Below are 1143170 nucleotides of genomic sequence, written 5' to 3' on the forward strand. Positions count from 1 at the left end.
GCCGTATGGTGTGGCCCACTTTGACTCAATGCGTCCAAATTTTACCTCCGCTGTTTGCAACTTAAGAATCTCACATTTCGCCCCTGACCCACCTCCACCGTATTTCTGTTGCTTCTAATTTAAGAATCTTATAAGCCAAGACAGTCTGTTGGTCCCACACGATTTGCATGCTCAAATCTCAAGACGGTCCATGAGGACGTTTTATTTTTTTTATTTTTCTAACAAATACCCTTTTAAGGTATTATTTTTTTTAATGTTTATTTATTTATTTTGAGAGGGGGCAGAGACAGAGCGAAGGAGAGACAGAGAGAGAGAAAGGGGGAGAGAGGGAATCCCAAGTAGGCTCTGCGCTGTCACTGTAGAGCCCCATGTGGGGCTCGAACTCACAACCCCATGAGCTCATGACCTAAGCTGAAATCTCCGGATCTGGAGAACCCGGAGGCCTGCAGGGTTGGGTTTTTTTTTTCTGTTGTTTGCCTGATTTTCTGTTTGTTTGGTTTTCACTCGTGCCGAAGGCACCACCAAGAACACGAGAACGTAAATCTTTAATTCTTATCTAAGTCCGTAGGATTGCTATGTAATTTTCTGCGAATGTGTACCTTGTTTGAAAACAACAGTGAGACCATAGTCTGTGAGTTCGAGCCCTGCGTCGGGCTCTGTGCCGACAGCTCGGAGCCTGGAGCCAGCTTCGGATTCTGTGTCTCCCTCTCTCTCTGCTCCTCCCTGTTCATGCTCTGTCTCTCTCTGTCTCAAAAATAAATAAAAACATTTAAAAAAAATTTTTTTTAAATAAAACAACAGTGAGACCAGACCGTGGAAGTACAATCCCTCCCTCCTGTGGTCCTTCTTGCCATCCACGATCAGGGTCAAGGTCGCAGAGGGGAGAGGAGCAAGGCCTCTCCTCTAGGAGGGCCAGCAGAGGCAGACTGTGTGGCACAGAGAACCCCTACCTTCCATGACGGAGATCACCTTTCTCAGGAGGCCAGCTTTTCAGGAGGCGTTGATGCGGGTCCGGGAAAAGTAACAGGAATGGCATTCTGTGCTCAGAGGCGTCACCAGGCACTCTTGAGGCTGATGAGACTGCTGCTGCCGGTTCAGCCCAGCATCCGCCCTCTCTGTCAGCATTAATGGGAGCCGAAGATGGGAGGAAAAGAGAGACGCAAAGGAAGCCGGGGGGGGGGGGGGGGGGAGGCGATGGAAGACTGGAGGGGAGGGGGGCAAGAAGACAGAAGGGGGGTGGAGGGAGGCCTACACTGCCCACCAGGCTCTTTGCACACCCAAGGAGGTGCTAGCCTCTCCCTGGAGCCTGGGGAGCAAAGCCAATGTCTCTCCCTCCTTCCGTCCTTCCTTTCTTTCCATCCTTCCTTCCTTTCCTGCCTCTTCCCTTCCCCACACTCTTCCTCCGTGTCTCCCCCCTCCTCTCTCTTTCCCTCCTCCCTTTGTCCTTCCTTCCTTCCTTCTTCCTTCCTTCCTTCCTCCCTCCCTTCCTTCTTTCCTCCATCCCTTCTTCCTTCCTTCTTCCCTTCCTCCTTCCTTCCTCCTATCCTTCCTTCCTTCCTTCCTCCTTTCCTTTCCTTTCTCTTTGTTCTTCCTTCTTTCCTCCTTCCTTCCTCCCTCCCTCCCTCCTTTCCTTTCCCTTCCTTCTTCCTTCCATCCTTTTTCCTTTCCTTTCCTTCCTTCCTCCTTCCTCCCTCCTTTCTTTCCTTCCTTCCTCCTTCCTCCCTCCCTCCCTCCCTTCCTTCTTCCTCCCTTCCTTTCCTTCCTTTCCTTTCCTTTACCTTTCTTTCTCCTCCCTCCTTCCCTTTCTTCCTTCTCCTTTCCTTTCTTCTTCCTTCCTTCCTCTTTCCTTTTCTCTTTCCTTTCCTTCCTTCCGCCCTCCCTTCCTTTTTTCCTTCCTTCCTCCTATCCTTCCTTCCTTCCTTCCTTTCCTTTCCCTTCTTTCTTCCTTCCTCCCTTTTTTCCTTCCTTCTTCCTCCCTCCCTCCCTTCCTTCCTTTTCTTTCCTTTCCCTTCCTTCCTCCTTCCTTTTCTTTCCTTTCCTTTTCCTTCCTTCCTTCCTTCCTTCCTTGCAATTTTTCTTTCTTCAGAGCCTCAAGGGAGAGTTGGTAATTCTTCATCCTTAAGGAATTATGACAAGGTTTTAGGAGCTCTCGGAATGTGCCACGTCTCAGAAGCACAAATAATTTATTTTCTATTTTCCAAACAAAGCAATAATTAGATCACTCCAGATAACTAATATCATGTTTTCGGAAGCCCTGAGTAGATGTTAAGCTAATATTTGTACAGTTGACCTTAAAAATGTGACAGTTAAGAAGCTCTTGGAGGGATGCCCAGAAAGCCACCGATTACTGCAGGATTTAGCAACACCGTGTGAAAAAAAAACTTTCACAATTCTTTTAAAAATACATTTACGGTGTCGTAAGCCACTACGCTAGAGTAACTGGGGAATTATTGTTTGACAGCATAATTACATTTTAATTGTACAGCAATTATGTGTTCAATAGGAATGGAGGGGAAATCCTGCCGCTGCCATGAAACACAGACTTCATGGTTCATACACGCGAGGTGGCCATTCGCGTCCTTTCGTTGGGTCCCAGCTTTTACAAAGATGGCGAGGATTCTCTCAAAGACATTTGGGCACGCACATTTCCCAAAGAAACAGCCAGTGTCTGTCGAAAACCCAGCTAGAGGCTATTTGACAAAATGTCCCAAGACCTATTTAGGAAAATATTCCCAGTTGTGCAATCAGCTTCCAGGGGACAATGAAGGCCACAGAGAAAAAAAAGGAGCATTTTGCAGGGGGCTGGGGCGGGCGCAGGAGCCCCATCCAAGAATCTCCTCGGAAGGTCCCATTTGGAACTGGCCTGGTCTCCTTTCTTTCTGCTCTGAATGGGAAGCAGTTCAGGCTAGAAGACCACAACCAGCACTAACGAGCAGCGAAGTGGCCCTTAATCCCGAAGATCTGTGTGTTATTCCCCCCCCCCCCCCCCGCCACCCCCGGCCCCCCCACCCCACCCCTCCCGCCTCCCGCCTCCCGCCTCCTGCCTCCCGCCTCCCGCCTCCCTCACTTAACAGATCTGCTGTCTGGGCTCTGAGGACGGGAAAACTACATATCTCCCTCGCTGTAAATCATTTCCCCAAACACCAGCTTCCTAGAACACTAGGTTTGTCCCCATTGTCATCTGTAACCGTTTAGTGATGCACACTGTGTCTAAAAAGGTAGTTGCGGCACTTGAACAACTTGGCAGTTACCTGGAAAACCGAGTCTGTTTGAAAACGGATCTGGGTAGGAGCGCCTGGGGGGCTCAGCCGGTTAAGCGTTGTTGGCCTTCGGCTCAGGTCATGATCTCACGGTTCGTGGGTTCAAGCCCTGCGTCGGGCTCTGTGCCGACAGCTCAGAGCCTGGAGCCCGCTTGGGATTCTGTGTCTCCCTCTCTCTCTCTCTCTCTCTCTCTGCCCCTCCGCTGCTTGGGTGCTCTGTCTCTCTCAAAAATAAATAACTGAAGAAAAAAGAAATTGCATGTGGGCAGTTCTATGACACATTCAGTACTCACCGATCTATTATCTTGAAGGGCGGAGAAGGAAGTCATTCTGGACCTGAAGGCAGGGCCAAACTGAACCGGCTCAAGGAGAGGCAAGGGAGAGGAAAGGACTCAGCAGAGCGGGACGTAGGTGAACTTGACCTGGTGATTGCAGGAAGCCCGGAAAGGCAGACGGGAAAGACCTTCCTAGCGGAGCGCTGGAAAAAGCTTAATAAACCAGCTGCCTGGGGGAAAAGGTTTGCCAACCTCTGTGGCATCCATCCCCCACCGTGGCCGACTGCAAGCCCTCGGCGGGACTGAATTCACGCTTGCGAAGAATGCACAGCGCCTGCATTCTCAACCCTCCTTCCCTCTGTCTCTTCTTCTCGGTCTCTCTCTCTCTCTCCCTCTCTGCTGGATCGTTTGAAAGTTAAAGACTTTATGTCCCCCTGAACATTTCGGATCACGCTGGGTGATAGGTTTTAAAGATGCTCATCAAGCGGAGTAAAGACTGGCCATTCCTTTGTGGCGTCCCAGAATCTAACACCTGCACCCGCATTTCAGGAACGGAGCGCTCAGCGCATCCTGGGCGCAAGCAGAACCGGAAGTGCCGGTGCTTCACCGGAAATGCCTGTTCTTCTCATCCCCAGCGCTCCTCGCATCCTCTCTTTCCCAGCATTCCTCGCAGTAGGGTGTGATCATGTGACCAGGCTCCACCAATGGGGCCTACGGCCCATCCGTGGACTCGGAAGTTGGGAGTTGGTGAGGCCGGAAGCAGCGCTGCGGACCCTCGATGTGGGGGTGGACCCAGCTGCCTCGCGGGCCCAGGTTGGCCGTGGCCATCTGCCGTGTGGGGTCCTCAGCAGCGGTGGCGGCTGTGGTCTCCGAGCCGTCGGGCGTCTCTGCGCCCCGTTTCCCATTCCGGTTCTGGGGGACGCCCCATTCCCTGTCCCCGGACGCTTTTCTGCTCAGTAGCCAGAGCTGCCCCACAGCCCCGACCCCGGATCTGCAGAGATCTCACGCCCACCACACTCTGAGCAATGCGGGGCCGCTTACGGCGAAAGCGAAGTTGGGGCTGGAACCTTCTCTTCATCCCCACTTAGTGGAAAATGGGGTCTGGACATCATGTGGGGGCGGGGAGGGCAAAGCTGTCTCTAGAGGCAGGCAGCTCGGCCCCCTTATCCTACTGGAGCTGCGGGACCGGAGGGTGCCCCTCACGCTGGGCCTCGGTTTCTGTGGGTCTAGTGGGTCTCGTGCACCGGATCGTCGTGGAAAGAGGAGGTGGTGGCGGAAGCTGGAGCGCAGCGAGGCTCAGCAGCTGGGGCCCCTGTTCTTCGGATGTTCCTGCTGTTCCTGCTGTTCCTGCTTTTCCTGCTGTTCCTGCTGTTCCTGCGCGTCCTGCTTTATAGGCACAGTAGCCTCGCCATCACTCAACCTTGTTGGGAGACCATCAGTATTTTTATCCTCTAACACGACCGTATTTTACAAAGGCAGTTTTCGAGATTTTGTGATCTTCAAGGACCCCCCCCAAAAGTCTGCTCATGTTCTCCCGGTGTCTGTGGGACCCAGTGAGGAGCACCGTCTTCAGAGTTAACCAGACCTGCTGTGGAGGCTGAGAGGCTATCACCAGACGTATCTTAAACCTTCCTTCCGCCTGCCCTTCGCCGGGGATGGAAACAACTGTGTGTGTGTGTGTATGTGTGTGGTCAATTGTGCCCATCGTGAGGATAAAGCTCTGAGGCTCTGAGTGGTTACGTGACCAGCGGCTTTTACGCGGCAGAGCCAGAGTTGATCCTGGACCTTGGGGCTCCCTGGTTTGGAACTTGGTGCCATTTTGCCGATGGCAGCAAACTATTAGGACATACCCAGACCCTGTGTGTAGGAGCTGGGGAGGGGCCGTGGGGGAAGGGGGCTTCCTCACGCACAGAGAATGGGGATCGTAAACTGGTGCATTTTTTTGAAAAGTGATTAGGTAATATGCCGGTGGCACCTTGAGAATATTCCCAATCTTTGTCTAATTCCGCTTCCAGGAATCTGTCAAGGGGACTCCCATCAGACATGCACTAAAGGCTTCAAACTCAAGGTTGTTTATTTCAGCTTTATCTATAAAAGCAGAAGTGGGAAACATAAATAAGTCAAAGGGTGGAAATGATTGAGAAATGATAACTCATCCCTTTATGCGGTCATCAAAATCTGTTTCCAGGGGCACGTGAAATTGCTCATGAGGGCAATGTTAAGTGAGAAAAAAAGGCATAGAAGTATAGTCAGCCTATCAATTATGTGTATTTGTATATTTATGTTTAATACATATTTATAATTATATACATATGTATGATTAACACAAAGATGTTAGAATGATTCTATATGGCCAGAGAGATCATTGCTGATTTATAGTATTTTCCAATAACTCGACAATGAGGTTTTGTCAGAGGATCGACGGAATGCTGCAGTGTGTTTTATTTTACATGTGTATTTTTATTTTCCCCCCGCTTTGTTGAGATACAGTTGACAGACATACGGCATTGTATATGCATGCGGTGCATAACGTGATGATTTGATACACGAACTGGAAAATGATTGCCACAGAAGCTTTGTGAACACCTACATCACCTCACATAACTACTATTTTTGGGGGGGGGGTGGTCATGAGAACACTGAAGATCCAGTCTCGTAGCAACTTCAAGTACATATCCGGGATCGTGAACTGCAGCCAGCACGCCGCACCTGTGAGCCCAGAACTTACCTTCTAACTGGAAGTTTATACCCTTTGACCGGTGTCTTCCCCACCCCCACCCCCCAGGACCTGGAGATCTGCATTCTGCTCCATTCTAGGGCTCGTTTGTGTAGGAAAATAAGAACGTGTATAGCAATGGACCTGGCTCCCCATATTAAAAAGGAGAGGTTCCGGTAAGATTAGATTAAGAGCCAAAAAACAAACAGCCGACAGACCCACGAGAAGATGACGAGAGGTGATGAGAGGGAGACAGCGGGAAAGCAAAGCGAAGGCAGACGTCTAATATTGACATAAAGTGGAGATCTATTAAGAAAGTGCATTGTGGAAAAGCTCGTCATTTTTAATGAGTGCAGGGGAGTATGGGGGCTCCAGTCTCTCTTTGCACCATTTTCTTTGTACTTAATGGCAGAAGTACCACCAGCAACCCCAGGGGGTAGCCGTGGAATGGATAGACTATACGTGAAAGCACTCATGCGATAATGTGCCTTGGGAGTTGCTCAGTAAATTTCCCTTTTATTGCATGTGCTGAACAGCGTGGCAACCAAATATGCAAAGGGAAATTTATTAGATGTTCAAGGGAGTAGACAGAAGTGCAGCTATCAGATGAGACGGTAACTCACCGTTGTCCAAATTGAGACAATAGCGACCACCTCGGAGGGTTGTCGGGGGATCACGAGAGATACTGAAGGGTTTCGTAACCTGTAAAGCAGCATAACAGTATTAGTTGTTTTCAAGATGCAAAATAATATTTACGGGAAATGATTGCATTTTTCCCAAGGTCATAAAGAAATTCTCAATAAATTTTGAAGTGGAAATCTTGCAGTCCACGTTTATGACCCCAATATAATATCTAATATTGGCCATTTGTATTTAAACCAGAGAAACTCCATTCCCTCCAACGTATTTAAGTGTTCTCCTGATTAATACTTATGTATCAAAAATGAAATAAAGTTAATAGTAACTGAGTTGGAAAATAAAACACTATGTATTGAAATCAAATTATAGATTATAATAATAAATCAAACCATGCCTTAAAAAGGGTAACGTAATATTAGATTTTGAATGCAGGATTAACTTACGAACTCGGATGTAATTTTTAAAATCACAAAACAGACATTCCAAAAGTTTAGTAATAAAAAAAAATGCTTAAATTATATAAATGAGGGCAGGTTGAGATAAGAATATTCCCAGAAAATATCTAAACTCCATAAAGAGGTCATGAAAATTAAATAAAAACAATTAAAGGTCTGGGGCACCTGGGTGGCTCAGTCGGTTAAGCATCTGACTTCAGCTCAGGTCATGAGCTCACGATTTGTGGGTTCGAGCCCCACGTCGGGCTCTGTGCTGACAGCTCAGAGCCTGGAGCCTGCTTCGGATTCTGTGTCTCCCTCTCCGCCTCTCCCCTGTTCACCCTCTGTCTCTCAAAAATAAATATTAAAAAAAATATTTACTGTTTAAGAACTCAAAGGTCCAACAGGCAAGCAGACAAAGGGCTTTAACCCGCAGTGCATCCTTCATTATGAGCTTGGTATAATAGATGGAAAGGTAAATAAGAACACGTAATTAAGTACCAATCTATTTTTCCAAGATGCTGGGCGTATTTCTAAGCACTGACCTACTAATTCTCGTCAATCACAGCAACCCTCTGCGGTAGATAGTGCCGTTCTCATTTCACAGATGGGGAAATGAATCCCAGGGAGATGGAATGATTCACCCACAGTCACTCCACCGGGATGTGGCAAAGTCAAGATTCAAGCCCAGGTGGGGGGGTTCTCTCCCTCGGTCGCGGTACTACATCACCAAGGTCAAGGCCACAGAAGGTGTGTGGGTGAAGATTTGGATGCAGCAAGATTTATCGTGTGGTTGGAACGCAGGAGCCACCAACGAGGCGGCAGGGCTGAAATCCGTTATAGCCACCGAGGAACTGACACCGTCCTTAAATTTGTAATTAAACCAACTGAGAGCAGCCTGAAAGATGGGATCAATGACAAGAACTTCAACTGGTCGGCTGTGTTTGCAGTGATGGGGAAAACCGTGTGCCCGTAAGCCAGCATGGGGAGGGGGCCTGGAGGGTGAAAACAGAGGACACAGCTGTAAATTGTCACACGACGTCAGGCAACAGCATTAATTAGAGGGGAAATTTCACCAGCATCCGAGAACCCATTGTCTTGCCCGGATACAGTGTCGTCTCTTCCTGGGGCACAGCAGGTCCCTTCTGCTCCTGGCGGCTGCCTGCACTCCACCCTTCCGTCTTCCCACCTCCTTTGGGGGGCCTTCCCAGACCCAACCTGACTCTGGGAGTCCTGGGTCTCCACCGCAGCCTGCTTCTCCCCACTTTGCGAGGCCAGCTCCTCTCCCTGCCTGCAGCCCCCAGACCCTTGAGGGTGCGGCCAGGTAGCCCCAGCTTCCGCTGCCGAGCCTGGCCCCGGGGATACCTGCCGAAGAACTCAGATATCTGGGTACTGTGGAGGAAGCTCTAACAGCTTCATCAGAAAGTGCAAATTTTCCCTCCGAGAACGCTTTGAAATAAGAAATTTGACCCAGAATTTCATATTGTGAGTTAGGCATTCCGGGGCCCCATCAGTGGGAGGGGTGCTAGGTGATCCTGCACCCTGAAAGGGAATGTGGGACCATACATGCTGCTAAGCTGAGACGTCAGATAATTAGTCTTTAAGTCCAAGAGCCCACTGTAATAACACATCTTTTAAAACTTGCGCATTTTTCTTTTTTTTTTTCCTTGCAAACTTGCATGTTTTGCCAAATAGTGATTCTCAGTGCAAAACGCTTTGATGAGAATTTGTGCCATCTTTAAAATGGGCCTGGGCGGGGGGGGGGGGGGGGGGGGCTTAGTGGCTCCAGTCGGTTAAGCGTCCAACTTTAATCAGGTCATAATCCCAGGGTCTTGGGATCGTGCCCCACAGGTGGCTCTGCAAGGACGGTGCATGGAGCATGCTTGGGATTCTCTCTCCCTCTCTCTCTGTCCCTCCCCTGCTCGTTCTCTCCCTTCCTCTCTCTCTCAGTAAGTAAACTTAAAAAAAAAGAAAGAAAAGAAAAAACGGGCCTGGGAAGTAAGGTCATTATTTGTCCCATTTACCTATGCAGGGTGGATTTACTGCAGCGGGTGATGTATTTTCCCACAGTTTTCTAGCCAAAAAAGGCCACCTCTGGAGGACACACTGAACTACATGTAGGAAAAGCATTTAAAAGTGAATTCATGGGGCGCCTGGGTGGCTCAGTCGGTTAAGCGTCCGACCGGCTCAGGTCGTGATCTCACGGTCTGTGAGTTCGAGCCCCGCGTCAGGCTCTGTGCTGACAGCTCAGAGCCTGGAGCCTGCTTCGGATTCTGTGCCTCCCTCTCTCTGCCTCTCCCCTGCTCATACTCTGTCTCTCTCTGTCTCTCAAAAATAAATAATGTAAAAACAAAAATTTTTTTAAGTGGATTAAGTGCCTACTGAGATTGCTGCAGCTTTTCTGCAGTAATAACAGAATCAGCAGTGGCTCACACTTGCAGGGGCACAGTGTCAATTGCAAAGCTTTGTAGGTTTCAGCTCAGTTTCTACACCCTCCCTGTGAAGTTTCTAGGGTTGCATCGGCCTCACTTGACCGGGCTGGGCTGTACAGAAGCTGAGAGGTTGAGAGAGTCCACTAACAGCAGGGAGCCTTCTGCGGGTCCCCTGCGACCTCCCTCCTCCCCTCTCCCAGTGGCACCTTCAGAGGGGCGCGTGCGTTGAGATGCTAATTGTATATACACAGGAAATAAAGCTGAGGGAATTTAAGTAACACTATGAAGATTGCACAGCCAGTGAAGGGAAAAACCGGGGCTTGGACGCAGCAGTTCTGGTTCTGAACCCACAACCAGGGTGGTCCCCAGTTCAGCAGCGACAGCAGCCCTGAGGAACTTGTCGGAGATGCGGATGCCTGGTGGATTCTGCATTTGAACCCCTGGGGTGGAGTCCAGCAATCTGTGTTTTTGCCAGCCCTGGGCGCATATGCATACACATACACATACCTGGGCACGTGCACACACACATGCACACACACACACACACACGCACACGTGTGTGCACGTACATGCACACAGCTGCTGACTGCTGGGGCGGGGGCTCAAATCCGGGTGTTCTGACCCCTAATCCCTACCCTACCAGCTGTTGTCAGTCCCTCCCCAACACTGAATCATTTGGAGGGCTTAAAAGCAACTCATTCACAACAGAAACAAAGAGAAGATGGAGAAACAAACGAAACACACTGTGTGGACCCCACCCCAGAGCCACGAGATCGGGCCCTGGGGGTGGTGCCAGGCACCGCCTTCATCTGAAATTCCCCAGATGCCACACAGCTGTTTCCACAGGCTCTCTGATCATCTTTGGCAATCGGTTGATATCCCAGAGCCAGGCCCTGAAAAGTGGGTTGGGAAAGTCTGTGTGGGTGGGAGACGGGCGGGGATGCTCTTGGTGTCGGGGTCCCACAGGGTGAGCCTTCACCGTCGGGGGACCGCCTGGGCCGTATCTTTGGGGAAACTCCGCGTTTGTGTTGGAGCCCTAACCTGAGCGGTAAGAGTTCCTCTCCGGCTGCTCTGGGCAAAGAGTAATTTCTCCTGATGTCCTCTGGGGAGGTGGCCGGGGTCACGTGGGTGGCCAGCCTGGAGTCTGAGCGCCCTGCAGGAAAACCGTGCCGCGGGGCCTTTGGGGCTGTAGGGGAAGCAGGATTGCCTCCCTCGTGTCCCTGGCACAGGTTCCCCTGCTCCCCTCCCTTCTTTCATGCTGTCTTTGTGGGTCTATATCCTTTTGTTCATGTTTATTTGAAAGAGAGAGAGAGAGAGGTTGAGCAGGGGAGGGCCAGAGAGAGAGGGAGACACAGAATGTGAAGCAGGCTCCAGGCTCTGAGCTGTCAGCACAGAGCCGGACGCGGGGCTTGAACTCACAAACTGTGAGATCATGACCTGAGCCGAAGTCAGACGTTGAAACGACTGAGCCACCCAGGTGCCCCAAGCCTGCCACTTCTAACCGGAAGCCTGTACAGAATTCCCAGCGGGGTCCTCCTTTATCCCAGGTGGGTGTGCAGACACACTACCCCCACCCCCACTCTAAAAAAATAGCCAACTCTCATCGTTATATACTTACTGGCTTCTCCCCTCCCACCGGGCCTTTGCACATGCTCCTCCCACTGCCAGAAATACCCTTCCCTTTGCCTTCTGCCTGCTAAATCTTTTCTTCCCTCCATAGTTCAGTCCACGCACTGTCCCCAGACTGGAGACTTCCCTGCAGCACGTGGCCTGTGTCTGCAGCGTGTTGTAGTGTAGTGAACGTCTGTCGTCGCAAGGCCAGAAGACTTTCTCGTTGTGCGCACTGTCGCATCTATCCCTTCCACTCGATAAGTATTTTCCGAAAGAACCAATGAATGAGTGGACGCGTGGAAGCTCGAAAGCATTGAAATGTTGGCAATAGCACGAGCCTGATGTGAACTGGCCTCACAGGCTGGTGACGCGGGAATATGTCACAACTCCTGCCCTGACCCACAGTCCAAACCCGAAGGCAAACTAAACCAGGCTTTTACTAAGAATGGCTCTAAGACCAGAAACACCCAGGTAATTAACACCGCCCCCTTACACACCCCTTATTACTACCTTTCAGCTTCCAATGTTCAGAGTCCCATGCAAAGCAGAGACTTCGGTCACCTGCATCTGGTTCTTTCTTTCTTTCTTTCTTTCTTTCTTTCTTTCTTTCTCTCTTTCTTTCTTTCTTTTGATGTCTGTTTATTTTTGAGAGAGAGAGACGGACAGGCAGGCAGAGCATGAGCGAGGGAGGGGCAGAGAGAGAGAGAGGGAGACACAGGATCCGAAGCAGACTCCAGGCTCCGAGCTGTCAGCACAGAGCCCGACGCGGGGCTCGAACTCACCAACTGCAATTTTATGACCCGAGCCCATGTCAGACGCCCAACCGACTGAGCCGCCCCGGTGCCCCCATGGTTCTTTCTTATACTTCTCCACAATAATCTGCTTGCATAACATGTTAGGGTCACAGGAAAAAGGAAACCAAATCCATGGGGTGTGGGAGAGTGGATTTTTGTGGAAGCATTAGGAACATTCAGTAAAATCCATAAAAAAAAAAACAAAAAACAAAAAACAAAGCTGCAGATATCCCGGACGGAAAAAGACTGCCACTGGCAGCGATGGGTCTTTGGGTGGTTGAACACGGTCTCTGAGCTGAATTCCCTTGAACCAGCAGCCTGTCTAGGAAGAGTGGATGCAGTCGATGGCGGTGGCCTGTCCTGTAACACAGCTGTTCAGGCTTCCTCCAGCTGACATGATGTCAAGCGAGCACAGCTCGGGACAAGACCCATACTGCCAGTCTCCCTCCAGGCTGCTGCCCCTGCCTAAGCCCCCACATGGGCTTTCAAATCAGGACCTCGTCCTGACAAAGGCTCCCTCTTCTACTTGGCAACTGAAAGCAGGCTGCACCAGAATCCAGAAACCGGGCATTTCATACCAGCACAACCACTAGTTTGCGGGATGGGAAAAATCCATTCGTGTCTCTTTACACGATGATGAAAAAGTGGGACTGGAGGAACGTTAATTCCTTCTAATTCTGATCTTCTGTGCTTCTCTTATGCGTTCTGAACCTCAGTGTCCTTTCTTCACATAGGATGACCTCATGGCTCGTTTGATCACGAGTCACAGGGGGGGAGGTGCCCGGGAGAGAAGAGAGAAGCGGAAGAGCCAGCTGTCCCCTGAATCACATGACATATTGATGGAGATTAGAGAAACAGAACACCGTAGATTTTAGAGGGGGGAAATCTATCTAGAACACGTTGATAGGAAAATCGAGAGGCTATAAGGAATGTGTATAGGCCACATACTGCTGCATAACAAATGACCCCAAAGCTTAGTGGTTTGAGACGCTTCCCTTCTCCTGGTTTCTGTAGGTCGGAAATCTGAGCCCGGCCATGTGGGGTCTTCCTGCCTTCTGCTCAGGGTGCCTGACGGGCAGGAATCCAGGCACCGGCCAGGTGTTAGCAGCTACCAGCAGACTGGGGAAGGGTCAGCTTCCAAGAGCACGTGGTTGTTGGAAGGATTCAGGTCCTCTCTGGCTGTCCCTGGGGGGTGGCCCTCAGTTCCCACTGCACCTCTGCAACGTGACAGCATGCGTCATCAGCGTGTGCAGCCTGGAGAGGGCTGGAGGGTCCACCAGCAGAATGGAGGTCACCGTTTCACGTAACCTAATTATGAAGGTGCCATCCCCCTGCCCTGGGCCACGTGCTGTTGGTCAGAAGCAAGTCTCCAGATGCCGCCCTCTAAGGGGGTGGAAGATGCCATTCCTCTGCCCTTCTGGGAATGGAGTCTCCCGGGGACTGGCAGGCCTGGCCAGGGGCCAGCACAGGCATCAAGAGGCCACTAGTGCTGTGTTAGTGTCCAGGGGCCCCCCTAACAAAGCACCACGAGCTGAGTGGCTTCACAACAGGAATTTAGCGTCGCACAGTTCCGAGCCCCGAAGTCCAAGATCACGGTGTTGACGGGGCTGGTTCTTTCTGAGGCTGTGAGGGGGCATCTGGTCCAAGCCCCTCATGGCCTCGGGTATCCTTGACTTGTAGACACATCCTCCCCGTGTCTTCAGGTCAGCTGCCCTTTGTACGCATCTGTCTCCGGGTCCACATTCCCCCTTTTTATAAGGACACCAGCCACCATTAGAGCCCATCCCAATGACCTCGTCTTAACTTAATCATCCGCAAAGCCCCTATTTCCAAATAAGCTCATAGTGCTGGGGGCTCAAGGTGCTGGGGGCTGGGCTTCAACATCTACTTCGGGGACACGATTCAACAGAAGGCAAGTCCTAAGACAAATATTATCTTTCTCACATGAGCCATACTTGGCTAGGGCTTTGGCTTTTGAAAACTAGGCTATGGTTTTGTTTTGTTTTTCCCCAAACACGGAATCGTTTTTACTAAGCTGGAGTGAAATTTCACACAACGCAGAATTAACCATTTAATCATTCGGTGAGATCGAGTACCTTCACCGTCTTGTGAGACCACCACCTCGATCGAGTTCCGACACGTTTCATCACCCCAAAAGGGATTAAATAACCGTTTAAATAACGATTAAATAATCGTTCCCAGTTCCCCTTGCCCCCAGCCCCCGGCAACCGCCAATCTGGGCTTTAGCTCTCTGCGGGTTATTTTAACTGGCCCGTCACTGTACTCTTTCCCCGAGTGTCCCAGACAGACTCACAGCACTGTCACAGGCACTGTTGTAGTCACAGAATCCTCCATATAAATAGAACCAACAGGAGGTATATATATGGTGGGGGGAGGGGAGAGGGAGAGGGAATTTTATTTTAAAGAATTGCTTCCCATGATTGTGGAATCGTGGTGAGTCTCAAATCTGATGGGTCTCTGATGGTTCCAGCAGACAAACTCACAGAAGCACTACCGTTCAGGTCCAAAGGCCACCTACTGGCAGAATCAGTCTTTGTCCTACTAAGGCCTTCAACTGATTGGATGAGGCCCACCCACGTTTATGGAGGGCAATCTGTTTTATTCAAAGCCCATCAACTTAAACGTAAACCTCATCCAAAAACACACCCACACAGAAGCAAGCAGAATACTGTGTGACCAACTCTCTGGGCATCATGGCCCAGCCAGGCTGACACATAAAATTCACCGCCATGACTATGACTCATCGCTTCCTTTTTAAAAGTGAGGAGACTGAGTCACGGAGAAGTTATGTCACCAGCCCCTGGGGAGATGGGGTGCTGTGTGAGCCCGGACAGTCTGGCTCCGTGGTCCACACTCCACCCCGTGCCCCACCGCCTGTCCCACACCTGACTTAAGTTCACCACAGAGATGTGCTTCTGCTGAGACCACAGAGCCCTCCCTGCACCAGCAGGGATGCACTGGTGAAGGTGACAGCCTCCCTGTGGGTCCCTCCACCCTCCACCCTCCTGCTCTCTCTCCCCACCCCTCCCTTCCCCTTGGCCCCCTGCTTGTCTCCAGGCTGCTGGGAGGCAGGGAGCTTGTAGGAACTCCTCCGGAAGTAGCTCAACGTCTCCATCAAGGACGTTTCTGGATTTTACCCGCCCTAACAGTTATTTCTTACAAGGGCACTGTAGTCACCTCCTTCCCTGCCTTTCTGGTGTCGTTCCGCCTCCTCCCGTCCCCCGTGCTCCACACTTTACCACAGGGCCCCCGTGGCTCACACGCTCCCCTGCCTATCTCTGCACTTACTAGCCTCAGAATTTGCCATGGGATTTGCTAATCTAAACCTGCGTTAATCTTCTGGGCTTCTGCAAATTGCCGTGAGAGAAGCAGATTGCAGGCCACACATTCAGGTGTGCAGGAAAATGGCTTTCACTTCCTGAGGGTGACAGCACTGGGGCCATGCCAGGGGCCTGAGGACCGCGGCCCTGGGGCAAGCCGACGTCCTATCGGTCATCCTCACTGTGCCCTGTACCTGTCCGGGCCTCGGGTGTCCTCTCTGCCAAACTCTGGCTCAGCACCCTTGCGCCCTGTGCACCCTAACGGCCCGCCCTCTGAAGTCGGCCAGGTCTGGGCCACCAACGCGAGCCCAGCCCCACCTCCCAGCTAGCTAGCGGCCCGGAGACCTCCACATCCCTTCTCTCCAGGCTCCTGGAATGGTCCCTGGTCAGGACGGTCCTCTCCCCACACTTCCCCAGAGGCACACGGTGCCACTTCACGTGAGGACGCCTACCCTCAACTTCCAGAACTGCCGAGGGGTCTGGAAACCAGAGCCTTGCCCCAAACCTGGTCTGAGGTCCTGAGGCCACACGGCTGCCTCCGCCTGGAAGGGACAAGTGGGGAGGGAGGAGGGGCAGGGAGAACAGCCTCAGTTTCCATCTCTAAAAGTTGTTCTGCCACATTGAAGAATGCTCTTCCAGAACTTTCTCGGGATCACCTCAGAATGGCCTCTCGGGAGAAGGATTTACATGGGACGCACTGCTGTGACATGAATCCGGTTTCCCAAAGCCCCGGCTTCTCCCTTTGGGAGTGACCACGAGGTGCCTGTCACGGGCAGTGGGTGCGGGCCACGGGCCTCCTCTGTGGGCCGGTGGGTCCCACACCTGGCAAACTATCAGCAGGATGAAGGAAAGAAGCTGAACCTGGATTTCACTGAATCCAGCTTCCTGTTATGGATGAAGTCAAGGGCCTCGAGAACGAAATGATGTGTCCAGGCCAGCGGGTCCCTGAAGGGCTCTCGGTGGCCGGTGCCCGACCCCCTTCCAAAGCCACCGGGACCCACGGAGCTGTGTGCACGCCCACCGGTGATAAGCAGCCGCAGGGAAATCATGCCGAAGGAACGAACTGTCACTTTTCCGGGCGCCTGACCGCAGAAGTTCCAGAAGGATCTTTCCAGACGTGGCTCTAAGCATTTCACAACACACAGTGCTTTTCAAAGATAGATTTCACACACTGCCAGTCCTTGAGGAGATCATCGTGGGTTTTCAGAGCAAGAGGAAAGGGGATGGCTGAACATTTCTGCCGTCTTTGAAAAAAAACCACAAAAACCACAGCAGGAACAAATGTGACAGAAGAAGGCTTCCCGCCAGACATGGGGTTGGGGGGGGGGACGAGACCCCCTCCTTCCACAACTGAGCCGGAGACCGGCCCTCCACCGGAAGTGAAGGATGCCTCTCAGGAGGACAGGCCGTTCCCACGGTCACAAAGCACGCTCATTTTCCAAGAGACAAATGGGGTGACCCTCTAGCCTTCAGCCTGCGTAATAATGCAACTGGGTATTTATGAGATGTTGCGACAAAGGATAATTAAAAATGGGAACACAGTTAAATACAATGGCTTCTTAAGAGCCGGACGCTTGGCTTTGACAACAGGCCCATGACAACAAGAAATGGCATTGATGTACTGAACACTGGACAGAGAGTTTGTGTCTTTGCGTTGCTTTTTAGATTACATTTCGTCTTGTAGGAGACCTAAAACATCTCAGAAGCCACCAATTGACTTCTAGCTCCTTCTCGGGCTGGTTTCAGGGGGGCAGCCACCCCATCCCAGCTGAGATTTTAGCTGCTGTGAAGAGAGACCCCACCTCACAATCCTGGTGGCCGTGCAGCACCAGCCAGGGTGTTTTTGAGAAATGGTTTGCAAAGCAGGTTCAGAGAAACTAGAAATAAGCACAAAGATTCACTTTAGGAGCCACATCTTTTGGACGTAGCGCCATGACCAAGAGAGGCTGAGGGGACACTTTGCATGGACACTCCTAATTATTTCCTTCTTTCCTTTTTCTCATATCAGTGGCAAGTATAATTGCTAAAAGGCTCTGGGATATAAAGATAAGGGTTCAGGTTTGTTGTTGTTGTTTTTTTTTTAATTTACATCCAAGTTAGTCTTCATACAGTGCAACAATGATTTCAGGAATAGATTTCTTAATGGCCCTCACCCGTTTCGCCCATGCCCCTCCCACAACCCCTCTAGTAACCCTCTGTTTGTCCTCCGTATTGAAAAGTCTCTTAGGTTTTGTCCCCCTCCCTGTTTTTATAGTATTTTGGCTTCCCTTCCCTTATGTTCTTCTGTATTGTATCTTAAATTCTTCATAGGAGTGAAGTCATCTGATTTTTGTCTTTCTCTGACTGACTAGTTTCACTTAGCATAATACCCTCCGGTTCCATCCACGTAGTTGCCAATGGCAAGATTTCATTCTTCTTGATTGCCGAATAATACTCCATTGTGTATATATACCACACCGTCTTTATCCATTCATCCATCGATGGACATTTGGGCTCTTTCCCTGCTTTGACTATTGTTGATAGTGCAGCTATAAATATGGGGGTGCATGTGTCCCTTCGAAACAGCACACCTGTATCCCATGGATAAATGCCTAGTAGTGCAATTGCTGGGTCGTAGGGTAGTTCTATTTTCAACTTTTTGAGGAAGCTCCATACTGTTTTCCAGAGTGGCAAGGGTGCATCTTTAAAAAAAAAAAAAAAAAAAAGACCGTCGTGGAGCTCCTGGGTGGCTCAGACAGTCAGACAGCATCCAATTTCGGCTCAGGCCATGATCTCGCAGTTTATGGGTTCAAGCCCTACCTTGGGCTCTGTACTGACAGCTCAGAGCCTGGAACCTGCTTCGGATTCCGTGTCTCCCTCTCTCTCCGCCCTTCCCCTGCTCACATTCTGCCTGTCTCTCTCTCTCAAAAATAAATAAACATTACTTATCGCCCACTGGGGGCCCGACAGGAACGTAGAACAGTAACAGCATAAATGACCGTTGTTAAGACAATTTCAAGAGCATTTTTTCCAGATCGGACTATAAACCCATCCTAAAGACCCCCCTTCCGAGCATGGGCTTAATGCTGCCACCCTGGAAAAGAATAAAATAAAATGAGTTTAGATGGTTCACCCAATTGCACGTCTGAGTCTCTGCTGAAGGAAAAATGCCACCCAACTCAGCCATTCAACGTAGCTGGAGAATCAGCTTCCGACAGCAACGTAGAACGGTAACAGATTAAAGAAGGAAATGCCTTCTTGGTAGCCTTCGTGGTTATCTCAACTGACAGAGAAAAAGTATTTTGTCCTACTCAGTAGCTAATAATGAAAAAAAAAAAGTCCCTAGCAAACTGAGGGAAGAGGTGGGCTTCCGTCTTGTGACAGAGTTTTATACCAACCACCTGCAATCAATGCTCCGTGACTGGTGGAGAAGCTTTACTGTTTAGAGCAGCAGACAGACGGGGGCATTCGAAAGTGAATGCCCCCTGATGGAGAGACTTTAGACACATTCCTTTTAAGATTAGTGACAAGATAAGAAGGCCCATTATTGCTGGGAATGCTCACGGTACTGTCGGAAGTCCTGGCCACTGGTGAAAGGAAAGAAAATTAATAAAGGGAATAAGAAGTAAGAGGAAGAGATAAAACCATCGTCATTTACAGAGGGGACAATGATTTACCTGGAAAAGCTGATCGGCTCCACAAAATAGTAAAGCTAAAAACTATTATTCATCAAGTTTGAGGTCCTGAGATCAATCTCTGGCAGTATTTCTTGGGCGCCTGGGTGGCTCAGTTGGCTAAGCGACCGGCTTCGGCTCGGGTCATGATCTCACGGTTCATGAGTTCGAGCCCCGCGTCGGGCTCTGCATTGGCAGTGCTGAGCCTGCTTTGGATCTTCTGCTTCCTCTCTCTCTCTCTGCCCCTCTCCAGCTCCCTCTCTGTCTCCCAAAAATAAATAAACATTTAAAAAAATAGCATTTCTCTGCATCAGCAATAACAACAAAATGTGTCATTAAAGTAATTACCCTCCCACAAGAGCAACACTTTCTTAAGTAGTTAGAAATTTAGAAATTAGCTTAATTTAATTTTTTATTATTTTTTTTAGTTTATTTACTTAGTTTGAGAGAGAGAAAGAGAGCAGTCTCCACACTATCAACGTGGAGCCCCGATGCGGGGCTCAAATTCACGAACTCTGAGATCATGATCTGAGCCAAAATCAAGAGTTGGACATTCACCCAACTGAGCCACACAGGCGCCTCGAGAAATTAGCTTAATTTAGAAATGAGCTTAACGAGTAACATAGAAGATTTCTGTCGTGGAGCCTCTGAATCATGATGAACGTCCTAGATGAGCTGAATACATGCAGAAGCCACACATTAAGGGAGAGATGGTTGAATATTATGAAGATGCCAGTTATCACTTAGCTATTACATAAATGCAATACAACCCCAATCAAAACTTCAGTCCAATCCAATTTTTTTAGAAACTCGGAAACTTACTAAAAATTCTGTGAAGACATAAAAGGCCACCAACATGTAAGTCAACCTTACAAACAAAGAAACAGAGGATTTCCCTCACCAGATATTAAGACATACTTCAAGGTCACAGGAAAGCAGCATCAGCCCAAGAATAGTCAAACACAGAAGAGACAAGAGAGAGCTCAGGAAACAGCCCCTTGTGGGAATTTAAAGCTCATTAATGCACATGTCCGAGAAGAAAGAGCAAATCAGTTAACAGACTTCTTGGGAAAACTGGCTCACTCTATGAACAAGAATCAGATTGGATGCCTACACCAAACCACATCTGAAAGTGGACTCTCCTTGGGTTGAAAACCAACTGTGACAGGTAAAATTATAAAGTAACTAGAAGAAGATGTAGTAGAATGTTTTTGGGACTTGGGTTAGGAGAGCATCTGTGAAACAAAACTCCAGAGGGGAAGTTACATGGCAAAGGTAATAAATTTCTGGGCACTAAACGTAAAGATTTCTGTGCGAGGAAGGATACAACGGACGAAGTTATTAGATCACAGAATTGTAGTGTCTAAAACTGACAAGGGCTGGACATTTACAAATTCTTACAAATCTACCAGGAAAACAGGGCCATAAACAACAGAACGGCAAAAGGATATGAACAAATTGCTTTCTTTTTTTTAATGTTTATGTTTTATTTTCGAGAGAGAAAGCACGCAAGCAGGGGAGGGGCAGAGAGAGAGGGCGACAGAGGATCCCAAGCAGGCTCCGTGCTGTCAGCATAGAGCCCATCATGGGGCTCGAACTCACAAACCATGAGATCATGACGGGAGCCGAAGTCGGACGCTCAACCAACTGAGCCACCCAGGCGCCCCTCAAAAACACTTCTTAGTGAAAACTAAGAAGCACAATGAAATATATATGAGCTACACATCATATTTACTATCTCACTTGTGACATTTTATATTAGAATTTACACATATTAAAGTTACATAGATTACCTATCATTTACGTACGTTTAAACAAATTAAAACACACTCCCAGAGTTTATTTTCTGCCATGTTTTGATTAGATTGTTTTAGGCCAAGCATCCCATTTAGTAAGACTAACAACGTTGAGCAAAACATAGAAAATATTTGTGTGAGGGAGGATCCAGAGAAAGAACGTCACCAAAGAGGGACCCCAGCATTCAGGTTACATTTGCTTTTTTCCAAAAGGATAGACTGAGGGACCCCCCCCTTTTTCAGTAAGAGCTCTCAGTGGTCTCTCCTGCCTTTGTCTGGAGGGTAAAATGGGTGTGTGGACACAGCAACAGGGAGGGGCTTTTATGAACACACCAAGCTTTCATGGGGCGCTGAAGACCGCATCCCAGCGAGAAAGGTGAACAGGAAACAGACCAGCCCACACGAGGACTGACAGCCAGCAACGCGCTCCAACCAGCAGAGGTGACAGGTGACCAAGTGACCTGAAGCCCAGCGAACTTCCAGAAGCAACAAACAAACAAACAAAACATCCTCTCCGTTGGGAGACCAAACCCTTCACATCATTAACAGCTTAAGGATACCAGTTACCTTTCCCTGAGTACAAGTCCGCCTACCATCTTCTCTCCCAGAGCTCGTTAATCTGAAAATATCTTTTTTTTTTTTTTTTGTCTTTGCTCTTTGGGGTTATTTATCGTATGTGAACAGAGTACACTTACACTGTTACACCGTGTCCTTTGGGTTTCTTAAAACGCTTTTTCATATTTTCGATCACTTATTATCTGTGTGCTAATTCCCTCCTCACGGTATCTAATCTGCCCGTAAACTGTGTGCGTAGAATTCCGGGTTGCTCATTATCACATCTCAGTGCTTTCAAGATTATCCATTGTCGTCTAGGTCATTTCTGTTGAGAAGTGGACAGTCTTACTTTTGCTTTATGTCACTTTATTTTTAAAAATGTTTTCAAAGTATATTTATTTATTTTGAAAGAGGGAGAGAGAGAGAGAGACCACACAATCGGGGGAGGGTAGAGAGAGAGGGAGAGAGAGAATCCAAAGCAGGCTCCACACTGTCAGGGCAGAAACTCGCTAATCAAGAGATCATGACCTGAGCCAAAGTCGGACACTTAACCGACTAAACCACCCAGGTGCACCTATTTTAAAATTTTGAAAGAAACTGAAATTTGTAGACAGAGAAAAAAACTATCCCCAAAACAGATGATACAGTTATAGTTAATAGTCAATAGTTCTCTAGTCCAACCACAAAGAAAACTTATTCTCAGATGGTGCCACCAGTGAATCCTCCCAAACATTTAAAGGAAGAAATAATACTGCTCTTTCACAGAAACTTCCAGAAAATAGGAAAATTCATTTATGGTTCCAGCATAAGCTTGATATTAAAGCCCAACAAGGACATGATGAAGGATGAACATTACAGGTCGGTCCCACTCAAGCACACAGATAGAAAAATACTTTATAAAAATCTTTTATTTTCAAACCAAATCTGGTGGTTTTCAAAAGGATAATAATCGTGACCAAGTTAAGTGTAGTCCAGGAATGTATTTTAAACACATCACGGCATCTTTCTGCATAAACAGAATAAAAGAGCATCATCACCAGATGATCATCTTGAAAGAGGCAGCAGGAATGTTTGACAAAATTCAACACTCCTGATGTTAAAAGTTGGCATCAACCTGACGGTAAAGGGAACCACCTTAATTTGATAATGACTACACACAAAAGAAGAAAAGAAGAGAAAGGAAAGGAAAGGAAAGGAAAGGAAAGGAAAGGAAAGGAAAGGAAAGAAACCCTTCTCAGCCTCAGGGTTAAAGGTAAAGTACTGAAACCTTCTCCTTTGGACCAGGAACCAGACAAGGAAGCCAGCTAGCATGCCTTCTGCTCACATCACACTGGTGGTCCCAAGCAGGGCAGTTAATCAAGGGGACAAAAAGACATAAGGATTGGAAAGGAAGATAAAAAACTGTCATTGCTTGCTGACAACATGACGTCATTTGGAAAAGCTAGGTTAAACATCACAATAAGCAAATATATCAAAGTCACAGAGAAAAGGTCAGCACTTATCAACCAGTTTTATTTCTTCATATCAACAATTAGAAACTTAAATCTAAACGCCTTTTTCAGTAACATCGAAAATTATCAAATACCTTATCAAAGATGTGTAAGGCCTTTAAAAAACAAGCTCTTAATATTGATGAGAAAAATTGAATGAAACCTGAATTAATGGAGAGATATACCATGTTCCTGTATTAAAAGGCTCAATGTTATAATGATGCTGGTTTAATTCAAACTGATCTCTAGATTCAACACCATCATACTTGTGTGTTGTGTGTGTGTGTGTGTGTGTGTGTGTGTGTGTGTAAACTGGCAAGTGTATTCTTAGATATATATGTAGATATGAAGGGCAGAATAGGCAAGATAATCTTGAAGACTAAGGACAAACTTGGAGGAAGACGCTACTAACCAATATGGAGTCAAAGATACCTAGAAAAATGGAGCCAAATAGACTCCAAAAACAAACACATTAAAAAGTCGATTTATGGCAAAGAGCACTACAGAGCAATAGGGAAATGGCGGTCTCTCACTAAATGTGCTGGGTCAGTTAGCTATTCATCGAGAGCATAATGAATCTATTCCTGCTCCACCCCTTTAATCTCAAGGACTGGAATTCTACATGTTAACGATAAGCAATAAAATTTCCAGAAGAAAACACATAGACTATCTTCACGATCTTGCGATTGCAAAGATGTATTAAACAGGAACCAAGAACTATTGATCATAAAGGCAAAAGTCGATAAATTATGCTGTGTTTTAATCAGGAGCTTCTGCTCAACACATGACATCATTATGAGGTTCAAAACAGAAACCTCCGAGTGCCATAGAATATTTGTGAGACACACAACTGACAAAGGGTTTGTATCCAGAAAATAGAAAGTGTTCCTACAAATTCATAAGAAAAAGACAAGCCAAAAGAAAGAAGGCAAGAATTTTAACAAGCCCTGAACAAAACCCCTCCAAATGACCAATAAGCCTAAATAAGTTTTTATCCTCGTTAGTCATCTGGGAAAAGGCAGTGAAAGCCACAGTGAGCCATCACTGGACACCCAGCAGAACAAGAAAAATTAAAAATATTGACAAAACTAGAGGTGCCTGGGTGGCTCAGTCGGTTAAGCGTCCGACTTCTGTTCAGGTCATGATCTGTCGGTTCATGAGTTCAAGCCCCGCGTCCGGCTTTGTGCTGATGGCTCAGAGCCTGGAGCCTGCTTCCGACTCTGTATCTCCCTCTGTCTCTGCCCCTCCCCTGCTTGTGCTCTCTCTCTCTCTCTCTCCCTCAAAGGTAAATAAGCATTAAAAAAATTTTTTTAATAAAAAAAAAACAGGCAAACTAATCTTACGGTTTTGAAAATCAAGATGCAGTTACCTTTGGGAACCAAGAAGAGAACAGCGTTTGAGGGGACCCACATAAAGGAGCTCTGGGGCCAGAAAATGTTCTTATTGACCTGGTACGCATCACGTGAGTGTTTACTTCATAAGCATTCGTTGACATGAGCTCACTTATATGTGGGATTTGAAACAGTCAAATTCACAGAGGCAAAGAGTGAAATGGCGGTTTCCAGGGACTAGAGGGTGGGCGATGGGGGGCGGGCGGGGGGGGGGGGCAGATGTTGGTCAAAGGGTACAAAGTCTTGGTTATGCAGGATGAACAAGGTTCAGAGATCTATGTGCAGCATAGTGATATTAAGTAACAATAATGTATTGTGTACTTGAAAGTTGCTAAGACAAAAAAACTCTTAAATGTTCTCACCTCCACCCCACCCAAAAAAGGTAACTTACGGGACATGATAGGCCTGTTAATTGACTTGGTTGTGGTGACTTTTTTCCACAATGCATAGACATGTCAAAACATCACGTTGTACGTCTTAAATATATACAATTTTTAAACGTTTATTTACTTGTTTTTGAGACAGAGAGAGCGCGAGGAAGGAGCAGAGAGAAGGAGAGAGAATCCCGAGCGGGCTCTGTGCTGTCAGTGCAGAGCCCAACTCAGGGCTCGAACTCACAAACCCTGAGATCATGCCCTGAGCCTAAACCAAGAGCTGGGCACTTAGCCGACTGAGCCACCCAGGCGCCCCAATTTTATTTGTCGATTATACCTCAATAAAAATGGGGGGATTCATTGAGCTACACACTCATGATGTTTGCAACAGGCTGCAAGAAGATAACAGCAGGCTACATTCAGACAGTGAAGCAGCATCCAGATTTAAAATAGCTTCAACAAATCAATTTGAAAGAAAGATCCACAACTCAGGAGCAAAAAGGAATAGAGACAGAAACACATATCCTGGGAGAAAAAAGCAACAGCAACAACACAATAACATACAAGACTATAAAAACATGAAAAGATGCCCAACTTTACTTTTAAAAAATGCACCCAAAGCAAAAATAGACTTTTGTCGGCGATTCACGTTGTTATGGGTGGAACTGTGTTTCCCCAAAATCCGCGTCGCGGAATCCTGACCCCTACTACCTCAGAATGTGATCGACTGTGGAGACAGGGTCTTTAAGAAGGTAATTGAGTTAAAAATGAGGTCATCGGGGTGGGCCTCGATCCAATCCATGTTGCGCCCTCGTAAGAAGAGGAGATTAGAACACAGACACGTATGGGAGGAAGACCGTATGAGGACTGAGTGAGGAGACCGGCATCCCCACACGAAGGAGAGAGGCCTCAGAAGACACCAGCCCAGCCAAACCCCGATCCCAGACCCTGGCCTCCAGAACCGGGAGAACATACATCTATCTGTGTGGTTACAGCCCCCGGGTCTGCGGTCCCTTGTCGGGACAGCGCAAGAGGCCTGATGTACAGGTGAACAAGGAAAGGGACACTAAATACATCAGAATTGTTGAGTGTGGGAGGACAGAAAGGGAGGACCCAGAATGGGTTCCCAGGAACCACAGAAGCACCTTGCGCGGGTCCCTCGCAATTGTGCGGGTCCCTCGCCAAAGTGTGCCTTGAACTGAGAAGGCGCTATTGACTCACCCTCTTACCCTGAGGTCGGAAACCAAAAAGAAAAGAAGTGACGAACCAGAGCCTTGCTGGTACTGACACAATCTGAGCATCCAGCCAGATTCTTCGGCTGTCTGTATGTACGTTTTCACCTCTACCATGTCCCGCGGGAGGGTGTTTTTTCCTTCCTTTGGGGTTCCCAAGGCCCCGGCCATGCCCTCCCTCGGGAAGGCGGTGCCTCGCCTGTCCCGAGTTTTCCTCTTCCTAAAAAGAAATCAAAGTGATTTACAGGCCACTCAGGGTGCAAAAACTAAGACCAAATATTTGAGGAAGTTAGAACTTTCAGAAAATGCGTACAGGAAGATGATACAGATTATTGCACATTTCCTAGCGGGTTGGCAAAGGCGGTCACTGATGGAGCTCTGAGGATTTAAAAAAATTTTTTTTATTATGTTTTTAACGTTTATTTATTTTTGAGAGAGACAGACGGAGGGCAAGCAGGGGAGGGGCAGAGGGAGAGGGAGACACAGAATCCGAAGCAGGTTCTGGGTTCTGAGTTGTCAGCACAGAGCCCGACGCGGGGCTCGAACCCACGAACCGCGAGACCGTGACCTGAGCCAAAGTCGGACGCTTCACCGACTGAGCCACCCAGGCTCCCCTGCCTTTGTTTTTTAATACAATTTATTTTCTTGTGAATTTGTGCAATTTAAGTTTTAATCATGGCTGTGTTTAACAACGGGCTCCGAAATTTCAAGATTCCTGATGATCTATGTCACTGCCATTCTCACCTGCCGATGCAGCCGGCTCTGGGACTCCACCCACCAAGCAACTGAAAAAGACACGCGTAGCGGGGCTAACCATTCCCAGAGTCCCTCCCGTAGGCACTGTGGTCACGTCCACAGCCCTGCTCCCAGGAGGCTGGGGGACCATCCTGCTGCTCTGTGACTGCCCAGGCCAGAGCTGGTTGGGTCAGACTGAATACACGTGACCCGAGAAGATAGACTGAGTCGGGTTCTCTGTTTCCCAGGACGAGAACGGAGACCCAGAGAAAGTGGCCAGCAGCTAGAAGGAGAGAAAAGAGACATACAGAGCGATGGAGCCTGTCGACCACGAAATGCCAGCGTTGGAATAAAGCATCATCAACTCTTTGCTGAGGTCGTGAAGCTGCCTTCCTTCCTGAACCCTGATTCTTCAGACTCCCCCGTTTTTACTCACCTGGTTTTTCTCATCGTTACGCTACCTCCGTCTGCCTGCCCCACCTTTGAGCTAGGAACAGACCAAATCTATGACAGCTGTCACATCATTCACTTGAACCTCGTGTTGCCTGCACACAGACATGCACAGGGGCACAGTCCTGACAGAAACAACCATCAGCGGGCTCGGGTATGGGTCGTACGTAGGGCGCGACCGTGTACTCTAGGGAAACGGATGCAGCTCAAGGATAAGGTCAAGGACGAGTCAGCAACGGGACCGCAGAGCTCTCGATGAAACGTTAGTGAGATGTCACGAACAGGCCCACGAAGATTCATTTCAGTGCTGAAACCTGGGGCCAGATCGATCAGGTCGGCCACGTTCTTTTATTCTATAGCAGAAAGCACGCAGCGTGCTTTTGCAAGCCTCCTGATTCCCTCTGTTGAGTTAGTAATTAAAATACTCAACACTTCACATATTCACCCTTTTTTTGCTAAGAATATTTAAGTTCAGGGGCGCCTGGGTGGTTCAGTCAGTTAAGCATCCGACTTCAGCTCAGGTCATGATCTCATGGTTCATGTGTTCGAGCCCCGTGTCGGGCTCTGTGCCGACAGCTCGGAGCCTGGAGCCTGCTTCGGATTCTGTGTCTCCCTCTCTCTCTACCCCTCCCCTGCTTGAGCTCTGTCGCTCCCTCTCCAAAATAAATAAAACATTAAAAAAAAAAAAAAAAAGATGATCTAAGGGGCGCCCAGTGGTTCAGTCGGTTAAGCGTCCGACTTCGGCTCAGGTCATGATCTCGTGGTCCGTGAGTTCGAGCCCCTCGTCGGGCTCTGTACTGACAGCTCGGAGCCTGGAGGTTGCTTCAGATTCTGTGTCTCCCTCTCTCTCTGCCCCTCCTCCACTCACTCTCTGTCTGTCTCTCTGTCTGTCTCTCTGTCTGTCTCTCTCCCTCTCTCTCTCTCTCAAAAATAAATAAATGTTAAAAAATTCTTTTAAATAATATAATTGAAATAAAATTTCAATTATACCAGACAGTGTTATCAACTATAGTCACCATGTTATTATGTATTTTTTTAAATGTTCAGAAGCAGATTTTTTTCTTTAATTCCTTAAAACTGGAGCTAGAACTTCGGGGCTGCCTCCTCAAGGAAGCCATCCCTGACTTCCTAGGGATGAAGCCTATCAAGGCTCTCATCTCGCACTGTACTTGCCGAGTGTTCTGGAATGTTCTTAGAGGTGATCCCTGCACCATGTGGGCATGGCACGGGCCTGGGGAGTGGGTGTGTGATGCTGGGGCTGCAGTGGTCTTGGGGGTGATGAACAGGCTGGTGTCGGGGCGCCAACCCCGAGGAGGGGGCGGCACCAGGAAGACGGCTCCTCTCTGGGCTCCCAGCAGGCGTGTGGACGGGAGTCCGAGCAGAAGCCCAAGCAGAGAGGGAAGGCAGAGGCCAGCAGAAGAGGCAGGAGTTGCCGACATTCTCGGACAGATTCCCCAAAAGAAAGCCAAGCATACTTATTCCTCATGTTTAAAGTAACGTCTGCATATTTTACAAAAGTTCGACAAGGCAGAAAAACATAAAGGAAAGAGACATCACCCGTGTCGCCAGCCAACGGTGCTGGCAACAGGCTTTCTCCAGCCTTACATCTGCACCATGGCGCGTGGGGGACCCTGGAGGCTCTTCTACGACCCTGCTCTTGAACCCTTAAAACAGCAACATCAGCATTTTTCCAAACGCTTGTCATTCTGAGAGCGTCACAGCAGAAAACCAAGATTTGCTTTGGAAGGAAGAGGCTGATGAATTGAACCGGACGTTTGCTCCAGACCTGCAAGCGTCTTCAATGGAGGCAGCTGTGAAATCTCAGAAGGACAAACCCAACAGCAACCCCAGCGAAGGCTGTTGGACATTTCGCGGACGCAAACAGGAAACTGCAAATATATGCACTCAACCACTGGATAATGCCGAGGCTGTAAGACCTTTTACAATCCTAGGTTTTCCATTCATGCATATTCAAATCTTCCAGAACTCCTTGAGAATACAAAGCCAATGAACTTTTATTTAAAAAAAAAAAAAAATTGAAGTTTGAAAATAAAAGCGGATGATTTTCTCAGCATCAAGAACGAAGTGCAGTTCATAAACGCACTTGTCCAGGGGCGCCAGGGTGGCTCAGTCGGTTAAGCATCCAACTTCGGCTCAGGCCGTGATCTCATGGTTCACAAGTTCGAGCCCCACATCCAGCTCTGTGCTGACAGCTCGGAGCCTGGAGCCTGTTCGGATTCTGTGTCTCCCTCTCTCTGCCCTTCCCCTGCTCATGCTCTGTCTCCTTCAAAAAAAATAAACATAAAAAAAATGTTTTTAATAAATAAATGAAATAATTGCACTTGTCCACATCAAGCATTGTAACCAATGCAGTTTCTGTAATGTCCCTACACAGGCTTGAGTTTACTAATCAGCTCTTATCCAAGGATAAGCTCGAACGACAGGAAAGGTCCTAGCCTCTCTTATGAAGCAGACTCAGAGATTTATTTCTAAAGAGAGAGAACAGTTGTATATTTAGCTTACATTTGATGGCTTGTATTTATATTCTCTCACCTCCCTCATTGTCTAGATTGGGCGGGGCTGCTCACCGAAGGCGTCACATTCTCGAAAGCATTCTTATAAACGTGTCATGAGGCACTTCCCCCTAAGTTCTGCTGAAGTTTGTGTTTGGTTCACGCAACTTTTAGACAAGGGCCGATTATCGTATTTGGGGCTAAGGAGAGTCTCATCCCACACACAAGTCTGATGCTCACGGTCAAGGCCATTGGAAGTGTTTGGGGCGACAAACTCAGCATGGCTGTGGAGAGCCTTTGAACCTCTTAGCAACTTGGCTCACTCAACTTCTCTGTTTCCCTCTCTTTCCCCTCAGACGTTCTCATATCTTTGCTTTCTTTTCTCCTCTTTGTCTCCCCCTCCCCCATCCCCCTTTCTTTCCCCCCTCTGTATTTAGGTCCCCACATTGCACATGGCGGAACAAGAAGACAGTGGACTGGCTCATGTGGTGACTCTCCGGGGCCTGGAGGGATTCCAGTCAGTCCTCATTCTTCATAGTGGTTACGGTCTATAAAATCACCAAATCATAGCTCCTGGGGAAACGCAGGGTGAGGTTCCCCCTGGCTTCTGGTCATGTTTTCCAACACGTTCATCAACCAATCAACACATGCCCTGGATTATATGGATTTATGTTTAAGATGTGTGTGTGTGTGTGTGTGTGTGTGTGTGTGTATACACAATGGAATATTGCTCGACAAAGAAAAAGAATGAAATCTTGCCATTTACAACAATGTGGATGGAACTAGAGGGCATTACGTTAAGGAAAGAAGTCAGTCAGAGAAAGATATCATAGGGTTTCACTCATGTGGAATTTAAGAAACAAAACAGATGAACATAAGGGAAGGGAAGGAAAAATAAGATAAAAACAGAGAGGGAGGTGAACCATAAGAGACTCTGAAATACAGAGAACCAACTGAGGCTTGCTGGAGGGGAGGTGGGTGGGGGGATGGGCTAAGTGGGTGACGGGCAGTAAGGAGGGCACCTGTTGGGATGAACTCACTGGGTTCTACTCCTGAAGCCAAGACTGCAATGCATGCTAACTTGAATTTAAATTAAAAAAAAAATAAAAGAAAGAAAGACACCTTAGTTAATATATATGTATGGCTTCATTACCATTGAGATCACAGCCAACAGCACCGTGACCACACTGAGCTAACACTCCTGTTTTCCCCACGAGGCACGCCACACCCTCCTTGCACTTAGCGGCACGAGACCGCACTCAGCACGGCGTCCGGGGACCACTTTCAGCAGCAAAAACACCAACAGGGAGCACAACAAACGTGAACAACGTGGCACTCAGCGGCCCATGCAAGGGACGCTCGTCCACAGCCTGAGCGACGAAGCAAGAAGCCAGCGTTTCCCCCCACCCCCGTTCCACCTGCTTCGGAGGGACTCCCGACTTTTCGAGGCTCTGCTCGTGTCTGCGAGTGACCACAAGAGTCCCGGGAGTACTGATTCGGGGGTTTCAGGTTTCAAATGAATTTGAGCAGGTAGGAAAATGTGCCTATCGTCATCTTCAAGTGATGAGGATTGGCTGTATTTTGTGTCTCCCCTTCGGTCCCGGTTTTCTTATTCGCAAAATGTATTGGGGGAGGAGGTAGCGGAAGGGGGGTGTTGGGTGGTTTTCACAATGCGCCCTGGGGATCCTAGGGAACGGGGGGCTGAGCCTCAGAGCCGGGTGCGGGGAAGCCAGTGCCTTCGCTGCGTTTCTTCCCGTGGCAACCGCTCTTTTGATCTCAGACCCGCTTCTGCCTCCCTTCACTGCACGTTTCTACTGAGCACAGATTTGCGGCACAAGCCACCAGCCCAGGGCAGGGGCATCGGACCCCTTGGGGCTCATCGAGGCCCTGGCCTCCCTCTCCCGCCTCGGTAATCAGCCCAGGGGGGCAGAGTCCTCTGGAGCACAAGAGGGACCCTGGAAGGAAAGCCACTCTTGTCCTGTCTGGACACTAGTGCAAGAACAGCGAGGGCCCAGTGTCACTATCGGCCACCTCCTGCCTGCGAATGACGCCGTCACCAAGGACAACGGAGCCAAGAGATGGGAGAGGGAGGAGAGAGGAAACCAGCCCAGCCTGACAGCAGGACTGAGCCTCTGACACAGCCGTGCCTGAAGTCAGCTGACTTTCAGACTCCCCAGGAAATGCACTTGAAAGAATATGTTTCTTAAGTAAATTCAAGCTGGATTTCTGCCATTCGAGAAAAAGCAAAGCGCCCTCCTTTGCGCACGGAGCCTGGACCAGTTAGAACTCACTGGCCTAGGTGGTTTTTATGATCCTTTCTTCTTATTTTTTTATATTTCCTCTCCTCCCTCCCCTGTGTCGCCTCCCCCGTTTTGCCCATCGCAGCATCGGGCTGCGGAATTCAATCCATTACATGTTACGTGTTTCCCAGCCACATTTCATGGCTATTTTTCCTGTTCTTTTAAAAAATCTCTTGATGTTCATTTCATTTTGAGAGAGAGAGGGACGGAGCACGAGTAGGGGTGGGTCAGAGGGGGAGACACAAAATCCAAAGCAGGCTCCAGGCTGCCAGCACAGAGCCCGACGCGGGGCTTGAACCCACGAACGCAAGATTGTGACCTGAGCCAAAGTCAGACATTCAACCGACTGAGCCACGGAAGACGCAAGCAATGGGTCCCGTCTCCTCTTTCCCTTTGGATTCTCCCACCTGCTTCTCAGCAAAGTAGAATGGCGGCTGCTGGCTGAGTTCGAGCCGCCGTGTGGCATCTTAAATACACTCATTCACTCGGTTATCACAAAACCCAGAAGGAGTAGGTATGTTCTTGTACTTTACGGACGAAGGCTCCGCAACTCAGAGAGACGAAGTGACTTGCCCAGGGCCACCCAGCTCAGAGATGACCGGGCCGCGATGGGAATCCAGCCCCAGCAGACTCCAGAGCACGCGGGGCTGCCATCACCACTCCGGTGGCCCCTGCATGGGGGACAGGGAGAGTGGTGGTCCCTCCGCATTGAGGGAAGTGTCCCCGTTTGCACCCTGGCTCAGCTGCTTGGATCAATGTTCCAGGGAAGCCAAGGTTGCAGCTCCAAGTTCTCAAATAGGTCGGCCTTCGTTTGGTTTTGTGCAGGGGGCGGGGACTAGGGACTTTGGGGAAGGAGCCCCGCTTGAGGGCAGCCTACGCAGGAGGGGAAAACGAGCACCGGACACGAGTTAGCAGGTGGAGTGTAGACCTGGGTTGTCTAGCCAGTGACCACTCGCTGCCCGGGGCTGCCGAGCACGTGGCGAGCAGTGAGCCCAAGCCGAGCTGTGCTGTCTGCGTAACACGCACAGCAGGTTTCAGAGACGGGGAACGACATGGAAGAGGCCAAACATCTCGTCGACACAACCTTCTTATTGGCCATATGCTGAAATGACAGTACGCGGGATACACCGGGTGCAATAGAATATGTTTTAATATTAATTCCACCTGCTTCTTTAACAGTTTAAATGTGGCTACCAATAAATTTTAAGCCACGTATGTGGCCCCCATTTAAAAAATTTTTTTTAACATTTATTGATTTTTGAGAAAGAGAGAGGGAGAGAGCACAAGCAGGGGAGAAGGAAAGAGACAGGGAGACACAGAATCCGAAGCAGGTTCCAGGCTCCGAGCTGTCAGCGCAGAGCCCGACGCGGGGCTCGAACTCACGGACCACGAGATTGTGACCTGAGCGGGAGTGGGATGCATAACCGACTGAGCCACCCAGGTGCTCCATATGTGGCCCCCATTTGAGGCTCGGATCCCATTTCTACTGGATGGACTGGACTAGACACGTAGATGCACTGAAGCAAGTTAGTATCACGGCTACCAGAACCTTCTGAGGCTTGGAAGCTTACACGCCAGAGCAAGAGAACAGCTCAGAAGGAGGAACCTTCAGGGTAGAATGGATGCTTTGATGAAATTCTTAAATATCCAGACAGGGTGTTGAATTTCCAATGCCCACGCAGCGATGATTAAGAACCTGTGGCAATAGAATGAAATGCATGATTAACGTCAGAAGCCAATTAAAGCCATGAAATAATGGGATCGGTGGTGTGGCCTTGAAGCACGCGCTGGCACTCTCTGATGGCCCTGCGGGCCCAGCCCTGTCTCTGCCCTGCACTGTCATCCTTCAGGCAGAACGGGCTGGGCCCCCAGGGGCCGGTGGGTTTGGCCAACTCGAGGCACTGGCAGGAGTCAAAGGGCAAGCGTGGAGAGAGGCCATCGCCTCGGCCACACCTTGCTGGGCTGTGGCTCGTGTGGCTGTAACTGCCTTGCCAAGACCACAGCTCCTTCCAGATGGCCACTCCACAGCCACTGCCAGTGTTCAGGACCAGTCTGCCCCCCAGCCCCCGGGAGCTCCACCACACCTTGTCGCTTTCCCAGAATGCCTCCCGCTCCTTGTAAACACCCCTTCACCGTGCTCTCTTTGCTGATCGCTTTTGAGCCCACCAGCCAGTCCCCACCCCACCACCCGGGGGTGCAGAGCACAGAACGAATGAATGACAAAGGGCACCTGGGGGTGATCCCGGCCGAGCCCCAAACGGCTGGGAGAGAAACGAGGCAAAGGCAAACCATGACGCCAACAAGAACGAGCTTCAGGGCCACCGGGAGGCCCCTGTGCAGAGTTCAGGAGGGGACGGGGCGCAGAAGGGCGTGGAAGGGAGAGAGGAGGAGAGCCGGCTTTGCAGCCCAGCATCCGGGGCCTCGGTGGCCCTCTGCCGGGGCCACCTGTGTGACCGCACGTTTCCTGACCACCTGAGCCCCATTTTCTTCGTGTGTAAGATGACAATGTCCATCGGGCATGAACGGTCAGTGCAGCGCAGGCCTGGCCTGGGGACGGGGGCTGCCGGTTCCTGGCTTAGGGGCTTGCTTGTGGGCAGATAAGAGAACCCCTGGGGGACACGGGCCCTTGCATCAGCCGTGAGTCAGGAGAAGCAGCTGGGACCGGCTCCCTTGTCTTCAGCGGCCTCGCCTCCTCCGGCCCCCCCACTCTGGAGCAGGGCGAGCCGTTGGGAACCGTCCCCGGACTTCCTCAACCTGGGGCCTTGGGGAGAGGGCAAGAAAGAGAAGTCGTGCACCTGAGCCCGGGGAGGCTGGGTGCCTCCTCGGACCCCCCTCCCCGCCCCCCGTCGCGGGGCAGGGGCGCTTCGGGCTAATTCGCACTCAGGGAGCACTCTGAGTCTCCTCTTCCCACCCCACCTGCCCATTCCACACTCGAGCCCGTGATGTCCCATGGTTTCTTGCCATCGCTGGACCCCGGTACTTTTCATCTGTTCAGGCTGCCCTGCCCCCCATGCCCTCTGCAGCCTGCCCTGCAAGACCACTCTTCACCTGCTCGTCAGCGTGGTCGCGCAGCGCTGTCCTTGACGGGCCGTTCTCCCTGCCGGAGGTCACCGTCCCCGGCAACCGCACCAAGGGCTGGCAGTCGATGGCTCAGCAACCCCTTCTGTCCGGGGTGAGACCTGGTTTGCACCCCCTTCACTTGGACGGACATGGCTGGACCGCGTCCCTCCTGCTTCCGCGAGGTCGGCCTCACGAGCCCCTGTGCTGTGCCAGATGGGGGACCAGCGGCGACACGGCCCAGAATCGGGTGGAGAGCATCGAAGCCTTAGCCCTCATTTCCCGTTGCCACTGTGGCCGGGTTAACCTGGACCTTGACTTCCTGACCTGCCATCCTCCTGTCTCCTTGTGCCCAGCTGGTCTCCGGCTCTTCACAGAGCCCAGTACCTCCTGTTGCGCACAGACCCCCCTCCAGCTCCACTGTCTCCCCCTCTCCCTCCCTCCCTCCCTCCTTCCTTCTTCCCCTTCCTTCCTCCCTTCCTTCCTTTCTTCCCTCCTCCCTTCTTTCCTTCCTTCCCTCCTCCCTTCTTTCCTTCCTTCCCTCCTTCCTTCTTTCCTTCTCTCCTTCCTTCCCTCCTTCCTTCCTTCCCTCCCTCCCTCCTTCCCTCCCTCCTTCTCTCCCTCCTTCCTTCCCTCCATCCTTCCCTCCTTCCTTCCTTCCCTCCTTCCTTCCTTCCTTCCCTCCCTCCTTCTCTCCCTCCTTCCTTCCCTCCATCCTTCCCTCCTTCCTTCCTTCCTTCCCTCCTTCCTTCCTTCCTTCCCTCCCTCCTTCTCTCCTCCCTTCCCTCCTCCCTTCTTTCCTTCTCTCCTTCCTTCCTCCCTTCCCTCCCTCCTCCCTTCTCTCCTTCTTTCCCTCCTCCCTTCTCTTCTTCCTTCCCTCCTCCCTTCTTTCCTTCTCTCTTTCCTTCCTTCCTTCCTTCCTTCCTTCCTTCCTTCCTTCCTTCCCTCCTTCCTACCCCCAATACTGCACAAAAGCCTTCACCAGAGGAACTTTCCCATAACCAGGCCCTGTTGTGTTGTTGGGGTGAACTTCTTCCCTGACCCTCTTCTCTCCTGTATTCCAGGCCACTCCTTCCCTGAACCCCAGTTTCCCCAAACGCAGATCATTTTCACCCTCTTTGGTCCATGCCCGTCACATGGAGGCCAAGCCAAGGGACCCTCACCTTTCGTGGCCACTGTGGCTCTTTGCCGAAACAAAGAGCAATTTTCTCCAAAGAGGAATCCTGCAGCCTCTCTGAATCATAGCTCTGTCACCTACAGACAGATTTCGCAACTGTCGGTGCCCCTTCACGTCCCTTGTCACTGTCTCCTTTGCACTCCTGCTTTCCGCTGAAGCCCCAGCCCAGGCCACAGCGGCTCACACAGTAGACGATCTGTTTGTATTTGCTTAGTAAGTGAATGGAGGCTTTAAGACAAATCGGTATAACCTGCCACAATTATTAGAGAAGAACCCCCAAGCCCATGGCTGTGGGGTGATAGACCGTCCGCCAAGGCCGAGGAGAGGCTGGAGTCCGTGTGGCTGAATCCCCCCGGCGTCAATCAGTGTCACCTGCTCTCATTTCTTTTGAAACTCATGGGCTCTGAACAGCCTCGCTTAATCTCATTTTAAATCGGGGTGCAGTCTTCTTAAAAACGGAGGCCTAGCATTTATAAAATGCGTAATTCTTCTCTAGTCTGGTCTTGGTGTAACGCCTCGAGACAGAATCCACTCTCCAATGTTGACATTCCCATCTGCAAAGCACACCCCCCCATCCCTCCCTCAGAGCACGTTCAACCCTCGTCACTGGTGGCAAGGACAGAGAGAGCTGTCAGGGTTCCCTGTGTTTCCTCCGGGCCTGGGGTCCCTCATGCAGCAAAGGCAAAGCCGGACAGGTGTATCCATGCTGGTTCCATCCCATTGGTGGGAAAATGGTGGAGGGAAGGCATGGTGGCCGAAGGTCTGTCTGTCCCCGACCGCCCCCTTCTGTCGCTCCCTCTCACGATCAAAACCACACAGTCGCCTTCCCTTCATCGTCTCAGTGTGTCTGAATACCATCGCGCCGAACGCACGTGTTTGCTAATCCGGGCGGATTCTCCTTATTCCGTGAGATCAGTGTATTTTATTTCAACCAACAGATCTTACCTTTAAAAATATTTCCAGCTTTGCATGAACACATTCCAACTCCCAGAACCTTGAGGTAACCTAACTTATTTCCTACAGCACATTCACCTGGGGATAAGAGGCCGTGGTTGAAGCTAGGTGTGGGGTGGGGTGGGGAGGGGGCCATCTTGACGTGCCCGGCCACCCTCTAGCCCTGGGACAGCCCCTGATCTCTGCAGATGTGTGTACTTCATGGGGCACTGACTGGATACCATTTGCGGGACATTTTCAACCAACAGGAACCTGGAACCTGGAAGAAATACCTGTTGGTGACGTTTTTTTATGTCAGGTAATGTATGAGTTTGCTGGGTCTGAAACCACAGACATCTATGTCCTCATAGTTCTGGAAGCTGGAGGTCCGAGGTCAAGGTGCTGCAGGGTGATACTGTCTCCTGAAGCCTCTCTCCTGGGTGTGCAGATGGGGACCTTCTCGCCATGTCCCCACACAGCCTTCCGTCTGGGTGTGTGCAGCCCCATGTTTCTCCGTGTGTCCCCATGTCCCCTTCTTTTAAGGACACCAGTCAGATTGGATCGGGACCCTCTCTAATGGCCTCATTGTAACTTAACTGGCCCCTGAAAGACCCCGTCTCCAAACACTGTCACGTTGTGAGATATTGGGGTCAGGACACCAACATATGAATTTGGGGAGGACATAATTCAGTCTATCACAGATATGGTATCATTCTCTACATGGCTTCAAATGCTGGTCTGCCACGTTCAAATTGCACAGCCAGGGGCAAATATCTTAACCTCCCTGAATCCCAAATACCCCATCTTCCAAACGTAGGTGATGATCACCGTACCTCAGGATGTAGGTGAGGATTCGATGAGATAGTGCCGGCGAAGGTTCGGCACAGCGAGTGGCCCGTACTACGTGCTCGAGTAATGGAAAGGAATTCGATCCTTTCCTCCCCTTCTCTGTATCTGCCGACAGGAGTCCTGCTTGCACTTTCACAAAGAGGAGTGAGTGGCCATCGTCACGACGATGATGACAGTCGGCATGGCACCTTCCCGGTGGCCCCTGACGGTCGGACCCCATCAGCTTCGAGGAGCTTCTGGGCCGGGACTGCAGAAGCTCAAGAGGAAAGTGGCTACACTTCATTGCGGTAGGAAACCTGTGTTTACATTCTGGGCCCAAAGAGAAAACAGAAGCATTCTTTTAACGTCTGGTCACAAAATGCTTCATGCTGTACCTTCTTGCCTACCCGGAAGTCCCTGGAGGGTTACACACGCGGCTTCCTGTCAAGTTTTGCTTTTCCATGTCCACCTACTATTTTTAAGGTGACTTTTCCATGTTTTCAGCTTTCTTCTTCTCTTGGCTAAACGTATTTCCCTAATTGATATATTTTCACTTCACAGATTTGTATTTATCATCATTACTGATGCCCATCTCCCCTTCCACTTTTCTAAACTGAGAAATGAGATTTTATTTCAGCCGGTTAAACATTGCTTTGACCCTTCTTCTCAACCATACATTTTCCCCCTTTTCCCCCTATTTTCTCCCTCCTTCGGCTTTGTTTCCCTTTTACTTTAAATGGACAGAGCACTCTGGGCGTCTGGGTGGCTCAGTCGGTTGAGTGTCCGACTTCGGCTCAGGTCATGATCTCGCGGTCTGTGAGCGTCGGGCTCTGTGCTGACAGCTCGGAGCCTGGAGCCTGCTTCAGATTCTGTGTCTCCCTCTCTCTCTGCTCCTCCCTCACTCATGCTCTGTGTCTCTCTCTCTCTCAAAAATAAATAAACATGAAAAAAAATTTAAATGGACAGAGCCCTTTGAGAAAAACTAAAATATCGTGTGACAAATAATTTCTCCTTCCACCCGTAAGCAATGAATGGGCCTATTATATGAAGTTTGTCCACTTCTCAGAATCAGAATTATCCATTTCATGTATGTAATCTTATTGCCACCGTGTAATATACCCATTCTTCCTGGGTTCATAGAGTTTCATTCATTCAGTACATTTCTGTTTAACAACAGATGAACTTAAGAGAAGGGAAAGAAAAATCAGATAAAAATGGAGAGGGAGGCAAACCATAAGAGACTCTTAAATGCAGAGAACAAACTGAGGGTTGCTGGAGGGGAGGTGGGTGTGGGGAAGGGTTAAATGGGGGATGGGCACTAAGGAGGTGCTTGTTGGGATGAGCACTGGGTATCGTATGGAAGGGATGAATCACTGGGTTCTAGTCCTGAAACCAACGCTACACTGTCTGTGAGCTAACTTGGATTTAAATAAATAAATTTTTAAAAATACATTTCTGTTTCAAGGTCCTACACGGAAGGGCCGCAGCCCTCCTCTCTTGCGTACGCGAATCCAGCTTTGGCGATTGCTAAATGGACGTACCCGCTAAATGGCCACTTGGTTTCTCCAATGGCATTCACAAAAGACTCACCTTTAAGATGGTGTAAAAGGGTTGGGGCACCTGGATGGCTCACCCGGTTAAGCATCCAGCTTTGGCTCTGACCGTGATCTCACCGTTCGTAGGTTCCAGCCCCTTGTCGGGCTCTGTGCTGACAGCTCGGAGCCCAGAGTTTGCTTCAGGTTCTGTGTCTCCCTCTCTCTCTGCCCCTCCCCTGCTCACGCTCTCTCTGTCTCTGTCTCTGTCTCTCAAAAATAAATAAACATTAAAAAATATTTAAGATGGTGTAAAAGGGAATGGCAGTCCATGCCTCCCGTGGAATTTTGAGCAAGAGGACACCCAAGCCAAGCCCCGTCAAGCCTGTGGTTCTAATAGTTTGCAAGACGCCTCGTGCCCCAGATACACTGATGTCTTTCTTTGCTGTGAAGTCCGTACATAATCGACTCTGGTCAAATACTGTCAACTTTGTAAGGAACATGGCACCTTGCTTTTCCTTCGTAAAGAGCACAAAAACAACATTAAACGAACCAAGGAAAAACTCAGCGTGGAAACGGAAATCTCTCAGTAGGGCCGGGCGAAATCAGCAAGGCGAAACAAGAGCCCTGAAAATTAGGCCCCTGGGAGTTTTGTTCAGGACTTGAATCGTTTTGTGTCCGCTGCTGAAATGGAACTTGGCGGATATGGTACCAAGCTCATAAACAGGTTACCTTGTGCTACCGGGCACAGCGGGAGCATGCCTTCACAACGTCCAGCGTAGGTCTACACGTGCACGTCAATGACTTGTCATCCAGTCTGGACGGTCAGAAAGTATTACCATCAGAAAGTGAGTGAATGAATGAACGGCCTGGTAGAACAAGAATGATTATATTCCTCTATAGATGGAAGCCAGGACCTTCATTTTACAGAATCCTAACGTCTATCGTTTCTCACTCTGGAAAAAAGGAGAAACTGAGGCCCAAAGAGATTAGACGACGTGGCTGATATCCCACTGGAGTGAGACTATTCCTGACCTCTGGTTTTCTGCTTCCTCCACTCTGTTCTCTCCCGAGTTGCCTTGCATGGTGGAGAGAACTCCAAGCAGAACACGTGCACCTGGCTTCCGTACAAAGTGAGTTACCTGGGGCAGAGACGCGTCCTCCATCTATATGGACCCTTTCCTCATTCTGACAATGAGAACAGGATAGCTGTGCCACCTACCTCCCTAGAGATGCAGAAGAGACATCCTCAGACGAGACTGTGGGTAGGATTAGAAAAAGCAAACCAACATTAAATACCAGTGACGAACCTTATTTTACTAGCATTGTCACTGAATGCTACTTAAGGTCATATTTGTTCCGTAACTTTGGTACAACTGGACATTTATTAGGTAAACGTCCTCCTGGAGGTCTCTGAATTCTTTGGTTCATGTTTAAAATCCTGGAAAGAATGTGGGTTGACCAGAGAGTATTAAATTCTGCAGGTATCGTGCCATACTGCAACCCCAACACAACCTCAGTGGCCAGCCACAGAAACACAAGGAATCTTGGGGGAAGTTACATCCTGGTCACAGGCCACCACAAGGAACTTGCTATCGCCAGTTGCCATATGGTTGTAATGCATCTACTAAGAAGCAGACTTTCTTTGGGTCTGTGAGTCATTGTCCGAAATCATTGTTCTCCTTTGAGTGTATGTGAAATCAGATGATCTATTTATGCATTTTTCTGAAAATTGCACAAGAATGGAGCACACGACAGGCATTTTCTTTCCTTCGTTCCCAAGCCTTTGGAATTCTTTGGTCTTAGCTCATTGCTGCCGGCTTGTTGTTGAGAAAGCCTGAATTCTTCCGTGAGAATTCTAAGTGCCCCCAGTGATCAAAGTTGAAACAATGTGAACAATAAAATGTAGTAATATTGGATTATAACCCAATATCAAATAAATATCCATGGGCCCATACTAGTGTAAAAAATGAGTCAATAAATAAATGAATGGGGGAAGGACAGACAAATCTCCCGTGGAGAAGAAATCCAAATAGCTGTGTAAATACTCTGTCCTCAAGGAGGAGGTGGGAGGGTGTGCGTAAGACCCCTGCTCTGTGAATATGGGCCACCCATGTAACCCCTCACCAATACTCCTCAAAACCTCCAAGAGAGAAGGACGGGGGTGGGGGTTCTCTTGCTCACAGTAAACGTCTGAGACCAAGCTGGTAGTTGCGAGGGAGAGATGGATAGAACAACCATCATTTGGCAAACGTCTTGGTGAGGACGGGATCAGAAAAGAATCCACAAAGGATACACAAACCTGTGACGAGGAGCAAATCCACAGGGTGGGTAGGGACAGGCAGGTCCCAAAGTGAATACAGCAATTCAGAAGACGCAGAGTAGCCAGGACACTAGTGAAGAAGAAGAAGAAAGTTGCAGGGCTGACATCACCTGACCTCAAAATGTGCTGTGAAGCCACAGTGATGAAGACAGGGTGACGTCGGTGAAAGAAAAGGCAGATGGACCACGGGAGCAGAATGGAACACCCAGGAGAAGACCCACGTACGCGCCACCCACTGGTCTCAGACGAAAAGGCAAAAGCAATCCAGTGGCGAAAAGGGTCGTCTTTCCAACCAACGGCACCGGAACAACTGGACATCGCAGGCAAAATCGTGAATCTAGACCCGGACCTTGCCCCCAAAAGGGATCATAGACCTAGATGGAAGATGCAAAACCATACGGCGGGAGGTAATCTGCGCGGTCATAATGTGCATTTATTAATTTACAGTGATGAATAGTTGTTCAATTGAATGGTGTCGTAAATCATGAACCACACATCAGGAGCGTTTTCTCTTCCTAGGCAGATCTGCACAATAAATGAACTGGAACAGGAAGGAACAGAGGAAGGAAGGAAGGAAGGAAAGTAGGAAGGGGTGCTGGGTGGAGGAAGGCACGCAGGGAGGCAGGAGGTGGGGGTGGGGCTCGGGAAAACCCCCTCGTCTCTCTGCAGTCTTGACAAGCCATGCCCAGGCCAGTCTGTAGCTGTGGAGCCCAAACCTAATGCACAAAACAAAGCCCAGTGACGTGAAGGGGCACACGCTTCTAGGTCTTATGGTAAACCCACGAGCCTAACAGATCCACCCGAGAGAGGGGGTATGGGCCAGGAGCAAGACTAATTTCCCTAACTTAGGGCTTTCTTGCTCTGAAGTTCACAGTGACCAAGTACATGTTAAAAAAAAAAATCATTGCAAAACATGGGCCCGTGTGAGTGCCCCTTGGTCTGGGGACAGTGTGTGTGGCTCCCTTCAGATTTTCACAGGGGTTCTGGACACACCCACCTTTGCCTCTATTTCCTTCTTGGACTGGAAGACAAATGATGCAATCCCCTCCTCGTAGACCATTCTATAATGACAAGAGCCCATGGGAACTGCATCGTGAGCCAGAGCATTTAATGGAATCACAGGAAGGGGTCAATATTCTTAGATGGAGCCCCTCATTGGGCTCTGTGCTGACAGCATGGAGCCTGCTTGGGATTCTCTCTCTCCCTCTCTCTCTCTCTGCTCCTCCCCCGCTCTCTCTCTCTCTCTCAAAATAAGTAAATAAATAAACATTCACACACACACACACACACACACACACACACACACACAGTTTCTCAGTGAGGCATATCACAGCCTTTCAGAAAAAAAAGACACAAGAACGAAACTTTGTCACCTTTTCTCATTTTTTAATTGCTGCTAAGAATGAAACCTTTTGAGATGACAGTTCTGATGTTGAAATCAAGTTATTTTTGGAAACTGGGTTACAGATTTTTTTTTTTTTTTTAATCTGGGATGCTTCACGACAATGGTCGTGGTTTAACATCTTTAAAAGATCTTTGGGAAGCCATGCTTTTCTGAGAAGTGTACGCATTTCAGAAAAGGGAGGAACCATTTTCTAGGCAAAGGTACACTTGGACTAAAACCACGGCCCAGAACTGTCCAGACACCGCGAGCCTCTTTCCCTTGTTTGGAGATCTTAAAGGGTCTGGCTTGCTTTACTGCTTCAGCTTTGCTAACAAACACTCACTCACTGTACTGCCTCTGAACACACTTGGCCCGCGGAGAAGGCTTCCTCTCTTGGTGGAACACCTGCCAGGCTTGGCTGATTAACGGAGTCTTCGCAGGATTCACTCCTGATCATAGTTTGCATTTTCTCCTAGCACACCGGTATGATAACAAAGACATTTGCCCTGAATACTTATTTATATAGCCAATGATTAACCCTACGTGGTATTTTAAAAGTGTTTTCTGCCGTCAGGGGTGGCCTCACGATTTTAAGTGGAAGCTGTCTGGTGATCTTCTCCCAACGTATTTAGGGAGCTCAGGAGTTGGATGCTCTTGGTCAACAGTGGACTAAACCCCTCTATTGGTTGTCTGTTACTGTGTAACAAATAGTCATGCATTTAGCAGCCTAGTATCGTATACGTTTACTAGCTCACGGTTTCTGTGGGTAAGGAGTCTGGGCATGGCTTAGCTGCGTCTCCCGCATCAGGTCTAACAAGACAGCTACGGTGTGAGTCGGGGCTGCGCTCTCATCAGAAGGCTCCAATAGGGAAGGATCCCCTTCTATGTTCACGTGATCAGTTGGCGGGAATCAATTCCTCGCAGGTTGTTGGACTGAGGGTCTCGGTATCCGGAGCCCTCCCTCCCCGCCATCAACAGCTTCAATGAGAGAGCCCCAGAGGGAGACGTGTCCTCCTCGTGCCGTGGCAACCTTGGGTGCCTCTCTGTCCCAGGTGAAGTGACTGTACCAGGCTCATTTATCTTCAGGTACATGATCTCCACTGGGTCAAGAAGAGATAAAGGGCCGGTCTGGAGGAACTGGCATCCCGGCCAGGAGTCGGGGAGGACTCTGGCCAAAGGACACGTCCGAATTCCTGTGTCACTGATGCGAGTCCAGGAGCGCTAGACCTGACCTCAAGATAAAAGCCCCTGAGTAGCCACATCAGGGACAGTGGAGCCTTGGCATGGCCTTTGGGGTTCCACAATAAGGGGGACTTTGTAGAAGTACTTGGGCTGTAGACTCCAGTTCCAACCTCTGTCTCGGCTTCAGTCCAGATGGGACTTTCAGACTAAGCATCTAAAGACACCCGACTTGAGGTCCCGGGTGGCTCAGTCAGTGGAGCGCCCGACTCTTGATTTTGGCTCAGGACATGATCTCGTGGTTCGTGAGTTCGAGCCCCGCATCTGGCTCAGAACTGAGAGTGTGGAACCTGCTTGGGATTCCCTCTCTCTCTCTCTCTCTGCCCCTCCTCCATTCATGTGTTCTCCCTCCCTCTCTCTTTCTCAAAATAAATAAACATTTAAAATAAACAAATAAGGGTTGGGGCGCCTGGGTGGCTCAGTCGGTTAAGCGTCCGACTTCAGCTCAGGTCACGATCTCGTGGTCCGTGAGTTCGAGCCCCGCGTCGGGCTCTGGGCTGATGGCTCAGAGCCTGGAGCCTGCTTCCGATTCTGTGTCTCCCTCTCTCTCTGCCCCTTCCCTGTTCATGCTGTGTCTCTCTCTGTCTCAAAAATAAATAAAACATTAAAAAAAAAATTTTTTTTTTTAAATAAACAAATAAGGGTGCCCAACTTGACCCTTTTCGCAACTGTGCCATCAAAAGTACTGTTTTCAGCCCAACCCCAAATTAAAACAAACAAGAGTTGCTAATAAGTTCCAAGTGTAAGCAACTTGATAAACAAATTCTATTCATCTATTACAAAACAACAGGGGAGAGAAAAACCCTTCTAATGAGGCTTGTGAGGCATCAGCCCTTTTGTGTTGATTTTACTTACAAGGAATATTAAGTTACCTTACAAAACCCCAGTGATCATTCTGAATACGTTTATTCAGTCATTCAACAAACAGTTGCCAGGTACTGGGGATACAATGGCAGGAAAAGAAACAGGAAGAACAAAAAATCCTAGAATCCTGGAATCACAAGATATTTTAATATTTAATATTTTCCTTAAAAATTGTTTTCAGATCTGGGGCGCCTGGGTGGCTCTGTCGGTTAAGTGTCTGACTCTTGGTTTTAGCTCAGGTCATGATCTTGTGGTTCGTGGGTTCGAGCCCTGCGTCGGGCTCTGTGCTAACAGCTTGGAGCCTGGAGCCTCCTTCGGATTCTGTGTCTCCTTCTCTCTCTGCCCCTCCCCCACTCGTGCTCTGCCTCTCTGTCTCTCTCTCTCTCTCTCAAAAATAAGTAAACATTAAAAATTTGTTTTAAATTGTTTGTAGATCAGCAGTAATACATTTTGGATGCTGCAAGAGTCTTCCAAATATGACAGAGGTAGGAAGGGCCTGTTACGCTCACATTCATGTTTCCTGTTAAATATTCTAGGCAAAATTCTCTTCCATGTACCGCTCAGTCGTGTTTCCAAATAAAACACGTAGGGCCAGAAATATCGGGATGGCATTAAGGAATTGCTAACACTGAGTTGGCACCAGTCAGGGCACTCTGCGGCTTGCTATGCTGATGACAATTCAGAGCGACAGGCTGCCTTTCGCATACAACGAGGTGGGAGACTATAGGTCAGCTCACCCGATGTCTGTTCCCGCCTCCTTCTCCCCTACCTGCCTCTGCTACAGAGGCCGCAAGCAGAACTGACTTCTTGAGCCTGTGATCACACAGGGACGTGCCCCTCAGAAGGGGCCCCTCCGTGGAGTTGAAGTCTCTGTGGCTGATGTCTTAAAATTCTTAACAGTTTTCTCTTTGAGTTTGCATTTGAGTGAAGTACCATGGGACCAGAGGACATGCCCTGGGGTCCTAGAGCCTTGCCTCACCTCCTACTTTCTCCTCCACCACGAACCCGTTCTCAGCCACCTCCTCCACAGACCCAGCACCTGCAACTGGGGACCTGGGCACAGGTATGGGGGAGGGTCAGCAGGTGCACTGAGTCTGGGGGCAGGGCCTGGACACCAGGGAGCGTCTGTCTGCACTTCGTGACCATCCGCATCTCTGACATGAAATAGCGAATAAAAACCACCATGGTAGATGGAGAGGAAAACCACAAAAGAAAGGAGAACTTTTCCCTTACTCTTTAATTGAATTTATTTTTTTTAAATCTTTATTTATTTTTGAGAGAGACAGAGTGTGAGCAGGTGAGGAATAGAGAGAGAGAGAGAGAGGGAGGGAGAAACACAGAATCCAAAGCAGGCTCCAGGCTCTGAACTGTCAGCACAGAGCGCGACGCGGGGCTCAAACTCACAAACCACGAGATCATGGTCTGAGCCAAAGTCGGACACTTAACCAACTGAGCCACCAGGTGCCCCACTTTTCCCTTACTTTTTGAGCTGAGGTCTGTTTGGCATGGGATCCTGAAAATTATGTAGCCCAGCCCTGCCTGTTAGCACCTCAAATTCTATTTCCTAGCCTCCCTCACGGCTTAGAGGTGACCAGCCCCAGGAAACAGATCTGGCCAGCCCAGCCCACTTGCTGAATGTAATTGCTTGAGAATGAGAAACGTTTGTCTTAGTCATTGCTAATTTCCTAATACAGAACAAAAAAGCAGGTGTTCAGCAAAGTCTGATAGAATCAACTAATTAAAACACATTGTGTATTTGTGCGCTTGCTAATTATTGCTGATGTATTACTCAGGTCTCGCGTTGTTTTTTTCTGTTGATCTGTTGAATCGGGAGAGTGATATGCTGTCCTCCAGGAGAGCTTCTGTCCAGTTTTCCTTTTGACTCTCATCCCTTTCCTGTGTTAGATGGCTGTGTTCAGTACCTAAAGGTCTCTATGACAATTGCTTGTGGATTAAAGCTTTTGTTCATGTAATCATTTCTTTCTACGGGAGGCTATTATTCAGCCTTTAAAAAGAAGGAAATCCTTGGTTAAACAAAGTGAACGAAGTGACAGTTATGTAAGATGAGTCCATCTAGAGATGTAATATACAGTGTCTGACCGAAGTTGCGAATACTGTATTGGAAATTTGCTAAGAGTAGATTTCAGATCGTCCCACCATACACAGAAAATCAGCGGTCACGGGCGGGGAGATGATATGTTAATTAGCTTGACATCAGTTAAGTGTTTCACTCTGTACATGTATACCAAATCATGTTACACTTCAAATGTAAACAATTTTTTTAATGTTTATTTATTTTTGAGAGAGAGAGAGCATGAGTGAGGGAGGAGCAGAGAGAGAGGGAGACACAGAATCCAAAGCAGGTGCTCCAGGCTCTGAGCGGTCAGCACAGAGTCCGACGCGGGGCTCGAACCCACAAGGCATGAAATCACGACCCGAGCGGAAGTCGGACGCTTAACCGACTGAGCCCCCCAGGCGCCCCTCAAATGTAAACAATTTTTATTAAAATCACAAAATAAGAAAGTCCTGGCATTTGCAGCAACGTGGATGAACATTTTGCTAAGTGAAATTAGCAAACCCTTTCCAAACCGCCTTCCGGCAAACTGATCGCTGCTGGTGCTTGAAACAAACGCGTTGTGCGCACGTGGAAGGTACAGATGGGTATGTTTACCTGCCCGGCACCCTTCGCTCAGCCCGAACTTTCAGATGCTGCCTCTTCCAGAGTCAACGGTAGGGAGATTGACACTTCCAGGAAAGAGGCTGGTTAGGAAACGGCCCTTGTGGCCCACGCAGCGTCTCTGGGCGCAACGTCTGACCCTGCCTCTTTGTTGCCGCCCCAACTGGGAGCCTCCGATCCCCACAGTGCCAGCTTGCAGCTGCCGGGCTCCGCTGACACCGCTTGCCTTGCAGCTCTTCAGGGATCCTGAGACCACAGCTACCTGACATCCAAATAACCCATCTGCTTCAAGACATAATAAGCAAAACCACTGTAAACAAAACAGCTGCTTGAGCGACTGTGTTTCCCGCCCCCCCCCCCTTAACTGCTTGTTTTATCCGCTGACAACTCTAGAAAAAGCCTTCGCAAAAAAGGATAGATTGTGCGTGTGTGTGTGTGTGTGTGTGTGTGCTTGGAATGACATCCTGGGTAAGGGTGATTGACACCTCCATGGGTCTTGGATGGACAAGGATGTAATTAAGAAGCCAACCGATGCCGGCTGCCAACCCTCCTCTCACTTTAGAACCCTGATGCGTGGAACACATTTCATTCTTGACGTTTAAACCAGCCTCCGAATTAACCATTCCTTTCATTTGCCCTCTTTTGCAGCCTCCACTTTTTCGTTGCGTTATAAAAAAAAATCTTTTTCAATGGTTATTTGTTTTTGAGAGAGAGATGGGGGGAGGGGCAGAGAGAGAGGGAGACACAGAATCTGAAGCGGGCTCCAGGCTCCGAGCCGTCAGCGCAGAGCCCGATGCGGGGCCAGAACTCACACACCGCGAGATCATGACCTGCGCCAAACTTGGACGCTTAACCGACTGAGCCACCCAGGCAACTCTCGGTTGCGTTTTTTGACATTGGTTCCAACGGTCTGACATTCAGACCGTAATGGGTTGTCTATGAAGGGTTTATCTATGACCGTTATTAATCTATTTGGGAATTTATGTCATTGATTGATTTGTTGTTTAACAAAATAAAACCTGCCCTTGGTTCCAATAAGTGAAATCATCCAGGAAGAGTGTTGGTGACAGGGAGCAAACCCCATGACCGTTATTAATCTGTTTGCTCCCCGACTCTACTCGTTTCTCATCAGCTCTTGTTCCAAAGGCAGCACCGTGCAACTTTCTGTTCTTCTCTCCTGATGGTTCTTCCATATGTCTAAACACTACGTGTCTAACATTCAGTTCTGAGTTAGCAACCTGTAATCTGCCGTTGGCGTTCTGTCATGGTCTATCTCGTTATATCCACACCCCGCTTCCCTGCGTCCAACAGCGTTGGGACTCCCCACCTTCAGCCACCTACACAGACATTGTCCCCTGCAATCTTTTTTTTTAATATGTAATTTATTGTCGAGTGGTTTCCACACAACACTCAGCGCCCATCCCAACAGGTGCCTCAATGCCCATCACCCACTTTCCCCTCCCACCCACCCCCCATCAACCCTCAGTTTATTCTCAGTTTTTAAGAGTCTCTTATGGTTTGGCTCCCTCCCTCTCTAACTTTTTGTCCCCGCAATCTTGCACTCCTAATCTGTCTCCGTGTCTGCTTCCCAAGGAGCCAGAAATTCACACAGTGGTCCCCAAGGTATCTGAGAAAACAGCTGAAAGACAGGGTTGGAGTAGGTAATTCAATCCCAAGATCTCCGTTCTCTCCCCGTTAATTTATGAATTCGTCCAAGTTCCAATCCAAATACCAGCAAGTAGTTTTGTGAAGCTGGAAAAGTTGACGCTGATGTCCGTGTGAAAATGAAACATGAAAGAACAGCTAAAGAGACATAGGAGGGAAAGGTATGATGGGGTCCAGCTCTTCCAGGCATGAGAACATCCTATAAGGCCTCTGGCAGTAAAACAGTGAATCAATAGAGAGGTGGAACAGAATTTTAAAAATCCAGAGATAGACCCAAGTGCATATGGAAACTTAGTATATGGTAAAGATAGTATTTCAAGCCACCAGAGCAGAAACAAATGTTTTCATAAATGGCACTAGGCCAACCAGGTACCCATTAGGGAAAAGATAAAATTAGATTCATGCCTCCCACCATATGGGACAATCACGTCCAAGTGGACCAGGGGCATGAATGTGGAAACATGAAGACATGTCCACACCATGCAAACAGGGGTGAATTCTCTTTAACCTGAGTGTAGAGAAAGGCTTGTAGCTATGATCCCAAAAGGAAAAACAATGAATGTTAAGGAGTGATAAACTTGACTTCATAACTACATATGTGTGTGTGTGTATAGACATACAGATATATACATGTATATGTACATATAGATATATACAGACTATATATAGACGATAGATGATAGATAGATAGATAGATAGATAGATATAGTGTATATGTGGTTTATATATATCTATCTATATATCTATATAGACTATATACTCTATAGACTCTATATATAGACTATATACATAGACTATATATATAGTCTATGTATATAGTCTATGTATAGAGTCTATATATAGAGTCTATAGAGTATATAGTCTATATAGATATATAGATAGATATATATCTATGTATAGAGTCTATGTATATAGACTATATATATAGTCTATGTATATAGACTATATATAGAAAGTATATATGTATAGACTATATATAGTCTATATAGAGAGAGTAAATATATATAGTCTATATATGGAGACTATATATATATATAGTGTGTATATATATATATATATATAGTACTATTATACAGAAAAAAAATATCGTAAGTAAAGCTAAAAGGCAATGACACTTGGGGGATATATTCACAACATTTATCATGGCTAAAGGGTGATATCTCCAATATAAAGAATCGTTTAAAATGGAGAGGAAAATGACCAAAAACCTGACAGAAAAATGGGCAAAGGGCACAATTCACAAAAAGATATAAAGTCGTGAGGACACATGAAAATGTTTTCCATCTCCCTCAGAAGAAGGGAAAGGTAAATTAAAACCAGAGAGCGATTTCATTTGTTGCCTATCACATTGGCAAAAATGCGCAAGTATGACAACGCGTCCTACTGGTGACCCTGTGAGGAAACCTGCTCTCTCCTGCGTTGCTGGCGAGAACAGAATTAATACAACCCTTTTGGAGAGGAATTTGGCAACACCTGGTGGAGCTACATATGTGTTGTCCATGTGCTGTAGCAATCTGACCTATGAAGACAAGGGTATTCACTGCAGCAACGGTCATAATCGGAGGCAACCTAGTCGCCCGTACCTAGGACAGCGGGTGAATAAACCATGGTGCGTCCACGTGCACATCGAGTACCTCGCAGCTGACTGGACGACGTCAAAGTTCAGTGATATGGAGGGATTTCCAGGAGACAGTAAGTTAAAAACAAACAAGCAAAATGCAGAAGAGGTCTAGGGTACGCCAGCTCCCGTGTAAGAAACAGGGAAGAGTAAGAAAATAAACGCGTGTATTTCTGCTCTTTCCTGCAGAAAGATAAGCCGGAAGCTGATGGCGTTGGTTAACCTCAAGAAAATGGCGTGAAAGAACGAGGAGGGGCGGGCACCTGTGAGTCTAGCTCTGACATTTGGAACCACATTAATGTCTCTTTTACTTAAAATCAATAAGGATGAGAACAGAACTAACAGTGAAGGGCACACAGAACTTAACGTACAAATGAGCTTCATTATGTGACTTCAAATCAATAACATGACCACACGGAAGGACGAGGAAGGTGAACAAACCCAAATAACGTTTCAGAGCAATATTTGGACCCTGCATCTTTGGGCCAGAGGCGGAGAGAACAGCAAACAAATACTGGACTGTCTGTACGGTGGGTTTTTTCTCAGCAGCATAGGTTAGCGTTTCTGAAACTAGTCTCTGCGTTCTAGCTTTGAGGAAGTAAGTAAATGTATTGTGGATCGTGGGAGCCGGATTTCTCATTATGCGAAAAGGAAATTAAAATGTTGGAAGAAAAAAGTTAGAGTGACCTCTAAGGGAGGTATTGTAGGTCATCGTATGAACATGTGGCTTTAAAGATAGGAATACAGGGAGGAGGGACGAGGGAGAGAGGGAAGGAAGGAGATAGGTAGATAGACAGATAGATACATAGACACATATATACATAGATAATGAATGGATAGGTAGATGATAGATAGATAGATAGACAGATAATTGATAGATAATGGATGGATAGATGATAGGTAGGTAGATAGATAGATAGATAGATGATAGATTTAGCCAGGAGCTATCAGTCAGACTGGTAGAATCGCTTCGTTGCTATAAGCTTCCATCCACGGCAAGGTGACGGGGAGGAAGGTGGTGTTCTTCTGAAAGCCAGTGGGTTGGCTGGCTTCCGCAGTCTCCAGACCATTCTCTCCCTTGGAAATGGCCTCTCGGATCGTTAGCACCAACAGCCTCGCCTCTTCCAAGCACGAAGTCACGAGTCTCAAATCGCAGGCTCTGAGTCCCTGCGCGCAGAGAGGGTCTCCTGTGACGTGCAGCATTTTTATGACGTTGGATGTTCCTTGTCATCGTTCAAACCGCACATATCAAGACGGTCCTGGGGTGGGCACCATATGGCTATCCTCCCCCGTCTCTGAGTGACACTAAGGAGGATAATGACATTCTTTCAGATCTGACTCGGTCATTTTAATCACGTAACCCTTGAGCACCCCCACTGCTAGTCCCAGCTCTGGGCTTCCTGAAGTCAGTCTGGTAGGGAATTCGATTAATGAGCCGCCCTTGCGGAATAGCTCTCTCCCGTCATTATGACTGGGAAAACAGATTTGCGGCAGAGAGAAATGGAAATTGTAGGTTCTGCTCAACCCCTTTGTGTCTCACGACCCCAGGAGCCGTCCCTGCATATGGAAGGACGGGGGTTTCATTTTGGTGCAATTATCAAACCAAAATTTCTACTTTCTCATCTGTTCGCTGGTTACTATCTGTTTAGCTAAAGGGCTATGAAGATCCTGATCCCATGTCTAGTTTTTTGCAGTGTTGACGTGCCTGCTTCCCCATCCAGAGTTTTCTCCTCATGCTGTCTTAGAAGAGAGGGAAACCCACACATGTGTGTGCGTGATAGCAGTGCTTTCTTTCTGGACCATGGAAAGTAGTCAAAATTTAAATTTTGTGTTCTTTAATTTAAAACAATTTTTTTAACGTTTTATTTATTTTTGAAAGAGAGAGAGAGAGAGAGACAGAGTGTGAGCAGGGAGGGGCAGAAAGACAGAGAGACACAGAATCCGAAGCAGGCTCCAGGCTCCGAGCCGTCCGCACAGAGCCCGACGCGGGGCTCGAACTCACAAACTGAGATCATGACCTGAGCCGAAGTCGGATGCTCAACAGACTGAGCCACCCAAGTGTCCCAGATTTTGTGTTCTTTAATTTAATGGTAATATAGTTTAGAGGTGGTATCCAAACAGATTTTCTTTCATTTAATGTTCTGAAGTCCTTTATCTCAAGACTTCGTTAAACTGCCAGGTTTATGAGTGTTATTTATCTTAGAAAAGGAAAAAAAAAATGCTGTGTTTTACTTCTCTCTTTTTAAGATGAATATATATGCTTCTTGGAAGCATCACATTGGAGAGAACACAGAAAATATAAAATATTATCCATAGCCCCAGCGTCAGAAAATAAATGTTTGGTGTTTGTTGGAACTATTTGTCCCCGGCCTGTTTGCCAGTTTATTTTCACATTTTTAAAATTTTTTTTCAATGTTTATTTATTTTTGAGACAGAGAGAGAGAGAGAGACTGAGCGGAAGCAGAGGAGGGGCAGAGACAGAGGGAGACACAGAATCGGAAGCAGGCTTCAGGCTCTGAACTGTCGGCACAGAGCCCGAAGCAGGGCTCAAACTCACGGACCGTGAGAACAGGACCTGAGCCGAAGTTGCACGCTTAACCGACTGAGCCACCCAGGCACCCCAAGTTTTGCATTTTTGTTGCATTCACAAGCTTCCGTTTTTATTTATCCACATGCTGATTGCTTTTATCGCTTTTAAGTTTAGAAAGTTATTTCTTCTCAGGGCGCCTGGGTGGCGCAGTCGGTTAAGTGTCTGACTTCAGCCAGGTCACGATCTCGCGGTCCGTGAGTTCGAGCCCCGTGTCAGACTCTGGGCTGATGGCTCAGAGCCTGGAGCCTGTTTCCGATTCTGTGTCTCCCTCTCTCTCTGCCCCTCCCCTGTTCATGCTCTGTCTCTCTCTGTCCCCCCCCCCCAAAAAAAATAAATAAATAAACAAACGTTGAAAAAAAAGAAAGTTATTTCTTCTCTCCAGTCGTCGATTTTAATTTCTTACCTTTTTTTTATATCTGACTTTTTAAACTCTTGAATCCATGTAGAAGTTACTTCGGTGAAAGAGGAGATGTTTTTTCCTGCAAGGAAACACCAAGACATGTCTCGGCGAATCACCGGGGTTCCACACGCGCCCTTCCCCTGCCCTTTTGTGTAATGCAGAACCCACCACCCCGTATGTCCAGGGTGATGACTTCTGCCAAGATAAAGACTCCTCTGGTTTGCTGACCTGTGGACGCAAGGAGCTCGGAGCAGCCCTGACAGCGTGCGGTTCAATGGAGCCCTTGCTGTGTCCCCTGGCAGAGCCCATCCCATCCAGGAGCCAAAACAGCTTATCCTGCAGGGTTTGGAATTGTAGGGATGGGGATCACCAAGTCCCCCTTGGGTCCCTGGAAATCAGGGTGAGGGAGGGCATCCCTGCTTTGCCCAAAGGTTCTAGGACGCAGTCTGTCTACTACGGGAGCACAGTCTGATTCAGGGTGCCTCGTGTGCTCTGGGGGGTGGCACCCATTGTCAGAGCGCCCTCCCCGTTGTGCCTCGGCCGGCCACCTCCGCGCTTTGTCAGCCCGGCAGCTTCTGGATGACGTGATCTCCGGAGATCTAGTGCTCATGGGCTCACTCCCACCTTCCTTGTACCCTTCCGGGCAAATGCTATGTTGTGTGAGATTCCAGGCTTGTGGATCAGGAACCTGTAAAGCTCCCAGGGAGTGGAGATTACAGAGGTAGCGGAAGTCCCTGGACTGCTCTGGGGCCCCTCAAAGGTGGCAGCCTTCCACGTCACCTGGCAAACAACCCAAAGCGATGTTTTTAGGCGTGGAGCATGCTGCCTCCAGAACCAAAAGAAGCTTACCAGGCACATTCTTGCTTTTTTTCTTTTTTTTTTTTAAAGGATGCAAGAGGGGGGTGCCTAGGTGGCTCAGTCGGTTAAGCATCCAACTTCGGCTCAGGTTATGATCTCACAGTTCGTGGGTTCGAGCCCCACGTCAGGCTCTGGGCTGACAGCTCAGAGCCTGGAGCCTGCTTCGGATTCTGCATCTCCCTCTCTCTCTCTGCCCCGCCCCTACTCATTCTCTCTCTCTCTCTCTCTCTCTCTCTTAAAAATAAACAAACATTAAAAAAAAAATTTGATGAAAAAAAAGAAGGATGCAAGATGAAGTGATTTGCTTTCTGTTTTGGAGGACATTCGGAATGTGCCCTTGACCCTAAACCCTGCACCAAGGTAACGGGTCCCTGGACCTTCAGAGCGTTTACCGGCCACCCTGTAGCCCAGGCGTCTTGCCAAGGCCTCCGGCATACCGGCCACCTCTTGCTTACCGGTCGAACCCGCGAGCTGTGAGATCATGACCTGAGCCGGAGTCGGTCACTTAACCGACTGAGCCCCCCAGGCGCCCCTGCATAAGCTGTAATCCTATTTTTTATTTGGTGGAGGGAGCAGTTTCAGGGGCTTCCACTTGACCCCCCGCCCCACACTACGATAGCTCTCATTTATTTCATGACCCAATGAACCAAGATGGGGGTTCTTCAAACTATGAAGTATACTGATTCTAACTATATAATGGGGAACTAAGGAAATGACCACCAGATGGGATTCACCAAACCGCTGGCACATTCTAAGGTGTACTTTGACAGGGTACCACTTATTATCCGGTCGCCAGATGCCCTCATCCAACAGGGGACCAGGATGACACTTTGGGTCTCTGAGTAACAATGTCAACACAGAGTCTTTTACTACTAGTCCTCACAAAGTCGTGGTACTTTTCTTTCCACAGTGCGTAGGAGCTTGAGTAAATGGCCATAGTCCAATGGGGAGACACTGGGGGTATTGCCACAGTATACAGTTAGGACAATGTTGGGGGCCTTGGCTTCTGGGAACCTGGGGAGCTCTTCAATCGATGGGTTTCGAGTATGAAACCTAGGACCTGGGCAATAGTTTGTGACTTTTTCTTGGAATGACTGCCCTCAGTCTCCTGCTCACACATTCCGACTTCCTTCTGAATTCATATATGAAACGCCACTTGTTGGAGGCTCATCCATTTCCCCCCTGGGATACCATATTTTGTTAAATTATCACCACCATTCATGCCCCTCGTTGCCACTCCAATTTTGCGGGTTCTTTTGATAACTGTGACCATCTGGCTTCTGGTGGTTAGGTGCTAGTCCCCGGGTGTCCACTGCTTTAGGGACTCCAATGTCCCTAAAAGTCACTATCAACGAGCCAGACTCTGTGCCCATCTCTCCTACTATCAGTCCGGCCCAGGGCAACTCCAAGGAGAAACCAACAGCTCACAGGGAACAGAGAGGAGATGCCTGAATTGTCATGGCAGATGGTGGAAGAAAGGACTGGAAGGCCCAGAGGGATGGGCGTACTGGAGTGAGGCGAATGGGAGACCCTTCTTTAAACTTCTTGGCGATGCTGGTGCCCCTCTTACCAGCATACTCCTGATGGCCTTGGCCCCAGGCCTTCCAGTGAAACATGGAAAACCACACTCTAGAGAGTTTTCTGGCCTCTGCCAACCAAGCAGGGAGCTCCGGCATGAAGACTTCCCATAACAAGAGTCTTATCGAGTAGGAATTACCAGGTTTTGGTATTCTGACCGGGCTCTATCATTAGCAAGGAGCTGCTCAGCAAGGGAAGGGCCTCTTCTCCATTGCTGAGGCAGGTCCAAAGGGCACTAACCACTGGAGGCCAGCAGCTAACTACGCTTCTCGTAGCTGAATGGCAAGTTCTTTCTGGAAGGCAAATGGAAGCAATTCGCTGCAGGGTTGCTAAATCTCTGATGTGATTACAGGTGACTTCATAACTATCTGTCTCCTTTTCATATTTTTCATATGCGTTCAAAGAACTGCGTTATATTTATATTCGCAAAAAGAAAACCCCACAAAGGTATTTTGTAAAAAGTAGTTGATCAGTGTGTCACTTTTCCCATGATACCGTGTGGTCATTGGTGACCTTGGAAAAGGCAGAATTGCAAGAATGGATGACAGATGAAAGGAAATAAGGGAATAGTCGGGTACCGATTCCCCGATCAGTAACGTGGCTGTTAAATTATTGCATCGGAGAGGCTTCACGACTGCCCATCAGACACCCTGCACTGGCTTCCAGTGCCATGATGGACATGTGGTCAGTTTGTAGCTGTCGTGGCGTTCGGGCGCCAGAACAGGGGAGACCTGGGAGTCATCTCAGTGAGAGGTCATCTGCCGTGACAAGGTATGAAGCTAAAAGGGCGGACACATCAGTGGAGCTGAGTTCATGAGGAACTGAGGTTAGGTGAAGGACAATGTCTGCAGGAGACTCTGAAAGATGGAAACAATATGAGCCGCTGAAAACAATCATTCCAACCTTCCCACTTGCCTTCACCTCTCTGGGGGGCTCGTCTGCATGGTGTCGGGCTGGCGATGCCTCTTCAAGTATCATCACGGTCATGACCTGAGCCAAAGTCAGTCGTGTAACTGATGAACCACACAGGCGCCCTGGAGATGTATTAATTCTCAAGTAAAAAAGAAAAAAATCCTACCTTATGGAGCCAATATGAAGACTAATAAGCTAATATTTACACAGAACTTTGAGAACACTGGTGGGTATTATTGTTTTAATACAACGTTATAACCAGAAGCATTATAATAACCTCTTACATTCCGGATGCTGGAGAGCTCTTATTTCCTCATTAATTCCCAGTTAAGGAAAGCATGGCTTACAGCTGGCACATTTCTTTGAAGCAAAGTAAGTGTCCTTAGGAACCGAGAATGGATTCTTTGCAAAGCACAATAATGGGGGGAAAGCCATCATCTACCCACAGGACCATCGCCAAGCCCACTGCTCCCTGGGCTTCCATGTCTTCATCCGGAACAATTGGGTTGAATGGTGGATCTTAACCAGTTTGGGGCCACGAGCCCTAGGGCAACGTGATGAAAGCTATGGACCTTCCCCCAAGAAAAAATGTAACATACACCATTTATGTACAACCTCAGAGGGGTGTGGAACAAGGGAAACCCACTCCAGAGTCCTCACTGAAGAACCCTGGATGACCTCTCAGTTCTCGCCAAGATTACAAATTTTATACTCCCGAGATGAAGGTGCCCCTTCGGAAGAGGGGACAGATGGGGATGTGCAAAGCTGCCAGCCTCCCCTGAAGAGCAGCCTGTCCCTGCCACACCTCTTCTGGGTCTCATCCAAATAAACTTGTGGGAAAGAAAGTTTATGATGCCAGTAGAAAAAAGACCATGGGGTACGGCCAGACGCTGGGCATGCTTTGCATTTTTTTGAGACCACAAATATTTCCATGCTTTGAAATTACTTTTTTCTTTTTTCCTGATGTGAGCTTGAATTTGTCCCTATAACTGATGCCCCCTTTAACATTCTTATCACCTTAATTTTCATAGCTAAGGCTGTTGGGTGATCATCAACTCTGGTTCCATTATCGAGTCGTTAACTAACTCCATGAATCCAAAAGGCGCTCATTGAAAAAATTTTAGCCTGTGGTTTTACATCCATTCTTTATGTACAGCGATGTGATTCGTCATATGTAGATCACGCAAGGACATCTTGATACACAAAGGGAATGTGTCTAATCAGACACTCTTATACACTCCAAACACTGGGATCTGAGGGCTACACTGGACTGAAGCTCCTCTCACTGGAAAGACTCCTGAGACAGGATTTCCTAACCCCCTTTCTAGGCAAGATGGCAGACCCATTCCTCTTTGCATCCTCAGTGGGACATTTCATCTCCACTTTTCCTGTCCTGCCTTCAATGATTCAGAGGCCTGACCCTCTACCGTGTGCCCTGATGGAGCAGGATTCCCCTCAGTTGGGCTAAGGTTGGGCCTTGGACAGACTCTGCCTCTCAATCTCTTGAGATTTCAGCATGGAGAGAATTCCAAGGGTTGCAAATCACAGAAACCCAACTCAAAGTAGCATAAGCAAAAAGAAGGGGTATATTTTAATGATCCTGGGTTGTCTCAAGAACTCAATCGTAAGAATCCATCCAGACTTGAGAAGCCAATGAATCTGGGGTGGGGGTTGCAGTCTCGGGGGGCTCTCATCCTGCCCAACTTCCTTTGCTCCTTTAGCCCACATGGCAGAAACCACCACTGCAGGTCTCAACTTTGGGCCCCTGAAGGAGGCTGGCTTCCCTTTCTCAGTTCGAAGTCCAAGACCCCACAACGCACGCTTGCCCATGTGGAGTCAGGTGCACACTTAAGACCCAGCCCACTGCAGCCAGCAGGTGGGTAACAGAGCACTGTCATGGCAGCTCCCATGGGGACCAAGAAAAAGAATGGAAGACAGATGAGCAAATTTCCCCAAAGGGGGCAGGGGTTATGCTAGGTGGATAGACTCCTGTCTCCTTTCCCTCTCCTCCTCCTCCGGTCCTATAACCACCAACCCGAGTTCCTCCAACCCCTTATCTATGAGTAGTTGTATTATTATAACTACCTTAAAAGAAGCTTAGTTCTCCCAAAACTTCTCTTACTAGGGCGTCCCTGGACAAACTCTGTAACAGGCACTACCTGGAAAGTTGAGGCTTAAATACCTCTTGAAAATAATACCTTCACTGTGAGTGACAACTAGAGGGCCCCAAGGTGCGGGCTTTACCACAAGGGCCCTTTCCCCTTCCCCCGACTCTCCACTTCCACCTGGAAACAGAGATCTTGCACAGGTCGTGAGTGACGGAATGGAGGAGTTCACAAAGTCAGTGAAAGGAACAGCTTCAAAGGACACACTCAGAAATTGGTACCCGTAGGGCACACTTGGCACTTTTCCACACTAAGCAGACCACGTGGTTCACGATGTCCCGGGGACCGCCCCCACGCGCACACTCACCTACATCCATGCTGCACCTCTGACGTCCATCACCGTCCCTGGGTGGGCAGCCAAGTGGTACATCCCCAAAGTGGAAAAACATGTTCAACGCTACTCTGACCTCTGCTCTAGAAAAGGAAATTGCTTCAAGCTTCCCACCGTTTATGATTTATCTTCTGGGCACCCTTGGGAGCTCTGACCCAGAGGCTTTCCACACACAGCCCTGCTGCTATCTCGACCGTCTAGGGCAGGAGTTGTTAATCTGAATCTTTGGCTCCCAGGAGACTTCAGGATGGTGATCCAGGGAACCAAGATGCTGCTCATATTATGGATAAATTTCTCTAGGAAGTTCTTAGCTTTCATCAGGTTCTCAGCATGACCCGTAAGCCGAGAGAGATTTCAAATGGCTATCTTCTGGAAAGAGCTAAAACTGATTTTACCTTGGATTTCACCCCATCCACTGATACTTTCTTCAGCAAACTGGGGCCAGAGGAAGGGGACTCGGTGAAAACACAGCCTGTGGAGGCAGCCCACCCCAGGTCACAGCGCCAAGAGTTGGGAAGGGTAGACCAGGAGCACGAGAAACTTTGGAACGTTTTTCCTCCCTTGGGGTTCGCATTAACTCCGGCAGACTCAGCCACGGCCTCCAGCTAGATGGGTCTGAAGCCTGGATCCCCACCTCCCAGGCTGCCTGACCTGCACTTAAACTTGGGTGGTCAGTAGCTACCTCAAACTCAGTGTGAGGTGGGGTAGAGCTGAAACACTGGGGGCTCGAGAGATGAGCCCGCACTATTGGAAGCCCGGCCGTATCACCTACTCACCAAGAAGCTTGGGCAGCTCCGGATCTCTCCGGGCCTCATTCCTGGCACTGCAGTGGGGGTGATGAGCCCTTCCCTGCTGGCTTGGGAGAACCTTAAAGACCAAGGCCAACGCTTTGTTCAAGATTGAAATCAGTGTCTTTCCCTTTAAACTAGACTCCATCCAGTGTCCTGCTGTGCTGTGATGCCTGCTGAGTGCCCGGCCCCAGCTCTGTGCCTTGCACATGGCAGTCGCGGCCTGCCCTGGAGGAGCTTCCACTGCATCGCGAAAGAAAGACCGAGAACGAGGAAACAGACTCACAAATGAAATCATACAAGTGGGGTGAAGAGTTTTGAAGGAAACGCAGGGCTAATGTGGGGGGTTACAGGAAGCACCTGTGCAGGAAGGCTGGCCGGGAAGTCTGTCGGAGGGAATAGCATTTAGGTTGAGACCCGGAGGGCGGGAGGTAGGCCGCCATTGGGGGCGCAAAGCAAAGAACATTCTAGAAGAAACAGCACAGATTATCAGAGGGGCGTGTTTCAGGAGTGGAGAAAAGGCCCTGTGACTGCAGCAAAGTGTCGTGAGATGAGGCCAGAGGCCAGAATGGACCTCCCACCTGCAGCGGGAAAGCCCTCAGAGGGGAAGTGATGTTGGGGGACGGTCCCTTGGGTTTCCAGCTCCCTCTGAGCTCTGCGTGCAAGAGAGTCGCAACAGGTGAGCCTGGCAGCCGGGGACACGTCACACCCCCTGCAGGGGTCCAGTAGCAGGTCTCATCCAGGAGTGAGGTTGGACGGAAAGCCAGGCCTCTGTCTGCTCTCCTTCTGACACCCCATCACTTTTCCTCTAAAATGTATCTTTCCCTGACACCTCCCTGTCCCACACCTGCTGAGGGGGTCGGGGGAGGAAGGGACAGAGAGCACTTGGGGAGCAAATCTGGTTTCAGAGAATCAGTCCCATCACACCAGGCTGTCCTGCGTGCACGGCCACCGGCAGCCCACTGCACACACTGCCAAGCACCCTTCCCCCAAGATGACCCATCCACCCCAAGGGGCACCTTTGTTTCCCGAACCTGCAGTGACCCTCAGTCTCTCTCATCTCTGTCCCCATAGGCCGCCCCACCTCCCACCCCACCCGTCCACCCCGTCTCCCTCACACATACATGTGAGGGCAAACTGGAGAGCTTTTTAAGAGAAGATTTTAATTGTTTTTTGACCTGTCTCTGGCAGGTTCCATTTGTTAGAGATAATTGATAAGGCAGCCCACGTATGCAAGAGGGACAGTGCTTTTAAAGAAGGTTTTATGCATCTAAAAATCAACTTAAAAATAGATCAATTTAAGGGAGATCCCAAGCTGTATTTGCATACGATGTCCTTTATCGGTGGGTCATTTGCTGTCACCTCTGGGGATTTTGTAGATAAGAGGATTTCTTTCCTTCGCATTATTGTACTATATTATTTTGTTCCGGTCTGAAGCACGGAGATATATCATAGATTGAAAAAAAAAATAAATGAACAGGACTGCTGCCTCGTTCCTAGTGCAGAAACCTGCTAATAAAACCATAATCCTTCAGCTCTGCGGTAGTCAACAACGGGGAAAGTGAGCTTTATTGGCTGAGATCCTTCCCCAGCCCGGAATTGGGAACTACGGAGCTTCGAGAGATTTCTGCGTGATGCTGAGCTCTTCCCGCAGGCCACAGAAACACACCATACCCTCTGACCCATCGGTTTCACGTGCCCGAGAAATACTGTCTTGTCCTGCAAATACGTTGGTTAACAGCCAACAGAATGCCATGCTCTTTAATCATAACCCTTTCCTGGTTAAATCTCCGAAAATAATTCCTCCCATTATCCTAAACGCAGGTCTTTTTAAAATATCTCCCAATCTAGTTTTCCCCCTCAGCTTACATTTTCCTAGAGTTCCGACAAACCCTGGATTTAGACAGTCAACTAACTCGAATATCACTAGTCAACTAGTTTAACTAAAATACCCTGAAGTTAAAATTAGGTTGCAGGGGACATTTTCCAGAATTTGAATTTCCTGTCTTTTGGAGAACAAAAGCCCGTCCTCACTCGTAGATGGACAATTGTCTTCAGCTCCCTTTGCTGCCCGCCCTCCGAGCGCTGGACTGGAAGCCGTGCCCCAACACTAACTTGGCTTCTGTGAAAGAAGCGAAAGGTGAGCCCTGGAGAGTGCATGTGTGCTTACCAAACTCCTGCGCCGTCGGTAAACTGAGGCTCGTGCACTTCCTTCAGGGCGTGCTCACCCACCTGGAGAGCCGGGGGCTGTGTCACGTCCATGGGTAAATGCAGAACAATCCACATGACAGACTTCCCTTCTGGCCCCCTGAGGGTCGTCCCCGTGGCCGTGACTTCTGCACCGCCGCCTTTGGTGGTCAGAGACGGCCGTCGCCCCAGCTTTCATGGTCTCCCCTGCCTTGGTTTTCAGAGCTGGTGAGGGTCTGTGCGGCTGCGAGGTTCTGGCTCCCTCGACGGCGGGGTGTGCGTCAGCCTCTGTTTTCCTGGGGTCCCCGCAGGGCTGGTACTGTTCCAGGCTGTTGAGGCTGCCGACAGGGTTTGCAAACTTGGCTTTGAACTCCAGGGGTCCGGGAGAGGAGAGGCGAGGTTGGAGTCAGTGGCTGAGAAGATAAGACCACGAAATTCCGTCTCCTGGGAAAGAGGGGGATTTCTGCGTGAACACGGGCATGACATCAGGGTGAGTCGTGGGCCAGGATGGTGGCGAAAGGGCCGGGATGGTGGTGAAAGCCTATGGGAGGCGTGCTGAGTGGTGGGTGTGGCCACTGCAGCTTTCTGAGCCCCCCTCCCAAGCCCTCAAGCCTCCTCCCTGTAATGAAGGCCTGCTGGCCTCCCCCACCCCCAGCAGCGACATGGCTTTGCCGGAGGCCTTTCTGCTGAGAATTAAAGCCCCCGGGGAGGAACCCTCGACACCAGGCTGACAGGTGGCACGTAAATACCCCAGCATCCGCGATAGGATGACTGAGGGGCATCCGCGTGGTCACCCAAAGTTCCCTAGCATTTTACAGGCCAGGGTCCCACTTGGTCATTGGCTTAACAAGGCGCTCTTCGTTGGATCTCCTTCCCAACCTGGCTCATTTTCCATTTGCCCCCCGTGCTTGCAAGGATTAGGTCCCAAGTCAACCCCGGGGGCAGGAGTCCTTGCCCCACCTGCAGCCTGCAGCCAGGGGAGATGGGAGAAGACAGCCCTCGCTTTCACTGTCCCGGGCTCTCCGATGACCGCTCATTTGCGCAACCTGCTCTCATCAAGGAAGCCTGCGCCGAGACTACAGGTTCCAGCCGGGACGTTCTTCCTGCACTTGAACCTGGAGCAGACACGGTGACATATGGCTTGTAATGAAACCCAACGGGGGCTCCATCCCACGTGGGAGTCCTTAACCGGTTCTCATTAGGGATCTAGGAACTGAGTAGAGAATGGCTGGTGGACTTTTTCATTTAAGCTTTACTACGGAAATTTTCGGGGCGCCTGGGTGGCTCCGTCAGTGAAGCATCCAACTTGATTTCGGCTCGGGTCATGATCTCACTGTTTGCGAGATCAAGCCCCGCATCGGGCTCTGCACTGACAGTGTGGCACCTGCTTGGATCCTCTCTCTCCCTCTCTTTCTCTACCCCTGCCCCACTCAGGCACGTGCACATTCTCTCTCCCTCTCTCTCTTTCTCTCAAAATAAATAAACATTAAAAGAATGAATTTTCAAGTAGACATAAAGCAGAAAACTGATAGATGCCACTATATTGTGAGGAGACGAAGGTCACCCTGTGGGTGACGGGCCCCCAGGGGCCTAGTGTAGCTGGGACACGGGACAGAGGTGAAAGACTGTCTGGTACATCAAATGGGCTCACTCCCACGTCCCGTGTGAATGAAACGCAGTGACTGTATCAGTCAGAATCTGGCAGGAGGCAGAATCCAACTCCCATGGTCAAGAGCCATGTGCCATTAAGGAAGAGCCAATTGGCAGAGCTGTGGGTGGGGTGTTGCAGACACAGGAGGGTGTCCAGGCGCCCAGGGCCCAGCAGCGGTGGGCGTTACCACTGCCATTACCACACCGGGTCACAGGGACCTGGCCCGAAATGGCCTGAAAGTGGAAATGGCCCAAGAGGAGCCCAGCAAGGGTCGGAAGCCAGGAAGCTAGGGCAGCCTGGGAGGAACCAGAATCACGCAGGAACACGGCCCATGGCAGAGAAAGGCAGCCCAGAGCGGGGAAGGACAAAGAACTATCCGGATCCCTCTCTCTGCTCCCACTGTAGCTACCGCCTCCCAAATGCCAAAGCCAGTGGGAAGCCTGATAGAGAGCACAGACCTCAGGAGCAGAGCAGAGAAGGGTGTGGGATGGATGGATGGATGGATGGGTGTAGAAACTAACCCTACAGTGCTCACTAACATTAAATCAAGAAAGTGCCATTCCTGTGGGACAGGTTTTCTCTACCGTGGCCCTATTAACATTTGGGGCCAGATCACTCTCTGTTGTGGGGCTGTCCTCAGCATCCTGGGATGTTTTAGCGACATCCCGGGTCTCTACCCACTAGAGGCCAGTAGCAGCTGCCCAGTCATGGCACCAGAAACAGTCAACAGACACTCCCAGTTGTCATCAGGGGCAACTCATCCCCAGCCGAGAACCACTGCTGTTGGGAAAAAATACGTCATCGCAACGAGATGATAAGGTCAAAGCTTCAGACATCACAGTGTCACCAATGAGCAGACACCTTAAGCTCCACACCACGTCTAAGGCTCCCAGAGAGAGATGAGGGTGGGAAGTCAACGAAAGGCACTTTTGTTTCTCAGAAGATAGCTGACAGAGAGGATGCGAAAGCCTCCGACTAGAAGCGCGGGGAACGTGTGATAAAATGAAAAATGATCACGCGTAGCTAGGCCAGGCATCGCTGCTTGGACCGCCCTGCACAGCCCTGCAGCCGGAGTGGGTGTAGCACAAACCTGAGCAGAGGACAAGCTTTGGAAAATCTTTACAGGAGTAAAATGGAAACTGAGGTCCAGGCATAAATCAGGGCTCTTAATGTGGGGGACGAGGAAAAATCTGCCAGCCAGTGGGAGGACAGGACGAGGAACTGATGGCTTGTTAGACTCTGGGTGGGGAGAAATGTCTCCCTTTGCCGCCCGCTGGTTTGATGTTTGATTTCAAAGTTCTAGGAATCTCCAGGCTGTGAAGTTAGTGGAAAAACCCTAAAACATCATAGACATTGTAAAAACAAAACAAAAACAAAAACAAAAACATTGTAACACAGCACAGGCACTGGTGACTTAAATGGAAAACCTCTGGGGGCGCCTGGGTGGCGCAGTCGGTTAAGCGTCCGACTTCAGCTCAGGCCACGATCTCGTGGTCCGTGAGTTCGAGCCCCGCGTCGGGCTCTGTGCTGACAGCTCCGAGCCTGGAGCCTGCTTCGGATTCTGTGTCTCCCTCTCTCTCTGCCCCTCCCCTGCTCGTGCTCTATCTCTCTCTGTCTCTCAAAAATAAATAAATGTTAAAAAAAAAAAATTTGAAGTCATAGCCACTGAAAAATCAAAACTCCACGGAAGAGTTACAAAGAGATTCAAACCAGCCGAGGAGTTTTATTTCTAAGCCAATGTAACAAGTCAAAGTTAAGAGCCACCTGACCTTCTCATTGAAATAATTTTACAGTATCCAGAGGATTCCTTCCTGTGGGGCCAATGACAACAATGTAATGTAGAAATAAACCCTTCTTCCACATTTGAGAAGCTGTAAATTGCATACTGCCCCTGCCCAGTAGAAAGCTCTCTCAAGAAAAATACGGATCGGTTATTTCGCACAATAGGGCAATTAATTGTATAAAGTTGTGCATGGTGTGATTTCTTAACAAGGTCCCACTACAAATTTATTCCCCTGCATTCCCGTCCTACTTCCTTCTGGAGTAAGCCACACCGTTATGGGATCAGACAGGTGTTGAGGGCTTGGCTGCCCTTGAATCAACGTCATTTGATGGTTTCTAAGAAACTCACCATTTATTGGTGAAACTCACCAACTCACTCAGCATTTATTCACTCCACAGGTACTTACTGAGTACCTGCCATATACCGTCCACTCTTCCAAGCACTTAGGATAAATCCAACAGAGGAAAATCCATGGCCTTAAGGAGCTTGCATTTACGATAATGGAAGAAGAAGAAGTAAATGACACTCTGTACTGAAAAGAAATAGCTGACCTTCACCTGCCCTACTTGTTGGCACAGGCAAGCGTTACCTCCCCTTTCTTATGACAGATTTCCCTGAAACAAACGTACGTTTTCCCATAGCTTTCCTTGTTGAGTTTCATGTCTGCAAAGCTATCGGTGATCTGTCCTGTCATCCGTGATGTCAATGATAACCTGGACGTAAGGTCATCTCTCTTGTCGCTGTTTCTGTCACGCATACAGAGATGACCCAGAGGTGAACAGCTCAGCCTCTGCTGGCCACCCTCAGGAAGGCAGTGGGGAAGAGGCCCTCCATCAGGCTGACCAGGTGACCCTACGGCTGGGCCTTCCCGGGCTCCCTACTGATCAACCATCCCAGGCAACCACTGGCAGCAACGTCGCCCAGAAATGGATTGAAAGCCCAGTTGCCGCTCCCCAGCTGGGCGGACCCCTGGATCTCTGGAAGGCTGACTGCTGGGGAAAAGGATTTCACATCCTAGGAAGCCAGGGGATGGCCCAGAGTACGTCTCCGGGGAGAGTGGAAGGACACCGCTGTCGTTTCTGTGCAATCACCCAGACCCTCTCCCCTCCCTCCACCAGGAAAAGTCTAATCAGGATGGGAGGCACAGAAAGGAAAACAAAAGAGGAGAGAAGACTGACCGCATAGCGTGGCTGAATTTTAGCGTGACAGCAGAAGCAGGGGTGTGATGACACTGCTGCTGGAAGGTGGCCAGGGGCTAGAAAAGGCAAAGAAAGGCTCCCATCCTTCAGGATCACGAACGTCTTGAAATATGACGGGGGGCAGAGGGAGAGTCCCTAGAGAGTCTAGGGAACCTGCCAAATAGGTGTGACAGGAGGGCCAGAGGGACATGGAAGGGGCCCTCGGGGTCCAGGCAAGCCGAAGACTGCCGGGCGGAGCCGGAAGCCCAGCTGTGCCCAGGGCCTAGACAAGGGGCCCACGTGTGCTGGGGAGAAGGGAGCCGGTCTCACAGAGTCACAGTGTACTTCTGCTGTGTGTATGGTGGTGAATATACTTTCCCACGCACACTGACGCACCAAGTCTATCGGACTCAAACACCCACACGTCTGATTAATTCGAGCTTTATCTAAACTGCGCTATGCAGTAAAAAAAAAAAGTGTGCTCCGAAAATTCCACTTCTAGGAACTCTTTTTTAAAGCTTATGTGTTTATTTTGAGAGAGAGAGAGAGAGAGCAAGCACACACGAGTGTGTGTGAGCAGGGGTGGGGCAGAGAGAGAGGGAGAGAGAGAATCCCAAGCAGGCTCTCAGCGCAGAGACGACATGGGGCTCGATCTTGCTAACGTGAGCTCATGACCTGAGCCAAAGTCAAGAGTTGGATGCTCAACTGACTGAGCCACCCAGGTGCCCCCTTCACTTCTAGGAATTTTGTCCAAGTGGTAGGCACCTACCAACAACCTATAAAGACACTCATTGTATCATTTCTAGAGCGGCAAAGAAATAGAAACACAAAATTCACAGATGCATAAAATAACTTATAGGACATTATTACATAGTCCTTAAAATGTGCATTAGAAGAAAAATTACGATAGTTGGAATTTATTAAGCATGGCCTTGTAATTTCCTCAAAGAAACATCTAGTGTGCTGTATCGGCTCGTTAAATTCCCACAACAGCCTTATGAGGTATACACTACTATTCTTTTCTTTCCAGATGAGAGAATAAGGCACAGAGATATCAAGCAACTTCCCTAAGGACACATTGCTACTAATTCTGAGAGGCGGTAAGCAAACAAGAGAAATGTATTGCTTGGCGTACTGCCCTTGGCATCAAATTCCAGACGGGCAACTCTAGACAAAAGTGCTTAACGGGTGTGAAGGGAGAAAGGAGGAAACGCTCATTCTTAGAGGAAGACCCCAATTTTCTTTCCCTCAGTGAAACCCGCAGCCCTCTGAGGTTTAACGGAGTCACTATGACTTCCTCCCTGGTCTGTTCATTGAAGTTCCCATCTGAGAATGTCAGCCCTGGAAAAAGGTCTTGGAGGGCATCTCCTCCAGCCCACACATCCTGCAGAGATTCTAGAACAGTGCTCTCTTTCCATGGTGGCATTTTCCTTCCGTGGGAAGAGATATGCCTCAGACCCAGCCAATTATGTCATTCAAGTTCTGTCATTTGTAGAGATAAAAACAAAGTCCCCCTCCGTTGGGTGTCTGTGGTAAATCAAAATGACCACAAATTCTTGGGGCGCCTGTGTGGCTCAGTCGGTTAGGCATCCGACTTCGGCTCAGGTCATGATCTCACAGTTATGAGTTCGAGCCCCGCGTCGGGCTCTGTGCCGATGGCTCGGAGCCTGGAGCCTGCTTTGGCTTCCGTGTCTCCCTCTCTCTCTGCCCCTCCTCCACTCACGCTTTGTCTCACTGTCTCTGAAAAATGAATAAACTTAAAAAAATTTAAAAAAAAAAGATGATCACAAATTCTTGACATGTATCCCATGGGGAAGGAGCTCAAGGAGGGGATCCACATTCCCTCCCTTGAATGCAGGCAGCTCTGTAACTCCTTGACCAATAGATCATGACAGAAATAGTGATGTGTCCCTTTCCGGACTCAGATCTTAAGAGCCTGGCAGCCTCCACTTCCTGTCTCTTACAACACTTGCGAATGGATTCCAGCCACCTGGCTATGGGAAGCCTGAGCCACAGGGAGAGGCCACATACAGACGCTCTGGTGGCGAACCCCAGCTGAGCTTCCAGTGGACAATCGCCATCCAGAACAGCCATGTGAGTGTACCATCTTGGACGTCCCATACAGCTGAGATTTTAAAGGATTCCAGCTCCTGCCATGCAGACCGCCACTGCGTGAGAGCCTGCCTGAGAACTGCCCGACTGAGCCCGGTCAACCCACAGAACCACAGTAGGCAATCATGAGTTGGTGTTTAAGCCACTAAATGTTGGGCTGCTTTGTTATGCAGAAACAGGAACCGGGGCCAGTTTGCACAGCCTCCATTCTGGGATGACAATACTCAAGAAAGTCTTAGAAGTCATCACTTCATTCAACAAATATTTACTGACTATTTTCTGGGAGCCAAGAGACATTCCAGGCACTCAAGATTCAGCAATGAACAGAATAAGCAAAGTCCCTGTGCTCATGGAGCAGAAGGGGAGAGAAAATACCAGGTAGTGACAAATGTCAAACAGAGAATTAAAAGAGAGACGTGAATGTAACCTTAAATTGTATATGTATATTCTTATATTAATACTGCTACTTTCTAGCTATAAGCACGGGCTTTCTTTCTGTTAATATTTCTCTGGTACATCTTTTTCTACCTCTTTCATTTTAATCTTTCTGTGTCGGTTCATGTTTTACCTTTGTAAACAATGTATATTTGAATTATGCATTTTTAAAAATAAATGTGTATTCAATTTGGAGAGAGTGTGTGAGCGGGGAAGGGCGGAGAGAGAGGGAACAAAGGACCCGCAACGGGCTCCAGGCTCTGAGCCATCAGCACAGAGCCCGATGCAGGGCTCCAACTCACGAACCGTGAGATCATGACCTGAAGTCAGACACTCAACCCACTGACCCAACCAGGCGCCCCTGAACTATGCATCTCTTAATGGTTGCACTCACACATTCCCGTTTGTTTTTATTGTTGTTGTATTTTGGATGTATTTCATTTCCAACCTGATGTATATGTTAGTGAATATAAAATTCCCTTTAACTGCCACCCAGTGGTCTTCCTGCTGTATCCAAACAGAATGAGTCCCATCCATCTCGGACCTGCCGCACTGCAAATCTCTGACATGTATGGCACACTCTTCCCTTCCGGAGTCTTCTCTCTGTCACACCCTCGTTCCTTCACCCTTGCCCCCGGGACCCAGTTTGAAGAACCGTTATTCTATTTTGCTATCACCCCTTTACTGTGTGGTGCCCACATCGGAAAGAATGAACATGACAGAAATCTTATCAGTCCCGAGAAAAATGACACTGTCACCTCCCTCCTTTGGACCAAGCATTAGCCCTGCGGGCTTGGCTTGCGCTGGCTCTCGGGGGCTGACCCACAGTTGGTTCACAGCAAACTCACCACCAACCAGAGTCCCAGCGTCACCTCCTTGCCACCAACCCACATCCCCCCCATGCCTGTTTTGCACTGAACCTTCCTAATGCAAGTTCCAGACTGCACAATTATCCCCAATCAGACTTAATCTTGTTAGAGTCAGACTGTGGCTCCAGGCTGTCAAGTATTTTTGGATTTCTCCCAGTACAGTCACCCACAGAAGTGGATGTTTTCTTCGTTCAGATTTTTCTCTCTGTCATTTCCATGGCCCTTGTCCAGTCACTCTTTACGTCCCTTGGTTTATTTTCTGGAAATATAATCGTATCTGTTGGCAGTTTGGGGAGGGTGGTTGAGGGAACGGACGGGAAGCTACCTCCAAAGAACTTGCACATAAACGCTCTCTCCAAGCTCAAGGAGGAAAGCTTCCACATGGTGGGCATGATTAAACGTCTGCGGGAATGAAGTGAGAAGTTGCTAATGCGTGACGGAAAAGTTTGAACGCATCCAAAAGACCAACCAAGAGAAATCTCAGGAAGGCAGGATTATGTCGTGACCGGCATGTAACAAGCAGAAATATACTAATTTGTATCACAGCTCGTTTGTATCAAGAAAAGGTGGGCCAGCAGTGGCAATATTAAAAAACAAAAAAAAGCAAAAACAGAGACTCTTAGAAGCAAACGTTATTGGCATCCTACATTGGACCATGTTACAGGCTCAAATGTGTCCCGTCAAAATTCGTATGCTGAAGGCCTAACACCCAGTATCTCAGAATGTGACTGTATGTAGAGACAGCATCTTTACAGAGGTAATTAAGCTAAAATAAGGTCATTAGGGTGGCTCTTAAGCCCATACGACTGGTGTCCTCGTGAGGAGTGGACATTAGGACACAGACACACACAGAGGGGCGACCATGTGAAGATACAGGGAAAAGATGGCTGTCTCCACGTCAAGAAGAGAGGCCTCAGAAGGAACTGACCCTGCAGACCCCTTGACCTCAGACTTCTGGCCTCCAGAACCGTGAGAATAAATTTCTGTTGTCTAAGCCACCTGGCCTGTGGTCCTTTGTGACGGTAGCTGGAGAAAGCTTGCACTAGGTCAAATCATAATGACTTGTCTGGCAAGGTCACCCCTGAGTGGCAGTGACTCAGGCCACCTTCCTGAGATCAACCAGCTTCCTTTGTGTTGACTCTGCACTCCGAGGAAACCATATTCCCTTGACGTCCGTCTTCTCAAGCATTTACTCCACGGGAACATCTCTCCCGAAAGAGGACAGACTGGGAAGTGGCTTGACACCTGCAGGCGTGTGTACATGGACACATCTGCAGCCCATGGTCATAGCTGCGGGTAGACCCAGGCACCAGCCTTGGGGAGACGGGTGGATCTGTGGCCTAGGGAAACCTCAGCCTCGGTGCCCTGGCAAGATAGGGTTTTTGAAGATGCAAAATTGAAAACCAGACCCTGGACTTTAGAGAATGGGCCAAGAGTCTGCCACTTTATGGGGCTGTCCAGGCAGCCAGTTGGCCTTGCTCTGTCTTACCACTCTTGCTCTATCTTGGAAATGCAACACCACCACTGCAACCTAGAGATTTTGTTTGTTTGCTTTGCAAACGCGGAAAGAGGGAATGAATTAAAAATTCAGTCAGGTCTACAGGAAGCTGGTAGAGAGGGGCTGTGGTGTGTGGCCTGTGAGGGGTTAGGTCAGCCTTGACATCTGGGTTCATACTGAGTCCTGCCTAGGACTGCACAAAATTGGCTCACCCTGAGAATCTCCTAGTCTCAACAGTTCTGGAGATGGGGACAGAGAGGGTCTCAGACCTTTGGTGGTCTTTGTTCTACACAGTGAGTTATTGACACATTTGAGACCAGAATGGAGGTGTGGCTTCCCACTGGCTTCTCTTGGCCTCTGAGCGCTGGCAAGGAAGGTCATGCGACTGGGTGCCACCTCCAGCACAGGCCACGGGGTCTTGGGGCCTTCAAGGAATTGAAGGGACGCTCCAAACTATCAGCGTCCCTACCTTAGCTCCTTCCTCCCGCTGACCCCTCCTGGCAAAATGCAAACGGAACCCTATCAATCTCACTGCCCACCATCCCCATGGAGACTCACCCAAGACCACTCAAAACCATTCTCTTTGGTCTCTAGCGTCCTCCACCACGTGGCCCTGACACAGCCCCCACCTCACCTTATCGTGCCGACTTCCAGGCCCAGCCTCACGGCCTCCACTCCGCCATGGGCTCTCTCCCGACGGAGCCTTACAGGTGGTTCCCAGTGTCACCCCAGCCTTCTTTTCGGGGAAATTCCTGCTTCCCTATGGAAGCCCTCCAGGTGAAGTCAGGCTCCTCACTGACGTGCTTAGATGCTCAGGTCAGATCCGGTCTCCATACTGTCAGAGACTACTCCAGAGTGTGCATTCAAACACCCGGGGCGCGGTAAGTGGCCGGCCCCCACGAGGCAGTGAGAACAGAGACAAAAGCAGAGTGTCTCTCCATCAATACTGGCCGAATGAGAGAATCAGCAAATCAGCCCTCACCGTGGGCCCTGGAATCAAGGAACTGGAAGCAGTTATTTCACACTTACTTTGGACACAGTTCCCATAGGACTGTTTTCTTTTTTCTTGGGAGATCAAATTAGCCCTCTAACAGAAGGATTAGGACATTCAGAGGTGAGTATAAATGGCGGTTCAAGAAGCAATGCTAATAGCCTGACAATAAGGAAAAAAAAAAAAGATTAAAACAAGTGATAAAAAACAAAAGACAAGCTGATTCTCATGACGGCTTAATATTATCATTGGAAACACAGCACCTATGATGCCCTCAGGACTCTGGGTGCGGTCAAGACGCCCATCGCTACACGGAATGGCCAGTGGCTGCCATTTTTCTTGAAAGTCAAATTGTTGCCCATCTTAAAGACAAAGACAACATATACAGTGCATTCTGGGCAGGTTTCCACCTCAAAGCATCACAATGTTTCGGTGGTTCAGTAATCGAGGATAGGGATTGGCAGACTTTTTATGTGTGTTAAACAATCTCTACAGCAATCGTAATCTCCATCAACAGCACTAAGCAAATGGGTATGGCTGTGTTCCAATAAAACTTTATTTATAAAACCTGGTAGCAAGCCAGATTCGGCTCCCGGCTGTAGTTTTCCAACTGCCATCGAAAGCACTCATATTGTGGGGCCCCTCACTTACCACCCATGTCAGATGAGAAAATAGAGAGACCTCTAAGTCTTAAATAGCCTAGATGTCATCTCACCAAGTCTGCGGGCTGGTTCCTTTCCCTCTGCACTCTGTTGGAGCTGGGCGGAGTTTTCCCAGAAAGAGAAAACTCTCTTTCTGCTCCGGATCTAGACCCCTGGTCTAGCGCTACCAGGCCATTGAGGGGTCTCCACGAGCCCTACAGATGAGAATGCGTGCACCAAGAAGTCCCCACCCACCCCTGGAGGAAGCCCTAGAACGATAATGGTGTTACTTGTGGGTCTTGCTGTCTAATGAAGAACACTACTTGGCTCTAATAATGCTGCTAATTAAAGCCAGGACCCTCAGTCAAACAAAATAAGCTTATTTTGCCACTTTATTCTAACTGTGGGCATGAATTTAAATGATCCATCCGTGAGGTGCCTGGGTGGCCCAGTCAGTTGAACATTCAACTCTTGAGTTCGGCTCAGGTCATGATCCCCGAGTCATGGGATCCAGCCCCCCATTGGGCTCGGTGCTGAGCATGGAGCCTGCTTAAGATTCCCTCTCTCTCTTTCTCTCTCTCTCTCTCTCTCTCTCTCTCTTCCTCCTTCTGCCCCTTGCCCCTGCTCTCTCTCTCTTTCTCAAATAGAAATAAATAAATAAACAAATAAATAAAACAATCATCCTAGTACTGAAGTAGTGATATAAAATACTACGTGAATTCTCCATATTTACATTTTACGAGTCTTTTAGTTGTATTTTTACCGTTTGCCTGGGTAAGCCCTCCTCCTCTTCCTTTTTTTTTTTCCTCTCTCTCTCTCTGTCTCTCTCTCTCTCTCTTTAAATTTCAAGGGTCATTGCCGAGACTCAGCTTCACACCAGAGTTAATAAGCCATAAGTTAATTGCCACCCCAAATAGTCAGTTCTGGAAATGACTCCGGTGGCCATTAAATTCAGACTTCGGTGATGCTCCTTGAAGGCCCTGTTTATGGGAGGATCAGAGGATCTGAGATGACCATGAACCCACGAGACTGCTTGGGCGGGGTCCCCCTCCCGCACTCCCAGTTTGAAGATGCAGTGAGGTAATCCGTGCTGTAACAACAGAAAAAAAATATCACACGGAGAATATTGCAAGGAGAAGCAGCTCTCTTGAAAAGAACATGAACCATAGCTTTGGAATTCCAGAAGGGCTAGGTCAACGAGGCCTCACTGCCTTGTGATTTCTGGGTACTTAATTTTGCTCTAGGTTTCCCTGAATATCTGTATTTCCAGGGCATATTTAGAAAAGAAAAGCAGGACCATTTTGTATGATATGGGGAATAGCAGGAAGGAGGACGATTTCAAATATTTGTTAATCAGATCTCGTCACAATGAGGCAATAAAATAGGTCAAGCCTATGGGTTTAAAGGAAATGTCAGGTTATCCTAAGGCCTTTAATTATAAGGTTAAGCGTGCTATGGATTTAAAAATTAAAATTAAATTCAATCTTTGGGGCCGCTTGTCACAGAGACTCAGAGGGCCTGCAAAACTAAAGCGGCTTCTGGAAGCTCCATTAGCCCCGAGCATCAAATCTGGGAAGAAATCGAGGTTTTTCTCAGAAACATTAAGAGGGAAATCCCAAAGGAAGACTAGAGCTGAATAGAGAAAAAGGAAGCGGTGTTCTGCTTCCATCTGGGGTGTAGAAAGTTGGAAAACAGCATTACTCCTACCCTAACGACGAGAGAACACAGGGTAAATCACAAAATCACAACGTGTTTTGACCTACCAGAGACCTGAAATTGCAGGGCAACCAAGTATCCCAAAATCCAAAGAAACGAAGGTCGATCTAAGGCAGGGTGTCATCACCTGTTTGTCTGTAGCACAGCATGAGAGGATATGCTGAGACCTATATGCAGACAAGACAAAGACAGCTACAATTCTAAGGAAATGCAAAAGATTGAACATGGGCTTGCATGACAGTATAGAACCTCAGCAGACACAAGGGGAGTTTGTACCCACTGGCAGGCTCGTTTCCCCAGACTTGTGGCAAATGTTTGGTCAGGGATGGACATAGCCACGGCAACAGGAAAACCCAATCCCGGCTCAGTTCCTGACCAGAGTGACTCACGCTAACAGGGTAGGAGAAAAGTTGTGCCCACTTCCGGCATGATGCCATTTACATCAATCTCTACTCTTTTCTACACGATGTCCGGTTAACACAAAAGTTCTGAGACAAAAAAAAAAAAAAAAGCAAGAAGCATCAAGCTTATTCCAAAAGTCAAAGAAATCAACAAAACCAGACTCAAAAATGACCCAGATACACTATTATCAGACAGCCGATTTCAACTAAATATGATAAGTCAAAACTCTAGCAGAAAAGGTGGGTGTCATGTATTGAACAGACGGAGAATTTCCATGGAAAAGCAAAAACTGTAAAAGCCAAAAGAAAATGTTAGAAACAGGAGGGAAAAGGCTATGGTAACAGAGAAGAAGAAAGCCTTCATCAAGCTGATCGGTAGACCTAACTTGGCTGAGGTCTACTAAGACCTTATTAATAATAAGGCTAAGGAAAGGATCAGTAAATCTGAAGATAGACCGATAGGAAATACCCAGCTGATACACAGAGGTGGGGGGAAGTGAGAAAATAAAACCAACAGACCACTAAAGAAGGACATGATGTACAACGTATGGACGAAGACCAGGCTCAAAAATGTGAAGCCGGAAGGTCTGCAACTCTTACTGGGAATATTAAGTAAGCCTTTTGATAAAACACGTAAAAACATGGGAAATTCAAGTGTCGAAGACATTATGCTTTAAACCAGTAAGGGCTGGGTCAAAACTCTGGAAAAAGCTCCCATCAGCATATCATGAAACGTTTTTTCATTCAACAAGTTATTTTCTGTATTGTTTCTGTCTCAGGGTTTAATAAGTTGTCTTTGTCAATAATCTTCCTACTTCATCTAAATCTGCCAAATTTAGTATTTATAAAATCCATAAAAATATAGTATCATAGGGGCGCCTGGGTGGCGCAGTCGGTTAAGCGTCCGACTTCAGCCAGGTCACGATCTCGCGGTCCGTGAGTTCGAGCCCCGCGTCAGGCTCTGGGCTGATGGCTCAGAGCCTGGAGCCTGTTTCCGATTCTGTGTCTCCCTCTCTCTCTGCCCCTCCCCTGTTCATGCTCTGTCTCTCTCTGTCCCAAAAATAAATAAACATTGAAAAAAAAATTAAAAAAAATATAGTATCATATCTTACTATCCATTCAATGTCAGGTTCAGTACTAATTTTTCCTTTCCATTCCTAATCCTGATAATTGTGTTTTTGCTTTCTTTTCATGCTCAATCTTGCCACGAGTATATCAATTTATGAATATTTCCAAAGATCTGACATTTGACTTGTTTTCTCCACTACAAGTCTGTCTTCCCTTTCCCTGACTTCTATCTTTACTCTTACTATTTCCTTTAATCTTTCTTTGGTTTCAATATGCTCCTACTTCTAAACTTTCTGGAGACGAGTGCTTAAAAATTGATTTTTAAACTCCTTTTTCCTTACATTTAAGATTATAAATACTTCTCTATTTCATCCCAAACATTTTGAGACGTTGTATTTACATTATTATTCATTGGAAAATGACTGTTTTTAATCTCCATGATAATTTATTTTTTGTAACCTCTAGCATATTGATGTGTTTCCAAATATTTAGGAGAATCTTAGTTATTTAGTAGCTAGTTAAATTCCATTTTTACCAGAGAACATATTCTATCCTACTCCCGTCCTTAAATATTTATGGAGACCTCCTTTGTGGCTTAAGTGTATGGTGTATTTCGGTGAGGGTTGCATCTGTGTTTGAAAAAAATGATGATTCTGTAGCTGTTGAAGGTGGCGGTATGCTGTAAATGTCAACCAGGTCAGGTTGGTTAACACAGTTGTTTCAATCTTTTATATCCATAATGATTTTTTTCTGCTTCTTCCATCAGTTACTGAGAGTGGTGTTTTAACGTCTTTAACTGTAACTGAAGTTTTTTCTATGTTTCCTTAAAGTTATGTCCATTTTGTGTCTCATGTATTTTGTAGCTGTTATTGAGTAAACACACATTGTTATTCGTATGTCCTTCCAATAAACTGTCCCTTCTATCATTATGTATTGTTCTTTATTTCTAGTGATACTCATCTTGAAATTGACTTTATTCAATATCAATGTAGTCACTCTAGCTTTCTTATGCTTAATGATTACACGGTACATCTTTTTCCACTCTATTTTTCAGTGTATCTCTGTCCGTACCATACCTAATGTGTGCATCTGTATCTTGTTTACAAATATATTGGGGATGCCTGGGTGGCTCAGTTGGTTAAGCATCCAACTCTTGGTTTTGGCTCAGGTCATGAGCTCGTGGTCATGGGATCAAGTCCTGCATTAGGCTCCACATTGGGCGTGGACCCTGCTTAAGATTCTCTCTCTCCCTCTCCCTCTGCTCCTCCCCTGCTCACTCTTACACACTCTCTCTCAATATATATATATATATATATATATATATATATATATATATATTATACGCAACTCTTGACCTCAGCTCTTGATCTCAGGGTTGTGAGTTCAAGCCCCGCATTGGGCTCCATGCTGGGCATGGAGGCTACTTAAAAAATAGAGAGAGAAGGATCTTGACTTTGCTTCAATCTGACCACCTCCATCTTTCATTTGGATTGTTTAATTTATATATACTGAATACAAGTATGGATGTGATTGGGTTCAAGTTTTTCATCTTGTTTTCTATTTGTCCCATCTATCCCACCCCTTTGTTTCTTTTTTCCTGTACTCTTTTGGGTTACTCAAGAATTTTTTCAAAACTTTTCCACCTTCTCTCCCCTCTTCGGGGGGCATTGTGGTGTTGTTCCTCCTCCCCACCCCCACCCCCCATCCCCTGCTTAACGGCCCATCCCTTTCGATTTCTGCAGACCATGCGCTCAGCAACCCCACGAGAGATAACACGTGGGCAAAGAGAATTAGCCTGCTGATCTGGGTCTTCTGCTGATTCCCATCCGTGTGTCCAGCCCACATGGTCATTAAAATGCCTCTGATTTCTTCTTAGCCCAGATCAGGTTTTCAGTCTGCTCTTGACCAGGCTTGTCAATTTCCCTCAGAAAGAAAAGTGTCTGCTGATCTCACTTCTGAGGAGCCACTTGTTTCTGTCTCGAATCTTGTTCCTTTGGATTTCTTTGCATCACAGCTTTTTGGTGGCTTTTTATTTTTATTTATTTATTTATTGTAATTTAATTGAGTGTTTTTATTTATTTTCTGCATTTGAATTCTTTTTTTTAATATGCAATTTTATTGTCAAATTGGTTTCCATACAACACCCAGTGCTCATCCCAAAAGGTGCCCTCCTCTATACCCATCACCCACCCTCCCCTCCTTCCCACCCCCCATCAACCCTCAGTCCATTCTCCGTTTTAAGAGTCTCTTATGCTTTGGCTCTCTCCCTCTCTAACCTCTTTTTTTTTCTTCCCCTCCCCCATGGACTTCTGTTAAGTTTCTCAGGATCCACATAAGAGTGAAAATATATGGTATCTGTCTTTCTCCGTATGACTTATTTCACTTAGCATAATACTCTCCAGTTTGGTGGCTCTTCAAAATATGCTGTTTTTCTATTTCATTGAGTGTTTTCTTGTTGGTTTTTTTTTAATGTTTTTTTTTATTTATTTTTAAGACAGAGAGAGACAGAGCACGAGCGGGGGAGGGGCAGAGAGAGAGGGAGACATAGAATCCGAAGCAGGCTCCAGGCTCCGAGCACTCAGCACAGAGCCCGATGCGGGGCTCAAACTCACGGACCATGAGATCATGACCTGAGCCGAAGTCGGATGCTCAACCGACTGAGCCACCTGGGTGCCCCTTCTTGTTGTTTTATGGTGCAAGTGATGGCCCATTGCGATCTTTGCATTCTAACCTGAGAAGGCAACTCCCGTGTAACAAATATCCGTTGATAAATTATTCTGTACCTGTCCCCCTGGTCATTGCTCGGGATAAAGTGGCGAATGTGTTCAGAACTCTGGACCAGAACATTAGAATGCCACCCTAGTGTTTCCAGAAGAGTGGAAAACAGTGAGTAGGAAGAGTTGCCACTTCCCAGGACAAGCTTTTATGACTCCAAAGAACCCAGTTTGTACTCGAAGCGAGTAATTTTTTCAACACGATGTCTATGTCATTTTTAATGTTTCTCTTCTGATCACTTTTTGTTCTTCAACTTTAATCTCGCCACCTGTACAAGTGTGTAAAACGTCGCACACCTCTTTTTTTTTCTTTTCTCTTTTTCTTTGGAATCCACTGTGTTCAGTTAAGGTATCGGAACATGACAAAAACGAGCCCATGAGAAAAAAGAGGGATCATTAACTCCAAATGAGGTGTGTGAATGTAGGTTTTGTGTAAATCTGGGGGAAAGAAAAGTAAGGGTATCAGAACTCTTTCCCAGAACAGAGATGCCCATCCTAGGTTTTGTAATGACAATCAAAGGCTCTCAACATGGCTTTCCAACGTTGAATAAATGAACTGGGTAAAGTTACAGGCTTGAAACGAATATGTTAAGGCAACGACAGATATAATAAAGGATGAAAACAATAAGGAAAAGAAAATAAAGTGCATACTTCTTCCCTTTACCTCCTTTGCCCTTAAGAAGCACAATGAAAGCAGCCCAACAATCTCGCTCTCCGTAAATACAGGCAGCTATTGAAAAGAACAGATATTAAACATGTAAAAATATTACCAATAAACCCCTTTCCCTCTGTAAGCCTATCACTCCACTGGTTTTTCAGTTCTTTACTGTTAAATAAAACAGATCAACGGACAGTGAAGGCTGACATCACTGCCACTAAATAATTTGTGAGAATATACAAATGCCAGGTGGCCGCGTGTTGTGTAAAACCCGTCACGGCTGTGCCTACAGGATGCCAAGCAAGCAGCTGTAAATTGAAATTTTCAGTCTGTTTGCTTTGTTGGACCAAACTATGCAAATGCTTTGACGGGTTCCTCAGGATCAATTGAATGTTCCGTCATGATCAATTAGGCAGGAAACCCTCCCCGGCCAGTGGTAGTCAATACCACCTTCAGGGTTCCCGCAGAGCCAGGAGGAAAACGAAGCACTCCATTGGGAATTACAAACCTACTTTTCACCTAGGCCTGCCATTAATGAGCCATATGTCCTGGGCAGGTTACTTCCCCTCGCCCGGGCTCCAATTCCTCATCTGTAAAATGAGGAGGTTGGACTAAACATCCCAGTACCTGCCATCTGTCACATTTTCCCTTCTTGGTAATTGGTCATTAGTTGTCTTGGAAATATGCATGTCGGTTCTGGGTTAGCTCAAGAACAGGTAAGGGAACAGGAGAGCCTGGCTTTGGCTTTGAGCTTTGTGCTTCAGTGACTCCCCCGGTCTCCCCTTAGAACTTCTTTCTCCCTCTGTCCCACCATAACCTCCACCAGATCATGTGCACCAAGGGTAAAGCGCTGGCAATAAATAAAAGCTTTACCCGACCTCACGCTTGGAAAAGAAAGAAGAGGAGACCACTGAGTAGCGTGAGTGGGGCTGGGAAAGTTGGGTTGGCATCTGCTTCTTCCAGCGTTGTGTCTCAGGAAAACCCCACACGCATCGTACTTCTTTCCTATGATCGTTACGAGGATTCAATGACAAAAATGTGTACAAAGGCTGCAGAACTATGTTCCACATTTAATAAGGACTCAACCAATGTTAAATGTTGTGACTGCTATCTCAGAAGGCAATGATCAAAAATTTAAGGTAATAGAATTAAGTTATTAGGGAGTTTGAATTGCTATTCAGAAAATGTTCCTTCTTTCCCCTTCCCCTCACACTGTGGGTGGAATATACCACCCTGCCTCACTGAGGCTGAGTTCGGCCAAGGGAATTTTAATGGATGTGATACAAACAGACCATTTAAAAGTGCTTTCCCAGCCTGGAATGGTCTATAGAAGCTTCTGATCTCTACCAACAGGAGAACATCCTGGGTAGCCAATGCCCATTCAGCTTGGGAGCCAGAACGAAACATGTAGAATAGATCTGAGTCTGAGACCCGGCCGCACTGCAGCAAACCCATGAGCGTAAGAGTAAATGATTGTTGTTTGCTTTATTACACAGCGTAATTACGGAAATAGCTGACTGATACATGTTGCGATGATGTTATTGTGGGCCAAAGCCTGGGTATAAGGGAAGCCTCTCAGGTTGAATCATGTTTTCTGCCCTGCTTTGTTTCCTTGCATCTGCTTTCTTTTAAGTATTATGTGTTTGGTGGGGGCAGGGGCGGGGGCAAGTGTGGTTTCCTGCCAGAAAACCTTCATCGAATACCTCTCTGCCAGGTTCTAGGAATATAAGATAACCAAAACATCATCCTTACCCTCTTATTATCTAATAGGAACCATGGATAAGTTAACAAGAAACAACAACTCTGTTGGTTAGAGACTGCGATAGAAAAACATCGGTCCACTATGGGACTGAACGGAAGGGACACCTGACCCAGGTAATGGGGCAAGAGAAGGCATAAGGCGGGACCTAAAGACTGAGCTGGCACAACTAGGCAAAGAGCGAGAGGGAACCTCTCACCCCGAGAGCAAAGAAACAAGGCACGAGCCAACAAAAGCCCATCTTTCAAGATGGAGTTCCTGCCCCAGATCCCTGGTTGCCTCCCCCACCCCCACCCCCGGTGATCTGGGTTCAACCACAGTGAAGCCTCAAGACAGATTAATGCTTGTCTCATGCTCCCTTGGGGAGCTGCTTGGAAATACCCATGCTGGGGCCCACTTCTGGAAATTCTGAGTTAGCACATCTTGGAAATGGCTCAGGCAATCTGCTGGGTTAAAAAGCTCTCCGATGATGCTAATGCTTACCCTCCTCCCCACCCCACCCCCAACTTTCCTTTCTCCTACTACCACCCTGCTCCTGCGAGCCAGGATGCCTGGAGGAGGCACCCCAAAAGCCTGTCACACCAGTTCAGCTCCAGGGGCAGAAAAAGCCATGGCGTGTGGGTGGTAACATTTCTGCTCTTCCCACTGAAAACTCCCAGCAGCAGCGACTGGACGTTCCCACAGTTGCCAGATGCCCGTGTCCACAGGGACGATTTATAGCTGGAGCTTTGCGACTCCCGCACAGAACAGAGCAGAGTCGGAACAGGAGAGACCCTGGATTGGCCTGGAGGATGCAGGAAGGTTCTCAATCTGGAAATTTGGTATCAGGCTGCTGCTTAGCCTTTCAACCCAGATTTCCAAAGGGAACGCGGATTGAAGCAATTTACTCATGCGGGTCCCTGGAAAGCAGAGTTTAACTGGATCATTTATGAAGCTGGCTCTCCTCAGCTCTGCTCCCACACACGTGATTCCTGCCTCTCCCCACCCCCGCCATCCGGCTACACATTCGCACACGAACACACATTCACACACTCACCGCTGCAGACCCGAGGAAGAAAGAGAAGGTCAAGCCAGCCCCGAGCTTCAGCGAATACAGCCTCAGCTCACCCATTTGTGTTTTGGTCCTGGCATGATGGGTCACCTGGTTAGGGTGCACAGGGACAACTGCCGGGGTCTGAGCGGTGGCCAGCTCATCCAGCCTCCTCTGTGACCATCGCTTCTCTACAAGAGAAGGTCATCCAACTTGGGGCGCCTGGCTGGCTCTACCGGTTAAGCGTCCAACTTGGGCTCAGGTCACGATCTCGCGGTCCGTGAGTTCGAGCCCCGCGTCGGGCTCTGTGCTGACAGCTCGGAGCCTGGAGCCTGCTTCGGATTCTGTGTCTCCCTCTCTCTCCGCCCCTTCCCCGCTCACGCTCTGTCTCTCTCTGTCTCCGAAATAAATAATAAAAAAAAGAAAGTTAAAGAAAGTCATTCAGCTCTATATTGAAAATCTAATTTCCTGTCAGGCAGTCTGACTTAAGGGAGAGATGGTTGTAGTAAGCAGGGTGCAGTGTGTGTGCGTGATGTGTATGTATTGTGGAGCGCGTGGCCATGTGATGTGGCGTGTGTGTGTGTGTGTGTGCGCCATGTGCAGCGTGATCTGTGTGTGTGCGATTACGTGCACACGCACGAAGAGAGCATCCTGAGAAGCAGTGTAGTGACGGGGAAGGAAATGTCTCCCTAAAGCCCTATTTTCCAGGTTTTCCCTTTTTTTTCTCAAGTTTTCTTTCTGAATGTCATTTTCCCAGGTTGGACCTAACTCAGAGGTGACTTTCTTCTCCGGAAATAGAAATTGTCTAATCAATACACTTCTGAGTAACATCAGCAAATGCGATGTAAGGGCAGATTAAAGTTCAAACTTTGTCGTCAATTTTCTAGAAACACATTAGATTTTGAAATAGCAAAACAGCTCCTTCCCCCGCGAGAAGCCCGTTGTTTCCGGGGAGGAGGGAATTTCCTCATTGGACCATGCGAGGCAAGCCGCGAGCACCCACGCTCTCCCCGCTGCAGCCCTTCCATCGCGCGGGTCACTCGGCCCAATCCTTCTCCCAAACAAGCTTCGGGTTTCCTGCCCGTTGAGACTTTTGAGGCTCACGTTCGCATCTCCCTTTGCAAAGGCGAGTCCAGAAATGGAGACGAGAAATGGATGAGCTTGATATCCTGGGGCCATTAGGCCCTTCACCAGCTTTGCAGATGGTGGAGGATGGAAGGCCACGCCTTGGGTCCACAGAGCCACCAACACTCACTTCTGAGAGTCGCCTGGCACCAGCTCCCCTCCGGGCAGAGGGCGTCGGAGTGGAGGCAGGTGCAAGCAGAGCTGAGGGCAGTGTGTTCATCCGGGGCTCTTCTGAGAAGGACGAGGTAGAGCTGTCCCTGAGCAGAACACCCAAGGAGGTGGCCCAGGATGGTTGGAGACGGCCTCACAGCACAGCCAATGGGTCCTCAACCAGCTGAGCCCCAGGGTGCTCCCCCGTCCGTCCTTCCCCTTTTGTTGCCCCACTCTCGGCCCCAGGAGGCTGGCTGGCACGGGCTTCTGGATTCCAGAGGGCTTGGCCAATGGGGAGCCCAGTCAGGAGCTGGGAAGGAGGAACATGGTGAGGGCGACTCCATCCGAAGGCTGGCGGTCCACCTCACCGGACGACCTAAGATTTGAGCTCATGGAAGGGCTCCAGTGCTACTCCTGTCCTCTGTCCCTCCAGCCTGGGAGTGACAACAGCGCCCCATACGACACCTGTCCCAGGATGGTGTGCCATCTCCTGGCGCTCTCCCTGTGTCCTTCTCACACCTTTGTAAATGGCTCTTGGCCAAACGCCCCTTGAATGACCCAACCTGCATGGACACCTGTCTCGCCAGGACCCCACTGATACACCCGGGTCTTATGTTTCTCCACCTTTACATCTCCATTCCATCCAAGCTCCGGGAAAGCATGCTTAGAGCACCAATCATGGCTGCACCTCACTGCTCAAGGCAGCCTGTGTGTCACACATCCTGGCCTAGCAGCCACCCCAATGCCAGCATCTCCAGCCAACTCTGCCCCGAGCCCCGAGCCCCGAGCCCCGAGCCTTTCTGCTCTGTCCTTACTCCCTCAACCTTCCTCCTCCTTTAGGACCTTATTGCTCTGCCTTCCAGAACTTTCATTCCTTTGAAAACATATACCTAACCCCACCACACCCTTCCAGAATGTTCCTACCACCTCCTGGCTCCCCACCAAGGACGCTTCTTTGGTGGTAACCCTCTCCAGGGTGTTCCTCATGCCCCAGAACCCCCAGCTGAGGCGGGAGAGTGGGTCTCCCAGATGCCCAGAAGCATCCGCTTCCCCAGCCCTGCATCTCCGTGTGTGGACAGAACTCATCAGAAGCAACCCCCACCCCGACCTGCATACCGAGACCCAAGTCTAAGCATGACCCCGCTTTCCCAGTGTTCCCCCGCTGAAGGCGTGCCTCCGCCTTCTAGCACTTTCCCTAATCCTAGTCTTTATCACCAAGCTTCAACCTCTCTCTGACAAATTGTCACTTGTCCCTTCGCTTGTTAGAAAACTTGACCAAGCTGTGTTCTCATAGGTGATGAGTCCCTGCTCCTTCAAACCTCACCAAGTCCTGTGACTCAGAAACCCCAGCCAGGGGGCCCCAAAACGACTGTCACCCAGCCTCGGGAGGGCCCCCTGAGACGTTGCATGAAGTACAAATAAGACGAGAGTCTCGCATCAGTGCGTTCTGGGCACTATCGGATGCATCGCAGTTTGAGAGACAGATCGTCACGGCACCTATTAGCGTTTTACTGATTCCAGTCATGATGAGTCCGATTTACAGCGAATGCCTTTCTTTTCACTAGGGACGGTGCCGCGTTGAAGAACATCTAAAAATAAGCTCAAAAGAACAATAGTTTCTGGCTTTATTGCCGTGACCACAGCCTGGTAAGACTTATGATCATACCGTTGAGAGATCAATGCCTTGTCTTCGGAGAGCAGATTTTCTTCGTTTGCACGGAAAGGGAACAAAACGCCTGGGACGACAGCGTTGCCCTGTGGTCGCACGCAGACGACAAAGTCCCCGGGGCTGGCCTGGGCCCCTGACTACGTGGAGTAGGTCGTCAGAAGACCCCTGAACGGACGAGAGAAGATAACGGAGCTTGCAATCCCATCAGGTGTCTTAGTGGCTCCCGGCGGGGCTCTCAGAGAGCAGAATGGGTGATGGGGCCGGTCTGCTCCCCACTGAGATGCTTCTGCCTGGGCCCAGCCTGCCCTGAGTTACCCTCCTCTACCTCAGACACTCCTGAGGGGCTCCGCAGGTCCCGGCCGTGTGAGTCAGTGTCCACTCGGGCAAGGACGGGACACCCAGGCGAGCCTGTGCGGGCGGCGGGGGTGGAGGGTCCCCTGGCCAGTGAGAGAACCTGGCGGGCTGGCTGGAGCCGGCCTCTCAGCTGCACTTCACCTCTGCTCGCCCCTGGCTGTGTGTCTGAGGGGTCAGTCGCCTGGGACTGTGTTTGTGTCTGGAAGGAGGTAAAAAATTGGTAACACTCGTACTTAGCATTCGCAGAGCACTTGCTACGTGTCAGGTGCTGGGCTGAGCACCTTCATGCCTCGGCTCACAAAATCCCTACGAGGCAGGGGCTAGTTTTCAGGAGCTGATGCTCAGAGAGGTTGAGTAACTCTTACAAGATCACACAGCTAGTGACACAGCTGGTATACGAGTCCAGCTGTAAAACCGACGTTCTTAGTTCTTAACTACTCCTGGCTCTCGAGACACGATCCCCACGAACGTCAAGGGTGCGCTGCCCCAGTTACTTGGTCGCCATTCATTGGACACATCTTCCTGCCAGCCCTGTGCCGTGCGATGCGTCGTGCGTGTGAGTACGGTGAACGAAGCCGCCGTCTCTGGGGCAAAAGGGCGTGTGCATCAACACCTGAACGAGGGCGGCTTGTGCTAAGCGTGCGGGTTAAGAAGTCGTGGGTGAATCGAGAAGCCGCACGGACCGTTGCAGCGGGAGAGCAGGGAAGGGGGACGGAGGAGGCAGGAGGGACACGTGTGAAGTCAGGACGCCAGGCACCCCAGACAGAGGGGACACAGAACAACAGTGGGGATGTGCCGGGTGCTTCCCGGAGCCACGAAGCTCCCGGCTGGGTGGGAGGCATTTACGTGGAACAGAACACCCCAAGTGGACTTGGAAGGAGCAAACCCCCATCAGATCCCCAGCAAACTAGGGAATGTGAGTTTCATTTCACTGCCAAGAAGGTTTTAAGCAGAGGTCATATCACGATCTGAGCTCCCCTGAGACGCGGACTCCGGTGACGCGCGCAGCCCCCGGAGCAGGTGAGATCACACACACGAGTGAGAGGCGGGTGGAAAAGCGTGGAGGGGGCGCCTGGGGGGCTCAGTCGGTCAAGCCTCCGACTTCAGATCAGGTCATGATCTCGCCGTAAGCGAGTTCGAGCCCCACGTCAGGTTCTGTGCTGCCAGCTCAGAGCCTGGAGCCTGCTTCGATTCTGTGTCTCCCTCTCTCTGTCCCTCCCCCACTCATGCTCTGTCTCTGCCTCTGTCTCTGTCTGTCTCTCAACAATAAATAAACATTAAAAAAAAAAAAAGGAAGATCATAGAGAGTGCTCTGGGGGGTGGGGGGAGGCACCCCGGGGCCACAAACGTTCAGGAAACATGAGACAGGAGACGGATCCAGAGGTGGGGAAGAAGAAGGCTTGCAAATTGTTCCCAGGAGGAAAAAGACGAGAGGGTGTCCAGGAAAGGGGCCAGGACACTGAGTCAGGTGCTACGGAAGGAGCGAGGCATGGGCTGCCAGCGTCAGTGGCTTTTGTTTTCCGTGCTGATCAGGTTGTGGCTCTCCTGAGTGCAGGGACCACGTGTGGCTCTTCTTGGTGCCCTGCGATGCACAGAGCACAACTCACAGGGTGAGGGAGGAAGGATGGCAGGACACGGTGATCCAGCCCCCTTCCTTAACCTGGGGGACCGGAAGCACCCACCCCCAGCCCCCACCTGCTCCCCTGGGCTGGGAGAGGCGGGATGGCACCCAGAGGAGACTGCAGGCCCCCCGGCAACCAGGACGGGGCACCGCCCCTCTCTCCACAGCCCTGCCCCTTCCTTAGAAAAAAACAGAAGCTGTTTAAACAGTCAAGGAGACATACAATCGGTCTAAACGTTTCCTTTTCCCTCTCGGCGGTGACTAACAGGTGCCAGCAGTGACCTGACCGGCTGCTGGGGGAGCCCTCTCTCAGCCCCTGATCCCGAACAAGCATCAACGGGGAGAAAACGGATTACCGAGCACATGAAAAGATTTGCCGGTTCCAGAGGGAAGATCGAGTCGATCAAACTTAAGCCCAGGGAAAGAGTTACTGCAGGTCAAAGCCCAAACATTTTTAAACTCTACCATTTTCTCAGTGCGACGCCAAAGGACTTTCCATCCTTAGAACCAAAGCAGGCTGTCTTAAAGGAAGAAAAAAAAATCTCAAATCAGAAAGAGACCTACGTGGAGAATAGGATGACCGAATACTTTCACTTCATAGTGGTAGGAAAGAGTTGTGTTGCTGCAGAGAGCAAACGGTCCCTAACAGAACAGATGGGGAAATGCTTCCAGAACTATCGGGGAAACGATAAGCTGGGAACTGAGAACGGAGAAACGAGAGATTAATTCAGTCATATACATCCATGTAACAGACACTTAGGGAGCACCTGTTGGGCTCAGTGCTGGGATGCGTCAGGGAGCAAAAGGAAGGAAGATCCCTGCCTTTGAGGGTCTCACACGCTAGCAGATGCCAGACCTCAAACAGAAGCCGCAACAAGTTAGGAGACATCAAACGCTCCAGAATAGGGGGAAGGGGCGACAGGGACGGGGACCGAGAATCCCTGGGGTTCAGCAGTCCCTGAACGCAGGCTCAGGCGTCAACAGGGTGGCCATCGTGGGCCCTATTGGGAAGACGTTATCCCAAGACTGGCAGGGTGAGTCTTGGCATGGGGTTACTGGGGCAGGAGCATCTCAGGCTGAGGGAATGAGGACAGAGACCCCAGGGTGAGAAGCCCAGGCTTGGCCGAGGAACAGTAGGCACCCAGGGTGGCTGTTAGTGACACGAGGAGGGGGGCTGGAAAGGCCAGGAGGTAATGGGTGGGTCTTAGAGGCCACAGTGAGAGTTTGGGCTTCTCTTCTAACCAGATGGGAAACCATCCTTGGGAGGTTGCTTTTGAGCAGAGGAGTGACCTGATCGTATTTCATTTTAAAAGGATCACTCTGGGGTGCCTGGGGGGCTCAGTCGGTTAAGCCTCTGACTTAGGCTCAGGCCATGATCTCACGGTTCGTGAGTTCTAGCCCCGCGTCGGGCTGTGTGCTGACAGCTCGGAGCCTGGAGCCTGCTTCAGATTCTGTGTCTCCCTCTCTCTCTGCCCCTCCCCTGCTCTCTCTCTCTCTCTCTCTCTCTCTCAAAAATAAATAATAAACATTTAAAACTTTAACAAAAAAAAAAAAGGATCACTGTCTACTGCATCAAGCAAAGATTAGGGGACAGGGAGGAGATAGGGACACAGGGATGGGACTGAGGAGACCAGCCCAGCAATAGAGGAGCAAGAAAACAATAGCATAAATAAAGGTAGTAGCAGAGGGGGGTGTTGGAAGGTGGTCAGTTTCCGCACGAATTCTAAAGCCAACCCGGTGCCAATGGGATTTCCTCATGCCTTGATGTGGGAGCATCAGAAAGAGAGAAGGGATGGTTTCCCAGGCTTCTGCAGGGCCGCGGGGAATCTGGAGTGGCCATGAGCTGAGACAGGGAGGAGCTGATGAAGTGCATCCAGAAGTCAGTTTTATAATTTTTGTAATGTTTCTTTGTTTTTGAGAGGGGTGTGAGGGGCAGTGAGAGAGGGAGACGCAGAATCCAAAGCGGGTTCTAGGCTCCAAGCTGTCAGCACAGAGCCTGACGCGGGGCTCGAACTCATCAACAGTGAGATCATGACCCGAGCTGAAGTCGGACGCTTAGCCGACTGAGCCACCCAGGCGTCCCCAGAAGTCAGTTTTAAACATAAGAGATTGGAGATGCCTGCTGGACATTCTGTTGTCGAGTCTGAAGGCTGGAACTCGGGAGAGCAGTCAACACTGGAGATGTACCCGTAGAGTCTCGGCACCTGGCCCGGATCAAGAACTCTGCATCCTGGGCTGTGTTGTGTGACTGGGTTCTATTAATCCACAACATAGTACACACTCGGTATACACAAACGTGTCGTTTGCACCACATCCTGGGAATTTCATCTGCAGTCTCCTTTGAATGGGATATTACCACATATTTGTAAAAAATAATTCAGTGCTGTGGGCAGTGCTTTAAACGCCATAGCATCACCTCACTGCAAGTGACAGCTGCAGTCCACCGCCTGACCTCGCGTCCCCGATCGATGTTCAGAGCTGTGGCACCACAAGGAGAAGGGCCCGGTGGTCGGTACTCGGCAGTGTCCTGGGAACAACTGAGTTCTTCATTTCAGCCAGCCAGCCAGCCGTCGGACCAGCCAGCCAGCCGTCATACCCAGCCACCAGGCAGTCAGGGATTACCAACAAAAGAAGGATGGAAATATCAGTAAGTGGGAAGGCAGGTAGCAAGAAAGGAACATTTTTATCAAGTTATGCAAAAGACGTGATACTTGCTGGGTGATTTTGACCCAAGGTCTCGAGTCCCCTCTGCTCACCATGAGGATGGACGCCACCGTGAGTGGTCAGGGGAGACGTCGTTGCTGCTGCGTGGGGAAGGCTTCTAGATGGAGCTTACGCAAATTTCACTCAAGCTCGGTGGATGGGCCGATCACTGAGCACCTGCCGTGTGCCGGAAACTGTGGGGGTGCTACAGACATGAAATAAAACATGGCCGCCTTTATCCCCTTTCCACCCCTCACCTGAGACTCCTGGTTTCAACCTGACCTCATAGCCCTGGAAGACGGAGAACAAGCTTCACAGAGAAGAGTCCTGCCTTGCCTGTTCTAACCGGGGAGAAAAGGGGAAAGGAGATTTATACCTTCTGCTACCCTGGGTCCTTCCTCCCCACTTCTCCCATGAAAATCCTGCCAAAAGGGAGCCATTGAATTAACCTACTCACCTTGGATCCCACTTTCTCCCGGGGGAGGGTAAAGGAGGGTGTCCTCCAAGAGCACACAAGCCATGACTGTCCAAAGCAGTAGCTCACGACTCCCTTCCCCTGGCTGGGGACATCCAGCAATATCTGGGACACTTTCAACGATCTCAGCTGGGGGTGGGGTCTGCTACGAATGGAGGCACCCGGGGGTAGATGCTGGGGATTCTGCTAAGCCTCCTATAATGCACAGGACAGCCTTACTCCAAGGAATGACTCAGCCCAAAATGTCAACAGTGCCGAGGGAGAGAGACTTCGATCCAAAGAGAAGAAGCCAGATAACATGGAGGACCAAAAGCAAACCCATCACTCTCCTGAGGAAACATTCTAACAAAGGCCCTACCAGTGCGTGATCGGCAGCATGACTTGGGCATCCTTTATCCGTTTCTACCTTGACGCTGTGACACTGACAAAGCCGAGGTAAGTGTGAGGAGAAAAATGAGGGGCCGGCAAACTGTAAGTAGATTTCTTTTAACCTCACCGCACGGCTGCCCACAATTTTTGTACAGACCTTCTGCCTCATCGGCTTCCCTATCATCTCATCTCACGCTGGAACCAGAGACGATTCTGCCACCAGAACACAAACACTTCCCGAGATTGGTACCTTGAGGGAATTGGAAGGAAAAAGACAATGGCAGCTGGCCAATGAAATCCTCTGAAGCGTTGGTAAAATGGAGACTCCTGTTTTACAGAGAGTGATGGGTAAAGACATTGACTGGACATTCTAATCAGATGTCAAGCTTGGTTTTTTTGAGTGTTTTATTACCTCCATAATAAATGGAAGCCTAAATGGAAATAGATATAAAGTCAGAGTTGATGTTTACGTTAACATTGCCTCCCATGGTGAAAGGACAGCTCTCCGGGAAGGCTCCTGCCTCCCGCAACTGCAAATAATGTGGTAAAATATGAAGACAGTTTCTGACCATAAAAAATTGTTTCTCTTTGTTCATCTTGCTGCCATCACAGCGGCTCAGTCTTATTGTCTGGACTCTGAGGGTTGTACTCCACATCTGGTGATTTTTTAGATTTGTGGGTCACGTGTGGTCGCTTTTTGTCTTTTGATTATGTCAACCACGGGAAGTAACATGAATAGAGACACGAAAGAAATGATTTCCTTTGGCATCGTTGGCAGGAGTGTCACACATCCAGTGAGCTTTGTTTGGTTAACTTGGTTAACGTGGCCTCGGTTCCACCAAAGGGTACCGTCTCTCTCTCACAAAGAGCTGTAACGAGGTCCCCTTTAACAACATTCAGGTGGGTGTAACACCAACCAAGAGACAGAGTGGAAAGGTGTTTGCAAGAAAGAGACATCCCACCGAGATAATGCATACAGCCGGAGAAGCTTCGAAGCTTCATATGCTCCTTCACGGAGACTCGTGTGGCTGAGTCATGGAGTGATTCGCATCTTTCCACTTCACCTTGAGTCAGGAAATAGCAAGGCATCCGAACGGTGACCCTGCCCCTCCCCACCCCCAACCACCCTGCGGGGTGTGCATGGTCAGCAAATTGTGCTCAGGAGGCTCAGAGGGGTTGGCCACCTGCACAGTCGGAGCATAACGTGGTGGGGACAAGAGCCGGCCCCAGGAAGACCTTTCCACAGCTCATTCTGTGTTGTTTGCGACTTTCCAAAAACAAGTGTCCAAGTCCGGGAGGAGACGAATGCGTGCCTACTGGCCCCGTCTCCCATTGGTTGGATTCCCCCAAGGGGCGTCACCTTCCCCGCGTGTCCTGTCGCACTTGTGTGGGCCTAAGTGGCCTGTGGCACATCTCAGCCACGATGGGGAAGCAGGGAGAAAGGCCAGCACTTGACTGGCCAGCGGTGCGAAGGACCCGGAACAGCCACCACAGCAGGCCCAGCAGTGGCAGGGACCTCGCTCCAAGATGGCAGCCTGGCTGCACCATGGCTGAGGCTCTGAAGCAGCACGAGAACTGAGTCCTGGCCGAGTGGTGCCTCCGCGTGGCACCTTCTACTGTCCTACGTGTATTGTATGTCTCAGGAAATGGACAGCTTCTAGCCTTGTCTCTCCATGTATGGGTTCAGGGACTAGAAACATAGCGATAGGATGCTTTGAACAGCCCACTGTGAGCTCACTTGGATTCTGCAGAAGGGCATACGTCCCCCTTGTAGCAGCAGATGCCCGATTTCTCCTACCGGCTTCCAAAGGCTACCCTAAGAGTGGCCACAAGCTGGGTGGCTCGAAAGAACGCAAATCTCTTCTCTCACAGCTGTAGAGGCTGGAAGTCCAAAGTCAGGATGTCGACAGGGCCATGCTCCCTCTGAAGGCTCTAGGGAGGAATCCTTCTTTGTCCCTTCCAATTCCTAGTGGTTATTTGCAGCCCCTGGTTGTAGCTGAGTCCCTCCAATCTCTGCCTCGGTCATCACATGGCCTTCGGCCCTGTGAGTGTATCTCCCGTGAGTCTCTGGTCCAAATCACTACCTCTTAGGAGGACAGCGGTCATTGGATTTGGGGTGCCCCCAATTCAGTATGGCCTCATCTCAACTCGACTAGATCTACACAGACTTTATTTCCAAATAAGGTCACATTCACGGGTGACCGTACAGGGACTTCTACATATCTTTCTGGGGGACACAAGTCTACCCGCAACATTTTATCGCAGAAATCAAGCAACACCCTGCTAGGGACCTCCCAGGTCCAGTGGGGTCTCACGCCTCAGTGGCAACAGGAGAGCCAGGGGTGGGGTGGGAGCAGCTGGCGGCACAAACACGGGGGAGGAGCTGTCAGACCACGGCTCCCATCGCCTGAGGGACCAGGGGAACTGTCATTACAGGTGCTTCTTACCAGCGGGCTCCCATCCAGAGCCAGTGCTGGGCCCTCTGGCCAGAAAGCAAGGCAGAAACATGGACCCAAGGGGCTCCCAGACTGAGTAGGGTGGGAAGGCACTGACTCGTCCCCATAACCCTCTGCAGGGGTATGTTTTGTGCAAGGAGAGTGAGGCACGGGGAGGTCTGGCAACTTGCCCCGGGTCACCAGGGTCCGCACCGGTTCGACTCGTGGCCATACCAGCTTGCTTCTGCAGGACGGCCCGCCTGGCTCACCGGCGCCCGCTGGCAGAGAAGCAGAGGCAGGCACCGAAGCTTCAAGCGAAGTTAAAGTAGAGAAATGCTTACAATGGGAAGAGTATGGCCCACTGACGTCATGCCCTTGGAAAAGCGGGAAGAGACTCCCACTAATTTCCTTCTGCCGCAGCAGCCCTCGGCCCAGCTCGGAAGCAAAGCTGGAGAACTCGTTTCCCTGGCACTCCGTATTTGTCAGGAGAGCTGGGGCGCCCAGGGGATCCTCCCCACGGGGACAGAACACTGTCCCTTGACCAGGGGAGGTCAAGCTGAGGGCATTAGCTACTTCCAGCCCCCTTGCCTCCAACATAAGGGATTAAACAAGACACGTCAGGAAGGTCCCTCTCGTGTTATACCAGGTTATACAGCATGGTGGTTAATTTTATGTGTCAACTTGGCTGGGCCACCGGGTACCCAAATATGCAGTCAAACATTACTCCGGACGTTTCCATGAAAGGTTGCGGGGTGAGATTTACGTTTAATCGATGGACTTCAAGCCACACAGACTGCCCTCCATTGCATGGCCTCATGCAATCCGCAGAAGGACCAATCTTTTGAACAGCAAAAGACTGACCCCACCCCACCCCACCCCCCGGAACAAGAGGGAGTTCTGCATGAGACCGTCTTCTGGCCTTGAACTTCAACATCAGCTCTCCAGAGCCTTCAGCCTGACAGCCCACCCTGAAGAGTTTGGACTTGTCAGGCTCCATAATCACATGAGCCAATTACTTAAAATAAATCTCTCTACAACCAGCCTACTGGTTCTGTTTCCCTGGAAAACTCTAATACATACGGTTTGGGACAATGCAAACCTAGGAGCCCTTCCAATATTGCAGGCTCCGCTTAGTTGGGAACTTCGGCCCCACCACCGAGCTTCGTAGAGCCAGAACCTCCGACCTGAAAGACTTTGGCTTGCTGTTAACCTGTTCTGCCCCACTCACTGTCCTTCGAGAACATAACGCTGCCAGCCAGAAGATTCCACAAAATTGGTTCCGAACAGGGAGCGGTCCACAGAAAAACGGGCCGTCCTGGGCTGGCCGGTCCTTCGGCTTCTCCATCTCGGACTTTGGGAGCCACATGCTGCACTGAACACGTTCGCAGCTACGAAAGTCTGGGTTTCTTTCTTCTAATGCTTGAAGGATTCGCTCTTGAAATCTGTGCCTCTGAAACAGAGACTCATTTAGAGGCAGCAAGACTGTCTCCATTGTTCCCTGTTTCCTTCCGCATCAGGATCCCTACTACCCATTTCCTTATTCATAAGTCACCCTGGCGACGATTTCTACCCTTAGCCGTGCACGCACTCAGCTGACCATCCTTCTCGCTTAGCTCACCCACAAAACACACACACACACACACGCCAAACAAAGCTGCTCCTTTTAAGCTTGGGGTTCCGAGGACTAGCCGACAGGAAGGCCCAGACTCCCCGAAGTTGCCTTGTTTCCGCACAGGCAGCAAAGGGATTTATTCTAAAGCAAGAGGACCAATCTGCATCGCAGAACCGGGTAAGTCAGCTACTCAGGATTTGGAATCCTGATAAAAGCGCTTTCTTTCCTTCCTCTCCTCCTCCAAGGCAATGCTGCGGATACCCATCTCTGCCCCTTGAAATCCTTCGTTGTTAAGTAGGATTTAGGAATTCTTTGCTTGTTTGTTTGTTTGAGGTCTTTAAGGGGGGGGGGGTGGCTATTTGTTTGGTTTGGGTTCGCTTTATTTAGTCTCGTGAGCACGTAGTGGCAAAAAGCAAATGCCAGATCCTATGAAATGAAAAGGTCACATTCCCAACTCACCCGCCTCTGGTCCTTGCAGGAATCAGACCTTCATTCTCCTGGCCTGTGGCTCGCGGCCCGCCTCTCCTGGAAATGATTTCCTGGTGTCTCTCAAGCTTCTCCAAGCCCTAAGCTGGTAGGGCGCTGTCCTCATATGTCAATGTGCCTCAGAATCGCCTAGAACAAGCCACGTCGGTGGCTTTAAATTTTCTCGAAACCACTCTAAAAAAAGTAAGAGGAAGCAGGTAAAATGAAGTTTAATAGTATATTTTAGATAGCTCAATGTATCAAAAATATTATTGTTTCAACATGTAACCAGTATAAAAAGATGTAATGCAGTATTTGACGTGCATTTTTCATACGAGGTCGCGAAGTCCAGTGCGTCTTCCCAGCCACCTCAGAAGCCACAGCAAGGCCAGCGGCCCCCACACGGGACAGCGCAGGCTTGGAAGGCTTGTTCACACACACGTTCCTGGTGCCAGACCCAGAGTTGCCGGGTTGCTGGGTCTGGATGGCACCTGAGAACCTGAATATACACCGAGCTCGCAGGTGCTGCTGATGCTGCCGTCTGGGGACGTACTCAGAGAAATGTCACAGGCAACAAATGGGGGCGCTGGGGTGGCTCAGTCGGTTAAGCATCTGACTTCGGCTCAGGTCACGGTCTCACGGTTCTTGAGTTCAAGCCCCGCATCGGGCTCTGGGCTGTCATTGCAGAGACCTCTTCAGATCTTTTGTCTCCCTTTCTCTCTGCTCCTCCCCTGCCTGTGCGCGCTCTCTCTCTCTCCCTCTCCCTCCCCACCCCCTCTCAAAAATAAGCATTAAAACATTTTTAAAAATAGGGGCACCTGGGTGGCTCAGTCCGACTCTTGGTTTCGGCTCAGGTCATGATCTCATGGTTCATGGGTTCAAGCCCTGCATGGCACTCTGTGCTGAAAGTGCTGAGCCTGCTTGGAGCCTCTCTCCCTCTCTCTCTCTCTGTTCCTCCCCCACTTGCACTCTCCCTCACTCGAAAATAAATAAACTTTAAAAAATAAGTAAACAGTAAAATAAAAAGGCGACAAGTGAGGAGACATAATTATGTCAAAGCAGCACGTTAACTATCACTATTTCTAGGTGAGATGAGGTTCCTGGTGTTGCAAAGCCTCAGCTGCCTGGACAGAGGTCAGGTGCACGGGTCTGGTGATGCACCTGTCGGTGCCCAGCCCCCCCCCCCCCCCCGCCAGCTGAGGACACAGGCAACCCACCCTGGTGCCCTCTGCTGTGCCTGGCTGGCACATGGCTGGCACATGGAGTTATTCTGATGACTCGAAGCCCGGGCTCCAGTGTGAGACCCTTTTACAGACACAAGATGGCCGTTTCTGTGCATTTTGTGTCCAGACGCACGTGCTTTGGAGAGTCGTGGGTCCTCAGCCGGCTCAGGCAGAGAACCAGCATCCAGCCCCGCTTCTGGGCACCTGCTCTCGACGCACACGCTTCCGTCTGGGTGACAGCACGGCGGCCCTTGGGCCAGGAATGAGAGGTGTGCCCACCGCGTGGAGGAAAGGGGCCGCCAGGCAAGCCTTAGCGCCAGGCACAGGGGCCGCTGGGGTCCATTTTAAAGACATTATGAGTAGGTGAGGTCAGTTGCCAGCAACCCGTTCTCCAGTCCTTTCCTCTCCCCCAGTGAAGAGCAGACAGCTTCCAAGCATAAGCAGAGCCACAGGAAAGACCTGAGAGTGGGGCGCAAACACTCAAGGATTGTCTTTTGCAAGAGGCCACAGCCCTGACCCGTGTGTCCCCGAGGCTGAGATAAGACAGCGGGGAGTGGGAGGGGAGAGTGTCTCGGTGAGGCGTCCGTCCAGTCAGACGACCGGGACTGAGACTTCCCCAGCCCCAGCTGTCTGCCGGCCACGACCCGGGTCTCGGAGTCTTTGCGACTTTATCTGCGACTTCGTCATCTCAGATCTCCGCTGCAGACCACATGCACGAGACGGTTCCCGCTGGCTGTTCGGCTCCCTGCCGGGCAGGGAAGACAAGATGAACTGAGGCAGCTGCACATGGAGACCACTCGGGGTCAGTAAGGGCTGAAGGTTCAGTAGAACAAGGTGACCTGAGAGGTACATGTTGTGACCCCAGGTTCTGTTCCAGCCTCCTCGGAGGGGTGTGTCGGGCATCAGAAGCAAACACAGAAGAGATGGAGGGGCCAGACAGGTCAGAGGGCGGGACACCCCCAGGATCACAGACCCAGGAGAGAGCCTCCTGGTGGGTGAAGGGAAAAGGGAAAGGATGGTGATGGCCCCTTCCACTCTCTGCCCCCACTCCCTCCCGAGTGGGACTGTGGAGGGCGGGCGGAAACCATAGGGGAACCTTTGTCAGGAGGGAGAAGAGGGGACAAGGGGCCAGGGGGACTGCCAAGGGTTGGAGGTTCCAGGCTCCAGACCCCAATGTCAAGGGGGCATTACAGTGAGGTTTCCTTCTGGCTTGTCGGACCGCCCACCCCATCTAGAACGGGACATGAGATTCTAGGCAGAAACCTGCTCCAAAACATGCCCACACATGCTCACACACACACATATCCAGCACCAGCAATCTTGCGGCTGATTCTCCAGATCCTAGTAGAACATGAGGCAGATGGGTGAGGGGTGTGCCAAAGACCAATGCAGTATGAACCCCTTTTGGCAAGAAGCCCCATCACTGTACTTCTAAAGGGGTCTCACTGAGTGTGTGTGGCCTCTACACATGTCACATGGGGTGTGGAACCTGCACTGGGCAGAGACTGGAATAGAGCCACACTGTCCAATATGGCAGCTACCAGCCCCATGGGGCTGCTGAGCCTTTGAAAGGTGGCTAGTCTAAGCTGTACCGCAGGAGTCAAGTGCCTATCAGATTTTAATGACGTGGTAGAAAGAAAATCCAAACATCAATACTTTCATATTGACTACATCTTGAAATGATAATATTTTTGATATGAGTTACGTAGGTCATATATAATTGTACATGTATTCCTCATTTATACCTAAGGATTTATATATTTTTATACATAATTTTATATTATATGACACATAATATATTATTAAAATTAATTTCACCTGTTGGGTGCCTGGGTGGGTCAGTCGGTGGAGCGTCCAAGTTCGGATCGGGTCATGATCTAGTTCATGGGTTCGTGCCCCGCGTCGGGCTCCATGCTGACAGCTCAGAGCCTGGAGCCTGATTTACATTCTGTGTCTCCTTCTTTCTCTGCTCCTCCCCTGCTTGCGCTCTGTCTCTCAAGAATAAATAAATGGTAAAAAAAAAAAAAAAAAAAAATTTTTGATTAATTTCACCTGTTTACTTTTATTTTCTTAACACGACTATTGGGAAACTCAAATCTCAACCGTGGCTTGCCTTGGTGGCTCCCATTATGTTGCTGTTGGGCAGTGCTGGCCTGGGAGATCACAAAGACTTGATCATTTCCTTTGAGAGCAACAATTCCCAAAATATGGACCTGAGCATAAGAGACCCAGAGTGGGTTCTACACCAAAAGATTTCCTTGCCTCAGGAAAGGAAGTTTGAGAAGTGCCCTTGACGCCTCCCTCCTTCGAAGACGCACACTTGTGCAAAGGACCCGACGTAGTCGTGTAACGAGAAGACCTGTCTAGCCCAACATTCCCCAAATAATTGTATTTTTCCATCCTGTCCTTGTACAACCCACGGAACGAGAGTCCCACGGGACCGACGCTGAGATTACTTCACCAACCCACCACGGGGAGAATGAGCCTTTAGCAGCGAAAGAAGCTGAAGACATGGCACGAATGCCACATGCAGAATTATGAGGCTCCGTGGGAAAGCAGCAGAGGAAGATGCGATGTCCCTGTTCCGGGTCAGTAGCGCTCAAGATCAGAACTAATGGCTGCAGAAGGACTGATGCCCAAGCTCATCAGTCAGCGACAAGATCATCCTAATATCTTAATCACAACCTGTTTTTCATGGGCAAGACAATTACTTGGGGAGGGAGTGAGAATAATAAGCTTTAAACACTCTGTGCTCTCCACCTATGTGGTTCCCAGGCTAACAATCATGACTATTTCCACTAATTCAGCAACCGTTTGCCCTCGGAGGGTCTGTGACTTAAACGGTGTGTCTGTCAAACTGTCAACCGACTGTAGGAAGTTAGCGATATTCCTCTCTCCACCGTCTTTCCAGAGGGGTCCTGGTTGGGGGAGGGGGCTTGAAATGACCAGCAAGAGGACTGCCGTTAACCCCAACAGCTGCTTCTCTGAACTGGGGACAGCAGCCACCTCGGTCGCCTGGAGTGACTTCTGTGTCCTAGAAGAATCACTTGAGTGTCTTCTCCTACGCCATTAACTGAGCCATGGCCTTGGGGAAGCGACAGCAGGACCCTCTTTGGTGTCTCAAAAGGTCCCGAGACCTAGGCTCCCTTCCGACAAAGCTGACACGTTGGATCTGCCTGACCAGGCACTGCCTCCTCTCGGGGACCCCCCGTCACATCGTTGGTGCTGCTTTCAGTGAAACAGACCTTTCTCGACATCATGGACGGAAACCAGTAAAAGGATTTTCTCCGCCCGCCATCCCCTATCAAGGGCGACTTCATGCTCTGTCCGGAAGCTGCCATACCACCCCAACCTCTGCCCAAAGATAGGGAGCTTCGATGCTGGGAGAAGCTTGAGACCCAGAGAGTCTCAGAGTAACAGAGGCTGTCACTCCGTGACAGAGAATGGATGAGCCAGGGCCTCATCTGTGACCCCCTGTGGACCCTGTGAGGACCACCAGGGTCCCTTCCAGTACATGCATGCAGAGCTTCCGAAGCTTTCTATCCTTACCCTGAAACAAAAGCGACAAGGCCATGGTAAAAGTCTGAGTTCAACTTCCTTCTTCCCCCTTTGGGATGAAAAAGATAAGTTTCTTCATAATCTGTCCATAGAGATATCCATAGAAGAGGAAGGAAGAAAAGTGGGTAGAGTGGGAAAGAGGAAAGGAAGAAAGAATGGAGGGAGAGATGGAGGGAGGGAGGGAAGTAGGATGTGTGATGATTTTTCCCGCTTGAAACACTTCATTTCTGGGATGACCTTATTTGACCTTGGTTGGGATCTACAGCATAAAGCCTGAAAAAGCATAGCAAACTTGACATTACTTGCTTAACAATGATGTTCTTGGGGTGCCTGGGTAGCTCAGTTGGTTAAGCATCTGACGTTAGATCTTAGCTCTTTTTTTTTAAACTTTTAATGTTTATTTATTTTTAGAGAGAGAGAGAATGGGGGAGGGGCAGAGAGAGAGGGAGACACAGAATCCGAAGCGGGCTCCAGGCCCCGAGCTGTCGACACAGAGCCCGACGCGGGGCTCGAACCCACGAACAGTGAGATCATGACCTGAGCCGAAGTCGGACGCTTCACCGACTGAGCCACCCAGGTGCCCCTCAACTCTTTTTTCTTTTTAATGTTTACTTTTTTATTTTGAGAGAGAGAGAGAAAAAAAAACACATACACACGTGAGCAGGGGAGGGGCAGAGAGAGAGGGAGAGAGAATCACAAGCAGGCTCCACGCTGTCAGCACAGAGCCCATTGTGGGGCTTGATCCCATGAACCGTGAGATCATGACCTGAACCTAAATCAAGAGTCCGATGGGGGGGTGTGGGCGGGGGGGCACCTGGGCGGCTCCCTCGGTTAAGCGTCCAATCTCGGCTCAGGTCATCTCATGATTTGTGAGTTCGAGCTCCACATCGGGCTCTCTGCTGTCAGCACGGAGCCTGCTTCAGATCCTCTGCCCCTACCCCACTCTCTCTCTCTCAAAAATATATAAACATTAAAAAAACGAAGAGTCAGATGCTCAACTGACTGAGCCACCCCGGTGCTCCTCAGCTCAGGTCTGGATCTCAGGGTTCTGAGTTCAAGCCCCGTGTTGGGCTCTGTGCTGGGCAAGGAGCTTACTTAAAACAAAGAAAAGAAAAAGAATGATGTTCTTGATAAAAGTCTCCCCTGCCTTTAGAAGGTGGAATCATATACTCCAGGGGTCTCCTAAGGCTTCCCTCCACCACCCCCTGAGGCTCCCCGGCAGGAAAGGTTCCAAGGGCCCTTGGAGAGAAGTCAACATGGGGAAGGGGCTCTAGGCCAGCAGGCCAGCTTTCAAGGGAAGGGCTACCTGGCAGGGAAGAACAGCTTCTGGAAGATGCCCCCACCCCAGGCCCAAGAGCAGAGCGTGAACATATACGATAAAGCAAGCTGGAGCCAGCAAGTGGGGGAGGTGATCTGGGACGCTCACGGGCGCCCTTACAGCAGGGCCAGACTCCTGAGACGAGGAGGCCCCCTCCTCCAGCTGCACGGGCAACAGCACCGGCCGCCAAACCCGGGCTCTGCTCCTAGAGCAGAAGGTCTCCGCTTCCCTCTCCAAGAAGCTTCTGGAGCAGAACTGGCCTCTTGGCAAAGGAGCCCCATGGCTCACAGACAACACGGGGAGTGGCAGAGGCCCTTTCCACCTGCAGCAGGAGGTTTTCTCAACTCTATCTTCAAGGCAAGTAGGACTGTCGTTATTCGCCATGAACAAGGAACCCGGGAAGATTATAAGAGTGAAGTTCTCCTCTGCGCAGAGAAGACTTCTCCCAGAAGGACGCTTGTCTTCCACAAACGTCCTCTTCTCTTGCCATCCATTGGCCATTGAGCCATTGGCCATTGGCCGTCCGGTGAGGGCAGTGAGCTCTTGGCCAACGGGAAGCAGTGACATTTGCCTGTTGAACCACAGCCCTGTGGCCCGAGCTACGGAGGATGACAAAGTCCAGAGGGGCGTGGTGGTCAGGAAAACAGGCACCGAGCAGGTGGGCCAGGTGCCCCTTGCCCTTCCCAGCTGGGACACGGGGAAACCACGCAAAAACGTCCTTTACGACGCTTTGCTTTAAAACTAAAGAATGAATACATGGATGTCGAAAACCGGCACCCAAGCTCTCCCCTCGGTCTTATTAGGAAGTGCTGTTAGCTGGGGTGGAAGGCACTGGAGCGGGGCGAGAATCTGCAAAGCTCGCTCACACCCCGGTCTTCCATGGCAAATCCACCCGCTCCCCTCCCCCCCATCCACACACACACACTGAACGAATCTTCCAGATTGCTCATCCGCTCCAACCGTGTGCCGGGCTCTAGCTCCTGCAACCGTCTGCACCCAGGACGTTGAAGCACCTTCTTGCCACCCGCCCCACTCCCCCGCGTGAGGACGACTTCCTGCCCGCCCAGCCGGAAGCAGAACAGCAAAAGGGACCATTCTGTGGCCTGAGAAGGCATCAGCAGTCGGGAATGGAAGGCTGGGACCTGGCCTTGCCAACCCAGGGCTCTGTACGTCCTCTGCGTGTTCCCAGGTCTCAGTGTTTCCTCACCTTGGTGCTTGCCTCACGAGGGAGGAGATACGTAAATCCATCATCAAGGCCACATTAAGGATGAGCTCATTCACTGGCAAAGACCTGGGTGAGGGTTCTGCAGTGTTGTTATTTTCAGTCGGGGGTTGGGAGTTGTGATGTGAGGCATCATTGCAGTCGGCTATGTCAGCTTTAATGAGGTACCCATTTAAGCCCAAGGACGCACACTGACTCCCGTCCTAGGTCAGGCCCCCATGGGCACAAGCCATTACGGGTCATTGGAGGAAACTGGCAGGGGGCTGGGCAGGGTCAGGAGCTAAGATGTTAGAAATCGTCCCAACACGCCCAATGGCCTCTCAACCACACTGCCGCCCCAACTGCATTTTCCTGCTCTTTGCAGCAAAGCCCTTGGAAGGAGCTGTCCATACACGTGTCTCCAGGTCCTTACCCAACATGCTCTCTGCCCCCCATACCACTGGCATACGCTCCCTGCCCCTCCATCCTAACCACCCTGGTCAAGGTCACTGATGACCTCCCGTTGCCGATTCCAATGGCCAACTGGCTCCTCTGTGTGTTTGTCCTGCCCCTGGCTTTCCTTCCACGCATACCCAACGGCCTCCTCCTCATCTCCACATGGATGTCTCATAAGCAACTCAAGCTCACCTGTCCAGACAGATCTCTCATTTTAGTGCCTCACACCCGCTGCTCCGTCATGAGGGGTGAACCATCCACCAGTCGGATCGGGCCAAAGCAACAGCCTCCTTCTCAAGTCCTCTATCCTCTCCCCCCTCTACTCATCCCATCCAGCGGCAGATCGTGTCGGCCCACCTCCAAATATAACTGGAACGTGAGTAATCGTCACCCTACCTCTCACACGCCAGTCAGAAACGCCCTCACCTACCCCAGACCCTCAGTACCTCCGTGCCTGTGTGGCATCCAACCAACAGTGTCAGGGGAACGTGGGCAGCAGGGGACATCACAGAAGGACCTGAAGATTTCTAAGTCTCAGATTGGCCTGCGGGTCATAGCAACCAGGACAAGCATGGAAGCATGTGGGTTCTCATCCTTAGAAAAGCCACCAAGGGGTCCCAGCAAGGACACGGTAAGGGAGACCAGCAGGCCCACCAAGGGCCATCCTCCTCTTTGGGCACCCGCTGGAAAGTGAGGCACCAAGAGAGTCAATGTGTTCATAATGGAATTCTTACGCATTCATCATTTACAAGGTGATTTGGGATGAGGAAAGTGCCTAAGGAAAAAGCGCTTTATCACACGGCAGAGAAAATCTAGATAACACCACAAGGAAAAGCATCTGTCAGTATCTACGGCTAGGGAAGAAAATCCTGTTCCGGTTTTTGGAGCTCTACCACAGATGCGTTTTTCAGGGTTCACCATCAGTTGTAGGCTTTCGTTTTCACAAAGAAAAGGAGCAGCAGACTCAGTCTGTACGAATTTGCATCGAAGCCGGAGGAAACGAAATTCACTAATGTAGGTTCTTGCTCATTTCACGTGCAACGAAGAGCGTGTTACCGTGAAGAGCTGGAAAGTCACAGTTTAAACACATCCTGAGCTCAAAACGTGGGCTCTGAGCAAAGCAAAGTATCACATTTTCAAGAGTCATCACCAGTGGGAAGGAGAGGGAAGTGGATACGTGTGTGAGTAGTTAAGAATGAGCAATTTGCCGCTCTGCTCAAAAGTTTATAAATAAAACAAGGGAAAGAACTTCTAGCTGTGTCCTTTCCCATGTAGGCAGTGCTCGGGAGACTATGACTTGGAGGATATGACATTTGGATTGGGTCGTGAATGCCAGAGACGAGGAGGGGCTCCCGAGAAGCCAGGCCAGCACGCGCAAAGGCCAGGGGTAGAAAAGCACACCTAGGGGAACGGTGGCTATGTGGCCTGGCTGCTGGGGTCATGCGAGGTGCAGAGCGAGACAGAGAAGGGGAAGGAGGTCTAGAGCAAGGCCAGGCCGGGGCAGAGGAGGCCTTGAATGGCATACCACTAGAATTGGAGCTCGATTCAGAGTTTACAGGCCTCATTCTGGTGGAGACTGCTCTCCAAGCATCACAGAGCTGCTCTCCCCAGGGAGCGAGACCCAGAGGCCCCAGCCAACCCCACCTTCTGGCAAGGGTGTCACTGTCACATTTCTGGGTTCACCCTGACGCCCAACTCAGGGGCATGGAGTGGGTTCTTTGGCGAGACTCGGAACGAGCAGAAATCAGCCTCTCTCCTCCAAAGACTATAAGTCACGGTGTTTCGAGGCTTTCGCCACCTCCTGTGACCTTTATGTATCTAAGGGTCAGACTCAAATGAAAGCCACGGTGGGCCCTCACTGTCCCCAGCCACTGCACACCCTCACGGAAGCACGGGCCCAGTCGTGGGCGTCCCGTGCTACTCCTAATACCCCGGGCCACTGGGTTGTGCCCCACCTTCCCTGCCCCTCGGATGGGAGCAGACGCTCCCATCGGCGGCCGCAAACTATTGGATCGCACTGGACCGACCTGGGATACCAGCTCAAATTTGTCAAGCAAAGCACAAATGATCTCTCGGGGATTATGTGGCAACCGCAACTCCTGTACCTAGAATTGTCACTTAAATGAAGCCCACAGGCCACTCCACAGCACGCCCCGTGAGGCACGGCGGTCGCCGCGAGGTGCGAGGCGGGCTGTGTGACGCAAGCGCCACCAGGCAGATCTTCTATTGTCCTGCCTCTGGGTGCCGTCTGCCAAACTTGCTGACGAGCCAGTTTTCCTCTGGTCTCCCTCCTGCTCGTTCATGAGGATGGACGGACAGACGCCCCTATCAACGTCCCAGCTCCGGCAGAAATCCCACCTGGAGGCCACCGTCCTGCCTCTTTGGAAATCTCCCTCCTAGAGGTAGGATAGAGCAGCCCCAGGTCAGAACTTCCCAGAAGCTCGCCTGTGCCACCCCCCCCACCCCCACCGCCCGCAGACTCTAAGCGGGCACTCCGTGCCCCCGCCATCGCTTGCTTCGGCCCCCTCCTCCAGCCAGCTCAGCTCGGCACCTGCTCTGCCCACCTGCCACAGCACGGCTCACACCCGCGAGAGGAGCCTAAAATGCAGATTTCCAGGCCCCTCCTTTGTATGCGGTGGAGCCTGGGAAGCACCACAACTGATCCTGACCTGGAGTCAAGCCGGTGAATGCCCTCCATCCTGTGCGTCCTGGCGTCCAGGTTCTGTGCCCTCGGGCATTGCTGCAAAACCACAGCCTGCCCTCCTTCCTCGTGTCGTCAACACAGACGTCCTGAGTACCTTCCACGGTCAGGGGCTATGCTGGGTGCAAGGGGCAGGGGTTAATTATGAGACAGTAAGACACGAACTCTGCGACGAGAAAGCTTAGCGTCAACGACAAATAACAGAAATACGAGTAAATCGTCGCCGTCCACAGTGAACACGTCTCCGTTAAAATGACTATCCAGGGGCGCCCGGGGGGCTCAGTTGGCTAAGTGTCCGCCTCTTGATTTCGGCTCAGGTCAGGATTTCACGGTTCACGAGATCAAGCCCCGAGTTGGGCTCTGCGTTGACAACATGGAGCCTGCTTAGGATTCTTACTCCCTCTCTCTGCCCCTCCCCCACCACTGAATAAATAAACATTTAAAAATAAAATAGAATAAAATAAAATGATTACCCAAGCTCCTTCAGAGAAAGGAGAAGCTAATCCTTCCTGAAAGCCAAAGGTGGCTGCCCAGGACTGCCTCTTGCAGGACAAACGGACCAAACAGATAAGAAGAGGGGTCACTCCAGGCACCTGGGTTCAGTTGGGAAAGCAGTTAAGCGTCCGACTTCGGCTCAGGTCATGATCTCACGGTTTGTGGGTTCGAGCCCCACATTGGGCTCTGTGCTGACAGCTCGGAGCCTGGAGCCTGCTTCCGATTCTGTGTCTCCCTCTCTCTGCCCTTTTCCCGCTCACTCTCTCTCTCTCAAAAAAAATAAATAAAAATTAAAAAAAAAAAAAGCTTTTAAAAGAGGGTCACTCACCACCCCAACCCATTCTCTTCTATACCTTTGTTTTCCGGGATTACGAGGATAGCCATTTTAAGACTGCCCCATAATTTATAAAATCAGTCTCCCTTTATTGCACATAGAGTTTGCTTCTAATTCTTTTCTATTATAAATATACTACAGCCCTGAAGAATTAAAAATAACACTTCCCTCAGGAAAATTCCACAACATACAACTCCCCTTTCAGAATACTGAGTTTTAACATTAAAAAAAAAAAAAAAAGTCTGTGTAGGGGCGCCTCGGTGGCTCAGTCAGTGAAGCGTCCGACTTTAGCTCAGATCATGATCTCATGGTTCATGGGTTCAAGCCCCACATCGAGATCTGTGCTGACAGCTCGGAGCCAGGAGCCTGCTTTGGGTTCTGTGTCTCTCCCTCTCTCTCTGCCCCTCCCCTGTCTCTCTCTCTCTCTCTCTCTCTCTCTCTCTCTCAAAAATAAATAAGCATTAGAAAAAAAACTATACAAGAATTTGTGTCAATTTTTAAAAGTGAAAATTTGATGATTACTTTGATTTCTATCCCTAAGAATATGAATAAAAGTATTTAAAAACTATTTATTGGTAATTTTTAATTCTCCACTTGAGAATTTTTTTGTCTTTTGTCTATTTTAGTTGGTCTTTTTTTTTTTTTACTGGTTTCGAAGAATTTTTTAATCCTGTAAAAACATTGACCCTTTATTACATATATGAAATATATATTTTGAAATTCTCTTAATTTGTCGTTCATGTCTTATTTTTGAACATGATGTGTTTGGGGATACTAAAGTCTTCATTTGCATAGTGAAAACTACTAATAATATTTTGCTTTATGATTTCTGCTTTGGTTGGTAGTATCTCATTGCTAAATTACACTTTTTAACTGTCGTGTATTTAATAGCTTCTTCCAAGTTGTCCTATATTTTATGTTCCATCAGGCAGGTCCAATCAAATGTCCCTTCCAGGGGCGCCCGGGCGGCTCGGTAGGTTAAGTGTCCAGCTCTCGATCTCGGCTCAGGCCATGATCTCATGGTTTATGGGATCGAGCCCCGCTACGGGCTCTGCGCTGACATCGCGGAGCCTGCTTGGGATTCTGTCTCTCCCTTTCTCTGCCCCTCCCCAGCACACGCGAGTGCTCCCTCTCTCAAAATAAATAAATAAACTTTAAAGAAATATCCCTTCCAACAGCTATAATTGTCATGAACAGCACACGTCTAGACCAGTCTAACAGAATCTCTGTCCTTCTCTAGTGATGCCTTTGCAAAAGTTCTGTCCCTGTTCAGTTTCAAGTCAAGAAAATGCCGTGAAGTAGAGAGTCCCTGCTCCCTCTCTAACCTCCTGCCCCTGTCATCAGACCAGCCTCTCCTCTATAACGAGAACTAGCCTCTCCCCACTCTTAATTCCCAAACCACTAAACCAAGTCCCCAGTGGCCAGATTTAGCAAGCACGTCCCTGCCCCATCAGTCAGAGTATTTAACTCTGCTATCCTGTCCCATTTCCTTGAGGCCTTTCTCCACTTGGCTTTTGGGACCTGCCCTCTCCGGTTCACCCTCACCCCTTCCATCCTTCTTTGAAGGCTCTCTCCATCCACTTTCCTTTTTTTCTAAGAATCCCAAACTCAGCCTCCTTTGATCTACCTCAGCTGTTCCCGAAGTGTGGCCCCTGGACCAAAGGCATCAACTGGGAGCCCTCTAGAAATGCAGATTCTCAGGCCCCACCCCAGACTGACCGAGTCAGAAATTCTGAGGGTGGCGCCCACAGAGGCTAACGTTTGGGAACCCTCGCTTTGCATAATCTCATTAAAATGTTCCAATCATTTTCTCCAGGCCAAACATTGCTCGTCAGCCCTACGCCGACACACTAACCCCTCCACAGGACATCCCCTGTTCTGAGGTCTAACACGGATGACTCCACATGTGACAATGTCACCCTCGTATCCCTCCAGCCCCTCCTCTGTCCCCTCTCTCCCTGAATAGCACCCCTGCCTCGCACTTGCTTCCAGGCTCTGGGTGAAGCCTCACCTTCCCATGTTCCCAAAATTGCCACCTGCCACCCACCCCCTCCCCCAACCCTCCTTCCCCTGGCGATCTTTTTCCCCATAGCACTTACCACCTTCCACATAGTAACTATTTGCTGTGCTTACTGTTTACTGTCTGTCTGGAACGGAACATCCACACGCCCTTCAGGAGGGATCTTTGTTTTGTTCACTCCAGACCCCGAGCGTCCAGAATAACGCCTGGCGCATGGGAAGCATTCGTTAAATATTTAAATGAAAGAATGAATCCTTCTGATTCAGTCCACACCCCCCCCAACATTTTTATGGTGTTAAGTCAGACTTACAAAGATGAGCAAGCCATGACTTCATGAGTTTCACAATCTACCGCTGAGTGGAAAAGTAGATTGTAGGGCACAGGCTTGGTACGATTCCATCTGCAGTGTGTGTGCAGAGATGCGACACGTACATGGCCCTAGAGCAACGTCCAAGAGGAAAGTCACCAAAACGTCTGAATTAGTTATTCGTCCCTGGTGACCTCATTCACGCCTCTGCCTCACGCACGCAGGTTTCAGACTCCACCGCGCCACGGGTCACACAAGAGTGCCCACCTGTCCCGACCCCGATGAAAGGCGACGTCCAGAAGCTTGGCTGCTTGGTCGTTTCCTCCTTTGGGGAACTTGCTCTCCACACCCTTGTTTCCTGTGGCATTTTTCCTTCCTGGTTCTCTTCCTTTCCCCCGACACTTCCTCCTTGGCCCCCCACCCCCACCCTTCCCTCTCCACCTGCTCGCCCTCCTCACCTCCCTCTCGCCTGCACTGGCCTCCAATACCAGCCTTTCCTGGGGCCTCAACCCACTCCTAAGGTCCCTCCTGGAAAAGCCCACCGTGTCTGTTCTTGCTGGTTTGTTCTTCCCAATGAACTTTAAAATCGGCTAGTTTAATTCCAGTAAAAGAAACAAACAAACAAGAAACAACTGTGGGAATTTGTGCTGGAATTCTGTTACAGATGTAAATTAATATCTAAAATCTCTTCTATTCAAGCACATGTGTGTCTTTCTGTGTGCTTACGCTTTGCTTCTGTTTCAGAAGAATTTCACAGCTTCCTCTGGGCAGGTTGTAGGCATTTCTTAAGTGCATTCCAGCTGTTTGATTTTCTTCCTTGACTGTCATGTTGGATTTTCTCTCCTGCTGTATCGTTTGTCTTGTTTGTATATAAAGGGATGGATATGTATACATTCGTTTCGTGAGTGCTACTTTATAAGTTCTCTTTTTTATGGCTTTCCATCAGTTGTTTCGTGTTTTCCAGATATATAGGCATGTCATTTACAAATAGAGATGCTTTCGGCTTTTCCTTCCAGCACTAATGCCTTTTGTTGCTTTCCCTTGTCAAAAGGCATGGACTGGAATTCCAGGGTCTTTAATAATGATGAAAATAGAGGACATACTTGTCTTATTGTTCCCTTTAATGGAAAACCCTCGAGTGTTTTCTGATTAAGTAAGATGCTAGTTTGGGGGCCAAGCCGTATATATTTTTGATGTATTAAGAAAGTAGTCATCAAGTCCTAATTTATTGACTGGGTATTACCCTTTGTTAAATGCTTTGGCTTATGACATCTTTGGAGATGAGTTTTAAATTTTTATCCTTATTTCTATTACTATAATGGAGTCTATTAATGGATTTCTTAATATTGATTCAACCTCACTGTGTTAGTTACCCATTGCTGATAACAGATCATCCCAAAACTTAATGGCTTAAAATAACAATGACCATTTATTTTCTTATACTTTCTGAGGGCCAGGGATTTGGGAGCAAGTTATCTGTGTTAACTAGACATTAATCATCAACAGCTGTTAACATCACACACACACACACACACACACACACACACACACAGTTGGGTATTATGCAACCGCTGATGGAAGATTATATCATCACTGTTAAAAAATTGAACTCAAATTAATTGATCAATTAATTTACAGGGAATATAGAAGACAGGAAAACATGTAAAAGACATCATAGGGAAACAGCAAAAGCCAGGCCACAGGAGATAACTATGTGACAAATTATCTGATTTTCCAAAATGTAAATTGTAAAGAAAAGAGAGACAGACATACAGAGAGGGGGAGAAAGATGTAGGGAACATCTGTAGATAAAAACAGATTCAAGGGGCACCTGGGTGGCACAGTAAGTTGGGCATCCAACTTCGGTTCAGGTCATGATCTCACAGTGTGTGAGTTCGAGCCCCGCGTCGGGCTCTGTGCTGACCACTCAGAGCCTGGAGCCTGCTTCGGATTCTGGGTCTCCCTCTCTCTCTGCCCCTCCCCTGCTCACACTCTCTCTCTCTCAAAGATAAATAAACATTTTTTAAAAATTTTTTAATTAAAAAAAAACAGATTTGAAAGACACACAGTATTCAACCACAATGTATGGATCTTATGTGGATCCTGACTCAGAGAAAGCACAAGAAAACAGAAATTTGATCACTAGCTGACTATGTGATCGTATTCAGGAATCATTGTTAATTTTTTGTTGTCATATTCATATTTTGAACTTTTTAAATTTCTCATCTTTTAGAGAGATTTCCTGAACTGTTCATGGATGAATGAGATACGATGTCTGGGATTTATTTCGAAATAATATGGACGACGAAGGCACAGAAAACCTATATTGGCCGTGACTGGTCATTGTTGAAATTGGGTAATGCGCACACAGGCTTTCATTACTCTCCTCTGTGTGCTTTTGTATGTGTGTGACGTTTTACCATACCCAAGCTTTTTAAGCATCTTAACATCTTCTTGTGTCCTGAGCTGCTCTTTTTCTGGAAAGTCCTAGTTCAGTTATGATATCACCTTCCACCCAGGTACCTGCACCAGAAAGCTCGCAGACAGCCACCCTCCCTCGTCTCCCCCGCTTCCCAGAGTCCATCGAATCCTGCGTCCTGAGGTTTTCTATCTCGCACACATTTTCACAGAGGTGAAATTCACATGACCATTCTGATGCGGACGATTGGGGGGCGTTTAGCACACTCGTGCCCGTGTGCAGTCGTCACCTCTCTCTCCTTCTAAATTTTTCATCACGCCAGGGAAACACTCTGTACCCATTAAGTAATCACTCCCCGCTGCCCCCTCCTCCCAGCCCCTGGTAACGGCTAATTGGCTTCCCGTCTCCATGGATCCGCTTGCTCTGGACGTGCCCCATCAAAAGAATCATGCGCCCATGGCCTTGTGTCCGGCTTCTTTAACTTAGCCTCATGTTTTCAAGGTTTATCCAAATTATAGCAGGATTGTCCTAAATTTTTATGAATTGTTCCATTTCTCTCCATCCCTACCACCCTTGCTTGACTTCAGGGCTTTAACCTCTCTTCCCCGGGCTGGCTGAACAGCCTCTGAAGTGGCCTCCCTGCCTCCCCAGCCTGGTGTCCCCACGGCAGCCAAAGCGGTCGTATATTTCCCCAACACGTCCTGCTCCCCACATGAGCCAACCGCCCTCCCTCCAGGCTTCACCCCTCGGTCCCCTTAAATCCAAACACCTCCTGCGTTGTCCTTTCTTCTCTCGGTCCTTGATCACGTCCGTTCGTATCATTCTAAATTGGAAACGCTCCTCGTCACGGTCACGCTTTCGTTAGCCAAACACCAGGGCCAACCTAAAAGCCCATCCGTGGAGGGAGGATTGGAGTCATGATGTGGCAGCCATGGGGTCAAATGTCATTGTCATGCAGCTGTTAAGAGGACGCTGAGGTGACCCTGGACCGGCCGCTGAATCAGAAAACTACACTGCATGTACGGGCGTGATTGGGGCCGCTGGTGGAATCTGAATGTGGACTGGACATTAGGGAGTGGTGTTCTACGGATGTTTAGGATTTGTTTTGTAAACTATCGTCACGTCGTATCTGCTGGCGTGACGGTCTACTTATCTGACCCTTGGTAGAGTGTTTGGGAAGAGTTTGTTAGTGCCTCACTTTTATTTTAGCCAGGGCTATGGTGCACCTGATGGGATTTACCCCTACGGCCATCCTTTGCGTGGTCTCCCGTTACAGTGCGGGTCTCTGAGAGCTCCGGGAATCAGGTCACGCAAACTCCAGGGCCGACAGAGCCGCGCCCGCACCCCTCACTACCTGACTCGGCCCAGCCTGCCGTTTTCTGTGTCAGCCTCTCCCGTGGGGAGGCGCGAAGGGAAACCGGCCCCCGGCCCAGCTGACTCCCGCACACAGGGCGTCTTTGTGCCCCCCGCCGAGGCAGCACATGACCAGAGTGGCAATGAGGGCTCCCGACGTGCAGCTCACCCTCTCCCACCGAATTCTCTTGCCTAATCTGCTCCAGAGGCCCGCTGGTGCTTCTTTCCTGCTTTCCCAGCCATTATGCCAGGCCTGGCGGAAGAGAGGCTCCCCCGATGCTTCCCGTGGTCCCGGAATGTATAATGAAGTCACCAGCCTGCAAAAGAAAAGGCCTCTGTTTCTATGGGTGACAGAGCTCCGTTCCGGGATGTGCATTATGCAACTCGATCTTCAAAAAATAAAGTGGTGACTGTTAGGGGCATGTCGTGTGGCCTGGCAGCTTTGAGAGGAGACCTTTTTATTTTTTTTAATTTTTTTTTAACATTTATTTATTTTTGAGACAGAGAGAGACAGAGCATGAACGGGAGGGGGGCAGAAAGAGAGGGAGACACAGAATCCGAAACAGGCTCCAGGCTCCGTCCGAGCCGTCAGCACAGAGCCCAACGCGGGGCTCACGGACCGCGAGATCATGACCTGAGCCGAAGTCGGTCGCCCAACAGACTGAGCCACCCAGGCGCCCGAGAGGGGACCTTTCATTTCTTGCTCTGTGAGTTCCCTGACACCCTCGGATTGCTCTGTGGCCTTAAAACCAAATGCTGGCCCCTTGCTTTTCTGCCAGGATGGTGTGCACTACCCACAGGGAGGAGCCCTGGTCTGCACTTTCCCCCAGGCCATGCAAGCCACAGAGGGCAGGTGTCCACTGTGAGCAGAGAGGCACCTGGAGGCTGTCTGGGCCCTTAGTGGCTCTTAATCCAGGCCCAGATAACATGGCCTCACCCTCAGTGAAGACAAGAGGCATCGCCCTGCCGGAGCCAAGAGGCCACAGAGGCTGTGAACGCTAAGTTGGGATCGTGGCCGTAATGAAACCAGCGGGGCAAATGGCAGGGGCTAATGCCACGTCCGCCGGACAAAGCCGGAGTCAGGGCCAGGCCCCCCATCAGGCAGCACAAAGCGGACCGCAGATGCCCGCCGAACAAGAGCGGCTGAGAATCCGCAGGCCAAACCAAAGCCAAACCCCGCAGCTGTGGTCAGGGAAAGGAAGGGTCCGAACCTGGAGCATGAGGTATGTCTCGCTCAGTTTCTCAGACTGACCAAGGGCCAGAGTGAACCCGTTAATTCACAATCCTGGTTCTCACCCCAAACCAGCCGAAAAAGAAGCTCCAAGGCTCTAGAAACCGCATTGTGAGAAGAGCTCCAGGGAAACCCCGTGAACTTCTGCAATCAGAGCCTGAGCAAGGATGTCAGAGCAGGTGCACCTATTGCTTTTCCAGGGGAGGAGGGAGAGCAGAACCTTACTGGCTATTTTTAGGATCATCTCCTCTCATCGTACTTGTTTTGTCCCCTCCCACCCCTATTTCAACCACCCCATCAAGCAACCATGCCGGTGGGTTCCTGTGCATCTTTTCCTTTAAATGTATCCTTAACGAGGGCACCTTTCGTGCCTTGTGCCCCTAGTGTGACTTCTACAAACAAGGTTGCCTCGAATAGCTGCTTCTTATGTTTTTCATACCACACTGAGTGTTTAACACACATCCTTGCTGCTAAGTGGGCTTGTCCATCGTTTTCATGTCCTGCTCAGAGCTTCATGGTGTGGGTGTGTGCGTGTGTGTGTGTCCATCACACCCTACCTCTCCACCCTCCATGGGGTGAGTGCCCCAGGTGGCCTCATCCCCTCACCAGCCACACATACACATGCATACACGCATGTACACACACATATACGTATACACAAACATGCATGCATACACAGACACATGCACACACACATACACACATGTACACACACATACACATATACAAACATGCATGTACACATGCACACGCATACACATATGTATACACATACATATATACAGGTACACATGCATATATACACATACACACATACATATACACATATTCACAGGCACACACACATACACTTACATGCACATGTACACATATACACACATACATATACACATGCATACACACATACACATGTATGCATATATACATACATACACATGTGCATACACATATACATACACACTTACACACATACATATACACATGCACACATATCCATACACATATATACATGTGCACCCATATATATACATGCACACATATACATATACATGCACACGTATCTGTACACATATGTACATGTACACACACACACACAAACACATGCATACATGCACACACACATGCCCACAAGCACACACATATACACATACAGAACATTTTCTTCTTGATGGGTGTGTGTGTGTGCATGTGTGTGTACCCAGAAGCAGCACTCCGTGGTCATACTGGAAATGACCCAGGCTCATCAATTGATGAACCCAGAGCTGATGACGGAGCTGGAGTCCGTCAGTTGAACTCTACCAGATTGTCCGCCAAGGATCTGTCCATCCGCTCTCCCACCACCCATGTACACAGGACCCCACCCCCTGTATTCCAGCATTAATGCCATCCAGCTTCTATTTTCTTGATTTTTGCCAGGCTACTAGGTTTGCAGTGAGGCCTCACTGTGGTTTTAATTTGCATTTGTCTTTTTACAAAGGAGTCAGAGTGTCTCTTCATATGACCGCTATTCTTTGAGTTTTCTCTTCTGTAAATTGCCGGTTCGTACCCTTTTCTTGTTAATTTGCAGCATTTCCTTACATGTTCTAAATATTACTTCCTCTTTAGTTTTAGACATTACAAACTTTTTATCTCACTTTTACATATTTTTTCTCACTTTCTGGGGTACTTTTTAATGATGTATTTTGAAATATTTTCATTGAGTTACAATTGATATAGAACATTGATTTCAGGTGTATAACAGAGATTCGATATCTGTGTACATTGCAAAGTGATCGCCATGGTAAGTCTAGCTAATATCCATCACTGTACATGGTTATAAAAAACTTCTTTCTTGGGGCACCTGGGTGGCTCAGTCGGTTGGGCGTCCGACTTCAGCTCAGGTCACGGTCTCACGGTCCGTGAGTTCGAGCCCCGCGTCAGGCTCTGGGCTGATAGCTCAGAGCCTGGAGCCTGTTTCTGATTCTGTGTCTCCCTCTCTCTCTGCCCCTCCCCTGTTCATGCTCTGTCTCTCTCTGTCCCAAAAGTAAATAAACGTAAAAAAAAACAAAACAAAACTTCTTTCTTTGTGATGAGAACTTTCAAGATCTACTCTCTGAGCAACTTTCTTTTTTTTTTTCTTTTCAATGTTTATTTACTTTTGAGAGAAAGAGAGAGAGAGAGAGAGAGAGAGAGACAGAGTGAGAGCAGAGGAGAGACAGAGAGAGAGGGAGACCCAGAATCTGAAGCAGGCTCCAGGCTCTGAGCTGTCAGCACAGATCCCGATGCGGGGCTCGAACCCACAACGTATGAGGTCATGACCTGAGCCGAAGTCAGACGCTTAACCCACTGAGCCACCCAGGTGCCCTCCTCTGAGCAACTTTCAAAGTTACAATGTATCTCATGACATACTTACTTTATAACTGGAAGTCGGTGCCTCTTGACCACGCATTCTGCCCACTTTCACCCCTGCCTCTGGCAACCACCGATCTGTTCTCCACGGCGTGCTTTTTTTTAACTATTTAATTGAGATATAAATCACATGCTGTACAATTCACCCAATTAAAGTGTACAATTCAGTGGTTTTTAGTGTATTCACAGAGCTGTGCAACCGTTACCACAATCAATTTTAATAACATTTCCATCATCCCCCAAAGAAGCCGTATATCCATTAGTGGTCTCTTCCCATGACCCACCCCCTCTCCCCCCTCCTCCCCGCCAAGCACACCAGCCCTTCAGCAACCACTAATATCCTTTCTGTCTCAATAGATTTGCCCACTCTGGACATTCCATGTAAATGGAATCATACAACATGTGGTCTTTTTTGTCTGGTTTCTTTCACTGAGCATCGAGTTTTCAAGGGTCATTTGTCGTATAACGCGTGTCAGTACTCGGTTGTCTATTACCAAATAATAGGTATAGATACACCACATTTTTGTTCATCCATTCACCAGGTGATGGACAACTCTGGGTTGGTTCCAGTTATTGGCTGCTGTGGCCTTTCATGTATACAAAATTTTGTGTGGACACATGTCTTTCTTTCTCTTAGGTAAATACCTAAGGGTGGAATCGTATGAAGGTTCCATGTCTAGCATTTCCAGAAACTGCAAAGCTGTTTTCCACAGTAGCTGCACCCTTTTACATTCCCACCAGCGACGTATGAAAGTCCGCGTTTCTTCACCTTCTCACCCACTCTTGTTACCCCTGTCTTTCCGGGTGGGTGGGGCGTGGTATCTCCACTCATGATGCCGAGCAACTTTCCATGTGCTGTTGGCCACGTGTGTATCTTTGCGTTGGAGAAATGTCTATTCAGATCTATTGTCCATGGTCAAGTTGGGTTAGTTATCTTTTTACTATCGAGTGGTACTCATTCAGTACGCTTTCTGAACAAAAAAGATAGACCCTTAATTTGATGTAATCACCTCAGGTTGGTTTTGTGTTTGCCTTGTATATGGTTTGTGATCTGTTTGTGATCTGATCCCTGGGAAGTTCCTTCTGTTCTCTGTCTGTGCCTCTATAATTATTCGCTTTAGAGTTCCTGTAGGACTTGGATTATTTCGGTGCCCTCCAGTTTTCTAGGTTCCCCATAACAGAGCCAAGGAGAAACTGCTGTGACTTTATGTCTAATGCTGTCTTAACAAGAGCCCTTTTGACTGGGCCAATCATTTTTTTTAAGTTTATTTATCTATTTTGAGACAGAGAGAGACAGCTGAGTGGGGGAGGGGTAGAGACAGAGGGAGAAAGAGAGAATCCCAAGCAGGCTCCACACAGCAGTGCAGAGCCCGACGCGGGGCTCAAACTCACGAAACCGTGAGATCATGACCTGAGCCAAAACTGAGAGTCGGACGCTTAACCAACTGAGCCCTCCCCCCTCCCCCCCGGTGCTCCTTGACTGGGTCAGTCATTTAAATTAGCCAAATCTGTCTTCAAATAGCCAGGTTCCTAAGTCATTTTTTAGGGAATTCTGTAAAGCATGACTCTATAACGACTAGTGCCTCAAGATGACAAGTCTGGTTTCATTGTCACAAAGGTTCATGGCCTCCTCCAACAAGACTGACACCACACTCTTCCTGGGGGTCCTGAGTGTCCCCACCTGGTGTGGATACCAAAGGAACAATGCTACACACACAGGGTCTAGATAGCGATGGGTCCCCGTGTGGTCTAACATCCTCTGTCTTTTTATGGATGAGGTATTCAGGTGCTAGGACATCCCTGGTGACATCCCGGACAGCACCCAAGCCTCCAGATTCTGAAAATACCACACTTTACAACTGTGTAACACTGTACAATTTTAAGAGAACATCTCCTCATTCCACTAGACACTCAAAGCCCCATCTTGTTAGCTCCATTTTAAAGGTGGGGAAACTGAGGTGCAGAGGAGATACGGGATCGTCCACGATCCCACAGCTCATGAGAGATGGACAGAGCTTGGGAGAGACCTCAGCTTTTCTGACCCACATTACACAACTGTATGAGTCTGCTAGGGCCACCAGGGCCAAACGCCCCAGTCCAGGGGGTGGGTTCAGACAACAGTCATGTATTTCCAAGTCCAAGAGCAAGGTCCTGCAGAGTTTGGTTTCCGGCGAGAGCCCTCTTTCTGACCCGCAGACAGTTGCTTTGTGCTCACATGGTCTTTCCTCTGAAGGTGCGTGTAGGGGAGCGAGGGTGGGGGAGAGAGGGAAAGACTGACTGTGCTGGTGTCTGTTTTATAAGGACACATCCTATCGGCTCAGGGCCCCTCCTCTATGACCTCATTTAACCCAAATTACTCCCTAAAAATTCCGTCTCCAAATACAGTCACGTTGGAGGTCTTACTCGTTAGCATATGAATTTGGGGGGAACACAGTTCTGTCCACGGCACCACTGTAACAAATTGCCACAAACTTGGTGGCTCAAACAACACAGTGGTACTGTGTCACAGCTCTGGAGGGCCAAAGTCAAGGCTTCACCGGGTTTCGGCACAGCTGCATTCCTGCGGGAGGCTTCCGGGTAGAAGCCCTCTCTTCGCCTCTTCCAGCTCCCGGGGGCCACCTGTGCTCCTCGGCTCACAGCCCTTCCTCGCGTCGCCCCAGCCACCTGCTCTGTCCTCACATCTGCTCCTCCTGACTCTGATTCCCTGCTTCCCTTCACGATGGGACCTCATGATAACGTTGAGCCCACTCAGATAAACCAGGAGAATATTACCGTCCCGAGATGCTTCACTCAGTCCCGTCTGAGGAATGTCTTTTGCCGGTTGAGGTGACGCTCTCAGGTTCCAGGGATTAAGATGTGGACCTTTCTGGGGGGAATTATTCACCCCCATGTTCACGTAACCCCTCTAGAACACGGAGGTCTCCTCTGTAAAGTGAGAGAGTAGAACAAGAAGATTTCTAAGACCCTCACAGACTCTCTCTGGCTGTGGCTTGTGGTTAAGCCTGCCCGGAAGTGTAAGTTCTGATTGTTTTGCGCGTACGTTTCATCCACCAGCCATGCTTCTCTAGCTCGGAGCGCCAGTGAGGTTATGTATCTGTTAGCGTTTCCCCTTCCATGGCTTCTTTCCCTTCTTGGAACACTTCTGTGTCAACGCTTTGGCTCATCAACATTATTTTTCAGTTTTAGGATAACCAAAATGAATACTTTTTGCTCAAGTCTTCTTCGACACTGCACTTCTCAGAATTTCTCATTTTTTCCGCACACATTACAACGCATACACATTCACTAACTCATTCCATAATGTTGCACACGTGCCTGCAAGTCCATGTGCGGAAGTAAGAAAAAACTCAATGGGGATTTGGGACACCTGCTTCCTGTTACCTGGATGCCTCATCTATAAAAAGACCGATGATGATGATGATGATGATAGTCAATCGCTTAAGGACCTATCACTATCTGGGACACCTTCAGTCCTGAAGATGGCAGGAAACGCAGCTCAGAGACCCCAGTGAAAGGACCCGTGCCTTGCCCAGAGGTGTGGACAGGACTAGGGGACCACCCGTGGGTTGGTGGGGATCCCAGAGCCTTGCCACAGTGGGCAGTGCTGTCCTCCCCAGGGTCACGGGGACAAGGGAGACAGGTGAGAAATGGAAGCCTGGGTGAGGGAGCTGTCATCACAAAAGGTCAGAGCGACTATCAGAGACAAGATGTCAAAACAGACAGTGGGTAGGTGATGAGCCCTACGGGCCCCAGCCCCTCCTTGTCCTGCCCACCCGTCTTACACCAGTGCCTCCCAGTGGTCAAACCCAGCCAGATGGGATCCCAGGAGATGCAGCTATTGGGGGTTCGTCTCTTGGTGGCACAGAGAAGACAGAGAAAAGCAGAGAACGGACCCTGCTGGGGTGAATGGAGGGAGAGAACCAAGAAGGGCCAGCTCTCTGGCCCTGTCACCAAGTGACTTTGCCTCCTTAGGCAAGTGACTCCCTCGCTCTAGGCTTTTGGTTTTTTTCACCTGAAAATGAACCAGAGGGGCGCCTGGGCGGCTCAGCCGGTTGAGCGTCTGACTTCGGCTCAGGTCATGATCTCACGGTTTTTGAGTGTGAGATCACATCCGACTCTGTGCTGACAGCTCAGAGCCTGGAGCCTGCTTCACATTCTGTGTCTCCCTCTCTTTCTGCCCCTCCCCCACTTGCGCTCTGTGTCTCTCTGTCTCTCAAAAATGAATAAATGTTTAAAAAAAAAGTTTTTTTTTAAGTGAACCAGAGAATTAGAGTCCACTAGTTAAAGGATGATCGCTCCCGTTTATTTCAATTTTAATAATCTCTGGTTCGAGATACAGACATAAAGTCGAAATACAGAGATATGATATATGTTCAACACACCGCCAAGCCATATGTTTGTTTTCTGTAAATATATAAAATACTGTGAAGATGTGGCTTTTGAGGCAGCACTATGTGTAAATATATCAACTGGGTTTCCCTCAGTGCTCATAATTCATAACTGACTCGCACAGAGGTAAGAGGCAAGCCAACAAACAAATGCATATTCTAGCATTTGGTCTGGCCTGATGGGGGGTGGGTGGGTGGGTGTTCAAACTCCCTCGGGATTTTAATCGATACATGAGCAGCTGTCATGCAGATAAATGAAGCTTGGGAGCACAATGCATCCTTCACGGTGGCCTTCTCTCCTTACGAGCCATAAACCCAAAGATGGGACAGTTGACCGCGTGCACGGGGGGCAGGATTCTGCAAAGAGCCAGGGCCTCTCCGAGGCAAGGGAGGGAGATGAAACCTCTCAGCCCGGGCCCCAGCTATGGCGATGGCAGCTGACAGTGGCCTAGCACAGAGCTCTTTCAACCTGGCTGAGAGTCTGATGACACCTTTGAACAGAAAGAGACGCCCCCGGCAACAACAGAAAATACGGTGATGTATTCAGAGAGGGCAGCGGAAGCCGGCCTTCTGCTGTGTGCATTCTGCTACTGACCCGCCGGCCCTTAGCTCGGGGCTGCGGCTCTTGCTAGAGCTCGTCCCCTGCCCTGGTTCCATTGGGAACCAGGTTTCTTTCTTCGTCCTCACAGTGGAGACGCCTCCGACCCTCTCCTGGTGCCGAGACCCAGTGACAAGAGGAAAATCACAACTGACCGAAAGGGGCTGGTTGTTACTTCAACACTGAACACATGCAAGGAAATTTCTGGAAGAGCACACAGGCAACAGGGGATCCCCTGGGAAATAACAGGGATTCCCTCTGGGAAAGAGAATTGAGGTTTTGGGGTAGGAGGAAGAATTCTGTATCTTCGCTACATGTCCCTTGCGCCCGTCTAAACCTTTGACTTACGCATGTATATCTTTTTTCATTTAAAAAAAAATTCTCCTGAGGCACCCCACCATTGCCAGCCCTGGTGCTCGGTTTTCCGATGAGAAGTTATTTATCACAGAATGGTTTGCAGAGAATCTGTGATGTATTCGCGCGTATCACACGACCCTGGGGAAGGCGTGAGGAATGGGTTTGCTTCGAATTCATAGAGTCCAAGCAAATAAAACCAAAAGGCCATAAAACATCTGAAGAAGGGCCATCTCTGCGCGCACTGACAGGCACTAGGCACGCTTAGCTCACAGCGGTGACAGATGCCATCCAAACGGGGTGGAGGGTCCTGCGATCAGCGGACCAGGAGAACGGACGTTTCTCTTTGAAGGAGAGGGTGTTGCTGGCGACAGCGTGGCCACCACCAGCTCTTCCTCTTTACGGGAAATCGCCACTGGTACATTCCTTTTGGCTTCCATCTTTTTGGACTTTCGTCTGACTTTTCCCCCCAAAAGTGGAAAGAGAGCAGAGACAACCTCTGTGAGCTCGCACTGGCCTGGGATTTGGATGTGGTCAGGTCTCCACCACCTTATGACTCAAGGCTGCTGCCCATGGGGCAGAACTTGATGTCTCCAAGAGCCATGATTCTGTACATACTCCACCTTGACCATTTGACCTTCGGACCCCAGCCTGTGATAGATAACCTGTGCTCCGGTACTCTTGATCTCTACTGTTAGGTCTCAGTAGCCCCTTCGGTGCTTTGTTTCCAATCCAGCGTTCCAACCCCATCCTCTTTTCCAAGCTCTGGAACTTGTCTTGTCCCCAGCTTCAGGTGCAACCATCCCTTGGAGTGAAAGGTCTAGAGCACTTGTGTTTCCCAGCTCCAGCAAATCTGGCCAAGAGGAATTCACTGGAAGTGAGTTTGAGATGTTAACTAAATTGAATGAGGAAAGAAATCTGGGGAAAATGAACCAAAACACTGCTGCAAAACCGTCTTTGTGGTGCACAAAATTACCAATACTCAAAACATCATGGGCTCTCATTATCAACAAAACTGCTGTCTCAACCAAATGGTTGCGTTGACCAATTTGCTTTCTATCAAACTGCTTTCATGCAAATAATTTTCAGCTTTGTCATTTGTTGCCCTGGCCCCCAGCCAGCTCTCCACCCAACCTGGTCATGCCACACTGTCACCCAGAACACCGCCTCCCCACCCAGCATCCACTCCCACACCTTCCCTGCCATGAGGCACCGTCATGAGGTCAGACATGACCCAGTAATTGGGGAAACTACATTCCTTTAGGATCACCTGAGAGCCACTTGATAAAGAAAGGGTCAAAGACATTAATAACCTTTTGGCCAATGAACACTACCAGCTAGAGGACCATATGAGCAAAATTCCTAGAATGGCTCCCCTCTTGCCCCATCTACATCTACCCTGCCTCAAGGTGGGGTAAGACATCTGAATCCATTCCTTCCCATGGTCTCGTGCCCCTGCTCCCTTCTTCTAGCCACTTAATAAAAGCTCTGCTTGCCCTCCGCTGAGCTCCCCTATAACAAACCCATCCTACCCCTCTGTCCCGTGTCTTGCTTGATGTCTCATTTTGACCCTTTCCAGCCCTACAACTCGGAAGATGGCCGTCAAGGTGCTGCCCCACCTGGGCCAAATCCTCACTCGCAGTGTCCTACGTGGAACATCTTGATCCTACAGAAGTTTCCTCGACGTGGGGGAAGAATCCCAGGATGAGAATTTTCTCAAGTCGCATTCAGGGCAGCCCGGTAGGTCACCATCATCTGACACAGCCTCCTTCTCCTTCTGGTTCATGATGTTTATATATGTTTGGAATTGCTTTTTATGAATCGGAAGCCAGGGTGTAAAATTTGGAGAGAAAGGGAGACAGAAAACAACATTGTAGGAATATATTTGTCATAGAAGTTCAGACACATAAATGACCTGAGATATCACCGTCCAACTGCTGCTGGACGTCTGGGTTAGCTCTGCGTCAGCCTGTACTTGAACATGGGGCATGGCAGGGGTTCGTTCACCGGAGCCAACACGAACACTGCGTCTGGTTTGATTCTTCGTGTCTTCCTTATTCCTTTGGTTTTTTTTCTTTTCTGAGAGAGAGAGAGAAAGAGAGAGAGAGCATCCGTGGGGCAAGAGCAGAGAGAGAATCCCAACCAGACTCCATGCTGTCGGTGAAGTGCCCAACGCAGGGCTCGACCCCATGAACCATTGAGATCATGACCTGAGCTGAAACCAAGAGTTGGACGCTCAACCCGCTGAACCACCCAGTCACCCCCTCTGTCTTCTTTTTTCTTTTCTTTTTCATACTCAAAATGCCTCCTCACTTGATTGGTGCCCCAGTCAGGCAAGCTTAGTCCTCCCACAAAATGAAGTAATAAATGGGCTTTGATGCAGATACTGGCCACTGAAACCATCAGATGTATCGAAGAAAAGTTTCCCCAAGTTCAAAACACTCCACCTTTTTCTTCGTCCCCAACAATGATTGAAAATATAAAAACGTCTCATGTTAATTTGGTATGCTTATCAGTATTCTGAAACTGTCATGAACCAATTCCAACCCTATTATGTAGACACATGGATTAAAATATATCTCTGTGATTTACAACAGTTAATCTTTTCCTGAATCCAATGCTCCGAGGCTCACCCTGGCTTGGTGACATCAGAACCAATTAATGACAAAAAGCTTATGCTGGCTGAGTATGAATATTTCTGTTCCTTTCTGCATCTGCCCCCTTTGCCTTTGTCTTTATCAGACACCATCCCCCAACAATTTTCCATTTTGGCGGTGAGATTGGAGACACGTGAGTGTCTGCCTTGCACCAAGCTCTGCTGTGTGTGTGTTTCCATACGAGTTCTGGTTTATTTCCCACCTCCGTTGGCACTAACCCCTCTCACTGGCTTTCCAAAGGACGAAGTAGACATTCTCTCCTGGTAGAGTAACTGAGAACTTTGCCCGGGCCACTTCCAATCGGAAGGAAAGAATGTTCTCCTACCCATGAAAAGAAGTGTGGCATTTGCTTCTACCCATGGATCGCTGCTCAGTAGATTTATATTAGAAACTTGACATTCCTTAGCAACGCCCTAGCAACAAAAGCTCACCTGAAATTTCATAAAGCTTTCCAGAAATTGTTTTCTGAAAGGACTCATTCCCTCCCAACATTTTTACCCTCGAGGAAATAATTTCTCTTTATTGCTTTTCCTGATCACAAAAGTAATACAGACTTGCTTTAGAAAATTCAAGCAATAGACAGATATGAAAGTAAAAACTCCTGGCTGGCACCACTCCTGTCCCCGCCCCCCCCCCCCCCAGGAAAATCTCCAACAAACGTTATTTAAACAGCTTGGTTGGTTGTTGTTTTTAAACAGAGTTTAAGTTCCTCTCGTGGGCAGGAAATAACAAAACTATGTTTGGGTGTCAAAAATACAAAGTGACTTTCCTTTCTTTTTAAGAAAGTTACCACCATTTCTGCCCGATTTCGTTACTGTTTCCCTTTCTTTCCTGAACAAAGTTCCCTTTATCCTGAATTTCAGCTTTCTATCCACCTTATTGAATGAGAATAAAACCAGATTGAGTTGATGTAAGCATAGACTCCGTTGAAAGAGTGAGTTCACCCAATCCAACAAACCGGGTCATGGTACGAGGTATAGACGCTGAAATAATTAATGTAAAGGACAAAAGATGATATGGTTACTCAGCGGCTATCACACCATTAAGATGAGCCGGAAACTTCTGTGCCTGAAAATAACCAAGGTGCTTTTTAAAAGCTGGGCGAGCATCTGACCTCATGCAATTGAAATTGGAAGAGAAAATCCATGATCTCAGCCTCACATACGTCCTAAAACAATCCAGAGTTGTTCTTCTCCTAACTGTGGGAAGTCTCGGCTGACACTGAGAAAATTTCATATTAGCCGGCACTGAGAAAATGTGCATGATATATTAAGGTCTGGTCTCTGTCCTTAGAAAAGCTTAGCATCTTAATTCCAATTTTCTGTATCCAAAGTAAGTCGATGTCCTAAAATAAGGTCATCTATCCTATATGGTATAGACAAGATTAAAGTAATGCTCAAGTCATCACGGATTTCTCAGGAGAAAGAAAAAGCCTGTGTTCTGACAGTCATTTATTCATTCAAGAAATATTATTAAGTATAAATTTTTTGTGTCAAACCTCCCACCCAGACGTGTGAGAATAATGTGTTCATGAATCTTGCAAAATGAAAGAAAGAATAAATTCTTGACCAGACCCGTTGCTAGGCTTTGAAGAGGCCAAAATTCATAAGAAGAGACGAGGAAACAAATATTAATACCACAAAATGCACGCTACAGTCATTGAGAGCATCTACAAGGGCGGTGAGTATATCCCAAAAGGAAGCCTGTCCCTAAGACAATGTGAAGCCTCGAGGAGCCTGGTGGCTCAGCCTGTTAAGTGTCGGACTTCAGCTCAGGTCACGATCTCGCAGTTTGTGAGTTCGAGCCCCGTGTTGAGCTCTGTGCTGACAGCTCAGAACCTGGAGCCTGCTTTGGATTCTGTGTGTGTGTGTGTGTGTGTGTGTGTGTGTGTGTGTGCATCTGCCCCTCCCCTGCTCTGTCTCTCTCTGTCTCTGTCTCTCTCAAAAATACATAAATATTAAAAAAAAATTTAAGACAATGTGAACCTCAAATATGTCAAGGAACATCTTCTCTCTAGAAACAGCTACGAGTCCTTCTTCAAATTACCCACATGGCAATTTTTCACTTAAAAAAAAAAAAAAAAAAAGGCTTGACATGTGTTAGTTCTCCAGAACTTCTGTGACAAATGACCACACACTGAGTGACTTAAAACAACAGGAATGTGTGGTTTCCCAGCTCAGGAGGGCAGAAACCCAAAGTCAAGGTGTCAGCAGGGCCACACCTTCTCCAAAGGCTCTGGGGGGAGGGTCCTTCCTCTCCTCTTCCGGTTTCCGGTGGTGCTGGCAGCCCCAGTGATCCTTGGCTTACAGAGGTGTCACTTCAAAATGGCTCTGTCCCCACACGGCTTTCCCTCCTGTTTGTCTCATGTCCAAATGCCCCTACTCTTTTTTTTTCTAAAGTTGATTTATTTATTTCGAGAGAGAGAGCAAGCATGAGCGGGGGAGGGGCAGGGAGCGAGGGAGAGAGAAAGGATCCCAAAGGCTCTGAGAGCACAGAGCCCAACGCGGGGCTTGAACTCACAAACCACGAGATGGTGACCTGGGCCGACGTCAAGAGTTGGACGCTTAACTGACCGAGCCACCCACATGCCCCAAAATGTCCCTGCTCTTAAAAGGACAACACTCATTGGATCTGGGGCCCACACTCATCCAGTATAACTTCATCTTAGCTCAATTTCATCTGCAAAGACTATTTCCAAATAAAGTCACACGCACAGTTTCCAGCGGACCTTAATTTGGGGGGAACGCTAGGCTACCCAGTACAATTTGTGACTGCTAGAAGGGAGCACTTGTTGGAAATTGCCATCTGAACTTCATCGTCAAGCAAACTTGAGATCTATTTTTGGTCAGTTTTCCGCTTAATTTGAAACATTTCTCACACACATAAAGACTTCCAGAGTAAAGAGCAATGTGACCAACTTAAAGTCATTTAAAGTCAGCTAACTCTCAGAAGGAACCCGGGCCCTGATACAGAGGGTCTCAGAAGGGAGCCATGTTTCTGTTCACAGGTTGAGCAACCACACCCACTTGCCTGGCACTTTCTAGTTTCAGTACTGAAAGTCCTGCATCCCGGGAACCCCTCACCACCAGGCCGCCTGGGACAGCTGGTCACCGCACCACGCCTACAGACGAGCTACACAGCTTTGAGAAAATCTGGACGTCACCAGAAGGTGAGCACACTCTGGGAAAGCCACCCTAGAGATCTGTTTTTAAAGTGTGCTTCTACTCAAACAACAGATTAAAAGGTGGATTGGAATCTTGGTATGAGCACCAACACATGGTCTGCCCTTAACGAATATGTCTTAGCTGGGGCCCCCCGGGTGGCTCAGTCGGTTGAGCGTCCGACATCAGCTCAGGTCATGATCTCCTGGTTCGTGGGTTCGAGCCCTGCGTTGGGTTCTGTGCTGGGAGCCAGGAGCCGGGAGCCTGCTTCAAATTCTGTGTCTTCTTTCCTCTCTCTCTGCCCCTCCTCTTCTCTCTCTCTCTCTCTCTCTCAAAAATAAATAAACCTTTAAAAAGAAAAAGAGTCAGATGCTCAACTACCAAAACACCCCTTTCCTTTGGATCTTAAAGACAAAGTTCAAAACTCTCATCAGTGCAAACGCCCTCAGAAGGAGGAAACCCTCCAGCCATAAACTGTATTCACCGAAGAGTTGTCCAGGCCTCAACACCTAGCAAGTCCCCGAGGGAACCGGGCAGAGGCGAGTGGAAGACCGACAGCCTGAGACACAAAGTATTTAGACCAAGTCTTCTGGTACAGATGCTGATATAGGAAGCACATAAAACAGCCCTGCCCTTGTGGAAACAGGCAGGTGAGTTTGTAAATCCCTGGTACGGTGGGGAATAAGTGGGATTTTTATCTCGAATCCTGGCTCCGACACTTATCTTGTATCCAGTTGTATTGCTCAACTGCAAAAAGAGGAAAATAATCTGTGCCTCCCGAAGTCACAGGGCTGGTGTGACACGTGTTAGGGACTGTCCGTCTCGAAAGCACAATTTCAATATAACATACGGTGAGGAGAACAGCAGAGGAAACGAGGCTTGTGGGGCAGCCTGCCCACAGGACTGGCGTAAAGGGATGTCAGCTCGTGACTTCAGCAATTCAATTCCACTGCCTCCAGCCGGAATGTTCGTTCTGAGATTGTAGATTCCTTGTCTGGATGAAAATAATCCTCACTATACCTGTATCACGTGTAAGACGTTATTCACAGGCGGTTTCGTATTAACAATAAAAAAGAAATACGCTTATCGTAAAAAAAATTGGGGGGAGGCTAGAATACAGGTTAACATGAACCAAGATGAGAAATATTTTCCAGCACTTATCCCGTACCCACCCCAAATTGTGTCATGACTCTTAGCCACCCGATGGTTCCCGCCCACTCTAAAATGTGTAAGGTCATGTACAGAGGTCCTTCTCCGAGGGACCGGGGCTGCCCCACGGCCTTTCCTGTTTACCCTCACGTGCAAGGGGCAGTGGAGTTCGGACACGAAATCACACCGCCTTGTACAACCTGCCTGTGTTTCGCTGCCTTTTTTGCAAGTCGTGGCAGAGCCAGGTGGAGGGACTCTCGGCCGGGGCCCTCCAGGTGACCGGTGACAGGATGGGTTGGTGACTCATTATCCTCTCGGGGGCCGAGCCGGGGAGGCTGTGTCCCCCCCGCCACCACCCCTGGGCCCTAAACACACACGTGCGTCTCTGCTGAAATTGCGTGAAAACCAGTGTTTGACGTCCTAAACATGCGAAGGCGATCCTTCTAGAGAAGGAATATCCTGGCTGAGAGAGTTGAAGCCTTGCACAAGGACTTTATCCCAGCCTCCAGAAGGAAAAAACAGCATCCCCAAGTTGAGCAGAACCCAGAGTCCCCATAACACGGTCCCAAATCACCTCTCTCCTAGCTGGACCCCCAGCACTGACCAAGAGTGACGGCTTCCGTACATTGCTTTTCAGTGTGTCCCCCCCTCTCCCTCCCCCCCACCCTCCTCTTCCCTTCCCCCTCCTTCCCCTCCCTTTCCCTTCATCCCCCTCCTCCCCTCCCCTCCCCTCCCCCATCCCCCTCTGCTTCCTTCCTTCCCTCCTTTCTCCCTCTTCCCCCTCCTTTCCCTCCTCTCCTCCTCCTTCTTCCTCTTCTTCTCTCTCTCTCTCTCTCTCTCTCTCTGTCTCCCCCTTTTCCTTCCTTCCTTTCAAACCAGTGCAACACTTTCTTTAAACGAAATCTTATGTGGGAGCCCCTCACGAGCTTTTCCTTCCCAATCCCCCTTTCTGGACAAATCTCCTTCTTTAAGACCAGAAATCTTGTTGGCCCAAGTCACTAATTTCAAGTTATGCTCTGAGAGCTGGCCAATAATCGTCAGGAAAGGGCTCCTTTGCCCTGGTGATAGGACCTAAAGGACCTGAGGGCTCCTCCAAGCACCCACGAGCCCTGAAGGACAGAACACAGATGCCGCGGGAACACAGGGAAGGGAACCGGGAAGGGAAGGCAGAGAGGCGTGGTGCAGAGAGCAGGAGGGGTGCCCTCTCGCTTCCTGGGTGTTGGCGGGGTTGGTGTGAGCCCTGAGCCCAGGGGGAGTCCCAGCCTCCACTCTCAGTCTCCCCACCGGTGCCCGTGGGCAGCTTGCCCCTGGGTTTCTTTCTCGTGATGAACTAACCCTGCGTGCGTCTCCAGATTTCGGCCCCAACCAGAGGGTTACAGGCGAAAACTGAGACCTGAGAAGCCGGGCTGCTCTGGTCGCCACGGAAGGAACACAGGTATCAAGCCACTGACTAACGCCTCCAGACCCCAAGTCCCCAGCCGCTCCCGACACCGGAGGCCGGAGCACTGAGGATCAGGACCAAAGTCCCACAGAAACTGCTCTCAGGGACTCCTGCGAAGGATAGGAGGGAGGACACGAGGCCAGGGAGCACTGAGGAGCAGGGCCGTGAGGGAGGTCTCGGGGGACGGGGGAGCCATGGGGCACTTCATCAGGAGTCCCTTTCCCAGACTTGCCCTCCAGCCCAAGCAGGCAGGCCGAATGGCCCCCTCCCAGCCTCCCAACCAGGAAGAGACCCTGTAGGCGGCACCATCCATAAAGCCCTTGGAGGAACATAATGCCTGCCCTTTGGGCCCACGGCCAGTGCTCTGAAAACAACTCTGTGGGTGTTGAATTCCTTGAACTTTGAGTAGGAGAAATGACTCTTCTGAGTTTGAGAATGTTGCCCAGGGCCTGGAGTCCAGACGATCATTTCAGAATAAAAGCTCCCACGGCATCCTTTGAAATTCACCTACCTGCTTCTCCATATTCTTACCTTGAGAAGGAATAAAAGCAAAAAACAACCCAATTTAAAACAGGCAATGTCTTGAGTCGACATTTCACCAAAGATATACTAATGGCCAGCAGGCACACAAAAAGATACTGGACGTCCCCAACCATGAGGGAAAACGCAAATCAAAACCACAAGGAGATACCACCTCATTCCCACCGGGAAGGCTGCCGTCAAAGAAAAGCGTAAAATAACAAATATTGGCGAGGATGTGGAGACATTAGAATCCGTCCGCATGGTCAGTGGGAATGTGAAATGGTAGAGTCACTCCAGAAAATACATGATGTTTCCCTAAAACATTCAACATAGAACTACCATGTGATCGCACTTCTGGGTGTCTGCCCAAAAGGCTGAGAAAGCAGGGTCTCCAAGGGCTATTTGCACCCGCGTTCACAGAAGCAGTATTCACGACAAGCAAAATGTAGAAGCAACCCAAGGGTCCACCGACCACGAATGGATCAACACCGCAGTCTATCCATAGGACGCAATATTATCCCATCCTTAAGAGGAAGGAAACCCGATCCCACGCCACAACACGGATGAACCTGGAAGACGTTACGTAAGTGAAATAAACCCGGTCACAGAGCAGACAAATACGGTATGATGTCACTGATTTGAAGAATCTAGAGGAGTCGAATTCTAGAGGCATTCTAGTCTAGGATTTGAGAGGCAGGACATAGAACGGCGGTTGCAGGGGCTGGGGGAGGCGGAATGGAGCGTTGTTCGTCACGGGGACGGAGTTTCAGTCTGGGGAGGTGAAGAGATCCGGAGACGTGTTGCGCAGTGTGAATCTACTTAGCACCATTGGACTACACCTCAAGATAGCGCATTTATTTATTTATTTATTTATTTATTTATTTATGTTTTATGTTTTATTTATTTATCTTAAGAAAACCCAAAAATAGGGGCGCCTGGGTGGCTCAGTCGGTTCAGCCTCCGACTCCGGCTCAAGTCATGATCTCACGGTTCGTGAGCTCGAGCCCCGCATCGGGCTCTGTGCTGATGGCTCAGAGCCTGGGGCCTGCTTCCCATTCTGTGTCTCCTTCTCTCTCTGCCCCTCCCCAGCTCATGCTCTGTCTCCCTCTCCCTCAAAATAAATAGGAACATTTTTTTTAAATTTAATAAAAAGTAAAAAGGAAAGGAAACCCAAAAATATCTAATTACTACATCTTTTGTTAATGTGGTGTAGCCTGATAGGACGCGACCAACGCCAAACAAACATACTCTACTCAGCCAGGAAGTCTAATTGCCTAAAGAAATTGACCTTTTAGATGCCAGCTGGGCCTTTAACCCAAGAGGGCCTGCTTTCAAGCAGACTGAAAGTACCCATTCACTTACTACTTCTAAAGTCATTTAAAGCACTTAAATTCTTTTTATTTTTAACTATTGCATATTGGTCTTCCATTAAGCCACAGAATTGGGCATTATGTTTTAAAATTTTTATCTCTGCTCACGCATTCAGAAAATTTCCATTCTTTCAAAATTTAGGAAAATGAAGATAGCACATTTAATGTTATGTATATGTTACTACAATTAAAACTCTTTAAATTTTTTTTTAAACTTTTTTTTTTTTAACGTTTATTTTTGAGACAGAGAGAGACAGAGCATGAACGGGGGAGGGGCAGAGAGAGAGGGAGACACAGAATCGGAAGCAGGCTCCAGGCTCTGAGCCATCAGCCCAGAGCCCGACGCGGGGCTCGAACTCACGGACCGTGAGATCGTGACCTGAGCTGAAGTCGGACGCTTAACTGACTGAGCCACCCAGGCACCCCAAAACTCTTTAAATTTTTTAAAAAATTTTTAAAGTTTTTGAGAGAGAGAGAGAGCACGAGATGGAGAGAGAGAGAGAGAAGAGAGGGAGAGAATCCCAAGCAGGCTCTGTGCTCAGCACAGAGCCCGATGAGGGGCTCGATCCCACAAACCGTGAGATCATGGAGCCGAAATCAAAAGTTAGACGCTTGAGTCACCCACGCACCCCAAATTCTTTAAATAATAATATTTTGAAAAGAAAGCTGAAGTCTAATCACATAAAGATAAATAAAGGCACAGCGATTTACAGTAAAAGAGAATATGAGTCATCAACAGTTGGTCCTACTTAATAAAGAAGGAAAATGTGGGAAAATGAGAGGCTAAGTGATGCTTAATGATGAAGAACAGAGGGAATAAATATGAACCAAAGCAAAAAAAAACAAAACAAAACAAAACAAAAAAAACAAAGGAGAGGGGGAGAAAAACAGACCATGGAGAGTTTCTTTGTTAGTTTTTGAAAGATCAAAATACTGCACGCCAGATAGTCGTTCTTGTTTAGATAACGCCTTGTTTGGGGGACATCTTGGGGGGTAAGGAATAGGATTGGGCTTGAGGAGTTTTGAAGTCCCCGAATTCCTCAGGGTAGTCTCAGCTCTGCTTCAATAATGAGTAGACCCTCAGGAAAGGTTGATTTCTCGCAATGCAGATTGGGCAGCCCACCTACTTCGGCGACTTCCTAGGTTGTTAGGGCAGAGGAAGAGAGGCAAGTGGAGAATCCAGGGGAATGTTCTGAGAGGCGGGCTTGCGGGTGGCTCCCATAACTTCTGCCCACACCCCGCGTCCCACGAGCCGGAACCCTGCCACAACCTACTTCAAGGGAGACCGGGAAAGGCAGAGAAGAGGACTGGCGTGCAATCAGTGACGGCCACAGCCTGGGCACCCTAATGTGTATCGTGACACCTGTACCTGCCGACGTCCCTGTGATGTAAAAAGGGAAGGCGCGTTTCTCCTTTTATAAGACAGCGAGATGAATGGTTTGTTCGGCATCACAGAGAAGCCAAAGGCCAGGGCGTTAGCGCTGATCATGCGTGCACCGTGTGCCAAGTGCTCTGTGCCAGGGGCTTGACGTAAGTGACCTCGAGTCTCACAAGGAGTTAGTGTTTTTCCCATTTGATGGGCGAGGAAGCATGCTCCGAGGTGGGCCGCTCCTCCAGATCAGAGAGTGCCGAGGAAAGAGCTGTCCGGAGAGCCCAGGTCTCCAGCCCCTGCAGCCAAGTGCTGTCTGCCGTCCCGAGGGGCCAGCCAGCCCCCCGCGGACCCTCCACCTCTCTCTCTTCCTCCACCATAATCATCTTAGAAGCCACAGAAGCGGGAAGGCTGCTGCACCTGCCACCAGCTTGGCTTCCCCCTGCGCCCCCATCTCTGAGCCAGTCCTGGTGGGGACCAATCCAGCCCCGGCCCTGCCAGGAGGAGGGGGCCAGCACCGTTGTCACTCTCCCAGGACACCCTGCCCCGCACGTGCACCCCGGTCTCCCGATTAGAACTCTGAATCCCATCTGGCCTCAGAGTCTGAAAGCCTGTAAAGAGCTGCCGATCTACACCCTGCCGGCCCCCCAGCCCCTGACCATCCTCTCTGGACAAGTTGAAGACCGAGCCCTGGACTCCCTGGCCCAGCCCTCCTACAGCCTCTGGCTCCAGAGGCCCACATCCTACCTCCTCAGATGGCCTCACAGGAGAGCAGGGTTCCTGGTCCCTCGTGGGTGTGGTCTATACCTCATGACCCTCTGAGCCCAGGATTCCAGAAAACCAGCCCCGGACATCGAAGCAATCAATTGTCTGCCCGTCTCCTCGTCCTGTCTTACTGACCGGGTATCCCACCCAACTCCTGATTGCATCAACCAGCGTGCAAAATGCAGGCCTTTGGATGTTGTCAGGAGTTCTGAGGGCTTCAAGCCCCTCCCTCGTTCCTGGACCCTGCCCCCTGTGTCCCACCACTAGCTGGAGCCCTGCCCCCTCCCCCTCAGCGTCTCAGTGGAACCTCCACTGTTCCGAGAGTTACCTATTAAATCTTCCATGTTGGAGCACCTGGGTGGCTCAGTCAGTTAAGCGTCCAGCTCTTGATTTCGGCACAGGTCGTGATCTCGAGGTCCGTGGGATCGAGCCCCGCATGGGGGCAGAGCCTGTCTGGGATTCTCTCTCTCTCTCTCTCTCTCAAAATAAATACATAAACCTAAAAAGTAAATTAAATAGTCCATATTGCAACGTAAGGATCTATAAATTGCTAGGGAAACAAAGCACCTTTTTTAAGGAAACAGAGCTGAGTGGAAAAGAGTTTAGAAAAACGGCACTATGGCTGTGGGAGGTGCTGTGAAGGCTGCTGATCAGGGGCTGGAGCCCTGAACCCTGTCCCCTTCCTTCTGCTGGGACTGTCCACCGTGGCCACGTGACCCATCTCCGTGAGCCCCTGCAAGCACCCAGGCTCACATAACAACGGCCACGGGAAGCTTACCCAAGGCTAAAGAGCGCTCTGTGGGGGGAAGAAGCCCCTGAAATCCCGATAGTGTTGAACAGTGTTGAACAGGGTGCTTTTAATTCAAAACTTACCAAGATTAAGTCTAACGTATACCTGATCGGGAAGTGAGGCTTTCCGCGTCAGCCTGACGGCTTGTCTTCGGAACTGAGGTCAACACGGGAGCTGCTGGGGTGCCATTTTGAATTCTGTCGAGATGGGCCTTCCACAACAGAGGAAGGACTGACGCAGAAACCCAGGGAAGGGGAAACCGGAGTCCCTGGGAGTGGTCTCCTTGAGGGTCCCATCAAGCTCCAGGGCCTGACTACTTTCCATCCTGAAACCAGTAGCCTCCAGGCCTTGGGTTCTTAGAGGCCCCTACACCTTTCAGATGAATTTCCCTTTGTTACTTCAGCAGCTCACATGACTCTCTGGGCTCTGCAACCCAAATTCCTCAGTAACACAAGGTGTAATTGAGAAAGACCAGCATTAATCGATTAGCAATCCGAATTTCCCATCAATACTCTCAAGAACTTTTACAGAACGCATCTAAAGTGCGAACAAATTGATTTGGCAGCCAGGCGACAGATGTTTAGCTTCCTTGAAATTATTTACTGTTCTGACCAAACCTTCCCAGCATCGGCAAATTGCGAAACTAAATCTATTTTGTTTATTGTCCACAAGCCAAAATTCACCGGCAGCACAAGGCAGGTTGCTATTTTTAAGGTAATTGCCTTTGGCTTTTTGGCATTCAGAATCTCTAGCAGGATCTGCCCGTCCTTCTCAGCCCTGGGTGGCCGGGTGGCCAGCTCCCTACATTCCAAACCTGGTTTCTGTTTTGTTTGTTTTGTTTTGTTTGTTTCTTCACCCACAATAGGAACGTTCATACCTGACCACTTGTCCCGAATTTAACGGGAAGGAGGAAACTGGCTAAAAAGAAGTTCAGTGAATTCCGCTCGTGTTTGTGTGGGCACGCACAGTGCCACCCCACACGCATGTACCTTGTCCCTGCTGTCTGCCAGGCCTGTGCCAGCTGCCGGGTACTCAGAGATAAAGGGGACAGTGTCTCAGCCCGTCAGGGGCCTCACAGGGTCATCAGGAAGACAGACAGGTGGCCAGGAACCATGATGCTGTGTGACAGGTCCAAGAGGCACACAGTCTTTGGGGACAGAGAACAGAGTGAGACCACCTGCCAGGCCGATCCAGGAAAACCACAGAGAAGTGCGGGCGTTGGGGGGGCAGGGCCCTGGTGGTGGACTGGCTGGTCTGTGGGCAGTCAGGAATGGAAAGAGCATTCCGGGAGGGAGACAAGGACGGACAGAAGCATGGTGTTGAGGAGCCATTCGGAGGTCTCGAGACACTGCTTGTAGGCCAGTTCCCTGAACCCAGGGAACCCATCCGTGCCCTATGAGTACAGGAAGTAGAAATGCCTTTGCGTCTTTATTTCTTCTTCTTTCTTTTTGTTTTTGTTTGATAACAGATATATGTATATTTCACATACAATTCGCCCGTCCAAGGGTACGATTCAATGGTTTTTAGTACACGCACCATGTTATACAGACATCTCCACCACGTGATTTCAAAACAGCCCATCGCCTGGGCCGCCTGGGTGGCTTAGTCGGTTAAGCACCCGCCTCTTGATTTCGGCTGAGGTCACCATCTCACGGTTCGTGGGATGGAACCCTGACCGGACCTCTGTGCACTGACAGCACAGAGCCTGCTTGGGATGCTCTCCCCCCACCGCCCCTCTGCTCCTCCCCAACTTGTGCTCCCTCTTTCTCTCTTTCCATAAAAATTAAAAAAAAAAAAAAAACTTTAAAAAATATATCCCATCACCTGAAAAAGACATTCTGTACTCAGCAGTCACTTCCCCTCCCCCAGCCCCTGGAAACCCCGATCTAGTTCCTGTCTCTACAGATTTGCATACTGGACAGTTCATATAAACGGCACAACGCAGTACGTGAGCTGTGACCAACTTGTTCCGCTGAGAATCACGTTTTCCAAGTTTACCCAGGTGACCGCACGGATCAGCACTCCGCTCTCTTTTACTGTCAAATAACTTTCCAGGGTATGGATAGACCACATTCTGTTAGTCCACTGATGGACACTTGGTCTCTTTCCACCTTTTGGCTGTTCTGAATTCCATTTCGGTGAACATTCACCCGCAAGTTTTGTGTGGACGTACGTTTTTATTTCCCGTGGGTACGCACCAGAGCGGAATGGCCGGGTCCTTTGGTGACTGTACGTTTAACGTTTTGAGCAACCACCAGGATGCTTTCTGGTAGCTGCGCTATTTCACATTCCTACCCGCTGTGCGTGGAGGTTCTCATGTCTGCGTACATTTGCTAACACTTCTTATTTTCTGTGCTTCTGAGCAAAGCCATCCTAACAGGTGTGATATGATGTCTCATTGTGGTTTTGTTTTGTATTTCCCTGATGACTAAAGAGATTGATGATCTCTTCCTGTGATCTTTCTTTTTATTTTGTTTTTGAGAGAGAAAGAGAGAGAGCGCAAGGGAGGGGCAGAGAGAGAGAGAATCCCAAGCAGTCTCCATGCTCAGCATGGAGCCTGACATGGGGCTCGATCTCGCAACTGTGAGATCATGACCTGAGCTGAAATCAAGAGTCAGACGCTTAACCCACGGAGCCATCCAGGCACCCCTCTTTCTTCTTGAAAGTTCTTTCTTAAGGCCCAATAAATAACCGATGTCTGGACTTAAAAAGTGACTCGAAGGAGCCAAGGGACATCACTTCAGACTGGGTAGGTAAAGGACTGCCAGTCCCAGATTTAACTGGGCGGCTTTGGGCAATTTACCTAATCTCCAGGAGGCTCAACTTCCTCATCTGTAATACGGGAAAACAGATACCTAATTCATAGGCTTCTGGAAAGTAAATAATATATGGAAAGAACCTGTTGCTTGATGGTCAATAAATGTTGGTTTCTTTCTCTTTCTTCTAATAGCTGACTGGGGACAGCTGTGTAGTAACACATTGTCAAGAATTTCATAACTGCTAATGTTTCACAGCAGTAAAATGCCCCTGAGGGTGGGAAAGGACTTTCCGACTGTATTTGCTCGGTTGTTTGGCAAAGGCCGAGACCTGGGGCCTGAAGCAGACAGCAAACCCGGCCACGCCTCCCCTAACCAGGCCATCCACAGCTGAGGAGGCTCAAAGAAGGATCTGCTGGTATCTTCCCCCGGCCTTAAAGACCCCAAAGTCTCCGTGTGGACGGCACAAGGACTTGGCAAGGTGGTCCAGATGGTACAGAGAATATGTGCTATGCGTGCTCAGTCGAGAGATTCCTGGAAGCCTGAGTTTCCGGGGAAGGTCATGGCGATGTTGGTCTCTGAGCCGAAGAGGGGGAAGAGGGAAGAGGGGGAAGAATTGGATGGTTAAAGAGGAGGGCCATTTCTTCCCCTCCAAAGGGAACCTGATATGTGAGCCGGGCCTAGGCTTGCAAAGTATCTGGGGGTTGGAAGGAAGCGAGTAAAGCTTTGGTTGACTGGAATTCGTGTGGAAGGGAGCAAGAAATCCAGCAGCGAGAAACGGCCTCTCCGAATTCCTACCATGCCACCATCTATGGCTTCGGTTGCTTATGTGTGACTGTCAGGGCTCTCCCAGATGGCTGCCGTGGGTGTTGCCCAGTGGCTGTCTCGTGATCTGTGCTCTCATCCATAGTCAACTCATGGACAAACAGAAAGAGCGTCGTCTTGCTCCTACCATCGACCCTCTCCCACACCAGGTGTACTGAGCAGGTGCCCCCAAGAGCTGGTCGGGGAGCCGGTGCCTGGCAATACCCATGACCAGGCCAGGGCAGGCTCCCTGCTGGGATCTTTCCCTTCTGTTGCGCTCAGTTCCTGTCTGGCCGCCCCCCTGGCCCTGGCCGGGCGTTCCTGACTTTCCCGGCTGCTGGCTTTCAAGGCAACTGTCTAAAGAGGGACATCTTTTGGGTCAATATATATATATATATATATATATATATATATATATATATGAAAGTCTGTATATTTACACTCTATATGTACAAAATTATGTCATGGACTGAATGCTTTGGTCCCCCTCCCAAATTCACATGTTGAAGCCCTACTCCTCAATGGGACAGTGTTTGGACAAGGGGTTAGATGAAGTCATGAGGGTGGGGGCCCCATGATGCAATGACAGAGACCAGAGTTCTGATCTCTCCTCACTCTTTCACAGAGGTCACATGAACACACAGCGAGCTGGTAGCTCTCCAGAAGCCAAGAGAAGAGGAAGAGAAGCTTCAGATTGCAACCTGCTTTGCCGGCACCTTGACCTGGGAGGTGCAGCCTCCAGAACTGTGAGAAATGAATTTCTGTGGTTTAAAGCTACCTTGTCTGTGGTGTTCCATTATGGCGGCCCAGGCTAAGACAACATCTATACAAACATATTTGCTGCCTGGCAAAACTCTCGACCCCCACTGCAGTTGTACAAAAACACCTGTTTCTCCTTATTGTTTATCGGCTTTTAAAGCGATGGTGAATTTTTCTAAGTTGTTCTCGAAGAACCCTGTGTACCTCGTGGCAAAGACCTCCCCTGTGCCTATGGCACTCAAGGAAGCGATTTCATATTACCAGGATAGCGCCCTGCTCCTGGCTCGAGTCCTCTGGGTCCTTCTAAGTTGTTAGAGAACATACATGCCTGAGAACATTTTTCTGAAGTTCTTACTCTGTGAAACATCGCGTTTGTCTTTATTCCCGTGTAAGAATGCATCAACAGTGAGTAGATTTCGTTTTATCATTTTTCAACTTCAAACTAACATCCCAAACACCTATAGTGATTTTATAGTTTGGGACACGCATTTTTCCAAAGAGCATATTTTTTGTGAGTGGCTTAAAAAGACACGGTCCCCTGGTGAGTCTGTTTGCTGCCCAGCAGGTCTGAGGGATGTTGAGCTGGAGACCAGGTTAGCTCGCCCCTTGTGGGGAAAATTGGAACATCAGGTGGGACAGAGGCGCAGTGGAAACAGGTGTCCCCTGTGAAGCTGTATTGACGCAGAAATATTTTCCTACAGGCCTTGCATATTATCTGAGTGTGAATAATGTTGATTTGCCTACCTTGAACACACCTAATCTTTGGCTCCATTCTGATATCGAACCAATTCATCAGGCCACGGTCAAGTTCACATGTTACCATTCCAAGGCACGATGGCTTTTGGAAGATGCGCTTGTATGGGAGACGTACCAGGCCGAAACTTAACAGAAAAGTCTTTGGCCTAGTTGCTCACGCCTTAGGTAATTTTCGTAAATGTCTTCAATAACTGCGTTGTTGAACAACTGGAAAAACTCTAGCATGAACCACCCCGACGGCTTGACCACTTGAGAAGGCAGGGGGCGGGTCAGACCTCCGTTTGCGCGTCTGCGCTGTGCCCAAACAGCTTCAGTAGCGCCCGCCTGACCTCAGCCTTGGCCCAGCCTCCGCCAGCTATGCCGAGCTCCGGAGTCTGTGTCCTGTTCCTCCCTGCGCCGCCTCTGAAGCCGAGAACGTTCGAACCCGGAGGACATCACAGATCCAAAATGTCTGCGATGAAAGGGACCCCCGGGGTCACCCATCCAACCCTTCCGTGGATGAAGATATTGAATTGCAGAGATGCAAGGTGATCTGCCAAGGGCATTCGGCGCGTCACAGGCCGAACACGGGCTGCCTCCTGGGCTCCTGACTTCCGGGCCCTTCCCCCGCCTCGAGTGGTGGCAGGCAGGTGCCCTCAGCATCGGGTACTCGTGCTCCTGCTGTGTTCAGCCTGCAGCCGGTCCCCTGGGGCCGTTTCGCCAGTATTGTTAGTCACCTAATTAAATGGGAAGCCGCAGCCACCACCCTGCCCTTAATTATTTCGAGGCATCCTGTTCCCTTGGAGTTTTAACACCTCCCCCCTCCCCCTGCTCCACCCAACGCCCACACCCACCTCTGCAGCAAGGAATTATTGTACAAATTTGAGCTGTTTTCCCAGTAAGAAGGCAAGTTTCAAAATAGGAGGTGCAGCCAAGAAGAGGAAGGGGAAGGGGAAAGGGAAGGGGAAGGAGAAGGAGAAGCTCGGTTGCGCTTCAAGAGGAGCCAGAGCTGACAAAGACCTGTGAGTCGTGTGGACACGGTGGTGTCGTCCTTGAAGGAGATTCCAAAAGAGAACAGAATAGCAACAGAGAACATTTCGCTTTGGCCTTCCGGTTCTGTTCAACGGCTGAACTCGGTTGCACCTGCTGTGCCCAGGCCCCTGGCTCTGTGGGGAACGAAGATAAAGTGCCGCACCTCTGGCCTCAGAGAGCGATACAGTTTCCAGGGGGAAGAAAAGGTGTATCCAAATAAAGCATGTTTATTAGTGGAAGGCAGGAAGGGTTCTCAGGCAAGACAGGGGCAGCGCCTGCTGTTTTGGGTGCAGGGCGGAGCTCTGTGTCCGCGGAGAGTGGCTCAAGGCCCCGAGGTGCTGGAACACACAGAAGCCCCACGCCAGCGCCGGCCCGTGTGCAGCGCCCTTGGCCAAACCCGCAGTCACAGTTCGGGTATCACTTGGGGCTCTCCTTGGGGGTCAGATTTAGGGACCACGGGATATCCTGGAGCCCCGGTTGCACGGGAGGCTCTAAATGCCATGAAGGGGGCCCTTAAGGAGGATTTGGAGCTCAGGTTAGATGGCCCGCATTGAGGTTAAGATGCTCCAAGTCTAAACAGGCAGCAGGGGGAGATGGGCCTAGGCCATCTGTGCTGACAGCTTGGAGCCTGGAGCCGCTTGGGAGTCTGTGTCTGCCTCTCGCTCCGCCCCTCCCCCGCTCATGCTCTCTGTCTCAAAAATAAATAAACATACAAAAATTGTTTTTAAAAAATAAAAAAAACCAAGTTATTTAACTACCACAAACTCATGAATACTTACAGAGTATTATTACATCTGGCTTAGCAACGGGGGTAGGGACAATTCACATTCGTTGCAGTGCATGCGTGTTTAAAATTGTTGGAAAACTCAAAAGAATAAGTGAGGAAATGCATGCCAGTGCCCAGAGAGAACAAAGAGCCCACAACTTTCTACATGCATTAGCAGAAAGCTCAAATATTGCAATGTACAATTGAAAAGTGAAAAGAGGGGCGCCTGGGTGGCTCAGTCGGTTAAGCGTCCAACTTCGGCTCAGGTCACGATCTCGGGGTTTGTGAGTTCGAGCCCCGCGTCAGGCTCTGCGCTGACAGCTCGGAGCCTGGAGCCTGCTTTGGATTCTGTGTCTCCCTCTCTCTCTGCCCCTCCCCTGCTCATGCTCTATCTCTCTCTGTCTCAAAAATAAATAAAAACATTAAAAAAAAATTTTTTTAAATAAAAAAGAAAGGGTAAGTTGATAAGTGCAACGGCCCGGATGCATATCCCAGGTATTAAGCTGAGCACAAGAGGAGGACTCAGCAGAGTACATCCTGGATGGTGTCATTTATATGAAATCCAGAGAAGCTCAAACTAACCAGGGCGGATGGACATCACATCAGTGGTTACCTGGAGGTATGGGGGTTGGGGCGGAGATCGACTGCAGAGGGATATAGTGGAACTTTCTGGAGTGACGGAAATACCTTATATTGCGATTGGGATGGTGGTTGTATGAATAATACACGTATCGAAATTCATCAATATCGCCATTAAAAAACATGCATTTTGTTGTATGTAAATCAGGCCTTCGAGATGCTTCTTTAAAAAAAAAAAATAGCTAAGGGGCACCTGGGTGGCTCAGTCGGTTAAGCGCCCGACTTTGGCTCAGGTCACAATCTCCCAGCTTGTGAATCTGAGCCCCGCGTCGGGCTCTGTGCTGACAGCCGGGAGCCTGGAACCTGCTTTGGATTCTGTGTCTCCCTCTCTCTCTTCCCTTCCCCTGCCTGTACTCTGTCTCTCTCTCAAAAATAAACATTTTTAAAAAATGGCTAAAGTTAGTCACTGTGCTCCGTTGAAGGTCACACGGAAAATGTACTGGGAAGAACATGTTAAGAAGAAAACAGAACAGCTGCCCCCAAAATAAGAATCCTGATAATCCTCATGTACACAGGCTTGCTAGAAACGTCTAACACCCGCAGCAGCCAGTTTTCCTAGAAGCCAAGAAAAGGCATCTCAGCACATGCTAGTAACCTTCAGTTCCAGTTGCAAAATACTCATCGCAGAAGCGGCTCGCATCCCATGAGTAAGAGCGCACGGTCGTAAATCAAACACGAGTCCTTGGGTGTGTTCCCTAGCCCACCAGGCACCAACGGTAACTTGCCCGTGGGGACCCGTCTGAGGTCCACTGGTTGCATCTTGCTCAACATCCAGCGTTCACAAAACACATTTGGGGATCCCTGTGGTACCCACGCCTCCCGCCGCATCAGGAACCGGAGGACGGCACGCCAGGCTACTCACACATCTGGCGGCGTTGGTCGTGCGTGACAAACCGTGGTCTCTCCCTGCACCTCGCCTGTCTCCCGCCCAGCAGAGCGACAAACAGACGGTTTGCTGTGAGCTCTGTCCTTGATGCCCATTACCCGGCTGTGACCGCCCCCGTGGAACCTGGCAGGCACCCAGTCTGTCTCAAGGAAGGCTGTCTGCTGGGCCCCACGTGCCCCATAGCACGGGGACCAGCTTTCCAGCGGGACGTTCTCTCCCGGGCAGGCTCCGCCCTCCCATCACCACCCCCCGCCCCAGAAAAGTGCAGCCCGGCCCACAGACAACCACAGGCCCCTTGCCCTGTCTTCTCTGTCTGCACGTAACAGCCCCTGGATCACAGCGAAGGCTTGGGTTGGGGGCCCCAAGTCTGTGCAGTCGGATGGAATGCAGGGGGAAACAGGCATCTGTGAATGCAGCCCCCACCTTAATTCTGTGGCCACACAGAGAGGCGGAGGGCCACGGCCCGCAGGTCTAAATGCTGACAAGTTATACATGAAGCTGCATTTACAATCTGGCCCTCTCCTTGTCCCCCCGGGACCTTCAACTCTCACCCCAGAATCATCCTCGTGACCCGGAAGCTAACCCAGCGACCATGGATCAGCTGTGCCAAACCCAGGACTCCCGGGAGATGACTGGCCTGGTCAGCTCCCCCAGAGCCCAGGACCGACCCACAGATGCGCTCCCCTAGTGTCCCTGGGCTTCCTGGCACTGGGGGTGGGGGAAAGTACAGCCATCAGGGGGCCAGGCCTGCCTAGACCCCACTTAAGGTGGCTGGTGGAGAAGCCAGGTTGGTACAAAAGCAGCTCCACTTTGGGGGGGGGGGGCGGGATGTGTGGAGCGCATCGGGCAGCACGGCGGGGCAGGGGTGGGATCAGGCGGCCGGCTGAGCTTGGGCCACGGGAACGTGCAGAGCCACTGGGAGTGACCTTCCTCCGGCTGTGTGCAGCCTCCCAGATGCAGGAGGAGAGGGGTACCTGGGTGGCTCAGTCAGTTAAACCAGATGCAGGAGGAGAGGAGCGGCCCACGGATCCTGAGCGAAGGGACCATTTCTTACCCTTGTTTACAGACCCGAGAGTAATTTTCACAAGGACATAACTCAAGTAGTGCTTTCTATGTTTGCTCTTGTCGTCATTGTTAAGCAGGTCCTGTCTGGTGCCTTCAATATTGGCATGAACCAACTCTCCGAAAAGAGAAACAAAACTTAGCTCTGAAAGACTAAGTCTGAAAGACGTCTGAAAGACGTTCACGGAAATTATGATTTCGATGCACTTGAAAGCAATGCATTTTATTCTTTATTTTTTCATTTTTTTGACGTTTATTTTTGAGAGAGAGAGAGAGACAGAGCGTGAGTGGGGGGGGGGGGTGGGGGCAGAGAGAGAGGGAGACACGGAATCCGAAGCAGGCTCCGGGCTCCAAGCTGTCGGCACAGAGCCCGATGTGGGGCTCGAACCCACGAATCATGAGATCGTGACTTGAGCCCAAGTCGGATGCTTAATTGACTGAGCCACCTGCGTGCCCTGAAGAAAGTGCATTTTAAAACAATGAATGTAGGGGCGCCTGGGTGGCGCAGTCGGTTAAGCGTCCGACTTCAGCCAGGTCACGATCTCGCGGTCCATGAGTTCAAGCCCCGCGTCAGGCTCTGGGCTGATGGCTCGGAGCCTGGAGCCTGTTTCCGATTCTGTGTCTCCCTCTCTCTCTGCCCCTCCCCCGTTCATGCTCTGTCTCTCTCTGTCCCAAAAATAAATAAACGTTGAAAAAAAATTAAAAAAGAAAAAAAAACAGGGGCGCCTGGGTGGCGCAGTCGGTTGAGCGTCCGACTTCAGCCAGGTCACGATCTCGCGGTCCGTGAGTTCGAGCCCCGCATCAGGCTCTGGGCTGATGGCTCAGAGTCTGGAGCCTGTTTCCGATTCTGTGTCTCCCTCTCTCTCTGCCCCTCCCCCGTTCATGCTCTGTCTCTCTCTGTCCCAAAAATAAATAAACGTTGAAAAAAAAAATTAAAAAAAAAAAAAAAAAACAATGAAAGCAGAGGGGGTGACGGTTCATGCTTTGTCCCCTGATGCAAGGACCCCATCTGTCCCCGGTAAGAAAGTAGACCCTGGGGAAAGGGAAGACGGAATGGGCACATGCCCAGCTACACCTCACTGGAGTGGCCACATCCCGGCCAGAGACGGGGGACACATAACCTCAGTGCAACACATGTGACTAAGTACTCTCCTGACATGAAAAGGGAGGGAGAGAAGCTGTGTACATCAGCGAAAGAAAAGTTTACTATGCCGTGCTCAATGGAAATTAAGAAATGCAAGTTTTAGGGGCGCCTGGGTGGCTCAGTCGGTTGAGCGTCCGACTTCGGCTCTGGTCATGATCTCACAGTCTGTGAGTTTGAGCCCCGCGTCGGGCTCTGCACTGACAGCTCAGAGCCTGGAGCCCGTTTAGGACTCTGTGTCTCCCTCTCTCTCTGCCCCTCCCCTGCTCATGCTCTGTCTCTCTCTGTCTCAAAAATAAATAAAAACATTAAAAAAATTTTTTTTAAGAAATGCAAGTTTTAAAACACACAGGATAATACATAATGTTTCCCCAAATTGCATATACAAAGATCTAGAGAATAGATCAGAAGGACACACATGAATTACTCAAAAGTAGGATCTATGAAGGGGCAATGGAATGAACCTTGGGTTGGAATGAATAAGGGAATAAAATAAGACAAGATTTCTCTAATGGGCTAATGAAGACAGGGCACCCTGAGCTGGCGATCAAGTGCAATCCAACTCTGTGCTCCTAAGATCCAAAACGAGCAAGAAACCGATGAACTTGGGCGGCCATTGCACAGGAATAGCTGTGAAAGGCTAGAAGCTACTTAGTTATTCAAGAATTAAGGGGCCAATCAAATAAATTATGGTACATCCATATGATGAAATAATATGCAGCCATTAAAAATTACACTGCCCTGCGATATTGTGATTTATGAGATGTACACACTTGGTCTTCATCCAATTCCTGGCACAAAACACCTAAAACCCTTGGAATTTCTTCTAAAGAGAGCAGCAAAGATGTCTTTTGTTATGTTAATGAGGCGGCTTTTGGGGAGCACCTTTGGAGGGGGCTGGTTGCCAAGGAGACCAACCTTGTAATTAAAGGCTTGCAACATTTAGTACCCCCTCCCCACTCAGGGGAGGAAAGAGGGCTTGAGATTGAGTTCAATCACCAGTGGCCTTGATTTAATCAATCGTGCCCGTGTAAGGATGCCTCCTTGTAAAGGATGGGGTTAGGACAGCTTCTGGGTTGGGGAGCTCTCAGAGACGAGGGGAGAACGTCACACTCAGAGCAGGGAAGTTCAATGCCCCTTCCTGTTCACCTGGCCCCGTGCATCTCCTGTTTTGAGTTGTATCCCCTGATAATAACCCAGTAACCTAGTGAGTGAGACGCTTCCCTGAGTTCCGGGAGCTGCTCTAGCTAATCCGTTGAACCTCTATCCGTGACCAGTCCATCGGAAGCACAGATAACAGCTTGGACTCATGATTGGCATCGGAAGAGGGGTGGGGAGGCAGCCAGTCTGTGGGACTGATCCATTAACCTGTGGAATCTGAGATCTGAAGCTGCCTCCAGGTAGTGTCAGGGTTGGGTTAAACTGTAGGACACCGGCTGGTGTCCGAGAATTGCTTGGCTACATAGAGGAAAAACTCCACACGTTGGAACCGGAATCAGAATCGTAGTGGCATCAATAAATTCATTAACGTGGAAAGTTACTCATGATGCATCGAGAAGTTAAAAAGCAGATTATAAAATAGGATGCATGACTGGGGCGCCTGGGTGGCTCAGCTGGTTAAGCGTCCGACTTCGGCCTAGGCCTAGGCCTAGGTCACGATCTCACCATTCCTGAGTTCGAGCCCCGCTGTGCTGTGCTGACAGCTCAGAGCCTGGAGCCTGCTTCAGATTCTCTGTCTCCCTGTCTCTCCTCCCTTCTCCCTTGCTTGTGCGCTCTCTCGTTCTCTCTCGCGCGAGAGAGAATAAATAAACAAATATACAAATAAATAAACAAAAATAAACAAATAACATGTTAAAAATTTTTAAAAATAGTATGTATGATTGATTCATACATAACATAGAGACCACTGCGTAAGAATGTATACAGCAAAGGCTTGAATGTGGTTACTACTGAGATAACAAGTACCTCTCCCACTTTTTCTCCTGGTTTCCCTGTGTCTTCCCATAGTTCAGCAGTAACATATATTGCTTACATGATAAAGAAATACAACATTTTCGAAAGGGGCTTTAATGCAGTAGGAAATAACGTGCTAACGTGCCAATTCGCACGTGCGACTCCTCTCTCCGCCTTTAGCGTATTGTAGAGATTGCGAGTGTCCAACTATCTTTGTGCCGTTCGGGCATATCAGCCCCTAGAGGTGTTGATTTCTGGAGGAAAAAGAGATCAGCACCTTGAGGTAGAGCAGGAATATGACCTGCAGGTGTTTCCCGCGATGAAGGAAGAGCCTAAATATAGAAAATTCAACTCTGGGAATGAACTCATGCTGTTCCATGATGTGAACCTAGCAAGTTTTCTTCCTGTGCCATTCTTCAAGTGCATGTGGAGGGGAGCCGTTTGGGCGGCTGTCAGGATATAAGGTAGTTTTCCGCTCTCTCCTCCGCTCGCCGCCTGTTTCTGGGTCATTTGGCACCCGTATGCCCACACCATCCTGTTGGAAGGGGCCCAAGGGAAAGACCATGGTGGTTAAGGGCACAAAATCTGGACTTTGCCAAGAACAACACTCAGGCCACTTGGGCTTCACAGGGTAGGACTCCATCCAAAGAGGCGGGCTCTTCCTGCCCGCCCCCCCCGCGCCCCCCCCCCCCCACCCCCGGTAGAGAGCACAGCTGAGAAAAGTAGAATTTGCCCAGGACTTGCTAAGACTTTCCTGGAACTTACAAAAGTAACTTCCAAAGTTAGAAGGGACATTACTTCAACTGTGTGCCCTACTCCCAACTGAAAATCAAACCACAGCCCGGAACATAATTTCCACTGTGACTTTGAAGGGCTTCCTCGTATGTGCGTGGCCTTTTTGCAGGTTTAAATGTTTATAGGGGAAATAATTGTGTCATTGTCAGAAAAGGTTTTAGGGTCAGCCCTAAATAGTCCACCAACATAGTCATTGAGAATTCTCATTTTCCAACCCCACGGGAGTCGTTCTAAGCGTGCTTCAAACCCCGTTAGCTAACTTAGGCAGGATTTGGAGGCCCCAGGTGTGCCTATAAAGAAACAGAAACTGATTTGGGGAAGGAAGGAGGGAGAGAAAAGATTGATTCCAGGCACCAGAAACGCCTGGAACAAACATCCTAAACGGGAGGGAGTGTGGCCTTTCAGAAGACGGGTACAATTCCATCCCCCCAAGTCATCCAACATCAAAAATGTGTTACAAAAACCAAATGTGGTGTGGAATATATGAAGGAGATTGGTGTCCCCTGGACACTGAAAGGAGTGTTGAAGGCAGAGCCCCTGAAAATGCTAGTTTTCGCAACAAGTTCACTGCCAAAGTAACTAAGGCTGTAAGAAGAACTGACATGCTCCTTATAGGCTAAGCAACAAGGAAGAGCCGATGTGTGCTGTGGACATGTGAGAACTTGGGAGACAGGCCATCTTGGTGTTCATGATTGCCAAGAAGGGGTTTCTGTGCCAAGCCAGTTCCATGGCTGATCTAAGCTACAGAACGGTAGCTAGGACCAAGTCCCTGAAGAGGACAACCTCCCTGCAAATGAGAAAGGGACTTCTGAAAACCCTTTTTAGATTAAAAAAAAAAATTAATGTTTATTTATTTTGAGGGGAGGAGGGGCAGAGAGATGAAGAGAGAGAATCCCAAGCAGGCTCCACACTGTCAGTGCAGAGGCCAACGTGGGGACTGAGCCCACGAACCCGTGAGATCATAGGTGGGCTACTGTTAGAGACGTGAGTTTCTGAACATATCATGAGAGCTGACCTCCAGGAGATATGCCCTGTGGCGGACAGACTGTAAGATGGCTCCCGTGACTCACCTCCTGGAGCTGGCTGTGCAGTTTCTTCCCCTGGAGTATGGACAGAATTTGTGACTTGCTTCTAATGAACAGAACATGGCAAAGATGTTGGGGTGTCACTCCATGTCTATGCTCCATTATGTGAGACTCCATCTAAGCAGACCAACACTAGCGACTCTCGCTGATAAAACAAGGGGCCGCACTGGGAAAGCCCACGTTGCAGGGAACATCAGGTGGTCTCTGGGAGCTGAGCACAGCCTCTAGCTGACAGTCAGCAAGAAGCCACGGCCCTCAGTCCCACAACCACAAGACGGTTAATTCTACCAACTACCCAAATGTGCTTAGAAGTGGATTCTTCACCATTCAAGCCTTCAGATGAGAACACAGCCCGGCTGACATCTTGATTACATCCTCGTGAGATCCTAGGCAGGGGGCCCACTAAGTGGTGACTGAATTCCTGATTTGAAGACACCGTGAGAGGATAAACATGGCAGGGGCGGGGGGTTAGGCCACTAGGTGTGTGATAATTGGTATGAAGCAACGGACAGCTAATACACACGCCTGGCTAATGTAGGAGGGTGGCAGATAAAGTCTGGTGAAGTTGTCGTCCTTCTGTTGGAACATCAGGGCTAGAAAAGCCTCGATATACCACCTTAGTCTACACACACACACACACACACACATACACACACCCAGCTGTAAATCATTCCTTTTGTCATGGCAGGAAGGGGGACAATAACCAAAGACCTAGTGCTGTGGCATTTTCTGCAGGCTGCTCACGGAATTGGAACAAATGCTTCAAGAAGCCCAAATAGAATAAATCAACTCCTTGAGCGCGGTGTTTGCACCAGAAACCAGAAGATCTGCTTTGACCTTATTATATCGGGAATGTTAATCTTTCTTAAGTTTATCTTTAAAGTAAATTAACTAACTAATAGATAGATAATCTATTATCTAACTTACCTAAGATAAATTAGTTAACTAATAGATAACACCCGTTGTTCTCTCTTATGGGATAATTTTGAATCTCTAATCATGCAACAAACGTGTCCTTAGACCTATGTCACCACCAGTGTCCAACTTTGAGTTTTAAAATCAACACCACGAGTGGCACCTGGGTGGCTCACTCGGTTAAGCATCTGACTTCAGCTCAGGTCACAATCTCACAGTTGTGAGTTCGAGCCCTGTGCCAAATTTGAGCTGTGCTGACAGCTCAGAGCCTGGAGCCTGCTTCAGATTCTGTGTCTCCCTCTCTCTCCATCCCTCCCCTGCTTGTGCTCTCTCTCTCTCTCTCTCTCTCTCTCTCCCTTGAAAAATAAATAAATAAACATTTAAAATCACCTCCATGACTACAGAATGGATAAACGTGACCTTGCAACAGTTCATGGTGCAGAAGTTGACCACAAGTTCAAGGGCAGGGCCGTCATGTGTCCAAATACCATCCTGGGCTGCAACGATTAGAGAGCCGCATCCACGTCCGGGCAGGTAAGATGTTTGCTGTGTTAAAGCACATTCATTCCCTGGGGTCAGTCCTAGGAAACCGGTTGAAAGGAGACAATGGGAGGGACCAGCAGTGTTTAAGGGAAGCACGATCTGACAGGTGAAGTCTCGTTCAATCGTGGAAGCTTGTAAGAAACCAGGAAAGGACAGGTAACTCTCTTTCAATACCTGCAGGGCTGTTCTCAAAGACAGAATTCTAATCCGTGACAAGCGGTACCCCTCACCCACCCAGGCACCTGCCCCACCATCGCACCAACTCTTTCCTTCGCCTGAAAGTGCTTTTCCAGGAAAGTGGACAACCCCTTCCTCTCCTCTTTTGCATCTCTGCTCAATGCAACCTCCCAGTACAGCCTGTCCTGACCACCCCAAACCTCACAGCCTCCCGACCTGGAACTCCCATCCCTGCTTCACTTTCCTCCATGATTCCTGGCACCTGACATACTAGTGTTTTACTTACTTGTTTGTTTGCTGTCTGTGTCTCCCCTGGAGTGCACGTTCCGTGAGGACAGGCAGTTGGCTCACTGCCATTTCCCCAGTGCCTCCATTTGTTGAGTACACAGAGTGGGCACTCAATAAATATTCAATTATTAGGTTAATTAATTGCTTAATCAGTCTTATTCATATTATTCTGCTCTTTATGGAGACATTTGTCATATCCTTCGTCTCTAGATTATAGCTTCTTAAGGGCAGAGACTCTAAGGGAAACATTTGGATTCCCTAAGTACTTAGCACATTGATGAATGAATGAATGAATGAATGAACCAACCAAGGAACAGACCATCTAAGGCCTAAAGGGCAAATGACACATTAGAAGAGGACAGGGAGCCACCAGGAAGCCTTTGAACAGAGGTTTGGAATTTCTTCTTGTAGCAGAAGTCAGGCTTCTGTTTACAGTACTTGCAAAAGAGTAAGCCCAGTGTTCAATTTATTTTTTATTTATTCAATATGATTCAGAGTTTTTCAAACCAAACAGGAATTAAAAAAAAATTTTTTTAATGTTTATTTATTTTTGAGAGAGAGAGAGACAGAGCATGAGTAGGGGAGGGGCAGAGAGAGGGGGAGACACAGAATCCGAAGCAGGCTCCAGGCTCCGAGCTGTCAGCACAGAGCCTGATGCGGGGCTGGAACCCATGAATCGTGAGATCACGACCTGACTGAAGTCGGACACTCAACCGACTGAGCCACCCAGGTGCCCCCAAATGGGGATTTTTAAAGAAAATTCTTCCTAGAGTCAAATAAGTTTGGAAAATTCTACATCTCACAATGTTGAACACACTTCTTTATGGCAAAGCTTATTTACAGATGCTTTTAAAATGCTAATATCCATTCAGAATAATTCACCAACATTCCCAATATTTTTTTTTCCAATTTTGTTTTGTTACTGTTTCACCACAGGGCACTCTGCCCATGGAATGGCCATGAACACCCTCCAGTGTTTCACAGCACAGTATCTGGGAAATGTCACTTCAATATATAGGTTCAAAATTAACCCTGGAACCTCTGTCCGCTACGGGCTTATTTAACTGGAAAACTCGGCGTTCACTCCTCTGTTTGCAGAAGATCTGACGTGTAAAAGTAAAGATAATAAGACCCAGAAGAGCTGAGCAGGACCTCTCTGTCTGTCAGGTGGTCAGAAAGGATCCAGCACTGTTTTTAAATAATAATAATAGTAAACTTTTAAAAAGTCTGCAGGTGGCAAGGTAAGGACACATGAGGAGGGGAGAGAAAGCTCGACCCCCAGGAGGGAGAAAGACACCCCTGTTTCCTTTGAGGGCAGAGCGTGTCTCGTACGTTGGGGAACGTCTTGCCCTCTCTCGGTCTTCTTCACGCTCAAGCGACAGCTAAGGCGGAGGCGAGCTCCGTGCCCAGTGGACCAGGGCTGTGCTGCAAACCTCTAGCGACAGCCCTCAGAGCCACCCAGCTCACCTCCAACTCTGTGTGGCTTCCAGGATGTGGGTGGCCAAGCCCCGACTCACAAGATGATGGCAGACGGGCAAGTGAAAGAACACCTCCAAAAAGCTCTTTTCTTTCCTTCATCAAACAAGCAAGCACGAAGGTTCAATGCCACCGGACGTCTTTTCTCGTTTCCACAAAGAGAGTGTGTTTGCAGAAAGCTGTTTCCCGTCCAGCGCGTGCCCCCCGGCTTCTTCCCAAGGGTTTGAAATATCAGAGTCTGTCACTTCCCTTCTTGTTGGCAGAGGAGACTTGGCTGGGCTTTCCTACCCAAAGCTTTACTCAAAGTAGCACATTCACGTTACATAAGCACGTCTGTGTCATATATGAGCGATGCTGACGCCTGGGGGGGGACTGTAAACCCAGACGCTTGCCATATGCTGGTGGAGGGTCTAAACCCTGGGGGTGGAGGGGGCTGGTGACGGGCATCCCTCCCTGCGCCCGGACTCCAAAACCCCCAGGCAGCCGGACAGCGTTCCCCAGGGTTGCTGTCCCACCCCCGTGGCAGGCTTTCCGTGACGGTGTGCCTCCGAGGTGTGGAGACATGTGTCTCTCTTTTTTCCTGCCCCTCTCCCAGCGAGGACTGTGTGGTTAGCGGTACTTCTGAGCCGGGGAGGGAGAGGCCTTGTTCTGGATTGTGCTTTTTCATTCTCAATGCCAGACAGGCCCTGGCTCCCTGGGTCCTGGGGGGACAGCCTTCTCCATGATCCGGCCTATTTTCCCCTGCAGATTTCTTATGTCCGGGAGTAGAGGGCTTTTGTTGTTTTGTTTTGGTTTGTTTTGTTTTGTTTTGTTTTGTTTCCTGTCCCTTCCTCCAAACCCAGTGGGTCTTGACCTGCACCCTTGGGGACCACGGTTTGCTACCCCTACCCAAACAGCTTCAGGTTTCCCACGTGAGCAGGTCCTGGGTGGGCCTCTAGAGGCAACTGCTCCTGTCCCCAGACCTATACCGTCAGGGAGCATTCCTCCCGTGTCCGTCCCCACCCTGGTCTTTCCCATGAGCCATGCACTGGTGAGGTCCATGGAGAAGAGCCAGGGGCCGGCACCAATTTCCCCAGCGTCTGCCGCTCCCAGGGATTCTAACCTCTCAGAAGAGCCCACATTCAGCCTCGACAATTAGTTAAAACTCTGGATGGAGACTTCTGGCTGCTTGTGTGCCGGCCCCATCCTTCCCGCGCCGTGCTCTGTATCAGCTGGCACCCCCGTCCAGCTCCTCGTGGGGACATGAGTCTCCCCTCCGGATCTCAGGCTGGTGGCTGCCCGTCTCACTGTTAGGGTGCATCACCCTTCCCTCCACCTTCCTACCTCCTCGGCAGAGTCTGGAAGTCCCCTCCCCGCCCCCACCTCTTTCTGAAAAGAATAAAAAGGTTTGAAAGGGATTCAATTTCTTTTGAGCCGATTTTGTTTTTGTTTTGATTTTGATCAACGTAACAACCCGGGGGCGGGTGGAGCGCTTTGTTTTTTTGTGTGACCTTTCACATACAGCAAACAAAACCCTTGGAATTTCTGCGTGCTGTTTTTACAATTTACAATAGGCATTCTCTTGAGTGCATTACCTAATGATCTTCTCGCAGTAACCCGATTCTCATTCTCGCGCCGTGTCCGCACTCACACGCCCGCAACGCCAAGGCCTTAACCCCCGCTCCCGGGGCCAAGTCTATGATTATTCTCTCTATGACATGCTTATCCTTGTAACAGTTGTGCTCATGTCATTTTAATTAAAAAGAAGCTTCGTTTTCAAGCAATTAGGGCCCTTGCTCAGAGAACAGAACTGAGCCTTTCAGGGCAAGGCTGGCTCTTGAACCCCACTCTTCAATCAATAATGATGTACTGTGTGCCCCGGGCCAGCTGTTGTATCAGATTCAGGATTAGTATTCACCGAGACCCAGCCTTCGGTGGGGCACAGGCTCGACTCGTTCGCTGCCATCCATTTAATTCTTAAGCCAGTGCCATGAGATCGAGACCATTATGTCCACTTAAAACATCGTTTTGTCGTTTTTTTAATCTCTCAAGTAGTACTCGTAGTTTTTTGCTTTTTGTTTTTGCTTTTAAATCCAACTTTGCAGAAGTATATGAAGTAGGGGCGGCTCAGTGGGTTAAGCGTCCAACGTCGGCTCAGGTCACGATCTCAGGGTCCATGAGTTCGAGCCCCGTGTTGGGCTCTGTGCTGATAGCTCGGAGCCTGAGGCCTGCTTCGAATTCTGTCTCTCTCTCCCTCTCTTTCTCTCTCGCTCCACCCCTCCCCAGCTCTCTCTCTCTCTCTCTCAAAAATAAACACACATTAAAAAAAAGTATATGCAGTAAAAAATAAGGCAAACCTCCTCCATCCCAACACCTAGGCTCCGAAGTAACCACAAGTAGGCTCATGTCTTGTGGAGGTTCCTTATATCTCCTTCCAGATAATATTTGTCCACACAGAATCAGACTGAGACATGATACATTTATAATACATACTTTTTCTGTCTATGTGGGCTGACTCTTTGCTACACTTTGCTACTTGACTTTTTGCACCATATATGTGTGTGTACTGTGTATTTATAGATAGTATACATATCTATATAGAGATATATAGGTATCTATCTACAGGGATGTGTTTATCTTAAACATCTTTCCTTATCAGTAGGTAAATAAGCATCTACGTTAATCTTCCCAAGCAGCTGTTCGGTATTGCGCTGAAGAGCTGTTCTAAAGTTTCTTTGCCAGTTCCCTCATTGAGAGCTATGTAAGTTGTGTCTGGATGTCAGTGACTCTGTAATAAATTAGCTGGGTGTTTTGTGGGCAAGGTAATTAATCTCTATCTCAATATTCTCATCTGTGTAATGGAAATAAAAATAGTGCCTCCCAATAGGCTATTGTAAAGATAAAATGGGAACATAATATAAAGCACTTAGAAGAGCATTTGGCATGTTGTAAACATTCAGCAACGGTTGGATGTTATTATTATAATAAATTTCTGTGTTCTTTTGCGAGAATAAACAACGCATTTCTGTAAGTAAAATTCATGTGTAAAAGAGTGCAGACACTTAAGAGTTTTGGGAAGCCCAGCCAAATTGCCTTCCTAGACATTTACTCTAAAAGCTTCAACCTCACAAAGAAAAGCAAGTCAAAGCAACAATGTAATTCCATGTCTCACCTACTTAATTACCCAAGACTGAGCAGTTGGAAGGGAACCCGTATTGGTGAGGCTTTGGGGAAAGGTGTCTTCAGACTGACCCGAATCATGTTTAAGAAACTCTCTTGCTGGGGCACCTGGGTGGCTCAGTTGGTTAAATGTCCGACTTCGGCTCAGGTCATGATCTCACAGCTCATGAGTTCAAGCCCCGCATCAGGCTTCCAGAGCCTGCTTGGGATTCTCTCCCTCCTTCTCTCTCTGCCCCTCTCCCACTTACATTTTCTGTCTCTCTCTCTCTCTGTCTCTCAAAAATAGACAAATAAACATTTTTTTAAAAAAAAGAATCTCTCTTGCTAATTTTGCCAGGCACCCTTGGAATATCTACAGGTTGTGTGTGTGTGTGTGTGTGTGTGTGTGTGTGTTTAACAATTATGCAAAGTCTAGGTTGGCCTTCAAGGACCCTGAGGCTGAGGGGTGGTGGGTAGTGTCCCTCTGGTAAGAAATCCCCTCCGGGTGCCATGAGTCCACTCCTGGGCCCAGATGGTTACCACTGAGCGGCTCTCGTTGTATTTCAGCTCCCTAAGTCACGGGGTTAGCTCTTCGGCCGCTCATAGGTCCATATGCAGCTCCCAAAGGAATAAAATAAATGATGTAGGAGGAGGGGACACTTCATTTAAAGTCTCTGAGGCCAGTGGTGAAGAGAGCAAACAGACTTCTGCCTCTGCCACCTTCCACTGTGTGAGCTGAAGCAAATTACTTGAGCCCTCGCCACCTCTCTCTTCAGTAAATGAATGTCAGTATCAGTCCCTATCTCCAGGGCTGGTCTCCATGGCAATTGGCCCAAGGAAGACCATAGGATCCACAGAATGCTGAACTGCTCCTGTTTCAGTGGGTGAAGAGCCACTGTCCTCAGCAACGCGCCTGACTCTGCAGGTCAACTCTTCCTTCCCATTCTCCCACAGCTAAAGGGTTCACGTCACGCCTGGCGCGGCAGTGGGCCTCCCCATTTTATCGCTGGAGCCGAATCCATTCCCGATCGAGCACCGCTCTTGCCCTGACGAAGCTGGATCATTCGACTGTCACTCTGGCCTGTTCGTGGAGTCACTGGGGATATTTGAGTGCACAGGAATCGCCCGGCCCCCGGTTCAAGCTCACCATCAATAATAAATTATGACCACAGTTGAAATTAAACTCTTAGTGCGGAACAAAGACAAGCAATCCTGTCACAAGGTCCCACTCAATCTTCTCCCTGTCTCTAGCTTCTCCGGGGAAGGGATTCTTGTTGGCAGTGTCTTGAAGAGGAGAACAAAGACGGCCAGAGAGCAGAAGGTGGTCCTCATAGCGTGGGACTAGCAAAGGGAAAGGTGGGAACCAGCCAGAAAAGGCTTGCTGGCCAAAGGTCTGGGAGGGCCTGGCTGGGGAATGAAGAACTGAAGGTGGGAGAAAGCCACAATCTCAGTTGAGGGGGACGGTCAGAGGCTGAGTCAGCTGAAGGGGTCTATGCTTTGGGGCCACTGGTTTGCGGGGGCCCCTTCCAAGACCCTGGGAGGGGCCGAGTGATGTATTGACATGGCCGTACATGTTTCTGAAAACTTTGCAGAAGATATTTTAACCACAGTTACTTATGATCTCTCTCTGCCTCTATCTCTCCTTCCCTTCTGTCAACTTCTCCTCGTGTCGCTGGTATTAGAGTGAAGTTGCCTTGATGATATATTTAGTTGGGGCTTAATGGGCATATTTATCTGGTTTGTGGTTATCTTTGTGCATAACTGTGGTCATTCTAGCCAACCCAGCATAGGAACAGTGGCTGCCGGGAATAACCCTATCACCCTCCCTGGTACTCCCCTGATGTACGGCCCTGGGAGCCACCTCGCTACATGAAGGTACCCCGTTACGTTCCCAGCATCGCAAGGATGTATATAACAGAGCAAAACTGAGTTTAAAATAAGAAGCAGGAGCCAGACTGTGAAATATCCTTCCAACACTAGGTGTAAAATTACAAGCTGAGAATTCAGTGCTCATAGATGCCTTGCTAACACGGAAGCCCTCTCCTTCCCATCAGGGACGTTATCTATGATGCTGCATGGACGGCTGTGAATGGACCGTCTTTTTTTCCTTCTTTACCGCGGAATTGCATAAATAGAATTATCAGAGTCTCTATGTAACTGCAGCAGTGGGAGAAACGGTAGGCACATCTGGGTATAAAGATACATAAATCTTAATGCACCCCAGCTCTTGGATCCTGTTTTCGCGTGCCTGACGCATCATATCCTTGCAACGTCCGATGGTTCTAGGCGAAATGACGTGCGAAGTTGCTGCCCACACAGCAAAACAGCCTAAGCAAAGAGGGTTCTCTTCGAAAACAGTACTTTTCTAGAAGTCTGCATTTGTGGGGCGAGTGCAGTTCAATTACGAAATTATGTGTAATCAAAAACCTATTGCACTTTCTTTACTCTTTATAAACACTCACTTCTGTGCCTAATTTTATATTCATAGTTTTGTACGCTCCTTCCTAATGAGGCCCTCCAAAGTTGTAGAAGCTTCAGACTCCACAAAATCTGGGTCTGCCCCTGCATAAACTCACAGGGGGAGAGAAAATGTGTTCCTTCGAACTCACTGAGTTCGTTTCAGATTTAAAACAAAATCGTCAAAGTAGGACACCCTGTTTCCAGCTTCTGCCACCCCAACCAGAGTTCAATCAAGAACAGGAAATTAGGGGCGGCTGGGTGGCTACAGTTAAGCGTCCAACTCTTGATTTCGGCTCAGGTCACGATCTCGTGATCGTGAGATCGAGCCCCACACGGGGCTCCGAGCTGGGCATGAAACCTGGTGCACCTGCACACCCACCCACGAAAAGAACAGGAAATGAACTAAACTGCAGACCTTATTAGAATCTCACTGATTTTTTCCTCCAATATCTCTTTTCTGTTCCGAGGTCCCATCCAGGATTCCACACAGCACTTAACTGTTATCTTCTGGTTAGTCTCTGTGGTCTGGGTCAGTTCCTTAGTTTTCTACCTCCCGCAACTCTGACGCTTGGGGTGAACGCTGACTGGTTATTTTGAACAATGTTCCTCAGTTAAGGCCAATGTTTCCTCAAGACTGGAGCAAGGTGATACATATTCAGCAGGAATATGACAAAACGGACGTGATATTCTTTCGGTGCGTCTCCTCAAGGAGTTCATGACGCTGGTGTGTGTTCTTAATTATGACGTTCCTCTTGATCATTTTGGTTCAGTTGGTGTCTGCTGGGTTTCTCCATTATAAATTTACTCTTTTCCTCCTTGGTAGTAGATAAGAATCTCGGGGGAGATGCTTTGGGACTATGGAAACCCTACTTCTCAAACTTCCTCCCTCTAACCTTAGTATCAGGGCTCTTGTCTGCAAACGTTATCACTGAGGTGTGTGCATCACGGTGATTCTTTATTTCCCTCTTTTTGTCTCTATTCAGCATTTGAAATTCTTTTTCAAGGAAGAGATGTCTCTCCTCCCCCATTTGCTTACTTATCGTTCAATTCTTTATGTACCCCAGTAGGAAGCCATGATGGCTTTGTATTTTATTCTATATATTATTCAATACGGTCATCATCTATTTTGGAGCTCAACTGTTTCAACTTTGGCCACTTTGGGGTTCCCTTAGGTTGACTCCTGTGTCTGTTGACAGGCTCTCATCTCTTCTTGAGCTTTCCCTTACTTTTCGGCATCACAAGATGTTCTAGGCTCATCTTGTGTTTTCCCTTTCCCAGTACTGGCACCAACCACTTCCTTTTATTGGAGACTAAGATATGGGCAACAGGTGTGCTCACGGTACCTGGAATGTCACTGCTTCCAGGCTCTCGCAGAGGACCCAGCTAAGAAATATATGGAAGTATAGTCATGCTTGTGCATACCCACATCTGTATCTATCTATCTATCTACCTATCTATCTATCATCTATCTATCTCTACCTATCTCTATAAAATAACGAGCTTCTCCTAGTACCTCTTATCCCAGTCCAACACCTTTTTAGGTAAACAGATGGCGGAGGCTACCAGTGTCACAGAAATAACAGCAAAACCCATCCTCCAGAAACCCCCAGTCCATCCCACAGCCCTGGGGTCTCACAGATACTCCTCAAGGGTACCCATTATTTGAGCTCCCTCTGTAGTGTCCAGATGTAAGGGCTCAGCTTCCACTGGGAATAAGTCAATCACCTTGTCCTTCTTAAAACCAAGGACACAAAACAAAATGAAAATGATCGGATTCCAATTGTTGGTCCTCCAAATGTTATGACTGGCAAAGACTCAGATATATTAAGATGCATGGATTATGCCAGATTGCATCTTTAAAATTATGCTTTGTTGACATTGGAGCTCTGCCAGTCCTCAGCACCCAACTGGATCGAAGGTAAAAGAGCTTCATATAATCTGAGTTAACACTTCAACCGGGGTGACTGAAATCACAGGGCTTAGGTGCTCATGTGTGCGGTGCCTTCTGTGTTATGCAAGTCAACACAACACTTTATCAGCAACGACCCCAGAGCAGTGCTAATGCTCCCAGAGGCAGCCAATTTCTCCTCATTAATAATGTAACAGTAATAGCATTTAGAAGCTTTTCCCTCGCTACACTGGTTTCCACAAGAGGAATTTCCCCTAAACACTCTGGTTCCTGTCCTACCTTCCATTTTTTCCAAGAGAGCTGGGGTCAGTGAGCAGATCGGGAAGTCAGGAAAAGAGAGCAGGCGTGCACAGCCGGCCCGTCCTCCTCCTCCTGAGAGCAAAGAGGAGACACTCTGGTCTGCTCCTCGCAGCCCCAAGGGCTCCAGGACCACAGCCACGTATGTGGAGGGTTATGGTGTCTTGTCTCTGCCTGCGGTTGAGCAGGGAGGTCTAAGCCCGATGCTCCTGTACATGCTAAGCCATGATCTGGTCCGGGAGTACCTTTTGAAAAATTTTTAAATGTTTATTTATTTTTGAGAAGAGAGAGAGAGAGACAGAACACGAGCGGGGAGGGGCAGAGAGAGAGGGAGACACAGAATCCGAAGCAGGCTCCAGGCTCCGAGCTGTCGGCGCAGAGCCCGACGCGGGGCTCGAACTCACGAACTGACAGATCATGACCTGAGCCGAAGTCGGACGCTTAACCGACTGAGCCACCCAGAAGCCCCCCAGGAGTACCTTTTGGACTGCAAAAGACACAGGTCAATCAACGCTGTAGTGAGGACAGGTCTTGCAGATTTTTGAATATTGACAGTTTTAAGCTGATTTAAGATCGTCCAAGTGAGATTTGATCTTGGTGCGTCACTGCTTTGGACAGTTTTGTTTCTCAATTCTGTTTTTTGTTCCTTCAAAAAGGAAGGACAGCAGGACCTGACCTTGAGCAAGCACAAGCTACCCACACCTTAGCAAATGCTCCTACCCTTAGCAAACTCAGGTGGGTGGTAGAAGGCCACAGAGCCCCGGCCTTAGCCAAGGCGGGTGCTACTGGGACCAAGTAGGTGCATTAGCCAAACATGAGCTGTGTGTGGGCGGCCGCGGTATGCCAGCTGCTACAACTTGACCTTGAGCTATGCAGGCACAGCTGACATTTAAACATGCACACCAGTATCACAGGTGAGGCTAAAGCTGAAGGAGAGCCTCCTCGACCTTGACCTTGACTTCGGTAGGCAGAACATTTTCTGCTTTTAAACTAAGAGGCAGCTGAGTTCTGCAGGGAGTTCTGTCTAGCTTTTATGTGGGTGACAGGCGTGGGGAGATGGGCAGTGATGCACTGGCCGCCCAATCCCATTCTGTAAGCACACCCGAGGAGGAGGCTGGAGGGACAAAGCTTTAATCATGTGGTTCCCCACAGGGCCCTGCGTTGGCTGTACATATGTCCATTACAAAACCTCTGCTCCCGGCTTTAGACTTCAGAGACCTGAACTGAGTCACCTGCACGAGGTGGTGGGTTTTCGTAATAAACAAATAAAAGGAAACGGGAGTCTCTGAAGAAACAAAAGCTGTCATTTTGGATTAAGGTAGAGAAACAGCTCCCCAGAACTGTTGCAAACCTGAAAGCTACAAATGCCTGTGCCTCTAAGAATCACATTTGCTCAGAAAATCAAGGAGAAACCAGAGTGACATTAAAAAAAAAAAATCTTTAGGCTTATAGTCAGCACAGTAGCCCTGGAAAAGTAAAAATAAAATAAAGCAGACTGGGAGGATTGAACTGGAGAGAGAGAGAGATTTCTTAAAGAGGCAGCAGAAAGGGCAGGATTTTAGCAGACATCCGAAAGAGTGGTGAAGGAGGAAGTATTGACATCTAAGGCCAGGAAAGACAGATATAAATGGGAAAAATCTAGCTCTAACAGGGAAATGGTGATCTTGGTTGTTCACAGATCAGAAACAGTGATGGAGTCCGATGAAATCTGGCAAATCTGCCCTCTTAGGAGCTATGCCAGGAGGGCTTCCTGGAGGAGGTAAGGAAGAAGAAGGTAAGGAAGAAGCCTCAGAGTCAATGGTAAAAGCAACTGGGAAATCGCCATTAGTGGTCGGGCAGACGTTCCAAGTAGTCAGAGAAAATCTGAACAGATTCGAGCGAAGGCCACGCAGACCAGTGTGAAATGCTCAAAGTGGCATCCTCGGGTGGATTTCAGAGTGACCTGGTCGATGTGGCACCAGTGTGTCCTACCCTGTGAGGACAAGCCTCAGGAATAAGCACTCTGAGAAAGGACAGCCAAAACGCTTTGAGGCAGGAGGACAGTGAGAGATAGGTCAGGTCCAGACCTTTCTGAGATACCCATCCGATGGCAGAATGTCCTCTGGCGGAATGATCCGGCTCAGGAAGGGAGTTGTAGGGGCACGGGCAGTGTGGATGGTTGCCACAGACCTAGAACATTTTTTTTCCTTTTTCCTTACTATGACAGCCTCGCAATCTGGAGGGATTGTATGGAGGGATACGTTTGAAAAACAAAAGCCACAAGGAAATAGAAGGAGAAAAGGCACTCAGACGAGGCAAACGGTCCTAACCCAACATGCTTGAGACAAGGAGAGGGAGCCATTCGGCAAGTGGCTTAAGCTGCTGGAAACTCAAAGGGCCCTCTGAAGAGGGGGACGCAGAGAGAAGCCCACGCATCACGATCAGACCCTGGAAAGGGAGCACTCCCAGCAGAGCAGCACAGAGCATGGGCTCAAAGTGCCCAAACCAGAGGTTTCCTTATGGGGAATGGAGATAAGCGTCCAACAAAACTGGGGGTGGGTCTCAGACCACAAATGTCTAAGCTCTGCTAGAGGGCAGCAGTGTTGGGTCGCATGTTAGCAGGTGGATTCTTCCCGGATGAGATGAGCCCAGCTCTGTAATAGTATCTCAACACTATATTTCTCCCGACTGAGTTTAACTCAGAGGTCAAAGACTTGAGCCAACTGACATAGCCTGATGGGCACCTGTGGGGGAGGGGGTGAAAGCAAGATTATCTCCATGCACACCTTTTGTTCATAGGCCCAGGTCACTGCAAGGCTGGGCACTGGCTTGCCTCACTAGGGCCGTGAGCGTGGCATGGGTGCCCTGTGATTCCTGTCCTCTTAACTCTTGGATTATTTAAAAGAGGCACACACGAGAGACTCAGGCACCCTCCTGCATGTTGGAATCACCTGAGAAGCTCTGGGAAAGTCCTGATGCCTGGGTCTCACCCCAGAGATTCTGAATTAACAGGTGTGGGAGTTATATATGGTCCCCAGGTATAGTAGGACACCCAGAACTCAGCATGTTACCTTATTTGGAAATGGGGTCTTTGCAGATGTAATCAGTTAAAAGTCAAGGTCAGAGCACACTGGATTAGGATGTGCCCTAAATCCAATGAGAGCGCTCTTATAATAGAACAGACACACAGAGACCCAGAGAAGTCAATATGAAGACAGAGGCAGAGACAGGATGGCAAGACGAACCAAGGAACACCAAGGATTTCCAGCACCACCAGAAGCTGGCATGGGCTGGTTGCTCCCTCCAAGCTTCCAGCCTCAAAAGCTGTGAGCAAATGGATTTCTGTTGTTTTAAGCCCCTCAACTTGTGACACTTCGTTACAGCAGCCCCGGGAGCTAATGCACCAGTGGACTGTCCCATGTGGCCGGGTTGCCAACCCCTGCCCTTTCCAATAGAAGAGAAGCCGGATGCACGAAGAACCTTCTATCCACTGGGCATCCCATCAAGAATGTGTCTGGCTGAGCCAGAGAGGAATTAGAAACGGGAGCTGGATTTCTGGTCTTTAACTTCTTTGACTTTTAACTCACAAGGGAAAACAAAAATTAATTCCAAACGCTATTCTTTTGGATTCCCACTTCTTTGAAGTTTCCCTTGCAAGGGGACCTAGTCTGGTTTTATTTCATCCCCAGCAACTTCCTAATGAAGAGAGAGTTTGTATTCAAATTGAGGAATCTTATCACTGCCTCAATTTTTGGAGAACCTTTTCGGATGTCACTTGATCATACTTGTCGCTTGATCATTGCCGACAGGCAATGTCAACAACGTGGCTGGATAGAATTGGAAAGGGCGAACAGAAGACAGAGTGAGTGTGCGGCCTTGGGGAAAAAGTGACCCTGAGCTGATATAACTCGTGCAGTGTTCCCACTGATTCCCGAGCTCTCTGGGAGCCGAGTATGTTGCCTCCGAGTCCCTAAGGGAATCTATAATCGAGCAGTGCCCGGCTAGGTGCCAGCATCATGGGAAGATGGGGCGGGTCTGTCCTGACAAACTGCTCATCTCCTCCGAGGAGATGGAGGGCTTGGGCGGCCCTTGCCCCAGTAGGCAAGTCCTATGGGTAACAGAGACAGTCAGTTGGGAGTGGGGAAGCCACCCCTCTGGCCATTGGAGGAGGGGTTTCCCCAGAAGACCCCAGGCCTCCAGGCCTACCCGACTTCAGTAGAGCAAGATTTCCATGGCCTTCATTTCTGGGCCCCATGAAAAAAACCTATGGAAAGTTTGTGGCCCTGACAGTCTGTCTTTCCCCCTCTCTCCCACCCAGACCCGGGCAAGGTAGAAGAGGATAAAGCGTGTCAACTGGGTGCAGGCTCCATCTCTCCCCTTTGTAGCCTGTGCCAAATCTCACGTGCAGGCCGGGAGCTAGCAGGCCATATCTTGAACCTGGCCTTACCAGTGATAAAGGTGCCTGCTGATTGTCTTCGTTTACCATTAGTCAGAAATCGGGAGGGAGGGGAATGCCATTTGCTGACCCTGAAAGCAAACGCCACTGGCCCCTACTGAGGACGGGCCGGATGCTGGGCTGTATGCCAGGACCCTACAGGAATATCGCAATATTGCTCTTTTGGGTTTCGCTGCTGCTCTAGAAGGCAATCTATCATCCCATTGCACAGAGGAGTACACCGAGGCACAGATAGTCTGAGTAATATTACAGAGACCGGGAGTGAAGCCATGTACTCTGATCCCCAAATGCCAAAGTTAGTGAAAGAAAAGCAGACCTAGGTAGTACCAAAACTTTTTCTGGCAAGACATAATATATAATATATAATACACATAGGTGTATATATAATACATATAGGTATAATACATTTGGGTATAATATGTATGAATATATATACATATACACTCAAGTAAGAGCTGAGTATATATGTGAGCATATGTAGACTTACTTTTTTGATACATACATATCTTATATAGTAAATCTATGTATGTGTATCCAGTAATTTCTCTTACAAGAATTTATTCTAAGAGTCGAAAAGCTGTATAAACGTATATGTACAAGACTGTCCAACATTTGTAATGAAAAAATGGAAATTATTTGAATATCCAAAATGAAGTTGATTCATTAGGGGTGCCTGGGTGGCTCAGTTGGTTAAGCATCTGACTTTGGCTCAGGTCATGATCTCATGGTTTGTGAGTTCGAGCCCCCCGTCAGGCTCTGTGCTGACAGCTCAGAGACTGGAGCCTGCTTCAGATTTTGTGTCTCCCTCTCTCTCTGCCCCTACCCCACTCATGCTCTCTCTCTTTCTCTCAAAAATAAACATTAAAAAATTTAATTTAAAAAAGTTGATTAATTAAATATATCACAATAGAGTCATGCAACAGCAGAAGGATTTTTTTTAAGATTTTTTTTTTCTTTATTTTAGGGGATCCTGGGTGGCTCAGTCGGTTGAACATCTGACTCTTACTTCCAACTCAGGTCGTGATCTCACGGTTCTCGGGTTCAAGCCCCGCATTAGGCTTCGCACGGAGAGCACAGAGCCTGCTTGGGATTCTCCCTCTCTCTGCCCCTCCCCCCTCCCTTTCTCGCTCTCAGAATAAATTGTTAAAAAAGAGTCTTAAAATTTTATTTTAAGTAATCTCTACACCCAATGTGGGGCTCAGACTTACAACCCTGAGAGCAAGGGTCATGTGCTTTACCGACTGAGCCAGCCCCGCACCCCAGGAAGGATATTTTAAAGGCATACAAGTACCACAAGCGGAAGCCTAACCAATAGAGGGAAGGTTGAGAATCGGGGAAGCCGACCAAAGAGTGGCAATGACCTAGCAGGGTTGAGACACCTTAAGCAGGATAGGCGAGCTAAGAGCCAAGGAGCAGAGTCCCCAGAAAGTCCAGAAACTGGGGCACCAGGTGCATTTAGTAGTGGGGTGAGTGGGGGTGGCCCAGAGCTACAGCAACAGGAAGCGGGTGAGAAAATGCCTCTTCTCAACCCCTGCAGAGACTGAAAGCGGACCCTCTGGAGGGAGTGAGCCCCATGACCTCTAGGCTGGCTGCCCCAAGCTTCCTGGAGGGCAGGGCCACCTCTGATGACAGGGAAGCTACGGTGTTTGCCTTCCGGATGCCGAGACCCCAGGCCCTTTCCTCCGACAGCTCCCGGGCACAGGGTCCGGGACCTCAGCTTCGGGCAGGATGCTAGCAACGTCTCTGGAAAAGGCCTGAAGATTTCAACATCAGGAATTTCCAACGAAACGTCCAGCCATTGGAAGAGATTGAAGAGGCGAAGATCGGGATCTGGTTGTGCAAACGGGAGAAAGGGGTAACCCTGGAGGGAAGGCTACTGGCCCGCGTGTGCCTCTTGGGTGACCAGCACGATGGCCCAGTGTGAGGTTTCCAAACTGAACACAGTGAGAGCCAGATGGAGGAGACAGGATCGACGGAACGTTCCATAAACACTGGTGGAAATTACACCGTATCTGGGGACACGGCCCAGAGTCGTGCTGCCAGGGAGAGAAGATGAGAGCAAAGCCGTGGGGCTGCCAGCACAGGAAACAGCATGGGTGTTGTGGACAAAGCACCAGAATTAAAGTGCCCAGAATTCAAAAGAAATTCGTTTCAGATCTCAGAAGGAAATCAATGCACCCGGGGTACAAGCATTGTAATTCAACTAGACCAAAGGCCAGTGGTGAGAAAAATTTGCCACGTGTGGCTAAGAGGTGAAATAGATGAGAGCAGTTCATTTCCTAACCGTGACCTTCTGCCTTTGTTTTTTATGCATCGGTTTGGGGGTTTTGTGACCAAATGAAAACCACTCATTACAACTGTTGGTCTGCCATGAGCCCTTCAAGAGCGCTGGGGAAGGTGCGGTTGTGCACAGGCCAGCGGGATGTCACCAGGAAGACAGGCTGAGCCACGCTCCGGCACCAGAGATCTCCCTCCCGACACCCACAGTCAACAGCAAACCGTGGAAGCCAGGGTTCGAGGGTGTGGAGGGTTGAATCGTGTGCCCCTCCAACCACCACCACAAAAGATCACTTCTGGCACCTGTGAATGTGCCTTTATGTGCAAACAGGCTCTTCGCAGGTGTAACTAAAGACATAAGTTAAGTAACGGTCATACTGGAGTGGGGTAGATCCTTTATGCAATGACTAATGTCCTTACGAGAGGAAGACAAGAGACACGGAGACACGGGCAAGTCGTGTGTCCCCAGGCGCACAGACGGGAGTGGTATCTCCACAAACACGGGAACGCCAAGAACGGCTGGCAGAGCCGGAGAGGGGCACGGAGGACTTGACCTTGGAGCCTCCAGAAGGGACGCCCTTGATTTTTGGACCTCTGGCTTCCACCCATGAGAGACTGAATTTCTACTGCCTTGGGCCACCCAGTTTGCGGGCTTTGTCTCAGCAGCCCGAGGGAACCAAGACAAGGAGGTGTGCCCAGAACCAGCATCAGAAGCCACATCTCCCCACGCGCTTCCCCCACCTGCCTCGACTCAAGTGGGAGCCCCTTACAGACACTCCTCCAGGGGCTTGCGGCAGTCGAGACGATCGTCCCCCCCACCCCGAGAGAGGAGGCGGAAACACACAAGTGCAGAGAACGGAGTACAAATGGAGTCCTGTCCAGGCGGTCCAGCAGCCCCAAAGGCGGCGGCCCGGCTCTGGTTATGGATTTGTATCTCGGGTAACTTAAATACAAGCCTAAAAGCCCTCCAACCTGGATTTCAAACTCCAATATTGGCAGAGAGGTAAACAAGCCTTTGTTTTCCATTGGCGAGGAAAGCTTCTCTGTCCACAAGCCATTGAGGAAAACGAATGTGGAAACAGACGACACCTGTCTCCCCAAAGCCAGTTTTCTGCCTCTTGACCGCGCTCCACTGTTTTTCAATAAAGGACAATTAGGCCCATTATGGCTGTGTGGTCCCTCAATAGCCGCAGGTCTGTGGAGCCTGTGCACCGTGGAGCACAAATCGGTCCTCTTTAAATTCTTATTAATTAGATACCTCTTATCTGAACGCAGCATAATCTCTGCCTGCTCCCCCAGGGAGACCCTATAGCTGCGCTGAGCGTGGAACTGTGTGCCGCCCGCACCCGCCCCGCGCACCTGCACTCCCCGCACCACCAGCCAAGGAGGCTCCTGCCTGGGGAGCTGGGGTGCTTGGTGTGAGGTCGGCTTCTGCCTCCCCAGCAGCGCCCGGCACAGAAAGAACTGCACAGCCGGTCGTAGTATCTGCCAACGTTCTAAAATTCCCCGCCCCCCCAACCGTGGTCCTTGTACTTTGCTATAAAAGAATCTGAGAAGGGGTGCTGGGTGGCCCAGTCAGTTAAGTGTCCAAGTCTCACGGTCATGAGATCGAGCCCTGCATCGGGCTCCAAGCTTGAGCGCAGAAGGAACCTGCCTAGGATTTTCTCTCCTTCTCTCTGCCCCCACCCTGTTTGTATGCTCTCTCTCTCTCTCTGTCTCTCAAAAAAAAAAAAAAAAAAAGAATCTGAGAAGCTCTGAGAAAAGAGCTAGGAGATGTTGAAAAGAAGAGAGGGAGGAGGGGAAGGAAATCAGGGAAGATGTAAAAACCGAGGAGAAAGGTGTTAACGTGCCATCATATTTGTTTCTTCTCTCTAAGAATTTCAGAGAAGATCCCATTCCTGAGGGCAATAGGTAACAAGTAACCTCGGGCTCTAACGTAGACCTTCAAGACACATGCCTGGGGGAGTTATCTTCAGTTGACCATGTGGGCTCTGCTCTTCAAACCTACTACCATAAGCAGGCTCTCCAGGCAAAGACTAGAGCATAGTGGAGATAATTGTAGGAACAGAGAATGGTCACGCTGCGGTGGGGGGGAGGGGCGGGGGGTGGTTAGGTATTTCACATGACTCCCACCTCCAACCCCCAAAAGCTCCAAGACTCAGGGTTGTCTGTCTCCCTCCTGGATGAGGACTGAGATGCAGAAACCTGTGGCCATCCTGCTGCCCTGGGCTGGAGGGTAGATGAGTGGGCTTGGGAGAACCATAGCCTGGTCCCCGCTGGAGGGCCCTGACGTGGGGTGCTGACCGGAACACCTATAATGGCAGGGCCGGGAGAGAGGGTACCATGCAGTTGCACAGACGCCCAACATTTGGTGTAGCGGCTTTCTTTGGGCCAAGTGGATGCAGAAAAGGTAGCCTGGCAGAACCAACTTTACGGGGACCCACCCAAGAAGGCAGCGTTTGAGGGCAGTAAGAGGCTGGGGGTGGACCCCTGGGCGGGAGCTCAGTCAGGGTGCAATTGTCAGCCAGAGAGCCGGCCCTCAAAAGGGCTGATGCCTTCAGAGCTACAAGAGAGCCAGCATTTGGACACCTGTCATAACCAAGAGCTTTGGGAGTGGATCAAGACGGGCGGGGAATCTCTACTCTGTTTGGAGTGGGAGGGCCCACAGATGTACAGCTGAATCCTCTACCCATCACCATGTGCCTTGAGCTGGGTCCCCATAACACTTCGGGGCCCCGTGGGGGTGTGTGTGTGCGCTTGTGTATACATCCATATATGCATTTTACTTCTTAAAATGGCACCTCCGTGCTTGAACTCTGTTGCTATAACATCACGGTTAGTGTAGATATCAGATGTTAATCTCTGCCATCACTAAGATATTAGTGCCATCATTAAGATATTAGATGTTAAATATTAAGGTGAAAACAGATGGAAATGAGATAGAGAAGTGTAGGAAATACCAAGGAACGGATGGCCATCTGCTGTGCTAAGGCTGGTGCAGAGATGCTTCTGTTGAGCGAGCCTACTGTTCTGAGCTGCTGTAACTAGAGAAGCTCTTAGTTCTTTGCAGATACAGAGGTTCGGTATAATCAATGGAGCCAAGCAGAGGGTCCAAAAATAGACTCCGATGCACATAGGAATTGAGCGTATGATAATGGCGACATTTCAAATCACGGAGGAAAGGTAAGTTCAGTAGATGATATTGGGACAACCCGGTTGGGCATTTAGGGGGAGAGAGGAAGCAATCCTTACTGCAATCTTAACACCAAAGTAAATCCTAGATGTATGTTTATAGGACAGTAGCCACTAGCCACGTGTGGCTATTTAAATCTAAATTAACTAGAATTATATAAAAGTAAATACTAGTTTATTTAATCACATTAGCCGCATTTCTGGTGGTCAAGAGCCACAGGGGGCTAGTGACCGCCAGACTGGACAGCACAGAACATACCTGTCATTGCAGAAAGTTCTATTGAACAAGACTGTTAGAGGGTTCAAATGTTCAGATGTTACAACTTACCTTATTAAAGCACTAGAAGAAAAATAAACCCAACTTTTTAAAATATTAGAATGAAGAAGTGTCTACAAATGATTCAAAAACATAGATACCAGGGGGTTGCCTGGGTGGCTCCATTGGTTAAGCGTCCGACTATTGATTTTGGTCCAGGTCATGATCTCATGACTAGTGAGTTCGAGCCCCCAGTCGGGCTCTGGGCTGACAGTGCAGTCTGCTTGGGATTCTCTGTCTCCCTCTCTCTCTGCCCCTCCCTCCCTCACACTCTCTCTCTGTCTCAAAAATAAATAAATACACACTTTAAAAGAACGTAGACACCAGATAAAAGTGATTCAACTCGGTAAGTAAAATTTAACCTTTTCTCTGTATGAAAAATAACCTCATAATCTAAGTTTCACAAAGTGAAAAACCAGGGGAAGATTTACAATCCACAAGCAGATAAAGAGCTAATTTCCTTAATAAAAGAGTAAGAAAAATGCCAACAGAAAAACGTGCCAGGGGCCAGGCATTTCATAGAACCAAAGCTATAAATGGCCAACAGATATATGAAAACCTCACATGTAGTTAAGGAAATGCAAATTAAGTAATGATACCATCATTCAATAATGGAAGAGACCACTTTTTAAGTATCATTGATAAAAATTTTAAAGTTCACTTAACCACAACATCACAATGGCTATTATCAAAAACACAAGACTTAACAGGTGTTGGCGGGGATGTAGTGAACAAGGAATCACTTGTACTATTGGTGGAAATGCACACTGGTGCAGCCACTCTGGAGAACAGTATGGGGGTTGCTCCAAAAACTAAAAATAGAACTACCCGATGATCCAGCAACCCCACTTCTGGGACTATACCCGAAGGAAATGAAAACACTGACTTGGAAAGATATCTGCACCCCCCGTGTTCGCTGCAGCGTGATTTACAACAGCCAAGACATCGAAACAACCTAAGTGTCCGTTGATGGATGAGTGGATAAAGAAGCTATGCTATTGAAAGACAAATATCATATGATTTCACTCATATGTGGAATTTAAGAAACAGAACAGATGAATATGGAGGAAGGGAAGGAAAAACAAGATGGAAACAGAAAGGGAGACAAACCATGAGAGACTCTTAAACGCAGAGAACAAACTGAAGGTTCCTGGAGGTGGAGGTGGGCGGGGGGAATGAATTCGATGGGGGATGGGCATTAAGGAAGCCATGTGTTGGGATGAGCACTGGGTGTCATATGTGAGTGATGAATCACTGGGTCTGACTCCTGAAACCAATACTACACTGTATGTTAACTAACTTGGATTTAAATTTTTAAAAGAGCAAAATAGTGAACATTAGAAGAAGAAGGAGGAAGAGGAGGAGGAGGAAGAGGGAAGGGGAGGAGGAGACGGAGAAGTAGGAGGAGGAGGAGGGGGAGGAGGAGGGGGAGGAGGAGGAGGAGAAGAGAAGAGAGGGAGGAGGAGGGGGGAGGGGGAGGAGGGGGAGGAGGGGAATAGGTGCAGGGGGAGAAGGAGGAGAAGGAGGAGGAGGAGAAGAGGAGGAGGGAGAGGGGAGGATGAGAAGGGGGAGGAGTAGGAGGAGGAGAAGGGAGAGGAGGAGGGGAGGGGGAGAAGGGGAGGGGAGGGGGAGGAGGGGGAGGAGGAGGAGAGGGAGGAGGAGGAGGAGGAGGGGGAGGGGAAGAGAAGGGGGAGGAGGAGGAGGGGGAGGGGAGGAGGGGGAGGGGAGGAGGGGGAGGAGGAGGAGGGGGAGTAGGTGGATGGGGAGGGGGAGGAGGGGGAGGAGGAGAAGAGGAGGAGGGGGAGGGGGAGGGGAAACAGCAGCAGCAGCTATGATGTTATCAGCCACGACACACAAGGAAATCCAGCCATTGGTGACAACACGGATGGACCTCAATGGCAGTATGCGAAGTGAGAGAAGTCAGAGAAAAACAAGTACCATATGATCTCACTCATGTGTGGAACCTAAAAAGACAAGAGCCAAACTCATAGGAAAAGAGGTCATATTTGCGGTTACCAGGGCAGGGGAGGGAGGAAGGGGGGACAGAAGGAAGGGGGGCAGAAGGTGCACGCTTCCAGAGACAAAATAAGTGAGCACTGGGAACGGAGTGCACGGCACAACGGCGGCACGGGGGACGGGGCGCACGGCCCAACGGCCGCAGCTAACACCACTGGCTGGTAGACGGGGACGTTGCTGAGAGTAGATCCTAAGAGCTCTCATCAAAAGGAGAAGTTTTCCTTTCGGCTCTTCTGGCTTATTGTATCTATATGAGATGATGCACGTTAACATCATCTCATGATACGTGTGATTCAAACCATCATGCTGTGCACATTAGTGGGTCCATTACATCTCCATACAGATAGAACATTTTTAAGAAGTTTGCGTGCATCATGAGCTACAATGTGGAAAATCTGGTGAGGTCATACAGGGGTCACACAGAATAAACTAGAGCATCCTCTTGGGAGGCAGTTCGTCCGCAGAAATCTAAATTTCAAATGCACGTTACCTTTGACCCAGTAATCCCATCGTGAACTTAACCCTACAAATTAACTTGGAAATGTGTACACAGTGGTGTGCACGAAATGGTCACTTGCAGCGTTACCTATTCAGCAAAAACAAAACAAAACAAGACCCTGGATGCCTATTAAACGGTCTATCTCAATAAATCATGCCACAGTCATGTAGGGAGCTATCATGCACCCATTAAAAATATATGTGCTGGGGCGCCTGGGTGGCTCAGTCGGTTGAGCGTCCGACTTCGGCTCAGGTCATGATCTCGCGGTCCGTGAGTTCGAGCCCTGCGTCGGGCTCTGTGCTGACAGCTCGGAGCCTGGAGCCCGCTTCGGATTCTGTGTCTCCTCTCTCTCTCTGCCCCTCCCCTGCTCCTGCTCTGTCTCTCTCTCTCCCAAAAATAAAAAAACATTAAAAATTTTTTTCAATAAAAAAAACATATATGTGCCGGTATGTTAAGATCCCCGAGATACATGAGTGAAAAATGTAAGGCAAGAACAGTGCGTGGTGCGATCCTAACTTGGTTTTAAGATGTACAAAATATACATACAGATGCTTCATACATGCCAATAGGCACAGACATTAGGGTACATGAGAGCCTGCTAACAACTGCTCCCCAACAATAGAACTGGGGTGGGGAAAGGGGACGTAGGTTTATTTTTCTCTTTAGACCTTTTTGTGCTTTGGAGGTTGTTTTTCTGTGGTTTGATTGTTTTTAGCATATACGTTCATTTGTTTGTATCAGAAAGGCATTAGTTTCAAAGAAGGATAAAGGCATGGCATCAATGGAAAACAGCCATCACCTCTTACCTACATTTAAATAAAACATTTTTTTTATGTTTATTTTAGTTTTGGGAGCGAGAGAGAGTGTGAGTGGGGGAAGGGCAGAGAGAGAGGGAGACACAGAATCCGAAACAGGCTCCAGGCTCCACGCTGTCAGCACAGAGCCCGACGCGGGGCTCGAACTCACAGACCGAGAGATGAAGTTGGAACGCTCAACCGACTGAGCCGCCCAGGTGCCCCAACCTCTCACCTAAATTTAACTCCAAAAGGGTGGTATGCCCCCAATAATGTAGACAAAGGGACGAAGATAAGTTGGGAGGTTCTGAGCTCAAATTGCCCAGCACACGCCAAGCTCGGGCCGTAAGCCAGTCACCAAGGAAGCAAAAGCGCCCCGTTCCTGACGTCTCAATGTCAAAATGCCAGGCAGGTGTCACCTAACTCCGGCTACCGGATACTCAGGGAGAGCATCCAGCTCTGACTCAGAGAAGGATCTAGTTCCAGGGAATTTTGTCTCCAAGAGCCAATCATGCGATAAGCCAGTAAGAGAAACAGCCAGCCAGCGTAAAGCCATGGAACGCTGAAGTTGGTGCTGGCTCCAGGCTTCACGGAGGGTTTTCTATTAACCAGAGGTGAACTCGGGTGCCAGGTTAATGCAAAGGGCGGAGCCAGCTGTCGGGGACGGCTGTGACGGTTTACACTGCTGTAGAGCACACGTCTCTGCAGCAAGTGGATGTTCTATTATCCCCCAGCACCCCTGGGACCGAGGCTCAGAGGGCCTCTTGTGGGTCTGGAAACAGCCTGGAGGAGACAGGCTGGCGAGAGGCACCGCTGAGGATGTAAGCTGACAAGTATAAGCCTTGTTTTGTTCTCTGTAGAAACAATGGAGCTTCCATGATAAGGGAAAACGTTTAAATTTTTCACATTCCCTAACATCCCACCGCCCGGAGTTAACTCCTTTAGCTTGGACGTAGTCTCTTCCTATCTTCCTTCACATGGGTACATGTTTTGCACATTTCTAATCAGAACATACCCCAAAAAAATAGCATCTGGCCATTTTAAACCATGTAACATTAAATGTATTGTCCACACCTCTGCACGGAAGTCCTACGTACCGTTTCAATGGGCTACAAGTCCATTACTTGACCAAGCGGACACGCTGTTCCTGTTTTGGGTAGTTCTATGTTGCCGGACGCTTCTGATTTGGTAACCTGGAAGATGACGTTCCCATGAGCCTCTTCAATGCATACAGATTTTTTTCCTCCTATTGAATTACTTCCTAAAAATACTCAGGACTGAAATCACAAGACCAAAGCCGTAAGCATTTTTTTTTTTTTTTTTTTTTTTTTTTTGGCAACATGTCGCCATATTGCTTTCCAGGCAGGTTATGACGGTATTTGGTGATCTGACAAGGATTCAGCCACAAAGCCAGGACGGCCTTAGCTGTCCTAGTCAGCTGGGCTGCTACAACAACATGCCATAGATGGGTGGCTTAGAAAAACGGGAATTCGTTTCTGACAGTTCTGGAGACTGGAAGGCTGAGACGAGAACGGTGGTGTGGTTGGGTGTTGGTGACAGCTGTCTTCTTGGCTCATGGATGGCCACCTTCTCGTTGTGTCCTCACATGGCAGAGAGAGAGAGGGAGAGGACTCTTTCCCTCTTCTCATAAGGCCACCAATCTTATTGCAGTAGGACCCCATCCTTATGCCCTCATGGAACCTTAATTGCCTCCGAAAAACTTTATTTCCAAATACAGTCACACTGGCAGTGAGGGCTTCAACATATGAACTTAGGGAGAACACAATTCCGTCTGTAGCAGCAGCCTTGCCCCCAGGGAAGCTCCTGGACCATCTGAGCCCAGCCCCATCCATGGATACATGATCACACCGCCACTTCTCTGGAACAAAGCCAGAGTGTGGTGTGTGGAAGAGGGACATGAGCTCTGACCTTAAAAGAAAGAGTTCAGGGTAAAGTCAACAAAACAGGGGAGTGGGGAAGGCTTTACAATTTCCATACGGAGACCTGGAAACTCATTCCAACCTGGTTTGTTTATAATCAATGATAACCATCGAATGTGAGGTCAGCCAAAGTGAATCGGGAACGAGGCTGTTACATTCTAGACCTATACCTGCTCTCAGGTGCTCCCACCGCCAACCTTTTTGGACCTTGCCTTGACCTGATACCACCACCAGGACCTCCCCAGCCTCTCTGGCATCCCGGGGTAGCTTCACGAAGACAGGCTTCGAGAATCTCTAACAGCATTTTTGGCCTCCTGACATCGCCAGGCAGTACATGAGCTCCGGCTGAGCTCAAGGGAGTCAGCGTCACAAAGATGAGTCCACATCGCATCACCTTCCCCAAGCCCCGCCCAGTTCAGTCCCCATCCTCTCCCGTCCCCCTGATAAATCATTCCACACAAGCGAGCCTGTTCCTTTCAAGACAAGACGGAAGAGCATGCCTGCAATGCACTCCCTTGCCACACTTGTCCTCTGCTGGACCTCTGGTATGTCCTGGGCAGTCAGCACCGGACAGCCCCACAGGGATCAACACTTGGGCCGTAGGGATTTTCTTGAAAGCACATACGGTGACCCCAAGACCACAGCTGGTGGCTGAGGCTGCGGAATCAGCCTGGCAAGACTCAGAAGCCCTGCTCTTACCCAACCACATCCTGTACCCGTGGGAGAACCCTGGAGTGTGGCTGCGCTCTCCCCACCCAGACTCATCGCTCCTTCCATCCAAAATGAAAGCTCCATATCTGGGTCCAACACATGTGCAAGTAATGTCGATTTTACTGATTTTCCATGGAAAGAAAAGAATGCCATATAGTTTAAAAAAAAAAAATCACATGTCTCATCATAAAATTTAACAAGGCTTCCTTGTGAGTCATGCTGTTTCTCTCTCTAGGTTTTTGACCACAGGTTGCCCGTCACCGGGTCTCTCCCTGTCCCCACGTCTTGCCACAGAACCTCAAAAATTACCTTTTAGCCTCTGAGGCTTTTCAACTCTATTCTTGTGCAGACCTTTGGTCTCTTTCTCTTCAAAACAAGCAATCCTGTCATTTGATAAAACTTGACCGGACTCTGCTCAAGCCCATCCCTGGAGCTTCAGCTCACCTTGGCCCTTAAGGCCAAGGTCAAAGGAAAGTTGAGGTGCTACAGGGTAATAAAAGCACATGAACCTGGGAGAAAGGAAAGCAGAAATCTGGCCCAACCATCAGGCCAGATCCTGAAGCAGATACAAAGTGTAACTTACCTCATGTTCACTGGAACACACACTTGAAATGAGCTAAGTGGCCATGAGAAAGTATTCACTCACCTTTGACCACCTGGACGGCTCTGAGAAGGAAGTGACCATTTGTCACGGTGTCCTAAATCTGGGGCACGCTGCCTCACAGAGTCCGTGCTCAATACACGTTTGTTGACTGGCTGACTAGCGCCATTTTAATATATATATATTTTTAATGTTTATTTATTTTTGAGAGACAGAGCATGAGTGGGAGAGGGGCAGAGAGAGAGGGAGACGCAGAATCCGAAGCAGGCTCCGGGCTCCGAGCGGTCAGCACAGAGCCCGACATGGAGCTCGAACTCACAAATGGTGAGATCGTGACCCGAGCCGAAGTCGGATGCCCAACTGACTGAGCCACCCAGGTACCCCAGACTGGCACCACTTCAATGCTACCCAACCTAGTCTATGCAGGTGTATATACTGAAAACTAAAATAAAATTGCCGAGGGCGTATTTAACCTAAGCTCAGTTAGATACGCTTTGAGTTTGAGAATATAAAAAGGCATTCAATGTTGTCGTAACATGTGATTAAATTAGTAACTGATGTTACTGATCAGATTGCAGGTGACGTCAGTTCCTAGAAACATAATCCTAATACTGTATATAGCAGGCATTTTAGTAGCTCCATTTTACAGATGAGGGGACAAGGCCTGAAGATCACAATAAATTCACCCAAGTCACACAGTAACCATGGCAGAGACGGAATTTGAACCAAGGGGCCTGGCAGATCCAAGCTTGTTTGTGGTGAGTTTCGGGGTTCTCTGGAGAGGTCCTGGACTAGACATTTTGTCCTACGGCTGCCTCTGCCGTTGACCTTTGGGTGACCTTTGGGAGGCTAGCTTTAAGCCACTGTTTTCTCATCCGTAAGTAAGAGCCATCTGGAGGTGCTGTGCACAAGTCTGGCACGCTGACATCGTAAGTGCAAGGCCAGCGGAATCCATTACCACTTCCAGGAAGAGCAGTTTGGCCGAGAGTGAGTCTGGCCGTGGCCCGGTCTGCTGGCTAGGTGGAGGCAGGTGACCTGCCCAGGGCCAAAATTGCTGCCAGAAGGACCACAAAGTTCTACTCCACCTCTAGGCAGGGGGGGCACGGGGGAAAGAATTGACTAGAACACCAACCTCACCCCAATTAGGACATTATACCCTATAAACCTGGGAGTGATTCTGTGCTTTTAATAACCAAGCAGGTGGTATGGGGTAATGGCACAGGCAGGACCTTTGGAATCTCAGAGAAATGCACAGGGGTTGCGTTCATTTCTAAGAACTCCTAGAAATTGCTTTGGTTTTCAAAAATACCATGATTTTCCTGAAACAGAGCTGTGGTCTGAAACATTTTAGAAATTGAAGGGCAAGGATTAGCATAGCAACAACCAATATGTTTCCACTAACAGCTGTGTAAGTTGTAGGACCCCCCCCCCCCCATTCCCCTGCGACCTGGTTAACCAGAGATTTTTGGTGGACAGGTGCACTACAGCCTGGCTATTCAACATGAGAGGGGCAGACGAGACCAATGGCTTCACCTGGAATCTGCTCGAAGTGCAGAATCTCGGGCCTTAGTGAGGCCTACTGAACCGGAAGCTGCGATGTTAGTGAGGCTCGGGTAATCTGTGAGCACATTAAAGCCTGAGAAGCGCTGGCCTGCAAGTCCTCTGGGCCATCCTGTGATTTTCAAGTTGGGAGACAGAAGCCCAGGTGAGGAAGTCATTTACTCCGGGGACAGGGAGTTGGTGGCTATGCCGGGGGAGCCCCCACACACCCGGTCCCTGACAGAGGCGGGATTGCTACCGCTTCCTGGGCCCCAGCCCCTCCTCCCCACTTGTGACACTGTCTTCCCCTTCCTGCAGCCCCAGAGATGAATGGAGTTGGGACCAGCTGGGTGGCCTCCGAGAGCATCAGACTGCAAGGGACACAAAACACTTCTGCAAACGAACCAAGATGGGGGCTGGGCACATCCCAGAATCCTCACACGGTGTGTGGAGAGGGGGGTGGAGATCATGAAGGGTGCCTCCCTGCACCCTAGGCTCACTGCCCAAACTCATGGATGGATTTTCCCCGTGGGAACTCAAGGGATGTCTGTGATCATGTCAGGGAACCAACACCTCCGAGAACAGCCCTCAACCAGTGGATCAGTGAATAGATATCTCAGCGTCCTCCCTTTTGGGGTGACACATTTGCACTCTCCTAGAGGACCCTGGGGGACTGAGCCCCAGTCGCCTCTAGAAGCACCCTTCCCAGAAGCACACCCTACACTGGCTTCCTCCCTTTCCTTCTCCCTTCCCAGCATCCCTTCTGGGGCTTCCTGGGATCACCTCTCAGGTCAACTCCCAGCGCTCAAATCCTCGTCTCCAGGTCTACTCCTTGAGTCCAAATGGACTGCAGCGAGAAGCCCGAAGACGGACAGCGGCCAGGCTGCCTTCTACAGATGGTGATTCTGGGTGATGCTCCTACCAGAGCCGGATGTTCTCCTGAATGGGTGATGCAGGTTTGGGGCAGAGCTGAACAGCTGTGAATGGAGACGAGGGCTGGTGCGTGATATCCCCCAAGTCCTTCCTCTTTAGCCTCCTGAGATGCAGCTTTGCAACTGCATACGTTAACTATTTAGTGAATGTTGGTGTGGATGGCCCCCCACCAAGCTCCGTCCAGCTTTGCGTGATGCTGTTGGTTACACAACTGCTTCAAAGAGCAGATTGGTACAGCAAAACCAGTGACATTTAGGAATGGGCTGCCAAAGGTCGGTGTATGCTATTGGCATATTCATATACTTCCCGTTCCCTCAGTCCCACAGCATCAAGATAAAAGCTCTGTACTGACCTGGTTACCCTCTTCCTTATGGATCCATAGGTTCCCCCACGGGACGGCTAAAACTACAGGGGGGTGCCGATGACTGACTCCTTGACCTTCATCCCAGACCCTTCCCATGATTTCCTGTGTTCTGTTACCACTAGAGATCTGCCTCTAAAACCAGGCAGCACCTTCTAAAAGTAACATAAGGATCAGCAAAACCTCTATGGAGAGGGCCCACCAGGAAATAGTGTAGGCTTGGCAGGTCTTATGGTCTCTGTCATAGCTACTCAACCCTGTAGTATGAAAGTAGCCATAGGCAGCATGCAAATGAATGGACCTGGATGTGTTCTAATAAAACTTTATTCAGATGCTGAAATGGAAATTTTATGTAACTTCCCTGTGTTGTGAAATAGTCTTCTTTTGGCCCTTTAAAAACCATTAAAATGTAAAGATGAGGGGCACCTGGGTGGCTCAGTTGGTTAAGCGTCCGACTTCGGCTCAGGTCATGATCTCACGGTTCGTGGGTCCGAGCCCCGTGTACGGCTCTGTGCTGACAGCTCGGAGCCTGGAGCCTGTTTCGGATTCCGTGTCTCCCTCTCTCTCTGCCCCTTGCCCACTCACGCTCTGTCTCTCTCCGTCTCTCAAAAAGGAATAGACATTAAAACAAATTAAAAATAAAATAAAATGTAAAGATGATTCTTACCTGATAGGCCATAGAGAAACAGGCTGTGGGTGGGATCTAGTCTGCAGGCTGTGCCGTCGTCCAACCCACAACCCAGTGTTCTGTTAGCCCCTCTCTGCTGTCAGTGGAGGGAATGATGGAAGGAAAACAGAATCCGAGGGTGGTGTGAAAAAGAAAAGCAAAGACTAATCTTCATCGGTTCCCCCTCTGCCCACATCATCCCTTTGCCCTCTCCTTTGATGGGTGGGCAGAGCAAAAACGCCCCAAGCCGATAATGCCCACAGATGATACTAAACACTTAGAAAGCATTTTGATGCCCTGTGCTGGTGCTTGGTGCTTCTCAACTTTCCCCAAACGTGAATCCAGTGGGCAACCTCATATATTAAGATAAAGTGGAGGCTTTGATGTAGAGAGAACCAAAACACTGGGGAGCAGGGGAGGTGGGAGAACCCAGCGGACTCAGGCCCTCCTCACCCACCGCCGCTGGACTTCCTCGGGGGTTCCCAGGAACACGGTTTGACAACTGCCGGTCCCGGAAAAGGAGGAGGGGCGTCCAAACAAATGGCTGCTGTTCTTTTCCAAAGGCAGCCCCGTGTTCTCGGCACACGTGCGGAAAGCTGGCGGCTCGGCCCCCTCGGCAGTGCTCGCTCACACTCTGGGCAGCGTGACGGAGGGCGCGGTGGGAAGGGATCCTTGCAGCCAGTGCGCCAAGCCGGGTGGGTCCCAGCTTAGCAGAGCGTCAGCTCCTGGTCCCAAAACGTGCCTGGTGCAAAGACGAGGGAACAGGGTTAGGGCAAGAAAACGCTCTTTGGTTTCACAGGAAACAACACTCGATCCAGATCTATTTTGTAACAGGCCCGTCTTCCATGTCACAGAAAATGTCTCTGCCATCAGGCTCATGAAAATTCTGCCGTGTTTTTTAACATCAGGAGGGATGCTGCGGTGAGGAAGGAAGGCACAGGGGCTTACACTCAGAAAACAGAAAGCTGGGCTTTCATCGTGGGTGCGTGTGTCTCTTCCGGCAGTGGCTTGGGGTAAGTCACCGCCCCCCGACCCAGCCCGCAAAGGTCTGAGAAAGGTTAAACGAGATAACTTTGGAAGACGCCAAGGACTCAGTGGCGATTCGATAAATATTTAAACTGAACCTATATTTGGAAACCAAATGAAAATTGGAGAACAGAAAAGCACTCCTTGGTGGTCGGTGTCGTTTTGCATACATTCAGAAGGTACGCCGCGAGGAACGGATTACCAGACGTACAAAATCCTAAAGTGGAACGAAGCCCCCAAAGAGACTGCAGCAGGCAATCTAGAAAACAAAAAGCGTGGAGGGGCTTTCAAAACTACGTGACAAATGTGATGAGAGATGGGCGGTTGGTAAACATCACAGAAACCGTCCTTTTAGCTGCCTCGGTAGATTCATTCTAAATCATTACTTGGCTTTCACATGATCTGGGAGACGATTATATAATTTCAGAAGTGTCTGTAAACGACTCATTTGCATCTGATTTCTCAATGTCTCATTTGTTCATCAGCCCAAGCCCTGTGTATCAAACCAGCTCCTTAATCTGCACACAGAGTGTGTATAGGCAAATTAATCTTGCGTTTTATGAGAGGAAAATCCATGCACTCAGAATTATCACGCGTTTTGCACCTGATACGCAGAAGTGATTTGCACAATTGTGTGAGCACGTGTCTCCAGCGACGCCTGCCTCTGAAACCGCTGCAAATCTAAGGTCAGCGTGCAAATTATGGATGCGTTTTTCACACTCCCGTAGCTGACACGAACACTCCCCAGTGTTTTCGTGGCATGCGGGGAATGGCTTGAGGGGGTGGCTAGGAGAGCGAGGCATCTTTGGCTTTTACCTTCGTTCGGGAGAGGGGAGAAGTAACGGCAGCTGGGCCCGCGGCAACCTGCCAGGGAGACAGTCGCGGTGTGGCTGTATGGCCACCGGGAAGGGGCAGGGGCATTTCCACTGAGCAGTGCGTTTCTGCCCTGGGGCTGGCACTTCCTCCGCTCTGGGCACCCTCACACCACCAGCCTGCTGGGTCTGCAGCCGTGTGCGGTGTCCCCACCCCTGTGTCCCCACGTGGGGACCTGGTGGCCCTCACAGGCTCAGCACCGCTGCTGGGTCTGTTTCTAACAAGCGCTGCAGGTTGGGGAAGTGACTTCATCCGTGGGGCCTCAGTTTTCTCATCAGTGTGGGAAAGGGACTTCGAGGTCCCTTCCGCAGCAATGATTCCATGGCACGCTCAGACTGCAGCCTTCCAGTGCCTTCTGTCCGGCCCGAATCTGAGGAGCTGCAACCCCGCCCTGAAAGCAGACTGAGTTTCGCTTTGACATGCGGTTACGAGGACTTGGCTTGTCCAGCAATCCCTCCTCTGGATAAACACCCCCAAAGGCAATGAAGGCAGGGTCTCCAGGAAGTATTTACACACCCGTGTTCGTAGAGTCCTCGTTCGCAATAGTCAAAAGATGGAAACAACCCAAGTGTCCGTTGATGGATGAGTAGGTAAACAAATGCGATATGAACATTATGTATCATTTATATACATATAACAGAAGGTTACGTAGCCTTCAAAAGGAAGCAAGTTCTGGAGGCCATCACGCTCACTGGAAGAAGCCAGTCACGGAAGTCACGGAAAGGCAGATCCTGCATGATCCCACTTAGAGGAGTCAAATCCATACAGACAGAAAGTAGAATAGTGGTCTCCAGGGGCTGGGGGAGCAAGAATGGGAATTGTATTTAATGGGGATGTTATTTCAGTTTTACAAGATGGAAAAGCTCTGCAGATGGGAGGCACAGCTATGTGAATGTACTTAATGTCACGGAACTATATACTTAGAATGCAGTATTTGCCTTTCTGTGACTGATTCTTTCAGCGAGCATGATGTCCTCAAAGTGTATATATATATATATATATATATATATATATATATACACATATATATATACATATACATATATACATATACATATATATGTATACATATACATATACATACATATACATATATATATGTATATATATATATATATACATATATATATATAGAACATGACTGTTTAAAAATGTTTTTAGGGGCGCCTGGGTGGCTCAGTCGGTTGAGCATCCGACTTCAGCTCAGGTCACGATCTCACAGTCTGTGAGTCGGAGCCTCGTGTCGGGCTCTGTGCTGACAGCTCAGAGCCTGGAACCTGCTTCGGATTCTGTGTCTCCCTCTCTCTCTGCCCCTCCCCCACTCATGATCCGTCTCTCTCTGTCTCTCTTAAAAATAAACACTAAAAACATTTTTAAAATTTATGTTTATTTATTTCTGAGACTGAGAGAGACGGAGCATGAGTGGGGGAAGGGCAGAGAGAGAGGGAGACACAGAATCCCAAGTGGCTCCAGGCTCCGAGCTGTCGGCACAGAGCCCAGCGCAGGGCTCGAACCCACGAACCGGGAGGTCATGACCTGAGCTGAAGTTGGATGCTTAGCCGACTGAGCCACCCAGGTGCCCCATGACTGTTTATATCACATTTGTTTCTACTGCATTTACAGCATCAGAGGTAAGAGGAATAAAGGCCCCAAAGATGTCCACACCCCATACCGGGAACCTGTGAAAAGTCTATCTTGCGTGACAGAAGGGATTTTGCAGGTGTGGTTAAATTAAGGCTCCTGAACTGGGGCGATTATCCTGGATCACCCCGGTGGGCCCCATGTAACCACACACGCCTTCTAAGCGGGAGGCAGGAGAGTGAGAGGGAGGTGAGAAGATTGGACACACGGCTGGCTTTGAAGAGGGAGGAAGGCCGGGCAGGCGGAGTCAGTGGCTCAGCCATTGAGCAGCCGGCCGATTCTCTAGCTTGGCTGAGGTCATGATCTCGCGGTTCTTGAGTTCAAGTCCCAAGTCGAGCTCTGTGATGACAGTGAGGGGCCTGCTTTGGGTTCTTTCTGCCCCTCCCCTGATCATGCTCTCTCTCCCTCTCAAAATAAATAAATAAACTTAAAAAAGAAGTGAAGAGGGAGGAAGGGGCCATGAGCCAGGGAACACAGGAAGCCTTTTGCAGCTGGAAAAGGCAAGGAAACAGGGGCACCTGGGTGGCTCAGTCTCTAAACTTCCATCTTTGGCTCAGGTCATGATCTCGCGGTTCGTGGGTTCGAGCCCCACGCTGGGCTCTGTGCCGACAGCTCAGAGCCTGGAGCCCGCTTGGGATTCTGTGTCTCCCTCTCTCTCTGCCCCTCCCCCGCTTACCCTCTGTCTCTCTCCCTCTCAAAAATAAATAAAACGTTAAAAAAATTGTACAAAAAATTCTCGGAACAAAAAGAAGAAAGGAAGAAAAGGCAAGGAAAGAGATTCTCCCCTGGAGCCTCCAAACACTTTGATGTCAACCCAGTGACACCTATTTCAGAAAGGTAAGACATTAAAGGCGTGTTGCTCTATACCGCTGAATTTGTGGTAATTTGTTACAACAGCCATAGAAGCTGATACAACATGGGGACTCCGGAAGAGTTATGCTGAGCAAAGACATCCAGGTGGAAGGCAGGGTGGGCATTGTGCTTACATGCTTGTCCTCTGAGAGACAGTACTTACTCTCTGCGTTACTGAGTCACAGAAGTTCACGAAGTAATCGTTCCCTCTATAAATAGTACTCACCCCTACCGCCTCTGATGCACTGATATTCTGTTGTGTTGTGCTCTATTCTGTTCTATTCCATTCCATTCCATTCCATTCCACCCCATTCCATTCCGTTCCATTCCACCCTATTCTATTCTATTCCTTCTATTTTATTCTATTCTATTCCATTCTATTCTATTCTATTCTATTCTATTCTACCCCTTTCTGCCCTATTATATCCTATTCTTCACTGATAGAATTAATCTTTCAACCTATTGAAGAATCATGACCCATAGAAATCATCTCTGAGTGACAATTACTCCTTAATTCAGAGGAATATAGCGATGGACCTTTTTTTTGGCCCCCTTGGTCTTTATCCAAAGAGGCAAAGTGAGTACCACACAGTATCGTGGTTTGGGGCAAATTCCTTCCTGGCAATTCAAGATGGGCGAGGAGAGGAGCATGGCCCCAAGAGAAGGGAGGGGCCTGAGTGGAAAGATCAAAGGTGAGGGATCCCAATGGCCGTGACCAAGGAACTTCTGAGAAAAGTAACATCCAGCGTTCAGTTTTAATTTGCCCTATCCCTTTGAACTCTGATTTACCCTTGCCCTGTGTCTGTTATCCCTAAAACTTTCTAAGAGCCTTTAACAACCACACCCTCATTTTCATGACACGTGGAGGGGTAAAACTTGGATTTCAAGTAGGAACCATTTGCCTTGCTGGTGGGATTTTGGAAATGTAGATAAAAGCCATACATCATTCATTAAATTCATTTTAAGGCTATCTATTACATGCGAAATCTTTTTAAAAGGACCTTACGCAAAATAGTGCTACTGCTCATTTTGTTTACTTTTCATAAGAGGAAGATATTCTTCTAACCCTACAAATAACCACTCACTGACCTAAATATGCCAGCATAAAAGACAGAAAGGCATGAGCCTTTAAAAGCCGTGTTCGTCTGTATTTCTGTTTTCCTTCACCTTGGGTTGGGGGCCACGGGGTCCTGTGTGGGGTCCTGAACATGTTGGTGGCAGGTGACTTACCAGGTTACACAGATCTCATGAATCCCAAATAGCTACCTGGCAATTGAGTGTTGTGAGTGGGTCCAAGGCTGATTGTGGCAACCTAGCATTTCCTCTGAAAACTCTTCTGGTTACTCATGGGTTTCAATGCAACTATTACCTGTGACAACACCAAATAGTCAACAACAGTATTAGATATTGCCTATTGGACAATGGCAGAGTTTATTACTGTGATACCGACAGAATAATGTAACCCCTCCCCAAAGATGTCCGTGTCCTAATGCCCAGAACCCTTGGAGATGTTACCATACATGTCAGAGAGGAACAAAGATTGCAGGTGGAACTAAGGTTCCAAATAAGATGACCTTGAGAGGGGGAAATTATCCTGGATTATCCATGTGGGGTCAATGTAATCAGAGGTGTTCCAAAAAGCAAGAGCCAGCAACAAAGGAGAGGGTCAGGGTGATGTGATGTGAGGAAAACTCCACTCATCCTCGCTGGCTGTGACATCGATGGAGGAAGGGGCCACAAGCCAGGGAGCGAGGACAGCCTGAAGAGGTTGGGAGGCAAGAAGGAAACAGATCCTACCCAGAGCCTGTGGAAATGAACGTGGCCATTGACACCTTGATTGCAGTCTGGGGAGACCCAGGGAAGTCTTCTAGAAGGAGAGAAGAGCACACTTGTGTGGTTGAAGCCATTAAGTTTGGGTAGCAATAGAGAACAGAGAATACTGCTCTGGATGAGGATGAGGCATGGCCCTCAGATAAGGGCCGCCTGGAGCTGAGAAGCAGAACTGGTGGGGAAAGAGGGCTCTCTCTCAAGGCGTCCCTGGTTCGGGGTAAAGGCTCAATGAACGATGACTCAAGAACGAAAACGTCTTACACACGTCCTCTCCCACACGCGCCACGATTCTCAGACATTTTCACAGGGTTCAAGGATTGTCTATCGGCATCTATTACTATGGCACAAACTACTCCAAAATGTAGCGGCTTGAAACGGAAAGAAGCATTTATTATGTCTCCGAGTTTCTGTGAGTCAGGGATTCAGACAAGGCACAGAGGGGACGACAGGTTTCTCCCCCTCTCGCAGCTGGGGCCTCAGCAGCAGGGCTGGAATCATCTGAACGATGTCTTATCCACATGTGGCATCTTCATGTGGCTCAGATTCTTCACAACGTGGTGGCCAAGGGCAAGCGGAAGGGGCCAGAAGCGCGGGGAAGAGGAGGAAAAGACAAGCAGAAGTGGCCCTGCTGTACACGAGCCCCTCTCAGACATCCTGCGCCACTGTCCCTGCTGCATTCGACGGTTGGGAGGTCACGCATAGAGAAAAGGTGCACAACGTCCCTCCATGATTCCCTTAGGGAAGTGGAGTCAAACAGGTCCGGACTCAGTCACCTATAATAGCTATGTGAACTTGGGAAAGCTGTGTTTAAATTTTTTTCAATGTTTTACGTTTTGAGGGCCGGGAGGGGCAGTGAGAGAGGGAGACAGAGGATCCGAAGCAGGCTCCGTGCTGACAGCACAGAGCCCGACATGGGGCTCGAACCCACAAACCATGAGATCGTGACCTGAGCTGAAGTCAGATGTCTAACTGACTGAGCCACCCAGGGGCCCCGAAAGCTGTGTTTTAGGTATTGTTATCATCTATCTTTTACAGCTAGGAAAACTGAGGCTCACGGAAACGCTTACTCCCTTGCAAAGCACCTGACATATAAATCATTTCATGCTCATGACCACCTGTGACATGTCACTGCTTTCCTCCCTGGGCCAAATGACTGACCGATGAACACAATGTCAACAGAATCACGGGGTTGCATGGCCAAGGATGGCACGAGAGACCAGGCTAGGAGCCGACTCTGTGCTGCCTCCCAGTAGCGGGATTATTCATTCACACCTGCCCAGTCACTTCGCAGGGCCATCCCACTGGGAGTGGGCCATGCTTCCTTCCCCTTACTCTGGGCTCAGCTTTGTGACTTGCTTACGGATGTTTGAAATACGCTTGCCCGTTGGGGCTTGTTCTCTTGAACTTCCGCTGTTACTAACAGATGTACCTGCCTGGTCTAGCCCATGGTGCCAGGGGGAGAATGAGAGCTACGTGGGGTAGAAGCGAATGGCCCTGCACAGCGCAGCCAAGATCAGCCGAGTGCCCAAACTACAAACACTATGGGTGTGTTCTGATCTCCATCCCAGAGTCATTTCCCCAGAGGCAAAAATCTGTCCTGGGGGAAATGCAAGATGAGGAAGTGTAATGTGGGCACTTTCTGAATCCCCCCTCCTCCTGGTCCCTGCTCTTCTCTCCTACCTCTATACGACTCTTCCCCACCTTCCCCAGGAGCCCAAAGCCTTTATGGGACACTGATTCTCCAAAGCTCCCCACTGCCCTCTGCAGATGACCCCATGAGATGAGTTGACCTCTGTCATATTACAGCCCACACACATGCCAAATCAAAATCCCGCAGCCCTTCAACCATATGTACAAAATAATCCGACGAAATCAAATCAAGCTTGGGCAAATGGGTCAAGCCCACAAAAAATCCAAAGACGCATAATACATCATGAATTTTCTAAAACACTTCTTAGAGATGATTTAGGTGGAATAGCTGGGTATAAGGGCAGCTCTGTGGGTTGGGGGATGGGGAGCATTTTGATGTTTAAGGTTATGGCTGTAAAATTATTCCTATGGACCACCCAACCTGCACTGCTGTAATGTGAGAGAACGTGTAGGTCTATGGCCGGTCACCCGCAGAATTGCCCTGATTTCCCACTTTTCATTAGACATTACCAGAATTATTCACCCAACTCTAACTCAGCCACGGGATGTGTTTGTGTGTGAACTCAGTGTTCGTGTGTGTGTGTGTGTGGAGGGTCTTCATGGATGCCTTCATCCACAGCTGTCCTCACTTACTCTCTGGTCATGATCTTGGACTTGGATTCACATGCTGAACCCTGAAAGCAGTGCCTCTTCTACGGATAGTCTCCTGGAATGTGAGCTCATGAAAGGCAGGTATCATCTTTTTTATCTTTGTGTTCCTAGAACGTGGCACCCTGACCAGGATTAGTAGGTAAATGAACAAAGATTGGTTGAATGAGGAAATGAGAGAATGAATGAATGAATGAATGAATGGGATGGTTGTTAGCGTTTTCCTGGATTCTTCTGGTCACAGGAGAAATTCATTATGGTGAGGGCCAGCTTGGTCTCATAGTGAGGTTTTCACTCATAAATAGAAGTCCTTGGAAGGACTATCATATCAAAAATGGCCAGAATTCTTGGCTGTATTTGCATACGATGAATCTAAAGTAACCTTCTGGTGAATGCCACTGGGTCTCGTGTTGCTGGGGAAACTAACTTTCATTTCAATTTGGCTAACATTTGTTGAATACCTGCTACGTGCGTGGCAAGAGGAGAGTCTTACTTTTTGAGAGATGTTTGCTCTTTCATTAATTTATTGACTATTTATTGCTCCTGCAATGACCAAGCAACTGTGCAAATGAGAGATGGTCCTGTCTTCATGGAAGTTACAGTTTAATGGGGAAGCCATTCGTTTGACAAGCATTTACTGGGCACCTACTACATAGGGCACTTCTTATAGGTGCTGAGGATCAAATAGGGAACAAAACACAAAAATCCTGGCCTTTGTGGAGCTTGTATTTTAGAGGCGGACACAGACTCTACCTAAGATAAATAAGTAAAGTACGTATTGTCTCAGACAGGGAAGTGCTAAGAAAAAAATAAAACAAGTATATTAGTTTCCTATCTGCTGCTGAAACAAATGACCACAAACTTAATGGTGTAAATACACATTTACTACCTCATAGTTCTGGAAGTTACACGCCACAAGTGTGTCAATAAGGCTGTGTTCCTTCTGGATCCTCTAGAAAAAGATCTGTTGTGCTGGCTTTCCGGCTTCTAGAAGCTGCGTACGTTCCTTGGCTCATGGCTCCTTCCTCCATCTCAAAGCCAGCACTATGTAGCATCTTCCAACCTCTCTCTCTCTCTTACCCCCACATCTGTACTCCCATCTCCTTCTCTGACACTGACCCTCTTGCTTCCTCATAGACCCTTGTGATTACACTGGACCCACACACATGGTCCAGGAAAATGTCCCCATCTGAGCATCCTTAAGTTGATCACATCTGCAAAGCCCTTTGCCATAAAAGGTAACATATTTACAGGTTTCAGGGATTAGGATGTGGGCATCTTCTTTTTGCCGCAGTGAGGAAGTGAGACATGAAGTATTGGTGAAGAGGGACGCCATTTTAGACAGGGTGTCTGGCCAAGCCTTCCTGAGAAGGTGGATTTGGAACAAATACGTGAAGTAAGTGGAGGAACCACATGGTTGCTGAGGAAGCATATTCCCGACAGAGGAAACACCGAGTGCAACACCTGAGGCGGGGATGTGCCTGGTGTACTTAAGGAAAGCAAGGAGGTCCACAGTGTGGCTAAAGAGGACAGACCATCCCTCATTGGTCTCTCATCCTTCTGCCCATCTGCGGGCAGAGACACGGACTGTCTTTGCTCTGAAACACCTCTTCAAGATCCTTTGCAGGGCAAACAGCCTTGGCAGATGGGGTTAGTGTTTCCTGTTCACAGTTAAGGGCAGACACGCTTAGTTTCCATATAAAAGGTTCTCTAAACTCAGAGTTGCCTCTAGGGCAACCCACTCAGTGTGCCTCTGGACCTCGTGGCCCTGTGGGAAGGGGGCTCGGTGAAATGGCGCATGAAAGTGCTGATAATCTAGCTGCTGCTATTGCTGGGAATGATAAAGTCCTTTGTTTCTGACCCAGGAGTCTCTTGTCTTCTGCAGGCATCCATGACATTGCAGCACGCTAACTTGTTAGCTTACCAGTAGGGGAAATGCTCAGACCCTGCATAGCTTTTGACAGGCACTGGTGCCTATAAGGCTTCGGAGGCAAGAGTGAGAGCTAGATTTCACTCTGAGTGGGATGGGAGTCATGGGAGGGTTTTGAGCAGGGGTGTCACATGACCTAACTTAGGTTTTAAAAGGTTCATCAGAGAATAGACTGCTATTGAGAATAGACTGTAAGGGCACAAGGTAAGAAGCAGGGAGATGGATGGTTAGATCAATCACCTAGCAATAACCCAGAGGCGAGATGATGAGGACACAGCAGTGGTGACAGGGTGTGGTGAGGAGCAGTGGGATTCTGGATCTTTTGGAGTATAGCTGACACCATCTGGGCCATGAGAGGAGAGGCATCCAGGATGGCACCAAGTTGTTACCCTGAGCAAACAGAAGAGAGAAGTTGCCCATAAATGGGATGGGGACGATTTCAGGAGGAGCAGGGGGAAGGGATAGCAAGAGTTCAGCCTGAGATGTTGGATTTAAACTGCCAGTGGGCGTCCCAGTGATGTAGAGGCAGTTGGATACGCATTTGTTATTCAGGGGTGAGGTCTGGGCTGGAGAGATGAATCTGAGGTTCATGAACCTGTACTGTGTGTGATATTCAAAGCCAAATGACAGAGATCACTGCGTACAGAAAAGAGAAGAGGCCCAGGGACAAGCCCCACCTCCCTCCATATTTCAGAGGTTAGGGAAGCAAGCAGGAATCACAAAAGGGGCTGAGAAGCCAGGGAAGTAGTAGGAAAGCCTGATGAGCACGTTATCTCAGCAGCCAGGAGAAGAAGGGGTTTCCAGGAGAGGGAGTGACCAACGCCTGCTGATAGGTTAAGTAAAATGAGGCCACATGCCGGCATCCCGGTTATTAGTTACTTTCAATAAGTGTAAAGCCAGAGGCATATCACAGATGGAGCAGTGAACTCTAAGTATGTCAGGAACCCTGACGGGACTTGGGGACCGGGAGGAGGGCAGGAGCAAAGGCTCAGAATGCCGAAGATGATGGGCACATTTGTCTGGGGGGGGGGGGGGGCTTGTGAGCCCGGCGAGGCTGGATATCAGGGTGCAGGCGAACCTGGGGAAGGCTCAGCCGGCTTTGCTCAGGGATGGCTGGGCGGCGTTGTTCGGTTTCCAAAGGACCACTGGGGTGGGTGGGGAGCAGGGACTTGCCTAGGGCGCACAAACCGGGCCCCGTGGGGCCGCCGATTGGCCCTGGTGTTCCGCACGTCTGCAACGACCCCGTTTGTTTGCGGGGAGAGCCCTCTGCGCGCCGAGGCCGCTGCTGCAGTGCGGTCCGGCTCCGCGGGGTCCCGGGGCTGGGCTTACGCGGGGGTTGCGGTGGGGGTTCACAGGCAAGGGACTGGGGACCCACTCGGAGCCGGCGGCGTACGAGCCGTAGAATCCATACCTCTCAGCCCTTTTGTCTAAGGGGAAAGGATGCCTAGGAAGCCTCCGTGGTACATCATCCCCTCTCGCACCCACGTTTAAACTTCAGTTCACCCGTGGAGTGTGAACTCCACGCCCCCCCCCGGGTAAGGCGGTTTCTCGCCTTCGCGAAGAAATTTCCCTCATTAAGGGGAAGCACTCAGGTCACTTTCTGAAGAGGCAAAAAGTTAAAAAATGCGGGTGGGGGGCAAGCCAACCCGGCCCGGCCGTGGGACACCGGTGGGTCGCAGCGCCTTCCGGAGCCAGCCGCTGGGAAAGGAAAACGCGGGGGTGCGGAGGCGGGGGGGGGGGGGGGATTCGCGCCCCGCCTTCCGGTCCCGAGGGCACCGGGGCAGCGCAGGGGCCCGCGGGGAGGGCCGTGCGCCCCGCGGGACCGCCCCGCGCCCCCCGCCCGCCCCCGGCCCCGGCCCCGGCCGCGCGCCCCCTGCCTACCCGCGGTCCCGGCCAGGAGGGACGCGGCGCGGCGCGGCGCGGCGCGGACTACAAGTCCCAGGAAGCCCAGAGGCGGGCGCGGGGCGGAGCCTGGCGCAATTCCCCGGGATCCGGCGCGCTGGGAAGCGCCGCGGAGGACGCAGCGGCGGCGGCCGGAGGGCGGCGAGCGCGCGGGCGGGCGGGGCGCGCGCGGGCGGAGGCGGGGCCGACGTGGGCCGGAGCCCTGCGTGCCAGGGAGGGGGCCGGCCGGGCAGGCGGCGGGCGGCGCTCGGAGCGGGCTCCGCGGCTTGCGCGGCGCCTGCGGCTCGGTCCCGGCTCGGCGGGCGGCGCACGGCGGGCACGGCGCGGGGGGCCCCGGCGCGGCGGGCGGCGCAGCACGCAGCGCGCGGACCCACGCCGCGGCCGGGCGCCCGGAGCGGCGCGGCCACTGTCCGGGGAGGGGGGCGGCCCTCGGCCCCGGCGCTCGGAGCGCGGCGGCTGCCTGGCTTTAATGGCTGCTCGGCGGGGCAGCGCCTAGGGGTGGAAGGCGGCTGCGGCGCAGGAAGGCGCCCGAGCGAGCCTCCTCCGGGGCCGGCCGCGCCCGCCGCGGCGCGCTCCATGGGGGCCCGCTGACCCGGGGCGCCGGGGCCCCGCTCGCTCGCCGGCCGCGCGTCCCGGCCATGAACTGAGTCCGCGGGCCGGCCCCGCGCCTGCTCCGCCCGCTCCTTTCTTCTCGCGCCTCCTCCGCCCGCCGCCGGCGGGCCCGGCTCCCCGGGGGCTGCGGCGCCCCGGGCTCGGCGGCCCGCGGGCCCCGGGGCGCGGAGCGGCGGCGGCGGCGGGGGGCGCGCGGCTCCGGGCGCGGCGCCTGCACCATGAACTACCAGCAGCAGCTGGCCAACTCGGCTGCCATCCGGGCCGAGATCCAGCGCTTCGAGTCGGTCCACCCCAACATCTACTCCATCTACGAGCTGCTGGAGCGCGTGGAGGAGCCGGTGCTGCAGAACCAGATCCGGGAGCACGTCATCGCCATCGAAGGTGAGGGCCGGGCCGCCGCGGGGCTTCTGGAGAGCGCGGGGGAGCGGGCGCCCCCGGCGCGGCGGGGTGCGCGCGCGCGCGTGTGTGCGTGCGTGTGTACACACGCGCCGGGCCGTGGCACGCGGCTGCCCCTGCTTCCTGTCCTGCAAGGCCGGGAGACGGCCGGGGGGGAGGCCGAGGGCGCCGCCAGCTCGGCCGGGGAGGCTGGACCGGCGGCGTTCATTTGATAATGGGCAGCGGAGTCTCTCCTGTGTGAACGTGGCTCGGTGCTGCCGCGTCCTGGGCCGCCCTAGTGACCCGACCGATGCCGGGGCGGGGGGTGGGGGTGGGGGAAGGCAGCCGGAGGGGTTGGTGCCACCGGACCCGTGGCAGGTTACCGGGCCAGGGCCGAGCGTCTTTGCTAGACGCTGGAGACGTTTTTAAAGTGCTGCTGGGCTGGGGGTTCTGGCCCGCGTGTTTAGTTGGGGCCAGGCCGCCCCCTTCCTGTCTTTGCCCCACTCAGGGGCCCTGTGCAGGCCGTCAAATGGAGCCCTTGCAGACAGCCAGCCCGGGTGGCAGGCTGTGTCACATCCAGGAGCGTGTCCACCTGCCTCTGTGCAAAGGCTGGTCTCCATAGAGTGTTTTCTCCCAAAAGTCTTGGGTCGTATTAGAAGAGGAGCCCTACCAGAAGCACAGGGGGGGTCCCTCAGTCTCTGGGTTTCACTTTCACATGTCCGGAAGGCCCTTTACTCTTCCCGCTGGTCGAGGGTGGCTACAGGAGAGGTGCGGAGCTCTGCCTCTCCTGGGCCTGTGTTCTCTGGGGATTAGGGATGGCTTTTATTTCTCCGATACTAGGCTTCAGGATTGTCTCCTTGCCCTGTCCGTTTTGGTCTGGCCGAGATCCACCTGGGGGACGAGGTGGGCAGTCAGTGTGGAGTTCTGCCCCAGCCACGCTCAGTCAGCATGATTTCCCCCTCCGTTGGCCAGAGATGGTACAAGGCCTGCAGGGTGGGCAGCGGTACTGACTGTCGTAACCAAAGGCCACTGGGGCCGCTGTTGAGGAACACTGAGAATGTTCCAAGGCCTGGCAGGAGATTGTCCAAAAGCCTGGCTGCAGGCAGTCACCCAGCTCCCCTCCATCTGTGAGGGCATCGACCACAGGAAGGCTTTGCTTTGGCATCGTGCATTCTGTGCAACTGGCCCCAGAGTGTCTTGCTTTGACGCTTGGCCAGTTAGATGGGGAGGGTGGATGTGGTGCTGACCTTCTTGGCATTTGGCAGCCCCACGGACTTGAACAGTGCCCCGGCCGGGCTGCTGATTGGCCAGCTATGTCCGTAGGGGACTCCGTAATTCACTGGGAGGATCTGAGCAGTGCTCCAGCCTTGTGTGGGACCTGGCTGTCAGACCACACGGCCGCCTTGTTGGCGATGTAAGTAAGATGTTTCCAGATTCCTCGAGAGGTAGACTCTCCAGTGTGCCTCCGACAGGATTTGTGGGTGGCCGTGGGACCCGCATGCACCTGCCGATGGCCTGGGTGATACTGCATGAAGGTTCCTCTAGAGCCGGAGCCCTGGCTCTGTGGTGGTCAAAGTGAGAGAGGCACTCACTGGGCCTGTTTCCCCGGTTTCTCTGCAGCTCTCTGGCTGCATCCACAGAAGTCTGATGAAACATGATGAAAGCTCGAGACAAGGATTGAATGCACCTGACCGAGAGCACCTAGTGGCTGTGCAGAGACCTCTAGCTGAGTGATTCATGACGCCTCGTTTTCATTTCTCATTCTTGAAGCCAAGCTCTGGGGTCTCAAGCACTCCCAGCAAAGCATCCTGACTTTCTAGCAAGAGGATGTGGTTACATTTTTCTTTTCGCTTCTTTCTCTCTTAAAAAAAAAAAAAAAAAATCACGTGGTTCCTAGATGGTGGTTTTTGGTAGCTTGCTTTGGTACCATTACCAGGTGACAAGTTAAGCCCCTTCTTGGCTGGAATCTTTGTCATTTCTAATAAGGTTCAGAATCAGTGAACGAATCCTAGTTGGGGCTTTGATGTTGCTGTTATTTTTCTGTTAGAAAAAGGAATGTCTGTTTTGCATTTGGCTGTGAACGGAGCTTAGGAACCATTCAAATGCTCTTCTGTTCTTTGCCTTGTTATCAGCAATGATACCACCTTTCATTTGTATAGAACTTTAGCAGAAATACTCTTGCATTTGTAATCTCATTGTGCGGCCCCGCAGCAACCCCGTGAGAATGTGGGGCAGCTTCATTATCTTCCTGTGGTAAAGGATGGCCGTTCAAGGAGGGATAATTTGACTGAGGTCATTCAGTCTGGTCTGAACCAAAGGATCATTTGAATGGAGAGCCTTGGTCTATAGCCTCCCAAAGCACCTTCCACTGCCCCTTCTCACGGAAGGCCAGTCCGTTTGCGATAATGGCACGGTCTCCTGCTCTGTGCCAGTTTTAAGGTACGGTTGTGATTTATGTCTGTGCTCTTAGTGTTTTGGAAGTGGAGGGGATTGCTCAATTCTGGCAGGGCGACATTTTTTGCTATGCAAAGAACACTGTGCAGAAACACTTTTGTGTAGTTGTGCAGGGCTTGGGTTACTCGCTCTTACTGAAACCAAGAGCACTGCCACGGGGCCCAGAGACAACAGCTGTTTGCAGGAGCCCCGTGCTGTAAGGGAGCAGGTGCCTGGAGCGGCGGAGTTAACTCAGAACATACACGGATCTGCCCTGCCTGAGAGCCTTGCGGGTTAGGGTGATACAGTGGCAAAGTGTACATGTCTTTCTGAATTTTAAAATAGAGCCACTTCCCATCAGGAAAGTATGTGTACATCATAGCAGATAGTTTAAAAATCGTTTGTCCCGCCAAACGGAAAACAGTCTGCATCTCAGAGACCATCCAGCTAGGCCTACCCCCACCCCAACCCCTGTGTGTACGTACACAACATTGGATTCATAATGTCAGAGCTTCCTGGTGAACGTATTGGGAGCACTTTCCACTGTTACGAGAAACTTTGGAGAGACAGTTTCTTGGAGTGATAATCCAGCACTTGGCTGTGCCATCATTTATTTAAAAATTTCCTGCTTTTTTTTTTTCTTTTCTTTTTGGCGTTTTCAGGAATTTTTGCTGTTGGCGTGAGGACTGGCCTTGTCAAAGGGAATGATGTGTAGCTAATGTCCATTCAAAGCTCATTTCAAAGTGATCGTAAGTGGGTCTGGATTGGAAAAGTGTCTCAGTGATGGGCTGAATTGCACGATCTCATTTGAAAGAGCTCACCAAGATTCCCCAATAAGAATGTGTCTGTGACCCTGTTTGTGGGCATGGGAAATGTGATTCTGTTTTTGTTTTAAAATATTACCTTGTCCAGAAAAAAAAGTATTTTTTTCCAATTTTCACTTCAGACTCAGATTTATTTTTTCTCCCAGATCTCTGGCTTTTAGGGAAGCATGGCTGTTTTTCACATTTACCGGATCAGATCTGCGGGGTTCCCCACAGGGGTGTGGCGTGCTCTGAAACGCGGCTTGTAGCCTGGGTATTCTCCACACCCGGAAATGAGTCCGGAACTGCTCCTTCCAGGGTGGACAACCTGTTGGGTTCCCGCCTCGGGTTCTCCTTTAGAAAGTGTGTTGGGTTGACAGGGCCGAGGTAAATGAGCCAGCTGCCTTCCTTGTTAAATAAAACTTGTCCTTCTCTTAGGGATAATGCGTCTTTCAGCATCGCACGTTGTGATTCAGCCTGCCAGCGGCCGAGCTGTGGTGGGGAATGACAACACACAGGCTCATTGAGCTGGGCCAGCGCTTGGGCCCCCCACCACCCTTACCAGGTGGCAGATTAGGGGGAACCAGGCTCCCCACTGGCCCTGCCGCTGGTTTGTGTGGCTTCCTCTTGAAGGCTTCGGAGAGGCACAGTGGCCTGGTCCTTACCCGCAGAGCTCTGCTCCGGTGAGGGCGCTTTGACAGAAGGCTTCAAGGCCCGAGCCCCAGCAAGGGGGGGACCTGAGAAGTTGGGGCGAGGGACCACTTAATCCCATGGCCCAGCGGCATTGCCGAGCATCTGTGCACAGCAGAGTGCGACGTGCTTCCCCCATATCATCTCCCATCATGCTGTTGGTGATCCCATGATGCCACCCCTGAGGTCCCGAAAGGGTCGGAAGCTTGCCCCAGAGAGTTGACCTGGGTTGGTGTGACCTCCGCTGGCTCCGTAGCGCCTTGTGAGTTGGAGATAGAGGTCCTGGTTCTTGATGGTTTCTGCGGGCTGTATGTGCAAACCGTCCCACGTCCGTGTTCCCTTCGCCCAAGACGAGAAGGGTTTGAGATGCTGCACGTGGCTGCAAGTATTACGTTCTCTGCAGCCTTGCTTACCTCGGCAGAACTTGTAAGAGTTGCTTTCCATGCAGAAGATTATTTAATCTGGTTGTTGCATACTTACGTGGCTGCGGAACAAATACCTTCTTCCTGCCTTGGATGAGTGTAATTTTTCTCTGCCAGTATGGACTGTATTCAAAATGTTTCAAGTTTAATCAAAGGGTGCAGGTATGGGGCCTTTTAGTTATTGATACAAATGTTGCGGTTTCTTCCTTAAAAATAGTTCTCCCTCCACAGGCTGGCGGTTCTGGCTTCCAGGTTAAATTTCCTACCTTACCAGCATCTAAGTCCTCCCCAATCCAGGCATCCCTCCCGACCTCTCCCAGGCAGAACTCAGGCCCCCTGCTTCGTGTCCCCGGCTTCCTTTGGCTCAGCTCCAGCCCGAAGGACTGGGAGCGTTTCGAGGGCAGAAATAAGGTCCTGTTCATTTTTTTTTTTTTTTTTTTTTTTTTTAAATCTCCTCAGTGATTCAGGATGCCCAGGGGTTGCTTGCCAGAGGGGCTAACATTGTCTCTGGAGTTTGGGTCTTTTTGCCCGTCATTGGTTGTATGAATGGCACTTATCCTCTGGCAGAAGTGGAAGGTGTTTGGAAACCTGCTGCAGGAGTACAGATGTTAGGGCCGGGCACCTTTTGGATCCGACGGGGTTTGGCTTGGGTGGAAATGAGTCCAGCTACATGTGGTGTCTGGGGGCGGAAGTGAGCTTTCCTCAGTGTGCGGAGGGAAAGGGAAGGATCTGCTTGCTGAATCCTAACACTTTTTCAGCCAGGCTCTCCAGAAAACGGTGGTGTTTCTTTACGTTGGGTGTGAGCGAAGGTCAGACGTAGGCAGCTGACTTACAACGTAGCGTCTTCATTATAACACGGAGAGCCGCCTGGTTCTCCAAGCCGAACGTGTGAATTACATGGAGGGCTTGGGAAAGCAGATTGCTGGCCCCCAGCCCCTGAGTTTCTAATTCTCTAGGTCTGGAGTGGGGCCCAGCGAGTTTCCAGAGGCTGCCCGTGCTGCTGGTGCAGGGACCGCACTTTGAGAAGCGTCACTGTGGATGGAAAAGCTCCAGCGGAAGGGGCATGTTCTTTGGGCCCTGCTCTCCAAGGCTCGTCTTTGCAGGCTGCAGGTGAGGGGAGGGCCAGCTGCCGGGAGTTGCTTAGGGCCACAGAACTTAAACCTAGTGGAGGGAGGAGGGATGTAAAGCCGGTTCCGAATGAATTGACGTCGATGTCCGCACTACCTCCTCGATGAGGACTGAGCGCCCTGTGAAGGGAGTGGTTGGATGGGTGGGATGGACGTCATCAAGGGGATCCTGCAGGGAGTTAGGACCACGGATGTCCCATGTCCTTTAAGTCCTAGTCTGCTGTTCTGTGGACCTTCCTTCCTGTCTTCTCGGAGATTGTTGATATTTAGCGTGCGTGCCCTCCGGTGTGTGATGTATTTAGAGGGGTTCCTCATTATTCCCTTGTTCTGATAATTTGGCAGATGATGCGTTTTGGTGTCGCTGGTTTGGAGCTACAAGAACATTTCAGGGACAGAGGAGAGCTGTGTGTTATTAGCAGCTTGCGGCGGGGGGCGGGGGGGGGGGGAGGGCTGTCAGGGAGCCTGAAGGAAGTGACTCAGAAGCAAGAAGCAGCCCCAGTGGCTGCAGGAACCTTTGCAACAGAACGCGTGGCCCTGTTACGACCACTGTGTTTTTTTGTCCCAAAGCAGGCTCTTTATTTTCTTAAGACTAAAATCCCTTAGTTTGCATCCTTTTTTCCTGTGTCCCCCGCAGGTGTTTATAGTTTGCGAGTCTCGCTCTGGCTTGTTTTAACTACTGATTTGATCTTGTCTCGTGTTTCTCAACATTCAAACAAACCCGCGTCCCCCAGCCCCCTTCTCCCGACACCGCAGATCCTTTGAATCCTTTGCTCTAAGTGATTGAGTTTGGCAAAGCGGATCAGGCTTAGTTATTTTTAAAATCCAGGGTTCGGGGGTTCTGATCTGGTGCTTAGCTGCATAATTCCTTCCCTTTGTTAAGTACCTTTCTCTGAGACGCAAAATGCACTGTGCAGATATTAATCTCCAATCTGTGCAGCATCTGTTATTTTTGTGCAGGGTATGGGGGCAAGGCTCTGCATGTGCAGTGGCGCTGGACCCCCTTCTTCTGGGAGCTCCGTGCCCCTGAGGGGCTGACGGGGATTTTTGGTTCTTCTAACAGTGCGGGAAGCCTGCTTGCAGGGCTGTGTGTGGAGTGACTTACCCAAGATACAGCGATGACCCATCCAGAGACAGGGCAGTTTGGGCCCAGTCCCTCCACCTCCCTGGGCTCCTGCTCACAGCTGATCAAGGCCAGAAGGGGGTGTTTTGGTTGCCTCTGGGGCTTGTGCGGGAGGGAGAGCAAATCCCCCCCCCCTCCCCCACCCCCAGCCAGAAGAGGTTGTTAATGGACCCTTTGAATAACCAGCCCAAGAGCTTGTCTGTGTGCGAGGTCAGAACATTTTCCATGAAGAGCAGACTAAATATAGGCTCGAGGGTGGGGACCAGGGCCCAAGAGGGGGCTGTCATTGCTTAGATATTGTTTCTTCCACTGGTAATCAGAACTTGCCACCAGCCCGGAACAGGTGGCCACCCTAAGCTGTCTGGGAACAGATTGGTGTTTTTGTTTAACCAGGGGCTCATTTGCAAATTTCACACTTCTCCCGCTGTTTGATGGGGATTGTCTTTTTTTGGGCTGCAGTGTTGGAGTATTTGTACAGTGTTTCTACACAAGCAACTGTCTCCTCTTTAAAACTGCTCATGCCGTCTGGTTGTCATTAGCATCGTGGTTAGAAGCTGCTTTTTATTTTTCATTTTTTAAGGGTGGGAAACACTTTTCATGGTTCTGGGAGAAGAATTCCAAATAATTACCGGCCATGTTCACAAGCGATTTATGTTTGGTCTTAGAAATGTCAACATTCAGCAGGCTTTCGCAAATAGAACCATATTGATTTCCAGCTTAGGACACAGCCTCACCAAAGCTACCATTACCTTATTCTCAGATAATAGTCTTCAAGGGAGAGTAGCATCTTTAGGAAGTAAGTTTAGTTGAAATTCAATGAGTTTCACTTGAAAAGGGACGTACCAACAGTATCGGGGAAAGGAAGAAGTTAGTTAGAAAGTTTTGTTTTGTTTTTTTTAATCAGTGCCTTCAACCAAATAAGACCCAACTTAGCTTCCTAACGGGCTTTTTACTCCTGAAATACAAGCCCAGAAGCATGCTGTCTGTGTGAGGGTGGTCGGTGGTCCTCAGCAAGATTTGGTAATGTAGGTAAGCTAGTTACTTGCTAGCTTTTGTACTGAAACATAAATTGATTTGGAGACAGCCGATGGCCCTGAGGTTCAGCTGTTTGTGTTTCCAGTTGTCCTTTTCTGTGGGGGAGAGCTGGCGTATTTTCCAGGGAGGGCACTTCCGTAAGCCTGCCTGCCCACCCTTTGTTGTTGTTTTTAAGGATCTGGGGTGCTGCTGTGAGCCGTGATTCCGTCTCCTGTTCTAACAAGGCCCCTGGTAGCTCAGGCTGGTGAACCTGATTTCAGACAAACAAACAAGAGCATTGTTTTAATTTCGGCATCAACAGGCAAGTCTGGGGCTCTGATTTCCCACGTGCTATTATTATTTCAAGTTTGGGATTGCCGGGATTGAGACCACTTCAAACTCCCTAATTTTTTTGAACTCTTTATTTTATTTTTTTACATAGCACGTAAATACAGAAAGACGCCCGAGTCATAAGGGAGGAAGTTTTCACAAACTGACCATATGTGTGTAACCCGCATTCAGATCAAGAACCAGAAGGTGGTCGGCAAGGCAAGACCTATCTGTGTTGCGTGTAGTTAAAGGTCGCCTTTGTTTTTTTAGTCTGTTCTACCATTGATAGGCATTTGCGTAGTTTCCTACTTTCTGCTGGTACAACAGTGCCTCTGTGCACATTCTCGTGCCTGACTTTTGGTTCCTGTCAGGTGCCTGGGAGTGGAGAGCTGTGTCGTGTTACCTGCTCTCTCTGGTTGGACACAGCCAATCATGAAACCACTCTATCTGGTGGGCAGCCCCTATCTGGAGAGACCTTTCATTGCTGTTCAGAGTTCATTACATGACACTCAGGTGGCTTAGGTGCTGCATTCGTCCTTTGATTTTTGTTCTTTCCATTGTTTGTTCATAAACAAATGTTTAAGTGGCTAGTAAATTTCCGGCACTGTCTTAGACTTCCGGATTTTCTACGAACTGTTAAATCCTTGTGAGTTGAATAATTACAGCTCTGTAAATGGGGAGCTGCCTGAGTGAAATCCTTCACCAGGAAGTACTTTTCTTTAAAACGTGAATGGTACAACTCCCCTGAGACCAGAACGGGCCCCTTTCAGCTCTCGCTGGCTCTCGGCAAATTAGTAATCAGTTGGGGTACTCTATCCCGCCGATCCCAGATCCCAGCCTGGCCAGCACTGGTCTCCCCACATCCATCCTGGGTTTTAGATAACCCTTGGATCTGTGGTGGCATTTGAAAGGAAACTCATTTTCTACTCTGGGCCTGAACTGTTCTGTGGTCTTATAGTTACGTATTAGCACTACTCAGTTTCTGTTGTTTGTAGCAATTATGTGCAAGGCAGGAAACAAACAAAAGCTAAGTGTTGCCAACGGTGCTACTCTCAAGGGGTTATTTGTTCATTCTGCTGCGTCCTGGAACTGCCCATCTCCCTCCACAGAGGCCCGCTGAGGCCATACCTGGTAGCTCATAAGCGTGGAAGTGTGTGAGCTTCTCCAGTGGCCTCACAGAGCAAATGTTTACTTTGAGGGATGGGGGTGGGAGGGCTCTGTTTATCTTCCCTGTTTAGCGTGGGAAGTGGCTAGTGTGAGAAACAGTAGGCACAAGATTTTATTGAGCACCTACACGGTGGCAAAGGGGAATTTTTTAATTTCAGGTGTGCAGATGTGTGGGACCTGAGCCTTCTCCCGGCACACGCCAGATCTCGCTCAGGAGGCCACAGGGATGCAACCTGAGATCACGGGCAGCTGTGGGCAGCGTCGGGGAAGGGAGGGCTGCCTCCCAGGGGATGGGATTAAACCCAACCTGGAAGCCGGGTAGGAATCAGGCACCGGAGGGCTTTCCGGCCGGTGGGTAAGAGGACTGAGACATCTGCACTGAATCCTCAGCCTCCAGAGAATCGAGGAGGCCAGGATGAGGGAGAAGAGCCTTACAAGCCCCAGAGAGCAGGTCGAGAGCACTTTGGGCAGTGGGAGACCACCGGTGATGGATTTCTGCGTGGGGAGGGCAGTGCTGTGACGCTCAGCGGCGGCCGTGCAGCCTGGAAGCTGTGTTGGCCGCTGCAGTCGCTGCGGTCGTGGGGAATGGCAGGGAGGGCTCGAGACTGGGAACCGCCTCCCGGCCCTTGTGGCGGAGGGTGGGGGTCTGGGCGGGAAGGTGGGGACACGGAGACCAGGTCCGTGGGATGCTTATGGAGGTGCAGGCCCGAAGCCGTGTGGGAGCCTCAGGATGGGGGGAGGGGGGGGCGAGAGACTGGGATTCGATCCTGGGAACGTGTGGTGGGGATTCCATCTTTCGATGTCCTGAGGTTTGGGCGGGGGAGGTGCTTGGCCACGCGTGGCAGGTACCCAGGGTTTGTGGAAGAGGACCCTGTCCCTGTGGGGTTGGTCTGCATATGTCGGTCAGGAATCGCCCCGCCTGTGGGTCGGGCCCAGAGGCGGGCATCCGGGGTGCATCCCGGCCCCTCCCTCCTCCGCAGACTCTTGGATGGGGGTCCGAGGCACCTGCACGTGAGCCCCCTGGGAGCGTGGCTGTTGTGCCTCTCTGTCCAGGAGCTGAACCGGTGCACACGGGGACTTCTGTGATCGAGCTGTGGCTCACAGAGCCTGGACTGTGGTGGCCCTTGAGGCCCTGCTCGTCCCGCCGGTGGCCTCCTGGCCGGCGGTGCCTTTCTCAGAGTGGATACTTGAGTGATGCTTGAGGGATGTGTCCGCCCGTAGCTACGTCTGACTATTTGTTCATGCGCATACCAAGCGTATGTCTGTGTCTATCTGTTGGGTGTCGGTGAGTTTCACTCAATGGCTTGAATCCATAGACCCGTGGAGCCGGGTGCCAGGACTACAGAGGGGAATGGGCCATTTGCCGTGCGTAGACCGGGCAGGCGTGTGCTTTGGCCCGGGTGCGTAGTGGGCTAGGCGACCTAAAGGGGGCGCCGTGAAGAGGCCTAGGGGCTCCCAGAGGGTGCCCTGCTGGAGCCCCAGAAGGTGGGAAGCTGATGACATGAGGGAGGGGGTCGTTGACAGACACGCGTCATCTCGTGTCAGCAGGAGGCCTTGGAAAACTCTCATCTTTGCCGGAAGGAATCTCACGGTCTTGCCACAGAAGAGTCAGGTTCCAATTTTTTCACTTAGGAAATTTGAGTTTTGAGGGGCCTGGGTGGCTTAGCTTAAGCGTCTGATTCTTGATTGCAGCCCGGAGATTCATGATCTCACGGTTCCTGGGTTTGAGCCCCACGTCGGGCTCCGTGCCGACAGTGTGGAGCCTACTTGGGATTCTCTCTCTCCCTCTCGCGCTCTGCCCCTTCCCTGCCCACATGCTCGCTCTCTCTCCCTCCCCTCCCCCACTTTCTCCCTCTAAATAAATCTTTAAAAGAAATGTTTAAGAAGTCATTAAAAAAAGGGAAAATTTCAGTTTTACCAATGTTTCTCAATTTGTGTTTGTCCTCATGCTGGGGGGTAAAATGAAAAGGTTACTTAATCTCATTTTGCCCATCATCTAAATCTAGGGTTTTTTTCCCTGCTTCAGACTCCCCAGGCCCCACACTGTTTCCCTAGACCCCCAGCTTGCCTGGAGAGGCTTGGGTGCTGCTGAAATCCTGGCCAGGTGTGTTTTGTGCATCTCCCCACAAGTCTCTGGGGCCCCACCTGGAGGCCAGGTGAGGTCCGGATGTGCTGGCAGTGCAGCTCCTCTTGAAAGTGGTTCAGAATTCCAGACTCAGACGTGAGAACCCGTGTTCTAGCATCCCACCGTCTGCTCCTGATGGCATGTCGGCTGTGGGGCACCCAGATTTTTCATTTCACAGACTGCCTGCTTGGGATGAAAGAATCCCAGAGTGCTGTGGTCTTCCTCGTCTGGGGAGATCGGCACCCCCCGACTTGTTGAGATTAATTTCAGGGCTCTTTGTGTTGAGCTGCTCGTGGAGTTGACAGACCATCACCCCAGACGCACCCTCTTCTGGGGTCTGCTTAGGGAGGGGGATATGCCACTAGCCTAGGGTCTGGGATTCATACGAACAAGGCGTTTTGCTACTAAGAGATGAAATTTGTGGCTTAACCACAGCCCTGGGAGGCTCTCTTTTCCCCACTGTTTTGTGATGAACAGTTGGAAATGCACAGAAGAGTTGAAGGAACGTGTAGAGGGAGCTGCTCTGTTCTCACTGCCCTGCTTCTCTGCTCTGAAGTGTTGTATCTCTCTCTATCCATCCAGAGGGTTGCTGTCTAGCTCTTTCTATAGAATGCAGAGTTTTCCAAGGCTGGGCCGACTAGGGCTAGGAATCCAAAGGATTTGTAGAAACAGTGCCAGGCAGGGTGTCGTGGTGTCAGGTTCCAGGCTTAGTGTCGGCACAGTGGGGTCAAGGCCCTTACTAAGTGTGGGTCCCACATACGGGGTGGTCTCATTCTGCAGGGGAAGTCAGTTTCACTTGTGCTTTGGAAGGACAGCTTTTTGTTGTGTTAATCTTGATTCAGTTTATTTCTTTAAGGTTATGTGTGTGTGTGTGAGAGAGAGAGAGAGAGAGAGAGAGAGAGAGAGAGAGAGAGGAGGAGAGAGAGAATCCCAAGCAGGCTGCATGCTGTCAACACGGAGCCTGATGTGGGGCTCGAACTCACGATCTGTGAGATCATGACCTGAGCCGAAACCGAGTCAGATACTTACCCAACTGAGCCACCCGGGCACCCCAGTCTTGACTCAGTTTAGATGTGAACCCAAAAGGAGACTTTGAATTGAACTCTGAGTTGAGTTCTGCAGCTCGATGTGTGTGTTCGGGAGGGCAGCCCCTCCTCCGGCCTCAGTGGTTTTGCAGGGGTGGGAGGGTGGCTCAAAGGACTGTGGTTTTCGACGTGGCCGATGTATTGATGTGCAAGACAGGCGTTTTCTTGCTTAACTGGTTTATACTGCGGCCACTTCCCTGGAAATCGAATGATGTCATAGCGGATCACAGCCATGGTGACTGTGGCCTGTAAGGCCTGGGGATCTAAGGCCCCCACCTCAGTGACTTGCCATGGAATTCTTGGCAAATACGCGTCCCTTTGGGCCTGAGTTTCAGAATCCATACGATTGAACTTTGATCTCAGGCTTCCTCCTGTCTCTGGAGTGGCTGCTGAGGCCTCATCCGTGACTCATCGTCCCCCAAAATGACCGGGTCTGGTGGAGGGGGGAGGTGGGGATGAAGGGTGGGGAGGAGATGGTCCGACGAGGCCAGCCTGCCCTAGGGCCTTGTGTTGAATGGTCTCATCCGAGTATCCCTCCTCCAGCAAACTCCCAGTGAGATTCCACTCAGGAGAGTAATACCCAGCAAAGGGAAGGAAACACACTGTGGTGTGTGTGTGGAACCCATGGAGCACATGGAGGGACAAGCACTAGTGTGCCTCGTGTAACAGGGGTACGTCTGCTGAAGGCTTCTGACACCTAGGCGCGTGCCAGGGTGAGCGGATGGAACCTCACGGGTACTGACTCCAGTGTTCCGAGGTCCCCTGGTCCCCATACTTAGGGTAGAAAGCAGGTGTGCGGCCGTCTGACCTGGTGATAGTACGTCAAGGTCGTCACGAGCACATGGTAAATGTTGCAGGTGCGATGAATGAGTCTATTACGTGCCCGACTTACATGGCAGGTTTTCAGGCACATCCGAGAAGTCTAATTAAGCCCTCCATCACCTCCCTGGCTCATGAGTTTCAGGGAGCAGCCTCCAGAATTGGAGTCATCCTGGCCCTGAGTTGGGAGCTGAATTACAGTGTGATCCCTGTCTTTGCCATGTTAATTGCAGTTTTCGTTACAGAACCTGATTGGCCCCAAATTCCTGTTCTCCAGAGTGGACGCCAACGGGGCGTGTCTTCTGAGTTGTCCGCAAGCCGTGACCTCACAGGGGCTGATAGTCGGTGGCTTCCTCCTCATCTGCCCCCTGCAGTGCTGTCCACATCCTGCCCAGAGCTGGCCCAGACCCCGCGGCCTTGGACCCTGCGGCCGTGGACCCCGCGGCCTTGGGGGTGTTGAGTCAGCAGATTCCTTCCAGATCCTCTTGCAAGGCTCCATCACAGCCCTCTGCTGCCGCGTGCGTGTCGCCGAGTCCCCTCGGGGCCGGCCCGGCTTCTGCCGGCCGGTCGGACTCCACTCTCCTCTTCTCAGGACTTCAGCATCCCTGCTCACAGCCCCTGCCTTGGTTTCCACGCCAGATTTCTGTTCGAATGGGCCCCTGCGTCCAAAATCTCTAGCCGGACCCTGGCTTCGGTTTCCATTTTTGTCACAGTCATGTGTTTAGCGCGAGCAGGCTTTGAGCTGAGGGGGATTTATGGCAGACCCTGTCTAGGTTGTCACCTCTTTGTCACTCAATGAGGGGAGGGTCGAGTTTCTGAAGAAAGGGTGGTGGCTCTGAGTGCCCCTCCCTCTCTCACAATTACCCCCTGGCCCCCCGCAGTGGGAAAAGCTTGACTTTTGAATGTGTCCTCTGCTGTGAGCCAGGGAAACTTGGGTTCTTCCGGTTCAGTTTGTGAAAGAACGTTCTAGTCTCATTCGTGGGTTTTCATGGTGGAAGACGTTTCCAGAAGACTTGCCTCGTCCGTTTCATCGGGTAGTTTCCTAACGGGCAGCCCAGATTCTCCTTACTGCTTGCTCCCCTCCTGGTACCAAAAAGCCTCTTGTTTCTGAGGCTTTATCTTAAAGGCCACTTTGCAGGGATGAAGGGACGTCTGCCTTTTCCACCCATGTGTAGACAGACCCCCTGTTCATCCCTCCCTCTTCTCCTTTGTGTGGTGTGTGTGTGTGTGTGAATGCATGAGGGAGTCTTCCCCCGTTTTATCCTGAGAACAACCTTGGCCACCTCACCAGTGGCTTGTTCGCAGGAAGGGTGGGCGGTGGAGAAGTGTGTGGACGGTCTACACTGGGGTGTACGTCTCCTCCCACTAGAGCACAGTTCCCCACCCTGTTGCAACCACATGTTGCTCCTGAAAACAGTCCCTGCCTGAGAATTCTTTAGGAAGATACCACGTAAAGCTAATTGCGGTGAACTTTTCCAGAAACTTGTGTTTGGAAGGTCCGTTTTCCATGGTTACTGTTGCCTTGGCTCTTGTTACATAAGTCCTGTTAGATCCTGGGGTTTCTGGAGCTTGGGTTCCAGTATTTAAAAAACATGACTTAAACCTTAGCGATCATGATACTGCCTTTTTGGGGCTTTCTGGACATAAAAACAGGAATCGTAATCAGAAACCTGAGTTTATTTTGACCAAGAGTTTCTCTGTTGGTTTGAAAACATGCCCCTGGGAACACTCCTCAGTGGAAGCTGTCAGGGGCTGCGTCCACGTGAGCAGGGCCACCGAGCCTCGAGGCCACCGACGCAAGCCGGGCACTTAGACTTGTTTTCCCCAACCCAGATCCACGCTGGCCAGTTCCCCCCCACGCTCCACGGAGATGGGGAGCCAGGGGCTGCTGGGCAGGGGGTTGCACGGACAGGACGTTAGACTGAGGCCCCAGCCGGCCGCCGATGGAATCTGCTAGAGTGTGTTTTCCTGGTATTTGCTCTACGAGCGTTCTGATCTCGGGTAGGTTCTGTCTAGGCTTTTCCCTGAGCTCGAGGGAACCCTCGGCTGCAACAGCCTCTTGCTGATTCTTTGTCCCTAGAGCCCCAGGCAGCCAGGTCCTACTGGGCTGGGCCAACTCTTGGAGCCGGGCTCTTCCCCAGAACTTCCTGCTCTCTCGTCCGGGGATCAGCTGGCGGTCACTCGTGGCCGGTTTCCACGCCGAGCTTGTGTACCTGGGAGGCCCCAAGCGAAGCGAGCAGCTGCTGGGAATCGGGCAGGCGGTCGGTTGACGGCCGGTCACGAGCCGTGCGGTGTGCCAGGCCGGGCACCGGTGCCGACTGGCCGAGCAGCCTCTGCACCCTCCTCCCCTGGCGGTTCCGTTCCAGACGTCAGCTCCCGTTCGTTTTTAGGAAGAGGAGACCTGAACGGCCGTTTACCGCCGGGGGGAGGCTCGCACGGCCGAGGCCGCTGCGGGGGTCCGGGTCTCCCCGCAACCTGGGCACAGCTCTGCGCCGGCAGCCAGGCGGGCGGCTCATGGGTTTGCCTTGTAAATGACACCGTTGCCTGGAGGCGTCTCTGACAGCTGCTCCCGCTCCGGATTCCAGAAATTTCTATGAAGCATTTCACGACCGCTCTCCCAGCTCCTTCCTCTTCTTCACTTAATAAAACCCGCAATAATAGCTCCAGCTGTTTAGTGAACGTGAGCCGTGCCCGGGACCCTGTGATCAGCGTTTAAACCTGCTTTGTGTCATTTTATCCAGGTCCCCCTGGGGACAGAGGTGGTAGAACCCCCATTTTACAGGTCAAGAGCCTGAGGCCTTGAGTGTAAAGCCAGGCCCAAATGCACCCACGCCCTGGAGCTGGCCGACTTAGGATTTGAACTCGCGAGTCACGGTCGTGGTGTGCTGATGAAACAGAGCGGAAACCTCTCAGATCAGCCCCACCCAGGTCTGCAGGGGCACAGGGGGCCTCCCCCTTCGTGGACCGTCTTGCAGGTTCCAGTTTGTGATTCGAAGCTCACATTCCCACCTCGCCTTTTAATCACTACTGAGGTGGTGAAGAAGGGAGCAGGCGCTGGGTCACTTCTACTCCCTTGCTGAGGTTTGGGGGTGCCCGGGCACTGGCTGGCCGTTTTGATTGCTGGAGGAGGAGCACGATGGCAGAGCTGGCTGCCTGCAGTGACAGGTTCGCCGCCTGGGACAGGGACGATTTCCAGATGGCGTCCGTTGACACTTCACCCGAGCTCAGAAAATCTGCAGCACCTTTAATCTGGGTGGGTTGGAAGTAACGGCTCTTAAATGTAAGCCACTCGAATTAGGTGACATTTTAATAATGGAGATGCTAGCACGCAGTTAATTTTTAACATGTATAAATAGAAGCTGCTTTTCCTCTGGGCTATAATTAGCATAATAGGCAGAATTGATACCCTGAGAATCCAAGGGATTTGCTTGAGGTCACACAGAGTTAGGTGGCTGAGCTGGCGGGACCGAACCCAGCGGGACCGTTTTCACGGGGCAGCAGAGCTGGGCACGGGATTTGCTTTCCACCACAGGTGTGGGTCCGGTGGGTCAGACGGCCCCACCTCTCTTCCACATCGGGGCCCGGGCTGCAGAGCGAGCAGGGACTCACCCGGGTCGTGCGGTGGGTGGGTGGGTGGGTGGTTGACTTTCCAGGATGGTGTCCTCCGATTGCCGTCCGGGGCTGGCGATGGTCTGGATTCTTGCCATGATCCGGGCCTGACTCCCCGCACCGTCCGTGCAGGGAGCCGACCGCAGTGTCCTGCCCGGGCCGCGGGCTCCTGAGGGGCGGTGGGGACTCGCGCCGGGTGATTGGGAAGTCCGGGCCCCCCCTGTCCTTTCCGGCCCAGCAGCAGTGCAGTTTCCTGAGGGTACCCCCCCCCCCCCCCACCCCGGCCGGACGGTCCGCACGAGCTGAGGCAGGACGCCTGCCCTCACGTGATGGAACGTTTCCCGCACTTTCTGTCAAAACCGCACAGCAGTGCTCTTTCTGCACACGTTTCCGTCAGCAATTTCAGAGACTTAAGATTTACGTGAGAGACACCGCACGAATCTGAAGTTGACAGTTTTGACGAGTTTTGACAGACACACCCGCGAAACCACAATCAGGATATTGAACACGTGCGTCACCCCACTTAATTGCCTGTTCCCCTTCGCGACCCGTCCCTTTCTCTGCCCCCGTCTGCTTGCACCGGAGTGCTTTCTGGCCTTCTGGGTGAGTTCGCGTTTTCTGGAATTTAAGAGAAATGAAATCACGTGGTAACAGACCCCTTCTGTGCTGACTGCATTCACACACGGTGGTGATTTTGAGATTTGATCGGCTTGCTGGGAGCGTCAGAAGTGTGTTCCTTTTCATTGCTGACTAGGATTCCGTTATGTGGGTTTCCTGCAGTTCATCTTCTGATGGACGCTGATTGTGGTGGTTGCAGGGTTTGGCTTTTGCAGATACAGCGCCGTGAACATCCGCGTTCAGTTCATGTGCGCACATGTTTTCGTGTCCCTTGGTCAGTACCTGGGACTGGCGTGGTAGGTGTATATGTAAATTTGTTCTTTATTAGGAAAAAAATTTTTAAGTTTGTTTTGAGCCAAGACAGCACGAGTGGGGGAGGGGCAGAGGGAGAGGGAGGGAGAGAGTCCCAAGCAGGCTCCGTGCTGCCAGCACAGAGCCTGACTCCGGGCTTGAACTCATGAAACCTCCAGATCATGACCTGAGCTGAAACCGGGAATCATACGCTCAACCAGCTGAGTGGCCCGGGTGCTCCGGGTGTATATCTGACTTCTAAAGAACCAGCCGACTTTTCCAAATCTGTTGTTTAATCTCATGCTCCCACCCACAGGGTGGGGGTCCCCACTTAGGGTGTAGGCTCAGCAGGCTCCTGGCAGTGACTGCTTGGGGGTAGCACCTGTCCTTCAGGGGGAGGATGCGTCGTCTGCGTGTCGTGGGCGTGTCTTGTACTAACGCCAGATGTGGGGGTGAGGCCGAGGTGGGGAAGAGGCAGAGTGGGAAACGGGAGGACGCCCCACGGAGAGGAACTGTGACCATACTCGTTTCATGTTCGTAAAAATCAGACCCATCTGGGTGCTTATAGGAGATTAAAAATTAAAAGCATCTGGGCAGAGTCCACGAGCTGGCTTGTAGGTGCCTCCATAGCACACACGAGGCACAGGCGATGGGGTGAGGCGGGCGGAAGGCTCGGGCAGACATCGACGGTCCGGTCCCCACCCTCTGCATCACGCTGAGAGCCCCCGGCCTCAGTTTCCCTGCTTGGTTCCCGGTGCTTCTTAGGAAGGGGGCAACTTTGCAATGTTTGGGGAAGTTTTGAATTGTCACAACTTTGGAGAAGAGTGTTAGTGGCATCTGGTGGGTGGCGACCAGGGATGCAGCACAGTGCCCAGGGCGGCCCTGCCTCCCAGCCTCTCATCTGCATGCAGAGCTCTGAGCTGGCCCGGTCCCCCACCTAGCATACACCGCAGGTGTGTGTACCTGTGTGCACCCTGGGACCCAGTACTTCTCCACGAGGAAGGAAGACGGGAGGGCGAGGTGAGGGGTTGTGCAAGCCTCTGTCTGCTCCTTGTCCCCAACGTTTTCTAGGAAACTGTCCCCCCCCCCCCCCCCCCCCCCGTGGGGATGTGACTTTCTCTCCCCTCCCAAAAATGCCACCCAGCTCTTTATGACTAACTGCCTGGCAGCCTGAGCTCAGGGTCAGGACAAGTTAACGAACTTCTTTGTTGATTAACCTTTGCTTGGCTCAGGGAAATTACTCACTTGTTCTCTGGCCAAAGAGTAAACCTGGAAACTTCTGTCTGTAAGTCTTTTTCGACAGCTCCACATTCTGGAGAGTTTCTTTCTTTTATTTATAGGAGGGGAGAGAACCCTGTGTGACTTCCTCCTGTAGTAGATTTTGCTCCTACAGAGGTTTTTTTTCACCAAAGTGCTCGTGGTGGGGTTCGGTGTAGGGGTGGGAGATGACGGTCAGTGTCCCTGTCGCTTCCTGCCCTGATGCCACATCAGCAGGACGCTGGAGAGCCACCTTTTATCTTGGTGTGTGGGGAGTTTGGGCATGTTTACCTTTTCGGGGGAGGATATACCAAGGATGAGGGGTGATTTCCTGGACGTGGCAATGAGAAAATAGCACGTGCAGGCCAGACCTCTGGGCCGGACATACGCCCTGGCTCACCGCGGCCCCGCGTGCTCAGCAGCTCCCGTGTCCCCTGAGAGCTGTGGGCTTCTGTGCCAGCCGGGGAACCTGCCCCTTGCCTCCGCTTCCAGGAATTAAGATGCCTGAGTGCAGATGTCATTCTCTCAGGTGCCTCTGGAGGTTACGAGGAAAGCGTGCCATCCTGGCTGGCCGGGGCCCCCCGTGCTGGCTTGTGGGTTGTCGAGGTGGGCGTGCCTTGGCCTGCATGGGGCGCTCCTCGGGGTGAACTTCACTTCTCTCCAGGTCTCGTCTGTAGTTGATGGGCCTCGCGGTGCTTCTCTGGCTCAGGTGTGGCTTCCCTACGGGCTTCTCTCGACACCACGGTGTCTTAAAGGTTCGAGATCGTGAGTTTGGAAGACGTCTTCACGTCCCCGCGTTCCCTTCGGTGCGTCCGAGGGCGCCATGTGCTGCCGCCTGCCAGCTCGTGAGGCTGGCCCCGTGTCCGCCCCCGCACACCCGTGCCGCCAGGGAGGCCGTTTTTAGTTAAAAAGCCAGAAGGTGCCACCACATACAGCCCTCTCCCGCCCTGCACGTCAGACCTTCTAGAGGACTGTTGAGCTCTTCCAAATAAATACTGATTTTCTAGGGGTGCCTGGGTGGCTGAGTCGGTTGAGCATCCGACTTCGGCTTAGGTCGTGATCTCAGGTTCATGAGTTCAAGCCCCTGTGTCGGGCTCTGTGCTGAAAGCTCAAAGCCTAGAGCCTGCTTCAGATTCTGTGTCTCCCTGCCTCTCTCTCTCTTCCCCTCCCTGCTCACACTCTGTTTCTCTTAAACATTAAAATAAAAAAATCACTTTAAATAAAACAACGATTCTGTAGCCTTTCAGGGTTTAACAGTGTGAAGACCCCCAGGATTCTCTCGAGACGCTTTATGCTCAGCCTTACATGTTGTGCGTGGTCCCCTGCATTGTGTGTGCGTGTGTGTGCATGCGTGAGATGAGCGTGTTTGTATTTACAGGATCCAGCACAGGCCATCCCGTTGGGACATGGGGTCCGGCACAGGCCATCCCGTCAGGTCACGGGGTCCGTCACAGGCCATCCCGTCAGGTCACGGGGTCCGTCACAGGCCATCCTGTCGGGACACGGGGTCCGGCACAGGCCATCCCGTCAGGTCTCACCTCCTGTGCCAGCACGTCTGCTCAGCGGGCTCAGATGTCCCAGGATGTTGATGGGTAATTCGTGTTGCATAGCTTGGCTCTCCCGTAAATAGATTCCAAAACACATCCGGCCAGGCCTTGCCCTGCTCAAAGCCTCTAATGGCTCAAGGAAGTCGGAATTCCTTGACCTCACCCCTCACCCTCTGAGAACAAGTCATGGGGTAAATAAAGACAACGGAGTTACTTTGTTTAGCACCCGGGGCCCTTTGCCTGGGCCTGCCTGGTCTTGCCCGTCCCTGGGGGCACGTCACTTCCAGCTGTCCCTCGGGGCCCCGTCGTCCACCTCGGGTTCCAGATGATCCACATCCTGGCTCCAGGCATTCTTCTCTTCTCCTGACCCGGCTGACACCTGCACTGCCCAGGTCAAGTGCCACTGCTCCCCGAGGTCATTCAGGAGGCTCCCGACACCAGTGCCAGGCGTGTGGCCTGTGCACCTGGTCTAATCGTGGGGTGACCCGTCCTTCCCCAGCAAGGGCTCAGAGAGCTCTGGGACTGTGGTCTTGGGACTGGGCCCCAGGGTCTCATCCAGGGCCTGCGGTGCGGGTGGTGAGAGCTCCTTGGAGCCTGACCGCCTGAGAGCAGAAGGACCGCGAAGGCCTTGTCCCTTGGCTGAGTCCACGGATGGCAACGAGGAGCATGCCTGATGTGTGGCGCACATATTCTCGTACTCAGATGTCCCAGAGGAGGGGCCGCCCACGGTCATAGTGATGAGTCGGCGAGCCTGTTTGTCCGTAGCTGCCATTTTGGGAATTGTCTTCAGATTGAAGGCGCTAAAAAAAGTTCCTAAATGTAGGCAGTGTTTGCCCTAAGCGGATAGTCTTTGCTGTTTAAGAACGGAATTTGCTTCCTCTTTATGCTGGAGGGCACGGCAAGTTGGTCTGTTTGGGTCCTTGGTTGAAAACGTCAGAACCCCATTCTGGCTAATGCAAGCCGATGTGGAATTTACCAGAAGGGTGTGGGGGGTGAGCCAGCATGGGAGGCCAGCCTGGGAAGCAGGCCTGGGGATGGACTGGGCCCGGATCCACTGGCGGGGTCCAGGGAGCAGGCACAAGTCGCTGCGTCTGGGACGCCACACTTGTCTTCCTGTTCCTGGACAGAATCAGCCACCTCTTGGCCACCTTGATTGACAGCCCCACCGGGATGGGAGCAGAGGGGCCGGGCAGGCCCACAGACGCCGCCGTTGGAGAAGCTGTGTCCAGAAGCCGGCGTGGATCCTGAGCAGGCGGGGACCGCGCCCACGCCGTCCTGTCAGCAGGGAGATGCTCGCCGGGGGTCGCCGGCGTGATTTCAGGCATCTGCTCAAGTCCACCACTTCCTCGTGATTCCATGTGGAAAATTCCGTGGAGCCGAACACTTTGTGCTTTTCAAAGAGAATGGGAGGGGCTCCTGGGTGGCTTTTGACACGGATGCTGATCTTTAACATGCACGTACATCACAGGCCAACTCACTGGTGGCTTCAAACATTTTGAATGATTGCTTGCAAATAGGACAGAAATTAAACCTACAGGGAGCTGGGACAATGCCGGAGGACAGGGTGGCCTTTTAAGCCTTCGTGCAAGTGAGGTACTTCGTAGAGCGGGGGTGGCCTGGTGATACCAGGTGTGGGGAGACATGTGGACCGGTCGTCCTGTGGGCCGTGACAGGTGGCTGGGGCCGCTGCTCACGCCGACCGGGCGGCTCCCGCGGGCGCGCACTTGGCCGCGCTTCCTTCCTCTCCAGACCTCGTGGCTCTAGCCTCTGGTCTTCCCTGCCCTAGGGGACACCCACTTACGTGCGCGCTGCGCAGGGCTGGGTGCCCTGTGGAAGGAGCGCCTTTCCCGAGTGTTCTCTGCTCCCGGATCTGGAAACAAAAGAGGGATGCTGTGTGCTTTTCATCTCTCAACCTCGGGAATCTTCTGTATGAACCTTCCCTGTGGCAGTTCTGCGTCTCCACCGTAGATACTACTGGTCGAGGGACAGCGCAGGTCTCCTGGTGCTGCTTTCTAACTGTGTGCCTCGGGGAGGTCTCTGGACTTCTGAGCCTCAGTGTCATCCTGCTTTCCTCGGGGGACATGAGTATACGTGCGTGGCACCCGGGGTGTCTGGTCCGTGCTGCCACTCTTCCTGGCTGACCTCCCTCCACCTGGCCTCTCCTCACACCCGCGGACACTCGGACAGTTGTCTGTCTGGTGGGTGCACATTCATTTGGCTCCCCTGGGAGACTTGAGGTCATGTCCCTAGCATGGGGGTCAGTGGTGTGGATGCCTGGCTTGGGGATGCGTGCTGTGTAGGGCTGTCCTCCTCCCGCGGGGTCGCCACGGTGGGATCCACCCTCATCATGTGATTGACCCAGAAGTTAGCCATGAGACTGCTGTTGATGGATAGGATCCTGCAGGGTCAGATCTGAGTGTCTGGGGACGCTGTGGGGGATGGGAAGGGCTCAGTGTCTGTGTCAGTCTGCAGGGCTTTCCCGACAAACTGTCACAGCCTGGCAGGCTTAAGCAGCAGACGTTTACTGTCTCAGGGTTTAGAGGCTGGAAGGCTGAGTTCAAGGTGTCCCCTAGTGTGGTTTCTCCTGAGGCCTCTCTCCTTGGCTTATGGATGGACACCTTCTCCCTGTGTCCTCGCGTGGCCTTCTCTGTGTGTGTGCGTCCCTCGTGTCTCTGTTGTCTTAGAAGGGCACCAGTCTTCTCGGACGAGAGCCTCACCCTTATGACCTCATTTAACCTGAGTCGCCTCCTTAAAGGCCATGCCTGCAGGTACAGCCACATGGGCAGTTTGGGCTTCAACATGGAATTGGGGGAGCGTAGTTTAGTCCCTAACAGTGTCTGCCCCTGCCCCTGCCTTTCCTGTATCACTTGGTGATACAGCGTGACGGGTGCTTCATTATTCACTCTGATCGGGGCTTTGATTTCAGCCCTGTCGGATCCTTTCAGTGCGGGTGTAGGTCAGCCATGGGCTTCCAAAGTGAACAGAAGCAAGGAGCAGCGAATTTCCAGATGCAAACGGAACTATTTACTTCCTGTCTTTATTATAATTTATTCTTATAATATTTATACTTATTTTATTATTTATTTACTTATAAATGTTTATTTTTGAGAGAGAGCACGAGAGAGGGAGAGACAGAGAATCCCAAGCAGGTTCCCAGCTGTCAGCACGGAGCCCAACTTGGGCCTCGAACTCCCGAACTGTGAGATCATGACCTGAGCCGAAATTAAGAGTCCGACACTTAACCAACTGAGCCACCCGGGTGCCCCAGTAATATCTTTATTTATTTTATATATTTAATTGTGTTTATGTGATATGTATATTTTGATATCTTTGTTATTTTAATTGAGGTTGTTTTTACTGGGACAATGTAAGAGCCATTAGGTTATTATGTTATGAAGATTTGAAAGAATGTGTGTTTAGATCAGAGCAATGTTTAAAGGTATAAAACAGATTGTGAAAAAAATTATAAAATGTGGCTAATGACACATGGGGTGAGGCCTCAGTTAGGACTGCCTCTGGCTGTGCCCACAGAGCCTCCTTGCCCCAGCAGGGAGGGGAGGAGTGGCCGACTCAGTCAGGGCTCTAACCCTGCAGTCCCCTGGCCTTGAGCTTGGCCCAGAAGGAATGTCCAGGCAGAGGGAAGGGGGTGGACCATCTTCCTCTCGCCTGAAGACCGCAGTGTGGCCACACTCTGTTTTGCAGCTGTGTTCTGTAATCCAAGTAGGAGCTGGGAAATGTGTTTTAGCAGTTGACTGATTAACTGATCCCATCACGAGTCTCTACAGCTTTTGGGCAGAGGGGCGTTGAGTCGTCTTCCTCTGCTGACAGGATCTTTGAGTGCTTTTCAGAAAGGGGGTTTGATGAAGAGCTTTAAAGATGACAGAAATAAAACTGGCTACCAGCCCGGATCCCAAGCCCCTTCAGTTAACCTTCTGAAGACTTCCTGTGATCATGGGCTCCCCGCCCCCCTCCAGCTCCCTAGCATGGACTTTGATCTCCTTGTTTTAGGGTCAGCCTGTGTCAGCTGCAGACCAGCCTTTGAGGGGGGGGGGGGGCGCGAAGCTTCCAGAACGGCTCTTAGGCTGGCGTTTTCTGCTGTTGTGCAAAGAGAAGAACGACACGTAAACTTTTGAGTGTTGACTAGGAAAACAACCTTCAACCCACACCACGCCAAGAAAAAGAGGAGTGATCTTTCCCACCCTCTTAAAAAAGTGAGTGATTATTCACTTTTGAAATCGTCAAAATAATACCACTTCTGTATCCTGATGGACAGTGGCATAGCTGTCGGTGACCATCATCCTGAAGTTAACTTTGTTTCCAGGCTGCTGCCTCTGATAGCCCTTCTTTGTGCCTGTTGGTCCTGTAGCTGAAGGGTCCTCTTGGGTCTTGTCCTGGTGGCCGGCCATGGCCACAGGGGCCAAGAGGGGACCGTGGCCGGGGGGGCCCCCGCCCTGTTCAGGGCAGCAGAATTGTCAGAGCCAAAAACCTTGACACTTGTGAAACTGGCACTGGCAGTGATAATAATTTGCAGATTATGTGACATGAATCATGTTAATCAGCTTACACGTATTAATTGGCTTAATCCTCTAGCAACTCAAAGACATAGATTTAATTGCCAATTTATAGGTGTGGAAACTTGAGACCAAGGATATTGAATGATAATTCATCTCTCCCCTTCCCCAAAGGTGTAATGACATGCATAGAAAATACAGAATTCTGTGTATCAGTGTGTATGTGTGTTCATGTGTATGTATGTTGTAAACTTAAAAAAAAATGTTTATTTATTTTGAGAGAGAGAGAGCGCGTGTGTACAAGCAGAGGAGGGGCAGAGAGAGAGGAGAGAGAGAGAGAGAGAGAGAGAGAGAGAGAGAGAGAGAGAGAGAGAGAGAGAATCCCAAGCAGGCTCCATGCTGTCAGAGCAGAGCCTGACATGGGACTCAATCCCACGACCCTGGGATCATGACCTGGGCTGAAGTCGGATGCTTCAGCGACTGAGCTACCCAGTTGCCCGTTTAAAACCTGCCTCCTTTGAAACTTGAGATATCCACGTGATTGTAAGCAAATAGCAGGACGGAGAAGGCTGGTTTATGAAGTGGGGGACCGAGTGAAGGCTGCATCCAGATTTCTGTGTTTCAGATGAATCCAGGCACATTTGGGCTCTTGCAGCTGATACACCACCTGCGGGCCGGCCACAACAAGCGTCCCCAGGGCAGCCGTGCGGAAGGCGCTTGGTGTAGCTCCGATGCCAGGGCCTGCCTCCTTCCAGGGAAGGCTTGGACCTGGCTGCCGCCTTTGCTGAGAATTCATCTCTGCTTCCTTGGAGACTGTGAATTAGATTTTTATTTCTGCAGCCAGAAAATCATTCGAAAATATAGAAGATCTGTCTTGTAATCCTGTTACATAAAAAGGTTTACATTAAAAAAAAAATCTCTTGTGGATGAGTGAGGGTAACAAGCAATGAATTATTTAGAGAAAAAACGCCCCCCACCAAAAAAAAAAAAAAAAAAAGACTCAGAGGCAGTAGGAGCCTTATGAGATCGTTGTGCATAAATTAAAATGGGAAGAAGGTGCTGGTGAGGATGTGCACGCTCAGAGTGGTGTGTAAAAGGCCATCGCCACCACGAGATTGGAAATCTGAGGCACGTGTTGCTTCTCTAGGTTGAGAATAGTTTGGATGCATCATGAGCCTGAAAGTTAAAGGAGTCCTGTTTTCCTGTCACATCCTAAGTGTTTGTGGGTGAGGTTTGGTAGCGTTCGTCCACAAAATAAATAAATACACAGGCAAACTTCCGCCGAGATGCCATAGCAGCTCCTTGGGAGGCATTTCTCTACACGCTTTGGGGAGGGGGACGGTCCGGTCTTGTTTTTCTCCTGGAATGGAAGTATTGTCACGTTTGGAGCCTTCCCGAAACCGTATCCAGCGAAAGTGAAACGGCGATCCTTCTGCGTCAGCTTCGTATTTTGTTCCGCATGCCACAGACGAGCAGGGACAGGTAGGAGCCGAGAGGTTGCACAATCCCCGAGAAGCAGCACGCGGTGGGTAGCTTGTGGCCACCGGAGGGGGGACCCAGGCTGCCTAGCGAGCCGCTGGCCAGGTAGCAGTGGAGCTGTGGTTTGAAGGGACCTCCGTTAAGACATTAATAAGTGGGAAAATGCCCGAAAAATAGCCATCCTGTTATTTTCAAACTGTTACTTTGAACATTTATGATTTGTGTTCATTGTAGAATTATTCAAAGTAGAGATGGAAAAAAAAAAAAAAAAAAACAACCACAACCCCAGACCTAGCATTTCAAGATGCCGTGTGTAGGTCTGGCCCACGTTACGTGCCGTTTGGTCCCGTCTGCACACGTCTCGGGACAGAGGCTCTTGGGAGGTTTTCACACGCAGCGGGTTCGAGTGGAGCCTCTTCGCTGAATTCCACCTGTCGTCTTTTCCGGTGTGTGGATGTTTCGTAGTTGGCCGCTTTGTTCAGTATCCTAAACCGTGTGCTAAAGTGTGCGGCCGAGGGCGTTTTCATCGTAACTGTGCTGACCTCTCGGTGACGTTGTCCTAGGTGGGTCATTGTTGTGCCAAGATTTTCTTCAATATAAACGGTGTGTTGTTGCATTGACTCCAGAAAGTTTGTACCGATCTACCCTCCGCTGAGGAGAAGGCCCTCCCCCCCCACCAGGCATTGGGTCGGAAGAGGGGTGGTGGTTTCAGGAGGAGTTAGTGCTTCCACCCTGCAAGCCCCATGGCGCGGGCAGGGGCAGGTGGCCCCACACACTCAGATTCCCCCCTCCACCGGAGCCTTCTGTTTCTTAGGTTTCATTAGAATGTTGATTATGGACTTCGGGCTGACTTCAGGTCTGGAATTTGAGAGTGACACAGGGACATGCCCCGAGCCCCAGGGAAGGTCAGAGCCAGGTGTTGGGGGGAGGAGGCAGAGGGGAGAAGCTGGAGACGGTCGGTTCAGCTGGTCCGAGAAAGAAGATGGGCTTCTCAGCAAATCCCGTCTGCCCAGCTTCCTCCACGCGGGAACTTGGGAAAGATGCGCGCCTCCCGCCTTCCCTCGTGAGCCTGGGTGTGTGCAGGCACCCTCGGGTTCCTTCTCGTTCCTTCCTTGTCTGCAGGGCCGATTGTAGCCGAGGGCTGCACCTCGTTCTCTTGCTTCGGAATCTTAACTCTGCGTGCGGCGAGTGGCTCCACGCCAGCCCTCTGCTGCGGGGAGGGGGGAGTTCCAGCTGCGCTGCAAGAAAGCCTGCGTGTCGCCCTGTCACAGAGCACTGAGCCTTTGTTGTGGGAAGTGGTTAAGTCCTCTCCAGGGAACGAGCATTTCTGCAGCGGGTGCCAGGGGTTGCTCTGTGCCGCTGATCGCAGCGGCTGAAATTTAGCGGGCACCTACTGTGCGCCAAGAATTCGGTGTACGTTGGCCGCCTCTTCTAATGATCCACCAGATCCGTGTCATTGTGTCATGGTGGGGATTCAGAAGCTCAGGGGATGTGAGCCTCACGGGAGGTTCTCCAGGTGGGGATTGGAGAAACCAGGTCTGGTATCCAGGCTGCCCGACCCCAGAGCCCGTGGGCGGAGATAGAACTGGCAAGAGCTTGCAGGTGGTTTGTGTCAGGTGCCCCCAAGACCAGGGAGGGCGGTGCACAGCCAGCTTTAGGCTGCACAGCTCTGGGGAGAGAAGACGGGGGGGGGGGGGGGGTGGGGGGTTGGGCCAGGAGAGTTCAGCTCCCGTGCTGCAGAGTCCGGGAGCTGGAGGGACAGCGGGCACCTGGTTGTTTCTGATCCTGTGTTAATCTGTCCCCAGCCGGCTGATCCCCTAAGTGAGGTGCACACATTCGCATGAGAAGCCTTTGGGACCATCGTGCATTTCACCCCCCGCAGGCTGACCTGTGACTCAGGGCTGTTGGCAGCATCTGGAGCAGAGGTGGAGAGGAAGAAGCAGGACAGGCACAGATCCCGCCTGGGCCTGCCCGGCCGCAAGCCTCAGCCTCAGGGTGGGGTGGGGGGAGGGCGGCACGCAGCTGTGACAGCACCGCCTCTGGGGAGAGGCTGTGCGCGCCTCCCAGGGCGATGGGGACGGCTGGAGAATCCTTGCCCTCCGGGGCTTGGAAAGTGGCGGTAAGGCACATCAGTGTGGCTTTGGGATCCTAGGGCTGGGGAGGCAAGGATCAGCACCCGGGCTTCGGGGAAGCCCAGGGCAGCCCGCCGCCCCACGCCTCTCCTCTGTGCGGAGACGTTTAAAACAGAAGCCGACGTGCCCGGGGTCGGAAGTTTCTTTGGAAGAAGGGGCGGTAAGTAGAAGTGAGTTATAAAGTACCCGGGAAGGTGAACCGCACCATAGTGCTGGATGGGGCCTGCAAGGGGCAGTTACATAAAACACGGGTCGGGGGGGTGGGGGGTGGGCACCTGGGTGGCTCAGTCGGTTGGGCTTCCGACTTCAGCTTTGGATCATGATCTCACGGTCTGTGGGTTCGAGCCCCATCTCGGGCTCTGTACCGACAACGCGGAACCTGGAGCCGCTTCGGGTTCTGTGTCTCCCTCTCTCCCTGCCCCTGCCCTGCTCATGCTCTGTCTTTGTCTCTCTCTCTCTCTCTCAAAAAAATAAAAACATTAAAAAAAATTTGAAAACAACAACGACAAAAAACACGGGTCAGATTATTGCCGGGTCGCTGAGCTGGCTGAGCCACTGCTGCCCATTCGCGGTCTTGGTGGGTCAGAGTCGCCGAGCGGGGGTGTCCTCGCACTGCTGGTCCGGGCCCTGCTGAGTGTGATGTCCCGTTAGACTGTGCTTGTACCTCCTTAGCGAGGGGCTACACGGTCGTGCTCGGGCTCCCTAGTGATCTTGCTGTTAGTTTCCTGTTATCCCAGCTTCGTGGTGCATACTTGTCCTCTTGTGGTTCTGGAGGGAGCACGTCCTAAAGTTAAGCTGTTGCCAGCAGACCTGTGCTCCTTCAGAGGCACCACGGGGGGTGGGGGTGGGGTCATCCCCTTGCCTTTTCCTCCCGTCTCTGGCGGTCTCTGGCACACGGCTCTTCTCTGTCCGCAAGGGCAGCGGGGGTAGCTTCCTCCAGGCCCTGCCCGGCCTCTGCTTCCCTCCTCACATTCCCCTCTGTCTCCCGCTTCCCCTTCCCAAACTCTCAGGACCCTCACGGTTACATGGGCCCATGTGGACAATCCAGAACGAGACCCTTAACCTCCTCACACCTGCAAAGCCCCCTTGTGGTGTAAGGTAAGGTCACAGGATCTGGGGGTTCGGTGTGTGCACATCGGGTGTGGGGGGCACACTTCTCTGCCTGTCATGACAGCCCCCTTTCTCTGTGTTTCTGAAGGTCCTGTAGGTGATTCATCTCCCGGACTGCAGAGTCGGGGACACGCCTGTCGTCACTGGGGCTCAGCCGTCTACTCAGGGTGGGGACGGGGTGTGGGCCCTGCTGGGCGTCAGGTATCTGGTGCGTCTGCTAGCTTACAGCACAGTTTAGGAAGTACAGTTAGGAGATGAGTAGCAGATAGTGATTTGTGGCCGTTGGCACAGGCCTGCTAATGTGTGTGTGCCCCACGTCTAGTCGCGTGGGGAGGCTGAGTTTGGAATCCCAGCTTCTTGTCCTGGTCCAGACCGATGCGTGTGGGCATCCTTCTCGGCAGGGATCCCCTCCCCCTGTGCAGCCAGCCTCCCCCCTGCTCATCGTCAGCACTGAGGAGGCCTCCTTACTCTGCCCTGCACAGCTTTCCCAGCCGCCCACTGCCCTGTCCCCTCCTGCATGCCACTGGGGACACTACCTGCCTTTTGGCCCTGGTACACCCTGTCCGCATCTCCCAGACACTGTTTTTGAGTCCCATCCCTTGTGAGTGGCCCTCTCCCATGTCACCTGCCACTCTCTGCCTACTACAGATGCAGTAATGATTTGTGCCTTGTTCACATGGTGTCTCTGGGGGGTGTTGGGTGACCATGGTTCTCTGTCCACGTTCGCCCCTGGAGGAGCCCCAGCTTTGCAGGGAGGGAGGACGCCTCCACTGACCCGGACACCTGGACACTGGCCGACGCTTGTCTGTGCTTGGGATTTTTATTTTTCTTTATTTTTTTATTTTTATTTATTCATTTATTTTTTAACATTTATTTATTTTTGAGACAGAGAGAGACAGCATGAATGGGGGAGGGGCAGAGAGAGAGGGAGACACAGAATCGGAAGCAGGCTCCAGGCTCTGAGCCATCAGCCCAGAGCCCGATGCGGGGCTTGAACTCACCGCGAGATCGTGACCTGAGCTGAAGTCGGATGCTCAACCGACTGAGCCACCCAGGCGCCCCTAAGCTTGGGATTTTTAAATGGGAAACAGGGAAGACAGGAGAAGAGGTAGTATTGAGCCCCAAAAGCAGAATTTGCAGGGAATAAATTCAGCTCTTGTTCTGGTTGCTAATCTGTTACCTGCTCAATACAGAAAATGTGGGACACGAAAAGAAGGGAAAAAATCGCCCATTATCACTCCATGGGCAGGCAACCACGGTTACTTTGAGGGGGCGTGTGTTTTCCCCACCGTTCTGTTTGTTGAGGGGTCCTGGGTATCACGTGCACAACGGCGTGTCCAGTTTCTTCCTACTTAATCTTTGCCAGAGTGACGTTTTCCTGTGCCCACCTTCCCACCGACACGGTTTCGGATGGCTGTGTGGTATTTAATCGTGGACGGATTGGAATGGACCCGTCCCAAACCAGATCTCTTCGTAAAGCTTTTTGAGTGCTTCAAAGAAAAAACAAAATGGCAGAAACTGATGTTATAAAGCAGGTAAAACCAAGCACCCCCACCTCAGTTCACCCCTTGTCTCCTGCCCGCCTGCGGCGAGTGGTGGCCGTGGTGTCCCTTCCGCTCGGAGCCTCCTGTGTGTTGGCCGACACATGGTTTGCCGTCCTTGGTTTATGTCCTCAGTGCCTCGTACTGGCATAATGGTGTTTGAAGTAAACAAAAACGTGGATTGCTTTGCTACTGAGCCTAGAAAGAGAAAAACCCCAGGGAATGTGGGCGGCTCACCCGGTTGGGCGTCCGACTGTTGAGTTTGGCTCAGGTCGTCATCTCATGGCTCGTGGGTTTGAGTCCTGCGTCAGGCTCCATGCCGATGGGGTGGAGTCTGCTTGGGTTCTCTCCCTCTCTCCGCCCCTCCCCCTGCTTGCTTGCTCGCTCTCTCTAAATAAATAAACGTTTTAAAAAAAGGCGGGGGGGGATCTCCCCAAAACCATTAATGGTTCACACTTAAGTGTGAAGGCTGCAGAGCAAACCACGACCAGGTTAGTGAGCATCAGAGCCGGGTAGGGTCATGGGCCGTGCTGTGGATGCTGTGTTCCAGACGAGTTACTTTTCAATCTACAGGTAGTCCATTAAAAATCAAACACGGTTAAGTTCGTTAGCAACCACAGTCAGCCACCTTCTGATGAAAGAGGTTTTGACTCTTTTCTTTATAAAATAAATGAAGATCCAGATGTTTGCGGCAGGCAGGAAATCAAGTGGATTTTAGTAGGAAATTATGTAAGGAAGCTTAATGATTATTAATGTTTCTGGATCAGACAAGTGTTGAACGGTCTTAGGGAAACGTGTACATCTCTTACTTACGAGTTTACTATCTTATAATTAAAATTGTATAGGAGCATGTCAGATAATTAGAAACTGGGTGGCATTTTGTGCTGAGGATGAAAACAAAGATTTTACTGGGAATGCTGAGCAAAATTACACTCTGGCTGAGATTAAACACATGGCAGGCGTCCTACTCCAGTGTTTAAAATCATCAGCCAGACTTTATTATAATTTTGGGGGGGCTTTGTTCTTTTGTCTTTTGCTCTAATGAAAAGGAATGCTCAGAAAATGGCATTGGGAGGCCAGCGTGGAATCAGTGTTGGGGTTTTTCTCACGGCTGGGAACTATCAGATCTGTCTGTCTGCTGCTCCCCCTGGACCACCCCTCCGCCCCTCACTGGGCTGTTTTTGTCTCTATAACCCAAGTGAGCATCGAGGCCGTTTACCTTTTTGGATAAATGTTTGACAAGTTATCAAATCAGAAGTGTACTTATGCACATGCATTCATGTATACATTCTCGAGTTCACCATAATATATGCCCGCAGCGGCTTGTTTCTGTAAAACTCAGGGCTGCCCTGTGCCTCAGTTTCCCGGTGCAGTGACGCTGGGATGGTGGTAGTGCCTCCTCTGAGCAGTGTGGGGGGTGTAAGCACGGTGACCCCTGGAAACCCGCCTGTGCCCAGGAATAGTGGCAGCTTCCCGTCCCTCCCTCCCTCCCTCCCTCCCTCCCTCCCTCCCTCCCTCCCTCTCCCTCCCTCCCTCCCTCCCTCCCTCTCTCTCTCTCTCCCTCCCTCCCTCCCTCCCTCTCTCTCTCTCTCCCTCCCTCCCTCCCCCCCCCCCTTACTCATTGTTGGGCATTTGGTTTCAACCTCACTCTGCCCTGTTCAGGGCTCCTTGGATGAGTCATCAGTTGCAGCATTGACTTTTCCCACAAAGTAGTGCAGAGAAACTGGGCAAATAACGGTAGGAAGCAAACGCCAGCCTTAAGGGAGCGACTGACCCGGGGGTGCTTCTTTCCTGCAGATGCTTCTGTGCGCTACCCCCCACCCCCCGAGTTCTGCTGGTGTGTCTGCAGGTGGGGAAGGATCCACGGCTGGTGAACACCACCACCTCCCAGGGCTGAGCCCCCCCATCCCCCCAACAGCCTGGGTCCCTGCAGGAGTGCCCTGCGGAGGGGGCGGGTGGCGACCGCAGTACTGCTGCCTGTCCCCAGGGCTCCCTTGTGACCTTTCAGGGAGACGTGCGGTCTGGAAGAGGCAAGACTATGTGTGAGTGGGGGTCCCAGGTGCCCGGCCTCGCTGTAGGCGGTCACTGCAAGTGCATTCAGAGCTCGGCAGCTCTCCGCGTGGCCCAGCCACGGAGCGGTCCTGGGGGGCCCTGGGGGAAGACTGAGGCCTCATCAAAGGCTACTCTCTCTGGGGCCTGAACGTCTGCAGCCTTCAGCAGAAATGGTGTTTCTGCCCAGTTGGTGAGTTTGTGCGCATAGTGAGCTGTGACGGTCCAGTGCGAGGTTGGACTGGTGGGAGGGTGTTGGCTTCGCCTGCCCTTGCGTGCCCCCTGCAGGCAGCGGTCTGCTTTCCAGAACTTTCTCTGAGCGGAGGCATGTGTGTTTGGAACTCAGGGCCCCAGCTGTCTGGCCTTGGGAGAGCCCTCCAGAGTCTGACCACAGAGGCCTTTCTGGTTTATCCTGAGGAGTTAGTTAGGCCTTTGCTTCTAACCCTGTAACTGGCTTATCCCCGAAAATGTCTCATCTTTTAAACTTCTGTTGCGTTGCATTTCCCTTTGCTCTTGATTTTTTTTTTTTTTTGATATTTATTTTTGAGAGAGAGAGAGAGAGAGAGACAGTGTGAGTGGGGGAGGGGCAGAGAGAGAGGGAGACACAGAATCCAAAGCAGGTTCCCGGCTCGGAGCTGTCAGCACAGAGCCCCACGCGGGGCTCGAACTCACGAGCTGTGAGGTCAGATCATGACCTGAGCCGAAGTCAGACGCTCAACCGACTGAGCCACACAGGCGCCCCTGATGGTGTTTTTCGTCAAGAAGAAATAATTTCCGTATCCATTAGTGGAAGTCCTAATCGTTCAAGGACAGCTCAATGGATCTAAACGTCCAGTTTTCCATGAAAACTCTCTCGCTCCCCATGGGAGTAGGTGCCCACCTTCTTAGTGGCTCTTTCTTTAGCACGATCGAATGGAACCCAGTGTGTGTGTGCGTGTGTAAACGCGAGGGTATGGATGTGGGTGCGTGGCTGTGTGTGCCGCAGTTACTGGCGCTGTCCGGTCCCCTCTGGCCCCCTGCACCGTGTACCTTGGTGCTTTATGGGCGGCTGCAGGAAATGCACGTGCCAGGAGCACCACGGACGGAGGGAGCACTGTGGGCGGAGCTCCGTCCGGGAGGAGAGCCCACCCCAGCTTCGCGGAGAAACGATTTGAACTGTGTGCCCGGCTCAGACAGCGTGTCTGCTTCTCTTAGGTCTCCATGGCTCTGTGTTCCTCCCTCGTTCTGGTTCTTCGCTGCCCCTCCCTGAGCCTCCCGACGTGACAGACTCCGAGCCCCTTGCTTTTCTGGCCGTTGGGCAGGTGTGGGAGCCCCGTGGCTCCTTTGTGTGTTCATGTATTCACTCGCTCAACCGCAGGGTCGCGGGTCCCGGGGGAGCGGCTCCCACGTGCCGGCCCCCGGGCCAGGCTGGGGACTCAGCAGTGAAGGAACCTGGCACAAACCGGCCTTTCTGTAGCCAAGCCCGCGGTGGGGCGGGAGGGATCAGCGAGAGGCTGAATTCGGTACAGCACACGGCACAGAGGCGGGGAACGCGGGATAAGGAACGGGGCACAGCGGGGGGGGGGCGGGGGGGGCTGTGCGTGTGCAGGTGGGGGCGTGAGAACGTGGCACAGTCACGGCAGGAGGCGTGGCTGAGAGGGGACGTCTGGCCGCAGGGCTGGAGGAAGGGGGCCTGGAAGGACGGAGACGTCTGGATGGGGTGGTAGGAACTCTTCGCGGAGCCCCCGATGGCGGGGGGGGGCTTGGGGTGTCATAGGAACATCTTGGGAGCCGGGCGGGGCAGGGGCAGCCGTGACGCTCATAGGAGCAATGCACCCGCATAGGGCGAAGGAGCAGCAGGCAGTGGTGGGCGGGTGGCTGCAGGGAGACAGTGCAGTTACAGCACCCGCGAGTTTGCATCTCAGGTCTCCGCCGGCCCCACCGTGTCGAATAGTGGCAGTCTCAGGGGCTCGCAGCTCTTTGAATGAAAACCGTCACTTGGATTCCAGTGATCACTTCCAGTATTGCTGTTGCTGAACCTGTAGGAGTTTTCAAGTTCAAATGCTTGAACTCTGGACCCTGTCCAATAGTTACCTCAACACTTGGAATACCTTGGCTGTGGATCATGGATGTTTTGAGGCCCGAGTCACTGAGTGACTTAAGGGGACTCACGCTGGAAGTCACTTGCATCCCCCCCCCCCCCCGTCCTGTTTTTCCTGCACAGCATTAAGTCCATCACATTTTAAATTCTGTGCCTTGTCACCAGTAAACCCGGCATGCTTTCCCCTAAGTAGCAGGCTTGAAGACTCGTTTCTTCAAGAGGTGAGTGGCTGTATTTTGTAACAGCCACACTAAGTGACTTCATGTTACCCTTCATTCCTGTTTTCTGCAGCCCCTGATACGCCTGCTGTGGTCACAGTTGTTGCACATTCCAGATAAATGCTGAATCTCTGCTTATGCCCTGCTTTCCTCAGGATAACCTCTGAGAACCACTGTGAAGTCTCATCCATATTTGTCATGTTGAAAAGAAAATAGGGTTAGAGGCTTATTTGGAGCCTTTGAGTGTTTACGGTGGTACAGACGGGTGTTAACTGATTTATAATGTAAAGTCTTGAACTCGCGAGGCAGCAGCCAGGTCTGTTTTCGGCCGAGGTGTGCTGTGCCAGTGCTGGTGCTGTCGAAGAAAAAGGAGGCTCTTACGTGAGTAGCGTTATTGGGTCCCAGGGTCCATCAGATTATGCCCTGGCCTCACCCCCGGGCTTAGGAGGAAACCTCGGCCACTGCGTGTGTGCGCATGCACGTTCCTGCACACAGAGCATGGGGGTGCCCCTGACCCCAGGGGCCGTGTTCTCTGGGAAGTTCTCTGTGCACAGGTCTCGTCTGCTTTGCTTCTCCTTGTTGGGTGCACGGAGCAGGATGTCACTGGCGGCCCCTCCCCCGCAGCGACCGTCCCTGCTTCTGGGTCCACAGTGCCTTTTCCTTTTGGGGACGCTTTGAAGTGTGCCATCCCACATGGGATTTAGTATTCCAGAGGAGGACCTGGAACACCCTGGGGAACCAGAGGAAGGGTGTTTTTTAAATTTGTTGTGAGTTTATTATGGTGTTTTAACGCCATTAAAATAAACGGACGACTATCACTGTTACTTCCTTCTAGCATTTAAAACCAGTTTTTCCTGGTGGAAGCCAGAAAGAAAACTTTGTGTGTCTCATCAACTACTTTTGAAAGTTCTTTCTTTTTTTAAGTTTATTTATTTGAGAGAACGTGTGAGCTTGAGAGAGAGCAGGAGGGTCGGGGGGGAGGGGAGAGAGAGGGAGAGAGAGAGAGAGAGAGAGAGGGAGGGAGAATCCCAAGCAGGCTCCGTGCTGTCAGCCCAGAGCCCGACGCGGGGCTCGAGCTCATGAGCCGTGAGATCATGACCTGAGCTGAAATCAAGAGTCACCCAGGCGCCCCTCATCACCACTTTTTAAAGTACAAGTTTTAAATGGTTTATTTTTTCACAGCAAAGCATCACCTGTGTTTTACATGCAAACTTCCAGCTCCCGTAAGAGGGAGCAGCAGGCTGGTGCGCCTGGCAGACGGTGGTGATGTCCGTGGGTCTGGAAGGATGCCTACAGCAGGGCAGCCGTTGGCGTGACTCGCTCTGTGTGCGCCTTCTGCTGGGATTAGGAATGTTACCGTCTGTGGCCGAAACTGGGGATACGTTGGGAGGTCAGTGTTTAAGAGATGGCAGGAAGGGCATGGAGCAGGAACGGGGCTTTGGAATCTTGAGCTGTGCCAGGCGCTGCTTTTTAGGGAGTTTTAAATTGAACCCCGTGCTATCTCTCGAGATACAGGGATGGTGACGGGTCTTGTCCCTGAAGGATGCCGGTCTCTCTGGCCTCCCGTCCGTGGTCCTTTTTAGGGATGCTGTGGCTGCCACGGGTGCTTGTTTCCACATTGCACCTGCTTTTTGTTAAGTTTTCTCTGTAGCTCCTTCCTGCATTTTCCCCCGTGGAGTGAGAGGAAGGAGCCCTAGGGGTGAGGCGGCACGGGTCACCGCAGTAGCCCCCAGAGGGCCCACGCTGGGGACAGAGGCAGTGGCAGTAGGTTTGCATCCTCATTCTCCTGAGGACACTAGTCATTCATTTCTGAGAAGAGAATCTTAAGCTTGAAGGAGGGGTTGTGTGGGGCCGCTGAGGGCAAACGTGTTAGCTCTGGGGCCCTCCTTGGGGATAGGAGAGACGGTGGGTGTGGATGGAAAGGAGGAGCCACTGGGGGACACCTGGCTGGCTCACTGGCTCAGTGAGCCAACCTGGCTCACTCTTGATCTCAGGGTGGTGAGTTCGAGCCCCACGTTGGGCGCAGAGCCTGCTTCTAAAGAATAAAAAAAAAAAAAGTTTTACAAAATGAAGAGCCAGAGAGGAACATAGATTTCCTTCCCTCCAGGGATTTGGGCGTTGGACACGAAGCCCTTTTTTGGTCCGGGGCAAGGAAGTTCCTGACGCCTCCGTCTTGGCCCTCCTGGGTCTGCGTTCAGCTCCCGCTTCCTCCCGAAGCTTGGGGAACGGGCACAGGCAGGATGAGTGGCAGCTGTTGGGGACGCTCCGGTTCTGATTGTCCCCCTCAGCCCTTGTCCATATCCTTGTTGAGGACAGAACAAATCATTCTCATTTAACAAGACTGAAAAGAGGGAAGAGCCTGGTTATCAGGAACACAAATGATGTTGTTCACGACTCCACACGGCTGCTGCTTATTCTCCTGGGAGAAGACCAGACTCGAGAAAATCTCCACAGAATCTTCTTCAGGAGCCTAAGAGAGTAGCTGAGGCGCAAATCCTCGACGCGTTCCCGGTGGGGGGGGGGGGGGGGGGGATGCAGAGACCATTACGAAGGGATTAAAGGTACAGGAGGAATGGGAACTGTCCCTGGAGACAGGGCGTTTCTCCCTTCTCATCTGGGAGCCTTTCGGAGTGAAAAGGAGGAGGCGATTCAGGCTGGCGCGGAAACTTCACGGAGGAATCAACGACTACTGCTTTTGGTGCCATGGAATAAAATAGTTGCAGATCCGGAGAGATGTCTGCAGCCTCATTTTAAACCCAACATCGTTCTTTACGCGATCAGTTCCTTGAACTGCGTGCGTCTAGATAGACGCAGCTTTGGAGAGCATTTATTTAAAAAAAAACCAAAGTAATATACGGTCAGGGTTTTTATTTTTGTTTTTGTTCTTTTTTTTTTGTTTGTTTTTTTTGGTTTTTTTTTGCTTTTAAGGAGTATAAATACCAAAAGTAATTACAGTTAATTTTCTCTGGAATATTCTGGAAATTTTTGTCCTTATACGCATGGACCTCTTCCTCAAACAGTTAAAAAAACAGTTATTCTGTTTAGCAGTCACAGTGGGACAGGGTCCTGCATCAGGACACGTATTGACTTCACACAAACAAGCATTCACACGACAAACACATGCCGCTTGAGGGACAGTAAAATGAATGCCTGCGTGTCCCCATGCCCTTGGAGACACACACAGGAGGGGCCCCGGCGGCTCCGTTGGTTGAGCATCCGACTTCAGTTCAGGTCACCATCTCACAGTTCGTGGGTTCGAGTCCCGCGTCGGGCTCTGTGCTGACGGCTCGGAGCCTGGAGCCTGCTTCGGATTCTCTGTCTCCCTCTCTCTCTGCCCCTCCCCTGCTTATGCTGTCTGTCTGTCTCTCTCTCTGCCAAAAATAAATAAACATTAAAAAAAAATAAGCATTAAAAAAAAGGAACACACAGGAACAGGTGATGTTCTGTGAGTACCTCCCCTCCGTGGACTTCTCATCTTCCCTCGTCCCCGGGTAACTACTGTCCTACATTTTCTCCTCGTTAGTCCCTTTCGTTCCTTTGCAGTTGGACCATTTAATCGATGTATCCTCACATAACGTATTGCTCGGTTTTGTCTGTTTTTTTTTTTTTTTTTTTGGTGAGCTTTGCATAAGTGTCATTTATGTGTTTGTGGTTCTGTGACCTGCTTCTTTGGCTGACCGTTATTTTTGTTAGCGAGCTGTGGTTAGTGCACGCAGCTGTGGTTCCTTCGTCCTTGCCCCTGTCGCGCATTCCATTTTGTGGATGAAACCGCGTGACCGCCACCGGGCTTCTGTCTTGCTCTTCCTAATGGATGCATTGTTTTTGTTTCTTGGTTTTTTTTTTTTTTTTTTCCTGCTGACGCTGGCTGGTATCTGGCATTTTAAATGGATAAAGGGCCCAGATGGTGAGCGATCATTCTGTGCCAGGAAGGAAGTTGCTGTTCTCTCTGACGGTGGGGTTGCTTTACCGCTCTTCAGGCTTCGGGACTATTCGTATGCCCTGCGTCTTTCGCTTTCAGACATAGCTAGTGTGTGGAGCTCAGGTCCAGCCAGGGAGCAGAGTGCAGTTCAAACAGCGGGGCCTGTGGGCCACCGTCAGGGATCCTGAGGTCAGGTGTTTGAAGGCAGAGAGCAGGGACCCATCCTGAGCACAAGGGCCAGCGCCAGGCCTGGGTCGTGGCCTTGGCCTTCAGGGAGCCTTCCTTGTGTGGACATGTGCAGCCGAAGTGAGTCCCTAGATGAAAAGGAAGCAATCCGTGCAGATGACTTCCTCCTGTGGTTTCGGGCAGCTTCTCTGTCAGATCAGAAGAGCTTATCGGTCCCCAGCCTCCATCACTGAAAAGTATAGTCTCCTCGCCCTTCTGGTAATTCCCTGTTTGCTGTGGAAAACAAACAACCGCGCAAAGCCAGGAAAGACCCGAATCCTTAAATCCTCCTCTCCTGCCTGATACTAACACATGCCTTTAATGTGTCCTTTTATATTTCTAAAAATGATTATAAAACCATGTACGTTATACGTGAGATGATCTTAAAAAGAAAGTTGATCTTCTTACAGGCTGTTATTTATTTTTAAGGTTTATTTATTTTGAGAGAGACAGACAGTGGTGAGTGGGGGAGGGGCAGAGAGAGAGACAGTGGTGAGTAGGGGAGGGGCAGAGAAAGACAGTGGTGACTGGGGGAGGGGCAGAGAGAGACAGTGGTGAGTGGGGGAGGGGCAGAGAGAGAAAGACAGTGGTGAGCGTGGGAGGGGCAGAGACAGTGGTGAGTGGGGGAGGGGCAGAGAGAGCAAGACAGTGGTGAGTAGGGGAGGGGCAGAGAAAGACAGTGGTGAGTGGGGGAGGGGCAGAGACACAGTGGTGAGTGTGGGGGGGGCAGAGAGACAGTGGTGAGTGGGGGAAGGGCAGAGAGGGAGAGAGAGAATCTCCAGCAGGCTCTGCACTGTCAGCACAGGGCCTGACACTGGGCTCCATCCCATGGACCGTGGGATCCTGGCCTGAGCTGAAACCGAAAGTTGGATGCTTAACCGACTGAGCACCCCCCCCCCCCCCCCCCCCCGCCCCTTCGTTCAGGCTTTTAAAAAGCATTTTGCAGCATTTGCCTCACATGTCTGCGTCTATGTAAATAGACGTGTGTTTTCTTTACTGAACCATTTGAGGACAAGGACGCCTTGCAGGCATCAGGACACTTCACCAAATACTCCACATGTGGGTCCTGAGAAAGGAGGAAATAATTCTCAGTAACCACCAACCACGGAACGTTAGTAATCCAGTGCCACCCTCGTCTTTGGTGGCCGTATTTACAGCTTCCAGTTGTCCACTAATGGCCCGGTGCCTTTTTGAAAGTCTCTGAATTTTATTTTTACCGCTGGGAGCCGGACCGCTGGGATAGGGGGCACCAAACTGCAGTTGGGATTTTGTCGTCCATTTTCGGGATTTGGGGCCGTTCACCTGTTGGCTGAGGGCTGGCTTTCCTTGGGACCTGTTGGGTAAGTTGAGGCACTGTCATTTCGTGGGCATTGTCTGGCCCCCTGCCACATGAAATCAGCCTGTGGCAGGTCCTGGGGCCGGGCTGGCCTGTCAGGACCGCTGAAGGGGCTCCGTGTCACCTGCAGGTTTGGAGTGGGGAGGTGAGCAGGCTGGCGTAATTACGATGTAGCCGTTTTCTCCAATAAGAAGTATCTTCTTCAAGGCTATTAAGTTTCCACTCCTGTGAGCATGCTCTGTGGGAGACTGTTAACTCCATCCTGGCCTTGTGGGTGGATATTCCCTGTCCGCCAGCATTGGGAGAATTATTGGCTGGGAGTGAAGGGCCCTCAGAGTGTTCAGGTGAGAAGTTGGAGGAAGGTTGTTGGACTGAGCTTCAGGACCGGGGTTGTGGCTCCCTGGGGTAGTTTTTGGGGCCTCCCCTGGGCCTGGAGCTGTGCCCTGGGGTCTGGCAGCTTGAAGGCATGAGGCTTCTGTCCCTACAGGGCCCTTTGTGCCTGCCAGGGCCCCGGCAGGCTGGGAGTCTGGGATGAACCACACCCTGTCAGCTGGAAGCTTCTCGGGGGCTGGCCTGGCTCTGCGCGCCCACCCCCCCCCCCCCCCCCCCAAGCGTTGGTTTCCCTTTAACATTTACCCTCTGTCCTGTCCTTCAAGTCTGAAGTGCCTCCCTGGAGGCTGCCTGGAGCATCCCTGCTTGGAAAGGTCATTTTTCCTGCTTTAGAAACAAAGTATATCTCTTAACTACTAGCTCCAGAGGGTGCAGACCATGTTACAGCAGAGAAGGGCACAGATCTCGGCCACCCTGGAGTGAGGCAGTGCTGGCCACTGCCCCGGGTCGGGGTTCTGGGGGCACCCCCACTCCTGCCATACCTCCTCCCTTGGACATTACCCCCTCCCCCTCCTCAGGGGTGTGGCTTCCTCCTGGGGAGGGTCAGTTGGTACAATTTGCCATTTTGTTTCCAAATAGATGGAGGAAGAGAAGATAGGCTCCCCATTTGTGTATCTTTCTCTAGGAGTTTCTTGAGGACTGTTCAGCAGGACGGGATGCCCCTGGGAAGAGAAAGAACTCTCCTGTGAAGGCAGGAAGTATTTTCCTGACCAGATCCTATTAGGCTCCCCCCGTTGCTTTTCCAGCTCCTGTGAATTTCTTTAGCTGCTCGACACCCCTGGCAGAAGAGTCGCGGGTGTGACCTCAGCCGGGTGCACCTGCGGTGAGCTCAGGTCTCACTCGAGCCTTTGCCTTTGCGGGAGTCGCGTGGGAGCTGGGAAGTGCCACGCTGAGCCCTCCCCTGTGCTAAGCAGGTGTGCTCTGGGACGTGTGGTGGTGGCCTGTGTGCTCCGAAATAGGCTCAGGAAGATGATCACAGGACGGATGGAGAGGACTCCCCACCAAGGGCGTGGCATCTGCTCTCTGTTGCCACAGATGTGACAGTTCATCTGTCTGCCTCCTGGCTCTGGTCACGCGCCTCTCCTCGTGTCCAGGCTGCTCCGTGGCCCTCCCTTCCCCCATTCAAGGAAGCGTGTTTGAATGCACAGTGACGGGGGCATCTTTTTATGAGGCTAATCTTGACTGCTCAGTGCTTACTGAACAGTTAGCCTCGAATGGCCTTCTGAGTGTTTGCTCAGATGTGGGTTCCACTGGTTCCGGGATGGGAATGAGCGGCAGAGGTCCCCAGTCCAGGTGGCCACTCAGTGGCCCATCAGGCACTGTGGCAGGACAGAACAAAGCTGGCAGATGGACATAGGAAGCTGCCTTTTGCTTTTGTGAAGAATGTGCCCGAACCAGCGAGGCCCATGTGCCACTCTGCGATGCTTACAAGGTCCTGGTTCCACAGGGACTGTTTCCCCTCTAGACGGGCCCCTGTTTAGTTTCTATTATATAAGCTTTAGAAGGAAAGGATGCTCTTTGGGTTTTGACCAGCCTCCATGGGGTAGAGATAGGATCCTTCCCAGAGTCACTGTGGCTGGAAATAGGCTTTGTTCACCGCAAGCCAAGTTCTCGAAGTACGGAGGCTGAGCTCGTGAGCACTTTGCCTTAGTTCCGACCGCCGCCCATGAGGGTGGGACAGCGTGTGCCTGGCCTGGTGAAGATGGGAGGCCCCTCTGAACCCCACCTCCACTGGAGATGCCTGGAGCTCCTTACCACACGAAGCCCTTCGCTTCAGGCCCTCCCTTGCTGTAACCATCAAACTCGAATTTCCAGTTGATGAAACGGGGAAATCTGTCTTCCCATTGGAAGGTTGACTTTATGAACCTTTTTTCTCGGGTTTCAGAATTGCTTGCTTTCTGTGGGTGAGACTGAAGACAAGCCAGGGTCACATTACCACCTTCTCAATGGCCCTGTATTCTGTGGGTGGAAGGTCTTAATAGTTTAGCTTTTACATTTTGGCTTGAGTTAAACAATATTCTGATGAGACAAGCAGTGGTTTCCACACACGGATGGATCTGTTGCAGCCCGTGGAGTAGAATCAGGTAGAATCAGGCCCTTTCCTTCCTCAACTTTCCCTCTCTGCCCTGGGTTACTGCCTTTTTGTTGTGCGGATCACAGCCCGTTAGGGGCACAGGACTCTGTGCTCTCATTCATGTGGGCACTTCTGAAGCCAACCCCAGCGACCTGCCTGGGTTCAGAGGGCTTGTTAATAACAGTGCTGCTGGTTAAAGTCATTTTGACTCTCTCTTCTTTCCCATGTCGAAAATAGTGTACGCGTTCGAGAATGGCGTCCATGAACACAGCTTCGTTTGACCACACGGCCGAGTCTGAGCACTGTGCTTGTGAAAGGAAGGGACGCTTATTAGATAAGTTCAAGAGAAACACTGCCTCCTTCCTGTGACAGTTCTGCAGGGCCAGACCCTGCCTCCTTCCTAGGGACGGTTCTTCAGGACCAGGGTATGAAACCTGAGCTAGAGGTTTATTGAGAGGAAATCGGAGACCCAGCTGAAACCTGGTCCGGGTCTCTTGGAACTGCAGGTAAGGAAGCAGGAAAACGGTAGATGGGATGTTTTGCTCCCAGCGCCTGGTCAGATTTAGTCCGACTCGGGAACCATTCCTGAAGCTGTTTGCTCCTGAACACGGAGGGCTTTTGGGCTGTGGTGAGGTGCGTGTCACTGTTGTTAGTGGGAGTTCGTCCCCTACAACCGCCCCTGCGGACTCTGCTTGGGGAGAGCAGCGTGTACCCGCTCCAGGGCCCCTCTGGGAAGCTGGCCCCGTTGCTCCTGCCGTCCTGTGCTTCTACTCTGGCCCTGTTGGATTCAGCGTTGGGATGGACGGACCTGAACTGTTTCTGCTCTGCTGACGTTGAAAGCGCTTGAGGCCTGGGACCATCTTTCCCACGCCCCGTTATCCGCCAAAGCGCCGGGCACTGGTTGGCTCTCGCCGAGTCCTTGTTGGACACAGAGCACAAGGTGGGGGCAGGTGCGGCCCGGGAGACACGGACTGGCCTTGGGCCTTGGAGGACAGGGTGGGCTGCCGTGGGCAGGCATCCACCAGCTGGCAGAGCGAGCCCCGTGCTTGCTGGCTTCAGCAGTCGAAGCTGCTTGTAATCCCTTTATACCGTGTGCTCTCAACGGGGGTGAAAATCGGTTTGAGAGGTGAAAGAATCCCAAATGCTACGATGGTTTGTGGCTCTCAAAGGCCATAGGACACAAACAGATGTGCAGTATATCTCGCTGTTAGGGAAAAAAAATCTGAAAAGGAATTCTGTAAAACAGATGAGAAGTAGGTTCAGAAGCACTGCTTTGTACTAAACGCAGTCCTTTCCTTCAGGCCTTGGTTCCTGGGGGGGTCCTGTGTGCCTGGATGTCCGTCCCCACCCCAGGGTCATGGCTGGACCCTTCTCATTCCTCAAGATACAGCCTTGGCTTCACTTTGTCTAAGTGGTGATTTCTGTACTGGCTGTAATGGTTCTTGACAGGGGGGTCAGAGGGCAGAAATCCAGGGACATGGGGACAGCTGTCGCCAAAGCAGGCCAGACCGATCTGGGCTGACCCCTGTACCTCAGTTGACTTCTTGCCGTCATACATGAAAGTCCCTCTGAGCCAAGAGTGGGGCCACAGGAATACCGAGGGCACACCCCCCGCCCACTCTGATGAGAGCCGTCCCGCTTCCTTAGGGCTCGATTATCCTGCAAAAAAGACAGTAAGAAGCTTAAAACTCTTTTTTCAGGGACACAGGGGACGAGAAGAGTGGAGGCTGGAGTCTGGAAATAGCCTGCTCTTGAATTAGCCAGGTTGGACTCCTTGTGGTTCCTGGCATCCTATCAAAAGAAGGAATTATGGTTCCAGAAGCATGCCTGGGATCTGTGCATCTGTCCCAGACCTCTGTCGGGAAACGGGGCTGGGGTCCTTCCAAGATGACTTTGGTTTCTGTCCAAGATTCAGGTTATTTAGCAGGGGATGGCAGTGATGGGAGTGGGAGCTTCTGGGGAGATTAGGGGGTGATCATCGGGGGGGTGACAGTGACGGCTTGCCTTCTTACCACCGGTCCTGGGGTCCCGCGTATCGAGAGAGCCCTTGTGGGTGCGGGGGTGGGGCGGCGGAACGAGGACCTGCTGGCCAGAGACCTCTCAGTCAGTGTCTTCCTCCTTGCCTGGAAGCTTGCTCTGCCTTTGTGCTCTTCAGTTTCTTTGACAGAATAGAAGGTTTTATTTGGATGCTGCTGTGAATCTTGAAACAGATTAAAGAAGGTTCTGGAATATCCTACTGGTAAAAGAAAACCAAGCAGTTTGAAGCAGAGTGAGCAGGTGGGCACAAGTGTGGTCATCAACTCATGATGCTCACGGACCTGCTGAGTTAGCCACGCGGCTGTGCAGAGGTGAGCCACCGAAGGAAAAGACACTTGGTGTCTAGGAGCCTTTGACTGTCTCATGGGAAGCACACAGTTTTAGGATTGTGGTGTAAGATGCCACCAGGGAGGGATGTTCCCTACCCTCAGCAGAGAGCAGAGTCAGACCCCACGTCGCCAGTCCCAGCAGCTAGCTTAGCCATTTGGTACCCATGTACTTTCACTTCTGATTCTAGAAGGCTTTAAGGACTCTCTGAGCAAATCTTTGCCACATATCTGTCCCCCCCCCCCCCCCCCCCCCCCCAGCTTCCAGTACTTGAATAAAACTCCAGGGACTAATATGCTGCTTTTATGGACTTTTTGAACGTTTTCCCAAACTCTTGGAAACTCAAGAGAATGAGCTTGGGGCTGTCCGCAAGCCTCCTGGTCCCAGTTATGTGAACATTGCTTTGCTGCCTGGAATATCTGTAATAGAATAAGAGAAATGAATCACATTCTTCCAGCATTTTCCGCCAGCCACCCTAGGAAAACTAAATACTGATGAGTGAGACCACAGACTTGTGGGGCCAAATTTCTAGCCTGGCACAGGCAAAAAACCTGTGGGTGCCGTGAAATCCGTTAGCTCAAAGATTAGCGAACCCTAGGCATGCATCTGATTGAAGGAGAGTGGGCCTTCGGTGTTCTTGTCTGGTGGGGTGCCCTCTGCCTGCATTGTTACGATTTCTCGACTCTGCCTCCCACGCCCGCCTTCCCAGCAGGGCATGTCTAGTGTGCGGACTGTTTGAAGTGATGCTATGGAGAGCGTGTATCTTCTGTGCTCGATTTGGAAAGGCATCTGCTTCTGCTAGAAAATACTCAAATCCCTATGAGGCCAAGGTCCCAGATAAACCTCAGCTTGTGTGAGTCTCTTCAGCCGTGGGGATGGGCTTATTCTGCTTTGTTCCCCTGAGAAGCTGAATTTGTGGCTGGGGGGGCGAACTTGGGAGTGGAAGCAACCGACAGATGCTTTGGGAGGGGGTCTGTGCACCAGAAAGAAAAGACCCCAGTAAAATTCTCTGCTGGTCTGCGTGTAACAACCTGTTCCTGAAACCGTCTTACGACAATGCATATACACTGGCAACACGTGTGATACGTGCCTGTTAGCGGGACTTGGGGAGGTTAGTCTCTTGTGGCCATTTCTGCCCAAATGTCATGAGAAATAGTTATGTCCATTTAAAAAAAATTTTTTTAATGTTTATTTTTTGACAGACAGAGAGTGTGAGCGGGGGAGGGGCAGGGGAGAGAGGGAGACAGAATCTGGAGCAGCTCCAGACTCTGAGCTGTCAGCACAAAGCCCGACGCGGGGCTCGAACCTGCTGACTGTGAGATCATGACCTGAGCCGAAGTCGGACGCTTAACCGACTGATCCACCCAGGCGCCCCGAGTTATGTCCGTTTTAGAGCGAGAAAACAAACGGTGATTGCTAGGAGGTTCCTGTTAATTCTGGAGCAGAGAGCAAAGTCCAGTGCTTTGGGCACAGCTTTAGTACTCAGACAACTGACTTCTGTGTCCCCAGTTATCGTAGTGGTGACCCTGTCCTGGGGCGCCTGGGTCCAGAGGCACTCACCTGCTCCACATCTGTCTCCGTGTTCCAGTCGTGCAATTCAGGTGGTGAAACACACTTGCAAGGCCGCCCTTAGTGGGCGTGTCTCAAGATTTCTCTCTCCTCCCCCCACAACTTACTTTCAGAAACCCTGGGGGGTGTGTAGAGGCCAGCAGCCCCTTATCTGGAGTTCAGAAATCTAGAAGCTCCTACGTTTGCAGCAAAGCCTGGGCTGTTCAGCCGGGAGACTAGTTCTGGTCTTCACGTGCTCGTGCATACGAAAGTGCACACATTCCACACTCCGGTTTTCTGTGTGTTTGGTTTAAGGCTGCTCTGGAGCCGAGGTCAGCAAACTACGTCCCTCAGACCGAACCCGGCCCTCCACCCCTGTTTGTGTAAATAAAGCTTTATTGAAACGGACACACACCTCTGCTCATGCCTTCCCTCCGGCTGCTTTTGCATCTGGCCTCCTGCGGAAACAGTGCCTTGACCCTTGCCCTAGAGACAGACCGGGGGCTTGCAAGGTGGTGGTGGTTCAGTTCTGCTGGAAAGCACCGCGTTTTGGGGCTTGGGCCCCTAGGTAAGTGGAGCTCACCCAGGTGGCTAAGCGTCCCCCTGGTGTTGTATGTACTTCACCGTTTTGGAGGAAGTTATGCTAAGTAAATGAACTTTTCCAGGCCTTTCGTGTTTAAGGAACGTGGTCTGGAAGAGGCCCCTGGAGGAGTCCAGCGGGCAGGGCCGGGGAGGACCAAGACAGGTGGGGAAAATCCGTGAGTGCAGGCCGACGGGGGGCCTACTAGCTCTCTACCTCCTTCTGGAAGGACAGCGTCCAGGTGTCCAGACCGCATAAGCCTCCGGCCCTCCGAGGACTCCTGAGAACGCCCCCCGCCCCAGCCGCCTGTTGGGAGGGCGGCCGTGGCGGCTTAGAGGAGCTGCAGAATATTCGCCAGCCCGCATGACGCCCTCTGTTCAGCCTCTATTTTTAGCTCTGCCAGCCTGCCCTAGCTTTCCTGGTGCAAGTGGAGTTTGCCCGTTAATTTTCTGCAGGCCTTGTGGGCAGCCTTTGTTCCTTTAAATTAGTTTTCTTGTTGTTAGAGCCCCTTTCCACAGTCTAATTTTTAAAACCGAGCGTAATGCTGTTTACCTTTTAGCGCCTGGGGAATCACATCAACAGTACGGATATATCCGAGCACTCCTGCGAGTCTATTTTATGAGCGCCCTTAGCAGTTTGTTCTGTACAGGAGCCCCCTTTCATCCACCCGGAATTGTTAATTTGGGAAGCGGGGGTGCATCTCACAGTGTGACTGGAAGACCAGTGTCCCCTGGGAGCATGCTGGAAATGCAGGCTGCGTGACTGAATCACAAGCGCATTTGGGTCCCCACGTGATTGGCGGACACGTCGTGGTTTGAGAGGCTCCGGGTCGCTCCGTGAACCCCTCACCCTTACATTTTGTGCATGGCCCCCCCCTGTGTGGAGGGAGGAGGGAAAGGAAACAGTGGCAGCTTCGTTATTCTCTCTGGTCCGTGGTGCACCTGCAGGGTGTCCCCTGTGGCAGAGGCAAGGAAGGGCACCGTCCTGCACAGCATCCCTAGGTCAGGCTGGGTCTATGAGGGGGAGTCCCCTCTGCGGGCCCGGGAACAGGCAGCTCCTTTTCTCCTGCTCCTTTTCCCCGAGACCCTCCCTTAGGCCGGGCTGCCTCGTCAGAGGGATTCCTGATGGCACTCTGGGCCACCACAGCTACAGGGACCGTCATGTTCCCCGGGGAAGCCTGTGGTCAGGCCTGGGCCTGTGCTGGGGCCGCTTCATGCAGCTTTTATGCAGAGTAGTCTGCAGACCTTTATGTAGCCCATTTGTGATGAGTTTAGTCGTTACAGAGTCACCTGCATCTGGCGGCACTTGCATTGTCCCCTCTCGTGAGCTAGCCCTGAGGCTCCCGAGTAGCAGGCTGCCGAGTCGCTGGCTCCCGAGTCCCCTGCTCCCTGGGGAGTTCCCTGTGGCTGGCTGGGCTGGGCTAGGTCAGCTCCCCCTTGCCCGTCAGAGGGAGGGGTGAAGACCGCTGCTGGACCCAGTGGGAAGGCATCGTCCGGGTGCAGGGCCACGAGGGGCTGTGACCAGAGGTGATGTGTTTGCACCTCCATGATGCAGGGGCATTGGCCCTCGGCTGGGGTGGACTCTCGTGGACTCAGCTCATGCTTCCGTTTGTTCTCACGGTGTCGGGTGAACTTTTAGGGGCGTCTCGGGGGCGGGGTGGTGCTTTAGCGGTCGGGTGCACGTCCACGTCTGGGTGGAAGTAGGACAGAGCTTGGTTTTCCAGGCGTGCCGGCCGCGAGTGGGCAGGGCAGGGCAGGGCCCGCTGGCCCCCAGCCCACGCCCGCCGCCGGCTGCGGAGAGCGGAGCGTTGGCCCAAGGCTGTAACCCTCACTGCTCTGTTGGGCCGGCCCGTCCCCACGTCCGTGCCCGAAGCTGGAGTCTCCTGTGTGCTTCTTTTCCCCCCTTTCCCCTTTGAACCCTTCGCTGCTGGCGGCTTCCCACCAGTCATTCATTCTGCAGAGCTCAGCCGAGAGGAAGTGGCTCCCCAGTGTGTCACCAGGCTCTGCCTCCGCATCCCAAATGCCGCTGGCAGCAGCGGTGGGAGCTGCCGGGATGGGGTTCCCGGGCCCCGCTCCACGGCCGCTGGCTCAGGAAGCTGGTGATGCCGGGCCGCCGCAGGCCCACGCCGGAGAAGCCGGGGCTGTAGGCAGGATGCTGGAATGGGATGGAGAACCTGGATCCTTCTGGCTAAAGAGTGCACTCTTTGAGTCTGCTGGTAAAATAGTGTTTCTTAACGGGGAGCGCACGCTGGGGGGAAGTGGCAGGCCTGGGGGCACTCGTCACCCGGTGTGAGTGTGTCTGTCTCTCAGGGGCCTGTTTGCTGCTTTTCCTTCCTTCTTCTGGGAATGAAATCTCCAGGCTTTCCGTCTCCCCCGCTGATTCTGAGCAGGTGAAGGAAGGCAGAGGAGCCAGACAGGTTCTCGGCCCCCTGGTGAGACTCATTCCAAGGAGTTTCTTTCCTGGGCGCATTCTTGGAGGGCATTTGCCGAGGGTTCCTGAGTGGGGCGCCTGTTCTGGGGCTCCTGCCCCCTTCCCGCAGCTCTGAGGGAAGGAGGAGGAAGAACTCTCGTTCCTGGTTTATTTCCCGCTGCTTCAGAAAGGTACAGGAAGTTTGCAAAGCTTCCGGAAGAACTCTAGTGTGGAGTTAGAGTATGAGCGGTGGACATCTGGCCCCTGGTGCCCACTTGAAGAGGACTTTGGAGAAGCCTCCCTCGGATGAGTTTGAGAAGTGTCTGAACGGCTGTTACCCGGCCCTCTGGCCACGTGCTTCTGGACGGTCCCGCTTAGATCTGCTTTAACTTGTGCATGTTGCTGGCGTTGAGAAACGCGGTTACTGCAGGGAGCAGAGAAAAGTTGGCACCAAGAGATCTCTCAAGGGACCTTTTATAACTGGAAATAGTTCAGGAAACCAAGCTTGGAAGGCTTCCCTGGGGCACTTGTAACGCCACTGGGACTTCGTTGTGTGTTTAATGCTTGCTGTTGCAGGAAGCCAGGAAGGCCAGTGGAGTCGTTTGGTCCGGGAGAACCGTTGGTTCTTTGGATGCGGTGCGGAACCCTGGGGAACGGACCTTCTGGGCAGTGTGGAGTCCTTCCGTCACCGCTCCGTCCCCTCAGCCATTCACTCACCACGCACGTTAGAGGAGCGGTGCCCTTTTGCCAGGCAGTGGGGACGTGGGGGGTGGGAGCAGCTCCCTCGCCTGCAGGGGTGATGGGCGGGTGCAGACACCTGTCTGAGGTCTGGAGACAGGTGTGACGGGGGTAGGCGGAGCTTATGTGGGTGTGAGTGTGGCAGCCCCCCCCACCCCCAGATCTAGTGCCGTTTCTCTGAGCCTCCGTTTTATCAACAGGTAGCGTTGATACCTGTCTTGCAGTGTCCTTAGGATAAGTTAAGAAAAACAAGTGATCCCAGAACACTGGCACGCGGTCAGTACCTCCCAGATGATTCCTGCCGTCCCAGTTACCGTCGTCGTTCTTGTCGTCCTTGGTATTAAAAGGAGTCTTGGCGTGTGAGCACGTCCCTCTGCCCTGTTCGTTGACGTTTGGTGGCATTGGGATCTGTGTGTGAAAATGGAGTCTGGTTCCTGGAGTTACTGGCTAGCCATTTCTATCTGGAGCCACAGTCGGACCCTTGGTTGGGTGAAGACCTCCCAGGGCTTTGGACTTGGAGTCAGCAAAGGGCAGGTGTGGGTGGTTCTGGAGGAGCCAGCCGTTCAGGGCACCCGTGAGCATGTCTGATGTTGCTAAGTAGATCTCTGCAGCGGAAGTAGCATGTTTTCCTGAAAACGGCTCAAATGAGGTCTCTTGGTGGGTATAGGAGCTCAGCGAGCCACCACCCATGCCACACCCCGACCCCGGTTGCCCCGAGCCAAGGCCAGACCCCTGGTGCCCGTTACTGGGTGGACAGAGGCTTTTCTCTTGAGTCACCTGTGGCCACAAACTCGGGGAAGCATATTTATAGCTCCAGGGAAAGTGATTCTCACAAGTGCAGAGGTGTATTTGAAGGTAGGCTTTGGGGAGGAAGAGGTGGGGGCCTGAAAGACAGCCCATTAATCTGGCAGGTAATTAGGAACCCTGATCTCGAGCACCACGTTTTACTTAGCACGGGTCTGCCTGTGTGTTTATGCCGGAGCCGAGTGTGGCCTGCTTCGCGGCCCTTCCTGATTTGTTTGGATTTCTTATGTGGGAAGTCTGCTTGTGACTGGGGCTCTTGATTACATGCCCTGGGGTGGGAGTGGGGCAGCATCTCGGGTGGGGGGGGGGGGGCCCTGGGGGGCGCTTGGACCTTCCCGGTAGGGAAAGCAAACCAGGACCAGGCTGCCGTATCACAGCCCTTTCACCAGAAACGCCTCGCTACCCTGGGGCTGCTGTTCGGGTGCCTCTCTCCGGAGACCACCAGGGAGGCCTGCAGCTTCGGGGCAGGACGAAGGAGTGTTCCGCTTACACGCCTGTGGTTGGAGGTTCCCGGGGCCTCATAAACGTCTTGATGCCCATTTGGAACTGTTTTGTCGAGTCTGCCAAACAAACTTTCTCTCCAGCCAATAAAACCGTAGGGAGGTCTGGAGAGGCGGTTTCCCACGTGTGAGCCCTGGTGTCTTAGCATTTCGGAGCCCCGCAGGGGGGGGGGAGGGTGCCGGGAGAGGTGTGGCGGCTTGGAGTGGCCCAGGGCCCTGGTGCCCCTAGGCAGAGCCCTGTGGGCCCTTTCTCCACGTGGATCCTTTCCTCGGAACCTGGCTCAGTGAGGAAAGTATTTCTCCTCTAAGCAGCCAGCGGCTTGCCTGCTTTGTAATGGGATTCTCCCATCTGTCCCCATCCCTCTGAGGCCGAGTGCCTGCTGTCCTGCTCTGTGGGCCTCCCGAGAGGCCTGTCGGGTCTGCTCAGCCGGGAACCAGCGCTGACACAGCCCCGAGGAACGGCTGGCTGTCCGCTTGTGCCGGCCGGTCCGCGCTTCCAGTCTCTGAAGAAAGGCACCGCTTGAATGTCCGAAGCCGGGCTGCACGCTCGGGCGGATGTTCGTGGTGTCCTGGGTTTGCCAAGGGAGTGTGCGCGTCTCCGGGCGGCCCACTCCCCGGGTGCATCCCGGGCCGGGTGGGGGCCAGAGAGCTGGCCTCTGCAAGCCCCCAGCGCCCCCCGGCTGTACGGCAGGAGGACCGGCCGTGTTCGGAGCCTGGGCTGTGCACCGGCAGCTCTGGCCCGCGGTCTTTCTGGCAGGATGGGAGGTGACTCGGGGCAGCGTGTGAGCCTCTGCTTTGGTCTCGGCCGCCTGGCTCCCGAATGAAGCCACAGTTGGCTGGGGGAGAGAACTGGGAGGTCTCAGACCACCTTTCTCTGAGTACCTGAGGTTAAAAGCCGCTGGGCAGGTGGCACGCAAGGCGTCTGAGGCTGTGGCCGGTGGCCCACGCCACTGCAGTTTGGGCCAGGACATTTGATCGGTTGCATGGCTGATTGGTTGTTGAGTACTTGGGCCCCGACTCTGTGTGATGTGCTGTGTGAGCAAGGCCACAGAGACCGATGAGCAGGCCGCCCAGGCCTCGCCTTCCTTTGTCCTGGAGTTTGGTTGTGGGCCCGGTGGGAGCTGCCGGTGGGAGGAGCTGCAAGGGGGGTGGTGGTGGGTGAGGGGCTGCAGCCCCCCCCCCCCCCCCCACTGGAGAGGAGAGAAGGGGGGTGGTGTGTCCATGGTGAGTGGGGGCGGCACCTGTCCACCTCCACCTGGGAGGTTGCTGTCACAGGTATCCCTTCCTAACCACCGGCCCCCCTCTCCGAGAGCAGGCCTGTGATGCCCTGGGTCCCTTTGTCTTGGGCCTCCACCTGCCTTGTGCATTCGAGGACTTGGCCGCTGCTCCAGTGGCCCCAGATGAGATGTGAGGGGTGCTGCCCCCACAGCGCAGGCCAGGCTGGGCCCCGCTGCCCCCACCTGGGCCTCACAGGATGGAATGTGGCCCGGGTGGCAGCCCCCGCCCCCTCCTGTGAAGTCCCGGGTGTCATGACCCCAGGAAAGGCTTCAGTAGAGAGGCCACCAGGGCCCAGACTTGCACCTTTCCCCTCTCAGGCTGCCCCTGGGTGCCTGGGCCCCGAGCAACCCCTGCCTGGGTGGGGTCCTGATTTGGCCCAGCCCTCCGAGGCCCCGACTGCTTCCTCAGGAGTCACAGGCGCCTGTTCCTCCAGGAGGCTGTCCGGGGTGGGGATCTTCTCCTGGGGCTGCAAAGCCTTAGGGAAGGCGGGGTCGGAGCACAGCACAGCACAGAGGTGCTGGCAGGGACATGGGGCCGTTCTGATTCGGTGAAAGGAGCAGCGTCTGGTCTCATCCCAGAGGTTCTGACTTTGGGGAACTAATGAAAACGGGAACCAAGACGCGATGGAGCGGATGCTGGTGTCAGGGAACATTTGTTGGCCTTCTCTGTGCCGGGAACTCTAAGCGCTGTCCCAAAGGAGCCCCCTGCTCCCCCACTGCCCCATGCCAGAATGTTCCCTGCTGTCCAGATGAGACTGAGGCTTCTCCAACTCACCAGGGACCACGGTACCATTAGGGAGATTGGAGTCCGCTGCTGGTGCAGCGCTGAGCGGCCTGCTGCGGCTGGTGTGCACCGAGTGCCAGGGCCGCGGGGTGGGCGTGCCCAGCTCAGCGCCATCCCAGGCAGTCGTGATCCGCATTTAACCACTGATGCCACAGTGAGGGTCGAGGTCTGCGCTGGCCCTTCCGCGGGCCCTGCCTCGTTCAAACGAGGTTTTGGTCGTGAGCTGGTTGTCTCACCTGTTCGCAAGGTGACAGGTGGGGTGATGGCCGGGCGCCTCTGCGGAGGCAGGACTGAGTCCCCGCTGTGGAGGCAGGCCTGCCACCGAATCTCCGCTCCGCCCGTGTGTGTGACGGTGGGCCGGGTGCCCCGCCTGCCCAGGCCTCAGCCCCATTGTCGAGGGGAGCAGAAGGCGTGCCCTCCGGGGGCTGCTTTGTGGCGGTGAGGCCTGCCCGGCACACGAAGGGTGTGGCTCTGTCCAAGGAGGACACACGCTCAACGTGCAGCTGTAGGCTCGTTCAGGTCCTGGGAGGTCGTGGGCCCCGTGTGTCTGTGTGTGTGTATGTGAGAGTGACTGTGTGCGCCTGTGGGTGTGGGTGAGCCAGTGTGTGAGAATCTGTGTCTGTGTGTGTGTGCATCTGCGAGTGTGAGAGAGCCTGTGTGTGTGTGCCAGTCCGTGTCTCTGAGAACCTCTGTCTGTGTGTGAGACTGTGTGTCTGAGCCTGTGTGTGTGTGTGAACCTTTGTGTATCTGAGAGCTTGTGTGTGTGTGGGGGGGGGGGCGATGCCCCTGGAGATGCCCGACTGCCCCTCCCACGCTGTTGCCCCCTCAGTGGCTCCTCTAAACACGCGTAGCCTTATTCCCCGTTTCTTGACTTCTCTGTGACGTCGTTCTGTGTTACCCTTGCTGCAAATCTGTAGCCAATGACCTCAGCCACTTCTTTTCTCCTTATTTCAAACCGCTTTTCCTCCCTGAAAATCCTTTCTATCAACTCTTCCTTGTTACCCATGAAAACACGTCTGCTGTTTGTCCCTGACGGGATTTTGTTCTCTGTGGGCCTCTGTGTGTTTCTCTCCGCCTCAGTTTCCCTCTCCTGGTACTTGTAGTTCATGTGATGGATTCTAGGAATGACGTCCGCCCAGGAAAATCGCGTGTGTTGAAATGCAGCCTCTCGAGCCCTTGAAAATACTCAGAGTTCTTCCAGAATGTTCTCACGTCTCCATCCACTTCCTTTCTCTTTCTGGTCTAACCCAGCTGCCCTCCAGCCTCTGCCTTCAGGAGAAACGAGCACCCCCCGAGACTCCAGCCCACTCTCCCTCACACTGAGTTCCGGGAAGCCTCGGCTGGTTTTCCCACGGGAACAATGTGATGATGGGATTGGGGCCACGTTCCTCACAGAGACGCCGCCTCGGAAGGTCTGATTGGAAAGACGCACCAGCTCGCCACGGCCGTCATTCATGATAGGACGTTCGTGCTCTCGGCTGTGAATACGTTGTACGCGTTGAGGTCTGGAGGAGCCCCGAGGTCGGGTGGGTAGAAGTTGAACGTCTTGCACAGATGGGCTCTGGGAAATCGTGACCATCGCCTCTGACGGGTCCGTCTGTGATTAGGAAAAAGAAGCTTATCGCACATTTCGCTGAAGGTTTTTGTAATTATTCACCACCTTAGGATTCATGAGAATATGACTGTGGGGGTGTCGTGAGCGTCCTGAGACCTTCTGAAAGGTGACCAGGGAGGTGAGCGCCTCACTGTGCTTCTCGGTGGCGCACAAAGAGGGCCTCGCAGCGAGCACGACTTGGGCCGCTGGGTGCGAGCTCGCCTTGCGTGGGCGGGTGGCGGGGGCACTGCCGGGGTCTCATTCTGAGTACTGCCCTCTGGGAAGATTTTAAATCCGTTCTCCATCCTGGGACTATTGTGGACTCACTGCAGAAAAAAACCAGGTGGCATGGGAGATAGAACGTTAAAGAACCGCCCTCACCCAGATCCCCAGAGGGAACCACTGTTGCATTTCTTGGAGATCGTTCCAGAAATTTTCTCCGCCCGTGGAATCTGATACATAATTTTTTATAACTTTTAGAAAACAGCAGCTCTGTTGAAATATGATTTGCATGCCATAAAGTTGAGCTCCTTAAAGCATACTTTTCAGTGATTTTTAGTGTATTCACAGGGTTGTGCCTATTCATAGATGGTTTCAGCACCACTGTCTGATTCCAGAACGTTTTTGTCCCATCTCCCCCCACCAAAGAGAACTCTGTACCCATTAGCAGATACTCTCAGTTTCTCCCTCCTCTCAGGCCCTGGCAAACTTTAATTTCTGTCTCTCCGGAGTTGCTTATTCTGGACGCTTTGTAGAAATGGAATCATCGAATACGTGGTCTTTTGTGGCTCGCTTCTTTCCCTGAGCGCAGTGCTTTCAAGGTTCATCCACGTTGTGGCGTATGTCAGTCCCTTTTTAGGACTAAATTCATAGAGAATGGGGGAGAAGGTGGGAGAGCTCGCATTTGCTAAGACATTCATTCATGAACGGACACATTGTGGCTCTTGTGAACCACTTGTCACCAGCAACGCACAAGGGGTCACACTTCTCCAACATCCTCGCTAATGCTTGTCATTGTCGCTAACGCTTGTCATTGTCACTAATGCTTGTCATTGTCGCTAATGCTTGTCATTGTCCGTCTTTCTGATTATAGCTGTCTTAAGGGGTATGAAGTGTGCTGTCTCATGGTGGTTTTGATTTGCAGTTCCCTAATGATCACTGCTGTTGAGCACTTTTTCATGTATTTATTGGCCATTTGTATCCCTTCTTAGGACAAGGGCCTGTTCAGATCTTCTGCCCGTATTTTAATTGGGTCATTTGTCTTTTTTTTTTTGAGTTGTAATAATTCTTGGTATATTGTGGGTCACTACAGTCTTATCAGATATATGATTTGCAAATATATTCTCCCATTTTATAGGTTGTCTTTTTATAGTGTTCTTGGATGTACAGAAGTTTTTAAGGAAGTCTGATTTAGTTATTTTTTATTTGGTTGTGTGGGCTCTTGGCGTCCTGTTGAAGAAATCACTGCCTAATCTAAAGTCCTGGAGATTGACTCCTATGTTTTCCTGTAAGTTTAGTGGCTCTGCCTGTTACATTTAGGTCTGTTTTGAGTTAATTGGTGTGAGGGAGGGGTAATTCTTCACTTTTTCCCTTCCCAGTGTGTTTGGATGTCCCTGCACCTCGGGATGTACAGATCTCTTTCTTTTTTAAGGGATGTATGTCACGTATGGCTGTGCCATCACCTGTTTACCTGGACTTCTGTTCAGTGCTGCTTGGCCTGGTCCCCATTTTCCCTTCGTAAACGGTGCTGTAGGGACCATCCCAGAGCCTATGTTGAGATGCGTTTTTAAACATTAGGGTTAGTCGGCCTCATCTTTCCCTATTGGGGTGGGCAGAATAACGTCCCCCAAAGACGTGTGTTCTCTAATCCCCAGCACCTGCAATTATGTTACCTTGTATGGCACAAGGGACTTTGTAGGTGTGATTATGGTTAAGAACCTTGAATAGCGGGGATTATCCTGGATTATCACATGGGCCCGGTATAATCACGAGGCTCCTTAAACGTAGAAGAGGAAGAGTCTGAGAGGGAGGTGTAACTTGGGAAGAATGATCGTATCAGATGTGATGCTGCTGGCTTTGATGTTGGGGGAAGGGGCTGTGTGGCCTCTAAAAGCTGTTGGAAAAGGCAGGGGATGGGTTGTCCCCTGGAGCCTTCAGATAGGAGCGTAGCCCCACGACACCCATGTCTGACTTAGGACCTCCAGAACCGCAGCGTCGTTTTAAGCCTCCGAGTCTATGGGAGTTTGCTACAGCAGCCGTAGGGAGAGAGGACATGTAGCTTTCCAGATGCTGCAAACTTCAGGGGTGACGTTTTCTACGAGACCAGGTGATGCTCCAGGAAGTCTCCGGTCCCTGGTGGACACTCTGCCCTCTGTCAGAGTCCCTCGTGTTTTGATGAAAAGTTATTAGAAAAGGTTGGCCGTGCCGTCAGCGCAGCCAAAGGGCTCAAGTGCGCCCTGAAGTGTGTGTGCCGTGGGGACGTTGGGGCCACGTGGAGAAGGAGGGCAGGACGAGTCACCCTGGGAAGAGGGTGCCGAGATCGGAGCTGCAGGACGCCTGGGTCCCTCCTCAGGGCCCTCGCGTTGTGGATTTGCTGGCGTGCCATGGCACGGCTTCCTGAGGTCTGTCTTCTTCCAGGAGCGGAGTGTATCCGCTTTGTCGTGAGCCGGAGAGGCCTCGGGGCTGGCCGTGGACCTAGCCACCATTCCCAGTGTCCATTCTCTGTGTCCTGAATTCTGAACTGCCCTCAAACCAGCGACCCGTGGGAACCCTGCAGATTGAGGGCCTCCAGGGTATGTGGGGGACGAGGGGGACTGTTCACAAAGGTCTGCTGCTGCTTTGGGGGCGGGGGGTGTGGTGGGTCGCTAGAGAGTTTCCCTAACACGTTGGAATTTTCCTGAATCTCCGCCAGCGGGTTCAGTGTGTAGCCAGGTGCCTCCTTTATCTTGGGCTTCCTCTGGCTGCCCACCTGGGGCGGGGTGGGGGTGGGATTATGATACCGAGGGCCTGCCTGGCCCCGCCCTGGTGACCAGGGACCCTCGTCATGGCCCCAGGCCAGCCTCTTTGAGGCTCCAACCGTCTGCCTCTGTGGTGGAGATGTAGAGAGGATTAAGCAGCTAATTCAGTATTTGGAAAAAATATCTGTGAGTTTAAATAAAGGCTCATTAAATACCTTTTTCGGATTAGAACTGTAATTGACTTAGTGTTTGAGGCAGAAATGGAGGCCTTTGATTTAAAAACTGTTGACAGATTTGAGCCTGAGCTGCTTCTGTTTGCAGAGGAAAGCCGCTGACTTCCAGTCAGGTTGAAACATAACTTCCTTTACGCCCGCCTGAGTTTGACTTTTGTCATATTTTATAAAACACAAGGGTTTTAATTTTAGCTCACATTTATGGCGCTTCTACGAGCTCCCTTAAGGTCCCCCCCCCCCCCCCCCGCCCCAACTAGCTAATACCGTGACATTGTTGAAATGAGTGGACACACAAAACACTCAACAAAAGATGACAAAATACATGAGCTTAGAGATTGGGGGTACGTGTGGTAGTAAATGTTTGCACGTAAAAGATGATCTCAAGTGATCTTCCTGAAGGAAATGGGTGTTTAACTTTTACAGCTGTTCCCCACGATTGAAAGGGATTCCTTTCTTCGTCTGTGACATTAGCTGTAATTGAAACGATTCGTTTATGTTCTCATACCATAATAAGCAGCGTAGTCGAATCATAACATATTGTGGCCTGTAATCAAGTGGTTATAGCGTATGAGTGTGTTTTTTTTTTTTTTGCCTCCGCGGGGCTCAGGAAGGAGGAAGGGATTGTAGGTCCTTTGTTAATGCTGCCGATCGCTAACCGTGGCAGGGGTGGTCGAAGCTGCCTCTTTGCGTGCGTTCTGGAGCAGAGCGCGCGGTTCCCGATCGCCGTGGACCCCACACACCCTGGCACCCCCAGCACGGCGGGCGTCTGCTTCTCTTCGTCACCTGGGTCTCCAGCCTTACCCCACCCCCCAAGCCCACCTTGCAGCTCCCAGCCTGTGCCTGGAGCTCTCCCTTCTCATGGTCAGACCTGGAGGCTGCCTTTCAGTCCGTTTTCCTCGAAACCGTCGTCTCCTGTTGCTTCTGTTGGGGAAATCCTCCGTCCTTACTAAGAGCAAGACCTCTGGAGCCAAACTGCTTGGGTTCCAGTCCTGGCTCTGCTCCTTTGCAGCCAGGAGACCTTGGGCAAGTCAGGGTGCCTCCGCATGCCCATCTGTAAAATGGGTATGGCAGCAGCACACGTACTTAGGGGTTGCTGTGGGGCTACGTAGGTGAACGTAGGTGCAGTGCCCGGGCGTGTCTCCAGTGTATGATGGAGCTTTGCGGGCCTCCTCTGAGCTTCTGTCCTCACTGTCCCAGCACTTCAGGACGGTGACCCCTGTCCTGCCCCTCGCCTTCTGCGTTGGGTTCTGTTGCCTCACCCTGAGCACCCTCGCCAGTCTGCCTCGGTGCCCTCATCTGTGCGGCTGTGGCTCCAGTCCACACTGGCTTTTAACTCTGGCCCAGACAACTGCTGTGCCCCCCGCCCCCACACCCTGCATCCTGAGCCCTCCTAATCAGGCCCGATTTCCTCCCCGTGGCCACAAGCTAAGATGCGCTGGCTCCTTCTGTGGAGGAAATTAGTACATTAGTTGGATCCAGGGTCTTTGACAAACGCTGCCCTTCTATTTTTACAGTTGGACAGGAAGTGGTGGTTTTATAAGTCTCTCTGTAGAGATTATAACCCTAGGGACTTGGAACGTTATAGTAAAACCATCCTGTTTTTGGTAGGGTGATTGTTTGATTTCTGGGTAAATTCCAGGCATCCGTCATATTCTCTTAATTCTAATTAACTTTGCTGTGGGTAAGGGGCCCTGCATGGAGAGAGAGAGGAGGGTAGCGTTGAGTGTTTGGGGTGTGTTAGGCACTGTGCCAGCTGCTTCCAAGTGTCGTTTCATTGAAACCTTGCTACGACCCCCGTGGGGTAGGTGCTGGTGTCGCGCTCCCAGATGAGGAAACTGAGGCTGGGGCCAGTTGAGAAGCTTGCTTAGGTCACTTGGCTATAAAGAGAAGCTGGGTGATCCGCCCAGGTTGCTGGCTTTCAAACCCACGCCTCTTCCTGAGAGCCTGTGTGTTGCTGCTGGTATGCAGGTCCCTCCTTAGGGGAAATGATCTCCGGAGAAGTCAGTAGGGCTTCCTCTTGGCAATTACCTTTCATCCTGCACGCTGTTTTCAGCCCACACAACCTTTTAAAATCTGTTTATGATCTTGACCCTGGCCTCTATTCATTGACTCTTAAAGTGGTCCAGCTACTACTAATGACCGAGATGTGACATCATATGACGCTTTCCTTGGACCGATGAACCGGGTTTAAATTACAGCCTTGCTTTTGAGCAGTCAGACTCTGGGGGGATGCTGTTACTATTACAGAGCGTTATTTTGTACAGAGATTGACCTTGTCTGATATACAGGAGGCCAGGGAGGCTTCTTGGTTCCTCCGTTGGGGAAGGGGTGGGGCGGGGGAGGGGGGGGGAGATTTTATTCCATTTGCACAGGGCAAATACCCGAGACCGGCTTTCTTCAACTTCTGTGGAAGTTTCGGTACTTCTGAGAATGCCTTCAAGTGCCCCTTCTGAACTTAGGTTCTCGTGTTGCACACGCACGTTACACGTCGAGGGCCTGCCTGCTGTGAGCTGACTCAGGAGCAGGCTCCGCTCAGATCATCACCAGGGCCTGGCACCACCCCCTGCCGACACTTTAAACCAAGATAGAGGAGTCCCGCTGAACTTTGTGGTATTTGGTTTAAGGGAATTAAGGGGATCCTTTTAAAAGGTTCATCTTTTTACCCTGTTCCAACGCCGTGACCGTGGCGGGGGCGTCCTGCCCAGCACCCTGGGCGCCGTGACCGTGGAGGGGGCTTCATGGGAGGAACTAACCGGCATTTGTGTATTCGGATGTTATCATGAAGACGCACGTTTCTTAGTTATTCGCGATGAAAATGTTCTTATGAGGCCATTGTGAAGCATCAATACCCAAGCTCTTCATGTTGTTGATATTTACAAACTTTCAAAGGATATTATACGAGTGAGCTATTTATTGCCGTGTTTTAGTATTAAAATTTTCAAACACAGAAATGGAAAGGATTTTACGGTGAGTGCTTGTGCACCTGCGACCTGGATTCTACTGACTGTGGACATCTAACTGCCTGCATGTATGTCCCCCCCCCCCCCCCATTATTTTCTTTCTTTCTTCCTTCCTTCCTTCCTTCCTTCCTTCCTTCCTTCCTTCCTTCCTTTCTTTTTTTCTTTCTTCTTTCTTTCATTTCCTTCCTTCCTTCCTTCCTCCCTCCCTCCCTCCCTCCCTCCCTCCCTTCCTTGTCTTTCTTTGTCTTTCTTTGTCTTTCTTTTTTTGATGCATTTCAGAGTCCACTGCAGACTCAGTCCACAGCCCTCTGAGTACTGTGGTGAGCGTATCACCTGTTACTGACTTGAGTTGCACGCTGGTTACCAGGTGTTTTTCCTTTTGAGAGAAGCGTTTGTAAACAGCAAGATGCAGAGGTTGTAGGTGTGCCGTTTGATGAGTTTTGACACCCGTTTTATGGTACGAAACAGAGGGCCGGGTTGTCAGCGATGTGGAGCGGGGGTGTTTCATCTCCGTGTCTCAGGTTTCTGTCGGGGAGACTCTGCTGGAAGAAGCCGCACGTGGACGGAGACCCAGGCAGGAAGCGGTTCGCGTCGGACATGAGTGGGCCTAGAATTCCCTGCCCACAGGGCCCCCCGCCTTAGTCTCCTGGGGCTTCCATAATAAACTACCATAAACTCGGCTGAGAAAAACCCGGAAATTTATTCTCTCTTAATTCCGGGGGGCCAGGAGCCAAAAATCGAGGTGTCGGCAGGGCTCCGCTCCCCGCAGAGGCCTGCCTTGCCTCTTGTGGCTTCTGGCGTCTTGTTGGCGGTCCGTGGTGCCCCCGTGGCTGGGAACTGCATCGCCCCAGTCTCGGCTCCATCATCCCGTGGCCTCCTTCCCTGGGCATCTGTCAGGTGGAGGGGAATTTTGGGGGGACGTTGTCCAGCCCCGTATGGCCCGAGCCCCGTCTCAGGGGCTGCGTAGCTGTGTGGCCTGCCCCCCGACCCAGGCCCGCAGGCAGCTGCTGGCGGAGGGTGTAAGAGCGTGGGTGTGTGGGCTGGGGTCTTTGTCTCTCTTCTTCACTGTCACAGTTGAGTCAGAAGGATGTTTAGAAATGAAGATCCTGGAAAAAGGTAGAGAAACTGATGAGAGAGGGCCTGCCTTGCCAGGAGCCCCTTGGTCCCAAAGGAAACCCGCACCGGGGCCTCTCTCCGTGAGGTTATTTCCCTTCTCAAGGCCCTGTGGCTCCCTCCCTCGCCTGGGAGGCGGGCACCGGGCACCATTCAGTTTGGGCGGCTGCCTCTTTGTCTTCCTGTGTATCTCCGGGCCCCGGCCCTCCGCACCCTCCGGTCACCTGTCCCCGTCCCCGTCCCCACACTCCCACGCATCTGGGGCCTTTGCTCCTGTTGTGCTCTCCTCCTGCCCCCCTTCCCCGCCGGGCCTTCTCTGCTGTCCGGGACCTTGCCCGCTCTGTACCTGGGCTGTGTGTCTGCGGGTTGGAGGTCATCTGCCAGCAGACACCGGGGGGCTCTCTGCACCACGTTTGCAAAGATCGTGCCCGCAGCCTGCTTGCCAGGCCATCCCATTTTGTGGGACTGTTAGACAAACTAAATTCTCAACCGGAGATCCAGGGTGGGGAGCCCGAGCGGAGAAATTTCCGGAAGGTAGCTTTGGAGCCAGCACGCTTGCTGGTGTCCGAGAAGGGCTGGGAGGACGCCCTCTGGGAGTTTGTCCCGAGTTGTACTGAGGGACGGGGTGGATGACATCGTTGGTGCCCTTTGTTCTCTGGTGCTCTGACTCCGGGAACTTCCATACGGACCTTGTGATGGCTCCAGTGCCACCACGGCCCCAGGTGGCATCCTGAGATGGTTGTCTGCAGGCACCAAGGTCAGGTCGAGGCCCCTGTGGGTCTTTGTCAAGTTGGAGGGCAGGGCGGTGGTGACCAACCCACGTGCATTTCCACCCGTGTGGAATCGGAGCCTCTGTGTATTAGCTGCCCGCCCTCTGCCAGCGCTGTGCTGGGCACTCACACCCATTCTCTTGTTCCGTTGACCCAGGAACCCATCAGAGTGGCGCTCTCCCTGTTGTAGTTGGGAAGGAGGCTGAGGTTCACGGGCAAGGGTAAGACGTGTCCCAAAGCCACTAGCACTTAGCGCGTGATGGGCACCGGTGGGTACGCGTCGGACGAGCGTTGAGCCGGAGCGGCAGAGCCATGTCTTGGACACAGGAAAGAGACATCCTGTGTGTGTACTGGGAGAGAGGATGTGGGTCACCCCCATCACCGAGCATTGTGCCCGCGTTTCCTGTGGCTGCCGTAACCAGTCATGGTGCATAGGAGTTCTTGAGGTCCGAGGTCCTTAAATGTCCACTAGGCTGCGTTCCTTCTAGAGGGTCTAGGGGGGAGCCTGTTTACTTGTCTTTTCCAGGAAGTTTCTGGAGGCCAGCATTCCTTGGCCCTGGGCCCCCCTCCTTCTTCAGAGCCAGCCTCGTGGCATCCCCCAGGCTGTCTTTGTCCTTCTGTCACATTGCCCTCCCTCTGACCCGGACTCTACTGTTCCCTTGTGATTACAGTGGGCCCACCTGGATCGCCCAGATTGGCTTCAAGGTACTTAATCCCACCCGTGATACCCTTTGCCACGTGAGGCGACCTGTCCACAGGTTCCGGGGACTTGGAAGTGGGCGTCTCGGGGGCCCGTTACTCAGTCCACCTCACGCCGTGACAAAGGCTCTTAGAGCAGCGACACTCAGGCCAGGCATCCCTGTTCGTATGTTCTCATTTACTCTGCCTGGCAAGCCTTCCAAAGTAGGCTTGTTAATTCAGTTTTACGGACGGGGAGACTGAGGCTCGACTCTCGGGGGCCCCGTGCAGTAAGGGCAGAGTGGAAAGAGAACCTGGCGTCCCATGCTTCTGAACCCAGAGTTCTGAAACAGCCCGGGAGCAGCGCTTGTGTGCAGATTCAGGGTCTCAGAGGAGGGATGTCGCTGGAGGGTTGTACCTGCGTACCGGGTGCGTCATGCACAGCCTCCCCACCTGAGCGAGGCTCCTGGCGGCTTCTTGGTCACCTGGTTTCCTCCTGGATCCTGTTGGTGCAGAGACGGAGTCGTGCGCATATTTACTGCCCGGGCTGCCTGCGTCCAGAGTCCCCATTGCTAATCAGGACCCCAGAGTGGATGCTCTCATCTTCCAGATTGGTGCTCTCTCGTCACCCCCTTAATCAAGTAAGTGTAAGGTGCTCGTAGGATCAGACATTAAAGCTGGAACTGTACGTGTAAGGGAGCGACTCACCCGTGACTAGAGATCTGTGGGGAACCAAGTCTTCTTTCCTTTGCCTCTGTCAGTTCTCTGTCCCTTTCCTTCCTTATCTCTGTTTCTTTGAAGGGTTTTGCTTTTTGAAGAGGAAGCCAGTGGGGAACTACTTTTCATTTTGTCCAGAACCGAGTCTGCAGACTTCCCTTCCATTGAGCCTTTGCTTTATTGCTGGGCTGAGCCTGATTAGAAGAGTTTGTGATAATTGTGTTCTTCCCGGAGCTGTTTGTTTCAGTGTTCTTCTTGGGGCAGCGATCAGCGCTGTCTGTCCGGTGTCTGTCCTGGGGCAGCCATCGACGCTGTCTGTTTCAGCGTCTGTCCTGGGGCAGCCATCATCGGCGCTGTCTGTCCCGTTGTCCGTCCTGGGGCAGCAATTGGTGCCGTCTGTCCTGGTGGGGAAGGTATATCAGACTCGCAGGCAGCCGTCTTGCTTGTCTGTCCCCACCGCACTGGAAGGCATCTGTGTCGGGCCTGGGTGGGGAGGGACGTTTGTCCCAAAGCAGCTTCATTAAGGCTGGTCTTCGTCTTGTTGGCTGAGAGGAATGTCAGAGCCAGACCTTCATCTTACAGCGCCTGAGAAACCCCTTCTTGCGAAGGATGATGACCTCGCACACAAACAAACTTGGGTCCTTTTCAACATAGCGCATCGTATGTCAGCACACCTTTCATTCTTGCCTTGCAAAGATGTAGAGAGAGAAGGGACTCGTTACTTGAAGATTCTTTTGATTCTTTTCCAGGTGAGTTTGGAGTGGTTTTGCGGCTGCTGAATATTCAGTGCTGATCTTTGGCCATTATGTTAGAGACGAGTTTTCAAAATTAATGTTGTTAGGGTGTCCCATGATTCTCCTGTGCCCAAAGAGTGCTTGGATTCCAGCTTCACTGAACCTCAGTTTCTTCTTCTGTAAAGTGGGAATAAGGGCAATCCTCTGGTAACTTTCTTATGAGGATTGAGCGAGATGATGCATGTAGGTGGTTAGGACAGTGCCTGGTAAAATAGTATTACTCAGGAAGTCTTACTATTTATGGTAAAATATTTTAAACTATGTTTTCTATATTAAGCCTTGCATCCACCACTATGGTAGCCATTAGCCACACGGAACAATTTAAATTCAAATTAAAGGACAAATTCAGTTCCTTAGTGGCACTAGCCACGTTGACTGTCCAGTGGCCGCGTCTTTCTAGTGGCTACCACGTTGGACAGTGCAGATAAGAACCATTGCCAGGATTGCAGAGCTCCGTTGCCCAGTGCTGGTCTGGTGAAGGTTGAAGTATTAGCCACCCGAACTTCTTTGTCTGTACACGAATTTCCTCTCTTCTCCAGTATTTATTTTACTTGGCAAACTCTTTTGTGTTACAGGGGAGTTGTGAATCTTTGTTTGAAAGACAGGTTTGGTGTTTTTTTTTTTTAGAAGACAGAAGGATGGATTGGCTTTAAGAGGCCAACAGGGCCCTATGGTGATGTCAGTAAAGGATGTTGGTAAAGGAAAAGTGACCTCCCTGAGGCCTGGCGGGCTGGAGGTCCGCTCCTCCAACACTGCTCTGGGCTCAGCCTCAGTTTGTGTTTGAACGTCCCCGTACTTTGCTCGGCAGCTGCAGTGAAAGGCGTTAACCACAGAGCATCGCTGAGAACCGTCAGTGGGGCGGGGAGAGCTCGCCCTTGGGTGCTCCTTCGCTTTCCCTGTGGGCACAGGCTCTGCCTCCCCCTGGCATCGCCTGGCCCATCTTCACGGCCGCCCACACCTGTGTGCACGCTGCACGGCCCCCCTGCTCGTAGTCCCATCATTCCAGGGACGGCGTTCGGGACGACCTCTGTAAGTTGCCGTTGGCTTAGCATCTCCAGGTGTGTGCCCCCCGACAGGGCTGTCCGGGAGCTCCTCTGGGGTCTGCGGCTGCCACCCCTGCAGGTGTCCTGGCCTCTCTCCACAGTGCCACCTGTGTGGCCTTGTGAACCCAGGACCCGGTCCTACCTGCTGTGTGTGGGCTGGGGTACTTCTCTAGGAGATCGGGGGGATGCCCGTCAGCTGGGTTCTGCTGCTCACCCCTTCCTGCCCTCCGGACTTCCCGCACTTGCACCGTTTGCCCCACGGTCCCCGACACCCCAGCACGTGCTGCTGCGTTCCCTCCTGTGGGTGCCACCTGGTCGCGGCCAGATCTCCTCTCTGGGGAAACAGTGACTTCCTTCCCCATCCCCTTGGCCAGAAGTCGCCTCTCAGCCTTTGAAATGCTACCTCGGCCGCCTCTCCAGAGCCAGATTATTACATGTGTCACGTTGTTGACATCAGCCCTGCTCACAAGGACCTACTGTGTGCCGAATATGTGCGGGGGTGGGGGGGGCGGGCAGACCGAAGCCTGGCCCTGCGGGGGCCCCCAGACGTGGCTGTGCCGGCCGCGAGCACATGTTCTGCGTGACCTTTTGGACCAGGAACAGATAGATACGCGCGAATCAATAAGGAGCCACGCGACGGCTGCCAACAGGCCTTTGCTTTCTCCTCCCGTCCTTCAGGTTGTCCGTGTACTTACTTTTTTTTTTTTTTTAAAGCATTTTGTCTTCATCAAGTCTTTCCCAAAACATTTAACTTAATTTTCAAAGGAAAAAGTCCTCTTCAATTCTTATTTAATCAATGTGTGTAATGTTTAACCAAATGATGTAATTATAGATACTCTTATTAAAACTTCCATTGAATCGATGTGTGTAGCAGTTAATTAAGTGATGTAATTACAGTTACAAGCACAGTGGGGATACGGAGGTTTGGAAACAACGGCGAGGGTCTTGAGGACCACGTTCTCCGCTGGTGGGTCTGAAAGGGTGTGGGAAGCTCAGCCACCAGCCCTCGGCGTGGGTGGGCTTGGCAGGTATGTCTTAAGAGGAAAGGGCCCCTGTGAATCAGCCGTTAACCACATGGCATATGAGTTTCTGAAATCCCGTTCTTCCTGTGCCTTGTCGCTGCGACGGGCCAGCTCAGAGGCTGGGGTCTGTGTGGAGCCCCCCTGCCGAAGCAGCTCCAGGCAGGAGCACCTGGCCAGTGGGTACTCTGTTCAGCTTGACCGCACTCCTGGCGTGACCTCTCCTTCTAGCCCGACCCTTCCTGTGCTGGCCAGGAGCCCCTGGCTTTGCCGAGTCCCTGGTGTTGGCTTCTCATGAAGATGGCCTGAGCAGCTTGGGGCCCTGTTCACCGTTTCGTATGCGGAGCTGGGCCTGGGCTCGGAGGTCCGGCGTCTGCTTGGATATCACTTAGGAACTGTAATCTGCTTAGTAGCGCTCAGAATCATTTTTAACTTTTTTTTAACATTCATTGTAGAGACAGAGTGTGAGTGGGGGAGGGGCAGAGAGAGAGGGAGACACAGAATCTGAAATAGGCTCCAGGCTCTGAGCCGTCAGCACAGAGCCCGGCACGGGGCTTGAACTCCTGGGCTGTCAGATCATGACCTGAGCTGAAATCTGACACTTAACCGACTGAGCCACCCAGGTGCCCCCCTCTTTTTTTAAAAAAATTTGTTTTAATGTTTATTTGCTTTTAAGAGAGAGAGAGGGAGAGCACAAGTAGGGGGAGGGGCAGAGAGAGAGAGACAGACAGAACCCAAAGTGGTCTTGTTATCAGCGAAGAGCCTGACGTGGGACTTGAACCCAAGAACCGTGAGATCATGACCTGAGCTGAAGTCAGATGCTCAACTGACTGAGCTACAGAGGGGCCCCTAGAATTATTATTTTTTTTAATGTATATTTATTTTTGAGAGAGAGCAAGAGCAGAGTAGGGGCAGAGGGAGAAGGGGACAGAAGATCTGAAGCAGGCTCTGCTCCGTGCTGACAGCAGAGAGCCCTATGTGGGGCTTGAACTCATGAACCGTGAGATCATGGGCTGAGCCGAAGTTGGACACTTAACCGACTGAGCCACCCAGGCGCCCCGGTAGTGCTCGGTCCATGCTGGGTGTTGAGTATTCGCATGAATGCATTCTGGAACCTGAAGGGTTTGGGGCTGGATGGACTGTTTCCTGTTCTTCTTAAGCGTGACTGAGGAGTCTGTCATTCTAAAAACACCTCTTTAATCTCCACCCTCTGCCATGGGCATTCAGATCTAATGAACTGAGACACCAAGCGTGTTCCTCTACCTTCACGGAAAGACATAATGGATTGATTTAATTGTATGTGTTGTGCAGTTTTGTTTTTTTGCTTTGCTGAACGCATAAACTGTTTCTCGAAATGTAATTAGTTATGATGCACGATCTGATAGGGATAACAAATTACAGCCACCCGTGGAGAACCTTTTATGACAGTATAGCCTCTCTTTTAATAGTGGCTCTCAGGTTATGCCTTTAGATCTTTATAGACACTTCCCACCACTGAAGACTTAGGTGTCCTTGACTGGACAGTTCTCATTGGACTCTTGGGAAAATGGAGAATTCTGTTTTCAGGTCCATTTTGGTGTGACAATGGTGAATATCCCGTGCACGTGACTCAGGTAAGGGAAGGTCTTGTGCTTTCTGAAGAGACTGTGTCAAGAGCCGTGGCGAGCCCAGGCAACCAGGAGGGAAAGAACAACCAGAAGGAAAGAAATGAACCCAAACGAGGCCAAGTGACTAATTTTGAATGTTTTCCGAGATCACCGGATTAGGATCTGAACTTTTGAGCAGTGACTTAGAGAACGAAGAGGCTGTTGGAATCGTGCTTTCCCACCGGTTCAGTCGTTATTGAATAAAATGTAGCGAGGTGTAACGGTTCCCTAAACCGGGGTTGGGTGCGGTGTTCGCTGATGACTTGCGTTTGTATTTTAACGCACGTTAGAAAGAAAAGCTTGGGGGGCGCCTGGGTGGCTCAGTCGGTTGAGCAGCCGACTTCAGCTCGGGTCGTGATCTCGCAGTCCGTGAGTTCGAGCCCCACGTCGGGCACTGTGCTGACAGCTCAGAGCCTGGAGCCCGTTTCAGATTCTGTGTCTCCCTCTCTCTGACCCTCCCCCGTTCATGCTCTGTCTCTCTCTGTCTCAAAAATAAATAAACATTAAAAAAGAAAAGAAAGAAAAGCTTGGGTTCCTAAGCAACCATACTTAGGGTACATCTCAGATGTGGAAAGTTTGCGGTTGGCTGAAAGGGTGGGTAGCACGGCTGGCATTTGACATGAAGGTGGGTTGTGATGCTGGGTGTTTGGGAACAGATCCCAGGAAGCGTGATTAAGGCTGAGCCTTTTAAGGACCAATTTTGATTCTAAGCCGCAGGAGAAAATATCGGTGAACGCCCACCTCGCGTTGTCCCTGTCACTTCTCTGGTTTGGTGACCGGCACACTCCTCGCAGGTGCAGTGACATCAAGGCGCTTGACCGAGGTGATCCTTGGACATGCTCGTTCCATGCCTCGGCCCTGTCCCTCTAACCCGCGAGATACAGCTGCCTTTGGGAGAGGTGGAAATGCACAGGCTGGCATGTTTACTATTAGGGAAGTTTTGTTTTTTCTTTTTTCTTCTCTCCCTTCCTTCCTTCTTTGTTGTTTATTTCAGAGAGAGAGAGAGAGAGAGAGAGAGAGAGAGAGAGAGAGAGGCTGAGCATGAGTGGGGAGGGGCAGGGGGAGACACAAAATCCGAAGCGGGCTCCAGGCTCCGAGCTGTCAGCACAGAGCCCAGCGTGGGGCTCGAACCCACAAACTGCGAGATTATGACCTGAGCCGAAGTCGGACGCTTAACTGACGGAGCCACCCAGGCGCCCGTATTATGGAAGTGTTCTTTATTGAAAAGGTTATTTTCAGCTCTTTCTTTCCACGTGGACGATAATCGTAACCGTCTTGTGTTTCTGGTGCCCTTTTTCTTCCTATTACACAACAGCTACCTCATTCCTGAGATTGCGGAGGGAAGTCTGTCTCCTTTGAATGATCTGTTGATATTAGATAAAGCATGCCCTTCTTTCTGTTCTCTTTTCAAGGAAGAAGCTGGGGGAAAGCGTCTTTTATCAGGAGGCACGCTGTGCCCTCACGTGGCTTGTCGGGTGCCCTTCCTCTGTCCTAGGGACCCAGACTCCCTGGTTGTTACTGCCAGTCTGTGAAAGCCCCTGGGTGGCAGAGATTTGCAGTAGATGCGGTGTCCCCCCAGGGCTTTGGGGGGGACCCGGCTTCCCAGCTGTTGCCTTGGGCTGTGGCGCTTACTGATGGGTGATGCTTCCCTCGTGTGCCGGCACAGGGCGGGGGGCTGGGGGGGGCTGGCCAGGCAGGCACAGTCCTGGGGATCCACAGTGTGAGTGTGCCGGCCGACCCTGGCAGCGAGCTGTGGCTCAGGGAAGAGGTTTAGGAGGGGCTCAGCCGGGGTGGGGCTGCGGGCCACTCTGGGGTCTGGCCGAGTGCTAGTGCGAAATGGTTTAGGACAAAGACGGCATAAAGCAAAACACGTGGGAAAACCGGCAAAGGCCAGGACGCTTGCTGGTTCGTATGGTGTGCCATCTGGGAGCTGGTAGCCCACCCCTGACGGGTCCGCAGGATGTGGGAGACGTGAGGTTAGCTGAGGTGGTGAGTGGGGCCCACGCACACCCCACTCCCAGCTCGCCGCAAGGGCAGGTGCCGTCAGTGGGGAAGGAAGGACACGAACCTCCCATCCTTTTCTGTTTTTTCAATCTCTTGGAGATGTCTAGGGGAGGACGTGCGAGGTCACGTTGAGGGGTACCCCGGCCCCCGTTCCTTCAGCCTTCCCTATAGAGACGTGCTGTTGGCTCCTGCTGCCATGAGTCAGACGGTGATACTGTGACTTCTAAGAAACGTGTGTGTGGTCATTCAGACGACCGAAAGTATATAAGTATATTTCTCATTCGTGCACAGTTCCCCAAACCCTTGGGATTTCCAAGGTTTTCTTGGAAGTGTGGAGTTGATGCCTTTGTTGCCTTAATGAAGTGCCCCCTCCCTGTAGGATGGGCTCCCTGCGGGGGGGGAGGGGGGACCAGGTAAGACTAGAGGGTTGGAACTTGCAGTCCTACTGCCCCCACCTCTTGAGAGGGGATGCGGTTGGAGGTTGGATCAATCAGTCATGCTTATGTAAGGGACCCTCCATAAAGTCCCAGCAGTGTGGGGTTCCCAGAGCTTTCGGGCTTGTGAATGTGTACACACTGGGAGGGTGACACCTCCCTCCCCCCCCCCCCCCGCCAACTCCACTAGGACAGAAGCGCCTGTGCCCCAGACCCCCCTCCCCCACCACCAAGAACTTGCCTTGTATGTCTGTTCATCCATGTCCCTTGTCACAACTGTTAATAGGCTGGTAAATGTGTGTCCCTGAGTTCTGTTAGCCACTCTAGCAAATTAGTCAAAGCTGGGGCGGGGATGGTGGCAGCCTCTGATCTGTAGCTGGTTGGCCAGGAGCACAGGTGACAACATGGGCTCACTGCTGGCATCTGAGGAGTGTGTGTGTGTGTGTGTGTGTGTGTGTGTGTGTGTCTGGGGGGACTGAGCCCCTAATGTGGGATCTGACACTGTCTCCAGGTAGACAGGTCAGAGTTGAGTTAAACCATAGACACTCAGCTGACGTCGCAGAGAATTGCTTGGTGTAGGGAAAAACGTCCCCATGTTTGCGGACTGGAAGTCGGGATTGAAGTGTTCTCTGTGAAGGGAAAGGAGACACACAGGGTAGGAAGATGTAGTGGGGAAGAACTGTGTTATTTCCTCCACAGAAGGAGGGGAACATTGAGCTTTTCCCATGTTCCTGGGCTTCCTTCAGATGAGCCGCACCTAAGTGGCCTTCTGGTCCCCCCTCTGCTGCACACATGCACCACTGAGGCACGAGGCCCTTTGCCATTCCGGCCATCCTGGATGGTGCCCACGGGTGCGCTCGCTCCAGTGCTCCCGGTGCCTGGGCCCCTCCCTCCTATTAGTCCTGCGTCCACTGCCAGCCTCCTGCCGGCCTCATCTCCCGTCCCTGGCCTAAATGCATCTTCCTCAAGGAAAGAATTTATATTGTTGTCAAATTTGGGACTTTTTTGATATCGCGTAGCGCATGTGTCCAGTGGAAACAGATTGTGAACCACACGAGGCCTTTAAAATTCTCCAGTAGCCACATAAAAAATGTGAAAGAGACAGGCGAGATTAGTTTGACTAATACATTCTGTTTAATCCGGCATATCTGCCGTATTATCTTTCTGACCTGCAATTATACGGAACTTAGTAAGGAGGCATGTTCATTCTTTTTTGGCGTTGAGGGCACATCCTGGTTTGGACCAGCCACGTTTCAACGGCTCAGAAGCCACGTGTGGCTGGTGGCCCCCGTATCGCACAGCGTGGTCTCGGAGTTTTGGTTCAGTTGCATTCTTGTGACCCTCTGCCCAGAGCCTCTGCCCGAAAGGACACTACCTCTTGGCGAGTGCCCTCGTGGACCAGACTCGTGTATTTGTACGGAAGTCGTCTGTAGCTCCCGCATCCCTTGCCGGGCTCGGTGGTGGCCCCGGTCCTTGCCGCCCAGGGCACGGCGGTGTGGCCCGTGGGCAGGCAAGCGGTTTGCCGCCCCCGTGCCCCCACCCCGTTAATTTTGTGTGGCCGGTTAACTCGGAGCATTCTGCACGTTCGCCAAGTGGGGAGTATGTGCTGGCACCCCGTGATGGCTCGGCTAATTGAGCCGTAAACAAAAAGTGCATTCAGCACAGACGTGTCGGCTGCCTCCTCCAGGAGAGAGAGTAGGTTGGCTATTCCTGAAATGTAATCCCTCTTTCAGCCCTGCACAAAAGCCTCATGTCTGCGGGCTTGGGACCTGATAGATTGCCTTTGTACTGATGGAAAAAACCCAAACCGGGGCCTGGTGTGAATAGGGTTGTTTAGGGGAGGCCCCTGCTGCAGAGGCGGGCGGCATGGCTGGGTGCCTGGCCTGCACCTGAGCCCATCCCAGGTGTTCCATGGTGGGGACTTCAGGCTGGTGGTCCCCGCTGTCTGACTGGAGCTCTGGGAGCCCCAGCATGAGGAAGCCTTTGTCCTGGGAGCCACCCTGCCTGCATCCTGAGACCCGGGAACACTAACACTAGGGCCTGCCGTCCTTGCTACTCCTGGGGTTTGGTGAGGAGTCAGGGACGAGATCGAGACCTTTAAAGTGATAGCGAGCACACAACATGTGAATGTACTTCGTGCGTCTGATCTGTGCGCTTAAAAGTGGGTAGAATGGAGGGGGCTGCATGGCTCACTCGGTTAAGTGTCTGACTCTTGATTTTGGCTCAGGTCATGATCTCAGGATTTGTGAGATTGAGCCTCTGTGTCAAGCTCTGTGCTGACGTCGCAGAGCCCGCTTGGGATTCTTCTCTCCCCCTCCCTCTCCCCCTCCCTCTCCCCCTCCCTCTCCCCCTCCCTCTCCCCCTCCCTCTCCCCCTCCCCCTCCCCCTCCCCCTCCCTCTCCCCCTCCCCCTCCCCCTCCCTGTCTCCCCGCTCTGTCCCTTTGCCCTTCCCTGCTTGCACTCTCTTTCTCTCTCTCTCAAAATAAGAAGACATTTTAAAAAAATGGGTAGGGGTGCCTGGGTGGTTCAGTCATTTAAGCTTCCGACTTCAGCTTGGATCATGATCTCCTGGTCCGTGAGTTCAAGCCCCACATCGGGCTCTGTTTCGACAGCTCGGAGCCTGGAGCCTGCTTTGGATTCTGTGTCTTCCTCTCTCTCTGACCCTCTCCCGCTCACACTCTGTCTCTATCTCTTTCTGTCACACTCTGTCTCTCAAAAATAAATAAACATTAATAAAATAATAATAATAAATGGATAGAATGGTAAAATTAATGTTATGTATATTTTTGCCACAGTTTAAAAGATTACCATATTTTAAAAACGTCTATGTTGAAGCCCAGTAGTTTTTCAGTGCTTAAGGTCAAAATTATACACCTGTCGTGTATTTGTATCTGCCTCTCTAACAGAAATTTCAACTCTGCATCTACGTGTAGGGACAGATCTGTAAGTTACTTCTGTTTCCTCTGATAGAGTATGAGAAGTGTTTTAGTGTTACTGGCCAAAGTGAACAGGTACTCAGTTTAATAATCTTGGAGAGAGAATCAGGAAACAAAATTACCATCATGAAACAGCTTTCCTCATCACTTGTCACAGCGATGTGTTTATTTGCCTGGCTTGTTCACTAGAATAAAACCTTAGTGTCGGGGCACACTGTGTCAGCCTGCCCAGCGAGGCCTTCAGGAACGAAGGGTTTCCTCTGTTACGACCAGCGGCTTCTGGCGAGCTGGGCTCTGCTTTCTCCTTGCCAGAAGCATCGAAGGCCTTACCGGGAGGTCAGACAAGGAGTGTTTGGGGGCGGTCAGGCCACCGTCCTGAAAGCAGCCATTGTCGGCCCGTGAAGGTTTGCTTATTGGCAGGTGCTTCCTGGTTAAGATGACCCTTCACCCCGGCGCCCCCGTGGCCACAGACCTCTTCCTTCTAAACGCCTTCTTGGGCCCGGCACTCTTGCGACAAGAGTATCCAGCTTTAGGTCACGCCCCCTCCCCAGCGGGTGAAGTGGCACTTTTGTTATTGCCATTTTTTGTTTTTTAATTATTGAGGTAAAATTCACACCCCATAAAATTGACCATTTTATTTTATTTATTTATTTAAAAAAATTTTTTTTTTTAACGTTTATTTATTTTTGAGACAGAGAGAGACAGAGCATGAACAGGGGAGGGGCAGAGAGAGGGAGACACAGAATCCGAAACAGGCTCCAGGCTCCGAGCGGTCAGCACAGAGCCCGACGCGGGGCTCGAACCCACAGACCGTGAGGTCATGACCTGAGCCATAGTCAGATGCTCAACCGACTGAGCCACACAGGCGCCCCTAAAATTAACCATTTTACAGGGAGCATTTCAGTGGCATTTTGTGCATTCACGGTGTTGTGCCATCACCATCACCTCTGTCTACTTCCACGGCAATTCCGTCTCCCCCAAGAGAAGCCCGTACCCATTAGCATCACCCCCGGCCCTCGGTGGCCACCTTTATCCATCCTGGACGTGTCAGGTTGATGGCACCGTGCACCATGCGAACTCTTGTCCCTGCCTTCTTTCACGTAGCGTGGTGTTTCTGAGCTTCCTCCGTGGTGTTCCTTTTTATGGCCGAGGACGACTGTACGTGGTCGGCGTATCCACGGATCCGCCGCTGGACGTTTGCGTTGTTCCCACCTTTGGCTGTCAGGAGTGGTGCCGCCCTGTGTATGCGTGTGTGTATATGTTTGTCTGAGCTACTTGTTTTCATTTCTTTAGGGTGTATTAATAGCTGAGTCATCGGCCCTGTGGGAATTCTACGTTTAACATTTTGAGGAACCACTGCTGACTTTTCCCATTGTTTTTAATAAGGTATTAAAGCAATTTTTTTAATGTTTGTTTATTTTTGAGAGCTGTGAGCGGGGGAGGGGCAGAGAGAGAGGGAGACGCAGAATCCCAAGCAAGCTCCAGGCTCCGAGCTGCCGGCACAGAGCCCGACGTGGGGCTCGAACTCACGGACCGCGAGATCATGACCTGAGGCAAAGTTGGATGCTCAACTGACTGAGCCACCCAGATACGTCATTGTAAAGTGTGTTTTTAAGTTTATTTATTTATTTTGAGAGAGAGAGGGAGTAAGAGCAGAGGAGGGGCAGAGAGAGGGAGAGACAGAGAATCCAAACAGACTCTGAGCTGTCAGCACAGACCCTGATGCAGGGCTCGATCCCGGGAACCGGGAGATCATGACCTGAGCGGAAACTGGGTCAGACCCTTAACCGATTGAGCCACCCAGGCACCCTCGTTGTTTCTTTTTTTATTAATGGTAAGAATATAGAAATAATGGCCACTTGCCTGTTGTAAGGTCGATCTGCTTCCTTATTTTCTCTCTCTGCCACAGTGGCAGTGGCTTCTGTAGGTACTGCCCGGAGGCACTGGGCGCGCTTTCTCTCTCCAAGGGTCACAGTGTGGCAGTGCCGAATCACCGTCTTGTACACCTAAAACTGAAATAAGCGTGTTAACTCTACTGGGATTAGAATATAAACTAAAGAAACAAAAATCTGGGTGTGCTGTCACTCTTAGAATACGTGACATTCGTTTTATAAAGAAGGAGGTACTCGTGTGGCCGTGTTGAAGGGCGTCCTCGAGGACAGGAGTCGTTTGGGTGAGTTGTCCATCTAGGATTGCCTTCGTAATCGATAGTTGTCTTTTCTCTTTGTGTTGAGTCCTTTTGGGCGTCTTTGGCCTCTAGTATTTTGCTGGTGGTGCTTCAGTGATTGCCAACAATGCCAATAATGAGTGAAAGCAGACCGCTCACCTGTTGGGGTACAAGCTAAAAAAAAAATCAAGAGAGAACCTTTGAACAGGGGTCCGTGTGCGAGGTGATCTCTCTTTTTCCGAACAGTGAGTCCTTTGCTCTAGGTGGTATCTAAGCCCTCGTGCCGTTGCCAGGGTGAATAACCGGCACTAACTGCCGTGTTGACAAACGTGCCTTTCCAGTTGACTCAGCACATTCGCGTCTGTTGATCCTGATAATAACCCTGGGAGAGGTGGGGTGAGGTTTTCTTATCAGGAAGCTGGCGCCCAGCGAGATTGGGACTTTGAGCGCATCCAGGCCCTGAGATGTAAAACTTGCGCTGTGACCCCAGATTGACGTAGGATCGGACCATGAAGGACGGGGATGGTCTGTGTTTTCAAAGGCTCGAGTGTGAAACTCCCAGAAACACATTCATGGTAGTAGGTAGGTCTGGAGGAGGGACCTGAAAAGATCCCACAGAAATGCGAGCCCGTGTTTGCTAAATCTATTTTTCCCTTTCTGGAAACTCGGAGTTAAAAGCAGCAGTTGTGTTCAAGGCTGCCATACACACAGCTTTCATCCTTTGGCGTCCCCCGCCGGCTGGGCTTCTGCTGCGGAGTCAGCTCACGCTTTTGTGTGCACCCCAAAACAAAGCCAGTGCCCCGCGTTCTGCTTACTTGGAGGGTGTCTCGAGATGTTTCCTTGGAGGGTGGCTCGAGGTGTTTCCTTGGAGGGTGGCTCGAGATGTTTCCTTGGAGGTTGTCGTGAGATGTTTCCTTGGAGGGTGGCTCGGGATGTTTCCTTGGAGGGTGGCTCGAGGTGTTTCCTTGGAGGGTGGCTCGAGGTGTTTCCTTGGAGGGTGGCTCGAGGTGTTTCCTTGGAGGGTGGCTCGAGGTGTTTCCTTGGAGGGTGGCTCGAGGTGTTTCCTTGGAGGGTGGCTCGAGGTGTTTCCTTGGAGGGTGGCTCGAGGTGTTTCCTTGGAGGGTGGCTCGAGGTGTTTCCTTGGAGGGTGGCTCGAGGTGTTTCCTTGGAGGTTGTCGCGAGCTGTTTCCTTGGAGGTTGTCTCGAGGTGTTTCTTTGGAGGGTGGCTCGAGATGTTTCCTTGGAGGGTGTCGCGAGATGCTTCCTTGGAGGGTGTCGCGAGATGCTTCCTTGGAGGGTGTCGCGAGATGCTTCCTTGGAGGGTGTCGCGAGATGCTTCCTTGGAGGGTGTCGCGAGATGCTTCCTTGGAGGGTGGCTCGAGGTGTTTCCTTGGAGGGTGGCTCGAGGTGTTTCCTTGGAGGTGGCTCGATGTTTCCTTGGAGGGTGTCGCGAGATGCTTCCTTGGAGGGTGTCGCGAGATGCTTCCTTGGAGGGTGGCTCGAGGTGTTTCCTTGGAGGGTGGCTCGAGGTGTTTCCTTGGAGGGTGTCTCGAGATGCTTCCTTGGAGGGTGGCTCGAGATTGCAGGCTGCAGCCACTTGCGGCCCCGGGGATGGTGCACGCCGGACCTGTACGGTGGGGTCTGTTAAATCCTGGGCTCATCAGAAGGCAGCTGGCGCTGAGGAGCGCATCTGGGCAGGTTCTGAGGACGGATTGGATGTGAAACTGGGGTGCAGGGAGGCTTAGGGTCTTAGCGCATCTAATCGGCTAGTCACACACCTGTCAGGGAAGTGGTGGCTCAAGAGAAAGAAACACCTGGAAAACAGGAGGTGGAAGGGTTCTTCTGGACTTCAGGCTCAGTATGAGTCAGCACCTCGGTGTGGGTGCGAGAGCTGGGGTGGGGCGAGCCCTCAGGCCGCCTTTATGGGCGTGTTACCTGGAAGAGGGACGGAAGCTCTTCGCACTCACCACCGCCACCCACGTTGATCTCTGCAGATTGCTTCCGGAAGCGCAGGCCTGCCATGGGCCCGGTGGGTGTGGCAGAGGGTGAGGAGGGATGGTGAGCCTGGAGGAGAGGCTGTGTGGGGGGGGGCAGGGACCTGGGGCCCCGGGCACGGAGAGCACAGAGAGCAGCACGGATGAGTTGCGGTGCCCCACGCCCAGGCCCCGGGCCCTTCCGGGCTGAGGCCTCTCGGTGAGGATCCGCGTGCCATCCGAGCCCCAGCTCCGCTGCCCGTAGGGTTTTGTCAGTCTGAGGACCTCCGTGCGACGTCTTCACTGCTCTGCAGAGTTTGGTTTTGATACGCGAACAAAACAGACCGCTAGGAGATGCCACCGACTTGTCCTTCCCGCGTCCTGTAGGGGGGGTGCTTGCCCAGGGGGGACGGGCATCCTGCGGTTTGCTGGGGTGCGTGCCCCATTGGCGTGTAGTTCACGTCCAGCGCGTGGTGCAGCCTCGTGAGGCTGGGAGAACTCACGCGTGTGGCTGGCAACGGGTCAAGACGAGAAAGTTACCGGGGTGGCGGCTGGGGGGTTAGTCCTGTGAAAGCAGACACCTTACTCTGGTTACGTCCCTCATTAGTTAATTCCCGCGCGGTTGAGTGAGGAAACGCCCGCTGCATTCTTTTGTGAAGGGATGGATGAGTCAGTGGCTGGAATTGGAAAATTTTTGAGCGGTTTGGAGGGAGAAGGTTCCTACCCGAGGAGAAACTTGGCGGTGATGACAGAATACCTTTTTCACTTGCCAAGTGAGCAGACACCTCTCACCTCCTCCTCACGGATCCACGAGGCACCAGCAGGTGGAAAAGGAGGAAAGCGTGTCTTGTCTCTTGAAGCAGGTGGAGCTGCCGTGAGCCGGAGGGGACGGAAATCAGGGACCGCGGCTTTCTTTCCCTTCTGCCTCCTCCTTAGAGAGATCATAGGTGTCAACACAGTTGGGGTTCTGAGCTCGCCACTGCCCGAGGCTCTTCTAAGGACGGCGACACTGACTCACCGAAGAGGGTCCTGGAGGTCCCCGTGGTGGGGGACCTGCCCAAGGCCGCTGCGGCCCCAGGGGAGCCGCCCAAGGACATCAGGTCCTGACGATGCTCCTCCCACAGCTGCCCAGCAACCGAGTCCAGTCTTCTGCCTGGAGGGTTTTGTTCTACTCTGTCAAATGCAAATTATTATGGTGGTGGGGGGGGGGGGTCGTTCTCAGAATTCCTTATGGGTGAAATACAGAACGACGGGAAAACCTAGGATTTCTTTCCCTAAGATCGCTTCTCTGCGATGCAGCCCCCTCCCGCCTTTATTTAATGCCCTCCCACCCCTCACCTGGCACCTTCCCAACCCTCGATGCTGCGAAGCAGGAACTTCGGCCTCTTTAGAACCCGTGGCTCACTCCCGCCCACACACCTGCTCATGCCCGGCCTCCGACACTTAGCCCTCCGTGTCGTGAAATCCTGGTGAAAAGAATCACAGGCTTTTAGTAGAGCTACTAACAGTCCTGAGCAACCAGGTCAGGAGTTTTACTCTATTCATTCAAATACCTGAGTTTTTTTCTTGGGAAAATTTCTGAATTTTCTTAAATTCACAGAGTGACATAGTTGTCATTTTTCTGTTTTTTTTTTTTAATTCTAGATTTTATTTTTTATTTTAATTCAGGTAGTTGATATACAGTACAATAATGATTTCAGGAATAGAATTTAGTGATTCATCACTTACGTATGCCACCCAGTGCTCATTCCAACAAGTGCCCTCCTTAAGGCCCCTCATCCCTTTGGCCCATCCCCCCCCCACCAGCAACCCTCAGTTTGTTCTCTGTATTTCAGAGTCTCTTATGGTTTGCCTCCCTCTCTGTTTTTATCTTATTTTTGCTTCCCTTCCCCTATATTTATCTGTTTTGTTTCTTAAATTCCACGTGTGAGTGAAATCATGATATTTGTGTTTCTCTGACTTATTTCGCTTAGCATAGTACCCTCTAGTTCCCTCCACGTTGTTGCAAATGGCAAGATTTCATTCTTTGTGGTCACTGAGTAATATTCCATTGTGTACATGTACCACATTGTCTTTATTCATCAGGTGGACATTTGGGCCCTTTCCATAGTTTAGCTATTTAAAAAAAATTTTTTTTTTAAACGTTTATTTATTATTAAGAGACAGAGCATGAGCAGGGGATGGGCAGAGACAGGAGGAGACACAGAATCCGAAGCAGGCTCCGGGCTCTAAGCTGTCAGCACAGAGCCCGACGCGGGGCTCGAACTCACAAACCATGAGATCATGACCTGAGCTGAAGTTGGACGCTTAACCGACTGAGCCACCCAGGTGCCCCCATAGTTTGGATATTGTCAATAGCGCTGCTATAAACATTGGGGTACATGTGCCCCCTTCGAATCAGCATGTTTGTATCCTTTGGATAAATACCCAGTAGTACAGTTGCCGGGTCGTAGGATAGTTTTATTTTTAATTTTCTGAGGAACCTCCAGACTGTTCTCTAGAGTGACTGCACTAGTTTGCATTCCCATCAGCAGTGCAGAAGGGTTCACCTCTCTCTACATCCTCGCCAACATCTGTCATTTCCTGAGTTGTTAATTTTAGCCATTCTGACAGGTGTGAGGTGGTATCTCATCGTGGTTTTGATTTGTATTTCCCTGATGATGAGTGAGGTCTATTTCTTTTTTAATCCGCCTTTTTCTTGGAGATTATTAGTGTAAATTATAGATCAAGCCTACTGTAAGCGTCTTTACTAAGTAGGTTTATTGATAGACTTCTGTGAATCCACCTGGGCTCCCGGTACAGAGCATGTCGGGGATTGTTATTACCGATGGGACCTTTGAAAGAATCTTCCAGCAGGAGGGTCCTCTGTGGCTTGTTTGCCTAGCTTATTTCAGAATTATAACTAGCCCCTAGGTGATCAGCTGTTTGGATGTCATGCTGTTTTTCAGTGAAATATGGCCGTGTTTCCTTTACCTTGAATATGTCGGTCTCAGCTGGCTAGGGTTGCTGTGACAAACATAACCACAGGCTGGGTGGCTCACAGAACATTTCTCACACTTCCGGGGTTTGAGATGAAGGCACCAGCAGATGTGGGGTCTGGTGAGGGTCTGCTTCATGGCTTACAGATGGCTGCTTTCTCACTGTGTCCTCACATGGCACAAGGGGCTGGGAGCTATCTGGGGTCTCTAATCCACTCACAGTGGCTCCCTGCTTGTGACCTGATCACCCCCTGAAGGCCTCACCTCCTAACATCATTGGCACGGGGTTTGGTTGCAACATAGGAGTTTCGTGGGGACACAGTTGGTTAAGCATCCGACTTCTGTCATGATCTCGCGGTTTGGGAGTTTGAGTCCTGTGTCGGGCTCTGTGCTGGCAGCTCAGAACCTGGAGCCTGCTTTGGATTCTGTGTCTTCCTTTCTCTCTGCCCCTCCCCTCCTCTCTCTCTCTCTCTCTCTCTCTCTCCCTCTGTCTCAAATATAAACAAAGATTAAACTAAAACAAACATAAAGCAACCATAATCTCTCCATAAGAGAGATATTATTAACCCAACGGTGCCTAGCCAGTACGCTTTCGTGAATGGTGCTTCCCGGGCATTTGCACATCCTGATGATGAGGAAGAAGCCCTGTGTCCCCAGCCTGCGGGTTGGGTGCTAAAGCTGGTGATGAGCGACCGTGGGCAGGACAGGCATGAGGCTACCTGCACAAAGACACGCTGATGAGCAAGGAAGGAGAGGAGCCTGGCCAAGGAGCCAAAAGTGGTTTTAGGGGAAAAAAATGTATCTGCTGTTTCAGGATGGGATGCAAAGCGGGCAGACCCCCTGCATGGGGCTGCATGGGTGATGGAGGCAGCAGAGGCCCCCCCAAGGGCTTTCGGGTCCCCTTGGGCCAGCGGGGAGGCGGTGCTGGAGAGGCCTGAGCACAGGGCTTCCCCCCAAGTCACCAGCCAAGCTCCATATCTGCCCTTGGGCACAGCCTGCCCAGGGGACTCCTTTCTTGTAGGATCAGAGACATTTTTGTAGAATTCCACAAACAGAGACAGGAAGAATGGGCTTTGAGATGGAATTGGGTAGGGAAGAAGGCATCATCCTGGCTTTGGGTTTAGATAGAACCCAGCAGCCCTGGCGGGACCTGTCATAAAGGCTGACGGGCTTGGGCTCAGAGAGTCACTCTTTTTCTTAGTGGATGTGGTTCCAGAGGAGCAGTGTGCCCCATTTGCTGTGCTGTGTCTGGGGTGGGAGTAGATGAAACCTCTTGGGTTCTGAGGGGTCCAGGCCAAGCAGGACAGGGAGCGGTATCCAGGCAGGGTCACTGAGGTGGCCACAAGCTGTATGTGTCATCCCTGCCCTGGAACGAAGGAGCGAGTGTTCGGCCTGCTCGGCTCTGACCGCTGGCATGTGGCATTTAATCCGGACACCCCACTCCTGAAGGAGAAGGAGCCAAACTGTAACTTCCAGAATGAGCACGATGGCGAAGGGGCCTTTGCTTTGGAGAAGACTCTGCCTTCCGGTGGCTCCAGAAGCGGCTGGTTCTAGGCCGATAGTTTCAGAACGAGGACGGTGGTGGGCTTATGACCGGTGGGCGGCCTCGAAGAGAGCTCTCCCGAAGGAATCTGTGCGAGGCTCTCCACCCTGTCGGGTGTGTGGGATTCCCAGCAGGCCTCGGTAGTTTACCGGTGTTTTGTGTCCCGGAGGGATGCGGTCATCCCTGCAGAGCTGACGCAAGGAATGCGACCCTCAGCGCCCGTCTGTGCTGTCGAGCCACACAGGAACATGGAGTCTGGTTTGGGTGTTGGTCGAGAAGGCTGAATTTGGCTGAGGTTGTTCAGGGAGGCAGTGGCAGGAATGCCCTGGCCTCTCAGGGCTGAAGGTACTGGGTAGGCTGTTTGCCTGGAGGAGACCAGGTGGGAAATAGAAGATAGGGGCGTGACTCCTGCCTGACCCCTGGCGGTGCTGGGTTCCCAGGAAGGCACGCGGTGACGCAGTCTAAGGAGAGGCAGCCTGTGTGTGCCAGTCAGTGATGAGCAGATGAGTGGGTCTCGGGACTGTGGACTGGAGGGTGCCCTCAAGGGCCGCCGAGCTTCTAGAAGAAGCCTACGGCACATCTTCACCTGTCCAGGTGTGTGACGGCTGGGAGGTGATGGGGGTGCACAGTGTGGGTCTGTGAGTTCTGTACTGATGTCAGCCATCCTCACTGTGGGTGAATCGGTGTTAAGCTGTGGCTTGGTCCAGGCCAGCTGTGTCCGTAGAGCCTTCCAGAAGATTCTGTTTGCCACTGATGGGAGCATTGGATGGGTGAGCATGGGCCCTCCTTGTGCAGGGATGGATGGTCCTCCCCGCAAGTTTCTCCAAAGACAGAGGCCCTGACACAAGACTGACCACAGTCAGAGAAGCAGCTCGATTTCAAAATTTGTTTAAGGGTTAGTTTCAGAATGAAGTAGAGTGAGATTATTAACTTTCCCTGGGGGGTAGGGGGAGAAGTTATGTTTGTTTTAGATCACATGTTTCCTGCTTGGTTTACATTTTATTTTTATTCTTATTTTTATTTTTATTTTATTATTTTATTGTATTTTATTGTATTTTATGTTATGTTACGTTATTTTATTATATTTTGTTTTATTTTTTTTAACGGGTTATTTATTTTTTGAGAGAGAGAAAGGGTGAGCCATTCTCTAGATTAATTTATGTCATAGATTTAGATGTCATGTTAATTACAAACTTACTTTAATTGCAGGTTCACCTGCAATAAGAAATATTCTTAAGCGATGTGAAGGAAGTGGCCCCTGAGATACTTAAATGTAACTTGGTACATTTTCAGTTCGCCAATGGACTTTCAGTATCCGGGCTTCTTGCTGAGAGACAGGATGGTGTTTCCATGGTCTTGAAGATGCTGCCCCCTTCTGGTGACGAAACTTAGTGTGCTACCAGCTCTTTGTAGCGAATTTGCGTTCTGATTTTTGCTCCTATTTAAATAATATTCTTATTATTAAATCTGGAAAAGACAACTGGAATCAGCCGTGGTCTGTCCCTCTCCTGCTCCATGAGACACGGGAATAACTTTCTAGCCTTTCTACCAACCCGACTTGGAAAACGTTTGTAATTTTCCGTCTAGGGTACTTCTCTTTCCACTGGCCGACACGTGGAACGTGTGTATTTACGTGCCAGGAGCCATGATCGGCATCTCATGAGATACTGCACTTTTGTTTTTGCAAAGAATTGGGAATATGGTGTGTAGTTTTCCAGATCATTATTTTTTATGATACAAACACATGGCAAGAGCATTAAAATACTTATTTTTATTCTTTGTTTTAGAGAGCGAGCAGGAGCATGTGACAGGGCAGAGGGGCAGAGAGAGAGACTCTTAAGCTGACTTCACGCTCAGCACAGAACCTGACATGGGGCTTGATCCCACGACCCTGGAATCATGACCTGAGCGGAAATAGAGTCGGACGCTTAACTGACTGAGCCACCCAGGCGCTCCGAGCATTAAAATAATTTTAAAGTTTATTTATTTTAAGAGAGAGAGAGGGAGAGAGAGGGAGAGAGAGAGAGAGAGAGAGAGGGAGAGAGAGAGTGAGTCCTAAGCAGGTTCTGCACCATCAGCGTGGAGCCCGATACAGGGCTTAGTCTCACAAACCGTGAGATCTTGACCTGAAATCAAGAGTCGGATGCTTAACCGGCTGAGCCACCTAGATTCCCCAGAAATAATTTTAAAGGAATTTGGTCTCTCTATCCAGAGGAAGCGGCTGGAAGCAGGACCCCGGCTTTGAGCACTGACGAGGAGACAGAGGCATACCTGTTGAGACTCTTGGGATATGGGGGCAGCCCCGGGGAGATGGGTGTGGGGCCCAGAGGAGCCTTTCAGGCCTGAAGGGCCCCCTTGGATTTCCCCAGGAAAGGGCTCTCAGAGAATGAGGGGCAGCCTTGAAGCAGTGCCTGGAAGAGGGGCGGAAGGATCACCCAGGGGAAGAGGCTGGGAATCCATGGATTTGTAGGGGGGCCGCCCAGCGTGGTGACGGGCTCAACACCAGCTCTTAGAGCTGACACTTCCCTGGGGAAGCGTGCCCTCTGGGGGGGGGGCGGGGGCGGGAGCAGTGATACTGACCCACGGTGTCCCATGCCCAACGTGGATGCCGAAATACCTTCTCAGACCCCATTACCCGGGTCTAGAATTCGGCTCATTCTTCCACACTGGACCCGCTGTTGCCTTAATTTGCCGCTCACATGGTTTTAGTTTTGTGAAACGTGTACAGCCCTTCAGAGCGCGCTGCCGTTTATAACTGAGCAAGGAGTGCTCTGGAGACTTGTCAGTGGGCTTTTTGGGGACTCATTTTCAGCAGCCACCGGTAGATGGAGGGAGTGAGACGTGGAAACAGGAGAGAGCCCTTCCTGCTTGGAGACGGTGTAAACCCGTCGCGGAAACTCACTCGCTGATAAATCCCCCCGCAGACGTGGCAGAGGCACTTGTAGCGGACGATGTATGTGAAATTGACAAAAACAAGCTGTTGAGGGCAACGGGAGGTGGCAAGGTCTGTTTTAGAAGGTTTCTGGTTTTTTTTTTTTTTTTTTAAGTTCAGAAAAATCGATCCTTTTATTTGCCTTGCTGAGAGCCGTTTAAGAATCCGTCCACAGAAACTGGGGTGGGTTATTAAGATACACGGGGCCAAAATGTTTTTCAGAAGGAAGCAATGGCGTGCTGGTTTGCATGCATCGTGCACTGGGGTCAGGCATTGCTCACACTTGAGAGGTTGTGTTCTCGGAGGCGGTCGTAGAGGTGCAGTGGTTTGCCCCGATGGGTGTTGCGCCCTTGACAGGGGCGGTCATGCCGTGGTTCCGTGGAAATTACCCATGAGAACAGCCTTTACGCTGATCTCAACTGCACGTGGCAGTACTGTGCGTGAACCCTGTGAACTCTGTACCAACCCCACCTCTGTACTGGGGTTTGGGCAGGAAGTCAGCACCCAGGGTAGGTGCTCAAACGGGACGGGGTCCAGATGGCCGCGGGGCTGTGGCGTCTTGAAGTAGACCCTCTTGTGAGTCCCGGGAGTGGATCTGTGTCTCTGACTGCAAGCCAAGGGACCTGGGCAGGGGCATCAGGCAGGCCTGGCGTGTGGCTGCTCTGATGGGATTGTAGAAGTAGCTATTAACCGTTGAATCGATTTTTAGAGCCGTAGAATTTTAGATCTCGGGGAGCCCTTGGGGACCGGCTCTTCCCACCCCACACCCACCCTAGAGATAGGAAAGCCAGTGACGTCACCCGAGGTTCTGCTGTGCACTGAATTGGATGCACACAAATTCACACATGCAAGCCGTAACCCCCACTGCGATGGCATCAGGTCACGAGCAGAAGAGGTGTCAGAGGCCTCGCTCTCCCCTCACTCCTCCACGTGAGGACGCAGCGAGCAGGTGGCCGCCTGCAGGCCACGAAGGAGCTCTCCCACGGAACAGAAGCGGTGATACCTGGGTCTTGGACTCCCAGACTCCAGAAGTGTGATAAATGGATTTCTGTTGTCCAGGTAGCCCTGCCTGGGGGACTTTGGATTTTGGTGCAGTGGCCTGAGCTGAGTGGCACAGCAGATTGGGGGGATGGGGAGGGAAGAAAGTCAGGGTTCCGGACTCCAGGGGCAGAGGTCTTCCCTTTGGAATGATGCCTCTCCCGACACCATGCCTCACGGGCAGGGATCCTCTCCTGGTCATCATCGTGCCCCTCTGCCAGCCCAGTGGGGGGATACAGTGTGGCTCTGTGTCTACCCTCTTGGAGCACACGTGCATCCTGGGGCCTGTGGAGCTCTTTGTCCACGTGACCCTGGCACCACCCTAAGAACCATCCACACCTGAGGGAGCCTCCTGGCTGGGCTCCCTGGCCACGTAGCGGGCCCTCCTCAGTTTGCTGCTCTTTTGGTCCTTCCTCCTCCCCTACTTGTAGGGTGATTACTCCGTCTCCTGGGATGAGAGCCCTGAACCCCAGAACGGTCGGTTCCAAGCAGTGCCCACAGCACTGCATCATGTAAGGAAAGCTTGCAGAGGAAATGCTCCTGTGCCCCTTGGCACGCTCCTGGCTGGTGCCGTTGTTGTGTGGTTACCTGATGTATTGCGCAAAGCTAGGTTTGCCTTCTTATGCTCATTGCTCTCGGATAATCCAACTCTGAATTCAGAATTACTAAACTAAATGCAGTAACACAAGGAACCACTTTATTTTAAATGTGACAGATGATGTGCTTTTGCTATAGCTAAGCCACCTTCTGGGGGTGACCCGTTGTCCAGGGGGGCCCCGGGCCCTGTGTGATGGGGGTGTCATAGATCCCCAGATGCCTCTGCTGCATTTGTAGCAGTCTTTAGTTCCTGGAGATATTGAATCACAATGAAAACCCCCATCACCCCTGAAGGTTTCTGAGGCTGAGTCTGCTGCGGGCCTTTTAGGGAACCCTGTTCAGTCGCTTCTTAGCAAGTAACGCTCAGTCTTTACTTCCTGTGCGTCGCCCATTAAGATCAAGGAACACATTTAAAACGTAGAGTTCTAGGGAGCTTGGATTCGGCTGCCAAGGACCTTACTTTTGAGCAGAGAGAACCTCATGCAACCGAGTCCACCCACCAGTAAAGATATTGGAGGCATGCTCCTGGGAATTACATTCTGAGGCCCAGGCCGATAACGGCAGCTTTGGGAGGGTGTCACCTCTGCAGCCTTGAGATCAGAGCCCACTGCCTCCCCTGGAATTACGTGATGCTTAAGGCGTGTGGGTCTGGTCGTCCAGGGTGTATGCGAGAGACCCACCAGAGGACGCTCAGGGTCCCTAGAGAGTTGTTCCTCCCTTGCGAGCCCCAGATCCCTGGGGAGAGGGGGTGATTGGGTTATTTCTCATTTACAGGCAGAGGGGTGAGCTAGGGCCCAATTCTCCTCTCACTTGCGGTGTGCACCAGATTGAGTGCCTTTATTTTAAAAGCACGCGAGTAAATGAGTCCTTGGTTCGCTGATCTAAACATTTGGGGCTGTGGATGGGTTCAGCTGCTTTAAATACTTGGCCGGTGCAGTGATCCGGGAGCCTGTCTTCCTTTTGTCGATCTTCCCTGGTGTGGTAGATGATGCACAGATGAGCTCATTGTTTTCCTCTGAGCAGGTAAAAATGCATTTATTTTGGTGCCTTTGTATACTCGCACTAAATCAGTTTGAAATGCTTCCTCTGTTTTTATTTGTGGAAAACTTGCTTGAAGCCAAAATGTAAACTTGTAGCTGTTTCTAGAAGACATCCTGGTTTACTGCAGCTGATTCCTTCCCCATATGCTGACAGAGCCCCTGCAGGTATATATTTTTAGCTGCTGAAGGTGTGTGGGCTGGAGTAAGTTACACTTTAGTGTGTGTGTGTGTGTGTGTGTGTGTGTGTGTGTGTGTGTGTGTGTGTGTTGTGTCTTCCTGGCCCAGTTTTGTAGTTGGTGAGGCTACTATGGAAACCAGTGTGGAGGTTCCTCAAAAAATTAAAAAACAGAACTGCTATATGATCCAGCAATCCCACTTCTGGGTATATAACTAAAACAAATGAAAACAGTATCTTGAAGAGAGATCTGTATCCCCACATTCACAGCAGCCTTGTTAGCCACAGTAGCCAACATGTGGAAACAGCCTAAGTGTCCATGGGTGGACGGAGGGGTAAGGGAGATGGGGGTGTTCGTATACATACAGTGGAATATTATTCAGCCACAAAAAATAAGGAAATCCTGCCTCGTGTGAACACATGGATGGCCTTTGAGGGCATTGTGCTAAGTGAAATAAGAGAAGACAAATACTGATCTCAATCACTTGTGGAATCAAAAGCTGCACTTGCAGAGAAAAGAAATTAGTGGTTTCTGGGGAGGAGGAACGGGGAGATGTTGATCAAACGGTACAGGCTTTCAGTTATTAGGGGAGTCAGCTCTGGGGGGTCTAACGGGCAGCATGGTGACTGTCACCAGCACTGTATTGTGTGCTTGGAAGTTGTGAAGAGTGCAGCTCTGAAATGTTCTCAGCACGGGACAGAAGATACTCGCGGGATGGGTGGAGGTGTTACCTAACCCGTAGCGGGGTGTGTGTGCACGATCACCAGGCTGTGAACTGCCAACTGGCTTGTGTTCCGTGTTAGTTGGGTCTCGGTGAGGCTGGACGACACTCCTAGGCTGCTCCTTTGTGGATCCCCCTTGTTGCGCTCGGGCCAGAACACTCGTGAGCTGTGCCTCTCCGTGAAAGGGGACCAGTCTTGAGGATGCTCCAGACAGAGAGAGTTCCTGCCCTGTGACTGACGGAGCCCAAGCGCCCACACCGCTCGGGCTCAGGGCTGAGGCAGCCCCCACACCCGGCACACGGAGGCCGCAGAGGCCACGGTCATTCCGCGTAATCGACTCCAGGAAGCTCCTGCTTCCGGGTGGAGGTTAAGTGGTCCTGCGGAAATAGCTAATTTCACGTTAAGGACGAATAGGGATTAGGTTCACACTGCAGCTGCTGTAACCACCCTTCAGGGACCCCCCCCCCCCCGCGTTTGTAGTCACTCATTTGGCTGAGGTAGGGTCAAGTCCCTTGTCCCATGTGCAAAATGCAGTGAGAATGGGAGTAGTCTGTAACTCATCTGGACATGGTCGTCTGTGGCCTCCGTTCCTCCCGCTGGGGTGAGGTGCTTCCTGTGGTGCACCAGGTTAACTTTCTCCAGTCCTTTTTTTTTTTTTTTTATAAGAAACTCTTTTCTTTTTTTAAGTTTATGTTTATTTTGAGAGAGAGAGCACTCGAGCAGGGGAGGGGCAGAGAGAGAGAGAGAGAGAGGGAGAGAGAATCCCAAGCAGGTTCCACGCTGTCAGCGCAGAGTCCTACATAGGGCTCGAACCCGTGAACTGTGAGATTGTGACCTGAGCTGAAACCGAGGGTTGGACTCTTAACCGACTCAGCCACCCAGGCACACCCCCCCCCCCCCCCCGGCTTTGTTCAGTCTTAATGCGGCGCTGCCCGTGGTGGTCACCACACCAGCAATGCCAGCTGAGTACGCCCCGCCTAGAGCCCGAGTCCCCACCCGCCCTCCCTCAGCCTTTCCTGGCTCGGCTGGCAGCCGCCGCGTTTTTCCACTTAGGCCCCAAACCTAACACTGAGACATTCTTACTGCCTCTCTTTGTGTCACTACCCCACGTGTCCAGTCAAGCTGGGACCCTGGCTCTACTCTCGGGACATGAAGAATCCTGCTGTCTGTCACCTCCACCTGGGTGGCCACTGTCCCATTCCGGGATCACCGCAGTGGCCTGTTAGTCATTCTCAGAAAGCTTCTAGGTGACTCTTAAATTCCAGCTCTGGTCATGTTACTCCTGGCCTTGCCCCCACAGTGACCTCTGTGGCACCTTACAGCGACCCTCGAGGCCCCCAAGCGGGGAAGGGCAAACTGTGGCCCTCCAGCCAAATCCTTCTGCTGCCTGGTTTGCATGGGTCTTGAGTTAAGAATGGCTTTTTTAGCCGTGAGCGGTGGGATGGATATCTTGTGATGTGTGAAAGTGATGAAATGGAAGTGTCAGGTTCCGTAGATAACACTGCTGGGTCCCAGCCACAGCCGGTGGCTTATGTACCACCTGTGATTGCTGTCAGGTGACATCCGCAGAGGTGAGTAGTTGGGGACAGAAACCACGGGGTCCCCTTGGTGTTGTGTCTTTTGATTCCCCAGACCTAAACTCTGGCCTTTGGCAGAAGTTGGCGGGCCCTGCCCCAGCCTCCTCCCCTCCCTGACCTCCTCGCCTGCCCTGTTCCCTCCCTGCCTCCAGGCTGCCCTCTTGGCTGTTCCTGCAGCATGCTGGCCTCAGGCCTTTGCCCTCGGTGCCCTTCCTCCCTGGTTTTCACTTCCTTCAAGTCCTGCTTGGCCGGGCCGCCTGGTTGAGAGCCATGTGTCTTCCCTCCTGCCCCACCGCCCCTTCTCCCCTTCCTCCCCCGCTGCCCCTTCCCCTCTTCCTCCCCCACCCTCCCTTCTCCTCTGCACACGCTGCCTCTTACTACACTGTTTCTGAGCTGTCCTCCGTCACAGGGCCATACGCTCCCGAGCACGGGGTCTTTGTCTCTTTGGGCCCCGATGTGTACCCAGCACAGCTTCGTGGTGCTCAGTCTGTGTGTCGAGTAGCTTAACGTAGGGAAAACGTCAAGCAGTTTAGGTGCTTGGGTTGGTGTGGAAGTCACAGATTGGATGCTCGCAGTCTCCATAGTAGACGCCAGAGAAGGCAGTTTTTGGCCCATGCCTCCTCTCGGGTGTATGGAGAACACGTTAGATTCTGTGCGTATGAAACTTTCATTTTTTCTTTTGAAGAAGTCAAAAAGTTGGGGCACCTGGTGGCTCGGTCGGTTGGGCCCGCTGACTCTCGGTTTCGGCTCAGGTCGTGACCTCATGGTTCGTGTGTTCGAGCCCCACGTTGGGCTCTGTGCTGACGGCGTGGAGCCTGCTTGGGACTCTCTCTTTCCCTCTCTCTCTGCCCCTCCCCTGCTCATGCTCGCTCTCTCTCTCTCTCAAAATAAGTAAATAAAACTTACAGAGTATCTTCTCTCCCCACAGTGTCTCCGCGTGTCTCTGCATGCGTGTGACCCGTTTTCCCGTATCTGCAAAGTCTGTCTGTAGGCGCTGTGGCTGTGAAACAGTTCACGGGGGATCTGAGCACTAGGCTCCTTGCTAGGGAGCAAATCAGTTTAGGCTCATCTTACTTTGTCGGGAAGGGACGCGCTGGGCTGGTTCCCCTTCTCTCAGTGAGACGCGGCTGCGCGTGGCCGCTGCACCCACACCATCCATCGGCAGACCACGCGTGGTGCCCTCTTGCTTCCTCTGGCAGTCGTGAGGCCAAGGCCCTCGTCCAGGGCTGGTGCCCCATCTTGATTTCTCTGTCGCTTTTGGGAAGCTTACTATTAATACGTCCCTTATCTAACAATGTAGATTATAAAACCGTTGCCTGGCAGGCAGTTCTTGTTAAAAGCTCTGTAGCCATGCAGTTCGCTCGTTCAGTTCTTTCTCTTTTAAGAGAAAACAGTCATTGCCCTCACAATGGAGGCAGCCTCCGTGTGTATAACTTGGCATCAGGAACGGAATGAAGATTTTTTTGTTCAGCTTTGGCATGGCTTCCCTAGGTGTGTACGTCGAAGGAGTATTACTTGTCGCTCGATTCTTCAGGCTGATTTTTTTTGTTCCAGGTTGCACATTCCTATTTCCTCTGACAAATAACATTTAACTAAAGCTATGATACTCATCATAGAAGTCAACAGGCGGGGCCGGCATCGGGTGCTTTCCCTGGTCCGTGCTGTGCATTTCATGTTCAGTTCTTACCAGACTCGTCACGTAGCCCTACATCCCTGGGCATCCTATCATTCTTATCCCCGTCGCTGTTTTCTCCTTGCCGCATCACCAAGCAAAGTGGGGGCACCTGACCGGAGAAAGTGGACACCCTCGGGGAGGACGTAAGGAAAGCGGCGTTTAAGAAATGGAAGCACATTTACAGAAATCTCCAAACTCTACGTCAGAGATTGGGAGTCTCGGAAGACGCTGCTTTCCAAACACTGCCAGTTCTGCCCGCTCGGCACATTTTTGTTGTGCAACATTTCTTCCCAACCAGCAATTAGTTGATGCCTCTAGAATTTCTGCCACGGGTCTGAAGAGCGTTAGCGGAAGTGGTGCACACCCTCTGTGCCTCGCGTTGCCACGGTAACGGGCACGCACATCGTCTTACTTCTGCGGCTCCGGGTCGGCCCATCCAGAGCTCCACACGAAGCCGTGTTGGCCTCCTGGAATCCGATGTTTTTTTTTTTTTTTTTTTTCCTTCCCCCTACTTTTGAGAATTCTCTAGACTTTAACAAGCATGTGTTTTACGATGAAAACAAAACAAGGAAATACGTTTACATGTCTGCAGAGACTTCTTTGGACACTAGTAACTATTGATGAGTGATCACCAAGATTGGCTGTTTTCTAAGCCTCGCAAGGTGCAAAATGAGCTTTCTGCTGTGGCCACGTGTTGACTTGCCGACTGTTGGCGTCCTTGTTTGCACTTGGTCTGCCAGTGGCCTTTCTCAGCCTCTTGGTGAACGTGGTGCAGGAAGAGGGGAGAGCAGGCTGCTGTTTTCTACCACAGCCCGCGTGAGAGGCTGAGAACTCAGTCGTGTGTTAGGTTTTTTCATTTTAGTTTTTTAGAGAGAGAGAGAGAGAGAGAACATGGCGGGGGGGGGGGGACGGAGGGAGAAGGGCAGAGGGGAAGAGAGACAAAAATCTCAAGCAGGCTCCACACTCAGCACGGAGCCCCTAATGTGGGGCTCCATCCCACGACCCCAGGATCATGACCCGAGCTGAAATCAGACGCCCCACCGACTGAGCCCCCCAGGTGCCTGCTAGCGTGTCAGTGTTTATTGAAAGCAAAATTGGTTCTCCTGAGATGAGCACCATTCACCCCATAGCTGTCCATCCTCTCAGGGATATTGTGTGTGTGTGTGGGGGGGGGGCTTTCAGCAGTTCGGAGACCAAGACCTGCTTTGAGCCGTCAGCCGTTTCCAGAGTGAGCTGTTTAAAGAACCAAATGGTAACTGGGCATCACTGTGAGCCCTGCATGTCACCAGAGGAGCCGTGAGCCGTCCTCGGGGAATAGTGGCAGAATGAGTCACTGGGGCCACGGAGCTTGGACACAGGGAGCAGCACTTTTTACCGTAAGTTATAGCTGTTTACAAACCCGTTATCATTTCACACCCGTTATCTCCTTAGCCCATTGAGGCCGGGAGGAAGGAAGAGAAGGTATTAAATTCTGTTTATGTCCTGTGGATGAGAACGAGGGTCAGGTGGGTGAGGGGCTTTCCCAGGTTCCTGTGGAGCAGAGTTGGCACCAGAGTGAGTTCCCATGTCTCCAGGCCCGGTCCCTGCTGTCCTCAGACCATGGGGGGGGGGGGGTCCTAGGTGGGAAGCGAGAGACTTGGTGGAAGGACCAGAGCGTGATGCAGCCCTTCGATACTCGGCTTACGGTTATTCCGGCACATCCTGGGCACAGTGTGCTTGTCAACTTCGCCTTGTCACTCACGCCGTCTGGCCAGCCACGCACAGTTGTCTCTGTTCCTTCAGTGCTCCCGCGGGGACAGCGACACCAGCACCCTGGGCTGGAGGAAGGCCTTCTGGGCATGGGGAGGCCTTCCCACTGGCTGGGAGCCCGCAGGCCGGGGAGGGGTGAGGGTGGGGGCCCCCAGCCTTTGCTCCACCTGACCCCTCCCTCCCCCGAGCACTGGGCTCCAAGGCCTCCTTCAGCCGGCACACGGTCGGGGTCTGTTTGGGTCCCTCCAGGACTCTGAAGATCCAGCCCCAGGGCGTCCTCCTGGAGCTGGGGGCGCAGCGGGGAGAGGAGGCGGGCGCGCTGCTGGAGGTTTGTGTCCCCAAGTCCCCTGGCACTGCTGGGAACGTTCTCTGAGGATTTATTGGTATTTTAGAGTTTTAAGAAGGATAGATGGTATCTAGATGTTGTGTTCCACGAAAACCAATATTGATCTTTTAAAAATATGTTAGACCAAGGGGCGCCTGGGTGGCTCAGTCCATTAGGGGTCCGACTTTGGCTCAGGTCACGATCTCACGGTTCGTGGGTTCGAGCCCCGTGTCGGGCTCTGTGCTGACGGCTCGGAGCCTGGTGCCTGCTTCGGATTCTGTGTCTCCCTCTCTCTCTGCCCCTTCCCCCCTCAAAAATAAGTAAACATTAAAACTCTGTTCAACCAAAAGTGCACCCTCATCTCCTTGCAAGGCAGAAATGCCTCGTGTGAACGCCCGCGGTGTCCCAGACGCAGGGGAGCCCAGGGGAGCTGGGCCTCTGCTCTGAGGGACGCCCGAGCCTGCAGGGTGGGCCGCTGGGGTCGGGGTTACACTCTGTCTCCTGCATGTGGATCATTAGCTCTTAGTTTTCTCCTTGTACTTTCGACATCACAGCTGCCTTCTCTGGGGCGTCCCCTTGCTGACTCCCAGTGTTAGTCTTCTGCCCGGTACACGTCTGAGCTCCTCATAGGGAAGGAGCGCTGGCCAGCCGTGTCACAGACCTTCGGAATCCGAGCTAGCTGGCGGTATTCTGTAAAATTCCATGGTGTATGTTTTTCCCCCTTGTCATCTGGCTCTGGGAACAGAACTGCCAGCTGAGAGGGCTTGGCCAGGACTGCACTGGGTGTGGTCCCAGAAGGTGGAGCTGTCCCAGGCTGGCCCGGGGGGGGGGGGGGGGGGGGGGCTCGGGGAGGGGGTGGCCAGGCCCCGGATCCCTGGGCTGCAGCCGGCCCTCCCGCGGCCATGGGGCCTTCCGCTGCCCTCCCCCGGTGTGGCCGGCCCTGCCGTCTGAGTGGGGAGGACATGGGGGGGGCACCGTGTTCAGAGAGGTTACACGGTCAGATGGGTCCTCCAAGGTCACGGACCAAGAGCGATTTCCCGGGACATGCAACTGGTCAGTCTGTCGGAGGCCTGGAGGAAGCCAGGGACAAGAGTGAAGGCAGCGTTGCTTGGGATGGAAGGGACTCTTGAGATTTCACCAGAGACGTTTCCTGTTTAACAAATCAAACCTTTTAACGAGTCGGGGTGTCAGCTGCCAAGTTTTGGAAGGAGTCAAAATTACACCTGTTATAAGGTGGTGATCTGGGGTTTTGTTCTGGCCAGTACTTACAAGAATCTGATTTCTCATTTCCCAGGGAGATTCTGGGCTCCCGCAAAGTACAGCAATCATCATAGGGAAAGAATTAGCAAGAAGATCCCTTGCTCCAGAATTGTACCGTATTCGCCTTAGGTGGGTTTGCCCCCTCCTTTTGCACTTGGATTGAACACACTTTTCGTGTGTGTGTTTCCAGAAAACAGAAGTGAATATTAATGTTTTTAAAAGTACTTTTTTTTATTAAAGGCTATTTATATTATAGAAACTCGTTAATGTTTATTTTTTATTTACAAAAAAAAAAAAAAAGGAGGAGGAAGACAGAGCTAGGAAGTAAGGGGAGGTTTGCTCTGGCAGAACGCGCTCTGGGGCGTCCCGTCCCGTCTTCCAGCTTTCTCTTCACTTTCCAGGTAACCCCCTGGCTCCTCCTAGAGTGCTACTGGCAGTAATAGTAACAGAATAAGAGAAATAGGAGGACAGCTTCAAGAGACCACAGAGAAGGGAAGCAGCCTGGGTCCCGTGGGGTCCAGGACGCCGCTGAGAGCTTTGTCATTTTGGAGGAATGTCTGTCTGTTGATGACAGAAGGTCTCCTTTCCTTCTTTCCGGTCTTCTTTATGGGTGGTTTTCTTTTCTTGATGTGCGGGGGTGGGTGGCGGGTCCGAAGCCAGGAGTTACCACGCCTGGGTGGATAACTGGGGTGCTCAGGCCTGGGGTACGGGTCAGGTGCGGTCAGAGAACCTGCGTCTGTGTGTGTTTTCTGGACGGTAGCCCAGGGCTCGTCGGGTCTCCTCGCCGGTGAGCAGGAGACGGAACCAGCCGTACAGACATCACAGACTAAAAAATACAATCTTGGGTTTCCGCTAAAATGGAGATTTGGTGTGACTGTCTTTGTTTCTTTAAAGGGCGTTCATCGATTATAAATGTGATTCGAATCTCATACCTTTGTGGGGTTTTCACCTGGGTATGTTTACATGGTAGACAAAGAAACCCTTCCTTCTTCTGCCCCGGTTTTAGAACACGTGGTGGCCGCGTGTTCACGGGTGCGTCCTTGAGGGGCCGAACCGCATCTGAGGCCCGCAGGTCAGAGCCCCGGGCAGCGGGGGGCCTCGCCTGCAAGAAGGGCTCTGTCCGTGTTGATGTTGATAATTACGTAAAATTATTCTGGTCTGCAGCCTACAGACTCACTGGAGAACGATCAGACATGCTTGACTTTCTAATTATGATCATAATCCGAGCGCAATTTCAGGATTTTGTTTCCCAAATTGCTTATTGTTTCCTACTTCGCCTTAGCTCAGCGAAGCCCCTCGTCTGCTGCTGGGAGGGAGGGAGGGTTGGAGGATTTCAGCCCGGCCTCCCCGCTTCTCCTCTCCCTGGGGCCCCCGCCGGCCTGTTAATTGATCGCACCTTTCCCCGCTCTCCGAGCCGGTGCCCCTGGACGGTAGCCTGTTTCAAGCGGGGCCCAGATGCACCTTCTTGCGGACGACACGTGTGCGGAATCAAAGGACGAGGGCGGCAGTAAATAACTCATGTCAGCTGGGGCTCTTGCCGTTGGTAATGAGATCTCAGGGGCGATGCCTCCAGTGCCCAGACCCCTCCAGATGATCTATGAATCGGTTTCTGCCTTTGTGTTCATTCAGACTGACAAATACACACTTAACCAGCTAATCACATTCAGGTGCTAAGGGAACGGAGCATGACTTTGGGTGGGTGGGTGGGTCTCCCTCTGACTCTTGAGAACCCACGAGGCCATGGAGCCAGGGTAAGAAGAGTTGTGGCTCAGACGGCCACAGTTTGGGAGTTCCCAGCCGGTGGGTCCGGGGCCACGTGGCGGTTGGGTGGGACCCCGGCCAGGGAGCCTGGCTCAGTGGTTCTCCCCGGATGGACGTAACAGCAGCACGTACCGGCTGCTTCCCGGGGCTGGTCCTGACAGCCAGCTCTGTGCTCCTGGGGCCGCGTAAACCACGGTCCCTAGAGTCCAAACTAACACCTCCGTGTGAGGCTGTGACAGGGCTTTGCGGTGCCTTTCATCTTTCAGATGTTCGCCTCCCTCATCATCGTGGCTGGGGGTGCTCTTGTCGTTGGGCAGTGGTGTGGAGGTGACCCTGTTTCCCAAGGTGAGGTGAGCAGATAAGTTAGAAGTTGTATTGAAATAGTTTTACCTTTACTCTTTATATGAGATGCCGAGGCACACAGTCAGGAATACAAGGGCCTTAATAATTTGGCAACTTTAGAAGAAAATGGGTCCCACCTTGTAATCTAAAGTTGTTTACATTTTTTTTAAAGTCTTTCAATTTATTTTGAGAGAGGGGGAGAGAAAAAGAATCCCAAGCAGGCTCTGCACTGTCAGAACCCGACACGGGGCTCAAACGAGATCACAACCTGAGCCGAAATCGAGAGTCGGACGCGTAAACAACGGAGCCCCCCGGGCGCCCGTAAACTTGTTTACATTTAATGTGCTTGTCGGAAGCCCTGTCCCCCGAACCTTTATGCTTCCTTTATTGAGAAGTATTACATCTATTTGAGGAGAAGCTGGGGATTCAGAAATTACCACCACCATGTTCCTCCGAGGAAGAAAAAGGTCAGGGCAAGAATTCTTAGCTAAATTTTTGCCTATGGCCGTTCCTTTGTCTCCTGCTCTCCCTTGAAAACTACTAGCCGTTGTAAGGAAAAGGAAACATGAAAATATATCACAGGTAAATGGAACCACTTTATTGCTTATCACTCCAGGTGACCTCCCGATAAATTAAAAGAAGTATTTAAAATAAACTGGCAATCATTTAAAGATACTCCTTTGTGAGCGAGCCTAATTGGCACAGCCCTCCCCACGGAACAGGCTCTTCGAGGGCATTTCTGAGGAGAGGCTGTAATTAACAGCAAATTAGCATATCGCAACACGGTGCGGTCCACGGGTGTCCTTCCCCATCTGCTGTGTCAGGAACTGAGGGGACACCTGGCCAGCAGTGGCCCGTAAGAGTTCTTTGTCATTTAGGAATGTGCGGATGAATCAAAATCTTTGCTGTGATTTTCTTCCTACGTTAAAAAAAAATACATATGTAGGTATATATCCTAACATGCACATGTATATGTTCTGGCCAGATGATCGTGAAAACCCCTAAATTTTCTCTGTTGGTGTCTGTTGATGTACTGAACGCCTGCAAAGGTGCTAGGCACCCACCCCATCGGTGCTGGTGAGTGAGCAAACGAGGTCTTTGGTCTCGGGGTCCTTGGAGTCTAGAAGGGAAGGCAGTGTTGGCCATAGGCCCCCTACTAACCATAAAGTTAACAGTGTGGTCAGTGCTGCTTGGTGGGGAGGCGGCTGCTGCAGGGCATAGATGCCAGAAGTGGGATCGGGATGGGCGTCTGTGGAGACAGGAGCCCAGGAGTCCGTAGCAAGCTGCTGTCCTCCTCTGACGTCTCAGTAGAGGGAGGGGTGTGGGTCATCCCAGAAGGGGCAGTGCGCGCAAAGGCCCTGCAGTGGGAGGGATGGATTTGAGGACGTGGAAAGAGGCTGTTGTTGCAGGTGCTCTGGGGACGGAGAACGCGGGAGCCATGGAGTGGGGGTCAGGGGCTTTGTTCCTTATACGGCCTGTGAGCAGGGAGACGTCATTGTCACTGAAGGCTTTCCGGTGTTGGATGTTCCATCAGCCTCGCCTTGGGAGCACGGAGGGTCTCTGTAGGAGCCTGGGTCCGGTTCCCCCGCCCTCCCCCACCCCCAACCCTTTGTAACCTGGCAGGGGATTTAGGATGTACCAGGCACAGGGGCACACACCAGCATCCACGTGGTTGGGGAAGAGGCTGGATTTGCTGCCTCTGTATTCACCATGAGTCCTTTTGTGCAAAACACAACAAAACATCGGGTACCACGAGGTGCTGTCTTTCTCCATTTTCTCTGCCTCTTGGGAATACATTTGATTCTGTGGCTGTTCATTGTTCAGCTGAGATGTTTGCTCCACTTAGAGCACGTGCCATATGTGATATTCTTACAACACATTCAGTTCCCTCGGCCTCCGTAATCCTAGGGCCAGCTTCCCAACAACCAAGGCCAACTCCGAGTCTGCCTGTGGGTGCTGTGCGCAAAGAAAGAATTCTGTGCGAGGCGAGCGGTTTATCTGTGGGTAGTTTTTCTGGTAAAACGCAAATGACTGTGTGAAGAGGGTGACAAGGAGCGTCTGGTGGTTCACTTGGTCGGAGGGGGTGTGGCCACTGGCTGGCCCAGCTGTGGGGAGTGGCGGCCAGGCTTCCTCCGCTGGTCCAGGGCCACGTGACTGGGTGTCAGAGAACCAGTCTCCATAGGGCATCTGAGCACAGCATCGGTCCTCTGCCTTGCGCTGTCTCTTAGCCTAGCCCACTGGGGAGCCCGCCAGGATTGTGAGAATTGCAGTGATCTAAAATGACCTAAAATTGGAGGGATCCCATTCTTTACTCGCAGCCCAAGATTAGTTTTTCAAAGTGTTATCTCTCTAGTGTTTCTAGGCACTGACTTTATTACATTTTGCCTAAATTTATCCATAAACATGGATCAGATGTACAGTTGGCACGACTCTCTTCTCCGAGCCATTGTAGCCCTATTTCTTATGCCAAGAGAAAGTATTTTAAGGCAGCAAGGGTCGGCTGTGCTCTGGTCCCCTGACTTCACAGGATAACTATGCATTCTGCCTCTCTTGGGGAGCTGGGTTATTGTGAAACTAGGTCAAGTGATTGTTTTTCTCTTTTTGCCTATAGCCGTTCAAAAGACAGAATCATTTCCTCAAAAACAAACCTTCTTGAAAGTCATATAGTCTTGGAATGGCCATCACAGGCAGAAAACAAAAGAAGTTTGCCTTGACAACATCTGAACAACTGAATGACTTTTGAGCACGATAGACACTTTAGCCAAAGTTAAAGGCAAATAAAAAACAAAATAGTTACGACCTATGGCAAAGGGCTGTCTTTTATATACAAAGAGCTCTTATGAAGCAATAAGTAATTCCCCAACAGAAGGAATGGGCACAGACTCATCAAAAGAAATAATGGGGCAGATAGTGTGTACATATATTTAGCTTTACTAAGGACCAGTTGAAGTGATGAGGTGACTTTTTCTTAAACCCATTGAAGTACAGGGGCGCCTGGGTGGTTCACTTGGTTAAGCGCCTGACTCTTGATTTCGGCTCAGGTCATGATCGCAGGGTGGTGAGATCGAGCCCCATATCTGGCTCCTCACTGAGTATGGAGCCTGCTTAAGACTGACTCTCTCTCTCTCTGTCTCTGTCTCTGTCTCTGTCTCTCTCTCTCTCTTCCCCCACCCCCCACCCCTCTTGCCTTCTCCCTTGTGTGTTTTCTCTCTCTCTCTCTCTCTCTCTCAAGTAAGTAAACATTAAAAAGAAAAGCCTAGTTAAGTACAATCTTAAAACAAGAAGAGACCCTGTGTTGGCAAAGGCGTATGGAAATCGGTCCCTGTCTGGTCTGTTTCGGCTGCTGTGACAAAACACAGGTGGGTGGTTGAAAAACCACAGAAATTCAGATCTCACAGTTGTGGAGGCTGGAAGCGGAGATCATGGTGCCCGCGTGGTCGGGTGAAGGCCATCTCCCAGGTAGCAGACTTCTGGTCGTGTCTCACATGGCAGAAGGAGGTGAGGGGGTGCCCATGGACCTGTCTTAAGGGTATTAACCCTGCTCACGAGGCTCGTGATAGCACCTAATAGGTTAGATTTCAACCTACAGATTCGGGGGAGACACGTGCAGGTCATGGCATTACCCTTTTGCATTAGTGGAAAGAATGTCGATCAGGATAGCCTCTTGAGGGGGGGGGGGATGGACAAAGTGCAATAAAAGCCTTAAAAAAAACGTATGTAGCCTTTGAGCACTTGTACCTGTGCCTGCCAACCCTTAACCCTGGTCAATCCAACCCATTAAATACAAACACATACGTCCGGTGCACAGACACCGCATACGTTTATGGCTTCCTGCCCCACGTGGCACCTCTGCCTCCCCAGCTGTGGTCCGTGTGACCTCACTCCGTGCCTAACATGGGGTGGCCCTCCGCTGAATGTTTTTGCCCTGAACAGATTTTTTTTTTTTTTGGTCAAGATTAATGGTAAAGAAAACATTTTTTTTTTTTTGAACACACAATTTAAAAAACCACTTTGCAGTTTAACAAAAGCTTGGGAAAGATGCCCTTTTTGTTGCGTCTTTGAAGCCAGGGGGGACGTATTGTGTAATTTTTAAATGCCTTTAACTTCCCTAGAGATGCTTATAAAATGAGCAAATGTGGATCTTCAGTTTTTGTTTTTTTTTTTTTTAAACTTCGAATGAATTAGAAAGTCAGAGTCACAGATTCTCCGGGGATTGGGCAGGGCCCACATTTTATGAATTTGCAGGGAAGAAGGGAAACATTTGCTTTCATTTTTGGCACGCTGGGGCGGCCTTACCAGGGGATTGTGACTTTAAGGATTCATTATAATGTGGGGGAGAAAAAATGTTTTAAAAGCCAGAACAGATATGTGCAAATTAGTGAGCGACGGTAATAAAAGTAACGATTTTTAAAAACGAGGTTCACACGTCCAGAGAAGCGGATTTTGTTCCGTGTGTCTGAAGCGCAGAAAGTTTCTCTTTGTGCAATGTTGAAACGCCGGAGTTTCAGAGGAAGGTAAATGGTGGTTGAAATAATTAAGCCCAAATCGGCAGCAGGCCGCTGCTGCTGCTGCTGCTGCCTTGTGAAGAACGTTGGCTCGTGAGTGGTCACCTCTGATCTGTGATGTGGCTAAAGGTTTGGGTAGAAACAGATTTTACCTGTAAGACATGTGCTTCTTTAAAAAAATCCTCTGAAATCAGCTTCCTTTTATTGTGGAAGCGAATGCAGTGGCTACTTTTAGCAAGTGCATGAACTTACTTTTGAATCCAAGTCCTAAGACAGTGAATCTGGAAGCCTGGGTCTCTGGTGGGGGTGTGGGCTGGGGGTGGGAGGGAGTCCAGGTCCGTGGGTTAAGTAACACTTCACGGAGCATCCACCAAGTGTGACTTGTCTAATTTTGAGAACACCAGCATTCAGGAGGCTCACGTCTTTATTTGACTGCACATGTGTGTTTGGAAGGGTTGTACAAATTTTTTTTTTTTTTAATGTGTATTTCCTTTTGAGAGAGGGGGAGAGAGAGACAGAACACGAGTGGGGGGAGGGGCAAAGAGAGAGCGAGACACAGAATCCGAAGCAGGCTCCGGGCTCCGAGCTGTCAGCACAGAGCCCGAAGTGGGATTCAAACCTACAAACCGTGAGCTCGTGACCTGAGCCGAAGTCCGATGCTTAACCTACGGAGCCACCCACGTGCCCCGAAGTGTTGTATAAATTCAGTCTAACGGATGCACAAAATTTTTCCTCCTTTTTTTTTTTTTTTCCTGTTAACTGCAGTTTTGATTTGTAAACTTCTGTCCCTTAGTGTGACTTCTGATTGTGTTCTCGTTGGAACCCAGAGCTCCAAATTCATGGGATACTCATGATTTCTGTGTGGTCGTTACTGAACCACAAGGGCTGAAAAATTCCAGTAGGTTTTTGTGGGTGATTTGGGAGAGCAGTGGCTTTTGTGGCCCCCACCCCTGCTCTGCCGAGCCATACATCATTTTTGGGCACCTGGTCTGTTCTTGGCAGTTTACGCCCTGATCTATCCAGTTTAATTGGCTTCCTGCAGCACGTTTTCTTTTCTAACTGAATTTCCTGTAGACCCATTTTACATCGATGCAGAAATTTTGGGGCACAGTTCAGGCACAAATTAACAAGGTTCACGGTAAGGATTTACAGACTACAGGGGCTTTAATTATTTTTTCCTTGTTTCCATGAATAAGATCGATTATTAAGCTCGTATTTAGACAATGTTCCCTAAGTTGGAAGACTTAATTTTAATCGTGCCTATTATTAATAAGCTCTGGATAGTAGTATTTAAATTTTATCAAGCTGTGGTTAAATGGCTTGTATAATGTCACTTAATATTCACCAAAAACAAAAACATAACCTGGGGGGAGGGGTGTGGTGAATATATTAGAACAATGAATGGCTCCCAAGGACACCACATCCTAATCCTGCGAGTATGTGACCTCAATCCTGTAAAAAGGATTTTGTAGATGTAGTTAAATTAAGGCTGTTTGGAGGGAGGTTAGCCTGCGGTATCCCGGTGGGCCCACTGTCATCACAGGGGTCTTTGTAAGAGGGAGGCCTGAGGGTCAGGGTCCCCGGAGGAGATGTGGGCGGAGTCAGGAGCCAAGGAATAGGGGCTCCTTCTCTAGGAGCTGGAGAAGATGAGGAAGTTGATTCTCCCCCAGAACCTCCAGAAGGAACACAGTCCCGTGGAGACCTTGATATTAGCCACATCTGATTTTAGGTGTGAGATATGAAGGCTCTGCGTTCCAAGCATTTCGTAGGTGGTAATTTCTTTACAGCAGCAGCAGGAAACTGACGGGGTGCAGGGACTTACCACCAGGCATGTTGCTCACTGTCACCTTAGCTCATGTCCCTTGTCAGCGTTCAGATGTGGGCGATTCCTTCTGCTCTGCGTCACCCTGTGCCGCTTTGTCCGGGACGCGTGCCCTTGGTGCTGGTCTCGGTGCCCTCCGGGCCCTTCTGATGCGGGCTGGCCGCCTGTGCCGTCTCCAGCAGAAAAGTGTTGTCCCCCCCGTGGGGGGCGCTGCCTTCTTGGGGCCTCTGCAGCGCCCGCCCTTGGCTCCTGGAGCCCTCCTCCATCACACCCGCTGCCCTGCCCTCCCTGTGCCCAGATTCCTCACCTCCTTAGGCACCAGCTCTCTCGCCCTGGCCCTGGGCAGCATCACTGCCCGGTGGGTCACTGCTGGTCTTCTGGCCACTGCTCCTGCCCTCCCTGACGTTTGGCTTCGCGCAGCAGCCAGGGGAGCCCTCGAAGCCCAAGTCAAGGCGTGACCCCCTCCGACCAGAACCTCCCCCTGGCTTTCCAGGCCCGATACAGCCCTCTGGCTCCCCTGGTGCTCGCCTCCTGTCCCTTCCACGCGCCACAGTAGCTCTTCTGCCCATCAGTGTCTTGGTCTGCTTCCTCTTCCCGGACGGCCTTCCCCCAGTGTCCTTGGGGCGCAGCCCCCACTTTTTTCAGCCTTCACTCAGGTGTCAGTGGAGAAACGTCCTGGGCGACTACCCCCACCAAAGCCCCCCTCCCTTCCCCTGCCTCACGCTTCACCATGGAACACAGCCCCAGGCACACAGTGCTTCTTTCTTTCCCTGCTGTGGATGGAGTATGAGATCGGGAGGGCTGGTCAGTGCCCAGTGTGTCCCCAGCACTAAGGTGGGGGTCCAGCCCCTAGCAGGTGCCGTATCCGTGGTTGTCCCCAGCACGAAGGGGGGGGGTCCTCCCAGCAGGTGCCGTATCGGTTTGTTCCCAGCATGGAGGTGGGGGTCCAGCCCCTAGCAGGTGCCGTCTCCGTGTTTGCTAGGGATGCGGGTGAGTGAATCTTGCACAGCTCCGTTTTCCTCTCAGTTGTGGTGGACGGACCTTGAGCCACAGCACCTGTACTTTTGTTGGTGACGGGGGTTGGCACCCCCTCCTCACTGCTGGGAAGGTGATGAAGTCTGGGGGTCGTTGTGACTTCTGGAGCCAGGGAGCCCCGTTTGGATCTTGGCTCTGCTCCCAGATTGGCTGGGTGACTCTCAGTCTCCTCATCTGCTAGTAACACTGGCATGTTATAGTCCCGCCTTCTCAGAGCAGGTGTGCTGGTTAAGTGACATGGGCGCGTAGAGCAGTGGGTGCAAACCACCACTGTGGTCTTTCTCGCCATCCTTACCTTGGGCAGCCCCCAAGTTCTTGCGTCTGCATCAAGGGATGCCGTCCAGCTCCTCAGGGATCCGTCACGTCTCTGGTGTGGTTCCCCTGGAAATGGGGAAAGATCCCCTACCCTTTGTGCTTTGGAGGCTTCTCTGACTTAATGTCAGTGACCCCACTGGTCGCTCCGATAGGAGGATGAGTCATTCCCCGTGTCCGTGCTTATTTCCTGTGTTAGAAATTGGATGGCCTGCTCTTGGCACGGGTTTATATCCCGAGTATTTGAAGACAGAGGAACTGTAGCTGCTACTTTTGATGTGTTCCCAGTGCAGTAGGAGGGATTATGTCCCCGATTATGTCCCCGGGGGCAGCTGTTGATGTCTGGGCTCCATGTGGGACAGGGTGCTGCTCAGGTGGCCATCCACGCCTAGGAATGGTGGCCTACTTTCTGGACATTTCCTGTTGCCTCTTATGGACTCGGCCCCTTTTCTTGCAGCAGAAATGCAAATACGCATTCTATCTAGTGTTTGGCCTGCTGCTGTCCGTCGTTAAATCCTGTTTACTGGTTCAGAATGCCTCGACCTTCCCTTGATGTGTGGCGAATAGGTTACACGGAGACAGCTGTCCAATGGGATGACACATTCTTGGTTGCTTTGGTTTGGTTTTTTTGGCTGCCCCAAAATAAGTTTTAGTAAAATAGTTCAGGTTAACAGCTGATGGTTCTCTTCGTGTTCTTCCCAGCTTTGAGAAAAGAACTTTCCAGAATGGTCAGTGCCTGCTGGCCACCCTAGCTCTCCTGCTGGCTTTATAGAGTGTGGTTGTGGTTCCGGAACGAGCTAATGAACTCTCTCTTACGCTGTCCGGCCAGTCAGTGGCCGGTGGTATCTTCTTCCTCCAGAGTCACCTTAGTTTCGCGAGACAGGCACTGCCCTGTCATCTGTGTGCCCACACGTGCCTGGGGTGGCGAACGGAGACTAGACCTTGTCCCTGGACTCGCTCCACAGAGCCAGGTAAGCATGATCTAAAGATAGGTGTTGGAGAGGACAGCGTTGGCCTTGCTGTGCTTTTTCTATAACTGAATTCTGGTAGGTCTCGTTGCTCCTGTTCAGGGACTCACCAAAGTCAACCCCTCGGTCAGTGTCCGTTTTGAAAACCAGACCTCTAACCCTGGGAACCCGGCTGGGACAGAAGCAGGTGGTTCTGTGGCCACTCACACCGGTCTTGGGAGTCAGTTGGACCATAATGTTTATTGAGCACTTAGGGGCCAGTCTGTTCTTCCCACTCAGTCACGTACCCCACCCCTGTCGCACGGCAAGATTTCGGGAAATGCGTGTCTCTCGCACGTCATGCACACCGGACAGTCGTTGTAGGAAGTAAATCGCGATGCTTGTGGTCTCCCCTGCCGGTCAGCACTGCTTCAGGGGGTATGGGACGTGGGAAGGTGCGGGTCTTGGTGGGCTGGGACCCACGCTCCCGGCCTTCCCTGCCCGCACCCTGGAGGGAAGTGAGGGGGAGTAGGGAGGCAACAGTAAGGCCCTCAGTTATTTGAGCGTATTCTAGGGTTGTGCTCATTTTCCGTTGATTGCCCTGCGTTCAGAGGCCGCCATGGCTGATATTTTTACCTACCTGGGCCTTTCTTTTCCTTTGGGACTTGTGACAGAGCTGCAGAAACAGTGCATCCAAACTGAGGGACCGCTCAGGGGACGGATGCACGTTCTGTGGGCTGTGCACAGACAGATCTGCGGGTGGCAGCCTGTGGAGCAAGATTTGCTTTGCCTCATGCCAACTGGTGTCCACACTAGCAAAACATGTTTTGGGGACAGAAAATGAGCTAATTTGGAAATGGTGGGTTATTAGACTCCATTGGCTCTGCACATGGCAGCTTTGAAAGTCGCTGCTGCAAGTTTTCAGGGTGTGGTGAGCTGTCCTGGGTGGAGACCTGTGTCTTAGCCCCTTCCTCAGTGCCCTTTCTGTCCCCATCCCTGTGCCACTGGCCTCCACACTGGTGCCCATGGGCCCCCTGCAGGTATGTGGGCCTTCCAGCAAGGCTGGGCACGAATGGAAGGCTAGGCTGCCGTGTTGTAGGCCTCTGAACTTACACTTCTGGAAGTCTCCCAATGACACATTTGGGATGTATTTCTTGACTTTTGGCTTTTTAACCCCCCCCCCCCCCCCAACTTGAGACATTTTCTCTGAATGAATGACACATCTCTGCTTTCTGCCACCCTAGGTCATTCCTTCCTATGCCAGGTTTTTTTCTTTTTTTGAGTATTGTAGTGTTTTTTAATATCCGTGAAACGCTTAGTATTTGTAATATGGCAAAAGGTCGTATTTAATAAGGTATAGCCCCCAAGAGGAAAATTTTGTTTCCGTTTTGAAGATGATTCCAAAGCAGGCTGCCTCATGGATAAGTTAGATCACACCGAGTGTGTCCATAAGCAGGGCCTTGGGGGAAATCTCTCACCACTAATTACTAACAGAAGAACCCCGAAATAGGGCCAGCCCACTCCAGAGAGTGTGGCCAAACATTAGCTCTGCAGCCTGCGTCCCGAGTGACATTTTGCTGAGAGGAAACTTTAACTGAGCGAGCTTTATATCCTAACTTTTGGAAGCGTTGAATGATTCCAGTACTCAAGTCCAGAGAGGAGACCAGGATGGGTGTTACCATGCAGCTCCCTGATTTAAAAGTTTGCCTTGTTTGCTTTCTCTGTAGAGGGTATGTGCGTGTTTATGCTTTTTTTTTTTTTTCCTTAGGTTATTTATTTTGAGAGAGGAAGAGAGAGAGCACGAGCAGGGGAGGGGCAGAGAGAGAGGGAGGGGGAGAGAGAGAATCCCAAGCGGACGCTGCACTTTTGGCCCAGAGCCCAGTGCGGGGCTCGAACTCATGAACTGTGAGATCATGACCTGCGCCGAGATCAAGGGTCGGTTCCTCAACTGACTGAGCCACCAGGCACCCCTGTGTTTATGTTTCTGAAAGAAAGAGCCGTGAACCCACTGGGGGGCCCATCCCTGCTCCCCTTCGCCATTGAAGATGGCCGTGCCTTTACCACCATCTGTGTCTCTCTAAACCGTGACGTGTGTGTTCTCACACGGTATCTGGCATTCTGTGTGTACCAGGGGCAAGAACCTGCATGCTGAAGATACCCTTGTGCAGTTTGAATGGAAAACGGCGTGTTTCCCATTTTACCTGCTATAGAATATTCCATTTAGAATTTTACTTATTTCATAGTTCAATGTATCTCTTTAAAGACTCACGAAATTTTATTTTCCGTGTTTAAAAACCTTTTCCTGCCGCGTATGCGTCTGCCTGCGTTAGACTTGTGCTAAGTGTTTGCGTACGTGTGCGGGGGGGGGGGGGGCCGAGGGGGACCCACGTCCTGCCCAGGGATGAGTTTGTAGCCTCTCAGACCGTGTGGGTGTGTTTGATGGGAGGGCCCTCAGGATGGCTCCAGCCTCTGGGTAAGGGACTTGGGGTGCCGCTGTCTTCCTCCTCCCTAACCTTGAGGTCTCCGAATGTAGCAGGAAAGCGCACAGACCTGGGCTGCTTCCGGACGCCATCCAGACAGCCCAGTCGCGGGCTCTGGGATCGAAGCCTTCCTAGCAGCAGGGAGCGTAGGTGCTTGTGTGGCGATCTGAGTGCCCTGGGCGGTTGACAGCCTGGCGGGGGCAGCTGGAGGCAACCTGCAGGGGTCCCGGGCAGCTGGGGTCAGGGCTGGCTCTGCCTGGCTGGGAGAGAGGGTTATTCCTACCTGTGGGGGGATAATCGTAGGCCTGATTGTCCAAAAGAGAGCGAAACTGTGCTGTGAAAAGGCACTGTGAGCAACCCAGCAAAATAGCAATTTTCACGTTTACGAGTCACCAGGTTTTTAATTCGTTGAAAACATCACCTCGGAAGGGAATTACGGGATGACGGCGTAAATACGGGCGCGTGAGCGTTCACACCGTCTTCGTGCCCCTTTCCAAATGCGCCGTTGGCTGTGACACTTTGTGCCAGGAGTGAGATGTGTGATCTGAAAGGTGATTTAGGACACTGTCACTGTTGGTAGGAGTGTGCACTGGCCGACCCGTCTGGAGGGGCACGTGACAACCTGTGAGCACTGTTTCAGAAATGTTCACACGTTTGATGTAGAAACTCCACATGGAGAAAGGCATAAAGCGAGGTCGAAGGTCAGCAGAGAGGGTGTCAGAAGAATGCACGGGGGTTAGTTGCTGCATCTTATGAGTGAAAACCTGGGACAACGTAGATATTATCCCGGTTTCTGTCTTCGCTGAGCGGTGGGTGGAAATCACCGAATACAGGGTGCATGCGCTCCCTGGGACGTTTGTTTGGTGGCTTAATGGGGAGACCCCAGGTGGGGCCTGCAGCATCCCGGCTGGCACTTGGTGAGTGTGTGGCACGTGGGTTAATGCCATTATTTTTAAAAAGCACATTCTGCGTAGAGATCGCGAAGGACGTCCACCAGCCCGTGACTGGAGGTCACGGTAGGTTTTATGGATCATTTTTTCCCCTTTCACTTTTCTTTTTTGAGAGAGAGAAGGCATAAGTGAATGAGGGGCAGAGGGAGAGAGAGAGGGGACCCCACGAGTGGCAGAGAGGGAGAGAAGTGGGGCTCACCCAAAGTGGGGCTCGAGCTCACCCAGTGTGGGACTCGAACTCACGAACTGTGACATCATGACCTGAGCCGAAGTCTGATGCTTAACCACCGAGCAAGCCCTTGTGGCCCTTAATGTTTTTCTTAAGTATATATTGCTTTCCTCAGTGACCTTGTATTACGTATATAAATGAAGTTATTTACTTAGTACTTAGCGTGCACAAGCAGGGGAGGGGCAGAGAGAGGGAGAGAGAGAGAATCCCGACCCGGCCCCCCACTGTCAGCGCAGACCCTGACTCGGGGCTCAGACCCGTGAGCTGTGAGATCATGACCTGAGCTGAAACCAGTAGTCGGACGCTTGACCGGCTGAGCCACCTGGGCACCCCACGATTGAGGCTACTTAAAAAGAAGTAACGAGAGGCGCCTGGTGGGCTTGGCCCGGGAGGCCTGGGACTCTCGATCTCGGGGTCGCGAGAGCTCAAGCTCCACCCGCGGCAGAGTTAAGAAGGAGTTACTTGAATGGCACTCACAGCGTCTTCTCAAGGGGGCAAAGCGCAGTGAGGCAACAGGTGCTGGCTCAGAGGGCAACAAGCACTGTCTGGACGGGACCTGGCCTCTCGGGCCGTGACGTCCTGTCCCACGCAGCCTCTGAGCTGCTGTTGTAGCGGGAAGTACGTCAACACGTGGGCGCAGCCGCGTCTCAGTAAAGCCTTATTTACAGAAACACACGGTGGGTGGGATTTGGCCCCGGGGCCCTCGTTTTTGACCTGTGTCCTGACAGATTTAGTATTCGAAATCCAGCAAGACCTGTAGGTGTGTTGATTTGTCTTCGGTGTCCTCATAAAGCAAAACTTGAAACTGCGTATGCTGAAAAGAGGCCACGTGTGTTGTTATTTACATCGATGCTATAGAAGCCCCTTTTTAGGAAGAGTATCCCGTCTCTCCTGTAAGGGGACCGGTCTTCCTTCTGATGTGTGGACAGCGGCCACTGGGCTGTTTGGGGTTCGTGGGTCGGGTGTGCTGATCTCGGTAGCGTCGGGGGCTCTCCGTCACGGGACCAAGTCCGGTTCTGCCTGTACACATTTTGGGGCACCCTCTGATGATTCCAGGACGGTCACAGTAGAATGCTCTGTCTCTGAGCTGTTCGCCACGCGTGTTGTGAGGGGACTCCGTAGTGGGGTTCGCGTTTATTGCTGAGGGTGGATCCCCCCACCCGCCCCCCGATTACTCTCAGTGGTTTGAATGTTATTCTTGAGTCCTGGCCAACAGGAGAGAGGGATGAAGTCAGAATAGAAAGATATGTCCCGGAACCTCCTCGAGCGGAGGAGGAAGAGAGTCACTGGTAGTGAACTTGGGAAGAGAACGGCACACTGGACAAGAAGGGGGTGAGCTGGGTGGGTATACCTCTCGCGGCCAAGCCCCCACTCACCTGCGGGTGAGTCTCCTCCGGTACCTGGGGGGCTATATCTGGTGGGAGGAGAGGGGAGCACAGGAGCCTTGTAGTGAGTCGGGCCCCCCCTCCCCACCGTGCCGGGTGAGTTCTTTGGGGCGGAGGGAAGAAAGCACACAGGGAGGAGCCCCCTCCCGGGGGCTGGGCTGGGCCCGGAAAGAAGGAGCTCTGGGCCTGGACTCCTGGATGGACCTGGCAGAAGGGAAGGGCCCAGCGGCCTCCAAGGGCCGAGGGCCGGACGTCTGAGGGAAGAAGAAAGGAAGCACCGGGGGACGGGCTCTCGGGGGAGGCGCAGCGGGACCGGACTTGGGGAGCCGGGGGGACACAGGCTGCCGTGGCCATGGCCAGACCCTCTAGACCAGGAGGAGGAGAATGGGGCAGACATGCAGGAGGGGCGTCTCCAGCGTGGGGCCAGGGGTCCAGCATGGTGACCTCTGTTAATAAGAACGTGAGTGGACTTCATGGACAGCAGCAAAAGACCATCACTTGGAGGCTCGATTGTACTGACACTTTATTAATCACCGTGTCGTCTTCTGAAGCAGATATACCCCGTTTCGTCGCGTTACATGGAACAATTCATTGCACTTTCTTTGTCCCGTTAGGGTAGTGATATGTTAATATGGAACTTTAAATAGGGACCTGTGGAAAGGTTTTGTGGCGATTAAAACACATATTGAAAGAAAAGTTGGTGGAATTTCTCCTGACAATTTTTTTCTGTATATTATTATTATTAAAAAAAATTTTTTTTTCATGTTTAGTTATTTTTGAAGGAGAGAGAGACAGAGTGTGAGAAGGGAGGAGAGAGAGAGGGAGACACAGAATGTGAAGCAGGCTCCGGGCTCCGAGCTGTCAGCACAGAGCCCGATGGGGGGCTCGAACCCACAAACTGAGAGATCATGACCTGAGCCGAAGTCGGACGCTCAACTGAGCCACCCAGGCACCCCTGTCATTATTATTATTGCTTTAAATTTTTATTTTTATTTTTGAGAGAGAGAGCGAGCGAGCATGAACAGGGGAGGGGCAGAGAGCGAGGGGAACAGAGGATCCGAAGCTGGCTCTGTGCTGACATCAGCAAGCCCGACGCGGGGCTCGAACTCATGAGCCGCGGGATTGTGACCTGAGCCCAAGTCGGACGCTCAACCGACTGAGCCACCCGGGTGCCCCTGCACATTATGCTTTTTTGAAGATGTTTGAGAGCGGGTTTGGAGCCTGCCGGCACAGGTACTTTCCCCGTCATGTGGGGTGCCGCACATCCAAGCTCTCCGCACCCTGGATTTGGTGAGGAGCCAGTGGGACGCATTGTGCTTCAGTTTCCACCTGAAGACCCCGCAGCGGTGCCTCTGGGCTCAGCCCCGGCCTGGGTCGGGGCGCATCTGTCTTCCATCCCAAGGCGACCACCTTCCCCTGCCGCCTCCATGGCAACGCCCTGCCCCGCCGCCTCCATCTCGTCACTCCCCCTAATTATGTGACAGTGAGGCCCCCGCTCGGTGCCCGGGCCTGCATAATGCATGAATCCCCGCGACAGCCCGCGCAGCCTGAGCAAAACAAAGAGCCCGCCTCAGAGAGATGGGCAGATTGCGGAAACATATTGTGAACACATTCGCTGCTAACTGAGGATCGTGTCATAAAACGCGTCTCTGGCCTGTCAAAAAATATTTTGACAGGGCCTCCCGTCTAGCTCCTTCGTATGCAAATGTGCAGGCAGTGCCTGGATACCGGGGCCACGCTCCGGGCGCAATCCACAGAGGGGGCGACCCACGTCGTCAGGGTTCACGCTCCTGCAGATAAACACGCCCAGACCCTCTGCGTGTTTTCCTTCTGATGTGTGAGCAGCCAGCTTGATGATTCTAATGCTGTCGGATCCTGGGGCCGCAAGGGGGTTCCCTGAAGATTTGAAGGGTTGCTTCAGGGGAGTTTAACTCGGCAACGCACGCCTGGAGCCTGGCATGAGCGGGAGGGAGGGTGGACTGGGCAGGCTGCGGGAAACAGCCAGATGGAAGCTGGCTGGGGGGCTGCCCCACCAGGGCGCTGTCGGTCGAGAGGGGGCCTGTGCCCAAGGACCAAGCCACGGGGTCCTGGTTGTTCCTGCCGTGGCTGGCTGGCGCTGCCTGCCAAAGGCCCGTGGGCTCAGAGGGCATCCTTCCTCGGGGTCGAGTCTCCCCCATGCTGCTTCCTCCAGGCAGTAATCCCGGGTTTACGATAATCCAGTGCCAGCCTCCCTGAGCTGGCTTCTGTAGGAGCCTGGCCAAGGGACTTAACCCCTCTGCCATGGTGTCCTCAGCTGGACAAGGGGGGCATCCATGAAATACGGTTGTGGAGAAAATTCAGCGAGCGAGGCCTGGAAAAATGCTTGGACACACATGTGGTGCATGGAGACGCTGACAAAGTACAGGTTGTTGTTAGAACCAGCCCTGAGCTGGGTCTAGAATAGATCTTCTCCTGCTGTTACCTGTGGCCGCTCCCTGGAGACCCCACTGGAGGTACTACCTGGCAGCTTCTGGTAAATCTCAATACAAAAGAAAGGGTGGGGCCCTTTGCCCTATCCTTCCCCTTATTGGGCCCAGGCAGTGACAGTCACATCGGAATTGGGACGGGTCTGGGTTTTTGGAGCCTCCTGCCCACCTGGAGACTTCACTGATGGGAGAGAGAAATATTTGCCTCTTGTGAAGCCGCTGTTGTTTTGGGGTTTTCAGTCATGTGTGGCTAAATCCAGTTAATCTGCAAGCCGAGAATGTGTTCTCTGCAGGACCCGAGAGGTGAGCTGCCCCTGCAGGTAAATTAACAAACCGGCTCTTGGTGGATCTTACCTCTGGAGCAGCGTTCCCAGGGGCGTTCCCAGGGGCGTGCCCAGCGGCTGGCCAGGCTAGGGGGAATTGTCAGGGCAGAGCCTGGGGGGGAATCTGGAGCCCCCAGGCTTCCCCCTGCCTATGCACGGAGCCCCCACTTTGTCTCAGTGCCCGCCACAGCCGTGTGAACTCCGCGTGCGCTCCCGGCTTTGGTGAGCGGGCCGGTCTGAAACCCACCTGGGGCTGGCCAGGACCATCTGCCCATGGCCACGGTTCGCACGGCTTGCTTTCTGAGCTGGGATCGGGCAGGCACATACAGGTGGTGGCTGCAAGCGAGAACCTTCGGATGCTTCGGTTGTCTTGTTGAGCCTGCCTTCTCCCCAGGGATCCAGGCTCTGTTGTCTCTCCTCGGTTTAGGTGGTCGTGTTTGTCCTCCGAAACCACGCCAGCCAATGTCATCAGGAGACGTGCAAGCAGGCTGACCATCTGCTGTCTTCCTTTTGCGCTTGCCCGATGGCATGTTGGCGCGTGGAATATAAAACGTGCCCTATAAGTCACCTTGATGTTCCTGTTTATTTATTTATTAAAATTGTTTTTAAATGTTTATTTTATTTTTGAGAGAGAGAGAAAGAGAGACAGAGCATGAGTGGGGGAGGGGCAGAGAGAGAGGGAGACACAGAATCGGAAGCAGGCTCCGGGCTCCGAGCCGTCAGCCCAGAGCCCGACGCGGGGCTCGAACCCACGGACCGTGAGATCGTGACCTGAGCCGAAGTCGGCTGCTCAACCGTCTGAGCCCCCCAGGCACCCCTTGATGTTCCTCTTTAGATCGATAGTTGTTTTAGCAGAAGGTTCAGGTGCTTAGTGGCTGCAAAACGGAGGGAGCCACGTGGGAAGACCTGGCTGGCCCTGCCTGTGCCGGAGGGCGTCTCTGTTTCTTTGAGAACCGGAAGCCTCGTGCGAAGTCTTAGCCTCTCACTCTGGATGAGCTCCGCGGCCTTGAGTTCTGCTTTGCTTGAGCCCTTCCCCCAGAGGCTGCAGCCCCGTGCCCAGATTTTCCCAAATCTGTGAGTGGGCACACCCTTGCACTTGGCTGGACTCTGACGGAAAGAAGCCGCTGTGGCTTTAAGACAGGTGGTGGGGCTTTCCCGCCAGTCATGTATCTCTGGATTTTCTTCTTTCAGTTCTGGTAATAATTTATCATGCGTTTTTGGAAATACTTGCTTGAGCTTGCATCGGTGCACTGCTCGATGCCAGTCCTGCTTTTGAGAGCTCTGTGTAGGGACAGGGTAACCATTTGTGTTCGATGCCCTGTCACCTCCGCCTCCTTAGGAGCCTTGACCACAGCAGTGGCAATATCACCGCCGTGATTAATTATACAGCCCGCGTGCGGTTCTGTTCAGAGCAGTAGAGAGCCCAGACGTTGGAAGGTCCCCTTACTTGGGACTGGGTCTCACTGGAGACCGTGCCTGTGGAGCTTCTCACGGGAGCCGGAGCCTGGACATTGTCCATCGGAGAGTTGGTGGCCCAGGCTGTGAACTCACCCACCCCTGATCCATTCTACCGCCTGGTGCCATGACGAGCCGTGTGCAAGGCACTGTGGGTCGCCAGAGGCCGCACCCTCCGGGGGGCTCGGGGAATCTTTCTGGAATGTTTGCACACGTCAGCCAGCCCTTCCTTAGCGCCCCCATTCCGAGTGGGGCTTTTCTCCCAGATTTCTCCACGTTCCCACTGTAGTCGTGCGACTGAGAACAAGACTGCCGGGTTTTTATGTTGGTCACAATAATACCATCTTTTCGTGGTGTCGAGATGGTCTGAATTGTCACCGATGGGGGCCACCTGGTATGACCTCAAATCCGCGTGGGTTTCCCGTGACGCTTCCTCAGCTCCAGAACCAACTCTCCCTCGGAGGTGGGAACGTTTCTTCCCTGCCAGGGAATCTTCTCCAACCTTCAGGTGGTCAGCGCCTGACGTATAAGTAACAGGTGTCCCGAGTTTGAGTCTTGACGTTGTAGCCCAATCTTACGGCAGTAGTTGAGTCGTGAAACCTTTCTGAGCCTCTCCCTCGTCTGCAAAGGGAATGAGAATAAGTACCCCTAAACTCCTACCCCAAGTAACTTTAGGAAGGAAGTGGTATACTTCCGTGAACACACCGTGTTCACCACCAAGCTCCCCATACATGCAGGCAGTATTTCTTTGCTGTTTCCCTTTCTCTTTTACTCTGCTTGATGGGATTTGCCTTTCATCATGCTTGGTAATAGACCCGCCTAGAAAAAAAGGTTGCCCTGTGTATTTGGTCGTCCTCAGGTGTGTAAGGTGGATTAACTCTTTCATCCATCATTCAGAAGATTCCATCAACTAGATCAGTGACTCTCCTGGTGCAAGCAGCCACGGGGCCCTTTCTGGACTCTGCCATTCCTTCCACGAAAGCTGTGCTGCTGGAGCCACTATCCCCGGAGGATGTAGACTTTGGTGGGGACAGCTGAAGAATGTCCTTCAGGGCGGGACGGTCTTCCTTTCTGTGCTCTAAGAGCTCACGTTCCGGAGAACGGGCTTCTGAAGAATAAGGTTGGTCCTGAAATTGTCACCCACCTCAGCTGTAGTTTTCTTTCCTTCAGTGAGTGCGTTGAATCTTTGGGGCGTCTTTCTAGGACTTTGGCCTCATGGAGAGGAGGGGGTAGTGTCCCATGCACTGTGCTTTTGGCGGTGACCATACTAAAGGATAAACACCCCTCCCCCTGAGTTTTGTTGGGGTCACTGGGCTCAGAGAAGGAGTGGGAAGGGAAAGCTCGTTGATTGTGGATGTGGTCATGGCTGTGGGACGGGAAGTGGATGTCCAGTTGCGAGTCTGTGTAATGTTGGAGACGTAAGAGGGCTTGTCTAGAACCCTGCCGGCTCAGCGGTGGGTCAGCCTGACCGAATCCTCGTGTCGCCACTCGTTACGGGCTGAGTTGTGTCCCCGCAAACTCCATGTTTTGAAGCCCTGACCCCCGCTGCCTCAGAGTGTGATCTTGTTTGGAAGAGGCTTCGTGGCAGATGTAGTTAGTGAAGATGAGGCCTTACTGGAGTTGGGTGGGTCCTGAGAAAGGTGCTCTTACAGAAAGGTTGGAGATTTGGAGACAAACACGCAACCCCACCCCTCGGCCCCCCACTCCCTGTGTGATTCAGCCCCTTGTATGCGGCCGTTGTTTGGATATCAGCTCCTTTATCTGCACAGCGAGCATTAGTCTTGCTGATAGGGTTGTAGGGTACCCAGCACCTCGTCGCATCTCAGGACGTCTCTCTTTTTAAGAGGAACGTGAAGGTAGGTGCTCTGGGTCAGAAGGCAGAACTTTCAGGCCTTTCCACACGGGAAGGTGAAGCAGTGCCACGTTATAGAGGCGTGGCCACGAAAGGTAGGTGGTAGGTGGTTGTGTGGCCACGAAAGGTAGGTGGTAACTGGCCACGTCCCATACTAGCCGTATGGCCTGGCTGTGTGCCTCCTGTTTCCTTGGGCCACAGTGTCCTTGGCTGGAAGATAGGAAGTTGGACTAGATGGCCACATTCAGCCCTGAGATACCAAGACCACGGGAAGGTGAATGTGGTGGTGTGGCTGCGGCCCTAGGAATGGAAGCCTGGAGGTGCCTGTCTGAGTCTTGTCAGACTACGTGCTGCACTGCACGTGGTAGGTGTTCCACGCACAGCGGCTCAAACAGCGGAGGAGATCGGAGCGAGCTCCCAGAAGAAGTTGTGAAGAGTGTAAAGATAAACATCAGGGATGCTAATGTCTCTTTATTAAATTGAAACAAATTGCAAAACAGGTTGGTCTCTCAATTTTGTTAGTGAAATTAAAAATTAGGAAAAATCTTGGGGCACCTGGGTGGCTCAGTCGGTTACGCATCCACCTGTTTATCAGGTCGCGATCCCGGGTCCGTGGGTTCGAGCCCCGTGTCAGGCTCTGTGCTGACAGTGCTAAGCCTGCTTGGGATTCTCTCTCCCCCTCTCTCTCTGCCCCTCCCTCACCCCCACCCTCAAAATAAATAAATAAACCTTAAAAAATAAAAAGCTTTGTACATACCCAGATAAAGGATCGAACAGAAAAACCTCACAGCATTAATAGTAGCCATCAATGAGTGGGGAGATTACAAGTCACTGGCGTTGCTTTCCAGGATTGGGGGAAGAATAAACCGCGTGATCATGTGTCTGGGAGTCAGATGAGTACCCTGGCTCCCCTATAGAGAACAGTCTGGGCGAAAGCGGAGACAGGAAGGGGGGGGGCGGGGAGACCAGTCGGGAGGTTTGTAATAATCCGGCAGAGGGAGGAAGTTGGCCTAAAACATGGTTTCTCAGCTTGGGCACGGGAGGCAGTTTGAACTGGATGATTTTTTTGTTTGTTTGGGGGGCTGACCTGCGTTCCCGAGGATGTTAGCAGGATCGCTGTCCTCTGGATCCAGCAGATGCGGGCAGCAGCCCCTTCACAGTTGTGACAGCCAACAGCATCTCCAGGGTCCCCTGTGGAGCAAAATGGCTTGTTGGGAACCACCGTCCTAAGATAGTAACAGTGGAGGTGAAGGAAGGGGGCCAGTCTGGAGAGATTTGAGAGGGAGGTTGGAGGACCAGCACCCTCGCTCCTGGCCTGGGGCCACAGCGGTCGGCTGGGTTTGGCACAGGGAACAAAAGGGGGAAGTGAGGCTCGGGGCTAGACGGGGAACCGTGGCTCTCGGGTTCGGGGAGGGTCCGGTACGTGTTCTGCTGTGGCCATGCCATTGCTGAGTAGGAAGTCCCCGTGGGGGCGGCTGAGTGGGGGTTGTTTGGAAGACTGTTTGGCCGGGCGCCCCCCCCAAAGCTCAGATCTGAGCCAGAGCATTTGAAGGTTGTCTAGAGATCGAGAACAAGCCTTGGGGGTGGATGAACTCATCCAGGGTGATTGTGTAGCATGAGAAGTGGGCCTGAGACAGAACCCTGGAGAATCCCAGCATTTCCAGGGCGGGCAGGGGACGGGGAGGCTGAGGCGGGAATCTGTTTCTCCGGCCAGAAGTGTTGCTCAGCGACCAGACCGCTGGACGGGGAGGCTGAGGCCCCCGGACAGACGTGAACGCGTGGCGAGGTGACGTCATGTGTGGTGGGACCTGCCCCCCCCCCCCCCCCGCCCCGCATCCTCTCAGTACTCGCCGGCCTTGCGTTTCTGGGTCTGTAGGAGGTGTGTTTTTTTGTTTGCAGAAGCAGCACACAGAATCTCTCTCACTGTTGGGAAATAGAGTCTGGCCCGCGACGGCTCCGTCTGGAAAACCAAACGTCGTGTCTGTGCTCCCTGCTGCTGGGCCATTCGTTGTGGCTTCTCAGAGCTGTGGAAAACACCTGAAGGGCAGGTTCCACTGTCCCAGGACTTTCTTTTGGGATGGTGGGGTGTTGACCTATTCAGGAACTGGTAACGTTGTCAGGAATGGACCGTTTCCCTTTTGGGAAATCGGCACGTTTGCCACTGTGGTTCGTCCGTTACGAACGAGGTTCGGGGGCCCACCATTGCTCAAAAAGCACTCACGGTGTTCCTGGACGTGAGGGTCTCCTCCGGTGTTTGTTGTCCCCTTAGGGGAGGGGATATCAGCCTCCAGAGCAACCTAATTCCGTTTCCCTGTCGGCAGACGCCCCAGCTCTCCTCCCCCCACCCCCGAGGCATGCCCACACCATCACTCACTGGTGCCATCGGCCCCTGGCGAAAGTGGCCGGTTGTGCACAGCCGTGTCGGGCTGGGATCCACTTGGCCGTCTTTGCCGGGTTCCCGGGTCACACATGGACGTTGCTGTGCCAGCCTGAGATGCTAACGTTTCCTGCCCTCTGCTTGATTCGGGCTGGCCCATCTCCCACGATCCTGGCTGCTTTATTGTGCAGTTACACAAGAGAAACGATTCCTAATGGCCATTATGGCTGCTGGCCAGAAGGGAAGTGCTGTTCCTCCCCCCCTCCCGGAGTTCAGGGGTCGGGAGAGGCTGGCCCGACACAGGCAGAAGGATTATCTTCCAGAAAAGGGACCAACTGTGTGTTACCTCCCAGATCACGAGTCCCCGTCTCAAAACCCAGAAGCAAGGAAATCCTAAAACTCCAAAGTACCATTTTCCCCACCCGTGTGGCCTGACAGGCTCAGCTTAATTAGAGGCCAGTAAGGAGTTGCCCTTCCTGGTCGGCTGCTGGCTGTTCTAGTCCATAAACAGCGAGGGTCTGTAATTAAGCTGTCTAATTGGGGGCCATCGTGGGGGAAGCCGGGAGCCGGGCAGGCTCTGTTACCTGCCACTCTTTCTATCCCTTCGGCACCTTACGGGAATGTCTTGGGAGAAAATTCTGAAGACCTTGGCAGGCCGAGTCTTTGAACTTCCCTTTGGTAGTAAGCCCGCCTGAGAGGGTGAGGCAACCGTCCAGAGTTCGGTGCATTGGGGAAGAAAAGTCCTCGTCTGTGTAGCTGGGGGTTGAGGCAGGTTATGGAGTGGCCCAGTCTACCCCTGCGTGTTCTCTGGCCTAATAACAATGTGTCCAGCCTGGCATTTTTGTAATGACCAGCCTGATGCCCGTGCCTACAATAGTGCTTTTTTCCGCTGGGATCTTAATTCAGGTTCTGATGGGAGGGTATTTCCCATAAATCAGCCGAAGCACATGTCCCTGCCCACCAGCCAATTACAGAAATGCAGTCGGGCAGACCTACACATTACCCGAAACAATGTATAATGGCACTTTTGAACTTTAAAAAAATGCTCTCTAATCTTACAGTCAGGCGCAGGCAAATCAAACCATACACAAGCGTGTGCGTGTCCCCAAAACGTGGAGTTTTTTTTCTCTAGATGTGCCCTGGTTGTATTTTAGGGAAACTTGTAACTAGAAGAGAAATGGGGCGTGTGTGTGCAGAACGCCTGCCTTCTCATTGCAAAGCAGTCGTGCAGGCGGCACCTTGGCAAATGTCAGAAGGTTGGAGCTACCAAGCTGGCCGCGCCCGCGTTTCCGGGGGTGCGTCGTGCCAGTCCTTGTCCCCCACCGGGCTGCCTGCCGCTTAGTGGCCCCCCGAGAACTCCCTGTGCTCTATCTGACCAAAGGCTTTGCTGTCCTCCCTCCTCCTTTGAGTGACGTCGTCTTCTAAACGCAAAAAGTGCACATTTTCTTTTGCACACGGTGTTATTGCTGCCCTGTTACCACACTACAGGAAACGATCAGCGAAGAAGATTCTCCCCAGCCTGATTTACCTGTGCTCCTCTCCCCACGCCGTCCTCCAGCCTGGTTCCTCTGCGTGCGGACGTGACCTTAGCGTGGCCCCGCTTGGCCGTGCCGACAGGTGTTCTGCTGCACAACCGAGCCTTCAGGATCATCCCCTTCATGTGGCCCCGGGGTCCCCTGGACCGTGCCTCTGCCCCCGCTTCTGTCTCCCTCTCCTTGCCACGAGCCTTAGGCTGTTCCCTACTGACCGGCCGTTTCTGTGCTGTGTTCTCACTCAGCATGCGGTCCCGAAGTGGGTCCCGGGGGGTCTGCGTGCTCCTGTGTTCCGCGTTGCTTCCCCGAGGGTCCCAGAGCATCCCTGTTCGTGGTCTCAGCAAGTCAGCTCAGCCGCCCCCGCACCAGGGAACCCTCTCCTAAGACCTGCTGGCCCCTGGCAGGTGGGGGGTGGGGGGGCGGGTTTCCCTCAGGTGTGCGTTTCTTTCTTCCCTGCAGTTTGGGGGCATTTGGTGGGGGAGGATTTACCAAGAACCATGTGGCTGGGGCCTTCTGCCTTCCGCACGCACCCTCCCGGGGCGGCGACCACGGACATTGGTGGGAAGAGAGTTTTCCTGACCGAGGAAAGCCTGGCCTGCAGGTAGTGAGAGCCTTTTGCGTTTATCTGGAGGCAGCAAGCCAAGTCCTCCGGGAGAGCCTTCCCACAGCGGGGCATGCGCCTGGGGATTCGGGCTTGGGTCAGCCAGGATTTAGTGCACCGTCGTGCTTGAACTTGTCCTTCCTGCCCTCCGTGTGTCCCAGCGGCTGTCGGCAAAGGCATCCACGGGGGCCAGCTGTCCCAAGACAGGCCCACCCGTGACCTCCGCTTGGCTGATGCGCCGGGAGGTGCATCATTGGGGCTCCCGCAGCCAAGGTCCTTTGGCCTCAGGAAGTCACAGGGGGTGGAGGGCCGTGTTTGTGAGGAAGCACAGACGGAACGCTTGGTTTTCAAAGGAAGAAAATGCGACTCGAGGAGCAGTTTGGCTTTGCAGCAGATTCCCTCAGGAGGGCTGGGAAAGTTCTCCGTGACCGTCTTCTTCCTGTGCCTTCACGCTGCTGGGGAGGAAACCGAGGCCCAGGGAGAGGGTGCCCGTGACTCCGGGGTTCTTAGAGAGCGTAAAGGACGTTAATGCTTTCCTCTGAATGGTCTTTTTCTTTTTTTTTTCTTTTCTCATGCTTATTTATTTTGAGAGAGAGGGAGAGAGAGAGTGTATGCACACTAGCAGGGGAGAGGTGGAGAGACAGAATCCCAGGCAGACTTCTCGCTGTCAGCACAGAGTCCCAACGTGGGGCTTGATCCCACGAAGCGTGAGATCATGGCCTGAGCCAAAACGAGAGTCAGATGCTCAGCTGACCGAGCCACCCAGGCGCTCCTCCCTAATTGTCTTCTAAATTGTGTTTCGTCCTTCAAGAGTGATCATAGTGCCATGGAAGAAAGGGAAGAAACTAACTTTTGGATGTAAGGGAAATCTGCCTGTTCGGTGTTACAAGCACGTCTTCACTGGGGAGTCCCTAGGGATTTACCTTGCCCGTCTGCAGGGGCCCTGGGGGTCAGGTTATCTACCTTGTGGGTCATTGTGAGTGTGATCCTATTTCCCTGACTTTGGATGGCAAGCCTGGGACTGGGAAGCGTGCCGTTGGAACGTAATTTAGAGACAGACTTACCTTCCCATCATACTGTCTCTTGAAGCGGATCCCCGATGTCTGAGCCAACAGGCACATTTGGCTCTTCTGAGCCCTGTGATCATCCACTGCGGGAAAACATTATCGAACCAAAGGAAGCGGACGACAGAGCCCCGCGGTGTGCTTGCCCTCGCTTTGTGCCTGTGCTAGAGGAGAGCTGGAAAGGCTGGAGGGGTGGCGCCCCCAGCCACAAAGTGGGGGTGCTCTCCCGCAGAGCAGGGTTCACGTTTTGGAAATGGGGAGTTTTAGAAGCCATGGAAAGTCAGCCTCGCAGATGTCACAGGGCTCTTTGAGCTGCTTCCGCCGCAGGTGGCTGGGAGGTGCTGGATGGAGTCCTTGGAGGCGAGATGATAGGATGGGAAGAAATCCTGGAGCGCAGCCAGATTTCTTCCAGATCAGATAATAGCGAGGAGGAGTGGGAAGGAGGAAACAGCACATTGCCAGTGCATTCTCTTTCCCATCTCCCGCTCATGTGGCAAGTCCACTGATAGGTCTGTCTCCATGGGGACTTCTCCTGAGAGTTTGTTGTTAATGTTTGTCTGTTGGACGTGCTGGTCCTTACACAGGCGTTTCCAAGGAGTCCATGCTTTGCAGCCCCGGAGGAGCGCCCCCGTTTATATGAGAGGCTCTTCATCGTTCTCGGCTCTGGAATAAACAGTCTGCTCACAGTGTCTTACTCCCCCTGAACGGGAGATCAACTGTGGTCCCTCCACTGGGAGGGAATCATTCAGATGTCCACGTTGAAGAAGCACGAGGCAAAGCCACATCAGGCATTCGGTCCACAAGGTGATCTGTGAGAAGTTGGCTAAAAGGGCTCTGGGGTTTGACATAGTGGACCGTGGTGGGGAGGTCCTGCCAGGTGGCATCGCATCCATTGGTATACCATGACCTGTTGATTGATATATTTAATTAATTAACTTTGTTTAATGTTTACTTATTCTTGAGAGAGAGAGAGAGAGAGCGTGCGCGAGTGAGTGGGAGAGGGGCAAGGAGAGAGGGAGACACAGAATCCGAAGCAGGCTCCAGGCTCTGAGCTGTCAGCACAGAGCCCGACACGGGGCTCGAACCTGGGACCCGCGAGATCATAACCTGAGCTGAAGTTGGTTTAACCAACTGAACCACCCAGGCGCCCCAAGATTTTTTTTTAATGTTTATTGTTTTATTTTTGAGAGAGATCTGGAGAGGGGCAGAGAGAGAGGGGGGACAGAGGATCCAAAAAGGGCTCTACGGTAACAGCAGAGGGCCCGATGTGGGGCTCGAACTCACAAACTACGAGATTGGACGCTCGACCGACTGAGCCACTCAGGGTGCCCCTCAGTTGGGATTTCTGATAGATTGACCTACATAGAAATATTAAAAAAAATTTTTTTTTTATTTTTGAGAGAGAGAGAGAGAAAGAGAAAGTGGGGGAGGGGCAGAGAGCAAGGGAGGCAGAATCCGAAGCAGGCTGCAGGCTCTGAGCTGTCAACAGAGAGCCTGATGCGGGCGGGGCTCGAACCCACGAACCGCGAGATCATGGCCTGAGCCAAAGCCAGACGCTTAACCAACTGAGCTATCCGGGTGCCCCATAGAAGTATTTTTTTGATAGTCATCGTGTCTGTCTTTCAAGAGTGACTTTCTGCAGAGCACGTTCAAGCATAAGGGGGCGCCGCTGACGGGGGTAAGGGCTCCAGATCTTACACCCCAGTGCCTCAAGGCCAGCAGAGTAGAATCAAGGTTGAACTGTCACTGGCTGTATGTGAAGTGAAAGGTGGGTTCACCAAACTGTGCCGAGTTGCTGACCCAGACAGACGTCGCCAACGTAAAAGGAGGTTAGGGGGGCGAGTTCATCCTGACCTGGAAGGGCCGCGTGGGGTTGGTGTCCTGACCGTGACGGTAGCCCAGCAACACAAAGGGCAGCCTCGTTGGCTTTCTGAAGCGCCAGCTAGTTGGTCACAAGTGCGTGGAAATGAGTCCTGTAATTACCAGGTTGACGACCCATCGCAGTCTGTCCGCCGTGAAAGCATTTAAGTGATTTGCTGAGCAGGGAGAAGATACTTACCTGAGGGCACCTGAGTAATGTGAAAGTCCCCGCTGTGCCAGGAGGCCTGTGAGCCTGCGTTACGGAGGTTTTCAGTTGAGGAATCGCACTGCGGTCGCTGACCAAACAAATCCTGGTATTGACGGGGTGGGTGGGGCCTCCACATCTGGGATGAACTTCTGCCACGGTGTAGCCTGATCTCATCGTCGTCGTCACTTTTTTTTAAGTTTCTTTATTTGTTTTGGGAGAGGGAGAGAGAGATTGAGAATGAGCAGAGATGGGGGGAGAGAGAGTCCCAAGCAGGCTCCGAGCTGCCAGTGCAGAGCTGACGCGGGGCTCGAACTCACAAACTGGGAGATCGTGACCCAAGTTGAAATCAAGAGTCGGACCCTCAACCCACTGAGCCACCCAGGGGTCCCTGATCTCATCGTTATTTTATCGTCCAAGACGTGATGGTGTGGTGCGGGCACTGCTCCCCCCGCCCTATGCCCTGCGGGCACCTACCCCCCATCATGGACCACGTCCCCCATCACAGCAGGTTGTTGCCGCTTCTGAAGAACTAAATCCTTCGGTTAATGCCCCCCCCCCCCCGCCGACACACACACAAAATCTAATCAAAGAGGGTTGGAAAGTACCGGGGTGACTGAGGTGAGCACGGATGACCTCTTACCTTGAGGACACCCCCACTCCCAGTGTTCTTCGACAGCCACACACTGCTGTGGGCTGGTGCCGAGAAGGCTTCGTCTGGGAGCGTGTTTGTTGTGTCTGCACCAGGCCACCTCCGCCTACCGCTGTCTTCTTGCAACGTCCAGGTCCCCCCCAGGCCTGCCCCTCTCCGTCCTCTGCCTCCGCAGGCAGTGATCTTCAGACTCTTATCTTTCCCTTTGCCCTGTTCTTGTTTGGGCTGTGTCCTGAGACTGTGACAGTGTCCCCCCGTCCCTGTAGCGGGGCCAGGGATGGGCCATCGGTGGGCCAGCCCGGGCCCACGTAGTAAGGTCCCGTGAAGAGTCTGCACGTGGCATTTTCAGAGTTGCCTGAAGTAGATGCCTGAAGTCGGGCTCCAAAGGCTCCGTGGGCGAGGTTCCGCTGTGCAAACAGCGTTTTCCATTCCCCTCGTGAACTCAGCCTCAGCCCCAGGAACACGCCCTCCCCGCACCCGTGCCAAAGCCACGTTCAGGGAGGGCTGCGGTGGTTGGCCTGTGCCCGGCGGCCCTGCTCAGAACATCCTCCCCTCCTGAGCGTTTTCCGGCTCTTACATCAGGAGCTGGCGTCTTGGAGCCAGCCTGACTCGAGTTCAGACGGCTCTGCCCTCCCTTCCCGCTCTGCTGTGCAGCTCGAGTGACTCTACGCCCCTGGCCTGTTGTGGGAAAAAGTTGGCGGGTAGTGGTACCTGCTCGGGGAGTTGCTGGGGACCAAGTGCCACCGTGTGGGACATGCACGCGCCCTGGCGCCTGCGATGCTCTGAGCGCCTGATCTGCGTTAGCTTTCCGTAGTGGTGTTGTTGGTCCCACCTGTCGTCGCCCTGCTGATCCCTGACCAGTACCGTGCCTCCTCCGATTGGATCTTGGAGGACACAGGACGGTGTGACTTTTGTGACAGTCCCAAAGGAGGATGGTTAAACATTTTTAAAAGGTTTCTTTTAAACCCCTGTGCTGGATATGCATTGGAACTTAGTTGTATTGCTGTTTAGGGAGACGGGCAGAGGGCTCCCTGGAGGAGGTGTCCCCCCCCCGATGGGGAGGTGAGTGTGGTCACTGGGCAGAGAGTTCCTGGAGGACTTTGTGGGGCGGAGGGGAACGTCAGTTTTTCCTAAACCACGGAGTGAGTCTAGCCGAGAGGTTTATTTTTCTATGACAGAGTAAGTTCTGGTGACCTTTTTGGGTGCAGCTCTGTCTCTACTTCCAAAGATTTTAATTTTTCCATTATTCCATCATTGCCTTTGTCATACTTTAAAAGCCTCTCACGCTTGTGTATGTCTTTTAAAAATGTGTTACTTTAATGATCCTTTCAATGATGTACCATTCTTCCAAAACTGAGGGGAAGGGGAGGGAGGGTGGGGAAAAAGAGAACATTTGGCTTTTTACTAAATCAGTCATTTTAAGACATTTAGTCAGTTGTTTATCTAAAACGTAATCTGTTACATTTGAAATGTCACAGAAGATATCAACACTCTGTGCCCGGGAGCGGTGCTTTGCACACTTTTGTGGAGATGCATGAGAAGAATCTAGGGGCTTCTTGAAACAGAGCCCGGGGTCCTGCCCCCCGAGATTCTGATTCTGGGAGCGTGGGCCGGGGCCCAAGACTCTGCATTTGTAACACCCATGCCATGTTCTCTGCAGATTCCGCTGGTCCAGGGACCACATGCCAAGGAGCAGTGCCTAGAAGCTCCACGATTTCAAATGGCACTGCTCAGGATCACTGCCTGATGTGTCACTGATGTAGGGACCTGGGGGGTGTGCCTACGCGTCATGGGGTTGACGAAATGGAAATCAATTAGAAATACTTCAGTGCTTCCGTTAGATCATAGGCTAGCTTCTCTTGTTATTTATTCTGGAGTGCCTCTTGTATCAAAGTAGAGGCTTTGTCATTTCTAGCTTGGGTTAATTTATGGAGTTTCCGAAGCAACAGAATTCAGTAAGTCAAACTAGATGACTGACCAGGCTGGTGGGCGATCAGAAAAATTTCTTTTTGATTGGAACATAATCTTTGGATGGAGACGATGAAAATATGCATAGAGCAGACCTGAGAGGAGGGAGCCCTTTGCTGCTCTGGGAGCTGGGTGGGTTTATGGGTTCATTCACCCCCTCATCCCCCCCTCCCTTACGCTCCCCTTCCTCTGTTTCCCCATGTCCCATTACCTCATCCGTCTGTTCGTCCATCCATCTGTCCATCCATCTGTCTGTTCGTCCATCCATCCGTCCATCCATCTGTCTGTTCGTCCATCCATCCGTCCATCCGTCTGTTCGTCCATCCATCTGTCCATCCATCTGTCTGTTCGTCCATCCATCCGTCCATCCATCTGTCCGTCCATCCATCCGTCCGTCCATCTGTCCGTCCATCCATCCATCCGTCCATCCATCCATCCAATGTTAGTTGTTCTCCATGGCAGTTCCAGGCACTGGGGATACAGCAGGCAGAGAAGAAAGAACATGAACTCTGCACACTCCTGTATGGCATGCAGTGTCTTCTGAGGTCCTGGGGCTGCTTGCACACAAGCTCGCCCTCTACCCCTCCCACCCTGCTGCTCTGAAGTACCTGGCAAATAGCACACAGAAAGCTCAACATGAAAACAAGTGCCAGTTTTCAGAGTAGAAAAAAAGTGTGGTTTCTGCAAATTACAAACCTGTGAGCTTAGCTGCAGTGGCAGTTAGAAGTCTAGAAAAACTATATTCTAGCCTGTGCCCCAGGCTCTGCGACTCTTGGCTTCATTCAGAGTCAGCCAACACAAGATGGGGACCACTGGATGCGTAATGCCAGCGGGAGAGAGACTTGTATTGCCGAGAGAAGTGCCCCGAATAGTCACATCAGCAGCATTCTTCATATTCTTTATTTTTGATGTACGCTGATCCCCATTTTGACACGGTAAGGAAAACATACTTGCAGCGAATGTCACAGACGGAATGGACAAAAAACAGTTAATCTGAGATACGATTTGAGCAAATAAGCAGACATTAAAACCACTGATGACAGTGACATAGAAACCCCCTCTTCTATGGCCTTGCTGTGGGGGTAGGAAGAAGCTGGTGTGTTGGTGGGTGAGGGTGTGCGTGGGCAGCCCTGAACGCCCTCCTCTCCCGCCCTCGTAATCATGGAGTTGAAATCGTTTACCTTTTCTAGAAAGCTGTTTGGAAATGTGAATTGATAAAAGGTTTGTACGCTGTGACCCTGGAACTATGCTTCTAGGAACCTAAGCTAAAGGAATAGAGATTTTCACGGTGCTTGATAGGTCGATTTATATTTTTTACCCTGTCTTGTTTGAGAAAGGATATAAAACAGCCTACAGGGATGGGCGGGTATTTAAAGGCAAGATACCATCTCTGAATATGTCTTCTCTTGATGAAAATTAGTCTTACATCACACCAGGTGTCTTCTGAAATGCTTAAGGTTTAAAGCACCCTGTTTGTTTTTTACACTTGATTTTTTAATCGTTATTTAATTGGGAGAGAACTACAGAGTGATAGTGACTGTTCAGCATACCAAAGGGGTTCAGCTGACCTTCATTTTACAAAGTACCTTGACTGAGCAAGAGACTCTCTGACCTGCCTCCCAGAAGGCAGAGGAAAGGGTCTCAGTGAGTGCCCCTGTGGACAAGCTCGCCCCCTGGGAGCAGCCCGCCTGACCCCCCCCTGGGGCCGGGCCCTGTTTCCATGTTTATCAGGGATGCCACCTGGGCCATCTGGTCACTCTCCAGCCTCTGTGTACTGCAGGCTGCGATTCTGTCCTTCCAGCCCAAGGCCCTCCCTGGGGCCCCTGTTTCCCCAAGACTCCCTGTCTTCTACCTTCTCCCCGTTGGGTCACCCAACCTCAAGGCACTGCCTTAAGCAAGTGAGCCGGTCACACGTCTGGAAGGTGACAACCCAATCACACCCAAAGAGAACAGCGCTCTACTGGGGGGCTGGGGAGGGGCACACATGGGAAAGCCAGAGATCCCCCATTGTCCTTTCATAGACTTTGCTGAACCCTCAGGGAAGAGGGCTCAGCTCCCGGCATGAACAAGAGTGGAAGCAAATACCAGTTCCCCCATTGACAAGTGTGGGATGGCAGTTTAGCCCCGAGAGGGAACAGAGCCTCGCTTCGGGGGCAGCTGACCTGGCTCCACATCCCTCACCATCCACGTGTTAGCTCGCTGGCCCTGGGCAAGTCCTTGACCTCTCAGAGCCCCTTCCTCCTCTGCAAAGAGGGAATCGTGCCCAGCTGCTGTGTGGGGCACCCTCTTGCTTTGTTACTTAAGGAAAAGGGGTGTCGATTGACTGGTTTCTTCTCTGTGATTTGTCCCAACTTAGCATATTGTGGGGGGATGAAGTAGCAAAGGGGGAACTTTCCAAGAAGGATTTCTAGGTAGTCAGCACGAGTAGAACACAGGGGGGTAGATGGAAAGATGCTTGGTTTTTTAAATCAGTTAGGGGCGCCTGGGTGGCTCAGTCGGTTGAGCGTCCGACTTCGGCTCAGGTCGTGATCTCACGGCTGGTGGGTTCAGGTCCCGTGTCGGGCTCTGTACTGACGGCTCGGAACCCGGAGCCGGCTTCGGATTCCGTGTCTCCGGCTCTCTCTGCCCCTCCCCCGCTCATGCGCTCGCTCTCCCTCTCTCAAAAACAAATAAACTTAAAAAAAATCATTTATATTTTGTTCAGAGCATAAACAGACTTGTTGAAAAGCCAGCCTACGTCTAAGCTGAAAAATTAAAAATAACCTTTCTCTTAAAAAACAATACAACTCAGGTTTAGAAAGTACGAAGAACCAGAAGAGAAGTCTTCAGAGTTCCTGGGAGGAGATTATAATGAATGTTCTCTCGCTGGGTATTTCGGTCTGGACCAGGGGAAGTGATAGATGCAGAGAAGGGGTTTTATTCATAACGTGTATTTAATGTCATGTGGGCTCTTTTTCCTTCTTCTTCTTGTTCCCTGGGCCTCTCTGTGCAGCATGTGAAATCGTTGACAGGAACCCCAATTGATTCTTCTCTGCCCAATAATGTGTTCATTGCGGTGGTATTTCCTGGACAGCTGGGGTTGCTTAACTGCGTAGCTACGATGGTAAGGAAACAGATTTTCCAATTGAATATCTTAACACATGACAGATTGAAAAGGGTCACAGTAAACCACATCATCACGTACGCTGCAGACCGTGTGAGGGGCAGAAAGATATTAATAGGTTCATCACTGTCGCGCGGTGGAGGCCGGAATAAAGAGTGGGGTCACCCAGCCAAGGGTCATCTTCAGACGTCCCTGCGTGGGTTTAGTGGAGATGAAGTGATCTCGGGACAGTGACACATTACAAGTGACGTGAACTGGGTATTGGTGGTCAGTAGTGCCCCCGGGCCAGTCCTGAAGTTGACATTGGTCCAGTCTTAACCCACAGGGCTTTCTGAGGATCTTCTCTTTTCTTGCCTTCCCGCAGGATAGGCTTGAGGATGACTTCCTCTGAAGAGTCCCCGTCAGAGATCTCTGCTGTATTTCTGGGGAGGCAAATGGTCTCAAGAAAATTAGAATAAAAATATCCAACATATTCTATCCGAGTCTCTGAGCTGCTTCTCACAGCTAGATGGGGAGCAAATTTAAACATTTATTAAGGAGTAAGCAGTGCATTTTCAATCCTTATGTTGTGTTTTTGTCACTGTGATTTGCATTCATATAGGAAGCCCAGCAAACTGGGAAAGAGAATGACTTTCTGATTGAATCCTATAATTTCAAACAAAGCAATTTCATGAATAAGGGATATTAATTACCGAGCCCAGAGTGATCCCCAGTTTTTTCATTTTGTTTTGTGTTTAGCTTTGTGTTAACAGAAACATTTGCGCGTTCCACACAAGGTCAGCAGAGATTTAAAAGCAGACATATGCTTTGAAAATTTATTCATGCTGGAACCGAGAACATGGAATTAATGAAGTGTACAGAAGCCGGAAGATAGAAGAAGGGGCACTGCCTCTATTTTTGTTCCGTGAAGCACTTTATTTCCACTGGGAGGTCATCCTTGGCTGTCGAGTGTATGCAGTCTTCCTGCTGCGTATTAATAACCTGGGTGGGCGGACGCCGTGACAGATACAGAACTGGGAAGTGATGTGTCTCGAATCTGTTTCTAGGAATGGTAATCCTAACGATGCCCGGGGATCTCTTTGGGAGTCCCAGTATCCTAGATCTGCACAGCCCCATCTGTCCCAGCCTTGATGGCCTCACTTCTCTGTGAGTCTCTTGTGTCCCCGTCCCTTTAGTTCACCACTATTGTACTCCCCACCCCCAGTTTCCAAAGGGAAAGCTTTTACCTGATCGCCCAGGAATAATTAAAGTGTATCTCCGGCCAGGCTGTGGCTGAGTCTGGTCCCCAGTGCAGGGCAGCTGCATTTGACAAGAGCAGGTGGCTTCCCTGTGTTCCCCTGGCCTCCCCGGAGCAGGATTCCTGACTTTGTGGGCAAGTAAGCTGCAGTGTCTTATACATATTTGTAATGACGTTTCAGAAAGTGTGATTTATTCATGCTTCAATTTGTTCACTGGAGATTTCCAAGCTCCTCTTTTCCATCCCCAGTGAGGCTCTGTCTGTCCTGCATGCCATGGGGGACTCTGTTGGAAAAAGGTCCTGGTCTTTGATCCTGACCTGTAAGGAAGAGGGAGGGGCCGGTGCAGAGTGAGGCTAGGCCCTTGGAGCTTTGACTCTTCCAGGAAGCGGCTGGCAGGGCGGCACAAACTTTGCTGGGCATCATGTACCCAGAAGGCGGTGCCTGGCATGTCTTTTCCTTCCCTGCACAGATGTACAGGTCGTCCTTTACGACTCCAGTAATACCCAAGGGGTGCCTGGGTGGCTCAGTCGGTGAAGCATCCGATTTTGGCTCAGGTCATGATCTCACGGTTTGTGGGTTCGAGCCCCGCGTCGGGCTCTGTGCCGACAGCTCGGAGCCTGGAGCCTGTTTTGGATTCAGCGTCTCCCTCTCTCTCTCTGCTGCTCCCCTGCTCATACTCTGCCTGTCTCTGTCCCTCAAAAATAATGTGTTAAAATTTTTTTTAAAAATACACCAATTCTTTAAAAAAAAAAAAGAAGACTCCAGTAAGACCCAAGACTCCAACCCCCGTTTTCCTACTGGCCCAAGCCTGCTGATGATTGCTAATGAGGCAGGAGAGAATATTGCTGTCATTTATCTTGGGGCCTTATTTCCACCTTGGAGGCAGATATGCTGGTCTGAAAGAGACGCCTTCTTTGCGACAGGGTCATTGGTCATCGTATCCCTGTTTTTAGAGCTACATTCAAAACAAAACAAAACAAAACCAACGGGGCTCCTGGGTGGCTCAGTCAGTGATGCTTCCAACTCTTGATTTCGGCTCAGGCCATGCTCCAGCCTGCTGGGGATTCTCCCTGTCCCTGTCTCTGCTCCTCCCCTGCTCACGCTCTCTCTGTCTCTCTGAACACAAATAAAATAAACTTAAAAAAAAAAAAAAAAAAAGAACCAAGAGCTTCAAGCCTAAAGTCTTGATTTGTGTATGTTAATAACGCAGTTTAACAAAATGGCATAAAAGAAACCGGAGCATTGCATTCGGCCTTGTGCTGGGGGTCTTCAGCGGACGTTGCCGACCGTGTACATGGATCGTGGTTTAATATGTGAGCGACACATGCTTGCTTTTAGATGAATCCAGTAAAGTGTTCCAGGGAAAGGCAGAAACCCAAACCGATCCCAACTCTCACGTGTGTGGTTGATTTTCCCGGTTTCTGTGAGAGGATGGCAGGGAGACTGAATGGGGGGGGAGCCCCCGGGGGGGGGTGTCCCCTGCTTCTTCCAGGTGGAGCAGGCTGTACTGGGTCATCATGTAGGGGGAGCCGGGCTTCTTGCCTGACTAGTAACTGTTATTCCAGCGGGAGCACTGGGCAGCCCGGGAGCTGAGCTGTGCCTTGAAGGGCCTATTGATGGTGGGGTTGCTTTGCGATCTTACTGGGGGAGGCAAAGAAAAGTGTTTTGTAAATCCAAATGTTATACACCAAATGCTCCCCTTACTTTAAGAATCGTAACTGTCAGGAGCTGAATTGTTTCGAATGTTAAAGCTCTAGGCCCCCTGCCCCCCCCCCCCCCCCCCCCCCCCCCGCCATCCCCCAGTATGTCAGGATATGACTATTTGGAGAAGGGTCTTTAATTTTTTTTTAAGTGTTTGTTTGTTTTTGAAAGCGAGTGCACGAGTGGGGGAGGGGCAGAGAGAGAGAGAGGGAGACACAGAATCCCAAGCAGGCTCCAGGCTCCGAGGTGTCGGCGCAGAGCCCGACGTGGGGCTCGAACTCACAACCGTGAGATCATGGACTGAGCTGAAGTCGGAGGCTTAACTGACAGAGCCATCCAGGTGCCTTTGGAGAGAGGTCTTTAAAGAAGTCATTAAGTGAAAATTGAAGTCACGAGGATGGGCCCTAATCTGTGACTGGCATCCTCATAAGAGGAGATTAGGACACAGGCAGGCACAGAGGGACCACCACGTGAGGACACAGTGGGGGACACCATCTACCAGCCAAAGAGAGAGGCCTCAGAAGAAACCAGCCCTGCTGACACCCTGAACTTGGAGAAAATAAACTCGGGTTGCTTAACCCCCTCTCACCCCCCCGCAGTCTGTCATACCCTGTTGTAGCAGCCAGAGCAGACTATGAGCAGACAAATTGAAAAACTTGTCTCGATGGTTAAGGTTATTAAAACCTTGGTGGCCAATGAAACATCTATGGAAATTTTTCCTTCACACTTTCACCCCGATCTTAAAGCGTTTTTGCTCCTTTGTGCGCACTTTTTCATTAGCAGAATGTCTTTGTTACTAGAAGTGAGGAGGTTTTGCTTTAAACATTTTTTCGTGGTTATTTTTGAGAGAGAGAGAGAGAGAGAGAGTGTGAGTGGGGGCTCTAGGTTCCCAGCTGTCAGCACAGAACCCGACGTGGGGCTCAAACTCACTGACCCTGAGTAAGATCGTGACCCGAGCCGAAGTCAGACAAAGCCAGACGTTCAACTGACTGAGCCACCCAGGTGCCCCAGGATGTTTTGCTCTAGAAATAATGCTGCTAACGCTCCCTTTGGAGGGACTGAGTTGACAGACCTCAGAAGGTCTCCGTGTTTTCTGCGAAGCGCTCCGTTTTCCAAAAGCCCAGGCCTTTGTACTGATCTCTTTATATCCGGAATGTGTCTGATGGTGAGAATTTATGGCTTATTTATAAGTGAGTATTTCTGCTTTAAGGAAGGGAGGTCCTCCGCAATTGGCCGACTTTCCTGTGGCCTTCCAGGGTCAAGGTCAAGGGCGAGAACGAGGAGGGAGAGGCCACTGGGTTGGGATCTCAGGCAGAGAGAGGTGGGGCCGGCAGATGGGCTGGGCAGTGGATTTAGTGAATGGGGGCCACTTTGGTTTTCCTGCAAGGCCACCCTGGAGTCCTGGGTGGAAGCAGAGGCCAGCTTGAAGCCAGTGCAGGGCTTGGGCCGGGGGGGGCGGGGGGTGGTCAGGGTAGCAGAGGGTTTACTCAGTCTTTCCAGGAGCTCTAGAAGGAAAGCAGAGTCCTGAAGGGGAATTTGGGGATAATATTAATCTCAGGACTGGGACCTGTCCTTGAGATACAGATCAGAAAAGCAGCCTCTTTTACCCCAGCCTGCCTTGGGCTTTCAGTGTCCCATCCCTGGGAAGTAGGGCGGTAGGGTGAGGGGCTTGTGTGTGTGTGTGTGTGTGTGTGTGTGTATTTTAACCACCATCTCTGTTTGCTCCCAAAGTCATTTCCACTTTGCACTCCTCCTTTCCCCTCCCCTTTGTCTCCCTCCCTCTCCTCTCCACCCTCACCTTCCGAGCAGAGCAGAAGGACTAGCTCCAGCAAAGCCCTTCAGGATTTTATTGGAGGCACCTTGACTGCCTTTGCTGCCTCCCTTTGCGGACCCGCTGGGCTCTCCCTAGAGGCAGGGCCACGTGGGGTGGGGGGCACGTGTCATCCTTACTTCTTGGGTGGAGTTGGTGCTTTTCCTGAGAGTCTGGGGGTCAGGGCTGGGCTCCAGTCCAGCTCCACCCCTAACCCTGAGATCCAGGGCCCCCTTTCCCACCGGTGACTACAACTTTCTCTGTGTTAGAAGAGGGATAATAATAGTCCTTATGACATAGGAGCATTTGGGGGAATAAGCTGGATTCGCCGAATTAATATCTCTCAAGTGCCTCCGGCTGAGCCTGGCCTTGGCTAAGATTGGAAGGGGCAGCTGAGAGTTGGTCTGGCTGAGCCTTGAGGCCCATCGAGTGGCCCTGGGCTGCAGAGGGAGGGTCAGGGTGAGCAGGCTCCTGCAGTGTAGGCAGAAGGGCTAGAAGGTCTGGCTTGGGGTGGGCCAGCTGACGCCTGGTGCCTTTAAACCCAGGCTACCCCTTTCTGGTAGGTGGTATAGCCCCATACACGTAGGCTTTTTTGGGCCTGGGAATCTCCAGTCAATGTAAAACACATGTTTTTGTATCTCCCCTGAAGCCAGGAGGTGCACGGAAGGTGTGCGTCTCGTGGCCACACCGCGGCTGGACGTTGTTTCTCAGGAACGAGGCTGCCGCCGGCCAGGTTGGCAGAGTGTGGACCCAGGCAACCTGCGTGGTGCCCAAGTGGTGTGAGCGGGCTGGAGGCCCCACGTTTTTTGTGTTTTTTTTTGTTTTTTTGTTTTTTTTTTCAACGTTTATTTATTTTTGGGACAGAGAGAGACAGAGCATGAACGGGGGAGGGGCAGAGAGAGAGGGAGACACAGCATCGGAAACAGGCTCCAGGCTCTGAGCCGTCAGCCCAGAGCCCGACGTGGGGCTCGAACTCCCGGACCGCGAGATCGTGACCTGGCTGAAGTCGGACGCTTAACCGACTGCGCCACCCAGGTGCCCCCCCGCTTTTTTTTTCCAACGTTTATTTATTTTTGGGACAGAGAGAGAGCATGGAGGCCCCACGTTTATCCCCTCGCCTTGGCATTTGATGGCGTCCTGTGAATGCTGGAATGTGCCGAAGCAGCGGTGGGGAGTCTGGGTAGCCTGCTTGGGTAAATGGCTATCTTGGGTGTTAGATTTCCTTGCATGTCGACTCCTAATTCCCTGGAGTTCTTCCAGGGAAAAAGACCTTTTGTGCGAACGTCCCGTTGTACATGCCCAGAAACGCCCGGCGCCCTCTGATGCTTCTCTGGAAATTCTTTGACGGTACGGTGGGGGGTGGCGTTTGCATACACACACGTGCAGCCCTCTTCACGGGGCACTTCTCAGCGTGCAGTCCCCCTCGCAGCTCCCGACAGCTTTCCGGAATGTGCCATTTGAAAAACGAAAACCCATCATTTTGAGCACTTCTGAAGTGCCAGGTGCCAAGGCCCCGGGCCGTTAGATCCTTGCGTTAACTGTGGGTTCACTCGTCATTACCCTCTCCGTAGATGGTTCTAAGTTATTTCAGGTGTTCTAGGTCTTAGTGAGGATCCCGAACTCCAGGATCGATGGCTTGCATTTCCTTCTATCTCGGTGAAGGCCCAGGGCCCGCAGGCAGCCCTTGCTAGCTGAATCGTGGCCAACCAGCTGACCCGCTCTCGCCCTGGCTGTTTCCTCTGCATAGTGAGCGTGGCCCAGGCTGGATGGGCGGGCCAGGAAGGAGCCGCCCACCAGGGGATCCCCCCTCCTTGGAGTGCTTACTTGAGGCTCCAGACCCTGCCCCCTGCCCCCCTCAATTCTGGCCAGCTGCCGGGCAGGCTTTCCCCCCAGGCAGTCACACTCTGGAAACTCCCCACCCCCAAGCATGGCTTCGTGTGGTCCATGAAGGAGGGTCACGTTTTCTCAGGGGCGGCCACCCAAGATCAGCTGCGGTGGAGGTGGTTTGTGGCCACGGGAAGAAGTGAATCACCCTCCCCTCCACGCCTTTCCCTCACCGCTGGAGACCTCGAAGATAAACTCGTGGGGGTTGGGGGCTGCCGGGTGGTGTAGCAGTGTAAACGGGCATCAGCCGACCTCTGCTGTTACCTGCAACATGACCGAGGCACCACTTTCCCTTCCAGAATTGATCTTGAATCAGCCGCCTGGACTGGTAAAAGTTAACCCCCGACACCATTTATCAAGCAGAACACTGATAGGGCCTGGGGTTTAGAGAGAAAGTTGCTGCTCCTGTCTCAAGGACCCAGGTCTTCTCGGGGAGGTGGTTATGTAAAGGGCAAGTGTGAGGTCAGACAGGGGATTGACACTGAGAAGGGGTGGCCAGGCCCCAGCAACGAGGTGGACTTGGCTGATCCTGCCAGCCCTAGCAGATGACCGTGGAGAGACCGGGTGTGGCATGGTCAGGACTAGAAAGGAGTTGGAAAGGCCTGGGAAGGAATGAAGGATCTTGGGAGGCAGCAGGCAGCACACATTTGTTCTAAGCACTGGGACAGATGCTTCATACACATTTCATTGTCACATCTCCCCTGTCTTCACGGCCTTCCTGCCAAATGAAACTGGGCCCGGAGACTCAAGGTCACTTTCCTGAAGTCACACAGGGCTTGCTTTGCATCATTCTGGCCTAAGAGCTCAGCCCCTTAGCCACTCTGCCCAGCAGGGGCGGCAGGGGGCTGTCCCAGGCCCGGAATGCCAGGTTAAGGAGTGGCCACTTCCTTCTGCAGGTGACAGGGCGTCTCTGAGCGGAATTGTGGCCTGGGCTCCCATCGCTGCTGAAGGGCTGGGCCGGGCTGTCCGCTCGTTCTGGAAATCCAGTGAAGGGTGAAGAGGAAGGAAGCACAGTGCACCCTCGAGGAGGTGGGAGGCGTCTGGGAGGGGGCCAGAGGGCACACGGAGGGGAGGCCTCTGTTTGGTTTTTATTCTGTGGGAGATCACTGAGTGTTTTCAGCGCTGGCTGAGGGAGAGGAGGTGATCGTGGTTGACGGAACGTGGTCCGGTGGCCAGCTCTGAGCAGGAGAGGCGAGTGTGGTTGGGGGGCCCGGAGGACAGCAGCTCCGGGCTGTGGCACCCCGTGTTTTCAGGGCAGCCTACGGGTTTGCATCGTCGGAATGGGATCGTGGGGGACCAGGGCTGCGGGGCCCCCTCACTGTGTGGGCAGCTGCGGTGGGGCCCCGTGCTCCCGCTCTTGTCTGCTTCGCGGACGCAGTTTGTGGTGCCCTGGTCCCGCGGGCTGGAGTTCGGATGGACCCACCCGAGTCCACAGTGGGGTCTCGGGCGTCAGGGACCGGCACTAGACAAGGGACGTGCCGTGGCCTCGGCGGGACAGAGGAGGGTCTGCAGGGTTGGGGAAGGACACATGTGTCAGCCGAGTCTCCTGAAGCAGGAGTATGAGAGAGAAGACGGATGTTGTGGACGGTTGTGGCCAGGAGGGGAGGGTGGACAGGCACAGTCCTGGGTGGTTCAGGGCGTGACCTTGGGAGGAGGCCTTAGGAAACAGCGAAGGGCAAGACCTGAGTGCAGGAGGCAGTGTGCTCTGGCTGTCCGCATGGGTGCCGTGCTCCCTAGGCGCCTCCCTTGGGGTGTCTGCCAGGCAGTGACAGGAGGAAAGGGGACCTGGGGCACAGCATGAGCACCCACTCACTGCCAGGCCACCTGGTGATCCCCCGACAGTAGTGTCCTGAGCTTGATGGCCCAGGGGCCACGAACGTCCTTGTCCGGATTTGAGGACTTCTGTGTTGGTACCAAACCAGCCACGCCGCTGTCTTCAGCACCTCTCCTAGGGACAGAGGTGGCGCTACAGGGGAGGGTCAGGAAAGACGTCAGCGCCCCACAAATTGTTGGGCCACGGCACTTCTGTCTATCATCCCTCCCCTTCCCCTCATGGAAGGTTCTGGAGCTGGTGGTGATTTTTTTTTCCCCCCAAGGAGGCGAGCTTAGCACAACATACATCAAGGCGCAGGGAGGAGGCTCCGGGGCTGCCGCGGCTGTTTGGCCCCCCCCCCTCCCCCCAGAGCAGCGTCTTCCCACCGCAGGGACGCCTCCCCCCTGCTCTGTGCCCGCAGGTTGCTGATGAGCCGTGCGTGGCAGGAAGATGAGACGGCACGGATGTTTTATTTCATCTTATTGTGTCAGAACTGGTCCCCGTGACCCATTTCTCCTCTTTCTCAGGAGCTTTTATGCAAATCGTAAGGAGCAAGGGGGTGGCGGCTGCTACCAGCTTGCGTTTATCCTCTGCCCCCCCCCCCCCCCCCGGGGAGTGCGGGAGCTGGTGACACATTGGCTAATAAAGGCAGCAGGGTGGTCACGTGTCTCCCACTGCCGACTGTGGTGGGGGTGGGGGGTCTGGGCTCTGAACCCACTTCTTAGTCATGTTGTTTTCCACATTTAGAGAGAAATATATCAAACCTTCAGGTCCCCTGGGCACAGATAAAAGATTTCCAGATATCTCAGCAGCCAAATCCCAAAAGAGGTGCAGAAGTGATAACTGCCCAAATAGGCTTTTCTCGAGCTTTGTAATGGTACGGACAGAAATTCCCAGGGTGTTATTTGTGGCCTGGGTGTTTTTTATTTTCGTAGAAGTCCCCGACTTCACAAATCTTGGGCGGGGCGGGGGTGGGGTGGGGTGGTCAGCGGGTCTGAAAACAAACTTGGTAAGCATCCAGAAGTTGTCAAAGCATATTTAAGTGGCTGTTTGACAGCTCATGGTATTTGCTTCCACTCCTGGAGGCTATTCGGGGGCGTCTCTGACCCAATCAGACCCTCCTCGTGTTTTAATTGTAACGTCTGTAGGAAGATGATTGTGCAGATGGTATTATTAGAAGACTCTCTTCCGGCGGATCCTGCAGAGGAAGTTTCGCGACCCAACAGGCCCGGTCCCGTGTGCTCTTGAAGACGGGGCAGATTAGGTAATCGGTAGGAATTTCTTGGTCTTTCTCCACACAAATTCCAGAGCTTCTTTGCAGCTGTTCGGGGGACAGGTGCACAGCTGAGTGTTACCCTTGATTAAATCCTCCTGATTCCTCAGCTGTGTGTCCCCAGAGCGCCGAAGACTGGAGAGAAAAGCTGAGCATCCTGGGGGAAGCTCTGGCCGCAGCCAGTGCCCGGCACCTCAAGAGTGACCATCCGCGGGGGACCCTGTGGTTGTGACGCAAACCACAGAGTGTGGTGTGTGTATTCGTTTCACCAAAGTGACGCTTAACATGTGTGCTTTGAATTTCATCTTGAGTCCCCTTTGTCTGGCGTTTAGCAAGAAGGACCACTAAGAAATTTCTGCCGTTTTCCTTTGTTTGGGGAGTGCGAAGCTACTCATGAGGGACTCTTTGGGGAATATTTTTAAAGCCAAGGCTTTTCCCCCGTGGCCTACGGAAGCGCGGGTGAGCTTTCAGCTTGGTTTTCTCTGCTTCCTCTTGGCTCCCTGCACCAGATTGTGTGGAGGAATCTGCCGTATCTGTAAAATGGGCTGGATTAAGGTTGCTTCTAGCCCTCGCTTGCTGTAAGTGGAGGATGCCAGCCTGGCCTCGTGCGGGAGTAACCGGGAGGGGACAGTGGGTCAAGGCAGCTCCAGACCCGGGGTACGCTGGCCGGAGCAGCCCCGCGCACAGGTCCCGGCAGAGGCTCATTGTGGGAGCTCCCTGGAGGGCGAGCCAGCGAGCTTACCTGCAGTCACAGGTGTTCATGCGCTCCGTCGACCCCTTGTACGTGCTGGCCCGTCTCCCCCACAGGCGGCTCCTGGCCCAGAGTGTTCACGTGTCATGCTAGGGTGTTTTCTGATTAAGAACGACACAACGATGCTTTGGATTTTAAATCGCTCATTTTTGGCAGAACTTCGTTTTATTTCCTTTCCTGCATTGTCATCATGTCCATGATACTTACTGATTTAAACTAATGGTAATTGAGGACTCCTCGGTCACCGAGCGAGGGCTCCTGGTGGCCTTGTCTGTCACTCTTGCTCTTCTCCCTATTTGGGGAAGGGTTACTGGAAATAATTGCTTCTTTTCTTACAGAGGGACCGTCTAGAGCTTTCCCGTATCATATACAGAGGCAAGAGAGGATGGCTGCATCGATAAAATAATAAAATGAGAACTCGGAGACACACGGGAACCACCCCTTCCCTTTTCACGCAAGTGTGCCTTGCCTGTCCCTTGGGAGCCGTGGTTCTCCCCTGGTGACATCTGGCAATATTTGCACACAGTTTTAGCCGCCGTGGCTTGGGGGAGGGGTGTATTGGCATGAGTAGGGGGAGGCCAGGGGTTCTGCTCAGAACCCTACGATCCCCAGGATGGGCCCTTGGCAACAAAGGACCCAAGTCCCGAGCGTCCGTGGCGCTGAGGTTGACCACCCTGTCTGGGTGAACACCAAATACCGCTCCCTCTTGAAGCTGTTCTTGAATGTTCCAGCAGGAAACAACCGTTTTCTGCCTTCTTCTTACCTGCCTCCTTCCTGTCCTTTGTAACACTTCCTTCTGGATAGTGGTTACTTAGGACACTTGGGTGTCCCCTCACCTCCCAGCTACCCCATCAGCGAGCAGAGTGCTCTGGGCACAGTCCGTGTGTTCTACACCATCGTCTGGCTGCTGGGGAGCAGAACGTGTGCGGGCAGGTGGCCTCGTGCTGTCAGGTTGGGGGGGGGGGGTGTCACAGACCGCTGGGGTCGCCGGTTCTGATTCGCCTTGCAGAATCTTCCGTGAGCAAAGTGCACCCGCGCAGGTGTCCTGCCGAGTGTCAGCATCTCGTCGTGTTCACCTGGCGCCCAGAACCAGGGGAAGGCTGCCCAGAGAAGCCCTTCGTTCAAGGGCCACCGAGCTGAACTTGGGGTGCCGCAGACCAGGGCTTGGTTGGGGGGTCTCTCACTCCCCCTCTGCCCCACCCCTCCCACAGGGGCACCCAACTCTGGGCCTCGTATAAAACAGCCTGATTCTCTGATCTCCGGATGCCTTCCGACGGGAAGTGGACTGGAAAAGCCCTCTCCCCGTGAAGTCAACCCAAATTCGGTTTTGATTAAAGTAGTTGCTGACCTGTTGTTCTGGCTCCTTCCATCAGGAGCGTGGTTGGTGCTGCCCATTGAGGTGACACCGTGGGGCCTCCAGTTAAAAGTGAAAAGAGGGGCGCCTGGGTGGCTCAGTCGGTTGGGCGGCTGACTTCGGCTCAGGTCATGATCTCGCGGTCCGTGAGTTCGAGCCCCGCGTCGGGGTCTGTGCTGACCACTCAGAGCCTGGAGCCTGTTTCAGATTCTGTGTCTTCCTCTGACCCTCCCCCGTTCATGCTCTGTTTCTCTCTGTCTCAAAAATAAACTTAAAAAAAAAAAAAGTGAAAAGAGCGTGGAGCCCAGGCACAGCCTCCCGGGGTCTTCGTGTTCATATGTGTGGGACCGTCCAAGGTTGGGGTGGCCGTGGCTGCATTATTGTTGGCCCCCGAGGACAAATGTAGGTAGGACGTAAGTGCTGAGACCTCTTCTCGCTAGACCAGAATGTCCTGGCCTCAGGGACCGAGCCCACAGGCCCCTCCGTGATTTGTCAGGTTCTTACCTCTTTTGTGTTTGTTTTAACCCCCAGCTTATAAAAGGAGAAAAGTGGGGCCCCTAATGAGTCCAGTCCAGGCAGGGTTGACCGCAGGGTCGTCCGTCGCAGAAGCCGAGCAACACAGTAGATCTGAGAGCGGAAAGAAAGCCTTCCTTCCCCCCGGGGTGATCTGACTTGAGTCTCATGCCAGAAGGTGAATTGGGAAATTGTGGGTTGAGCACAAATGCCTTTCCTTTTGCTTCTTCTGTATCTTTCAGTCAACCTGCTGCCAGAAACCGGTCTGGAGAGTGCCCCGTGAACTGGGGGAGGGGCTTTGTTGCTGCTGGGGTGGGAGTGCAGAGCCGGGCAAGGTCAGTGGTTGGCTGGTTGCTGTGGCCCACACACGTGGTTCTGCTGTGATGCTGTAAATGTGAGTACTAGCTGGCAAGTTCTGTGACTTGGAAAGTCAGCTCCAGGAGCAGACGGCTCTGCTGACTACCAGAGATTCCCTTTAACTAAGGCTTATCAGCTCTAGTAACTCTTGCGAAATAATACTCTCATGGAGGATGTTTAATTTATAGATAGCTAGAAATGGCCCAGGCGGGGGGAAGTCGTGGGAAGGTGGCCAAAAGATCCCATAAACCCGGAATAGGAGTGCAGAGCCGGCTGCTGGGGGGGGGGGGGGGAACGACGATGGAATCGGGGTGTACGTAGGGCCGCTCCCCATTCCTAGGTCCCTCTGCACTTCTTCCCTATAAGGAGCCCCTGCAGCGTTGAGGATTTGCCTGCCTTCGATTTGGTTTTGATTGTGTATTGATAACACCTACAGACTTTTTTTTTTTTTTTAAATAAGCCAAAATGGTGATCTGTTCTAAGGCACAGAAAAATTTAAGAAATGATTGTCTAGATGGGTCAGTTTAAAAAGCAACAGAAAAAGAAAGCATAGTGCCACCTGAACATACATAGCATGACCGTTTCTATTTTTAAAAGACAGGTCTGGCTGCATTAAAAGGGGATTTAGATTTTGGAGTGGCAAAATCTGTCTGAGCCTCTGATTCTTTGCATCGGGCGAGCCCATGTATCCAGGGCAGTAGGGAGAGGTGATTCTCCCGGGCTGTTTCAGCCTAGACAGTCAGGCCTGGTGCGGGATCATTGTGCTTGGTGTGGAAAATAAATGCTTTCCTGTGAGGCGAAAGCAGTGTGAGTCAGTGGGCGTCCCGGGCCGTGGCTGAAAGAGGTCCCCTCATTTAGCACCATCCCAGAGATTCCTGGTCATGTAAGGTGGATCAAATGGAACCTTCTACTCTGCGGACTGAGTCCTCCCACAGCAACGTGCAAACCCTGGGCTGGATTCAGGATAACCCTGCCGGCATCGTGCAAGACCCCAGCAGTTCCCTAGTGGAGTGCTCTAGGAACGGGGTTTTACTTTTTACGTTTGGCTCTACGAATACCTCGGATGACAAGCAGGATCTGTGTCTTGACAATGGGCTAATTTCATAGGAAAACCTATCTCCAAACTTGAAAGTTGCCTTGGTCTTAAAAAGTGAGAATAGGTCCCAGGGGAAGTTAGGAGCCCTGGGTTCTGATTCCCCATGAGTCCCCCTCCCCCTGCGCACGCAGAGGCCCCTGCCTCTCTGCAGGTGAGGTTTGAGAAGCCACTTAAAGCCGGCCTGACCTTTCTGTCCACACAGCTACAGCCTTGAGAGGGTAGACCCCACCCAGTGTTATTAGCGCTCACCCCGGAGACAGACCGGCAGGGCTCTGCTCTGTCTCCCATCCTTGTGCCTCCCCCACACTGGCTTTGTGTGAAACCACGTGGCCTTGAAAACACCATTTTTTCCGACAACTTTGTGAGTTCTTTGAGGACAGAGGCCCTGCCTTCTCACTGTGTAGCGTTGCGGTCAGTGTCCAACATGCATTTGATGAATAAATGAGCAAACACAAAAGTGAATGAGTACATGGAAGCTTGCTAGATGTTGGTATTATTTACATCTGATTAGCATCAAGCTCAGCCTTACACATTTCTCTCTCTCTGCTGTTAACAAAGCAAACGGCGATGCTCGCAAGGACCAAAAAAAATGCCACAGTGGCAAGGGGGATGGGCACAGGTAGTGCGACCCCCCAAAAAGACCCCGGGTTCCGCGCTCAGCAGTGAGCTAGCTGTGTAGCCTCGGGGAAAGCACCCACCCTCTCTGAGCCCCCTCTGCATCCACCTAAGCTGATGGACTCTAGAAACCTCATTCTGAGAGCTGGTCAGGGTCTGTGTGCCGCTCTGGAAGTTGCTGGTTCCTGGGTCTTATCAGAGAGGGCTTTTCATTGAAACTCTGAAGGTAAGCCAGATCTGTTCTGGGGTTCCCTAACTTTGCACTCGAGGAATGTTAGAGGCACTGCCCTTGAACCCTTGAGCGCCAAGAGTAGGTGGACAGAGCTTGCGACGATTCTGTGATTGTGGCACTCGTGTCCAGGTACAGCTACCGGGGGTGGTCAGAATTGTTTTAAACTTTTGTTTTAATGGATTTTATCTTTCAGAGCAGTTTTTGGTTAACAGCAGTTTTGAACAGAAGGTGCAGAGAGTTCCCGTGTACCCCCTGCCCCGACCCATGCATAGCCTCCCCGCACTATCCACATTCCCTCCAGAGTGGTACGTTTGGTATAATCGATGAACTGATGTTGGCACCTTATTTTCACTCAGAGCCTATAGTTTACCTTGGGATTCACTCTTGGGGCCTTGTATTCTTTGTGTTTGGACAAATGTGTAACGACACATGCCTACGCTTATGTGGTATCATATATTTTCCCCACTCTAAAAATCCTCTGTTCTAAAGTATCTTCTTAAAAGGAAATACAGTCAACCAGCAGTCTCTCTGATCTGTGCCACTAAATCCGCATATTTAATTTCACTCTGAGTAAAATCCAGATTTCCTCAGCTATAACTTCTTTCCTAAGAGGCCTCGTCGTGCATCTTTGTGTCCTTTTCAGTGCTCTGGGCACGGTGTTTGGTGATAGGCAAGGAGGGGAGGCCAGGACCAGCAGCCACAGAATCCCAGAATGGTGGTGGCCTGCCAAGGAGCTCTCTCCCTCAGAAAGAGCGTCTCCTGTGTCTTTTGCATTTCCAGGCCTCGAGAAGCCTGTGTAAGCATCCAGTTTGATTAGCGGACCCTTCGTGACATTTTCCTTCTGACACTTGGAAGAAGCCAATGGAAAGCCCTACATTCGAGACCTCAGGAAGAACTAATAGGTTGATCTGCATAAGAATATTGTTCTGCATCAGGTCATATCAAGGACCAGGATCTATGTAGCCAGGAGGGAGCAGGCAGGGGAATCTGATGGAAGAGAAACCCAGCAGGCAGCGTTAAGCACTCCCACGCACTGCCTGGCACACAGCACCTTCGCTGATTCAGTCCTCACAAGACCGCAGAGAGTTTAGTTCCGATGTTCTTCCTCCCCACCTTACAGGTGAAATAGGAGAGGGTGAGGTGGCGGACAGGCTTGGACACGCACATTTGCAACACTGTGTTCTCCTGCCTCTTAAACCGGCAGGGGCATTTCCCACACATTGGGGAACTTACTCCTAAAACAGTATTTCAGGAGTGAAACTGCATGGTCCTTCACTTGGAGGGCAGTGGCCTGAACTGCACCATCACAGGAAGCAAGAAGGTCCCTCCCTTGCTCCCTCCTTCCAGGCCATGCACTTGCTCCTTCCAAGTACAAGTATGCAAGTACACTTGGGAGGGGTAACAAGCACCTGAGATCTCTCGCTTTTTAAATAAGTCGTCGTTGGAGTTGCATCCTCCACAGAGCTCTACGGGGAGGACAGATGCTTCAAATAAACTGGTGAGACCCGGCCCATGTTTTCTTTTTGCGGGCCACGCCCTGGAGTGTAGGGTTAGTGTAGGGTGAGGGTTCAGGCCCGGTGCCAGGCCTGCCCCCCGGAGGCTCCGGTCCGCGCGGCGGCGATCCAGCCCGGTGCTTCTGCCTTGCCCGCGGGGCCGCGCTCCCGCCGCCGCCGCGCTCCCGGGACTCGGCCGCCGGGCTGGGCGCGCGGCCCGCGGTCGCTGCACGTCGGCCCCCGCCCGCCCCGCCCCGGCGCGCATTTCCATTTTAAACCGCCGCCCGCCCGCCCCTCGGCCGCGGCAGGCGCAGCTGCCCGCGCGGCCCATTTCGGGGAGTGGCGGAGGCTGCGGAGCCGCGAACTGTGCAGAAAAGGCCTGGAGATGCGAGCGGGCCCCGCGCCGTAGACAATGAAGCCGCGGGCGCCGCCGCCCGCCCCGGGCCCCGCGCGCCGCGGCCGCACCTGCCGGCGAGACCGTCCTCGCGCCTGACCGCCCGCCCGCCGCTCCGCCCACCGGCCCCGCCGGCCCATGGCTGGGCGCCCCGGGCCCGGACCCCCGCACTCGGGCCGCGCGGCGCACGGGCCGGCGGGCGCCAGGGGTGCCGTCCCCGCAGCCTGAGCGCAGCCCTCGAGGCGAGCGGGGGGGGGGGGGGGAGCGTGGGCCCACCCCGGGCGCGCCCGCTCTCCCCGCCTCGCCCCGCGACCGCCCGACCGCGCGTCCCGGCCCGCGGCGCGCTGGATGCGGCGGGGCCCCGGCGGGCGGCGCGGCGGCCACGGCCCCGGGCGACATGTACCTGCTGGACGGCAGCGGCGAGCCCGCGTCTCCGCCCGCGGACACGATGCCGCGCGGGACGCCCCCCCGGAAGACCGTCTACCGCATCTCCGTGACCATGGTCAGGAAGGACCAGCTGGCTGCGCCGGGCCCCGGCGGCCCCGACCCGCGCCCCGCTCGGAGGCCCCGGCCCGCGCGCTCCCCGGACGCGCCCGGGCGGCTGGTGGAGGAGGCCGAGGAGGAGGCGGCGGCGGCGGCGGCGGCGGCGGGCGCTGAGGACCCCGAGGAACGCCGGCCGCGCGCCTGGGACTTCCGCACCTTCCGCACCCGCAGCACCGGGCAGCTGGAGCTCGGGCGGCTCCGGCCTTGCGCACGCGGCCCCGAGTCCGCGGACCTGGCCGGCAGCCCCCCGGCCGTGGAGGAGGGGCCCGGCTCGCCCGCGCCCGGCAGCCCCGACGTGGAGGGGGTCCGAGCCGCGCCCCTGCGGCGGAGCCTCAGCTTCAGGCACTGGAGCGGGCCCGAGGCGCCGCGGAGTCGGGCGCTGGGCCGCGGGAGGCGCCACAGCAGCTCCGGGAGCCTGGCTTGGGCGCCGCGCGGCGAGGCCGCGGCCGACCCCGGGGCCGCCCCGGAGCCCGCGGAGGCCCCCGCGCCGCCGGCCTCGGAGAAGCGCAACACCCTGGACGTGGGCGAGGTGCTCAGCAAGAACGACGCGCTCTCGGACCTGGAGCGCTGGGAGCGCAGCAAGAGCAAGAACCGCACGCTGGACAACAGCGACCTGCAGCGGCTGGAGCGCGCGCGGGCGGCGGCCGCGGGCCCTGGCGGCGCCTCGGAGCACCGGCTGCTGCGCTTCTTCAGCGGCATCTTCGCGCGCAGGGATGGCGGCGCGCCCGGCGGTCCCTCTCCCCGGAGCGGCGCCTCGCGGTCCCGCGGCTACTTCAGCCTGCGCAGGGCCCCAGCCGACGCGCACTCGTCCAGCGCCGAGAGCATCGACGGGTCCCCGCGCAGAGGTGGGCAGCGCGGCCGGGGAGGTGAGGGCAGTGGTGGGAACTGGCCTGGTTCCGCAGCGGCCTGCTCGGAGGACGCTGGGACTCGGGAGCGGCTAAGGGAGCCGCCGTCTCTGGCCGCCGGCTGGCGGGTGGCCACGCCGGGTGGGAGCTCGCGCGCTGCGGGGTTTTCCCCGGTAACGCTGCTGCGGTCGGGAAGGTCTTGGCTTCCCCTGCCTCCGGCCGTGTCTGGTGGTGCCTTTCAGGGTCTGTGTCCTCCTGGGGAGAGATCACCTCGCCAGGCGGTGTGTTTCTAGGGCAGGCGTTGGCACCGCCTTCTTTAAGCGGGGCCATGAGCTCCGTGGGCTCCCTGGCTGTGGTACCTGTGGGCTGCCTGGGACTTGGCCTGGAAGCAGCCGCACAGGTGTGCGCCCGGCCTCCGGCAGCCGCATTCCTCTTGGTTAATTTTTTCCTCCACCCTCAAGCCTAGTCTCCCTGTAGGCGCTACAGTCTGAGTGCGGGTGGTGTGGCCCCCACTGATTGGACGGCGCTCACCTATTGCGATACCGGTGAAGATTGTTCACCCAGGCGGTCAGGGATACAGGCCTCTCCCCACAGCCTCTGGTGTTTTAGCGGGAGAGCGAGTCTGGGACAGGATTCCATTTGCTAGTAATGTATTCTATGCGGGTAGGATAATCACAGCCCGGCAGCCTGTTCTGAAATTTCAGTTCCCTTTCGCCTTAGGCCCTCCAACAGGGGCCTCGCAGGGAAGGTTTTGAAGGCAGATGTGACAATACTCTCTTGGAAAAATTAGGTAAGCTTGATAGCATTTGGGAGTCAGAATCGTCCAGAAGTCGCAACACACAGATCCCCTTCTCTCCACGTGCGCGGGGTCAATCACCCTGAAGGGAGGAGGCTGGGGATGGGTGGAGGGGCTGGGTTGTTAACCCCCTGCTGATGTTGGGGGTGGAGGGGAGACTTAAAGGTATGGTCCCCATGCATTTCGCCGCCGAGAAATCCGTGTGCTGATCACCTAACCCTGCTGTTGGTGGAGATGAGGGGTAGTTGAGACCCTGCGGTGTGTGCTTTTAATTAGAGGTTTTCAGCTGGTAACTCACCGCCCCGGGAGTGCGGAGTCCTCCCCGGTGGACCTCATGAGGCAGCTGGCTGCCCAGGGTCTGTCTCAAAACCACCAGCACAGAGAAATCACTGCCCTCGCTGAACTAGTTTGAAGGTAAACTGGAGCTAAACCTTGTCACGTTCTAATGTGCTTCTAATGATTCTCGGAACGTGTTAGGGAATATTTGGAATTAAGCACTTGAGCCTGCAGTAGAGTTTAAGTCTGATTTTTTTTTTTTTTTTTTTTTAAAAAGGTGAGGCCGTAATACAAAGTCACTTGTTGCAGGCTTTCTCTAGTTTAACTTGCTGCCCGTACCTTGTGGCGGAACGTGCCTTGGGATATTGGAGAAGGGGCTGTGTTCGACTCCAGCCATTACCCACCCCTCCCTGGATGCTCTTGAGATACTCAGAAATGATGGGCGTTACTTTGTTGAAGTCGGTTTGTGTAAAGTTGCTCCTGCCGTCGTTTGCGTTCCTTGGGTGGAAGTTCAAATCCACAGGACCACAGGCCTACGATAGCAGGCCTGCGTCTTTGCTCTGGGTTTGGCGAAAATAGTGATTAGCTGCCTGGGTTCCGGACAAGCACCCGTGGAGGGGAGGGAGGGCACACGCACGGTTTAGAAAGAATGCGTTTCTTCGTGGTCCCTAGCGATACAAGTTAGAAGTATTGGGGTTTGGGTATTTGGGCGCCGGTCAGGTGGATTGATAACAGATTTGGAAAGTAGAGGCGTAAGGCGTGTTGGAATTTTTCCCTCTAGGGTGGCGTAAGATTATAATAGTAATAATCAAGGTAACACTCGCTTTGTTTGTTTCTTGTGGCCAACCCCTCTCGGTGGAATTGCTTTGGTCTGAGACATAACATTAGCTAGCATTGTGGGTTGAGTAGAAAAACTGAATGTCTCTGAGCTGGGTTATGGCACACACAGTTTGAATTCCAGGATCTCACTTTATTCTGAAGTTCTAGGTAATCACACAAAAAAAGGCCACGTCCCTCACTTGCCTTTGGCTAAAAGGCCTGAAGTGTCCCTACTCTTCGGGTTATTTATTGTAAAGTCAGTGTCTGTCGCAGGTTAAGATGCAGTCCCCACAGCTTTCAGGCCTTTTCATGTTATTACACTTTCCTACTTTTTGTAGATTTGCTTCCTCGGATACACAGTGTTCAGATTCAGGTGCTATTTAAGTGAAGCTCTGAATTCAAGGTAAAATACTGTAAGGTAACGTTCAGACACTGCAGAACCCGGGCTCACTTTCCCCGTAAACGTCCATAGAGCAGAAGTCCACAAAGTACAAAGTCTTGCCTAAACCAGGTTTGGACAGGTGGGTTTACAAGACCTAGAGAATTTTGCTTTTAGGAAGGTGAGGTGCTGTGTGTTACAGAACGTAGCCAAGTCTGCGGCACTCCCATCCGGAATGAGAAATAGTTTTGCCACTGAGAGTCCGCGAAACGTTGCAGCCCCTTTCTGATTTCAGCACTGCGGCTAAACCGTCGTGGAACCGAAATGCAGCATACGGAACGAACAGCGCCTCTAGCTTTCTTTAAGTCTTGGCCACACGGTATTACACTTTGAAGTTCTTGGGGTGGCCCGGTGAGTTGAGCTTCTGACTCTCAATCTCGGCTCAGGTCATAATCTCACGGTTCGTGGGCCCCAACCCTGCGTCGGGCTTTGCGCTGACAGCACGGAGCCTGCTTGGGATTCTCTCTCTCCCCCGTCCCCCCTCTCTCAAGATAAATAAACAAACATGAAAAAAAAATTCGAAGTTCTTTCAAGTCTAAGGGGAATTAGAGGACATTTGTCACCGGGGACAGGTTCTCCTTTTGTTGGACTCTTTTTCAGCCCTTGTGAATTGGCCACGGGGAAAAAAACTTTAAGAGACAAAGTAACTGTTACATTAAATAGTTTACGTGACTTCTTGGAATTACAAGCTTCATCTTAGACGAGGTACCTATATGCCAGTAGTAGGGAAGGAAGAGGGTTAATCTTATTTTAAAACACAGGTTCACACATCACGTGCATGTGGTTTTTCTGTATGTTTTAAAAAATTTTTACATTAGAGAAAGAGCAGAGGAGAGGAGCAGACAAGGGGAAGAGAGAGGGAGGGAGGGGGAGAGACATTCTTGAGCGGGCTCCCTGCTGAACACAACCTGGTATCATGACGTGAGCCGAAATCAAGAGTTGGACGCTCAACCTCCTGAGCCACCCAGGCGCCTCTCTCTCCCCTGTATTCTTCAGGCTTTAGGGTGAAAGGATGGGAGCACCCACCTTTGTAGGGTGACTTTCTTGTACTTCTTCATCCCCGTCATGCTCACCTATTTAGGCTTTTCCTCTTCCTCGTTACACATCCGCCTCCCAGAGACCCCTGGCAGGCTTCTCTGTCAGGTTCATTATCATCTGGATCCCTAGAACGTTTCAGAGGGGCTCTGCGTCAGATCAAGGGCAGTTTCCTATTACCTGATGCACATGTACCGGGGCAGAGTCTGTTGACACAAGTATAATTTAATGCAAAAAAAGATCAAATAATAAATGATGAATTACCCTGCACGGCGTCACCTCCCATTGCGTGCTCTCTGCACCCCTCCTGTTTGCCAGGGCGGCAGGTGTCTGTAGGGTGTTCTGATGCTGTCCAGGAGGATTGATTACCACAATAAAGTGATTCATTGATAGCCCCGACTGAGGTTAGTTAGCTTTTTAAATTAGTAATTTGCAGCTGATGTGACAGCACATTTTTAGGAGTGGCTTCGTTCTTTAATTTCTGCCTCCCCCGATTTGTACCTTTCAGCTCGCGCAGCTTGATGGACTGTCTTATGGTTAAAAATAAATAAATAAATAAATAAAATTAAAAAAAATTGAAGCACAGCACCTTCGTGGAGAAAGAGAGGAGGCAGCAATTAAGTGAAATAAAATTGCTGAAAAAACTTGGTACCTTTTTATTTGTTAACTTGCTCTGTTATTGGGAAGGGCGTGCATGGTTTTAAAGAAACAACATAATTCAGTGTCTCATGCGAAGCATTTAAAACGAATTAGGTGCTCCGTATTTGGGAGATCGCATGCTTTTCATAAATGACTCTAGAGAGTAATTTAGGAAAACCTTCGTTGTTTTTGTCGTGAGGTCGGATTGCTTTCCTGGAGAACAGAGCAGCCCCTGAAGGTCAGCCAGGGACGCCCTAAGCAGGCACCGGAGGCTCGGACTGTGTCTTGACGCGTTAATTTTCTCCACGTGGAGCCCGTCGTATCGGCATAGTCACCTGTTGGCGCCAGCCGGGAAGATCGTGCCGGCCAAGGCACGTTCAGAAGTCCACCTGCCAAGGACATCTTCCGGTGTCACGTCAGCCCATTGCAGCAGTCTGGCTGGTCATACAGTTCACAGACCGAGGACTCAGCTATGAGGCAGTGGTAGTGCTTAACCCTTTTGTTAGTTGCTTGTTTTCCTGTTGCATCAACAAATATTTGTTGCGTTTCCGTGGCATGTTCTGAGCGGGAGCAGAGGGCTAGAGCTCCTGTCTTCAGAGGCCCGACAGCCTGCTGGGGGAGGGAGAGGTTCCTATGAAGCTTCACAGGATACTTAGGGGAAGGCTCGACTGCATTTCTCTGCACCGCATTCCTCCGTTAGAGCACTACTAATCCCAGCGTATGATAATAACCTCGTCCGCATACCTGCCAATTCTGACCCTGAGCCCCTCCTGGGCAGGAAACGAAGCCTGTGTTCTTCCTGTCTGTACGGCAGAGTTAAGGGTACTATGGTTCCACTTGGACTCTTACTAAGCGTTTGTGGCAGGAATTAATGAAAGGGCTGGCGGAAAGAAAAAAGGGAGCAAGGGTCCGTGAGCAAGAGAAGGAGTTATTAGTGAAGACCTCACCGAGGGGTAAAAGGATTTGGGTCTTGTCGGATCACTAGGAGTTGAGCAACTGGAAATGAGGAGTTTCTCCGTCAGCAAGTTGGCTGGGATTTCTGGAGTTAACCTGTAAGAAATCATTCCTCTTCGCCAACATCAGGCATAAAAGCGGATGTTATGGTTTCCACAGTGAGTTGTTTTGCTTTTTTAGCATAAGGTGTTTGTTTTTCATAGGAAATCTCTTTCAGGCTGTTTCTTTTTCTTTTTTCCTCTGCGATGATTTGGAACAATAGTTCATCAAACTGATGTCACAGTAGGGGCGCCTGGGTAGCTCAGTCGGTTGAGCGTCCAACTTCAGCCCAGGTCATGATCTCATGGTCTGTGGGTTTGAGCCCCGCGTCAGGCTCTGTGATGACGGCTCAGAGCCCGGAGCCTGCTTCGGATCGTGTGTCTCCCTCTCTCTCTGTTCCTCCCCTCGCCCACGCTCTGTCTCACTCTCAAAAATAAAGATTAAAAAATTAAAAAAAAATGATGTCAAAGTGAGTAAGATAATGAAGGAAAGTAAAGCTTTTATTAAGGACAGTGACTGAGATAAAGCATGTACAGCTGCCGTTATATCCCCAGGTGGTGAACAGAACTGGTATTAAGGTCAGCAGATTAGCAAAAAAGAAGGGAGATTATTGTCTTTGCATCATTTTGAGAGAAGAACCATCTGCCCGCCATGGTTTTGCTCTAGGTTTTGTTCCGCCCAGATTAGAGTCTGCTAGGGTGTTGATGTTTACTTGTTTGTAGGCGACGGCCTTTAAAATTCTGTTTCTTGTGATGTTTTTCAGTTGACAGAGGCATTCCTGTTAGTTGTCTAGTCTCTTGTTAATTAAGAATTAATGTAGACGCCTCTGTAATTCAGAATATGTTAACAGCCCACGTCTGGCTGGTTTTCTCCTAATCTCTCGTTATCCTCTTTTCTTATACAGTCCCGTTATTTCTGTTTCCAGGGTTGGTTTTCAGTTCTAACATCACTCCTGGGCCTAAAGACTCAGAGCTTGGGGAGAGATCTGCTCTCCTGGGTTGGGAAGTGGACTTTTCTCCCTCATTCAGTGCCGGGGGGGGTGGGGGGGTGGGGGGGTGGGGTGGGTGGCACACACCAGCGGGAGGCTTGCAAAGGGCTCATTTGGCCTCTCTGTATCTAACAAATGCAGATAATCTTAAGAGGTGCATTTTTAGTTGGCAGGAGGGAGAGGGAAAACGAGGGTCACTTTCCTCCATAGTCCTCTGTTGGGGACCTTACCAAGGGCGGAATGTATTTCTGGTGCGATAGCAGGTCCAGGACTTGGCAGGAGGTAGCATGCCACTTGTGCTGGTGAGGACACGGGGCCGCCCCGCCCCCTTTGTTCAGTGGATTGTCTGTGGGTGCCAGTGGAACGCGAGCTCATTCGAGTGGATGTCAGAGGGAGTCTTGTGTTCCCCTGTGCCTGTCATCGCACGGGCTCCTTTCGCTGGTCCTGCGGACGGACCCTTGAGAGCGGAGGCCGTGAACAATGCCTCCGGCCTTTCTGGTGCAGCCCCTACCCTCTCCAGTTCTTAGCCCAGGTCAGAGTCCCTCCGACGGCCACTTCTTCCGTTGATGGGGATGGGGAGCCGGGGCCGTTCATCCGCTTTGTGCTTTTCTGTTCACGTAGCAAGGGCTTTAGAACAAGCAGACACCGGGTGGTCTGTGAAGCACCGGAAACAGGATCCTGACTTAGGGATGCACACCTTTGATTGCTTTCCTGCAACTTACATGCTGTTACCTTAGCACCGGGCAGGTGTGGGAGACCTGAGCAGGGCTGGTTCTGTCTCCTTTGGTGCCACACAGGTAGCTCATCGATAGCTCCCAGATACTTAGAGCCCTTCCTCTTCTGCCTCCTCCTTTAAAAAAAAAAAAAAAAAAAAAACAACTTTTTTTTAATGTTTGTTTACTTTTGAGAGAGAGAGAAAGGGTGAGCATGAGCAGAGGAGGGGCAGAGAGCGAGGGAGACACAGACTCCGAAGCAGGCCCCAGGCTCTGAGCTGTCAGCACAGAGCCCGACTTGGGGCTCGAACCCATGAACCGTGACATCATGTCCTGAGCTGAAACCATGAGTCGGACTCGCAACCGACTGAGCCACCCAGATTCCCCTGGAGCTTATTCTTCTGATTATTTTCATTCTCAAACTGGAATCCCAGCCTTCTGAGAGTCTGATATCTCTTGCATTCAGTAGTAGGTGCCTAATCCGCTTTCCTGATCTGGTTCATGGAAGGTTCTGGGAGCCAAGTACGTTGGAGACACTGGAGATTTTTACTTTGAAAGAGACGCCCGGGAGTGTGGAGACTTGTCTCCCGCTATTTGAGAAGCGGACATAAGAGGGACCCAGTGGAAAAGGATCCTGCCTCACAACGAGGCAGTCTCTTGTCACAAGCCCTCGCGGTTTGGAACAGGCCACCTTCCTGTGTGCAGAGTTCGCCGTCTCTGGAGGCTTCCACGCCTGGTCCAGTCAGGGAATGTTGGAAGGGGTGCTGTGTTCGCTGTCTAGGGGTTGCAGTTGCTCGTTAGGCCTCATCCCAGTTTTCAGGTCAAGAGCCCCTTCAGGATCGAGGATTTTGATGGTTTTGCACCTGGTGTTCTCCTAGGAACTGGCTTTCTCCCAAACTTAAAGGGAGGTTTGTCCATAATTTCTTGGTCTTCTTCCCTGCCCCTGCCTGACTCCCCCTGTGGCTCCCGCTTTGTTCTGCTGGCTAATCTGCCTGCCAGTCAGAAATTGTCTGCCCCCAACTCCACTGTCTCCCCAGCGGCTCCCCGCCCCCACCCCCCTCGGCCCCAGCTAACTCTTCCTGGGCTCCTGTTCGGCCATTGATCCCCTGGAGGTACGGACACCGTTAGTCCCTTGGGCCCCAGGGTGCCGGGGGACGTCTGAGCGTGACATTGTGGCTTTTTGCTTCTTGCTCGCTTTCCTGGGTGCCTTCGCTGGTACGTGGGGGATGCCACGATGATGGCGGGAAGAAGTGTCCTGTGCATCCTGGGAGATGGGAAGTTGCCACGTGGAGGAAGCAGGCTTAGGTGGGGGTGGGTTTAGTCTCGGCTACAGCTCTTCGGCTAGCAGATGCTCAGACGGGTCCTGTACCCAACTGCCCTGCGCCCCATCTGCCTCATCCATTTAAGTAAGGGGTTCACCCCGCACCTGGCTGGCGCTCTGGACGACCAGGAGAGAATGTGAGAGCAGGCGCTAACCACGTGGTTCAACGGCATCGTCTTTGATTTACAGGGGTTGCCTCTGTGAAGTTTGCAGGAGACTCCGAGGCGGAAAATCCCAAACGCGTGGCTGTGCTTGGATTTGTACGTGCCGCGGAGAAGGCTGATGGCCTTCCTCACGCTACAGCAAGGATACACTGACCCCGGGTTTTGTTTTTAGTCTGTCACCCTGTATTTTCCCTCGAGGCTCAGTGTAACTGCAGCTTTTTAAATTATTGGCCATCGTACCTGAAAATTATCAGGCGGGAGAAGACAGTCATCTTTCTTCTTTGGCTTAATCGTCCCCCCTCTTTCTTCATTCACGTCACTAGAAGATTATTGCTTTGCAGCACGTGGGTTCGTGTCATCCCCGACCCAGGCCAAGGGCGTGTGCATCTCAGAAAGCTGGTTTCCCGCAGTGCTCTCGCTTCCTCCCGGAGGGCCGGTGGCCAGACTGCGCTGCCCGGCGGACAGAGGACCCCGCCTCCTACCTGAAGGACGACGCCCCTTTCCGTGGCAGTGAGTGGTGACGGATCGTCCTCTTGCCAGTGACGTGTAACCTTCAACGTGATAAGCGCTGGTATTTACCCAGTGTGTTCGGCGGAGTATTTGGTAACAAATGTCGTTTGGAGCGCTCCACGTCATCTGGAAATCCTTTGGTTTGCCAACGTAATGGTACAGAGATGGTGTCACTGGACCTGTGTTGCTCTGGGGCCGACGTTCTCACTCTTCACAAGGAGATCCTCCTGGGCTCAGCCACGGGGTGCGGGGCCGGTAAACCCATTGTAATTGGAAGCATCCTAAGTGGAAAACGCACGTAAGATGCTGAACTGAACTGGGCATCCTAGCTGGGCCCGGCCCACCTGAAGTGAGCCCAGAACGCTCACGTCAGCCTGCGGTCGGGCAGAGTCGTCTGACCCAAAGCCTACTTCGTGGTAGAGTGCTTATGCTTATGCTTGTAACGTGTTGAATACCATACCGGGAGTGACAGAACGTCCGTGTGGACGCAGAGCGGTGGGCCGCGTATTGGTTGCTGACCTGGGGGGGCCGCTGCCGGCCCACATCTCGGGACCCGGGTGGCCTCTTCAAGTCCCCAGACAGGCGCTGCGGGCGGAAGTCTGGCCTCCCCTAGGCCTTGTCTCCGTGTGGCAGCAGGTGACATGCCTCGTGACTGGTACTGGCGTGTGCCCTGTGCCTTCTCGTGGCGCCCTGGCACCTGTGCTTGACGCCCAGGCTTCACCGGGTCGGCATGCTTGTTCTGCCAGTTCTTACCGTCGGAGTGTCCCCTTCGGGTCTCGTGGGAAGAGTGGCCGCGGGCCCCAGAGGCTCTGCTCCGTGGCTTGTGTGGTCCCCGCAGGTGCACTGCTGGTCCGAACGCCGGGCTGTCTTAGGGCCGTGGCGCCGGGTCAGGTGGCCAGCGCCCATGGCTGTACTTGAAGACTCGGTGGCCACAGGCTTCTCTCCTCCTCCTTTCCCCCGGTCTGTCTGCTGCCTCTCGAGAGCTTCTACTCCTCTCGCGCTCCCCACGGCCCTTCCCCGGGTCTCCCCGCGGGTGGAGTGAGCCCTGGGAGAGGGGGCTTTTGAATCCAGCGCTCCGGTCCTGAGCCCCACTCCGCTGGAGTTAACTGCCTTGCCCGCTCCCTTCCCCCGAGACAGACACACGGACCCTTGGGAGGGCGTTTGGCTCTTCCCAGACCTGTTCACGTTTGAAGACTTCGCCTACCCTGTGCTGGAGCTAAGATCTCAAGTTTCTGCCCCAAGAGCGAAAGTCAGATGCAGTAGAACCTGACAGCCTAACGCGGTTGCCTCGAATTTGTGTCTGCCACCTGCCTGGACCGGCGCCCACGGGCCGGCGTGCCTGCGGCACCGTCGGGTTATTGGCTTGTGACGGTAGAGAGAGGCACAGGTGCAGAAGGACGGTCCTGTGGGTCTCCCATCCTCTGCGCACGTAGAGGGGCGGGGGGACCTCCGGAGGGTCGGACCTGGTTTGCGTGTGTTGCCCTGTGGCGATGCTCTGCTGCGTTTCGTTCGCGTGTTCCCACAGAGGAGGAGCGATAAATGTGCCGTGACATCCTTTCAGGCTGGTCCTAGGGCCCGAGCGGCTCCCCGGCGGAGGAGGGCATCTCGAGCCGGATGTCTGTCCTTGACATTTTCCGGAATGAGTGTCTTTGAGCAAACTATTTACTCTCTCTGTGCCTCAGTTTTCTCGTTTGGAAAATGAGTATGGATAATGACGCTTGCCCTCCTGGGCTAGTAGTAGGGGGATCAGGGATATGTGTGGGTGTGTGACTCAGGGCACTGCGGGGTGTACGTGTTTTGTCCCCATTATCTGCTCTGGCCCCCTCAGTGGTGACCCCCCCCGCCCCCCCGCCTCCAACAACAGGGAACAATATGGAAGGAACTGCTACCACCCTGGCCAGCTCAGAAAGTGAGGTTCTGCATGTGTGAGCTCTTCTATCCACGAAAAATAAAAAATAATTTCTTCCCCTTGAGATGGAATGGGTAAAAATGATCCTGTGGTGCCTGGGAGGCTCAGTCGGTTAAGCCTCTGACTTCAGCTCGGGTCGTGATCTCACAGGTCATGAGTTTGAGCCCCACGTCAGGCTCTCTGCTGTCAGCACAGAGCCCGCTTCAGATCCTCTGCCTCCCTCTCTCTGCCTCCTCCTCACTTGTGCTCTCTCTCTCAAGAATAAACAAACATTAAAAACCAAAAAAATCCCTCAGGAGTAACAGTCAGATCCATTGACTTTTGTATTTTTAAATGCACTTGTCTTTATTTTTATATATATTTAGGATTTTATTACAACTTACTGTTTTCTATAATGTTTATGTTATATAAATACAAAAACTTGTACGTTATAAAGTAGTTTAGTGTAATTGAAATCAGTAACTTTTAAATTTTATGACTACCTTAATAGGCAAAGTAGCCCTGAGCTGAAAAGTTAAGGGTCTCGAGGCCACGGTGCTGTCCCTTTGGGAAGAACACTTAAATGTTCACGGTGCTTGTTGGGGCATCTGGGTGGCTCAGTCAGTTGAGCATCTGACTTCCGCTCAGGTCATGATCTCTCAGTCCTTGAGTTCAAGCCCCACGTCAGGCTGACAGCTCAGAGCCTGGAGCCTGCTTCAGACTCTGTGAGTCTCCCTCTCTCTCTGCCCCTCCCCTGCTCACTCTCTCTCTCTCAAAAATAAGTAAACATTAAAAAAATAAGAAAAAATATTTACGATATTCGCAGGCAGTTTGGATACAACCACTTTCAAATTCTTGTTCCCAGGAAGGCATTTTGAATAACCGTGTTCCTGTTTCCCCCCTCGGCCCAGATCCTGAGGACTCCCCAAGGCCTTGTTACTTACGTGTTCCTTCACCTGACATTCCGTTGATGTGCAGGGTTGAAGGTCAGGTGGGTGCGGCTGACAGCATCCCTTGGCCTCTGTGTCCAGAGACATGATTCTCAACAGAAGGTTCTAGGGGTTTGCCCTCAAACAAATCCACATTCCCGAGGCAGTTAATTTTCCACGCTGCAGGAGATTTTTGTGGCATTTCCTTAAAGTCTTGAGGTAGCTATTGATCCCTCGGCGGGAGGTTAAATTGTCACGTTCCTTCGGGCCACAGTTTGGGCTCAGCATTCCTGGGTGGGACCCGCCCACCTGAACCTTTTATTCTCCAGAATTCCATCCCTGTGTCGGCCTTTGAAACCCCCCCCTCGTTTGTAGGACAGGCGCCTTTGCGGGGACAGGGAGGTTTGTGTAGAGAATGCCACGCAAATCCCAGAAAGGTCGTTCGCCCTTGACGCCAAGGCTCTGCAGGCGGTTGAGGTGCCCACGTTGCGGGTCCCGCTTCCGTGTGCCTGTGGGGTCCCGTGTGTGTTTGTGAAGCACGGTCCTGTCCTGGGAGTCGGCGAGGATCTCGTCCGCTCAGATGCCTTTCAGGTTGCAGCCCCTCTGTTTCAGACACGTTTCTGGAGCCTTCTGCCTCCCCCAGGTCTTCAGTGTGCCCAGCCCGCCAGCCCGCTCTCAGGAACATGTCGTCCCACCTCGCCACTCCCCAGGCTTGCTGTGAGCATTTCCCGGGTCGGGTGGGGGTAGCCGCGGGGACTGGAATTTCCCCCTTCTGTTGAAGTTTCTGTCGTGACCGTGCCTGGGCTGGCTGGTGCCCACGCGGCCGGCACAGGGAGTTGCCACTGAAGGGAAAACTGTCCTCCCCCTGTTTGAGTGGACGCGGCCCTCCAGGGTGCCCGGCGGGAAGCCACCGTGTGTGGAGGTGCAGGGAATGACCTCTGGGTTGCTCAGGCGACGGCTCGGGAGCAGAGCCTGTGGGCCGCAGGGCCAGGCGTGGGCCCTGTGCTCCGCCCTGCAGTACGGTCCTCCTGCCACCAAACTGCCACTTGAAGGACAGATCTGGTTGCTGGTTCTAGACCGTTTTTGCTGCTCTGTGTCGGTAAAACGACGACCGCACAGTGGTGGCGGCGACCCCCTCTGAGCGTGTGCGGGCTGGGCGCGAGTCCTTGATTCCAGCGACAACCTCGCGAAGCGAATTATTATCCCGTAGGTCAGTGGGGCTAGCGGGTCATCTGTGGAGAGATGCACGGGTGAACCCAGGGCCCCGGGCACTGGGGCTGCAGGGACACTTGGGAAGGGTGAGCGGCCGCATCCCTCCCGCCCCATCGGATGGCCCCACGTGAACGTGCTGCCCTTCTTAGGCTCTCCGGATCTCTGATGCAGAATTGGCGCCTTTCGAGGGAATTTAAAGCAAAAATGGACTCCTGGGACCTCATGAAGATAAAAAGCTTCCGCACTGCAAAGGAAACAGTCAACAAAAGTAAAAGGCGACCGACGGAATAGGAAAAGATATTTGTAAATGACCAATCGGATAAAGGGCTAGTATGCAATATCTATAAAGAGCTCACCAAACTCCACACCCAAAAAACAAACAATCCAGTGAAGAAATGCGCAGAAGACAAGAATAGACACTTCTCCAAAGAGGACGTCCAGATGGCCGACAGACACATGAAAAGATGCTCCACATCGCTCATCATGAGGGAAACACAAATCAAAGCCACACTGAGATACCACCTCACACCAGTCAGAGTGGCTAAAATTAACTCAGGAAACAACAGATGCTGGCGAGGATGTGGAGAGACGGAAACCCTCTCGCACTGTTGGTGGGAATGCAAACTGGCGCAGCCGCTCTGGAAAACAGTGTGGAGGTTCCTGAGAAAATTAAAAATAGACCTACCCTATGACCCAGCAATAGCACTGCTGGGAATTTCCCCAAGGGATACAGGAGTGCTGGTGCACAGGGGCACATGTACCCCAGTGTTTAGAGCAGCACTCTCAACAGTAGCCAAATTGTGGAAAGAGCCTAAATGTCCACCAACTGACGAACGGATAAAGACGATGTGGTTTATATATGCAGTGGAATACTACTTGGCAATGAGAAAGAATGAAATCATGCCGTTTGCAGCGACGTGGATGGAACCGGAAGGTGTTATGCTGAGTGAAACAAGTCAGTCAGAGAAAGACAGATACTGTATGCTTTCACTCATGCGGATCTTGAGAAACTTAACAGAAGACGATGGGGGAGGGGGAGGGAAAAATAGTTACAAACAGAGAGGGAGGGAGGCAAACCATAAGAGACTCTTAAATGCAGAGAACAAACTGAGGGTGGATGGGGGGTGGGGGAGAGGGGAAAAGCGGGTGATGGGCATCGAGGAGGGCACCTGTTGGGAGGAGCACTGGGTGTTGTCTGGAAGCCAATCTGACAAATTATATTAAAAAAAAAAAGAATTATTGGTGCCTTTGTTAATGTGCAGAAATGAGCAGACCGCAGGATGTCTCCATGTAGCCCCAGAACCTAACATTTTTGGACCTCAGAAAGGGAGTCTCGTGCAAGAGAATGGGGGGAGTGTTCGCGAGCCACAGGGAGCTTACAGCGTGGTGCTGGTGGTCTTGTCCTGTGCAGGTTTGGAAGGTCTCAGGTCTGTTTCTTCCCTGCCCCCTCCCCTGCCCCCACTGATTTCATTTCAGGCAAATATTTTTTTTTCTTTCTAATTTTTTTTTAAATGCTGCTTTATTTTGGAGAGACCGAGCGTGTGTGGGGGAAGGGCAGAGAGACAGGGAGACACAGAACCCGAAGCAGGCTCCAGGCGCCGAGCTGCCAGCACAGGGGCTGACGCGGGGCTCGAACTCACCAGCCGCGACATCATGACCTGAGCCGAAGTCAGACGCTCAACCGACTGAGCCCCCCAGGCGCCCCGTCAGACAAATATTTTCTGATGGGCCTCATACTGGCAGGCTGCAACAGGGGTCTTCCCCATCCCGCCTCCTGCATCTCAGACCCAGTAAGAGATTGGTAACATTTCCACTGCTTTTCAGAGCAGGCCTGGAACTCCTAAAGGGTGTTGGTAGAATCTTCTGCAGGCCTGTGGGCACCTGTGGAGACTTGGCTGGCAGGGCCGGGGCTGCTGTCTGAGCACTTGGGCAGTGAGCTGGAGTTTTATCCTCCCTGCCTGGGAGGCTTTAAAGAGCCGAGGCGTCAGGCTGGATACTTTGTTTTCTGGACTGTCTGGGGCACTTAAGGACATTGAGTGGTATTTACAATGTTTTGGTTAAAAAAATTCTTTTTGAATGTTTGTTTATTTCTTTGGAGAGAGAGAGAGAGAGGCACAAAGAGAGACAGAATGCCAAGTAGGCTCTGTGCTGTGAGCACAGGGCCTGATGCGGGACTCGGTCTAACGATCTGCAAGATCACGGCCTGAGCTGAAACCAGGAGTTGGATGCTTAAGTGACTGAGCCACCCAGGCGCCCCTGCCCCCTGGTTGTTACAAGTTTTTGTTGAAGCGTGGTCGACACACAGTGTCGTATTAGTTGCAGGCGTACCGCACGGTGATTGGTCAAGTCTATACATTACTCAGGCACTCGGCACGATGCTGCCGGGGAGTGGTTACCGTAGTTACCGTGTCACCATACAACGTCATTACCGTGTGACCGACCGCTCCCGGTCCTGTACTTTTCATTCCTGCGCCTTACTTATCTTATAACGGGAAACTTGTACGTCTTAACCCCCTTCGCGTATTTCGTCCATCCCACTAGCTCCCCACCTCTGGCAATCAGCAGTTTGCTGTTTTGGTGAGTCTGTTTTTGTTTTTTAGATTCCACACATAAGTGAAATGCAGTCTATGTGTTTCTCAGACTTCTTTAAACATAGTACCTTCTAGGTCCATCCATATTGTGGCAAATGGCAATATCTCACTTCTTTTTTTAATGGTCGAGTAATATTCCATTGTGTTTACGTGTGCGTCTTTATCCATTCACGTATCTGTGGATTCAGGCCACATCCATATCTTGGCTATTGTAAGTAAGGCTGCAGTAAACATAGGGGTGCATGTATCTTTTTGAATTAGTGTTTTCGTTTTCTTTGGGGAAATACCCAGCAGTGGGATTACTGGATTATATGATAGGTCTATTTTTAATTTTTTTCCTCTTTTTAAGAGAGAACACAAGTGGGGAGAGCGGGACGAAGGGAGAGAGAGAAAGACTCTCAAGCAGGCCCTGTGCTCAGGGTGGAGTCTGATGCGGGGCTTGATCCCACAACCCTGGGATCATGATCTGCGCTGAAATCAAGAGTCGGACGCTCACCTGACAGAGCCACCCAGGCGCCCCTATTTCTCATCTTTTTGAGAACCTCCGTATTGTTTCCACAGTGACTGCACCAGTTTACATTTCCTCTGTCAACGCATAAAGGTTGCTTCTCCGCATCCTTGTCAACACTTGTTGTTTCTTGTGTTTGTGATTTTCGCCTTTCTGACAGGCGTGAGGTGGGATCACATTGTGGTTTTGGTTTGCATTTCGCTGATGATGAGCGACGCCGAGCATCTTTTCGTGTGCCTGTTGGCCATCTGGATGTCTTCGTTGGAGAAATGTTTATTCAGGTCCTCTGCTCATTTTTAATCAGATTATTTCTTTTTTCTGGTGTTAAGTTGTATTAAGTTCTTCCTATGTTCTGGATACTAACCCATTATCAGATATGTTGTTTGCAAATGTCTTCTCCCATTCAGTACGTTGCCTTTTTATTTTGTTGATGGTTTCCTTCACTGTGCAAAAAAATTTTTTATATCGGTATAGTCACAGTTGTTTATTTTGGCTTGTGTTTCTCTTTCCTCAGGAGAGCTATCCATAAATACCTTGCTAAGGTCGATGACCAAGGGATTACTGCCCGTGTTTTCTTTTAGGATTCTTCGGCTTCAGGTCTCCCATTAAGGTCTTACGTCCATTTTGAGTTTATTTTTGTGTGTGGTGTAAAAAAGTAGCCTGGCTTCATTCTTTTGCACGTAGCTGTCCAGCGCCATTTACTGAAGACTGTCTTTTCCCCGTTGGATATTCCTGTCTTCTGTGTCGTAGGTTCATTCCCTGTACAGACATGCGTTTATTTCTCTGCTCTCTCTTCTGTTCCACTGACAAGTGTGTCTGCTTCCATCCTGTTTTGATTACTGCAGCTTTGTAGTGTACCTTGAACTTGAGGATTGCGATACTTTCAGCTTTGTTCTTCGTTCTGAAGATTGCTTTGGCCGTTTGGCTTTTTTGTTGTGGTTCCATATACGTTTTAGGGCTATTCTCTTTCTTTGAAAAATACTGTTGGTGACAGCTCAGAGCCTGGAGACAGTTTCCGATTCTGTGTCTGCCCCTCTCTCTGACCCTCCCCTGTTCATGCTCTGTCTCTCTCTGTCTCAAAAATAAATAAACGTTAAAAAAAAAAAAAGAAAAATGCTGTTGGTATTTTGATAGGACGGCATTAAATCTGTAGCTTACTGTGGTCGCGTGGACATTTTAACACTATTGATTCTTCCAGTCCATGAGCACGGAATGTCTTTGCATTTATTTGTTTGGTTTCTTTCATCAGCGTCTTACCGATTTCATCTCCCTGGTAATAAGTTTGTTTTCAGGTATTTTGTTTGGTGTACTGTGTTTTCTCAAGTGCTTCTTTCTGCCGGTTTTCCTCGGACCACGTTGCTGTGATGTGACATCCAAGGATCTAATGCTTGGCAGGTGCTCGATGAGTCCGATGCGATTGTAAATGCGTGGGTGACCGGAAGCCCCTCGGTCCTCACTGGCTTTCAGGCTGTACTGACACGTGTCCCTTCTCCTCGTCCCTGATGGTCCCAAAGGCTTCTCTTATCTCGTCCTTGGGTGAGGAGGCATCTTGCTGCCCCGACCCACACCTGCGGCCAATGCTGCGTGGTAGCACTCGGAGGACTTCGGGACACGTTTCTAAAAGATGGCCTGGGAAGTTAGAGCTAGAAGGGACCTTGACCCCCACCTCCCAGCCTTGATCCCTCCCCTTTTGAAGGTAAAAGCAGCACCTGGTCGGGGTGGGCTCCTGAGGCTGCCGGCAGGTGCAGGCGGCACACCCTACGCCCCTCACCTCCCTCCCTCTTGGCCTGCAGGCTTGTGTTCTGTTCCAGAAGCAGAGCCATAATTGGAGCATTTGATACTCTACGTCCGGGACATTTAGGTGCAGGTTGAGTTTTAAATAAAGGTGATAACCAAGAAGCGAAGCGCGGTGTATTCTTAGCTCCTGACTGGAGCCCTTCCCTTCTGTCCAGCAGCGAGATCGGTTTTGAGAATAAACCACTGGTTTTATTTTCAGAGTTCTAAATCCAGCCGTGTAAACACTTGGAGTCTGAGCCTGAGGCTTTGGTATGGAGTCGTGGCTGCTATTTTAAATATGCCCGAAGCCTTCTTGGAAATCACTCGCTGCTGGTTTTCCTCTGATGAGGCTGTGAGCTTGGGATCTCAGAGGGAGATCAGAGAGAGCTGGAGCACTGGGGTAGGGCTTGTTTCGTAGAACATTCTTTCCCTCCCTCTAGATCCCATTCCCAGGCCAGGCAGGGCCTGGAGCGGGGTGGGGGGGGGGGGGCGGTGTCCCCTTACTGAGGGGCCCGGGCTGTGGGGTACTCTGCTGCCCTGTGGGGAGAAGGCCAGTGTCTTCTGCTCAGCCAGGGAGGGGACACGTGGGCCTTTCCAGAGGCTGTGCTAGCCGGTGACAGAGTCTCCTAGGCAGGAATTTCCACACACTTCCATTACAGTAAACAAAAGTAAACTGAACACATCTTGAAAATCTGGTTGCAGCCTCAAGTTAAAGAGAATCATTCGAGGGGCGCCTGGCTGGCTCAATCAGTAGAGCATGCGACTCTTGGTCTCAGGGTCACGAGTTCAAGCCCCACATTGGGTATGGAGCCTACTTAAAAACGAAAAAAACCGAGAATCATTTGAGACGTGCCAGCATCCTGTTAAGGCCTCCGGGGGTCTGTGACTGGCTGTGATTCGCCTCTTTCTCCTCCCTGACCCACCATACAGCAGCACTGGGTCTAAAATGGTTAGATAACCACGGTCCGTTGTTGGTGCTGCACGGTGGATGCCACTGGGGACTCCCTAAGAAAATCACCTGTTGTTCTGGGTGCCCCTCTGCACAGGCCCCTTCCCTCCCCTCCCCTCCCCTCCCCTTCTCAGTGTGGCCTCCCTCACGTGGCCCCTTCTCCACCCTGCCCCCGATCCACCCTCGGAAATGAAGCACTCACCCGGCTTGGGGACAGTGGCTGATGACCTCCAGGGAGCTTGAGGCAAGTTGGGATGCGAAGTTAAGTCTCCTGGCGCAAACAAACGTGCAGTGTATCGAGAAACTTTTCAGACACCATCGTGATAGCGAGTTGCAAGGTAGACCACGTGACCAAGAGTCGTGAAACTTTCTTCAGAGGATGTGAATCAGTTAGAGTAAGTTCAGACACCAGATACGCATATCGGGTTTGATTTTGCACGTCCGTCCGAGGGGCTTTTGTATCCTAAGCCAGAAAGTGAGGGGGCTTCGTTGGCGGGCTCCATGGGAACCAGCCCCTCCGTGGTCAGTGATCATCATGGGCAGGTGTGGACACCTCTGCATAGGTCCCCGCCCGCCCCAGCCCTGTGCTTCTAGCCTCTACCCGTATCGGAGCTCGGGGTCCACCTTCCCTGTGCTCTGTCAGCTGGACACCTGGCCTGCTCCTGCATCAGGTCCCCAACAGCTCTGTGGGTGCAGCCCTCCCCCCTCCCCCCTTCTCTTCGGCCCCCCACTCCTCTCCCGTCTACTTTCCTCCTTCCGTACCTCTACTACCTGGGTCTGCAGGAGGAGAAGGGGCCTTCCAGCCTGCCCTCCACAGTCAGCCCTCACACATCAGCCAGAACAGAAGGCACGACTCGGGTCGTCTTCCCACCATAAAAGCCACCAGGTGGCTTCCACTGCCATCGTGATAAAATCCACTCTCCGCTCCAACAACCTCATGTCAGGCCACACTTGATCCTGCTCCCCTCCGCCCCCCTGCTCACTGCCCTCCTGAGTGGGCACTGCCCCTCTCCCTCTTCCCCATGCCAGCACCTCAGAGAAGCCTTCCTGGCTAGCCTTCCCCTAGCCCGCGTCCCCCTTACCAGGGTCCCTTGTGTTCCCGCCTAGCGTCATGTGGTCTTTTCTACGGGTCTCTCTGGGCTTGTTGGTCATCTGCTGTAAATTGGTGCTTCCCAAGGGCGGCATCAGGTAGGAGTCGGTCACGGGTATCGCTCTCGTTCTTGGCCTGGGGCCTGGCTGCAGGAGCTCCGGGTGAATGAATGAGTCAGTAAGTGCACGGGACACGGCCGTGGGCGGCAACGACAGGACGCTGACCCGGTGCCGTGAGCGGGCAGGGTGCTGTTCTCTGTGTCACCTGTATCAGATTCACATGCCCCCTGGGTGTGGCTGTGTGGTGCGAGAACCTCCCCGGTGGGCAGCATTTCCCATCAGGTCCGGCCATTGTGGGAGGTCAGCTCCTTAGGAAGCAGGTTCTGGAAGGAGAGCACCATGCAGGACTTTCCCCGAGGCCTGCTCTCGGGAGGAGGGTGGTGTGGGGCTGCGGTGCGGTCACCAGAGGACTTCAGGCACCCTGAGAAGGTGGGCAAAGCAGGACTTTGGAAGTGGACACTTCTCAGAGTTGTCCCAAGTTAGGTAAGGGGCTGGGCCCTTACACCCATGACCAATCTGTGTGCCCTCCGGGGGTCATGTCCTTGGATCACACCACTGTCTTCATTCCCAGGGCAGTGACTGGAGGGGTCTCAGCTTGGAGTGGTCAGCCACCAGCGCTCCGCAGGCAGGCACGGAGGGCTGGAGGGAAGGACGGGGCCGTGCCCATATGATCACGTGCAGGTATTTCTAGAAACCCCTTAAAAGCCCATCAGTAGCGGTACTCGCCATCCTACTGTGTTAACGGAAAATCGACTTTAATTAGCTTTTTTTTTACTCACACGTAGAAAATCATCTATCTGCTAGAAATATTTTCGGTTCCTCTGCAGTAAGAGTGGTCTTACGAGTTGCTCCCTAGCAGGAGGTAATTAATGGCTTTTCCAGTTGGAAAACCTAGCCGTTTGGACGTCTTACTAGTTTTGCAAAACCTACCGTGAACGTTTTATAAAAGGTGAGAGAAATTGCTCTCTGGTACCGGAAGGCGTATAGGCAACCGTCCTGTAAGGTTAAGGTTTGGCTTTAAGGTTAGTAGTGTAAAGAATGAAGAATACCCAGATTAGGTGCACCTGCTTGGTTCCTGGTGTCACTAGAAGGTCAGCACGCCTCACACTCAGGACATGTTACTAGGAGTGAGTAGGCACCAGGAGGCGTGGGGACTCAGGTTTCTTCTTCCCGGCTCAACCTGGTTTTGCGTGCGTGGGGTTAACGGGATGCCCGTCAGGGCCTCCCCCAGGCGGCCTGGTTCCTCACGTGGCTGTGAGCTGTGCCAGGTGGGCAGAGAGTGTTCATGGCGGGCAGGAGATGGTGACACAGGCCCGAGAATTGGGGAGTAGATGTAGCAAGAGAGCTCGTAGCTATTACCTTCCACGGACCTCGTAACTTCGTAACCAGGTAAGAATCTCCGACAGTCACAGTCTGAGGAGTAAGGAGCGCAGAGATGATGGAGACCTTCTCCTTGTGTTTCCTTCTTTGTTACGCTTTGTGGTGCCTGGACGCTGAGCCTGACCTTTGAAGGCGCCACGGGATGCCTCCTTGATCACCACGAGGATGGGCCATCTGACACTATGGTCCTTTTTTCCTTTTTTAAAATCCCCTCCCCCCCCCCCCCCAAGAGAGAGTGCGTGTCTGCGTGCATCAGCTGGGGAGGTACAGTGGGAGAGGGAGGGAGAGAATCCCAAGCGGGCTCCGTGCTGAGCACTAACGCCAGGCTCGATCCCACCCACTGTGAGATCACGACCTGAGCCGAAATCGAGAGTCGGGGGCTTAACTGACTTAGCCACCCAGGCCCCCTGACGCTGTGGTTCTCGGAGGCGTACAAAGAGAAAGTGTTACTGCCTTTTCTTATTACAGAAATAATACGTGCCCGTGGCAGAGAATTAAAGCAGGACCCAATCGTTAATGGAGATAAACCGCCCCCCCCCGCTGTGAGATCGGTTGGACAAAACTCCAGACCACCTTCTCGGTTGTTGGATGCTATCAAACCAATCAGTTACCCGGTGTGTGACCCTGGGCCCAGGGGACGTGTTCTGTCACTCTGTTTGGATGCCCGGCGTATTATGCTGCATCTGCCATGGGGCTTCTCCATGCACAGCTGGGGTTGGTTGAGGGTGTGGTAGTTTGTCAGGGGAAAGGGGGGGGAGGTCTGCATCCGTGCCGTCGCAGCAGCGACTGTTGAGCCGAGCAGGGCGCGGGGGCAGGTGCACTGGGGGAACCGTGCTGGAGGAAAGAGGTTAGAGGTGGGGCGTGAGTCACACGCCACAGGTGGCACCGAGAGAGCGCTGACGTGCATAGGGCGCCATGAGCCCTGAACCCAGGTATCAAGGAGATGGGCAGGGTAGTGACCGTCCTTCCTAGGGGGCCTCCTGAGCGGACTGAGGTGGCCATTTGTAGACCCTGCACGGCATCGTTAGGCAGAGGTGCCTGCCACTGATGCCCGTGACCGCTGCCAGCCCCTTTCTGCGTAATTCTTTTGTGCGGAGAACAGAGGACGGTGGAGAAGGGAGCGTGCTGGCGTTGGGGGGGGGGGGGGGCACATGACGGGCAGTGCAGGGTGGGGAGGGAGTTGGCGTGCTTGTTTTCCAGTGTCTTTTTTTAAGTGTTTATTTTTGAGAGACAGAGCATGAGCAGGGGAGGGGCAGAGAGAGAGGGAGACACAGAATCCTTAGCAGGTTCCGGGCTCTGAGCCGACAGCACAGAGCCCGGTGTGGGGCTCAAACTCCTGAACCGCAAGATCATAACGTGAGCTGAAGTCAGACGCCCAACCGACTGAGCTCCCCTGGTGCACCTCGTTTTCTAGTTTTTAATTCTTGCCCACGACCAGTAGTGACTCTGAATGTCAGCGGCAGAGGGGAACCCAGGCGTCACATGGGGTCCTGGAGTGCACGGCAGGCATTTACATATTGATGACGGAGATGACCCTGTGGCTTCTGGACTTTGCAGCTGCCGGTGGAGTCTTGGATGTGAGGCGGGGACCAAGCCCACAGAGAGGCGGATCCGTGTTTGTTGGCCAGCACAGCAGACCAGATTAGATTTGCTGGGCATCGCAGGCTAATGGGCAGCGTGTTAATCCTGTAACACAGCCACAGAATCAGCAGTGGTGCCGTGAAATCACTGCCCATTTCCTGTTGATGGGCTGCAGGGGTGTGTGGGGGGTGGGGGGGGAGCATTCAGGGTAACTCTCAAGATGAGCCTGTTTCCATCCTATAAAGAGAATTTCCCTTTTTTTTAAAGTTTGTTTTGGTTTGAGTTTTATTGACATTAAGTAGAGGATTATTTTATTTTATTTATTTATTAACATTTATTCATTTTTGACAGACAGAACAGAGTGTGAGCGGGGGAGGGGCAGAGAGAGAGAGGAGACACAGAATCCAAAACAGGCTCCAGGCTCCGAGCCGTCAGCACAGAGCCCGATGCAGGGCTGGAACTCACGAACTGTGAGATCGTGACCTGAGCTGAAGTCGGACACTGAACCGATTGAGCCACCCAGGTGCCCCTAAATAGAGGATAATTTTAGCTGAAGACTGTTGCGAGGCCACGTGAAGGATCCGGGGTCTCAGCAGCCTCCCTGGTGGTCAGGGTGGGCTCGTTGAGGTGAGAGGGGTTGGGACCACCCCAGGCGCCAGCAGCTGTGGGTCTGCACGGAAGGCTGTTCTAGAAGAGAAGATTCCAGGTTGTGAGAGTCAGAAAGGACCCCCTGCAGCCCTCTCATTTTACAGACGATGGGACTGAGGCCCAAAGAGCCTAAATGACTTGGCTGAAAGTCGCACGTCTGCTGGGTGCGGAGCGCAGATTTGAAGCAAGCTTCCCACCTGTCCCGTCAGCTCACCTGTCCCGTGTTTCCAGGAGTCCGTCCCCATGAAGCTCCTGCAGAAGTGGTTGACCCCACGGGACTCCTCGCAGTTCCAGAGGGGTGACATTTCTCTATAGGTGGTGGTGACAGATGAGCGGCCTCTCTGTGCCCTTCTCCCTGCCGTGGGGCACAGGTGACCCTGGCCCCCTGGCTGGGGCTGTAGGGACCCGGTAAATTCTGATTGCTGGCCCCCTATCACCTTTGGATCCGTTGTCATCTGTCGTCCGCCCGTCTCTTATCATAAACATTAATCGCACCGTGAATTTAAAAATGTCACTGACTGTGTCCAATTTTTTGTGGAATTAAAATTGCCTGGCCGCGTTCTCTCCAGCACAGGACTGACTGAAATTCTGCATGCGAATTGCAAATATCTGGGCCTTCTCTCCTGTTTCCTTAGCATTTAATTTAACCAGGGAAATGTTTGCTTATTTCAGCTTTGTCATAATGCCCACAAATGCAGCGGTTGTTGCCTACCTGGGGCATCCAAACCGCGTGGCAGAAATTCCCTTGCAATCCGTGTGTCCACTCAGACCTCAGTAAGAAAATCAGTTGTAAGCCATCTCGGAAAAATGGCTGTGAATTTAACCTCCTACCAATTTTGTTTTCTCTCGTAATGTCTTACTCCTACCTTTTCCTAAATTGTCCTTATTTCAACGTTTTCCTTTTCAGGGATCTGCCGCTTCATATTAGGCATTAACCTGTTTTCAGGAATCCTAACAGTTCTGTTTACAATTTTAAGTCTCGTAGAACGTGGGATTCTGACCGGTCTGAGCAACAATGTTCCCCGGCTTCTTGGCCGTGCCGGGAGCCGCTGGCAGGAGGCTCTGTGTCCTTGGCTGTGAGGGCAGGCGTGTTTGTGGTGGGGCGTGCTGCCAGGGTCACTGTGTCGGAGACACTTCACTGCAGCCCTTGTGTCGTGGGCATCAGTAATGTGTCCTAACTGTTGATCGCACCGGCCATACAAGTTAAAGTCCTTGCTAACCTACCCACGTTATGGAAGCTGTGACCCAAGGCCCCGACCTGAGTCCTGAAGGACAGTGTGGAGCCTACTCTGTGCTCAGAGCCTGGGATGGCAGTGTCCTGGCGGTAGAGCGGAGTAGGGCGGAGGGCCTGTCCCTCTGACTGGTCTGGGGGCCGCGCGGTGGCCATTGGTGGCCTGGACCACCATGGGCATCCGATAGGCTCTGACCCCCGGCTCATGTGGGCACGAAAGAAGGAAAGAGCTGGGGTAGGTGAGGTGTCACAGAGACCCCACGCCTGGACCCGTGCTCTCCTTGCCCCACAGTTTTCCTTACTCTGCGAGGCGGGAGGGCGGGGGTCAGGTGTTACTGCCTGCGAGTGGGACAGGCTGTGTCCGCCTGGTTTGTGGCCAGGACCAGGGAGACCTCAGGCAGTATCTCCGGTTTGGGATTGTGGTGATGTAGAGGATAAGGTTTTTGGGTGGCAGTAGCTGGATTAGCTTCTCTTTCAGGGCAGGTTGGGGCTGACTTCTCGTAACACGGTAGTTCGCCACCCAGATACCTATTTGATCGTGGGAATGTCCTTTTTCTCCTGAAAGTTTTGCGGCCCCTTTGAATTCCCGCAGGTCAAGTGGGGTTCCCCAGCCCCCGGTTGAGTCGGTCCCTCTTTCCAAAACCTCTGGAGCGTTGCACGGCCAGAATCCACGCTTTACAGCCGTGAGATACGCTCCGAGAAGTGAGCGGCCGCGTCCAGATTGCATCCTGCTGCCATAAGGCTAGCATAGCTCAAAACCCACATTTGGAGACGGTTTTTGTTTTATTGTTGGTGCCTTAACCGCATTCTTTCTGCACGAGGCTTTGTGGGCCCTGCTTTTCCTGCAACATCTCACTCCCAGTGACGGTGTCTAAACTCGTCCCTGAGCTGTCAGGGTTTGGGAGTGAAAACTAGGATGCGACCCGACTGGAGTAAGGAGGTGCAGGTGTGGCGTTGCGCAGAAGTGCCGGGGGAACGAGCTGCTTCTGGGGACCTCCGTGCTGAGACAGGCACCGGTTTGAGCTTGCAGACAGGCCTGTCACCTGTGTATGTTGAATTGCTTGTGCTCTGTCTCAGGTTCGCAAGAGGTGGCACAGAGGGCTATCCGGCCTGGGGAGCCAAAGCCACCCCCAGAAGACGTTTGCTGCTGGAACTGTTCCCACCCTGGTTTTGCAACAGTGGGCTGGGAATCAGGGGGAATCAGGGCCCAGGCTTTTAGTTTAGTTCTTGCTTATGACTCAACTATCTGAAGCAGCATCAGCAGTAAAATGCGTGTCCTTCTGAAGGAAACAGAGAACTTAGAAAGGCCCAGAGCTGCACAGAGGACCCCCCCTCCCCCCCCTTCCTGCCTGGCTCTCCTGTCCTCCTTGAGGCTGTTGATGGGCATCTGTTTTCATGTTTGAAGAGAGAAAGGAGACTTCTTCCTCTGTGTTCTCTTTCCCAGGTCCTCATACCCTCTACTTTTCTTATCCTCAGACACATCTTCCAAGCTGGTCTTTGCACACCAGGGACAACAGTGGTGTTCTCAGGGTTTTGGAACAAGGTGCACTGTGATACACTTAGGAACCCTGCTGGGGACAGTGTAGGGAAGGGGAGTCATGATCCTCTGAAAAGTTAAAAACTTGGCACATTCCCTGGAGTTCATCTGGGCAGGCACCATTTTGCTTTGGGGGCCCTTTAGGAGAGAAGAAAGGGTCCCACTAATCGTGACTAGCGCCGCGAAGGGTTTCGGGTCACATCAGGGCTCAGGGGAAGGTACTTGGGTTGCCTTGCAGGCTGAGTCTGGTGGTGGGATGGGGGTGTCTTGGTGGCCCCACTGGTCACCCTGCTTTGGGAGGGGCTTATGAAGGGGCAGCACCTTGGCAGGGAACGGGGGTGTGGGAAACTGTCTTGTTTGTGAATCGTTGAGGCCACTGAAGAAAGCAACCTGAACTTCCGGGGAACCTTAATACAAACCTGGCATCCCAGTGGTTTACGCTTTATCCCATTTACTATAGAGATTCGGAGATTTTCAAATAAGAAATTAAATCCTACTATGGCAAACGGTGCCAGTGAGCTTCTGTTAAGTCCTCCATTTGCGAGACATCAGTGTATTATGTATTAGCCAGTTTGCGGCGTGGCTCTTTCCTGCTGCACTGAAATGGAGTTCTTTATTTTATTAAGGACGTGCATGTCCTTCCTCAGCACAGAAATGATGCCACAGTGGGAGCCACGGCCTCCGCCCGCGCTCCTGTCCCGTGTGGATGTGCATGCTGTTTCCCATTGTTCCGGTTTATATTTTGGGATTACGAATGCTTTAAAGTAAAAATAAATGCTCCTTCACTTTTCTGTTGCTCAAAAGATTTTTTCTTTTTAATGAAATCCTTGTGAAATATAAGGTTTTTAAATAAGCATCTCAGTCCCTGAGGTAATGCGTTATTTGTAAAATTTCACCCGCAGTTTCAGGTTCCTTTTTTTTTTTTTTAACCCTTTGTGTATCATTTCACAAGTTTTGCTGGGAACCTGTATTTGTAGTCACTGGAGCCAGATGGGATCGCAGGGGGAAGGAGAGACCCATCAAGTCGTTCTGATTGTGGCCACATGCGGTGCTTCTGGTTGATCATTTGGAAGAAGAAATGAGAGTCCATAGCTCCGCTGGGGATTGAGCCCACCAGCCAAATGATGGCGAGTTTAATGTAGGGAAATGAGGTTTCTTCTCTGTTGTCCAATGAAGGTCACTGGCGAGCCTTTAGCTGCAGGCTCTGAGCCCCGAGGAAGGGCTCAGGGCCAGGAGAGGAGCTGGAGCCTAAGTGGGAGCTGAGCTCGTCTCTTTGGTTCTTGGGTAGGCAGGCCGGTTCTCATGGGCTGGGGGGCGGGGCTCGGGGGGGCGGGGCTTAGGGGCGGGACTTTATCTCCGCTCAAGTCCCTTGGAAGAGCTCTTTCTTCAGCTTATTAGTGCTCCTGCCCTATTGCTCTGAATGTAGGTATTTTCTGGATTTTAGAATTTGGCAGCATTTCCCCTATATGTCAGTAATTACGCCACACGGATATGATTTTTGCCTGTGCATTCGTGGTCTATAGGCTGAGCCACGTGAAGTTGTCACTTGTCAACCCCTTTCAACCCCAGTTACACCTGGTTCAGTGTCATGGCAATTGGGCTGGGGTCAAAAACTAACCGACAATGCCTTTTAGCTGGTTTTACTCACGTTAGACTTTCAGGTTGCTTTGTGCTGTGAGAGCTTGGCCAGTGCTTTTTGAGCCACGCGTGATTTCGGGCTCCCCCACGGCTCACTGTCACCTGTGGCCCCAACACAGCTAGCGTGCGTCCACCCCCAGTGGCTGCGGCACTCCCGGAAATGGGGCACCTGAAGCCTTGTCCTTCATCCCACGCCCAGAGGCAGCAGGAGGGCTTCCCCTGTGGGTAGTCAGACCCTGTGCTGGACACAGGCCACATCATCTCTTAGGTCATTGTGGAATTCACAGGGGGGAAATGCCTGCATTTTACCAGTGAGGAAACTGAGGGTCCGACTCAGAAGGTCACCTAGTTTGAGGACACCGCCAACCGGGACTCCTGTCTCTGAGGCTCTGGCACGGAGTTCCCTCTGCCCTGGGACCCTGGACGTCGGGATGACAGCCAGGTGGGAGAAGCCGGGCTCCCCACCCCCGCCACGGTCTGAATTCCCAACGTTGCAATTTTACGTTTGCGACAACTGCCGAGCAGATTCTGAAAAGCTGAAGAACTGGGGTAGCGGAGCAGGGAAGTCCTGCGGGGAGCTTGTTGGAAATGCAGATTCCGAAGTTCGTTCTTCTTTTGTTGAAGTGTATCGTTGCCACACGATGTCACACTAATGTCAGATGTACAGCCTCGTGATTCGGCAGGCCTGTGTGTTACTGGCTGCTCTCCGGGCTAAGTGTGGTCCCCATCTGTCCCCTTACTACAGTGTTATTGACTTATCCCGTGCTGTGCGTCTCAACCCCTCCTCCCCGTGACTTGTTTATTTTGTAACTGGAAGTTTGTACCTCTTTGTCCCCTTTGCCTGTCTCACCCATCCCCCACCGCCATCCCCTCTGGCAACCAGCAGCTTATTCTCTGTACTGGTAGTGATCCTTGTTTCTGTCTTTTTGTTTTCTTTTTTTTTTTTCATTCCACGTATGAGTGACATTGTATGGTATTTGTCTTTCGCGGACTGATGTAGCATCAAACTTCCAGGTCTGTCTGTGTTGCTGCAAGTGGCAATGTCTCGTTCACGCTCACGGTGGCGCAATATTCCCCTGTGTATACATAGCACATCTTCATTCACTCGTTCGCCTGTCTGCGGACACTCAGGTTGCGTCTACGTCTCGGCTGTTGTAAATAATGCTGCAGTAAACACGGGGGTGCAGATACCCTTCTGAATTAGTGTTTGCATTTCCTTTGGGGGGAAATACCCAGTAGTGGAATTACCGGCTCACCTGGTATTTACGTTTTTAATTTTTTGAGGAACCTCCACACTGTTTTCCACGGTGGCTGCACCGGCTTCCCACCGACGGCGCACATCCCGCCAACCCGTATTTCCTGTCAAGACCCTGAAGTTCTGAGCTGGAGTCTGAGGCAGAGCGGGTGGGGGGTAGACTTTGAGGAACACCGAAGGTAAAGAGGGAGGGAGTTGAGATCTGCCACCGCTGATCTGACCCTTGCGCGGAGCAGCCGGGAGGAGGGAGAACCTACTCTCGGCCTCCTGTGCTGTTTCATGAGCCTGGATCATCGCAGGTGCTCAGGAGATGGTCATCAGTATCACATGTTCAGTCGTAAAACACGAGCGAAATGCTGTATTTTGTTTTCTCTGTGTGCTTCGTTCAGTATGGATGTACAGGGTTGATGGGCAGTGGGAAAGTCACGTGTACTCTGGGCAATGTTCTTCTAAGTTTCTGTTTTTTTTTTTTTTTAATGTTTGTTTATTTTTGAGAGAGATAGACAGAACATGAGCAGGTGAGGGACAGAGAGAGGGAGACGCAGAATCCAAAGCAGGCTCCAGGCTCTGATCTGTCAGCACAGAGCCCGACGCAGGGCTGGAACTCTCGAACTGTGAGATCGTGACCTGAGCCAAAGTCGGATGCTTAACCAACTGAGCCACCCAGGTGTCCCAGTTTTTTTGTTTGTTTGTTTGTTTGCTTTTTTTTTAAATGAGTGAAATCATTTGTCTCAAACCAAATTAGTTGTGATGGAAAAATTGCATTGTTTGCCTGTATCACAAAGAAATGTAATTGCATTTTGTAAAGAAGACGGGCATTTACTCATTTCTGCGCTCCTCAGAAGTCTTTCCCAACGGTGTCACGGGCGAGACAGAATATTCTGTGTCAGTGGGAGAGGTGGAGGCAGGAAGTCCAGCAGAAACTAAAGCGTGTCCCTTTTTTATTTTGGCTTTAGTTCCCCCCCCCCCGCCTGATATGCTAATAAGATTGTTCTTTACTATTTTAAATGAAATTTACTGTTACTCCAGTAGATTCGTGTGTTTATTCCTACAGAGTGCTCGTTTTCAGCATGCAGGAAGTCACGTTACAGCTTGATGTTTTTCTGATGTCCAAGTGTAACTGCTTGGTCCAGGCTCAGCAAAAATAGGACAAACGAAGGGGTAATTTCACTGGTAGATTTTACCCCCAGCATTCCTGGTTATTGCCGGAACTGAAAGGTTAATGTGGTCTGTGGCCATCTTCACTCATGCCCCGCATTTAAATTAACTCGGAGGTGTCAGAGGAAAGTGCTGAAGGACAAGGTGCAATATCTTAGCCAGTTTGCAAAATTCTGTCCGTTTCAGGACCTGAATTTTTGCCTTTAAACGTCAAGAGCGTGGAAGAGTCTGGAAGGGTTGGTGCCGCAGTGGTACCAAATACAATGGGGGGAACACGGGTTTTCTGAAGTCTAATACGGAATTATCATGCTTCGGTCTGCTTGCTGGGTCCTTTCTTCACGTGCGTTCCTACCATTAGGAGTTAGATGATCAATCTGGGAGCCCTGATGGGCAGCAGGGAGCTGATGAAGCCGTTGGGACGCAGGCACGTGACCCCACAGCTCCACCCGCGCCCCATTGTGCGTGTTCTTTGGTGCACAGGGGGGTTTCCAAAAAGGAATGTTTCTGGCTTTCAAGTTGGAACATATATTTTTGGTGTAGTATAATGAGGGCCTTAAAATTCCCAGTTAAATTGGTGGTTCTGCATATGAATATTTTTGAGGGCAGACCTAAAGCCGTGTTCCTCGGTTACTGTTAGTAGCAAGCAGAGAATAAAGGGAGTTTAGTAGTCAGGACGAATTTCAAGAAAATCTGGGCAAGGGGGACCTCACCATTCTTCCTGGAGTAAAAATATAAATGAACGACCGGGTGGTTTCTTCCTGTGGCTCCCTGTTCCAGATGCTCTTAGGGCTGTCCCCTTACCTGTCAGCGTCTGTGGATGTTTGCATTCCTCGGGGTCCAGAGTCTTGTCTAGGAGTGTGGCTGGACAGGGGAGGTTCTGGAAAGACAGGCTGTCTGCCCCTTGGCTTTTCTCTAGTGCTTTTCTTAGAAAAGCAGCTTGGGGGAGGGGGTGCGCCTGGTGGCTCAGTCGGTTGGGTGACCGACTTCAGCTCAGGTCATGATCTCACGGTTCATGACTTCGAGCCCCGCGCCCAGCTCTGTGCTGACAGCTCGGAGCCTGGAGTCTGCTTTGGATTCTGTGTCTCCCCCTCTCTCTGCCCCTCCCCCACTCGTGCTCTGTCCCTCAAAAATAAATAAATGTAAAAAAAAAATTTTTTTTTCAATATATGAAATTTATTGTCAAATTGGTTTCCATACAACACCCAGTGCTCGTCCCCAAAGTGCCCTCCTCAATACCCATCACGCACCCTCCCCTCCCTCCCACCCCCCATCAACCCTCAGTTTGTTCTCAGTTTTTAAGAGTCTCTTATGCTAAAGAAAAGCAGCTTGGACTCTGGGGAGAGGAGCTTTTCTCTGAGATCAGCTGCGCGTCTTCCGTAGCGGGGTCTCTTAAGGAACAAGGCAGGACTTTGGGATGTCTGGGGGCACGCGCGGAAGATGCTTTCCTGAGACCCACCGAGGGTCCCGGTCTGTGTGTGTGTGTCCTCTGCAGAGGGTCCAGTCTGTGTGTTTCAGAGCCTAGCAGGACGCAGGCGGTTGTGTCGTGCAGGGGTGTGGCGAGGGGCGTGGAGGCAGGCGGGTAGTGGAGCCAGCCGAGCAGGGCAGCTCCCACCTGGAGGCTCCTTTCTCTGGCACGTGGATGCAGGCTGCTGTTTGCGTTTCCAAGTTGTCCGAGCTGTTCTTGGACTCGTGGGAAGGCCCTCGTCTTGCTCGCGGCCTGCAGATCAGACCCGGTCAGCCGGCCCTGCACCTCGGGAGGAGAAAGCCAGATGGACGCCCGTGCGGGGATGCCTTGGACCTCTGCGCCCCTTCCTGAGAGGGGGGAGACCTCCCTGGAGGACAGGGGGCAGGGCCTTTCCCCTCCGTGTTTGTGTGACCGCGTTCCTCCGCACCACCGGCAGCATGGGCTCAGTGCTAGGAAGTCCCGAGTCACGCTCACCCCTCAGGGGGAAGGAAAGGAGCTTAGGGGGTGCTGAGCAGGGCTGGCGGCGGCCTGGTGGCCCCTGTGCAGGTGCCGAGCGGTCCTTCTCTGTGTGGCACCTGCTGGAAGCAGACGGTGAATGTACCTATTATTAGCAGGAGTGCGGGCAGCCTTTCCGCTCTGACCCTGAAGCCGCCCTCCATCGGTGTCTCGTCCACGTCCGTGCCATGTGTGTGAGTGCCTGTCCCCTCGGGCGTGCGGGGGACCCGGACGGGAATAAAGCACTGTAGTATAAATACGCTCCTGTCTCAGGCCGCCTCGCCCAATGTGGAATGACAGTCCCGGCTCAGACCTTGCATATTTAAAAAGATGATTAAAATGAAGGAAAGTCGACTGTAAAAAATACACGTAAGCCAAAGCCACAAAAAAAACCTGCTAAAGATACCCTGAAATTGACCAGGTACTTTGAATCGCACCTTTCTCGTGAGCGCGAATTCTCCGAACCTCCGGGACCTCACCTTCGGCAGTGCTGCTGGGGCGGCCTCTCCGCTCGGCATCGTGGTGATGACCCTGACCCCGTGTATTCCTGTGGTTACCAAGCATCCTCACAGTCTGAGGTGTATCAGACTTGCTATGTCTTAACACGAAGTTAAGTTGGGAAGGAACTCTGCTGGCATGCACCTGTAGTTGTTTAGAACTTTCTGGAACACCAAAACAGTAATCCGCCATGGGTATGGCCTGGGGGATCTGTGCCACTTTGACAGCGGGCATTTGGGGTGTTTTCCTTCAGTTTCACATATTTTGGTTATCAACTCAGAATTTCTGTTTAATTGAAAACATCGTTTCCCCCTGATGTTGAGAAACTGGTTGTCTGCCTCTTCATGTAACTACCGACCCCACCCCTGTGACTGCATTAACCATCCCCCTCTAGGGCTGTGTCCTCGTATGTCTGCCTTCAGAATTCTGTTCCAGAGAAGCTAACAGTGTTTTACTCCAAATAAAAGTTCCTTATTACTTCATGGTCCCTAATCTTGGAGTTTTTTGAGAGTTTTCTTTTTAATATTATGACTTAAATTTAAGTCCCGTAATTTGAAGTGGTGCCTTGTTAATGGGAAGAAATGCTTTCATGTCTTCTTTTCCTTCAGTTCTTCGACTGTGTTGGGATCCCCCACGGCACCAAACAGCTGGGGCCTTTCTGCCCCATAGAGACGGTGGCTGAGGGAGCCCCAGTGTTGCCCACAGGCTGAGAGCCGTCCATCGGGGGTGACCGCTGTGCTTTCTTTTAAATTCAAATTGCGTAGCATTTAAGCCGGCGTGTGAGAATGCATTTTCTTAGTCCTGTCTATCCAAGAGGGGGGAATTGAGTGGGGCTCTCTCTCTCTCTCTCTCTCTCTCTCTCTCTCTCTCTTGTGCCCCCAGTGCATGTTCATTCTTCTAGTGTCACTGCCCTGGGAACTTGAAATTGGGCAGCCGGCCTGGTCTTGGCCCGCTCACCATGAGATGGACCAGCTCCCCCAGGCAGGGGCCACAGCCTCCAGCCCTCAGAAAGGTCTCGACGGAGGAGAAGGATAAAGGCTTCTCCTGGGATGTCCATCTCTGAAATCTTTGCTTATTTTTCATTTAGCCTTGCCTGAGGCAGCGTTCTGTTCTGACCAGCGATCAGGGTTTTTTGTTTTTCGTTTTCTTTTGGGTTTGTTTTTAAGTTTGTTTCTTTTGAGAGGGAGAGAGAATGAGCCAGGGAGAGGCAGAGAGAGAGGGAGAGGGAGAATCCCAAGTAGCTTCCACACTGCCGGCACAGAGCCCAACTTGGGGCTTGAACTCCCGAACCGCGCAATCAGGACCTGAGCCGAAATCAAGAGTTGGACGCTTAAGCAGCCGAGCCACCCAGGCACCCCCGTCCAATGCCTATTTAATATTTGTTGTGATGAGCACAGTCTTAGGTGGTGGCTGATTTAGAATCAGCAGTTTGTTCGTGAATCACGCTCCTTTCAATTCTCATTTTGTGCCTGGTGCTTCATGGTTGTGGTTCGTATTAAAAACTACGTTGTATGTATCTTTTACATGCCAGATGGGATAAAGTTTAACAGGGTTCTGAGAGGTAACAGTGAAAAGACTCTCCTCATTGCCCCTGCCCCCAAGCCACCCGGTCCCCAAACCTTCAGTCAGGAACTGTTGACCGCAAATATTCTCGAACAAGCCTGTGTATGTGTTTTCCACGTGTAGTATCCCCTGACGCTGGGAACGGTTGCATTTCTGCGTGTTGACGCTTCGTTTTCCCAGCCACTTAGTATTCCATTATGTGGATATATCTAAATCTACCTAAGCCAGCTTTGGGTTTGTTACAAGTGACAGGGACAGGGGGACTCGCTGGGACGCTCTTTGAGTGTGCGGTTCATGTTGGGAGCGTCACTGTCATTGACTCCCCTGGATCATTGGGGTCACCCTGTAGATCTGTAAGGCCACATCCCCATTTTTTTCAAAAAGAGCAGTCGGTGACAGAAAAGACGTGTTCTGCAACTTGATAAGCAATGCTGTTCGCTCGTGAGGGTGTTAGTTACCATTCGCCCAGTGCCTACCCAGGGTCATCTCCATGCTGGCTCCATCATTGTTTATCTGTTTGCAGGCTGTGTTTTCTCTGGGGGCTGCTGGGCTCACCAAAGAGTGGGTGTTCAGGTGCACCCCCAGTACTTAGCCCCCAGTGTGCTGGCCCCATTGGGGGAGTGGTCAGAAGCAGCTCTCGGTCTTCGTTCTCACGAACGTCTTTCCTTCTGAGTTCCTGCCGATGTACTTCTGTCCATCGCTCTGCCTGCCGGCCAGGCACTCGGGTCCCCAGGGGTCCAGTGTCTCCGGTGTTGAACACCGGTCACTTCCAGCTTCCAGCTGAGGATTCGAGGCACATGCATCAGCCTCGCATCCCCATCTGCTTGTGGCCGCCCGTCTTCTCCACGGACCCGTCCTTTCCTGAGCACAGGGTCCTTTGTGATGGGTCGTCCCACCTCCTAAGCGTCTTTGCAGGGCCAGCGGAGGCTGGTTTCTTGGGCGGCCACCCGCCTCGTTTTCGTGTCACTGTGGATCGGGTTCACCTTGCTCCCTTCAGACACATTTCTCGACCTTCTCCATGATACCCCCCAGCAGCACTGCACGCTTATGCCCTCTGCTTCTATCCCGGCATCCGGTTTATTTGAAACTGGTGGCATTGCTTGACTTTTAGGTATTTTGTGAATCGCGTTACTATTTCTTGGACGTAACGGAGTGATGAACGTTTCTGAGTTTGCGGAAAATACATAGAAAGTGAGAGGTGTTTGCCCTCAGCTGGTCGTAGTGGGAACGGCTGTCACCTCCTTGTGACTCACTCTGTCTGTTGACGAGGGCATAGTGTGCGTGGTGGTGTGGGGTCTTGTCCACAAGAGATGGTGAGCGGGAGGCGTGGGGAATCCGGTCCTTTGTGTCCTCTGTTGTGGGTGGGCGCACCTGACCTGCACCCGTGATGGCCGCCCCGGTGTTCTGGCCAGGGTGGGACTGGCTCTGTGGAGTCCCCACGGCGGCTGGGGACCCCTCGTCTCTCGGACGTATCGTACAGTTTTGACTGGATCTCCGCTGTGTCCTGTGTTTGGGAGGACCAAAACCCCAGCACGGTCTTCCGAACTGTCAATGGCTGTTGTATTGTGCACATGGGGATTTTCCAAGCCCAGTCATTCTCTGCATGACTTTGTTGGTGGGCTTTCAGACAAGACTACCTTAGCGAAAAACAGACCAGAAGTTCACTGACAGCTATCGGGGCAGTTCTGGGAAAGCCTGGGACCTCCTCAGTCTTCCTGATGACAAATGAGCAGGATCAGAGGGTCTCAACTCACCCCCGGACAGTGTGGTCCTGTGGGGCTCGGGCAACGGGGACATTCGAGGTGGGGAGGGACCAAGTTCTAGAAGCTCCTTGGGGTTGGATGGAGCGTGCGTTATGGTTTAGGAGACACAGACTTGGGAGCAGCAACGGGGCGGGAGTAGCATGAGAACCTGGTCTGCACCATCCTCGGTGTTGTTCTGGCTGGGGAAATGGCACGTTGGGGGCATTTTGACTCCGCGCTGAAGTGAGTTGTGGCACCTGACTTTGCTTTATCTCCTGTTTTACAGATGCCTTTGTGAATAGCCAGGAATGGACATTGAGTCGATCGGTCCCGGAGCTCAAAGTGGTGAGTGGTCCTTCCGGCCTCAGTGGCTGTCCTTCCTTCCTCACCTCCTCACCCCGCAGGAGAGCGGGGCTCTGTAAGAGGCAGGACGTGATGTGCGAGCACACTCGGCCTGCATCCCGAGGGGGCCTGCTAGTCCCCGGAGCCCAGATGGGGGGGGGGGGGGCACGCTTCTGGGTATGTCCCTGGGAAGGGCCAGGTGTAGCTGACCATTGGGGACCGGAGCCCCGAGGGTGCCTGGGATGGCCACACCCGTCCGTCCATCATTCTGTCTGTCCTGCCCTTGTGCACACGCGTGTGAGAGAGCGTGTCACACACGCATGCACAAGTAGGGCTTTATTTGTCCTCTGCCGGGATGTCATGGGCGGTTTCTGTGATGAGCCGTCAAGCTTCAGAATTCATCGCTTAAACCACGCGACTGGTCGTTCACCGTGTTACAGAGGAATGACATAAGATCAAAAGAAGAGTTTGTGTATTAAGAACTTTATTCTTTCAGTGAGATTATTTAAAGCTTCAAATTGCCTTCTGTAAAAAGTGACTTGGTTCTTTGCAACCACACCTTGGAGCACCTGTAGTCTACACATTCCCCGTGTTAGGATGGAGGGAAGGGACCAGTATAACTTTTAAATAATCATGTTCTTTGTCACGTAAGCAGCATTTGGGAGAAGTATCTGTGTGTGTGTGTGTGTGTGTGTGTGTGTGTGCGCGCGCGCGTACACGTATGTGTGTGTGCGTATGTTCGTGTGTTTATAGGTCTGTGCAAGTATACATACCTGTATACACATGTATATACCTTTGTGTATGTGCACGTATTTTTGTGTGTGTGCGTGTGTGTATGTCTGTATACACAGATGTGTGTGTATTTGCCTGGGGTATTTATATGCGTGTGTGTGTGTATGTAGACACGTATATGCATATGCGTGTGTAGGTGTGTGCTGTGCGTGTGTCTGTATGTTTATATGCAGACACGTGTAGTTGTGTGGTATACGTATATGTTTGCACCTGGGTGTGGCGTGGGCGTCCACTTCGAGCCACTCCAGCGTCGGGCCCTGATGATAGCACGCGGGCAGGCAGGCCCTTCTCGTTCACTCGCAGCAGTGACGGGTGGCTCGGGCACAGGCCCACTCGGTTCTCCCTGCCCCTCGCGCTCAGCCTTTCCCTTCCTGTGCCCTCTGTCCCGAGTTCCGTGTTGCTTTTAGCAGCTCCAGCCTGTGTGCCAGCGACCCCCCCGGAGGCCCTTGGACGCCTTCTCCCCCTGGGCCCCAACCTCAGTGGTGCTTTGTGGGTGACCCAGGGCAGGGGCACGACCCTTCGGGTGTCTCACTCCTGAGATGAAGAGACGGAGCCAACAAGGAACATTCTGGACCTGGAACAGAGGATATGTAACTTTTGTCACCAGGAAAAACACGTTTTTAAACCGAAGAAACAAAGGATGACGCGGGAAGGCATGCTGAGATCTGTCCGCACGGTCTCCGTGCCCTCCTGTCCCCTCCTACGTGCCTGTCCCTGCTGCCACCGCTGGGTGTCCTGGTCGGGGGACATCTTGTCCCCGCCGGAGCTCTGACCTTTCTCTGCAGCACCTGCCAGCGGGTTTCCTTCCTGGTGGGAGACCTAAGATCTGTCGGTCCCACCCCCTTCCCGAAGCCGGGCTTCTGCCTTGAAACGGCCACCTCTTTCTGCTTCGCGTTTTGTAACCACGGTACCTGGCACAGGAGTGGTCCCACCGGGCGCCTTCAGGAGACGCCCGTCGAATGAAGTTTGTCGGCGGCACTGTTGCTGGGAGGTTTGGGGGAAGATGGAGCAGTTGCAGATACGCCCCCACTCCCGTGAAACCGCCAAGAGCGCCTGCATGGTCCACGATCAGAGCGCCGGGACGGGGCGATGCTGGGGTGACGGTGACGCGGGCCGCGCCAGGAGGCGCTTGCTCTGCGCAGGGCATGTTGTGAGGGCGTCACACGAGCGTCTCGCGCTCACCCGCCTGCTGCCCACGACTCGGGTACCGTCGTTACCCCTGTTTCAAGATGAGGAAACGCCCTCCGAATCCTGAGAGTCTCCCCACGAGCCGCACACAGTCAGCAGGTGGCGGACCTGGGATTTGAACGCGGTTTGCGCTTCTGCACCAGCGGGAACCTCCTCCGTCTTGCTGCCCAGGCTGCTGGCCCCACGTGGCCACTGGGCGCTTGCAGGGTGGCCCGTGCGACTGACGAGCTGAGTTCAAACTTTTCGTTGACGTTCAGTCAAGTTAAATCGAAGGAGCCGAATGAGGCCGGCGGCTCCCCTTGTGACGGTGTTACGGTCTGACTGTGATCCTTGAGTATCGAGCTGTCTGATTTGGGGAGTTTGGGGGGGTTCTGCCGGAGCCCCCATGTTCGTGCCGGGCTGTAATTGAGAATGGTCACTCCTAAAAGCTGGTTTTCTGCTGGTGTTTCAGAAGCATGTAATTTCCTGGAGTGAATGTCTAGAGGTGTAGGAAGGGTTATGTTCGGAGGCAGCATGGATCCGTGCTCCTGAAGGGTGACTGTTTCGAGGCTTGCTAGAACGTGCCAGAGGTTGACTACGTCCCGTGGATGAGGAACCAGGACTCTGCCTTCATGCGGAGGAAGTTCTCTTTGTCCTGCCCTGTGTGTGGATGGCCAGACCCCGGCGGGACAGCCCTGCTCCGGTCAGGGAGCCCTCCCGCCGCGCAAGGGCAGCTGCCTGTCCTCAGCAGGTCCCTTCTGTGCCGAGGAGTTCTCCGCGTCTCCAGAAAGTGCTCCTTTGTTCAGAGGCAGCCCCCCGTGCATCCACAGGGCCGCCGTTGTTCCGCGCCCTCGCACGACATCCCCCGAGACAGGTGGCCCCTTAGGTCAGCGCCTCCGGGATCCCTGATTCTGTGTCACAGACGCAGCAATTAAATGACATAATCGCAAGCCTCAAGTGGACTCTTTATGTGATATTTTGCAATCAATCTTCTGGAATCTGTCAGAGAAGAGAATCTCAGTGTTTGCTTTCTTTTCAAGCGTGGTGGTACCATGCCTCATGTTTTCTCAAGTTGTGTTCTGCTTGGGTAATCAATGATCAGTTGCTCTTGGATCCGAACGCGGGTCACCGTCCTCGGGCGGCAGGCAGTGGGTGCTCCCTGCTCACATCTGGGCAGAAGCAGGAAATACGCCCTCGACGTCTCGCCCGCAGATGTGGGCTTTCTTTGGATTCCCAGCTGGGATTTTTATTGACGGCCTTGATTTTCTTTTCAACAAACTGCACTAAGTTTAGCAGGTAAGTGGTGAGGTTTAGGATGACAGAAAAATCAGTCTGAACAGAGACGGTGCTCTTTCCCTCTTGTCACTGGAGAACATGGAGCAGTGGCCCTGACAGTCGGGGCTCCTCCCCAGGGTGCAGGGCCCGTGGCACCGTGACGGCGTCTGTCTGCCGTCGTGTCATTTTCCGGACGCCCCACCTGTGCTCCTGAGCGGCTGCGTATGAAGCCCGTAGGCGAGGGTGAGCTCTCCTCCTTTTATCCAGAAGCGGTCGTGGAACCCGGAGGAGCTTCACCGCCTAAAAAGCGTTTCGTCCCTTTCTATTTCCTCCTCACAGCCGGCTCGTTGTTTCTGCCAGCGGTTCCAATTAACACAAGGCCCATGGGTGCCAGTCTCCGGGGCAGCCTTCCCCCTGCCACCCCCAAGACTCATTGACTTTTCTCCTGAAGGGGAAGCTCATTCTCTGCAGAGCACCGTTGCGTGAGGAGGAAGGAATATGCCACACGCAGGAAGCACAGACCGAGCAGTGTTTGATTTTGAGCATTTTCCTCCTCGGGAAAGAGAAAGTCTAATCTTAATTAAAAATTTAATTTTGCGGCACGCTGGTTTGGGTGTTCTCAGCCTGAGCTGACAAACAGCAGGTGCCCTTGAGCAAAAGAATAATTAATAGGTAGAGATCCTCGGCTTATAGAGGCCCCAGGTAAAAAGAAGACAGGAGTCCCGTCGGAAAGGGACACATCTCTATTTCGGGTCTGCCCGCGTCACCTGGCTTTGTGCCCCGGTAACAAAGCATCTCTGTTTGTCCTGGTGCTGGAGCCGCTCACTCGTTTGCTCATTTACGCAGCGGGTGCCGTTGGGAGACTCCCGGGCCGGGTGCAGCACTGGAGCACTGGGACCCAGGGGACAGAGACCCAGACCCTGCCCTTCGGAAATTGTCAGCATCTCCGACAGACCCGCATAGTGATGCTGGTAACACAGAGGTCACGAGACGGCGTTGTGAGGAGGGCACTAAGGGGGCTTTGAGGAGAGGTTCCCGGTTGAGGCTGTGCTTTAGGAAGGCTTCTCGGAGGAGGTGACCTCTGAGCCGCTTGCTGAGCAGTGAGCAGGAGTAGTATTTCAGGAAGTGATTGATGAGGAAAGGTCCAGGTGTCTGGAGACAGATAGCAAGTCCTGTCAGGGCGAGGCAGTTTCCAGGAGTCTCTCTGCTATTCCTGGGGTGAAGGGGGGAGCCTGTAGACAGACCAGCTAGCATCTGCCCCGTGACCCAGTATGACTGGGAAAGTGCTTAGGAGCACCAGGGCTCCACGGGAATCTGGGATGGTTTCCACGTTTCCGGTTTGAGAAGCCTGGTGAGGTGTGGCCATAGAGGGCGACGAGCAAACCGGGGCGAGAACGCACGATCTGGGCGTGCTGGGGTTCGAGCACCAGCTTGGGTGGCGTGGGGTGCATGCGGACGACTGATGGGGGGGCTGGAGAACGAGATTTGGGAACAGCAGGTCGGCCCGGGAGGGCGGGACGTGGCCAGGCGCACCGGGGCCCGAGAGTCGAGACTCTGGAAGAAACCAGGAGACCTGGAGAGTGCTCACGTGGGCTTAGCAGGAACTCCAGGAGGATGCTCGGGCAGGAAGTTTGGAGAAAGCGCGTCTGGTCTGTGGCTTCCAGTGATGGGCTGGGTCAGGAACAAGAGGGAGGCTAGCGCTTTTAGGAATGAGGTCATCTCTGACCTCAGGGCCAGCGTCCCTGTGGCTCTTGGATCAGCACTTGACATTGTGAGGGTCAAGGGCGGGACCAGGAGGGTGGGAGTGAGCTGTGAGCCTGGCCCTGGTGGGAAAGGGGAGGCAGGCTCGTAGGAGGCCACCTGTGTCCAGAGGCAGGGCTCTGGTTTTGTGTTTCTGAAAGAATTGATTTGGGCGTGCTTAAACGCAGAGAGGAGAGATCTGGTGGGGAAGGTACAGTACAGGAGGGGGGGTCGCTGATGGGCTGCTTGCAGAGAAGGCAGAGGGCGTGAGGTCCCCAGCACAGGCGAAGGGAAGCCTTCCCAAGGGGCCGGCTGCCCTCAAGTCCATGTCTTGTCTGGCAAGCCTGCTGCCTTGCCAGAGCAGTGGCCCTCCTGACTCTCGATGGGCATTTTTAACCCAGTCTGGACCCCTCTGCTGCCTTGACCATGGGCCGAGCCCCTGCAGCCCCTCCCCCACACCGTCCTCTCTTGATGTTTCTCAGCTGGCCTGGCTCCAGAACCACCCCCCCCCCGAGTCTGGTGGAATGTACCAGAATACCCTTCTCACTCCCATTTTACTCTGTCCTGGACCGCGCCCTGTTCGACACAGCAAACCCCGCCCGGGACGGTGAGGGTGCGCAGTCCATGTCGACGGGCCGACTCAGCCTACGCTCTCCCAATAGACCCGCGGCACGCGGTGTCGGAAGAAGGCCGCTGTCTGTGGGTTCACACGGCGTTGACGCCCTCTGAGCCGGCAAGGCTGATGAGAGCAGGAGGTGCAAACGGAGGGCACGGGAATCTCTTCCACTTGCGGAGGAGAATTTAATGAGCCGGGTTCGGGCCCTCCAGCCGCTGCTTGCCTATGGTCACGCTCAGACTTACGTTTTCCCCTCCCCCTGTTTGCAGATCGACGAGCAGAGTGATGTAATGATACTGAACGGTCGTCCGATTCTTTGTTTCAGGGAATCGTGGGTAACCTGGCCAGCGGAAAGTCGGCCCTGGTGCACCGGTATCTGACCGGCACATACGTCCAGGAGGAGTCTCCCGAAGGTACGCTGGGTGGCAGGCCACGTGAAGCTCAGGAGTGTTTAGCTTACGAAAGTTTTCTGTAGCGTATTCTAAACCGTTACTATGATGCATCACGCTTTTTGAGAAAGAATAAAATACCAGGCAGTGAAAGTCCTTAGGTATGTTGTTTCTTTTGTAGTATTTTTAGCTAACTGATGATATTCTCTTTGGCATTTGGAGCCGTAGAGTAGAGCCTTGAAATGCTGTTGAGTTTATTTCTTATCTAGCAGTCCTGGTGTTTCAAATGTTAATCCAGGGTCACCCCTTTAAACGTGACTCGGACATTTGCCTGTTCCGGATACTAAGTTTGTACATAATCTGCACGTACTGTTACCTAGTGGTAGATAGGAGCCTCTCAGGTTACCACCACCGTATGTTTGAGTATGTTTCCCCCATATATTGTATTCTGAACATTTAAGAATCATTTTGCATGAGAGTGAGAGATTTCTTTTGCCATTAGGCTTTTGCTTCTTCAGTTAACATGTTCACATTTTATTTTTTGCTTTAAGTAGAGTTAAGGCAGTGACAGGAAGCCACGTAATCCCTGTGTCCTTTAATCCACGTAGAGTTCACAGGAATTTTTCTGAGTTATATTTTCTCTCCGTGTAACCTTTTAAAATCCAACTCTGAGACACTGAATTTCTGGTTCCTTCTTTTTCTTACTGGCTGTTCCATTCTTTGCAGATATGGACGCAGGTAACTATACATTTTCTTCATGGCAGAACTTGTCTTGTTGGAAGAGAGAGGAGAGACACAACTTCGCACTGTAGTGTTCCCTTGCCTCCTCGTTCTGTGTATCATCCGATTTTGTTTCATTTCATCCTTTTATTTCAGTTAAACATTTCACCCTGTTTTGTCCCTTAGATGTCTTCTTAGCAGTAGTCCTGAGTAGCTTCCCATGTTTCCTGTAACACCTGTTCTAGCATTTAACTCTTGTCCTGGATCCCGTGTAACCATTCAGAAGAGTCTGGAAGGCTGGCGTTCTGGGGCCCTTCAGGGCTCTGCCGTCACTGTGCAGAATTTTGCAACCCTGTCATCACGGCCTCGTGGTGGTCACCTCAGGGAAAGGCCCGCTTTTCCGTTACCCGTGTGGAGAGGGGGGTTTAGGGAGATGGGTCGTGGAGGCTCCTGGGCGGGTATCGAAGGGAAGCAGGGTGTCTATCCAATGGAAAACGTATATACCTGCTAGAAAATGGCATGGTTTGGAGACAGGGGTCGGGGCGGGGGCGGGGGGGGCGTGCAGGGAGGAGAGAAGGTTCCAGGTCTTTCTGACGTCTTTCCTGGGACCTGTGCCTGAGTCGTGCTTGTGTTGGATTTGTTCCTTGGTATCCGAGCGTGGAATGTAGCCATGGTCGTTTTGATTCCACCTGGAGAGACAGAGCATTTTTCTCGGGCTTTCTACTCACTCGTTGGGGTTAGGCGTTGTATAGGTCGGTGACCCCAGATGCCGAGGGACTGGCTGACCTGACCTCAGATGATCCCCTCCTCCAGTAAATCCACTCGCGCTCTCCTCAGATGCTCTGATTTCCACCAGGGGCCGCCGGTGATGTGGTGTGGGCCCCTGGTTTTGCTGCCAGCGCTCTGGCGTTGGGACACCAGTCCCCGAGCTGTGGATGCCGTTCTCGTCCCCACGTGGTGCTGTTTTGTCATTATTATAGCTTCTGCTGTTTTCCCACTTGCTATTTTCGGTCTGTTCCATCACATTTGGGCCTGTGGTTTCTTTGCTGGGGGCCCTTATATTTTGACGAGCATGAAGGCATTTTTTTCTTGAACGTTCATACTTCAAAAGTAAAATTTGTACCCAGTGGGGTGACTTAAACCGTGGTCTCTAATGAACCCACTTCCTTGACACCTTTTACTCTACTAAAATTTCATGGCATCGCATACAGTTATAAAAGTACGTTATTTTAAAGGAGAGCGTGTGACTACACCAAAGGCCGTCCCTGTCCTCGTCGGCAAAGTCTCATCCCCCCTCCCCTCCTCCAGTGGCGCCTGTGCCCAGGGCCCCCCCGGACCAGGGGAAGGACTGTCAGTGGTCTTTTCTCAAGGGCTCAGCCCACCTGTCTTCTCATGTGACCCCAGGTCATGGGTGGGGCTGCCAGGTGGGCCCTAGTGGACCTGTGTCAGGGTCTCTGGCTGCAGAAAGCACTGGGGCAGGTGCCCCCCTGTGCCTGGAAACCCCATAAGCCCCAGTGAATCTTTGTTTCCCCGGAGCTGTCTGCATGTGCCTTCGTGGAACCAGGCATGTGGCCATGTCCTTGCCTCTCGTGCAGGGGCACCAGGGAGCCGCCCCCCACTTCCTGTCCACTTGCCTGGGTGAGTTTCAGAGCTGCAGGAGAATCCGGTTGTTTCTGAAAGGACACAAACAAGGAAAGCCTGGGTCTCTCGCTGTCTGGCCACACTGAAGTTTTCTCACCACCAGGGAGTCTGTACCTGGGAAGTAATTATAGTTCTTGTCGGATGTGTTAACATCGACCGAGTGCCTGTGCCCGCCTCATTGAGAAGCTTTACACTCAGAACGTTCTGGAGTCGGGACGTACCAGAGTCGTTGCCCAGGTTTACGGAGCACGTCCGAGCAACGGAATCCCGTCCCACGAGTGTGGACGGCAGGTGAAGCCGATTAGAGCTCAGCCCCACCTGCCACAGCTCACAGAGGCCAGAGGTCAGGCTCGAGGGCAGCTAGCTGCTGACGGGCATCTCCATCGCCACGCTGGGGGTGGTGCCCTTCAGGTGAGCTGCAAGGCCTGTCCACTGCTTCTGGCTTGTCCTCCTTTTCCTCTCGCAGCTGCCGGGGGACCAGCTGCCTCTGGCCGCACGCGGGCAGTGACTTCAGGCACGAGGATTGTTGCTGCCGGGACTGTGAGGTCTGCTTGCACACCTGGCGCCCTCCTGGAACTCTTCTGTTCCCACCTGCTTTGATTTAATTAGCGTGCAGTGTCCTTTAGCGTCACTCTGACCTGTCACAGGATCTGTAGGTTGCTGGCTGTGTGAGGTGGCGAAGGCCTGCTGTTTTCAGACGAGTGTGCTCTCCGTAGAAAACTCTGGCATGGGATGACCCCAGACGTTTGCCGGAACGTACTTTGCATCAGACTGGTTGTAGCTGGGTTTCCGAGGATAACAGCTGTTGTGTTTCAGTCGTGTGATTCCTTCTCGCTGGTATTTTATCCTCGTAGTAGAGAGAGTTGAGCAACACGATGTCGGTAATTTTAAAGATGCAGTTTAAATGAGGGACGGATTTAAATATTTTGTGTATTTTTTTTTTAATTAGTAAATTAGCAATGCAAAAGTGGGCACCTCAGCAGGGAGCCAGTGATTCCATCAGAGGAATCCAAGGAGTAACATTTTGTGCAGGCGGATATCCGTTCAGCCGTGCATGTGCATGTGTGTGCGTGTGTGTGTCTGAGTCCTAAGGTCGCCCTGACAAATTACTACAAACCAAGTGGCTTAAATCAGCAGAACTTCACTGTCACGGCTGTGCAGACCAGAAGCCTGAGATGAAGGTGTTGATGAGGTTGGTTCTTTCTGGAAGGCTCTGAGCGGGAGTCTCTTCTGTGCCTGGCTGCTGACAACCTTCGGCTCCTTGGCTCATAGACCCATCACTGCAATCTCTGTCCCTTTCATGCGACGACATTCTTCCGGTGCCCTTGTCTCCGTGTCCAGATTTCCCTCTTCTCGTGGGAATGGCAGTCACTGGGTGTAGGGTCCCCCCTCATCCCCCCGTTCTCTAGTCTGACCTCATTTTCATCACATCTGCCAAGACCCTCTTTCCAGATGAGGCCACGTCACAGGTGTCGGGGGCCAGGACTCGAATATCTCTCTTGGGGGCTGGACTCCAACCCACGAATGACCCTCCGTGTTTTGCGCACACGGTGTGTAAGCAGAAGCTGCAGTCAGCGCTGTGAAGTTGCCCTGTTCCCTCCCGGGGCAGGAGGAGCGAGGGGCGACCCCCGCTCTTCCCGGAGCCTCATGGACACGAGATGAGCGTGTGTGTGTGTGACCTTCACACCTCTGATGGGAATTTCACGGCTGCCGTTCCCCTGCAATAGAGACAAGATGAAAATGACCCCTTTGCTCTCAGCGCCCTATTAATGGCTGCGAATTAGAATTGTGAATGATGTTTTGGGCATGGAATTAGAGTCTCCACGTCGTGTAGGTGCTTAATATTCACGGTGCATCCCTCCTTCCCCACCGCAGACCTCCGTGACCGCCATTCGGCGTTTAACTCTCTCCCCTCAAAACTGAGAAAAGGAAAACAGGAGAGGAAACCAGGCTCTCCAGGGTTAGTGGGAATTTGATGGACACTGTGGACCTGCCCCGAGCCACTTGACCCCGGGCGGGCTGGAAGATTGTGGGTTGTGGCGTCCCGGAGACACTTGGAGCTTTGGAACGCAGTCGTTCCCCTGAGACCCTGTCTCCGTGACATCCCTGCGTTCTTCTCCCTCATGCCGTGGGCCCTGCCGAGCTGTGCAGATGGCTCGTGCCGAAGCATCTGGAGCCCGGGGACCTCACACCCAGAGCCGCCTTTGTGTTCCTGGGGTAGGGGACGGGCCCAGAGCTAAGATGAGACTCAGCTGTCTGGTGGATCGAGTGGGAGATTATAAGGTTGGTGGAGACAGGCTTAAGAATGTCCGTGGACCCTCCTTCCTGGGATAATAAGATTAACTGCTCTTCGCTAATTTTTCAAGAAAGTACCAGAACTAAACAGGGCAGAAGGTGCCAGGGTGTCCGTCCCTAGTTGTGGGTGTCACGTGCAGCTGGACAGTTCTCTGGTCACTGCCCCCTGCAGCAAGGGCTTGCTGGCGGTAAGGTCCCCGCGAGCTGGCCATCCCTCCCCCGTTCCTGCCCGCAGGACTCTGTCCGCAATCGGTCTCTGGGCAGCAGATAGGTTCTCAGGAGCACATGTATCCGAAATCGTTTTTTAATGAATGTTTACTTAGTTGCTTAGAAACAAACCATGCGGTAAACACTTAGCCATATTTTCTGGGACACATGAAATGTGTTTAGGCTGTCTGCCCCCAAAATCCTTTCCAAATCAAATAAACGTGAAAAAAAAAATTTTTTTTTGTCCGCTACCACTGCTCAGCAGATGTTAGGGCTTATTTCTAAACACGTCCTTTTGTGCTGTTTAACGTTCCAATGAAAAAATCTGTAAACTCTAATAAAAGTTGAGTTGTTTTGAAGCCCAGCCATTTAAATGTTTGCAACATAATTTTACCATGTTACTCGTAACCAAGTGATTATGTGTACATGATAATTTTTTAACGAGGATTATCTGTAAACCTTAAGATGACGAGCTGCCTGCCAGCAGGTTGGTTTAACAGATCGAGCAGAAGTCCGGTCTTTCACATTCCCTAACTATTTCAAAGCAGCCTCTGACCGTGGAAGTTTCACTGAGCTCTCCTTCCTTCCGTCCATAGAACAGTCCGTTAACTCTGTCCTCTCCCAGCTAGGCCATAGGGAGGCTTAGGTGATGTTGTCCAGAGTAGGTGAAGGCTACTAAAATTCTTAGTAGAGCCACCAAGAAACAATAAAAGAGAGGCATATTCTCTATGGAAAAGAAAGCTGTAAACTAAGAATAAGGAGGGCGGTGCCTGGGGGGCTCAGTCGGTTGAGCGTCCTGCTTCGGCTCAGGTCGTGATCTCGCGGTTCGTGGGTTCGAGCCCCGTGTCGGGCTCTGTGCTGATGGCTCGGAAACAAGAAACTGCGGGGCTACTGAGAGTCGCTACCTTCTAGATGGAGAGCAGAAGAGCCTCCTGGGTAAACAGCTCTACTTCACGGCAGCGACCGCTGCGTGGCCGGGTGAGTCTCTGAGCACCCAGAAGGGGGCGTGCCGGCTTGTGCCACGGGACTCGGAGCCCCCATGCGGTCCAGTGCATGCTGTCCGCACAGCCTCTGCCTTGCTGAGACCCCTCTTGACGTCACACGTTGTTGTCACCACACCGTTTCCTTACTAGGAAAGAGGAGAGGAGGACTCGTTTCACTGTTGCAATTACAGACGATTTTTTCCCACGGAGAGGTTAGCACCAAAGGTGTTTTTTTAGGGCTTTAAACGCGTGACCTTTGCACTGCAAAGGAGAAAACAGTCACTGGGTCTGTCAAAGCTGAACCCCCCTCCCGGCCACTTAGGTGCCCTCGCCCTCGACCTTTGCCACATCTGTCCCCGTCTTGGGCCCAGATTCTCGTCATCTTGGCAATTGACGCCCATCCCAGGGAATCCGAATGGCAGTGGGACCGTCTGCCACTGGCCCGGGTGGCGCCTGCCCTGGTCTGGCAGCCATGGGGTCCGTGTGTGTTGTATTAGCCTAGACCCTCGAGCGGAAGGGACGCACTAGATGAGCAAGTTCAGTGCGCCTAAGTAGAGCAGAGATTGATTTACTTGAGGACCGGGAGCAGCGGAGGGCATGGGTTTAGCTCTGGAAAGTCCCTGCTGATCCACGTAAGCTCGTGAGGAACCGCCTCTCCCACTTCTTGCCCCCGTGGGCTTCGTGCTCAGCTAGGTCTCCCCCCTTGGTGGCAGGCAGTTCGTGGGTGGCCTCGTGGCCCCGTGATCCTTAGTGTTCACAGCAGATGGGGGAGGGTTGATTGTTTCTCTCCGTGGCTGCAGCAGCCGGTCAGACGCGGCCCCGGCTGCCTTGCTGGAGCCCCGTGCTTCTCCTGTGTTGTAACCACTGGGGGGCTCGTAGCTCTTCCCCCCTGACTCACGGGTCGGGCGTCTCTGTTTGCACTGTGACAACCAGGCGCCCTGGAAATGCCGCGGGCACGGTTGAACTCACCCCAGTGCTGCCCCCGGCGGATCTCTCCCTGTGACTCCAGTGTCCCTTTGGCTGCGGACCTGGGGCTTTTCGGGCATTGCTTTTCCTTCTTGGTTTTCAGGGGCCCAGAACTTTGGAATGTTAGGCATTTGTTTGGATCCTAAGGTAGCAGCTCTCGGAACCGATTTCCTGCACCCCCCTCCGCACTGTCCTCTTAACTCACCACCTCTCCTTCCCCCTCGCTCTGTTGCATGGGTCCTGGGAAATGGGAGAGATCACGTACCTGTGACCATTCCTCAGCTAGGGCGATCTGACCATCGGGGCGGAGAGGTTTTCTGTGGAAGGCAGTGCAGAAAGGGAGAGATCCCGGGCCGAGGCCAGCCTTGGGGCGAACAGAGAAGAGGGTGAGGGACGCACCGTGCCCGGGGCAGAGAGGAGGGTGCGGGAGAGGGAGGCGGGGGTTGGGAGAAGCTCCCTGCGTGGTCGTGGGTCAGGGTGGAGAGGAGGCTGGGAGTGAACTTGAAAGTACGGAGCTGACCTTTCAGTCGTGGCCGATTAGAGGTGGAGCTGTCGGCGTCGTCGGCAGAAAACGTTGCATCCCGCGAGACCGCACTCGCTTGACCTCACGGCTGTGAGCGCGAGCTCCCCTCTGGGGTCGTGGCCAGCTCCAGGGGCAGGACTCGGCGAGAGGGACGTAGAAGTCAGCAGCCGTGAAATAGGCCAGGTGCTAGGAAGAATCCCTAGGGGAGTCTGTGGTATCCCGAAAGTACCCTTGAACTCGCCTCTGGGTCCTGTGCTCCTGCAGGAGTCAGGCGTCTCCGGCCTGAGGGCAGGGCATCCGCAGGAACCGGCCGTGTGCTCTGGGAAGGACCGGGGCCGGTCGTGTGTGTGCACACGCGTGCACACGTGCACAGCTACCAGTGGCTAAAGGTCACAATTTTGTATGGTTCACGTGAGTTCGCAGACGACCGACCCAGGCCAGAAGTGAAAACCAGATTCTACTTCAGCGTCGTGTTTTATCCATCCTGGCCGGCTTCCTGGAGGTGGTGTGTTGGGAGACTCTGAGGCAGGACCTAGTTCAGGGAGAGTATGAAGCGTGATGAGGAGGTGATGCCTGTCCTGGGTCTGGAAGCTGCTTGTGTTCTGTTCCCGTGGCCCCGGGGAGCACCGGGTACGGCCGGCACTCGTTACCCTTTTCTGAGCCCCGCCCCTCCATTTTTCTTAAAAGTGTTTTATTTTAAGCCATAACGTCACAAACAAAAGAAGAAAACAGCTCTTGCTCTTTGAGGGCCACTTGAGTCTGTTGATGGTGTGGAGAGTGTGGAACCCCTGGGCTTGTGGACAGACCGTCTCTCTTCGTACTGCAGGACGAGGGGAGCGGGTCCGGGCTGCACCGAGCAGGGGGTCAGCGCCCGGCCCAGCACGGGGGGTGGGGGGGTGGGGAGGGGAGGGCCTGTCAGAGTGCGGGGGCGGGGGATCCCTGCATCGCCCGACAGTGGGTCAGGGCAGTTGCTCTGTGAGTCTGGGGGCCCTCGTGAGAAATGGCTGATGTAGGAGCCTTCTGGAGGCAGTCGGGGAGGCCTGAAGGGCCATTGCTGGAGCCTGGCTCTGGAGCGGGGTGTGGGGACGAGCTCTGGAGGCTGGAGCTGACGGACGGATGGATGGAAGGAGCTGCAGGCACCATACGTCTAGGCCCCCCATGGCCCCGTCAGGGGTGCTGGCTGCTCATGGTTCGTCCGGGGCCCTGTGCCCTGGCACGCTCTCCGGCCTGGGCCGGCGCCCGACTGTGCCCCAGTGGCCGCTGCAAGCTAATCTCGTTCCAGGATGTTCCAGACGCAGATTCCTGGGCCTTGCAAGGTCAGCTTTGGCCTCAGAGGCAGTGACACACAGGGACCCCCCCCCCCACCCCAATCAGTGAGGGCGCCCGGGGCAGTCCTGTCTCCTGCCAGGCCTTGGTGCAGCCCCGCCCACGCTCCGTGCTGGCCACCTCAGGTGTTCTTGGGGACGAAAGCCTCCCTCTATCAAGGATGGAGACAGGCCTGGACGCAGAACCTCCTGGACTCCTTCCATTTAAGTAAATACACTGTTTCCATGGGACTGTAACAGTTGCAGAGAGAAGCTGGAAAACAGCCGTCTGAATCATAAGGTGGACAATGTGCAGGCGTCGGCATCAGCATCAGAAATGGCAGAGGTGAGACAGACTCTCCAGCAGGGCTCCCTCACCCCTGCTCCGGCTGTTACGCCCATGAGCTGAAAGACTTGTTGCTTTTTTAAAGCTTTGTAAAAATAAGCCAGTAAACACCCAACAGGAAAGAATACGGCCCACGGCGCCCGATACGCTTATTACCTGGCCCTTTACAGAGACAGTTTGCTGACCCCTCACTCTGCAGAGCATAGAAATGACGTCAGTTCGTTGAAACATATAGGATTTCTTGGTTTCTCCGTAGGGTCCCATCTAACAGCAGCCTTTTTTGATTTCTTGAAGCAGATACCTGGCTGATGATCAAAGAATGGTGAGGGAGCATTCCTTAAAGATACTACTTTTACGTATTCGGTTCTAGGATCACGTATTTTAAAATAGAGTTTACGTGACGACAGCTTATGTCTTTAAGGGGAGGTTATTTTCACACGGGTAACACTAGCTGAGAACAAGGAGTCTGAGGGACTGAGAGGCCATCAGCCAGCGCGCCGGGAGCTGTGTTTCCCCGCTCGCTGTCGCTCACGTCCTGACCCTCCAGCCCTCGACATGCACGTCAGGCCCCGGGGGTGTCGCCGGTCCAGGAAGCCTTGTTTAAATATTCCGGGCGGGGAGTTTGTGCCCAAATCTGCAGTGCTCTCTGTACCTTAACCTTTTCTCAATGCTTAAAATAAATGTGCAAAATATTAAAAATAAAGCAACCACCAGTATATTTTACCCCAAAGAAACAAACGTGCAAGACTAAATATACTTTGTTAGGTGTCACCACACAAGCTATTTCAGGGGCAGCAGTGGATGCTGGAATGTTCAGGCATGACCACAGCGGTGGGTACTGGAACATTTGTAATAAACAGTTTACTGATTTGCTCATAAATCAGCAGGGCCCGTCATTACGTGACTGCTCTCTCTAGACGGCAGATTCGGGACCGGGCTCCCCAGCCCCGGCCCCATCCGCTCTGGGTTCTGGGGGCAGGCTCTGCACCTGCTCATGGTGCCCATCCCCCTCCCCCGCCCATCCCCCACCAAGCCTGGCCCTTCTTCCCCGCTTCCTGTCCTGCCCGCTGTCCTTGACAGTAAGTCCATGAGGGCACAGGTTCTGTCTTGTTCCCTCGCTCCCCGGCACCGACGCTGTGCGTGGCCCCCGGTGGGGCTTGCTCAGTGCTAGTGGTGGTTCAGGCCAGGGTTCGGTCCACCCGGTGCCAGGAGGAAACGCAGAATTGGCCAGGAAGCAAGTCCCAAGTGGAGCTGAAGGAGAGGATCACACGTGGCGACACCCGCGACTCGCCTGCTGCTAGCGAGAACCAGAGTGTCATCGGAGTGCAAATCGGATGCGTTCTATCCCTTTGTTCCCTTATCACTTGCTCACGTGGAAGCCTGGCCTGAGATTAGAAACACAGCCTTATGCTTAGGTGAGAGTGTCTTCTGTTGGGAGAGACTTGGAGCATCTTCTCTGTCGCGCATTTGGAGAAACGCTGTAGAGGACTTGCTGTTTCGTGAGCTGTTTCGACTTTTGTTCTCCCGGGTCTTCTCGAACGCGTGGAGTTAGGACCACGTACGGAGCACCGTCTGCGGCCGTCTGGTTGCCGCTGCCTTGGTGCCCCCTGGTTCCACCGAGTTTGCAGGGTGAGCCCCTCTGAGTGTGAGTTTGCCTTTGGAAACCACAGAGCTGTCATTGTGACGTAGCGTAGCGGTTCCTAGCTGATGTGTGCGAGGCCCCTGTGACGTTTGAGGACCCTGACGGGCAGCTGGCGTGACCCAGCTGGTGCCCCCTCCCCATGGCCGCAGGGGCTGCCATTACCTGAGTTTCCACAGGAACCACTCAAGGTGGGGGCCCGGGGTTGGCCGCGGTGGCGGCTGTGCGTCTGTTCCCCTTTGTTGCCGGAAGCACCCACACCCAACCTCACGACTTTGCAGATCGCCGGCTGGGCTCAGGGCGCTCGGAAGGAGCCGGGGTCCCTGCGTGGGCTGAGCTCTGCCGTCCACTGCAGGTGCCTGACCCCTGGCACTGAGTCACTGGGGAAAATACCGAGTTCATGGGAGGAGTGCAAGTGAGCTCTGGGCTTTGGGTCCTAGTTTCTCCAAACAGGAAAATCCCGAGTGTGTGGTGCCAGGGCAGACTGAGTAGGTCCGGTGGGGGGGTAGGAGGGGCGGGCTCTGAGCCCAAGGGCCAGTCGAGTGCCGGAGGAGGTCTGGCTCGTGACGCCAGGGCTGGAAACACAGGCCGGACCACAGGCTAGAGGCCCGGGTGGTCGGCATTATGCCTGGAGCGTGCGGTGAGGGCAGGCGGGCGGGAAGTCATTCGCACGCACGGTGTTCCCCGCGTCTCAAAGCGGACCCCGGACACCTGCAGAAGGAGACCAGGTGCCTTGGGCTCTGTGGCCCCCCTGCCTTCTGGAGTTGATGACAGCCCAGAGCTGACCTTCTGGTGCTCTTATCACAGAGGACTTTGGGGGGGGGGTGGGGGGGAGGGATAGTACTATCGTATTCTAGAGAGTGCTTTTGTGGGGTAGGGGGAACCCATAAAATTTAATGAGAATGCTGCCGGGTCTGTCACTAGATCTTGAAAATGGGAGACTGGCCGGGGCCACCCACCCCACACACCTGCCCGGAGTTGCTAGGTTTATTTTAGCCTTAAAAACGACATCAGCTGGGGGAGAGAACTCTCCCGTAGGTTTCATATATTACACTGCTGGTGTGCATACTCCTCAGAGCCCTTGGAAGCTAAGAGTGAGGAAACGAGAACTTTGGAGTAGCAAAACCGCTTCCACAGACGTTTAATTTTCCACCTTCTGCTCGAGCAGCAGCCGCGGATTTCCACGGAGCCCCTGAGTGGGGCCCGTGGCACATCGCGGGGGTCCAACCGGTCACACTGCTCGTCAGGGGCGGCAGAGGAGCTCTGTGCACACGAAAGAGCACCTCAGCTTCTCCGGTTGCAGCGTCCTGTCTGCCTTTCCGGCCGGTTAATTTTGCTTTCACCTTTGGCGTGAGGTCAAGAAAACCTGAGCTGCCCGAGTGACACTTCAAAGAAGTACCTTAGCGACCTGTGTGCTCTTTCAGGGTGCCCTTCCAGTGACTAGATCCCGGAGTGTTGAAGGAAAAGGAATGGCTGTGCTTTCACAGCCCCCACCTTGCGGTAACGAAAGCGAGTGCTCTCCTTGCGCAGAATCGTCCAGACGGGGCCCCCTACGTCACGGCCAGCACTAAACGCACCGTGACCTACCCCCGAGTCAGCCGGTGAACTGTTTTCAAGTGACTTCTGTCTCACGGAAGGCTGTCACCACACCTGTGCCCGGCGTGTCGGTCATGAGAAAGCGGGACGTGTCCCGTAGCGTAGCAAGGCGCTCGTCCGCATAGATTTTAGGCGCAGACACGTGCAGGACAAGGTTTCTAAAAGGCCAGTCTGAAGCCACCGCTCTCCTGACATTCCAGAAGGTGGGTGTCTGAGTTTACATCGGAGTTTGCTGGACACAGATCTGTGTGCACCACGTACTTGATCTGTCGTGAACTGTGATACAGTTCCAGAACCAGTTGTGCGTATATGAAAATGCTCACTGAATCGACCGTGTAACAAACACTTGTTTTTAACGTTTGTTTATTTTTGAGAGCGAGAGAGACAGAGCGCGAGCAGGGGAGGGGCAGAAAGAGAGGGGGACACAGAGTCCGAAGCAGGAGGCTCCAGGCTCTGAGCTGTCAGCACAGAGCCCGACGCGGGCCTCGAACCCACGAACCGTGAGATCACGACCTGAGCTGAGGTCAGACATCCAACCGACTGAGCCACCCCGGCGCCCCAAATTGACCATTTTTAAAAAGCCTGGCAGCCTCTCTGGACAGAAGGCCTCTTGAGTAGCTTTGAAACCCTGCTGCTTGCTGAGAAACCCCACCCTTGCCGGCTGGGGCAGTGTTTTGTCAGGGCCCCTGTTTTCTTACTTTGTTTTTTGTTTTTAATGTTCGCTTATTTTTGAGAGAGAGCACATTTGCATAAGCTAGGGAGGGGCAGAGAAAGAGAGGGAGAGAGAGAATCCCAAGCAGGCTCTGAGCTGTCCGTACAGAGCCCAACACAGGGCTCGAACTCACAAACCATGAGATCATGGCCTGAGCTGAAACCAAGAGTTGGATGCTTAATGGACTGAGCCACCCAGGCGCCCCTGTTGTCTCATCTTTAAAGTGAGGTGGAGGGTCTGTGTCACTTTTTCCTGGAACATCCTATGGTCTCTTGATCAGCAGATTCAGATCTTTTCTGCATTTGTGGAAAATTCCTTTGCATTTTATCTCTGAAGGGTCTCGTAGTTCTTTCTGGAGGAATTTGTTGTTAGCGGCCATATTTATCCTTTTGTCAGACTGGTCTGCCTTCCTGTCTGCTCACTTGTGCCCAAGGACTTTATCTCCAGCTTGCTGATCTCACCAGCTGTTTTATTTCAAGCTGTCTCTGTCAGAAACTCAGCTTTGAGCAGTGTCTCTTCTGTTCCGTATGTTTTTCAAATCTTACTCATTTGTTCCAAAATGTTACGCTGGTTCTCAGTTCTAGAGGTTTCCATTTCATCTCCTATTGGAAATTCTCACCCCTGGCATTCGTGTCGTGTGGAAAGCCTATTCTTGAGCTGTGTTAGAGAGGGAAGCACTCGTGATGGGTTTCCTTCTGCTTTTTGAGTTTTGTTTTCATCTGCATTGGCTCTTGTGTTTTGCGTGCTTCCTTCCTGTCTCCCTTGTCGCCTCCTCCCGTGTTTCCCCCCAGTAGTGTCTTGCATGATGTCCTTACCATTTCTCCAGCCACCTGCTCCTTGGGCGTCTGCCCACACCTTCTCTCTGCTGAGACTAGTGCTGTCCTGGCTCTGCTCTGGGGTCCCCGCAGGGTCCCCAACACTGGCTGGGGCCACCAAGGAGGCTTCTCTCATTCCAAGTCAGGTTTGGGGTGTGGAGAGCCCCTGACCATCTGGTTTCCTGTGGTGGGAGTCACCCCCCGTCTGAGTGTCCTGCACCAGAGGGCTGGACCGCTCTGCCCACATTGCCACCAACCAGACCTCGGTCCTGCACGCAGATCCCCTGCAGGGAGGTGCTTCGGCCACCTCCCTGAGGCTGGATGTTATTTTCCTGGAGAATACAGTATAAATGCATCATCCTGCCCTTCCCATCCCTTTCCTCTCCTCTCTCGGGGAACCACCTCCAAACCACGGTCACAGATGGGCTCTGCTTTTCCTGTGAATGTGCCAATGTCCTGATCCGGGCTCTCTGCACTCGTGGGGTGGTGGGGGTGGGGGGAGAGATGGAATGACAATATGTATTCTTTTCGCCTCCAGAGAGCCTTAGGGCCGTTCACATCTGTGGTTGTGCTGCCACATTTCTTCCTCTGCCTTTTGGGGGGGCTGTTGTTGACCCCTGGGCTGGAGAGGGGGTGGGAATTAGGAGCCCTGTCCTGCCCAGCCCTGGAGTCTTCCTTCTCATCTTAGGGCCACTGTTTTCGAGGTTTTATGATGAAGCTACACCTCTTTTCTCAGTGGACAGTGAATGTTCTTCCTCCTACTGCTTAGTTTCTTCCCTTCGTTTTATTAGGAATAAAGAAAAGGAAATCCAGTGCTAGCGAAGTTCAGATCTGCCCTCTTAATCTAGAACTTTGACTTCTTTCCTGATCTTCCTTTGTTATTTTACTTAGATCTGGGTGAAATGAAGTCATGAGAGACCACGGCCTGCCCAAGGAAATACCATGTCCATGTTTAACCCCTCTTTTTCCTGGAGTCATGACCCTGAGCGTTTACCCAGGGAAGTATTTAGCAACCACCGCATTCATCCGCTGGTCCGTTTGGTCCGTTGCCGCTGGTCCGTTTCTGTAGTTGCTACTTTTTTTTTTTTTTTTTGGTAAACAATGTAGGTTTTAAAAAAAATTGGCAGAGGCAATGAAATCTGACTCTGTTAAATTTTGTAAACTAATACATTACCAATGGAACTTTTTTCCTAGCATAAAAATAAATACACGGTCCAAACAAAATTCCTTTTAAATGTCACAGTACAAAACCTCTGTAAAACCTCCATGTTAATAAGTTGCTGACTTTGGTATCTTCATCACACTTAAAAAGACAAAGTCAACTTTAAAAAATTTCTGGCATGTTCATGATGAATTTTTTTAATGTTCTCCCAGGGAGAAAGAAAATCCTAGTCTTTTTCAAAGTGTCCCTCTCATTCCACTTGTCTTAAATAATTAGGAAACAATAAAATTTGCAGATACTCGTTCTGTTGGGGCCATGCGGAGAAGAACACTTCAGGCGAACGTTAGGAAGGTTTTCATGGCCGAGAATGTCTACGTGGTGAGCGCAGGGGGCTCAGTCCCTGATGTGTGTCCCAGCCCGAGCCACAGCCCGTGATTGCTGACCAGCCCCGAGGCCAGCTTGTGCCTCCGGGAAGCCTCGGATCCCAGCCACGTCCTTATCAGAGGCGAGGACGATGCCCCTCCCCTTTCCCTTGGAAAAGGGAAATGATATATTCTACAGATGCAGATTGAAAGTCAAAAATCATTTTCTTCCTTTGCCAAAGCATGAAAAAGTGAAGATTAAAATCCACGGGAGAAAAACAAACAAACAAACACGGTGAGCAGTTTTCTGCTTCATGCTCTCAGTACAGGGCTGATCTTGGAGCTGTGGGCAGAGCAAGGACAGGGCCATCCCCCGTGTTCCCAGGTGGCCCCTGGGTGCTGGGAGATTGCGCAAAGGCTGCGAGGCTCATCTGTGGCCTGGGTGGTGTCACGTGCACCCTGTCTGAGCAGAATCTCACGTGGGAGAGAGGAGTGCAGGGATCTCTGGGCACATCTGGGTTTGGGTTTCCTTCCTGCCACGCGCTGGCGTGGGGGCTTGGTCAGCGTCTGACCTTTTCCTCCCCAAGGACACGAGGATGTCAGTAGTGATGTTTGTGTCCTCGGCAACAGCGGAGACCACGTGGGAAGAAGAGTGCTTTGTGATCTATCGCGTGTTCTAGGTCTCTGTTATTAGCATTGCTTTCTCTTGCTCAGAGAACTGTTAACGACACATTAATAGCTTTCAGCCCCATCAGACAAAATGATAGAAACAGAAATGTCAAATATCTGTTGGCAGTGATCACTCCCAAGACAGCTTCTTTTTAATAGGAAAATTTAGTTTGCTTTTTTCCCCCCCTTAAAGCAGAATGACCGCACAGATGATCACTTAGACCTCTCTGTGTAAATCGCCCTCCACTGTCGATCGATCCCACCTACCGTGAATTAAATATTAGAAGGAACCCAGGTCCTGCTCAGGACCAGTTGTTTTACTCACCCTCAGCATCCCAAATTTAAAACTGGTTCCCAGGAATGAGAGCGGGACTCCGTTTCAACCTTGAGACCTTTAGAGTAATTGATCACGTTGGATCGTAAGAGACTTCCTCGAGTCTTTTTGAAAGACGTGTAGAATTGCCATATTCCTGGTGTGCTGTTCACAACACACGTACATCCGCGTCCCTGTTCTTGGGAGGTACGGTCCGGTCCGCCTCTTACCCGTTTTGGGAAGAAATGAAGGGGACTCGCTTAAGAACGCAAGCCCAAGGGCACACAGAGGTAAACAGGGAAGTTTTCTGGGAAGCCTGAAAACCTGCCTTTGGGTGAACCAGAGAAATCACTAAATCGCACGTGAGGTTGAGTTCGGACAAGAAGAGCCGCACATCTCTGCCGGGTGCTTAACGTGGTGCCGTTTCCCCCTGGTGGTCTCACTACATCTTTGGAAGGAATGGACATAAGGGACGAGGGGCATCAGTTTTCTGTTCTCGTGGAGATGTCCTCATGGGAACGGGGCCCTGGTGCCACAGTAGGGCCGACAGATCAGCAGCTGTGTATGGGCTCTGTGGCCCCCGGGGTCGGCTCTCCCCTGCCCCCCCGCGCCCTCTGCACCTGTAGACAGGTGTGCCGGGCCAGACATCTGTTGATGGTTTCCACTACGAGGTCAGGTTGGGGGACACTTTGGAAAAGTAACAGTAATTTGATGTTACATCATGATATCCGGCAGCCCCAGAAAGCTGAGCGGCATCCGCATAATAAATGCAGATTATCGTGTTGGCTGCGGGGAAGACTGGGCACTGAGTGCTAGGAACACAGAATTGGGTCGCGTAGACCTGCAGGAAAGTAATTGGAAATTGGAATATAAAATAGGCATCAACACATCTACATGAAAAGCGAAGTAGGTTGTGGTGTTGGTGGTGACCTCTAAGATTTGGGGAGGAAAAGATCTGATGCCTGGGACCAGGTGGTGTGTTCGAATTTAAGTAGCAAGAGTGGTGGCCTCTGCTGAATGCGGGCCAGTGCGGAGCAACACGGTTTCCTCCTGAGGCTTTGCCCGTTTGTTTCTAAAGTAAACGGTAGAGGGGTGCCCGGCCAGCTCAGTCGCTACAGCTTAGGACTCTTGATCTCAGGGTTGTGAGTTCAAGCCCCACATTGGGTGTAGAGATTACTTTAAAAAAATAAGATAAAATCTTAAAAAAAAAAAATCCGTAGAAAATGAGCTTTATATCCATGCCAGACCACGTCTCCCCAGTACACAGTGGCCCCATGCTAGTCGAGTCTGCTGATGATCAGTGGTAGGAGCTTATTTATCTATCACTTTTACTGACCCCATTCTTAATGCTTAAGCACCTGGCTGAATTTTATCTAATTGTTAAATCTTCAGGTTCATGGCAAATGCATAGGAGTATTTAATCTCTTTTCCTGAGGTATGTATAGATAGTACAGGGTAAAATAACATAAGCCAATCACAGGAAGCTAATATCTATAGTTGTAAAGTATTGAAAAGACATACTAATTATATATCCGGGGAGGGGAGGGGGGAGATGTAAAGTGATTTTAGAATTGAGAGGGGTCTTTCCGGGTGGAAGAAAGGATCACCCCTCCTTTTAGAAGGTCTAGAATCCTTTGCTGAGGTTACAAAGACAGAGATTATGGAGGAACAAACAGAGGGGTCGGTGCAAACCCTTCTTGACTTGGATACGATGATTGAACCACCTGGAAGCATCATTTGTGAACAAGGCTCCACAAACGCACATGAAGAGAACGAAAGAGTTGGTGTGAAATTCACCCCGCAGGTGTCACGGAGCAGGGCATCCAAGGGGGAGGTCCTCAGTCAGCCCCACGCCGTTCCGGGAGGACTGGGTGCTGACGCCCAGCGGGTTCTTGCTCCCTGGAGAGGTTGGGGGGGGGGGGCAGCTGGGCGGCGGAGGGATGCTGGGACTTGGGGAGCGGGTGTGGTCCCAGGGACAGGCTCCGCTGCTCCCTTCCTGCCCGGAGACGACCCGGACTAGTGAGGAATCGGATGTGTGTGGCCAGGATGCCCAGGGCAGGCCTCTATGCACTTGGGTGCTGGGGGCTCAGGGCCTGCTGGCGGGGAGGCAGGGTCCCAGGGCGAGCGTGGGCTCGGGGCCAGCTCTGTGGCGTTGTGCGGTTCCCTCAGGTTGTGGGGTGCTGTGGGGTGGGCCTGAGGCTGAGAGCAGGTGTGAGGCAGGCAGGAAACTCGTGCGGAAACCTAGCTGAGAAGCCTGGGTGATTTCAATGAATATGGACAGTTGGGATGGAGAGAACAAAGGGGGTTTTGAAATGCTCTAGGGATAAGCTGGGTGGAGAGAGAGAGTGTGCGAACTCATTCTGGGGGATGGCGGACCACCAGGACAGAAACTTGGCATCAGAGCATATTTTAGCTTGCCAGGGCGGCTGTAACAATGGGCCACGAACTGGGGCGCTCGGCACAACGTAGATTTGTTCTCCCACCACACTGGAAGCCAGAAGTCCGAGCTCACGAGACAGACCTGTTCCAGGCCGGTCTCCTGGCTTCTCGTGGTTTGGGGGCATCTTTGGTGTTTCTTGGCTTACAAAGCCCCTGCCTCAATCTTCACCAAAATTTCCCCTTTCCTAAAGGCACCAGTCATTGGTTAAGGGGCCCATCCTGTGCTACTATGAGCTCATCTTAACGCCTCACATGTGCAGTGGATTTATTTGCAACTAAGATCACATTCTGAGGCACTGGGCGTTAGGACTTCAGCGTGTGAATTTGGGGGTGCACAGCTCCACCCATAATAGCAGTAATGCACTGCATGAAATTGATGTGGCTCTTTTAGGACGTGAAAATTAGCCACTTGCAGATTGCGGGATGCTTGATGATCACCGGGGTTTTTAAAATACCCGCTGGGACACCAAGGGTGCCATGCTGCTCGGCTCCTGTGCCCACCAAGAAACCACTGGTCTCCGTTTCCCTGAGCACAGGCAGAACTCTGTGGCCGAAAGGACATGCAAGGTGCCGCCCAGACCAGTCCCTCCCAGCAGAGGGCCCCGCTGATGTGACATCACATGACCTGCCTTGAAACCACTCAGCTGCGAGCACAAGTATTTTCCTGTGATGTGAGGGCTTTAAAAACGTGCGTCAGATCTTCTCTCGGTAGACTTGGTCTGAAGTGCACTGTTAGCTCGGGCAGGTTCGCGGTGACTGTCACCCTCATTCAGGAGCCTGGATTGAGGCACCAGGAACCAGAGGAGAGATTTTTGAATTTGTAAACAAATACCTGTTGGTTTTCCCGTGTCGCTCTCAGTATGACTTGTCAGACCTCTGGCAACAAGAGGGGAAGAAAAAGGCTTTTCCCCCAGTACAGATTTCGCATCTAACATTGTGTTTTCACGAAAGGCTGAATTCAGTTCATCTCGCCAAGAAATAGCGGGTTCTTTTAAGTTGTAGAAAATACAGAAGTGATATTGATTACTATTGCAACTTGGGCTAACTTTTCTATTACAAGTAGGTTTATTGAACGTTAAGTGTGTCTTTTATAAAAGCACGTGATGACCTTTGGCAGAAACTTTGAATATCGCTAGTAATAATTGCCAATGGCACTGCCCTTCAGGTGGGCGCCTGCCCGCAGGATGAGGTGGTCCCGTTTTACAGCTGGGGACACTGAGGTAGAGAGAGAGGTGAATAAGGGAGGCCGGGTCCCCCAGCATTGCAGTCTTGTGGCCGTGTCGCACCGGGGGGGTCGGGGGCTTCTGTGCCACACGTTTCCTGGCTCACTTTATAGTCACGACAGCTCGGCTGGGAAAAGGGTGCCATACTCGTTTACCTACAAGGAGTCTGTGATTTGGGGACCAGAAGTCATCGGCTAGTCTTCCGACAGGCGCAGACACGCCTGTTCCCTTCTCTGTCCTCTGTCCTCTTTCTTCAGTGTCGTGTCCACGCAGGGGATCAGAATGGGAGTTTATGTGTTTGATCTGAATGTTGGAAAGTTTTCTTCGGTTTTTCTTATGGGAGCAGACTGAACACCAGATAAAGCAGGTGTGTTTTACGTGTTACATCGGTGCCCAGAAGGGAGTGGGTGTGTGTGTCTGTGTGCATGTGCGTCTGTGTGTGCGCACATCTGTCTGTGCACACACGTGTGCTCGCTTTGGAAGATGAGCCCACCCGGAGTCGATGCGACCCCTGGAGGCGGAGGGTGGACACATAGCCTCTGGGCCGGGGAAGCTCTGCCCCCCTGGTTCTCCAGGGGGTGGTCATTTGGGGGTGTAGGTGGCGTTTCTGGAAGGTGTCTGTGCCAAGGCCTGAAAATGAGAGCAGGCAGTGATGATGTGTTCCTCTCTCAAAAACAAGAAATCAGCATCCCGCTGATTATTAGCTAGAGTGGATTCAGAGCCCGGAATCTCGGAAGGTAGTTTGTCCTTGGAGACGGCAGAGGGACCCCGAGGTGCGCGCACTTCCCTCATCCACCAGAGGCCTGGTGGTTCTCTTGTCCACCCGGGGTGCTGCGAGGAGCTGCACGGGACCCTGACCTGTCTCGCCCCACCTGGGTGTGTGCGGGGCCGAGATGTGGAGGGCCAGCCCCCGCCCCACCTCTGTATACGCACGGCGCCCCGGCAGGGTCCCTGGTGGTTTCCCGCTAACAGCGCGCTCTCTAACCCCACCCCCCTCCGCCAGCCAGCTGCCCCGCTCTGTCTCGACCCGTGGGGAGATACCATCCAGTAGTTGTGTCTAACACGTGTGTAGTATTGAGCATCCTTCCCTTACTTGTGCCCCGTGAATACGGAAACACCATTCCCATGTTCTGTGTTTTCCTTTCAAAAACTGGGTTTCTCTTGAGGAGAATACAGGTTCTCAGCCCTTGAATTTATCAAAATCTTGTACACTAGGCACCTGCTCAGCATGAAAAATTCTTTCCCGTTTTGCAAAACCCAACAAGAGAATGATCATTTCAATGCTCTCTGTTTCTGAACTCTGTGCATCGTGTTCCCAGTGAGAGAGAATTCCCGAATTTACAAACAAAGCCTACGTTAAAATTCTTCTCTTCTCGGCCACGGGTGATCCTGGCATTGCACGGGAGGCTGTGCACTCTAATCAGAAGCGAACACGGGTCCTTAAAGACAAACACTTAAATCTGAGTTCAGTAGTTGTTTTAAAATCCAGTGGTTGCTGGTCCTAAATACTGAGAGATGCCTCCAGGGCGACAGCCAAGGGTGTATTTTTCCACAAGCGAAGCCCACGTCTATTTGCCCTCCTCACTCCCGGTCTTTCTTGTATAACGACATTTTTTGTGTGTGGCAGGTGGCAGATTCAAGAAAGAAATCGTTGTTGACGGACAGAGCTATCTGCTGCTGATTAGAGATGAAGGGGGCCCCCCAGAGGCACAGGTAAGTATTACAAGCAAGCGGTAAGCAGCCTTTTCTTTGACGTTTGCTTCAGCTTTGAGGTTCCCATTCAACAGAAATGGCTCTGGAAATCAGGTGTGCTCAAGAAAGGTGATGCAGAAGCCCCACGAACCTGTTTTCTCTGAGAAACGAATTCTGTGGTTCCTTCAGACAAAATCCTAGAGCGAAGTTGCGTCTGCGTGGCTGGTTTTCACTTTGTGTTTTTTTTTTTTTTTTTTAATTTTTTTTTTCAACGTTTTTTATTTATTTTGGGACAGAGAGAGACAGAGCATGAACGGGGGAGGGGCAGAGAGAGAGGGAGACACAGAATCGGAAACAGGCTCCAGGCTCCCAGCCATCAGCCCAGAGCCCGACGCGGGGCTCGAACTCACGGACCGCAAGATCGTGACCTGGCTGAAGTCGGACGCTTAACCGACTGCGCCACCCAGGCGCCCCTCACTTTGTGTTTTTAAGAAGGAAGGAAAGACACAATTTGCGCTCATTTGTCAACTCCGTTGATTTGACTTCTGGAAAGACCCATAGTCCTCTCCCGTTCCCTGTAAGCGGTTTGCTCCCTAGAGCAGCAGGAGCATTGAGAAAGTGGCTGGTCCGAAATCGGGAAATCCGATGTTGGGGGTGGGGGATTCTGCTCACTGGGCTTCTTGGCACAAGTGCGCCTCCTCTGAACACCGGCGTGCAGCCCAGTGTGGTGTCTCCGGAAGTTCCCTGAAGGCTGGGCATCCTGGAAATCCAAAAGCACAGGTGGCGGTTTACCTGCTCTCCAGTGCCTTATTTTACTTGCATAATAATTTACTGGCCAAGCGCATACTGGGAGCTGAATCCAGGAACGGTGGACGAATGCCTGCCCCGTGTGGGTCGGCTCATGTCATCCTCGAGACGACCCTGCGGGACGATGTGCTGAGGAGTCCCGTCTCCACCGCGGACGCCGAGGCCGGGACTTCTTGCCCAAGGATGGACGTGGTGAAGGGGCACAGACTCCGGGGCTCTGCCTGTGAATGGCACCAACCTGGGGGTAGAACCATGACTCCCCCCGCCACTGGAGTCTCAGTCTTGGCGTCTTGCCGTGAGAACACGTTTACTCGGTTAACTGACGACCAGTCCTTTATTCCGGATGTACTGTGTTCAGGGCCGTCATTTAGCCCAGCGGCTTCCCCTCATTAAAGATTTCTACCATGGGGGGCTGTCAGTATGGAGCCTTTTACAGCTGACCGACAGGATTTTGTACACAATTAGGCAGAGCGTGCTTGAATATTCAAGGGGGAGAGAGTCCTGTTTTTAAGTTACCATTCCCAGGCACGTGGAGGCATGATCTTTGTTTTCATTGTTTCCAAATATTTCCTGGAGCTTACCTGAGCATAATGGCTTCACGAATGAAGTCGTAGGACTTTTTTGTGGCTACCAGTGTCATCCTAGGGTTGTGTAAAAACTCTGCCAATCAACTGGCTTTTGTGTGTGGCAGTTGCCGGGGGAGCCACGGGGGTGCGTTGGGGGGATTTACGGAGTGCTCACCACCTGCTAGGCGCTGGGCAGTGAGCGCCCCCTTGGGAGGATGAGGTGTGGCGTGCACTTGCCAGCCTCGGTCTGGTCCCCGGGTCCACGATTGCTCTTCATATGCGTGGGGACACCTCACCTCGCTGCTCGGAGGAGAAAGGAAAAACATACCTCCAGATAGAGAGAGGGCAAGGTAGGTGCCCCGTGTCAGCCTGGGTCCTGGGTGCTCTGCTGGGGCGGCGGGCCTGTCCCGGGATCCGTTCTTCCCAAGATTTTGATCTCATCTCAGTTTTTCATTTGGACTTCACGTATATTTACGTTTTTATCACGTAGAATTTCAACATATAAGCGAATACGCTTTTTAGTTAACACATGAAGTCAGAGCTTAACCCCCCCCCCCCCCCCAAATTCCCCCACGTATATCCGAGCTGGTACCCTGGCTGTAGAAACTTACTTAGGAGCTGTGGCTTCTCAGAGAAAGGAAACAGGATTAACGTTACTATTACTGATTTTTCCATTTTCCCTTGGAAAGTGGAGGATCTCTGGTGCCGGCCTGACCGGCTCGTGATTCTGCTGTTGCAGTCACGTGCGACCCTAGGAGGCCACTGAGGTTCCAGGACCTTCCGTCCCGTCTGCTCCGGCCTTACTAGGCGGTCATGCGCACTGAACAGGCTCGTCCGCGCCTGGCAGCGCAGTTGTTTGCCCCGAGGCACATTTGCTGTAGCTTCCCCTGGATGCGTGGAAAACAAGAACAAAGTGGCCCAGAGTCAGGTGGTTGTGGAGTTGGAGAGGCTCTGCTACGAGGCTGGGTTTGCCTCACATTTGTGGGACCGCCATTGGCTGGATCAGGACGGAGGGTAGAGGGTCCCACGGGGAGGCATGTCTGGTTTGCATTCCTTGGAGACGGGGTGGCCTGGGTGGGAAGGGGGTGAGGGTCCCGTTCCAGGCTGTTACGAGAAGCACGGCAGTGACGCCACAGCAACGTGTTACAGCCAAAGTCCGGCCTCAGACTCGGCCTGACGGAGGGGTCTGCCGGCCACGTGTCCTCTGCTCACGAAGATGCTGTTCCCACCCTTTTGCTCCCCAAGCCTCGTCACTCAGTTCCTTCTTCCCTCCTCCCCTTCTTCTCTCCCCAGTTTGCCATGTGGGTGGACGCTGTTATATTTGTCTTCAGCTTAGAGGATGAGATCAGCTTCCAGACTGTTTACCACTACTACAGTCGGATGGCCACCTACCGGAACACGAGCGAGATCCCTCTGGTTCTCGTGGGGACCCAGGGTGAGTGCCATCTGCACGCAGGTTGAGTTTAAAGGATTCCCACACTTGAGCAGTGAGTGGAGTTGTGGCCTCTGTTTTTGGTGTGGAGGAATCTGAAAATGCTTCGAAGAAGAAATAGTTTCCTCCTGAAGGCTTTTTCCAGTGAGAATCCACGAAACTGAAATTGTCACATTTCCTGAATTGATTCTGTGGAGAAATCACTTGGTCAGCAGCCTCGAAATAAACCCCCCCCCCCCCCCCCCCGCAGTACTCTAAGGAAAATAAAATCTGTTTTCTGTCGTTTTCTGTAGGAGGGGTATCTTAATTCTTTTGGTTACATAAACCAATTAATAAGCAATTAAAAGGTTTATTTTACCTTTGAGTGCATCTTTAAAATTCTACCAATTTCTTATATACAGCAGAGTTTTGTTTTATTTTGCTCCGTCTGTTATGTGTTATGGTCTGTAGCTAATTTTTTTTTTCACCTAACAGGCCCCTCAGAATCTAGAATTAACCCTGTATGAGTACGTTTCTTCTTTTCTTCTAGGTCACTTAAAACTTGGCCTCTTAGCAGAGCCACAGCCCTTAAGTGTCCTTGTTCTCAGATTCACTGACGTACCGGTGTCTGCATCTGGGTCTTCAGTAAGAGGCCACATAGAATGTCTTTAAGAACCAGATGGCAGGTTGACTTTAAAAACTGCTTTGTCAGCAACGGGGGCAACTTAAAACATAATCGTGTCAAGAAAACTTGGATTATACCTTCGTTTTTGTTGTTGTTATTCATACACTGTTTTTGTTAGAACGTCCACATCTGGTCTCCCTTTCTCCAAGCCCGGATGTGACACTTTTGTAAACAGGCACTCGGCTGTGTTGAAGAAGCTGTTTGTGTGCTACCGGCTCTAGTATGAGGAGAGTGAGCTCAGGCAGATGAGCCCCGGGCGTGGGGCGGGTGTGTGTGTTGCAAGAATGGAAGTAGCAAGGAACCAACTGAAAGCATCATCTGTGTGCTAGATATGAAATGTTAGAGTCAGGGTTTCATAGGGAGCGCCCTCCCCCACCCGCCCGCCCTCTTGCAGCCGATGCTGCAAGTGGTCTCAGCCCTGAAGCCTTGAGAGCAGGTGGATTCCACCCGCAGCCCGATGGGAAAGACGTTCTTTATGCCCGAGCGCCCCCTAGTGGTCCCTGGGAAACAAGGGCGCGCCAGTACGGAGTTGGCATGTTTGAGGTGGCATCCTGAAAATTCTTAGTAGTGTTTTATAGTGGGTGGCCCGTCTAGAGCAGATCCTGCTTTAAAGCTTCCCTGAAGATGCAGCGACTCCTTCCCAACAAGCACCACTCCGGCAGCCCAGCCCAGGGTAATTTCTGAGCAAAATCGGAGACCGGGTGTGGGCATCTCCTTAGTGCCTGCCCGAGTTAAGGGGTTTTTGTTTACGACTCAGAATGTCTTTTTTTCTGGGGACTCGCTGTGAGAGGGAGCAGGGACTTGTTCAGCCCAGGCCAGAAGGCTGTATGTGATCATTTGTTGTCGTCTTAACACAGCCAGGTTTTGGGTAGTGGAGAGTGGAGCGGAGTGTCCTGTCCCTGGGTGTTGGGGCCACGCAGTCCTGGCATCGGGGTATCCTGGCTGTGTGACCTTGACTGCCACCTCCTGTGGCCAGGTTTAAGTGGGGGAACTTCTGTAAGGCACCGGAAACATCCGTGGGCACATACGCGTAAGATAAGTGGCTGCTGTTATAATTGTTACAGCTCAGTAATCAGCTTTAGTGAGGTCCTGGTTGGGACGCCAGAAGCACGTCTCTCTCTCTCTTCCCTTCCTTGGGGATGAGCGGGGCTGTCTGTGTCCCACCTCAGCCGAAGGAGGGCATATCCATGTCCCCCACCAGGATGGTCCATGTGTTTGTAGAGGAGGCTGACGGAAGGCTCCGTAGAGGCTCTGGGGAGGCCCTAACGTGGTCCCTGACTACAAGGACCTACCCCTTTTTATTCCTGCTGGCGGTAGAAGCATCTGTTGAGTGAGCGCATTTTGTCTGAAGAGGCCCCGGGTGAGTGAGCACCTGAGCCAGGGAGCCCGGGTGGAGGAGGGATTCCTGGCAGTCTCCTCACACTCGTTTGTGAGACGTCGTTCATACTTCAGCATAGCCCCGTCCCAAACGAACGGGACATGAGTGAGTATTAGCAATTAGGCAAGTTTCTCTTGGTCCTTAATCAGACCTTTCATTTCCAGAGTGCCCCAGACGCCCCCCAGTGGCGAGATGGTGGAGTGAGTGTGGGCTTTCTGGAAGGTTCCACTCCCAGGTACTTTTTACTGCTCACAGACTTGCTTTCTGTGAAGCCTGCCCGTTTGTTGTGCTTTTGCACAGGTTTTGTGGGATGCTGGAGATACAAGGTGGGTCAGGTTATAGATGAGGGACTCTGAGCTTCTCTCCCTCGTGTTTGGGGTTGGCCTGGAGGTAGGAGGTTCTGGAATGGGAAAGATGAACAATTATGTTCATTCTTTAAGGACGCCTGGCATGTGGCGCCGCCTCATCCACAGGCGGGAGGAGGGGCTCTGTGGGAATACGTGTCCACTCGTGGAGCCAGGGAGCCTGTGTGAAGGTCCCGTCAGGGCACAAGACATTTCCGAATGAGGCGGCTGTGTAATGTTTGACGAGCAGGTTCTATTTTAAATGCCTGCAGATTCAATTTATTTGAGAGAAAGGCACGAGCCCTGAAAGGATACAGAGTTAGGATGGAACGAAAAACAAGGCTTGTGTCGCCCTGACTGAAACGAGGTGCAGATACGACACGGCCACACCCGTGACGTGTCGCTGTACCTGGGAAGATGAGACGGGACGGAAGCGGGGTGGGCATCCCACTGAGGAAAGGGGGCCGTGGAAGTGTCCGGGACTCCAGGTGGCGATAAATCATCAGCCGGATTGACAGATTTCAAGCTTTTTTCCCTCCTGTTTCCTTAGAAGATGTTTACACCTTTAAAAAAAATACATCTTTTTCTTAAGTGTTGCGAAATTTAAGCCAAATTTGTTAACGTGTAAGGCAAGACAGGGCAAGATAGATGTTCTTTGAACAAATCCCTGTAACAGACCTTGCCAGGGAATGTTCTGGAACATCTCTCGAGATGGCGCAGGTCTTTCTCCCCAAAAGAGGTATGAATCGGAGTTAGTCTTGATTTCTCTGAGGGAAACTGTCAGGTCAGGCCTGTTCCATAGGGCTGAAGGTAAGATAGGAAGCAAAGTAAGAAAAAAGAGAAAGAGAGGGAAAAAATGAATAAATTCTTCCCTTAAGATGCCCCTTTTTTATGCACTTCCTGCCCCCAAGTAAACAAAACATATAAGGTTGTGGCTGCCTCGTAGGTCTTCTCTTGTGCTGCACCTCCTCTGGGTAGTAGGGAAAATCCCACCAGTGGATTTTTGTTTAAAGAGCAGCTGGGCGTTTCCTGTAGCTCGGGAGCCTTTATGCCGCTGAGAAAGCTTCACGGCAGGAAAAGTCCCTGAAAAGTGCCTGCTGTCTCACACCTAGCTCTGTAGCCTTAACATCTTGGCCTTCCTGCGTTGGTGTGTGCCAGGCACGAGGCTGGCACTTAGCAACTCCCTGGGAACTCATGATAGGACGCATCTGGGACACTGAGCTAATAAGGGCTGAGTATTCCTTTTTTCGGGGACTGGTGGCAGGTGCCTGACACGTCTGCTTTGCCGCTCAGACGTCCCCATCTGTACATAGATCCTGTAGGAAGTGGGTCTGCCCAGGAGCGGCTTTGTTGGAACTAACACCCCCCGACTGCCCCACCTCCCTTCCCACTCCTGCCTCAGTCTCCCTTAAACACACCAGGCGCTCTCCCCCGCAGGTAGTGGCTGGTTGGCCCTGCCGCCTTCCTGTAGATGGGGCTGCCCTGAAAATCACACTGAGCACACGGACCTTCGACCTCCTTCCCTGCCTGACGTGGCTCTGGTGGCCACACTGTATGGTTCAAGGTTGCTCCCCATCTGCGCCCCGTTCTCTGCCTCCCTCCCCAGCTGACCCCTCTCTCCCCGGCCCACCTCTCCCTCCCTGGCTGACCTGGTAGCCCCTCCGTGAAGCACAGATTTTTGTGTGTTCACTGGGGTAGCCCTGTGCCTGGAACAGGACCAGACACCTAAGGGCGGCTCTGTGGACACGCACCGAACGGGTGAATGGCTGCACCTGTAGGAATTCTGCTCATAGAACGCATTTCGCAGGATGCTTCTTGGCACCGAAAGTCACCTGCAAATACCGAGTGTGGGGTGTCTTTTTCCCTTTTATTTTCCTCCGGAGCCACATTTAACTCTCACGCCTTCCTTCTGGTCTTCCTAGGCGTTCTTTTGTCCCAAATTTCAGAAGCAGGATCCTCTGAAACGGATTTTTACAAAGGATGACTCTAATAAAATGTTTGAGATTATTACTTGGAGGGTAAGCTAGGTTTTAAAAACCCCAGGTCCTTAAGTTGCGGGAAGCACCCGAGCTACTCGTGGTCACCCTGTCTTTGCTCCTCTGTTCCAGATGCCATAAGTTCCACGAACCCGCGGGTCATCGACGACGCTAGGGCGCGGAAGCTGTCCAGCGACCTGAAGAGGTGCACGTACTACGAGACGTGCGCCACGTACGGGCTGAACGTGGAGCGCGTCTTCCAGGACGGTAAGCGCCCCCCGCGGCCGGCGCAGCACCGACTCCCCGGTGGGCGGGGCCCGTCCACGTGACCGCTGGCCCCGCTCCCGTCCAGAGGGGGCTTTCGGCTGCCTGTGCGCATGTTCAAAAGCCGCAGGCCGCTCCCCCGCCCCAGCCCCTTCGCAGGCGCTCCGTGACCTTGGCGTTCAGGGTCAGACATTTGCAGGTTTCTGCGCGCAGTGTGTCGGACTTGACGCGTTTGCCGTCTCTTCTCCGCCGTGGCTACTGGTTCTTAATTCAGGCTTGTTCCTAAAAATGGTCTACATATCGCATGTTGGGCTTTGAGGAGGATAAACAGAGAGAGTAAAGAGAGCCAAGCGTGGACCGAAAAAACCCAAAACAGAACAAAAGCCCAATCGCACATCGTTCCGACCCGCGGCTGGGAGCCAGCGCCACGGGGCAGGAATTGTTTCTTTGTGACTGAGTTCATTAGTGACCCCCCTGCTAATCCCGGAACCCCGGGACAGGGGGCGTCAGACAGGAGGCTCTCCAGGAGCAGCGCAGGGTTCCATAATGGGGGGGGGGGGGGGGCAGCACCACAGGCACAGACTCCGATGCCAGGTATGGGCTGGGAAGGGGGTGGGGTGGATGGAGACTTGGCTTCTCTGGTCTAGGGGGGAGGGGGGTGTCGGGAAGGTCTGGGGGAAAGCCGCTTCCTCTGTAGGGTCCCGCTTCTGGTCGTGGTCGTGGGGACTAAATCCCGGGTCACCCCCCTGCTCGGGCTCACATCCGTGGCGGCAGAGCAGACCGCCCGAGCCGCCGGGTCACCCCGGCCTTGCCGGGCACCAGTGCGAGTCGTAGTGACAGGCCTGCGCTTGTGGGACAACGTGCGAACGCTCGTCTAAATGTCCGGATTCGTTTTCAGTCGGGGCTGTAGGAATTGCACACTGTGACCTGTTTCATTACATCGCAAAGGTGACCATTTCCACACAGCACGTTTTCTTCCCCTTTCCTTAAGCACCGCCATGCTCTAGGCTTTCGGCCTCTTTTCTTCGTGCAGTGGCCCATCCTCCCCCCTTCTCACAACGTGTCTTACAGAGACCTTTGTACCTGTGGTCTTCACTGTCTCCCCAGGGCCCGTTCGGAAGTCGCAGCATCCCGCTGAGGGTCCTGGGGTCTCCCGGCCCTTCCTCCTGCCCCGCACATTTGGGGGCCCCCTCGGGCTGTACCCATCCCTGCTGGGTGGTGGGGCCCCCCGTGGCGCCCGTGCAGGCCCGTGTTTGCAGCACCTTGAAGGGTCGCCCGTGAAGAGCCCCGCAGGAAGCGTGTGGGGTCCCGGGAGGGTGTCCCGCGGGGCAGGCTCGCCGTCTTCCACCAAGCAGCCCAAACCCTGTGCGACCAAACTGTCACACGTGAAGGTCCCCAAGCTTGAGCCCACGACCAAATCTGGCCAACAGCCTGTTTCTGTAAGTAGTGGTTTCGGTGGCCCCGGCTGGGCCGCTTTTGTTACCACTGCTCAGTTCAGTGGTGGCAACTAAGATGTCAGGGCCCCACGAAGCTTGAAACGGGGACCCTCTGGCCCTTGGTGGAAAGCGCGTCGGTCCCTGATGGGGATGTTCAGAATTTCCTTGTATGGGTGAGCTTATTCTCCGCAATGATTGCCTTACTTGTGCATTTATCGCAAACATGAACTTCCCGTAAGTAAGTGAACGCATACATCATAATCCTAAGAATTAGTAAATAGTAGGGGAGGCCAAGATTGTTATGCGTCCCTGCCCTGCCTCCAGAGTGTGTGCAGAAGCACTTTGTTGTCTGTAAGTTGGGATGCCAGCAAGGGGAGGGGAAGGGCCTTTCCAAACATCATCATCTCACGTAATATTAAGGTGTTGCTGTTGTTGGGATTTGAATGGTGAAGCACGTTATGCTCTTGGGAGTTTTCCCAGGCTTAGGAGATTTTCAATACGTTCGTTTTGTTACTTCTACTTTTAGAAATAATGCCTTCCCGTTAAACATTTGGATTGTACAGAGTCAGAAAAGGAAATAAGGCTCACGATCTGACAGCTTGTGACTGTTGTGATTTTGTCCTTAAAATATCTTTATATGAAGATAAATTTGAAAAATAAAATTAGAGTCGGGGCACCTGGGTGGCTGCGTCGATTAAACAACTGACTCTTCGTTTTGGCTCAGGTCATGATCTCGCGGTTTGTGGGTTTGAGCCCCGCGTTGGGCAGAGTCTGCTTGGGATTCTCTCTTTCTCTCTCTCTCTTAAAATAGGTAAATAAAACTTAAAAAAAAAAATAAGGGTTTACTCTTATTTTGTAGGGTAATTATGTGGTATATCTTTTTATTGGGTCATACATAAACTCCTTAATTGTTACCGATAAAAGTTCTTGACTGAGTGGAGATTGCGCTTGGTACTTGGAAATCGTGAACGTGGGGCGCCTGGGTGGCGCAGTCGGTTAAGCGTCCGACTTCAGCCAGGTCACGATCTCGCGCTCCGTGAGTTCGAGCCCCGTGTCAGGCTCTGGGCTGATGGCTCGGAGCCTGGAGCCTGTTTCCGATTCTGTGTCTCCCTCTCTCTCTGCCCGTCCCCCGTTCATGCTCTGTCTTTCTCTGTCCCAAAAATAAATAAACGTTGGAAAAAAAAAAAAAAAAGAAATCGTGAACGTTAAGAATCTGTATTAATCTTTAAGGAAAAAACACCCCGTAGGGTTCAGAGTTCAAGAAATCAAGGCTCAGAAAAATGATGTAGCTGGACCAAAAGCTTTGGGCCTGGATTGGACGCCTGTCTTGGGACCACGAGCCCAGAGCCTTAACCATCCTGTCATTACACAGCAGGGACCTGGGTCCTGCCCACTCACCTGGGGGAAGGCTGGGCAGAGTGGCTTCAGGGACGCAGGTTCACTGCCCACTCACAGACACTGTTCATGTGGATTTGTCTTTCAGTTTTCTGGCAAGCCTTAGGACTTGTTTTTATTTACGCACTCTTTACCGTTGCATTGTAGAAGGAGAAAGAAGGGGCACGTGGTTTCTTTGTAAGGTTTAGCTTATTGCTGGAGAAAAAAACAGAGGCCGGACTGTTACCCCAGCAAGACCTTATTTGTACCTGCCCCTGCCGGCCAAGCATTCTAGTCCCCTGGCTCCCCAGGTTTCTTCTTTAAGATACCTGGGACTTTTAGTCTTTGCTTCTTTAACTTTGTCTTCTTAGTGTCCTAAAACTGAAGACAGAATGTTTGCTTTTCTCTCCGTGGTGTCGTTTTCAAATGGCTCTCGGAAAGTAATTCAGGAGGGAGCATCCTTACGAGCCCCAGCGGTGTCAGGAGGCAGGGAGGTAGATGGATCCATTTGTTCATTTGTTTATTCTTTGAGTCCCTCACCTGAGCACCAGCCTTGCCTGCACCGTGCCTCTGGTTTGGGGTAGAGAACAGGGAGGGCCTTGGCGAGGTGAAAATTCAAGTACCCAGAGACCTAAGCTTGCACCTTGCCCTAGGGTGGAGGGGGCGAGTGACAGACAAGGTTGCTTTTTGTCACCTGCTCGCAGAGGTTCGGGATCACCCTTGACCCGACTCCTGCTGAGTGTGTGTGGCTCGCATGGCAGAACTATCTGGGCTCCACAGGGGGTCTTATAAGTAAGATTCACCTTCTGAGAATGCACGTGCTCACCGGTTTTGCATCTGGGCTGCTGGGTCTCATGGGGTCGTGGTTACCCATCTGTTTGGAGAGCCCTACGGGAGCCCTGGGCCACCAAAGTCTGGACCAGAGGGGATTGAGGCAACCTGGGGCTGCACGTGCCCACCCCCCCACCCCCCATGTCTCTCAGTCTGTCTAATTCTGTGCAGTTCTGTTTGCCCCCGGTCGTGTCTGGGAGATCAGCTACAAGCTTTTGTATTTTTAACATTATAATGGTGATTTCTGGGTCAGCATTAGATTTTTCAGAAGCCCCTGGTTGTCTGTTCTCTCAGGGCCTGGAGACATGAAGATACAGGATTACAGGAGAATAAAGTTCATTCTCTGTAGACGTCATTCCTCTGATGTTAGGATTCTTACTGAAGAAGGGTTTCCCTCACTTCCTAAGGCAACGAGCTGAGTGGGAGAAGGCCTTGCAGTGGCACATCTTTTGTGCCATGTTAGATGAGTCTCCGGCTAGGGGTGGTGGCAGTTTTCAACCTAGATGTTCAGGGACAACCTACGATGCTTAGGACTTAGTGACAAAAATAGATTCCTCCCCTCGAAGGCCGAACGGTGCCGAAAGGTAAACACTCATGTGTGTAAGCGGTCGAAGGGCCCCTTAGACCATCAACGTGCGCCATCTTGGGAGGAAGAAAGTGGACCCTGCCGCCTTATCTTCATGACGGAGCATTGGGGATTTTCGTTCCCTCAAAGTGGGTTTTTGGAAATGGTGAATTATGTTCTCTTTTTGAAATTTCCTATCCTACGTTGAATGTCCTCGCTTATAGTTTGTTTTGCTTCGACGACGGTGCTTGTGTGATGGCTGTGTGTCGGGTGTAGTGAAATGCCACAGCGTAGTTCCCTCATTCCAACTAAGCAGGAGGTAGAATCAGTTTGTTGTTTGTTTTGACATTTTTTGGCATAGAGCCAATAGAATCCCTACTTTTTTTGGGGGGGGGGAGTATATCTTATAATTTTTTAATGATGGGATCTGACTGGTATATGGTGTTTTAAAGATCCCTGATGTCTAAAGAAAAGTGGTTTCCCTTTCGTACAGAATGAGTAGAACTTTGGTGGTAGTACAAAAGAATTTAGTTTGTCCTTACCCAAGCCCTTTTATGCCCTTGCCCTCTCTCCCTCGCTCCCTCTCCTAAAATGAGCTGATAGATTTGTCTGTATTGTAAAGCAGTATCGTTTTCTATGTGGGTTTCCTGTAATGCATCTGGACACTGGCTGTTTTGTATACCGAATTCAGTATTCTGAGCACATATATTCTGAAGTTGTAGTCATTTGTTAAATCCCACCGAAAGCATCCTATTAGACATCAAAGCACACTCCCCTGGAAAGCTTAAACTCCCTACCTTCTTCAGCTTGTATTCGTAGGACAATAGGAAAGCCTGTCTGCAACCTATTCTGCTCTGACAGTAATTGTCAGACCCGGTCAAGATCCGTACTGACCAAGATCTGGATAAATTACAAATTACCATCTGTCAGCTTGACTCTCCCCAGGGCTGCCGAGTTTCGTCACCGTGTCATCCAGTTACGAACTGGACACTGTCCAGTTCGGCGATCCCACGTGGAAGACCGTTCACTCTAGAACAGATGATCTGCGTTGCATTCATAAGAAACGGTTCGGTTTTAGGTGCGTGTGGGTGGAGAGGCTGGGCGACGGCATTAGAGGGCTCTGTCTGCCCATTGCTGGTGCTGCCATAACCCGGGCTTGCGCTCGGGCTTCCGGGAGTTACACGCCGACGTGCACTGTCCTGTGGACGGGCCTCTGTCTGACGGCGTGGTCCCGTTCTGGGAGGACCCACATCAGGCTCCCAGCACCGTCACGCCAGCTCTTTACAACCGTGTTGCGGTTCACGCTCTGGACAGCACTTTCGTAAGAAGCTGTTCCCTGGGTGCCCCCCGGCCTGCGGATGGCTCACCTGGGCGCGGGGACCCCCGTGCTACGGGCTGAGCCGGGAGGGGCTGTGTGACTGGCCCAGGGGTTTTCAGGAAGTCAGGGAGCCTCCCTTTGCTTTCTGGCCTTCGCTCCCAAAGACGGAAATCCTGATGTGCACAGAATCCCATTTCCCATGAATTGTATGCGGCTGCCTGGTCCTCATTACGGGAGCGTCCAGCATGGGAGTAGCTGTGTTCACGAGCCCGGTTTGTACAACCTAATTGCATGTATTAGAGCATCATTAAGTGGGAGCAGTCTTCGGGGACTTTGCTCCGAGTGCCGCGTGGTGTTTTGCTGACGCCGCCGCCGTCTTTTGTTTGTGCCGCTAAAGGATGTGTCAATTAGGCCCATTCCATGCTTTCTTGGAACCAGCGTAATTTCCATTGTGGGGGTGGCCTCTTTTATTATTTGTGTTGTGGCTGCTGTTTTTCTCTTTATTGTGTTGAGATTAGATTGGAGTCCATTTATTTTTATGTTTGGTAAATTTCTTTTTCCAGAGGAGTGCTTTCAGAAGTAAGATTTTTCACGTTTAAAGGCAAGCCGTATGTCTGTGTACATTGGCATTTAATAATACATACGGAAAAGGTGAACTGAGTCCTGAAGTGTCTGTTTGTTTGTATTTTTTTTTGTCATTTGTAATAATGACTGATATTTATGTCACACACTCCAAGGACTTGATGTCAAATAGTAGATCTTAATAGGCCCTGTTTACTGCCGACGTCAGCCTGCGTGTCCTTTTCTGACCATGGCTTTGTCTGTGCCTCTGTGCCCATCACTGGCCCCGTGTCCCCATGCCCCGCACCCCCCCCCCGCCCTTGGAGCATGCTCACTGCCCCCCCACTGCACCGAAAAGTTGTACATTCAAGACTTCCCGGGACAGATGGGTAGTTAGTTAGTTTGTATTATGACAGGGTAAATTTCAGCTGCTTAAATTACACTTTATTCAGGGGCGTTCATATTGAAATTTGTTTTTTAATGTTTATTTATTTATCTTGAGGGAGAGAAACAGAGAGCAGAGGGCAGGCAGAGAGAGAGGGAGAGAGAGAATCCCAAGCAGTCCCAGTGCAGAGCCTGACACGGAGCTCGTACCCACGAACCGTGAGATCATGACCTGAGCCGAAATCAAGAGTCGGACGCTTAACCACCTCAGCCACCCAGGCACCCCTAGGGGGTTGGTATTTTAGAAGTTCCTAAGAACAAGGGTGAGAGTTACGTACATATGGCCCAAATGGGAGAAAGGAAGAGAAGGAAAACACTCAACAGTTTCCTCTACAGGGAATTGGTTGAGTCCAGTGCCACGGGCGTGGCCCCAGTTTGGCCGTCGTTCTGCTGTCATCATTAACCACAAGCGTCATTGCCTGTCGCTGCCTGGTGGCTTCTAATGTGGTCGGATCCCATGGAAGTTAGAACCTGCAAGTTGATTCCAAAAGAGCCATGTCTGGCCCGTTGTTTATAACCTCTCATTAAATGGAAGAGATACCTAGCTGGTGTTAACACAAAGTAGACTTTGGGTCGAGGCTGTGGGTGGGAAGCGTATATGCGCGGTGAGGAAGAATCTGTGGCTTTGGGTGGGTCTTTCTGTTTCTGCCGTAGCCCTCGGTTATGTTTGGATGGGAAAGCGCGTGAATGATTTACACTGATTCGTTGTATGAAGCGTGACGTTGTCAGTACCCTTTATATACGTGCATTTTTTTAATGTTTATTTCTGAGAGAGAGACAGTGCATGAGCGGGGGAGGGTGGAGAGAGAGGGAGACACAGAATCCGAAGCAGGCTCCAGGCTCCGAGCTGTCAGCACAGAGCCCGACGCGGGGCTTGAACTCACGGACCACGAGATCATGACCTCAGCCGAAGTTGGACACCTAACCGACCGAGCCACCCAGGCGCCCCCGTATGTGCATTTTTTTTTAATGTTTATTATTTATTTTCAGAGAGGGGAAGAGCATGAGTTGGGAAGGGTCAGAGAGAGAGAGGGAGAGAATGAATCCCAAGCAGGCTCCACGCTGCCAATACAGACCCCAATGCAGGGCTTGATCGCACGAACTGTGAGATCATGACCTGAGCTGAAATCGACAGTCGCATGCTTAACCGACTGAGGCACCCAGGCGCCCCTGTATGCTACAGCACTTTTAAATTTGGTTTATTTCTTACAGAGATGCTTTCTCTATAACGAGGTTAAATCACAAAATGAAATAATACCAAAGCTAAAATAATCAGCATTAGCTGTAGTAAGTCATATTTTCAGGGGCTAAAAAAAAGCAAAAGCAAAACCAAGAGAATAACAAAAGAAGTTTTGAATTAGTATTTTCAGGGGAAAAAAGTTTGAGTTAAAAAGTTCTTGGAGTTGAGAAGCTGTGAACATACGTGTTATGGACGAGCCAGACATCTGGCACTTGATCTGCCTGACAAACGGGGAATTTGTTAAGTTAAGCTGAGACTAGTGACCGGGTGACAGGGAGCACTGTCAGGGCTCATTTGAGAACTTGTTGAAGGTGATGACCTTGGAATAATCTGAGTGTTTTAAGATACTGTTTTGAATTGGACACAAGTATGATATCAACTTGTTTCTTGTTTGGAGTCTCTTTGTCCAGAAACTCTGTTTTGAGAGTTTCTCTCTCACCCGTTGAACTGATCAGTGGACCCAGAGGCTGGACTTTTCAAGAGGGATTATGTCCTTTGAATATCAGTTGATTCGCCTAAAATCATATATCCAAAGGGAAAATGTTTAGGTGGGGGCAATATCTCAATTATGGGTATGATTCACCGACTGTAGCTGCTGGCCCTAACGATACAGAGTTATGTGTGAAACTCGATAATTTAAAAAAAAAATTTTTTTTTAACATTTATTCATTTTTGAGACAGGGAGAGACAGAGCATGAACAGGGGAGGGTCAGAGAGAGAGGGAGACACAGAATCTGAAACAGGCTCCAGGCTCCAAGCTGTCAGCACAGAGCCCGACACGGGGCTCGAACTCACGGACCACGAGATCGTGACCTGAGCTGAAGTCGGACGCTTCACCGACTGAGCCACCCAGGTGCCCTGAAAGTCGGTAATTCTTAAACTCATCTATGGTGGGGTAGAGGGGAGCATTACAAGGAAAAAGGCGTTTTGATTCTTTCAAAAATAACATCCAAAGAAGTCCTCTTAAAGTCTCGATACCAAGATTGATGTTATTACAAACAACAAGAGACCATAAATAATCTTCTGTTTCACAGTTTTGTGGACTTACCGTGTTACTAGAAGCTTTGCTCCACCCTGGTGGTTTCTTACCCTAAGTCGGGAACATTTTGTGCTGTGTTTCCCTTACCGGCAGCGTCGTGCGGGCACCAGTCCCCACACGTGTGCATATAGACGCCTGCTTTTAACTCACACACTGCCAACGCTCCTAGTACGTGTGCTTTATCCTGATTTTCACGTTAAGACCCCTATCTTTTGCTCCTGGAATTAATTTTATCAATGACACAGAAAATGGTTGTGTTAATACTTGCCTGCGCTGTGGCCTCGGAGCTGGGATGTGCCCCAGGATTCTGATAACGGCTTGAGCCAGCTTGAATTAGCTTGGTGTATCATTAATGCATACAAATGGCTTTTATTTTTGTTCATAATCTGTTCACGATGCCACGGGATTCTGCTCTTCCTAATGTTTTTAAAATGACGAAACGGTGATGTACTTTTTGACCTATTTAACCCTCTGCCGCCTCTGATCAAAAGAATACAAAAATATTACTTAAAAAGCATAGTCGGAAATTGTTCTGCTTCGTAGCTGGTGTTTCCAACTTATTTTGAAGTCTTCTGTTAATTTTTTTTCTTCTTTCTTTCTTTCTATGTTTTTACTTCACATCGAAGCTAGTTAGCGTGTAGTGCAATAAAGATTTCAGGAGTAGTAGATACCAGTGACTCATCCCCTTGTATGACACCCAGTGCTCATCCCAACAAGTGTCTTCCTTGATGCCCCGCCCCCATTTGGCCCACCCCCCCACCCCCAACCCCTCCAGCAACCCTCAGTTTGTTCTCTGTATTTGAGTCTCTTAGGTTTTGTCCCCCTCCCTCTTTTTATATTATTTTTGCTCCCCTTCCCTTATGTTCTTCTTCTGTTTTGTCTCTTAAAATCCACATGTGAGTGAAGTCATATGATATTTGTTTTTCTCTGACTGTGGAGTCTGGTTTATTTTACAACATTATTTCCCCCTAGAGAATACGGACATAGCCAGATTCTGAGTAGCCTCCATTCACTGAGGAATTGTCCGCTAATGACTGGATTAGCAGCCCCAATATGTTGTGTTCATGAGAGAGAAGGAAGAGGAATCCTCCAGGGAGGAAAGTTGTGAAAGTCTTTGACACTGGAAGGCGTAGCTTTACTCCATGGGCGCTGATACCTGTGCATACTCCTGAGCTGGGCGGGGGAGGGTGCTGGTCAGTGTCACCTCCAAGAGTGCCCGGGGGTCCAACTCGGAGCAGGTGCCGGGCCTCCCCCGAGGCAGGCCTGGGGTCTGCGGTTGGCCCGTGTGGTTCACGCAGCGTCACTGCAGACTTTGTGAAGAGAAGAGGGCACACCGGCAGGTGTATGGAATCTCCCGGGCTTCAGGGAGAAGTCCGCCGTGCGGAGCGGGTTGAAGCCGTGTTTGTGTGAAGAAAAATAGGCTAAAAGCTTTGATGACTAAGTTGGATTTGTGCGATTTGCTAAAGACGAGGTTTTTAAAGAATATGCGATACGGAAGTAAAGACCGCCCCCAACGCCACCGCCCGGGGGCTGTCGTTGTTACGGGGTGGGGTGTGTGGCCGCGTGCATGCCCGAGTGTTCTGAGAAAGTGGGTTATCGGGCCTCGCGACGTTGGAGAACCTGCTTGATTACATCCGTACTTTTTCTACAGTAGTTTTCTCATTATTCCATTGCATTCCATTAAGTGAATACAACTACTTTTTTGGTCCAATCGCCTGGTAGGTATTTGGTTGTCCCCCCTCCCCATTTATGTATTTGATTCAGGTTTAGGGCCTCGGTGGAGGGCTCTCTGTTTAAGTCTTTGTCTCCATCCTTAATCCTTTCTTTAAGAGACCGCTCTGGAGGGGAGACTGCCGGCTCAGTGGCCCGCGTGGCCTTATGGCTTTCGGTCCTCACTGTCCCCAAATCGTCCAGGGAGTCGTCCCCGCTCAGGCCTCCTTTTTCTGTACCCTGGCCACACTGGGTATTTTCTGTTTAGAAACGTTCATCATTTATAGATAGAAAAGAATCATAGTGGTATTTTTTTTTTTTTTTTTTATTCTTCAAAATACTGTTTTTACTAGGTTTGTCTCTCAGTGTAAAAAGCAGCTCCTTTTTGGCAGGCAGGAGTTTGGTCAAGAGATGGGGCTCGGAGGTCTGGCGTGGCAGGTGACACGTGGGAGCAGATGGGCCTCGCTGCTCTTGAAGACGTGGCCTCGGTGCTTCCGGGGGGTTCTCTGCGGCTGGAGCGGCGCAGAGACCTCCCCCGATTCCGTGTGTGGCCGCGATGTCGGAGCTGGGGTTCCCTCCCCCGTCCGGCCCTTCTGGCCCCGCAGTGTTACCTGTGCGCTGCCGCGTGTCCCCTCCGAGACAGACGCCCGCAGCGGGGTGCCTTCTGAGGGAAGTGGAGAAAACCCTTCCCGGAGCTTCGTGTCGTGTCAGTGCCCCGGGGGGTTTGAGGGGCCCCGGAAACCCAGCCTCGTTTCCACCCAGGACAGTTCCCGAGAAGGGCCACGCCCGCCCCGGTCCCGGGACAGGTCCGCCGTGCCTGCAGCCGGAGCGCGGGTGCACTGCCCCCGGGGGTCGTCCTTCTGCAGTGGCGGCCGGGGACCCCCTCTGGACCAGTTCCCCGAACCCTTGAAGCACATGTCCCCGCTGGCGAACCTGAAGATCTTACCTCATCGTTTTACGTTAGATGTGTCAAAATCTGGGAAGAAGACCATTTCATCCTTGCACTTTCTGCAAACGAAAGCAGAAACGTGCATCCTTTTTCCTCCGTCACATCCTGAGTCGGCTCGCCGGCACCGGCGTCAGTAACTCGAGCACGTGGTGGTGGCCTTACCTTTCAAGGCTGCCGTTCAGATGCCACCCACTTTCAGCCACCATCGTACGCTGGTCCCTGCCTTGGGCCCGCGAGCAAACAGCAGCCCCATCTGACAGAAAAGGGAGCCGTCTGGGGGATCGTCTGGCCAGCTGTCGCATGGTCAGGCCTGGCGCCGTGAGGAGAGCTGGGCGATGGCACCTTGAGCTTCTCTGTCCCAGTCCCCGCACCGTCAGGTGGCGCCCCCCTGAGGCGCTCTGCAGTTCTTTCCCTCGTACACGTGCCTGCCTGCAGGGGGCGCTGTGTTCCGTCTTCCCACAGCTGTCCTCCTGCAGTCCAAGGGTTTTTTTGGTCTGAGTTTTGGAATTTCAGGAAGCTCCCTCACATTTTACTTCGTGTGTAAGCCGTAAGAAAAAAATACTCAACACTGACACGGTCATCTGGATGCTAGAAATACTCCTGTACCTGGGCCAAAATTTTGTTATCAAATGCAGCACCAAGGCGCCTTTTGCATTTAAATTCATCTCTTGCCTGAACTGCACACTGGTAGGGTATCATGTCTGGAAGGACGTGAGAGCCTGGCTAGCCTGGCCCTTCACTTTGCAGATGAGCAGGCAGGGCCCGCGAGGCCATCCTGCCAGAGAGCACCGTCAGAAACTAGAGACTAGGTGTGTCTGTCTCAGCCACGTGGTCTTACCTTTGTTCTGGAAATGTTAAAGGCCACAGATTACATTTTTTTAAGGTTTATTTATTTTGAGAGAGAGTGAGTGAGTGGGGAGAGGCAGGAAGAGAGAGAGAGAGAGAGAGAGAGAGAGAGAGAGAGAGAGAATCCCAAACCAACTCTGCCCTGTCAGAGGAGAGCCTGACATGGGGCTCAATCCCACGAACCATGAGATCATGACCCGAACTTAAACCAAGAGTCAGACACTTAAACGACTGAGCCACCCAGGTGCCCCCGCAGATTACATTTTAAAACCTGGAAGTGAATGAAGACGCTCCTTTAGTTATTTTAAATAAAATTGAGCCACATCCCCACTGGGGAATTTGGGGTTACATGTGCCACTGTAATCAACATATGAATTATTTGCGATAAGCTGTGTGATAAAAGTTCATCTGCACATACTGTCTTCACGTAATAGAATATGTGGGTAATAGAACGTTGGATCTATAAAGAGGTCTCTGAGACTCAATGAAAATATGGCAGAAAGGAAATGTTTGCTTTCAAGTACTTGATTTTGTAATTTAGTGACATGCCACCAGGGGGCATCAAAAGAGCTCGTAAGGATGGTTCTCGCTGGCATATTTTTCCCCTTTGCTGTCACTGTGGAGAATACAGACATAATAAAACTAACACAGTGGTTTAAGAGATCATTTAGGCCTGTAATAAGATACAGTCCATAAAGCGTGTGAAGTTACTGGATCAGCAGTACAGGAATACAGAAGTAAAGTTTCATTCATTGGGATGGGGAGGAGGACAAAATAAAGATGAAATGATATATTCTGTGGTTAAAGGGACCCAAATCCCTTCTTGGTTTTTTGTTTTTGGATTTTTTTTTTTTTGCCTTGTATGTAACTTAAGACTTCGAAGAAAATTTGTCAAAAGATGTGTACTTTTTTTTACTAGAGTATAATAAACATTTATTATTTAGTCTGTCATATTATTTTTTAAATGTTTTTATTTATTTATTTTTGAGACAGAGACAGAGCATGAGCAGGGGAGGGACAGAGAGAGAGGGAGACACAGAATCCGAAGCAGGCTCCAGGCTCCGAGCTGTCAGCACAGAGCCCGACGCGGGGCTTGAACTCACGAGCTGCGAGATCATGACCTGAGCCAAAGTCGGTCGCCTAGCCGACTGAGCCACCCAGGCGCCCCTGGTCTGTCATACTCTTAATGGAACTCCCCAAGAGTTCTTTTGGCCTGATGGCAGCCCGGATGTCCCACTCTAGGGTCTGCGTCCTTTGTCCAACACCAGGTCTGAGCAGGTGGCCATGCAGGTCTGGGGTGAGGCCACTGCCCTCGGTCTCTCCGCTCGGCTCTTGCCTCCCCCCTGCGTGGGACGCCGTGGGTTCTCCATGGGCCGGTATTCCTGGACAGGGGGAAGGGAGTCAATCGGTTTTGGGAAATGTAGATACTCGTGTGGAAGTGAGGCGAGGTGTGGTGAGGAGTGGCTATGATCCCTGAAGGAGTTGAGGGCCCTTCAGAGAGCTCCCACTTGCTGCTTCTCCGTGCGCCCTGCAGTGGGCTGGGCACGTAGAAGAGCCTCACTTTTGGGGTTCAGGGTTTTCTTCTTTCCTTCCTCTACTTTCCCAAGGTCGAGGGCTTCTCACTGCTGTTTTCCTCTCGTTTACTTTTTTTGGCTTTTACCCTTTATTTTCTCCCACTACATAAATTCCATTAGAAATTGTAGCAGCTCAGCTCATGACTTTTTTTTCAAAGATTTTTAAAAAACATTTAAGAGGGGGAGGGCAGAGAGAGAGGGAGAGAGAGAACCCCAAGCAGGTGCCGTGCTGTCAGCACAGAGCCCCATGTGGGGTTCGATCTCATGAACCAAGAGATCACGACCTGAGCCAAAATCGGGAGTCGGACACTTAACTGCCTGAGCCACCCAGGTGCCCCTTTAGATTTTATTTACGTAATCGCTGTGCCCCACGTGGGGCTCCAACTCACAACTCGTAGATCAAGAGTCCCGCACTACCATCTGAGCCTCAGCTCATGACATTTTCAATTTCTTTACGTGGTCAGTGGGACTTCCTCCCCTTTTTGCTACGTCAGATGAGAAACCTGTCAAATCACAGGCTATTCTATACAGATGGCGTCTTTTATCAGATTACTTACGAACTGAGTGTTTAGAATTTATAAGGAAGTAAATATAACTCCCAGAGCTCTACAGGCCAGTCCCCGGCGTGGGGTAAACACAGCCGGACACTGAGCAACAGGAGAAGTAAGATAGCACAGGGAAATTTCTGCTGTGGGACAGCAGGTTTCACAGTCTAGTCTTTCAGCGCCGTGGAAGGGTGTTGTACCAGCCCCTGAAAGACGAGAATTTGGGGGAAGGGGCTGTGTAGGCGGAGCCCTGGCCCAGGCTCTAGATGCTTCTTCCGCTGCATTTAGTAAAGTCTGCATTCATCCATTTGCAAGGCACTGAGGCGGGTGCCCGGGACCCGCAGGAAATGAGCACGGCTCTGAAGCCAGACGCTTGTTGGGGTGGGATCGTTCTTCACCAGAGCTGCGTGATGGAGTTTTTTAGGGAGCAAGGAAATCCTGCTGCAGAAGTACATTGAGCTCCTAAACAATCCCTGATGATAGACCTCCGCACGTAGCCCAGCCAGTGCGGCCACTGAGAAGAGCCGTGAGTGCAAATCCCCGTCACATCCTAAACGGACAACCCCGGATCTTTTCCCGGGGGCTCCCCTTCCTCGGGTTCTTTGTCCTGCGTGCGTGCCGTCAGCCTGTGCCTGAGGGCTGGCGTTAGGGGCCTGGTGGCGGGCATGACGCCTGCTTTTGTTTGCTACTCTCTGTCCTCGACAGGCTCTGCCCCCCAAAGATTCTTAAAGAAATGCAAACAGGTAGTCCGTCCAGCTCACACTGTTGTGCAGTCTGAAGACGATCGGGAAGCCCTTGGAGACGTGAAGTGATGTGCAGAGGGAATCTTCTGGGTAACCCGCAGCTAACTTAATTGCTATGAAATACGATGGCTCACGTAAGGAGGGACCGTTGGAAAAAGGCCATCAAATGCATAAGGACCGCGAGGACCGCTCCATGTGCCACTGCCGTGTGTTCCTGCTCAGGTAACGGTGTGGAAGCCGAAGCTCACTGCTAGCACTTTCTGTGGCTTGAGTGAGTCTGCCCCGTGAGGCAGGAGGCAGGACCCTCGGCTGCTAAAATAGCATCACATCCTGTGTATGGGTTTTGCTTTTCAGAGTTACGTTTTCAGGTCCGTTTCTGTTAAAATACACAGTTGTGAGTGTTTTATATATTATCTGTTTACATCTATTTAAACGTTTTAGTATTTCTCGCTAGAATAAGAGCCGTTTATAACAATACAGGAAACTGTAAAGGAGCCAGTTAAAATTGCCTGTGATCCCACCACCTAGTAAGAAACATCTTATTGAATGCCCGTTGAGTCGATTTTCAGTACTTTCAAAACAAAATTGGGACCTTATTCTATATTCTTTTAAATAACCTGCTTTAAAAAGACCCGAAAATAGTTACTCTGTGTTGTTTCATTTCTTCTAAAGTCTGTGTTTTCTGATATGACACCACAGCATTCCTCCCTCAACTTGTGTGTTACCAGCATGGATTTTCCAATCCAGAGACAGAAGGCTGGTCTTGAGACCCACCTTCCAAGACCTGTTCCGTAAAGAATTCTTGGGTGCCTGCCGGCTGGCAGAAATGCCCACTTGCGGCTGAGAACGTCTTCGACTCTTACCTTTTAGATCCCGGGTGCGGTCAGCTGTGACGTCCTGCCCGGAGCACCGGGTGCAGAGGGACGCGCTCCCGCATAGGCGTCTGTATCTCCCCGCTGTGTGTGCACGGGGCCCCCTCTCCCGCGTCCTGGGTCATTGCCCTGCGGCCACAAACCGGCCTCCAGATAGTCGTTGCCACCAGAAGTCACTGGCCCGAAAACCTGGGAGTCTCTCTCTTTGCACCGTATATTTCTTATGGGAAATAAAGGAACTGGTATCGTTAAATATACATGAGACAAAAATTACAAAGGACCGGATAGGCCCTTTTTGTCCCCCTCCACTTTCTGGCAAATCAACAGAACTAGGACAGATTCTGCAAAGATCCATTTCTAAATCTCATGTATCCATGTAGCCAAATATAAACTCAAAAGATTCAAATAAAACAGAGGCTCAAATTGAAGGGCAAGTCTTAGAACACTCAGCATCGTTTCGTAATTTTGTTAAAACTGCTCAGAGGGGCTCCTGGGTGGCTCGGTCAGTTAAGCGTTTTGGCTCAGGTCATGATCTCAGCAGTTCGTGGGTTCAAGCCCCACATTGGGCTCTGCGCTCTCAGCTTGGGATCTCTCTCTCTTTCTCTGCCCCTCCCCGGCTTGCTCGCGTGCTTGCTCTCAAAAGAAAAAAACAAAAAATACATATAGACTAAAAAAACAAACAAAAAAACTACTTAGGAAAGCTGGTAGATTTGAGTAAAAAACAAAACAAAACAGAATGGCTTTGGTGGGTCATTGGTCCACGTGAGGGTACTAAGTGTCGAAGTCACAGACTCCAGGGCCCAAGGGTATCTGAGCCACGGCCTGAGACGTGTGGTGGTGAGCCCCTGCTGGTCCCCCCCCAGACAGCCACAGCCTCACCCCTGCAGCCCGTGAACAGTGCCTTATGGCAGAATCAAGGCATTTGCAGATGTGGTTAAAGATCTTCAGACGAGGGGCCGGGCCCTGAGCCACAACCACGTGGCTGGTAAGAGGGAGCAGAGTCGTGGCCGCACACGGGGAGAGGACAACACCCGGGTAGAGACGTGAAGGTTGGGGCGACGCGGCCACACGCCAGGGCTCGCCGGCGACCCCCAGAACCTGGGTGAGGCAGGCGGCGGATTGTCCCCTGGAGCTTCCGGGGCCAGCACGGCCCTGCCGGCACCTGGCTCAGCCAGTGATACAGATTGGGACTCAGCCCCCAGAACCGGGCCAGGCCATTTCTGCTGTGTTGTGCCCCGGTCTGTGGGACCTTGTTAGGGAGGCCCCGGGAAGCTGCTGCAGATGGGGTACCATCATCTAGTTCCCACCCCTCGTGAGAGCGGAGAGCTCTGTGATTCCTGCTCCCCACTCCTCCCCTCTCCCCCCACATCTCACCCTCCTCGTCAGCGACCCTTCTTCCTGGATCCGGGAGCCACAGTCAGTCCTCATCCTGCCCTCCCCTGGCGGCCTTGACCCACACGCACCCTTTCGTCCTGTCACACCGGCTCCCCATCCCTGTTCTTGTGTTGTAACTCCCAGGGCAGCCGCGCTCTCTCCTCTGTGGGTTTTTGTTTTTTTTTTTTTTCTTCTGCACAGCCTTTCAGTGATGAACCTCACAGAGACCTGGTCCCAGGCCACCACGTGTCTGTCCACACTGGTCACCGAATCCAGATCCGTTTCCGTGACATGTTATGGGCAAGAAACTATGGCAGGTGCTTCTGCCGTGCAGCAGCGAGAAACTGGGGGGTCAGGCTGACCGCCCCCAGCAGGGATTTGCTGGGTGCCGTGTGTGGATGTGAGCCTGCTCGTACGAGACGCTGGAGCCCTGTCCGGTGCCCAGAGGTGCTGAGGTGCGTAACCTCAGGTCCGCACGGCCCCGACCAGCTGGAGCGGAGACTGGCCGTACCCTGCCCGTCGGCCTCACCAGCGCCCAGCAGCTGGGTCTCTGCCCCAACTAGTCTTTCCAGAACAGAGAAAAACATGTCGACAGGAATGCTGCTGCTGTGGGAGGCTGTGGGGACCGTTAGGAAAACACCTGAGTGGGAGTCTGAACACTTTCTCCTTTTTGCTTTGTTGTGTTTTTTGTTTTGCCGTTCCGGCCTTTTCTGTTCCGAAACGAGCACCAGAGAAAATGAAACCTGTATCCGAGGTTTCAAAGACAAACCACAAAGCTCGGATGGAAGTATTCAGCCGTTGTGTTTGGAACTCGGTCGAAGTAAATGAAGATGCTGAAACCCAGATGTTTCCGGTAACTTTGCCAATAACCAGAGAGGCCGAGCCGGTGCTGATGACGTGACACGCTGAGAAACTTCAGCTTCTGTTGACAAACTTCCTGTTTAATTCCGTAAAGACAGCTGCTACGGAATATCCGCTCGCCCACAGGCGTGTGAATTCAGATTATTGAGTCACAATCTCGTTTTCTTGCCGAGTCAGTCACCAAGGAAGCGTCACTCCCGGATGCCCACGGATAAACGCAGGGCAGCAGGCCGAGCTGGGCTCCGTCTTTATCTTCTCGGTCTGCACGATGATTCAGCTGCTCCCCTCAGTTTACCCAGCTGTGAAATGGGTAGGTCTTCCGTTTATTACTTCTTGGGATGCCTGTAACAACCGAAACACAGCTGTCACGTGCTTGGAGGGCTCGGAAGGAAAACACCCGCCTATTATGAAGTAACGGAAAGCCTGGAAAGGTGGCGTGATTCTGAGCAAAAGCACACGTTCACCGTAGGATCCATCCACTCTACGTAGACTCCTTCCCGAGGGAGGCCAGTCTGGCTCGGCCCTAAGGGAGAGTGCCCTTCTGGGCCTTTCCCTCCTCACCTGTCCAGATGTAGGGCAAAACACTGAACTTTTTTGTAACCAGCTCTTCCCCTTGTGTTCTGGAAGCAGGTTAACAGCATAAGCTCTCACCCTTCTAAGTAAGATGGACTGACGCCTTCAAAACTGTTATCCGGACCTGCTCTCCCCTAGCCGTGTTCCTCGAGATGGTCGGTTACTCATTAACTGAGCAGTGACGCTGGTTTCCTTTCTTGTTTTGGCACCTAAAAAATGTCTCTCTTGACAAAATTACCAAAATTCATCAGAGAGGGATTCCCCCCCCCCCCCGCCCCTGCTTAAAGGTAAATACCTTCTTACCTGCTGTCACTTCCACCCAGTTCTTTTCCTGGGGTCCTTTGCACAAATACCCGGCATTGACAACACTTACAAGTTACCACTGAACAAAAGCTAAATTCTTTAGTCTTGCTCACACTGATAGATGGTCAGATGGTCCTGCAATTAAATATCCAGACCCATGAACTTACTGTATTTTTTAAAAATTTTTTTCAGCGTTTATTTTTGAGAGAGAGAGAGAATGCAAGCCAGGGAGGGGCAGAGAGAGAGAGAGAGAGAGAGACACGGAATCCGAAGCAGGCTTCAGGCTCTGAGCTGTCAGCCCAGAGCCTGAGGAGGGGCTCGAACTCCTACGCCATGAGATCATCACCTGAGCCGAAGTCGGACGTTTAACGGACTGAGCCACCCAGGTGCCCCCACGAACCTAGTATATTAAGGCTTGAAAAGAAAATTCAAATAATAGGTAGCTTTTCTCTGGGAAGGACACACGTTTCCCCCCACCCCCACCCCAGCCCCAGAATGTGGGATCCACCTGATTTAGGAACCCCCGTCTGGCAAGTGCAGAGAACAGAAACGACCTTGCTAGGAATCTGGTGTTTGTTATCTCCCTTCTCTGGGTGAGGGGACAGGAGTGTCTACGGAGGATGGGCCGGGCCTAGACGGCGCACCTGGGGCTGCCGAGACGTGGGCGCTGCCCCTCCGGCCACTCCAGCACCCCCGTCCAGTCCGCGCGCAGCCTCGGGCGTCCCACGTAGGCCAGTGGGAACACAAGAATAAAAACTCGGAACCTTCGAGTGTGCGGCCTAAGAACTGCTGATAGGGAAGCGATCACTGATTGAGAAATGAAGCGTTTAAAATGGAAATAACGCCAGGGCTCTGAAGTAGGGCCCGGTTTAAGTGCAGTAATTACAATAGTTGCTAGGCGGCTCCCACTTACCGCCGCCACAGCAGGCCGCCTTTATCTTTATGGCGGGGCTTTGATTCCAATCAGAGCTTTCGAATGAGCGGATTCTGGTGTTTTCAGTCAAGTTGCAGAGTAGGAAACAGATGCAGCCCTATAGTAATTAGAACCGTTTCTCATCCCGGGAAAGGGAATGAGAATGAGAAAGAGAGATGTGCACGCCGTGGGGGGGGGACGTGCCAGCCAGGTGACCCGAGTGGTGGCATCATCCCGCTGTATCCTTTCACCCGTGTCTCCTGGCCGGTGTCTGGGCCACAGCACCCCGAGGAGGCCGCAGTTTACGTGTGACGGTGTCAACCTGGGAAAATTCGGAGCCGCCTCCTTCTGAGAGCCCAGTTTGTTTTCTTGTGGAAGGGGTTCCCTCGGCTAAAAGTCTGGGGAAGGTTGAGGGGCGGTTCGAGTAGCCGTGGTCTTGGGTTAGTGCTGGTGGTGGTGGAGGACGGACCGGCGATGCACGGTGACCCCGCGCAAATCTGCCCGGTCCCAGCTGTCTTCGCCCACCGCCGGGCACAGAGCTGTTACCTGGAGGGTCACCCTCCGTGGGAGGAGACCTGCATTGATATCACCCTCATCTGGCGTCCTGACGGCTGAAATTGACGGTCATGAAAGCATTTTAAGCCAACAAAGACACAGTTCTGTTGAGAGAAGGTTGAAGACTGTTCTCTGCAAATCGTGGATGTACTCACATTCTTTCCATCAGAACAAGAAAACCAACGGCTTCAGGATCGATCTTGTCGCAGGACAGGACGGGTCACCACAGAAAGCTCAGCAAAATGGTACTTCCTCGGCCGTCACCACCTGGGTTTTCCGTCCTCCGAGAGGTTCCCGACGCCTTCGCTTCCTCACCCTCCTCCCGGAGACCAGGGTTCAGAGCCGGTCTACTCTGCTCGCTGTCCGACCCCCTGGCTGCCCTGTGCTGGTCCAGGTTTTCCCTGGGGACCTCAGAGGATGGAAGAGCCATGCCTTTGGCCGAAATTGTACACCTGTGTGATCAATCCAAAATTCAATCTCCTGGAAGTATTCCAAGGACAGAGAAATGTTGGAAACAAATTTTAGGAATTCGGGGCATTTTTTTTTCCTAACGTGGCACTGTCCTGTGCCATATAGACGTACAACCTAATTTAAAGAGTGCCCGTTGATTCCTTTTGAACTTTTAAATTTCCTGGTGCCTCAGGTTACTGTATGTGTCTGCTAAGTCTAGTCCTTAAGTGGTCCTTCTGTGGTAATCCTTCGGTGCCTTGGAAAAGTATGGACGAGGGGCGCCTGGGTGGCTCAGTGGGTCATGATCTCAAGGTTCCTGGGTTCCAGCCCTGCGTTGGACTCTGTGCTGACAGCACAGAGCCTGGAGCCTGTTTCAGACTCTTGGTCTCCCTTTCTCTCTGCCCCTCCCCTGCTCTCTCGAGCTCTCTCTGTCAAAAAAAAAAAAACAAAAAAAAAAACACACATTAAAAAATTTTTTTAAGAAGTATGGACATGGGGCATTGGACAGCTAAGGAGAGTGCGTTTTGTTTTGAGGATGTACTGGACGTGAGATCCTCTTTAGAGATGATTTTACTTGAATAAGCTCTACGAGAGCAGGAAGTGGGTCAGTTTCAAAATTTTGGTCACGGGGTCTGGCACGGTGTTGTGGCCGTGATGGTCTCGCATCCAGCCCACCTTCCTGATCCAGACATGTGATCCTGCTCCTCATCTCTCTGGGGCCTAGATTGCAGCTCAGGGATGAGTCTGTCCTGCTCATGAGTCTCGGCCACTTCCTGGCACCCACCACCTCCACGGTCTTCACACTTGCTTGTGACCGTGAGCCACTCTCTGGGAAGGTTTCCTCGATTGAAGAGCAGTATGCAGAGTTGATGGCAGGGATGGGAGCCTAAGTTCCTGACTGCGACAGCCTCCACCCCTGCAGGCTTCATGCACTTGTCCCACAGCTCTGCATGGATGGCAGAGCGCCTCCAGGGAGCCGTCCTGTTCCCCTGGGGGCAGCTCGTCGGGAGCGAGAAGCTGAGGGTCCTCCCTGCCCGTCCCCTCCTCTGCACACCTGTGCTCCTGGCGCATCGGGCTGCCTTACGGGGAAGGCGGCTCTACCTGGGAGTAAGTAAGGAGCGCCTCACTTGGTGAGTTCTCAGCACGTTTTATCCTGCATGTCCACTCTCTGGAGAGGATGTGTAGACAGAAGGGATTTCCTGAGCTGTTGGTCCTGGAGAGAGCAGAGAGGGGACAAACAAGAGTAGAAAACCAGTTGCGACAAGCCCTCACGGGGTTGAGCTCTCCCCTCCCTCGTCCTCATCAGCGGATACCCTTGCTCTTTGGGGACAAACGGAAGCCACTGTTGCAGATGAGAAGCTCCCAGGTCTCCTCCCCCAGCTGGTGGTGCCCCCAGAACTGGACAGAACCCGCCTGTGACTGTTCCCAGCACGTCACCTAGCGGGCAGGAGCCTCTCCCACGCACAGGTATGGACACTTCCAAGTCGCCAATGGTGTAGTGGCTGTGTTGGCAAATGTCCTTATTTTGAGAAGGAACGTGTTGGAGTAAATATTTAGGGAAATAACATCTGTGACTCAGTTCATTCGGGTAACAAAAAAGCCAAACACGGGAAAGTATTTGCTTTTGTCGGAAGTGAGTGGTGGGTTCCTCGCTGTTCTTTGTACTATTGGTTAAATTTTACCGTAGGCTTAAACACATTCCTGATAAAATGGGGGCTAGGGGGCAGGGCTTCCTGCGGCCCCTCCTGGCTCCATGCGGGGCTGGCATCCCTCCTTCTCTTTCCTCTCCGAGCCAGGCAGCATCGTGTGGCCTTGAACCAAGGCTTCCGGGTCCCTGTCGGCTAAGAGCTTCTCGGAGCTTGAGACAGTCATCAGCTGTCTCCTTGGCATCTCTTGGGCATCTTAGAGGCACTTCCTGCTGAGCACATGCCCCTTCCGTGCCAGGGTCCCTGTGCACCTACCCCGATACTCAGGCTGGACGGCTGGGGCACATTCTGACTCCTCTCTCTGCCTTCCTGCCCACTCACCGAGGTGTGTTGGTTTGACCACGTGGCTGTCTGGTCACGTGTCTCGTGTGGCCACCAACCCCCGTGCCCTGGCTGGAGCCACCGCCTGTCGACCAGGTTTGCTTGTACTTTGTACGCTTGGTAGGTGTCCTTCCCCTAGTCCTTTCCCAGTGTGGCCGGAGGAGCTTTTTAAATTCACGTGTTATCAGGGGCAGCTGGGGGGCTCAGTCGGTTAAGTGTCTGACTTCGGCTCGGGTCATGATCTCACAGTTCCCGAGTTCGAGCCCCGAGTCGGGCTCTGTGCTGACAGCTCAGAGCCTGGAGCCTGCTTGGGATTCTGTCTCCTGCTCTCTCTGCCCCTCCCCCAGTCACACTGTCTATCTCTCTCAAATTAAACAAACGTTTAAAAAAAGTTAAAGAAGTTTAAAAAAAATAATACATTCACATATAATCAGAGGGTGCCCCCTGATGTCTTTTCAGCCTCCTGGCTTTGCTGGGACATAGACGCCTCCCCCCGCCCCAATCAGTGACTGGTGTCTGCATCTGGGCTCCTGTGTTCCAGGCTCCTCCCCTTCCCCATTCCAGGCTCCTCCCCACCCCCACCCCCCCCCCCCCCAGCCTTCCTTTCCTTTTGTCCTGGAGGCCAACACTCTGGTGCCACTTTCTCAGGAAAGTTGGGTCCTTGGATGGGAACCCCGAGCGCAGGCACCTGGGCAAGGTGCCAGTTTCCTCAGCTGGTAAACGGGGGTGACACAGAGCACCTGTGAGTTAGTCATGGCAGAATGCCCAGAGCAGATCCTGACAACGGAACCAGGGTCTCGGCAAGCCCGGTGCCGAGGATGATCTGTGCGACGTACCTACTGAGACCCCGTGAGAACAGGGTCCGTGTTCGGACTCGAACCCGTGTGCCCAGTGCCACGCCGTCTTCCTTGGCACCATGGTGATCCTTCTGCCTATGGCACATACAGATAAGAGAGGCCGAGTCACCGAATGGCTAGATCGCCCGCCATGGGTCCAGGGCCTCAGTTGCCGAGCTGAGATGGACACCCGGATGTCTGGCTCGGAAGCCCATGCTCTCTCCTGTGGCACTTACCACCTTCGTTAGGGATCAGTAATTACTTGCCAAGAGTGCGATCGGAGTACGTTACCAAAGAATCATCGGGGGCCTCATAAACGGTCTGTGCGGCACTTAGGAAAGGAAATCCTTCCAGAAACGTTAGGGATTGAGTTTCTCCCTCCCTCCCTTCTTTCCTTCCTTCCTTCCTCAAGTCACAGCTTTACTGAAACGTAAGTCACCTACCATCAGAGTTACCCGCTTGTGTCTGGTTTGGAGGTTGGTTTTTGGCTTTCCTTTTCTGTCCCATCTTCTCTTGGGGTGTCTGTAATCTGAAAACGCTTGGCGATTAATACAGTGTGCTCTCCGTCTCTTCATACCGCATGAAGTCGATGCGTCTCGTCCTAGCTTCTTGGCCTGAGGTTCTTTCAGTAGCATCATCGGCTGCCCCGGAACAGGTCAGAACTCAGCGGCTTTCTGCGGGTCTCCAAGGTTTGTGGGCCCAGAGCCCAGGCGGCTCAGGGCACCGCTAGGTGGCAGCAGTGTCCCGGCTAGAGACGCCCGCCCCGGGCTTCCTGCAGGTGAAGTGATCCACCCGTGGGCTGTGCAGGCCCAAGGTGGGAAGTTAACGCACCACATCCATTTTAACTTGAAAGGTACGATTAATTAGATCAGGCCTAAAGTGGACGTGATAGGGAACCGGGACCTGGTGGCAGAAGCTTGGTCAGCTGCTGGACGTTCCGACTCCTCGCCTCGGGCCAAATACGAACTCTGCTCCGAGTGTTACGGAAAAGCACTCCCGTAGCCTGTGTTTCGTGACAGGTTTGGACTACGCCATCTCGTTAGAGACTGCTTGACAGGGCAGCTCACGTAAGGCTCAGGGTAAAGGTGTTGACACGCCAGCCTGACAAATAGAAGCTGGTGGGTCCCACGCGGTAGGGGGCGGGAGGTGTCCCTCCCAACCCCCATGTCTGCCATCTCCCGATACAGTCGTGCCCAATTTTATGTCAAGATTTTTTTTTTAAAACAGCCTTCAAAGTAAGTTGAAGAATTTAGGCCTAAAAAAATTAATAGCCACAGGTAACCGCGCAGGATATTATTGGCAGGTACAGCGAAAAATATATTTCCACGGAAAATTGGATTTTGCACATAAAACTTAGTAATACTAATAAAGACAGGTCATTACCGGTTTTAAGCCAAATAAGCAAACTCAAAGGGACCCGCTGTCAGTGTGAATCTCGGTGGTTTTTTATTTTTTTTGGAGACGTGTAAATCAGCTTTAGTATAGCAAGTGCACCACGGATTTGCTGAAATCATTCCCACCCCTTCTGACGGTGGGTAGAGTCGCGCTTGCCGAATAATTTACAGTCCCGTGGCAAGGTATGTTTATATTTAAGCCGTGCAACGGTGTAGTTAATGAGAAAGATAAGAAATTTATAGTCCTTGGTGATTGATAGGATTACTGCCTCGGCATTAATTGAAATCTGAGGGATCACAGCTGTGGGCTTAAGTTAGGGGGAAAAATTACTTCAAGTAAAGGAAAACTTTTAGATTTGCTTCTGAACGTTTTAAAGATAATTTGCCTGCTGACAGTGTGGTTGGTGGTAGAAACGGGCGCTCCTTGCCAGGGCGTGGGTAATTACACAGAGATAATTACAGCATTTCCTCTGTGACCTCCCTATGGTGGGTGGTTATGAGTGTGGAAACAAAAATTAAATACTGTGGGGTGTTTTAAATGGCTTTAAAATTTTACACGTGTAATAATAAAATTCTCTCTGGCTACCCTTTGCTAAATATTCTCTGAAATATTTAAGATGTTAGGGGGAGAAAAAAAAAACCCATACTAATGACGGTAGAGGCAAGTCTGCGATCTGAGTCGTCGCCTTAAAATTTCCTCTGATTGTATTTAATCTGGGTATGTCCAAAGTAATCTCGAAGAACCCTTCCCGCCTGCCTGCCATTTTTAAATGCACCATTCTTGTTTAAGCTCAGTCTTGTGAAAATGTCTAAATTTTCCCATTAAGTGCTTAAAAAGTAATAAAACTAAAGTCATTAGCCTTCACTCATCAGAGCTATATCAGGAGAAATATTCTTTGGTGCAATAAATCTGACCAAGGGTTCGACATTCATATCCCTTGGATTCGTTCCCTGGAAATGGACGTTTGAAGGTAAATTGCTTAAGTAGGGCAGTTTAAATTTTTAATACAATCTTATTGTAACTGTTAGCAAATGATTGAAGTGCAAAGGGGCCTTATATGTTCTGTAAGATTTATAATAAATGCTCTATGATGCCTTTTCTGGGCTGAATTTATAGATGTTATGGCAGCTAAACGCTTATAAAGGCCAGAAAGTCTCCAATGCAGAGTTGAGTCTTTATAGGAGACTAAATCATGCTTTCCGAATGCAGACATCTTTCCCGTGGACACTTGTTAATCCCAGTGCTAATGGGCTTCAGGCACCTGAAAGCTGTCTCACGAAGGGTAGCATCCAGTGCTCCCGAGCCCGCCGCACGGCGGTTTTCAAAAATACAAACATAGCAAATTACGGCTCCCATCACCAGTTTGCTTTTGAGATGTAAATTAATCTCATCAGATGTCTTTTTCTCTGATGGAATGCCTTTGATTTAGGACAAGCTCTGGCCTTCCTTTCCTAGGATCAAGGAGGCTCGTATTCGTGATCATGGCCGCTGTGATACTCTCCTTGCCTTCTAGACCCAGGGATACAATGAGATTCCTTTGGCTGTCTGCCGGCCAGCTGTTGTCGGGCGTGGATTTGTCGTTGGAAGGCGTGTGACTGGATGGCGGGACTGGCTCCTCCCGGAGGGTCTAGTTGCAGCCCTGGAGAGCCACAGGGGGTGAGTGGGGTGCCCCCGTGGACAGAGTCCCCAGTGCAAGGTACAGGGCACAGTGTCATCCTCTGCCTCCTGTGCATCTGGTTCAAAGCCTCTGTCAGGTGCCTCTTTAATACGTTTGAAGGATAGAGCTCCCTGCTGTACGCTTTATATTTTTCCTCATCTTTTTGGTGTGTTTTTGCCCATCAGAAAGAAATCTGGGGGCGCCTGGGTGGGTCAGTCACTTAAAGTGTCCAACTTCAGCTCAGGTCATGATCTCCCGGTTCGTGGGTTCGAGCCCCGCGTCGGGCTCTGTGCCGACAGCTCGGAGCCTGGAGCCTGCTTTGCATTCTGTGTCTCCCTCTCTCTCTGCCCCTCCCCTGCTCATGCTCTGTCTCGCTGTGTCTCCCTCAAAAATACATATTAAAGAAAAAGAGAGAAATCTGTTTTTTAAAGACGAAAGACAATACTGTTATCTTTTCTCATTTATATTGTAGTTTTTTGGAGGAAGGAAATAAGTACCCAGATTTTCTAAACTTTCTTTGACAGCGTTACCATTTAGTGTTTTTAAATTTCCTGGGCTGGAATTTGCCTCCTGCTTACATCTCTCGTTCACAGATGTACTTTGAGGGTCTTTGGTGAAGAGAGGATATTCCTTTTAAATTGAGTTCTCTAATTCTGGAGGTAGATATTAATGATTTGAGTTATTAACCAGTATACACTTGAGTTCTTTTTATCTATCCGTGTTGGGTTTTTTTTCCCTCTTAAAATGAATTCCCAAAAGCTTCACTAGAAAAGCTTATCTGTGAACATACCTGTTGTTAATAGATATGATGTGATGTGTACCAGTATCAGTGGAGGGACCTCAGACCCCAGGGGTAAAGTCTGCCTTCTTTGAATAAAGAAGTCACCATTACTTTCTTTCTATTTGTTTTTTAAAGTGTTTTTATTTACTTAGAATGGGGAGCGGGGCAGAGAGAGGGAGTGAGAGAAAAAAACCAAGCAGGCTCCACACTGTCAGCACAGAGCCCGACGCGGGGCTCGAACTCACCAACCGTGAGATCACGACCTGAGCCGAAATCCAGAGTCTGAATGCTTACCTGACTGAGCCACCCAGGCGCCCGCCATCACTTCCTTTCTCTTTAAATACTGCCCCTGAATGGTGCTGAAGCAGCAATATTGTGGATTTAATTTTCATAATTTTTTTGAGCCTAAGATAAACCTGGGAATGTGTTGAAGTTTAGGTGTGCCTTTTGCTTGTGTTCTTAAGCGTAGGCTCTGTGCATCCCGAAACAGTACTGTAGGTATCGGACAGGAGGTGGCTGTCTCAGCTGTAAGTGCCATCGCCGTGTGGACTTCCTTTGAGTTTTTAACCTCTTAAACTGTTGGGATCCAACTGATAACTTCTTGTGACCTGCTGGTTGCCGTATGAGAATTGAGTCTGTGATTCTGTGACTTGGGTCCAATGTGTCCACCATGCGTTTTCCTGGCGCCATTTTTCTTGGTGAGTTTGATCCATGAGGACATCAAGGACGGCATTCCTTAGTTTCGTGTTAGTGAAGGATATGTTCTTAGGGTGGGGTGACACAATACTTTTGAGTCAAGGAGAAAGGGTGTCGAACTTAGGACCTGAAGGGTCATTTTATAAACTTTACAGCTAACACGTATCCCCCAGGTCAGATAAATTTAGAAATAGGTTTATTGTTCTAAAAACCTAGGTACTTTTAGTCCCTTTCTCCTCCTAGCTGGCCCAGAGAAGTCGATGATAATCAGGTGTCATTTGTGGTAGGAGATCACCATCTTCTCTAGGCACCTGTTTAAGAAGGGAGTGAAGGACTTGTGTCTCTCTGGGACTCTCTCAGGACTCCAGTATGTTGGTACAACGGTGATGAAGTTAGTTGGAAAACTTGTGAGTGTGGATGGATCCACAGAACGTGAAGAGCCGCCAAGTGGATGATTGCATTTATATCAAGTTCCACAAAAGGCAAAACTCCTCTCTGACCAAAAAACTCAGAAGGATGGCTTTGGGGAAGTGAGAGTAAAGGACTGCTTTGGGTGGAGGTGCAAGGGAACCCCCTCCCCCCCCCAGGGGATAGAAGCCTCTGAATCTTCATGGTGATTTGAGTTCTATGACATTTGTCAAAACTCAAGGAATGGAACAACTAAGGTTTCTGCATTTTTACGGTACATGTGTTTCATCTCAAAAAAAAAAAAGGGAACCCTAACCAGTTAATGAGTGAGTTAATTATGAGCATGCTGAAATGCATCGGGGTGAAGTGAACTGATGTCTGCAACGGATTAGAAATGCATCAAAAACTAAGATGGATGGCTCGGTGGGTGGGTATGTAATAAAGCCGCGGTAGCAACATGTTACAGTTAGAGAATCCAGGCGGTGTGTGGATGGGCGTTCAGTCATTCTTTTCAACTTTTGGGGCAGGTTTAAAAATCCGCATTAGAAAAATTTAGGAGGAAAAAATCAAAACACGGTTTGTTCCATTTAAAATATTATTGCAGGGGGACACCTGGGTGGCTCAGTCGGTCAAGCGTCCCAACTTCGGCTCAGGACGTGATCTCCCAGTTCGTGAGTTCGAGCCCCGTGCCAGGCTCTGTGCTGACAGCTCCGAGCCTGGAGCCTGCTTCGGATTCTGTGTCTCCCTCTCTCTCTCTCTGCCCCAGCCCCACTCACACTCTGTCTCTCTCTCTCAAAAAATAAACATTAAAAAAATACCTAAAATATTATTGAAGGTATTTTACGTTAAGATGGGTGCAAAGAAACTAAACTTCATGTGACGTACTTTCCCACCCACAGATGGAGGTGTGCAATGTCATTGTGAGCTCTCTCTCTCTTTTTTAAGATGAATTAAATGGGTTTTTTAGTCTGGAATTAAAATGCATGTATGATTCTTTGAAGAATTTCAATAATTCATAGAAACTGGCGGTAACGGAGAGGGATAGTGTAACTTCCTCAACGGTCACTAAATCACAGCAGATTACAAATTCAAAATCAATCCGTATTCTCCGCTGGACTCTAATTAACGCTTAAACGTTATTAGTCACAAACATGAAATCTTGATCGGCGATGACCTCAGGTATTCTAAATGTAAATAAAATTAGATTTAGATCCTTTTTAATTACCTGAGGTGCTGTGAGTAATTACAATGGCAATTGATAAACTTAATTTCTCATTGGAGAAAAACAAACAAAAAAAAAACTTACACAGAAAGTGTCTCTACGTGATACGCTTAACTCTTCAGTAGCCATGATCTGTGGGAAAGAATTCTCCAGAATTCTCTGCTAATTAAATAAAACTGTCATATCATTTCTTTGTTTGGGCCCTCGAAGGCATGTAACTGAAATGCCTAATACTGCTGTGGTATCACAAAAGGCAAGACTTGCCGGAAGGAAGGAATCTTGCACATTTGAAAGGGTGGGTTTCCTGGGTGGTGGTCCTAGTTACATAATAATAATTGATGGGCGGCAGGGAAAACGTTACAATGACTTAATGCACGAAGCCCCGTTGAAGACCAAGTGGAAATCCGTTTTGTCACATCATCCTTCTTCCTAATTGCATCACACTACATTGTATAATTCAGCCTGTGTGTCACTGTCACTTGTTTGAAGGCCTCTTGTGCTGGGCCCACCACCGCTGGCTCGTTATTAACGGAGCCGGGGGAGAGGAATAATTTTCTCCGGCTCCAGCCAAGACATCTCCTCTCCCACTTTAAGAGGGAAATGTCTTTTTTATGGAGATTGTGGTAAGGATAATTATTTCTGGAAATAGGAAAACAGATTCACTTGTGATAGAGAAGTCCATTTTTCTTGAAAGTTAAAAGCTCTCCGATGGGGAACGTGCTTGTGGCAAACCGGGAGATTAGAGAGATGTCTAAGCTCCTTTTTCTTTCTTCCTTAAACCTGTATCTCCAAATAGGAAGCAAATTAGACCCGATAAATTGGGCGAGGCCAATATTAATCAAACTCTGTTCACTTCGGGAAAAGAAACCCGGTGGCGGTAGTTCGTCTCAGGTTCCCTGGTTGCAGCGTCCACACGTGGCCTGGATGTCTTACGCATCCTCTCGTTTGGGGCCCTTTCTGTCTGGTCCTCGTTGCCCCTCCCCTCCTCTCCTCTTCTTTAAACTGTGCTTCAGTTTCTTGGGCCTGAGTAACAGCACGATCAGTTTCATGCTTTTCTCATTTTTTGGGTGGTGTCTTCCCCATGTCCGTGTTTTAAAAACCCGTCCTGCGGTCTCTGTCCTCCTCTGTCAGTCCTGCGTGGGACGCTGCCTCCTCGGGTGTCCCTGCTTTACCCGCTTTGGCCCTGAGGCTGTCATGAGCACGCGAACCGTGTTCGGTCTGTCTCGTGGCCCATCATTTGGTTTAAAAGGGGGTGGGTCTGAACGGTGAGTCCCGCCACCGTCCCCGGTGCCGCAAGAGAGGCGCGAGGCTCGCCGGGGCCGGGGGAAGAATCCCAGGGTGAGCGTTCACCTGCAGGGGGTGTCAGAGCCATTTCTGTTCCGGAATCATCAACTTTCTCTGCAAGACAGCTTGATGAGTTGAGAAGAAGTGACAGGCTCATTTTTCCCCCCTTTGTTTAAGCCATTTATCTTGGAGGCCCTTGCCTGCCATCTAAATTGTATTGCCAATTTATTGGGATATTCACTGGCCTCGTCTTGAAAGACGCTGATTCGCATCCAACGTGAGGGTAAGTGAGAGAGAAAGTTAATCATCTCTTGGCCTTTTGAACGGATTTGCACCAGCTCTAATTGTAGCATTTGGAATGTTTTCTAATCAGAGTCTGTGTTCGGCGCTGTGTGGACCGAGGTTCCGGGGGGGGAATATCCTAGTGACCCAGTCCAGAAAGCCTCCCTTTTTGAAAGGTCTCTAGTTTATGCTTTTGGCTCCTCTGTTCTGTGTTTCAGGTTAACCTAACCTACATTAGCTACTTTCTGGCCCTGCTGACTTCTATTAATGATCAGGTATTCGATTAAGTGGAATAATAATAATACCGAATGCTAGATGGACGCTGACTGAAATGCTGCTCAGCCTTGTAGTCTTAGGGCCCCACGATAGCACAAGAGCACAGTGCTCTTGTGAGCTGGCAAGGTCCTGAAGGAGAAGGCCCTCTGTCCACAAGGTCCAGGTGACCGGCTGGCATCCCAGCCCCCCTGCCCGAGTCTCCACACCTGCTGGAGGGACCAGCTCCGGCCACCTAGCATCTCACCTAGCGATGTTCAGAGAGCAGCCCTGGGACGCGTGGCCAGCAGCGGCCCCCTCGCCTCTCATGGCTGTGGCTCGTCGGCACCCAGTCTCTCCACCTCCTCCTGGCTGAGTGCCCAGCCAGCGGCCCCACACCGTCCCCATGTCTGTTGGAAGGCGGGCTCGTCCCATGCTTCTGACTGCCCGCCCCGCGGGTGCGATGCTTCTAGTGGTTTGTGCCTTCTTGGCCATCTTCTCCAGATTCTTCCTGCTTTTAAGGATTCTTCGGTGTTCCTGCAGGATCTGTAATTTCTCAGGATTTCCCTTCTGAGAATTATCCCGACGTTGTTTCCACTCTGATCATGGGCCTTCCTTCAAAACTGTTCGTGCTCCCACAGCTGTCAGGGATCTGACCCTCGGGTGCCCGGAGCGCCATGCCGAATTCTGGAACAGGGATTAGGAGGGGGGCTTTCAGGGGTCCAAGGCCAAGACCTTCGAGCTCTGCTTCTTGACCCCTTAGTGAAACGTCCTGGAAAGTTGCCTGAACGGTCTCTCCGCCGGGGGTGCTCTGACAGGGAGGGCACAGGCCGTGCTCGGTCACCGCTGTCGTTGGTGGGGCCAGCGGGTGGCACGGCCTCCCCCGCCCCGCAGGCGGCCTGGCACATACTAGTTGCTCTGTGACGTAACGAAGGAATAAACAGAGAGTGAGCAGGGATGCCGTAGAGCCTGGTGGGGACGCCTCCCCAACCCCCCAGAGTGAACATGGCATGGTCAGTGCTCGGGCATCAGCGGGGGTGTTTGGGGGCCCTCCTGGGTCACTGGTGTCCATGCCACACCCTCCGGGTCACACGTGCCTCTCGGGTTTCACCCCATCCTCACCTGTGCCCTGAGGGGTGGGGCTCACCCCCCCAAGCGTGAGTGATTGGCAGAGGGGGTGGCAGAGGGCAGTGGGGGGACGGGCAGAACTGGGATGCCTCCTTCCTCCCTTTGCTCCTCCTGAGTGACCCCTGGGGTCCTTGGTGCTCATTCCCGTTGGGGGACCCTGGGGGCCCCGAGGAGCTAAGCAGCGCAAGTTACTCTGTGTGGCCGGTGCTTTGGGGGGCGCACGGCCATCCCAGCCTGGTGCCCTGCTTCTCTGGGCATTCGCCGAGCACCACGTTCATGCCAGATGCCGGGGGTGGTGGTGTCCCTTCTAAACCCCCTGTGCTGGCCCGCCGGCCGGAGACACAGGAGAGCGCCCTCCCGCTGGAGATGGGCTCGGATGAACACCCTCCCGTATCCCTGAGCACAATGCGGACCTGGGGAAGCTCTAAAGTGGGCAGGTGCGTGGAGAGGAGAACCAGCCAGCCGCCTGCACAGGGACTAGGGATGATGTGGTGAAGGTCTCAGACCAGGCTGCTGGAGGGGCCCGTCAGCTGGAGAGAGCGTGGCTGCGAGCGTGGGGCTGACAGAAGACCGGACGGCACGTGGCGAGGGGAGGACAGAGCGGCTGGGGGATCCCCCAGAATGTCCACAACTAACCGTCCTGTTCTCTTGGCACAGGGGGCAGGCCAGAGCCTGAGGTGCGGTCTTGGGTGCGGGGGGATCTCCAGGCAGTGCTGTTTGGAATGCCCTCCTTTCTCCTGGGGCCAGATGTCGATGGGAGCACATTTGAGCCCCGGAAGCCCCATGCTCAGACTGCCTGAAGCCAACACCAGCTGGAAGACATTTGACGATACGGTGTTGGGATAGATCAACACTTCTTTCTCAGAGAAGTGAGTGCGGTCCGTGGGGCTGGACACGGGGGCCCTGAGTCCTTCGGAGCCTAGAACCCAGCAGGCGGTCAGCATCGTGGTTCCCGCTGCCCGCCGGCCCGGTGTCCACGGCCCCCGTGGGGCTCACGTCCCCAGTGTGCGCGGCCGCTGTGGGACTCACATTCGCGTTGGCAGGTGCACATTGGGACTCGCCTTTTAGTGGACAGTTGTGTTGTGAAGAGATGCGTAAAAGAGAGGCGTGTTTCCTGCGGGAGGATTTGATGTCCCCCTGGCCACAGCTGACAACTCTATATGGGAATTACATAGGTGTATAAAAAACATTGAATGGACCACGTTTATTTCAGCATGAGCTTCTCTTAATCTGTCCTTTCACTTCCGGTGAAATGAGAAAGGCAATCCAGCTGCCCTGGACACGGTAGAAATTTCCCCCCTCGTTCTGAAATTCTGAATTAATGTCGGCAGCCATGACTTTGCTCCGTCCTGAAGGTAACTGTTTATTACAGTCGGCGTTTAAATCCCCCTGTTAATAGGAGCAATTAAACAATAGCTTCATTTCCAGCAAATTAACAAGCCTAATAGGTAATTGCGACATAAATGAAGATAAATTTGTTTTAATACAACGAGATAAAAAGAATACAGACAAGAACTGAATCTCAGATTAAGAATTCAGAGTTCATTACTTCATGGAAAACTTGAGAGCTTCACCAGAAGAAACAAAAGTGAGCTTGGCTTTTTAGGGGCTCAGTCGGGCGCCCGACTTCGGCTCAGGTCATGATCTCACAGCTCGTGAGTTCGAGCCCCGCGTCGGGCTCTGTGCCGACAGCTCGGAGCCTGGAGCCGGCTTCGGAATCTGTGTCTCCCTTTCTCTCTGCCCCTCCCCCGCTCATGCTCGCTCGCTCTCTTTTTCAAAAATAAACATTCCAAAAAAAATTGCAAAAGCGACCTCGGCTTTTTAAACCACGGCCTGTTTTGGATTTGCAGTGTTTCTTCAATGTAATAGAGATGTGGTCATGCTTTGTGCCGAGGAACACATAAAGTAAGTCATAAAGGATCCCCCCCCAACACACACCCACACCCTTTCTCCTGATGACTCACTTAGGGCACAGCTGCCAGCAGGTGATTCTTGTCCAGAGCCTGTCCTGTTGTCACTGACAAGGAAACAAAACAGGCGTGTAGAAGGGCACGTACTTTGCACGCACCCCTAAGTTACTTTTGTGACCTGCTCAGTTACAGGGTACCTCTCCTTCCTTATTTGTTACGGTTAGAAAGCTCTCCTGGTGGTTTGTGGTTTGTTTTGGTGGAACGTGGAAACCATCAGGCCTGTTTACGGAATGACAGGTGTAGTGTCGGTGCAGACGGCGGGTGGCATGGGACACATCAGCCTCCGAGAGAGCAGTGGGGGGGTCTTGCAGGTAGAGGCAGAAAAGGTGAAAGCCTCGCTAGGTTGAGGATAACCAGTTCCTCTGTGGGTCACCCGTGCCACCGGGAAGATCTAACGTATGTCAGAAAACAGGAACAGGGTCCAGGCTGTCTTTCTAATTTTTTTCTATGTTTGTTTCTTTGTGAGATACAGAGAGAGACAGAGCACAAGCAGGGAAGGGGCAGAGAGAGAGGGAGACACAGAATCCCAAGCAGGCTCCAGGCTCCAGACACAGGGCTCGAACTCACCAACCATGAGATCATGACCTGAGCCAGAGTCGGGCGCTTAACTGGCTGAGCCACCTAGGCGCCCCCAGGCTGTCTTTCTACAGGGAACAACATACTCACGTTTCAGGAACCGTAACTTAGAGTAGTTCCAGTGTCCCCAGCTGCTTTGAAAGTTTTTAAACCGTGGAGGTTTCCCTAAATCCTATCTCTGAGCTTAGATGCCCTTAGGAGAGCTCCTTCTGGTAGCTTTGAATCACGATAGGATGCACGGCCAGCCTAGAGTTCCGTACACTGTGAGAGTGTTAACCAGGTATAAGGAGAGCGACAGCAGCTTCGGAGAGGAGTCTCAAACCAGAAGGTCCACATGCCGCTCCAAGCCTCGGGAGCCAGGCCCTTGCGTCCTGGCCGCAGCAACTCTGGCACAGCCCCTCGCCCACCGCACAGCCCCACGCTCCCTTGGTCACGTCCAGACCGACAGGACCCGAGACTTCCGTTCCGCACCAGTTGTCCTTCAAACACAGATCCCATCACCGCTCCTTGAGTGTTTTGCTGGCCCCTGTTGCCTCAGGGATAAAGTCCACACTGCTCCCTCCTCTTTGCGTACGAGACCCTTAAAAATGTGCATCCGGTTGCCCCTTTGAGCTTTGCCCCCACTGTCTTCTAACATTCTCACCCGCCATGAGAGTCGTCTGCTCGCTCCTTGACCCGCTTGGCCGGTGCTTGTCGAGTGTCGGGGACACCTTGGCCCTAGGAAGGTGAATGGAGCTTGGTATCCAGCATTTCCGGAATAGTTTGGAGCCCTGTGGAATTGATCCACTGTCTTAGAAGGTCTCCACAGGTGTGCTGGTACCAGGCCAGGCCGTGGTTCTTGCTGGTTCGCTAACGTCATCGAGCATCCGACAACCCAAGAGGCCTTCAAGAGCTCACGTCTCCCTCACTGCCCTCCTCCCTGTCCCCCTCTCTCTCTTATTATACTTGTTTTTCTGGCATAGCTTCACCTCTACTCGAACTCAGATAACGTGAAAACAAATCTAAGAGTTGGGAACAGGGACACCAACAAAACGGAATACACACCTCCAGTAACATTCACCAACTTGGAGACCTTCACAGTGAGAAAAATCCCACCCCCGATTTCTTTTCATTCCCGACGAAGTCACAAATTCAGAACTACATAGGTAATTTGGTAATTAGTTTCTTCTTAATTAATAAGATAGTTTAATGATCACTGAACTGTAATTTAACACTGAGTTGAGACATTAGAGGATCTTTTATTTGTTCCTGGAAGATTTACGGTCCCTGGTGGTTTCCATTATTTATGGGGGTTCTCCTCACGGTTCCAGAGGAACAGCCGTGAACGGTACGGCGGACATTGCCTTGGGGTGGTAGCACCAGAGGCCAAGACGAAGCCCCATCCTCACACGGTGCTTTTAAAATACTTCTCCTGGAGTAGAATTAGAACCTCGTGCTCGTTGATTTTTTTATTTATGTGTTTAGAGCACAAGGGGTAAGGGCAAAGAGAGGGAGGGAGAAAGAGACTCCCAAGCAGGCTCCACACTGTCAGCACAGAGCCCCGCGCGGGGCTCGAACTCCAGAACCGTGAGATCGTGACCTGAGCTGAAATCAAGAGTTGGACACTTGACTGACTGAGCCACCCGGCCGCCCTGCTAGTTAATTTTTGTAAGTGTGTCTGTTGTAGACGTTTTAAAGACTATTCTTATGAAATGCATCGTGCGTACTTCAATTCCCGTCTCACATTGCGTCCTCAAATTTGGCTCAGTTTCTACCAAATATCCACGTGGCATCTCACTGTGGCTCTTCAGTGTCGTCAGATCAACGTGCTTTCAAGGTGCCATCCTTGGCTACAGCCCCCAGTGCTCCCCACTCCCTGCTCCCCAACATAGCCCGAGTGCGTGGGGCCCACCCCAGAGCCCCGCTTACTCCAGATTGACGGCACTCAGGTAGCAGAAGCGATGTCGCGAAGGACGTAATAACGTAGATTTAAGAGCAGAGCTTTGTGAAATCAGTTGGCTGGTTGCTCACCTAGCAATCGGGGTGAGGGGAGGTGAAGGGACGCCACCACCTTGGGGCCTGGTCACTCAGGACCTCTGCTGGGGGTCTGAGCGGATCACGAGTCAAGAAGGGACCAGGGACAAGGCTGTCCTCAGTGGCCCTATCTCTGGTGGGAGACGAGGTTCCTGGAGTGGGGAGCTCGCTGAGGCGAGGGGCCAGATCGTCCTCCTCTCCCCCTGCCTCAGTCCCTAACTTTGCTGGCCTGTAGGTGCTGCCTGAAGAGTTCCCGTTCATTGATCAATTCAAGCAAATCATCTAAACGGGGGAGATATTTCAGTGATTAAATTTACTAACATGTATTGGACTATGCCAAAAATGTCATAATCATCAATGAAACAAAAAAGCTTAATTTAGGTGCTTAATTGTGGATGTTGCAGAAGCCAGGCGGTGCCGTGCAGGGAGCTCATGGGCAGCCCCTGGCCCCCAGAATCTCTCTGCAAGTGGAGAGCAGGGGGCCAGACTTCGCTGCGGAGCATCACACGCCTAGTTCGGGTTTGCTTATTACACGGTCGTCTGTTGACAATCCTGTAGGCCAGGCGTAGGGATCCAGGGGTATAGAAAGTAGGGCCGCAGCCCTTTAACTCAGCCCTGACCGCGTTCACGCGAGTTGTGTGCGTGTGCGTACGTGTGCATGCTGCTGCGCGCTCAGCGGTGCTCACTCACGGCGTGGGGACCCTCCCAGGAGCCACCCGGGCACTGGAGCGTATCGGGGGTGCAGGCCTCCACTGACCATCTGGATGGTCGGAAGAGGCAGGCTCCCTGGGGGAGGGGGAAGGTGTGGCTTCTGAGAAGGAGTTGGAGGAGGAGGGGAGCCATGCCCGGGACGGTGGCGACAACTCGTGCAGCGGCCTTCCAAGCCCCCAGCGCCTTGTGACCTCTGTGGCGAGCCCTGCGTGGCTTGGCCATGAGGCTGGGGAGGTGGCAGCATTGGGTTTTGAAGGGATCCTTGTCCTCCCTCGGGTTCTGAACCAACGATGAAGAAGGTTAAGTTGCTACCTTTTACTGGTAAAGCTGTCCTGGGAAAATGAGGCTCGTCTTTCTGTGGAAACCGGAAACAGACTGTGTTACCCGGCAGGTTCCATGCCGCACGGGAGCCCCACACCCCTCCCCCGAGCCCCAGGCCCACAGGCCCCCAGATTGGAGGGGGGAGAAGGGACAGCTTGCTGCCAGGAGTCGGGCGTCTGTACAGGGGGGCCCGTTCAGAGGCCAGGAGTGTTCGGGCAGTGGGAATCTGTCTTTGTGGGAGGAAATAACTTGGAGTGGAGAGTCCTCTCCTCAGAGACCCCAAACAGTCCCATTTTGCTAAGGAATTTCGGTTATAATGTGCGTCCTCCGGGAGCTCTCGAAGAACCATAAACAGAGCAAGGCCAGGGTGAGATTTGCCTTTGGAACAGACGCCGTGTAGTGTGTTGTGGGGGAGGGAGGGGAGGCTGCAGTGAACAAGACTGTTGGGGAAGCTGTTTCAGTAACCGGCCACGGAAAAGCGAGGTCTTGGACCAAGGCAGTGGCTATGAAGAGTGGGAGATTGCGGTGGTAGAGTCCGTAATCTGCCGTGTCCCCTGCGGTGGCGGTACAGTCGTGGAGTTTGGTGGGAGGAGCGTGAGGCTCAGGTTGGGCCACGCGGACTCTCCTGGGGAGAGGTGCAGTTGGTAATTGGATACGCCGTTCTAGAAAGCAACGGGGGTTCAGACTGGGGAGCCTTTGGCATTGAGGTGGAGGAGACTGCCCCGGCGCAGGGCACGGAGGTCAAAGAAAGCTAAGGAAGGCCGTCTGGAGGCACCCACGTTTAAAGAGCCAGAGAGGGAGGCTAAGAAACAGAAGTTCCAGCTGGAGGAGGACAACTGGAAGCCAGTGTCCTGGGAGGACGCAAATGACTCAGGAAAGAAGGGAACCTTCAGCACTGCCGGATGCTGCCCGGAGGTCAAGTGAGACGGCGGCCTCTGGTCGGCCAGTCACCGGTGGTCTTGGCAGGGGGGCAGGCTCAGCCCCAGGGGTGGAGACAGGAGCCAGGTTGCAGGGTTCAGAGAGCAGAGGGACAGTCCAGAGAGCTCCCTGCTGGGGGAGGACTGACTGGAAATGGAGCTTGGCCAACAGCGCGATGAACCAGCCTCGGCCAAGCAGCTCCTGGGTGCCGGTCACCACGCTGGCTCTCTTTTATCTGCCATCCAAACAAAAAGCGGAAGTTGTGGAGAAAGTGAGGACGCAAAGTGAAAGGATGCATAGACTCTGTCCTGGGAGAGGTGGAGTCTCGTGGGGATGCTGGCGGGTAACGCGTTCCGTCGCCAGGCGGCATTGCCACCCGCCGTGACACGGCCACACTCGCTGCACTGGAACCCTAGCTCTGCCACCGGCTCAGCCCCGTCTGCTTTATTGACCTCATCTGGGAACCAGGGCCTGTGGGCATTGAGTGAGCTCTCGGAGGGGACTGCCCGGTGCATCGTCCAGATGGAAGCCGCCACGGAAAGGAGGACACGCGGGGTGAGGGGCAGGACCGACTCCCACGGTGACCAGACATTCGTCTCCTCGTTCAGTGCAAATGATTGAAAAAATAAAGTCAAAGCAGAAATGGGGCATCGTGCCAGGATTTAATGAAGTCTTATTTGGGAACTATCGGAGAGTTTTATTTTTATCGCTAATTAGAGGGTGCCCTTTATCATTTTCCAATGAGAAATTTTAAATTTGTGGAGAAAGTTAATGTGTCACTCACTTTTCTTGTTCCTTAAGTTTTTTTTTTTTTTTTAAGTTTATTTATTTTGAGAGAGAGGGAGGAGGGAGGGCGGGAGGAACAGAGAGAGGGAGAGAGAATCCCAAACAGGCTTCGCACTGTCCGTGCAGAACCCGACACAGGGCTCCGACTCACGAACCATGAGATTATAACCTGAGTTGAAGTTGGACGCTAACCACCTGAGCCACCCAGGTGCCCTGACCGTTGCTGAAGTTCTTCAATAAACATCTTTTTATACTGAAGAACGGAAATACCTGTATGAGTGTCTGCGTAAGAGTGTGGTTTAAAAAGTGATCTCTGGGTGGTCACTCAACATCGAGCAAGAGCCACTACCAGCCCCCGGGAACTCCTTGCGCCCTGATTACGGGTACCCTAGTTAAGGGATATCTGTGTCATCCAAATAAAATTTCCGAGTGATGGCAGAAGTGACTTTTTTTTTTTTAACGTTTTATTCATCTTTGAGACAGAGAGAGACAGAGCATGAACGGGGGAGGGGCAGAGAGAGAGGGAGACACAGAATTGGAAGCAGGCTCCAGGCTCTGAGCCATCAGCCCAGAGCCCGACGCGGGGCTCGAACTCACGGACCGCGAGATCGTGACCTGAGCCGAAGTCGGCCGCCCAACTGACTGAGCCACCCAGGCGCCCCGGCAGAAGTGACTTTTAAAACAACATGGAGCCTTGGTACTGAAGGATCAAGTGGTTAAGGAACTTGGTTAGCAGCGTCTGGTGAGAGAACGAATGTTTCACTACATAGTGGTGACGCTGGTTAGGACTCAGGTGTAGCTCATGTCACCAAGGTTGATAACGTATGTCACCGAAATTGTGGAAGCATCACCTCCCAGTGATAAGGAGTCCGGATTCATAGCTCAAGTGATTGGTTTATCCTTTCATTCACACCCACGTATTTATTTATTTATTTATTATTAAAAAAAAAAATTAGGGGTACCTGGGTGGCTCAGTCGGTTAAGTGGCCGACTTCGGCTCAGGTCATGATCTCACGGTCCGTGAGTTCGAGCCCCGCATCAGGCTCTGTGCTGACAGCTCAGAACCTGCAGCCTGTTTCAGATTCTGTGTCTCCCTCTCTCTCTGCCCCTCCCTTGTTCATGCTCTGTCTCTCTCTGTCTCAAAAATAAATAAATGTTAAAAAAAATTAAAAAAAAAATTAACGTTTATTTCTGAGAGAGAGAGAGAGAGAACATGAGAGGGGGAGAGACAGAGAGAGAGGGAGACACAGCATCCGAAGCAGGCACCACACTCCAAGCCGTCAGCACAGAGCCCGACGCGGGGCTCGAACCCACAAACCCATGAGATCATGACCTGAGCCGAAGTCGGACGCTTCACCGACTGAGCCACCCAGGCGTCCCCCCATCCACGTATTTATTTAAAACATGTAAGATACTCCATGTGTTGAATAAGCACATGTAGACAAAAACTCAGTTCAAAATTGCCCAGCCACTGTCATCTGGGGTGATACTCATGTTTTAAATCTGTTAACACTTCAGTGTGGTGAGCATCACGAGTAGTTAATGACGGCAGTTCAGGATAGTGCTGCCTCACCCCGGCTGGTATTCCGTTGCCTTCGGGAGGAGGGCTCATCCACTCAGACGGTCCATCCCGGCTACCCTGGGGGTAGCTCTTGTGAATTCACCCTGACTTTGGCAAGGTGATCCGAGGGATGGACCGTCTCACTGTCTTAGCAGACAGTGGTCACTCTAGCTTTTGCACAGCTGGACGATTCACCTGGCAAAGTATTGAAGCGAGGCACACAGGGACATTACCCCTCGGGTCGCATCCTTGGGACATTCAGCAAGTAACCGTAGGAGCAGTTAACCGTAGGGTAGATTTTGCTTTTCAGTATGGAGGGGGAGGATGGCCGCACCTTACGGGACCGTCACTGCACCTTCCCCTTTCCCTCTTGGTGTTCTTCTGAGTCACCTGCTTTCATTGTTCAGCATTCAGTTTCCGCCCTGTTTTTTATGGGTTATCCTAGGCTCTGAAGCAGTCTGTATACTTCAGAACAAGATATTTGTCAACCATTTCCTTTTGCCGTTTGTTTACGGAGGCAGGAAGGCCACAAAAATTATGGGGAAATTGAACAAACGTGAATAAAAGTTCTAGTAAAGAAAAAACAAAGGTGCTACAGTTCTTAGAAGTCGTAGCTTCAGTTTATGGAATTAATGTGGTAGAACCACAATTAAATGGACAGAAGAATTTTAGTTCCTAATGTGTGGCTTTGGCCTTGTACAGCCATCCGGCACTGGGGGAGAAGCCTCACTGTAGAAATGTTCTTTTTGGCCACGAGCTCTCTCCCTCCAGCCTCCAACCGGAAGAGGTAGAACACTCATTTGCACTTGGATTTTCACAAAATGAAGATTTTGTAACATACTTGACTTGTCTTAGAGAGTTTCTCAACTCTCCTCTTAGCATAGAAATCATCTAGAGAAAATGTCTACAGAGCTCTTCAAAGAGCTTAGCCCTTAGCCCAAAGAGCCCTTAGACCTTTTGTGGTCATCCAGCTGAACAGCAGCTCTGAGGCCGGGAAGAAGACAAAAGCGCGTCATCGTTGATAATCATTCCCCCCCCCCCCCCACCTTTTGCTTCCTCCCCTCAAAAAAAGAAGGACATTAGCAATCACCCAAACAATCATGATTTTAAGTCTGCTTACTTTTGGTCTTTGGAAGTTTATTTCACCCAAATGACACATGTTTTGCAGCTGTTGGAATATGAGCTTAGATTTTATTTTTGAGTTCACGTAATGATTTTTAAAATGTTCTAATATATGTCTTCAAAGACCCCCAGATCAATACGCCAATGGTTTTGAAATGACAGAATGCTGCGATATTCCTCTGTAATTTAAACATGATTAGCTGATGAAGGTTATGATCAATACACTGCGGGAAGATAAATTAATTGATATCATCCTTTCAGGATAGGAGGCCTCTTGGAGGTGGGGTGTAACTAATGAAGCTGCGGCTTCGTCTCCAAGAGCCATTTTTTATATCCTGCACTTTGACGTAATCATATTTACACGATCGTTCATTTCCACGAGAGCCATGAGCGGTGGGCAAACCAGTTCCTTATTAAAATTTTGTTCACTCGGAAAAGAAACTGTCTGTGGCCACTCCGTGTGCTCCTTCAGTGTTAGAACCCACCCCTAGGGACGAGGGCTGTGTTCCTTTGCACGGGTGGCTTTCAAAATAGCCACCCTCCGGCCCAAGACAAGGATTGAATACCATTGAACTTCATTACAGCCAGTCCCCAAAGACACCCATCTATTCAAACAAAGGCTATAGTTATTCTGTACTGACACCTATTGGTGTGGGAAGAGTTTTCTTATTGTTGACTTCCTTTCCAATTAAATCCGGCATGCTTTATCAGCGAGCCTATTTGCCAAGAGAGGCTATGGCTGGTTGAATTTAGATTTGTATTGATTAAGATAAACTCCCAATGTGTGAGGTGATGTATTTAAATAAAGTCTTTGATATAATTACATGTCCTCGGAAGTAATTCTGTGCAGTAGCTTATAAAGTTAAGAGTAATTCTTTAGGCTGTGCAAAAAAGACCCCACAAAACCCAGTTTTTTGATTCTCCAGGTGGGAGGGGGTTCATTACATGATCCTCTTACTTAGCATCACTTTTGCTGCAAGTAACTGGAAGAAATCACGTTAGAATAACTTGAACGGGACAGGTGCGTATTTTTGTTGGTTTCGTTGTAACGAGGTGGTCTGGGCAGGGCTGTTGAGGCCTTTGGTGTAGCCAAGGGGCCAGCTTCTCTTGATATCACAGCTTCTGTCCCCAACGTGGCTGCAGGGGCTACAGCTCACACATGTGCATTTTAAGCAGCAAGAAGGGAAAAGATGTAAGGAAGAAATGGGCCAAGGGCAGCCCTCTGAGGGAAGACTCTTGGAAGCTGCCCCATGCCCCTCCAGCTGTCACCCCACCGGCCAGCGCTGGCTGCGACGGCCGCCCTTAGTCAGGGGGCGGCAGGACAGAGTGGAGGAGGCTCTGGGAAATGTGCGGTCGCCGCTGCCAGCCGCGGCCCGGAGCCAGGGGCCTGGCTGCTGCGGAGGAAGGGAGCGGCGGGCCACAGGGACAGCTTGCGGTCTCTGCCACATCCCCCGTATTTGGAAGCCGGCCTCACGCTGATCTCTTGTGTCTCCCATCCACTAGTTGCCCAGAAGATTGTGGCCACAAGGAAGAAGCAGCAGCTGTCCATAGGGCCCTGCAAGTCGCTGCCCAACTCCCCAAGCCACTCGTCTGTCTGTTCCGCACAGGTGTCCGCCGTGCACATAAGCCAGGTACGCTGGGGGGGTGGGGGGGCAGGCAAGTCCAAACCGAGGGGTGCGTGGCGGTCCCTAGAGCGCTCTCAGCCCGTTCTGAGGTGGATTTCTTTCTTCCTCTTTTTTTTTTCCTTTTCCACTTCATGAGTAACAGCATGTTGGTAATTGACGGAATGTCTCCTTCGGAAAGTGCCGTGGTCAAGTGGGTTTTATGGGCATCATTCTTTACCGTTGCCTGTCTTCACGCTGCCTGTGTTATGAGGCCTGCTGGCTTGGCCAGAGACCCGAGGTGTCCAGGGCGCCCCGCGGTCTTTGCTGGTGATCTAAATTACCCTGCGTGCGTCCTGCCCCCAGTCCGCTTCTGGGTTGAACGGTTGTGGGTGAACCTCAGCGGCTGACCCCACTACGTGCTCGAATGTGGTAGCCGCCCTCCATTCTGATTGCCGTCGCCCTTGGGCCCTCCAGACACCGCTGTCTCTCCATAGTGACCTTTCGGCAAATCGTTTACTTGGAAGCAAACGAAATAACGGTCACTTAAGAACCAGCCCCACCGCCTGCTCAGGATCCTGTGGACCCGGGTTTGCCTGCGTTACGTGTCTTCGATGAATGTTTCTTGGGCAGGCGTGGCGTTGGCACGGGCTGCAGCGGGAGGGTCTGGTAGGACGCTTTCGGGTTCCTTGGGAAATCAGGAGGTAATTGCGTTTACAGTAGGGGCCTATGGAGTCACAGATGTTGATGGCCCCACCGTAGGCCTCTGTCATTTTCTGCGCCTCTTTAAACGTCCTCCCCCAAGCGTTCACATTTTCAGAGTGCGCATTGGGTTCTGTGGCACAAAACCACGCTCTTTCAGCATCTGATCTATGAGGGAACCATAGGGCCCATTGTTTCAGCCACGCCCTTCATTTTTCAGAGGAAGTAGAAAATAATTACATTTTCACTCCCCCCCCGCCCCGCTCCCCGCCATTTTTAAAGCAAATGACAGAGACTTCTCTTTCTTAAGTCACTTTTCTTAGGAAAAAACGACTTCACGAGAAGATAGGGATGTTCTAGAGTTAGGCCGTGTTCTACGTGATGCTAATCAACGTGCCACGTCTGAGAAGCTATCTGACCTGTCACGCGGGCGTCTCTTCGGCGTGACGTGCTGACCTGTCGCTTATGACCCCACCGAGGTGGCGGCGTTGGGCTCCTGGAGCGTGCCGTTAGTAAAACCCTGGTGTTTCATTGTTGCAGACGAGTAACGGAGGCGGGAGCTTAAGCGACTATTCCTCCTCCGTCCCGTCGACGCCGAGCACCAGCCAGAAGGAGCTTCGAATCGACGTCCCTCCCACGGCCAACACGCCCACACCCGTCCGGAAGCAGTCCAAGCGCCGGTCCAACCTTTTCACCGTGAGTGTCGTCCCCGGGAGGAGGCTGGAGGGTGACTCCCCACAACTTCAGTTCCCGTCCACCTGTTAGTTGTAGAATCCACACTAAGCATTTGTAGAATCCACACTAAGTTAAGGAGCGGAGCACTGATTTCTGTGGAAGCCTAGGAAAATGATGAGAGGCAGAGGCTGGAGTACTGAGTAAAACGTGCATGTCGCGGGGCGCGGGGCATTCGGGTGCGGGTGTCCCAGTGAAAAGTGAGGACTTGTGGACAGTATTTATGACCTCGTGATCGTCTCCGTCTCCAGAGAAAGACTGGTCACATTGGCTACGAGGAGGTGACAAAACTGTGCCAGAATTCCCAGACGTGTGCCTGTAACCTGCATGTGAGACACAGAAGCCATTTCGATGCACAGATCCCCCTCCTTCTTCTCAGGCTGTAGCGCCTGAGAATCTACCACTGGGGGTGGCTCTCGGCACCAGGAGCCTTCAGTGTTTTTAGAGGCTCGTGGACGTGAGGCTCTCCTCTTGGACTCTTCTTCAGAGTCACTTACCGAGCCTTTTAGAAACTGTAAATCAGCTCTCTGGGCTTAGATTTATGAACTTAGGGCCTGTATGTGGGCCCCAGGCATGTGTAGTTTTTAGAAGCTCCCTGGACGATTGGGAGGCAGAGAACCCCTGAACTAGGGGGGAGGCAAAGGTGCTACTACTGAATCCCTTCCCGTACACACGGCAGACATTACCAATCAATCGTGAAAGGCTCTGCAGTTGAGCCCAGAACTCCAGGCAGAACAAATGTCCTGTGACTGGAGTTGTTTGACTTGAGAAGAACATTTTTCTTTCTCGGGACCAGGTCTGTGCCTTAAAAATACATGCTTTTGTTTTGTTTTATTTATTTTATTTTATGACTATTTTTGAGAGAGACCGAGTGCGAGCAGGGGAGGGGCAGAGAGAGAGGGAGACACAGAATCCGAAGCAGGCTCCAGGCTCTAGCTGTCAGCACAGAGCCCGACACGGGGCTCGAACCCACGAACTGTGAGATCATGACCTGAGTTGAAGTCGGATGCTTAACTGACTGAGCCACCAGGTGCCCAAGTATATGCTTTTAACATAGTGGTTGTCAACCAGGGTGTTTTTGCTTCCTGGGGATATTTGGCAGTTTCTGGAGAAACTGTGAGTTGTGACAACTGGGAGCCGGTCAGGTCATGGGTAGCACCCGGGGTTGCTGCTAAATATCCTACAAGTACCAGCCAGCCCTACACCAGAGTCACCCGGCCCCTAATGTCAGTTGGTGCCCCGTGTTAACCCACTGGGCTTGTCCTTTTGGTGGATTGCTGCTGACCGAGGTGTGGATAAGCCCAGTGTTTCCTGTCTTGACCTAAAGGGGGGCTCTGCAGGGCTGGCTGGGCGCCCTGCTCACCTGCTGCCCTTATTTAGAGATGGCGTTCTGGTGACCTGTGTGGCTGCCGAGCACGGTAACACCCCCCGCACCTTTCCTACCAAGTTCGAGGCCACTTTCCCACTGGATGGTCATAACCGCCAAGGTCGGCTGCCAACGGGCCCGCCCCTTTTCTGTGCCGTACCGCGTCGGTTCTGGCAGATGCTGCTGCTGCGGGAGGCACAGAGCGAGGACCAGACAGACCAGGCTCAGACCCCAGCCTCCACTGCTGGCCGCTGGTCCCCCTCGGCGAGCTGCTTAGCCTCTCTGAGCTGCAAACTGCAGCATTCTCTGTGGACAGTGCTGCTGGAGGAATCCTCCGTGGGGGCAAAGGGCCTTCGTGGCCTGGCCTTTGTTTTTCTCTCCGTGCTGTTGCAGTCAGAAAAAGGATTTCGGACGGCACAAAGCAAAAGCAGGTGCAGGACCACGTGACAGCCTGGGAGGGAGGGGAGGCGGGCGTCCGGTTTGCTTAAATTCGTTCACGGCTTCAGAGGCCGCGTAGTGAAATTACACACCCAAGGGTGATAGCAGTCCCCACCTTGGCCCGACACTGGGAGCCCTGTGCACCCCAGGCCAGGGTCTTTGGCTGCGGAGATGTCACCCACAGACAGGCTGTGTGCTCACTTGGGACTCGTGGACTCGGGACACCAAGTCCCGAAGGCGCGGGGAGGGTCGGCGGTGAGCAGGATGCCCCCCGGGCGTGAGTGAGGGAGCAGTGAGGGCTTCGAACACAGACCAGGAAGTTCTCTGTATCCTTGCCACACCTGTTAGGGCCCAGCAGGAAGAAAGGACACTCAGGCTCACCGTCATTTCCCAGGGTCACATTTACCGGTCACTGGCTTTGGTCTCTATTCCAAGGAAAGAGGTGAGAAGCCAGGGAATATCATTAAAAAGGGGGCTATCGATGAAGAGAGCGGTGGCCCATCCCCATTCCTGCCCCTTACGAGGCTGGCTCTGGAGTTGGAACGTGCCAGAAAATCTTATCCCTGGCCCTGCCCACTAGGTGACCATGACAACCCCGGTCGCTTACAAAGGAGAAAACTTTAAGGCAGGAAGAATGCAAGTAATAATAACTCAGTTAATACATACTTCCTTGCTGTCTGCAGAGACTGGTTTTCCTATCTGTCAGGAGTAGTTCTTGCCAGAGTCAACCCACGTTCAAGGGAAAGTGTTGTGGCGAGAAGAAGGGGCGAGAGAGAGCAGAGAGGTGAGGATATGGTCTTTTTGCTGCTGCTTTGGGCCGTGCGTGCGTCCAAGAGGAGGCCGGACCCCCAGCTGTCCCGGCCAGGCGAGGCAAGTGCCAGAGCCAGCAAAGTGCCCCCTGAGGGCTACTGAAAACCCCCTTTTGTCATGCCAGGAGCAGCGTATCTGATAATGCAGAAGCCTGCCCGTGAACCTGTTACTCCTGCCCACTCTCTCTTTAAATGTTGGAAAACAGTCTGAGAGTAAACCGTTTCAGAAATTGAGTCCAGCTGCGTTGCTGTTCTTGGCGGGAACAGAAACTTGGGGTCACGAAAGAAGCCAACGCCATGGTGGGTTTGCCTCATGGTGTTTAAGGAGAAAGGCTGCGATCCCAGGCGGGAGCCAGATGTGGGCCATTACTGGGTTTGACGTCGAACGAATCCGTGGCGGTGGCGGTGGTGATGGTGACGTGTGTGTATCTTTAAGGTGAAGAGCTTAGAAATATTAACTCCACTAGATGTCAGTGTCATCCAAGGAATGAAAAGCGGCAAATTAATTTTGAAATTGTAGCAATTAGGGAACTAGATTCTCATTACTAGTAGCGTGCACCTATTTTTAAATACGTAAAATTCACAGGCTCTTCATACTTGGCAATCGTTGGTAATTATGGGCTCAAATTGGCAAAACGTGTATTTATCTAAAAGCGTCTAGTAGGAGGACAGATGTGCCTTGTGGCGAACATCTTAGTAAAGATCCCTACAGCCTGGAACTGTAACACCCGGGTGAAGGGGCGCTGTCCACCTTATTTATTAGACCGTCATAAAGAGGCCAGAGTTAATTAAGTAGTACACACATCATTTTTCAAATACCGTGCTTGTAAATTTCACAGAATAGACCTGTAACGTACCCACCACTCCGGGCTCACGTTTTGCAGTCGCAGATGTTTGTTTGCATATACGTGCGTTTTTAGACAGAAATCACATGCACTCTAGAATAAACTGGGATAAACACACAAGCTAGAATAAACTTAAAATCGCTCCTGTGGTAGCCAGTTCGTGTTACATTTGCAGTAGGGATCCATCAGAAGCTAAATAATACCTTAACTTTGCTTTTTGCTTTGGAGAAAAAAACCACGGTTTTGAGAAAAAGAAGTATTAAAAGGCTCCGTCCATTCAGTGTTTGGTTTTCTAATATGGGTTCTTAGGACAGTTAATTCCGTGTCGTTGCACTAAAGTACATGTGGTTAAGATGTTGTACGAGAAAATATTTTCATACAGAGGAGTAAAAAACACGTGCACATACTTACCACCCAGCTCATCAAACACAAGCATTTTGCTGCCGCTGCTGCTCCTACTAAAGAAATAACACGTCTTGGGTAAAAGTTGAAGCCCTCCAGGTGTGCGTCCTGAATACAGCCCCCACCCCCCCCACCCCCACCCCTGCAACGTGTCTGAGGATCAGCATGACCTTGAGTTTGGTGTTTATCGTCTGTATCCGTGTCTGCAACTAAGGCATGTGTCTGTGACTGCGCGCTGCCTTGCCTTGCCTCTTTTCAGATGTTAAAATAACAGTGTCATTGACACGATCCTTTCAAAACCTCACCCTGTCACGCCGATCCCATTAGAACAGAGCCAGGCGTACCCAGTGACCACGTTGTGAAAAGACTCCAAGAAACTCTCCGTAAAAACAGGCAGCGAGGTTCATGGTGTGAATAGACGCGTTTGTGTTTTGTGTGTCAAAGAGGAGAGTGTGGGTCCTGTCACCGTGTGGCCCGGCAGCCTTTGACTGGCGATGGCTTGCAGGGGAAAAGCAGGCTTCTGTCCGGCAGTGAGGGCTCTTCAGCGATGCTTCCTGTCCCCGTGCGCAGCTGGCGACGGGGGTCCCCTCCATGGCTTCTTGCATCACGTGGGGAAAGGTAAACATTTTTGCAAAGATGGAGGTGGCGACGGGGCTGTCTCTCTCTTCCTGGCCCCCGTGTTCGGTGTCGGCGAGGGTGGAGGTCTCTCTCCGGGCCGCTGCCGACCCCCTTGCGGAGTGTGATCAGCCCTTGTTGGGCGCCAGCTGTGTGCACCTGGCCGGTCGCGTCGCGCGGTGACTCCTGACGCGCGCAGCTGGCGCCCGCAGCCGCTCTGTACCGGAGGCTGTCACGGAGCCATTTCAGCACGAGCACAAGGATGCGCTGCGGCTGGTGTCGTCTCAGGGCTGGCGGATGGCTCAGGGGATCTTACTGCAGATACGTGCGTCGCGGTGCTTATGTCCGGCGGGTTTGTCTCCGTGTGGCCCTTGGGTCTCTGTCCTGTTGGCGGGTACTGCAGCCTGCTGGGGGACAGCAGTCGTGGGACTGAGGATCGCGGTCCCTGAGACGTCCGTGTCCTGGCCGTCTCCACCAGAACCTTAGAGCCGTCCGGGAGCCTCTGGGGCATTTTGGCGGTGGAGTCTTACTAACTTTCAAGGTCATTCACCTCCCAGTGCGTGATCAGACACTGAGTTTGGTTCTCCAGAACCTCCTTCCGCAGGATCTGGAAGTCTCCTGCTCAGAGACAGGGGGACTGTGGGGACAGATGTGCTGCCTTGAGGAAGATGTTAATTTTTTGTTTGTTTTGTTAATTATTCTGGTTAATAGAGAATAACGAAGGTGGATTTTTCAAATTGGGAAATTTGGAATTAACCAGATTTCAGAAGTATCATTAATGATCTCTGTTGATTTAAAAAAAAAAAAAAGTTTGTTTTTTTTTTTTAAATATTATCACTGGGAGCTTTGAATCTTACTTTACAAATAGAAACCTCGAGTTCCGACTTGCCTGAGCACGTTAGGATATGGCAAAAGGAGAATTTAGGGCTATTTCATGGCTGTAACTGTACGTTATTAATTAAAGAATTAATTAGAAGAGTGAGCCCCTACCCTGTGGCTAAAATTCACGGCAAAGAATGGGCTCCCTTTTAGCCCAAATGGACAAACTTTCTTCTACATTTTTCTTCAACTTTCTCTTTGCTGCTGGTTTTATGTCCTGTTACCCCATGCCAGGCTTCTAGCCTCCTAAAGAGAAAAGGTGCACAGTGTCTGGCACGTAGTAGGTGTTCAGTGAACGTTGGCTCTTACACCAGCAATGTGGCATGTTCCCTAACGAGCACACATGCTCTTTGAAGCGCCACATCTGAGTTTATCGCGGGGACTTTCCTCTCTCACCCCGTGACGTCGCCGCTTTTAATATTTAAAAAAACTCAGCTGCCCTGTCTGACACCCCTCGGAAACTGGATTTCATTAGCTTTTCATTGCAGCACTGGACACCGCAAAGTCTATTCATTTCATATATCATCTCCGATTTGAAAAGCACATGAAAATGTTTCTCCATTTTCAATATTGCGTGAGTAATGTTCCCATTGAAAAGTAATGGAGTGAAGTTGTCACTTGTCAGCACAGTTATTAAGGAGGACGAGTTTCAGATCTTTCTCTCATAATAAAATAAATCTGTCAGAAAATCATTGTGCTCACTCTCTCTCTCATGCCATCGAGAGACGGAGACTGAGCCGCGGCGCGCCTTCCACTTGCCGAAGTCACGGCGTGCGCGGGGTTGCGTCTTCCCCGGGCAGCACGCGGCCACCCTCCCCGCCGGTCGCCCGTGCCCGGGGCCGTTCACGGAACGTGGACAACTCCACCAACAAGGCTGTTCGACCGACCTGGCCGACCAAGCTGCTCGTTTTCTCCCAAGCGCTGATATTTTGCCAGAAGAGATACTTTCAACTTTTTTCTCCTCTGTTATGTTTTGCGGTGTGGCAGGCCAGTTGGATGTGGAGGGTGTTGCTTTCTAACCATCCAAAAGCAACACTAAAAAAATTTAAAAAATAAAAAACATTAACGGCACCTAGCTACGAATGAAGGGTGTTCTGTTCAATCGCCCAGCTCCGTCGTTAGCAGAATTTAGAAATCCTTCAGACGTTCGTTAAATATATACGCTTACGTGGTCGGTTTCTCAACCAAGCTGCAAGGAAGGAGGCCTCTGCTCCTTGGCTGTATTAACTGCAGGCCCAGAACGTGTTTTCCTGTTGGGTGTTGCTTCGCTATATGGTCCATTGGTTTCCAGTAATTGAATTTTGAACTCTTTAAAAAAAAAAAAGAATTAAAAGGTAATTCTGCGGTACAAAAAAAGTAGGGAGAAAAGTTGAGAAAAGCCTGTGTAAAATGACAGATCAGTGGAAATTCAAAGTACTCAACGGTCTGCTTCTCGGACGTGCGTGCATACACGCGCACGCCGTCCGTGGCTTCTCCGTATGGGTGTGCAGAAACTATTCAAATAAGGGCAGACCTGCACATCCGTGAACCGCAGCCCTCACCCAAATGCTAACTTTATTTTTGCTTTGCAGTCTCGGAAAGGGAGTGACCCAGACAAAGAGAAGAAAGGCCTGGAGGGCCGAGCAGACAGCATCGGGAGCGGTCGAGCCATCCCAATTAAACAGGTACGCCGTTTCCCCCTTTCTTCCCTTCCTGGCGCTGGAGGCACACCTCGGGTCTCTCCTTGCTATGATGCTGGCTCGTGCACCAAGGTTTGTTTGATGTGCTCTGTTGATGAATGTAGAAGTCACTCACTTGACATCAATTAGAAGAGGTTCCTGTGTGTATTAAAATAGGATCATTAGAATAAGAAGAGGGAAAATGTGACAACAGATCTAATGAAGTACAGTCTGCCCGCTGCATATGGAGAGTGTTTCGAGGCTGAGCTGGCTTCAAAGGCCGCCTTTGTAGCTCGGCTTTGATTGGGCCGCTGGCCGCCAGTCGACAGGGGTAAATCAGATCGCTGTACAAGAGCCCCTTGTGATCACAGGAATAGCCCGATGTGGCCCTAATTTGCTCTCGCAGACGGACATCTGAACACTGTTTCAGGCTGGTTTGTAACAACGAGGCAATTAGTTGTGATAATCATAGCCGGTGTGTCAGCTGCGCGCTCTTGTTTGTAATTTGCTAATGAAGGAATTGTAACTTTGATTAGGTTCAGTTTCATTTAGACCTTATTATATAAAGGAACATTTACAGCTGTAACGTGGGGCCTTAATTAAACTTCCTCATTACACAACAGGACTTGAATTCAAGCATTTGTTTTGGCCTGTGTTGCTAGCCTGGAATAGGTTTTCATTAGCCCAGAAACCGGGAACCAAATGACTTTGTGTCTCAAGTAAAGTGGGAATTCACGTGACGTATTTTGCTGTTACGTTCCCAAGGAAAATAAAAATAAAGACTTCGACCCAACGCTGTGGCTCCTGGAAATAGCGTCTTTTACTTTGTGAAAGTATTTGCGAAGTCCAATTGATTGAGAGTGCATTCTGCTTGAGAGAGAGAGGAGGGGGAAAAAAAAATCTGTGGGCAGAATAATAACTCTGCCTCCTGAGAACACGGCTGTGACCAGTTTGTCCCTCTGGGTGATGGCTCTCTGTCAGCTTCTACTGCGGGCACCTAGGCTGTTTCCCAAACCCTTCGGCAGCCCGGCTCGGCCCCGGCCGCCCTCACAAAGGGCCAGAGTCTGGCGCACACACACCTTTGCGCCATCAGGAATGCAGCCGCAGGGGCCGGGCAGGTTCGGTGTGGCCGTACCGGAACAGGTTGGCTAGAGCCCTGGCATCCCGGGTGAGGCCCGAGCAGGCACTCCACGGGGTGTTTTCACAAGAGACGTTCAGTTACTTTTTCTTTCTTTGTGTGCCTTCATTTATAAATGGAGCCGTCTAATAAGGCGATTTCAACGTGTGATTTTTCTGCCACCGACGCCGTTTCAACCAGAATTATGAAAACCGTTTAACTCATTTTTCTCTCATTTAAAACATCGGTCCTGGGACCTTTCCTTTTGGGAATATTAAAACTTAATTCCAGACTGTTTCCTTAATTCACGCCTATTGCCGAGGAGGGGGGTGCTGTCCTCTGCGCGAGCCGGGCAGGCCCCCGGTGTAATTGGAACCTTCACTCAATCTCTACCCGGCTCGTCTGCAGCGGGCGGGGGGTGGGGGTGCTTTACGGGCCGGGTTTTCAGTACGTGTGCCGATTGGAGTTGACCATCAAGCGTAAAATGAGTATTATCCAGTCCTTGGAAGCCTTTCAATTGTGAATGTTCAAAATAATCACGTCAAAGTCTAAATCATGGTCTGATTTCCCGAGGAATCGTAGTTGGGGAGCACGTGCAGTTAGTTCTCTGTCCCCCGTAGCTGCCCCCACATGCAGCCACGGGTGGACCCCTCCCCGGAAGTGCACACCTGTCAGAGCCCCCCGCTGCGGCAGAATGTTCCAGGCCTCAGATTCCTCATCTGTTAAATGGGCTCTGCATGATACCGGCGTCCCCCGTAACGCCGGGATGCAGACATTCCAGAGAGAATATTTTTTAATTCCAGCAACACTGGATTTTCAAATCAGTCCTGCTCGGGGTTCTTTCGTTGGAGCCTTTCTGTGGGTCACCGGGATTGATGTGGGTCCAGAGACGGTCATACAGATTTGTCTCCCACGCCCGTGTGTGCCGTGTTTATAAAGGAGCTGAGATCATTAGAGATGGTCTGAATTTCTAACCCTCCCAGCGTCGTGACTCCAGCCAGAGGAAATGAGGAGCTGGGGCTGCGGAGGAAGGAGCCAGTGGCCGGCATGTTCTAGGAGCTCGCCAGACCCGTTGTCGAGGAAACAGTATAAAAGACACTTACGGTTTACGCGCTTTTCCCTTCGTGTCCCCTTGAACCCTCCACGTTGCCGCGTTGAGGTGGCCGTGTCGCCCTCACTTTGTGTCTAAACCCAGACCGGGCGGCTTAGGGAAGCGAGGGGGCCAGGGTTCGGAGCCCAGCGCCTCTGCTCCTTGCACGGCCTGTGGGTGAAAAACCTTCAGAAAGCTTAGAAAGCAAAGTGATGTGTTTTAAATGAAACACGTGAGCCCTGACCTCAGACAAAAATGCCTTCTGCCCAGGGGCACCCGGGCGGCTCAGCCAGTTAAGCGTCCGACTCTTGATGTGGCTCGTGTCCCAGTCTCACGGTTTGTGAGATCAAGCCCGACATGGGGCTCTGCGCCGAGAGCACGGAGCCTGCTTGAGACTCTCCCTCTCTCTCTCCTCCCCCCGCCCCGCACCTCCTCTCTGTCTCAAAAGAATAAACAGACCTTAAAACAAAAAAACAAAAACCTTCTGCCTACGAAGAAGAAACGTCTGAGACTTCCAGAGGCCACAACACGTCTCTCCGGGGACGACGCGGCCACGCTCGCGCTCCGGGCTTGGGCTTGGGAGGACTCACTCCCCTCCCCCCTCCGCCCCGCCCCCCCCCCCAACCCCGGTGGTGGCCTGTGCAAGTCCTCCCTTCTCCAGGCACTTGGTCCTCATGCACAGCCGTGTTCAAGACTCGCTCTGCCCAGGGGAGCTCGTGGGCCCTGTGCCCAGCGGCAGAGAGATGGCCCCGGAGCCTCCGTGATCCGATCCGCCCCCCCCCCCCCCGCTCCGGGGCCGGTGAGGCTGGTGGGTGTCGCTCCGGCCGGTGTGTTTGATTGAGGCAGGCTCCTTCCTGCCCCTCCTCCTGGGGATCCAGGAAGGCCCAAGCCAAGGCGGTCTTCAGCCCGCGCTGCAGCCCGACTCATGTTCCTGTGGAACGCTCACGTTCCAGTGGATTATTTTCACCATGTTCTGCTCACGTTTTACAGCTCGTTCATTGTGGGAACAGCGGCTCCTTCCCCCAGCGTGGGATAGCTAGCTGGATCGTGACAGGCGAGGATCCCTTCACTTCCCCTTTTTTGCAGTTAAAGATTCCTCATCAAGAACATAACTGATTTTTCTGCAAAGTAATTTCGTTTCTCGAGGACCCGGGCCCACCTTTCCTTTTTTTGTCCTTTCTGGGGCCTTAGAGGAGAATTGGTTCAGAGAGTTCTGTTTTTCCTTTTTTTTATTCCTCTCTCTCTCTCTCTCTCTTTTTTTTAACTAATAAGATAAAGTCTGTTGGAATAAAAATTAAAAAGCAAAGCAAGAAAAAAAAAAAAAAAAAAAAGCCAGAGGCCCGGCTCAGCGGCGAGTGGGCTTGTCACGTATTAATTTTTCATTGCTGTGGAGAGTTGTACATACATAATCACTTGATTGCAGTGGGAGTTAGGGAGCTCCTATGGTGTCATTTGCATAAATCTTGTTAAGTCAATGGCAGTTAATGAAGTACAAATGAGCCCGGAGAAGGTGACATGGAAATCGTGGGTGGCAGATGGGAGGTCTGTTTGGGGGACGGCAGCTGTGTGCTCTCCTTTCTTTCTTTCCCTTTGGCATTTTTTAATCTCTATATTACGGTACACATACACAGCCTCGGCCCTGGCCTCTCCCCTTCCCGGCCGGAGCCGGGCCTCACCTCGCCTCCCGCCCAGTAACGGGCACTGTGGTTTGTTTCAACATCCCCGACCTTGGGCCGCTTGTCTTGTGCTTCTTACACAATTGAAAGACATACACGTGTTTTATCTGGTGGGACACACGAGCCCCTCGCTGAATACTTTGAGAGTATGTTTTTCTCCTGCAAGACCTCGAAGAATCACAAAGAGTAAAAACTGTCTTTGCTTCATTATGCGTCTGTGTGGAGTCTGGTCTCCCTCCCCCCCCCCCCCCCCCCTTTGAGGCAGGCCACCAGTGTTTCTCTGGCGTTAGTCTCCCGCCCGAAGCGGGGTAGGTATTCCCTGGGATGCCCGTTCTCCGTCAGGAGCGAGAGGTCCTGGAAGTAGGGGGCCATCCAAGTCAGGCTGCGGCAGAGACCCCTCTCTGTCAGTGCAGACCCCTCCCGCGGGCCCCCGCAGGCCTGTCTCCGTCATCACGAGGGTGTCCTTGGCCCGCTGGTTTGTTTTTCAAAGCTGCAGGTGCCTGCAGGCCTCATCAGGGACTTTTAGATTCGTGGGCAAAACACAGCGTCTGCTTCCTGCTCGAAGAAGCTTTTTTTTTTCCTTTTTTTTTTTTTTTTTTTTAAATCTGTTTCATCAACTGGTTGATATTTTGAGAGGAACTGGTCTCTGTGGCTTTTGAAGAAAGGCAAGCAGAGAGGTGTCTGTGGGCAGGGTGCGTGGGGTGGCCGCTGTGGCAGTCACATGGGAGTCACCGGGCCGTGGGCTCTTGGTCTGCGAATCCGGCTGAGGCCCTTTCCGGGTTTCGGGGGCCTGAGGGGTACCGCTGCGGGCCGAGGTCAGCACACTTCAGTTTGTGATGCCCCACGGATACACCAAAGGCATGAAGTGTCCTCAGAACACCTGCTTTTAAGTCTTAATGTTGACCTTGAACCTGGTTGTCACGGTCCCCTCCGGAGCGGACAGTCAGCCGGGGAGAGTGGGCACTTGTCAACGGCCGCCCGGAGCCGCCAGAAAACCCTTCCCGAGCCTTGAGTGGAAGCGCTGACCGGCTTGGAACTTTCCGGTAGCACTCCGCCGACGGGCATAGGAACTGTTTGAAGCAGTGCGCAGTTTTGATTCTCAGCTGAGTAGAAAGAAGCAATTGTCGATGGAGTGAAAGGCGCCTCTGGAGTTAATCCCCTCGGCCAGCCTGCCGCAGGCCGCTGACCCGTGTTGTCTGGTACCCGGGATCAGCACGAGGGGGTGGAATGTGTGGGGCTGACGGAATAAAAGCCCCCTGATGACGCTCACTTTCACCTCTCAGAGTTGGACACTGCTCGCGGCCGGTTGGTCGACTGCCAGCCGGTGCGTCGGCAGAGGGAACACGCTGGAGACCAGGCTGAGACTTTGGGGAGATTGAGGGAGAGGAGGGGACGCCGTGTTCTTCCTCCCAGGAGCGCAGGATAGAGGCCGGATCTGGGGGCCTGCGCCGCCCTCTCCACAGCATCTGCAAGGTGTCCGCGCGATGGCTCACGGCGGTCAGGCCTGACCACAGAGGAGCCAAGGTGAGCAAAAGGCGCCCTGAGAATACGTTGTTCACCCATGTGGCAAATCAGATCTGCGCGGGCATCAGGGGCCCGGTTAGTTCCCCAGAAGCAGATAATTTACTGACGTGGACCCCAGTGCCCTGAAAGCTAATTTACCTCACTCGGGTGAACAACTCCCTGAGAGCATTGCATCTGGCCTGGTTCGCGACAGACTCAGCCAATTACGATTATTAATTTAATGGGTCAGGTGGGTGCGTCACATGCTTTTAATTTGATTCCTCAAATATCACACCGTCGTTGGAAAAACAGTGCAGAATGTCTGGATGCCTCGGCAGGAAGTTACAGTCGTCTGTCTTTGACTAAATGGGACACGCTTCCCCCCACCCCCAGACCCCTTTGTGATAATGTAGGGGGACGATAATACGGTCTGTACAAAATGCTTGAAAAAATTACATTAACCGAAATGCCGAACCCATCATTTAAATATAAATCTGCGAGGCAGTTTCAAACGATACCTCCCCGGTCTTGCTGGCTGGGCTGCAGGAGGGTAGGTAATACAAAGCCGTGTGTGCCTAAGTGCTTTGTACATTGTAAACTGCCGTGCAGACATAATGTTCTTTCCAGGAAGACTCAATGTGTCCTCTGTGTATCCATAATCCAGGAGCTGGGATAATATCTGACTAAGTGATTCATTTCAGCAAAATGTTGTTTACTTTCTCTAAAAGTTCAACAGTGATGGTGAAACCCAATTCCCAACGAGCTCAGAAACATAAGCTCACACACGAGAAGAGGAACGTTCCCCAAAGCGGATGTTGGCAGGCATTGCCAGAATTTGGTTTTGTCGGGTTGAATCAGTAATATTTGTTCTGGGCATTGGTTCTTATCAGGCACAGTCAGCCTATAGCAGTCACGTGCTCTCCTGTGTAGACATGCACTGGGTTCCGTACTGGGGAAGATGTCCACGACCCAGGCTGGGCTCAGATGCACGGTGAAGACCGCAGACCTATGTGGAAGGGACGCTGGGAGCCCCAGGAGCTAAGGAATGATGGATTCTACTGAGCCAGAAAGGTGGGGAGGAGGAGGGGGAGGAGGGTAGAGGGTAGGGGATGGGGAGGCAGCCACCAGAGGCAGGAGGGGGACAAAATGAGCAGAGTGGCGGGAAGGAGGGGTGCCGGAAGAGGATGTGAGGAGGGGAGTCTGGAAGGGCTGGGGATGTCCTGTGGCCAAAGGCCTTGGCTGGCCTTAATGGGATGTTGGGAGGGGTGCTGGTTTCCCCGTGTCCGCTGCGGAGCGTCCTGCCGTGTTTCCGCACAGTGGTAGGGTGGGGGTGGGAGACTTAGGACGGCATAGAGCTCGGGGCTCCAGGCTCCCCATAAGGGGACTGCACCTGCAGGCAGTGTCCCCGAGGGCCAACCTCTGCAGAGCCATCATGGCCACTGTGCTTCCTAATACGAGGGTCTCCTCCCTCTTGCTACTTTATCCCGTAGGGTTTATGATGCCAGGTACTTAAAATCTGTAAGAGTATCGGCAGTAGCCAACGCTGACTATTTCTGAGAGCCAGAAACTGTCTCCATTCGACAGATGAGAAAAGGAAGGCCCGAGAAAAAAGTAACTTGCCCAGCATCACACAGTGAGTTAGCCTGCGAGGGCTGTGAGGGCCGGGATGACAGAGACCCCCTCGACGAGGGGATTCAACAACAGACGTTGGCTTCTAGAGACTGGAAGGCCGCAATCAAGGGGATGGCAGGATTGGTTTCCGGTGTGGCCTCTCTTCCCAGCTTGCATGTGGCTGCCTTCCTGCTCTGTCCTCACACGGCTTGTCCTCTGTGCAGCTACTCCTGGGCTCTGTTCCTCTGCCGCAAAGGCCACCAGTCATACTGGAGTAGGGCCCCACCCTTGGGGCCTGAGTTAACCTCCATTACCCCTCTGAGGTTCCCTGTCTCCAAGTATGGTCCCACTGGGAGTTAGAGCTTCAACATCTGGATTTGGGGGGCACATAAATCAGCCCATAATGTGGGGCCGATCATAGCAGAGCTGGGACAGGAGCTCAGGTGGGCGTGACCACAGGGCCACCTGCAACGGTCTTTATGATATTCTTCTGCCTTAGGCCTTCCAGATGTTACGAGGTAAGGCCACCATATTCCTGTCCGTATGTTGGAGAATCGAAAGAGCCCACTTTGTGGGGCTCCGTGTCCTGGTCAACAAACACAATATTCAGAACTTCCTGGCTTCAGAGTTTCAGCATAAATCCTCTTAAGTTTCAGTAAACGGCGGTCGCTTGAAATAAGACGTAGGGGAACGCGTGCTGTCACCAAGCATGTAGCTCCCTCTGTGTGCGGCACATCTCATAATCGCTAAGGCAGTGGAGACCCTTCAGATGGCTTTTCAAAAGAGACACTGAAATAGTCCGTGGTTTCGGTTTCGGTGGGTGCTTTCCCGGGCAAAGGTAGCTCCTCGGGACGATGAGCAGATGTCAGGCCTGTGGCTGGGGGTGGCCAGGAAACGCTGGTTGAGTCCGCGAGTGCCTATGGTTCTGGGGTTTCTCTTCCAGCTCCCCTGCTGGCCTTCCAGACACACACGATCAGTTGTGTCCCAAGTCACCTGACCTGTCCCTTTGGTAGAGGCCACAGTGCTGTGTGTTAGTGCATCCCAGGTAGAGGGGAGGCCCAGAGAGACCTACATCTCATTCTTGAAAGGGGTGGCAGGACGCCAGGACCTCACCGTGAAGGTTCAGATCCCGACGCATGATGCGTGGCTGCGGACCCTTCACCACAGTCCGCACGTTTGCAAACGCCGCGTGGAAACAGAGGGTTTGCGACGACGCCTGAGGAAGTCCTAGCATCACAGTCTGACTTCATTTCTGTTCCGTTGAGCAGCTGTGAGTGGAAGATGCGGGGTCTCTGCATGTGAGAACCTCGACCACAGACAGGGACTCCTCCCAAGCTGGCTTTTGTCCTTTGTGAATAGAACGTGGACACCTGTCCTCCAGAGGAGTCACACCGGCTATCAAAATCGCACATTTTGTGTAAAAAACAGCGAGAGCGGAACCCCGTGGGCGTTTGGCTGCTGGACTGGACACTTTCCCCCCAAAATGGGGGCGGGGCCCAGGCCTTACCTGCTGGTACCCCAGGCGTCCTGGGGCCACCGTGGCCCCAACGCGCGCTCTGGGCCCACGGCGGGCTCCTGCTTGGTGCTGGCTCCAGAGCCTCTCGCCCCGAGTTCTAGAGAAGGGGTCCCCTTCTCAGGAAAGACAGCAGGCAGTGACATTTTCACCAGGTAGTTTTGAGTAGCAAAAGCACCCTCTCCTTTCCCGCATCTCGCCAAGGGGACCTCTTTCCAGCTGACTTGGCGATGACCAGGTTTTCAGAGCCTTAGTACCAAAGCTGGCAGCTGTAATTAAACAAGTAGGTATTTGACGAAATAGTATAAAACAAGCACGGAAGGGTTTAGGCACGGGAAGTGTATTTGTACGTAGACATCTTTTATGAAGTGCCAAATAATACGGTTATGTTTCTAGACAGGCAAAACAGATACAGTGAACATCTCAGGGCCTCCCCAGACCTAGTCTTCCCCGATTCCGTGAGACCTGCACCCCGCTGTATTTACCTGCTCCCATTTCCACCTGCTTAGGAAGTCCGCACAGTTAGACAGGTTATTGCTGTGTTGGGTTTAGAACAGCAGCGCAGGCCTCCTTCTCCGGGTGCGTGTTGCGCATCAGTTACTGTACTAGAGGCCGTAATGAGAGGAGCTCATTTAATTCCCCGCCGACCTAGGGTGGCACTCCTGCCGGCAGCAGACGAGGAGTCCAAGGCTTTGGGAGGTCAGGTCATGCCGTAGACGAGGTCTCCGCACTAACAGCCGTCAGAGCTGGGATTCAAATCCAGGAGTTCTCTTGAGTTTCTTTCTAGAAAAGTCTTCCCTGCCCCATTCCCACTGACTGAAAGCGTCCTCACAGCGACCGTCTTTTCTAAACCGGATCAAAATTCAAGTAGATGGCAGCCTTGCCTTGTGGGGTTCCATGTTTCACACGGGGCCATCCTTGAAAGCGAGTGCTGTCTGGCACTTAGACCGACCCTGGTACCCATGTGGCAGCATGACCCAGGGTCACCTTCAGGCCCCGAGGTTGACCGATTGATCAGGGCTGGCTCGTGAGAGATTTTCACCCGTCTAGGCACACGGGGTCACTTGGGACTCCCTCCCTTCCCTCGTTGAACATGTATGGCTTTGGTTGCTACTGGTCCCTTTTATCTTCCTGTCTTTGGGGCCCAAGTGGAATGCCTTCTGTTCCACAAAAACCTACCTTGTCCTCAAGGAGAGGTAATGTCTCTTCGCCCTCCTCCTTCCAATGACACTTCATCAGGCCTTGGGATCCTGGCCGCCATCTTGTCTGATGAATCTGCTGGTGTGCTTCACGCATCTGCTCCCCTGCCTGCTCACACGCTTACGCAGGGGTGCTGGCTGGCGGAGCTCCTCTCCTGCAGTGGTGAGTAGGGGGAGAGTAGAAGTAGTAGACGAGTAGGCTGCTATTGTAAACTTTGACGTTTGTTGTGAAGAGTGTGTTCCATTGGAGAGGTTGTACTCAGTGTTGGTCTATATTTGAAAAATTGCATAAATTTTAATTCAGTGTTCTTTATGTTTGATTCTTGCATGTACCTAGAATACTATATTTAGGTGTGACACGAGAGGTACATTTTTAAAAATTTTTCTTTTAATGTTTGTTTATTTACTTTTGAGAGAGAGAGAGCACAAGTGGGAGAGGGACAGAAAGAGGGGGAGACACAGAATCCAAAGCAGGCTCCAGGCTCTGAACTGTCAGCAGAGAGCCTGACACGGGGCTTGAACTCACGAACTGTGAGATCATAACCTGAGCCGAATTTGGGCACTTAACTGGCTGAGCTCCCAGGTGCCCCAAGAGGTACATTTTTTAACCTTCAAAGAAGCAAACCGTTGTCAGTGACCAAAATGATTTTCAAAAACTTTTTTTCTAGAACCTCTCTACTACTTTTTATCATTCATACAGAAGAAATCCCATCTAAGTATCTTCATTATGTGACTTGGTTTGTAAGAATTTTTTTATGTCAAACCTGCAAATTTTCATAACACTGGAGTGTTCTGTAATTGCCAGATTTTTACCCCATTTTTACCCCAGATTTTACCTCACTCTACATCAACTACAGGCTTCATGATTGTAATTTGTGCTAAAACAAGAATATGTTTATCCTCACAGTGTTATTCTGTAGGGAAATAATTCATATTATTTTTAATGTGCATTAAATTTTATGGAGATACATAAATATATCTGTTGTACAGACATACCACTGTGGCTATAAGTAACCCTCAGGAGACAATTCAGAAATGAAAAGCCACAAGAAGCAAATAACATGGATGGATATTTGGCCTTTCTTTGCTAATACGCAAAGTATTGGAAATTTAAAACAATGAGAAGTAATTTTATGCTTTGTTTTATAACAAAGCATGATAAAACTCTACTCTTAGCAAAAGTTAGTTTAACAAGAATGTTTAGGGGCGCCTGGGTGGCTCAGTCGGTTAAGCGTCCAACTTCAGCTCAGGTCACGATCGCACGGTCCGTGGGTTCAAGCCCCGTGTCGGGCTCTGTGCTGACAGCTCAGAGCCTGGAGCCTGCTTCACATTCTGTGTCTCCTTCTCTCTCTGCCTGTACCCTGCTCACGCTCTGTCTCTCTCTCTCTCTCAAAAATAGACATTTAAAAAAAGAATGTTTTAGAAACGCATTGCTGTGTTACTGAACATTGGATGATGTAGCAGTACATAAAGGATGTAAAAAATCCTATTCACTTTGTCCTATTAATCTCTCTGCTAGAAATTTATCCCAAAGGAATGAATGATTCACCAAGAGAAAGGGACAGAATCTTAGATGTACAAAAGTGTTCATAGCAGGGTTATTTATAATATCAAAACCCTGGGAACTACAGATGTCCCACAACGAGGACTTAATTAGTGATGGTCAGCTAATAGTGCTAGGTAGACAGCGTCTGGAACTTTCAGAGACCATTTAGAGGTGTGACAAGTGTTTGTGAAATAATCACGGAGAGCGTAAAGCTGTGTATTTATAATAGATCACCAAATGTATATACTTGGTTTAAAGTTGGGTGAATAGGAAGACAATGAGAAACAAAGAAGGCCTTTAATATTTTCAGCTTCTGGTTGTGAAATAATTTTGCAAAAGCTGCAGCAACAGCGTCCCCCAAGCCCTGCACCCAGCGCCCCCTCAGGCCGGCAGGTGCACACAACCCCAGCGCAGCGATCACCGCCAGGCACAGACGGCGGCACTGTGCGCTGAGCTCCTTCGCAGACCTCGTTCTGACTCCATACCTGGCTGCAACCCGGGGTCCCCACGTGCATGGGGTCGCTTCACCCCCTTGGCCACCTCCACCCCGAGAGTGTTCCGTGGTCTTCCGTACCTTCCGGAGCTTGCTGCCGTCTTAGAAATGCCGATCGGGGGTATGTCGAGTGCCCTTCAGCATGCCCTGCCTGGAGTGACTGGACTGAGGCTGTGCCTCTTGGGCTGGGGTACCGCACAGCGTCGTGTCCTGGGTGCCCTCAATAGGGGGCACGTGAGAGCCACGCAGCTTCCTGTCGGTGGCGTTGACCTTGGCCATTTGGCTAGGGTGGGCTCTGTCAGGGTTCCCTATAGGAAGTGATTATTTTTCCCTTTGCTGACAACGAATTGATGAATATCTTGGGGAAATACTTTGAGACCACGGTGGTAGTCTGTAAAAACGTTTTTAACGATAGAAGTTGCATTCAATAAGTAGGTTTTAAAAAATGAAGACAGTTTCCTTCTGATTAATGTGCATTGTCTTGAATAAAATGCCCTGGGTGCCGTGTGTGTGTGTGTGTGTGTGTGTGTGTGTGTGTGTGTAAGTAGAGCAAAGCTAAATTTCCCCTCCTTCACACGGAATGAGCTAGAAGTCTAAATACCACGAAATGCCTCTTCCAATCAAGGAAATTTCAACGTCAGTAGTTACATATACACTAGTACTTTTAAATACTTACTGGCCTTTTAGTAATATGCACCATGCAAAATTATTTCACAGCCCAAAAGGACAGCTAAGGGGAGCCCCAGGGTGAGGAAGAGCCTGGAGGGGGTGGGGGAGGTGAGGAGGAGCCCCAAGTGGGTGGGAGGAACCCCCAGGGCAAGTAGGTGCTATCAGCATTGGGAGTGTGAGCGGACCAGGTGAGACTGGAGAGGCAGTTTGCAAACTTACAGGGAGCCAGAGGCTGTGGGCCTTGAAGGGTGAGCACACAGTAGGTTCTCAGCGGATCCTAAGAGCGAGTAAAGCTTTGAGCACCACTCCGGCCCAGGTGCGATGCCAGGTTGGTGTAATGCAGGAAACTTCATGGAGGTCCTTCTGCCAACCAACATGTGTTGGGTTTCATCTCAGATCTTTTTTTTTTTTTTTTTTTGCATGAAAATTGAAGTTCTATTTGAGATTTCTCCTATTTTTTTTAAGTAATTCCTTACGTATTCATATATCTGTGTATTTTTGTAATATATTAATAGAAACAAATGCTGTGTATTAACCGTAAGAGGTTTTTTTCCCCTCCTGATCATTCCATTTTTACCCAAACAATCATGTGCTCTGCTGGTGTTCATACTGGACTTACAGTGGCCTCGCGTAACAAGCATGCTGTTTCCAAAGCCGGACGAGGTCCACGGTTTACACGTGGGGAAACTGAATCCCCGGGAAGGTTCTGTGACTTGCCCAGGGTTCCACCTCATTATGTGACAGGATCCAGGACCCGTCTCTTCAGACGCTCACTCTAGCGCTCTTTCCACTATTAACGCAGACATCCTGGGCATTTTCTTCTCCCTTGGGCTTAAAAATAGGTAGAAATAACAAATAATGTTTGCACATACCCTGATTATATTGCGACTGGCCACTTTTTTCCTAAGTTGCGTCCTAAAGCCCCCTACTGTTTGATCTCACTATTGTGAAAACGAGGAAGAGAATAACTAAAAATGATCACGTTTGCAAGGAGCTGGTTCCTGTGCCATTTATTTATCCAGCAGGCTCGCCGATGCCCCCGCCGCAACCCAGTGAGACTCGGGGGTGCTTTTCTTTACGTCTTACAGATGATCAAGGTGAGGCTTCGCTCGCACGATGTCCTAAAGCCTGTAGGAGGCAAAGACGGGATTCAAACCCACGTCTGCCTCTTTCCAAAGCTCCCCCGCCCCCGGTCTTCACAGTTAACGGCCTCATCTCCGGCTGAGCTTGCCGTGTGACTCCCTCGGTTACAGTAAACATACATCCAGGCACCGGGTAACCCAGAGGCCGCTGCAGCCGCGTCTCCTAAATGACGCCGGCACGGCGGGGCCTTCGGCTGGGGGCACCCGCGCTCCACGGTACAGCCAGACCTTCCGCGACAACTCCTTCCCACCCCCCACCCCCCGCCCCCGTTCCAGAAACCCTCTAAGTATATTCCGCAGCGGTTGTTTGTAATTGGAGTATCTGGAATTCACTGTGGTTTTAATTAGTTGATTACTAGTTCTTTAAAATGTACTGTACTCACTGTGGGTCTTGCAAATTGGTAACTGGTAGCTACCAGTATAATTAAATATTTCAGAGCACTTGGCTACAGCGGCATTGAACTGTGAAGAAATAATATTGTGTAGCCAATCAAAAAGAGATCCTTGTAAACTCATTTACGACAGCAGTGTGTGTTAGGGCCATCATAGACATGCTTACTGTAGGAGAAATTAAAGATACAATTTTGTGCTAAGAGGCAATATAGAAATTAGTTCCTGAATTACTTGTTAATTGATTTGGTAATTCCCTTGGGTCTGTATGCTCTTCTCCCCCCCCCCCCCTTTTTTGTTGTTGTATTCAGTTAACGGTGACTGTTCCCAGAGCAGTAAAAATATTTTTCACACTTAGATTAGCTACGTCCTTCCATCAGACTGCTCGCATTCGTATTTGCAGAACCAAAAAAAATACCTGCCTTAACTACAACCAGCATATTGTTGTTTTATGTGTTCTCATCAAGGTAACCAGCGCGTGCATTTGTGGGACTGGATAATTTCAGCAAAAAGGAAGCGCATTTTTATGTCTCGTGTGTGAGGAGGTTTCTCTGATTTTTCCCCCCCTTTTCCTAATGGAAGCCCTCATTTTATTATCAACAGTGGAAGAGATTTGGCAGACTTGATTTATGGAAGTCTTATTGTTTGCAATTCAGCAAGAATAACCATACAAAAAAGGCCATTTGTAGGAAAGTGCAGATTGCTCCTAGAAACGATACTGGGAGAGGATGAGGCCTGTTTCTCCTGTGGCGATTGAGGGTGGGTCAGAGGAGAGCACTGTGCCCCACAGGCTGGCAGGGGGAGCGCCTGGGGCCCGGCTCCCTGCCTCGGGGCTACGCCTTCCCCTCCAGCCGGCTGACGGGGACAGGAAACGACGTTGGGCTTCGTGTACGAATTTATGCTGCTCTGTGCGGGAGGCAGCGACTGTCGTCCTTCGGGACTTTTGAGACCAGACACGGTGGCCTCATACACATTTCTCGTACCTTTTGGCTGTACTTGGGGCCCAAAAGGGGATATAGAAGACTCCTTACCAAATAGGGTTACCTTAATCTGAGGCCAGTCGGTTATATTTTCTGTTGCCCTCCCCCCCCATCACCGACATGTCTAAGCATCGTTATGCTTTGGCTAAATTCAGGGCAGCGGATGTGCATTTCAGCGTCTGCTCTTAAAAACCTGTGATGATGATTTATATTCAGTTGGGCAAAGCAGACCGTGTTTGCATTCAGCCCTGTCTCTGTTAAAAAGTACGAAGGTACGGCAGTAGAAGGTAACGTTGATTCTGAAATGTGACAGCCCTCCCAGTTTTAAGAGGCGTCCTCCGTTGGGCTACTGTTGAGCATGCCCTTTGGCGAAAGAGCCGCCTGGCCGGTCGTTGGCTTTGGTGGGCAGACAGGGAATACTTGTGTGTGCCCTGTGCTCGAGAGGGAGTCCTTCTCGCTGCCCACAAATGGGGTGGCTGCTGTTCCCCTCGTTTTCGTGGTTCTTTTGGGGCCCATAAGGCAAAATGCAGCCTCTGCCAGGAGGTAACTGTTTGGGCACACCTGGCACCTGACTAAGGCTAACAGGTGTGTGCCCAGCCTCACCATCGTGCACTGTGGTTCTGTTTATTTCTAACTCCATCTAAGTCCATCCACTCCCCTTACCCCCCGTCTTCAATCTTTTCTCGCACGGCCAGCCACCTTGAAAGTTCTTTGTGCAGGTTCCTCGGGAACTTGACCTTTTATCCCTTTCCTCCGCTGATTATTTCAAAATGGCCCGAATTTAGCTTCGCAACCCCGGAAACGGTGGTTTCATAGCCCCCTCCCCAATGCCTGTGACCTTGCTGGAGTTAGAAACCTGCTTTCAGTTTTCACGTGGCAAGGATGGTGGCGCCCTTGTTAGAGAACTTAGCACCAGGTCCCATCACTGACCCTGAAGTGGGGTGGGGGCAGTTCACAAGCCTGGGCAGTTTCGTAGCCTTGAATTGTGCCTCTCTCTCCACACTGCAGAGAAGAAATCCGTCCCCTCGAGGGATTAGAAGGACACAGCTCTAAACGCTGTATTTTTTAAATACATGTGACTTTTATCTCCAGCTTCATAAGTGGATCTGACACTTGAGTATGTTTTCTGCGGTTAAATTGCTGATTGTCTCCAAATGTTTGAGTGAAGTTCATGCCCCACTAAAGCTCACCTTGCTTATTTACCAGGGCCCTGACCTGAGCTCCCCAGGGTTTACCGGGGCCCTGACCTGAGCACCCCAGGTACGGATCATAGGCACATCTCCTGCCATGCAAAGACTGAGAGATTTGGAGCAGGAAGTGAGGGCTGGCAGTGAATCTCCAAGGTGATGAATATTTCTCCATGATATTTCTCATGATATTTCTGCACTTTAATGACTATTCCTACTAATACTTGTACTACTAATTTTTAATGGTCCACACTGAGTAGGTGACATTTTGATACATTAATGAACCTTATCAATGACTTTTAAAAGTTCTCTGGCCTGCCAAGAGGCCTTGCCCCGGCCCCCCAAAGGAAGGGTGAGAGTGGAGCGTCCAGAGTCACGGGCTCTCTGTGAGCTGTAAATAGTGGGTGCCACACCAGACACCGGCTTTGAGAGTCAAGTCCGTCACCACCTTGGGTCAGAGGCGCTGAGTCCCGCTTCCAAGGTCTGTCGCAGAGGATCTCCCTTCAGAATCATCTGCTTGCACTGAAATCTGTCAGAATACTTGAGAAGCCTGAGCCTCATGAGCGGAAGGGCGTTGCACAGCGGTGGCTGTGTCTGGCTGGGAGGCAGAGGGCCCACGGGGGGCCTGCGGGTCAGGAGAAGCTTCAGGAATTGGAAATGCTGGAGATTTGGACCAGGAGGCTCAGGGACACTCCCGCTGTGGGTGCACGAGGCCTCCCGGGGACCGAAGCTTGCCTGGGCCACCGTGGGTCCCAATGATGGGGTGTGTTTGCGCTAGAAGGTGGGGGCGATTGGACAGGATCATGACAGATGTCCCAAAGAGAGGACAGTGCAGATAATCGTAGTGACTTTGCTTTTTGGGGGACGAGGGTTTTCTGGTTTGTTCTTGGGTTTCCGGGAAGTAACTAACGGACATGACTCTGGTACCTTCTTGGGCGCAAGATTTGCCACAAGAGGAAACCTGTTGAAAACAATGAAGTAAGAGCCAACTGATGCTGTGACCCGTGCCAGGCCCTGGGGCTGACCCATCCGCGTGTCAGCCTGCTCGAACACACACACAAGGTTTGTTTGGGTTTTTTTTGTTTTTGTTTTTTTACCTTTTTGGCAGCTGGTGTATCCCAAGCCTCTAGAACAGTAGGCTCTCAATAAATAGTTATGGAATGGAAAAAACCCTCAGTGGTCACAACCACCTTATGTGGGTAATAGCCTACTTCCCATTTTCCACACCGAGCGAGCGCTCGGAGAAATCAAGTCGCTCACTCAGTGTCACACAGCCTGGAAATGGTATCGCCGAGGCTCGGCTATTATGTGACTTCCCAGGAGTCGCGTTTGTTCTGGAAGGACCCGGGGAGGCTCGGCGAGGACCCGCCCGGCGGAGGGTGCCTTAGCTGATAAACTTCTGGAGCTGGAGGGCTGGAGGATGGGCCAAGGTAGGATTCAGGCTCGAGTGTCCCTGGACAACGAGTTGACCTCAGAGTGGAAGGTGGAGAGAGTTCTGGGAGCTTTCGCTCATCTGGGCAGTGTCCCAAGTGCACTCGAAGACTGCAGAGTCCGCGTGTCACGTGCATGTGACGTGCGTGTCACTGGGTGGCGCACGGCTGAGCACGGGCTGGGCCGCGCCAGGGTAACGGGTACCTTCTCCCGGGGCTCACGGCACCTTTACCGCTCTTCCCCCTGCGAGTGCCTCCGAGAAAGGGCGGAGCTCGTGTCCTCATTTGCAGGACACCTCACTTGGGGCTCAGTCCTCAGTCTTGGAGAATCAGGTGTTACCGTTCGGAGCTGTCGTTCGACGGGCTGATGGGAAGAGGTCGGTCTCGGGGTCTGGGACGGCGTGGACCGGGAGGGTGGCGTCAGGACATTCCCTACAGCCCGCGTGTCTCGACGGTTCGCCACGCTGCGGGCTTGCAGTGGAACCTGGCCGTCCTCGGCCAGCATTGTCCTGGGGCCTGCAGAGGACCGCCTTCTGCTGCCCCCGTTCCTAGCGGGTTCTGACGGTGCGGGGGGAGCCGGGCCACTCGTGACCTTTGTCACAATTCCATTTTATTGGTCACGGATTAATTTCCTTCGTGTCCTTTATAGCACGGGGCAGCCTCCGCACCGTGTCACCTTGATTTCCGAAGGCGGAGGTCTTTTCAGGACGGACACCCTGTGCCGTGTTAACCAGGTTCTGACTGGCTGAGAACTCTGAGCAAGAAAGGGCCGCGGCTGGGTGTCTGAGTCCGCGTTGGCCAAATAGGCGCTGACTGCCGCAGGGAATTCATTCACGTTGCAGGGGTCTGGTAGTGTTCCTTCCCTTCTGCGGGGAAAATCGTTGGCTTTTTATACATCGTAAAGAGGTTTCTTTCTAACGTTGACGATAAATGCTTTTTAGTTTTGCAGACCACATACCTAATTTCTCCATCTGTGTCTTTGTGGGAAATCCCACGCACGTGGGAGCGTTTGGTGTCCAAGCACGACCGTGGCTTCCGTCCTTGCAGTGCTGGGTTGTGGCTTTGTGCTGGGCTGTGCGGCAGGCGCAGGACGGACAGCAGGCTCCCTCGGGCCAGTGCCGGGGACAGGAAGACCTCAGCGTGGGGGCGTGTGACCCAGAGCTGGGGCACACTCTCCCGGGGGGGGGGGGGAAGGGCAGCGTGAACAGCGTGCCGTGGGCAGTGGGTGCGTGGTGGGGGGCAGGAGAAGGGGCTGCGGGAAATGACAAGTTTATGGTGACAGACAGACCTGCAAATGGACGTTCTGCAAATGGCAGAAAGCGTCAGGAATGGGTGATGCAGGGCTTGGATGGCGGGGGGAGCGCCACCTCTGGAGACAGTGAGACCTGAGGCGGGAGCTTCCACAGACGTGTGATGACCCCACCCACGAAAGAGGTGGGAGAACCGAGTGGGGACGCCCTCGGAAGGCGTGGACGGGAGCCGCCTCGGCTCTGTGAGTTGTCGTGATGATGTCAGGTGGCTGGCGCTGGCCTTGGCTATTTTGGTGGCCATGGCGGGTTGGTTGGCTTCGCAAAGTAGTTGTGTTTCACCAGGCCACTTAGTTACGTGGGAGCTTGTGTTTCTCTCTGCACTTCGGTGATGTCGGCGAGCGAATGTGTGCTCTCAGGCACCAGAGGGAATCTATGCCGTCAGGCTCGGGCAGAACCAGCCACCGAGTCTCCTCTGGTTGTGAGGCCATTGAAGCAGGAGACACGTTCGTTGGTTTTCTCTCAAAGGATTCCTTTCCGTGAACGTCCAGTGATTCAGAAAACCCCCGCTAAGCATCCTGGCCTCAGGGGAGTGTAGGTCGGGAAGCTTACCGTTCAGAAAGACGAAGGTTCTTCTTCACAAGATGCTTTGCAGGCCGGGGGGGATTCAGGCTTCCTTTTCGGAGAGCCGGCCGGGGCTGGGGGCAGTCCTCAGGCAGTCCCCGAGGGTCTCCAGGCCCCGGGGGTGTCCCCCCGCGTTAACAAGCTGCCCACACCACCCGGCTCACAGCAGGTTGTGAAGGTGTTTACAGATCACTTCTTCCGTGGCAGTTTTCGCTTGTCTTCCATCGGATGCTGAGAACGGTCACGTCCTTCTCAGATGCACCTGTCAGTGAGTCCAGCGGGCAGCTCTTAAACATCGGTCATTAGTTGTCCACGACCAGAAAGGGGCGGGGACTCGGGAGATGTCAGTGGGGAGTGAATTGTCGCCATGCGTCCCCAGTAGGTGAGTTAAGGCATTTGTGTGAGGCTGGCACGGCATACATTTACAGGACGTCTTGTGGCCGGGAGCGGGCACAGGACTCATGCTGATGCTGGCACCTCTCGGACACTCTTCGCGGTGATGAGAGCTGTTGGTGGCTCTCTCCTCCTCCCTCTCCTCTTCCCCCCTCCCTCGCTGTCTCTCTCCCTACCTCTGCTCCCTCTCTCCCCCCTCCCTCTCTCCCCCCTCTCTCCCCCTCCTCCCTCTCTCCCCCACCTCCCTCTCTCCCCCTCCTCCCTCTCTCCCCCGCCTCCCTGTCTCCCCTGCCTCCCTTTCCCCCCTCCCTCTCTCCCCCTCCTCCCTCTCTCCCCCTCCTCCCTCTCTCCCCTCCTCCCTCTCTTCCCCTCCCTCTCTCCCCTCCCTCTCTCCCCCTCTCTCCCCCCCTCCCTCTCTCCCCCCCTCTCCCCCTCCTCCCTCTCTCCCCCGCCTCCCTGCCTCCCTTTCCCACCTCCCTCTCTCCCCCTCCTCCCTCTCTCCCCTCCTCCCCCTCTCCCCCGCCTCCCCCTCTCCCCCTCCTCCCCCTCTCCCCCTCTCTCCCCTCCTCCCTCTCTCCCCCTCCTCCCTCTCTCCCCCCTCTTTCCCCCTCCTCCCTCTCTCCCCCTCCTCCCTCTCTCCCCCTCCTCCCTCTCCACTTCCTCTTTTTCCTCTTCCCTCTCCTCCGTTTCCTCCATCTTCTCCCTCCTCCACCTCTTCCTCTTTTTCCTCTTCTTTCTACTCATCAGCACCAATAGATTTTCATTTTTAGGACAGTTTTAGATGCACAGCACAATCAAGCAGAAGAGACAGAAAGTTCCCCCAACCCCCCTCCCCAAACACACCCAGCCCCCTCCACCGCCAGCACCCAAACCACAGCAGCACCTGCCTGCATTGACACAGCAGTGTCACCCAGAGTTCACAGTGTCCCTCGATGTGTACGTTCTGTGGGTTTGCACGTACGTACGTACGGTGACATGTCCCATCGTTACAGTGGGTTTCACTGCCCTGAAAATGCTCCATGCTCCCCCTGCTCATCCCTCCTCCCCCACCGCTGCAAACCGCTGACCTTTTTATTGTGACCGTACTGTTGCTTTTTCCAGAACTGCATGTCGCACAGTTGGAATCATAAAGCATGTTGCTTTTTCAGAGTTGCTGCTTTCACTTAGTAACACGCATTTAAGGTTCCTCCACGCCTCTTTATGGCTTGATAGCTCCTTTCTTTTTAGTGCTGGATACCATTGCGTTGCCTGGCATAACACCGTTTGTGTATCCGTTCACCTACTGAAGGACACATCTTGGTTGCTCCCGAGCTTTGGCATTTTGAGTAAAGCTGCTCTCACAGACATTTGCGTGCGGGTTTTGGTATGGATGTAAGTTTCCATTCATTTGTGCAAATACCGAGGAGTGTGGTTGCTAGATTGCACGGTAGGAACATTTTTAGTTTGGTGAGAAGCGACCAGACAGTCTTCCCGAGCGCCCCCCCCCCCCCCCAGCAGTGAATGAGCACTTCTGTTGATCGACGTCCACGCCAGTGCTCCGTGTCGTCACTGCTCAGGACGCGGGCCGTTCTCACAGGTGTGAAGGGCTATCTCGCCGTCCTCATCCGCAATTCCGTAGTGACCTGTGACGCTGAGCGTCCTCGCTCAGCTTGCTTGTCATGGGTGCGTCTCTCTAGGTGAGGTTTCTGTCCCGATCTTCTCACTTCCCAGCCGAAGCGGGTTGTTTTCCTCCTGTCGATTTTTAAGAGTTCTTTGTACGTTTCGGCCAGCGCTCCTTTATCAGAGGTGTCTGTGGCAGCCTGTGGCTTGCCTTCGCGTTCTCTGATCTCCCCTGCTTTCCCTTCTAATAATCATCCTTCTGTGCTCCCCACCATCAGTGTCAGTGTGCCCCTTTCCCGGTGATGTTGGGCTGGTTCGGTTTGCCTGTAGTGTTTCATCAGGTGTTTTCTTTAGAGGTTAATGGAATGCTTGCATGCATTTCAGCCACTCTACATGGTATGGAAATGCGTCCTCAGAATCCTCAACTCTTCTGTTACATAATTGGTCAGAAGCCTGTGCAATTCGTCCAGGTACTTTATTACACATTGTGCCATGTTTAGAACGGGTGAAATACCTTATAAGCAATATCTTACAGGCGTTCTGAACTTAATTCTAATTAATAAGCATTCAGGAATGTGCAGAAGTTCTTATGAATAATAACTCTCTCTGTCCCATGTCGCTGGCAACATCTGTAATTAACAGCTGGGGGAGTAACCCGTTGGCCTGTTTGCTTCTGTGTTTATTGGCTAGAGTAACCCTGTGCGAGGGGGAACGTACCCACCCCCAGATAAGAAGACACGTAAGCCCCAGCACACAATGCAGATCAGTATCCGGGGGAAGGCTGGCTGGCTCTCCCCACTTTTTCACAGGCATATTATGGGAAGCCGCACCTCCCCAAAAGGCAGGATCGCCTTTGGCTGAGACCCCATCACATCTGATTCTCAAGGCATGGACCTAGTCGCAGGTAGTGAGGCTTAGGAGTGCCGATGGGCTGGGGATCTAAGCAGAAGGGGACAAGGCAGCTTAGAGCAGGTGTCTTTGCAGAGAGGGAGGAAGGATTGCTGCATTCAGCAGGCAGGCAGGCTGCCGGGTGCAGGGATTCTCAACCCGGGCAGCACTGCAGAAGGACCCTTGGCCTGCAGCCAGGGTGAGGGCGTCAGCAGGAGCACCTTGCGAGCCTCGGAGACTGGAGGAAGGCCAGGAAATGTGGGGGGTTGTTTGGCAGGGCTTGGAGCTGGGGTAGGGAGAAGAGACTCCCTTGAGGGTGGAGAGGAGCCACAGACCGCCAGGATGGGGGAGCGCGGGAGGGCTGGGTTTAATTGTTGCAAACTACAAAAAGCCCGCAAGTAATACGGGCTCATTGTATCAAAATTAGAAAACACACATGGTGAGAAAGAAGAAAAGTCATCCGTGTTGCTAACCCCTGAGCTGACAGTGGTTACCACTTTTTCAGACACCTGTTGGAGTTTCCTGTCCCCTGCACCTGTGCAGACTCGCCCCTGTCTCCTGGCCCCCACAGAACATCCGTGTCACCCGGGTTGGTCCCCTCTGCTCTGGGCTCCTTTCTTTTATGAGCAATATTTCTACATACGTCTACATTTGGGTATTTTGTGTGTGTGTGTTTTCATCCAAATGGGTTTCTAAGAATTGTTTAGTATTACATTTTCCTGTGTGAAAAAGACAAGCTTCCTTTATTATCCATTTTAAAAATTATTGTCATTGGCTCCCTTTATTTTATGTGTGTGAAGTACATGTCTGACTGTCGGCTCATTTTTCCACTGGTGTTCTCATCATTGGCCTGTTAACTCACTATTTGTAGCCGTTTCAGCCACTTGTGTGTGTGTATGTGTGTGTGTGTGCGCGTGTGTGTGTGTTTAATATTTATTTTTGAGACAGCGCGAGTCGGGGGAGGAGCAGAGAGGGGCGGACAGAGGATCCCAAGCAGGCTCTGTGCTGACAGCTGGGGCCCGATGAGGGGCTCGAACTCACGAACCGTTGGAGATCACGACCTGAGCCACAGTCGGTCACGCAACCGACTGAGCCACCCGGGTGCCCCAGCCGTTTGCTCTTACATACTTTTCACAATTTCTTCATTTACCTTTTGGCTTCCACTTTATTTGTGGTAATTTTTGGCATTGTCCAGTTTTTCCAGAATCTTGGAGTCAAGTCTTCTTAAGACTGTGTTTCCTCCTTTATTACGCTTTAAAGGTCTTCTCTTCTCCCAAGTCCTTCTAGAACTTCATCCTTTTCCCGCTGACCTCTTTGCTTCCTTCAGCTAGTTAACCTTCTGTCGATGGGGAACATTATCCACTTTCTGCTCGTCCGAATGCTGCCTTGATCACATTCCTTAAGCTCTCAGAGTCTTGGGAACTCTGTCTCTGTTCCGTTGGTGGGGTCCACGCTGTACTCCATCAAGTACAGGTTTTGAACTAAGCCTTAAAATCTGTAGGAGAGGGGCTTTTATAGAAGGGTGGGGAGGAATGGTTTGTAGGTGACCTTGAGAGGGGAGCCAGTGCTGTCCCACCCCTTCCTTCTGTCCCCACAGAATTGGTGCTAGTTATCAGGAAGGCCGTCGGTTTGCAAGGGGGTCAAACGAAGAGAAGGTTAGGTTGCGAACGTGAGACAAATTGAGAAGTAACACTCATCACCGGTTCAGAGGGCGTGCTGTAGGCCGGGTGCTGGTATCAGTTTGCTTCCGTTGTGTGGCCTTGCAGAGTTCCAAGGCACCTCTACGAGGTGGTATCACTTGCCCAAGGTCCCCCAGCTCATAAGCGCTGGGGTCGGGGACCCCCAGGCCAGCATTGTAAACTCATGCTGTGCAAAACAGCCAAGGTGGCAGGGATGTGTGAAGCTGGGGTCTTCCGGGTCCCTCTGGGGTTGTGGTCTGGACACAGTCCCTGTGGCCTTGGTCTTCCAGTGACATCACACCTGGGCTGAAATGCTATTTGGGCAGAGGCCCCAGAAACCTGGGCTCTAGGAGTCTGGTGGCTGAACACTAGGGGGTACCTAGGCAGAGGGGAGGAGTGGCCTTGTGGAGGGAGGTGACTGCCTGGGCCCTAAGGTCCCACGAAGCCCTCGCTCCCCAGGGCCCGCGGTGCTGAGAGCTGCCCGGTCTCCAGAGGCAGTGCAACAGCCCTGAGGCCCAAGTGCCTCTGTGGGCCTCTGCCGCTTCTCCTGCTGGAGGCCGACTGACGGCCAAGCTTCCCGAAGAGTCAACTGCCGGAGGAGCTGGGGAAGGAGCCCCGCGGGCACCGCAGGCCGAGACTTCGGGAGCGCCTGGTGTTTAATCACATCCCTTTGCTTTTTCTTTCTCTTTTTTTTTTTAAATTTTCTTTTTTTGAACGTTTATTTATTTTTGGGACAGAGAGAGACAGAGCATGAACGGGGGAGGGGCAGAGAGAGAGGGAGACACAGAATCGGAAACAGGCTCCAGGCTCCGAGCCATCAGCCCAGAGCCTGACGCGGGGCTGGAACTCACGGACCGCGAGATCGTGACCTGGCTGAAGTCGGACGCTTAACCGACTGCGCCACCCAGGCGCCCCCCCTTTGCTTTTTCAAGTGAGTTCCCTCTCCGGGACCTCAGTGGCTTGACTCTCGCATTGCATTTTCATGTGCGTTCCACATTCCAGAATATAATTAGAGCAAGGAACCGTACGAGCTCATTTTGGCCATACTCATATGCCGTGATGGTTACAAAAGTCACCACAAAGCCAGCTCTCTTTGACACTTTTACCCGGTGCTTCAGAGTTTGTTTAACACAAAAATCAAGAGTCGAACACTTAACCGACTGAGCCTCCAGGCTCCCCATTTCTGTCCTGTTTTTTATTTTTTTATTTAATTTAATTTTCTATAATTTTTTAATTTTTAATTTTTTATTTTTTAATATGAAATTTATTGTCAAATCAGTTTCTATACTTCTTTTTAATGCTTATTTAGTTTTGAGAGAGAGCACATGAGTGGGGAGGGGCAGAGAGAGGGAGACACAGAATCGGAAGCAGGCTCCAGGCTCTGAGCTGTCAGCACAGAGCCTGATGTGGGGCTCAAACTCACAAACCGCAAGATCGTGACCTGAGTCAAAGTCGGACACTTAACCAACTGAGCCACCCAGGCGCCCCTAATTTATTTTTGAAAGAGCATGCACAAGCAGGGGAGGGGCAGAGAGAGGGGGAGACACAGAATCGGAAGCAGGCTCTGAGCTGTCCGCACGGAGCCCGACGTGGGCCTTGAACCCACGAACTGTGAGATCACGACCTGAGCTGAAGTTGGTCGTTAAACCCACTGAGCCGCCCAGGCGCCCCCGCCCTGCTTTTTAAACAGTGCTGCTTACGGCTCCTGGTGGTGGTTCCGTGGCCTGCTCTTGGCATGAGTCACGTTTTTTGCAAACACCGTCCTGATGGCATTGGCTCCAGGGCCCGTGTTTGCCCTCCCAGCGTGCACGGTCCCGTCTTTCAGTGGAGTCACCCCTCACGTTGACTTCTGACCCGCCCCACTGGCCCAGCAGAGGGGCGCCTTGGCGGATGAGTGCCGGGGGACGGAGCCCTCCCGTTACCCCAGGGCTGCACCCCCACCACCACCTTTAATTCCATGCCCGCCTTATGTAGAGCGTCAGTTTTGGGGGGCAGTGTCTGCTGGAGCTGGGATGGACTTTCACCGGTTACTCGGCAGACGGTCCTGAAGGAGGTCTCCACGAGAGGACAGGAAAAGGCCGCCGAGAAGGAAACGCTCTGAACTCAGGCAGCTGGCGAGAAGGCTGGTGAGGGAGGCTGCTCTGTGGGGGGCTTGGCGGGACGCCGAGGTCCTGCCACGGGACCGAGGGCGCAGCGTCTCTCTCTGGAGCCCCGTGGGAGTCCCTGTGAGCAAGCAGGGCAGACTCCAGGGCAGGACACTTTTATTTTTATTTTATTGTGTAACGTTACTTATTTGTTTAAAGAGAGCTCGAGCGCGTGCATACGGGCGGGGGATGGGCAGAGAGAGAGGGAGACCGAGAGTCCCAAGCAGGCTCTGTGCTGATGCGGGCTAGAACCCACAACCCTGGGATTGTGACCTAAGCCGAAACCAAGTGGGACGCTTGACTGAGCCCCCCAGGCGCCCCTAAGTACAACAAAGGCCACATGGGAGCCTTTGATTCGTTAATTGTGGCGAAACTTTTGAGAAGCTCCATGGAGAAGGGACTTGCTTAAGACCTTGGTGTCACCGCGCCCCCACCCCCACCCCAGCCAGCCGTGACCTTGCTTCACGCCTCACCAGGGAATGCCTCCCCACCTTCTCCCGTCTTGCGAGACAGACTCCCTGGAGGGACGGCCCGTCCCCCACGTTCCCCCTGCACCGGAGTCCCACGCCGGGGCCAGAGATTGCTCTCAGAAAATGCCAGTTTGATTCTGTCACCACTTCGCTTCGGGTCTTCAGCGTCTCCTCACTTCGTGCACCAAGGGGTCCGGAGCCCTCCTCCACCGGGCAGCCCTGATCTGGTTTCAGGCAGCCTCCCCACCGTTTCCGGTTTCTTAACACCCTGTGCGTCTGGAGCCTCCCCGCCTTCCGCAGAGAGTCTCGTGAGCCTGGAGCGTGCGGCCTCCTTCATCCTCACCCCTCACCTAAACACATCTGTAAGATGCTGCCCGTGCAGCCCCCCTCCTTTGAAACCTTCCGTATTTATGGATGTCCCCACCCCCGCTGTCCCTCTTCGCACTTTGTGCCTTCATTAAGTCACCTGGCACATTGGGCTAACTTTTCCCTGGGGACACCATTGGGGGGTTACATGTCTGGCTCCCCGAGGGACAGGGTGTTCCTGGGGGGCTCTGGGTCCTTGACTTCAACCGCGGCTAGCACGTCGAAATGCAGAAAGTTTGCTCCACATAACACATCGCCTGTGTGGTTTACCAACCCGTGTGTGTAGACGTTGAAGGCAGAAAGGAACGACTCAGCCACCACATCTCAGCGGGACAAAAGGACGTGCGGCTGAGAAGAGCCAGCCGGTGACTGGAGAGTCCTTGGCTGTCACCGCCATTATTAATACATTGTAAAGACGTTTTGGGGATCCCGCCATATTTTGTATGGTTGCCAACAAAACGTTGACAGTTGTATTGTGGTTAATAAATTCATTGAGATTTATAAGCATTGTTTACAGAACCTGTTCGCCTGCTGAAACTCTAGCAGCATCTGTTCCTTCTTACTAATTAACTGCTAATTACGAATGAGCTTTGTGTGTTTGTCAGTATAACTGGCTCATGCATTTTGTAAGGAACATTAACAAATTGATTTACATAGTCGCAAAGCAATCAAAAAAGTAAACTGAACAGCAAGCCTCTGAAGCCCTTTAGCCGGTTTCTGAACGAAGCAAACTTTTGATGCTATGTGTATTGTAAATTTCCTGTTACCTTAATTCTTCGCTGAAGGTGCGGCGATCGGAAGCAGTACTCGCCGAGTTATAGTCGAATTAGAGCCCCGCAGCAGGTGACGGCGACCCCCGGGGGGGCATCTGGTGGGGATGCCACGGGGGAGAGGTCCTACAGAAGCGGCCCCGTGGGAGGCGGGTTCCGCTCCCTCGAAATCCTCGCATCGGAATTCTGCCGCTTGATAATGCTTCGCGTCAAAGAAGCAAAGTAAATGTTGAGCCCACGTGCAGCAAGGCGGCTGGCCGGAAATTTGAAACCTGCTGTTCGTCACACTCTTTTGCTTCTCTCGGATCCTCCCAATTTCAGACCGCGTAGAAGCACAGCATGCTTTTAAGAGCAGGCATTTAAAATTCACCAGTTTAGATGGCTGATTCCAGCAGTTCTGGGCTCATCGACTTTAAGTCCCCTGCCTCGCTGGTGCGACGGGCATGTCTGCATCCTGACAGCTCCAGAAGAATCCAGCCCCTTGGGGTTTTCTCTGCAGTCGCCTCCTTGCTTAGAGCTAAGGGACAGAAAAATAGAACCGAGAGGCAAGGGAGACGTGAGCACAAAAAGAAGGGAAGAAATGTGTTGCACCAGTGACCATTATTTTCACGGCTGCCTCTCCAGATTCTTTAGAATGTTGGTATAAAACTGGAGAGCACGAACCAGGCAGACAGACGGATAGTGGGGTCAAGGGTTTGCAGACTAGCTCAGGTTAGATATGATCACAGCGTTACGTTAAAAAAGGAAGCAGCACTGGTAAGTGTTTACTGAGATGGAATGTTCGGTATAAAGGATCAAAGTAGACAGTGCTGGTGTGAGCCCCCCCCCCCCCCCAAACCCGAGTCACCTCCTGTGTAGAATAGGAATGACAGAACGGTCCCCTTGCAGGGTCATTGGGTGGATTAAGAAGAGAATAGGTAAGCTCTATAAGGCAGGTGGCGGAGAGTAACCGATCAGGAAACACTAGTCCTCCTCCTCCTCTTGGCGTTCGTACAAAAGCAAATGTACGTAAGCACCATATATTCAACTTTATCAGATCATAGTCATTACCTGCGGGAGGAGATCCTTCTTTCTCAGCAATAAATTTATTGCTTTTAATTTCAGATAAATGAAAAAAGTTTAAGCGAGCATAAAAATGGAAGATGAGGAATACAGGCTCCAAGGTTGTGTTAGGGTGGACTGGCAGAGTTATTGTACAAAGCCGTAAACATGTTTGACGGCCGACACAGCCGATGGATGCCTTCAGATGGCACCACGGAGGAAGATAGGTCTGTGCCTTCAAAGTCATTCTGTTAAAAGTGAGGAAGAAATTACGCGACGCAACATTTCACATACTAGAAGGAAGGACAGAAGCCGTGCTTTCCAAAGCATTCATTCTTGCGTTTTTTTCCCACGTATAAGTTAAGTTTAGAAAATGGAATTCCAAATAGCCTGCTCCAAAGTATCACGAACGAACTCACAACCTGGCAAGAAAGCCAGGCTTTTGTCAGCATCTGCAGTATGCGTCAGACTCTACCAGGCGCTACGACAGAAAGGGCCGGGGGAGCCCAGAAGGGAGCATTCACTCTGGCTCTGCATTTTATACGGGCTGTCCTTAGCGTTTGAGTGTTTACCACAGATGAAGTTTCATGAACAGAAAGCCTTTTCTCTTGGAACTTAATTGGTTGAAGACTTCTTTTAAAGCATAAATTAAAATGTAAAGCTTTTCTTTTTTTTTTTTGGATTTATAGTAGAAATCCAGTTTCTAAGACTTTCTGGTTAAATGTTGCCTCTCAGGAGTTTAAGTTGGAAACATAAAGCCATCTTTAAGCCGCCTGTAACGAACATGGGATTGGTTCAGGAGAGACACTGTGGATGTTTCAGTATTTAACAAATTAACCGTGCTGGGTATTTAATGTGACACAGGTCTGGAGGCCACAAGACATGCACGTGGGTATTTTTCTCTCTCTCCCCCGGGACCTTAATCTGTGCTCAGCGTGAAGCAATCTTTTGTGTAAAAAGCTTAAGAACGATAGGATGAGTTTGGAATACAGTGTCTGAGAACATCGGGTAGTTCTTTTCCATTTAAATATTGCACAGGGGACTCGGAAGAGCCTTTGGGCCAATCGTTTTCTATCTTGGAGACGTATCTGCTCCCATCTCTGTGCACACATGCAGAATCACACGCTCCATCAACATAACGTTGGGGGAGCCAGGCGGGCTTTGGAAGTGGACTTGTGGGGTGGGGGGTTGGTTGGTCACCAGTTTTCATAGCCACCCTACCCCGTTGAGATCTCCCTCTTTAGGGGAATCCTAGGCAGCGACGAGGAGGCTGCCTCATGCCTCCTATCAGAGACTCCTAGGAGGAGGGGTATTTCTGTTTTCGCACGTGAAATCGTTCCTTAGTTACAGATTATCATCGTTTGAAAGACATTTTTGTAGCTTGATTGCCACTCAGAAATAGATGTCACCAACACAGGATGAGAGAAACTTATAAAGAATTACGAACTTCTTTTTAAAATGAGAAAGTCAGTGAAGAGAGGCAGCATAACCAGAAAGGGGGAAAATTAAAATCTGAAATAATTTATGAGCAAGATAATTCTCCAGCTAAGAGTATATTAGCTGTTTACTCAAAATGTTTGAGAGGAATGTTTGTAATCAGACCGTATTGTGGCCTTTGGGGGATTCACGATATCCCCCTGCAGTCCGCGGGTTTGGTTTCTTCTTCGTGAACTTACAGGCAGGCGGGCATCAGGCAGGCTCCCCGGGGTGACACATCTGTGGATGGCCAGTCTTTCACGACGGTAAGCCGCCAGCCACCAGCAGCCCTTCTGGAGGCTTCCGCCATTGTGAAGAAATGGTTGAAAAACAGTTTAAGGAAAGAAATGGCTTAGTGGCGTTTATGTAGGGAGAGAGAAGACACTCCTCATCCCCTGCCCTGTTTTCCCCTTTGCCCTGAAGTTTCTGGAGACACCCCCTCTGTCTTCTGGCCTCCTTCTCCGCTCCTTTTCTGACTCCTTCCTTTGGAAGCCTTGCAAATGAGGGGTCCAGGCTCAGCATTCGTTGGCCCAGGTCTTCCTGGCATAGTAGCAGTATTCAGACGTGATGTACTTCAGCGTTGCCCTTCTGGCTGCAGGATGAGGCTGGACCGGAGGGAACAGGAGCCCGGTGAGGAGGGAGGCAGAGCCGCGGTCCAAGTGAGAGAAGCTGGCGCAGCCTGGGGAGGGCTCGCGAAGGCCGTGCTGCAGGAGTAGAGGGAAGGGGGCACATCTGGGAGTTTTTGCAGCAGCGGCTGATAGATGTGCAGGATGAGGGAGAAGGAGGAAGAAGGATGCCACTGAGGTCTCTGGCTCAGTGAGCGTCGTAGAAGATGGTCCAGTCGCGGGATGAGAGAAGACGGGGGTGGGGAGGGGAGAATGGGTCCCAGAAGAAGCAGCATCACGTGGTTTAGACATCCCACGTTTGAGGAGCCCCTGGAACAGCCAAGCAAGCCCATCTGGTGGATGTTTTGCAGCTGGGGGAGACCTGGGCTGAAGTGTGTGTTTGGGGACCGCACGTATGGACGGGGCAGTCGTAGACCTAAAAGGATACGACGTGCGGACTCACACAGACTGAGCACAGAGGGCTGGGGCGGCGTCTCAGGAACACGAGCACGCTAAGAACAGGCCGACTGGGAAACAGGACCAGAGAGGTAGGAGAAAGCCTCCGAGATTGTGTCATCATAGGGAAGACAGAACGTGGCTTTTGCAGACAGAAACTAGGAAGAGGACTGGAAGGTATCGGTTGGCTGGGGGGTAACGAGGTCTCCATCAGTGATGCCATCAGTGACTTCAGTGGCACCATGGAGAGGCTGTTGAATGACGAGCAGCAGGGAAGACGCCGGACAGCGAGTGTGGACGACCTTACAAGCAGCCTGATCCGTGAAACAGAGAAAAATAGGTCTCGGAGTTACCGCTTAGCGCGTGGTGATAACGTGGTAACAAACTGCTCTCGGCAGCCTCACTCATTCAGAAACCCTTGAGTAGAAATACATGTATTTTTAAATAGTTATTCGCTTATCATTTAGCAACATACGAATAATCGCCAGTGTTTACGAAGCACCGACCACGTGCGAGGCGTCGTGGTTTGGCTTCTCGTTTCCGGATCCAGGGGCTTTCCTCCACAGGCCCGTCTCTCCCCGACAGCTGTGACTTCCTGGCGTCTCCTGTCGGTGCTGAAAGAATCCATGATTTCAAGCGTGCATCCCTCCTCGCAGCCTCGTCCTCGTCATCCCTCGTGATTTCCCGTGACCTGACCCACCGGCCGCTACCCTCTTCCTTCCCCCAAAGCTCCAGGCGCCGCTTTTCTCCCCTGTTATTTGTGGCCTCACCTACGCCCTCACCAGTGAGTAGAAGGCCTTTGAGCACCGTGTTGGGAAGCATCTGCATCCTGAAAAGACACCTCGTGGTCACCAGTCCACGATGATGGCGGATAATCCACGCCTACTCCCGCAAGGTGCCACTGGAGGGGAGGAGGTCCTCTCTCCGGAAGCAGGAGCTCAGCCGGTGGTCGGCCCTCCCCGACGTTCTCCTGGCGCTGGCCGCCCTCCTGTTCTTCACGTTCAAGAGCACAGCCCACACGGCTACAGCAAGGAAGGCATGCCAGCTCCCGAGCCAGAGTCCCTAACGAGCGCTCTGCAGAGACCTGAGGGATCTGAGAACACGGATGGGGGTGGGGGGGCGTTCATCTCTATGCCTCCCAACCTCTAGGGACATTAGCATTTCCTCCCGAATGTAGGCAGCAACCCGCAGTAGCGATAACACAGCCTGTGACCTCGTCACCCACAGAAATCGCGAACATTTTCCCTTCACGTGGTCATTGTCACGGATAGTTTGATTGGGTCCCTTACACGCTCACCGTGTGGAAGAATGGCCAGGCTGCTGCTAGGTCTTACTTGAAGTGTCAGTAAAGGGGTGCGCTGTTTACCTGCCGCCGATCAGTGTTAAGTTTGGATTACTGTATTCAGGTCGAGTTGGTTCTTTCGTGTTCCCGTGAATTTGAAGATGGTGTTCTTGCAAGGGGGCTTCTGGGAAGTACCTCCCAAGACTCCACCGGCTGGGAGCAAGGCTGCCGGTGGATCGAGCTTTCCTGTCAATTCTGTAAACTGAAAACATTTTCATCTCCTACATAAAGTTTCGTGTAAGACGAGGGGTATGGTGTTCAAAACTCAACAGAGATGTTTGTTGTCCTGTGATGCCCCTTCTCAGTTTTGCCCCGTGGAGCCCTTCAAAGCCAGAGGAATCATTCGGTCAGGGTCCCACTCCGTGGCTCAGGCACCTGCCCACCCCTCCTGGCGTCTCGCTGCCCTGTGTCTCCCTTCCCGCCCCACACCGTCTCTCCCGTCCTTTCCTCGTGGACCTTTCAGAATTGTTGCTTGTGCCCCACTCTCCCGGTGGAACTATGCTTGCTGGGGCCAGTGGGTGACAGTCCCGTTTCCAGAAAAGCAATGCCCCTTCCTCCTGCAGCCTGACGTCTGGAGCATGTGACGGTGACATCAGATCTCCTTCCCGCGTGACTTTCCTCCCTGGGGTTGCTACACCTCCCCTTCCCGACCTTCTCAGCCTCTGTGGCAACCTTCCCCTGCCCCGTCTTACCGGGTGCCCTCCATCGTCTCTGGGCTCCCAGCCCTTGGTGCCTCGGTGCCCTGAATCAGAGACCTCTGTTTTAAGCCTGTCCACTCCAGGATCCATAGCCCTTGGAGATCTTCCCCATCCCCTGAGTACTGTTTCCACCACCGCCTTTCCACCTGACCCCAGGATACCAGCGGACAGCTTGGACTTGGGTTATCTGTGGCCAAATGAATAAAAATATTTAACGCAGGAGTTGTAAGCATAATGCATTATAGGGGCCAGACAGATGCACCTTTAAAGAGCACGTTCGGAGGGTGGAGCTTAAGCATTTGGCTCACGGGCAGGGCATCTCCTACCTACGGCAGCCGTAGTCACCCCCACACTCCTTATTCTGCGGCCCGTGTTCCCAGATGGGCCTGTTTTGTTTTTTGGTTTTTTTTTTTTTTTATGTTTATCTATTTTTGAGAAAGAGAGCCAGCAGGGGAGGGGCAGAGAGAGAGAGAGAGAGAGAGAGAATCCAAAGCAAGCTACGCACTGTGAGCTCAGAGCCCGACGTGGGGCTCGAACTCCCAACTCACGAGATCATGACTCGAGCTGAAGTCAGACGTTTAACCGACTGAGCCACCCAGGCGCCCCAGATGGCCCAAGTCTTTAAAGGAAGCCAGGAGTCTGGGTTTGCGAATCAAATGTTGCCATTTTTCAGCGTTGCCAACTGATGGCACAACGCGGGAAGCGCTCGTAAGGGCTAATGGAAGCACATCAGTAGACTGGAAGCAGCCCCTGAGCTCCCGGGGCCGGATCTCAGCGCCAGGCCCTCCCCACCGTCCGGAGGATGTCCTGCATCTAACTCGGCATCGGGCCGGCTTGCCCTGTCTCTGCCCTCCAGCTCCAGCCCAGCTGCTGCGGCCCAGCCGCGCCACTGCCCGCATCCGGGCCCGCATGCTGCGTCCCGGCTGACCACCACTCGTCCACCTGGCCCGGGCCTGCATCCTCTTCAGAAGCCTTCCTGGCTTTCCTCTCCACGGCCCAAGGAGATGCCCTTTTGTGCGCGTTGCCCTATCCCTTTATTCCCTAAATGACCCTCTGCACACAAACACCATTGCGCTTGTCACGCTGTGTAATGACAAGTAACGATCTTTTCTGCCTCCCCCATTGGACTGCCCTTCTCATTTGGGCCCCAATTATAGCTTACTGTTTGGGGTGTCCCCAGGACCTCGTGGGGACCGGGCAGCCGGGCTCTGTTGTCGAACAGGCAGCGGGGAGCTTTCGAGCCGTGGGCTCTGCTTTGTGCCAGGCAGGTTACCTGACCAGGGATGGACACGTGTACCAGGCTGGAGCTTTCTCCCAGGAACCAGGCATGTTGGGGAGTCGCGGGGGCAGTTAAAGCCAGGCCATCGCAGGATCTCAGGAAAGGGGCCGGCAGAGAGTACGGGGGTGGCTACCACATCCTGAGTCAGACCAGGCCATGAGGCTAATTCTGTGATGCGTGCAGCTCAGACCACATCTGGGATGTGTTCACCTGGAGCCGAAACGACTTGGTGCCCACATCTATGAATGCAGGTACTTAACGGACAGGGGCGCAGAAAATCATGCTGTGCCCAACGCTTCCTAACAGGAAAATGGTCTGCGGGGGAAGGTCGGGGAGCTGGGCAAGCCCTTTGCCCAAGGACACTGTTCTTAGCCATGGCTCACCTCTGGCCCTGCTGATCTCCGTGGACCTTTTCTTCTCACCCCTCTGTTCCCAAGCCCCTAGCTCTCCTTGTCTTTGCATCTCTGTCGTGACATTCTTGGAGTCACCGGGTCAGGAACCAAGGACTGCCCCTGTTCTTGTATATTGTCCTTCCCTACTCGTTCCTGGACATTGACCATGTCCTGCCCACTGGTCGACCCGGCTGTTACCCTTGGGAAAGCCTGCTTGGGAGGTGGCCCTTGGCTGGCGTCTGGGAGCTTTGGGGGCTTCCCAGCATCCCCAGGACTGACGAGAGTGGCCGGCTGTGCCCACACTGTGTGCAAACAGCACGGTCGAGGCCCAGCGCTCGCTCTCCTCCTGGGGGGCTGGAGTTCAGGTATGTGCCAGGCAGAGGGTGCCTACAGGACCAGCCCCCTCCCCCCCCGTGAGGTCCCCGGCGCCGGGCATCTAATGAGCGTCCCCGCAGACAGATGTCACACGCATCAGCACAGCCTGTGGCTGGAGGAACGAGGGGTGTCCCGGGACTCCTAGAAGCCTCTGCCTGGTTCCCCTGGTTCTCCCTTTGCCGACCACTCCACCTCTTGGCACTGAAATAAACCACAGATGCACGCACGGCTGCAGGCAGTTCCTGCGGCCCTCGCAGCGAGTGCGCGACCCCAAGGACAGTCTTTTGGGACCCCCCAGCACAAAAACTCTCAAGCCTAGATTTCACCACCTCCTTTCTGGAAACCTTCGTTCCGCGATATGCTCAAACTTCCTTTTCCTCACGCTTAACCATTTCTTATCAAGAAAAAATATAAAAAGGTGAGCTTCTGTCTGGAGGCTGGTGAGTTTAAAGAGGCATCTTGTGAAACACTTTACTGCCTGTTTGGAAATTTGCATCAAGGACTCAGAGGAAAAAAGATTTTGAAGAAAGCCATTTGTAGGCTCTTTCCCTGAAGTTCACAGACCCCCTGAAACCCAGGTGGAGTGTAAGAGTAGGTGTCTCTCTTCTCAGAAGGAATCCTGCTGCTGCTGCCCAGCAGGCAGGAACCTGAGAGCCACAGACCGGTGGGCATTCCCCAGGCTGACCATGTTGAGCCACATGAGGGGAGGAATGTTCCCGAGACGGCTGACCTGCACACACTCCAGAACTCCGTGGCGTCGTGAATCTTGTGTCGAAATAAGGAGCATCTCGTGAGACCAGGTGCCCGTAAGGATGACCGTTCTATTTGCAAAATTGGAACCTGAGGAAGAAGAGACCATTCAGATAGTTTCTTGGGCTTCTGGTTTGGGCGAAGATCAAATGAAAAAGATGGGTCCGTTCAGAAAAAAAAAATCACTGCTCTTGAAAGGAAGCCGGGACCAAAAAACACGCGATCATCTTTTGTTTTCCTGCAGGCACAGCCGTTCAGACTTTTATACAATCCCCAAATCCAGAGCCCTCTTTCCATTCATGTGACTTATGCTTGCAACTTGGTCCGAAAGGAAAACGGCTCCCTGTGGAAAGGCTTCGGGGCACTGTGTACATAGGCTGTATTAAATTCATAAGCAGTGTGAACCCCTTCATAAATTATTTAGCTTGAAGTTCATTCTCTGTAGGAAATTACGCCTTTGAAAAGATACGACGGGGTTAAACTGAATCAGATCTACCATAAAACTCTTCTAAGCATAGTAATTCGATCTGTCGTTTTATCAAATAAGAAGCATTTCCATGCTTTTGGATACTCATAACTTAAGTCGTAGTGCTAGCCCAGTAAAGGGATCATATCCACCACTGCAGGCATGTTTCCAGTGCTCTTCCGGGTTTGCTGGACAAGACCATGACCCTCACATATGACGCCTGACCCGTGGCGTCTCGTCCATGGGGACCAGCCTGAGCTTTTTGCGTCTTTTACCGAGTAGGGCAAGATTCCACAGAGTTGCTTGGTTTGTGACATACGTTTTAAACGGTCAGTATGAGAAGTTGGACTTCACCAGGTGCCTTTAAACTCCGTTCCCATCCCAGGGTTAGAAGGTCTTCTAGTTTCACAGGATGGTCAGTACAATGAGGCGGGGGGGAGTGGGCAGCATTAAAACCTTTAACATAAAACAGTTTCTGGTCAATCCTGCACAATCTGCACATGTGTGTTCACCTACCAGAGTGGCTCACAGGTTGAGGGAATGGCCGTGTCTCCACCGCCTCCCCCAGCTCAGCCCCTGGGGCAGAGTCTGCACTTGGTAAGCGCATGGCGGGCAAAGTCATGCTCATGGGCCGGTAGTTGGGTTCTTACGCTGGTGTCTATGCCATCTCAGAGCGTGGTTAAGGAAAGGAGGGAAATAATCACCGTCTCAACAAAGATTTGGATTTAACGAAGGACAAAACAGTTCACGGTGAAAATAATAGTCCGTTGCCCGTCATGGCCATGATGAGATCATTGCCCACGAGCATACGGATAACGTCCACTTGTAAGGTGCTGTTCTCAGAGCTCTTTTCCACTCCCCGCATCCCCCCCCCCCCCCCCGCCGCGTTTGTGCATCGACAAGTGCACGCCCCGCACACAAAGTTTTTCTGGTCTTCCAACAGAACTCACCGCTGCGTCTTACTAACTTCTTCAACTTTTTGCCCCTTGTAAATATTTGGAGGCGTTTCTCTCATTTGGGCTCTTCGTGCTTTTGCAGTATCGGAGGGGGTTTTGAGTTGCGTCCGTGGCTGAGGTCTTCTCGCCTGCCGCCTGCCCCTCAGGGCCTGGGGTCTTCGGTGGATGGAACCCGCCGTTCACGTGTGTGTTTTAGGGTTATGCTGGCCATGTTGCTCCCCAAAGCTCTAAGTAAAAACGACTTTGTTCCATGGCGCTATGTTAAATTGGCTGGTTAATTCTGGTGTTATTTACCCTGTAATTCATTAGTTTCACCCCACCATTGGCAGCTGACAGGCTGTAATTTCACGCCTTGCAATAAAAGATGTCTCATAATCTGCTTCATTTAGCAGCAAGAGAATTTAATGAAATTAACTGCAGTCCTAATTATGCCAGTGAATACTAAAGACTGCCATCAAGTTTTCTCAGAAAAAGGACGAGGCCCACCTCGTGAAGGATTTAGAATATAATTTCCTGGGAAAAGTTGCAAATGTCTCCCTGCTATTGGCCAACAAGGGCCAATTATGACCACGCATATGACTATAATTAACTGGTTTTTCTCTGAATGCCTCTCCAAGTATTCATCGTTTCCAATCAAATTTAAGAGTGATTCCTCTACGGGAGCGGTGTTGATGATGTAAACATACTGACGTTCCATTTAGCATGCGTGATCTTTCCTCCTGTGGTATAGGCTTCCAGAAAGTCATCGTTGGGCAACAGGTTTTCACTCTGTGACCCTGAGAGCTCTCCTGAATACACCATTAGCTCTGCCCATGCCAGGCGCTGGAGGGTGGGGACCGCCCACTGCAGGTGGCTACCTGTGGGGCTTGGAGGTTCCATCTGACCTGCTCCCTCGCCCCGCCCTTCTCCAGGACACCTGGAGACGCCCTTCTTCCTGCCTCACCTGCCAGCCCACTCCCTGCCCTCCAGGTGGGGGGAGATGTGTTCTTGGCACCTGACGTCCCCAGTACTCTCGCACCTGGAAGTGCTCTGCCTGCTCGCGCACACCTTTCCTGCCCTGCCCTCACTCCTACGGTCTCCTTCGCTGGCTCTCCCCCTTCAGTGGAGGACTAGGAGGAGAAAGGAAGGAAGACCAGAGAAAGCTCCCCTGCCACCCCAGCCCTGGCCCACAGGGGCCCCTGTCCCCGCCCTGGGGCTGCGTCCCTCAGCCGCGCCTCCTTGGGGCACAGAGAGAACACAAGCATGACGTGAGTTAGTACAGTGACCACGAAGGACATGCAGATTGGGACACAGGAGCCAGAGGAGTGGAGACGCACGGAGGAAGGGCCGCCCCTTCTCACCTGCACGGAGAGCGATTCAAACGTGTATGTGAGAAATTCTGTTTTATTTAAGTACGATGGAAACATCAATAGCCACGAGTTATTCACCGCTGCCTGTCTTGTAATCACACTTACAAATGAGTGACATTTCTCATGTTCTAAAAGTAATCACCTGCCTGGGGGCGTCACCTGCTCCTGTGGGACCCCGCACCTGTGCGTAGTGGGCTCTGCGTGGAACTATCTGCGTCACACGTCAGCACGCTGGCAGGGTAGTCCTTGTAGGCGGCTTTAGTTTCGGAGGCCGCGTTTGAAAAATGATGGTGAGGCTTTTCTTTACCTGGGGCTGCTGGTGGGCGGGGGCGGCGCTTTGTGGAGAACCCCCCGGGGGCACCTCGGAATCACCGCTGTGTGTGCGCGATCACCCTGATCTCGCTGTCCCTGCCCAGCGGGCCCTATGCCAGCACGCAGGCTCAAAGACAGCGATTGTGCTGCAAAGTGAGGCCCGCCCCGGCCAGTCCTGTCCAGTCCAGTCCTGAAGGTCTGCGTCCACTTGGGGGCCCCGGGCGGTGGGGGGGGCGGGGGGGAACCTGCCCAGGGGCATTTAGCAGGTCAGTGGCGGTGCTAGGCCCTGACCCAGGGCCTTCTGCCCCCCATGGCCTCCTTCACTGGCCACCGTGTCCCTCTCCTCTCCGACCGCGGGGATGCCGGGCAGCGTCCCCCGGGTTGGAGCTGGCGCTCCACGCGGGGGACTCTGAGCCCACAAGGTCCGCAGCGCGGCCCATGCCCAAAGCCACCTGCAAGGCCACCGGAGAGGGGCAGGTGCAGGGGCACGTGGCCAGAGGAGGGCGGGCGTGGGAGGCGCGTCCCGGGAGCCCCAGAAAAATAAGCGCGCGGAGATGCCTCCACCTCCGCCCCCGCCGCCGGGGGTCCCGGCGGCCTCCCATCCGGGAAGGAGGGGAACCGGCTGTTTGGACGCGCCACGAGCACGTCTCGTCTGCAGCGCGCCAGCGGCAGTTTTGGCGACAAGCAGCAAGGAAACCTGAAGTATTTCTCTCGCGGACCCTCCCAGCTTATTAAAAGAACTTATAGACATGAAAATACATTAAAGGGGGCAAAGCGGAGAGGGTGAAAGAGATTAACAACCCTCGCTGAATAGAGCCTATTGATGAGACAGGCCTGTGGGCTGCCGCCGGCTCTGAAACAAGGTGTTAGGAGCTGAAAAAGGAGGTCAGGCCTGTCCAGAATCTCGAGGGGAAGCGGGAATTTAGATTTGAAAATCTTACCCGCCTGCGAGCGTGCCGCTTCCCCCCCTGCACCCCCACCTCCTGCTTGGGAGCTGCCCTCCGGAGGAGGAAGCCCCGCGACCCGGTTTTCGCTCCCACGCTCAAAGACCCGCTCCAAGCGCAGCCCAGCCGGGAGGGCCCGCGGGAAGGGGCGCGCGTGTCGGGTCCGTCGTCTGGCGACCCGACCGGGCGCCGCGGTTTCCTGCCGGGCGTGGCGTGGGGGTGGGGGCTCCCCCCGGCCGGGATCGGGGGACCCCGCGTCGGGCCGCCCAGCGCCGGCAGGCTGTGGGCGCCCCCGGAGGGGTTTGCAGGGGAAGCGGGCGCCGGCGAGGGTGCGCGGACGGGAGCCCGCCGTGCGCATCTGCGTGCGGGGAGAAAGTTAGCCGTCAGTCAAGTTTTATCTCTTAATGAATAGAGACTGCTGAAGTAAGGGTTAGGTAATTGAGTTTATAATTAATTAGCCATAACCCTCATCAGATAAAGCAGTTGTGAGGAATCTTTTTTTTTTATCTCCTCTCTCTCCCCAGGGCCTGCCCTTCTTTGTCCTTGCGCTGACAGCCCGCACTTATCTCGGGCCGCCGAGGCCCCGCGCCGCCCGCCCTCCCCCGGCCGGGGCCCAGGGTGGTCAGCCGGCCCGCATTGTGCTGGAAGGGCCCTAATCAGCCCAGCTGTCCGGGCCGTGATGAATTAGCGGCGGGAGTCGCACAGAGGTGGACTCCAGATCGGCCCGATAGCCCGCAGATTGCCGCGCGCCGTCCTGACTTGGGCGCGTCTCTGATAGACCTTTGACACCTTCCAACAAAGAGGTTAAAGAAGGTAGAGGCGGAGAAGCCGAGTGCTCTCCCAGAAAGTTGGGCAACTTACAAAAGACCCCTTAATTTCTATAGCCCGGCAATTCACGGCACAAAGGGAGGAAATCAAAGAGCGTTTGCCCTCTCCCTTTGAGGAGCCCTTTAAAAAAAAAAATCCCATTTATCGGAGCTTTGCGTGTTTGGGGTCCCAGCGGCGGTGAGCACGTAAGGCATTAACATCCGAGACTGTGCAAGGGGATCGGTCTTCGCTGCATGTCGCACGCTGAGCGGGGCAGTGTCCTCCTGCCTTCCCTGCTGGAAGATTAGAAATCTTGCGTTCAGGCAGGTTAAGTGAGGAATTCTTTACAGGACAAGGCCGTGGCCCTCTTGCTGCTGAGGATACTGAATTAGAAAAACTCTGGGCTCATAATGCCACTTCCTGGTGATTTTAGGTGTTTCTGGTTCACCCCCGGGCAGGCACAGGTAAGCCCCCCAGCACCCCAGGGGGTGCGGCAGGTCAGCAGGTGTCCTCCTCCTTGCCGTCTGTGGCCGCTGTCCATCGTAGTCCGGGCGAGAGCTACGGGTACGGAACCGGGTACCAGCTCTTATTTGGGGACTCGCAAGCCAGAATGTTTGAGCAGACGATACGACTGAGTAATGATTTTGAATGTTAATGAAAATTTAATCAGACGGAATATATTATTCAACCTCATTTAGGAAGTAAAGTATGATAAGTGCGTTTACAAGTGCTGAAATTTATAGAACAAACGAGTTCACTTTTGTGGGGAGGAAGGCAGGAGACCCACACACTGACGCGCGGTCATTCAGGACGGTAGCTGGTGGTTCGTGTTGGGTTTGGTTACAAATACAGACGGTCCTCAGAAGTCACTTGGCCAGTGCCGTTCTTGGCAAACATTCCTGGTAAATGCAGACTCAAACGGTATACACGTGCTGGATGCTACCGTTGAGCCACATGGAGCGACTCATTTTTAAAGGAAGCGAATATGGTAAATGCATCACTTCGTGTTCTGTGGAAGGAGCAAAAACAGTCAGATGCACAGGCTCCGGGGACAGTTTGCCACCAAGATGCAGAATCACTCAGCTACAGCAAGTGGCACTGCCTTGCTGACCAGAGTACTTGGGATCACCTCCAGCACACCCAGTGTGGAAGCCAGTGATCAGGCCCCATCAGCTGCTGTCCCAGCTGGGATAGCGTAATCCCGGCTCCTTGGTCCAGTCCTGCTGACGGAGGGCACCGCGTACGGGAGCCCACGTTCCTTCTCTGCCTGCAGTTGAATCGTGCGTCACGGCCCCATGCGAACCACAGGCGCAAAGCGGATGGCTCTCACACGTCCCGCCCCTCTCCCGTCCCTTTGGTGGTATGTGAGGTTCTCAGTGGGGTCCGATGGGCCGCCCCGTGGATTTCACTTCCCAGCTGGCTGCTCTGCCCTTCCTCACGGAGACGGGCCAACCGACTCATGGCTCTGCCTTCAGCCGCTGGGTTGTCGATGCACATTGACAGCCTCCTCGACCTCAATTGGGATGCTTCCGGGGGCTGGGAGACTGGCGGGAACAAGGGGTCTTGAACCCCCCCCCCCCGCCAGCCTGGCACCCAGTCCCTGCCGCTTCTGCGTGTCAGCCGTGATTTAGGGAAGCGTCTCAGCCCATCTGAGTTTCACCTGCATCGTGTGTTGAACTAGTGGAATTGTAGGCGGTCTCATGGCAGCGTCTCAAAAATGGCTGGTTCTGCCCTGTCTTTCCCTCTCACCACTTTTGTTGTTGTTCTTTCCCGTCAAGAAGTTTATGGGACAAATTTCAAGAAACAGTTCTTTAGACGCCCTTAGTTTTGGAGCCAGTGTTCTGTGAAGCATCCTTGACAGTCCAGGTCACTTCCAGGGCCGAAGTCCCGCTGGGCAGTGGGCAGCCCTCCCCTCGGGCCGCGCTCAGTGGGATCGAGTCACTCGAAGGAGGTCCTGCCTTTCAGTCCTGCTTTCCAGGGATGTCACCTGAGTCCTCAGCCTTCCTTATTGTATTGTATTTTAGAAGTTTGTTTATTTTGAGAGAGTGGGGTAGGGGTAGAGAGAGGGAGACCGAGAATCCCAAGCAGGCTCCTCACTGTCAGCTCAGAGCCCGACATGGGGCTCGAACTCACGGACCGTGATGTCATGACCAGAGCCAAAATCAAGAGCCAGGCACTTCAGCCACTGAGCCACCCAGGCACCCCTCAACCTCCCTCATTTTAAACTGGGATCACTAGTGAACCCTTTCCAACTGTGTGAAGGACAAGCAGAAAAGGTTTAAAGGAAGAAATGACGAAGGTAGTCCTTTGGGATGTTCTCAGGCTGGGCGTGTAGAAAGTCAGCATTGCTGACACCAGTTCCTCTGTTCCTTGGGGGGAGCGGCACAAGGGGGAGTGGGAACGGGGGTCTGAGCATCTCAGGGATAGCGGTGAAAGTCCACGTGCAAAATGGGTGCTTGGAGGTGCAAGGAATTAATGGTAGCATGGCAGGCATTTCCAATTCAGTCAGCAATATGTTTGATTCAGAAGTCGACATCACCTGAAATTCTAAATTCCCTTTGCTGTCCTTTGTTTAAATAGCGTCACTGTTTTTTAGACGTAGTTATTAAACCCGTAGTTATTTCGGGTTTATCATTTTTTGGACCTGATTGTAAGCTCATCTCATCTTAGGTGTATTTTTGAAACTTTAAAGTTGGGCTACACTAAATCAAAAACAGAGTGATTCCAGGTTTAGATATAAATAGAGTCTCAGTCCTGCTTTCCTTTAGATTCGTTGCCCTGAGCTTTTGGTTCTCATAGCGTAAGTACATGTTTACTCAGACCTCATCCTCTTGCCCCCGCAATGCTGGCAACACCAGGAGACCCGAGCTGCCTCTCTTAGTTCAAGCCTGGGGATGCCCAGTTGAGCTGGACGAGTCGTGTTGATGGCAAATGGACGATCAGGCCTCCGGGTGGAGAGGAGAATTCCTTGACCATCGTGTAGAGACATGGGGTTCTTTACCTTTTGAGGGTCTTTCCGTGCTTAGAGGCGGCCGCGTTTCTAGGAAGCCAACCTCGTCTCAGGAATACCAAAGACATTTACGTTTTTCACCTTAAGTTAGCCTTTCTGAGGCTGTCGCTCCTGGTCTTAGATGTGTTCAGGGCCCCGTTGGCTCACCCAGCATTACCTGGGTGGTGTGTGTGTGAGAAAATGCACCTTTCCCGGTGTCCGCGAGGAAGGGTTTGTTGGCTCACTGAGGTGGAAGGGTGACCCCAAATAAGGGCAGCGGGAGGCACCCGTTGGCTCTGATCTTTGTGGGTTTGGGCCCTGCACATTCTTGTGCTCCGTGTGCTGAAACCCAGGCACGTGTGGTTCTCGTACCCTTTGCACGTCTGAGCCGGTAGTAGACTCCCAACAGAAGTCCCAGAAATGGTTTTCTCTAGTTGTGGGCATCCCCGTGTGGACCCGCCTGCAGTCTAATACTGAACTAGTCCCTGTGAATTCGGGCATGAAATGTGCAGCGGCCAGGCAACGACCTTGAAGTAAGACCTCATGTTGGCCCAGAGTACACAGGCCAGGATGGGAAAAGGCCGAGTTCCCGTGCAAAGTCAGATACCTGCAGCCACGTGAATTCGGGGTAGGATGTAGGACAACCACCAAAACACCATCCCCTGCCCAGAGCTACCATTAAAACTTCAAAACATCGGGTAGTGCTCCCTGCTTGAGGCTGAACCCGGAAGACCTTTTGCTGAGCGTCAACTCGTGCCATGAGCTCTGGTATGTGGCAGGCTACTTGGTTTCTGTGGTCTGGTTGGGCGTCGTAAGTGTGCGAGCAGTGCCTGAGAGGACATGGCTGTGGGTGAGCAGAGAGGTACACAGACACCATTGCTCCTTATTCAATGGGCCCGGGTTTGTTTATGTGGCAGCCAGGCGTTCCCGGTGACACGCCCCCATTGGAGTCCCCTAGATTCTGGCTCGGCAGTCAGTAGCTCAGGGGGGAGGCGCTCCATCCGTGGGACGCAGCTCTCTTTGGAGCCTTCGCGAGCATCCCAAGGAGGCCTCAGACACGGTGTCCTTCCACCCTTCTGTCCCCCACCCTCCTAGGTTGCCCAGAGCACGTCCATCGAGGAGCGTGCACCCTTCTTGCAGACATTTCTCTTAAAACAGAAGCAACGAGAGTGGATACACACAAAACTTGACCGTGTGACACATCGCACACAGACCTTCTTGGGTTTCTCCCCATGTGCACCGTGCACGAAGGACACAGAGGAGCCTACCTGCTTGTAGATAGTAGCAAACATGAGGCCAGTTCGTGATAAGGAAAGACGAATAGACAAGCATTTTCTATGTGTGTCTGTAACTGATTTCCAGGAATTCAGCACAGAAGTCATTTGGGAATCAATTGAGTACAGAGAAAGGTTTTCCAGTTAAAAGCACCGAAGAAGCCAAGTCTGCTGAAGTTCCTCCTGAAATACGCCTTTTGATCTGTGCTGCCGTGCATGTTTTTTGTTAGACCATTTGTAATGCATTAGGTGAGCATAGCTGCAGTTGGCCGTGGTGCCTGGTTGATCGCAAGGAATTTTCACCGACAGGGCACCGTGGCTGTACGGGCATTTAATTTAGCATTGCCCTTGTGGGAAAGTATGTCTCTTAATTGCTAAGACCTTTAACTTTGTATAAATTCACACCGAACATAATTCAGGCTGTATGGCGATCCTTAACAAATTCCATCGTCAACATGACTACAGGAAGGGAGCCTAAGTAGGGCATGAAAGATTATAATTCATTAATTTTGTCTTTGGCTGGTAAGCCCATGACTGCTCACTGCTCTAACGCATGTTACCCAGCATTTTGGTAGAGTTCAAAAATGAAAAGGTGCTTCTGTAGAGTATGAATGTAACGTTTTTGGAGAAACATATGTATCTAACTTTATAGCTGCAGAGTTCTAGAGGGCTTTTTAGCAACAAAAAGTGTTTTTCCTTAAAAAAGACAAAGTTTATTCTTTCTTTTTCAAAAGACGTTGAGCCTTCAAGTTGGTGAATTGATGCTCAGAACATATCCGTCTACTTGAATTAAGATACAGTGATTTAGCAGGAAATTATTTTAAAACTATGTAAGACTTAGAAAGCAGACCTTTTAAGGAGTTCCTAAGACTCTTACCCCAGAGATGGTAAAAAGTAATGAATAGGAATTATTTCACGATGAATTATATTTTGTGTGCACAATTATACGTACTCATTACTTGGTGTGTACTTCCCCTTTGTCAAACGTTATAACGTATCCATCTACCATGAAAGGTCCATATAACATGAAAGGTGGTTTCCTTCCGTGCCTGTGAAATTGATGAACTGATGAGCCGGGAAAGACTTACTCATATTTTAACGCCAGCAGTAACAGTCCTCACACCCAGAGAACAGGGGCATCAAAGTTGGTGGTAGCAGGGAGTATTTGCTGCTGTAATTGACAAATAATACCCCTCATAAATACTGCCAGTCTTTTCAATTAGTTTTCATCTAAAATTCGGGCTACAAAATGATGGCCTGTCAACTGACAATGAATGGCAAAAATTAATAAATTGTCTTCTAAATAGAATGGACACTTAAGAAAAATTGGGCAGCCAATTTAGCACAGCATGAAGCGAGGGGAACCTTTTGTAGGGATGCCGGGCACTACGGTCGTCTCCGTCTTTATTAATGGTGCTCGGCGGCTGCTGACAGTTTTGTTGCTACTGGCAACTTTCTTCATTAAAATTAAAGCCAGCATCAAATTCCATTAGCCGTACTCTGGGCACCTTGCATTTTCTTATACACATTGTTTCTTTTATTAACTCCCTGTCCACCCATGAGAAGTTTTAAAGGAAGTTAAATGGAAGGAATTCTTTGCCAAGGCCAGAGAACCATTGTCTGTTCTTGGGGGAGGAATGACTGTTACCTGTCCGATTAGAGGCTGCACCCTAAAATCTATAAACCCCTCGTTTTTGTTCCCTCTGCTTTCAAAAATGGGAGCACATTACCTCTAAATACAAACTTTTAGGGATCTTTCAAGCTTTCAGAGAGGAACAGCCTATTCTAGTTTCTGATATTTTTTTTCTGAGCCTTTTTTTTTTTTTTTAACTTCTGGCTTCCCGTTTCTAACTGTATTTCCATAGCAGACTGTACCCTGACACAATAGTGGGTTGATGCTTGGAGACACTTGCATTTGTCACAGATGCCTTAAGAGTTATTTTCCCCAAAGGCATTACTTTTATCTGTAGAACAAATTTCAACCTTTGAAGGAAAAAAAAAAACCCAAGCTTTGCTGAACAAGTTCTCAACTATTGTCTGAAAAGCTGTTGCCTGCCCAGCACTGCAAGCAGTTCAAAAGCATGAAATGCCTCCGCCCTGGAGCGTAGCCTCTTTGGGCAGCAAGAAGTCACAAACAGCTCCGATTCTAGGACAGCTCGGGTCTTGCCTGTGCATGGACGCCCGTCCACCACCCCCGAGCAGAGGCCGTGTGTCTGCTGGGGTCGGCTCTCAGGAAGGCACGAGGCTGGGATCACCCACCACTCAGGTCAGCTTCCCTTCTCGAACCAGCCTCCTAATTGCTTTCTCATGCCCTGAGTCACGGTAAGCTGAGGGGCTAACCCTGTCTCTCCATTGTTTTTCTTCCCCTCTTCCTTCTTTCAACTCCTACCTTACACCGAAAGAAACCCAGATACTCATTAAAACAATGGAGAGTTAGGTGCCGGGCTACGAAGGAAAAGGCAAAGGCATTATGCCGGAAAACCTGCACTCTGAAACACAGCCGGCGTGTGAGCATCCGGGCACTGGAGGCAAAAAGGAAACCGTTGGCCTGAGCTCTGCTGGAAGGGATTGCTACATACGAGCCTGTAACCTTGTGTTAACCGACTTGTAACCATAGGTTACAGTTACTTCCCCCGCCCCCGTACCTCAAGGAGAAATACAAAAGAGTTAGCGTTCTCTGATTGCACAGTGTCCCGTCACCACCCTCTCCTTGTACCTTCTCCTTTCCCATCATACATAAATAAAACACTATCTAGGGTAGCGTTAAATAAAAGAGAATCCCAACAGGTGAAACATGTCCTGTCTTATTCTCTATTTTGGGTTTCGTTTTTTAATGTAAGAAGTACTGAGATTCCAGAGTGTACGTGCTTTTGCTTTGCAGACAGGTGGTAGCTATTGCAATCTGTTGTTTCTAGGAAGTATTTCTGACGTTTTATTTATTTTTATTTTTTTAAATATTTTTGAAAATTTATTTATTTTGAGAGACAGGCCCAGAGCGTGAGTGGAGGAAGGATAGAGGGAGAGGGAGACACAGAATCGGAAGCAGGCTCCAGGCTCTGAGCTGTCAGGACAGAGCCCGACACGGGGCTCGAACTCATGAACCATGACATCACGACCTGAGCCGAAGTCGGACGCTCAACCGACAGAGCCACCCAGGCGCCCCTATTTCTAACATTTTAACGGTGAAGTGAATCAGTCAAATAATTGCAGGAAGGCTCTGCTACCCAGTCTTCTTTTTGAGTAATTTTAAATAATTAAATGAAGAGCAACGTGTCCAATAGTATTTCAGTTAGCTGCGTCTTAAAAAAAATGAGTATTCACCAAGATTGTGTTATTTGCTGAAATGTAGACATGCAATCATTTAATAGTGTTGCGAGGCCTCTAAAATGAGCAGGACCGAATCTCTGTACCCGCGGATAGCCATCTGCAACTCCAAGGGCTATTCTTCCACTGGAGACCCCCCCCCCTCCCCAGTATCTGCACCCACTAATATGTTACAGCAAATGGGGCATGAAATACAACACTTTATATATAGTATGTACTAAGTGATTCTTATATCGAAACAACGAGGCCATTTTTAACATGCTGACACAATGTTTGCAGTGTTTCATCATTGGATTGTCCTGATTAACAGTCAACTTCTCTAGTGGGACCCCTGGAGTAATTTCTTTTTGAACGCGATGAATCCGATTTGTTGGACGCTGCTTCGTCCCGTCACGTATTTTAAATTGTGACCTCTGAGGACTTGGGAGTGGAGTAAGCAGCTCCAGTGTGCTCTGTGGGCTCACTTCCCTTGCTGCATTTTTGGCCAGTGCTGAGAAGTTGGGTTCAGGCGTTTTCTCTTGGTAAGCTGTCACAGGCACCGTTTGATTTTGCTGCCTGGTTGGGGCAGGTCTCCCTTGTCTGTGGCAGCAGCAGCAGTCTGCCTTTGTCGTGGCCTCGGAGCTGGCACAGAGGCAACGCTCGCGGCGGACATTTGGTAGAGGGGAAGCACATCCGGGCCGCCCACGTTCCGCGTCGCCTCTGTCACCCCGATACACTACGTACATTCGGCAGGGCAGCCCCTGCCTGTGGCTGGGGGGGGAGGCGGCCCCTGCCTGTGGCCTGGGGGCGGGGTGTGTGGCCCCCGCCTGTGGCCCGGGGGGCACGGCCCCCGCCTGTGTCGGGGCGGGGCGGGGGGGGGGGGCGGCCCCCGCCTGTGGCTCGGGGGGTGCGTGCCAACACCTGTCTCCCCTCTCCTTGGCTGCAGAGGCGTGCAGACAGGCCGGCTGGGTTTGTTGTCTGTGAAAAGACCCACCGGGGTCCCTGGTGGGCAGCTGGTGGTCTGGCAGCAACACTCGTTCTTACTCAGCGAGAGAATGACTCTGGGGATGACCCTTTACCTTCTCCACCCGTGTCTGTGTAGGTCCGTGTTCGTGAGCACAGACGTGCGTGCCCATTTTATCACGATTTCCGTCAGCCTGTCATCTCCTCAAGTGGAAGGGGTGGGGAAGACCCTGGAATCTGTAGAAAAGTTCTCCCTGACACCTGTGCCGTTAGCACAACTTAAAACGGACCTTCTGGGGGAACAGAACCATTTTGAACCCTGCCCTATTCCTTGCTCGAACTTACTCCTTTAGGCAGAACATCAGGAGCACGGGTGCCCCCTCCAGCTGGGACATCCTGGGGACCGAGCACCTGGCGGGGGGCGGTCTCAAAGAGGAAACCAGCCTCGTAGCATGTTTGGACCACCAGGGACCCTGCTGTCCTGGGTGTTCGGCGATAGCTCCATGGACAGACAGCCCCAGGGCAGGACACTGACTGGATTTGTTTTTCCAGACGCACAACCTTTTTTTTAAAGAATTTCCAGTGCGTTGGTGATAGCATTGACTCTCCCAGAAACTAAGTAGCCGCAGCAGTGGGGGTCATCATCTCGTTGTTGTGATCGGACTGGCCGCAGAAGGAAATGTTTGTGCTACTCATACGCCCACGGGAGTTTCTGCAGGTTGGGGCTTGGCGTTCTCAGGGACCGCCGTGGGACTCGTGGTCCGTGCCAGTGGGGGCAGACAGTAGAGGCCACCGGGAGCACTGCGTTGACAGCTTCTGAGGCTCCTCATGACAAGTGCCTTGTGCCGTCAGTCCAGGCGAGGGAAGTGGGAGCCCGTATGCCAAGGGGACGCCATCCCTGGGTAAGGACTGGCCTGAAATCGAAACACGGCTGTTGGCACAAACCTCGCTCTTGTCCTTGACCAGGAGGAAAAACGAATCCTTCCCTCCTCTGGTTTCTGCAGTAGAAATTCCGTCCTAGGCTTGAACTGCCTTCCACTCCCTACGGCCACATCTTAATTTCCATAAGGGAAGAATCCTGAGGGCCACACCCTGGGTAGTGTTTCTCGGCAAGCCTCCCCATGTGCAAAGTCGTGGTTTACACTTAGGGTGTGGGCAGTAAGACTGTTTGTATTGCTTTGGTCTCTGATGAGATCGTTGATGAGAGTGTCCCTTCCGACCCGTTTCCCCACGCAGTGCAGGGCATATGCGCATGGCGACAACAGGTGTGCAGGTGGAGCCCCACGGACAACGTGGATTCGGAGTCGGGCTTTGCCGCTCCCTGGTCATGTTGCCTTGCACAGTTATCTAATCTCCACGGAACCTTTCCTCGCTCGTGCTAATGGCTCTACCCCTTCAGCTACTTTTGCGTTCATTCAGCGGGCATATCTTGATCACTTGCTGTATTTGCCAGGTGACAGGAAACAAATGGGCAAGACGAGAGTGGCCCCTGCGGTTGCTCCGCGAGCGAGGCAGAAACGAATGGCTGGCACTGTCTGCACAGCATTGCCCGACAGAAACAGAATGTGAACCACGTGCCCCGTTTCAATTTTAGTTTTCTTTCGGCAGCCACGTTAGAAAGAGCAAAAACAAAGGGCACCTGGGTGACTCAGCCCATTAAGCGCCCTACTCTTGATCTCGGCTCAGGTCATGATCTCACAGTTTGTGAGTTGGAGCCCCACGTCCGTCTCCACGCTGATGGTGCGGAGCCTGCTTGGGATGCTCTCTCTCCCTCTCTCTCTCTGCCCTTCCCCTACTCGTGCACGCTCTCTCTCCCTCTCAAGATAAATAAATAAACTTTAAGAGTAAAAAAAAAAAAAAGTGAAGTTTTAATGTGTTATTATAAGCAAACGTATCCAAAATTGATTCAACGTGTAATCAACATAAAAGTAATCAACATAGCTTTCTCTTACTAAGCTTTCGGGAGTGGGTATGTCGGTCAGAACTGACCACGGGTGGAATCTGGTTGTCACGTGGGGCTCGCGGTGGCCCTCAGAATGGAGCTGGTCCAGAGTGAGGGGTCGCTGACGCGGACAGGGAGGCACCAGCCGAGGAGGAGGAGGGCGTTCTGGGCTCCCGTCTGCACAGGCTGAGATCGCACTGGCTGTGGGACACCAGGTCGTGCTGTGGGCAGCCATGGTGAGGCTTTGCAGGGCAACAGTGTAACCGGTCGAGAGAATTAAGCTCCGAGCGTGGCAGCCGTTGAGAGTCAGGTGGCTGAGTAAGTGGCAGAAACACAGGAGAGAAACTTGGAGCAGGAACAGGTGCGTTCCCAGGAAGAACATAGTATCCACAGTCGTTGGTGGACGGATCTCCCGTGCAGAGGACTTCCAAATAGCTTCTGCGGACGTGAAGTCTTCTCCACAGCTCGCCTGATATGTCGGCTTTCGACTCTCGTTCCGCCCAACTTCAGCACACAAGCCTGGCCCTCGGATGGACGTTAACGGACAGTTGCCAGAGCCTGTGCAGCGTGTGTGGAGACGATGGCTCAGGGATCGTTGGCTCGAACAAAGAAGCAGCTGCAGGCTTTACGGGAGTCCCTCTCTGTGGTGCCCCTGTGTCCCCATGCAGGTGTGCACACCGGGTTTTGTGAAATGCCCACCGTGGCCGGAACGCATCGGCCCCCTCCATCCCTAGCCTCGCTGGGACTGCCTTGAGGGGGCGGGTGCCCCGGCTTCCTGGGCAGGTGATGGAGTTCAGCTTCTTCTCTTCTCTTTTCTTTTCTTTTTTTTTTTTTTTTTTTTTTTTTTTTAGCTAAAACAGAACCCCCCTGGCTGCAGAGAGCACTCGCAGGCAGTGGCGTGCTGGCCCCCGGGGCCCATCGGGGTGGGAGGAGGAGAGGCCGCCGCCCAGGGGGTCGAGTGGCTGTGCCCCGTGGAGCCCCAGGGAGCCCCCCACACTCCGGCCGGTGTCGGGGATGTCCCCCCGCAGCCATTAAGTGCAGATACCGTCATCCCTGCTGCTGAAAACCTGGTGACAGGAAGGGGCCGGTTTGAAAGGCAAGAAAAACGAGGTGATCAAGAGATAATATTAACTGGAAAAATCAAGAAGGGATCTGTCAGTCCCGGTGCAAACACGTTCCTTTCTTAGCGGCCTCTCCTTTTCTGTGGCCGAGGGAGGTGTTTTGTGATGGTGGTGGTCGCGGGGGACCCAACACGGGCGGCTTCGGCGGGTTTTTCCCCCGCCCACGTTGAGAATCCATTTGGTTCTCTCTTTGGGACTTAAGAATTCCAGCCAGAGCCAACGTGAGGCGGAAATCTCCGCGGCCTCACGGCCGACGCGGGGCCCAAAAGGGGAGAAACCCAACAAACTTTTTTCCCCGCTTTGCCGTTTTGTTACTCCGTGGACACGGTATTAAATCGGATTCCGTGTCCATCATTATTAAAATGTGAAGTGTGTCGGTCACAAAGCATCCATTTCGGGGCAGTTAGCTGAATAATTCCTTTCTTTATTATCCCAAATTACTGCTGAGCTCTGGAGAGGGGATCGGTTTAGCCAATTATTGCCATTTGAGCTGGATTTGTGGGTGATTAGCTCCTGGTCGAATCCAGTCCGGGCCGGCGCTTTGAAGCCCGCGCCGTGTGATTTTCTCAGCAGTGAGGTAGGAATAGACGCGGCTAATGACAGCAAGGTCGCGCGGGTGAGCTGACCTGTGTGTGGCGCAGGCTTGGGTTTCACAAATAGGGCATCCACAATAACAAGTGTGGCACTAACCCTGCCGTGCATAATCGGGGCTTTCTAGGATTGTCGGAGATGCTGACAGCTCAATTACAGGGTAACCCTTTGTACCCTACAGCCTGGCAGGATAGCGGGAATATTACTAACCAGCGAGGGGAGGGGGTCACCAGGGAGCTGGTTAGAGATCCAGAACCGGCTCCTCCGCCCCCTCCCCCACGCCTTCCCGGCAAGAACAAGCTGGGAGAAAAGCCTCCATTTGTGGGATAATAGATCCTCGAGGAGAGAAAGGGGCACAAATATTACGAAAAAAGCAAACAAAAATTCAGTTGGGGGGGGCGGGAGGGGGGATCCTTCCTGTTGTTTCTCTGGAAACACTTGAAACTGGGAAGAAAGTGAAGATGGTCTAATTGTGGCCGAGCTCCCCTGTGCTGGCCAGATTGGTCCGTCTCCTCCTGCCCAGGCTCTCATCCAGGCATCGTGTCTGTGGATTTGCTGCAAGTTTTCCATTTGAGGAGAATCTGGGGAGACCGGTTAATTGGGAGTATTTTCCTGCATGCGGTGAATGATTATGTTACCGATTTCCTGCTGTCACCCAAGATCAGCGTTTTCTACACCTTGAACGACAAGCTGTTCTGACCCGTGGCGTGTCTGGCGTCTTGTCGTCATTTTTGCCACGCTCGCTTTTTTTCTCTTAAACCCTCTTCTCACTCGTCCAGGTTGAACTTGACAGCGTTTTAATTGAATGGCAAAGATGTTACTCTTTCCCCACGTTTTAATGTTTGGTTTTTAACTGCTTGCATGTTTGGGGACACTTTAGATTTTTGGAGGCGCCCTAAAACTAGGGCTGGCTTGTAAATTCGGCTAAGTATTATGGGGACTGACCATACACGGGTACTGAGAAGGGAATCTGGGAGCCCACGCCTGCACGGACGGCCCAGCCCCCCGTAGAACTCCCAGGCACTGGAGGGACCTGACCCAGGTGTCCCATCTGTTTGGGGACCAGAGGTTAGAGGCACCTCATAGACCCTCGGGGAAGGACATCCTGTTGGGACTGAAAAGCAAGGCTCCCGTGGGAGCTGTAGGGACTCCCCCCTTCTTCTCCTGAGGACACTAACCATACTGGATTAGGGCCCGTCCTCACGGCCCCATTTAACCTTAGTTACCTCTTTAAAGACGCTGTCTCCACACGCGGTCATATCATGAAGCATGGTGGGCATGGAAGGACTTCCACACGTGAAGTTCAGCTCATAACAGCCAGCATCTAAGGGTCTGGGTGATGCTGGTTTCAGTAGAGGTTATGAAGCCCGGGACCCAGGACCCGCGCCTCGGGGCTGAAGGGTGGGGCGTGTTCACCTGGACGGTAAGGGAGGAAGGGGACGAAGCAAGGAGGGCGTTTCAGGGAGCAGAGAATTTGCAGTTGTAATTCCAAGTGACCCCCGTTGGCTGCTTTCGCAGTTTCGTGTCCTGGGGCTGGGCTGCACACCCTTTTTCTGTCAAGGACCAGAGAGCAAGTACTTGGGGCTTTTCTGCAAGCCCTGAGCTTGGCCAGGTGAAGGCAGCCACACCTGCGAGTGGAGGTAGCCTTGTTCCCATTAGAGCTCATTTGCAAAAAGAGGCAGAAGGGTAGATGTGGCCCATAGGCCAGACTTTGCAAGCCCCGGGTCCTGTGGGATTCCCAGCACCAACAGCCCATGTTCAAGTGCCCTGGACTGGGAGATCCTGTCGAACAGCAGTGCACAGAGGGCTCAGGGTCCCCCATCACGACGCAGACTTTGCGGCCATCAGCGCTAGGCCTGTGTGTCGGTGATGGGGGGCCGCGGGGGTGAGGCCTGGGGAGACTTTACCATCACATCAGGTGCTACGTGTGTGACTTTCCACTCGTCTGGGTCCAGGCACGCTCTCAGACAGTGTGCATTTGCTGTTGCGAGGGACAGCTTAGCAAAGGGGAGAGCGGGGGCAGGACAGGTAAGGTTTCATTCTGGAAGAGTAGCTAGGTATTAGGAGGGACAGCAGGGAGCCTTTGACGTGGAGGAAGAATGTCCCTGCTCCTGGTTATCACCCCTGTGCTTTCCTCGGTCTAAAGATGAAATTCCGTCCACCTTCCACCCACCCAGATACAGTTTTCTAGGTGGTTCGATGTTTAGTGAGCTCTGTGCCCAGTGTGGGGCTCGAACTCACAACCCTGAGGTCAAGAGTCGCGTGCTCCACCGGCTGAGCCAGCCAGGAGCCCTTCTAGGTGTTTTGTTGTTGTTAAGTCAGTTATCTTAAATAAGCCACAAGTTTAATGCATGTTACAGGGAAAAAAGAATCTCAACTAGAATCAAAGTAAAAAACACAAATGTGAAGACTGAGCGATTGGCGTTCACACTCAGTGGGTCTCCGTTACACCAGCGTTTCTCTGCAGCGTTTCAGAAGTACGTTGAAAGCTTTACCTGCTATAATGTGAATTTGTTCAGCCCTGTTAAGAAGGTGAATCATAAAACACGGAGGAACCGTAACAGGTGTTCGTTACAGAACCAAAGAAGTACTCGAACGTCACTGTTTTTTTTTTTTTTTTTTTTTTTTGGAAGTATAGAAACATTGAACCTTTCTGAACGCGGGTGGAAAAACTTGCGTTTTTAAACTTGGTAATTTAGGAAGCTGTCGGGACCCCCCTCAGTGCAGCAGGATAATTCCATGCATGTCACTGCGAGGTCAGGCATACGCTCCCCTCCATGTTCAGTCACAGATGCGTGCGTGGCCTCCAGCCGCTGTTCACACGGGTAGAGAAATGCCACCTCGGGAGAAAACGTGGTCTGATCTTCCCACGGAGCAGCCCGCAGCCGGCTAATGCCCCCTTGCCATGTGGGACCCCGGCCATTAAATGTCCCCCCGTGTCATGATGAACTCTGTGCTAACAGACCCCAGCGCCACCCGGTCCCTCGGTCTCGAAACAAAGACCGATTTGCCTGGCTAAGACCCCCAGTCTCTAATGCAGTCAGTAAATCTTTGTTGGTAAATAATTGCAATCGAGCAGAGTTTTAATATAAATTTACGAGTGGTGTCTTATCCCAGCTCGGGCCTGCGGCAAACACGAGGGATGGATTCCAGACAGCACTTGCGTTCATTACGTTAACTTTGTAGGTTATTTAAAGCTCGTACACTTAACGTTGCTTTTGGCTTTCAGTGACCTCTTGGGACGCGGCAGACAATACACGTGACTAATAAAGAGATTGCGGCCAAAAGACAATTCTACCCTTTGCCCCACCACAGGAAAAGTTCCTTGAGCAAAAAAAAAAAAAAAAAAGCAGGAAGTGCCTGCCCGGGATCCTGGTGTTCTGGCTGTAGATCGTCAAAACCACAGTCTTTCTGATGCGCCAGCAAATTAATTAGGTGGTGGCAATTAGATCAACACGTGACATTTCCACATAAGATGACAGGAACGTCTGAGCGGTCACGAAGCCCTTCCGTTGCTTACTATGCAAACAAGTAAAAGAGATCCAAGCTTTAAAATCGGTCCGGGAGGGCAGAGTGATTCACAGACAGGCAGCCTGGCGTTGGGGTCACAGGTATAGACCACTGCTCCTGGCTCTTCCTACCATGCTGGTCCCCTACTCGGGCAATTAACCCAAATCATAGCGGTTTGTTTAAAACCATAACCATTTTATTATTTCTCAGGCTCCTGTGGGTCAGGAATTTGTGCCAGGCATAAAGGGCACGTCCCTGCCCCACGGGTGCTTTCGGCCAAGATCGTTTCTTCGCTGACGTCTTTGGTGCCTCACCAAACGTGGCTCAGAGGCCTGGGCACGGAGCCAACAGCTCAGGGGCAGTCTTGCAGCTGGGACCTCGGCTTTTCCTCCCCGTAGCCCCAAGGTCTCCCTCTTGCCAGCCTCCCCGGCAGGATAGTCTGAATGCTTACCAGGCCAACCCGGGGCTCCCTAGCAAGTAAAAACAGGAGCTGCCAGATTTTCTGAAGACTTTGGCCGGAACGGGCCCAGAATAATTTGCACCACATTCTGCTGGTTGAATTGAGTCAGAAGGCCCGGGGACCACACAGCAGCAGATTCCCCACTACCCCCAGGTTCATCAGAACCAGTAACACAGTGGGCACGTTCTGCTCGGAAATGTCCTCTCCCGGCTCCGTGCGCCCCAGGCACCTCGGCTGTGCTCCGCGTTCCTGCAGGGAGCAGGTCTGCTGTTGGCTCGTCCAGTGCCCAGCTTGGGCACCCTTTGCAGTGCCTTGTCATTCGTCGTCCGATCGAGCCTCTGATTACAAAGCCTCGCCTTGCAGCCTCCTTGGCTGCTCATCGGAGAGCGCGTGTCTCTTGGCGCCTCTTAGGATGGGCCCTTGCTGACAGTCGCAGACAGGTGGGGTGCAGCTACCAGCCCCTCCAGTGTTCTGGCTAAACGTGGAGGCTCACACAGTCCAGGGCTGGCGGGCCCTAACTTGGGGGCAGCGGGGCGGCCGGGCGGCTTTGTCGCCACAGAAATCCCAGGGGGCCGGGCAGTGAACCCAGCTGGGGCCCAGACCGGAGGACAGAGGCACGGCTCCTCGGACGCCGGGGTGTTCTTCAGCCCTGCTGACTCCTGCAGCACTTGAACCGTAGGCAGAGAGGATTACCCTGCAAGGTGGGCCGTAGAATTTATTAAAGATTGTCGAGACGTGCGTTTTCTAGCTTTCCCAGCCCCAAGATCAGTCCACCTGGGGTAGTTCCCTGACGATGTCATCTCTTCTCGTCACCTCCTGGTTGGACTATTTCCCTTTACCCCCTTAGGAGGAAGTCCCGACAGCCCTCACTGGGGAGAGGATAATCGTGCATGTAGGATCTGCTCACGAAAGTACCACAAGCTGGCCAGGAGCGGTGAGGTCCGTGTGCATGGAGCCCCGGGGACGGGGTGCCTCTCTGTCTTTGTCTGCGTGGGGCGGGCCAGAGCTCGCTGAAGCCCAGAACCCCTCTCAGCTACCAGTGACACCGAGGTGACCCCTGTGCCTGATATTAGAATTACATCTCAAACGGGCATTGGGAAAATGTGGGCCCACAGGAGAGCCTCTGTGAAGTTCTGTTGAGCTAAGTTTAAAAATCTGAGAAATCCGCCGGAGAGGGAAATTTAATGATTTTAAGTGATGGCTTGTTGACCTTCGAATCACCAATAGTGACTTGCCCTCTGCCTGGTGCTCACTGTGCAGTGGGACCTGAATCGCCCTGGTTTGTCACCAGCATCCGGCTTCTGTTTGCTGATCCCCGTGCCATATTTGGATTAGGTTGGTTTTTCGTAGGGCCTAAGAAATCAAGGTACGTTGAGCTTTGCCTTGTGTTTTCTTCAGATAAGAAGAACCCGCAAAGAAATGACCTTCCAGCAAGGTTCCCTTGTGCGTTTCTTCAACCTTAGGAGTACTTTCCTCCAGAAACGACATTTAACCGGTGTCCGGACTCCCCAGCTGGCTCAGCATCCATCACGGTGGTGAAATTTCAGAGACAAAGCAGTATTGTCACAGTATCAGGAATTATTTGGAGCTCGAACCTAATTATCGCCTAGAAGTGCTTACGTGATAGTTTCTTGGATTTTTTCTTGCGCTGTGGCTCTGGGGGGATAGCGGCGTCAGTTAGGAGGCCGGAGGAAGCAGGTCCCAGTTCCCCAGGAGACTCAGGGGCGTCTGCTTCTAGGAGACTCCATTTCATACCGAGATCCGGCCTTGGGCCTTGGTCTGGGTGAATTAACTCGCACCATGCTTGAGCCTTCTCAGTCGTGGTTTCCATCCCGTGAGTTCCAAAGTGGACTTGGGGAGGAAGAGCAAGCCGGGAGACTCTCCAGTCTTCCTTGTTCCACGAGGTCAGGAGCCGAACGGTCCCAATGCAGAAGCTCGAGTCGAGATAGTCCGACCCGGGAGGGCGTGAAGCCCCACCAGGGAGGGAAAGCGCAAAGTCAAGGCCGAGCTCAGCGCTGGCCACCAGTTTTCAACCCAGAGAGGCCAAGAGAAGACGTGGGAGGTTTGCGGGGAACTGAGCATTCAAGCAGGAGGGAGCTCCTTCAGTCGTCCAGGGAGCCTTCGTTAAACATGCTTCAGAGCGCAAGGGCATCAAATTCCTAATGGTTTTCAGGAAGCCCTAACATGATTTCATTAAAGGCAGATTGATTATACACGATTGTTCTATTAAATCCTGCCACTAAATTTACAGGTGGAATTTTGTTTTTAGTAAGTTAGAAATCCGAAATGAAAAACTATAAAACAAAATGTTCTTATTTGGGGGAGCCTGGGTGGCTCAGTGGGTTAAGTGTCCAACTTGGGCTCAGGTCATGATCTTGCGTTCGTGGGTTCAAGCCCCGTGTTGGGCTCTGTGCTGACAGCTCAGAGCCTGGAGCCTGCTTTGGATTCTGTGTCTCCCTCTCTCTCTGCCCCTCCTCCACTTATGATATCTCTCTCTCTCTCTCTCTCTCTCTCTCTCTCTCTCTCTCTCTGATAAATAAACATTAAAAAAATTTTTTAGATGTGCTTATTTGTAGATATCATAAGTTTCAGAATTCAGTTAATGTGTTATTTTTAGAAAAAGGAACTTAGGTTTCCTTTTTTAAAACATACCTTGGGGCGCCTGAGTGGCTCAGTCGGTTAAGCGTCCGACTTTGGCTCAGGTCATGATCTCACGGTCCATGAGTTTGAACCCCACGTCGGGCTCTGTGCTGACAGCTTGGAGCCTGGAGCCTGCTTCAGATTCTGTGTCTCCCTCTCTCTCTGACCCTCCCCCGTTCATGCTCTGTCTCTGTCTCAAAAATAAATAAAACCGTTTAAAAATTTTTTAAATAAATGAATAAATAAATAAAACATACCTTTAGTTCCAAATGCGCTTAGTTATGGGAAGGGTGTGGGGCACATGCATCACGGTGGCTTCATGGCGGTTGGTATCGTATTTGTTGAACAAACGGTCCCCTCTGCAGCACTCATGAGATTCCCAAAGTGAAGTTCTACACGCACACACACAAACTGGTTGAACATATGTCCTGTGCGTCAAGGAGAGGAGAAAAGCCAAATTGCCAAGTGAAAAATAAGTGTAAAGTTTCCATTTTAAGATGACAAGAGAAATGAATGTTTCAGATTGTTAACGTTATCTGTCTGCTTTTTAAGAAAACTCACACAAGACTTTGTGAATTTATATTTGGCTCCTTTTGCTTCAGGGCATGCTGCTGAAGCGAAGCGGCAAATCTTTGAACAAGGAGTGGAAGAAGAAATACGTCACCCTGTGTGACAACGGCGTGCTGACCTATCACCCAAGTTTACATGTGAGTATGGCCCCTTGGCTCAGTCAGGCCCAGAACTCAGCTCACACGCTGGGCGTGTGTGTGTGTGTGTGTGTGTGTGTGTGTGTGTGTGTGTGTGTGTTGGGGGCTGGGGGTCCCCACAGCGTCAGGCCTCTGGCCCCCATTTGAAGTTAAAGTAGCATTGGGTCTCCTACTCCATCACGAGATAAATAAAATGCCCCTCGCTCTCTCCATCAGACCACATGTCTCTCTCTTCCCCTTCCTAACAGCCGATCTCTGGCTCTCTGAGTCTGCGAGGAGTTACAATAAAAGGGACAGGTGAAGTGAAATTTTAAATGGAAGTAAAAAGACAAGAGCAGGTAGCAAAAGAGACAAGAGAGCTTATATCTGCAAATCTAGAATAAAGGAAATGATTGCACTGGAACCCAGGAATCGGCTCTGAGCAGCTGAGAAAAACAGTAAGTTAAGCGCAGTTCGTGACTCAGTTTTTATTGTCAGACAAGAGCACATATTGTAAGGTAAGAGCCCCCTTTCTACATGTGTTCATGTAAAGTGCACTATGTTGGCGATTTCTAGAAGATGGATTAAAAAGCAGAATCAATGTCACTTTGGGGGGAAAGTGCAAGGCTTTAGAAAGCTTTGATAAAATCTGAAGATGGGGCGCTAATGATACTTCTATAACAACACATGCCATGAATCTTGCATGATTATCTGTCTTGAGGTAGGTCAGTGTGGAGATTAGACTATATAGCTCATTTGGTTATATCACTGTGTTAAGCTTTGCATTGAAAAATTACAGTTATGAACCAGAAGTTAGACATAAGGGCATTGAAGAAGATTTAGAATCATTCCCAGAGGGCCACCTGGGGAACATGACTGCTAGCATTTGGGGTATACACTCCCAGCCATTTCTATGCGTATGTGCTTTTTCCTCCCACAACCACGCAGTCACCCTGTGTTCGCTGTCTGGGGTCCACCTTCCTAGATGATGACAGATCACGTGCACGTCCCCATGTCAGCAAATACACTCGTGTGCCACCATTGTTGACGGTTACGTGACATCCGTCGTGGGGATGTGCCCTCATCAGTCTAACAGTGTCTCCAAAACGGGCATGTTTACTTTGAATTACTTTTAATGTTTTGAGTAACTCTAATCAGTGTCCTCTGTTGACATCTCTTTGCCTTTACCTGTGTTCCCCCTGATGCCCAGCAATCGGCGTCCTTAGTTGAAGAGTCTCGCCCGCTCATGGCTTTCGGGCATATGTTGCCGGACTCCTGGAAAGAGTTATCAGTTTTTCTCCTCTGACAGGAAACCAGAGGGCTTTTACCCTGCACGCGGGTGAACGTTTACCTTCACAGCAATGTATCTATGATATTCCACTAGGATAAGTAACGAGTGGCATCCTTATTGTTTAATTTGCTTCCTGGGGTGAATTCCTTTCTTCTCCTTTGTGTCCCACAGCTCTGCCTTTACCTTTCAGGAGCGTGTTGAAAAACGGGTGTTTCGTTAGGCATCTCTGACTTATCTCTGATGTTGATGGGGACGCCTCCCATGCTTTAACCATTCCAAAGACTCCAGAGCTATAAGTTCTTCATTGTACTGAGGGGATTCCCTTGTGCTTGCCTTATTTTGGCTTATTTGGGAATAGATTCAGGTTGCTTCTCTGGGTGGCCTCCCAACCAGAGGGACTTCGTGCCAGTCCCAGGAGGCCTGCCTGTGACCATTCCCGCGTCTCCTGCAGCCCGCTGCCCGCCTGCATGGGAGCACCAGGATAGTGCTGGGTCTGCCCCTCTCTCCCCAGCACGGCCCCATCCGCTGGGGAGCTGCCCTCTACCTGGCTCCCTTCTTCTGGAGACCCTGCCAGGGAGCACAGGAGGTCTGACTGTTGCCCCAGTTGCTTTATGTTAGTCAGAGAGAGAAGAGTAATCCAAATATCCTTCTTGCCGCAGACTCACCGACCAGTAAAAAGTGGGGTCTGACCGATGAGCATTTCAGGCCACCTTACGCTCGCCAGCCAAGCTCAGGCTTGGTCAGAGGGACGTTTGCTCCTTCTTGCCAAGGGGGAAACGTGTCACAACGGTATGTCCCTGCCCATCCCAGCCTCTCCGTAAATGTCATCACCATTCGGTCTTCGAAAATATTCCCACATGGGCTGCTTCTTGTGGTGCCCCTCCGTGTTTGCCAGTTCCTTTTCTTTCTTCAATACGTGTGTATGCGTGGATGTTGTCGGAGTACGGAAGAGGAGCTCAGCAGGGCTTTGTTTTATAATTACATGGCAAGCGAGAGCCAATCATTTTAAAGTGCAATTCCATTAATGCCGGTCTCCCGGGAACTGAAATTATTGATGCAAATACACACGCCCCACCACCCCCCAAGGGGGCAGGGTCACCAAGGGATGGACTTGAATTACTAGAGCAGGGAGAGAGGGCACGGCCTTCATTGTAACCCTCCTCTGATATTGTCACAACCAAGCTTTGGAAATTTGGAGAGGAAGTGAGTTCCGGGTAGGTGTTCTCTTCCAAGTTGCTAGAGAGCTGCAGATCCCTCACGGTGGAGTGAGTCTGGCATTCTTTGGCTCACGACGGGAAGACCCATCAAGGGAACACCCACGGGCAGAGGCCAGACTTTTTCTCGAAAGACATTGGGGAGCACGCAGGGTGTGTCGCAAAATCAAGTCTTAAAATTGTAGGCCGTATAGAACGTCCCCATTATTTTAGTGTAGGAAACGCCAAAGGTGCTAGAAGGCAGTGATACCAGTTAAACTGATCACGCTGTAACACCCGCTTTCTCAGTTGCCCCCGGGCTGTACTATGGCTGGAACCCACGAAGGATGCGTCTGCTGCCAGTGGGTGAAATATTGGAGAAATCTGCCCAGATTGGTGGCTTTGGGTTTCATTACCGTTGACCATCACCCCTATTACTGGTCCCCAGCAGGGCGTCCGCACTGAGCTGAAATAGCATAGCCTACAGCCCGCGTCTCTCCAGGGAGCAAAGGAAAAGAACCCGGCTAAACCATCTGGTGTATTTAGATAGAGTTTTCTAAAAGATTCAGTGTTTCTCAGCAGTGGAGTCACCGGGCCAGCTGCTGGCGTGTACCCCTGACTTTCGATGGTTAGGTAATTTATTTACCAAAAAGGAACCTGGCATGTTTTTCTGCGCATGGGATTCTAATGAGGTGATGCTTCCATAATGGGGTGAGCTGTGGGGGTTTGAGAGCACCGGGCTTGAGGATGCACGAAACATGGGGAATTCAGACAGCTACCGGGCGGGGCCGCACAGCGGCCCCTTCGCAACCCACGTGTCGCCCTGTGGCTCTCGTCACTGGCACAGACGTGTGCTTACAGTGCGCGTGTCTGCTGCTCACGCTCCCCTCAGGCTGGACCCGGACTCCAGCAGCAGCCACCTTCAACTTGGTGATCGTGGTAAACCCAGGGAGCCCGATGGGGGTCTTGCACCCAGAGAAGATTGGAGCAGAGTAAGGGACCGAATCGAGTTCAAAGGGAAGTAGGTCAGCATGGTGAGGGCCCTAATCATTTCATTAGAAGTTCAGATTGTGAGCCCCTGCGGGGCTCAGTTGGTTGAGCGCCTGACTCGTGACCTCCGCTCGGGTCGTGATCTCGCGGTTCGTGGGTTCGGGCCCCACGTCGGGCTCTGCGCTGACAGCTTGGAGCCTGGAGCCTGCTCTGGACTCTGTGTCTCCCTCTTCCCTCTGCCCCTCCCCTGCTCATTCTCTCTCTCTCCCTCTCTCAAAAAAAAAAAAAAAAAGATCTGCCAGAAGAAGTGAGTTATGATCCTTAAAGACGCCGATGCCATCCGCTTAGGACACCGCTGTCCGTGGAAGTGTTTACGTAGAAGATCGTCCATCAGACACGAACCCCGGGTTTGAGCCCCAAGGAGGGGTCCTGTGCACGCTGGTGTGGTGGAAAACGAAGGCAGCCCCTCAACAGAACACACCGTCAGTGCGTGGTCCCCAGCTGTGGGCCGAGCTTACGGGATCCCGGTGGAAAGACGAGCTTTTTGAAACCGTGGCTTAGGACACGGGCTGCGCGTCATGAGTTGGGGGCCCCTGGCCCCGCAGCCCTCGGTGGGGTTGGCGTGAGGCCGACGGGCTCGCCCTGTGCCTGGAACGGGCCAGCTACTGGGGAAGCTCCTGGAAGCCGGTCTCTGAGGACTGCCTGCCGATCTCGGTGCTCGGGCAGGTTCTACAGGCACAGGGACATTAAGCAGGGACCTCTGTGGGGTGGGGCCCCCAGGGTGTCATTTCCCACCGGTCTCAAGGCTTCACATTCCTCTTCCTTCCCTCCCATCCTTTTCCCAGTCAGCTCTTCTTCCAGGCCTTCATTCTTCCCAGGGTTGTGGCATCATCCCTAGAAGGGTCTGTCCGTCCCGAGCCCCAGGCTCAGCCCCGGTGCCCTGACACACAGCATGGCCTCACTCCGTCATTCCTATGGCGCGGGCTTTCTCTGTGCTGGAGGTGGGAGTCATTGAGAGGAAGCCTCTCGCCCCGGCCCTGTTTCCTGCCCTTGGGAACCTTGAACAAGAGACCCTCTTGTCCAGAAGCAGAGGGTGGAGTTGCGTGTGCGTGGCCAGACCGTAGGAGGCGACGGTCGCTCTGGAGATCAGGCGCAAACAGGGAAAGGACTGACCCAACCCAGACTGAGAAAGTGTCCCGGAAGTCGACCGCAGCAGTATCTCCAGGCCCCGGACTTGCTCGCTCTGCACTCTGTGAAGTGTGGACCCACCTCACCCGCTGCCACACCTCCTCTCCTGTTCGGGCTCGTCCCCAGAGGCTCAGGAGCCGTCAGCTGGACTGCCTCCCGCCCATGGGTCCCTACACCGCCTGCGTCACGGGGAGCCGTGGGAGGTGCGGCACAGGCGACGGGAGTGACCGGGAGTCTCGGCTGTTCCTCAGGACGGGTGGTTCCCGCACCGGCTGCCCTCAGCCGTCACAGGTGCGGTGACGGGGGCCAGCTAGCCGAGGAGGCGCTCTGGCCAGCGTGGGGACGGCCGCAGGTGCGGAGCGACGGCTCCACGCCTGAGCGTGGCCACAGCTGCTCGACGGTGGGCCTGGGCCACCCGCCTCTGCACAGGTTGGAACCTGCCCCCGGACCTTCTGAGCCCACGTCCGTGTTCTTCGGCATTCCTTCCGGGCCGTGCCTGTTACCGTGGACATCGAGGACCCGGCCGGCCGGTGTCCACCCTGGAAATCTGGAAGAAGAATCCCCTGGGTGGAAAGTTGGGTGACAGTGTCTTCCAAGGTCACTTCCGATTCCAGAGGCACCCCCTCCCCCCCCCCCCCCCCCCCCCGCCAAACCTCAGCAAACTGAGGCCGATGGAGTCAGCTGGACTCCCGAGGGCGGAGCTGCTGAGTGAGATCAGGGAGTCACGTGGGCAGGTGTGAAGCCCGGGGCCCAGGAAAACCCAGTTCACTTGATTCATCCTTCTCAAGATGCTGCCTGTCGTTAAACGAAACCTACAGCTCGGTGTAGATAACAGGCGGAAAGCTCAACCAAAATAATGACGCTGCTCTGGGTTTGTGGATGCTCCCTCGGGGTGATCAGCCGCACAGGTTAGCCCAGGCCGCAGGACTGTCCCTGCTGAGACCTGGCGGAGGTCCAGGCCCCCTGGGACTAGTGGCCACCCTCCCTGCGGAACTGACCACCTTAGCTCCCCCTCCACCTCCACTGGGCACTCTGCAGACAGCCCCGAACTCGTAAGATTAAACTGTGCGGGGGCAGGCTTCTCAGGCTGCTCGGTGGTCGGTGTTTTCAGGTCTCTGAAAATCGGTACACCTCCAAACCTTTAAAAAGCCCTCCCTGCCTAACTTTCTCGGGGGAGATAGGGTGCGTGTGTCTGGTGTGTGACACTTGGCCGGATCACGGTCAGGCTGGGCGAAGGGCGGCCTGTTGTGTGGACTTAAATAGGAGCCTTAGGGAGCACCTTGATAGAAAAACGGAGGGGATAATGAGATAGAACTCAGACCTCGGGGCTCCACATCTCAGCATCGCTGCCTATTCATCTTCCGTGTCGAGAGAGCAGCCGTCGAGGGCACGGCTGACAGAGGTGCACGCGCCGGGATTCCGAAGAGTGAGCTCGTGGCCACGCGGTCAGGCCAAGGACTTCATGGGGCCCCGCCCGGGAAGGCTGCCCGGGCTTCCTCTGAAGGCACGGGGTGGCTGGAGGAGCCCTCCTGGCTGACATGGGCTCAAATTGCTCACACTTTGGAGAACCTTCTCCTGGGATTCCTTTCTCACTCTGCACGGGGCCCGAGTTGGAAGCAGCCGTGTTTCTGTCCGCTCTCCCTGACGCACAGAACTGGACTTGCCCTTCTCACGGCAACACCGCCCCCTGAGCGGCTTAGGCCCTCCCGCTGCGCAACACCTCTGATTCTGAATGCTGTTGACGTTTGTTTGTTTTTTCCGTGTTGGGGAGAGTCAGACTTGGACTCTTGGGTTATCATCAGAATGCTGATTTCCGCACATCTTCAGGTTCTGATCAGGTGGAAAATCCACCTCTTGGCTGATGCAAAAGAGACGAAAAGATCCGGGGTGATTTCCTAAGTGGGTATTTATCTCAAAAGAAATAACACGAGAGAAAAAGGAAGATATTTACGTTGTGAGAACAGCAGCTCTTGCCTGTGCCCACTGCTGGTGATCACCATTTAAGATACACACAACCTTCACATCGAAGAAGGACATTTTCCTGGAGCACTGAGGAATCGCTACGAATCTGTGATCAGCCCCTTCAGCTAGCTTTGCACAGCTGCTCAGGTAGACCTCAGATTTCCCAAGGCTGTGAACACTGAGTCACGGTCAGGAGAAACTCTTCATTGGCTTCCCCAAGACATTGCAGAAGTCAGACTAGCCTGAATCCAGATGGTGAGGCAGATCAGTTCAAAGCCCAAATTTCTAGATGCGCAACGTCTTGAGCGATAGGATGACTGATGATCTTGAGGACAGTGTCCCCCGTCCTTTCCCGAGAACAGCAGCGCCAGACGCGCCCCGCCCGTGACACGCGACTCCACGAAGCGTGATTCCTTCTGTGACGAACAGCTACTTGGTCTTGCTTCCCCTTTATAAAAAGCCGCAGTGCCGCAAGCTGTCTTCCGGTCTGTGTGTGCTCTTCCAGCCTGGCTTCTTCTGGTTCCAGTGTGCTGTCCATCCTGCGGGGTCGGGGGGGAGGGGGGGGGGCCTTCCTGCCCTTCCTCCACAAGAAGTCCTCCCTGATTGCCCGGCAGACCAGCTGTTCTGGTGTCTTCCAGCATCTGAACTGCCCCTGTCTAGCCTAGTCTAATTGAAGGCAAGGACTGTGCCCTGCTCCCCACTGTCGGCCCAGGGCTAGTGTGGGTGGCATAGAGTCAAGTCACGTGACCCCTGCGATGTCTTTGCTCCTATACGGCCTGGGCTGAGAGCCTCACGGGTGACGATCGTGGCTCTGCTTTGAAAATCACAGCGAGACTGGGGCGGAGAAGATGAACCGGGTTGCACAGCCGTACCTCCCTGGGTGTAGATTAGCTTAGGGCAGGTGGGGGCAGGGGGACACACACTCTCGGGATTATATACAAAAGCCATGAAATCTTTAACCAGTGCTGGAATCCCCCCTCCCCCAAACAGGCCATTTTAAAGTGGATTAGGAGAATAGGTAGTTACTGAGGAGCAGCGATCTGGAATTCTGGCTGCAGGTGAGCCTTTCTGTTCTGGTCTGACCGCCAGCAAACGGCGATGGGTTTGCAAACTGGGTGGAAGTTTCTAGAGTGGCTGGAGTCAGCCCTGGGGAAGCAGAAAAACCCCAAGTTTGTTGTGATGAGGGTAAAGGGATACCCCCTAGGGGGATACGGTGCGGCTTTGTTGAGGGTAAGGTAGAAGTTGGGAGTGTTCTCTGCCTCCCCCGGGAATAACCACTGTCGGGTTGTCCTATGTGAGTGGTTTCACGGGCAGACCTGGCCCTCCAAGCCCGAGGTGGGAACGTCACCTCGAGGAGTTCCATGTATAGGTTTTGTTCGCTTCAAATCGCACTTAATGCTTTGCCTCTTTCCAAGAAAGGCTTTCAGGCAGCTTAGGACAGACAGTTGACGGGAAAGTAAATTAGCATACATCTGCGGGGGCGCCCGGGTGGCTCAGTTGAGCGTCCAACTTAGGCTCAGGTCATGATCTCACGGTTTGTGGGTTTGAGCCCTGCGTAGGGCTCTGTGCTGACAATGCAGAGCCTGCTTGGGATTCTCTCTCTCGCCTCTCTCTCTCTCTCTCTCTCTCTCTCTCGCTCTCTCAAAAGTAAACATTAAAAAACCCACCACACATAGTCACTTAAGAACACAGGCCATACTTGTACACACAGAACTTCGTTTGAATTTGTTTTACGTAGAGAAAGAAGTCATGATACGATGGGTCTCTGGCCTTCAGAACACCATTACCTCCATTCATCTTAAAATTCCTTCCTTCCTTGATTTCCTTCCTTCCTTCCTTGATTTCCTCCCTTCCTTCCTTGATTTCCTCCCTTCCTTGAGGGGTTCCTTCAGTTTCCTGTGCGGATTCCTTCTGATGCACAGGTGGAACCCGCACTTGTGATTTCCACACCGCGATGGCCTGGATGTAGCCCCGAGGAGCACCAGGACTTGGCGGCCCTCTTTGGGAACCCCCAGGCCCCTCATTCGAGGTCCAGGACTCTGGTTACTCCACCATCACATGGATCTCTGCCTTCCCTGCTCCCTGGGAACTCACCTGGGAGGACCTCTGCCTGCAGTCCCGCTGACAGGTGGTTTCCGAAACCCCACGTCTCCCAGACTTTCAGACCTGCGTGTCTGCTCCATTTGGCCAGCGTGGTGTCCTGCCCACCCGGGTTTCCAGAACTCCGCCACTGTCAGCTACGCAGGGAAGGGCAGTTTTCCCTGTGATTTTGTCCACATCACCTTGTGCTTTTCATCATACTGTTACTTCCTTCCCTCTACTTGATTCTGTTAAGTGTTTCCATGGTGGAGAAGATCCCCACTGTGCTTAGGATGCAGGCCTCACCCCTTATTGAGACCTCCCCAGGCCTCGCCTGGTCCCCCCTGCCGTGTTCTCTGGCCTCCCGACCCTAACAAATACAGCCGCTTGTGCCAGAAATGCCCGTTCCTGCCCCTCCCCTTTGCCAGACAAACTCTGCTCATCGGTCCAGACTTGAAAGTCACTTCTCTGGAGTTCTCTCCACCGGGCGTGTTGGGGCGCACCTGCTGTGCGTGCCCTCCCCTTGCTGTGTTCCGTCGTTTCTCTGTTCTCTTGGCTCATCTCGCTGCCCGATTCTCCCACAAGACTGGGAGCCCCTTGGAGCAGAGACCTCTGGGGTCCTGTTGCCTGCATCTCCTTCACATCGGCGCTGTCTTGTCGAACGAAGAAGGCGGCACGAGTGGCCACACGCCTGGGCTGTCCTCACACCTGCGGGCCTGCGGTTCCTGGAATCAGAAGCAGAGGAAGCCGCCGCCTGATGCTTTCAAGCCACAGAAATAAGGCACAGCCGTATCCAGCCTCCAGCTGCTGCAAATAGAAGAAAAGGTCCCCACGGTGGCAGAAGAGCTTAAGGTTTTTGTCGTGTCTTGTTTTTTAATTGTAAAATACACCTCGCATGAAATTTACCATCTCCACCAGTTTCCAGCGTGTAGTTCAGCGTTCAGTGTATCCTCCTTGTGCAGCCAGTCTCCAGAACCTCTTCATCTTGCAGCACCTGAGCCCGTGTGCTTTTCACGCCAAATCCCCGTTTCTCTCCCCGCACCCCCGTTTACTGTCGGTCTCTGTGAATTCGTTCTACTCTTTGGTTACCTCGCGTGCGTGGAATCGCACGGTATTTGTCGTTCTGTGACTGACGCATTTTCATTAGCATAAAATCCTTGAAGGAGCAGGGGCCAGGGCTTCCCTCCTTCCTAAGGCTGAATAATATTCTCTTCTGTGTACAGAGAACATTTCGTTTTATCCGTTCATCTGTGGAGGGATGTTTGGGTGTCTCCCTCCTCCGGGCCGTTGTGAATAGTGCTGCTGTGCACGTGGGTGTGCGAGTGCCTCTTGAGGTTTCGTTGTCTGAACCACAACACGCAAAAACTATAGAGGATGACTGAATTTTGTAGACGTCCAGCCTTCTCCAGGGCCTGCGGTGGAATATGCTGGGTGCGGTCCTGAACAGAGTGAACTGGGGAGGGGTCCCTGGGGTATGAAAGCAGCAGCCCGGCCCTAGTCATATGGGTTTGTCAGGAGCCCTCTGAGCGTTGGGGACGCGGTCCCCTCTGTGCCTCCGATGACCTGGGAACAATCCCTGGCATTCACCCATCAGTTTCAGATGGGGTGAGGAACTGTTTTTCCCAGGTGGCAGTGCTTTCAGACACGTGCAATGATACTGCCGAGGTATTCTGAGTATTTTCAGGGAATATCGACAACTTTTGTTAAAAAGAATGACTGCAGGGGCGCCTGGATGGCTCAGATGGTTAAGCGTCCGACTTCGGCTCAGGTCATGATCTCACAGTTCATGAGTTTGAGCCCTGTGCCAGGTTCTGTGCTGACAGCTCGGAGCCTGGAGCCTGCTTTGGATTCTGTGTCTCCCCTCTCTCTCTGGCCCTCCCGGCTCACACTGTCTCTCTCTGTCTCTCAAAGGTATATAAACCTGAAAAAATTATTTTAAACAACAAATTTATTTTTTAAAAAAATGACTACACTCCTACCTTTTGCATATAAACAAAAAAGTTAGATTCTTTATCAAAGTCTTATTTCTGCCTAACTAGTTTCTTATTTATTTTATAGAGCCCTGAGGGTTTGCAAAGTGTTTAGATTTCCAAATAAAATGGCCAAAATGCATGCTCGCTATGGAACAGGTTCCTCGTGTTGATCACACAGTGTGTAGGGCGTGACCAGACAAAAAAAAAAAAAGTCCTCTTTCTCTATAAAAATTAAACCACCAAATATCCTAGATCCTACCTAACCTATTTTCTTCAACATTGAAAAATCCTTCTGCCTTCTTTTCTTAAAAAAAAAAAAAAAAAAAAAAGTATATGTGTGTTTCTGTAAATACACAGATTTAAACGTAGCCTGTGGATTGGAGTCTTGAAAGCTTCTAGTAGAGCCGATGGGACATTGTCCTATCATACACAGCATGATATTTCATCATTTGAGCCCAATCTGTATCGTTTTGTTTTCCATCTTTGGTCTTTTTAGTACTCTTAACCATAGCCAGAATTCTCGCGAAAAGGTAAATAAATCAAAACCATTGGTTTTCTTCAACTGACAGTAAGTCACAGCCGAGGACTCTGCGGGAGAGGACGGACGTGGGGGGTAGTGAGGAAATCTTTCACTTCTCCTAAGAAATGGAATCCCATTATTACATTTTATAAATATTTTCTTCTGCGGCTCGTAACCCAATTGCCGGCTTGTCGCTAAGGTCTTGCAAGGAGGAGAGGGGTGGAGGTGGAGGCCCGCCGCTTCTCAGGTGTGCCTGTGGCCCCAAATGGAAACCAATCAAGGTGCGATTTATGTTCATTAAGTGCTTGTCAAAACTGAAAAATTTTCTAATCAACAGCAATCTAGCCGCGGCCCCCTCAATGGCTGGGAGTGCTACCTCCGCGGCGTCGGCTGTTTGCCTGTTACAACTCTAGGCTAAAATCCGCTGATGATTACATTAGGCTAAGCTGCGGAGTAAATGAACCGTATCTTATTTAGGTGGCACTAGCTTCAGTGTAGTCCTGCCCCGCAGGGCACTTGATAGCGTTTTATGGCTTTAAAATTAGTGTAGCTTCCCATTTGCTGCAGGGCGCTGCATGTTATGCCTTTGAACTCAATAAGCAAGGGGAAGGGGGCCTTTTGTCTTCCCCCGGATTTTTCTCCCTTGCATTTTAGGCAATTTTGTTTTGCATCTTTTCCAGACGGCATTTTGCAATAAAAATGTCTGCTACCGTATACAAGCCTCCCCCACCAAAAAAAAAAAAGAAAGAAGGAAAGAAAAAGAAAAGAAGGAAGGAAGAAGGGTGGGGAGAAAAAGAAGAGAAAGTAGAAACCGTCTTGCGTTTGCAGAGGCCAATTATTTTTTTTTCCTATGCTGGGAAGTGAAAAGTCACTTTGAGGGTCACCCCCAATGACTTCTTATGTCAGAATTGCTACCCGAAGTGGGAACAACACCTTTTTAAAAAAAAAAATTTTTAATGTTTATTTTTTGAGAGAGAGAGAGAGAGAGAGTGTGTGAGCAGGGGAGAGGGGCAGAGAGAAAGGGAGACGGAATCCGGAACAGGCTCCAGGCTCTGAGCTGTCAGCACAGAGCCCGACGTGGGGTTCGAACCCACAAACTGTGAGATCATGACCTGAGCCATAGTCGGACGCTCAACCGACTGAGCCACCCAGGCGCCCCTGGAACAACACCTTTGACTCAGGAAATGCTCACATAAAATCAGAGGGCAAATATTCCAGAATTATTTACAGGACACAGTAGGCAGAGCCGTCATTCGCTGAGGGCTTTGACCCTCTCGCAGACACTTCGCACATTATTTCAGGTGATCCTCGCACATGAGGTAAGAACTGTTCATCCCCCTATTTTTAAAGATGTGGAAATGGGGACCAAGCATGATTAAGTAGCAGGTCTGAGGACACAACTCCAAGGTTGGATCCTGGGCTTGGTCCCCAAGGCCATCCTCTGGCCAGAAGGAGGCTGACTTTGTCCTCGGCAGACGTGTTTAGTTTAGGAAATCAGAATGTCTCAAGAGTCAATGAACTGACTGCTCCTCATTGGAGATGAATCTGATCGAATCACTGTAAACCACCATGGCAGCAGTAACATCAGGGAAATGGATGAACTCCTGTTAAAGCAAGGCATCAGGAGGAAAGAAGCGATGAGACTTCCGTACGGGTGTGGTGAATGTTTCAAAGCTAGAAGAAGTCCTGGGGCACCTGGGGGGCTCAGTCGATTAAGCGTCCGACTTCAGCTCAGGTCATGATCTCAACGGTTCATGGGTTCGAGCCCCACGTCGGGCTCTGTGCTGACGGCTCAGAGCCTGGAGCCTGCTTCGGATTCTGTGTCTTCCTCTCTCTGTGCCCCTCCCCTGCTTGCTCTGTCTCTTAAGTATGAATAAATTTTTAAAAATCAAAAAAAAAAAGTCCTTAAATTTTGTGGTGGGCAACAACGGATATGGGAGATTTCTGTCCTACTTTGGGTCAACTGGTAGAAGAAAAAGCATAGCGATCATTAGTGCCCCCCGCCCCCCGAGGACAGACCATGTCCTTAAAAATCTGCTTCTTTAAGAGCTGAGTATTCTGGCAAATTCATCGTGAGAAATCTGGAATCTTAAAGAGCTTCAGATCTGATACCGTTATGACGAGCATTCCTATCTCATTCTAAACTTCCCAGATCTAACTGCCGGTCCAGTTGTTTCAAGCCATAATTAATTATTAAAGTACTCATATAGCCAAGGAAAGGCGCTAGCTCCTTCGAGTTCATCGTCATGAAATTTCACTCATGCTTGCCTTTCGAAGAGGCCTACAGTGACTGGGAAGACAGGAAGCCATTTCCATACCGACACATTCATTTTGTACGGGCTGGGTTTGAGCACGCATGGGTTACAACTGGGTAATATTCAATTTAACCTAAAATGAGGAAAATCTTTCTTGCAGTGGAAAGCTCAATCGACTAGGTCAATCAAGACAGATACAATCAGGGAGCAAAAGGTATATTCATTATTCAATTTAGAGTTTTCTGCTGTTTTGATTTCTATTAAAATAACCCAGCCCCCTGGGCTAACGTTGGACTTTAGCCCACACGTGTTGGAGGCTAGCCACCAGACTGGAGAGGTGGGCCCTTGGCATGTTTGGAGCTGTCCATGGTGCGCAAAGTGCACCGCCACCGATGCCCCATGATGCTTCACCAGCCTGCCCTTCTACCCAGTCTTATGTCACTACCTGGCCCTGATCCCTCATGATGTTTCACCAGCCTTCCTTCCTACCCGGTCTTATGTGACTCCCTGGCCCTGTAAAGCCTTTATTAACTAAAGAATTGGATGTCATAACCGTGGGCTTTCGTCTCCGTCACCGGTAGACATCCACTTCACCAGGTACCTTCTTCCTGTGGTGGCCACACGTCACGTTGACGTGCGCTCACAAGCTTTGGTCGAGTGGTCTTCACAAAGGCAGTTCCGAAAGCGAAACCCTGCAATTCTGTTGGCTGTCTGGGGAAACAAAAATCATTGCTCATAGGGTGTTTCGCTTTGAAGCTGCCTCCTACCTCGCTATTGTGACTGGTCCTTTGGAGAGAAGGAGAAATTGTCTTCTTTGAGTTATGTGATCTGAAAGGACACGGCCAGAAGATTTCTCATAGTTTTACGATATTTCCATAGTATTTTTAGGGTGTCGGTTTCCTCTGTGCCCATGACTATAGATGAGGCTATTGTTTATTATACAGAAATGTTGGACTTGAACATTTGCTTAGTCTCTTTGAATGGAAGGTATTATGTGTGTCTTTATAGATTAGTTTCCTTTGAAAAGAGTATTAAATGGAGTTGGGAATAGCAGTGCATCTAACAATGGGCTCTCTTACATACTTTTTTTTTTGAGCGCAGAAGTAAGGATTTTTAAAAATAGAACTTATACAAACTACAGTTCCTCTTTGAACCTGGACATTCATGAAGTGCAGTGAAAATCAGGAGAATGAGTCAATCCTTTCCTCCAGGAAAAGACAAACAACCTGAGGAACATCTCTAATGTCTCTGTGTAGATCTATGTTGTGCGCATAAAGTCACGTGTGCGTAGCCGTTGGCCATTTTGCAAACATTGAACTGGACGAGTGGTTCTTGAGCCTTGTGGCCTCAGGACCCCTTTGCCTTCTTAAAAAATAACTGAGGAATCCAAAAGTGCTTTAGGTTGTATCTAATTGATACTTAGCACATTACAAGTCAAAACTAAGGAAATTTGTAAATATTCACATAACTCATTTAAAATCATAAACCACCTGGAGCGCCTGGATGGCTCAGTCAGTTAAGCATCTGACTCTTGATTTCAGCTCAGGCCATGATCTCGTGGTTCTTGAGTTCAAGCCCCACAATGGGCTCTGCACTGGCAGGCAGAGCCTGCTTGGGGTTCTCGGTCTCCCTGTCTCTCTGCCTCTCTCTCTCAAAAATAAAGGAACATTTAAAAAAATAATAATAAATTGCCCTTTTGTAATATGATTACATAAATCACATTTTTATGAAACACGCCTTTTCCAAAATGAAAGAAAATCTTGACAAGAGAAGATTGTTTTCTTCCCGAAACTCATTGATGTCTGGCTTAATAAGAGAGAGCTGGGTTGTCATACCGTCATCTGCCATCAGTTCGCTATGTTATGTCGTTTTGGTGCGTAAGGACCCTCACCTGGTACAGACATTTTGCTGGAAAAGGGAAGAGTATTCCAGTAGACATTTCTGATCATTGTGGGTGTTCTGTTTGGTCACTACACCAAAATGCAACGTGACAGTTTGTCAAAACTTAGGAACGCAGCACAGAATCTAAACAGTTACCACTAAATCTTTCCTCTCTGCTCCCTTAAAATTCATTCAGCCTCACATGTGACACCGTGCATGTGTCATTTCAAAAATATTGTTTAACTGAGGCATGCAGCTTTCCAAATGGTGACACTTTTCATCAGATGATATCCAGAAGCTGCATTCATTTATATCACTGCCCATCTTACCAGCAAAGGCCTTAAGTATTTGGAAAGTGTCAGGCACATGGTGAGAGATACAAGTCTCCAAGGTTCTCATGCTCACTGGAAGCTCAAATTATATTCTATACGCTGGATGCGGATGCTGTGTGCTATTTTTCTTGCATTGTTCATTTTCAAGAAAATGCCTGCCAAAGACCCAAGACCGAATAAGCCTGGTTCATGTGTGACATGGTCATTCTTGCAAGTAAAAGTGTGTCCCAGCCAAAAAACTGGCCAGTTCAGCTTGCCAACTCCAAGCAATCGCAGAAGTGCATTTCTGCAGGACACTGTCCAGCTTGTGTGTGTGGCACAGACACTCATAGGTACTTACCGTGTCCTTACGCAGAAAATTAAAAAGACATGTGTGTACTCAGGGTTGAAATATTGATGAATCTGTAGCTTTTTGGTTGGTTTGGTTTTTTTGCTTCTTGTTTTTTGGGGGTTGGTTGGTTGGTTTATTAAGAGCATTCTTAAGTGCAACTTTTTTTTGTTTTTATTCAGAGAGCATGGCAATGAATCTTATAACAGCAACAGGGACTAATACAATTTGGTGCCCCAGCCTTGGTTTGTGCTCTGGGCCAGCACTTTTAGCCACCATTAAAGCAAATTCCAACACAGTGAAAGAGGCAAAAAGTGCCTTGGAACGTTTTGAAAACAGTACTGAACCTGTGAACCCCTTGATCGGGTATCAGGGACCACGCTTTGAGGACTAACAAGCTAGCTTATCCAGAGAGGAAAAATCCGATCCAATGACCGTGGCCAGTCATCGGTCTGTCCTAACAATTATTTACCCTAGAGAAAGTATTACATGTTAACATAAAATATTAAATCTCTGAGCATTTGTGTGTAGTTAGAAACCAGAACTTATTGGGAAAACCTAATTGGAACAAAAATTTCTGTGATTCTTTTTGCATCACTTAATTATGGAAATGAGGAGTCTCCATACTTTAAAAAAACAAAAACAAAAACAACCCAGTGTGTAAAAGCAGAGTGGTGTCGATTGCATCATCTCTGCAAAGAGAGTACGGTTTCAAAGCCATGGGTTTTTATTCAGATGCTCTCATTCTGAGATGCCAATCATACCGTTTCTGCATTTTGGGTTAGCTTTCAGATCTTGTTAACTGCTTTTGGTACCCCCGTGAACACACAGGGCAAACCCATCTTTCAGCAGACAGCCAAAGGTGACGTCGGGATGGGAGGCAGGGAGAATCAATACAGTAAGGGTATTTTTAGGGACTCTTGATGGATTGCTGTATTTTGAGCTTAACTTCGAGTGCCAGATGCCCCAGAGCTGAGTAAGATGAACTCACCATTTGCTGAGAACCGTGGGGCCGTCGTGCACGCAGAGGGCTCTGAGGTCACCAAGACAAGACGCACCTTCTTCCCCGCCCCGTGCAGTTTTGGGGAGAACCCCTGGATCATTCTAGCAGCCTCTCGTGGCGTTTGGGTGAGGGTTTACTCTCCTTGCAGGAGCACAGCATCACCGAGCTGATGACCTCCAGGTCCTGGTAACGCGTAGCTGTGAGCTTTCAGGACAGGATCGTATGGCGGCAGATCAAATGAATCCTGCGTACCGGGTACCGGGAGCGATCGGAGGCACCGCGGCGCTAATGACTCCGCGGCCCTCCCTGAAGGCGGCCCCCCAGAAGGTGGGAGCCGTGTTAAGCTGTGCTTCCGTCAGCAGGCTGAAAGCAGTCGCTCGCAGGTTTCTCTCATTGCACCTCATTTGCATCTGGGACATCAATTAGCATGTTTGTTGAGGCTAATTGAATGAAACTCAATCATAGCTCTTAATTGCTTGACTATGTGAAAAGAAATCACATTAATGCAGCTAATTAAGTGTACGGCAATAGATGCAACATAATTAGGAGCGAGAGGTAAAAAACAAGGGTTGGCAAAGGTGTGGGAGCCGGGTTGCGGGGGGACCCGGCGCACAGTCACCAAGGCTATCCACACGTTCAGGAACGGGTCCCTGTGCTCCCGCGCCTGCTTGGAAAAAAGAATCCTCGCGACAAGAGCGCGGACAACTTGAGAAGAAAAATGCAAATAGGTTGGCAATTACTACTTTTTCAAGCTGTTGTGGGGCGGGAGATGGCGCCTCAGAGGGGCCTGGCTCTTGAGTGGGCCCCGGGGACTTGTTACGTGCTGTTTAAAAGTACTTGGCTTTGAATTACCCTCATGCCTCGTTAAAGGGTTTTTCCCCCTTTTATCATCGATCAGCATTTTCTACGAGGAGCACAAGAAGGGTAGTATCTGTAGCATTTGCATATCAAAATCAAGCTTGCTGGCTTTATTTTACCCGGCGAGGTCCCTCCCTCGGGCCCCGCAGGCCGCAAGTCCCGCTTCTGAGGAGGCCACGGTCGTATACCGGTTCTGGCTTTAATTCCTCAACTGCCAAGCTGGGGAGACATGAAAAGGGATGGATTCTTTCAAACACGGGAAACTCAGCATCGTTTCTCTTGGGGGAACCCAGAAGCCACATACTCAGGCCTCCTTGCCTTCCACTGTTTCTGAAGCACCACCTCCAAGGGCTTTTCGTGGATTAGGAAATGCATCTTGTAAGGTCTGTGTAAAAAAAAAAAAAAAAAAAAACCACAGTGGCTTGCAACGCAAGAATCGCCAAGTTCATATTCTGGGGTTTTTTTTTTTTTTTTTTTTTTTTAGATCTAGTTCCTCTGAAGTTTCGACGCCTAACTCAAGCGAGGAAACAGATTCCCTGGCCCATGCTGAGCCAAAGATAAATGTGTTCCCTTGCCGCGTTCACATCCAAAGAGCAGACTCTTGGTACATTTCTATAATAATTTTAAATAAAATATCCTGGTTATTGTATGTTAAAACATGCCTATTAAAAGAGCCCATGCTGAGGCTTAGTCACTATCTGATTAGCCTCATTTTAGAGCCCATAAGCAATAAATGCTCAATTACACTCCTGTTATTGTATTTTAATTTGTTAAGAATTGGCATTAAAGAAGAAAGTTATAGCAAGTTGATATTTTTGAAAGAGCAAGTGTGGGAGAATGAAGTCATTCTGTACAAGCCTTGACTTTGGTTCTGAAGCTTGGGTTTGCCCATTTTCTTTGGATATTAATGGAAGTACGTTGAAGATGTCTAAGAACGACCTTTGTTTTTTCTTTAATGACCTTGACACTTTGCCCTCCACTAAGCAAGGATGGCTTCCTTGGTGCTTTTTGTTCACATCCCCAGAACCGTGAGCTCAGTCATGAGTCTTCCCGTATTCCTTCCCGTCTGGGTCTGTTTGCTCCTTTACTCTGATTTCGTAACCACCGTCTTTCTGTCTTTGGTCCATATCCTTCCAAAACCACAGCTCTTTCACGGTTCATTATATTCTGGGGTGTTGCCCAAGCGTCTTGACTTCCACGTGGAGTCTTCAGTCTTGCGGCGACGGCGGAGACTGACTCCAGGCAGCGCGTCCTGCGGGGTCAGCATGCCTCGGGACCTCTGCTCCTGGCCTCCATGGCTCACGGGAGGCTTGTGGATGCCACTGCCGCTCTCCGGACGGTTGGTTTTATAAGTGCTGATGAAGGCCCAGCCTCCCCACTGCCTCTGAAGAGCTGGTCTGTATCTGCCCCACTTTGGTGCACCTCCGATCCTTTCTCTGGCCGTCTTCAGTCCCAGATTCCTCCTGGCTCTGGCCTTGCTTGGCCTTGTGAGGGTGTGTTTGCCACCAAGAGCTGGCCGTTTGAGTTGTATCCTTAGGAAGTCATTAGGGACCCTGTGGCATCTTTTCCTTCTGGGTTGGTGCTTTTCAAACCTTCTAGAGTTCTGTGTTTGCTCCATCAGAACGTCTCCCCCCCCCCCCCCCCCCACCGTGGCCAGGCCTTCCCATTCTGGGCTTTTTCTTCCTGCCCTTCCTCCTCTGCTGAGAATTCCCACGCCCTCTTTCCTGAGTCTGGGTCGGCTCCCGCGTGCCCCCCTCTAAGTGCTCTCTCTCTCTCTCTCTCTCTCTCTCTTTTTTTTTTAAACAATTCTCATTTTTTTTTAAAGCGTGGCAGAATAGGGATTTTTGTTTATTTTGTCTTATTTTAATGTTTATTTTTGAGAGAGTGCAAGTGAGCGAGCAGCAGAGAGGGGGGACAGAGGATCTGAAGCGGGCTCCATGCTGGTGGACTGACACCAGCAAGCCCAGTGTGGGGCTTGAACCCACAAACCGTGAGAGCATGACCTGAGCCAAAGTCGGACACTCAACCAACTGAGCCACCCAGGTGCCCCTCCTCCCTACCTTTTTTCTAAGTTTATTTATTTACTTTGAGAGAGAGATTGAGAGAGCGCAGGGGAGGAGCAGAGAGAGAGAATCCCAAGCAGACCCTGTGCTGCTAGCACGGAGCCCGACGTGGGGCTCGATCTCACGAACCATGAGATCATGACCTGAGCCGAAGTCAGGAGTCAGATACTGAACCGACTAAGCCACCCAGGTGCCCCGTAAGTGCTTGTGTTGTGGGGTGAGGTCTCTGCTTTTAACACTCGAGGCCGACCCTCCCTCCAGCAGACTGCGGAGGGACGATGCCTCTTCTCGTGCTGTCTGTCCTGAGGAGCCGCGTGTGGGTTCCTTCCCCTGTGTTGGAATCTTGTGCTTCTGGTTCCTTTTTTGTGTCGTTGCTTCTGTCCGCAACCGTCCTGCTGTTTGATGACCCAGTGACTGCTTCTCAGCCCCTTCACCTGCTGGCACGTGAACTTAAAGGCTCCGCAGCCTGCTTTCCAGAAGCGGGGGATCCTTGCCTCGGCTTCCCTGCTGCTCTCCAGGCCCCCTTTGCCTCCCTTGATAGACTTTGGCTGACTTTCCTCATCCCACAGCCTGGGTCTCTGTCCCTTGTGCTGTGCTTCTAGGACTTTATCTGGTTCTCTCTGCGTCACTTGACCCTACAGGTTAGCAATTACAACTCACTTTTCCAGCCTCCCTGGGTCCCTGGCGGCCCACACCCTGGTTTATTTGGCGGTTCTTCTGAAATTACATTGACAAGAACTTCATTGTTCATCCTAACTACAGATTTATTGGCTTTTCCCCTTTATATTCTGAAAGGAATTCTACCAAGAGTCTGCCAAGGAAGGAATGCGTTTGTTGCATTTCATGCTTAGCCTTAAAACACTTGACGTGCTATTTGCCCAAGAATGTTTTAGAATATGCCCTTTCTTAATGCGTGAGCTCGATTTAACATGTCTACATGTTTGGCCAGGGGGCACTTTGCCAAAAAAAATGCATTTTGAAGGGTCAGTAATTCCTAACTCCCCAGTCGGCCCCTCACCCTGACTCTCAGCTGCTTCTCCTCTCCCCCCACCCGACAACCAACTCTTAGATAATGTTTTACTCTGCACGGAATTGTCCAGCGACCCCCACAGAGACCATCCCTGTCTACCTAGACATCCCTGTGGCTCCCTGTTAACTGGGTCATCCACCTCCAGCATGAAGAGAACACAAAGATGCTTTCTCTGGGCACGGTGAGCCGCTCGGAGAAACACAATGTTTGAGCACCAAAGAACGTTCTTTCTTCTTCCACATCACATCCGGACATTACACACCCATCCGCGAGCTCCACGTTTTCTCAACACCGTACCACCGACGCCCTCAGACATTTTCCTGGTCCTTATTAGTAAAATGCTTGGCCTTTTATTTCAGGAGTTTCTTACCTGAGTTCCCAACAGACCGCTTCATTCTTATCTAGAGGCTTCGTGGTGTTGCCACCCAAGGCAGAACAGTTGTTATAAAATAGCTCCCTACTCCCTGGAACTTTACCTGAAACTTACAGGAAGACCCCAGGGTCCTAGTGCACCTTCTATAAGCAGCAGTTTATAAAATACGATTTCACGTGGACACTTGTTTTCTCCAGCTGGTTTCTAATCCCCCTGATGGAAGCATTTCCTGTGTCTGCTTGGATTTGAGGGACCTGGGTTAGTTCAGGACAAAGAGACTGTGGTTTCAATATAACGATGATGCCACCATAGTAGACAGATCAAAACCTCATTATTTTTAAAGTGCTTGCCACAGTGGAAGGGTCATAGGATTACAACTCGTGGTATCTGATAGAACCTTGTGTCCTAGATTGTGAAAGGTCTTCTTTTTAATATCTCTTGGATGTTTAACATTTTGAACAGGATTACATGCAGAATGTTCATGGTAAAGAGATTGATCTTCTGAGAACCACTGTGAAAGTCCCAGGGAAGAGGCCACCCCGAGCCACGTCGGCCTGTGCGCCCATCTCCAGCCCTAAAACCAATGGCCTGTCCAAGGACATGAGCAGTTTACACATCTCCCCAAATTCAGGTAAGCTCGCAGCGGACGTGCTGAAGAATCCAGCGTGACGACGGCAGTAGATGTCGCTGGTTGCAGGAGAGTGTGGAGCCCTTGCGGTCAAGTGAGATTTTAACCATTAACATTGTACGTTAAGGCTTAGAAACCTCTTCGCTTCTGTGGGTGGTTCTGTGACTGCCAGCCAGCACCTGGTGCCATTTTGAGTCATGGCCGCCCAGACCAAACCACAAGGTCCTCCCCTAGTTGTGTAGTTGAAAGTCGAGGCTCACATATGATCGAGGATTCGGGGGCCTTGTAAAATACGTAAATTAATCGTGCAGATATCAAGGGTTGGTATTCATTTGTGGCAACCCAAGTGGATAAAAGAAGGAGAGCTATTTGGAGCAAGATTTCAAGGAAACTGTTGGACCTATCTAAGATTTCCGTTCTCGCGGTTTCGTATGGTAACTGTCGGGTCATTCTTTAACACAACTGTAATTTTTCCTGTTCTCTTTTAAAGGAGCATTTGCTTTTTAATTCGGGATCAGAGAGCGTGTTTTCTCAAATTTAGACGTGTTTAGAGATTCCTGGCCTTTGTGTGCAATTGCAAGCCATTCAAAATGTCATGGGTTGCTTTTGTTTAAGAATCTTTGCAAATGACTTGCCCCCGGCTTTAACCTTCTGGTGATTATTATCAGAGAAAAGGCTGGAGTCCTCCTTCTGACACGCTTCAACACATGGATTTGTTTTCCCCAGCAAAAAGTCCCTTTCTCCTCTCTAACCTACATCCAGTCTTCTCAAAATAAATTATGGTTATGCGGCACTTTCCAGCATATGTCTTTGCTTCTTAAAAATGCTGCATTTTCCCCTTTCTGAGATGTTAAGTGCTTTTAAAGAGGGATGATGCTAACCCCACGGTTCTGTGGCATAAATATGGCATTGGTTGGTGAAAGCAGGGTAGGAGAAAGGGGCCAGAATTCGGGGCCATAGCTTGGGCTTTACTTCAGGATGCCAAGTGGTGTTGGACAGCTCACTCAGCCAGGTTTTACCACCACATCAAGTCGATCTTGCCTGGCCTGCCTACCTCACAGAGATGTGATGGCAGGTAAGATAACACATACGACAGTTTTGGGAAACTCATAAAGTACGATACAAGCAGCAGCCGTTATCACCAATCAAAACAAAACTGGGCTGGGCTTGCCATCAAAGGAGACATCAGTTCATTCCAGAGTGGTGACAAGGTCTCTCAGGACCTGCTGACCTTCCTTCCGAGACATATATGAAGTTTCCCTCTTCAGGGTGGTGTGCTAATGCTGGGATTAGAAGAGAGAAAAGAACCACCCAAGGGAAAACAAAAATTCAGTATTGAATGAAAAGCTAACGTCTTCACCACTTTGTATTTATTAATTTACTCAAGACATATTTACTGACCACCTGTTCTGTGCCAGGAATGGTGTGTGCTGTGGATACAGGGTCCCTGATCCGCAGAACTTCTGCAAGAGGCGGGCCTCTTCAAACCAGCTAATTTTCCACTTCCCCTTGTAAGCCATCGTGTCAGATCCACGCGTTTATTTCTTCAAGTCAACAAACGTGTATGGCATTTCTGACGTATGCCAGGCCTGGTCCTGGGCCCTGGGGACGCAGAAGGTTAAGACGTCATCTCTACTCTCCAGAATCTCACCCTCTGGTGGGGAAGACAGACGAGCAGACAAGTAAACGCAGTGCCACATAGCAGGCCACGGCAGGAGTACGTACGGGGCCTGCAGGCCCAGGGGTGATGTGTTCAGCGCTACCCTAGGAGACGGGGCAAGGCCTCAGGGCTGGGGCACCACCTGTGCTGAGTGTAAACAAAGGAAGGGAATTTGCCAGGCATTAGGGTGGGAGAGGAGCCTCCGAGGTGGAGAAGTTGTGGATACGTAAGGTTTGCTGTTTAAATTCCTTAATCTTGAGACTTGCATCCCATGGTGCCACTGCTCATTTTCCTAAGGAAAAATGTGACATTTGGTAAACAGAAAGTACAGAATGCCACTTAACCATGTCCTGTCCCATGCAGTAGGTTATGTATGGCCTGGGCCTGGGTTAAAGGAGTGTTTTTCAGTGCCCCCATTTCTTTTTAACGCCCCTGCCTTGGGTGGACGGGAGGACGCGGGGAAATGCCGAAACCCCTTTTCCCACGCTCACAAGCCCAGTTGGTTACAGCGCATTCTTTCAGCCCTAAGCCAAGTTAATTCCTCTTTTTTTTTTTTTTTTTTTTTTTAATTTTCTTAATGTTTATTTATTTGTCTAGAGCAGGAAGGGGAGAAAAGCACATGAGTCAGGGAGGACAGAGATAGGGGGAGAGAGAATCCCAAGCAGCCTCCACAGTCAGCACAGAGCCCGAAGTGAGGCTCAGACTCACAAACCACGAGATCATGACCTGAGCCAAAATCAAGAGTCGGACACTTAACGGACTGAGCCACCCAGGCGCCCCGCTAAATTAAGCTTTCTTAAAGGGAGCCTGCTTGGTTTTTCCTCTCCTTTGCATCACAAGTGGGGACGAGGAAATGGGGGTGTGACATCTGCAGGATCACAGTGCCCCTTTGGGGGAAGAAAGGGTCTCGTGGTCATGGCACGCTGAGACAAGGTGACGTCATCGGCGGGCGGCCCTCCATTCCCTGCTTCCCAGGCGCTCTCTCACCTGAACACAGCAAATTTACCTGGCAGTGAATTGGCGTTACACTTACGGGGTGGACCACTGGCTAAAAATAGGTTTTATTGTAACTGTTTTAGAGCTCTTTGCCAAAGAACTTCCCATGTGCTTAACAGTATCCTTCTTTACAACTCCTTTGAGTTTTGCTGTTTTGTTCTAGAGCTCCGAGTTAACTGGTCATGGTTGCTTCTTTTTATGCTGTTCCTTTTTATTTGTTTTCTTGCCTCGGTGCTGTTGGAGTAGATAAGTGTCTTGTGCGCCTTCCCTTCTAGTAACTTTTTCATTTTGCACAGACGTGACACTCGCGTGTCCCTAAATCCTTGTGCATAACACTTCTTGTCTTAGAATAAAGGTCCATAAGTGAAGCGATTCAGCCAGTGAATATAAACACTCATGAGATTCTTGATATACATTCCAAATTAATTTCTGGAAAGGTTTTGTTGTACAAATACCCTACCACCTATAAAGTGAGTTCCCATTTCACCCACACACACTTGTGGCGTTGCTATTATTGTTTTTAGAATCTGTAGTAATCTGATAAGCAATAAAAATATCTCCTGCTTTATTTGGATTTCTTCAGTTAGGACTAAGGTTGGCCATCTCACGTTTATTGTCACAGGTATTTCTTACATTGAATTGTTTAGATGTCGTCTTTTCCCTTTTTTGTACTAGGTGTTTGTCTTTTTTATTGATCTGTAAGAACTCTTTATATATTGAGGATATTAGCGCTTTATAATACATTCTGCAGATAGTTCCCCAGTTTATTATTTGCTTTTTTTTTAATTTTATGGTCTTATCTGCAGGTAGAGGTTTTCCCCGTTTTTAATATATGATCAAAATACATACGCAGAATCAAATCAGAAGTCCTTTACTCCTGTGGTTTCTACTTTAGATATTTAGAAGGCCTCTTGAAATCCTGAAAACAGTTAACAATTCACATACGTATTTCTGAGTTTCATAATTTTATTGCCTGCTTTTGAAAAATATTTAGCCTTTAATCCATCTTTAATCTGTTTGGGTCAATTATGTGCAAGAATAAATCTAATCAAACTTTTTATTCAAATAGATAACTAATTGTCCTTTCTGTGTTGAATTGTTTTCTTATAACTGTATGCATCACCTTTATTGTACAACTAATTTAATCAAACTCACCGTGTTTCTGGCCTTGAGACTCTATTCAGTTGACCTCCTGTCTCCACATGATGTTATCATGTATGGGTTTACCACAGTGTCTCAGATTCATGACTCAGTCTGTTATCTGGTAGCAATATTACTCGTTCATTTTATTGTCGTTCTTGACTGTTGCCACTCGTTTATTTTTTCCAGTAAACTTCAGAGTAACTTGAGACCTTCCCCTTCCCCCCAAAAAAGAATCCCACGGTGGCTCTAACTGGCATTGCTTCTAACCTGTCAGTTAACTGGAGCAACTGACGACTATGTTTGCGTTTCTTGTCGTGGAACACAGGTCTCGCCCAACTTACTCAAACTTAATATACACCCCTCAGTAAAGTTCCAGGACTTCGTTTAGACGTATCGTGCGGATCCGTTCTGTTCATTTTTGGTGACGTGTGAAGCTGATCTTTTTGGGGGGTGGGGGAGGAGAGTGAAGGGGGCTGTCTATTCTATCACCTACTTGGCAAGAAATAAGAAAGCTCCTAGTCCTTATACTTTTTATCTCCAGCCGTCTTCCTGAACTCTTGTTAGTTGGAGTGTTTATTCAGATGTCTGTCTTCATTTTCTGGTATACGGTCATAATGCATCTCGCATTTCAGATATTACAGTGCCTCATTGTACGTCAGTTTGGCTTTTAGCCTTTACGTCCAATGTCATGATTTGGGTACTTTACTGCTTCGCTTCCTGTTTCCTGTACGCTTCATCTTCCGTCGTTGTTGGGCCTGCCGTGTGTATGCCCAGTCCTGATGAGTGGTCTGGAGACTTGGGGGCAGTACAACGCCTTTCCTCCAGGGGCCTTGTACTCCACAGTGGTGGCCCAGGAGACAGAAGAAACAAACACATGAGGCCATTGAAGTTGGCGATCCATGCTCAAAGGACAAAGGAGGCAAGGGGCTAGATCACTGGGGGGGCAGGGAGGTCCTATGTTATCCCTGGTGTTGGGAAATGCTTTGCCAGTCTTGGAATGTTGACCACATTGCATACACGAGAATGCTGGAAACGTGATGATCTTGATGTAAGGTTTTGCCCTGGGCTCGGGAAAGAGGAGAGAAACATGTCGAAGCAGCTCCCTTGCGTACTAATAACTGAGCTCACCAGTTGAGCAGAGTAAGTGAGCCTTCATGAAGGTGGGGTGGCCCCACGCTCCTGTCGGGCAGCTGTGGAATGCAGGCATGGCGGGCTCAGGGACGCATTCCGGAAGAGCCGACCCTGGGCATCCCCACCTCCAACCTGATGTGGATGCTGATGCTTGAAAGAGAAGGGAGCAGCTTGGGAAACTCAGAGCTCTGCACAGTCACAGAAAAATGTAAATAAATGGCAAGGAATGTCCGCTCTGACCGTGAGGGACATAACTGAAGGGCACCAGCCTGCCCGTGAACCCTGTGCTGTCGATCTGGACTGAATCTACCCATCAGCGTGTGCCACACCCGTGTCCAGAGGCCGCAGGGAAACCCCTGCATCGGCCTGATCGACCCTCAGGCTCTGACTCATAAATACGAGCACAGACAACCAAGAGGTCTGTGGAATCCAGCAGTAAAAGCAAACAGGGACCGAGAGAAACAAATGGACTAGTGATCCTAGAATAAAGGGAGTGATACTGAGGGAGAAGGAAGGAAGAGATTAATTACTGTTTTCATAAAATGCAACAAACTAAAGATTATATGAAAAACCTGGGGGGAAAGACTTCTTGCAAATTAAAGGAAAAAGATGACAAAAATCAAAAATTCCATAGATAGGTTAAATACTATAAAGAACATGGCCAAGGATACCATTGGTGACGTAGGTGTGCAGAAGAAGATATATATGTTGGCGTCTTCTTGTCCAAAGAGCCTGGTATGAAGCTGGAGGGGACAGGAGGCTCTGAAAGCTCAGAGAAAATCCCAGAAAGCATCCCAGGTAGGAGGAGAGAGCGAGGTTACCTGCCAAGAGACAGAACTCTTCTGGCCTGTCGCCTTCTCAGCGCAAACACCGCGTGCTAAAAAGTAACGGAAGAATTCCTTTCTGAGGACCAATCACTTAGGGGTGGCTGGGTGGCTCAGTTGGCTAAGCGTCCAACTCTTGATCTTGGCTCAAGTCACGATCTTGCGGTTTGTGGGTTCAAGCCCCGCATCGGGTTCTGCACTGACAACAGGGAGCCTGCTTGGGATTCTGTCTCCCTCTGTCTCTGCCTCTCCCCCACTTTCTCTCTCTCAAAATTAAATAAAAATAAACTTAAAGCAATTAAAACACTAAGGGCCAATCATTTTGAACCTAGAAGTCTATATGCAGGGCCAAACTACTATCAATCAAGTATGAAGATAGAAAAGAATTGTTTTAGATGACATATGGGAATATAGAAGCCAAGTGACTTTTTGAAAAATCCGCTTAAGCATCTACTCCAGCAAAAAAGAAGAGGAGGAAGAAGAAAAAGAAGAATCCAGAAGATACTTATTCAGGCCTGGTTAAGTCTCCCCCTCCCCAGGGAACCCTCCCCCTCCTCCAAGGTCACTCACGCAGGATGTCTGTGGCGTCATCTGTCTTTTCCATTGCTTTGGCTTGGAACCCACTTGGCCGTTCTAATCCCAGGCCACGTTTTTGAGAATCCACCCAATTGTAATTGCAGATATGCTTCCAGAGAAGACCGTCAGATGTCCGGAACTGAGTTATTGGCCAGGCTGGTGTGGTAGAATGGTATCCACCGATGATGGAATGCAGACTCCAATCAGGTCCTTAAGTTCCTCTGACATTGAAGTAGACAACAGGACAATGTAATGGCCAGCGGTCAGGCCCGGGGAGGCAGAAACACTAACTTGAGTCCCACCTTCACCATCTCGGGACCTTGAACAGGTGTCTCTGCGAACGTCAGCTTCTTCCTCATCGTTACGGTGGAAAACGGGCCCACCTCCGCTCTTGTGAGGGTAACACGCCGCGTGCTGCCTTTCCAAAGCGTGGCCCAGGGCGAGTCTCCAGAAGTGTCTCAGGAATCCGTCATTACAGCTGTGCTTGTCCCCCGTGAAGAAAAGGAAGAAACTGCGGAATTAATTTTTCCTACATTTTTTTAACATTTTTTTTAAATTTTTTTTAAGGTTTTTTTTTTTAACGTTTATTTACTTTTTGAGACAGAGAGAGACAGAGCATGAATGGGGGAGGGTCAGAGAGAGAGAGAGGGAGACACAGAATCCGAAGCAGGCTCCAGGCTCTGAGCTGTCAGCACAGAGCCCGACGCGGGGCTCGAACTCACGGACCGCGAGATCGTGACCTGAGCCGAAGTCGGACGCTTAACCGACGGAGCCACCCAGGCGCCCCTAACATTTATTTATTTTTGAGAGACAGAGCATGAGCAGGGGAGGGGCAGAGAAAGAGGGAGACACAGGATCTGAAGCAGGCTCCAGGCTCTGAGCCGTCCGCACAGAGCCCGACGCGGGGCTCGAACTCACGGACCGCGAGATCGTGACCTGGCTGAAGTCGGACGCTTAACCGACGGAGCCCCCCAGGCGCCCCTGGAATTCATCTGTTTTCATGCCACGCACTGTTGTTTCTGTAGCCTCTGTGTAGTCGTTGCGGGTCCAACACCGTAAACCCGTGCCCCCTGCAGTGGCAGAGCGGTGGTCAGAGAGGCGCTCTGCGGGGCTTTCCGGGATCTCCGAGGGCCCTGGGCTCGCGGGCCGTGGCCCAGCGTCTCTTTTTTCCTGCCACATTTGGTTCTGAGCTGCCACATACCTCCCTGTCCTGAAAGGGTGTCTTTGTTGAGTATTCGGGACCACGACTGTGCTTTACCGCACCGGGGCGACGCGTGGGCCTTCGTAGCGGGGGAGACCTTGCCCCCTTGCCTCCCTCCCTCCGCTCCTGGCCCCCGGCGGTTTCAAAATACGAAAGAAAGCCGTCGGGAGGGTTGAGGCTGCTTTTCCGGGGTGGGGGGCGGGGATCTGGATGTGTTTTGAGTATCGAGCCGCCGTTGACATCTAAAGTCTCCGCCATGCTGTTTTCCTCCACACTTCAGTAATCAGGACATCCAGCAAACCCATAAAAAACCAAACTAATAGCATGAATATTCAGTGACCTAGAATACTAATTATTGTCATGAATATTAATGCGATCGGACTTGCTTTTGCCTCTCCTCTTTCTCTCCCGTCCTCTTTCTCCCTCTCTCCCTCTCTCTTTTTTTCCACTTAGCCGGCTCTAAAGATGGGTCATAATGAGAGCATTTAAGAGGGAGCGCGCTCTCCGCCGTGACAGGGACTGGGGTAATAAGGAGAGCTTGATTAACGCGGTGCACTTGGGGGAGAGATGAGAGGCTTCACGTGGGCCTGTTCGGGGGAGGCAATGAGACACCGGCGGCTCTGTTACTGCTCCCGGAGATTAATGAGGCCTAAGAGTGCATTAGGAACAGTGACAAAGGTTTGATCTAATGGGCTCAGTCATTTTTCCTTTGAGTGACAGACGCACAGAAGTAATTGGCTGTGCAGAATGGCAGCTCATTGGCGGTACTTAAGGATACATTATCCCCGTTGTGTGGCCCACAGAGGCTGTTTATCAAAACTGCTCACACCGCAGACGCCGAGCCGCTAAGCTGCTGTTACGGCGGTAATAGCTATTACCAAAAAAAAAAAAAATAATAATAACGCAACATCAAAACCCGATCCGTTGTTGTCTCATAGAAGCAAAGTTTTTCTTTGTTTAGTTTCACATGGTCCGGTGCCGGTCACGTGCGTCTCCCGGTCTGTCGGGCCGCCCCTCGTCAGCACCCCGGGGCTCGCTTCTCACCGCGTGCCGGCCTCCGTCACCCCTTCCTGTCGCACACTTTGGACTTTGTTTACAACGTTCATCCTCTGATACATAAATCGGGCGCCGCCGCTAAACCCCCTCCTAGCCCCTTGGTAGAACACTTACTTGCCTGATTGGCTGAGAATTATTTCTCGAAAAAAAAAAAAAAATCCGAACAGCAGCATCCCGTGATCTCTGCATCCGTGCACTGGGGTTTACCGGGAATGGGTTTTGATGGCTATTTAACAACCCGTTATTTTTAGGAAAAGGAAGAAACGTTTTGTGGGGTTTCTGTTAGCTACATCTATAACTAAAAGACGGGAAAGTTATTATTTTATCCTTTAGAAGAGCCCGGACATCTGCAGCTTCTATGAGACATGCATTCTTATTGCTAGCTGTTTCTGTGTTTATACGTTTCTCCCACTGAGGTTTAGGCAAATATCCGTTTTGTTGCTTCTGTCATTCTTCCAGGCGTGCACCGTTAATTCTCTGTTATCCCCTCCCAGTTTCGTGAGTTCACAAATTGTGTTTTTGTTGAGTCCACACTAGTGCCCGTCACCCGCCAGGCGACATCTAGGAGGTAACCATTGAGGATGAGCACTGTTTGGTTTCCCCCACCCAGCACCCTGTGGGCAGGACCACTGGGGACAAGTTCAGGTGTAAATCAGGAGCCTGCCTTCCATTTTTTGGAAGCCGTCTTCAATTATTTGAACTCTAAGTGGGATGTTCTTTTCTGTAAGGACTGCCAAAAGCACCTCGATCGTGATGATTTCAGTTAAAAACCCTGGAAACGCTGAGCTGTCCGCCACTCTGGGGACAGACACACCTATAAGTAAAAGAACAGGTTTGGAAACTTTTTCTCCCTTTCAAAAGTGTGTGTGTTTGGTGACGAATAGTGTTTCAAGCTGGACCAGCAAATGGTCGGCATTTGAGAGAGGCCGGGGGGGGGGGGGGGGGGGGGGGGTGGGGCCAGGAAGGACCTCAGCCATCAAGAAGGCGGCTGAGTGCCGGCCTGGGCCTCGGGAAGGAGCCGTTCTGGGATAGAGGGGAGCCCATGATTGGCCCCCTTACTACGTCCCCATCCCCACACTGGCAGAGGAGGATCTTCAGGGAAGTCATGACGCTTGCCATCTCCCAACCTTGTGGCCCAGTGTTTCATGGCTTCCGCTCATATGGAGAACATTTGCCTTTCTGGAGTATTTCTGGGGGGTGATAAGACCCAAGGACATCCACAGCCAAGCAGTTCACCTCCACGCCACTGACGTGGTTTCTCTGTGAGCACCGACTTCACGAGGACTGGAAGGGAGAGGGAAGGGGGCACTTTGAAAGTAGACCCACATGACCACCTCGGCCTCCTCCCTGAAAGGGAGAATAAATGTAGCGATAGCCAGAGAAATTGGCTCTCAGAACGGTGCTGGCGAGTCAAAATGGATTTTGTGTAAAGCACATACCGTATTTACCAAAGAAAGAAGAAAGAACATCTCAAAGACGGAACCGTTATCCATCGCCAAGGAAGAAAGTGAACGGTTGAATGTAGTGGTTGGGAGTATGGAGGGCAAGATACGGACGTCTCAGGCGTTCTGTTTCACAGAACCCTATTATATGAATGCTGTCATCATATTTTGTCGCTTAAAAGAAAACCTTAGTTTTGTTTTCCTCCTTTTGGTGGCGCCATTCCTCGTTACCGCTGCATCGCACGTGAACTTGGCCGTGTCACCCATAGGAGTAACGGGTCGTAGCCAAACAAGCACGAGGTGCACGTTGTGTAAGCCAACGCAAGGAAGCATGGTGACGCAGGTCTCCATCAACACCTAGGAGTCTGTAGCAGCAGGTGTTCTGAAGCAGAGAAAATCGGGCAAGATGCAAAGAGTGTTTTTGCAGCGACGAGCGTGGTGCCTGACGACTGGGATAGACAGACTTTGCCTTTGGAAAAAAAAAAATTTAAACCTATTTCTAAGTACAGTCACTTAAGTGAGAACTGACCTTCTGGTGTGCTTAATATCTTGGTCTTGAATTGTCCCAGACAGCAATTGGGACATCCCCCGGGGTGCAGCGCTAGCCCGGAAGCAGGGGGTGAGCAGGCCCGCGGGTTCCCTGGCTCCCCTTTCTTCACCGTCAGGTTACACCAGCATCCACACGGCTTGCACCGTGTCCCAAGCACACGATCTCGTTTATTCCTTTCCTTTTATAAACTGTGCCTCTGACCCCTTGGGCGTAACTGGTCATAATACTTCGGGGATTTTGGAAGACCGAGGGTGGGAGGCGCGTGCCTGCATTGCCCCAGCGCCGAGCGTGCACTTGGGCTCCCGCATCGTGAGGAGGACGATACCAGCAAGACACAGGTGTGAGCAGGTGACCGCGAGGAGTGCTACCACAAGAAAAACGTGAGGGAGACAGACTCTTCAGAATTTAGAGACAGACAAGTTTAGCAATGTCACCATTTTAAGCTTTTATTAAAAAATAAACGATATGGGGCGCCTGGGTGGCTCAGTCGGTTAAGCGTCCGACTTCAGCTCAGGTCACGATCTCGCGGTCCGTGAGTTCGAGCCCCGCGTCGGGCTCTGTGCTGACAGTGCGGAACCTACTTGGGACTCTCTCTTTCACTCTCTGCCCCTCCCCCACTCATGGTCGGTGTCTCTTTCTCTCTCAAAATAAATAAACATAAAAAATTTTTTAAATAAACTACAGAGAGAAGGAAAAGTCGCCAATGGTGAAATTAACAAATGCTCCTGTCTGCAGAAGCTTTTTAGTTTACCCATCGCTTCACACAACGCGATCTTTGTGTCATTCAGCCACGTGAGGTATATTCGTGTCCTCGTCATTAGTATCACCGTTTCTCCTCCTCCTCCTTCCTTGTCACCATCGCTGTCATTACATCCACTTTACAAATCGTGAGCTGAATTGTTTTCACGATGCCTGGGTTCCATCTTCTTCTAGCCCACTGGCCTAAGAAAATCAGCAATGTGTGTCAGGCCACAAGTCAGAAGCCAGGAAGATATTAATGCTGTTTGACTCTGTGATGACTCTCCTGGGATTTTATCCAGAGGAAGAGCGTGAATAAAAGATGTCCTTTGCAGTGTTGTTTACACCAGTGAGAAATTGGAAACGAAGCGATCCGGAAGTCGGAAAGTAGCAGTATAAAAACTGCGTTAGATCAGCAAGATGTTACGTATCTAAAATTATTCTAAAGATGATGGGCCCACGTGCGAAAATGGTTAGAGAGCCGTAATTAAGAAGTGGAATCTAAAATCACACCATTTCTGCAGCTGCCACTAAGAACATTTGATGCTCATGTTCAACAATGAGTTGATCTGTGACATGAGATTTTGGTAGACTTCTTGGTTATCTCCCTTTTATCGATATAATTTTGCCAGATAAGTTTTAAAGACAATAGAACTGACTCACTTTTTTTTCCCCCCTTGGCATCATAAGTAGAAGAGGGAGAAGTCAGAATAAAATGAGCTCTTTCCACATTTGAGGAGATAACTGTGAACTGATCCCAAGACTTGTCGTTCTGATTGTGGCCATGCGGTTGTGTTCGGTGGCAGTCACACTTGCTGTTACCGCCCAGTGTGGACCCTGTACGTGCTTTCTTCCCTGGTGTGGAAAACACATCACAAAAAAAGATACTTGGTAATCTCAGAAACCCACGATTCGGTCTCAACAGTAGATGTGTTGAATGCACCCTTTCACAAAACAAGTGTCACGTTACAACAATGCAGAATCCTGGACGCCTACATCTTTAAGACACCGAATGTGTCCTTGGAAAAAAAAATCCTCTTAGCCTGAAGTCTTGGTTGCCAAAAAGGAGGGCAGATTTCCAATGCAAATAGTGAGGCGAACGGCCCTGCTCATAGGCACTTAAATCACCCGTATCTCACTTTTTATGGTAGTGTTGTGAATTATATTCTTTTTGGGTTTATAATTAGAGGACGAACAGATGGCGAAGGCCTAGTTTGAAGTGGCGTGGCCGTTAGAGTAGCCTCCGCCGTCCTGTTCCGGTTCCAGCAAACTGGTCTCCCCGCCCACGCGCAGCGGGGGTCCACACCCCAGGAGGTGTGCAGGGCAGCCTCACACCCAAGCTCCCAAGCTTTTGTAACATCAGAAGCCAGGTAGGAATGAGAATTGACCTAAGAAAGCAGTCTCTATGGGGACATCTGGGTGGCTCCGTCGGTTAAGCATCTTACTGTGGCTCAGGTCATGATCTCGCAGTCTGTGAGTTCGAGCCCCGCGTCGGGCTCAGGGCTGGCAGCTCAGAGCCTGGAGCCTGCTTCGGATTCTGTGTCTCCCTCTCTCTCTGCCCCTCCTCTGGGCGCGTGCGCGCTCTCCCTCTCTTTCTCAGAAATAAACATTAAAATAACTAAATAATCCCTGCGTGTTTCTGAGAGTGAGGACCCCAAGGGGGGAGGGTGGAGCTCCCATCAGTCCTGTCCTGTAATTATCCGTTTTTAAAAGGTATGAGACTCCACAGTGGACATAAAGGTCTGGTTTATACCCACGCACTCAGAGACCCCTCCGTGGCTCTCGTGCCCCCCTCGCTCGATGCGCAGGAAACTTCAGTGATCTATCACCTGTCGCCAACTGCTGCTCTTTCTCTGGCTAGGTAACCGATCATTCGGACGCCAAATATTCTTTTTCCAGTTCGAGCCTTTGGGCAGGCCAGGCTTGTTCGTGAAGACGAACCAGAGCGGAAAGTGCAACGAGCAACATTCTGTACTTAAAAGAAATGACTGTTGACGAATCTTTATTTGAATGCTGTGAAAGACCTTATATCTCAGAGTATATTTTTAAAAAACCAGAGCAAGCTACTTTTTATGTAAGAAGCCTATAGCTTAAAAGAGGAATGCTGTCTTTGATGTCATTTGGCGGACGAAAACATCCGCGTTCAATAGAAGCCCAGCATCTTTTTCAGGCTCGTTTGAGACCAGTTCAGGCAACACACTGATCTTCATTCAGATATAAATGCCGTAGTCACTTTGAAATGCAAATTGTTTTCAGAAAAATAGCATATGGTGGAGGTAAGTACCTTTTCAAATCAACTCTTACACTTTAGGGATGTAAGTAAAGCCAGAATTATTCTTTGGGAAGAATCTGGCGCTTTTGACACATGGAAGCTCGCGCTAATCAGGCCGGCCCATAAGCGCACGCATATCCATATCAAGGCGATGGGGCTGAGGCCCCATGGATTAGCATGGTAATGGAGCTGCCCCCTGCTAATCAAGGCCAGCAGCCAGCTGATCCGTAGATGGGGCGTTGGAGGAGACCCTCCTTCTGAGTTCAGAATGGGCCAGGTAGTCGACCCTGTGTTTCCTGGTAATGCAGATAATATTCGGGGGAAAGATACCGAGGCAGATCACAAACAGGTCTTTTCGTGTCCCCCCGCCTACAGAAGCACCGTCTCCTCCAGCAAAGGGCTGGGCCCCTCTTTGAGGATTGAGGCCAGTGCACCTGTCTCCTTGTCCCACTCAGCTCTGTCTCTCATGCTCGCTGACCTGACCTGTGTATGCACAAACCATTCAGATGACCTACTTTTACCCTTTCGGGGGGTTGGGGAGACATCGCATCACAAGAACGTACGCAGAAAGCGCACAGTCCTCAGCTACAGCAGAGCCTGTGGGTGGCTGCCCTGCTGCCCCTCTTCACACACGCACGCTCCCGTGAGGTGGTCACCGCGCTTTCTCCCGCCAAGGCCCGCGTTGCCTGTTGGCCGTGGGCCGTTGGGCGGGCGTCCCAGCAGTCAGTGCGTGGTCTCTTCCGCACGTCCTTTCTGTGAAGCTTGTCCTGTGGTGGCCACGTCAGTAGCTCATCCCTCCCGCCCGGTGTGTGGGGCTCCCGTGGTGGGCAGACACCCAGCCAGCCCCGGTGCGGGCCGTCCCGAGGGTGACGCTGTGAGCGTTCTTGAACGTGCTCCCTGACATGTTTGGGCACACCTCTGTGACTTCCGTCTAGACTGATGCCAAACACAAAGAGCCACCTTGAGAGAGAGAGAGAGAGAGAGAGAGAGAGACTTCGTATCGGACCGTTCACGGGACACTTCACGTGAGGTGAGTCCATCAGAAGGGAGTTTGGGTTGTCCTGGGACAGTGCGAGACCCCTCTTTCCATACCATTCTGGAGAGAGAGGCCTCCGTTTCCCAAATCTAAAATAAGCCTGCAGTGTCCCACGGAGTCTGTCCAGAACCTTCCAGCAGGTGTTCTCTCCCGCCCCTCGTACCTTCTCACGGCCCTTGTGTTCCTTGGCCTTGTGTCTTTGGCCACGTGTGGGCTGGCCCAGTACAGCCGTGTTCTAAGGCGCAGACTCTGTTTCCTTCACTGTGCCCGGCACACGGCATCCGCAGGTCCAGGGTAGGGAGACGGGGAGGCCTAGGAGGTCCGTGCTAGGACGGGCAGCAAGCCTCCACCCCGCCGGCGAGCTAAGGAGCCAGCCTGCCTGTATCCGAGATGCCAAGAGTCCTGGCCTCAAGTGAATCCTCGCGGCCGTAGCAGGTGCCCAGGGCATCGGCCTTGTCATGCACCAGTTTCACCAAGGGCCAGGGAACGCCAGCACGCACACTGGGTTGCATTACAGCAGAGGAACCCCAAGTTTAGGAAACCCCAGTCTTTTACAGTGGGAGACACGCAAGCCTGCCCGACCCCGTGCCGTGGAAGGCGATGCCGTTACCCCGGACGGTAAACAAACCTGCCCTCCTCTGGAGGCAGACGTGTATTTCTACCGTCCAAGTCTGTTCACTGTACAGACGTCCCTGAACAGATCACCGACGACAAAAGGGCGCCAGTGCCTGTGCCCCACCACACGAACAGACAGGAGATCACGGAGCAGTCTACCGGCAGCGGTGGGGCGGGGGTCTGGTCGGGCACTTGGGGGCATGGAAGGCGGGAATGAGGCGGAGGAAGGGCAGGAGAGAAGAGACGGCACCCCTCCTCCCACCCTCAAGGAGGCCTCAGCTCTGGTGCTTGTCCCTGGGAGGAGGGGGGAGTATCCCATTGGCTTCCTTTTAAGCCCTCTTGTCCGTTGACCCTGGCTTAGAGCTTAGCGAGACCTGCCTCTTGCCCCCAAGAGAGAGGATGTTCCAGTCCAGCCTGTAGAGTCTGTCCCCTCCAGGGACACGCCGCCACGGCCACCAGACAGGTAGTTCCCAGCCACGTGCTGTGTTCTTCCCCGATCTGATAGCCACACTCCCGGTTTCTCAGCCACACTGACGGAATTCTGCAGCCAACGGACGTGCATCGAGGTGGGCGCCTGCCGGAGCCACTCTGCCTGCCCGAAGCCTCGTCCTGCACTTGAGGCCCACTCTGACTGCGTTTAGCACAGTGCTCAGGCCACACTTGCATCCCAGGTGGCCTTGGTCTTTGATCCTTAACTGCCAGGAAATCTGAGAAGTCATGGGCGTCTTTCCCAGCTGAGAACCCCAGATCCTCAGCCTTAATTAATAACTTGTTAACGTCAAATGAATTACCATCCATTCAAAGATGCAGCCCTCGAGTACTTGGAGAGAAAATAAAGTGATTTTAAGCGTAGCATCTCCCTTACATGCTTCAGAGGTATTTTCACAAGTGGTGAAAACATCTCCCTGTGTGGTGACACACAGGGCAGACATCGCTGGATGCGTACGTATGAAAATCTAGAAGCAGGGGACAGCGTTGCCTGACCGGAGACAATTAGTGACATTTACTCAGGAATAGACGTGAAATTACGCGTTAGCCTTTGTTGGACGGCCTGAGTGTATAAAGTGACCTATGATACCGTAATTAGATTTTGAATCTGTATAGTCATTGAAGATATTCAGGAAAACACTTGGGGGTTGTCGCTTTCTTGGACCAGCGGACTCACACAGAGCAAGTAGAAAGGCCTCAGAGAGTGACCAGTGGCCCAGGACCGCTCACACGGGGTGAAATGCTCCACGGGCCACAGCAAGCCAGTGAGACTGCTTTCACGGGGCCGTGACCAGTCTGCAGGCCACTGGTCTGCCTCAGAGTTAAAACCTGTGTTTTCATGTATTTACATTTAAAGGCACGTGCCTGCTTGTGTCGATCCCCAAGCTGTATGTTTAGGGCAAAAACGGTATTTTTTTTTTTAACCCTTCATAACTTTTTTGTTATGTCACACAGTTCATGGATCTCTCTCTCTTTTTTTTTTTAATGTTTTTATTTATTTTTGAGAGAGAGAGAACGAGAGAGAGTGTGACCGGAGGGAGGAACAGAGAGAGAGGGAGACACAGAATCCAAAGTAGGTTCCAGGCTCTGAGCTGTCAGCACAGAGCCCGGTGCGGGGCTCGAACTCACGAACCGTGAGATCATGATCTAAGCCGAAGTCGGACGCTTAGCACACCGAGCCACCCAGGCGCTCCTCATTGGTCTTTTGTTATTTGATACTTGGAAAAGTTTTCACTGACGTTAAAATAGAATGTTTATGAAAAAGAGGTTTCCTCTCTTGAGAGAAGATCGGAAATGTTTTACTTCTGAAATGAGATTCTTCTTACGCGTAACTGTGAAAGATTTCATAGCTCGCAGTTGCCAAAGATGAGGATTAGATGGGCTGCGCGGGAGGGCGGCCAGGTGCCCTGGCTGCCACCTTGTCAATTCAGAGAGCTCAGGCACGATCCCATTGCTGCCAGATAGTAAAACAAGTTTTCAAACAATGCCAGAAACCACATATTTTTAGAAGAAATCTCCCCAATTCTACTTTAAAAAAGAAATCATTGAGTACCTAGCAGAAGTGCATCTGTGAACTCACCCCAGACTTCTGGCCCCAAGTCTATGGATCTGTTTTAAAACGTTACTTTTGTGATTATGTGTCCACAAACATGCAGTCCTGTGGCCAGAACTCAGTCATGGGGTTTACGTGTAGTCCCAACAGTTGGGACTTGGGTGTGGTTGGGACAAGGACCCTCACAGGCGGGAGGGCCCTAAGGTTCAGCTTTCTGAAGAATTTTGTACAGCTGCGTTGGGTCTCACACCAACTCCACAATCAGACACCAGGAGCGCACAGTCTTGCCAGAAGGTTCTTCACCCCATAGGCCCCAGTTTGGTTCCTGGGGGGTCCCCTCAGGAGCCAAACCCCCAGCAGCTTTAAATACTGAAACTGTGCTTAAAATTTCATCTGACAATGGGGCGCCTGGGTGGCTTGGTCGGTGACTGAGCATCTGACTTCAGCTCAGGTCACGATCTCAAGGTCCATGAGTTCCAGCCCCGCGTCAGGCTCTGTGCTGACAGCTCAGAGCCTGGAGCCTGCTTCAGATTCTGTGTCTCTCTCTCTGCTCCTCCCCTGCTTGATTGCTCGTTCTCTCTCTCTCTCTCTCTCTCTCAAAAACAAATAAACATTAAAAAAAAATATTTCGTCTGACAAACAGCCGGAAGTTTGAAAACCAACAGACCAGCTACCGATACGTGAGCAGCACCATCAGGTAGACTGGCTTTAGTGTGTCCATTTCAAGGAATCTCCTCTCCGCCTTCTACAGTGGCTGTTTGGCCTGGAGACGAAGAATTTGTCAACCTAAGAGCAGCTCTTTGTCACATACCTCCGTTAGAATACCGCCTGTGTTCCTGTCAGAGGTCACACTGACTCCGCTGTGCTTGTGCACACAGGTCCCTCTGGAGTCCTGTCACGCGTACGCAGGGTCAGACGCACTTGGAGAATTCCCTCTGCCTTTGGAGGGAAGCGTGTCAGGAGCGGTTTAGGCTGGTTGTGCTCTGGGAGCCACACTCCCGGGAAAATGAACAAGGGAAGTGTCGTCCTGGTGTCGTCGGCAGAGACCGTGAACTTGTGTTGGTTTCCCCAGCTGCTTTGGCCTCGTGTGCGGAAAGCTGGTGTAAGGTGATGTCTTGTGGGCAGCTTGCACACTGGGTCGTGACGCGTCACAGGTGTGAACGGGCAGCATAAGGGCGAAGGGTCATCTCCTTGTGGGTTTCGGCAAACGGCAGGTGCGCCTGCGGGCGGTTCGGGCTCAGGGGACCTGGCTCAGCAGTGGGGTGGGAATTCGTGGCGTCGTCCCTCTTTCCCTTTCCCCCTACTGCAGAAATGTTGGCAGTGTCCTTGAAGCCCCTGTCTGCTGAGAATTCACGTGATGACGGGGGGAATGGCTTCAAGGGCCCCTGGGGGTTGGGGGCGGGGGGGGGGGGTTAGTCCCAAATGTGGCTCTTGAGTGGTGGTGTACATGAGGGTACCCGAATGGGAGAGAAGGCCCAGGGTCAGAAGGTGTGGGCACCAGGACTGGCAGAAATGGCACAGAGACCAGGCAGGCCCAGTGGGAGCAGGAGAGGGGTGCCCCAGCAAGGCTTGGGGACAGCCCACCCCCCGCGGCAGCTCACAGAGGAAGCCTGGTTCTACACACACCATTTCACACCCCTTGCGTGCACCTGCTCCCCACTGGTTGAGGCCAGTGGGTGCCTTCCCAGGAGAGCAGGGCAAAGAAAGGGTGCGGCAGGAAGGTGGCAGGTGGACCCGGGTGTGGACATGGGCTGCCGGGGGACACCCAATGGGAGCAAGCTTGTCGGCTGCCCAGACGCTGCCCTGTTGTCATAGGCATCTGGCCAAGGACAAACACATCCAGGAGACCGCTAAGGGCACCCTGAGTGTGGCGGATCCCTGGAGGAGCGTGCGGTTTGCCCCTTAGCGCCACCCCCACTGGCCTGGGCTGCTCCTCTGTGTCTGAGATGCCGGACACCTGGCCCCCCTCCCCAGGCTGCCGTGGGGATCAGCGCCAGAGCAGGTGCAGGACTGCTAGCCAGCGCCGTCGTTCGGGATGTGTGTTTCCAGGACTTTAGGGTCTGGGCGAGCCTGAAAATCAGAACCTCGGTGCTTAGGAGGGACGTAGTTAAACTGGCTCCTGACCCTGTGGGTAGACAGAGGAGCCCGGACGGGGGCTCCCGACCCCGGCCCTGTGCACTTCCCTCAGGCATCTCTGATACCAGGAGCCCGAGGTGATGAGGAACTCTGGCCGTCGGTGTTGTTCCACGTCCATAGTGATTTCCGGGTACCTGAGCTCTAGCAGGTGCGCTCAGAATTACCTGCGGATCTTCTGAAAAGACAGGTGCCGGGGCCGGGCCTGGGAGTCTGCATTTCTAACGTGCTCCTGACTCTTGGGAAGATCTGGGTCCATCTTTTCTTCCTTTCCTGAGGTGTCGCTTTCGGCTTTTTTTTTTTTTTTTTTTTTTTTTTTTCTGTAATCGGGCAGACCTGCCTAGGAATAATTTCCCTTATGACTTTCCAGATGCGCCCAGTTCAGATAACAGCCTAAAATCAGCCTCCTTTCTTAAGGTAGAAATACACTTTTTTGGAGCGAAATCTTTCATGTTCCTTGATCACTGGCTCGTTACGTTTGAGTAGATGATTTTGTGACTTTGCCGTGCTCCATGGGATTACGATCAGGGTGGGGTCCGTTGTTTGGAGTGGAGCCCTGGTCCCCACCTCCAGTGCAGCAGAGGCACCAGAATCACCAGGTGCTGTTGGAGACGTGCATTCTTTCAAGCCCCACCCCCAGGCCTCCCGAATCAAAATGCAGACATTTTGAAGCCTCTGTGTTCAAAAAGCTCCACAGGTATTTCTGGTAATTGGCCAGATTTGGGAACTACTAATCCAGCCTATGTATTTAAAATCCTGTGCTATGAAAACCTTCTATTAAGGCAATCGAGAACTTAATTGGCTCTAAACTAAAATAATCAGGGGAAAGTTGAAAACAAAACAGACCTAGCGCCTTTGAAAGTCTGCATAACCCGACAAACGACTTCGCTCCCAGCAAGGTATGATTGGCCCGGCTTTAGAGAGAGGCACTTAATCATGTTTTTGAGTCTAAAATTGGTGTGACCAGACGATCATTCATTCTGATGCTGAGCACCTGTCTCATATCATTAAGCGTATGATGGGACCCTTTCCATCACAGCCCCTCTGTGCCGTGCATCCGCTGAGGCTGTTTTTCCTCCGCTCGGTCTCTTCAAGGATAAGAGTAAACTTACCTGGTTTAAAAGAGCCTGCGTCTCCTCCGACGTCACATTTAGGAGCTTTGATTTGTGCTGATCACCCAGTACAGCTTCACCACGAAAGCCGTCCTGTGGCATCAGGCAGTTGGCTGCCTCTCGTGGCCGTTTTCATTTCGGTTGACGCGTCGCCACGGTGGGGCTCCTGTGGGGTTCGTCTCGCCGGCCTGCTGGGACTGTGGCTCTTCTTCCGTGTTCACCCCTGCTCCGCCTAGACGTGACGTTGTGTCGGCATCTTCGTTTGGGACCGTGCCGTGTGGCTAGGCTCCTTTACGGGGCGTCATCAGGCCCCCGAGACTTGCTCCCCCCGCTTACTTTCGTCTCGAATACCGTTTTGTCCGACTCTTCCGTTTTCCACTTAGGACGCAGCTGCTCTCGGTGCCGGGGTGCACTCGTGTGTAAGCACGTAGGCCTCTAGACTAACTCGTGCTGGCTTCTGGGGTCTGCAGTCCGAGGTGGTGTTCACCTGACTTGTTTATTCCTAGGGAATGTCACTAGTGCGTCTGGGTCTCAGATGGCAAGCGGCATCAGCCTGGGCTCCTTCAGCAGCCGGCCGGACAGCATGCAGCAACGCTCCTACTCTGTCTGCAGTGCCGACCAGTGGAGTGAGGCTACGGTCATTGCAAACTCGGCCATCAGCAGTGGTAAGAGAGGGCGCGGCCCCCTCGCGGTCCTCGGTCGCGAGCCGGGGGCTGGACGTGGCGCCCTGACCGCCCGCGCGCTGAGTGCGGGCCCTGCGGGGCAGCTGCGGGAGCAGTGCGCGCGTCCCGTTCCATCCGTGGAGCGGGGGGTCCTTGACAGAGGTTGACAGAGGTGCCACCCACGTCGCCCCACGTGTTCCAGTTGGTCAGGGAGGAGCGGATCGCATCCCCGCCTGACAGCTTTGGGAAGCGGGGCTGCAGACAGGGCGCGTGGCCTCCCCGCGGCCATGCATGGGAAGGCGGCGGGACCAGGAAATAACGCAGAATTTATGGCCTCGTCACACTTGGCCTGTGTGACCCCGTGTGCACTCTCACCACCGGTGCGCAGTTTACGTCGTGGGGGCTTGGGGGGGCGTGTCTGTCTCCTGTTCTCGTCAAAGGAAAACACGCAATTCGTGCTCCTTACGACTTTCCCCCAATTCCTGATGCACCCTCTGAATTTTGGAGCGTTCCCCTCCCACCCTTTTTTGGGGACAGCGGGGGAGGGGAACGTAAGTGTGGACGTCGGAACCTGTCTCGACACGTGTGTGCAGACGTGCATTAGGTGCTGGCTTTGCTGCCACACGCTTTGCCCGTGGCGTTTTGTCGACGGCCCGTTCACCGGTATTTAACGGAAATCCCCACTGTTGGATGTCATCTATCAGACAGGGCTTTAAAGTAATTTTAGCACGATTTGTGCTAATTAAAAGATTCAGCATCGGGTCTTCCCCGTAGACCCAACAGCTGCTGCGGCAGGACGTTTGCCGTGGGTAAACCTAATCCTGGCTTCCAGTTGCCTGGCTTCCTCTGGCATCGCACCATGCCAAGCGACCGCTGTAAACGAGGGCGTCTCAGCCTGGGCACGGAGGAGAGACTGAGTCTGTAGGGGGCTGCCGGAAAAGCCTGCGGCTTGCGGGCCCAGGTGGAGCGTTGCCCCCGTGCCCAGCACGCGCCCGCCCCCAGGGCCCCTTCCTCATTCGAAGGACGATGCCCTGGCAGGTGCGTGTGCCTGCTTCCTCGTCTCCAGGGACTCTTCCGGGCGTTCTGCCTCTTGTCTGACCGCAGCCAAGGGGGTCCTCGAGTCCCTGAAAACTAACCACCTACGGTCTCGTCCCTTGGAACGTGCCATCCGCGCACTTACAGCTGCCGCCTGCCTGGGCCTTCTCATCGTACAGCCCGTGCTTCGGTCAGAGCACCCCTCCCCCCGCCCCACCGCCAGGCAGCCCTCCCCCCAGGAGCGTCTGTCTGACCCGGTGAGTGGGCGTTCTTCCCCCGCCCCTTGTCATCCTTGGGCTTGGAGCACAGGTGTGGCCCGTGGCCTCTGTGACTAAACGCCTGCTCTTGTTCTCGCAGTGACTTTCCTTTCCAGGAGGAGCAAGCAGTTCACATAATCACCGCGTTCTCCAATATTCGGGATCCATCCGGTGGCTTTTCAGTCAGTATTAACCAGCCAGTTGGGTTTATTCTGTGGCCGCCTTTGTGCAGAGGTGTTTCCAGAGCCCAATGTGCACGGCACCTTGTCGGGCAGCGACCTTCTAGAGCTTTCCTCCTCTGAGCGCATTGTGGGCTCTACCAGCACAGCCTGCACAGAGTGACGGGGTTTAAGTTCTGCTCCTTATGCGCAGCGGGAGTTCTGTCTGGGGGAAGGCAGCAAAATAAAAGAGCTAGGTTCCTGAGAGAGACCATCGCCCCCAGCTTTGCCTCCCCCTACGCAGAATGTTTTCTAGGAAGGGCATGGGAAGCAGCATATTCGTCTAAATCCGTTCTCCACAAGCTTTCTTCCGCACAGTTCTGTCTCTGGTGGTCGCCACGGCTCTCTGCGTCTGGCTAGGCGTGCGCACGCGGGGCGCTCCGCCGCCCCGAAGCACGGGACTCCGTGATGTCCAGACCCTCGGTTTGGCTGGAAGTGTCGTCCCGCAGGAGATGATCGCGTCGGTCTGCACACACACATTTGTAAAGTCCCTGTAAGAGCCTGAGATCACCTACGTTCGCGCGCTGCTCTTACCCCCACAGAGCGGTCTCTCCTGTGTTCACGCCCTCAAGAGTCCGTTTTTCCTCCACGCGGCATGCCTGTTAGCGACTAGCCAGGCTCCCTGACGCCACGGAGCCTGAACCCTGAGCACGGGCGATGGGGCGCTCGAGTCCGCCCCCACATCCGTCGTGCCGGGGGATCCGCAGGGAGAGCTCGGGAGGAAGCCCGGGGCTGGAATGGTGCAGGTCGTTTTAAGGGTTATTGGAGTCCGTCAAGGAAAACTTCTCAACGAGAATGAGACTTGAGCAACGCTTAAAGGACCGGGTGCATTTTTGTACGTGTGCGGCCACACGGCAAGAGGAAGTTATTCTGAGCATCGAGGAAGTTTGGACAAAGGCTCAGAGAGGAGGAGAAGGGGAAACGAAACAGGCAGGGGGCGGCAGTGACATGGGGTCGGCAGGCACGCGCGTGGCTAACTGGGTGCAGACAGGACGAGAAGACCATGGGGAGGTCAGAATGGCAAAATCAGTTAGCGTCTCGATTTTAAGGCTTAGAGCTGGCGTCACTTTAAATAGCAAAGATCCGGAAAGACAGCAGAGTGCTGCCGGGGAGTAAGATTCCTGCCGTTTTACACGATCCCTCCTTATTTCCTGCATCTCCTAGGGGCTGGTGGCACGTCACAACCAAGATTCGGTTGAAAAGGGGAACAGCAGCAGTGATAATAATAATAATGAGAGCTACTATTTATTGAGGGCTTCACGTGGATTATCTCATTCGATCCTCGGGGAGCAGATGCCTTTGATGGGTGGGGAAACTCTGGTCCGGATACGTACCGCCTGTCGAACGTCACACCCCGGCAGGGGCCGGGATGAAAACCTGGGTGGCCTGATTCCAGGTCTGAGCTCCACGCCGGTGCTTCTCCAGATGGGCTTTCCGGGCCAGCAGCAGCAGCAGCCCCCCGGGGACTGGTTAGAAGTGCAAATTCCTCGTCTCATTGTGGACCCACTGGGCTAGGTCCCGGCACCCCATGTGCTAACAAGCCCCCCAGTGATGTTGCGTGCCGAAGTTTGAGAACCACCGCTCTGGCTAGAAATGCAGCCACCCAGATTCCACCGAGATTTGCTGGGTGGCGGGTGGGAGCCGCGTGTTCCCGGGCCCCCCGGGGTGCTCGGGTCCACGCAGGAGAACCCCCGCCCACCTCCAGCGAGGCTAGCGTCACGACTTCCTGCTGGTGAACACCATCCCTGCCTTCCATGATCTATCAAGTGGCCAGACCCAGAGAAGTTTTTAATGAACACGAGGGCACGGGCTCTGACAGGCGACTTCAAGAAAACGCGTTTATGAATGGATTTCCAGACCTCAGCCTGGGCATCAACATTCTGTGCTGTGTTGGAAAATAATCACAAAAGAAACAAACATGATTAAGAGCGCTCTCTCGTGCTTTTTCTGAGTTACAGTTGATACAAATCCCACCCTCTTTTTTTTTCTTTTTTTTTAATTTTTTAAAATCCTTTTATTTTTTTCCCCTCAAGTCTCTGGTGTGGGTGTCAGAATCATGAAAGCTTACGCTGTCCTAGCAGCAGGCACAGGGAGAAGGTAAGCGTCTTTGGAATCCAGATGCCCCTGAATTGGTGAACCCGCCTTCCCATTGTCATCCACTCTTATTATGAAATATGAGAACAGCAGCATTGGGAGTCCATTTCTCTCTGCCCCCTCGTCCGCACTAAATTAAGACTTTGGCTCCAGAGAAGTTTTCAAAGGCTGACCCTCTGCACCCATAGGTACCCCGGGGGGTTTTCTCTCTTTTAAGCAGCTGTGAGCAACTCCTAATTAGATAGATTACTACGTAGTGTGCAAAACCACAAAACAGGAGGCTCCGGTGAAATTAAAGGTGGGTGGGGGGGGGGGAGAGAGAAGAAGAATCCATTCTGTGAAATGGAATGCCCCACTGCTTTATGACTATTACTGTTGTAAGGTTTTACATTAAGTACCTGAGGTTTAAAATTAAACGTCTAATATAATTTGGCGTCGCTAACATGAGACCCGCATCTGCCCTTAGAGGAAATCCAGACAGCTCAGTTCAGGGTTTCAAATTGCTGTCGGCTGGCTTGCGAGCGGCGCAGAGGATTGGGTCCCTCTCCGGCGGTACGCCACATGCTGCTCGGCGTAATTTTTTAAATGCAGAAGCGTATTCATCTTGAGCCCCTGCATTGGAAAAGGCTGTTCCAGTAGTACATGAAAAATTAATTTTTTTACATTTTTCCTCACTCTCCTAAGTGTTTGACAGAAGTAATTTTTGCAGCAAGAGAGAATAAAAACTGGTGGCTGTAAATTCCTGTCCTGGAACCTGTTGTGTAGAGATTCTTTATGGACCCAGAATTGATCTACACGTCAGACCCTGTTGTGGTTTAAACTGTTTATCACCGTAATGGCAGCGGTGAGCCTGTGAACACCGACTTATAATCCTGGGTGAAAGAAATGGTTGTTTGCAGTCAATGAAGGGGCAGCTCAGCCATATTGATAGATTCAGAACAATTATCTCAGCAACAGCTATTGGCCGAGAGTTTTCTTGGATCCGATTGGGAGCCTGAAATTTTCGGGGGGATTAATCATGTTCTCTATAGGTAATTTTCTCTAAAGTGTTAGCCAAGAGTTCGCATTCCTGTGGGTAGCGGGGGGGGGGGGGGGGGCGGAGGGGGGGACCCCAGGGGGTCGTTTGTAGATACTTGGCTGTCATATCCTGCTGCGGGGCAAAACGTACTTTCAGATGAATCACACCTTTGCGGAGGGTGCAGGCCGGGCAGGCCTGCCACACCGTCTCTGCCAGTGCCAGCCTTGGGCCAAGGGCCGTGACTTGCTGTTGCCATGGCCACGCGCAGCCCTCTCCCCATCCCCCCAACACCCCTTGACTGTCAGGTTGTCCAGATGGCTCCACCCCGTCCCCCGATTGCTCTATTCCAACAGTTCATCTTTGCTGCTCTGGCTGGCCATCCCCGTGAATATCGCACTGTTCCAAACGACTCTGTTCCCTTCAGCCCTCCCTCAGCCTGCCTCCACCGGCCGCCAGACAGCCTCGTCAACGCCAGGTATAAACCCCGCAGCCACTCGCGCTGCCCTCCACAAAGGGGTGTGTGTGTGTGCGCACACGTGTTTCCTTCCAGCGGTTTATTCCTCTCTCTGCCAGAATCTGCTAGAATCTATTGTCGGACCCCTGATCCTGAACCCGAAGCCTTTGGGTTTTTTGTAACTTCTAAACAGTCTTTCTCATTAGGAACATTTTGTTTCTAATGAGAAACAAAATGCCTGGCTGTTTTAAGGATAGAGGTTGGAAACAAGTTTCAGCGCTGCTCCCGCCTCCTACACTTCCCTCTGTTTTTCCCATCCCCGGGGCCTGGCCCGAGGGTGCTCAGGCGGCCCCGCGTGTGCCCTGACAGAGAGGGTGCTATAACGGGGTGCTGGGATGTTTACGTCCATCCGTCCATCGATTTTGTTACAGTTAGAGCTCTTTTTTTCTCTGCTTCGATATTATGCTGACAATTTTGGCATGTCACCAGCAGGTGGTGGTAGTGTGCCACGGCCACTGGGACCAGGAGGCTTAATTTGTAGGAGGATTTTTGAGGGAAGGAGAAGCCCAAGGTGGGGACCGCCTTTGTTGTCAGTGGCCTCTCTGTTCCGGCAGCTTGACGTCCAATGTGCATTTTCTGAGAGTCACTAGTGCTGTTTGATGACTGAGGTTCAAAAAGGCAGAGAAGCCCAAGACCACACTCACGATAATTAACCAAAATGCAAACCCAGGTCTTTCTGAGTCTAGAGTGGATAGTTTCCTCCCGTGCTGCTTAGTGCGTGCGTGCGTGCATGTGTGTGTGTTTAAGGGGGATGGATGCTTAATATTAAAACATTGCATCATAAAAGTTGTTTATCTTTATGAAGCTTGCTTTTAAAGGAAACCGCGTTTTCCCTTCTCTGGTTCTCCTGAACTTTTCCCTTTATCATTAGTTCCTCCCGGATCCTGGCTGGCATTCAAAAACCATTCCCTGGGGTTTGTCATCAACCTTCAGCTTCGCGCAGTGTTAAAGGGCCCGTGGGCTGTCATCTCTCAAAGCTGGACAGACACCCTGTCTCAGCCGCCGAGGTCTGCCCCCCTCACTGGGCCGGTCGGCCTAATTAAAGGGATGACCCGGTCCCCTCTGTGCTCCGAGCCTGCTTTCCTTTCTCTGCATGCGGCCAAGGAGAGAGCAGAGGCTTCCTAGGGTGACTGGCCACAGGGGGTAAAAGGTGTATTTTTTTTTCCCCTCTCAATCAAAACGCTGTTACTTTGTACTTTGTCTCCTTAGTTCCTTCCTGCCAGCTATTTCTAGCAGCGGGTGCTGACCAGAGAAAACACTGCCCCCGATACCAGGACGGGGAGCACTGGATTTCATGCGTAAAGGCCAACAGTTCCCACTTTGCTTAGCAAAAGTCTAGGAACCATTTTAGACAGACAGTAGGGAAGGATACTGTTGCCAATTGCCTTGGCACCTGGACTAAGTCTTTTAGCCCCTCTGGCCCTCAGGATCTTCATCAAGACCAGAGGTTCTCCACCAGGGGTGATTCTGCCCCCTCTCCCCACCCCTGGGGACATTTGGCAACGTCTGCGGACGTTTTGAGTTGTCCCAGCCAAGGGGCAGAGGGGTGCACTACTGAGACCTCGCGGGTAATAGGCTACCAAGTACAGCGCACAGGACAGCCCGCCCACCTCAAAAAGTGATCCCACCCGAGAGGTCAGCAGTGCCAAGGTTGAGAGACCCTGACCGAGGCAATGACAACTTCAGGTCTGTGACCCCTCCCAGCCACCCTGGCTGTGCTCCACCATGAATTAAATAATCCTTCCCCAAAGGGAAGGAAGCCCGTTTCCTTACTCGAAGGAATTACAGCCGCCAACCCAAGGCAGTGCCTCATCCCAGCAAGACTTTGAGCTTGGTCTCGGACCATCCCCCAGGCAGAAGACTGAGGCTAGCCACGTCCCCCGGAGTCCTGCCGCCGCTGTGCCCGCCAGGATGTTCCCTGGCGTCCAGCAAACTCTCTCTGCTCTCCAGGCACCAGGGCCCCATAAGATGAGGACCTGGCGCGATCCCCATTTTATTTTTCTTATTTTTCTTAATGTTTATTTTCGAGAGAGAGAGAGAGAGCACGAGCAGGGGAGGGGCAGAGAGAGGGAAGAGACAGGATCCGAAGCGGGCTCCAGGCTCCGAGCCATCAGCACAGAGCCCGGTGCGGGGCTCAAACCCACAAACCATGAGATTGTGACCTGAGCCCAAGTCGGACACTCAACCGAAGGAGCCCCCCCAGGCACCCCGCGATCTCCATTTGAGATGAAGCAGAGAGGGCAGCTGTGCAGCAGATACTGGCCAGGCTGGATTCCGTCTCAGGCACTGCGCTGTCCTCTTGACCACCCACTCAGCTGCCCCTGGCAGCGCTGTGTGAGGGAGGGAAGGTCCGCAGCTGGGCCATCCCGGCCTTGGCTGTTGGTGGATCCGTCTGCTACCTGTGTGGGGAGGCGTGGACAACACACATTGACAGGCATAATCCTGGCACCCTCCAGGTTTAGACGCCACAAAGTGAGTTAAGCTAACAAAGTGAAACCAAGAACTAAAATACTGAGTTCGGGTTTGGCACGGCATTTGTACCAATGGCGTGACCGACCTTGGTGGGGCCAACCTAGACGCTGCTCGTCAGCCAAGACACCGTCGAGACTTGGCTGTGCCCTGAGAATGGGGGCCCTCGGACCACCTCCCGTGCTCACCTCCACCCAAACCTCACCGGGCCTGCCGGAACCTTCTGCGGGGCCACGTTTCCAGAAGGCCCCTGGCATATTGGGAGGTGTCCAGAGCAGTGGACAGGGAGGTAGAAAAGAGTCTGAAACCCACATCAGATGGAGAAGACAGGGATGGGGAAGGGGCCTCCGGGGCGGGGGGGTGGGGGGGTGTCTCATACTGGGCTCCACATCTGAGGCTTGAGGCTGTTTTTTAGAAATCTCAGTTCCTGGGGCCGAGGGCTGGTGATGGGCTCCCCTGGCCTGGGGTGAAACAGCACCAGAAGGTTCCCCCAGGGGTTTCTCACGTGCAGCCACAGTTAAGGTCCAGCCTTTGGGGGGGGGGGGGGGCGGGTGTGAATAGGGTGTGTGCCTCACGGTCACGATGAGCGACGTGAGCCTTACTCTGTAGACATCCCGAGAACAGAACCAGGGACAGTGACTCGTCACAGGAAGGAGTGTGTGACCGTGTTGACACAAAGTAGCATGAAGTAACGTGACATCGGTTCCGGCTTTCCCTTCCCGCCTCTTACACTGTCTTACTCCTCTCACGACCCTCTCTGTGCTTTACCAAGGGTCTAGGGCAAGGGGCTCACTGGCTCCCCCACCCCAGTCCCACCCGGGGTATAGGGTCTGCCCTGCTTCCCTCCTGCACAAGGGGCGGGGTGTCTCTTCCACGTCTGGACCCGCTGCCTCTCCATTGCAAAGGACCCTGCTTCCGCATTCATCCTGTCTCCTTCCTGTGCCCCCAGAGGTGATCAGACCTCGCCCTGGAGCCTGCAGACCCGACCTCTCTCCTCCCAGAGCCAGCCAGGACCCTGCAGCTACCAGGACTCGGTCTGCTTGCTTCTCGGCAAGCTTTCCCGGGGTGGGGGGTGGCGGGGGGGGCTGTCTGTCCTCACCGTCTCTGGTGACCCCTGGCCCCTTTCTCTTTGACCTGTCCGGGTCATCCTGCTTCCCAGCGCCTCGAACCCTTGTGTCATCCATGGCCAGCCCCTCACCCTGTCAGTCCCAGGACCCTCCTTGGTTCCCTTCACCATCTACTCGTTTGAGACTTTCTTCTCTTGGCTTCTCCAATGACACCTTCTCTGCATTTCCCTGCTCTTTTCTTGGCTCTCTCTCCGCATCGTCCTCCTCCACTCCAGACCTCAGATCCCTGACGCTGCTCCGGCCACAGCCTTCTCTCCTCCCTGCACGCCCCCCCCTTCCCCGAGTGGGCCTAGACGTCTGTCCAGACACAGAGGACGCCCACGTTCATACGCCCGGCTGGACCACACTCGCCTCCGTTGAACACACATAACCAGCCCGCGACTGGAGGGGCTCTTGAGTAACTGACACTTAACATTTCCAGAGCGGAACTCGAGATTTCGTTCTGCAACCCTCCACTTTGTGCTCCTGGGAGCTCAGGCCACACGGCCTCTGACCGTCACCTCGCTGAATCCGCTCCTGTGGCCGGTTCTCTCTGCTCTCTCCCCAGGGGCACCCCAGGCTGCCCGCTGAGCTGCCTCTCCTCTGCCCACGGGTCCCACTGTGGCTCTGCCTTGTCGGCCTCCTTTCAGCCCCTGCTGTGTGTTTCTGCCTCCCTGAGGTTGGCCAGACTCATCTTCTGGGAAAAAAAAAAAAAACATGAATCAGATTGCCACTCCCCCCACATGACACTGCAGTGGCCCCCCCCCCCACCCCTGCACACGGACTGTGTTCCTGATGTTTTATTTCTGGCTGACAAGGCCCCAGCTGGTCTGGCCCCCGATGCTGCTTTATCCTGTGTCCCACCTGCCCCTCCCACCTCCCCGTCCTTGTCTCCAGCCCGCTGCTCTGCTCAGACCTGGGTGAGCTCACGCGTGCCCATGTCACCCCCCTCCCGGTTCCTCTGCTTCCCCTCCAAGCCCTTCCCAGGCTTCCTTCTCCTTGCGGCTTTATGGGGACCTGGCTGACACGGTGCCCCTGCTTGTCAGTCTCCTACCCCATCAGAAGGTCTCCCTGCCCTGCCATTTCCTAACCGGTCACCACGTTGTATTGTCTGAAACCTCCCTGTCTTGCTTTCCTGTTTGTTTTGTCTCCTCCTGCAAGAAAGGAAGTCCACCAGGAAAGAGTCTTCTGCGTCTTACCTCTGCGTCCCCGAGTCCCAGGGGCCATGCCCTGCACACTGTCCCAGTGTTTGCTCCCTGCGCTGCTGGTTTTGCTCACGAGTCCTCGAAGGAACTCGCGTGGTCGCCAGCAGAGCTCCCCCACCCCCAGAGAAGAACGGGCCACACGTGCCGGGGGTGGCATAGTGGGCTTGCAGGACGAGCTCCGAGGCCTCTACCAGTCCGATGCGACAGGATTCCTTGGATTTTCAAGATGTTTCTTTCTAAACGAAAGGCTTTGCCTGGTGCTCTGGAAACGGCCGACCCACAGAGTCGGTGCCCCTTGCCCAAGACAGAGCGCGGTGACCGAGGCGCACACACCTGTCCACAGGGAACACTCGCGGGGGACCACCGGGAGCATGCCATACACGTTTTTAAAATTAGTTACCAGTTAGGTTTAAAACTGCGTTTCCTACCTTCGGTTATCTCAGCCCGTTTCGGAATCGCAAGTCACATCCCTGCTGCATTCAGGAGGAGTAATCAAGGTGCGGCTCCCAGTCGTTCCTTAATCTTTCACCTAACTTCATCTCACAAGTATTTATTGACCCCTTACCTTGTCCCAGCCACTGCCCTGGCCCTGGGGGAGAGCGGGGATCCAGGCAGAGCTCCTGGGTCTGTGGAAGGGAAGGGAAGAGACAGAATGGGTGAGGGGACGCCCCGGTCCCGGCAGCTCACGGTTCTCCAGGAAGTCTAGAAGTCTCTGGTGGAGATGACACCCCGAGACTTGAGTTTCTCGCCCCCTGAGTGTTTTTAGTAACAGGATTTCTCATTGGCCGCCACACAACAATGTGTTACGTTTTCCAGCTTCCTAAAACACCGATGTCTAAAATGTTATGAAATGGTTTAGTGTTTTATTATTTTTGGTGTCTGGTCCCTGCAGCTTTCATTGCAAACGCTCATTTTGAGAGTAAATTTTTTAAAAAAGAGACAAGCGTCATTTACCACCCCAGCATCCAGTTGTATGCAGGTAGAACAGTATAAAAAGGTCTGTCTGGTGAGTGTGTTGCTACTCCAACTAGAAAGAAGACTTTAATTGATCTTTTGCGCTGGCACCATTAAAACACCTGATGTAATATTGTGGTATATTTTTAAGCAACATAGGACTTTTTCTCATGGTTTTATATCACTCTTGAGCCAGGAAAATACTCATTTTGTATTTCTGTGTTTTGCTCAGGTCGTCAGCCTGGGAATCCAGTAGCTTCTAAAACTCCAGTGATACTATCTTCCTGGTGACTGTCCATTATTAGAATAAAACCTGATCAGAATTTTTTCAGTGCCTTCCATGCTCCCTGCTATCGAACTTACAACTGCATGCAAGAACAAAAAGACCTAAAGGGCTTAAAAAATTTTAGGTGCCAAGAAGAAAGAAAGGAGTAGAAGTAAGAGGGAAGGAGGAGTGGCTATAAAAATATAAGTAATTGTGAGATGGTTGGAAGGAGATATGTCAGGTAGAGTGGATGGATGGATGGATGGATGGATGGACAGTTGGATAAATGGATGGATGGGTGGATGGATGGATGAATGGTGCATGGATGGATAGATGATGAAGGGATGGATGGATGGATGGGTGGAGGGATGGGTGGATGGATGGATGGATGGATGGGTGGGTGAATGGATGGATGATGGAGGGATGGTGGATAGATGGATGGATGGGTGAATGGATGGATGATGGATGGGTGGAGGGATGGATGGATGGATTGGTGGGTGGATGGATGGCTGAGATAGGTAGGATGATTAGATAGATAGATAGATAGATAGATAGATAGATAGATAGATAGATAGATAGAGTGGATGGGTGGAAGGATGAGATGGGTAGGTAGGGGGGTAATAGATGGTAGGCAGACGGGTGGATAGATGACAGATAGAGTTGACAGCTATGTGTAGGTGGTCAGCACCATCCTCAAACCCTCTGTATTTCTTCCTCTAGCTCTTGTGTATTGCTTTGGTTTTGCATTCTTCAGCTTCCTTCACCAAATACATCTTTTGTTACATCTTTTGCTTTATTATCTGACAGAAAAGATTATTAACAGAAAGTGGTATTAATATTAATTCTACAACGATACTAAAAATTTTATATCATGGGGAAACAGATGGTTATTTTAAATGACTTAAAATTTTATTCTTTTACATGCGGAAACATTTTAAACATACGTGGTTATAAATGCTATTTTAATTGCTACATTATTTCTGCAGTGGGGTTTTTAAAAGCTTACTACACTTGCAGGGAAATGTTTCTGTGTATATCGCAGAGTTTCTTAAAATGCATTCTTATTTACAGGAAAATAATTGCATTTGAGATACAGTTTGGGGGTGGGGGGCAGGTGTCACGGATGCATGTGCCGTGAGGTTCCCACACCCCGGCTTGCCATCTGGTCCTGGTTCGGGACCATGGTTCCTCCCATGTGAGGGCCGGTCTGCATGTGCCCAGGCTCACAGCCTTGCCAGCTTTCTTTGCAGATGGGCACTCTTCCCTTTCAGACCTTGTGTAAGCAAGTAGCCCCCTGCTGGCCTCCAGAATTGCAAGGGAGATACAGCATCACTACTCTGGAAGTATTTTCCACGTGTAATGTAACGAGAGAACAGAATTATTTAATGCACTTCAAAACGTTGAGCTCATTTTTCCGAGACTGGAAATCCAGCTTTTCAACCAGCTGTTGAGTCTCATTTCTAACCACGCTTTGCATTGTGCCAGAAGTGAGCGTCCCGAAACGACCCGCCAGAAATCTCGGGAGCGCGTGCCTCTGGTCTCAGAGCCTGTGGCCAGAAGCACTGCTCCATGCGAGATGCCTTGACGGCCGGGAGTTCAGAGGGGAGTTGAAGTCTGGGGGCACGTCAGCCCCCATCAGTCAGGCCAGCCAGACACGCAGGTCGGGCCCCCAGATGAGACGTATGTGGCCACAGCATCCATCCAGGCCACACATTCTGGAAGAATTATCATCATATGATACCATCTAAAGCTGTCAAGGTATGGGTGGTTATTACCTGAGCCGGCGCCTGGTTTTTATCCACGACTTCCTTCCCGGGGGGCGCTGGCAAACTATAAAGCGCATTTATACAGATCGCATTAACACAAGTTCCTGAACAACTCGTTATTTTTTAAAAAGGAAAGTACTTGTCTTTTCATACAACATGCCTTTCTTTTTTCCTTAAAATTGTATTACTTATGCTCTGTTTTTCATGTAAGAGATTCTTTGATTCCTAGACACGTGGATAGTAGATGCGCTAGTGTAAAAGAGTCCCATAAGTGGACGGGACGCCTGTCCTGTGGTAGAACACGGTATGACGCTGGGGTGGGCGAGCCATACGTCAATGCATTTTGGTAAGCTTGCCTCCTTCTCTCTGGCAACTGGCTAACTACCATTTTCCTTCATTAATTTTTGCAATAATAACTTTACGTGTTTCCTTAGCTATAAAACATAGCAGTTTAGAACTTTTCTTTAAGTTTCTTTATTTATTTTGAGAGGGAGACAGCGAGCGAGCAGGGGAGGAGCAGAGAGAGAGAAAAAGAGAGAATCCCAAGCAGGCTCCGCACAGAGCCCGACCTGGGTCTCGATCCCACAAACCGTGAGACCGTGACCTGAGCCGAAATCCAGAGTCAGACGCTCAACGGACTGAACCCCCCCAGGGCGCCCCTCGAAAAATTTAAAATGCAGAGAAGCTTTTTGCTTGAAAAACAGACTCGCCACCCTGAGTTACGGTGTTGGAAGTCCACACCCTTCCAGTTGTATCTGTATTCTTACTTATTTCCGAAGTTGGATTATATCCTAACTGGCTTTAGCTGTAACCCTGTTAACTTCCCACTGTGTCTAAAAACAGTTCAGAAATTGGAAACAACCTCTAGGACCAGGAGCAGGGCACTAGAAAAGAAGTCCCGGGAACTCCCTGCAAGGGGGTACTATGTAGCCGTGAAAATGTTGCTCTCTCTGGAAAGATGTGCCTAGGCGTCCTTGTTCTGTGAAGGGGCTTTGGCTCTGCTCTCGTGTGATTCCACCACCGTCCCCCCGCCCCAAGCACACCTGGCCTCCCCACCCTCGTGCCCCAGCAGAGACCACCTTATCCAGGAGGCCTTGGTGACCCCCACCCACTGCCCACACCCCCCTCCCCTGCACCGCTAATCTCCTTCCAGCAGCCTTTGTGATTTCCTCGAGTGTGTTACCTGCCATCTTCCGCCACCAGGTTGTGAGGGGGAGGACCCCGCCTAGCTCACGTCTCTGTCCCCAAGGCCTAGAACAGGACCTGCCTCGGTCAGTATCCACCCAGGGAACGTTCCTCAGGTTTTATGTAATGATATGAACGGCTGAATGTTACTGTTTGCCACGTGGTCGCCCTGAATTGAGTGCCTTTTGTAGATTGCTGGTTAAACTTACCGTACGGCTCCGTGAGAAGGTACTGTTCGCCCCCTTTTTAAATGAGAAAAGAGAGTCTTACAGGGTTTGAATAACTTGCCCCGGGTCACACAGCCAGCGAGGGGCATGTGTGATGCAGGCATAGCACAGAGCTATGGGCCCGGCCAGACCCTCACGCGTGTGTGTGAAAAAGTCACCTCGGGGCGCCTGGGCGGCTCAGTCGGTTAAGTGCCCGACTCGATGTCAGCTCAGGTCATGATCTCATGATTGGTGAGATCAAGCCACGCCTTGGGCTCTGCGCTGACAGTGTGGGGCCTGATTGGGATTCTCTCCCTCCCTGTCTCTCCGCCCCTCCCCTGCTCTCTTTCCCTCCCTTTCAAAATAAATGAATAAACTTTAAAAAAAAAATTTTTTTTAGAAAAAAAAAAAAGTCACCTGAATGGAAAGAATAAGGAGTCGTGGAAGATAGTAAATGTTTTTCCCTGTTCTGTTTTCATCTTTCAGTAATGAGTATATCCTACTTAAGTTAAAAAAAAAAAAATGATTTGAAGAAAGTTATCTCACGTGTGACTCCCATGGTTAGAAGGCGCACATTAAGAGGTAAACATTTGAGGATTTCCACTTGGACCTTGTCAGTAGGTATATTCCGTGGGACTCTCCCATTTATCCAAAACGCAAGAGCAGTGAGTCTTTCTTGGCGATAACAGAAAGGGGTCCTGGACTAGCTGTGGAGGGGAGAAGACAGGGGGACCCTGGGGACCCTGGGGGCAGCAGTGGGCGAGCCGGGACACCGGCGTCCCCGCCCCCATTCTGCCACTTGCCACGCAGTGAGAAAAATTCCAGATACAGAGATGCCAGCCGAACGTGGAACCAGTAGCCGAGATCATGGGGCAGCTCTGCAGATCCCGTCCCGTCTGCTGCCTGGCAGACAACGTTCCCGAAGTAGGATTGTTCACACGCACGAACTGGCCACGGTGGGATGCGTCGCGGCTCGCGGTTTCCGGAGCAAATTGCGGGGCTTCCTGGCCAGTGAATATGGTCGTCTGCCTGGACAAGGAGCCGGGCCCTGACCTCCTGCTGGTGCCTGGTCCCCTTCTCCCTCGGCCACGAAGCCCGACTCGAGCACGTAGGCCTGTTTCTGAGAAGCCGCAGATGTGCAGTCAGGTGCGAGCAGACCCCTGCTCTCCTGTGCGATTTCCTTTTTGACGTTTGCCTGCAAATGCGTATCGAAGCTGAATTCATACGAACTGAAGCCGTCACACTTCGCAAGTGGGCCGTGCTTTCCCAAAGGAGCTGGAAAACACCATGAAATTCCCAATTATGCCTCATCCCAGCCCGTTCCTCTGCACCGCGTCTCCCTGTCATCGTTCTGTGCTCTTTCTTCACAGTGGAACAGATCCGCTTAAATCCCCCCAGCATCCAAGGCTGCATGGACTTGTGGCTGTGAGGACGCCTCGCAAATTCCATTTCTGTGCCCGTTTTGCATTAAGCGCATAAGTGGCACACTCTTTTCACTAATGCCAGCGTCTCCTTTTTTCTGTTTCCCACTCAGCCTCGTAAAGAAAATGAGAGCAAAGTATCTGTAGCTGCCTTAGCTGCACGCACGCACGCACACACACACACACACACACACACACACACACACACCCTGGGAGAGCTGAGCTGGCCCGGCCAGGCTGGATCTCTCGGCCGGTGGGACATTCTTGTCCCTCAGACAGCTGCGGCTCCTGAGGTCAGAGTCTCCTTTCGTGCAGCGTGACAAGGTGTGCCCAGAGACGGGACTCAGCTTCACCTGTGAAGAAGTGCCCTGGACCTAGAATGGGGAAAACATGCTCAAATTTCACAGAAGAAAAGACATAGACCCATTTCTTCCTTTTTTGTGGCCAGAGCCAGGGAGTCAGAGAGGACGCTAGAAATTAGTGAGGGGGCTGCTCCCTAGAACCCTTGGCCGCCGGGAGGGGAGGGGAGGTGTTAACTGGTGAAAGCCAGCTGGGGTCGGACACGTCCTTGCCAGAGCTTGCGGCCATGGAAAGTGGGGTGAATGTGCGGGCCTCAGAAACGCGGAGTGAGACTCTGTCTCACGCCCAGAGGACCTGGGGAACCCTGCCTCCCGGCGACAACTCAGAGGCTCCTGCAGCCCTAGACCCCCAAAGACCGGAGATGGCCAATCCCGGCCACCCTGGACCGGGCGCCATCCCAGGGTGTGTGGGCAGGGATGATGGGCAACTTTCGGGAGAAGGTTACCTTCTGCAGAGGTGGTGAGAGAAGGGGAAAAGAAATGTATTCTTGAGGAAAGGGGTGGGCAGAGCTGCAGAGGTAGAGGAGGCCCACATCCTGGTTGGGGAGGCTGGTGGCTAGTTGTTCCTTTTAACCTCGCCCCAGGGGATAAAAGGCAACGTAGGGAAGAATGGGAAGGAGCGAATCTTTGATGAATAGCGAGCGGCAGATTCTACTTCTCCGCTGGGGCTGCTGCCCCTTCCACTGACCCTTCCATCAGCCACAGGGGGCTGGGCTTCTGCTTCAGGAAAAAGAGAAAAATGCCCGTTACTATGTTTGGGGACACAGTCTTATCCTTCACTTCATTTCATAGCAGTTTCCCCAAAGATCAACCAGAGTGTCTGATTGAACCAGATTGACAAAATTTTAGCCACGATGAAGAAAATGCTTTAAACCCAAAGCCGACCCAACTCAGAATCTCCGCCAACACTTGAATTTTGTGATGTTGTGTTTTATTTTATTTTTGCCAGGACAAAGCCTGTATTCCAGGACAGTGGTGGAAGGACTATTGACAAAAAAAAAAAAAAAAACTGTTGTAGTAGCAATGAAGTCCGTTCTTTTGTTTTTTTATCTTAAAAGAATGTTCTAGAATTAATGCTGAATTATTAACTACTCTTTGTGCGCAGCAAGTGGAATCTTAGTTTTTAAACGCCATCAGTGATTTTAGAGATGACCGTGTTTTCTTGCTTTTGTGGAAAAGACGAGCCACTCACTTGACCAGTGGTGTTATCTGTTGAGAAAGGTTGTACTGCACACTTCAGAAACGCAGTGATCTTTGGACTGTGGTTTTGAATGAAGATATTACTCACGGTATCTTTATCCATGGGGTTGTTGGTGGAGACAGTTATTCCGGGTATAATATTTGACAGATTTTCAGTCAAGTTAAAATTATCTGTCATGTTACAAACTTTCCCTACCCTTAACCAGTGCAGGCGGGTTTCTTGGCGATGGACGTGAGATTCTCATGAGATTCAGTCATACAGAACACCAGAATTTAGGGCAGGTTTTCAGAGCAGTTCATGCGTTTTCATGAAACCCCACACTTGCCCCAAAACTTAATAGTCATAATTATTAGATATCCTTTGTTCTTGGGTTTTTTTTTTTTCTCATTTTTGGAAATGATTGCAGAGGGGGATCAAGATTATGGTGCCCACGTGTTAATAGTCATGGTGGGGAACAGGCATACACAGGATTGTCCCAGGCAAGGCAGGATGAGCGTCACCCTAGTTAAGGTGGCTCTCATGGGTACCCTTAGGGGTAGCCTCGGATTCTCAGGGGTACCACCCATGGGAATCCCTCACTTTATGCTGGCACAAAATCAGCATCCTTTTCTCTCAGGATGATCAGAATCTTGGCAGATTCGATCTTGGCCAGATGCATCACACCATGCCAGCCTGCCAGGCCCTCCGTGGACTGGGCCGTGTTGACACCCCTAGAACGTAGAGCTTGCCACACGTAGGCCCCAGGCTCCTCTGCAACAGGGAAAAACCTTAACTACAGATTTTGGATGGAAACAAAACCGTCCGCTCTGATCTACTCGTTTGTCATCTGTCGTCCTACCTGCTGCATGTTTGTGACCTGGTAAATATTTTGAAGCCAGTGTTTTTAGTAGCTGTGTCAAAAGTGAGAAGTCATTAACCTCATCTTCTCCTTAACATCATACCAGATGGATTCCGGTATTCAAGGAACAGATGACCTTAACGTCTCTCACTTCCTTATTCAAATGAGCGTTGCCGCAGTTCACACTAGTTACAGACTTGAGTGGGTTGGTGATACCTAGTTTTCAGGCAGAGGAGGTAGAGATCAACCCCAGCCTTGGAAGCGACATAAAATATGTAGCACAGTCATTAGGCATTAGCCGCAGGTTAGCAAAATTCTGAAACAGCAGGAAACAGAAATAGTCTCTTTCACTGGCTGTTAAGGGGGTCATGTCACACTTTTCAAAAAAGAAAAATAAAAACTTTGTGGGACAAATCTTCACATTTAAATATGGGAAGTTTTTTTTTTTCCCCTCTATTTTCCTCAAGAAATGCTTATCTTGTTAAAAGGTTATTTGGATACAAAACAGGTAACCAAGGCAGCTTGTGATGCAAATTTAGGTTAAAGTATTTTGACGCCTTCTGCATCCCCATAAATGGACCTGTAGCAATGTGGAGTTTACGGTTGGATCAGTCTGTTAGGGTTTTGCAAGGTTAACTGTTTCTGTGTTCCTTTAAACCCCTCGTACCTTTCTGTTTGGTTCGCTTCTCTTTCCCCGGGGCGTTAAACAGTACACCCCTCAAACCAGGCACTGGGTAGTTGTTTGTTGAATCTGTAAACGTCTGGCGTCTGCACACACACAAGCACTCACTCCCTGAATGTATAGTCAAGGTCAGGCCCTTCTGAGTGCTGAACTCCATCATCACCTGTGGTCCTGAGTCTTTGCAAGGCTGCCCTCCCGTCAACTCCAGGGTTTCCTGTGGATGGATTACCGATGGAACCCAACCCTTCCAAGTTCCCCCACGGGCTGAGCGGGCTCAAGAAGCAGGGGAGTCCCGCTCAGTAACCTCAAGCCCATTGACTGGAGCTATTGTTAGGGCCCAGGTGTGGCGGAAGGGAATGGAGTTTCTGAGGCTTGTAGGGCCTCTTTTCAGGTGGCCAGGCTTTCCGTTTGAGCCACCTGATACCACAGTACAATCACTGACTCCTCTGACGGCATGCCGCCCACCATCAATAAAGGCTTGGGAGCCCTAAGGGTCCCTTTTCATAATCAAGCTGCCTGTCCCCCGGCTTAGGAGAGAGTAGTGGAATTACATAGAACAAGAAGTTTTTCAAGTACTCTTTTAAATGGCGACAAGACATTGTTTCTGACTTTGCAAATTAGCATTTGATTTCATTCAAGAAGAAAATAACCACCATTGACTTCAAACATAACAAAATGTTACATGGGATGCCTGAGGGGAATTGAGATCATTTTAAGAAGATACAATTTATCATCTTTGCAGAATAATTTATTCTGCAAAGTGCTTAAAACTGTGAGGATAGTTTCAGCGGGCATTTAAATAATATTTAAAATGCCCGGGTGTTAAAGGCACAGCTCTAGATAGACTGGATTTTTGTTTCCTCTGGCTTTCGAAACAACTTGACTCAAATTTATGTTCTTTGTACTACCGTTTGTGTCTTGAGACGTTCTTTTTTTGAAAGACCTTTTTACTGAGTACCTATTTTTGCTCGTTGATGCCTACTGGCTACTAGGCACACTGAAGAAGTCAAAAAAAATCAGAGGGACGCTACCGCATAAGGGAAACACCAACAGACCAAATCACAGTTCTCCGAAAGCAAAGATAGGAGGGCCATGTTGAAAGGGGGTGGGAAGAGGGGCCGGGAGGTCATGGTGAAGATCGTCTGGCCCTCTCCCTGCCTGTTTGCAGCACTATAGTTTGTGTAGCTTTAGTTGTGACATTTCTCAAAGTAAATCTCCCAAGATCCTTTCAAACAGTTGCCATGCTTTCCCCGCTACATTTGTAATATTTTGGTATCGGGGATGTGTGGTTTTCTGTGTTGAGAGTCCTTAGTTTCAGCTTCTTGGATGATGATTGTTCTAGAAAACTTGACCACCCTCTGTGGCCATGCTAGCATGTTTTTCAGGATTCAGAGCAGCTAGAGGTGTGCCAGCAACCCCCCCCCCCCCGCCCCCGCCAGCCTTCCGCCTAGGTTCCGCCTCTGCCCCTGTGTTTTGTCTCTGTCCACAGCACCTACCACCATTCCACTGATGTGTGTGAATGTGTGTGAGTCTGTTCTGTGTGTGTTGGTAATATTTTTGCACTGAAATGTAAGCCATCTAGGACAGGAGCTGTGTTTTGTGTAGTTACAGTTCCAGAAGAGAGCCTGATGACGCTGCTGAGCGTCTCTGCCTGTCCGTTTGCTTGGCACCTGCCTGCCACCACACTGAGCACAGGCCAAAGTACTGTGTGGTGCTATGTCCTCTTGGGTTGGGGTGGGGTGTAAGAGGAAGGGAGGAGTCAGGGCAACCCAGGGCCCCTGTGCTGAACAGCAGGAAGGTGGAGTTGCTATCAACCAAGACAGAGAAAGACCAGGTTGGAGTATGACGGACCAAGAGCAGGTGTTCAGGGGGCGGTTTTGCCCGTTTGACTCGTGAAGAAATTGAGACTGATGGAGATGAATTTCCCAAAGTCACATAGCCAGTGGCCAGGCTAGGATTTTGAACTGCCTTTCTGATTCTGCAGCTGTGCTGGTTCCTCTTCATGGAGCACATTGTGGCTGTCCCCCTGCCCTCGATATGCTTCTGTCTCATTCCACTTGGTGTTGGCCATTCTGGAGTACCGTGAGCATCTTCGTGGAGGTGGGCAGGGGAGGAGCTGAAATGCAAATTGGCCAGCAGACAGTATGCAAGCTCAAGGACTTGGTGGTCTGGATGACCTCACCACGCACAGCTAGTGAGAGAAGCATGGAATTTCCAGAAGCGGCTTAGCAACACATATCCAGAGCCCCACAGATACTTATTTTCTTATGCCCACACCTTGAAAACTGTCCTAATGTAATAATTCCAAAGATCAAGCTGTATGCAAGTGTTGGTTTTGATCAAAACTTTGAAACCCATCCTAGGCAGTAGTGAAATAATGAAGCAAAGTAAGAGACATACTCTGTTCTTTCTGATGTTTTTGTTTTTGTTTTTAAACCTGTAATTGACCCTGGAGCAGTGGGATAGGTCACGACCAGATTACCTCCTTTTCTAATCTGGGCATCTGTGTATCAGGTTTTCTTAAAGCTGAGGACACCAGGACTCTTACTTTTTTTTCAAACCACATGATGTCAGCAGGTTAAGAACAGGGATGTGCCCTGAAGAAGCAGCCTTAGTTTGGTGCCTTTGTGTACCTTGAACAGAACGGGTGGATGGAACGTGTTCAGGACCCTGGACAGAGCCCTCCATGGCCTTGCCTAACGGAAAAGCTAGATTTTTCTGCCTCACGCAGGGACACTTCCTAGGGCAGCAGTTGGCAGTTTGACTCCACGTCTCTTTTAGGAGAAACTGCTGAATTCCTAAAGAGGGGAATTTACGTTATCAAAGAGGGAGCGCGTCCATTTAATTAACTTCTCTAATTGAGTTTTCTTCTAGACACGCTCAGTCTTCCCCCAGCCTGCTTGGCTGGCCAGTAGACCCTCCCACGTGAAACAGAATCTCTTTTGTAACTGACTAGTCACGACCACCAAACTCGAGAAATGGTTGTGGCTGATTATGTAAAAAGAGATAAGGCTGGAAAGAAACAGGAACCTCTTGAAATGATTTCATCTCTACGCAACGGCTCAGAGCGCCCTTGCACCCCTCGGAGTGAGCTGGATTAATTTAAGCTTTATGTTGCATTCAGCTCAGAATCAACCAGAGAACAATTTGATTTTTGACCCTCGAGTGCGAAATCCTGACTTGCATTCCCTAGTCTGCCCCTTCCCAGTGTGTTCCCAGCATTGGCTCCCTCAGGCCGTCGGCCTTGCCCAACCACTGCAGACCCTGCCTTTCATCCCCTAAGATGAGATTGTGAGATTTCAGCGCAAGCTGGCCATCCGGCATGAGAGAAAACCAAAGAGACTTGAGAGGAACAAGGCTGTCCTGCCCGCGGGCGTGTGCTGTGCTCCGTAGGATGAGGGGGAAACTGGGACAGCTCCCTCAGGGAAGGACAGAACATTCCAGGGCCTACCATTCACCTGAAGCACAGGGCCGGGTCCTGTCAGGTGGCTGGAGGCCCAGACCGGCACATCGCTCCCCCGTCCCCCACTCAGCTTTGAGGCCCAAGTCCAGTGAATGGCGACTCTAGCTGAAGTGTGTGAGTGTCCCCAGGCCCCCGTCCTGACCTCATTCTGATGTCATCTGCATCTTGCTAGACTGTGAAGTTGACCTTTTTTGTTTTCTTTGTCTCCTAGCCCTTAACACAGTGACCATCCCCCCCGCCCCGCTTTTTTTTTTTTTCTTTTTAACAGCTTCATTGAGATAAAAGCCACGTAACGCTACACTTCACTCGTGTAAAGTGTACAATTCAGGAGTTTCGGCGCTTTCCCAGAGGTACGCCGCCATCACACGGTCCTTCCTAGAACGTTCCCGTCACCTCAGGGAAAAAATCCTGTACCCTAATTAGTGATCAGAACTTGTACTTGTATGCTTAAGGCTGTCACAGAAACATGTCTCCGTAAGTAAGGGCTTCACGTAAATGAAGATCGCGTCCCACGCTTCAGCTTTATTTACGGAGCCGTGTTGGGGTGACTGAACGCGGCCCAGGTAGGAGATGGTTCTCCCCCACATTTTCTCTCCATTCTGGCCTCCTCCTATTGTGTTCCTTTCCTCCCCACTTTGTAACTCCGTCTAACACTGTGGTGTCTCTTCCTTCCCCCAACACCTGTCATCTTCCTCGAACCCCCATCGTGTCCCTGCTGCCCCTTCTTCTGACACCGTGTACCTCTGTGTGAGCGCCGTGAGCGGCAAAGGGAACCGGACAATATACCAGTCTCTGAAACATCTTCAGAGATTGGGATTCAAGTAAACCTCCTCCTGTTGAAAGCTCCCGTCAAAAGGACTGTGAGAAGGGGCGAGGTTTTGAACTTCACTTCACACTCACCTTTTAACAGAGGCCGGGATGTTGTGATTTCCTTGGATGGCAGAGGTGGCCTGTTCTTTATTTACCAGCCTGCACATCTCTCTGAGGTTCAGAAAGGACAGAGCCCTTCTTAAAGATCCAAATTAGCTTTATATCGTTGGCCTTGTCTCGAAGGAAATGTGTTTTAATTCACTGGCTCCTACATGCCCTCATCTTGAGTTGTTAGAAGGTCTTAGCCCTCAACTGATGCCCCCACCCCCAACCCAGCCTCGACAAATAGCCCTGCCTTTGATCATTTTGAATTCTTTTAATACCAAAATGAAAAGGATTTTTAGGAATATCCCGTACCCAATACTGCCAAATGAGCGAGTTAGGGTATATGTGAACGCAAGAGAGAGAGAGGAGGGCTGGTGTCCGTCCACCTGTGTGCTTCCTGTTTCCTGTTCCTTTGTTTTTCTACAGATCCGTATCCTCCTTTTCAGTATAAACTGTAAGGTGTGTTTGTCTCTCTTCAACACCTGGGAAGTTCACAGCCAGCCAGCCCTTGGGACCACCAGCAGCACGTCCGGTGGTGTGGGTGGCTTCCTGCAGCAACTTCTTGGCGTCCCTTCTCCAAACCAGGCCCACTAAGGCAGAGTGGGGAGAGGCACTGCCTCCAGAGTCTGGGAACGGCCTGACCTCTGACCGCGCTGGGGACCGGGGATGGGTGTTGGGACGGCCAACGGCAACCGTGGTAGCAGGTGGCAGGTGCGGTCACACAGTCGCAGGGGGACACCGCCCCTTTCCGGCGCGGGGCCGAAGGACGCCTCCCCCAAGGCAGACACGTTTCCAGACGCTGGGGAGCAGCAGGGCCTTGGACATCACATGCACGGAACCCCCGTGTCTGGGAGTATCAGCCGGGATATCAAAAACCTATCTACACCCACCTGGCAGTGACAGCTCTCACCGAGGCAAGCTCCCTGCAACAGTTCATCAGAAATGGCCCAGCTAATGATCGGCTGGGCAGATAATCGGAGGAGAGTTAATTGTAAGGTTCGATATGGCATCTTGTCAGCAGAGATAAGTTGTCACGTTTTCCACTTGAGCTGAAACTAAATGATTGTAAAATAAGTTATGAGTGTCCTTGGGCCTGTCTGCCGGAATGATAGCTAAGAATACATTCCTGGCCATCAGTCTCCAGCAGGCTGCTTGATATTTATGCGAACGGAATGTTATTTTATTCCCCTCTGGTCATGCTTGTCAGCTCCCCGAGTGAAAAGTGAGGCGCGTCTTTGACTCCTACTTCACATCCTGGAGCCTGGAGAGACTGCAGATTGTTATCATTATTGCTCATATTATATATTTTTTGGGGTGTGCGTTGAACATTGATGCCCGATTGGGAAGAACTAATGGCTGGCATTGAGCACGCGGGATGCCAGCGGACCAGCCCATCCCGGCCCCGCGCCGCGCATCCTGGGGACTCCCAAGGCCCTCCGTCAAAGCCGGTTTAGATGTGGAGTAATGAGGCGCTCGCCTTTTTTAATTTGGCATGCCTCCCTTCCCTTCGCTTCGACCCGCCCGTACTTAGCGCCGTCGACCGTCGGCGCCTGTCCCGGTGCCCAGTAATTGATACAAAATAAAATGCATTATTTGTATTCAGTCAGGAGGAGCGGATTGCGTTCCGTGGGCTGTGGCTAGAGCTCATTTACAGTGTCTGAGGCTGGGCTTTCCGGGCCTCTTTCACTTTGAGGGATACCTTGTCAGGCAGGAAGAGTCGTCGGAAATGGAAAAGCACAGCATGGAAGCCTAGTACGTTTTGATTGCTCATATTTTAAACCGGAGGAATGTAACACAACTCCTGTTGAAAGGGAGTTTTCAGGATCTGGAAGCCAGGGGCATCGGTACGGCAGCTCGAGACCCACTTAACTAGAAACCGGAGCTTTCTCGGCAGCCCCAGCCCCAGCCCCAGCCCCAGCCCCAGCCTCAAGAACAGGCTGGCCGGCCAGAGTCCTGTCTCCTGCGGCGGGCTCCCTGACCCAGGGCCCTGCCCCTCCTCGACCCCTGTCTGTTGGCCACCGGGATCGGCTCCTCTGTGCCGCGGTTGTGGCCCCCTCGCGTCCACTCCTGAGCTGCGCCTGCTCCCGCTGGCCCTGGCCCGGATCATCTGCTTTTTCCAGGCACTTGTGGCCCCGCCCCGCCTCGGCCCACCCTCCGGAGACACCCAGCCTCGAGGTGGCCACTACCCGTGCAATGAAATTTCCAGGGCCCGGGCCATGGGGCGTTGGGGCATCGACACAGGCGGGGAGAGGGCGGTGGACAGAGGCGGGAAGCGTCTACAGGAGACGGTAGACGGAGGAAAGTCACGGCCCCAGCTTGTCAGCTCTAAATCGGGGCACGGATGGCACTCTCTGTGGGACCCAGCCCCTACGAGCAGCAGGTCAGGCGGCCAACGGGAAGGACTGCTGGATTCGCGTGTACTGTGTGCACATCGTTTATTCCTCGTCTGCAGTGGAATGTACGGGGCTTACCGGTGCTGATCCTGCTTTTGCGTTCTCATCATGACAACCCTGTGTCCTCTCAGACACTCGCCTCCCTCCCGTGGCCAGGTTCGGGCTCGTGTTTCCGGTTTTCCCCCCACTGCTCCCCAGAGCCTCCTCCTGACTCTGGTCCTTTGTCTCCCTGTCACTCTCCATCTCTGAGTCCTGACGGCCCAGGCAGGGGTCCCGAGTCACATTTCTGTTTCTCCAGGGATGCCACGGGCCTGGCCTGCCTGCTCGACCCGGGAAGGTGGGCGTTCAGGCGGCTTCTTACCTTACCTCTGTCTGCGTGCCGGGGTGCTCGTGTTAGCCCATCGTTACACCCGTGCGGCTGACATGCTCCCTGGACACATGATCCCTCTCTTCGTTCTCTATCCGAGTAGCGTGGCCCCAGAAAAGCAGTCTTTTGTGAAGGCACCAAGCAAGAAATGAGACCGGCATCCATTCGCTCCTTAGAAATTGGCTCCGCGGGGCAGGGGTTCCCCCCTTTTTTCTTTGACGAACCCCAGGTGCCTGGATAGAGTTGGCTCATAGAGTACTCGGTGCCCGTGAAGTGTTTGTGCCACCTGTACGGCTTCTTTAAGGGAAATACTCTCGCAGTGTAAATAGATTTCATTCCGGGTGTTAGATGCTCACCGAAAAATAGGTCCCGGACTGCTGGAAAGTCGCACAGCTGGCTTGACACAAGCATGCTTGTGGTTTTAAAACGAAGTCACAAAGTTGATCGCACTTCTCGGTTACCCTCCGGAAAGTAGTACCATCCACCCTGCGTGAGCACCTCTGGAAGGGAGGTCGTCAGTTCTGTATAAAACTTAATTCCACAAATATGCGCAGAAGTCCCATTTTCATCCAGTGTCTCCTCCAGGCTGTGTCCCGGTAACGAGGTTGAGCCCAAGTCCCTGCCTTCGTGAGGCCCGTGCACTCTCCAGGAAGGCGTTTGTCAACGAGGAGACGCGTGTGTGGGTGATGCGCTGTCACACGTGGTGAGCGCCACCTGGCACGTGAGGCGGGTGGGGCTGGATGTGAGGCAGCTGGGAGCCGTGGCCGGAATGGGGGAGCCTCTCGAGGGGCCTCTCCTTGGACTTGTAAGACCTGCACCTTCCTAGTTCCCCTGTAGTCTGACAAGCGTCAAGCTCGCTTTGGCTTCCCCATGAAGGAGGGGGCGAGGAGTTATGTGGGGTGCTCCCAAGACCCACACAGTCCCTCTGTGGCCGGTCCACTGCCGGGGCTGGGGCAGCAGCTTGACTGGAGCAGGGGTCAGCCATGAGGAGACACAAACAGCAGAGAGGGGCTGTGCTTTGAAAAGGATCAGAAATCAGGTGGTGGCTGGGCGAGGGCATGGGGTCATGGAGGGTTTTGTTAGAAACGAGAGACAATACAATAATACAGCACGTTTGATGCAGCCCGGGGAGGGTAGGAGAGGCTGGGGGCCAAGTCACTCCAGCGGCAAAATGGGGTGGAATCCAGCTCCCAGTTGCAGGGAGGTCCCAGGTCCATCAGGGACCGGCACAGGAAGGGGAATGCTCACTTCTGATGGCTGCTTTTGGGGGATTTTTCTTTTGTCTTCAGCAAAATGTAAAATGATGTCTCTGTGGGGGATGGAGTGAGGTGTGGGGCATTTAAGGAGAATGGAGAAGGTGTGGTACAGCCTCTTGCAGAGCAGGGAGTGGCTTTATTCAGTTTCCTGGTGCATCCAAGGGCAGGCCAGAGGTCTGGCCTCCAGTCCAGCCTGGCCCAGTTTGGGGGTCATAAAGATAGAGGAGGCCAGTGGATGTGAGGCTGTTTCCTCCCTCCACCCCCCCCCCCCACGGGGCCTGAGTACAGGTGCTGAGCCAGGTGCAGGGTGGAAACTAGCAGTCAAGTCGGGCTAAGGGTCAGGAAAGGCAGAGAGAGGAGAGTGTCACCAGCATAACCCTCAGAGTGTGGGTCCCGGTGTACGTGAGCTGGGAAGACAAAAATAAGACCCAGAACAGCCGGCTCGTGGTGCTGGCTCTGGGTTAGAACCATGAGGGCTGGATGGAAGGAAAGAGCTTAGCAAGGGGGAGGCTCGAGAGGCCGGGCCGCGGCAGTGGGGGTCACCTCGGAAGATCTGGACGGCATCATTCGTGAGGATGGGGTGAGCGGCTGCCGGGCAGTCCGTGAGCCAAGGGGCATGAGCCAGGGGGTCGGCTTGGCAGGTGTGAGCGGAACCGTCCAGGGAATGGTGTCTAGGAGGCCGGGGCTAGAGGAAGAGTGGCTTGCAAGCCGCACCTGTGTGTCCGGTTGGGGGATGGGGGGGGGGGGGGCTACCAGTGCCGTCACCTGAGAGGTGTGTCCCCAGGGGAGAGCCAGGTCCTACCAGCTGAAGCGAGCGTCCTGAGGAGTTCCCTCGTGCGAGGGAGTTTGCACGGACAGCCCGTAACTCCCGGACGAGTCTGAGAGGGCGATGAAGAACAAAAGAGCAGTTCTGATTCCGCACTTGTCTCACCATGGCCGTTTTAGAGCAGGCGGGTTTTTGTGGCGGGAGCCGTCCTTTGTGTCCTGGCGCATTCTTCAGCGTCTCTGGCTTCTCGCTAGTCCGTGCCTGTAGCGCCTCCACCTGTCTCTGTCGAGAACCCAAAGTGTCTGCAGACGTGACCAGATGTCCCTGGGCAGGGGTTTCCGATGGAGAGCCAGTGGCTTAGTGGAAACACGGAGCCACAGGCGGATGACGCGCTGGCCTTGAAGCTTCCCCGTGGAAGAGAAGGCTTGCGGTAAAGGCTGCCGCTGGTCCCTCGGGGGAGGGTGGGTGTCATGACTGGCGTGCGTTTCCTTCTCAAGACTGCCACTCAGCTACCTGCTCCAAGCGAGTCAGCCAGAGATTTCTCCCTGAGTTACAGATATCCCAAGATGCCCAGATAACTCGGTAATGAGATCGCCGTGTCCCTGACAATGATCTCTAGGAACAGTTTTCTGAATCTGGAATGGAGGGGCATCCCTAGAAACAGACACCTGTCGTTTCGTTCCACAGGAGGGTGAGTTATGACCAATATACCCGTGAGCGCAAGGTCATTCCCAAGTAGGATTCTAAAGTACATTGTGAGAGGGGTACCTGGGTGGCTCAGTTGGTTGAGCATCAGCCTCTTGATTTGGGCTCAGGTCATGATCTTGAGGTTCCTGGCATCGAGCCCTGTGTTGGGCTCGCGCAGACAGCACGGAGCCTGCTCAGGATTTTCTCTCTCTCTCTCTCTCTCTCTCTCTCTCTCTCTCTCTCTCAAAATAAATAAAACATTAAAAATAAACAGATTGTTAGAGAAGTGCTTGGTATAGATATAGAAAAGGGAACAGCAATTTAATTAAGCAGAATAGTTCGTTGAGGAGAAAAAACATTACATAGATTTCCCTTTGTTGTTTTAAAATCATCAAAAACATGACTAGGTTGGACACCCACCTACAGCCACGTATTTGACAAGAGTGTTTGGTGGTTTATCAGCAAGTCCGAGGATCCGGGAGCTGGCTTCACAGGTGACCTGCTGTACCCGGGTCTCGTTCGCCGGTCTCCCCGGTGCTTCCAGGTGTGGATTACCGCCTCTGAAATTTGGGGCTCGGTTTGGACCCCTCCCTCTTTAATGTCTTCTCTGTCGCCTTGGGTGGATGTACGAAGTTGTGTGCTCGAGGCAGCCAGGAGTAAATAGGCAAGGCAGTCGTGAAGGATAATGATGTGCAGGGCCCTGCCCTACCCTGTGAGGAACCAGGATGGCCCAGCCGTCGCATTCCAGATCACACGCTGCTACCGTAGAGACAGATGGACGGAGTGTTGGAAGAGCCTAGAGAGCCCAGAAATAGAGCCACCACACACATATGGAAGCTGTTCTGTGACCATGCACAACTCGCATGTGTATTCTGAGCATCTGATCCAGAAGTGTTGCTGTGTGCCTTAAAAAAGAACCGGGGCGGGGGTGGGAGGTGGTGCCTGGGTGGCTCAGGTCGGTTGAGAGTCCAGTCCTTGGTTGTGATTGCGAGTGTTTGTGAGTTCGAGCCCCATGTCAGGTTCTGTGCTGCCGGTGCAGAGCCTGCTTGGGATTCTCTCTCTCTCTGCCCTTCCCCAACACGCTCGCTCGCTCTCTCGCTCTCTCTCTCTCTCTCTCTCAAATAAACAAATAAGTAAACTTTAAAAGAAAAAGAGAATGGGAGGGACCTGGGGCAGCCTCTCCACGCTCAGTGTCATATGGGGGAAACGGGCGTCTAACTGCCCTAGGGAACAGGCGTGCCACTTAGATGCAGGTAACCGGCAGACGTCCACGTGCAGAAAGCGCATCTTCGGGGTCAGTGGTTCAGGGATGAAAAATGTTAGTTTGGGAGAGAGCGTCACAGCAGCGGGGGTGACGTGGGTTGGGACGCACAGTTGGGAATGAAAATGGTACTCTGAATTGAGTGGGTGCCCAAGGGCCAGAGTAAGATAGTAAAAGGGCAGTTGTCATTGCCTGTTTTCCTCATCCACCTCCAGGATGGGTAGTGGGGACGGTCATTGTGACAACTGTTCTCCTGTGCCTGACACAGGGTAGACTCTTAACCCTTAATGGTCAGAGAGTGAACGAAGACTTTTGAAATCTGGGCGGAAAATAGGTGAAATGGACAGAAATTAAATCATGATAAGGTGTGAGTGTGGAGTAATATCCTAAGAGGGTTGGACCAGCTTTGGGAGGCTTAGAGCCTCTTAGAGGCTTTAGGACCAGCTAACGCTCTTGTCCCGACACCCCTTAGCGGCACCAGGCGGACTCTGAACTCTCTGAAATTGTGTGCAATGTGTTAATTAGAATAGCCTTTTTTTCTGGGATATTTACAGTTTTCATCTGCTATCCAGTGGGCTCTAGTATTTTTAAAATATGTAGAATTGCCACTTTTAGAAGATGAATATTGTAGAAAAAAGTCTGGGAGAAGAAGGCAGAATGCCCGAAGAAAAGAGACACATCAGCTGCTCCGTCCAGGCCAGGGGGGCAAGGACGGGACCAAGGGCAGCTGTGGCTTAAATGGAGAGCAGGGGCGAGCTCGAAAGGCCATACCAAAAAGAAATGGTGACTTTGTGAATAAAGACTCCTCTTCTAGCCCCAGCCTTCTCAAGTCTGTGTCCCTCACCCAAAACAGGGACAGAAGCAGCCAAGAGGGGACTCAGGCCTGCTTGCTACTCCTTGGGCAAAGTTACCCAGTGAGGTTTACCAGATGTCTGGCCTGGGAGGGCAAGTAGAGGGAAGTCAGTTTTGGGGGAGGGCAGATCCCTGAGACACCCAGTTGTCACTCTTCCTGAGACTCCTTAAAATGGTTGCCAGTGTTTCAGTGGACCCTGTTGACCAGTCTCCGGGGTCTCGTGCCATCAGATGTTCCCAGGGTACCCTGCGGGAACTTTGGGGTGGCCCAGCCTCCGTGCAGCCCTGCTGCTTTTCATGATACTTTACCACCTTCTAATGTATCTGGGGAGGGACTCTTTTTCTGTCTTTCTCAGTGATGGATCCCAAGCTTCTACAAACGTGGCCCACAGTCGGTGCGCAAAATGTACTAGTTGAACAAATTAAGTACTTTGCAGCGAACTTTCTGTCTTTTGAGCTACGAGATGCTGAATCATGAACCCTTCAGGCTTTGCGGGTGTTTGGTTGTGTTTCTCCATCACTTTTTCAAAGCACTTTCTCATTGTGGTTGAATTACATGCTCATTCCCTGAACAAAGAGAACTACTCTGCTGTTCTCTCTGATAAAGAGGAAAATGGACATAAGAAATTGAGTTTCCCCTATAGTGAATTATCACATCTGGGCACTGGTTTTAAAATTGTATAAACAGCTTCAGTGGATCGAGAATCGGCGGGTCCGCCGTGGTGGGAGAGTGAGGTGGCGTGCCATTTCTCGATAATAATAAACGGGTGTTGCAGTCGTGTTAATGTTGAGGGTGGAAGTTACGAGAATCGGAGAATCGGGAATCCCTCCGTCCTGTGTGCACGCACAGGACCAGACCCACCCACGAGGACGCCTTCTATGCATTCTTGCACATCTCTAAATTACTTTTAACGTATCGGTGTAATTACGGGAAGAGAAAAATAAACTAACGAAACGCATGAACTCCGCACTTTCCTTTTCCAGAACACCAGTCGGGCAAAGTAGAGAACTTTAAGTTCTCCACAGCCTACAGATGATCCAGAAATAAAGGCCTTGTTTTTGAATGGCAGGCGGTACATGAGAGCAGGTGGCCCCGTGACGTTTGAATACTGGATGCTCTGGGCCTCCGACCCAGTGATCTCACATTAACGTAGTACCTGTGGGGCCTGATATGATATTGGAGGAACATTGCTTTCGTATTTGTGCAAAGCCTGCCTCTTTCCGAGTGTTAACTCTTGCGTTCTTTTGCCTTTTCCGGTCTGATGGCAGACACGGGGCTGGGCGACTCCGTGTGCTCCAGCCCAAGTATCTCCAGCACCACCAGCCCCAAGCTCGACCCGCCCCCCTCCCCTCACGCCAACAGAAAGAAGCACCGAAGGAAGAAAAGTACCAGCAACTTCAAGGCCGATGGTCTCTCCAGCACTGCTGAAGGTAAGGCTTCCCGGGGACTTCAGGGTGAGGGTCTGCATTTCGGAAAATTAATTTTCCTTTTTCAAATGGGCGAAGTCGCATACCCTTAGAACCACAGATGCACAGCAGCGCAGGTCACCGCGTGTGCCCTCTTTGTACAAGACGGCACTAGTGGGGCCCTTGGAAGCTTCTCGTCGCTGACTGATTCTCGAGATTTTTCAACCAAATCAGTTGTCTCACCTCCTGGCAGTCCTCTGGTGTGAGGCAACTCTGGTCTCCCTGTCACACGCCTGGCCAGGTTCTCCGTCTTGCCCTCCCTCCACACCCTGGGGCGAGCATGTCCACTCCCAACTGGGAGGTGCGCCATGTTGTATTATTCCAATAAAGGTTGTTGCCTCTCCTACTCCAGGAGTCTTTTCTGATACTGGCTGGTCTCAATCCTTACGAGACAGCTACCTCAGTTCCGGCTTTTGGCAACCTGTTATGAATACACGCTCCTCCTGTGAGTGTCTATCCCGTCTTTTTGTCTTGTGGCCTCTATTAATATTCCAGCTGTCACGGTTTGTCACGGTTTGGCTTGATTCTCCTTTCGCTTACGTCAAGTCCTTCGTTTTTATTCTCGGTGATGGCCAGATGTGACCTTTCTGAAGTGGCTCCTTCAGATGGATTTACATGTTGTTATTCCAGGGATACAAAGTGGTGATACACACACACACACACACACACATCCCATTATGAGAGGCGACGTGAATGCAGTTGTAAGAAAAAACAAGCTGAAGAAATACTTCAAAGGAAAATTAAAATTTCATAGCGTTCTTGTTGACCACGAATTGTTACTTGTGGCACCGTCCGTGGTGAAGGGGTCTGTTTTCAACAAGGATTCCACACACACACCAGAAATACTTTTATAACTTCTACTCTTGTTCCTTCCCCATTCCTGCCGTGCTTTTTCTGAATCCTCTGCCTGTTGGTTCGGAAGTACAGTTTGCAGCATTCGAGAAAGTGGCTTATTCCCTCCTAATAGCCAGCGAGGAGCCTATAAGCCCACAATGCATCCACTAGTAAGGAAGGAACAGAGTTTATGGTGCACGCGCAGAGTTTGATGTTTACGCGATTCTGGGAGCTGAGTGGCGGTGTGGTTTCTTGCATAATGAGGAGTCAGACGTTCAGCGTGGCCAGTAGCTTGCTCTCATGGTGGCCAAGTGGGGAAGAGCCTGAAAGCCCTTCCTTACAATTCTTACCATTTTGCCTCCCATAGGCTCCCTGCTAATAAGTTCAGCCAATAAAGACCGACTTTTTCCTGTTATGACAAATGAGGATGATTCTGTTCTATCAGCAGTGGTGAAAAATAACAATTGTGGATCACAGCACCCACCCAGACGTTACTGACCTTCCCACCGGAAAAGAATCGGCCCCAGATGCTGAGCCTTGCTGAGACTCTTTCACACAGTCCTTTAGCAGAGGCCCCCCCGGCCATAGCCAGGGGCGTGTGGACACGCCCCACCCTAACAGGAGGCTTAGAGCAAAACCAGGAAGAAGCCTGGCCTCTCATGAGGGTGGGTGACGTGTGCCACACATACCCAAGGGCAGAGTAAGATTTGCTTTAGGGAAAGGCTTCCTGTCCGGGTCACAGATAAACACCTTATTGGGTGTGTCATGTTTCAGACTGATGACTTTTTTCCAGGAGCGACACTTGGTAGACACTGATTATCAGGTCGACGTATAGTGTACATTATCCATACGTCGCACTTTCCAAGTATCCCACCTACCCACCTGGCAGAGTGAAAGCCATGCGAATAAGATACAGCCGTAAAGTGAATTAGTAGTTTCATGTTTGATTGGACTCCTGCTTGAAACCAGTGTCCCAGTCAGCCAGTGGGGAATCGAAGGAAGTTTGAGAAGTGTCCATGAGCTTGTTGGACACCTAAGAAGCTTCCAGCCCGTTTCGTGCGTTACCGGGATTGTACCCTGTGCTCTGAGCAATAGCGTGTAATAAGGCTGAGACAGATCCTCGATCCAAAAACAACCACGGACCCTTTCATCAAAAGGCGTTACTGCCGAGGTGATGACACAGACAGAAAGACAGACTTCCAGGCACCACAGAAACACCCAAATTAGAAGTCACAATGGTGTCGAGAGGATAGATGATGAGTAATGGTTGACGTGTGTTCACAAATTCAACACCAACGATCAGAAGGGAAACTGTGCCCCTCACTTCCTAGTTAAGAGATTATTGTACCTGTAACGCCAACGGCCGTGACATCTTTTCAGTAGAAAATAAGGCAACAGGTTCTCTATAAAAAGAAAACGTATCATTTTTCCCTAGGAAAGGTTACGCACAAAACAGTAAATGAGTCATTTTTGTGAGACACGCTATATTGCGTTATTTCTAAGGTACGCTTTTTTCCCCACGTTGTAACATCTCTGAAGTCATAATGCAACCTGCAATTGAGGTCATTTTAGGTTCAATGATACACAATATTTTTTTAACAGTCTTAACAAACCAGTAGCTCCTTTAGGTAAATGGTGTAAACCGTCTAACTGAACCATCTGTTTTTGAAGTTAAAGCTAGCTGTACTTGTTTGCTTTTTAGAGGATAGTGTTTAATTTTAATTATATCTCTATAGGGGTGGTGTGGAACCCCAGGGGCCAATGGGGGGGTGCCAGTTATCAGGGCCCAGAGGGAGAGCTGTCCAGAGAACGCCTCCGGTCGGGAACAACGACCCTCAGGAGAGGGACGTGTGCAGCCTGTGGGGAGGGACCCGAGAGGATCACCCTAACCTCATTCCTCTCCCTGATTTCTCCGATCCCCTTCCTCCCCGCTTCGACTAAACCCAACTGGAAACCAAAGAGCACCAGTCACATAGGTCCAGGTTCAAGGCAGAGACAGAAAAGGCAGAGACGAGGCAACGGAAGCCAGGGACTCATGCCTCTTACGTGCCTCTTAGCAATCCCCGGGGAAGTCCGTGCCACTGACTTGCAGGAATGTAGGAGACCAGCAGCCTCTCGCTCAGGGGTGTGCACTGCCCAGCACCGTCTCCCGAGGGCCTGACCGAAGCCCGGCCAACGGGGCGGTCGGAGCTTCCTAAACGCGCTTCGGTATCATTTCCCAGCCGGGTGCAGGAAGGAGCCCGCCACACAGCCTTCCTAGACTCCCAGCCAAGCACAAGTATTCTGGTGCCAGATGTTCCTCAACTCGGTGGCATGTGTGTTCCCAAAGTACGAGCTAAAAGTGCATATCATCCGTATTGATGTTGCCTCAGAAGCCAGAAACCCTCTGTCCACACGGGGGCTCTTGGTCTACCTGATAGAAATAAGGACCTCCCTTCTAGCCAGGTTTTTGCAGCATCAGCATTCGTGGTTAGTTATCCTAGTTCTCTTATGCTGAAGAACAACGATTAAACTCCACACTCAGTGGCAGATGACGCTGTACCCAGGACGCCTGGGTGGCTCAGTCGGTTGAGCGTCCGACTTTGGCTCAGGTCATGATCTCACAGCTCGTGGGTTTGAGCCCCGTGTCGGGCTCTGTGCTGACTGGCTCAGAGCCTGGAGCCTGCTTCGGATTCTTTGTCTCCCTCTCTCTCTCTCTGCCCCTCCTCTGCTCCTTCTGTTTCTCTCTCTCTCTCTCTGTCAAAAATAAATTTTTTAAAAAAGGTGCTGTAACCTGTCAAACAGTCATTTACACATATTTATAACTTAAAATGAATGGGGTGAAATCTAGTAAGTTATAGGAGCAGATACTCTGATCTTCAGAAGTATAAACATAAAACAATTCCTTATCTTTACGTATATTTGGAGTTCCAAATCGCAACTCGATTGTGTGTGGATATGCATGATGTATATGATGAGCCCTAGAGCAGATGTTTGGATGATCAAGCCAGTCACTGGGCTCATGTATAACTGTTCGTGTCATTTAAAGAGTCAAAAATTAAAAGCGATCGAGCCCCTTCCTTGTGGCGTGGAGGAAATGTGAGGTACAAGCTAGGGCAGTGCGCTCTTTGTGAGAGTGACACCATATGTCACATAAAGCAGACTACTCCAGGAGAGTGATGGATGCCTGGTTGCTCCCAGTGCTGATGGCTAAGGCTGCTAACTTTGGGCGGGCATAGGACACCTTCTCACTGAGATTAACTTTGAGAAGAGGGAGCCTCTTAGAAGCCAACATCCTCTAACCACCATAAAAGAGGGGCAGGTGGTTACTACGTTTTTTTTTTTTTAAAAATTCACGTATCCCATCTCTACCCGTACTCCTATTTAATAGACCGTTGGGAACATTGGATATTAAAGTATTGGTGATCTTGATTTTAAGTTGGATTTGATTTGCTCCAGGAGAGACACGAACTATGTTCACATAGTGGAAGGGACCCTGGCTGGCCCAGGAGTAGATTTCTTTGGGGCCGCTGGGCGGAAGCTTCAAGAAGCTGGATTTTGCTTCAGATATTAAAAGGGAAACTTTGTGAGAGTCAGGGCTGCCCTGAGAGGTGGGGGCACCGTCCCCTGCAGTGGGCACCGCACTGGCTGCAGTGGATTCCGGGCTCTAGAAGGACGCCCTGGACTCGACAGAACCAAGCTGGAGGGTACGTGCCCAGAAACCCCTGGGCAGCGGGAACCACGCAGACCGTTAACGACTTGCCGTCTTTTGGCGATCCTGCCTTGGCCACTTCGTAGCCGGGGTTCACTGGGGACTCACCATCTCTGAAACGGAACCGTGGACCCCGCAGTCTCGTTCTCTGGTGCCAGTTCTGGTGGTTCTCGTTAGTTTTGCAACATGCATGCAAGTTTGCGTCAAGTGCTGATTTCCCTGTTTCCCCAGTGAAAAGGTGGAAGGAGAGAGAGGTTAAGTGGCTTTCTTGTCCAGGGTCAGGTTGCTGGTAGGTGACAGAACTGTGTCTTGATTCTCTGCCTCCAACTCTTTCCACCAGGCAAAAAGCAGGTCTTTGAGGTATGTGGAGCGGCTTTTGAATCTAGGAGTGGGGCAGACAGAGTCGCTTCCTCGACATTTCTTAGATTCCACGTAAAGATCCTTTCATATGGATCATGACATCCAGAAGTTGCGTAGCAAAGACCTTCCTTTAAAAACTCCGAGCCAGTCTGGATTTGCCCAATCTTAGTATACAGGAGGGTATGCAGAAATCCTGACGGGTGTCTTTCCCCCTTGGGTTCGCCGCGCTCTGTTCTGAAAGTCTCAGGAGAGAATTTATTGTATCCCTTGGTTGTTCATTCTGGGTCTTTATAGAACCATTGTGTGGTTGACCCTGGATGGATACTGAAATATTATCTTGTGGAGGAAAAGTCACAACGGCCTCTCTCCGTTTAGGATAATTAAAAAAAAAAGAAAGAAAAGCCGTCACAGCTGCATTCGCTGAGCAATGGGAGGCGAGGCCCCAGCCTGTGTACAAATCTCATTAACTCTAAGTTGCAAAGGTCGGGCCAGACAGAGTTTTCCTTCCCTCTGTCACAGAAGAACCTGACATGGTGAGTCATTTTATTCTTCATCAAATACCAAGCAGCCAGCAGCAAGGAAGCACTATGTGTTGGGCTCCATGAGACCCACGAGAAGTGAAACTCCGTTCCTCCCTCCTCCCCTCTCTCTCTCCCTCCAGTCCTTTAGAGCCTTAGCTTGGAGATAACATCACACAAGAGACCGGCTGCCTTTTAAAACCATCTTTAAAGAAGCCTGGGTAGGGGCGCCCGGGTGGCTCAGTCGATTAAGCGACCGACTCTTGATTTTGGCTCAGGCCATGATCCAGTGGTTTGTGACTTCAATCCCTGCATCAGGCTCTGCACTGACAGCTGATAATAGCGTGGAGCCTGCTTGGGACTCTCTCTCTGCCTCTCTCTGCCCCTCCCCTGCTCAGCCTCTCTCTCAAAATAAAGAAATAAAAATTTTTTTTAATTAAAAAGTAAACAAGAGGCCTGGGTCGTTCCGAAGCAGTACAAAATAGCGAAGTTAGGAAAAGGTAATGTACTGTAGAGCTTAATTTTACATTCTGCAGATTGAGTACCCGTGACTCTTTCATCTAATAAAGTGCTGCAGAAAGCATCACCTTTTCATCAAATATCCTCTGTTCACAACAACTTAAAGCCCCACCGGTGAGGATCGGATTTGGCGCAAAACGGACTTTGGCCTTCACTGAGCTACTCCTAAGAGGACGGGTGTGGCCGTACCTGACCAGTTACCTTTTACCTCAGGAAAAAAATTGTTTTTCTTCAGTAGCTGAGGTTTTGGAAGGCACTTTGGAGAGAAAATAAAGAACTGTGCACGAGCCTTGTCCAGGCTTCTTCCTGGATACTTAGAATTACCGGAAAGCAGTACCCAGGTGCGTGAAAGCTCGCTTAGCCTGTGACCAGCAGGCTGCGTTGACTGTCCCACAGTTTGGGGCATCGCTGGGCCATTGGGGGCGCCTGGCACCTCGTGACTGGGGGGCAGTCTGTTTCTTTTGTCACAGAAGTGTCTCGTCCCCACGACGTCCTCACTCTTCCTCTCTCCTTGGCCACAGCCAGCCACTCCTTGTCACCTGCGATGGCACACACGGCCAGCATGGGGTCAGGGCCGAGGAAGGGGTTCATGCCTTGCTTCCTGTCCGCAGGGTTTTCTCATTTAATTTCGTGTTGTCTCGAGGTCACTGGAGGGGGAGGGAAGGGAGGTTTATGAAAGCCACGCAGGCATTACTGTCACATGTCACCTTGGGTTTGCGCCTGTTAACCTTCAGGAACATTCCCACAGCCCCCCTCATGTCCGCTCCTTGTTTTAATTGTGGCCGCCACCTTGCCTAAAAGGAGAAGGCATGAGAAGGCTCCATAAATGCCAGCGATTTTCTGTAACAATAAGGACTTCCTGATGGAACTTTCTCATTACTTAAACTGGTTTAGTGCCTCCGAGTCGTTGAGTTGAGCAGTTGATCAGAGTGAATGTGGAAAAGCCAAGCATTCAAACTTCCTCCGGGAAGACACTCCTAAAATACAGTAACTCGGACAAGGGAGCCAGGGTGGCTGTGTTTCTTCGCCGTCGAGCCGGAAGTTAGAGGAGACGCCACATACTCGGAGGGACTTGTTACTCCCCACAAACCGGATTGTTTTACCAAAGAGAGTTCTCAGGTTGTAACCCCGGCTCCCACGAGAACAGACTTGCTGGAACGGAGTAGCTGTGGGCTTACTCTAGACATTGACATTATAGATGGGGCACAGTGGACTCAAAAGCCATCCTGCAGGGTACAGACCTCCCAACACACACGAGCTGGAGGCACACACGGATCCTTTGTGGAAGCCGGCGGGTCGGAAATAAACAAAGATGAGTCGACCACAGCAGGAAGAGCCAGAACAGAGGATCCCCATCATGATGCGCTGACAACAAGAGAAGGATTTTTGATCATGTTTTTTTTTTCAAGTACACACAAACTAAAGAGTTAGATTCAGTTCCTGGAAGTGCATTGATCCCCTGCTGCACGGCCAGAGCTATGCCTGGTGCTGATGTAAAAGTGAGTGGGGTGGCCCCTGCCTTCAGGATGCCCACTGTCAGGTGCAGGTGGAGTGTGCACATCCGGAAACCAGCCGTGGCCCCCGAGCAGCCCATCCAGGAGCCCAAGGCACCCGGCGCCTTGGGGCCCCCAAGGGAGGCTCGGCGGCAGAGGTGAGCCGTTCATCCGCCTCCCGCCGCGTAGAGAACCATCTGCTGCTCCAGAAAAGGAGGGGGAATACGAATAGCGGATACGTGATAAATCTTGTTATGAGGCACTTTGGGGGTCCAGGCGTCCCAAGGAGACTCCTCGTGGGACAGGACAGCTGGACCTCCTCCGTCTCCTGCCACCCACGAGCACAGGCTCCCCTGTGAGAAGCGCGAACTCCTTTCAAGGTCCCTGTCCTAAAATACAGGCGCGTGACCGACCTCAGTGCCTCTTCTTTTCCCCAAACTTAGGGGTGCTGGCGTGCACTGGGGTTCAGTCGGCGGGAGCCGCCCACGGCCTCCAGCATCCATCAGTAGATCGGGAGACAGCGTGTTTCCTTCTGGGCGCCCTGGGGTTGGAATGCTGCGGAGATTTGGGACGCCGGGTCACGTGACCTTTCGGTGGGTGTCAGGATAACCCCTCGAAGTCCTTTGCTTAATGTTCTCAGGACATTAGAGCTGCCAGGGCCTTTGGTTGTCACTTAGGTCTGCGACAGAACTGAGACCACGGTGTGATGCACTGTGCTTCCTGAGCTGGGCAGAGTCAGCACTGCTCAGCCCGGGTGATTGTTCTCGGTCGTCCGGGCACTCTTTACGCTTTCGCTCTGCCGCGTGTATCTTGCCACAAAGAGCACGGGCTGCCAACTGAAACTGACGTTCAGAAGAAAGCGGTGACGATGTGTGTGCAACTCCCGTGTCTTGGCCTCGTGGGGGCGCAGACGTCGGTGCGTTCCGCGTTAGATGCTTACACCCAGGGGACTTGGGGACGTGGTGGCGCCTGTGAGGTTTCTGTGTCGGAGGTTGGAGCGCAGTTCGCGGCGTCTTCCCTCCCGGAGCTGGGAACGATGGAACCCATGTGTCGAGAGGACTTTATTCCTGAGGATGTAAAACAAAACAGAATAAAGGTGGCGATTAAACCTAAAACTTAGTCTACGTAAAGACAAGTTGGGGGGTGCCTGGGTGGTTCAGTCGTTTAAGCCTCCGGCCTCAGCTTGGATCGTGATCTCCTGGTTCGTGAGTTTGAGCCCCGCGTCGGGCTCTGTGCTGACAGCTCAGAGCCTGGAGCTGCTTCGGACCCTGTGTCTCCCTCTCTGCCCCTCCCCTGCTCACACTCTGTCTCTTTCTTTCTCTCTCTCTCAAAAATAAATAAACACTTAAAAAATTTTTTTAAAGGCAACTTAGTAAACGGGAAGTATAAATAAAATGCGCATACACCTTGTATCTTAGTCCACGGGGGCCGCTAGGACAAGATAACACAGACTGGCGGCTTGGGGGGTAGGAATCATTTCTCTCCATGCTGGAGGCTGCAATCCGGGAGCGGAATGAGGCCCCTCTAGTTCCTGGGGAGGACCTGATTCCCGGCTTCTCGCCGTGTCTTCGTGGCCTTTCCTCCTCGTAGGAGGCCACTCACTGCATCCCGAGGGCCCCGCACTCTCCGCATTAACCCTCGTCACCTCCCCAGGCCTCCGTCTCCAGAAGCATAGCCTTCAGAAGAATTTTGGAAGGGCACAGACATTCAGCCTGTACAGCCTTGTAACCTTCTGTTCCTTGTGACTGACTGTGGGTTGACTGTGCCCCGTCGTGCCATTTAAAGAAGGTGTTTCATGGACTCGGTGAGTCAGGTTGGAAACGGGTCTGCCGTCCCCGGGGCCTCGGACCCTTGTCAGGACACGTCATTAATCGTGAAGGAAGGAAGCCAGCGTTGATTCACCGTCTGCTCTTCAACACGTGCTACGTCATCACGGCCTTCAAACGCCCCGGTGGTGTTGGCGGGCGGGACGGGTGCCTCCGTTTTCACGGGTGAAGGAAAAGGTTCAGTGAAGTAATTGCCCAGGATCTGAAGGTGACAGGAATCCGGGGTCTGCCTCGGGCCTCTAGGACGTGTGCTGGGGGCCTGTGCTGTCCATCTGTCCCCAGCACCCCTGCTGTGGCGCAAGCTTCTCGGCACACTTGTTTCTTCCCTCTCGTGTGTGCATGCCTGCACGCTCTGGTGCATTCACGTGCAATTTGGGTGTCACTGCTTCAGCTACTCTGCAGGATTAGAGGACAGGCTGTCTCCCAGCGGTGACGAGGGGGCATCGCTCTGGAAACTTTTTTTGCAACTTCGGTAGGGACGTGTAACTGCGATGCCATGAACCTGCGTTTTTATGTTCGTCCTGAGGACGGCCCCCTTTTTGGAGGGGGGACGGGGCAGTGAGGCGGTTTGCAGATGGGAGGGAGGAGGGAAGCTCGTGGATGAAGCCCCCCCCCCCCACCGTCTGCTCGAACCCCGCGTTGCCGATTTATGTATTAATCAAATATCTGCCTCGCGGGCTCCCCGGGTCTGACCGCACGCTCCTGCGTTACCGGAATGTGCCGGGGAGGCTCCGGAGCTGGTGCGGTTTGAGGCCAGCTCTGTTTGTTTCGTAATCTGTGCTAATGCGTTACCTCCTGCTTTCAACTCCACCCCCTTCGCGTGTCAGCTGCGCCGTGGGCGCCAGGCTCTGAGCTCGGGGTGTCCTCGCCAATGAAAGAAGTAGGCACCGCGAGCCCTTCGGCGGGCATGGCCGTCCACACACAACACACACACACACACACACACACACACACACACACACAACTTATCAAGGGCTCCTTTTGTGCTCGGGACATGGAGAAAATTGGCCATTTGTCTGTGGGGTAATGGGCTTTGTGGCAATATGAAAATCTCGCAAACGGTTAAATTCAATGACATTATACCAGAGTTCATGAAAAGTGACAAACTGCACACAGCTTAATTCTATTTAATTTTTTTTAAGGGGGGAAAAAAGCAAAGGGAGAATGTTTTAGTTTTTCTTAAGCTGATTTCTCTCTGCTTTTCCTTTAAAAGTGCCTTTCTAGTTGCCACACAGTGATGTGATCATTATCTGCCACCTCGTCGCCTTGCTGCCTCTGCGTGCAGTAAAATACAAAAAAAAAAAAAAGAGAGAGAGAGAGAGAGAGACCAGGGGAGCTTGTGAAGTATGACTTCCTATCCCAAGACTCATTGCCTACGATTCGTAGCGGTTGACAGTAATGATCTTATTACAGTACTCTGGACCTTGAAGAGATTTCATGAGGAGAGAGAAAAGGACAAGCCTCCATGTAATCAAGTGGTGCTGAATATTCCACGCGTTTTTGATCACACACTGATTGGGCACAGTTTTAGCCCATCTTCTAGTCAATTATGCATGGCCCCTGTGCTCCCGGATAGTCAGAAACATTGATGGTGTTGTCTGGGTTTGGCAGGCAGCCAGGGGTTTGAAGTGCCTTGCACACCATCATCCCAGGATAAGTGCTTTTTAGTTGGAATTGATTACCTTTCTTTGGGTTTTGCTTAATAGCAAAACTGCATTTGGAGAGGGCTTCAGGTGAAAAATGGACATATTAGCCATTTAGAGCATCTGAACTCCCCGTCAATCTCTGGGCTGCCCTTGTTTCCGTCTAATTTCTGTTTAATGATACAACGTTTGATAATATTTAAGATATTCTGTGTCGTCTGCCTCCAGGCACACATGTTGAGCATGGAAGACAGGTTCAATGACATGGCCAGTGTGTCCGGGCTCCCAGGCTGGTCCAGGTGAAGCTCCGGGCTTCGAGGGGATGGGTCTCCATCTTGGCCGGAAAGCACTAATTACCCAGAGATATTTTCATGGGCAGGGAAATAAGGTAGCAGACGCAGCCTACAGTTGGCCGGCCGGTCGCAAGTAATTGTGGGGCGCGCATCGACGCGCTGGGCCCGGCGTGCTCACTGCCTGGTGCCCAGGAGGGCTGTTAGCACATAGTTCATGCTGTCGTTTCCCTCCCGTTACTGATCTCGAAGCCAAGTGATATGTGAAAAGATGGGATTTCTCCTACCAGAATGATCACTGAATGTTGTCCATTGTGACGGCAACGCAATTAAGTGCATGGTAATTTGCATAAGAGAAAACGGTTATAAACTAAACCGGGATTTTTGCTTCCTCGTGTTACACTCTCAATTCAGGTTCTTGGTGGATAGATAGGCTCAGAATCATCGGATAGGGAAACTTCAAAGTTCTTTTTAACATGTGTGCAAGACTGAGAAATTGGACGTGGAAAAGCCAGGGGGTCGGCGTGGGATGCTTCTAGAAATCTATGTTGAATCCACCAAAGGCTCGGTGTTCAGTGGCCTCCGGTCCTTGAGGGGAGTGACACCGGAGATGGGAACCATACCGTTTCGCCACTGGGTACCTCAGTAACCTGACTTGACTCTTCTTAATTGAGTAAATAGGGTGCTTTGTTCTTTTACTTGGTTTTCATTTAGAGCTTTCTTGCTTTCTGCAGGTGGGAATAACTTTCCTCTTCAGTGGCTCTCTGCAGAAGCCATGATTCACTGTAGGCAAGGTTACTAAACAGCCGTAGGAGAACTTAACAGAATCCCTAACTTCATGTTTTCTGAGCACACAAGCGCGCGTGCGTGCGCGCGCGCGCGCGCACACACACACACACACACAGAGGGCTTTTTCCTTTCTCAGTATCATGAAAATAAAGTATTTTCTATCAGTGTAGATTTTAGTGATGATTCTTTAAAAGACAAAATCACGAACAAAATCAAAATTGACCATCTTTTAGCAGCAGTAATTGCCGCCTTGCAATAATTGCTTCCTTGCAATGTGTGGGAGATTAAACCCCGTCTGTAGCCTCTCAACCCCCCAGGGGAACCTCTGGGTTCACATCCTCCACATCCGTGGCTCTCTAGGACTTCTCCTAAGGAATAAATTCATATTAAATAAAAGATCTTGTAATAGGCTGTCAGAAGGATATTCCTTAATTTAATCATTTCATATTCAAGCCATTAAAGACTATTGTCATTTTACCCATGGCTGTGTTTCAACAGGTTGACAAAATGTATTTTTACAACTGGAAAATACCAAATCCACAATTAGCAAATAATGCAAGTTGTAAAGGCCATAATTTTAGCTGGCATACAGTATGATCTCTTTTCGGCCTCGTAAGTTTACCTGAACAGGTGAATCTAGTACTTAACATTTAAAGAGAAAGAGTCAGGGGCGCCTGGGTGGCTTGGTTGGTGTCCGACTTCGGCTCAGGTCATGATCTCACGGTCCGTGGGTTCGAGCCCCGCATCAGGCTTTGTGCTGACAGCTCAGAGCCTGGAGCCTGTTTCAGATTCTGTGTCTCCCTCTCTCTCTGCCCCTCCCCTGTTCATGCTCTGTTTCTCTCTGTCTCAAAAATAAATAATAAAACGTTAAAAAAAATTTTTTTAAATAAATAAATAAAGAGAAAGAGTCAATAAATGTATACAGTTTCACCAGTGAATGCAGACTATGTCTTGTAATTAACATGTAATTTACCCTGAACAGGCCAATCAATTGATGGAAACAATTTAGAATCATCTACTTTCTTGAATCCTCCTCCCCCCACCCCCAGATGTTGATTCTTCTCACTGTTGGGAGATCAGTCTCTTGAAGCTAGGAGACAAGAAGGAGGGAGGGATTCACCTGCCTGTAGTAACCTTGACCATGTGCCTGGATTGTCAGGAGCCACCACTGTGGTTGGTGGTTTGGGGCCGTCTTCTTGAACAACTCATAACAACGAATGTAACCTGTATTGTCACTGGCTCTCGGTGCATGCTAAAGACAGGTATTGGCAAATTTCCCCCCAGTTCTGCCAGCCGGGGGGAAACGGACATAGCCATGGTTTGGCCATTTTGCTTTGAGCAGCAAAATGTGGGGGGGGGGGAACACCCCCACCATGAGTACTCATGGAAAGGAAACAAAGCCAGCCCTCGGCCACCATCTCCTCGAAAGGAGCACCTCCAACCCTCACATGGTTCCAAAATGGCGGTGAAGGGGGCCATTGGTCTTCTTGCCTTTGGAACACTTGAAGATGAATATGTTGCTGGTTTCAACTCATTCCCTCATCCCCTTTGTTTTCAAGCTTATTTTATTTATTTTGAGAGCACAAGTGGGAGAGGGGCGGAGAGAGATGGTGAGAGAGAATCCCAAGCAGGCACCACCTCTCTATCAGCGCAGAGCCTGACACAGGGCTTGAACCCACGAACCATGAAATCGTGGCCTGAGCCAAATTCAAGAGTCAGACACTTAACCAACTGAGCCACCCAGATGCCCCAATAACTCATTACCTTCAATTTCTGATCACAACTTCTCAGCTTAGTTGACCCACGGAGGACTCTGTCCCAAGTTCCTTTGCTTGAAGAATTCTAAGACCAGATTTGAGAGCCGTTAATGTATAGGCCAAATCTAGTTCCTGGCCTAACTTTGTTTCCAAACCCCAGAGTGTTTCAAATTCCCCCCTCCACACTGTCGACAAGTACCTTATGTGAGTGTGATGGAACATCCCGTAAGCGCTCAAGGTCTGCGTAAAGGCACTCACCGCTGCGGGGCCATTTGCAGGTGGTCTCCATGGAAAGGATGGGAGAGGAAGCCTGTGTCAGGGGAAACCTGGGGCTCCCGGGAGGCTGGGGCTGCATGGGGGTGAGACCTAGGGCCCGGCAGGGAAAGCTGGAGCCTCAGCGGAGATGTTGGGGAAGGACCAGGGCCAGGAGGGCGTCCGTCCCAGCAGGGCTGCGTCGTGGGTGAATGACCGGTGGTCACATCTGTCACCTTTCCCGTGCCTCCATTCTTCCCTTCTAGCTCTTCTCTCCATTGTCCCTCATTCTGGCGTCTCCTCTCCTGTTTCTTTCTTTTTCCATCTTCCTCCATCCGGGATTTTCTTGCTGTTTTCTCTCTGTTCCCATCCACACCTTAATCTACTTCTTTTTCTCCCTTGCTTTCGTACTCTCTTTCCTTATGTTTTGCTACTTTTTGAACATTGTTGTTTTTTTTTTTAATTTACATCCAAATTAGCATCTAGTGCAACGATGATTTCAGGAGTAGATTCCTTAGTGCTCCTTACCTGTTTAGCCCATCCCCCTTCCCACAACCCCTCCAGTAACCCTCAGTTCGTGCTCCATATTTATGAGTCTCTTCTGTTTTGTCCCTCTCCCTGTTTTTATATTATTTTTGTTTCCCTTCCCTTATTATGTTCATTTGTCTTGTCTCTTAAAGTCTTCATATGAGTGAAGTCATATGGTATTTGTCTTTTTCTGACTAATTTTGCGTAGCATAATACCCTCCAGTTCCATCCACGTAGTTGCAAATGGCAAGATCTCATTCATTTTGATTGCCGAATAATACCCCGTTGTATATACTTTTTATTGTGAGAAAATATGTAACAGGAAGTTTGTCACATTTGAGGTTACAACTCCCTAACATCGGTTACATTCACGGTGTCGTCCAACCATCACCACTGGTGATTTCCAGAACTTTATCATGGCCCCAAAAACCTGCATAGCCAAGCCCTGTCCCCCGGCCCCAGGGAATGTCTACCTACTTCCTGGCTCTGCGGATCTGCCCGAGGTAGATGTGTTCTGTCAACAGGTGTCTGTCCTTCGTGACTGGCTGCTTTTACCCAGCGTGTTTCCAAGGCTCAACCAGGCTCTAGGAGGTGGCCGGGCTTGACTCCTTTTTAAGGCTGAGGAATGTTCCGCTGTGTGGACAGACTACGTCTTGCTTACCTGGTCAACTGTTGAGGGACACTTGAACCATTTCCACATTCGCCTGTCGTAAAGTATTGCACTAAACGTCGGCATAAAATATCAGTCCCTCTTTTCAGTTTTCTTGCAGCGGACATGTAAGAGCGCATTTAACTTTTCGAAGAGTAGCCGGATTCCATCTCTTCTTACATTTTGCTGTCTACTTTCCTTTTTTTCCTCCTCTGTAACGTGGATTTGAAGGCTCTCCCACAATTGAGTGCATCAACTTTTGTTTCTCTTAATTACAAAGATATATAGGACTTTGACGTGTTTTAAAATCTTTTCTATTTTACTTTTTTTAAGATTTTTTTTGATGTTGGTTTATTTTTGAGAGAGACAGAGCACGAGTGGGGGAGGGGCAGAGAGGCGGCGGTGGGGGGGACAGAGGATCCGAAGCGGGCTCTGCGCTGACGGCACAGAGCCTGACGCGGAACCCACGAACCATGAGATCGTGACCTGAGCCAAAGTCAGATGCTTACTCAGCTGATCCATCCAGATGCTGCCCCCCTGTTTTCCTTTTTTTAAAAAGCCCTAAGTCCTTTTAGTTAAAAGCTCCTTTCATTGGTACGTGCGTGTTGATTGACCCCACGCCTGCCTCACAGCTCGGTCACACCCTGCGGGAGATACTCCGCATCTCCCTGAGACCGCAGCCTCCTCCCGACCAGTCCGGACTCCTGGAGCCGCAGGGCATCGTCCCCAGAGAGCGCGCTCCCGTGTCCGTGCTCCTGTCGCACCTGTCCCTTAGTGTGGACGCAGGCATTGCTCCACCGTGAGAGCTCATTTGCAGAGGCCAGCTTTTTCCCTTCTCTGCCTGGAGCCTTAAACACAAGAGGTTGTTATTCCTCACCTCTGCGGATTCCACTTTGGCCAAGACGAGCTTTTACGCTTCTCTTCCGAATTAGTGACTTCACGGCTATCCGCCTGTGTTTGCCCACCGATCTCGCTGTGGCCGACGCCTCCGTGCTGGGTAGGGTGTCCCTGTGATCACCTGCCCCGTCCTCCTCAGAAGACTCCCCAGCACGTGATTTCTGTGTGCTTTCTGCCTGGTGCCAGTCACTTAGTTTTCAAGAGGGCTTTGGGCTGGACGGTGGCGACCTCCTGGGTCCTGTGCGTCTCTGCCTGTAGGTCGTTACAAAGTTCAGCGTGGGTTTTCCTAAGCCATGTGTCGGGTTGCCGTGAGCTCCGTGTTTGCGTGTTCCTGTCTGCGGTCGTAGGGTTTTTTATCCTTCCTCCCTTCAGAGTTTGCGTCCCCTGAGGCCTCCTCTCCTCTATCTTTCAAAGAAAACTGTGGGATTATTGTCATTATTAGTAAAAGTGGCTGCGAGATGGAGACAATAGCAGACCTGTACACCGGGTTATTCCAGCACCCTCCTTTCTGTCCTTGGATTCTAAGAATCTTCACTTCACATTCATAGCGAACGCTTACTACCCGTTCGCTACTGAGAGGACGCTGTTCTGTGCTGCTTCCGAGAACCAGAGATCGTCCCACCGGGACCCTGCAGCCCACAGGCACGTGGCCCTTCCGGGACTTTGTAAAGTCACAGGGGCCTGGATTAAATCCAGATCCCTGAAACCGCATCTCAGCTGGTGCGGTGGGTCGGAGACAGAAATGCTGATGGTGACGTCAGGTCCGCAGCTACACCATGACGCATTGAGGGACCTGTGGGCCATCGGAGAGGACACACTGAGCTAAAGGAGCACGACTTGCAGGGCAGAGGCCCGAGGGTGCGTCCTGGGCCGGTGGTGGTGGTGACAAGGAGAGCCCTGTGTGACCGTGAGGGCATGAGCTGTGCAAGACTGTCTGGGCCACGGGAGGAGATGTGAGAGACCCGGAAACAGAATCAGGAGAGTTGAGGCTGTGCCAGCCTCCGGGGTGCAGTGGGGAGCAGGCCACGAGGATGGGGGTCTGGAGTCCGGGAGATCAGAGACACACGTGACAGTGTCCCCACGGGAAGGGCCTGGAGGGGTGGGAGGGTCAGGTCAACCCACAGTGGCTGCCGCGGGCAGGGGAGCCGTGAGATTCCTCTGGCCCAGAGGCGGCCGGAGCGGCCGGCTCTCTGGACAAGTTCTAGATGTCTGCTCTGGAGGTGGGGCTGGGGAACCGGCCTGAGAGAGCCCGCGCCCCGGGTGACTCACGCATGCCGCCAGGGTTCAGAGCCAGTGTTCGGGGAACGGCCGAGTAGGCTGTGTGTAGGACAAGTATCACCAAGGGTCAGACACCCACACCGACACACGGTCGCATGCCAGGACCCGGCCAGCCCCCGAAGACGTTCTCGTAGTGTCTGATGATTAAACCGCCCCACGTGGCTCGTCATACGTATCCTCCGTTCGTTACGTTTTTATTTCTATCCTATTTATTTTACTGGTTTCAATCAAATCTCAGACCTATAAAAGCTCAAATATCGCTACCTGTCTTGCCAGCGGCTGGAAACGTCTGGAATATTTGTCCATTCCTTGTTGGTGCTGCCTGTTAGGACTTCAGCCGGGGCTGTTGGCCAGCACACCTGCACGTGACCTGTCCACGTGGCCAGGGCTTCCTCCCGACACAGTGGGCAAGCGTTGTAGGAGATGCTGCATAGCCAGGAGGAGGCCACCCGTGTTTCCTTCTGTGCCGAAGCATCAGGGGACACAGGGTGTCCGTTTTCCGGTAACCTGCCAACAAAGTCCCACCTTGGTTCCGGGTAGAGAAAGAGACTCTGCCCCTCGCTTGGACAGTGGCAGGGCTCTAGAAGAGCCTGTGAGCCCCGAATACTGCTGTTACCGTTATGGAAAATTTGCCGCAGGTAGTAGATAAATAACGCGATAGCAATCGATGCCGTGGAAAGAGACATAGCAGAGCGGGAGGACTGAGGACCTCCAGGGGCAGGCAAGGTTATTTTCTCTGATGGGCAAAGGGGCCAAGAAGGCTCGCTGAGGACACCTTGGAGCAGAGACCCAAGAGGAGAGGCTGGGAACAGGTGGCCCTCTGAGGTTGTTACGTTCCTGGCAAAAGAATCATGTTCTCACTGTAGTTACAGTGGCTTCATTAAACACAGCATTTGTCCCCAGTTAATGTAGGGACCTATATGCATCTTACGTTCTATATTGCTGAAAACAAGCTGACTTCTACCTTGGCTTCTGTGTTGCAATTATTTAGTGGTGAAATAGCTGTGGGAATATTTCACTGTCTCTTAAAGAGCAATTCTCGTTTCTCTCTCCGTTCTTTAAAAGGAGAGTCAATATAAAAGCATTTCAGTATCTCTTGGCTTGTTCCCCCACATACAGTGGTCATCCAGTATCATGGGATTTATCCTTCCCAAGTAGCACTATGGAATCAGAAAACGTGCCATTTTTAAAGGCGGTCCAGAGACCCACCAGATACAAAGGGATACTCAAGAGAAAATGGTCATTTACGCGCATACGGCTTTCACGGCTTCAAATAAAGAAGACGAACTACAAAAAAGTTTTTTCAATAATTTAATGCTGCATAGAATTATTCTCAGAGTTTGGTCAATGGCACTGGGCGTTTTCCAACACGAGCACTTAATAGTGGGCATTCTCCATTCTAGTGCACTTAAAATGAAGGCAATCACATAAGGTTCTCTTGCTTCATGGGTAATTAAAGCATTTCACTCCGCCATTCCTTATTCTAATGAAGAAGAAGAAATTTCTCTTTTGCTGAATTACCTCGCCGAAGGGTTTTATTTCCCCTCGTTGCTCTGACTGTGGAAAATGTTCCTTTTACTTGTGATTGTCTGCCATGTGAATTGTGAGTCAGGGGGAAAAAAATGTGAAGATTCTCCATGGCATCAAACTTCTAAAAAAAAAAATGCTTAGACACTCCCTGTCCGTGGAAACAAAACAGCCGGGACCACCAGCGTCCAGATGCCTCTCTCCTCCTCCGGGAACCAGCGAGACTCTGCTCGCCTGTTTGTTATCTTCTGACTTAAGAGACCACTTTTTTTTTTAATATGAAATTTATTGTCCAGTTGGTTTCCATACAACACCCAGTGCTCATCCCCAAAAGGAGACCCACTTGTTAAATGGCACATTTCAGATGTCACGGACAGTAACAATGACAGATTATCCACTAAATAGCATTGACCAGAATTGTTAAGCTGATTCTTCCCCACACCCGGGACACCTGCCTGCGAACCTTCTCCCCGCCCGTGGCAGGCACCAGCAGAGAGTGGCCACCCCGTCGCCCTTTGGGGTGGACAAAAACCATGTCCACCTGGAACTGGTATGTTCCTCAGCCTCCTCTCGGCCTCTCGTGGTGGATCTCCGGTGCAGACCGTGCACCGTCCCCCGCCTCCTCCAGGGAGCCCGTCCCACCACACAGGCAAACTGAAAACCGCGCCCTCGTGACTGCCATTAACATTGGAAATTCCCGAATAGGATAGTGGCCAAAGTACCTCAAAGGTGGGGGGAAAGAAAAGACTTAATTTTCAGGCTTAGATCTTCGTTGGTATGGCCTGTGAAAGGCTTTAAAACACCGACTCCACCTCTCAGGACTCCGGTGGAGTTGTTTCCCTCAGCACTGTCGGCAGGAGCCCTAAAAAGGCCCACAGTTCACAGTCATAGAGCCAAACAGGCTGGCCCTTTCGGGGTGAGCACAGGGGAACACGCTGATTTTTTTCCTCATTTTTCTACACCGTTCAGTTGACAGTTCCTTTCTGCCCGGGGCAGTCTTGTCTTCTGTCCATGACGTGTTTGTTGGAAACATTTCACATGGGCTAATCTTGCTCTTCCAACTGTTTTGAAAGCCCGAGAAGACAGGACACACATCAGATACTTGCCGTGTCCCCCAAAAGCCCGGCACCATGCACGCGTGTGCTGTGCTCCAGGCATATGGCTCACCGGGAAGAGGAGGGAGGGGACCTCCCTGGGCCCACATGGAGGTTCTAATTGGTTTTCCAAAGTATTTCTTTTTTGAGAGACAGAGTGTGAGCAGGGGAGGGGCCGAGAGAGAGAGAGAGGGAGACCCAGAATCGGAAGCAGTCTTCAGGCTCTGAGCTGTCAGCACAGAGCCCGATGCGGGGCTCAAACTCAGGAACTGTGAAATCATGACCTGAGCCGAAGTCGGAGGCTCAACCGACGGAGCCACCCAGGCGCCCCTGGTTTCCCAAAGCATTTATTCTCTATGGATTGGCTCTATGTGATCTAAACCAGTGTTCCCCAAAAGTGTGTGTTCTAGAATATGAATCCAACAGGATGCACTGAAGGAAAAGTTTTGGAGAGCGTGGCCTAGTCTGTCTCCCCGTTGGGGGTTGGAGAGACCCCAGCAAGTCGAAGTCTCTTGGAAGCCCTCCATTTAAAAGAAGAAAAACAAAAGCCTCACTTAACTTGTTTAAACTGTGATACCAAACATGTGTGGCCATACCCATCTAAACTCTAGTTCAGTCCTCAGGACCATTACTCTGTTCTGGAACACATTTTGGGAAATGTTGAAACCAAAGAGTACAGTGTTTTTTGTTTTTATAAGATTTTTTTTCTAACATTTTTAAGTAATCTCTACACCCAACATGGGGCTTGAACTCACAACCCCGAGATCAAGGGTCGCAGGCTCCACCCCGTGAGCCAGCCAGGTGCCCCAGGAGAACAGTGTTTTAATTGTTTATCCAACAGCCTTATGGGAAGGCCTGTTGGATTAGAAGTGTCCTCACTTCTAATTTGGGAAAGAGCACGTGGGATTTCACCCGTGTGAAAACCCAGAACATTCTCAGAAGCACAGAGGTCTTGAGTGCTTGTTTAGCTCTGGAAAGCTGCCCTCCCAGGACTGCTCTGGTGCGGGCCTGGCCCCTTGGCTCCCAATTCCTATGGAGCTCTGGGTCGGAATTAGAGCTCACATTTCAAATCTGAAATTACACAACCCGCTTCACTTTTGTGTCCTTTTTCATAACTGTGTGGTTTCATTGTCTCATTTCAGGTCATCTTAGAGAAGGCTTATCTTTGCTTGAATCTCTTACGTTTAGCATCTTTTCCATACATATGCTTTTGATGCACTCCTGAAAGCTAGTTACATTTAGGATTCTTCTCCAACTTTTTCACTGCTGTTCAGTAGTGGATGGAGATAATATTGTCTTTCAGTTCTGGTGCTTGTATATCTTGAATGTGCTGATTGACATGAGAATATTATAAATGGAGGCTCGCTTCTTTCTGTTTTGGAAGTTGAGAAATAAGTCCTTATCATCATTATATTTAATATCTATTATCTACGTTCACTACGTACACTAATTGCACTCAATGCATGATCGTATTTAATCCTGACTTTTGTCCAACCTGATGGTACAGGCATTAAGCAGGACTAGAGGGCTCAACACGCTAAGTTGTGTTGGCTTCCGTGTTAACATGAATTTCTCGGGAGTGTGTTGAACTGATTTCACTTTTATCAAAGTTAGGATGAGACTCGGCATATGGTGCCATAGAAACAACTGTGTTATTTTCTAATAACTTACTTTTTTTAATTTTTTTTTTTTGAGAGAGAGAGAGAGAGAGTGCAAGCAGAGGAGGGGCAGAGAGAGAGGGACAGAGGACCCGAAGCAGGCTCTGTGCCGACAGCAGAGAGCCTGACGTGGGGCTCGAGCTCACCAACCGTGAGATCGTGACCTGAGCTGAAGTCGGACACTTAACCCACTGAGCCACCCAGGCGCCCCCACGACTGTGCTATTTTGAGCGTCGTTCAGAAGTACAACTTTTAATTCACTTAAAGCCACACTACCTACCCCCTCCCATTGGGGAAAAAAAAAAAGGAAAGAAAATCGACCTAAAGAAGAACCATACATACTCCATGCGACGGGGACAGGAGGCAGGCTGGCTGTGCACAGCAGCTCTGCACTGTCCAATGACAAACAATCTTGATGGGACACTTTGATGCAACAGATCAGACTCTGCCATTGAGAAAATCTGTGAGCTCTCCCGAGCCAATTGAAAGCCCTTCTGCTCTCCTGACCATCCCGTGCCTCTGTGTCAGGACCATGCTCTCTGTGCCCGGCTTATCCATCTTTGTTCTTGTTTTGCTGCTTCCTTTCTTTCCCCGGTCTCTCCTCTCCCCTGCCCGTCGCCCAAAAAATCCATTGTGCAAATTGATTCGGAGATGGGGCTTGATAAAACACCAGTGTTTCGCCCTCGCAGCCTCCGCGCGGTGGTGTTATTAGCTCTTGCTGATTATCTGGCTGTGCGAGCCGAAGCTGCCACAGCGGGCTTGGAGGTGTGCCGAGATTAACCAGGGGCTTTGCAGCCGTTTGTCACACAAATAGCGGTGCCAGTAAACTGAAAAACGATCAATCATTTTTCTCAAGATTGAAACCTTTTATCAGCTGTTTCAGCTTCATTATTCGATCAACGATTAGCAGCCAGCCGTTGTCACTCAGTCACCCACGGTCACCGGTTCAGAGCTGCTGCCGGCTCAGCGGCCGCCCGGCACCTGTCTGCAAGGTGAGGGCGCCTTCCTCCCACCTGTCTGCCTGCCGGTCACTGCCACTTGGCAGATTAGAGATAGGTGTCTGACGAGCATCTCCTGTTTTCGTTGAAGTCATGCTTTGACACATATTTCGTTTCTAGGTGTGAGATCAGTAAATGGGGGGGTATTTTTCTTTTACGTCCCCGTAGGTGTTTCATTTAAAGGATTGTTGCCTTTTAATTGAAATGCCAACTGTCTTGATTGGAGCAGGGAAGAGGTGTTCTTGTCCACACCTAAGTCTTTCATGTCACTGTGAACGTGTGATAGAGCCCTTTGGCTACCCGCTCCGGACTTTTCTGGAGCTCAGAGCCCAGTTCATCCGGAGGGAGGAAGGAGGACGGAGTCATGGCTCCGGCCTGCAGATAAGCAACCCTTCGTAGACGCCAGCGGCTAGAGTCCACAGGTGGGCCTGCGTAGACGGTGGGAGTGTATGCCGATACCATGATTCATGGGAAGCAAAGTTACTCTACGAGGTTGCCAAATCATGGTCATCAGAAGAGGCCTGCATATTTGTTTAAAAACAGGACCACTGAGGGGCGCCTGGGTGGCTCAGTTCGTTGAGTGTCAGACTTCAGCTCAGGTCACGATCTCACGGTTTGTGAGTTTAAGCCCCGCGTCAGCGTCTGTGCTGACAGCTCGGGGCCTGGAGCCTGCTTCGGATTCTGTGACTCCCTCTCTCTCTCTCTCATCCCCTCCCCGGCTCATGCTCTGTCTCTCAAAATATAAATAAATGTTAAAAAAAAACTAAAAAAAAAAATAAAACAACACTGAGAGATGGATCTTTGGCCTTTTTTTTTTTTTTTTGCTTTTTTTATTCAAATCTATCAGAAAATACAATTCTACCACTACATGAAAGTAGAAGAGGAAAAAAAAAATCACTTAGTTTATTTCTATATCATCGAGATCCTACTTGATTTTTCAGCCAGAGCTCTACTTGGCCAGGAGCGGAAGGGTGTGTGTGTGTGTGTGTGTGTGTGTGTGTGTGTCTGTGCACCTGTGTGCATACATAATGTCTGTAGTGGAGACTTCTAAAAATATTGTAATTTTACAAATCGTTCTGAATCGTGTTTGTACCATTTTCAAAACTATTTCCATAGCATCTTGAGATTAATCTTCCGCATGTTTTTCCTTGGTAATACGTCTTCGTGAGGGCTGGGACTTACCTTGTGCCTTGTGTTCTCGTGGCATCCACATCAAGATAACTGCACACAGCATATGGTGAGCGGTTGACCGCGTGTTGACATCTCTCATCCAGTTTATTCTAGAAGAAGTAGTTTGGAGAACATGTCCAGCTTCCTCAGTGCGGTCGTCTCTGAGATAACCAGTAGAAACCCATCTCCTTGCTAACTGAAACATTGAAAGCCCACCCAGATGGAAGGTTCTGGTCTCCCCTGTTGATCATACTGGTTCAGTCCCTACTGTTGGGATCCCTCTCCCCCGCCCTTCCTTGTCGTCTCCCTCACGCGCGCGTGAGACACTGTGCGTGTACAGGCACCCCACCCCCCCCCCACAAGGGAGTCCCCGGCTCTTGTTAAATAGTTTCTTGGTGAAAAAGAATTTCATCTGTATTTCTCCGTTAGAGGCTCTTGGTGTTTGAGGGTGGACCTTCTTGCCTCCTCCTGCCCTTCCTGGGTGAGTGGCTAACTGGAAGAAAGGGGTGAAGCCTCTTAGAACGAATACACAAGTTCGCTAGCAAGTTATTCAGATAGCACGTCAGCCAGCCGTTTGAGATTTTCTTTCTGTGGATGCGTCTGCTTTGAACCGTCTTGATCTCGCTTAGGCGGTAAGGGGAAGACACCGGCACGTACTGACTTTGTGCCCCTCTTGCTGTGGTGGCTCCTTCACCCCTCATGGCAGTCCTGGGTTGGAGGTGGAAGGGGACCGTGGGACACGGACCCGAGTCACCCCTTGGCCACCCTGTGCCTCTGCCGGGCAGGGCGGCCTCGGTTCCCCGAGCACCAGCTTTCCCGCCTCCCCCTCTTCTCTGTTGTCCATGACCTTCCCTTGCACCTGCAGCACTGGGAAGAGGGCGCACGTTGCCACGTGGGTCAAATTCAGCCACTGACCCACTGAGACCCAGCAACGCCCTGCAACCGCCTCTCCTCCGTGAAGGAAGCAGCTCGTTGCCATCCTGACACTTTTCTCTTGGCAGTTTGCATGTTCTTTGCAATCTGTAAAATATCATTCCCCCCCCCCAAAAGAATTAGAAAAGAAATAATAAAAGAAAACCTTCAAATAATGCATATTTGGTACAGTTTCATATGTTCCATATTCGTTCATGAAACTGATGGCTGGAAACCATAAGGCCATGAACTCTGTCCTTCTGTGGAAGGAGCCAGTTTAGTAGTTCTGTTTCTTGCGATCTGTTTGGGGTTTTTGCGTACGAAATGGGCTTTGGTGAGAATAGCCTCACCTCCCATCTTGTGCCCAAGTGAACTTTGGGATGGTATTTTGTAGATGAACTCGTGATTACAAACTTGCTTTTCATACACGATTTTATCAGTACTCGTATTTAAGAACGGTGCTGGTTCTGTCTCCTGACCCTTGTGAGTCTGAGTTCAGACCTTCCCCCAGAGCAGATAATTCACCACAGGTGTGTGCCTCCACGGATCTCTTGAAACCAGAGTAGCCATGACTCGGGTCTTTAACTTCGTTAAGCTCTTTTGCTTTTAGTGAAGAGGTGGATTGTTGTGTGTGTGTGCTGATTACAAGCAAAGATCTAAATTTCAGCACGAGGGCAAACATTTTTTTTTGTCAACGGCTCAGGCCCATTTTCTAATTCTTATAAGCTAATCCTGGAAGTTAATGAGAGAACTCGTACTTGGTACGCTTTTTAAAAATATACGTTGTAATTCACTGAAGCGGGGGAAAACGTAGTTGCAAGTTCAACAATTCCAAATGAAATACAAGGAGACAGCATAGTATCCGGAAGAACTGGCCTGGGTGGATTGCTGCCTCTAAAGAACATTAGTTCAAGGGTGCCTGGGTGGCTAAGTCGGTTAAGCGTCCGACTCTTGATTTTGGCTCTGGTCATGATCTCATGGTTTCGTGGGTTTGAGCCCTGTGTCAGGCTCTGTGCTGACAGTGCAGAGCCTGCTTGGGATTCTCTCTCTGCCCCTCCCCGACTCGTGCGGTCTCTGTCGCTCTCAAAACAAATAAATAAAACTTAAAAAATAAAGAGGGGCGCCTGGGTGGCTCAGTTGGTTACGCGTCCAGCTTCAGCTCAGGTCCTGATCTCGAGATCGAGTCCGTGAGTTTGAGCCCCATGTCGGGCTCTGGGCTGACAGCTCGGAGCCTGGAGCTGCTTCAGATTCTGTGTCTCCCTCTCTCTCTGCTCCTCCCCCAATTGCTCTCTCTCTTGGTCTCTCAAAAATGAATAAACATTAAAAAAAAAAAAAAAAAAAGCAAGGAAAGGGAAAGGACATTAGTTCACAAACATACCATGAAACCTGCATTCACAATCACAAAATAAACAGTTTATCTCTCAGCAAAACTGTCCAATGGAGCAGGCATTCACATTGTTAAGAGCTTCTATTAGTACATGTGACACATACTGTTAAGGCCACACAGAGATTTCAAATTGCCTTTAATTTGTAAAAGTTGATTTAAGGAGAATAAGTGATACATTACGACCAGGTAAGTTTCCTCTGTACATATTCCAAGCTACAGGATAATCCTTTCATATGGCAGTGTTACTGCTGGCATTTCATTCTGAGGAAACCATTAAAATGACTGGAAGGAAAAAAACTCATACTCCTGCCCAGAGGTGCTTATTCCAGTATTTTTAGTAGACTTCATTTTCTAGAAAAGTTGTAGTTTCTAGAAAAGACTTCTAGAAGAACTGAGGAGATATTATAGGCAATTCCCAAATGACGTCCCCTTACGCACATATGTGCACATGATTTCCCCTTACTATTTACATCTTTAATTAGTATGGTATGTTTCTTACAATTAATGAACCAGTATTGATAACCTTAGTATTAACTTAAAGTCTATACTTTTTTTTTGGATTCCCTTAGTTTGGACCCACTGCTGTCTCTGTTCCAGGATGCCATTCAGGGTCCCATATGACATTTAGTTGTGACGTCTCCTGAGGCTCCTCTTGGCTGGGATGTTTTCTCCGACTTCCCTTGTTTTTGATGGCCCTGACAATTTTGAGTAGTACTGGTCAGGTACTCCTGACCTTGTAGGATGCCCTTCTTCTGGAATTTGTCTGCTGTTTTCCTTAGGATTAGTCTGGGGTCGTGATTTTTGGAAGGAAGGTCACAGAGGCAAGAGCTGTTTTTATGACAGCATGTCAAGGGAACATAGTACCACCGCCATTTATGACTGCCAGTGCTGACCTTGATCACTGGCTTGAGGTTGTGTTCCTCAGACTGCCCCTCTGTGAAGTTACTTCTGTCCCCTCCGCACTTCCACGCGGTCCTTTTTGGGAGGAAGCCTCTGTGTCCAGCCCTCACCTAGGAGGGAGGAGTCACACCCCCCTTCCTCTCAGGTGGGGTACCGACATAAACTATTTGGGAAGCTTTGTCTCTTCTCCCCACTTATTATTTTCTTCCATCATTTCTTTACATCTGCATGGACTCTTGGATTATTTATTTTATACTTTAGGCTATAGTCCAGTAGCACTGTGTTTATCTTCTTGCTCGAACTATTCTGGCTTCGGCCACTGGAAGCCCCTGCCCCCATCAGTGTAGGGCAGGTCTGTTTGTTTATTTTAGCAACTTCCTCACTGCGGGGGATCTGTGAAATGCCCCAGGCTCACCTCTACATTTCCTGCCCCGGTCCCAGAATTGGCCACCTCCCCAAGGAGCCCTGGATCTTTTTATTGGAGAATGGTAGTAGAAACCGAGCTCTGTGGGCTAGATTACTAGCTTGTCATTCCTCCTTGGCTCTCAGCAGACAAAGCAGAGAAAAGGAATTCATGTGTGTGTCTGCACACATATCTATAAATATTTCTATATGTGACCACCTGTGTCTATATTAAGTTCAAGAGAAGATAGCATCTTTAGTAGCATAAAATTGGCAATAACTCAGTGCTTAATGATAAGGAACTGTGATATGCTGTCTCCACGATGCCACTGTTAAAAAGGATAATTTTGAAAACGATCCTAACCTAACACCTTACATTTCGAAAGTATTACAGGTCTTCATAGAAGCCATACTCGTAAGTGTGGTCATTATTCGTGTATATGGTTAAGAACTTTAAGAGGAAAATTGAAGGGATAGTTAGATTGGTCATGGTATATTCTTAAAATAATATGAAATTAACTTTGCTTCTGCAATAATATTGAAGCCGTGTTCCACTGTGCTCTTGCTTGAAGCTGAATAAAGTTGGTGTATTTAAGTTACTTTTACAGAAAGACATGAGACTTTCGTTGTTGTGCTCTGTGAGTACAGCACTTTCCTGGGCCCTCCTAGGATAATCATGACCTTGTTTAATTACTCAAAATAGTAAAAAGTTGTGAAGTTATGGTCAAAGCAGTTTTATGGGAAGAAGTCTGTTAGTCTTTCAAGGCGTGTGTGTCCATAATAGCAGAAAAGAATCAAATGATTAGAATTCTTTTGTTTTCCACTCTGCTCTTTGTACCCGACTTTGACTAAGTAAATACCCACGTATGTTAAAGCCTCCGAGGTTTCTGAAACTGCAAATCAGAATGCTATCGGGAATTTCCGGGGAGGTTCTCCTGAAATGCGTTAAGGTTACAGATATTTTCTAGAAGATATTTTCAGTGGTGTTCCCCGACTCAGATGGCCACGTATAAGGGGACTGTGGTTGACTGAATAACCCTGAAGTGTCCCATTTCACTCAGGCAGGTGTAGGAAGTCAACTACAAAGATGTCAGATCAAATGCAGTGTCCGCCATTGTTGAGGCTGGTGGTCCAGTGATCACAGCCCCTCAATTACAGCCCCGGGAGGGAGCACGAGCAGCCATCATTACATAATTATGCCTTTGATTAGTTGCTTTAACTGGTCATCGCCTTTGAAATATGATAGCACGATTTAAAGTTTTATTAAAAAACTATCTTTTCTGGAATTGTTGGAGAAAGATTTTGTGTTTAAAAAAAAATCCAAAGAAAAGCCTGCAATATATTCCTAGAGGAGATTGAGAAGGAAGAAAATGAAGAAGAAAGGGAAGGGGGGGGGAGGGGAGGGGGATAAATGTTTCCCATTATCACTCCTTTCCGGGGTAAGAAGCTCAGACACCCCAGTGCCCAGCCTCCCTCTCCCAGCGTCACTCGCCCCTGGCCTGCTGCCCACCTCCCCGAGCCCTGAGCTGGCCCTCGGAGAGGGGCCAGGAGATCCGGCCAGGGCAGGACAGCCCTTGCTTTGCTGCAGCCTGCCAATGTGAACCCGGATGAACGGATTTCACACATTTCGCACACATCATTCAGCTTGGAAAAACTCGTTTGAACCTCGTTTTTTTCTTAAGTGAGAATTTGATTTGCTTCTTGTCTCTATCTGCAATGCCAGGTGCCCCAGTCCTGCAATATTGAAGCCCTGTTCGGGGAGTAACTAGACCTTTAAAAAAAAAAAAAGGCTGGGGACTCACTCCCCTCCCAAGTCCACAGCATGCTTAGTCTCTGTTCTCGTGTCCTGATCATGTGTCTGGAAGAGGGTGAAGCCTAGAGACCGAGGGGCCCCCGTATCAATATCCTAACAAGCCACCTCCCCCCCCGCCCCCCAGCCAGAAAGCCCTTCCTTCTCAAAATGAATAGCTACTCCATGAAGACAGGGCAAGAAGTTAACATTAAGTGTTCACGTATTTCTAATCTCCATCTGAGAACATGCCCAACCTGAAATCTACATTACGAATGTATCACAAAGGTATATTCGACTTCAACTCCTATTTTATTTTAGTCCCTGTTAAAAGTTACCCTCTTGGCATTGTACTGAAATACCCAATTAATTTTGGGTGCGCTTGAACCCTTGCTCTGCAACACAGTGTGTTTCTAGGCCAAGAGGAAAACCAGCCCTCCACCTAATTGGAACTTCTGGTTTTTATGGCGTATCCTGGAGCTTTCGCTTAGTTTTTATTTTCACTGTTTTCTGGGGTTAATGGTATTTTCTGTGCACGTCTACATTAACCACTACGCGGAAGCCTTCGGCGGCTTCCAAGCCTTCGCAGCTTTAAAGAAGCCGCCAATATGGAGATTGTATTTGCTGTAAAGAAAGCCATTATGGGTTATTGGAAAGTGAATTAAAATTTTATAATTAAGGGTCAGTGACTTCTTTCAGGGCTTTGTTGAGTTGGGTATTTTAGCTCCTGCGTTCAGGAGCTTCAGGTTACGAAAAGATTATACCAGTCTTGCCAGAAACTGGTAACGACGAAGTTATTTTGCTTCCTGAACATATGTCCTATATTTGCTTGGCCTCAGGTTTTGTTTAATCCTCTCAAAGGCCCTTTTAATGGACGTTTCAACGTGACTACTTCTCTGTGTGGCCGCCTCTGGGAAGCAACCATTATGTCAAGCCCCTTTACAGCTAAAGTAGGGAGTTCACATAGCGTAAGAATCTTTGGGGTCGCGTCTTATGGGGAAAAATAAAAAAAAACAAAAAAAAACCACTGCCTCTTTACAAGAGAACAGAACATTTACACAGTCTTGTTGAGCAAATGAACGTTCAAATGCCCAGCACAACAGAAATCTCCAATCTCTAACCTCACAATGAAATCACCACCAACAAAAGATTGCGGGGTACTGGGGACGCTAGACTGGAAGTAATACGGAACCGCAGTGTGACCCACCCCCACCTGCTGGGGGGCTCCCGGGGGGACAGTCTTTATCTGGCGTCTCTGAGGAGCAGAGACGGTCCCCTCTGCACGAGTGGCACTTATACTGATGGCATCTTAAAAATAAATAAATACCCGTCTGCTGTGGACAGGGAGTGGGTGCTATCTGACAAGGTTATCATTCGCCTTCTCTAAGAGGTACAAGTTTGCAATCCCTCGTGTGAATGGAGAGGGTTATTTGTTTCGTTCCGAGACAAGACATTCTTAGAAATGAGTGACACGCCTTCTCTGACCCAGCCCCTTCCTGCGTGTAGGTAAAAAGATCCTATTTGTTCTCATAATTGATTGTGAGGGCTGCAGCGTGCCTTACTTAACCAGCCCTGTTCGCTGCACGCCGCGGATGTAATTCATGCACACTTGAACGTCCAACATGGCTGACAAGGCTTGGACATACAACCTCACAGCTGCATCATTTTTTAATCAGCTATCTGAGGAATATTTATCTAATCAACAAAGAGCGCTGTCAGAAGGAGACCAGAGGTGACATTAATATAAGTCTGTGGTCTCCTGGCACACTGATGGAGGAAGAGTTCAGGAGAAAACCAGGCTCGTCTGAGCACGCCAACAGACTAAGGTGCATTTTTATTCCACTTGCAAAGAGCTAGTCGAAAGATTCTCACCTTGGAAATTCAGCTGTCTGTCGTCAGTTCTTAGCCATTCATTTGCATGCGGTAGTTAAAAATACAAGAATTTTGGTTTTTTACTTTTTTATTATTATTTTTTTTTTTTTTTGCTTAGAGAAACAAAATAACAAGTGTCCCTTTAAAATAAAATCGTAAGTCCCTCACGATCATCGTGTGAACTCGGATGAAAAGGCAGAGCTTGCAAAAATCAGGAGACGTGTCATAATTGGGAGTTGTTAACTCTAAATGATTCCAGCTACCCTAACTTCGTGGAAAGCCGTAATTTGCACATTTTCCCCCTTTGCTTGCTGTCCTTTGAAAAGATCATGACTGTCTGTTAGTAATTAGGAGTCAGGTGTGTTGTGCCAGACCTCATTTTGGACACAGGGACACAAAACGCATCTAACTATCATCAGATACCTTAAAGAAATATTCTGCGAACTGAAGTTTATAGCAGCGTCTTTTCTTTACGTGAATGACTCAGGATGAGCAGCATTTGAGACCCGGATGAGCTGGGTCACAGCCACCCCCAGCTGTCAGTGTGGTCACCCGCTACCCAAGAAAATGAGCTTTCCGGAAGGGGCCATGTCACTAGATAGCCAGAGCACACATGCAGGTGCACTTGTCAGCATTAGGACTCGGGTACCAGGACTACCATTCACCTGTCTTTTCCTTTCTTTGTAATCCAAAGATTACAAGGTGCTCATATGCAAGAGGGCTCTTGGTTAATTTGAAGGGGAAGTTGATGATGCCACTGGCACTAAAAGGCAGTAAGCTTTTTGTGTTCGTATAGGTTGCAGGAGGAGTCCCTACTATCTTACCCTGTCTTTTTCAAAATTGTGATCCTTTCAATCGTTAGGAAACACATTCCAACCCGTATAAGGATGAGTTCCGCGTCCCTCTCTGTTTTAATTCTCAAGCGTGAGCCGTGTGTCCCGTGCACTGCCTCTTGCTGTGGTATTCACGTAACAGTCTGGTATTGAACGTGAGCTCACGGTTCGCATTTTGACACCATTATGGGGAGAATGCCGTCCTGCTAGTGGCTTCCTGTCCCCTGCTGGCCCCCCCTCCCCCGCCCCGGGCCCACCGACTTTCCTGCCTACATAGATCGGGGTTCAGAAAGTTCCACTTAATTTGCAGGTAGTGAGAAGAACTCCCTCTCCCCACCTAACATTCGGGCTGACAGTTAGCTTCCATCACATCTGAAATTACACGATGTAGGGTTGTACTCCCGGGGAGATTTGAGTTTGTGCTGTCGACATTTGAGACTGCGCGGAGCCATCGGGCTGTTGAAATAGCTACGTAAGGCACCCGAAACTGTTTAGAGAAGAGACTTGCTTATCCAGTAAGCACAACAGTAGCGTGGAAACTGCTGGAGGATTGCTCGCACCCCACTGCCTTTCCTCCCGATGATGTGAAACTCTGTAGTTTTGTGAGAAGTCACACTGGTGACGGAAATCAAAATAAGTTAGGCTGTGTTGAAATGGAAGAAACTGTATCCCTGAAATTAAAAAAAAAAAAAAAAAAAGTAAATCGCGGTTTGTGGGTTCAAGCCCCGCGTCGGGCTCTGTGCCGACAGCTCGGAGCCTGGAGCCTGCTTCCGATTCTGTGTCTCCTTCTCTCTCTGCCTCTCCCCTGTTCACGCTCTGTCTCACTCTGTCTCTGAAAAACAAATAAACGTAAAAAAAAAAAAAAAAAGTAAAGATTGCCCAGAAAATGTAGCATTCTGAGCTAGTCCGCGTGAGGCAGCCCTCAGGCGTCACCGCTGTTGCAAAGGTGGCGGCCGCGGCGTGTGATGCCCGTGTTGTTGTGGAACGAGGCGCCCAGCCAGCAGCGTCGGGATGCAGTGCCCTTCCGTTTGGCACAGTGTCCCCATTTCCTGCAGAAGGGAGCACGGGCGGCAGCACCGTGCACAACCTGAGATTTTACCGATGATGATACGATTGTGTTTTCTCTTTGAGAAGCTTCGAAACAGGTGGACCTAGAGCAGTCGATGCCCCAGGAGACAAATGCACGTGTCGGGACCTTGGTATCATCCCGAAAAAGTCCATTTGTTTAAGAGGAAGGAAAAGGCATGGCATTTTACACATTAAAATTGATTATTTCATCAATAGGTTAATAGAAAACCAGACTGCGAGCTCACTTCTTACCTCTACATCCAAACGGTAATGGGAGATCGGAGCATGAAAAATGCAAGGCGTGTGCAGGTGAGGGAAGAGGTTTGCACTAGAACTCCCCTCACCACTCCCTCCAGAAGGGTGCCCAGCCTCAGCTCTGCCTATTTATATGTAAATGTTTGAGAGAGGTAAGTTTCCAGGCTGGGGAGTGCAGCCTCTTTCGTGGCCACCGCTTTCTGGAACTTGTAAAACTGGGGCCAGGACACCAGAGCATCATCTATTGAGATAATTAAACACGCAATTAATTCTGCAAAAGCATCCGCTGTACCCGAGGGAGCGGATAAATATTCATTGAACGTTTCTAAAGTAAACATTTGAAAACTGTGACTAGTTTGGTTTCCTTTGTCTCGGGCGCCTGGTGTTCGTACTGGAGGGTGCCGGCCGTGACGTTACCTGGGACAGACACCCTGTAGGTAGTTGGTGCCTCGAGGATGCGGAGGTAAGGGGAGCTTCTCACCGGGGCGAGACTAAATTCAGGCCCATATACGGTAGAAGGGCCTGCATCCCCAACCTTAAATGCCCGCTAGTTTAGAGATTAGATTTCCTACTAAATTACCGGTGGGTTTTCAAGCTACCAAGTAACTCTTCGGTGTGTTTACTCATAGCCTACTTTTTCCCGGTTTTAAGTCCGGCGACCACTAAATTACAGCTGCTTTCTGCTTTCCTCATTAGCATAAAATTTGCATCCCGGATATACACTGTTTGAGAATCACTGCGCTTGCTTCCGTAAGTGTCCTTGTTTCTCACACGTAGTTCCTGTTGTCCCTGCAAGTAAACCCCGTGTGCACAGAAGTGCTTGGGATTCAGCTCAGCAGCAAAGTTCCTCGCAGAGCCCTGGTCGTCACGGGGGCTCCTTTCGCGACCACCGGGCTTGGCACAGCTAGAGCTGAGCCCACCCTCTTGGAGACTGAGCGTCTGGGCTTGAACACAACGGCAGGAGCCAGCACCGTCCTGAGTCCGGAACGTGCTGGGGTGACCCCTGGCCAGCGTGTTCCTTGTCTCTGCGTCAGTCCGTGAACCGGAGGGTCGGCCTGGCTTCCCCAGGAGTGCCTCTTAACCCCCAACGTTAAACGGTTAGCCCCAGAGAGCCTGATGGCGGGTTTGACCGCTTTCTTCTCCTGGCCGTGGAGGTCAAGAGAGAGAGATGGCCCGGCGTGCCTCTTCTTCCGAAACCTGGGTGAGCGCGTCCGCCACGGACACGCTGGCGTGCGTGCCCGTGTGGTGGCCGTCCGGCCCGTGGATCTGTGGCTGTGCCTTCAGCCGGAAGACTTGCACCACAGGAGGCTCCCTACTTAACCTTCGCTCTTGATGAAGTGCGTCCTCTGAAGGGCTGACCGGAGCCAGCCTCTCCGCCACAGGTGTCTCGGCCCCGAGTGTGCGGTTGGAAGGGTGGGGGCCAGGTGAGGCGAGAATGTGTGCCCGGAGAAGAGTGCCTGGGGAGGTCGGGGACCCCTCCCGCCCCACTCTGCACACGGTGGCAGGTTCATGCTGCGGCTCTCTCCCAAACCCAGGGTTCTTCCGTGGGTAACTGGCCATCTGTCCTTTTTTTTTCCCCCCTGGGATGCTTTCTTTGATGAGTTGAGAGCTTGGGGCCTGTGCTCTGGGTCCCTCAGAGCTCCATTCAGAGCCTCCAGAGGCCCCCATAGGAAGGAGGAGGGCCTCCACCCTCTGACAACAGCAAGATGGTAGCCGAGTTTTGCCGGCGCAGGCTGCTGTCCAGATGAACGCGTGTCGGGGGGGAAACAAGTCCAGTGTTAAGGGCTCCGGCTCTTCAGGGCCCCTACCTTCTGCAGCATACACGTGAACCGCGAGTCACCGGGGTCTCTTTTGATTTGACACATTCCCAGCATTCTGCCAAATCAAAGGGCTCATGGCTGCTGGCATCCTAGCTCCTTCAAAAGACGCCACCCGTCGCCAAGAAGGCCAGCCTGGCACTGTTTGGAGTGGCCACGTGTCCAGCCCAGCAGGGCGGGAGCGACGCATGGGCTTCCTTGCCCGGGCCTTAGTTTGATTTCATGCCAACCTAATGATGCCGGCTGGCACGCCTCCCCCACTCTCGATCGCCCTGTGCCAGGAGCAGTGGGGGGAAGGGGGGGATGCCGGGGGTGGGGGGGGTGCGGGTCTCCCTCCCCTCCCCCCCCCCCCCACCCCGGTGCACACCTGCCTCCCAGGAACCGCTGGCTCGGAGGTGACGTCACGAGCTGCTTTGACATTTCTCCCCTTTTCATTTGTTTTATTTTCCTTTTTGTTTTCTCTCTTTCCCCCCGCCCCCTTCTCTGCTCTCGGGATGCAGCCAAGCGCAAGGCATGGAAACTAAACCGTGTTGGTAGCCTGCGAAATATATACAGCAGCAGCGGCACCAACACCGAAGGTAACGCCGCGCCCCCCGCCCTCGCGCCCGCGTGGAGCCGCATGCCCCTCATTGTGTCTGCAGACTCATCCCCGCCGTCTCCATCGCCCGTCCGTGTGCTTGATTTTGCCATTCATGTTACTTTTCAGCTTACTTAAATTTTGACCTTTCGCTTCAGTCCTAGAGTAGTGATGTTTAAATTACTTCAGAAACCTATTTTCTCCTCTTTTTTTCTCTCCCTTTATACATGCGGGCACTCAATGTAATATTTCCCGAGTTATTACAGTTTTTAAAAGTGTTAGTATCAGGTGTAATGATCTGTAGCCAAACACAATAGTGTGCCGTGACATTTAAGTAACAGTCTTAATTTGTTTTGTGGACGCATACTCCATAATGCCGTGTGCAGCTCTAACCCAGAGGCAGCCAGGCCCGGGTCATTTGCATGGCGCTGCTGTTGCTTGTAAATTCAGTATATTGTTGTGTTTCTAAAGGTCGTCCGGTGCCAAAGTTCACAAATTGACTTGCGTTGCTTTTTCCACCGAAGACAGCCGCCCCTGCTTTTGTATAATAGCAGATTGAATTTTTCCCACCTTCATTGGAACAACACAATTATAAATCGCCTCTTTTTTTTTTTTTTTTTTTTTTTATGATTGCAAATGTCAAGGGTCACAATTATTTTGTTGCCAGGCACAGGAGAACCAGCGTCAGCCCACGTGAGTTTGTGAGGGAGGCTGGGATACAGTGAGCTCGATGCAAAATAGGTCACAATCCAGCGATCCTGGTATAATAGGGGCACATTTTTTTTCACTTAAGGGCAAGCCAAATGGGTCAAGTAATCGCCAGCTCGTGCCCTAACACTAATTGACTTATTTGGGGATGATTACAACTGTAATATTTTTCTTAATGTCACTGTTTTCTGGGCTGTTGATTTTAGCGATTGCCAAGCAGTGGCATTAAATCTCTTGTAAATTTTAAATTGCACGCGATTTCTGTAAACAAGTCCCTCTCTTCACATCCTGATCATTAACCTTTGCTGATTTATATCACCATCCTCTTTTCCTTCCCTCCATAGTTACTCCTGTCTTGCTGCTGAAAGGCCTCTTCTCAGCCAGGGGAAAAAAAAAAATGGATCTGGAAAACAAAACTACATTTTCACGATGGCTTGTTAAAGGCCTATTTTTTAATCATGATTTTTTTCATTCCTCAAGGGGACGTTGTCGTCTGTGAAGGTACCAATGGAGCTTGACCCCCTTGGTATCTTCTTTCAAAGCATTCATTCCAGAAAGACAAAATGAGAGAGAAAAATAATAGAATGTTAAGAACACTCACACGCAACCTCATTTTTTGTTGTGTTTTAAAGGGTGTTACGTGTACTCCGTCCCTACTCTTGGGTGTCAGTTTTTCAACTTAGGCCGCATATCATTTCTTCTCCCTGTGTCCTTTTCAAATATGTTTTCCTCTTGTGTGTGTACGCATTTGTCACAACAAATTTGTTTACTGACTTCCAGCCTTAAAAAAAAAAAGGTGACGTCTGGTTTCACGTGTGGTTGTATACAAAGCTGGGTGACAGTAAGGAGGCAGACAGTTCCCCTGGGAGTTGCTGACGGGCCTTCCTGGAGACTGGCCGACAGGTGTGACAGGTGTTACGTACGATGTGCAGAAGTGGGAGCTTCTCACCTTGACCAATCAGGTAACCTGCGGTGTCTGCCCCGCCCAGTGCTCCTCGCTGGGGAGGGACAGTGACGCACACGCTGCTCCCTGAAATCTGTAAATGCCAGATAAGGCTGCTTCTTGGGGTCCCACAGTCAGTTGCCAACAGGTACTAAAGGCAGGCAGTCCTGGGCACATCGGAGTAAATAACGACCACAGAGCCTACGGTGCGTCCCGTTTTCTCTCGCTTCTGTTCAGTGTCGAGTTACACGTGTGAATCTCTAATTGAGCGGCATGGTCTTTCTTCATTGACTTTGGGTCTCAGATCCATTCTGTATGCACAGTCTCATTTCATACCACTTTTAACTGTACGTTACCAAATTCGTGTACTTCTATGAATTATCAGGACGCCCTTCTGATTTCCAGTCTTGCCGTGTGACATCATCATGTCTGTAAAACGATCTTTGATGAAAATTCGTTCCCTGAGCATTCCACGTTGTGTGGTCACCTGAGGTCTTGAGCATTCCATTAAATGTCCCCATCCCCAAGTGGAGTCTTTTTTGAAGGGGTCCCTTGCGTGATACACACAGAGGTGCCTCCGGACACCCGAAGTGCAGTTGATCCCAAGTTTCCTGGGGAGAGAGTTAGAAGCTGAGTTTCGGGAGTTTAGGGGAGGGCACGCACCGTGAACCAGGCACCGTCCCAGGAGCACATCCACTCCTATGAGCGGCCCTCTGTGCGACCCGGGGCAGGGGCGTCCGCACCCCCCCCCCCTTTCCAGACCCAGAGTGCAGCTCAGGCTGCCTGGAGCTTCAGGCTGGTGAGAGATGGGCAGGACCAGGCTTGAACCCCGTGACCTCTCTCCAAAGCCCTTTTTCTCCTGCGTCCACTCTTTTCCAACCCCTGGGCTGCATGATTTCAGCTCCCGTACGTGCCACCCTGCCGGTAGGTACCACATCGGAGACGGGACGTTGGGATCCCGGAGGCACAGTGTGCATCCGGATAGCTCAGCTCCGGGACCTGGATCCTCGCGGAGGGGCGGTGCACAGACGTCAGGAGTGGACCAACACGGACCACCCAGAGCTAGTGAGGGAAACACCCAGACGAGGTTAGACAACAGACAAAAGTGTGCTCTCTCCTCCTCTTTTCTGTCCGTTTGGGTTCGTTATCTCCGAAACCGAGATGGAAACTTGACCTTTGATGTTGGACTACGTTTTACATCTCTGTCACTTTACAAAAACTCAACTCTTTGCCAGGGTTGGTGAGATTTAAGTTCTTTCAACGAGAATGAGCTTGAGTTTTGCCATCTCAGAGGTTGGTGAAATGGGGGTGGAAGGTGTGTCGGTGATTGGATTCCCCGGTTCGTCGCTGCCTCCGAGCCCAGAGGGAAAACACCTCCACGCCAGGCGGCTGAGGGCAGACGTGGGAGCGTTCGCCTCCATGGTCCGCATCTTTCCGAGGAAGAACAGAGAGAACTGGGCAGAAGGTGGACGCTGCGTCTGGGAGACGTGGAAGGAAGGCCTGTTGCATTGTGGGCAGCGGGTCCCCCAGAGCAGGGGCCACACGGAACCCAGGCGCTGCCTTCAGGCATCAGCTTCCCTGCACACCTGGAGACAGGTGTGATTGTCATCCCTGTGGGATGAACAGAGGGAACAGAGAGACTGTTCCAGGACACGTGATGAAGCATTAATGGGCAAAGGCGAGATGCGTTGGGGAGCAAGGGGTATTTCTTGGGGTGCGGGGCCCACGCGCATTTTGTGAGCTGAGAAAGCCACCTCAGGCCACAGATGATGCTCTCACCCAAGTCCCAGCCAGGTTCAGTTTTAGCCTAAAGTCCCAATTCAGCCTTGTCTTGAGTGCATTTCCGTGGATCTGGAACTTGCCCCAGAGACAGGCCTGTGAGCCCTGTTTGGACTGCCTCCCCGCGCCTCAGTGGGCCGAATGGAGGGACCCAGGGGTCCCAGGCACTGTGATCGCAAACAGGCCCCACGTGGAGAAGCCCAGGCTTTTCGGAGAGCGACACAGCTGATCGCGTTGGACCTGTGTCCGGGCCCCTCCTGCACCGGATGGCGGGGACAGTCCCCACTCACATGAGCAGACCTCACCACCCAGCGTCCCCGGTCCCAGTGCCGAGGCTTCCGCCCCATTCAGTTTGAGGCAAAAAGATGACAGGCATATGTTTACGCCTCACACCTGAGGGCATGACAGGCTTGCTGGGGTCTCAGGTCCCTGCCTGGGTGGGTCCTGGGCAGGGGGACAACGGAAGGGCTTACCGTCAGGTCGGGAGGTTGGGCGAAGACCCTGGCACGGAGGGAGGGAAAAGAAGTTCCAGAGGAGGCCCTGGGTGCCCTGGGGGTCTGTGGAGAGCAAAGCTCCGTGCAGTGGAGGGGTTCAGGAGCGGCTTCACCGTCCGTGGGATTCAACAGGAGCCACAACTGAACGCAGCTGTGAACGGCTTCCTGGCACCCCGCCCCGTGACTCCCAGCCACCCCCGAGGGAGGCCATATCCTCCACATTTTACAGAAGGAGACACTGAGGTGTGGGGAAGGGCGGTCCCGTGCCCCTGGAAAGCACCGTGGCAGGTGGAGACTGGGCTGGGCACTGGGGTTGAAGCCGCAGCCCAAACCCTGGACGTGGGCTCAGCCACAAGCACGGAGCACACGTAGGCTTGAGCGGAGAGGTGTAGACGCCCTGCTGGGGCCGCGATGCTCTGTGGACAGCCGTCACCTCACCGCATCGAGGGAAACGGGGCTGCTCCTCCTCAGCAGGCGTGGCCAGTTTTCTCCTGTGGTGTCTGGACCCAGCCCCGGCCCCAGGGCCCCACCGCCTGAGGCTGCCGTCTGCACTCAGGTCTCTTCGCTGTAAGTCACTGCAGATACTTCCAGTCACACTTTGATCCTTGGTCAGAAATTTTGCAGCCCTCGTGTTCGTGAGCAGCAGCGTGGGCAGTGCTTGTGAGCCCAGACCCTTGCGCCAGAAGGTCTGCGTCCAGTTCTGGAGTCCCCGCTGTTCCTCGGTCCGCCCATCTGCACACTGGGGGGACAATGGCCCCTACGCAGGCGTGGCGAGGAGTCGGCACGTCAACACATCCAGGGTCCACGCGCGCCCCTGCCAGTCCTGGTCTCGTGTCCAGAGTACCTCAGATTCTCTCATTCACAGAAAACTCGGAGCTTGAGAAAACGTTCACATGGCGAGGAGCAGAGGTTCAGCAAGAGGTGTTGCCCTGAAAGTGTAAGAGCCTCTTTTTTCCAGACTTTTAAAGCTACCCCTTCCCAGTTCCATCACTGTCCTCGTCAAAGGAACCATCAGACGCAGAAATTTGGTGTCGGGAACAGTCGTGCCTGGCCGATCCCGGCTGTCCTGCCCCCGCCTGGCTTTCTTTCTCCAAAATGAAGACACAAAGCCTGCCTCGAGGGGTAATCGAAGGAGACAGACGCCCACAAATCTCTCGCCACAGAGCTTGGGCCCCTGGTCAGGGTGACCACAGGGCTCGCCGTTAAATTGTTATAAAGACTTACTTCATAGGAAAATAACTCCAAGAGTACAGCCCGTGGAGAGGATCCAGAGGACCATTTTTTTAGGCCTGTTGAATGTATTAGTGGAAGGCAGAATCGGCCAAAGCAGGCACTGGCCAATGGCGAGTGGCCCAGGTTAAGAACTCATCCAGATAAATTAAGATTTGGGAAACCCTTTCATGGGAAATAACTCCAGAATTGACTTTTGGGGGAGAGAAGCAAGGTTGCTTGTTTTTCCAGCCCTCGACTTCTAAAAGAATGACAATACTGTTGGCCATCCCCGTGGTGAGCAGTAGCTGGGGGGCTGGGAGGGGGGTGCCCCACACGGGCAGTGCACGAGCCGCCCAGCACGGCAGAGCCCACACAGTCCTTCCACCAGGAGATCGGGGACCCTGGAAAGTGATGGATGTAAGTTGGAATGAGTGACAAATGGTAACTGTAGAGCACTGCTTAGGGACCAGATAAATTACAGCAGGTACTTCTGGGTTTTCCTTCTCTCTCTAAACCAAGAGCTTGGACCTTTAGCTTTCCTACAGTGCCTGGACCGTGAGCAAGCACCAGGAAAATGTTAACACAGCCTTCCTCCCCCTCCTGAAGTGTTGTCGGTTTTGGATCGGGCCGTTTATTTTTTTCAGGAGCTCTGTTTTAGATACCCTCCTTAATTTCAGAAATGCCTCGTGTCCCACGGTTCTGGAAGCCAAAGCTAATAGAATAGAGTTTCGCGGTGCCTGGCTCTCAGACTGCCCTCCCAGCTCTCTCTAATGTGTTTGGAAAACAGAAACCTCCTTTGTGTTTCACGAGAATCTTCCTGTGACAACAGCGGTAAACATCCCTAACTTTGTGACCTCCCTCTGGGGGCTCACTTATTCCCAGAATTAATTCCGTTCTTGTCCTAATTTAAGCCACTGTACAAAACCTCTGTGGGACTCTGGGCTAAACAAAGATATTTACCAAATTCAGAGCTTGCAGAAATAGTTACCTGAGAACCATGAACCTCATGTGTTCATAATGACCAGAAATCACGGGTTGGTTTTTTTCGTTCCCCTTTCTGCTTAAAATCAACTCCTCAAGCGGGAGGAGGGAGTGTTTTCTTATGTATTATTCTGTTGCCATGGGTCTCAGTTCTTCACAATCCTGGACCATAGTCTTTAGGCTTTCTTCCACATTTATCTTGTCCTACGAAAGTGGGAGAAATATTGAAAATAAATAAAAACTGACTTTTTATATTATGGTGGGTTTGGACTGAAACCTTAAACGTGTGGTTTTCATAATCGAGTAAAATATCTAAACCACATGTCTATTTAATATATGCTTTGGAAGCAGAAATACTGTAGTATTTTACCACATGTATGGCTCAAAAATTAGCATAAAAGCCTGGGGCTGTGTACCGCATAACCTTGAATGATCTCGTAGCGCGGAGATCGTGGTAGGCCCAGAGAGGGGGCCGAATGGCAAATGCGTCCCCTCTCTGTTTCCAACATCAACAAATTAATAACGGCGGCATGGGGAATTGCGTTGGGAAGGATTCTGAGGCTGTGTCGGGGGTTTGGGAAGTTGTGGATGTCTCTTCTGGCAAAAGAAAGTGAGGGACAGCACGCCTTCGTCATCCTGGTCCAGCCTAATGCCACCCTCCCAGCTGACGCTGAGATCAGAGTGGGGGACGCTGAGATAAGAGTTGGGGGGCAGGGGGCGGGCAGCTGGCAGCTCCCAGTCCGAGGGGAGCAGAGCGGGAAGGGCGGTAGAGGGAAGCGTGTTCCCAGAGAGGGCCCCAAAATCGGTAGGACTTGTCGAAAAGACAGCGTGGAGTTTCGGGCAGAAACTGGGGGAGACCCATGGCTATACTCGCTTGATAGTGAGGAAAAATGACTTGGCCAGACAGTAAAGTCGCTATGAACACATGCATCGGGGTGCTGCAGCATACCCTAAAACAAAAGTCCTAATTCTCCAACAACGGAAGCCTGAAGTGGAGAAGACCGCTGTCTCCCTACAAGTCTTGGCCACTTTATCATCAGATCACTTAAATGGTGACCGCCCGGAAGCCCCTGGGCTTTGTGGACCCCGGACTTGTATCAGCCGCCTCTGGAAAGCGACGTGTCTCTCCTCTATGCCGGACGTCTCCTCACCGCACGGCTTAGATAACACACTCTCATCCTGTCCGTTGTTAACTATGTCAGGAAGGATGCTTGGCCTCCCGGATACCGCCGAGCATCAGGGGTCTGGGGTCCAGGTTTGTAGGGGCTCCCCAGAAAATGGACTCCAATTTCCCGCCTGGCCGGTGGAGACAGCTGCAGACACCTGAGCCCTTCTAAATTCGCAAGAGGAACAAATCTGCTCGATATCGTCACTCGCCTCACCCCTGCATCTCAGAGACATTTGAGCCGTTGTGCATCCGTTGGGCACAAGGGTCCGGATCGCCTTGGCCTCTGCGTTTAAAACAGCACGGCTGCTGTGTTTCTCGGAACCACCGCTGAGGACAGAGGCACGCATCCATCCGACTCCCCTCCCCTTTGACCCGCTCGCCCAAAATGCACCCCCGTCAGCCATCTCCTGTTGCAAACAGCTTCCAAATGTACAACAGTTGAAGCTGCTTTGAGTCCTTTTAACCCTTTGTCTGCTCAGGCTCCGCAAAAATAATTGATGACTGATTGGCCCATTAACCTTTAAAAAAAAAAAAGTTTGACAGCCCAGACTTGTGTAACGAGGAGGGATTCCTTGTGAAATCGGTCTGATGGCTGACTTGCTTGCCCCTAAGGAGGCAAAATTAGCCCCACGGGGCCTCGTCTGCATAGAAACTGGACGCAATTAGTGTAATATCCGGTGTTATTAATGTCGTTTGGAATAATTGGGCAGGTTGATTTCGACAGGTTCATGGCGCTAAAATACTATTATAGTGGACCTTTCCACAGCTAACTGTTAAACACGGAAAACTGTTCAAATCCCTGCGAGCCCAATCACAAAACTTTATTCAACAGCTCAGCCCCGGAGTGTCATGCCGTGAGACAACACAGTTCTTCATCAAGGGCTTCGGGGTGTGGGTGGCGCTCTGATTTGTCCTTGTCGAGGGGCCGGGGATTGGATTCTGCTGATGACGTCGTGCATCTGAGACCAAGAAAACACGCTGTAATGTCCGTGCCCTCAAGACTCCTTGCAACCTGAGTTCTATTTTTGCAGGATGAATTAAGTGTGAGCCGCCATAATTGTCACAAACAGGCGGTTTGTATTAGCGAAATGAAACCACTCGAATGGAAAACCGGCAACGGTCCCTTCCGACGGTCCAAGTGCCCACTCTGCACATTTTAAATGAGGGTGGCAGGGGAGAGTAATGTCCAGTCTGTCTCCCTGACTGGCCTCACACCTGCCGGTTATTCTTGGTATGCATAAAACTAAAATGTCACCGTCGTCACTTCACGATGTGGTGGAATCCTTCTGGCCCGGCGGCGACCTGAATAAGCCAGTATCATCTGCTAGAAATTCTTTTCTGAACGTGAGGAGGAACGTATTAGTGTTTGTCCCTACAGAAGAAGGGAGAATGTGGGGGCCCGGAAATCGGCTGTTTACTTAATCGGTGCAAATAGTCGTTTGCCATGAGCGAGGACCAAGTCCAGAGATTGACCAGGCATTGACCTAACAGGATGGCCGGTGGGCAGGTCGGTGCCCCCCACCAGAGTGAGGCCTTTTCTCCCCTGGATTAGTCAGGACTGGCTTTGGAAGCGACAGAAATCCAATTTAAAGGAGCTTAGGCCAAGAAAGGAAGCAGGCAGGCTCACGCCAACTCCAGCTGGCTCCGGGGGCCCCTGCACCCCAGAACCGGGAGCATGTTGGGCACTTTCATTCTTCTCACCACTGGACAGTGGCCTTCTCACCTTTCGCGGGCAGGGGCTTCAGTCCCAGAGGTTTTCCTTGGCGTGGAGGCACAAACGCTCCTGTACCCGCAGGGCGCGTCTTACCAAGTCCCAGGTTAGAGAGGAAGGGGCTCTGTGGCCCCAACCCAGCTACGGAAACGTGAAGAAGGAAACGTGGCACACGTGACCCCTACTAGATCAGAGAAGAGCAGCCAAGAGCACCACGTGCTCGGATCATCCTGGCATAGATGGGACTGTCCCTCCTCCCGGTGCTGACTGATCACTAAAGGCGTCAGCTGGACAGTCCCCGGCTTATGACTGTCACATCAGGACCTCATGTCACGGGAGCTGTGACCACAGCAGGGCAGATGAGATGCCTCCTGCCAGCCGATCATCCTGTCCCTCGACCTTTTCCACACAGGACCAGGTTCAGAGTCGTCACTAGTGACAAGCTGGGTAGAGACTTCTGGGAAACTCCTTTCCAAAGACCCACTACCTTGGGGTGCCTGGGGAGCTCGCTCAGTTGAGCTTCCAACTCTTAATTTCAGCTCAGGTCCTGATCTCCTAGTTTGTGGGATCAAGCCCCCCTTGGGGCTCTGTGCTAAGCATAGAGCCTGCTTGAGATTCTCTCCCCCTCTCCCCGACTCATGCGCTCTCTCTCTCCCTCAGTAAATTAGAAAAAAGTAAAAGACACACCACCTTGACTTTCTGACATCGGCAGCAGAAAAAGGCAGTGGGAAGTGGGGACCCCCTTCTCTCTCCCACTGGACACCTCATGAGAGTTCCTTTCCTTTATATGTTGGTTATTAAGGGGCACCTGGGTGGCTCAGTTGGTTAAACGTCTGACTTCGGCTGAGGTCATGATCTCACGGTTTGTGGGTTTGAGCCCCTCATCGGGTTCTGTGCTGACAGCTTGGAGCCTGGAGCCTGCTTCGGATTCTGTCTCCCTCTCTCTCTGCCCTTCCCCCCCACCTGCTTGCACACACACACTCTCTCTCTGTCTCTCTCTCTCTCAAAGGTAAATAAATACCGGTTATTAAGAAACAAAGATCACTGCTGCCCACTTTAAAGAGAGAAGAATTAAGTGTAATGAAATAATGCCAATAAGGTCTCAGCTATTTTCCTGACACAGAATTAGAGCCCAACAGGATTGTTTTTTATATTTATCATTCCATGAAGTAGATTCATTACAAAGAAACAAAGTATCCCTTCTTGGAAAGTATACGTAACATGATTGAAAATGCAGTTGCTCTTCAGGGGCGCCTGGGTGGGTGAGTCGGTTAAGCGTCTGACTTCAGCTCAGGTCACGATCTCACAGTTTGTGGGTTCAGGCCCCGCGTCGGGCTCTGTGCTGACAGCTCAGAGCCTGGAGCCTCCTTTGGATTCTGTGTCTCCCTCTCTCTGTCTCTCCCCAGCTCGCGCTTTCTTTCTCTCTCTCTCTGTCTCTACTCTCTTTCAAAAATGAATCAATGTTAAAACATATATATATATTTTTTTAAATGCAATTGCTCTCTAATCCTTGTTCTTTTTTTTTTTAATCTTGGGAGGCAGAGAAAAGCCATACAGTAGATATAATTCAGTTCTGAAATGCTAACTATATCTGTGAGTATTAACATTTTGCTCTCCCTCAAAAAAAAAAAAAAAGAAAGAAAGAAACACGTAAAGACAGTAATATCTGGGGAAATGCGGGATGCTGTAAGCATAAGCTGGGCGCCTGCGGCGGGTGGCGGGTGTGGACCACAAGTAGTAGACCGCGTGCCCAGGTTTCAATCCCTTATTCAGGGAACGAGGCATCCCAGCCACCCAGCTTCTGATAAAGACCTCTCCCCGCCAGGGCCCAGAATCTACAAGAAGGCTGAGTGGCTCCCCTGCTGGGGGTGCCTCTTTCCTGAGACAGCGTGGGGTTCCACCCTCCTTGTCCACAGTGAGCTGGACCCCTCTCCTCCGGGCGGCCCACCTGGCAGAGGCCGGGCCCAGCATCAGAGGCACCACCAGCTTAGCCCTCGGGAGCCTTGCTGGAGCCCACAGGGGCAAGACCCGAGCGTCTGTCTTCTGCCAACTCTAGGCCCGGGGTTCAGCTTAAAACAGAAACAGTCGCTGCAGAATAGCCTCGGGGATGAGTCCTGACGTCCACACCTGCCCCGTGACGGAGGGGGCCTCTGTGCGTGCTCCCATACGCCTTAAAAACCGCACACTCACAGACCGTCACAGTGACTAGTCACGACGCTTACTGTGGCCCCACCTGCCGTCCCCATTCGTGGCTTCGCTGTTTCTAGAAGCAGGTGCCCTTCGAGGCGGACAGGCCTTCCCATCTAAAAAGCATGCTGTCTCAGACGCATCGGGGTTTTGAGTGTGGGTACAGTTGGGTCTGAACTGGGTCGTGAAAGTTCCTCGTGCTCTCCAGGGTTCTTCCGGCTGTTCGTCGGCCTTTCCTCAAGAGCGCGTGTCCGCCAGGCCCGGCTCCCGGGATGTCCTGCATCCGTCTATTTGCTCTTTGCTCCGTTGAGGCTTACCGGTGCTTCATTATCATCAGCAGGCCCCGCCAGGGTCTCAGCTGCCAGGAGTCGAGGCGTGAAACCCGCCCCAGCCGCTTGCACACTCTGGCCCATCACCTCAAAGCTCGGGACGGGGTCCGCTCCTCGCCACCTGTGTAATGAGTGCAGGTTCCAGGCCATCCTTTATATTGTTGCTTTTGGGGAGTTACCCGCTGTTCTCCGTATCTCTCCTTCCCTACCTCACAGATGGGAAGAAATGTATTTATGAACAGATATATGCAAATATGATCTCTGTTTTAGGGTACAGAAATGCCACCAGCCTGGGTTCAGGCCCTGCATCAGGCAATGTGCTGACAGCTCAGAGCCTGGAGCCTGCTTCGGATTCTGGGTCTCCCTCCCTCTCTGTCCCTCTCCAGCTCGTGCTCTCTCTCTCTCTCTCAAAAATGAATCAATGTTAAATATATATATATTTTTTTTTTTAATGCAATTGCTCTCTAATCCTTGTTCTTTTTTTTTTTTTTTGCTGATGGCATTTCTGTAAACTGGTCTTGTATCTTGTCCATGTTCTATGTTCTTATGTCTCAGAATTTGTCAGTTAGTTGAGGTTTCCTACATAAACAGTCTTGTAATCCATGAATTTGTGTCTTTCCAGTCTTCAGATCTTCTATTTCTCTATCTTGTCTTACCACATTGCCCCGCAGGGTCAAACAGAGGCTGTTACGATGAGCTGCTTTGCCTCGATCACCCTTTAAATTTTTTTTTTAATGTTCATTTATTTTTGAGAGAAAGAGAGACAGATTGCAAGCAGGGGAGGCACAGAGAGAGAGAGAGAGGGCGACACAGAATCCGAAGCAGGCTCCAGGCTCCGAGCTGTCAGCACAGAGCCCGACACGGGGCTCGAACACATGAACCATGAGATCATGACCTGAGCCGAAGTCAGATGCTCAGCTGACTGAGCCCCCCCTGGCGCCCCCACCTTGGGCACCCTTTAACTGATGTGAAATGAACTCTTCTAACATTTCATCGTGAAGAATAATGACGCGGTGGGGTGCGGATAGGTGCTCTGTCCAACAGAAGGACAAACTGTTCCTAGTTTGATAAAAGATTTCGGTCACAGTTATTTTCTTATTGAAGCGTTTCCCCCCCTCTGATTCGGAAGGCGCACGTTCTGCTGCTTTTCTCATCAAGGTCGACCCTCATGTTCCATCATGTGAGCCTCACTTGCCCAAATCCTACGTCCGTTCTTGGCCTCCCTGCGGAAGCATGTGCCGCCCTTGGACACGTCGGCTCCACTCGCACATCTCTGATTCCTTCGTTTTCCGTAAAGGAGACGTTATTGTCAGAAGTAGTTTTTGACACAGGTTTTGCTCACACATATCGACATATCTGTCTATTCGTCTACACACCAGTCCTTCCCTAGCTCTCCCCTTCTTTCTAGAATCTTCTGAAGCTTATCTCAGTAGTTCCTTTAGCGAGGATCTGTTGGTAATAGGCTTCTCCCATAGTTCTTTTTTTTAATGTTTTATTGTTTTATTTATTTACTTATTTATTTATTTAGAGAGAGCGCACACGCACACAGGAAGGGACAGAGGAGGGGGAGAGAGAGAATCTGAAGCAGGCTTCACACAGTCAGTGGGGAGCCCCATGCACAGCTTGGTCCCACAACCATGAGATCATGCCCTGCACCAATACCAAGAGTGGGATGCTCAACTGACTGAGCCACCCAGGCGTCCCTGTTTTTTGGGGTTTTTTTTTGTTTTTTGTTTGTTTGTTTGTTTTTCTTCCTGTATAAAATATATTGCATTCTTTTTCTTCACGGAAGGTTCTCCTGGGTCCCAAGTCTACACTGACATTATTTTCTCCCGGGACTCTGAGGACATTGTTCCTCTGTCTTGCAGCTTCGATTGTCACTCTTGAGACGCCGTCATCATATGGCTGCCAGTTTGGTTTTTTTTAAGAGCAATCCACCCTTTCCTGCTTTGTGTTCTTAAGGGCCTCTTTTTGTCTTTGGTTTTCCACAGTTTCCTAAGCTTTTGCTGTGGTTTTCATTGCTGTGATCCTCCTGGGTGGATGTCATTTCCGTGTCTAGAGCTCCGATCGTTTCACAACCCCGCGCGGCTCCCACCGTTTGCCCGGCAGTGAGATGTCTGTGTCGCACCTTCCCCGCACCCGTCACTTCTGACCCACAGGGTCCTTGCTCATTTGTCTACCGTTTCAGCCAGTCCCTCCAGGTCTCTCCTCTCTGCACTTACCGCCACCCCCCCCCCCCAGCTCCTTCTTCACCCCATCCCTGGTGGGCTTGTTTCGTTAACCGTTATAATTTGAATTTCCAAAAGGTCTACCTTTTTTTAACGATCTGCCTGATCGGTTTTCATGGTCTCCTTTTTTTTGAAAATTTAGGATCCCGTATTTTCATTTCTTTAAACATTTTGTGCATAATTACTTTGAATTCTGTACCTGAAATCCTCCGGATCTAAATCCGCTCCCCCGTCTCCCATGTGTTCGGTGTTTTGGGTTCTGAGTTCACACATGGGGGGATCTTTGTGGAATGCTTTCCCTCTGAGGAGGTGCCAGGAGCCAAGGAGGTTCTGCAGACCTGAGCCCGTATCCCCTTCCTTTCCAGATCACTGTTGGGGGTGGGGCGTGGGGTCGGGAGGGAGGCGTGGGGGTAGCATTCACCTGCAGGCATTTAAAACCCAGTGCTCACAGTTCTGGTTTATTAATCTATGGGTGTGATTTGGGGAGGGGGAGATAGGGTAGGCTACAGGCTTAGAGATGATGCCTTCCTACATGTCCATGGACACCACAACACGTGTGTTTCCTAGGAAAGCCCCGCACACCTGTCTGCCGCATGACAGGAAGGTTTGGTGGGAAGGGGCGGGGTCACACCCAGGGATGTGGAAGCCACCCCCAGGCCGATGCAGGAGCACTCACCTGCTGGTGTCAGGAGTGCGGCACGCGTGTGTTGCATAAGCTCAGAGGGACCGTTCAGGCCGAGCCACGGCTCGTGAAGTGGTCAGGTGAGGGCCAAAAGGAGGAGATGGGGAGAGTGGTACGGAGCCGGCCTCCGTAAGCAGTGTTGAGCTGATTAGGGAGCAGTGGGAAGAGGGAGAGGATGGAATCTGGGTGAGTCTGAAGGTTTATGACTAGAAATGGCGTTGTAACCATCAACAGAAATCGTGAAAACCAAAAAGGAGCCTTCGGAGATGACAGCAGATCTGTTTCCATGCATGTTAATTTGATGGGAGGCCAAAGTATCTAAAGAGTATCTCTAGGCATTTTTTTAAATCCCTAAGTGATTGGATTTGGGGGTCAGAGATACAGATCTGAGAATTGTCCGCATAAGTTAGAAGTGACTGGCTAAGCATTAGAAGGAAAGGAGCCCTGAGAAGTGGTGAGGCACGGCCATGAAATAAACCCCCAGGGTATGTATTCACACCTGGCCGCATGAAGAAGGGCCAAGGAAGGCAAGAAGAAGCTGTGATTTAAAAGATAGCGGAGCGCCTGGGTGGCTCCGTTGATTGAGCCTCTAACTTTGGCTCAGGTCGTGATCTCACGGTTTGCAAGTTCGAGCCCCACATCGGGCTCACTGCTCTCAGTGCAGAACCCACTTCAGATCCTCTGTCCTCCTGCTCTCTCTGCATCTCCCTTGCTTTCCTCTGTCTCAAAAATAAACAAACATTAAAAATAGCTTTAAAAAAAATAAAACTCTAGCTGAGTATGAAAAAGCTATGGCAAGACGGTACTGAACCCACCCATCCCTCCTTCCCGCAGGGCAGACATTGCTAGTTGATTGTAGCACTCATTCTCCAAGAGCCTGGAGCCAGCCTTGGAATCCTCAACACGGATTCTTGGCAGCTGCCCAGAACTGTTTCAAAAAAGTTGAGACCTGTCCTGCATGCCTCCCATGGCATCTCAGGGTAGAAAGGCCCTATGGGTCGCCTCTGAGATGCCAAATTTCCACCAGTCTCCCTTAGAAGAGGAGTGCAGAGACCCAAAGTTGGCTGTTGCATCTGTGGATAGCCCCAAGGGGGAGAGACTCTTCTGCAAGTACAGACAGGAATATTTCACGACCTAGAAGGTACTAGAAAAGGAAACTTGTATCCGGTATAAGTAGACAGAGAAGACAGGTGGTGGAGTTGACCGTTAAGGTGGTTGAGAAGCCACAGAGGACATGCTGTGGGGACAGTACATTTGGAAACTTGCAAGAAATGAACTCCGACGTTCCTGTGAATGCTTAAATGTATTTGTGCCCGAGAGGAGCGCTCACCTGCACAGGTGAGCCTTGTTTACGTAATTAAATAGGGCAAAGCCAAACTTCAGCACTTGAATTTGAAAGTTCTGCCTTCACATGGGGTATGACCAGCATATTAGTGGAAACGCTCAGTGCCAACTACTTCACTGGAATGAAACACGAAGTGTCGATGTCCCTGTGTCACAGACCACATCCCTCCCCCCCCCCCCCCACCATTGTTTTCACTGCTTTGTATTCAATCATCAGCTTTGTATCAGTGTGTGTGTGCCCGCCCTCCCGGCTCCGGACCGTGTGTCCTGCATGCCAGAACCCTTGCCCCCTGCGTGGTAGCCGGCAGCCATGTGACTGAGCCCCAAGGCAAGCTCAGTTCCCTCCCTTCGTTCCAGAAGATGTAGCCCGTGATTCAGGCTAGAAAGCTTTACGGCAGACCAGTTGTGCAGAAATTTAACTGGGAAGCTAATGGTTGTCATTTTTTTTTTTTTTTTTTTTCACTGAAAGAGCCAATAAATCCTGATCAGGGGGCACTTCTGTCACGCACTTGAATTTCACATATTCAGAAAAGCGTGAGCCTGTTGAGTAGATCTAATGAGCGGCTGTCACAGTCCACCCGTGAATTAGCACGTGTTCCTGACGGCCCGGCGGTGACTTAGCTCGTTCTTTCTTATCTTGCCTACCAGTTCCCTGGGAAAGTTTTGCATAAAATGCATGAATTTGGGGCTCTGTATTACAAAATTCAGTGTGGAAGACGTTGTAATTTATAGCGTTAGGGACATAAAACCGTGTGGATCAAAACGCTGGCCATTTAAAAATCCACGGATATAGGGTCTCAGCCAATAACCGCAAGGTGTGCTCGCGGGTCAGTCATGGACAAACCTGTTGGAAAGTCACAGCTGGTTTTGAAAATGAAAATCCCAACAAGGCCGTGAGTGACCGGGGGCGGGGGTCCTGCGGATGCCCCGAGGCTTCCTGCCCCACCTGTCTTTCCCACAGCAGGTGTGGTTTTCCACTTCTGCCTAAACAGGGGGGTCGGTTGTTCTCTGACTCAGAGCACAATACATTGGAGTAAAATTTCTGACGGCCCCCCTCACTTTCTGAACTCTTATCACTAGCTCTCCAGAGCTCGGGAGCCAGAGAGAGTCAGGGAGCGTGGGATGATGCTCAAGGACCCTGCAAGCAAGCAGAGGACCCCCTGAGGCTCCACTGTTGTGTTCCCATGGGCCGCCCCTTCCCCTTCCTGGGACATCCCCACCCATTCCTTCCCCCAAGCTTTCCTGGGTCTTCTCCAAGCGAAGCCCAGCTTGGGGGGGGATGGGCTTCAGCCAGGGCCCGTCATGACCTGCACTCAGCACCCGCACCCCACCACACACCCTCATCACACGAGCCTTTAACAACTCCAGGATTTTAACAACTTTAACAACTTTTTAACAACTTTAACAACTCGCGGACCTTTGAGAAGCTAGGGGAAGCCGTGAGCCTTCTTGCCAGACGAACCTCATTCACGTGCCCTAAGGCCAAGCGCGTTCATCGGAGAAGGCTTTCAGCAAGTTTTGCCAATGGACGTACCTTTGGGTGCTGTTCAGAGCGAGGTCCAGCTCCCCAGCGGGCTGAATCCGAAAACTGCAGCAACGGTGACTTTACTCAGAGCACGATACCGTGAGTCATCAGAACGTGTCGAGATTTTGCGTAGAAGCAGCACGGCCCTGTTTCCGAAGCAGGTTGTGGTCATTTAGGGGAGTGGTTCCCCAGAGCAGGCCGTGCATTGAGAATCCCCGGAGAGGGGTTGGTGGCATCGACGGGGTCAGGCGGAAGGGGTCTCTCCGCCTCAGTGGCTGAGGCTGCTCCTCTCCTGAGACAGAGGGAAGCAGGGAAGGGTAGCTGGAGAAGGCTGCGATCGCTCTCCAGAGCGGAATGGCACCGTTATCTCGAGGCTCAGGGGCTCCCGGGGAGGCAGGGCTCTCTGGGAGGGAAGCCCAGAGGAGGCCGGGCTGACCCGGGCAGGAGGGAGCCGGGCAAAGGTCAGGGGCTGTGAGGGCTGCTCGCTCAGGAGCTGGGCTAGGGGAGCTGAGAGCGTGCGAGATGGGGGGTCTGGTGCCGTAGACGTGACCGCGTGCAGAGCGGTCATCGAAACCGCGGTCTGCCGCACAGGCCATAGGTGGTTCTCATCACGAATACCACCTTCTCACCGGGCAGTTGTCATGCAGCTTCACGAGCTTGGTGACTGGAAACCACAAACCAAATGAGGTGTTGTGCCTGTAACTCGTGCTCAAGATTTCTTCGTGGCTGCTGGTAACTGGTCACGCGGTCCCTTTTTTCTCTGTGGCAGTAACGAGGGGAGGGGGTGAGAGAACAGAGCGTCTCCCATGGCCCAGGCCCTGTCAGCCTCAGTGGCACACGTCACTTAGCCGGTGGGTGACACTGTGGAGTAGGTGACCTCTCCCCCCATCTTCAGGGTACGCAGGTGAGCCTTGGAAGAGTCGAGACTCTGTCCCAAGGACCCCACTGCGGCAGGTGGTACAGCAGGGTTTCCTGGCAGGTCCCCCTCTTCTCCGTGCGGACGGTCGCCCCACGGCAGCCGTGAAGTCGCTTCCCATCACCCGGAGTCCCGCCCGCTCTCCAGGCGGGAGGTGATAGGACGAAATTCCGCCGTAGCAACTCTTGTGCCGTCAAAGAGCAGAAACCCGCAGGCAACCCCGTTTGCCGCTGCGGTATCCGCGGATCTCCACGCAGACGCTAAGAGAAATCAAGAGTGTACCCCGACATTAGCGGGTATTAACTTAATTTTTGCCCCACAGATACCTCAACGGTGCAGCGAGCTGCAGTGTTATTTTTCCCGCAGTCGCTTCCTCTGTGCCCAGCACAGAGACGCTGACATCACTCACTGGTTTTCATTTTTCCTCATCCCCTGAGCATCGATTGAACCCTAGCTAACCCACGCTGGCTTTAGGAACCAAACCTTGAGTGTTGGGAGGTCGGCGGATTCAGATCTCCGCCACGTGTGCTGCTGGCCCCATGCAGGCGCGATTGAACCCAAAGGCGCTTTTATGGCCGAGGCCCGGCAGAGGGGCCGCGGTCGCATGAAAGCTAAAGTCTTCATCCCCACCACTCTGTGTTTCAGAACAAGAAGAAAACTTTGAGTTTATCATCGTGTCCCTCACTGGCCAGACGTGGCACTTTGAAGCCACCACTTATGAAGAGCGAGATGCGTGGGTCCAGGCCATCGAGAGCCAGATCCTAGCCAGCTTACAGTCCTGTGAGAGCAGCAAGAATAAGGTAAGACCCTTAGCATGCCGCCCCCCGAAATCAAGAGCCGCTGATCGTTAAAGGGTAGTGAAGGCCCCGGAGTGATGCCCCAGGGAGGGGAAGCGTCATGTGATGTGTGTGACGGGCAAGACCCAGTTATCCTTCCTGAGCCACAACTGAATAATTGAAAAGATAAAAAAAACACTTTGTGTCGATATGTGTCGCGTGTTAGCGTCCTCGCTCCGCCACGTCCGTGCGGCAGCACATTCTAAACCTTCTCTCTCTCAGCGAATCCCAAATGTAAAGCGTTGACCTCCTTGCGGTGCACGATGGGATCTTTTAGTTAGGCTCACGCAGCCACATTGATTTTGTTTTACGCAGAACATGCTCGGGAAAAGAGGGGCAGACTTAAAACGTTAACCTGTTCCCTCACAAGTGCGCCAAATTCAAACCCATGTCAAGCTGGAAGACCCAAGTCGTTACAGATGGGCGTCCGGGAGGACTCGGAGAGGCACGTATGTGAGCGTCCGGGGAGTTTGGCGAGGACGCCAGGTCCGTCGCCTAGACTCTGCTGATGACGCCCGATACGTGTTTTATTCGGTAACCCAGACGGGATTCTTGGCAGTCGTTGAGCCAGAAAACAAACAAAATTTAAGCTGCATTTTCTAGATCCCTCCTGCGATACTCCTCCGAGAGGACTCATCTTTCCCATGAGGGCTTCCCTCCGATTCCTGATTTTAGTGGCCTGGATGCTTTCAAACCCTTCTCTGGGACATTTTAGAGTCTTGAAGAGCATTTTGATTGTTCAAACTACGATCAGCCGGAAACCGAGAGGCAGAGGCAGAGCATCGCCACCCACCTGCGGTTTCACTCGTAACCATTTAAGGAAATTTCTGCCGATGATTTATGCCCAGCTTTGTCATTGAGAAGGGAGTCTGTCTTTCAGAAAGGTGGCATGTCCTACCTGATCACCCTCTTTAACCAGGGTAAACCAGGCCACAGCCATTATTATTATCATGCGATTTGCTTCACTTCTGTAAAGATGTTTTTTACCCAGGGTGGGGATAATCACCGCCTTTCCTTTCCAAGACCCTTGGCTTTACTGAGTCACATCCACAGACGGGGACTCCTGGGGCGAATGCGGGGAAGCTTCCGGATCTCCTTGAGGGTGGGGGTTGGTGACACACGTCCCACAGAAAGCATGGGAGTCTAGTTCCAAAACCGGAGCGCAGAGAGCACGTGGCTGCACGGACAGACGCATCCCCAGGCTTTGTACACAATCACAGTATTTCAGGTTAGGCTCTGAATCCAGCCCACGTCGTCCAGATTCAGGAAGAAGTGAATCTCCCGTTGCCTTTTTTTTCCATTTCACGCACTTGCCAGACCCTTACCGGCTCTTTGGGAGAAGAGACGGCGTCACTTCTAGGCCTGAAGCAGACACCAGCCTAAAATGCTGTCCCTTTCTTCTAGCCGTGTGCACCCGGGCAGCGGTCTCCCTGGGGGTGGGGGGGGTGGGGGGAGACGAGGTCGCACCTGTTCACCTTGGATGTTCGAGTGTCAGAGTGCCCAGCATGGAAATCCCGTCCAATTTCCTTCCCAATAGCTGGAGGGAAAATGCAGACCTAGTTGAGAATGAACTCTTGAGAAGTTGTAGCTGCCTGTGGGTAACTCAGAGTTGGTGGCGGGCATAGGCATACACACACACGCACACACACACACTGCGGAAGTCAGACAGGTAGACGGACGCAGGTAGGCACATGTACACGTAGTCCAGATGCCAACGCAAATTGTTAAATACACTTTGAATACTTGGGTGTCTAACCAAAGGGATTAAAATCCTAGTGCATTGTGTTAATTACATAGTAGAAGTGAATAAATGATAATTTCTGTTGCTAGGTAGTGAGCACTCAGTCGTTTCCCATCAAACAGTTGACATGAGTTGGTTCAGCTGATGCATTCTGACATGAAAATCAAGCTTATTTTAAGTGTCCTCTGAAATTTGTTTGGGTTTATCCCAAATTAAACTTACACACCATAAGCCTTTAAAAACAGTACGTAACACCATGGGGGAGGGGAAGGGAGAAAAAAGGAGGGGAAGGGAAAAAAAAAAGAGAGGGAGGGAGCCAAACCATAAGAGACTCTTAAAAACTGAAAATAAACTGAGGGTTGATGGGAGGGGGGGGGTAGGTGACGGGCATTGAGGAGGGCACCTATTGGGATGAGCTCTGGGTATTGTATGGAAACCAATTTGACAATAAATTTCATATTTTAAAAAATAAAAACAGTACGTATCCTGGGGCGCCTGGCTGACTCAGTCCATAAAGCATGCAACTCTTTTTTTAAATTTTTTTTAATGTTTATTTATTTTTGAGAGAGACAGAGACAGAGTATGAGTGGGAGAGGGGCAGAGAGCGAGAGAGAGAGAGAGAGAGAGGGATACACAGAATCGGAAGCAGGATCCAGGCTCCAAGCTGTTAGCACAGAGCCTGACGTAGGGCTCGAACCCATGAAACGTGAGATCATGACCTGAGCCGAAGTCAGACGCTTATCTAACTGAGCCACCCAGGTGCCCCAAGCATGCAACTCTTAATCTCAGAGTCGTGAGTTCAAGACCCACATTGAGTGTAGAGTTTACTTAAAAAAACAAACAAACAAACAAAAGTTAGCTTAAAAAGACAGTACATATTGTTTCACCGAGCACCTCTGCTTCCAAAAATTTGTCATTAGTAAGTAATGACAAAAGCAGGCAAAGTTTTAGCAATAAGCAAGTTCTTTACAGCACTGTTTACCCTGAGAAAAATTGGAAGCCACTGAAATGTCCATCAAAGAAAACTTCATAAAGAAGTTCTTGTAAGTGGAACAATAACTTCAGATGATGACATTGGAGGACAGCATGGTGCCATTGAGAAATGACGGTCATTAGGCTAAAAGGCAGATCTAGGGGTACGTGGGTGGCTCAGCGGGTCGAGCGTCCGACTTCGGCTCAGGTCACGATCTCGCGGTTCGTGAGTTCGAGCCCCGCATCGGGCTCTGTGTTGACAGCTCGGAGCCTGGAGCCTGCTTCAGATTCAGCGTCTCCCTCTCTCTCTCTCTCTCTCCCTGCCCCTCCCCTGCCCACACTCTGTCTCTCTCAGTCTCTCAAAAATAAACTTTAAAAAAAAAAAAACTTAAAGGGCAGGTTCTAAAGGAATATATGCTGGCTTTTTCAATAAGTACGTGTGTGTGTACAGATAGTGCTAGAAGAATAGGTATCAGAATGTTAATAAAACCGAAGTATGGGGGCGCCTGGGTGGCGCAGTCGGTTGAGCGTCCGACTTCGGCTCAGGTCACGATCTCGCGGTCCGCGAGTTCGAGCCCCGCGTCGGGCTCTGGGCTGATGGCTCGGAGCCTGGAGCCTGCTTCCGATTCTGTGTCTCCCTCTCTCTCTGCCCCTCCCCCGTTCATGCTCTGTCTCTCTCTGTCCCAAAAATAAATAAACGTTGAAAAAAAAATTAAAAAAAAAAGAAAAATTAAAAAAAAAAAAAAACCGAAGTATGGATGATCACATCAACACTTACAAATTTTATATCGCTCCTTTCTCCCTTCTGTATTTTGTTCAACGTGTTGAGGGAAGACAGTTACGTATCTGTTTAAAAACAAACGCCGCTCCCTGCCCCCACCCGCATCGGTGACCTAGTTGCTGTGGCAGCCGAGATAGTCTCCCTATGGAAGGGGAGTCTCCAAGGGACGAAGTGTGGTTTGGACGTGGCTTCCCGGCGAGGAGCCACGGGCTGTGTCTCCCCGCGCTGACTGAGCCCCGATCCACGGCTTGTAAAGCGGCTTCTCATTCTCTCACCTTTATGGAAGCAGGCACCCGGCAGGGCGTGTTAACCAGCGGCAGCTGGTCTGTGCCCACTCTCGAATGACCCAGAACTTCCCCCCGTCCTCCTTTCCGGTGGAGTCCTCTCATCTGCAAGGTCTTGACCCGGTGCAGGAAGCCTTCTCCATCAGTTACGCTTTTTGCCCAGAGACCTCGGGAGAGGAAGGGACGGCTCGAAGTGGTCCTCGTCCTGTATCTGCTGACAGACGGTTTGGTTTTTCCCCGACGTCTCCAGCGGACGTGGAAACGTGTCGCGGGTTCTTACCTCTTGCATTTGTGTGTCTTCCTCCATGCGCAGTCCCGACTGACGAGCCAGAGTGAGGCCATGGCCTTGCAGTCGATACGAAACATCCGAGGGAACTCCCACTGTGTGGACTGCGAGACCCAGAGTAAGTGTGGGCCGGGGCGGGGGGCTCGGGGGCCGGCAGAGGGCGGCGGGATGGTCCGGCAAAGCCCCCGTCACAGCAACCCCACTTCTGTCGTTTCCCGTGTGAGGGTTGTTGTGTCACGTAGGGGCTTTTAAGGAATTGACACATTCTCGCTTGGATTTTATTTTACCACCATATCCTTCGCCCGGAAGCCCCACTGATGGCACCCCAGGTCTCGCTTAGGCCTCGGGCCTCGGCATTCCGAGGAACGGCAGTCACCCCACGCCACGGGTTGGCCGCGCGCCCGGATTTCTGTGCCAAACCCAGGAATTAACCTTTTGCTTAATCAATGATCATGTGCTTGTTTGCTTTTCCATAAAAATACAGTGCCGTTGTTAATTCCCGCCCAGAGATTTCTGGAGTTTGGGGTTTTTTGTTTTGTAATTTCAAAATCATTTTGGCATCAAAACAGTTCTTTTTTTTTTTTTTTTTTTTTTTTGCAATGTTAAATTCAGTATACGCTAAAGCATCTGATTGAACTCCCACACTTCATAATTACTTCTTGGTGCCTTGGAGTAGCCCAGTTTTACTTGGTGCTTCCTGCTGTCCAGTACGGAATATGCTTTTCCCTCTGAGAAAGTCATTTTGTTATTTGTATCCTTGAGGTTAAAGACCGACTTCTAATTCTCTGTACCCCCAGCCCTCAGCACAGCACTGGGCGCATTCGGTAGAACTTTCTCCGGCCATGTTTTGTGTCATGAAGGTGTGTTTTGATGAGAGGGAAAGACAGGTGAGACAAGGTGAGAGGCCTTGGCACCGGCCGTGGTGTCACCTGGGAATCGCAGGTGTGTGATGTGGTCCTGGCCATCCCCAAGCCCGAGCCCGGTGGGCGAGGCGGGACCCAGAGACCACAGAACCCGCCACCGCGGAGAAGGGCTGTTTCCGGACACCCAGCACCTCCAGCCGCCTCTGTGCAGAAGCCGGGGTTTGCAGGGAGCAGGGGGGCGCCGGTTGGACGTGAGCAGGTGGCTGCAGGAGTCGTCGTGTCCGGGGAGCAGCAGGACAGGCAGCGGAGTGGTGCTCGCACGTTGACGACCAGTGTGTCTGCTGCTGGGTTGGAAGCTGGTTGGAGCTGAGGGGGGTGAGGGTGCTGAGTGGAGAACGTAGGAGCCTTTCTTCTTCATCCGTAGACACTGGGAACTCCTTCCCGGTGTGAGAGCAGAGGTGAGATGTGTTCTGAGCCGTGTGGCTTGGAATCGAGCCACGGAGGGAGGCGGAGGCCGCCGTGGGGGTGGTCCCGTGAACAGAACAAGCAGACGCGACCTCGGGGCTGTCACACAGGAAAGGGGACGTGCTTGGGGCGCCTGGGGGGCTCAGTCTGTTGAGCATCCAGCTTCGGCTCGGGTCATGATCTCACTGATCGTGGGTTCGAGCCCCGCATCGGGCTCTGTGCTGATGGCTTGGAGCCCGCTTTGGATCCTGTGTCTCCTTCTCTATTACTCCCCCGCTTTCTCTCTCTCTCAAAAATAAAGACTTAAAAAATTAGAAAAAAAAAAAAGAAAGGGGACACATCTGCTCTGAGCAGCCACTGTGTTGCAAGGCAGGGACGGGAAAGGTCCTGAGGCCAGCATCCACAGCCCCCACGTGAGAGAGAGGGTCTCTTTTTCAGGTGTCTTGACGCACTTCCTTGAAGCATCTTTTGTTTGAATTTTTGAATTTTGCTTTCAAAACATGTCGGGAGATGAAGTTCCAAGAGAGTAGTTATTTGACCTGTGTGTTGTTATCAAAAAGTCTTTAGAGTTAGAATTCTAAAAGCACAAAATCTGAAAGCTCTTAGAACCTCCGCTAGGAAAGGCACCTACGATTGCTTCCGCCATAGAGCTAGAGTCCTTGGAAAGGGCCGATTCCGTGGCTCACAGGCTCCGTGGTATGTGGTGCATTGGAGGCCAAGAGTCCTTTCTGAGAGCAGGTAGGTCGCTCAAGTGCCAAGGTGTGGGGGGTGAGACACAGAGCAGCGGGAGAAGGGAGGCTGGTGCGGGGGTGGGGGCGCCACTCGAGTTGGGGGGGGGGGGCGCCACCCAAGCAGATATTCAGGGACAGAGGGAACAAGGAGAGGCCGAGTGTGACAGTTGCAGAGGAAAAAGAGATCACGGGATCCCACCTGGTCTCCACCAGGCCCGCACCTGTCTTCTGTGATGCTCGTGACTGTAAATGCTGGTGTGGCCGTGGGCCCCACGTACAGGGGAGGAAATGGGGCGTCTGAAAGTCCGAAAATAGCCGATTTTGGTGAAAGTGCTGGGAAGTGCACCACCCACACCCTCATGATGAACTGTGAAACTCCCACAGGGCAGTTTGGCATCGTACATAAAAAGCCGTAAGCAAGTGGCCGCCCCACACTCCAGCTGTGCCCTCCAGGCGCCAAGCCCGTGGGGATGAGCAAAGGGCCTCAAAGACCTGGCTTCGAAGGTGTTCGACACAGCGCTCTTTATAGAGCAAAAAGTCGGAACATCCCACATCTGCAAAACTGGAAGAACCGTTCGTGGGGATGTCTTCTCGGTGAAATAATGTGCAACCTGAACAAGTCGTGTAAAAAATACACGAATGGAGATGGAGAAACTTGGGAATGCACTGGAAACGAAAAAGTATTTAGGCAGTGAGTCAGGGAGAGCCCAGTGAATCATTTTCGGTATTTAGGTGGAAAAGATCTGTAAGGATGTATTCCAGAACGTCGACCCCACTTGTCTCTGAGCGGTAGGGTCCTTGTGATGGGGGTTGTCTCGATTATTTTATAAGTGAGCGCGGATACGGAGGAAATTGCACACTGGGTGGTCTGTGTTTTGGTGTGTGCGAGTACGAGGTCAAACGTTAAACGTGAGAAAAGGCTCTTGTTTCTGGGTGTTGGAGAAGAAAAGCTGTTAAGGTTGCAACTCTCTGCCGGCCCGAGAGAGCCTGCTTGCTCCTCATGGGCTCCCGTCCAGGGAGCTGGCCCTGCCTGAGCCTTCCTGGGGACCGCACAGGACACCCCCCAGCGCCCTGAGCATCCGAGCTGAGAGGTCGTCTCTCACGCTTCCACGGGGTCTGGCGGGAGGGGGCGGGCCCGCCAGACCACAAATGTGGCTTCCTTGGACATCACGGGGATCTGGGCTCTTGTGTTCTACTGACGCCATAATCCCCTCTTCAAGGGGGGGCCTGGGGACTGGGCCCCGGGGGCCTCTCATTGGCATGTAGCCGAGGCTGGTTTTTATTGTTCTTACTGACTAAAAGGCTTTCTTTTCCATTTTGTTTTCTTTTTTTTCTTTTCTTTTTTTTTTTTTCTTTTGTTGAGAAAAGAGAAATTGAGCCAAGACAGACAGTGACTGTTTCTGGTCCCAGGTAGCTTTGTGCGTTCTCCGCTATAGTCTCGCCATGCTGTGCCTGTCAGCTCCTTTGACTTCCAGAAGGTTCTTACCAAACCACGACGCAAAGGAAGAGATCCGTGTCCGCCCCGGCGAGCTGCCTTCAGGACTGTGTACCATTGGCGACAGCATGGCTGTGCCTCTCTGGGAGCCCTGGAAGTGGCCGAGCCCCTCCACACAGCCCAGTGGCACCCCCGTGGCACTGCGGGCTGGCACGGAGCTTCACTGGGGGGTGGCTGGTCACAGAGGGCCGACATGGGGCTCCGTGCCGGCCTGCAGGAACAGAGCGGGCCCTGCCTGGCATGTCCATCAGCTAGCAGTGCTCAGGGGGTTGCCTCCTGGTTCCCTCCGTTGTCTGAAGGCAGAGACGCCCTAAGGGGCCCACCCCACTGGGGTCCCTTTTCCCAGAGCTTTGGCAAAGGGCCTGGCTCTCGAGATAATGGTGGGTCAGTGCTGATGGCCACAGGAGACATGGGCCACCCAGACGGAAGACTGTCAGTGCCAACGGTGCTTGATCTGTGGCCAGAGAGGGTACCAGTTTAGATGTGACGCCCACCTCAGAGAGGGACAGGATCAAATCCAGGGAAAGCAGCTGCCCTCTCACCTGCGATGGGGCAGGGCAGAGGCGAGAGCAGGGCACACGCTCCTGTCCTCCACCGCGTGGTTGGAGACAGGTGGCAACAGCCTCCGTCACCAGCCATGATGGTGGCTACACAATGAACCGTCACAAAATGAAGAATTTTTCTTTTTCCACATTCGGTTACTTACTTTGAGAGAGCACATTTGCATGGGAGAGGGAGCAGAGAGAGAGAGGGAGAAGGAGGGAATCCCAAGCAGGTTCCACAGTGTCCGTGCAGAGCCCAGCGCAGGGCTTTGTCTCACACATCGTGAGATCATGACCTGAGCCAAGATGGAGAGCCGATGTTTGACTGAGCCACCCAGGCTCCCCAAGCACTGTTTTCAATAGAAAGTACTTTGGGTATCATTAAATGCGCAAAAGCAAGAGAAAGCTTTTTTCTTGCACGTGAATATGCACAGGTCAAAAAAATGAGTTGACCGTAACGGAAGGGGGTGGTAGTTCTAAAGTTTTCTTTCTTGGTTCTTTATACGTTCCTTTAAATGAGCTTATTGTTTTTATAATTATAAAGGGGTCTTAAGATTGTGAGGGACTTGAGGATGTGGGTTCCCCCCATTGGCAACTTATTGTCCCCTCTGAGGGTGGGGCCCAGTGGTCCAGTGGTGTCCAGTGGTCGTGTGGGAGGAACATTATGGAAGGACCACTGTGTCCCGTGGTCTTGTGGGAGGAACGTTGTGGGAGGACCACTGTGTCCAGTCGTCATGTGGGAGGAACGTTGTGGGAGGTCCACTGTGTCCCGTGGTCTTGTGGGAGGAACGTTGTGGGAGGACCACTGTGTCCCGTGGTCATGTGGGAGGAACGTTGGGCTCCAGATGCCACATCCCTTCTCTGGGTGATCCCCCCTGGCTTGTGAACACAGTACCCCCCCATCTCCAGTTCAGTTGTGTCCCCGTAGGGCTTGGGGATTTCTGTGTCACTTGGGATTTGGGGCTGTGGAAACAGCCCCACCCACTTGTTCTTCCTGAGAATGTGCCAGACTGCGTGGAGACACTGTCCGCACAGCTGGTAGACCCCAGAACCCTGTTTCCCAGAGTGGGTGCCCATCGGTGGAGGGAGTCCGTGATGCAGGGAGTTTGGAAACCCACAGCATCCACCTCTTGAGGAGCCGCGGCCTCGGGATATCTGTGCTTCTGGGAAATCTTGCAGCGAAGCTAACTATCAAACAGGGTCCGGACTCATCGGATGGCAGAAGCATTTGTTCAGAACCCCTGCTGCCAACCGTCCACCGGGAACATGCTAACGAAAGTCTCACCCCTGAGAGCCCTCGAGAACCCGAGAGCTTGGAGCCCTGGCGTGGATCTCGCCAGCATGCCTGACCTTCATGGACAGGCTGGTAGAAGCAGCTCAGTCTCTCCACTGCCCCAAGGCCCCCTCATCCATGATGCCTTGCTGCCTACCCGGTCAGAGCTGATCCCTCCCTCCTGGCTGGTCTGCGACGCCCTGGATGGAAATCACTGGCGTGAACTCCTCCCACCATGTTGTATTAATGTTGTCAGTGCCTTTCTCTCTCGTGTCCCCCTGGATCTCAGGGGCCCCGTCATTTACCTTTGTGGACCCCAGGCCCGCACACAGGAAGGGACACCAGCCCCAGTCCCCCAACTCTAGACGTCCCAGAAAAACCTAAAGTAGGAGTACGTTCAACCTCCGGCTTCTGTCGCTTGCACTTTCCTGCAGGCATAGACCAGAACTGCAAATTACGTAACCGTCAGCCTGACATCCTTGGGTCTTTGCCCAAATGTCGCCTCAAAGAAGCCTTCCCTGACCACCCCTGGGTTTAAGTCACACACGCGAATCCGTCTGCCTCTTCTCCCTAGTGGGGTTCTCTCGGGGCACACCCTTACCAACGCATTGTGTGTTTGTGTGTGTTGTTCTCGCTTTTTCACTGTCGGTCTGCCCTGGAGAACCCAAGTCCCACATCTCTGTTTGCAGGGGTGTTTGTGTTCCGTTTGCTGCTCTGTCCCCCGAACCTGGCACGGAAACAGCGGTGGATTTGTGAAGGAATAAACGTAATTCTAGCCAACACGGAGCACTGCGTTTCCATGTGTGGTCACCTCACAGCATTTAACGCTCGGACAGCCCCACGGGGACGGGCCTCATTAGCCTCATTTCCATCCACGGCCTGGAGAGCAAGAGACATTTGCAAGGGGCAGACGGGGCAGGAGGGCGTGTGCTGACAGGCCCGTGGGGGTCCCTGCGCTGGAGAGGGAGGGCCCTGAGGCCGGAAGGGGAGACAGGAGATGATTCAGAGCTGCCAGGCCATGTGGCCTCACCTGTCGGCCTAAAGTGGCAGCCCAGGGCCGCGACACCCCAACACGTCCCGGGAGGTGCGGGGGGGGGGGGGGGGTTGTGACCGGTCAGTTCTGCTGACGCCTGCTAAGTTGTCGTTCTCATCTGTTGGAGCAGAGGCAAGGCCATCCTTCCTGTGGCCCCAGTGGCAGGGCACTCAGACAAGGCCACGTCCCTGCAGCCCTTGGACTTAACTGAGGTGACCCCAGGTCACAGCAAGGCTTTACTCCCCTCTCGCCCTCGGTATTTCTGATTCTCTAGCTTTCATGGAGATCCAAGTGTGGTCGTTGACTTGTGTCCTGTGCGTGCTGTCTCTCTTCTGGGGACACCACAGCAGGGAGGTCTCTGAAGCTCATGGGGGAGGGCAAGGCGACAGTGCATTGAGTTCTAAACCGGGGGTCGGGGGTGGTGGGGTCCTGTGCCCATAGGAGAACTTGGAGAATGGTTGCGGTGGTGGGGGCGGCAGTGGCACCTGGTGAGAGAGACTTCACACGGCTCAAGTGAGCGGCATGCGGTGACCGTGGGGACAGTGTGTGAAAGTATTCACCAGCGGTGCTCGGTGATGGGTGGAGGTGGGCACGGGAACCTCACGGCTTCCTAGGACGTGTGCCCCGCCTCACGCCAGCCCTGGGGACAGGTCCCTTGCTGTCGTTGGGCTGTTCTCTCCACCTGAAACTATACACTGGGGCAAGCTATGCGGAGAGGTCACGAACGGGAAGAGGTTGGCACCCCTGACCCTACCCCTTCCGCAGGGAAGGTGCCGTGAAACGGGGCACGTGTGGGGAGCACCGGGGACAGGAGGAAGGGGACGGACATTGAGAGACTGAGGTGCTTGGTGATTGGCTGGCTGTGGGAACGATGGAGAATCAGGGTCGAGTCCCAGGATCCCGGTGAACCGGTGAACCGGTGCCATTTGCTGGGATGGGGTTGCCCCTGGCAGGAGACGACGTTCAGTGAAACGTGGACCGGGAGGTCCCTGCAGGATTTCCAAGTGGAAATGTATGACGGTAGTCACATGTGCAGCACGGAGAGAGGAGCGTATCTGTGTTCACTGAGGCAGATGGTATCTGTGGATAGTTGTTAACCGTTGGGTAACAACGAGATCTGTGGGTTGCATTGAGTTGGCTTAGGAAAGAGTATAGAATCAAGAGACAAGCCTACAGGACCCCCTGAGGTAAGGGGCGGGTTCAGGAGGAAAAGTAGGGAAGGAAATCAAGATGGGGAGCCAGACAAGTGCTAGAAAGATCCAGGGAGGGCACCGACCAAAAAGGCATCTGGAGGCAGTGTTGTAAGGAGGGCTAAGCAGAGATCAAGTGAAAGGATGGTTAAACACAGCCCTTCAGATTTTGCATGACTGGTGACTTTGGCTGCCCTGCTCCAGCGGAAAGGTGGGGATAGAGGCCAGGTTGGGATCGAGAGGTACAGACACAGAGGTGGTGGGTGTAGAAGTAGGGCTGTGAAGAGGCGCAGCAGGGGTGTCCCGCAAAACATTCACCACCCCACCCTCCTCTCTGATCATCCCACAAGGCCCAGGCCAAGCCTCCTCCATGCAGCCTTCCTTCCTTCACCCGTTATGGCCGACCTCTTCCTTCCCACTCTGCCTGTACATTTACTCTTTAACTGTACCCTTCAGTGTTTAGTCTGCATTTCCTTACTCTGTTTATTTTTATGGTTGACTATTGCTGTCATTAGTTGGGACGTACGTTTCCTCTTCCCAACCACAATGTCTCTGAGTCACGGACCTCTCTTCTCTTCCATCTCCCCCATGGTATCCATCACCGCTTTCCATGGTGTGTATGAGATACGAAACAAATGGCTGGCTGATTTCTGGTGAATGGGTACAAGGCCCCTTGACTCTTCAAGGGGACCTGGAGTAAATACCGATTATTCCTGGATGACTTAAACCTTACTTGATTCTGTCGGTGGTCAAAGCCATTGGCTGCCAAGGTGAGAGCTATCTTTGCAAATCCCCCTCAGCTCTAGAATCTGGCACGCAGCCCACCTGGGGCCTGCCTTCTCAGTCTTCCAGTGCTGCCAGCCAGTTTCACACTGGGCGTGACCCAGCTCAAGGGTTCAAGTTGTATCCCCTAAACTCATTCGTTGCCCTTGGTGCATCGTCACAGCCTAAAGCGCTGCCATTCACTCTGCAGGTCAGGGTTGATCCAGCGAGGTCATCACCTAACCAGTGGACCCTGCCTACCATCTTGCCAGCAGTAGTAGATAAGTTGGAGTTACTCCAGTGGTCCCCCTTATGTAAGATCGCTGAAAACCATGTCTTCATTGTCGTGTGCCTGCCTGCCTTTTGTCTTTGAAATCTGCAAATGTGTCCATTTTATGACTAGTGAGAACTCAGATATGCCTGTGGTTGCTGAGGTAGTTGTTTACAAGGGATACCGTAGCGCTCTCGAGTGCTCTCTTTCCTTCCATCAGCAGCCATCCACAGTAGATGTAAGTCATGTATGGTTCTTTTCCACGTGCATCTGTGCTCTCGAGAATACTACTGTCAGGGAACTGGGAAATGCATTTCTCTGTCCAAATCACTGCCGGCAGCTGTTTTTATCATGCAGGGAAATTCCTAGGCTTTGGCCGAAGCCAGATTGTTAAAAGGCGCCCCCAACATATCAAACCTTCTGAGATGCCTAAGACGCTATGGAGTCCTGGCCAGGGAGCATTTCCAGGCCACGTGATTCCAGGGAGGGACTGCTGGGTGTGAGGTCTAGCAACTGGCCTCTTTGTTCCTGAGATCCTAAGGGCGGTTGGAATGAGTGGTGATGGTCTGACCCCCTGTTCCTCTTCCCACAGATCCTAACTGGGCCAGTTTGAACCTGGGAGCCCTCATGTGCATCGAGTGCTCGGGGATCCACCGGAACCTAGGCACCCACCTTTCTCGAGTCCGGTCTCTGGACCTCGACGACTGGCCCATCGAGCTCATCAAGGTGATGTCATCCATCGGGAATGAGTTGGCCAACAGCGTCTGGGAGGAGAGTAGCCAGGGGCGGACGAAGCCCTCGCTGGACTCCACAAGGTAGGGACGTGGGAAGGTGTATGGCTCGGGGGCATTCCGCCAACAGTTAGACAACTGGAAATGACCTTACTGCTTACCCACAGGCTCAACATGGATGGCCCTGGCAACCTGTAGGAATAGTGAGGAGCCCGCACAGAAATGTCTGTGTTTAAAATTGGTGTTCAGCAGACGTGGATAATTCAGACTCCTTAATTTTTTATGTTTGTTTTTACACCTTGGGGATTCCTCTCTCCCTCTTAGAAATGTATTAAGCTTCCGACCTTATGAATATATCACTTTAATTAATACATTTCTAATAGGTGTAAGCTGTGCTGTTAACACTAATTACAAATTTTTGATTCTTTAATGTTGTTATTCTTATACGTTTGATAAGCATCTGCTCAGTTGGTTTCCCTCGCCCCTCCTACACACACACACACCCACAATAAGTGAGTTTATAGTAACAAAATATATTTTATTTTCCTAAAATATGTTTCTAACACCTTTAATCAGCCAAGTTCGGCATAACGTATGGTGAGTCCTCATTAATGTTAATTGTTACGCAGTGTAAAAAACGCATTTATTTTGAGCCCATTTATTTTCTCATTTTTCATTTACAGCTATTATAAACCGTTTTTGAGTACACATACATATTTAATGTACCTAAGAGGTGATAAAATGGCATGTCTTCCGAGAAAGCCTGCTTCACCGAGGAGAGTGGGTCATTCCATCTCGGCGGGCGGCTGCCCCCAGGAGGAGGCGTCCAGGGTCACGTCTCCACCTCTGACAGAGGGGCAAGGGGCTCGCTTTCCGCTCTGGCCTCTCGGGTGTGTGAAAAGAGGGACGGAGAGAAGGGGTCTCCCATCATTAGGACGTTTTAAAGCCCTGTGGCTTGTTTTGCTGGGGATGAGACCGTGTGCAAGTGCACATGGCGGTCTGCGGTTGTGCCCCACTTGAGGCGTGAGAAGGCGGTTTCTGCCGCTGAGCAACAATAATGCGCGCAGCGTCGGTGGACTTTGTTTTACGAACGCTGAAAAATGAATTTGTGGTGCCACCTTCGGTTCACTTTAGAGAATGAAGCTGGTGTGTTATTAACCTGCTTTTCACGTCAAGCGTCCTGTGGGGAGGGGGGCGAAGGGAGCAAGAAGCACCCAAAGCGTATTTGTCTGGCGTTGCCTCAGTTGGTTGGGTGAGCTGCTCATGGGTGAACTCCACCACGCAGTGCCTACGGGGACAGCTTAACTACAAACTGAAGAACCAGTACCTTTTCTGAATTTTTTATCTTGACCTGTTTAACGCTAACGTAGAAATTAGCAGGCCATCAAGTAGGAGCATTCTTAAAAGACAAATTTATGTATTATTAATATCTGTTTTTTCATAGATATGGTTTCCTTAGGGGATAGTTAGGTCTAAAAGCGAAATATGATTGGAAATCAGATTGAGCTTAATGTAGGAGTGCAGAGAACATTGAGATAAGTTGGAAAAAAAATTAATCATGCATTTTATTGTTTGTGTGTAAAAGGAGCAGATATGTTATTTGTAATACCCTGAATTGGAAAAGTTTGTTTTTCTAAATCTATCATAATTAGCTACTGTTTAGAGTGTTCAAAGATACGGGTTGATACTTTTAACTGACAAGTGTTTTATATTAATTTCATCTTCACTCATAAGTGAAGGTTGTGTGCGTACAGGCACTTGATTGTTCTAATTTGTATGTTTGAGTTAAGTTCTTGAGTGCATAACTTTCTCTTCTCTCCAGCATTGTACACATCCCATGTTTATATTTTGGACACGTTTTATAGTCTTCCTTTCTCACATACGAAGTGACTGCAGCAAAATCCCACCTTTTCTTGGATCCCATTCGCTGTTGGCTAAGAGCCGCTGAGTTTCAGCCCTCTCTCTAAGGCTGTGGTGATGGTGATGTTGCAACGTGGTGTTTCCAAAAGGGAGCTTTGGAATGTCTAAGAGGATGAACAGCTTTGAGAATTGAATGTCTCTTCGTGCCTTTAGTAATTCTCCCAGGGAGTTTTGTTTTTAATTTATATTCAGCTGTTACTCAGCGAGAGCTTTCTTGTAGAAAAGAAGCGATAAATGGTGATTTCGCACCTACAGTGATTTGTGAATGTTCCGGGGGGCCAGCTGAGGGTTCCAGGACTCAGGAGAATTCACAGTATGGAGGGATTCCTGTAGCCGGTGTGTCCCAGGGAAGTTTCACTGGAGAAATGGCATCTGAACTGGACTTTCAAATGTGGGGTGATGTGCAGGCCTGGGGGGGTGGGGTGTGTGGGGGGAATGAGCATGGCCTGGGCAAAGTCAGGGCCTGTGGGGGAGTACAGAAACTGGGGAGTCACCACCCATGGAGCTGGGCCACCAGGTAAATGAGGAGGAGGGGGGATGTTGGGGCCAAAGCAGAGCAAAGACTGGGGAGAGCCTTTGAGCTGGGGTGTATTATAACAGCACCTCCGGAGTGGCCAGAGGGTGAGGGTTTAGGGGTTCACGTGTGATCCGCCTGATCCAAGAGTGCTAAAGGCAGCTAGCAACGTTGTTGGACAGGATGGAGAAGAGGCAGGGAGGCCGGTTGGAAGGCTGTGGTCCCAGCGGGTTATACCTAGAAAGGCATAGATATACACCGTCAAAAACAAAGAAACAGCTTTGCATTAGTGGTGCACCAATAATTCAAACCCTCACCATCTTCACTGCCGCATGCAGTTTCCTCACATAGAAAGGAAAAACGCAAAGTTGGGGCTAGAATCTCCGCGTGGAATTCGGTCTGTGAAAGGAGAGTGGATATGGAGCCTGGATCCCGCCATCCTGGGACAAGGAAACGTGCCCCCCCCCCCCAACACCCACCACCTGTGGTCTCTGCAGAGACCATGATCCTTAGTCCGAACAGCAGGGGGGAGGGGGGAGGTCTTCTAACCTGGCCCTAAGGTAATTTCTAAAAAGAAATACTTTAATAAATTTTTGTTCCTATCCAAGGAAAGGCCAAGTGCCATGGATCCAGCTTTGGATCTCTTTGGAAAAGAGACTCTTTGGAATTCTTTGGAAAAGGGCCCAGCTGCGTTCCCAAGCAGCCCCGTCCATTCCGTCTTGTTCAGAAGATTCATTCTGACAGTGGAATATAATTAGAAATGGGCCGTTCTTCCCCAAACACACACGGCGCACACGCACACACACAGTTAGGACCGTGGGGAAGTAGAAGACAGCCCATCTTTCTGCAAAGAAACAACCGGTTCCCCGAAACCACCTCGTACTGGCGTCACCCAGGCCTGCGGGTGAGTTGGGAAAACAGGCGCCTTTGACCAGCTGGCCGGCCTTCTGCTCGCTGTCCGGGCACCCCTGATGAGGGCAGCTTCGGACGGCTCATAATTGGTTCCAGGGATTCTCAGCCGCCCTGAGAACTGCCGTTCAAGCTGGAGCAGCGTTGTGATCAATCGAAGCTGACGGCGGTGAAGCGGTATTGACTTCCCCTTCCTAAACCGGGGAATCATTAGTCAAGAAAAGCGTCTTTTAATTACTCCCAGGAAGAGAAAAAAAAAAAATCTTTTTGGATGGATTCTGCAACAACTGCCATTTTTTCCCAGTGCATTCGATATTAAATTTATTGTCTCAGGAAGGCAGAGGATGCCCTTCACCCCCCCCCCCCCCCCCCGGTAATGGAGGTTTAATTCAGAGAAAGGAGCAGGGTAGAGGATATCGATGCCACGACAATTAACTACATCTGGGGTGGAATCAGAATTCCCCTCTCTAATTGCTATTGATATCATTTAAGCACACACTTAAAATATTGATTTTAAGTGCAGATGCTGAAGTAGGAGAGCAGCGGTGACAGTGGATGGAATTTACTAGATTTTAGGGGCGTAAGGAGGGGCAGCGGCAGGCTGTCTGTGGGGCGAGGACTCCGGGACGCTTGGCATGCGAGTTGCGTATCGCACCATACGCTGTGTTGTTGTGTGCGGTCGGGGTGTGGGGCCTACGGCAGCCAGGCAGGACTCTGGTCCCAGTGTTAGCATGCACGTTGTGACCATAGGGCGAAGTCAGGGAGCTCTTTGGTGACCCTTTCAAATCAAGGAATCGTAGGCTCGGAGGCAGAGACATCAAGTGCACATTTCTCGAGTGAATGAACAAACGAGCAAACGAGCGCATGGGGCAAAGCAGGAACGGGTCCGCTTGGAACCCACGTGTCCAGTGCTCTTGCTGACCTGAGCATCGAAATTCCTCGCGCGTTCGTGGAGGAAATTGGGGCTCCCATGTTCGCCAGCATGCGGCGAAGGCGTCCGTCCCTGCAGACCTCTGACATCTTCCCCTCCCCGGCCACGCGGTGGCTACTCTGCCTCACTGTGGTGTGTCCTTCTTCTCTATTCCTATTCCCCGTTCCACTTTGGAAGCTTTCCGGGTTGACTGCAGTGACGGCAGTTTCCTAGCAGGGCCGAGCGGAGCCCTCCGGGACGTGTTCCTCAAGGCCGAAGCTGGACTCTGCCCGGCTGCCTAGTTTGTCTTCCCGACTCCCGTCTTAGGGTCTCAGCATCGAGGCATCTGGCCCGCGAGGGTGTGCAGGGACCGGTAGCCATTTGCATCTCGGGGCAGGTAGCCTATTTACACGGTGGTCTGAGAGCCAGCCGATCCGGTCTCGGCAATCAGAGGAGTCTGGACGTGTGTTTTCGGTGCTATAAAGAGCCCTTGGGAGAAGCTTGAACCCCAACTGAAATCCCCCTTCCTTCTGATCCCACTTGGAAGGGAGCCGCGTCGCTGATTTAGTAGACACTCTTCTGCCTCTTTGAGCCTTCTTTTTCCTTCTGTCATTGTCACCTGCATGCCTCAACTCCCCTCTTGTCTTTAACCTATAAAAAGATGCCACCTTCGGGAGGAAGATTTGGGGCCGGACGTCAGAAATCTGCGTGGGAGAGACCGGCCGCACACTTGCAGACGGACCAAGTCTGCCCAGTGACACGAGTTCTGGTCCTTTTTGATTTGGGAACACGACTTTCATCTTATTTATGCACACGGAGATATTGATAAAGGGGAAATGTATCCAAACTGAAAATAATTGGATCCCCACTGCTAACTCTGAGATATTAAAAGCAGTACCACTTGGCCACGTCTTTGTCTCGTTAGGTTTGATCATAAGATCACAATGTAGTAATCTCGAGCTCAAATTTCTGGCATAAAGATGCACTGTTCCAAATGTGGCCTCAGGGAACACGAGTCCCCGCACAGCCCCAGGATTATCTCATCTTATTATTTTTCAACAGTTCTTGGCCCGCCGAGGTCAGTGTTTTGTCTCTTTTGAGTGTTCCTCTATGCTTGCCACCTTTTCCTATTTTCTTTCTTTAAAAAAAAAAAAAATGGGCAGGGGGAGGAATGGGGGGGGGGGGAAAGGACTCTGCCGTGATGACCAGAACCCATCTGTACTTGGGTGGCATCTGCTCCCCACATGTCACTTCCCTCATTAACAAGCAATTGAATTAATTAAATGCTACTCAGAACACGCATAACAAGCTACCGGCAGTGTCCAAATTAGCACTGATAATCAAGGATGATTTCCTTTATTATCCTGCTAAGTGGTGCACAGACTCTGATCTCCCTGTCTGCCCTCATCTATTTACATACCCCCAGCTTCTGCCTTTGGAAGCGGAGGTTATCTTACCTAGTTAATTTGCCACGATCACCAAGCATGGCGGATTGATGCCCTGCCCCCGCCGCCGCCGCCGCCACCGCGCAGCCCCCTCCCCGCCTGCCCTCCCCCAACCCCAGCCTTTGTATCTCAGGCTCACTGATAAATTAAAGGCCACCCCTGTGGTCTCTCAAGTGAGTAATAGAGGCAGAAATTTCATTTTGCAACTGGCTGATTTAATGATCCAAAGGGTAATTAATGGCCTGATTATCTTAATGTTAAATATGTCCGGCAGCAATTACTGTGACCTCCCGCTTGTCAAGGTCCGGGCTGTGCTCTTCCTTCAATTAAGTTCTCTGGGGCTTAATGGTATGAATAAACTCCTCTGATTCTATCATCCCGGACGGACGCAGAGGGTTCAGGGAGCTGGGGGCTCGTTTGGAGTTTTAATCAGCCTGTCTCCTACTCCGGCGATCAGAGTTAACAATTAGAGCAAGGACAGCTTAACTTTCTTCTTCCCCGTGCCCAGCGCACCACCACCACCCCCCCCCCCCGGCAACACCACAACGCACGCACTTTTGGGTTATTTTATTTTATTTATTTTGTCTTATTTATTTCAGCGCTCTCAGGGAGAATCCTGTTTGTGGAGGAAGACGTTGCATTGCATGAGGCTCGTCTCTTCCGATATAAATTATCATGTGAGCGCTGTGGTTTTGCTGTTTGACAGGCTTAATTAATTGGCAGGAGCCCCCGAAAATGACAGTGCCACTAATTGCAACTCAGAGTGAATTTCTGTCATCGTGGTGCGCCTGTCAGCGGGCATGCCCTGGCCCCAGCCGTCAGAGCGGCCGGCCCTCCCCGTCCAGGCGGCGGCCGTACCCCCAGCGAGCGAGGACACAGGCACGCCGTCCGCGTGCAGGGGCGACGTTTACTGCCAATAAAGTTTATGTGGCCACAGCTCTGCAAACCCAACAGCTGCTTGGGGACCTCGGATTTTACTTCAGATATTTTAGCGACGTCCCCCTAGCAGGCCGGCGTGGATTCAGACTCCGAACACCATAACTCACTTCGCACCCCTCCAAGACTGGACGGCCCTCATTAGCACGTTGCTAAATAATGCTTGAGTTTACCCGAGCTTTCCCCAGATCAGAAATATTCCACCATAAATATTAAGCCAATTAGGAAAACGTACAAATGAGAAGTGCTTTAACACTGCCTCAAACATAAATCCCTATAGATTACAGTTGACAACAGATAGAGCAGTTCATCCAGTAATCCGCGGTCGGGGAGCGTGGCGGGAATGTGCACTTGGTGGCAGTGGTCTCCGATGAAGGTATCGTTAAGGGACCGGCTCCAACTGTCATAAAGGGGAATCGAAGAAGATTCTCCTTACGGCTAAGTGAAACGGGATCTGCCTTTCGCGCGATAAGTGTACCTTACGTTTGCCTTTGAACCAGGTGGACGAGAGACTGCTCTTGGCGTCTTATGGCCGCCTGCTGCACGTGATCCCCGGCTATTTATTTGATCCTGCGGGAAACCAAATGTGTCCTGGGAGCCGGTTTTGCTCCCAGGGAGCTGTCTCGAGCTGAAAATCCCTATCGTGTACTCCCTGAAATGTAGCAGTGGAGACAGTTAAGCGGTTTTTTTGTTTCTAGGAAATGTCATTACCACTGCCACAGGAAAATGCAAACCCAGCAGCCTCTAGGTGTCCTGGGCACGCCTGAGCCTCTGTCCATTTGTGAGCGGATATAAGGGAATGGGATGTTAAGGTTAGCCTTTCCGGGTGTGAAGTACAGACCATAGAAGACATTCTAAACGTGGGCCTGTAAACACTTTCTAAAACAGTTGCCTCTGCCTGGATCCCTGCAACAGCAGAGCGTTTTCCGAAGGGTCTTTTCTTTCCGTGTCGTTTTGATTATTTTGCACCGGAAACTTTCTGGCCCCTGAGGAGCCTTTCTGCTTCGCGGCGCTGTGCGCTCTTCCTTAGCACCGAGCCATCCTGTGACACAGGACGATCCCCGTTTTCCAAGTTGAGGAAAACGCAGAGTTATTTACCGCCTCCAATCATCCGTGCAGGGTTGCACACAGGACTTCGGGAAAGATCTCTTGAATTCACGATCTGACCACTGGCACCTGCTTGTGGTCCCTTCTTGCGACCCCTGTCTTTGCTCTCTCAGCCTCGCGTGGCCAAATCCGGCGGCCGGTTGTGGCATCTAGCGATCCTGGTGTCCCCTTCCTCTCTTCCCCTGGGCCCGGCTCACAGTCTTAAACTAGCGTGGTGTTTCCGTGTGTATGTGTTACTCATGTAAAGGTGTAATACGCGATACTCTAACTGCCATTTATCTCCACTCCTGAAGTCCAGTGGCCTTGCTTACATAACTTAGGTATAAAGAAGCATCATCCACTTTAGTTTTTTGCATTCGTGTGGCAGCCATGATCTCTTTTTTTTTTTTTTAATTCTTTTAATGTTTATTTATTTTTGAGACAAAGACAGAGCATGAACAGGGGAGGGGCAGAGAGAGAGGGAGACACAGAATCAGGAGCAGGCTCCAGGCTCTGAGCCATCAGCCCAGAGCCCGACGCGGGGCTCGAACTCACGGACCGGACCATGAGATCGTGACCTGAGCTGAAGTCGGATGCTTAACCGACTGAGCCACCCAGGCGCCCCCAGACATGATCTCTTAAGCCATGATTCTAAAGTCTTCATTCTCTGCAGTTGGTGCTAATCCCAAGAGCTTCTACAGAAAACAGGGCTGAGAGCTCTAAATATCTGAATCAGCCACCATAGATGTGTGGTTCGAGCCCTGCCTTTTCACGTAACTACATCCTCTCCCTGCCCAAACCTCCCTCTGTTCATGCCCCTGCCCCAGTGTTGCCTGTTGAAAACGTTTGGCTTGTATTTAAAGAAACAAACATGGGCGCCTGGGTGGCTCAGTCGGTTGAGCGTCCGACTTCGGCTCAGGTCGCAATCTCACAGTTCATGAGTTCGAGCCCCATGTCGGGCTCTGTGCTGACAGCTCAGAGCCTGGAGCCTGCTTCACATTCTGTGTCTCCCTCTCTCTCTGCCCCTTCCCTGCTCATGCTGTGTCTCTCTCTGTCTCAAAAATAAGTAAACATTAAAAAAAATAAAAATAAAAAAATAAAAAATAAATAAACAAACAAACCACAATCCTATTTGTTATCTGCATGATGAAATGCACAGGCAGACCGGAAGATTTCTGGTTTGGGTTCCATGACCGGCATCTTCTGAGATTTTTGATTTAAGACAAAACAAGAAGGCATGTTCTCATTTCTGAAATGAAACTCGTCATTATTTCCACCCACTTGGTCATGTACATTTAATGCTCAAAGAAAACAATATTTATGAAGTCTCCTGGGTTCCATTTTATCTGGAAGACAGAATCAGCTTTATACCTGGGTCCTACGGGCTGATGGAGACAAGTGGCCCATGCCCTCTCGGGTGCTGGCAAGGGTCTGCTGATGTAGAAGATACGGTTCATGTTTATTTTGCTTTATGTCTATAGAGCGGTTTACTGTAGCATCAATATCACCCAGAGGTGCATGTCTTTGGACCCTACCCCACACCTACCCAATCAGTATCCCTGGGGTAGGGCCCAGCGATGTGCTTTTCCCTCTCTAGGAGATTCTTATGCACATTAAAATTTGAGAAGCATCGGTCTACACCTCCACCAAGCAGCATAAGTAGATATCCACAACCCTGCCTGGAGTCCACTCCCTGTCTTAGCCCAAGTGCCTGGAATTCATTCCTTACATCTTGAGACCCACGTGTCTACCCTTTTTCTTTACCAGATGCTTGTCTGCCCTAGCATATCCAGTATGCCAACCCAGCAGATGCTACTACCCAGGGAGAAGATCTCTGTGTCTGGCCCCAGTACAAGAGGATTATACACTATGATCAAATGTCATTTTCCCCAGAAATGCAAGGTTGGTTCAACACACAGAAATCAGTCGAGGTAGGGGCACCTGGGTAGCTCAGTCGGCTAAGCATCCGACTCTTTATTTCAGCTCAGGTCACGATCGCACGGTTCATGGGACAGAGCCCCACGGCGCAGACTGCTTGGGATTCTCTCTCTCCCTCTGCCCCTTCCCTGCTTACGCTTTCTCTCCTCTCCAAGTAAATAAATAAACTTAAAAAAAAAATCAATGGATGTAACACACTACATTAATAGAATAAAGGACACAAAGTACATGATCATCTCAAGAAATTCAGAAAATAAATCCAACAAAATTCAGTACCCTATCATGATGTAAACACTCAGCAAACTGGGAATAAAAAGGAACTTCCTCAGCCTGCATCTGTGAGAAGCCCACACCTAACATCCTGCTTAATGATAGTGTCCTGAAGGCTTTCCCCCTAGGAACAGGAAGAAGGCAAGGATGTCTGCTGTCTCAACTTCTGTTCAACATTGTGCTAGAAGTTCAACCCAGGGAATTAGGCCAGAAAAAGAAACCAAAGCCATCCGATCATAAAGGAAGAAGTAAAACTACTTCTCTTTGCAGATGACATGATCTTGTATATAGGAAATCTAAAGGAATCTACAGTGAACTATTAGAGCTAGTAAGTGAGTTCAGCAAGAGTGAAAAGTACAGAATCAACATACAAAACTCAATTGTAATTCTGTACACTTAAAATGAAAATCCAAAATAAAATTAAGAATAAAATTTCACTTATAGCATCAAAAAGAATAATATAGTTAGAATAAGTTAGCCTGTGTACGACAATTTAAAGAGATCATTGAAAGAGATTAAAGAAGACCTAAGTAATTGACAAGATATCCCATGTTCATGGACTAGAAGACTTAATATTCTTAAGATATCAATACTCCTTAAATTGATACATAGATTCAACTCAAAATCTCTGCTTTTTTTTTTTTTTTAAGAAATGGACAAGCTGATCGTATAGCATATATGGAAATACAAGAGACCCCCAGACAGGCAAAACACTCTTGAAAAAGATAACAAAGTTGGAGGACACACACACACCACAATTTCAAAACTTACTACAAAACTAATCTAAGGCTGTGTGATATTGGCCTGAGCATAGACATACAGATCAACAGAACAGAGCTGACTGTTTTGAAATAACCCATATGTCTGCGATCAATTGATTTTTAACAAAGGTGCCAAGAACATTCAGTGGAAAGAAACAGCCTTGGCAACTGATTATCCACACGCAAAAGAATGAAGTTAGACCTCTGTCTCGTGCCATCTACCAAAAAAATTAGCTCCAAATGAATCAAAGACTTAAAACTGAAACTATAAAACTTTCAGAAGACATGGATAAATCTTTGTGACCGTGGATTTGGCAGTGGTTTCCTAGATACAACACCTCTAGTACAAGCAAAAGAAGGAAAAATAGATTGGACTTCATTGAAATTAAAAGTCTCAAGCTTCAAAGGACAATATCAAGCAAGTGAAAAGACGACACGCAGAATGGGTGATGATATTTAAAAACCGTATATCTAATAAGGTCTAGTATCCAGATCATATAAACAATGTTTACAACTCAACCATAAGAAGACAACCCAATTTTTAAATGTGCAAAAGACTCTGAAGAGACATTTCTCTAAGCAAGATAGACAAATAGCCAGTAAACTCATGAAAAGATGCCAGACATCCTCGCTTCCTAGGGAAATGGCAATCAAACCCATACTGAGATACACTTTACACCCACGAAGGATGACCTTACTCAAGAAGATGGACAGTGGTGGGTGTTGGCAAGGATGCAGAGAAATTGGAACACTCATACACTGTCGGCGGGAATAGTCAATGGCACAGTGCCTTGGAAAATAGCCTGCAAGTTTCTCAAAAAGTTAAACAGAAGAGTTACCATGTCACCAAGCATTTCTTCTCCTAGGTACGTACCTAAGAGAAATGAACACATGTCCATACAAAAATTCGTACATGTGTGTTCGTAGAAGCGTTTTTCATAATAGCCAGAAAATGAAAACACCAAAGGTCGGTCAACAAAATATGGCCTGTCTATACAAAGGAATGTTATGCAGGCATAAAAAGGAATAGAGGACCTTACATGCTACAACTTGGGTGAACCTTGAAAACATCGTGTTTGGTGAAAGGAGCCAGACAGACACCAGAGGCCATGCATTAAATGATTTTGTTTATATGGGACCACCAGAATGGGCCAATCCATGGAGACAGAAGGTAGATTCGTGCTTATGGGGGGGGCTGGGTGAGGCAGGGCAATGAGCTACAGGGAGTGACTTCATTTGGGGGATACTGAAAAGGACCCGTATGTCCATGGTGGCGTTGGCAGTATAACTTTGTAAATATACTAAAAAACCACCGGATTATACACATTTAAAGGATGAATTTGATGGCGTTGTAAATTATGTCAATGAAAACAAAAAGATGAGGAGGAATTTCGCAGGAGAAAGGCAGAGCAGGACATTCCACAAAGACTGTGGGCCAAGGTGAGGAACTACGTGTGGGGGAAAGGTTGGCCCGGTCGGTACGTCGGCCCCTCGTTTGGCACGGGGGGCCCGTGGAAGAGTCTGTCTGGTGCAGTGCTGTGGGCAGTGGTCATACTTCAGCCGGAACCTGTGCCCGTGGAAGGATGGTCCCGAGGTGAGTGAGACCAGGTTGAAGAAGGCGGTGCCTCACGTCCAGGTGCACGAGTGAGCTGGAATCCAGGACCATCCCTGCCAGGGCTCTGGGGGGAGCCTGTGAGAGGCCAGGCCCGGCCCGGCCATTGCGTCACAGAATCCACACGATAAACCGACATCATTCTCCGTCATGATAGATGAGGAGGTGGCCTGAGTGCAGGAGCCGGAATCTGGCCCAGGTCCCGCTGGTGGCAGGACCCTTCCTGCGAGGCGGAGTCAGACCAAAAGGACCCAGGAGGGTCCTGCCGTATGCACTGGTACCCAAACTGAATGTGGGTGCTGGGACAGGCAGGCATACACAGTGCTGACTAGTTTTCTTCCTTGGGCTGTAGGACAATGGCTGAGGCCATTAATGGACTAGCAGAGCAAACAAAGTAACTTCAGTCATGAGATCCTGACGGATCGATTTCGTGTCAGTAAAGGTAAAGCTGACGAGGTGGTGGTTAAGCCAGGGCCGGGACCCAGCCAGGCCTGTCCTGTCGTGGCTTTGGAGCAGGATCTCTGGGCTCCGGGGGCCACACCCTCCAAAAGCAGCAGAACAGAGTCCTGATTTCTCCCGAGAAATTGCTTGTGGTCCCAGAGAGTGGGAACAGCAGTGGCAACACCATTAAATCTTCAAATACTGAAATTGTCATTTGTAACCGATACTAAATTTCACCAACCTGGGGGTCCAGAAGACGAATGTTACCTGAAGTACACATCACTCCGTCTTAGGGACTCGCTCCTATAAAAAGCATCCCTAATGCTGATGATCTGATACAAATGACCGTGGAGAACAAATACATAGTCATGGTAACTTACCCGTGCCTTTCTCCTCAAGGACCTCCAAGTGCTGCCCTGTATGTTTTCACATGGGTCCTCACCATCTCAATGAAATTGGAAGATACCTGCTTAAAATCAGAGAAGAGGAAAAAACTGGGGCACCTGGGTGGCTCAGTCGGTTAAACGTCTGCCTTCAGCTCAGGTCATGATCTCACGGTTTGTGGGTTCGAGCCCCGCGTCGGGCTCTGTGCTGACAGCTCAGAGCCTGGAGCCTGCTTCGGATTCTGTGTCTCTCTCTCTCTCTCTCTCTCTCTCTCTCTCTCTCTCTGTCTTACCCTCCCCTGCTCACACTCTCTTTGCCTGTCTCTTTCTCTCTCTCAAAAATAAACATTAAAAAAATTAAAATCAGAGAAGAGGATCCCCCCCCCCCCCCCCCCGCCATGTGCGCAAAACGACTCATCTGTAATCTGATCCAGCCTTGGAGCAGGACTAGCTCACGGACTTGACATCTGGAGGCCCCGTAAGAGAAGTCTACCGCATGGCTTGTGAGCGTGGAATGCTGTCAACAGCCGACCACAGCCTCGGGCCATGCCTTCCCACTGCTCCAGTGGTTTTCAGGCCAGGAAACATTTGGAATTGACCATGGGGCAGGGTATAAGGCTGGGGGGCTGATGCTAAAGTCCGAACAGGAGGAATTGCTTTACCCACAGTGACTGTAGCCCCTGTGCTGAGGAGAATGAGGAAGAGCCAGCCACAAAGTAAATCCGCGCTGCTCAGAAGGAGCTGAAGCAGCCCTCCCCTGCAGACCTTTGGGGTTCTTTCCAAGCCCTCCAACAGAGGGCTCCAGGAAGCCAGCCCCCTTCCCCGGAGATTTCTCCTCCGTGGGGGCAGTGGATGAACTGACAGAGACGAACACGTTTTCGTTCTAGAAGGCCAAACTGCACCTTTCTAAATGCATTAAGTGAAATGAGTGTAATCGCATGATGATACTCCATAAAGTTCCAGAGAAGCCATAGTAGGTGAACAGTAAAAAGGAAGTGGCCACCAAAAAGCCCCAGGGAGTATCCGTCCAATGGAAGATTCCACATGCACAATAGAGTGAATGTCTGTTCTTGGAGAAGGAGACATGGCAGAGTCGTGTGCCCCAGCTACGTACAGTTGTGTAGAGTGCAGACTCATTTAAAAGCTCAGAAGACAGTTTAGGGAGGTGTAAGGCATAGAGCATCCTAAGACTTGTGTGCGGAGCGGTGTTTCTGGGACAATAGGTGGTAAAAATGGAATCCAGATTCCATCAAGGGGGCTCTAATCTCGTGGGAACGGCAGACCCCATGCAGCTAGAGTAACACGAGACCAGCGAGCGTGCTGACCAACCACAGCACAAATACAGATCAATGTACAGTTGCTGAAATTTGTAATAACAAGCAGACTTTGCCCTGGGAAAATGGGTGGGATGTTATGTCATTCTCTGTCACAGGTAACCTTACAGTTCAAAAAAAAATTACTTGTGATTTAAAAGTTCTCGTGCCCTCGCCGCAGTCCCGTCTACGACAGTTTTGTTTTTTGACGACCACATTTCATCTTGAGGGTTTTTTTTTTTTTAATCCCCCCTCCCGCCTCCGGGATCGACCCTGTTTTCCAAAGTGCAACAAAAGCCGCTGGCAATGCCATGTAGGGAGCTGGCATCGGAGGATGATTTCGCCACCTGTCCCAGAGGCGACGGCTCCTCCCATAGGGAGTGAGGACGCCCCTTCCTGGACCCACTTATAACAGAGCCGAGCACCCTGTCCAGATGGAGGAAATGCCAAGGGGGTCCATATCTCTGCGAGCAGGAAGGCGGTGGTGAGGGCCTGAAATGGAATCGTGGTGACACTGAGGAGACCGTTTTCAAGATGGCAAGGCACCAAGTGCTAAGGAGCAGTGAGGAGAAACGTGCAGGAGTCGAAGGGCCAGGATGTTCTGTGAAGGAAAGAAGATTCAAAATGCCCGGTCAGGGGCACCTGGGCAGCTCAGCCGGTGAAGCGTCCAGCTAGCTCTTGATCTCAGCTCCGGTCTTGATCTCAGAATCATGAGTTCGAGCCCTGCGCTGGGCTCGGAGCTGGTCGTGAAGCTACTAAAAATAAATAATGAAATAAAATGCCACCCAGCCGGGCTCACATGTTTGGTGATGACCGTGAATGTGCGGTCATATATAAAGGCCAGTGCTTCTTACGCGGTCATTGGGCTTACAAGAGTCTTCCCCCGGAAAGGTCCTGTGGCCCAAAGCAAGGTTACTTCCAGGGTGGGCTTCATCCCCTCCCCCACACACAGACCGTGGCCTCTGGCATCTCACCTATCAAGTTCAGCACACCGAAGCCATCAAGGTCAGAAATAAACTGAACAGGTCCGAAAGGCCTGGGGTCACCTGGAGCTCTGACCTAAGTAGATAGGAAGGCTGGTGTTCATATACTACTGCAACCGCCGGGAAAAACGAGACCCATCGATGCCACAAAGGCCAGGTGCGCCCGGCCATCCACAGCCTTCTCACTTCCGGTGGCTCCTGGGGCAGGAGAGGCTGGACCCTCGCTCGCTGTCCTAGGCAGCACTCCAGGCAGCCGGCACCTGGTTCTCCCTGTGGCCATGACACGTGGCCTCTGTAGGTAGCACTTTACACAGTCCTGCTATTTAGGTCTCATTGTTGTCCCCGTGTTACAGCTGAGAACACACAGGCCACACGGCAGGAGTCTGTGTCCAGGAACCCACAGCCCAGGCTCTGAGCCTCAGTGCTTTGCTGCTGGACTTTCGGGCTGGCGACCGAAAGGTGACCACGTGTGACGATGGACGGCAGTGAGACGGTGCGGCAGCCATCCGCGTCCACGGGACTCAGGACGTCAGCGAGGCGGTGTGTCCGTGCCTGAGTCCCTGCATCCCGTCCCCTCCAAAACAGGCGGCTTGGGGCAGAGGGCTCACTGCTTCCCACACCCACCCCTGCCCCCTGGCACACCATCTTCTTTCCCGTGCTTGGCGACCATAATGCCGTATGAGCACCACAGACAACGGGTGGCCAAAAACACATCATCTGAAATGTTTATTTCATCTTTCAGGCTTAGCAAAAACAGACACAAGTGGTTCGTCTCAGAAGTCAGCGTGTCGTGCGGCGCGTTCTTACTTCCCCACATGCCTGTGGGTCACACCTCCCTTCCTCGCGGTGAGGAACCACAGGTCTGCTGTGCAGAGTTTGCCTGGATGCCCACGTCCGCTTTGGGGAAGGGGGCACGGGTCCTCTGAGCGCTTTGTATGAGGAAAGAGCAGAAAAGAGGAACATTTCGTGATGTTATCGCAAATACTGATTTTGCTCAGAAACCCAGGCAAGGATGGCTCTTCTGACAGCAGGTCCTCGTGGGAAGAAAGCCTCCTGCGGGGCTGATGGAGTCGAGGAAAGGCCGGGAGACGTTGCGTGATGCCAGGAGAAACTTCTGGAAGGCGATAAAGATACAACCAAGATAACGAGCATAATGGCTCTTCTCCTCAGTCTGTCGTAGACCCTGTAAATGGCAGCTGGGGAGGGGAGGGGACAGAAACAGTAAGCGGCTCTGGAAGAGGCCGAAGCTGGGTTCTGGGTCTCAAGCTTCCCTGTTGTGGCGGGTTCACAGACCAGACTCACACTCAGTCTTGTCGTCTGTAAGCTGAGAACCAGAGCGCCCGCGTCCTGGGTCGGGAAGCTCCGTGTGGAAGGGACACAGAGGTTCTGACTCGTCTCCCGTGGTGACGTGGGGATGTTGGTCAGATGACCTGTGGAAATAGACCAGTGGTTCTCAAGGGGGACAGGCCGAGGTGGGGGACATTTGGCAGTGTCTGGAGACGTTTACCGTTGTCACAACTGGACCAGTGGCGGGGGGCGGGGGGGGGGGGGGATGGGGCTTCTGAACATCCTACGACATGTACGAGGGACCTCACCACAGAGTTACCCAGCCCCAATGCCTGTAGCACCAAGGCCACCACGCCCTGAGGATGGAACAGAGGCAGGCCGGGTTCCCTGTCCCCGCATGGTGGAAGGCTTTCTGGGAAGAAGCTTGTGCTTCTGAGGGCCAGCCCTCAAAGCCTGGGACAGTCACTGCCTTACAGGTTTCTGTGGACTCGAGGCTGCCCACCCTTGATGGGCTCCTGTGCAGGGCACGTGAGCGGAAGCAGGACCAGCACGGGGCTCAACAGGAGAGGGGCCCGGGTAGGATGAGGGCCAGACCAGGCGCCTTCGACCGTCCCTTCAGCCCACCCTCTCTCTGGCTGCCTTGCTGCGGCCTCTAGCCTCTGGCTTGGTTGGTGGAAGGGTGTAAGTGGCCTCCAGCTCTTCCCCTGGGGGTAGGTCTAGGCCACATGACCATCCCTTGGGCTGGGTCGCCCAAGACACTGGGCATTTTGACGGCCTCAAGTGGATAAGACTCGGGGAGCACCGGCCCCTCCCGGCGGACCTACAGCTCCGAGATGGGCAGAGAGCATGTCCGAGGGGTGGCCGAACAGGGCCAGGAGGGGGCAGGCCGCCCCCAGGTCATGGGCCACGCTCCAGGGGGAGGTGCTACAGCTGCAGGTGGAAGAGGGTCGTTTCCAGGCAAAGGGAAGACCAGGCTTTGCTCCACAGTCCCTTCCGGCCCTCCTTTCCAAGCCCCCTGGAGTGCAGCCAACGTTGCCAGACGAACCGTATTTGCTAAGACATGCAGAGTCTTGATTAATCCCACCTTCCTCCCTTGAGTTCTCCAGGGGGGCAGCTGGCCAGCTGCCAAGGCCCCCGGAAAGGTGAGCTGGGCCGCTGCAGAGCCCTGCGTGCTGACCGCTCCTCCCGTGTTCTCCCCAGGCCCCCAGGGCAGCCCGTGTGGGTGTCGGGATGCGCCGTGCAGCCACGGAACGGGACGGCCGCCCCTGAGCCCTGGGCCTGCCCTCCCCTGTAAGCGCGAACTGCCCCTGTTCCTAAATTCCCCAAGGCCCCTTCGGACAGTTCCCCTCACCTAAACCCCAGAGCGGGTCCCCACAGGGAGGGCCTCAGATGAAGCCAGCCGAGTGCCGACCCCCGTGCGTCCCTCAGGGCGGCCGGGGAGAGCGTCAGATGCCCCGGCCTGACCCACGGGCCCCGGAGCCGGCGGGTGATGCCGGAAGACAAACCCAGCAGCGGGCTGCCTTGCCTCGGTGGCACCTTCTCGAGGCGAGTGATGCCTGCAGACCGACAGTGAGGGGGCTCGTCCCCTCGAGGTGGCTCACGTTCAGGTGAGACGGGCACAGACGTTCCAAGCTGATCGCAGGCTCCCCAAAGAACCCCTGGCTTCCGCGGTGTTGAAAAGGCTCTGCCCCTGATGTGTCGCACGTGTGGTTTGGCGATCGCCGAGCCAGGTGCGGCGGAAGAACTTATTCAAGCGCAGGGGGCACCTGCGTGGGCTTTGAGTTAGGAGCGTCGGCACGGTTCTGGGGCGCCGGCCACCCTGTTGTGGCGCGGGCTTGTTACTCCGCGATCCACTGGCTGAGCTTCGCTTCTGAAATGCTCTCCCCTCGTGGCCGGTTTTCATCTGGCTGTGAAGCAGCCATCAAAGAACACTACCCTAAATGTTCTGCTCTCAGCCCGGAAACCTTTGCTGACACGTCGCTAACGCTCCGTCGGCCTCTCGGGGACGGGAATGGTGTTTGGCCGGCCCTTGGGCAGTTGGGTGCTTATGGACGGAAGAAAAGGAACAAACGCTTTTAACGCCCGTTATTTACAGGGAAGCCCTGTTTCCCGGCGCGGGGGAGTGGGTCCAGTCGTGGCTGGAAGGGTTCACCTAAGTAATCCTTTTAAAAGGGGCAGAGGGGGCGATCTCTGAGGCGCCTGGGTGACTCAGTTAAGCATCCGACTTCGGCTCAGGTCGTGATCTCACGGTGCATGGGTTCGAGCCCCGCATCGGCTCTGTGCTGACAGCTCAGAGCTTCTGTGTCTCCCTGTCTCCCTGTTCCTCTCCACCCTGCTCGCTTTCTCTCTGTCTCTCAAACATTACAAAAATTTGTTTAAATAAGTAAGTAAAAGGTGGGATTGTTCACGGCTGCTTTGTGTTGACTTTGAGAGCCCTGTCATAACCAGCTGGGCCACCTGATCCGTGAAAGCCCAGGGCCCGTGTTCTAGAAGTGGTGTTAGCATGGCCTTCCAATGCCGAAATACTCCTCATCAGCTGCGATACTCCCTTTGCTGTTGAACATGAACTTTCAGGTCATTGTGGCTTCCCCCCCCCCCCCCGCCCCTGAGCCCCTCGGTGTCTCTCCCCCTGGGAGTCTGTGCAATGGCCGTCACGTGGGTGGCATGCAGCCAGCAACATCCGTGTCACTGCTCGTCACCTCAGTGGGATGTGCTCCACAGCTTGGCTGTGTGTCCTGAAAATCCGCGCTCCAAGGAAGGTCCTGAGGTCTGAGGGTCACATTCAGGCCATTACTTCCCTGCGTTTCTCCCCTGGGGAAAGAGGGATCCTCTCTGCCTTCTCCGTTTCAATCACATGGCCGCCCTCCCAAGCTCATTTGCTGAGACAGAGTGCACGAAGCTTTGACGTGCAGGCTGATGCACGCGTGTGCAAAAGTCAGAAATATGAATGCCTTACTCTAAAAATCCAAATATAAACCAGAGACTCCCCCAAAAGCCATCCTTTTCAGGTTGTTGAGTTGAATCATGAACTCTTGGAATCATTGGATTATTTAGTGAGGCAGGGGAGGGGTCATTTTTTAAAGACTTATTTTGAGGGGTGCCTGGCCGGCTCAGTCGGTAGAGCATGTGACTCTTGATCTCAGGATCGTGAGTTCAACCCCATGTTGGGTGCGGCGCCTACTTAAAAAAATTTTTGTTTTGATGTAAAACTTTGCACACAGTGCGTGGCACACATCTTGAGTGTGTGATCAGTTCCAGCCATTTAAGGGTCCGGTTAAGGGTCCGGCTTCGGCTCAGGTCATGGTCTCACGGTTCGTGGGTTCGAGCCCCGCGTCAGCCTCTGTGCTGACAGCTCGGAGCCTGGAGCTTCAGATTCTGTGTCTCCCTCTCTCTCTGCCTCACTCTCACTTGTGCTCTGTCTCTGTCTCTCAAAAATAAATAAATGTAAAAAAAAATTTTTTTTTAAGATTTTAATTCTAGTATAGTTAACCTACAGTGTAATATTAGCTTCAGGTGTACAATACAGTGATTCAACACTTCCATACATCACCTGGTGCTCATCATGACAGGTGCAATCTTTAATACCCGTCAACTATTTCTCCCATCCCCCAACCCATCTCCCTTCTGGTAACCAGCAGGTCTCTAGAGTTATGAGTCTGTTTTTCGGTTTGTCTCTCACTTTTTTTTTTTTTTTGCCTTTGCTCATTTGTTTTGTTTCTTTAATTCCACACATGAGTGAAATCATGTGAATTTGTCTTTCCCTAACTGACTTCTTTCTCTTAGCATTATACTTTCCAGTTCCATCCATGTTGTTGCAAATGGCAAGATTTCATTCTTTCTTATAACTAAACAGTATTCCATCGTGTGGGTACGTGTGTGTGTGTGTGTGTGAGATACCACATCCTTTTTATCCATCTATGGATGGTCACTCGGGCTGCTTCCATAATTTGACTATTGTAGATAATGCTGCAGTAAACATAGCGGTGCGTGTATCCCTTTGATTTAGCGTTTTCGTATTTTTGCAACAAATGACCCAGTAGTGCCATTACTGGATCATAGAGCAATTCTAATTTTAACCGTTTGAGGACCCTCCATACTGTTTTCCACAGTGGCTGCACCAGTTTGCATTCCCACCAACAGTACATGAGTCTTTTCTCCACATCCTCACCAACACCTGCTGTTTCTTGTGTTTCTGATTCTAGCCATTCTGACAGGTGTGCCATGATATCTCTTTGTGGTTCTGATCGGCATTTCCCTGATGATGAGTGATGCTGAGCATCTTTTCATGTGTCTGTTGGCCATCTGGACGTCTTCTTTGGAGAAGTGTCCGTTCTTATTTGGGTTTGTGTGTGTGTGTGTGTGTGTGTGTGTTGTGTTGCGAGTTCTTTATATATTTTGGATACTAACCCTGTAATTGGTTAAGTCATTGGCAAATGCGTTGTGTTGTGTAAGTTCTTTATATTTTGGATACTAACCCTTTAATTGGATAAGTCATTGGCAAATATCTTCTCCCATTCAGTAGGTTGCCTTTTATTAGTTTTGTTGATTATTTCCTCTGCTGTGCAAAAGCTTTTTATTTTGATGTAGTCCCAGTGCTGGATCTTTGTTCCTATTTCTTTTGCCTCGGGAGACACATCTAGAAAAATGTTACCACCGCCAGCGTCAGAGACATTTCTGCCTGTGCTGTCTTCTAGGATTTTCATGACTTCAGGTCTCACATTTAGGTCTTTCGTCCATTTTGAATTTATTTTTGTGTTCGGTATAAGAAAGTGGTCCAGTTGCTTTCTTTTGCATGTCGCAACTTTCCCAGCACCATTTGTTAAAGAGAATGTCTTTTTCCCTTCGAATATAATTTTCTGCTTTGTTGAAGATAGTTGACCATGTAATTGTGAGTTTATTTCTGGGTTTTCTATTCCATTCGATTGATCTATGTGTCTATTTTTGTCCCAGTACCATACTGTCTGAATGATTACAGCTGTGTAATAAATATAGCTTAAAGTCGGGAATGATGATGCCTCCAGTTCTGCGTTTCTTTTTCAAGATGGCTTGGGGGCCGCCTGGGCGGCTCAGTCGGTTGAGCATCTGACTCGATTGCGGCTCAGGTCATGATCTCACGGTTCATGAGATGGAGCCCCCCACGTCGGGCTCTGTGCTGACAGCAGGGAGCCTGCTTGGGATTCTCTCTCCCTCTCTGCCCTTCCTCCACTCTCGTGCACACACATGCACACTCTCTCCCTCTCTCTCAAAATTAATAAATAAGCATTTACTTAAAAAGCTAAAAAAAAAAGATTGCCTTGACTATTCGGGATCTTTTCTGGCTCCGTATCAATTTTAGGATGATTTCTTCCAGTTCTGTGAAACATGCTAGTGGTATTTTGATAGAGGTTGCATTAAACGTGGAGATTGCTATGGGGAGTAGAAACATTTTAACAATATTTGTTCTTCCAACCCATGAGCATAGAATGTCTTCCTTTTTTTGTGTGTCATCTTCCATTTCTTTCACCGGCATTTAATAGTTTCCAGAGTATAGGTCTTTCACCTCTTTGGTTAGATTTATTCCTAGACATCTTATTTTTGATGTATTTGTCAATTGCTTTTCTTAATTCTCTTAATTCTCTTTCTGCGGCTTCATTATTAGTATAGAGAAATGCAACAGATTTCTGCACATTGATTTTGTATCCTGTGACTTCACTGAATTTGTTTATCATTTTTAGTAGTTTTTTGGTGGACTCTTTAGGATTTTCTATATACAGTATCATGTCATCTGCAAACAGTGACAGTTTTACTTCTCCCTTGCCAATTTGGACACCTTTTGTATCTTTTTCTTGTCTGATTGCTGTGGCTAGGGCTTCCGATACTATGTCGAATAAAAGTGTGAGAGTGGACGTTTTTGTCTCATGCCCGATCTCAGGGGAAAAGCTCTCAGTTTTTCACCATTCAGTAGGATGTTTGCTGTGAGTTTTCCATGTATGATCTTTACTATGTTGAGATATGTTCCCTGTAAACCTACTTTGTTACAACAAATTGGACAACCTGGGAGAAATCGGTAAATACCTAGAAACGTATAACCCACCAAATCTGAAGCAGGAAGAAATAGAAAATTAGAACCAGCAAGGGGATTGAATCCATAATCAAAAAACTCCCAACAAACAAAAGTCCAAGGCCAGATGGCTTCCCAGGGAAATTCTACCAAGCATTAAAAGAAGAGTTAATACCTATTCTTCTCAAACGATTCCAAAAAACAGAAGAAGGAAGACTTTCAAATTCATTCTGAGGTCAGTATCACTCTGCTACCAAAACCAGATAAAGACAGCACAGAACAAGAGGACTACAGGCCAATAGCCCTGATGGACATACATGCAGTCCCGTCATTGTTGACCACTACATACACCTGTGTGATTCACACCCCAGGAAGTTGAAGGTCGTAATCCTTCCAGCTAATCTCTCTGTTAAGAAGCAGTCATGGACTTGATCTCTATCAGGACAGAATAGTTTTTGCCTGTTCTAGAGATTTCTGCAAATGGTATTATATGGCATGTACTTTTTTTGTGACTGACTTTTATCCCTCAAAAACTACACTGAAAAGTATTAGGGCTCTATCAGTGGTGTGTTTTTTTGTATGCTTTATTCTTTCAAAAGAATATCTGGCATATAGTTGCTCATCAAGCATGGTTTTTCCCATTTTGTAAATGTTTAATCGCCAAGATCTAAGAGCGTAGTGTATGTCGGATGCGTTCCTTGTGGATCTGGTTCAGAAGCTGAAGTCCAAGTTCAGACTCAGGTTCACCCGACCAAGGGTCAACCCTTAGTTTAGACTGACTTGTCACGTATCCTGGGCTGTCGGACCTCTTCTGTCCCTCAGTTGCCCTATCTGCAAGTAGCAATAATTATAATAGCTGCCCCATAGGATGGTTCTGAGAAGTAAACGAGAAATACAGGGCTGAATACCTAATCTTCTAAATACAGGTCAAAATTGTAGACAAATGTCATCTATTAGCTTTTGTTAGAAATGGGGAAAAATACTAAGAGTTCAGATACTTCGGGGTCTAGTTCAACAAGCTCATTTGAAAATTACAGTTGTGCACACAGTGTATTTGCTACAGTGTGCTGAATCAAGTGATCAGCATGCTTCGTCAGTATCTCCCGTAACACCCAGTACTGTGCCAACCCCTTTGGGACAGACAAGAATATGTCTGAAATGACAGGCCAATGATTTTCTTATGACATAATGTAAAATCATCCATGTTACTCTGTGCCGAGTTCTGTGTCTTAAGACTCCAAGTGGCGCGTATCTGAAGAAGAGAATAAAGTGACATTTCTTCTCCGGTTCTGGGGAGGCAGCCTTGTCTCTTAGACATCCTTCTCATCCTTTGCAGCCTGCATGTTCTGAACCTGTGAGGTGGGACTCAGGAGTCACGAGTGATTTTCCCATGTGGTCACAGAAGCCAAGGACCAGTGGCCACCTGGGATGCAGATGTTCCAGATCACGGCCACCGGTCTTTCGGCGTCAGCCGTCGGTCTTAAACGCTGGCTGGTCCAGCGAAGGGAAGGGCGTGTTGTCTGTGTTGCTGTGAAATGGAGTGGCTCTTACTGAAATCACGTAATTAGCTTTCACATCAATGGGTAACAACTTACGGGTAAAGAAGATAGTTGCATTTTTTAAAATAATAATGCTTAGTGTTAGCCAGGGTTTCATAGACATGTACCCATGTTCCCCCCTTCTCCACCGGCAAGAGTGAAAACTGGCAAAATCTTCCTGGAAGGAACTTGGCAATATGTATAAACAGCCTTCAAAATGACATACTTTGTGGGGCGCCTGGGCGGCTCCGTCGGTTGAGTGTCCAACTTTGGCTCAGTTTATGATTTCACAGTTCGTGAGTTCAGGCCCCACATCGGGCTCTGTGCTGACAGCTCAGAGCCTGGAACCTGCTTCGGATTCTGTCTCCCTCTCTCTACCCCTCCCCTGCCACACATTTGCATGTTCTCTCTCTCTCTAAAATAAATAAACATTAAAGAATTTTAAAAAAACACATGACATACTTTTTGAACTACCAGTATTTCTCACACTCGTTCGAAACAAAGAGGCAGTGAGGAAGGAGTTCATTGCAAAGATATTCATGGCATTGTTGTTCCAAAGTTCAATTTTTTTTAAGTTTATTTATTTTGAGAGAGACCACAAGCAAGGGAGGGGCAGAGAGAGAGAGAGAGAGAGAGAGAATCTCAAGCAGGCTTTGTGCTGTCAGCACAGAGCCCTTCGCAAGGCTCAGTCTCCCCGACTGTGAGATCATGACCTGAGCCGAAATCAAGAGTCAAATGCTTAACTTACTGAGCCACCCAGGTAACCCCCAAAGTTAAAAATTTTAAATAAAGCAGGATTCCAAAAAAGGTGATTAAATAAGTTATCATTTATTTGAGTATACAAATAAGGTATCTATTTACATAACATAAAATGCGTGTATGAGTAAAGCATTTTGAAGACTTTAAAAATGATGCCACTAGGGGCACCTGGGTGGCTCAGTCGGTTAAGCATCTGACTTTGGCTCAGGTCATGATCTCGCGGCTCGTGAGTTCGAGCCCCACATCGGGCTCTGTGCTGACAGCTCAGAGCCTGGAGCCTGCTTCCGATTCTGTCTCCCTCGCTCTCTGCCCCTCCCCCACTCATGCTCTGTCTATACACGAGAGGAATGAAAACACACAGCCACATGCCAACTTGTTCACTGGAGTTCACGGCAGCGTCCTGCATGTGGTCAAAAAGTGGAGACAAACCACATGTCCATTGGCCGAAGAACAAAGTGTGGTCTGCCTGCACAATGGACTGTTTCTCAGCCATATAGAGGGTGATGTACCGATTCATGCTCCAACATGAATGACCTCGAAAACACCATGCTAAGTGAGAGAGGCCAGTCACAAAGACCCCATATTGTATGATTCTGTTCGCATGCAAGACCCAGGATAGGCTGCTGCACAGAGACAGACAATAGACTGGTGGTTATCAGGGGCTGGGGCAGGGGGAGGCTGGGCAGGGAGATGGGCAGTGACCCCTACTGGGAACAGGATCCCTCTGGACAGGGCGGGGGCGGGGGGTGGGAGGGAGGCGGACGAACGTGCCCTAAACTTGATTGTGGTGCTGGTTGCACAGCCGTGACAATGTAAAAACCCATTGAATTGTACGCTTTAAATGAGTGAATCCCATGGTATGTGAATTACATCTCGATAAAGCCATCAGTTAGATCAGGAAAAAAAAAAATATGCCACACATTTTCAGTGGGGAGAAAAATAAAAGGCAGCAGGTTCTGAAGTTTTCAGTGAGGCTGGAAAAAATCACGTTTCCCCGGCAAACAGTAACCGTTCACAGAGCACCGGGCATCGCCAGTGCAGAGACAGGGCCAGGCGGGAACAGCCGAGCCGCCGGGCTCTGAAGGCAGCACTGCTTAACGGCTTGGCGTCCGTGGCCTTATCCCTGCAGAATCTGTGCGGAAGGTCAGAGCGCCACTCAAGGTCAACACGCGGGATTTCTGAAGCGTCCCGTGGCGTTCGGTTTGCGACAGCAGGAGGGACCTGTGAACCCTCTGGCACAGTTGTGAGTCAGAGCCCAGATGTGCATCCAAGTGGCTTCTGGCTGCTCACCTCCCACCCTGGCCTCTGCAGGGGGCATCAGCCCTGCACAAGGACAGGCTGAGGCTGCCCGGGGTGGGGGTCTGCCGGTCCAGCCGAGGAGACGGCCGGGATGTCGGGGCCTGACCGCGTGGGTATATACACCCAGCACCTCCAGCCCCGCGCTGGAGCCGTGTTATCGAAACCCTGGCGTGTGTCCTGTTTGCGCTGGGGACACCAGCTCAGCGAACGCGGTGAGGCTCTGCTACGGGCCGGGGAGCTTGGGAGCCGAGCCACTGGGGGTGAAGCAGGAAGTACCACATCATCCGCAGCTACCTGACTGCTAAGGGCTTAGTGAGGCCATGTGGGTGAAGGAGTCTGGAAGAGATCGATTAAAGGTGAGAGTTTTAGTAACAGAATTAAGAAGAAAACCTGGCAAGGGGCGGGGGGAGGGGTGTTTCCTGACATCGCGGTGGAACTTCCTGCTGTCCCGCCCTCCTGGGTCTCCTCCGAGCCCCCGGCCGCCTCCGCAGGCAGCGCAGGGTGGCTGTTGCGGCTCTGGGTGTCGGGGACGCCAAGTCAGAGACCTCAACTTTGAAAGCCAAGCCGGATTCTGGAATTATCCACCTTTGCCGAGCGAGAACTGAGAACTGGCCATCAATGCTGGTGCTCATGGCCTCGGTGATTCTCTTTCCAGTGGGCGTCCCTGGCCATCTCTAGGAGCAAACTAAATACATACCCACGAGAGGAAAACAAAACAAAACAGATAACCTGTGGTTTTCCAGTGCTCAGAAACTGGTTTCTTCTCTCCGAGAGAACAGCCTTCCATTTTGCCCTCAGATTTCTCATGCATCATCACCGCTGTCTCCGCCAACACTATCCAGACATACAACGTGAGCTATGGAGCCTTTCGGATTTCTGAGCAGCTTTAACTGCTGTCCCTTGATAAATTGACTGGAGCAGCACAGTGCAAGCCTACCAAGAATTCTGCTTCTGCAGACTGCCTGCTTCTGAGTGCTGGCTCCCTCGCTCACTAGATGCGTGGCTCTGGGCAAGTCCGTTAGCCTCTCCAGACCTTGGTGTCCTTGTCTGTACCCTGGAGAGAAGAACGTCTGCTTCATAGGGCTGTTCATAGCTCTAAAAGCGTGTAAAACCCCTTTCGTAATACATGGGTCCATAAGTTCTATATATGTATATCAACACCACCAGCGATCTCGAGGCCTTATATGCCACCTGCCCGGACTCGAAGTCCTACGTGGCCACGGCTCTCCTGGGCCAGCAGAGCCTCCTCCCTCAGTCTGTCTGCCCCTGACGACTACCACCTTCATTCCCTGGCCCCTTCCCCAAACACAGACCTGGCTCCACTATTGGCCAGGTGTTGTATGTATCTGCTGAATCGTTTCCGGGAAAGTCAGAGCCACCAGCTTCCCGAAGGAACTCACGGCTGTGCCCAAAGAAGCCAGAGGGAGATTGTGGAGAAGGTTACAGACCTCCCTGGGAAGAGATAGCCCATGATTTTGGACTTCCAGACGGTCCTTTAGAATAGACCCTCCTTTCCCATTAAAGATCCGGTGATGGTTTTCATTAGAAGTTTGCCCTGACGTCCTTGATGAGAAGTCCGCCCAAACTAGTCCTTCCGTAGCAGCGGACTGAGAGGGAGCGTCTGGAGGAAGTGGAAACCCCAGACTTCCGGTGAGAATCTGCAGGTTCTTGGCCCGTTTGGGCCGCAGGTCAGTGAACTTCGGGTCACTCTGAAAAGGGAGGCGGTGAGCGGAAGATCACCAGGGAGCCCCCTTCCAGCTTGAAGAGTCTGCAGACCTCTCTCCTCTCCCTCCCCAGCCGTAATCCGCGACAGAAGGCCTCGATGTTTCTTTGGTGTGAGTGTAGAACAAGACGCCGTGAGGAAGAGACTGTTCCGTGGCTCCATGGGAATCCCCTAACACTTTCTTCAGAAGGGGACAGCTTCTTCATGGGGTTAGCGCGCAAAGACACCGAGGTGTCCGCTCACACCCTGCAGTCTGGAACGTCCCTGATCAGTTTCTATGTGACACGGCACAGGCTGGCCCTGACTTTCAGAAGTTGGAACTTGGCGCCTCCAGGTTCATTTTAAATACCGGAAAGGTCCGTTTGCCCTTACTAAGCGATAGTCGGCACAAAACCTAATGCCTACATGCAGTAGATACTTCTGAGCCACACGAAGCCAAAATACACGTGTAGAAAATTTGCGAAGCATAAAACCAAACGACTTGAACGGCGCCCGAAACATGACTTTGGTGCAACACCTTCCCTCAGACGGATTTTTTTATTGGCAGTTCCTGTTTTTCTTCACCTGTCTTCTCTGCCACGCACGTCAAGACTCGAGTCCCCTGTGAAAGGAGCCAGACGGAGAAGGCCTACCTGGCATGTCTGTTTCCGTGAGATGTCCGGAAGAGGTGAACATGCGGACACAGGAAGCAGACGAGTGGGGGCTGGGCGTGGGGTCCAGGGCGGACTGCAGGTGCATCTTTTGGGGGCGACAGAGATGTTCTAAAGCAGTGATCGTCGCCCAGCTCTCTAGGTTTACTAAAAGTCGTTGAATCGTATCCTGAACACAGGTGAATTTTATGGTTTGTAAACTACACCTCAATAAAGCTGTTGGGGGAAAAAAAAAAGCCTTAGCACTGCCCTCCCCCACCCCGGGGGCTCTTGGTTTATTAAGAAAACCGAAGAAAACCCAAGACAAAGAGGCAGCATCAATGAGGGCAAAGCCACAAAAGGGTCCCCTGCTGCAGTCATAATAGTGACCCATATCCCAGCCTGTGATGAGAGGAAGGATCTCTTTTCCTTGGTTTTTAAAGCCTCTCGTGTAAACATGGAAGCTGCTGGGGGCCTCTTTCTTCAGTGCTGGAAATGGCCTGCTGTCCCTCCGCGGGACCCCGCTGGGAACTCCCCACGGCACACTCTCCCCAACCTCGCAAACGTGCCTCCCTCTCTGACTGCTTCCGGAGGGGCCTCCACCACCAAGAGCAGCCGTGCAAATGTCCTGTGCGTCAGGAAGACACCACTGCTGACTCTAGGTTTGAAAGCTTGTGTCAGGGCAAGTGGTTCAGAATCTGAAGTGTATTTGGGAAACGAAATCCTCCCAGGGGAGCCTCAGTGGGAAGGGCACAGCCGTGGCCGTGGGGCAGGTGGAGTCAAGGCGTCTTACGTGTGCACACGGGCCTCAGGACACTGGGGGGGGGGGGGGGGCGGGGGAGGGGCTCTGCTCTTCACCGAGACCTGTCCTCGTATACATTTCGCAGAAAGATCTAGAAAGGGGAAATAAGATTCTTTTCACAATCAGGAGAATATCATTATGTGGGGGTTTTTTTGTGGGTTTTCTTTTTTTAAGTCTTGAAAACACCTACTTCCTGAATGCTTCCAACACGGTCCATAAATCGGCCCAACCTTCTCAGCAAAGAACCAGGATGCCGTATCAAAGCCCTCTGATTTCCAAAAGACACTCTTGTGAATTTTAATTCCAGCAAACGATGATAGATGTTTCTGGAAAAAGAGTTGTGTTTGAGAACCGAAGTAAACGACATTCGAGCGGCTTCTTTACGATGCCTACAGCTTCCCAAACCAGTAAGGGGCGGAGGCTCTGGGCTGTAACATCCCAGCCAAACCCCCACACTGCCTGGACAGCAGAACGCTTCCCGAAGAGATAACCTACTAATGACCAAGGGCCGCGTTTTAGGAAGTGACGGTATTCTGTGGAGAGCTGGAAATGCAGACAGCCACATCCACCCCTCTGTGATTCCATCCCCAGTCAAGGTTCACGTGTGACGTATACCCTTCGTGTGTACGTTCTTCTGGAAAGAATCCTTTAAAAACCACTTTAAAGCCCTTTTCAGCCTAGCATCATGTCATGTACCTCCTTCCACGTCACGTATCTCTTTGGAAGCACTATTTAACGGCGTCACGGTAATCCATCTGATGGCTGAGCCAGCCCTTAGCCATTCAGCTGTGGACACTGGGAATCCTTGTAATGGGGCAACTGGAATATGTGGGGGGGGGGCACATGCTGTGTGTGCGTCTCAGGGGCTTACGGCTGATCCTTTCCTCTGGATGGCTTCCTAAAAGGAGCCCAGCTACCTCAAGAGTTGTGGATTTGCTGGGAACTGTCACAGTGGCACTGAATCGCTCTCCAGGAAGGTGGTGGTGCCCCGCCCCCACGCATCCCTCCTTACCCGCGTGCCCTCACCCCGTGAAGCTGGTCCGCATAGCACCTCCAGGCTCATGGTCCCACGGCATTGCTTTGACCACGTCTGCTCACTCACCTCCTCCGTCGTCAGGGTTCTCCAGAGACGTGGAACGAACAGCATGTGTGCGTGCGTGCTCACGCAGAGAGCGAGATTTATTTTAAGGGATTGGCTCACACGATTACAAGAGCTGGCTGAGCTGCAGGGCAGGCCAGCGGGCTGGAAACTCAGGCAGAAGTTAACACGACAGGCTTGAAGCAGAATTCCTTCTTCAGGAAACCTCAGGTGTTTGCTCCTGAGGCCTTCTGCAGCTTGGCTGGGGCCCACCCACGTTGTCGAGGGTGATCTCCTTTACTTAACGTTGTTAACCGTTCACAGCGACACGTAGGCAGGTGTTTCATTCAATCACCGGGCGCCATGGCCTGGACACCTTGACACATGAAATTGACCATTAGACCTGCCATGGCTCCAGCTGCCCAGAGAATTCCACCCCAGCAGAGCCACAAGCTGTCCGTCCTTGGGGAGGACGTGCGTTTTATTGGGCCCTTTCGCCTTTTAAAGGATAATCTCCCTGGGTGTGTGTGACCACGAGATGACACTTTGAACAGCTTAATGGCATCGCCTGATACCAGACAGGTTTTGTACATTTCTGGTTCCTGTGACTTAGTGCTTTTGTAGACCGGACGGGGTCTGCCCTCCAGCCCCCTTCTTGCCGTAGAGCCCTGCACTTGAGCCTGTCTCCTGCTTTGCCCGGATTCTGTCCTCCTCTGCACCCGGGCCACCCCGCATCCCTTGTGTTCAAACAAGTGACCACACCCCCCGCCTTTCCTTCCTCACCCCCAGCTCAGCTCTTCATTCCAGCGGGAGGTCTGGCGGCAGATGGCGACCCGCAGGCTCGAGCAGTGAGGTTCCAGTCCTGTCCTCATGAGGCCTGATCCGTGCTGCCGAGGCACGCCACGCCTGCCCCCCAGGGTCTCACAGACAACGCTGAAAGTTGTCTGATGATGTGACCCGGGGAAACAGTGAAGCAGGGCAGAGGGGAACGGAGAAGTCCAGGGGGACTTCACCGAGGAGAGAGGGCACAGGAGGCAGGAAGTTGGTGGGACTGGGAGAGGCTGGTCCAGCCAGAGGGACCTGCTGGTGCAGAGGCGTGAAAGAGGGGCCCAGCAGAACACGCGTACATGCGTCCCGGGCAGGTCGTAGCAGGGAGAGAGAGAGAGAGAGCGTGCATGGTGGGTCTGAGACAGTTCCTGACTTTCCATGGAGCCGGTCAAACACATCCAACTCCTGGGCCTGAGACCAAGAAAAGCTTACCAGCCAGAGCAGCTGTGTGGGTGTCCCAGCCCTCCCTGCCCAGTCCCTGTGGGAGGATAGAACAGGGCCCGTGCCACCCGGGCACGCAGTGGACTGCCCTGAGCTCAGGGAACCCACGTGTGTAATAGTGGACAGGAAGCACCTTTGCCTCCGTTCCGACAGAGACGCTCCGGTGCAGGGAGCCTGTGCAGACATTCCCGATAGAAGGATAATCAGCAAACAAGGGCAGGCGAGTCTCTGCTGGGAAGACAAGAGAACGTGGGAACGACCTCTGAAGACCCGTTTCCCGACAAGAGACAGGCAGACGGGGTCAGAGGGTCTCTTCCATCGTGTCTCTGGTCTAGAACGTGTGAGAGTCCAGAACCTTCCTTACTCGGGCAGGAGGGGCAGCCCTGAAGAGATGAGGGTGGCTTGTGGCTCGATAGGGCTGGGGGCCTGTGGAATCCCTGGGCCGAAGGCAGAGGGCTTCACGTGGCTGCGAGGCCTCCTGCTGCCCAACGTCAAGTGCTTTGTTGAGCTCCGAGCCAAGCTGTGTCGTCTGCGTGTTTCCTCCACGCCTTTCTCCCTGGTGGTATGGGTACTGGATTCCCACCGCTGCTGTGACAAATGACCACGAATTCGGGGCCGTAACACAACAGTTGTGTTATCTTGCAGTTCGGGAAACCGGGAGTCCAAAACCGAGTCCACACGGCCGTGTCCCTTGCATGCGTTTGCTTGCGGAGGCCGCCCCCTCGCCCTGCCTCGTGGCCCCGCAGCCCTGGTCCTCTGGTTCTGTCGTCACCTCTTCTCTGACTCGGATCCTCCCGCCTCCCGGTGATCTCGCCAGGTGGGGCAGTGGGTTCCCAGGAATCGGGACGTGGACCTCTCTAGGGAGATTTTGTGTGTCCGCCGCATCCTCGTGTTGTCTCTAGATGCCGTGGCCCCCACCGTCACGCCCCCACCACGCGCTCGGCCCCGTCTGCGTGTTTATCTCCACCCCGATGTGCTGTCTGTAGGCATAGCTCAGTCTGGGGTGCAGAGCCAGCCATCTGTTGTAAGGAAGGTCACGGAGAGTCAGGACAAGGAGCGCCCCAGGCTAGAAGGAGGGCATCGGGCAGGATGGGCTGGGTCAGCCTCTGCCATACTGCGGACCGCCCGGAGCCTCAACTTTCTTCACAAAAACAAAAAACAAAAGGAGCCCAACACCACTTGCCCTCCCCAACCCACCAGATGGTCGTAAAGATCCAATGAGAACTGCCCAGGGATGGATCTCTGAACTATACCACATTGAAAATGTTGTCACCTTTTCTGTTCTCTCCATTGAACTGAGAGCTCTTGTATGTCAGGGGTGGGCAGGGCGCCTGGGTGGCTCAGTCGGTTGGGCATCCGACTCTTGATTTCAGCTCAGGTCATGATCCTAGGGTTGTGGGATCGAGCCTCACGTGGGGTTCCATGCTGAGCGTGCAGCCTGTTTAGGATTCTCATTCTCTCTCTCTCTCTCTCTCCACGCCCCCACCCCTCTCCCCCAGTCTCTCTTTCTCTCTTTCTCTTTTTCTCTCTTTGTCTCTCTCCCTCTCTCCACGCCTCCACTCCTCTCCCCCAGTCTCTCTCTCTCTCTCTCTCTCTCTTTCTCTCTTTGTCTCTCTCCCTCTCTCCACGCCTCCACTCCTCTCCCCCAGTGTCTGTCTCTCTCTCTCTCTCTCTCTCTCTCTCTCTCAAAATAAAAAGAGTAGGCTACAATGTTGACCAACTGCCAGGCAGATGCCACACCTCTTGGTCAGAAGCCACCAAGGTTTGAGTCGATGCTTCTTTAGTAGAGATCAGTGACTTCTGCCTTGAAATAACCTCCTTGAAAATACGTGGTTGGTAGAAAATGTAATGTTTCCATCTACCTAAAGTTCTGCAGGGTTTTGCTGGGCAATTATCTGTATGAAATACTTTTTTTCCCCCCAAGTAGAATCCTATTGCTAATGAAACCGTATTTTGAACATGAAATTGTTACAAAGAGGGAAAAAATGTCATTATCCAGAAAAGCAGCAATAGCTCTCGCATTTGATGGTCTAAATAGAATATTCCTCTTCCGGGGACATGAAAGTCACCCCCCTGTATCAGCCTGTGAAATTATTTTAGAATTGAGTTTTAATCCCTGGAACAAGGAAGGGAAATGGAACCCTAACCCAGGTTCCACGCATGGGAAGTCACATCTGAAATTTAGAGACAAGGTGTGTAGGGTAGCAGGCCTCGTCACTAATCCGAAAGAAATATGAAAAAAGGGGGCTGTTTTAATGTTGGAAAAAGGCAGCTTGAAAGGTAAGGCTTCCTTCCTGCAGTTTCCCCGGGTGCCCTTTTCCCCTGATCACATTTGCTAGATGTCCATTTCTGTAAGTTTTCCCTCTAGAACAAACCTATCATTTTTCACCACAGGATATTTACAGCTTCAATCAGTGCCAAATTCAATTGGCTTCTGATCTCATCGCTGGAAGTTATAGATGCAGATATTATTTGCACTGCGGTTAATTATGGAGCAATCAAACTTTGGCTTTTCCACTGTAATTTCCTCTGCCAGCTAATTTAATTAATCACCCCCAGCTCAGCTCTTCCAGCTGCGACCAGCAGGGCCATTAATTAGGCATGTGGCTGTGGCTCACCGACCAGGTCCCCCTTCCAGGCTGCTGCCCATGTGATCTCTCCGGGAGGGAGAGCCCTTCCTAAGCACCCAGGCAGGATTAGGGGTGGGAAAGCAGACTGCTCCGTCCCCTCCAGAAAGGCAGACAAACCCCTTAAGGACCTGTCGGGGCGAAGAGCGTGCCCGCAGTGGTGACGCGTCAAGCTGAGCGGAAGAAGGAAGGCCTCACCTTCCCTTTCGCCTGGCCCGTGAGCTGGGGAGCAAGTGGCGATCGATGGTTGGCCCTGGTCTTGGGTTTTTCAGTCAGTCTAGGGCACTGCCTGTACTGCTGCTGTCCTTGTCACACAGAAGTGTCGCTTTGCCTCCGAGGGTTCGTTACATCGATACCGTGGCTTTGGAGGCTGACTTTTTTCCCTGGAGGAAAGATTAAAGCGCTGTTTTGCTTATATCATAAGGTGGCGACTTTTCTGGTCTGTACCCATTGAAATTGACGCCTCGGTTAGATTCAAGGGATTCTCCCATCGTGGTGCGTTGAAGAGCCGGTTCATTTTCAGGCAGGGTCCTGCTTCCCATTCTCACATAGAGAACACTCATTATTACTGAGAAACCGTTCCTAGAATCCCACACAATTGTCTGTGTGTGCGCGTACATGCACAGAGAAATAACCGCCCAGATACGGGAGGCTTCCTTACGGTTATTCTTCGAGTTTGTGTTACAATTAAGTGAGGGGTTTTTTTTCCTAAATATATATTACATAGGAAGATTTTTTTTTTAAGGACTGGTTAGGAGGTCTGAGTTTTGTACAAAAGGATAAATTGATGAACAGGTGTTTTCAAGAGCTGTAATAAATCATCCTAGAACAAGGAATGCCTCTTCTGAGATCCCATCCCGCGCCCTGCCCTCAATTAAATGAATCAGAGAGATAAATGTGAGCGTGCGCACACACACTCAAACACACACAAAGGTTCGACTCGAGAGGGAGCGGGGCGGTCCAGCTCGGTAATTAAAGGGATAATAAGGACGCATTCTGTGCAGGTGGAAGAAAACGGGAAGAACTCACACCGTCCGTAGGGTTGGACCTGTGTGTTCAGCCGGACAGGAAGCACCCCCATCGTAAAACCCCCGTGGCCTGTAAACACCGCATTTCCCTCCCACCAGGGAACAGGGGCTGGGAGGCCCCAACAGGGTCTGGGCTTGAACGGGGGCTGGTGTGAGTTGTGCCTTCCTGGGGAGGCGGGGTCCGCACGGCCCTTAAACAAGTGTATTCAGTCTTGACGGCTGGGGCCAGCCGTGGGACCCGCCGGCACGTTAAAATTTAAATGCACAGCACATGCATTCGTCTTGCGCTGGGAAGATGGTTCTGGAATGCAGTTGCAAGTGGCAGTTTCTCCCTGACATTCCCGCTCTGCTGTTGGGAGCATGGGAGATTCTGGAGAGTTGCAAAACAACCATCATGCAAAGGTCTTCCGCAGACTTCTAGTCTCAAAAGAAAGAAAAAAATGTTTTTTAGTCATTCTCTTCCAGAGAAACCTCCCTTTGGATTTAAAGATTTGAAAATCCTGAAACCAACCCCGTCTCCCTAGTGATAACGCGAGGATCCGCTGTAAGATGCTCACCCATTTCTGTTGCTGCCTGAACCGGCCTATACGAGTGGAGGGCAGGCAGAGACACCTGACTCTTCCTTTTGGAGCACAGATGTAAATCCGAAAGTGCTCTATTCCTACCCGACCTCCCCTCCACCCCCTCACCCCCCAACTGGTACTGGGATCTGTTTGGCAGAGAAACACCGTACAGGGCTACTTTTGTTCCTGCTGCGGTGTCTATAATGCTAACCTCACAGCCCGGGCCTCAGTTTCCCCACACAGGGAACAACAGACCCCCTCCCGTGTGGGGGAGCCAGCCACTGTATATCCCAGAGGCCCAGAAGGCTTCCTTTCACTGCTTCCCTCCCTCTTCTCTCTGCACCAGCCCCTGGCGGCCTTCACTGTCAAAAAAAAAAAAAAAGAAATGCTACCCTAGAGGGAGCCAAGGGGAGGCCTGCTGAAGAGGGATGGGCAGGCCCAGGGCATGACCAGGCCCCTGCGGTGGCCCCCCGCGGGCACCCTGTGGTTTTCCAGGCCTGGGGAGCTGCCCTGCTCCACGGGCCACCCCAGGATGTGGCCCAGCCGCCTGCCTTTGTAAAGGCTTGCCACCCTCGAGGAGGGCTCCTGGCTGGGACAATGGCTGTCCGTCAGAGATAACAAACCCCGTGTCCTGGTCTTAGGTTCATTGGGCCCGACGGGGTGGGGTGATGGCAAAAACCCTGATCACTGTTGTCATTTCTCTGCTTTTATTGCAGCCTTAGAGCAGGAGAGGGTCCATTCCATTCACTGCGTCTTTAAAACCCGTCCCAATCTTCCCCCTTCTTTCCCTCCTGCTTAGAAACAGGCTCTGACAGTCTGAATGTTGGAAATAATTGGATTCTAAATTCTAATTCATCTGTAAAGTATTCGGTGATTAAATTAGCCTAATAGATATTATTTCTTACGTGGCTGCATAATTTTACCCTGCTCGGATCTCAGAGGCCCTGACGTGCCCCCCAATTTACTATTGACATGAAATTCTCAGAAGGGCGAGGTGGAACTCTGCCTTCTTCTGTTTTCCCAGGTTAAGAGTTAAACTGATTTATGCTTAAAGGGTATCACCTTACTGCCCCAGCGCAGTTGCACAATGTGTGTTATTCTTGAAGAAGAGCTGGAGAAGAGAAATATTATTTTATATAATTTTGGATCATCTTTTTCTTTTCGGAGACTAAGAGACATTACAGACCTTTTTAACGTGGTGGCCGGCCCTTTTCTTACAAGTTGCATGGGTTTGGTTTTTTTTTTTTTTTTTTTTTAAGTAGTTCGAAACGTTATCACAGTAGAACTAAAATTGTCAGCTCGTTACATAGACCCTAGAAGTGTGAAGACGGTGCAAAAACATTTTAGATATCCCGGAGATACATTTCAGCTGGGGCCTCTTTAACTCTGCGGAAACGAGACAACAGGAGAGAGGCCAGAACCCTGGACTTCCCTCCGAGGAGGGCATCGCTGCCCTCCATTCTTCTGCCTCGTTTCTGTATTTCTTCACCTGAATTTAATTTCTTCAAGTATGTGCCTCTCCCCTCCCCTCCTCCACCCCCCCTGCCCAGCCTCCCTCCAAACATCTGCAAATAAAATCCGCAGCTCCCTCCCTGGTTCAGTAGCTGGAAACAGCTGGCGGTTTTGTGCGGTAACTGAGCAGTGGGGGGGACAAAGTTTTGGCAAACACTCGGGAAACCCGGGACAGAGGAGGCAGGGTAAAGTCAGGAAACTGTTTTCATGAGTAAATGAAGGAAAACAAAGGCCGCTCAGCAGGAACAGAAGGGACACACACTCCCGTCTGAATAGCTCCCTAAAAGCAGAGCTGAAAAGGAAGAAGGCCCGTTTGCTTCTGGGGATCCAATAAATTGTTTCAGGAAGTGAAAGTCTGTCCAGGCTAATGGAACCGAGATTGACAGCGTGCTTCTCATTATGGAGCCCATCAGGGGGCGGGGCATTCAGGGCCGTTCGGGGGCTGGGGCGGGAGTGAGGGGGCCAGAGCCCCAGGTGGGGGGTCGTCCTGTGCTCACTGAAAGAGTCGTGCACCCCCACCACCCCCCCCCCAAGAAAAGACCACAAGAATAGAGAACCTCATCTCTCAGGAGCGTTTTTTTTGTTTGTTTTACCTATTCTGTCACAACACATCCTGTTTGCCACTTGTCACCCCTCTACTGGAATCTTCTGCACCCTCTTCCCAGAGACCCTGCTGAAGCGGCAGATTGCGGGATCCGAACCCCAGAGCATGCTCCTCCAGGGACGGCCACCTCATGGCTTGGACCCACCTGGACCAATTTGAGGTTCTGGACGAAGATCTTCCCGTAGGTTGATAACACGATCATGGACATTTTTAAAAGCTTTTTTTTTTTTATTTTAATGTACATGTGGTGCCGTGGCCAGTTTGTTGAGGCCAGTTACAGGGCCATATCTGTTAGACAACCAGAGACCGGCCGTTGTTTTCTTTGTCCACGTAGGACCAAGCTAAGGGAAAGTTGACCTCAGTTGAATGAGATGTGATCGGTATCCAGGACTCTAGAACGGGCTCTGGGAGGTGAGGGTCCGGCCACCTCTGCGGGGAGGGGCATTTCGACTGTCCTGTGCTTCACACCCTCTACCTGCTCGGAGGTGTGGAGAGACCTCGAGGGCTGGCCAGCCTCCCCACAAAGGTGACCAGACATGGCACGTCGCGTTAAACATCACCAGGCACAGGCCAGGGTAGGGAAGGCAAGTGACACACTTGCTCGGTGTCCCTTGGCCCGAAGGACGGGTCACAAAGGCTTGGTTGTCCAGTTCGTTGATGTGCTGGTCTGACAAGACTCCCCTCTGAGGCAAGAGAGACTCGGTGACAGTCCTTCCCAGAAGTAGTGTAGCTACTGCTCTTTCGTTTTGAACCTCACCCACGCTGGGCACCGCAGGACCTCCAGCTACATTCCCTGCCTGAGTCCCTGTCCCAGCCTTGCCGGGTCTCAGAGAGTGCCACCCAGCTAAGCAGTGAGTTGGGGGGCCTTCTCCACCCTCTTGGGTTCAATGGCTGGGGTGGGCATTTGGGGGGCGGGGGCGGGCTGGGAATTAAATTGACAACACATAAACCAGATAAAAGGCATACAAGTTTATTGGTTTGTTTTTTTTTTTTTAACCTGCATTTGTGGGGTGGGCATCAGAGAAGGACGTGAATACCAAAAGGGTGGAGAGGTTTGAGAGCTTATGTGCTCTCTTCACAGGGGAAAGGGAGGGGAGAAAGGCCACTCCAGGGAGAGCAGCTGATGTGTAGACAGGATAAATGGGCCCGTAGGAAAATAGATGGGAGACCTAATAGCCTGTGACAGGGTTTGGGTGTGGAGCCCATTTCTCTCCGGTGGTGAGAGTCCACCTTCCCTGGTTGATGTACCTCTCGGGGCAGAGATTGACCACAGTTGAGTTCTTTTCAATGGAAGACCTATTTGTAGGCAGGTAAGAGTCATTCAGAGAAGTCCTTTTCCTACATTCGTTGATTCTCGGAATGTTCTCAGGCATGTGTTGTACGTTTTGAGTCCTACACAGGGCATTAGGTGTCCTTGGACAGTGGTGTCCTTTGTTAACCGTACCGAGAGTCCATAAGCACTTTGCCTTTGAAATTAGCAAAGGAGGAGTTTTCTCGTGTCGTGCTTTGAAGGAGTTTCTGTGCACACTGAAGAAGAGGCTACGTGGCTCCAGCTCTGCTGGAAGATGGAGGGGACCACTACGCAGCACGCATCTGTGGGGTGTGGGTCTGGTGCCACCTCTCTGTGCCGCCATCTTGAAACATCAGACGCTCCAGTACACCTGTTAGTTGGCCGGCATTTCCAAAAAGGCTGCACTTACTGTTGAGTGAGTGGATGATAGGTGTATCTTGAGGTTGATGGCCTCTGTGAACTTAAATGTTGGTCTTAGTGATTCACAGGCTGTCTGCAAATTATCGATCCGCGGACACGAACATTTTATTTCGGAGTAATCTCGACACCCAATGTGGGGCTCGAACTCAGAACCCCGAGATCAAGAGCCACACGCTCTACCGACTGAACCAGCCAGACGCCCCCATTCTGTGTTCTCAACCTGCAGGAAATAGTGATCTTTTCTCCTCTGGGTTAGCTGCACTTTAAATTTTGTACCCGAAATCCAGGGCTGTCCACGTAGTAAAAACCAAGAGGACAAGGATTCTGTCTTTTGTTCAGCATGTTTTGTTCCTGTGAAATTACAGCAGCTTATACCGCAAGTGTGGCTCTTTTCCCCTCGTGTTTATCCATCTGCCTCTATTCACCCTGTAGCCCAGAACCTAACACAGTGCGGTGCCTAACTCCTAGTGAGTGCTCAATTGATATTTCTTGAAAGAATGAATGCTTAATAGGGCATCGGATGATGGCGATAATCAAATCAAATTCCAAGAACTCACTTCAGCCAAGAGAAAAAAAGAATTATATGTTTCAAAGTACAGAGGTAGAAGGGATGTTGGCATCCATCACTTGGAGAAGTGGGATGAGAAGACGGGGGACCAGATTTGGGGTGCTGTACAGAGCTGAAATGCCCACGAAGATAGGGTGCGAGCCAGACCACTCACATGGGTGGCCGCGTCCAACCCCGTGTTGTACGCTTCTATGCACTTGACTTTTTTTCTTTTCTTTTTAATGTATTTTTTAACGTTTATTTATTTTTGAGAGAGAGAGCGCGCAAGCAGGGGAAGGGGAGAAAGAAAGGCAGACACAGAACCCGAAGCAGGCTTCAGGCTCTGAGCTGTCAGCACAGAACCCGACGCGGGGCTGGAACTCACTAGCCACGAGATCATGACCTGAGCCGTGGTTAGGTTAAGCGCCTGCTTAACCGACTGAGCCACCCAGGTACACTGCACTTGACTTTGTCTTAAAGATCATGCACTTCTTTTCTGATTTTTTTTTTCAAAGAAAACATACAAAATTAAAATCAGTTTAGTCCATTGCTTTAATGCGAAGAGAGAATTTCCACACTTTTTACTTGGGCAGATCTGAATTATTTCCTCGCCTTTCCAGAAAGGGCAATATTACCTCTGTGCCTGTGGGTCTTCCGATTGCCAGGACGCTGGCTCTGTCCAGACAGAGGTGCTTTCCAGCAACTCTGTGGCAGAGGTGAGCACCTACCAGACCTCAGATCCTGGCGGAAGGCTGTGTGATGCCTGACTGAAGGTAGTGATACCACCAGACCAGAAGGTTCCCTGATGGCTGGCCCCCAACAGAAGGCAACCCGCAACGTGGAAGTGACTCCCGTTCCGCGTCGATTTCATGCTCATCTCAGGTCCTTGTTTACCCCTCGAGAACAAAGAGAAGTTTGCATAGAAGAGGGAGGTTGTTTAACCCGAAGGGCTCTGAAAATTACAGATTCCTGTACAGTCAGCATTAATATGCTGCTTTTCAAACATATAAATGGGGGATTGAATTGCAAGAATGTCAGCAATAAAGAGTGCATTTGTGGAGTGACGGCCTGATTGGTATCCCTGCCTTTTGAATGGCTGACGAGGTCTAATTGGCATATAACGCCCTATAAATTTATTAGCACGTCTCGCCTGTCATTGGTGGACCTGCTACTGTTAACCACCAAGAAATTACCAATTTTCAGGAGTTAGTCACTCAAGTCGCACTATAACTGGGTTTCAAAAAAAAAAAAAAAAAAAGTGCACGCTGCTCATGTTATAAATCAGGCTTATGCCTCGTACAGCACGGCCCTCCAGCTGCAAATTATCCCCCGGACAGGGAAGTTTGGGACGAGGGGAGTTGCAGGGAAACCCACTGCTTCTCCGCACCCCTGCTCCACAGAGCTCTCCGCCGAGACCCCGGTTGGCACCGTCTTGCCGACCTGCTTGCCAGCCCCCCGGGCTCCAGCTGTTCAGGCCACCGATGGGCTGGCTGGAAATTGCAGTTCGGGGGTCGTTCGCATCCAAGGCTTTGATGTTCTCGTGGATACATTCAACCCTCGGGCGCATCATGCAAAGAGGATTTTTTTTTAATTTCAGGAACATAATAGAAATATTCAGGAGCAGCCGTAATTATTTCAATTACTTCTCTCTGGTGTTTGAGATACACACTCAAGAGTCACAAATTAGAAAATAATATTCACATGTGTCTTCTAATTGGTAACAGATTAGAGGCATTTTATCTTTTTCAATAATTTCCAAATGTGCCCCAAAGAGAGTGGGAAGGAGCGGAAGGAAAGGTGTGGAAAAACAAACACAGCTTTCCCAGGCCCGCGAGAGGCCGCCGTTTCGGCCGAGACCTCAGGACAGCGAGGTGTGGGAGGCCCTTCTCCTGCAACGTGTTTTCAATTGTCCAGGTTTTCGGTTTCATCGCGTTTTTGTCCCTGTCGAAACCTGGCTTCACGTGTTTGTACCGACCCGCCTTGGAAACGTCATGGTCACGTGTATGTATGTTACGAACACGCTTTCGACCGCTGCACGTCTCGTCTTCCACGCACACGCGCGCATTCTCATCCCTGCGCTCGTTTTTAGGTGCCGCCGGCTTGTAGAAATTTGGAGTCACCTGTGCCTCTGCGTCCGGGACTCTGGGAGGAGTGAGGGGTGGGGGTTGCGGTGGCCCCCGGTCACCCAGCCCACCCTGCAGACGATGTCACGTTCTTCCGAATCATAGGGCTCCCCACCGTTCACTTTTCACAACGGAATTTAGTTTTTTGGAATAGCGCTGTTAAAAACTCGTCGCCCCCACTCTGGAAAACACTTTGGCAGTTTCTCATTCGACGGAACATGCGGCTCCCATGCAGCCCAGCGACTGCACTCTTGGGCGTTTATCCCAGAGAAATAAAGACCTCAGTTCACACAAAACCTTGTGACTAATGCTCATAGCGGCTTTATTTCTAATAGCCCAAGACGGGAAACAACCCAGAGGTCCCTCGGTGGGATCGTGAGACAGGCTATAGTTCACCGTACCACGGAACACCACTCAGCAACGAAAAGGTGTGGACTGCTGACGAGTACAAGCTGAGCCTGGAGGGACCTGCAGAATCCCGTTGAGTGAAAAAAGCACATCCCCGAAGATGACATGCCGTATGATTCCATTTATGGAGCATTCTTGAAGCGACAGGATTACAGAGATAGAGAACAGATTAGTGGTAACAGGAGGTTAGGGATGGAGGGATTGGGCAGGTGGCTGTGGTTATAGAAGGGTGAACGAGAGGAACCCTGATTCTGGAAATGTCCCCTACCTTGGCCGTGACGGCGGATATAGGAACGTGACACGGGAGTGTGGTATGGTTGCGTAGAACTAAGCAGATACACACACAGGTACAAATGACTCCCAAGTAACACTGGGGAGATCTGAACAAGCAGGTGGAATGTGTCATTGTCAAAGTACCCTACCGTTTCATTGCACTGCGGTTTCTCAAGATGTCACCATTGGGGGAAACCAGCAAAGCCATCTCCCCACGTTAGGTCTTCAAACTACAGGTGAATCTCAAATGTTAAGTAAAAAGTTAAATAAAGCAAAATAAATGGTGGCTTTGGTGGAAAGATCAGGACTCCTGAGGGAAAGGGCTCTTCCCAGATCTGGGAAAGGATAAGGTCAGCCTGGAGCATGTTGCTGTTCCTGAAAGCCCAGCACCGGGCAGGGACTAGGGGTGACGCGTCACGTACAACAGGGGCAGCTCCAGGAGGCTCCTGTTGGCCAACCCTGGAATAACATAAACGTCAGAAAGAATAATGGTGGTAGTAGGTTCTAGGACGTGTTAAATTTTTAAAGCCTGTGGGTCTATGGTGATAGTCCCAAAAGGAAGCACAAGGTGGTGGTGGGGGTGGGGGTGGGGGCTCTCCTGGACAGAAAATGCCAACTAGTGATCAGAACTGGAAAATCTCTGTCTTGGGCATCTGGGTATCTCAGTCAGTTAAGTGTCTGACTTTGGCTCAGGTCGGAATCTCGCGGTCCGTGAGTTCGAGCTCCGCGTCGGGCTCGGTGCTGACAGCTCAGAGCCTGGAGCCTGCTTCAGATTCTGTGTCTCCCTCTCTCTCTGACCCACCCCCTCTGGTGCTCTCTTGCTCTCAGAAATAAACACTAAAAAACATTTTTTTTGAATCTCTGCCTTGCCCCCGAGGACACAGCAGCTGACCCCACAGGCATCATCAGCCCATGCTGTGGCGCTTTGGGGAAAGGTCTTGAGGAATAGGAGGTCTGGCGTCCAGAGGAATCAATCCCCGGTCACTTGTTAGTTATACAAGGGAGGAGGTTCTGGACAGAGGACAGGCCTAGAGGCCACTGCTTTACCTGTGCCTCGACTTGGTAGTGGGACCACCCCCCAGTCTACCTCCCGATGTGATGATGTGACGTGGGGGGGGGCGGGGGGGGGAGCGGTGACACGTGTGTGGTGTCCTCGCCGATAATAAGTGACCCGAGTTGGATCAGGCAAAACGAGATTGGGGGACATTGTGCCATACTTGGATGCCTCAAAAATATCCATATAATGGAAGACCCAGAAGAGGGGAGGGGCTTGGGAGGTCTGTCAGATTAATGGAGATGAACGTGCCCGGTGACCAGACGTGATAGACCTGGCCCCGTCGATTGACTCCTGGTTGGAAGAAATCGGCTCTAGAGGGTGTCTGGGATCACGTGGGGAAAACGGAGTACGGACCACGTGTTGTCAACAGTAACACTCTACTAACGTTAAGTTGCTTGGCTCTGATGATAAGGGCCATTGTGATACTGAGGGTCACGCAAACTGAGGGTCACACAGCAGTGTCTTATGCAGGACACGACGGCACTTAGAGCCTGGAGTTTTTTTTCTCACTGTGATGAAATACACATAAAATTTAGCATTTTAATTTATTAAGTGCACAGTTCAGTGGCATTAAACATGCTCCCGGTGGTTGTACAGCCGTCACCACCATCCATCTCCAGAACTTTCTCATCGTACCAAACGGAAGCTCGGTACACTGACTCACGTCCCCCTCCCCCAGCCCCTGGTGCCCACCAGCCTACCTTCCGTCACTATGGCTTCGACTAGAAGAAGAGCCACATGATAGTTGTCTTTCGGTGACTGGCTTATTTCACTCAGCATAACGTCCTCAGTGTTGACCGGCGTGGTAGCACGTGACAGGATTCCGTTCCTTCTTAAGGCGGGACAGTATTTCGTTCCTTGGATGTACCACGGTGCGTTTCCCCATTCATCTGCTGACGGGCGCTTAGGTTGCTTCCGCGTTTCAACCCTTGTGAATAATGCTGCTATGAACCCGGACATCCAAATATCTCGTCAGTGTCCAGCTTTCAGTTGCTCTGCCTCTACACCCCAGAAGTGGCTTTGTGGGGTGTCACAGTAACACTGCGTTTCACCTTGTGAGGGCCTGCCATACTATTGTCCCAGTTTCTGGATTGTTGACACGTTTAAACAGTGCTGACTGTCTCAAAGAAATCGTTTTTTCTAAGGAGCCTGTTCTAGAGGGCCTCAGACACCCTCGTGCAGGAGGACAAAGGGAAAGGACAAGCCCTGAGGACCACAGGGCTGCAGCGAGCAAGGCCTCTTTGGGCGAGGCCCTCTGCGGAGAGGGGCTGGGTGGGTGGACAGGGCTTCCCAGGTAACATGGAAGGTAGCTGGTTGCTACCTTTGTCCTGCAGAGGACACATGATGAATCGTTTGCTGCCACCGTCATTTCACAAAAGGGCGTTTCGCATCCAGGCGATAGGACGGACCTACCCTCAGAAGCGGCAGTGCCCTGTAAACTTACAAATTTAGCTTCGCGAGATCCCCACTGCACGGTTTGTGTTCTGCCATTTCTCGGTGGACTGGAGGTGGCTTTGCCACCAACCGATACCTTAAAGCAGCTGGACTGTCCAGGACCAACCAGAGAATTTGTGGGGCCCAGTGAAGAATCAATATGTGGTTTTCTGTTCGGTAACCATCAGGAATTTCAGAACAGCGGAACATTAACCCAAGCGTGGGCTCCTTCTGGGTCAGCGGCCCTGTGCGTCTGCACCCCCATGAGGCCGGCCCGGGCCAGTGAACCCAGTGTCTAGTCCTCCCTAGTGCCAGTGTTTCGGGATTCCCTCTCCAGGAAAAAGCCGGGCAGAATTTTAACGTGGCGTTATCAAAGACCATGACGTTGGGCAAGTTAAACGCGGTGTCGGTTGTGGAACATAAAACATCTGACCGGTTTCTGCCTCCTGATCCCAATTAGTTAGATAGATGTTAGGTGATTTTCATGAAAGAATTAACTTTAGCTTGTTAAAGAATCATCCTGTCCCTTCTCTACAGAATTCACGTATACACTGTGGAGAGTCATTCCCAAGATGACCCACTCACTGTGGGACCAAACTTAGGGAAAATAGTACTTGGTGGGGGTGTCGATTGGCTCTGATCCTGTCACCATTTGAGACGGGTTAAGAAAGAAGAAACAGCCATTATTCATCTGTTGGGTCTTCTCTAAGAGGGACGCCCAGCCTTTCGTACATTCTCAGTTGTCGTTACACTGGGAGGAGTCCACGGTGACTGGTGTGGATGGTTGCTGGAAGACTGCCCCCTCTGTGGCGAACGTGTCAGTCCAGCTGGCCGCGCATCGGCTTATGTTTTCAAGAAAACTAATGTGCACATTCATTTTAAATGCCTTTTCCATTCACATACCGTCTGGAATGTGTTTCCTCTTTTAAAATCTGTTTTGTTTTTCTTATTGCTGTTTTGGTTTGTTTGGCCATTGAGAAACCACGTGACTGTTCCAATCCCCACCTTCCCCCCCCCAAAATCAAAAGGAAAACTACATGAAGAAGATTCTTTAGGGGCGCCTGGGTGGCTCAGTTAGTTGAGCGTCTGACTTTGGCTCAGGTCATGATCTCACAGTTTGTGGGTTCGAGCCCCGCATCGGGCCCTGTGCTGACAGCTCGGAGCCTGGAGCCTCCTTCGGATTCTGTGTCTCCCTCTGTCTCTGCCCCTCCCCCGCTCACGCACACGCACTCCCTCAAAAGTAAATAAGCACTGAAAAAAAATTTTTTTAAGCCCAAGGTGCTGTATTGCTGAAGTCTGTGGTCCCCAAAGCCGCTTGTCAGCCCCTGCTCAGAGCTCGTATCGCTCTGCAGCTGTCGCCAATCCGTAACCTGCAGCCTCCTCTCTCTCCTTATTGAACAGCCACGTAGCGGACAGGTCTCCGAGAAGCCACCAGGTCATGCTTGGCCCTCTGCAATTACTGCGTCTTGCCCCTTGGTTTCTCGTTTAAGAAGAGCCATGGGGTGTCCGCTCCCTGGTGTTTAAAGGGCACTGGTGCACGTACAGCAGAGGCTTATATCCATTTTACAGTATTCCGAGCAGAGGAAAAGGGCCATTTCTCTTCCCTTATCTGTTTATGATGCGATATGTTCCAAAGCGGATCCCATCAGCCACTGTTATGGCGAACTTAATTCGCTGTGATGGGGGTCCTACCACCAGGGCTGACGCGAGGGCTGCCCAGGCGCGTCCCGTTTCATGACACATTACGCGGGATCTAGGACCGCCTCACCTGACTGGCTCAGGCCCCCTCCGACTTGGCACAGATTTATCGGCATTTATGCTCTAAAACGGTTACTCACGTTTTCTCTAACGTTGAAGCCCGGAGACGGCGGCGTGCAGGTGGCCGCTGTAGCTTAGCCGCGATTCCAATGTGAAAACACTCACTCAGTTTGCAAATTAATTCACAAACTTAATTTGTCAGACTAGCTTTGCACAGACTAATAAAGGTGTCTGCTAAAGTTCCAACGAGATAATATGTCTGGGAGCGAAACGTGACCCTGGAGCACAGAGACGGTGAGAAGTTTCCCAGTTGAGGCGTCTGTATGTACCTCCGGTGGTTTTTCCTTTCACGTCCCGCATTTTGCTGTGTTGTTGGACAATAGATCAGAAAATGGGGGCCAGGCGGGCGGGAAATACTGAAAATAAAAATATTACGGCTGCTTCTGGAACAGTCTGGGTGTCCCGCCCTTCTCTCATAGCGTAACGAGGTTCCGAAACGATTTCCTTGAACGACGGACTTGCTCTGAGTTGCCCTCAGTGCCCCCACTCTCTGCCCCCACTACCTGGGCCCCCCCCCCCGCCGCAGCTCTGTCCAGGGGTCCAGGCAGACAGCCCCCCAGGCCCTGCGTCCCCCTCCACCCACACCCACCCTTTCGAACTGGCCACCTCCCAAGTGGGCAGTGAGAGGTTTGGAGAGGATTGGGCTCTGGGGTCCGTGCTGTGGTTCTAGGGACCAGAAAGTAAGCGTGAGCAGATTCTCTCGTCCTGGGACTCGTTTCCCGTGCAGGGAGCCTGAGAAAGCACGTGGGTCACTCTCAGCAGACAGGCGGGAGTCGCTCGTGGAGGGCCGCAAGCCGGGGCGGGGGTTGCGCCTTCCTCGGCCACGGTGCTGGTGGCAGCACGGCATCCACAGGTCGGACAGGAACGGACGGGAGAGGCCCCCCGGCTGCCTCTGCCTATGGCAGTGGGCGCGTGCCGGGTCCCCAGCGGACGGTTGCCACGTGTTCTAGAGGCGGCGTTTGTCCACACGGAAAGCCAGGCTGAGGCCTCCCGTTGAGTGGACCCAGCGAGAGGAGGAAGGCCTGGGCGGACACCTGGCCCGGCGGGGTGGGCTCTCCCAGCCCCGTGACTCAGCCCCTGCCTTCGTTCCATTCTGGACAGCTACCTCTCAAGCAGATGTTCCTGTGGGACCTCAGTAGGCCTTTAAATCACCCAGAGGAGAAATCGAGGCCCAGGGTCTGTTCTCTGTGAGTACCTGGTGCTTGGTAGACGACCAAAGGGGGTGAGGCTTGAGCTGGGTCTTGTCCATGATTAGCCGAATGTTTCCTCCTTCCCAGGCCAGCTCGCGCTTGTGCCTGCTTTGAGGTTTCCAGGTAAAATTCCTACAGGTTGCCCCAGAACTTTAGAGGGGTGATGTTGTATCTGCCCTGTTATTTGTAGCCTGGTGCGTATTTCTGCTCGGCCTGGCCAGGTTCCAAACAGACAGGTGTTGGGAGGTGCCCAGCGCTAATGACAGCAAAGCCCCAGGAGCCCCAGGACTCAGCCTGAACCCCGGACTGAGGTGTGGCGGGGAGAGCCAGCTCTGCTTATGGCTAGTGCTCTCATCCGCTGCTGTCTAGGTGGAAGGGGACCCGAGGGGGCACTGGCTGTGCCGTGCCCCTGAGCACGTGATCCCAACACTGAGCCACCCGCCCCCAACACCTACAGCTGGGCACCGCTAACTATGACTCACAGAAGTAATAAGCCTAATATAGTTGGCTTTATTTAATTAATAATGATTCTGTTCCGTTCTTCGGAACTCATAAAACACCCTGCAGGTTGGCAAAAACACTCATAATATTGATCAGAAGTCAGGCGGGATATTTATTTTGTCTTTGCCCCGTGAGCATAAATCCTTGTCCGTTGCCTCCTGCTCTCTGCATGCGGGATTTACAGTGGCCAGTTTCTTAAAAGCTTTCGGTAATTAAGGAATAAATATCCATCGGTCTTTGTTGGCCGTCCTTCCTTAGCAACGCGGCCAAGGGAGAAGGCATGCGTGCCAGGGGCGGCCTGCCGCGGGCCGGGGTCTTCTCCTGCAGAGAGAGGAAGTCCCCTGTTTTCCTAACATATTGTTCCGGCCCCCCTTCCGTGCCTCCCTCCCAGTTCCTGCTTTGCTCAAGGCAGAAAGACACTTTGGAAATTCCTTGCTGCTAGCTGGCTCTTTCTTTCCTCTCCCGTCGCTGTCCCAGTCACCGTGTAAGCCACACAGGCCTCCTATGACTGCTGAGGATATTCCTTTGCTCCAATATACTTTGCTCCAGAATCTCCTTTAAAATCAGCATTGACGAGGGCGCCTGGTGGCTCAGTCAGTTAAGCATCCAACTTCAGCTCAGGTCACCGTCTCACAGTTTGTGAGTTTGAACCCCGCATCGGGCTCTGTGCAGACAGCTCGGAGCCTGGAGCCTGCTTCGGATTCTGTGTCTTCCTGTCTCTCTCTCCCCCTCCCGGCTCACACTCTCTCTCTCTGTCTCTCTCAAAAATAAGTAAACATTAAAAAAAAAATTTTTTTTTGAATCAGCGTTGACAAATCCTCTCCCGGCCCGCCGAGTGGGAAGAAAGATGTTCCCGAGAGGAACATTGTGACAAGTGACAGGCACCAAAAAAAGTTCTTGGCCTTTTAATGTTTGGGGGAGGGGTTCCCAGAAAAATGAACACATTAGACTTGACACAGGGCTTTCGGGAAAGGCCGTTGTTGGCCAGTGCCTTACACAGGCATCCGGTGAAAGCCTCGTTTGTGGGGAGTGGAGGGCTGCGGCCAAAACCACCGGGGACCACTGCTCACGACACCCTCGAGGACACAGTGGGGCGTCTGGTCACCGTCCAGGGTCGGCCTCCCCCCACGACTCGTGTCCTGTAGTGCCACAGAACAGTGCCGAAAGCCAACCAAAGCTTTGTGGTTATTCGCCGAAAACGTTCTTTTCTGGGAATCCAACCCATTAACCTCGTTACCCCTTGGCAGCCTGCTGAGCCCTCCCTGCCAGACTTACAACGCGGCCGGTGGCGGTTCCGTGTGACTGCAGCCTCGCAGCTCGCCTTCGAATGCACGGGGAGCGGACAAAGGGGCACCGCGTCCAGACGATTCTCTGAGGACCGTGGCCTGTGCCTAGCGTGCTCTTCCTTTGCTCTCCGGGTCTCCCCGTGGGCCCGTGAGACTTGCCCTGCCCTTTGCCCCTCACTGGCTGCCGGGGTCGTTGACACTGACGGTGAGCCAGGTCCTCTCTGGGACCCAGCTGCCCGGGCACCTCCCCTCACAGCACTTCTGTCGCGAGTCCTGGTATCCGTGTCGTTTCCTTCGCACTCGCTACCCTCAGGCATCTGTGGTTTCATTTCTCTTCATTCTGTATTTGTTTTTAATGCCAGAGCATTTTGGTAAGGAAAAACTGGGAGGGAAGAAATGACCAATCGTCTCCATGGGCCCTATCTGCAAGCAACAATGGGAACGTTCCAGATCACGTGCACCGTCCAAGACAGCAGCTCCCGGTGCACGTGGTGTGTGTGAGGCCTGTCTAGAGCAACGGAGCGATCTTGTTTTACCCAGATTAAACTCAGACACCAGCACGTGGCTCATGCTGCCCCTTGGGGGGGCGGGGAGGGGCTCAGCTCTCGATTCTCTGACACGAGTCCCATCGAACTGTTCCCCACAGGGAGGATCCGGTGTTGAGATCGTCAGAGAGGGGCTGTGAGCAGGCCAGTGCCGCAGGCCCAACCGGGACACCCTGCCGGGGTGGTGGCCTGGGATCGGGGCTTCCCCTTCTTGGGAAGGCAGCAGAGCCCAGAGGACGAGCTGAGACAGTGACCACCGGGGTCAGCTGCTTGGCCGTCACAGGCGGGGGACCCACCTCTCTCTGGCTCCCATTCTCCCCTTCTAAAACGGGGCAGGACCTACCTCACCGGGCGTCGTCAGAGTGAAACCACATAATTGACAAAAGGCTCAGCCCAATGGCCGACGCATCAGAAGTCCGTAAACTGTAGCTGTGACGTCGGCGGTCACGTTCCTCGTCTGGGTGACAGAGTCAAGACAGAAACGCGTGCCCACAGGTGGATCACCGCAAGCCCACACGTGGCTCAGGCAGAGTTGGAAACAGCGGTGGAAACAGGGTGCGGGGTCAAGGCCGGGTGGAAAGCAGCACGCATGGAGGGCGGCATCCTAGGGACTTCACATGGGAGGCCTCTGCTCGCAGGGATTGGAAGGCGCCAGCCCAGTGCTGGGCGGCTCGAGGTGCCACGGATGCCCAGCCCTTCCCGGGACACCCCTTCAGTTACTGGGGACAGATGACCCTCACACTCGGGGCCTTTGTCATCGTGATCGTCAGCATCAGGTGTGGCTGGTCTCGCCCTGGTGGCATTCTCAGCTTCCAGACACCTCTGGCTGGCCGGTCGGAGACCCTCGTGTCTCCCCTGGAGCTGGGCACTGCAGTGGACTGCCAGGACCGGGCACAGTGGTCCTCACCCCACGACCGGCCCCGTGACCCAAGATAGAGCCCGGGGCAGCCCACACACCTCGAGCTGCCCCATCCCCGGGTCCTCGCCTCAGACACAGGGGGATAAAGCTCTGCTTCCCACCACCCCAACCCAGCTCGTTTTCTCTGCGAATGTAAATGCTCCTTTCTGCCCCTCCCCCACCTCCTCTTCATCGTCTTTTCCTGACTCTCACCTTGATCTTGCCATCCGCTGAGTTAGCTGTCCTTGCCGGGTGTGCATCACCTGGCTTATTTTAATAGACCCTGGGCGTTATTGGTGCCACACCGGCAGGATGGTACCAGCGTCCGTGCCCTTCTGCCCTCTCCGTCCGGTCCCCGGGTCAGCCGAGGGGAGCAGGACTGTGGCCCAACCCTACCGAGCTCCCGGCTGCAGCCAGTCCCCAAAGCCCATCTCGAAGGCCAGGGCTGGCCTGGGAGCCTGGCTCTGCCCCGCCTGCCGGCAGCTTCTTCCTCCCACATTGCGACCTGCCTGCACCACCCCGGGCCCCCCCGTGTCTTCACGGTCCAGCCGCCCTATTTCAAACTCGGAAAAGCCGTTCGTTGCACACCACCCACACTTGCGCCTTCTCTGAAACTTGGAACGCAGATGACCCGTCTCTTTTTCTTTTGAAGCTTTTCAGGAAAAGACCTGTCCTTTTTTTGAGAGTGAGAACGAGCAGGGCCAGACAGAGGGGGGCAGAGAATCCGAGGCGGGCTCTGCACTGACAGCAGAGAGCTCGATGTGGGGCTCGAACTCACCAACTGTGAGATTGTGACCTGAGCCAAAGTCGGACGCTCAACCGACTGAGGCACCCAAGCACCCCAAAAGGCCTTTCCTTTTAAAATGTCATAATTTCTCTCAAAATATGGCCATGACTCTGCGATCACATGTGCATTTTGCTCGGTGTTTGACATGTAGCTCCTTTGTAGGAACGGGGACCATGCTCGGGGGCCCTTGATGAGCCCAGCGTCACTGGGAGTTACCAGGAAAGGTGGTTTCCCTCCTCCTCGTCGTCATCACCCTCAGGATCGCCACAGCAGGTGCTCTTGGGACCTGCGGGCGGTATTTACTGGCGCCTGGGAATGACGTCATTTCCGTCTGGCAAGCACTGAATATACAGGTGGCAGCTGGGATGTGTCCCAGACTCATCTTCGGGGGGCACGCAGAGCCTTGGCCACATCAAGGTCAAGTGCGGCAGAGCCTGTCTGTCGGGCTGCAGGACCAGAGTGCATCCCAGCCCTGCAGACCCTTCAAGACTCTGTGCACACACGGTGCTGGGGACCGCCGGGGCCCCACCTGCTCCCTGACCCCCAAATCCTGTGCTCGGTACCTGACCGGCCCACAGCTCACCCACCAGGCGGTTTCCTGGCTCAGGGGCCGGTGGGGGGTGGAGGGCCACCTAATAAAGGGGCTTCATTTCAGGCCGGAAGAGAAGAAAATATTTACTACTGCACCTTCGATTGTATCTTTCCTTTTTATTTTGGGGGGGATTGGGTCAGTGTCTTTCTTCTGATTAGTCGTCCGTTCTCTCATTTTCTCTCACTCCCGTGCGGTTGATTTATTTAAAGGTGTGTCAGCACGGGGCTCAAATGAGGAGCTGGGCCGCCTTCTTTCTGCTGACGGCCGGCCGTGCCAATAAGTCATTTTTTAGCTCATTAGCTAACGGAGGCTGTGAGCAGCGGGCCTCCAGGGGATTGGAACGAGGTGAAGTGATCTGTTGCCAGCTACGCTGCTCTTGAACTGGCCTTCCTTGGGGAAAATGAAAGGCTCGGCCAAGACAAGCTGGGGATCCCAGAAGGAAGATTGGGACATCAGAGTAACAATTAGAGTATTTGTGTGTTGGCATCCTGGCTTCGTAGGGCAAACGGTCTTAGAATATTCTCGTAGAAAAGGAAACACTACCGGAGTGTCCGTTTTTCACGTGTTACATGTCGGCACGGAAGCCGGAGGACAATGGTGGAGGCCGTGGGTGTCCGGAATGTTACGGGTCAGACTGGGCTATCCTAACGAAATACCGCAGATTGGGTGTCTCCAATACATAACTGTGTTTTCTCTCGGCTCTGGAGGCAGGAAGTTCAAGGTCAGGGTGCCAGGGTTGGTTTCTGGTGAGAGCTCTTCCTGGCTTGCAGACCGTGCCTTCTTGCTGTGCCCTCCCTCGGAGAGAGATCCTTGTGTCTCTTCCTCATCTCATAAGGCCACTTTTATGACCTCATTTAACCTCAGTTACCTCCCTAGAGGCCTGGCCTCCAAATACAGACACATTGGGATTAGGGCTTCAGCATATGGATTGGGGGGCGGCGGGGAGGAGACACAATTCAGTCCAAGAAGACTTGGGATACCTCAAGGCTGTGGACAGGGGCTAATCGCACTTGGCCCCAGACCCACTGACAGCCACAGGGTCCTTTACGCCGGCTGGGCACCCGTCTCCCAGCATCCCGAGCCCCTCTGCTGCCCGTGGTAGGGTGTGGGGGTCACACACACCAGGGACGCTGGTGGAGTTGTCGGGGCCCCTGGCCAAGAGTCACCACCTCACCCCGCCGAGCACGTTGACGGCCCGGACTTAGAACCCTGAGCGTCCAGCTGGCGTTCGGCCACCACGGCCACCTTTGTCACGCCCACCACCCCCGCAGGTGCGTTCTCAGGTGCTCGATGGCAACTGTGCGTCATTAGAGCTGCTGTTTGACTCCATCGTTGCAGCACCAGCAGCTGCCACTTGCAGAGCGACGGCTGGGCCAGCACATCCTCCAGACACGCGGCCTCAGCCCCGAAACCACCCTGCCTTCTGTAGACCCGCTTTATGGGCGAGGGAGGGACGGCCCGAGAAGTCAATGAAGGCATGGAAGTCTACACCATGGAAGCAGGCACATAGATCCCGTCTCTCCGTTGCCAAAACCAAGGCCTGTGGCCCCACCGGCCTTGGGGAGATTCTCTTCTCCCGCCCTCGGCCACCGCGGAAAGCACACGGGGTAAAGCTTACCCACCCCCACCCGGTGTATCGGGGTGCACGGTGACCACAGGACACAGGTTCTAAACAACAGCAAGTGCTTGAGCATAAGTAGGGGTTCCTGAATTCGCAAAACCCTCACACGCCCTTGTCTGAGTTCTCCGTTCCTACTTGCTGGATTTCAGCCGCGAAACAGAAGCATTCCTGATTCAGACACGAAGTGGCCTCGCTTAGTGCTCCGGCCCCTCCCGGTATCTGAAAAAACAGCGAGGGGCCGAAGTCCTGTAGGGCCCAGAAGCCGGCAAGGAAAGCTTCTGCTTTTAAACGGCAGAGAAGTTTTGGTGAAGAGCCGTGTTTCCGTCACGTGACGAAAGCCATACATTAAACAGCTCCGGGGGCCAGGTGGACATGGGCTGGAAGAGGCAGTCCCCACCAAGAAGGCCACGTGGAGGCTTTGTTCTGTCTCCTTGCGGTATTCCTCGGGGACGGCCCCCAGTATCAAGCCTGTTTTCTGTATTTGAGTCGGTGGAGGCCGTGCAGCCCTATTGGTAATTGTCCCCTTGCTCCCGCTCCTGCAGGGTCACAGGCGGATCAGCCGTAAAGGCTGCCAACCTCCGGCCTTCCCTTGCAGGAACCCTCTCCAAGACCCTGTTCCTAATTTTATAGACATAACAGTAGAGTCTTCCTTCGAAAGAAGCTCCCAAACTGGTATTCAGCCCCATGAAATCTGGACCCACCTTTGTTCCGTAATTATAAACAGCACTGACTTTTAAAAAGCGAGGAATGGGGCGGGGTGGGGGAGGGTGCCTGGGTGGCTCAGTCAGTTAAGCGTCCAACTTCGGCTCAGGTCACGATCTCACGTCTCATAGGTTCAAGCCCCGCGTCGGGCTCTGTGCTGACAGCTCGGAGCCTGGAGCCTGCTTCGGATTCCGTGTCTCCCTCTCTGTCTGCCCCTCCCCTGCTCCCGCTCTGTCTCTCAGAAATAAACATTAAAGAAAAAAATTTTTTTAAATAAAAGCAAGAAGCGGTTTAAACACAATCATTCAGACACACGTCGACTTCAATTTCAGTGAATTCAGGCGAGCTTGTTTGTGGGGTGACCAGATCCCAGGACAGAAACCCCCCCCCGCCACCCCACTTCCCCAGGAGAGCACACCGCCCACAGGAGAGGACCCAGAAGCTGGGGACCTTCTTCATTCTTCGGCTGGGATGTCCAAATATTAAAAAGAGAATTGGATACCTACAGCTAGGACGATAGTTCCAGTGTTCAGTTCCCTGTTTTATCCCTGGGTGATTTGGCAATGGGAATTAAAACCAAGCAGAGCAGAATAAAACAGCTCTGACTTTAATGCCCACCAAAAAACGAGAGCTAGCAAGTGGGGACTTGAGAATCTGGATGCACCCTTCACCATTGTCCCTTTTCATTTCATTCCCGTTTTGTTCTTGCTGTTTGGCGGTTTACGAAACGCACCAACGTATGTTAAATACATTTTAAATGCAGTTTTTTTCATAGCACGAGAAACACGATTTTGTTTGGAGTGTGCTGTCTCTCGCCTGCCCGGTATTTTGGCCCAGGCGGGGAGAGGGTGCGGGCCGCATCCAGCTTCAGCCTCGTCCGGGCTGCAGGGGTGGGTTCTCAGCTGTAGCCAAGTGTTTGTCCTGGAAATCTCCGAATGAAAAGGGTCGGGGGTCACTCTGGGGTCACTCGCATGGACCAGGAAATGAAGCAAAACTAATCCAGATTTGCTCCTGGAAGAATCTGTTTGCCTAAGTATTTAAAAACAGATTAGGGCTAACCCGACACTAGATCACTGGGAGCAGTGTAAACACGAGTAAAAGGTGTAAACAAGGCATCTTTTCTGTCCTTCCGAAGAAGAAATGTCACGGTTAATGAGTTTTCTTTCTAGGGTGTCACGGAAGCCCTAAGTGATTCTCTGTGTAGTTTGTAGCTCTGCACCCTGATTATTCTCTTGGAGAAAACGCGGGGTTTTAGGGGGGGTTAGTTGTGAACCAGTGTATCATTTAAGTCTCTGGGGCATTAGAGTCCCTCTTCTCTGTAGGGCTTTTCTTTTCTTCTTTCATTAAGCAGCCACAGACCTTTGCTTCGGACGGTGTGAACACGCTTTGCTGTGGGTCTCTTCCTTTCTGTCTCCTTTTGCCCGTTCTCTTCCCATTCTGTCCTCTCCTCTTCCTCCCCAGCCCTCCTTCCAGATGTCACAGGCAGCATCCTGTGCCACTTGGACCCTGAACCCCGCCTTCCCCCAAAGTTCAGGAAGCACATTCTCAGCAGGCCCAGTGCTGCTGGGGGAGGGACGCCTGGGGCTGCTGTCTGCATCCCAAGGCCCTTCCCCACCCTTCCCCAGTGTCCTCCCCTCCTGCACCCCTAGCTCAGCTCTGGCCTCGGGCCGCCTGCCTTGTCTCCTGGGCTGGGCCCTAGAACATCTTGATGTTCCCCACGTATCCAGAGAGATTACAGAATCACGTAGGAACTTAGTTTGCTTGTCTTTTCTAGACCTCCACATGGGGGTCTCTGCGGTTTCATCCGTGGGCCTGTAGTAAGATTTTCCTCAACTGAAGGATGTGGAGATCCCAGGGGGATCACATACTCCCTTCCGTGGGGAGGAATTAAGAGCTAAGAGTTCAAGGTCACACCCAGGTGTGGGGAGCCCACTGGCCATCCTGTACGCTGTGCTCCGCAATGTCCTCTGATCCCGACTAAACGCTGTCATTGCTTATCTGGCCTGTGGCATTCACCCTGCATCGTGCCAGACCCCGGCCAGGGGGGTGGTTCCCCCTGGCCGCAGCTTCCGCGGCATCAGAACCCCCCCCCCCCGCAGGTTCTGCAACCACCCCCCAAGAGGTTCTGACTCTGGAGGTCCAGGGCGGAGCCTGAGATTCTGCATTTCTGACAAGTTCCCAGCTGCTGCTGGTCAGGGACCCCGCTTTGTAAAAAAAAGTAAACCCGTCCCTCAGGGGGCTTCCTTGTGAAGATAACTCGTCTCCTGCTATCTCGCTTCCTCCCCAATGCCCCCGGACCACGTGGGTTCTGGAGCAGAGGGGTTTCGGCCTCGGCCACCCTTCCTGATTGCGACTGCACCCGTGTGGGGACTCTTGCAGGGAAGAGAAGGAGCGGTGGATCCGGGCCAAGTACGAACAGAAGCTCTTCCTGGCCCCGCTGCCCTGCACGGAGCTGTCCCTGGGCCAGCACCTGCTGCGGGCCACCGCCGACGAGGACCTGCGGGCCGTCATCCTGCTGCTGGCTCACGGCTCCCGGGACGAGGTGAACGAGACGTGTGGAGAGGGGGACGGCCGCACCGCGCTGCACCTGGCATGCCGGAAGGGGAACGTGGTCCTGGCGCAGCTCCTGATCTGGGTAGGTCACCGCGTACAGGACAGCATAGCCGCGGGCGCCTTGCTCTGCTCTGCGGGCATCTTTCTGGTGGGAGGCGGCGGGTCTGAAGATGGGAAGCACACGAGTAGGGAATTTGGAATTGAGGCGCGGAGGCCCCTGGCTGCCGGGCTCCCCTGTGTGAGGACGCCGCTTGAGGACCGATCAGAGGGAGGGAGGGGGTCCGCGGGGCCTGCTCTGCCCAGCCCTCCCTCGCTGGGTGTCTGCAGAGCTCATCTGTCTCATGACCCCTCTGGGTCAGGTGCGGGTGGAGTGTCTGTCCTGTTCCTTTTACAACCCACTGCCGTCCTCTGTGTTTGGGAGGGGGGTGGAGGGGGAGAATACAGCTACTTTATATGGTTTTCCCTTTACCCAACCCAGAAATACTGGACCCAGAGTTTGATGGTAGGACTTTATCAAAGGGCTTCTTCTGGACTGTTCTGGTTAACTTCCACTAGGGAAAATTATTCTGTTTGTTTGTTTGTTTGTTTGTTTGAGAGAGAGAGAGAACGCAAGTAGGGGAGGGGCAGAGAGAGAGGGAGACACAGAATCCGAAGCAGGCTCCAGCCTCTGAGCTGTCAGCACAGAGCCCAACGCGGGGCTCGAACTCACGGACCGACCGTGAGATAGTGACCTGACACAAAGTCGGACGCTCAACCGAGTGGCACACCCGGGCACCCCTAGGAAGAATTATTCTTAGATTTCTACGGACGCATTCGTCATGAAGCCTGAATGGCGACAAGAGGGGGACAGTGTGTGGAGCCGCGGGCACCTGAGCAGCCCACACCCGCGGTGGCACGACCCGCACACCTCTGGGGCTCAGCCATCGCGCGTCCCCACCGAAGGGGACAGAAGGCAGCCTGCCGAGAGGTCCCCGGCGAGGGCGGATGGCGGTGCTTACCCATATAGTAGGACCTGGATAGCGGTAACAGAGGACTGCTCTGCACCCTTGTGTTTTACATACAGATTTCCCCCAATGAAAGGGAATCACCTCCGAGATCAAGAAGTGCTTATTTTTTGTTTTTACCATTGGAAAGGCAGAATAGAACTAACAAAGCCAGGATTACCCTCGGTCTCCTGCAGAAAGGAGGGCCTTCTGGGTGTCAAAAGCGCATGGTTTCTTTCAAAGGACGCGCCGTGGGGCCGACTGTGGCCTCTGGCCATCCGCGTCCCTAGCCACCTCGTCTGTAGCCCTTCCCGGGGTGGTCCGTCCCCCCCCCCCCCCCCCCCCCCCCCCGCCGCACGAGCTGCCGCACGGCTTGGAGAAAGGCGCCTGGTCCCCTCCTCCGGCGGCACCCCCCCCGCCGCGACCCTAACGGCCCTCTCGGTTGCCTCCGCAGTACGGGGTGGACGTCATGGCCCGCGACGCCCACGGGAACACGGCGCTGGCCTACGCCCGGCAGGCGTCCAGCCAGGAGTGCATCGACGTCCTGCTGCAGTACGGCTGCCCGGACGAGCGCTTCGTGCTCATGGCCACCCCCAACCTGTCCAGGAAGAACAATAATCGCAACAACAGCAGCGGGCGGGTGCCCACCATCATCTGAGGACCGCCGGGCCCCCGCAGCCTCGCGCCCTCGCCCAGAAGTCACGACACGTGAGTCCCGTCGCGTCCCCACTCCTCCTGGCGGTCAGCCGCCCACCCGCCCTCACCCCGCGCGCAATCACAAAAGCCTGACCGTCCTCACGGGGGCGCAGCGGAGGCCGCGAGGCTGCAGGACCGACTCCTTCCCCCCCCCCCCCGAACTCCCCCGCACCCCCCGCGACGAGCAGGGGCTGCCCGGGGGGGCCTTGGTTTCTTGATAGCACACCGCGAGGTCCCCCGGCCCGGCGGCCTGTGGACACAGAGCACGGCACAAGGGACGGGGACGAGGGGGGGAGGGGAGGCGAGGAGCAAGGAGAAGGGTAACTCTCAACTGGCAGTTAAGCACATCAGTACATTTCACCTCTACCAAACGGAACACTCGGATTTCATCTCTTCTCCGAGGAGCTTGACGGCATAAATCAGAAGCAGGCAGAGTTTGTCAGGTTTGAAGCCCCTATGATGGTATGTGTCAAATCAGTTGTAGCTAATCTGTCCGGGGAGAATACTGGCTTCATTACACTTGTATAGTAGAGTTCTTCCAGCATTACCGCTGTTTAATAGAACATGATTAGTCATCACCGAGAAAAAAGCATATTAGCCGAGGAGGTAGTCACACAGCACGCTCGGATGCTTGCCACGATGTGATTGCAATACTTCTTAGAAGCATCATATCATCTCAGACATGTTCTTTCGAGCCCTTGGAGCCCTTCTTTCTAAATTCACTGTCATAATTTAGTATCTGTTTAATTTTTCAGTCCAAAGAGAGGAAATCAGTTGCTGAGTATTATTTGACTGCCGTCGCTCTCCTTGGTGCAAAAACAAAATGGAAAAAATAAATAAGGGTAACTCGGAAATGCAAAAGGAAATCACGGATCCAAGCTAATAATAACACTTCGAATACACGTAGTGAACTAACCGAAGGCATAAAAGGCTATTTTTTTTTCTTTTTTTTTTTCTTTTTTTTTTTTTTTTTTTTTTCCCCAAACGGCAGAGGTCTTTTACTTCCTTTTGCCAAGGTGGAGGTCTTGGGTCTCAGTCACTCCTGGGCCACGCCGGAGTATCACCCAGGCTTCTGTGTTATGTCTTTAGATAAGATTGTGAAAATCTATTTGAATAAAAGAAGTTCATAAATATGCATTGATTTTTGTACAGACAAATGTCACCTCTGTTAATTTATAAACTGAACTAGACGTGAACTAATAATGTGCAACTAGTTGAGATGAGAGGGTTACAGATCATTGTACATGGAAAACACTCCCAGCAGCAAACACTTCCATTAATGTGATAGACAGCTTTGAAAAAGGAACACATCAGAAGAAGATAGTAGTACAATTTGCTTATTAAAATTGAGAAAGGGGGAAAAAAAAAAAAACCAGACACTGAAGCGTTTTAGAGAAGAGGAAGGCGGCATGTGATTTCTCATCATTTCGATCTGATGGCACTTCCGCCGACCCAGAGGAGGGGCCGTGGCAAAGCAGGGGGCGACTTTGCGAATCCCAGACCCACGTGCTCTGCACAGGCAGGTCACGACCGGCCGCCCACGGCTCTGTGGCACCTGCCGGCCGGCGAGAATCACTAAGGCTTAACTTGGCGGCCAGGCTGACCGTTTGGGTTATCAGCACGTCCCCTGGTCTGCCGTCACTGTGTGCCATCGGGGCTGCTTTCAGACGTTAGCCACCTTCAACGTGGCCAGATTGTGACACCCTGGGTTAAAAAGGAAAGGGGCAGCTTTGCCTGGAGCGCTTTAGCAGTATGTGGGAGGAGAGGGTCGTCCAATGGGAAGGCGCCTCTGGGCTGCTGTAGCACAGAAACCAAGGCCACGCTAGGCCAGTGGCCGCCCCCCACCCCCCCCACCCCGGGGAAGTCCCCTGCTCTCATATATGAAACCTTCTATTTTGTAAGAGTTTTCCCTCTTCTTTCACTTTAAAAAAAAAAAACACAATTCAAGTAGGTGGGGAAAAAATAAAGCTTTACACAGAATTTATATGTGGGTCAGTGTTTCAGGGACATTTGTAACCTTGCTTCCTCTGCGTGGAGCCCAGCGGGCTCCAGGAACGATAGGTTCAGAAGGCTGAGAGCCCTGGCCACAGGTCCCTGCTCCTCCCCCTGGTTTTTAATTCTGTGTTTCATCACTGTGTAGTTATTTTAAATGTGAATAGGGGAAAAAAATGTCACTGCCTATTTTTGAAGAACTCATTACTGTTCTATTCCACCTGGACACATTCTCCTCCGCACAGCCTTTAGCGTAGACTTCACGTAGTAAACGCAGATATAGTATAAATGAAATTCTTAAATTATTTCACTGTAGTTAATTCCCACTATAGGAACGCCCTATCATATAGCGAAGCCTCGTTTTGAAAAGAAACAGAATTCCTTCTAAGGCTTCTCTTTGAGATGTATATGAGTGTGTACATATTATTATATGTGTTTATAATATAATATTTTCCCAAATGACTCCTTTTTTCACTTAGCCTTTCACGACCTGAATGCTAGACCGGGTTCCCCCCACCTCCCCCACCGCACCCCTTCCCTCTCTCCGGCACGGGGACTTCATTGATTCCTCCTCAGAAAACCTGACCCTTCTTTGGCTATTTTTAGCCATGCTTTGGGAGGCGGCCTGCTTTCCTGAGCCCGAGTTTTGGCAACAGAGGAAAGGCAGTGGTGGTTTTCAAGGGTTTTCCTCTAAAATAAAGTGACTGATGGCTAATCTGTTTATATTTCAGTGTCAGACCAGAAAGGCTTTCTTTGCCAACGATGCTATCATTCCCATCTTAGAGCCTTACGTAACACCAAGGCCAGGAAGCCAAAACCCAGGACTAGTGTTAGAAATAACCAATTTGGGAAGGGGGTCGAGTTGTGTTCGTTGGTTCTCGTGGAAGTTCTGCGAAGTGACCGTGAGGACACCAATGCATAGTCCAGCCTCTTCTGTTCAGAAGTAGAACTTCCCTTACCGAGAAACCACGTGCTGGGGAAGACACACACGCACGCAGTCACGGGTTAGGGTAGCTTCACGATCTGGCTAGATTCCTTCTGTGCCCCAGAAACCCTGCAGAGAAAGGAGCCTTGATTCTGACCCCGTGAGAGCAGATCTCCGGTACTGGGCGGAAAGGTGGCTCTCCAAGCCCAGAGCCCCAGTCATGGGGCCCCGGCCCCCACCCGTCTCCTGTCATCCTAGGAGAGGAGCGGCTCCAGGGTGAGCGGGTGACAGATTCCCGAGTCTGTGGCCCCATGAGCAGGTGCAGTTGTGGGTCTCCCAGTGAACGCACACCGCGCGTAATTATCCCGGGAGGCAGGGGGAGGCAGGGGGTGCTCGCTGATCACGTGGCGGTCGGGTGCTCTCATTGGGTTGGTTACTCTTGACCAGGATCCTGAAAGGAGCCCATTCTCTGCCCGTGAGCCCGGGCGGCGGCCCTTCCAGCACCACTGCCTTCTGAAGCTTTGTCTAGCCTGATGGGGTCGCCTTGGACCCAGCCTCTGCCGTCTGGCCTAGGGACCGTTCTTTGCAGTTTTGTAACACCTGCAACGCATTCAGGGTCATTCTCTACATCCTCAAAGCAGCGGTCACTAACTTATAGGGGAGAGCGTGGTCCAGTGGGAAAGACAGCCCTGGCTCTCCTGTCCCTCCTGTGTGGCCTTGGGCAGAGGCCCCCAGCTTTGGGGATCTTTTTCCTCATCTGTGAAACCGGGGTGGCCTTGCGGGATCTGATGACCAGTCGGTTGCCAACCAATGTGATAAAAGCCAGCCAGACACCCAGCCAGAGGCTGGATGCTCAGGAAATGGGATTGTTCATTTAGAACAGAAATGCCGAGAGCAGAAAGCCAGAACCCAGGCCTGGAGAGCTGCCCCCAGGCTGGCGGTGCGTCCCCCAGCCAGGGCCCTAGGGAGTCGGTGACGGCCCCCCCTTCCCGTCTGAGCCTCTGGGCCTCCCCTCTGCAGGGCCAGTCAGTGCCCTTCCCCACCCCTGCGTGCTGGGAGCAGTGTCAGAGGAGGGGCCTCGCTGGAGCGGCCGTCCCTTTCAGGGCTGGCATCAGGCTCGGCTTGTCTAGTCCCTGCACTTGGGGAACACGTCTTCCCCGTCAAGGGTGGCCACTGGGTCCTACCCGGCCCCCAGCCCGAGCTGTGCTCGAGGATGACCTGGGTCACCGCGGCTCCAGCTGTGCCCACCCTTCCTCCTCGCATTTAGAATGTTCCGGAAATAAGTCCACATTCCCACCTAGGGAGGTTCAGAAGCCTTGCAACAATATAGAGCCTCTAAGAGTAAGTATGGTCAGGCCTCAAAAACTTCTCAAAAGGCAAAGATAATTGGAAAGCAAATCCATTACCCCTCGATGGGCCCCTCCCCCCTCCCCTCTCTGCGCTATTTCCATCCCTCACGCGCCCCACAAGGTCGGCCTGACTTTCTAGAACTCCCCTGGATTGTATTTATGTCCTTCAAGCAAACAAATTGAAAAGCAGTCAGGAAGGAATTCGAATAGAAATGTGCTGAAGAATCACATCTTTCTTTCCCGGGAAATATAATTTATTTCTCACTGGCCTCCTCCAATGGGGGTTTCACACCTTGTGACGTCCTGTCTTCAAGTGATTCTCACCCCCATCCTTCACCAAAAAGCTAAATAAGGGCCTTTGGCATCCAGACTTCGATTTTTCACTTCGGGCCATTATCGACACGTTTCCTGCTTGAATTCCCAAGTGGCTTTCTTCTGGAAGCCCTATGGTCAGTGAGCCCTCGGTGTGGGCCCCCGCCCGCTCCGTGCCCTACACCCTGATGGCTCGGTCATCGTTCAGGCATCGAAATCAGGTTGCCTTTCAGTCAGAATATTCAAAATTGAGTTGAATATTCAAAATACCCAACTCCAGTTACTACGCAGAGGAGAGAAGGTGGGAGCGGGTTAGATGGAAACAGACTTTTATTTCTATTGTTGCCAGGAAGTTGTCCCTGGGACCCAGAATGGCCAGGCCCCTCGCGAGGAGAGGGAAAGAGTGCCACTCAGGGTCAGCACGCCCCCACTGACCCCTCACCTCTCCCTTCGTGAGGAAGAAAGGACAGGTAACAGCTTAGAATTCATATTTCAAAAACACCCTTGGGGGAGAAGGGCTGTCCTTACGTAAATTTTCTTTTTTTAAACAATATTAACGGACTTCCTGTTTAATTTCGGATGTCTGCTGCTTTTTAAACATACATTGGCACTTCTTTCCAGTTCCGGTTTCTCGGTTTGGGCCAGAGTGGCAATTAGAGGACGAATTCATCAGCCCTCAGCAGGGGATTCTGCAAAACCAGAGAGTCTGTTTTTTAGTCTGTGATCTTCAAAACCCCCAAGTTCTAGAAGGAGTTTGGTTTCACCAGTGTAGGAAGCCCCGTCCCAAAGCAATGAGTCAGGACCGCAGGTTTGAAAACCGCTCTCACCGCGTTTCACTAATGAGGCCCTCGTTGTGTTCTCATGCGACGGCATTTGGTTCTGGGGCTTGCACCCGGTTGGTAAAAATGCCCTTCTCCGAGGCCTTCCCGTCCAAAGGGCCTGCGATGCCCGGGGTACGTGCAGGGCAAGCCACCTTGGTCAGTGTGCGAGGGGTCAGCTCAGGGCTTGTGTTTTATTTTGGCCTGGTGTGTGTGGCTTCTGTAGAGAAGGTCCTCCGAGGGTCACGTTGGAGCTGTATGCTAGAGACTCGCCTGTCAAAGTCGAGTTAGGTCCCCTCTAGAATATTCCCTGGCGGCAGGGATATCCTGTCTTCTGTTTTGAGACGTGGGTAAAAGAAAGGAACCACACAGATGTGAGAGCTTTGGGGAATCTTCCAAATGGAACAGCCCGGTGTTGGGAGCGCTTGCCCCTAAATCAAGAGTCTGCCCTGACCTCCCCGTACCTCCCCAGATGGTGTCAACACTGGCCTGGGAAGCTAATATCTGAGCTGGCCCAAACTCATGTGAAGAAGATGGGGCCCCGACCCCAGAAGCCCACGCAGTTAGGGATTCCTCGTGTAAGATGGCCAGTGTCCGGGCTGGATGAAGGACGTCCCGGGGCTTTCCAGCTTAGCACCTGGATGTTGAAAGCCTGAGTGGGCAGCCCAGCCGATGTCCCCTGCACCCTGCTCTGCACCTGACATGCCGCTGAGTGGCCTGGGGGACATGTGCATCCTGCCCGGGCCCTTGGAGGGTCAGGGGACAGTGGGGACCAAGGGTGCACGGGCCAGAGCCAGGAGTTAGCTCACTGACCACTCTCAGGAACACAGCACGCCTTCCAGCCCCGCCCCAGGCAGGGTGCCCAGGCAGATCTGAGAGAGGACTGGGTTGTCACACGGCTCATGGGCAGCAGATATGCTTAGAAACCGCTTTGCGGCCGTTCGCACATCTCGAGGTTAGAAATCACGTCTTCTCCAACCCTTGAAAAGATCGCGGTTCCCCTCCTGCAGCTGTCCTTTTGTCTGAAATCTGTCAAATTCTTGAGGTGGCACCCCTGCCCCGGTCTGAGCACCTGCGTGCTGGGGACGATGCTGCGTGCACTTGACCAAGGGCACTCCGCAAAGCCTTGGGAGGCCTGGGCCGGCTGCCCCGGGAAGGGCTGCAGGGGTGGGCCACGCCAGCCACGGGCACGGCCACGTGGGTTCCAGGAGACCTTCCTGCCCCAGACAGTCCCCTCCTCTCCTGCCCATGACCTCGAATGGGGTTCTCGTGTGGCCACGGGTGTGTTTCTGAACGGGAGCGTGGGCAGGTCAACGGTGGCAGCCAGGAGGCATTTCTAGGAGGGAACAGGGAAGGCCGGGTCCCTGCCCGCCTCCCAGCACGTCTTGTTTCTGTAAATAGCGATGTATAGAAGACGGAAGAGCGGCCCAGGGTTTATCCAGAGACGGCTTTGGTTTCTTTGGGTTTTTTTTTTTTTTTCCTTTTTTTGGTTGTTTTTCTATTACCTCATTCAGCAAGTTTGTTTCACAAGGACTCAATGACGCTTTATTTATACTGTTTGTACTGTAATTAAAACCATTGACAGACATTTCACTTTGCTTGTTATTTCTTATGATTTTGTTTTGATTAAATATGCCAGTTTGTATTTTCCTGCATTGGGATTTTTTGTGTCGGCTGTACAGTATTCTAAGGGGGAAAAAAAAGAGAAAAATGTGTAAAGTAATGGAGAGAGGTGGCTATAGTGTAGAGGCCTCTTTCTAATAAAGAAATGAAAATATGTCTACACTGCTTTCCGTGGAGGTTTTGTTGGGCTTTGGGGGGGAGCGGGGGGGACGTGTTGGTCATTTGTCACGACTAATTGGATTTCGGCGCTCAGGCGAGGTAAATCCGAGAGAAGAGGTGATTACAGAAGGGAGTGTGCAAGGCCCAGGCGGCCTCTCGCATGAGGAAGTCGGCACACGGGTGCTGTGGTCGTGGCGCGAGGGGACGTTAAGGAGCGTCTCTTCCAACTTGTTCGTCTACGAGCCACTCTAAGGGGCGGTGGTTTCCCCAGCCCGAGATTGGCTGGACCACACCGCCCCAGACGTGTGAGGAGGGCTCAGCAGGTGGCTAGGGAGTAAAACCATTCCAGGACGCTGTTATGAATAGTGTCGTTATTAATAGTGCGACATTCTTCTCATACAAAATACATATTATCTTTACCCCCCCACCCAGCGCCAAAATCAGAAAATTAAAACACCCAAATGCCGCCACCCAGACATCCCCACTGGCAGCAATTTGGCAAACACCTTCCAGGCACTTCTTTCTGCAGATGGCCTCCCCTCACCCACTCTGGCAGATCATAAATATACAGACACATGAGCCCGTTACATTTCCTGCAGAGATTTTCCCACGGCACAGGCAGCCAACAGCATGCCCCCCGGGGGGAGCATCCCACCCAGCCCCAAAGTCACGCGGCCCCCTCGGCAACAGGGTCACAACACCCCAGCAGACCACATGCACAGTGTTACGGGAGTTATTTGTCTTTTAGGGAATAAAAGAAGGAGGATGAAGGAAAGTTTTAGGAGAAATCAGTTCCACTTGCACGCGTGTTGGTCCTCTTGTATCTGGTAACGTAGAGCTTAAGTGGACGAAGGGGTTGTGTTTCCTCGTCAGAGAAGATACCCAAAGAGAGCAAGCCAGGGCCGGCTTGAACCAATCCAGAAGGATATCCGGGCCCAGCCTCCTTCCAGCCATCTGGTCAACCATCGTTCGTGGGTGGGTGTTACCTCCCGGCACCCACATGAGGGGCCCTCCACCGCTGGCCTCTGCATTCCACACGTGGAGGAGAGAAAGGACAAGGAGAGAGGCATCTGAACAGGCCTCTCCTATTCAGTGTTCCCCGAAGCCCCACTTAGGACTCTGTTGACGCCCCATCACATCAGCCACACGGGGCCGAGGTCAATCAGGGCTGCAAAGGAGACTGGGAAGGAAACGTGGTGGCTCAGTGGGGCAGGGTCTGGCTGTAAGGAAGAGGGGGGCGAGCGGTCCCTGCCCATTCACCCTTTGGCTTCCCAAAATACCCTCTGTCAATACCCAGAACAGTGGCTCCCCCGGAGAGATGCCCGTGGGCAGGCTTCCCAGGACTCTGTCCCCACCTTCCATCCAGTGCTCTGGAGTCAGTCTCAGAGTGTTCATCCAGTCCCAGCAGGTGACGGCTTCTCCAGCAAGAGAAGGCACCTGAAAAGCTCGGTCAGACCGGCAAGGTAGCAAAAGCAAGACTGAATGTCTGGATTTAATAGCCAAGGTTGTGAGAGTCATGGTACCCAGCTGCAAAGGGACAGTTGGTGGAGACAGAGTGAAATAGCATTTCTGCAAAGCAATACGGAGTTGTGTACAAAGGTTCCGAAAACCTTCCCTCTGGCCCAGGAGCTCAGGGCCTAGACAAGCCATCCCGTAAATTTGTGTTGATTACATGAATGAATTTGATGCCTAGGAATCTGGCCGAGGAGAACGTGGCTACTTCCCCATTTGCATAAAATATGTTCGTGGGGCGCCTGGGTGGCTCAGTGAGTTGAGTGTCCGACTCTCGATTTCAGCTCAGGTAATGATCCTAGGGTCGTGGGATCGAGCCCGACGTCGGGGTCCACGCTGAGCATGGGGCCTGCCTGAGATTCTGTCTCTCCCTCTGCTCCTCTCCCACTCACTCTCTTTCTCTCTCAAATAAAATTAAATTAAAAAAAAAAAAAAGATGTTTGTGGCTGTGGTATTTATATAACAAAATACAGGGAACGAGCCCAAAGTCTAACAGGAGGGGGATGGTTCTATAAAGTACCGTATGGAAACATCAGTCATTCCAAATGTGTTTATCACATGGAGACATGACACCATGTAACTTAAAAATTAGGATACGGAATATATAATGGACTCCGCTAGTAAAGAATGTAAGGTCTCTCAAAGGTATTTTTATATGCTTATTTCGTATTGAGGGGGAAGAAATCCAGAACGTAGGCAGCGCTGTCTCTCTACAGGGAGTTCCGGGTTGTGTCTATTTCCTTCCTTATACTGTCCACCTTTTCTCCATAAGAAAGTATTTTTAAAAAGTTATTTCGAGGTACATTTTAAAAACCCATGGTTTGCCACTGACTTTGAGGACAGGGGTTGGGTTTTTTATGAATATAATTTTTGCTTATGCTAAAATCAGAGAAATGGTTAGCTGATTCATAAAAGGCTGAACCAAACTGATTAAAAATTAGGAAGCATTCGGGCTAGGAGCACACCATAATTCACAGACTCCGGAGGAACAAGGTTCAAAGAGACCGATCACAGCAGTCCCAGCACACAGAACCTTCCAGAAGGCCAGGCCGCCCCAGGTCCCCAAGCCTCCTCCCCTCCCCTCCCAGGTGCTCTCCACCCCCCCAGCCCCGCCCCCAGGGGACCACAGCAGCTCCCCTCGTCCGCTTTCCCTCCCCCCCAAACAACCCTTCTGGGAATCTGATCTTGCCCCTCGGTGCCGAGACCCCTTGCCACTCCCCACTGTTCTGACAGCAAGCTCTGCCCCTCACCTGTTGGCTCCAGCCCAGTCCCAGCGTCCCCCTCTTAGGTCCACCTTTCCCTTCCCCTGGGAGGTCCCCACTCTTTGTGGCCAGCTCCTTCTAAACTTTGGGGTCTCAGGTGAAATGTCCCTCTCTCTGAGGGAATCCCCCCCACCCCCAGCCCGGCTCAGTCAAGCCTCCCTGCACGTGCACGGGTGCCCTCCTTGCCCTTCCCTGTGCGCTTCTCTGAGGGACAATTCTCCTCCTCCTGAGCCTCACTTGGATCCATGGCTGGGTGTGTCTGGTCTCCCCCCCGACCCCGGAACCTGCCCAAGTGCGTGAGAAAAGGAACAAACTCTGACCACCAGCGGCTGCCCCGCCTGGGGCACTGGGGCACTGAGGGCCCACCTGTACCAATATTCTGACTTTCAGGACACCAAGCCTCCGTGTAACTGTGACAGGTCTGAGGCGTGCCCCGGGTCAACACTCGGGACGGTCACGTCCCCACAGCCACCCCAAGGTGCCCCGGCAGAACCTCAGTGGTGGTGGGTGCCGGGGCCCTGGTCCAGTGGTCCATGTGTCTCTCGGGCCTCCCTCAGGCGCGTCCCCTGGCCTGCCCCCCCCCCCGCCCCCGCCCCGGAGGTGCCCTCTTGGGCCCTGGGCTGCCCCCTGCCGTGGGCCACAGGGCTCGGGCACGGTTATGGCGCAGTTGTGTGGGGACAAAAGCCCCTCGGCGCATGCCAGCAGTGAGCACGGAGTTCCGGTGGCCCCTCGTCTCCTGCACGTTCCAGAAGCCGCCGAGCCACAATCCATCACCACTTGAGTCCGGTAAGGCGCCTAATTGGCCCATAAATGTGGTCCAATAACCGCACCTGACACCCAAAGACACTGCAGGCAATTAGCACTTATTTATTTGCATACGGTATTGACCCATCTCCGGCTTCGCTGGCTTTCCACACCCGCCTTTCCTGGGGCCGCAGGGAGAGGGGTCTCGCTTACAGCACGGGACGGGTTCACTGGCAACACACACGTGCACCGCGCGCACACAGGTTCACACACACACACATCACACGTGCCGCACACGCCACGCACATACCACTGACCCCCGGGGACACACCCCACACGTGCCTGTACCGCACACGCGCCCCGCCCCCGCGCACACACCAGCGGGGTGATGGGAAGCTGGCCCTGCCCGGGCCTGGCCGAGGACCTCCGTGCGTGCGGGGCCCAATCCCGCCCACGCTCTGCGGCGGAGGCACCTGCGCGCCGCTGGCTGCTGTGCGGCCCGTGCGGGTTGACTGTGCACCGCGCAGCAGGGGGACGCCAGGACGGTCGAGGCCCAGGGCCTGTGCCCCGGTGGCGCGGACTTTCAAAATGCGCAGAGATTTGGTCCCTTCGTTCCATGGAGTTCATCTGGGCATCGCCAAACCTCACCCGGGAAAGCGGCTTCCGGAAAACAAGCTGCTGCCCGGAGGCCGCGCCCCCCGGAGCCCCGGGGCCACGCGCCCTTTGTCGTGGAACCCGGAGCACTGCCTTCGAACGACAGAGCGCCACGCTCATTGCCAAAGCCACGGACTGGGCTGGTGAAGGCGGGGCGGAGCACCCAGACAGCCTGGGCTCACGAGGCCCTCTGAGCGCACGTCGGTGAAATGGGTGTCGTCTTCCATGTGAGTGCAGAGTGGGGAGGACTTAGAAGCGCGCTGGGTCTTTAAAGAGCCCACAGGAAGTATTGAGGCTCATTATGGGGGCGCCTGGGAGGGTTCAGTCGTTAAGTGTCTGACTTCGGCTCAGGCCATGATCTCACAGCTCGTGGGTTCGAGCCCCGTGTCGGGCTCTGTGCTGACGGCTCGGAGCTTGGCGCCTGCTTCGCCTTCTGTGTCTCCTCTCTCTCTTCCCTTCCCCCGCTCTGTCACTCTCTCTCTGTCTCAAAAACAAGCCAAAAAAATTTTTAAAGAAAATGAAACAATTACCAACCCCACCCCGCCCCCTGGCACTTGACTGTGAGCCCCCCCAGCCTTCTAAATACACACTTACGTGTGCTTTCACTAAAAACATAAAATAACATCCTTCCAACTATGTGATAACCTCCTCGTCCCTCCAAATATTCGTCTCGAAGTTTCACAAGCCGGCAGACAAGCCGAAGAATGGGAGATTTCAGTAAACGCCCCGAGAAGCCCCATATGCATTCACCAGTTACTAACGTGTTCCCATCTTGGCGATCTACAGACAGATGATACGGAGAGGACACATAGACGCTAGATGGATGACAGTATGCACACACACACTAGGGTGAACCATTTGAAAGTAAATTACCAACATCATGATTTTTCACCCTTAAATAAATAGGCACAAGGACGTTCTGTCGTAACTACAAGACCATTACCCCTCCCCAGGCAGTTACCATTGATATGATATAATATGCCGTCCATATTCAAATCTCCTCAATTGTCCCAATAATGTCTTTTATAGCTGATTTTCCTCTCATCCAAGATCCAATCAATAATCACACAGAGCCCTTAATTGTCACGATAACCTACTTCTTTAAACTTAAATGAGCATATGAACAACTTTTCATGTCAGAAAAAAAAATAGCTAATATGATTTAAACACTCACCAGCCAGGGAATGAAGCTGCCTTGTTCCCAGCACTGCACTAACATGGGACTAACATTTTATTGAAGTTTTTTTCCCCCAATTTTAAAGGCAAAAATTAGGATCTCTTGGCTTTTCTGCATTTCAACACGGCTGGGTGGCAATATTTTATGTTTAATGACACTTTGTATTTTCCTGTTGCTCCCCTGGTGTTTTCTTTGCTGGCTTTTCTTTTGGTGGATTTATCTTTTTCTTAATGATGTGTGAACTTGGAGGGCACTCGCCCTTACATGTTACATGCCACAAAGTGTTTCTCATTGTTTCATTTTCTTTTTAAACTCGGAGATTTTCTAATGTGCAGAATTTTGACACTTGTGACCTCAAATCAGTGTTTACTTTTATGAGTCTTGGCCTTCGTGCTACACTTAGAAAGTTCACAATTGTATAAACCTCCATTTCTCTTCCACCACACTCCCCTTGTTTTCTGCTACTTTGTTACAGTTAAACTTTTCATCCCTCTTCCATTTGTGAAGATTTAATTTTCTCCAAATGGTTAGCTAATCAGACCGGTTCCATAATTTTTTTTTTTTTTTTTTTTTACCAAGTCCATGTATTAAACAACAGGATGAAAGTCCTTTTTTAATGAATGACACATAAATTGTGGAATTTCCATGTGATAGAGTGGTAATTGGCCACTAAAAAGAATAAGGTAGGGGGGCGCCTGGGTGACTCGGTTAAGTGTCCGACTTCGGCTCAGGTCACAATCTCGCGGTTTGTGAGTTCGAGCCCTGCACTGGGCTCTGTGCTGATGGCTCCGAGCCCGGAGCCTGCTTGGGATTCTGTGTCTCCCCTCTCTCTCTCTTTGCCCCTCCTCTGCACTCTCTCTCTCTCTCTCTCAAAAATAAACATTAAAAATTAAAAAAAAGAATAAGGTAGACCTATAGGTTCTGACAGGGGAAGGTCTCCACGATACACTGTTAAATAAAAAATTCAAATTGCAAAGCAGTGCACAGACATGTAGCATGTGACCCCAAAACAAAGGTGTATTTGTGTGAACATACACACACAAGTACAACAATCTCTTCTCCCTCTCGGTCTCCTTAGCTGGCTGCTGCATCTTCTATTTTGACTTTCAATTTTGGAAATCCCAGGACTCAGTCCTTGACCTATCCTATGCCTCCAGGACCTCCCTAAATGATCTAGGCCTGAGGTTTTCAATATTTGCCCCTGACTTCCAAAGTTTTCTCTAGCCTTCCCTCTCTCCTGACTTCTAGACTCTTCTTTCCACTGCTAAGTAGATATTTGGATGCTGTAGAGTTTGGGATGATTTTGGCTACAAATAATCAAATACTAGGAGAGAGGAGAGAGGTTTAATTGTACCACAGAAAATATTTTGAGGCAGACAGTCCGGGCCAGTGCTGTGGCTCAGCAGTGTTATTAAAAAAAGAAAAAAAAAAAAAATCAGGTTCCTTCATGCTACAATTGTTAGCAAAATGGCTGCCACAGCTCCAGACATTGCATTCACATCCCTGGGATAAAAGGATGGCAAGACCATATCTATCCTTTTTATCAGGAAAACAAAGACATTCCCAGATTTCCCACCACTCTCCAGCAAATTTTCCCTTCATGACTGTCTCATTGGCCAGGACTTGGTCACATGGCCATCTTCAGACGGGCCACAAAAGCAAGTCGAGTACCTTGTCCTTTCCAGCCTCTGTCCGGTGGGTGGGAAAGTGAAAATAAAGGCTGGGAATAGGTGTCAACCAACCATAATTGGCCTCCGATATCTAACAGTCACCTCAAGCGCACTTTTTCAAAACAAGAATCTGCCATTCCGTCCCAACACAACCCCCCCACATACGTCTCATCTTAGTGGGCAGCACCTAGTTCTCACCAGCACCTCTTGCCCAAATGCACGGGAGCCACTGGGACTTCTCTCTCCTTATCAGCCTGTCCTGCCATCTCCAGAGATACATCCTAGCGCTGACCACGTCTCACCCCCGCTGGGTCGGCACCCATACCCAAGCACCCGGTCACTCCCGTGGCCCCAAGATGCCCTTCCCGCTTCCTCTGCCGGACCCTTTGTCGAAGCTCCGTCTGGAAGCCAGAATAACGCTCTTAAAAATGAAAGTCAGCACCTGAAAAAGCGCTCTCAACGCTGATGGCTTCTAGCATCCCCAGAATAAAGTCCGGCTGGTCACCTTGTCTCGCTAAAGTCCCACGCGAGCTTGCCCAACTCTCCTCTGACCTCCGGAGGACCCCTGACCTTGCTCTTTCCTGAATGTGCCGTTTGATTGCCTACCCGTCTTTGCACAGGCTGTTCCCTCTCCCGTTCTGTTCCTTGTCCTATAACAAATAGATCAGAGTTATATCTAGGTTCTAGAAAATGAACCAAAAAAAAAAAAAAGATGGGAACTTAGAATATGACAAAAGTAGCAATTCATATCAGTAGAAAATATGAACCATTTAATAAATGGGGAGAATTTTTGTGAATGGTCTTAGGCAGGTGATCGTTTCAGAGTAACATGGGCCAATGTCTTTATTCTCAGAAAATGCACAAAGGTTTCAAGTAATTCAACAACAAATAATAATAAAAATTAAATATTAAGTGGACAATGGAGGGGCAGAGGCTGTACAGGTGTTCACTTGCTGTCCTTTTAATTTTTCTGTATATGTTTGAAGACTTTCAAAATTAAAATTGGGGAATATTTATAATTAGATAAAATGTGATAATAGAATGGAGTAGCTATTATAAGCCATGAAAGTGAAAAATTAAATAACCCACCATCCCGGTGCCTCTGCTGAAGGTAACCACTGTCTTGAATTTATCCTAATTGTTTTCTTGTTTTAAAAAAAGAAAGTTTAGGGGCACTTGGGCGACTCATTCGGTTAAGCATCCAACACTTGGTTTCGGCTCAGGTAATGATCTCACAGTTCATGGGATTGAGCCCCACATTGGGCCCTGCACTGTCAGCTTGGGATTCTCTCTCTCCCCCTCTCTCTGCCCCACTCCTGTGCTCTCTCTCTCTCAAAAACAAAACCCTTAAAAATAATAATAAATAAAATAATAATAATAATAATAAAAATAATAATAATAAAAAGTTTAGTCTGATACCACATTGGGTTTATTTGCTTCTGAGTTCTATAAATCTGGAGTCCTATATTTTTCCCCCAACAGATTTTCCAAGATTTCTCTATGCCGTGTGTCACTGAAGTTCATCCATTTGCACTGTTCCAGAATGTGAATGGACCACAATTTATTCATTCTCCTGATTTTCATTATTTCTCCAGTTTTTGCCATCACAACCAGGCTGCCAAGAATATCCTCACACGCTTTTCCCGAGCAGGTGTTCATGAGTTCCTGCAGGTGTGTGGTCTCCGAGTTTCCCCTTTTGTACTCTCTAAAATTAAATACATTGGAAAAATTACGTATCCTTTCCCATCCTTTAAAGTTGAAATCTCAACTTTTATCATGAGCTTAAGGGTTGAAAAAAGAGGGGCGCCTGGGTGGCTCCGTTGGTTAAGTATCCAACTCTTGATTTTGGCTCAAGTCATGATCTCACGGTTCAGTTCATGAGTCTGAGTCCCACATCAGGCTCCGTGCTGAGCCTGCTTCAGATTCTCTCTCTCTCTGCCCCTCCCCCATTTGTGCACATGCATGTGCCCAGTCTCTCTCTCTCTCTCTCTCTCTCTCTCTCTCTCTCTCTCTCTCCCTCTCTCGCTCTCTCAAAATAAATAAACGTCAAAAAGAAAGAAGAGTTGAAAAGGACATAATTTTGGTACATTGTAAATATGAACGTTTTAAAATAATGACAGGGGCGCCTGGGTGGCTCAGTCAGTTAAGCACCGACTTCGGCTCAGGTCCCGATCTCGCGGTTCATGAGTTCAAGCCCCGCGTCGGGCTCTGTGCTGACAGCTCGGAGCCTGGATCCTGCTTCGGATTCTGTGTCTCCCTCTCTCGGTGCTCCTTCCCCACTCCTGCTCTGTCTCTGTCTCTCAAAAATAAGTGTTAAAAAAAAATTAAAAAATAAATAAAATTAAATTAAAATAATGGCAGTAGTTTTGTAAATAAAGTAGTTTTATTTCATTGTATTCCAAGTGCACTAAGAGAAAAAATAAGGAATTTTGTCAAAGATACGAAGAAGGATGACTACATCTAGTGTGATGGTTAATGGCTAATAAATACATTGTTTTTGTCTCGTTTTACAGCCAGCTCTTGTAGTTCCTCAAGCTACCCCATTTTAAAAAACGTGTCCGGTGTAGATGGTGACCCTGCTCATGGTGGTGAGTTCTGAGGAATGGATGGGATCGTCAACTCGCTGTGTTGAACACCTGAAACTAACTTACCATTGTATGAGAATCACTCTTCAATAAAAAGTACAAATAAAAATGCGCCCACTGGAATGCAAACACCAGACAATTTCCTGTCGGTCATCACCCCCTTTAAAATTACATGACGGAGGTCCTCGAAGCTCAGAAATTTTCTACTACCGCCTCTTTTTTCTTGAAGTTGTACTTCCATTCTCCCCACAAAATGTGATCCTTGTATCCTTGTATCCTGAACGGTCATTTCTTGGTCATGCTATTACACGTCTCTGCCATGCAGATATGTATATAACACAAATGTTTAATTTATCTTAACTTCCTGTGGCCTTATTTCTCTCATTGTCAAACATTACTTTTTTTAAATGTTTTATTTATTTTTAGGACCGAGAGAGACAGAGCGTGAGTGGGGATGAGGCAGAGAGATAGGGAGACACAGAATCCGAAGCAGGCTCCAGGCTCCAAGCTGTCAGCATGGAGCCCAACGCAGGGCTCGAACCCACAAACTGTGAGATCATGACCTGAGCCGAAGTTGGACGCCCAACCGACTGAGCCCCCCCCCAAGCGCCCAGCAACTGACTCTTGATTTCAGCTCAGGGCGTGAGCTCAGGGTTGTGAGAATGAGCCACAATGAGCATGGAGCCTGTTTGAGATTCTCTCTCTGCCCCTCCCCTCCTCATGCTCTCTCTTTTTCGAGAGAAAGAAAGAAAGAAAGAAAGAAAGAAGAAAGCAAAGAAGAAAGAAAGAAAGAAAAGAAGAAAGAAAGAAGAAAAGAAGAAAGGAAGAAAGGAAGGAAAGAAGAATGGAAGAAGAAAGAAAGAGAGAGAGAGAGAGAAAGAAAGAAAGAAAAGGGGGAGAGGGAAGGGAAGGGAGGGGAGGGGAGGAAGGGAAAGGGAAGGGAAGGGAAGGAAAGAAAGAAAACGACGAATTAGAAACGACTTGACTTGCAGAAGTTTTTATTCGACAATCACTAGTCATTCTCTTTTTACAGCCTTGATGCCAGAATCTCTCATTGCCCCTTTGCCTGACAGCCCAGAGTATTTTCTTACAACCTGGGGTGATGCACCAAAGGAAAGACTGGACGTGGTGGCCGGAAAGTGGACGAGGGGGTCTCGGTGAAAGGAGAGCAGAGAGAAAGGAGGACATTAGGAAGTTTGACTCAGGTTTCCTTAAAACCATCAGTTTCTCGTTCCTCCTTGGACAGTCTTTGAATGCACCACTGTTCTAGAATAAATACCGAAAAGTAAAATTGCCTCGTTGGCTCTGCACATGTTTGACTTCACAATATAATCAACAAATTGTTTTCCAACGTGGTTGTGTGAATTTACGTTCGTATGAGAGGGTTCCAGGTCTCCATACCTTTCCTCCCACTTGGTATTATCAGGTTCTTAAATGTTTGCCAATCTGATAGACGAAAATGATATTTCAGAGTGGCCTTAAGTAAATTTCTCTGGTTACAACGGAGATTGAGCATGTACTTATAAATTTACTTGCCAACCTGGGGCGCCTGGGTGGCTCAGTCGGTTAAGTGTCCAACTTCGGCTCAGGTCATGATCTCGTGGTCCACGAGTTCGAGCCCCGCGTCGGGCTCTATGCTGACAGCTCGGAGCCTGGAGCCTGCTTCCGATTCTGTGTCTCCCTCTCTCTCTGACCCTCCCCCCATTCATGCTCTGTCTCTCTCTGTCTCAAAAATAAATAAACGTTAAAAACATTTTTTTTTAATTTACTTGCCAATCATGTTTCTCATGTATGAAACGTCTGTTCATATGTATCTTCTTATTATTTACTGATTAATCTGTTCCTATTTCACTAGGAGCAGCTCTTTTATTATTCTTTACACCAATTCCTTGCAAAGATTTTCTTCTAGTTTGTGGGTTTTTCTTTAAAAACAAAATGCTCTTGGGGCGCCTGGGTGGCTCAGTCAGTTGAGCATCCGACTTCAGCTCAGGTCATGACCTCACGGTCCGTGAGTTCAAGCCCCATGTCTGCGCTGACAGCTCGGAGCCTGGAGCCTGCTTTGGATTCTGTGTCTCCCTCTCTCTCTGCCCCTCCCTCGCTCATGTTCTGTCTCTGTCTCAAAAATAAATAAACATTAAAAAAATTTTTTTAATGCTCTCATTTGATGAGCAGTGTGTTTTGCAACCTGTTGAAGAAGTCTTTTAGAAAAAATATTCTTCAGGGTGGCTGGGTGGCTCAGTAGGTTGAGTATCCAACTTCAGCTCAGGTCATGGTCTCACAGTTGATGAGTTCGAGCCCCACTTCAGGCCCGCTGCTGTCAGCACAGAGCCCACTTTGGATCCTCTGTCTTCCTCTCTCTGTCCCTCCCCCACTTGTGCTCTCTCTGTCTTAAAAATAAACATTTGGGGCGCCTGGGTGGCTCAGTCGGTTAAGCGTCCAACTTTGGCTCAGGTCATGATCTCACGGCTCGTGGGTTCGAGCCCCGCGTTGGGCTCTGTGCTGACAGCTCAGAGCCCGGAGCCTGCTTTGGATTCTATGTCTCCCTCTCTCTCTGGCCCTTCCCCTCTTGAGCTCTGTCTCTCTCTCTCTCTCTCTCTCTCAAAAGTAAATAAACATTAAAAAAATTTTTTAAATAAATATTTAAAAACATCGTTCTTTAAAAAAAGAAACAATATTATTCCATAAATGTTTCTAGTTTTTTTTTCAATTTTGTCTTTTACACCAATATATTCAATCTATTTGTAATTTGTGTGTGTGGTATGTGAGGGAAGCATCAGTTTCATTTTTTCTCGGGAGATCATCAATTGCTTCAGCACTATTTATTTAAAATTTTCTGATAAATCAGGTTTCTGTATATACATGGGGTGTATGCACCAGGCTTTCAACTCCCTTTCACTGTTCAAATTGTCTGTTCCCATGACAACACTACCTTTCCTTAATTACTGAACTTTGTAAGACTTTATATCTTATAGGTTACCCCCGCCCCCCACCTATTTTCATCTTCAGGCATGTCATGGTTTTTCTTAACCCAAGTTCTTCAAACTTCCTCCTAGAGTTTTGATAGGAATGACCTTGAATCTTATAAACCAGTTTGAGAATAATTGACACATTTATGGCACTGCATCTTTCCATCCACAATCATTGTGTCTCTCTCCATGTATTTTTATATGCTTCAATGTCTGTCAAGAAATTGTTGCAACTTTCCCCAAGTATCTTATATTTTTATTGTCGTTAAATGTACGCTTTCATTTCCCTCCCTCTTCATCCTTATGCCTTTTAATTTTTCTTATCTTACTGCTTTGGTTTTGACCTCTAGTTACAATGCTGACTAAAAGTAGTAACAACAGTCTTCTTATTTGTTTCTTGATAGTAAAGCTTAAGACATTTAAAATACACTGAGAGAAGGGCGCCTGGGGGGCTCCGTCGGTTGAGCGTCCGACTTCGGCTCAGGGCATGATCTCACAGCTTGTGAGTTGGAGCCCCGCGTCGGGCTCTGTGCTGACAGCTCGGAGCCTGGAGCCTGCTTCGGATTCTGTGTCTCTCTGCTCCTCCCCTGTTCACACTCTGTCTCTCTCTCTCTCTCTCTCAAAAATAAACATTCAAATAAACAAACAAACAAAGAAACTGAGAGAAAAAATGTGTTCCACGTCCTGAGCCTGGATGCCTTGTTTCTCTTGTTCACAGTCACTTCTCTGGCTCCTTGAAGTCTGGCTGGCTCACGGTGGCTGCCCAATCATTATTTATTGAATGGATGCTTTTCCTCCAACCATGAACGAGTGTCCCCTCACTGTGTTGTGTCAGTGTCTGGTCTTGCAAACGTTTTATGTTACTAATTCTTATAATATTTTTATATTATAAACTTCGCTAAAGGATTACAGTATTGCTTCGTTTTGGTTTTAATTTACTTCTCTTTGAGTTTGACCAATTTTGTGTGTTTATTAGCAATTAAAGAAAAAAGCATGCATTCTTCTACTCTAACCTCTCCAATGGCTTCTTGTATCCCTTGAAATAAAATCCAAAGTTCTTCCCAAAGCCTCCAAAGCCTTCCATGATCAAGTGCCTGGCTATTACCTCTACGACCCATTGTCTCACCCACCACTCTCCTCCTTGCCCGTTTGCTCCAGGCACAGTCGTCTTATTTCTGGTCCCTCTGCCTGGAATGTTCTTCCCCCACAACTGTGCATTTCTTGCTTCCTCCTTCTTTCAGGGAGCTACCCACTTTCACCTTATCAGCAAGGTTGACCCTGAGCCTCCTTATCTAAAATAGCACCTGCCAGTCTACCCAGCCTTGTTTTCCTTCCAATCACTTAGTTGTCTGAATAACATCTGATATTATATTGCATTCACTTACTGTTCTGTGTAATGTCACACCCCCTAGAATACCAGCTACACCCCAAGACCAGAACAGTGTCTGACATAACGTATCCCCGTACATACTTGTGCGATCAGTGAGTTTGGTTCTCACCTTCCATGAAATGCCCATTCATGCCCCTTCCCCTTTCATTCTAGCCATTGGCGTGGAGACAGATTAATCCACCTTGTCATGTTTCTGACAAGTATTTTTCCCGGTCCTTCCAGATATTTTAATTGTTTTATGATCTTTTTAATGAACAGGAGCTTCCGTTTTCTATGTAGACAGCTTTGCAATCCTTTCCTTGCATCCTGCCCCTCAGCAGGTAATTATTTAGCTAATCCTCTTTCCTAGGTTTTGAAGGTTTCCTCTCATACACTGAATTCTGTAATCCATCTGTAACTGATACCTGGTTAACATGGGAGGTAAAGATCCCTTCTTTTTCCCCAATTAGCCGGTTTTAGCAAATCCCCAACATGCAATAATTCTTCATTTTCCACAAACTCACAGGCCTTCCTTTACCATAGGTTAAATCTTCATATATTCTACAGTCCATTGCTGAGTATGTAGTCTGTCGATTATATAATGGAATGGTTTTTGTTAAGTTTATGTATTTATTTGGAGAGAGAGAGAGAGAGAGAGAGCAGAAGCGGGCGAGGGGCAGAGAGAAGGGGAGACAGAATCCCAAGCAGGCTGCATGCCATTCACGCAGGGCCCGATGTGGGGCTCGAACCCCCAAACTGTGTCATCATGACCTGAGCCGAGATCAAGGTTGGCTGCTTACCGAACGGTGCCACCCAGGCGACCCGATTATATCATGTAATCTTATGAGCACTAACCCTGCAGCCAGCCTATGTGGGTGTAAATTCTGAACCTACCAATTGCTAGCTGTGTGAACTTGGAACCATACTTAACTGCTCTGTGGCATGGCTTTTGTCATCTGCAAAATGTGGGTGACAATAATACAAAGTGGCCACTTTGTAGGTCCCAAAGGCTAGCAGACACCAGCCATTTCATACGGTTAAACACAATACCTACCTCACAGGCTTGTCGCGGGGATTCAATTAATTGATGAAGGTCAAGTGCTCAGAAGAGGGCCCGTCACCACGGACATTGGTTGTTTGCTCATATTAGAGCAAGTACCCCTCCTCGTTAGGATTCCCTCTAAAAATCCCCCAGCCACATGCATCTTTTTATTCTTCCAGATGTACGTTGAAATCATGTGCTCAGTTTCAGATAAGTCTTCTGGAACTCGGGGTGGGATTGCATTGAGGTGATCAGTTCATTTGGGGAGCCCTGGCGGCTGTAAGACTCCTGTTCTCTCCAGCCATGGGCTGGTCTCCAGCTGACTCCAGTCTCTTCTGATGTTTCTGCACAGAGTTGAGGGGGAGCAGGGTGAAGCATCTGGGAACTCTCCTGCCTGGAGGGAGAGTCCGGGGGAGGGAGGGGGGGTTCTGACCTCAGGGCTGGGGGGGGGGAGGGCGCAGAGGGGGTCATCTTACTAAATCATCATTCCAAGACCAAGGCACCCCTGCCAGAAAGAAATCACGCCAATGGGAAAATTTCCTGAAAGCATCATCAAATTCCTCCAGTCGAAACAGTGGCAGAACAGGGGTGTTGGCCGGCTGCAGGCTTAATGTGCTGAATTGCTTGGAATACGAGGGCTCTGACGTCACCAAGGACTTGGCTAAATGTCTCCAAATTAGGTTGAAAACCCCTCCATTTACTTGGCTGTCAGGCGGCTGCAGCAGAGTAATGTGGGTGGAAGGACCATTATCTTTAGTAGGAGTTATTAGTATTGTTAGTATTCATTCATTTTGAGAAAGCTCCCCAAAGGCCCAAGTGGCTCGGGGGAGAGCAGGGCCAGCACAGCCCCCAGAGCTCAGGGCTTCCCAGGAAGACCACCACGGAGGCCTTCATGTCCCCGAGACCCACGGAGGGCATGGCGGTCCTCAACGCAAGGCAGAGGGATGCTGAACCAAGCAAGTGCCGTCCCAACCTTTGCAGAGAGGGAGGTGTCTCTGAAGAGAGAGAGAGAGAGAGAGAGAGACCATCCATGAAGGAGGCTCCTTGCCAGCTCTAAGCGTGGATGCCTTGCCAGCTGTGATTCCACAGTAGCCACCCCAGCGGCTCAGCTCAAGTGGGTGACATTGTAGGCCCTGGGGGCCCAGTCACTCCTCCACAGACCCCTGCGGAGCTGGGAAAGGTGTTCGTGAATGTCCACTCATCCGTGGCCTCCGCCCAGGCGTCCTCACCCTGTGTACCTTTCTTGCCCGTGCTGGAGGGGAAGAGGGCCTTGCCATGAGCCTCGGGGCGCACTGGGCTCCCCATGCCGGAAGTGGCTGCCTTGCCTGGACTCTGAGTGCCCAAGGGTGTGTATGGCCCCGAGGGGCCTGTTGGGTCCCCCATGCCTAGCACAGTGCCAACAGACCCATTCTCAACTGGCGGCTGTTCCCATCTCCTCGAGGGCTCTTCTGTCGCGTGTACCTCTGGCATTCGTGGGACAGTCCCATACCACAAGGACCGTGGTCCCACCAACGCCAGTCTGGGTGGAGGCACTCTGCAAACAGGTGGTGCTGGGGTCCGCAGAGGGCAGCCTGCAGAGGCGCTCTTAGGAGCCCAGGGCGTTGCTACAGTCTCTCCTCTTGTCCCCGGGGAGGCCTCCACTCCACTGCACGACTGCCTTCTGGAGGGAGAGAATAATTAGGGGGAAGAATGGAAGTCTCCCGACTTTACAAATGTGGCTTTGCAAAATGAGGCAGGAAGACAGATCTGTCTTCACTATTATTCATTAAGGAAAGTCCTTTATAAATCCCAAATTAACAATTTCTCATTTAAAGATGGGCGATTATCATTCTTTTCTGGCAATTTATAGCTTTCAAAATGCCGAAATATGGAAATTATTGGGGAGAAAATTCCAGCCATGGTCATGGAAAATGGGGATCCGCTTCAAAACTATTGATAAACATTGGAAACAGGATCAATACTCTGAAGTCTAACAGCAATAATCACATGCCTGTATGTGGCATGGCTGTCTCGGCAAGTTCCAAACGACCCCATGGGGGTCAACAGTCTGGACGGCACAGAGCCCCCTCGTTACTGGAAAACCCAGGGATTCGCGTAGCCAGGTTTCACCCAACTCGGAGATCCTTTGGCCAAGGACAGTCGCACCACCACGTTTACAGTCCTTTTCTCAGTTTTGTAGTGTTCCTACCGGCTTTCTAAATAATCCCACCAGACACCTCTGGAGGGAGATGGTGTCTGTGCAAAGGAGCCACTGCACATATCAGGAATGATGAAGGCCTTTCTGAAATGAGACTTCATGTCATTTGTCATGATTTACGCATCCACGGAGCCCTTGCCTGCTGGCGTCTCGCTGAAAACTAAGAACAGACAGAGCAGGACTCCCGCGTCTAGCCACAGTCAGCCCCGCAGGCTGCCAACTCTGGCCCAGGGTAGCACCAGACGTGTTGAGGTGGTCTTCGAGGGCTAAGGAGGGGTCACCTTACTGAGGTCTGAGTCCCAGGCGGTCTGAGTCCGAAGCTGTGCACCCCGCCAGAAGCGGGCTCTCCCATGGCCCTGACGTCACCATGCACCTCACCTGTGTTACGTCATTAACCTCCCCAGAAGACATCTTGAAGGCTGCACCCTGAGCGGGTCATCGGGTGAGGAAACAAAGGTTCAGATGGGGGGACTGGTTTGGTCCAGTTTAGCTCAGGGGAGTCTCTACCAAGATCTGACCTCCCTTCCCGTGCCAAGTTCAAAGAGATGCTGGCTTCTGTTAACAAAAAGGGAAACTTGAAACAGGACCAAGCACCCCCAGCCCGCACCCCACCACCCAAACTCTTTCCCTCCCCTGGCCTCCACCTCCCGCCCTCTCCCCAGCAGACCGGTGGCTCCGCCCCTGACAAGGGGGCCGCTGGTGGTGTCCTCAGCACCCAAGGCTTGTGGAGAGAGAGATCGGGGTTTGGAGTGATCCAGGACAGAACCCCCTGCCAGCTCCACCTTGCTTGAGGCCCCTTTCTCGCAGGGTGTAGGTACTACCTCTGCAGACAGGGGGCCCCACCCCTGCCTCCCCAGCGGCTGCGAATTGAGAGCCCGCAGGGAAAGCGCTGAGTACAGAGTCCCCGCCGTTGCTTCTAGGCCCCAGCTAGCTACCTGGCTGGCGCGGCCAACGAGGTGTTCTGGAAGCTTCGACACAGAACCACCAACTCGGTTTCAGACAATCCGGGCTACACCGACCCCTGCCCGCAGGGAGGCGAGTCCAAGGCCTGGTGGAGTCACCTCCCCTCCTCCCACCCCCCCCCACCCCCCCACCCCCACCCCGCGCGCTCCCAAACCCCTTGTCTCCTTCCATGGTGTGGCCGGGCTCGGCTTTTGTCATTCAGAGCCAGGGCCGCGCTCCCACCCTGGGGTCAGGCGGCCACTTCCAAACCCCCAAAGCGCTCAGCTCGCTGCAGGGTCGCCGCACCAGGTGCTCAGACCGCAGTCGGGCTGGGGGCGGGGACAGAGGGAACGCGCGGGGGATCTGAGTGACCAGAGCCCCGGCCGGGGGTGGGGGTGGGGGCGAGGGTGGGGGAGGGCGGCTTAATGGGATCAGGTTGGTGTAATCCCATTTCAGCCTTTGTCCTTCTGACGGCCGCGGAGACCGAGCTGGGGGGCCGGGCCCTTTAAGAAGACGCGCGGCCACACCAGAGACAGACCAGCACGACAAAGGCCCCGAGGGATTCAGTGGCGGGAAGTCAGGAGATGAAGGCGGGTGGAGGAGGGAGGGTGGGCGCCCAGCGTGACGTCGCCTCCAACGCTGGGCCCTGCCTCAGGCATTAGCCTGGACCCCAGGCCGCTCTCTCTGGCCTTGGGCGCGCCTTTGGGCAGGGCCCCAGACTGCGGGCGCAGGACCCGGGTCGTTACCCCAGCCAGGCCGCGCGGGCTCGTGAATCGCACGCGGGATGGGCGGCCGCGCCCACCGACGGCCTCCCTGCCCCCTTCGGGCTCTGAGCTGCGGGGCCGGCGGGGGGGAGGGTGCGGGTTCGACCCCACCTGCTCCTCTGTCCCTTGAGGCCCCAGGGGCGCACGTTGGTTCGGGCAGGACAGACCCTCCTCGCGCCCTGATGGCCTCTCCCTGAGCTGCCCGGGCCTCAGCTTTCCCCTCCCTAGCCTAGCGCGTCGCCAGCTCCGGGGCTGACACGTGGAGTCCTCGGGGCCTGTTGCAGGCAGAGCGCAGAGGGTGGGCCTGCGCGCGGCGGTGGGAGAGGGTAGGCCAGGGCGCGAACACTGGTGCCGCGGCTTCCCGCGGGGGAGGTGGGGATGTTCGTGGTGAGCTGCGGAGGGGGGTCATCCCAGAGACCAGAGTGGGCGTGGGGGGTGCGCCCGCACGATGGAGGTCGGGGGTGTGTGGGGAGATCTCAGAGGCCAAACGGGGCGAGGGGACACGGACCACGGGGTGGGGGGTGGGGGCCGGAGATCAGACTCTGGGCCTCCTCGCAGTGGAGAAGAAACAGGGTGGGGCACAGAGGCGCAGGCCCCTCGAAGGGGCGTCCGGCGGTCCACGAGTCGGGGGAGCCCCGAGGCGCAGACCCGAGTGCGCAGTGGGCGCTCGACTTCGAATGGCACCCGGAACGGCGTCTTGGGTTGCTCCAGTGGGGTGGGACTCTGGAACCCCTGAGCCCGGGATCCGGGAAAACCAAGAAACTCGGCGGGGCCGGGCTAGACGGAGCCGGTTAAGCGCACAGCTGCAAAGACGCTACCACTGCACGCCCACACCCACCCGTGCGCACACATCACACCGGTGCTCGCCGTAGAGCCCACCGCGTGGGGAGGGGGAGGCGCTCGCAGGGACCTTGGGGTCCGAGCTAGAAGGCTCAGCGCCCTCGGGGCAGTACCACTCGCTGGCCGGAGGGGCTGCGATTGAGGGGCAGCCTCGCTCGGTCTGGGGGCAGGGGTTCCTGAGACCCAACTTGGGCGTTGACCGTGGCGCTCTCGCCCCACCGGCGCGGGCCTCGCCGGGCATCCACGGCTGCGGGCCTGTCCCCTCCTCCGGGCGCGGAGCTGGCGGGGCGCGCCCCGCGTCAAGTGCGCCGCCCACCCCGCGCTCCCCCCTCCCCCCGTGCCACCAGGCTGGGCCGCAGCGCCGGCAGGACACTCTAGGCCCAGTCCTCGGCCAGTCGGGAGCACGCGCTCCCTGACCTTTCCCCCAAAGCCACGGAGGGCGGAAGTCAGCTTAGGTCTCTCACTTCTGAACTATTCAAATAGGCAATCAATTTTTATGATGTAATTTATAATTTATGCAGGCTGTCTTCATACATATGGTGTTGCTTTTGTGTGTCGGGGTTTAGGTGCTTTATTACTCTGACGGTGTGATTTGCATTCATGTTTGGTTACTGAGATCATATTTCTCCTGTTTACACCATAAGGGCCCAAAATGAAGATGGATGCCTCCTCCCTTCGCCCAGGGCCGCTCCCGGTACACCCCAGACCGCAGCTCCCCCCTAGACCCCTGGAGCCTCGCTACCCGAGGGCCCCGGCGCGGCCGAGCTTAGGGGGAAAGAGGCCCTGACTGCCGGGGCCTTCCAGGAAACCCCGGGACTCCAGAGGGTCCAAGCAGGCCGCCTGCTCAGACTGCGTGCGCTTGAGCAGAGTCCTGGGGTCTCCCTGGACAGAAACAGAGGCCGGTGTAAGGGAGCCTCCTTCCCAGGGAGGCTGTGGCTGGGCGCGGGCAGGCCACTCAGCTGCGTTGTCACGCGAGTTCCCCACAGGCGAGAGGAGAGCGAACAGAGGATGATGACTCTACTGCAGGGCCTTCGGAAGCCGGGCTCCAGCCTTTTGGGGACAGCCACTGGGGTCCAGGAAGGCCCAGGATCTGGGAAGCTGGTGACCATCAGAGTGCCCCCCCCCCACCCGCCGGGCTTCCAGAGCATCCAGAACCCCCCTGCCAAGGGGGTGGGTGAGCGACTGCTTGGGACAGGCCCGGGGCAGAGGGAGCAGCAGCGGAGGCCCGGTGCTAGCCAGACACAGCCGAAGTGATTAAGCCAATTAAGCTCGAACAAACAGACGCAAGGCTAAGCGAGCTTTGACCCCAAGAGAACCAGCGTCTTGGAATGCAGGTGCTTGGGCCAGCAGCAGGCCCAGTGCGAACTGTGCTCAGTGGTAGACTCGGGATGATCTCGGGAGGCACACCAGGCCTGGAGGGCCCCCACTCCACCCCACCGCACGCTATCTAGTTGAAAATGTCCTGCACAGAACCATCCTGGGGGCTGAAGACTGGGAGGCGAAAGCTGGGTGTAGAAGCAGGTGTCACATCTCAAAAATTCCCTCATGGGCTGGGGTTGGGGAAGATTCAAGCGCCGGTCCAGGTCCAGGCCGCTCCAAGGATATCCCCAGCCCCTGCAGGGAGGGGAGGAGGAGGTTGCTTGGGGCCCAAGACCAATCTCAAGAGGGCTCTGCTCAAGGACCATACGGATCTGGCTTTGAGTTTTCAAAGTACCCTTGGTTCTCCAAAGGATGGAGGTCTCCCAGCTCGCGGGAAAGCTAGGGCAGAGGGTGGGGTGGCTGTTCCTTTGCCCCCCTCCACTACATAACCCTGCTCAGGTTGGTGAACCGGGGTGTGGACAGCCTGGGGCGGAGGGGGGGGGGCTCTAGCGGATGGTTGAGGGCGCAGGGCCGTGGCACTCCCAAGCGTAATTATTTGATCTGCAGATGTAAGTGGAATTTATTGTAACAACAAATATAGTGATGTCAAAACCCAACCTTGGATTAAAGCCGGCAGCCAAAGGGGAAGTGTATTAATTTCCAACAGCATCTCAGGCCAGAGCCTATTAGAACAAGCTATTCTTCAGGCCCCCCCATCAGAATTAATCATTGGGAGTTAATTTGAAGCTCAGACAAGTTGCTGTTAATTTAGTGCAGGGAGGACGGGATGGAATAAAAAGCTGAGGTGCTGGCCGAGCCTCGTGGGTCTCATTAATCAGCCAGCTGAGACGGCCTGGCTTGATTACAATTTGCAAAAAAATTCATTAGGGCCCGGGCGATTGACAATTTTTCTCTCTGCCTGTGATGTGACTCATTAGGCAGCCAAATGAAAGCCATGATGACGGCCATGATGACAGCGGCCATCAAGCTCCCGCTTGTTTATCTTCCTCCCCTCGGCCTGTCTCCCGGGCTTCGGCCTCCGCACCGGGCTCTCGGGGGCGCCCCGGCATTCAGGGGTTGGGGAGGAGGAGGGGCAGCTTCCCCAGAGGGCAGAGGGGCTGGTGGTGGTGCCACCTCTGCAAGGCTGGGGGAGCCCCAGGCCCTCTCCTCCTGCCCCCAAAGTGCAGCCAGGGAGCGCCGGGGAGTGTGGTCCCCCCTGCCCCCCCCCGGGGGGGTGAGGATTCCTGAAGGTGGCCCCAGTTTCTAGGGAACTTCACTTCCCCGCAGGGTTTGTGTGGCCAAGGCTCTGGGTCCCTCTGTGCCCTCCATCCGTACCACGGGCTTTTGGAGAAGATGGGTAGGAGTTACACCTGTTACCCTGAAAAGGTAATATGGGAGGTGGGGGCCCTCCAGAATCTGCCGGGGGGGGGTACCCCGCTCTCGAGATCCAGCGATCTTCCCCCAGGCCAAGAGTGCCGAGTGGGGGCGCCCCCGCCGGGGAGGCCGCGGCTCCCCCGGTTCTGCGACTGGGACCCTGCACCACCAGCCGCTGTTCCGCCGGGGCGCAGGTCCATCCCGGCCAGGGACCGGCTGGCTCAGGTGTGCGGGGTGGGGGCGGTGTCTCCGCTGGCCTCAAATGCACGGTAGCGGCGTGTGGCCAGGGGAAACCAGCCCCAAGCAGATGACGCTCACGGGCGATCAGGGCGCGCTCACCGGCGGGCCACTGGCGGGATCAGGGGGAGCGGCCGGGCCTCGCGGACCAGGCGCCAGGGCAGGGAAAGGCCCCAGGGTTCTAGGTGGGGGACAGGAAGGAGCCCCCAAGCTCTCCGCGCCCCGCAGAGCCGGCTGAGGCCTTCGGAGGACCGGCCACTCCGTTTTATTGTGCTCAAAACCCAAGTCTGGGCCGTCTTCCGCCGCTGTTAGTCTTGGGAACAGCGGCGGGAAACGGTGACTTGGTCGCGTCCGTCCCTCACCTTGTGCCCGAGTGCCGGTGGAGGCCTCAGTCCCCGCGTAAATTAAGCCAATACGAGTATTGACCTAGGGCGACGAGTTCCCCCTTCTTGGGCTGAGAGAGCCGCGGTGGGTACCGCGCGCGGCGGCTTCGGCACCCGCTCCCCACCGGCAAGGCCGAGGCCGGGGAAGCCTCTGGCTTCTCTTCGCCCTTCGGGCTGCAGGTTTGCTGGCCGCGGCCAGGGCTCTGGAGCCGCGCTCGCTCACTCTCGCTCGCCCGCTCCACGCCCCCCGAGCACCCCGGGCCTGCCCACGACTATCTCCAGGGGGCCTGGCCCGGCGCTTCGGGGTCGGGAAAGGAGCGGGCGTCCCGGGCTGGGCTCCGGCGGTGGGGGGGTGGGGTGGGGAGCGGGACAGGGGGTCGGGGCACTCCCCGTGGGCCTCCGGGCCGAGGCGGGGAGCCGCCCGGCTCTCAGGCACCCCCGCGGGCCCGGCGCCCACCCGCCGGCCTTCCTCTTCCCTTCCCCGGCTTTGTGCTGCCGACCGCCCCGGCGCCCTCGGGGTGGGGCGGTGGTCGGGTCCCGCCCCTCCGACCCCGCCCGCCGAGGGAGGTGCCCGGCCCGCTGGCGCTCACGGCCCGCCTCCGCCTCCGCGCGGAGCGCTGCCCGGAAGCCCTGCTCGGTTTGGTGGGTTTCTGCGCCTGTCGGAAGATAACGCCCGGAGCCTGATTTATGGGCCCTCGGCCCAGCCTGGGGAGCGAGCACCGCTTCTTTTCGGATCCGGGATGTGTGGGGGGAAACGCGTCTCCTCCCTGGCTGTGGTCGATTTAGAGCATCCGGAGTTAGTGAAAAGCCGCCAGTACCCGCAGTCGCTTTCCCTCCTCCGGGCGCCCGCCTCTTCCTCTGGCCCAAGTTTGCCAGCCTCCTAGGTAGTGATTAGACCATGCAAAAGGGGGAGATGTCAGCTTTCTCAGGTGAAAGTTAGGCTCCCGGAAATTTATAACCCAACTAGAGCTCTTGCTCGCCAATTAGAAACCTGGGAAGGTGCGGGGTGTGTTGTGTCCTGCCAGCCTGCGGAGACCAGGACGGGGGACTTTGATCCAGTGCTGGTCCCAGACCAGCTGCCTGGCCATTCTGCAGTGGTGCCCTGTAAACACTGAAATCTGGACACACTCACGAGACCCAGAGATTGGTCTTTTTTTTTTTTTTTCCTTCTCTCTCTCTCTCCTTTTTATTATTCACAAGACTGCGATTGTTTAAATGTCATAACTTATAAGAAAATAAGCTACATTGAAATAAATTAAACACAACAGAGACGTGCTTCCAAACATGGCTCAGATAGGATGTGCAACCCCAGGAAAGAACGCCAGGCAAAACCAAAGCAAAGCAAATTTCCAGGCTGCCCCCAACACGTCTGCTTTTCGGTCAACTTAAAAAAAAAACAAAAAACAAAAACAAACAAAAAACCAAAAAAAAAAAAAAAACCCAAAACAGAAACAAAAACGAGGGTTTTTTCTTCAGTGTTATGTTTACCTTTGGAAAGTATGGAAAGGTGGCTGCTATCCGTGGAGGATTACAGCAGAGGTTCTGTTTTCTTCTGGAATGTGAGTGGAGAATATTACAGGGCAGTTTGGTCCCCTAACTTTCAAAATACTGCAGCTGAGATCCAGTTTATATAGATATCTATGTACAAAGTAGGATAGTATAATAAATATTTACTGTGTCATCAGGTACAGCTGTAGCCCCTTCGAAAGCAGTCTTCAGCCTTCTGAATGAATATACTCTCAGTGTGCTTGGGATGTCCAAAGTTGGGTGTGTGTGTGTGGGGGGGGGGGCGACTTTGAGTTTTGCTTCAAACATGGCAGAGGCCACCGTGGTTTCCTTCCAGAGCTGTAGCTTCTCCAACGGCGGTCCAGGCCCTGGCTTTCCCTGGGCCCTCAGGGTCGGGCCTGCTCCAGCTGCTGATGCTGACTTCTGATCGCGAACCTGCTGACGTGGACGGGGATGGGGACGACGATCTTGGGGTTCCTGGAGGGCTCCCCTGTCTTGGAATTGGCGTTGCCAGCCTTCACCCGTTTCCACTTGGCCCGGCGGTTCTGGAACCAGATTTTCACTTGCACCTCGCTGAGTTTGAGGGCGTGGGCGATCTGCGAGCGCTCGGTCAGCGACAGGTACTTTTTGCAGTGGAACTCCTTCTCCAACTCCAGCAGCTGCTCACTGGTGAAGGCAGTCCGCCGCCGCCGGTTCTTGCCCGTGGACGTGGTGCTGCCCGCGGCGCCGCCGCTCGGCGGGGCCTCCTCCAGCCCGTGGCCGGGGTCTTCCTCCTTGTGAGCCGCCTGGCCGGTCAGATTGTCATCCGAGCTGTAGTCCAGATCGCTCTCCAGCGAGAAACTCTCCTCCTTGCCCTTCGGGTCGTCTTCCACCTTTGACTCGTCTTTCCCTTGCCCTCTGACAGCCCCGACTGAAAGCAAAACCAAACGGCGTTTTATTACATTTCGCACACTGGCCTTCTTCCCCTTCCCACCGCCACTCGGGCCTCCCCCGCCCTTAGCGGATTGTCTTTCTATGACATTAACACATTGTGATTTCCTGGCCTTTGAGGGGTAGAGAAGGGGGGGGGGGGCGTGAGAAAGCTCAAAGGAGGAGAGGAGACAGGACAGGCGACGGCCCTTTGCCCAGAACCATCACTCAAGGGGCCGCCAGGCCGCGTCTGCACCCTCCCAGCCTCCGGCAGCTTAAGGCAGAAGTAACAGGAGGCGTGAGGCCCAAGAGAGCAGCATCCTCTTTGTCCCCGGGGTGGGGGCTGGGTGAGGACTGAAGGGGGAAATTCACGATGCATCTTGCCTCCCCCCACCCCCCAGTGAAGATTCAGTGAACCTCGATTTCATCGCAGCCAAAGTGGGGCCACAGGGAGGTGGAGATCCCAGACCGGGTCTTTTTTTTTTTTTTTTTTTTTTTTTTGAGGCAGATGATGTTGGCGAAAGGAAGTTTTGTAGCCTTAGGAGAAGTTCCCACAAGACACCCCAACACACACGCAGACGCACAGCCTCCCGGGAATCGGCTTCTCCCGGGCAAGCACCAAGCCCAGTGAAGGGGGTTAATAGGTCTGGGCGCCCCTGAGCACATGCACGGTTGAGACGCGCAGCCCAACCCGCCACCCCTAAAGGTTGAAACTCATCCAGGACCCCAGGTCACGGCGCGCGGGAGGGGGGACAGACTCCTCCAAACTCGCCGCCGGACAGACGAACAGCCGCCCGGCGCAGCAGCTGGCCCCGAGGGCTAAATGCTACTACCCCTAAGCCCTAGCTTGTTGCTCGGCTCTAAATGCCCCCCGGAGGCCTCGCGGCACCGCTCGGCCGCGTCCTCCCGCTGCTCCGGAGAGGCGGGCCGGGGCGGGGGGTCGTGTGGGGGGCTTGGCCTCGCCCCCTCTGCGCCCGCGGGAACCCGGAGCGGGCTCGCCCCCGCCCCCCTCCCGCCCCCGCGCCCCGGCCGCGCGCGCCGCCGACTCACCGAGCGACGCCTGCACCGCCTCGGCCGCGGAGAAGGCGAGCAACGAGCCCTCCTTGGCCAGGAAGGCTTTGCCGTCCTCAGTGTCGGCTTGCAGCGCCTCAGCCTTGTCGAAGTTGCCGCCACCCGGCAGCGGCTGCGGCGCGAACTTGCGGGCGGCCGCCGCCTCCTGGTGCTGGGGAGACGCGGAGAAGCCTCCGGGCAGCGTAGCCATGAGCGTGGAGGTGAGCGCCATGCCCTGCGCCAAGCTGGAGCAGAAGCCGGTGGGCAGGCTGGGGATCTGGTGGTGAGGGTGCGCGGGCGGCAGCGCGGGCTGCAGCGCGGCCTGGGGCAGCGCGGGCGGCGGCGGCGGCGGCGGCGGTAGCACCACCGGCCGGTAGGGCATAAACATGGGGTAGCCGGTGTAGACGAAATGGCCGGGGCTGGGCTGCGGCGGGCTGCCGATCAGCGAGTCTATGCTGAAGGCGGTACTACTCCCCAGCGGGCGCTGCATCATCATCAGCGACGGCGGGAACGCTGCGCTCATAGACGCGCTCGGAAGAGGCCAGCGAGAGGCGAAAAGTCCCCGCGCCGCGCCGCCGCCAGGAAGCCCGCCGGGCGCCGGGAGCACAGCCGGGTGCGCCGCGCAGGGGCCGAGCCGGACCTTGAAAGCAGGCGCCGCCGACCCTCAGCCCTGAGCGGGTTGCATGCCCGGCGGGAGCGGGTGCGGGCAGCGCGCGGGGTGAGGTCGTGAGCTCCGGAGTGGAGAGGGCACCCGGGCCCCGCGGGCTCGCTGGAGCCGCTGCCCGCCTCTTGCCCGTCGGAGCCCGCGCGCGTGTCGTCTGCCCCCCTCGGCCCCGGCTCGCAGCCGTCAGTGCGTCCGTCTGTCCGATCCGCAGTCCGTCGCCTCCCGCGGGCCGCTGGGGAGCGCGCGAAGCTGGCGCACTTGTCTTCGGCGGGCGCCGCCAGCACCTTTAAATCGCGCTCCTCTTTCTCATTCACATTTTGCCTGCTGCCCGGCCGGGCTTACGTCACGTGGGGCCGGACGCCACCGCCTATTGGCTGCGCCGGGAGGAGGCGGAGCGAAAACGGGGTTCCGCCCCTTCCACCAGGGCTGGCCGGGAGCGGGCTGCGGGCGCCGCCGGCGGAGCGCGCGGGCCCGAGAGCCGGAGCCTGCGCGCCGGGCCCGCGCCGCGCAAACTTGAAAGGGGCTGTTGCTTCCAAAGCCCCAAGGCTCGAGCCCCGTGGCCCGGCAGCCTCGTCGAGGCCGCGTCCAAGGGCAGCTTCCGGGGCTAGGACCTACCGCGGCTCAGCCGAGGGCGTTTTATTTCTTCCTCCTAGCGCTGGAACAAACCTGCCCGCGGCTCACCCTAGCGTTGGGTGCTGCTGCTGCGCCCGTGGTCCAGAAGAGGTTCCCGGAGTTGGGAGCAAGGTCCTACCCCTTCACATCCGCCCCCAGGGCGCTGGTCGGGAGCCGGAAGGCCCTAGCCACCGGCGGAGCCGGCCGGGTCTCTGAGCGCGCCCCCCGCGCTCCCGGGCGGGGCGAGGAGGCTGCTGGTTCCCCCATCCCGAGCTGGGCCCTCCTGCGAGCGATCCCTTCTCATTTTTCATGACATTCTTAATCATCGCACCTATTTACACACTTTGCCTGCGCGCACCAAAATAACAGCCACGATAATTATGATAATAAAGCGAGTCCTTTATCTGCTCCATCCTCGGGGAGGAAGGGGGAGTTGCTGTGCCTCCAGATTGTATAACGTGAGATTATCCTGATGAAAGCTTTATGATGTTTGCTCAAATAAAAGCTGCGTTTTGTAAATAGGCGCTAATTAAGCACGTTGAGAACGGAGGGAGCGCTCACCCCGGCGCCGCCACCCGCTTTCCTGCGCGAGGACTCGAGGGCGCGCCGGTCCCCTCCGCCTACTGCCGGACGGAGCCGATTCCCTCAAGATGTTTCCCCTGTCTCGACGATGGTAACACCCCAGAATTTGGGGGCGAGGGGACTAACTGGCGGGGAGGGAGTGGAAGCTAGGGATGTTCTCATCCCCTAATCTGTGACAAAAAGACAAACTTCCGATTCTCGTGTTCTCTTTAAAAGGGGAATCTATTCGTGGCCGGGGCAGACGGTGCAAAGCGCGCCAGCGCGCGCGGGGCTTCCACGCGCCTCCAGGGCCTCGGCTCCAACTTCCTGGGTCTAGACGTTCGCCGGGAACAGCCGACGAGCACCTGGCTTGCGAGGAGAGCCGAGAAGGGCATTGTTAGATCAGTCATTAAAAATCCGCTCACGCCGAGGAGCTAGTGGTTGGGGAGTTGGCCCGTGTTGGACGTGTGTTATGTATCACTTACAAGCACATTTAATTGGGAGATAAAGATAAATCGATCTTTATGAATTTATCGACCCTATTCTTTGAAGCTCTTCTTTCCCCCGCTGTAACCCCAAGGCCCCCAGGGGGATGTCTTAATTCCAGACCACCTCTTCCGCCAGAAACCCACTGCCCACCCAAAGGGCCCTGGAGGAAAGAAAGAGAGGAGGGTGCATCCCCGGCGCCCCTGAGTGCTGGGAAAACTCGCCGGCCCCGCCGCCAGCCGCCCTCCCCCTGCTCGCCTCCTCCCCATCCCCTCCCCACCCCCCCACCGCCCGCCCCACCGCCACCCGGACAAAGACGTCTCGAGCGCGAGCGCGTTTCCCCACTCCAGGCCGCTGTAATAGATGGCTCCGGCGGCAGGCGGTTTGAAAGGAATTCATTAGGACGCTGCTGGCTGTATTGCCTCCACTCGCTTCACGCCCAGACCCCGAGGTGGCTTAGGCGGTGTGCAGGGGGATCGTTGGAATCCACGGGGAAGGAAGTGTCTGTGGGATCTCTGGGCTCTATCCCTCTTTCTCCACTCCTACAAAAGAAGAAACAGAAGAAAAGGAAAAAAACAAAAACAAAACACCAAATCGAAGCCCAGGGCAAAAGGCTGATTTCTTTACGAGCATAATAAATACTCCCTCTCATTATGAGATAGTTGCAGGCACACAGGCTCTGGTGTGGTTACCGTGTTGTTTGAATACTAAGAAAAAATGTTCGACTCCCTTGCTTGATTTACGTCGCTGCAGTCGGGTCTCTTCCCCGCTTGACACCGGCGCGCGGGTGTAACCTACTCATCTCACCCAGGCCGATTTGCCATCCACTTTGCTCTTTCGCCGAAAAAATATTGTTCTAGGGACTTCCGCCGCCTGATTACCCTCCGAGAAACCGGGATTCCTTTGATTATTTTGGTGATAATTCTACATTTAAAGTTCAGCAGGAAGATTTAGGTCCGTTGAATTATAGCTACACTTGAAATAATTTGATGGCATATTATTTGCATCCATAAATTGCTCCGGAAAGTATTGACTGCGGGGGTTATAATACTAATCTTCTTTTATTAGTGAGTTCAGAGAATTCTCATCAATATGAATTTTATTTACTAGTGTGCTTTTTCTCGAATGCAGCGCAGTAATATTTTCTCATCTAATGCTTAACTACTTAGAAAACGACTGCTCGCGTCATAAAAGGATCCTCGTGTTTCGCCGTGGTTAACAAGATTCACTCGGGGCACCTCAGCTACCTTGCAAAGCGTGCGGAGCGTGGGAGACTGCGGCTAATAAAAGCCTTTAGAGTTTCCCCCCCCCCCCCCCCCCCCGTCTCCTCGGAGAGATTTATGGGTAGCGAGCGACAGGTACGTGGTTTGCCCATCCTTCGGATTCCTACCTGCTTACCTCGGAACTGCCTCAGGAAAACCGGCCGGCACAGACCTTTGCAACTTTGCCTTAAGAGGTCCTCCACCAACAACTCCCTGGGATTAGGAAGAAGGAAGGACGCCACCGAAGGGACACCTGGGTCCTCCAACTCTAGTTAACTTCCGCGAACTCCCCCCCCCCCCCCACACCCCTACCCAGGAAAGCTCCGGCGAAGAAGTTGGCCCACCCCTCGGGCACTTTCCTCGGCCAGTGCCAAGATCGTATTAAGCCACTTAAAACCCCAGACGTCAGTAAAAGTGGTGGTAATTAAGTTGTCTCCGCGCTTCGGGGCTGTCCCAGGCAACGCTTGCACGCAGGTGTATGACGGCTGAGTACAAGATGCTAAGTGTACAAGTAGATGAATATTCACGCGGCAAACTTGCGTCGGCCTGGCGAGTCCAGCCCGGAGGAGGCGGCGCGGCGAACGGCGTGTTTCCAGGCAGCCGCCAGGGTCGAGGTCGCGGGCGGTGCGGGAGAGGGGGCAGCGTGGGCGCCCCAGGTTCTTCGTGGGTGCGGAGAAACCCGCAGACCTAGCCGGGCCCGGCGCGCCCGCCCGCCACCCAGTCCCAGGAGGCCGGCTGGTTTCTCTGGCAACCGTGTTGTTTTTATTTATAGAGACTTTGAGTGGCCTGATCATTCGGTCATTGCACTAGCTCTCGCTCCTGGCAATAGTTGGGAAATAGCTTGGGATGGCTTTTATTTGCGGAAGAGCAATTGAGATTCACACTCAGCAAACTCACAACAGTCCCTCCCAAGCCCAAGACGCACTTACAAAGGGGTGCTTGTGTAAAAAATTCCCCATCAGACACACCAATTTGCAAGTAGCAGAAAGCATTGAAGTCTCATCTTTTCTAACTATTTTATTCAGCTTTTTTTTTTTTTTAATCTGAAAGCCCAAAATAGACTCCATGTGGTTCTAAGTGAAGTCAGCCCTTGGCTGGCTTTGAAATAGCCCCTGCAATTATGTAAAAGAGCCATTCACTAACAGGACGGAATTAAAAGGGATCTCGCCCGCTTCCCTTTCATTGCCAACCTCTCCTGTTTGGCTTTTCAAAGCACTTCCAACACGATGTCTTTCTCCAGGACAAAAGGCAGAACAAAAAAAGTCCCCAAACTTGTAAATTGAACGTCAAGGGAACTTTAAACAATTTAAAGCCCATAAATAATGATAAAGGGGACCTGGCAAAAAAGGCAAACCCATTCAATTAATAGAGTTTCCCAAGCAAAGATCAAGTGGTTTATAAAATGAAAGTCTTTGGTTTCATTATTCTGCTCCTTGACCATGCAGAAAGCAGGACAGGGGGTTTTTCTAAAGCGCCCTGAAGAAGAAACACTTTTCGGGGCTGTGTGCCGCGACATTCTTATGTAGAAAGTTTCGCTTTTTGTCCCCCACCCTCAAAGTAGCAGCAACAAAACCGCAAACACCAGAAACGTGAAGGGGAGGAGACTTTTGTTTTGTTTTGTTTTGCATTTTCCTGGGGGGGGGAGGAGGTTGGAAAATGTTCCCCTCAGGCCTGAAGGGCGGGAAACGTGACCCCTAACACCTGCGCCGCCCTCCCCACCCCAGTGCGGAGGAACCGGCGGGACCACGGCCTGGTGGCCCGTGACCCGTGCCCTCGTGCGATCTGGGGGCCGGGATGAGGCGTTCTTGCACCACCCGGGAGGCTGGGGACTGCGGGCGTGGACGCGCTGACCCGTCACCCTACCTCGGGCTCGGGCTGCAGAGCCTGGGCCTAGGCGTCCGAGGGCGCAGGCAGGGGTCCTACTTCCTTTTCTGAAAAGCCCTACAGGTTGGAGCGGCGAGTGCGTGATCCACTGGGGGTACTGGATGGACCGAGAAGCCCTGCGCCCGCGCTCAACGCTAATCGCCCAGGCAGCACCCAGCCCGGGCGGGGGTGGGGGGCGGGGAGCGGTGGCAGGGGGATCCTCTGCGGGGACTGAGCCGGTCAGCCCCGGTTTCCCAGGCTGGGAAGAGGGCGCGAGCCGGGCCGGAGGGCTGCATTTGGGAGACGGAGGCTGGGGCGCGGGCGGCGAGGGGCAGCGAGGGCCCGGGCCGAGCAGGGTCTGGGAGGCCGTGCGGTCCGCGAACCCCCGGCCCCGGGGCGCTGGGGAGGGAGGCGCAGGCCGCGTGGCCTTTCTCACCTGGCTCTGTCTCCTCCCATCTGCGCCCTCGGATTCCCGCGGCCCCACCTTTCGGGGACTTCAAACGGCGCCCCCGCCACCCTGCGCCCGACTTTCATCTCCCCGCACAGCGGGCATTGTTTGCGGGACTTCACAGATATGCTAATCCCGGGGCCGCGAAAACGGCGGCCTGGGAGGCGGGCAGAGGGCACGGAGGGGTGAGGAGGGGCGCAGCCAGCACTGGGGCCTCGGGGACCGCCTGAGGAGCAGGCCTCCTGGGACGCGGGGATCCGCTACCGTCCCCGGGTCCCGTCCTGCCCGCTGGCCGCGGCCGGCGTCTAATGGATGCTGAAGCGGGAAGCGTCGGGCTAGCGACCATGGCCCGGGCTCAGCCGTGCGCCCTACGCGCTTCCACCGCTCGAGAGGAGACCCGGTGTCCGGGCGCGTCTCCCCGGGTGGCTGGGGGTCTCGAGACCCCCGGAGTCCTCGCAAACCACGGCCCCTGCCGCCACCCCTCGACAGCCCAGACCCCAGCAGGCGAGTCGTCTTTTAAAAAGGAAGCGGTTCACCTCTACTTCATCCATTTAACCCTTTGGAAACCACACGGGAGGGAGCGAGAGAGCGTTTGGAGCAACAGCTACCCACATCGGGGGCGCCGCTCCAGCTTGAACTTCTGCGGGTCCGGGTGGAAAGCAGCCGTCGCTTTTAGGCAGAACTCCGTTGCTCCTCCTTCCAGAAATACTTGTAAAGCAGAGCCCGCACTTGCTTTGGTCACTGCTCCTTCCGATGAGAAAACATCGCCTGCAGAGGATGTCACAGGGCAGGGGACAGGCATTGGGAGGAAACGCTGGGGGAAGAGGGGTTGGCTAACTGGGGAGGGAGCCTTAGGGTGGCCTCCCTCACCCCTGTGATTTCCCGGAAAAGGCCATTGTAGAATTTCACTTAGCCATAAGCTAAGAGAAACTCCAGGTAGGTATGTGTGTAACTGACCAACCTGGCTCCCTTGAGCTGTCCCCAAAGGACGGGTTTTGACTGGTAGGGACAGCAGCTCATGGAGGGCCACGTTAAATGTCAGGCTTTCCCAAAGAGAGGGCAGAAGGGCTGTGTGCTGATGCAGGCGGGGGAGAGCCCTTCCAGTAACCCACAATTCAGGGAAGATATCAATTGATGCCAGTCCCTTCTAGAAAGGCAGACAGGGACACTGCTTACTACAGAGCGCCCAACTTTCAGAGGCAGGGAAAAGAAATTGCGTGCTCCAAAGCCACTGGGATGGGCGCACCCCGCACTGGAGAAAGATCTCAGTGTAGATCTCTGACTCTTGACTCTTGTTTGAGGGGCTAAAAAGACACTGAGCACTGCAGTCAGCAGAGGCCGGCCACGGGACTCAACTCCCCTTCCCGCTCTCCTTGAACCCTTCACCTAACCCCTTTGCTCAGCGACCTGAGGTCAGGTGTAGGCCATGGGCCACAAGGGAGTGAGCCAAGTGCCTTCAAGTGAGGCCTGAGAAGTGACGCGAAAGCAGGCCCCCGTGTTTGCTGGGCTGGGACAATCCAAAGCCATTCCCTAGTCAAATCATACACCTTCACTATTGTTATCATTCCCTGCTACTGCCCGAGAAAAGGCTTGCAGGGGTACTGGAAGGAGCGCATCCTTGCTTTTAGGTCTCTTTATTGCCCCTGCTGCCCTCAGTATACAGCCCCTCGTGGGAAATGCTGACCTGCCAGGCCTTTGGAACGGAAGAATCTTGGAATTTCCTGCACCTGTCGTCTGAAAAAATACAGGGAACTGAATTTGCCTGATATTGCCAACAGTGGTCTCCCTTGTGGGTGTAGCCTGAAGTCCCCAAACTTAAGGGAGAGAAGGAGCCCAGAGCAAGGGTAGAGAGGAAGCTGTGACATCCCAGAGTATTTTCTTCTAGGGGCCAGCCTGTAGGTCACACAGCAGAAAAAGGGAATGAGGAGAGAGGGGCTCTCATGTGCACCTTGTGTGTGTGTGTATGTGTGTGCGCGCGTGTTGACAGTCCCTCCCTTCTCTCCCTCCCCTCCTTCCTTCCTCCCTCCCATTCTTTCTCCCATCATTCTTTCCTTCCTCCCTCCCTCCCTTCCTTCCTCCCTCCCTTCCTTCTTCCTTCCTTCCCTCCCTTTTTCCCTCTTTCCTCCCTTCTTTCTGGCGAACAGAGTTAAAGAAAGGGTGTTGTTCATACCTTACTATCTAGTGTTTATTCTGCACAGTGACTTTGAAACACCCTTCGAGGGGAAGTTACTCATGTGGGTGACCACACTGAGGTGACTGCTGCCTGGAGGGACATTGCCATGGACACCAGGAGAGCCGCTTGGGGGCTGCTTCTGATCCCCCCGCCCCCCGTGGGTGTCGGTTGCCTGTTCAAACCAGGCCTCTGCCTCCAGCGCATGTGTGGGGAAACTAGGCTCAGCTGGGAAATGAGCCAAAGCCAGAAGCAATCCTGCTCATCTCCACCCAGACAAACCTTCTGTTCTCTGAAGTCTGGGACAATAACGAACGCGAAGCTTCAGAAGGAGCAGAAATTGATCATGATGGCTCAGAGAATGAGGGTGATTGACATCATGTGACCAATTTGATGCATTCACTGAGTTCAGGCACTTTCCCCTCCCCTCCTTGGGCATCATGTCCCCTCCTTTTATTCATTTATTTCTTTGAGAAGAGGAGTATTTTAGAATCTGGTCGTTATCATGCTGCTAGACCTAGCTAATCTTTTGGTTATTATCATTTCCCCTTGTTAAGTTTCTCTCAGACCCACTTAAATTGCAACAAACACATAACAGCAACACCAGACACCCAAGAAAACCCCAAGAAACTTAAGAAATGAGAGACTTAAAAAAATTCCTCTCTGCCCCTCCCCCACTCATGCTCTGTCTCTCTCAAAAAGAAAATAAACATCAAAAAAAAAAAAAAGAGAGACTTAAACATTCAACTTCATTCTAACCCCAAAAGCATTCAAATTCAGTTCATTCAGTACTGTTGAATGTTATTTGGAAATTTATACTTTAAAATGTAATAAACTGAATAGTTTATTGTATTTTGCAACACAAATTTTACATTGCATATTTTAAATTTATAATGTAACCAAGTTATTTCCTATCTGTAAACAGAACTCAAATATGAATTATATATTTTAATAAATTAATGAGGGAATGACAGGAAACATTTTTATTTAAGGCTTCACAATTTCAAAAGGATTAACAGCCTGAAAAGTGACGCCGGTATGCAGAGCGCTCAGGGACCCGCACCGCCCCCTATAGGCCATGGAAGTAATGGCATCTGCTTTAGAGCCTGGGCTGCGAGGTTCCTGGGGAGCAGACTCAGCAGATCCCAGCTCCCTTTCTCGGGGATAAGACGTCTATTTTTTTTTCATGCCTACAATTGCATAAGAAACAGATTCCCAATTTCTTTTCATTATAAACGTCTAGGACACAAGAGAAGCCGTTGTCATAAACGAGGGTGGGAGGGAACCAGACCTCCATGATTGCACAAAGTGAAATACGATCCGATTTTGGATGTGGTAATAGAAACCCCACCTCGGCTCTCTTTAAATCCCGTGTTTTCCTGACTCTGACTCATCCCGAGCAGCCCCATCCTGGAAGTGGATGGATAAGAAACCCTCTGATATCTGGGTTTGACCATCCTGGGCGCCGGCCTCTGCGGTTCCATCTGCGTAATGGGCGGGAACTCCGGGATCTCTTCCACCAGCCTCCTGATTGCGTTTCTAAAATGGGGGTAATTAATACAGCGCCTAAGTCACGGGTGGTCGCAGGAACCGCTTCAGATCACGTAGCACTCCCTGGCAGGGGGCCTGGCCCAGAGCGGTTGCTCAGTAGGGTAACTGATTCAGCGCCGACCGCCAGCCCTGGGCGTTGCAGAGTGCCGGATGGATACCGGGGCAGCCTGGGACGCAAGCCTGTGCGCTCGGAGGGAGAATACCAATTTGCGGGCGGCCTCAGATCACAAGACTCTTGAGCATTTAAAAACAAACCGCAGGCCACGAGTGGAACTGGATGCACCGTAGTGTGTAACGCACGCGACGCCTGGGGGTGGGGGTGGGGTGGCGTTCCCAAAGCGCCGCCCCAGGGTCGGCTCACCCTCGCGCCCGCGGCACGACTGGAGACCGAGGCTCGAGGCGGTCCCTGGCCCTGGGAGCCGCCTCTGCAGTGGGCTCTCCTCGCCAGGCTGCGCAGAAGGGCGCAAAGCACTGTCTTCCCAGGGAAACGACTTCTGAGTCATTTCAGATTATTTTATTTTCAATGAAAGCTCGGTAGACTCTGTCAACGTGCTAACCAAACTCTCTGGGGGAGGGGACGGGCAGCCCGTGCACTTTGGCCTCCAGTTTTCCCCCAGACGCCCTGTCCCTAGGGCTCCCGTCGCGATCCCGCCGTCGGAGGTTTGAACGCGGCTGGGGGCACCGGGATGGACGAAGCTGGGGCGCCGGACGCGGGGGCGCGGCCAGGACCGAGGGCTGGCCGCCCCGTTCGGCTCCTGGGCTCTGCGGTGGCGGCGGGACCCTGGCTCGAGGGCGCCCCCTGCGGGCCGCGGCCGGGATCGGTCCTTCCGAGCCGGGGAGCGGGGCTGCGGGGACTCCCGCCCAAGGGGGCGCCCCACCAAGGTCCCCGCAGCCGCGGATCCCCAGCACTCCCTCACTTCCGGTCTCTGAGCAGCAGGGGCTTCGCGTTTTGGTTTCGGGTGTGTGTGTGTGTGAGGGGCGCTTTTACCGCCCCCCCCAGCTTTTTTTTTTTTTTTGGGGAAAGGAGCAAACATCTCCAGTTTTAATGTGGCCCAATTATCTCGCTTAAACGACTTAAAATGTTTCTCTTTAACTCATTTCAATCTAGTAAATATGCTTCAGCAAGTAGCTAATTTCTCAGGGATGGCTTCGCCTCGCCATTTGCATATAAAGCGCGTCGGGGGCCGGCCCCCTCTTGGGGTGCCCAGGTCGCAGGCAGCTGGGCCTCCTCCTCCGGGGGGGGACGCCTGGGTTTGGCCCGGGAAGGCGGCCCCGCGATTGGGCCCGAGGACCAGAGCAGCAGCGGGGACGGAGCCCCCGGGCACCCCCACACCCCCAACCCCCGCCCCGGGGAGGGCGCAGGCCGTCCCCTGAGCCCCGGACCCCGCCCGCTCTCATCCGAGGGAGGGGCCGCCCCCGGGACGCCACGCGGGCGCGAGGGTCGGGGGCGCATCTTTCCCCAAGTGCGTTTATTCAATCGTGCCTGGAGATGGATGGACGTGGGTCCAGGAGAGGAAACGGCAGCGCTCAGTTGAGCAATCTTCTGGCTTTAAATTCCGAATAAAAGTCTCAAATATTCCCGGGTCAGGGGGGCACCGTCTCATTAAAACCACTCTCGTCCTGAAACTGCAATGCAGACATTAAAGTGCAGTATTTTTCAATTAGAGCTGACGAATTCAATCAAAATTCCATAGATTAGGATGAAATGAGGCATGGGTCATTTACAGGGGAATTTAATTGCCGAGCCATTAGACAAATAGTATATTTGCCGTTCCCGCGTTATCCATCATTTTCGACATCAATACCGGGGCCGTCATCTCCCCGTCCCGCAGCCGCCCGGCGTCGGCTGTAAACACTCCCTTCCCTGTATCTCCTGATTATATCTGATTTCATTTAGGGCCATGGGGGATTATAAATGTTCACGCAATCAAGTTCATTAGGGCTTCAAATCGCATTTCTGATTGGGATCGCTCCGCCGCTGTCCTCGGTGCGCCTTTCAAACCCCAGGACGAGGCTTTCAAAAACATCTTTTTGAATTTAAAGCTGCACATCCCTTTTGTCTTCCGACGGCCCCTCCCGCCCCCCCTTCCCCCGGGGCGGCCCCGCGCCCCCTCTGTCCTCCCTCGCGGGGGAGCAGTCCCGAACCCCACTGCCCCAGAACGGGGTTGGGGGAGGGTGGCTGGACCCCCGCGCCCCCACCCCCACCCCCGCCCCGCCCTCGAGAGCCCCCAAGGCTGGGCGGCGACCCCCAGCGCGGCCCGCGGGGCACTCGGGATCGAGGGCAGGAACGGGGCGCCCCAGGGGCGGGGGGGTGGGGGGGTGCGGGGGAACGAGCCCCAAGCGCTAGGGGGTCGCGGGTGGGCACCAGCCCAGGGTAGAGAGTGCAGCGCAGGGCATCGTTGACTCTTGAGGCTGCAGGCCTCTGGGGAGCGGTTGGGCCCGACCCTGGAGACTGACACCCGGGACCCCTCTAGGGACGAGGGCGGGGGCGGTACCCAGCCATTCTCGCTTCCTATCAGCAAACTCAAGAAACAAAGGAGCAGGACTCTTCTGGGGACAGCTCTACCTACGACAAAGGCTCCACACATCCCTTCCAGGACAGTTGAAAAATAATAGCTTAATATTAACTGCTTCTCATAAAAATATACTTTCACAGTGACACAGTTACCAGAAGAAACCCTCATTTTACCCCCGTACTTTGTGCTCATCGCTGTTAGCTGCCTCAGTAATTTAATTGGAATGAAACGTGAGAAATGTGTCATTTTTGAAGAATTTACACATCACTTCCTAGAAATCTCATTGTGTTAACTAGGAGCCTACTGCGTTCTGTTTAGAACCCATAATCACATTTTTATGTGTCTGTATTACGAGTTAATGTGACCTCCTGTCTTTAGCAGATTAAAAAAAATATTCCTTTTCCATAACATCTGCATCGAACTCTGGTTTGCACACAGTACAGGGAGACCCTGTCTGCCCAACGTTCTGCAAACTTACCAACTTTCTTTAGAGCAGGACAGAGAAATGTGAATGGAAAAAGTACCCACTAAATGAATAATTACACACCAAATTAAAACCCTGCATTAAACATAGTCGACAGCAAATACCGCATTCTCAATCATGTTTATTGCTTACAAATTGCATTACAGAGAAATCTACTCTTTTTATTGGCGTGATTAAGCAGAGTGTTAGGACGGCAGAAATACCATTCTGTTAGATTAGATGGAGGCTGGGAACTGGGCTAGTTACATTGCCTCGGTGAATGTACAATTTTGTTAAAGAACACGTTTAACACACAAATGAGGATCGGGCTGTCATTATGGCATCATAAAAGCGTCATCTTAAAATTATATTTATTTATAAACACATTGCCTATAAAATGTGCATATTTAATACAAACGGGAGCAGGCCATTCCATAATCAATATTTTAATTACTGAATTTTTTACTATAGCGGCACAATCCTATATGATATGTCACAGTCCTATAGGTTTCCTATATTCTGCTCCCCTTTATCATGAGAGCTAAAACCTTGTTTTCTTCTAGTTCTGGGGAGAGCAGGTCGGTGGATGAGGGTAACACCGTTTGCTTATGGCGCCACCTGCAGGACTCTATGAAAATGAGTTTCAACGCCGCAATCCTCTGCTGGGCTCCAGAAATTTAATAACCTCAGGCTTATTTTGGCAATTTCATGAAATTAATTTTTGTTTTCAAATAGGACGATGTTGACGTTTGGCGACAAAGTCCTGGGGTTTGAAGAGTATACTTGAGTCCACAAACAAGACGCAGTATTGATCACAGGTGAAACTTTGGGGTTTCTGAATATCCCAAGTGCGCACGGCAATTTTGAGGAAGGAATAATTTATCCTTGAAATAATGGAATTAAAGGTTGCGATATTCCTGCTTTATCACTTGGTCCTTGGGCAGCCCTTAAGAGATGAAAAGCACTTGGCAAGCTAATAATATCTGCAATTGTAGTGATTAAGCTTCCTCTCGGTTGCCCCGCATCAGGACCGGTCACTGGAGCAGACCAGCTCATTCTCCAAGCCTGTATTTTATACCGTTTTTGTAGAGGGTTAAGTGTTCTTTGCAAAAGTTCAACAGCCTGCCCCATCAGCGTGTGTCTAAAGGGTTATTTCAGAGATTGGAAATGTGACAATTATATATATAGTTCCTGGGATTAGCAAATGCTTCCTAAAGAGTCAGTGGTTTTGATTTTCTTCAAAACCCGCTGAATTGATGATTATCATGTATCTTTTTAAAATTAAAAAGACGCAAATACACTACAGAGAGGCCCAATGCCGTGTTCAGAATTTTAAACCTAACAGGCACAGGCTGCCACGTCCGGGGACTGCCTGCCTGTGCCCTGGGGATTGCGTCTGGCCACCCCGCTGTGCCGGGGGCGTTTTGCCCTGTGCAGGGCACAGCCAGGACGCAGGGAGGCGGACCTCCTCAGGACCACTCACTTCTGCATTTAAATCCTCAGTGGTCAGATGGCAAGTAGTATCGTCAGAGATACTCAGTAAAAGCGGAAGGAAACGATTCTTGTTATCTTTTTTTAGTGGAAGCGGCATTTACTCTTTTGTTACCTTCGGCTTCTGGAACCATGTGAATCCATCATTAAAAATGAAATACGAAGTTAAAAAAAACAATTTAGGTCTTAGGGAATTGAGTTTATGTAATATACTCAGAGAAAAGTAATGATGTCCAATATGAACCGCCTAAGAATGGAAAACATTTTTAGATCCTTTAATAAAAAAAATGCCAGGGTACATTTTGTTCACTGGAAGGGAAGTCAGCCAGGATAATTCTCGCTTTGAAGTAGTATGTCTTGGGGTGCTGGGCTGGCTCAGTCGGTGGAACCTGTGACTCTTCTTGATCTCAGGGTTGTGAGTTCGAGCCCCACATTGGAGGTAGAGATTACTTAAAAATAAAAACTTTAAAAAAAGGAAGGGAAATGTCTTTTTTTGATATTTATTTCGCCTAGCTCCCCCTCCCCCTCTCTCTTTCTTGCCTCTGTGGAATTATGCAAGTCTCCTTGATTTGAGAACTTCTGAACACATGTCGCGTAGAACATAGCTAGACACAGTCATCAAAACAACACGCTTTTTTTTGGACAGGTAGTTTATTTCTTTTGCCAAACAAAGCAAGTGCTAGCAGTAATTACATTCTGAGAAGCTATGAATGAATTCCACGCCATTTGATGAGTAAGCTACAGCCCCAAACAACCACACCAGGCATTTTTGTCCCCTCCAGTCATGACCGTAACTCAGGAACGGTACTTAGCCCATCTGGATGGCCACTGGCACATCTGGATGGCCCCCGAGCACATTTCTAGCGCCAGTTTGTTTCCTACTCATTCTCGGGAAGCTGTGATGTCGCTTTCCCGATGAGCTGGAGGCAGAGTGAAGGACGCCCGGCATCGTCGCTGTTCCTGCCGCACCGGGGTCCAGGGTAACCAAGAGTGCTAGTCTGGAGGTACGCGACGTGCAGATGCTACTGGCTGGTGCAGTGGGCTGCGGGAGCTTGTCCCGGAAGCCTCACGATTGTGCACGGGACACAGTGAGGACAGTGATGGATGGAGAGGTGCCTGAACTTCTACCTGCCCCAGGAATAAACAGGCGTTCCCCGTTCGATGCGGCGCCGAAGCCACATCGAAAGTGCTTCCTCTCCGCAGCCCACGCCACCATGTGCTCAGGTCTCCCCAGGGGCCTTGCTGACAAATGGGCCTTCTTTGCTTGGCTGTGAGCTGCCCAAGGAGGAGGAGCCCGTGAGCCTGTCTGGTTGGTGACAGGCCCTCAACCCCAAGCGCTGGGCTTGGCGGCCGGCAGGCTCGGTCAGAGTTGGTTAAAGCAAAGAGCAAACGGCTAAATGGGCACGTGAATGACTCAACCCGAGGAACTTTAGGGATTAGCTATTCTTGGGCACGCCTAGATTTTATTTTGTTTATGTATTTTTTAAAAATCTTATTTATTTTTGAGAGAGAGAAAGACAGCGTGTGCGGGGGAGGGTGAGAGAGAGAGGGAGGAAGAATCGCAAGCAGGCTCCGAGCTGTCAGCGCAGAGCCCGATGTAGGGCTCGATCTCACAGTTCATGAGATCACGACATGAGCCCAAATCAAGACTCGGACCCTCAACTGACTGAGTCCCTCCCGGTGCCCCTGGCAACCTATCAGTTGATCATCCTTTAGCAGAGTTTTAGAAGTACAAAGTCAGTATGTTTTTTTTTTTCAACGTTTATTTATTTTTGGGACAGAGAGAGAGCATGAACGGGGAAGGGGCAGAGAGAGAGGGAGACACAGAATCGGAAACAGGCTCCAGGCTCTGAGCCATCAGCCCAGAGCCTGACGCGGGGCTCGAACTCACGGACCGCGAGATCGTGACCTGGCTGAAGTCGGAACGCGTAACCGACTGTGCCACCCAGGTGCCCCTAAAGTCAGTATGTTTTAAGGGAGTTCTACTTTGTTCCAGGACTCTAAAACATTTACATTGTAATGCATTTCAGAAATACGGCCGAACTGTTTTCTCAGGTGGCCGGGATGGAGGGGGGGTGGCTCAGGATTACATCCTATAAGGACAGTATGTTTGCTCAGATTCTCATTTGCAAAATCCAGTGAGGACAGGGCTCCTCAGTGGCTGCACTTCTTACCCTGTATTCTTGCCCTTCTTATTCTTATAAATGGCTTGGCTTTTCCACTTCTTATCCCTCGATCAGCCTGTTTTCATCTAATAATGATGCAGTCATAGTAACAGAAGGGACCATTTACTGAGCTCCTTCCCTGGGCGGGCTCTGGACCTGGGGTTTTGCGGTCTCTGCACTCAGTGGGGCCACCCCCGCCCCCGAGAGCAGGGCTGTTATCCACACTCGTGAAGAACCCTCACGTTCACAGACGTACATGATCCAGGCCCTAGCCCAGACCTCCAGAGTCAGAATCTGCAATTCAACAAGATCCTTTTCCAGTTGGTGAAACCTACCTTGCGACAGTTCTCTGGCCGAATCCTGACCTGACAGGAGGTGCGTGGACACTTTCACTGTCCAGTTGAGACATCACATTTGACTTCAGTTAAGTAGCTGCTCTTGCTTGGGGGCGCAACCCTTTCCCTGGGGTGTCACTGTGGGCTCCTGCCTGTCCCGCAGCATGCTGTCTGCCTTTCCAGGACAAAGCGGTCTCCCGAGAGTCCCGTGGTGACCACATCTGCGCACCTGCTCCGTGGAGCCTCACGGCTTCTCCAGGGAAATTCAGAAGCCCTGGTCTGGAAGCCAAGACCCTCCCAATGTGCCCCCATGCCATCCAGTCCTTCCTTCGTCCAGCTGCCAAAGCACAAGGACCCTCCCCTCCAGGAGGCCGGGTCTCTGTTCCTCCACCACACCCTGCACATTCCTGCACCCTGCCTTTGAAACAGTGGGGACCGCAGAATGTTTATGGAGGAGGGGCTTGGGGACAGCCGTCCTCTTGGGGTGGGGGTGTGAGGGTGGGTCAGATGAAAGTGCTGGGGGACGCCGTCCTATCACCCCCTTGGCCCACTGTGTTGAAATCGAGGCTCAGCCCGGCTACCTGCTTCAGGATGTCTGCCCTCACGGTGCGGGGGGGGGGGGGGGGGCTGGCTGGTACCCTTCACAGCTCCACAGTAGGCCTCATCATGGCGCACACAGCGGTCCATCTATGCTGCAGGTGCTGCCTAGGCTGTGCGCTCCCTTCCAGATCGGCAGCCGTGGGAGGCATGCCCCGCCCCCCAGGCCCGTCTCAGCACACCCGCGCACTGGCTCAAACCGGAAAAGATGGAGCCCCTGCTTAACCCCAGAGGATGGTGGTGAAGAGTTCTTGTTTCGCAATCTGGTGTATCGACAAAAACTTTGAGGGCTTGTGGAGGCAAACAGATTAGAGGACAACTACCATCGAAAAGATCGTTTATTACTCACCATTCCCAAGAGAAGGGACACGGCATGCCATGGGGCGGGCACGTGGGGAAGCACCAGGGTTGGTCAGGAGGTTGGGGGAAGGGATGTGGACAAAAGCCTCTCTTGTGGTTTCCATGGAAGGAACAGGGCCAGGCGGGACAGACGGGCTTAGGATCGGCTAGTGGGAGTCATTTCAGCAGGCTCTGGGGTATAAGGGCTGTCCCTACCTGTCTGGCACCTGGCCCTGGGACCGTTAGGACAGGTGGACCGTAGCCCAGAGTGTGACAGCCCAGTAAAGGAGGCGGGTGGGGGTGAGAGCTCTGGATTGGTGGGGTTGCATTTGAAAGCGTGCTTGGGGGTGAACGGTTTGCTGTCCTCAGGAATCGACCAGCCCTGGAAGGGGCAGTCCCTCCAGGGTCAGCCAGGTCCCAGATACCAAAAGCACCAGAATACAGAAAATAAGGTATGGCCTATGCAGTCCTGACACCTTGAGCAGCTCTCTGTGTATGTGATGCCCAGGCTGGGTTGATGGCGACCCCTACCAACCCGTGTCCGTTCCTGGCATCTGGCTTCCTGCAGGTTGCCACGCTGAATCATTTGGGGTTTGGCGAGAGTGTCAGAAGACTCACATGGGACCAGAACGCTGGGCTCGCCGCCCCTCCAATGTCCCTTAGGGGCTTCGGGACTGTGATGTGCTGGGAAGCACCAGGGGGCTCCAGAAAGGCGCTCTTGTTACGGAAACAGGTGTTCTCTCTCAGTACATACCCCTCTCACGTGTTGGGCACAGAGCCCTTCCAGGCGGCCAGGTTCCAGGAGGGGTGGGACAGTGCCTGTGAGGCTGATGGTCTGATGGCTGAGGGGGAAGCATGGAGGCTGTTAACCCACCACAGGCAGGACACAAGCCTTGGGAAAACATGGGTATCTTTTCGTTCAACTTCTGTTGAAAAGTACTCTCTGATGCCAGTACTGTGGAACTCACAACCTTGACCCTCACGAGCAACCCTGAGAGGCAGAAAGGCCTTTTATTGCCAGTTCTGTTCCAAAGTGACCGGGAATCTGTGAGGTCCGTGCGTCCGCCAGGGGACGTGGCAGGTGCCGTCCGGGTCTGCCCCTCCTCCCCCCTGAGCGCACCGCCTCTACAGAAGGCAGCAGTGAGAATCAGAGCCTCAGTCCCAGCGCTCTGGTTTTCAGTACAAAACACCTTCCGGCTCCAAAAGGAGGTAATTCTGCAGGGACTTTGGGAGGGGTAGCAGGGGTGCGAGGTGGAAACACTTCTTGCCAAGTAACTTCCGAATGGCACAACGGCACAGGTGCTGCAGACAGCGGGGGGTGTGGGCCAAAGCAAACAAAGACCGGTAGAAGGCCTGGTGCATCTGGAAAGAAGGCAGGCGGGAGATCAACCCGAGCGCTGCACCTGACAGCCAGCATCGCCCTCCACCAAGGGGGCGCGTGGATTTTCCTGAGGTGCCGTTCTAGGGGGTCTGAAGGAAGTCCGTTTTGGGTGACACCACAGATAACACAGGTATTCTCCTCAAATCCTGCTCTGCTCCCCCCACTGCACGGTGCACTCGCTGTTGGGCGATGTGCACAGAACTCAAGTCAATGAGACGTGAGGGGAGAGCTTCTGGAGGCTTCTGGGGGCTGGGGGGGGGAACGTCCTACAGTTTCTTAATCGACAGTGACCGTGGACTTTGTTGGGTACCTAGATACACCTCCACTTTGCCTTCTCTGTCCTTTTTTGATGCTTTGCACTTCCCTGGGTATAGTGTGAGGAAACACACACACACACACACACACGCACGCGCGGGCGGGTGAGCAGAAACCCAGCGATGCTGTGCTGAGGGGGAAGGAAGGGCGCTCCCTTACCTGAAATACTTCCTCCGGAATCACTTCCCGCCAGGACTCAGACACACGGAGCTGAGGGTAGGAGTTGAAAAGCGTCTCGATCACCATGGGGGCTGGCGCGCAGGTCTTCAGCACCTGGTCGGAAGTGGGGGGGGGGGGGGGGGACAGAACTTACGTCGACTGGGCTCTGGGTCCAAGTGGGGAAAGGGCCAGCAGACGTGGGGGGGGGGGTGTCTGTGTCCCACTTCGGCCACTCCCTGGCTGTGTGACCCCACTCTACCTCAGCCATACGGGGGATAACAGCCCTTGAGGGATCAGGACAGCAGGGCCACGGAAGTTAGTTCCCAGACAAGCGCAAGGCAAGTGGCCCATCTTAGCCCCGTGATGGCACCACATCCCCGAGTCTGGGCCAAGTGCTTACGCATTCACTTTCCCAGGAACAGGGTGCCGATGGCTCCGTGGGCTCTCCTGGCCTCCGGAATGCTACTCAGAGAAGAGGAAGGAGGTTCTGTTGGTTGGCACTCTGGTCCAAGGATGGTGTTTACAAATTCTTATCTCAATTTTCTAATGTGTCAGGACATTGAGGGAGAAGGATCGCTTTGCCGTTGAATTTCCTCCCGACTTGGCCTTTCCATTTTATTTCCAGTCTCTGCTGGCAAAGGAGTCCTGTTTTCTTATTTGCAAATTTTACGATTGAAATGAGAACACTATTTGCTTTTTAAAAATCAGCTTTTTCTTGTGATCGTGACATGTGAATGAACACAAAAGTAGACCGAATGGTAGGATAGTCCCTATGCACCCCCCCCCCCATCAACACATGGCCAACCCTGCCCCATCCACACCCACGTTACCTCCGATTATTTTAAAGCAAATGCAATGTATCCTATCATTTCATCTGTAAATATTTCAGTGTGACTCTTACAGGATGCTTTAGAAGAAACCACATCATTACACGACCTGAGAAATTAACAAGTTTCTTAGCATCATCTAATATATGGCCAGTGTTTAAATTCACAAATTTCTCTTCAATTCTCTTCAATGCCATTATATAGTAAAAAAAAAAAAAAAATTATTTGTCTGAATAAGAACTGAAATAAGGCCAACAGGGTTGAGATTGGTTGATATGATGTATTATCAGACCTCTTATTTGTGTATCATGTTATAGATTATTGAAGAAACTGGGTTCTTTGTCCAGCAGAGTCTCTCAGTGTTGGGATTTTGCTCACAGTATTCCTGTAGGGTTTGGGGACACGATGTTCCTCCTCTGCTTTTTGTAAATTAATGGTTGGGTTTGGAAAATTCATCAAATTCAGATTTGATTTTGGGGAAGGGCAGGGCAACATCATAGTTTTCTGTTTTTGAGGCTTAAGATTTACCAAGGGTTGTAAAATTATTCTTAGTATTTCTTCATTGAGAAAACTGAGGTTAAGCAATTTTCTTAAGATCAGGCACCAAATATCTACAGCAGGCAATTAACAAACAGGGCCAAAGGCTGAGCTCCCTGGGGCTCTCTGAACTGAGTCAAATAGAAGAAAGTACTTAAATCCCCCAGTATGGTTGCTCCATTCACAACTTACTGAGCTTGGTTCAGATATGAACCCTTTTTAAAATGTTAAGACAAAACAAGAAATTAGTGTATCTTTGTTTAGAGATAAGCACTATTAGCATTTTAAGTATACTAATGTTTAATGCATTTGGACAAAAAATTAATATATACAATAAGAGTGGGCTAATACTTTGCATATTATTTTGAAACTTGATTTTTGTCCACTCAAAACAGATTGTGCACAATTCAGAAATCATAAATGAGCACTTCAACATTACTTCAGTGACCATATAATATTTTATTTGATGAATATATGAACATATTATAATGTATTCAATGAAACGACTACTGTAAACTGATGTTACAAACAACGAACACTCTTGAATGTCATTCTATCTCTTTCTGCCCCTAACCATTCTTATTTAAATTATTTTTATTTTTTTTCTTTTTTGAGAGAGAGAGAGAGAGAGAGAGAGAACAAGGTGGGGAGAGGGGCAGAGGGAGAATCTTAAGCAGGCTCCACACAGGTCTTGATCCCATGACCCTGGCATCATTACTTGAACTGAAATAAAGAGTCGGACGCCCAACTGACTGAGCCCTCCAGGCGCCCCTTTATGTAGCTAAGATAATTCTGCCCTCTTCTGACATTGAATTCCTGGAAGCAGAAATGTAGGGTCAAGGAGTCTGTACATTTTAAAGGTTTTAAAACATGCTGTCAAATTGTGAGTGTGCAAATTGGCACACTTTTTGAAGAATGGAGTATGAGAGTATCTCTTTCTCCCTACCCAAATTATCTCATTAGTTATTTAAATTTGATAGGTACAATACGGAATATTTACTTCTGTTTTGGTGGACCATTTGTGTTCTTTTGTGAATTGCTAAATTATGTTTTTTGCTCAATTTTCTATAGTATGTTTATTTTTTTCATTGATTTGTAAATATATTTTATATTTTTGCAAATATATCTTTATATTTGCAAATAATGGTATTTTCTCCTATCAATATAAATATCTCACATTTACTTTTCTTGTCTTATTACATTGGTGAGAGCTTTAAAGTTCAATGTTAAATAACAATATTGATAGCAGGCATCATTATCTTATTCCTGATTTTAATAGGATTATCTGTAATGTTTCACTAAACCATATAACCTTGGATATTAGTTTCAGATAGACTCTCTGTTCTAAATTCAGGAAGTGTCTTTCTGTTCCTAAGTTACTGTAAATTTTAGGATTTAATTTTATTTTTTGCCTTTTTCTAAGCAAGTTGATACAAGATTTTTCAATACCGACCCATTTTTGTCTTCACAGAACAGACTCTATTTGACTAATCTGAAGAAAATTCCAGATTCAATTTGCTAAGATTTCTATATCTCTTCTAAGAACTAAATGTGGTTTGTTGTTTCAGTTTTGTAAGCTATTTGTGTCAGGTTTTGATATCACTTTATGTCGACTTAGCTTAGAAAATCTCTCTCCTTTTAGCACATTCCAAGATTTTAAAAGTGCAAACTTCCTGGAAGCGAGAAGGCACGGATCTTGCATTTAACATTGTCTATGCCTGGTCTTATGCTGCAGATAATACTTTAATATTTTCACTTTCTTCCTCGGTTATTGGTATATTTTGATTTCTTCTTTTTTTTTTAAAGATTTTATTTATTTTTTATTAAAAAAATTCAATGTTTATTTATTATTTTGAGAGATAGACAGAGTGTGCGTGGGGTGGGGCAGAGACAGAGGGAGACACAGAATCTGAAGCAGGCTCCAGGCTCTGAGCTGTCAAGCACAGAGCCTGACGTGGGGCTCGAACTCATGGACCATGAGATCACGACCTGAGCCAAAGTCAGACGCTCAACCGACTGAGCCACCCAGGCGCCCCAGATTTTATTTTTAAGTAAATAAAAGCCCCAACATGGGGCTCAGACTCACAACCCCAAGGTCAAGAGTTGCACGCTCTACTGCCTGGGCCAGCCAGGCGGCCTTTGATTTCTTCTTGAATCCATTTTGTTAATCTATATTTTCCTGGAAAACAATCTCATCTTATTTTATTTATTTAAAAAATTTTTTTAATTCCAGTATGGTTAACATACAGTGTTATATTAGTTGCAGCTGCACAGTATAGTGATTTAACAATTCTAAACATGACTCAGTGCGCATCATGGTAAGCGTACTCTTAATTCCCTTCAGTTACTTCACCCATTCCCCACCCTGCTCTGGTAACCATCAGTTTGTTCTTCTTCTTTTTTTTTTAATGTTTATTTTTGAGAGAGAGAGAGAGAAAGAGCATGAGCAGGGGAGGCGCAGAGAGAGAGGTAGACACAGAATCCGAAGGAGGCTCCAGGCTCCGAGCTGTCAGCACAGAGCCCGATGCGGGGCTCCAACTGACCAACCGCCGAAGTCAGCCGCTTACCTGACTGAGCCACCCAGACGTGCCACCAGTTTGTTCTTTACAGTTAAGAGTCTGTTTTCCTGTTTGTCTCTTTTTGTCCTGTTTGTTTTATTTTTTAATCCCATGTATGAGTGAGATCAGATGGTATCTGTCTTTCTCTGATTCATTTCAGTTAGCATTGTGCCCTCTAGATCCATCCATGTTGTTGCAAATGGCAACAATCTTCTTTGTAAAGAAACTTAGCTTTGCAGGTGTATCTGTCAGAGTTCCAATAGGACAGAGACAGCACACTGACGTAGGATCGTCCCGGGAGGGTTTATCGATACAGGAGCTATTAAGCCCGGTGTGAGTACAGGGGAAGTCAAAACACTAATGTGGAGCTGGGAGCAGGGCCACTTCTGCCTCTGGGACTGAAGGGTGGAGAGTCACGTGGGCTATCAGGAGTAGTGATCTTGGGTTGGGGACATGCAGCCAGCCTGAGGCACAGAGGGGGCCAAACAGAGACCTCCTCTGACCTCGCCCTCCTTCTCCCACTGTCTGCTGGGAGACTGCACTGGTGAAGCCCAGGAAGGCAGAGGGCCCAGGGCCTTCTTGATCTATCTACGCAGGTGGAGAGAAATTCTGGATGGGAGATATCCCCACTCTCTCTAGGAACAAGCACCCCTTTTCATTTGAAATTCTGTAATTGGGGGCACCTGGGTGGCTCAGTTGGTTGAGCGTCCGACTTTGGCTCAGTCATGATCTCACGGTTCACAGGTTTGAGCCCCACGTCGGGCTCTGTGCTGACCGCTTGGAGCCTGGAGCCTGCTTCGGATTCTGTGTCTCCCTCTCTCTCTGCCCCTCCCCTGCTCACACTCTGTCTCTCAAAATTAAACATTAAGAAAAATAAAAAGAAATACTGTAGTTGTATTTCCAATGTTTTCCCTTGTTTAGTCTTACTGGAATTTCACTAATTTGTTTTTTCAAGGAATCACCTATTGGATTTTATTGACCAGTTCTTTTCAAATGTTTGAATCCATTAAATTTTGCACTTATTGTTATTAATGCCTTTGTTCCTCTTTCTGACCCCTTGGATTGACTGCTCAGTTAATTTAGTAACATTTTTTCCCACTTGAGTCATAATAAAAGCAACTTTTAAAGTGGTGTGGGTATGGTCACAGCCCTAAGTTTTGAGGCACAGGGTTCTAACTCTCTTTCTTAAGTATTCTGCAATTCTGTAAGTATCGATGCAATAGTTTTTTGAGAGTGTGCTATGCAATTTTCAAAAGGTTATTTTTGAAAATTAGCTGTTTGCTGTTAATTTCTGATGTATTGTATTACAGCCTTTTTAAAAGTTTACTTATTATTTTCAAAGAGACAGAGAGAGAGAAAATGCAACTGGAAGAGGGGCAGAGAGAGAGGGAGAGAGGGAATCCTAAGCAGACTCTGCACTGTCAGCACAGAGGGGGAGGTGGGGCTCAGACTCACGAACCGTGAGATCCTGACCTGAGCCGGAGTTGGACAGTTAGCTGTCTGAGCCCCCAGGCACCCCTCTATTACAGCTTTAAATGCTATCTGCCTTGGAGTACCAGAAGTTGTAGTCTGTTGGCAGGGTTCAAAGTTCAACATGCACTTGTCACATGTATGATTGGAAGCTTCTCCTCCCCCCTCCCCGCCACTTGATCTATGAGAGACCGAGATGTGAATTTAAAATCACCTAGAATTACTATTTTTCAGTTAGTTTCTCCATTGTAACATCACCTTTCTTTGCCGCATAGGCTCCTGATGGTTGTCTCTTCACTGTGGAGCATATTCTTTATCTCACCGTCAGGGCATCTCGTCCCTTCAGTTAGTGGATCTCCTGGGAATTCTTCTATGTTGCGTGTTAGTATCAATCCATCGTTTTATTTTTCGTTTGTTTTTGCTAGAATTACCTCTGTTAACCCTCTCGTTCCGGTTTTAACATGTTTTGAGTGTCTCTGTGTTGGTAACAGGGCAGTCTAAGAAATGTATATTTATTGTTATCAATAATCTATTTGGGCTTACTCTGTCTTATTCTTTATGATTTTTCAAAGGTTTATTTATATACTATTATTTTTTATTTATGTATTTAGTAATCTCTACACCCAATATGGGGCTCTAAACTAATGACCCTGAGATTGAGAGTCTCCCGCTCCTTTGATGGAGACAGCTGGGTACCCCTAGTCTTCTATGATTTTTTTATGCCCGTTCCTTTGTTGTCTGATTTCTGTTATACAAGTTTGTGTTTTCCTTGTGTTTATTCTTATATTTTGGAAGTATGTATCCTATTTAAAATTCTCCTAGTGGTTACCTTCAAGATAAAAAATAATGGCCCATATTTTCTAACATTAGAATGGTATTTTCTGCGTTCTAGATGTGCCATTATCCCTGGCACATCTCTAGATGTGCCATTATCCCTGGCACATCTCTAGATGTGCCACTGTCTTCTCCTAACCAATTCTTCTCCTTCCTTAATAACATCTGGAGTTTTGGTTCCAGATCATGATTATTACAAGGTCATATTTTATGTTGTGTACTTCCTTCAGAGATAACTTTTGGTATTAGCGTTTAGTTTTACAACCTGCCTTACAATTACTCGAGTTGTCTCTATTTTCCCTGAGTTGTATGCCCACCACCTGTCCATTAAGCCTTTCAGCCCAGATATTTACCGAGCTCCTACGAGAAGCTAGGGACCGTGTTATGTCTGCGTGCTACAATGGCAAACTCTGCCTTCCCAGAATTTTTCAGCCCCAAACTAGATGGTCCCAAATAAAAGTAAAATCAATAATAGACAACAGGTGCCATAGCAACTGTGGTGGGGGGATCACGAGGTGCTAGAAGTGGGACCTTCAGTCAGACTTGGATTCGCAATGGGGGCTGAGTTGGTCAGGGGAAGACCAGCTCTGTGGAGTAGGTGACACTGGAGTTAAGACCTAGTTAAGGAGTAGGAGTTACAGAAGGTAGGGTGGGTTCAGAGGGCAAGTGTGTGCTGGGTGGAGAAAACAGTGGCCAAACCTGGGAGGTGAGGAGATGCTTAAAATGTTGGCCGGGGCGCAGAGCGTGATGTGGGGCATGTGAGCCAGAGACTGGGGAGGGAAGCAGGGCAGCGTCGGGCCGAATGCTGACCTCCAGGATGAAGCTGGGTGACCTGGAGGGCACGGGGGAGCCCTGGGGGAGTGACAGGATCAGATTTTGATTTCAGAAATAGCACCATGGCTACAATGTTGTGAACAGTTTCCGGGGGCCATATTGGAGGCAGGGGGCCCAGTTCAGGGGACGTGTCCAAGGGCCACGGGAGAGATGGTGGCGGCTGAAACTCAGCTGGTGGCCGTCAGGATGGAAAGAGGAGGAAGATGCTGAGACACAGGGAGGAGGCAGGGGGGAGGGAATCTACAGACTTGAGTTTCCCAACCCCGAGATGGTTTTCCGTCTTATCCCTTCGTCCGCTGGAGTACTCCCATCCCATTGGTCTTCAGCCCCAGATACTGCACACACCCTGCCCTTGCTATGAGCAACAGCGGGCTGCTACACCCAGTTGCACAGTGCTCCCCTCTCCCTGTGCTGTGTGGGCCACATCTGATGCGGTTAGTCAGGTCCTCCTCTGTGACATTCTTCACTTGGCTCCCAGGAAGCCACACTCTCATCCCACCTCCCTCACCGGCTGCTTCTCCCCAGCTGCCTTCTCCTCTCTCCCTCTTCTTGATGTGAGAACACCCCTGCATTCATAGGTCCTTCCTCTTCTTCTTCTTCTTTTTGTAATGTATTCTCACTTCCTGGTGATCCCATCTGGTCTTCTGGCTTTCAGTACCATCCATATGTAAATAAGATGTGGTCCATATATGCAGTGGAGTATTACTCAGCCATAAACAAGACTGGACTGTTGCCATTTGCAACAACATGGATGGAACCGGAGAGTCTCCCTGAGCAAAATAAGTCAGTCAGAGAAAGACAGATACCGTATGATTTCACTCATGTGTAGAATTGAAGACACAAAACAAATGAAGAAAGAAGAACAGAGACAAAGAAACAAAAACCCAGAGTCTCAACTATAGCCCTCTCAAACTCTGGGCTTGGACAGCCAATCACTTACTTGGTATCGAAAACAAGCCTCCATTTCTCTTACTCTACCCACAACCTTCCATTTCAGCTGATGGCAAACCCATCTTTTCAGCGTCTCAGGCTGAATGCCTTGGAGTTGGCTTTGACTCCTCTCTCTCTCTCACATCGCTCATCCAATCTGTCAATCCTGGGGGCTCCGTCTTCAAAATATGTTCAGAATCAGAGAAGATCCTGGCAACAGCCTCCTAAGTCGTCCCCCCACTTCTGCACCCCCTCGCCTGATGTATGTTCTCAGCACGGAGGCCAGAAGGGTCCCCATCAAATGTTAGTCGGGTCCTGCCACTCTGCTCAAACCCCTCTGATGGCCAAAGTCATGACAGTGTCCTGCAAGACCCCACACCATCCACGCCCCTCCCCTACCCCTGGTCCCATCTCCTGCTGTCACCAGCTCTCTCTACCGTCAGCCACACTGGTCCCCTTGTTCCACACAGGTCAGATTTACTCCTGCCTCAGGCCATAGGCTGGCTGCTGGTCAGCTGGCCCCTTCCCCCCAGACACCTGCACACCTGCACAGCTGATGCACTCACCTCTCAAATCTTGGCTCAAAGCCACCCACCCTGGATACTGCGCTTAAAACTGCAACTGCCCCCCCACTACAGTTTTTATCATTTTACTGGCCCGTTGATGATGCTCATTGTTTAAAGCTTGTCTCCCTGCTCAAATGTAAGCTCTATGAAGGCAAGACTACTTTTTTGTTTTTTTTTTCTGAACTATACCCAAAGCACTTAATATGTTGCTGATGCATGGCTGGTGCTCAGTAAATATTTGTTGGATAAATAAATAAGTAGAACTTTGTCTTTTCTTTTCATCTCTCTCCTTTCCTTCCTTGTTTCCTAACTTCCTTTTCTAGCTTCCTTCCTTCCTTCCTTCCTTCTTCTTTCAAATGATTTTAAGTAATCTCTATACCCAAAGTGGAGCTCAAACTCACAACCCTGAGATCAACAGCATTCTCTAATGAGAATGAGCCAGCCAGGAATCCCAAGTATATATATGTTAAATGCATTAGGAAGGCAAGGTTGATAAGACACAAGTGTCTTACTTTTACCACCCAAATGAAAAGCATCTTGGCTGAGTCTAAAATTCTAGCAACCAAACTTTTCCTTTAAAAATCTGAAGATGAGAGGTGTCTGGCTGGCTCAGTCAGCGGGGCATGTGACTCTTGGTCTCAGGGTTGTGAGTTTGAGCCCCACTTTGGGTGTATAGATTAAAGAATCTGAGGATGATATTTAATTGTCTTCTGATAATATTGCAGCAGAGAAATTGGAGCCTAGACTGATTTTTATTCCTTTATGAATATTTTCTACTCAGATACTTTGCAAGATTTTTCCATGCTTTTCAAAATTAAAATTTTTTTTAACGTTTATTTATTTTTGACAGAGAGAGAGAGAGAGAGAGAGAGAGAGACAGAGCATGAGCAGGGGTGGGGGTGGCAGAGAGGGAGACACAGAATCCGAAGCAGGCTCCAGGCTCTGAGCTGTCAGCACAGAGCCCGACGCGGGGCTTGAACTCACAGACTGCGAGATCATGACCTGAGCGGAAGTTGGACGCTCAACTGATTGAACTACCCAGGTGCCCCTTTCCATGCTTTTTTAGAACACTTGTGCTAGAATGTATATAGGAGTGTGACTCCCATCACTGATTTGCAGAGAATATCCATTCGACTTCTATGAGTTAAGATTTCTAGTGCAGCTAAGTTTTCTTCTATTATGTCTTTGATTACTATTTCTTGTTTCTTTTTTAGAGAGAAACAGTGTGTGTGTGTGTGTGTGTGTGTGTGTGTGTATGTGTGAGTGGTGGAGGGAGAGAAAGAGAATCAGGGCTCGATCTTGCAACCCTGAGACCACGACCTGTGCTGAAATCAAGAGTTGGATGCTTCACCGACTGAGCCACCCAGGTGCCCTTGATTACTATTTGTGATCCATTTGTTCTAGGCTCTTCTTCAGCAACATCACTTATGTGAGTTGGCTTTCTACCCTCTGTCCTTCATAAACACCACTTTCTCTTCTGGTTTCTTGGTTTTGTTTTTTTCTTTTGTACTTAGGAAGAGCTTTTGAAAAATTTTTTATGTTTATTTATTTTTGAGAGAGACAGAGACAGAGAGAGTGAGTAGGGGAGGGGCAGAGAAAGAGGGAGACACAGAAGCCAAAGCAGGTTCCAGGCTCTGAGCTGTCAGTACAGAGCCCAACGCGGGGCTCAAACTCACGAACCACAAGATCACTACCTGAGCTGAAGTCGGACGCTTAACCAACTGAGCCTCCCAGGTGCCCCAGGAACAGCTTTTAATGTTAATTTTCCTTTGTAGCTAACACACTGTGGTTGACTTTCCAACACTCCAAAGGATTAGTTTAATTCAATCGCTATAACTCCATTCCCCTTGCCATGACTGGTTTGGGGAAGTGCAGGTTTAAGTCAACTGGGGCCAGTGAAACACAGGGGAGTCTCCTCGGGCTTCTAGAAAAAAGCAAGTGGATATGAAACGAGGAAGCTGGCTGGCCCAGTTGTTGCTGGAAGCCATTTTCCGACCAAGAGATGAGCCATCCTGAGGACAAAGCCAAGTCACGGAGGTTGGAAAACATCTGGTTCCTTAGGGACCTCCTGGGGACACAGAAACAATCCATCCCGAAGCCTGCCCTTACTTCTCCATTTCTTGTTATATGAGATACGACGGAGGCTGGAACCAAGTCTACCTGGTGGGGGCTGGGAGTATGGGGAGGAGCCGTCGAGGGCGCCGGAGCCTTGGAAATGCAGGCTTCTTCCCTCCCTTTCATGGGATCTCCTTTCGCCGAAGCCAGCCAGCAGCCGGCTGATATGGGACTCTGAGTTCAGCTCGAGGGGTCTAGCCGCACCATCCCCAGCCCTCAACATGCAGAGCAGAAGGCAGGGACGCCAGGGAGTGGATCTGAGGTCACACGTGCCAACAGCACAGCTCCGTCACTTACGTCACAAACTTGGTTCCTTTTATGAATCAATTCTGCTTTTTGCTTCCCTTCAGGTGCTGTCCAAGCCGCCGCTGTATAACCTTGTCCCCACCCCACCCCCCCATCCCCCTTGTCACATCATGCTACTGCCTTGTCCCCTTAACCGGCTCTGCTTCAGGCACTTAAAGGCTATGTCCTCTTGCGCTCTGTAGATGACGGCACACAGTTTCTCAGATTTTCTTCTGGATCTTTTGATGAGAGGTACGGATTTCCTTTCCACTCCCTGGATGCCGTCCCCGCATTTTGTTGTTGTTGTTGTTTTTCTGCCCCCTTTCCCCCCTCATGAGTCTATTTATATGTCTGCCTATTTGTCATTGATTAAGGCAAGAGCCAGACAGGAGGTCTGTCAAAATGCGGGCGAGGTCCGTGATGCTGTATTTCCCGGCGGGAGACCGGAGGGGCCGTGTGGAGGAAGGCTTGAGAGGACCATGCCCAGCCCTGTTCCGCCTGCCCCGTTCACCTGGTGACTGCGCCCCCCTGGGAGCCCTCTTCTCCTACCCTATTCCCAGCACAGGTCGCAGGTTGCTATGCAACCCGGCTTCCTAGGTTTCCACCTTTGCACTTTGCTCCATCTCCGAGAATGCACTGTATCTCCAAAGGCATCCCCTACTGCCTGGTCGACTTTAAATACAGTTTTGTAATGTGCGCCTGACTGCCTGAAAACTTAGGGCAGTGCTGAGGATTTGCTTTCTCTCCCGGCTCCCTTTCCCATCTCCCTTCCCTCCTCTCGTCTTGGCGGCTCTTCTAGTACGGGGACAGGAGAAGTTGCACTTTAAAAGCTGGTCATCGCAGCGCTACTGTAAGAATGATCATCTCTGGGCCCCGTCCTACCCCAAATTTGTGTTTTGTCCCAATCCATTACTCTTACGAAGTCAGAAGCAGGCGTTAGAGAAGGAGAGAGACGGTGCATGCGGGAGATGGAGAGGTGGAGGGAGAGCCAGGCAGGCAGACGTCTTCCCACCCGAGCCCCGGAGCCCGACTTTATCCCTTCACCAGCACACAGTGTGCCCCTGGGGTGAGGGTATTTGTGGCTTCCAGAAGCCACCACTAACATGCCATTTCCTGGAGCACGGTGGTCTCCGATTTCGATTGCCCCCCTTTTGCACTGGGAGAAATCCGCACCGTCAAGCTGAGCGGTTCACACCGGACCCCTCCAGATCTGGTCTGGTGACACGTATATGGTGTCCTATGCAATGCCTGCTTCTTCAGACCCTCCCCAGGCTAACCGTATCCCTCCAGTGACCCTGCGATTGGCCCTCAACCTTACTCTCTGCAAAACGTTAAATGGCTCCCAGCGACTGCAGGCGCCAGGGAGGCCTCCCCGCACCGTCCCCCCTCCCAGGACGAGCTGCCCTCCCTCAGCAGAAGCGCCCCCTCCTCCGGGCCCCTCCTTCCTGGGTCACAGACTGTGATCAAGTCTTATTGCCTGTCTCTGGGAATTCATTTCCTGTCTCTCTGTTCCACCTCTCTGGGGCTCCCCGGCCCTCCCCAGTCCCCCAGCCCCGTGCCCCCTCACGTCTGCCAGGCAGCTGGCTGCCTTCATTATTTTTACGCCAACACAGTTTAAAAAATCTCCGCTGCCTCCTTGCTGTCTGCGGAGATGCGGCTGCCACACTGCTCTGACATCCCGGTGTCATTAGGGCCCACGCACACTCTCCTCGGCTAATGAGGCGGCAGAAAGAAAATTAAGGGGGAAAATCACACAGGCACATTGCTCTGTATGTAGATGGAGAAATAAACCAAGAACAAGGAAAACAGAGGTGCGCTCCTGGAGACAGCTCACCTCCCTCTTCCCACCGGGGACGCTCGCACACGCACACACAGCTCTGTGAAGACAGGAAACGGGAGTGTGGTTTGTGGCTGCTGCTACCCCGGGATTCTCCCACTGAACCTCTGGTGCAGCTGGCGGTCCTGTGAGGTCGCTTTACTGCGTTCTGTAATCAGGCAAAAAGAAGACACCAAAACTCTGGGTCCGCACTTTCAGCGTGGTCGGTGCCCAGGTGAGGCAAGGCCAGAGATTTGCAGATGTTTCTAGAATCTGCCATTCTCGCCACCAACCTTCTTCTCTCCCCTCGTTCACGCTACCCGCATGCCTCGCCTGGATTTTCCACCAGTCCCCTCCTCTGGCATGTTCTCCACATTCGAGCTGAAATATCATCCCAAATACTCATTTGATCGCGTCACCTCTGCTGCTTAACATGATGCAACACGTTCCCATTGTTCTTAAGACAAAGGCAAAAGCCCATCACCCTTAAGGCCCCTGCCTCTTGCTCCCTCTGGCCGGTTTCCTCCTAGCTACCAGGTCACCTTTCAACTGCATACATCGCAGTGCTCTGTCTGCCCCAGGACATTTGCCCGTGCTGTTCCTTCTGCCAGGAATGGTCCTTCTTTTATCCTTTACATGGCGGCTTCTTTGGCCTTCAGGTCCAGGCTCATTCCGCAGCTGCCCGGGGAGCCTCTTACCGCCCCCCCCAGCCACGTCAGGCCCCCTGTTTGGCACTTTCAAGGTACAGTGGGCCTCGGTTTAGCAGCTTTCTGGCCGTGGCGACTTCACCTTGAGTGTGTCGTTGTCTGAGTCAAGGCTGTCCTCCACTCTCGTGAGGCAGCTCTGTGAGGGCAGGAAATGCACATGCCACAGTTCAACACTGACTCCAACACGGAGCACAGTAGCTCCCTGAAATGTCTGTCGAGTGAGTAAGTGCTCAAGGGCTGCCTGTGGGAAGCACAGCCTACGTCTGCGGTCAGATGGCTCATTGCTGGTCCTGTCCCCGTGCTTCCCGCGCTCCTGGGCTGAGTCTGAATGATTTAGGCCGCCCGGCTCAGGGCACAAGGAGAGAGAGACGTGAGCAAAGCCCTTCACTGCAGACCAGGCCTCCTCCGACCCGCGGTCCACTGGTGACGGCTGCAGAACAAGTCGGGTCCACATGTGTGTGTTTAGAGAAACACTCCTGCCTACTCTCCTGCGGGCCGGGCCCCACCTGTCCCGACGCCTTCCCGAATTCAAACCTGGCTGCGGCCGGCCGCCGCGTCTGCACCTGCCCTGGAGTCCCGCCGTCTGACTCTGGCGTTAAGTAGCGGGCAGCCGGGCAGAAAGTCCTGGCTTCCTGTCAACACGCTTGCTTCCTAAGCTGTGACACCACTTTGATTTTCGGGGCAGAGCACTGCGCACGGCTCCGATGGATGCTTCGAGTCCGCCTGCCGCGGCGACGGTGCCTTTGTCTGGGCCTGGGGGAGCTGTGATTTATGTCATAAGCTCGCTGTGAAACCTTTGCCTCAGTAATTCTGAGCTCCGTGGGTGTCTCTTTACATCTATTTAAAGCACGGCTGCTGCCCACGGATGGCGTGCTCTGTGACATTCCCTGGTGCCTCTGTCTACGCCCCGCCATGGTGCTGAGTCTTGCCTGCAGAGTCGTTTTCAGTGTTTGCTGCGCGCTCCACGAGTCTGCTGAGCGGAGTCGGGTCTGTCCCTTTGATGTCCCGCGTGGCGATCAGACCCCTTCCCCGGCGGACCGACCGCTTGCAGGGGCCTGGCTGCAGGAGCACGCTGCTTCCGTGCTTTGCCCCGCTGTCCCGGGGCAGGGCCACAACAACACAGGCGCTTGTGTCTTTGCCTAGAAGATTCTCAGTGGGGTGGTAAACGCGTTCCCCTTTGAAACCTGCTCCTGACCGCAGTGCCAGGGGCTGTGGACCCCACCAGCGCTCCCTCCAGGGGCGTCCCCTCGAGGGGTGGGGAACAGCGCAAAGAAGTCAGATCCCCGTGTCCAAAGGTTTAACCCACAGGCCTCTGTGGCCCGGAGTCGCCGGCATCCCTGCACTCATTCAGCAAACAGGGACTGAAGATGTGCGGGTTCAGGCGTGGTGCTCCGTGCAGGGGAGGCAACGGCAGTGCAGCTGTTTTGTGAATGCCTCCGAGTATTAAGATTCCTCAGGGAGGCTCCAGTTCCTTCGCAGATGGCGTGAAATTGCAGACAGATCATCACTTCTGGGAGCCAAGCACTTCCCAGGGCCTCTTGGTCCCTGCTATAACAAACAGCCTCCACATTCAAACCTACCTGCCAGCCCGCTGACCATGCTACATTCCTGTGGGGCTGGTGGAGTCGGGGGCGGATCCCAGGAGAGGGCCCCTTGGGGGCGCCCTGTGCCTTGTCCTGCATCTCAAGGTCTAGGTAGGGTACTTCTTATAGCTCTGAAGACAGAGTTCAGGCCCTAGACGCCCTGCCCCCAGGGATGATGCCCAGTGAGGTCGTGCCTGGGACTTGGAAACCCACAAAGATTGCATAACTCTAAGACCAACAAAGGAATATTTACTACTGGTCACTTCTGAAACAAGTGGACCTTTTTTTTTTTCTTTTAAAGAATTTGCCGCAAATATTTTTCACTTTTGGTCCATCACGTAAAGTCACTTCTTTTGTCTTGCTTGTTTCTTTTTCCTTCTTTATGCAGTTTCACGCCCCGAGGGCTGAAGTATCTTGCTTTAATGCAAACGCAGTGTGAATGGGAGGGACAGCAGGTGGGTCTTGATCCCATTTTATTGGTCATTTGTCGATGAACTAAGACCAATAAAGGCTGGGACCCATTACAGTGTAAATGATGACTCAGAAATGTAAGTGTTATAGAATATAAAAGTGTGGGTGTTCCTTCCCTGTCAAGAGCCTGCCATACTGAGATCCTGCCACAGTGGAGTGCCATGAGAGAATTACTTGTCACTGTGATGGTGACGTAATGAAACACTCAGGGAGTCCAGTGGGTGGGTTTTCCACGTTTCACCTACGTTTTGATAGACACACTTGGCAAAGTTAGCATTTGAGAGAAACGTGTGAATTTTACTATTTCAGCCCACCTGAAGTACTGTCCTTTATTTATTGATTAAAAAAAAATTTTTTAACGTTTCTTTAGTATTGAGAGACAGAGAGACACAGAGCGTGAGCAGGGGAGGGGTAGAGAGAGGGGAGACACAGAATCCCAAGCAGGGTCCAGGATCTGAGCTGTCAGCACAGAGCCCGACGCGGGGCTCGAACTCACGCACTGTGAGATCATGACCTGAGCCGAAGTCTGGTGCCTAGCTAACTGAGCCACCCAGGCACCCCGAGTACTGTCCTTTAAAAGTAGTAGCTTTTCAGATATTTGTTCAAAACTTAACAGGCCAAAGTATGTCTCTTGCTTATGACTGGCGAGCCTGGGGATGATTTTTAAATCAAGCATGCTCGATTTGACATCTAATGGCACGACTTCCCTTCAGTGAAGTCTTTTATGGGGAGGACAATATCTTCTTATCCCAACCAATATTTGGGGAACTTTTGGAAACATTTTCCACCTTCTAAGTATTTTCTCTGATGGGACATCTTTAGTCGTCATCTTTATCATTTCAGGGTAGATCTGACACGTGGGAAAAGTGACAAGCTGCTCAGAGTGAAGTCTGCAAAGCGGGGTTGAGGTCCCAACAGAGCCCTGACCCAGCGAGGGGCATTTCACCTGCTTGAAACCCAGGTAGGAGACCGTCATGAGCCTGGCGTATTTCCCAGGAGCCTGGTGTGGACACAATGACAAAGATCTGCCAACAGTGTGAAGTGCTTTCCTTAATCTCATCGGTAAGGTAGGTGGTCAGAGTGGGTATTTCGTTTCAGATCCCACAGGAGATCCATACCTATTGTGTACCAATTACACCAAGAGGTAAGCTGCCAAAATATTTTGGGCCATGATGACGTCGTGGAACTTAGTGCCTGGCATCACCAGGTAACTACTATGGACGGATACAGTCAGGTAGGCAACTTAATTTTCCTTTTTTCTTTTTTAAAGTAGGCTCCCCCAGGGTGGAGCTTGAACTCGCGACCCTGGGACTGAATCCCATGCGCTACAGACTGAGCCAGCCAGGCGCCCCAGGCAACTTAATTTTCTAGTGACTCCGGCCAGGAGGCTTTTGGGTCCTGCTCTTCTAAGTGTGGTCCCAAGACCAGCACCCTCGGCCTCACCCGGGAGTTTGTCAGACATGCACATCCACCCCACCCCATCAGAAGTTGCATATGGACCGGGGGGGAGGGGGGGGGCCGGGGCGCGGGTAGGGCTGCTGGGCCCTTGAATCTGAGAAGCGGCGCGAGCCCCCCCGCAGGCCCGTCCCCGGGGGGGCCCCCTTACCTTGGGGAAGGCGTCGGGCCACACGCTGGGGGAGCCGTGGTTGAGCAGCGCCTGCACCGTGCGCTGCGACGCGGCCTCCGCGGCGAAGGCTGCGGTCTGCAGCGCGCGGGCCAGCGGCGAGGCCCCGCCGTAGTCGAGCGCGCCCGCGTCGGCGCCGTGCCGCAGCAGGAGGCGCGCCAGGCCCGGGAGCGCGTGGCCGCAGGCCTTGTGCAGCGGGCTGCGCTCGTCCTCGTCGCGCGCGTCCGCCGCCGCCCCCCGCCGCAGCAGCAGCACGCACAGGCGCAGGCGGCGCGCGTGCTCGTCGGGCCGCCGCGCCGCGCCGCACGCCGCGCTCAGGGCCGTCTCGCCGCGGCCGTTCCTCGCGTCCACCGGCGCGCCGCGGCCCAGGTAGAGGCGCGCGTGCTCGTCCAGGCCGCGCTGGGCCGCCACGTGCAGCGGCGTGTCCCGGCCCGCGCCGCCCGCGCGCTGCACCGAGGCGCCGTGCTCCAGCAGCGCTTGCGCGCACCTGCGGGGAGGCCAAGGCCCGGTCAGCGCGGGGCGGGGCGGGGGCGCGACCCCCGAAGGCCCCGCCCCGCCCCTGCCCCGCCCCCCTGCCCCGCCCTTGCGCCCTGTCCCCACCCCCCCACCCCGCCCCGCCCCACCGCACCCTGGCTGCCGCTGCCACCCCCAGCGCCAGCTGACTTCGTGGAAAGGCGGGGGGGCGGCGGCCCTGAGAGAAAGGAACCGAGTTCGGCCGCCCGTGCCCAGGCTATGGGAGTGGAGACTGAGCTGGGGAGAAAAAATGAGATTATGGCAGACCGGGGTGGGGGTGGGGGTGGGGCCAACCCTTGGCAAATGGTGGAAATAGCTAGCAACGTTTCCTCAGGATCCACATGCTATTTTGGAAGGTAATGTGGTTCAAACGACAGTGCCCGAAGCACTAACTACCTGGGCTCTTTGTCATGGGAGGCGGTCACAGAGGGCTTGGGAGGCCTGTGCTAAGAAGGGTCCCCTAGACCGGCAGGCTCTTCCGCAGCAGCCGGCAGGTAACCCTGTAAGCTACGCAGCTTGGGTAACCGCAGCTTGGGTGACCGTGCGAGGCAAGGCTTGCCGCGCTCCCGCAGAGGGAATCCATCCATCCTTCAAGGCACTGACACGGACTGGCACTGGGGGGTCCTCCTACAGGGCTGCAAGCGTAGGTGCAACATGCCTAATTGTGGGGCTACCTTTGTTTCAATCAGACTTGCCCTTGGAGACTGTGGATCTTGGCTGTACCCACTCGAGACGCCCACAGGACACTGCGGTCCCCCTCAGAGGTGGGTGTCTTGTGCTGCCTCCACGTTCACCGACTGGATCCCCAGAGTGTCCTGTTACCCAGGCATCAGTGCCTCTCCGAGGAGAGCGAACCCCAGACTCCTACCTAAGCGGGGACGGCAGGCTGATGACCAGGCAAGGCTCATGCTGGACCTTGGGCCTCGGACGCTAGTGGGAAGCTCTCCCCAAAAGCAGGAGGCCAGTCCTGCATTGTGCTGACCTTTGTCCCTCGTGGACACCGCCAAAACACCAGCCCCACCTCAGACACCTGCTCCCAGGTCGGCTCCCCGACCTGGCCGTTAATGTGTTTGCCTCACCTTTGGAGTCTAACACTCCAGCATGCTGGCCTCAGGCCAAGCCTCCGCTCCTGCTGGCTGGTCCAGGCCTGTGGGTCCCCTTCTCATCCCTGGTCTGCCGAGACTTGAGTCCTAGGCCCCTCATCTCTCAGCCCTGCCTGGCTTCCTTCCTTCCTGGGTGGGGCTGTGGCCACTCTCTTGGCATCCTGGCTCCCTGGAACCGAGGGGACCCAAGGGGCCGTGTCTTCCACGTTGAGCCCCACGGTCATCCACCTGCCGTCCCCCATTTGGCTGCTGGGTGCCACTGGAGGAGACCCGGTTCTCAGATACAGGCCCCCAGGCCCCCTGGTCCTCGGGGAGCTTGTGTTCACCAACAATTCAGTGTTGGAGGCACTGTTTGTCCTCCCCTCCCCGTCAGCCATCCAGTCTTGCTTCATTCAGAGCTTGGGGGCTCTCTCAGGAGCAGCCACCCATCCTACCTTCTGCCCGTGAGTGACACACATTTGCTAGAACCCGTTTCTGCAACGATCTTTCTGTCCTTCCTCCGTGTGTCTGGCGAAGGGAGTCCCTCTCGACCGTCTGCCCCCAGGTGTGGTCCTCTTCTGCCTCCGTGGGGGTCTTGCTCTGTAAGTGATGTGTTCTTTGCCTTTTCTTTGTCACCCAGCTGCCCCACACTTCCACCGGTCACTCAGCCCCATGGACTCCACCTCTTTATCATCCCCGGAACTGCTTCCTCCCTCCATTCCCCATCTCACTGCCCTTTGTCGAGGACCATATCATTTCTCGCCTAGGCCTTTGCCACAGACTCTAAATTTGCCCCCTGCTCCGTTCTACCCAGAAAGAGCCTTTCAGGTGCGAGCCAGGTGGCCTGACCCAGCTCCCGTGGACCTCACCAGCTTTACTCCCTGGTGCTCCATCCTGTGCCGGCCAGGTGTGGTTCTTAGAACACATCTGCTGTGACAGGACCCTCATGCCTTTTGCACAGGCCCCTCCTTCCTGGGAGGCTGTGCCTCCCCGGATGGCGCACGCGCTCCTCTCTTCCCCTCCTCTTCCTCTCCGACGCCTTCCCGGTGCTACCAGCAGAGGCTCATACCTCTGTGTTGTCATTTACCTCGGGGCAGAGCATTTATCACACCACGTTTCCAGTGTTCATCAGCACGTTTGACTCCTCTCTGGAGGCCGTCGGCTCCTTGAGTGTAGAGATGGGGGTTTTATTTGTCTCTGCTCTTTGGTGCCCGTTGCAGAGCTAGCCCACGATTGGTATTCCCTGAAAGCACGTTGGACTAGCGCATCTCGTTAATGAACATCTTTTAGCGTTCCTTCGTGTCGCTGCTCTTTTTTCCTATTACATACTTAGCTTGGGGGCTGAACCGAGATCATCCGTCGAGGGTTTCCAGGCTGGAAGTGGCTGCCCTTAAATCCGTGTATATTTCTACCCCGGGACTCTCGGCATTTCTAATTCCTTCTATTTCTCTAGCCTCCGTATCAGCAGTTATCTTGAGAGGTGGCCTGTCTTGGGTGAAAAATCTTTACAAACAAGTACAATTTGATGTGAAATGTCCTTGGGGACAATAACCAGCTAAGAGAGGATGCAAATTTTACAATCAGAGTGCTTCAGAGTAGCTTCCTCTTTGCCTCTCTGGGAGGCATTTTGAACACTGCAGCAGGAGGTTAGAAATCAAGGGTTCCGTCTCATTTTGCCGCTGAGCCTGTGTGCGCTCACAAACAATGGCAAAAACACTTCCTTCTACTATTTTTTTTTTAAAGCCGCCCAGCCTCTCCAAAGAAGTCCACCGGGAAATACAACCCGGCCTCTCTTCCACGTCCAGAGCCTAACTGGCTGATGTCCAAGTTGCTATTTGCAACGAAGATACCTTTCAGAAGAACGAGGGCAACCAGCCCATCCTCCGGAGGGCTGCGGGTGCCCTTTTCATTTTTAATGAAGAGCTCTAATTGGCTAAATCTGGGCACTTCCTTCGAGCAGGTAGCGGGGTAAGTTGCAGACCACACGCACGAGAGAAAACAACACAAACAATTGACTGAGGCACACATCTCTGCTGGCGCTCACTGGGCAGTCATCGAAAATGAAGGTGTGGGAGCCTGTTTAATGACACGGAAAGCTATTTGCAGTGGTTATGGGAAAAGATTAGGTTACAAAACAGCACTGAACAGTCTTGTTTTTTTTAAAAACCAGATACATACAGGCACAGAGAGAAACAAACCTAGAAATGTATAGGCCGGTGTGTGTTTACCTGTGGATGATGGGGCGAGGGATGCTTTTCTTTCCTTTTTGCCTGCCCGTATCTTCGAAATTTCCATAATGGATCAGAGTTATGGCTCGAAACAGGAACAACGGAGGTTGATGATAACAAACCCATCCCCCACCAGCCACGGCAACAGTTCACGGAGTCTCAGAAATGGCTAGCATTCCAGGGTCCCAGAACGCGCTCAGAGTTTCCATTGCCCTGTCCGGGTATAAGCAGCGATCTCAGGAAGTAGGTACCGAGTACCTCCGAGAGGGTGAGTCTGAAGGACAGGGCAGGGGTGGTGATAAGTGAGAACAGTCTCGGGGGCCTCCCAGACCTGACCTTGTACGTGTCAGTGTCTCTAGTGGAGAAGAAGTGGCCCAGCGAGGACAGTACCACCCAAGCTTTGGTTTGACTGTGTGGGCAGCCCAGCTTCGGCTGAGTCCTCTCCTCTGAGGGCAGATTCCGCGAGCAGGTTTCTTGCTGTCCTGACAGGCGACTCACGAAGGCCTGGGGCCGGTGTAGACGGCCCCTGTCAGGAACCAAGGGTACATTCCCATCTCGGCCTGCCAGAACAACTTGTCTCTGTCTTACGGGGATTAAGGAGACACTGTATTGTCTGAACAGCCTCTGATACAAAGCAGCTTGGGCAAACACTAACACCCCCCATCCCTCATCGCCGTCTTTGATGATGATTGTGGTGACAGGCTGTTACAGCGGCCTGAGGTTGACAGCACACAGAAAAAGGAGCTCGAGCCACAAGGCAGGAGTTAATAAAGATGAGCCCATTGAGGGCTGTTGAATTAATGTCATTTTAACTTATTTCTAAGTGGGGAAGTAGGACTCTGAGCCCACGTCCAACACACGGCTCCCATCTACCTTCCAGCATCTTCCTGAGGCACCGCCCGGCAATCTCCCAGGTGCAGAAGTCCACAAGAATACTTTTCTGCTGTTTACTTGCTCTCTTCCCCGTTGACAACGACCCGCCAAGCCTCGCTGCATTTTGTGAGGCCGGGCCTGCTCAACGCTGGCCGTCATCTGCCCCCCTCCTCCCCATTACTCGTCTTTTTTTTTTTAAATTTTATTTTATTTATTCTTGAGAAAGCGAGTGTGCGCATGAGCAAGCAGGGGAGGGTCAGAGAGAGAAGGAGAGGAGAGAGAATCCCAAGCAGGCTCCGCACTGTCAGTACGGACCCCAACTTAGGGCTCGAACTCACGAACCATGAGACCATGACCTGAGCCGAAATCAAGAGTCGGACGCTTAGCCGGCCGAGCCACCCAGGCGCACCCCCCCCCCCCGCCCCCACATCACTCGGTCTATACAAAGCTTTCAAAGGAGGTATTTCACAGCCTCTGGATCTGAGCTGAGAGGTCTCTAGTACTTGATCTTTTAAGTTATTTTTAAAAAGGTTATCTGTAGTTTTTGCGACAAATCTGCATGGTAGGTGGAATTTGCAGGTGGGAAACTTGAGGCTTAAAAGACCAGTGACTTGCATGCGGGCCATATGGGCAGGAAGCGGCAAGGTGGGGATCTCAACTACTCTGGCCTCAGAGCTGTTCGTCAGGCCACCCGCCTGCCGTATCATTTGTTAAACTCTCTCTGAGCCAGGCACCGTGCTAGGCATTTTCCAGAAGTGACTTCTGAACTTTTCATTCAGTCATGGATCCGCTCGTTCAGGAAGTGGAGAACATCTTCCATGCAGCCCCTCAGGGCGGGGAGAAGTGTGTCTTCTCTGAGCGCTTCACAAGAATTTCTGGATAAACTTGCTGCACGACCCAGAAGGCAGGACAAGGCAGGGGAGGTCACCAGCCTCGTGGACTTGGTCCGTGGGGCAGGTAACAGCAGCCTGCTTCTCACCGGGTCATGCCAGCAGCTCTGCACGCAAGCTCCCATGTTCCCCAGCTGGATTCAGTCTTTGAGGTCTGGGCAATGATCTCAAGGTTAGGGACGTGGGAGATGACGGTGACCCCACAGCCAGCACACCCCGCTTGGGATGGGAACCCCAGCTATCACTGGACAGCTTCATGATCTGGCAACCACCAAAACATGGAACCGTGTTTCCTATTGCAGGGGGTCGCTGGAGTCCTTGGACAGTCCTGGCTGCCTTCACCCTTCTCCTTACGCGATTGCTGTCCAGTCCCTCTGACAGGCAGAAGGGGTTTCATGCGAGATGACATACGCAGGGAGTGTCACGAAGCAGTCTTGTTGGATCATCGTTGCTGCTCCGTTTCTTCCTCAGGGTTGCCATGCGGGCTGATGGGCTGGAGACACGTCCCCGGGGCAGGGTGATTGGAGCCCCAGGGCGGGGTCCATGGGTGGGGGTGGGAGCGACTGTCTGGGTGCTGGGCAAGTGCCAGCCTGTGGGGGGCAGGGGACGCGGGGGAGAGACTTGGGAGGAAAATACAGCCGTGTTTTCTAATGAAGCCATTGCAAGAAGTTTCCCTCCTGTGGATAGACTCCCCAGCTGGCTCCGAATGAGGGACGGGGAAGCCACTGCCCCACGACTTTGATGGAGGAGCTGTTCCACTTTATTTCCCTGGACCTTCTGCTGAGGCTCTCCTTTGGGGACCTGCCACCCGCCCCTTTCTGTTCTGTGTTTTCTTCTCTTTCCCTTTCTTCCGAGATGCTAAGCTGTGAGACTATCAGGCGTAAATGTTTACAGTTGAAAGGGCTGATGTGAATGCACAAATCCTTAAGGGTAGGGGGGAGATTGAGAGAGAGAGACCAGCCGGCCATTTCAATCCTTACGGTTTCTCTCTGAGCAATGGCCACCACTTACATTTTTTTCTGAAGTGACGGATGGCTGTGGCTGGTGATGATGTTGTGGGCACATTCTCCCCGGACTGCAAGCGAAACCCTGCATTTTGGCAAACTGAGAAATGATTTAAGGAACAGACTTTGTGACGTCACCTCCACTGTGTGCCCCACTTGCCCCTGAAGTAGTATCTGACTTTCTAGAAGCTTCACCAGCATCCCTTCATCAACACCTGGATGAGAGAAAAGTTTTATGTATGCAGGTACGTACGAATTTTTAAAGTGAGGTAAACTTTGCATATGGAGGATTGCACAGGTCTTAAGACTACAGTTGTATACATTTTGACAAAGGAATGTGCCTGTGTAAATGACATTCCAATCAAAATGTAGAATATTTCGCTGTCTCTGGAAGTTTCCTTGTGTTGGCCGCCAGTCTTCACCCACAGGCAATCACTGTTCTGATCTCTCTCATGGTTTAGTTCTCTAGAATTTTCTCCTTTTTGGTGTCTGGCTTCTTTTGCTCAGCATAATGTCTTTGACGTTCATCATATCGTTGTGTGTGTGAGTAACTCGTTAATTTTTTTTTTTTTATTTCTGAGTCATATTTAATTGTCTGGATATACTACAATTTCCAAATTCCCTCTTCTATTGATATTGATGGACATTTGGGTATCTCTGTTTTTTGGCTATTATGGATAAGGCTGCTGTGAACATCTTTGTGTAAGTCTTCTCGTGGACATATGTTCTCGTTTCTCTTGGGTAAATACGTAGAAGTGGAAGAGCTGGCAGGTGTATATTTAACTTTAAAAGAAATTGCCGAACGTATTAGTGAAGTGATTGTATTATTATGCAAAGTACAAGAGTTCTGGCTGATCCACACTCTTGGTGAGATTCAGTATTTGTCGGTGTTTTCGACTTTAGCCCCTCTGATGGGTGTGAAGCAGGAAATTTTTCCTTGTGGTTTAAAAAAAATTTTTTTTCAGTGTGTATTCATTTTTGAGAGAGAGAGAGAGAGAGGGCACGAGCAGGAGGGGCAGAGAGAGGGAGACACAGAATCCAAAGCAGGCTCCAGGCTCTGAGCTGTCAGCACAGAGCCTGACGCAGGGCTCGAACTCAGGAGCCGTGAGATCATGACCTGAGCTGAAGTTGGACGCTTAACAGACTGAGCCACCCAGGCACCCCTCCTGGTGGTTTTAATTTGCATTTCCCTGATGATTAGTGATGTTGAACACCTTTTTATTTGCATCTTGGCCATTTGCATATTGTCTGATCAAGGCTTTTGCCCAGAGAGTAAAGGTTTGACTTGGCTTCCATTATTACCTCTTCTAATTCCTGACAGTGGGTTGTAGGTTTTCAAATGGGACTTGGCAAGTGATCCGAAAGCTGACTAATCTACCTGAGAGGCCATCAAGGGTCAGGGAAGGGGCATAGACACCTGTAATAGAACATGTCTGGAAGGTGCTGGCTGGAGATGTGCAGGGACTTCCTGACTGTACAGGGTGTGTGAAAAGAACTTAGGTGAACAAGGGAGAGGTGATCGTTCAGCATTGGTGTCTCTTCCAACACTTGGCTTTTGGCAATTTCCACTGTGTGCCACCTTACTTGCAAAACATGGGCCCTCGATGGGACTCAGTTTCCTGGTCTGCAGATTGGGAATTCTCATGCCTTGCGGGCCTGCTGGAGGACCATCAGAAGTAAGACCGTTGGAAATGTTCAGGAATGTGTGAAGTTCTACCAATATCAAATCACCCGATGGGGGTGGCCCCTCTATGACACCTTGCTCTTTAATATCCTTCTGATGCCTCAGACTCCTGTTGAATCAGGCCATGTTTCCTCCCCTCAATAAATCAACCACTCCTCTGGGGTGTGGAAAGAGCACACAGTTTTCCAGATTATGTATCAACACCCACGAGCCTGGCACCTTGTGTAGGTAAACCTCCCGTGGAGACATTTGGAGTTGGTGCGAGGACTTTGAACAGTTATCTCTGCTTGAACCTGGCCAGGGAGTGCCTTTCTTGCCTCGGGAAAAGTCATACTTTCTTTCTCTCTGCCTGGATTTCAGCTTGCCTCGTCTGAACTAGAAAAGCATTGTCCAATAGTTCTCTTCGGTGATTGTTAAGGAGATTAGCTGCTTCCACAGGTCTGGCGCTGGGTTCTGAATGATTTTTTTTACCAACTTAAATTAATCCAACCGGGACGAAAAAAGTAAACATGCATGCTTTTTACTGATATGCTCGTGAGGGAAGGAAGTCTTCCTCACTTCCGTTTAAAGCAAGATAACTTCAGACTGGGGGGGGGGGGGGAAGAATCAGGCTTCTACTCATCCTTTTCTCATTTTAATTATCTCAGATTTAAAAAAAAGGGTCAAGGAGAGGAGTCTGATAATAAATAGGGCGAGGCTGACAAGCAGGTTACTAACGTGAAGAGAGTAACTTTACTGGAACTTTTCTTTTTGGGAAAATCTCTTCAAAAGGCTCCTAGATTAAAGCTCTGATATCCTTTTTTGTGTGTTGAATTCTGAATTCTGAAGCTTGCTGGTTGGAAGGAAGCACAGATAATTTTTCTTTTTTAATCCCAGGAACTCAGAGACTCAAAGGTTTTAAAGTCCTGCACCCATGGTGAATTGCTGACTAAAAGGGGCTGGAGCAGAAGTGGGTCCCGAGGTGTGGAGACCATTGTCATCAAGAGTAAGAAAATGAAATGGCTCTGTATGTAGGTCAACGACCCCCTCTCTACTGTAAGGTAAAAAAATTAAGGATGACCTAAAATCTACTATGTATAAAAAGATTCTGGAGAAGGTAGCTCTTTCTTGTCAAAGTGATAATATGTTTATACTACCTGAAGCCAGACCTCCTCGGAGTCTAACTTTAGGGGGACTCTTTAGAGCTGAAAAGCTGTGGTCGAAACCCCAAGCCCTTTCTGACATCTATTACCTTTTTATCCTTCAAGGTAGTTGGCTATGTTATTGTAGAGGTGTTCAATGGAATCCGCAAGCATTTTCCATTATAATCATTGATATTGAAGGGATTCTAAGTCAGCTGTTGCATAGTTCTGCCTGAACTTCTGGTATATTCATCACTTATCCCAAACTTTCCCCCAATAACCAGGATTTAAATAAGTCAAGACTGTCAAATTAAATCACCAGGGAGAAAGATTCATATGGAGAGACACATAGAGGCGGACAAGGGATGCGAAGAAGAGGAGGAGGAGGAGAAAGAGGAAGACAAAAGAAAAGAGGTTTAAAAAGCTCCACGTTAATACAAAGGCATTTGAAAAGTCCTTATTAAACAATGTCCTGGACCTGTATGATTTCTGAAAAACCAACTGAAGCCAGGAAATTAGTTTCTATCACACAGTGGATAAGCTGTAGCCCTAACGGTCTGCATATATCTCAGCTCTTTATAACATCCAGATGTGAACTTGTTGGCTTGTCAGAAGAGCTATTGATGGAATTCACAATATTTTGTGCTCTGAGTAGGTGTTTCTTTCTCATTTCTTAGTAAAAAGCAGTATTTTTCTGATACCGTAAAGCGGGAGGCTGGAACCTAAGGTGTGAAGCAAACTTAGTTTTTAAAACTCTTTTTATTTTTAAATTATTTTAGATTTATGGAAAGAGTTGCAAAGATAGCACAGAGAATTTCCAAATGCCTTTCACCCAGCCTTCACTAAAGGTAAACTAGAAAGTAGAGAATGCCTGCAGCTGAGGACAGAAATGGATCACAAGGTTTGAACTTAGCAACATGATTGGCAAACACTGAATTTCTTGACCTCCCAAAGGGACTCTGGGCTCCCAGAGTGGGACAGAGTGAAGAGGTCCCAGGCAGAGCCCAGTGACTCTCAGAGTTAAGGAGATAGATATAGGGGTCAAGGCAGGTAGAGTTTGCGAGGCAGAGTACTGGGCAGGGGGTGTCTTCACAGAGAAAGAACTTTGCACAGCGTCCCCTTGAGTATTCAGTTGAGTAGTGATTAGTGTATGTGTGTGAGGGAACTGCTCAAGACGGGAGAACTAGCACCCCAAAAGAGAGGGAATCATACCCACGGTATGTAGAAGTTCAGGAATAGTGTCTGTTCTCAACAACCAGCGTTTAAAACTGCATATATAATGGGGCATGGTTAGATTACTAAGAAGGGTGTGGTCTCAGTAGTAGGGAAAAAATTAACTTTAATCTTAACACTGCTCTGATCCTGCCTCTCAAAGCTTAAAAGCAAGACCCAAGAGGATCAAAGTGTTTCCAAGTAACTTTACATTTCAGAGTAGAGATCAAAAATATTGATAGGGATAGAAAAATATCCAGCACCCAATAAGATAAAGAGAAAAAACAACAACAACTCAGTCAATTAAAACTGACCCAGATGATAGAATTAGTGGACAGGAACTTTAAAATCGTTATTAAGACCATTTCTGTATGTTTGAGAAGCTAGAGAAAAGGTTGAACATATTAAGTAAAGGTGTGGAAGATACGAAAAAGACCTAAGATTGGACTTCTAAAGTTGAAAACCATAATGTCTGAGATGAAAAATACATTGTATGGGAATAATGGCAGATCAGGTATTTTAGAACAAAAGATAAACCAATTGCAGAAGAAAAAAAACGACAGCACCAGTGAGCTGTGGAACAACTTAAAATGGTGTCATATACGTGTAATTGGAGTCTCTGAAAGAGAGGAGGGGATCCTACAGAAGAAATGTGAGGAAATAACTACCAAAATTTTTCCAAATATGATGAAAATTATAAGCCCTCAGGTCCAAGAAACTCAAGGAATCTCAAGGACAAGAAACATGAACAAACGACATCAAAATACATTATTACCAAACTGCTTATAATCAGTGATAAGGAGAAAAATTTTAAGCTGGGAAAAGGACATTATTACAAAAGAACAAAAATAAAGAAGACAGAAGACTTTTCACTAAAAAATGTTAAGTTGAAAGACAGTGGAGCTATGTGTTTAAAACACTGAAAGAAAAAAAAAAAACCCTGTCAACCCAGAATTCTCTACCTAAAAAAGCACTTTTCAAACACTCAGGTGAAATAAAGACTTTTTCAAACACACAGACACTGAAAGGATTCATCACTATAAGAAATGTTGAAGAAAGTCCTTCAAGCAGAAGGAAAATGATACTAGGTGAAATTTTTGATCTCTACAAAGAGATGAAGGAAACTGGAAATAAGAACTACCTGGGTAAACATACAAACTTTTTTTCTTATTATTTCAATATATTTAAAAGAGTATGGGCTATTAGAGCAAGACAAAATTTATTGCAGGAATTGTGTGTAGAAGTAAAATATGTGATACCATTAACACAAAGGCTAGGAGGAGAGAAATGGAAGTATGCTGTTGTACTCTATATGAAATAGTATAGTTAATACTTGAGAGCAGGCGGATATAGATGTATACACTATAAACCCCAAAGCAACCACTAAAATAACACAACAAAATTTTTATAGAATAAGTCAAAAAAGGAGACTGATGGAATCATAAAAATTCCTTAATTAATACAGAAGAAGGTAGAAAAAAGAAGATACAGTAAACAAAGAATGGATTGAAAAAAATAGCAAGGTGTTTGATTTGAACCTAGCCATATCAAAATCACATTAAGTGTAAATGATGTAAACATCCAATTAAAAGGCAGACTATCAGATTAGATTTTTAAAAAAGATCCAATTACAGGCTGCCAACAAGAAATCTACTTTAAAAATAAAGGCAAAAACTGAGGTTGGCCTTCAATCATTTGTCAGCAAGAAACTGAGACCTTCAGTCCACAGTCCCTGAGGAGCTGAATTCTGCTGATGATCATATGAGTTTGGCAGCAGATTCTTTCCGAGTTGATCCTTCATATGAAACCCTGGCCCTTGTTGACATCTTGATTGCAGTCTTGTGAGTGACTCTGAAGTAGAGAACCTAGCTAAGCAATTTCCAAACTTTCACCCACAGAAACTTTGAGATAAGAAATGCGTGTTGTTTTAAGTCTCTAAGTTTATGGTGATTTTTTATGCAGCAATAGATGACTCATGCCGATGGAAAAATATATACTATGATAACACCATTCAAGAGAAATCTATATTAACATCAACTAGATATATTAATAGGGGACTTAGTAGATTTTAGAGCAAAGAATAAAACCAGAGATAAAGATATCTTTTCATGATAGAGGTCAGTTCTACATAATAATGCTAAACATCTGTGTACTTAATAAGAAGGCTTCAAAATATTTGAGGCAAGAACTGATAGAACTATAGAGAGAAATAGGCAAAATGATTATAGTCCGAGATTTCAACACTTCTCTTTCAATAACTTGTCAGACAAGTAGGCAGAAGTCTCAAATGACAGTGCTAGGCATCTTGACTCATTTGGCATATATAGAACACTCCTCTCACACCCCTCTCAATAACTGTGGAATACAAATTCCTGTCTAGTGTACATGGAACATTTGCTAAGACAGAGTATATTTTGGATAATAAAAGAAGACTCAAATTGAAAAGGAGTAAAGAGATACAAAGTAAGTTCTCCTACCACATGGAAATAAAATTAGAAATCAATACTAGAAAGATATCTGGAAAATACCCAAGTATTTGAAAACTAACGCACTTCTATATAACTGTGGTTCAAAGAAAAAAATCCAAAGACAAATTAGAAAGAATTTAAAATAGATTGAAAATGAAAATATAACATTAGCATTGCAGGATTTAGCTAAAGTAATACACAGGGGGCCATGTACAACACCAAAAGCAAGCCTATATTAGAAAATAAAAAAAAAATCATCAAATCAATGATATCAGTTTCTATCTTCAGAAACTGGAAGAAGAGCAAATGAAACTCAAGGTAATCAAAGAAGGAAATATAATAAAGACCATAGTGGAAGTTAGTGAAATAGAAAACAGTAAACAAACAAACAAAAAAAATCAATGAAATCAAAAACAAGACTGATCAGGTAAGGAAACAAAAGAAACAATATAATGAATTCCAATATCATGAATGAGAGTGGTGATAATACTATAGCTTTTAAAGATTAAGGGGCGCCTGGGTGGCTCAGTCGGTTAACCATCCGACTTCGGCTCAGGTCATGATCTCGCAGTTTGGGAGTTCGAGCCCCGCGTCGGGCTCTGTGCTGACAGCTCAGGGCCTGGAGCCCATTTCAGATTCTGTGTCTCCCTCTCTCTCTGACCCTTCCCGTCATGCTGTCTCTCCCTGTCTCAAAAATAAGTAAACGTTAAAAAAAAAAATAAAAAAAATTAAAAGGATAATAAAGAACAACTTATGCCAATAAATTCAACAACATAGCTGAAAGAGATAAATTTCTTGAAAGATACACAAGCTATCAAAGCTCACCCAAGAAGAAATATTTTCAGTAGTACAATAGCCATTAAAGAAATTGAATTAATAGTTAAAAACCTTCACATAAAGAAAACTCCAGGCCCAGATTGCTTCATTGATGAATGCTACCAAATATATTTTTAATTTTTTTTTAGAGAGGGAGTGTGTGAGTAGCGGTGGGGAGGGGGGGAGAGAGAGAGAGAGAGAGAGAGAGAGAGAAAGAATTCTAAGCAGGCTCCATGTTGAGCATGGAGCCCAATATGGGGCTCAATCCCATGACCTTGGGTTCATGACCCAAGGTGAAATCAAGAGTCAGATGCTCAACTGACTGAACCACCCAGGTGCCCCACTACCAAACATTTAAGAAAGAAATAATGACAATTTTATACCAGCTCTTCAAGAAAATGGTTGAGGAAGAGACGCTTTCCAACTCATTTTTGAAGCCAGTGTCACTCTGATATGAAGCCCAGATAAAGACATTACGAGAAAAGAAAATTACAGACCAATATCTCTCATGAACATAGATACAGAGTAAAATTTTTCCAGCTAATCAGACCCAATAATTTATTAAAATGGATAATACTCATGTAGTTTATCTCAAGATGGCGAGGTTGGTTTAACATTTGAAAAACAATCAATATAAATCATTATACTAACAGACTAGAAAACACACTGTATGATCATGTCTAAATATGCAGAAAAGGTATTTGAGAAAATTCGATATCCATTAATAATAAAAACTCTCAGCAAGCTAGAAATAGAGGGGAGCTCTCTCAATCTGAAAAAGTTCATCTACAAAAATCCAATGTCTAATCTCTTACTTAATGGTGAAAGACTTAGGCTTTCCTCTAAGATCAGGAATAAGAAAAGTTGTCTGCTGTTACTACTTCTCTTCATCATTGCCCTGGAGATACTAGCCAGTGTAATAAGGCAAGATAAAGAATAAAGTGCATCAGCTGAAGAAGTAAAGCTATGTTTATTCAAAGATCACACAGCTGCCTGCATAGAAATCTTACGGAACTTACAATGAGTTATGAGAACAATTATTGAGCTTAACAGGGTTGCAAGATACAAGATCAATATGGAAAAATAAATTATTAATTTTATATAATAGCTACACATGATCAAAAATTTACAATAAAAAATACCATTTACCAAGCACCAAAAATAAATATTTAGGGAGAAATCTGACAAATATGTGCCAGCCCTGTACACTGAAAAGTAAGAAACACAGCAGAGAGAAATTAAAGACCTAAAGGAACGGAGAGCTTTCTTGTGTTTATTATGTCCATTCTCCCCAAATCTATAGATTGACCTATGGGTCAACTGGGGAGATTCAAGGTTGATTCTGACCCCAGTCAGAACCCTGCAGCTTTTTTTTTAAAATAGAAATTGACAAAATGGTTTTCAAACTTACATGGAAATGCAAAGGAGCTAGAATAGCCAAAACATCTTTGACAAAGAACGACACCCAAGAACCTACACTACCTGACTTCGAGGTTTCTTATAGAGCTCTAGTATTCAATACAATGTGGTACTGGTGTCAAAATTGACAAACAGGACAATAAAATAGAAGACAAATATAGAGGAATGGCTCTACCACGGAGCTCTGGTAACCTTGTGTGTATCCACACAGGCTGTGCAAGCAAAGGTCTTGAACCCCTGCTGATCTAAGTCTTGGCAGGAGTTGTCCTTGGTGTGTGGGACGAGGCATTGGCACCATTGGCCAGTCCTCTTTTCACGGTGTACATAAGTGATAAATGGTCTGAACTTAAGAGTGGCTCTTTACCAGTTGAATCAGTCAGGCTTTGTCCTGTGTGTACACTTAAGAGAGTCCAGAAATAAACCCATGCACATGTAGTCAGTTGATTTTGGACAAAAGTGCAAAGGCAATTCAGGGCAGAAAGGAAAGACCCTTTGACAAATGGTGCCCGGACACTCGGACATGTGCACGCAAAGAAGAAAGCTTCGATCTATACCTCACACCATATGCAGAAATTAACAAAAAAATGGGTCACAGACTTAAATGCAAAATGTAAAATTATTAAATTTATAGAGGAAAATTTAGGAGGAAATGTTTGTGACTCTGGGTTAGGTAAAGACTTTTTTTTTTAAAAGATATTATAACCCAAGGTAATTTCTAAAGAAAAAAATTGACAAGCTGATTCCACCAAAATTAAGAATTGCTATTCTTTAAAAGGCATTTAAAAATGTTTATTTATGTTGTGTGTGTTTCTGTGTGTGTGTGTGTGTGTGAGAGAGAGAGAGAGAGAGAGAGAGAGAGAGAGAGAGAGAGAATCCCAAGCAGGCTCCATGCTCAGTGTGGAGCCTGAGGTGGGGGTTTAATCTCATGACTGTGAGATCATGACTTGAACTGAAATTGAGAAGATGCTTAACCCACTGAGCCACCCAGGCGCCCCTAAAAGGCATTTATTTTCCTAAACGGCATTTTTAAGAGAAGACAGTACAACCCATAGGTTGGGAGATAATATTTTCAAATTATATGTCTGATGAGGGGCTTGTATTCAGAATATATAAAGGAATCTCACATTTTAAGAAAACAACCCAATGTAAAAAAAAAAAAAAAAAGGAAGGGGGGACACAAGATTTGAACAGGCACTTCACTGAAGAAGACCGATGGATGTCAAATAGGTACATGAAAAGGTGCTCAACATCACTTGTCGTTAGGGAATTGCAACTCAAAACTACAACAGGATATTTCTACACACCTATTCGAAGGTCTACAGTTAAAGAGTTTCCATAAGCAACCGCTACCGAGGATGTGAAACAACGAGAACATTCGTACCCTGCTGGTGGGAATGCAACTTGGCACAACCACTTTGGAAACAGTTTGGCGGTTTCTTAAAAGGTTATCTTTCAATCGCATACAAGCCAGCCATTTCACCCCTAGGCACACGTCCAGGAGAAATGGAAGCAGACACCCGTACAGAGGCTAGTACACAAATGTTCATAGCGGCTTTATTTGTAATAGCCCCAGACTGGAAACAATCAAGTGTCTTTCAACACGCGAGCGGATAAACACTTTGTGGCAGTCCCATACCGGGGAATACCACTCAGCAATGGAAAGGAGTGAATTATGGATCCACGGCACAATATGCTGAATCTCAAAGTAATCGCGTTGCATGAAAGGAGCCAGACAAAATGTAAAACACTGGCCAATTCAGACTGAATTATAGGGCTAGAAAAGCAGATTAGTGGGATAATAATGGAGGAGGGGAGGGGGGATAACAGTGGGGCAGGGAAACGTCTGACCGTGATGGGTGTGCTCCCTCCCTTGACTGTGGGGATGATCTCGTGAATGCATATTGTCCTGAATGCATAGGTCCAGATTTATCAAATTGCGCACTTAAAACAGGCGCAATTTACTGTATGCCAATGACACCGGAGGAGAGCTGCTTTAAAAAGTATATCTTTAGGGGGTGCCTGGGTGGCTCAGGGGGTCAAGCATGGGACCCTTGATCTGGGCTCAGGTCACGTTCTCACGGTTGGTGAGATCGAGTCCCCGGTAGGGCTCTGCCTCTGGCTGTGCTGAACCAGCTTGGGATTCTCTCTCCCTCTCTCTCGGCCCCTCCCCCGCTCCTGCAGGTGCGCTCTCTCTCTACGTAAATAAACTGTAAAAGGACATATACATATAGTCAGCATATTTTTTCCTTCAGGCACCCTCAGGTGGTTCTCTCGTCTTTCGCAGTCCCTGCTCTCATCTCGAGTGACACCGGTCGCTGGTGGCCCCGCCTGGGTCACCGAGAGCCCAGTGGCCCCGCCTGCTCTCCAGACGGCGGTTTTGTTTAATCCCCACCACCGTGATAGAAGGCCAAGAAATCGCAACCCCGAGGGCAGCGACCAGACCATTTTGACTGACGGAGTGTCACGACGAGCAAACGCAAGCCGCCTGCCTCTCCCGGGACTCTGCGGGCCCCGCGGGGACAGACACCCCGCAAGGGGAGCCGCGGGGGTCGGCCGGCAGCTGCAGAACTCCCCGAACCCCGGGCCCTGGGCAGGCGCCCGAAAACGCGGGGCGCAGCTCGGCTTCCTGTGGGACTCCGAGGCCCCGCCCGAGGAGCTAACCATTTATGTCACACTGTGACAATTATTCTGCATAAAATTATCATTAAAAACCCTAATTTTTCAGCCTCCAACGCCGCCAGTGGCCTTTTAGCATTCGTCAGCGCCGGCGTCTGCAGGCCTGTGATCACCCCGCTCATTACCTCGGTGCGGCGCCTCCCGCCTCGCGCTCGCAATCAAGCGCTAATTACACCCGCCCGGGAGCCGGGGGGCCGGGGGAGCCGGGGTCCGGGGTCCGGGGCCGCGAACTGGGGTCCGGGGGGCCGGGGGAGCCCGGGTCCGGGGCTGCGAACTGGGGGCCGGGGCTCCGGGGGAGTCGGGGTCCGGGGCTGCGAACTGGGGGCCGGGGGGCCCGGGGAGCCGGGGTCTGGGGTCCGGGGCTGCGAACTGGGGTCCGGGGGAGCCGGGGTCCGGGGCTGCGAACTGGGGGCCGGGGGAGCCGGGGGAGCCGGGGTCCGGGGCCGCGAACTGGGGGCCGGGGGTCCGGGGGGCCGGGGTCCGGGGTCCGGGGCTGCGAACTGGGGGCCGGGGGTCTGGGCCGCAAGAAGGATCCAGTACTCTGCCGGGCGCGGTGGGGTCTGGGTCTGGGGTCCTAGGGGCTCCGGGTGTGAGTCGCGACGCAGGGGCTGGGGTAGGCGCTCAGCTCGATCCGGGGTCCGGGCCCGGGGTCAGAGGCTTAGGGTCTGGGGCTGACGGTGGGGACCGGGGTCTGGGGCGGGTGGTGGGGAGTGGGGGCCAAGGGCGGGTCGCGGTCCGGAGTCAGGACGGGGGACCAGGTGGAGCAGGCCGTGACGGACCGCGGGGACCCCGGAGGTGGCAGGGGCCGTGTCGCGAGTCTGGGTGCGGTGAGGGCGCGAGGTGTGTCCCGGATTCTGGGACACAGGACGAGGCTGGGTCCACGGTCCAGGGACCGGACCGGGGACCCGTTGTGTCCTGAGGATCCGCTCAGGCCTTGGGGATCTGGGGGCGGGACCAGGGGCGGAGGCCGCGGGGTCTGGGGCGGAGCCTGGAGGCGGGGCCAGGGGCAGAGGGCGTGGCCGGCCTCTGGAGCCTTGGCCCCGGATGGGGTCAGGGTCTGTGGCCCCCGCCCGGGCCGCGTGTCCTTACCCGAGCGAGGCGGCGGTTCGGCAGAGGTGCAGGGGCGCCAGGCCCTCGGCGCTGAGCAGGTCGGGGTCGGCGCCGTGCTGCAGCAGCAGCTGGGCGCAGGCCGTGTGGCCCCCCAGGCAGGCCTCGTGCAGGGCTCCCTGGCCACCGGGGCTGGCGTCGGGGTCCGCGCCGCGGCTGAGCAGGTGGCGCACGCAGGCCGTGTGGCCGCGGGCCGCAGCGATGCACAGAGGCGTGGTGAGCTCACGCTTGTACTCCAGGGTCCAGAGGCCTGGGGGAGAGGAGAGGTACAGTGAGTGGGGGGCCGGTGGGGGGCCGTGTCCCTTAAGGCCCAGCTAGCGTGAAACCATCTCTTAGAAGTAGCTACCGGGTGGACACGTAGGTACATAAAGAAACATAGACGATATAGAGGTATGTAAAGACGCAGACGATTGGGTCCAAGAACCCCAGTGAGTTCCAGCTAGAGGCACAGATCTAGCTAGGCGCACAGAGAGAGAAGAGAAAGAAGAGAAGAGAAGAGAAGGGCCATCTCCCACCCTAGGGTGACAGGTACAAAGACAAAGGCAGAGGGGCAGAGAGAGATCTCCAGGAAAACTGAAGTGTAGGAAGTGGGGAGGAGAGGGAGATGAAGACCCAGGAGGGAGGAAAGGAATAAAAAGAAGGTTAATAGGGGCCAAAACCGAGCCGGAGGGAGTGGACCGTATTGAGAAGCAAGAGGGGTCTTGCCAAATAGGGGGCGACTGAGGACGAGGCGAGGAATTGAGGAATGGAGAGCCGGCCAAGTAGGTGGATGGTGGGAGAACGTAAGCCAGGAATTCACATTTCCCAGGCTCTGAATCAGGGACAGCCTGAGGGAGGAAAGTGAGCTGTGCATTTTTCTGGAATCCAGCTCTCTCTCGTTGAACCCCAAACTTATCCCTTTATCATTAGCGGGAGAAGACAGTCGGCGAAACAAACTGACCCCCTGCACCAAGGTTGCTCAAGGAAAGGCCTTAGAAAGTTTAGTCCTCTTGGAAGCCACTGGGTTTCAGAAGCTCCCTTTGATGTGGTGTCCACATTCAGCACAATTCTGGTTTGTTTCTTTGCGCTTTTTAGGGTTGTGTGTGTGCGTGTGCGCGTGTGTGTATAGGGTTGCTCTTTCTTGACGGATGAATGGAGCAGGTGCTACACATTGTACTTCTCTGAAAACTTTGGGCTTTCAAAAGGCCCATGGAAGGTTGTTAGCGGCCAGGAGCGCTTGTGGAAATGGGGGAAGCAGTCCCTGGTGAATACACTTCAAGGGACAGGATTTCACATGGCAGGAATGCCTTCTGATAATGATGGAAGAATCCATACCATGGCTGTAATGAGCTGCAGAGGAGACCCTTTTCACAGGCCACCTCCTTCCTGGGACCCATGCTGAGCAGGTTTTGAAAGACCACTCATAATTACCTACCTGCATGTGATGCAGGGTTCCAGCCTGCCCTGTGTCCCCGAGGCCCAGCCCGTAGGTTGTTGCACACTTAGGTGGGGGATGTGCCTGTCATCCCGGCAGTGGATGGTGGTGGCCAGCTGGGCCCTGGCACGTGGGCCTGCACGGGTTTGGTCTGCCCTTCCCAGTGAAGACCGGGCGTGATTTGGAGGGGGATAGATGCATATGGTCCCTGATGGTAACGGTGGTCTACATGCTTGCTCCTGGTTCTGGCTGGACTCGTTTTCCTGAGCTAGGAAGTCTACTTCCTGGGCTAGGGACGGCAAGGAAGGGGGGGAGCACCCAGACTCCATCCTCTGGGGCACACCAAGTTCCCAGCCCAACTCCACCCACCCCAGCAGCTCCCTTCACCCACCCCTGGATTCCTGAGTCTTCCCAAGGACTGAAGGAAGGAGTCTGGGCTGGGCGTTGAGCTCAGCCGGAGCTTGAGGCCAGCACCTCCGTCCGGGTCCTGGGAGATGGTGGTAGGCTTCCACTTTCTTGAAGGTCTTCAAGAAAACCCGAGTTCTGAGGCAGCTGTGTGGACCACAGAGCCTGAATCAGCTGCCTGTACCGCCCACTCCCCGGTCCTGGTTCGGCCACCGGGAGGAACGTGCACACAGGCTTCTCCCCACGTGGCACATCCCTCCAAACGTCAGCTCCTCATGCCAACGCTGTCCTTGGACTGCGACTGGCATTCCATCCTGGGTGCACCGAGGTACTGGGGGGCTGGCCCTGTGAACCTGCTGGTGTACTTCCGTCCCCATGACTCCCTTCAAGGGGGGCTGGGATTGGCCACCAGGAAGTTCTCATGTGGGAGAGGGTGCTGTTCGCAAGCCGTGTTTGGTCATTTCTGCCGCGTGGTCAGCTGCAAGGGGCGTCGAGCGGCTGAGCCCAGGGAGCACGGACAGCCGCAGCCCTGAGTGCCACCCACCCTCTCTTCCCGGTCCGCACGGAGGCCGTAGGCCAGCACTGGCACTCAGGGCTGCCCCATCCACGGTGACAACTCACCGCCTTCTCCGTCAGCCTGCCCTAACTTTCTGTTGTGTGGGCGTGCCACACCATAGAAACCCAGCAGAACTCAGAGGTGGAAAGATTAAGGCAGAAAAAAGGAAGACGCCTTTGGATTCAGACCATGGGTTAACGTCAACACTTCTTTGAAACTGCAACGTTTGAGTGTGGTTGAGTGTGTCCAGGGCTGGGTGGTACGTAATTTAAAAAATTAGCATTAATCGAGCATTCAGCAATTCACCGAGCCCTCCCCGACCCCGTAAGTAGACTTCCTAGCTCAGGAGGACGAGTATAGCCCTTTGGCCGTGTTTTGGGTTTATTTCCCTCTCCCTGTGTGGGGTATAAACAAGACCGTGTCCGTTCTTTGGAAACTGTCCTTCCGCAGTCTTTGCCTGCTGGAGCCCACAGGTCAGACACGTGGGACACGGGACGCTGGCGTCGGCCCACTGACCGCAGCGTCTCAAATCCTCTTAGTCTGGCAGAGCTGTGGTGCCAACGCGTGAACCCTCGTGGTAAATGTGTTGCATCTGGACCCCCTGGGAAAAGGGTGCCCTATGCGGAGTGCCAGCCGAGAAGGCCCTGGCAACAGCCTGGTGGTCAGGAAGTCTCATCATCCCGAGTGGGGTAAAGGGGTGTCTTTCTCCTTGGGGGGGGGTCTCTTGCCGGCCCAGCACATAGCAGTGTTCAGGCTACAAGAATGCACTCAGACATACGACTTAGGGACCTCTGATTTCTTCCCCTCCCTCCCCCGTTCTTGGGCTCCCTTGGGTTCTGGGCGGAGCACCTGCTAAGGGCTCTCCCTCTGCTGATGCTGGCTGTGCCCCAGCCACCCTGCTGTAGCTGTGGTGCTCACAGGTTCCTAGAAGGCCCTCAAGCCGAGCTACATGCCAGGGGACAGCTCTGGGAGCACTCGGACGCGAGGCGTTCCTTCTGCGTCTCCTGCCTCCCCGGATTCCAGGTGCAGGCACTGGTAGGCGAGCACCCAAACCGATGCCCTCTTTGAAAGACAAGAGACGCTTCCAACATCAGATGGGCACTTCTTACCATCCTTTTGGCCTTTCTAATTTGATTTCTCGCATCTCAGAAACCAGATGTCACTTATAAGCATCCTTTGCTCGAGTGTGTGAAATGTGGCGCCCCCGTGAGCGGTCTACACCCTGGACTTACATGTCCAGCGGAGTGTTAGTGGCTCCTGAAAAACAACTAGCCGAGCTTTAAAGGAAAAGGGGTACCTGACAGTCCAAACGTGGCTGGGGATTTCACCTGCCATTCCATCTCATCCTTCTTGATCTCGAACACCACATTGGCATCCTGGAAGAACTCGTTCATGAGCAGCTCAAGACGGCTCAGGTCTCCCGTGACCAAGGCAGCATGGTACTCGAGCACTGGGGACCCGGCTCTAGCTTGAAGCTCTTCCTCCATCTTCTGAAAGATGTGAAGCTCTCCCCTAACCGGCTCTGGCCATCTCTCCATTGCCAGGCTGCTGATTTCAGAAGAGTTCTTCAGGAAGGGGAAAGATGGTCCTATGGAGTGTGAGCTATTTCTATTGTCATTACTCAATTGTTATCCAGTTGGGGCTCGGTGGCGGTGTATTTATAACTCCTGCGGGCTCCGCTGCGATCATGGTTACTTGATATGATCAGCATCGTGTGACCACTGGGATGCCAGTGTGCTCAGCCACTGCCTTGTGGTTCTATAGATTCGACTCCCGGAGAGCGACACATCCATTTATCTCCAAGACAGCTCTGCAGCCAAGGGCGGACACCCTCAAGTGGGCGGGGCCTCTCTCTCCTGCTCCATAGGATGTCTTGTTCCTTTTGACCTATCGCTTTCTCTGCTGCTGTGAACAAGGGTGGGTGGATGTGTGCCCCGAGGGCTGTGTGAGCCCTGAGCACGTTTGAAGGAGGCCCAGCTGGACGCTACAAATGACTAAGCTCTAGGCAAGCGTCCCTGCGTGGGAGGCTTCATAGGGCACACCAGAGATTCCCAGAGCATCATCTGGGGTCCCTGGTGGCCTGCGAGTCTCTTCCAGTTGTTCAGGACTGACCCCCTTGCCGCAGACGAGAAATGCCACATTTCTGGTCTTTAAATGAATGGTAATAGCTTTTTGTTAGTAGCTTCGTAATTACTCGTTGAAGTTTAGTGAAGGGCTTTATTTTCTTGCCTAAAAATTAATGAAAGCATTTTTTCTTGTAATGTAGGTGAGACGCAGTTCTTACATCTTTTTTTTTTCTTACTCTTGTTTTTTTCCTCCTACTAGGAAGTTAGAATGGGCCACTGTCGTTGAGTGGTACCATCCTTCGCCATCACTGTGTGAGTTGTAATAAAACCCTGTGACCAGAGGCTCGAGGGAGGACGAAGCTCAGGAGGGTGCTGTCCTGATGGGCAAAGAGGAAGCGGTGGGACACATGCCCAGGACAGTTACACACACAGGGGTCCCGAGGGAGGGGTAATAACAGCAGCCACCCTCCAGTGGGCCCAGTGTTGGACACACACCCGTGGGGTCGAGTCGCTACGTGGATCCTGAAGCTGTAAACACCACATAGACAACAGGACTTCTTTCGTACTGTTTTCCGCAGTGGTTGTACCAATTAGCCTTCCTACCAACAGTGCGCAAGGTTTGCTTTTTCTTCACATCCTCGCCAACACTTGTTGTTTCTTGTGTTTTTGATTTTCGCCATTCTGACAAGTGTGAAGTGACATCTCTTTGCGGTTTTTTGTTTGTTTGTTTGCGTTTCCCAATGATTAGCGATGTTGAGCATTTTTTCATACGTTTGTTGGCCATCTGAATGTCTTCTTTGAGAAAATGTCTACCCAGGTCCTCTGCTCATTTTTAACTGGATTATTATTACTGTTTACTTGGTGTGGAGTTATCTAAGTTCTTCATATATTTTAGATATTAACCCCTTATTGGATGTGTCATTTGCAAATACCTTCTTCCATTCAGCATGTTGCCCTTTTGTTTGTTGATGCTTTCTTTTGCTCAGCAGAAGATTTTTATTTTGGTGTAATCCCAGTAGTTTAATTTTGCTTTTGTTTCCCTTGCCAAAGGACACATATCTAGAAAAATGTTGCTATGATTGATATCAAAGAAATTACTGCCTATGTCTTCTTCTAGGAATTTTATGGTTTCAGGCCTCACATTTAAGTCTTTAATTCATTCTGAGTTTATTTTTGTGTTTCGTATAAGAAAGTGGGGCAGTTTCATTGTTTTGCATGTAGGTGCCCAGTTTTCCCAATACCATTTGTTAGAGACTGTCTTTTTCTCATTGGATGTTTTTGCCTCCTTTGTGGAAGATTAATACTCCGTATAAGCATGGGTTTATTTCTGGAATCTGTATTCAGTTCCATCGATCTATGTGTCTGTTTTTGTGTCACTACCATACTGCTTTGATTACTACAGTTTTCTAGTATATCTTGAAATCTGGGAGTGTGATATCTCCACTCTAGCTTTGTTCTGTTTCTTTTTTTTTTTAATTTAATTAAAAGTTTTTTTTTAATGTTTATTTATTTTTGACAGAGAGAGAGACAGAGCATGAGCGGGGCAGGGACACAGAGAGAAGGAGACACAGAACCCGAAGCAGGCTCCAGGCTCTGAGCTGTCAGCACAAAGCCCGACACGGGGCTCAAACTCACAGACCGTGAGATCATGACCTGAGCCGAAGTTGGCTGCTCGACGGACTGAGCCACCCATGCACCCCGCCTTGTTCTTTTTCAAGACTTGCTTGGCTATTTAGGGTGTGTGTGTGTGTGTGTGTGTGTGTGGTTCTCTGTACATTTTAGGATTATTTGTTCTAGTTCTGTAAAAAAAATGTTGTTGGTATAGGGATTGCATTAAATCTGTAGACCGCTTTGGGTGGTGTGGACATTTCAGCTGCACTGGTTCTTCCAGTCCATGAGAATGGATCCATGAGGGCTCCTTAAAACCTCATTTCACATGTTTTAACGTTTACTTCCCTTGTATCCAGCAGCAGCAGCAGCAAAGACAGAATCAATGTCATCAGTGGAGCAGCAGCGATTTTTTTCAAGGGTCCCTCTGTGCCTAAAACTCTGCTGGGTGCTATAGACAGTGCAGTGGTAAGGAATATATAGACCATGTTTGCAAGGAATGGAGAGCTTCCATTGGACACAAGAGGCACGTGCATGCAGAAAATGATGAAAGGTGACACTATGCGACCATTTCCCTTATCAACTACACACTGGAATAAAGCCAATCACTCTCCCCACTTCATCTACCTACCATGACGTTGCTCTGTCAGTTTCAGTAGCAATATTAATTCTTCAGATTTTTCATTTCTCTAAGCTTAGTCATGTTGCCATGTTATTTTTCTCAGACTGATTGTGATTAGTTCATTTCTAAAAGACTTATTCATATACAACTATAATATGACCCAACTTGTACTTCACTTTAAACTGAAGAATTCCTTTGTTCCTGATATATTTTGTCATGGGTTATTTTTAAAGGGATGGGAAAACTGGAGGTGAGTGCAGGGATAAGAGCCATTCTGGCCCGTATCCTATGCTAAATTTAGCTTTCCATGCGTTATATTTGTCAACAGTGCCCTAAATATCCAAGCTTGATTTCAGTGGCTAGGGAGTAGTAGTCCAGAAACAGACGTGGTTCTTTATGAGAGCTTCAAAAATAGCTCATGGGAGACAGCATTGGTTTTACAAGTAGGACATGTAGATTGTTTCAGGAGAATTCCAGAGGTGCCTTAAAAAAACAATAGCCATATGTGTGATTATTACATTGAAAAACAAAATAGGACAAAGTAAGAAGCAAAAGACCCCACTGATACCTGTAAACAAATTCATTCGTTCATCTATTCATTCAATAAACATTTGTGGAATATTATGCTCTACGGCGTGTCGTTCAGTTTTGGGGATACAGAGACAAAAAATACAATAACCCTGCCCCCGAGAACCACACAGGAAAAAGCAGTGACCACAAGACCCCAACCCACAGGAGTGCTTTAGTCTCTCCTTCCCACTAGCTGAACAATGTCCTTTAGTTACAGGTGAACAGCACTTTTCCTGACCCAACGTTGGGCTCCTTCTTGCTCACTGTAGTTCTGTCCATCCATACCTTGCTTGGGTCAGGCCATTTTAATTTCATTTTCGTTGTCTTCGCCCTACTCAGCTTAATCAAGCATGGGCTTGCGAAGATGCCACTCAAACCTTACCTCCTCTGCCTGTTTCAGTCCAGATGAAAAACTCAGCTTCTTCTAAGAATGACTTTGTGTATGATGTTGCTGAGCAAGTATCGAAATCCTGGAGGAATTGTGGTACAACAGAAGGACCAGAAAGACCAGAGTTTTAGTTTTCAAATAAGTAAAGGATTTGATTTTCCAAAGTCTGAATTGACATCAGTGTTGGGCAAGATCTCTAAAGATGAAAAAGACGGTTTGGGTACATTTAGAAAAGGGAGTGGGGGTACTTGGAACTCTGTGGGTCACTAGGAACAAGTCAGGTTGGATAAAATCATTTTCCTTGGTGACATGGTTATTTCATTAATATGTAGAGGGCACATCGGCATGGGTCATGTTTCAACCTGCCGTGGAAGGTTTCCTGAAAACCTTTTAGAGGAGGTGGACAAAATGTGGGTCTTCTTTTAGGAAAGTCCTGCTAAAAACTCCAGCTGGAGAAGTAATACACTGCCTTCAGAGCAGTGGTTCCAGTCTTGACTGTAAAATGGAACCACCTGGAAAGCATTAAAAAGATGTGGATGCCTGGATCCCTTCCTGAGAGACTCTGGTGTCAGGGGTTGGGGGGTGCAGCCTGGAAATCAGGTCTGTCTGTTAGACCTGCCCACCGTCACCCCACAGGTGCTTCCAATGTGCAGCCAAGGTTTTCAGTCTGATCCTGTACAATACATGCTTATGGATGATTTGGGTGAACATTCAGGAGGGTGGATTTCATAGTGTTGGGTGACATGCAGCCTGATGTAATCACAATTCCAAAAGATCTCAACAGGCCAGAGCAATGGGCCCGATTCAATCGGTGCTGCACGGCAACATTAAAACCCCAGGCACATAGGATCCTGTTGTCCTTGTGGGTCAAGTGGCTGAGACTGCCGCACACCCTTGGGGGCTCCTGTTTGTGGCACTAGAGGGTGCTTTTTCTTGTTTTTAAGGCCAGAGGTTAGTGGTGCTGTTGTCGATGTTTGTACCCAAATTTAGGCGACATAAATGCAGCAAATATTTGACATTATTTTAAACCATTCAGAGCCTCTCGGTGCAGAGTACCTTGTGTCGGTCGGGTGTCAGGTTGAGTTTCCTTCTTCCTTGAGACCGTGGGCTTTGCAGGACCTGGACTCCTCCCCTGGAACCCTGGGGGGTGGGAACCTGTGCTTTCTTGACCTCTCTGTTTGCTCAGACTGTATATGGTCTGTCCTGCCCCCATACTGGGGCATAAAATTTGCTCCTGAATTATTATTTTTTTGGTTGGTTTGTTTGCCATCCCACTAACAGCATCACATAGTGAGATTGGCAACTATCCTGAAGATATGAAGTGTCCATCACCACATGCACAATCTTACCCCACCTCTCTCCTCTGTCTCCATTTCTTCTGTCTCTGGCACAGCCACTAAAGTCCTCCACCTGCCCCCTTCACTGTGGCTCCACCCGTTCTCAGGCCCTGTGGTTTCAGCTTCTACTCCAGGGACCTGGTCCAGGAAATTCTTCTGAACAAATATGGTGCCCTTCTTGAAAGAGAGGGATTCTGATGAAAATAACTTTCGCCAAATCGGTGTACTTACCAGTTTCAGTCCTTCAGAAGAACTGTCAAACTTCGCTCGTATCTGTGGACCATTTCAGAGAACTAAGCAAATTTAATTGTGGTGGACTTTTATTGCATATGGTGGAGAAAACTTGGGAAAAGAAGGACAAAAATCCAAATAGGAGTGGATACTCAGCTTCTATCTCAATGACTCAGTGAATGGACCAAATCTCTCTAACAACTATCCAGGTAGTCAACTGGATTTGAATATAATTTTGCAAAGAATATTTTCTGGGACTTAAATTATAAATGTAAAATTTTGTTCATAGAAGTCACGAAAACTGGCTCTCTATATAGAGTCTTAATGTGTAGATAGCAATGAGAGGGAGTTTTTGCCTCAGGATCACATGAGCTGAAGAAGTGAAATCCACCTTGAAATTATAATGAGATATACATATGGTAGTGCTTGAATGAATGGTAATTATTATTTTCAAGTAACATCAGGATCTTTGCATCCTGCCATTGAATTGATGAAGGATCTTTTCTTCAGAAGTGTCTGAGGATGAGCCCTGCTGGTACTCGGTGGAAGAATCTGGCTGAGCCTGAAATGTGGGTTTCATTACAGGGTCAGGCTGTTTCTCCAAGACAGCGACTTTCCATGTGTTCAGGCCCCAGGGTAGAGTTTCCCAGGCTGCAAGATACCCTGCCATTTCCTCATGTTCCTGGAGAGACCCAAATGTGTAGATTCTTTCCTGGGCCATTGGGCAAATGTCTGCTTCCTTCTGAGGTCAAGTGTCCAAATAAATGGGCAAGCTAGGGCAGCAAGTAATTTCCCATGTGGCCATCGTGGGATTCTGAGCACTCTCTCAAATATGCCAATGTATATTGTTAGCCTGGTCAATTTCATACTTCCTACATGAGTTGTTTCTATAAATGGCCACGTACTAAATCCGATCAGACCCTAGGATACTCACATTTACTACTGCTTGGCCAATAGCTAAGGTCTTTCTCTCGCTGTAAATCATTTTTATCTTGTTTTGGTCCTCACTCTCTCCATTTAATTTTAAAGGCCACTCCTCCTTCATCCCCACTCCCTGTAGCTTTTTCAAATAAAAAAAAAAGTTTTTAGAATAATAAGCTGGGCGGGTGTGTATGACTCTGCTTCTAAGAGCACATTCACCCATCTACCAGAGTTCGTCACACAGACATTAATATAAAAAATGTTAAAATACCTCAACCTTTTCTCTGAATAACAATGTTAGCACAGCACACCTCATTTAACAAAACATTAAAACATCTTACTTCTTCAGATCAAGTGTATCTATTAATAATGACTTAAATTGTCTGTACTGATTTCACATTATTAAGAAATCTCATTCTCATCCTGTGGGAGCACACAATATGGTGGTGGGGGGAACACCCCGCTAACCTATTTTCCTGACACTGCTACCCAACGTGGATCGTGCAAAACAACAAAGTCGCTTCTCATTATGAATGCGATCTCATCCAAAGGTCAAGTGCTGCTTTCATCCATAGCCCAGGAGGGCTTTTTTTGGAAGCTCAGAAACAAAGGTGCCCTTGAGTGGGGCATACCCACTGTGGAACAGAGCAGCCAGATCCTTGGCATGCACAACCACGAGTAAATAGCCCTGGAAGGACATTTATAGACTCTCGGGACGTTGCTGGAAAGCATATTATCGAAGCTTTCCCTGATAAAGGTGACGAAGTTTCTTTATGACTGTCATGGGGATTTAATTACATGATAAAATAGCAGCTCCTGCCTCTTGAGACAAATTGCATGTTAAGACTGATTGTTTTTTATGAACCTCACACAGGGAGCAAGATACTTCTCTCTTGAAGTTGCTTTGATCTGCTCGTTATGTCCTGTCACCCTTCATATCCCTTCTAGAAACGAGGACTTTACTGATCCTGCAGTTGTGGAGGGAGGGCTCCTGGTGAGCTCACGTGGGTGCTTTGCAGCCCTGCGTGGAGCACAGCAGGGCCAGTTTTGTCTGATGGTTTAAAGTTGGCTTTACTTATTTTTCTGTCGGTGAGAAATGAGAACTTTGGGCTTCCAACAGAAAGATGGGGGAAAAGACGTTATCAGAAATGTAAAGGACTATTAAAAACGTATGCAATATACACTTTTATTAATTTCAAAGCAAGTTGAAATAACAAGATTTTTAAAACGACAGATTTTGGAGAAGTTTGGTGAATCCGATGCTTCCTCATTTACAGGTGGAAAGATGCACTTCTGTACAATTTGGAAATATTCTACGGAGGCAAAGAGTAGAAGTCCTTGCCTCTGGGAAGTGTTGTGCTTGGTGGGAGAGACAGGTGAGACAACCAGCAACTAGTGAGTGGGACGAGATCACTGCTAGAGGCACAGGTCCGATGGGGAGAATGCATCACGCAGAGCATTAGAGTGACAGGAAGTAGGTATGGAAGAGGCTGGCTCCACAGGTGGCATCGGAGCAAAGCACAGAGGTTGTTGAGGGACCAGGATGACTCATGTCCCCTGGAGGGTGTCTTTTTCCTTCCCTTGACCTCTGGTGGGGGTGAGGAGCTGTACCCTATTATTTTTGGCTGAACCAGAGCCAAGGTGTAGCCTCAGGACTGTGTTAGACAGGGCCATGGGTATAACCTGGAAGGGAGGGCCAGGCAAGAGAGGCATGTGGGTAGGAAAGGGGCCTAAGGGTTGGAGCTGAGGTAAGTGGCAGGGACGAGACCTTTGGTGGACATAGAGATGGGTTGCCCAGACCCCACTGTGAGGGAGGACTTGTCGCCCCAGATGGCAACCAACTCCTTCAGGGTTTGCCTCAGCTGCAGAGAGCCTCCTCATCCCAAAATACATCTCCCGAGGCTGCCAGATCCCAAGATCCGTCAGGTGTGGGGAGAGGTCCTGCCATCTTGACCCAGTGTGGGAAAACTGGGAGAGGGTCTCAGCTCTAGAGCTCCCCTAGGGCTGGCCATGCATGGCACTGTGGGGCCTGTGTCACAGATTGGCTTCCCCTCTGCCAGTCTGATATTCTTTCTCTCTTCACAGGGGTTCATGCCCAGCAGACATCCTGTGAGGCCAACTCTACTCAGTGTCAGACTGTGAGCCCCTGAGGCTCCTGGGCCACCAAGAAAGATGAGTAGATGTGTTCTCAGAGCAGGATAGGACAGGAGAGCAGAGAGATGGCCTGCCCAAGAGCCAAGAAGGGTATGAGGGATTGATGGTGTCATTGGGGTGTGGTTTGGACCAGAGTTTCTCAAACACCTTGAGGTGAAGGACTGGGGATGTTTGTTTGTTTGTTTCAATTTGCCATGGACTGAGTCTTTGTAACGACACAATTAAAATTAATTACAAGAAAAAAATACAATGGGAAAAAAGCCCAGTAATCACACACTGTTGCATTCATTGTCAAGCTGCTGTCAAAGTTTTTAAAAGCTGTCAATTTCTATGGCAAACACTTGGCAGACCATCACCTGCCTCCCACCGTGCTCTGAGTAGTGCTGTTAGCTGTTATCTATCACTCACTGGAGTACAAGGTGGATAAAAGATGCTGGGAGAAGAGGCAGGGTAAGTTAGCTCATGGCACATCTTTCAGGCCCTTGAGCACATGCTATACAATTTGAACTGGAAGCTGTTCGGTGGGGATCATCAGACTTTTTCTGTAAAGTGCCAGATAATAAATATCGTAGCTTTTGTGGGTCTTTGTGGCATCGACTCCGCTCTGCCTTGATAGCGTGAAAATCGTCATGGACGATATGTAAATGAATGAGCGCGGCCGTGTTCCAATGAAACTATACTTACGAAAACAGGCAGCCAGCCCTCAGGCTCTAGTTTGCTGACCTTTGGGGTAGAAGTAGGGAGCCACTGCAGGTTTAGAGGAAGGGGAGAGACGTGCACCTCTGAATAGGAAACTGTCATTGCATCCTTTTCTCTGTGTGCCTTGCCAGCTCTCACTCCAGTGAACCTGCTCTTTACTCTCAAGGCAAACTTGACTCAGCAAAAGTCAGTGGAGCAGGCAGGTTCCCGGGCACACAGTTGATTTATTTCCCTTAACTACATCCTGCTTCTGGTTTGCTGAACTTTTGAATCTGTAAACTTAGGTCTTTCATCAAATTTGGGAACTGTTTGGTAACTATTACGCTAAATATTTTTTTTCTGGCAAACACTTGGCAGACCACTGCCTGCCTGCCACTGTGCTCTGAGTAGTGCTTTTCGCTTCACTGTCTTCCTTCCTTCTTTCTTTCTTGGACTCCAGTTGGATATGTGAGTCCTTCTAAATTGCCCCCGTTCTTTTTATTTTTTACCATTTTGCTTTCTGTTCTTCAAATCGATACTTTCTATTGATCTATTTTCTGATTGATGGACTTTCTTCAGTCATCTTGGATCTACGGTGAAGTCCATTGTTGACTAGAACAAGGCCAACTCTAGCTTCAAGGGAGGTGGGAACATCGTATTGCCTCAGGGACTCAGTTAGTAAAGAAGGAGGCACCTTCTTGGGACCGGTCTCTTCACCTCCATCTTTCTTATGTAAAAGAGTTTTTGTTTTGTTTTTCAAATTAGAGGATCTCCTTCCGTTGCTGGCTGCATCCCCACTGCCTTTCTGGATAAGTGTAAACACCTCGGTCTAGGATTTGTGACCTCACACAATACTATCAGCCTACTTGCCTGGAGTCCCTCCCTCTGCTCTGGTATACACACTCTCATTTTTAGATGGGTCCCTCTTCCTTGCACGAGGCGGCATGCCCCCCGTATGCACCATGTTGAGCAAACTGTCTTTATTTTGATTGCCTTCCTTTCAATCACAGCCTGGTAGGAACATGTTCACCTATCACGGGCCAACACAAGAGGATTTTAGTGTCCTCCATATGCTATTTGGTCTGTTAATGTTATGTGCCTACTGTGTGCCAGGATCTGGCATCTAGGACAAACCCAGTCCAGGTTCACACCCAGTTGCTGAATTTGGTATTAGAAGATGAAGGACGATAGGACTGGGAAGTAGAACCAGGCTACAGTTGCCACTTCCCACGAGTGCCTTAGGGTGATTTTTCCTGAGCAGAGCACACCATTGCAGGAACCATCATCATCCTGGGAAGGAGAAAAGCCTCTTCGCTCTCGTCCTCATTCCCTTTTTGTTCTTTCGAAACTCTCCGGTGTGCTTGGGAGCGAGGCTAATAGAACTATGTCATCAGCATACATTATTTCCTTATTAGCCTGTTTCTCAATTTTGATTCTGAAAATATCCTGATTTAGCCTAATTGCAATTTCACCGTGTTCCACAGGCAGTGACAATTCATACTGGGGGAGGGGGGCAGCTGAGACATGACCCTGTAGGATTTTTCTCCCTGCCCCGTCTGCTCTGAAGCTGGACCATTAGCTCTAAGACATGCATCTCATCTCGTAGTGATTCGACCTGCTTCTGGGAAAGAAAAGAGCCTCGGGTGTGTATCTGGTTGAAAGCAAATAAATATCTTTATTCTGGGTGGTGGGAGATATTTTTCTGTATCTGAAGCAAAGGCTGATGCTGGAGCCATTTCATTCCTAAATAATTTAACTATATTCAAAGATAATCCGATGTTATTGTAGGAAAGTGTATTTCTAATAAATTCCACTTGATCTGGGTGAATCAATTCAGGCAGCACATAATTGAGTCTGTTAGCAAGGACTTTAGCAAGAATTTTGCAATCAGTGTTAATTAAGAAGATGGGACAATAATTTGTGCATAATTCCGGATCTTTCCCTGGCTTGTGAATCAAAGTAATAAGAGCAGTGCTCCGGCTGGTGGTGGGATAGTGTCATTAGGTGCTGATTTATAAGTACTTAGAAAGGTTTAATTTCATTTTGCTTCGAGCAGGGTCTCCCTGCCCCCACATTCTCTGCTCAGGGTGTGCAGCCGAGATGGCGGAATGCTTTCGTCCCTATCCTTCCCTGTCACTGCTGACCTCCTGCTTCTCATTTCTTTTTTTCTTCTGCAGCCGAGCCCCCCACTCATTCATCCATGTTTTTTCTTAATGCTCTTATTTGCATTATTTGAAGCCAGGGACTCCATGCTATTGATGTGTGTGTGTGTGTGTGTGTGTGTGTGTGTGTGTATGTGTGTGTAGAAGGTAAAGTCAAAGGGTTGTAAACAGCTTCAGTGGGGAAATTTTTTCATGGATCTTCCTGCAAAATGTGTCTGGTGGGGGGGAGACATCAACAGCCCTTGATTAAAAGTCGGGAAACATCCTGGTTTATACACTGAGGCTAACTGGCTATTGACCAAAGAACAAATGTGAGCCTCGGTGTCCCCATCTGTAAAATGCAGCTATAGCATGAACTACAGGCACCAAGAAGGACCAGGAAGAACATTAGATTCACACTTTCTACAAGCTGGGGGACCCCAGGGATGAAATTCAACTTCTTAGAGTCTCGTTTCCCTCAGCGGGGTAAGTGGGAAAGACCAGCCCTTGGGAAATACGTACCTCATGAAGGTCCTCATTATCTGTGATTCCTCTCTCTCTGCCTCCACTTAGGTCCGGTTCCAGTTGTAACATGTTCTGGTTTGAGAACGTATTCTCTCTAACAGTTAGAACAAGACAGGCTCTATTCCAGCTCGCTGCTTATTTGGTGCATTCAAGTTCATAAACCAGTCTCCCACCAGCCTTCCAGGAGATCCCTTCCCTCCCCGGTTGGCGTGGAGTGAGCCATCCCTTTGAAGGCAGGGCCTGGTCTGCACAGGCCTTGGTTAGGACGCACCACACTTCGAAGGCAATGGAGTGTTGTTAATCTCCTCCAGAAGCACAGGTCATTGCTCTGGAAACCTTGGTTAGCCCAACTTATAAAGACTCTAAGAGATGGCCTGACCAATCCCATTGTTTTTTTAAATGACGATATTAAGGGGCACCTGGGTGGCTCAGTCAGTTAAGGATCTGACTCTTGATTTTGACTCAGGTCATGACCTCACAGCTTGTGGGTTCGGGCCCCTCGTCAGGCTCTGTGCTGACAGCGCAGAGCCTGCTCGGGATTCTCTCTCTCCCTCCCTCTCTCCCCCTCTCCCGTGCTCTCCGTCTCTCAACATAAATAAATAAACTTAAAAAAAATGAGCATATTAAGGTTCAGAGAGATGGATTGACAAGTTCAAGATCAGACGAGCAGTGGTGGAGCAAGGCAAGAGCCCGGGTCACCTCAGTGTTAGTCTCTTGCCGCTCCCAACATCATGTCTCAGGGCCCCCAGCCGTGTGCATGCTCCTGTCATTAGTTCGAATATGACTCCTATAAGGGAGGGGCTGTGCTCATTTACCAGACATGTGGCCATTCGGTTTGCCCTGGGTGACATCCTCCTCCACGCATAGAGAAGGAGCGGTGGATGTGACCCTCATGTGATGGCAGACTCAGTGTCAAGCCCGCCGGGGGTGCTGGTTGGATGAGAGGTTGAATTCCCCAAACAGACCCCACCTTGACGTGTATGCACATGCCTAGCACACGTTCCCCACACTCATTCCCCACCTATACATGCTGCTGGGCGCGATCTCTTAATAAACACCCAATTAGTATTTCTTTAACTTGCCTCCAGATGCTTAAATACCATTACCCCAAACACAACATAATGCCTCCAGTTTTCTGTTTCAATCAAGAATTCAAGTAGCATCTTGACTTGTATATAATATATCAGCAGCAAAATCATGGAATGCTGACATCCTTAATAATAGCAATTAGTAATCAGTTGTTTCTTAAGTAGTTTGATTACGCCAGTTACCAAATTGTACAGTTGATGCATTTGGGGGCAAGAAGGGTCTCGCCACCCCGCCCCCCAGCCAGTCTTTCTTCCTTCCCGTGTTCTCCGTGGTGAGGGAGCTCATAGGCATTGAAAAAATGCAAGGGTAGATAACACGACTGTCACTAATATTAAACAGTAGAGACTTGCTTTTAGCAGAAAGTAGAATTAAATATTTCTTTGGGGGAAGACTAACCCCGATAGTATCTGTGGGAAAGCAGTCTGTGCCCGCCCACCTTAATGTCAGCAAAGGAGCTCGGCCTGTCCTTGGTGGTGCCAGGCACGACACTCAAAATTTGGGCTCCTTCTCAGTGCAAGGACCTTGTACTAGGCTCTGGATACCAAGTGTCAGACAAGGTTCTCACTCCTAAGGAGTTGCTTTGAAGTCTGAAATATTTGGGGTGTATAACAATTAGCCCAGCAAGGCCAGGGGTTTCAATAACTAATGGAGACTGAGGGCATTATGCCGTCGTGGAGCGATGGAGAGGCTGTGGGCCAGTTGAGCAGAGGTGGCCTTCCAGCGAAGGCTGTCCCCTATGTAGGGTCTGGAAGGAAGGGGTGGCCTAGGGGAGCAGAGGAGGTCCTCACGTGGCTCAGAATTTGGGTGCAGCCCTGGTGGCATGCTTCCTTTTGGAATGGGGCGGATGGCACAGAGCTGTGTGCTCGGTCCTGTTTAGCTAATCAGGGGAGCAGGTGGCTATGTGAGGACACAGGTGCATTGTGTTCAGGGGGATCCCATTTGATCATTCCCCCGCCTCTCTGCGGGCCGTGCGGGAAGGACCCATTCTGCACTTTGCCCCACGATCGGCCGGGGCTAATCTGTTCAGTTCCCCTGATTTTTGTCCTTCTCCAGAGGGGACACATACACCTGGGGAGACTTCTGAGAAAAAGCTGTACCCACCATTTTCTCAGCTGGTGTCTCTTAGTCCCCATACGTTTATTGTGACAGACGTAGAGGCATCAAAATTATTATTTTTCTGTTCCATTTGGTGGAATAACAGGTTCACACAGCCACAAACATGGGGATTTCACTGACAGCTACAAGGTCCTGGCATGTTCATACTGACAAGCAGAGAACAATGATTACTTTTTCTTAGTTTTGCCAATTGTCGTCTTGGAATGATGCTCAAAAACCTGCCAACCAGGGTTGTCCTTGGGGTGGAAAGTTTCCCCATCTTCCTCAGATGCTTTGGCCCAGCATGCTGCATGGCTCCTGTGTCTCCGGGGCCTGGGTGGACATTCTTGGCCACCCCTGCTGGTTTCAGCCCTGTCTTCCATTTTCTTCCTTCTCTCGAGGATTTAAAATTTTCACAGTATTCATTCCTGGTATGGGCTGCATTTCAAGGTATTGCCATAGGTTCTGGCCACTCTTCAAGCATCCTAAACACCTGTATATTTGAATCCAAACAGTTCTTGTTCCCACCAAGGATGGTCCCCAAGGACTCACAGTTACCTGGAGAAAGAGCCTAATTGCTCCCGCGCTCAGCAAAAAGGAACCCGTGCACCATTTCAGGCTGTGACCATGAATCTTTGGGATCGTAGCCTCAGAGAGGCATGGAGATGGCCGGGACCTCAATGCAGCTCCAAGCTGGTGTTTCCCAAAAGGCGTCTAGAAACCACCAATTTCCCTAGTGGCAAAACCACACAGAGCTTTTCACATACCGTTGGGCCAATCCCTGAGCGTGTGATTCAACAAGGATCATCTCTCAAGCTCATTCCACCATGGACGTCTGTTTGGGAAGCCTTAATCCCATCTCATGTACTAGCTAATAAGTAAAGGCACTGGCCCAGAAAGGGGAAGCTACTTTCCTACGGTCACACAGCTCGTTGGTGGCAGAGCCCAAGCTTCCCTCTGAAGCATCCCACCCCATGGTGGGAGCTTCTCCAGACTCCTGATAAGCACCCCGTGGAGAGGGCTTCCAGTCTGGGAGGCGGTCACACGTGTTACTTCTGTTTACATTCTCCACTCTCCACACTGCCAGGCACGCAGCACAGGCTCAGCACCTCATGACATTCAGGTCCCTCTGTTTTCGGTCTCGGTCGGTGACACTAGCTTCTACTTGCCACCAAGACCTACCCATGGACCCACCATGCAGTTCTGTTTGTCATCTATCTTTGCGTTTATCCTGCTCTCTTGGTTTAGACTCTTGTAATCCGCCACCTGGAAACTGCCTTCAGTCACCTCTTAAGTAGGCTCGCCTCCCCTTGCTTGTTTCCGTCAAACGCTGCTTTTACATCGTGTCCGGAGTGACACACGGAACACAGGTCTGAGCATGTTGCACTCCCTGCCCTCAGGTTCAAGGCCAGCCTGCCTTCCCTATAATAGAGTCACTGGTAGCAAGATGTGCCTTGGGGTCACACGCTGAATCATTCAGTGTGTGATCGTCTTGAAATGAAAACAGCCCGGAACTCACCCAAGTCCTTAAAATGTGTCACGAGCAACGGACTGTTCTTGCCCCTTTGAATGGTGCCGTTTGGTGGAGAGAAGTATATACGTATATGGTATAGAATGGAGGGGGTTCATCGTGGGAAAGAATGACACTCGTCTAACGCAAACTTCATTGCTTTCAAGTGTTCAGCCAAGTCGGGGTGGGGAGGGGACAGTGAAGACTGTGCAGGGCAGTTAGTAATGTGAAAAGTATACTCTTTGAAACTGGGGATTGCGAATACACAGCTCCCCAAGCAGCTGGGATGGCTTGGGAAGGCGGATGTGGAAAGGGGGCACCTGCCTTTAAGCATGGCAGAAAACGGTGTGACCATCGGTGTAACAAAGGTAGGCAGGGTTCAGGGAGACCAAATAGAGGTGGCCACAGTCAAAGTGCGACCCCCCGTCCCCGGGAACTGAGCCTTTGGCATAAAGATGAAGCCAGATTATAGCAGAGATCTGGCAAGGAGGGGATGCCTGGGAGCAGGTACCCAGCCTTCCCGGCGCTTCTAGCACCTTCCATTAGTTGCGCCCAAGAGGAGTCAGAGAGCACGTGGCAGATGATGTAGTTCATAAGGTCAGCCTCGGGGCAGGTCGAGTGCAGGGCAGCTCTGAGGGCAAATGCAAAACACAGAGCTCAAAGCCCCTGGACCCGAACAGCAGGTGGTGACCACAAGGTCCCCTCCCTGCACCTCAGGGCAGTCTCCTGCACCGGTGAGTGTAATGGGCGCTGGCTTGCTGAGGCTGCAGGACCTGTCTATGCAACGCTAAGGTCGGAGCAAAAGTGTGTTGTTCTTTGGGCTCGTGGCTCCTGGGCCTCGCTCTGGCCCTGATCATGGCCTTAGATAGCAGGAAAACCAAGGAAAAGAGGACATAGGAGATAGTTTCTCCCTAAAGCCCAAAGCAACTTGCTCAAGTCTCCAGTGAGAGGCAGCACCGGAAGTACACGGCACCCATGTCACGAGGGAGTGGATGGGTGGTCACCGCCTCGCGTTCCTAAATGGATCACCTTCTTCACCCCATGACAGCCCCACTGGCTGGCACCAATGTCCCACACATGCTCCCTTTCGGCATACCTCCTGCATGTGTGAGCATGTGTCTGTGCGTGCGTGTGTGCCCGTGGATGTGAGCACGTGCACAGGTACATGCGTGTGCAGGCACACGCGTGTGTTGGGAGCGACTCTGTCTAGTGCGTGGAGAAAAGCCTGGTACACCTTGCAGGGGCCAAGTGCATGTGACAAGTTAGAACACAGCACCATGCAATTAGAGGAAATCTTGCATGAGGGAAAATACTCTCATGCGTTATACACAGAAGTTCCGTGAAATGACGGAACAAAATACAAAGAAATGGGGAGAGTGAGCCCAAGGACCTGAATAGACAAGTCACGTGGGAAGGGGTCTACGAAGAAAGACAAAACCCTACGGATAAGACTTTGTCCTGAGCAGTAAAGAAAAGATAGGCAGGCGGGCTGTGGACGTGACAAGGGCACACTTGTGTTGGTGGCTTAAGGATAGATATTCGTCACCAGCAATGCTCAGGGTGCAGCGGGACACCCTCACCGGCAGGGGGAATAGACGCCCTTTCAGGAAATACTTCGGTGATTTTTCTGTCCTTCTTCCAGTAATACCGCTCCCAAGAATTTATTTTAAGGATATACCCTGGATAAGAAAAAAGCCATCCAGAGGCTACTAAAGACGCCAGTTACAGCATTATTGACAGTAGTGAAAATGAAACAAATATTCCCCTCTTGTAGGCATTTGGTTTAAGCATTTTGGGATTCATCACCTCAATAGGTGATGGAAATTCAGAAGGCTATGCAGCGCCGTGGCAAATACTTTAGATATAGTAACTCAACAGAGCAGAAGGCAGTCACGCCTACGCGTGGTCATAAGTCGGGGGAATTTACACATGCAAAGTCAGGGCAAAACTGAAAACAGGTGCCTTGTGAGCACGGGGGGTGCCATGGATTACTTTTCCTCTTTCTAAGTCCTTTGAATCGTGTGCTAATGGATGCACAGCAACACACACAGATACGCACAGTGTGTGTGTATAAACAGGAGCCAGGCGGCCAAGCACCGCTCATGTGCCTTTTTCAAGCCCAGCCCTCCCACGCGCTCAAGAGGCGGAGTTAAGTTTCAGATGCATTGTGGTTACCTACGAGCACACGGTGGGGTGGGGGGCGGCTGGGCCGAGGGGTCTTTCGTCCAGTTCTATCACGGCGTCCACGTGCCTCACTTCAGCACAGACCAAGTGGCTCACTCTCTCCTCATCCCTGGCGTCCAGGGCAGACTTTAATCTCTTCACTAAACCTGAGTTGAGCGGGTAATCGGGAAGGCCATCAGGGTTGGACGAAGTCTGCGTATTGACCAGACTTCTCTTCTTCTCAACTGAGTACAACGGTAACAGCTGTTCGCAGAGGACTGTGGGCGTTGCTATAAATAGAACCAACCTGGCTCGGTTGCAGCTGCTGGGGAGGGCCAGTGGTTGGCAGCCTCTTCCTTCACGCGGTGCTGGGAATCCGTCTTCCCTGAGGGCCTCAGTTAAGGGTTATTCTAGAGGTGGGGCAGTAGACTTGTTGGTAAGTGGGGGAAGAGGGAAAAGACACGCTGTTTTATTTTATTTTTATTTCTTAATATAATTTACCGTCAAGTTGGCTAACATACAGCGTATACAGCGCGCTCTTGGTTTTGGGGTAGATTCCCGTGATTCATCGCTTACGTGCAATGCCCAGTGCTCATCCTGACAAGTGCAAAGGGACGCTATTTTAAAAGAGAGCTCTCGTAGGTCCTGTCGAACAGCGTCTTCTTTTCGCAGGAGTGAGACTCTGACCTGAAACTGGTTGAAAGGAGAAGCCGTAGCGGGCGCTCCCCTTTCCTTCTTCCCTTGAACACGGATATGATGTGTGGAGACGTGGCCGCCATCTTAACAGCCAGGGGGCAGTCATGAGACGAAGGACCCCCTGAGGGGAAGGGAACAGGAGGGAAAGAGATGGCTTCTCGATGACATTTCTGAACCTTTGCCTCAGCTCTGGGCCGCCAACCACCAGGCTTTCTGTCTTGATTCCTTACGCACTCTTCATGAGTGGCTTGCGGCTGAAAGCGTAGGTAGTGTGTTCTCTCTACCTTTAAAGTCACGGACATGTGCCGATAGTCTAAAGAGATGGGACAGAGGTGGCTCAGCCTGTAATAAAGACTGTGGATGAACCCCCTGAGCCTTCTGGTCTTTGGCAATTGAACTCTTGCCTTCCACGATAAAACCTCACTGTATGCTGAGAGAGCAGCTCAACCACGGAGCAGTGGCATCGTGGGCTGGGGTCCTCAATGAGCAAGGAGCCACGGCCACTCGAGGGACTGCCATCCAGTGTCACAGGGACCGAAAAAATGGACCCTGATGGAGACATCTTGGGAATCCCTGGCAACGGACTTTGCCCAGAAGTGAGATCTTCACTCAGCGGATCAGCCTCGGGTTCAGATGTCTCACCCAAGTCACAGAGAGTGTGGTTGGCCCCTGGCTCCTTCTTCAGCCCAAGAATTGTGGGTTTTTGAGAGAGACTTTTGAACCTGAATCTCCAAGCACAGATGCTTGGCAGCCTCAAACGCCTTACATTTAGAAAAAAATTTAACACCAGGGCCGTTTGTGTTAATACAAAGTGAAGGAGGGTAGCGGCCAGAGAGAAATTACTGGAATTTGGGTGAGGCGATTTAAAGAAAAAAACCCGAGAATTATTAGAGATTGCTATCAAACTTCAAATCAGAAGGGAGGTAAAAATGAAGCACTCGTTAGGCAGATAATACGATGACAAAGCTCAAAATACGGCACTCTCCGATCTTAATTACCACGCTGTCTGCTGGGTGTTTAATCAGTAGCACATACACTATGCTAATTATTCGGGCTAATTTTGTTATAATGCAATTCTTTATCAACCCCGCCATGTATAAATTAGGAATTGAAATGCAACTAACACAAATTGTATTTAAGGCAACACGAATTTCTTTATTTCAGTGTGAACTCTTCTAATCTTGCTTTACCTCTCCTTTTTTGATTAGCCCATGTGGCCCACCCCCTCCACTGCCCACCCTGCCTCAGTGCCCCACAGCCTGACGTTATTTGAGGAGGAAGGAGCCCAGCACCAGTACTGGCCCCTTCACTTCTTGGAAATCTGATACGTGACTACCTCCTTCAGTGAGTGTCCTTGGAAGGTGCAGACTGTGTTTAAGCAATCAGTGGTAGACAGATCCTGGCTTTCTCTGAATCAGATAAAGGTCGCTCCGTTGTTCTAGTTTAATGTTTCAATAAGCATCAGAGGGCACCACAATTCACGTATTTTCAGTGATATACTGTATGTGACTCACGTCGGTTTGTTTGCAAATGTGTTTGGTTGGGAGCTAGTAACACAGGTCGTCACAGAAAAGCACAAACATTATCTGGAGATTTCCACGTCATGCGGGTTTGCATCCAAATGAGGTCAGGTGCAGAAGCTGGACGGTGCAGAGCCCCCCTGGCATGCCTTCAGAGACCACCAGCCGTAGAACTTGAAACAAAAAAAATCGGGTTTTGGTTTTGGCTTGGTTTGTAATTCTTTTGCAGCAAAATAACAATGCTTAATAAGTAAATGGATGCAGTTTGGGTCCCATTTGGTCTCAGCACCGTGTGAGGGTTGAACGTCAGCGAGACTAGGTTGCCAGTGGAGGGTCACGGTCTGGGAGAAATGTTGGGTCCCAAATACTCAGACCTCCTTGCGAACTCAGGGGAAGCGACAGGCACTGGGCATATCCAGATGCATTCAAAGAGACCCTGACACGGATCCGCTTCTGAGACTGATTTCTTCTTTGAGCCTGAAATGCCCCCGCTATTTCCTGAAGTTCTAGAGAGCTGCTCCTCTGACATGCGTGTTCCCCGCATTAGGTCTCCAGCACCCTTGGTTCATACCTCACCTTTAAATCCAGCTGTGGATGCTCCCAGCTCGGGGTTGCCCTGCGGCCCCCTCCGGGCCATGCTACCGTCTGTCTGTCTCCCGTTCCGTTCTGTTCTCTCTCTGGTGCCTGCAGCCCGACTCCACGGTCTCCGGCAACGCAGATGCTTCTCCCTGCAGTCAGAAGCCTTTTAATTTGACTGAAGTTTCCTCTATATCCCTTTCTAATGGGTTTTTCATAGCTTTTCGGGCTCGATGGTTTCAACCAGGACATTTGTGTGAATGTATTTACCGTGGACTGGCTTGCCCATCAACCTACTGGGCCACGGGGAGCCACTTTGTAAAGTGGCATTGTTATGTGGTCTTTATGGGCAGCTCTTTGTGCAAGGGGAAAACAGAGGGTTCTTTCATTTCCTTTGTGTTTTCGAAGGCTTGAAACAACGCAATGGGATATGGGCACAGACGAGATGTGATGAAAGCCATTTACAACTTTTGCGAGGGTTTTTTTTTTTTTTTTTTTCCTGTCGGGGCAGGATTTATGATGGCACAAAAATGGGGTTGTACAATTGGAGATGCAGACGTTTCCATTAATGTAACTCTCAAAGACAAAATAACAAACAAACGAGTTTCATTCAATAAACACTTTGAGCCCTAGCGTCTGCCAGGCACTTCTCGATGTGCTGGGAGTCTAGGGGACTATATACTCCACACTGATGATATTGTTCGTGACACAAACCAGGCACGCGTCTAAAGGTGTTGCATGTATAAACTCGTTTTCCCTTTGCAACAGTCTCGCACGGCAGGTCTACCGTTATCACCACCCGGCAGAGGAGGAAACCGAGTAGTGAGACAATTTTCTTGGAGTCCCGTTGTGGCTAAGTGGCAAAGCTAAGGTGCAAATAGGTGCGGTCTACGGGTGCTTCTTCTTTTTTTAAAAATTTTTTTGAAGTTCATTTATTTTGAGAGAGTGGAGGAGGGTCAGAGAGAGAGAGAGAGAGGGAGAGAGAGAATCCCAGGCAGGCTCCATGCTGACAGCAGGATGTGGGGCTTGAACTCATGAACCATGAGATCATGACCTGAGCTGAAAGCAAGAGTCGGACGCTGCACTGACTGAACCACCCAGGCGCCCCGTCTAGGTGTGTTTCTTAAAACTCCCTGGTCGAGCATCTTGGCTGTCTGACCCCCTCCCTGCAGACCCCATTCTGCTCTCTTGTAGTCTGTTTCTCCCTCATCTTTCCTTTCTGTTCTTTGGTCTTTTTTCCAGATGGAGTCTTGGGGGAAAAAAATGAGGAAGCAGTGGGAGGGAAGCGGAAATGCACAAGGGCAAGGCAGGGACCAGGAGTATTGGGGGAACTTTGGGAGAAGAAGGTCTAGGAGCAAGTATCATGTATGTGAGAAGGGGATGAAGAGAGGCATCATTTAAAGAAAAAAAGAAAAAAAGGCAAAATCTTTGGTTGCCGGATGGTGTCCCCTAAGCAAGAGACTGGACCACCAGGATCACAGCTTATTAAGTCTCACAGCTAATTATGTGCATCAGTGTCATTGGCCGGGTGACAGTGATGCATCTGTCAAGCATAATGATGGCAAGTGAAAAGTTTGCCCTCCGAGAAGTAAGTGTGAAAATCAACCTGATGGAAAGCGGACAGCGTAAAGTCACTTTGAGGGCGCGGAAGGGCAGTTTGAGACAGTAATCTGCTTTCAAATTTTAACTCCTCCCATCTCAGATAATCTTAGACATGAAGGAAAAGGAGAAAAATGGAGAAGATCTGTCAGTGGTTGAACTTAGGGCAGAATGCATCACGAGGGCAAAAAGTTTGAGCGATTCCTGCGACAAGTCGAGCAGGCAAGACTGAGGACGGGCTGGCCAGCTCATGGTGGGTGTGAGTGGAAGGGAACGCAGAGAAGGAGCCCTGGGGCGATCCTGCCTCAGCATGTTCGGAGAGGGGCCCTGAGAACAAGAGTGCACCCAGAACACCAGTGTCTCACGTCACCCTCTGTTCCTGATGCCTGGCACCTGTGGGCAGAGTGGCTTCTCAGGAGGAAAGTCATGCCTGCTTCAGAAACGCTTCCCACATCAGCCATTTCAAACTAGGAACAATGCAGATGTCATCCACCATGTAGAACAGACAGATAACATGTGGTGTATTCCTGAAAGGGACATGTAGAGTAACGAGGGAGGATACTCCACAGTTACTTGGGGCAAGTGCTTGACTCTCACAACCATAATGTTGAGTAAATGAAAGTTGCCAGATATAAGAGAACAAATACCATGGGACACCATTTGCATAAAATTTGGAAATAGGCAAAGGTAAACTATACAGATGGAAATGAAGACAGTGATTGCTTTTTCTTAAAAAAATTTTTTTAGTGTTTATTTTTGAGAGAGAGAGAGAGAGAGACAGAGTGCAAGCAGGGGAGGGACAGAGAGAGGGAGACAGAATCCGAAGCAGGCTCCAGGCTCTGAGCTGTCACCACAGAGTCTGATGCGGGGTGCAGACTCATGAGCCATAAGATCAGGACCTGAGCCGAAGTCGGATGCTTAACCAACTGAGTCACCCAGGCTCCCCAATGATTGTCTTTTCAAGAGAAAGAGGAGGCAGTGCTTGGGAAGGGGCATAGAGAGACTTCAGGCAATGTTTTCCTTCTTGAACTGCTTGGTGGTTACAAGGGTGTTTGTGGTAATTCATTGAGCTGTTGTGTGTGTGTGTGTGTGTGTGTGTGTAACTTTTCCATACGCATCTTGTACCTCACAATATAAAAAAGATAGAAATGGACTGTTTCAAAGAAAAAAGCAACTGAAACACACACAAGGCAGAAATATTCCCAAGAGCTTTTGTTGAGAGTTTATTCATATTTTGAAACCAAAAAACGATGGGCTGGGAGAGGTGGAGTATGGATGACAGTATTGTCCACCCGAGACAGATTAAGAACAGTGGGCTTTCCATTATGAATACCAGGAATCTCCATGGGGACCGATTCAGGGCTGAGGGGTCCCTTAGGTCATCTTGTAGACCCCATGTTTCAAAGGTCCACCTGTCAGCCAACCAGCATCTGCTTTGGGTGATATTTGGTGTTTCCAAGATTGTGCACTTTTCTCCTCTCTCTCTCATTGACTCATAACTTGCGGGAAACTCACTTGTAGTGGTCTGAAATCTCAAAATCCCACCATAAAGCGAGACCCTGCAAATCAATTAGCAAAAGGGAGGCAGCCTAGTGGAAAAGCGGACACGAGACTTTGTGATGGAATCGCGGTGTGAAGATAAACACGTCTCAACCAGGACGAGACTGGACAGTAATCAGTAGGAAACTGCCCAATGTCCCAGGCAGTCCATTAACATGTGTTGTTGTGCAGACATTTGTTCGCATCCACGGAAGGCCATACAGAAAACATTAATAGATTTCCAGAGATGTGTGTTTATATTCTCCGACCACGAAAGTGGATAAAATGAAAATATGACAATATCTTTAGGACAAGCAAAGATGGTTGTAGCACTTGGGTATTGGAAACAAACGAAAGCATTTGTTAATGAGTAGCTCACAGGTTATAAGTCAGTGATGAGAAATTGTTTCAGATGGATGACAAGGGCGAGGTATAGCAAAGTTTACTAGAGGTGGCCAAAGCCATCCTCAGAAGAAAATTTCTAGCCTTCAATGCTTTTATTATCAAACAAGAAAGAAGGGAAATCGGACTAAACATTCACTTCAACACCAATATAAAAATAAACCCTGAAAAGCAGACTAATAGATTTAGGAGAGTATGACGCAGAATAAATAGAAGAGTAGTGAAGATAATTTAAAAACTCAACATTATTTTGAAGAGACAGTATTAAAAAGTACCTCTTGGCAATAAAATGCCAAGAGGACAAGTGCAAATACATAATCTTAGGGAGAAAGAGGCTATATCCAGATATAGAACATAGTTTTAAATCTTCAGGAAGAATATATTTTAACTCATCTGAGAGTCTTAATGCAATGAGTGATATTTGGGAGAAAATGAAACGACATAAAAACGAAATAAGGAGAGGGTAGAGAACCAAAGCACGTCAATTTTGTTGGTGAAACTAAAAATATTCTGTTAAAGAAGTGCTCACAAAAGGCCGAGATAAAGCACCACCAACATGATAGCAATCATAACAGGAACAACAAAGGTGGACAAACATCAATTACAAATATAATTGTCAAAAAATCCAAGTAAAATGTCCACAGATCAAATCCACCAATGCATTGAAAGAATAATACATAAGGCCAAGTGGGGTGTATCGTGGACTGCAAAATTTGTTTAACTTAAAAATATCTCCTAATACACTTTACTTCATAATATGTCAAAAGAGAAGCGATATAATGATCTCAATAGATGCTAAAATAAAGTTTTATGGCATCTAACACCCATTTCTTACTAAAACCTCTAGTAAGCTAGAATTAAAGAACATTTTCCTACGTGGTAGGGGTTATTCTTCTAAAAGTAACAAGCAGCCTCATGCGTGATGCTCGAACAGAGATATTTTTACCATGGTCAAGAGCAAAACAGGCAAGCTTGTATCATCACTTCTTCCCTGTCTCAGTTTGGAATCAGTTGAGTGGAGACATCAAAGAGATACGGCTCAAAATGTCAGCTTCATGATGATAAAGCCAACTGAAGAAGGTGGCTTCAGATCTGAAGCCAGAGAAGCTGGCTGGCGATCCCCGAATTAGGCAAGATGCACAATCACTCGTCACTCTGACCTTCCTTTCTCCACCCACACCCAGGTGGCACTGACCTTCCCAGGAAGCAGAGAGGTCAAAGAGCACCCTCTCAGATAGGCAGACCCAAAGAGTATCCAGAAAGGGCTGAGCTATGGAAGCGAGTTCTTCCCGAAGATACCGATAAAGTGCTCCCAAGGAAAAAGATGTGAGATGAGAGGGAGGCCAGAAGCATCTCACAAGTTCAAGTTTTGCATATGGAAGCACGTGGCCGAGAAGACCTCTGACAGTATTCTACATTCCTCGAGAAGTTTTAGCCAGTGTGATAAGCAGAAAAAGAAATAAGAACAATAAATACCTTTAAATAAATCAGAATGACCACTTATTATCTGCAGATGATGCAGTTACTTGGAAAACCCAAGAGAGTCAACTGAAAAAATATTCACTTGAACTGCTGGAAATGTTCAGTAAGCTGGTCTATTGCCCTTCCAAAGTGAAAAAAAAAATAGCTTATTTATATTCCAGCAAAGTTAGAAAATTGGGCAGGGTATGGGGGAGAGAATCCTGGAAAAATAAATTCATTAGAATGTCCAAGAAGCTACGGTAGTTCTTGAAATGTGGTATTCGCAGAAGATTCTACAGAAGATCAATGGAAGAGAATACAAAGTTTGGAGGCAGAACCAATAAGTGGGTTTAGAATATGAAATACAGGCACTTAAGGCATCAGGAAAAGAAGGATTTCAATAAATAGAATTGAGATAATCAGAAAAGCAAAACATCAAGTCTGTACTCTGATACACCAAAAGAAACTCCAGATGATTTAAAAGTTCGAATAAGGAAAATGACACCCAGTGCTCATCCCAACAAGTGCTATTCTCAATGCCCATCACCCATTTTCCCTTCTCCCCCGTCCCCTCTATCAACCCTCAGTTTGTTCTCTGTATTTAAGAGTAAGCGATGGGGGCGCCTGGGTGGTTTAGTCGGTTGAGTGTCTGACTTTGGCTCAGGTCATGATCTCACAGTCGGTGAGTTCAAGCCCTGCGTCGGGCTCTGTGCTGACAGCTCAGAGCCTGGAACCTGCTTCCAATTCTGTGTCTCCTCTCTCTCTGACCCTCCCCGATTCATGCTCTCTCTCAAAAATAAATAAACATTAAAAAAATTAAAAAGAGTAAGCGATGAATCCCGGGAATCTACCCCCAAAACCAAGAGCACCTTGTACACACTGTATGTTAGCCAATTTGGCAATGAATTATATTAAAAAATAAATAAGGAAAATAAAACCATGTGACCATTAAAGGAGATTATAGATACATATTTTTATTACCTTGAGATGAAGAAGGTCTCCCTAAATATTAAAACGAAGGTAGAATCTGGAAGAAGATAGATTTGCCCAAACAAGTAGCATTAAATTTCTAAATATCAAAAAGCCCTAAAAACAAAGGGAAAAACACTTGTGGGAAATATGAAAGACGAACAAACCTTCATATGTAAAGGGCTTCTTAAGAGTCAATAAACACAATCCAATCTCCAATGCAAAAAGAGCCAAGAATATTTATGGACATTTCACAAAAAATTAGTTAAAATGCCAATAAATCACTTAAAGTGATGTTAAACTTCATGAGTATTCCAAACAATGCAAATTAAAACATGATATTAGATTGGCAAAGTTTCAAAAACTTGCGTGTTTGTGTGTTGAGGTGACTATAAGAAAAGGGGCATTTACAAACACTTCCAGTGGGTAAAAAAACTTCTGGAGGTCAGGATGTCTAGTGTGAATTTATTTTTGATAAAGTATGTATGATATTATCCTTAGAGAAAGATTGGGAAGACGGAATTCAAGCATTCACAGTGGTTATCTCTAAATGAGATGTTTTAGATTTTTATCTGTCTTTTCTGTTTTCCACAGTGAGATGATTGCATTTGAAATCATGCTGAAAAACTAATTTTTTAAAGTTTATTTATTTATTTATTTTGAGAGAGACAGAGAGACTACAAGCGGGGAGGGGCAGAGAGAGGGAGAAACAGAATCCCAAGCAGGCACAGAGCCTGATATGGGGCTCGATCTCATAAACCATGAGATCATGATCTGAGCAGAGATTAAAAGTTGGACGCTTAACCAACTGAGCCACCCAGGCGCCCCTGAAAAAGCTATTTTTTTTAAAAAAAAGAATACTCGGCTGAGCTAGTTTAGAAGACTTCGAGGGAAGCATAAGAAACAAGAGCTTCCCCAGAAGGTACAAAGGGACAGTGTAATTAGAAATGTGATGCTGAGTGGGAGTTAAGACCAAGGGAACAGGGGAGATGGTGAAGAAATAGTCCTCAGTGGATATTAGATCTTAAAATTGTTGAAGCTGAAATAGTGTCACTTGGATAATTGCAAGCCATTTCTATTGTGAGATTTCTCTTTGGGAGGGTCATTGGAAATAGCCGAAATAGCCAACAATAGGGAATTGGCCAAATAAATTATGGTACATTGATTCGTAGAGTTGTACAAAGCCATAAAAATGCTGTGACGGTAGAGCATTTAATGGCATGGAAATTCATTTACAGTTTATTGTTAGTGAAAATCTTGTTTCAATACAACGCAGATGGTGAACCAATATTTATAAAAATATGCATTTATTTAAAGACTTGAAGGATGCATTTTATTTTATTCTGCTCACTTTGTTGCATGTTTTGGTACAAGCACCTATTTCTTTCAGAAGAGAATGCACAATAGAAATAGTTTACATAGAAATGGTTTTCCGGTCAGCAAGATTAAGCTCTAAGATGGCTGGATGGATCAATACATCCAAGAAGGAGACAGAAGGGGGTTGATCAGCAAAAGACAAGAGATAAAATGCTAACGCCAAACCCTGCCCCGGGGAGAAGACTTCTGGTCTCTGGATTCCAAACAGTAAAGACCCACAGGCCATACCATCTACTTGGCGAGACGGAACCTTGATGGTGCCCTCGCCCAGTGCCATGGCACATTCCAGTCACCCAACTAGCAGTCTAGAGTTATTGCAAGGAATTAGCTCATGTGATTATGAAGGCCGAAGAGCCCTATAATCCGTGGTTGGCCAGCTGGAGAACCAGGAAACTTGGTGCTGTGTTTCCAGTCTGAGTCTAAAGACCTGATAACCACTGGGGCAAGTTCCAGACTGACAGGTGGGGGGTGGGCGGGGTGACCAATGTCCCAGTTCGGCCACTCGGGCAGAGAAAATAACTTCTCCCTTCCTGGGCCGCTGTGCTTTATTCACATCCTCAGCAGAGCGGAGGAAGCCCGTCCACACTGAGGAGGGCAGCCTTTACCCAGCTTCTGAGTTCAAATGCTAATCTTGTCTGAAAACACCATCAGAGACACACACAGGAGTAATGTTGAACCACATATCTGGGGCCAATCAAGTTGGCACATAAAATTAACCTTCACAAGGGTGGACCTGTAATTGTGAAATGGAAACGTGTGAGCATTTTATATTCTAGGAGGTAAAGCCTTATATAGAGAGAAATATTGAAAATACTCCAGAAAGGGGACATACGTGATGGACATAGGGCTGGTGACAGAGCAGAGGGGCTGGTGAGGGGCTGGTGAGAGAGGATTGGAGAGATGCCCCAAAGATGAGGTAAGCTTGCCCCCGGAGTCTGGATCCGTGGGGGCAGAGTTCTAATGGTGTCTTGTCCCTGGGTGAGATAACAGTGAGAACCTGTGGCTGAGAGAGGGGAGAGGAGGCTGGGGAGGGCGTGTGAACATAGCATGAATGTTAGAAATATCTGTTGTGGCCAACAGGAGAGGTTGATTAGGAGCAAAGAGAAAGTTGATTGAAGGCACTGCGAGCCCGTGGGTTTTTGTGGCACCTACGGTGGAGGAAGCATCCCGCTCGGAGCCTGTCACATCTTACTCTCCTCTGGCCTATCAGGAAGGAGTAAGGAGGGACATGGCTTCTTTTTCAGAAATCCTTGCTCCAAAAGCATCGTCAGGGAGCCCCTGCTGTAGGCCACGGAAAGGCTTGGAGAGCAAGGCTCCTGGTTCCGGGGCCAGCTAGGTGGAACTCGTAACTTGTTCAGCCCAAGCAGGGGTGGTGGCAGGGCAGGGGCAGATGACTTCTTGTTGTAATTATCGGAGGATTCACAGGCAGGTGGCTTTTTTTCATTAAAAAGATTCTTATGTAACAGGCAGGATTTGGATAGGTAGCAGGGCTCCCTCCCAGAGGGAGGAGGAGAGGGAGCAGAGGGATGTGGACGGGCCACTAGGTGTGTAGACAGGCCAGGGGAAGGGGAGATGGGGATAGGTGTGCGGGGATGTGGTGCTACGAGAAAAGGGCTTGGGTCCCCGTGCAGGGTCCTAAGTGCCAGCGATTGGCTATTATGGACAACTACTCAATTATTGAGAGGACGTGTGTGAAATGACCAGAGTGGGGTTTTAGGAAGATTAATTTGGCCTGGTTTATAGAAAGGAGAGGAGAGGGAGGCTCGGAAGAGGGGGCAGGTCCCCGTGTCACAGACATCTAAAAGGGTTGTGGCTAATGCGTGGCAAAACAATGAGATTAAACAATCCATGTGATTATGCATTTAAACTTCTAATTTTAAATCCAGCACCTTAATTAAGCATAAATTATTTTGCCATTCAAATGTATTCTGGCTCACAGCCCCCCTCTCCGTTGGGGGCAAGAGGGGAGGAGGGCGGAGGGGAAGTGAGAGCAAGTCAACAATCAGAATTATCTGTACTTTCTACCATAGACTCCCGAGGCGAGCAGCCGTTCCCTGCGTATCCTATCTTCTAAATCGGCTCGCCATTTGCCGTTCTCACTGATTCCCACCTTCTCTGAGAGGCTGCCATTCTTGGGTATGGGCTGTGTCCTCAGCTGTACCCCCATGTCTGCTGGAGGAGAGCATGGGGGGCTCCAGCTGGAGTGCAGTATGAGACGTCCGGGGCCTCCGCGTCTGGAGGCAATTAGAAAGCCCAGGGTCGCCAAGAATTTCCAGGCACCAACCGAGGTGACCGAGGACATCTTTCGGTCAGGGAGGCGGATGTCCACGCCCAGCTGGGCAGGGAGAGAGCAGTGCCGCGGAGCCTCTGTGGGTGGTTCAGACTCCCCGAGGGGAAAGTTGGGTGGGATCAAAGAGGGGACATAGAGAGGAGGGGACACTGGTTTCATACAAAAGTGCACTTGGGAACTTGTAGTTCTGCTGATCTGTTCCTTCCCTGCAGAACGATGGGCCACGGGGCTAGTCCATCACGCGGTGGGAGTCCCGTTGCCTTGGCGGTTCTGCCGTTGTGGGGAGAAATGGGAAAGAAGAGGGGGCTCGCTCTCCCCGGAGCCTTGCCAGACGGCCCGGGGTTACAGAGATCCGGGCCACTCATTGCTAAGGAGGACTCCCCCTGAGTGGGAGTCCACCCCTTCTGGGTTTGGGACTTTCCATGTGTGGAGGGCGGGACAAAATAAAGAGTTATCACCTTTAACGAGTGTGCGCTCAATGCCTTCTGTGTTCCCAGCCTTTGACACTTGATCTTGGCCAAAAGGCCGAGAAGCGATGTGTTCCCAACTCTTTAAGAGCGTGGAGAGACTAAAACCACACAGTCTCTCCTCCCTAGGTTTTATGATGTGTCGGCAAGACAACTAGACCACTCGTCATGAATCGGGAGAGTATTTTTCCTGGACTACGCCAGAGGGAGAGGTAGTACAGACGGAAGGCAGGTAAGGAGTTCATAGGAAGGAAGATCAATGCGGTTTGGGATTTATTCTGAGGACTTCCTGGAGGAGGTGAGAGTGAACCTGGCCTTAGAGCAACGCACGATTTGGAGAGACAGAGGGGCGGGCCTCCTAGTAGGCATGCTTGGGCAGCAAGCCTCCCCAGGGGGAGGGTAAAGGAGTGATCAGGACTGGTCAATTCATGAACTCACCCAGTGACCCTCTGGTGCAGGCCCTGGTGGTGGGGGCCCAGCAGCGAACCAAAGAGGCAAGGTCTCCACACTCGGGGTGAATGTACGTGGCGCAGGGAGACGGGGAGGGGACGAAGCTATCCGAGGGTGCGGTGTTTTCCGAAGGAAAACAGGAGGACGGTAAGTGCTCGGCGGCCGTTTCTGTTTGCTGCGGGACGATCAGGAGAGCTCCTTTGATGAGGTGACATTGAGCGACACAGAGAGAGGAGACAGCCATGTGCACAGCGGAGAGAAGGGCATCCCAGGCCAGCGGAACAGCAGGCGCGGAGGTCCCTGAACAAGGAACGTGCCAGGTGTGTGTGAGGACCAACCAGGACGTGTGTGGGGGGGAGGGGCGGGCTGCAGTGCAGTGAGACAGAGCGAATGGGGACTATGTCACGAAGGGGCTTAATGGTCACTGGAAAGACGCTGGATACTCTGCTGGGGGAGATGGGATGTTACTGGAGGGTCTGGAGCAGAGAGGTGAGCTCAGGGTGGGCTGTAGGGATGAGGACAGGACCAGGGAGACGCGTAGGAGGCTGCTGTAACAATTCAGGAGAAAGCCGATGGCTTGGGCCAGGGCATCGGCGGGGGACATGATGGCAGGGATTTGGAATCTGGACATATCTGGAAGACAGAGGAGATGTGCGTGGAAACCCTCCCCCGGGATGAAGGAGAGCTCCCGTCCAGGGCTCCCTCAGGGGCTGGGGGGGGGGGGTGTCTTCAGGGGGCTGCGAAAGCCACTCATAGCTCCCTCACCCATGCCCTGGCAGGCCACGGACCAGCAGTGGGGAGGGATGACCCCTCATTGCTGGCTACGCGCAGACCTGCCCACAGCAGCTGCCTGGAGTTGGGGGCCCCCCCGTGAAGGGAGTTGTTGAGCCCAGTCCGTCCAGCAGGGGGCAGCAGCGGCCAGCGGTCAATCCTCTAACTGGTCCGCATTGTTCACTCACACCCAGGCCGGGGACACTGGGCACAAAGGCCTGGGAGAAGAGGTGGTGACAGGGCACCCCCAGCAAGATGCTGTCTGTCCGTCTGAAGGAGGAGTGGGGCTTGCCATAAGAGAATTACAAGGATGTGGGATTTAAATCAGTCAGTTGGAGATGGGGCGGAGCCCTTTGCCAATTTAGCCTTTGGAGCCAGTCTAGGTTAACGTTTTACCAGCCACGTGCCTTGGGCAGTTACCTGATTTTTCTGGGCCTTAGTTGTCTCATCCAGAAAATGGGAGGAATGTCGTGCTTCTGGTGCATTGATCCATGAGCAGTGCTGGTCTGTGGGAAGGGCTCAGTGAACGTTCCTTTATGATTTTGTGAACATTGTTCAGGCGTGAGCACGGCACCCTGTGCGTACAGAGGGCATTTCGGGACGTTTGAGAGCACGGGAGTGTCTCTCCTTCCTTGCAGGGGACAGTGGATCTGTAGCTAATAGCTCGTGTGCATGTCACAGCTCGGCCCTTACCCTGGGTGGCCGCAGGTAAGAAGTCCAGCCATCGTCCTCCCAGGGCTTTTCCACACAGTGACAACCTCTCCAGGGGATGGTGTTAGCAAACAAAGCACAAAATATTGAAGGCCGGTTGTGGGGCAAAGGGTGGTGGCCTGGGTCTGTCCCTTCCTGCTGTGATGTGTGGTCTGTATCCCCAAGTGGCCTTGGATTAAATGATCCCTAGGGTCCATCGCAGTTCAGTAGCCCCTGATACCTGAACCAGCTTCGCATCCCCCAAGGCAGCGTCCGCCAGGTATGGTGAAGACAAAAAAAAAAAAAAAAGGAAAAAAAAAGAAAAAAAATCAGCAAACATCTCTTCTGCCAACAAGACCTGAATTCCTGTTAAACCCCTGCTCCAGAGACAGCCTTTCCTGCTGCTCCCAAGGCCAGAGGAGTGTTGCCAGACCTAATCAAGCTGGACCCAACGGCTGGCAGACAGGACGACAGTCTTTGCTCCAAAAGGTAATGAGAAGCAGATGCCAGGTTGTTATGCTTCGCTCTTTCCTGGAGGTTTGGGGAATCCAAACAAGGCTGTAGCCAGGAAGAACAGGTCGAAGTGCGTCTGAAAGTCAACAGCACATTAAAACATTACGGTAAGACGGACATAACGCAAAATTTGCCACGTTAACCATCTTTAGGCGTGTGGCTCAGTGGGTTCCAGCACATTCACAGTGTTGAGCCACGTCGCCACTATCCTCCCCGGAATTTCTTTCATCTTCCCAGACTGGAACTCTGTGGCCAGCAAACTCTAGCTCCCCGTTCCTTTGTCCCCCGGTTCTTGGTGACCACCTTTCCGTGTTCTGTCTCTGTGACTCTGTCTCTGTGACTCATACAGTATTTGCCTTTTTGTGACTGGCTTATGTCGCTGGGCGTAATGTCGTCAAGGCTCATCCATATTGTAGCACGGAACAGAAAAAAGGAACAGAATCTCCCCCCTTTTTAAGGCTTAATAGTATTCCGTTGTGTAGATAGAGTACCTTCATCTGTCGACGGGCAATCGGCTTCTTCCACGTCTCAGCTATCCTGAATAATCCCGCTGTGAACACGGGTGCGGACGTGCCAAGAGCCCGTTTTGTGCTTTGCTTCCATCGTGGGCCCTCCCCCCTGCCCAGAGGGCCCGAAGAAGTTCCCATCCCCAGAACTGGGGCTTCTCTCCGACCAAGCAGCTCCAATCTGTTTACTTTCTCGAATACCCAGGTGTCTTCCAAAATGCTGCAACGCGGAGCAGAGAAGAAATGATTGTGGTCTGGGAAAGTGCGAAGCCAGGAATTCCTTAGTGTCCATTTCTACCAAAATAGAATCTTAATATGCTGCTGATAGCACCGTGTGTTAGAGTCGGCACTGGGTATTAGGATTAGGACTGCATCCTAATGGGGCCTCCAGGACCCTTGAGCTGCGTTGTGAACACATTCCCCCCCAACCCCCCCCGTGTAAGTACAGACATTAATCTGTTAAAGAGCATTGTATAGAAATATTCTTCCAGAACCTTCAGAAATCTGGCAGAAACAACTGAGCTTTTGGCTTATGTGTTTGGACGCTTTTCTTGACAATAGTTGTTCCATAAGTGCGGCTCGTTCTATTCTGTAGGTCTTTCTGTAAATGTTTGAGGGTACACATCTCCTGACAATGTTTTTTTGTTTTTTTGTTTTTTTCTGGCTAGGATGCATGCTTCCTATGCCTCTGAAAGCAGCACTGAGTGTGTTTAGTTAATCCAATTAGTTAGAAGGAGGGAAAGTGGGCAAAGGACATGGACAGACATTTTACCGGAAGGGAGATACAGATGGCAAATAAGCATGCGAAAAGAGGTTTGACATCATTAGCCATCAGGGAAACGCACATTAAAATGACAGTGAAGGATCGCTGGGCACCTATCAGAGTGGCTAACGTAAGGAACGGTGACGACACCAGATGCTGATGAGGATGCAGAGAAGCCGGGCCATTCTGCCATCGCCTCTGAGAATTTAAAATGATGCCACCACTCTGGAAAACAGTATGACAATTTTTTTAAGTTTGTTTTTATTTATTTTGAGAGAGAGAGATAGAGAGCAAGGGGGGGAGGGGCAGAGAGAGAGAGAGAGAGAGAATCCCAAGCAGGCTCCACACTGTCAGCTCAGAGCCCAACGTGGGGCTCGATCTCACAAACCACAAGATCATGACCTGAGCCAAAGTCAAGAGTTGGATGTTTAACCAACTGAGTCATCCAGGCTCCCCAACAATTTATTTTTTTAAATGTTTATTTATTTTTGAGAGAGAGAGAGAGAGGAGAGCACAAGTGAGGGAGGGGCAGAGAGAGAGAGGGAGACACGGAATCTGAAGCAGGCTCCAGGTTCCGAGCTGTCAGTACAGAGCCCAATGCAGGGGTCGGACCCACGGACTGTGAGATCATGACCTGAGAAGAACTCAGATGCTCTACTGACTGAGCCACCAAGGTGCCCCAGTATGACGATTTCTTTCTTTCTTTAAAAAAATTGTTTTAAATGTTTATTCACAGAGAGAGAGAGAGAGAGAGAGCACTGAGCGGGGGAGAGGCAGAGAGAGAGGAGACACAGAATTCAAAGCAGGCTCCAGGCTCTAAGCTGTCAGCACAGAGCCCGACGCAGGGCTCAAACTCAAGAACCGTGAGATCATGACCTGAGCAGAACTCGGATGCTTAACTGACTGAGCCACCCAGTCGCCCCAACAATTTCTTATGAAACTAACCATGAAATTTTCACAGACCCAGAGATTTCACTCCTGGGTGTTTATCCCAGAGAAGTGAAAACTTAGGTTCACACAAAAACCTTTACAGACCTATCCATTGCAGCTTTTTTGCTTTGGAATAATAACCCCAAACAGAATAACCCAAGTGTCCTTAACCCAAGTAAGCAAGCTGTGGCCATCCACACCACGGAGCGCTTCTCAACTGTAAAAAGGAAAGGACTGTCGATACAGGCGGTAACGTAGTTGTGGATTTGTTGTTGCCTGGGGTTAGCATGGAGGAGGGCAGCGGGGAGGTGGTCGGGGTTACAAAAGGGCAACCCCACGGATGGCCATGGTGGAGATACGCTGGGTCCTGAGCGTGGCGGCGGAGGCAGGAACACAGACGTGAAAAACTGCACACACACGTACACGACACCGAGTGAAATGGGACATCTGAACAGGGCCAGTGGAGTGTGTCTTTACCCATGTCTGGTTGGGACACTGTATATTGTCCTATACTTTTGCAAGGTGCTACCATCGGGGGGAGACCGGGTGAACGGAACACAGGATCTCTCGGCATTATTTATTACAACTGCATGGGAATCGACACTTGTCTCAACATAAAATAGTCAATAATAACACGAGGGGGCTGAGCTGTCAGACTTGTGTCCTCCGTTTAAGATGGACATTCGCTGCATCAGAGGGCGGTCCCCACGCATTCCCTTTTTAAAATTTTTTGGAATCACTGGTCACGTTAACTAACATACAGTGTATACAGTGTGCTCTTGGCTTCGGGGGTAGATTCCCGTGATTCATCACTTGCATACAACATCCAGCGCTCATCCCGACAAGTGCCCTCCTCAATGCCCATCTCCCGTTTTCTCAGCATCCCCCAACCCCCCACCCCCATCAACCCTCAGTTTGTTCTCTGTATTTAAGAGTCTCCTGTGGTTTGTCTCCCTCTGTGTTTGTAACTTATTTTTCCTTCCCTTCCCCCATGGTCTTCTGTTAAGTTTCTCAAGATCCACATATGAGTGAAAATATATGGTATCTGTCTTTTTCTGACTGGCTTTCTTCACTTAGCATAATACCCTCCAGTTCCATCCAAGCTGTTGCAAAAGGCAAGATTTCATTCTTTTTCATCACCAGGTAGTATTCTACTGTATATATAAACCACATCTTCTTTATCCATTTGTCAGTTGATGGACATTTGGGCTCTTTCCATAAGTGGGCTATTGTTGAAAGTGCTGCTGTAAACATTGGGGTGCCTGTGCCCCTGTGGATCAGCACTCCTGAATCCTTTGGATAAATTCCTAGTAGCGCTATAGCTGGGTCGTAGGGTAATTCTAGTTTTAATTTTTTGAGGAACCTCCACACTGTTTTCCAGAGTGGCTGTACCAGTTTGCATTCCCACCAACAATGCAAGGGCTTCCCCTTTCTCCACATCCCCGCCAACATCTGCTGTTTCTTGAGTTAATTTTAGCCACTCTGACCCATGTGAGGTGGCATCTCAATATGGTGTTGATTTGTATTTCCCTGATGATGACGATGTTTAGCATCTTTCCATGTGTCTGTTGGCCATCTGGATGTCTTCTTTGGAAAAGTGTCTATTCATGTCTTCTGCCCATTTCTTCACTGGATTATTTGTTTTTTGGGTGTTGAGTTTGGTAACTTTTTTATAGATTTTTGATACTAACCCTTTATCTGATAGGTCATTTGCAAATATCTTCTCCCATTCCGTCACTTGCCTTTTAGTTTTGTTGATTGTTTCCTTTGCGGTGCAGAAGCTGTTTATCTTACAAGGTCCTAGCAATTCAGTTTTGCTTTTATTTCCCTTATCTTTGGAGACGTGTCAAATAAGAAGTTACCGCAGCTGAGGTCAAAGAGGTTGTTGCCTGTTTTCTCCTCTAGGATACTGATGGTTTTCTGTCTCACCTTTAGATCTTTTATCCATTTTGAATGTATTTTTGTGTCTGGTGTAAGAAAGTGGTCCAGTTTCATTCTTCTGCGTGTTGCTGTCCAGTTCTTCCAGCACGATTTGCTAAAGAGACTGTCCTTTTTCCATTGGATACTCTTTCCTGCTTCATCAAAGATTAGTTGGCCATACATTTGTGGGTCCATTTCTAGGTTCTCTATTATATTCTATTAGTCTATGTTTTTGTGCCAATACCATACTGTCTTGGTGATTACAGCTTTGTAGTACAGGCTAAAGTCCAGGATTGTGATGCCTCAAGTTTTGGTTTTCTTTTTCAACATTACTTTGGCTATTTGGGGTCTTTTGTGGTTTCATACAAATTTTAGGATTGTTTGTTCTAGCTCTGAGAAGAACTCTGGAGCTATTTTGATTGGGATTGCATTGACTGTGTAGATTGCTTTGGGTAGTATCGACATTTTAACAGTATTTACTCTTCCTATCCATGAGCATGGAATGTTTTTCCATTTCTTTGTGTCTTCTTTAATTTCCTTTATAAGCTTCCTATAGTTTTCAGAATACAGATCTTTTATTTCTTTTGTTAGGTTTATTTCTAGGTATTTTACGGTTCTCGGTGCAATTGTAAATGGGATCAATTCCTTGATATCTCTTTCTGCTGCTTCATTATTGGTGTATAGAAATGCAACCGATTTCTGTACATTGATTTTATATCCTGTGAATTTGCTGAATTCATGTATCAGTTCTAGCAGCTTTTGGGGGGGTCTTTCAGGTGTTCCATGTAGAGTCTCATGTCATCTGCAAAAAGTGAAAGTTTGACTTCGTCTTTGTCAATTTGGATGCCTTTGATTTCACATTGTTGTCTGATTGCTGAGGCTAGGACTTCCAACACTATGTGAACAACAGTGGTGAGAGTGGACATCCCTGTCGTGCTCCTGATCTCAGGCGGAAAGCTCTCAGTTGTCCCCACTGAGGATGATATTAGCTGTGGGGCTCTCATATATGGCTTTTATGATGTTAAGGTATGTTCTTTCCTTCCTGACTTTCTTGAGGGTTTTTATTAAGAAAGGATGCTGTATTTTGTCAAATGCTCTTTCTGCATCTATTGACAGGATCATATCGTTCTTATCCTTTCTTCTGTCAATGTGATGTATCACGTTGATTGATTTGCAAATATTGAACCAGCCCTGCAGCCCAGGAATGAATCTCACTTGATCATGGTGAATAATTCCTTTAATATACTGTTGAATTCGATTTGCTACTATCTTGTTGAGAAGTTTTGCATCCATATTCATCAGGGATATTGGCCTGTAATTCTCCTTTTTAGTGGGGTCTTTTTCTGGTTTGGGAATCAAGGTAATACTGGCTTCATAGAATGAGTCCGGAGCTTTCCTCCCGTTTCTATTTTTTGGAACAGTTCGAGAAGAATAGGTATTAATTCTGCTTTAAATGTCTGGTAGAATTCCTCTGGGAAGCCATTTGGCCCAGGACTCTTATTTGTTGGGAGATTTTGGTGACTGATTCCATTTCTTCACTGTTTATGGGTCTGTCCAAATTTTCTATTTCTTCCCATTTGAGTTTTGGTAGCATGTGGGTGTCTAGGAATTTGTTCATTTCTTCCAGGTTGTCCAGTTTGTTGGAATATAATTTTTCATAATATTCTCTAATAATTGTTTGTATTTCTGTGGTGTTGGTTGTGATCTCTCCCCTTTCCTTCATAATTTTATCTATTTGGGTCCTTTCGCTTTTCTTTTTGAGAATTTTGGCTAGGGGTTTATCAATTTTGTTTATTCTTTCAAAAAACCATCTCTCAGATTCATTGATCTGTTCTATTGTGTTTTTTTGACTCTATATTGTTTATTTCTGCTCCAATCTTTATTATTTATCTTCTTCTCTTGGCTTTGAGCTTTCTTTGCCGTTTCTAGTTCCTTTAGGTATGAGATTAGGTTCTCTGTTTGGGATCTTTCTTACTTCTTGAGATAGGCCTGGCTTGCAATGTATTTTCCTCTCAGGACTGCCTTCGCTGCATCCCAAGGGGTTTGGATTGTTGTGTTTTCATTTTCATTTGCTTCTATATATTTTTTAATTTCTTCTTTAATTCCTGGTTGACCCATTCATTCTTTAGTACGATGTACTTTTTTTAAAAAATGTTTTTATTTATTTTTGAGACAGAGAGAGACAGAGCATGCGCAGGGGAGGGGCAGAGGGAGAGGGAGACACAGAATCTGAAGCAGGCTCCGGGCTCTGAGCTGTCATCACAGAGTCTGATGCGGGGCTCGAACTCACGGACTGTGAGGTCATGACCTGAGCTGAAGCCGGACGCTTAACCAACTGAGCCACCCAGGTGCCCCTAGTACAATGTTCTTTAACCTCCATGTATTTGGAGGTTTCCAATTTTTTCTTGTGGTTGATTTCAAGTTTCATAGCATTGCGATCTGAAAATATGTATGGTACGATCCCAATTTTTTATATTTGTTGAGGGCTGTTTTGTGACCATGTATGTGATCTGTTTTGGAGAATGTTTCATGTGCACTTGAGAAGAATGTATTCTCTGCTTTTGGATGAAAAGTTCTGAATGTATCTGTTATCTGGTCCAGTATATCATTCAAGGCCATTGTTTCCCTATTGACTGCCTAGATGATCTGTCCATCGTCCTAAGTGGAGTATTAAAGTCACCTACAATTACAGTATTACTATCAATAGGTTTGCTTATCTTTGTGATTAATTGATTTATATATATTTGGGCGTTTCATGTTTGGGGCATAAACATTTACAATTGTTGGCTCTTCTTCATGGATAGACCCCTTAATTATGATATAATGCCCTTCTTCATCTCTTATTACAGTCTTTGGTTTAAAATCTAGTTTGTCTGATATAGGTATGGCTACTCCAGCTTTCTTTTGACATCCTGTGGCATGATAGGTGGTTCTCCATCCCCTCACTTTCAATGTACAGGTGTCCTCAGGTTTAAACTGAATCTCTTGTAGGCAGCATATAGATGGATTTTGGTTTTGTATCCATTCTGATACCCTATGTCTTTTGGGCATTTAGTCCATTTACATTCAGAGTGATTATTGAAAGACATGGATTTGGTGTCATTGTGTTATCTGTAGGTTTCATGCTGGTGGTGATGTCTCTGGTCCTTTGTAGTCTTTTATGCTTTCCACTTACAGAGTCCCCCTTAGGATCTCCTGCAGGCTGGTCTAGTGTTATGAACTCCTTTAATTTTTGTTTGTCTGGGAAAGTCTTTATCTCTCCTTCTATTCTGAATGACAGCCTTGCTGGATAAAGGATTCTTGGCTGCATGTGTTTTCTCTTCAGCACATTGACTATTTCCTGCCAGTCCCTTCTGGCCTGCCAAGTTTCAGTGGACAGGTCTGCTACTACCCTGATGTGTCTACCCTTGTGGGTTAAGTCTCATTTGTCCCTAGCTGTTTTCAGAATTCTCTCTCTATCTTTGTATTTTGCCAGTTTCACTGTGATATATTGCGGTGTTGACCTGTTTTTGTTGATTTTGAATGGGGTTCTCTGTGCCTCCTGGACTTGGATGTCTGCTTCCTTCCCCAGATGAGGGAAGTTCTCAGCTATAATTTGTTCAAATAAGCCTTCTGTCCCTTTTTTTCTCTCTTCTTCTGGCACTCTTATGTTATGGATATGATTACATTTCATTGAATCACTTCGGTCTCTAATTCTCCCCTTGTGGTCTAGCAATTTCCTGTTCCTCTTTTTCTTGGCTTCATCATTGTCCATAATTTTACCTTCTATTTCACTTATTCTCCCCTCTGCTTCTTCCATCCTCGTTGTAACTGCATCTAGTTCATTTCTCATCTCATTTACAACATTTCTTAATTCATGGTGACTATTTCTTAGGTCCTTGCTTTCTGCAGCAATAGATTTTCTGCTGTCTTCTAGGCTTTTTTTCAAGCCCAGCTATCAGTCTTATGACTATTCTAAATTCTCATTCAGATATATTATTTATTCCTGTTTTGAGCAATTCTCTACCTGTCCTTTCTCCCTGGAATTTCTTTGGAGGAGAATTCTTCTGTTTTGTCATTTTGGCTACTTTTCTGTCTTTTACATGTTTTAATAGGTTGTCATGTGTCCTGTACCCATGAGTACTACTATATTAAAAAGGCGTAATACACCGTCCATGTCTTGGCACCTCAGGAAGTGTTTTTGGAGTGTGTTGTGTTCACTCTGTGGTCGCATCTATGGTTGCTTTCTCTATCCACTACTCATAGTGGTGGTTCAGACCTTCCACTAGGTGTGCTTTGATTTGTTCGTTGAAGTAACCCTGGAAAAATGGAAAAGGAGGAGGGCGGAGGAAGCCTTATCCCATAGAAATAGAGAAAGGACAGGAACAGAAAAAAAAAAAAGACCAAATAGAGAATCAAAGAAACTATAAGAAGGCTTAATCCAGAAAGATAGAGAGGAAAACAAAGAAGAGGTAGATACAGAAAAGGTGTAAAAAGAGTGGAGTAAAAATGCCTGATTAAACAAACAACCAGAGTAGAGGAAGAAAGATAAAAGAAGAGAGAAAAATGTATAATAACAGTTGACAAAAAATCAAGTCAGAAAATGCAAAACTGCAGGACAGTTGTCTGTTGGATCCTGGGGCTGGTGGCTGTGCTGGCCTGGAGGAGAAGCTGTCTGGCTTGGTCAGTGCCAGTCTCATTCCAGTATATAAGCAGTTACCATGCATGGAGGGGCGGGGTTTGGTGTAAGGGGGTCCTGCCTCCACTGGGGTCTGCTATCCTGTTCCCTGAAGCCCCATTGTATGGCTGGTGGGGGGAAAATTTGCGACACCCAATCTCTCCTTTCCGGACCGGGTGTCTCAAACCGCCCTGTTCAGGTGGCCCTCACAGAGCAGTGCGGGTGACTGGCTTGTCCTGCTCCACAGTCTCTCGAGCCTCCCAGGCGCTTTTCTGGGATTCAAACCCTGATGTCTTAAAGGATCCTGCTCTGCACAGACCTGGTTCTGGGGTAGCTCACCCCGCTGACAAGTCTGGCACCTGCAGAGTCTTTTGTCCTTGGGGGGGGGGCAATATACTCTCTTCCCACAGTATTGGAGGGAGGGGACTGCTTTCTCCCAGTGCACCCCCGAGATTGCTACTGTGCTCCAGGGCTGGCTCGTTCCCCCTAAGGGGCGCACACCGGTGGCCCTGGCCCAGAAAAAGTCGTGGAATCCTGAAAACTCCAATCTTCTCTCCTAAGGCTGTTTGCAAGGTAGAAACTGGCTCTCTCTGTATTTTTCATTGTTTGGTCCATGGTCTGGAGAGGTTTTTCTCTTGTCCAAACACACCCCACGCTTCCACAGCCTCTCTTTCTCTTCCTTTTGTCTCTCCACCTAAGGGGTTCTCCTCCCCTCTGTGCCTATGCCTATGTCGCCCTTTTTACCTTTCCCAATTTGCACACACACACCTCTGTCCTGCCAAGCTGTCTCTCTACACCGGTGGAGATGCTTCTGTCACTCTGTAGCCTGGAATTCTGGAATTCCAAGTTGGCCTCCACCTATTCCGATGCTCTTGGTGCCTGTAAAGTCACCAAGTTATCGGGACCAGCCTGGTCAGCGTCAGCATTTGACTCAGTAGACAAGGAAATGCTCATGGGTGGATTACACCAATGGGTAAAACTTCCAGGAATGGGGTCTTTCGTCTCTGGGATTTGCAGATGTTTAGGGAGAAAGGGACATGTAAACCCATCCATCCACAAGCGTGGCATGTAGGGTCTTGGATGTATTATAATTTGAAAGTGAAGCCATGTGACTTTATTTGCAGTCAAAGCTCCAGCATGTGTCTGGTTGCCTAAGCAAATGCTTAGAGAAGTAGGACACATAAGGATAGGCAAAAAGACATTAGGGAAGGCACATGAGAGAGTAGTGTGGGTGTTGTCTTCACTGCTGTTTTATGCAAAACAGGTAAACGCTCCAAACACAGATGTGTGACAAGAGCAGAGGTTTACAAAGGTTGTGGATTTATCACTTCTGCAAAGACTGGAGACCTTTGGTCCATTTCTTTAGCCTTTTGATGACCTCGATTAATGCAGAGGAGGATCTTAGAGAACCTTGGGGACCATTTCATGTTCTTGGTGAAGTTGTTTTTATTCCTCTACCAGTTGGGGTTGGCCATAGACTGCAGGTCTGTGTCCCCTCAGCATCCCTATGTTGAAATCTACCCCCCAATGTGACGGTGTTGGGAGTGGGACCTTTGGGAGGTGGTTAGTGCATAAGGGTGTTGTTTATAAGCCCCTGAACCTGTGATATCTTTGTTATGATAGCCCAAATGGGTGAATGCAGCGTTAAAAAAAAAAAAGAATATGGCAGGGGCGCCTGGGGGGCTCAGTTGGTTAAGTGTCTGACTCTTGATTTCAGCTCAGGTTGTGAGACGGACCCTCATGTGGGGCTCTGTGCTGAGCGTGGAGCCTGCTTGGGATTCTCTCTCTCCCTCTCTCTCTTCCTCTCCCCTGCTTGTGCACCTGTGCTCGCTCTCTCTCTCTTTCTCTCAAAATAAATAAACATTAAAGATAAAAGAATATGGCAAATAGTAAGCCACCAGAAAGGCTCAAAACAACAACCAACCACACACACACACACACACACACACACAAAATCCCAGTGTAGGTGAGAGTATGGGACACGTGGAACTTAGGTACTTTGCTGGTCAAATGCAAATTGGAATAACCACTTTGGAAGACCATTAGGTAACATCTATGAACACTGAAAACATATAATAAAACATACATCTAGCAATTCTACTCCTGGGTGTGTGTCCTTCTTCTACACACACATGCTTTAACCAAAAGTCTCCTACAAGAACATTTGTTTCATTGTCAGGGGAATACAAATCAAAGCCACAATGAGATATCGTCTCACACCTGTCAGGATGGCTGAAATGAACAACACAGGAAACAACGGATGTTGGCGAGGTCCTGGAGAAAGGGAACCCTCTTACGCTGTTGTGAGAATGCAAACCGGTGCAGCCACTCTGGAAAACGGAATGGAGGCTCCTCAGAAAGTTAAAAATAGAACTACCTTATGACCTAGCAATCGCACCATGACATATTTAGCCAAAGGATACAAAAATACCGATTTGAAGGGGCACATGCACCCCAATGTTTATAGCAGCACTATCAGCAATAGCCAAGTTATGGAAAGAGCCCAATGTCCATCGACTGATGAATGGATAAAGAAGGTGTGGCTTATATATACAATGCGATATTACTCAGCCATGGAAAAGGAATGAAATTTTGCCATTTGCAATGACGTGGATGGAACTAGACAGTATAATGCTAAGCAAAATAAGCCAGTCAGAGAAAACAAATATTATATGGTTTCACTCATATGTGGAATTTAAGGAAAAAAACCCCAGATGAACATAAGGAAAGGAAAAAATCGAGGGAAGCAAACCACAAGAGACTCTTTTTTTTCTTTTTAAAGATATTAAATATAATTTATTGTCAAATTGGCTTACATACAACACCCAGTGCTCATCCCAACACATGCCCTACTCAATGCCCATCACCCACTTTCCCCTCTCCCCCACTCCCTATCCACCCTCAGTTTGTTCTCTGTATTTAAGAGTCTCTTGTGGTTTGCCTCTCTCCCTCTCTGTAACTTTTTTCCCCCTTCCCCTCCCCCATGGTCTTCTGTTAAGTTTCTCAAGATCCACATATGAGTGAAAACATATGATATCTGTCCTTCTCTGACTTATTTCACTTAGCATAACACTCTCCAGTTCCATCCACGTTGCTACAAATGGCCAGATTTCATTCTTTCTCATTGCCAAGTAGTATTCCATTGTATAGATAAACCACATCTTCTTTATCCATTTATCAGCTGATGGAAATTTAGGCTCTTTCCATAATTTGGCTATTGTTGAAAGTGCTGCTGTAAACATTGGGGTACAAGTGCCCTTATGCATCAGCACTCCTGTATCCCTTGGGGAAATTCCTAGCAGTGTTATTGCTGGGTCGTAAGGGGGATCTATTTTTAATTTTTTGAGGAACCTCCACACTGTTTTCCAGAGCGGCTGCACCTGTTTGCATTCCCACCAACAGTGCGAGAGGGTTCCCCTTTCTCCAATCCTCACCAGCATCTATAGTCTCTTGATTTGTTCATTTTAAGAGACTTTTTTTTCTAAGTTTGATTTTTTAAAATTTATTTTTGAGAGAGTGATAGAGAGAGAGTGCAAGCACGGGAGGGGCAGAGAGAGAGGGGGACAGAGGATGTTAAGCGGGCTCTGTGCTGACAGCAGCGAGCCTGATGCAGGGCTCGAACTCATGAACTGTGACATCGTGACTTAAGCTGAAGTCGAACACTTCACCAACGGAGCCGCCCAGGTGCCTCAAACCATAAGAGACTCTTAACAAAAAAATAACAAATTGAGGGTTGATGGAGGTAGATGGGGTGGATGGGTGATGGGCGTTAAGGAGGGCACTTGTTGGACGAATAACTGAATTCTACTCCTGCAACTGATATCACACTGCATGTTAGCTAACATACTTGCAACAACTAACAACAAAAAGAACGCTCTTTGTGACATGAAGAAGGGACTGGGAAGCACACGGACACACTAATGGTGGCATAGATACACGAGCAGCGGCGTGTGCACACAACGGGATAGTATGGAGCAGCGGGAATGAACGATTCTATAGCTCCGTGCATAGAACGGATGAGCCCGGCAGAAAATTCGAGCGCAAGAAGCCAGGGCCAAGAGTGCATAGACTGTGATTCTTTTTTATATTAGGTTCAAAACAAAGCGAAAGGAAGTGTTAGAAATCATGCCAGCGATTACGCTTGGAGGGGAGGGGGACTAGAAAGGGATGAGAGGGGCCTTGGGAAGGGGGGAGCTGGAAAGGGACAAGAGGGGGCTTCTGGGTGTTGCCTACACAGGGAGCTTCAGTCTGTGAAAACTCACTGAGCTGTCCGTTCACCATATGGCTCCTTTCTGGTCCATTATGTGTTACGTGCCAATTTCAAAGTTCAGAAAATAAAATATAGGGGCACCATTGGTTCATTTATAAACGGCTTTATTGAGATATGTTTATTAGTCTAAATAGATAAATGATAGTATAACATTATGAAAACATCGGGAGAAAATGCACCGCAATATACTAGTGATTACCTTTGACCGTGCATTGTTACATCTTGTTTAACGTAATGTTTTAATTGGCGGTGTTATGGAAGTCTGGCCTTTTCCCGATACTTTTCTCTACCTCTTTGGTGAGGACGGGGGAAGGGGAAGGATGCTTCTGCGGCTTACAGAACCTGTTCAGTCCCGTCCTATGAAGTCAGTGTTTTCGTAGGTCAAAGTGGTTGAGGATAGCCCATACATTAGGGTTCAACTTAATAGGTTTGTATTTGCACAGTTTCCAGCTATAACTATTACTTGATCTTTGAGTGAAGTGTATAAAAAGAGATTTATAAATTATACCTATTCCCAGTAAAATTGTCCATATTTTTGCATGTTACCTACAGGCCACTAGCCATACTAAGTTAAGACTGCGCACTTGGTTTGAATGTTGAATGATAAAAAATGTGTTATTGAGATGCAACCAGGAGCCAAGAGGTTGTTTTCGAACCTCTGACCTCATGTATTCCCAGCTGGAGAAAGACAAAGGAGGAAAAGATACCGTGGGGCATATCGCGCATGGGAGTGGAGACAGGTGACCTTGGGCCTGTAGCGCAGGGCTCAGGGGACAGGGCATTTTGCCGGCCTTGTAGCTCTTGTGCCGAGGTGGAGGCTAAGAAGAGCTGTCACCTAAGATCCCTTCCTCCTCCTGCTCTCTCCTCCTCCTCCTTCATGAGATGTAAGTGACATAGAACATTACATTCAGGCGTGTAAAATAATGATTTGATATTTGCAAAATGGTCACCACCACAAGACTAGTAAACACTGATCACTATACCTCGTTGGAAAATCTTTTTCTTTTGATGAGAACTTCTAAGATCTGCTCTCTTAGCAACGTTCAAATATGCAGCACAGTCTTGTTAACTAGAGTCACCTTGCTGTGCACTACGTCCCCAGGACTTACTTATTTACATCTGGAAGTTTGTCTATTTTGATCCTTATCGCTCGTCCCCCCCACTTCTTGCACCCATTCAGTAACATCTTCCAATCACGAAAATAATCGTTAGCTCTTAGGTCCACCAGGCAGAACCACCGAGTCTCCTTTGAGCCGTTGGTCTCCAACTGCCACCCAGGCCAGTGGCCTCTAGCACCTTGTCACCTGTCCCAGCCTGCAACAGTGCCCCACCTGTTGAGTCCCCTGCAGTGGTGATCTTTGGGAAGATCTGGGCATTCCAAAGTTGTTGGTGGTGCTTTGCAAGCCAGAATCTTCCTGAGCGGAACGTCAGTTTCCTGTCGCCTGGGAGGTCCTGTCGCCTGGGAAACCGGTCTTAAATGTCATGTGGTACCAAGGTTGGCAGAACCCACATCTTCTTGGCCACTGATCCATTTCCATTGGGTTCCAGTTTGTCTTCGGTCTGGCAAATGCCTGAGCACCCGTGACTTGGTCATCTTGAAACAAGCAAACTGTGGGACCATATGGAGTCATCATCTTGGAATTTCTTCTGTCAGGGAGTGAGCCTATCATCCCCAGATGCCACCCGGCAGATGGCTGTCTAATTAGACATGGATAGGCACTTTGGGAGACAGGGCATGTGGTAACGTACTTTGTCTCAGGTTCTCCTGGGTGTGGCCCGCTCATGTGGTCATTTGGCTATTTAACTAACAGCAACAATACCCACAGCCTTCTCTGGTTTGCCCCCTTTCTGATTCTCATGCATAAGTGGTGCCCAGAACAGAACTTCTGAAGTTTCACGTGCATTTGAGTCGCCTGGGATGTCATAAACTACAGGTTCTGATTTAGTAGGTCTGGGGTGGAGCCCAAGATGATGTATTTCTAATAATGTTTTTGGGAACCAGCTGCATCAGCATCGTCTGAGAGCTTGTCATGAATGCAGAATCTTGGGCCCCGATCCTGACCTGCTGGTGAATTATCTGCATATTAACAAGATTCATAGGTGATCCAAGGGCACAGCCAACATGCAGAGGCACTGCTCAGGGACACAGCAGCACAGGCCATGACAGGACACCTAGGCTGCAGGTGACCATGTACAGACAGCAACTGCGTTGGGCTCTGGGGAGCCCTCTCGAGATGCACTGGTGCCCGTGCCAGTTCCTCAAGACCAGTCTGGACCATTCATCCTTTTCCCTTTCAGGTGACTTTGATGATCCACCACCCCTCCCTGGTGGTCTGTTTCCTATCGCATAAACACTTTCCGACTTTGCTGTGGTCCACGAGGCACTCATCCTACTCAATGGGCATCTGTTTTGTGCAGTGGGCCTTATTTTCCCCCTATCTGTTTCCTAAAATCCCAGGGACCTCAGGCAGAGACGGGGCAGGTGGGCAGGGACTGAGGGCATTTTGTTGACCTCTAGTCACCTTAAGGCACCCTGGAGGCAGTCACGTGACACCAGCACCTAGTTTCAGCTGCCAGCACTCCCAGGCCCCCGTTCATAGAAGTCAGGCCTTGGTCTTCAGGGATGATGTTCAGGAAGAAAGCTTACGAGAGTTTATTGACCTAACAATGCCAGCATGACACCCGTATGAAAGCACTGTGGGGTCCCCTACATGTCTTCAGGTGGCCAACTTTCAGGAAGATCTTCTTGGCCCCAATTCACCAATAAATCCCCCTACTGGCCTGGCTTGGCTCCTTTCTTACCACCAAGACAACCTTCGTTTTGTAGGGATTCATCAAGGCAACCAGAGGAAGGCTTTGAAAAATGCATCTTGTTTCAGGGGCCTCAGCTCTTCCCTCCACGTGTGAGGGAAGTCGTTAGGCTTTAACACTTCCCAGTACGTACATCGGCTGAGACACACATGTGTGTGCGTGTGCACACACTTGTGCACAGGCGTCTGCGTAGGGCAGGGATGGTGGTGTTATCAGATAAGGGCGGTGGTCATACTCCAGTACAAGTGGCCAAGACAAAAAGACAATCTTGTGTCAACACAGTTATTTAGCTTTGGAGAAGACCCGTCCAATCCTAGTTCCCAGAAGAAGAGAAGAAGCCGGCAGATGTCAAGTTTTCTACTCTTCTGCATATCCTCGAAATCTGTTTGAATAGTAAGCCTGTCTGGTTAGGGGCGCCGGGGTGGCTCCGTGGTTAAGCTTCCGGCTCTTGGTTTTGGGTCAGGTCACGATCTCACGGTTTTGCGAGTTCGAACCCCACTGTCAGTGCAGAGCCTGCTTGGAATCCTCTCTCTTTCTCTCTCCCTCTCTCTCTCTGCCCCTCCCCTGCTCATGCTGTCTCTGTCTCTCTCCAAATAAATTAATTAATTAAAAAAAAAAAAGCCTGTCTGGCTAATACTACATCTCTGGAAATATCAGGTCTTTGCAGCCTTAATTACTCTATGTGTAAGTTACCATTGACGTTAAAATAGGTTATATCCCCTTCCTCACTGAATTTCCCCTCCCATCTAGCACCCTGTTCTCTCCACCACTAAAACGCATGCCCCTGGAATAAAGTGGGGCGTCTTTATGAAGGGTGGGGACTGAGCTTGCAATGGTGTCTTCACCTATCAGAAGCGTTTGTTCTCAGAGGTGAGTCTGGTCTTCCTGCCACCTGGTGCCTACGGTCCTGCTGACCCGAAGCACCTGGTCCCCGACGGTGTTCAGGCTCAAGGGGAGACATTAAGATAGATTCATCTATTCCTGGATTCTTGGTGCTAAGGATTTGCCTCTTCAACATCTAGCACAGGAAGAGTGCCTGTATCATCATCTCCCGCACCCCGTCTCTGTCGATGGAGCACAGCCCTACCTGTGCGTGGGAAGGTGGGGCCCCATCCAGGGAGGGGGGAGGGGTAAGGGTGGAGCCTGGTTAGTGCAGGCTCTGCCCCTTGAACTAGAGCAGTGCTTACAAGTCTCCACTCGAGGGCACTGTGATCCCCGTGTTGTTCCGGTGTCTCCTTCAACTGGGGCCCCTGGCCCGGTGACCCGCTGGTCCGCTCTTCATCAAACTCTCAACGTGCTGGTTGAGAAATGAAAGGAGGTTCCATTTTCCTCAAGGGTGAAGTCCCTGAGGCAAGCGACCGCCACACCTGCTGTCCCCGCACAGAGACAGCACTGGGGGTCCTTGGCCACGGGGGGCCATGCGAGTGGGAAGACGTGGCCCAGTCTCTGCAGGGGTGGCCAGTTGTCCGGTGCTGCTGCCTCAGGGGTGGCTACCCCAGGTCGATCTCTTACTGGTGGGAGATCCACCTTCCTCACGAGGCTGGATCCACCTTCCTCACGAGGCCGAGGGCCCCGGGTGGGGCGCCCAGCCCAGGAAGCCAGGCCCAGAGTGACAGTGGGATCCGGTGTGGTCTGGGGTCAACTCAGCATCAGTGGAGCTCTGGAAGACCGATTGCTCCTTCCTTTTCCGGAGAGAGGAGAAACACCCGGAATGGGCCTCACCAAGGCCAAATGCAACCCCAATCCAGATTTGGGGCATTTGGAGGACGGCACAGGCCCACCTCTGTAGGAGCAAATGCAGGCCCCGCAGCCCTGATGCTCTCTCCCCACCGAACATGGCACCACCACGCTCCAGGGACGAACACAAAACCCATTTTCCATCAGCTCATTACCATAAGCGTTATTTAATCCAAAGGCTCCGCAATCCTTCCCTTGTGTGTGTGTGTGTGTGTGTGTGTGCGCGCGCATATGTAGTCACTCGATGCCACGAGGAAAATAAAAACTCTGCATAGGGCAGAAATAATTTGCAAGGCTCATTTGGGTTCGCGCGTTCTCAAGCCGCCCTTAGAGGTCCACACCAGCCCCCCCTTTGAAGGGCTGCGTAACAAAAAGGGCCTGGCTGGGTGCATTATAATTTGCTGCAAGTAGTTCCAAAGTACTCATATTTTCAATGCCGCGAAGGGAAATACTAATGTCACAGGACGTGGGCATTGTGCTTAGAATAAATACACACACAAAAGCTGAGCGCGGGTATTTCGGATGTCTCGTTGGGGAGGATGTAATTACGTTTCCCTTCGAGAACGCTTTGAAGTGGGAGGCTAACTGTTTCCCATAAAGGCAACATTCCCCATCAGCTGAGCTGCTAGTTGGACAATTCAGGCAGGATCAGCTAATTTCCAGGCGGAGTGAAATCTATCTTTCAAGAGGGAGGATGTCATCCTTTCTCCGGCCGTTTGAAATCAAGCGCCGACTCACCTGTGGGGATGATGTAGTGTGTTCAGTGGGTCCTGGGAGCTCCCAGGACCCCCGCGGGTCTGGGCTGCTGAGCACGGCCCCCCCCCCGGGTGTGCCGCAGGGAGCCCTGGGCATCCGGCTGGTATCAGCTTCTGTGCGGGTCCTCTGCTCTCTGACCCTACCAACGGTGGCACCTGGCTGGCGGGGTGAAGCCCCTCGTCTCACGGCGGGTGGTTGGCTACCAAGGATAGAAATGTTGTGGCATGGTGCCTCCCCGTCCCGGGTCAGAGGGCTCAGAGTGGGTGCCTTGCACCTGTCTCCCGGCTGGCTCTCCCTCCCAGCCTTCTCGTCAAGGACGGGCTTGCCCTCCATGTCCCCCCCCTCCATCGTTCCCATTTCTCCAGGCCACAGGTCAACCGGCTCTGCTTTGCACCCAGTGTTTCCACTTTCCCAGGGGTCCCGGAGGCCCGGGGGCTGCCGTGCAGCTGACGGAGGTGACAGTTTAGCAGGTCTGTGGCTACTGGGCTCCAAGCCAAGGGAGCACAGAGAACAAAAGGAATGAACAGGGCCAGCTGGACCGTGGGGTTGGCATCTGGGGAGGCCGGGGGTGCGGGTTACTGGGGCTCCCCTTTGGCCCACGGAGTCTCTTCTTTGGGACCAGTTCACACTTGGACGGCCAACCACAGGCCTTGGAATGCGACACAATGCCAAAGGCGGGATCCGGAGGGGACAGTGGCTGTTACCTGGGGGTGCAGGTGGGGGCTTCCAGGAAGCTATGTAGCCCTGCTGTCCCCATTTCTTCTCTAGAATTTCTGCTCTGTGGATCTTTTCGGGTGATTATGCCCCTTACATTTCTTTTGTTTTAGAGACAGAGAGAGAAAAAGAGAGAGCAAGAGCTGGGGAAGGGCAGAAGGAGAGAGAGAGAGAGAGAGAGGGAGACAGAGAGAGAGAGAGAGAGAGAGAATCCCAAGCAGGCTCTGTGCTGTCAGAGCAGAGCCAGGAACCTGCTTACGATTCTGTGTCTCCCTCTCTCTCTGCCCCTCCCCCACTCACACTCTCTCTAAAATGAACAAATGTTTAAAAAAAATTAAAAAAATACTTTATTCTAATTGCAAACACATTAGTTAATTAATCATGGCGTGCACTAAATGAGAGAAGCCTGGGAAAACGGGAGAATGTCAAGGGCAGTGCCACTGTTGTAATCCCACTTCCCGGGGGAGCCCACTTTTCTCATGCCACCTGTCCGTGCTCCCACCCTAAAATGCATCACCCTGGTCACAGTTCATCCTTGGCGCTGTTCTTTTAAACATGGTAAATACCAAGGGAGATTTTCAGAGGGAAATTTGTAGCTCTAAAAGTGTATATTGAAAAGAAAAAAAGAAAAGGCTAAGGATCAATGAGACAGTTGTCCTCAAAAAGTTAGAAAAAGAGTAGCAAATTAACCCCTAGGAAGTGTGGAACGGAGGAAATGGTAGAGATAAAAATTAACATAACGAAGACCTTGCAAGAGCTGATTCTTTGAAAATGACGAAGCCCTGAAGGGGCTGGCGAAGGAAAAGAAGAAAAGGCATATATAACCGACATCAGGGGTTAAGATGGGATTCCTTGTCAGACCTTCCAGACCTTAACGATTGGAAGAGGATATTGGGAGCAACCTGATGTCAGTGAGTGTGAACACTTGGACAAATTAAATGCAATCCTCAAAATACACAACTTCCCCAATTGATAGAAGAAGAAATAGATTTTGAATTGTTTTCTAACGCTTTAAGAAGTTAAATTGGAAACTGAAATCCTTTCCACAAAGAAAACTCAACTCGCCCGGAATGCTACCAAAACTTGAAAGAAGATGCAATGCTGATCTTGCAAAAATTCTTGGACAGGCTAGAAAAAGAAAGAATTCTTTCCTACTGATTCAATGAGGTCTTCACATGAAAAGCCAACACGAACATTGCAAGAGAAGAAAATTATAGAGGAGTTTTACTTAAGAGCATAGATGGAAATGTTCTATGCAAAATATTACCAAAGATAATATGCTTTATCAAAAAGACACCTCGGGGGAGCCTGGGTGGCTCAGTCGGTTGAGCGGCTGACTTCGGCTCAGGTCATGATCTCCCGGGTTGTGAGTTCAAGCCCTGCATGGGGACCTGTGCTGACAGCTCAGAGCCTGGAGCCCGTTTCAGATTCTGTGTCTCCCTCTCTCTCTCTGCCCCCTCCCCCGATTGCACTCTGTCCCTCTCTGTCTGTCAAAAATAAAAATAAATTAAGAAAAAAAAAAGAGCTGTTTATCAGGACACCACGAAGGCAGTGAAAGCTTAAGCTGGAGAGTGGGAGGCAGTATTTCCAGCCCACACACCTGTAAACAGCTTCCTTCTAGAACACAGAAAGAACGCTAAAGCTGGTAATGAGAAGACAGACAACGTGGCAGAGAAACGGGCAAGACACTCACCAGGCATTTGACAAGAGTGGCTCCAAATGGTCCCTAAGCATATGAAAAGGTGAAGAACCTTGGCAGTGGGCGGGGAGAAGGAAGTTAAAGCCACAGTCTGATGTCTGGACACCTGCTCCAGAGCGGCGACCACCCCGAGGGCCGGCTGCACCACGTTGGGGGACACTGGCGCTGCCTTCCACAGTTGAGGGTGCTCTGGGGTGAGCAGCTCTGAGCTCCAGCTGTTTACCTTTTCATAAACACCGGGTCTCACATCCCTTAGGATAAAAGCCTTGGTGCCCTGGTGCCATGTGCTGGGTGGATGCTGAGCCTTTGGTGGCACCTGAAAGACGGGGCGCTGTGATATTCTGGGTGCCTTCCCAAGGCTGCCTCTGGAACTCCCCGGTTTGGGAGGCAGGGTGAACCCGGCCGTGGTCCTCTTGTCACGCGTGTCCCTGATGACTGTCACAGCTTAAGGGTTTACAAATCCCTCCTCTCTGGAATGCTTCCTTCCTGAGGCCACTGGGAACTCAGAGCTGGAAGGATGTTTATGGAGTTCGCCCAGGGCTTCAATGGACGGGGAAACACACATGGGGCTCACCGGGCGGGCCCCAGGTCGCCCCTGTTCCGTCTTCATCTCGCGGGGTCACGTGGTGTTGGGGGGCAGCCCTGTGACTTTGGGAAGACCGTGAACCTATCTGCGCCCTGCCTGGAAAGTGGGGTGAACGCTCCTGGTTTTCGGCGGAGGTGCACTTCCGGCAGGTGACCGTCCCCGGTGTCTCCTTGGCCTGCAGCAGCGGGCCCTTCCTGACCCCTCCCTGCTGCATTTGGGAGCCGTGGGGTCTGCGTCAGCCTTTCCTGTGGTGAGGGGCAGGAAGCGGATGTTTTCCCTCCGGGGCCGGGCGCACCTGCCTGGTCTTCTCCCCCATTTGCCGCTTCCGGTCCCCGCCCCCCCCCCCCCCCCCCCCCACCCCGCAGCTCGGGGCGAAGTCTGAGACTCAGGGAGGTGAGGGCCCCGGGCATCTGCCGTCAGCCTTTCGGCGGAAATGGGGGCTTTGGGAGATGTGTGTGTGTGCACGTGTGCGTGCGTGTGGGTGTGTGCGTGTGGGGCACGTGTAGGTCCACCTGCCTGTTCACATGTGTGGGGTGGGTGAAGGCCCGTGTAGCTTTGTATGTGTGTTTGCAGGTCTGTAGGTGTGGTGTGTGTGTGGTGTGTGTGTGTGTGTGTACATGTGCTGCGTGTATGTGCATGCATTTGCACGTGTGTGTGTTTGTGCGCGCGCGCGTGGCTGGACCGGCCCAAGGTCACTCAGCGGGCCCGTGGATTTGGGCCCCGCCCATCTGGCCCGCCCTGCCCCCAGAGAGGCCACACCCCTTCACGGTGCCGCTGGCTGGTCTTCCTTCCCAGGCAGGCTGGGGCGAGGCCTGGGGAGGGTTGGAGCGAGGCCAGCCAAGGACTCCAGTGGCGGAGCTCAGGTAGGGCCAAGAGGCAAGGCGCCCAGGTCTGCCACAGCCCCCCAAACTGGCCCCCAGCGAGGGAAACAGCGTCGAGGGAAAGGGAAACAGCACTGGAGGCGGAGGCTGGTGGGGGGCGGGGGACCCTGCAGAGAGTCCCGGGTTTCCCACGAGACCCTTGCACCCTGGCCCCAAGGAGGCAGGGGCTCCCCGACCGCTCTCCCCTCCCCCTCCTTTGTCTCAGCGCCACGTGCTCACGATGGTACACGCCGGCTCTGCGGGCCTGCTTTGGGCATCAGGAGTAATCGAGCAGCAAGCCACGTTCACCGAGAACACAGGTGGTGCCGGGCACCGTGACAGGTGCACTGGTCATAGCTGGGTTTCCTCCTCGCGGCGGCACAGAGGGGCAGAGACTAAATGCGTGCCCTCTGGGTTCTCGGAGCGCGCAGAGCCAACAAGGGCGAGAGCTGTGAGAGACTGCGCTTGGGCCTGCCGAAGCCTTTGCTCTAAACCATCGTTAGACTTGACTACAGGGACTTGATTTCTAAAATCTTACTCCCCCGGCCAAAAGAAGGAGTGGGGCACTGCTCCCGGCAGGCGGAGGAACTGGGTTAGTTGTTTGGGGCCAGAAAGACAGTGATTTGACAGCAAACTGGACGTGGAGGAGGCCACAGTGCCTCACCCCCGACCCCCGACTCCTGGGCTCCCTTTCCCTCCCCAAAGCCCACTGGGAGAGGTGTATTCCGGAGCAGCTGCGAGGCCATAAACCCTTACCGAGAGCCCCTGTGCCAAGGCCCCTCAACACACTGCCTTCGGTAATGACACGGGCCCCAAGCGCAGCCGTTCAGAAGAGCCACAGAATCTGACCGTCCTGCCACTTCAGGGAGTCTCGATTCTCCATCCGAGAAGGGTCCCCGCAGGGGCGAAGCCAGGCAGAGGCCAGCCTGGTCCCAGGGACTTAGCCCAGGTTCTCGGCTACACACACCCGCTGCGCGATCTGGCTTCGCACATTCGTCGTATGACCATTTTATGAATGTCTCCTCCCCGACCCGACTGCGGAGCAGCTCGCTCTGTACCCCCGTGTCGTACCCAGAAGGCGCTCGATACAAGACTTGGAAGATGAGCAAAGAAACCCTGTGCTGCTGCGGCTGTGAATTCTAATGAGATGGAATCGTTCCAGGACCGTGCATTAAGGAATGATTCTAATGGAGGGGTTTCGGGGGCTTGGAGACACCGTTTTGGGCCAAGGGCCTTAAGGTTTTCCAAATCTCACTGCTTAGGTCGCTGCTAGCTTGGCTCAAGCCCACTGCCTCTTATTTTCCTCTGCCGTCGTTAACACCACCCTAGGCATCTCCGGAAGTCTTGACTTTCAAGGACATAGGAAGCCACTTCTCTCAGACATTGGTGTCCCCTAGTCTCATTAGTGGCTGAAACTAAGTGTCGCTCTTGTGAAACAGCCCTGTGACACCTACCACAAGTATTGCCTTTTTGTTACAGGTGGACCTATGCTTAGGAAGAGATTTCACATGGCGTTAGGGTGTTCTAAACCTGTCGTTTTAAATGGAGGTGTCTGCGGAAGCCCCGGTGGTCTCGGGAACACCTTTTAAAAAATGCCATGTCATCACGCACGGGTTCTGAACCCGAAACCTTCTCATTCCTCAGGGCAGGCCAAGTGCAGAGCCACCAAGAGCTTTAATTCCACTTTAATCAGATTCCATTCCATAGAACACTCTCTTAATGAGGGTTAATGACATTAATTACTGTCCCCTTCACTTAAGAACATGCTCAAGAGGAGCTAAATGCCACATAATGGCCCAGGAATAGCTCAGGCCCCAGCAGAACTCCCGAGAAGAATCTACTGCCCTTCTTTCCGCCAGCCCCCTCTGCCCTCCACCCCACACATCTCCTTATTTTCCCTTCCTCACATCATTCCTCCCGTGTCCGTGTCGGAAGCACACGATGTTACATCACCTTTCCAGGGGATTTGGGATTTCACACACCTACCGCCGACGGGCTCAGAGTTCCAGAACCTGCCTGGTGGATGAGGACGCAAATGGGCATTCTCCTGCAGGACAGGTGTGCTGGGCACCTCTTCTGAGGGGAACCCAGCAAGAGCTACTCAGATGAAAATGCGCAGGTAATTTGACCTGCTGATGTCCCTTCTAAAATTTTATCTCACAGAATTTTCCACCCATACAGGCCCACCAAGATGGATGTATGAAGGTATTCATTGCGGCATTGATGGAACACAAAAGACTGGATGCAATCTAAATGTGTGTCAAAGACTGGGTATGCTATAAAATAAATAATTATGCTATCTATCTATCTCATCAATTTTTTTAACGTTTTTTAAATTTATTTTTGAGAGAGCACGAGTGGGGGAGGGGCAGAGAGCGAGGGAGACACAGAATCCAAAGCAGGCTCCAGGCTCTGAGCTGTCAGCATAGAACCTGATGCGGGGCTCGAACTCACGAACTGCGAGATCATGACCTGAGCTGAAGTCAGACGCTTAACCGACTGAGCCACCCAGGTGCCCTTATCTATCTATCTATCAATCATCTATCTATCTATCTATCTATCTATCTATCATCTGTCTGTCTATCTATCTGGATTACACTATATCCATAAAAGTGGGGCATTATGTAGCTGATATAAAATGAGGCCAATCTATGTGTGCTGATATAAAACAATACCCCAGGTATTGAAAAGAGCAATGAGAAAAATATATGTCTGATATGTAATCATTTGTGTAAAAAAAGTGTGTAAAATTGTGTAAAAAATATCTATGTGTGAGTATATGTGCCTGTCTCCATGCATTTCCTGCCACACACCCGAAGCAGGAGGGCTCCTGTGGAATTGGCAGGGACATACAAGGGGTCTGCTTGTGCAGAGCAGAGGGCATCTGTGAGTGGGGCAAAGCTCGCTGGGGGTGAAGGGGAGGAAGCGTCGTAGCTCTCAAGGAACCAGGAGGTAGAGCTGGTTGAGTCAAGCCACGGGGAGCTCAAGTGAAAATCTAGCACCTTGAAAGATGGGAGGCCATAGTTTGGGAGAAGATGGTGTGACCCGGAGAGATCACGTCTCCATGTGAACGTGCTGTGGGAAAGAGCAGGAGACACCGAGGACGGAAGTTAGGTCATCCTTACCAATCACTCTAAAGCTGGGCTGTTCAATACATTAGTCACACTGGCTACATGAAGCCATTTAAATTAACAGTGGGGTAAAAAATCCAGTTCCCCAATTGGACCAGCCACATTTCAAGCGCTTAATAGCCATGTGTGACTATCGACCACTCCTGTAGGTGAGCACAGACCTCAACCACCATTTTGATCGCTGCAGGAAGTTCTATTGGATGGGGGCTTCTGCCGTTCAATTATTGTTTTGTTTTTTTAAAGTTTATTTATTTTGAGAGAGAGCGAGAGAGAGAGACATAGAGGATGTGCAGGAGGAGCTGAGAGAGGAGAGAGAGAATCCCAAGCAGGCTCTATGCTGTCAGTGCAGAGCCCAACCCGAGCTCAAACTCAAGAACCCTGAGATCATGACCTGAGCCAAGATCGAGAGTCAGATGCTTAACTGACTGTGCCACCCAGGTGCCCCCAAATTGTTGTTTATTAAGCTTTACCAACACAGATTTTATGAGTTATGACCAAGTGCGCTTGTCATGAAGAGAAGACCGAGTTCCATGGTACTGTCTACTTGTAACATTTCAATAATGTTTATTTCTTTACAGCCCTCGTGATTTTCATTTCTTTACAATCCCGATCCCATTCTTTGGTAATGAGCATCAAGTTCTAGAGCCTTGAAGTCTCTTCTTGAGTCACAGCCAAGGGTCAGTTTCCCATGTGACGTGATAGGAAGGGTCTTGGTGCAACCACTCAGGACACGTGGAAGTTGAACTGCTCCTGGAGTGAGGTTGGGTGGGGAATCTGCCCAACTCTCCGGCCACTTTGGGCTTTGGCCAGACACAGGCTGATGCGGGTAGTGGGGAGCAGGCCCACAGTCTGCGGAAACTGGGGTTCCTTCAGGAAGAAGAGGCAAGTCTGTGGCAGGCCAGTTGGAAAGCTGGGGGTGTTGATGCGCACAGACCGGGAAGCTGCCTTTCTGTGTGTGCAGGGGACGTCCCCAGCACACGGGCCCATGGCCACCTCTCTCTGTCCTACTTTGTGCCCATCTCCTGTGCAGACACAGGCTGAGGGGGTTGTGCTGGGGGCCGGAAGACACCCAGAAAGCACATGTGGTCTTAGGCATTGAAAAGCTAACTTACCAGGAATCTGAGAAAACCCAGAGAGCCAGCTTGGTCTATAGGGAGGGAGATTCTACAACTTTCTCTGGTGGGACCAGAACCATCGGATAGGATATTCTGAAGTTTCAGATTAAATTCCTTTCAAGTCTGCTTCCTCTGATGGCGTTGTCACCACAGCTCTGAGGTGAGTTACTTACTGTCTTCCACCAAATCACCTTTCATATTCAAACAAAATTTAAATTTATATCTTGATCCTTATTTTTCTATTTTTTTCAAAGTTAGAAAGAGAGAGAGAAAGAGAGACAGAGAGTGAGTACATGTGCAAGCAGGGGAAGGGCAGAGAGGGAGGGAGAGAGAATCCCAAGCAGACGCCACACGGTCAGCATGGAGGCAGAGCTGGACGTGGGGCCGAACTCACAAACCATGAAATCATGACCTGAGCCAGAGCCAAAAGTCAGATGCTTAACCGACTGAGCCACTCGGGTGGCCTTAGTCTTGTTCGCGTTTAGCATTTCTTCCTTCTTCATTCAGGCTTCCTCTTCTCCACAATGACCCAATGTCCCCACAGTGCTATTCTGCCACCATTGGCCTGCCCAAATTCCCGTGCTTCCCAAGAGCAGCAGGCTGGGAGTGAGGAGAACTTTGGTCCCATTGTCCCAGATGTCCGCTGTGTGACCCTGGGCCCTAGTTTCCCCACCTTCAAAGTCAGAAGATGAAACTTGTGAATTTTAAACATCGTTTTTTGTCTTTTTTAGCTTCAGCCACCAAATTACTGAGTCAGTTCAAAGAAAATGGTTTTTATTCAATTATTTAAAATACATTAATAGAGCAAAGACTTAATATATCAAAATATGTGCAAGATAATATGCGGTATATACGGATTAATAAAAAGCTGGAGTGCTGGTGACAGACTCAAGGTACCTACTAGTTTGTCAAATCAGTGGATTTTCTAAATATCACATTTTAGTTTTGGTGACTGGTATTGATGAGCTGGAAAGATTGTGGAGTATGTAATGAGTGGATTTCGGTTATATAGAAGCTTTATGTAGATTAAGAGACAGTTACATGCTCTAGAAACAATTGCTATGGACGTTGAACTTGTACAGCCTGCAAAGATCGGAGTGAACGCAGGGGCGGACGAACTCGCGGCGTTGGCCTGGGTCTTCTTCAGACAGGCGATGGTGAACCTTTTCCCTGGCAAGCCAGGACCACCTCCATCCCTGAGACACTCGAGGATGGTTCCTCAGAAAGGCATTACTTTTTCGTCTTCTCCTTTTTTCCTTTCTTTTCCTTCTTTTCTCCTTTCCCCTTTTCAGTGATCCCTCCTGTTAGTGCCAAGGCTCGCTTTTTACCCATAGGGGTTTTGGCATACCAGTCCTGAAATAAAACAGATTTATAGGCAAATATCAAAATGACACTCATGCACCGAAATATTCTTTTTTTTAAAGTTTATTCATTTTGAGAGAGAGTGTGAATGAGGGAGGGGCAGAGAGAGAGGGAGCGAGAGAATCCCAAGTGGGCTCCGAGCTGTCAGAGCAAAGCCCCACGCGGGGCTTGAACCCACAAACTGTGAGATCAGGACCTGAGCCGAACCCAAGAGTTGGGTGCTCAAATGACTGACATTCATACCTCTCTTACTTTTTTTTGGCCATTTAAGTTATATATTTTTAATTTTTTTCAAAGACTTCTATTTTTAAGTAATCTCTACACCCAATATGGGGCTTGAACCCACAACCCCAAGATCAAGACTCACACGCTCCACTGGCTGAGCCAGACAGGCAGCCCTATATTTTTTGTATCTAAGCTTTCTTTTTGTGATTTTTCCCCCATTATTATCTCTTATTCCATTTCTGCCTGTCTCTGTTTCAAAACTTTGTGTACATCTCTAATGGAAATGAGGCCTTCATTTATTATTTTGAACACCTGAATTGTATTAATTTAAACTCTTTGTCAGGTTGCACTAGATTTCCTCAAATGTTTTGGAATTTTTATTTTCAGGTTCATTTTGAGTAGGAGGCTCTGTTTTGGTTGTATTCGTTGTATCTCCCTTATTTCTCCCTCTCTCACAGTGCTTCTACACAATTCTGTGAAGCCAAAATCCGGAAACACGTCTTATAGATGCTCCTAGGTGACGTCGACATACCACAGACCCGGAGAAAGGAGCAGCAGGTATAGTCTCTTTTCGTTTCCTAGCCCTGGTTTTTCTCTATGCTGCATGCCAGGCATGTGGTTGTCTGTGTGTTTGAGATTTATCTTTGTTTCTGTCTGGCACTTGGGGATTTTTTCTCATCTTTCTTTTAGCTTTGGCTCTGTTTTCCATGTAAGGTGAGGTGGCCACGTATTTCGGGTGATGAACTCCTACTAATTTATTTACATACAGTATTGGGGCGTGTGGGTGGTTCAGTCGGTTAAGAATCTGACTCTTGATTTTGGGTCAGGGTTCATGAGATGAAGCCCGGTGTCGGGCTCTGTGCTGACAGCATGGAACCTGCTTGGGATTCTCTCTCTCCCTCTCTCTGCCCTTCCCCAGCTTGATCTCTCTCTCCCTCTCTCTCTTCCCCCACCCTTGCTTGTGTGCTCTCTCTCTCTCTCTCTCAGAATAAATAAATAAACTTTATAAAAAAAGAATATGGTCTTTGTCTTTGGCCTACGGTTTGAATTTCAGCTCTGCTCCTTTTTAGCTGTGTGACTAGGAGCAAATCATTTTGGCTCTTTTTTTTTCTGCTGTAGCAAATTACCACAAACTTAGTGATGTAAAACAACCATTTATTATCTTTCAGTCTTAAAGGTCAGAAGTCCAAAATGGGTCTCACTGGGCTAAAATCTAGGTGTCTGCAGGCTGTGTTCCTTTCTGGAACACCAGGGGGAATCTATTCCCTTTCCCAAGACCACCTGCTGTCTTGGCTCGTGGCCCCTCCTTCATCTTCAAACTGGCACCGAGGGGCTACTTGGAGTTCCAACGGACCCCTCCCAGGCTGCTGACTTTCTTGTTCTCTCTTCTGATTGCTTCTTCTGCTTTTGATGATTACACTGGACTCACCAGTAGAAGTCAGGATAATCTGTTTTAGGTTCAGCAGATTAACAACTTTACTCCATCTGCAACCTCAGCTCCCCTTTGCCGTGTAACCTACTGACAGGTTCTAGGGACTCAGATGTAGACGTCATTGCCGGGGACACTATTCTGCTACCACAGAATGACTCTGTGACTCTATGACTCTCTATGACTCAATTTCCTCGTTTGAAAACTGGAGGGATTATGAGGTCTAAATGAGTTAACAGAGTGCCTGGTACATAAGTAGTCACAAGTGTTAGCTAACATTATTAGGATTATTACTAATATGTTTTTAAAGATTGTTTATTTTGAGAGAGACAGAGATAGTGCGAGTCGGGGAGGGGCAGAGCGAGAGGGAAAGAGAGAGACTCCCAAGCAGGCTCTGCACTGTCAGCACAGAGCCCAATGCAGGACTTGAACCCACAAACCGTGAGATCATGACCTGAAACGAAATCAAGAGCCAGATGCTGAACCGACTGAGCCACCCAGGTACCCCTAACGTTATTAGGATTAGTACCAGTATGATCCTTAAATATTTTTTCCATCGTGTCCACGGGGTAGGGTATGATGTGTTTGGAGAATCACCAAGACCCTAGTCTGACATGTCAAAAGCACGGTTAGGTCAAATTTCTCAGGGCAGAAATGACTGGCTTGATCACCAGCAGCTACAGCCACAGCATCACGTTATTCAGCACTGTGACAGCGCCTGTCCATTTATCCATCTGTTCAATAAATTTGCCACTGAACGATTTCACTGGGCCTCTAGTTGGGGCCTGGCACTGTCTCAAGCTCTCGAGCTATTGATAAGAGGCAGAAATTGAAGGGGCGAGGGGGCTAGGAGTAATGGTGGTAAAAAATGATTACGTTTCCTCAAAAAAAAAATGAATAAAGTGATCAGATATGCCAAGAATGGAAGTGAAAAGCATGTATGTTCTCATCCAGGTTATACAATGGTGGCGTACCCTTCTCTTGAATAAGTGTGGTCACTTACAGTTACTGGACCTCAGGCACCTGTGACAGAAAAACGTCTACAAATCACTTCGGACAGTTAAAAAGCCAGCTAAGAGAAAGCATAGGTTCTGCTACCCTAAACCCAGCTCCTCAGAACAAGGAGGAAGGTGATTATTTCAGAAGGGCAAATAGAAATTGGGGATTTCAGAAGAGAACACGACGTATCACGTGCAGAGGATAAGTATTTGCAATTAATTCTAACAAGGTGAAAACAGTTAACAAGAGCCTTGGTTCAAATCCTTGGCAGGAATTCCAGCTTGGAGTTGGAAATATTTCTTTTCAGTTTTGCAAACGATAGCTGCCAAATCTGGCCTGCTGCATGATTTTGGAATAAAGTTTTATTAGAACGCAGCCATGCCCATTCATTTACATACTGTGTGTGAACGCTTTTGTACCGTGATACGGGATTGAATACTTGTGACAGACACTGCAGGGCTCTCAAAGCTTAAAATATTTGCTATCTGGCCCTTTATAGAAACGTTTACCAATCCCCGCGCTGGATCATTATTTTGGCGATCAGTATTGTGACTATTTTCTACCTTGGACTGAAACGTTAGTGGCAAAGCAGGAGGGAATCATGGTTTTCAGAGTTGGTGGACAACTATTATATTGCCAAGGGAAGTTTTCCTAATCTCAAGCAGGCTTCCAGACACAATAAGGCTTAGGCGAGAATTCTGATTCTTTTTCCGATGATTGCAGGGCCAATGTTGCGGTGGGTATAATCGCACGGATATAATTTCCCTCTTGTTTTCCCAGTTGGCCAAAGAAACTGCCTCCCGGTCCAGAAAGTGGACACAACTATATTCACTTTGATTAGGAGTGTGAGGTGTGCCCGTTGGCCTGGGCACCCAGGACTCTAATGTTGACTTGCTTGCATAAGGCACAGAGCTCTCCACAACTTCCTTTCCTCCTGTAAAGCAGGGATTTGGAAGAGCTGGTTCTCAGTTTCCTCCAGATCTAAAAAATTCTATGAACGTCACAGAATGGGATAAAATATGGGCTAAAACCAGCATGGGCTTGAGATGCACCATTTAGGGAATAGTGTTCTCTATGCACAACTTGTTCCGTTACATGAAATACAACGGGCGCGACACATGTACTCGTGGATGTGTGTATGCCTGAGAGTGTGTGTGCGTGTGTGCGAGTGTGTGTGTGTATATTTAAATCCAGTGGTTTTGAAGCTGCTATTCAATTCTGCAATTCGGCTGTTAGTTTATAAGATCATAGACCACATTTTTTCCTAAAATTGGGAAGACACATGTTCACGGGCAAGACTGGAAAGAATGTGTGATCGAGACATTTCGAGTTTCCAAATTTCATTGTGTATGACACATTCATGAAACTCAGGAACCAGAGGGAGGAGGTCATGTGACAGGTGTTTGTGGCTAAGACAGGGCCACAGGGGCGTTCCATTTACCTTAAAGCTCTCTTCTTCCTCCTGGTACACCGGGCTCATCCTGGTTAGCGCTGCCATGAACTCCGCCGCCACAAGTGGTTTGTAATTTTGCCGGTGGATTCTGCGGTCCGTGAGCACGCCTTTAACCACCTGGACTATGTGTCCTTGGGTGAAGCCATCGGTGACCTTCGCCAGGCAACTAATATTCAAGGCATTAGTAATGATGCCTCCATTGCGTTGAATGATCTGTTTCCACAGAACTGTGGCATCCAAGATGGCGGAAAAGACACAGAGAACCAGGGTCACCACAGAGAAAGCAGGATTTTCTAGTTCTTGGTACAAAGTGGCATCTCACCAAGAAAGGGATGCACAGGAGGAACACTTCATTTTATTTGTAATTCAAATGAGCAGGAAGCCATATAGCTAAATACTTTTTTTCCCTCTGAGTGATTTGCAACCATAAGACATACATATTGATGGCCCTGAGGTCCTAGATCCACAAGACAAGGAAAAATTAAACCACATTCAGTATAGTTTTAGTGTGGTACCTTCCAAGATGTTCAAGATCTTCCAGAATTGGAAATTCAGATAAGGGTATATATGAGATCTCTGCTCATCGGAATATTACATTTTCCAAAGTGTTTGAATGAGTAGAAGCTTGACCTTTTTAAAAATTTTTTTAGTTACGAAGGCTTTGTACATTATTTTTATATGTGGAATTGGAATGCAGATTCCAATCTCCATTCGTCACCAGTGGGTTCAGTTCCCTCAGGGTGCAGTTTGACCTGTATTCTCTCCCCCAACCCCAACAGCTGTAAATGGGCACAGGTTGACTGAAATCTCCCCGGTGGGTGCCCGGTTGTTCTCCGGGTTAGTGTAACCTGGGGAAATAGAGAGATTTCACTTAGAACATAGGGACGGTGTGAAAATGAGTTATGAAATTACTCAACTTTAGATATAGACTGGACTCCCACACAGCATTTCAAATATTGTAACACTTAGAGCACTATATCCTTTCCACATTAGCTGTACCCAATGAGGAAAGGTGACGCATTGCTAAGACCACGTGTCTCAGAAAGACTCTCAGTGCTGGAAAGATCTGGTCAAATGCGTCCCAAGCATTGTGACCTCTTTGAAGAATACTTGAAACAGTTTTTTTAAAAAAATGACCAATATTGGGTCCCCGGGTGGCTCAGTCGGTTAAGTGTCCAACTTTGGCTCAGGTCATGATCTCATGGTTCATTGGTTTGAGCCCCGTGTCAGGCTCTGTGTGGACAGCTCAGACTCTGGGGCCTGCTTGGGATTCTGTGTCTCCCTCTCTCTCTGCCCCTCCCTTACTTACGCTCTGTCTCTCTCTAAGATAAACGTTAAAAAATGGAAAAAAATAACCATTGTTATATAATCTGAGCACTGTCAGGTCTGGTAAATGACTAGCTCATCCAAATACATTGATCCAAAAACACTTGATAAAATGAAAAAGTCTAATTACTGTCCAGGAATAGAATGATCTTCAGCGTATCTATGAGTCACATCATAGAGTCAGACTTTGGGTCATGAGTCCTTTTAACAATCCAACTCCACCGTCTTCTTTGGTGGCGAGGCGGGGGGGGGGGGGTCGTCTTTGGCCTTGGCGTCAGCTGAGTTGTTGGAAGGGGTGCATGTCCCCCTGGGGTCTTCAGTGTCTCCCAACTGTGCCAGGTTGGGTGTCATGGGCCATACGGGCCACCAGGTTGACCTAAAGCAACATCCAACCCTCTGGATCTACTCTCCTGCCTCCATGGTGGGTTTGTTTGGGCTCTAATCCGTCTTTGCTCGCCTGTAAGATGGGAGTCGATTTACTTCTCGGGCTGCTCTGAAAAATACATACAAGAATGTAGACAAAGCACTGTTGTAATATACGGTGGGCACTTTATTTTCTGTAGCTGTATTGCTGTTGTTGTAATTATAACTATAATTATTATTTGTCATTCCATTTTGTACCAAAGTTTCCTAATGCTCATTAAAATGTCAATTATGAAAGATAGCATGAAATAAATACAGAACATGTCAAAGAATGTTTATGTAAAACAGATCATAGCAGGTGAGGATTACCCTTAGCTAGATATAACTGAGGAAATGTTGGAAATCAGAAGATACAACCCATAGGAAAAATAAGAACGATGACCAGACGGCATCATCCCTTGGGATCTAGTGTGTCCCCTGTCCAGATTTATTAGAACATCGAAAAAAGGTGCGAACAGGTCGGGACGGTGACTCTGGAAGCTGAGGAGAGGGCATGCTTTATGCGGAGTCACGGGATAGAGCCCCTAAAGCTGAGGACCCAGTAGGTACCCCAGACTGGAAACTCAGACAGCTTCAGACTTGTGCATCCGGGCAAACTTCTTACCCGTGGCATGGAGTGGACCAGTCAGTAAGCAGTCGGTAAACGCAGAGGGTCTAGGATCCCAGAAACCAAACCCAGCTCTCATCCCTGCCACCCTGCTAGGCTAGGACGGTCACAGCCTATCAACACGAGGGGCCTCTCCAAGTAAAGATTCTTCACAAACGGAGCAAACAACTACAATTACTCTGGTCCATTAAGTGCATGTGAACGCACGACTGACTCTTTAAAATGTATGATACTTGATATTTATGTAGCGTTTTGGTCAAGGTACTCCCAAATTCACAAATCCTTGATTTCCCCCCGATGCTCACCATTTGTTAATGGAGGCACACTAAGGGGACTCGGGAAGCAGTCACAGCTACGGCAGGATATAGCCACAGCCTTCACAGGAGACAGAGAACGGGAAGGGAAGAGGATCAGTTTGACTTCTCATATTGGATGGACTAGACTTGCCTTTAAAAGAACGGCTTCCACTGCTGTTACAGAGCCACCAGCTGTGGGGCTAAGAGGGGAGTCAGATGCAGAGTAAGTCACAACCTGAGGGGCTCACTGAGATGGGAACCCCACAGGGAGCGCTGCAGCCACAGCGGCCGAGTATCTGGCCCAGCAGGTGCGGGCAGAGAGGACAAGAACACAACAGACATGGGGCTGGCCGTGGGTGTGGTGATGGGGGTGGGGCAGACCGGTGGAGGAGCTCACTGAGGGCCGCTGAGGTGCTCCCCACACTGAGGTGCTCCCCAGACCGAGTGCCATATTTGCCTTCCTTCTCCTGGATGTGAAAGGCCCCTCGCTTCTTCAGATGCATCAACATTCTCTCTCCCTTCTTTAGGCTGAAAAGAATCTGGTCTCTGAATCCCCTTCTCTTTTTCTGACGTTCCACACGGATTCTACCCTGGCTCCCAACTGCGTGCCTGGGATGATGTAGTGTCTTAAAATTCATTGTTTAATTTGTGGTTTTACAAAAGCACAGGAAGGGATAATATGATTTGGATGAGCTTCTGGCCTCTGAAGACTAGACTGTAAGAAAAATCGGAAGACGTGGACTGGACTCATCTGACTAGACACTGGGTCTGGGGTGGGGGCCTGTGATGAATTGGGATATTAGTGAAACAGATCCCTGGCAAGAGAGGCCAGAGAGGAAGGCATTAGGAACGTGGGGAGAGGAGGCCCAGAGGGAATTCTGGGGACCAGTCAAGGCATTAATCAACCTTGCTGGTGGATTTTCTTTACAGACATTTAGAAGGAAACAGCTTGATTTGGAGAGAGAAGGTAGGTACTGAATTCTACTTGGTAAACATTAAGGACTGTGTTTCCTCAAGCTGACCCACCCTTCCCTCTCCAACCCTGCCTCGAGGGATCTGAGAAGCAGGATCATGAATGTTCCCGAACACCTTCCACGCTCTGCTGCTGGTAGAGAGACGGCCAAGCAGAGGCCCAAGTTATAGATTTGCAGTCCACGCTTTGTGGGCTGGAAGAGACCACTTTTTGATCACTGCAAAGACAGGAACAGTCTTTCTTTAAGATGGATGCCCCAGCCACAGGGCTATGAAAACTTCAAGGTCACCAGAGGAAATGCCGGACAGCATTTATGATGTCAGCAAGAATGGCGGCCTGAACAAATCACCCACCATGGGAGAAATATGTGAGAAGCACGTGGTTTAGTGGACAGAGCCCCGGGCCTGAGAAAAGTCCTGCACGCAAGGTTATCATCTGCCCACAGGTGAGGGGATGCTTTCTCCTTCCTCCCCTGTGATGCCGCCATGGGGAGATTCAGATTGGAAACTGCAGTGTGATCTGTGTCCTAACACATGCCCGGCGTTCCATCAAAAAAAAAAAAAAAAAAAAACAACAAAAAAAAAAAAACAACAACAAAACCCACAACTGTCCTTGTTATAACACCAACAGCTTCATTTTTAAAGGGCCTATGGTTTTGTCAAACAGTAGAAACTATTCAATCCGAAGTCAAGAATAATGCTCTGGTGCCTTAAAACTAATAACACCCTACCTTATTCCATTCAAATGGCTTAAGATATATACCTACCATCCAAAAGTCTGTGGCATTGGGAGAGGAGATCTGACCAACCAGAATGAGAGCGGGAAAGTTCCGAGAAGGCCAGGAGGATGGGACGCTCTGCGCTGACTCACGTGCTGCTGGCACCGACCCCATTGTGTGAGTCTTTCCAGGCAGGGCCACACATCCCTGTGCGCTTGAACTTCACTGGGGCCATGGGAGTCATCCTGGCCGATGCGACACGAGTGAAACGACAGCTGGCCCTTCTGGGCCCCGTCCCTAAAATCTCCTGTGAGATACTCTCTAGTGTCTTCTCTATTTTCCTTTTGTGCTAGCTGAACGCGAAGGTCCCCGTGGAGGGCCTGGTGGCTCTAGAAGATGGAGATACCACTAAGATGATGAAGAAAGAACCGAGACCAAAGTCCTCCTGTACTTTGTGCATAACATTGATGTGTGAAGCCAGGATCCCAGTTTATCAAGATAGAAATGAACGCAAAGGGCACATGGAGTGGTTGAGAAGCTGGAATTTATACTGTGTGGAGGCTAGAAGGTTGTCCTTTAGCAGGTAACATGGGCCGGGAGCTCAAGACCAACCGGAAAGGCCTGCAGAGCCCCTGTGTTTTGGGGATGCTATTGTGACTGGGGAAGGACGAATGGAAACCAGGTTTGACCTGGTCCTTTCCATTACTTCTCTTGACGTTTAACTGTTACCATATAGCCGCTGCCTCATCCCCACTACTACTCCACTGGGAGCAATTTCCTGCACATTCCATCACCATCACCATCACCACCGAACGTGCCCATGTGCCCACATTCTTGTCCATTCCATCACCACCACCACCTCTATACCAAATCTACTACCGTGCCCATCACTGCCACCACCATGAGGGGTAAAGATGACCCCTCAACGGGCCACACCGCATTATTCACACCCTTGTATAGTCCACTGCCCTTGAATCTGGGCTGGCCTGGGACTTCCTCTTGACCGGTAGAGTCTGGTGAAAGCGATCGTGTGTGACTTCTGAGGCTGAGTCACGAGAATCCTTCCAGCTTCTGTCAGAACCTCTGGAAACGTTTGCTCTCAGGACGCTCTCTCTTGGGACCCAGCCACTGTGCTGTGCAAAGCCACATGAAAAGGCCAGGTGTATACCCTATCTGGTTGGCAGCCCCCGCTGAGCTCCCGGTCAACAGCCAGCATCGGCCCCAACCACAGGAGTGAATGGCCATAGCTGTCCAGCCCAGTTGAGTCTTCAGATGAAGTCCAAACTGACACCTGGCTGCAATATCCCGACATACTTGAAGGGGAACCTTATGGCTGGGCCCGTGAACCCTCTGAACCATGGGATGGAATGATCTGTTGTCTTAAGCCACTAGGGCGGTTTGTTACACAGCAGTAGATAACAGAAAACACCAGCACCCCCACCATGGCCACTTGCTGCCCTGTCCTGTACTCCTTCTCCATAACCACGGCCACCATCTTTGCTCCCTTCGTGCCCGGCACCACCCATGCTCTCGCGGGAGCTGGGACAGTGCTGTGTGTTCTGCCGTCCCCTCAGATAAGGGTCACGACAGTCCTGGAGACTAAACGGTCCTCTTTACAGACGAAACAGTGGGGGCTCAGGAGGTCAACTGAGCCGTCAAGGTCACCGGGCCATCCGGTGGCAGAGCTGGGACCCAGAACCGGGTCTCCTCAGAACTCGTATCCCGTGGCCCTTTACGGTTTCCCTGCACTGCCTCCGGGGGCACTTGTTTCGTGTTATTCCCATTTAGAAATATATCTCAATACAAGTAGATCTTGAATTTGTCTATTCAAGAGGAAAAAACTGGAACAGCTCTTGTTAACGTCAATGGCTATTACCAGTAAGTCAACAGGCTCTTGGGCTAATACTTTGAGCCTGGAAAACTTAACAAAAATCAATCTGTGGAAAGAATAATGCTCTCTGAGAAAGACGCCATCACTGTGGGTCCAAGATGACTGGTGTTCATCTACCTGTTGAAAGAAAAGTTAGCACCCGCAAGGACTTCTGTCCCCTTCGGGGCCCAAAATAAGTATCCCTGTCCAGTTTCCTTTTGTCTTGGGTAAAAAGGACGAAGTTAACAACAGAAGAGACATGCACGTCTTGCCCTCGTGACCGGGCGGTTTGTATCTACGGCCCAGGCTCTGTGGGCGTCCCAGGGCCCCTCAAGGGGCACCCACCTTCCGATCAGGCCCCCACCCTGGCCCCGCCCCAGTCCCGGTGCCCGGGAAGGGGCTGGAGGTACTTGCCGAATCTGGAAGCATAGTCTGGTCTGGGAACCAAAATAATTTTTTGGTAAACTTTGCAGAAGGATTGAAGTTCCGCATCGAAAGGCCGCTGTGTGGTCCCCACGATCAGAATCCTGTCATCCGGTTTCAGGAGTCTCAGGATTTTTGGAAGCTGCTTTTTCAGGCGTTTAGGTTCCATCTGGGAGAAGGGGAGAGAGGGGGAAATGAGGCCGCGCGCAGAGACAGAGTCCAGGACGGGAGGACACTTACTCTCGGAAGCACCGCGGCAAGCGTGGGTCACAGCGGCCTCAAGGCCCGGATTACAGGATGCTCCGAGTTGGTCCTGAGCCCAGGCCGTGATGCTTTTCCTGGCCTGGGTGGTTTGAATCCAGACCCTTCCTTTCCTCCACATCTGGCATTGGGACTTGGAAAGGGGGCAGGAAGGAAGCACCTGACCGATCTTTCTAGCCCCTTGACCCCCAGAATGGGATGCAGGGCCGATGTGCAAACGGAAGGAAGCTGGCTGGTGCCGGGACTCCCGGCGGTGACGCGCGTCCCTCCGAGCGGTTCTGAGGGTGAACCCGAGACCGCCTTCACCGGCGGCTCTGACGGCGAGCCACCACAGGTCTGGATCTCACGTCTGAAAGACACCTGGTTACAGAAGAATGTGAAACTTCTCTGAAGCAGTTTGGAAAGGGTTTGAACCTGTATCATTTTAGTAAAGTCCCAGCAGTAATGAGGGAGAGGAGCAGGACGCGAGGTACCCCAGGGAGGAGGACTTCAGCTGTGGGGGTCAGATTTGGCCACGTCACCATGGCAACGCACCAGCTTTCAATCAGCCCCCACCGCACAGCCACACGAGGAGGGAGGAGGAGGACGACGCCTGGGGTGACGGAGACAGCGTCCACGGGGGAGCCCCGGGCACGGTCTCGGCCACTTTCGCTCTCCCTTGGCGAGGGGTGACGGAGCCAATGAGACCCTGAAAGCTGAGTGGGAGCGAAAGAAGCCCCCACGTGGCTTTCCTGGAGCAGAGCAGACCCCAGCTCTCGCTGGGAACACCCAGCAGAGAGCGGTCCTATGCGTCCCTGCGTGTCCCCGTGCAGCCCAGCCCAGAGACAGCCCTGCAGACAGGGAGGGCCAGTAACACCTGGGGGAGAGCAGGTGTCTGATAAATCCCGCTCTCAGGAATGAAAGTGAACGGCAGGGTATTGGAGCCACAGCTGGCTGATAGCGTTGGGTATGGTTTGCGGGGCCTCTGGGACAGGGACACTCATGTGCTATGGTGCCCTGCTCTCCAGGAGGCTCTTGGTGGGCCCGGCAGAGCTGGGAGTCAGGGACGGGCCCACCATCTGCTGTGCACAGGGGAGGGGGAGTCAGGTGCGACCGAGTGCCGTGGAGGGCAGGGGTGCCCAGAAGAGAGGGGTGGGAGAGGAGTCCTTCCGGACAAGGGCAAGGGGCTCCCCGGGGGCGCTGCACAGGGTTCTTCTGAAGCCCAGGGGTGTCCTCTGTGTGTCGTGGGGCTGTTGGCCGTGCAGTGCCCACAGCGGTGGTTGCTTTTGGTAGTGAGAAGGCCAGGTTCCATGTCTGGACTGACAAGGTGCAGGAGGGAGACGGTGGGAAAAGGCAGGAGCCTAGAGGCCACGGGGCCATTAGGAGGAAAGACTGGTAGGAAGTTGCATGAACTTGGGGAGCTCTGGTCCCAACCAGGCATGAGACTCGAGGCCTCCGTTGGCGTCCAAGGACAAGGCAGGGAGCTGGTCTTCTCCAGCATTGACCCTGGACTCAGCACTTCTACGTCCAGGCTGGTTACATGTCTTCCAGCTGAGTAATCCCAGGAAGGAGCAGCTCGTGAGAGCTTACTGTGTTCTAGGTACTTCTGTCTGCTCAGCATGGACTTCTCCACCTGGTCCTCACAACCTCCCCAGGAGGGGACAGTCCTCGAGACCCTGGGCCCAGAGAGGCTGTGTGACCTCCTGAGTCCTGGAGTTGATGAGCAGGACCCCGACTTCCAGACTGGCACTCCTCCCTCTGCTCTGCTGGGGTCCCCTTCCTCCCAGAGGGGACGTGCTGGGGGCTGGGGTGTCCCCCAAGTCTCCTTCCTGGGGAAAGGGCCTATCCCACTTGAGGGCTGCAAAGGAGACCTAAAATATATGTTTATTATTATTATATTGTATTATATTGTATTGTTAGGTTTAGATCATTATTATGGTATATCCACATCAGCTTTATTAAGGTACAATTCACATACTGTACAATTTATCTATTTAAACTGTATAATTTAGTGGTTTTTAGTACATTCGTAGAGTTGCGCAAATATTGTCACCGTCAATTTTAGAACATTTTCATCCGGCCCAAAAGACTGTACCCAGGATTAGGCAAGAGGATATCTACTTTCTGTCTCTACAGATTTGTATATTCCGGATATTCTACATAAATAGTCTCATACAATATGTGGGGTGTGTGTGTGTGTGTGTGTGTGTGTGTGTGTGTCCGTGGCTTCTTTCATTCTGCATATTTTGGGGTTCCCCCATGTTGTGGCATGCATTAATACTTCATTTTGATTACTGAACGATAGCCATTGTCCAGAAAGGCCAGATTTTATTTATCCATTCATCAGTTGATGGGTATTTGGGTTGTTTCCACTTTTTGACTACTGTGAACAGTGCCACTGTGAACATTTCTCTTGGGCACACACAGGAATTGAGTTGCCAGATCATATAGTTACTCTATGTGTAACGTTTTGAAGAAATGTCAGACTACTTTCCAAAGTGGCTGTGCCTTTTTATAGTCCCAGAAGCAGAGTATGTTTCCAATTCCCTATATACCCTTGTGAACACTTGTTATTATGTATTTTTCTTTTCGCTTTCTTTTTCCTTCTTTAATTTTTTTAAAAAATAGTCTTTAAGTTTTATTTATTTATTTTGAGAGACGCAGAGACAGTGCCAGTGGGGGAGGGGCAGAGAGAGAGGGAGAGAGAGAATCTCAAGCAGCCTCCGCACCGTCAGCGCAGAGCCCCATGCGGGGCCTGAACTCATGAAATCATGAGATCATGACCTGAGCCGAAACTGAGAGTCGGACGCTTAACCGACTGAGCCACCCAGGTGCCCCTCTTTTTCCTTTTTTTTTTTTTTTTAAATTAGGTATCCTATCCTAATGGATGTGAAAGGGTATCTCATTGTGGTTTTGATTTGTATTTTTCTGATGGCTGATGATGTTCAGCATCTCTTCGTGTGTTTATCTTCTTTGGAAAAATGCCTATTCGGATCCTTTGCCCACTTTTTACATTGGATTATTTGTCTTTTTATTATTGAGTTGTAAGACTTCTTTATATGTTGCGGGTACAAGTCCCTTATCAGATAGATTCATGATTTGCAAGTACTTTCTTCCATTCTGTGGGTCGTCTTTCCTGATGACGTCCTTTACAGCAAAAAGGTTTTTAGTTTCGATGAGGGGCAGGTTATTTTTCCTTTTGTTGTTTGTGCTTTCGGTGTCATAGCTAAGATATCATTGCTTTGTTTAAGGTCACACAGATTTGTGCTTCTATTTTCTTCTAAGGGTTTTAGAGCTTTAGTTTTTACCTGTAGGTCTTTGATGCATTATGGGTTGATTTTTGAATCCTGTGTAAGGTAGGAGGTCCAGCTTTATTCTTTTGCAGGTGGTTATCCAATTGTCCCAGTGCCATGTTTTGAAAATATTATACTTTCTCCATTGAATTGTTTTGGTACCTTTGTCAAATTGAAACTGGGAAGTGTTGAGTACTCCAACTCTGTTCTTTTTCAAGATTGTTTTGGCTATTTAAGGTCCCTCGAATTTCCTTCTGGATTTTAGGGTTAGCTTGTCAATTTCTGCCAATAAGCCCGATGGCATCTGGATGGGAATTGTGTTGAATCTGCAGGTAGTTTGGGAATTCTTGCCATCTCAACAATATTAAGTTTTTCAGCCCATGAGGCTGATGTATCTTTCCTTTTATCTAGGTCTCCTTTAACTTTTTTCACCAATGCTTTTGGAGTTTTCAGAGTAGAAATCTTGTACTTCCTTTGCTAAATGTATTCCCAAACATTGTTTGGATGCTATTATAAATGATTGTTTCTTAATTTCATAGCACGTGTATGGAAGTAAGTTGCTTTTTGTATGTTGATCTTGTATCTTGCAAGCTTGCTGGACGTGTTTATTAGCTCTAATGCTTTCTTTGTGGATTCCTTAGAATTTTCTCTATATAAGAGCGTGCCATCAGCAAATAGAGATAGGTTTACTTCTTCTTTTCCAATATGAATGCCTTTTATTTCGTCCCCCCCCCCCCCAACCGCCCTGGCGAGAACCTCCAGTAAAATGCTGGAGAGAAGAGGTGACATTAAGCGAAAAGCCAAAAGTACGACCATGACCTGTGGAGGTTAGTATGTGCCCTTTATCATGTGAGGAAGTTCCCTTCACTTTCTATGTCGCTGAGTCTTTTATCATGAAGGGGTGCTGGGTTTTGTCAAATGCTTCTTCTGAACGTATTGGGATGATGTGATTTTTGTCTTTTCTTCCAATGATGCGGCATATTACACAAACTGATTTTTGGATGTTAAACCCAGGGTAATTCCCACTCGGTCATGGCGTGTAATCCTTTTACTATGTTGTTGGACTCAGTTTAGAGGAGACTTTTTGTAAAGTAATTCACAGCAGAAGAGGAGATGGAATTTTTATGGCAAAATGAATCCCGTAGGCTGGGCCTGAGGCCAGACCACCAGGCATCTTCCTGTCATTTCCTCCTGCGCCCACAGGAATCCAGAGCCTCGACCAGGAGGAAGCAATGGCCCTGCGTGATTCCACCCAGGAGAACAGAGGAGCTTAAAAGAGGGGAAAGCACAAGACAGGCATGATGGAATGAGACTTCCTGGAATCGTAGAAATGGCGCTCTGACCATGAGGATGAAGACCCGCTCATAAAGGGGCTGCTCCTTAATCCCCACCCCAGGTCTTTGCAGAAACCTGTCATCTCTCAGACCCAGCCTCCGGGCTGGCCCGGGACAGGGAGGGGTGTTCGTTGGGCCTTTACTTTGATACTGAACCAGGCGGGTCTACGGCCATACCACCCTGAGCGCGCCCGATCTCATCTGATACTGAACCAGGCTGTGCACCAACCCCCTGATCCCCCCCGCCCCCCACAAAAGCCCAAGGAAGAAACTCCATAATAACAGGCAGATAATATAGTAAATGGTTAAGTGCACAGATTTTGGTTCGACATATTTGATTGCAGTTTTGGCTCTGCTCTTGACAGTCGTGTGTCCTTGAGCAGGGTGCTCAGTTTCTCTGAGCTGTAGTCCCTACGTCTGAGAAATGGGGGAAATCAGAGAGCCTAACTTACTGGGATGCTGTGAAGATTGCATGGCATAATGCGTCTGTCTGACAAAGTGCTTGTTAAGGGATGATTTGTGTTTTCTTCTGAAATCCAAGTGCTGGTGGGAGACAATGCCATGTCCACTCTGTTGAGGAGCAAGGTTTTTAAAGGGAAGAGACAGAAAAACTGGGGCCTTTGCAATTTGGAGGAGCCTAGCAATTTGCCAATAGAGCTCAAAATGACTGTGTAAAAAGATCCCATCAGTTTCCATTATATTAGATGATAAGTCTTCCTCTGCTCAGCCCTGAGAAACTGCCTTCTGGGCCCCATGCCACTGAAGAAAGTTCTCTGCTGAGATTCTGGAAGGAGAGACCTCATAGGAATATCTACACCCGTGCCAGGAAATAATCCAAAGTGCTTAGATGAGGCTTGGAGAGTTTGGTGATATACGGGGTTCATTTTACCAGAATGAATCCAAAGCCCTCTTATGAAGAGTGGTTATATTAAATAAAACCAACTTTTTGAAAATACAGGAGCAGCAGTTTGGGAACGGGAAGGGGGGAGGAGAGTTTGGACAGGCTTTGCAGCCCTGTGGAGGAGGTTTCCCATGGGTGTTTGCATCTGAGCACTGGGGAGACCATGGGCTGGGGAGACAGTCATTGGTTTGGGTGTGGTTTTTCAAGCCAGGAGATGGTGCCCAAGGAGGGCCAGTAGAGAGAAATGGGCCATGGGCCTGGGGTAGAAACTCAAGGAGACACAGAAGGCACAGGAGGAGGAGATACAGAAAAAAGCGTTGGTGGGGTATGCGGAGGCCAGGGCTATGGAAGCCAAGGGAAGAGAGAGTTTTACAGAATGGTGGAATGTAGCCATCTTGAACATGGCATAAAGGGAGAGCAAGGGGACCAAAGTGTGTGTTGGCAAAATGGATGTCAAAGAAGAACTTTTTGAGAGCAGTTTCTGTGGAATTGGAAGGCAGCAAACAGACGAAGGCGGGTTGAGGAGTAAGTGGGGATGGTGAGAATAGACCGGTCTTTTGAGAAGCTTGATGGAGAATAAAGTGGGTGGCAGGGGGTGACTGTGGGATGTAGGTGGTGCATGTGGGAGCTGCCCAAAGGCTGGTGGAAGGAGGACTGATCCCAGGGCCCCAGTGAAGCTGGAGACTGCCACTCTGTGGGGAAGAGGCGTGCTTGTGTGGTCTGAGCCCATCCCCAGCAGCCTAGTTGCCATGGTGATGGCAGTGCCGTCCGCCTGTTCTGAGGCAGATGATATTGCTGCCTGCATGTCCCGAAATGGCAGGGACACCTGAACTTAATTAGCCTGTTTGGATAACAAATGTTGTTCCTGGGCCGCATCCAGACTGACATCCTCTCTGATGGTGAGGTGTCGTCCCATTAGGAGCGGATGAAAATGAAGGGCGAGTCCGTCCAATCGGCACTCCCTTGCACTCGGGCCACCCCTGTTCCAGTTCAGAGGCCTGTCCATTATGCACGAGACCCTGGCGCTCACCCATCACGCCAGCCAACATCCGCACGGTCACCTGGCAACCTCCGCAGCCACCGCCTCTATGGCCGGTCCCGCCAGCCCCCACACAGCTGTGCTATTGCGGGCAATTTCAAATCAGTGCTTCGCATCCGCACAGCAATTTCCGTTTGCTTTTCTGCAGCCAGCTCCACAAAGCCACACGGCCGCCAGCTCCAACAAAGCAAGAGATTCCCTCACGGAGGCCTCCTGCGACGTCGGGAAGGCTGCTAGACGAAGTAACGAGGGCTAACGGTGCAGAAAATGCAGCCGCAGCCTGTCTTGCCTCATTCTTAACGCCTTCGCCGCGTCCACAGACACCCGACTGGCTGCGTTGGGCCGCAGACGGTGGAGATGATGGCTGTGCTCCCAGGAGGAGGAGAGGGGAAGGGGGCTCGGCCCAGGCGTCCGCCTGGCTGGGGGTTTGTGAAGGTGGCAGGGCTGGGGCATACTTGGAGCTGGGCCATTCCTGAGAGTCTAGAGGAGAAAGGGCTTCTCGGGGTGTTGGGGACGACGGGAAGGGACAGGGGTGTGGGAATTCTGGAGCAGGGCACTTTGGGCTCTAAGGCCAGAGGGCCCCACGGGCAGTTTTCAGGATGTGATCTGGAGCGGCCGGGGGTAGGGGAGGTGTGGCGGGTGGATGCGGGTGTAGCTGAAGCCTGCACGGTGGGGGGTTGGGGGGGCAGCATGGCTGGCACTCCGTGGCGTCCCAGCTGGGGGCACCATCCAGACGGGGAGCAGGACTTTTGGACACACCTTCTTCTGGGTCCCAGCGCTATCCCCAACCTGCTGTGGCTCTCTTGGAGCCTTTGTCCTCTTGTGCCAAACAGGGCAAGGCTGCCTCCTTCCTAGGGTGGCCGGGAGCTTCCCCGACAGAGGCGTCGTGCCCCTGGGAACCTCTTCTTGTGCACGGCGGCCGTATGTGTTAGGCCTGGGGATCGCGGCCTGCCTGGACTTCTTCCTTGCTTTGCGGCTGACGACAGGGTTCTAGCGGGGGAGCAAGTCACCGTGGGCGAGACTTTTTTTCAGGGGGAGATTCTGGGATCCCTCGGGTCCAAGAAGCAGCCGCTGGAGTGCCGTTTGTGCTGTCGCTGAGGGCGGTGGACAAGGCAGCCTCCTGCTTTCTTTGCGGGTGGACTTTCCTCTCCGAGCCTCAGTGCCTTTGGGACCGTGGAGCCTTGGGGACAGAGGCTGGACCACGGCGGAAGGAAGGCTGCTGGGTTTCCCTGGCGTGGCCGAGTGACCGATGAGACCGAGGAGAAGCTGGCTGCGATGCCTCCCGGGTTCCTGTCCCCTGTGGATGCAGCTGCTGCCCTTAGCTTTCAGTGGTCACCTTCAGAAGGTAGGCGGCCAACGCTCGAGGCAGCTCCGGGCCCTGGTGGCCGAGGGACTTGAGAGCGCAAGTCAGGGGCCGGGTGTGGGGGAGAGAGAGCACAGCTGGACCAGCCTTGGCCCCAGATTTCCAGGAAGACAGTGGAGGCAGCACGAGGGGCAGGCCCAGGACGTGGAGGGACACACATTCCCACGTACGTCTGGGGGATCACACAGCGATTCCCCCTCACCCCTGCGGTCTCCTGCTGGGTGGGGTGTGCATGCCCCCCGCAGCTCTGTCTGGGCCTGGGTTGGCCCGGGCCACCCGGCCAGCCATGGGGACATTCTGCCTCTTGTCTGTCAGGTGTCCCGGGAGTTATCTGAGGGCCTGGTCCATTTTCTCCAGTGCAGTTAATTCCCCGGACAGACGACAGACTCTTCTAATGCAGAGCTGGACAGAATTAAGGTCTGATTTATCCGTCGCAAAGACTCTGCTACCAAAGGTCTTCATTTCCCACCGGAATCAAACCAGTCCGCGGCTGTGTTTGTCGGAACCAGAGGTCGTGCTGTGTCCCTGGGGATCTGCGACAGTAGGGCCTGTTCAGGAGAGAGGTCTGGAGACGGGCTTCTGGTCTCTCCCCTCTGCTGCCCACGGGATGTGTCTGCTGAGCCCGTATTTCGTGCCCCGCCATCAGCCCTTCCCCCAGTGCTCCTCTGGCTCTCTTACACGTGAGCAGTTCACCGTCGCCCTGTTTCCCACAGACTCAGGTGTGCAGGTGAGCCGATGGCTGTAAGCGCTCAGAGAGGAGCCACAGCCCGAGGGGGTCATGGCAGAGAATGCAAGGGGCGCCTCATGAACCCGGAGGCTGTGCTCGCTGGAGCCCTGTAATTAAGTAGGCACGGAAGTGGATGCCCAGAGAGGTTAAGTTACTTGCTCACGGACACACAGCCAGCTACGATGAATGGCGTGGTGAGCCCAGAGCCCATGTCTCCTAGTCTCCAGGCCGATGTCCAGCGGGAGCGTGAGAAGCCCTTGCTCTCTCAGGACAGAGTTTCTGATGACGTCGGGTGTGTGACACCTTGGGTCACACGAGCCCTGCATGTGTCTTTAGATCTCTGATCTGGCCCGTAGTTAACTCCTGTCTCGACGCGATCGTAGGTGGGGACTTTCTTCACTGCAGCAGAGTGGCCAGCAGAGGGAGCTAGCTCCCAGATTCCGGTAAATCATGAATGAGTCCTCTTAAGAGTTTCTAAAATGACAGGGCAATCAAGGCTCATTTGGGGGAAGAAAAGATTGAGCTTTCATTCTTTTTCCAAATCAGCTCTACCTGCTAAAAATGATGTATAATGCATAAGGATCGAAAGTGATTAAAATCCTTATGAATTTAATCAGAAATTCACAGTTAACCACTATTTGCTTTGTTGCAAATTGATGTCGAATAACAATCATGTGTATCTGCAAATTTTTTTTAACTTGTGGGAAATTTGCTGGTGATTTGTGGGGGGAAGTTCGGGGGAGGGGGGGGCCGTTTAAAGGAGAGAAAAGGAGGAAGGAAGCAGTTGAAAGCCGGCTCCCTGGAGGCCCCAAATGCAGGCACTTAGCAGTTCTATAGAAGGCCTTTGTTCATAAATTTCAGGCCCTTGCTATTTATTATTATGAACAATAGGAAATCCTAATAATAACTCCTCTGTGTGCCATTTGCTTTAACTGAGCAAAATTCTCTGAATTGTTTCTTACCTCTGCGTCACATGTTTGGGTCCAAAGCTCTCCCTCCCCCCTCTTTCCACACTTTCCTTCTTCTTCTTCTTTTTTTTTTTTCCCCAAATTATTCCTCATCAAAGCAGACCACTGAATTTTTTCAAATGCAGACATGTATAGGGCAGAGAGAGACTGCCCTTTCATTTCCTTCCTCCCGTAAAAAAGACCTTGAAAAATGGAGACAGTTCCTGGTAAGAGTCCCCTCGGAGGAAAGAAAAGGCCAAAGGAAGAAATGCTCGAGAAGCCCTTACCATCCTTTCTGCGCTGGGAACTTTCTTGTAGAAGGTTTTTTCTGTGTCTCCGATCCAGACCACGGAGGGCTGGAGTTGCCGGGCCACCTGCAGGGGGAAACGTACATGCATGTCTTTCTTGGTCCCCGACCACGAACAGCAGGCCCCCCAAGACGGCTCTCACGGGGGAGCGGGGCCCGGAGGGGCTCCACTGCCTGACCCTGGCCCTCCTGCACGACAGGGCGGGGGCCCCCACCGCGGCCTCCTCTCCCACCTTACGGGCAAGACACCCTTGAGGTCTGTGCATTTGGCTCTAGGACCCGGAGCCTTGAATCAGTCTGGCTTGAAATAAAATGACAGTTTTCTGCTGCAACAAAATCAAGGGGTGTTTGGGTCTCAAGATGTAATTACAGCCTGCTTGCAGCTCCCAGGTTTATTCAGACCTGCGCCTCGTGAGAAAAGCTGTTTCAGCACAAGGGCCCCCGGAATGCCTTTTGTTCTCCTTGGTGTGGCTGTGCCTTTGTGGCCCAGGTTCTGTCTGGGAAGTGGCTCTGAGCCCCTCCACGGTGGGCGGGGCTTTGCGACAGCGCTGGGACGGCAAATCACGGCCACACACCTAAGGATCTCTTCAAAGCGCCCCCATGACAGCAAAGTTCGGGGTTTTTTGCAACAACCTGTGCTTTGTGCAAAATTGCGACAGATGAAAGCCAGCCTCCGGCCGCAGCGAGTGTAGTGTTATCTACTCCTATTTTTATATTTCTTCAAACCTCATTAAGGCAGCGGGCATGATTTTTAACCAAGACAGGCATCTAACAAATGACGGAAAAATCACTGGGCTCGCTGCGGCCGTTTCCCCAGTGTTACGTACCTAGTGAGGCAGATTATGCACGCTCTAAGACAAAAGCCGATGGAACTTGATCCTGGTGCCAGTGTGACACCTGGGCTGTGTGCATTCACGGTCCCCACTTGCCAGCACCTTCAGGGGGGAAGCACGTCTTGCCAACCACTGTTCGGTACGCGTTAGTTTTTAGACCCAGAGCCACAGAGTTCAAGAACTGCAAATTGTAGCCCCAATTCCTAGGCGTGGCGGCGGGGTGTGATAACCACAGCGAGTGCCAGCAGTTAGTGAGCAGCCGTGTGCCCGGCCAGGGCCACACGCGTCGCACACGGCAGGACACTCACGGTCAGGGCCAACACTAACCCAGCACGTCCTCCGCTTGATACGTGGTTCACGCCACAGCCCTGCGAAGCAGGTGCCGCGATGCTCACCCAGGTTTGCAGACGGGGAAACCAAGGCTGAAAGGCGCTAAGTGAGCTGTCCAAGGTCACACAGCTCGAAAATGGCAGAAGCAGGATGTAAGACCGGGCTGCTGGCGGCAAAGTCTGCCAGGCTCTCGGGCCCCGTCGCCAGCTGTCGGTTCTCTGGGTTCCTTGCCGTAGGCCCCCCCGACTTTACAACGTGGCCCGCCCCCTCCCTTGCTGCAGACCGAGGGTGGGCTCCAAGGAAGCATTGTTCTGCTGAGAGCTATTTTAAGTCCAAAGCTTCCCTGCTTCCAGCCCCTAAAGAAAATAAGAAAATGAGATCCTGGGTTTCCAGCTTCTTAGAAAAGACACACTTTATAATGACAAAGGCAAAATCTTATTCTTTTTCACTCCTTAAAAATCGTAGCTTTAGAACAGAAAGCTGTTGGAAGAACACCGCACAGAAGCCGTTGTCTCCCGTCTCGGGCTAATGGTGAGCTTGCCGAAGGAGCCGGCCTCTCCCCTCCTGTGTCCACTTGGCAAGCGACAGCCTTTCCAGCCTTTGCGTGTCTCCATTCTGCCGATCCACTCTTCTCAATGGCAATCGCAGATGTGAGCACAAGCCCTTCCGGAGCCTTCTGCTTCTAACGAAGTAAGCTGCTCCAGCCGTCTTGAAAGGCAGGAGTCTTGTTAGCTTGGGATAATTTGAGACCAACAGTCTCTGGTCGTACCATTCCATTCAACGCGAAAGTCTAACAACTGTTCCCGAACTTGTGTGCGTTCGGGGCTGGTGGGGAAATTCCAAGCTTCCTGTGTTTGTCACCCGCACCTGTGAAGGAATGGCTTTGCTGGGACCGTTCACCTGCTGCGGGGCACACGGGGCTGTGTGGGGGACCTTGGTGGTGACGTGGTTTCTGAGGGTTCAGTTCTTACCAAATGAAGCAGAAAATGGTTCCCCAGCGATTTCTCTGACAATAACAATACAAGGAATGATCACTTGCAAAGCGCCTTGATCTCATGACACCACTTCTTCGCTCGCTGAGTGCGTGCTGTGCCCTGCTCGTCCCAGCATCTCCCCTTTATATGTGAGGTCACTGGGGCAGAGAAGGGGTAATATGCCCCCCAGCACCGGGAGAGTCAGTCTGCCCGGAGTCAGACCTGGGTCTGCCTTTATTAACCAGGCGTTAATGTCTGCCCTGTCTCCATGGGAGACAAGATGCCCGTTCCAAAGCATCTCACTACCCTTGACCTGTTTCCTCCTCTACCCCCTTTTTATTCCAGCAGGGAGAACTCTAAAGCCGTCACTGCCTTGTCCTCCTCAGTGGGGAGCTGGCCAGAGGACATCTGGTGGCCAGGCTCAGTTCTGGACAGACGAGAGAGGCATGGAATCCGGGACCCCCACGCGGACAGTGTCTCCCACCAGGGAGGATCGAAGGGATGAGACTCGTCTTGGGAGAAAAGAAGACTCAAGGGGGTAGGCTAGCTGTTTTCAAATAGTCGAAAGGCTCTCGTGGGCCAGAAAGACTGGCTTTATGTAGACTGAGAGCTGTTCTCACATTTCTTCATTCGTTAGTGCTTCCTGGGGATGTGCCAGGCGCTGTGCTCGGTGCTGGGGTCCCTGCCCTCAAGGACCTGCCCAGGGGAAGGGAGGGCAGCTTGTGAGGGTGGCCCTAGGAAAATGGGGTGTCGGCGAGGGCCACCAATGACAGAAAGAGCGAGAAGTGGGTCAAGCAGGTGGCCAGGAATGGAGACTGCAGATAAAGTGTTAAAGCACACAGAGCTTCTAGTGGTCTCTAGAAGATCACAGAGCCTGAAGATGGGGATGCGTCGGCCATGCCAGGGACGGGAGCCAGGGCACAGGGCTACGTGTGCCCTCGTGGGGCTGCTCGGGGCCACAAAGGCGTCCCAAAGGCTGTGGCCGGGCCGCAGAGTTTGCTTTTATCCTGGAAGCTGTGGAGAGTCTGTAAGGGATTTTAATCAAGAACTTGGATCCTAGTTGCAGTATGGAAACATCCCTCTGGTGGGTGTGTGAAGCATGGCGTGCTGGGGGGCTGTTCCCGGGGAACTGGGAAGTTGGTTGGTGGGCATGTGGGAGTGGAGGGTGGGAGCTCACCAGTGGAGGGGGAGAGTGGGTGAGGCCCGGTGACGGCTGCGGGTGAAGAGCCTGATGGGGCAGGAGTGCTGTGTTGGGGACAGCAAAGGGCACAGAAGAGGGAGCCGTTGCCACCGCCCAGGGAGGTCAGTGGTGCAGGAAGGGAGTGGGCAACGGCGGCCAGGGCTGGTAATCTGGAGGTCACTGGTGGCCTTGGTGGGGCGTGGAGGGGAGAGAAGCCAGGTGACGGGGGCTGAGGGGTGAAAGGGTCAGAGGCTGAGGCAGGGAGCATTCTTTTAGAAGGATGGGGAGCCCGGAGCCCGGAGCCCGGAGGTGGCGTGGGATGGGAGGGCGGCCAGCAGAGGACGACCTAGGAGGGAGAAGGGCTGTCCTCCTTCCCCAGGGAGCAGGAGGTAAGGATGGTTGCTGGCCCAGGCTGGGCATCTGTGATACGAGGGATGTTCGCAGATACAAAGGGTGGACAGGCCAAGCTTTGAAAGCATGGAAATGCGTGGAAATTTGGCCCTTCCTTATTGTTACTGCCAAAGCAGTATTCATTAGCAAAGTTTTCAGGATACGTATTCAGACACATAAACAACACTCTTTGCCTCCTCTGTATGAGCGAATTGTCACGTATTTCCCACCTTTGTAGACCGTCTTCGACACCCATATTTGCCAAAATGAGATCGTTCCTCATACACTGTTTTGCATTCTGGTTTACCCCATATGAAATTTATTTCTCCAACATCATTTTAACAGGATGTCCCATAATTTATTGATCTAACCTTCTGATTTTGAACATTTGGAAGGTTTCTGCCTTCTAATGAAATCAAACAGTGCTTCGATGAGCTTTGGGGGCCCATGACGAGGTCACTCCCTTAGAACGGGGCCAGACCCACAGCTGCTGGACCTCAGGGCTTATGTTATTCTTGTTTTCGCCGACGTTGGCAACCTGCCCTCCCAGAGGTTCTCTGCTTACACTCTCTTCAGCTGTGGATAAGCGAATCTGTTTTTCCACACTCCCTCCTTAGTGAGTATTAACAATAAAAAACTCTTTGCCAATTTGTTAATGAAAAATGGTATCCTTTGCTCTTTTAATTTTCATTTAGCAATGATAAGCCTTCATTCAAATTACTCACAGAGAGTTTGAGGTCATGGGCAATTAGATGTAATTAATTCATAATTGAACTTTCCAGAAGTTGCACGGGCTAGTTGACTTCAGTTGCCAGTAGAGGGCTCTTCAGTCCCATCAAATATAACTACAGGTTTTCAGTTACATGTCAAATCTGGAATCAAGACGAATTTCCACCATGCGCTTTTTCAAATTCTGGGAAGCTCTATCAAACAATGAAAGACTTCTTCCATGTGATTTTTATGGCTTTGATCTTTTTTAATCCCGAAAGAAACGCTATCAACATTCTCCATCAGAATTAGATTCTCTTGGGTCAGGATATAATGACTCCATGGTGAAAACGTGTTTGTGTTCGGCACACTTAACTTACTAATATGATTTGCCCAAATGACTCCTGGAAGCTTTGGAAGTTCTCTCCGAAAGTGTGCTATTTTGCTTGCCTTAGAGAAACTGATGAAAAGCCAGGTTACTTTTTTCAGTGGTTGAGTCTCAGTTTACCAAACTGAAAACACCCCGCGTCCATCCATCCATCCACCCACTCACCCTCTCTTCCTTTTTTCTATCGATCCATCCATTTGACCACCACCATCCATCTACAGCCTACCATGCATGCATCTAGCCGTCCACTTAGTCACCATCCATGTGTGCACCCATCATCCGTCTATTCAGTCACCTACCCACCCCCTGCCTTCCTTCCTACCACCTATTCTCCCATCTGTCCACCCACCGACCCACCCACCACCCATCCATCCACCCACCCACCATCCATCCACCCACCCACCATCCATCCACCCACCCACCATCCAACTATTTGCCCTTCCGTCCTTTCTTTTATCTATCCATCCATCTATCCACCCATGTACCATCCATCCATCTACTCACCCACCCACCCTTCCTTTCTTCCATCCATCCATCCACCCATCCACCCATCCATCCATGCATTCCTCCCTCCATCCATCCATCAAACTACCCACCCCGTACCTATTTGCCAAGCATCTGTGATATTCCAAGCTCAGTGGGGGGAGGCAGGAGGGACATGGTGGAGAGTGTATAGTTTCTGTGTCTGAATGAGAGTTGCTGGGCACAGGCAGGCAACCACCAGGGAGCTGTCATGCTGGGGAGGAGTGGAGAGTTGTGAGTTACTCAGGGAGAGGGGAGGCTCACGTTCCGAGACCGTGGTCACTTGGCTTCTGTTTAAACACTTAAAACGTGAAGGCGTTTCGTTCTACATCTCCACTATTTAAAACTAGTGTTTAAATTTTTGATTTCCTTGAATTACAGTCTTTTACGAGATGGCGGAAATTACTTCAAGTCCTCACTGGGTATGAGCTGGGCTAAACCGTAAGTTGATACTCAAAGGACGAGCCGAGGTGTACTAAAGACTCAGGAGACCGGCTGGGCTGGCCCTGTATGAAAAGGAAGGGAAACTGAGGCAGAAGAGAGGACCAGGAGGAGCTGGGATACAGGCACGGTTGATAGACTGTGACAGGTGGGTGCCGTGGGGGGAGTCAGGTCAGTGCTGGCAACACCAACATGTTGATGCTTGGCCGATTATCAGGCTGTAGTCAAAGGGAAGGTGTTTGCATGGTGACAGGCGTCAGGCTTTCAAGCCCTCCGGAATTCTGTCTGGATCCCCTTCTCCTCATCAGCTCACTCCCAGCCACACCGGGGCCAACGGCTTCACGCCAGGCTGCACTGACCGAGCCAGCCTTGGGCAGCACAAGGGTTAATGCGTACGCGCAAGGCCATCTACAGTCTCCACTAACATGTGGCACGTTTTAGCCACATTCAAGGCCTTCCTTGCTTTACGTGTTTCCAAACTGGCTAACGATTCTTTAACGCCTGTGGGTAGACCCTGGTCAAGAGCAGACAGACCCTAGATTTATGGTGATTTACAGCCCACAGAATGCCTGCACGTCCCTTACTGACAGACGACGCTTGGGGCATCCGCGGTCTGGGACCCCCCTTCCATGGGGATGTGGGGACGCTCTGGGGCATCTGCTCAACTTTGCTGTGAACTTAAAACTGTTCTGAAATACAAAGTTCACGCTGAAAAAAAAAAAGGTTGTGACGTGCATGTGGACTCCCTTCTCAGCCTAAACTGTCTCCACAGCAAGTGTAAGGTGACCCATTCAGGATCAAGGTCACCAGCCCCTCCCTTCCTTCATTTTCATACCTGGTGCTCCACCGAGCTCCTAGATTCTGATTCTCTCTCCCACTCTCCTCCCCTGCCCTCTCCCCCTCCTCCCCTTCTCTCCCATGAGCAACTCTGCGTTTTGGGGTCAGGTGTCACGTTTGCTCTATCCGTATTGGATTTCACCTTATGACGGTGACACTCCCACATTTATTACATTTATTCTATATTCGTGTGTTGGGAAAAAAAAAATCATCCACGAATAGCAACTGTGTCTTTGTTTGCGTTATTCATCAGGAGGAATCTGAGCTTCCGTGAGCTACAGAAACATAACTGGCTGGGGTCTCCGTGGCCTGACTCCTGGACCAGCTGTTTGTACCAGCACATCTGGGCGAGATCCCTTGGCAGGCGGCCACAGGCTGTTGGCTGTGAGCCCAACGAGGAGCTCCTGGCGGGTGGTGCCAAGGCACGAACAGCATCACGGCTTCCTTTTGTCCAGACATGCAGGCCGGTGTGGGCCACGTGGCCTGGACCGGATGTGGAGGGTGGGAGGCGGCCTCGCTCCGAGTCGGGCCCTCCCCGGAGGACAGGGAGGGCTCAAGGACCACGGGGAAGAGAAGCCATCTCTCCCCAGACCCAGAGCACAAGACAAGCAGTCCTCTGCCTGGACCTTCCAAGCTCTGCTGGCCTCTGCGCGGCCTTCTCGTGGGAGGTCTGGAGGCTCAGGAGAAGGGGGGATCCGGAAGACGTGGAATCCTGCTGGAGTGCCAACAGCACGCAATAGTTTCCAGTTCTTCGCCTTCTCACGCTGCAATGTCCCCAGCTGACACTCTGCCCCAGGAATGTCCCTGCCCTTGGGTGGGCATGGCTGCCACAGGCCGGGCACGATGGAGGCTTCCCTCCCCCAGAGGCCAGTCGGGAGCCTCTGACAGAGCTGGAGTCAGACGTGGGCTTAAATCCAGATGCCAGCCTCTTTGTTCTTTTGTATTTTGGGTCAAATGAAGCACTCTGAGCTTCGTTGGTTTTTTTTGTGTGTTTTTTTTTTTTTTTTTTTTGGTCTGTAGAATGGAGACTTTAGTTCCTGTCTCATCGGGGATTGGTGCAGTTAAAAATGAAAGTGTGTGTTACGCTCCTTAGCACGTGGCAGGCTCCAGTCCCGTGGAGTCTCTGCTGTTCCTCCGTCCCCGGATTATAAAGACCCGAGGAGGCTGGTGCCTTGCCGTGGTGACTTCTTTCGTCTGCGAAATACGTATTAAATAGTAATCGTTTATCACATTTCTGTCCTTCTTTCTTCTTGAGAGAGAAAGAGAGAGTGCAAGCAGGGGAGAGGGACGGAGGGAGAGGGAGGGAGGATTTTAAGCGGATCCCATACTCGGTGTGGAGCCCGACACAGGGCTTGATCCCGCGACCCTGGGGTCATGACCTGAGCCCAAACCAAGAGTCGGATGCTTAACTGACTGAGCCACCCAGATGCCCCCGCTTATCACATTTCTTAATTGTTAGATACATTTCTAATATTTCCCTGATAAATAGATGTGTATTCTTTCCTGCATATAGCTTTAGCATAAGAGGGAATTTTAGCTAAGTTGCTTACTCATACAACCAACTCAGTTCTTCAAGGAATTCGCTTATCCAAGCTGTTAATCCATGAGAAAGACTGTCTATTTTACATCTGACAGAGACAGAGCACAAGCAGGGGAGGGGCAGAGAGAGGGAGACACAGACTGCGAAGCAGGCTCCAGGCTCCACGCTGTCCGCACAGAGCCCGACGCGGGGCTCGCGCTCACGGACCGCGAGACCACGACCCGAGCTGAAGTTGGACGCGTGACTGACTGAGCCGCCCAGGCGCCCCCTAGAAAAACCGTGTAAAACAAAGGAACCCTCCAAAAGTAATGCTAACAGCACGGATTGGAATCTGTGCCCGTGCAACAAACCAGAGACGCATTTCTGCGGAGCTTTCGCGCATGCAGAGTGTGGTGGGAGGAGCCCAGCAACAGCCACAAGCACAGTCATGAGCGGCTTCCCGAGAGCTGCATGCTTGGCTTTGTAGAGGTTAATTCAGGGATGGGAATTCTTCAGAAGGAGGCATGATAAGTAACAGGGCTTCTGTTATTTCACCTTCTGCAGCAAACGCCGAAGAGCCAGATTCTGCTGTGTGCAAGCCACAGCCCACTCCACGGCTCGCGGACCACAGGAATGCATTATGGCTTCCCGGCCTAGATCTCCTGGCACAGGTATCATTTCCCGCCTCTTTGGTTAATTAAAGCCACATACCTCTTTGCAATGCAGATAGCCCCTCTGTCAGTCATGCCAGGACACGGTGGCCTCACCGCACAGGAGCTTGCGTTGCGTGACTCCCACTCCCGAGACCTTCGTGTCTCTCAGGAATCAGTGATACACACAGTAAAGGTGAGGCTTAACGAGGTGTGTGTCAGGCACAGAGTGCCCTAGGTGGCTAAATACACTGTTTTCCACATTCTGATAGTTTGACGTTCGGCCTTTTGTGGCCTACACAATGTCAGTCCGCGGTGGTTTTAATAAACACGAAGACAGCTTACCCGCTGTCAAGACAACCTCTCAGTAGCAGAAGAAACAATGTCTTGAGCGAGAGAACATCATGATCCTGCCATTGGCTCTGTCCTAGGGTCATGCCAGGAGCAGGGGAGCCATGCGGCAGGAGGGAGAAGAGGCTTACGTCAGCCCTACCTCCGTCCGAGGCAGAATGATGCAGTCATCACGTCTGGAGGCTCACGTCGCAGCACGGCAAGCCAGGAAAATTACTTAAATGCTTTGCGCCTCAGTTTTCGCATCAGCAAAACGGGGATGATGATAGTGTCTACCTCACAAGGTGGTTGTGAGGACTGCACGAGTTAATACGAAACAAGATGCTGGTGAAATGCCGATAGTTTGATATTTATGTGCTTCTGCCTGTTACTTACAATGTCAACGCAGTTAGGTGTTGAGGATGGATGAATTTAGGTGTTTTTTGGGGGCAGGGCAAGAGCGTAGGTTTCTTTTACTTTTCCACGGAAGCACTTGGTGTTTAGAGCTTCGTGGGTAAGTACAGGAGGCCACCAGCCAGGCTGCTGGGCTTTAAGTTCCAACCCGCGTTCAGAGCCTTAGCCGACCTCAGAAAGGTGCCTGCATGCTGGAAGATTCCGAGCTCAGTGGAGAGCAACAGCTGGGAAATTACTAAGCATATACTTTAGCCTTTGCCACATTAAAAGCGCTTGTTAAACACCTCAGGCTTTCCATTTAAGGTTCGTTCAAGTGAAGATGATGTTCTAGGACTCAGAGGTTCACCTTAGGCTAAGGGCAAAAATCAAAATAGACCCACAATCACAAAATGGAAAACAAAACCTCGGCAAGCTCAAGCTGATCAGCCAGTAATTTAACTGCCGGTCAGAACAAAGCCAGCGCATCAACAGCATACCATCCACAATGTCTAACATGCAAAGAAAAATTACTAATGATATGAAGGAACAGCAATATGTGACACACGGTCAGGGAAAAAAGTCAGATAGAAAGAAACTCCAAAGTGCCTTCATATTGGAATTGGCAGACAAGAAATGTAAGCCAATTGTTAAGCTCGAAGACTTAAAGGAAAGGATTGTCATCTTGAATGAACAGATGGAGAATTGCAAGAGAGAAATAAAAACCTGTAAAAATAAGCAAATTTAAACTCTACAACTGAAGGGGCACCTGCGTGGCTCAGTTGGATAAGCGTCCGACTTCGGCGCCGGTCATGACCTCACAGTTTGTGAGTTCGAGCCCCGTGTCGGGCTCTGTGCTGACAGCTCGGAGCCTGGAGCCTGCTTCGGATTCTGTGTCCTCCCCCTCTCTCTGCCCCTCCCCTGCTTGTGCTCTGTCTCTCTCTCTGTCTCAAAAATAAATAAACATTAGATTCTATAACTGAAAAACAAAATATCAAATACAAACAAATATACCCACACGATAGACTTAAGAGCAGATTGGCACCAGTGGAAGGAAAGGTAGGTAGACTTGAATACTGACTAATTGTAATTATCCAATGTGGAAACTAGAGAGAACAAGACCCGGGTGACTTGTAGAACATAATATATACGTACTTGGAGCATCCAAAGGAGAGGAGGGAGAAAGAGGCAGAAAAAATATTTGAGGAAATCGTAGCCAAAATTTCTGAAATTTGGTTTAAAACATATATCTGTGGATTCGGTGATCACAGTGAGCCACACAGCAGTTTAAGTACAAAGAAAAACCGAAAAACACCCAGACCCATTAGGGTGAAACTGAGGAAAAGCAAAGTAAAGAGAAATATTTAACAGCATTCAGAGAATATGACACATCACATCCAGGAGATCAACAATTCGAATTTCTGATAACTGTTAATGAGAAATATGGATGTAAGAAGATGACAGAATAACATCTTTAAAGTGCTGAAAGCAAAAATATAATCCAGAGTTCTGTATCCAGCAAAATGTGCCTTCAAAAATGAAGGTGCTGAACAGACATTTAAAAATCAATCAAAGGAGGGGCGCCTGGGTGGCTCAGTTGGTTAAGCGCCTGCCTCTTGATTTTGGCTCGGGTCATGATCTCACGGTTCGTGGGTTTGAGCCCCGTGTCAGGCTCTGCGCTGATAGCTCTGAGCCTGCTTGGGATTCTCTCTCTCCCTCTCTCTGTCTCTCTGACTTCCCCCTGCTCTCTCTCTCTCTCTCAAAAATAAATACACATTAAAAAAAATCAAATGAAAGCTAAAAAATATTTGTTGCCAGCAGACCTGCACTGAAAAACATGCTAATGAAGTCCTTCAGCTGAAGGGGAAATGACAGCAGGTGGGAGCTTGGATTGGCGAGAGGGATAGAGTGGATGGGTGTAACGTACTTAATTCCCCCCACCTAGTTTCTTTAAAAGACAAATGACTATTTAATGCAAAAATAATACCACTTTTTTTGTGGTGTTTATAACACTTTTAGATGTAAAATCCATGAGAAAAACATAAAGGACAAAGGATAATAAGTGGATTCTATTTTTCTCACATTTTAGGTAAAATAGTACAATATGAGCTCTGTGTCCACGGTGCTAAATTGAAAATACTATTGTAATCCATTGATTAAGACAGAGGAATCGCTAAAAAGACAATACAGGAATCTAAATAAAGTAACAAAAAGTATTGAGTTAACCCAAAGGAAGGCAGGAAAGGACAAACAGAAGAATAAAAGAAGAAATGGGGTGATGGGGAGCAAAGAGCAAAATGGCGGACCTAACACAACTGTCTGAATGACGCATTTAATGTAAATGGAGGAGAGGCTCCAATGAAATGGCATATGTTGTCAGATTGAATAAGAAAGCAAGACTCAACCATGGGCTCTGCACAAGAAATGCGCTTTAACTATGTCCTTTCTTGACATTTTCAAGAAAGCTGATGTGACTCTATTAGTATCAGGCCGGGGAGCCTTCAGGACAAGGAGCACTTCCGGGACAAAAAGAGGCATTTCAACGATAAGATAACTAAACAGCTGGTCACACCAAACCTAACTGTGGGCGCATCTCCTAACAGCGTTTCAACGTCCACGCAGCACAAGCCGACAGAACGGAAGGGAGAAATACAGAGTTCCATGACCACGGTGGGAGGTTGTAACACGCTAGGTCAGTAACTGATGGGACATGTGAACAACAAAAAAATTTAAAAATGAGCACGCAGATCACAGAACAAGAGAAAATATTTGCAATACGTATGTCTGGCAAAGAACTTGTGTCCGGAACGCATGAAGAACTCTTGCAAATCGCAAGACCAACCGTGTAGTGAAAAGTAGGCAAATGCCTTGGACAGATATTTCAAAAAAGAAGTTATACAAGGACCAGACGGTCACCAGAAAATGGCGGCTGTAAAGTTGTGCACAGTTTCCAAAGCTTGCACTTAAAATGTATTAAGGTCTGTGCATTTCACCGTATATAATTTTGACCTTGATAACAATGGTGCAGGAGGGCCAAGAAGAGAAGGACCTAGGTGACCCCGGCGAAGTCACGTGACTCGGTGGCCTTGGGCAAGTTGCTACCCCTCTCAGGGCCCCAGTTTCTTTATCGGTAAACGGGGCGGGGATGGCCTCCTCGCGGGGCCACTGTGAAGGTCCAATGTATGACACAAAGAGGCGAGACAGCTGGTCCGAACGAGGTGCCCTGTTAAATACCTTAGTGGTCTTTCCTCCCCACCCATCTTCTTCCTCTCCCGTCTCCCAGCTCTGGACAATTCTCTCTGTGAATTTCTGCAGGACAAGCGGGGGAGAAAGGGAGAATGGGAAATGTTCTGACCCGACCTACTGCTGGGGACCACGAGGCCGAGAGAACAAAATCCCACCACGATCATGTCCTCCCTATGGCTGTCAGCGTGATGCGGAAAAGGCACCATCCCCTTGGGCAACTTTATGGATAACCGTGCCTCTGAGCCCCCAAGGGCTGAGGCACAGCTCGTACCTCACCCCAGGTATGGGGTCGCCGTGCTGCATGGACACCTTCCCATAGTTAAGCCTGGCTTATCTGGCATGCTCACAACTACGAGTGAATCGAGCAGCATAAAGACGACCTTGAGGTAGTCCACGAAATAAAAACAAAACCCTGTGAAGTTTTAAAACTAAATAGAAATATTCAGTACCAAAATGTTTGAAAACTTGCTAATCCTTGTCTGTATATATGCATGTTTTCTATCTATCTATCTATCTATCTATCATCTATCTATCTATCATCTATCTATCCATTCATCCATCTATCACCTACCTACCTACCTACCTACCTAGCAACATCTATTACCACAATCACTCATATCTAAATTATATCCGAGACTCATTGCTTTTAGGGCTGACAGAACACTTCAGTACCATTTGGTTTGACTGGTTCATTTTGGTGATGTCAGACAGAGACTGGGGGAGGTGGAGAACTTATCTAAGATCACAGAGCTGGGTGGTATATGGGTCTTTTAGGAAACCCTATCCTCCAGCCAGATATCATGGAGCATTTGCTGGCCCCCCCACCCCGAAAACAGTGTGTGTGTGTGTGTGTGTGTGTGTGTGTGGCGGGGGTGAGGGTAAATGTGTGTGTGGGGTAAACGCTCCTGCAGGTTCCTCCTTGTTACCTGTGTGAGAAGCCGATGTGCCCAGGGAACCGGGCCTTGGCGGTTCATGCCACGTGTGGAAGAATATCCCCCCAAAAGGCGAATGACTGATGCCATTATCGAAGGGAGGTGGGCCGGAAATAGAAATTGTGGCTTTCAATTTCAACGACGCACGCAGGCATTTCAGGAAGGACTCCTACGGCAGGAAGAGGCTGGTCTGGATGACACCGAGGGTGTTTATGCAGAGAGAGCAGCTGTTTCTACCTGTCGGAGGCTCGGCCAGAGGCAACGATGAGCTAATTTATAGGAGGGCGCGACGGGGGAGTTGAAGAGAGATGTGTGTGTCAGCCTGAGGAAATCATCTGCGAGGGTCCGCGCTCGCTGGCTTATGGAAACGAGCTGCAGGATTTGACACCGTGATTTGCACGAGGGAGGAGTATTAATTAAGAGCCAAGAACTGCGGTAAATACCTTGAAGACCATATGCAGCATCATTTGGAGGCCATCTTTGCCGGGGTATTTCCCGGCGATGTTGGCTGCGGACAAGTCGAAGAGGTTGGCTCCCGTTTCGGTGCAGATGGCATGGACCAGCATCTTCTTCCCTACCCCAGATGGCCCTGCCAACAGCAGGGATTTCACCAAAGGAGCGTTCTCGTGCACTGTTGTGGAACCTAAAAAAGTCAGAGGCACGGGCTCTAAAATCCCGCTTCAGCAAGTTCTTAGCCCCTCAAGGCTACCCCTCCACTGCGTGACCCCCGTTTCTGCAACAGGGAAGTACGTGTCCAGAGCATTTCTACCCGGAGGCCCACCTTCTGTCTTAGTTGGGCTGTGACACCTTTGATTTGTATGTCAGGGCTCGAGGAGGGGCCAGAGGGTCTCGGTACATGGCTTCCCTGCTGCCCCTCACCCTAGAATACCTCCCCCCCGCCCCCGCCCCGGCCCCAGCTCATCATTTTAAAGGACATTCCTGCAATAACTCACCTCTGGCACTTTTTTAGGGGGGGGCGGGTGTGGATTTCTCTGCTTGTCAGCAGTGGCGCTACATTCTTTGAACGCTTGGGAAAAAGAATGTGGACACACAGCCGCTAAGGAGGGCTGAGAATGTTCATTAGTGATCCTCAGAAGGGAAAGGGGGAAGCTTCCTCGTTCTGCCCGAGGTTCTAGCCTGTAGCAGGGGCAGCCTGACACTTGTTGCAGTGACCCGAGTTCCATGCAGGCATCAGAGGCCCCCACACTGTCCCTGTCCGTCTCCCCCCGGGCCAGAGCGGGACTCGGTTTGACCATCTTCTGTGGTTCTGAACACGCGCGGAGAGCACGCTGGCACTAAGTGATTAGACCACGAACGGAATGAATGTGATCAAACCATCTCCTATCACGTGACTTTGCTTTGCTCAACCTCTGGGCACTTTTCGATCAGCCGTAAATAGACCCATATTGCAATTATTATTGTGCCTTTTTTTTTTTTTTTTTCTTGCCCCTTGTGTCATTGAAAAGATATAGGGAATTTACCGAGTAACCAGAAACATTGTTTTATGGTTACCTAACATAAACTTGGAAACCAGTTTTGAGCAAGTTCTGTTCAAAATGCAATTACAGGGGCACCTGGGGGGCTCAGTTGGGTGAGTGTCTGACTTCGGCTCAGGTCATGATCTCATGGTTCCTAAGTGTGAGCCCCACGTCGAGCTCACTGCTGTCAGCATAGAGCCCCCTTCACGTCCTCTGTCCCCTTTCTCTCTGCCCCTCCCCGGCTCATGCTCTCCCTCTTCCAAAAAAAATAAATAAATAAAATGCACTCACATAAGCACGTGTTATTGGTGGTCAGTGAGGGGTACGGTAACATAATATGATAAAGGAGATGCTGTTTGTCATGCTAGGAGAGGGGCACCATTCCAGGGGTGGTCCGTTCAGTACCCGGTATTGGGGGCTGGTGGCTGGGGGCTGGTGGGGTTCCCATGTGGAAGAGTCAGGGATTGCTGCAGAAGGTTATGGCCAGGACGGGAGCTAAACCTCAGTGGCTGTAACCAGGATGGGAGGCAAATAGTGCTGAGATCCGTGTGAGCCACGGAGGGTTCAGAGAAGAACTTAATCCCGCCTTGGGGGATGGGGGGCTCAGGCCTGACTTCTGGGAGAGGGTGGCCTCGGAAGGGGCCGAGCTGGACCGTGTAGAGACGGGGACACGTGAGGCGAAGCCAGGCGAGGGGGGGCCCCGTAACTGCAGGCCTGGAGTGGGGCTCGGGCAGGTAGTTCTTACTAGCAATGGGGCAGGGGACAGCAAGGGGCTGGGGAGGGAGACTGTGGCCAGCCCTAGGGGTCCCTGGAAGGTGGCTGGCGGCTACAGGTTTGCTAAGGTTGCTGGCTGAAGCCAGGGAGCAGGGAGAGGTCTTGGAAGGGGTGGAGGGAGGACAGAATGGTGCTGAGGGCAGACTCTGAGGAGGGGGCAGCAGGAGGGAAGCCGCAAGGATGGGGGGACCCAGGAGAACATGTGCTGTTCACTCTAGGGAAGCGACCTGCTAGAGGAAGAGGGCGGTCACCAAGGTCACTCAGGGAGGGGAAGGCGGTGGCTTGGGGAGGCCTCTGCAGCCGGGGCTGGTCCCTGGACAGCCCATCCGATGGGCGGGCACGCCTGCCATGGTGTTCACGGCCCTTCCTGCTCATCGCCTTTCAGTGGCAGTTTTTAAAGCTACGCAGAATTCCCAAGAGACAGAGACGTCCAGGATTCTGTGCATTCACACTTTCCAACTCTCGGAGGATGCGAGAATCACAAGGAGGCCAGTGTTCCGTGCCCTTCCTAAACGCAGCTCTGTGACTCCCTACCCCTGGACCCTGAGAAAGTTCCTCAGCATCCTGGAAAGGCTCACTCAGCTGCAAAAGCGGGGACCGAAACGACGTGTGTAAAACTCGTCAGCATGACGTTTCTGCTCCGTGAGCGCCGCCCCCCCTTCCTTTTCTCCCTCTGTGTTCTGAGGGACAGTAATATTTCTGGGAGGGTGAGTGGTGGAATGTGACCAGATGCGTCCTGGGAACTCCCTTATCTGCCCAAGGGGCTTGGAAAGCTCACGCCTCACCCCGGGATCCCTGGCGGAGGCTCTGGGTGCAGAGAGGCCTCACGGTGGGTCCTCAGGGCCTCTGCAGTGGCCCTATTGGCCAGGTCCGGTGGTGACCTGAACAACAGGCCCAAAGAACACACTCCCTCTTGTGACTGGCTACTATTTCAGATCCATGACATTTAAATGAAGCTCTCAAAGGCAGATCTGTGAGCATACTTGCCTGTCTGGCCTGTGTGTGCCTTGCACGCACACACACACACACACGGGTCACGAGGACAAACCCCTGCCCGTTCTGGGGCCCAGGGAGGTCGGCAGCCCATGGGGACGTCAGGCTCCTCATTGACAAAAGGGGGTTCGGTGGGACGCTTCCCGAGCCCCCTTCGTCCGATGCTTCATCACCAGCTTGCAAGCAACATCTATCCCCGTGTATCCTCGAGCCACGGGTCGAACATACCTCCCCTCATTTGTTAGGAGACCCGTGAAAACAACACGCTGCTCCCTGCTGTCCTGTTCTTGGATCACAGCATGATGAAGCCGGAGGGCTCGTGACGTTATTTGCAGGGGCCTCGTAAATATGGCGTGTTTATCTTGTTGGCCCCACATCAGGCTGACCCTCCAAGTATACATGCTTATTTAGGACGTAAATTTTATGTGTGAAATTTATGTTGACTCCCCCAATCCCATTTACTACTTCTGACAGAGGAACGAGCTATTTCTTCCCAGTACATTTAAGTCAAAGTGGAACAATATTATAAGTGCCTAAACCACCCCCCATACCATTTATTTATTTATTTATTTATTTATTTATTTATTTATTTAAAAAAATTTTTTTCGAGACAAAATGAGTGGAGGGGGGCAGAGGGGGAGAGAGAGAGAGAGAGAGAGAGAGAGACAGAGAGAGAGAGAACCCTAAGCAGGCTCCAAGCTGAGCTTGGACCCCAACTCAGGGCTCCATCTCCTGAACCGTGAGGTCATGACCTGAGCCGAAATCAAGAGGCGAAGTGACTGCACCACCCAGGCGCCCCTCCCATACCATTCAAAAGCCAGTTAAATGAAACATGGTTTCTATTTCGGAATTGTCATCAGAGCAAAGCCTGGCTGGGGCTCCGACCTCTGCCCCGGATGACTCAGGTCATGCACATAAAAAACGTCATAAAATAATAACAGCTAATGAGAGCAGCAGGTTTCTCTGTTGACTCGCCTGCACCTGTTGGCACACCGCAGGACTCTGGTCCGCCGATCCGAACAATCACGATCGAATCTTAGTTAGCGGCCATCAGTGGAAACCGGCGGAGCCTTGATCCTTCGGATCCACGAAATACACTTCTCACTGACTCGCCAAAGGCCGGCTTTGTTAAGGACCTCATAACGGAAGCCTATGTCTAGAAGGCAAGCCTGATGTTAGCCCTTCGTCTAATTTGATTAATTTTTTTTTTAAATTTTTTTTTCAAAGTTTTTTATTTATTTTTGGGACAGAGAGGGACAGAGCATGAACGGGGGAGGGCCAGAGAGAGAGGGAGACACAAAATCGGAAACAGGCTCCAGGCTCCGAGCCATCAGCCCAGAGCCTGACGCGGGGCTCGAACTCACGGACCGCGAGATCGTGACCTGGCTGAAGTCGGACGCTTAACCGACTGCGCCACCCAGGCGCCCCTAATTTGATTAATTTTAATTGCAGGTGCCGGCTTCGGCTTTTATCTCTCCGCATGACTGCCGACAGGACCTTCAGCCCAGAATGTCAAGCAGGCACCCCAAAGCGGTGCCGGCGTGTGCTCTCCGGGGCGCGCTATCGCAACAGAGAGACCCTCGGTCAAAATCCTCAGTAGGAAGAGTTCAGCCAGGAAGATGCTACCCAAGTCACCAAGCAGGGCGTCCCTGCTTCTAAGAGAAGCATAACGGGGCTTGTAGAGTCTTTACCTAGAGGCAAGATCCCGTACAGGGCGATGAGCTGTCTCACATCCAGGAGCGAAGGCATGGGCTCTATGGATACCCGGCGAAGAGTGGTCCCCAAGTAACTGTACTCTCCTGGGGGGAAAGAGACAGAGGATAAGGACCTGGGAGGCTGTACTGCTCTGAGCCGCATCAGTTTGGCCCTGGTGAAACTAACGCAGAATACACGCTCAACATGTCGGGGCAAATACAATGGTGTTACGGAGAGTCGTGATGAAGAACACCTCTTTTCTCAGACGGAGGCTTGAGAAAAGCCAGGCCTCCCGGCTGCAGTGACTGGGGAGTCTCTCGAGCCTGACGCTAACCCCCTCGCATTTCTAAAGATTACCTTTGCGTGTTGAACACGTGAGGTGGCACAGAGTTCCAAGATGCAGGACAAAGTGCACAAGAATGTGGTGGCTTTTTATTCGGTTTCTAGGTGGAGCAACTGTGTCTAACACTTGCACAAACTTTAAAAGTAAATTATTTAAGGTCAACGTGGAATTTGTACTGGAGCAGGTGTGCATCTGAACTGAAACGCAATCCTTGGAATGGAAGGAGTCTAATTTAGGACAAATGGAAACATCTCTTTTGGAGGGCAATATTCATTTACATTTTTATCATTTGCAAAGGATTACCAAAGGAATAATAATAGAAATAAATCTTTACAGGTTTAATTAGAAGGCATCAAAGGTCTTAATTGTAACTCGTCGTAAATCTGAAGTGTTATCTTCTAACTAATTTGGATAAGGTCACCAAGAAAATTAGTTTGCCCGTCTCCATTTGTCATGAGGAGGGACCTTTACATGCTTGTGCGTTTCTCTCTTGATGTGCACCAGAGTCTGAAGGAAAAATATTCAGTGCATGAGTCACAGTGTCTTGATCGTTTTTGTCTCTGATGTTTGCTTTCGATAAGAAGGATCTTGCAGAGCTCTGCATGTGATATGCGTGTGTCAAATATAATGCGCTCTCATGTGTGTGAAGGAAGAGAAGCTTTAAACAAGCATTTTCGAATGCTAAGAAAATTAGAATTAAAACCCAGCTAATGATGGCTGTTTTGTTGTGCAGGGCAGGCTTTCAAAGCTTCCACGTGACAAAAAGTCCTTGGCAAGGACAGTGGGTATTGGTGGAGAGAGTGAGTGATAATGAAAGCTTCTACTGCGGCGTCCGATCCCCATGCTTTTTAATGAGCAGGTAATAAATAGAAGAGTGGTTAATTTCGCCTTCACTAGAGCAGGAAGAGATCCTGTAGCCACCATTAAATCCAGTGCTTATTGCTATAAACATGACATTAGAGGTGATCTGAAAGTGACCCCAATTTTCCCGCTTAAATAAATCCACATTAATATCCAGATGCACCATATTTTCTAGAACCTCACAGACTTTATTCAGACACATCATATTAAATTGAATTACTGAGGGGCGCCTGGGTGGCTCAGTCGGTTGAGCGACCGACTTCGGCTCAGGTCATGATCTCATGGTTTGTGAGTTCGAGCCCCGCGTCGGGCTCTGTGCTGACAGCTTGGAGCCCGAAGCCTGCTTCAGAGTCTGTGTCCCCCCCAACCCCGTCTCTGCCCCTCCTCCACTCGTGCTCTGTCTCTGTCTCACAAATAAATAAACATTAAAAAGAATTTTAAATTGAATTAGTGAGTGTTGGTTCTGATGGAGAGAAGGACACACTAGCCCTGGCTGCCGGCCAGGTGTTGAGACTCAGCTCCAAAGTGTGTCGCTGAGTTTTGCTGTTGCCCAGCGTGGAAGCCATAAACACTCCCCATCTATTCAGGCAGAACTTGGAAACTTCAGGATTTCCCTGCACAGATAGCAGGTCTTCTGCCAGAGAGGGAGGAAGGAAATGGTGGATGAAAAGGTGTGTTAGGTACAAGGCATGCACGAGGGCAAAAAACCTACACCAGTGGACGGAGAAGACACAGGGAATGCGTGTCCTTAAAATTCCTATGTTGAAATCCAGATCTCCAACATCTCCGAATGTGACCCCGTTTGGAAATAGGGCTGATGCAGAGAGAACGAGCGAAGGGGAGGTCGTCAGGGCAGATCCCAGGCCCATATGGCGGGTGTCCTTTATAAATTGGGGAAATGCGCACACGGACGCGCACTCAGAAAGGGCGCGTGAAGATGGTCGTGGGGACGGGAGGGCAGTGTGGCAGCCAGGCGGGAGGGCTGGCAGTCAGGAGCAGGACCGACGCGGGGCTGGGGAGGGGTGGGCGCACGGAGGCCCCAGCAGAGCGCCAGCTTCTTGAGTCCTTGGGAGGACACAGCCCCTATGACATCCTGATCTGGCACTTGTGGCCTCCAGACTGGAGCGGATACGTGTCTGCTGTTGAGCCCCTTGGGTTGTGACAGCTGTTATAGCAGCCGCAGCAAACCAGTGTGGAAGGAGTAAAATAATGGGAGAGAAGACGGGCATAATAGCGTTAAAAGAAAATCATGAGAAACAAGAAAATATTTAGGGTGGATCAGCCTCTAAAATTTCCACTTTACCCCACACAGCATTAAAAAGAGTATGAAAGGGGCGTCTGGGTGGCTCAGTCGGTTAAGTGTCGGACTCTTGGTTTGGGCTCAGGTCGTGATCTCATGGTTTTTGAGTTCGAGCCCCGTATCGGGCTCTGTGCTGACAGTGTGGAGCCTGCTTGGGATCCTTGCTCTCTCTGTGTCCCTCCCCTGTTCTCGAGCACGTGCTCTCTCTCTCCCTCTCAAAATAAGTAAATAAACTAAAAAAAAAAAAAAAAAAAAAGAGTAGGAAGAACAAGAACAGAGCAATTTATAGCAAGTACTAGCTTCCTAAATATGTTCCTCAGGGACAAGGACTGGAGGCCTGGAACAGACACTGCTGGTCAGTGTTTGGGCCTCCCCCCAACCCCCGAGCACAAGGACATCCTGCTACCCCCACCCCGACTCTGTCAGGGGCGCACACGGCACCATCTCCTAACGACAAGGATGGGGACACGGGCGACGTGGTTAAAATTCAGTGGTGCTGACTTGTTTATGAACGTTACGTTGGATGCGGGCCACCCAGCTTCCGGAACGAGGTCAGCAGACAGACTGCTCCAGGTTGACTTTGTATTGGGACAGGCCGGCCAAGACCGTGCACCTGCTGGGTTATCACCTGCTCCGAAGCTTTGGGGGGGGGGCGGCGTTTCATATGTAAATATTTCAGTCATACCTTCCCAGATGGGACGCGGAGAGCCTGCTGGGCGTTCCCATCTGTAGGGCAGGCTCTGAACTCCAAGGAGAGTTTGAGAAACACTAACTCTGACTTTGGGTCAAAGTTTTTCCCAAATGCAGTTATCGAATGCTGCAGGATGGGACAGGAAAACTTAACTTAGGGGAACATTAATTTGTATTTGTTCTTCCTGTATTTGGCCCTTAAGCAGTGGCCACCCTCTCGGTGCTCCGTGCTTCTGTGACGTGCACTGGTGGGGGGAGGGCCACAAAGACACCATGAAGTCACCAGCCCTCCGAATGGCAACCCCCGAGCGTGCCAGAGACGGGGCGAGAACGCCACCACCACCAACAGCAGGACACTCTAACTCTGTGCCAAGCATGGCCCCGAATGCCATCACCCAATTCATTAAATACTCACAGTGATTTGATGGGGTTGGAGCTGTTAATGTTCCCACAATTGTGGAAACTGAGGCACAGAAAGATTACACAAAGGACACGTATCCTTCAGAAGGTGAGGGGTAGGGGAGGAGATGTTTCTGTCTTTCACATTTTTTTTCTCTTAAAGCCACATGTGCTGACTTTTTAAAAATCTTATTTACTTATTTTGAGAGACAGAGCGAGAAAGTGCATGCCTACATGTGCGCTTATGGGGGAGGGCCAGAGAGAGAGGGAGAGAGAGGATCCCAAGCAGATTCCCTAGGTGGGGCTTGATCCCACGACTCCAAGATCATGACCTGAGCTGATATTAAGAGTTGGACACTCAACCGACTGAGCCACCCAGGCACCCCTTCTGTGTTGACTTCATTCATTCTTGTATCATTATAATTTATTTTCTAAAATGATTTTTTCTCTTTATCTCTACTATTCCTTGAGTTTTGTGATCTCGTTTCTGAGTTTTTCTAATTCCATGTTATGTATTCTTACATTTTGTCTGTAATTTTCTTTTTTTTAATAAAAAATATAATTTATTGTCAAATTGGTTTCCATACAACACCCAGTGCTCATCCCAAGTTCTTAATGTACATTAGCTTGCTTGAAAGAGTGGGCTCCATTTACACCTGCTTTACAGGGCATGTCTTTAAACAAAAAAAAAATTTTTTTAACAAAAAATTTTTTTTAACGTTTATTCATTTTTGAGGGACAGAGAGAGACAGAGTGCAAGTGGGGGAGAGATACAGAGAGAGGGAGACACAGAATCCAAAGCAGGCTCCAGCCTCTAGGCTGTCAACACAGAGCCCGACGCGGGGCTCGAACCCACGAACTGTGAGATCATGACTTGAGCTGAAGTCGGACGCTCAACCAATGGAGCCACTCACGAGCCCAGGCATGTCTTTTTGTGATGTTCATTTGTTCCTTATTCTTTCTTTTTGCTAGAAACTTTGCATGGGCTTTGACCTTGGACGTTTCCACTGCTGACATTTATGTGAGGAAACATTTCTATACTTTTAGAGGGAAGTTTGGCTCAGGATAGCTTTTGAAATGTCACAGAGCCCCCTCTGTGACATGGTGTGCTTGTTTTGAGGCGGGCAAACTGGCTCCGGCTGTGGTTGCTGGCCTGGCCCCCTGCGCATCCCCGTGAGTGCCCGAGGCTTATTTTGGCATTCCTCTCTTCTGTGTCCCTGGTGGCTTGTACTTTGGGGTTGGAGGGGAGACCTCGTCACTTAGTTTTGATGTAAATGTCTGTGGGTTTTTGTTTTTGCTCCCTGGCTGCTATTTTTATGTGGGGATTTGGGACCATCCGCTGCCATCTTTCAAGCTAAAGATCTCACCTGGGAAAAAATAAGGAAAACATGGAAAAAGCCCTTGTGGCATTTGACTGATTTTGTTAGACTGTGTCACCGTCATTTGAGGTCACTCTTAAGTGTCTGACTGCATTCACTTTGGCCTTAGGTGTCATAAAGATGCTGCCCGGAAACTGACAGAGAGATCATTGTAAAGACGGATAGGAAATCGTCAAGAAGGGGAGAAATATTTCCCTTAATTTATTCTTGGAGACTCTACCTTGTGCCACTGTCTAAACTCTGGAAATTCAGTGCTGAACAGAAAGACACAATGTCACAGGAGAAAGCAGACAAGAAGTCAGAGATCTCAACAAGTAAAGAGGCAGGGTTATGTTAAAAACGTCATTTTTTTGTATTAATGGAATTAACAGAACACAATCAAGGGAATCTAGGAGAAGACCCTTTGGTAATCGAACAAGAAATACACAAAATAAACAGAAACCCAATACACATTTCAGTATATATTCTGGTAAAATTCTTATACTATTAGGAAATACAAATGCTCCCCCAAGCCCTCTTTCTTTTCTTTCCTTCCTTTCCTTCCTTCTCCCTCCCTCCTGCCCTTTCTCTTTCTTTCTTTCTTTTTCTTTCTTTCTCTTTCTTTCTTTCTTTCTTTCTTTCTTTCTTTCTTTCTTTCTCTTGCTTTCTTCCTCCTTTCTGCCTGCCTTCCTTCCTTCCTTCCTTTCTCCTTTCTGTCTTTTTCTCTTTCTTTCTTTCTTTCTTTCTTTTTTTCTTTCTTTCTCTTTCTTTCTTTTTCTTTTCTTTCTCTTTCTTTCTTTCTTCCTTCCTTCCTTCCTCCTCTCTTCTTTCCTTCCTTCCTTCCTTCCTTCCTTCCTTCCTTCCTTCCTCCTTTCTTTCTTCTTTCTTTCTTTCTTTCTTTCTTTCTTTCTTTCTTTCTTTCTTCCTCCTTTCTTCCTTCCTCCTTTCTGTCTTCTTTCTTTCTTTCTTTCTTTCTTCCTCCTTTCTTCCTCCTTTCTTCCTTCCTTCCTTCCTTCCTCCTTTCTGTCTTCCTTCCTTCCTTCCTTCCTTCCTCCTTTCTTTCTTTTTTTCTTTCTTTCTTTCTTCTTTCTTTCTTTTTTTCTCTCTTTCTTTCTTCTTTCTTTCTTTCTTTCTTTTTCTTTCTTTCTCTTTCTTTCTTTCTTTCTTTCTCTTGCTTTCTTCCTCCTTTCTGCCTGCCTTCCTTCCTTCCTTTCTTCCTTCCTCCTTTCTGTCTTCCTTCCTTCCTTCCTCCTTTCTTTCTTTCTTTCTTTCTTTCTTTCTTTCTTTTTCTTTTCTTTTTCTTTCTTTCTTTCATTCTTTCTTTCTTTCTTTCTTCCTTCCTTCCTTCCTTCCTTCCTCCTCTCTTCTTTCCTTCCTTCCTTCCTTCCTTCCTTCCTTCCTTCCTTCTGTCATCCTTCCTTCCTTCCTCCTTTCTTTCTTCTTTCTTTCTTTCTTTCTTCCTCCTTTCTTCCTTCCTTCCTTTCTTCCTTCCTCCTTTCTGTCTTCCTTCCTTCTTTCTTTCTTTCTTTCTTTCTTTCTTTCTTCCTCCTTTCTTCCTTCCTTCCTTCCTTCCTCCTTTCTGTCTTCCTTCCTTCCTTCCTTCCTTCCTCCTTTCTTTCTTTTTTTTCTTTCTTTCTTTCTTCTTTCTTTTTTTCTCTCTTTCTTTCTTCTTTCTTTCTTTCTTTCTTTCTTTCTTTTTCTTTCTTTCTCTTTCTTTCTTTATTTCTTTCTCTTGCTTTCTTCCTCCTTTCTGCCTGCCTTCCTTCCTTCCTTCCTTTCTGTCAGTCTTCCTTCCTTCCTTCCTCCTGTCTTTCTTTTTCTTTTCTTTCTTTTTCTTTCTTTCTTTCTTTCTTTCTTTCTTTCTTTCTTTCTTTCTTTCTCTTTCTTTCCCTTCCTTCCTTCCTTCCTTCCTTCCTTCCTTCCTTCCTTCCTCCTTTCTGTCTTTCTCTTTCTTTCCCTTCCTTCCTTCCTTCCTTCCTTCCTTCCTTCCTGTCAGTCTTCTTTCTTTCTTTCTTTCTTTTTCTTTTCTTTCTCTTTCTTTCTTTCTTTCTTTCTTCCTTCCTTCCTTCCTCCTCTCTTCTTTCCTTCCTTCCTTCCTTCCTTCCTTCTGTCATCCTTCCTTCCTTCCTCCTTTCTTTCTTCTTTCTTTCTTTCTTTCTTTCTTCCTCCTTTCTTCCTTCCTTCCTTTCTTCCTTCCTCCTTTCTGTCTTCCTTCCTCCTTTCTGTCTTCCTTCCTTCCTTCTTTCTTTCTTTCTTTCTTTCTTTCTTTCTTCCTCCTTTCTTCCTTCCTTCCTTCCTTCCTCCTTTCTTTTTTTCTTTCTTTCTTTCTTCTTTCTTTCTTTTTTTCTCTCTTTCTTTCTTCTTTCTTTCTTTCTTTCTTTCTATCTTGAAAAAGAGAGTGCACTGAGGGGTAGAGAGTGGGGCAGGGCGGGGGGGGGGGGCGGGAGGAAGATAGAGAGAGAATCCCAAGCAGGCTCTGCATTGTCAGTGCAGAGCCCAATGCAGGGCTCAAACCCACCAAGTGTGAGATCATGACTGGAGTAAAAATCAAGAGTCGGATGCTTAGCCGACTAAGCCACCCAGGTGCCCCATGTGGCTTTATTTCAAAGGGATCACATTAATCACTTTCTGATCAGAGGGAAATGTCAATCTCCTTGTTCCTACAGGCCAAACATAGGTCAGTGTATAACATCAGAATGAATAAGATGGAAATTGATTATAATACAATAAAAAAGAGAGAATCCATGTTTCTACACTGACAATTTCAAAAAGGGTAGGAAGGAACAATTTCAAAAAGGGTAGGAAGGAAATTTCTTCCTAGAGGAATGGCACCTTCTAAACATAGAACAGAAGACAGAAATAGAACATTCCCATTTTACAGCTACCCTATGGATAGCTGCAGCTATCGACGTAGGCAAAACTCATCAGTGGTTGATAAAACCTTTAAACCAGTTGGGGACAGAATCTCCAGAGCCTCAAAGACTCCCCACTACAGGTTGTTCATTAACTACCAGGGGGAACATGAAGCTTGACAGTGGAGAAATCTGGGGAAAAGCACTTTGGCCAGTGATGAAATGTAACGCCCCCAGAGATGGGACACTACGGGCCCTCATCGTGCAACTCTGAGGACACAATATCACCTATGAAGTCTTCCTACCAAAAACAGTCTCCCCCGAATCAAGTCATGAGGAAACCCATCAAACCACCTCTGTTGAAAAACAGTCTGTAAAACAGCCCAGACTCTGACAGGGTCAGCGGCGTGAAAGACGTCAGGTTGGAAGGTATTCCAAATTAAAGGGGCAAAGATATGAACACCGCATCCACAGTCCTTGACTGGATGTTGGATTCAGAAAGACAAAAACTTATGAAGGCATCACATCTCAGTGATGCCAAGTTGTCTGAGTGTGATTATCCTTTCGTGGTTATGTGGGAGAATGTCCTAGTTCATGGCATGTGCGAGAAAGTGAAAATCATACCTGCGTTAGGGTGCTGGCATTTCAAATAGTTTTAAGCTTTAAGTGTGTTTTCAGGTCATCGTGTTGTTTTTTAAAAATTAAGAGAAAACCTTAGTTGAAGATGGTGTCAACAAATGTCCCTCCTCCTTCCTTCCAGTGACCTGTGTGGCGGCCCCTTCTGGAAGGAATTCCTCCCGTAAGAATTGTGCGTTCAAGTTCCAGGTGCTGCCCCCTGGGGCATTTTGTTTCAACACGAAAATACGAACAAGTCTTCATTTCCTCAACATAGCTTATTCCAGACAGAATGCCGCAGGGAACTTTGCGAGTAGGTTCAAAAACCTCCCTCCACCACATGAGGGGGGAGAGCTGGACCTATTAGCTCACAGCATGGAATGAATTCAAATCCATTCCATTAGACAAAAATCTACTCCGAGCCTTGGGCCAGGTTTTGGTTTGGGCAAAAACCACCAAGGAAACATTATTCCAGCTGTTGGGACCTCAAAACCCGAGGGGCTACACATGCGACCCAGACATGCGTAATTCTTGGTGTACCTTACCGATGTAATCGGAGAGGTTAACGTTCAGAGCTTGGATCAGCAACCCTTCTTCCACCAGCTCCTTGTACAGAGACTCAATGGTCCTGGTGACAAAGCAGAGGAGCTATTCCATGAGCAGACACATAAAGTCAGCATTTCTGTTAATCATCACACATGCAGAGAACTTTCACCAGACCTATTCCTATGCACATTTGTGTCTATGCAACTAAGCTGGTGTTTGGAAACATTGCTACAATTGAGGGACACATCAGGCTTCGAAAACAATACTTTTGCTCATCCACATGCACGTCGGACGTTTCCCATTAATAAGAATTATATCTGTGGGCATCTGAGACCAGCTACAGCTTCTGCAGTCTGCCCTTTCATGAATCCTTGGTATGGCACAAATATGAATTAGAAATTGCCCTATAATAGCAGTGCGATGGGCCCACGATTATATATTCAGTTAGCATCTGCAAGCCACAGCAGATCATTAATCCTTTGTGCAACTGATGTTTCCTTTTAACCCAACAGCATAAGACTTCAAAAGAAATACCTATAAAGAACAAAGGCTCAGAGGGGAACTAATTCTATTCTGAAAGATGAAATGTCTAACGCAGTGGGGGTGATGATTTTTTTAGGAGGATATTATACTTTTCCATAGTGTTTACAGATGTCAACCCACTACTCTAACAGGGCCTTGGGCATATAGCCAGTGCACTGGTAATTTAGAGTAATTGAAGAAAAAAATCAAGACAGTATCCCACTTAGTAAGTGAACGTCCCAGTGAAATTAACTGGGGCTTGGCTTATAGGAATTCAGGTAGGTCAAGCTCACATATTGAGTACAGTCCTTTGAGATGTCTCATCTATTCCCTTTTCATTTCTAGAAGCTTTATTCTTTAGTTCTACCCTAGTCTTTCTTTAGAATGAGGAATTGTAAATATAACTATATTTAACCAGTTCTTTGTTCTACGATCCAGGTTAGGGTGATAAAGAATTCTCAGTTATATTTAAGCCAAATACCATTCGGATACATGTTAATTCAATGACCCCAATCTTTGACTGACTGCAATTTTGCTCTTTCAAATATATTTACAATAGTGTTTAAATGAAAAGTGTTTAAAATTCTGCTGTGAATTAAGGCTTAGGTGTAATGGTACTTGGGATAACAGTATCTGACCTGTATCAAGGAGGCACTAACTGTAGTTTTCCAACTAGAATACTTATTTGATATAAACATATAATATATGCATAAAATATTTAACATAACATTGAAGATTCTCCAAAACAATCAGAACAAAATATATTAAGAAGCCCGGGACACAAACCCGTATTTCGATCTTTCCAGTGAAACGAATTCTGTTATGGAATAAAAAAAATTTTCAACTTTAAACCTACCTTAAATAGGGTAAAAACACTGGTTTCTATTAACTTCATGAGAGAAACGGAAGTTGTCTTCCTGTGTCTTGGCAAAATTAGCCCTAGTCTAGAGACACAGGCTTGTCCAAAATTGAAATGAAAAATCTTCCAGGAATGAGACGACCAGATCCTTCTGTGCCTTTGTGTCAGGGCTCCAGGCACGTGCACCAGCTCTGGCCTCCACTTCCTTCTGGATGGTTCTAAGGGCTTCCTTTCTCATGGGTCTTCTCTCAAACAGAGTTTGGGAATGTATCCCTGCTACCCAGGGGAGGACTAGGAAACACCCCAAACAGGGAGCAACACGTAGTATCCGTTAACAAAACCCACGGGAAGAAAGGTAATCCTTCAAAATGATTTCTTTTTCTTTTAATGTTTATTTATTTTTGAGGGGGGTGGGCAGAAAGAGAGGGAGACTGAGGATCCCAAGCAGGCTCCGTGCTGTCAGCACAGAGCCCGATGTAGGGCTCAAACTCACGAACCTTGAGATCATGACCTGAGCCGAAGTCGAACACTCAACCAACTGAGCCACCCAGGAGCCCCTCAAAATGATTTCTGACATTCACTTATTAGGTATTTAATTTAATTCAATTTTACTTTTATTTGTTTATTTAACTGAAGTGTAATTGACATATAATATCCTACTAGTTTCATATGCATTTCATAGTGATTGAATATTTACATACATTACAAGATGATCGCCATGATAAGTCTAGGCACCATCCATCACCATACGAAGTTAGTACAATATCATTGACTGTACTCCCTGTGTTGTATGTTACATCCCCGTGGCTTATGTGTAACTGGAAGTTTGTACCTCTGGATCCATGTTACCCATTTTACCTGACCCCCAACCCTCCCCCATCCGGTGACCACTAGCTTGCTTCCTGTATCGATAGTCTGTTTCTGTTCTGTTGTGTTTGTTTTATTTTGTTCCTTAGATTCCACTACATTCCTTGGAAATATCTGAAAACCTAAGTCCCATTTATTTCCAATGTTAAAGCACCGAAGGGCCATTTCAGCTTAAAAATGAGCATTTAAAATGGTTCATGAAGGGGCGTCTGGGTGGCTCAGTGGGTTTCAGCTCAGGTCATGATTCACGGTTTGTGGGATCGAGCCCCCTGTTGGGCTCTGCCCTGATGGTGTGGTTCTGATTCTCTCACCCCCTCAAAATAAATTAATAAATAAGCTTAAAAAATAAAATGATTCATGAGTATCGACATTTGGCCAGCGGAGCTCAAGGAAATGGAAATATCCCTTGATGAGACAAATCCTCTTCCTTTCCTTCAATGAGTATTTAGGAAGTGCCTCAGTGGGTGGGGCCCAGGACAGGGCAGGACACAGGAACTGTCTCTGCCCTGAAGGGGTCTAAATATTCCCTCAAAAGTTGGATCAGGATGCTATTTCTTAAACAAATTCTTAAGAACCCCACGATTTTAATTTTTATTTTATTTTGTTTTGTTTTGTTTTATTTTATTTTAACATTTATTCTGTTTTGAGAGACAGAGAGAGACAGCATGAGTGGGGAAGGGGCAGAGAGAGGGAGACAGAATCTGAAGCAGGCTCCAGGCTCCGAGCTATCAGCACAGAGCCCGATGTGGGGCCTGAACTCACAAACTGTGAGATCATGACCTGAGCCGAAGTCGGACGCTCAACCGACTGAGCCACCCAGGTGCCCTAAGAACCCCATGAATCTTAAAAGCTTAAGTCGTATGATCTCAGAAGTGATGGGGCCTGACCTTGGCAGACATCTTTCCAGTGTAGGAGGCCAGAGCGGTCCCAGCGCCTGGAGGATGAAGGAGGTGTGGGGTACAGGGAGGGGTGCCTTTCTGGGACGGGGGTCGCCGACTTCAGCTGAGACCTGCGCGCTGCTCTGGGGGGGCCCCCTAGCCGTGCAGAACAGCAACACTTGTGCACATCTCACCTATCAGCTGTCAGATCTTTATCCTTCTTCCCTTTTTTGCCTTTCTTCCCTTTCTTTTTCTGGAAAAAAAAAAATGAAAAGAGCCAACAATTTAATACAGACAAGCGAGCAAATTATCTCTAGCAGTTAGCAAGGGACGCTGTTTTGGTAGTGGTGGCGGGGAACGGGATGAGAGTGTCGATTGTGGCGTGCCGAGTGTGTGGGTGTAGCATTTTCCTGGACATAGGGTTTGGCCTGGGGACACCCCAGCTTGCTTGTGTGGGCATGTCCCTGGCCGGGCGGACAGTGAGGTCACCACTGTGAAGCTTGCATGGGGCCTGATTCCCAGCAGGCGCCCAACACTCTGGCTCTCATCTACAGAGGAGGAGAGCGCCGCGTGCCCAGGCCATCACGTTGTGCTCGTCCTTAACGCCCGGTGTCGCTCTCTGTTAGCGTCTGGCCCGAGATCTGGTTCCCAGGGCTCTGCGTTCTGATCACTGGGACAGCTGGAGGGAAGGGCTTGGGACGTGATCTTTCAAAACAGCGCCGATCGCTTCACTCCTCTGTCTACAGCATCCATCGGTATCGCCCCATTTGCCCACAGGATGAAGTTCAAGTTCGCCAGCACGGCGGATGACGTTCTCTCAGCCTGGCTCTCTCTTCCTTCCCCGGCTCATCTCAGGCCTCCTCGGGCCCCCCGCACTCCCTGTCATGCAGACTGAACGTCGGGCACTTACTGTCCCAGCATCTCACTCCTCCACGTCCACGTCCTCATTCATTATTCGTTCATTATTAATGAACGTCACTCGTTCATTATTTTTGTCACATATAACTTATGTGCAGTGAAGCATCACCCACATCCAGGCTGACTAACCTTTGCATTTAAAGTTTGCATATAACCATACAAACACTGCCTCGTTCAACATCTAGAACATTTTCTTATCCTTGACCTGTCTCTCAAGCTGCTGTGGGAAGCCGCTCCTCTGACGTCACTGTGGACTCATGTTGCCTATTCCTCTACACGTAATCATACAATATAAACTCTGTATGTCTGGGGGCGCCCGGGTGGCTCAGTCGGTTAAGCGTCCAACTTCGGCTCAGGTCATGATCTCACGGCTCGTGGGTTCGAGCCCCGTATTGGGCTCTGTGCTGACTGCTCGGAGCCTGGAGCCTGCTTTGCATTCTGTGTCTCCCTCTCTCTCTGCCCCTCCCCTGCTCATGTTCTTTTTCTCTCAAAGAGAGAACTGAATTTCATTCAACACTGTGATTGCAAGATTCACTTATGTGGTTGCACTTGATGTTTCTCAGGTTTTTTTAAATTAGAATTTTTATTTTGAGAAAACAGTGGATTCACATGCAGTCATAAGAAATAATACAGAGGTCCTGCGTCCTCTTCACCAGGTTTCTCTCAATGGTAACATCTTATAGAACTATCTTACAAGGTCACAACCAAGACGCTGGTATTGACATTGGAGTCAAGATACAGAACATTTCTGTCTCCACCAGGGTCCTCAGGTGGCCTTTCCCAGACCCACTCACTTTCCTCCCACGAGCACCCCATCCTTAACCCCTAGAAACCACGAGAGTCTCCTCTATTTCTGTAATTTTGTCCTTTTGAGAATGTTGGATCAGCAAAATCACAGACTGGACTTTTTTTTTTTTTTTTGGTATCATTTTGCTTTTCATTCATTATAATTCTCAGGAAATTTGGCCAGGTCATTGTATGTATCGATGATTATTCTTTTTTATTGCTGCTTTCAGTTTTGAGTTATTATGAATCAAGATGCCATAAATGTGTGTGCGTGTGTGTGTGTATGTGTGTGTGTGTCTTTGTTTCTCTGGGATAAATGCCCATGAGTGCAACTGTTCGGTTGTAGAGTAGTCTGATTTGCAAAGAAAGTGCAAACTGCCTTTCAGGGTGCCTATACCATTTCACATTCCCACTAATAATGTATTAGTGATCTAGTTTCTTCCCATTCTTTCCAGCAACTGGTGTTCCCATTATTTTTTATTTGAGCCATCCCAATGGGTGGGTGGTGACCTCTCTTTGTGATTTAAATTTTCATTTCCCTAATGACTCATGGCACCGAATGTCTTTTCCTGTGCTTCTTCCTCCCCATCGGCCAAATGCCTCTCATCTTTGGCCCATTTTTTCTGATTGTTTTTTTTTTTTTTTAATTTTTTAAAAATCTTATTTTCAAGAGAGTGTGAGAGAGAGCGGGAGAGGGGCAGAAGGAGAGAGAGAAAGAATCTTCAGGAGGCTCCACCTTCAGCACGGGACCTGACACGGGCTCAATCCGATGACCTTGGGATCATGACCTGAGCCAAAATCAAGAGTTGGACGCTCCACCAGCTGGGCTACCCAGGTGCCCCTAGGTTGTTTGGTTTTTAACTGTTGAGTTTTAAGAGTTCTCTGTATGCTGTATGCACCAGCTTTTCCTCAGATATGTGGCTTGCAAGTTATTTTCTCCTAGTCTGTACTTTGTCTTCTCACACTGTTAATAGAAATCTTTCACACAGGAAAAGTTCTTCATTTTGACAAAGCCAAAATTTTCCTTTCATGAATTCTGCTTTGGCGTTTATTCTAAGAAGTCTGCCTGGCCTTAGATCCCAAAGATGTTCTCTTTTTTAATAAAAGTTTTACAGTTGTACATTTTCCATTTAAGCCCATGATCTAGTCTGAGTTAATTTTTGTACAATGTGTGAGACCTAGATCCAGGTTCGTTTTTTCTGTCTGTGGACATCTAATGGTTTCAGCACCGCATATTGTAAAAGTTATTATTCCTTGAATTTTTGCACCTTTGTCAAAAATCACTCTGGAGTATTCCTGTGGGCCTATTTTGGGAGTACACATTCTGTTCTGTTGATCTGTGCATCTAACTCTCTACCAGTAATTAAATTTAACTCTATCATCTTTCTATTTGTTTTCTAATTATACAATCTGTTCTTTTTTCCCTTTCCCTTTCCTGTATTCTTTCTAATCAATCATGTATTTTTCATCTTTCCACTTTATTTTCACTATTACTTGTTATACATTTTAATATCAATTAGAGAATTGCAAGATATATTATCAACTTATTACAGTAGACCGGCATTTTACAGTGCCCTGAACAGTGCAATAACCTTACAAGTCTACTTACCCCTGCCCACCTTTTTGGTTGCGGTTGTCATATATTTCATTTCCGTGTGGTATAAACACATATGACTTTGTTATGATTCTTGCCTTCAAAAGCAAATATTCTAAAAGTGGCCTTTTATATTTACCAAAATATTTCCATTTTCAACAGCGGATCTTTTCTTCTTACGTGTCTTTGTTTCTATCTGGGAGTCTTTCCCTGTTGCCTGAGAACTATCCTTTAAAGTATTTCACATTGTGGGTCTGCTGCTGCTAAGATCTCCAAAATTTTGTTTGTCTGGGAACACCTCTATTTCCTTCCACTTTTGAAGGATGTTTTCACTGGGTCTGGAGTTCTAGGTTGGCAGTTAGTTCTTTCGAATCTCTAAAGATGCCATTCATTGCTTTCTGGCTCCATGGTTTCTGTTGGGAAAGTCAGCATCCTTATTTTTGTTTCCATGGAGGAAATATATCTTAAAAAAAAATCCAGTAAGATTTTGCCTTTCACCTTCGACTTTTAGCATTCTGACTCCTATGTGTCGAGATGTAGTTTTCTTTGATTCATCCCAGTCAGACCTCAGTGACGTCGCTGAACTTGTGGCTTCGTGTCTTTCATCTGGTTGGGAAAATTCATGGACAGTATTTTTTCATACATTGCTTTTTTCCCATTCTCCTTCCTTTTTGGGGGATTCCAGTTATACATGTAGTACCACTTTTGACCATGTCTCAAATGTCTCTTATTCTCTGTTCTGTTCTTTACATTCTTGTTCTTTCTGTGCTTCAGTTTAGATTTCCTACTGACCGGTAAAAGCTCAATCTGTCTTCTGCTATGTCCATGCTGTTGTCAGACCAGTTCCAGGAGTTTTTAATCTCCGCTACTGCATTTTTCAGGTGTGGAATGTTCATTTGTTTCTTTTAAAAGTAGGTTCTCAATTTATCTTTGTATATGACATTCCTCCCTCCCCCACTTATATATGCTGGCACTCTGGGAAATGCAAGAGAGTCAACCAAGGATTTTACTGTCAAGGAGTTTCTTAGCTTCTCCAGGAACTCCTATGTCCTTAACATTTCTGTGATTACAACAGGAGAGGAACTCAGGAAAGAAAGGGCCCCTGAGAGGCAGGACCTCACCCAGTGGTGCCATCATGGGGATGACAGGACATCCAGAGAGACCCAGTCCTGCAGACCTAGAAACCTGCTGTTGCCGGCACAGATGCCTTGTGTGTGTTGTTCTCTTCTGTACCCCGAATGCCTTGAAATGTTCCTGGCATACAGTGCTCCGTAAATACTTATTGAATGAAACAGTTAATAAAGACAATCTGTTCCTCAAGCCTAATTTTGGATCTACAAATAACAGGAGAAGGTGGAACAGACTGTAATGTAAGTAGATTGATTTAGAATGACACATACACTTGCCAAGAGAAACAGACCCTGTAGACTTCCAACTTAAGGAAAATCAACATGAAACTATAATAACTCATCAGAAGGTTGCTTGGTGATTATGGCATTACTAAGGGAGGTGGCTGGATGCTGTGAATCGCTCCTGATGCTATCCTGTGACATCCTGAAGCACATATTTAGCTTACAGGGATCAATCTGCATGGGGCCTAGATCTGACAAATTAATTTATTTGATAATATCTGCTGAGGACTTGCTTTCTTCCAGAAAGGGTTACAATGGTGAGCAATCAAAAAAGACAATCACACAGTTTCTGCACTCACAGCTCTTCCGTAGATTCAAAAAGGCAGATACCAACAAAATGATCTCACTAGTAAATATAATATTAAAACTCTGATAGAGTACCAGGAAGATATAGTACACAGTGCTATGTGTATGCAGAGAAAGAAGACTTACTATGGATGACCCAGAAGGCTTCCTTGAGAAAGAAAGGCTTGCACTGAGACCATAAGGATGAGTAGGGTTAACTATGTGAGGAATTAGGGGAAAGGGAGTGAAGATAGTTCTTGAGAGGGAATAGCATGTGCAAAGGCCCTGTGTTGGGAAGGAGCATAGTATGTTTGGGGGACAGAGAGGAAGGTCAGAATGCTGAAGATCATGAAGAGGGCACTGGCCAGGTCAGACATGGCCCTGTAAGCCTGGCTGAAGATCGTCATCTTTATCCTTGGGGGATTAAGATACCATTGAAGGGTTTTAGCATGGAGTGAGAACATCAGATTTGTATTTTGAAAGGACTGTTCAGGCTGCTGTACAATCTCTGATCAAGTCACTTTCTCTGGATGATGATGGATTAATACTGCCCAATTCTATCCCTCTGAGTCCTTTTCCTCCTTCTTTTCTATGGCTGAGGTGGAGTTTTTCCCTTCTGCTAATGGTCTTCTGAAGGATGGGATTTGGTAGAGTTAATTAAGCTTCAGCTTTCAAAATTAAAACCACATTCAATTTAGCCACTCTGATAGGTGTGAGGTGGTATCTTAGTGTGGCTTTGATTTGTATTTCCCTGATGATGAGTGACGTTGAGCATCTTTTCATGTGTCTGTTGGCCATCTGGATGTCTTCTTTGGAGAAATGTCTATTCATGTCTTCTGCCCGTTTCTTCACTGGATTATTTGTTTTTCGGGTGTTGAGTTTGATAAGTTCTTTATAGATTTTTGATACTAACCCTTTTTAAGGAACAAACTAAGGGGCAGATGGTGGGTGGGGGAGGGGGATAGTGGGTGATGGGAAGGGAGGAGGGCACTTGTTGGGATGAGCACTGGGTGTTGTATGGAAATGAATCTGACAATAAATTATATCAAAAAATATGCTCAACAGCATTAGTTATTAGGGAAAAGCAAATTAAAACCACAATGCAATAAGTTTTTTGATGTAATGGGAAAAGAAACACACATTCAATTTATGTCTCCGAGGTTTACGCCTAGGTCATTGAATTGGAGTTTGAGGCACTCAAAACTCGATAGTTACAGATTTACCATCAAGCTATTGGGGTACCCTGAACACAACCCATTTAATTCCAAAAGGGAAATTCGCAGCAGCCCCTCCTTGTGACATACTGTGAGTCATTACATGGACAGGGCAGCCACCAGACTGCAGGCAGTGAGACAGGGCAGTCGTGCAGGAGGGTGAGGAAGCCCATTGGCCTTGGGCTTGGCCAATGGTACTTGTTGGGTAAAACGAGAAAGCCTATTTTCAGCCAGAGGGTGTACAGCTACCTCCTGTCTTCATTTCCCATTTTGTTTGGCTTGAATTCCACGTTCAGTCATTAAAACATCAATTTTTTTCCTTTTTTTTAAACAAAGTTAATTAATTAATTAACTAATTAATTAATTTAGAACCAGCGGGGGAGGGGCAGTGAGAGAGGGGAACAGAGTTGCCAAAGTGGGCTCTGTGTTGACAACAGACAGCCCTGTGTGGGGTTTGAACTCATGAACCATGAGATCATGACCTGAGCCAAAGTTGGAGGCTTAACTGACTGAGCCACCCAGGCACCCCTAAAACATCACTTTTTCATGCAGGTATTCAAGGCATTACTAGAGTCCATGGTCTCCTCACTCAGTGCCCTCACCTACTGATGAGACCAATAGACAGTGACCTCTCCAGCTTCAGGGATGTATCCTCAAAGAGGGCCACGAAGGACATTCAGGCGTTGCACTGAAAAGTCAAGGTTAAACTGTGAAACTGTAAAGTCAACACAAGACGGATCAGGAGAGCGTCATCCTCAAGGGGCTGGAGGAACTAGCCACTCGTGTAGCTGGATGTGTGAAAAGCTCCAGGACAGTTTGTGAATCACAAGAAGGGCCGAGGAGCCGGAGAACCCTGAGAAAGCCATCACGGGGGCAAAGGTTGCCTATGCACCTGCGGACATGGCCAGGGAGGGCAAGTGTGGCCTGCCCCTGGAGGGTTCTGGCCCCGGTGGCAGGGCTGGATCTGGGACGAAAGTCAAAGTAGGGGTCTAGGTGAGGAAAAGGCCAGTTCTTCCCTCCTATGTGTCTCCTTCGTTCTCATGTGACTGCCACATGCACAACACTTCCGACACCAGATGCATGTGTGTGGGGTTCCCCCACCAAGCAACGCCAGCTGGGTGTCCTACAATTTGAGTCAGGTCTGACACTATCTACTTAGAAATGGCTTCGGTTTCACACGACCACTCCCCCAGCCCCGCAGCAGACGCTGGCCTCAAGTCTGGGTTGTCCCCTGTGCTTCCGACCCACTGGTTATAAATCTGAGGTTCCCGTGACCCTTCCTCAAGTTTGATTAATTTATTACAGCGGCTCGAAGCACTGAGGGAAACACTTGACGTCTACCGGCTTATTAAAGGATGTGAGAAAGGGTACAGACCAACAGCCAAATGAAGTGGTACGTAGGGTGAGGTCGGGCAGGGTCCTGAGTGCAGGAGCGAGTCGGGATGCATCAACCCCCTGGTACGGTCCCGTGTTTACCCTCCTGACATTACTGGGATTTCACGGAGCCTTCCTCACCCAGGCATGATTCATTATTAACTCCATTGCCAGCCCTTCTGCCCTCTCTGGAGGCTGGGGGGTTGGGGCTGCAAATTCTAAGCTTCTCATCCTGCCTTGGTCTTCCCGGTGACCAGCCCCCAGAGAGGGGCCACCCAGGAGCTCACCCAGAGTTGTCTCAATAAAACAAAAGATGTTTTAAGTGCTCTCATGACTTCAGAGTTTACAATGGCTTCAGGAGCTCTGTGCCAGGAGCCGGAGGTAGGGACGCATATATATGTTTTCTATGATCTCACAGGGCCCTAGGAAATGAACGTCGAATATGGGGATCTAACTGGCTACTCCAACAAAACGCTGTGAGATGGACTGCTGGCACTTTAACACTGAATTCACCTGATTCCCCTGCTCCCAAAGCGCTTGCTCATTGCCGCTGGTCTCCCCTAGATCTGGGCCCATCGCTGGCTCCCCTGATCGTCCTCGTTATATCTGTGGGGTTTGGGGAACGTGAATCTGCAGCGGGGAGGGGCAGGGTGGGTCACTCTCAGACTGCTGGATTTATCCCATTTAAGAGCCCGTATCCCCGAGGGCCGCGTGGTGGAATGAGGCAAAGCCACCCAAGGAAGGCGTTTCCGTGCACGGCCACCCGGGCCCGGCCGGTGTGCCAGGTGGCACCTGGGACTCAGCACCGGGCGCCTGGACAGCCCTCCTGGGCCTGGTTTGAATCTGTCTGCGCCTTCAGCCCTCCCGTGCTCGCTCCTACTCACCTTTTTGCCTCCTTTCTTCTTCCCTGCTTTGACTGGTTGCTCCTTTTCTCTGTTCACGGCCAGTTTCAAGTTTTTCAGTTCCTGCCTCATCAGCTCGTCCACCTGGGTGAGGACAGAATACGCCACTTTCGAGTGACTGTGTGCCTTGTGTAGTTTAAAAATAGCGTCAAATCTGGGTCGGTCATTGATAGGAAACTGTGAAAAAGCCCTGTGGCTTTTCTTCTGCTGACTTGTCTTCTGGCATCGTAAGTGCCGTGTTACCTGTATTCTGATCTCTGACTCCAGCTCCTTCCGTTTCTCCTGTTTGATCAGTTCCGGGTCATGGTCCTGGGGGAAATTCCACGACTCATCTCTGTTCCTCCACATGTCTGTAATCCAGAAGGATAAAGGAAAAGAAAAGGAATTTGTTTTTTTTCAACATGAGGATGGGTGACAAACGGCTAATGGAATATAAAACACAAGTTTAATTCTCTATCCTCTTGCGTGGAACACAAGTTCGAATAGAAGAATCAAGAGATTATTGATGGGAGAGTGATGTGGCTCCGTGTTCTTTTCTTCCACTTCGCAAATGGGAAAAACGTGCTCGTATGATGCCTAAAAGAGGAAGAAGAAAGCTGCTAATGTGAAAACATAAAAAATAAAAAAGTACGATGCAATGGTATTCTCCTAATGATTATAACCATGTAATAAACAATATATTAGTTGTGGGATTATACAATTATGCAAATGTGGGATGACTGTTTTTGCAGTATGTTTTAGATTACTTTCATTATTCAAACAATTCCCTAAAACACGAAAGATTTTATTGCTAGCTGAACTTGTGAGTGATTTACCCCAGCCCCTTGTTAAAAGACAACACTGAACGTACAAACACCCATGACTGTCCCCTGAAGGGTTATAATTTTGAATTACTTTTTGGATGTGTTGGAAATCCTACGTGTTTTATGTTTCCTTTTTGCCTTGTTCTGAGAGTCAAGAGGATAACTGGAGAAATGTGACCTTAGAGGAAATAAGGATAATTTAGTATCACTGGCATAAGCTGAGCTGAAGCCCACTTCTCAGAGGGGGAGTTCCAGATGTGTGCGGGGGTGTGCAGGTCAGCTGGATCCTGGCACTGGGGCAGTGGGGGGGGCTCCCCCCATGGGAGCTGAGACGGTCAGTCTGGGAAGTGAGGTCTCGTCCCAGGATCTGTGTTCAGCATGTGATGGAAACTTGCCAGAACCTGGCCTGCAAACACCACCCAGCAAGGCCACTTCGCCAGGACCTCTTCCTGAGATGCCCTTCAACTTGGGGAGTCAGCTGAGGGCCCCGGGGGCCAGATGGAGGCTTCCCCACACGGGTCAGGTGATGGCTCCATGTGGGGAGAAAGGCGCCCGCGTGGGCAGGTGAGGGTGTGAATGAATGGGCAGAGGCTGAGAAACCTTCCCAGCCTCCATCTCCCCTATGGGCACAGACTGGGGATCCTGAGCCTGCCTGGGGGGTGTCCCCTTGACGCAGCTGCCTGAGAAGGGAGGGACAGTCACAGTCACAGACAGGAACATATGTCTGGGTGCTGCGGAGACCAAGAGGTGTCAGCCGTGAAGACAGAGGGCAGAGCAGGTGCCTGGAGAGACACCTGGGCAAACCAATGAGAAGGGAGTCAAATGAATCCCAGGGGCCCGAGGTCGGCCAAAGAGGTGAGAGACGAAGGAAGGACACGGGCGGTGGGACCCGGGAAAAGCTGCAGATCCCGAAGAGAAGGACAGCAGGGCCAGAACACATTGGCCCATGACTCAAATCTGGGCAAGGGGCAAAAAAATTGCCCGAGGGCTTTGTCCGTCCCGTGCCTGTCCGGCCCTCGTGGCAGGTCAAGTGGAACCCCCACGTGACCACTCATTGGCTCTTCATCCGCCTTATCGACAAGTCCTACTTCCTGAGGGGAGACGAACCTTGCAGGACAACTGTGCCCAGAGCTAAGCGGGAGCGATGGAGGCCTGAGGGCCAGTGAACGTGTTGGCCCAAAGCGATCAGTCGGGACCCCGCGGACGGGAAAAGTGTACAGGAAGATGGGACAGGGAAACGCAGCTCCAGTTTTCCAAGTGTGTTAGCCCCAGGCTGGAGACCCTGCGATGCTCCCAGAGGTTGGCGTGGACACTTCTGGAGGCAGAAATGGTCACCGCAAGATGTCATGAGCAGGTTGGGCAGGCCCACCACACTCCCTGGCTGTATGGCGGGAGTACAGAGCATGGGCCAGAGCAGAGCCTGTATGGAATCCGGGTCCAGCGAGGGCTCTTAGCCTTCCCAGCCTCCCACCTGGGAATCGAGGGGAGTGCACAGGCACGACTCTGCTGGTCGCTGGCTGGCCAGGGTCTTGCCATGCATTCTGCAAATTTGGGGGGACAGACTTTGGAAAACAAGGGTGACGATAAGACCCCAGTTTCTTCTGGGGTGGCTACTGTTGACGTACAGGAGATAGACAAGAACTAAGTCACACAGATGGAACAGTTTTCACAGAGCTGAGTCACCTCGGTGTCTTTCCCCATCAGGGTGGCCGTGTGACAGGTGGCCCTACTTTTAGAGCAGAGATGATGGCAAGGAATGATGGGTCCGGGATGGGTTTGGCACGTGTCTCCCGGATGCCTGCCCGGCAGAGGGTGACCCCAGAGGTGAGGACATCGTGGGATGTCATCACCCGGGTGGGGCAGGTGACCAGCCTGGAACCGAGTTCACACTCCTTTGAAGACCAAGAGGGAGAAGACCCAAAACAGACTGACGGAGGCCACTTGTGGCAGCAGTGGGCACACAGGAAGTTGCTGGAAAGCTAGGAGCTGAGCTTTTATTGTTCTAAATAATCAATCCTGCAACTGAGTGCCAGCCCAAGAGGCCCATCCTGCATTCTACAGTTAGGGAATGAAAAATATGTATTGCATAAGTGATCTAAATCAGCCCATCGACGTGTTTTGTTGTTTTAAGTCGGTCCTAATTTGGAAGTTTATTCTTAGCCCCCGACCTCCCTACAAGGTGGGTTTTGTGGCTGGCGTGTGTGTGTGTGTGTGTGTGTGTGCCCCCAAGGCACATCTACTTCTTCATCTGAAGGTAACTGTTCCTTCTCGGTGCATTTTCTGAAATGTTCATGAGCTTAAAGCTTCAAAATGTAAGAATATACAATGCTTCTTGTTAAGTGTTTGAAATTGCAAACTTTCCCCTTGAAAGTCCTAGAAGAGGCTTAAATGTGTCAAAACGTGCCAACCACTGATAACTCTTGTCTCACGGGTGTCCCCCTCGCACGATCATTAAATCTCCAACAACAAAACTCACCTGTTTCATTAAGACATTTTAAAGCGAAATAGCTTTGTTATCGCCAGGAAGCTACTGTGCTTTTTTTCACTAGACAGGCTTACTAAACTCTGGGAGCAGCAGCGTTAACTAAAGAAAGAGACACAGAACATTGAACAGAGAGGAACACGAGGTGATTATTTATGAAAAAGCAATGGCACCTCGTAACAAATTCTCATTCTGGGCTTGTAACTGTGGTTCACAAGTAAACGGGCGCTTAGTGCCGAGTTCACCTCCACCGCCATTCGAATGGTCCTGGTTTTGCGCAGAAACTTTGCTTTTCTCATGACACTTTTGCACAGGGCACTCTCAATCCCTTCAAGAATTTCATGGACATTTACAAATGCAGGAAGCTATTCAGGGCCCTCAGAGCACAACAACTGCCCCAAGAGCTTTCATCCTGGGAATGTGAAAAGCAGTCGGGTGCAGTTTCTCACATGGGGGTGGGCAGTGATTAAAATGCTAATGTTTTATTTGAAAAGGAAAACCTTTGATTTTTGAGAAAAGAATTCTAAGATGAAGACATTGAATTTCTTTCAGTTACCAGAGACCTGGCAGATGTCACAGGAAACGCCACAAATCCAGAGAGGAAAATGGGACTTCACGGTTCCTCTCCCAAGTGACCACGGCTTGGGCTTTTTTTTTTTTTTTTTTTCCCAGCCTTAGAGGAAACAGATATTATCCAAACAGCGTAATGGAAACAGATATCACCCAAACGGCGTGGAAAGTCTCAAGAGCTTTCCTGAGTGGGTCGGCAGGTACCAAGACTTGGCTTCCCACGGCAACGTTAGATTTCCCCCATATTAACGTTTGCTTATATCAAAATCATACACCCACATCGTTTTAGACAAAGTCGGAGAAGAGGGAAAGGATTATAAACAAAAAGCTGTCTGACCCTGCCTTCCGGTGATACTGCCCAATGGCATTGATTCCTTCATTTAAAAAATGCGTTGAACAGATTCAGATTTATCCATAAATGTGATTTACTCGTAGGTTATTTAATTCAGAACTTGACTGAGCCTGATTATGGGGCAGGCTCTGCTATGAGACTGGGCAGACGGTGGAAGGCCCTGCCTTCTGGGACCCACGTCCTCCTGTGGGGAGACAAGGAACACCCACATCCACATCAGATGGAGGTAGGGAAAGCAGGTTGGGGACAGGGTGAGGCTGGAGACTGTTACCTGACACGGGGCTCAAGGAAGGCCTGCAGGGACCAGCATTCCAGCCAAGGGGAACCCCCGGCACAAGGTCTCTGGGGAGGGAGGGACTGGCCTGCTGGTGGCAGAGCACAGGGCCCACGAGAGGAGGGTGCGAGGCCATCTAGCTGCTTCTCTGTTGTTCTGTGTCTGTAATGTGCATATACTGCTGTTTTTTGGTTTATTAGTTTCAGACTTGAGCCCCTGACCTCCTGTTATGGCAGATGAGGGGTTGGCTATCTCTCACCTTTCTTTCCTTCCCCTTTATTTTCTCCTGATAGTTAATTTCGGAGGAGAAGGGAACCAGGCCTCCCAAATGCCGAGGGAAATGGTTCCGCTGAGCTTAAGTGTAAGGCCATATTTAGATGTATTGGCCCCTAGAGCCGCCCTGCGGTAGCTGCTTCTCCAGACACCCTGAAGGGCGGGCTCCACCAAAATGAGAGAGTGACAATCTGGAAAGGTGAAGGGAGGCCCAGGGTGACAGGTGACAGGGCTCCAAGAGGGGGGACTTCGGCAGAACACGAGGGGGCAAATTATCTGATGCGTTGGAAGTTGCGAACAATGGTCTCGGAGGCTGGGGATAGACATGCAGAGTAGGACCAGCAGGGGTGGCATAAAGGCCAAAAGAAACGTCCCCCCCAAGTAGCAGCTGTTGTTGCAGACACATCTTGAGTTCTGGTGGCACCCACAGCTGGCCCGTGACCCAGCAGTGTGACGTGTGCGCTTCCTAGGTCCCCAGCGAGGCCTTGGATGCTGCTGCTGCTGGCCTAAGTTGCGGAAGCCGCTAGCTCTAGGCCACTGTCCCCACCCATCCACCTCCACCACGCCCGGTGTTTCTGATGGTGATTGCTCTGCACTGCGGTTTGTAAAGGACTTGATGACTTCTCAAACTGGGGGGGTGGGGGGGGGTGGGCAGAGGCTCCTTCTCACAGGGGGATGGCGTTTTTGCTCCCCCTGGTTGTCGGGAAGAGAAGATGAGAAGGGCACAGAAAACACAAAGCCTCGCGTGTCTTGGGCACCTAATAACATGACGGGGCTACTGCCTTGACCTCCTTCCTCCCCGATTAAAGTGGATGCCAAATCCTGTGATGCCACCTTTCCCCCCAAGCTTCCGCCTTCGTTCAGCATCCCATGCGGCGTGGGACCCTCGCCACTGGTAGTAAGTGAGAGAATTTCGGGTGGCGCATGGACGTTTTTATTTCATGTAACTAGCATCTCCAACCCGAAATGACATTCAGGTTGCTGGCCAGGATGAAGCTCAATTTATTGCAGGGTAAAAACCACAAGTCAATGAAAAAAAGGTGGTAAGTAAATAATAGGACCAGTGCTGTCCAGACAAGACCAGAAGTGGGAAGGAACCACGTGCATGGCCGATGCTCGCAAAAACTCGACTTCACAAGCTTACTGCATTTTTCGGGAATTACCGAAGGGCACCAATGACCGGGGTCATGCTGATGGGTCATTCTGTGTTGGGATTCATTCTGAGGGCGGAGGGGAACCAAAGGAATTGGGTAATTGTTCTTGTAGATTGTACCAGAAATGCTTGAAAGACGAATTCATACAGGTGCAGGTCTAGTCAGATTATCGCTGGGCTAATTAGGCTGAACAGTGGACAGAAGAATTACGTGTGGGTTTCTGGAGCACCTGTCTTGGTCTAACAGGATTAAAACATTTTACTGGACACACGGTATTGATTTTCTTCATTGAAACGGCCCAGGACAAATCCCTTTCATTCCCAGCAAGAGGACGTTCAGCTGAAGTCCCAGGGGTTCAAAACCAGCATGGAGGTTTAGAGATTATGTTCTCGTGGTATTCATATCTGGCTCTTTTACTGATTCGATGCCTTTTAAGCGACTCAAAGGAATTTTGCAGTAGAGACAGACAGAAGATCTGGGCTATGAGCTGCATGTTTTCAGCCTCTCATGACTGAGCACCTCATTCTTCCCCACCCAGGCAGGGTGCTAGGGCTGGGGGTCATGCTGGGTGGACAGGGTGACACGTATATTCTCCCAAACCAACCTTTGTATATGATATTTCCTTCCTCCATCGTAGGAAGAAAGACACTCGGTGACATTTTCCACCCCTCATCTTCTACCTGTTAAAGAAGAATGGTATTTTGGTTAATTACAGCCCCACTTTATCTGTTGAGACTAGAAATACAAGTGCACGCATCCTGGTGACTGGGCTACGATAAGGCACACAGGCTCCTTCCTGGGTTACGAGCAAAGGTCCAGCCCCTTGCCCACCCACCTGGGCAGTGTTCCAGCTGGCCCGTCTGAGCAGGCAGTGCTGTGTCCACGAACTGGGTGTGGATGATTCTAGAAACTGAGCCCTGCCTGCAGGCCTGCTGAAGCTCCCCTGTTTCAGTCACCCCTCCTGGGGCACCCCATGCCGAGCTTGGTCCTGTTGTCTTATGCTCTGGTTCCTTCTTTGCTCTGAGAGCTGATTCCCAGCCTGAGTCCTACCGCGTCCCCTCACGGGCTTGTCGGGACATCTAGCTGCCCGGAATGTGGAGGGGAAGTGCCCATCTTCTTTCCCATCAGAATTCCATTTTCCCATCTTCGTTTGTGGAAAATTCCTCTTAGGTCTGAAGCAAACGTGTCCTCTTCTGTGAAGCTGTGCTGGATTCTTCCAGGTGAAAAAGACTCTCTTCTCACTATGTAGGATTTACTTATACTTCCTGGCACCTGCTTCTCGGCCCCAGCAGACACTGGGAAGAGAGATCGTGGTGTGACATAATGGGGCGGGGGTCCGAAAGCATGCTCAGTGAGCGTCCAAGAATCCCAGCCCAGGAGAACCTGAGACCCTGCACATTAACAGGTATGAGTGGCAGAGTTCAAACAGGGCCACATCTGTTACATTTCTTGAATGGGGGCATGGGGGCACCTGGGTGGCTCAGTCAGTCGAGTGCTCGACTCTTGATTTCGGCTCAGGTCATGATCCCAGGGTCATTGGATGGAGTCTTGTGTTGGGTTCCATGATCCCAGGGTCATTGGATGGAGTCTTGTGTTGGGTTCCATGATCCCAGGGACATTGGATGGAGCCTTGTGTTGGGTTCCACGATCCCAGGGTCATTGGACGGAGCCTTGTGTTGGGCTCCATGCTGAGTGTGGAGCCTGCTTGGGATTCTCTCTCCCTCTCCCTCTGCCCCTCTACCCTGCTCATGCATGCCCTCTCTCCCCCCACCTCTAAAAAAATGGGGTATGCATTCGGCATATACCTCTTAACATATAGGTTCAAATGTCAGATCGGTCACTCAGTGGCTATCAGATAATCTGATTATTTTCTTAGGGTCTGTGTCCTCCGGGTAGGGGTGGGGGTAGGGTTACTGTGATTTGGAAGAGGCTGATTATTTCCCACTCCACGGATTCTAGACCCACAACTGAAAATCAGCCTAGGAGCTCTCATTGCTACTAACCGTGTTTTAAAATAAAAAGGCACCAAAATAATATGAGAGCTCTTTGCAAAAAAGTTAAGCATCTCATAACTATTTTCAAGCTTGAAGGTAATTGAGGATGCCATTTTACTTTTCTTCTCACACTGTTCTCTCAATTCCATGGAGATTCAGAATCAAAATGATTCCTGGCTTTCCGGGCTTCAGACTGCTGTTCCTTCTTACATAGAAGGTATTCAGCCCATCTGAGATAACCCACAATGTGAAGTCAAAAAATGGGTAGCTGTGTTCTAAGTACATCGGTCCTGATTTTCTCTGGTGGCACCTAGGCTTAATTTTTGTCAGAAAAATTGTCCTGGCCATTATGACGGTGGTAAGAAATATGCCACGTTTCTCACAACGGCCCTCCAAACCGCCAGCTGATGTCCTCCTCCGAGGCCCCTGACCACCGTCCGGGCTCCACACCTACAAGCGATGCTTTCCCAGTGGGGGCCTCTTTGCCGGGAAGCCCTTCTTACCTCTGTGCACCCGGCTCAGCTCCTTGCCCTTTAGGAAGACTTAACTCAGGGAAAAGCCCAGCTTTCTCAGCCTCCAGAGGGTTCACTTAAACACTCCTCTTTGTTCCTAACCTTTATCCTGACTTCAGCATCCCATTTCAGGATGCCACAATTAATGGTCACTAGAAACATGCAGCGTAAGGAGCAATTAATATACATCGATGTCTAAAGAAGTGTCTGGAAGGATATACACCACCATGTTAATGATGACGGGTGATGGGTTCCACGCGACCTTTGCTTGTTTTTCTCTCTCTTTTTTTTTTTAAATCAATAACCCGATTTCTCCTCCTCTACCCTGAACTTGTGTTGCTTGAGTGATAATTGTTATATATTGCTTGATGGGGGTAATTAGATGAGCATTCAGGGGGATGGGTCAGGGAAAACCAAGTCCTAGGGCCAGCAAAGGACTATCCAGGGATTCTCCGGTCTTTATTTCTGATGCTGAATGGAAGGAATCTCCGTTATCTTTCTGGAAACTCATATTATGGGAAATCAGGGTCCAGTGAAAACGCTCAACCTGAATTATTCTGGTTGATTCAATCAATCAATCAATCAATCAGTCAATCAAGCATCAGTCTGGTCCCGTCTTCCTGTTCAGAGGGTAGCGGTAACCATCGAACCCTGCACCGGTCCCTGTGTGGCTGTCTGTTCTGCTGGCTGAGCAGAGTTACATGGGTTTTAAGCCTTCTTGATGGAGGCCATTTGGGTGAAATGGTTTTCCTCCCCTTCACACTCTCCTCACCCCTGAAACCCTCTGCTTCTCCTGGCTTCTCCCCCAGCATTCTTTGCTGCAGAGAACCCTGGCCTTACTCTATTGGGCAACATCTCCTCCCTGCCTGCTGCCCCGGGACCTCCCCCAGCCCACACCATGGGTGCATTCCCCCCGTCCCTGAACACTTAGCTCTATCCCTTTGTAAAATCCTTTCTCGACTTTATTGATCATTTGGCAATTTCCTTAAGAAGTATGTATATGAGCTGCCCTCAGGTCTAAGCCCGAGTCCGTCCCTGCTGGTGGTCTGCCTTCTGCACCTGCTGGCCCGCGCTCCTCTGTAGCCGAAGGAGCTCTGCGTCCCAGTGATGTGTCCATCAACGCACCTTTTCCTCAAGCATCCTCCTTGGCTTTTCTGGGACATACCACACAGTGGTTCCCACCCTTCAAAGAACCTCCTGACTTGTCTCCATCATATTATTAGTTCTCGCTTCTCACGGTAGCCAGGCGGAGGGGACAGAAGGAGAACCTTCCTTTCGTCCTTCCAGAAACTCACACAGTTGGAAACTCACTGTCTCCAGGGTGCCGAATGTCTCCCTCCTCCCAGGCTGCTGCCTTCTCTCACTGGTTTCCCCTCTTCCTCCTGCGCTCCTCTGTGGACGCCATCCAGATTCTCCAGCTTAACCCCACACTGGTCTTCCCACAGCCCATCCATTCTCCTGTCCTCGATGGGGGCTTTCTGTGCAGGGGGGCCTCTTGAATCTTGCCAGAGTTTGTCTGGAATTTCCACTAACCATGTGATGCATCCGCGTGGGTGTCCCACCCTCCAATCTGTGTCATTCTGAAGCCAGCTCCTGTCTTTCTGTCCCTCATCCTCTGTGGCATCTCAGTGAAGACACTTGGCGTCCACCTCGACTCCTGACCTCCCTCTCGTCCTCCAACACCCAGCCCAGGCCAGTCACCCTTCTTGATGTCTCTAGCATCTGGTGCATCTTTGTATCCCACTACCTCCTCCCAGCACCTTCAGGTGAACATCCAGCATTCCTTTGGAAAGAACTACCACCCAGCTCTTGAGCCCCAAGCGCTGTTTGGGTGCTGATCAGAGTCCTGGTTTCATCAGGTCGCTGGCTGCTGGGCTGGGTGACAGGTGGCAGAACGGCAGGACGGGAGGAGGCAGTGGCGGCCACGAGGCTGTTGTGGTTCCCCCACCCCAGGGATGGGGAGACCCAGGCAGACCTGGGCTATGAGCGTGAGCTCCTGAAAGGCTGCTGACAGGCCATGTTCTCGGGGAGGCCTCCTCCGTTGTCTCCAGGGCTGGTGGACTCCCGCTCTTTTCTGAACCAGCAGTGCTTTCCTTGGCCCTTCTGCATAACCAACGATGTCCTTTCTGGAAGTGGTGATTTTTGAGCTTTTTAGATAGGAGGAAACATGAAGAAAACACACACCTTCTTCTTAGAGTGATACACTTTCATGTAAAAGTTTATGTACAATTGCAGGGAGTCTATCCTTGGGGTCTCCGTTTCCTGGGTTAGAGCTCCTGTCCCTACAGCTCGAGGCTTCTTATCTTCCTCTCTCGCTGTCCTTCAGTGGACACAGAGGATGCTCAATACGGACATTTCCACGATGACACCTTTATTCCTGATACCAGCCTCTGGAAATTCACTCACTTTTCCATCCTTGTGAAGGAGGACAAGATTTAGTTTGAAATACCCTAACATAATAGAAGAGGGTGGTTGGCTCCATGGTTCACTATGGAGCACCTCCTGGGGCCAAGCGGTTGGACAAGAGGCGCTGTGGTCACGGAAAGGCTGGGTGGCCCTGCAGACAAGCAGAAGCTTCTCAAGCTAATGGTGCTCCATGTGGGTACCAGGCTCTTCCCAGGATTTAGCACGAAGTTACACGAATGCAGAGAGGACTCTTTAGCATCACATGACCGTGTGGTCTGGGCAGGTAAAATCCATTTAAGATAGTTCCAAATGGCTTAACATATGGCTTGAAAGACAACAAAGAGAAAAGGGTTGTAAGGATGGAACGCATGGTGGCCCTTCTCTGGGTTTTTGTTTCTAAAGCCAACGTGAAGTCCACACAGACGACTGTCAAGCAAATGGCGTGATTCTGACGTTGCAAGTACGTTCGCAAAGCTTGCTGTTGGCTTGCAGAGAACGTTCTCCCGACCAGACTAGCATTGTCCTCTATTACATATTCTTAACAGGGGATGTCCTCGTCTGCGATCCTTAACGCCTTTAGAGATGATTTTCAAACCAAAGATAGAAAGGAAGACTAATTTTTTTCTTTACTGTTGACATTTTGAGAATTCTTTACGTATTCTAGATGCTAGTCCTTTGTCAGATCTATAGCCTGCAACCATTTTCTCTTTGTTTCTTCATCCTCTTCCCAGAGCAAAAGTTTTTTTTATTTTTTTATTGCTATTTTTTAAATGTTTGTTTATTTATTTTGAGAGAGAGGGAGCGCAAGTGGGAGAGGGGCAGAGAGAGAAGAGGAGAGAGAACCCCAAGCAGGCTCTGTGCTGTCAGTGCAGAACCTGACGCCATGAACTGGGAGATCAAGACCCGAGCTGAAATCAAGAGTCAGACGCTTAACTGACTCAGCCACCCAGGTGCCCCTATATTTTTTAAAAAAAATTTTATTTTGATAAAGTCCAATTTATCAATCTTTCCCTTTGTGGATATTTTTGGCATCAAATGTAAAAACTGTTTGCCCAGCGCTAGATCCTGAAGATCTGTTTTCCCTCTTTTTACCTAAAGGTTTTAGTTTTACATGTAAATACATGATCCGTGTTGAGTTAATTTTTGTATAAGAAAAGGTACAGGATAGAAGTTCGTTTTCTTCTCTAGGGGATGAAACGACTAATTTTTGGAAGCTCATCTTTGAAGGTGTCTATGGTGCTTTCATGTTTTCCCTTTACTCGCGCTGGTGAAGGTGAACGAGCCATGAATCAATCTCCTTGCTTCTGTGCTTCAGCATCTCAGCAGAGAGGGTCTCCAGACGGATCCAGATAAGAAATGGAAAACTTTCATGCTTTAAGTGTTAACTTGTCTGCGACGTTTCTTGATGAAATGGTCAAGTGAATGTAGGACCACCCGCCACAATTGTTCTAAAATGCTGTGCACGATTTATGGAGGTCCACCCTGACGGCACTCTCTCTTCTCATGCCATCAGCCCTCCAGAAAATTGGAAATCCAAGCAGGGACACCCAAACCCCTTTAAACATCCTTCCGGTCATCTCCAGGTTCAAACATCTCAAGATACCACAGGGACACTCACTAATCCTCAGAGTCCTGAATGACAGAGTGTCTAAGGGGAGCTCTGCCCCACTGCACTAGGGTTGCAGGAGAGGTGTTTTGGGCAGGGCACTCTGAGACACTCTTATGCAGATGGAGGGGACCCCAGGAAGGGGCTGAGGAGGGAGGGGAGGCAGTCATGAAAGGATGACCATGGGTATTTGTGAGCCAGGCCAGGGTGTCACCGTTCTGCTCACTATGAGCCCAGATCTTTGTACCACCAGCTGGATGTGCCTTTCCTTCCTCATCATTTTTGCAAAAAATCAACAAGACAAACAGAACTCACTTCACTCACAGCCTTGTGGATGATGTCTGACTTTAAATGCGTTCTCCAATGGAGATGGACGCAAACTTCAGAGGGGCTCCGGCCCCTGGCCCACACTTGCCTTTGGGTGGAACCTGGGCTTGCACGGACCCTGCTTCCTGTCTCTTGGGACTCCCTGCCTGGACCTAACAGCCTCCCTGCCTCGATCACTTCCCCACCCACAGGCCATCCCAACCACGGTCGTGAACCACAGACCTTAGACCACAGCTTGCACAGCTTAGGTCTGCTCAGGTCACTACCCCAGGGGTGACTCTCATCTTCTCCAGAAGGTCGGCCACGCTCCAGGCTTCCCCAGCCCCACACCCTGCACCCTCCCTGGCCTCTGTCTTCCTTGCTCTGAAGTTGTCCTCTGGTTCCTTGGCTCAGCGATGGCCTGGAATCCTGCCTGGAGCCCCTGACCCTCATGCAGCCTTCTGATTCACTCACCTCCAGACCTTTGTCAACAGCTCCTCTGTGGCCACATATGCTCATTTGTAACCTTTCTATGGACTGACGAAGCTTGTACTTGTGTGATATGTTGACAAGAGTCTATTTTCCATTTGTAGAGGTGAGTGGAAATATTCAGATAATCCTCAGGTTTTTCTTTTTTTAATATGAGGTCTTTCTCAAGTTTTCTGACCATATATATGTATTGGCAATAGAGAAACGACCAGGTTTACAAAAATACCTGAGGGATAATCCCACAGCTGTGCCACCATGAAAGAGTTAGGGGTGAGTCAGCACGAACACAAGCGAAGTCAAACCAGTTTCCCCTCTGCCCTGCCTTACTCTTGGACCAGGATGAATGAGAGATGTCTGTTTCTACAGGTCAACATGCCAGTTCTCACACACAGGAATGCTTTTAGATGCTTTGGGGTTGATTCTAAATTAAGACTCTTAAAAGTCAATACAAAAGGTCACCGGGTAGACCTGTACTTTTCATGAATAGATTCAGTTCTGAGTAGCTCTGAAGGATTTTTCCCTTCATTTCCAGCCACTTCGTAAATGCTGATGGATTCAGAGTTTGCTTCCTGGCCCAAACTGTTCATCATGAAGTGACTCTTTAATTGCCAGTTAATAAAATACCTTCGCTCAACAAAGACCAGATTGTATAGCTGATAATTTCAGATTTTTTTTTTTTTATGGAACACGCTTCATTAACAGTGAATTTTTAATTTGCAAGTGTCAAACTCCCTAATGCATATTTAGAGCAAGAGAATGCTTAGAATAAAATTGAAATCCTTCCAATTGTCCTTATTCTCAGGCACCACTTGAAAAGTATCTTGCAGCGTGTGAGGGGGGGCTTTAAAAATTAACTGTATCAAGTAAGCTCTCTTCTTCTCATTTTATTTATTTTTTTAATTTTTCTTCTGCAACACATTAGAAGCTTTGGGACCCAAGCAGAGGAGTAAGGGACAACAGGTGGCCTCGTGGGTTGGGTTCCCTGGAAACACTCAGATGGAGGCCGAGGGGGTGATCTACTGGGAACACCACCCACCGGGAGGGGAGCAGCCCCGGGAAGAGAACCAGATGTAGCTGAGCTGTGCTACCCCTGGACGTGAGCGGTCAGCTGACCCCACAGGGAGCCTGGGAGCTGGGACAACCCTTCAGAATGGCCCCACGGAGGGGGGTGGGCTGTCCCTGGGTGGTGTGGCCTTGGAGCAGCAATTCCTGGGGCGGAATTAGATGAGGGGTCAGCACAACACACTGGGTGGCTGGGGACTGAGCTGGGGTTGCGGTGGAGCGGGTTGTGCCCAGAGCGAGCTGTAAGAGGTCTCTCTTCTCTTCAAAAGAAGAGCACACAATGCAGCGTGGTGAAGGAGAGGGACAAGGACGGATGGGGGCAGGTTCTGTCAGCCACGGTGCCGGAGAAGTGAGAAGAACCTGGCAGAAGGGGCAATTGTCTCCAGCTGGGTGGCTGCAAGCGTGCAAGGGAGATTTTTTTTTAAAGTTTATTTATTTATTTGAGTGGGGGAGGGGCAGAGAGAAAGGGAGAGGGAATCCCAAGCAGTCTCCGTGCCCTCCGCGCAAAGCCCGACGTGAGGCTCGAACCCACACACCGTAAGATCATGACCTGAGCTGAAATCGAGAGTCAGACGCTTAACCGACTGAGCCACCCAGGCGCCCCGTGCAAGGGATTTTTAACAAGAGATTGGCCTTCATCACCACCACCCAGGACTTGCATTTACGTGGAATCTGGGTATTGTCATTGTACATTCACCAACAGTCTCCTTTCTCCCCTGCTCATCGTTTCTGACTCCTTGGTCCCATCACTTGTCCTGGACTATGCAGCCTGCCCCGTGTCTCTCCTGAATCCACCTTTTGGAACAGGAGGAGTGTGGCTGCTGCTACCTGAGCGACAGCTGGGTCTCTGCCCTTGGACACGGTCACAGACGGACCATCACTCTTAAGGATCCGTTCTCCTGAGTCGACTGAGATCAGGGTTTTGGTCAGCTGTGAAGAAGGAACTGTCTATGCAGAAATGCTTCTTTAAACATAATCACGCTTCAGGATGATGCCAGCTTCCAGCCTGAGCTCCACCCCCCATAGAAGGAGTTTCTGCTGGGAGAACACTGCCCTGGGCGCCCACCTCTCCACGTGCTTGAAGGTGAAGACCCCGCCAGTTACCCCCCCAAGACAGCAGCACCTGGTGAATCCAGCCACGGCCACCACCTTCCCCCTTGCACGAGGGGAGGCCTGGCCCAAAGTGACACTGTTTGAACTCTGATTTCCTTTGGATAGTAAGAAGGAAAAACTCCCACTAAAATGTAGCCACCATGTCAACGTGAAGGGATAAATTTGAACGAACACACTTCGGTTAAAGCAGTTAAGATTATTTTGACTTTGCAGTGGTCATCTGGTTCGCCAGCATTTTTCCTGATGTCTACCTTTGAGGAAAGACCGGAGGGATCACTGATTTTGAGGAATAAAAATTTCAAAGGTATCCCATACATGAATGAACACGTACAGGGTCCGAGTCCCTGAAACCACTCTTTATCCTAATATTTATTTACTACAAGTCACAGAGAGGATGGTGACGGGTGATGGAGCAGCATTAAAAAAACACTGAAAAACAGTTGGTAGGAAAGAACGGTTGCCTAGGAAACGAATGTCTGCCATCTCCGGAGGGGACCAAGCCGCGGATTCAAAGCAAAAAAAGTCACTTAAAAGAAAATGTCTAAAATTCCAAATTCCTCACCTTGCTTTTTTCCCTTGTGCTTTTCTTTTCCTTATCTTCTTTAGGTTTCTTGGGTTTCTTTGCCTTCTTCTTATTCTTTTTGTTTTTCTCCTCCTCTTCTTGGCTTGCAAGAATATCTTCAGTAACCTGGTAAGGAACACAAAATGAGCATCGTGCTTTAATGGAGCCCCATCGGGATGAGGACTGGTTTTCCCGTCTGGAGGAAGTATGTGTGCTGATCAGTGCCCCCTCCCTCCCTGCCTTGCTCTGGGGCCCAAGGCAGACCCTCGTGGGGACATCGCTGGCTGCTGGCTGCCTCTGGCTGGATTTATCGGGCAGCCGTCGGATCTTGGGGGCGGTTGAAAGGGAGGCTGGACATTTCTGAACCCAGTCCCAACGCAGGGGAGCTCACGGCTTCCTAGCACCAGACCTGCTCACACTTTCCCCAGTGGAGCTGAGGCTACCTTGGTTTCCTGCCTGGACTCCGTGGGACAGGCGCCCTTCCAATAACTTTTCTTTTCTTTTTTTTCTTTAATGTTTTATGAAAAATTTTGAAAAAAAATATTTTGAGAGAGAGAGAGAGTGCGCGAGCGCAAGCAGGGGAAGGGCAGAGAGACAGGGAGAGAGAGAATCCCAAGCAGGCTCTACACTATCAGCACAGAGCCCGATGAAGGGCTTGATCCCACGCACCGTGAGACAGGCTCCAGGCTCTGAGCTGTCAGCATACAGCCCGACTGGGGGCTCGAGCTCACGAAACACGAGATCATGACCTGAACTGACGTTGGACACTTAACCGGCTGAGCCACCCAGGCGCCCCTCATGATTGGTTTCTTTCATCTGTGACTTCATTTCTATTTCCTACAGTGACAAACCCCATTTATTCTTCCCAAATTTTCGATATCTTTTAAGAAGTACCTGGTTCACATCAGATTAGCTTCATCGGAGAATTAGTAAAGGTTTGTGAAAAATCACACAATCCCTTCTGTACAACAGATGTTTGCTGAGCTCCCATTTGCTGTGGCCGAGAGCCATGAATTCTGGGAGATGTGAGGGTGCCGGTGATAGGACCCATTTCCTGTTAGACCCTGGGGCTCTGCCCATCACTGGTCATGTGACCGAGACAAGTGGCATGACATCCCTAGGACCTAGTTTCCGAGTTTCATTTTCTGAAGTGAAGTCGGTACTCGCGTCCATTGCATGTATGATAAACCAGACATGGTCCTAAGAGCGGCACAAAGACGAACTCATTTACTGCTAAATGCAGCCCAGGGATGGGAGCTGTCACCAACCTGTTTTGTCGGTAAGAGAACAGGGCACAAAGAGTTCATGCATGTGGCCAAGGACACACAGCTGGGGGGTGCAGAGCTGGGATCCAAAGAGGCACTAACCGGGATGAATTTCACAACATAGAAAGGAACGAGGCAAGGTGTGCCCAGCGTAGGTCGATTTATCCTATCATACAAAACGCATATAGTTCAATACAAAAAAAAAATAATACTCTCCAGTTTCAGGATCCATACATATGTCGTCCAAGCAAAAAAGACATATGAGGGAACGCCCAATGCCAAATTGAGGACAGTGGTTTCTTCTGGACGGCAGGGTATGCAATTAAACCAAAAGGCTAGTAGCATTTCACCTCTACTACGTTGTACTAAATCATCCTCCCGGGACCAGGGCTGCTTGTTACGCCTTGTTAGTGATTTACGACACTGCTGACGTTTATTTTCTAGTATTATATTTTTGTTATTTATACCTACGTGGCTTTTAGGAGCTTACTTCAAACCTTTAAAAATATAAACGATACAGCTTTATTGTGAACCAAGCAGGATATTCTGGTCCCATCTGGACTTAAAAACAACACCACCACCATAGTCATTAGTCATGTGCCCTACTTCCCTCTATCCAGAGGTCTGCCTGTCCCCTAGGCTCTAGTGAAGCTCTCGGTGGGATGAGGCTCACAGAAAGGGTGCTGGGGAGGGTGAGAGGTGACGTATGTGTTGCACACATTATATGGTAATAAAAAGGGTGTCTTTGGATGGAATTAAAAGTCTCTTGTGCAAGTAGCAATGTTTTCCTTGGGGATCAGGCTCGCCTCAACTCAGAGACCCAAATCATGGCTGCTCAGGACTTTTACGTTTGGAGCACTTATGGAGCATGAATATTTTTTTGGTCCTTGGAAGTCTGGAAGCTTTCAGAAACGTAAAGACAATTTTCAAACAATAGCCCGATGTATAAAATGTGAGTGGCTATACAAAATGGTGACATCCTTATTTGTGGAACATACAATTCAGTGTATCTTTGAAAGCCTTTTCCATTGTATTATTTATTTCCTCCATATCCTTAGTTTATTAATTTGATGAATAAATACATTCACATGGCCCACAATTCAAGAACGACAGAAGAGCATGTAGTGAAATGTTCCATTCCCATGCTGTGAGCCAGTCAGCTTTCTAAAGCCAGCCTCAATTCCTTGGAGATACTTCTGGAGACATTTTATATAGCTGTATGCAAATATATGTGCGCACACACACACACACACGCACACACACACACACACACACACACAGCTGTGTTATGTTTGCCAATGGTGTGAAATGGTGTGTGATTGGAGTTTGTCTTTTTTTTAAGCCAATGTTGGATTTATTTTGTTCTTGGTTTTTTTCTTTTTTTTTGTAAGATTTTTTTTTTGAGTGAGAGAGACAGTGTGTGTGCTTGAGAGTGGGGGGAGAGGGTAGAGCGAGAGAAAGAAGAGAGAGAGAGAGAAGGAGAGAGAGAATCTTAAGCAGGCCCCCTGCTCAGCCCAGAGCCCGACGTGAGGCTTGATCCCCCGACCCTGGGATCATGACCTGAGCCAGAATCGAGAGTTGGGCGCTCAACCAACTCAGCCACCCAGGTGCCCCTCCTCTTGAGTTTCAACCCTAGCAAAATCTTCCAAAGTACACAAATGTGTACACAGGTATACACACAAACACATAATATATACATAGACTGGTCATTCTATACAAACGTCAGTGTATCGTACCCAGTGTCCTTGTGAGCTTCTCTCCTGATAATGTCCTGGCCGTCTTTCCTTTGCAGTGCGTAAAGGGCTTCCTTGTTCTTTTTTTTATAGGTGTAGTGTCGATTATCTGGCTGTTCTCCCACCGATGGAGTTAGGTTGTTCCCCGTTGTTTGCTTTCGCTAGCAACGCTGCACGAGTAAGTGCATGCAAATATCATCTGGCAGGTGTGTGGGCCTATCTGCAGGATGAGTTCCTACTATGCTGGGTCAAGGGTACGTCCATTTGTAATGCAGTCCCACTGCCCCCATCGGGCTGCCAACTTCTACTCTGCCAGCAGTGCAAGGGGGTGCTTCTTTCCTTATATGCTCTGACAAGGTGTGACCCCATGTATTTATGCTTGCTACCCGAACGGCTGAGAAAATGGTATGTCACTGGAGTTGTTTCTCAATAGCAGTGCTGAATTTATCTTGCTCACGCTCTTCAACTTTATAGCAAAACCTCCCAAAGTCAGAAGGACCCTTTATTGCTTTGCTAAGACAGCCGCCATGTTTTCAGGAAACTGTGGGGCCTGAGGGCCAAATCTGGTCCCGCCACCTGGTTTCTTTCACAATGATGTATCATAATGTAATTTTTTTGAGGCATGTTTTACATAGCATGTATTCACACATTCCAAGGGTACAATTCAATTGTTTTTAGTGGATACACCAAGTTGTGCAACCATCACCATGAATCCGATTTAGAACATTTCCATCACCCCAGTGTGAGCCCCTCATGTCTGTGGTCAGTCCTTTGTTTTTCCTTCACCCCTTGACAGGCAAATGCTAATCTCCTCCCTGCCTCCATACAGTCACTTTATCTGGATGTTTCCTGTAAATGGAATCATATAATGTGTGGTCTCTTATGTCTGGTTCCTTTGCGTTTGCATCATGTTTTCGAGGTCTACCCATGTTGCGGTGTATCTCAATTGATTTTTCCTTTTTTATCACCAAATAATATTCCTTTGCATGCACGCACCACATCTGCCCTATCCAGTTACCGCGTGATGGATATTTAAGTTGTTCCAAAGTTTTGGCTATTATGAATAATAGTCTCATGAATGTTCATACATAAACTTTTTTGTGTGGACATATTTTCATTTCTCTTGGATAGAAGCCCGAGAGTGGGCTGCTGGGTCATTTGGCATCTTTATATTTAACTTTTTTTTTTAAAGTAGGCTTCAGGGGTGCCTGGGTGGCTCAGTCAGTTAAGTGTATGACTTTGGCTCAGGTCATGATCTCACAGTTCATGAGTTCGAGCCCCGTGTCGGGCTCTGTGCTGACAGCTCAGAGCCTGGAGCCTCCTTCAGATTCTGTGTCTCCCTCTCTCTGCTCCTCCCCAGCTCAGGCTCTGTCTGTCTCTCTCTCAAAAATAATAAATAAAAAAAAAAACTTAAAAAAAAAACTAGTGAAGTAGGCCTCATACCCAATGTGGAGCCCAATGAGGGGCTTGAACTCAGGATCCTGAGATCAAGATCTGAGCTGAGATCAAGAGTTGGACACTTAACCGACTGAGCCACCCAAGCACTCCTATATCTAACTTTAAAGAAACTGACAAACTTTTCTCCAAGTGGCCCCACCATTTTGTGTTCCCACCAGCACCACAGGAGGGTTCCCTTTTCTCCGCACCCTCAACATTTGTTATTGTCTGTCCTCTTGATTGTCACCATCCTAGTGGGTATGAAATGGTCTCATTGCAGGATTTATTCATTCATTCATTTATTTATTATTTATTTATTTAAAGTTTAGTTAACACACAGTACAATATTGGTTTCAGGAGTAGAATTCAGTGACTCATCACTTACATACAACACCCAGTGCTCGTCATTACAAGTGCCTTCCTTAATGCCCGTCACTATTTAGCCCATCCCCCACCCACTTCCGTCCATCAATCCTCAGTTTGTTCTCTATCATCGAGTTTTCTGTGGTTTGTTTCCCTCTCTTTTCTTCCCCCCCTTCCATATGTTCATCTGTTTTCTTTCTCTCTTTTTTTTAATGTTTATTTATTTTTGAGAGAGAGAGACACACAGAGTGTGAGCAGGAGAGGGGCAGAGAGAGAGGGAGACACAGAATCCGAAGCAGGCTGCAGGCTCCGAGCTGTCAGCACAGAGCCCGATGCAAGGCTTGAACTCACGAACCGTGAGATCATGACCTGAGCCGAAGTCGGACGCTTAACCGACTGAACCTCCCAGGCGCCCCTCGTCTGTTTTACTTCTTAAATTCCACACGAGTGAAATCATACGGTACTTGTCTTTATCTGACTTCTGACTGACTTATTTCACTTAGCATAATACTTTCTAGCTCCATCCATGTCATTGCAAATGGCAAGATTTCATTCTTTTTGTTGGCTGAGTAATATTCCATTGTATATATCTATATGCCACATCTTCTTTATCCATTCATCAGTTGATGGACATTTGGGCGGTCTCCATAGTTTGCCTATTGTTGATAGTGCTGCTCTAAAACATTGGGGTGCATGTATCCCTTCAAATCTGTATTTTTGTAACTTTTGGGTAAATATCTAATAGTGCAATTGCTGGATCATAAGGTAGTTCTATTTTTAGTTTTTTTGAGAAACCTCCACACTGCTATCCAGAGTGGCTGTACCAGTTTGCATTTCCACCAACAGTGCAAAAGGGCCCCCCTTTCTCTGTATCCTTGCCAACACTTGTTGTTTCTTACGTTGTTAATTCTAGGCATTTGGACAGGTGTGAGGTGGTATCTCATCATGGTTTTCATTTGTGTTTCCCTGATGATGAGTGATGCCGAGGATCTTTTCATGTGCCTGTCGGCCATCTGGATGTCTTCTTTGGAAAAGTGTCTATTCGTGTCTTCTGCTCATTTCTTCGCTGGGTTGTTTGTTTTTTGGGTGTTGAGTTTGATAAGTTCTTTATAGATTTTGGATACCAACTCTTTATCAGACATGTCAGTTGCAAATATTTTTTCCCATTCCGTAGGCTGCCTTTTCGTTTTGTTGATTGTTTCCTTCACTTTTCAAAAGCTTTTTATCTGGATGAAGTTCCAATGGTTCATGTTTGCTTTTGTTTCCCTTACCTTAGACGACGTGTCTAGTAAGAAGTTGCTATGGCCGAGGTCAAAGAGGTTGCTGCCTGTGCTCTCTTCTAGGATTTTTTCCTGTCTCACATTTAGGTCTTTCATCCATTTTGAATTTATTTTTGTGTATGGCATAAGGAAGTGGCCCAATTTTATTCTGCACGTTGCTGTCCAGTTTTCTCAGCACCACTTGTTGAAGAGACTATCTTTTTTCCATTGGATATTCTTTCCTGCTTTGTTGAAGCAACTGTATGTTGACCATACAATTGTGGGTTCATAGCGTTTTAAATTTTATCTCCCTAGTGACTAATGGTGTCAAGCATCTTTTCCTGTGCTAATTAGCTATTCATATACGATCCATTGTGCATGGTCTTCAAGTCTTTTGCCCGTTCTTTGACTGAATAGGCTTCTTATTGAGACGTTAGAGTTCTTTGTTAATCCTGGATATAAATCCCTTTCCAGGTATATGCCTGAAGACATATCTTCCCCCAGTCTGTTTTTGTCTTTACATTTTTTTGATGGCATCTTTTGAGGTGTAAAATTTTTGAATTTTGATGAGGTTCAATTGAGCAATATTGTCTGTTAGTTTAGTTCTAATTTGCGTTTCTGTTATAGGCATGGGGTTGGTAATCTTTTCATATTCTGAACATCTTTTATTATGTTTCAAACCCATTTACATTTTCTTTTCTGAGAACTGCCTGTTCATGTCCTTTGGCTTTTTAAAATATCAGGTTATTGATCTTTTTTTTACAGACCTGCAGGAGCTCTTTATATATGAAAACAATGACCTCCTGTGTGTGATGCTCATTACAAGTAATTATCCTACTGTGTCATTGGTCATTGGACTTCACTTGGGGTTGGTTTTGCCATGTGGGTTAGAAACTGTGTGTGTGTCATTTAAAATTTCATTTTTTTCTTCTATGACTCCTGGGTTGTGCAGCAGAGGTAGAAATGTCTTTCTCACTCTGAGGTTATGACATTTCTTCCTTGGCTTCTTCTAGTTCTTTTGTGTTTTTGTTTTGTTTGACGTTTACATCTTTGATCCATCTGGAAGCATTCTGGTAGAAGCTATAAAGAAACAGGGATTTAATTTTCTTCTTTTTTTCAGATGATGACTTGCTTATTCTAATACTATTTATTAAGTGTTTTTTTCTCCCCCTTACCCAAGAAAGGTGAGATGCCATCTTTATTATGGACTAAATTTGCGTAAATTTGGGTATATTTCTTGATTTCCTATTCTTTTTCATTGATGCGTCTTTTTAGTTATTTGCCTCTTTCAATGGGCTCTTTAAAAAAAATTCTTTTCAACCGACTGAGCCACCCAGGCGCCCCTAGGAAAAGAAATTAAAAAAAAATTTTTTTTTTTACATTTACTTATTTTTGAGAGACAGAGAGAGACAGAGCACAAGTGGGGGAGGGGTAGAGAGAGAGGGAGACACAGAATCTGAAGCAGGCTCCAGGCTCAGAGCTGTCAGCACAGAGCCCGACACGGGGCTCGAACTCATGAACCGCGAGATCATGACCTGAGCCGAAGTTAGACGCTTAACTGACTGAGCCACCGAGGCCCCCACAATGGGCTCTCAATGACACGGTTCAATACTGGGTAGGGCTAGTTTCTTCTCATTACATTGTGCTTTTGGAATTTTATTGGTTATTCTTGGGTACTGACTTTCTATCTAAAGTTTAAAATCAGGTTGGTCATAGGGCATCTGGGTGGCTCAGTTGGTTGAATGTCTGACTTTGGCTTAGGTCATGATCTCACAGTTTGTGGGTTCAAGCCCCACGTCCGGCTCTGTGCTGACAGCTCAGAGCCTGGAGGCTGCTTTGGATTCTGTGTCTCCCTCTCTTTCTTCCCCTGCCCTGCCTGTTCTCTCTCTCTGTGTTTCTCTCAAAAATAAATAAAATAAATATAAATTAAAAAACAGGAAAATCAGGTTGGTCACATTCTGTGAGGCCTGCCCACCCCACCTCCACCATAATGCCACTGGTATTTTTGTTTGGATCGTAGTACACGTACAGATGAAGTTTGGGGGAGCTGACATATTTACCGTGCTGTGTACCCCTGCCTAAGAACACAGGGTGCTTTTATCTCTTGTCCTCTGCATCCCTCACAGTGTTTTGAACTTTTCTTCATATAGAACACACATTTATTATTAAGTTTGTTCCTGGATGCTTTATTGTTTTGTTGCTGTTGCTGCTGAAAACGGACCGTTTTGCTCTACTTTCTTTCCAGCCGCTGTTTGCACACACGAACGCTTTTGCTCTCTGTAACTCCCCGTCTTCCTTCTCGTACTGTGTGAAGGGGCTGTTCAGTTTATTCTCATTGCTTTTCTACGTGTAGAGCAAACCTGCAAAAAGTGTCCGCTTTGCCTCTTCCGTTCTAATTTCTCTATCTCTACGTTCTTTCTCGTGTCCCACCGTGCTTGATAGATCCTAGGGGACAGTGGTGACAATGGCCACCCTTGTATTTCCTTGTATTTTTCATGACATTGGTGGAATTGTCGCTTGTGAATTTCATTAAGCGCAGTATTAGATCTTGAACCAAGAAATACTTTGTCACGTTAAAGAAGTATCCTTATATTCTGATTTTTTTGCTTTGTTTCATAATATCACAAATGGCTGTTGAATTTGTTTTTTAATATTTATTTATTTTAACATTTATTTATGTTTGAGAGAGAGAAACAGCACGAACAGGGGAGGGGAAGAGAGAGAAAGACACACAGAATCTGAAGCGGGTTCCAGGCTCTGGGCTGTCAGTGGTTCTGGCGTGCTGATATTTCGGTTTGAATTTTTGCATTAAAACTTGTAACGAAGACTGGTCTGTGGTTCTATTTGTCCTCAGCCTTTCTGGGGAGTTGGTAGCAATGGGATTATGCTCACTTCGTAGCAAGTGTTTGCACTGTTTGTTTTTTACAAACGTAAAGTTAACTCTTTAGGTACATGTTACCATGCTTGTGCTTGGCCTGTCTCTTCATCCTCCTCCTTCCGTTAGCGACAACTGTTACGACCTCCTGCAAGATTTCCACGTGCGCTGCCTGAGGTACACGATGCACGTCACCTCATCTAACCATCACATCAGCCCCGGGAAGGAGGCACCGCTGGGATGTCCATTTGCAGAGGAGAAAACTGAGGCACGAGGGGAGGCTGCGGACGTAGTGAGTGCTGGGACTCTGGTTCATCAACACTACGCTGTCCCCAGTCTTCACTCACCTATGTTTAAAAGTCACGCTGCCTCAGGGCGCCTGGGTGGCTCAGTCCATTAAGCATCTGACTCTTGGTTTCAGCTCAGGTCACGATCTCGTGGTTCATGAGATCGAGCCCTGAGTCGGGCTCTGTGCTGACAGCGTGGAGCCTGCTTGGGATTCTCTCTCTCTCGGGCTCTCTGCCCCTCCGGGGCTCATGCTCGTGCTCTCTCTCAAAAATAAATAAACATTAAAAGAAAGTCCTGCTGCCTTGCGGCTGGCCTCCTTTGCTTTAACGTATTAACTGGAGATCCTCAGTTTCTTTTGTTTTTAGTAGACATCAGCCCTACTTGTGAACGTCTCTTGTACACGATTTAGACACGGCACCAACTTTCTTCCTCCTGAGATCACTCCCTTTCTAAACTAACACGAAATGCATTTGGAGCCTGGCCGTGGGCTTTCAGGACACAGTGTGTGCCTGATAATGTAGCTGCAGAGACAAGACCCAACCGTGTAAAAACGAGAAATGGCACCAAGTCGAAATGATAGCCACTCAAGGCAGGGTTTGATGGGCTGGGGAGGTTATGTGGTCGCTGAGTTCCGAGGAGGACAGGAGTCTGCCAGAGGGCGGAGCGAAGGCTGGGGAGCTGAGGTCAGCTTCTGATGGGGGGTGGGGGGGAAGAGCGCTTCCCTTTGACCCCGAGGGCTCACTCAGGGGAGCACAGGGGGGTGGGAGGTCAGTAGTGCTGAGGGTGAGAAACCCTGACCTGTAGCATGGCTTTTACCTCTGTGTAGTGCTTCGTGTTCCTTAACTGGGTCCCTCCTAAGGAGCATTAGTCTGTTTTCTTCGTCAGTGCTACAAATGGGGCAGACACGGACAGCTGGTTCAACCATGTGTATGGCAGGGAGCAGCAAATCACACCGCAGGGGCCAAATCCGGCCTGCTGCCCAGTTTGTAAATAAAGTTTTATTGGAACACAGCCATGCCCATTCGTTACCTACTGTCCGTGTTCACTTTCATGCTAGGATGGCAGAGATGAGCAGCTGTGGCAGAGAATGTTGTTCCATAGCCTCAAATATTGACCATTTGGCCCTTTATGGAAAAAGTTTGTTGGCTCCGATCTACGGCAACTTGTCTTATCTTGTGCTTGGAATAAATTCCTTGAATAGCGTTTATGGGTCAAAGAGTATACTCATTAAACATTTCATATTTACTTGGCCCACGTCCCTCAAGAATGTCATGCTAATTTACGCATTTATGTATCCAGCCACAGTGGATGAGAGTGGCTTTTCTCTACATGCTCACTAACTCCAGTGATGACCGTGACTTAAAATTTTTACCAACCCTATAGGTGAAAAGAGATATAGTGACATTATTTTACATTTAAGTCTCGATGCTAGTGAGTTTTAAAATTTTTTAAATTAAGGTAACATTTTCCCCCCTTCTTTTCTACTGGGCTGTTTAGATTTTTCTTATTATTTTCTAAGAACTCTTTATGTATGAAAGATAGCTACTGTCACCTATGTTGCAAATATTTTCTCCAGTTCATCATATGATTTTAATTTGAATTATGCTAAATATTTGTTTGCCATTTGAGCTTTATGTAGTCAAGTATACCAGCTTGAGTGTATCAGTATGAGTTTCACTTTTAATGGCAATGCTCGTAGTACTCTACTGTAGGGTATGATGCAAATCTTCTCTTGGTTTCCATGATAAATACGCTGAGGTTAAGAATGGTTTTCCTATTGGGGCGCCTGGGTGGCTCAGTCAGTTAAGCGTCTAACTTCGGCTCAGGTCATGACCTCGCAGTCCGTGGGTTCGAGCCCCATGTCAGGCTCTGTGCTGACCGCTTGGAGCCTGGAGCCTGCTTCGGATTCTGTGTCTCCCTCTCTCTCTTTACCCCTCCCCCACTTGTGCTCTGTCTCCCTCTGTCTCTCAAAAATAAATGAATATAAAAACAAAAAAAAAAGAATGTTTTTTCTATTTATAGTTTATTGAGACATCTCTAAAAATAGCTCTAAGGGTGCCTGGGTGGCTCAGCTGGTTAAGCATCTGACCCTTGGTTTTTGGCTCAGGTCATGATCTTGCAGTTCGTGAGTTTGAGCCCCACGTCGTGCTCTGCACTGACAGCGTGGAGCCTGCCTGGGATTCTCTCTCTCTGCCCCTCCCCTGCCCATGCATGAAAAAAACTTTAAAAATAAATAAATTAATAAATATAGCTTTAGCAGTCAATTGCATCAGACGACACTGGAACATCTATAGAGATGTTTCTCTGGAAGAGTGTCAGTATGCAAAGAGCTGAGTCCGGACGGTGAGCAGAAACTAAGTGGGGGAAGAGGGGCAGAAGGCCACCCTGGGATGAGAGGAGGGCACGACGCACACAAAGGCACCACAGATGCCGTGACACGAGGCATGAGGAGGGTGGGCGAGTGGCCGCTGGAGTCTGTGGCAGGAAGATGGGGGCAGGAGACGACCCTGAGAGGCAAGCAGGGGCCAGAGCATAAAGGGGCCCTTGAAGTCAAACTGCTCAGAATTTACCAAGAAAGTGAGCCCCACGCATTGTCAAGTCTCTTTGAGAGGCAAGATGGGAGAAAGAAGGAATTCATTTTGAAATAAATTTAAAAGTACGTCATTGGTGAAACCCCAAAAGTAGTTCCCTGTGAACACGTGGAGGGAAATAACCCAAACCTAGTAACACTACGAACCCATCCAGCTTATGCTTCAGAAGAAACGCGGTTGCAGTATATTTATGTTTCATTTCTCAAGCGTGTTCGTACCTGTTGTGGGGTCTTGTTGGAGAAAATAATAGCTGACCCTCCTTCTTCTACATGAGGGTAGTCAGGAAACGTGCCTGTTAAGTTCCTGAGGAAGCAATAGAGGGAGATTAAGTAGAAATGAACTCTGTAATTCAGAACGTAATACAGAACTCCCCTCTGTAATATTTCCCACTAGCTGGCTCTGCTTACGCTCATTTAAATGAGTGACGGTTGGGGAGCCGGGGTGGCTCGGTCGGTTGAGCGTCCGACTTCAGATCAGGCCATGGTCTGGCAGTTCGTGAGTTCAAGCCCCGCGTCGGGCTCTGCATTAACAGACAGCTCGGAGCCCGGAGCCTGCTTCGGATTCTGTCTCCCCCTCTCTCTCTGTCCCTCCCTGCTCACGTTCTGCCTCTCTCTGTCTCTCAAAAACAAACAAAGGTTTAAACAAATTAAAAAAAAAAAATAAATGAGTGATGGTTGTCAGCGTGGAAGCTCCCTGCCCGTTGCGGCCGGACACGCTGCCTCCGAGGAGCGGAGAGACCCGGGAGACGTTCCTAGAGGTTTGCTTCCTCCAGGTAATTGTTACTTGGAGACAGACACCCCTCTCTTGAAAACAGATTTTTAAAATGAGACACTCTGTGCTTAAGTTAGGAATGAAGACAGAAGCACAAATCATTTCTTCCTGTTTAAAATTTAGAATAAACACAGGGTTTTGAAACTAAACAGAAGGATGGAGCTGTTCGGATGACAAATTTACTAACGGTGCACGAGATACATGGACACGCTCTTAAGTTTCCGTAAGGCTAAGGCTCCATTTTGTACGGGCTCCAAATAGTTTTTTGTGTCACCGTGTAATTTTTACCTTTCAAAAAGCAGAGTTTGCAATTTATTAAAAAAATTTTTTTTAACATTTATTCATTTTTGAGAGACAGAGAGAGACAGGGCATGAGTGGGGAGGGGCAGAGAGAGAGAGAGAGAGAGAGAGAGAGAGAGAGAGGCAGACACAGAATCCAAAGCAGGCTCCAGGCTCTGAGCTGTCAGCATAGAGACTGATGGGGGGCTTGAACCCACAGACCACAAAATCATGACCTGAGCCGAAGTCGGCCGCTCAACCGACTGAGCCACTCAGGCGCCCCGCAGACTTTGCAATTGAATATTGAGGAATTTTGCGAGGGGTGTGTGTGTGGTTACTATTTCTACGTGCCTGGGGGTCTACTGAGGCAGAGAAACTAAGGGTTAGAGGAGACAGCTGTGCTGAAGATGAGTCTACAACAGTGGTTCTCAAACATTTGCCCTTTGGAGCCCTTTATACTCTTAGAATTTTTGAGCATCTCAAAGAGCTCTTGTTTATGTGAGTTCTAGCTACAAGTATTTACTGTGTTAGATACTAAAACGGAGAAATTTCTAAAACGTGCATTTTAAATTCACTTAATAACAACGCTGACAAACCCCTTATATGTTCACGTAAATAACATCTTTAGTACATGTCCGAAAACAAACAAACAAAAATAGAAGAGTGTTACTGTTCTGCATCTTTGAAGCCTTTTTAATGCCTGGCTTGGGCGTTAGCTGGCCGCTCCTATCTGCTTCCGTATTCGTTCTGCTGCAACACGCTGTTTCGGTTGAAGTTTGGGAAGAAAACCTGTCCTCACGTTCGCCACATTTCGTCATTCATTAGCAATTCCGCCGATCTCAAAACCAAAAGCCTGAGTAATGGGAAGCTCTCAGGCTCACGGGGGTGATCACAAGAGTTCCAAAAATTTAATTTCTGCCATGTCAGAGGTTTTCCTTCAGGTTCATTTGGTTCACTTTTTTGAGAATCTGGCAGTTGTTTGCTCAATTAAGAATGATGTTCCATGAAAAGTGGCTGGTTCGGCTGAAAGCAGACGGCTCCACAGGTGTGCGTCCAGATAGCCAGCACACTCGGCGTGCGGCCAAAAGCATTCAGTGCACTTCTGATTTCATCAGGCAGAATATTAAAAAGCTGTGTAGTCAAGGGTGAAGTCTTTTTTTTTTAATGTTTATTCATTTATTTTTGACATTGAGAGGGTGTGAGCGGGGGAGGGGCACAGAGAGGGAGACACAGAATCCAAAGAAGGCTCCAGGCTCCGAGCTGTCAGCACAGAGCCCGATGCGGGTCTCGAACCCACAAACCGCAGGATCATGACCCTGAGCCGAAGTGGGACACTTAACTGACTGAGCCACCCAGGCGCCCCAATTGCCAAGTCTTCTTAATACAATTACTTTTTACTGTGTCCTCAAGGATACTGTTAAATGAAACCTTTTTTTGAAAGGCACATGCATGGTGGTGAGGGCTGACTCTGAATTGGGGCTGCTGCTTGGTTCATGCTTAGGAGTCAACACCCCTGCTGGCTGTTGCCCCAGTGTTTCCACAGGATTACTCTTCAAGCATTTTAAAACAGTCACATCGTTGTCTGCACAAAATATCTCAGGTCTCCTGAGCCTTTCCTTTGGGCTCATTTAATAGGAACATGACTCAGCTCCTTAGCTTTGCTTTGAAAATCACTGACCACGATGGGGCATATGTGGCCAAATGAAAGGGCAGGATGATGGTAGGAGATCACATGCTAAGTGACACTGACACTAAGTCACACTGCTTAGTGACATTGTCACTAGACATAGACTAGACTATGTCACATGCTAAGTGACATTCTGTCAATGGAGCTGCCATCATTGTAGCTACCTTGGTGGACTCATGTACTCATTTACCCATCCATCCATCCATCCATTCATCCATCCACCCATCCATCCCTCCACCCATCCCTCCACCCATCCATCCATCCATCTATCCACTCATCCATCCCTCCATCCCTCCATCCATCCATCCATCCCTCCACCCATCCATCATCCATCCATTCACCCACCCATCCATCCATCCATCCATCCATTCATCCATCCACCCATCCATCCCTCCACCCATCCCTCCACCCACCCATCCACCCATCCATCCATCCATCCATCCACTCATCCATCCCTCCATCCCTCCATCCATCCATCCATCCCTCCACCCATCCATCATCCATCCATTCACCCACCCATCCATCCATCCGTCCATCCATACATCTATCCATCATCCATCCATCCCTCCATCATCCCTCCATCCCTCCATCCCTCCATCCCTCCATCCATCCAATCTATCCAACCATCCATCTATTGATATGGTCAATCAACACACACCTGATTAGTACCAATGAGATTCTGGATGTAGTGATGGGAGACAGTGATCTGAAGACTGACATGTCAGCCGTTGCCCTGATGCTCTCACCTTCCACAATCACATGGCTGATGCATGTATTTGACTTCAGACACTGCTTGTTCACAAGACTCAAATCTCAAATCTTATTAAACTGCCTGACCACAGTCTATCTTGTTCTGTGCTTCACTTGGCCTTGACAGGTTAAAAAGTATGAATACATTTGGGGCGCCTGGGTGGCTCAGTCGGTTGAGCATCCGACTTCAGCTCACGTCATGATCTCACGTTTCGTGGGTTCAAGCCCCACGTTGGGCTCTGGGCTGACAGCTCAGAGCCTGGAGCCTGCTGCAGATTCTGTGTTTCCTCTCTCTGCCCCTTCCCAGCTCACACTATGTCTCTCTCTCTCTCTCTCTCTCTCTCAAAAATAAACATTAAAAAAATAAAAAAACCCAAACAACTATGAATACATTTGGATTAAAAGCTCAAACACTCTTGCTCTGTGCACCCACCGGCCCATCCCTCCGAAGGCCACTTTATAGGCAGCTTCCTTGTCTAATTTTAATTCCACACTTTAAAGCTTGAGTGTTTTGGGGGACTCAGAACAAACCTAGAAACTGACATAAACTGAACACAAACAGGATTTACATGTGCCATTTCTAAAATAGAATTCATAATTATGTTACACATCAATTGTCATAGTAAGATTTAATAATGCATGTATGATAGTTTTCATAGTTCTTTTTGCAAAAACAGGATCAAATATATCTATTTTTAACAGATAAAAGGACATACTTCGTTTTTTTTAAGTCATGTTAGTTTAAGTAATTAACCATAAACTGAAATTGGATGTCTTGGCCTTAGAGACTGCACAAACTGTTGTAGGGCACACATTTAATAGATTTTAAAATTCTTATCGAGACATGACAGCATAGCCTGATAGCTCTGTCTCACTTCCATGCACACATGTGCACACACACACGTGCACACACTTGCATCATACATGCACATGCACACACATGGATCAGGCATGCATATGCACACACGCATCATGCACACACATGCATCATGCACGCGCACACATACATGTACACACACTTGCATCATGCACGCACGCGCACACACACACACACACTTGCTGTGCTCACACCATCCCCATGTTCTTCCTCCCTCATAAGGAGTCCTCTGGCCCCAGAGTGGTTGTTTCCCAGCTTTGGGATATTCTTTTTAATTTTTTTTATCGTTTATTTATTTTTGAGACAGAATGAGACAGAGCATGAATGGGGGAGAGTCAGAGAGAGAGACAGAGACACAGAATCCGAAGCAGGCTCCAGGCTCCGAGCTGTCAGCACAGAGCCCGACGTGGGGCTCGAACTCACGGACCGCGAGATCACGACCTGAGCCGAAGTCGGACGCTTAGCCGACTGAGCCACCCAGGTGCCCACCAGCTTTGGGATATTCTAAGTGTGCCCTGGGTGTGCACTGATTGGGATTCTCCCTGTCCATGTCGCCCTGTCCTGTGTGTCCTGTGACTCAGTCACTTAGAGCATGCTGACAGATACTGAATTTTACTCTGTTTCCTTGGTTGCTGGGTTTCACCCTCACATTTTCAGCTGCGGGGCCATGGCCTCCCCTCTCCCGAGTCAGGGTGCTCAAAGCTGGGACACACCTGATCTCTCCTGCCGCTAATCATAAGGAAGCTGTAAGGTGACGAGCTGTAAGGTGTCGCTCTGGGCTCAGCACACTGCAAGGTGTGAAAACTGCAGGGACCGTTGGCCTTGACTTGGGGACGAGTAAAGAGAATATGATTTTGGCTCCCACTGTGCTCCTGGCAGAAACAGCTGGGGCTGACAGCATCGGCTGCAGGTGAAAGCCCATTGGGGGACTTCTGGGGGAGTAATTCCAATGACACAGTGTCAGGAAGGATTACAGGTGCAAACAACACGCATGGTTTCTGCTGGACTCTGCTCCCCCCACGGGCACCTCATTCCTGTCTTCACCTTCTCCACAGTCCCAGGATCACCGAGGGGCAGGCGCTGTCCTCTCACTTGGGTACAGACGTGCTGTCTGGTCACCACCCACAGTGTCTGAACACCACGGGTGCCTTATCCAGGCCTCCTGTCCCGAAAACATGCCACTGTGCTTAGGGCTGACACATGCTGTGAACATTGGCAGCAGTCAGATAACTGGAATTACAAGATGATGGGGTCTCGGCCTGGAAAATTCTCCTCCGCATCCCTCCCAGGGGCTTTGCTACTCGTTGCCTGAATGTGTCCGGGGAGGGGAGTGGGGAGCCGCAGAGACAGCTGGTCCCCTCTCTGACTGGCGGAAGGGACCACCACTCCCCAGACGGGCCGGCCTGATCCTAACCACCAGGACCTGAGAACGTGGCCTCATTTGGAAATAGGGCCGTTGAGAGGAGGTTATACTGGAGGGGGCAGGGTGGGCCCGCATCTAACGTGACTGGTGTCCTTATAAATAGGGGGCGACTAGGACCCCAGGACAGACACACACGGACTATGTGAAGACACAGGGAGAAGGTGGCCATCCACACGCCAAGGAGGGTCCTGGAACAGCTTCTCCCTCACGGGCTGTGCAAGGAACCAACCTGGCTGACGCCACGGCGGTCTTGGACTGGAGCCCCAGACAGTGAGGGAGTGACCTCCGGCTGTTTTGGCCACCCAGCTGTGGCACTTGTTGCGGTCACCGTAGGAAGCTAATCCACGAGCCTGGCAACAAGTTTGCTGCTGGCGACTTCCGCGGTCGTTCTACTGCTCCCCTCCACTCTCTCTGGATCTGTCAGATGGCCGAGTCCTCTTTTCTGGAAGGTTCTCTCTCTTGGCTTCCTCTCGTCTCTCTCCCCCCTCCTCCATCTTTTTAGGCCACCCTCCTCCGCCTCACACAGAAGGAGCTCAGATTGCGAGGCTTATCATCGGCGTTTGAGCTCTTGACTGTCCCTTCATTTCAGGAGGAAGGTTCCGTCTAGGCTCTGCTGCCCCTGATGGCCACCTGCTCAGCCTTCCGGGTCAGGGTCTCCTCGGCTCCCGGACTATAGGTGCTGGGGACCCAGGGCTCTGCTCTTGGGCTCTTCTCTGTGCATGTGCATCAGGGTCTCATCCGGTTTCTTGGCTTCAAATAGCACCGTGCACTTCACCCCTCCCAACACCGTGTCTCAGGCTCGTCTGTCCCCCGGGCTGCAGACCTACATTCAACGCCTGCCCACCACCTCCATCCGAAGTGCAGCGAGTTCCTCAAGCTCAGATGTCGCAAACTCAGCCTCTGTCCTCACCTCGTCCCCCAAACCCCCTCCTCCGCCTGCATTTCCCCATTTTAGAAAATGGAAGCACTCATAGTTGCCTCCAGGGGCAAAAACCTAGAATCGTCCTCCAGCACGTTCCTCCTTCGTGCCTCTGTTCAATCCGCCCGCAAACCCTGCATCCGACCCCCTGTCATTGCCTGTGCTGGTCCCAGCCACCGTCAACTCTTGTGTGCGTTACTACAAGGCACAGGATGCCCTGCTGTGCCCCCCCCCCCGCCCCCGACCACTCCTGCTCTGACCACATTCCTTGCAGCAGCCAGAGCGAACCTTTTAACAGAAGGCCGCCTCGCATCATGCCCCTTCTCTGCTCAAAGTTTGCCAACTCTCTCACTCAAAGTGAAAACCAATGGCCTTCGGATCAGGTTAACTTAGGTCCCTCCTTACAGGTTCTGTCACATGCAATTCATAACGGCACCACCTTTCACTCTTAAGTGTCCTGGTGTGGACATTTAATTATATGGTTCCTCCACCTGCAATGGCCTTCGTGACGCTCACCTGCTACCTCCCTGGCTTGGCCCTCACCACCTTCCCCCTGCTCCCCTGCTTCCAGCTGCTCCCTGTCTACTGGGGGTTCTCCCTCCTCAGAGACAGGTTCTCCCGCAGAGATAACACACACGCTCAAACGGTATCGTATCAGAGAGGTCTTCCCCGACCACCTTGTATAAAATAAGTTTTTCAGCCAAATAAATACATTCCCTCTCATCTGACAGCCGAAGGTCCCGCCCAGGTAGGTACGTGTGGGGTAGGGAAGAAAAGGATGGAAAGTTATTTTTGGATCATTACTTCAGTTTCTCTTTACAGTTTGGAAAACCCTTTCATAGATGCGGGGATCTTCTCCACTTAGATGGTAGCACACAAAACACCCCTGCAACGTTATCGTGTTCAACACGCTGCCTCTGTGCGTGATGATTGAGATCACAGCGCTCCCTCAATTAGACTTTGAATCTTGATTCCAAAGACAGTTGATGATCTTTCATCGTTTTGCTGATTTGCAAAGTTACCGTGCTGCACATGCTTCGGCGCCATTCGCGGACCCCCTCTGACTTTCTATTTGTCCCCCGATGGGGGGCAGCAGTCAAGCCCAGAACAGGTGGCTCAGCCAGGCAGTCAGACCACCTAATGGGGCGAGTGACGTAGAAAATGGCACGGGGCCGCATGGAAAATCACCTGAACCGCGCAGATGAGGGCTCTCTCATTTCGCCCAAGTCTACAGAACACGACGGAAAAGGAACACCAAGAAAGGAGAAAATCGTCCAAGGACACGATGCATGAGAATGGCACATGGAGCTTAATGAGACTGGATTCATCAGGTATTTCTGACCTCTTACCATTCAGTCACCTGCAAACAAATGCTGGCATATCCCATGGGGGTTATGTTCATTTAAAAAAAAATTTTTTAACGTCTATTCATTTTTGAGAGATAGAGAGAGACAGAGCATGAGTGGGGAAGGGGCAGAGGGAGAGAGAGAGAGAGAGAGAGAGAGAGAGAGAGAATCCGAAGCAGGCTCCAGGCTCCGAGCTGTCAGCACGGAGCCCAACGCGGGGCTCGAACCCACGAACCGTGAGATCATGACCTGAGCCGAAGTCAGACTCAACCGACTGAGCCACCCAGGTGCCCCTACATTCATTTTAAAGTAAGAATTCAGCTTTGGGGAACAAAGTGTAATTCGTATTAAATTAAGTACAGTTTCCAAAAGATAGAATTTAAAATTACTCGTCTAACCCTTTGCCTAAAAAATATTCAGAAAGATCTGAATGCCATTGCTGGATGTGCAATATATCATGTACCAAGCCCTAGAGACACTTGCGTATCACTAAGTCCGATTACTCTTGGACTATTACAAAAGAGAGAAGCGGGAGGGGCCACCAAGTCCCCGTGCCTGCCATAGGTGATGCTGTCTTGTAGTTGTTCCGGGGTTGGACATCTGCAGTCGTTGGACATTTCTTCCAGCTTCTTCTACCAGTCCTGCTCTTGACTCCATCTGCACAATCAGAATTATTTAAGGGGACGAGGCCTGCACCCATCACACCTGCTCTCCCCTAACCGAGCTCCCACGTGGGCTTCACACGTGTAAAGCCATCGCACTGTTTCGTCCTGGCCAAACACTTAATTCTCACTCTGCCCCAGCCCCATCCAAATCCTTGGTCCACGATCCTCGCTCACAATCCTGTCTTTGGCCCGATGCTGTGCCCAAGCTTCTCTTAGCCTAAGACAGAGGCTCCTGCCTGAGACACATGGACCCCAAGCCCCCATCCTGGCCCGAGGTCAGGGGCTGCTCCTGCCCACTCTTGCCCTCCACAAGGGCAAGTGGGAAGTATGCTGTATTTTCTTTTCTACGGATAGTGTTTGCCTGGTATGAGGGTGGCTGAGGGAATGGTGTTGCTGCGTCCTTTTTTTTTTTTTTAAGCTTCTTTATTTTGAGAGGGGAAGAGAGGGAGGGGGAGAGAGAGAGAGAGAAAGAGAGGGAGGGAGAGAGAGTGAGAGGCAGACTAGAGGGAGAGAGAGAATCCCAAGCAGGCTCTGAGCTATCAGCACAGAGCCCAACATGGGGCTTGAGCCCTCGAACTGTGAGATTGTGACCCGAGCCAAAATCGAGAGTCGGACACTCAACCGACTGAGCCACCAGGCGTCCCAGCCGTTTCCTCCTTGCGCCTGAAATACTTGCCCACCCGGGCTCTGCAGTGTGGGGGCAGGGCCAGAACTGGGTGGAGAACCTGCCCAGACACCCAGGTCCCGACGTGGCCTGTCCAGAGCTGCCGCGCACTGTGACCCAACTCAGCTCGGGCCACCTCAGTGTGCACCTCACAGGCGTCTCCCGCTAACAGCCCCAACCCGTTCCAGAAAATGAGAGGCTCCACACAGGATGCCCGTGTCTCCTGATCTTCAACGGGAAGGATTATAATCTGTGACAACCGTGCCCCCGTGCCCCCAACTGGTTGTTCCCCTGGGGAGGCAGGGTCATGGCAGCACACTGGGAAAAGCACCCAGTTGTTTCCCGAAAAGAAGAGAACTCACGCTCGGACACGCCAGGCGGTTCCCGTTTCCCTTCGCAGTCTGTTTTCCCGAACCAGGAAATGGAAAAAGATCTTTTGTCAGCCGGGAGCCCTGTTTGCTGAGAAGATGTGGTTTTTCCAGACTTAAAATAACTGTAGGGTGTGTACTTACAGGTCTTACAAATATTCTTTTAAATATTTCCTCATGCTGTATTTTATCAGTGCGAGGACTCCACTCCTGGACATGTGCTGGTTCTCTGGAAGATCTCTAGAGACCTACTGCCGACAGGAAGCCCTGGGCCAAGAGCCGAGAAAGGAGACTCAGCCCGACTCTGGCCGCTCCACCCGTGGGAGGCACGGCTTGGCTGGAGACCCGCTCACCCGTGGCACCCACACGTCAGCTCTCCTCTTCCTCCGATGCCTTCACCATTTTGCCTTTACGGGTTTTGACCAGTTTAGGTGAGGAGTGGAAGCCAGATGTGGACTTGAATTTCTTCAGCTGCTAGTGAGGCTGACACTTTGCCATGTGCCCGTGCATCTATGTCTCGTCCTTTCTCGGATCCACGTAAGTGGCAGAAATGACAACAGCTCACAAGATGCGTGTTGCACGGAGGTTTACACCGCGTTTTCACACCTGCCTTTCACAAAGTACTTTCTCATTTCGTCCTTACAGAAATTCTGTAAGATACGCATTTCCCTCCATTTTGCGAAGGAGGAAATTTGAAAATGCGAGAGTTTAAGTGATTTATCCTAAGGCAAATGGTTCCAGAGCCCGGATTCTGACTTGAACTCGAACCTGTGTCTGGATGTGCAGGGCGTCCCCACTTATCACAGCCACTTGCTGTGTTTGCGTGAATCCTTAGACAATGGATTCCTAAGACTTCCACGGTTGCCCTGGATACCCTCCTGCCCCAACGGTTCCGCCATTAGGAATCCTCACAGAAGTGAAGGCAGAGATACTCTGCTATGCACTGTCTGTACTAGTAAAAACTGTAAATAATAAAAGCTACGATCAAACCCTGCAAATAAGCGCCCCTGGGGATTGGCTATATAATTATGGTGAAGCCTGAAGGTAGAACTCTGCTTCTGTTCTATCTTGGACAGAAGGTCTACCAAAGGTAGAAGGTCTACCAAAGGACAGGTAGAACTTTGTCTGTTTTTTACCTGTTCGCCACGGGCACCTTATACACACTCGGAGCTCTTGCAAAGACCAGCTGCTCTATAGGAATGGCGGAGATGTTAATGGTAGAATATTAAGGGGGAAGACCAGGCTGGGAAGTGATATGCGTTCTAGAAAGAAAAGGGGATAGGCGGACAGCCTCAGGTGTGGGTGTTTCGGTCCGCAGGTGCGTGGAGACCGGCGAGCTGTGTCCCTGTGTGCACCTAGGTTCACACACAGCTGTGGGAATGGATGGGGGAAGACCAGTAAATTCTTCTGTATGCATTTGAGTATTGCTTCCCGTGCCACAGCGTATTGGAATTATGTTGGTAATTAAATAAAACAACAAGGTAAAATAAATTACATTAAACATACAGGTGGTATTTGGCTGGTTTCCTTTTTTTTTTCTTCAAGTTTTTTTTTTATTATTTATTTATTTTGAAAGAGAGAGAGAGAGAGAGAGAGAGCGCCAGAGAGAGCAAGCAGGCTCTGTGCTGTCAGCGCAGAGCCCTACGTGGGGCTTGAACTCACAAACCGTGAGATCATCACCTGAGCCAAAATCAAGAGGCGGACGCTTAACCGACTGAACCACCCAGGCACCCCTGGTCGGTTTCCCTTTCTGTCTTATTTTAGGGTTTGACTAGGATACACATTTCGTAAATTTTACAGTGGAATCAATCCAATTTTCTTTGACAATATTTTTGTTCCTAGAAGTCAGAAAATTGTGACCTGTGTCTAGGAGAGTTAAGTTCTCCATTGTGCTTTCTACTTCCTGTTGGCCTTAATAATTAGATCAATCTAGTTCTATCTATGTCTATTATGTTCTATCTATGTCTATTAGATCAATCTATATCGTTTGCAGTCTTATTACTTCCAGTCACTTAATTTATCATACACTATTTCCATCTCTGTCTGTCACTTCCTGGGCTCTCCAGTTTGCTCTGTTGATTCACGTTTCTGCTTTTATATTCGTAGAATGCATTCACCTTATTTTTCTTTATAATAATATACCTGAAAACAGAGTGCCATTTGTCCTGCCCTGTTGGTGTTCCCTTCTTGTTTTAATCCTAATGACTTTAATAATTATGTTTGCAAGTTCAATAAATAATCCTGTTGGGATTTTAATTGGAATTGCGGTCTAGCAATTACCTGGAGCAGACACATCGTCTTTCCATTGGATCGGGAGCATGGTGAGTCTGCCCACTTATACAAGTCTTTTTGTATTCCTTCCTTTTAACATTTATAGCCTTCTTAAACTTTCACATATTTTTCTTTCATATTTAGTCTATCGCTGATTTAAAAACTACGTTGTGCCACTTTCTTTAAAATACTTATTTCCTTTTCATGTCATACTGAAAATAATTTATCTCATGGAACTAACTGATATTAGGGGCAAAAGCCATCCATACTGTCCTTTCCTGAGAAGGCCTGCAGCGTTTCTTCAAGTGCATGGCTTTCTTTTGGTTTAAAAAATCCTGGATGTTTCACTCATTCACGCACTCATTTAGAACTTACTCAAGTGAGTATCTATGATGTGCCACAGACACTTTGAGGCACTGGGAAAAAGCAGTAAACAGAACATCTAAAAGTCTTTGCTTTTATTCAGCTTACATTTTATTATGCTGAGAATTAATCCTTGTCTTGACATTTTTAAATTTTATTTTATGTATGTATGTATGTATGTATGCATTTATTTAAATGTTTATTTATTTTTGAGACACAGAGAGAGAGAGAGCAAGCAGGGGAGGGGGAGACACAGAATCAGAAGCAGGCTCCAGGCTCTGAGCTGTCAGTACAGAGCCTGATGTGGGGCTTGAACCCACAAACTATGAGATTATAACCTGAGCCGAAATCGGACGCTTAACCCACTGTGCCACCCAGGTGCCCCTCCGTTTTTAAATTTTAAAATAAGAAGGGGATATTTGATTTTATGAAACGATTTTTCTGCATGAGCTGAGACGATCACATTGCTTTTATTGGTATTACACAACACTGGATTTTCTTAGCACTTAACTATTTACGTTTTTGGGACTAGACACTGGCAGTCTGATTTCGAGCCACTTGGAAATCTAAAAAGTACTGTCTGAAATGACAACTGAGTCAGAGACAAAAATCAAAACGCAAACGGGTTGGAGATGGACAAGAAAATCACGACATGTAATTCAAAAAATTTTTTTAAATATTTATTTTTCAGAGAGAGAGAGAGACAGGAATACAGAGTGTGAGCAGAGGAGGGGCAGAGAAAGAGGGAGACCCAGAATCCAAAGCAGGCTCCAGGCTCTGAGCTGTCAGCACAGAGCCCGACGTGGGGCTCGAACTCACGAAATGTGAGATCATGACCTGAGCTTAACCAGATGCTTCACTGACTGAGCCACCCACGGCATGTAATTTTTCCAAAGTCCTCCAGAATAAGGGTCCATGCCCCTAATTTTCCTTCCCCCAGATCCTGCTGGAAGCCCCAACAGAGCACACACCTGGGGCAGGTCTGGGAGCTAAAATTCCCAGGGAGGGGGCTCCTGCCACGAGGTCACAGCACCTGCCCTGGGGAGGAACAGGTGCCTGGGCCAGTGAGCCCCAGAGTGACAAAGGAGCCACTGCAGGGTCATGACCCGCCTTCGGATTTTAAAGGACGACCCTTCCTCTGTGTGGTGGACAGACTGTATGTAGTCCCTGTGTTCTCCTTCTCCCGGTGTTCACACCTTTGTGTGTTTCCCTCCCCTTGAGTGTGGGTCGGACTGGCCGCTGGCTCGTAACCCACGGGATACAGCAAGCAAGACGGCGGGATGTCACTTGTGTGATTGCTCCACGTGTCTGTAGACTCCCTCCCTTGCTGGCTTTGATGAGGCAAGTTGCCAGACCCAGGGGCCCACCCCCCACAGAGCAGGGGGCGACTCTGGCCAACAGCCAGCAAGCCCTGGGGCCCTCGGTCTGGCAGCCCCACAGGAACTGCACGCCGCCAGCTGCCACTGGAGCTTGGAAGCCGATGTGACCCCGTCTGCAGCCCTAGGGGACCCAGGGCAGAGGACGCAGCTCAGCCCAGACTCCAGATCCACAGCAGCCGCGAGACGCTCAGTGGCTGTGGTTTCCAGCCACCAAGTCCGTAAGCCAGACTGATACGGTTATGCAGCGATAAAGAGCAAATGCACCGTCATCACGTTGAGACAGATTCGGAGAGCAAGGGTGGTCGCAGGAATGAGTCAGGGGGCCACGCAGTCTAGGTTAGGGCTGACGCGGCTCAGACCAGGCCCGGTGGCAGCAAAGACCGAGGCCTAGACGTGGTGGGTTTGGGGCATATTGTGAAGGTGAAGCCGATGGAATCTTCTGACGGACTGGGATTTGGGCTCAGAGAAGGAGAGGAGTCAGGGTCGTGCCTCAGGGACGGGCAGGGTGGGTTCTCCGTCCGCTGGGGTGCGAAAGGCCGTGTGGGGACAGCTCTGAGGGGATGAGGTCCTGGGCACACGGACCTGAGAGGTCCCCCAGCCAGCTGATACCAGGCTGGACCTCCACGTCTCTCCGGGCGGTGGACTCACACTTGGGAGTCAACAGAGCTCGGATGGGGCAGAAAGCCACACGCCGGATGAGAGTTCCAGGGAGACAGGGAGGGGACGGGAACGCAGGCCTGGACCCTGGGCCTCCGCTTGTGAGGAGATGCGAGAGAACAGGAGGGAGAGCAGCTCGTGGGGGGCTCCTATCAGCTGTTCGAGCCCCGGACCGTCCCTCTCTTGTCAGATGTTGGCGCGGCCACTTGTATGACGTAACCTCATCCTGACCAAAGTGAGCCTCCATGGAGGCGGGGTGGGGGGTGGGGATTGTTGGACAAAGCGGATGATTTCATGGAACCAGCAGAGAAGACTTCAAGTCGGACAGACTTTCCAGCTGGAAAAGATGGACTGCCTGGCCCTCGGCAGGCAGGTGTGTTCCCTACGTCAGCTGCCGCTTCTCGCCTGTACCCTGAACGCCTTGAATGTGACCAACTAGGGTGGTTGAAAATGCAGTGTAATTTCTGGATAACCCGATCCAGTAAACGTACCGAGATGACTTGCAATGAACCTTCCATACTAGTGGAATTACTATTATTATTAAAATTTTTAACGTTTATTTACTTTTGGGAGAGAGAGAAAAAGAGAGAGGGAGACAGAGCATGAGCGGGGGAGGGGCAGAGAGAGAGAGGGGGACACAGAAGCTGAAGCAGGCTCCAGGCTCCGAGCTGTCAGCACAGAGCCCGACGCGGGGCTCGAACTCACGGACCGCGAGATCATGACCTGAGCTGAAACCAAGAGTTGGATGCTTAACTGACTGAACCATCCAGGTGCCCCAAAGGAACTATTAACACTCATGGGCTCAGAACTTGATATCATTGACTCTTCTAACGCATCCAACAGTCTTACGAGGTAGGTACTGTTATTGTCAGTGGTTTTCGGATGAGAAAACCCAGGTTTTCGGTGACTTGTCCATGCAGATCCGCTCCAGAGCCTACGGGCTCGGCTCCACTGAGGGAGCCACGCGCAAGCCACGCGGAGCTGGGAGGTCACGGGAAGCAACTGTTGGTTTAGGTCCCAGTAATAAAAACATAAAATAAAGCTTTGGACCCAGTAAAGAGGCATCTGGCGGCTGGATGTATCGTGAAAATAGTATTTTCCTGGAAATGACGAAAGTCAGGGCCACAGCCACTAATTAGCTGTGTGGCGTGAGACAAAACCTCCATCACTATGGGGACCTGTTTAGCTCATTCTGCCATACGGTGTAGCTGAACTGGGTTTGTCTACTCGGTTGTTAAAAACAAGCATGGTGCGCCTCTTAGACCATTTCTAAAGTTCCTCTCAGCTCTAGAAGCTCTATGGTTTATACGTGACAGGAGTTGGCAGCGAAAGGCAACGCTAGTTTCCTACAGAACCTATTCCGTGATTAATGTTACTTTCTTATAAAAAGATACTTGACGTAGTGATCTGACTTTATGTGCTTTTATTGAGGAAGCTTGAGGAGAAAAACACCCGTGCCTAGCAAATGGGGTTTGCAGAACCTTTGGTAAAGTTAGGGCCTATTAAAAATTTATGCATATTGTCAACAATTCTTGCACGAACGGGAAAATGACCAGTGCTAGTTTGCAGTGATTTAGAAAGGAGAACTACGAAAATGATAAATATTTCCCTTGAGGTCTGACACTGTGCTTCAATGGGTCCCACTGTTTCAGACTCCCAGGACAGAGATTTATCTGTGTTTCATCAAGTATGAAAAATATACGGGTGGAGGGGTTTCCGGCTGGTACTCCCCCCCCCCCCACAGTCATCCAGTTACCTCCATTAATGTCAGCAGGCTCATAAATTTCTCCTGTGTTCTAAAGAAAGCAGCTTGTACCCCTGCACAGAAGCCTCCAAAATGTCACTTGCTGTCTATAAATTCACTTACACTCAATAAAGGCAATTGGCTGCACATGGGCCTAATTACCACGGCCCTCCTTGGGAAACTGAGGGGCTCACCGTTTCTCAAAGGAGAGGGGGAAAAAAGTGGTGTGCAATTGCACAGTGGCACATCGCGAAACCTGATTTATTCACTGGTGTTTTTCCTTGTTAGTGGGATATTACAAGCAGTTATCACTCAAGATGGAAGTTTCCTTCCCGATTCGGAAGTAATCCCTTCGCTCGTGCTTGAATCCTATAGGAGCCTCCCTGCCCAACCCCCTGCCCATTTGCATTTTATCGAAAGAAACAACATGTTAGTGATCACGTGATGGATCAGTCTGATTTCGGTTACTCTCCTGTTGGGAAAATGACCCCACGTGGCGTCCTTGCACCTTTCTGTCTTAAATATTTGCAAAGGAATATTTACAAACACCTGGGCAAGAGCAGACCACTTGAGGAAGGAATGGAGAGATTTCGCATTCAGATAGGCTGCCCTCAGTTTCTGTTCACACGCTCCTGGTTCAAAACCCCGACCATGGTTCATCCACATTCCCTTATCTATTTCAAGAATCCAGAAAGCCTGGGAAAGTAGTCATGAGAGGAAGAGTGTACGTTAGCAGAACAGAAATGCATGGTTTAAACTCATTTTTTACGCGCTACTTTTAAAAAGAAATAACCACGTACACACAGCAATGGAATGCATTACAGAAAAGGGTAGCTTTAGGGCACAAAGGTTAATTCTGCAGGTTCTCTGACCTTACTGGATCAAACGGAAAATACGAATTTATGAAGCATGAAGGCAGGATAATTTCTGTCCGGAGCAACACATACATGTCGACATATGTCACCGTAAGACACAGAAATGAAGGGCTAGCTACAACAAACCTAAAGGCTCTGTATCCAAAGAACAGTCAGTCCTCTGTCATGACGTATTACACGCACCATAAAGCAGACGGCCCAAAGTCGTCTGACTTTCCCGGGTAATAGAGAGTCAGTAGACCTGAGGGCTTTCACATTCCCAGGATAATTTTGGTTTTAATTTTTTCAGTGGTGCTCTGCCACTCCTTACGGGGGCTCCCTACACGTCCCCCTTCCCTTGGCAGAGGGTGGCAGTAACTTTGGCCCAGAGCCACTCAAAGTACCGTCCCAGGAGCAGAAGCATCAGCATCCGTTTGGAGCTTGTTAGAAACTCAAAACTCTACACCAAAAACGCAGGCAACAAAAGCAAAAATAGACAAGGGGGATGACATTAAGCTAAAAGCCTTTTGTGCAGCAAGGGAAACAATCAACAGAGTGAAAGCCGACCTAATAAAATGGGAGAAAAAGTTTGCAAGTCATCTATCTGACAAAGGGTTAACACCTAAAATATATGAGGCGTTCCTACAACTCAATATATATTAAAAAAAATATACCCTGATTTAAAAAAAATGGGTGAAGGAACTGAATAGACATTTCTCAAGCAGAGACCTACAGATGGGCGATAGGTACATGAAGAAATGCTCAACATCACTCATCATCAGGGAAATGCAAATCAGGACCACAATGAGACAGCACCTCGCACCTGTCAGAACGGCTGGACTCAGAGATGAAAAATAACAAGAAAAAGGAGGCCTTGTGCATTGTTGGTGGGAGTGTAAATTGGTGTGGCCATTGTGAAACACGTTCCCACTTTTGGGAAACGAGCTGAGCACGGCACGGTTATACGCACACTAAAATAATAGAAAGTTTATACATTGCTCTCTGCCCTCAGTTCCCGGCACAGACTCGTAAAACCCTCGTAATTTCCTAATTGATCAGAGCACTAAGAGAATGCTTTGTTCTAATATTTGATCTTTGACCCCAGTTCCTCGCACAGGGCTCGTAAATCTCTGGGTGACAGGAGTGCCTTTTGTTCTGCTGAAACAATGTCTGGGGGGCTGCTGAATGGGGGCTCGTCAGGAGGAAGACCGAGCCCTGATTTGAGGCTTGGGACTTTCAGACTTGCTGTCTATTCTCCAGAAAGCGGAGAAGGGATGGAAATTGAGTTAATGATCAGTCGTGCCTCTGTGATGAAACCTCCACAGAAGTCCTCAAAGCACAGGGTTTGGAGGTCCTCCAGTGAACACATGGAGGTCCTCGGGGCGGTGGTGTTCCTTCCCCGGTCCCTTGTCCCATACGTCTCTTCCATCTGGACGTTCATCTGTCTCCTTTCATAATAGACCAGTAGACCTCAGGGTTCCCCGGAGTTCTGTGAGCCATTTTAGCGAATTATGGAACCCAATGGGGAGTCCTCGGAACCCCAATTTATAGCTGATCAGTCAGAAGTACACAGAGGTGAGAACCAGAGACCTGTGACTGGCACCTGCAGGGGAAGAGCCTTGTAGGACCGAGCCCCCAACCTGCAGGCTCCGGCACCGTGACCGGGGGACGGCGCTGAACTGTGGGGCGCCCAGCTGGTGCTGAGGAAATTCCTCCACATGTGGAAAACCCACAGCCGTGGTGTCAGCAGTGAACGAATGCTCGTGAGGGTGATAGCAGTGTGTGGTAGGGGAGAAGCACACAGGAGGAAGTGGGTTTTTTTTTTCTTCCCCACCCCCGTGTTCACTGCAGCATTATTCACGGAGGTCAAGATATGGAGACCGACTAAATATCCGTTAAGGGATATGTGGATGAAGAAGGGGGGGCGGGGCGCCTGGGCGGCTCAGTCGGTTGAGCACCCGACTCTTGATTTCGGCTGCGGTTGCGATCTCACGGTTCGTGAGTTTGAGCCCCACCTCGGGCTCTGCGCTGACAGCGCAGAGCCTGCTAAGGATTCTCTCTCTCCCTCTCTCCGCCCCCTCCCCTGTTTGCTCCCTCCCTCCCTCTCTCTCTCCCTCTCTCTCTGCCCCCTCCCCTGCTTGCTCCCTCCCTCTCTCTGTCTCTATCAAAAATAAATAAATAAACTTAAGAAAAGAATTGGTGGTATATACACACAACAGAATATTATTCGGCCAGAAGGAAGAAGGAAGTCCCACCATTTGCAACAACATGGACGGACCCGGAAGACAGTCTGCCGAGTGAAATGAGCCATGCACAGATAGTCAAAGGGCACACAATTCCACCTACATGCGCGACCTAAGATAGTCAAGCTCATAGAAGCAGCGAGAAGAATGGAGGTTGTCAGGGATGGGCGGGGGATAAGGGAGAAACAGGGTGGGGTTAGGCAAAGGGCACAGAGTTCGGCTCTGCAGACGAGCAAGCCCCAGAGACCTGCCGTTCAGCCCGCAGCTTGTGGTTGCAAACGCCGCATTGTATCCTTGAACATTTGCTAGGAGGGTAGATCCCATCTTAAGTGGCTTTATCACACGTACAAAATGATTAAGTAGAAAGAGTGGGAGGCAATTAAAATTAAAAAAAAGTGCAGACCATCAGCTGCACTTCACCGCTGACGGTGATGCAGGCTCCAGCTTGCCAGGCAGTGCGGTCCGGCCCGATCTTAACTGTGACATTTAGCTGGACCTTCAGGCAGTCTCTGCCTATTAGCTCAGCTCAGCTCCGCAGGTGTATTGCACCTGCTGAATGCCAGGCCCCGTGCTTGGTCGGGAGAGGACCAAAGGAAGACATCACGGCCGTGTCCGCTGGAAGCTTGCGGTCTAGCGGGACAGACAGAGAAGGACAGCACAGTGGCAGGCACAGTGGGGGCCGGGAATATAAGCTGGAGTGTCCGTGGTCCACGGAAGGGACTCTGTCCGCCGCGCCTTCACAAAAGAGCCTCAGGGCCCGTCTTTCAACATGACTCAGCACCTGGACAGACCTCGGGTGCCCTTGGCTGCTGGGTGCCCTGAACTTGATTTAGCGTGACGACGGGCATATTACACACGATGTCACATGGGGGGCGCACCTGTCCCCGAGGCCTCGGTGGGCAATGCCAGGCGCTCAATTTCTCATCCCACCTCTTCTCACGCCCTGTGCTCAACCTAACATATTTTCCACCAAAACAGGTGGCAGGACAGTCATTCGCCTCCTGCTATGAGTAACCTACATGTGGTCACAGCTCCTCTCGGGACCACGGCTGCCCCTGAGGATTTGCTGAAGAGAGAATTCCACATAAAGAGCCCCTGACGCACCCCCCTGTGTGTAACCTGCCCTTTCGCCGTCCTCCAGAAACTTCTTCCAATCTGAAGGGCACGTGTGCTCCAGGTGGGACACTTGGAGTGTGAAGGGAAAAAAACAAGCTGTGGTCCCACTACCCAGACGTATCTGCCGTGCCCACTCTAGTGGTTTCTCTTTGGACGCCTTTAGAAGTCCTCAGAGGCGCCAATTCCAAACCCCTGCCCCGAAACCAGCTCTGGTTTTACAAGGTGTTCGCGCTTCTGCAAGTTTCACACAGCCGGGTTTCAGTTCTGCCAGCAAACACCCGGGCTTTAGCCTACTTCTCTAAGCCCCCTCTGAAGCCTGTGAAATAAGTGGGGCCACGCCACGTCTCTCGGGTCCCATGGTTCCTGCCTCTCTTTCTCCCCCCCCCCCCCCACACACACACACAGAACCATCACTGCGCTCACCGTGCAGGTGAATCGGAGAAGGAAGAGAAGGAATCAGAAATAAGGAAAGCCCTGGGGTTTCCGGGTGGGACCTAATGAGCCACATGGCCTCAGACAACCTCCATCGTTTCCTACAAAAATGACACTTAGCTGAACGATGCATTCAAGACACAGAGCAAGGTTTCTGCCTCCGGAATGCTCAGAATAAGGACATGCGCTTGGTGTTGTGGGAGCATCATGGCTTTGGGAATTCGGAGACCTGAGTATGAATTCCAGCACCCCCCCCCCCTCCGCCATGAGCCATGGGTCCCGAGGGAGCCACTGTTGCTGCCTTTCTAGGGCTTGGGATCTCAGAAGGGCACCCGTGGGAAGCAGCCGGTGTGGTGTCTCTTGTAGGAACAGAGGAGAGGCACATGGGCTGAGCAGAGAGGACCTGCTTCTGAAGGAGTCAATCATGGTGGAAGACGGTGTGGGGCCAGGAGCTTAGGATATCTGGGGGGTGGGGGGCACTGGAGGCCAGAGTGGGAGAGACCCGCACTGCCCTCTCCGGGTGGGCAGGACACTCACTTTCCCAATTTCTGCTCGTGGCCTCGGGCTCTGCTGGGCAGAGGGTATGGTCACACCAGTTCTAGAGTCCCCTCCAGGGTGAGTTCCCGGAGCCTCGACTGGCGTAAACCAGGGTGGGGGGGCGGGCGGTGAGAGAAGAGTCTCTCCGGGTCCACATACCTTCAAACGACCAGGCTTAACTCGCGGAGCTTTACGCGAAAGGGAGGATTTTACCGCATTTCAATTGTAGCTTCACTTTAAAAAGGAAACAAGCAAACAAATAAAACAATCCCCAGAACGAAGCATCCCAAGACCTCTTCCAGAAAGAATGCGCACTTGCTGGGGCTGTGCAGGCATGTCACCCCCGCACCCTGGAGGCTTGACGCGCATCCCACTCGGTCTAACTTGTGTTTGCCTGCCCTGTCATTACCCCCTTAGCTTCGTCCCCACTTCAGCCCTCGCAGCCCGCCTCTCCCTGCTCCGCCGCTGGCCAGGCTCTCTTTCTAGAGCTTCCCAATGCAGCACTCTGAAAAGACGCCTCCCGCTGTGACGACAAAAGGTCCCACACCCCGGGATGAAAGCTGAAAATTTTGTGTCTGGAAAGTGATGGCCTACCTCTGTGCTTGAAGTAATTATGGAGGGGGTAGCATGTGCCACACAATGTTCCAAGGATTCCATATGTATTCATCCGTGTTATCCTGCCTGCGAGGTAGGGGCTATGAATAGCATTTTAATGAGGAAACGGAAGCACAGAGAGGTTAAGTGAGTGGCTCAAGGTCACACAGCATGTAAGTGCTATAGCTGGGATTTGCACCCATGCTGCTTGGCTCTATAACCTCTACTCCTGCATACATGTGTAATGTAAATGTACATCATCGATAACGTCACATAATAAGATCAAAAGGTACTGGCTGTGTCTACCACATTCCCGGCCTGGCTCACCCTGCTGAGGATGGGGATCATCCCAAGCCCCCAAGACCTCTTCTCTTACTCATCCCTTCTGATTGTGTGTTGGCTTGAATAGCGGGGTAAGGCTACCTAATTTATACTCTTCCAGATTCCCTATTATTATCATAATCGTGACATGTGGAGATCCAAACCCCAAATCTGAATGTATTAGAATAAAATTGTCAGAATAATAAAATTAACTACCCTGCACGTGCTCAAGAGCCATGTGCGGCTTGCGGCCACCACCCTGGAACGCGGGGATCCAGGCCGTCTCCAGCACTGCAGGAAGGCCGACGGGACAGCGCTGGTCTCGAGGGACCCAAGGTGCATTCTGTCCTTCATCACGAAAGTCACCGGTGAATGCAAAGCAGAGTGCTTATCTCACAACCGTTGAGGGCTGTGGTCGGCTGAGTCACGGTTCCCAAAGATACTGGGTCCTGATCCCTGGAGCCTGTGAATGTTATCTTACAGGGAAAAAGGGGCTCCGTAAGTGTGACTGAATCAAGGATGTGAGACAGGGAGATGATCCCAGTTACGCAATCAAAGGTGTTCTCAGGACAGAGGAGAGCGGGGAGATTAAGCACCTGGGGGAGAGGTGGGGGCGATGAGACGGCGCAGCAGAGAAGGGACGGAGCCACAAGCCAAGAAGTGCCAGCCGCCTCCAGAGGCAGCAAGAGAGGCTGAGAAACAGACTCTCCCTGGGGCTTCCGGATGGCGCACTGCGGACCCCTTGATTTCACACGTCCGATTTCCATAAGCGGGAGGAAATAAACTCATACCGGTTTAAGCCACCGTGGTTGTGATCATTTGCCACAGAAGCAATGGCAGGTTAATGCAAGGGTTAAATGAGTTAGTGTGTAAAGTATTGAGAATTCCCAATACTGAACAGACGCTCAATAACTGGGAGCCTCTGTTTGTTGTTATTATCATTTCAGATGAATAACACACCTTAGGTACCCAGTCACCAAACGGTTCTAATTACAAGGGAGGCCAGTGGTGCGTTAGGGCAAGGAGCGCTCACAAGGGCAAGGGCTCTGGGGGCAGGACTGAGGGTTAGGTGGAGGAAGCCGTGTTCCCTGGATGAACAACCAAAGCACCCGCCAGCTGAGCCCGTGTTTCCAAGATTGCGATATTTGCCAAAAACTGCTATTTCTAATGGTTCAGCCTGCACAGAGGACTATAAACACAACTGGCTCTGTTTCCAGAAGATTCTCGGCTCTTGGAGCCCAAGTGTGAAGCGAAGGGAAACACAGCACAGGAGCGGGCGTCAAGGTGAACCCTCCCCCCTGTGCTTCACCGGGAGGGGAAGGAGCCAGAAGAGTAACTGTGGGGGATGGGGAGACAGTAGCAGCCACGTTGTTCCCATGACTCCGTATCCAAGAAAATCCAAGAGAGTCAAGTAAAGGGCTGCTGGAAATAACCTGAGAGTTCACTCAGCTAATGGTGCAAATTATATAAAATATACGACTAACAGCATGGAGAACACAGTGAGTAATATTGTAACAACGCTGGGTGGTGACAGATGGGGACCACACCTGTGGCGAGCGCTGTATAATGTACAGACTTGTGGCATCGCTGTGTTGCACAGCAAACTAACATAGCGTTCTATGTCCACTGTACTTTAGTAATAAAACAATAAATCAGTAAGCAAAATATACAACTAATAACAGTAGAAAATACTACTTGGAGAAAATCTTATGAAATACAAAAACACCAAAAAAATCCGTAACTCTGGGGCCCCGGTATTGCCTCTGTGCTGCCTCATTAACCCCCACAACAACCCCAGGCAGCAGGGGTGGTGACGGCCTCGTGCAGGTGGCCAGGGTGGGGCTCAGGGGCGCCTGGGGCACAGAAAGTGAGCAGTGGGATCTTTCTTTCTTTTCTTTCTTTCTTTTTTTTTTTTTTTTTTAACATTTATTTGTTATTGAGAGACAGACAGAACACGAGCAGGGGAGGGGCAGAGAGAGAGGGAGACACAGAATCCGAAGCAGGCTCCGGGCTCCGAGCTGTTGGCACAGAGCCCGACGCGGGGCTCAAACCCACGAACTGTGAGATCATGACCTGAGCCGAAGTCGGTCGCTTAACCGACTGAGCCACCCAGGCGCCCCTATGAGCAGTGGGTTCTTAACGCTGCATTATTTATCATTTCTCTCCTTCCCCGTCTTTCCTCCTCTCTCTTTCTAGCTTTCTTACAGGCCAGCTAAAAAAAATCAAAGGCAAATGGTAACTCAGAAGTCATTATTGCAATAATGTATCCAAAACAGCTTTAGTATCAGTAACACACATGACTACGTTTTAGAAAATCACTTAAAAAGATGATGTCACAGAGAGAAACGGATACAAGTCAGGGGGGTTCACAGAGAGGATGCTGCTGAGAAAACCCCAGTTTTCAACCCCACCCCCAGCCCCCACCCCCATTAACGACTTAGGTGCAAATGGAAAGATTACCAAGAGCACTTTTCTTTCATCAATTTGACAAAAGATTAAAAAGGTAATAATCTATGCATTCACTAGTGTGCCCACCTCACAGAAGGCTAACCAAGCACTAAAGACATCTTCCGGCAAATATCTTAAGGACGTGGGAAAACCCAATGTTACCTTTTAAAAAATTTAAAAAGGTTCGTAAAATTGAAATTAAGTACACGTGTGAGGGAAAAAGACGCAAGGAGATTTAGGGAGAACTTTTACGGTGGCGACCTTGGCGAGCCGGGATCAGGAACAGTCTAAATCTTCCTCTTTAAGCCCCTCCCCGCCTCGCACATTTTCTACACGAGCATGTGTCACTTTTAACGTTGGAAAAACAGGATTCCTTTAAAGTAATGTGAAAACTGAGTGAAAAAACAGATCCTAGTACAACTTGGCAGCTGTAAGTATTGATGAAATGAGCTCCGAATACGTATTCCAAATCGTGGGCGTATATATAAACTGTAACTTCTGGTAATTTTTCAAGTTGTCATTTTGTGTCCTGTTGGAATTTTGCTTGAGGATGGGTCATGTTTCATGTTTCAAAAGACAATATTTGCTTTTTATTTGTCTTTGATTTAAAAAAGCAAGGAAAAGGATTTTTATCAAAGTCAATCAGTTAAATGTAATTCAATTAGGAAAATAAATTTTCCCTTGACCTTACGTTACTTCAAAAAGAGGAGTCTTTATGTCTTTGGGAGTGATGCTCCCCATACCCGTGGGACCCTAACTCGGTCTCCAAACTGTCAGGCCAGTGACACCCGGGTGAACCGCTCTCAAGGACTGGCCAGTGAGGGCTGGGTCTCCAGAGGAGCCCACGTCCCTGGGAACAATGGAAGGGGCCCTTCCCCCCTTTATTTATTAAAAAAATAAAGGATTCTAATTAAAAAAATTTTTTTAACGTTTATCTATTTTTGAGACAGAGAGAGATAGAGCATGAATGGTGGAGGGTCAGAGACCGAGGGAGACACAGAATCTGAAACAGGCTCCAGGCTCTGAGCTGTCAGCACAGAGCCCGACGCAGGACTCGAACTCACGGACCCTGAGATCATGACCTAGGCCGAAGTTGGACCCTTAACCGACTGAGCCACCCAGGTGCCCCAAAAGGATTCTAATTATAAACCAACATCATATCACCCAAAGACTCAATTCTTTTGAAGTTATGCCTTTCTACCCAAATGTGCGCAACGGCACAAAATCATCCCAAGTGTAGTTGCTCCGGGCACAATTGTGTAATTGGCCAAGCACGGAGCCCGGCGATCCCATCACCTGCACAATTCACCTCTTCCACGTGGAATTCATACACCGCTCCCTTCTCAGCGCCAGGCAGGTCCTGACGGGGCTCGCCCGGTGGTTGGTGGAGGGGCATGTGAGCGAGCAGGTGGTCACGGGACGGGAGAAGCAGTAATGACCTGACGTCCAGGTCTCGGCGCCCCGCGTCTCTAAACAGCCCCTCGAAGTAGGTGTGAGTCTTGTCCCCATATCACAGATGAGGAAACTGACCCACGGAGACGAGGACTCAAGGCTGCACAGCCATCTCCAGTCCGTGTTCTTAATTGTCCTGCCAGCCGTCAGGGGCAGGGATGGTGGGTGTGGGGCTAAGCAGAGCTCAAGCAGGAGACAAGGAGGAACTTTGAAGGGAGACCCCCTCAGGGAGGGTTTCGTGGAGTCTCGGCCCGAAGAAGTTAGTGAGGCAGAGGGGAAGGGCAGGAGGAAGCAGGAGAAGGTGCGTGAGTGGGGACACCGCCTGAGTCCTTGAGGCTCACCCTTTAAGGGTCTCCATGAAGGAGGGGGGCCAACGTGGAGATCCCAGCAGGTGGCTGAAGAGAACCTGGAAACATCTGAGTGGAGCCTGTCTTCCTTCCCCGTGCAGCTTGGTTGGAGGGGGTTGGAGGGGGTTGGATGGCAGCGAGGAGGAGGGGCCTCAGTGGGTGAGGGTCCGAAGGAGCCTGCCCGGGCCCTGAGGCTTGGGCAGGACACCACTCTTGCTCCGGGGGGACACGGAGTTCCCAAGAGAAGCGGCATCCCAGCAAGGCCACGCTCAGAAATGAGAGGCCAGGATTGCAGGTGCCTAGCGATCGGGGGCGCATGGCAGAAACCACAGGCTGCGGAAGGAAGTCCCGGGGACCAAGTGGGTGGTCATTCCTCATTGGACCAGATGACTACGCTGCGAGCCTATGGGACAGGTGACAGCGCTGACCATAGCATGTGCCCAGACGCTGTCACACTCGTCCGGCCCCTAACTGTCAGCATGAGGGTTGAGCTTCCCTTCGTGGTCAGGTGCCCTAAGGGGAAGAGAAGTGGGAAAGAATTCTTGATAGGCATTTGGACGGGCTCCAAATGTACTCAAAACAGCCCGAAAGACGCTCCTTTAAACTGGAAGGCTCGGAGTCACCCACAACCGGCAAATTTAAGCTTTTCTTAGACTGTGTGCAGGAGATGGGGCGGTCCGAGGGCGAGGTTACAGACAGGAATACTGGGCTTTGCTATTTGGAGAACAGAAAAACATGCCTTTTTTAAGAACTGAAAACACTGATATCTCTGCTGATGGAATGCCATTACATTTTTAACAGCTTTACTGACGTATAATTGATACATGACAAACTGTCCCTTAAGCGTACAGTTTGAGAGGTCTGGGCTCTATACATGCCCATGAAACCATCACCAGAATGGAGAGTAAGAAGGGAGCCCGATAAAGAAAGGAGAGCATAGGTGCACATACATACCACCCTCTGTTAATAGCTGTATTCACTTCTTTATGATCATTACCAGCACAGAATTAACACAGCCTCAAACTCCGCACTTTAAATATGCTTTCACTGAAAATGCCCCAGTTTGCTATAACGTAGCCTTGGCCAATAGGGTATAAAAGGACAAGTTCACAAATTTATTCAATTTTGAATTTTTAAAAATCATCAGCATTTTCAAATTGTATTTCTATTCATTTTTGAGAGACAGAGAGAGACAGAGTGTGAGCAGGGGAGGGGCAGAGAGAGAGAGAGAGGGAGACACAGAATCTGAAGCCGGCTCCAGGCTCCGGGCTGTCAGCACAGAGCCTGACGCGGGGCTTGAACCCACGAACTGTGAGATCATGGCCTGAGCTGAAGTCGGCTGCTTAACTGACTGAGACACCCAGGCTCCCCAAATTGTATTTCTATAATAAAGGACAGAGCTTCCCAATCAAAAGCAATTGATTGCTTCCTTTGTTTTAAAAAATGCTTGGGGTGCCTGGGTGGCTCAGTCGGTTAAGTGTCCAACTTTGGCTCAGGTCATGATCTCACGGTTCACGAGTTCGAGCCCCGGTCAGGCTCTGTGCTGACAGCTCGGAGCTTGGAGCCTGCTTTGGATTCTGTGTCTCCCTCTCTCTCTGCCCCTCCCTAGCTCATGCTTACACACACGCTCTCTCTCTCTCTCTCTGTCAAAAATAAATAAACCTTAAAAAATATATAAAAAATTTAAAAAATGCTTTATTTATTTTTGAGGGAGAGAGTGCGAGTGGGGGAGGGGCAGAGAGGGAGGGACAGAGGATCTGAAGTAGGCTCTGTGCTGAGGTCAATGAGCCCGACGTGGGGCTCAAACTTACAAACTGCAAAATCATGATCTGAGCCAAAGTTGGACACTCAGCTGACTGAGCCACCCAGGCGCCTCGAGCATTAAAATAATTTTAAGAATGATTTATTTATTTTGAGGAAGATAGAGAGTTAGGGAGGGAGAGAAGGAGGGAGGGGCAGAGAGAGAGAGAGAGGGAGACAGAATCTCAAGCAGGGTCCGTACTGTCAGTGCAGAGCCCAATGAGGGGCTCGAACTCATGAAACAGGAGATCATGACCTGAGCTGAAGTTAAGAGTCGGATGCTTAAGTGACTGAACCATCCAGGCACCCCACTGAATTGCTTTCTTTAAAAAAACTTTTTTAAAGTTTTTAAATTTATTTTGAGAGAGAGAGAGGGAGAGAGAGCGAGAGAGAGAGAGAGAGAGAGGCACAGAGAGATAGGAGAGGGAGAGGATCCCAAGCAGGCTCTGCACTGTCAGCACAGACCTTGACACGGGGCTCGAACTCACAAATCATGAGATCGTTACCTGGGCCAAAGTCAAGAGTCGGACGCTTAACTGGCCGAGCCATTCAGGCGCCCCTGAATTGCTTTCTTTGAAGAAAGTTTGTTATGAAATTTAAGTGTTGAGGAAACTATCAGAATGCCATACAAATTTAACACGAGTAGTTTACGATGGCCGCGTATCTCTAAACCTTGATGTACGTGTGATATCTGGTGCCGCAGAACATGTTACATCAGAACTTAGATGCATGTTTATGTCGTCGCTGTTTCTGTGGGGAGGGGACCAGACGTGGCTGCCCTGGGTGCCTCTGCCTCCAGGTCTGCCACCAGGCTGCAAACCACAGGTGCGGTCTCATCTGAAGGCTCTCTGGGGGAGAATCCATGTCCACGGTCATCACGTGGCTGTGACGGAAGTTGGTTCTTCCCCGGCTGCTGGATCGAGGCCCTCCGTTCCTTCCCGTGTGGGACTAGCACACAACGTGGCCGCTGACTTCTCTCAGGGCAGCGAGGGAGAGAGCCAGAGAGAGGGCAAGAGAGGCAGGCAGGAAGGCAGTGACACCCCATCACTGTGGCTCTGTTCTTCCTTCAGAAGCGAGTTATAGGTCTACATCACAGTCAAGGGAAGGACATTACGGCAACAAGAGGTGAAGTCGCTGGAGGTTATCTCAGAGGCTGAGACATAAATACCTTTTAATGGGATTCTCTATTGTCAACAGTCAGTCTCCGGTTCTGAGAAGCCAACCAAAGTTGGTGTCTGAGCGTCTCTGAACCCGGTACGATGCAGCACAGCTCCCCGTAAAGGAAACAGACGGCCAAGTCTGGCCTCCGCGGCTCCTGGGACGGAGCACTACAATCTGCCCTCTTTTTCTCCACCCCCACCCCCCGCCTTGAAATAAAACAGATTTTAAAACTGCTCGAATTAGGCTGCCTGCAAAGTGTTTGTTCCGCTGTGTGGAAACTTCTGTGCTCCACGAGTGTCTGTCCTAACCACGTGTGATTCTCTAAAAACGAATATGTTTCAAAAACCCTCTTTCATAAAGCAAGCTTTAAGTCAGTTAACGTTTCACGCAAGGGCATTAAAGAGGACCCTTCACGCAGACCCTGGGGCCTGGTCCCCAGAGCTGCTACCCACCCAGCATTTCAAGGAGGCCCAGGGCCCCGGTGTCAGGTCACCGATGCAGCAGTTGCCTCACAGAATTCTGACAGAGAAGGGCTGTGACTGAGAATCCCAAGCTCATACAAGGAGACGGGCTGGCCAGATCCCAGGACCTGCTTGTGACTGGATCCCTCGGCTTCCAGCCAGAAGTGGCCCAGGAAGTCCACCAACATGGGGCTGTGTCATCTACCCATGACGTTCAATTCCATGTGGTCACAAAAGTACCATATGGACCTTATTAAAAAAAAAAAAACCAAAACACCAGCACAAAAAGCAATCTCATTAAAAGAAAAAAAAGTTCGTTCCTGAATTCTTAGCCCTGACATTCCGCTTTCTAAAATGAAGCTTAAAACTCCATGAATCGGGGGGGCCTGGGAGGCTCAGTCGGTTAACTGTCCAACTCTTGGTTTCAGCTCAGGTCGTGATCTCACGGTTTGTGGGTTCGAGCCCCGCATGCTGACAGCATAGCGCCTGCGTGGGATTTTTCTCTCTCCCTCTCTCTCTGCCCCTTCTCTGCTCTGTCTCTCAAAATAAATAAACTTAAAAAAAAAAAACCCATGAGTCTATCTACAAGGACATGCTTCTGTGCTTAAAAACATACAAGAACCTCAACCCCTACAGAAGAGACCATCGGGACACATCACCGGGCCGCTCGCGCTTACCTGCATTCGATGAACCAATGCCGAATCTGGTCTTGAAGGTTCTCCTTGATATCTGGACCTTCTATTAGTTTCAGATCATCCTTGATTGTGACCAAGGCTTCTCTGTATTTCTCTTCATGCTTTATCTGCACCTCATTCCTCAGGGAGGTCACCTTTTCAGCCTGGATTATGGTGGCACTGACTTCATTAAACAGGGGAGGTGGATTCTGAAAACACAAGATCATAAAGGTTCTCATGCCAAGGAACACCAGACACTCGTGAAATATGTTGATGTCTCTGGTGGCGTCTTAGCAAGGCATACAAGACATGCACACAGAACGAAAGAATCATGGCTGGCGGGCGGGTCTTAAGAAGTGATTCACCACCGTGGGGAGGAAAGATGGGGATCACTCCATACCATCTGGCAGCTGGGGGGCGGTTAGCTGGAAAAAAAGCATATTCAATAAATATGACAAAAAACTGTTCACACGATGGAAAGTCACATGTTTCCAAATCTTGGTTAATGGGACAGCAAAGATTATAGAGGAAGAAAGTATTTGAATCAAGTGGAAAGTTTGGGTGCTCCGATTGCAAGCAAAACTACCCTCAAACCAACTCTGCAAACATCCCTTCCGTTGTTAAAGACCTCCCAGGGAGGAAATTCTCAGCTGACTCCGGACATTCACCCTGATATTACATCTTGTTGGTACAATGTTCTACCTTAAAATCTGCTGGTTAGCAAGTCAACAGAAGTCTGGCTAGGGAGTGCCAATCAAATGCTCAGCACTGCTCCAACATCTATGGGGTGGTGGTGAGAGAAAATACACAATCACCTTGAGGGGAGCCTGGCTGGCTCAGTCCATAGGGGATGTGACTCCTGATCTCAGGGTCATGAGTTCAAGCTCCTCGTTGGGTGCAGCATTTACATAAAAAAAAACCAAGTCATTTTGAGACATAATTCCTGTTCTTTAGGATCCTCTCAAACGGAATTGGCACGACACGGTAGGGAACAATGCCAGCCGACCTAACGACGTTTTGCAACATGGGTTTGGATGGAAGTTTCGGACCAAAAAGGGACTTGGAGAAGGAAGACGCCACAGGGCAGTTGTACCTGGAATCATATCCCTGAAGCTCTGCTTCCTTCACAGATAGAGGATCTGAGCTCTAAGCAGTTCAGAGAGTCAGCCCAGGCCAGAGAGCAGATAAAGGGCACACTCAGTGGTCTGCTGGAGCCAGCCCGCGACGGCTCATGAGATCCAATTGACCCATTTTTTAGAATTTTGCAAGCTGGCTGTTAAACGCATTGTTCATTGTGAGCATTTTAGAATGCTAATTTCTATAAACTTACAATTAAGTAAATTACATTACAAAGTCCTCAATACTCAAAACTAATCACTTCCTAATTATCTGATTGGATGTTACTATATCATCTGCGCTCTCGGCATTATGTATATCTGCCCTAGCTCCACAGTGAAAATACTACATAAAGTGTGCCACGGCACCTATCTTCCCAACTGCGTTATATCGGTTAGCAGCTTGAATGGGCGATGGGGATATTTACACTGTGGAAATGAGCAAATGCTCCCGAAGTTGAAGCAGAAGTTGCTCTGATTTCTCTGTTTACTCTTTTTTCTTGTGTTCCGTTTTCATTTTGCTGAAACACGCCCATGAGCGTAACTTGCAGACTGGATACATGCAGCCGTGAATCTGCTAAGTACTTGCACTTTGGAGGTGTTTCCTGGGGTCCCTCCCACCTTTGGCAGTGTCCTTGGAGGAAACTTCCAGCATGCAGAGCCGCCCGTGACTGGCTTGTCGGACACGGATGTTCCTCGTACATAAGCTCTTCTCCCTCCTGCTTTACCCTTGGAGCTCTGAACGTTTATCAAAATGTGTCCAGGCGTGGACACTTACTCATTCATCACACTCTCCATTTGGTGGGTCTATTCACTATAAAAAATTGTGTCTTCGACTCTGAAAATTTCCCTGCTATTATTTCCCCTTCCCCCATTTCTCTCTCTGCAATACATGTTAGATAAAATTGCCAGGCCACCAGATTTATCTTCTGCTAGGCTGAACTTTTCTCCTGTATGTTCCATTTCTCCTTTATCTATTTGCGCTGTGTTATAGGAGGTTTCCTGAACATTATCTTCCAGAACTAATTTGATTTTCAGTTATGTCCATTGATTAATTTGGATTTATTTATAATTTTTTAAAAAGTTTACTTATTTAGAGAGAGAGAGCATCAGGGGAGGGAGGGAGGGAGGGAGGGAGGGAGAGAGAGGGAGAGAGGAGAGAGAGAGATAGAGAGAGAGAATCCCAAGCAGGCTCCAGGCTGTCAGCACAGAGCCTGACGTGGGGCTCGAACGCACGAACCGTGAGATCATGACCTTAGCCAAAGTTGGATGCTTAACTGATGGAGCCACCCAGATGCCCCTGGGGAAGTTCTTTTAGAGGCAACATATCCTCAAATCTACTGGTGACTTATTTATCCACATTTTCTTTTTTCCTCAAAATGCTGGAGAGCTTAAAAAAAAAAAAAAAACAGACTCCCAGTTTAATCCTGGGAGTGAGGAAGAATCAAGAAACTAGTAGTTTTGGAAAACCTTCAGGTGATTCTGATAACTATCTAGGCCAGGGTTTGGTAACCTGTAGCCCGCAGGTCAAACCTGGCTCAAATGCATGTTTTTGTGAATAAAGTTATCCTGGATCACAGCCGAGCCCATTTATTTACATATTGTCTGTGGCTGCTTTCGTACTACAAGGACAATGCTGAATGGTTGTGGCAGAGATTGTCTGGCCTGCAAAGCCTAAAATGATGACAGAGAAGGAGGAGGGGGAGGAGGAGGGGGGGAGGGGAAGGAGGAGGAAGGGCTGTTTAAAAGAAGCATCACAGAAGACGACGCACGTATCATTTCCTGAATGAGTACACCCTCACTCTGCAGAAGTAATCCCTCAACCCTTACAATAATCCGGCCAGGCGGGTATTTTTATCATATAAGAAATGAACCACAGAGGCTAATTAACTTTCCCAAATTCACACAGCTGGCAAATGGGAGAGGTAGGAACCAATCAATCCCTGGCTTGTCTGACCCAAAGCCATGGCATGGGGTTTGGGACAGAAGCCTGGATGTAAGTTGAGGCTCAGCCATTTGCTACCTCTAGGAGTTTGTAAAAGGCATTGACACTGTGAAGGTTTAGTTTCCTCCTCTTTAATGGCAACAATATCACACTGCGAAGACTGAGTGAAGCGCTCTATGTGAGATCCTGCTACAGCGCCTGGCATCACGTGAGCCCTCGGTGCATTTACTGTGGCCCCCGTCATGTCAGCAGGTGCACCGACGTCTAAGTGTGTGAAACCCAGGAGTGCTAGGGGGCTACCATATAAAGAAAATTTCAGGGGTAAGAGAAAAACATCGAAGTTCATTTCAAAAGCTTCGAAACAAATACAGGATAAAATTCAAACATAGAACAAAATTTTGCCTTGTTTACAAAAGACATTAACAACCTTACAAATTTAAGTTAATTAGTTGGAAAAACATAATCTTAAACACTCAATTGATGCTATATACTAAAATAAGCTCCAAATGGGTGGAATAGTTAATTGTAACATGTATGCACATAAGTGTGCACGCACGTGCACACACACACACACACACACAATCTCTGAGAAATACCTGTGAACCTCTGGGAGTGATTTGTCAACTAGAAATACAATCAAGATGCTGTTAGAATACAGCACCCACTTAACACAAAGTCAGTGAAAAAAAGATGAAAAAAAATTACACATATAACACTTTAAAAATATGCATTGAAAAGTCTAAGGAAATAATCCAATTGTCTGAGTTAAGTATAATGAAAACACACTTTTATGGTAGGGAAAAAAAACCCCAAACCACTTTATAAGTGAATCTAGAATGAAAATCATAGGATCACTTTAAAGAACAACGTTAAAAACAAATGATCTAAATTTCCTTGCTATGCGTGTGCTCAAATGCCTGACTCTATATTCCGTATCTTGTGCCAAAACAGATAGAAATTTCCTTTATTTAATCATTTTAATAAGTACCCAATTCTTGTATTTTCCAGGTGATATTTTTTATTCCTAGTATGTACATTTTCAACGTATGAAGTAGAATCTTACAATTGACATAAAGATTTTTACCTGATCTCTTCAATGACTATTAAAAAAAATTTTTTTAATGTTTATTTATTTCTGAGAGAGACAGAGACAGAATGCGAGTGGGTTAGGGGCAGAGAGAGAGGGAGACACAGAATCCGAAGCAGGCTCCAGGCTCCGAGCTGTCAGCACAGAGCCGGACGTGGGGCTTGAACTCACGAGCTGTGAGATCAGGACCTGAACTGAAGTCAGACGCTCAACCGACCGAGCCACCCAGGTGCCCCACTTCAATGACTATTTTAAGTTCACGGTGTCCGTGAAGAGGTTAAAATAGATCTGTACCCCAATTTTTTTTTGTCTGCGATGAATGTGTAAAATTGTTTTGAAGTCTTGCATTAATTTTCTGATTCTCTATCAGCCAATCATAGGATCTTGCTTCACCCTCCCTTACATTGTTCTTATGGTAATTTACAGCAGATTTCTTTCATAGATGTATACATGCAAAATATATTTTTAGCTCGTCTTTTTCCCTTTTGTCTCTAAAAATGAAACATTGAGGAGGTGACTCTGACTTGGGTCTTGGCAATAGCTCCAGAACTCTGCGAAGCGTTCAGCCAACTTCCTTACACTTGCATGATCTTTGAGCAAAGCAGAGAAATTTCTCAGCTCTCACTGGAGTTTTGCAACAACCCCAGTGGTATGCACTCTGTCCTGAGCATTCTTCCTCTACGTTCCCTGACTGGCGTCCACGTCCATTTTGGAGGCAGATACGAGGATGTGACTATCCCACTGAACAGACGAGGACCCTGAGGATCATACCTAAGTGGCTCTCCCAAGTCGTTCTACATTAACGAAGAAGCTGGTAGTAGGGTTTCCCGATTCCTCCCGTTCTGTGTTCCTCCCGTGACACCATGCTGTGCCATTAATACGTGTGTATTCATGCATGTTTCTTGATATAGACTTTCTCTGACGAAAAATACATTTGGGGTCATTTGCAGCTTCTTTCTCTAGTTGCTTTTGAATTTAAAGGTTATAATATATTTAGGTCCTATGTTAATGAGCAGCTTTTCCTTTGGGCTAAGATATCTTTTCCTCGTTAGCAACTTTGGTCATATGGAATTCAAATTTGTTAACTCACCGCATAAACAGCAACTCATTTAAAAATAAATTACAAATATTAAAGGGAAATAGAGAACATGATAATATAGTATATATTGAAATACATCAGCTGTAGAATAATGCATCTTAATGAAGGCTTCCCATGTGAATAAACCATTATATTTACAAGCTTTCCACAGTTAATGACCCGGAACCACATAGCGAAACCTACGTTTATAGCAAGGTCCTCTGTCAGCAAAAATATACATATTAATAATTGATGTTGCCGTAAACATAGGACATCTGATGATGCTTCCCGAGTTTGCGGGGAAATAGGACTCCACGGTCCATTAATTTAAAATGCTTATCTAATGTTTGATGGGCTTTGTCTTTAAAAATCCTTGTTCAAATTAGTCAGATAAAATGGACATTTGTCCACATGAAAATCTGTTCAATTTATCAGTCACAAATACACTTGCAGATAAGTGATTTAATGCTGGCAACTTTCTCCAGAAGCTCATTGTCTTGGGGGGGTTGCGTCTTTATGGTGCTTTGTTGTCACTGAAGGCGAAGCTGGAATGGGTCTGGGGGAGGGAAAGAGTCCACTCTGAGCAAATGACCATCCCGTGAAATCTCTTGCTGTCATCAGTGCAGAGATCAATTAGCTCCAGAGCCTCTGATCGCAGCGTGTGCTGGTGTTCATTAGGAAGCATCTAGAGGCGGGCTCAGTGGGCTCCTTGCTCCTGCCTCACGCTGTGGAGGAAACAGCTCTTCGGTTGATCCATTTCAAGATGGGGCGTGCGCGTGCGTGCGTGCGTGCATGCTCCTTAGTTTATGAAAACAAGCCATTTTGTTCCGTCATTTCGTTCCAGAGTAACAGACCTATATTTATATGTGTGTGTTTATACAAATACACCTACTTAAAAAAGAGGAACCCAGCAGAAGAAGTGGAATAAAATTGTAAGCAGACCCGTAGCCAACGGTAGTCTCCTGCCCTCTGCCCAGAGTAGTTATGGTAAGGCCTTATTTTAGGATGCCGCAATTTTAGTATGTGCAAAACTATTAGATAATAAAAAATTTTCTAGCTCGTTAAGCCTAACTTCTAAAAATTATTTCGTAGATTTAAGATTTGCTTCCTTAGGAGCTGGGCTAGGACAGTCACGTTGAGTTTACAACTGATAAGTGATAGAAGCTTACTCAGCCACATTTGTGTCCTACTTTCTTTGAAATATATATATATTTTTTTCTTGAGAGAGAGAGAGAGAGAGAGCTCAGGTTGGGGAGAGGAGCAGAGAGAGAGAAAGAGAGGGAATGTCAAGCAGGCTTCATGCTCAGCATAGAGCCCGACTCAGGGCTCAATCCCACGACCCTGGGATCGTGACCTGAGCAGAAATCAAGAGTCAGACGCTCAACTGACCGAACCACCCAGGTGCCCCTCTTTAAATATTTTTAAAATAAACACTTCGATGCCACTTGTAGGCTGTGAGGCACTAGTTTAAGTGGTTTACAAATACTAATTTATTCCTCCTAATAACATTATGAGTAGGTGGCATTATTATCTTCATTTTATACAGGAGGAAACTGAGGCACTGAAAAGTCAAGAACTTGACCAGGGTCACACAGCCATGAAGCGGTGGTCTGGGGCTTTGGCCCAAGGCGTCTATTTCCGGCATCTCTGCTCCCACCCTCTATGCTCAGCTGTCTCTCCAGTGACAGGTTTCTTCCAGCTTAACCCATTTTGTCTGAAAATGTTTAAAAAAAATTTTTTTTAACATTTACTTATTATTGAGAGATGGAGAGAGAGAGAGAGAGAGAGAGAGAGAGAGACAAAGCACGAGCAGGGGAGGGGCAGAGAGAGGGGGAGACACAGAATCCGAAGCAGGCTCCAGGCTCTGAGCCGTCAGCACAGAGCCTGACACAGGGCTCGAACCCGCAAATTGCAAGATCGTGACCTGAGCTGAAGTCAGACACTTAACCGACTGAGCCACCCAGGTTCCCCTGAAAAAAAATTTTTTTAAATGGGTACTATAGATCATACTTTAAAAAATGTGCATTTGTAATTTTGGTAGATACTGCTGATGCTTTCCCGCAAAGACGTTGCAAGATTTCCTCTTCGCACAACAGTGTACAAAGCCCATCTTTCCATACTTAACTTAAATAGATAAAAAAAGTTGGGCACTTTAGTAGGCAATTTAGAAACACGAAGGACGTGAACATCTAAACCCACGGTATTAAATCATTTGAAGAAAAGTAACAGCTGGTGCTCACATAGTGCTTACTGTGTGCTCTACGTGAGACACTATCTTAAATGCTTTCCAGAGAGCAGTTTCCTTAGAAATTAACACGAAATCTACGAGTGTGGTGCCATGGCCATCTCCATCCCACCTATGTGGAAATAGTGGCACCCAGAAGTCATGTCACTCCCGGAAGTCCCCACAGCTGGGAAACGGTAGAACCAGATCTGAACGCGGATGGGCAGGCTCCGGAATTCATGGCTTTCACCAGTCTACCTGCTACATTAACAGACTGTGTAACAAGCCCAAATCTAAGGTGGTTGAGGATGAGCGTTCTGCCCTTGGATGTAGGCTAAGAAATTCTGGGATCAGGGGTGCCTGGGCGGCTCAGTTGGTTAAGTGTCCGACTTCGGCTCAGGTCATGATCTCATGGTTTGTGAGTTCAAGCCCCGCGTGGGGCTCTGTGTTGACAGCTCATAGCCTGAAACCTGCTTCGGATTCTGTGTCTCCCTCTCTCTCTGTCCTGCCTCGCTCATGCTGTGTCCCCCTCTCTCTCAAAAATAAATAAACGTTAAAAAAATTAAAAAAAAAAAAAAAGAAGAAATCCTGGGAACAGGCTACAAAGGAAGGATAAGAAGAGAATTCTTTTTGTCATGTAATTTCTGATGATCTGGGGACATGGAACAAGAATAAAGCAGAACTAAAATAGTAACAACTTAATATCAAACGAAAGGTTTCTGAGTAGGTAGGCTGTAAATCCCATTTAACAGAAAATGGTGCCCTCCCTCAAGCTCTGATCTCTCTGCCCAGCCTAAGAGCCTTTTGCATACACCTGACCCAGGGTCACTGCTTTTCCTGGGTTGCAAACTTTTTTCTGGTTCATCACATACAGTGCGTGTGGCTTGTGGGGGCAGCGCTTGCTGCCTTAGGGGACTGTCACAATTCTCCCCCCGCAGCTACATGGGTGGTTGCAGATCAGAGTCAGACCGCGTGCACTGCTCCAACTCCATCACTTTCTGAGATCCTACTTTCAACAGACTAATTTCAAGTTCATTAATCTGAGTAGCAAATAACAAAGGCCAGGAGAGTGTGTATTTTGAAATTAGTGGCATGGGTATTTTCTGCAACAGTATATTTTGGAATATACTGTGTTTCGTTACGTAGACAAGTTATCACACTTCTTCAGATTCAGTTATCGCGACAACGTACTATACTTTTCCAAGATGATTCATGTTGGCCACTGCTCCTTGAAGGCCTATCCTACCCCAAGCTGTAGGTCAGGCCCTTTGCCTGGAATCTCTCTGCGAAATAGGTAGCAGCATCCTGCTCTTACAGAAGAAGAAACTGAGGCTCAAGGGAGGGAGGGTATGCCACCCAAAGACCTCCCACAGGCCCCCGTGTAGAACTGGGTGCACCAGCGGGCCACCCAGAAACCTGTCTTCATCAACATGGCGGAGTAGACTCTTTAAAGCTGGTGCCTGGAGACATGCACTCATTTCTAAGATGCTGCCCCTCCCAGGGACGCTTAGGAAACAGTTCTTTTGCCTTCAAAAAGTAAAATAAAACTAAAACTACACAAAACCCCCATGAATCATGACAAATCTGTTTTTTTTTTTTCCTGAGAATAAATTTCCAGAAACAAATATCATTTGAACTGTAATGAATAATATATATGACCAAGCTGGATGATGTCAGTTTTGGTTGGAACTAAAGTCGTGACCACAAAGAGCACGTCCTCTTGGTCCTTCTCTCCTTTTGGCTCTGAGAGCAGTTCCCAAGGAAGAGCCCATGACCACCGATGGCTCCTGACGTACATACAGTCTTCCCAAGTGGGGCTTCTGAGGGGGCTGCATTTCAGGAGCTCACTGGGTGCCCAAGCTCCAACTTTGGGTTGTTATTATTGTTATCATTTATTTATTTATTTATTTTGAGAGAGAGAGAGAGACATAGAGAGCGAGCAGGGGAGGGGCAGAGACAGAGGGAGACAGAGAATCCCAAGCAGGCTCCGCACTGTCAGCCCAGAGCCCAACGTGGGGCTCGATCTCACCAACTGCGAGTTCATGACCAGAGCTAAAACCAAGAGTCAGACGCTCAACCGACTGGGCCAGCCGGGTGCCCTGGGGTTATTTGTTAATAAGGAAGACCAGATTGACCAACAGATAATTTATAATACAGCTTGTTTGATGTTAGAATCTGAAGGTGAGCAGGGTTTTATGGTGCTTTGAAGACTTAGTTGACTCATTTCCAAGCGACGGCTCTTCCTCTTTAATAACTGTCCCCCAGCGTTATTATAATGAAAACATCGCTAGCTCCAGGGTAACATAAAATATACGGCGGGCACGACCATAGGACAAATTATTTCAAAGGGATCCACAGAATGAAATATATTACATTCATTAATTTTCCTTCCACTCGATTCACCCCATTGGCTCGGCCAATTAAAGTAAGTGCACATGAATGTTTAGAGTGCTATTTATTTTCTTTTGTAGATTTTAGAATATAAATATTTAAAATGGCAATATCAAAAAAATAATTTATGTGACAATGGTAAAGGAAACATTTGGTCAGGAAAGGAAGGCATAATGATGTCTCTTGCTCTAATTCTGGTTTTAGTTACTAAATACCTGGAAATAGGCCAAGCTTCCCAAAACATACAAATACTATTTTGATCAGATAAGTCAACGCCTTATTCACTGGCATGATGTAACGAAATGAAGTTATGGGAAAATGAAATTTTAAAACGAGTGGACAATATCTTCATTAGCGATACAGTGGAAAATATATTCAATTGAAAACATTTCTTGGATTTGGGGTAATGGCTTTTTATGGTTATCAGCCAGAGGACAGGAGATACCATTCTCTTAAAAATTGAATCCATACATTTCTCGATGGTGTAAAATTTCAATAGAATACACACTACCAGCAGGAGACGTACTTGGAAGAAAAAAAAAAAAGGCAAACCAGAGAAAGTCACATTTAACGCAAAACAGACAAGTTGCTCTCTTTATGTTTATCCAAACCCTGAACCGCTGAAAAATTAACACAAACTTCTTTGATTTGAGCTGAACAGATATAAACTCCAAAGTAAAACAGAAAAAATACAGTAATAAACACGTAATTCTGTCTTTGTGTGCTATCAGTGTAAGCAATTAAGATTCTCAGATGAAAAAGAGTGCTAGGCTATTCCCGAGTTTCTGGCTACGTGTTACACGTAATAGACATCCAGGACATGCATGCTGAATTAAATTAAAAGGAAATTGTTGAACCAAACTGCTAATGTAAAATTTCATGTCAAACTTAGATGATCTTAGATTGAATGTTTTGACTGCTAGTTAAGTTTGGAAAGTACAAAGTTGGAGTGAACCATTGTTTTTATCATGATATCGTACATGTGTCTGCCTCTTCAGGGCGGGAGAGAGAAACAGATTTATATCTTTGTCTGTCTCCCCATCCATATGCACCAAATGATGTGGAGATCTTAGGAGAAAAAAAATTGGTATGATTCTACGGCCACTTGCTTTCATTTTAAATGTGTACTTTTTCCCAGTTAATGAAGTAAAGTTTAAGCATGTTGAAAAATACAATTACAGACAAACAATCTTCCAAAGTCCCCACATTAAAAAAATGAATGCTATTGTACACGGTATCTTTTCTTCCTTTCGCAAGTGCATAGATGTGTGTATATATTTAGTTGAAATCGTATCAAATTCTATGTGTAATTCCAAACCTTGAATTTTTACTTTGAGCGTTTTCATGTCATCAAAAACTAATCATAAACATAGTTGTCAAAGGTGACATACGACTGCATTAATATGGGTCCACTAGAAGTTATTTAACTACGTCCTTACTCTGAACCAGCTTTATCCCCAATTTGTCATTATCAAAAAGAACACTGGAGGAGACTTCCATGGGCGTAAATCTCTATTTCGGATGGTTTCCTCAAGACAGAGATAGAACGTTGTGGGGACAGGATGTAAACATCTTAACCATCTTACACTTTGCTCATCATCTTTTAGAAAGGCAGAGTCCATGTAACTCATGGCGTCTCCTCCCACCCTTGCCAATAATTACAACTTGAAAAAAATTTTTTCTTTTGCTTATAAGATAGAAACAACTTAGCTTATTTCACTAATTCTTTTTTTTAATGTTTACTTATTTATTTTGAGGGGGGCAGAGGGAGAGAGAGGGAGAGAGAGAGAATCCCAAGCAGGCTCCATGCTGTCAACACAGAGCCCAATGTGGGGCTCGATCTCACAAACCGTGAGATCATGACCTGAGCCGAAACCAAGAGTCGGTCATTTAACCGACTGAGGTGCCCAGATGTCCCATATGTCACTAATTCTAAGATGCATGGTTTTCATAATTAACGTGTCCGAAGTTAGGGATGGATGTGGATTACAATCAAGGTGGTGTTTTGTTTTATCTGACAGTATTCTCTTTAAGAGCATGTAAAAATCACGATGCGTCTTATAATTGATGACATCTCAGATTCAAGGAAACGCAGTATCTCATTTAATTTTTGATTTGTGTTTTTTGACCACTAGCGAATAGTCATGATTCTCATAGAATCATTTCAGTATATGCCACAATGTCCCAGTGAATTAAAAAACAGTTTTTTTAATTGTGGCTAAAAAAAAAAAAAAAAACCCATAAGAGGCACTTTTTAGGGATACAGTTCAGCAGTGTTCCGCGTCTTCACACTGCTGTGAAACAGATCCGTATAACTTTTTGATTTTGCAAAACTGCAGCCCCACACCCACTGGGCAATGACTGCTGGCCCCCCTCCCCCGCCCCCCGAGCCTTTGGCAGTCACGATTCTGCTGTGTCTCTGTTTCTGATGACTCTGGGTGCCTCATGCAAGTGGAATCGGGCAGTATTTACCTTTTCGTGACTGCGTATTTCACGTCACACAATGTCTTCAAAGTTCGCCTATGCTATAGCATGCGGCAGGCTTCCTTTTTATGGCTAACTAGTATTCCACCCAGTGAACGTGTTAAATCGCAGACATCAGCAACGGCTGGCCGGGACTGCTCACCCACGTGGCTCTCTCAGCACACCCAAGCAGGTGCACAGCAAGAGATGGGCTGGGGTCCCAGGTGTCTCGATACCAAAGAGAAATGTTGACTCATTTTTGTTAAACTCAGAGATCAAAGGGAAATCAAGAAAATAGATGATGAAGATCGAGGTATTTCTTAAATCGTACATACATACTGTATGACTGATCGTATTTTTTAAGACAATAAAGGCTGGATGTCACAATTTAGGCTTTATAAACACGTGCAGTGGCATCAGAACCCTCCACCGGCTGACTACGCCCTTCCAAGTGTCCAGAAGATGGGCCTGAATTCTTTCCACAAGCCAAATAATTCGTATTTTCAATTCTGTGCTGATAACGGAGGTGGTGCACAGGGGTCATAGTAGCAGGGTGGAGTGGTTGGTCCAGGACACGGGGCCGAAGGGAGATACAAGATATTCCAACATCAAGCGTATTTACTCCGCCGTTGGTTACTTAGAACGTGCCATCATAACACGGATGAAAATTATACAGCAGTAGCCGGAATGTGGGGCTCAATTACAGTTTTTCTATATTTAATAATACTGCTGATAAGATCTCATAATTTATTTAAATCCTCAAGTCCCAGAAAAGAAACTAATATTTTTATATGAGAAGACCTGATAGAAATATGGGTGAAAGGAACACGTCGATAGTTGATCACAGAACTGAGAGAGCTATTGTGCCTCACTGTGCTCGTATCACCCACACACTGGTCCCCACTTGATTTCTCTAAAAGTGAGAAGGTGGAATGCAGTCTTAAAAAATATAACTTAAACACAAAAAGGAAAGAGTAATATAATGAAACCCACTTTCCTACACTGGTTACAAAAGTATAAATAACATTTGTGTTTTTTTTTTATTTTTTATTTTTAAAAAAATTTTTTTTCTTAATGTTTTTATTTATTTTTGAGACAGAGAGAGACAGAGCATGAGCAGGGAAGGGGCAGAGAGAGAGGGAGACACAGAATCGGAAGCAGGCTCCAGGCTCTGAGCCATCAGCACAGAGCTCGATATGGGGCTCGAACTCACAGACTGTGAGATCATGACCTGAGCCGAAGTCGGACGCTCAACTGACTGAGCCACCCAGGCGCCCCAACATTTGTTATTTTTTTACGTCTCACGTTATTCTCTGAGTTCATATATATATATATATATATATATATATTTAAAAATTTTTAATGTTTGTTTATTTTTTGAAAGAGAGAGAGAGTGCAAGCGGGAGAGGGGCAGACAGAGACACAGAATGCAAAGCAGGCTCCAGGCTCTGAGCTGTCAGCACAGAACCCGATGTGGGGCTTGAACCCACGATCTATGAGATCACGACCTGAGCCGAAGTTGGATGCATAACCTCTCTGAGTATATTAATTGTTAAAAATAGAAAGCAAGAAAAATCATAAATCCTGATTTTTGTCCTATTGAGATATACATTTGGTAAGAAGTACACAGACGTGGGAAAATGTATTGTGAATCGGTATTATTTAAAGTTTCGGGGCACCTGGGTGGCTCAGTCGGTTAAGCGCCTGACTTCAGCTCAGGTCATGAGCTCATGGCTTGTGAGTTTGAGCCCCATGTCAGGCTCTGTGCTGACAGCTCAGAGCCTGGAGCCGGCTTCGGATTCTGTGTCTCCCTCTCTCTCTGCCCCTCCCCCGCTCATGCTCTGTCTTTCTCAAAAATAAATAAACATTAAAAAAATTTTAAAGGTTCAGTTAACAAGAAAGCTACAAATTGTCTAAACCATGATTCCTACCATTTTCTCCTCGGATAAAATTTTGAACATGTACTTTATCTGTAATTTTTTAGACATAAAAAACACGTTTATTGTAGAAAAGTGTAAGAATAAGCGAAAGCATTAAAAATAGGATCACGGGGTTCACATTTTACACTTGGCACGTTACACAGAAACTCTAAACACACTTCTAAAGCCACACAATGGCATGTTTTAACTGTGTGAACTGTTTCTGGGCACCTGTCTACCAAGTATAAAACTGCTCTGATACGAATAATTATATATCGTACATGTTGCTCACATTCTTTTTTTTTTTTTTAGCATGGAGATTGCAAGGGTCAGGATTACTGAGCAAAAAGGCCTAAGTGTTTTTTTTTTTTAAATGTATTTGATGTTTATTTATTTTTTGAGAGAGAGACAGAGAGAGACAGAGCATGAGTGGGGGAGGGGCAGAGAGAGAGGAGACACAGAATCCGAAGCAGGCTCCAGGCGCTGAGCTGTCAGCACAGAGCCCGATGCGGGGCTTGAACTCACGAATCGCTAATCACGACCTGAGCCAAAGTCAGATGCTTAACCGACTGAGCCCCCCAGGCTCCCCTGTGCTTTAATGTTTATAAGGAGACCAACTGTCCTCAGAAGGGTGGGTGCACACTTAAACCCTGGTTATTGTCCCCGGGCTGCACCTGCCCCTGGGTCCTCGCCCAGTCCGGCCATCGCCATTACCGGCTTTCTTTTCCTTTCTTAGCAGAGATTTAAAAAACATGGCGTGAGAGCACTGCCGGGCTGGCTCTTCCTCTCCACCCCTCTCCTGCCGCACCCCCCCACCCCCCGTCATTCCGGCCTCCCTGTGGGGCTCCCCCAGCCTCCCCGCCCTCCCTCCCTCCCTTCCTCCCAGTAAATGCCCTGACCATCCAACTCCATCCTGGCACCTGCTTCTCACAGGCCCCAAGTGAAAGCCGGGATGCGGAAAAGCACTTGGCACTCGCTGTAGTGATTAGTTTGTTTGGGTATTTGTTTTTTTACCTCTTTGGTCTGTTTCGATCTTTGTACTTCCCTAGATCACCTTCTCTGTTCAGTATTTTCTAATTTATTACCTCAGTCACTCAGGATACTATTTAATAGTTTTTTTTTTTTTAAAGCTTATTGGTATTTGTGGTTATGTGTGTTTGTTTTCTTCTTTTAGCCCCACTCGAGCTTGGTACATGATTAGCATTTTCAAAGCCTCAGCCACAGTATCTATCAATGTTTTTATCCCGGAATTAAATATGGGGCACTGAACTACATCCTGCTCACAACCGAACAAGCTTGGAAGTGGATTTTACCCACGTGGGCCTCAGATGACAGCTGCCTGCAGCCTTGTGAGACCCTGAGCAAGAGACTTAGCTAAGCCCAGACTCCTGACCCACAGAAACTGAGTTGATGAGTGTGTGTTTAAGCTGCTGGGTTGTGGTCATATTGTTACGCGGCAACAGATAACTAATACACACCCATTCAGCTCTGATTCAGTCATCCCCACGGAGATCTGCCCCCAAAAGCCAGCTAGCTCAGTGCAAACCCATTCTCTTGACCACAAATACTGACGGAGGGCAGGGCAGACGTCACGCAGGAATGGCGGTTTGTGAGCAATTCAGAGCTTATTCCCACGCCTGGAACGCTCCGCGTATTCCAAGGGAGATGTGTACACGGACACGTGACTGCTCTGTCCAGATCCCCCCGGGCACACTCCCGCACAGTGCGGGCCGTTCCATTCTCTTCAGTCACGGGTTACCTATTTTTCTTTCCTCTCTTCCCACAAAAACTCTCTAAGAAACAAGTCTCAAGAAAGCCACATGCGCGTCCTGCCTGTAAGAGAACTTACCATACCCAGGAATATCATCTCCTCCTGCCTCAGGTTTTCGGTTTTCTTACGTTGATGGAAACCTCGCCAGACCTAAAAAGAAATAAATGGTTATTTGTCTAATACATTAAAACAAAAACAAAAACCCTGTCCTACCCTTTCTCCCGTTTCAAATGATACAATGACTATGCAGTCAAGGCCGTGCGCGTGTGTGTGTTGATGGAATATTTTTTCTTCCGTGATCACAGGCAAAAAGTTTAAAGAAAGAACAAACGGCCTATTCGCTGCCTGAGCACCCAACTGTGGACCCAGAGCCACCCTACTGAACAAGGGGGGCGGGGCACCGTCCTGTTCACCCACGGGCTGGACAGGATCCACACTCGCCCAACACCCTGGAAGCAGATCTGCCAACCACACAGCCCACCTGCTGGCCCAGACATCCTCCCGGCTGCCAGAACGGCCGTCATCCACAAGACGAGCGACAACAGGTGCTGGCGAGGGTGAGGGGAAAAGGAACCTCCCGCACTGCCGGTGGGCGTGTGAACCGGGGCAGCCACTGGGGACACGGTATGGGGGTTCCTCAAAAAATTAAAAATAGAACTACCCTACACCCCAGCAATCCCACGTCTGGGTACATATCTGAAGGAAACGAAGTCACGGACTTGAAGAGAGACGTACACATTATTTCAATGCATGTTCGTCACAGCATTATTTACAATTCATACGACGATGGAAACCACCTGTCAGTGGATGGGTGAATGGATAAAAAAGGTGGTATATACTATATACACACAACGGAATATTATCCAGCTTAAAAAAAAAAAGAAGAAGGAAATCTGAGCACCTGAGTGGCTCAGTTGGTTGAGCATCCGACTTTGGCTCAGGTCATGGTCTCAAGGTCCGTGAGTTCGAGCCCCACGTCGGGCTCTGTGCTGACAGCTCGGAGCCTGGAGCCTGCTTCGGATTCTGTGTCTCCCCCTCTCTCTGCCCCACCCCTCCTCTTGCTCTGTCTCTCTCTCTCAAGATAAATAAACATATAAAAAATTTTAAAAAAAGGAAATCCTGATATTTGTGTCAACATGCATGAATTTTGAGGGCAGCATGCTAAGCGAAAGAAGGCCACATAGAGAAGGACAACCACTATTATGATCTCACTTGCATGTGGAATCTAAAAACACTGACCCTGTAGAAATAGATGTCTAGTAGTTTGGGTATCTGAGTAGGTTTGGGATTGCTAGGGGCTGGGAGTTGAAGAAAATGGGGGAAAGTGGCCAGAAGGCACCAACTTCCAGTTGTCAGATGAATGAGTTCGCCTCCTTCAACAACACTGTGCTGTGTTCTTGAAAGCCGCTTAAAAGAGTTGATCTGAAGGGTGCTCACTATCGAAAACTGGTAATTATGTGACGTGATGGACGTTTAATTACCCTTACAGTGAGAATCACTTTGCAATATATACGTATATCACATCACGACATCACACATCTTAAACATACACAATGTTTTATGTCAAATGCATCGCAATAAAGCCGGGGGAGGGAGAGGAGAAATGGCTTCTAATTCTCATTAGTGAGAGTCCCCTACCCAGGTTTCTTCAAGAGAAACTTCCAGGTTGCAGGAGTGTGGGGCTAGATCTAAGGGTGGCACTTCATAGTTTTAAAAGAAAAATTTCCACTGCAATGGGGGGAGATATAACACGGTCACGTCCAAGATTGATACGACTCAAGCTCTGAACTCAGATGCTTGTCTAGAACTTCATCACAGGAACATAAAGAACACAGTCTGTTAGTGGTCCCCCTGCACCCTTCTGCCCGCCCCCATCAAGAACCCAGAGGGAGGGGGTCCTGACCCTCGGGCTGGGGTCTGTGTCCTCATGCTCTCTTTCTCTCTTATCTGGTTCCAATTTGCCTCATGTTTCCATCTCCTGAATTTACTGTAAGCAGCCTTGGCCTCCATTTGGAAAAAGGTGTGGAGCAGACCCCCAGTGCTCATCCAACAAAGCGGGGGGACCTCAGGCCTGCTTCAGAAAGGAACATTGGGGTGCCCGGGTGGCTCAGTCGGTTAAGCGCCTGACTCTTGATTTCAGCTCAGGTCATGGTCTCACGGTTCATGGGATTGAGTCCTGCATCGGGCTCTGCGTTCACAGCACAGAGCCTGCTTGGGATTCTCTCCCCCTCTCTCTGCCCCTCCCCTGCTCTCCCTCTCTCTCTCTCTCTCACAGCAAATAAATAAACATTTAAAGGAACGAGGATGTCCTGGTCACCGGCCAGAGGGGTTGACCTTTGCTCCCCTTCTGTGATTACGTCTGTGTGTGAACGCGCTTTTATTTTTTATTTTTTTAAATTTATTATTTTTTTTAACGTTTATTGATTTTTGAGACAGAGAGAGACAGAGCATGAACGGGGGAAGGGCAGAGAGAGAGGGACACAGAATCGGAAGCAGGCTCCAGGCTCTGAGCCATCAGCCCAGAGCCCAATGCGGGGCTCGAACTCACAGACTGCGAGATGGTGACCTGAGCTGAAGTCGGACGCTTAACCGACCGAGCCACCCAGGCGCCCCTGAACGCGCTTTTAAAAATTCATTAGGGATTGACATTCTCACTGAATGTTTCGCAACACTCTTTCCAATGATTATCAATGATCTTTGAAAATATTTGAATAAAATGCCCTGCATGTTACACCTATTTATAATACAATTAAAAACAAAATAAAACAACACGTGACCAAGCTTACTTAACGGTTGTCCCCAGGGTAAGATAATAAATCTTCCCAGCATTTAAAATCCAGTTCTCTTAAAGGCAGAATTTTGGAATTTTGGGTTCCAGAGCTCACCCTGACCCTGGTGTGCATTTCTAGCTGTGTCAAGGCACCTGCCCCGCTCCACCAGCACCCTGCCCGCACCTTCTGAATCTGCAGCGCTGCGGCCTCCAGATCCACTACTTTCTCGCTAAGGAACTTGGCTTGTTTCGCTCTGTATTCTTGAAGAAAGATCTGCTTCATGAACATGGCTCTTAGACGACCCTGCCGCGCCCTCTCAGCGATCTGGATTAATTTCACGGCCTCTTCTAGGGGGATACTCTTCACAGAGTATTTCTGCAAAAACATTCAAGGTAAATCAGTGTTTAAACATGTTTACTACATCAGTTGATCCTGGGAGCCTCACAAGCTGACTTCGAACACAACTTTGCTGAAAGTTCCCAAGCTGTCAATAAAGAGTCTGAGAGTTGTCTCGTTCCATCATCTTACTCTTTAATTATGTGGATTTTGATAACATGCCACGCTGGTGCTCTGGTCCCATATTTAAGGGTCCCATAAGCTTTCCTCCACCATTCCGAACAAAATCCTAATGAGTTCCACAATATTTTAGGTTGGCAGAAAATTATACCAGGAATGCCAAGAAAATGGATTCAATAAAACTCAAAATCGCTATCAGTGTTTGATTAACTTAATAGTGGAAACATATAAATTAAAAACACATCTTTAATACAAGACCTTGAAATGTAAAATACACAGGCAGTAAAATGCTGGCTTCAAAATCAATTACGGGATGATGTAGTGAATACGAGTAAGGCTAAAATCATTTCAGGAGTATTCAATTTATAAATGAAATGTCTTCTAGTACCTACGTGTTTGCATTTCAGAACATCCAAATGGGATGGGAAGATTATGTCTGGAGAAAAATCAGAGCTTGTGCAGGAAAATGCTGCCTTTGGAGACGTCAGGTGGGGGTTGTGGAGGCACAGCCGGGTGAGGGGCTGAGCCATTTCCTGAGGAGGGTCCAGGGCGAGGCTGCTGGGGCATCCAGAGCCCCGTGTCAGCTCCGAGTGGATGCAGGGGTGAGGCTCTCTGCTGTCCTTGGGGAGAGGGAGAAGCTGGGCACGTGGCCTGGCTGGGGTGGAGCCTCATGCAGGGACAGAAGCAGAAGGGAGAGGCCTTTTGAATCTGAGAAACACCCAGTCGTGGGCTGGGCCCTTGCTCAGGTCTCAGAGGGTAGTGTGGCCACCTTATCAGGACACGGTGCCAGACGCTGAGGTCCCAAGTGTGGGCTCCAATTCATCCCCGGGGCCACTGTTTCCTGCGATGGCCTCTTCTCTGCGTAATGACTGTGTGTGTTGGGGGCCACGGTGCCCAGGAAGGAGCAAGGGGTGGGGAGGGGCATTCACTGAGACCCCGGAGAGGCCAGATGCTTTTCTTAGATATCCTCAGCAAGTTCACAAAGCAACCTCCAAGACAGGTATTGCTGTGACCGCTCAAGAGTTAAGAAGAAGGAGCCCGATAGAAGAAAAATAATTCACACGAGCTCCCGCGGTTAGTACGGGTGTAGCCAATTTGAGCCACGACTGGCCATCTTCCTGACCAAGCCCCCACTGTGCCTCAGCCTTGGCTCCCCTTGAGGAAGCTCTTTCACATACCAGTCCCTCCAAGTTCTGTTTTCAGTGACACCTCATCATCTCAGATGTGCAGGGAGCACACGTTTTCAATAACGCACTTGGCACGCCAGAGTAGAACGAATGCCATTTTGGTACCGAATTGGATGAGGCCTGTTCAATCACTGGAGCAGAGAGCAGGTGTCCTGCAAACATGAGTTATTATTGTACTTATTTCCTTCAGACATCATCACTCTGAAAATCGTTGCAGCCCTTACTGAATACTTCTCAGGGTTGGCGTGGTCTATGCAGGATGACAAAGATTCTGAACATTTGTGGAGGGCCCGAGACTAAATACGAAGCATGAGAAATGGAGGACAGGACGGTAACATCTGTCTCCCAGAATTCTTCTTGGGATCTATATTGCATGTACGTATATCTTTAGGAAAGAGGCAGCTTAAGGTGGAAATGGGGTCTCGTGAGGCACTGAAGGCCAAGGGAAAGTCACACAGCTGTCGCGTGCTGCTGCCCGGAGCCCGGTGTTTCGCGGATGTTCAGCCCATCCGAAGCAGGGGCTGGGACAGAGATGGCCAGGTCTACGTAGTGGATCCAGTGGGCCAGCTGGGGCTGGCCGCTGGGAAAGAAAGTTCCCCACACAAGTGAAGAGGGACAGCAGAGAGGGTAAGCAGGACAAGGTGCAGAGAGGGATCTTTAGGGCTCTACTGTAGCGTCTGTGATGTCACCTCCCTTCTCGTGTCCCCTGTAAAAAGCCCTCAGTGAAGTCTGCACTGCTCGTCAGTGCTCTGTGCCTGGGGATTCCTCTGGGGGGCGCCAGATGGTGCTGAGGGCTTCCCTCTGAATGACGCACGGGCTGAAGGCAGGGACAGGTGCAAGGACGGCTCGATGGCCCCCACTCTAAACAGCCCTGGGACCGGCCTCCGGGAGTGTGCAGTGCTGAGGAAGGGCCGGGCATCTAAGGGCGAGGTGGAGGAAGGAGGGACAGCCTTGCGTTAGCAGGGTCAGGACAGGTGCCGGAGGGTTGCTGCATCAGGCTGGGCTCTGCTGAATGAGCACCGTTTCGACAGGCCGAGGTGTAGGGGAAAGAGAGAGCCCTCCCTGCAGCTTGAAGCACGGCCACGAATGCCAGAGAGCACAGAGACGCCTCAGACGGTGCGTGTTGCCCACCCGCTTCTCCAGGCAGGCAGACAGGCCGCATCCTTCTCTCTCCCTGCTGCCATTCTGGCTGTGCTCGGAATTTTCCACGGTGCCATGACCCAACACCCAATGGGGCCCATCTGCGGGAAGCCCGCACGTGCTGGTTTCCCCTCGCGTAGTTACCGAGAGCGCCCCTCTGGCCCTGAACTGTCCCGGTTTGGACACACAACTGCCGCCTCCCTGCTTGGGCCGTGACCAGCCAGGGGCACGAGGCACTGATTCGGGAGGCAGCGAGGGTCACCGCAATGTGTGACTGGCCAGACGGCGGATATGGCAGTGCCGGGTGGAAAAGTCTGAAATGAAAAGACTGCCCAGTAGGTTATCTTAGCAATTATTTCCCGTGAAACCCTCAGCTTCTGACTTTAGGTTTGGTGAACCTGAGTTGAAGAATTACAGAGTCAATGGTCTGCCTAATCTCAGAGACACTGACATCCCCAACAAAGCATTATGTTCTGATCTCTGTTTCTAAGTCCTTGAAAATAATGGTTATGAATCGTCAAAGACACATCCTGAAGGTAAGCAACTTCTTACATACCGAACAGCAGGGGGGACGGGTGCTGCTTTCCTCACCCTGGAGACAATCTGTCTCTCGCACAGTCAGGAGCCACGGGGAAAGGAGGTTTTATAGATTATGGAGTGATGGTGGTTAAAATGGTTTACAAACCTTTTCGGCCATATCTAATCCAGTGTCAGCTAATATCTGAGCCAGGATTTTCTCTCTTCCTTTGATTACTTCCAACTTCTCCTTCAAAAAATACTTGGGGATGGGAATATCTAATTGTTGCTAGAGAAAAGAAAAAATAAGCAAAAGGGCACATTTGTCACAACTTAAGGACACAGTTCAAACCCATCTCAAACCTACAGTAAGGACTGTATATCAAAGAGATGCGTTTTACCTCCCATCCTTATTCAAGAGGTGACGACACCAGTGGCATAAAAACAATTCATTACCGCTAAGGAAACACAAATAAAATCATAAGGAAAAATCATCGCCGTGGCCCTTATTTTAATCGTTACGTAAAACTTAAGAACTCACATCAATTAATTCACAATTAACTCATGATAACTTCATGAATTTCTTTAAGGAAATAGAACATCATCTCCGCCTACCTCAAACAATAATGCAAATTAAGAGAGCAAAGTATTGCCACGGAGAGACCTTTGAAATAAACCTGATGATTTATCATCGGCACCGTTAACTATTTGCCTGTAAATGATCACAGGTTTTTTCCCCCTAATACTTTGGTTGGACTTTTACCTAAACGACCCCAAATTACAAAAGTTATTGGCAAAGTTCATTTGCTTTAGTAGGACGCTTGTTTTCTATGCAATAAATATAAACTTGTTTTTCACTTGTGCATATTACCAACCAGTTCAGTTGCTGGAGGTCACGCGAATATTTACGAGCCCAAGTTCAACCATCAGAAGGATAGAAGTGCTATCTGGGGGTGTGGGGTGGCCCTTGGCCACCCCCCATGAGGACCACTATGCTAGGCACTCTTTCAGACCCTCCTGGCCGCCCTCTGGTAGACCAGTTGGCTGGGCAAAGCTAAGGGTTCGGTCCTTGGGGTCGGTCCCCTTTTCCGTGTCCTGGCATGACTGTCCACCCCCTCTCCCCTATCCAGGGAATTCTGAACAGGCCTTCCCCTAAAGAAGCATTGTAACAGAAAGGGGTGTCCTTTTTTAGGACTTGGTGAGGTTGTACCAATACCAGACGGCAACTGCTTTTGACAGCCAAACTTTTCTCAGACGGATGGAATTTTGGGGTGAACTGAAAGTGGGTTTCCAGGATCCAGTGAGTGAGTGTGGCCTGGGGGATGGAGGAAAGTCAGAAGAGAGCGATTCCGCTTTGATTTAATGTGGAGATTGTATTTATTGGTAGGTGTGTTAAAGCGTTGTGCTTTTCCAACTGTGACGACAACGTGTTATTGACACGGCTCCGCGTGGTCCAAGAACGAAGAGTCTGAGGGTGAGGAAACGGAGCAGCGGAGGACGAAAGAGGAGGGAAGCCGAAGACAGTTGCTTGGGTTTGCGGCTAGACCTCCATCCGCAAAACACTTTATGTCCAACCCAGATGCTTTGGGGTTTCCCATTCTCTAAGGGACCTCTCTCGCGTTCTCTGGAGAGCGGCTTTCTCCACTCTTCTGAGCATCTGATGAACTCGCAAATTTGGGGCAGCACAGTTCTGACTCGAAGACAGAAACCAGTCTCTCGGTCTCAGTTTCAGAATCTCTCGGGGAAGGATCGCCTGGGGCAGCCACCAGCACCCATCCCTGGTCTGATCAGCTGTGGCTGGGCTGTGGGTCACACTGCACACAGATAGCTGGGTGCTGGCCCGATGGAATAGAGGAGCCGTGTGCCATGTGGGTGGCGGCCACAGGGGCCCAGACTCAGGGGTGCTGGTTGGTCAGGCTTCCACTGGGAACTGCAGGGCTGAGCCCCACAGGACTTCCCAGAGCTGGTACGTGTGCGTGTCCCTGGCCCGGCAGTGCTCCCGGGGTCCGTGCCGCCGCTGGTCCCGCCTGGCCCCCAGTGTCGTCACGTGGCTCAGTGTGCCCACCCCAGAAGTGCTGGACCACACAGTTGACAGTCTCCTACCAGGAAGGCTTCCTGGACAATGTCACTCGTTCATCGCCCCTTTTAGTGCTCATGAGCTTTGAAAAGATGAACCAGCTCAACCAGAGGGGTGACAACTGAAGCAGGAGGAAAAGCAGGGGAAAATCTGAAGGAGCCCGCCACACAGATTTCATAGATGTCTTACTCTTCAACTTTGAGCAGGTTATTTAATATTCTTGGGATTAAATTAATACATTTAATACTACTTCACTAATTTGATTTAGGGATATGATTTAATGGCTGTTGATTTCATGCTTATCCTCAGGGGTTCTTGATATTTTCACACGGGTGGAGTAAAGTACACCTGACCGAAAAAAATCCAGGGCTTTAAGCCATGCTCTTGTAAGTGAACGCGACAGACATGAAAGTTTCAGAGTGACCTTCAACACTTTCCATCATTTTAGTTACCCTTTATAGTCCTTTCTAACAAAGTGCAATAACAATGCTAGAAAAACCTATTCCGGAAAGAAACATAACCTTTATAGAATCTCGCATGTTTTCGAAAGGAAGGAGCATTACACACCAGGTGGAAAATTGAACACTGTCTCCTTTTAATTTTATTTTAGGGAAATGTTCCTTTCGAAATGAAGACTGAGCTCACAGGACTGTGACACTGCAAGGAGCTGTCCACTGGCCTCTGGCTGACTCGGCCAGAGCATCAGAAGAGACTCTGGGCATCTGGCAGTGGGGGTCGGAAGGGCAGTGGTGGGGAGACAGAAGGTCCTCAGCTCCAGGGCATCAGAGAGAGAGAGAGGAGGCCCTTCTTTCTTGTCTGAGCCTCAGAGGCCTATCGCCATAAGTCCCCAAGTCACCAAAGACCCAAAGGAGAGGAGGAGACACATCTACCTGGTAATAAGGAACCAGCAGCCAATCAGCCCGAAGAAAATGGGGGTAAACAAAGGCCAGAAGGAGATCTCCTTGGGCAACAAAAGTAGGGGCACTGCTACTGGAAATTGGGAGGGTTTGTGCCACAGGATATTTGCGAAAGGGTTGGCCTCCTCCATCCAACAGACCTGGGCAGACATCATGGTGACCAAGTAAGACCCAACACTGGACCCAAGGACTGTGAAAAGATTTGTCTGTGCCCACAACTACAGGAACCCAATCCTTGTCCATGGCAGTATGGCCCAACCGAAGGGCAAAGCTTCACCTTTTCATACAACAGCCAGTAAATGTGCCTAGGAAGCCTAGAGTATTGGTTACGGACCTACATATCCGATTTAAAACAAGGCACTGATGAGGAAAGAGGCCGAGTACTTACAGGAGCCAACTTTAGGTCCTGTAGGATGTCATCGAAATAATGAAACTCGGTTAATTCCAATTCAACCATGTCATTCTTCAGTTCCAGGATGCGACCCATCACCCCGTCCAGTATTTTTCGGATCAGCAGTCGCTTCTGTGGGTGGACAATCTGGTCGTAGACATTCTCCAGGTTTCTAAAGATCTGCACGTATTTTATGTAGAAGGTGGCTAACATTTGGAAGATGAAACCTTGATTTCTTTGTGATTCCATCACAGTCTCAGACTCTTTATCAAGCAGAGAATTGAGGGCTTCTTGGGTCTGATGCCACATCTTATTATACATTCTGAGGGAAGACAGAGAATAAGCAAAAATTCCTTCATGAGCCATACAAAATGGGCATCTGATATAACAAACAGTAACGCGGCATCGAATGAGAGCTAAGAACACGGCATGTAATTACGAGGCCCTTTAGACCATTTGTGTCTCATTTTGAGGTGCATGTGATTTTTGGATGTGACCACTGCTATTATCATCAAATACGTAGATTAAAAGACTTTTCACCTAAATGATATACAGCGATTCCTCACGAGGCCCATAAAACCTGCATCATTATACTCATTTAATAGACGAAGAAGTTGATCACTAGAATATTCAACTGATCTGTCCAGATACACAGCTGGTGGGGTACAAACTGGAACAATGACATTGGAAAGTCATTCCACACTATCTTATAAAGTTGAACATGAGCAGATGCTATGAATGAACAATTACACCCCAGAGAAACTCTTGTAAGTCATCATCAAGAATGAACAAACAGCACTCAGAAGGACCAGGCCTTGCGCTCTCTCTTCCCAGGGCTCTGCCGGAAGGTGGGCTTTCCCTCGCCGCCCCCCTGCTGGCCCGCAGGTACCGAGTTCTCGGCGTTCCCTAGCCTGCCTCTTCCCTCTTGTCTCATCTGTTGTCCCTCCTTCTGGGTTTTTGTGATATCTCCTGTCAAATGCTCGCATGTTCCCTTGGCCCTCATGCGTGTATGGCCTTTGAAGTCCTCTATTGCCATTTTGGAGGTGATTCAGGAAGAGTGGGAGATTGAAATGCTCATTCGGTCCACCTTGTTTACCTGGGAGTTCCCCATCAACCTTCCCAAGGTCATTCCCAGGCACGCCCTCTGGGTCTTCTGCTCTGGCCCCACTCTCTGCTCCTCGTTGCACCAGCCCTGTCCTCTGAGAACCGTAAACATCAGGTGCCGGAAGTGACCACGGGCCGTGACCTGTGTTATGTGTGATGCTTGCAGGGGACGCTCCCTGAGCAGGGCTCCTGTGCCTCTCTGTGTGGTGGGAGGGGGAGGTGGCCTGCTCCTGAGAGGGAGGTGGGTGTCTGAGCCCAGTGTGCATGAGTCTGAGCTCCAGACCACGATTCAACACGGCACCGCCACCTCTACCTTGACCAAAAACAGAACCACCACCGCCAGAAAGTACACTCCTAACTCTTGCCAAGGGGGTGGGTGACAAACTGGACCTCCCCCTTTTAACGTCCGTTCACTTGATGGCAAATGAGACTGAGTATCTCCACGCACTCTGGTCGTTGGAGGTTGTTTATCCATTTGCTTTGCTTAGTTTTTTAAAAACATTTTTTTAATGTTTATTTATTTTTGAGACAGAGAGAGACAGAGCATGAACGGGGGAGGGTCAGAGACAGAGGAAGACACAGAATCCGAAGCAGGCTCCAGGCTCTGAGCGGTCAGCACAGAGCCCGACGTGGGGCTCGAACCCACGAGCCGTGAGATCACGACCTGAGCCGAAGTCGGAGGCTCCACCGACTGAGCCACCCAGGCGCCCCTGCTTTGCTTGTTTTTATGTCGGATTGTTTTTCTACTAATTCCTGGGGGTTCTTTATACATTCTGAGTGTCTACGCCTTCCTCAGCTTGCCTCCCAGCCGAGAAGCTGGTGTCTCACCATGCACGGCCCAGCGAGGGCACCACCGGGAAGGGCGATCCCACCCAGATTCACGGGGGTCCAGCCGTAGCCCTGCAGGCCGGTTTGCAGCCAGGCCCCATGGGGGCAGCAGTCCCAGGGCACAGAGCCCGTCCCTGTGCCAGGGCCCAGTCACTGCTGCGGGCTCCCACTCTGCTCCCGGTGCGGACGTTTTCACCTGGCATTAAAAAATTCCAATTCTTGGATTTTTCAACTTAAAATATTTTCGTTTTATTTTAAAATGTGATGTTACCCTATTAAGCATAATAAGTACGTGTCAGTATGTTATCGGTTCGTATAAACTTAACAACTGAAAACGTTTTTAAAAATAAACATTAAAAAATATAAAACATTAAAAAAACTAAACATTTTTTACTTTTTATTTTCTTATTGTTTAAAAGGGAGAATATGGGGAAGTGGTCACTTTTAAAGTTTATTTATGAGACAGAGAGAGAGACAGAGAGAGAGAGAGAGAGAGAGAGAGAGCACGTGCACAAGTGGGGGAGGGGCAGAGAGAGAGGGAGATACAGAATCCGAAATAGACTCCAGGCTCCCAGCTGTGAGCACAGAGCCTGATGTGGGGCTCGAACCCACAGACCACAAGATCATGACCTGATCTGAAGTCAGATGCTCAACCGACTGAGCCACCCAGGTGCCCCAAAACATTTTTTAATCAATTTTTAAAAAATTTTTTATTTATTTTTAAAAGCAAGAGAGACAGAGCATGAGCCCGGGAGGGACAGCGAGAGAGCAGGAGACACAGAATCCGAAGCAGGCTCCAGGCTCCGAGCTGTGAGCACAGAGCCCGACACGAGGCTCGAACCCATGGACCGCGAGATCATGACCTGAGCCGAAGTCGGAGGCTCAACCGCCACCCGGGCGCCCCATTAATCCGTTATGTTTGTGTTCCTGGGGCAGAGATGAGAGATGTTCATCTTCCCGGCCACAGGTCACAAGCTTTCCTTGGTGCCCAGTCTTTCAGGTTCAGATGATGGCGATGACAATGACGATGGTGATGATGAGGGTGACAGCTCACCAGGACGTCACGTCGGTCACCGTCCTCAGTGCTCCTGAAACCCGACAACCCCATGGGGCAGGTGCTATCGTCGCTGCGGTTTGCAGGCGGGCGGACGGAGACACGGCAAAGTTGCCCAAAGCAGAGCGATCTGCACGCAGGGCCCTCGCCCAGGCAGGCCGGCCCCAGTGCCCATACTCTGAGCGCTTTGTGGCTCCCTGGTCTTCGGGGTGAAAGCAGACGAGGGTGACGCCTCGCAGGGCATAGCTCTGATGGGCGCCACGAGAAAACACGGATTCACGGTTGAAAACACACGGCCCCACCCCAGCACTCCACCGAGGTTCATACTGAACGCTGCCTCGGGCGTGCCATCCGCGGGCGCCAACGTCCCATGTCTCCAAACCTGGCCATCTTTAAAAACCATTGCCAGTGGAAAAATCTCTGCCAGACGACTTGATGAAGAGAGAACGTTTTCAGGGGAAAGTTAGATTCCGCTCAGCACGGGACCTGCCGCTCCTTGCAGAAGAAACGGCTGTTTATCGGACACTCTGCCCCGTAACGGCAACAGTAGCACCTTCTGCCCGGTCCCAGCGTGGCGCATGGGGCCACTCTGCCTGCTGGGCCTTTAAACGACAGGCAAACGGGACAGGGGAGGCGGAGGAGAAACCAAGGGGGCTGCTGTACCACGTGGAGCCGTCCAGGCCAGCTTGTCGCGTACGTGCCCAGGGGAGCCGGGGTGGGGGGGGGGAGGCTGTGCAGGGTGTCGGGGGGCCGAGCACATTCTCAGTTCGCCAGAGCCCAGACTCAGACACTCTGAGGGGGGACGGCAGACCCCGGCGTCCCCTGACCTGATGGGTGACGCCGGCTACAGAGAAAGTGTCCACATAAAACAGAAAACCGCGTGGTTTGTTTTGTGGTCTACACCTGTCAGGACGATACAGAAGACAATTACAGGCTAATTTTGTTTAGAACCTGGATCTAAAATCCCAGTTAGCAAACAGGATGTAGCCAGCGCCAGATCAAAAGAGTGGTTCCCTCTGACCAGGGAGGGGTCATCCCAGGAATCTGCGAGAATTTCACATAAAGAGAAGCAGAGCTAAATACAGCAACAGAACACTACAGACCGAAGATTGTTTCCACAGATGCCAAGAAAATGCTCAATAAATTTAATTTACGGCATACGCCTGATGCAGAATACTGTCCACATACCCAGAGAACAGATGCTGTCAGCCCCTCAAGACGCTGAACACCAGAGACCAAAAGCATTTTCAGGAGACACACTAGAAATCTGGAAGGCAGGAGTCAAAAAGGACGAAGCGGAATGAAAAGGGATTAATTAACACAAAAGATTTAAGAAACTGCCTGTAAATGACACAGCTGCAAAATGCAAGGAGGTCGGTAACAAATATAAGAAGTCACCTGCTACAGCAAAGCTTTTTGGCGAAAGCCACAAAAACTAAACGCGGAGAAAAGCAGGAAAAACGAGACCTCGCTCCCGGTACCGATGAAACATCTAAAAATGAATATGGTGGGAGCCACACAATGTCACTGAAGAAAATTCTGGAACGCTAGCTGCAGAGGATCAGAAGGGGCAGACGGCAGGAGAGGCCGGACGAAAAGAAAGCAGCCTCCTGAGACTGACAAGCAGATTTAATATCACCAAGAATTTGGGGATAAGATCCTGGAGGCTCCACAAATGAAGCCAGTTGAGATTTCTAAATGGGGGGGCGGGGTCATCAATAAAAGATAAGGGGCGCTTATCAGACTTCAAAGCACTTACCACACCAGTCAGCACTAAGGTTGTGCAACGCTCCGGGGAGGCTGCCTCCGTGGGGTGCAGGTGGGGTGACCTGAATCCCACGAAGACCCAACCCGTCGTGAGCAAGGGACGTGGAGGGGGGGACTTCCACTGGGGTAAGGCGCCCAGATTAATGGCAGAACACAACTAGAATTTAAGAAAGCCTGGACCCTGCTTTGGGACAGACCCAGCCCGGGGAGGCCTCGCTGCCCTAGCTCACTCACTGGCTTCCATCCAGGGTCAAGGAAGCAGAAACGCCTCCAAGGCCATGGCTGGGCGGACCCCTCACTGGAGCTTTGGGCCGCAGATCCTCCTTGTGGCTTCAGCCGTCCAAGTCCTGCCTTTTGGGCGGCAGCCTCTTCCTCCCTCACCTGCTGCGTGATCCTGGCTAGAAAGACCAGACAGAGGTCATTGGTTGATGGCAAATATTAAGTAGCCGTGTGAGCAGGCCAACTGCCGCATCGACAGCCTTTTCTCTGGAGACCGACCTTCGCTTCACTGCCCTCCAGTCTCCCTGCTGTCCTGATGTTCCTCGATGTGTGCCCACTGGTCACAGCCCGGCCACTCTCTGGACTGCCAGCAGCCCGGCCACGGTGCCTTGGCCAGGCCAGCCTGGAGACCCCCCACGTCCCCTGGAGACCTACCCCGCCTCGTTGCCCCACAGTCCCCGCATCCTTCTGCTGAACCAGTGCCCGGGGAACATCGTGTGAGACAAGGGACGTGGCAAGATGATTTTGTTTTTTAATTCTTTTTTTTAATGTTTGCTTATTTTTGAGAGTGAGAGACAGAGCATGAGCGGGGGTGGGGCAGAGACACACAGAATCCGAAGCAGGCTCCAGGCTCCGAGCTGTCAGCACAGAGCCCGATGCGGGGCTCGAACTCACGGACTGCAAGATCACGACCTGAGCCGAAGTCGGATGCTCAACTGACTGAGCCACCCAGGCGCCCCAAGATGAGTTTTTTTTTTTTTTTAATTTTTTTTTCAACGTTTTTTATTTATTTTTGGGACAGAGAGAGACAGAGCATGAACGGGGGAGGGGCAGAGAGAGAGGGAGACACAGAATCGGAAACAGGCTCCAGGCTCCGAGCCATCAGCCCAGAGCCTGACGCGGGGCTTGAACTCACGGACCGCGAGATCGTGACCTGGCTGAAGTCGGAGGCTTAACCGACTGCGCCACCCAGGCGCCCCAAGATGAGTTTTTAAATAACAACATCAGCAAACTAAAATTCATGTGCTGTGAATTTATCCCTTAAAAGTGCACACATCAGTGGTTTTTAGTGTATTCACAACCAACACCTCTAATTTGAGAGCATTTTTTTTAAGTCTATTTATTTATTTTGAGAGAGACAGAGACAGCGCGAGCAGGGGAGGGGCAGAGAGAGAAAGGGGGGAGGGAGAATCCCGAGCAGGCTCTGCACTGTCAGCACAGAGCCCAACATGGGGCTCGGACCCACGAAGCTGTGAGATCATGACCTGAGCGGAAACCAAGAGTCGGACACTTAAGCGACCGAGCGACCCAGGTGCCCTGAGAACATTTTCATCTCCGAGAGGAACCCCGTACCCACTAGCTGTCACCCCCAGCCCGCCTCCTCCTAGCCCCAGGCAACCATTAATCTAGTTTCGGTCTCTATTTGCCTATGGTGGTGGGCACTTCAGGTAAGGACCCACACAGGAGGGGGCCCTTGCCGACTGGCTCCTTTCACTCAGCACAACGTTTGCCAAGTTCACAGGTGCTTTAACATGTATCAAGGCCTCCTTCTTCTTGTTTGCCAAATATGCTCCAGGCATACACACACCCCACTCTGCTGGCCCATTCTGCAGGGGAGGGACACAGGGCCTGTGTCTGTCTTTTCATTATTGCGGATGATGCCGCTAAGGGCATTTCCTGCACCCGTGTTTGTGTGGACCTGTGTTTTTATTTTCCTTGGTCATGGCAAGGGGGGTTTTAAAGGTAAAAGTGCCCCATGTTTAGAATCAGAATCTGTCTCCTGGGGTAGCCGGTCTGGGGCTGGTCACTGAACCGCCGTGTGCCTTTACTTGCTCAAGTGGCAAATCTGGGTAACAATGCTTCCTCTCTGGATGCCCCCAGGGATTGCTGCGGGACAGGATAACAGATGTGAAGGCGTTCTTGAAAGCTTAACACGCGCCTTGTAAGGAGAAGGTGGCATTTTATCTGTGAGACTGCATAGAAAATTTTAAGTACGTGACTGGTTTCAGGGTTGAGCGTATGACCAAGAAATATTACAGATCTTGAGGTCAGGAGGATTGTGGGTGGCGAACACGATACACCAGTTGATAACGAGCAGATTGTTATTTCCAGATTTTGGCAGTTTTTCTGTGTCTGGGTGGGTGGGGGAGGGGAAGACGACCATTGAGACCTACCGCGTACTTCCATGGAAAATCTAAAGCTTGTAAAATTGGCTGTTCTCCCCCAAATATTTTATTCAGGGTAAGTCTTCAAGTTCTTCTAGCTGTTTGTCCTCTTTCCAGGATATTCCCTCGGCTTCCTTGCTTAAGGGAGGCTCAGCTGTCCTCCCCTGCAGGCTTCACAAAGAGAGGCTCCCTTTCCCCCAGGCTCCTCTAACCACAGTGGGGACACAGGGTCAAGGTCCCTGCTCCTCACTGCCACGTCCGGGCCATTCGCCCGTTCCTCCCACCACCCACTCCCTAGCTTTGAACCTCATTTCATCAGGTGGTATTACCACGGCCCCTCAGTGCCTCCATTGTCCGTCTACCATTTTTCCAGGCCCCCACAAGACGTCTGCCCCGAGAACAGCATTTGCTGACAGACTCTACCCTCCTCACTTCCCTGGGATAAGTAACTCAACGTCTCCCTGGAGGCCAGGACTTTAAGCCACCCGCTGGGGCTCATGCGCCCCCACTATCATCACCCCACTTCCCCCTTCTCCAGGCCCCACAGCCTTTCACCAGCTTACAGCAAAACATTTTTTTAAATGTTTATTTGTTTTTGAGCGAGAGAGAGAGGGAATGAGCAGAGGAAGGGCAGAGAGAGGGAGGGAGACACAGAACCTGATGCAGGCTCCAGGCTCCCAGCTATCAGCACAGAGTCCGACGCGGGGCTCGAACCCACGAACCGCGAGATCATGCCCTGAGCCGAAGCCAGACGCTCAACCACCCAGCCGCCCCTTAAAGCAAAACTCCTTCAAAAAGGTGGCGGTGCTCACTGTCTACAAGGTCTCCCTCTCCCCCTCCCGGCCACCTCCCTGCCGCATCCCCACTGAGGGTCAAGGGTACCACCCGACTCCCCGGTGCTAAATGGATGGTCCTTCTTGGTTCTCCTCTGACCCTCCTCAGCAGCGTCTGAGTCTGTCACTCCCCGCTCTGGGAGAAACATTACTTCTTGTTCACCTGGCTTCCGGGGCCCCGCGAGTTTGCTTCTTCCTCACTGATCACACCTTCGATCCCTTTGCTGGTATCCAGTCTCTTGCCACCGATGATTCAAAGCTCAAGGCTTCGTCCTCAGACCCCTCTCTCTCTTTGTCTACCCTCATTCCGTGTTAATAAAGCCCATGTACATACCAACACCTGTCGAGCTTCTATTTCACACGCAGACCTCTCTCCTGAACTCGAGGCTTGACCCTCCAATGGCCTACTTGACCTCTGTGTGATGTCCAACTGGCTCTTCAAACTCAACACCTGCACGACAGAGCCCCTGACCTTCCCCACCCGCAACATCTCAGCAGGCCCTTGGCCTCTCTGCTCTGATTTTCTCACCTAAAAACAGGGTTAGAAATAGCAAGCTTTGGGGCGCCTGGGTGGCTCAGTCGGTTGGGCGTCCGACTTTGGCTCAGGTCATGATCTCACGGTCTGTGAGTTCGAGCCCCGCGTCGGGCTCTGTGCTGACAGCTCGGGGCCTGGAGCCTGCTTCGGATTCTGTATCTCCCTCTCTCTCTGACCCTCCCCCATTCATGCTCTGTCTCTCTCCGTCTCACAAATAAATAACCATTAAAAAAAATGTCGTGGACGCGCTGTGTATGAACTACTTGTCTATTTGTGCCTGTTTCCTCAGCTGTAAAACGGGAAAAAAGCAAAAAACCAACAACAGTAACAAGTCCTACACGGTAGGGGTGTGGTGAACAATGCGGTACCACAAAGCTTCCGTAACTCCTTTCTTGACTTAATATGGGCCCCGCGTGTTTTCGCAAAGCAATCCATTTACTACTGAGCCAGGTCAAGGGAAAAGCAGGCCAAGTACCGAACCTACTGAAGGTACTGCTTCCTCGAAAACACAGCGGCGAGGGCTTAGCAGACACGAGCAGCGGGCTTGCGGGAGCGCATCTTCATGGGCGGAGAGGGTGGTGGGCCAGGGAGGAGGGACACCTAAGTGGATGGCCTTCCGTGTCCCCAAGAAGCGGACACTCTATACTGGGCCTATGTTTGCTGCAATATAAGAAGGAGGGTGGGAGAGAGAAGAAAAGAAAAAAAGAAAAGAAGCAGAGGAAGCTATCCTTCCGTCTGAAGAAGCCCACCCCATGCCTCTAAGCCGGCAGCCCATAACTTACGCGTTCGACATGGCTGGCTGCTTTCCCTCTTTCCCTCGCCCGCCTGGAAGCTCTTCCTTGTCCCTCCGAGGGGCGGCCGGCTGCAGGGGTCGGGACACCGCCAGAGGCGTCCACGGAGAGGTCCTTCCGGAGGAGGGGGACAGGGATCGGAGAGATCCTCTCACTTTGGGCAGGAAAAGGCGACAACCTGCAGATACGCGCAGGCACCGAGGCGGATTCGAACGTTCCCGTCGCCACCCCGAGGCTCCGGGACCTCACCGTAGCCACCCGACGCGACGCGAGGCGGAACCTAGCAACCGAGACGCTGCGCATGCGCAGTGCCGGCTCACTCCGGCCCGGCGCGCGCCCCGCCCCCTGAGCTCCAGGCGCCTGCGCGGCTGCCTGGTTTCCGTGGCAACCGCGCAGGGGCGCCGAGGGACGCTGGTCCCGCGGAGGGGAGGTGCCGCCCGGTAGGGAGGCGGAGCTCCCGGAGGGCACCGCTGGGGACCTGCCTCCGGGGGCCACCCCGGGTGCCTCCCACGGGCTCGTCGTCCTCCGCGTCGTCTTCCGGCCTCCCTGTTTGCCCCGTTTTCATCCACCTTCAGATATGTGGCCTTGGACCAGGTCCTTGATTGTAGCCTCAGTCTCCCATCTGTAAAATGGGATAACAGCCGTTCATTTGTTCCAAACTTTACTGGGCTTCTCTGGGCCAAGCGCAGACTTAGGTTCTGGGGATACAGGACAAGCAGTCCCGTCCTTCTGGGACGGGATGAAAACGAGGCGAGGAGCTAGTGTGTTTTAAATGGAATTGCTGTGTGGATGTTAGTTAGCAGCAAGTCGCCATGAGGGTCTGCGTTCATTGCCCTTCTTCCTTCTTCTTTCGGAACTATTGAGATTTATTTGCAAATTCTAGAACCCGCAGTCCCTGCAGGAATATATTCAGGACCAACGCGGCGCCGTGAGCCTGGAGAAGATATCCACCTAAAAATAACAGCCTGAGTCTGGATCACAGAACCTGGCTCCCACCATCGCTAATGAAGTGAACAAAAGAGTCGCATAAATCAGCAAAAGAAAGAAAGAACTAAAAACTTAAGTACAGCTTTGTGCTACAAACGTCAAAAACGGTACTCAGTGAACTAGAAGCCCGCTGCCGATCATGGCATCTGAATCTCATTCCCATTCCGCACAAATCCCTACCAGGGAAGGAAACCAAGTAGACAAAATACCATGAATTTTTGGTGAATCCACAGAGCGGGAGGGTGAGCACAGAAGCAAACCACCAGGGAAACGCAGGGGAGACAAAACTATCTTGAGTAGAAAGCAGCCCCTGCTGCCCCAGGACCCGACCAGAGCTGGGAAAAAGCACTTAGGGCTTGCCACTTTCTAGGCCTTTGCACCGAGTTGAGGCAGAGATTCAAAGTCCAAGGACATCTTTGTCACAGGGACAGGGGAGGCTTCTAACAAGGGTGGGGGCAAGAGTTTACCAGAATCTCACTCTCGCACACAGCCGGGGGCGGGGGGGGGGGGGGGGTCAGCCCTAGTCCTCACTGTATGTACATACAGGTCATGGAAACATGGGTAAAAATGCAATCTTCCAGCTCTCAAACTCGTTCAGGTACAGTGAGAAAGCAGCCGAGGAAAATCTGTTCACATATTTGAACAAATAGAAGGTTTTACAGAGAGCAACCCATTTTAATATGAACAAGACAGAAGCAGTAAGTCCACTACCCAAGCTGAAGGCTTTCGTAACAGGGGAAGCAATAAAAAAAGAACTACAGTGTGGGCAAGACAGATGAAGAACCTAGCCCGGAAGAAAATGTAAGCAAAGAGAAGAAAATTCGTCACATGTGTCCCAGGTTCTAGAACAAATTAATATGAACATTAACTGAAGAGAATAAGGGTTGAAAGAAATGATGAAACGGCACAATGAGAAGAGAAGGATTATACAGCTAAGGCAACGAAATGAAAATCAGAAACACCCACCAGAGAAACCAAATTAGAAAGACCAAGAAATAGACCGGGCACAAGTCACCTGAATTACTGACTTACAGGAAAAGCTTGAATCAACTGCAGGGAACGTAGTTGGACGTAGCGGGAAAAGACTGCACCATTTAAGCAATTAGGAAGAGGTCAGTTGATATTTCTTTAAAAAGAGTCCTCCGATATTAATTTTTTCCAAGCTATAAGGGAATATCTCTGAAATAAGAGAACCAAATCTGCAGATCAAAAGTCCTCACTGTGTCCCAGGAAAAAGGTGTAGAACGACCAACCCCAGAGATACCTGGATGTGTTATTGGACTTCAGGAGAAGAGGTAGGGGGGGATCTGGTGGCCTCACATGTCTCCATGGTGGCTCTCAATGTCAGGTGAAAAGGTAGCAACGTTTACAAAGGTTTGGGGGGAAAATGTGACCCAGGATATTTCTACTCCCTGAAGGTGATGTTCCCAAATGTGAAAGCCCTCAGGAAATACAGCACTCATGGGTGAATGGACATGTTTTCCAACACAAGTAATAGAAAACCCAACGTCTAATGGCTTACACAGGAAGAGGATTTAGGGGCACCTGGGTGGCTCAGTCGGCTAGGCGTCCCGTTCTTGGTTTCAGCTCCGGTCATGATCTCACAGTTCCGTGAGTTCAAGCCCCACACCAGGCTCTTCGCTGGCAGTGTGGAGCCTGCTTGGGAGTCTCTGTCTCCCTGTGTCTCTGCCTCTCCTCCACTAGCTCTGTCTCAGTCTCTTTCAAAATACATAAATAAACTTTAAAAAGATCAGAGGATTTATCGTGTCCCTTAACAAGAATAGAGGTGAGACAGTTTTAGAGGTGGTCACAAGGGAGGTTTAGAGGTGGTTATTTCAGTGACTCGGTGACATCATCAATCTTTGATGGTTTTTCCATCTTTTGGAGCTGTCATCCTGAAGATGGTGGATGGCTTCCCTCATGGTCATAAAATGTGTGCTGCAGCTATAGACATTGCACCCTCACTCGGTGACATCTGGAGATAGAAACAGGACCGGCCAGGGGCGCCTGGGTGGCTCAGTCGGTTGAGCGTCCGGCTTTGGCTCAGGTCATGATCTCACGGTTTGTGAGTTCCAGCCCCACGTCAGGCTCAGTGCTGACGGCTCAGAGCCTGGAGCCTGCTTCGGATTCTGTGTCTCCCTCTCTCTCTGCCCCTCCCCTGCTCATGCTCTGCCTCTCTCTGTCTCAAAAATAAATAAAAACATTAAAAAAAAAAAAAAAAGAAAGAAAGAAACAGGACCGGCTGGGAAATGGGACCACCATTACTGCCTTAGAGAAATCGGGAATTACCTGCATTATGACAGACAGAGAGGTGGATGAAAGAACCAAATCGGGATTCTGCCAGCCTGGAAGCAGGCGGTATGGGCTGTCGAGGGGGCCACATTCAGCAACATAACCCGAGCTCTTCCAGGAAATAAATCACTTGGTGGCGAAACCCAGCTATCAAAAGACAGAAGTCATGTTCAAAGGATGAACAAGCACTCAGTGTGGGAAGATGGGAACAAGGTCTCCCCAAGTCTGCGTAGCAGAACAGATGTGGTTCTTCTCTGATTATGTCCCGCGAGCTTTGCAGACCGCTTACTGACCACTTTCTCTCTGGCAGGGACTGTTTAGGACCTGATGTCGATCCATTCACTTAGCCTTCCCACTTACATCATGAGGGGAGTCATAATTTCACCCCCGTTTTCCGCAGGTGGAAAGTGAGACTGAGAGGTTAAGTACGTCCAAGACCACAGTGTGTGGACGGTGGATTTGTCTTCAAACCACCCAACAGCTTCACTTCAAAGGCTACACCGTTGACGACTACCATTTTGTTGGCAACAACTGTCTTAATGAGGAGTCGCTGAACACCAGTGGTTCTCAAGTCATTTATCCTTTAAGAAAACAAACGAACGAACACACCGTTGCTGCCTCATCAGGTAGCTACGGTAGAGAAGGTGACTCCGTCCTCAGTATTCGGTAATTTATGCAGCTTCATGGTCAGACTGCCAGGTCGCTGGGAAAATGTATCTTCTCATGTACGCAGTCACTCGGGCAGATCCTCACTGATGCTCCTTCTGAGCAAAGCGCCATGGTCCCCACCGTGCAGCTGATCTGGCTGTGTTCTGCCTTCAAGGAACAGAGGCGATAACCTTCCAGAAGGTCTCAGACTTCCTTTTCACAGGCTCGTTTCCTGGGGGAACAGCAGGTCTGGAAGAGCCCTCGGACAGTGTCCACGGATCGTGTCAGAGGCCTCAAGCCCCAGGACATTCCTGTCTCCTGAGCGCCCCTGCTCTGCCAACACACTGTCGGGGAGAGGGACCACCCGGCCCTTCTAGAAAGTCCACTCTGGTTGTGCCCAACTCGCCGTTATTCCTTGACATCAAGACTCCAGGCCAACCCTTCTCCACCAGAGCAGCCTTGTGAACGGTTAAGCCCCGGTGCCCCTGCCCCGGTCTTCCTGATTCCAGGGCGAGCACCCTCAAGTTCTCTGCCACGGCAAGACGGTAAGCTCCCTTGCGGTCATTCTGTCACGCTGTTCTCCATCGGTGTCCCTCACACCTAACCCGGTGAAACACAACCTCCCGGGTGGGGGCCGGGGACACTTCATCAACGTCACGCTGTTGACTCAGGCGGTGCTCGCAGCCGACCAAACCTGCAGCCCTTCCTCCGCTCTCTCCTGCCGAGCCCCCCCGCGCCACTCAGTGTGTTCCCCACCCCGTCCAGTTCCAGGATGTTCCCTGTGAGAAAGCCAGGGAGCCCGAGCACAGCTCTGGAAACGTGTCAGAGTTGTCGTCCGGTGACGAGTTATAAACCCGCCCGGCCCCCCTATCCTCTCTCTGGCTCACGTGTCTCCTTGTCCTCCATGACTCCATGAAATAAGGATTCGGCCAAGTGCATTGCTAACACACAGCTCTGTCGTACCTATGGCCTCGTCCTTTTGTACTAGTGCCTTTTGTGACCATGGGAAGTGAGAACCGGGCTCGTCAGCTGGGCCTTGTTTTCTAGGGAACCCGAGATGATAACACTTGCTTTCTCTGCTTCCTTTCCTGAGAACTCACTCATCCTTTTAATGGTCTGTTCTGGCTCCACGTGAAGTTCACTGGGATCAGTGCCTGAGTTTCCTTTCTTTTGGGAGTCACCTGCCACACGGAGCCTCTCCGCTGAACGTGGCACGGTGACAACTCAACCAGACAGGGGATTGGCTCTTCGCTGGTACCCAAGTCTCTGGAAGGCTGGCACCTGATTGACGATAACAGCAGCTCCTGGGTCTAGACCTCTGCCTGACAAGATTGAGCCCAGGCTGCAAGATTGAGCTCTGCCCTTTCATAGGAGGAGATGGTGTGCAAGCCACTTGACCAATCGAGACGGGACGCCGCTTAACGCTTCCGGGACCACCACCTCAGGGACCCAGCCTCCGTGCCCTCCTCCTCCACTGAAGACCCCCTCACCCTTCCCAGGGACCGCAAGGCTAAACACGACAAGGCAAGCAGACACTCTGCCCTCAGACCAAGCTGTCTGCACCAAACACAGCCGGACCAAGTACCCTGCCCAGGGGATGGCTCAGGGCTCCCACAGGCGGCACGGGCGGGGCACAGATGCGGCAACATTGCCCCGAGGAGTTAGCTCCCTGTCCTGCCCTCCCTGTCTCGTGCTCTGTCCTGCCCAGTCCCATCCCGGAGTCCCATCCTGCCGTGCCTCAGTGATCTCCGGTTCCCTTCTCCCTGAAAATACTACCTTTATTTTGTTGAGCGACCACCCTCTATGCTTTGCTAGACCCCTGAGGCCCAAGTCTGACTCACCTTGCCAGTAATTTCCTCTAAACTGACTACTATCTTTTCCGCGGTTACTGTGTTTCGCCCTAACCGTCGACGTTTGATTCCATTTAAAATGTAAATGTCTTTCTCCACGGCCTCATAGTCCGACTGCTAGGTCTCCGGCACAGTTCACCTCCCTGGCAGTCACGATATGGAGGAAGTCAGTTCGGCAAATGTTTGTTGGTGCTGGCCCTCGACAAAGCCCAGTACTCGACACCGTGCGGTGGGAAACCCGGTGACTCAGATGGGAATTCTGCCTTCAGAGAGCAGCAGAGGAGATGAAGGTCAGAGGTGGCCAAATGCCACCGCATCAAGTCTTCTGTGAGCTTCGAACTGAGAGGGTCAAGGTGGCCTTGGGAAAGCGGAAGGCGGGATCGGAGCTGGCCATGCCAGGGCGAGCAGGGCTGTGGCCCGAGGGGGTGGAAGGAGAGCGTGCCAGGCAAAAGAGAGGCACCAAAGCAGAAGCATTGGGACACATTCATTGGGGAGTCAGTATTTCCGTTTGACCTGGGAACAGGTCTGGCATCACAGATCGGGGCCAGTGCTGTGTGCGCTCAGCGGCGGGCAGAGAAGACCGGACTGGGCTGTGGGGCTGCTCTGGGGTCTGAGGTTTGGTTGAACAGGAGAGCCGACGTGGTCACTGGGCACAGAGGGTCTTAAAGCGGGGAGCACAGGTGAGCGGCTGAACGAGACGCGGCGTGTCCGTGCTCTGGAGTAACACTCAGCCACACGAAGGCATGAGTGGCCAACACCTGCAGCAACGTGGAGGAACCCTGAAGACCTTAGGCGAAGGGAGACAGGCCAGGTACCAAAGGACAGATCCTGCGTGGCGTCCCTTCGCATGAAATCCCTATTGTGGCAAATTTACAGAGACAGAGGTAGGTTCGAGGTGAGCAGGGGCCGGGCGTGGGGGTGTCAGTGCCTAATGGGTATGGAGCTTCCGGTGGGGGTGATGGGAAATCTTGGAAATAGTGCTGATGGCCCCGCGGCATTGTGGACATGGTCCATGGCATCCAACCGCACACTTAAAATGGCAAGTTTTATGTCACATGTACACGAATTAGGACTTGGGCGTTTTGGGCAGGTGGTCAAGAGCGGAGGAGACCACGTCAAGTACTGAGAAAGTGTCATTCACAGGAGGCGTGGTGTGGCGCGGAGGGAAAATCAGAGATGACCCTGAAGGCCCAGTGCCGGTGATGGGCGGGGAGGCCGGGCTGCTGGCAGAATGGGAGGCGGCTTTGGGGTGCTTCACGTGAGGGGGCACCTGCAAGACGGGAGCAGAGGGCACCGAGACACCATGAGCTGCAGCAGCCAAGTGTGACCGCTGGCACGGCTTAGTGAGGAAGACGAGGCAGGACGACAGCCCCAGAGGGGCCACCGGGACATGCAGGCTTGTTGTCCCGGGTCCGGGACCCTCCTGGGTCCAGTTCCAGATTTCCTGAAAGCCCCCACCGCCGCCCCGTGTGGGGATGCTGCTTATCACAGCCCCCACGTCCTCAGAGCGTGGCGTGGCTCCTTGAGTGGTTTTATGTTGCCACGTGCTGATAGTTGTCGTTTCCTCACGGGCTCAGGTAGAGGAGTCCCCCAACGGTTCATTGGGACTTCAAGGCTGGGGGACAGGAAGTGCTGGCCTCTGGGTCAGCTCCCGTAGGTGTCTGGGGAGACCCGCGGGTCCGCAGGCGGCGAAGGCAGGACAGATAAGGCTGGAAAGGCGTAAGGTTCAAAGTGCATTGGAAGGACCTCTCTCAAACGTAAGACACGTTTTCTAGGCTTCTAAGCACAAAATGTCATTCCTCACAAGAGGCGTATTTTAACCTGTCAGATGCCAAACCCTCTGCCGTGACACGCCCCCTTTTACGGCTGATGTTATGTCTGCACAAAAGCTAACGGGTGGCACAGGGAGCCTTTTACGTTTGCATCCAGAACTGGAAGTGAAGAGACTATTCATTTCTTCCGATCACGGTTATGAAAGTAAATGTTGGCAGACCCCTGGTGTCCCAAGACCCGCCATTTACACTCTTGACTCCTCCTGACCAACGTCCGATGCCAGCGACATGTTGTAATTTATAACAGGGACAGTTCTTCTTACCTCAAAGGATTATTGTAAGAATTCAATGAATAATGGGTGTAGGGCACTTGGCACACGTTAGGACCCACCTGCTGTTATGTGGCAGCCAATCCCTTAAGCTGCTGGGGTTGCCAAGGTGTCCGCTCAAAATCCACATCTCAATTAGCAGCATTCCCGAGTTGGGGGTTTGTGGTGATCGTGGGAGGAATCCCAGATGTCGAGGATCTGATGCATGCAGGTTTTTCCGCGGGGTGCGCGTAGCAGAGATCTTGGCCTAATACCAGTGATAGGTACACAGCCGACCCTGCAGCTGAAATCTACGTGCCCGAACAGCAGAGCATTTAGTCGTGAAACTTGGCTTCTCTCCAGTCTATTACAATAACATAGCAAAGGATATCGGACTGGAAATGAGTCTTATTTGATGGATTTTGTTGAGCATATGCTAGGAAACAGATTTAAAATGGATATTAGTAATCCGAACGTTATGGTCTGGATGGAATTCAGACTAATGATACAAACAGCAAAGTTATTTTACGTCAAATAAACATCACTTCCCCTGGGAAATGAGTGTGTGTGTGTGTGTGTGTGTGTGTGTGTGTGTGTGCTTCTTATAAGCTGCTGTATTATCTATAAATAAAACTGTCCAGCGTGAGAAAAAAATGAAAAGGAACTAGCCAAAGACAGGATGTTTTTTATTATTATTATTGTTATTATCCTGGTTTTTTTTTCCCACAAACATTGAGGCAGCTTTTGTAACCCAGGTGCAAAGGAGGTCACCCCTCATTGTTTTAACACCTGCTGTCTTTTAAAATGAACATGATTCCCACAAGCCATTGATAAATTCAGTCTTAAAACTGCCTCAGAAATGACCGTCTCCTTGTATTTTGATCCTACTTCCGAATAACTAGCACGTGTCCGTCCAATTTGCTTTGTTTTGTTGTGTTTCTGTTTGACTCTCAAACCGTTTCCCTCCTCTTGTGTGATTTTTGCAATGCTCCTAGCAAAACAATAGCTCTTGATACCCAGGGTAGAAAGCTAATTGCAAATAAAGGCCGCGTTGCGCATAAAACAAAAGCGATAACATTAATGAGAGGTGTTTCGAGACTTAAATTGCCGGGGGCCCTGAGTGCATCAGTAAGATGCAGTTTAACAGCAGAGAAGATACTTATTTAATCTACTCATTTATCGTAGTCCACGGCCAGACTTAATAGGAATAGAATCTCCGTTTAAAGAAATCAGGCAGAAGCCTAGTGAGACGTTCACGTGCACGTTCGAACCCCGTCTGTCTTCCAGCCGTTTCTCTGCTGCTCCTTTGTTTATCCCTGCTCCCTACAAATGCCACACCTCTGAGAAGCGGTGCTGCCCTGTAGCAGGGCAGGGTGCCAGGGACCTCACGGCACTCAGGATGGGCTCGTCGCAGACCCCACGGGGCGTCTTCCTGGTTCAAATACCCAGTGCGGCCTGTTGACGCTGGGCTGAGCCTTAAGCGGTAAAGCATCCGCGTCACGTGCCTGCCTCCTGTCTTCCCAGCGGGTTGCTGACTTCTGCGTTTCTACGCTGTGGATACAATTTCAGACTTTTTAGTTGTCTGACACACGAAATGGAGATGAACGTCGTAAGAACTATGTTGATGGGCCCCCCGGGTGGTTCCGTCGGTGAAGCGTCCGACTTCTGCTCTGGTCACGATCTCGCGGTTCCGAGGTTCGAGCCCGGCGTCAGGCTCTGCGCTGAGCGCGCAGAGAGCCTGCTTGGGATTCCCTCTCTCCCTCTCTCTCTGCCCCTGTCCTGCTCACGAGCTCTCTCTCTCTCGCTCTCTCTCTCTCTCTCTCTCTCTCTCTCAATAAATAGATAAACTTAAAATAAAATTACCTTTTATTACAGTCAATGCAGAAGAGGACGCAGCTCTCCAGCCTACTGCTCAAGGGGTTTTCCCAGTCTGCAAACACTCATAAGTACATCGACTGAGACACAGACGAGCAGGATCCCCCAAGTGCTCTGTGTCCTTCCTAATCGCATCCTGTGTCGTTTCCCCACAGGCAAGCATTACCCGACTGACTCCAATGAGTACTTCTCCCTTATAAAGGAAGACTTTGTGACGTTGTCCTGAGGAAGAGAGAGAGAGAGGAGAGGGAGACAGAGAGGGAGAGCGAGATCTCCAGTTTTTCGAGTAGTAGTTTTTGTTGTTCCACACGCTTACCAACACTTGGAATTTCCTGTCTTTTTTCTCTGAAATCGTGGTGTCACCATCTCCTTGTGTTTGTGATTGGCATTTCTCGGATGGGTCACGGTGCTGAGAACCTTTTCACGTGCCCGTCTGGCCCTTTGGATATCCTTTGTTGTGTTTTCGTGAAGCACCAGTGGAAATCACTGAGCAAACTTTCACTAGAATTCCTGTCTTTTCCTTACCCATTTTTAGAAGATATTTGCACATTCTGACATCAGCCCACGTTTAATATATTTATTGAGAATAGCTCCTGTCACCACATGGTTTGCTTTTTCTCTCTCTTAATGATGTCTTCTGGTGAATAGCATTTCCTAATTTTAATAAAGCCTAACATATCCATCTGTTTCTCTATGATTAGTGAGTTTTTTGTGTTCTGTTTAAGAACTTTTTTTTGCCTACTTCAAGGTGATGAAATATTCCTCTGTGTTGTCTTCCCGAAGCTGTACTGTCTTACTTTTCACATTTAGATCTATAATTTATGTAGAATTAGTGTTTTGGGGCACCTGGGTAGCTCAGTCGGTTGATTAAGTGTCCGAGTGCAGCTCAGGTCATGATCTCACGGCTCGTGGGTTCAAGCCCCACGTCAGGATCTGTGCTCGGAACCTGGAGCCTGCTTCGGATTCTGCGTCTCCCTCTCTCTGCCCCTCCCACACTCATGCTCTATCTCTGTCTCTCTCTCAAAAATGATATAATATATCATTAAAAAATTTTAAAAAAAGAATTAGTTTTTCTATGAAGTGCGAAATAGAGATTAAATCTTGTTGTTGTTGTTTTTTTCCTGTAGGAACTTCCAAATCTACCAGCCCTGTTCACAAGAAGACCACCTTTCCCCCTGCTCTTCTGTGGTACCTTTCTCATGAATCCAGTGTCCGGATAAGCATGGGTGTCTTTCTGAAGGGGTGTTGAACTTTGCTGATATTTTTGGAGTCTTTGATAGGATCATATGATTTTCCCCTTCATTCTGTTAATGTAGGGAAGTACATTGTTTGATTTTTGAATGCATAGCTGGGAGAAACCCCACCCGATGGGTTATCCTTATCATGCACCTGCTACACTTTATATATAAGATATCGTTGAGGAGGTTTGCACCTGCATTCATGAAGGATAGGAGTCTGTGATTTTCTTTGACAGCTGTGTGAGATTTTGCTCTCATGGTAATGTTAGCTTCATAAAATAAGTTGGGGAATGTTCCCTTTTTTTCCTGTATTTTTTAAAAAGTTTGCATAGGGTGGTTGTTATTTCTTTCTGAAAGGTTTGCTGGACATGATCTGGACCCGAGGTTGTCTTTGTGAGAAGGTTTTTAAAATTAAGAACTCAATGTCTCTAATAGATATAGTGCTATCTGGGTTTTCCATTTCTTCTTAGTTTTGGAAGCTGTGTGGTTCAGGCTACCTGATCATTTTATGTAACTTGTGGAACTTATGATAGTAAGTTGGTTGTGATATTCCTATACCGTCCTTTTAATACCTGTGTGATTGGTGATGATATTTCTTTTGCCATTCGTAATAGTTGCAATTTGTGTTTTCTCTTTTTCCCTGATGAGTCTTGCTAGAGGTTATCATTTTTATTAATACAGCCAAAGAAGCAAACTTTGGTTTTAATAATTATCTATATAATAAATATAATATAATATAATATAATATAATATAATATAATATATATAATATATCTTTATTATTTGTTTTCTGTGTTAGCTTTATATTGCTGCATAACAGATTATCCTGACCTAGCAGCTTAGAACAGTATACATTTATCGTCTCAGCATCTGTGTGGATATAAAATCTGCTCACAGCACAGTGGTGCCTCTAGCCATAGGCTCCTCACAGGCTATACTCATGGGGGAAGCTGTGATGTGGTCTCATCTGAAGGCTCAGCCGTGGGGGAGTTGGCGTCCAGCTTACTTGGGACTTTGTTGGCAGGACCAAATGCAGGACCAAATTTGTCCTGAGTTGTTGGACTGGAGAATTCCATTCTGGGTTGGCTGTCATCTGGAGGTCTCCCTCAGCTCCTTCCCGTAGGGGCCTCTCTGTAGGGCGGCTCACGGAACAGAAGTCGGCTCCACCAGAGTGAGCAAGAGAGAGAGGGTAGGCAGGACGGCAGCCAAAGTCTTTCTCTGACCTAATCTCGCAAATGATTGCATCACTTTTGCTTCTGTCTTCTCTTGGTTGCTGTACCACGCCTTGTTTGAAAATGCCTGGAAGATGTTAGCACACAACTTCTGCCCAACTGCGTAGCTGTTCATGGCAGGAGGGCCGGCACAGTACCAGTTAATTCATCAGGGCTGGACAGAAATAGGGTGAGTTTTATTTTAATAAATAATTGCCTGTAGCCCGGCTCTCTCTGCTGAATGTCTTGGGGCTCTGAAAGTGGTTCTGGTTCCCTCATGGTCAGAGCCTAGCACAAAGGCCTTGTCCTCACTCTCACGCTGGCCTGTGTGCCAGCCTGGACGATCACCTACCAAACCCAATCCCGTTCGCTCGTCTGCGGAACAATGCAGGGATGTCTGGTGAGGAGGAAGTTCTATTTTCCACGGAGCCAGCAGTGGGGGTGGGGTTACCTCTATTTCTGCATGCTTCAAGGCCTGGATGAATTGGCAAGAAGCTGAATTAAGGTTCTCTTTCTGCCTCCCTCCCTTTTTTTTGTTTTTGTTTTTGTTTTATTTTTTTGGTGACTTGTAGGCTGTATTACCATTAAATGATATCCTGGGTACAGAATTCAGGCAGAGGTAACTGGAGAAAAGAAATGGCCAGATGTGAAGAAAAGGAAACAGAAACAAAAACAAAAAACAAAGAGAATTAGATAAAAATCCTAGAAGATGATGGGGTGCCTGGGTGGCTCAGTCGGTTAGGCATCCGACCTCGGCTCAAGTCACGATCTCCCAGTTCATGAGTTTGAGCCCCGCGTTGGGTTCTGCGCTGACTGAGGGGTCTCGGTTGCTGCCTGGGTGGCGTTCGGCCTCGGCTCAGGTCAAGATCTCACCATTTGTGGGTTTGAGCCCCTCATCGGGCTCTGCGCTGACAGCTCGGAGCCTGGAGCCTGCTTTGGATTGTGGGTCTCCCTCTCTCTCTGTCTCAAAAATAGATAAACATTAAACATTTTTTTTTGAAATCCTAGAAGATGAGTCTGTATTACTTTTCGGTTGTTGTGTAATTCATCATAAACTCATCATAAACTTAGCGCACACTCCCCTCAGTATCACACAGTTTCTGTTGGTCAGAAATCCCAGCCCAACGCTGCTGGGTTCTCTGCTCAGGGGCTTGCAAAGCTGAAACTGAATTCTGGCTGAACCGCATTCCCTTCCAGAACTCTGCCTCCTCCTGCAAGCTCATTCAGGCCACTGACAGAATTCAGTTCCCTGTGGTGTGGGACTGAGCCCCCCAGGACTCAGATCCTAGAAGCAGGATTGAGGGCCCAGCTCTGCGGCTTTCTCCGTTGCCCGCTGCAGCGCCCCTCTGCAAAGCCAGCCGGAGAACTCGCTCGTGGGCCACAGTGGGAGAGCCGATAGCTTGTAACCTGATCAAGGGAGCCGCTAGCCCATCTCGGGTGTGGATCCACCCCCACTCAAGGGGAGGGGATGATGCAGGCATATCTACCAAGGGATGGGCATCTCTGGGGCCTTCTTAGAGAATTCTACGTGCCACAGGTTATGAAGTCAGGTGGCTAGGAAAAAACCCACTTCTGCTAAGAGAGGAAATAATCAATAGGCGTTACTTGAGAGGTGGGTCTCTTAATGTCCAGCCTCCAAACATGGAGATACGATACCATATCTGTGTCATATCTGGGGTTGCTGCAGGATTGGTTACGTGAGTCTTACGCGCGCATGTAAGGCTTCTGCAGAACTGACACTGCTCTGGGAGTGCAAGAGAATTAGTGTGTAAACGCGTGCGTGCAGTAAAGTATCCCGTATCGGATGCCTCCCTCTTCCTCGCTCAGAGATCAATCCATCACTCTTCCACCTTTGCCTCTTTTAGGAAGTTAACGCCTTCCAGCTTGCCTCGCAATTTCTTTCGCGCTTTGGAGCGGCTCCCCGCCAGTTGGGAAACCGTCCTGCTACACAGTTTGCCCTTTGCTCACTTTTGCGTTCAACTTCCGGGTCACCAAAAAATAGAGTGAAAACAACCCATCACGAACGCAACCCAGCATAAGGCTGAGCGCGGCCTTCGTGCGGCGGGAGCCCTCCTAAGCAGATTGGGCCAGATTCCTTGATCGAGCATCGACTGAGTGCCTGCAGTCTACCAGGAAAACTGTCCTTCAAGTGGGGCTGCCCTCCGGGGTTTCTGCCTTCCCAGAGACACTTCTGTGTTAAAACAAAACAAGACGAACGTGTGCTGAGCAGCGGTGTGTGAGGTTTTCATAATGGCACAAAATACCGCTCTGAACTACGTTTGCTTTACCGGAAGAAAGGAAGGTGCTGAGATCAGACACACTTTAAAAGTTCACAGTAGTAACCAGTGACCTTTAGGGGGAGCCGCACGTGTCCTTAGCTGCTGACTTCGCAAGTGGAGGTGCGTCTGTCTTGCCGGTAAATCCAGGGGTGCGATGATCCTTTGTCAGAAGCAAGTGGCGTGGGGTACAGAGACCCATCAGCAGAGCCGGGGTCGCTCCCCTGGCCCAGCGAGGTGGCGGGAAGGCTCGCTGCTCGCGGCGTACGATAAACACGAGTGGCGGAGCACACATAAATCAGGAAAAGAAGGAATTATTAGTGGCACGTTGACCTGGTATGAACTTGTAACCAGTTAAGAGGCGTGATTGATCGCTTTCCTCATTCTCCAGGCTCAGAGAGAGTCACCTTTTACTGAAATGTAAACATTCTAGGAGCACTTCTAATAACAATCGACAGCCATGTCTCAGCCGAGGCTCAAAATTCCCGCGTGGCTTGTTTGATGCAACGATTAAGACTCAATTTATACCACGAATTCCTGCAGGATGGCTTGGAACCTCAAGCTGTTTATCAGACTGGGGCTTTCTGGAATCTCCTCCGTGAAAGCTTAGCCAGTGCATGCACCAAGACGACCACATTTTCTTTCTGACGCCTCCTTCCCAGAAAATAAAATTTTCTGTTCTGTCTCTTCTTCAGCAAACTGCCTTTTCCTAAGGGACACAGGACTGACCAGCATCCTAAATGATTTCTCGTGGTTTATTTTATTATCTTTTCAAATTTTTCATCGAAGTATAGTGGATGTACAATCTTATATTAGTTCTGGGTGCACCATGTGTTGATTCGACCGTGCCCTGCACACTCCTCAGGGCTCCCCAGGGTGAGCTTGGTCCCTTCTGTCCCCATCTGACGTTATCGTGACGTTAGCCGCTATCTTCTCTTTGCAGTACTTTTCATCATCCCCATGACTTACTTATTTTATAACTGCACATTTGGGTGGCTGGTGACGTCACAGCTGAGAGCTGCTGTCCCCTCCCTGCTCCCTCCCTCCATCCACCTCCTCCATAGGGGGCCCTATGGATCCCACAGGTGTCCCAGACCTCTCCTCCACCCGGCCCCGTCACAGCCACCCCTCCCTCATCTGACGCCTTGCAGGGCTGCTGTTTATTTATTTAGTTTTTGGTTGTGAATGGCCGAAAACCAACTCAAATGGGCTTTGAGGAAAGGGACGCGCATCGGGCCCCACACCGGAGAGGTCAGGGTCAGCGGTGACTTCACGCAGAGCCACGCAACGCCAGGTTTGTGCTCCTGCTCTCGTCCCACGTGCTCGGTGCCTCAGCCTCTGTGACCGAGTCCTCAATCCCTGCGTGGTGGTGAGCAGCGAAAGACTCTTCCTTAGCCACGTTTCTGCCCAACTCAGATAATTCAGAGGGTTCTAGGACCCACATTATTTTCCTTTGGACCACTTTCTTCTTGCTCGTCTGGGTCTGTGCGCAAATGAACCCATCTTGCCCCGCGTGTGAGTGCAAGGTGTGGGTGCCAGAGAATCTTTCCTGTTTCTCCGCGCCCCGGGACGCACGCCAGGGACTTGTGGCTGACAGCGACCCTGGTTTCCCTTAGAACTTGTGGCTAATGGACATGCCGTACTTTAAAGGTGCTGTCGCGTTTCGTTGAGAGGCTCCAGCCTCTTACTGAGCTGACTCAACCACACTGGGAGTGCGTGTGCTTTGTACCTCTTGCCAGTGAGCCTTCCCGGCCGGTTCACATGCACAGTGTCCTTAACACACGTGAGTGTGACGACCTCACCGTGACACATCCTCTGAAACGCGCACACCTGAGCTGGGCTGGAGTTTTCAAATTCCCAGGCGCCGGGTCCGTTCAAACCCCGCGAAGTGTGGTGTTTTCGCGTATTTGCAGGATAGCACCTGATCCGTGGTGAGGACAGCCCGCCTTTTCCCAGTTTACAAGGAAGAAATAATTCACTTTGTTGACTTTTTATAAATATTTAGTTTGATGACACGTGTTCAGAGCCTTTGCCGAAATCACGTTTCCCATGTAACCAGAAAAATAGAACTGACAGCCACGAGTCGAATAATTGAGACCTTTCTTTTTTACTAACGTGAAACATATCTCGTTTCAGCTTTATCAGATAAACTCCGTTGGGGCAGCAAAGGGCAAAGTGTGGGCGTTCTGTGTTTTGTTTGAGTCCTGAGGTTCTGAGGACTCTTCGTGGGGCGCCTCCGTATTGGAGGCGATTCTGCTTTTGGTGTTCAGGCCTCTCCAAGAAGAGAAGGGGAAAGAGACAAAGTGGAGAACGTAGAAAATGCACAACAAGATGGCGGACGCCAACCCAACCATACTGATAATTGCACTAGACGCAAACGTTCTAGACGTCCCGGCCAGAGATAGGCTAGAAGTGCCTTGAATCTCTGCCTGGAAGGGTCTGACGAGGGACCCTGGGCCATGCCTACAAACGACTGTTGTGTTTGTATTTTGTCCAGAAAGGAAAGCCCCAAATGACTTCAGTCATCCTCACTGTCTCCATTTCCCTTCTCATGCCACCAGTGTGGATTTGTAGAAATAGCCTACACCTGGGCCTGGCCACCCTTTAGTGGACCAAGCTCTGAGCTAGGCCTGGGCTCTGTGCCTCCCTCCTTCACGACACTCGGGTCCTCATCTAGGAAAAAGCTGTGGGGGGCTTTCCCTTACAAAACATTCAGAGTTGTTTTGACGAGAAAATAACATCAAAACACTATTTGTAGTATTTTATTTATTTTTTTATTAAAAATTTTTTAAATGTTTATTTATTTTTGAGAGAGACAGAGAGAGAGCGCGTGTGAATGCACATGTGGGGGAGGGGCAGAGAAAGAGGGAATCCGAAGCAGGCTCCAGGCTCTGAGCTGTCGGCGCAGAACCCGACGTGGGCCTCGAACCCCTGAACCGCGAGATCATGACCCGAAGTCGGACGCTTAACCAACTGAGCCCCCCAGGTGCCCCTATTGGTAGTATTTTATACTTGATAAGCGCTCTACACTCATACGCGTGTGCACACACTCGCACTTTAGGCCTCATAATGAAGCAAGCTTTATTGTTGCTACTGTGTAAATAAGGAAAATGAAAGTCATGTAACTTTGTCAAGACACTGAATTTGTCAAGAAAGCCTTGTACAGTTTCCACTTCTTCCCACAGTAGAAGCAAAGGAATCCCACTCAAATTAAGTTACACAGAGAGAGGAATTTGTCGAGAAGATTCAGGGACGTCCCCAGAATCCAAAGTTAGCTGGGCCTTACAAGGGCCAGAGTTCCAGAAAAACTGCCAGCAACAAGGACCGCTGGGTTCCCCATCAAGCTCGGTTTCTCCATGGACATGCTTCCCTCTGCCGATCTGTTCTGTCCCGCCCTCTGTTCTTTTCTGTCACACTTCGAGTCTTTCCACAAGTGAATCCGCGCAAGATAAAATATGGTACACGTTCTAATACATCGTGCGCTAAAGAAAACACGACGTTACCTTATGAAAGGGAAATTATTGTATGTTAAGTTGAAATTATTAACCATTTTTCAACAAGGTGAAATTATTTTTCACATAGTGCTTCATACCAAATTGCATTTATACATTGCCATCTGCGTTACTCAAAATTTTTCTTAAAAAAATTTTTTTTAACGTTTATTCATTTTTGAGAGACAGAGAGACAGAGCACAAGTGGGGGGAGGGGCATAGAGAGAGGGAGACACAGAATCGGAAGCAGGCTCCAGGCTCTGAGCTGTCGGCACAGAGCCCCACGCAGGGCTTGAACTCACAGACCATGAGATGGTGACCTGAACTGAAGTCAGACACTCAACCGACTGAGCCACCCAGGCGTCCCCCCCACCTATTTTTTTTTTTTTTAATTTCACATACATTTTAGAAGGGTGGAGCTGGGAACAAAGGTTTTGTGGGCAATCCGATGTGCCCCTCTCTCGTCTGCTCAGGGCAGGTGTCTGTGCCTCAGCTCCGGCTGCTTGAGGAGCGTTAGCCAAAAGGCAGGGGCAGCTGCTGTCCCCGGCTGAGATTGCAAGTCACCCGTCCCCACTCCCAGATCACACATGGCTTCTTAACCACTTCTTTACGGCTGCTGTCTCCCTGCTTGGAGGTCAAAGAGTTGTCCCCCACTTCCCCATCCCCTTCTGAAGCCCCACAGAGCCTCATCCAGATGTCCAGACTCCAGCTGTGGACAGGGGCTGTGGCAGCCGCTACAGTTCTCTTGGAACCAGAGGAGATGATAACGTGGAAAATCATCTCCTGAGGGTGTCGCGATGCTCTTGCCTTGCACCGTCCCCACTCGACACCCTCCCAGGCCGAGCCCCCAGAGGCATCGCATCTGAGGTCAGCAGATGTCCGCGGCTGCACCGACAGGTAGGGCTGTGCAAAGACAGATCCGACCCGAGGCAGCTCCTGGGGCAGGGGGTCACAGCCCAGGTGACCAGAGCCCATGTATTGGGTCTGCTGGTCGACCCGCCCATCACTGAGGTTCCCTTTGAACATGAATCTATTAGTTCCTCTTCCATGGCCAGCCACGGGTGTTATGTGAGCTGCACCTGTTCTGTGCTACCCCTTCTCTCTCCGCTAGGAAGGAACATGGGCCCAGGGTCCATTTAGTAGATGTTCCTGGTATGCTCTGCCTCAGCCTGGGTTCCTGAAGTCAACTGTGAGACAAGTAGATGATTTGGGCGGTGATCCCAGAAAGCGCCCATAAGGGCGTCTGGAAGTGAGATGGAGAAGAGAAAGAAACCAACAGAGGCGCATTTTCCAGCGGTTTCCACCGTGGCGATGGGGTCTCCCTACGGTTGAGGGGCACCAGCAGACCCCAGAGCCACCTGCTCATGCGGTGGGAAGCCAGTACTCTTCCCGGTGGCCGTGCTTCGAGGCACTGCCTGCTCCAGTCTGGGAGCCCAGAGAGATCTCTCGGGCGGGGGGACAGGCCTCTGTGGTAGGGACAACCCTGGGTTCCTCGGAGATGATCCCAGCCCTGGGTGCCTCTTTGAGCACCAGCGTGAGTCTCGGGTGAAAGAAAGGCTTAGACCCCTTTGCAAAGGGCAAAGGTCCAGCAGGAGCACATCTTTGAAGAAAGGCAAATTAAAACCACTGTTACTGTTTTCAAAAATATTCTCAACGGCAAAGTCTCAGTGAAGGGCAAGGACATAACACTCAGGAACTAGCGAGGATTCTCGAGAACCAGCTCTGTTATACTTCGGTGGTCAGAGTATAAATCCGTATAAAATTTGAAAGACGCGTTGGCGACGTGTACTTTTAAGTGATTCTCTTTAGCGAAAGTAACATGAGCATGTCTCTTCTTGCCTCATGTAAACGGTCTGGGGTAGAGAAGATATGTAGAACTATTTTGCTGTATTCTTCAGCAGAGGTGAAGAGCCATTAAAAACTAATCGGGGACTGACACTTATCCTGTATCCCCACCAACCTGCCCTAACTCATCGTTTTTGCCATTATCACCCGCTGAAATGATGTCACGTGTAGTTTTCAACTGGTTTAGTGTCTACTTCCTTGAGATCACGTAAGCTTCATGATGGCAGCGCTTGTCTTGTGTATGAGTGCCTAACCTGTGCCCAGCGGAGCCCAGTGAAAGCAGGTTGCATCAGTGAGTGAGTACACGAATCGGTGGTTGAGCACATCTTTGCTGACCTTGCTCTAGGGAGACGAGGAGACTGTGGGCAGGTTGGGGTTTGGCTTCGGTAAAGCAAAGTAAGGCCACCTACAGGTTTGGGGCATTGACCCATTCACCCAGTCTAGTAGGGTTCTTGACAGGATGTCTTGGGGACACCCCCAGGGCCCCCTACACCTATCAACTCACCAGACAACCATGCTGTGAGCCCCAACCCTCATCCACAGAAAGATTCCATTTCCAGGGGCACCTGGGTGGTTCAGTCGGTTGAGTGACGGACTTCGGCTCGGGTCACGACCTCCCTGTTCGTGGGTTCGAGTCCTGCGTCAGGCTCTGTGCTGACAGCTCGGAGCCTGGAGCCTGCTTTGGATTCTGTGTCTTCCTGTCTCTCTGCTCCTTCCTCTACTCATTCTCTCTCTCTCTCTCAAAAATAAATAAACATTTAAAAAATTGGAAAAAAATATCCTGTTTCCTTAATTCATTTTCCTCAGTCAGCTGCTTCCACATAGAACCTGCCTCCCTGGAAAATCTGGCAGGGAAAGCCTGGAGGCTCTTCCAATCCCGGAGCACTTGGAGGTGATGCTGAGCCTCATCCTAACCATGGCAGAGCAGACACAAGGTATTCAGGAACTTACGACCCTAAGGGACATGGCTGCCTTTGCCTGCTGCTCGTCTCCATGGCACCGAGTCCTCCTGATGACTGGACGTCTTCTCAGAGGAGCTGGAAAGAGAGCCTCAGCAGGGACTTGGGTTGGTGTCCAGAACGGGGAGGTTAAAAGTGACACAGTACGTTGGGAGCTATGCCAGGCCGCCATAGTTCTCATTCATCACACTGCTGGGGCTCCGTGGACCACATGTGGCACAGGGTGTGAAGCAGGTGTCCGTGCAGAGACAGGCCAGGCGTTAGGACAGTCGGCCGGGACGGGCAAGCCTTGGTGTGGGAAAGTGACTGGGACCATGCACGTAGAAGCACCATGTCGCCAGTGCCAATGTCGCCAAGGACCCAGCCATCTCAGACCCGACTCCAGTCCCGGCTGGGGACCAGAGTCCAAACCAGTGTCAGGGGACCAACCGACGGTCAAGGCACGGAAAGACGGACACCAGTCGAAGCTGACGGAGGCTGCTGGCTTCTCCGGCACCCCTCCTGGCGTGCTCTTGGGATGCGGCCAAGAGGCGGTGCTTTTGTCCCCCAGCGTTGGATTGGCCATGGCCGAGGAAAGCCCGGCCTCAGCTGGGACATTTGGGGGAAGGGGAGGCTGAGGGTGCCATCTCCGGCAGTCGGGGGTCTTGGGATCTCCGTGTTGGAATCCAGGCCCTTTGGAGGGCAATCTTCTAAGTCCTGAGTCACGGCAGCCTCTGTGAGAGCAGGTGTGCACGGGGGCCAGGACGCTCCCCAGGCTGGGCTGCCGGAAGGAGGTGGGCACAGAACAGAAGCAAGGGCAGTGTTGGGGGCTGGGGACCAACACGGGGAAGGGGAGCAAGGTTACAAAGGTGCTTCCTCACGCTGGCCGCCACCGTGGGCTGGGGGATTCCATTCAACAGACCCTCTCGGGAGCCCCATAGAGTCTGCCTTCAAGGATGGTCTGCCCGAGGACGGGAGAAGGAGGAGTTATCCGGGGGCTCCTGTTCTCCACTGTCAGGGGCCACTGTGTGGGCGTCCCTGCCTTGTATGCTCCAGCCCTTGTGTATGGGTGACGGGCAGGTGTCACGGGCACAGGGCGGCCTGGGGCCGTGGAGGCCAAGCGCTGACGGCTAGCACCTGCAGGAGGCCGGTTGTCGCCAGAACAGCTCCAGTAGAAGGTGGGTGAGGAGGATGTGAGAAGGGCTCCGGGGGGGCCTTTGATGCAGCTTCAGGGCCTGACCCCAAGCCAGGCCTTTGCTATCAGGACAGAGAAGCCTCCTGGGCTGCTGTGAAGTTCATTGGTAGCATGTGGTGACCTGTGCCTTTTTATCTAGGGGAACGTGGTGACCTTCAGTCCCGGGTGTTTGCTTGCTGGTCTGGCTCTGGAGGCATGTCCCAGCCTTGGGAATGAAGAAAAACAGCCCTCTTAACCTGAGACTTAGTTTTCTCACCTGTGAAACGGGAACCATAACTTTGATCGAACCACCTCGTGGGCATCGTGGGCTAATACTAAGTTCGCAATGATGAGTTTCCCGTGGAGGTGCTTTGCCCTTCACAAACCACCGTCCGAGTGTGAGATAACACTGAGAGTCACCGGCCAGCGTCAATGCGTCTGGACTGATCGTTGGAATAGACGCGTTCTTCAGTTTTCCAGAATGCCTGCCGCACGCCAGGCACTTCGTAGGCATGGTGATATGGAGTCCTCACTGCAGCCCCTGAGGCCGTGGCTACTATCTGGGTGAGGGCCCAGAAGCTCAGAGAGCACAGCCAGGCCCTCCCCGCTCCAGTCTCTGCCTCCTGCCCCCAGTCTCTCACCGCATGGGGTCATGGGACACCGTGACAAGCATCCTAGGGTTCGTGATCAGACGAGAAGCAACCGGTGGGCTGTCCAAGCTGCTGGCTGCTGCGTGGGAGGACAGAGGTGACAGTGGTCCAGCGCCGGCAGCCCGCCTTGGCTCCAAGAGTGGGGCCGGAGAGGCCCGTCCCAGGAGGCAGGCAGCGTGAAGGACGCTGGTGGGGCTTCGCTCAAGGCCTCCTGACCTGGGCTCTGCGAGGCAATCCGGGGGCGGTGTCTGAACCCCTTGCAGTGGTCTGCAAAGCTGTGTGCACACGGGGGTGTGTGCATGTCGCAGGAAGCAGGTTCGTAATTTTTATGAGGATCTTAATGGTCCACGACCCAAACGTCCTAAAACCACCTCAGCCGGACCGTCCCGATGTAAATTCTGAAGGTGCCGGGACCCCAGAGCACCCCCAGACGCGGCGAGGCTCGTCCGACCCATCCTTTACGACACTTTAAATTCCTCCTTTTGCTTTCTTAATGCATACGCATTCTACTTTCAAATTCCAGGTTTTCCTCTTTTTTGCCTGCTACTATTTATGAGCCAGGGTTAGCCATTTTTCACAGAGAGGTGCAGGGAGGGCAAATGCATATTAATTTTTCGATCAAAGTGTTCCCTTCCACCACCTTTATTGTTTTTTGCACTTTCCCTAAAAGGTGTAATTTTCTTGTCAAATTTACTTTCTCTCGCTGGTATATATTCATGTTCTTTCAAGCAAGTGAATGTGCTTCTTTTAGGGAATCACCTCTTGCAGATTATACCCTTTTTTTTGTTGCCAGGCTAGGAAAAAAAAAATCCCTATTGAGAAAGTGTTTATGTTCAAAGTAGGCTTTCTAAAAAAAAGGGGGGGGGTTCTTTAAAAAAAATAATTCCCCGAACAACTCTTAACAGGTTCTCCTTCAAAAAACTCTTTTTGTAACCGGTGTGAAAAGCAGTGTAAACAGATCGGGCTTCCCTTTGCTTGTTAATATCAGGCTGTCACATCTGGTATTTGACTTCTTGGAAAAGGGCTAAAACTCCCGTGTGCCGTAATCCCCTCTTTGATTAGCTGCGATGGAGCGTGTTCTGCAAGGTAACAGGAGCTGCAGACACGGCCGGAAAGGAAAAAGCAAGACACAAAGAACCGAAATAAGACGGCGACACAGTAATGACGCATTTTCACGATTTGAAGTAATGAGAATGTGGTCTGAAGGAGTCATTCAAGCCCGAGATTGGGCTCGGCCCCGCCCCGCCCCGCCCCGCGGGAGAAGCTTGGTGCCCTCCCTGGGGTGTGGGCCCCCCACCTTGTAACCCCTGCAAGGCTCGGACTCCTGCACCTTTGAGAAGTGAAGGTCAAAACCCGTACAGCGTGACAGGGTCCTGCGTGCTGGAAGGGGCCTGGGGCAGACTCGTTTTCTGTCCCTTTCTCTGAGAAGTGACTGGGGGTAAGACCAGGCCTTGCGGACCTCCCGGTCAGCAGAGGCCTTGCCCTTAGAAAGGCCACAGGAAACGACAGCGTTGAGCTGCCAGATAAAACAGGATGTCTAGCTAATTTGGATTTTGCAGATGAACAATGCATACTTTTTTAGAAAAAGTATGTCCAGGGCCTGTGTGTGCCATGTATATCCCACACAGTGCATGGGACATACTTATACTAAAAAAATTATCTGCGGTCTATCTGAAGTTGAAGCTTGACTAAGGCCTGTATTCTTTCTTGCTGAACCAGGCAACCCTCGCTCAGGGCCAGGGAGGCCCAGACAGTCTGTGCCGGCTTTCCCGACTGATCAACTCTCTAAGAATCTTTAGTAAGCTTTCGGGTTTTAGAACCTCACATAGATGGAATTGGGCGGTATTTCTTCTTTTATGTCTTCTCTCCCTCCGAGAGAAGGACCTTTGACTTGTTTCCATGTTTCATCTATCATGAGTAAAGCTGCTCCTGTGTGTTTTGGTGCGCAACATTTTTTTGTGGACATACACACTCTCATTTCTCTTGGGCAGAACCCCGGGAGTGGAAAAGCTGGACCTTCTGCGAAAGGTATGTTTAACTGTGTGAGAAGATGCCAAATCGTTTTCCAGAATGGTTGTGCCATTTTATTCTCTGACCAGCTGCCTTGGTCCGTTCAGCCTCTGTAACAAGATATCAAGACTGGGTGGTTTATACACAACAGATTTTTTTCCCCTCCCCCAAGTTCTGGGGGCTGGGAGGCCAAGATGAAGGCAGCAACATGGGTCCATGCTGGCGAGCGTTCTCGTAACGGTTCATAGCCGGGTCCTTCTCTGTGTCCTCAAGGAACAGAAAGGGCTACCAAATTCTGGGAAGTCTCTTTATTTATTTATTTATTTATATTATTTTTTGTTAAAACAATTTTTTAAATGCTTATTTACTTTTGAGAGAGAGAGAGAGAGAATGAGTGAGGGAGGGGCAGAGAGAGGAGACACAGAATCTAAAGCAGGCTCCAGGCTCCGAGCCGTCAGCAGAACCCGACACAGGGCTCGAACTCATGGACCCCGAGATCATGACCTGAGCTGAGGTTGGACGCTTAACAGACTGAGCCACCCAGGAGCCCCTGTGAGCACTCTTTTTTTTTTTTTTAAATGAAATTTTTTGCCAAGATGGTTTCCATACAACACCCAGTGCTCATCCCAACAAGTGCCTTCCTCAATGCCCATCACCCACTCACTCTTCCCTCCCAACCCCCAGAATCTTTTTTTTTAATTTTTAAAAATGTTTATTTCTTTTTGAGAGAGAGAGAGAAATAGAGAATGAGTGGGGGAGGGGCAGAGAGAGAGGGAGACACAGGATCCCAAGCAGGCTCCAGGCTCTGAGCTGTCAGCACAGAGACCGACGCGGGGCTCGAACCCACGAACCGTGAGATCATGACCTGAAGCTTAACCAACTAAGTCACCCAGGTGCCCCTCTGAGAGGGAGAGAATCTTAAGGAGGCTCCAAGCCCAGTGTGGAGTCTGACACAGGGCTGGATCTCATGACCGTGACATTATGACCTGGGCTGAAATCAAGAGTCAGACGCTTAACCGACTGAGCCACCCAGACGCCCTTGTGAGCACTCTTCTTTTTTATATGAAATTTATTGCCAAATTGGTTTCCATACAACACCCAGTGCTCAACCCAACAAGTGCCCTCCTCAATGCCCATCACCCACTTTCCTCTCTCCCTCACCCCCCATCGGCTGTGCCCTCATGACCTGCTCACCTCCCAAAGGCCCCACCTCCCAGCACCGTCACGTGGGGTGTTAGGACTTGAGCATATGAAGCCCAGGGTGGACGCAAACACTCAGTCCACAGCACCAGCGGCGTGTGAAAAGTGCACCTGTTCCACATCCTTGCCAACACTCGGAACTGTCTTTTTAAAATGTCAGTTTTTCTAGTAATTGTAAGATGCTATTTTATTGTGGTTCTGGTTCCTAATTCTCTGATGATAATTTGGTCGAGAATCTTCTCGGGTGCTTACTGGCCATTCCTGTCTCTAAAAGAATTGTCCGAGTCTTTCGCCCACATCTGTCTTCTTACTGCGTTATTTATTATGTATACATTCAGGACACAAGTCCTTTTCGGGTACTTGCTCCCCATCCTAGGGCTCGCCTTTTCATTCCCTCAATGACGTCGCTGGAAAAACAGGAGGCTCTATTTCCGATTAAATCCACGTGATCGACTATTTTCACGTATGGAGTTTTTATGTTCTCAGAAATCTGTGCCTGATTCAGAGTCACACAATTTTCTTCTTATTTTCTTGTAACACTTGGCATATATAAAATAATATATAATATATAATATAAAATAAAATGTTTTATGTTTAGGCCCATGCCCTGCTTCAAATTAATTTTTGTGTTATGGTCTAACGTAAGGGGGGAGCCTCCTTCTGTCTTGTGTGATTATCCATTCTTCTCCAGTGCTTTACTAAGACTTGCCTTTCCCCAGTGGATCCCATTGGTGTCTTGGTTGAAAATCAATTGAGCACGTGTGTGTTTCTAGCACATTCTGCGTCTTTGCAGACTGTCCTGATTACTGTAGCTTTATGGTAAGTCCTAGGAGGGCCGGTGCCTGAGTTCTGATCACGGATGGCTCCGCCTTCTGGGGGAAGCCAAGGCAGGACAGCTGGAAGAAACCTCTCGCCCCGTGCTCTATTGGCGTCTATCTGTGGTTTCGTCTACACCTTTATCGAAACCTGCATCATCTCCCGAGTTTATCTCGGACTGGTAGCGTACCAAGTGCTGGCTTTGTCTGTCTTTAGGAGGGTCACTCCAGAATGCTTGCTTCTTTACCCTTACTCCCTGCAATAATTTTTTTTTCCTCTTTACATGATCCAAAAATATAAGTTGTTGAAGGTTCTTACCAGGAAAATTTACTTGGCATTTTCAACTTCCTACCTTCCAGTCTTCTCTAACTTTTGCTGCAGAGACATCACCACAACAGACAAATGCCGGTGTTATGTGTCAATCCCAACGGTTTTTAGCCTTTTTTTTTTTTTTTTTTTTTTTTTTTTTGCTGTCGGTGACCACGGGTTGGCAGCTTGCGGTCAGGAGGGACGGGGGCATTTGCACCCTGGAAACAGGCAAGCACTACAAATCAGGACTCTTTTCCTAACATTGTTGAACGTTGACGAGCACATCGTTGGGTTCAACCTTCCTGCTGGTGGGGAGACAAGGCAGCGACTGAGTTGTCATACGTGCTGTCGTGTGGGGTGAGGGGAGGCGCACGTGGCCTCCGGCAGTTGTCTCAGGGACAGGGATCTTCCGGCTTTACAGAGTTGCCCGCGCACACTGTGTTCATGGAGTGCACCGGGTTAATTTGCACTAGCCCCAGAACAATCTTGGAGCCAGTCTGCAGAGGGGGCTCCCCTGGAGATGGTGTCTAATCAGTGGGCGTGACCAGCAGGGCCACCCTCGGGCTGTGTGTCCCCGTCCACGCCCGCCTTCACGCCATTCATTTACTCCAGCAATTGCAAAAGGTAAGGACCCCCTACTTTCAACATTACGAAGTCTGTTTACGCAGAGGCACACTGTAAAAAAAGTGTTGGAAAACTCCCCGCCCTGCCGTAGTTCAATAACTACCTCCCAGCGTTTGGACCATCCCTCGGGTCTCCGATGCCACGGAAGCAAGTTGACGGTGAGAGACTTGTCGTCCTATTTACATGAGTTTGGGTCAGGAGGGAGTGGTCCGGGTTCCATCCCGAGCAGCACTGAAGTGCTTTAAGAGAAGTAGCGATCAGCTTGGGTCAAGTTTAGGCATAAGGGAGCAAGTACACGACGTTTCCTGGACACAGTGCAGACCTGAGAGGAAGCCGGCATTGATCTGGGACAGCACTCGTGGATGAGAATCCGGCATGGAATTTCTTCCCCCGCATCTTGAGAGAGTCCTGTAAAAACCCAGAGCAGGCCGTGACGCTTCGCACTCTTGGCCACGGTTTCTGTTTCCGAGTTATCCACGAGGGCCCGCTTGTCTAATACCCGGTGATGACCGTGGGGGCTACCAAGAAGATGGTTCTTGGCCTCCGGGGTCCAAGCCTTCTGTGGAAGAGACAGAAATTAGACAGTCTAGTGTGAGCAATGCTTTACCGAAGCAACAGAGAAAGGACGTTTTTCTGCACGAGCTGCTGTTGGGCGTACAAAACGGTGGGTGGCAGTTATCCTGGTGGACGGGAAAGGGAATAGCTCTGGTAGAGGGAGAGAAAGTGTGCAGGGAGAGCCTCGTGCCTTCGGGGATCTTGCCAGGGCTCCAGACGTGGAGCAGGGGCAGGCGCCCATCTGGAAGACAGGGCTCCTGCGGTGCGGACCCTCAGAGACGGATGGAACCACTTTGTTTCAGTTTCAACGATGACCCGGGTGGCTTATTTGGAGAGGGGTGTTTGAGGCCTGTGTGCAGGGGTTGGTGAAGACGAAAGCTGCCTTACGTCTTTTAACTCTTCAGCCGCACTGAGGTTACAGCAAAGGAGCTGGAGACGAAGAGAAGACTTTGGGGTTATTCATGTGTTGTGTGTCGTAACCGCACCACTGGGGGCTGCATGGGTAAATACACGCTGTGTAGAAAAACCAATGAAGCCCCCAGCCTCCCAGGGGGGTAGGTGCCCAGCCAGTAGTAGGTGCAGGTTGGCAAGGAGTAGCTTTCAACGAAACTCCACGTTTGGTTAGATCGATACACTGGGCATTTTAATTACGGACTGGTATGGCCACTTTCATTGGTTGGAAGTGACCAGAATAGTGATTGTTCTGAAGTTTTATGACCCGAATTCCATCCAAGGGCAGGGTAGATTTGAAGGGACAGTGGCACCCAAAATAAAATTGCTCTGTGACTCTATCCACGAATTGTGCTTGTTCGACTTAGTGGTTACAGACTGTGTGTGATTTTTCAGTCTCCTGGGGGAAAGGTCTATAGCGTCATGTAGACACGGAGGGGCCCAGGATTCAGAGAGGTTTTCACTGTGGGTACGGAGGCCGCTCGGGTGTGCTATGGGCCATCACAGGGGAGCTCTGTCATTTCGATGGCTTCCTTTGTTGCCAGGGCGGCTGTCCGATGGATGCCAAGTCTGGAGGCAGGCAGACCAGTGAGGAGGCAACTTCAGGGCCCCCAAGTGGGGAAGACTTACCACTGGGGGTGTAGACCTGAGGGTAGATAAGAGAGACGTAGGGAAGGCTGGATGGATGGGAAGAGGGTCAGTGCAGACGTTGAATGTGAAGAAGACGGGGTGAAGGTGGTCCCAGCATGTGGGTCGTGCACCAGGATAGTTGGATTACGGGCTTACGACTGAGCGGGAGGAGCAGAGGGGAGGAGCAGATTTTAGGTAGAGGATGATTGTCTCAACCCAGGAATCTGAGGTACATCAAGGAAGGGGTAAACGTGGGCTTGATGCTCAGGAGAGAGAGACCGGGGCTGGATTTGGGAGCTAGTAGAGGCACATGGAGCGTAGGCCATTGTTTTAAGGCCCTTAGGAATCATGGCAGACATCTACGAGACACAATGTGGATCTTGTTTTATTTTAATTGGAGACATTTGGACATATTTACAGGGGAATGGGGCCACTGGTCTTCACCCCAAGGAAGAGGAGTCTGGTGTGCAGATGGTGGCAGGCCACCAGAGCTGAGAGGAGGGGACACATGTGACCTCTGGGAAGCCCAGCACCTCGGGGATCCACGTTCCTTATTCGCTACAGTCCTTCAGGATGCGTCTTTGCTTCCTGTGAATTCCACGGGATGCCCTGGGTCTTTTCCATACATTCTTCATTGACGGGAGCTTAAGTGAGGCGGAGAGCACCTTCATTTCTTGCAACTGAAGGATGTAGGAGAAAGACCCTGATCTGTGGGGGCTCTGCCCCCCACCCCACATGCTGGGGATTCCTGTGTAGCATCACGCCCAGCTCCGGAATGCCCACCATGCTGGCTGTTCACGGCCCCCCGCTTCGTCCTCCTGCCCAGAAACACAGCCACCACGTTTTCCGCTTTACAGACCATCTCGAGGTCCTGCCAACACTCCGTGTTTCTATGTCGTATGTCCTTAACAATTCGTGCATGTCTGTAGCTCCCTGGAAGCTTCTATCAGTGCTGTAATTAAAGAGGAAGAGGCTACGTAATACATCTGACCCCCCACGATCACGAAGCCGGGGTGCTGTGGGCATATACTAAATACTTTGAGAATGATGTTCAAGATACGGTTGTAAGGATGGACAGAATGCGAGGAATCCGTGCAAGCTGTCCATAAGAGAGAACTTGGCCAACCGAAACAATCCATTTCTCTTCTGAGTGTGGTTCAACGCCATTCAAGGTCAGGAAGTTCAGCGGGGCCTGGTCTCCTACTTCCCTTTCCTCCTTGATGCTTGTCTGCACTGGTGAGCAGGGGACGGGGGGAAATTCCCTATGGACTCGCGTCTCAGGACGGCAAGGTTTTAATGCTCCGCTTTGCAACTCGGTTATACAACCGGGAGATTTCACGGCATGTAATCCGGGATCTCCTCTCTCTCGGGGGTTGGAAACTAAAACCCCTGGGAATGTATTTTTATAAGTTCACGGTGTTTTCCAAGCCAAATACTTTTAGATTACTAGAAAGAGAAGTCATGTTTATTTATGAAGCCATTTGCATGGTGTAGTCTCTCATTGTTGAATTTCACATGCCTTAAACTCACAGTGTGAGGGGAACCGAAAAGCCCCAAGTTTAGAGCATGTGAGAAAGGAAATGAAGTTCTGGAACAGCTGTTCTCTGGGTTATTTTTCAGCCCGACTACAAAGCGGGGAGCTGTACTTTGACCACAAGAGTTTTGCTTCCTTTTCAGAGGCGCACTGCGTGTGTGGCTGGAGGAAATGCGAGAAAATTCGGTGGCGGGCCTTTGTGAATTGTGAAGCACCAGGCGACAGAAACGTTTTGTTGGCACAGAAGAATTTTTGCTAGTCTCAGGAGACACTGGGTAACTGGTGACGTGCAGACTGATTCTTGCTGAGCCGCAGGCAAAGTGGGCGCTTTGGTAACTGGCATATGCCCACAAGGGGACTCCACCTGTGGCTCGTTCTGGAAGGATGGCCCCTCAGGGCCCACCTGCCGAGGCCCCTTGGCTTCAGGGGCCAGTGATCTCCTCTGTGTCTCTTAGTCTCTGTGCACCCGGGTGGGGCTATTCTACGTGTGACTTTAATACACAGCTACTTTTCCACTACAAATGTAATAAAATGGGTCAGTCCTGGGCGGTCACAGTGAGAGCCTAGGTTTAAGGGAGTAAGGGTGTCTTGAGATCTAAGCTGTAACGAGCAAGGCTGGGCAGACGCCCTTGACTCTGGAGAGGGTGCCCAGGCCCGCCAGCACGGCCACCCTCCTGAGTCAGGATGACCCACACTCAAGGGAGGGGAGGCAGTGGTCAGCCTGCGGGCGTGGGGGTCCAGGGGCAGACCTGCAGTGGCCGTGCAGCCGCTGTGCTGGGGATAGGGAGCCTGGGATGGGACACTGTGGGTCGCCTGGTCCCGGGGCGAGCAGGACTCCTAGGCTATGTTGGCCTTCAGCAAGAAAGCAGTGTGCTCGCCTGACCTCCCTTTGCTTTGGATCCCCCCCCAGTAGGGAGACCTCCTCGTTATGTTTTGGCTTCCCTCCATGAGTTGCTTGTAGGGAGAGAAAGCGCTCTGGCCCTGGAGACGGTTATTCTCACTGTAAATTAATACCGCATCAGTTCCCTGGCTTTTCAGGTAGAAGCCTGCCCCCCCCCCCCCCCAGGAAGTGCGGACCCACCATTGCGGTGGTTCTGGGGGTGCAGCTTCTGGAGCCTGAAAGTTGGGGTTGGTAGAGACATGTTGGTGTCCCTCCCTCGGGGAGAATCCCTTGCCCCCGGCTGCAGACATGCGCTGTCATTGACAAGGATGTCTCCTTTCATCATTTCACCCCCAGCAATGATGAGTCTAGAAAACATGGGAAAACTATTAAAGTGTAAATAAGGAAGTAAAAATTGCTCAGAGCATCTCCACAGTGAGATAATGACTCTTTAACAATATACTATTTTTTTTCCCTCTCTACTACATTTCAAATCATAGGCTATAAAACTATAAACACAGTTACTAAAGTTTTGGCCTTCAATGACTGGTGCTCTGAAGAGAGCCATTTTGTCCCTGTGTTTATCTACAAAAGAATATCTATTCCTCATCCATGAAGAATACGTTCCACAAATACATGATCAGAATTTGAATAGATTTACCCACAGGTTTATTATGTTCTTTGCTCATCCTTTCTTCTTGTAGGTCAGATCTTTTTGTTTTGTTTTGTTTTGTTTTCTTCTGGGATAATTTTATTTTGTCTTTTAAGAAGGCTTTGTTGGTTTAAAAAAAACTCAGTTTTTGATGGCTCCAAAGACTCTTTTTTTTTGAAGTTTTTATTTATTTTTGAGAGACAGAGAGAGACAGAGCGCACGTGGGGTAGGGGCAGAGAGAGAGGGAGACACTGAATCTGAAACAGGCTCCAGGCTCTGAGCTGACAGCACAGAGCCCAACGTGGGGCTTGAACCCACGAAGCGCGAGATCATGACCTGAACTGAAGTTGGTCGCTTAACTGACTGAGCCACCCAGGCGCCCCTCCAAAGACTCTTCTGATGGTTTGTATATGTGATATGTTATTGTCAAAGAGCTCTTTGGAAAATGAGTAACTGAAACCAATTTTTATTTTTTTAATTTTTTTTTCAATGTTTATTTATTTTTGGGACAGAGAGAGACAGAGCATGAACGGGGGAGGGGCAGAGACAGAGGGAGACACAGAATCGGAAACAGGCTCCAGGCTCTGAGCCATCAGCCCAGAGCCTGACGCGGGGCTCGAACTCCCGGACTGCGAGATCGTGACCTGGCTGAAGTCGGACGCTTAACCGACTGCGCCACCCAGGCGCCCCACAATTTTTAAAATTTAATGCATCTTTTGGGATGATGGGAATGTTCTGAAATTGGATTTTGGTGATGGTTTTGAAGCTTTAGAAATGCATTAGAGATCACTGAACCGTATACGTAAATAGATGAACTTTATGTAACTCAAGAAAGCCTTATTTTAGACTCATTCTTAAAAAAATGTTTTCATGTTTTATTTATTTTTGAGAGAAAGAGCACAAGTAGGAAAAGGGCTAAGAGAGAGAGGGACAGAGGATCCTGAGTGGGCTCCGTACCAACAGTGGTGAGCCTGATGCGGGGCTCGAACTCACCAACCACAAGATCAGGACCTTGAGCTGAAGTCAGATGCTCAACCAACCGAGCCACCCAGATGCCCCAATTTTGCACGCGTTCTTAATAGATAATTATCCGGAGTTTACAATTCCAGATTCAGAGCTATTTTCTTTCATCGTGTTGAAGATATTATTCCCCTGACTTCTGGAGGCCATTCTTCTGGTGTCTGAAAAGTCAGATTTCAGTCTGACTGCCATTTCTTTGTGCAACCTGTCTTTTCTCTGGGGCTGCCTTGAACATGCTCACTTTTGACTTTCATGCTCTGAAATTTCTTTGTAATGTACCCGGGTGCTGAGCTTTGTAATGTGTGTTCTGCTTGAGGTTCGTTGTGCTTCCTGACCTTGAGGATTCGTGTCTTTCATCAGCTCTGGAAAATTCAGTACTGTTTCCTTCCATTATCGTGTCACCCCTATTTTCTTCTGTTTCTCCTGGATTTTCCATTAGACGGACACTTTCCCTGGCCCTCCTGTCTTTTCATCTGTCATTCTTCTTTTTGTTTTGTTTTTTTTAATTTTAAATGTTTTTTTATTTTTGAGAGAGAGAGAGAGAGAGAGAGCGCATGAGTTGGGGAGGGGCAGAGAGAGAGGGAGACACGGAATCCGAAACAGGCTCCAGGCTCCAAGCTGTCAGCACACAGCCTGACACGGGGCTTGAACTCATGAACCGCGACATCATGACCTGAGCCGAAGTCGGACACTTAACTGACTGAGCCACCCAGGCGCCTCTGTCATTTCTGTTTTCCATGTCTGGGGTTTTCTACCCCCGAGTTTCTAGTCTATATCCAATAGCTCCAATATCTGTGTCTTTGTGGGTTTGGATCTGCCATTGGTTGTTTCTGCTGACTCAATGTTCACGACGTTTTGTTTCCTCATGAGCTTGGTGATTTTTCTAAGTTTATTTTGATTGTGAACTCATGATGGCGGTCTTCATCTCAGGAAGCCCTGCACCTGCGTCGGGAGTGCATTCTTCCGGGCATTTGTACATGCTTCAGTCGGCCTGCTGCAGGAAGGTCTACCTTCTACCAAATTCTCCACCAAGGTGTCTTTGGACCGCACAGGTGGATCGAAATCAGTCCCCAAACCTGCATAAGGTCTGGCCCGTTATTATAAACTGCCAGGGAATATTTTTTTCTCCCTTTAACCAGGACCGAGAGCCTTCACCATCCTTCTCAACCTTCCCGTGGAGGCTGTGGCATCGTGCGTGGAGGTCTCCGCTCTGACCTCTCGGCTCCGGCCCTTGTCTCACCTTCCACGAGCAAGCCAACCCAGCGAGAGGACAGATGTGAGTGGACATTGCCAACCTCTGGACGGGAGCGATTGCGCAGCTTGGGAGGGGGGCCCCATGTGACGCATGAACGGAAAGATCTGGAAGGGGTGTTGAGGAGAATTGCAGATGTCAGCTTTTTCTGACATCACAGCCAATAAAAACTCACACCAGCACAGTTCAGTGTTTATTTAGTTGTAATTTATACTTACTGGATGATTTCTTGCCAAGAAGCTTATTAAAAGCTCATTTACATGTATCTAAAGAGGACATATTACCATCCTGGAATAGATTTCCTGAACAAACCACCAGGGCACACACATTTATGCCATTCTTAAAGCTTCAAGTTGAACATCCCTTGGTGAAAAATTAGAGTCGTTTAAATATAGATCCTTGGTTGTCTCAGTTCTACTTTGAGGGGAATTTGAGATTGCTGTCGGGAGTCACTGGGAACCCACGGCAAACTGACAAATTTTGTTTCTATAAAATGAGATAGGCTCTTTGCTTTTCCAGCAAGATTGAGCTGAGATGTTTTCAGAGGGTGAGGCGTTTCTGCCCCCCTTCTCTCCCTGTCTGACGGGGCTTTGAGCCCACAGCTTCCATGGAGGAAGTTTCTCCTGTGGGTCTAGCTCTGCTGGGCTCGGGGTCTCCTCTCAGCCCTGCCCTGACTCTTCAGGCTCGAGGGGCTGCACGAAAGGGGGTGCTTCCACGATTGCTGGTCCCAGCCTGCTTTGCGGTCCCTGCTTGGTCTCTGGAAGGCTGCCCTTGATTTTTTGTGGGTCCCCGCTCGGCCACCCTTCTGAGTGTGTCCCCTGTGCCCGTCAGGAGGGTGATGACTCCAGGTACCCTGCGCTCCTCCTCAGTGAGAAGGAGGAACGTGGCAGTGATACAGGCAACAATTCTCAGATGATTCAGGGCAAAAATAATATTATGAGTACAGAGGGGAGGTGGGGAGGGCAGAGAGAGGCCCAGATGAAGCAATGCTAACAAGAAACAGGTGGATCTGAGTCCAGAACATACAGGTGTTCTCTGTGCTCTTTCTTCCGTCTATTGTGTAAGGTCCAAGTTCTTTTATTTAAAAAATTTTTTTTATGTTTATTTATTTTTGACGGAGAGAGAGAGAGAGAGAGAGAGAGAGACAGAGCATGAGCGGAGGAGGGGCAGAGAGAGAGGGAGGCACAGAATCCGAAGCAGGCTCCGGGCTCCAAGCCGTCAGCACAGAGCCCGACACGGGGTTTGAACCCCCGAACCGTGAGATCATGACCTGAGCCGAAGTTGGATACTTAACCAACTGGGCCACCCAGGCGCCCCAACAGGTGTCGTAATGTTTAGCTAGATGATAACGGAACGAACATGTACAACATGGCAGCATTCTTCCGCTTGGTGGCATTTCTGGAAGTGAGAGCAGGAGCAGGGTGGAAGCTGGGGCCGGGAGATCGGTGCATGGTTCGTGGTCCCCCGATGTTTGCTGTGTCTGCAAGGGGGCCGCCTCTCAGGGGCCCTCATGTAATGGTGGGTACAATTACTATAGTCCCCAGGACTTCCTTTGGGAGTATGGACATCGTGTCTTGTGTTCGGTCGAAGAAAATGGGCCGTGGGGCAGGTCTCAAAGCACTTATTTCCAGAGGATCAGTGGGTCAGTAGTGTTTGTGAATCGCCGATTTCTCCAGTGGGACTGAGACACTCCCTCTTCTCTAGCCTTCCTGCAGGTGTGACTATGCGGGCGGGGACTGGCTGTTGGACCCCAAGTGCTAGCTACCGGGGATGCTTACTGGCCTTTTGACAAGTGCTCCTTGAAGGTGGCTAACCAGGGCCCCAGCTTTGCAGTCGGGAGCCAACCCACAGCGGTGTGGATTCCTCCTTCATACCCTGTTTTTTTCTCACCCCCATGGTCACGGAGGGGCTGGCCTTCCCCCAGCGATGGAGGGGTGAGGGGAGAAATCCATAACATCCTCCTCGTGGCCCCGGAACGCCAGGACGCACCTTTGCCAGACAAGCTCCTGGCAGGAGACGTTGGGGGTGGGGTGGGGTGGGCACCCTGCCGCCCCTGCACCTGCCCGGCTGGGGAGCCATCCGACCGAGCCGGGTTAACAGCATCTCAGTTTCCAGGGGTGAGTCGACATTCTCCATGTCATCAGGCAGTGAAATATGTGTTGCCTGATGGCATTACCTTTTGAGGGAATCCGGGCCAGTGTGACTCCTTTGCTCTGTCTCAGGCGAGTGCAAGCTGCTAAGGGGGAGACTGACGGGGAGCCTGCAGCCCCAGACCAGCTCCAGGGGAGGCCGGTCCTCCCACAGCAAGAGACCCAGCCTCCCTAACCAGGCTGTGGCCTGAATGACGCCTAACAGTTGATGAGCAGCTTCTTGTTTCTCCTTCGTCTTCGCGGCACTCAGGCCTCCTCCTGGGGCCCCGGCCAGGATGCTGACCCCTTGTGCCCCAGTGCCCTAGTGCCCTTCCTGCCTGGCCAGGTGAAGTCCCTTGCTCAGGTATCTGGGGACCTTGCTGGTGACGTTTGAGCTGAAGCTGGCTGCCCCTGAGGCCAGCCTTGTGGTTGCAGGATGGAAAGTGTGCTTCTGCACCCGTCCCAACCCCAGGAGGAACTCAGAAAGCATTTCCCCGTGAAACTGAGGCACGCAGAGCCGGGTGCCCCGTTGTGAGCTGATCGTAGGGGGCTGTCCCGTGAGCTTACCTCCCGAAGTGCACTGTCTCTGTGGGACAACGGGATCCAGGCCCCCGCCGATTCAGGTCCTAATTGACCCCAACATCGAAACAGGTTGCATTGGGACTGTTCACCTGCTCTCCCTTCACTGTCCCCCCCCCAATCCACAGAATGATGGCTTCTGAAAGGCAAAATGGGATATTCGCAAACAAGAAAATGCGCTTTGGGCTGTCGGAAATTATTTTCCCTTCATTTTCAGAGTTCACGAGCGCTGATTTGTATTTGAGCACAGACCTTCAAGACCGTCTGCTTGGATCCTGTGGCCCGGGTCTTCTGATTCTTGCAGCTGAGACCCCAAGGCCGGCTGGCTCCCACCTGTCTCTGGGCCAGCCCTGTCCCGACATCGCAGGGCACCCAGGCCGGTAACTGGGAGGCCGAGGGTCCCACCTGCCCTGGGACTCGGGTACCAGTATTTGGACTCTGGCCTTGATTCTTGTTATCAAGCACCTCTTTCTATCCCCATGTTAGTAACCGAACCTGGTCTTTTCCCCTGGTGGGACTTTCTGCTGGGTTTCCTGGCCGATACCCTGATTCAGAGTATTTACATTTTTGTAGGGAAGTCAGGGGGATTTCCCAGAGCAAGAGAAACCCCGAGGGGGGAAGGGGGAGGAGGGGGGACAGCTTCCTGGTAGGTGACACCGACCGTGTCCTTGAGTGTGTGTGGGGGAGGTGACGGGGGCAAATGCAGGGAGAGGGAGGGTCTGTCTCCACCTGTCTATCGTCCATCTTGTTCATTCACATTGTTTCTGTTTTACACGGTGAACAATTGGGGAAATTAGTAAAATCAGAACTAAGGGAATGTCAACATTGGCCCCACCCCCCCCCAAAGAAAACCACCTTGAGAGTTTTGGGGTGTTTCCCCAGACTTTTCCTCCTCTGTTTTATTCTGTACACAGTGGTGACCGCTGGGAGTTGCCGTGACCCAAGACTTGTGTGCGGGTGGTGGAGGGGTGATTTTATTTGGAAAAAAATTGTAGATGTCGGCTCTTGTCAAAAAAAAAAAAAAAAAACAGAAAAGAAAAGAAAAGAAAACATATACTGTGAGGGGCATCTGGGTGGCTCAGTCAGTTAGGTGACCGACTCTTGGTTTCTGCTCAGGTCATGACCTCATGGTTCATGGGATCGAGCCCCGCATTGGGCTCTGTGCTGACAGCCGGGAGCCTGCCTGGGATTCTCTCACTTCCTCTCCGTCTGCCCCTCCCCTGCTCATGCTCACTCTCCCTCAAAATAAATAAATAAACACGAAAAAGAAAAAAAAAGAAGATGGATACTGTGATGACACTATCAGAACGGGGAGATCTGAAATATGTGTCCCCACAAAGGGGGTACATAGCAAGGTAGTGGGTGACACGGGCCAGGCAGCCTGAGTGGCCCCCAGAGCCCGAAGCAGGGGGTCACGATAAAGTCCGTGAGACTGCATGGACCGTTCCCAGGCCAGGGGAGAGGAGAGGCTCTCAGGGTGTGGTCACAACACCCCACTGTTTAGAACGTTTGTAGAAGTAACACGTTTTAAGCGCCATCAGATTAACACGTTTCTCTTTCCACTACGATTTCAAGTTCCCTTTGGTACGTTCCGTCCCCCAACCCATGCAGGGGCACAGTGTTTCCTATTCATAACTTTCTATTTCTTTTCTTCTTAAAAAATGTTTATTTATGGGCACCTGGGGGGCTCAGTCGGTTGAGTGACCGACTTCGGCTCAGGTCGTGATCTCATGGTCTGTGAGTTCGAGCCCCGCGTCAGGCTCTGTGCTGACAGCTCGGAGCCCGGAGCCTGCTTTGGACTCTGTGTCTTCCTCTCTCTCTGCCCCTCCCCCACTCACACTCTCTCTCTGTCTCAGAAATAAACATTAAAAAAAAATTTAAAGAAAGTGTTTATTTATTTTTGAGAAAGAGAGAGAGTGAGCCATTGAGTGTGAGCAGGGGTGGGGCAGAGAGAGGGTGAGAGAGAATCCCAAGCAGCCTCCGAGCTGTCAGTGCCGAGCTGACGTGGGGCTTGAACCCACAGACCATGAAATCATGACCTGAGCCAAAATCGAGAGCCGGATGCTCAACCGACTGAGCCCCGCAGGTGCCCCTCGTATTCTCTTTCTGAAAGGGGACCCCCTCCAAAATTGTGTCAGCCCCACGGCCCCTGGATCCACCATTACAGAGGAGACAGAGTTGCGTGGAGTTGGTGGCTCTGTGAGGCACCCCGGGGTGAGGGTGGAGAACAGGGTGACATTCCCCTCCTATTTGCTGCAAAATCCCACCGGAAACCAGAGTGCCCAGAGCCTGTGGACGCGTCCAGTGGCTCGGCCTCCCGGGTGGGGAGCAGGTAGAGGAGGGCGGGGCCTGGAGCTAAAGGGCAGACGAAGGTCTTTGGCACCCCACTTGCCCCCCCAACGTAAAGACAGCCGCTGACGACATTTGGGCGTATTTATGCTTTCAATCCTTTACAGAGAGCTCTGTGGAGGTGGAAAAGACCAAGACCTTGAGACGCCAACGAAGATGAGCCACAACAGAGAAGACGGCTTCCAGAGGGTCTCCATCAAGGAGGGCACACTGGCTGAGCCGGCATACGGCTCAGTTGCTGGGAACAGAGTTGTGAGTTCAGTAAACTAAGGCTCAGATAGAGATAGGGAGACCCCTCATCCGTGCACATGGTTGTGAGTACTTATGTGGCCAGTGTGTGAGGCACGATGGTCGGAGGGCTGAGGGACAGGTCGCTCACGGTGGGGACCCCGGGAAGCCAGTGTTCAGAGCAGGTTTGTAAGCACCTGTGACGGTCACAGGAGTGGGAAGGATCTCAAAAAAATACAACCTGCGGGAAAGGAAAGTGTTTCCTTTGGTGATGTTTTAATTATTTCATCTCAACTGGTTCCAGCCATTGCGGGAGATTTGTCCTGCATCGCTATTCCATTTGTGCAGGTCTTTGGTCAGAAAATTCCCTCATGCCCGCTCTCTGCCCTGTTGCCAGACAGGGTCCAGGACAGAGGCTCACAAGGTGTCTTTGTTTCTGAGGGGCAGGACACCATGCCCTAAAAGAGCAACTCGGAGCCACGGTGGGGAGTTTGAGATGGACTTCATCTTTTTTTTTTCTTTTTAAATGAGTGTTTTTTTTTTAAAATTTTTTATTTATTTTTGAGAGAGACAGAGGCAGAATACGAGTGGCTTAGGGGCAGAGAGAGACACAGAATCCGAAGCAGGCTCTGAGCTGTCGGCCCAGAGCCCGACATGGGGCTCGAACCCACAAGCCATGAGATCATGACCTGAGCTGAAGTCGGACGCTCCACCGACTGAGCCACCCAGGCGCCCCGTGAGATGGACTTAATCTTTAGTGGTTCTTACGCTCCAGGAGGACAGCGCAGTTGGGAAAAGCTTCCAGGTGATTCTGATACCTGCCCCTTCTCCTCTCTTCCATTCTGGGAAAATAGGTGATTAAGAAACCTTCCCTTACCCTTGAGGGGTTATTAATCCTTTGTGCGTTTTACATAAATAATACGAGTTACAATGTGTGCCCACAGATCTATAGAAAAGGTCTCTGGATCCGCGAGGGTGTGATACACTCTGAATGGGAGGGAGAGAGAAGACATCCGGAAGAGCAAGGCAGATGCATCCATCAGGGGCTGACAGGAGAGAAACCAGACGGTAACCTGAATAGGGAGGTTCTAATGTAAAACATTATTAACTCTAACAACGGGTTAGAGTAAGGAGGGAATGGCCAGCAAGAAGTAAGGGGGCTCTAAGGAAGAGAGGATTGGGAGGTAGAGAGGCAGACATCACCGCCAGGCCGAGACCCAGGCCTCGTGGAGAGGGCATGGCCACGGCTTCCTGGATGCCAGGGATGTTGCTACGGTGACTCATGGTCAGGACTTAACGGGAACTCCGTCCTCTAGAGCACTGGGGAAAGGTGTTCGTGAAATGTGTCGTCAGAGGCAACATGGATTTTGCACAAAAACCACCCAAGTTTCTGCTACAAAACCATGTAGGGGGCTGGGGGGAAGCTGGTGGCTGCTGTGGGCTTCCATGTACACAGGGAACTCCACAAGTGGCACAGCCAAACTGGGAAGCGAAAGGCTTCCTTCTGCCATGCCCCTCCGGCCCCTCCACTGACACAACTAAACATCACGCCAACTGGCCCGGTAAAAACATGTAAGGGGCTCACGCCCCTTGTCACAAAACAGTAAAAAAAGGGTGAATTTGTAGCTGAGAGGCAGTATGTCAGTAAGCGTACAGCAGGGTTTCACTGAATGTCAAGTTTGGAAGGGACTTTAAATTTTTTTTTTCAACGTTTTTTATTTATTTTTGGGACAGAGAGAGACAGAACATGAACGGGGAGGGGCAGAGAGAGAGGGAGACACAGAATCGGAAACAGGCTCCAGGCTCCGAGCCATCAACCCAGAGCCTGATGCGGGGCTCGAACTCACGGACCGCGAGATCGTGACCTGGCTGAAGTCGGACGCTTAACCGACTGCGCCACCCAGGCGCCCCTGGAAGGGACTTTAAAAGCCCTACTGCATCCTAGTCCTACTTGCGGGACATCCGCAGCAGGGCGCGAGCCACGACCTGTGGCAGCCAGAAGGATGAGCCCTCTTCCGTCTCTGCTTCTGGCTCCGAACTACCTTACACCCGCCACCTGTCTTGAGGGGAGCTCTTCAAATACACGAACTCGGTCCTTCGGCTTTGCTTCTTCCCCCAACGCTTCTGTCTCTTGTAAACCACATACCTGATGACCTCTTTGACAGCTCAGAGCCTTTTCACTCTACCAAGCAGGGCGATGAATGCACGTCCATGTGTGTGGGTCTCTTTGCAAGACTTGGCAATATCTGTCCCCAAACACGTTCCAAGTGTGCTCTGATAGGGCAAAATAGGAGCACTTGTAACTGACCTTGTCTTGGCCACAGTGATTGATCTACGGGGTGACTCCTGATCAATGTCAGAAATGGGACTTTTCAAAAATGGTGGCAGGAAAGAGAAGTCTCTGTTCACAGAGAAGCTAAGACCTTATGAATGCAAAGGGCTGCCTGCGACCCTGACTCTAGCTAGAGAGAATGCATCTAAGACAAGACGGACACAGAGACGGCAGAGAGAAAGCACCTGATGCCATCGGAGTCCCTGTTGCCCACCCTCCCTGAGGCCAGTCCTGGTACCTTTTTGCCTTGGTTTGGTTATAGAAGCCAGTAAGTGCATCTTCTTTGCTGAAACTAGCTCAAGATGGGTTTCTGGCAATCAGCAACAAAGAACACCAACTCCAGCTTTCCCAACATGAAAAGAGAAAAATAAAGAGGCAAGGGTACCATTCTCTCACGTCTTTGATACAGGATTTCTGTAGAAGCGAATATAATTTGAAATGGTCACTTTGGGAATTTGTTGTTAGTGAGTTTTAGAAAAAGTGTGTTTCAGAAGATCTTGCTGCTCCCTGCTTCTTCCTTTTTCTTCCTGCGCAATTCAGTCCTAAAGCAATTGTGTGTGGCCCACGGTGGGAAGCCAGGGAGGCTCAGGATGGGATAAGGAGGGCATTCTCACAGGTCAGTCCTGTGGCGGGTGTCAGGGACCAGAAAGAATGAGGACGACATCCACACAGGGGGAAGAGGGACAACAAGGCGCCCCAAAGATGTCCACATCTTTGATCCCCAAACACATCTTTTGTTGCTGCAAACCTAGGAGGGTTACCTCTATGGCAAGATGTGATTGAGGTAAGGATCTTGAGATGGGGAGATTATCTGGACTATCCACGTGGGTCCAATGTCATCACGAGGTCCTTATATGGGGGGGTGGATCAGAGCCAAGAGTAGAAGACGTGAGGACAGAACATGATTACGGAGCACATGAGAAAGGGGCCAAGTCAAGGCCTGCAGGTGTCCTCTTAGAAGCTGGAAAAAGCAAGAACATGTCTCCCCTGAAGCCTTCCTAAGGGGATTCTTATGTCCGCTGGTACAATGCTTTTAGACTTACGATCTCTAAAAAGGTAAGAAAAGGTTATTTGTTACGGCAGCAACAGGAAACTAAGAGGAACGGTCAAATATAGTGCTATAATAAGGATAATGGAGGCTAAGATTGTCACTAAGGAGAAAAGAGTTACAAATATGGAAAGCGAGAACACGTGGATGAAATCTGTCTGTTGGACTGGAATCAGAGGTGCTGGTGTGAACCCACTGTTATATACATGTGTGCACGTGCATGCATACACGTCTTGGCTCTGACCACCGAGCGAGCCTCGGAGTTGCAATACACATTAACTGCGAGCACACTTTGCATCAAGATCTTGCCTTCTAAATATCACAGTTTAGTAATGCTCCTTGGAAGGGTGATTCTGAGCTGGGGTAGAGGAAGTACGAGATGAGCCTGGACCATATTCTTGTGCCAGGAAACAATGGGCGTTTCAAAAAATGATGAGGGTGTTTTAAAAGGATATAAAAGCCAACTACCGCCGGCCAAATCAGGGGAAATCTGAGCTGCAAAATAAATACTCAGAGTAAGGGATTATAACTCACTAGATAAGACAGGGAACCACAAGTTCAGGCAGATATAAATAAATGAAGAAACGGAAAGTTTGAGGAAGAATGAAATATTTGCACAGATTCAAACTATCTCCTCTTGAACTCACATAGGAGAAAAGAGTAACTTGTGGAATAATCTGGCAGACGGTCCCTAATCAAGAGATCAGAGTGAACACTGTGGAACAGACTGACATTGTTCACCATCTGATGGGTCGCAATGAAAAAACACCCTCACTCCTGGAAATTCTCACCAAAAACATATAACTGGAGTCTAATCAAAAGGAACCATCGGACAAACTCAAATGGAAGGACGATCTATAAAATAACCAACCTGTTATTTTCAAACAGTGCCGGGTTATAAATGTCGAGGAAAGGCTGAGAGAGTGTGCCGGACTGAAAGAAATGGAAGAGACCCAGCAGCTCAAGGCAACCCATGATTCAGAGGATCCTTTCTCTGCAAAAGGTGTTATTGGGATAATTGGCAAAACTTGAATGGGATCTGTGGCTTGGAGGTAGGAATGTCTCAACGTTAGCTTTCTGATTTTGGTGGCTGCATTTGGGTAAAGAAAGAGAATATGGCTGTTTGTGAGCAACACACATTGAGTATTTAGGGGGTGAGAGGGCATCAAGTCAACAACTTACTCTCCGTTCAGAGGGGAAAAAAAGAGGTTTTGTGCTTCGCTTGAAGATGTTACAATTATTTAAAAATAAAAAGAAGGAAGGAAGAAGGAAGGAAGGGAAGAAAGAAAGTAGGATGAGTCTCGCTTACTAGCTTGACCTTACGTGGTGTTTTAAAGTCTCTACATACATTTTCAAGCATCGGTGGAAACGGAAATGTGTAACTCTATTAGCATATATGAAATGTGTACTTTCAAAACCCGTATCTGCTGAAGGAATTTTATTAGCTGTGTGCACATGTTTCTTCATGATCTTCAGGTTAGATCTTTTGGGGGCTGAAATCATTTTTAGGCTTTGAAGCTACAATCTATATATTGAAGTTTGAGGAGTGTGAAATCGCAGTGCTTTAGAATGTTGCCAAAGTTTTGGGAAAATGAGACTTGGGGTTGACCCCACACGCTTGGTGTCTCATTAGGCCCCTCCGTGCTTTGATATACTCCCGTTGAAGAAGTTGCCTGGACTCACTCAGAGATCAGAAAAACATTCTTCTCGGTGTCAGACTTCACAATGAAGCGGAGAGAAAGCAATGCTTCGCTCAGAACTTTCCGTTTTGCCCCCTTTTCCTCAAATGTACAAGCTGAAATGAAACATTTCAAACACCGAGAACAGCAAGTCCTGTAAAATATCTCCGTGTGCTCAACCAATAACATCCAACAAATGTGAATATTTTGCCTAAAGAACTAAAAATCCTGTAGAGACTGTGTAGATACTTCTGTGTGTCCCGTCCATCCCCTGTCTCCTCTCCCTCCTCAGACGTAACCCCTGTCTTCAAGTTGGTTTATAGCCTTTCTTACCTCTAGGTGGGCTTTTTGTATATTTCCATAAATAAAAGGACTTTGAGTGCTTTAAAACTTTAAATAAATGGCGTCACTGGATATGTACAGTCTGCAACTTACTTTTTTTTTTTTTAATGTTTATTTTTGAGAGAGAGACAGAGAGGGGCAGAGAGAGAGGGAGACACAGAATCCGAAGCAGGCTCCAGGTCCGAGCTGTCAGCACAGAGCCCGACGCGGGGCTCGAACTCACAGACCACGAGATCGTGACCTGAGCCGAAGTCAAATGCTTAACCGACTGAGCCACCCAGGTGCCCCTACAACTTACTTTTTTTTAAAAATTGAGGTAAAATGTAATGAAAAGCACAGATCTTAAGTGAACAGGTAATGAGATATGATAAATATATACACCCACTGTAACCCCCGGCCCAATCGATATCTAGAACACTGTCATCACCCCAGAAAATTCCCTCCCCATTATTCCCCACCCTTACAGACAACAATTATTTGATTTCTACTATGATACAGTAATATAATTGTTCTTAACTTTTGCTAATTGATATAATCCCATCGTTGAGTACCAGTCGACTGTGCAGGTGAGTCTACTTTTGAACTATTTTATTCCCTTGCTCGGTTTGCCTACTATGCCAATACCACACTAGATTGCTTGCCCTAACTTTATAGTAAGCCATGAAATCATGAACTGATTTCTCCAACATTCTTCCATTTCAGGACAGTTTTAGCTATTTTGAAGTCGTGTGAATTTTCATAAAAATTTAAAAATCAACTTGCCAACGTCTCCAAAAGAAACGTCTGGGATTTTGATTAGAGTGGCATTGACTGGACAGACCAATTTGGGGAGAATTGGCATATTAACGCTATTGCATCCCCCAATCCATGAACATGGTGTATTTCTTCATTTATTGTGGTCTTCCTTCCCTCAGAGCCATTGTTGTAGAGGTCTCATGTGTTTTTTGTTAAATTTATTCCAAGGTGTTTTATGGGTTTTGGTGCTATTATAAAGGCATCTTACAATTTTATTTCTAATTGTTTGCTGCTGATACATGGAAATACAATTGACTTTTTTTTTGAGAGAGAGAGAGAGAGAGGGAGGGAGGGAGGGAGGGAGGGAGGGAGAAAGCATGTGGGGGAGGGGCAGAGAGAGAGGGAGATAGGATTTGAAGCGGGCTTTGCATTGACAGCAATGAGCCGGATGTGTGCTCGAACTCACAAACCATAAGATTATGACCTGAGTCGAAGGCAGACGCTTAACTGACTGAACCATCTAGGTGCCCGATCCGGGGCCTGAGTTCACCAGCTAGTTCTAGAAGTTGTTTTGTATATTCATCAGGACTTTCTATGGAAATAATCATATCAACTGTTAATACAGGTGATTTTACATGTTTCTTTCAATTCTGTATCTTTTTTTATTTTTATTTTTGTATATTAAATATAATTTATTGTCAAATTGGTTTCCATACAACACCCAGTGCTCATCCCAACACATGCCCTCCTCGATGCCCATCACCCACTTTCCCTTCCCTCCCACCCCCATCAACCCTCAGTTTGTTCTCAGTATTTAAGAGTCTCTTATGGTTTGCCTCCTTCCCCCTCTGTAACTTTTTTTCGCCCTTCCCCTCCCCCATGATCTTGTTAAGTTTCTCGGGATCCACATAAGAGTGAAAACATATGGTATCTTTCTCCGTATGACCTATTTCACTTAGCATAACACTCTCCAGTTCCACCCATGTTGCTACAAATGGCCAGATTTCATTCTTTCTCATTGCCAAGTAGTATTCCATTGTATATATAAACCACATGTTCTTTCTCCATTCATCAGTTGATGGACATTTAGGCTCTTTCCATAATTTGGCTATTGTTGAGAGTGCTGCTGTGAACATTGGGGTACAAGTGCCCCTATGCATCAGTACTCCTGTATCCCTTGGGGAAATTCCTAGCAGTGCTATTGCTGGGTCATAGGGTAGGTATATTTTTAATTTTTTGAGGAAACTCCACACTGTTCTCCAGAGCAGCTGCACCAGTTTGCATTCCCACCAACAGTACAAGAGGGTTCCTGTTTCTCCACATCGTCTCCAGCATCCACAGTCTCCTGATTTGTTCATTTTAGCCACTCTGACCCGCGTGAGGTGGTATCTCGGGGTGGGGGGGCAACACGGCAGAGAAGTAGGTTGATCCATACTCCCCACGTCTCTCAAAGAAGTGCAGAAGCCAAATGTCTTTATTTTTTTAAATCTCCCTTATTGGCAATAGCTAGGACCACCATGCTGGAAAGGAAGTGGTGAAAATTGATATCTTTTCCTTTTTTTCAGTTTTGGAAGCATTCAATTTTCACCATTAAGTGACATTAGATTTAAGGATTTACACACACTGGGGCACCTGGGTGGCTCAGTCAGTTAAGCATCTGACTTTGGCTCAGGTCATGATCTCCTGGTTCATGGGTTCGAGCCCCACATCGGGCTCTGTGCTGACAGCTCAGAGGCTGAAGCCTGCTTTGGATTCTGTGTCTCCCTCTCTCTCTCTGCCCCTCCCGTGCTCACGCTCTGTCTCTCAAAAATAAATAAACATTAAAAAATTTTTAAGGATTCACACCTGCCCTGTATCAAATTCATCCAGGCCCCTGTATCAAATTGAAGAACCAAATATAATCAAAGTCATTCTATTTTTAGATTGCTGAAGGGTGTTACTGCAAATCGATTTTGAATTTTTCAAATGCTTTATTTTGCTAACTTAGTGAATTATATTGACTTTCAAATGTTGAACCAGCCTTGCATTTCCAGGATGAGCCCCACTCCGTCATGATATACATTGTTCCATTTGGTTTGCTTTCATTGAAGGAGTTTTTGTTCCTATGTTCACGACGGATATTGATCGGTAATACTCTTTTCTGCTAATGTCAGGTTAATTTCTGGTGTGGAGTTCTTACACAGAGTCCTACGTAGACATTCTTGTGTGTTTTATTTGGTGCAGTAGGTTCACCTTTAAGCTGTGCCTTGCAATGGAAGTGCTAGGTCATAGGTATGCGTGGGTTCAACTTTAGCAAATATGTTGCGCCCAAAAATACTTCAGTGCCAAAATGGCTGTGCCAATTTACCTCCACCATTGGGGTACAGCTGTGTCCCTCCAAGTGTGGGCTGTGAGCGATCTGCCACTAGTTGGCAAAGAAGTGAGGTTAGAAATGGACAGTGAGCGTTTAGAAAGTTTTAAAGACGTGACATTGCTGCGACACACAAGTGCATGGTCAGCAGCCTCGTGTGACACGGTATGTTGCACACGTGTGATGACACACGGGGGCAGGAGCCCCTCACCGGTCAGTCTCAGTAGGACCACGGCTTGGTGTGCAATACATTGGGGGAGAAAAGAGAGAACACTGGTCCTTCACCACACGGTCTGAGAAGCACAGGTGCGCGAGCATCTTGGAGGATCCGCATCCTTGCAAGCATTCACTGATTTTCATTTCAGCCTTTCTGGAGGCATCCGGTCGTTTTAACGTGTAGTTGTAGTTGCCACCAACTGAGGAAGTTGCTCCCTTTTCACATTTTTAGGGGTCACAATGTTGTGGGAAGTACCTATATAGTTTTGCCTACTTTCAATGTCCATATTTTAAGACTCCTTAAAACATTTTCTTGAGCCCTGTCCTAATTGGCACTCCTCCCACCAAATCATTTCTATGAGGCAGAAGGTGAGTGAAATGGGGGGGGGGGGGCGTCAAGAACCTGATTCAAGAGTGAGCTTCTTCTGAGCTTCTTCATTCCGTTAATATTTATGAGCACTGCCATGTGCCAAACACTCCAGGTGACAGCAGGGATACAGCACAAGACAAAACAGCAACACTCTTACCCTCGAATTTATGCTGTGGTGGGGAAAAGACAAACAAGAAACTGGAAACTCCGGATGGTAGAAAGTGCTATGAAGGAAGTAGGATAAGGACAGAGTAATTGGCATGGGCCAGAGCAGTCAAAGAAGGTTCTGCTAAGAAAATTATACTTAAGTCACTATTTGAATAACAAGAAGGACATAACCATACAACGGTCATTGAGAAGAGCATTCCAGGAAGAGAAAATGTCAGGTACAAAGGTCCTGAGGTAGAAACAAGTAGGTCTGAGTATTAATTAGTGGATACTCTCTTATTTGGGTCAAAATTGCCCTAAGAGGTACCACTGATGCCTAGTACTGTGGGCACTGGTGGCATTGTTCCCACAGGCTGCTGACTTCCTTGTATGTCTGTGCGTCTATCTAATGGGGGTTGACCGCCCAGGCTTATGACCGGACCGCATCTCTGCAAGACTGACGTCAGGCTACTGGAGCTGTGTTGCCCATACGGGGTGGGAGCGGGAAGTAAGGGGAGGTTACATTCCCCACCTTCCCACCCAGCAACCCTGACCCAGGCTCTGAAAGGTGTAGGAGTATGAAAGCCAGCATGCTTGCCTGCAGTTGGGACAAAATCAGGACGCAGGCTTTGGAGGCTCCTGAGGGGTCAGGCTGCGGCTGAGACTTGGCCAGAATCCTAGCTCGGCTTGTGTCGTCCCTTCGCTCGCTAGTTTCCTCTGGAGCACTTCCTTAATACGTGGGTTGCCCCTGAATTCTCCTCCACGATCCTGCTTTCAGGGACCCCCGCTGAAGACAGCCCGACATATATTCTGCAATGGCTTTTCCTTTTTTCTTTGAAAAGTACGTCTTCCTGTGGCACCAGACAAGATGGAGAGTGCGGGAAGCCGGACACATCTGGGTTCGAATCCCCTCCATTCATGAGCTTGGCCGGGTTACCCCCTCTCTGTGGGTCTTATCTTCCTCAATTACAAAAGTGGGACAAAACACTTAGACGGGCCAAGAGCAAATGTTCAGACTCAGCTATTGTCATGAAACCTGTCCAAACCTTATCAAAGTTCATAGAACGCTGCAAGCCTTGGGTTACATATCTGTGTTAGTTCTTAAAACAAACAAACAAATAAACAAAAGCAACACACTGTGTCACTGGAATTTGACTCAGCCGGGGATGGGGACGGGGACGGGGGAGGGAAAGAAATAGCCACGATGTCTCTAACACGCGTCCTTTCATTTAATCCTGACAACAAGGGTCTGCTATACTCACTTGGAAGATAGGAACCTCATGTTCAAAAAGGCCAAGCTGCCTAAGGAGACACGGTGTGTCAGTCGGGGCTCCAAGTCAGACTTGTCTGGACAGAGCCCAGGCTGGGGACCCTACCTCCTTGGGTGTGGGGCTCTGTCTTTGCTTCTAGGCCCTTCCCCCACAAAGGGCCTTGTGTCCGATGTTCAGGGGGCACATCCAGTGCCAGCTGAGACGACTCTCACCAGGCCAAGGCACTAGAGCATGAAGCTTCTTCCAGGGGCATGACTCCAGGGATCTGCAATGCCTTGTGTGACAGTCTTCAGGCTGGAGTGTAGACCGCCGTTAGGCAAAGCCAGCCTTGTCTTCAGGCCCACCATGCCGTTGAGCGTCTCTGGGGCCACCAGAGTCCAGGCTGATTCTATTGTAACTGTGCTCGGGAGGAGCCCGGACCCAGCCTACCAAGGCTCAGATGGGGTTTCAGGCAGCGAGCGGGTTCAGGCTTCCAGAGCCCAGCAAGAGTAGAAGGATCTATTAGATTTATTTTATCTGCAGGCAAATTAAGTCAGAGGGGAGAGTCTGCTCTGTGGAGTCTAACATCTCAGGTTCATATTATACACAGGGAAAGAGCCCAGAGCTGGGCTGAAAACCCCTTCACCACCCTTTCCATCTAGAACTGAATCCTGAGGGCAGCTGGGACAATTTTAAGGACAGACACCCATTCCTGCCTTCTCAGACTCTCCCACTGGGGGTAACCAAACTCACTGCTACCAAGTTAACCATGAAGTGTGACCCTCCCTTCCGAAGGGATCTTTCCACAAAGCTGGGGCAGACCTTGGGAGGGTTCCCAGAGACATTTGAGGGCCTGGGACGCTGGAATCTGCTTCCCTTTCAAGGCAGTGCCTCCAGAATTGGTGGCAGGGCCCACGCAGCCGAGCCACGGTGGCCGGGGTGGAGGGGGGGATCCCGGGTACCCCTGGCCCAGCAGCCCTCTGCACCCCAGCAGGTGGGGGCGAGGTTCCTGCACCCCCACCCTGCTGGTGGGGAGGGGAGTGCGGGCCCCACCTTCTGTACCCAGGAGGGTTTTTTTTTGTTTTGTTTTGTTTTTTAATTTTAACAACGACTTTGGTTTTTCCTCCCCTCACGTTAGCGACTGCATCCTGCGGCACGTTTCTCACCAGTGCATATTTTCTTTTAGGGACAGCACGCGCAATTCACAGCCGATTCCAGCCCGCCCGGTGCTTAGCCCTTGCGCCAGGAGCGTGGAGCCTCCCGAAGGAGAAAGGCATCCTCCAAAGTCGGTATCTCAAGTTCACGGAGACACACAGTGAAGCGGTGTGCGTCAGTGTCACAGAGGAGACCTCTGCTCGCTGGCCGGTGCTTACATTCCCATGAGGCTCAGACACAGGGTCAGGCACAGGAAGAAACCAGGATCGGAAAGTTGGGAAAAGTATTCTTGCAGTCCGCCCCGGATCCTGTGCACACACAGAGCTGCCCGCAGTTGCCTTTACCGCAGCTTTGTCCCCAGGCGACAGGGGGACCCAGCCGGGGATGGGCGGGAAGGGGCGGGCAGACGCCCTCCGCGCGATCCCGGGGTGGGGGTGGGGACGCTGGTGGGGGGAGGCGGGGGCGGCGGCGGGGGGGGGGGCAGGTGTGCGCTTGGCCCTCGCGTTTGGAGTTCTGGCACCTGAGGAAAATAGGAAGCTTTTGTCTGAAAAGAGGATTTCTTTTGTTAAGGGCTTTCTCCACACCAGGGCCTTGTCGCCACGGGAGAGTTTGACCTTTCCGATTCTCCATGTGCAGCGTTGGGCTGTCTGCTGCTATTTTTAGGGAGAAGTATAAAAAAAATGGCAAAAAGTTTTAGCTGGGGAGAAAGGGGGAACACGCGGGTGCCTCCATGCATACGTGCCCTTAGGGAACCCCACAAGAAGCAGAAAGCAAACCAAGTCACACGCTGTTGCACATTAGGGGGAAAAAAGCTCAGCGAGCATGGTTTTAAAAGTGAAAGTTTACGTCCTTGTTCAATGGTTGGTTTTTCTTAGGTTGAATTCCCCATGGGCATAACTTAAGCTCTACGCTTTTTGATGAGAATGCGGATTTCAGTAATCATAATAAAGCACTTGCTAAACTCACTTCAGAAAAAGACCTTATCAGAAGACATTTGTTATACCCCTAATGTGTGCCTGGCACTGGGTAGGCACTCGGGAACACCATTTTGCTTGGAGTTTCAAGGACTCTGGACCTAAAATCCTTCACAGAACTATCCGAATAAATTCTTAAAATCTATTTCAAAAGCCCTTTCCCCCACTCCCGGGGCACAGAAAATGGTGATTAATTGCTCATACCCAAACTGTTACTTCTGTTTTGGAGGAATTAACAAAGAAAACCCAGGCCAAATAAATCAACACCGAAGTTCAGAAGGTCAGAGCAATTTGTCTTGGGAACAAAGTCTTCCCTAGGGCCAAGAGGCATTCAGAGGAACTCTTGGTGGTAATGGGATTATTAAAGATCTACCTGAGACCAGATAAATATTTGACGATTTTGCAAAGCGCTGGGGTGTCTTTGCAGTGTTCCTTCTGCTGACACATGTTTCCCCGTGGGGTCCGGACCTTGTGGCCTCCTTAGACTTTGCAAGTCAAGGACGGCTGGGGTTTCCCAGGAGTGCGCCGGAGGGGGTGGGAGAGCTGCGCCCGAGATGGGCGGGGCGGGTTACGAGAAGGGTGTGCGCGCGTGCCTGCGTGCATGCGCGTGTGTGTGCGTGTCGGCGTGCGTGTGTGTGTCCCTGCCCGTGTGTGTGTCAGGAGGGGGCGGCGCGCGCGCCGGGAGGGAGGGAGATGCGGGTTACAAAGCTGCCACCTAGAGGCGCCTTCCTGCAGTGTATATAACGCAGGTCCGCAGCCGGCGAGCTCAGTCCTGCAAACTGCTCGGCCCGGAGGCGGTGAGCGCAGGGAGCCGTGAGCCGGAGCCCAGCGGGGAGGTAAGGCAGCTGCTCTCGGCAGCCCTGCCGGAGAGGAAGGGAAGCAAGGCGGGCAGGGTTTCTGCTCTTCAGCCGAGCGGTCTTTTTACCGAGGACTCTCTTTGCATCGCTGTGACGGTTGCCCGGGGCGTGCAGGTCTGGTCTCCGAAAGCACGGGCTGCATGCTGCACGGGCTGCTTTTTTTTTGCAACGCGCGGTGCTAACGTGGGGCTTCACCTTTGGGCTGCAGAAAGTAAAAAGGGCCGTTTTCCCTCAGGCACTGGTGGACGGCGCGCTCCGTGGGTGTGTTGGCTTTAGGAACCTGGTGTTGATTTGCTGCTGTGGGTGTTGAAGCTCGGGTAAGTGGAGAGCTTAGCAAGAATGCAGACCGTCCGCTCGGCTGGCTCCGAGTTGGCATAGGGCACAGCCTGGCACCATCGCTTAACCTCTCTCGTGCCGGGATACCAGTCGGGAAATAGAATTGGCAGGAAATCCGTAGTTCCAGAAAGACGTACACTTTATTAAGAGGCATCCTCAAGTGAAGCACTGAACTGTGGGATTCCAGAATGTGCTCGAGTTCGGTGCTTTGGGGGATTACCAGATCCTGTAAGCGGGGAAGCTGGGAGGGTGAATGTTAAATGCAGCCCGGGCTTCTGGTGTCTTGATTGCATCCTTGCTGATCTAATCTGAGTAGGTATCGTGCTCTCGGAAGGTAAGTCCAACTTCAACTAGAGAACAATAAAGACACACACAAAAGTCTAGGATTTTGTCGTTTAAATGTACCCTTCAGGTAAAACATGAGTGCTGTTCTATATTGTTAGCTTGCATAAAGATTCAAGGGGTGACTGGCAGGCAGAACTTTGGAGTGAGGTCAAGGGGTGGGTGGTTAGCCAAGACTTGTAACTTCCAGAGAGAATGAGAAGTTGTAAAAGTCAGACTGGCTGTCTCCCTCCCCCTCCTTTTCTTTTTCTTCTCTCCTCCTCTTTTTTCTTTCCTCTTCTCTTCTTCCTTTCCTTTCTTTTCCTTTCCTTTTCTTTTCTCTTTTCCTTTCCTTTTTCTTTTCTTTTTTCTTTTCTTCTTTCTCCACCCCCCCCCCCCCCCCAGTTAACTTGCTCACAACAGGATCACTAGGTTTTCCAGGAGTGGCAGAGGGCCCCCCTGACATGGTTTATGGCTCTTTGAAGGGATTCGGTGAGCTGACATCCCCTGAAACTTCATTCTGCAAAGTCTCAATGTGGTAACTTTTTCTTTTCTTTTTGAACGCAGATGCTGCCTTTGTGTCCTTTTATTTATTCCAGGAAAATGTGGAGATCAAATAGGCTTGCCTAGAAAAGAGAGGGCAGGCTGCTGGGGTCTGTGCTTAACTTTCTATAGATTTTTAAATGGATAAACTGCCTGTCCTTTCGTCAGGAGCGAGCTTCCCCAGATGCAAAGCCTTTCTCTAAAGCGAAGTTGCACATAGGCGCTCTAGCTTGGAAACAATTTGCTCTTTTTCTCCGGGTCTCTGGCCATGCACACTTGAATGTGCGGGAGCTGGATGCCACACAGCCTCCTGGGGCTGGGGGGTGGGGGTGGGGTGGAAGGGCAAAAGAAAATTGAGAAACGCCTGTGTTTTGCTGCCTGTCCAGTTTTTTAGAGGGGCATGCATTGCAGTCATAGTTTTAAAAAAGTTCCAGAAAGTGTAGCCAAGGCAGCATGCCGGTGCTTAACTGAGTCAGGACTTTGGAGGTGAGTTTTTCCCTTATTAACAGCGAGTCCTGGGAGAGTTGAGAAGGTATTATGGTTTCTAATCAGACCCAGAACAGGCAAAGTATAGGCTTTCTGGATTGGAAAAAAAAAAAAAAAAAAAAAAAAAAACCCAAACAAAAAAACCTACTTCATCAGGAACAGTGGCTTTTTGTGTGATCATCGGGGCAGAGGGGTTTCTGTTTTCGGGGAGGCATGTGGGAGCTGGCTGAGGTTACTCGGACCTGAGGCTGGCGGACGGACACTCTAGAAACCCTGAGAGTAAAACCGAGCTGAGGAAAAAGAACCTTCAGGACTTGAGGACTTTAGCTTTCTCTCAGTGGTTTTGCAGGGCACAAATGGAATTTGGAACTGGAAAGCACAGCGTTTGAACTTAGTTTTCCTTTTAGCAACAAGAATGGTGTCAGAACGCCTTCTCGTTGAGTTTCCTGCACGTGGGTAGAGCGTAGAAAGAAACCCAGAGGCTGGGTCACGTCCAGTGTTTCTCACGTCTGGAAAATCAGAGCCCTGGGACACACATTTTCTATTAAAGTAAAAACAAGCAAGTGGAGATAAAGAGAGAGAGAGAGAGAGAGAAGAATAGGAAAGGAACAAAAGAGGGGATTGTCTGATTTCGAACACTTGATGGGTTTCTTGAGGGGTAGAGGGACTTGAGTATCTCAGTGGTGACTTTGGACAGCTGTTGGCCAGGGACAGATCAAAGGGCAGTGGGCAGCGTGGGGGACCGTGTCGGCAGCGTCTTCCAATTTTCTTGCTGTAACAGATACCTTTGTGGGGATCTTCCCTGAGTTTTATTAGCAGAGCCTTAAGACTGAGTCGCCTTCTCCTGGGAACCCTATTGTGTCTGGCCGAGAGCCTGGCTGACCTCCCACTGCCTCGTCCAGGTCCTGAGCTGGGTGGGAACTAAGGCTCTGGTTACACCCGGCCAACCCAGACGGCAGCCTTTGTGACGTGGGGCTCTCTGGATCTGCCCTTCTGGGCACAGCCCTGTTTCCCTGTGGGCAGCTGAGCACAATAGACCAGATGGGCTTTCTGGATGTGGGGGTTCATTTTCTCCCCCAAATGCTTAAAGGTGGATGAAGATACCCCACCCCGTGTGTTAACAAGAAGCATGGTGAGGACCCCCCCCCCCCGCCCCCCAGGGGTAGGTGGCCTAGATCTGAATCAGGGTAGGAAGCTTTCTTTCTCCTTGACTCTCTTTATGACCTTTGAGTTTCCTGCTGACGCAGAGCAGCCCCTTACTTGTGTAAAGTAAGTATCCGTCTGAGACTGAATGGGCAGTCAAGACAGCATTATTTTGTTTGCCTGGCACTGGGGGACCCACCAGTCCCCAATCTGTTGTCCGCCCTCGCAGATGGCCGCGGGGAGCCTGCCAGGGCCAGAGCTTTCCCGGACTGCCCCGTTGGATGTAATGCAGCATCGGTAAAAACACCAAAACCAAGGGGCAAACAGAACCCAAACCTCAGCGCTGGGCCGTTGCCTCACGTTTTTAGAGGTAGTGCGGATTCTCCTTAGCGAACCGCGTGCCGGCTGTGCGGGAAGGTGGGGTGGGGGGGGGACTTTGGCAAGGAGGCCAGAGCACAGCTCCCACTGGATGAAGTCTCTGGAAAAGTTGCGAAAGGGAAGAGAGCTGATGTTGAGCCACAAACCGAGATCAACTGGTCCCTTGGCCTGGCCTCGGTTTGCGGAGGTTCAGCAGAGAGAGAGGCTGAACAGGGTGATAGGATCTGGACGTCGCGGACTTGCTCTGTGAAATTCCGTCCTGGGGGGACACAGATCCCAAATTGCAGAAAGCCAATAAAAAAGGTCACCCGTAGGCAGAGGTCTCCCAAAGAGCCCTGAGGGCCGGAGGGTCCCCCTTAGGGTCTGAGCTGCTGCCTCCCAGCCCTGGCCTGGCCTGTGAAATCGTACCCGCATCACTGGGGACTTCGGGGAGCGCCTTCCTCCCGCCTGTTTGCCCCCGGCCACCAGAGCAGCCGGCTGTGCGCCTTCTCCCGGCTTTGTGGCACCCCTGCCCTCAAAGCCTTTTCTGCCCCAAGCCACTTCCTTGCTCAGAACCCCTGTGGCTCCTGGTGGACTGCCCCAGCCTGACCCCCTCGCTCCCTGCACCCCTGCCCTGGACGGAGTCTTGCGCCAGCTTTCGTGTGTGGGGAGGGTGGCCTCAGCCAAATTCAGTGATGCTCTTCGTGGTGCCTCATTGGTACACGCCTTCCCTTCTCCTTGAAGGCCCCCATAAGCCACTTGAGGGGAAATCCCGCACCTTGCTGCCCATCTCAGTTACTGGCAAGTTCTTGGGGGGCGGGGCGTGGTGATTCTGGTCTGTTATGCCCCAGAGCAGTGCCCCTTGCGGAGGAGGCTCCACAAAGATTTGGGGGCCTGGACAGCGTTGATGTTTGTCTCAGTTCGATGAGGGGCTCAGAATCTTCTGGACTCCCATTCCCAGGGATGGCGTCGCATCACTGGGTGTGGCGGAGCCTGATGAACCCCGCTGACTTACTGACCGTGGGTGCGTTGAGCCCCTGCATTGTGCTGGCCATGGTGGAAAAAGGTGAAGACGTCGTCGGGGTGTGGGACTTGGGCAGGAAGAATGTGGAGAGAGGTGAACGCAGTGACACAGAATGGAGACCTGTGGCCTGGGTGGTGGACGAGGAGGGAGAAGCAGGATGCGTTCATTGGGACAGGAGCAGCCAAGGGGTGGGTCGGGAAGAGTCTTCCTGGTCTGGGATGGGAATTTGCAAACACGCAGGAGGCAGTTTTGGCGAACGCCAGCCGGTTGCCGGAACACTTGGCAGTCTCCGTCGTGGAGGGACTGACTTTCGGCCAAGGAGAGGACATGTTTACTGCAGGCTGACCGCCACCCCTTGCCTACTAACCCTGGGGACTTCTAATTCTGGCTTGACCCCCCAGCTCACCGGGTGAGCTCAGGCGGACCATTTGGATCCAGACGAATGCCTCGGGCCACTTGGCTGTAGTTCACTCGTTGTCTGGGATACTTGGTTGATGAATAATAAGCCTGAGATAGGAGAGGCTCATCTCCCAGAAAAGTCCTCCAATCGACAAAGAGGAACCTTTCCACCACTAGCGAAGAGGAGTGGTGGATGAGGCCCTTTGCAGACCCCAGGCCGGTGGGGAGGTCCAGACAGACACTGGGTCCTCTGCAGCCATAGGGAAATGGCAGAAGTGTGATGGTCCCTGAGTACAGGTGTGGGACAGGTGACCCCCAAGGGTCTATAGAAAGTGACCCCAGGGGAGAGGAGCGGTCAATTAAGACTCAGTGAGTGCTGGGGACAAGGGGACGTACAGTGAAAAGTCCGGCTTTTTGTTGTCAGTGGGGTCTCCGTGGTCCAGGAGACAATGGAAAGGGAGCCTTTACTGGTCTGTGGAACATTCCTGAATGTACATAATTCTCGAGGTCAAATTTCAAGTGGTACAGAAGTTTAGAGAGTCAAATCAACAAAGCCCCCTCCGTCCCCTCTGCCCAAAGTTTCATACTTATCGCAGATCTTTTTTCTGTGGCTTTGTGCACATGTATTTGCATATAAAGACACACCCACCTTTTGCTCCTGTTTTACGTAAATGAGATTATGGGACGCAAATGAGATTATGCGACGCGTATGCACAGGCAGGTCGCCTTCACTTGGGCTACCTTGTAACTTTCCATGTTCCTAAAGGAGGGTCCCTTTCATTTTTCTTAGAGCTATGTTATATTTCAGAAGGTGGATGCTTTGACAAACCAGTCCCTGCTGATGGACATCCACGCTGTCTCCAATTTTTTCGCTAACAAATAGTGCTTCAGTAAACATGCTTGCTCGTGCAGTTGGGGACTCCTGAATCTTTCGAGAGGAGCAACGTGTGAACCTAGGTGTCGAAGTGGGTCTCACCCTCCGGCCTCGGGGCTCTGAGTCCGCAGGGAGGCGGGCAGTGCGCAGGTTTGACTGACCCTGGGAGTTTTTCCCAAGCTCTGGCCCCCCGCTGGCGGGAAAGGACTTGCTGGTTTGTGCAAAGCAGAAGGTGACTGGTCCCGGTGGGATGAGGGGTCTCCTGCAGGTCTGGGTGTCATCAGACCTTCGCTGCCTCCCAGCACAGAGAGACCAGAGACTGGCTCAGAGGCCTGATACTTAGACGGGGAGTGCAGATCCTCCGGGGTTCATGCGGAATGCAGTCTGTCTGTCTGTGTACTGGCTGAGGTGACCTCCAGCTTTTGCTGGAGGGCAGCTGAGGAGCTGGTGTGGGACACGCTGGGCGTTAAAGTGGCCCCTGTAGTTCATCAGCACCCCCCCTCCCTGGCCCTCTCCACCCTCAGATTTTGCCGGGAGCTTTGTCATCAGGCCTTGCGGCAGACAGCATTTGACAGAAAATGCAGACTGTCTTTGTCAGATCATATTCTCTTCTGGAAACGGCCCTTGATTGTTTCCAAAGCCAAATGCATGGAAGATACCGGCATGACAAGAGGCTAAGCTGTGGTGAGGCCTTTTACTCTCCTTTGTCCCCGTTTAGATTCGTGGAAGGCTTGATTCCCAGTTGGTCTTGTCTCCTCGCTGTGCTTCCCTGCTTCTCTTGACCGCTGGGGCCTCCTGCCCTGGGAGGGGGTGCCTGGGAGGCGGGTGCCCCGGAGGCGGGTGGTCAGGGCACAGGCCCCAGCTTCAACTCCTGGGCTGAGTGGTGGTGGATGATCGGTGATGGACGGGCCAGCTGGCTTTCTCGCTCTAGCCAGGGGCCTCGAAGCCTCTGTTGTGCCCTTCAGCCCATCAACCCTTGTTGGAAGAGCCCTACTGTGTCCCCCCAGACACAGGGAGAGGACATGTGGATGGGTGGTGTACCCCACGAGGGCCTAGGAGGACCCGTGATCGCTACAACAGGTTTTCATTGCTCAGAGGGCAGAGGCGGAAAAACCCGGGATGGGGCCCGCACCCTCTCTGGCCACAGCTCAAGCTCTGGGAACAGCGACGGTTGGCAGGAGCCCCAGAGGGTCCAAAAGAGCAGGGCGTGAGAGGCAGGTGGCTTCTCATACGCTCCCGCCCTGTGTGGTATGGCTGTGCACGCCGAATAGCGCCCAGCGCCTGTCCACTGGACAGCACGGGAGCTCACTGTCTCCTTGTGGTGAGCAGAGAGGTGGGGGGGCTTGGACCCAGTCACAGTGACAAAGGCTGGGGCGCATTCCTTCCTTTCTGGCCCCCGCCGACAGTCCAGATCTGGGGCTCCGGGGCGTGTCTGCTGAGGCCCTGCAGGGCTGTAGCGGTGCGGGTGGAGGAGGGAGCCCCACCCGGCTCCCGCCCTCCTCTGCCCTCCAGCAGGGGTCCTCTGCTCTGCAGGGACTCTGGGGTCAGATGAGGTCATGAGGCGAAAGCACCTTATAAACTAGGCCGTGCTGCAGATGTGTTTCATTTTAGGGAAATGGGGGGAGAAGGGGTCACTGCCTTGGAACCAGGAAGAAAGCAAAGCTGAAATCCTTGCTTTGTTCTGTTCTGGAATCGGGGGCTTCAGGGGTCGGGGTGGGGAGGGTCAGTCCCGGGCAGGTTAGTGGCCAGGGGGACGTGGCAATAGTGGCCTCAAGGCACGGTGTGGGGCTGGCTGTCCACCCTAAGGCCAGCCCAGTGGGTCAGGGACCCCTGTCTCTTCTGCTGCCCCATGTCCTGTGGGGGTCCTCGAGCTGCCTCTTAAGACAAGGTGGTCCAGAGTCTGGTCACGCGAGGAGTTTCTTTGTCTGAAACTTGGTCGTGCTGAGTCTCCCGGGATGCCGTCCTCTGCTGTGGGTCTGGTCCTGCACAAGTTGGTGGTTGCAGGGCACGGGGACCCTCCTGGTGGGGTGCTCCGAGGACCGCCAGGCTTCCTGGCTGCAGGCACTTCACGGGGGGCCCAGCCTTCTCCCCTTAGCAGCAGGGACACGGGGGCCTGGTTAGGTCACCAGGAGAGGGACCAAGGGGCACTTTCAAGCCACAGAGAAGTGCCCAGGAATCTGCTGGTGATCCCCACTAACTGAGGTCCACCTGCTGTGGGTTCGAGGCTGAGGAAGTCGGTCCTGGGAGGCAGTGGGATGTCTCATTGTCAGGGACTCTGTTCATTTATCCGGAAGGTAAACCCGTCACCCCGCCCATCTCTGTGCACCCTTGCCTTCCCTTCCAGGCAGGGACGGGCAGTTACTTAGGCGGCAAGAGTTAGTTTCAAACGTGGACCAAGAATTAAGGGAGGCTGTGACCTTTGCTAAAGGGTTGGGAGGGGGCGGGGGTGGACTTTTGCAGAGCATGTCCCCTATGTGCTAGACTCTGCACTGGGCCCTTTGGTGCCCGGGTGACTCCGCGATGGCTCTGGTGCCCTGACAATGCAGCGGAAGACAGGTCAACTAGTCTCAAGTTAACCGCCCGTGAGGGGAGCGTCAGGATTCCAACCCAGGAAGGTCTGGTCTCGGGATGGGTGCTTTTCCCGGCTGTGTGTCCTCATACCGTGAGCGTAGCCACCTGAGTACTGACCTGTGCATCCTCCAGGGGGGTCACCTAGGTGACCTGGAGTCCACTGTAAATGAACTTGGCACAGAGGCTCGAATCGGGGTGGGTCATTACCCGTGACGTGCGGGAAGGAAGCACAAACACCTTCCTCTGTGAGGTAACTCTCGGCAGGTCGCCCTTGTTCCCACGGTCACACAGTGGGGCTGCCGTCCCGGGGCTGGGTCCTGGTGGGATCTCAGCACCCTCAGGTTTGCAGGGGGGGGGTCACCCGTAGAAGACAGCCCCTGACAGCTCTCACGGTGGGTGCATTTCGGGAGAAATCACGTCTAGGCACCGTGGTACCTGGGAGCGGGATTCTTCTATGGATGTGCAAATGGTGACGATCCCCAGGTCAGCAGGGAAGACGGTGGAGACAGGTGTCTGCCCCTCCAGAAGCGTGGCAGGTGGTGACTTTTGTGCTCCGGGTCTTGGCACAAGCCGCTCCCGAAGCGTTGGATAAAAAAAAGAAGGGAACACAGCCGGTTGGTTGCCCTTAGTTGAAAAGCGTGCGGCCCAGCCGGGGACGGCGGGGGGGGGAGGGTGCGGGTTTGGGGTGCACCCAGGCACCCGAGCTGCAGGACGTTGCGTGCCGAATGGTCGTCAGGACCGCGGGGCAAAGGCGGCCTGAGACCCGGGCCGACACACACGCGTGCTGCAGGAAGGTCAGAAGCACCGAGTCAGTCACACCTCTGACGCACGCTGGGGAGGGAATCTGCAGCGCTGTCATTAAGACCCCAGCACAGGACCCTGGTCATGCAGCTTTGCCAGGAACTGATCGACTGCCATTCTTTGGGACGTGGGGAAAACGGCTCCGCTGTCCTCCGCGGAGAATGAGCGAGCCGTCGGCGTCGCCTGGGCTGTCAGACGCTTCGCTGGCCCCTGGGCCGTGTTGATTTCACCCCATGGGCACGGCCGGGCTGCTGACGTCTTGAGAACACAGCCGTGAAAGGGTAGAGACAGCGGCCACTCTTGCTGTCTTTAGCACCACGTGGGCTTAAGATTCCGGGTAGGTTTTTTTTCGCGGGGGTGCAGAGCTCCGTCACAGCGGCTTGCTTTTGTCCTTTCTTTGGGAAGACGCCACCGAGCCCGAGCGGGACAGCCGAGCTTACGGAGCGCCGGAAAAGCGCATGGGCTGGCGCTCCGGCGTTCCCTAATGAAGCCGCTTTTCCGTTCCATCTCTCTTTGTGTGGTTTTTGTGCAGGCCATTTGCTTCCTGCCCTCAGCACCATGGATCTGCACCTCTTCGACTACTCGGAACCGGGGAACTTCTCCGACGTCAGCTGGCCGTGCAACGGCAGCGACTGCATCGTCGTGGACACGGTGCTGTGCCCCCACATGCCCAACAAAAGCCTTCTGCTGTACACGCTGGCCTTCGTTCACATCTTCATCTTCGTGATCGGCATGATCGCCAACTCCGTGGTGGTCTGGGTCACCATCCAGGCCAAGACCACCGGCTACGACACGCACTGCTACATCCTCAACCTGGCCATCGCCGACCTGTGGGTGGTGGTCACCATCCCCGTCTGGGTGGTCAGCCTCGTGCAGCACAACCAGTGGCCCATGGGGGAGCTCACGTGCAAGATCACGCACCTCATCTTCTCCATCAACCTGTTCGGCAGCATCTTCTTCCTGACGTGCATGAGCGTGGACCGCTACCTGTCCCTCACCTACTTCGCCGGCACGTCGAGCCGCAGGAAGAAGGCGGTTCGCCGCACCGTCTGCGTCCTGGTGTGGCTGCTGGCCTTCTGCGTGTCCCTGCCCGACACCTACTACCTGAAGACCGTCACGTCGGCGTCCAACAACGAGACCTACTGCCGCTCCTTCTACCCCGAGCACAGCGTCAAGGAGTGGCTCATCAGCATGGAGCTGGTCTCCGTCGTGCTGGGCTTCGCCGTCCCCTCCTGCGTCATCGCCGTCTTCTACTGCCTGCTGGCCCGAGCCATCTCGGCGTCCGGTGACCAGGAGAAGCAGACCAGCCGGAAGATCATCTTCTCCTACGTGGTGGTCTTCCTCGTGTGCTGGCTCCCCTACCACGTGGTGGTGCTCCTGGACATCTTCTCCATCCTCCACTACCTCCCCTTCACCTGCCAGCTTGAGAACTTCCTGTTCACGGCCCTGCACGTCACACAGTGCCTGTCGCTGGTGCACTGCTGCGTCAACCCCGTGCTCTACAGTTTCATCAACCGTAACTACAGGTACGAGCTGATGAAGGCCTTCATCTTTAAGTACTCGGCCAAAACAGGCCTCACCAAACTCATCGACGCCTCCAGAGTGTCTGAGACGGAGTACTCGGCCTTGGAGCAGAACACCAAGTGACGCGCCCTGCGGGGTCCCGGGGACTGAAGGTGCCCGTTTTCCACGCGGCACCGGGATGCGTCGTTTCCCGAGCGCGCGGCCGGGTGGCTTCGGGGCCGGGCGCCCGAGTGGCGGGAAGAGGGGAGCGTGTGCCACGGGCCGCCGTGGCGGCTGCCACGCGGCCGTGCGTCCTGGCGGTGTCTCCTCACGCAGGTGTGACCGACCTGTTGGCCCAAGCCTGCCGCGGGGATGGGCTTGCCTGCACTTGTGTAAAATAGGACTTTCCGTGCTCCCCGAAGGTTTTCTATGGCGATTTGTATTTAAATCTTAAGACTTTATTTTCTCACTATCGGTGTACCTGATAAACGTATTTGAAAGTTTAAATATATTTTAAATATCGTACGGGAGGCACAACGCTGACTTGTATTCAGAGCGTGGTAGTTTGAAGACTAGTTTGACTTCCGTGTTGACTAAGGATGACATTAATTGTTAGCTGGTTTGAAAGGATATATCTATAAATATATAAGTATATAAATATACGCCAGTCTTGGCGGAAAGGCTTTATTTACGATAGTTTTATGTCTGTGTGGTGCTTTGGGGTATGGAACGACAAAACGACTCTGTCATGCAGTCTGTGATCTTATGGGTGTTGTAAAAGTATGTGAAAAAGGTGAAACAAAGCACAGCTGCCCCGGGCTGCGACGCTGTGCACAAAGCGAGCGGTCTTATTCCAGAAAGTTCTCTCCGTTTGTAACTTATTTTTTTTTTAATAAAGTTTTTTTTTTTTTTCCTAAAAAGGCATTTGAGTCTCAGTTTTAAAAGCATGTGTGACATTTAGGTGGCGTGTGTGTGAGGTAATAACGACACATCTGTGCTGCATGTTACGTCGGCCTGACGTGTTTAAAACAAGAACGCTACCATAAAGCAAAACCCAAGGGGTCAGCTTGGAGGCGGTGATAGAAAAGGAAAAACATTTCGTGCTTTTTTTTTTTTTTTTTTTTTTAACGTCATGTGGTATATTTGCGGGAAAGGAGATGCTGGGTCAGTGTAGCCTTCGAGGCCACGTGCGTGCCGGAAGATTCTCGCCTGCCGTCGGCCCAGAATTGTCCAGGGCCCGGGACTTTGTGTGTGGCTTGGTGTGTGCCCCCAGGGCCACATGTCACATAGCCCATTGACACTTCCCTGCAAAGTTTTTTTTTTTTTGATTTTTTAATGTTTATTTATTTTTGAGAGGAAGAGAGGCAGAGCGTGAGCAGACGAGGGGCAGAGAGAGGGAGACACAGAATCGGAAGCAGGCTCTAGGCTCTGAGCTGTCAGCACAGAGCCTGACGTGGGGCATGAACTCACGGACTGTGAGATCATGACCTGAGCTGAAGTTTGATGCTTAACCGACTGAGCCACCCAGGAGCCCCTTTGAGCATCCAGTTTTTTTTTTTAATTTTTTTAAAACTTTTTTTTAATGTTGATTTATTTTTGAGAGAGAGAGAGACAGAGTGTGAGCTGGGGAGGGACACAGAGAGGGGAGACACAGAATCCGAAGCCGGCTCCAGGCTCTGAACTGTCAGCACAGAGCCCGACGCGGGGCTCGAACCCACCAACGATGAGATTATGACCTGAGCCGAAGTCGGACGCTTAACCCACTGAACCACCCAGACTCCCCGCTTTCTGAGGTTTTAGGCCCTGCTTTCTCTTCCTGTGTACAGGGCAAACTCTTCATTTAAAAGACAAAACCAATCTGTGACCCTCTTGGGACCACGCGATGAGTGCATTGTCGGCCTGTGCGTTACCAAATAAACCCGCATTACGGGTGGCTTGAGAGAGCACTTTCAGAATGGCCAGTTCTGCTGTGCCCTCACCAGCTCTCTGTGGGGCCACAAGAACGGTGGGGACCTCAGCAGGCAGGTGCGTCTGGGCAGGACCTGAGAGGGGGACCCAGCTCCCCAAAGCTGCCCTTTCCCCCTCCAGCTGTGCTAAGGCTGATTTGCACAGAGAGCTGTTTGCCAACACAAGGAGGGACCCGGGCCACGAGCCCCTGTCTCACCTGTGAATTTGGGGACTGCTACCATAGAGGAGAGCCCCTGGGCATGTCGGCTCACCCAGACGTTCATGGTGGACTGCCCCCAGCAGCCCCCCCCGGGTCCCATAGACCCAGCCTGCCACAGGAGGGCTCCTAGTTCCTCAAAGGGCTTTATGGCTGAGAATTTTGAAACCAGGGTTATAAGTCACTCTAAATATCTATGTGACAGACACACATGTTCTCAGGTGCATATGTGCCTTGAGGGTTCTGATTGGGTAACAATAATATAGATAGTGGGACCACGGCCAACTATGGGCGGAGATCCCAAGAGCAAGGACAAGGATGAGCACAATGACAGACAAGTCAGTAAATCACGACCAGAATATGTGTTCCTGACAATAGACTGCAACTTGCGCTGAGCTTCCTTAGCAGCCTAAGCGCAGATAGAAACACGCTCGCCGAGCAGCACATTCAAGGCGGGGACATACCTGTACCCACAAGCTCGGCCTTGCAGTACGTGTAACATGAAACGATTTCAACTTAATTTCTTCTGTCTCGAGGCCCCATCTCCGTCAATTCAGAGATGCTCCCCGCAACTGCCTAATTCTTCCGAAACCTTGGGTGAGCTCTGCCGGAGGGTACATAGTGACGGAGGTGCAGGGGGGTGGGGTGGGGGGCGGTCCTGGCCGTCAGTTCCTGCCAGCATCTTCGGAAGTGTCCACTGACACCTGCCAGGTTCTTACGCAGGTCTCCTGCGTGTCACCCTATTCCAGGGTCTCTTTCTGCTGTTGGGCGCCACGCTGGGTCGTGGGGTGCTCGGGTGCTCGGTGCACCGCCTCGACCCTTTTCTGTATTCTGGCCACCCTTAGCCCCACGAGAGTCACCAGCTGCTGCTCTGGCACGGAGGGCCGGAGGGAAGGTGGGCAGACTCTGAACTGACTCTCGACTTACCACGCAGCCCTTGCTGCTTTGTGGGGATTCCCCATCTCCCCACAGACCCCAGGACACGGCGCCCTCAGAGCTCGGTGGGGTTTCTGGCGTGCAAACTCCATCTCAGGGATGGTCCAGTGGTCAGACCGTCTCTGCTCCTAGAAATCCCCTTTCTTCACCCTGCCTGGTGCTTGAAGACTTGCCCTGATTCATCCCTGGTTATCCAGACCCCAGAGCCTGTCCTTTGATCTGTGGCTGTAACACTGTTCCCCGGAGCAGTGACGCTGGCCTGTGGCTCTGGGGTGGGGTGATGGAGGCACAGGCCGAGAGGTACAGAGCTCTGTGGGGGTGGGGTGGCTAATCGGTTAATATTAAAGAACTTCTGTCCCTGTCCCACCCACGTGGATGTAGATGTAGAGTTGGGAGAAGTTGTGTGCCAGGTTTTGGGTACGGGGTCGACTGTGGGGCGAGGGGCGGGGGGTGGCGGTGGAGAAGGTTTGGGGCAGAAGCCCCTGACTCTCCTCAAATTCAGAGTCCGGAGAGCCTGGCGCCGAGATTTCTACCTTTTGAGGTTCATTCCTTTGGCAGCCCTTCTGATGGAAAGATCTTTGAAAATGCCTGATGGTAGTGAAGCTATGCGTTGTTTAGTGCATGATGGCATGTGGACCCCGGGAAGGGTTACTGGGGCTCCAGCAGAGGATGGGATGTGGATGGACCCCCCCCCCCCGCCCCCACTGGAGAGAGGGGAAGGCTTTTCTGGACCTCTCCCACCCTATGACCCTGCTCCGAAGGTCAGCGTACAAACAGCGGGATAATGTCCTCTGGATAATGGACTTCAGCCTTCCCGGTAGACTCCAGGCAACCTGCGATGAGACCCCACGGACACTTGTGTTCAGCTCTCTTCCTGGGTAACAAGACATTTAAAATCACCAGGCTCGCTGTTTCTGGAGGTCTCCCCAGGAGGCCGCGGCTCGAGGACGTGGTCTGTTTCTTTGCTGGGCTTCTCCGCCCTGGGTCCAGGCGACTCCCCATCCATGCTAAGCCCCGTATCTCAGGACCCGGGGACACACGAGGAGCTGTGGATGTGTGCCGCACGGGGTTGAGCACATTGGCTGATGAGAGCAGGTAGGTCCCTAAAGTCCCCTCCCGGAGGTTTGGACTCTGCTCCTAAACCCCAGGGATGTCTCCGGTGGATGTGTGCCTCTACAGTTTCGTTCCTCCCAGGGGGATGGTTTCCGGGGAGCGGGAGGGTCACATGCTTGGAAAACCGTGCCAGTGTTACAAAGCACTTCTTCTCCTAGTCCCGGAATATCCTGGACGGTGCACGTCTATGCAGTCCCAAATTTGGACACTGGCAGCGTTTGATAAGGAACGATAGTAGTTTGGGTCAGGCATGAAAGGAAAGGAGCTCACTTACTGTAGGCAGTTTGTATTTGCAGCGATGTTTCCAGTTGATCGGGATTCGCCCCATCGTAAGCTGGGGAAGACCCGTGTATCAGACCTCCGTGACTGTCACACTTCTCAAGCTCGTTTGGCGTCCACGAGTGGGCTTCTGTTCACCTGCGCATGGCCGTCTGTCACGGTACACGTGACCTCCGTCCAGAGTCCCCGGGACCCTGCTTTCCAAGGACCGAGACAAAAGGCCACGCACAGCTCTTGCCAAAGGAGGGGATGGCTATCGGATCGGTATGTGAAGAGTGATGGGCAATTTTGACATTTTTCTTCTTCTTCTTCTTTTTTTTTTTTTTTTTCAAAAGCTTCGTTTTTTGGTGGCCTTTCATATGCTTATTCGCTCAGACCTTTCCATGCGGGATTCAGAACGGCTGCCAGTCATGTCATTCCTCCCGACGCTCTGGGGGAAGAGCGGTGATCATCAGCCGTTTGTCACAATATGATGTTCAGAAGCAACAGAATGGAAAAATCTGAATTTCCATAGTTATTTCCGGAACTAAACTGATTAAAAGCATTTCCTAGGTAGGTCGGAATCTTCCCTTTAACAAGTTTTCGAAGAAAAAGCGAAGAGGGAGTCATTGTGGCAATGGCATTACATCTGCTTGGGTGACTCAGAATGTATGTTGGCAGGGCAACGTGTCGTGGGGTGAGTCGCAAACACGTCGTGTCGGTGGCCGCGGTACGTCTGAAAGAGCCCAGGGCTTTGCTTTACCATGCCGGATTTGCTTCCTTTTAGCTGTTCACATGAAAGTGTTTGAAGCTAATCTTTTCATCCCCCCCCTTTTTTTTTTTGCAGAGTTGTAATCAATGGGAAGAGTGCATTAAAGCTTTCCCCACCGCTGCATTTCTCAGGGTCGTTGTTGAAAGTGCAGATTGTGTTTTATGCGGGACTGTAATGAGAATTTGAATTCCGTGTGGAGCCTGAAGGGTAAATGAAAAGTCGTCAGTTGCCCAGCTGTGCCACCGATGGGTGTCTTTCTCTGCAATTTATTCCACGCTTGTTTCCGTTAATGTATTCATCCAGCCGTGCACTGGTTCATTCAGTCGCCGATTCGGCCGAGCTTTGCTGAGTGCCCACTGTGTGCCGGGCACTGTGCTGGGCTTTAAAAATGTCAGAGATGGCCAGGGCTTTGTTTCTTCTTTTCATCGGCTCCCAGCCTGGAAGGGGAGATCGATGGACAATGGAGACATAGGGAAATGGTTACGAGGCTGCGTGGTGAGAAGGATCCCGGTTGGCTTTTCTGGAAATATGCAGAGCCGATGGGAGGGAGTGATCCCTTAGAGAAGGCATCGGGGAAGGCTTACAAAGAAGGGATCCTCCTCTCCCAGCCTGAGGACGGCCAGGCTCCAGGAGGTAGGTCCAGGGCACACGGTGTGGGACAGAGAGTCTTCAGGATGCTGTCACTGTTAAAAGTAAATGTGTTCAGGAAAAGTGAAGGCGTCTGAGAGGTGGCCACGGGTTCATGAATACCGACAGCATTCGTCACGGTGTGATAGGAGCGTTTTTTCTAAATTGGGAATGGAAGGTCTTAATGGCCATCCCCACCTTGAGGGCAGGAAATGAGACTTTAGGACAAGAAAGTCGGGGGAGCGGCCAGAGAGGCTTCGTCCTCCGGCTTCTCTGGGTTTGTGGGGTGCTCCAGCTCTGTGTGCGCATGTGACCTTTTCTTTGTGCCCAAGGTGGGGGGGGGGGGCAAGCTCTTGGCATCTCTCCTTATAAGGACACTAAGCCCATCAGACCAGGGCTCCACCTTCAGGACCTCATTTAACCTGAATTACGTCCTTAGACTTCCCACCTTCAAACACAGTGTGATTACACCAGGCAGGGGGCTCAGAGCTTCAGTATCTGAATTTTGGTGGAGGGGCACAAATAATTATTTGGTCCGTAACGGACAGGGTGTAATGAATGAAACACCATGCTTGTTGAGCACTTACGGTGTGCCCGGCCCCTCATGGGCGTTCTCAAAATTCAGCTGCAGAAATGGAAAGGCACCTCCGTGGGCCCCCAGGCCCTGTCCCAGGTAGGCGGGGCTGGCCTGCAGGTGTGTATGCACCCCCTTTCTGGAGAGAGGGAACCGGGGTCTGGGGACTGCAGGGGCGTGTGTGGGCTCTGCCCATCTGCCCTCCAGCAATGGATCTGGGATCTGAATACAGTTCAGCACACTGCAGCCCTGCACACGTCCCCCCTTAGGGCTGCCATAACAGAGCATCACACACTGGGGACATCAGGACCCTAGAAATTGACTGTCCCACACTTCTGGAGGCCGGGAGTCTGAAATCAAGTTGTTGACAAGGCTCATTCCTCCTGAAGGATCTGAGGACAATCAGTTCTTGCCCTTCTGGTTTCTGGGGACTCCAGGCTTTCATTGGCTTGGGGCTGCATGACTCCAGTCTTGGCCTCTGGCTTCATAGGGCTTTCTTCTGCGTCTCTGGGTCTCCTCCTGTTCTTACGAGGGCCCCTGTCATTGGATTTAGGACCCTTAATGATATCTGCAAAGACCCTTCTCAAATAACACATGCTGGGTGGACGTGTTATTTAGGGGACACTTGTCAGCCACCTGCAGGGATGTTCCTGCACGAACGGGGTGAGCAGACAGGTGTGCACAGGGTCAGCCCGGCTCGTCGTTCCCCACCCAGCCCTGCACGCACAAGGCTTGCGTCGACCGGGCTCCAGCCAAGCCTTTCTCCTCCTGTTTTCCTGTTTGCAGGTTTTGGATTTTATTCTTTCACATCGGAGTTTTTCTCAAACAGCCGCAGATCTTTGGCGATCTACTCACGGTTCACAGTGACATCTTTTCCCAGATCCTTCTATCTGTCTGGGAGGTGCGACTTTGATTTGTGGCATTCTGGAAGGGGAGAAAGAGAAGAGGATAGGGCTCCCCAGCCACGTGACTTTTGCTTAATCGCCCCAAATTCAGCCTTTACCTTTCGCCACCGGCTGCTACGCCTGAGGCCCCAGGGCCCAGACTCTGATGGAGCTTCTCTGCAGGATGCGTCTAGTTTCCTCTTTGGATAGGGAAGGGTGGTCTCCCGATTGTGAAGTAGGGGTCGGGTTTGAGGGTCTAAGATGATCACAGTGTTTTCAGATTCATCCACTGCCGTCTTGGTAAACGGTCAGCAGCTGGCTCCCTGGAGGAAAGAAAAGACGTCCCGATTTTTAGAACCTGTTGACTCTGGTAGGTCAGTATTCCCACCGTGGCTGGTTCCAAGCTCGCCGGGTTGATGCCCCTGGATGCAGAGTTGAGGAGAGAGGCTCCGTGGCACACGTCCTCATGTGGCACCTCCAGCAGGTAGACACAGTCACATTGGTCATCTCAAGAGCACAGGGAGTGGCAAAATGTAACAGAAGACTCAGGAAGTGATGCGTTCTGAGTCATCGTTACCTCCGTTTTTCATACAGTGTGTTTAACTGAAGTTCCTATAATTTAGGTTTGATCACCGCTGTGTTGGATAACCGACGCAGGGAAGTTCTGGAACGTGACAGCCGGCCCTTGCGAACCGGTATAAGCTGACTAGCACACAGCGCCCCTGAGTCACGTCCTGCCCTCTCCCTGGCACCTGGTAGCTCAAATTTCTTGTGGCTCCAATAGATTTGTTTCTAATTGGTCTGTCTCTCTCTTCTGATTTCATTACGGGTTTGGGAAGATAGAAAGTGAAAGACAGTACGCACTCACATGCATGTATCGATGTTTTATTTTAACTCTCTCTACTGCCTTTGTAGGGAGGGTTTGGGGAGCTACGCCGGTTAGCGCTTGCTGTGGTTTATGACCCTTGATATTAAACTTTTCGCCATTCAGGTTTCCTCTCCTGATGGGGCCTTGACCGATCCGGAGTGCTGGGGGGCAGGGCAGTCTAGGTGCCTGCTGTGTTCCACCGGGGAGGTCAGACGAGTGTCTTTGGGGTTTGCCCCCCCCCCCCGCCGCCCCCCACCCCGTCGGCAGCCACACAGCCATCAGTCGCTCTCCCACGAGGGCCATCATCTCGGTTTCATCCCTTCCTAGGGATTCCTTTCTTTGTCGGTTGGCCCCTTACCTTGTCTCTGGCCAACCAACTCGTCCTTCATACGAGCACCCAGGACAGTGGGCATCTTCTCCTCTTCCTCTGCTTCGGTCAGCATCTCTGCAGTGGTCCTGGTTTTCACCGGTGGTGCCTGGCCTCAGAGCTTCTCCTGCTCCACCAGGGTCCCGCGGGCCCTAGGGGCGATGTCCCCTCCCTCATGGTGACCGCTGGGTTGCCTCATTGTCCTCGAACGGCTTTTCAGTGCTGTCAGCACATTTTACCAAGGTCCACGCGCTCAATTCTCTCCCTTAGTGACTGGCGTGGTCTCCTTGTTCTTGGCTGAACTGTGCGTGACTGAGTGAGTGAGTCCTCTCCTCCAACCTGACCAAGTCTCCTGCCAAGGGCAGGGCGGGTGTGGGAGCACCCCCGCCTCCTTTGCCCTCTGTATTTTTCTTGTCTGTTTTCTTTTTAATACTTTATTTCTCATGCTGCCCATGTAGAATCCTGCGACCCCAAACGCCTCCTTGTCAGTTAGCACTCAGGGGTTAACATCTGCTCAGTGGGGACCAGAGGCAGTGGTGCTAACGGAAGGGGCCCAGCCATCTGGGGCCGCTGCCTAGCACGCGTGCTGGGGGAGGAAGGACGCCCCAGCTGCCGGAGCAGGGTGAGTGATTCACGAAGGGAGAATCCCAACAGGCAGGCCCCCAGTGGCCAGTGAGTAATTAGGTGTGGCCACCGGTGGCCTGCCTCCAGGCTGACTTAATCAGTTCATCAACTCTGGATCTCTAGGCTCCCTGCCTGGTTGTCGCCCTGTTTCGTAACCAGCCCTGAGCATTCAGGCTCCCTGCTCACAGGTTACAGGCTCTGCCATCTCAGATGTGAGACTGTGGGCTCCAGGCAGCTCTGTTTTATGGGGAAGAAAGAGACACAGCGAGTGCAGGTGTCCTGGTTGAGGCCAGGGATTGTCGGGATTGGTTTTGGGGCTAACGGATCGATCCGGGTTCCGCGCCGAGCAGCACGGGCTCCGAGGACGCAGATACGAGCACTGAGGATGATGTCTGGAGGGGATGCCTGATCCTTCGTGTCCCTGCGGCATTTCCCCAGGGGTGCCCAGCCCTGCCGGAGTCCCGGGGTGTTCCCTGAGAACGAGGTTTCTGTGGGCAGACAGGTTGAGGACACGGTGCCTTTGCACCTGGGCAAATCTGAGGCTCGAGAAGTCCCGGCGTGAAGAAATCTCTGTGGCTTTGTCGGTCGTGGAGCTCATTCCTTATAGAACTTGGACTTCTGGCCTGCAGTGCTGATGTGGAACGTGGCAATGTTTCCAAGCCCGGCTGCAAGGATGCTCCTGGGGAAGGATTTGAAACAAAAGTGGTTCCCGGGGTCCACCCGTGGGTGTTTTGCTTTAGGAGCTCCAGGGTGAACCCCGCAATTCACGCTCTTTAAAAGTTTCCAGGTGGTTCTGATCATCAGTGACCTCACAGGCCCCCGGAAGCCTTTCAGTGGCCGCGCAGAGCCCAGCGGCTGAGTTTTTCCTCTGTTTTGATTGAGGTCTGAGCATCCCGGGGACAAACGAGGGAGAGGAGTCAGTGTGGCACCAATTCGTCCTCAGACTCATCGTGTGGGTGAGTCTTGGAAAATGTCGTCTCGGGACAGATCTATGTGGAGCAGTCGCGCCTTTCGAGGGCTGGGAAAGATGGCCCTGGGGGATTCCCTTTACCCCAGGGGCTTGCCCTGCTAAATGAGCAGCTCTCCCTTTGGGAAGCAGCAGGAGGAAACGATCTCCTCCTTGAACATTGATTCATCCTTGGCTTGTACAGCATCCAGGAAAATGCGTAACGCACCTTTCCACCCATCCCGGGAAATGTGTTATGTGTTCAACATGACAAGGAAGCATCACGTCATGGGGACATCTGAGTAGTGTGTGGACCCATCTGAAACTACTTTAGGAAGAGCCCAAGGCCGTGGGTTAGAACTGATCCGCGAAGTGCCTCTTTTTTTTTAATGTTTGGTTTATTTAAAAAAAAAATTTTTTTTTAACATTTATTCATTTTTGAAAGGCAGAGAGAGACACAGCATGAATGGGGGAGGGGCAGAGAGAGAGGGAGACACAGAATCCAAAGCAGGCTCCGGGCTCTGAGCTGTCAGCCCAGAGCCTGACGTGGGGCTCGAACTCACGGACCGTGAGATCGTGACCTGAGCCGAAGTCGGACGCTCAACCGACTGAGCCACCCAGGCGCCCTGTTTGATTTATTTTTGAGAGACAGAGAGACAGAGTGTGAGCGGGAGAGGAGCAGAGACAGAAGGAGACGCAGAATCTGAAGCAGACTCCAGGCTCTGAGCTGTCAGCACAGAGCCCGACACGGGGCTCGAACTCATGAACCCATGAGATCATGATCTGAGCCAAAGTCAGATGCTCAACTGACCGAGCTACCCAGGCGCCCTCCCCCCCCCTTTTTTAAGTTTATTCATTTTGAAAGAGATGAGTGGGGAGGGGTAGAGAGAGAGGGAGAGAGAGAATCCCAAGCAGGCTCTGCACTATCAGCGTGGAGCCCAACGTGGGGCTCAAACTCAGGAACTGTGAGATCATGACCTGAGCTGAAATCAAGAGTCGGACACTGAGCCACCCAGGCGCCCCCACCCAGGCGCCCCCAACCTGGCGCCCCCTCTTAGTAGCGGGAAGGCAGTTAGCCGTGCAAACCCCTCTGCTTGGGGGAGCTTGAGCGTCAGGCCCGGCCGCCAAATCAAATATCCATGGATGCGGCCTGCAAAAATCGGGGTTGTCCGACGCTCATGGAATGGAGCTCCAGTGAGCGGTGATTCTAGTAGAACCAGAAAGCCCTGGGACAAGCACCTTGCACTGGGGGGACCCCGCGGTGAGCGGGAGCCAGGCTGAGAGGGGCTCCGTGCCCCGCTGACGAGCCTCATGTGGTGAAGCGTGGCTGCACAAAAGAATCTGAAGATCAATTGAATAAGTTATGTTTAGTAAGTGACCGTATCTCATTCTCAGATTAAGTTTCAGCGTTGCTTAAAGCATCAAGCTCGTGCCCAGCTCACCAAGCACTTCCTTGCACAAAAACTCAGGAGTATACTAATATTGCACAGGTGTGTATTTTTTTTTTTTTTACCTCCTGCCCCCCACTATCAAGGCACCTCGGGGGTTTGAGGTAGCAGACAACTCAGAAAAAGGTGTGGATGGCAACTCAGAGGTCATAGGCGAAACCCATAGCATGTGAAAGAATTGTCAAAGACTCAAACTTTGCTCTAGTAGGTCTGATCTGGGTTTTACTCCCCACTTACCACCCTGTGACTTGGGGAAAGTTACCTAACTTGTCAGAGCTTCAGTTTCTATGACTACAATACGGGGATCCTGGAGGTATTTTCTTCGTGGGCTTGTTTCGAGGGTTAAATCAGAGAGAGCGTATGAACTGCATGCACCGTGCCTGATAACTGGATGCCCTTTGGGCACATGCAGCCAGCACAAGTTATTTGTCCCTCGTGCTTCCCTTGGGCTTTGACCTGCCTGCCTTTGCTTCCTGTCTCCCCGACGAGACGCGAGGGCCCTGGACCGGGAAATCGTCTCTGCTCGCTGGGCCTGGCTCGGTGCTGCTTGCTCAGTGCACAGCTGTGGAACAGACACATGACCAAATGGCGGAACAATGCTGTGAGCTTTGCCCTCCATTGTATTGCTTGTAGAGGGGAGGTGATAGATGCACTGAGGGGCGCCTGGGTGGCTCGGTCTTGATCTCGGCTCAGGTCACGATCTCACGGTTCACGGGATCAAGCCCCACATCTGACTCTGTGCTGGCAGCGTGGAGTCGGCTTGGGATTCTCTCTTTCCCTCTCTCTCTGCTCCCCCCCTGCTCGAGCTTTCTCTCTCTCCCTCTCTCTTTCTCAAAATAAATAAATAAACTTAAAAAAAAACCCAGAGGCAGTGAAAGCAGGAACATGATGGGTTTAAACAGATTAACGGATGGTCTCCCGCACACTGGCCCGTGGCTACACTCAGAAGGGACAGCAGATAGGGCATCGGAGTCCACGGGTGCTCGTTTTAGCAGGAGGTGCCCTTAGACTTGGTCTTCCCACAGTGTCAAATGGTTTCCTGCTCAGAGACCTGAAACCTAAGATACTGAGCTGTATCTGGATTTCCTTTTCTCTGTGCAACAGCACGAGAAGTTTCTCCATGTCAAAACACAAACACAACAAAAACAAAAAAGCTACTGTGTTCTTAGCGTACAAAAGCAGGGGTTCCCAGCAGTTCTGCTCAAGCTTCGGGTGTTTTGGTGGCTCCGGCAGTGAGTGCCACGGGAGCGGCCACTGCAGGCGGTGGGGTGGGCACAGTCTGAGGTCTGAGCTCTAAGCAGCAGGTGAAAGGTGCAAACTCCAGTCTAGGTGTTCAGCGCGGGGCTGAGCCTCTCACTCGGTCCCAACCTGGGCCTTGGAGGGGGTGTCCTTATCACCCCTGTTTCACACACAAAGGCGCTGGTACAAGGAGAGTAAGTGGAGGAGGCCTGAATCTGAACCTAAGACTGGCCCGGCTCCGAGCCCCCTACCCCCACCCCCACGCCGCCAGGCTGCACCCAGAAGAAGGACTGAGTCCCAACAGACTGTATCAGGGACCCAGGGGCATCCCGAGACCATCAGCCCAGCGGCCCAGAGCAAGCCCCGGCCCTGCCAGAGACCCCAACCCAGTTGACAAAAGAATTTCATTTTTCCTGCCTTCTCTCTGAGCGATGGATTCGAGCATAAGTCCTTGATGCTTTGTGTCCAAGGGCAGATCCCCTGATGAAATCCAGGTTTAGTTTACAGAATTGGCCGAAGTCAGAAGTTATCCAAAGGCCGAACCAGACTGCAGTTCAGGAGTAGTATTTGAAAATAGTAAATTGGGCCTTTGGGGTTCCCCTCGAAAGGAAAGAAAGATGAAGTAGGTTTAAAACTAAAGCAAAGTACATCAGTTTCCACTTCGAGGCTCACTTTCCCTTCCTTTCTTTCTGATTGTTAGACTTGGTCTTCTAGGGTTACTCTAAGGTTGCCAAGCTGATGATGCATCCTTCTTCCGGACAGTGTGTAAAAATAATATCGATCGCCGTACGGGTGGGAAGCTTATTCTTAGAAGCTGGATCGCTGCCATAAAGGTAGGGTCGGCGAGGAAGGCAGAAACCCCAAACCGCGTGGCGTATTTTTGGCGTAAAAAGCCTGAAAGGTCTGAAACTTGATATTGTTTTTTAGGGGAGGCCAATCAGCGGCTGTGCTACTTTGTGAAGATCCTTCATTGAGAGGAGGCCCAGCTTTCTGCCACATCTTTGATCCTAAAGCAGGGCTTTGCTTCAACAGTTCAACAGAGAGTCATTTCTCTAATGAGCTATTCACTTCTGTGCAGTGCCTTCTTTTGGTTACTTGATCTAGAAAACATCCATACATTTGAATGGTCAGCAAACAGAATGTTTCTGTGTTTCTCTGTGGCTAGCTCCTTCTCATTCGGTTATATTCCAAGAGACGGCCTTGCTGGGGAGGCGGCTTTGGTACCCTTGTAGTTCTGGGGTCTCACACGGTGCCTGGCAACATAGCGGGTCTCGGGGGGCTCCATTGACTTAATAAGCAGTTGCGTGATTGCTCCTTCTGGCAACTCTTCCTTCAATTGGGGCACATGCAGAATGAGTGGACCCATTTGGATTTTAATGCAAGCTCCAAGAAGTTGGCCAGTATTGAGAAGATAATGATCGCTGGGAGTCAGGTCTGGCTTTGGGCCAGATGAAGCATGCTTCATGGCACTTTGGGTCGCGTCTCTCCAAATGTCCCTGGCTTTAGGGCAGGCCAAATGACCCCCGGGGCCAGTCCTCACTGGATTCCTCCAGCTCGAGTCTTTGAAGCCAGGAACTCAACGAGTCAGACTTGCATTTCGGATTTCCTGGGATGGACCACCAAGCTCACAGCTGGGCTCTGGAAGCAAGCATCACCCAAAGCTGGTGTCCTCTGCCCGCCAAGCATTTGTCGCTTTCTCTCTGGCATGTTCTGGTTCAGAGACAGCATCCATCAGAATTTGGGAATCAGACACACGTAGGCTCAAATTCTCCCTCTGGACAAGGGACACAGTCCTTCTGAGCCTTGACTCTGTCCTCTAGAGTATGGGCTCCACACTGGTATCCATTCACAGTGTGTAGTGAGAATAATAGCATTCTGTGACTGCCCCTACCCCTCGCACTCGTCCGTCAGTGCTGGTTCCCCTTCCCCTCCCCTCTCTGCCTCTTCTTCCATTCTTGCTGCAATGTTGAACGTGATCGTGAGGGGATAGCTAAGAGAGTGTGTGAGCAAGCCTGTGACAGGCAGGCTTGGACCATGCTGGGGACACCTGTGCCTGCAGGCGGGCCTCGGAGGTTATCATGTGATCCATCCATTAGCTGGATTCTCCCATCAGCAAACTTGCTGATTGACCGCGGTCTTCTTGGTCCTCTCGAAGAATAATTCTTTTTATACCATCACTCTCTTTATATAGATTTACTAGAGGTTATTTGTTCTAACATTTCAAATGTCAAGTTCTTTTCCATTTTAATAGCCCTTAGTGATTAGTTTCTGAAACCCCACCCTGTGGTTACGTGCATGATATTTGAGGAATTCACATATTTCCAAAATTTGCTAACCGTGGGGGAAAATAAAAAACAAATTCTTGATCCCACCTATGATGACTCAATTCATGTAACCCCCGGTCTTAGCCAGGGCCTGAGTAAGTGATGGTCAGCAGACAGCACTCCCTGAGGTCAGCTAGTTTGGTTTGTGGAACACCACCAGCGAGGCAAAGGGATGGGGCCCCAGCTTGCCCGATAGGCCCTCGAGGGCTTCCTGGAGGAGGCAGAATTCCTCAAGGGCCCTTAATCAGAATCTACCGCACATGCTCTTTCGAGGCAGCTGTCCACACTGTGAGTCCTCGGGCACTCAGCACATCCGATGCTCCGTCTCGATGCAGTCTCGGGGGTGGCAGAGAAGGGACAGCAAAGATCGGGCACCTGTGTCCACCTGTGAGCACGTGACACAGAAGAGAACGGGTCTGGGTTTCGTTTCACTTCCGCGTTCTCCAGCGTCTGCTATATTTTTTTGCCCTGAAGGGCGTGGGGAGGAGGGCAGTAAAACCGTTAGATGGGACACTGTCCTGCTCCTCTTCGTGTCTTCGGGTCCTCAAATGTGCCCCAAACACAGAGGAGCCCTGCATGCCTGCTGGGGCAAGGAATGAATGAATGAGACCCGTGCCCTTTGAGGGAACAAAGACTTCACTCGTTCAGCCCCAGCCGATTGATTCATGTGCTTTCATGAAGATCTCGTCAATTTGGCCAAGACTTACCACATCCGTCCTCGGGGCGCGCGGAGGTTTTGAAAGCAACTCCCTGTAGGTTCCCTAATGAAGACCAAACAACGTAACCCGTGCCAGGACTCACCAGCGACAGCCCCGGGGAAGCAGGCTCCTCTCTAATTACCTACAGTGTTTCTGCCGGGAGCAGCCTCGGCGGGTGGTGGGGCTGAGCGTTGGCCAGACCTGTAAATAATACCAGTCATCGCGACGGACCCCGCATTGCCGATGCTGTGCCCTCCCGCGTCCCAGGAAGGTCGTGTGATGGGGACGTTGCTCCAGGCGGATGATGGGGAAGCCTCGAAACCAACGTCAGGCTGCTCCCCACTCCCACCTCCACCCCTGCCCCTGGCAGGTCACTTTCGGAAGGAGAGGGACGCGCAGAACACGATTTTGAGTGGTTTCTCTTTCCTACGGAGAGTGAAACTCACAAGCCCAAGTTACGGACTTTTGTTTAGCTCTGGAGCTCGTGGTGGTGTTAGCTGTGCTACCAAATGCTCTATCTAGAATGACTCCACTCATCACTAAACCCTGCTGTCCACGCTGGCGCTAAAATGGATTTTTACCAGCAGGAGCCAAAGGCGAGCTTTGGATGTTGCTTTAGTAAGAGACACCCTACGTGCTGTTTGGCTAAAGAGAAATATTGCCGTTTTGGTCACCTGTGTACCGGCCGGCCAGACCGTTCCCTCTGAAAACATCGCCTGGGGAGACTCATTTTACTGAGATAACACCCGAACTTCAAGAGGTGAGGCCAGCTTTTGAAAAAGAGGCTGTTTTCCGAAAGTCCCCCAATGACCTCATCACCGCTGCATGAGAGTAACGACGACAGTACTTAATAAGGGTTCTCTGAGTGGATTTTATTTAATTTTTTTGTCATTTATGTTTGAATAAATGGGAAAAAACAAAACTAGACCACCGAGGGATGGAAAGAGCCACAGAGGGGTCCCTGAGCTGCTGGAGCCGTGTGGCTCTGAGATGGGCAGCCCCGGGGCTCGTGATGGCAGAGTCCACAGCTGGCCGAAACAAAGGGTCAGCTGGTATTTTTTTTTTTTTTTTTTTGTCAATCCCGGAAAAAATATCGTGTAAGGGAAGTTTTCATTAATCTTGAGAATTTTATCATCGGAAACACCTGGCACCACCCCCCCCCCCCCACCGCCCGCCCCGGGGAGATTTATGATGACCCGTCACTGGCATCTGGGGAGCAGAACATCCCCCAGGGGCATGTGAGCCATGGAGCTGGGCCCGTGGCCGCGCTTCCTGCTCTCCTAAAGGGACTGTTTTTCAGCCACTCTCATTCGAATCAGTGTGACATCTTTCCATTGTCGGTACACGTATAGATTTCCCAACACTTATTTTTCTTCTGCACCTAGAATTCTTTCGCATGGCGTCTCTAAGACGTTCTTTTTTTTCCCCTTTGCGTCTGAGCAAATACCATGGTGGAAATTTTATGGAATTTTGAGACAAGGGGTGAATTAAAGGTATTTTTGTTTTGATCGGAGTGCCTAGGAGGTGTCATCACATAGTGCAACAGGTCTGAATTGCGAGTTTGGAGGTCTGGGTTGGGCCCTTTCCGCCCGGAGACCACGTCCCAGCTTGCTTTTCTGGAATATGCCTGAGGAGCGTGGCTCCCCCAACGAAGGATCCAAGAATTTATGGGGAGTGAGCCCAGGTATGGAGGGAAAGGGCCACGTCTCCAAAAATGCATTTTGTCATCTAGAAAACCAGTGAGAAGTTTAGTGGATGATACAGTGTGGATAAGTATGTTTCTCCAGACCTTGCAATTCCTGTAGAGACTCCTTTATGGAATATCTGTAGCTTAATAAGGCCCAGGAGAGGGCAAATAACTTATCACACAGTTTAATTAACCAACAGGTATCTTATCCCCCCTAAGGGATTTCTTTAAAACGTGGGGAGAAGGATCCAATGATAAAACAAAGCACCATGAAAGTAACGTGCCTACGACTTCTCTGGGGCACATCTCCTTGGCACATCTGGGGAGCTTTTAAACATTTTGGAGAGCTGCTCACACGTAACAGAAGCCCAGGATACTTGGAGGGCACAGTGACCTGTGTCAATTGAGAAAAGAACTATGACTTTAGGGAATAACCATACTTTCCAGGATTCACACCTCAATACAACTGTCACCCTTAAAACATGTCCAAGGGGTTGCCCACCAACTTCGAGGCCAGTGCCAATTTCCTCCTTGAGAAGTTTAATAAAGAAAGACTCGAATGGCTCCAGGCTGTTCTTTTGCCTGGATGAGCCTCCAACTTGGCCTCCGACCCTGTGGCCCCAGCGCCCTGAGTGCACTCGTTGGTTCAAACCGACCTTGCCTTCCCTTACCTGCTCTGCGGCGTGCTGAATCCAATATGGTAGCCAAGAGCCCCTGTGGTTATTTCCATTTCCGTTCATGAAAATAAAGCAAATTCAGTTGGTTGGTTGCACCGGACCCAGTGAAAGCATTCGTGGCTGGTGGCTCTCTCACTGGACAGTGGAGATTTAGAGAATATTTGCTTGATCACAGAAAATCCTATTGGGCAGTGCTGCCCCCCAGGGTCCACACTGCAGGTCCCCTGCCTGGGATTGATACACACATCCCCCATCCTGTCCTGTACCAGGCTATTTGCTGTGGAGAAACCTCCTGGGGTGCCTGGGTGGCTCAGTCGGTTCGGTGTCTGACTTCGGCTCAGGTCATGATCTCACAGTCCGTGAGTTCCAGCCTCACATCGGGCTCAGTGCTGACAGCTCAGGGCCTGGAGTCTGCTTCAGATTCTGTGTCTCCCTCTCTCTGCCCCTCCGCCTCTCATGCTCTGTCTCTCTCTCTCTCTCTCTCCACAATAAATAAACATTAAAAAAAAAAATCCCTAGACTACATAGACAGGTGCCAATCATATGGATGGTTCTCCAGACCCTTGAAATTATGTCCTTTTCCAGAAACCCCCCTCTCCCTTCCCTGCCAGATAGATGCTCTGGCTCTCCCCTGGCTCCTCAAACTCCTACTCCAGCCCCCACCCCTATCTCAGGGCAGATGACCTCACCCGCCACACCCTGGAGAAGGCAGGGATGGCAGGAAGGGAGTGCCCTTAATTCCCTTCCCAGCATCCACCCCACACTCTGCCCTCTCCCTCCCTTCTTCCCAGGAAGCTCACTTAATGCCTGTGCTCCTGACCCTCCAGTGCCACCAGGGGCTTTGCTCATCACGTTCCCTGAAGATGCCGGTTAGCCTGTCCATCACCCTGTAGCAGCTTCCCAGGGCTGCTGTCACAAGTACCACAAAGTGCATGTTAAAACCGCAGAACCTTGTTGTGTCAAAGTTCTGGAAGTCCGAAGTCAAGGTGCCAGGAGTGCCGTGCGCCCCCTGGAGATTCTAGGGGAGATTCTGCCCCTGCCTTTCTCTTAGCTTCCATCCTTGGCGCTCCTGGGCTTCTGGAAGCATCCTTCTAATCCTGCCTTTCCCCCGTGTTCTCCCTGTGCGTCTGGCTCCACACAGCTATCTTTTCCTAAGGACACAGGTCATGCTGGGTGAGGGCCAACCTACTCCAGCACAACCTCAACTAGTTATATGTGCAGGGACCCTATTTCTAGATAAAGTCACATTTTGAGGTAAGGGGTAAGGACCTCAACGTACCTTTTTTTGGGAAGACACAGTCCACCCACAACATCCTCCAAATCCATGATCCCCTCTGCTCTGGGCCCCAGGCCATGACCCCCGTGGCCTGGGTCCTTTGCTGCGCATTCTTGCCCTCGGTCTTTGGCTGGGTTTGTCTACAGGAGCCTCCAGGAGATGGGAGGTGAAGGGAGACCAGCATCAGGCCTTTCTTTCCGTCCTTCCCTCCATCGATGCTGTGGTTCTGGAAACAAAACCATGTCCCCTAATGCACGACTTCTGCTGGGCACCCGCCCCTCCGTGGTTCCCACTCTTGCCCAATGGGGATATCACGGTTTCTTGCTCTCTTGCTTTTGGGTCTGAGTGTTTAATGACTTTGCCCTTGGGTGTCTTAGTGGCCCTTCTAGTTCCCTTGAAGCTGCCCAGAGTTCTCTCAGTATATTCCCTCCTTAAGTTCTGTCCACAGTCCCAGCTGGGTGAGGTGGATCTTGTAGGAGACGTCATATTTCAGCCACGCTCTGTGTCCCCTCTTCCACCAAAGCAGTCTTGAGTATCTCACAGAGTAGACATGCTCCTTACTCCAAAACAAAAGAAAATTTTAGAATCTTCCCTGGATACCCGGTCCCTCTGACACTGCTGTCCCCATCATTTCTGCCCTTCACCCTAAGCCACTTGTAGGGCTTTTTCCTCCTGTTGAGTCCACGGGCCGCCCTCCCACTGACCCCATTCAGTCCAGCCAAGGCTGCGTCCCTACAGCTCACAGAGGCTCGCTTGCTTCTTGCCTGTGAATGGCCACCCCCAGTCCTGCCTCCCCAGGGAGAATCTGCTTGCCGAGGTGCCTCACGGAGGTTTCCTGATGCTTCTGTGGTGCTTCACAGTGGCCCTCATCCATTCCTTCGATTTACACTCCATCTGCGTTCTGCTTTCCTGCAGAATCCCTTGGCTGTCCGTGGGGGACATGTCACTCGGCCCAGGCTGCCCGTGACAAAGTACCGCAGACTGGGCTTGACTGACAGAAACTCACTTCTTGGTTCTGGAAGCTGGAAGTCCAAGGTCAGGGTGCTGCCTGGATTGGATTCTGCTGAGATCTTTCTCCTCGGCCTACAGGTGCCTGTGTTCCCGCCCTGTCCTCAGCTGGCCTTTCCTCCGTGCTTGTGTGTCCCTGGTGCCCTTCAGGATGTCTGCCTTTCTTCTTCTAAGGATGCTGGTCAGACTGGAGCAGAGCCTACTCTAACGGCCCCCTTTTAAGCTATATGCCTCTTTGAAGGCACGTAACTGTCCCCAAATACGGCTACGTGCTGAGACACTGGGGCTGGGGCTTCAACTTACGGCTTTGGACGGAGGCACAATTCACCTGTAACAGATGATCGTATTGTGCGTTGGTTCCGAGTTCCTTCTATGGGTCCATGGACCCCTTGCTCTGTGTGTCCGGTCCAGACCTGCTGTCCGACACCCACAGCTGTGCTCCTACCCAGTCTCTGGCCACTACGTATGGTGCCTTCTCAGGAATTCAAGCAAAGCAGCCTGCCCACGCCGACCCCCTCCCTCCCCCTGCCCCAGCCTGAGGAGTTGAGATGTACCTCCTGGCCCCCTCCTGGCACTGGCCGGAAGAGGAGGGACAACATCTGTGACACCAAAGGCACCTTTCGGGGCCTGATTGTCCAAGGAGGCTGTTAGGAGCCGGCTCTGCCCTTGACTCTGGGTCCCTTCTGAGATGGCCTCTGACCTGGGCAGGGCTGGCTAGACTCTCGCGGCATCACTGAGTAGGGTCCGGATCTCTAGCTCACTTTTCCTTGGGCAGGAGTGGGGCCCACTGCCTTGCAGCCTGGCTGGGTGGCCCGGCAGTGGACTCTGTCCCAGATGGGAAGCACCAGGCCCGGGCTTTCCACATGTCCCTGCTGTCCGGCCCCAAAGCAGGCACCTGCACGGAGCAGTGACTGCACAACCCCACCCCTGCCTGTGACACGCACGCCTCCACTCTTGCGGGCTCTCCTTAAGAAAGAGCCCTCGTCCTACTTCCTGGACACCTGCCCTTGACCTTCTAAGGCCTTTACGTCCAAGTCAACTTGGGCTGTCCTAGCAAAACAGGCAGACACGGGGGCTTAAGCAATAGTTATTTTTCTAGGGACGCCTGGCTGGCTCGGTTGGTAGAACATGCGAGTCTTGATCTCAGGGTCCTGAGTTCAAGCCCCACGTTGGGTGTGGAGCCTAGTTAATTAAAAAAAAGAAAAAGAACTCTAAGGATAAAACAATAGTTATTTTTTTCAAGCCAGGAGTCAGGATCAAGGTATTGGCAAATGTGGTTTCTGGTGAGAGCCCACTGCCTGGCTTGGGGACAGCCGCTTTCTGTGTCTCCTCACGTGGCCCTTCTTTGGTGCACATGGGGTGGTGGGGGCTGAGGGAGAGAGAGAGAGAGAGGGAGATTATCTCTGGTGCCTCTTCTGCTTGTAAGGCCACAGCCCTATGAGATTAGGGCCCCACCTTGTGACCTCATTCAACTGTAATTACCTCCTTGGAGGCACTGTCTCCAAATACAGTCATGTCTCGGGTTAGGTTTTCAATGTGTGAGTTTTGGGGAACGCAATTCGGCACTTAGCAGAGGCATTGGGGCTTGGGGGCTGTGGAGGGGGTACCGGGAGTGGTGCACTGAGCCAGGAGCCCGAGGAGCCGCGTTCTAGAATGAGCTCCATCACTCCTCAGCTGGGTGACCTCGGCCACGACCATCTACCTGTCTGACCCGCCAAGAGGTGCCCTGCCCATCTCGTGGGGCTGGGGTACCATGGACGGAGGCTGGCTTACAGCGGGGGCAGAGGTCGCCCGCATGAAGAATTGTTACATATCCCACATCACTTCTGAAAGTGAGGTTTGTTGTCAACAACGTGGATATGGTGAAATCACCAGAAACACAGACTTTACCATAATAGCACTTCTTTCAAGAAAACCCTGTCCCTAGAGGTAGGGCCTGGTTGCTGACACTTGAATACCTTCACATTTCCAATGAATACAGTTCTTTTTTCCATTTGACTGGAAGCTTAATAATCTTACAGTTTAATGAATTCCAGATGAGAGGTCTGAAACACCAGGGCTGCGAGCCCGTCCTAGACGTTTCTCGGGTTTGCTTGGTCTCACAGGGTACACGTCCTGACATTTCTGCACACTAAACAGGAGATAAAAACCCCAGTTTTAACCATTAAGAGAACTCATAGTCTCCCGTAATGGATGTGACTGACATTTCTGGGTCTTGCCATTATGTGGAAAGTCTAGCAGAAATGAAAGGCCTCCGAGAACCCAGCAGATCCCAAGGGCCATGTTTCTCCGTAGGCTTGTTTGTTTTGCATGTTGTTCTCTGAAATAATCTAAAATAATCTAATATCTCCATTTTCCATCAAGTCCTATGAGGGATATGTCAGGTCTGCCTGGATTGTGTGATTCTGCTGTGATAATACAAGTTTATATGTTGTGATAATAAAAGCACCCAATGTGACGAAGGGCCAGCCAAGGACGATACGAGTGAGATCAATTACAGAGCTGCAGGGCAGCTCAGATGTGTGGTGGCTGCCTGATGTTTCAGTATGGGTCTCAGGTTAGGGTTAAGAGCTGGGTCCTGGGATTGCCTGGGTGGGTTAGTTGGTTAAGTGTCTGATTCTTGATTTCGGTTCAGGTCATGATTTCGTGGTTGTGGGATTGAGCCCTACGTCAGGCTTTGTGTGGAGACTGTTCAAGATTCTCTCTCTCTCTCTGCTTCTCCCCTGCTCGTTCTCTCTCTTGCTGTTAAAAAAAAAAAAAAGAGTTAAGTCCTGGGACCTACCCCATTGGCGACATACCTATGGGCAGTTCTTGTCATTTATTACCCACGGTGGCACCAATATTTTCCAGCTCAGCTACAGAATTTCTCTCCTATTTTCAAAGAAAATTCAATGGGAATTCTTTTTTTTTAATGATAATTCCCTTAAGTTCATTTTATTGTCTTATTATTTTTTAAATATAATCTATCGTCAAACAATCAACAAAACTAGAAGGCAACCGATGGAATGGGAAAAGATATTTGCAAATGACATATCGGATAAAGGGCTGGTATCTAAGATCTATAAAGAACTCACTAAGCTCCGCACCCAAAAAACAAATAATCTAATGGGAATTCTTAAGGGTGGAGGGGAATGAAGTCCATGGGCTCCAACTGCCATCTTTAAATGCAAGGCTCAGAGCCAGGTGATAATTAATCCCAGTCATTTTCTTAGCGCACCTGACTACTTTCCTTTCTCATTCCTGCTTGGTATTTTTTTCTCAAATCAGGTTATTGTGTATATTTGAAACTTTGGATTTGTTGTAGAAAGAAATGGAAACATGATGAGAAACGAAGCCAACATGGTCCCCCCATTTGTTTGTGTGATGGTGATTTTCAAAATAAAACGAGGTTTGTAGATGGCACCTCTTTCATGAGATCTTTAAACAAGAGATGTGTCCTGAGTGCAGGTAGGAAAGGTCTGTGCTCCCAGGCATAAAGAGAGGGGAGAGGGTGCCGTTCTTTGGGCCACCAGGCCCCCGGGGATGACAGCCCTAACTCATGGGGTACCTGTGGTGTGCCGAGGTGACTTGTCACTATTGTCCCTCACGTTCTTGGGCCCTTTGCAAGATGGCGTGCCTCTGATTTCTCCACCAGCGTGCCTGGCATGATGCTGTTAGCATCGGGCAACACGTCTACTTAATTCCAAGACCTTCGTTTCTTTCTGGTAGAGTGGGATGGGTTTTCTTTTTGATGGGACCTGGGATGAATTAGAAAGAGGTGGTTTGTGACTGGCTGATGAAGGTGTAGACTTACAGGGCACTTACTCATGGCCAGGCACTCTTCTATGTGCTTTAAGGACGAATACACACGATGTCACGTGAGAGTGGAACCCAGCTCCTTCTGCGGATGGCATTAGCACATAACGCATGTGGAACGCAGGTTGGCGGATTCCATTCTTCACGATGCATGTCCAGGGATGTTCGGGAGCTTGGAACTTAGCCCTGTATCACACACACTCATTTTAGAAATTAGCGCCCAGGGCCAGATTTCATGTTCTCGCAAACAGAGCACACCCACAAGTACACAAGTAGAATCCACAAGCCACGGACCACCTGCGGTCTTAAAGGGGCAGATTTAGGGAGACAAGTTCAAGGGGCTTTCTTCTGGTCGCCGTGATAAAAGCTACTGGTAACTGCAACAGCTGATGGGAAGTAGGGCTCCGTGGACGCATCAGTCTTAACAGTAAAGAGACAAGGAGCCATGAAGGGCCAGCAGCAGCTAGAAGGCCGCACTGGAGGGCCAATGGGAGAACCAGCCAGTGGAAAGTGTCCCCCCCCGCCCCCAGACGCAGCTGTTCTCAGTCTTGGACTCAGCATTGGGGTTTTTCTTTGTTCTTGTTTTAAAAAAAAATTTTGTATGTTTATTTATTTTTGAGAGAGAGAGAAAGAGAGAGACAGAGAAAGAGAGAGAGACAGAGAGACAGAGAGACAGAGCATGAGTGGGGGAGGAGCAGAGAGAGAGGGAGACACAGAATCTGAAGCAGCTCCAGGCTCTGAGCTGTCAGCACAGAACCCAATGTGGGGCTCAAACTCACAAATCTTGAGATCGTGACCCGAACCGAAGTTGGACGCCCAACTGACTGAGCCAGCCGGGTGCCCCAGCATTGGGGTTTTTCAATAAAGAAATCCTCATGTGTTGTGATTCCACCAAGGTTTTACTAAAGCCACGTCAAGTTGACAGTGAGCCTCTCGTCCTGGACTTGGTTCGAAGGCACGTGGGAGCACGTGGGAGTTCCACGATACCTACCAGCCCTTTGAAAGTAAGCCTTCCTAATGCTCCGGTCTTGTGACGTAAGCTCCGTGGAATTACCGTTCCACTGCCCAAAATTATGTAACTCATTACCTCCAGCATCAGTCACCATTATGAATCAGCCCGGGCCTTCTGGCCTGTTCCTTGGTGGTAGGTGGCTTGAGCGAACCCATTACGTCCAAATCTATTTTGCTAACAATCTCAGGCGAGCAGTGCCCTGGGGCCAGACAGGCCTCTTCTCACACGCTCAGTGGTGAGTCGGGAGGGACAGAGGCTGCCCTGCTGTCAGGGTCACTGTCATCTCGAGTTGGAGGAACTCCTCAGGAGTTGGGCCATTCACTTGGGTGAAGCTGGGGAAGTGAAGCCGGCTGAACAGAAATATCTGTAGATGGGGAATGAGCGTGTCGCATTGCCACCACCCTTGGTGGTGGTTTCACGGCTTATCCACCCTGGTTCTCTCCTCCATGGAGTCTGGCAGGCTTGGCTTGAGGTCCCAACCCAGTGCCCACAGAAGCTCTGCCAACCAGCTGGGGTTGGCTCCAAGGGTGAAACTCGTCAACCACTTTGCCCTTAGGGGTCCAGCACTAAAGCAGTCTGAACTTGGGGTACCCGGGTGGCTCAGGCGGTTAAGCATCCAACTTTGGCTGAGGTCACGATCTCACTGGTTTGTGAGTTCGAGCCCCGCGTCGGGCTCTGTGCTGATGGCTCGGAGCCTGGAACCTGCTTCGGGGTCTGTGTCTCCCTCTCTCTCTCTGCCCCTCCCCCACTCATGCTCTGTTTCTCTCTCTCTTTCTCTTTCTCTCAAAAATAAATAAATGTTAAAAAAATTAAAAAACAAAAAAAGCCTGAACTTGGGGGTGTTTCTCCCATTGGGTCATGTGAGGGCGGGGACTGGGGACCAGACGGCTTGGCCATTGCCTGCTGATCATGTTAAAGTCTGGTCTTAGAAGCACATGTGGCCACGTGTCTGACTGGTGGCCACGTGCTGTGGTTCTCCTTCCGTGTTAGACTGCATGTTCCCCGAGGGCAGGCTTGCGCCTCGCTCCCCTCTCCACCAGCCCCAGAACCTGCACTCGGCATGGGGGTCTCAGGACACGCACATTGAGGGAATGGGCTGGAACGGGAGGCCCACGGAGACGAGGTGGCCAGTTTACTCAAGGGGAAGCCTCCAAGGATCATCATTTACTGAAGTTCCCGTCTCCTTTTGTATTAAAGAAATGTGTTTTTTAACAGTTATTTATTTTTGAGGGACAGAGAGAGACAGTGCGAGCGGGAGAGGGGCAGAGAGAGAGAGGGAGACACAGGATCCGAAGCAGGCTCCAGGCTCCGAGCCGTCCGCACAGAGCCCGACGCGGGGCTCGAACCCGCGGAGTGTGAGATCATGACCTGAGCCGAAGTCGGACGCTGAACCGACAGAGCCACCCAGGTGCCCCATCCCCAATCGTATTTGGATTGTCCCCTTTCAGGCCTCCCAAACGTAGCTTCCCAGTTAGACTCTGCTTCCGGGCCAATAACCGGCCTCTAATTACCAGTACCCGTTTCCTGCTGGAGGTTAGTCTGCGTTCCCAAGGCCGATAAGGAAAGCTTCACCAATCTTTGTTGGAGGCCGGTGTCCCGATTGGCGGGCTCTCTGCGTCCGTGCGTCCTCTGTGGAATCCCTCTGGGAGGGCTCCGCCTGGCACCCTCATGCTCGTGGAGTGCACGCCCGGGGAGGGCTGATGTCTGGGCCTCCAGGTGACGGAGTTCGGGGATGTGTTAACCGCTTCCTGCTTAGGGACAAGCTGGCGCTGCTTGAGAGCACAGGCGACGAGGCGGCTGTCGGTAGAAGGCATCCGACCGCAGGGCAATGTGTGTCCGGTGACCCTCAGCGGGGGAGGCCCGGGCGTCAGGACACGTCGTGTCCTTGCAGCGATCCGCATGGAGATAGCACGGAGGTTTCTGCTTTGACCAAAAAGAAGAAGAAATGCTTTTCTGATGACACACAGAGGACAGGGCTGTGGACGTGTCAGATGACCTAGGTCGGGAAATGCCACGTCGCATCTAAAGTGATGGTGTTTCATAAGCGAAAATGACAGCCTCGAAAAACCAGTCACGTAGGAGCAGGGAGGGTATGTTTGATGAAGGCAGGTGTATTAGAGGCTGGGGTTCCGGGAGGCTGGGGGCACGGATTTGGGGGTGAGGGGCTCGGCTGTGGATGCATCCACAGAGGGGTGGTGTGGGGAACAGAGGCTGTGTGGCGATCCTCTCTGGACGCAGCTCACTTCCTCGGAACTCAGTGGAAGAAGTGATTTCCAAGGAGTTCCATTCTATGGAAAGAAAGAACTTTCTTTTTTTTTTTAATGTGTGTGTGTGTGTGTGAGAGAGAGAGAGAGAGAGAGAGCACAAGTCGGGGAGGGGCAGAGAGAGAGGGAGACACAGAATCCGAAGCAGGCTCCGAGCTGTCAGCACAGAGCCTGATGCAGGGCTCGAACCCACGGACCGTGAGATCATGACCTGAGCCAGAGTCGGATGCTTAACCGACTGAGCCACCCAGGCACCCCCCCAAAGAAAGAACTTTCTAACAGCAGGAGTGGTCCTAGGATAAAATGGGCTTCTCTGTTAGAGAGTGAGCTCCCTGTCTCTGGATGTGTGCAAGCAGCCTCACGGCAGGGAAGCAACTCCACAAGCCAGGCCCGGGGGCTGTTGCTGCCACCTGTGCTCCCCGTGGCAGCACCATGCCTGACTCACACGTGCTGCAGGATACTTGCCCCGGCAGTGATCTGACGAACAGCACATATCTGGAGACGCATCTGGTGGCCCGGGTGTCTCTTCCCGGCCCACGTGCTCTGGCACCGTGAAATCCAGCCCCTGACAGAAGAGGCATGCATTAGTTCCCTGTGGCTGCTGCAACAAATTACCGCAAACTTAGTGGTTGAAGCAACACACGCTGAATGTTCTGGAAGTCACAGGCCTGCCATCAGTTTCAGCAGGCAGAAGTCAAAGTGCAGGCGAAGCGGCCACTTCTGGAGGCTTCGGGGAGAGTCTGTTTCCTTGCCTTTTCAGTGACTAGAGGCCCATGGTCCCTCCTTCATCTGCAGAGGGCATCTCTTCAGCCTCGCTGCCTGCCCTGGCACGGTGACCCCTCTCCTCTGTGACCAGACCTCCTCCTGGCTCCTTCCGGTACGAACGCCGGAGGTGACATGTGGGGCCCACGCAGACGGTCCGGGAGAATCTCTCCATCTCCAGAGACAGTCACAGATTACAGGGATGAGGACGTGGGTGTTCTTCTTGGGGGAGAGCCTCGCACGTTGTTTAGCTTGCCGCCGGGATCCCTGACCACGCGGTGAGCGGCGGTCCGGGGCCGGGGTGGGTATGGGAAGGGGACGCTGGTGGCTGGGCTGGAGAAAACTCAGGGTTTGGCCTGACCTTTCCACCACGGCCGTCCTCAGTGCCTCAGACGTGGCTACAGTGCCTGGCGCGACGTAGGCATCCAAGTACTTTTTGAACGAGTGAATAAGTGAAGTAGAAAATAAGGAGCTTTCTACTTACCGTGAAGAGTGGACCGCTCAGCATCTTCCCCGTGCTGGGCTCTGTAAATCCCCGTGGGAACCCGGGGCGAGGGGCTGGGCATGACCTGTGCCAGAACTGGGAGCTGGGCCCCGGCAGAGGCCCCTGCACCTGCTCTGTTTCAGAGGCTCGGGGCCACCCCCCAGAGCACGGGCTTTGTGCAAGGTTGCATTGAACCCAGAGAAAAGGTGAGGCGTGTGGACCGCATACTGATGGGGATTTGGCAGGCAGAGGGGACAACACTGTGAGGTTCAAGGCTTTGGGTTTCGTCCCACTTTCTGAAGGAGAAGACGAGAGCCTTAGCACTGAGCATTCATTCCTGTAAACCAAGGAGCGGATTCCACGCCAACAAGCAAACTCTTTACTATTCAGAAAACAGTCCCCCTCTCCGAGTCCTTCCTGCTGCTGAGACACAACCAGAAAGTCCCCGCGTTCCAGCTGTAACCCACGCCTTGCCGCTGAGGAAAGGGCAGACCTGGGGCCTCGCAGGGCGAGCTCCGTTCCGAACTGTCTTTCCTGCACTCTCCACCCAACAGGCTGTTTATTCACTGGAGCCGCTGGAGCCCTTCACCTTTCATTATGTTTGCTTGCAAAATAAACGCACAGTGAAACGTTCAGCCGTCCCCTGAGTTGCCCCTGCGGCAGGGGCCCCGATGAATGGCAGCACTGTCCCCGCAGAATGTTAGGAGGGCTTTGAGGCTCACGCAGACCAACGGATGCTGTGAGACCCAGGGCTCCTTAAATTCCTCTGTCCGGTCAGGAACATGCACGTGTCGGCCCCCCATTCAGGGCTCCGATACTGGGTTTCTCAGAATTCCGAGAACGTTATTTATTTTTCAGGGCCTGCAAGTTAGTGCCAAGTAAGCTGTCTGTGAGACTTCGTTTACTTTCCAGCGGGGGAGAGCCCAGGCTGTAGGTTCGTTCACCGAATCGATGCAGTACCTGGGGGTGTCCCCCGTGTGCGGGGCCCCGTGAAGGCAGAGATGGAACGGGTCTGGCCTCCGTCGGCCGCCGCTGGTGGGTGCACGCGTGCAGAGGGCCCCCCTCGGGCTCCGTGCGGGAGACGAGGTGTGCACAGAGCACCCTGGGTGCACGGAGAACGGAGTGTCTGTCTCCCCGGGTGAGTGCAGGAAGCCTCAGATCTCGGGGCATTTGGTGGGATCTCGAAGGAGGAGACACGGTTTGGCTTTCCAGGAAAGAGGTACGGGACGAGTGGGGCCTTGGGGCCCAGTGGGAAGTCAGGAGGAGCCCTGCCCTCACCCAGAAGTGTGTTCCCCGGTCCCTGTAGGGCGCCTGGTGGGCAGGGAGAGGGGAGAAGCAGATGGGGAAGAGCGCCAAGGGTCGGCTTCTTGCAAGAAATAGGCGGTATTGGAGATGTGGAAACAAAGAGTAGCCTGACTGATAGGGGGGCAGCGTGGCCGGTGAATTGGGACAGGAGAGCCTGGAGGCTGGGAGGCCCGGGGAGTGGTGTTCCAGCTGCCGGCCGGTGCTGGGTGGGGGGGGGAAACTACGGCTCGGCAGGGGGGACGCGGGACAGGATGGCCTCTCGAGGTGCTTGCTTGGAGGGTGTGTTCCGGGCTGCGTTGTGTCCCCCCTTGATTTATACGTTGAAGCCATGATCCTCAGCATCTCAGAATGTGACTGCTTCTGGTAACCGTAAAGAGGCAATTAAGGCACGGTGAGGTCTTCCGAGTGGGTCTGGTCCAGTTTGACTGGTGTCCTTGTAAGAAGAGGAGGGTAGGGCGCAGACACACAGGGAAGATAAGCCAAGGAGCCTCCGCGGGATTGAACCCCACTGGCGCCCTGGTCTTGGACACTCGGCCCCCAGGACACTCGGCCTTCATCACATTCAGCCTCCAGGACACTGGACCTTCAGGACACATGACTGTTGTTGACAGCCGCTGGGGTTCTTTGTTTCAGCAGGGTGGAAGGGCTAGACTTGGGTCCTGCCTGTGCACCGTGGGGGCACCTCTGCCATTTCTGAGACAGGTGGTGAGCTTTGCCGTCGTCTCAGGGACACAGGGAGAGGAACAGGGTTTAGGGGGGAGCGTGGGGTCAGGTGTGAGGTCTGGGAAATGGATCTAGGAGGAGAAGAAGGCTCCGAGAGGCTGGGGGGCGTCCAGAGGAAAGGGCTGCAGGGGGCTGGGAGTCACGCAGGGAGCTGGAGTGGCCCAGTGATGTCGGGGCCGGGTCGGGGCAAGCACCAAGGGCAGCACAGCCATGGGTCCCGTCTGCAGAGTGGCAGGACGGGCTGAGACCGGGCAGCAAGGTGACCAAGTGAGGGCATCGGGAGCACTCTCTTCTTCCAAAGGAAGGAAAGGGAACACGGCAAGAGCTCTGAAGGAAACAGGCCACAGGAAGAGCCTCTCCGAGGTGTTTGCCCCGGGCTCTATGAATAGGGCTGAGGGGGCTCAGCTCAGCTCCCTGGCCCCATCCCCCCCACCTCCTGCCTGCCAGGGGCTCATCCCCCGGCCACCACCCTGTCCTCTCTGCTACCCAACCCGCAGGCCAAAGCCTATCTTGAATCCCCGCCCTCCTCTTCTGGCCAGTCCTATTTTCACTCTTTCAGGCCTATGGCCTTTACGCTTCTGTCTCTGATTTTGTCACCTTCCTGCCTCCCTGCATCATCACGGCCCAGTCTCCGGGGGGACTCAGTGCATCTTGTATTCTCGCTGCCACTGCTGAGACGCCTGGGCGGGAACGGGCCCACCAGCACCTGAAGCTTCTCCGGTCGGGAACGGGGATAAAGGTCATGCACTTTCCCGGGCATCCGTCCGAGCTCTTTCCCGCGTGGCGTCAGTGCTCCCCCGGGGAGGACACAGCCTCCAGTGATGGGATGATACTTCCCTGGAAGGGGCCTGGGTTCTATCTCTAGTCGTAACGACAGATGCCACCTCTTGTATCTAGCTCGGGTAGGACTCGTGGCAGGGCGTTCGCAGGTGGGTGGACTCATTCTGCAGCGAGTGTGAATAGACTGTGCCCCCCCCCCCATGCACAAACGGGGAGCGAGGCTCAGAAGGGCTCGTGTTGTTGCCTGAGAGCACACGGGGGCGGGGAGGAGGGAGAGTTGGCACGAGCAATCCAAGTCTGCCTCGTCCTGCAGCCGCATGAGATTCCGAGATTCATCGCCCAGCAGGTGCATTGACACATGGACAAGATGGGGAGATACAGGCTAGTGAGAGGGCAGATCTGACCTCGAGAGCTGCCGGAAGCATGCCGGCTGGAGGGTTTCACGAGGCCTGACCGATGTCCCCTGAGCTCACAGGCAGAGACCAGGTGGAACTGGATTCCCTCTCAGAGACCACGTGGCCCCAGATCGGGGACCAGAAGCACGGCTGCCCCGGCAGGACCCACGCACTACCACGGAGCTGCTTCCTCGTGGGTCTAGAAGGTCATCGAATCTCCCAGGGATCCACCACTGAAGGTGCCGGAGGCTTCATCCTGGGAGGGGAGGGATGGAAGGCTGTCCGGGGGTGACGGGGGAGAGTGTCCTCACCCTCCTTCCTGCCCACCTTCCTTGTAAATGAAGAATAAAAACACTAAAAATAAGGAGCAAATAATAACTCAGAGAAACACAAGAGGAAACTAGGCTCGGAGGAAAGCCATGGCAGGGTGGAAGCTAGGAGAAGGAGCTGGAACAGGACGGCTCCAGTGATCTAGGATCTACTCAATACCCTGAGGTGGTCCAGGGGGGTCTCGGGGGGCCCTGGAGCCTCCACCTGGTGGGACGCAGAGCCAGCTGGGAGGCTCGTGCGTTCAGCTGCAGCCAGTTCCGAGCGAGGGATGGACACCTGGGCCCGGGCGTCCCCTCCCGGCCCCTCGAGGCTCCTGTCTGGCCCTGGTGGCTCGGCCTCCGCGGGGGGCCTGCTTTGTGCTTGGCCGCACAGACGCCGGTCAGTCTGAGGCTGCTGCGGCAGGGGCACAAAGCCCCCGTCTTCTGGGCCAGGTCGCACAGTGCCGTTCCCTCCGGCCCTGCCCTGTTCCCCGCCGCCAGCGTCACCGGGTGCAAACTCGGACAGCCGATAGTTTACGCTCTCCCGTGACACAGGCCGTGTGGGACGTTCATTTGCTGCCCATGACACCAGACCCAAAAAGCTTCGGCGGGCTGGACCATGCAGTGCCCCGTGTGTGCTGAAATGCGGTCTCGATGGGGCCAGGGTTCCCCCTCATGTTACCTAGTGGCACTCGCATAAGCAAGTAGGCGAGGCACATTTCTTTCATTTGAACTCCCACCAGGAAAAAGTGGGTCTTGACTCTTTCCCACTCTACCTCCTTTTGCCTGCCAGTGGAAACCTGTCGTTTTGCATTGTCTTCTAGGAGGCGCTGTGCAAAGGCTTGCTCGGACGTAAACGTCATCCTACCTCTACGAATGGGCTGTGCCTTTCTTTTATATTCTTGCAGCTTGTCCATTATGTTCGTGTTGTGTGTTGTTTCACGTGTCTGTTTGTTATAGGATACTCCGGTATCTGGAGAGATAGACAACAGCGGTTATTTCAGAGTCTTACGCTAGGGGATGGAAAAGCCCAACTGGGTGAGGACAGGTGGGAGGGTCATGTGGCTGTAAATATAGAGTCAAGACAACAAGAGAGGCGGCCCAAGTGTCCTTGGGCCCCGAGACGGAAATAGCCCATCACGTCAGGGCCCTGGCTCCCTGGAGCTGTGCCCTGCTCTGGTCACATTTGCCGTGTGACCCTGGGTCCCAGGGCTGGACGTGAAGAGGGGTCGGGAGTGGCCAAGCTCATGGGCAGCCCTGTCAGGGAATGAGAAGCCTGCTGGAGGTGGTACATGGGGATGTGGGGTTGACTTGGATGAAGGGGTCCAGGGCGAGGAGCCAGAGAGGCTGGCTCAGCACAGAGGTGTCCCAGGTCATCATTCACATGCCTGATGTGAATTAGCGGTGATGAGCTCCCAGTCAAGGGGGGCGTCCAAGAGGAGGCACTGACTGGCCCATCTATCTTGGACGGTGAATAGGATGTGCATGGATTGGGGCTGAGCGTCCAGCCTCGAGAGTTGGTTGCGCCGTATCCTCAGGACGTGGGAGACCTCAGCAGGTCAGCCTGGCCGCTCGATTCCCAGTGTCCTGCACGCCACCCCTCCCCCCACCTGCCCTGTGTTCTTTTTTTGGGAATCAACATTTTGCCCTGCAGCCTGCTGTACAACTGCTCCGTGTGGGTTGGGGAGCAGGTTCGAGGACTTGGAAAGCATCCCGGGGCATGTTCAGGGGTAGGAGGAGGCGTGCAGGGGCCGTGGAGCTGGCTGGCTCCTTGGTTCTCAAGTTGAGCCTTTCTTGACCTGTGGCGATCGTGTCTGCGGGAAACGGCAACCTCGGGCGTGTTCTCCAGCTTTGTCCTAAGCGTCTTCTGGATGGCTTTGGCCTCAGAAAGCTTTCTATTTTTTGTATGTTTTAGTTTTTAAATTTAAAAATTCAAAAAAAATTTTTCGGGGCACCTGGGTGGCTCAGTTGGTCAAGCGTCCGACTCTTGATCTCAAGGTTTGAGCCCCACATCGGGCTCTGCGTTCAGAGTGCAGAGTCTGCTTGGGATTCTCTCTCTCCCCCCTTTCTCTCTGCCCCTTCGCCGCTCATGCTTTCTCAAAATAAATAAACTTAAAAAAAGCTTTTTTTAAATATATTTTTTCCAATTCAAGTGAGTTCACATACAGTGTAGTGTTGGTTTCAGGAGCAGAACCCAGTGATTCACCATATGACACCCAGTGCTCATCCCAGCAAGTGCCCTCCTTAGTGCCCATCCCCCATTTAGCCCTTCCCCCTACCACCTCCCCGCCAGCAACCCTCAGTTTGTTCTCTGCATTGAAGAGCCTCTTCTGGTTTGCCTCCCTCTCCGTTTTTATCTTAGTTTTCCTTCCCTTCCCCTAGGTTGATCTGTTGTTTCTTAGATTGTTAACATGGTGGCCTATTCTAGTTGGTGACTTTGCCTTACTGGCTACGGTTTGTAGGGCGTGAGGGGGGAGCGCAGTGGATTTGTGGGTGCCGAGTTCAGGACTGGGTGTCTAGGGCTCGAGGTGCACCCAGGATGTCACTGTGACATTCCACAGCTCACTGTCACAGACTCTGAGTGAGCTCCTAAGGTTCAGAGCTAAGGCAACCATAGATAGCCCTTTGTCCCCAGGGAGGCCCCAAGGCCTCAGGCTCAATGGTAACAGAAGAAAGGAGGAGTCCCATAATAGAAAAGTTGGGGGCTGGGGTCCAGACAAGCCCTGCTGAGCTCCCACTGTGTGCCAGGCTCAGGTAGGTATTGGGGCATGAGGGCGAATAGGACGAGATTCCTGTGTTTAAGGGGCTCAGGTCGAGAGGCTGGGGCATTGCAAGGAGGCAAATGTGTACCCAGGTAACTGTAAGGTGTCTCCCATTCACCCACAATGTGAAAGGTCCCTTGGAACTGTGCCACCAAGGAGCCCCAGCGGCTGGGATTGCGGGTGCATGGCATGAAGGGTTGGGGAAAAAATGAGGACGGCGAGTCTGTGTGTGTGTGTGTGGGGGGGGGGTCTCAAGGAGGAGGTAACACCTGTGTCCAGCAGGAGAATCAAGACCATCCAGGCAGCTGGCCACCTGGTCACAAGTGTCCACTGTGCTGGTAAGGGAGACAGACGCCTTCCTTTGCTTTCGGCCTTCCTAACGCCGGGATCCCCTCCCGTTTGTTAACAACTGGAAACCAGCACAGACGGAAACAGGCCTCCTGACACTGATTTCCCTTTAACAGTTTCCAGCTTTTTAATCCAATTCATCAGCGATTGTAGAGTGAGCGCTTAAGGCAGTCCAGGAAAGGAGCTGGTGGTAATAAATACAGCTCGGAGGAAGGAGAAAGGGGGCAGAGGGACGCCAGCTTGCAGACGTAGGCAGGTTTAGGTAAACCCACGAGGGAACCGAAGCAGGTGGGGAGCCCTCAGATGGGGTGGGTTTCTTCCTGGCAGCGGGCAAGTGCAGAAGAAGGGGTGTGCTCCTGGCTGCCTCCCCTAGCTCGAACCCCTTACTTCTGTGTTCCGCTGCTCAGCCTCCAGAGAACACAGGATCAAAGGCTTCCCTTAAAGTCCCGAGTGAACCCGCTGCCCACTGCTCAGGAGCCAGCCTCGCCTACCTCGTTGCCCCTTGACTGGATCTGTCTCCACTGCAGGAAGATAATGGATGTGTGAATAGAGGCCGAAGGAGGCGGTCCGGACGGCCCCCTTTCTCAGGACCCTGCTAATGTGGCATGGCCCGGGTGCTCACCATTATGGGCGTCTGAGCCTCCTCGTCAGAGGGCCATTTGTCACCTTCACGGGTTTCCAGGGAAGCACCCTGGAGGGGGCCCCCTTCCCTCACGGGGTGCCAGGATCCGGGTGCCTCCCTCTTTTATGGAGGCACCTCCGAGTGGGTAGAAAGGTGGTCGCGGTGGGCAGGGGAGGTGGGGGACAGCCCCCGCGGTGTCACTGAGGGAATCTGGCCGGCTTCCGAAGGGGGGCCTGCACGGTGGTGGGCCTCAGGGACTGCCAGCCTCCAAGGTCCTCCTGGCCAGGCTCTCAGTGGCCAGCTGATGTTGGGGTGGGGCCGTGGAGTAGAAACAAGCGACCAAGCTGAGAATAGTCCCAGCCACTGGACTGAATTTCCCTCTGCGATCCACAGATCCTGATGTTCCCCCAGATGGACCTGTGGCTGGGGGTGGGCGTGCGAGAGTACAAGGAGGGGCACGGACAGGACCATTCTTCTCTCGTTACTGCTAGAGATCCCTTTGGGGTAGTTTTACCTTTGCAAAAGAAAAAAAGGTTTTTGGGGGTCTGTGCCAACTTATCTTTGCTCAGGGAATGTTTGAGACCTTCAGGGTGGCAGTCGAGGCACTCGAGTGCCTGCACCTGCCGGGGGCTTCATTACCACCCTCGAGGAAGGCTGCAGGGAGGATGAACTATTTGTCCTGGTTTGCCTGCTACTTGGCTGGGTCAGAGCTAAAGGTTTTGTGTCCCCGGAGCCCCTGCAGCCCTGGGCTGGCTGCGACATTGGTCGCGTCCCCTGCGCCCCCTGGTGCGGATAGCTCAGTGCTGAGCTCCGAGCTTCTGGATGTAGCCGAGGGGACCTTCGTGTGAGGAGCTGGGGACAGAATCCTTGGCTGCAGGAACACGCACCCCGGGAAAGCTGCAAAGACCCTTTTCCCCAAACCCGGTCACATCCCAATTCCAACACGTGGACGTCACTTTTGGGGTACCACGGTTTGACCCACAACACTCAGCCGCACACAAGAGTTGGGGTGTTTTTGGCTGGAGCTATGGCCTGCCCGAGTGAGGACTTGTTCCAACCACCCAGGAGAGCTGGGCGCGTCCACGTTCCCTGCTATCCTGCCTGCCTTCCCCAGAGTCCAGGTGCTGGGGTCCCCGGCCTGACCTTCAGCCCGGCCGTGGTGCATTTGCTGGTGATTGAGAATCTGACAAAAATCTGTCCTGCTGGAATCTGGAGCGGCCTGTCTGGTGACACTGCTATCTTAGGTATTTGCCTAAGCCAGCGTCTCTGGGCAGAGGGAGTGATTCTTTCTTTGAAGCTCTGAGTTCAGAAGTCAGGCAGCTCAGTGTGTCCAAGGGGGCCCTGGCCCAGGGTGTTCAGGGCTTTGAGACTTTGGCCCTGAACCCCCTGTCTTCACCTGCAGTCTGAAGGGTTAGAAGCAAGGACCCCCAGTGTTTCCTCTGCTCCCACAATCTCTGGCTCTGCTCAGGCAACATGGGCTCGGGCTTGGCGGCCGGTCACGGCGAGGAGCCAGCTGCCCCCAGCGAGCCTGTGTGCACACACCGGGCAGCAGCACTGATCCGACCCTCGCGGAGACGGATTCCCCCACATAGCTCTTGATTGCCGTGCACAAGGCCCCCTCGCATCGCAATGATCCTTCAGGAACGCCCCAGCGCCCAGAAAAAAAGCCATGCCACGTCTCTCCGGCAGGGCTATGTTCTCTCCAGGCCTCTGTGCCCTTTTCTGGGGCAAATTTCTGTGTGACTTGCCTTTTGTTCCTGGGCCCGGTGGTGCCAGGCCCGGTGTCCCTATTCAAGGCCTCGCCTCCGTCCCCAGTGCGTTTGGGGGACTTCAATCTCTCCCCCTTTCTGCACGCTGTCTCCCCTGACAGACGTTTGTCCTCACTACCATAAACTATGCTCTTCCCACCGTGTTACATCGTTTTTGGGTAAGTGGTGTAATTATCACTAAGAAAAGGGCTTTTTCCTTCTGCAGTGTGGCCAAGGTAAGCTGAAAAGCCGAGACGGGATTGAGGGCCGAGCTCTGTGGTCTTAACTTCGCCCTCTTTGTTCTCTGTTCAGATTCGCCTTCTCCTCCGATCCTTCCTTGGACCCCAGCCTGCTTGCACGGGTGACGGTGCCGCTACCCTTCCCTCGGGGCACATTTACAATTTACCTTCTATTTTCTAACAGCAGCGGGAGAGACGTGTGCTTCAGCCTGTGTTGTTATAATCTTTTCAGAACTCAGAATACGTGGGAAGGGTAGAAAGTTAACATCTTTTTTTAAAAATATGGGCTGTTTGGCATGACTTAGGGTAGAGATAAAACATGATCGTGGTGGAGTTGGCTTGAGACAGGCTTTAAACAACGCACACTGTTGGCTTAGCCATATCTTTAAAAAATTAGGGGCTAAGGAGCACGTGACTCCGTGCCAGACATGGTCCTTGGGTCTTTAAGTGCGCAGTCTTACTTAATCCTGGCAACCTTAGGAAGTGGTGTCTTTATCTGCTGTTTTACG

General features: G+C 50.9%; 5 protein-coding genes and 3 long non-coding RNA genes across 27 annotated transcripts; 4 read left to right on the top strand and 4 right to left on the bottom strand.

The window, feature by feature from the left end:
• Positions 1-303: 303 nt before the first annotated feature.
• Positions 304-4341, bottom strand: LOC128314157 (uncharacterized). Its single transcript, XR_008295654.1, has 3 exons — positions 3554-4341; positions 951-1115; positions 304-744 (listed from the first exon to the last, which is right to left on the bottom strand). It is a non-coding gene; the product is annotated as an uncharacterized LOC128314157 (long non-coding RNA).
• A 190899-nt stretch (positions 4342-195240) lies between these two features.
• Positions 195241-736358, top strand: AGAP1 (ArfGAP with GTPase domain, ankyrin repeat and PH domain 1). 18 transcript variants are annotated; one of them, XM_053215993.1, is made up of 20 exons: positions 195241-195449; positions 381928-381986; positions 387899-387986; positions 388689-388700; positions 409505-409590; positions 412236-412377; positions 416869-417003; positions 461526-461653; positions 462866-463021; positions 469983-470075; positions 530439-530543; positions 552304-552472; positions 573502-573660; positions 605680-605841; positions 641384-641461; positions 660313-660467; positions 664595-664685; positions 673785-674007; positions 731975-732230; positions 733586-736358. In XM_053215993.1, the coding sequence occupies exons 1-20, from the start codon at positions 195287-195289 to the stop codon at positions 733787-733789; spliced, it is 2664 nt and encodes an 887-aa protein (XP_053071968.1). In that variant the 5' UTR covers positions 195241-195286; the 3' UTR covers positions 733790-736358. The 18 variants fall into 18 exon arrangements, 17 of the variants coding, with proteins under 17 accessions (XP_053071968.1, XP_053071969.1, XP_053071970.1 ...); XM_053215997.1 differs by lacking the exon at positions 195241-195449 and adding an exon at positions 195795-198625; XM_053216002.1 differs by lacking the exon at positions 195241-195449 and adding an exon at positions 254272-254354.
• On the top strand, positions 425632-438505 carry LOC128314160 (uncharacterized). The gene is made up of 2 exons (XR_008295658.1): positions 425632-432397; positions 432875-438505. It is a non-coding gene; the product is annotated as an uncharacterized LOC128314160 (long non-coding RNA).
• Positions 736359-765269: 28911 nt separating the features above from the next.
• Positions 765270-768534, bottom strand: GBX2 (gastrulation brain homeobox 2). The gene is made up of 2 exons (XM_027047011.2): positions 767548-768534; positions 765270-766498 (listed from the first exon to the last, which is right to left on the bottom strand). The coding sequence occupies exons 1-2, from the start codon at positions 768068-768070 to the stop codon at positions 765975-765977; spliced, it is 1047 nt and encodes a 348-aa protein (XP_026902812.1). The 5' UTR covers positions 768071-768534; the 3' UTR covers positions 765270-765974.
• A 15070-nt stretch (positions 768535-783604) lies between these two features.
• Positions 783605-827310, bottom strand: ASB18 (ankyrin repeat and SOCS box containing 18). Its single transcript, XM_027047003.2, has 5 exons — positions 826848-827310; positions 823158-823425; positions 804065-804569; positions 786926-787039; positions 783605-786432 (listed from the first exon to the last, which is right to left on the bottom strand). The coding sequence occupies exons 1-5, from the start codon at positions 827086-827088 to the stop codon at positions 786247-786249; spliced, it is 1314 nt and encodes a 437-aa protein (XP_026902804.2). The 5' UTR covers positions 827089-827310; the 3' UTR covers positions 783605-786246.
• A 59870-nt stretch (positions 827311-887180) lies between these two features.
• IQCA1 (IQ motif containing with AAA domain 1) lies at positions 887181-1041881 on the bottom strand. Its single transcript, XM_027046990.2, has 19 exons — positions 1041031-1041881; positions 1031741-1032065; positions 1028528-1028647; positions 1025183-1025374; positions 1022307-1022378; positions 1006239-1006444; positions 975851-975935; positions 963822-963947; positions 954376-954451; positions 948107-948213; positions 947846-947947; positions 939573-939631; positions 936252-936334; positions 927285-927392; positions 922792-922991; positions 908659-908745; positions 898519-898696; positions 891880-892118; positions 887181-887776 (listed from the first exon to the last, which is right to left on the bottom strand). The coding sequence occupies exons 1-19, from the start codon at positions 1041039-1041041 to the stop codon at positions 887654-887656; spliced, it is 2499 nt and encodes an 832-aa protein (XP_026902791.2). The 5' UTR covers positions 1041042-1041881; the 3' UTR covers positions 887181-887653.
• Positions 1041882-1094102: 52221 nt separating this feature from the next.
• ACKR3 (atypical chemokine receptor 3) lies at positions 1094103-1105548 on the top strand. 3 transcript variants are annotated; one of them, XM_015064761.3, is made up of 3 exons: positions 1094164-1094245; positions 1094502-1094583; positions 1103654-1105548. In XM_015064761.3, the coding sequence occupies exon 3, from the start codon at positions 1103680-1103682 to the stop codon at positions 1104766-1104768; it is 1089 nt and encodes a 362-aa protein (XP_014920247.1). In that variant the 5' UTR covers positions 1094164-1094245; positions 1094502-1094583; positions 1103654-1103679; the 3' UTR covers positions 1104769-1105548. The 3 variants fall into 3 exon arrangements, with proteins under 3 accessions (XP_014920248.1, XP_014920247.1, XP_014920249.1); XM_015064762.3 differs by lacking the exon at positions 1094502-1094583 and having other exon boundaries at positions 1094103-1094245; XM_015064763.3 differs by lacking the exons at positions 1094164-1094245; positions 1094502-1094583 and adding an exon at positions 1095343-1095461.
• Positions 1105549-1106189: 641 nt separating this feature from the next.
• LOC128314161 (uncharacterized) lies at positions 1106190-1112754 on the top strand. Its single transcript, XR_008295659.1, has 2 exons — positions 1106190-1109380; positions 1109943-1112754. It is a non-coding gene; the product is annotated as an uncharacterized LOC128314161 (long non-coding RNA).
• The last annotated feature ends 30416 nt before the right edge of the window (positions 1112755-1143170 follow it).

This window comes from Acinonyx jubatus, chromosome C1, assembly GCF_027475565.1.
Source record: "Acinonyx jubatus isolate Ajub_Pintada_27869175 chromosome C1, VMU_Ajub_asm_v1.0, whole genome shotgun sequence".
In the NCBI taxonomy this organism is placed as follows: domain Eukaryota; kingdom Metazoa; phylum Chordata; class Mammalia; order Carnivora; family Felidae; genus Acinonyx; species Acinonyx jubatus.

Excerpts from the sequence above, each read along its gene's own strand:
- AGAP1 (XM_027047017.2), top strand. The coding sequence starts at position 344,765 with ATGTACCTGCTGGACGGCAGCGGCGAGCCCGCGTCTCCGCCCGCGGAC. Across the intron at positions 605,842-641,383 it reads TCTCTCCAGCACTGCTGAAG|CCAAGCGCAAGGCATGGAAA; the intron begins GTAAGGCTTCCC and ends CTCGGGATGCAG. Across the intron at positions 664,686-673,784 it reads TGTGGACTGCGAGACCCAGA|ATCCTAACTGGGCCAGTTTG; the intron begins GTAAGTGTGGGC and ends CTCTTCCCACAG.
- GBX2 (XM_027047011.2), bottom strand. The coding sequence starts at position 768,070 with ATGAGCGCAGCGTTCCCGCCGTCGCTGATGATGATGCAGCGCCCGCTG. Across the intron at positions 766,499-767,547 it reads GGCGGTGCAGGCGTCGCTCG|TCGGGGCTGTCAGAGGGCAA; the intron begins GTGAGTCGGCGG and ends TTTTGCTTTCAG.
- ASB18 (XM_027047003.2), bottom strand. The coding sequence starts at position 827,088 with ATGGAGAGATGGCCAGAGCCGGTTAGGGGAGAGCTTCACATCTTTCAG. Across the intron at positions 823,426-826,847 it reads AGCCACGTTTGGACTGTCAG|GCCTCTGGACCCTGGAGTAC; the intron begins GTACCCCTTTTC and ends CCTCTCCCCCAG. Across the intron at positions 786,433-786,925 it reads TTCCGGAGGAAGTATTTCAG|ATGCACCAGGCCTTCTACCG; the intron begins GTAAGGGAGCGC and ends CCTTCTTTCCAG.
- IQCA1 (XM_027046990.2), bottom strand. Across the intron at positions 963,948-975,850 it reads CCAACAAGACCCCACAACAG|GTTACTGAAGATATTCTTGC; the intron begins GTACGAACACGC and ends GTTCCTTACCAG. Across the intron at positions 954,452-963,821 it reads GCACAAGGGAAAAAAGCAAG|GTAGAAGATGAGGGGTGGAA; the intron begins GTGAGGAATTTG and ends CTTCTTTAACAG.
- ACKR3 (XM_015064762.3), top strand. The coding sequence starts at position 1,103,680 with ATGGATCTGCACCTCTTCGACTACTCGGAACCGGGGAACTTCTCCGAC.